Here is a 1106146-nt window from a genome sequence, read left to right as displayed (position 1 = left end):
CTAGTTTTAGAGAATTTCCTTTCCAAAGATTCCCTACACTTAAAATAGTTAATACTGCTAAAACTAGAAATATTGTAGAGTTCATTCTGATGGAAATGCACCTGCTGTAAGCATGGCATTCATATTGACACCACAGGGTTACTTTGAATTCAGCTATTCTGTGGGGTTTTGAAAATTATTCCATTTGGGGATTTTTTTGTTTGTTTTTGGAAATATCTCCCCGTTGCACACTTTGAGATTTGCTCAAATGGTGAGTACTAATGGCTTACACGTGTGTGTTACAGTAACAGAAGGGTGACAAGAAGAGGTAACAATAGTTACTGCATCATTGTTTAAGAAAAGTTTTCATGAGTATTTCAAATGCTCGCTGCAGGTGGGGGTGAGAGAGAATACGCATTCGCTCTTAAGAAGTTGCATGGCACGCGTGACATTCCCCTCTGGTGTTATCTAGACCAGTGATCTGCTAGGCCTCTCCAATCCTTGACTCTGGGAGCCAGTCTTACCCTGCTGTGCTGTGAGAACCCCCACTCCTGGGCTGTTCACGCACAGCCTCTGGCATGTAAGCTGCTCCCAGCTACTTGCAAGCGAATGACACTAGCCAATATCTCTGGTCCAAGACAACCCTAGCAACCTCCCGCTGGACGCTGCAAACTTATGAGTTTGTCAGTTTAACAAAGAAATTGATATATACCAAGCTTGTTATCCCAAGGGGAGCCTCTGACATGCTTCAAACCAAACAGATTTATTAACTATAAAGATAGATTTTAAGCGACTGTAAGTCAAAGCATAACAAGTCAGAGTGGTTACCAAAATACAATATAAGCACGCAGTCTAAACTCTCAACCCTATTAGACTGGGCAGCAACTAGATTATGCAGTTTTTCTCACCCCACTGGATATTGCAGTTCTTAGCATACAGGACTTAAACCTGGGCCGATCTCCTGTGTTGGAGTCTTGTCGTCTTCTCAGGGTTTTGGTTGCTTGCAGCATAGGTGGGGGCAGGAGAAGGGCCCACTATGTGTCCACTCTCTCTGTTTTATACCGTCAGTCCATGTGCTTGTAGAACACAAGTCCAGGCATGTGTTCTACCTGGAGACAATCCCTGAGTGTCTCCAAGCAAGGTTGAGCAATTCCCCTGGTGTGGCCTCATGCAGGTGAGTCTCTGCATTGTAGCGCTCTTGCTGGACAGTGGCTGTTGATCGGTTGTTTGACACCCCGCCCGGGCATTGGTTACTTTCCTTGCTGTTGCCTCGGGGGCGGGGGGGGCGCTAATATCTGTCTGATTCCCCCAACTTACAGCATGCTTTAGTGACAGCCACACAACACAATTCTCATAACTTCATGTGCATTAATGATTCACATATCTGGATAGAGAAATGACTTTCAGCAGATCATAACCTTTCACTTGATACCTTACAAGGCATGCTTTATATGTAAGAGCACGATGATGTGTAAATGAGGAATATGGGGATTACAGTCTGCTCCCCAAGGTACAGAGCATCACAGTGCGCTCTTGGTGGTTAGCTGTAATACTGAAAGGACTGAGCTCTTGCCTGTGCTTCAGCAGAAATGCAGGCTCAAGTGCAGGAAAGATGAGTGCATTTAAGCGCACAGTCGAAAAGACTTACTGCACCCCACAGCCCTTCCTAAACCTGGGGAGTGGTTTTCTTGCCCAGTGCAGGGCCATGTGGATCCCATGAATCCAGCCAACAATACACCCTCTGCTTCAAGGGCTGCTTGATGTTAGATCATTGGGAGATCGCATGGCACTTGATCTTAGCAGAACGGTGTCAGCAAGTGTTTCTGCTACAGGGCAGGGGCATATTTCCCAAGTTAACTTCCAGTGTTGTGCGATCAGTGTCACTGCCTTCGGCTGTGCGTTCACCTGTTTGAATTGACTGAGTGTTGCGAAGATTCGTTATACTGACTCTAAGTCAGTTTTATTTTGTCACCACGGAAGCTGGATGAGCAAGCATCTCAGAGAGGTGATTAAGAAAAAGCAGAAAGCCTACAAGGAGTGGAAGATGGGAGGGATTAGCAGGAAAGCTACCTTATTGAGGTCAGATCATGTAGGGATAAAGTGAGAAAGGCCAAAAGCCATGTAGAGTTGGACCTTGCAAAGGGAATTAAAACCAATAGTAAAAGGTTTTGTAGCCATATAAATAAAAAGAAAACAAAGAAAGAAGTGGGACTGCTAAACACTGAGGATGGAATGGAGGTTAAGGATAATCTAGGCATGGCCCAATATCTAAACAAATATTTTGCCTCAGTCTTTAATGAGGAGCTTAGGGATAATGGTAGGATGACAAATGGGAATGAGGATATGGAGGTAGATATTACCACATTGGAGGTAGAAGCCAAACTCAAACAGCTTAATGGGACAAAATCAGAGGGCCCAGATAATCTTCATCCAAGAATATTAAAGGAACTGGCACATGAAATTGCAAGCCCATTAGCAAGAATTTTTAATGAATCGGTAAACTCAGGGGTTGTACCGTACGACTGGAGAATTGCTAACATAATTTCTGTTCTTAAGAAAGGGAAAAAAAGGTGATCCGAGTAACTATAGACCTGTTAGTTTGACATCCGTAGTATGTAAGGTCTTGGAAAAAATTTGAAGGGGAAAGTAGTTAAGGACATTGAAGTCAATGGTAATTGGGACAAAATACAACATGGTTTTACAAAAGGTAGATCGTGCCAAACCAACCTGATCTCCTCCTTTGAGAAGGTAACAGATTTTTTTTAGACAAAGGAAACACAGTGGATCTAATTTACCTTGATTTCAGTAAGGCATTTGATACGGTTCCTCATGGGGGGAATTAAAGTGGAAAAGATGGGGATGAATATGAAAATTGAAAGGTGGATAAGGAACTGGTTAGAGGGGAGACTACAACAGGTCATACTGAAAGGTGAACTGTCAGGCTGGAAGGAGGTTACTAGTGGAGTTCCTCAGGGATCAGTTTTGGGACCAATCTTATTTAATCTTTTTATTACTGACCTTGGCACAAAAAGTGGGAATGTGCTAATAAAGTTTGCAGATGACACAAAGCTGGGAGGTATTGCTAACACAGAGAAGGACCAGGATATCCAGGAAGATCTGGATGACCTTGTAAACTGGAGTAATAGTAATAGGATGCAATTTAATAGTGAAAAGTGCAAAGTCATGCATTTAGGGATTAATAAGAATTTTAGTTATAAATTGGGGACACATCAGTTGGAAGTAACGGAGGAGGAGAAGGACCTCGGAGTATTGGTTGATCACAGGATGACTATGAGCCGCCAATGTGATATGGCCGTTAAAAAAGCTAATGCAGTTTTAGGATGCATCAGGCGAGGTATTTCCAGCAAAGTAAGGAGGTGTTAGTACTGTTATACAAGGCACTGGTGAGACCTCATCTGGAATACTGTGTGCAGTTCTGGTCTCCCATGTTTAAGAAAGATGAATTCAAACTGGAACAGGTTCAGAGATGGGCTACTAGGATGATCCGAGGAATGGAAAACCTGTCTTATGAAAGGAGACTCAAAGAGCTTGGCTTGTTTAGCTTAACCAAAAGAAGGTTGAGGGAGGGATATGATTGCTCTTTATAAATATATCAGAGGGAGAGGAATTATTTAAGCTTAGTACCAATGTGGACACAAGAACAAATGGATATAAACTGGACACTAGGAAGTTTAGACTTGAAATTAGACAAAGGTTTCTAACCATTAGAGGAGTGAAGTTCTGGAACAGCCTTCCAAGGGGAGTAGTGGGGGCAAAAGACACATCTGGCTTTAAGACTAAGCTTGATAAGTTTAGGGAGGGGATGGTATGATGGGATAGCCTAATTTTGGCAATCAACTTGGTAATTGATCTTTGATTATCAGCAGGTAAGTATGCCCAGTGGTCTGTGATGGGATGTTAGATGGGGTGGGATCTGAGTTACTACAGAGAATTCTTTCCTGGGTGCTGGCTGGTGAGTCTTGCCCATATGCTCAAGGTTTAACTGATCGCCATATTTGGGGTCGGGAAGGAATTTTCCTCCAGGGCAGATTGGCAGAGGCCCTGGAGGTTTTTTGCCTTCCTCTGCAGCATGGGGCACGGGTCACTTGCTGGAGAATTCTCTGCAGCTTGAGGTCTTCAAACCACAATTTGAGGACTTCAATAACTCATACATAGGTTAGGGATTTGTTATTGAAGTGCATGGGTGAGATTCTGTGGTCTGCATTGTGCAGGAGATTAGACTAGATGATCATAATGGTCCCTTCTGACCTTAAAGTCTAGGAGTCTATAAGCCTCTAGAGAGGCTCCCTTCCCTGCTTCCCTTTAGCAGGAAAAGTGCAACCTTTCTGTGGATTCAGAATGTACTGTGTTTCTAGATGCCACTTCCACATTTTTCTTATGAAAAACGCTATTTTTGGAGAAGTCAGATACCTAAAGACATGCAACATATATCCCCTACCTGTGACTGAAAATGAAGATTGCTCTACATTGCCTTTTTCCAAACTATTTCTTAAATTCATAACCGCTGTGACCTTCCTGCTCTCCAACACGGATTGCAGAATACCCACCACCAAACTGGAGCATGCATTTGGTCTCTGAGTCTGAGACTTGGTTTATTGTTACATTTAACATACAGTGTTTTTCTCCCAGACATGTTTCTGCGTTTCTAATTGCACTTTACTTCTCCATTCTGATCCTGTTGCAGCTGAGAAATAGATAATCTAAATGAGTCTGAGAGGAACCAAGATCTGAAATGCAACTATCATTTGATACACAATCCTCTGCAGACAGTCTCAATCTTTTATCTCATAGCTTTGTGCACTATTCCGTTTTACTTCCCATGTTTTCCTCTATATTGACTCTTTTCCCTTCTCTTTGACTCTTGCATTGGGGCAGAAAACAGAACAAACTAATAATGGCACTTTACAGTCTCCAAACAGGGTGTTGTGGGGATTAGATACATTGAATTCTCTCCCTTTTCTGACAGATGAGCTGAAACAGTTTTAAGTGACTTCTCAAGGCCATCCATGAGTCAATGTAGGAGCTCCAGTCATGGCTCTTACTGCAATTCTCAGTCTAGTTTTAGGAGTCACTGGGTAAGGAAAGGAAGCTGCCTTCCATGTCTAGATTTGGCTGCTTAAATTGGGCACCTCAGTCCCTAATAAGGGCACAAGAGTAGGTACCTAGGTCTGAAACTGCAGAAAATTCAGTTGTCCTGTGTGAGCTTAGTTCAGTTTCTCATTCTAACCCTTTTTCTACTAGAAATCTATAACTTTTTTTTGTCAGATTTGTAAGGTATCCCGTTGGTCATCAGTGACTTTAGCACCCTCTCCTCGTTTAATATTTATTACATCCTGAAACCATACTGAGATGAGCCAACTGCCCCCATTCCTCTCAGTGGAGCAGTGTTAACTCTGAAACCTAATCACAAAAATGTCCCCATCCACATTAATTATTTAACTGGTAATCGTTTAAGAAGGAACTTCTTCCAGATGTGCTTATCCTGAACTGTCTCCCATAGCTCTGCAAACAGCTTCAGTTGTCCCCATCCAGCTGCCAAAACTTCTTGCTTCCCCTGTGCCAATTTCTACACTAGGACTGTGTAAATATGAAAATCTTTGCCATGTGCAAAGCTGAAAATGTTTTTTTAATGTATCCCAAAATGACATGGACTATTGTATTGCATACATTCATCTTCCTATTTAATTCAGAAAACTGAAATAGTTTAAATGATTGATGCAGAATTTCTAGCCAGCCACAAAGGAGGAGGGCCGGGGGATGGGAGGCTCTTGCTGCATAGTTTAGGTCCCATGAAGTACATGAGACTTTGCTTGTGACATTTGATGGGAACAGCCTGCCCTCTGTCTTGTACTTTCAAACAAGACACAGATCCTGGCTTTAGCAGCCCCTGATGAGTCACAAGTTTATCAGCTGTTTTTGTGGGGTTCAGTACATATTTGACATGTACTGTACACTGACCTGAAGCATAGCTCTGACTAGATAACATTTCTTTGAACCTTTTTTTTTCTTTAGTAGAAACATATCTATTTTTCTAAAGAACCATGACACAGAGTCCCTTTCCCAGATCTGAGGAAGAGCTCTGGGTAAACTCAAAAGCTTGTCTTTCTCCCCAGCAGAAGCTGGTCCAATAAAAGATATTACCTCACCTTGTCTCTATTAAAGAACATGCTCTTTATCCTTTAGTATAGAGTGCAGCTGCTTTCAAAGTTGTATTTAACAAGAAGCAGAAACGGGCTGGTTGTGGCTGTCGGGCGCACACACTGATGTGAGTAACCTGCAGTAAAGGTGGGTTGGTTGGAACCTTTTGCATTGTCAAGGTGTTGGCTGCCTGTGTCTCCAATGACAAGCAGGGGACGTTAGAGGCACTGAAACATTCTCCACTGTTGTAAGCCATTGCCCCCGTGTAGGCTATTTATGTAGTGTTTCCAACTCTGCAGTTGGAATTTGAGGTTGTCTAAATAAGCACAGCAACTATTGACAGCACTGACCAATTTAACAAATGCTCCACACCAATTTGGGACGGGAAGTGAAGAACGGTGTATCTAACTGAAACTACAGGGGCTGCAGGGAATTTAAGAGGGCAGACTGAAATTGTAGCATTGGCTAATGCCTCAACTCCTGCAAATACACTGTTGGGCTCTGTCATAACCACAAATGATCAGGAGCTTTGATTTTTCCACATCTTCTACAAAAGATGATACCCTCATAGCATGGTACCGTTCGTGCCCCTCCTCCCCCTGTTCCCTCCCCATTCCTCAAAACCACTGTTGGGCCATTCCTTCACTACTGATTCAGAGCATCACCTACTGACTTACGAACGTCACTTCTGCAGCACCTAAAGGCTCCTTAAATTGCTCACATGAGGTATTGGCCCAGTATCTCCTTACTTAGCTTGTGAGTGCTGACAGTCACAGCACAATGCATACAAAATAAATATTCTTTAGTGCAAAAAATAGGTAATGTTAAAAATGCCAGCCTGTGTGATCCTAGGAAATAGAGTTCTGACTATGAGGACTACACAGGAGTCAGGTGCTGATAAACCTTGGAAAGGTAACTTGTTCCCCCTTTTGGAATGTCCATTGATGCAGCTGTCTCATCAGATAGGCAGTACACCGCTATCCCGATATAACGCTGTCCCCGGGAGCCAAAAATCTTACTGCGTTATAGGTGAAACTGCGTTATATTGAACTTGCTTTGATCTGCTGGAGCATGCAGCCCCACCCCTCTGGACCGCTGCTTTACCGTGTTATATCGGGTCGCGTTATATCAGGGTAGAGGTGTATTTGGAACGCTAACTAGCAAGCATTGCTATTGCTTCTTGAATATCTGCTGAGTTATGGGTACAGAAATGAGAGTAGTGCTGTCACTTCCAAGGAACATTAGGCCAATTTAGTAGCCTTTTTCTCCAGCTCACAATGGTAGTTAATAACTGAAGTGATTTGGCCATGCCATTCCCCGCTGTCCCCTGTGTGTGTTGGCTATTGCCCCACTGGATTTCAGGGCTGCATACTTGACCTGGCAGCCCCCCTGGATAGGCTGTAGGGGAAGTGGCCAGACTGCGTCTCTAGTTTCCTAGAAAAGCAAGAGTCTGTGGGGAAGATATGGAAAGCAAGGGGAAGGACTGAGCTTAATTTCCGCTCCTGAATTGCAGAAGTATTTGTCTATTTGGCATCCAAATCCAAAACCCAAAGGTGATTCCAAGATCCACCATTTTCAGAAGGTGTTTCAGTCTGAAGTTCTGCTTCTGATCCATCTCTAGTTTAAATACAGTTTTGCCTAGCATGGTTTCAATTCTAGTGCAGACGGGCCTAATACTGCAGGGAGGTTTCTGACTGTAACAAATCTGTTTTTTAAATATTCCATGTTGCGGTTGTAGGATGGTGGGGTTTGATTTTTGCTTTGAAAATATATTAATATGCAGTTGAACCATAGCCTCTTTTTGGTGAATGGCATTGTTGTGGGTTTTTTTTCTTCTCCTCAAATCAACAAATGACTTTTTCCTCAGAACAACGCTTTTTTTCCATCATGAGTGCTTAGGAAAACATTGTTCAGCCAGTGTGTTATGTCGCATTAAGGGATGGAATGTGACTGACTCACTCGTATCATGTTCTATCTAGTATCATGTTTTATTGTGGTGTGTCAGCTGACAAAGCTGAAGCAATTCAACCAACCCCACTTGTGAAACAAATATGCTAAAATGACTAGATATTTCCTATGCTATTAAGTGAATTTTTTGCTGTGTGTGGTTAAGCAAGTTAAAAGAGTTTAACAATGGTCTACTTCACACACTTTTCCCAACTGCATGTGTCAAGGCACCTAGTTAGCTAGAATTCACCTTTCATAGCACCTGAGTCATCCAAATTAAAATGTGTCCATTTGCATTTCCAAAAGTTGGCAAGGTTGCCTCTGTTTATTTCAGGCTTGCTTTGTGCCCGTTCCTCTGACTCACTAAAATGAACAGGATTTGGCCTTAGGAGAAGGCACTAATTTTTACAGTGCTGTTACAAATATCCCACCCCACATATGACTTCATTTGTTCTTCCTGTGTATCTCAGAGTTTAAAGCCCCATTTAAAATATTGGGGTGAAATTCAGGAACTCAAAGGAGTTGCACAAAGGGACAAAGCTGGCCTGGTATCTTCTTGTCTGGTTCAGGAAGTGGAAGAAACTCAGAGGGAAAGAATTTTCTAGGCATGCTGCATTTACATGGCTGCTGGCCACAATGCTTAGCGAGGGTGCACACGTGCTGATATACTACGTACGTACAGCTGTACAAAGTGGTGTGATCCACCTGGAGTGTCAGACTTTGGACCTGGGCTCTATTCTTCCCTCTGCCCTGATATTCTGGGAGACTTTAAGCAAGACATTTTGCCTTTTTGTGCAACGCTATGTATTTGCCATGACAGCATATGCAAATAGCTGGTTACATGCTACCTTGTGCATGCATTTCTTGCACATTGAAATGTGTGTAGCTAACTCGGAGAATAAGCATGTGTATACCAAATTCCAGTCTGGGTTACATTTTATTTTGAATGTGAGTGAAATCAGTCCTAGAGCCAATGCTATTAATCCCTCACTTTCACAAGACAAAGGCAGGTAGGATTCAAGTTTATCCTGCTCTAGCTCTGCTACTACATCCTGTTGCTGACTTTCGGCACTCCCTGTGCTCTTCCAGCCCTAGTTTTCACTGATGTACAAATTGTCAATTGTGCCAAATGTTTTGTGGAGTTGATAAATGAAGATTAGATTTTTTTCTTACCCACGAAAGCTTATGCCCAAATAAATGTATTGGTCTTTAAGGTGCCACCAGACTCCTCATTGTTTTTGAAGATTAGGGTGGGGACCATTCAGATCATTTTTGCAGCAGTTTGAACTCCCCACTTCTGTCTAAGGAGAATAAGTACAGGCGGCTAAAGATCCTGAAAAATGAGGTGTTGGAGCAGGGACTGGACAATAGAAGCATTGACAGACCTTTCGTTGCATGTCTCATACATCATTCCTTTGCTTTTTGATCTCTGGTTTCCCCTCGATCAATAACATTCATCCTACTCAATGAACAAACTTAGTTTCTCTCTTTAGGATACAAAAATTATTGTTGCTCTGACTGGCTCCTATTACCAATTGACACTGCTTGTCAGGAAACAATGATTCTTCCTGTTATTCAGAAAGTGAACTGGATTTATGAGAGCAGCAACCAATAGCTGTCTGTGTCTTACAATCATGGCACGTGCTTTACTGAAATAATGTCATTACCTGTGATAAAGAGGGAGGCACAGCTGTTTGACACAGCAAAGATGCTGCATGTTTGGTTACAATTCAGATTTTATTAAGAGAACTTTAAATAACAGAAATAAACCTTATTTGTGGTTTTAAGGACTTTTTCCAGCAGGGTACATGAAGGCAAGAGCAATGGGCAGGAAAGGGAGAACAGGAGGTACCTGCTTCTCCTGTATCAATGGGAGTGCTGCAGAACAGCCATAAGATTGCTCCTGCCTAGTAGCAGGACCTTGGGCTGAGGAGGAGGGACACACATCTAAGGACATCCATCAGCATGATTGAACACCTAGAATTAGCCATCAGGCCTGAATCTTGCTAATTCTTTGGGTGGAAGTTCTAGTTCTTCGAGTGCTTGCTCATGTCCATTCAACTTAGGTGTGTGTGCTAGCCACATGCACTGGTGCCAGAAGTTTTTTCCCTCAGCAGTATCCATAGGGGACTGGCTCCAGTGGCCCCTCCCCCCGTTCCTTCTTGCTGCCAGTGACCAACAGGGCCTCCTGGGATGCTATGACTTTAGCATGTGGCAAGCCAGGGCCAAGTTTGAGGGCTCCCTCCCTGAGGCTTCTAGGAAGGTGTTCCGGGCAATCATGGAGGAAGGCATGACACTCCAGGCGGCGTCGGATGTGGCAGACGCTGCCACCCGAACCATGGCCTCAGCCATCACTATGCGCCAGGCATCCTGGCTGCTCCTCTCTGGCTTGTCCATGGAGGCTCAGCAGTCGATGCAAGACCTTCCCTTTGATGGGCAAGCCCTGTTTGCGGAACAGACGGACAATAAGTTCCATGGCATCAAGGACTCCTGCATGACCCTTCAAATGTTGGGCCTGTGTGTTCCCAGCCCTGCCTGCAAGCAGTTCAAGCCACAGCAGCCTCAGGGCCAGGGGAGCTCCCCTTGCCAGGAGCCTCCCCTTAAGAAACCCAGAGGCTACTAGTGGCGTTCTTGCCAACAGCCTTCATAGGCTTCTCAGTCGATCTCAGCCCACCAGCCGCCTTCCTTCTTTCCTCCCTGCATGGGCATCTATAACATCGGACCGATGGGTCTTCAGTACGGTGGTGCAGGGTTACACCCTTCAGTTGCTTTCTATCCCTCCTTCCCACCCCCCCTCCCTGTCCCTCTTCAGGGACCCTTCTCACGAAAGTCTCCTTGTGCAGGAGGTAGAGGGGTTACTGCAGATGGAGGTTGTTCCTCTGGAGTACAGGAACAAGGGGTTCTATTCCCGTTACTTTTTAATCCTAAAGGCTAAGGGTGGTCTGTGACCTATCCTGGACCTGTGAGACTTGAACTGCTTCCTAGAGAAGCAGAAGTTCCGCATGGTCTCCCTGGCCTCCATCATCCCCTCCCTGATCCAGGAGACTGGTACGCTGCCCTCGATCTAAAGGATGCGTACTTTCACATCACCATCTTCGAAGGACACAGACACTTCCTCCAGTTTATGGTAGGTTCCAACCACTATCAGTTTGCGGTTCTCCCATTTGGCCTAGCGACCAGGGCTGGCTCCACGTTTTCTGCCACCCCAAGCGGCAAAAAAAAAAAAGCCGATCATTGGCACTTCGTTAGCAGCTCAATCGCGCCACTTCATTCTTCGGCGGTGGGTCCTTCACTCCATCTCTTCCTCTTCAGTGGCACTTCGGCAGCAGCCCAAAGAGAGAGAGAGGGACTGAGGGACCTGCCGCCGAATTAACCGCCAAAGACCCTGACAGGCCGCCGCAATAGCGGACGGAGTGCCACCCCTTTGTATTGGCAACGCCAAGCACCTGCTTCCTTAGCTGGTGCCTGGAGCCAGCCCTGCTAGTGACAGCACCGCGGGTATTTACCGAGTGCATGTCAGTGGGGGTTGCTTACCTCAGACATCAGGGTGTCCAGATCAACCCATACCTCAACGACTGGCTAGTCAGAGGCAGCTCCAGGTCCAAAGGGATGTCGCGATGCTGTTAGCCACTTGCCGTCGCCACGGCCTGTTGGTAAATGACAAAACATGTTAGTTCTGGAACAGAGGATAGGGTTCATCAGAGCGGTGCTCGACTTGACCTATGCCAGGGCATTCCTGCTGCTGGAGAGATTCAGGGCATTGACAAACCTCATTGCGGAAGTCTCTGCATTTCCCCTGACCATGGCCAGAGTTTGCCTGCGCCTCCTGTGTCATATGATAGCATGCACATATGTGGTGCACCACACCAGGCTCTGGATGCAACCCCTGCAGCAATGGCTGGTGATGGTCTACTCCCAGTCCAGAAACCACCTGGAGAAGGTTGTTACCATTCCCGCAATGATACTTGCCTCGCTGTGATGGTGGACCGACCCTGGGAAAGTCCTGGAAGGAGTTCCCTTTGTCAGCACTCCTCACTCAGTCGAGTTGGTTTTGGACGTCTCAGACCTCAGCTGGGGGGCACACCTTGGCACTCTCCAGACCCAGGGTATGTGGTCCCCAGAGGAAATGATGCTACACATAAATGTGCAGCGCATGTGTGGTCTTCCTGCCTTACCTGTTGGACAGAGTGGTCAGAAGTATTGACGGACAATATAACTTCAATGTTCTACATCAACAGACAAGGAGGAGCAGGATCCTTGGCCCTCTGCCAAGAGGCACTTCATCTCTGGGACTTCTGCATCAACCACGTAATCCATCTAGAAGTGCATCACCTTCCAGGTGCCAGGAACACTCTAGCAAATCACCTAAGCAGGGACTTCTTCTCTCACCTGCGTGGGTGCTCTACCCAGAGGTAGCCAGCACTATCTTCCAGAGGTGGGGAACTCCCCAAATGGATTTGTTCACTATGTGACAGAACAGGAGATGCCACAGGTTTTTATCCAGACAGGGTCTGGGAAAGGGCTCCCTCTCCGTCTTCCTCCTGCGGTGGGCAGGAAGCCTGATGGACACGTTTTCCCCCAGTTATGCTCATCAGCAAGGTCCTAGTGAAAATCAAGAGAGACAAGGCTCAGGTTATCATGATCACCCCGGCGTGGCCTCGCCAGCACGGGTTCGGGAAGCTGTCGATCCTGGCAGCGATCCCTCTGTGGCCCCTTCTGAACTGACTGGACTTACTGATCACAGTCGACTCTTGCACCCTAACCTCATGTCCCTCCACCTCACAGCGTGGATGTTGCGTGGCTAAACCCTGAGGAATGCGCCTGTTCGGTAGGGGTCCGGAAGGTCCTCGAGAGTAGAAAGCCCTCGACTAGACAGATTTACCTGGCAAAGTGGATGAGGTTCTCCCGCTGGGCGACTGAACAGGGCATCTCCCCTTCGCATTCTTTGGTGCAGTTGATCTTAGACTAACTGCTTCATTTGAGGAACCAGGGCCAGGCACATACCTTTATCAGCGGCCATTTCTGCCTTTCATCCGCCCATCCAGGGGCAGATGGTGTTCTCCTATAACAGGACGGTTGTGTTCCTCAGAGGTCTTGAGAGACTTTTTCCACAAGTTCGGTCCCCAGTCCCTCAGTGGGATCTAAACTTGGTTCTGTCCAGGCTCACAGGCCCGCCCTTTGAGCCTTTGGCCTCATGCTCCCTGTCTCACCTATCGTGGAAGGTAGCTTTCCTGGTGGTGGTGACGTCAGCGAGGCGAGTCTCCAAGCTGCGAGCCCTGACCTCAGAACCCCATGAGACTGGTGAAGAGAGACACCTTCACGCTTTGGACGTAAGAAGGGCCCTGGCTTTCTACCTAGATTGGACAAAGCCTTTCCATAAGTCGACTTAGCTTTTCATCTCTACCTTTGATAGGATGAAGGGCCTCCCGGTGTCCATGGAGAGGATTTCTAACTGGATCACCTCTTGCATTCGGACCTGCTACAAGTTGGCGGGAGTCCCTTTGCCGCCGATCATCAGAGCCCACTCAACCAGAGCGCAGGCATCTTCGGGCAGCCTTTCTGGCACACTTTCCGATCCAGGACATTTGTCGAGCCATGACATGGTCCTTGGTGCACTTGTTCACAGCCCACTACGCCATCACTCAGCAAGCCAGAGACGACACTGGCTTCGGCAGGGCTGTGTTGCAATCTACACATCTGTGAACTCCTACCCACCTCCAAGGAGTACTGCTTGGGAGTCACTTAAGTTGAATGGACGTGAGCAAACACTTGAAGAAAAGATAGCTACCTTTTTCTGTAACTTGTGTTCTCCGAGATGTGTTGCTCATGTCCATTCTACAACCCGCCCTCCTTCCCCACTGTCAGAGTTTTACAGCAAGAAAGAACTGAGAGTGGGGGGAGCCGTGGCTCCCTATACACCTTGGCATATGGGCGCCACTCCAAGGAGCACTGAAGCCAGTCCCCTATGGATACTGCTGAGGGAAAAAACTTCCAGCACCAGTGCATGTGGCGAGCACACACACCTAAGTTGAATGGACACGAGCAACACATCTTGAAGAACACCAGTTACAGAAAAAGGTAACTGTCTTCTCTGAGGAATGATGGCTTTGCAGAGAGATGACAGAGTCATCTGACAGCTGTCTGACCACGGGGCCCCATGTGCTTTTTGAGAATGTGATGCCAATCCAATGGCAAAAGAGATTCACGCAGCAGTGGGAATGGTCCCAGTGAAGATCCTCTAATGAACGTGTCCCACCATAGGACCTACTGCACAGCCAGCTTCTCCAGAGCTTGTACAATCAGGACCAGCTCGTCAGTGGAGCAATGTTCATTCATGACATCTGAGGAGCTGTTCAGTCTTTTAAAATCATTGGTAAAAGGGCAAATTAGTCAAAAAAGGCCAGACTGAATTTTCACAACAGTGATGTGTTGTGCTCTCTATCTCTCTTTCTCTTTCTCTTAGAGACCCAGGTCCTGGAGTCAAGTGTTTACATGAGAATTCTCAGCTTTAATTTTTTTTAAAAGTGAGTTTCTAACCCTCATAGTTATGGAGAAAAGCTTGGAAACATGAACCCTACAGGCTCAAAAACCAGAAAGCAAATAAATGCTAAAATGTAGAGCTCTGGCTAATGATTTTTGAATGTGTGGGGCTGACAGTACTGTGGTGCATGCAGCACATGTTTCGAAGTTAGGCCTCAATCCTACAGTGAGCTCAGTGCAGATCAAGCCCCACTGAGTTCAGTGGGCTCCTTGCAAGTTCAGGGTATTGTTCACCATGTGTTCTGTTTTTTAGAAGCCAGCCAGAGCAGCGGTATCTTGACCTTGCATGTTGTATATATTTAGTAAATGTGAATATTTGGATCTCATCATACCCATGTGGTTTCTTCATGCTGCTATTTTTGTGTAAAGGACTCAGTGATCCATTTATGGGCTAAATTCTGCTCTCCTTTAGAACTGATACAAAATTTTCCCATGCAAATTTGAGTTTTAATATTAAATGCTGTTGTGTGGGTAATATTTATTTACATTTTCTTTCAAATGTAAATTTGAGATTGTTCATCTATAAAACTGAGTTTGTTTTTTAAACATTTGTAAAGCACCTGGAGCCACCTATGGAGGTGAATATAAATACATGAAATATCTTCCCTTCCTCTTGTGCTGTTCCATGCCATGCTTGATGGGGATTGCATGAATCGAGGGGATGTTAATCAAATGAACAGAATTTTGGCACTTCAGGTACGTCAACACAGCCCGCAGAAGTGAGCCTCACAGCCTGGGTCAACAGACTTGGGTTCATGCTAGCACTCTAGAAATAGCTGTGGAGACAGCGCTTGGAAGTGGGCTCGGGCTCTGAAGCCGAGGGAGAGGGGTGAGCTTCAGAGCCTGAGTTCCAGCCCAAACTGCAACTTCAACGCGCTGCCAATACAGCTACTTTCAGAACACTAGGCTGAGCTGCACACACCAGAGTCTATCAACACAGGCTGGGAGGCTTGCTGCCCTGGCTGTGTAGAGATACCCCTAAGGGCCTGGTGCAAAGCCCACTGAAGTCCAGAGGGGTTTTCTCAGTGGGCTTCGGATCCGGTCTTTAGAATGTAAGCCGTTGTATTTGTACAAGTACAATGAGGCTCCAATCCTGATTTATAAATAATTTAATAGATCTGTATAGCCAGAAAGGGAACACCATGGTCCCGTTTGACCTCCGGAACACAACCCTGGCCATAGAATTTCACCTACTAATTCCCGCGTCTAGCCCAGTAGCTTATGCTTCAGCTAGAGCATCTCTTTTTAGGAAGACATATAGTTGATTTAAATAAATAATTATTTCTTCATAGTTATCGTCTTACAGAATATGCCTCATCCTCTCTCAATCCAAAAAATAAGATGCTCCCGCCTATCTGTCTAGGTTGTGTAGTCTCTGCCATTCTTCACAGCAGGAGGTTCAGAAACAAGAAAGCAGGTGGAGAAGTCTAGAGTTTGATTGATAGTGTTTGAATCAATTTAACTATTTCAGGGAGGGAGCTGGTTTTTATTTTATTTATTCAATTTACCAACAATTAAACCAGTACATCCCCTCATATGAGCAGTTATATCAGTATAAAGGTGTTTTATTACTAAATTTATAGGAATATTCTATAGTGGTATCAGCATTTTTATACCAGTATAACTACATCCACACTTGAGTTGTATTGCTTTAACTATAATGGTAGAGTTAGTGGTACAATTTCTACACATAGACAAGGCCTCACACGTGTTACGCAGACTAATGTTAAATAGGCCATCAAGCTAAATCTCACACCTGAAGGTGTGATTTTTATTTTGACAGACAAACAGAACTGTTACGTTAGGTAACAAATAATACATAATGCCTGATGAACTCTAGATGCCACTGAACATATTGTATGAAAGATTCTACGTTCTTCCAGTTTAAATTATGCACTGCATTCTGTACAATACTTTCCTGCAACAAAACTAGACAAACCTCTCTTCCGATCTGTCAGTTGCTGTGCTATTTTTGATAAGTATTCAGTGACTTAAATCATGAGCTTCCTTCCAAGTGCAATAGTTAAGAAATCCCGTAAACACACATTAACATAAACCAGTCTTCTCAAACCAATTTGGATTGCCTCAGAATGTGGAATTTATTACTGGGATTAGTTAACTTAAACACTGACTTAGTAAAAAGTAAGCCCTGTTATCATTTATAAGCCTAGAAAGAGCTGGTTTGCTCCGCTGAGTTTAATGTACTCTGTTCAATTTTTTGAGCTCATAAATAAAGCAATGTTTTGCTTTACCTTCAGTAACCATGGCATCATGTTCCTGAGACTCCAGATTAAATTGGAATGGATGCTAAAAATCTCTTCTTGGCATCCACCAAGAACCTTTCACATTCTGTGATACCTGCCTCTTATTTTGATATAGCTACACAATAGTACGTCAGACATCAAGTCTACAACCAGATCTGTTGGCATGAAATATTGTCACCCCCCCCCACACACACAACTTCTCAGTCTTCTGCAGTTTCTAAGGGTTCAGTGCTGTGGAATTTATCAGCCTGGAGCTCTGGAGGAATCAGACCTTCAGAGATCAAGTTAAGTGAGAAATTCGTTGAAGTTAGGGTAACGTGGCGTCAACAAGTGATTTGATATAAGGCCACACAGTGCCGTGCATGTTTGAACAGCTCCACAATTTGGAAAGATGGTCTTGGGGTTGAGTCTGGGCTGGGATTTAGAAGATCTGTGTTCAGTTCTTGACTCTGCCCCAGACTTTGTGTGTGAACCTTGGGCAGGTCACTTAACCTCTCTATGCTTCTGTTTCCTATCTGTAAAATAAGGATAACATTGCTTCCTTTCTCCCACTCTTGAGCCCTCGGCTATTTAGATTGTAAGCTCTCTGGGGCAGGGTCTGTGTCATTAGTATGTAGGACAAGCACATAGTAAAATAACGTGGCATGAACTTACTCCATCACATGGAGATATGGATTAGTAAATCATATGACTTAGGAAAGCTATGTAAGGGGCTTCCCACTTCTAGCAATAAGGATGAAGCAGATGTTCTCAGTATCATAAAAACACAAAGTTTTTATGGGAGATGTCTGTCTGTGTTCTAGTGCATCCTTCTGGTAATGCATATCTTCTAGTCCTTTCTATCTAGCAAGGTACTTGTTATATCAATCTGAGGATCTCCCCAAATAATAGACTGTTTTTCTCCCATCCAGGCCTGTCAGCAAAAGAGTTTGATTAATTTATAGCAAGTATGTATATGTGAAAGAGACATTGAGGGAAAACTATGTAGAAGAGACTAATAAATTTTAAGGCCAAAAGAGACCATTATGATTATCTAGTCAGGTCTACCACGTAACACAGGACATAGAATTTCACCAAGTGACTTCTGCCTCAGGTCCATAACTTCTGGTTGAGTTAGAGCAGATCATTTAGAAAGACATCAACTCTTGAGTTAAAGATTTCAAGTGATGGAGAATCCACCACATGCATTGTGATGGTGAAGTCTAGCTTCTACAAAAGTTTCATCTCTGCATTCTCAAAACTGCTGCTACTAGTTAATAATTTCATGGTTTCAGTCTGACATTGCTATCGTGAGAGCTCAAGGTCCTAAAGGTCCCTATGCTAGCTAGAATAGCTTCTAGTTGGAGTTTTTTAGGTTGCATGGTTTTGTTCCTAGATAGATGTTCCAATTATCCAATGTGGAGGTCACGTGTGTGGATAACCATATCCAGCTTTGTCTTAAGGGATGGTGCTCAGTGTTCTGCCCAATCGCAGGGCAAGATGTTTTTTTGCCCTTTTTAATGTATATATTTGAACATCCAGTAGCACAGGGAAATCCAAATGGAGCTGAAGGCCTTAACAAATGAGTACAGATGCCCTCAATGTAGAGGATGTTAAAGAAAAGGAAAGTTCTGTGAAATGATTCCTTCTGCCCACTAGTATTGTTTCAGTCTTCCGTGGGGTTATCTCTCCACTAGATCTTTCATTTAGTCAACAGAAGCCCAAACATATCTATACATGCTGAATACATTGGGTCAGGGTCTTTTCTATGATATGGTGGCAGAAAAGGGTTGTAAGGCCAACAGATCCAACTAGATGGGAATTCTCCTAGTGTTACCAAAGTCCCTGGTCAGCATAACAATTCCCCCCTTCCCCGAGTGGTGAGAGTGTGACTGGAAGAAAGAAGGTGTGGCCAGAACTGGACTCTGTTCGAGTAGTCGGAGGCCTCTTGAGACTGGTCAACAACATAATTTGAAGTAGCCTTAAGGCTAATCTAAAAAACTCTAGGAACCGGGCCAATGTAGAACAAACCCCAGGATTAGCGTGCTGCATTATAAGCCTTCTGTGGGTACAGCCAGTGTCTATTGGCTGCAGCTGAGAATGTAGGCTAGAATATAGGCTCCTTAAGTGCCCATATGAAAGCAGTTTAAGCTGTCTTTTTCTGTTTTAGATAAAACATAATCCAGCTCAAGCTGACCTTGCCAAGTAGTGCTACAACGATGCTATGAGATCTCTGAAATCTAGAGCAGAAGAAGCAATCTTTAGAAAGATCCTAACAATAGCAACATTTAATGGAATTGTATAGCTTATCTAAATAAATAAAAGAGAAGTTATTTCTTATGGCAAAGGCCGATCTTGGAGATTTCCCTTGAGGGAAAATCAGTAAAGCAAAAAAATCTCCATTAAACCAAAGGGATGTGTCAGTTAGACAGCAGAAATTGGAGAAACCACTCAAGCAAGAAGAGGATTAGGCTATCGCCTATCAAAACACATGTGTACCAGTTTGTTACAGTGAGTTACACAGAAAGCTGTTCCCCCCCCGCCCCCCGCAATTGCAGCTACTGCAAAGATGGGAGGAGAATATATATAAAATATGCATTCCTTGAGCTAAGATCTTCCAGATGGGACCATTACAAGTCTGTTCTGTTCTTATCCTGGTAACCTAGAAGGAAGACTGAAATAGATACATTGTGGGTACTTTGAAGACATGAACAGTAGCTCTGAATATGCAAGTGCCTTTGACCTTCAGGTCAGAGAATATTTGCTTCCTACATTATTACCAAATGTAGGGGTTGTACTATGTAGTGGTGCACCCTGTAGAATACAGAGGGGAAGGGACCAACTTCCACTTTATTCTTCCTGTAAAATGAAGCGTTATTTGCATAGCCATTCCCACACTATTACATCATCGTTACATAGCCTCTCCCATAGTGGAACCATTAAACCAACATTCCTTTCCTCCCGCTCAATTTTTGCTACTTTAAGTTCTCAAAGTAACATGTTCTGTTTCACTTATAAGTTATTTTGAGTAGATTTTTTTCGGTAAATGATTCTTGATTAAATTCACATTAGCACCCCCAAACCTTTTCTGTGGCCTCTGTGTGTGTCTGTACTCTGCATCAACATCTTTGTTTGGGCTTTTTGGAAGCGATCAGATGGATCATAACAAAAGCTGTTGCGCCATCACAGTACTTGTCCTGGGCTAGAACAAAACAACTTGTCACCTTTGCTTATTGTTTTAAATATCTACTTTGATCTACATAGTTTAGTGAACATTTTTTTCCTCACAGTGCTGCTGGAGTGATGTTCTTCCCCCACCATCAGTCAAGCTTACCTTACTAACTAATTTCTCCCTAAATAAGGTCTAAGTTTGGAATTTAGCTCTGCTTTTTCTTCAGGCCATACTTGGAAAATTGTTAATGTCAGCATATGTAAAATTAGGTCTCTGTGCTTCAGGTTCAAAGATGGCTAATTTTGAAGTAATGTGTATCTGTCCATCTCCGTCTAGCTGTCTGTATGGCCCCGCTATTATAATATGACTGCCAACTCTCCTGTGAGATAGGGACAGCACAACTCTTCTGTGAGATAGCGACATATTATTCTCATTTACATGTGGTGAATGAGGCACAAAGAGATTGAGTGGATTGACCAAGTTCACATGTGATTTAAAGATGGCATAGATCTATTTACTTCCATGCTATGGCTCTCTGCAATGTGTGTAGCTCATTACTCAATTTATATTCCACATAGAGTCCATATCTTTACAGTTGTGGCTTCTTATATTAGATTCTGGCTAAAGACAACTTTCAAGTGGCTTGTGATCAGTTTCTAAATATTTTTCTCTTCTGTATTAAGTTGCCTAGCATTTTCTGTTGCAAAAATTCTCCCAGCAGGGTTTTGGAAGACCTGTAGTATCTCTCAAGTTCGCAGCAGGAATTTGAAATGTAGGAGGAGAATATTCTTGAGATCAGTGAGATGCCTTATTAGCCCCATGAAAAGCTATTAATATTTTTAAAACTATGAACTGCTGAAAATGGTCACTTCCCAGTGGTGCTTTGCTTAGGACAGCTTGCTGCTGGAGTGCTGCCAAAAACTGATCATCATTCCATTTGCACTGTCCATGTACTACTCTTGTGTGTTACCTCATTGTGTCACTGCTCTGGATGGGACACAGACAAAATGGCAGTGGCAGCTATTGTTGCTATTTTCGTCCCAAAATGCCCTTTGACCTAGGGGAAGATGCACTGGGCTGAAAACCAGGAGACTGAGTTCCAGTCTCATTTCTTCTATTGATTTGTGCTGGTAATTCTGTGCCTTCACATTCCTGTTTATTAAGCAAGGCCTCATGCTGCACTGAGAGGTTACATGAGCTGAGAACAGAACCCAGATCTCTAATATTGTAGACCTAAGTATCAGGCTTTTAGCCACACTGCCTCTGAGAAAGAATCTACCAAATCTTTATACTGTCTGCAGCCTCCCAGAGTCCTCTACAATTACTATTTTAAATAGCTCAGGAGCGGAACTAATACCAAATGTCATTCACTTACGCTGTTCATAGAGCACAAATTTTATTAAGTCACTAGCTCACAGCTTCAGTCATCTAGCTTTTCTTGCCAAAATACCTGTCCTCCAGCTGACACAGAGACCATTTTGCTTCTGAGATCTTAGCTTTGTACTTTAATAAAATGGGATAATGTTAATTGTATGGCTTTATTTAAATTTCATGGATCAATAGATATTCATACTTTATTTTGCCTCTCAATTAGAGCTGTAGAATTAATTAGCCCTATTGCTAAGGACCTGGGGATGCCTGTAATATTTTATGGATATTATTCCATCTGTTTGGCTGATTGTGGTGTTTAGTGCACGTATGCGAGGGGTTAGTTTAGGAGGGGCAAGCAGCACCTATGCAGGAATGGGAGAAACAATGGCTCCTGATAACAGCTACTCTGCAAACACTGGGACCGTGCAGAAAACTACTCACTTTGAAATCAACTGCTGACCCCCAATGAGCTGCTTAAACCAATTTAACCATGCTCAAGTGACACAGGAAAAAACAAAGGAATGACTAATAAAGGGACACTTCACTTTAGGGAGAGAGAGGCAGAGGTTTTTAACTACAGTTAACCCAGACTCCAGAGGTTGGTGTTGTGGCACCCTGGTACCCCAATATTCATCACTGTCATGTAATTAGGATATATTTTGTACGAAGTATGCCTTGTGAGGTATCATTCTAAAAGTCTTCATCTGCTAGATGTTAATATCTCATTGGATGGTCTGTGCTATTATTGTATGTGAAGTTATGAAGTTTGGCTATGTATGTGTTACTGAAACATGTTGTGAGGTTGAAAACACCCTCAAGCAGCCTTTCAGGTACAACAGTAAAAAGGCCAAACAATGTTAATGGCTTATTGAGGAAATGCACACAAGTCCAAGGATTACCCCAGGAACTGTGAGCAATAGAAAAATCTCAGAGGCAGCACTACACAATGGGAACTGTTTGACCCAGGTCACAGCAAAAGAGTTTTCCAGCACGTGGGAAGAAGATATAAAAGGGAGCCAATGACATCATGATGGTACCTCACTCTCCCTACAACAGCACACCTGGAAACACCCAAGGGGCAAAGCCTGAACTGTGGGAAGTGATGGTCCCAGGCTAGAGGGATTTTTAGCCTGTGTGAAAACCTGGGAAAGCCAAGGCAGCTTGTGCCTTAAGAATCTGCCAGCCTGTATATCACAAGGGGTGACAATTTGCTAATTTATATCCTATTTAGTGTGTTAAGCTCAGTTTGTGGTTTTGTTTATTTACTAAGGTAATCTAGTTTGATCTGTTTCCTATCCCTTATAATCATTTAAAATCTATCTTTTGTAGTTAATAAACTCGTTTTGTTTTGTCTAAAGCCAGCAAGTGTGTAGAAGTTATAATTTGGGGCAAAAAGCTGTTGCATCTCTCTCTCCACATCGAGGGAGGGGGTGAATTTCATGAGCTTATGCTGTACAGTTCTCTGTGCAGTGCAAGACAGTATAATGTTGGCTTTACCCTTCAGAGGAGGGTGTGCACTTGAGTAACGGGGCAGGTCCTTAGCTGAGCCTTGCTATGCAGAGCGGATCTCAGCATCTGTGTGAAGCTACAGCTGGGTGTGTTCCTACCTGTGCGTATGCCGGTGAAAGAACAAACTTGGAGAGCGTAACGACTTGTCACAGCAGCACAGTGTGAGAGGGAGCCCAGGCAGGCTCAGTGGTACCCCAGTTCCAAGTGGCTGCCCGGGGGGAACCAGTCACAAGTGTGTCTGGGATAAGGCAGTTTACTGTGGACCATAGGTAAGGTGGAGATGTATGTAGGCCTTTTATTGTGGTAAAGACCCTTTTCTCTGGTTATCCTTTGTTGCGTCCCTACTGTTAAGATTAAAAAATACTTTGCTCTGAGGAGGCTGCTTGGAGTCACTGTAATAACTACCAGTCATAGCTCTCAAGGGAAGACTTGTGGGGCTCAAGCCCAATAGGGCCCTCTGAATAATCATGGTTGGTGCACAGATGGCAGTAGTGTGGGGAGTTGGTCTAAGAGTGAGAAAATGGTGAGATCCATCCCAGGACAAGTGAAGGCAGGAGACCTAAGACCTGAAGGGGGTGCCCTCAGTGAGACCAAAGGAGGGGACAGAGGTGCAGTCAGCCCTGAACCATGGCCCCTATCTTTAGGTGAGGGTCTCCTTTTACAGTAACTCCCGACTTTTCCATTTTAAGAACTTTGATTTCAACTTTATTACGGGAAACTGGGATTTTTCTTTGGTGCATGTTTCATTGATCTTGGGCAAATCATTATTTTAATAGGACATTTGCCTAACTAACTCCCCTAGGGTATCTAACTTCTACTTTTCACAAGCACTATGCGGTGCTAAACTCATGTCATATGGTGGGTCTGATCCGATATCCTGCCACTTGGTGTGGGCCATATTCAGCAAAACTTATTAAAATAAAAGAAGAAAAAGATGCGCCATATTGGTAATTACATACATTTATCTTTGATTTTGGTGACTGCTACTGCTGCTCCCTGATACCTGGCATCTCTTAGCTTGAACCAGTACATCAACATTTGGAGCGAATGACTCGGCTGTGGCTATCTTGAGTATCAAATTCAGGCGAGTGTCACTTAGCTGAGAATGTAGTTTAGATTTGTTGATATTTATGATGGAGAATACTTGCTCACACATGTACTTACTCACAAACATGGAAAGCGTTCTTGCTGCAAAGGACTTCAAATTGGGATCATTTGATTCCAGATATTGGTAAAACTTGGGAATGCCAACATCAGGAAAACTTGCATTTCTACAGAGTGTCACACTGCAGTTCAATATACTCCATTTGGCGCTCCTCTGGTCCATCACGCACATTGACAGAAAATGGCATGCTTCAAATTCTCCTTTATGGATCCTAAGGTCAGAGAACCATTCTTGAATTTTTTTTCCCTCAGTTTAACAATTTTGCCCACATACCTATCTGTGGTGTCACCACATTGAGTCCCAACAGTGTCATGTAGCGATTTCAAGGTGGAAAAATGTGCCAAGTTACTCTGGGAAAGTTGCTTCCCATTTCAAAGGCATGAATGTTGTCCTCTTATTCTGTGACTACTTGTATGTACTCCTGCTTTCTTGTGTTGAGTGAGTTCTGGTACTCCGTAATACCTGCTATGAAAGCAAGGTTTTGAAGCCATTCATTGTCCTGTAATTCAGTGACATCTTCCCCTTTGTTGCCTGACCCTTTTTAAGCTTAATAATGTTTGGATCAATGGCCAAGTGATCTGACTGTGATAAGGTTCTTACTCCAGAATCAGGCTACACAGAGCTAATGCTATGCAGTTCAATATCTTCTGGGGATTTTGGGGTGGATGACAGGGGCACTCACACTGAGGGCAAAGTAAAACCTTAAATATCTTTATTAAAATAAAAAAGCCAGAAAAGGACCAAGCCACATAAAAAGGTAGAGATAACCCTGATTATTGTACTATCTGTGGTAGCATTCTTTGCATAAGCTTTTAGAATTGCATACTCACACCCTTCCTTGAGGACCTGGTGCAAGAGACAAAAGAGACAGGCCTGTCTCTGGCATGCCATGGTGTCCGGTCTAAGTTTCTCAATGAGTTGAAGAGTCAAATAGTAGAAAGCAAACAGTGATGGAAGAAGTCCAGAAAAGAATAGATCCCCAAACCACATGATGGCTGTCCTGTTATAGGACCTGAACATCATCTGCTCATGCTTAGTCCTTCATGCCAACATTTAGCCTTTTCACCCTCATAATATTGAGATGTACTTATTCTATTGGTTAACACATGTAACTGCCATCTTAGTTCATTATCAAACCCAGTCACCTCTTGCTTAAACAGATTTGCGGTTATTACTTCCATGTTTCTTGTGGTCGCACTGACTGGTACATTCTAACTCCTACCATTGAGCAAGCTCTCCTTAGTTCCCAACATCTACAGGTAACGCTTAGGCCATTTATCTATGCCAAGGATTGCGGCCTACTTAAGCTATGCTAATGCTTAAGCTAATGTCTTACAGGATACAGGCCTGTAGGTTTCTTGTGTTACAGCTGAATATAGCAGCTAAATATAATGAAGGCAAACCAGTGAATATAATAGGCAAGCTTGGGCTATACCTTTCTGTTCCATGAAAAATTGAATCTCACCATAGAATTCAAAAAAGTGCTTCAACACAGCTCCCTGACTTAGCTACCGAACTTCAGCATGATATGGCGGTCCACCATGAATGTCACATTCTTCCAACAGCTGGCTGAACTGCTGGTGTTTTGAGACCTCCAACTCAAATGTTTTAACCACATCCTTACATGATTCATTTTCAAAGTTTTACTACAGCAAGCATATTGATGCTGCTAAACTGTGTGCTATAGTTGATAGTTTGCAATTTGGCCTTCAGTTTTGTCACAACTCCAGCTTTCTTGCCCACCACTGATGATGCCACTATGGCCAGACTAACAGCACTTGTCCAGTCCACATGCAATTTGTTCAGATCTTCTCCAAATTGTTGAAGAGGTAATTTGCTGCAGTCTCTCACTGGCACCAGTTCTACAAGCTCCTCTGCTAAGCCCATGTTCTCATCAACTCCATGAATGGACACTGCTAGCTGAGATGCATTACTTATATCTGTGCTTTTATCAATTGCAACTGGACAAAGCAGCAAAGGACTTTGCTTTGTCCCAGGGTTGACTGTTGAAATTCTCAGATACATTATTGATTCTCTCAGCAATTGTGTTTCTTGAGAAGCTGATATTTTCTAAAGTTAGCTGCTTATCCGGACACAGTATTTCTGCAGCTTTTAGCATACAGTTCCTCAAAAATTCTCCCTCAGAAAATGGTGTCAATGACATAGCGATTTCATGGACAATAATATAGTTTGCCTTAACAGCAGCATTGCTTACATTACGAGAATTAGTAAACACCAGTTGCGGCTTTTTCAACTAGTGTGCTAATTCAGAGTATTTATCTTCATGTAACTTTCCTGTGTACTTATATTTTTTTACCATGGTTTGCATCATCATGTCTCTGAATGTTGTATTCTTTTACCACAGCTACCTGTTTCTTACAAATCAAGCACATGGGCTTTCCATTCATGTCCACAAAGAAATATGAACTTTTTCATTTCTTTTGAAATTCATGACAATCTTGACTGATCTTTCTCTTCTTGGATAAAGACACGATGACCACTTGTCACAAGCTGAATGAAGAAAGGAAAGGGTAGAAGGAAAAATATCTTCCCTTCTATTCTTTTTTTTTTGTTTTCATTTCTATTTAAAAGGAGTCTATCAGTCCAGCAGATGCAATAAGCATTCATCCTTTGACTCATTTGAAGTTTTCTATTCTTTGATTTGCAGATTGGGTTATCTATTGAGCAGCCGTCAGGTAAGTGCTCTTCAGTGCCATTTCCCCTTACCCAGACATGTACCTGCTTCCACCAGATGTGTGCTTCTCTGGCACCTCTTAAATACCACCATTTGGTTCTACACCTGTATGCAAAGTTGTGCTAGATTGCTGCACTGAAGTCTGGATTATGCGAGTGTGACTTAGAGCACGCCAGTGTGTTGCACTCTAACTCCCCCGTGTGGACCCTGCTGCTGTGCACTGAATGTTCCTTAATGCACCTTGATGTAGTCCTATTTAAAACAGCACTACATCAATGTACACTATCAGGTTCTACATGGGAGATTTACAGCATAACACAGTGGTGCATTCTCCAAACCACACCCCTGTCATACCGACTCCAGCATCTTATAGACAAGCCATAAGATCAACAGGAAGTCAGTGGGCTGGATGAAATTGTACCACAGAACGGATCTGGCCCGTGGGCCATATGTTTGACAGCCCTGCACTAATGGCACTTAAAAGTAGCCAAGTATTCAGCATATCTGATACCCAAAGCAAATCATGCTCCCCCAGGAATACTCAGGAGTGAAAATTTAGATCAGAAAATAAAACTCTGCAAGCACATATAATACTGTCCCCTCCTGGTTTTCTTCCTTTCTTGCTAATTGTTCCTTCAACATGTCCTTCGAGGATCCTCCTTATCTCCTCACCTCCAGCTTTCTTTAAGGGTGTTTATAGGGCTCTTTCCTGGGTCACCTTCTCTTCTCCTTCTGCATTAACTCTGGGAAATCTCATCTGCAAACACAAATACAGCTACCATCTCTATGCTGACATCTCACAGGTCTACCTTTCTTCTCCAGCCCTGTTTCCTTCTATCCAAACTCAGATCTCAGCCTGTCTCTCTGACTTCTCCTTGTGGATGGCTAACCATCATCTCAACCTCAACATGGCTAAAATGGAGCTCTTAATCTTCCCCATCCTAACCTAAAACTCTCATCCAGGCTTTCATCCCACCTTGTGCTTATTGCAACTTCCTTTGCTCTGGCCTTGAAAAATGCGAAGGTGCCCCATTCATTTCTGTTCAGAATGCTGCGGCAAACATTTTCCTAATTTGTCACTTTGACTATGTCACCCCTTTCTTTGCATCCCTCCATTGACTCCCCCTTGTCTTCCCTTTCAAGACCCTTCACAGCCTATCCCCACCCTACTGATCCTCTCTCATTCACTGTCGAAAGATTGAGTTCTGGCTCCCCTCAGCCCTTAGTGCCAGTCTCCACTGCCTACTTGTTACAAAAACCTTTGTACTCTGCCCCACGATGCCCCACACACTTGGAAGGAGCTTTCCATAAACATCTGCAAAGCTACCTCATGGTCAGTCTTTCAAATCCCTCCGTAAAACTCCTTAGCCTGGAAGCCTACAGAACATTTGGCAATGGCTAGGTGTCTCTGATACCACTGCCTGTCACGCTGACCAATATTCTCACCGTTTCCTTGTACTCACCCATCTTTCTCTGTATCCATCTGTTGTCTCCTGCCTTATACACGGATGGTAGCTCTTTGGGGCAGGGACCATCCTTTTCTGTGTTTGTACAGCAGCAAGCACAGTGCAGTCCTGATCCATGACAAGACACTATGGTAGTACAAGTAAATAACTATGAAGGAGAGTAATAATTCCTGTTTAACACAGCACTCTGCCTAAATTTCTCCTCAGTCTTATGCTTTTGAATTTCATTTAGAAAAGTGAAGTTTACACCACTTTACTACTACAATCATCCAGCTAATATTGATTTTTTTTAAAAAGTCCCAAAGATTTTGCTTATCCTTGTGAAATGATATTGCTCTTTATTTCATTCTATAGTATAGTTTATCAGATGCATTTTTTTTAATATGCAGTTTTTTGAGAAGCCACTGGAGGGACACCTCCACTACAAAAGGAAAAACAGTTGCAGCCAGCACACACACACATGCACCCGCACTCAAATGGAGGACTGAGCAGATGAGTCAGTTCTGGATAAAAATCAAAGGCCCAACGTGACTCAAAGTTATTAGTTTAATATACACTGGGGAGAAGAAAGAAGGATAAGAGCGCTGCATGGTCAAAGGGTTACCTTTAAAGCCCTCAATTTCATACAGCTGATGTAAGGTCTGATCATGCAATCCTTACTCACCAGAGCAGTCCCTTTTGATTTCAGTGGGACTATATGCATGTGCGGGCTGGCTTACATGAGTAAAGGTTGCAGGATGGGGTCTTTACCATTCATTGGAATACAGTTTGAAGTAAAAGTGTAAGTGTGTGTGTGTGAGAGAGAGATGCAAGTAGCAAAGCAGAAATCTGCACGTTGTCATTTAATCCTCCGTGCAGAATCTCACCTTCCTCTCCTCCATCCCCCAATAACCCCGCTCATGTTATTGCAAGATCACATTTGACAAATTATAATTTCCCCAACCAAATAGAGAAACTAATATTCATGGCCATCATTTCCAGTATCTTTCAGTTAAAATAATTCAATCACACAAAAAGTGGTACTGTAATATGAAGACAACATGTCAAATGTGTCCAAAACATATCCCAGAGCAAAGATTATTCTATCCTTATATGAAATGGAAGGCCTAAAATTTTAAAGTTTGTGTGTGTCAAAATTTATATTAAAATGATTGTTAAGCTCATCCATAGAATTTGAAAACTGTTCTGCTTATTCAATTTTTTTTTTACAATTAATGTTTCCTCCACAGAGGGCTCTGTTAGATGCCAAATAATGACTAGCTGAAGACATGTTATAGTCTTTCTCTAAATGTTTTTGTTCTTTCAGATGCAAAACATAACACAGCTTTTGTAGCATGAAAATGTGCATTTTGCAGTCCCATAAAACTGTCCTGTCACTTCCCTTGTTTAACTTTTATTGATCAGAAGAACAAACTTATAATATCCACATAAAAATAAAACTACAGGGAAAGGTTTCATTGTGCTGTATAATTTTGGGACACGAAGCTATGTTTTGCTTTAGCTTTTAAAAAAGTCTTTTCAGTTAATTATAAGACACTCTCTCTGCTAAATTTAGCCTAGTTCTTAACATAGATCCTTATGTTAAAGGCAATTATTGCTGTGGACTGTGTCAATCTCAAATGACAATAGATGTCTTGGGTAGTATTTTTGAAGTCTTTAAACAAGAGCATTCTTTAAATCACGTAGGACCATTTTGGTGCCATTTTTAAAAAAAACACATCTCCCATTTAAGTCCTGCTTAAATTCAGTGGCATGCTATGGCCCATTGTTGGCTTATTTTTGTACAATGTTGAAAATTAAAATTTAGAAAGGAGATCATATGTATTCATGCTCGTCCACCAACTTCTTCACAGCTGATCTATTGCATTTAAATGCATTTGATATTAGAAATAGCATACTAACAAAATATTTCTTTCTGCTAACAAGCATCCTCAAAACACCAAACACAGAAATAACTGTGTTTTAAATAAAGTTCCATTGTTCTTCCCGTCTTATTACTATATTCTTGTATTTCAGGTAGTAGGTAGCTACACTGAATGATGCTTAGCTGCAGCTGTACCCCTGAAAAAAATATAAATAACAGTGATTCATCAGCTAAGGGAACTTTTATCAATAGTCAGAAAACTGGTATTATTTATTATGCAGCAGGGTATATTTCAAACAAAGCTCCTACCTGATACAGCATTTCTCACTATGTATATGATATAGTACCTACCTCAGATGAACAATACAGAGTTTTATAGTTTGCAATATGACTGATCTGAACTTCCTTGCATGTGCGTCTCGCCTTTATCTAATAGATATATTTTCCAGGAGCATCATTGTAATCCTGTATTCACAGGTTACATTTATCACAGCTGGTTTAGGTAGAGATGGAATTAATTAGGAAATGTCAGATCATTAAAAGACATTGTAAAAAGGTAACTTGTAGTCTTTCGTGAGCAGGCATTTTGCAAAATGAATACAGATTCCTGAATCAAATTGCATTTATTGTAAAATATTAATTTCTTCTTTCCAGTTGCTTTTAGGGACAATGTACATGGTTCCAGTTAAAAGTTTCTAATTTGATGTGAATGTCAATGGTAGAGGTCATGATTAAGAATTTATTTTAATCTCTAAGGAAAGGCTGAACAAATATTTAATTTGCATTTTACATTATTATTGAATAGATTTTTCTTTTTCTCTTTTTTAAATCCCTCTGCAGTTTATTTTAGTTCTTCATTCTTTGGTGGAAAAATTACAGGAATAAGCTGAAAAACAAAGAGTAATAATAACAGGTAGTGTTTATTTGTTTAATGCATGATCCTTCTTTTATTAATTAGGTACAGCAATATTGAAAACACAAAGCAATGCAGTATATTTTTAATTCCTCACATTTTAAAGGCCAGATATTTCTCCAGTTGAAATCAGTGTAAAAACTCTCATAGATAGCAAGGGGAGAAGGACAAGAACCATAACACAGTAATAGGGGAAATTTGCAACCAAACACTATCTCCCATGATGGAGAATTCTGTATCCTTTTAATAAACGATCTGATTCCAGTGACATTGAGACCGTTTCTGTATTGAGGTGCTAATGTCACTTACGTAATGTTAAATAAAATATAACAAATTAGTGCAGAACATTGCTCACAGGGGATAACTTTCTGTACTCCTTTCCCACTCCCCCTCAGATGAATCTGTTTACACTGAACCCTCTTTCATTTTAGTGTCACAGTAACTTAGACAGCATTAGAGAAGTGGGTGGATTGAAAGAGATCTGCCTATGTGACTTGGGCAGTTGTAGGCTGTACAGTGAAGGTAAGTATCCTTACTGCTATATCCAGCTCCGGAAGCTACTGGTGCCATGCAGAAAGTGCCTGGAGTATATGTGCAAACAAACCTTTCTTTGTCATAGGCACTACTTCTACAGAGCTGCAGTGGGAAGGAGAGTCACTTTTATGTGAAGATATTCACATTAAATACAAGTGCTATAATTTTTCCACTCTTTCTCTGTGTGTGTGTGTGTATATATATGTGTGTGTGTGTGTGTGTATATATATATATATATATATATAATCTCAGAACTAGGCATAACAAGGAGAGGAGTGCCTACTACCAGAAGTGGGGAATATATGATTATTGTGTTAAACTCATAATATAATTATAATCATAATATAATTTGTCATATTAATGTTAAATTATAAATACCGAACAGTGAGTTGAAGTGTCCTTGAATATATTTAGAGAACTCCATTTTTTTGTAAGATGCTAAGATACTTTTAAAAGCATGAGGCTCCCCCACAGAAGCTATAGGTTGCATTTATAGCCTGCAGGCATCTGCCTACCTGGCATGCCTCGGTGGCAAAGCTCACAATTTCAGTGCATGTAGCATTGGGCTATTGTTGCATTAAAATCCATTAGACTGGGTCTTTCTGCAGTAAAGCTCACAGGACGGGCCTCAAAGGTTGGAAATCTCCCCTAAGAGCCCCTCACAGAGTTCTGCCCCAATCACTGTGATGCAGAGGGGGAGTTTGCCTCTCCTTACCACTGCAGAATAGGTCCTGGGACCTGCTGCCAACCTTAATAGATGCCTAGGGATCCATAGGAAGCCAGCACCATCTGTATGGAGGCCCTTTGCCTGTACATAAGCTTTAGTTTTTGGCATCCCCCTTCCTCCCCCGCTGATCCCTGGCATGACTCCAGTGGACCTTGTGATGTGGGAGGTTGTTGGCAGAAAAGTTCATATAGCTCCAGACTCTGTATTTAGCAGCACTGGAGAGGGAGATACAGCTGTGGCTGCCCCAGACTCCACTTCTCTGTTCAGACCCCAAAATCATGAAGTGAGTGTGGATTGTGCCACAATGATATGCCTGGCAGAGCTGAAGAGGAGCTCAGACCTGGGGAGGGTGAACCAGACCATTGTCTTTAGAGACGCCTGAAACAGATACCAGCTCCTGTGAGTTTGAAGGCAGAGGATTTTGAAGTCCATATCTCAGTGTTTTAGCCCAGGCCCATCCCTAATTATATAATATTTTGCACGTGGTACCTGTTGTCAGATACGACCTAGTATAATGTTCACACTTGTGGTATTGTCTAAAACAAAGTGAACTTGAAAATGTTCTATAATGTGTCTCAAGCGCACAGTGCTTAGTGAGACAGGGAGCATGTGTGATACAATTGCCTGCTTGTTTTAAAAACAAGAGTGTATGGTCTTAAATAAAACCCAAATCCATTCAGACTGGACTGCGTCTGATGTCCCCTAGTCTTACCGGTTACCTTGACTCAATCTTCCTTTGTTCTTACCGGATACACGCAGTGTTGTAGCCACGTCAGTCCCAGGATATTAGAGAGACAAGGTGAGCGATCCTTACCTGATGCCACATTTTATCCCTCCCTGTATGTGCCCCTACTGGAAGAACAAGAGTTAGTCAGTCACCGGTTGAGAGGGAGCAGCAAACACTACATGCAAGTATTCTTGGATTTTTTTCTTTGTGAGCAGCTATAAATTGCTCCTTGAAGAAGGCAATGCCTTTTATGGCTGTTTCCAGCTGTACTCACTCTTCTTCCTCTTTTGAGCTAAGGACGTTAGAGAAGCGCAGGTCATGTTGTGTGAGAGCATGGAACATACGCAGCCTCAGTGCATGTATCACAGCTGTGCTGTTTTGTTCATACAGGCAGTATAACTGGGGGGGTTTCTGTTAAATAGATCTCTTTCTATCAACAGACTTAGACCGTGTATGTTCAAGAGGAATAAGATAGTTCAGACAACAGTAATAATAAATAAGGTCTGGTTGCTTTTTTGTTTCATTTTATATGGTGATTAGTCTGAAATAGGTATCAATTATATTTGCACAAGAATATTTTTCTCACTGTTTTTAGCCTCATGTGTTGCCCTGATTAGGGGCAATTGATCTTCACTGTCACACGGAAATGGAAAAGCAAACATGAGCTGAATAACTGTATATGCTGGACTCAAAAACCATAATGTGAGAGAAGGGGAATTGTGTTGTGGATTAGTCAGACCATGCAGACGAGTCTATCAAATGAACAAGGTGTCATATCCAGATTTCTGGTTAGTGAACCTTTCTGTCCCAGCCTCTACATTTATCATTGTCTCCCTGACAGGAGCTCTGCCCTGTTATCCTGACTTGTATGTCATTTATCAGTGTTAAGTACAACAAAAGAGTATCTCTTTAAACCCCCTTTACCCTTTCACATGCTTCTACCCTTGAATAATGATATCTGTCTCTGCAGCCACAAATATTCCATTTCATCTTTCTTTATATTGTTAGTTGCTCAATAAATGATTAAAATAGCATTGGTGGACTTTAAAATGAGAATTATTATATTATTGCTCAAGTCATGTGTAAGAGAAGAGATAACAGCACATCAGTGTTTTTGCCCGTTTATATGCCTGTCAAACAAATAGAATTTTATTAAAAATGTCTGAACCAAACCCAGAACAAAACAAAAAACACCTCCCCCCAATAAAATAAAATTAAAATACCCCTGCCCCCCAACCTGCAGCTGTGAATATCAACAATTGTTTCCAGAGCACAGTGGTGTTAACTATGTTATGAATATACAGGTCCTAAATTAAAATAGTCTTTGTAAATGTCTGCAGACAAGACTAACTGCACGTTAGCAGGATTCTACTACAGCTAGAGTTTGTGTTTCTAAAAATGTACAGGCTGTGAGATCTGCATCAGTAGAAAATATTCTTATTTCCTAGGCTGTTAGGATCAATGTTAGCTATACTAAATACCAGAAACTTTACAAAGAAGGAGTTATTTCTGAGAGAGACTATATTACCTCATATTCTCCTAGGAGAGACGACTTATCAATAGAGTCACTTATGACAAAACTTGGTTCTAAACACAGTCCACGCCCTTCCAACTCCCACTGAAATTAATGTGAGTCATTTCATTGACTTTTAGTGGGAGTTGGGTCAGACCACATGGTATAAGTTGTAAAGTCCTATTTTAAACTGAGATCTAGAAGTAGCAAATCATAAAGGGAAAGACCCTGATGTTTTTGAATATCTCTGTATTTTTTTAGAGTGTGGAATTTTGTGCCTCTATATGGATCAACATAACAAAAAAACCTGTCCTTAAACTGGAGTTATAGTGAGTTGCTCAAAGGCAAAAGACTAGGGACATACACTCTCTATTCAGCTGTTCATCTCATTTTATTCCTACTGTATTGATAGTGTAATTATCTGGCTCAGGTGGATGTATAATGTCTCTGCTGGATAAGGCCATATTTGCTCAACTGTGTGTCATAGTTTCTATACCACTAAACATAGATAATACATGTAAAGAGGGTTCTCATTTAATAAAAGTGCTGTGCTTTGTAGCAGGAGGTTTTGAGTTTTATCTAGAGCTGGGTAAAAAAATCACATTGCACAATTTGTCTGAATTAGCTTCTTTTTTAAGCTCTCAGAAAATATATGATCAAGCGGTGATTTCCTCAGATTATTCATTAGTCAAAAGTATTCCATTTCTCATGTGATATTTTTTTTTTAAATCTCTGGATGGATCCCAACCTGTCTTTGTGTTAGTGAGTTCGTGATTGGCCCAATAAATCATCTGGTGGCATTTCTGTTCGCTCATTGGGTGCTTTTGGAGCAAATACTTAAAAGAGCAAATTTTAAAATTCAGTTTCGGGGAATACACATGTAACAGTGAAATTCGCTTTTTGTGAACATTCCTGGAACTAGAATTCAATTGCATGAATATTTATAGAACATGAACACAAAAGGAGCATGAACATGGTTGAAGCAATTGTATTTCAAATTTCAAGCCAATAGTTGTGGAAATACTTTTTTAGAGTATCTGTCTTACTCGGGTTCCACCTTTCCCACTCTGAACATCCATGGTTTGCAGCATAGGGACACCAGCAAATTCCTTAGGTAATCACAGGTTTGACACAGTAGTTTCCATGGAGTGCTGTACAAAAAGCATTGATTCGAACACCAGGTTCTATGGTTTGATTGGGATCTGCAGTGGTCACCTCAAATAGGCAGCTGTCAGCTTAAAAGTAGATCTGAAAATGGAGCTACAATGGACCATTACTGCTCAGAGGAGAAAGAGATGATTAAAAGGAAACAATCACTATTATTATGAAAATAGCTTATCAAATCTTGACCTAGAATGGGAAAGGAGGATTGTCCGTTAGTTCTGCAGACACGAGGCAACTGACAAATAGATCAATATTTTTGTTTGAAATATGCACACTACTGTTAGGGATTAAACCGGGGCACAAGAGTGTGATATTTTGCATCAGTGAGTGGGAGGGGACAATAAAAAAGAAATTAAAAAAGAAAAAAAATGTAGCTATGTATTTCTTCAAGATGTGCCCACTTAGCTGCAGCTGTGAGTGGGAGCCTTGAGAAGCATCACTAAGGCAGGAGCGGGCATGTGAATTTAATTAAACTCCACTAGGCTGGTGAGGCTGGAGTGCTAAGTTTTGTTATTCATGAACTTTCATGATGCATTTTGATTTCGCCTACAAAGACATTATTCTCTTTCTCACACACACACACACACACACACACGCACTGTCTACAGGGAAAGAACATTGGAGGTTATGACCAAACCAATTAAAACTAAAATGAGGAAATTTGGAAAGCTAATGGCACTTTTCATCTTCAAAGCATGTTATGAACGTTACCTAATTAAATCCCACCACATTTCCACAATAGCTACATATCATCAACCTTCAATTACAGATGGGGAAAACTGAGGCACAAGTAATGATGGTCCCAATTCAGCAAAACACTTAAGCAATTGCTTAACTTTAAGCATGAGAGTAGTCCCATGGAAGTTAAGCATATGCTCAAATTCTCTGCTGAACTGGGACCTTAATCACTTGTGCCTCAGTTTTCCCCATCTGTAAAATGGGGATAACGAGACTGTGTGCTTAAAGATAAGCACATATTTAAATATCTTGCTGAGCTGAGTCCAAAGTAATTTGTGTAAGGTAGAGAGGGAGGCAGGGGTAGCAATGCAATTAGAACACAGTAATTCCTGGCTTAGACCATTAGACAAAGTGGCATTCTAGTCTTGTCCTTATCTGATGGAGGTCTGAGGAGATGAATGGTCCCAGCCAAGTAATTGGTTCAAAATTTGACATCCTAATGTGCAGGAAGGCTCTGAGAAATGCTGAACATGTGTTAGTGCTTCAGCAAAAAGGAGGGGTGTAGACTCCTAGCTAGCAGTGGCTGGGGGCCAGGCTATACCACCTCAGCAGCAGATCACACCTTCTAGCTGCTACAACATAGCAGCTGGTCCTCACTACTAGAGCTCTGCTGATGCTAAGTAGAGGTTCTCTCTTAATACTTATGCAGGGGAAATTGAGCAAAGGCGCAGAGCAGAATGTGGCTGTGTGCATGTTGTACTCTCTGTTTGCTCCCATTCCACCTTCTACTCAAAATTAAAGGAAAGCTACAGTGATTGGTTCTGCCATCCTGAGTCACACTGAGTAGTATCTTACTCTTCAGATCAGAAATTGGCATATATTTATTTACTTACGAATAAGGGGACCAATAGCCACTCTGCTAGACCTCAATGGAAGTCCCATGTGCTACGGAACTGGCCAGAAAGAATGTATCCAAAATGCATTTCAAGCAATTTTTAGACCTACCTTTCATTGTTTTCATGGTATTAGTGTTGGTATCTCTACATGGCAGCTGGGAGCAAGCGTCCCGGTGGGGATAGACAGACGGGCTAGTGTGCTAAAAATAGCAGTGTGGCCGGGGGTAGTTTGGGCAGCAGCTCAGAGGGGCCAGAGGATTCGTACTCCAGCAGCTAGCGCATGCTCCCCACAACTGCACTGCTCTTTTTAGTGCCCTAGCTTGAGCAGAGCTAGCGTATGTCTGTCTAGCCATGCTAGGAAACAGGCTCCCAGCTGCAGTGTAGATGCACCCTCAGAGACAGCTTCCGTCTTACTGGTGCTCCCCAGGAAGAACCAGTCTAATTACATACCGTAGTTTGTATTTAAGTTTTGCTACTGTTTTGTTGAACTTTGATTAATGATGGTTTAAGAAGCGCTGTGATTTCTTAAGGCTGCCTCATAACTGTGTCCCCTACTAATAGTAACCATTACCAAGTTCCATTCACACGCACAATTGTTTTAAAACATACTGAAACTTGTTTGCCGCCGGCCTGCAAAGCCACCTGCTTCTCTGACGGATTCCTGTGCAGAATGATGCTCTTCCCTGCCTGCTCCATGTCACTTTCAGCCTCATCATCAAACTGGCACTTTCAGTAATGTAATCTGATTATTTATTTTTTTAATGCTCATTATAATTTAATTAAAATAAACCCCAGTTGCTAACGTTTTGGGGATTTTTGCTTTGCCAGCTAAGGGACATTGCTGGGGATCTGGTTGTTCTTCTCAGACCTAGATGATAGGAGTCAATTGATGAATGGCTGTTTGAAATACAACATTCCTAAGTATCAATTCTGTCCCCCGTGTGATTGAAGGTGTAATGGTACACTTCTTGGTGAGTTCATTTCTAAACCCAGGGCAGAGTAGCACCAGCCTGCTGATGACATTCAACTATATAGCTTTTGATCCATGAGCCTGCAAATTGGTTCCCTGTTCTGGAGCTGTAAAGCTAGCTGGATGCATCTGTGCTACCTTATCTTCAACTTTGGTGAAAAGCCTTGCTGCTGGGTAGAGGTCACTGGTGTCTCTCTTTGTGCCCTTGCTTGTTGAGGTGATTCATTGGGACGTAGCAAATGAGGTTAAGATTTGTGGTACTATTTTCAAGCAGACCCTCTCCAAGGGAAGCTGAATGTGATGCAAAAATGTTGTTTCAGTTGCACAGTCTTCTCATGCTGCACCCTTTTTATCCCACTATGACCCCACAACAGCAGTGCATGCCCTTGTGACCCCTCATGGCTCCGTTAGCTGAATTCATTCTTTGCCAGGCTTACAGCAGGGCACCTCCATGTAGTGTGCTTGGAATGCAGTAGCACATCTGTTAATTAGTTTGAGAATCTGTGATCATATTACTCCTCCCTTGACTTCTTTATAGTGGCATATTGAATGCAAGCGGCTACTGTGGGGTTCCAAAGCTCTAGATGGTACGGGCTCTGGCGAGATGAGACATCTGCTTTCTGGCTGTGTCTTTTCCCCTTACATTTTCTCACTGGTGGTAGCAACATAGGGAATACTAGTGTAGACAGAACCTCAGTGGCCATCAGTATTTTTTGTCAGCTTGGATCAAATCTTGCTGACCTGATGGTAAAAATGCCAGCAGATGCTAATGTTTTGTCCACACCACCACCCTAAGGCTAATGTCTGTAAGAATATTTAAGATATTTTCCCCTGGAATAACCAGGAAGACGTGTAGCCTCACAGATGTTATCTGTATGGCAATCCTTGGATCTTGGGTGGGATGTTCTCATGGAAAGCTGCTCTCTCTACGTTATTTCATGGTAGAGCTGGCCACTTCTTTTTAATCAAAAAGTTTTGACCAAAATGCCTTTTAAAATTAAATTTTCATGTTTTTTTTTATTCTTTATAAAATATATTGGTTCTTCACTGAACAAAAAAAGTGGTATCAGATCTATACACTTTTTTTTGTTTTTTGGTGTCCTCCTCCATGGCTTTCTCTTCCTCCCCTTTTCCAGTGGGAGGAAAAATGGGCGAGAAGGTGGGGAGAGGAGGGAACCAGAATTTTTTTTGTTTATTTTGATGAAAAAACCTGCAGCAAATTGTGAATGAAATGAAAAATGCCTGCTATTTTTCTACTCCCTACCCTCCCTGCCTGAGCCTTGCTGTCAATGCCTTCTCTTTCACCTCCATTCTTCAAAGACTTCTGAATATGTGAAGCAGGAATCCCTTCAGAACCAAAGCTAAAAATAGGTAATAATTGGAGATATACCAATCTCCTAGAACTGGAAGGGACCTTGAAAGGTCATTGAGTCCAGCCTCCTGCCTTCACTAGCAGGACCAATTTTTGCCCTAGAACCCTAAGTGACCTCCTCAAGGATTGAACTCACAACCCTGGGTTTAGCAGGCCAATGCTCAAACCACTGAGCTATCCCTCCCCTTAATAGAGCCTGACAGGTATTTTCTAGCAGGTGCCCAGAGATCAGATGATACTGTGTAGAGTTACCACCATCAGTTCCAACCTTTCCTCCCAGTAATACAAGGGCCTACCATCAATCTAATGTAGGTCCCGCCCCATGACTCATCAGGTCCTGCCCATATGTTACCCTAAGACCTGCCCCTAGGGTATTGCTTTTGGGGTCAAGACAGACACATGACCAGAAGCAAAGGGTGCCATGTGACCCCTCTAAGAACTCCTCCCACTGCTCTCTACCAATTAGGATGGGGGTCACCCTTGTAGGACCTCCCCGAGAGGAGATTTGACCATTCAGGGGGTGTTCCAGGGCAGGGTGATCCATCTGGAAGTGGATCGTGTGACCCTTCTAAGAACTCGTCCCACTGCCCTCTACCAATAAGGATGGGTTTCAGCCACAGAGGACCTCCCCAAGGATGTATTTGACCAATTGGGGAGAGTTCTGGGGCAGGTAACCCAACCAGAAGAGGGTTGTGTGATCCCTCTAAGAGCCCCCACCCATGCCCTCTACCTATTAGAGCACAGCACCCCCCCCCCCCGCTCCCAGAAGTTCCAGCACCACGCAGAAGAGGCCATTTCATTCTAAGAACACGTGTTTTAGAAATCATGGAAATGCTGAGAGGAAACATGGACTTCTTCACCACCCCTATGAGAACTTCAGACTTTGTTTTAGCTCTGAGGGCCTTCAACCACCCATGGAGGAAGCTCTACATCAGCGACAATTCCAAGGTGAAGGATGGAGAAGCCCTGGGGAGCCCTTTGGACCAAGTGAACAGATAAGATGTCACTCAGGTAAATGAATGATTAAGAAGTGACAGTCAAGAATGGGGTGTAATAGGGTTAGGAACTGACCCGGGGTTGCATAAATCTTAAAAACAAGCAGTGTGGGGCTCACACTGTTTATTTTCTGAAAATCTCTTGTCTTGACAGTTCAGTGATGCCTTTCTAGAGGCCTTTGAGAACTTACACATCAGTAGTCCTGTGGGAATAAATCTATTATGCATCTACTGTTTTTGCTTAAGGTGGCCATCCTGCAGCAAAAAAACTTTAGAACCAGACTTCAAAGAGAAACTGCTGAGCTCCAGTTCATCTGCAAATTTAACACCATCAGCTCAGGATTAAACAAAGACTGTGAATGGCTTGCCAAGTACAGAACCAGTTTCTCCTCCCTTGGTTTTCACACCTCAACTGCTAGAACAGGGCCTCATCCTCCCTGATTGATCTAACCTCGTTATCTCTAGCTTGCTTCTTGCTTGCTTATATATACCCGCCCCTGGAAATTTCCACTACTTGCATCCGAAGAAGTGGGTATTCACCCACGAAAGCTCATGCTGCAAAACGTCTGTTAGTCTATAAGGTACCACAGGATTCTTTGCTGCTTTTACAGAACCAGACTAACACGGCTACCCCTCTGATACCTGTTTTTGCTTGTGTCTGAGAGACAGATCTCAAGAGGAAAATCTGGAAAGGACAAAATGGAAGAATGAACCAGCTCAGACTCACTAATGGTAGGGTCCTGGTGTCCGTTTTCACAGGTGTCTGTAAAAGGGCATGTTAAACCAGGCGATTAATAAAACTTGTTTAAATTTGTCAATATGAATGTGTCTCCTCCATATTCATGTTAGTAAAAGACGGTACAAGTAATAGTCAAGTCTATGCAGACGGTTCTGTTAAAGACAATATATTACACCCCTGCGGAAGTTGGGAGCTTCAGCGGGGTGAACCCTCTTTTTCAAGCAGCCAAAAAGCATAGTAAAACTTTGAATAGAAGACAGGTAACAGCTTGGCTTTCATACCAGGACGCTTACGCTTTTTACAAACTGTCTCAAATAAGTTTTAAAAGAAACGACCATTGTTTCAGATGTGAATGCGCAATGGCAAGCAGATTTGGTGGATATGCACCGGTTCTCCAAACACAACAGCAGTTTTAAGTACATCTTAACAGATAGACATTCTATCCAAATATGCCTGGGCCTTAGGCCTAAAAGACAAGACATGTGCTGAGGTATCCAAGGCCTTTAAAGCTATTTTCAGCGAAGGTCGTGTGCCTCAAAAATTACAAAGCAATCAGGGGAAAGAATTTTTAAACAAACCTTTAAGCAGATTGTTAAAGCAGCACGGTGTTCACCATTTTGTTACTAATAATGAAGTCATAGCAGGGGTTATGGTGCCTGGGAGGTGGGGTTAGTGGAAATTACAATATCCACACAGCTTGAACATTATCAACGAAGACACCCATTTTGAAATCACCTTTGGAGATTGGGTGTGGAGTTTCATCCTATGACAAGGTTATTACTCGTCCATACCTGAATTACTGGATCATATGAACAGTACCTGGACCGCCTGAGGTGGTCATGAACTATGACCCTGTGGGTAGAAAAGTTAGACTTAAATCTGCCAATTTTACTTGTATGTTTTCTACCAGCCGGGAGCTAGCTCACATTCTGGGTTTGGGCCCCAAGAGCAGAGTCCAAAAAAATCTCCTTCTCTGCAGACATCACAGGGGGTTTCAACTCCTTGTCTCTATACACAGATATCCTAGAACACCAGTTTGTGGGGGACTTTTCCATTTCCCTGTTATGCTGCATCCCCATCTGATGAAGGAACAATGTGTTTGTCACCATCACCTACGCTAAACCTCATTGCGTCCTTGTCAGTAAATACCACATCGACACCATCACAACTGAAATGAAGACAAGTCAAAACAGATGCATCTCATTTCACTTTGGCAAGGTGATTGTCAATCTGCACCTGAGTTCCCAGAGAGAGCGAGGTTTCTAAAAAGCAAAGTGCTATGGTGACCCTAAAATATTACAGTGACCCCTCCATCTACAGCAGGGTTTCTCAAACAGGGGTCGCCGCTTGTGTAGGGAAAGCCTCTGGCGGGCTGGGCCAGTGTGTTTACCTGCCCTGTCCACAGGTCCGGCCGATCACAGCTCCCACTGGCCGCAGATCGCTGCTCTGGGCCAATGGGGGCTGCTGGAAGCAGCGTGGGCCAAGGAACTTACTGCCCGCCACTTCCAGTAGCCCCCATTGGCCTGCAGCGGTGAACTCTGGCCAGAGGGAGCGCGATCGGCCAGACCTGCGGACGGTACAGGTAAACACACCTGCCTGGCCCACCAGGGGCTTTCCCTACACAAGCACTGGCCCCTGTTTGAGAAACCCTGGTCTACAGTAACTATTACAAAGCCCAGGATATGCCACTCCTGGATATCATGGGGCTCCTGTGATGTACAGGGCTGGTGTGGGAAGAATATTCTGTAGCCTCTTTCGAAAAGCCATACTGCTTTTGAGGAAGGGACCAGAGATTATTAAACTGAGCGTAAAAACCGCTGCTCAAAACATAGCTAGAGATGTGCTGTTCTGGAGAAGGTGGGGAATCCAGCTGCACAGGAGGGATTGGGGCTGATGTACATTAAAAGGAGGAAGAGAAAGAGAAATGCATCATACCTGCGATGCATGAGTCCCCCAAAACCCTTTAAAAGAAGGGCTTTGATGCGCAGTCCAAGAGGAAGCCTGGGTGAAAGAGGAGATATTCTCTAGCTGGTAAAAGAGACATTTTAATCAACACAGCTTTTGTTCACTGCGGGTCTGAAGAGTGCACCAAATCCAAACTAGACTTGTTCCAAATAGTACCTACGCAGACCAGCATTGAGAAAAGCATCTACATTGAGGTGCTGCCTCTATCGGCCATTATGGAGGCTTCCCTCATCGATTTTTTTTTTATAGCAGGGAATGGCATAGATTATATGGATTTAAATAACATACTGCTGTACCTTTGTTGCAAGACTGTAAAGAGATGGAACTGAGCTCACTGGGAACACCAAGATGGGCCATGGCCTCTATTTTCAGTTAGTTGGATGTCATGCTGGGAGATCGCCTCATGAGCTAAAGCGACAACTGTTCCCCATACAGGGACTTTAAAGAATACAGTGACAACACCCTCGCCACACAATTTTCCGCTGGCCTGTTTTACAAAGACACTCACGGACAACATGAAGAAACGGAGCTGGATGGTGGGAATCTAGGGTTTGTGAGGCGAGCAAAGCTGACGGCCCTGAGCAGGACGATAGAGCTGTTGGGTCATCTACACCGCAACCTGTTTTTTCAAGAAAAACTTTTGTTGAACGTGAAAATTAAATTGATGTGCAGTAAAGACGCCTTCTGTTTAATGGACGATGTGGACGAAGGCTTTAAACTGCGCATTGTATCAGTGTCCCTTTTTGTGACTAAAGTATGGGTGGCCCCGGGTGTCCATCTGGGGCATGTGGAGGCGCTGCTTACCGCTAATGCTAAATACCCCATGGACCATGTGGGAATGAAAGTGTTTTGCATCCCTGCGGGCAGCAGGGTCAGTAACCAGGAGAACCTGTTCTTGGGACAGCTACCCAAAATGCTTGTTCTAGGGTTTGTGGATAATGATGCCTTTAGCGGAAATTACGCTAAACCCCCTTTTCATTTTAAACATTACAATATTAATTTTGTGGCCTTGTATGTGGATGGTGAACAGATACCAACCAAGCTTCTGCAACCAGACTTCGAGGCTGAAAGCTGCGTGAGAGAATACACGAATCTGGTACAGATGGCTGGTAAACACATTAAAAATCATTCTCTGTTAATCGACCGTGAGGAGTTTGCACAGGGTTACACCTTGTTTGCCTTTGACCTGTCTCCCAACCAGGAATGCACTGATCACTATTCTCTGATTAAAATGGGGAACCTGAGAGCAGAAATACATTTTGGGAAGGCTTTCACGGTCACATGATCGCGTATGGGGTTTTTGACAATGTCATAGAGATAAATCAGAGGAGAAATGTTGTGTTTGACTACATGTGAATATGGACACCATGGAGCTCTCATGTGTCTTATCAGCGGATCCTTACACAAAAGAGAATTTCTTAGATGTGTTCCCTTGCGATTGGCTCCCAAGCTGTCTCAGAGACCCCTAAGTTTTGGTGGTCAAAAGGCATCCACACAACCAGCTGGGTGAACACTGGCTTGCCTTGTATCTGGTGGAGCGTAACCATGGAGAGTTTGGCTCATATGAGCATCCCCCCGCCCCAAACAGTGTGTTTCCTAGAAGCATTATGAAATTTTCAAACAAAAATGCCACCGGCATTGCATTTCACACTAGACAATTACACTCCTCACTCCGCTGCCTGCGGCTATCATTGCGTATTTTTATTACACCACTGTAGCAAGGGTTTATCTTTTGACCAGATTTTAAAATTGTATTCTAACAACTTAGTGCAAAACAACCGGATGGTGATGACTTTTGTAAAAAATATAAAATGTAAATTCTCAGCATGCCTACCCTCACTCAAAACATGTTTCAATAAACCCAGAGGTGTGTCTTGCAATGATTTCCATAGCCATATTACCCAATAAAGCACCCCAGGTGAGGGGTTTAAAGACAACTGATGTTTGGTTGGTTTTTGTTCTTTTTTTTTTTTTTAAACAATGACCAATTCAGAAAAAGTACATGTAGATATTAAATTTTTTTTGAAAAGTATAGAAATATTTTATTTAAAGCAAACCATTACCGGTTTTTTTTAAGAACATGAAAAACATTACACACTGAGCCATTCGGGTCTTTTAGACAATTTTCGTTTTTTAGACAGCAAAAAAGGGGTCAGTGTTTCTCAATCAACCCTGGTGTTGGTGGTCGAGGCCTTCAGGCGTTCCAAAAGATCTCTGTTGGCTGCATTGCCCATGACGGAAGATGCTATGTTCAGTTCCACCAGGGCATTCATAAACACATCCCATCCTTTAGTTACGTATCTGCTAGGAACAGCGTGTGTCTGGGTGACGGCCCTGACTAAGTCGAGCATATTAGACCCATTAACCACTGAGCCTTTGTACGCAAAAGCCCCTTTATCGTTCCACGAAGAAATTTTTTTATCCTGGCCCAGCTTATTTAGCAATACTAATGCATTTTTCTTATAACGCTTATTCAAGTTATCCAGCACCTCCTGAGCAACAGGGTCTGAGGTCTTTGGTGTTTCTGGGGGTTTGGCAATCACACTCTGTTCCTGTGCCAGTAGAAACAGACTTATTTTCCCTTTATCCGCATTGCTCTGCTTCACATACGTTAGGTACCTTTGAAGCACAGCACTATAAAGTTTAGCCTCTTCATATTTGGCTAAGTCAGTCCTTTGAAGAACAGACTTCATTTCAGCATCCAGTAAGCGAGTTGCGGTCATTCTGATATTTTTCTCCACCGGAGGGGGAGCCCTCAATTGCTCCAACTGGCAGCTGGGCACCAGGTAAATTTTTTCTGCATATGCCATTATCGATTAGTCAGAAGCCCCGTTACCAGAGGGACAGCAAAACTTAACAGAGGTCTGATAAACCCCCCAGCCTGCTTCACCAGATGCTTCTTTCTTTTAAATGAAACTGTTTTATTATACAAAGTTTTTATAAGCGTGCATCTCTTTTTCAGCACGCACACTTGATTCTGTGTCAAAGGTATGTTTCCTTTTAAGGCATTGAGTGCTATTTCGGAGATGGCCACTACTAAATCATCAGAGACCGAACACAGTATAGCCCTCCTTTGCTGCAGGGACAATTTGCTAAGTAATTTTAAAAGGACCAGGTTTCTCTTCATGCAGTTAGACATGTTTTCAGTCAGCACCCCCGGCTGTTAAAAAGAGCCTGCCGATAATTAATCTCTTTTCATACCAGGCTGTTGTTCTTTTCAAAGTATAAACCGCTGGCCAGTCTGGAGGGAAAAGACTGGTCCTTAGTCTATAAACTTCTGGTGTGGAAGCATTTAAATCTACCACCAGGAAGCCATGAGGTCTTTTGGTGGTATCCTCAAAAGCTTCTAAAAAGAATTGCGCTTTGTCGGGGCAGCAATTTGTAATTTATCCCTGGGGTTTTTGAACACAACCATGTAATTTGAGTTTAGGTTAATCATGCAACTCTTTTTTCCCTGGCAAAATATGTTCTGAACTATATTTATAATGCTCAGGTTCCTGTGATGCATGTACTTGATAAAGGTTTTCTCGATTTCATCATTTTCACAAGCAGAGTTCATCAGATCGTCTACAATAATCATATTTACGTTATTGGTAGGAAACAAACGGTCATCGTCAAAAGCATCGGGCAGCCCCTGCACAAAATTGATAAAGGGATATTTACTGAGCAGTTCTTTATACAGAGGTTGCCAGCAACTGTAACACCACACAATGTTCTCAGGCATAACAGACAACGTTCGTTCGGCATTATTCAACACATTTTTTTATAAAATAGCTTTTCTCGCAGTTGCTAGGCCCTGTGAGAATTACAGAAAAGGGGTGTTTCCACCTCATATCCATTTTCAAAAGTTGTAGGGCAGGGTTTTAAATGCCTCTCGGAGGAGCCTCTTGTTGTAAACGACTTTTTGCATTTTCTTAAGCGTCTTTGTCTCTATTTACCACTGATTTTTGTTCCTTACGATAGAGGGCTACTGCACCTCTATCTTTTTGGGGGGGTTTCTCTCCCAGGGCCACGCTATAGTCCAGGACTAGATCTTTCAAACTGTCAAAGTTGATCTTTTCACAGTTTGCTACATTCAGGGTAATCCCTTTGACTTTCATATAGGCCTTTCCTCCCGACAGCTTGCACCCATATGTTTTTAGGCCGGTTGACACAAACTCGGTGATGTGTTGATCTTGCAGGATCTCACTTGTGAGGTCCCCTAAATAATCCCCCAGAGGAGGGTTCCAGTCACCCTCCCTTTTCACAAATATCACCGAGTCAGTGTTGTGTAGAGGCACCACTCTTGCAGCCTATCTAGCAGGTTGTATAGTTCTAAGCAGGCATAAGCAGTGGTGAAACAGACTATGAAGAGGTTGGTATTGGCAGAGACCGAGTAGCGGTTTTTTGCATGCTTCCAAGACACGTCAGGGTCTCTCACGATGCTGATATTGGGTAGGTTTGTTCTTTGGCCAAATTTACCCCACAGAGAATTTAAAAACAGTTTAGCGATTTGGTTCTTAGTGGGGTTCAACATGTTCTCATGTTGGTGTAAACGCACGCCTTCTTTCCAGTAGAAATCGTTAACAATCTTATTTTGTTTTTCTTCATCTGTGCACCAGCTGGGATACCGTGAAGCCACTTGTTTCTGGCGGAGGTGTAATTTTATGTACTCTGAAAAGAGTGTCAGATTTTTCATCAAAATGCCAGATTTCATAGATGTTAGCCACCGCATACCCCTTCGCTATGGCTGCGTTCAATTCCACTGTGCACCAAGTCCCCAGGATGGCCCTTTCTCCATCAGTATGGGTGCATGTCTCCTGCTGCTCAGTTGTCACACAGGTTCGGCATAGTGGGAACATAAGTTTGCCACTCAGTCTGACAGGTAACAATGGGAAAAAGAGGCCTCACGGAGGGTACATTTTAACTTTTTTGCAATTCCAAAATAATTTGCGAGGGATCCAAATTTGTCATGAACTATATCAGGGTATCTTATATGGTATTCTTGGTTTTGTTTACAAAAGGGTACAGGCTGGTAAAGTCATAATAGTGGATTTCTTTACTGGGGTAAGGTTTGTAATAGAGGTGGATAACGTTAATCCTCCCTCCAAAAAGAGCAACCCTAGGCATGAGATGCTGAGGCCGCTGGGCTTTGTTTAAGAAATCTGCAAGCTCCCTGTCTGTTTCTATCATCACCACCCTCTTGTGCTTCCAGACAGTCCTCACTACGTAACCAAGTCTTTTCAGATAGTCAGTCTTGAACTGCGTCTTGTAATAAAGAAACCTAAGAGTTGTCGCCATCATAGGGTTCTGTGCTTTTCCACAATAACAGGTGACACAGCCGTGGAAAAAATACCCATTAAACTCAAAGGCTGTGCGTACCCTGTCAATGATGACATAATTGTATAGAAAGTAGGGGCCTACCTGTAATTCCCCACCCTGTAAAGCATGCCGTATCTGTATATTTTCTTTGTGAGCAGTATACAACAGCCACTGGATAGAGGGGGTTGAATATCTTTCTGCCTGTGATAGTTGTCTGGAGGGAGAAGAGCTACTGTGTTAGCCTGCAGAAACATAAACCTGTACATAGCCATGCAGACAGATGCCAGCATTATGTACTGGAAAAGATCTATACACAATTTTACCTCTGCGAATTTACCAGGGCCTCTCTCTACAATATCTCAGGTCTCTGTCATTTTCATGATCTCTTCTCTGTACAGGATACAGGCCCATCTAAAAATTTTGACACCCTGCTGACAATAGTACACCAGCTCTTTCTGCAAGTCAGATGTCTCATATCTGTTGTCCCGATACCAGTCAAGAAATTCTGCTTTCTCCCTGGGCATCATGCTGTCTACGCCATAACGCACCACCCCGGGGATAGGCCCCATGTAATTTTGGTTTTCTAAAGTGTGTTAAAAAATTTTGGGAAATTCCCTTTGCAATCTTCAAATCCCATTGCCTGCGGGAGTTTGCTAAGCTTCCTGGGCAAGAAGTTTAAAGAGTCTATAAAATGAATACCCAGGGACTTAACTTCCACACACATTAGTTTACTACCCTGAGTTATCAATCCTATGCACATCTTTTTCTTCAGTAACAGTCTAACTGAAAACAAAGGGTTGGTTAAATTATGACTCTCTAAACTTAACTGAATGTAATCGTCAGGGGCTACCCTACTGTGAATGCCATCGAGAACTAACTGTATTCCCCTATGCATGGCTTCAATGACCTGCTGAGCTGAATTTATGCGCTCAAGGTTGACAAAAAGAAATTCTGCACAATACACCGACCCCCCCAAATCTAGTTAATTCCTGTTGCCAACTTCTCATTCGCTCCGTATACACGTCTGTTTGGGGAGGGGGTCTGCATCTGTATTTTCAGGGTTACTTGGGGGTTCCTCTATGGGACCATCAGCTGTGTCTTCTATGTCAGATGCTATTTGAGAATCAGACTCCGAGGGGCCACCGCGAGGATCATCAGGAGTAGACAAGACCCCCTCTAGAGAGCCTTCTGGGGAATTTTCTAAACCAGACTCTGTGTGACAGTCACCACCGCCCCACAGATCAGATTTCGCCTCCCCATTCTCAGACACACCAGTTTGAGAGCCTCCAATAGGGGCATCTCTTTTTGTTTTTTTCTCCTCATCACCTCTTTACCCTTTTAAAAATTTTTTACAGCAACCCTGGCCCGTAACTTTTGGGCAGCCATCCGTTTATCCCCCAAATGCTGTCCCCCCATTTGTTTACACCTTAGCTGATGTGTACCCTTCAGGATGCCCCTTTTCACGACTAGTCATGCCTGCTCAGAGCCACCCTCTGGAAAAATTGAAGTATTTTTCAAAAAGTCATTCAAAAAGAGCTTTTGCATTTTTGATGTAGTTTCCAGTCCTCCTTTCTTTTAGAACCCCTAAGGATACAGCGTCCATCAGCTTTCTGAACGAAGCGTCATATTTTTCCCAAATCTTTTTAGAATACCGAAGACCTGTGCCAAGCTTCCTGTGTTGAGAGAATGGTTCGTAATAATTTTCAGATACTTCATAAGGAGATACCCCAGCATCACAGGCGCTTTCAGTCCTTGGTTTTTCTCTATAGGGTGTGCTCTGAGTTTGTGAATATGTGTGGTTTTGTTCACATTCAAAACCCCTAAAGTGCATGCTCCGGGTTTGTGAATGTGTGTGTTTTCATTCACAGTTTTCTCAGGGTTTGGTGTGGTATTGACCGCTGAGGAACTGGAGTTGTGTTTGCATGGTTGCAATACCCCAGCATCGCAGGAGCTTTCGGTCCTTGTTTTTTTATTCACAACCTCTACAGCGTGTGCTCCGGGTTTGTGAATATACGTGTTTTCATTCTGTTTTCTCAGGGTTTTGTGTGGTGTTGACCGCTGAGGAACTGGAGTTGTGTTTGAGTGGTTGCTTTTTACCAGAGTCTTTTGTTTTGTCCTTGTGTTTGACATATACGAGCTTTGGACTGCCCTGATGCTTTGTCTGCGCTCTTGTGCCGTTTTGCTTTGGCGTTGTTTTTGTTGTTAAGGGTCTCAGAGCAGATTTCTGGTTCTGGTGGAGGTGTCCCTGTAGCTCTGACTACAGCATTGTCAGGAGGGCTGCCCAGGCCTGATTAAGAAAAACAGAGACATTCCAATTTAACATCAAATAAACATTTTACAAAACTTAACATCTTTCTCACCCACACCTATGTATTTGCTTAAAATACAAAACCTCATAAAATAATCAAACCAATAAGCAAATTTTATTTACCGGGATTCATCCATCCATCAGCCATTGATGCTGGTGAATTTTCCTTTTTAGCTGTCTCTTTCCTTTTTCTTTTGAGCTTCTTTACCCTCTGGTCTAAGGATCTCTCATGTTTTGACCGTATTGTGGAGCAGACAACATTATTATTATAAAACACACGAAACTCTCTTGTAAACTTAAAAAATAAAATACTCATTAGGGTGTTTTTCTATTTAAAAAAATCATAGCTTTAAAACAAAATAATCCATTCCAGGCTGTACAACAAACACAAGGTTTGGTTTATTTCTACCACTAGTGTTTCTCTAAAGCCTAGACATTTTTTAATACAAGCACGTTTCCACCAGGCACCCAAAAACAAAATGTGCAATAAAATACTTTTTAAATCCCCCACCATAACTATGTCTTGCACAGGCCCCCTAAATCACCAACAACAATTTAAACACTAACTAATTTTAAAACAACCCGTTTTAAAAACACGTCACATTTTGCCGAGTAAAAAAACCCTGTTAGTTTGAAACAAAACAAACCAACAGTTTGCAACCATATACTTAATAAAACCCCACTCCTATGTCTTACATAGACCTCTCTCTCTCTCTCTCTCTCTCTCACACACACACACACACACACACACACACACACACACACACACACACACACACACACACACACACACACACACACACACACACCCCAACCCAGCAGTTTTAAACACACCAAACCAACAGTTTGCAACCATATACTTAATAAAACCCCACTCCTATGTCTTACATAGACCTCTCTCTCTCTCTCTCTCTCTCTCTCTCACACACACACACACACACACACACACACACACACACACACACACACACACACACACACCCCAACCCAGCAGTTTTAAACACACCAAACCAACAGTTTGCAACCAAATACTTTTAAAAATCCCACACTTATCTCTAGCATAGGTCCCCTGAATCACCAACAACAATTTAAACATTAAAACTAATTTTGAAACAACCTGTTTTAAAAACACACATCACATTTTGCAGAGCAAAAAAAACCCTGTTAGTTTGAAACAAACCAAACCAACTGTTTGCAGCCAGGTGCTCAAGGAATCCATTTTGAAGCACTTGGAGGAAAGGAAGGTGATCAAGAATGGTCAACATGGATTCACCAAGGGCAAGTCATGTCTGACCAACATTATTGCCTTCAATGATGAGATAACTGGCTCTGTGGATATGGGGAAAGTGGTGGATGTGAGATACCTTGACTTTAGTAAAGCTTTTGGTATGGTTTCCCACAGTATTCTTGCCAGCAACTTTAAAGAAGTATGGATTGGATTAATGGACTATAATCTGGATAGAAAGATGGCTAGATGGTCAGGCTCCCTGGGTAGTGATCAATGGGTTGATGTCTAGCTGGCAGCTGGTATCAAGCAGAGTGCCCAGGGGTTGGTCCTGGGGCCAATTTTGTAAATCTTTATTAATGATCTGGATGATGGGATGGATTGCACCCTCAGCAAGTTCGTGGATTCGTGGCGGGAGAGGTAGATACGCTGGAGGATAGGGATAGGGTCCAGAGTGACCTAGACAAATTGGAGGATTGGGCCAAAATAAATCCAATGAGGTCACATGACCCTCTTCTGGGTGGGTCACCCCGCGCTGGAACTCCCCTGATTGGTCAAATCCATTCTTGGTGAGGTCCTCTGTGGCTGAAACCCATCCTGATTAGTAGAGGGCAGTGGGAGGAGTTTTTAGCGGGGTCACATGACACCTGTTGCTTCCGGTCATGTGTACATCTTGACCCTGGAAGTAATACCCCTGAAGGTGGGTCTTAGGGTGATAGGTGGACGGGGCCTGAGAGAGTCAGGCAGTGGGGACTACCTTTGATTGATGGTAGGCCCCTTAAACTACTCCTCCCAACCAACACACAAAGCTTCTCCACTGAGGAGTTTTCTCTGGCGTGGGAGTGATGTGGGGAAGGCAACGATGCTGAAATGGCTTTTCTCAACTCTAACAGTTTTGCAGTTATCATAGCAGACACCATGTTATTTTCATCAATTCGGTGCTTAAGCAGAGAGGATGCTCTGGTTCTAAGCATGCCAAGAAGTCCAGCATGGCAAATTATTCAGCAAATATTTTGCTTTTTCAAATTTGGTCTGCATATCAAATATGTGTTTAGCTGATAAAAGCCTAACAGCTCCTTCAGAGTCCCTTACAGTCTATCAGCTAAATACTAAGTATTTCCCAAATTCATTCACACTATGTCCAGTAGATCTTAATAAATCTCTCTTGTCAAAAATTCACTTTTACAAGAAGCGTCTGAATATGGTTTCATCAAGAAATTAGTTTGCTATGTAAATGCTTCGTGTTTGAAGAGGTAGCATGTATACCAAAATGCAGCCTTAGATAAGAGGCTATATTGACTCTTTCAGGCCTAGTATCATGTGTTTGTTAAATATTATCGTGGTTCAGAATTGTTGTACTTTACTGTATACACATTTACCTGATAAGCCATATGGTCTTTCACATCAATAAAATGTGTCTGCAGATTAAGAAAGTGATGTATCCCCCCCCAAATCTATATACATTTGGCTAGCTGTAATGAGTACAAAGCAGGAGTGGATTTACCATGAAACAAACCGTGCAGTGGCATGGGGCCCCCAGCGACAAGGGGACCCCCCAAAATGCAGGACAAATATCTGATAACCTGCCCCACGTCCCAGCCGGAGGCACAGAAGGGCTCAGGCAGGCAGGCTGCCTGCATGCCATGGCTGGTGGCTCATGCCGCTCCTGGAAGCGGCCAGCTGCTGGCACGTCTCTGCGTGCCCCTGGTGGGGGGGGGGCTCTGTATGCTGCCTCCACCCCAGGAAGCGCACGCAGACCTGCTGCCCCCCCCCCAGGGTGTGCCGCGATGTGCCAGCAGCAGGGAGCCCCTGGGGTGGGGATGTCTCCGCGCGCTGCTCCCAACCCAAACACCGACTCTGTAGATACCATTGGCTGGGAAGTGCAGCCAATGGGAGCTGCGAGGGTTGCACCTGCGGGCAGCAGCGTGCGGACACCCCCAGCCCCCGCACCTAGGAGCTGCTGCCAAATGGGTGTGTGTGCCTGTCGCTTTGGGAGTTATGCTGCCTGAGGTAAGCACCCCTTCTGCCCCCTCCCAGACCCCAACCCCCTTCCCCAGCCCATAGCCAGCCCCCCCTGCACCCCAACCCCCTGCCCCAATCAAGGTACCTGACTTTATTTTCATTTACTTCCCATTACTTATAGGAGGAGGATGAAGAAAAAAAGAATGAAAAATGGGGAGTTGGGTGGGAGACTTGAGAGAATGTTCTTTTTCTTGGCTGGGTCCTGAGGGGGGCCCCTGAAAATGAACCTGCACACAGGGCCCCCCTATCTCTAAATCCACCATTGGTACAAAGAAGCCATTATTACTCAAGAATGCATAATTAACAAAGCCCACTTCCACATAGGTATGTATTTACATGATCTCAAGTAGATAGCTATGCTGCTGGGGTTTCAAAGACCTTATTCATTTCTAGGGAACATTTTGACAGAGAAACCACATATCAAGGGCATTAAAGTTGGTGAAACCAATCAGCGATGGAGTGGCAATTTATAGTAGCTAGTTACGGCTGAGTTTTTGTCCACATTATTGCCGTTCTATTTTTTAATCCCTCTGTATTGTTCAGATAATACAGTCCATATAAGGCCTGATCCAAAGCCCACTTGAAGTCAATAGAAAAACTCCCCTGGACTTCAAAGGGCTTTGAATCAGCCCCATGTTTTCTTCCTGGCTGCAAGCATAAGGCCCATTAATAATAATTGGTGAAATGCTTCTCCCACTCCCAGATGGCCAAAGGTCAGTGGAATTACTATAGTTCAGCTGTATGCAGGATAAGGGATAGAAGCAAAGGATTTCAACAGCCCATTCTTGTATAGCATTTTTCATTCATAAATTTCAAAGAACTTTACAAAGGAGGTCAGTATTATCTTCCCTATTTTAGATATGGGGAAATTGAGGCACGACGAGGAAAGGGACTTGTCCAAGGTCACCTAGCAAAGCAATGGTAGAGGTTTGAATTGATCCTATGTCTCCTAAGTCCAGCCAGGTGGCCTCCCCAGCCCACTCTATAGAAGCTCATGGTGAGGGCAGAGGGGTTGGGAATGTGGTCAGTAGATTTGCAAATTGCATGAGGCTATTGGCCATAAAATCTACTCAGAAAGCCAGCCACAGCTATTACAGTCCAAGAGGGAGTCTTCACAAACCCTGTGCTGCCGTCCTTCTCCATGCAAAGCAAATTTACTCTGGCTTTGCACAGTATGTGTGAAATACATTGACGAGAGGGAAATTTCGCCTTTCCAAATATAGGCAATTCAGCATTCTACAGAAAAGACTCCAAACACCTTAAGAACATTACTGGAAGTTGTGCTTTGAACCAAGGCTGTAGAATACTGTAGTGCTGTATTGGTTTTAAGTAAGGGAGCCCTTGGTACATAGCGGAGCTTCCGCAAATACTGGGGAAATGCATTCACAAACATATTAACTGACAAATCCCACTTCAAAGGAGCCAACCATGGTCATGCCCCTTTTTCTTCACTATTTGCACACATTTGTGTGAATGGGATTTTAATTGGGGAATAATTGTTCTTCCTATGAATACTCGCATTTGTATGCTAATAGGGTACTTGTACGTGAACAAGAGCATTTAGCTGTCATTCCATAGTTTCCTGTTTACACAATTTCAGTCACCCAATCATGAAGCATAGACCAGGCCATGTGACCAGTCACCCAATGTGGCTAACGAGTAACGAATAGTCAAAGAACAATTCCCAGAAATTGTTCCCTCTAAACTATCAAACAGTTGTGACTGATGAAGAAATCCTTCAGAATCAAAGTGATGAGAAAAATGGGCTGAACCCACGGAATTAACTATCCACCCACAGGTAACAGGGGGTTGTGAGTGACAACCCTGCTGCCCATAGTACTAAATGAGAGAGGAGCTGCAGTTGTATCCTCGATCAAAGAAGGGGTGGGTCTTAGTGTGAGGAAAGGGGGTCGCATTATGGAAAAGGCTGAGACCTCCAAGGAATTATTCCTGACTAATAGTTTAAGCAGTTCTAGCATAGGCCATCACTTGGCATCTTAGGACCCTCCAATGGCGCCAGTGGGCAGATTAAGAATCTAGTTCCAGCAGGTGAGGAATGAACTCTGCCATCCTGCTGTGTTCCAGGGTTTTTGTCAGTTTAATAGTATTTAAAAGTAGTTTTGCCTTGACTGGCTAAATTAATTCAACAAAGCATGCAGCTGAAATGTAAACATTATACTACTTTGATTTCCTATGAATATAGAACACATGCTGTTAGTGAAAAGAACGTACAAGATTGCCATGCTTCTAGAAATCAAATGCTAATTGAGTCTGGACTGAAGGATACAACAAGCTTTCTGACCATTCAATGTGGCCATACATAATTTGCAAGCATCTACAATAATCATTCTTTGAAATGTTTTCTCTTTCCCATGTATTTTCACCCCTTGGAACAAAGAGAGCCAGAGCTCCAGTTCCTAGTTCTACTACATGGTGCTGTGGCTGCAGGCCTGGTCTAATTCTGTCTAATGCAAGGGAGAGATCACTATTACATCTGTGCTCCCCTTCACAACTCTCCTCCAAGCATCAGTGTCCAGATACTCTGCTCAGCTTTTTAAAACTCTCAGCTATGTTGTAAATGTGCTATTGATGCTTTATGGGCTACGTTGCACAGTGCGTTTTTGATGAAAATGTTCTTCTCTCTTATGCGTATTGAGTCTGTATATCAAGCCTGGAATGAGAAAACAGCATAGTCATGAGCCTGAAGCTTCCATAGCATCAAAATGAAATCAACGGGGATGCAGGTACTTTATCTTCCCAACAATTATCACAAGCGTCAGCCCCTAGAGTGTGTGTTTATGCGAGAGTGGGGATAGGGGCATGGTTTTCAACAGCAAGCAAGAAGCTGGCTTTCAGATTCACTGAAAAAGGTAGCTAACTGTATAGAAACTCCTTCCCTAACTGGGGAGTTTGGCTTCTAGATTCCTTCTCTTGATTTCCACCCTATGATATTTTGTGTGGCTTGATTATTATTTAATTTACTAAAAAGAGAGAGAGAGAGAGAGAGAGAGAGCAGCTGAATCTCATTCAAAATTTTGCTGTTTTTAAATGGAAAATTAAAAATGAAAGAAGGCAGCAGAAACCCTGTAATTGTAAACATGCATCTTGACTAGTCAGTGCCTGGTATAGCAGTGGATGAAGGCATAGCTCCACTTTCCCTAGCACATGGCAGTTCAGGAAGGACACATGAGCAGAGCAGAAGGGCAACTACACCGCTACCTCCATATAACGCCACCCGATATAACACGAATTTGGATATAACGTGGTAAAGCAGCGCTCTGGGGGTGCAGGGCTGCGCACTCCGGTGGATCAAAGCAAGTTCAATATAACACGGATTCACCTATAATGCGGTAAGATTTTTTGGCTCCCAAAGACAGCGTTATATCGAGGTAGAGGTGTGGTTGGAAAAAATAAGTCCTATCTTCCTGCTGTCAAACCTTAGCCTATTCAGAGAACTAAACTCAAACCTTCTTAAATACCTGGAATTGGATATATTTCCCTCCCCCCCCCCACCACCCATTTTGATGTCCACCATTTGCTCTTTCAGATTCTGAAAATCACAAAACAAAGGCAGTTCTGAAGGCATTTCCATCCTGAAATGGTAGTGATGGTAGGGAACTCATGGACAAATGATTCCCCTGAGACTCCCAGCACAGAGTTACAATGGTCAAAAGGCTTTGAATAAACATCTGACCACCTTCGGGCTGCAGATCCAAACCAACCCAAACTCTGAACCTTTAGAGGCGCTCTCATTGGTATTATTTGTTAAGCACTAACAATATGTTCTGCCCTCAACATGACAGAAAATACAGATGCTCCCTGCTCTGAAGAGTTTTTGGCCCAAACAATATAGGCAAGTCCAGTGTAGGAAGTCAATAGGAAGGGAGGTTGATTTTCAATTTGAATACTAAAAAAGAAATACATCAGAGTATAAACCATTCTCTAGCTGATGGAGGTCAGGAAGTTTTGTTTTGTTTTGTTTTGCATTTTCCTCTAAAGCAGTACTGGCCACTGTCAGAAATGGCTTGCAAACCTGCTCCACTGTGGCAATTCCTATAATGATATTACTGACTAGCGTGGATATTGTGCAAGAAGTGGATGTTCGGCAGAGTAGTGGCTAGACTGGCTAAAATCTGGAGGGCATCTCTTTTGCACATTTTTCATTTCCATTTATAAGCATTCCCATTTCCAAATGATTTCTGCACATGCCATTGAAAAACAAACAAGCATGGTATTTAGAAGTTTTTTTCTCCATGCCTTTTAACCTGACTGTCTTTAAACAGCCCACATCCTCCTTCGATCTGTTCATGTTCAGCATGGAGATTTGTAAGGAAAAATCATGCCATTTAAAAATAAAAATAGTTGAGCTGACTTCTGCACTGTTTTCTTTAATCAGCATCAATACAACTGATAACTGAGTCTTGATTACACCTCTTCAAAGGACACCCCCTGATTTTGCTTTACATCCCTGATTTTTTTTTTATTTTATATTTTTTTTCACTCTCTTTCCCGATTTCTCGGTCACAGAGTTGAGGCTCGTTCTTGCTTGAAATGGATTTACTTGCTTCTCAAGGACAGGGTTTTTTTCTAACGGGGGCTGTGGGTAAATGTGCTCCCTTTTCAGAAGAAGCCTGAAATCCCACTCATCGCATATGCCTCGAGTCCTTTTTTTCCCCCCTCCCAACCCCTGTGGAGAAAAAGATTGGGCCAGGAGTCATTCCTCCCGACCTCTCCCCAGCCCCCATGGAGCTAAAGGGCAAGGGGTCATTTTCTCAGATTCCCTTTGGCAGAAAGAACCAACGGTCACCCCTCCCCCGATCCACCCTGTGTGGATCTGAGACACAAATTCAAACCCCTTTGAAAAGGAAGGGGAGACAATGAGAGACCCTCGCTTTACCCAGCCTGGAGAAGAGCTGTGTGTGCCTTGAAGCTCAAACCCATTCAAACTTAGCCTTGGACGCAAGGCTCAATGCTTCTGTGAACTTCAGCAGATATGGGCAGCGATTGCTCACCCAGCGGAGGAGCTGCCACAGCCCCTGCCTCACAGCAAGCTTCCCTTGCTAGCCCCCAAATGTGCCTCCAACAAGCCCCCAGCCGCCCCTCCCTCCCTTCTTCAAAGGGCTTGGTAGGGAATAATGAGGGGTTGTTGGGGGCGGCGGGTCAAACAGACTTGAACCTCTCAGTGAACCAGGCCTGGTTTGCTTCCAGGCTTTGTGAACCAAACAGCAGGGTTCGTTTAGCGAGCCCCTTTACAAAGCAAACCCTACGGGGCACATGCAGCCTCACTGTGAGCCATTTTCCTTGCCCACTGCGCTGTCACTCTTCCAGCCCCTCTGTGGATGCAGGAGGTTTACTTAGGGCTACATGCTGTTTCCCAGGAGGGAAGAAGAAACTGAGGGATCTTACTTGAGCATCCGGCCTCCTTAAAGGAAAAGACTCTTTCTCCTGCTTTCCTGGGTGAGGGAAAAAACGGGGACTGGTTTTAGTTAATTCCCTTGACTTGGCTTTGGAGGAAAGGAAGGGCAGATCAATGGTTATTTCACTGGCTTCCTGGCAGAAGGCACAGCAAGAGTCACTTCCCCTGACTTTGTCCCATCAGCAGGGAAGGGTACTCTGTATCAGTGCCATGGTCCACTCTGTGGATGGACAGATTCCTTCCCTTCCTTCCCCCTCCCCCGAAGAGGGGAGGCTCTCCTGGCTCTCCTCTGTTCTCTCCCTCTGTCTATAGAAGAACTAATGACCTGGCCTCATTTTGGAAGGAGACGATAACTAAGGGGGAGTTTTTAAGTTTTATCTGTGAAGGCTTTTGGTGGCGTGACACAGGCTGCCAGGGCACCATGGAACTGGCCGAGCAAAGCTTTTAAAATAAAAGTGAAATACAGATATTGAGCCACATTCCATGTTCAGTTACACTGGTGAAGGTGTCTGCTGCGGCTACAAATGGGCCCATTTCACTTGCAAATGCTAAACAAGACATATTCACCTGCTTTCCTAATTGTCCTTCCAGATTCTAATTGTTGTGGATTATTCCTTTAGGGCCTGGATCTAAAGCCCACTGAAGTGAGTGGGAGTCTTACCAGTGATTCAATGTGCTCTGGATCAGGCCTTTTTTGTGCTGCAGTTGTTTGATTGCTCCCCCAGAAAGATCACTGAGGATTTAGAATTAGGTTCCCCAGCAAGAGATATGCTGTTGCAGATGATCTTCTGAGTTTTAAGTCTTAGGGCCGAATTCCGCTCAGAGATACGAGTGTGCAGCTCTCATTGAAGTCAAGGATCTGTTCTTTTCTGCTTTCAAAGAAGGAAGAATAGGCGGGAAGGCAACTAGGAGCCCAGGGAAACAGGAGTTGCATCATGCATGCTTATCTTGAAGCCAGAATTTGGCCCGAAGGTTAAAGTGGAAAACACGCGCCTAAATTATCAAGATATATTAAAAACACAGCCTTTGGTATTTAATAGAGAGCAGCGGTAAACTGCTCACAAAAGCCACATGGGCTTCTCCTTCCCCATTTGCTCATAAGGCTCATTGAAAAGGAAAACAAATTAGGCAACATAAATTAAAATGAAACACGTGCCTGGAACCTGCATGTGCAACATTCACCAGCTTTTTGCTGATTTCTTTGACACACTCCAGGTTTGTTTACAGTGGAACCAATTTATAGTGATCACTGAAAAAAAAATCAGAACAGCTTTCCTTTAAGCAGATGTTCATACTAGAACTATGATTGCAATTTGCACATTTCAATGCACTGAAACAATTCAAGACTTTCATGTTAAACTACTGCTGCAGAGGTGGTTGCATGTTAGTGTGGACTGACTTAATCCTTATTCCCTATCTTGCCTATCCCAAAAGGGATGATGTGAGGCTTGATTAATTAATTATTGCAAAATGCTTTGAGATCCTGGAACAGAAGTCTCTATAGAAGTGCAAAATATTATTGATGTTATTATTCAGTGCAGTTTCACTATAGCTGAGTTCATCATGGATGACTTTAATCATTGCTTTATGCTCATTTACAAGAGGAGAATTTAGTCTTTACAAATAAAAAGAATGCATTATTCTACAGTTTGGTTTGAAGTGGTGCATAGCCCTTCGACTAGTTCTCTGTTCAGAATTCAATTTTGCCCTCTGGATCCATTACTATTCATGGACTTCAAGGGAAGCAGAATCAGTCCTTCTATGTTCCGCACTTTGTCTTGAACTGAACGTAGAAGAATTTCTTATGTCATTATTATTTAGTTAAGTTATTGCCACACAACTGCTTGTTAAGATTTATACAATGAATTTTATCCATTGTAGGTTCCCCTCCCCAAATGGAAAGTACAAATCCACTTAAAATGCTGAGATCTTTTGACTTCTACCAGAAACTTTGATCAGAATAAGAGGATAAGAAAACCATTCACTTAAGTTGTATGATTCTAACAGCTCATTAGAGAGCACTGTGCTTTTTCAAAATGAGCATGCCTCTAGCTCCGCGTTGAATCCGTCAAAGTTAAGGATGAAGGTATGGGACCACTTAACCATCTTGGAAGGCAATTTCTTATTTTTAACTATGTAGACCACAGGGTTCATTAGATTATTTTAATGAACAGTCATAGGCCCAATGTTCAAATTCCTCTCTCATTTTGTGTCTAATTGCAACCAAAATATGAAATTACCAAATAGAGCCACCCTACCAAGGAACTGAAATGTAAATTTCAGTCAGTAAGTGCAGTTTCATTGTGAACTATTGTTGTTTTTTATAAGGTAGCAGAAATATTTTGATTTCAGTTTGAACCCCTGCAAAGAGCCTGCTGTAAAATAATCTTGAATGGCTTCTCTTCAGATTGGAGGAAAAACAGCCAACTTTAAATAAAAGAAAAGCATTATAATTAGGTTTACTGATTTCCTGGGAAACTGAATTATTAATACAGGGATTTTAGCCACTTTTTGGTACCAAAAAGTAGTTGGGAATATGATGCTTTTCATCTGTGGAATCTCAAACAGCATCACCTGACAAAGCAGGTCATTTGCAATACTTTATAAAATATATGGGGGGAGATTGGAATATATTTTTCAATCATCCCCTGGCAGCCTTTACAGCTTTAGTCAATTTATGCATCATCTGTAAAGTTCAACATAGGGCACTGGGTCCCAAAATGTACTTTGAAGCATCCATAGCAAATCTTCTAATCTTGGCTTTCACTAGCTGAGCAACGTATGCATTAGAGTGGAATTTAGGATAAGCTTTCAGGTTGAGGGGCAAGACATTTACTCAGATAACCTACCATATCTTGGCTTCAAGTGCAATGTTCAGCTAGGGGTAAATGATTGCTTTTCATTTTTACCAAAGATAAATGATAAAAGGTAAAGGTTTATACGAGGATTTATATGCCTCTGTATCTGCAAGTCTGTACAGCACATACATGCAAATATAGCATCACTTTTAAAACTTAGATTAAGTGCAAATATTCCAAGTACAACTATTCTCTTATGCCAGCAATGATTAAAATCATATTCTTTTACAGATACATGTTTCAGTCCTATACCTTTAATTGTCAGAGAGTGTTTATGGGCATAATAGCCTTATTTAATCTAAACAAAACTCAATATCATTCCTCCCTCTCAAAGAAAACATGATGGAAATCACATGAGTTTGAGTTTGTAATGCTGTTATGACCTTATATCAGTCAACAAAACTTCACCTCAGAATTGCATGCACAAGGGCTCAGGGCTTTCTTTCTTTTCTTTTCTTTTCTTTTCTTTTCTTTTCTTTTCTTTTTCTTCTAAACCCTTTTGTTTCAAAGTATAGATTATACCCCAAAGGATTTGATATTGTTTTCTATTTCCATTTTGGCTCCGTATGTCTTCTGCAATTTCTTTTCTTTGTTCTCCCTAGTGTCATTTCAGGACAGCCAGCATATCACATGATGTAAGATAAATTATTAGCATTCACAAAATGATGATTATGATTGTAGATTCAGAATGTTACAAATTTAATTCACAAACTGACCGTTGCAAAGGCAGATCTCATAGTATCTTTCATTTGTGAAGTGTTATGACTTGAGTTGTAGTAGCTTCAGCTTTGTAAGGGTCTGGGCAATATAAGGACACATTCACAATTAGGCCGTTTCTTACAGCTCAGCATCTGATGATTTTAAAAAAAGAAGACGAGGTTCCTATAGGCTTTGTGGCTAACCATAAAAAGTGTAAAACATTTCAAGGGTACTTCTTCTCAACAGATTAGTGATTCTTGGGATAAAAGAGCATTTTAAAATGTAGTTTCTTGTTTACAATAAAACAATCTTAAGTATTAATATTATTATTCCTCTAGAATCAATCAAAAGACTGAATATTTTAATATTAACATATTTTGTACTTAATCTAGCTGTGTTTTTAAGGTTTTGTTGAATAGAGTGTCAGATTTACCCAGTATTTCCTATAGAAAAAATCAGCACATCAATGACATGGCCTCAGATATTTTTGTCCCAGTCAATGTATTAGTTGTTAGTGAGAATTCCAGTAGCAGATTAGTAGAAAACTAGGCTCATGACAGTATTACCAGTTGGTTGACAATATTTCTGTCTCTGTCGCCCTTCTGGATTGGTTAAGTGGAATCAGAAAGCCTAACACTGGATTGGCTGGGATTTGCTGCTGTTGCTATGACTCTGTTGCTAGGATCTCTGCTGTCTCCAAGCCCTGCAGGAAACATGTAATGAATTATGGATGGTTGATTTTCTCAAAGAGACCTGATCTGTAATGCAGATGAGCTCCAGGTCCCCCCTTTTCTTCTGGGTTCTTAAAAAAAAAAAATCAGAGTTTTAAATCAGAATCTGGCATTTGCGTAGTCCCCAGTCACAGCAGTGACTCCTGAATACTGATGTTAATTCTTATGCAAAAAGAGGGCCAGAGGTCACTATCTATTATTGGTTCAGGAAAAGCTTGTAGGATTTTCACTGAACTCTGCGACCCCTTGGGGTATTTGTATTTATTTATTTATTTTTGTTTGGAGACAAAATAGGATATAAACACTGCAAGTGGTATTTTCTATGACTTTTAGACAGGAAATTGTCCCCTGGACTGCCGTGAAGGGGGGTGGGGGTGGGGGCGGGGTTGTGATGGCTAGTCTGGCCAGAGGACTAGCTAATAAAACCTTTTTTTTTTTTTTTTTTTGTCCACTTAGTATAAGGAGTCTTTGCCCAAATATGATCTATGCCCCTCTGTCTGCATACTGTGCACAATTTGGGTCTCAAATCGATGGCTTTGATAGGATTTGTCTGGAGAGAGGTGCTCAGTTCCTGTTACGTGTACAATGTGCCTATTTCATACAAGTGAAAACCGGAATGTAATTGCACACATTTAACTCCCCAGCTGGCAATCACTACATGAACAGTGCATTTGATCCTTTAAGTTTAGGTAGTGGGGAAGTAAGCAGGTTTGGATGAGTCATTTAACTTCCCTAATCTCCTGCACACACATCAGTTAGGAGGTACAATGTATACTATGCTACTTAAATGTTAATATTTTTCTATATGTATCAGTGATATCATCACAACAGACGCTGCCTGGGCATAAATAAGAATATTTTATATTTTCACATACTAGTGACAAAATGATTTAAACCCTCTTTATATCAGACCTTAGTGGACAGATGTGAACAGGAAAAATATTGATCGGGCTTAGAGATATGGCCCTGATTCTTCTCTCATGCTGGTTTTAAGCCTATGTAACACCATGGATTTCAGTAGAGTTACTTCTGATGTGACCCACTATAATGGCTTGATCCTGCAAAGTGTGGAGCTCCTGCAGCTCTCACTGAAAATCCGTTGAAGGGGAGGGCACGGAGTACCTTAAAGTATCATGACATTAGTGAGAGGAGAATCAGGCCCACCATTTTCCTTTGAAGTCCGGTATTTAATTCAGCCACACGTTAAGCAATTTACCCAGCGCTGAAATTAATGTAAACCAATCAGATACATTTCTGCAAATTTTATAGTGGGGGTTATGTTTTCACACCCTACAGTTTCAGCTGCTTCATGATTCTTCCTCAGGGAGAAGTAAATGACTTAAGTAGGAGCACTGAAATGAAGATGAAATACACAGTAACCCCCATGTGATTCACAGGTACGATCATGACCTGTTTTCCAGGATTATTAAGCAAAATGTTCTGTTATTTAAGAACCAACAAGCAACTAAAAACAGTAAATGGAGCAAATTAATTAAATACAGTGAATACAGAAAAGACAGACATTGAAAACACCTATTACCTGCTTTGACCATCTGTCAATTTTCTAAGAGACCAATTTCTAGACTGACCATTATTATTATTATTCTCTGTTATTAAAAGTTTTTACCATGAAGAACATGGTTAAGATGAAAACTGCATTTCCCATCCCAGACCTTCCACAATGATAGAGTATTCATCAAACTCCATTAAAAAACCCAAACCAAAACAAGATAAAGATGTGTCATTAGGGACTTGATGATGCTTAAAGCCCAGAAATGGCTAAGAGATGCAGTTTGCTGAAAATACTCTCTGTGTGTGTGCGTGTGTGTGCGCGCGCGCGCACGTGCTTGTGCGTGTGAACGTATATGATTGTTCTGTGGAAGTGATTTTCTCTAAGATATATTAAAATGGAAAACACATTAGCAATCTGAAGTCACAGAAAATGTAAGTCATGTTTTTCTGAACCAAATAATTACATTTTTAAATGGTTCATTCAGTGGCTTTTATTTTATGTTTAATACCCTAAAGCTAACATGCAGGAAAATGACAGTTCTCACACTTTTATAAATGCACTATCCCACATGAGATTGGGAATACCTTAAGTATTCAGCCAGGCCCTGATAATACAAATGACTGAAGCACATTCATAACTGTAAGCACATGAATAATGCCATTGACATTAATGGCCCCAGTATCCCTCCATGGCTTCTATCAAGCAGCCACAGGTGCTCAGCCAATGGCAGAGCCATGAAGCCAGGTGGTACGGCAGCCAGAACAGCTGGGCATCATTGCAACCATCCCTGCAGAACAATTCTTCTCTCTTTCCTGGATCTGCTGGTATGGTATGAAGGCCTCATCCCCAGAGAATTCTGTGGCTCCCCTAAGATGTTTTATAGGAAATTCCTCAAGGGGACCTGCCTGAGTTTTCCTGACTAAGATGCTATGATTCTCTCCTAAGTTGGAGGGGGAGGGGGAGGGGGATGGAGAGAGAGAGAGAGAGTGCGTGTGTGTGTGTGTGTGTCAGTCCAAGGAAGGGCAGCCATCTCCCAAGGCCCCTGTGGTAGAGCTGACCATCTAACTCAGGTGACTGTCTCAAGTGCCAGAAGGCCTGGAGACAGTAACAGTGAGAAGAGCAGTGCCGGAAGCGTTCACAGAAGAAGTGGTTCTTAAGGAAAGATGTGAGTGAGCATGGGCAGTGGGAGGTTGGTATGTGAATTGAAGGAGTGTGAAGAAGACTTTGAGTGAGTGGTAATGAGAGGGAATATTTTGAGAGAGAATGCAGAGGACGTGTCTTCTGGTTGACTTTTGTCTTTACAGTTGCAGCACCTATGAAGCATCAGCTAGGCATCCAGTACTTTTGCTTGATATCTTTATGATTTGTAAAATATGTGCCATCGATTAGAGCTGGCTGAAAGGTGCAAATCCATTGTCACCAAAAAAATGTTAAAGTGGGTATAGTTTCAAACAGTTTAAAACAAACTATATTTCTTTCAAAAAAATTTGTCCTTCAAAAATATTTTTATGTAATTTTTGTTATTGAAAATCCTATCACCCTTTTTCATGTACTGTAAAATGGATTTTTGGTAAATGGAATATTTGACAGCATTTTTATTATAAATATTAAAAAAGAATGACTTTTTCACAAAAAAAAATTTTTTTTTTCACATGAGAATTTTTTCCAAAAACCTTTGCTTTGGAATAAAGGCCGTTTTTATAAAAAATAAAAATTAGAAAAGTTTCAAGCAGCTCTACCATCAATACTCTTTGGTTGAATTTACAATCAGTTGAAAACCTCATATAGTGCAATGAAAGTAATAAGAACTGACAAAGGTCAAACAGGACATCCCAGCCCACAAAAAGAAACCCACTGCTTAATGCCACCTGCTCAGGAAGTGCTGAGTGAATAGACTGGCCCTACAGTGTGAACTAAAGGTCACCAAATTGCAGCTTTGTTAGTCCAAGGGTGAAATGAGTTCCAGGCTTAGGGCACTCCTTGGGAATACCCTGCCAGCAGCTCTAAAACTCCAGGGATTAGTGAGAACAGCCCAATGATCCTAACATCCGGGTTGATGCATGGAAATAGAAAAGGTCTATGACCCAAACCACAGTGTTTCCCAACCCAGGGGCCAACCATCCTGCAGAGAGGGTCAGCAAAACTGCATGCTCCTGGATTCACCTTGAAACAGGTTGTGGTGGGCAGAATGCTAGCTAGCTCCTTGATGCTTGTGGATGAGCTCTTCTTATTTATTCTAAACCAAAATAAAATAAAATGCATGTGTACAGAGCTAGAGGTTCAAGAAGCTGATTGGCAGCCCTTACTCTGTGCACCTGTTCTCCCGGGACAGAGTTTAGTTGAGAGAGAGCATGAGTCTTGACATCCATTGCAATGAATGGACTCCCCTCATACATCCACCACTAAAGCACCATTCAGCCTTCTGGTAAGTAAGGGAAAATGAGAAATAGAAGGGGGCGGGGATAAAACATAATGTCAAGAGCAACTATAAATAAGAGGAGAGGAAAACAAAACGAATAGTGGGGAAGGTGAAAGAATGACAACAGAAAAGGAGGCAGAAGAAGACGATAGAAAAAGTAGGGATATGGCAGCTGTGCTAGGGCATGGTTTGAAGAGATGGGGTAGCTGTTGTCTGTCCACTAATATTACACACAGGGACTCCTAGAATACAATGATTGAAAACCACCGAGTTAGAGGATTGTAATGTAAAATCAAGACCCTGAATTGCACCTGGAAACAGACAGTCAGCCCAGACCACAAGAGCACTAGTGCTACGTGCTCATACATGGCAGCAAATCAAATCCCTGAACTTTGATGGGGAGACAGGCTAGAATCCAGACCTGGACCCTCAGACCTATAATTGATCTGGATTATATTTCTATAATGGACAAAAACAAAACCCTGGATCCTTTAAGCAAGTAGGCTGCCATAGTCTGCATTAGCTGATTTTTCAAAGTGGCCATCAGATCACAGCCTCCAGTAAAGTGCATTGAAGTGCGGGAGCTGTAACTGTAAATGCTAGCCTGAAATGTATATGGCTCTCTCTGCCTCTTGTTGAAGTCAGTAGTAAAGCTCCCATTGTTGTGGAAGCAGGATCGGGCCCTAAGCCTGAAAATATCTATGGGGCAGATCCTCTGCGGGGGTAAATTGTCATAGCGCCATTGAAGACAATTTACAGCAGCTGAGGATCTGCCCCATAAAGCTATTTTTTGCCCATCATGTCTCCAGAGTTTCCTTTTCATGTCCTGTACTGCCTCAGGCCGGGCACTGCCCATGGCCAGCAGCAGGAGAAGAACAGGGAAATAATGAGGAATAATGGTAGGTTCCTAAATGCACTGTCCAATGGTCAACCATTGGTCAGATCTTTGAGAGAGATAGAAGTTGTCCATTGAAAGGCAAATCGATATTGTGAGGAAAATATATCTAAACAACCCACCTCACCCAGCCTGCTCTTGAGATGCTGAGTAGTTCTTCTAGTTTGCTGAGTGTAGTTTGTATGTAGTATGGGGCCATAATGCTAGCCCGTCAGCTGATCTAAACTAGCCTAGCTCCACTGTCATCAAAGAGCCACACCCATTTCTACCTAGGGAGAAGATGCCCCTCACTGTACAAAAAGGATGGGCTGATGTTGCTGAACATTAGAAAATGCAATAGTAGCTCTTATTGCTGCAATTGTTCTAGGTACTGAATGTCCTCAACCTTCTGAGTTCCAGTGGGATTTGAGGGTGCTCACACCACACCTCTGGGGAACTGTACAGCACCTTGTGGGATCAAGTCTAAGGAGCACAGTGATGAATTGTATCTAGAGCGCCATTCAGGACAAAGGGGTTTATAGGATATTTCTGTGAATAGGTAACAGCTCCTGAAATTTGTGCTCATTCTAGCAGTAACCTGTGTAGTTAACAGGATGCTGCTTTCGGATAAATAATTAGACATACTGTAAGTGCAAAGCCAATTTATTAGGCTAAGACAGGGCCACTTGATTAATGAATCCCATTCATCTAGATATGTAACTAAACAGAAATGTGTTCATAGCCACACTGTAGCTAGCGCTCTCTCTCTCTCTCTCTGGGGATTTTATAGTTTATTACTGATTTGTTCTTTTTGAAAATGTGGATTTCAATGTGGAGTCCTATTGGTCATCACTTACTCATCTGAATATTCCCACTGATGTCAAGGCAACTACTGAGATGAATAACTACTCACGTGTGGGATCAAGGGCCCACAATCTAACGTTAAATCATTAACCTGACACGCGTGACACTGAACACAAGCTAACGATACAATTTCACAACTAATTTTATATTCGGATTCATAGTGTCCCACCCTATTATTATAATTATCTCTGTGTGTACTTATTATTGATCATTTATAGTGTGGAAGTGCCTAGAGGCCAACCAGATAGGGGCCCAGTTGTGCTAAACTCTGTACAGACAGATAATAAATGACAGTCCCTATCCCAAAGAGTGTACGGTCCACAAGATAAGATACAACAGGTAAGTGGGGCAAAGCAGGCTGGGGTGGAGAGTGAGAGAGGTGAGGTAACAAAAAAAAATATGTTGTGTGTAATTCTTAGCCAATCAGGAGCCATGATCAGCACTCAACACCTGCCTACCTTACTGTTCATTGTGTATATTATGGAAGATGTGAGTTTGGAAAGAGTGACTTATTCTGCCATATTTTTTCCCCAAGGAGAAGTAAATGGTTTTAAACAACAGCTATAATATATACAAAATTTAATTAAAGCATCCACATGATTCACTGAAGCAATCATACCATACTTCGAGGCTCAAAACAAAGCACAGGCTGAATTCTGTTTAAAAAACAGATTGTATGTGTTATCAATTTGTTTGTTGTTAGCTTTTTCTTAGACCTGGCTTCTGCAATTGGATCTATTCTCTAGCCCACTGAAGTTTCTATAGGAACCTGTATAGAACGGAATAGAACTATGTGGACAGCTCCTTTTATCCACAGGGAGTCCCGCCGAAGTCACTGGGGCTGTGCCTGGTCGTCAGGGTCTGCACATGTGAGTCTGATTGCAGGATCGGGGGCTCCTTAATCTGTAAACTTGTTGGGGCAGGACAACATCTTCCTATATGTTTGGACAGAGCCCTAGATTACCAGTGTGGGCAAAAGCACAATATCAATAATGATAACAACAACAAGAATCCATTATTTCATCCAGTGGAAAAACCATCGTTTTTGAAAGCATGTGCATTCAAACAAGAAATGTCATTAATGGTTACTTGTGAATCCTCATCCATTTTTTATTGCGTTTCTCTCTGTGTTAGTGTTTTTTGCTTTTGGCAGTTTCAATATATTAAAAGGTTTTCATTGATGAGATTAAAAAAAATAATTACTCATCTGCGAAGTTAGCCAGCTGATTGGCTTTAGTCTCCTTGAACTTTGACCGTAGACATAGGGTGTATTATGTTCCAGAGCTTTTATAGAGTATGTGGTATAGGTCCCATGTTTAGCGCCGGGGTTTTTTTGCGGTTGTTTTTCATTCTGGCACTGAGTGGGTAGACGAGACTCTTGAACAATCTGTAATTATACAGTGTCACAGTTGATGAGGTTACAAAGAAGTAAATATGTAGTTGGTATTAGAGGCGATATTTTTAACAATACTCGTGCTACATCTAATGGAGTGCATCTGTGTCCTCTGTGGGCAATCTGCCTTTGATAATATACCAGGAGGGCGAAGGGGGAGAGAGGAGCATAATAAGAGCTGCATAGTTCTTAGTAAAAAGAACAGGAGTACTTGTGGCACCTTAGAGACTAACAAATTTATTTGAGCATAAGCTTTTGTGGGCTAAAACCCACTTCATCGGATGCATAGAATGGAACATTTAAGAAGAGTATATATATATATATATATACGTACAGAAAAGATGCCATACCAGCTCTAAGAGACTAATTAATTAGGTAATCTTAGTAGAATCATTTTCTGCAAATATATGCTTGAAATGTGAACTCTTTCCCACTGATACTGCTCCTATTGATGTCAGTGGGAGCTTCGCTATTGTCTTAAATGGGAGCAGGATCTGGCCCTGAGTTGATTCTCTTCTCACAGGGAAATGGAAGTTTCCTACCATGTATCATCATATTAATCAGAGACTGGGAAGTCTTATTGGTTAATGGTTCTCAGCCTTGGGTCCTAAAACGGTTTTGAGGAAGCACGACCACTCTCCCCTTCTTCCTGGCTGTGCAACCTCATTGGACCAAAATATACCATGTGTTGGTATTCTGCTGCTGAATGAGTTACTCTAGTGAAGGGACATGTATAAATTATATACCAAGGCTTTGGTAGAATTTATCATGGCTATTAATTAGTTGTGTGCCAGCAGAACCCACAATGTACCATGTGTGCGCCTACAACACACTCTGTGCCCCGAAGTACATCATTTACATATCTGGGCCAAATTCTCAGCTGGTGTATATCAGGGTACTCCACTGATTTCAATGGAGCAATGTCGATTTACACTAGTTAAAGATCTGGTCCTGCATATAAGGATATTAATCAGACAATTCTGGAATGTCATCTCTCCTCCCCTCGCTCCCTTAATATTCAAAATATTCTGATCTTTAGAAGATACAGCCACTGCATTCAATTCTCTAGCTATTACAATGCACCGATTGAACTATTTTCTGTGTAGGGTTATTCGTTGGCTTTTATACTGTAGCAATGAAGCAAGTCATAGGTTTTGTGTGTGCGTGTACGTGTGTGTGTGTTTGTGTGTGTGTATATATATATATATATATATATATAAAAGGCAATAGAAATTGTGGCCTCTCAAAACCAGCTGGAAGGCAGACCTGGCTTGTTTTCTGAAGTTGTTTGGAAAATTCCTGAGAAATGGCAGCTCATTTGTTTTTGTTTTCCTTGCCACGCTCATTTTCTTTTTTCCTTCAGTCGTGATGGTTTTCAGAGTCTGACAATAGCACTGCCTACACAAAACAGCAGAAATGATCAAGAAGGAGTAAGGGGAGTGGTTAGCTGATCTGCTCCTTGAAACAGCCTCTGCGAAGAGGCATCTTTTCGTATGAATGTGGAGTCAGAGATGGTGGAGGAGAAATCAGGGGATGAAGTATGTGGCTTTTTTTCTCCCTCCACTTCTGTAACAGCCGCAGGAATGGATTGAAGGAGAGCTTCAATATTCCTGGGCTTGTTGCAGGATTTACATCTTCCCCACGCTGCTACTTGATTTTTTTGGGTCTGTCATTTGCTTTATTTTCCTTGCTCGGGGTTGGTATAAATATCCCCTCTGGGTTCCAGCCAAATGGGATGCAGGGGATGTAATAGACTTGGGGCTGTGTTCTCAGGACCATGAAAAGCAAAGGGGAATCAGACTTTTTCCCGACCCACCTTAGCACATCTTGCAGAGTCTCTTCCCAACCCTTGACAACAGCATTCCCTTTGTCTGACTGTTTCCATGGTGGGGGGGTTTCTGTCCACTCAGTCATATGAATCATCCTTCGCAGTTCTTCCTCTCTTTGTTTTTTTTTACCCTTGCCATTATACACTGCAGCATCTGGGTAATGCTCACCTCACCCTCCTCTTTTCTTACATTTCTTTTACATGATGGAATCGGTTAACAATGGAAGGAGGAAATAAGAAATCCTCTGCAGAAATCCCACAGATTCTCAAAATACTTTGGAGCAAAATCCTGCCAATTTAGAGTTTAAAATAAACCTCACAGATTGATTTTTGGCTGCTTTACACTCTGCATTTTGCTGACGTCAAGAGCTGGATTGTTTCTGTACAGCCCCATGCCATGCAGGTAATTGCTATGCATTCTTTTGTGTTGCTACCACCACCTACAGTACCATGTACTTTCTCAAACAATCATTTGCACGGGCTTGGAGCAATCTGTCTCACTCTAGACACAAGGATAACAGCACTTTGATATTAAGGGTCTCCTAGGAGCAGGTGAGAATCTTGCATCATTTCCTGGAAATCAGATAGAGTGTATTTTTAACCTCTTCTTCCAGATCATTAGCAAAGATGCTATATAAAAACTGAGCTGTCGCTATAACAGTTGCAGCCTCTTGTCAATGGCATCTCATTGGCCATCACCTTCACACACACACACACTGACTTGATACAGTGTCATTTATCGTTACCCATTGTTTGCAGCCATTCAGCCAGTTATCACTCCTTGAGACAAAGCCCACATTCAAGCCAATATGAATTTATTTTTCAGGGAAGACTTAATGAGAGTAAGGCTCTGATGCTGCTCTAAAGTCCAGCTTTCCCTTTGTCGACCATCACCGATTACATCTGTGACTTGATAAAATAAAAAGCAACCAGGCTGAGCATGATTTCTACATTCTATAAGTAACCCACAATCTTCCTGAGTGTGGTGGTCTGGCCAATCTAGTGGCACCAAGACCACTTAGAGAGAAATTGATGAGTCTGCTCTGCAGCCTTCACTAAGAGGCCTATGCCTTTTTGCTCATGCTGTAGAGGCTCATGCACTAAGATCCAGAGGTCCCAGGTTCAATGCCACCCACCAGCAACTGGGGTCTGACGGTTACAATAGTCATGTTCTTTGTTGCTCATAGTTCTATCATCTTCCACTTCCTCACAGTTTTCATTTTTACTTGACACTGAACAACCTTTGTAAAGCACTTTGAGATCTACTGATGAAAAGTGCTATACAAAAGCTAGGTCTTATCAATGATTAATATTTTGTCGTATTCATTCCATTCAATTACTTAGGTGAATAATCAGTGTCAGGATTTCACTTTTTTTTCTTTTATGTCTTGTAGGCTATTTTCCCCTCTAGATCTAGAAACATAAAAATTTCCATGCTCCGTCAGATGGGAGCTCTATCAAGTTCAATGTCCTGTCTCCAACTGGGACCAGTACCAGCTTCTTTGGAGAAATGTGTAAGAATGCACAGTAGGCAGTCATGGGATCTGACAGCATTAGGACTAAACAGTCTGGACTCTATTACTTGTCGTATAAAGGTGACACCTGTCTGACAAATTTGGCTTGAGCATACTCCAGAAATGAGAATCATTACACCAGGAACAAGATTCAGTAAGCCTTAGACCCCCATTCAGCCAAACAGAGCTCACAAACCATGGCCAATTTGCAGCATATGCAGTTTTTCTTTCTAGTGTATAAAAATCTTCCTGCCAAGGTCTGCAGGGGTCCAGGGGGAGCTCCCAACCTTGAAGACCTTCGAAATTCTGCAGGAGAGCAGCTCCACAATGGCAGACTTGCCACACTCCAGCAAGTCCATCAGACAGGCTCTGGGAGCAGACCCTTGCTCATAGCTCACTGCTGCATTGTGTTGGTTTCTGAACTTTAAGGCAGTCCTTTGGGTGAAAAGTATTTTCCCCAGTGGCTTCTCATAGGCTGACTTTTCCTGTCAACACCATGCTTTACATCCCACACTACGTCAGAAGTAACTGACATAAAGCCAGTCCTTGCCTTCACACAAACGTTGCACGGGTTAAACTAAATCTGTTTAGTCATTGTTATTATATTGGTGCAAATTCATATGCAGCTACACTTACAGTTATTTAATGCAGAACTGTATCAGTTTATCTCTAGGCATGTGATAGTATGGTGCTTGAATAATGTAATTAATTAATGCTGGATCCAGGTTAGGTTTAGCTAGTGTTTGAGTTCAGTGCCAAATGAGCACTGGGTTCAGGCTTGATGTGCTAAAAGGAGAATTCATCAATTTGGTAAACACCAGATTTGAGTCTGAGGGGACAAGGAATCATGAATCAGAGGGAGTAAGTTTAATGGCCTTTCTAAAATCTTTAACCGTACATTGAGAAAAGCCTCCTAAGGGAAGATCCCCTAACTGGTGCATCACAGAGCTGCTAAATTAACCTCTACTACAGTGACAAAGACAGACCTGAGTTTTTTAAAATATAACAGAGGTTGAAATCCTGATCCCAATAAGATCAATGTGAGTTTTGCCATTGACTTCAGTGGGACCAGGATTTCACCCAGAGAATTGATAGGTTTTCCCTGTATCCCCACCTATGACACAATGGACAAAACCACTTTCTCTGTAAAACTTGTGACTTTCCTCCATGAGGTTTTCTGGATTCAAGTAAAATATTTCTCTCCTGTTAGGGAAAATTAAATTGTTTAGTCCCTAGGAACTTTGATTCCATGACAGCATTGCAAGTGGAAAAGAAAGAACTGAGACTGCGCATAGGGACATGTCAAATGCTAATGGTAAAGAAGCACAAAAGAGTCACTTTCTTCTAACACTGAACAAGGAACTCCATCAGAATAAAGCAAAACTGTATGATTGCCAAAGCTACTCTGTGTCTTTCTGCTCCGCTGCAAAGCTCCTGACTAGCCCTTCCCTAACCTTACAGCTGCCTGACCTCTTGCTACAGATTTAAAGAAACAGTGCACATATCCTTACAGTGGCGGAGCCTTTTGTAGTTTTGGGTTCTGGAATGTTTTGATCACTGAGCAACAGGGAACCTTTAAAAACTTTTCTACTGATAGTGTTTCTGCAGCACACAGCTTTGAAGGGCAAATACAGTATTACTCAAAAAAAAAAAAAGAAAAAAATCCCATATGAGATTGGCTTAAAAATCATGAGATGTAAAAATTTTGAGACCTATAGTATTTGTCTTTTGGTTTCTGAGCCTTTAACGTGCACTTGGGGTCAGGATTTTAAGCTTTTCTTCACAACCACAAGGACTAAAAAGTATATATGAGAACTAGGATTTTCATGTAATCACTTGAATCCGGCAACTGGAGATTTATGAAAAATGCCAATAGTGATTAGCGCTGGCAATGCTGCAAATCTGCAGGGGCAGTTCATGAAGGAGAATAGCTGTTGTCAGCAGATTATGGTTAAATATATAGCAGAAGTGGAAAACAAGCCCCTTTTAAGTTTGGATCAGGTCCAGGCAAATTCCTCCTATCTCCAAATAATAAGGGGTTCTAATATGAGTTTTCAGGCTTTTGCAGCTCACTCAGTAATAGCTTTTCTTTATACTTACATAATGTTCTCATCCCAAAATCTACTGTAGATTCAGGAATCATTCCACTCACCCCTGAAATGTGGCTACCTCTGGTAGCATTTTGTAGCTTTCACAGCTCCATTAAACAACACTTCAGGGTAGGTAGATAAAGTATAACTACCCACAGTCAAATGTGGCCAGGACATTGGCGCTGACGCTCTTATTCTTGTGAAGAGGGCTAGAGACCGGCTAATGACCACAAGTGATAAAGACCTTTGCTTTTATGGTTTCCTCAGCTGGCAAAGTTACCTGCCTCCCCATTCAGTAGGGCAGTGGTCCCCAACGTGGTGCCCGCGGGCGCCATGGCGCCCGCTGGGGCATTTATGTGTGCCTGCCTAGTGCTGCAGAGCCCGCTGCAGCCCCGCGCCTGCCAAGAACAGAGAACTCCGGGGCTGCAGGCTGCGGCCACCGGTGTTCTCTGTCCCTGGCAGGTGCGGGGCTGCGGCTTCTCTCTGGCTTCTCCGGGGCTGCAGACTGCAGGCGCTGGTGTTCTCGGTCCATGGCAGGCGCGGGGCCACGGCTTAAGGCAGAGAGAAGCCACGGCTCTGCACCTGCCGGGGACAGAGAACTCCGGGGCTGCAAGCTGCGGGCGCCGGTGTTCTCTGTCCTCCCAGCTTCTCTCTGCACTGTCCAGAACTGGCGCCAAAAAAACCCAAAAAACAAAAACATGCTCCGACTCTGCAGAATGGACAGAAACAGAATGCTGCCCCGTAGCATGTGCTGCCCCAGGCACGTGCTTGCTCTACTGGTGCCTGCAGCCGGCCCTGTATGTGAATAATTGTTGGCGCCCACCACACTCTTCTGAAAACATGAATGTGCGAGTGGCCACAAAATGCTTGGGGACCACTGCAGTAGGGTGACCAGCCAGCAAGTGTGAAAAATTGGGACGGGGATGGGGGGTAATAAGAGCCTATATAAGAAAAAGACCCAAAAATCGGGACTGTCCCTATAAAATCGGGACATCTGGTCACTCTACCATTCAGTAGGTACTACACTGTGAGTTCTAATTCATGAACCATGTTGTTTAAAGCACTCTGAGGTCGTTGATGCTATATATAAGTGCAGAAAGACAGCGGTACGGCACTGCGTCCCCTAGCCCCAGGACATTGTCTTGGTACTATTTATGGGGGCGAATGCAACCTACATTAGCACTGGCATTATTCCCTTACTCAAGCACATGCTCACATCTGAGTACGTGAGTAACCCCATTGCGCTTATCTAATTTCGGACCCTTGAGTCTTTCCTGAAAGGGCCTCCATAACTGGTGTGTACAGGACAAATACTATCCCTTTAAATGGTTGGTGAGCCCTCACTGTCTTCTGTGATTCAGGAGCTGCCAGAGGCCTGCTAGAGCAACACTGTATATATGGAGCGAGGCCTTGAAATTATGTATGTTAAGTATTAGGACCCACCATGCCTGTGCATTTTCCTTTCATGTTTCATGTATTGTGTAAAGAGAAACAATACAAATTCAGACTAAGGTAAACTGTGGTTAGATCTCCCAAGACCACAGGCCATGGTGGCGCAGCTGTAGATGCCTTTGACGCAAAAATTGAAAGGAACCAGAGCCTGATTCAAAGCCCATTGAAGCCAACAGCAATCTTCTCACTGACCTCAATGGACTTGGGAGCAGGTCTGTCCTTGACAGACATAGATGCATGGTAGAAGCAGTGGAGCATAGCTTGTTTAAAGCTGCATTATGTTAATGGCTACTATAGTGTCATTAACGTGGGAATCTTAGATTTAAAATATAATGAACCAGCACAATGTTTTGTAGCAGTGTGTACTTTGGAATCATAAGCACACAATTTTTTGATCAAATTTCAGCCCAAAGCAAATTTTCACAGCTAAGTAGCTCTCTAATCTATCTTTCCACAAATATATGTATTTGCTTTTAATAAAACTTGTTAATATTTACCAGACATTTAATGGCACTTTTATTTTTACACAGAATGTGCACACTACCTATTAAATGTTATCTAATCTTTCTAATACCAGATTAAGCATAGAGATTAGCATCAACCAGTTGAATTTAGGCACTATTTCTAAAAATCTAGCTGTTTTTAAACATTGCAGTGTACTGAAAAATATTGCTACCTTGACTGTTAAATTATATTTTTATCCTATTGAAGCTAAGTGAGTTAAATTATGTGATTAATTAACTGTGCATCTGCACAATTAGGTTGGCATTTTTGTTACATTAACTTATGGATTTATTTCTAATTGGGAAAAAAAAGGAACTATAACATGACACAAGAAAGAACATTTTCCAGCGTAAGAGAGACCCAACAGTACCATTATATTGTGGTTAAGGGGCTATCACTGTTTCCATTATAAACCTTTGTATTCAGTGGTTTATAACCCAGTTATGAAAATTTGATCCGTGTTGAAAGGTCTCAGACAAAGGCAATTTTATTCTACTTTTTTTTATTGTAGCAAAAAATGTTATGGTGCAGAAGTGTCATAAAAACAGACTTTGTTGTTGTAGTTTGGTTTTCATGCAGTTTTTCCATGTGTAACGCAAAGGTGCCTTTGTTTTTTTGTGTTTTCAATTTTATTTTGCAATAACATAGGACACTAGCTCCTTAAAATTACTTATTTAGCATTAGCTTGTTATAGCAACCTGCATGGAACTTAGAGGGAGGTGCACTTTTTGCAGGAGGAAAGAGTTTCTGGAGAGGCACCAGGAAGTTAGTCTGTGTGCACATGGCTAGGAACCCTAAGTTCAGCTGGAGCCGCTCTTTAATAAAGGACCTGTCTAGTTCAACAAGAATGGATGCCTCTGAGGTTACTCAGACAACAAACCGGTGCAAGGGAGCAAAAGGGGGTAGGAGCCCCACTCGTGCAGGATACTTGGATTCAGTGTCCAAATGATACTTGCCTGTTTACTGCCCCACCTCTTCCCTGCCCCTTCCTGCCCAGTTCCGCCCCTCCCCTGAGCATGCCCTGTCCCCACTTCTCCCCCGCTCCCTCCATCATCTCCTGCATGCCGTGAAACAGCTGATTGAGGCAGGCGGGAGGTGCTTGGAGGGAGGGGGGAGGAGTGGATTGGTGGGGGCTGCTGGTGGGTGGGAGGTGCTGGGGCTGGGGGAGGTTGGCTGCTGGAGGGTGCTGAGCAGGATACAGGGTACAGCACAATGCCGTATCAAAGCAAAGGTGCCCCAGCAGAGCTACAAGAACACAAGAGACAAGAACAAGACCTCCAGTAGTGCTCCCAGTACCTGCTACGAGGGGATGGACCAGATTTCTGCAGTGCTGTGAGCTTCTCTCTGCCTGCACACCCCCTTCTCCTAGCATGCTCAAAATGGCACCAGTGTAAAAGATTTTAAGGTCTAAAGCAATTATGTCCCTGAAGGCTCCAATCCCACAACTAGCAGTCAACCATTCCGCCCCCCCCCACAATCTCTCTTCCCATGTTGCTTGATTCTCTTTCTCCCTCCCAGCCAGCCATAGGCCCTGCTCAAGATGGTAGCACTGTGAGGATTAAAACATGTAATTAATTAAACAGAGAAACAGCTATCTGGGAGAGCTGGTGGACTCACCATTGCATGGAGTCTTTAAAATTTGATGAGCTATCTTTGTAAAATATATGCTTGAATCCAGCTTCTGGGATTAACTCTACAGCCTGTTTGTGCAGGGAGGTGTGGGGGTAAGGGGAGGGTTGTGAATCTGTGAATCTCCCTGTTCATCCCCTTCCTTCATGGGCTGTAGGGAAAACAGGATTGCCTTCGTTGCCCTCAACATGCTCATATCACTTGCAGCTCTGCATTAAGAAAATGCCTATAATCAAAGCTCATGCTTCAGGGCTTCAGATGGTGGCCTGTAGGGGTCAGGAAGGAATTATTTCTCTCCCAAAGCTACAGTTGGCTGTATTCCATTTGTTTGGGTTTTTTTCCCTCACCTTCCACCAAAGTGTCAAAGATTGACTGCGGCTGGAGACAGGACACATGACTGGTTGGATGCATGCTCTGAGTTGGACCAGAGATACTCTTTCTAGATGCCTGGCAGGTGAGTCTTGCTCATGTGCTCATGGTCTAACCGATCACCAGATTTGAGGTTGGGAGGGAATTTTCCCTCAGGTCAGATTGGAACAGATCTTGGCATTTTTCACCTTCCTCTGCAGACTGTGGCCTGCTTTGCCTGCCTGGATCATCTGGACATATCTCACCTTATCAATTCCCTGCAACTGCATAGGCCTTGGGGGTGGTAGCACCTGGTCTCTCTTGTGTTCTGTCTATGGCACACAGTTTAGGCTTCTGAAATGCTTTAGTCTAACTGAAGTCTTTGGTTTAATATAGGGGTAGCCGGGTGAAATTTAATGGCTTGTGATATACAATTCTATCAGACTATGAAAACATCAGCCACATCACATGCTTATTATAATGGCAGATGCCGAAAGAGAAAAGGTCATAGAACAAATACTTCAGCTCACAATTTGATCAGTACCTGGGATTTTAACTACCTTTATATTGTCTGAGGTAAATTGCCGAAATTAACCCTTAGGCACATTTCAAAATGCATGGAGAATGAGGCATCCATGGCTATTTTTTAATCACACCCTCAGCACTGTTAACTCCTTGGGTTCAAACCAGTTACTGCAAATGTCTATTTATTTTGACCACTGTGCTGATGCAGGACCAAGTAAGTCTACACCATCCCTGACAGCTGTTTGTCCAACCTGTTCTTAAAAAAACCGCCATCGATGGGGATTCCACAACCTCCCTTGGAAACATGTTCCAGAGCTTAACTACCCTTATAGTTAGGAAGTTTTTCCTAATGTCTAACCTAATTCTCCCTTGCTGCACATTAAGCCCATTACTCTTGCCCTACTTTCAGTGGACATGAACAACTGATCACCGTCCTCTTTAAAACAGCCCTTAATATATTTGAAGACCATTGTCGGTGCCCCTCAGTCTTCTTTTCTCAGGGCTAAACACGCCCAGTTTTTTTTAACCTTTCTTCATAGGTCAGGGTTTCTAAACTTTTATCATTTTTTGTTGTTTGCCTCTGACACTCTCCAGTTTGTCTACATCTTTCCTAAAATGTGGCAGTCAGAACTGGACACAGTACTCCAGCTAAGGCCTCACCAGTGCTGAGTAAAGTGGGACATTTCCTCCCATGTCTTACATAGGCCACACCTGCTAACACCCATCTCCCTCCCCCCAAAATAATAGCCTTTTTTCACAGCTGCCTCTCATTGTTGACTATTCAAAGTGTGATCCACTATAACCCCTATATCTGTTTCAGCAGTACTCTCACCTACCCTGTTGTTTCCCATTTTGTAGTTGTGAGTTTGATTTTTTCCTTCCTAAGTGAAGTACTTTATTGACTTTCATCTTGTTGGATTCAGACCAATTCTCTAATTTCTCAAGGTTGTTTTGAATTCTAATCCTCTCCTCCAAAGTGCTTGCAACCTCTCCCAGTTTAGTGTCATCTGCAAATTTTATAGGCATTCTCCCAGGCGTGTCAAGATCCCAGAACTCAGTAGTGTTTGCTCCATGCTGCCTGACAATAAACAGATGAATTATGAGATGCCTGGAGAAGAACTGTGGGAGTTTGTTAGTTTGACCCCATCTCTCAGAATTCCAGTAAGTTCAGTGCATCCCACAATGGACCAGGAGAAAAATCTCAGGCTGCATCGAGCCTAGCGACAGAACATTGCATCATGGCCCATCTGCCTGGAATGCTGTGCAGTTATTTTGAACAAGGGCAGAGTTGTGTGGACACAATGAGTCACAAGGGAAGAAGCTTAAACTAGCATAAACACAGTATTGTGGCTGCACTCTTTTGTGCTACATGTACTGGTGAGGGCAAATATATACAAAAAAACCTTTCCATGGCCTAAGGGCTGCAGAGGTTCTGGACAGGGATGGGGTGGGAGTGGGGAGAGTGGGTGGAGCCCTGGCCCTCCAATTTATCAGCCACAGTAGCTGGCCAAGAGCATCAAGATGGACTCAACTGGCCACAAAAAAGAGTGAGGTAATTACTTCTCCCCCCGTTTGCCAGTTGCTCAGGGTGGCCAGGAGGAATTGTGGCTTTGAGTTTCAGATTAGCCTCTGCTCTGATGCTGGGACTGTGCAGCTGCTCCCTCAGGGCAGACTGTAAAGTCACAATCTAGCCTAGAGTGGCTGCTCACAGCAGAAAAAGCTACGCTTGGTTGTAGGCGTTTTCAAGATCAGGCACACGGTTTGTAATCCTGCTCAGATCCACCTTCTGCCCTTGCATACATACAGCCATCCATAGCACATTTGAGAACAGTCCCAACCAGAAATCAGGAGCCCTGGCGATATTGTTTTGGTTACAAGGGTCAGTATTGCTTTTATTACATGAGTGAATCAGTCTCTGTACCTACCATTTTGGATCAGTACAGTGGCATAATTCACTTTTGAAATTAAATTAATTTTTAAAGCTAATAAAACCAGCATGTTTTATTGGCAAATATTTTATAAATCTGCCAGATCTTTAAAAATAAATCGAATAGAAACCTAGACAAATTTGTCTAGAAATGATTGGAAGATAACATACCATTTTGCTGATAATTAAATGAATTCTAGAATGTCCAGTTTTTTTTTAAAAAATGCTGTTTTCATTTTTGACTTCTTATGCATATTTATTTCAATTTAACACACAAAAAAGTATGCCTCTAATCTGTTTGTGGTTAAATCCCTTGGAACACGTCTGTCTCTTAGAGTTATTGATGCAGCACATTGGTTCAATGATCAGGATGATTTTTGAATCAATATAAAATGGGAGTGGATTTGAAATACGGCTACCACAAAATATAATCGACTACCTAGCATATTTGTCTGAAGAATTATGAAAGCATAGAATGCAAAGTGGCAGAAATAGAACTATAATTCTGGTAAAATCATCAAAGGATGCAATAACCGAGTTAGAAAATGCAGTGACAGATCTAATTAACGAACTAAATTACAATTCAGTCCAAAAATAATTGTAATTAGAAGGAAAATCACATTTCTGTCTGAAGCAGCTCCTCAGCATGTTTGCTGCAGTGATTGGTTAAAACTAGAAAGAAACCCACTCTCATTATTTCTTTAATGCAATTATTACACACAAAAATCAGTCTTGAAATCAAATATGCCAAATTAGCAAACTGTTCCCAGCTGGGGGAGGAGGAAAGAAAGAAAGACCCATACAGGTTTAATCTAGAACTAATAGTTTATTCTATTCTCCTTTTGTGTGCATTTCGAATTCACCACTATTTTTGTCCTCATACATTTTTTGCAATACTTTTGTTTTCAGCATTAAAATAACGGACCAATTAATTTTAAATATTCTCCTGATTGTGACGCTAAGTCAGTTGGAGGATATGTCATAGAAGGAAAATACTAATAGGATATCTGCCAATTTGCAGTTTAAGTTAGTCTGCTTCTAATATGAGCTGAAGAGCTTTTGTATTAACCTCTAACAATGGATAAAATCAGCCGCTGAAGCTGATTACTTAAGCAACCTCCAGATACATTCACACAACAGATTTGAATTCCAATCAGTTTGCATACTATTTCCACCTATGTAATTGTCCACTGGCCCTTATCATTATTTATTATGCAAAACTGAATTTTTTTGGAAGCGCGAAGAATGAAGTAATTTAGTATGCAAACAGTTAAAATTCTCATGTGTATTCCCATTCCGTACGTGTTGATAAATTCACTTACGATGAGTGACAGTGTGAGATTTTTGGGGTCATATCGGTCACTCTTTCCATGACACTGATGAAAATGATAAACTAAATGCCAGAAGTGTCCCGGGCGCATCATAGGATGAAATGTGTAAAATGTCAGAGTCTAGCCAGTGTCTATTAATAACTAAATATGATTGCGTGTAATGAGCAGAGATTTTCATGTTGATTGAAGTATGATTTCTTTTGATCTTCCAGATGTTGCTGCTTAGAAATTCATATTGCTCTTTTGCGGCTAAATGCATAATGACCTTTTAAAACCTTTTAACTGTTAAAAACCCTATTATTTTCAACACTGAAGTCAAGCTTGTGAGCTTCTATTTTTCACGTTGATTTGAAGTTTCTCTTTTATTTTATTTTTCTTTTTGGTCTGTTCTTCCTTTGTCTTTTTTCTATGCTGCTTTTCCTCTAAACCATTTTTGAGCAGAGTTACTCACTGCACAATGAGTCCTGCACACAGAGGGACAGCTGGAACAGTCAGACTGAAATCTGCTCTCCCTTTGGTCAGTGCCACTCCCTCGAAGTCAGTGGGAGTTATGCTACTGGATCAGAGTGAAATCTGGATCAAGCCTTGCAGCCAAACTGCTACCACTCCTTCAAACTGCAGTGAAGAACCAGATGATCATATCACCTGCATGCCCCTCGTTCTAGGCTCGAGGTTAGCCACATGCCATGCAAACATGTTGTCGCCTCCCTTTTATAATTGAAAATTATAGCTGACAGAAATAAAGACTCACAATGCTGAGGTTACAGAGAGCTATTTGCTCTAAAGGAATTCCATAGCATCACAACTTTCCTGCATGAATAATTTATTTGTATCTCTCATGTTGATGCTTAATCACACTTTTCACCCTTAGTGCTCACACCAATGCATGAATGGTGGATAACTGAGAACTAGGAAGCCTGAAGTCCTCTAGGAAGCCATAACATTGGCAGTAGCAGTGTAAGTTTCCACACACGAGTCAGCCATCATGACTCAACCCTGTTTAGGGGGCGACAGCCTTTGGGCTGAGAAGTGCATTTAAGATCTTTACTGATGCGTTCATTGGCCCCTCTATTAAGATGGCCACTAGTGCTGATATTTTTCCTAATGTAGATATTTGGACAGTCGTCACTGGTGTAAGAGCACTGAACTGATATCATGTAGGACAGAAAAGCATCACTACATGGGAATTACTTTTGTTCAGAGCTATGTGTATATTGCCCGAGCTACCTAAGGTCTTCTTGAGGGGACTGCAAAAGTGCCGTACGTACATATTAACTATAGTATGCCACTCTATTGGGTAAGGGTCAAATCCTGCCCATCTTCTTCAAGTGAGTACTCCCCTTTACCTCAAGCATTATTTAAAACAAATAACTTGTGTGCTGTGGCAAGGACCAGAGGGCTAAAGGAACACAATTTTCAATCCACTGGAAACAATCTGATCACCTCACTGTTCAGTGACTTATTCTAGGCCTCCAAAACCAGAATTGTTTAGACACAGCAACAAAGCACAGTGGACATTGGAGTGCACAAATGCAGTCTGCTAAATCCCTTAGCAGAAGCTGGACTTGTGGTGCTGAGCACCCTTTCATCTATCACTGAAGTCAAATCTGGTTTAGGGCACTGCTCAGCCCCTCAGAGTTTCTGAGGTGCGTTTTATGTTCTTAAATGGCTAAATTGCATATGTTTATATATTTGTTATCATGTAACACAGCAAGAAAAGGCACCACTTCTGCACAGATGACATGGAAATAGGGAAAGGACATGGATAATCAATCTGGACAACCCCTCTGAAACAAAACGAATTCAGACCAGATGAATTTGAACCAGATTTTAAAGAGCGGTATGCTCAAAACTGTTCCTTCTGAAAGTTCGGCTGCCTTGCAAGTATGTCCAGCTTTGCCAAGGGTGCTTTACGAAGCCAAAATCTGAAGCTCTTGATAGAGCTGGAAAATGCCAGCAGGCCAAATTCCACCATGGTGAGAGTGAGGTGCAACCTCCCAGTGGGGATTGTGTCTGCTTACCCCAGGGCCATTGTGTTCGCATTCAGATATTGTGATCCACATGGTAGCAGGAAAGTGTCCATGAAAATGGCAAAATTCATGAAGGTGGTTGTGTTTGTTTGGGGTTAATCTCCATGTCCCAGCTGGGCTAGTGACACTCTCAGGCTCTCTCTGGTGCCTACCACCTCTGTGGCCTATGCCATATACTGTAACATGCATTAAATATGCCAGCCTCAGCTGGTCTGGGTGGGGCTGCACCATCCTCAATAAAGATGATAAATAATGATGACAAAACCTGGATCATTTTTGTTTCATTCTGAAGGGGCCTGTTATGTAGTGCATGGTAAAATGTTTTGCGTATCTGACAGGGTCATCAAGTTCTCCTGGGGTAAAAGTTTACCAGCTTCGTTCAATCAGAATCATAGAAGGAAGTGCCTCTGGAAGCTCAGCTGAGAAGGACACAGCTCTTGTTCATCCTCCCTTCTGGCTTTCTATGGAAATTTATTATAGACTGTGAAGCTACAGTGCATGCTGTAGGGTTCAAGGATGCTACTGTGAAACAAGCTATTTAAACACATATAGGAATGGTTTCATTAGCTTGCTGCCAAAATACTAAAAAAACCCAAACAAAACTATTGCTAATACTGGATCAACCTCCAACACTCCATAATTAAGCGTGCATTATTTGGCGTGTCTGTTTGTCAGTTTAATACCATTAAGAGGAGACAGCGAGAAGACATCATTACACAATGCACCAAGGGAAGGGGAAACTGCAGAAAGTAATGTAGATGAATGTTGAAGTTTAGCATGTGCCTTGTTTGTGCCATTATTTCTTCAGTGGGTCCTTTAATTAGTAATATATTATTTATTCATTAGTATTATTATTTTAGTGCCCATAGTTTTGAGTAAGTTAAGTGACAGAGGGTGGAATGGACATCACGGAATTTGAAGGCCTCCTAAAAAAATTTGTTTCCAGGAGAGACTTGAAGATGGAGAGTATAGCGGCATGCCCAGGTCAAGGTGTATACCGCAGAGGTTTTCCCCCATCCTTTATTTCCCTTCCTACTTTTGGTAATAAACTGACCCCAAGGAGGGGCATTATTAAGGCAAGCAAGCGGTTGTGAAGTTACTGAAGGGGGGGGGAATTGAGGCAGGTGCGCCGGTGCTGCCACAGTTTGCCACAGACGGGCGCTCCAGAAGGGGTCACCCTATCACAAGAAGCTGGAACACTGAATCTTGGCTTTTGTTCAGGGGCCACCTTAGCTATAGACAAAGTAGGCAGCTGCCTAGGGGCAGCCTGGTCAGACTTGAATGGCACTGTGACCCCCAAGTGCCAGGTCACAATGGCACTCACCCAGATTTGGCCCAGTGCCCCAACATGACAAAGGGCACTGGGCCAAAACTGAGTGAGTGTTGCTGCAACTTGGTGCTTGCCCCTCCACAATCACCACCAAACCATCAGAAGGTTCACCTCATGGCCCCCCGAAAGTCTGATGCACACACTCTCAAAGGGGGGGAGCATCCCCCCTGGTTGAGAACCTCTGTTCTAAAGGGTAGGATGGGGGGAGCAGCACACACAAGTTTTGGCGAGGGTGGCAGCTTGTCTGGAGCAGCCTCTGCTTTTATAACAGAGATGGGAGCAGCTCCGTGGCTTGAATGGGCACTAACCAGAATGCTTTCACCGTGCCCTTTTATGCAGGCCCAGCCCCAGGCCAGGTTCCCTGATTTCAGTGTGTTAGGATATAAAGCACATTTCCATTGGTCTGTAAGTATACCTCCTTGCATGCGACATTGTGCATGATACTGTCACCCTCTAGCTGGGTTGTCTTCCTTTAGGAGAAGCGTTCAATAACACAAGAGAGTCCAGGTACAGTCTTAGCTTGACTTGCTTATATACCCAGATCCTAAAACAGAGATGGTCCCAAATGGCATGAAGGCAATCCCCTCTTTAAGAACTCTCAGGCAACATCAGCAATCAGTTCCCAGGGAGCAATTCTTCCTCACTAATTGATTTTGGTTAAAGAGATTAAGGCAGAGAGCAAATTCTTGTAGTTTGCTGCAGATCCACCAAAAAAATCCTGCCTCAGAAAACCAACAATACTAAAGGTATTTCTTCCAAAACTAAAAATTTGCTCACATGTTGAAATGAACTTGTAAAACTACATATAATAGTGCCATCTGGTGACTCCTGACATAACTGTACCAAACAATATAACAGGTTTCAGAGTGGTAGCTGTGTTAGTCTGTATCAGCAAAAAAAACAAGGCGTCCTCGTGGCACTTTAGAAACTAGCAAATTTATATGGGCATAAGCTTTCATGGGCTAAAACCCACTTCATCAGATGCATGGAGTGGAAAATACAGGAGCAGGTATAAATACATGGAAAGATGGGAGTTGCCTTGCCAAGTGTGAGATCAGTCTAACGAGACAATTTAATTAACAGTAGGGTACCAAGGGAAGACACAAAAGAATAACTCTGACATCAGGAATTATAACATTCAAAAACCAGTAGGCGAACACCTCAATCTCTCTGGTGATTCAATAACAGACCTAAAAGTGGCAATTCTTCAACAACAAAAAAACCCTTCAAAAACAGACTCCAGCATGAAACTGCAGAACTGGAATTAATTTGCAAACTGGATACCATCAGATTAGGCCTGAATAAAGACTGGGAGTGATTGGGTCATTACAAAACCTGAACCTAATTTCCTCCATACTAATTTCCCCCTACTTTTACTCATACCTTCTTGTCAACTGTTTGAAATGGGCCAGTCTCAATACCACCACAAAAGTTATTTTTCCTCCCTTGGTATCCTACTGTTAATTGAATTGTCCCGTTAGACTGACCTCACATTTGGTAAGGCAACTCCCAACTTTCCAAGTATTTATACCTGCTCCTGTATTTTTCACTCCATGAATCTGTTGAAATGGGTTCTAGCCCACGAAAGCTTATGCCCAAATAAATTTGTTAGTCTCAAAGGTGATGTCAGTAGGGTCAGAATTTCATCTCAGGTGTTCAAAGATATTTCTATTACATCCATGAGCGGGAATCAGCTCTTCAGAGATGAGCAAGAGAGAGAGAACGACATAAACGGAGGTAGCTATTTACTGGTTGAAAGGAGGGATTTGCAACCTGCAGCAGTCAGAAGCAAAAGGGTCACTTTCAGGTGGGAACTGATTGTCTCGCTCAGATTTAAAGGGCCAGCTCTGGGGATCCTATGCTGAGAAAGGCTCTTATAAAAGGATAAACCCAAACTGAGGCGTAGATCAACAGCCGCATTTAGAAAGCTGGGAGACTATAGGGAAAGGGTGCTGAATTCCCCTTTCTGAGGCCTCTGGATATGGGTGATAGCGTGATTTCCAGAACTGGAGTGTGTGTGTGTGTGTGTGTGAGAGAGAGAGAAAGCGCTGGTGCTATGATAAATATCCAGGTCTTTTTTGTACAACAGTGGCTTTCTCTGCTTGAGTTTTGACACTCACACAAACACATCTTTAAGGAGAAAGTTTGTCTTTAATAATTTTCATGTAGGGCCAACCCCGAACTCACTGTAGTCAATGGAAAGCATTCAGACCCTTAGTGGGTTGCTAGCTCATGCTATGGGTGTGCCCTTGGAGTCAGCCCCTTTAAGCAAAGGTAGGGATAGCGCACTGAGAGTGTTGCTGAGGCTGTAGTTACTTGAAACATACAAATCTTTGAATATTTCATCATCAGCCCAAAATGGCCTAGGAAACATCTGTGCTTCAGATTTGTTCAGCAAATATGTTCCTTGTAGCACTTCACTTTTATTGCTTCCATATTGGCAGAAGTAATTCAATGTAGCCTGATAATTCTGTTATATAGGACCCAACACTGCTCCCACTGAGTTCAGTAGCAATTGGATTGATATTACCTGCATGTATCTTTAAGGAGATGCTGTTAATGTCATTACTCCAACAGCTTCATCAATACATTAATTGGTGTTAAAATGTTGACAGCCTGCCCTTATGGTTACTTGGCTGTAAATAACCTGAAACTTTTAGTTAATAATATAATTCTTGTATTCCCTTAAATTGTTTTGGAAGATACTGAATGATAGGAGTGCAGGTAGATATGCTCTTTAAGGAACATAATCCATAATATAACAATATTATAATTTGTTTTTTGTGGTTCAGTTGTGCAAAAGGGCCTTGGTCAGGCTCAGGGTCCCATTGTTCTTGGCACAAAGGTATTTAGGCTTCTAACGTCTATTGATTTGTGAATCTAGGCCTGTACGCATACTTGCAGTCTATTTCAGAGTGTGTCACAATCAGATTTATATATACATTTTAAAAAGACCCAATATCTACCCTTTCAGAATGCTCTAAGCCGTCCTTCCCAGTGGATCGCTAGTACAAACTAAAATGATTGTATGGGACAAGGATAGTTGACACAATGAATACTGAAGTTTCAGTACTTCAGTAATACTGAAGTAGTTACTGGAGAAAAGTCCCATGCCTGCCAAAGGCTCCATAAGGGCAAATCTTTGCAACCCCAGGGACCCTTTGGGAAAATCGAACATCTGTGATAGGAATACATCTGTTTACTTTTCTGTCTTCATTAACAGTCTCCAAATTGGTACAATGCTGATTCTTAATCTCTCCTTCCTTCCACATGCAATTCTTAGAATTTTCAATTCACTTTGTACCTCCTGGAAGGTCATGAAAGGGGGACTTAGAACAATCCTGAAGGACAAATAAAGTTTAAAGTTTTATGTAGCTGGGTGGCCACTATAAAACAGGCACAATTTTGCACCCATAATAGAGACACAAAATTGGAGGTGTAATTATGTGCACCTGCAAGTGCCCAGATACAGAAGCATAAATCAGTGATTTGTGGATGCAAAATTGCATCTGTGATATTGCAGGCCAGTTTTGAAGAATTAGGCCAATGTCTGCTCATTAAAAAATAGTGCATGGGGTTTTTATTTTATATACTTATAAACACTTCTCCAGATGCTTATTTCTCTGAGTAATGTGTTATATGAATCAGTGAATTGATTTTTTCATTCGTTCGTATCTTTAATATAGCCTTGCAGTTCACTGGTACCTCAAATGGAACCTCTTAGAAGACAGGGCATCTTTCTTATATTTCAGTTCTGTGTGCATATTTTTGTTTCTGAACACCTTAATAAAAGGCTTAATTAAAAGAAACATCTGGATCTTTTCAGTAATCTGACTCTTCAGCTACCAGCGTATATACTAAGCCTTTGAATGTGCCAATTCTTACAAGTTAAGCAAGATTGTGCTGCTGGGTCAGACCTATACATACCTGGGAGAACACTATAGGAGTCTGACTGTAGGTGCTGATCATTCAGTAGGTGGCACTCTTCCCTCTTGAGTTAGTACTAAACCAAAGCCCCAGCAGTGTTAGGAGATACTGTGCAGCTATAAGTGATGTCTTTGGAACTACTCTGTTGGGTGTTTCTGCATGAGACATGAAACTAAGTTTCTACTTCCAGTGCACAGGGGTGTTAGCTGTGGCATGCTACTTAAAATTCAGTTTGAGTAATTTCATTCTGCCTATTTAAATCCCCCTGGCAATTTCAAGCAGACATTTTGTTCTGCTTTACTTCCTGCCCTAAAATCTGCTCTGTTGTGTTCAATGTATTCCACTAAAACAGTTACTGCCTTCTACTCCAGAGGTGGCTGCATTTCAGTGGTGGGAGATATAACCCTATGCAATTCTTAACTCAGTGTCGAATCATGATTAGTTAGCCCTTTTAAAGTGCTTTGATATTCCCCAGCGAAAAAACCATATAGAAGTGCAAAGTATTGCTGTTCATTATTGATTTAGCATTTTAAAAGCACAAATCTGGCCACAAAAATATTCTAATTCCAAATTCTGCATGAGAAAACTCAGGGCCACAAGAGAATTCGGAATGTTCTTAATTAGGCAGAATTCACAAGGCAGACAAAAACTGGGAAGATGAAGATTAGACAAAAAACCCAACAAGAATATATTTCATATGAGTCTGCAAGAGATAGAGAGAAAAAGAGTAGCATAGTGACAGAGAGAAACTTGGTCTAGACAGCAGACCACTGCGGATTCACCCAGGAGATATGCATACTTCAGCACATCCAGCACTATTAAACACATTGGGTAAAACTTCATTGGAGTGACACCAGAGACAGATCTGGCCCCTTTTGTTTAGTGGGTGTCACCAAAGCATAGTCAGAGAATTAGACTGACACTGCTAGCTGCTTGCACTACAGTTAGAGGAGAGAATGATTATTTGTATGTTGCTGACTCTATCCCATAGGGGTTTTGAGACTTGGGCTTTTTTTTTTTTTTTTTTAAAGAAAAGCCTCTGGAGAAGGAGAGAACAGTTAAATACATTACCAGTGAATCATAAACGAGTAGCTGACCCGCTGCAGCTTTTGGGATAGGAAAGCTACCGTATGCCTCTTGTTTTGTTTACTGGGTAATGTTAGTAACCTCTTACTGTAAAATTAGACACAAAGTGCCAAATTCCACTCCACAACCTGAGTGTTAATCTAGGCTAATATTGAAACCACCGGAGAGAATCTTGGTTTTACACTGATGTAACACAGAACGGAATTTGACCGCCTGGCTGAGCAAAAAATAGCATAATTGTTACATAGATGAAACCACCTGCCTGGACTGGTGCCTTATTTTATGGATGCCATGACATGACCCATTCATTGCTCTTCATTACACCTTCAGATGATCCACATTTGCACAGAAAAAAGGAATGGTTACCTTTTCTTTCTGTTCTTTTACTTGTTTCATCCATGTTCAGGAAGCAATGGTCTATGCTCATTTCCCAATCTTGGCACCAGATACAGCAATCTCCATGATGATAGTATGCAGAGTGTGTGTGTGACACTACAGTGAGTGATTGCTTTATCTGGGACCTATACAGGATCCATGCACCTTTTCAGATTCTGACATGCTCAGAAAGATGTTGAACTCTCAGCCACCAAAGTCCATTTTCCTATTGATCAAAGGTTCTGTCATTGCTGGGTTGATGCGAATGATTCTACTGGGTTCAATTGACTCCTCACATCATTTTTAATCCCTCTGTCTTTCAGTCCATTTGCTGGAATTAGACACTATCTATATTTTGGTTCTGTCTCCTTGTTCCTTAGCAATCCTTAATCACTTTGTTTGTACTACTGCAGTTCCCTATTTGATGGTCTTCCTAAATTCTCTCATGCTGCAGCCATACTGCTCAAGAAATCCTAAATCCCTTCCTCCAACTTCAGTGGCTTTCTACCCATCTCCAAATTCAGGTCAAATTTGCTCATACGAGTCTCAGAATTCTCCCTCCACGCTATCAAACTGTAACCTTCATCCCACTTATCTCCAAACTCCCTTCTCTTATTTTGGCTTCCACTCATTCACCATGACTTGTTTCTTCAATATTGCCAGAGGAGGAGGTTGGATATTGATCAGTTGAATCTCCATTGGTTTTATGTAGTCTCCATAAACTGATGTTTCTTTGGTATTTTTACTCAATCCACTAGAGAGCGAACCTTTATTAATGCTGCAAGTTAGTTTGTGGCATGGAGATGTACAACCCAGTGTGTGATGTTGTGTAAGTCAGGTGCACAGTGGCTGCCTGCTTTCTGCTGTTGAACCTTCGTGTTATTCTAGGAGGCTTCAGCAGAGCCTCATGGCCCTAGGGCTTTGTATTGAAGAGGGTGGGGCAAAAGGTCCTCATACTAGAACAACAAAAACAACGGCATCAGTGTTCTGCAGAACTCTGAATAAGAGCAGCGGTGGTGCTGAACATGTGTCTCTGAAGTTTGAAGAGATCCTTGCCAGTGAAGAGCAGGCTATGTCAGTATTGCAGAGAACAAGGGAGCGGAGGAAGCCACTTCCATGGTGATATTAAAGAGAGGCTGAGAGGGGGTCTCTTGCCTTCTTCCAGCTGGATGAGTGGCTGCAGGACATATGCGCAGAGAGTAGCTTTTGTAAAACATATCGAGATGCATGTTGAATGTTAAGGATGTGCTTGAATTGTCATGTCTATCTTGCCACTCAAAATGCACATCATATGTGAACTGACAAAGACTCCCATTTCCTATCGCTTCATCGGTTTCATTGCAACGTCGTGTTATTTGAATTAATTCTGTGGGGTTTATTACAGAAAGGTCAAGCTAAATCAGATGTAATATCTCATATGCCATACCACACCCCCATGATCCCATTGTCTTGTCTCACCTGGAAGGTCAAGCATGTGTGTGGCCCTCTTATAGAGCATGGTGGTTTCTCAGCCTGAGATCCCCCTGGGCTTGATTTGAATTCCTCCATGTTTTTCTGATAGCAGCAAATCAGGAATTTTGTCCTCTGCTGTGTTTTCATTGAAATTATTTTACTTTAGTTCCCAGCATCCTGCAGTTGATTATGTTTTTTGATTACCATTTGCCCTAGCAGTCCTGATTTGCATGGCAGAATGTTATGTTTATTCCACTTGACAACAAAGGGGCGCACGCTGGTTGCTGGAATTCACCCCTGATTGTGCCATAAGTCCTTCAACAGAGAATTCAGAAGCTACAGCATCTTTCACAGCAGGAAGAGAAGCAAGAGCCTCATGAGGGGTTCTGGTGACTGTTCTGCTCTTTCAGGAGGCCATTCTAAATATTTTTGTTTACCTTTCCCACCCCAAATGTATTTATGCTGTTGAATAATAAAGATGAGTAAAGCTCATACAAGTGCAACTACATATTAACCTAACAGGCACTCTTTCTACATGCCCCCCACCCGTGGCCATGATTATTTATGTAATCAGTGGAAAAATGCATGATGAACTCAACTGTGCAGGTCAGTATGCGATCAGTCTGATTGGGATGATCAGAATATGATGTAATCATACAAACCATCCTGGGAAAGAGAGGATCTGCAGTGAGAGAAATGCAGGAACAACAGTGAGTTGTCATAGAAGAACCCTCTCGGTTGATTCGCTCCTGTCGTGTGCCTTGTGTAGTCATTTACAACTATACAAAGTGATTGCAGGACCCTACTACTATTGTAAATAAGTGGCAAATGGTGATGCATTTTACATCAACTTTGCACCAATGTCAATGACTATCCACAGTTTAAGCTAATGGAGAATCAGGTTCTTTATCTTTGATATTAACTTTGTGGTACAATGAAATAATAAACACATTATCATTTACTGCATATTGAACCAAATAATTTCAAGGCTGCCACAGTATTCTACATGCTATTCAAGGTCTCAGTGATAATATATATAGGCCATAACAATCTAAGGCTGTGTCTACACTACAAAGTGACGTTGATGCACCTTATGTGGGTATAAAGGCACTGAAGTTGGTACATTCCTTGTGTGCATGCCTCCTTGGCTCCGTGTGTCAGCAGTACACATACCGTACTCACCAGACATGCTTGTGTCACTGCACCTTGGGTGTGTAACCTGCCACCATTCAACACACTGTCTTTCGGAAAGTTTTGGAAATACATGATGGGCCTGAAACGAGTCACACAGTGGTGACTGGGAGCATTTGGGGGAGAGGGGTTCAGCTTCCCAGTTTGCAACAGTCACCATCCCATAATGTCATCAGGATCCTATACTGATTGTGCCTTTTTGCAAAATCCCCAAATCCCCCGCTGCCGTTCTCACTCTCCGCCATCTTTGACAGAAGCATGGTGTCTGCACAGCTCTGCACTAGTGTCATGAGTGTTGCAAATACAGGGTGCCCAATCCTGCAGTATTTGCAGTGCCACAAAAAAGAAACAAATCAGTGATGAACATGACAATTTCTTGGAGAACAGTTTGCTGTGGTACATAGCGAGAACCAATGCAAGGTTGTTGGTGGAGTTTACAGAGCAGCTGCCGATGGTTGAGCGCCACTTCTGGGCCTAAGAAATGAGCCATAACTGGTAGGATTGCATTGTGATGCAGGCTTGGGATGACAAGCAGTGGGGGAAGAACTTTCAGCTGTGCAAAGCCACATTCTTAGCACTGTATGCTGCACTCACCCCAGCCCAGGAACACCAAAATGAGAGCTTCACTGACAGTGGAGAAGCGAGAGGCGATCACACTGCGGAAGCTTGCAATGCGACTGCCAGATTGCTACCAATGAGTTGGAAATCAAGTTGAAGTTGGGAAATCCACTGTCGGGGATCTTGTCTTGTAAATGTGAAGCACTATTAATCTCCTTGTGCTATGCAGGACTGTGACTCTGGGCAATGTGCAGCACATAGTGGCTGGATTTACAGCAAGGGGTTCCCGAACGGCAGTGGAGCGCTAGACAGCATATCCTTATTTTGGCACCAGAGCATCTTGCCATAAAATACATCAACGGAAAGGGCTACTTTTCTATGGCTATGTAAGTACTGGTGGCTCACCAAGGATGCTTCACCAATATCATTGTGGGCTTGTCTGGAAGGGGCATGGGGTTGCATTTTTGAGAACACAGAAATTTTCAGAAACCTGCACGCAGGGAGTTTCTTTCCCAATGAATCTGCATACCGGGCATCTTGACAGCACCAAGGAACAGCTTAACTACACACAGGGCCGGTGCTTCCATTGGGCGACCCTAGGTGGTTGCCTAGGGCGGCAGGATTTGGGGGGGGTGGCATTTTGCTGCCCTCGGTGGAAATTTGGCGGCGGGCGGGTCCTTCCGCTCCGGGTCTTCGGCGGAAATTCGGCGGCCGGTCCTTCACTCGCTCTGGGACCAGCTGCCGAAGTGCCCCGAAGATACGGAGCAGAAGGACCCCCGCCGCCGAATGCTCAGAGGTGGATCGCTGCCGCCTAGGGCGGCAAAAACCGTGACACTGCGCCTGACTACACAACAGGTGCAGAATAACAGTTGAATGTGCTTTTGGTCAATTGAAAGGTCGCTGGCATAGTTTACTCACAAGATCGGACCTTACTGAGAAAAAACATCCCACTGATTATAGCTATCTGTTATGTCCTGCATAATATATGTGAATCAAAGAGGGAAAAGTTTGGGCCAGGGTGGAGGTCTGCTGAGTTTGAACAGCCAAACACAAGGGCTATTAGAAGAACTCAGTGCAGAGCTCTATGGCTCAGGCAGGCTTTGAAAGGCCATTTTGACAGTGAACAACAGCAATGTGTTTTGTTGTAGTGTGATTACCTGACTTCTTGTTTTGTGGTGTCTTGGGAATTGTGTGGTGATTGCTGTACATGTGGGAATATAACATTGTCAATACATCTATTAATTTTGTTTGTTGCTTATCCTATGAGTTGTATCACATTGTCTGTAACACGCAGATGTTGCAAACTAATAAAGATGAACTATGATTTAAATAATAGACCTTTATTTTGTAACAGAATTCAATTCAAAAAAAGAACCATTACCTTTTAAAACAAATATATTTAAAACAATTAAACTTAATACATTAAGGAATAGAATTTAGGACGGGGAAAGAACATTCATGCCATTTCAGTTCACATACACTGACCTGTGAAAGCAATGGTTGGTGTATGTAAAGCTGCGATTGTCTTTAATGTCCTCTAGGGTGGAGTGTTAGGGGCTGTGCAATGACCCCCTGATACCACATGGAAGGTTCAGGGTGGATTTAGGGAAGGCCCGATATTGAGTTCTTAATGGGTTGCAGAGGGAGGTGAGCCCACGGTTGTTGAACCTGCAAGTCCACTAGAGTCTGCAGCATCTGTTTTATGCTGCCTGAGAAGCCCCATTACATCTCTTTCCCTGTGCCTTTCTCCTCTCCTCTCTTTCCTTCTCCAGACTGTCCCCAGTGTTCATCCTCCAGGCCCTGTGCTCACAGTCTGATGCAGCACTGGCTTGCAGGCTCTCACTGCATCCCAAGTTGTCTTCTTTCTTCTTCTTATCTGGGTTGGGCGTTCCATGAGTGTGGAGGGGGAGACCCTGAAGGCTGCAATGGCAGCTCCTGCAGATAAAACACACATAGCTATCATTGTCAGTCTATTCACTATGGAAAGCATAACATTCTCACTTCTGCTTGGGATTGCATGTGCCAGTCACAGCACCAGCCATAGTGAGTATGGACTACTGGGGCCTAGGGAACTGAGGAAGGAATTACTCCATTTTATGAATCTTGTAGTATAGGGCAATGGCACTGAATACTGGCACCATTTTCCACAGGTGGTGCTGATTTTAGCTGATGTCACTCCTGAGGGTAACAAAGGCAGGGAGAGCACAGCTGCCACCGGCGTCTGCCAGCCTGTCAGTGTTATGGCTGATGGGCATGAGAAAGTGTCCTACTGAGGAGGAAGAAATAAGGCAGCCCTCCTCAGAAATCTTCAGGAGAGGATTACAGAGTGCCTCCATGAAAGGGTCATCCAGATCTCTCAGGAGGACCCAAGGGACATTCCTGTGTATACAAACAAGCTTCTCCACATGGCCACCCTGCCTTATTCTCGAGAGGACTGAAAAGCAGATCACAACTCTACCTCTCTAGCTTGTACCTCTACTAATATGAATAAATTAATGAAGTCAAAAGCTTATCTTGCTATTTTTTGGGAGGGGCCCATCCCCATAATAGAAAATGTATCTACACACGTACCAGCGGTTCCTTCCCCTGCACGGAGCTCACCTGTGCTCGAGTGATGGGCCTGAAGTGGAGTCAAAAAGAGGTCCTGGCTCACTGTGCACCCCCCATCTCCTGTCCCCCATTATCCTCTTCCTCATCCTCCACCCGACTGTTCACAACAGGGGGCGGTGACTTGGGCGTCTCAGATGTATCTGTTCTGTTGTGTAGGGTAATGGTGGGGGTCTCTGCTGAGTTTGGCATGTGGCTTGTCGTAAAAGCAGCAGGTCTGCTGCTCAGCACCAGATCGATTGTTGGCCTCCCTGGCCTTCTGGTACACCCGCCGCAGCTCCTTGGCTGTCACGTGGCACTGCTGATGGCCCCTGTCATATCCCTTCCCTTGCATCCCCTGAGCAATTTGGACGGAGATGTCCATGTTTCTACAGCTTATTTGGAGCTGTGCCTGCACAGCCTCTTCTCCCCACAGGACCAGGAAACCCACTATCTCCAGTCTGCTTCAGGCAGGAGCGAGTCTGGAGCGTGTAGCCGGCATGGTAAGCCTGGCAGTTGCACTCACCCACAGAGAGCTGCTAGGTGTGCTCACCAAGCCAAGCAACCAGGGAAGGGAATTTTAAAAACTAAAGGGGAGGATGAGCTTCTGGTCTAAGTGACCCCAGGGCAGTAGACTTCAACCTGAGCGATCAGTTTCAGGCATTTGTGGGACAGCTGCTGGAGGACTGTTCGGATTGACATAGGTGTCTACGCATGTGCTGTGTCGAACTCCAGACACCAGCCTCAGCACAATGCCGCTCAGGGAGGTGGTGTTACTGTGTCAGCAGAATAGGGCACTTACATCAGTGGCAGACAAACTGAAGGGTAGACACGTGTAACTGGGTCAACACAAGGCAGTGCACATTGACATAACTGTGTAATGTAGACCAGGCCTAAGCCTGAGGAACTTGAGAAATCACCAAGGCAAAGTTGGCCAAGAGGTCACTGCTCGCCATCCTGAAGTCCCATCTAAATCGGGGTAGTGCAAAAGATCAGTGTAAGGATTAGGGAATCCCTCAGCTCAGTTACCAGAAAACATGTATAACATTCTCTCCCTCCTTGAGGAGGTTTTACAGAGTTCCTCTCCATGTACAAAGCTTTTAAGAGGAAAAGAAAGTGTCAGTCCAACAAAACAAACTAGTGACTGTGAGAGTACGTTGGGCCACACATCTCTTTCAGGGGTCCTGACAAGAGAACTGAGTGTGACAAAATGTTTAGAAGGATTTTAGCCATGAGCTAATATAAACTGAAAAGCTTCATGTTTGCCACCAGAAGTCTGTGGACCAGTGGACAAATATAACCAGTTACAAGATGTAGAACAGTGACCCAGTCTGTTGGGGGTGGTGGTCCATTCTTCCATCTCAAAAATCAGGAAACAGGTGGCACTCAGTATTAAAAGATTTGAAAGAGACCACCCGGTGGTTACTTACAGAAGAGATTTAGTAACAATTTTGCTGTAGCAGCAGTGAGTGTGGATTAGATCAAAGTCTCAACCTTGGCTTCATTTGTCCAACAATGGCCCCAACAATAGCTTCAGTAGAAAAGAATGCTGGTTAAATATACATCCACACCGTGCTTCAGGCACCTCCCAGACTTGCTTTACAATTACTTCCCACTCCTGACTAGAAGGCAAAGGTAGCATTCTCAGAACACTATGCTGCATGTTTTCTGCAAAGAGACCAACCAACACACTCGCATTTCACCTAATCCAGGGGTTCTCAAACTTCACTGCACTGCAGTCCCCATTCTATATAACCCCCAGGCGGGGGAAACTGAAGCCTGGCCCCCCTTGAGCTCCGCCCCACTCAGTGGGGGGCCAGGGCCAAAGCCAAAGCCCTGGGCGGTGGGGGGGGGGGAGACTGTAACCTGAACCCCACTGCCCAGGGCTGAAGTCCTTGGGCTTCGTCCCCAGGTGGTGGGTCTTGGGCTTCAGCCTGAGCGCCTGCAAGTCTAATGCCAGCCCTGGCAACCCCATTAAAATGGGGTCCCGATCCACTTTGGGGTCCCGACACACAGTTTGAGAACTGCTGACAACGTGACAGACGGAAGAAACATATTGTAGCTAGGGTACATGTGTAGGAGAGCGAGAGAGCCAAAGAATAGGTATTAAGCCTAATAAAGAAATTAATGCTACATATCAATAAACCTATTTAATTAAAAACTATTGATGAGTCTATTTGATTCTATGCTATATAGGTTCTTATACTGCCCTGGTCACCATACTATCTAAGTGCTTTCCAATAGGACATTAAGCAATGTGACTAACATCTGTCATGTGTTTGTTCTCTCATCCTCTCCACAGAGAGAGAGGTGTATGCAATGGAGTGTCTTGGTCTGGTTTTTCTTTTTTTTTAAATAACAGCGAGAGAGAGCAAGAGAGAGAGCTATGTGCTTATGTATATGAGGCATGTTTATGTCTAGGCAACATGCCACAGAAACTACATGAGTTAAGATTGCAATTTTTTTTCTAGATGCTTCTATATATTGTGTACAGTGATGCTGATGTTTGAACTCCCCATATGTGCGTGTGTAGTGGGGGAAGGGAATGTCTCCTTGGCATAGGACTTATTAGTATCATCAATCATCAGGGGTGTCATTTCCAAATTCCCTTTCCCTCACCTAATTTGCTAAACCTAATTCTTTATCACACTACAGAAGCCAGCATGAGAGATGGGAGTGATAATGAGAGGTGGCTTGCTTATCCATGCTCTACTATACAGAAGCAATGTGAGCCTGGCAACTTTCAGAGAGAGATTCCCCCCATTTTTTTTATTCCTTTCACTGAAAGCAGAAAACAGCATCCCCTGCCTGATTTTATATGTAGCTTTCTTTTTTTTTGCTGGCTGTGTGAGTGTGTTTCATAGTCTAAAGGTGCTAGTCAACCATCTTTTGTTGCTGGCTGCACACAAGTTTGCTGGTGGTCTGGAGGTACTTTGCAGCACCATAAAATATTTGCTGATGCATCCAGTTCAGGGTCTGACAAAACGCTCCTCATTAATCACAGCAACAAAAGGTCAATTTTTTGTTCAGCTTCAAAACTAAAGTAATTAAAAAAAAATCCTTGTCACAAATATTTATATCACTTGTTTTACTGAATTTGCCAACCCTTTTGCATTTGGGCAGAAAATTGCTTATCCTTAAAATCTGGGAAAAACATGAATGAAATCCTGGGCTCATTAACAATGGCAAATCTCCCAGAGACTTTGACAGGGCCAGGATTGCACCCCTTGAGTGTGACCCTTAAGGCTCAATTATGCAAGCCTTTCTCATGTCAGTGACGTTTTACTGACACCGAAGGCTTCTTGATTTTCCTGGGTCTCTTCACCCAAGTAAGGCCCTGAGCTGCCATTGTGATCTATGGGGAAAGGGAATCAATGGAGCTTCATGTAAGCACAACAGTCTGACCACAAGGATCCCAAGGCAGGATCAGGGCTTACGACCCAGATCTCCATAGGTAGCTAGATGCCTAACTCGCAGTGAAACCAGTGTTCTCGGTTGGGCCCTAAATCCATTTGAGGATCTGGGTCTAAGTGCTCACCAGTATGAGCCAAGGTTTCACCACCAGGCCTCTAATACATAGCTCCTTGACTGACACAGCGCCCTCTCACTGGGTCTAACAAAGACAGGCACAAAGCCATGGCAAGAAAACAGAAACAAACAGAATTAGTAATAACTCAGGTCCAGAGCCCCAGTGGGAAATGACCTTCAAAATCCTCTCTCTCTCTCTCTCTCTCTCTGTGAGAGAGAGCATCTTATTCTGACAGATAAAAAACAAGGAATATATATCTAACGTGCACATTAACACAAGCACAAAGACTCAGTGCAGGCACTCTTGACTGACTTTTCTAGTTGAAGGAAAATGCCAAAATGCTTTTAATTGGAGGCTACAAAGGAGCCTTCAATTAAAAGCACTTTTGTTAGGAATTCTTAGATTTTTAAAAATTGGCCAAGAATGAGAGCTTTAGTTTAAACCAACAGGAGATTTTAACCAGGCAGAGAGACAGACATATTGGGGGAGTTTTTCAAAGGCACCAATGGGAAAGAGGCGTACGGGAGTTTGTGCGGGGGTGGGAGGGGTGTGTGTCATCGCTCCCCATGTGAACCTTTAAGCCTTAAAGATAAGAAGATAAATAAAAAGAATCCAACTACACAGTATTTCTTTTTAACAGGGGCTCAGGCAACTTGATGTTAATCTGAACATTTGTACTGCATCGTTCTGATTGATTGCCGTTGAACTTGCTTGAATACAAGCCATTTTACCAGGTGCCCCATATTCAGCATAGGGAAGTATGGTCACCCTACATAGAGAACTGGTTTCTAATGAAACATTTTGGTAACAGGGAAAATATAACGAAAGGACAAATTGTGACCCCGTTCCTCCCAAGGGTATGCTGCAAGTGCGCCCATTGACTTTAGTGGGATTGCTTATGGTTTAAGGTGCTGCTCAACACACGTACGCGCATCACAGTGTGGGCCAAAGTATATCGCGGTGATAATTCCAGCAATAAACTCGATGGTTTACAAAGAGAGAGTTACTGCTCCTCCTCAGGAGAGGTGTTTCCTTTCCAAGTAACTCCCAGACTAAAAACCTGTGTTAAATCAGAGTTTTATTGCTAATAGAGAGCTAAATGACGTTACTCAGGGTATCCTTTTGATCGTAAGATCATCCGGGCAGAGACTGTGTTACTCTAGTTTCTACATTCCTTAGCAAAATGGTGCCCTGTTCTCGGTTGGTCCTTGTGCACTACAGTAAACTAAATAATCAATAAGTGTCCCTTCAAGAAAAATACCTCATAACATAATGACCTTTATGACACAAAGGCTGCAATGTTAATACATAATGAGCCAGAAAGTAATCAAATTAAAAGGAGACCGTGTAGCGTTCACAGACTGCTCCAATCATAAGTCCTGCTTATGAATAGACCAATCCTATTCAATTTATTCATAAATGATCTGGAGAAAGGGGTAAACAGTGAGGTGGCAAAGTTTGCAGACGATACTAAACTGCTCAAGATAGTTAAGACCAAAGCAGATTGTGAAGAACTTCAAAAAGATCTCACAAAACTAAGTGATTGGGCAACAAAATGGCAAATGAAATTTAATGTGGATAAATGTAAAGTAATGCACATTGGAAAAAATAACCCCAACTATACATACAACATGATGAGGGCTAATTTAGCTACAACGAGTCAGGAAAAAGATCTTGGAGTCATCGTGGATAGTTCTCTGAAGATGTCCACACCGTGTGCAGAGGCGGTCAAAAAAGCAAACAGGATGTTAGGAATCATTAAAAAGGGGATAGAAAATAAGACTGAGAATATATTATTGCCCTTATATAAATCCATGGTACGCCCACATCTCGAATACTGTGTACAGATGTGGTCTCCTCACCTCAAAAAAGATATTCTAGCACTAGAAAAGGTTCAGAAAAGGGCAACTAAAATGATTAGGGGTTTGGAGAGGGTCCCATACGAGGAAAGATTAAAGAGGCTAGGACTCTTCAGCTTGGAAAAGAGAAGACTAAGGGGGGATATGATAGAGGTATATAAAATCATGAGTGATGTAGAGAAAGTGGATAAGGAAAAGTTATTTACTTATTCCCATAATACAAGAACTAGGGGTCACCAAATGAAATTAATGGGCAGCAGGTTTAAAACCAATAAAAGGAAGTTCTTCACGCAGCGCACAGTCAACTTGTGGAACTCCTTACCTGAGGAGGTTGTGAAGGCTAGGACTATAACAATGTTTAAAAGGGGACTGGATAAATTCATGGTGGCTAAGTCCATAAATGGCTATTAGCTAGGATGAGTAAGAATGGTGTCCCTAGCCTCTGTTCGTCAGAGGATGGAGATGGATGGCAGGAGAGAGATCACTTGATCATTGCCTGTTAGGTTCACTCCCTCTGGGGCACCTGGCATTGGCCACTGTCGGTAGACAGATACTGGGCTAGATGGACCTTTGGTCTGACCCGGTACGGCCATTCTTATGTTCTTATGTTATGTTCTTATGCTTTGATCCAATCTTTTGATGGCCCAGTGGTCATGGAAAGTGACCATCAGGCCGTTTGAAAACCATCCAGGGCTAGATGCTAGGCTAAGATTATAAGTAAAAAATGTCTTCTCCCATAAATTGGAGTAGAGCAGCCATTGGACAAATTCCTGGCAGTGTCTACTGATAGATATAATTGTCCCATAGCAATAGCTGTCTCCGTGGGGAGATCACAAAACTTCTTGTTGAGGCATGGACCAATGACTTCACCAGTAGAGACTACAGACGGTTGGCCCAATGGTTCCTTTACTCTTGGCTCTGCCTTCCCTAAGGCCAAATTTCAGTTTCTTTTCACACTGTAAATGCATAAAAGTCTCGAGGCCTAGTTCAGCTTGGCATTTTAAAAATTAGAACTGGAGTCAAAAAACATAAAATGAAGGATAGATATAAAAATAAACATGACTAGACATATAAAATAGAAAGTATCAGAAGGCTGGCAATAAAGCATAAGTTCCTGAATATTAAAATATTACTACAGCATGGCAGAAAACATCCTTTTTCTCTCTCACAGCCTGAAGCTGTCTGCTTCTGCCTCTCAGATTAGTCCAATCAAGTGTCCCAGAGTGACATGTTCTGGAATGTTCCCAGAGTCACTGACAAACCTGTAGATGTAGCCCATAGGCTTTGGCAGCTCAAGTTTTCTCCATTAGCTTGTGGCATTGTATTATCTTCCAGGCAAGATCAAGATAGTCATTTCTCTTATGGGGATTCCTCTTGTTAATAAGACGAAACACGTTCTTTTCTGACCCCTGATTTGAGCTAATCTCTGTTTCTTCGAGTGCCAACACTGAATATTAGTCAATATTCTCCTTATGTTCCTGTTGTGACGTTATTGACAAGAACTGTAACCGTATAGATCATTGTTGCAACAAAGGTCCTATAGTTGCACCAAATCTTGCATAAAGGAAGTCAAGTAAGATGTCTATAGAAAGGTTGTAATTTGCTGATTATGATTATGCTGTCTGTATGTGTGTATCATTTTTGTATTTGAAGTTATGAATGTTGGCTATGTACTTGTATCTCAATGTGTTTGATTCTAAGTAGCCTCAGTGAAGCATTTGGTCAACTTCTTGAGAAAGGACTATTCTCAGTAAGTGCCCAATCAAGAAACACTTAACTGACAATGGACTTTGGGAGATGCCAATCCACATTTGAGCTTTTCTGGAAATACAGTGGTTTGCGCATTGGCCTGTTAAACCCAGGGTTATGAGTTCAATCCTTGAGGGGGGCATTTACGGATCTCAGGCAGAAATCTGTCTGGGGATTAGTCCTACTTTGAGCAGGGGGTTGGACTAGATGACCTCCTGAGGTCCCTTCTAATCCTGACATTCTATGTTTAAAAAAAACATGTAAACAATGGTGTAGACCTGCAAAAAGCTGAATCATTCATAGATAGAACAAGACAGGGTTCTGGAGGCTCAAACTGGCAGAGAAAATAGGCTCAGAGGTAGTCTCAGCACATCAGGTGACAGTCCCAATGGGGTCTCTGTGACTGAACCCATCACACCCTAATGAGCCTCCTCAAATATATAGGCCACTCCACCCCATGTATCTATCATTTCTATAGATCCTATCACCAGAGTATGTGAGCACTGATCTCTCAAGGTAGTGCTGTAGTCCTGCCCCTCAAAAGCATGTAAGTAGTCATTGGTCACCTTTACAGAGAACTTCCTTGAGGCCAACCTTTGAGAATCCATTACTTGGTCTGTCTGCCCTGGAATAATACATTCCTATCTATTTCCCATCACACCATTAATATACTCAGATAACTTCAAACTCACCTCTCTGAAGATGGCCAGCACAAGGCCAATCCAACACATCAATCCCATTAGAAATTACAGTGAAAGCCTGGCCCCAGTGAAGTCAATGGCAAAACTCCCATGGAGTTCAAATGGAGAGGATGTCACCTGGCCTGGGCAAAAGAAAGTGAGCCAGAGCATCAATTGATATAAAGCCATGTAGCTGCATTAAAATCTAGTTGTTATTATTATTATTATTTATTATATCTATTGCCAGAGTGCCGAGGAGCCCCAGTCATGGACCAGGACCTCATTGTGCTAGGTTCTGGACAAACACAGAATAAAAAGACAATTCCCATCCCAAAGAGTTTCCCAGTCTCAGTATAAGACAGGCGGCGATAGGTGAATACAGACGGACAGGGAGCACAAGGAAACAATGAGATTATATGGGGTGGCAGAGGCCTCAGCTCAGTAGCCTCCCCCCCCACACCTAATTTGAACTCAATGGCCCTTTGCTGATTTTCACAAGCTGAGATTCTGGCCCTTAAGCCACTTTGACATCAAACAGTTTCATACAAAACCTATACATGAACAATCATAAGAGAGGCGTGTTGGCCAAACAGGGCCCTGGGAATCAGAATACCAGAGTGTTAACCTTGGCTCTGACATCTGTAAACTTGAGCAAGTCCTTCACAGCTCTATGCCTCAGTTTCCCCATCTGCAAAATTTGGATAATACTTCCTTCCCAACAGACAGAATTATTGTGAGGCTTCATTAGTTACAGTAGACACCCACCCACTCACCCATGACAAAAAATTTTTTACACATAAGTACTGTAAGTACCAATATCATTACTATGTTTTGTTAACGCCAATCATAGTAAAGGGCCAACTGCGTGGAATTTATGTTGTGTCTGGTAAATTGTCTTGACAATTTTGCAAGGTTAAGTGTGTCTATTATTACATCCAGATAACTGTCATAACCACTTGTACTTGGATTATCCAGCAAAATATTCACGGAGGTGCAATGCAAGTTACAACTGCTTTGAAAGTGGTTATCGAAAGCCTGTTTAACAATTTTGTCAGAGCAGACAGCTGAGCACTAGGTTAAAACAATAGCAATTTTCACCTTGAAAACAGATTTAGTGGAATGCATTGTTATTAATTTGCAGCTTTACGAATTGTAACTGTCTCTGTCTTATTTTCCCTGAGAGAGACTCATCTGCTCTGATGTGTGTAACCATTGATTCTCTGTATTAAGGAACTGATAAAATAGATTAGGCACAATAGAATGTTAATTAAGACCATGTTTCACAATCCGCTGCCCCAAATCATTGGCTTTTTGGTAAAAAAGCTGAGCCGCTATTTGCTGATGAACTACTGGCTGTATAGAAAGTCAAAACCAAGAAAACAAGAGATATGGACCAAGCAGATACGTGGGCATGATGCCAAAGATAGCAAGAGTAACGAGAGAACACAATCATGCTTTCACTGTGTCCTGTTCTGGATTAGTGTGTCTGATGGCTGCAAACAAGACACTCCATGCACATTTAGACTGTTCATTGAACTGGCCATTTTCTGACTGGATTTGCTGTAAGTGCAATGAGTTTAGTGAACTGGGACTCAGGAGCCATGTGCCCTATATCCAGCTCTGCTGCGTGACCATTGGTAAGTCACTCATCTCTCTGTGCGTCTGATTCCCTTCTGACCGTTTTGTAGTCTTGTTTATTAAGACTACAAGTTCTTGGGAGGCAGGAGTTTCTCACTGAGTGTTTGTACGGAGCCTGGTGCAATAAAGCCCCATTCTCAGCTGGAGCCTCTAGGTCAGGGATCGGCAACCTTTGGCATGCAGCCCGTTAGGGAAATCCACTGGTGGGCCGGGACGGTTTGTTTCCCTGCAGCATCCACAGGTTCGGCTGATTGCAGCTCCCACTGGCCGTGGTTCACCGTTTCGGGCCAATGGGGGCTGCGGGAAGTGGCGGCCAGCACATCCCTCGGCCGGCGATGCTTCCCACAGCCCCCATTGGCTGGGAACAGCGAACTGTGGCCAGTGGGAGCTGCGATCAGCCGAACCTGCGGACACCTCAGGTAAACAAACCATCCCGGCCCGCCAGCGGCTTTCCCTGACGGGCCGCGTGCCAAAAGTTGCCAATCTTTGCTCTAGGTGCTACTGTAATACAAATAATAATAATAAACTAAAATGGAAGGGCAAGAGGCCTTGTACTGCCAGGTTTTTAGCCATCTTGGGCCCAATATGGCACCCTCAGAGTCATCCATAGCACTACTCTGGTTAAGGCCTTCCCCATGCCTGAGTGACCTACCGAGGCTGTCACTTTCCCTTCCCTCTGCCGCTCCAGAGCTCTGTATCCTCAGAGAGGATGCCTATGATTTTTTTATTATTTTTTTTGCATGATGTAAGACTCAGTGTCACCTGTGTTCAGATTAGAGTCAGAGAAGTGTCTCTTGGCAGTTTACAAAAGAGAAAATGGAAAATGTCATTGTTTAATGTGGCACGTGGCAGAGAGTCTCTGCCAAGCTCCTCTGAGAGGTCCAAAACTCCAGTCACATGGGAAAGCTGATAAAAGCTGCCGCTGTACAGTGACTCAGCTCCTCTCTCTCCCCCTTGGCAGCAAGTTACCGCTGCACATGCCGTCTCTTCAGGGAAGAGCGCCAGTAAACCCACTTTGAGTTCTGGGCAGAGACGACTTGCAAGGGACAGCCCACTGTGTTGAAACAGTAGTGTAGGTAGGACTAAGTTAGTGGGAATTTATTCACTGCAATCAATGGGCTTTGAATCAAGTCATTAGTGATTTGTCTCAGGCCACACAGGGAAGCAGTTATCAGTGCTGGGACTGGGAATCAATATGAAAGCTGAGATTAGAACACCAGAATTCCTGGCTGCCTGTCCCATGAAACAATTTAAACATTTTGGGGGCAACTATTACCTTTCCATAATGCCCAAACCACTCCAATGTCTCTGTTAATGCCATTCATCTAGCAGTAATATATCTATGGCGCTGTAAAGGGAGAAGACTTCTTTTCAGAAGCACCATCAATGGTTTTGAGAAAAGTAAATAAAAATGCTTATATATATTTCCCATATATAAGAAAGATGAATTCAAACTGGACCAAGTATAGCTCAGTGGTTTGAGCATTGGCCTGCTAAACCCTGGGCTGTGAGTTCAATCCTTGAGCGGGCCATTTAGGGAACTGGGGTAAAAATCTGTCTGGGGATTGGTCCTGCTTTGAGCAGGGGGTAGGACTAGATGACCTCCTGAGGTCCCTTCCAACCCTGATACTCTAAATACAGAAAGGGCTACTGGTGTGATTAGAGGACTGGAGAACCTATCTTAGGCGAGGAGACTTAAGGAGCTTGGCACATTTAGCCTAAAAAAACAAAGGATGAAAGATGATAAGATTGTGCTCTATAAATACATCAAAGGGATAAACACCAGGGAGGGAGAGGAGTTATTTAAGTTAAGCACCAGTGTTGGCACAAAAACAAATGGATATAAACAGGCCATAAATAAGTTTAGGCTTGAAATTAGACAAAGGTTTCTAACCATCAGAGGAGTGAAGTTCTGGACCAGCCCTCCAAGGAAAGTAGTGTGTGTGTTGTGGGGGAGGAGGGAAATATACTCGTTTCAAGACAGCTTCATGAGTTTATAGTTTGGTGTGAAGGGATTGCCTACAATGGCCCATGGCTCATCTATGACTACTATTAGCAAATATCTCCAACAGGCAGAGAGGCTTCTGAGTTACTACAGAGAATGCTTGCCCAGCTGGCTGGCTCACCCACACTCATGATACGGGTTCAGGGAGGAATTTCCCCCAGGTCAGATTGGCAGAGACCCTAGGGCAGGGGTGGACAAACTTTTTGGCCCGAGGGCCACATCGGGGTTGTGAAATGGTATAGAGGGCTGGGTAGGGAAGGCTGTGCCTTCCCAAACAGCCTGGCCACTGCCCCCTATCTGCCCCCTCCCACTTCCTGCCCCCTGACTGCCCCCCTCAGAATCCCCTGACCAGCCAATCCCCCCTGCTCCTTGTCCCCAACCGCCCCCTCCCGGGGCCCCCAGCCCCTAACCGCCCCCCCGGGACCCCACCCCCTGTCCAATCCCCCGCCTCCAGCCCCTTTTGGAATGTGGCCCTGCGAGCATGGGCTGGAGGACTCAGGAGGAGCAAGGGCAGCCACAAAGCCGGAGAGAAGCGGGGGTTTCCCCTTTAAAGCGCCGCTTCTCTCCGGCCGGTTGCGCGGCCGCCCGGTGCTCCTCCTGAGTCCTCTGGCCTGTGCTCACGGCGCTCCTGCCGCCTGCACCTCCCGTCTGCTCCCCTGAAGCTGTGGGTGAGCCTCCCTCCCTGCTCTCCCCTGCCCCCACCCCGCCCCTGCAGGAGGTGCGCCGGTGCTGAGCTGCCTGGTGGCGCAGTGAGATGAGGCTGTGGGGGAGGGGCCAGGGGCAAGCCTCCCTGGCTGGGAGCTCAGGGGCCGGGCAGGATGGTCCCACGGGCCATACTTTGCCCACCTCTGCCCTAGGGGGTTTTCACCTTCCTCTGCAGTGTGGGGCATGGATCAATTGCTGTTTGAACTAGAGTAAATGGTGGATTTTCAATGTTGATAAATGCAAAGTAATGCACATTGTAAAAACGATCTCAACTATACATATAAAATGGGGTCTAAATTAGCTGTTGCCACTCAAGAAAGAACTTGGAGTCATTGTCGCTAGTTCTCTGAAAACATCCACTCAATGTGCAGCAGCAAAAAGGGAACAGAATGTTGGGAATCATTAAGAAAGGAATAGATAAGAAGACAGAAAATATCATATTACCTCTATATGACTCCATGGTACGCCCACATCTTGAATACCGAGTGCAGATGTGGTCAACCCATCTCAAAAAAGATATATTGGAATTGGAAAAGGGTCAGCAAAGGGCAACAAAAATTATTAGAAACAGGGCCGGTGCAACCATTTAGGCGAACTAGGCGGTTGCCTAGGGTGCTAGGATTTGGGGGGGGGGCATTTTCTTTGGCAACAACCATGGCGGCCAGATCTTCGGCCACCCCAGTCGCCACCGGCATTTAGGCGGAAGGAGCTGGGGCAGGGGAGCATGAGGAGGGCCGCCTGCAGCAAGTAAGCTGGGGGGGTGGCACGCAGGGGAACTCCCCACCCCAGCTCACCCCTGCTCCGCCTCCTCCCCGAGCACGCCATGGCCGCTTCACTTCTCCTGCCTCCCAGGCTTGCGGCGCCTAAGCTGATTGGCGCCGCAAGCCTGGGAGGCGAGAGAAATGAAGCAGCGACAGCATGCTCGGGGTGCTCATGCCCATGCATGGAGCAGGGGTGAGCTGGGGTGGGGGTGGGGTACCTCAGGGCGGAGAGTGGGAGGTGGGTAGCTGCCGCAGGGGGGATGCCTCAGGGTGAAGTGGGGGAGCTGCCATGGGGGGGGGCACCTCAGGGCGGGGGCTCGGGGACAGGGGAGGGCGCAAGGTGGAAGTTTAGCCTAGGGTGCGAAACATGCTTACACCGGCCCTGATTAGGAATAGCTTCTGTATGATGAGAGATTAATGAGACTCGGACTTTTCATCTTGGAAAAGAGACAACTAAGGGGGGTGTTATAGAAGGCTATAAAATCATGACTGGTGTGGCAAAAGTAACTAAGGAAGTGTAATTTACTCCTTCTCATAACACAAGAACTAGGCATCACCAAATGAAATTAATAGGCAGCAGGTTTAAAACAAACAAAAGGAAATATTTCTTCACGCAACGCACAGTCAACCTGTGGAACTCTTTGCCAGAGGATGTTGTGAAGCCCAAGACTATAACAGGGTTCAAAAAAGAACTAGATAAATGCATGGCGGCTAGGTCCATCAATGGTTATTAGCCAGGATGGGCAGGGATGGTGTCCCTAGCTTCTGCCTGTCAGAAGTTGGGAATGGGCGATAGGGGAAGGGTCACTTATGTTCTTATTCTCTGTAAATATAAACCAAGATTTAAGGACTTCAGTAACCCAGCCAAAGTTTCTGGGCCTATTACAGGAGTGAGTGAGTGAGGTTCTGTGGCCTGCCATGTGAAGGTGGTCCGAGTAGAAGATCATGACTGGCTCTTCTAACCTGCACATCTCTGAGACTGAAAGCATATGCAACAGCACTATTTATTTGCAACCATTGCATTTTAAAAAGTCCCCCAAGTTGATTCACATCACTGAAAGAATCATCCTTACAATTCTGCCTCATGCTTCATTCCCAGTCACTTTAAGAAGACCTTGTGCACTATGTCTTATAAGGGGACTTTTTTCAGTGAGCTCATCCATTCAGGACGAAGGAAATATGTATTTGGCCCTTTTAAAATACCGTAACATTACAGGGGCATTTAAAACACATTGGGCCAGGTTTGCTCAGACACTAGGTCCACTTTGTAGCAGCACAAAGGGGACGTTAAAGAGCTAGTGGAGTGGCCAGAAATAGCTAGTGGAGAATTCCATGTGTGTGAGAAAGCTCTGCTCTGGAGCAGCTAGTGCCCTTTTGCCCCTCCTGAGCTGTATCTGCACATAGGAGGGACTGTAGCCCCTTATAGTCTTGGTCTCTCAAACTATATAGTATTGTCTTAAATGCAACATATCTGCACAAAGTCAGGGGCTACTCATGTGAGTAAAGTTTCTCGTGTTTAAGTGCTTTGCAGGGTCAGGGTTTTACTCTGCCCATGATTCTTTTGAAAAATTGCAATTACCCTAGAAAATAATCCAGGTTTGCTGTTTGCTTGTTCCTTCAGTATCTATAATGGGAGTTTTTAAAAGTGAACCAATCTACAAGGGACTACTTGAACGATCAAATCTGGGGCCAGGTCATGACTATATGATTTATTCTGACACAAGAACAGCGTAACATAGTGCTGAGACTCACAAGCTCAGCACAGCAAATGTCCTGCGATGTGCGCGAGGCATTATGGTTACCAGCATACTGGGGATGTGGAACCCAGGCATTGTCCACTCCTTGCCTCTTCTTGCCTACTCATTTAGGGTGGGACTCTACACTTCTATCCATGATGCAGGCAGCCAGCACAAGCACCTTACTCCTTTGTACTGCAGCACAAGCTGGGCCACGGCTTGGCCCTTGGGGAATTAATAATGTGTTGTGTAAGAGCCCTGTATAATGCACATCTTCTAAAGGTGGCGTGGATGGGAGCCCATGCCTCTAGAAGGTGGAGACCATTTAAACAGGGGACTTGTTTTATTCTTCTCCACTTGCAATCCAGGCATTAAGCTCCCTGAATTCTCTCCCCCCACCACACACACACATTTTAGTGATAGCTGTTATTCCTTTCCACGATCTGGGGAAGAAGAGCCCAGGAAAGACCTCTTGGGGGGCTTCCGAAAGTAAAGACCATTTCATCTGTCAATCAGGCCTTGCTTTTCATTAATTCTATTTCAATGTGTTGTATATGAACAAGCTTTTGCTTTTGCCACCACAAGGAATCTCAGTGCGATGGAGAAGCTTAATCGATTGGCGATCCCATTCACCCAGGAAGAGTGTTAATTGGCTTGAATACTTGAAACATGTGACACAGACTGACCTAATCACCAGCACTGGAGGAATCAATAAATTAGAGGAGAAATACAGGTGGGCAAAACAAGGACCCAATCCTCAAAGCACTGCTGTGAGCGCTCTCATTAAAACCAATGGGACTATGTGCAAGAGGAAATGTATTCACATGAGTAAGTGTCTGCAAGATCAGGCCCTGGAGAGCTAAGAGTGAGACTAATTGGCTAGCTTTGTTTCTTATTCCTCTGTCACTTACCTTTTGCAGCCACAATTCTTTCATTAACTCTATGAAAATTATTTGTTTCCTTGTCCTAAAAATGCCAACCCATCTCAGCTTGCCTTGTGCACACAGTGTGACACATATGCACAACAGGTGGAGAAGGGGGGGGGGGTATTCAGGAAAAAGGGATTGGGTGGTGAAGGATGAGGCTGCTATAGAGAGGCTAAGGCCCAGCACTTCTAGGCACTCATGCTGAAGTGTTTGGTACTGCCCAAAAGCTGTTACCATCAGAAGGCAGCTCAGATGTTCTACATGAAATGAGCGGTTGGTCGCAGCTCAGTTCGCACTAGAGAGTTGTCCACATCCCTAACCAGCACCACAGCTGGCAGCCTGGTCGCAGTCCCATCAGAGGGGACAAAGCCTAGATGAGGCTGAACTGTCTTCTGTCCCCTACAGGTGGTCTCTTGGGAGAAGCATTGAACCATGTTAAGAGCATAGCACTAGATTCATAAAGGGATTTAGGCATTGAATTCCAAAATTTAGAGCCCCCAAATCCCTATTCAGGGGCTGTCTAACCCTGTAGGTGCCTAAATTCTGATAGAAATAATTATTGGACCAGACCTTGAGTCTCCCAGTTGCTGGGTGAATGCCCCAATGTCTGGGCTATGATAGCCATTCTCACACTTTTACTTCCCCAGGGATTATGAAGTAGTTCAGACAACGTGGCTTTACCTCCACAGGAGAGACCGAGAGCCACTCAGCTCAGAATATGCCTTTTAGGGCACTTATCCGAGGTGCGGGAAAACCTGTGTTCAAATCTCTGCTCCGCAGCAGGGGGATTTGAACTAGGTGCTTTTACATCTTGGGGGTGCTTGCTAACCACTGGGCCAAAGTTTATAAACAAGGCTCCTCTTTATTTTGTTTTTTGCAAGAAAGGGGGTTGCCCCCCTACCTCCCAGAGCAGGTTTGCAGCTGTGAATCCTGAGAAAAGGAGGGCACCAAGTCTGGGCAGGATGTGGGCACTTAACTCTCTTTGAGGAAAGGGACTTCAGCCACACCCCTCTTCCTGGGGGCTAGCTTAGGCAGCTCCCCACTCAGGCTGATGGCTCTTGGGGATCCCAGTCTTAGGTGCCTAACCCTCCCCCTTCATGGTACAGGGAGCCTCTACGAGGTGGCAGGGCACCTAAAAGTTAGAGTCAGTCTTGTAATGCCTATGTCTGCTGTGTAGCACAAACCTGTAGCACTGGGAAGTTCACCCCTACACTGCCTGGGCTGGGCTGTTCTGCAGATAAAAGACCAGGGCTGGCAGTCAGGCCTCTTCCCAAGCACTAAATTGATGGTAAAGGAATGACCTGTCCAAGCCACAGGCCTCCTGAGTTTCAGGGTGAGAAGTTTACCCCTCCCCCCCGCCACACACACACACACACACACACACACACACAGTAAATGAGAACGAGGCACATGCTGACAAGGCAACAGGAGCCACCATCTCAACCTGTGACTAGGGACTGGGCCAACCCTGCTGCTGGGCAGAAATTGCACACACGAGCTCTGCACACCCCAGTATGAAGGTCTGTTGCCAGATGTTCACAAAGCCAGTGGCTGCATTCTGGCCCCTCTCTGTGTCTGATCCAACTTACCTAGTGCCAGGACTACAAAAGCCCCATACACCCACTACACGGCCTGTGCCCCCCCCCCCCCAGCCACTCTGCCCTGGACAAATTTAACCAAGAGTGAGCCATAAGCTAGGAACAAAGCACTTTACAAGCCCAGGGCCAGTTCCAGCTTGCTATGTCACAGCCACAATGCTAGAATTACAGCTATACCCTGATCAAAGCTTCCTCTAGGCTGAAACTTTGCACATAGTGTCACAGCATAGGAGAGGATTTTCCCTCCCCCACATACACACTGGATCGGAAGATTAGAAAACATGGGGTTCAGGGGATTTTAAACTATTGACAAAGAGGCTGATTTAAATGTTTCCATGGTTTTGGCTTTTGCTGGGTTCCCCCCGTGCCCCGTTTTTGGCTACAATTCCTTCCTTCTCTAGTTGCAAATCTGCTTGATTTGAAAGTGAATGGGTGTTGGTAATAAACACTGCCCAGCATAGGCAACAGGTATAATAGGCCAGGGCCGACTAAGCCTCTCCTGGCACAGCTGTGGCCGCTGGATGCTGGTTGCGGGATTTGCATGGGAAGTTTTTGCTTATTATGATGCCCCATGCAGGTTCCAGGTGGCTGAGGAGGTGGCATGGAGTCCAAGGAGATTACTGATCAACCCAGGAAGCTGAGTAACACATATCACCTCCTCAGCCACCCTGGAACCTGCATGGGACATCAGCAAGCTCAGGTTCATCAGCAAGAGAAGAGCTTTTCCCATGGGATGGCTTGGGGTCTCAGAAGGGCAGGGGAGAGGAGGTGTAGCATGGCTGTGGGGGGCTCTGGCTGGCCCGGGGCTCCTCTGGTCGTGGGGGGACTCATGGCTCCAACCATGGTGGGGACACCCGGGACATCTCCGGAGGGTGGGGGGTGCGCTTCAGCAGCGTGGAGAGGAGTCCTCAGGCAGAAGGGGTGGGTCAGAGGGGGCTAGGCTCCCGAAGGGAGGTTCCACCTGCCGCCCATGTGCCCGGGCTAGGCACCTGGCACTTTAACATGATCAAAATAGTAGGATTGTAAAATGAATTAATAGTCATTTTGCTCTTTACATGGCTCCCGTCAAAGCATTTCACAAAGGCAAACCAGTTAAGCCTCAGAATACCCCCCTCAGAACCATACAGCCCTTTTACAGAAGGAGAAACAGAAGCAAGAATGCTATTTTCAAAAGCTTGGCCTGCTGGGCACTGCCATTGGGACTTAGTGCATGTCTGGGTGCTTAGGTGGGTTTCAGAACAACTTATTTAGTCATGGCCTTCTCCCAGAGTGCTCCACAGGGCTATGTAGACAAGGGTTTGAGGGCCTGTTTTAAGCCATGTTACTTGATTGCCAGTTAAGGCTCTGCCTACATGTGAACCATTTTTGTTAAACTGATATGAGCGCCTGTATGGGGACACACATTTCAATTTGTGGCTTATTTTGGTTCAGCTTAAGTCAGTTAGGAATTGGTTTAAGCTAAACAGACATAAGCCACTCACCCTGAAATAAGTATGTCACATAGCCTTTTGCACTGGTTTAAAAACTGATTTGGTGCAATTGCCTCATTTAGGCAAGGCCTGACCTGAGTTAACAAAGGCAACTATTATTGCTAGCCCGGACACTCCATAAGCGTTTCAGATCAGGTTAGGTCAACCTCATGGGTTAAACCACAACTGCTTGTCTCCTGGAACAAACATTTGCAGGGTGTCTAAACTAACATCTACAATTGTGTGAGTTCACTTGAAATTAAAGCAGGACCACAAACTCTAGTCTAGCCATACACAAATCGGGTGGCTCTGGCCTGTAGGTAAATAGCCAGCCCCTCACTCAAAGACATTCAGAATCACCTCAGTGCCTATCCAGGGAAGTGTCTTTGCACTGCCTCAGGTAGGTAGCTCAGTAGTGGCACCAATTCAGTGTATTACTAAAAAACAGTACTGAGAAATATCTTAATCTTCCCTCTTGAAGCCTGGCTCCAATGGTATGAATCTCCCAAGTTTCAAAAATTCAACACTCTCAAAAATCCCACAAAGTTTGTGTATGGTTTCATAAGTGGCATCTGCACAGGCACTGTGGTTGTTGTCCGTAATGCATAAATAGTTGGTGTTCAGCAAGCCTGTGTTCTGTTTGTGCTCCCCTAAATTATGTTTCTGAACCACACAACAGATTTCAGAGAAGGAAACAGAGAAGAAAAACAAATGAGCAACATATATTTCTGAACAGTTTCTGGATTTTTTGGGGGGGGAGGGGAACATACTGGAAATGTAAGTGGCATTTCCCAGTAAAAAGTGTACAATATGGAACATGGAATCACATGACAACTATCCTTTAGGTGCTGTTATCTCTCAAATTAGCTACAACTGGGATGGAAGAAGCAAAGAGGACTATGGATTATTAGATTAGGATTTAGATTCGCCATTGTAATGGCTAATGTTTAGGCAGATGCCACAGCCCTGGGTTAGTGTACAGTGCAGGGAGACAGCTGGGCACCTAAGAACAGGACTCACAAAAGCTGCAAGCTGAGCAGGGAGCTGCCTAAAATAGCCAATAGGAAGAGGGGTGCGGCTGAAGTCCCTTTCCTCAAAGAGAGTTAAGTGCCCACATCCTGCCCAGACTTGGTGCCCTCCTTTTCTCAGGATTCACAGCTGCAAACCCGCTCTGGGAGGTAGGGGGGCAACCCCCTTTCTTGCAAAAAACAAAATAAAGAGGAGCCTTGTTTATAAACTATGAACCCTTTTCTGGAGTTAGGCACATAAGCCAGGTTAGAAGCCATGACGGTGGTGCCGCCTACCCTGATCCAGTAGTTAGAGCACTTACCCAAGATGTAGGAGACTGTGACGGGGTCTGCTTACCCTGCACTAGCCCAGACAGGGCTAAGCTCATGTTATTGACAGCAGAAGTCCCGCCACCCTGGCAAGACTGGGCATGCTCCAAATGCTCTAGCAGTATAAAGGGAGGGAGCCCAGCTCATTCTGGGCTGGAGGCTGCAGAGGAAGGACCTGTCTGGGAAGAGCCTGTGGATGGCCAGCCATAGCCCCGATTGGAGAAGCCATTGGAGGTGACTGGCTCTGCTGACCACAGAGTCAGTGGCAAGCTGCTATGCCACTGTTAGGGCCCTGGGTCAGGGCCTGGTGGAGTCGGGTGGGCCTGGGCCTCCTTACCGGGGCTAACACACCCCTTAGTGGGTGCCCCAACTTCATAGATTCTGGCTGCTAGGCTATGCTGCCCCACACCAAAGGGCTGCTTCATAGACAATGACTGATAGGCCATGCTGCCCTGAGCCTAGGGGCATAGACCGTCACAGTGGCTATATAGACTCTGGCCGCTGGGCCGTGCTGCCCTGCACCGAAGGGCTGCTTTATAGACTGTGACCAATAGGCCATGCTGCCCTGACCCTAGGGGCGTAGACTATCATAGGGGCTCTATAGGCTCGGGCTGTGCTGCTCTGCACTGAAGGGCTGCTTCATAGACTCTGGCTGCTAGGCTGTGCTGCCCCGCGCCGAAGGGCTGCTTTATAGACTGTGACCAATAGGCCATGCTGCCCTGACCTTAGGGGCGTGGACTGTCACACGCATCCAGGCTTAAATCCCTAGTCTACATGAGTCAGAGCAGGGACTTGAACCCCTGGCTCCAACCTTCCAGGTGAATGCCTTAACCAAGGGGTTCTATAAAGGTCTGTAGATCAATAGCTCCTGTTGAAGCCATTCCATTTTGTACGAAATACTTAAATATTCACTGAGCCAGAGACAGAACTTGCAGGCTACAGAGTCAGTCTAAGGTGCTCATCTGGGAGCCCCCGGTTCTAGTCCTTGCTCCAGTGAAATGACACCAATCGTGTCTTCAAAGAAAGTGGTTTTAAAAGGGAAGCTGGGCCGAGAACCTCTTATAAATCTGGCCCTTAGAGAAGGACTAGCTTAGTGAGTTGTCCTTCTTGGATGCCTGCCCTCCCTCTTTTTGCATCATGTATGAAATAAGTTTATCAGCAAGAATACTGCAATTATACACCCGCAGGAGCTACGTACGAGTGGGACTGTGAGCTCTTTAGGGAGGGGAACTTTTCTTCATTTGTAACGAACCATATACACTTGTGTTTGATGACTAAATAAATAATAATAATTAGAAACAACAGTTGTAGGTCTTAAATGCACTGGACTCCAGCCCTGCCATTTTTTTTTAAAAAAAAGGGGGTTAAAAGCAGCTTGTTGATTATTTTATTTCTGGCGTGACTTGGGAATGCACACTTATGTTTTCTCTCGCTCTCTATTTTATTACCAGTGTCCAAATACTCTGACCAAACAAAGCAAATCTGGGAATTCTGTCTGTAATGGTCTCCTCTTACTAGCTATCTTCCCACAGTCTACTCGAGAAGAAGCTGACTGCCCCTTGTCCTCCTGGACGCCAATACAGAAAGCTAGTAGCATATAGCAGGCAACGTATGCTCTCCCTGCAAGGCCCCAAACTGACATGGGCATTGCCACACTGGATCAGACTCATAGACCATCTTAGTCCAGTATCCTGTCTCCAATAGTGACCAATACTAGATGTTTCAGAGAAAACCATGGGGTGGGATATTATACTATTGCCAATCCCAAAAATGAGTCAGCCCTACCTTTCTTCAGGGGTGAAAGTAACTGAAAGGACTTACCGGTACGCTGGAGTCCTGAGTGGGGGCGTGGCCTCAACCAGAAGAGGCGGGGCCTCTCAAGATTTAAAGGTCCTGGGGCTCTGGCTGGGAGCCCCAGGGCCTTTAAATCACCCCGGAGCTCCCCGCTGCTGAGGTGGCTGGGAGCCCTGGGACTCGGGTGAAATAAAGGGCCCAGGGCTCCGGCCGCTATGGAGCTCCGGGCCCTTTAAAGTGCTGCCTGAGCCCCGCTGCTGGAGCTCTGGTGGTGATTTAACGGGCCCGGGGCTCCCTGCAGCGGCAGGAGCCCCGGGCCTTTTAAATCCCCGATCGAGCCTGGCTGCTGGGCTCCAGTGGGGATTTAAAGGGCCAGAGGCTCCAGCCGCTGTGGGGAGCCCTGGGCCCTTTAAACCGCTGTCCAAGCCCCGCTGCCAGAGCTCCGGCAGTGGTACTTTAAAGGGTCCAGGGCTTCCCGCAGCGGCTGGAGCTCTGGGCCCTTTAAATCCCCACCCAAGCCCGGCTGCCGGAGCTCCGGCAGTGATTTAAAGGGCCTGGGGCTCCCTGCAGTGATTTAAAGGGCCTGGGGCTCCCTGCAGTGATTTAAAGGGCCTGGGGCTCCCCGCAGCGGCCCTTTAAATCACTGCCCAGGAAGCCGGTCCAGTCCGGCACAGCATACCAGCTCTTGCCGGTATGCTGTACCGGACCATACCAGCTTACTTTCACCTCTGCCTTCCTCCCTCCTCCAGATCATCAGATTGGCTTAATGAGATTTTTAAAAATACACTGATTTCTTTTTATTTGCTTTCTGATTTTTGCATTTTTAAGGGTATACTGAAGTCAAATGTTAACACTATCTCCATAAACATGTAGTCTTACTTATTCACAGGACTCCAGGAGCTGAGACTTTAAGAAAAACAACAGTTGACACAAGCCTTATGATAAAACTGTAAATTGGGAACACTGTATAGGATAATCTGTTATCAGGGGAAGCTCTGCTGAGCTAGAGCTGGTCAAAACTTTCTACATTTTGAATTTTCAATTACATTTTTCATCAAAATTCAAATTTTTGATGGAAGAAACTCATGAAAAATTTTGTTAATATTTGTCAGGTGGCAATCTGATTGCAATTTGACAGTTGAAATATTTTGCTGAAATTTCAAAAAAGTAACAAAAATGTAAAGCCTCCAGTGAATTTCTTTTGCTTTCAAACAACCAAAACAAAACAAAAAACAGCTTTATCAGAGCATATGACAGCTCAAGTATCTTGATTCCAAGTCCTGTGCTCTATTAGCCTTCACAGACATATGTCCACGCACATACAGAACCAAAACAGTCACTTCTAGCCTTGGAACACTGCAAATACCAATTCCAAAATGGCTAGGCAGGACCTAAAAACCCCAGACCTGATACAACAACATAACATACAAAACAAAAACTTTAGCACCTCCACCAATGTATGGTGCTGTATCTTTATCTTAGTGTTGTCTGCACTGACACCACAATAATAAATAAGACTACTTAGCACCCCTATAGAACTTTCATTCTATAGAATACTTAAAGGTGAGTAAGCCTCATTATCTTCATTTTATAGATGGAAAAACTGAGGCACAGAGGGGCTAAATTCCATCACTAAGGTCATATGATAGCCCAAGTTTCTTGACATCGAGTTTACGCCCTGTCCACTGGCCCAACTTGTTTCTCTGTGTTAATTAGATTTAAATGCATTCAAAAACTTACCACCTCAAAAGCCATTAGGTAAGAAAACCCACCAATTCCTATATGAGTAGAGATAGTGATGAAGATAGTGAAGGCGTGGAAGTCTCCCACACTGCAATGTAAAGGAGTCACAGATGTACAATTTTGAGTCAGTGAGCATGTGCTTGGTAGGCGTATTACAATGAGTCTCCATCCATAATATACATCTCAAGGTGCACTTGCCCATCTGTTGTATATGTAGCTGTGTTCTTTGGGGGTTTTTTACTCACCACTTTAGAGCTTTTTAAGACAGATAAACATCTGCAGTTAAGGCCTCAGATGCACTGGCAAAATGCATCATGCTAGAAAGGAAGTTAACTCAGAGGCTTTAACTAACCCCTGTCAAACAAGAGTCAGAAGTGACAAAGAGTCCTGTGACACCTCATAGACTAACAGACGTATTGGAGCATGAGCTTTCGTGGGTGAATACCCACTTCGTCAGACACACCCACGAAAGCTCATGATCCAATACATCTGTTAGTCTATAAGGTGCCACAGGACTCTTAGTCTGGCTCTGTAAAAAGTGACAAACACGACTACCCCTCTGATACTCAAGAGTCATAAAGGCTCTCATGGTAGTTAAAATTCTCTCACACAATGCTTTTTCCTACATAGACAAGGCCAAAATGACCATATAAAATAAAAATTAACAAGGGGTATGAAATGGCAGACCGCTCTCTTTTAAGTAACGAGAGGTGTTTTCATAATATGGGACCATATAAATTAAATTCGCTAAATAAGGAAGGAAGAGGAGATTAGATTAGCAATAGGAAGGACAGACAAACCAGAAAGGCACAGGGAATAGACGTTATAGGTATTTCTAACCAAACTGTGCAAAGATGCAGTCATCGCTCTGCCACTGCCTTTAATATTTAATTTTTCTGGAGCTAACAAAAGGGAGCCGTATGCCATGTCACTTTCCTCTGCTGGCCTTTCAGAAGGAAATCTGGCTGTATTTAAAAAAAAAAAGCAGCTTTCTGTTTGTATTTTAATAATGAAACATGCCCCTGTATCAGATTACCAGGCCTGTCATGATTCACCCACAAGCTGTTAATTTGCCTAATGAATTTATACCCCACTCTCTAGGGGCAGGAGAGCTTGTCGTTCAGAACGGCACCATTATCAGCATCTCTCCTGCAGCGGCAAGAAGAGGACAGACATTCCTACGTAATATTATTTGTGCCAGCTTCACATTCTTGCTGGGCCTGCTACCTTAGCAGTGCAGAGAGATGCTCAGCTTCAGCATTGCTTCCCAGTCCACTCAACAGGCAGGGCTTCTGCTCCCGTTTCATTCATTTTAAGGCCGGAGGAGACCCTTACAACTGTCTAGTCTGACCTCCGATCCCACTTAGAGGGGAGTCTGCCCCCACACCCCAAAATATCATGGAGAGCACATAAAGAATAAGGACCATGAGTGAAAGCCTGATCTTAGTGAGGTCAACAGGAATTCAGCCATTGACTTCAATGGGGCTAGGATTTCACCTGATAACTCTGTGATGCAAGCAGAATGTTTTGGGCTAAGATTCCCGGGGTCACAGCCTGTTCTTGGGTAAAATCCAACGTGACTTTAATGAACACAAGTGGCCATGACTTTATTTCTACTTGTCCAGCAACACAGAGCAGTTTAACTCCAGGCCGGGGCAGCTGTTCAGTACTGACTCAGAACAAAATACCAGCTACTGAGCACCACCACTTTCTGCAGCAATTGGGTTTTCCTTGGGAGTTGCTCATCTGAATGATGGGAAGGCCTGAGGGTGCTGCGCATATGAGACATGACACAGTACCAATCTTGAGTGTGCGTTCAAATGCTATTTCATGACACAAGCTATAACCCACTTAGTTAGAAAGCCAGGTCATGACTGCGTTGTGAACATATTCTCTTGCTGAACATGTTTTTTTTTTTTAAAACCGGTTTTAAATCTATAATTTGTAAAATGCCGATGAAGCTTTTGGATGTTTTACAATCTCCACCCCTAAACTTTTTATTTCTGTAATCATGTGCTGCAGTCCCCTCAGATCTCACTGCTTCAGCAGGGGTCGCTGCATCAGGGAGACACTGCTGAAGTGTTTCTCAACCAGGGGTACATGTACCCCTGGGGCTACACGTACCCCTAGGGCTACACAGAGGTCTTCCAAGGGGTACAGCAACTCATCTAGATATTTGCCTAGTTTTACCACAGGCTACAGAAAAAGCACTAGCAAAGTCAGTACAAACTAAAATTTCACAGACAATGATTTGTTTATACTGCTCTATATACTGTACACTGAAATGCAAGTACTAATATATATTCCAATTGATTTATTGTATAATTATATTGTAAAACTGAGAAAATAAGCCATTTTCAGTACTAGTGCGCTGTGACACTTTTGTATTTTTGGGTCTGATTTTGTAAGCAAGTAGTTTTAAAGTGAGATGAAACTTGGGGGACGCAAGACAAATGAGACTCCTGGAAGGGGTACAGCAATCTGGGAAGATTGACCGTCACTGCACTAAACAACTCCAAGCTACTGCAAGAAGAGGGGGTGGTGGTTCCTCCTACCCATTACTGACCCGGTTCCAGACCTGCACTTGGGGCACCAGGTGAGCTGTAAAAGTTCCGGCTACATACTTGCCCGCTCAGGATGCTGTAAACATGCTAGTTTTAATTGAACTAGAGCACTAAAAATAGAAGCATAATCACAGCTGCAAGGGTGGTGGGAGGGTTGGCCATATGAGTCCAGTGGCTCCTGAGAGCCCAGGTGTGTACGGGGCTAGCCTGTCACCATGGCTGCACATCCACTAGTTAGTGTGTTCACTCAATCAAAGTTAGCACGCGTTCGTGTACCCAAACTAGAAATTACACCTTCAGCACGTGCATTGTTGTGGCCTCAGACCTTTCCCCACATGTGGTCTCTAAAGAGCTTTTTGTCAGAAAAGCTAGTTCAGCTCAGCCAGTTACATTCTGCCTAGCCAACTCCTTCCCTGGCATTTCAGTTGGATCCAGTAGTGCACACTTCCAGTTGTTGATTAAACAGCTGTTGCATGCCACATACGTTGGTGGTCGCTATGGTTCCTATATATCTTACCTACTTTAAATTAACATTAGAAAAGTGCTTTGAGACCCATGGATGTATGGTTCATTCTAAATGCTATGCATCCTTAGTCTTTACATTTTAACTGCCGACATACTGGTTGTTGGTTTTCCCCAACATTATATTTACTAGTAGCAACAGAAGCACTGGGAGGAAAGTATTGGTGGGATTATATTAAGTAGTTCTACCACTCCAAAGCGTTCTTTTCTCCATTTATTCTTACTATAAATTCATTTTCATCATGGCAACAAACTCTTGAATAGTGGCACTAAACACAGCCTCTAGAAAGTTATTACAGAGTTTTTAACAATCCTTTGCCATTACAATGCTGCGTGTTACCTTCCATCTCCTGGAACTTCTAACCTTCAGTAGTTCTTCAAATACTCCAGCTACCTCAGGCATATTCTGATTCATATAAACAATTTTTATTAAGAGCCTTCCACTAGATTTCTGCTTCCTTTCTCAGAACCTGAACATACACCCAGAAGGAAAGTCAAACAAACAGCTTGGCTAATTAAATTACTTTTCCTTGACTTAAAAATGTTATTAAATGAGCTTTAACAGCTGGCAAAAGTAAAAATCACTATGGAATTTTGATTTTAATTGTTAGTTCATTGACTTAAATGCTTGGATTAGAAATAGGTGTAGCACACACAGGAGCATCTTCCTTCAGACTAGGCCTTTAAAAGGCAACTGCCTCAATGCAGCACAGAGGTGAGATATGTAGCTTGCTTATATTTATACCTGCAGAATAGTGTCTGGGGACAAGAGAGGGATGGGCACTAATGCTACCACAGCCGCTTTCTGTGTCTAGTTGGGCATATGCTTCCTCATCTAAACTCAGCATGATTTTTCTTTTATCCTGCAGCCACTGGTGCGTGCTGGAGAGAGGGATATGGCTGAGCTCTGTGGCTTGAGGACTGAATTTCCTCTGCCGTCTTACTTGATGCCAAGAGGACAAAAACGATTGACCAGTGCTCCCATTTACTGAGTTGGATAAGTGTATGGGGAGGACAGTACATCTCAGAACAGGTACTTAGATGGGTTGTCAAGTCACTGACTAAATGTGGGGAAGTGGATCTGCTTTTTCGCTGGGTGCAGTAGGAACTTGAACAGGAAAAGAGATGTTAAGCATGGTAACGTGGCAGCATCCAGCAGAGTGACACTTATCCACATACAGCTTCCAAAAAACGATCACACGCTGCACGCAACCTGTTGCACAAGCTGAGGTGGGGTTGACCGTCTCCTCTCTCTCCTGCACTCCTGTGGGCTCAGACAACAGTGCGCTGTATGGTGCATATCATCAGTGGGTTTGCCCATGTATCCCCCGGGGCAGACTTCCTGGCTTTCTCATGCAGGAATTCTTCAGTGCCAGGATGGGGCCACGGCAAGTTTCACAAGCCAGTGGTTTTGATGGCTTTGGGGTTTTTTCCCCTGGTTTGATGCAAATCTGTCATGTTGGAAACTTACAGAAAAGCTAATTGGGGTGGCATGGACTAGGGGAGGGGTGCAAATTTACCCAAAACTTAACGGCAAAAATATTCATAAAATTGTCACCACTTGTGTCAGCTGAGCAGAGCAATAATGTTTCAGAACAGGACATGCAGGGACAGTGAGAGGAAAATGCTGGTCAGCACTGAAGGCTCCTTTCCCCCACTTCTCTATACCAGCACATGTTAAATACAGCCCACTGTCCCTATGTGCTGCAGCGCACCCAGGCTGGCCCTCCAGCTGTCATGTCTTTGTGAGAGGTATCTGCTCCTGTGCTTTAAGTCCTGCTTTGATGATTCACTTTGTAGCAGGACTTGGGCTTGTGTTTAGAGTCCAGGCCTCTGGGACTCATGTCATCAGTATTCCTGCCACAGGCATGTCACTTTGGCAGCATCCCAAGGTGTTCTTGGCTCCTAAGGGTTAAGGTATTGGGAAGTTATGCAGACACAGTGAGAGAAAGGGAAGCAAGGGTTTGGCACAGTTTTCTCCCTGTGCAAACCATTGTAAACCTAGTGTCAGCACAGCACACAGATGCAAGGAGGACTCAGGAACACAGGGATGACAGCCTAGGCACACAACCTTCTGACAGAAGTGAAAATGGGTTCTTGGTCACCTAAGAACATAGTAAAGAGCGGTTAATCTCGGTGGGAGACTTGCAATGAAAATGAGAGAGAGACAGGAGTGTGCCATCATTCACATCACATGAATGCTGTTATCCCCCAACCTGGTACCTGAGCATTCAAGGGAATAAAGGACAGATCACTGTCTGCTTCCATGAATGTGAGATCTTATTTTTAAAAGCCATGGGATCCCCATATTGTGAAAAATAGAGCTAGTGCTGGCAAGATGGGGAATCAGCAATGAGAAGGGCTTATCCTGCATGGTACATCCTGGTGGTCCAAACTAAGCAGCTTATCTTACTAGTCCTCTTCAGGACCATGCTTGGTTCCAGACACATGCAGCAATGAATAAGTGTACCAAACAGCTCACCTATGTTAGTTTTTGCAGCCTCCAAGAAGCAACACTACAACTCCAGAATTTTCTTTCAAGGATGAATTTATATTTCTGCTCCTTTAAATAAAATCCAGACACGAGCAAAAAGCAAAGGAACCCTTGCAAAAGGCTTATTTTCCCCCAGCCACACGCAAGAACAATGGTTTCATTTTTGGAATCTGTGATGTCTTTAGCAGGATCCAGTAGCTGTGGATCCAGCTTGGTCACTGCCCTACAAACTGGTCAATGGTAGCCATAGCTACTGATTTAATAGCGACTAGGCTGGAGCACTCTTGCTCATCCACAGGCCAGAGCGTAATTTGCGGTGTCGTGTTGGGACAAACTTTCTAACTTGGAAACCAGAGAAACGTGCTGGAAAAAGCAGCGGTTTTCCTGCCTAAAGGAAATGGATGCTGCATTTAGAAATGAGGGCCTGAGGACAATGTGATTCTGTAGTTTTACATAAAGTCAAAAAGCTAAATACCTTGCTTTTGGCCACTTCTCCTCAGGCTAGACAGCCACAGCACCTCCTCTCCCAGGCTCCACTGCCACAGGCTGTCACACACAGTGCAGGTAAGTGTTACCCAACATAAATCCAAGTCTCCAGTCATGCCTCTTCTCCTGTCACCACTGTACCTCCTGCTCTGGTTCACGTGTAGCTTCAGTGGCAAAGGGTCTTACTCATTTTCTTCCATGAAATACACAGTGAGAGCTACTAAAACCTCCTGAGCATGCTGCACAAGGCCAACAAACCTAAATCTCTTCCCCATATCAGCTTCTCTTGCGCAATGAGTGTGCACAAGACCACTGTATAATAGCAGTAATGACAGTGTAGGGGTGAAAGTGTGCCCCACCATGGAAATCCATCGTGCCTATTGCTGAGATGTATGTAAAAACAGCTTGCTAGACAGAGAAGCTAGAATATCAAAGGTACTGATGTGGGCCCCTTTACCATAGTATCTGAGCACTTCACAGCCTTCAGTGCAGTTATTCTCACAACCTCTCTGTGAGGTAGGGAGGTGCTATTGGCCCCATTTCACAGATGGGGACTGAGGCACAAAGAGACTGACTTGCCCAAGGTCACATAAGAAAACCGAGGCAGAGCAGGGAATTGAAACCATTTGTCAGCCTAATGCCCTAACTCCTAGAGCATCCTTCCTCTCAATTATATCCCCATCTCCTGAAGTGCCAGTTTTATCTGCCTGTGAGGAAGATTCAGATGTCGCTGTCACAATGGATGCTTACACAATGGACCAAATTCATCTTTGGTGTAACTGAAGCCAAAAGATTCACACTTGGGATGAATTTGGCCCAAGCATGAGCTGTCCCAGTCCCATTGATGGACTGAGCATAAACATGACACCTTTCCTTGGATGAACACCTGGCATATCGGTTCAGCCTGCAGCACAAACACGTCATGGCTTATCAGCCCTCACCTGAAGTTTTATGACAAGTTTTAAAAATAAAGCCAGACTTTCGTATTCAACTACAAAGCTCCCTCGTTTTTATTGTGTACATGACATGTCTGCCTGAAAGCATTGCTACAAAACCGTGATCATCTGAATCAAAAGGGGGCACGTTTATTATTGTCTGGCTCGTACAATTAGAACACACAGTGCTGTGGTACATGCCATAGTCTAACACTGGAAAGCATCAGCATTGTGGTATGACAACAGAGCGGCTACGTTATGCCAGTCTGATTAGTACCTCTGTGCTAGGAATGTTTTACATTACTGCTGCAATTCACACCATAACCGGCTACACAAGTCTCAGAATAGTTTATGCATCAGATCTATGGATATCAAGAAAAGCAATGCTGATTTACACCATCTGGCCTGTGTCATAAATATGTGTAACATGAAACCAATGCAAACATTTCACAGCAAATGAAGCGATATACGTGTAAGCTTCCTGCTTACCTATGAGATGTAGAATGCTCCCGTAGTCATATAGTTAAATGCATTTCTGTTTTTGTCCTCCAGCTGATGTCACCAAAGGCTTTAGAAAGCTCTATCGCAGATGAAAGGCTGGTAAATTACACCGCAAGGAAAATAGCTATAATGGTACATGTATGTTGTTTCCAAGATGAAAGTCACCTTCCTGAAAAAAACTGCAGATATTAAAACACATAACTACATAAACAAGGGTAGAGAATGTAAAACAAGACTCTTCTGATGAGGAAAAATAGGCTATCAAGCCGTCCAACTTTCTGCACATTAACATTTTTATGGTTATTTTAGGGGACAAACCAAAGTATTTTGATTATTCTTCCTCAAAGGAGAACCAAATACAACACACAATTTAGAGACATGAAAACTGCCATCCTGGGTCAGACCCATGCCCCATCTAGTCCCCTATTCTGTCTCTGATTATGGCCAGTACCAGAGGTTTCAGGGGAATTTACAAGACTCCTCATAATGGACAATTATGGAAAAGCTTGCCTATGGGGAAGTTATTTCCTATCCCAGGTATTTACGGGTTAGCTTGGCTGTCTAGTCTATTCTGTGCCAGTCCTACCTGATGTAACAGTGGATGTTCTCATTATCCATATAAATATTTTTTGAATCCTACTAATCTCTTGCAATCAATGACGTATTGTGGCTATGAGTTCCACAGGTTAATTGTGTGTTGCCTAAAAAGGCATTTACTTGTAGCAGCTTTAATTTTGTTACCTTTCAGTCTCCTATACAGGGGCAGAGAGATCCAAGAAGTGCCTAGTCTACCTTTTTCTGTACCATTCATTGTTTTGTATATATCTATTGTATGACTCCAGATTTGTCTCGTCTCTACAGAAAACAGTCCTAATTTTTTTCTCCCCCCTCACATGGGATGTCTTTCCATGATGCTGATCAGTTTCCTTCCCTGACTCTGGATTCTTTCCTGATCCAAACAAGGGCTGAGGTTCTCTGTCAATCTGAACAGCCTCCACCCACCTCAGGATGGAGAATCTTCTGCTGGAACCGGCTGTCTTTACAAGCCATACGTTCACAATAAGTTGAAGGTGGCTCTGCTACATTTTCGGTAAATTAGATGAAGCCCTCTGGGCTCCTATCAAGATACCACTGCAGTTCTCAGTTGGCAAAGTGCGAATGTCCCAGATATACAGAATGCAGCTCAAACAGTAACTTGCACATAGGTACAAAAGGGCACCAGACTATATTGCAATGTTCACAATACTTCACAGACAATGCCACTTTATTCACAAGTGAGATTTTTACAGAGGTAGAACAAAATACTTCGTATAATCTTTTTGTTTGTCTTTATTATATACATATAATCTATTATAATCTAGTGAGCACGAGAGAAACTTCTAAAGACAAAACAATGTGTGCCATCAAATACAGTACAACAAGCATGCACAAAAACATCTTCAAATAAGATCTTGCTGGTGTAATTTTATTTTAACATGATAAATGAAGACTAGTGAAAAAAGTGTCAAGCTTTAACTGGATTAAGTATGCCACAGTTTTGTAAATTTTTGTTGTTGGTTTATTGTAAAAACAAACAAACAATTTTTTCTTTACATCATGGTGGGGAATTTTTTTCCCCAAAGGTCCAAGGTAGTCATAACAGAAAATATAACAATCAAATCTATAAAGTGTGCTCCCATTTAAAAAGCAAAATCATAGAAACTGTACAATTTTAAAAAGTGAATTATCACAACTGCTTCCTAAGAGTTTCCTAAACAAATAGGCAGAAAAAAGTTAAAAGACAGCCACTGTTCTGTAACAATGCTAATCAAATATTTATTTTCTAGTCTAAAACAGCTTTTTAAATTAATGTCTACTCCAGTAATTATAAAGTGGGTTGGGTTTTTTATTATTAATGTTCTACTTGATTAACAAAGCACAAACCCACAAATGACAGGTATATTGCTGTCATTGCCTCATGGGATGTGCTGGGGTGGTTTTATGCATGCATTTATAATCAGATTTTGGTTTTTTTAAAGCATTTAAATAACCACTCGGGGTGTGTGTGTGTGGGGGGGAGCAGTTCTCCTTGCTGTTGGATTACATTTGCATATTGTAGTCTCTGCTGCAATTCTTTCTGAGCCCAATCCAACACCAAGAACACCCACTGGATTTTGGTGGTCCTGGATCAGGCCCTTAGGATGAAATTCAGGACTGCTGGGTGAAATTCTTGCCCCAGTGAAGGCAATGGCAAAACTCCGATTGATTTCAGTAGTGCCAGGACTCCACCCTGAGTACTTGGGCTTTAGGCAATTGGATATATTGCAACTGGTGGGGATGAAATCTCCCCCATAAAACCTGGGGAGTGACAGGGGGAGGAGGGGAGCACAGTGCTGCCTCTCCAGGCTACAGACAGGAGTAGCAGCTACATCCCCTCTGTGCTCTTTATGCAAGTGTTTCCAGCCATTAGAGCTACATATTCCTGGATCAAGGGGCCTCTCTTCCAGCCCTCACTTCCCCCACATCTGCATATTCAGAGCTGGCATGGAGTCCCCTCTGTAGCACACTTGGAAAACCTGGGCTCTTTACCCAGATGGCAGCCCTCTCAAAGCAATGAATAGGTGGTGCTCTCTCGGCACTGGGATTAATGTAATCCTTTCTTCACTTCTCCAATTACGCTTTAGGTCCATGGCAATGAAAGATGCAAACACACAAACAGCATCTGTAGATTTGTTTTTTATCAATGAGATTAGCTAAGACACTATTTAATGCATAGAATGTATTCCAGCCCTCCTAAGAGTCAGATGCCAGCCCAAGTTTCAATATTGGACATCAGTTTAACAACGATCAAGCTACTCCACAAAGTACTGCAAAAAGGAGGGTTTGTGATGTCCAATATCTTATTTGGCTTAAGGCAGATGCTTTGCTGAAATAGAATCAGGAAGAACCCTTTCTCATGTCGATTCAAAATGCACATGCAAGACCGAGGCTACTTAAATGGGCTGGTGAATGGCGACAGCAACTGAGCCAAGGGCAGGTATGTAGGCACAAAACCCACTGCAAAATCATTTAGATTAAGCTAACTGCTACAACAGGGATAAACTTGATCTGACAAACAAATTCTTCTTTACATTCTGACATGCCAGGTTGCATCAGGTAATATTTCCATAGCTCTGTATCTCACTTGAAGATGAAATGACATGACACCACAATTTAACCCGATGGGATAGAAATGTGAATTTTGCTGATAGGTTCTATATTTATTATTACTGTGGGAAATAGGATTCTTTCATCCAAACTTTTATGAAGATTAGTGGCCAACACTACTTACACAAGCAGGATCCCTGGGTTTGCTTATTTATAGTGAGTTCTACAAGTCTGGCACCTCTCTGAAGAAGAAAGCCAGAAAATCTCTTAGCCTTGTAATGCTGTGCAATAGTCTTTAGATTGCTGGAAGGTGCTTCCTGCTTTCAAGGTTATAATCACTTCCTGACCTTATGGAGAAGTACTATAGTATTTAATCAGGATGAAAACAATTGAGTTTTAAATGGGATTCTATAGAAAGTACTCTGAAAACCTATATAATTTAATGGAAAAGATGATCATCTTTCTGTAGTTTGAACAATTCTATAGAATGTAATAGATAATTATATTCCTGCTCTAGCTGTTTCTGAATTAATAGGAATAACCCTTACATTATTAACCTGAAACATATCATGATTAAATATTTGCAGAAGAATTAGGTTGAACTTTAAACAGAAATTGTAACAGTTTGGAAAAGCATCATGAAGTGCTTTACAAACCCAGAGGAATTGAGGATTGCCACTGTCACTCAGGTTTGCCGTGGGTATGGGGAGAGTGAGCTCTGAAAATATTAACGAATCACAGCGCAAGGATCTGCCCTCTGAAAAGCTACCATCCCCTTGGGTTGTCAGTCAGTAAGAACACAGCATCCCTGCAGTGAGACCATTCCATTTGGCAACAGGAGGTGGGGGCCAGGATGTACCAAGTTTGAATCTTCGGTAGGTTGGTTTGGATGTAGCTACCTATATTTTCAGAAAGCCATGTCACACTGTCTCCACAATAAATCTAATTCAAACACTGGCAGATATTGTTCAAACTGATTTAATCTGCCCTGATCTGCAATTTTGTGTTAGCTAAAGTAATAAAGGAGTCCTGTTAAACCTAAATTATCAAATGAAAAAGGCAATTTTCTCATTCATACCCCATTAGTTTTTTTAGTTATTGCTAGGAAAGCTCTAAAATGCTTATGCCATAAAATAAACATGTGGCTTAATATACAGTATGTGTACTTAAGAGGACGATGGCATCTGCAGTAACTGCTCTATACTGCCAGGGTAATGGGATGCACAAATTAAGCAGTAGCAGCACACACTGAGAAGACTGTACAAAAACGTACATAGAAAAGTAACACGTCTGGCGCTTTTTGAAATAACTCTTTAATCACCAAAAAGAAGAAATCACCAACATCCATACCTACAACACAAAATTGCAACGTTATTTAATTCCAACAGGTGCCTGTCGCCTCTCTTTTAGCAAAACTACAATGCTATTTTTTAAACAATTCATTGAATAGTGATTTACAAAAGACCCCACAATTAAAACCATTGATATATTTTGCAATTCTGAAATCAAATCGTTTAACCTGGCACAATTAAACGCATACAACACTTTCAAGTAATTTTGAAAAAATATAAACTTGGAAACTACAACCATATTAGGTAACATTTTCAAAAGCATCTACGGGGCCTAAGTCCCATTTTCAAAAAGGAGTTACTCTTAGGAGTCCAAGTCACTTCACTTTTAAAAATGTTACCCATAGTCTCTCATTTGAATAAATCAAAGTGTTTCTATCAGCAGTTTTATTTCCCCCTCAGAAATAAACAATGAAAAATGTGGGTGTGTTTAAGCAAAGTTACATCACTGGATCGTTTCTAGACATACTTTAGCATATAGGTATAAGAATTTAGAGCACAAGAACCTTAGAAATTCTACCCACATTTCTTCCTCCCATAATAATGAATTAAAATGATATGTATAATTTAGAATGGGGAAAGACCAGAAATATTGCAGAGAGATGTAACCAGTGTCTGCATGGAGACAAATTCATACAATGTAGATTGAAAACTTTTGTTTCAGGCAGGAATGCCTGGAATGCATTTATTGAAATATCCTTTCTGGTCTAAAAAGAATGGTAACAACATGGTTTTAGGGGGGAAAAATTAATGCCAAAATATAAAGAAGCTCCCATTCTCTCCAGTAATCCTATAAAATCAACAATCTGCTTTCATAACAGCTCAGGCCATTCATCCAGCTGCTATATGGGGCCTACAACTCACTTCTTGAGGTTAGACTATCCCGCTTCCTTTTCTGCTAGGCCAGTGATACATAATAAGTGTTGTTGTGCTCTTTATACATTGGATTCCCATTAATGTGACCGACTTGTTCTCTGTAGTTGTGACAACTGTGCAGGGCTATTTACTTATAGCTCAGATTTTCTCCCATTCATTGCACAAAGCTGAAAAGTAAACAACAGTTAAGAAAACATTTGCTTGCCAAAGCCCAGCATGAAAAGGCGCAGCCTCTTTATGCAAGAGGCCAGACCTGTGTTTACTAACACACACAGCATTGTTTCATGCTCTTGCTTGGTATTGTGTAAGAACAATCCCAGTCCTTTTCAGGCCCCTTGCTCTTCTTATTCAGCCTCTGAGAAGTTACAAAATATAACAGAACACTGTGTTTTCTGAGAATATATTGACTGCACTAATTACCCACAATACTGTATATTTGCTATTAAGAACATGAACATGTGCTTTCAAAGTGTGAAATTCAGGCCTCTCGGGGTGTGAAAGGAATTAGATGGATTATTCTGTCACTTAATCCGAGGCTTCAAGGTATCTTTTTAAAAATTTTAAAAAACAGAAGCAGAATACACATTTTAACTGTTGAACTTTTACTGGCTATAGAAGTTTGTAAGGACCCTATTACTATGTGGTTACAATAGAAGATACACAGTTAAGGTCAGGTCACGGTTTCCAACAACATTCACAGGGACTGAGAATAAGGAAATGAGCGATGGATTCTCAGGGAACCTCAAGGAGACGGAACCGCTCATTGTGGAAGTGCCTTGAGTATTGCATTCACTTCCTCTGCAACCGCTGTCAATGCGAACTCAAACTGCTCCTGTAGAGAGAACAAATACACAGTCTGAATAATAAAACAAAACATTCCAGGAAGGAAGCCTGGTGCACTATTCAGTTGTGAAGCATCCTCAAGATATTTAAAAATATGAATATGCAAGATGAACTGCACTTTCCAATGGAAAGGAACAAAATGTTCTGAGATTACTGGTGCAATATACCACATTTGACAGGATCTTACAACTCTCAGTCCTCTTAACAGAGAAAATGCAGATAGCAGAAAGCAAGAAGCACTTGTTATTACTGCTGGATATTAGCATACAATGACATATTACAATTGCATGGTCAGAAAGGTCTGTGAGCAACTGATCACTATCCACTTCCATCTGACAGATGGAAACTGGTTAAATATCCATGATTGACGTATGGGAATAGGTGGGGCACTGGATTTGCTTCCTTACCCCAGCATTTCCAGACTAACAACTACAGTAAATCTTTCCCCACATTATGCACACTGTAAGAAAACAATGACTGTAACGTTTTGATTTTTCAGCACACAATACCTGGAACAAATTACCAAGCATTCTTCAATCACTACCCTGTCATTTAAAAACATGGGAGTATTTGTCTGAAAGGAGCTTTTCTTTGCTACTGACTTTACAATAAACACAACTGCCAAAATTACTAAAAATCAGTTCTGTACTGGATTATTTTCGGAGATTTGCTTTCGAAATACTGACGTGACCTGGGCTTGAGTGATCAAATGAAATCACAACCAGAAGTGGGAAGGCTGCAGGCATACACACCTGCCTTATAGAATGCACATATCTACCACATTCTAGTCTCAGATAAGGACAGAGAAGTTTCATTTCCTCAAGGTTAGTAGGTGTGAAGACACTGGGATACAGTAAGACAGTATATGAGAGAGAGAGAGAGAGAGAGAATATGTAAACTTAATTTTCATCTCTATTTTCTAAGCAAAACTATTTTGCTAAGAAATTTAGTTTACTGAAATGTTAGAATCTGCATCTACTTTTTTTTTGTTTGTTTTTTACATGAAAAATCTTTTTATATTTGACTGTCCAGTCTGTTCACACAAAAAGGAGTCGTGAGTTGCGTGGAATGAATAGTGGATCTGCTCAAAGTATTCTAAAAAGTTTTATTTCACACTTTGCATGTGTTTTAAAATAATCTAAAGCATCCAGAGTTTCAAACAGACACTGGAAAGGTTCAAGTAAATACAATATTTCAGGCTACATTTCTTATGGTTGCTCTGAGGATCACTCTTTGAAAGGCAGGACAAGCTGGGAACAAAGGGGGAAAGCAGGAGGAGAACTGAAAGAACATGCAGGCCAACTGCACTCAGATACCACAAGGATTAACATGGTTTAAGAACATGCATAGAACAGGACTGGGACAGAAAGCCAGGGTTGTTGGGTGTTGTATCCTTGGGGGCAGGTGGTTTAGGAAGAAATCACTTGAGGCCAGAGAGCAGACAGCTAACAAAACTACCATTTTATTTACAGACACAGAGCTCACCCAACTGGCCGAAGCTGGCTGGGCTATCCCCTAATAATCTAACTCAGTTGCCATAGGAACAAAAACCATGACAACCAAATACACAACATTGGGGAAGGACTGTGACCATAGCTCAGATGTGCTCTGCACAATATGGATTGGAACCACCAATCCATTCAATAGGGTAATATCTGTCTCCAGAGGTGAGGGAAGTCCCAAATACAAGTACCCTCTAGCCCCTTGGTTTTGACTACATGACAAGTGCTGCACAATGGGCTTGAAGTCCACAGACTATACGAGCCAATGCAGCAGTGGCTCATGGCCTCTGGAAACAGACAGTCCCCAAGGTGATTATTGAAGATTGGACTAAGGATATGCAATTGCATTTTGTCTCCCACAATACTCCACCCCAGGTCCAGGTGGAAAGCTAGTGGAAGGATTGAAGGCTAGGAGGACTCACAGCTAATAGAGCTAACTGGAAGATGACAATTCTGGTTCATATCAACTGTCGAGGTTTTCAAATTTGTTTTCATTCCACTTTGGAACAAAACCTTTTGAACTTTAAACAAAAAATGGAATTGTATCAAAATGTCCATTTTCTCTGATGATGCAAGTGTCGAAATGTCCATGAGACAGAAGCCTGGTGGTCAGGATGTTGGAGACATGAGGTCAACTCCCTGTTCTCCCTGATTCAAAGCAGAATTTTTCATCCCAGCTCTCTCTGATTCAGGCACTTGACTGGGTCTTCCCTCTTCCAGGTGCTTTAACTACCAAGCTAAGAATGTGAGTATCTCTCTCCCCCCCAAAAAGTGTTTGGGTTTTGACAAAACAACATATTTCAAGAAAATTTCATGACACTGAAAATGTTTCAACCGGCTATTTCAGATGCCACAGAATACATGACGACTTGTACTTTACCCATTTCAGTGTCAGACTTCCACACCCTCACCCAGTACATTGCAGAGCCAATGCCTACATTGACTAGAAAACCGTATCGTGCCACAATGAGACATAGGTAAGGACACAGTTCCTGGAAAGGAATGGGGTGGCAGGGGAACTAGAATAACTTCTCAGATACATCTGAGATCATGAGTTGTGCAGTCAGCCTGGCAACAGGTATAGCCAAACTAGCACACAGGATGGAATTAGCTGTCAATCAGCCCTAGAGAGTGATGGCTTACCCTTGCTAGGCATGGAAGGATGATGTTCAGATACAGAAGCTACCCCATGACTTGGGATGATTTGTCTACCTGGATTAAAGTAAAATCTGAAGTGCTGGTGGCCACCCAGGAGAAGCAGGAATGGGATGCTGGTGCTGATACAGCACACTGAATTCATAAGAGGGCAGCATGAGCAGCAGAAGGCCAAGAGTGGGAAGCAAGAAACCTAGACATACATTTGTAGGGGCACACATGAACACAGCACATAATTCTACTTATTCGGAACAAATTACTCTGCTACAGGAGAACCTAACATGAAGACCAAGGGCCAGAGATGGAGCTTTGGAGATTACTTCAATAGAGCTACACCAAGTTATACTACCTGAGGATTTGGACCTAAATTAGGCACCTTAACCTACAAAGAAAACCCCTGACCATCTAGGGTTAAAACCAACCGTACAATACTGCAGTGAAAGGGATGGTACAACTGATGTGCAGCACTGTTTCCCCAGCACAGGGCTACGTCTATCAGGCACAGCGAACTCAAAATGCTATAGCTTCCATGGATGCCCATGGCTAATCTTTAGAGGGAAAAACCATCTAACCTACCTCCCCCACACCTTTAAGCTAAACCTCCTACATCTAGAGAACATGAACTTTAATCTTAGCAATGTTTAAGAGACCCACTCTGTTAATCTATATTCAGCTGTGCTACAATCAAGATGTGTTACAGCTTAATACAAGACTGAATAAGTAGAGCTGAGCCTGGATGGGCAAACTTGGGGTAAAGATCAGAGCTGGAAAGGGATTTTTGGTTTTATCTCTAATGCAGAGGCAGAATAAATCCAGTATCTTAGAAAAAGAGCAATACAATTGTGTTTAATTTTGATTCCAAGTAAAAACTGGGAAGAAAACCACTGGCTATGTGTTATATGTGATACAGTGATGAGCCTTGACTTAATATTCCAGCTTTCAGGAAGGAAGATCGGATAAGGGAAAAAGAGAAGGGAAGAAAGAATTTTCTCATCCCAAAAGATTATACTCATTCATTACTCTTTCATGTCACATGTAACATTTCAACAATATTTTGTGATTTCCCCTGAAAAAAAAACCCACCAAAAAAACAAAACCATGCAACCTTTATTGTACCCATCAGAAACCCAGAATGATTATTTTATTTATGTTTATTATGTACCATGCCTTTGAATAAAAGATTGTTTCTTACAGACAATATGTTGCTAACAAGTCATTCACATGATTATTGAAAATGTGGAGCACTGTCTGCTGGAAATGCAATGACATTGCTGAAATAACTCAGTACATATTTGCCTAGGGACATTCTGTAATTGGCATTTCTAACCTGGTTTTTAATCCATTGTTTTAAATTACTCCAAGAGCCTGATATTCCTTATTTGTATTCAGCTGGGAAAGCACATGGGTTTGTTTAAATACAAATAAATAAATAAATCTCTGAGGACAACATAGCACTGGCATGTAACCAGATATTTACGATTTGCAATATGCTAGCTTGAATAAGTGATTTTGGGCAGTTCTGAGAAGATGATAATGGTGGAGGGAGAGACAAGAGATGAGCAGTATTCAGTATTTCAAAGCATCAGATTAATTTTATTTATGAAAGTTCTCCAGCTACACGTTTTAAGGGGAGAACACCATACTGAAGTGTAACCATCAGTGAGATTTCCATAAAAAGCAACAAAAGAGTCCTGTGGCACCTTATAGACTAACAGATGTATTGGAGCATAAGCTTTCATGGGTGAATACCCACTTCGTCACATTTCCATGTGATCAGCTGATCAAGCCCAGATAAGTTTACATTCCATTTTCCTACTCTGTAGTTTAGGAACGTGGTGGTGTTGGTGTTGAGGGTAACGTACCCTTTTAAATCAACAGAAAGGAATGCCAGAGTAAGGATTCAACAGAAAGACTGACATGTACAGTGGGTGCACTGACAGTATGTGTCAGGATTTACATTTTTTCTAGGAATCAAATACGTGCTCAATTAGATTCTGTATGTTATTGCTTTTTCTAATTTGAAAATCAGAGTAAAAGAAGAATTTGTGATACAGTAGAACCTCAGAGTTATGAGAAACAGTTATAAACTGACTGGTCAACCACACACCTCATTTGGAACTGTAAGTATGCAATCAGGGAGCGGAAATGGAAAAAAGCAAATACTGTACAGTACAGAACTGTGTTAAATGTAAACTACTAAAAAAGGGAAAGTCTTAAAAAAAAGGATTTGACAAAGTAAGGTAACTGTTTCTGTGCTTGTTTCATTTAAATTAAGATGGTTAAAAGCAGCATTTTTCTTCTGCAAAGTAAGTTTCAAAGCTCTATTAAGTCAATATTCAGTTGTAAACCTTTGAAACAACGACCATATTATTTTGTTCAGAGTTACGAACAACTTCCATTTCTGAGGTGTTTATAACTCTGAGGTTCTACTGTACTTTCCACTTCACTTGCAGATAAAGATTGGACAACTTCAACTACCCAATAAGCATCAGTCTTCCTCCACCTGCTGAAATCGCACAAAAATATCCCTGACAGTTCTCCAACACCAGTTTTCCCAGGTTAGATAGGGAACAGAAATGAATGGGATTGGGAGGAATCCATTACTTCCTCAAGAAAAATTATGGAACTGTCTGGTTCAGAAAACCATCTGTTCCACAACTACCCAGCAGCAACTTTCACTTCCCATATGTTGAAGATATTTCCATCAGTACCTACTTAATTGTGGGACCCTGTCACATCATTGCTCTTTGTGGTCCATTTACCCACACTGTAGGCTCCAGACTAGGACAAAAAAAACGAATGATGCCATTTTCTGCCAATGTAATGTATGAATATCTATTTAGTTGGTCTCCCCGTCATGAATGAGATTCCTCAATGTCACACATAACTACAAACTTTCATTTTATCATTGTAGCTCTTAAGCAGCAGCAAGTGAGGATAACCCAAGGTATTTTTCCATCTTTTAATTGATGTTACTTATAGCAGCAGCGCAAAGATGAATTTCAAATTTGAGATGCATAAAAAACAGAATAACACTTTTCTTTGTAAATTGATGAGTGTTGCACACTGTGCCCATTAACAAACAAGTAAATTATATTTATTGCACTTCAGCAGAAGATACAAAAGTAGCCTACCATGCAATATGTATATAAAAGAACAGACGACAAGCATTTAAAAGGAAGCACAGGGTTTCAACCATCATGTGTGCAAAATGCATTATTTCAGAAACAGGCCTGTGTACTGTTACTCCCCTTTAAAGGGCTTGATTTCCTCCTGAACTATATCCTGTAAGCTGAAACTTTTTCAGTTTTTCAGAAAAACTGAATGCAGCAGTTATGTTCTTAAGTGATTTGGAACCTTTGGTTTACATATCGCATGATACTGAACTGCAAATACTCTAAGAAAATAACCTATCCTTGAAGATTAGAGCAAGAACTTTTTTTAGCATGCATTTTCTTTAATAGACTAAAGATTGCTGTCTCGACTGTCTTTCATATATGTTAATCAAGATAGATGTGGAAGATGTTACAAGAAAGAGCAGTAAACATAAAAAAAAGTAGCCTAGATAAATCTTCAGTATAAATAAGCCACAGTTGTAGGGAACCAGAGTAATCAGCTAGCGACTTGTTTTATATTAGATCATGCCCTTTCTCTTCTATCATGAAAATAACTACAGTGAAATACCTTTAATGTATTTAAAATCCCAGTGGATGTATTGACAGTACCTTTGTCTGGACCATGCCTGGTCTCTGGTCCCTCAAGTGCTCCAGGGTAGCAGCAATATCAATCTCTTTAGCACCTGTAACAAACCACAAATTGGGCTGAGTTAAGAGCAAAAGATAATACATGCTGAATCTGTCACTCTCTTGCTATCGGGTTCCCTTTAGGCTAACAGTCCAATTGAAAATTATTACATCCATCCCTCAGCAGACTAGGCAGACAGCTGCAATTTTTGTGTTCATATAGGAAAAAAAAATAAGAGGAAAGGGCAGCTTTGATTAGCATTAAATTCAAGAAAAAAATTCAGAGACTATGGTAGTGGGGCCTAACTAAATGCCTAGAGAGACTGGTCAACTGAACATAGTGCTGCAAAAATGGGCTGCTGCTTTGAAAGAAAACGTGTGGAACAAGAAAATTCGGAGTAGAAGAGGGCGATCTATTGCAAGAGGTAACACTGGTAGTTTCTCTCAGAAGAGGGCCATCTATTGCAAGAGGTAACACTGGTAGTTTCTCTCTACGGGAGCAAACCTCCTCCCTCCCAAACACTACCACACCTTTCACCTCTATTCCATTATTGTGCCAAACCCAACATAAATATATCTCACTATTCCTCTCATAAAACTCTGTGTGATGTAGGCTTTTTCTATTCTAAATATGTCAGATTGGTAGCATATTACATAAACTCCACTATATTGTGTGTTGGTCTATGGAATAGCTTAAGTCACAATTCTAGACTAAGGAGGAGATTTTCAAAGGCATTAAAGGGCAGTTACACACCCAACTCACATTCAAAATCAAGGGGAGCTGGATGCCTAACTGCCTTGTGTCTATTTGACTATGTCTTCCTAATTGCTTTAGTGGCACACATGACATAAATTCATGGTCTTCATCACTTTGAGGTTTTCCCTTTCCACCTGGAAATGCAGATCAGTGACATAATAGATAACATTTTTCATCCTGGAGCACACAAAAGCACTTTACATACAGCATCACTGCTATGCAGACATCCCTGGGAAAGAGGTATTGTAGTGGGAGAAAGGGAAATCTTATCTAGGGACACTAGGTCAAAATCCTGCTCATACACAGCGTTCTCCCATGGAATCCTTCACATCCACATGGAGCTGAAAGAACTGCAGATTTTTATAGGTCTCATCTGAACGGCTCACACACAAGCTACAGTGTGGAAGCTATAGTGGAAAAACAAGAGCTGAGTCAGCCCTATAAGGACTTGAACCTATGACTGCAAGGACACCTAAATATTGCAATTGTTTTGCTTAGGCCCAGAGCCGGCTCAACTGTTTTTGCCGCCCCAAGCAGTGCGGGGACAGTCCATGTGCCTTTTGGGCGGCACACACGTTTCTGCGGCGGTGGCAATTCGGAGGCAGCTTCTGTCTTCAGCTGGAAGACAGAAGCTGCGCCGCCATGAACAGCTGAACATAGAAGCTGCCGCCGAATTGCCACCGCCGCAGAAACGCGTGAGCCGCCCTAAGGGCACACGGACTGCTCCCGACGTCCGCGGCAGCAATTTGGCGCGCTGCTTGGGGGCAAAAACACAGGGACTGGCGCCCCTTGCAGATTGCCGCCCCAAGCACCTGCTTGGGATGCTGGTGTCTGGAGCCGGCCCGGCTTAGGCCACTAACCCATCAGCTCCACCAATAGATAAAAATACCAGTATGCTGTCTTTGGAAACAAACTATATCATATAGGAAAGAGTAAAAAGCACTGGCTCAAATCTAACCACAGATAACTGGAAAAGGAGAAAGCCGAATACGTCAATAAGGCAAGGTTTTGTGTCAGCTCTCTACCAACACATACCCCTCTGTCATATAATGCCACTGGCTTCAGGAAATAAAGTTACAAGGGCAATGTCTAAACTGGATATTTTACCTCATAGCCAAGGTCTTCCATGAAATAAATATGGTCTCTGCTTGCCATAGGCTGCCTTTTAATAAGAGATTTCTGTGTTTCTTTTATATGTATCTAAGAGCAAAGTTTACTGTGAGATTGAGTAGCTGCTGTAGTAGTAGCAGCAGTAATATGAGAGGTGAATTTGTAAGCATTTTTACAGCATACACCTTAGCTTCTGTCATCTCTATTTACACTGAGCAGTACCTGACTCCCACTGAACTCATTAGGACCACACATCAGAAACCAATACTCAGTAGCAGTAAAGGGGGCAGAATCCGGCATTTGGTAATTAACAATAACATTTTTAACAGATCAAGGCATTTACAGTGAGCAGTCAAACAACCCACATCCGAAAATGTTAGCAGCCTAAACAGAGAGAAAACATGAAAAGACGCAAGTTGAATTATATTTTGCCCCAAGGAGAGAAACAGTTTCTGAAATTGAGGGTCAACCCTCCTCCAAACCCTGCTCCTCCCCTGGGCAGCAGTGTAGGAACTGGCACTAGGCAGCTGGCGCTCCTGATTAGCAGCCCCCAAAGGCTTAAATGTTTGGCCTGCAGAGAGTCACATCAGTAGAGTATCCAGTAATACAATAAATAACAGATATGAGCTAGTCAAGATCCACTAAAGTAGGTTGTCTCAAGGTCCCATTGGCAACTCCCAATATCTAAACAAACAGGATGTTAATATTACTCATACAACTAATGCCCAGAGGCCTCAGTCAGTATTGGGGTCCCAGTGTGTCAGGCACTATACAAAAACATAAAACGCAGGCTGTGATAACAGCAGCATTTCTTTACAGGAAGTTTGTAAACAACTAAAACATGACTTTATTTATTACACAATATCCTCACACATGCTTACACTGAAGACAAGGGCAAAAGCCTTATAATGGGTCCAGTGTCTTCCCTGAGCTAACCATGTGTTACACTAAGGAGGATGTTCATGCTGGAAACCACTTTCAGATGTATCAGCAAATGCTCTAGAAAAAGACAAAAATTGTGTAAACTATATGTGAACTTATTCACAAAGAACATTGAAGGGTGGGTTAAGGAACTCAGGAAAGCTGGGTTCAACTCCTGGCTCAGAGAGAGATTTCCTGTGTGACCTTGGGTAAATCATTTACTCTACCCTGTGGCCTCAGTTCATCATCTGTAAAAGGGAATACTTCTCCCTCTCACACAGGGGTATAGTGAGGATAAAATCCAGAGCTGTTTTCAGGGGTGGGCAATCAAGATGATGGGCCTGGATGCCAACTTCCAGTGGGCACCACACCAGGGGTGGGGTCTGGAATGTCTTCCACCTGATAAAATCATTCGTGGTTGTGAGTTGCTCAGTTAGTATAGGGGCGAGGGCTAGATAGATAATCTATATTACTCTTTAAAATAGTTGTGACATTGGAGTGTGAGTTACTAATATGGGATTATTGGGACTTCCATTGTATCCTTAAGGAGGAGGAGATGAGCTGTGTGAGAATAAGCTCTCATCCAAATAGAAAAAAATGGAATACGAAAGGGAATACGGAAAATGACCTGTCATATGCATTTCTTTTTGTGCCACGTAGGTGTTCAATTTCATTCCTGTGAGCTATTCCCTCTCTAATGTATCTTTTTATATTTACTATATAATAAAGATTTTGTATTAGTTCTTGAAGGGGAAAGGGTCTTGTTAGGTCAGCTTAAAACCTGTCTTATTAAAATCTCCAAGGAAACAGTCCTGAAGAGCCCCTAGGTCAGTTCTTTTCAATGATATTGCTAGAAGCTGAAAGAGGTCCAATTAATATTTGTAAGATGCTGCTGATTGGCAGCCTTTTAGCTTCAGTCATGTACTTTGCTGTACTTGCAGTCTGTCAGGCATGCCATGAAAGAATCATTTTGGAGTAGAATGTTTTAATCTTATGAAATGGTGAAAAATAGTATATGTGAAAAAACCCTTAAGGACAAAGGTATGAGAGCAATGAAAGTCCGATGTCTGATCAAAATCTGCGTATATATATTGGGAGAATATTGCCAGGTCACTGATCATTAGTTTCAGTGGCACCCCAGCTATAACTCCAACTCCATCTATGATCCTCACTGGACAAAGGCTAAAAGACCCCATTGCCAGCCATAAAGGGCTCTGTAGGAAGGAAGTGGGACCTCTTCTTTCTTCCTTATCCTGTTTTGTCTCAAATGCAAGTGAAATAAAATACCCTTGTAAACAATGCTTGGTGTAAAAACATTTTTTTTAAACTGAAGGTGATGGATAGAAACTGTAACTATTTGCTGTAACTGCTGGAGGTCTGTTACAGGCTGAGAGGGTCACTTAATGTCATGACATAAAAACCAGAGAAAAGCCTCCGCAGAGAGTAGGTGAAGCTGCAACACTTTTGAGGAGGAATGCCCCCGCCTCAATCATTTTTAAGGTTAATACAGGAGATCATAGATACAAACTGGAGTTGTCAGTGAAAGCCAGTTATCCCACGCTTTTGCAAAAAGTGGATTCCAGGGTGTGTATCTGGGGATGGGAATAAACATAATAGGTTAAATCTAAGGGCTTGTCTCCACTTTCTGGTGGATCAATGTCTAGTGAAGACCCGCTAAATTGACCACCGATCGCTCTCCCATCGTCTCTGGTATTCCACCGGAACGAGAAGAGTAAGGGGAGTAATGGGAGAGTGTTTCCTGTCGACATAGCATAGTATGGACCCCATGTTAAGTAGATCTAAACTATGTCAACTTGAGTTATGCTACTAACGTAACTCAAATTGAGTAGTTTAGATCAACTTTCCCCCATAGTATAGACCTGCCCTAGAGGCTCATAGTTACTTTTTCAACCCAGACAGCAATACATTTTACTCTAATCCTATTAGAAACTTTCCACCCCCATCAGTATATACACAATGTGGATTTAAAAAAAAAATCCACAATCAATCTCTGTTTTTCACAATTAACAGGAAAAATATGCATGTAAACAGTGAAAAGAACATTAAACTACAATAATGAAAAAGGATAAAATATCAACATTTTAATAAAAGACAAATATTACTATGCCATATAATACTATATATACACAATTTTTATTAATATTAGATAATACTGTATATTGAATTTATCATGCATTCTGAAGGAAAATGATTGAAGTTATCAAGTACAGGTCAGCTTGTATATCCCATGTATAATCGTATGGGGTAGAGGGAATCCACAACCAGCCAGCCCACCCTAAATTACTACAATTTCAACAGTCTTATAGGGCTTGAGATTCTGTACTGCTATGTCAATTTTAAGCCAATATCCTTTGTCACTGCAGAAGAATAAGTAACTGCAGAGATAAAATTTGTGTAAATTTGTCATTGACTACTAGAGAAAACTCTGCTATACACAGTCAACTGACAGCATGAAAATGCAGAAACCAATCCGCACTAATTGGACGTAAAGAGGTGCTGACTTCTACTAAGCCAAGGGAATTCTACTCTTAGCAGGACTGGGTTTATTTTAACATTTAGATACTCCCACTCAGTGGGAGTTGATGGTCTTCTGCTTTTTACAAGATTCCATCCTAGCTATTGTACTTGAAAAGAGGATGTAGGTAATAGAAGATTACTTTTAAAACCCGTAATGACACCTGTATGATTAATGTTATGGTCACACTAAAGGTTCTGCTACATATAAACCCTTTCAAACTAACATACCAGCATCAACTATGACCACTGTAGCATTCCATATATACATGCATACAGAGGGATACTAGTTTTGGCAACTCCAAGTCAAATTTATACAGGGGATTCTATGACCCCCCTACCGTAGCTATTTCACAATGTAACAATTCTGGACAATCCATTGTTTCCAGAACCTGTGCCAGAAGCTGTAGGCTAGTCACCTGGAAGACAATTGTTGAATCAAGTGCGGTTTTGAAAATGCCACTCAGTGCTGTGTTTAACTGTTTGCTCAAAGAAATCCTGCTCCTTCTTGGATCCCCATATTGGAGTCTGCACATGTGCATTACATAGACTGGTGTTGAAATGCAGCTGGCCCATATGGGTCTTTCAAATTGCAAGATCTATATTTATTTTACTCTGGTTTTCTATTGCGAGTACATTAGCTAGTGGTAGAGCACCCATGAGATACTACACAGAATTAACTGAGGAAAATATGCAACAATTCTGGACAAGTCTTTAATAAAAGGTAACCTTCTATAAGAGTCACAATGGGATTGGTTTAAGATTATGACACTAAAGTATAATTTTTGCACAAACTATATTGTAACTTTAAGGGCCAGAAGACTACCATCTGGTCAATTAAACACTTCTCTTGAAATCCATCTATGGATTGATTGCATAAGATTAACTGCAAAAATGTAGTTCTTCACTCTGTATTTACCTCATTTTCCAAATGTTTGCCCAGCTGCTTATTGAACGGATCGCACACCATTCTATGGCTGGCTTTTTCAGTTTGTTCCATATTCTAACCTATCCTTTGTGTGAAGAAATGCTGCCCAAATTCCTTATATGCTTGTCTCCTCCTCGGCTTCAGTCAATGACCTCTTGTTTTCAAATTAGTTACTATCTCAAGCTGCTTACTGACATCAATACATTCCTTTCATGATCTTCCAAAGCTCTATGGGGACCCCCCTTAGTTTTTCTTTTCCCAAGATATAGTCCATGTCTGATCAATCTTTCTTCACAATTCACATGCCCCATACCCTGAATAATTAGGATTGCTCTCTAGCATACTTCCAGTCCCAACACCCTTTTATAAAATTACCAGGATTGCACAGACTCTTCAGAAAACGTCTCTTACAGAGTAACCTTTGCAAACATATACTCCAAAGTATTTAAAAAGAAAAAAAAATCACATCAATAACTTGTTTGCCTTTTGTTTACAATCACTATACATTATAAGGGAAACTATCAGCACAATCAGTCCTCAGAATATGCTATGGGAAATATAGACTAGTATCACTTTCCCAGTGAGCTCTCACTCATTTTTCAGTAGAAGCTTGCTGGAATGTTCAAGTTTTTCAAAGGTTTTTGTTTGATTTATTATTAATGGATTACTTTACAGTGCCAATCATCCATTCCAAAAATGTATAAATGTAATGCTACCCATCAAAATGTTATTTAAAAGCAGAAATGTATACAATTAAAATGTGCTTTTAAGTTGTTTGCTCTAAGTAGCACAAGTTTGCCTTTCATGGAAGGCTCTACCATTAAAAACAATTGACCTAGACATCCACTGTGCACTTTTGCCTGTGGCTTGGGGCAAAGCTCCCTTTGTGGTCAATTATGTGGTGGGAAAGCCTGCAACAAGCAATATTGCTTAATTGTGTTTCTTGGGTAATTCAGTGCCAGTTACATTACATAAAACCAACTCACTTGCAGAACTGCCCTGATTAATATATAATATGTATACATGGATGCAAAGAACTGTCTTCATAAAAAGACTGAAGAAGAGATGAAGAAGAAACCTGAAGAATTCTGTGCAAGTTTGAAAGTTTCTCTCTCTCTCTCATCAGCAGAAGTCAGTTCAATAAAAGCTATTACCTCACCCACCCTGTTTCTTCATAAAAAGCAGCAGTAACATTTCAGACATTATTCAACCACCATTATTGGTGAGATTTGGGGCCAGGTTGTGGACAATACAAAAGTGCAGATACCAAAACCTAGAACTTTGCTTTACTGACCTTAATTTTTTCCTAAGATAATTATACAAATCTAATTAACTGGATACAGAATTCAAGGTGTAGCTATATAATGGATTCAAATCTAGAAGACAAAAATAAACAAACAAATCCCAACTACCCATTTTAAAACTCTGAATTTTCCTGCCCTAAATTTTCCACAGGAATTCCATCACTTTCTAGTCCCACTTCACAGCCTCTGAAATATCAAACAAATAATAAGATGACAATCTTCTCTCTAAACCATATTGTCTGTCAGCTATGATAATAAACACTCTGTAAATTCTGTGTTTACAGTGGAAACTGGCTCCTAGAATGAAATCTTCTCTCATTTACTCCAGTATAAATCCAGACTAACTGCACAGAAGTCCAGGAATTTGATCCAGATTTACATCATTGTAACTGGAAAACAGAATTTGATTTAATCTTTATACAGGGACATAAAAGATAATACTTGTACACATTAGTATTTTAAATTGGATTTAATCTGTTAATTTTTACACAGGCTTCTTTTTAGTGGAGGTGACCTTTTATTATGCTTGTTAGATCTGTGTTATGAATAAACAAAAGGCCCCAGTAAAAAGGGATCTGTTTAGCTAAATACTCTGGCATACTGCAGTTGGTAATGAGGAGTCACAAGAGGAACTAAGGAATCCTTCTAGCTTTCACATTTGGAAGAGGTTTCACTGAGTTTGGCTATGCTACATCCAATATTTATGCTGGATTCTCAGGTTCTGAAATTTATAATGTATTTCAATAGAATTTGAAAACTCATATTTTTCCTCCTCTAAATTCCAATGGCTTCAAAACACAAGCAATTAGTATCCAAAATTCAAATAATTATCTGCACTATGAAGACCTCTCAGAAGAAGAAAACAAAACTGGAAATCTCATAATTTTCCTTCAGATTCCTTCCTTCCTTCATCATGCCAGAGAATACTCCAATAATAGTCTCCTGTAGTATTTCAGTACTTCTGGTCACTACCAGAATGAAGAAAGGCAGAAAAGAAAGATGAGGAAGGGAAGAATGCTAAATTTCTTTTGAGTTTCAAAAAAGAAAAAGCTCAAGCAGTTCAGGTTTGGTGTGGCTTTGGGGGAATGTTCAAATGGATTATTTTATCTAAACCAGCTTCTCCAGCCCTGTGAAAAAAATCTAAAAAAATCTTGCTGAATGTCTTAGTGTGAACATATGAATGAAGAATGTTAAAATTCATAATAGGAAATTGCCGCTGAAATGCACCATAGAAGCATTGTCTAATCATCAAAAGACCATGAACTGTCATTTTTTTCCCTCATTCAAACACTGAAAGTGCACACTGATTTCAAAGGAAACCTCTAAACTTTTCACACAGGACCAAAGCTTGGACTAAAATGAGCTTCTGGGAACTGAAAAGGTGGTATTCCCCGGACACTCTTCTGTAACACCCTTAAAATTCCATTGTTCATTGAAATGGAATATCATCATTTAGAGGTGTGAAGTCCTAGTGCCTTCAGTAAGGCTAGACATGAGGCACCACTCAAGCCAATGGGAATGTTGCGACTGATTTCAATAGTAGCAGGATTAGACCCTTGTTATGACGCTGCTCTGCATAAGGAATAATATAACCAATACCTGTAGCAAAAGTACCCGGACGGCAAAGCATAGCACTGAGGCTAGTGGAACTTAAATATAAGAATAAACGTAACTGTAACACTTTTCACTGACCCCATGCTAGAGGAATAATTTGGACATTTAGATACAACTGATTTGTGACAGCAGAGCATAAAACTGAAATTGAAGAGACTGCTCGTGTTGAAAATTTGTTACAGAATGAATATCATTGTCATCTGTCTTAACTATTCCAATTTTATACAATTAGATTATTTAACATGGCACCTTTAAACTAATGGATCTTACAATGCACAGATACAGCCACGATATTTATAATAAAGGGTATACCATAATTCATTACAGACAGACAGCCCAACAGGAAATCCTTCATGATGATATGCAAAGTCAAAGGGGCTCCAAAAATGCATGCTGCAGTTGTATGAATAACAATGGCAACCAGGGGACTGGAATGTGTTTACTCAGCACTGTGCTTCCCCCTGCATCATGAGATCTTTTCATATGCCCTGCCCTCTACTCAAACACAAAATGCAGGAGGAAATCCTTAACATTTACGAGGAAAGTATTCTGGCAGTACCATTTCTATGATCAGTGTTAGTTTCAATGTTCCCATGCAACCACAACTGAAGTGCAGTAGAATAGTGTGGGAGGTTTTTGGGTGTGTGTGGGTATTGAGGTTGACTTGGCAAATGTTGTATCACTGTTTGTGAAATTGTATCACTTATCAGGGAATACGAAATCCTTGCCAATTGATTTCTGCTGCCACAAATTTGAATAATTTAAATAACTGATTGTTTGCTTTAAGTGTATGAAACAGTATAGTTTAGTGCAACTCTGACCAGCTGTAGTAGCAGTAGATCTGAATTTATAACATATTTTAACAGATGTATTAGCACTAATTTACTATGTGATTAGGAGAGCACATTTTAAACGACAAAAGCATTTACAGTTAAATGTCTAAAAGAAACCATTTCAAATGTAGAAAAGTAAATCATTACATGAAAAAGAAGCACCCTTTTCTAAATCTGCCCTATTAAAAATCCCACTAAAGAGCCAAAGCGTTTTATTGATTGTTTTCTACTTTCCCACTGCTGAAACTAAATAATCCTCTATTTACATTGATTTAAAAATGCATTATTGTCTACTTTCTAATAAACCAGCCAGTGGAACAAGAACTCAAATTATTCTAAGTTTATTCTTAAAAAAGTCTTTTTTTTTTTTTTTTTGAAAGACTGAAGCCTTAATCCTTAAAAGCCTTTTTGAAAGAAATGTTAGTAGATGCTGGCCTTGCAGCTGGGCCCAGATTGAAAGTGCACTTACATTTTTCTGTTTAGAACTGAAGGACTCTAAAGTTAGTGCTAGCACTCCACATAAAAGCTTTGGAAATGGCATTCTTTGGTACTCGTGCAATTCATTCTTTAAGAAAAGGAAATGGAAAGAAAGATTTCATGTCCAGGGCTTCAGGCCTTTGATCATTTGATGAACATTGGATCCTCAACCTGGGCCTCAAACTTCTCAGGCCAGACAAAGAAGGCCTAGGCCTCACAGACTGGGCCTAGATTCCTGTCAGAACAAAACCTTTGGCTGCCTCACAGTGTGACAGCCTGGGAAAGGCCCACCTCAGCAGGGTTGAGATGCCCGCTTTGCCCTTTGATCTTTCATTTAAACTACAGCCAAAGCACCAGGTCAGAGGATTTCAAATTGCACATCCCCATTGGCAGAGGGGAGCAGGTCAAGAACAAAATGGGGGTGACCAATCTAAAAAGCCCTGTGACTCCTTTCTTTGGCCAGTTTCACATGACTTGTCTTGTATTGTGCAACACTAAGCCCACACTTAAAATGGAATTTGACATTACATGGTACAATGGAGTCAATAAATGACATTCTTTAGTGCTCTTACAACAAAGTCAACCCTTCCTTAAGTGGCTGAAAGCCTGAAGTTAGAAAATATTTCTCATTTATTTCTCTATGCAAGCAAATTTCATATATTTTAAATCTAGTTTTCATCACATCCTCTCCTGGCTGATGGCTGAAATGAGTATAACAAATATTTAACAGAGGTGTACATCAGTTTTATCATCTATCACAGCTATTATTTGGAGAGATGAAGTTGCCACTTGAAATATAAATGTACCAAGTAGCTGAAATTCCTACATATTCTTTCACAAAACACACTTTCCAATGAGACTGGAAAAAATCATCTCATTTTGCTGGAAAATTTTCAGTCTGGGACTTCGCATAAGGCAGGCACACAACTTCTTTTCACATCAATAGCAAGTTCCACATGATGCTCAAGGGCACAAAACACAGCCCTTTGTGTGTGTGTTTGATGAGACATGTTAACAGTCAGAAACAGGGGAGAAGAAATGTCAAACTCCTGTATCTGAAGGAACGGAATGTCATTATTTCTGGGACATGACAATTTCAGAAGCAACAGAAAGATTGCAAAACATGGATTTTATTTTTAAACTATGCATAGGAAGCTGACTAAGATTAAACGGTTCATTGAATTAAATACTGTTGGTACAGTGATTAGAAGACAAAATGCTAAATATTATTTCTACATGTATATGTCAGCTAATCTGCATTATCATTTTCTTGTAAAGTGAAAACTCACATACACAGAGGGCAAGATTGTGACTGGCCACAGAACTAGCTTCAAAAAAGGGATGTAGAAAGACAGTGATGAGAAGGCAATAGACTGCTATTTATTTATTTCTGAAAGTGCTAGGTGCTGTACAAACACAAAGGAAGACACATTCCCTACCCCTAAAAACCTTCCACTGTGAGACTATAAAACAGACAGAAATGAGGTGAAAGGGAAGTGTTGATTGACCAAGTCCTTATAAAATAGGGTAGGGCTTTAAAAGTGTTCAGCATTGGCTTGCCTCTGCGCCCACTGAGGTAAATGACTAATGATGAGCACTTCTGCAACTCCCAACTATTACACTTTTAACACAGTGGGTTATTTACTTTATTTTACTGTCTATTTCTCAGACAATGACTATCTCCATGTACCCCAGCATTTCCTATAATCAAATATTTATTGGGGGAATAAAAAGGAGTACTGCATCCTTCCCTAGGGGCATCCACAGGCTTTTAAAAAAAAATAAAGGTATAATATATAATAATGTTGATTACTTATGATTTTCAGCTGTGCAGCTAAAACCCTTTATAGAAAGGTGCATTTCACAGATGGGCAAAATGGAGGCACAGGGAAGTTAAGCGACCTGTCCAAAGTCTGACAAACAGACAATGGCAGAGCTGAGACTAGAATGCCGGTCAGCCAACTCCCATTCCATTCCATTGCCATATCCACTGAAATACTCTGTCTCAAAAGGCAGGCAATTGTGTTTAAACTACTGCTGTGTAGGTGAGAAGTGCTTGCACAACCCACTGAAAGGAATCAATTTACTGATGAGACAACACAAAATATTTATCATATAGTTCAAGCTTTTTTTTTTAGCTGTAATAAATATTTAAAATAATAAAATTAAAGATACAAATGCTGCCTCTTCCAATAGCATACATGTGTAGGCTCCATTCATGAACAGCTTTTTTTTTTTTTTTAAATCACTATGAGCACTGAAAATAAACTTAAGATCATTCAGTAAAGGGTACAATTTGCCTCTAATTTATTCTTGGGCCTTCTGTGAATACTTCTCTGTGTGTTACTATGGTAACACCGCCACATCTTTCAGCACTGAGAAAGCCACAAGCTTTTTGATTCTCACCTTTGGCCATTTTATTGAGAACCATGTCAATTAGAATGTAGGTTCCACTTCTTCCTGCACCATCACTGCCAACAGAAAGGGAGAAAGAAAAACCCATCAATGAATATCTAGACTCGAGAAAGAGAAAGGTAGCTATCATTATTTTTATACTGTGTCATACAAGGGGAAGAGAGGATAAATGGTGAGGGAAACAAGTGTAAGAGGCGAGGGAGAGAAAGCTTGCAATGGCTTTAATTAACACAAGCTGTTCATGTAGGATTAACTATTGTTCTACATGGATAGCAGGATTTTGTTTTATAGAGCAAAAGATGTGTTTATTTAAAAAAATAATTGAACAACAGTGAAAGGGTCAGTAATCCTAGAACAGGCAGCCATTTCTATGCACAAAGTGTTCACATAAGATCAAGAAACATAACAGGATAGTCCACGAGAGCTGGGAAATAGAATAGCATCTAGAATCCTCCAAAAATGATTGTTAACTCTATTTGTACTTGAGCAGCTAGGTTAGTCTGCATATGCCCAGAGTGGTGCATTTCCCTTTCAGTTACATTCCACTCTCCTTGACTCCCATCCAAGAACTTAGAATATTTTATTACTTAAGGATCAAATTCTTTCTTCACCAAGAAATAGGATGCTAGACATCTGGACTTGAAAAATGTGTCTCTATTGATTTCTTCTCCCACCCTCCTTGTTCAATTCTGCCTCAGTTGCAATGAGTGGGAAAAATATTATCATGTGATTTCTAAAAAAATATCTTTAACTTTAGGGTATTTCCAATCCTCCTTTGGAGATGTGTGATCAAGCCTTGTGAGAAGGCAAAGCTCCCTAATCTGAATGCAGCTTGTGTTCCTGTCAGGGAGCAGCTTGTAATTGGCAGCGTGATGTTCTTTTATGGTTGCTGTTAGCAAACATAATTAAGACTTTAAGTAATAGACTTTTTTCACTTCCCTCCCCAATATTTCTAAAAATGGGCATGTGTGACCAATTGATTAGTCATTTTTTATCAACTAAATTATTTTTAGTGATAGGTCGCTCTGTCTACAGTATTACTAAGGAGAAAAAATGCAACACTGTAATGCACTTTATAAGTTCCATTTACACATAGGCTATGAAACTACATCTTTGATAAGCCTCCATAAATGGGAGAAGTTTGATCTGTTTCATTTACTAGAACAATTTTTGCAGAGAGGCAGCCGGTGCTACTAAGCTCTCTCGCTTTACCCCACGCCTGATTCCTGACTGTGAAGGAAACAAAGAAACAGAGTCTTATTAATTCATCCAAATAGTGAGTGACAATGTAGTGGCCAGACCTAATAAAACAAGAACTGCTAGGCTGAGTGTTAGAGACATTTTCATCTGTTAGATTAAGAGAAGGCCTGCAAACATTTTAAAGGACAGAGCTTTCTACATTATATTCCTTCCTTCTTGGACCTTCTTTTAGAGAGACAGGCTCCCCTCCATATTGTGAATCTTCTTGGAGAGTATCACTACACAATGTGCTATATGATCTTGTCCCTCCATAATGATCTCAGCAGGCTTGTGACACATGCAAAATATGCTGCCCCTCTCCCCCACTAACATGGAGGAGCACATAATAAGCTATATGTGGTGTTTCCTTCCAATGCTATGATCTTTCCCCTGATCTTCTTGTCCACAAAAGCGTCTTAGCTAGTAAGGAAGTGGCTAAAGAATGAGAGCATGGCATTCACTGTGTATCATGGTCCCTACAACTACAAAACCTAATATTTACATTATTACTTTAAGTTTTGTAGTGAGCTATCAAACTGCTCTCATTTACATTCACCACACTGGCAGGCCTAAAGGGAATTTATGTTTAGAAGGTTTAAGCTTACTGCCCAACCAGCGGGCAATTTTCCCCATCCCATTTCCTCTCATCAGGATTATAAAAGAAACAAAAATAAAAACATTTATCTAAATATTAACAATGCAGAACACAGTCTAAATTGGGAATACACAGCACTGCAATAACTTTGAAGCATATTTCTGAAATAAAAAAGCTGTAAATGAGATTTTTAAATACAGAAATCAGATGTAACTTGTGAATTAACATCTAAGATCATATTAAAGGGCAGATTTATATGAAATCAGATCATCAGCTTTACTAGCATAAGAACTAAACTAAATAAATACTTTGACCTGGTTCATGAGGTATCATCTTATTTGTGTAGTGATATATCTAAACCTTTAATGTGCCCATTTGGTTTTATGTAAGTTAATTTCTTACAGCACAAAAACTTCTCTAAAGCTATTTTAATAATTGTACTTGCCTGCAGTGAACAATTACTGGACAAGAACGACCCTTGTAGCATTTGTTTACTTTTCTGCAATAAAACAGACAAAAATTAATAAATATATTATGTACAATTTCCTAAGCCAACTGTCAAAAGCATAAATGGTAAGAAAAAGCAAATATTCATCCCTATTCTTAAAGAAATATGCAGTTTGATTAGCTTATGTTATAACAAATAACTAAGTTACATACATAGTTCTGCTTCAAGTTTGTTTCTATTTTCCTGTTACAACAAACGTATTTAAATTTCAAACATTGTTTCATGATACTCGTATTTGCTGGTTAGCCAACAAATAAAGACACTCTCTTCCCAAACTCTTCGCAGGTTAGGCAGAATCTCAGGTTATGTATCATAAGATGTTTTTATTTTCAAAGTGAACCATGAGTTCATGAACTTTTTCACAGAAATTTTTAAGTGCATTGTGTGAAGCCAAAACTGAAAGCAGGTATTGCAGTCAGAATAATGTGGTCTTGTACAAAAAAGAGATTATCTCCAAAAAAGCAAAGAGTAACTACTCTAAAGAACTTCTTTCAGACATCTAATTATTTATGGTAGGGATGACTAAAATACCAGGGAGCTATGTGGCTATGGTCCCAATAGAAGAGTTTTACACACCTAAAATTTATAAGTAGTTTTATTGTCTAGATTTCTGAAATATATGAAAAATATATATCTGAAGCCCCAAAAATGGCTACTAAACTGATATGCTGTTGTATTAATGTATTGGGACTAATACTTATTCTCATATCAATGCAGACATTTTAAAATGTTGAAGCAAACCAAGATACTCAGTATGGGATTTTGAATACATGACACTAAAGAACTAAAATCTATTTAAATAGGTTTTTAAAAAAAAAATGTTACTGCTCTAGATTTTATATGTGAAACACATTACTCATCTAAAAATGTAAAGTGTCTATGCATACATTAAAAACGCAAACAGAACAAAGGATAAAATGGGAAAACACTCTTTCTAAGAAATCAGAACCCTTCCTTGTCCTTGATTAGACATTTGATCTTACTATAAGGTCTGCTATAAAACTATTTTATAAGACAGCTTCCAAAGGAGGTCTAGATGCACCAAGGTGCTAACTGTTAAGAGTAAGTATTTAACAACATCTTAACTGCTAAGAAATGTGATAAAGGGTGCTGCTGGAATCTGGCAACTATGAGTATTAGAAATTTTAAAGCATCACTAATCACTTGAATCATTTAGTTCTTGTCTGTTCATCTATATTCTGTAACATCTGTGCTGGGTAAACATTCATAGATCTTTAAAAATGGTTTACAGCATAGCCTAAAGATACTTGAGGATCTGTGTTTGAAAGGCAGTCTTTCAGATGCCCACAACTTGACCTAAACAGGCTACCAAGGTTACAACGATGTTCCAAATAACTGTTTTCACAACTGGCCTTTTGTCATATAAAAGTCTAACCAGATACCATACATAGTAATAATGATACTTCATTCTTGTAAAGCACATAACACTTGTGACAGCACTCTGAAGATATAAACATTAACAAATGAATCTTCACAAAACACACGTGTGGTTGATAAGTATGATTAATCCCCATTTTAGTGGGAGGCAAACTGAGGCAGAGAGGTGAACTATATACTCAAGGCTTCAGAGCAAATAATTAGTAGAGTTGGAACTAGAACTCAGGATTTCTCCATTCCCAGGCATGGGCTTATTTATGTAAACCACACAACCTCTCACAACTCAACATAGGGGTTGTATCCATATTCTTACTATAAGTACACGAGTTCTGATAATGTGCTAGAATAAGTCACATTCTCTGAAATCATGTAAAACCACTAAAGAGAACCTGACAGCGGAAATTAAGTATGCTCTCTATCTACTTTCACTAGGGTATTTTTACAGGTACTGACAACAAACTAATTTATTACCATACAAAACCTGAACAATCACTACCCCCCAGTTTTAAAAGATTTTTCTAATTGAAGAGTTAGATTTTTCTGTACAAATACATCTTTTAATTATTTCTCAATGTCACTTATACAGAAGGCTTATAACCATCAGAGAAATTTCATATTTGGGAATCAACTCCATGAACACAAAATTAAACTGGATATTTAATTATTTCTGTATTACAGGGTAAATTAGATTTCAAATGTCTATTATGTAACTCAATACAATGATATGTCCAATCTGCAGCTGGTCGCTCTCTACCCTCCTCCACACCCACAGCCACCTTGACAAAGTAACTTTCTCCATTTAAAGCTAATAAGCTGTGTTTGTGATTTCTTTTGCACTTGTGTGGTTCCTTTCTTTATTGCATGGTAACATTTCCAGGATATTAAGCATGTTGTGATTAATTACAGAGGAAAGTATACTCAACAAAAAATTGCACTAAATCTATTTGTAAATCAAACAGACAGAGACACATGTTGGGAAAAATACAACGTATGTTTATCATTTTTATTGATAAAATTTCAAACATTTTTATCATCATTTCAGAAAACACATTAAAACAAAGGGGTTCAGTCCTGCTGATTCCTAGCTTAGTCTACAATTTTAAGGAAATATTTAAGAAATGCACCAGTATGCCATTTCTAAGCAGAATGAATTGAAAATTCATCAGTAAGCAAAGGTCTTGAATGCTTAAGAAAAATATATATATATATATATATAAAATATACAGGAAGAATTAACTTAGAAAAGAATGATTAGTAATACAAACCAACCCTTGGCTCATTGAGTGAAAAAGAAATCATCATGCAAACCATCAGCAAGCAAAGGTCAGAGGTCGTTAGAGGCTCAGAAAAGGGGTTTCCCACATTGTCCCTGCAGCAGAGTCACAGTTTCCAATGATCACTTTTGTGACTATGCAACTGGGCTCATATTACTAGCTGCAACATCACAAAAATGACACTGGCAACCGCTAATTAGCTGGCAAAATAAGAATTTGTCCATTTTTAAAGTGAGCAGTGTTAGTAAATGCCATTGCACACAGCAAGAAGTGATAGCATAATATATATATTTTAAGCAAAGCCCTCACATGTGATACTAATTATCTTTTAGCTTAGCAGTCTCTCTTTAAAGTGTAAATGTGCTCCCTCTGGGCTCAAGAAATATTTAATTACACATATCAGTGCATGACTAACAAGCTAGACCAGAGTTATAATGATTGGTCTATTCTTCAAAATGAAATTAGGACTCCAGAAGCATTAAAACTGACCAATGGTTTCTGTCGCAGCCTCACCTTTTAAGCACTGCATTTTGTATGGACTTCTTAATATATAAAATAATCTTGTTTCAGCAATTTATACCTAAAAGAACTATATTAAAATACGATAGTTTTTTCCCTCTAGGTTGGATTCATCTGCTACATGCAACATCATCTAAAACACTGATACACAATAGGAAGAGAAATGTAAACTTTCAGTTTCCAAAGAGACTTACAAAATTTACTTCAATAATAGTTATAGAATCCATATTTCCATAGACTCTGGGCAAGGTAATTTGGGGAATCCAATTTTTCTTAGTGATGAATTATAAAAATAGAGGGTTGGTTATGTATATGCTTAACTTCATATATGTATGTGAATATATAAATATACACACATATCCATATATATACACAAACACATTCAATGCACATAAAATTATGGATATTAAAGGGATGAGAGTAGCACTTGCTAGCACCACTTTAAATAAGGGGATGTCGATATTCTGTTTGACACCAATTCTGAGGGCTTTATAACTCAGTTGTGATAATTCACCACAGGTGAAACTTTAAATAGCTGGTTTTGAGTGTAAAGCATTTATTCTAAAAACCAATTCTAAAATAAATTCTCAGCAATAGTGCATTACCTTTTGTCATTAAAAAAACAACGTAAGATGGCCAAGAAACTGAGAGAGTCATAAAAAAAGCAGCTATTGTGCATGCAAAGATTACTTTTCAGAGGAATTTTACTATGCATTCAATATTATGGATCTATAATACAAAATCTACACTCGAGGAATGGTTATGGTAGGCTGTGAATACATATTAAATGAACACTGAAATTCAGTTAAATCTTTACAGGTTCATTCTGACATCTACCTCAAGTAGGAAGCATGCCAAATGAACTACCTTCCTCTTCCAGTTTTAATTTCTTTTAAAATACAGTGAGACCCTTTCATAGTGTTGTTATTCATCTCCCACACAACTTCATTATAAGACTGCACACTTTTTGAGACAGGCATTGTGTCTCACTATAGGCCTGAACTGAGTAACTTCTATTCCTACTGAAGTAAATGAGAAATGAAGGTGCTCAGAACATTAGACAACCAGGCCGTATGGATCCATTAATGTTTTCATGGCAATCCATAGCAAACTTTGTGTTTGAACAGTGTTGTGGACTTTTACACCATAATAGAACTGATTTTATTAAATTGTTTGTTAAAGTGGAAATTCAGAATTGCAGTTTGCATATTGCAAAGCATGGAACCAATTCAGGACAATACAGGATAGTTCACTATAGGCACTATTCTATTCCACAGTTCCATTAAAAAGAAGGAAATCAAGCTATAAAAAACACATTACAGTAATATTAAGAGTTTGGACTAGAAGCCAGAGCAAAATCCTTGGAAAATTCAATTACGGCTCCAACTCCATTCTTATGCTAGTGCTCCGTTACTCCCTTCTCCTATAGTTTGGCATGAAGACACTGTAGCATATATAGAGCATTGCCCTGCCAAAATACACATAGATACAGCTCCTGCTGAAATCAAAGTATCAAACCCACGATACATAAGGTAACCCACTGTATATAATGTATAGGAGCACAGTGATGGCTCAAGGACGGAGTTTTTTCCTTAATTCCAAGGGTAACATTTTGCCAGCAGACAATTATGCAAACTCCCACCAACTTCAGTTGGATTTAGGACCAGTTTCTTCCCTCAGATGCACATGCATAGCTTCCAGTGTCTTCATTTATTGGAGGGAAGAAATTGGCCTTAAAATTCCTTGCTTTTGAGCATTTAACTGAGACCTTTAAATTACCGTAGCAGTCTGTAGAATAATATTACAGTAAAGAGAAAACTATACGCTTGTGTTTGACAACTTGCAGGATTTTGAACTGATTGCTCAAACTTCTCAGAGACTCTTTTCACTGGCCACAAATTTATCACTGTGGAGTATCTAGTACAAATTAACATCTACACTGGACACATTAAGCATGGTTTGCAAGCAGAATGAGATTATTTCACTCCAATCTTTGTGATTCCTGGCTTTAATTTTGAAATTTAGATTAACAGTAAATATTCAAAGGATCCACTACTTAATTAGAAAGATGAAAAAGTTTAAAATTTTGTCTTTGTATATTAGTGTGACGCCTTTATTTTAAGGCAATATCAACTTCCTTTAAAATTCTGGAGAGATCATACTTTGTCAGAATTTGCCTCTCCCTCCCCAGACTTCTACACTCTTTCAACCAAATAAACTCTAAGGGCCTGACCCGGTGGTCCTTAAAGGCATGCAACTCCCACTGGCTTGTCTTCACTGGCCTATAACTCAATGGTAGTTTAGTATGTACAGTGATTTATTTGTGAGATTCCTGCAGCGAGGGTCAGAGGGTAGCCACACAAAAGGTCTTGAAGATGCAAACCCAGGTAAATAGTTGTGAAACAGAGAAATGCAAAGCCACAGGAAAAAATGTAGAGGAAACAAATGCATTCATTTCTTGGATAAGAGAGTGAGTCTTTAGAGCCAGGGAACAGTTAATATGGAAAATTACCTCAGCCTCCCTTCTCCCTCTATCCTGTTACCAAAAAAAAAAAATCACTGTTTATGCATACATATTGCAGAATGAGAGCCTACATTTGTATATAAACATATTGCTCTGGCTTCAAAAACTTGGTATAGAGTTATTAATTGAGGGACCTCTCTCCAGTACGGATATAGAAGAGAACAGAAAGTGTTTCCTATACAAATAGTTCCCCAAATTTGTATTAAATAGACTGTTATGCTTTGTGTTGTACCTGCGAAAATCCAGAAGTGACCTTGTGGAAGCAGGAACTTTCTGATCATGCCAGCTAAGGAAATGGAATTGTGTCACGGTTCGGGTCTCATTGGTCTGTAGGTTTTTCAAGTAGAAGCTCCTCACTAGGAAATCCTCACACCAGATATGCTCAGAAACCAGATTTACCTACATTACGTAGAAAGGAAAAAAACAGCAATCAAGAATTCAAGTTGAAAGTTGGTCTTTCAAAGAACATGGAATCCTTTTGAATAAGAACAAGCATAAGATTTATTTATGAATTGGCAATACCATGGAAATAGTTTGTTATTTAGTAGCTATTGTAGCTGTTCTTGCTACAGTGTTGGGGAGTAATTTTTTGTTTCATTAAATTACGTTTAACATTTCTAGTTCTCATAAGTCAAAAATCTCTAAATTGAGATTTTTGACTGATTATGATGGGTTATATATATATATATATATATATATATATATATATATATATATATATATATGGGAAAGACGCTGCTTGATAATATGCCTTAGATCCACCCTTTCATTCTTCACTTGGAGACACCCACAATGCATTGCCCTCCAGAAAATTTTCTAGGATAATTTGAGTAGTTCTCTTTAAAAAAATAAATAAATGAGTATTTTTCACTTGAGAACTTTCAGCCAATTTATGCTGTTCTGCAGAAGCCTACACATAATATGAAGAGCGGGATCATTTTTACAACATAATATTTTTGGGGAAAAATGCATAACTCTGGGGTTTAACTAACTATTATTCCTCAGAATCATTTATTCTTTACACTGTGCCCATTATAGTATTATTGTCTTCATTCACTAAACCAGAAGACTAGGAAAAAGAATGGACACCCAAAAGTCATGGTATATAGCAACAATGTGATATGATTGATATACTGGGCCAAATATATCAAGCAGAAAGAATGTAAATATTTTTTCACATAACTGAGGCTGAAGCTAAAAAGTAAATAGCTTTAATTACAGAAGAATTTATATATATAATTATATATACACACACAGGCTCTCTCTATAAACCCATATATAGCTCTCCTAAGGCACAATTCATTATTTATAAACATACTATTTTCCTTAAAAATATAAATAGTCAGTTATTACATACTTTCATATACTAATCACAAATCAATGAGTAGGAGATTCTCCATCCTTTATCCTACCAATATATTTGACCCATCATTTACTACATTTTCTTCTATGTAAAACTACACTGTCATCAAGATATGCATAGTTTTTTCTGTGAACATAAAACAACTCAGAAGTACCACTACACTAGCATAATATGGGAAACCTCAACTCAATTTACAGGTCAGATCCGATTAAACAATATTTTGCTCTGTATGAAATCAATCCACACACTTACTGTCAAGTTTACAACCAGATATTTTGTTTAAGTACCTCATAGATGTGGTAGAGGTTTGACCCTTCATCTGGCCAATAGTGGTAGCACTGCTTGACTCCATTTTCAGTAAGGGGTGTCAGCATGACAATAACCACACAGCCGTTCTCCCAGACCATCTGCAGACAAAGACAGACACCGTGGCCACACTGTGACTGCCTAATTATTGCGTGACATGTATAATTATTGCACTCAGACACACAATCAAAATTTATTCCATTCACAGGAAATTTATTTCATTTTCATTAGACACTTTTACTCTGCAGCTGCTTTCAAATCCCTGAATAAACTGGCACCATATTTTGCATCCTTCCCTGAAATATTAAAGAATTTCCAATGAATTCAATCCATGCGTTTAAACAACAAACAACAACAAAAAAGAAAACCCCACAAAGCTTCCCATCTCTAGGACTGTTTTCAGCTGTTTTTCTTTCACACTTTCAGATCCATAAAGGAAATGCTTTAAAAAAACCCACAACTGTTTAGTGTCTGATGTTTTACACTAACACAGCATGGACACATGTAATTAACAATATATTGACTTGCTAGGGTAATACAAACTGAAATCTGTTTGTATGCTCAGATTTGTTTCTTTTTGCTGTTTGTTATGTACAAAAAGCTGCTGGAACAAGTACCTTAATGAAATAGTCATAAAAGTTGCATCAAACCAATCTTGGGGGCAACAAAAAACTTTCCTTGAGAACTATTTCAGGTGGATAAATGTTCCTTTCAAAAACATTGTGTTAAAATATATGTGCAGACATGTACATTTTTAATTTAAATTTTATGTAGGATATAAAATGAAACAGTGTAACCCATCCTCCAGGCTATCCACTCCCCAAACAAGACAGCAGGAGTACAAGAGAACAACAAACCAGCTAACAGCATGACTGTTTAATAATTTAAAATAGCCACAGAGTGGAAAATAGGAATCCAAGGCTCTTCAACTAAAGGGTTTGTGGATGTTTTCACACAAACAAAAAAATAAGCAAAGATCGTCTGGCATATCTGCGTTCGAAATACAGCTCATGAGTGAACAAAAACACTGCTATGAATTAATATTGAGCAGCATAATCATGAAAAAACATTATTATTATGGTGTACATTGATGTTATACTTGCATACAACTTTCATTGTCTTTTTATTAGCATATTAAATTACCGAGTGAAAAGAAAACTGCTCTTTTTGTGAAGGGTTAAGTTTATTTCACAGTAATATTTATAAGCAACTATATTGACATGTAAATTTGTAAATACAAAGGGCCTTTATCTAAACTGCACAAAAATGATACATTCAATTACATTTTTAAATGCATATTATAAAGTCAAATAAAAAGATTTTCCATTTAATAGTATTAAGTCTCCTCTTTTAAATCTATCTTGCACATGTACAAAAATATTTTCCTTAAAAATAAATTTGTTTGTTTCCTTATGCAATACAATAGTTAACATCCTTAAAGCATCTTTTTATACCAAAACTTAGTGAAATATATTATGGGTTTCTAAAGTTTGGGGCTTTTTTGTGATTTTGGTGTGTGTGTGCGGGGGGCCCAGACAGGCAAATTATGGCTAATTTTTTTCTTGGAGTAAATCCATTTTTCCCTCTTCTCCCCCCGCACCTCCTGCCTGCCCCACCCAAAAAAAGACTGGTCATCTCTGAATGAACCAAGGTTCCTAACAAGATCTTAAGAATCCACCAACCCCTTCTGCCACCAATTCTCAGCACTGCAAAAATGGTAAACTTGGGTTAAATTGGTATAGAATTTATTAAAATTATTCTCTTTCTTTGGTGGATTTTTATTGGTTTTATCCTATAACTGGACACCTTATGTATATTGGGGAAGATAATGCCATTTTCACCCAGGCCCACATACCTTCAGACTTCTTTAGTTCAAAATCAGACTAAGATAAGAATTCTTACTTTAAGGTATACAGGCTTTAAAACGATCCTCAGTAAATCAGTACTTTCATCACATAACAATTTAATGTGCCTTTAGAAGGTATAGAAGCTCATTGAAGCCATTACGAAAATGAGGAGAAACACAGTTTTTATGAGTGTAATAAAAATACAATGATCTAGACCATAAACTAATCATCTAGCACTCTGCTTGTGCCACCCAAGTGTAACATTATAGAAGCCCACTCATTTAGAGAGGAATCCTTACAGTTTGGCTACACTGTTCATTGGTTCAAAGATACAGAATTTCATTACAGAGGAGCCGTCTGAATCTCTGAAGATTTCATTAAGCATAAATCCAAATGAAAGTTAATTTAAACAAACAATTTCAAAGTTACTCTGGGGTATAATATTTCTTTAAGGTCACTGTTTGAAAACATAGAAGTCAAATACACTAAATCAAACAGACAATGCAATCTAGTACCGTCATCACCACCACAACAGGCAATTGTGACTGTATCTCCAGTGCTTACCATACATAAGAGATATTCGCTAAGACTCACTGACTGGGACTTTAAAACACGGTGTTGGGCCATCAGGCATTTACTTGTATTTCTTCATGAATAAAAGTAGAAGAGGGATGGACCAAATCCAGATCACAGAATTTTACATTGTGGCCAATGTATGACTTCATTCATAATCTGGGGGTGAGGCCTTCAGAAACTACAACTCCAGAGCACAATACTTCGGGCCCTTGTTTCCCAGAATTTCTTGCCTCCTGAAGTGTAGCCAGTTCCTGCCCAAACACTAGTGTTGCTTTTTAATCTCCAATTCCACCTTTGTCTAGATCAGCTTCTGCTCTAACTTTGCTGCCTGCATTATAATTTTCTGTCAGGAAGCATATACTTCTGTCAAGTCCTGCTTAGCTTCCTCCAGTTGTTCCTCCAGGCTGTGAAGATGTCTCCGAGTTTCCAAGTGATCTAACAAGTCCCTCCAATCCTCTTATATGTTCCCATAAGGGCTAAGCATCCCTGACTGTAGCTGCAGTACCCGAGTAGGTTTCTCTCTTACTGCTCAGGTACCATCCCCTACCCCATCAAGGCCAGGAAACCTGGCCAGTCTCTGCCCTGGATCACAGGCCATAGAAAACTCCTCACCCTCTGACTCTTACTTAGCCACGCTGGCCTTGTACCTCTAACTCCACCACATCTGGTGGGCAGACTCGAGTGGCTCTGTGTACACAAGATATGTGGAATGGGAGGTGTCAGTCTATAATACCAGACGGAAGTCTATTTCCCCTGGTAAGAGTTTGCCTGCAGCCTGAGTCCCCCAGGCCCTTCAGTACCCGTTGCCTCAGTTAGATGGATCCCATGAAGGGTGGTGATCAACCCTGACTTAAGGAGCCTCTCAAACCACAATCGCCCACAGCTGAAACACAAAATGAGGCTTCCCTGGCTACTTTCCATGATGCTTCCCCTGGAGGGAGCAACTGGGCTGGAGGTCGATGGCTCATCTGAGCCCCAAAATTTAGGGCTGCCCAGGATTCTTCTTCCCAGTGGGGATTCCTCAGCCTCTGGAGACTGGGATCTTACCTCTTCCTGCCTTCTTGGGGTGATGTTTTAACTCCAGACCAGCACTCAGCTTCTTTGGTACTATTGGTACATTGCCAAGAAGGCTAACAGCATTTTGGGCTGTATATGTAGGAGCATTGCCAGCAGATCCAGGGATGTGATCATTCCCATCTATTCGGTATTGGTGAGGCCTCATCTGGAGTACTGTGTCCAGTTTTGGGTCCCACACTACAAGAAGGATGTGGAAAGAGTCCAGTGGAGGGGAACAAAAATGATTAGGGGGCTGGAGCATATGACTTATGTGGAGAGGCTGAGGGAACTGGGATTATTTAGTCTGCAGAAGAGAAGAATGAGGGGGGATTTGATAGCTGCTTTCAACTATCTGAAAGGGGGTTCCAAAGAGGAAGGAACTAGGCTGTTCTCAGTGGTGACAGATGACAGAACAAGGAGTAATGGTCTCAAGTTGCAGTGCGGGAGGTTTACGTTGGATATTAGGAAAAACTTTTTCACTAGGAGGAAGCACTGGAATGGGTTACCTAGGGACGTAGTGGAATCTCCATCCTTAGATGTTTTTAAGAGCAGGCTTGACAAAGCCCTGGCTGGGATGATTTAGTTGGGGATTAGTCCTGCTTCGAGCAGGGGGTTGGATTAGAGGACCTCCTGAGGTCCCTTCCAACACTGATATTCTATGATTCTATCTGTCTCCAAATAGGCCTCTTTTCTTTTCTTTCCATTACAGTGCTGGCAGAAAATGTCCAAAATGGCCAGACTCAGCTTTGGGCTCCAACTTACAGAACCTGCAGAAATTGTTCTATGAAAATTTGGTCCATAATTCCCCCCTACAGAGTATGTCTTTGTGACTAGCCTGCACAATGACAGGTCTCAGAGCCACTGAGTCATCACTCTGGGCTGTGTTCTGTGCGGGAACGGTTCCATTCTACAGTGGTGTTGATAGGCTTCAGGTGTCAGCTCCAACTGATCTAAAATGACTTCTCTAGCTAGGGAATGTGACTAGGGCATATATTCTGCTTGGGCCTCCCCTGACAGAAATAGGGCTACCTGGGACACCCATCTGCTGCCCTAGCCATCCATTCAAATATATATAAAATGCCTCCAGGTTATTGTCTGACCCCAGCTTCACCAACCCTGAAACTGGCATGCTGAGGTCTCCTTCACCAGGAGGCACTCAACTCCCTCAGGTCAATTTTCCCCAGGCATTGCAGGAAATGCTCCTGCTGCAGCTGCTGGGTTGCCTGCTGCTTTTGCTAGAGGCAGCCTGGGTCTGATCCTGCTGTGCTGCCAACATGCTGACTATGTCCTCTATTCTGCAGCTTTTCCGTTATTTCTCCTTTTTCAGAGTGGTTCTCAGTGGATCCCAGACGAGCCCCCACCTGTGACAAAGTTGTCATCACAACATGCCCCCCCTTGTAGCTAGATGTGTCATTGAAGCAGCTGTGCCTCAATTTCCCCTACTGTCCTTTTGGTCTACGCCAGCTGCAGGAGTGACCTAAGTATATTAAGTAAACCTTCAGCACGGCTGTTGCTTATCTTCCTCCTCCTCCCTGGTTCAATCAATCCCCTGGTCCAGGGGCTGGCATGCTCCTCCTGTTACTCAGGGTTCCAGGCAGGCTTCAGGTCATCAGCGCCCCATCTCAGCAAGACTTCCAGCTTTCCCTGGAGAAGCCTGTCTGATCCTTTTTTCCCCCCCTTTCTCCCTCACAGCCTTCTTTTCAGGCTGCTTCCCAGTGAAAGGGCACTTCTTACCTTCTCTTCTCGGGGTCTCCTCCCCACAACTAGGCTCATCCAGCTTTCTATGGAGACAAACCCTGCCCTCCTCCTGGTGCATTTTACTTCTAATTAGTCCTGGCTTACCTTCCAGGTGCACCAAGGCTGGTTAATTGGCCTCTCAGGGCCATCTTAACCCTTTTGCAACCTGTATGGGGTAAACCCCCCCCCCATCACAGGCCCTTGTGCTTCTTTCAAGTTGGCAATGTGGCACTCCTGCTTATAGAAGATACAGTCAATGACACTCAGAAGGCAGTAGCCTAGTAGGAGAGCTGCTGAAGCTATATAATGACTAGAAGACCAATTACAAATTCCTGAATTTTGCAAATTATGTATGCAATAAAAGAGCAAAGAGATTGTAAGCTCTTTGATGCAGGGACTGTCTCTTTGTTATATGTTATATGCTACTGCAATACAAATAAAATAATAAATAATAATGCAAAATAAGATATTCTTTGTTCATTTGGCTAGTGCAGTTTCATTTTAATAGTTTATTATTGTATAATACTTCCAGTAGACCAAGAAACTTTAAATGGAATGCATTGCATAAACGTAATGAAATCTTCGTTATATGAGATTTCACTACTGACTCTGCTATGAAAGCTATGCTGACCAATGAGGACAGAGTATCATTTTCTATGCACTAACTAGAAATTTTACAAACTACATGCACATGGATTAACACAGCTCAATTTAACAATCTTTTAACATGGTTCTGCTGTATGCTTCAATCTCAAGACAGTTCTCACAGGTGAGTAAAACCATCTTTTTCATCCATTACAAATTAAGGGCCGAGTCCTGCAACCCTTAGATGAAAAGTGTATTCATTTGATATCTTTGGGGCTACTTGTGGGTGAAATTCACCATATGCAGAAAGCCCACACCAGGACTATGTGTCATGTCAGTCTCTCATAAGTGGTGACTAGAACTGGTGAGTGCTCTCTGCATAAAGATGACTTTCACTCTATGTGAATTACTTGCATAAGGGTTGCAGTATTGGTTTCCAAATAAAGATAAAAATAAAGCTGTAAATGAAAGAATCATTGCAGTGTAACACTATCATCCAGAGTGGCAACTTTAAAAAAAATTAGAAAATTTTAAAGTATCTCCTTGGTCATTAACTTTTAATAAAACAACTTTGGTTAATCACTTAAAAATTCTCATGTTTCAGGTATTCTTACAAGAGAATGGTAATTGTTTTAAGTGCATATTCAAAATGACTAGTCCATCCAAACCCTTTTTTTTGTGGAAGGTGGCAATCCTAGACCTTATTTTAATGACTAGGGAAGTGACCACATATGAGCTTCAACTAGAAATATTGCACTTCTTTAGTAGGGACTTATGGACAAATTTTAAGAATGAATGGGTTTCAGTGTATACAACACATATGGTCATAGGTTAAATCCAACTTCTGTTCATTAGAAGCAACAACAAGCAGTTGATCGTCCAAGTAATAGGCAATATTTTAAAATACATTGCAGCAGCCACAGTTTGGGTATTTGAAGAATGGAAATAAAGTAGCAGCACAGAAAAAAAATGGTAAATGTATTTTTCAGGATTTTAATAAAACCTGACAATTTTAAAGACAAAGAAAAATTTAGCACCAAGATGAAAATTCTTTAAAAATCAAAAATGTAAAATCCAAACCATTGCAGAATCAGACATATTTTACTTGTTAGATTTTGTGAAGTTTAATTCACTTAACAATGGTTTATTTTTAACGTCTACATTTCAAATGTAGAATAGCATATCTGATGGTGTTAATCACAAAATGATTTTCCCCCACCCCACAAAAAGTTTTGATTACATGAAAATGTTTAAATGTAAACTTCTGGTGTTTTCATTGAAAAACCAAAAATTTAAATCAAGGCATGTTTTGAGATTGGATTTGCAGTTTTTCAATTAAAACAAAAAATATCCATACAAATGGATATTTTCCATAAAAATGTAAATTAAGTCAAAAAACCAACTTTTCATTAAAAATGTTTTGATGGAAAATGTCTGATGATCTTTAATGTTTCACATAAGACAAGGGTCAAACTGAGCCAAGTCATGGCTGAATCATATGGCTCAACAAATCAGAACTTTGAAGACAGAAAGCTGTTGCAAAAAGTCTGTAGGGTTGCAAAGACAGCCTTCAAAATATGTGTTGAGTTATAAACAACCTTTGCAGGTAGCTTGAAACAATAACTCAAAGGACTGGGAAACTTACATCAACATAGCTACATCTCTCAGGGGTGTGAAAAATCCACTCCCTGAGAGACACAAGTAAGCCGACCTAACCCCCATCGTAGACAGCACCAGATCAACAGAATTCTTCTGTCAACTTAACTACCACTTCTTCAGCTGGTGGATTACCTATACCAATGTGAGGGATTGTCTATACTGCTACAACAGTGCAGATGTAGCGCTGTAGCTGTGCCACTGTAACAGTTTAAGTGTAGACACATCCTAAGAGAGGAAAGAACTGTTCCTAGTCATTTCAATGTGGTGTTAAAAATCAAGCCTAATTATGACAATTTAAATGTCAAGATTGTTGACACTGCCGATTGACACACACAAATGAGGGAAAAATCACATTATGAAGATCTGCACAATATGGTATGAGTGGCATTTCATTTTGGTATGGAGAGCATGGCACTTGGTCAGCGGGCAGAGATTGGGAGGGTACAACTACTACTCCTCTATCCAATTTAAGCCATAATTCAAGGACAAGCATGGTAACCATGCACTGCTTTATTGAATGGCTGTGCAATTACTAATGATGCATTTATTTCACATAGCTTGACATGTTATTAAACCTTGAGGGGATGCAGTTATGTACCCACCTCTCCCTTGCCTTCTTTCATTTATCAAATTAAATTTGCATTTTTATACATCAGATCACTGTCTCTCTTTTTGGCTGCTCCCCTTTTTGAAGATAAGTTCAGTTCCATGCAAGGAAAATAAACTCATGAATCAAGATGACTTGAAAGCAATGTGTTCTGCATGTTTCTCCACAGTCCACAAGAGAAAAATCTGTAGAGATACCTGTAGCGGAGTGATTACCCACTCCTGCCCTGCGGGGCTTGAAACAGCCCAGGAGAGGGGTGTGGTTGGGGCAAGAAGCCTGGGCTGATTGGGGCAAAGTAGGCTCAGCTGGAGCCATGCTCCAATCAGGCCCAGCTGGCCCCTATAAAAGGCTGTGAGCCAGAGGCCCAGGCAGTCTCCCTCTGCCTGTAGAGGGAGAAGGGCCTGGCTGGAAGGTGCCAAGAAGGGAACCTAGAGTGGAGCAGCACTGGGGAAAGGCCTGGGGAGCTCCGGCCTAGGAAAGCCCCAGGCTGAAGACCGGGTAAGGCCCATTAGGTACTGGGCTGCAGGGGGCAGCCAATGGGTAGGCAGAGGCAGCAGGTCCGAACCCCCTTTGCCTATGATGAGTGGCTTACAATGCAGTCTGCCCCACAGTGAGCAGGGGGCTAGATGGGGACTGGCAGTAGCCGAACACTGAGGCGAAGTGGGGATAGTGGGTGGGGGTTCCCCTGGGAGGGGGAGACCCTGAGGCTGGGAGGGGTTACTGCCAGGGGACATCACCCCAGGTAAATGGGGCACCGGGGTCCTGAGAGGGACATGGGGCCACAGGTAAGGCAGATCACCGTCCTGCAGAGGGCGCTCCGGAGCTGGAACAAGCTAATTCCCAGAAGTCAGCAGCAGGAGGCGCTGCGGCAGTGAGTCAAGACGCTTACATACCGGTTTGTTTTAAAATCAATTTTAGAGCTCACAAGATATGCCACACTGAGTGCACTAGGGATGGAAATCATATTTCTCCCCAGCTGAGGTGAGGACAGCATGCGCCCCCACACAATCCTGCCAATATGCCTGGGACACTCATTCAGTACGTGGCCTGAGACTGCCTATATGTGTGTCACTTGCTATGGTAGCTTTGGTGATGTCGCCCCATGTAGACTAGGAACTGCACTGGGAGACCACTAACTCGTTTTTACAGGCAGCCGTCAGATGGCAATATATTTGTTTCTTTCTAACTTTTATTAATTTCAGAACCAGAGTCAGACAATCAAAAGCCAGGGTTGCCAAACCAAGGTACAATTGCCTATAGATGGAGGCCACACACTCTGGTTCTGCAAATCAAGAGTTGGATTCCTAAATTATTTGTGTAGTTTTGGAAGAGACCAATATTTATTTATTTTATTTATTCTGATAAGATGCAGCTGAATCCTGACACAGGAAAATACACCAAAAAGAGAACAATGTAGCCATTGCTGTGACCCCCCCATGGTACTGTTCAGCTCTGCCATGCTCCCCCACCCTAACCTGCTTGTTTGTTTCATCCACCTGTTATGTCTGGTCTTTTAGATTGTAAATTACTTGGGGCAGCGTTTCTTGCTCTCTTTGTTTGTACAGCACCTAATACAATAAGGTCCTGATCTGGCTGGCCTCTAGGCTTCAAAGGAAGCATGGCACAGTGGTTAGGGTGGTAGCTTGGGACTCAGGAGATCCAGGTTCAGTTTCCTGCTCTGATACAGGCAAGTCACTTGATTTTCTGTACCTTAGTTGCCCATCTGTAAAATAGGATTAAAAGTATTTCCCTAACCCTACACTAAAAATTGTGAGGTGCTCTGATACTATAGTTTGGGGGGGGGCATAAGGGAGGTAGAGAGGGATGGAAGGATAGACATATTCCACAATCTACATGTTAAATACATATAATTTGTGGTCTTGTTTCCCAGGACAACTGAGACTGCATATTTGGCCCTTGGCACCTCAAATGACAAAGTGAGGAGAGGTGGTGTTATGCTCCACAGAGATTCTCCTCTCCTAATCCAAAAAGATGTCAGACACAGGCCAAATGAATGGAAAGGTTAAAGCAAGGCAAAATGTGAGGTCCTCAAAGTTCTAATAAGAGGGTGGAGGGGATCATCAAGATGAGGCTTTTTAATATCTTAAGAAGTATTTTTTATTTTTAATATTTTTTTTATAATTGGAGATATACCTATCTCCTAGAGCTCGAAGGGACCTTGGAAGGTCATTGAGTCCAGCCCCCTGCCTTCACTAGCAGGACCAGTACTGATTTTTGCCCCAGATCCCTAAGTGGCCCCCTCAAGGATTGAACTCACAACCCTGGGTTTAGCAGGCCAATGCTCAAACCACTGAGCTATCCCTCCCCACCAGTAAGAAAGGGGTAAGACCTTGTAAAGCAAATGTAATACATACCAACTGTGAGATCAGGGATCCTAGCAAATTTACAATTTACAAAACAGGCACAACTAAGATTTTTTTTCTCAGCAGAAGGATAATTGATTCTATACATCTGACTATCTAACAACAGTATCTTACCGGAATAATATGATCAAAGATCTTCTTAAAATAGGTCAATGTTCACAAGTTAAAGTGAAATTGAGGTAAGTAAAATACAGGTCTGTCTCATCTTATGCTGGGGTTACGTTCCGCCGTCAGCGCGTAAAGCGAAAACCGCATATAGTCAAAATTACATTGAGTGTAATGGTGGGCAGAATCGCCTGCACTACAGGAACAGTATTTAAATTATTATTATTTTTTTTTTTGCCAACCACGTGAAGCTGAATTTGCGCACATTAAATGCGCGTAAGATGCGACAGACCTGTATTTCACTATTTCATGGAATTACATATGCAGTATATATGCACAATATTAAAATGTTATGCCTCCAAAATTATTCACAACATGAAACTCCTGATGGGATAACTTGTTACATACTGGAAATGTTCTCTCTCCTGTTTTCAAGTCATGTTCCAGGAGGAGTTGAATTTTACTGTTATAGTGGTGGGGCAGGGAGTGAAACCTCAGTGAAGCCGATGGGTGTAGTCACTGACATTCATTCAGGATAAATGTAAGAAATAATCATCCTCCTTTACAGGACCAGATAGATGAAACAATAGGAGCCACTTTCAAAAGACCCAAGCAAATGGCAAGGCTAGAGCAGACGCTGAACCACCGGCCCCAAGGGGTTTCCGTAGAGACTAATATAGAAAACTCGGGGTCTAGGGAATTGATTGGTGGAGCCATGTGTAGGAAAGAAAAGAAGCAGGATACAAAGAAGGAGCAAAGAAACCCCAGTTACAGTCAGAGAAGCCCTGGTAGGGTGAAATTTAGGAAGAAAGCTGAGAGAACACTTTTGGGTAAAGTGCTAGCTAAAGGAGGCTTGGAATTGTGAATAAAAATCTCTCTCATATATTGTTCAATTCCTATTGTGTTCAGGGAACCAGGACATTGAACATTCTGTGTAAATAAACTGGATTTCATCAAAGAAATACCAGATTCCATCATCAGTATCTCCTCCTAACCAAAACAACCTGCAAGGCCACCCAAATTGGCTACCTGCTTGGATTAAAAAGGAATAATACTGCTGTAAGGAGTGGGATCTGGTTTTCAAGGAGGGAAGTTGTGAGCTGGTATTCCTGTTGAACCAAAATGGAATAATCGGGGTGCTCGTAGAAATCAAAAATGCCCCAAATGAATTAAAACAAGACCTAAAACAAACACTGGCTTCACAAATGGGTTTAAAGCAGCACTTGAAAGTTTCCCAGGAAGATTTTGGGGAATGATTTACAGATGAAGATATAACACCCTCAGTCTGGAATGGCAAGATGGATCAATGCGGTGACCAGCAACCTGAATGTCATTAATCAGAAATTTTTCCATGGAGGAGACCAGGAAAGCTTGGTTGACTTGGAACTTGCTAACAAAGATGAGCGGCAGTCAGGACTTAAGCAGCTGAAAAATCATCTTAAGGAGGAAATAAAAGGGTCAGAGCACAGAGGGAGGTCAGCTGCCTAGATGTGGAATTGGGCCAGTCAGAGAATTTGGTAAGTCTAGACATTTACAATTTTTTTAACCCCACCAGTAACCCTTAGTGGGCCAGAGGGGGCAGATCAAGCTGCACTCCACTATTGTTGAGGAAAGACTTCCTAGGAAGCTTATTTGGCTCAGTTCAACATCATAGCTCAAATGAATGGCTGGGAATTTCTAGCAGCCAGCGTAAGTGGTCCAACTCTGATGTGTTGAACAGGGCCGCCCCGGGGAGGGGGAAGGGGGGGCAAGTGGGACAAATTGCCCTAGGCCCCACAGGGGCCTCGCGAGCCCTGGCCAAGAATCCCTTCCCTGGCTACTCACCTGGTGGCGGTCCGGGCCTTTGGCGGCAGGCCCTTCACTCACTCCGGGTCTTTGGCGGTGGGTCCTTCAGTGCTGCCGAAGGCAGAGAGAGTGTGAAGGACCCACCGCCGCCCAAGACTCAGAGCAAGTGAAAGACACGCCGCCGCAGACTTGGAGCACTGCCTGGTGAGTACTAGCGCCGCAGTGGGTGGCGCTTTTTTATTTTTTATGTCCGCTCCCCTGTTTTACCCCAGGCTCCCTGAATCCTCTGGGCGGCTCTGGTGTTGAAGAACCTACCTTCAGGGGGGAAAAAAAAAAGGCTGCGTTATCTAGATCTGGTGGCGGGGGAAAAAGTGTGGTGTGACAATATCACAGTAACAGAGAGGCCTGGGCACAAGCATGGTAATCAGCACAGTGAGAGATAGGAAAATTATATGGCAAATTCAGCCACCATGGAAAGTAGCATCACTTCAGAATACTCCAGTAAAGGCTTTCTGGCTGCAGTCGGAGAGCCTGGAGTTTAAAGATGGAAAATATTGTATAGGAAAAGGGGAAAGCCAGCAGGTGATAGGTACAGGGATGGGCTGGTTGTACCAAATACCTGGGGGGGGGGGGGGGAGTTCTGACGTTATGTCATGATTTTAAACATACTAGACATTTTGGGGTTGCAAAAACCTTAGCTATGCTAAGACAAAATTTCTGTTGGAAGACATGCAGGCAGGATATAGAAAACTGGTACAGGAAATGTGATGCTAAAGCAGGGCCAGCCCTAGGCAGCAGTATCTCATGGGGGGCACCAATGGAGCATATTGCTGCTGATGAGCTTGGACTTCTGCCTCAGACAGAGTCTGACAATCATCATTTCACAAAATGGCCTGAAGCTTACCCAGTAACCAAGGGGGGAACCAAGAGACTGTGCCAATAGCAGAGGTCCTACTTTATCAATACTTCACCAGATGTGGAGTCCCAGCTGAGTTACACAGAAATCATTAAAAAGAAACTTTGAATCCAGAGTTTTTGCACAGGTTTGAGAGGTTCTAAGACACTCAAAAGGACATGGAGAAGGAGCAAAGAATTCCCAGTCAGAGCAGCTCTGGTAGCATGACTCTGAGGAACAAAACTAAGCGCTTTTGGGTAAAATGCTGGCTGAAAGAGGCTTAGAACTATCTCTTGATATTTGATTGCTACTGTGTTCAGGACACCAGGACTCTGCACGTTCTTTGTAAATAAACAGGTTTCATAAAGGAGATGCTTAACTGCATCAATTTCTCCTCATAATCAAAACAACCTGCAAGGCCCTGAAAATTGATTAATAGCTTGGGTCACAAAGGAGTAATAAAAAATGTATGAGGGAGAGGAGGCAAATTTAGCCACCAACGTATCCAGGTGTGATCACCTCCAGCTTTTCTATTAGTAGCAATGCTGACATTTCATATATAAAAAGTTTGTTCTTTAAGTACCTCATTTAAATATAAGAAGGGGCATAGGTATGCACCATTGCATATGTTATTTCCATTAGGGCATGAGCAAAACTGGGTATTTAGACATGCAAATGGCCAGTTAGCATATAATGAGCTACCTGCAATGTACGAGTACTTGAAATATGCACACAAACTTTTTTTTTAAATCAGGCTCTTAATATATTTGCCTGAAAGAATCATGAAAAGTTAGCTCTTTCGCCAAAATTACCCCTTGGAGCCTTCTAGTCTAGGCAGCAACAGAGACAGCTTCTTATTACAACAAGGAGGTGCTTCCCTCGTGTAAGTGACTACATAATGAAGCCTTTGCTTCATGCTGCTACCCTGGCTGTATCACACCCCACAGAATTCCCACACATGGCTACCTGACTCAAGGGAATAAAATAAGGGACATACTGAGTGTTCTTATGTATCCACCAAACATACTGACATAGGGAAGAGTACCTCCTTGGCACAGGCTCAGGGAAGAACATAGAAGTCACATCTCCCTGGGTGGCCTTCTAACTAAGGACTATAAGCAGAACTGGCTCAGATCACTGAGTCTAAGGATCTGACCATCCCCCAAAAATTGGCAATTAAGGGGCAGTCCCATCACTGACAGGTGAGAGAATGCCCCAACTCAACAACTCTAAGGTTGCTGGTACTCTAGACTGTTGGGTTATTTTTTATTAAATAAACTCTGCCTGAGATTCAGCCCTCTCTCTCTCAACCAACTGTCCAGTGTTCCCAAAACTCAGAGTTTAGAAAAAATTTGACCTGGTGCTTCATTTGTCAACAACCATAAAAATATAAATGTGAAAGGAAAACGTGAAAATACTTCGAGATCAATTGAATATACAATATTTTTTAATAAAGATGAGCTCAATGTGTATGTCTGTATACGGATAGACAGATGAGGTGAGGCAGAGGTTTGATGACATTCAATGGGATATAGGCTCCTATAGCGCCTTTGAAAATTTTATCCACGGTCCCTCAAACTTCATCTAAAAAATTCTCTAAATTTGTAATGCAAAACAGTAGAGTACAGTAGTGAATAAAAACATTTTCTGCTCCTTATAATAAGCCCTAGAATTGTAATGCTGTTTAATTACCAACAGCTTGCTGTTTAGTAAGTTTGCCAGCATAGACTTATACTAACAAACAAATGTTTAATTCTCTCTTTGTCACTTACACACATGCATGATGTGCATTGGCAACTTACCTACCCAAGTGTTTGCCCAAGTCATGGTTTTGCATGTGCACTCCCAATGGAGTGCATGCAAAGTAAGCCCACTTTTGCACCTGGGTAACTACAAACTTAGGCCCTGATCCTGCAAAGACTTACACACTCTAAGCTTTATGCATTGTGGTCCCAATTCAAGAAATCTTCCTTGTCCAGGAAACCACTTAAGCATATGCTCAAATGGAGTAGATAAGGAGTAGATTTCAGTGGTTCTACTCACTCACAGTATCTAAAGTTAAGAGTGCATGGAAGTCTCTGCAGGATAAGGGCCTTACTCTAGACCAGGTTCTAAGGGAGGTCAGAATGTCAGAAAATCAAACCAGTTTTAAGTAGATGTCTAAACATGGAGTTAAGAGTGTAAATTAGGCACTCATGTTTGAATATTCTGGCCTATGATTCTACAGGTAATGTCTACACAAGAACTTTTTAAACATAATTCATATATTTACACGACTTGGTTAGTTACATGTGATATCTTTAAAAGACATGTACAAGCTCAGGATCACCTACCACCTAAATGACAAATGCTGTCTAAAAGATAATTGGTTTTATACCTCTAACATTTCTAAAAGTGCAGGAAGGTTTTCAATGCATGACATAAATCCAGCTTCAGACATGAACTTTCAAAAAGAAAGTTAACTGAGAAAGATTTACCTGCCAGAAGTCAGCAACAGTAGCAGGAAGAGGGCCCTGAGTAGCAATATATGCAGGGTTCCTGGGATCATGGTCCATCTGGAGTAAGAAAAGAGAACAGACTGGATTTATTCAAAGCAAAAAAAACCCCAACCTCTAGATGGGTTAGGGAAAGAAAGTGCTTCTGTCTACAACCAAGGACCATTTAGAGGACTGCTGTGCCCCCATGTCCTTTGATGGTGAGCAAAACATTTTATTTCTATTCATTAGGTCAGAGGAGCTTCCTTTCCCCAAAAGAGTCAGGTTACCAGATCAATATCAGCATGACTGATTCTCAGCATTCTGTGTCCTAAATATGTAGTGTAAGACCATTTAAGAGAAGTTGCAGACAAAAGCATTTACTTGAGATCCATGATCTTGGTTTCATAGCAACCCAGAAGTCATTTTGAAACATTTTTCTTCACCGAGTGTTAGGAATGCTGGGCACATCTAAATAACTGCTCCGTTTCCACCGTGCCACTGAAGGGCACATATAACAAGCAAAAAATGGAGAACAAATTCAGTTTCTGGCTAGCTGATTTGTCTAAATCAGGGGTCAGCAACCTCTGGCACGCGGCTCGCCAGGATAAGCACCTGTGGTTCGCCGCTTCAGGCCAATGGGGGCTGCGGGAAGCGGCGCTGGCCGAGGGATGTGCTGGCCGCGGCTTCCCACTGCCCCCATTGGCCTGGAGCAGCAAACTGCAACCAGTGGGAGCTGCGATCGGCCGAACCCGCCGATGCGGCAGGTAAACAAACTGGCCCGGCCCACCAGAGTGCTTATCCTGGTGAGCCGCGTGCCAGAGGTTGCCGACCCCTGGTCTAAATGCATGCTTCTAGCCTCAATAGAGGGAGTTCTGCTTAAAGACCTTAATTATAACATTTAATTCAAAGACTGATTGAACAGGGAGGAAAAAAAAGCTAAGAAACAAAGCCACCAAGAGTAAATAGGATTAGTGTGTTACAATGAAGGTTTTCAAACTGATGGGTAGTTTTCTTGGTCTCAAATCTCAGGCCCCATTCTCCTGATAAAGAGAAGATCGGCTGAGGGATTTTTTTTTTAAATACTCATTCTAACCCTTAAGAGACCAACACAAAACTTTGAATGTAAAGAGAAAGGGCCAAATTCTGCTCTCATGCAACTCCCGTTGAAGTCAGTGAGAATAATTTGTAGCCAATGCCAAATTACTGCAAACAGAATTTGACTCAAAGACTTTACTTCACCCCAACACAGTTTTTTGCACTATAAGTGAAGTTAAGATCTTAATAGGAATGAATGCAAGTCATATTTCCGTTAACAGGCATCTACTGAATTTATTCATAGCCTATCAAAATTTTCAGTGATGGTGGATGTCAGCATAAAAGAAGGCACCTCATAATTATGTGCAATAGAAAAGAGGAAAAGAACATAAAAGAACAGATGTAAGTTATTCTAATAGAACAACAATGTGATGAATGTTGCAAAAAAGTAGAAAAAAAACCTTATGCTTCTAATTTTCTGATGCATAATTAAAACTGCACCTAATATTAAAATTCACCCATGACAACACAATGCAAGTAAAATTATGTTGATGAGTCCATTTTAATAAAAGCCTACTTTTAAAATACAACACACTGTTAGAAGAAACCTTGACAAAAATAAAAGTGTTTAATTCCTTGTTTGTATTATACTCTTGTTTGAGCGACTGATTCATTGAGATGTTTCCCTATTCTGCAAACAATTTGGCAGAGCAACGCTGCCTTTTGTCAAAAGCAATTCTGGAGGCAGGACATTTAGTATTGCAGGTATTTTGAGACCAAGAAAAAAATAGCTTTTTTTCCACAAACAGAAATATGATTATCAGCAAAATTTGGGAATCAGGTAAGAAGGACCCCATTTTTCAAAAATAAAGTTTATAAATAGGCATCTAAATAAGGGCCCAATTTAGCAAAACATGTGATTAAGTCCCATTGACCTCAATGGGATTTAAACATAGACTTAATTGCTTTGCTGAACTGGGCCTAAGTAGTTTGGTTTTCAAAAGCAATCTGCCCATAAGGTCCCACTGAGCTCAATGGAAAGTGCAGTGTGCTTAGCACTTTTGAAAGCAGGCCACTTATTTAAATATCTAATTACAGATTTCGGAGCTTGACTTTAGGTTTCTCCCTGAAAATCTCAGCCAAATCAAATAAGTATTAAAGATCATAATTTGTCTGGATTTTTTTTAAACTGATCACTTGTGTGCATGCATGTGTATACACCAGAAAACAAAGGCATAAGAAGTCAGTGATGATGTAAGTAGCACTGTCATGGAAGAAATACTTCTAAACACTCAGCTATCTGATAAATCAGGAATAGGCCACTCTTGGCATTTCAGCATTAATCAGCTACTGTCACAAAGGTGCTGTTTGGAACGTGGCAAACATCATAATGAGCACAAAGTGGTGAAATGTATCATCAATTTAACAATAACTCAGAAGACAATTACAAGCGTTAACATTCTGAGCACATTCTGTTGTACAGAAAATAATTATAAGCAGGAACACTTTGTATGCTGAGAGCAAATAGAAGATGGCAGAAAGCCCCTTCATGCTATTAAATTATCTTTAATTGAACAAAAATAGAGCAAAGACTAAACTAATTAAACATAATTCCTGTTTTTGTTAACTTTTTTATATTTACAACTTCAAAGACTACATATTTTATTAAGACTTTGAAAAGTCACCACTTTGATCAAATTTGATATGATGTGATCTGGATAATTGATGGGTCTATTTGTTTATTAGTGTACTTTTAAAAGACTGTCATAGGCACCAGATGGGCCCTCTTTTATTGTAGTTAATAACTGGAATAAATAAATAAAATCAGTAATGTTTTTTAAACCAACTGATCACTGAGCAAAGCACAGCATTTTATATCCTCACCTAGTCATTATCCTCCCTCCAGGATCCATTACCCCGTTTCTTCCCCCAAATTAGACAAAAAACAAGTCATCCAGAGCAGAAGACATCAGACCCCAAACTATCAGCTTATTAAAACAAAAATCAACAGGCCTGATTTGCTAAAGTTTTGTCCTGGAACAAATTTTAGAAACCATGTTACATATGTAATTGTTCAGTGAGAATCTCTCTCTGCGCCTACCCCTCTCCGCCCCCCCCCCAAAGCTCAAAGTTCACATGCTTTACATCAGCAGTAAATGGCTCAGCCACTTTTAGAAAGAAAGTGGTGCAATTATTACAAATGTTCTACTATAATGGAATTTTCATTTTCCACTGCTACACAGGAATGGCAGAAAACGTTGTGTGATAATGTACCAGTCTATTTTTCCATGATTTCATTTGGGGAAGGGAAAAGAAAAGGATCAAGGACCATTACAAACCAAAGCGCAATTAACTGCATTAATTATGATTACTATGACTGCTAAAAGTTCACAAGAAAGAAAAACTATGCAAAAAGAACCTCAAAGGAATTATCTATCCTATTCAGACATTGTCAGAAAACAGAGTTTTGTAGAAGATCAAATCAAATAACTCATAAACCTAAGATGGGTTAATAACATATCTTGTGGCTTTCTAGGGTATTTTAAAATGAAAGTTGCTATACAATATCTTAAACAGGAGAACAGCACAATGAACATAATGTCATGATTAGTAGTGCCCAACTTTAACTGCAATAATTTCAGGTTATGATACTACATAATTATATTTCCATCTTTACATTGGTACAAAATTAAAACTACTGCTTTAATTCTGCTTTTTGTTTTTCTGAATACAACACTATCCAACTTGCCCATGCTAAGACTTTACACAAATCTCATTAATTTCTACTCACAGTAAAAACTCTTTGTTTCACTGGGTGTTTTAGACAAATTAGGCTGTTGCATGATTTCACTGATATTGCTAATGAAATACAGCAAAATCAGTATATTCCAGTTGTAATCAGCCAACTGTACTGTATTTGGATTTAAGTTGTTTGTAGGTACCTGTTAAATATTGTTCATAAAAGAGCAAACTAAAGGCATACATGTATATCTACATCAACCATTATGAAATCTTATGTAATTTATAAATTTATTACACTGACATATTCATTGACCCCTAGGATCATTACTATACACAGACTAATAGATAGATACGCTGGGTCTGATATGAGCTCATTTACACCTTATTTACATGGATTTAAAACCACTGACTCTAATAGAGTTACTCCTAATTTGTACTGGTGTGAGACTGGAAACAGCATATCCACCTTGTATGCAAGACTGGTACATCTATCGTTTCTACAGTTTTTATCATTATAATGCTAGGAAAGCAGGTTAAGCACTGACCAGTGCCTTAAAATATACATATAAAACAAAGCAATTTAAAATGCAGTTCTCAGATCTGATTTTTTTGCAACATTAATACAGTTTACTCCTACATATCCTTTCATTACTTACAGGGACCGTAAATATTCGTGTGTTAGCATTGAAATTTATTTCCTTAATAGTAAGCCTAACCAGCAAATACAGTACTATTTAGTCATCACTTTCATCTCTACATTAAAATAAAAAAAAAAGGTGGGGTGGTAATTGGTCCCTATCTTTATACTTGAATTAAAATTTAAAACAATTTAAAAATCTCTCTCTTAAAAAACCATTATGGAATGAAAGAAGTAAATCTGGTTGTGAATGCCATTATTAATTTCAGTGTCTATTCTCCATGATAAAATTTGTATGCTGTGTTTGAACAAACTGTCATGTTAATGACATTCCTCAGTCTGGTGTCTTCAGTAATAAGCAAGCTGAGTTTTTAATGTAGTTGATGGGGTTTTTTCCCCCTCTCAGACACACTATGAGGAAAAACAGAATTCCCATTTACTTTCATGACCTCTGATTTAAAAGCAGAGATTGCACATTATTTACTACTGGATGATTTCTCTGAAATTTAATGAGGACTAAGTACAAATATGACAGATGTAATTATCACAGTTCTATTCTGCACAGTCAGGGTCTCCTTGTGCTGTAATTGCAAGCTTTTCATTCAACTGCTGGTGGCAGAGTTATCATCTTAGTGCTCGATGTTATTTCAAGGAAAGGAAAGCAGACCTCCACCTCACTTTCACGCCATGGAATTTCATAAGAATCCCTTCTGCCTGATTTTACACTAGAATAAAATTAAAGGGATAAAGAAAGAGCATTGATCAAATCGCTCTACTAACCTTCCCCACACACTTTCAACCATGTTGAGGCCATGAGTCCAACCCCTGTTTTCATAACATACTGGGAGAAATGGAGGTCTTGAAGAGGTAGCTTTTTTAAAAAGAAAGAAACATGTGGGCAGGTGGCCAGCTCATTGTGTAGTGTGGAGAATTTTTTTTTCAGCCTGTATTGCTGCACTCATTTAGACTTAAATCAAGGTTGAGTGAGCCCCAGCTGGAGATGAGACCACTAACCCCAAAGCTGGATATATACACAGCTACAAGTACACCCCTGGAAGCCTCCTTTTCTGAGTCTTGAATATAATTGCTTTATTTTACACTGCAACCTCAGACGGCTCACACATGCAAAGGGAAACAATCCTCTTCTAGTTCAGTTCAGACTGTACTGATCTTGTGTTATTAATGGTCACATTGCAGTATCCTACAATACTCACTTCCAGTCCAAGCACTCCAAGGCACAAGTGCACCAAAAACGTCATTGTATTGACATGATAATTACTGAGATTATTTAAACTGAAAGGCAGAATTCTAAAAAAGTTACGGTATGATTATTGCAAGAATGAGTAAAGGAGGAATCACTGGTATTTCAACTCTACTGTATGTTTCAAGAAAGAACAAACCAAGTATGTAGCAAATAAAGCTAAGAGAAAATATGTCAGACAAAAGCAATAGCAATACGCAATATAGACATTAGGCTCTGCCTTCAATGACCATCTCAACTGGGTAAGGCCTGCAGATCAAGCTTACCATGTGCTCTTAGGGACTAGTTCTAAATGGGTCCTGACCTGGGGACAGAGGAAGGATTGTGAAGTCTCAAGATTTGCTACAAACTAGAATGGCTCAGTCTTTCCAGTTTTTCTCTCCATTATCTGATGAACTTATACCAAATTAACAAATCTAGCTAAAACAAAACACCCTTGGCTTTGCTTAAACTTAGCGAGCTTCTGACAACTAGGTTTCCACTGTGATCTTACGGATGCCCCAGAAACCACCCACTGCGTCACCTTTGGGAATGACAGTCTGTTGCTTTGCAAACAGTTAAAATAGAATACAACAAACCCTTAGGAAACCATTCTAACCTTGCAACAGTTTCCTTCTTTCATGTAACACAGACTGTGTTTGTCTGATCTCCACAGCCTTTTAATAAACCTGGGCCAGACTGTTTCTCCTGTGGGGTAAACACTCGCAAGTTTCTCTTTGCAGTTGTCCCCAGACGGTGGGCTCAATCCTGCAACATACCGCAGCTCTTGGCAGGACTATCTGCACAAAGGTTCTGCGCCTTTGCACTGACTCTGGGGGCTCCATTCCCACCTATGCCCAGAGGACACCTCTCTCTGGTGCCCCCGCCCATTCCATCACCTCAAACGTCTGTTTATTTTCATTTAATAAAGTTTAAAGGAACAGATAACCTAGAGATTTGTATATGGGTCCATTCCCAAGCACTCTGGGTGCTTTACAGCTATATCAGACAATGAAGGCCAGACTGCTGGACTCTTACTCACACCACTACTCTTGTAAGCAAGTGCTCACTAATATGAATAAGTGGTTCATACCCTAGCCCTTAGAAAACAGAATATCATGTTTACAGCTCCCAGTCCTGTCTTCAGAGCAAAACCTCTCAATCCGTACAATTAAACTACCGTAGCAATTTAGGATGCTATAACTGTGTCACTCATGAGTGTAGAAAATCCACACCCGAGTGATGCAGTTATACCAACCTAACTTCCACTGTAGCCAGTGCCAAAACAACAGGAGGGCTTCTCCTGTCAACATAGCTACCACCTCTCAGGGAGGTGGATTACCTACACTGACAGGAGAAGCCTTTCCATCCATGTAGAAAGCATCTTCACTGAAGCACTACACCACTGCGCCTGTGCCACTGCAGCCTTTTAAATGTTGACAAGCCTGAAGGCTTTGCACGGCTTGATCAAACATAACTCATTGACTGTGTCCTGAAGAGAATTAAACAATGAATGATGGGAAAGGAAGAAGCCTTGAAGCTCTAGAGGCAGAACCTCAGGTCTGGTTGAGTTGTGCACAGTGCACAATGGGAGAGTGAGGGAGTGTGAAATGGTGGCTTTAAGCCATCATTATGATCCCTTGATCCTCATGCTGACCAGGGAATGATCCAGTCCCAGACAGATACAGGGCAGCCTAAAGGCTGCTCTAACTTATGCTCAGCTGCCCTTGACCCCAAGGGGCCATCCCAGCAGCTGGGGATCCCTGGAGTGCAGTGATACTCTGGTCATTCCCCTTCTCCCTAGGGCAGGAGCCACAAATGGCTAGTATGCCACCAAAAGGTTTTCTTACATATTGGATCTAGCCATATGAGGATTTTCCCTGACTTTTATGGCTGCTTTGCATGACTGAACATTAGAATAGTCAGAACTGGACTGGTGGTCTGGTACCCAGAGTACATATTAGGCACAAAACCCTGATACTCCACAGCACCCTAAAGACTTTCAGGAGATTTGGTAACTTCTACTGAGTCTCTGGAGAGAGTTTCATTAAACTGTCTTATACTCAAGAAAATCAAACCTTTCAAATTCTGCTCAAAATACCAGATGTGTAGCTCAGAGTACAATCCCAACAAGATGCTCTTTTAGAAAGGGAAGTGTTGTCAACAAAAATTGGAAGGAAACAACCTGCAATTTCAAATCTTTCTGTTGCAATTTGCCAGTTGCATAGCCCACACAAAATGATTTAACTGAGAGAGTGACACTGGAAACTAGTCCAGGAGCCAGTAATAGGATACATAGCATGGTACAGTGTCACCTAATTCTCCAGCCTAAATGCTTGGTCAAAGTTATTTCCTTCTAATGATTGTCAGTGTCCTAAAGTGACACAAATAAAACCCACCAGTATAAATAGCCCCCAACTGGCAGCCTCAGAAAGGCAAGGACTAAGTGGACAATGAGAGAACACTACTTCCTCATGCCTACAGATGGTTCTACCAGGTCAGGATTGAGACACCATGACAGGGCAATGCTGCTAGCTGTGCCATACCTGTTCTGTACCTAAAAATCAGAGAGGCTTTTGATCTCTAAAATGATTGCTCTGGTATCTTTCATGGACAAAATAAAAGATGCATATTCAATTTGTGTGGGATGGGAGAAGTACAAGGTGGCTTGTTAGAAAGTTTGGAGGGATGTGACCTAAGAACTTCATTGACCTAAACTGGCATTTGAATTATAATATAGGTGGTGGTAAGAGATTATATTCTCTGCTTTGACAACAGCAAGATCAAAGGTAGACACGGATAGCTGCAGAAGTAAATCACTCAGCACCAAGAAGGCAACAGATGAAGGAAGGAAAGAGGAAGGGTCACCTCTGAAATTTGAGGAGCAGCACTGACTGGCTTTACAAGAAGCAAAGCCCAGCTCTTTGTGGCTATAGAAACCATTCTAATACATGGCAGTTTTTAGGATGGGGAAAGTAAGAGTGAAAACTTAGTGTGACAGAAAGGCAGGCAAACCTCCTTACACAATGGAAAAGGTCTGTTGAATTAAAATGTACCATGCTGAGTTGTGCAGTTGACAAGTCACTACTGTCAGGTACAGGAAAATAATATATAGATTTAAGACTCGTTATCTATTGTCATTATTGTCCTTTGTCTACAATCTTCAAAGGCATTATGTGCAAGTGTATGGAATTTATGTATTTGTACTCCCAAGTGCTGGCTTGAGTCATTAATGTTGGGGAACTGGAGGTAGGGATAGACCCAAGACACTGTTATTACAGTGGTGCCTTGCATCAAGTTAACATTTTATACTGATAGACTAAGGATAAATGCTGGATTATTTGGATTAATTCACATTGTATATTGTACTTACAATTGGGCTGGCATTGATGTAGTCAGAATTGTCATGGCTATTTTCAGCTTTCAAGCATATCCTGGAATGATCATCTGTAAAGGCAAAATAAAATACAGCATTTCCACCCAAATTTTCCACACTTGTTAAGTTAAAAATAATTAAAGGCAAACTAATGTACATTTCAAAAGCAGACAATGTAAAATATTGGGGGAGAGTTATTTTATTTTAACTACTAAGTCGGCTTAGCTTTGCTACAGTCCCAACTTCATTCATGAAATGAAACTCTTTGAAAGAAGATTTTAGAGGCTAACTTCCGAAAACATTTTCTCATAGTAACAATCTACCAGATGTGGAACAGTCTCACATAAGAACAGGGACAAGCTCCATTGCTCATGACATTTAAGACTAGACTAGGAAAAAATCCTAAAATCTGGAGAGAACAATCCTGCACTTGCAGGGAGATAGACTAGGTGACCCAATGGGCCTTTTCCATCTAGCTTCTTTATAAAATGATATTGTTCTGAAACAAAGCCAGGAGTTAATACACACACACCTTGCATTTCTGATTATTTCCAACAGGAACAGCAAAATACAATTTATGGCTGGATTGTGAGATAAACTGCCCCGATTAAGGGACAGCACATTGTTGGGCTGCTACTGGAGCAGCGTGGGAGGGAACTTGTGATTCAGAGTCCCTCTCCCACTTCCACTGGGAGAGAGTAAACTGTGTCCAGTACATATCCAGTACAACACATGATCTAGCAGAGCTACCCTGCTCAGTGCAGTAGTTGGATGGAACCAGGCCCGTCGACAGAAGTCTGGGGCCCTGGTACATCATGTTCACTGGGGCTCCATTCCCTCCCTTTTCACTTTATTCACACATGCTACAGAAGTTTTTTTGGTGGCCCCCCTGAACTCAGGGAACCGGGTCAACCATTCCAACTTCCCTCCCCTCGTCAGCCCTGGATGAAGTCAAGGCCCTGCCTGTTCCCCATTCCCTCTCACCCATCTGTGCAGCTCTGAGAAGCTTTCTTCGACTCTCACGGTACTACTGATGATGAAGGCAGCCTATGCAAGGTTGCAGGGATGGGCTTTTGGTCTCCCTGCATCATCACACTAACGAGGCCATGATTTGGCTCATTAGCACTAATAGAATTGTGTCCCAATTTTATTAATTCTCTACACTGTGTAACATTTAATGGGACATCCAACAGCACAATTAACACACAAGGAATAAGATGAGAAGACATTAGATCTGCCTACTTTTATTTTTGAGGGCTGAGGTGGGTATTGAGTATGTAAACAAGATGGAATGACCACCTTGTGTTTTACATCAGATAGATTGGATTTCTCATTTGTATGATCTCATGAAATGTTATTTACAGCCATTTGATCTCATCAGCAAAATTACCCCAGCAATGGGAGCACTTCTGCCGGAATCCAATTAGCGATGCAAAAATAATGTAGAAAAAGGACTGAGCTACTCTTGGCTCCTCTCATAAAATTATTCCATAAGTGGCACATCAACATAAAACAAGAGGAACACCAAAAGACAGAGGAAAAAATGTCAAGCTATTCAACTCAGGCTTCCCTGTGAAACCACTATACAAAATTAAAAAAAAAAGATTTATGATCCAAAACGTTAGTTGTAGTAGATATCTTAGGAGGAGAGATCCGTACTTGGGGTATATCTACATTGCAATCCAAGGTGTAACTGCAGCTCAGGCAGACACACCTGCCCTAGCATGGTTAAAAACACCAGTGTAGATAGCATTACAGGTGTTGGGGCAGATTGTGCAGGCACACTGGGGACCCAGAGGACCTTCTCACAATGCTGAAGTCTGTGCTGCCATATCTACACTGCAATTTTTAGCCAAGCCAGTGCAGGTAAAACTAGCACAGGTATGTCATACCTTAGACTGCAGTGTAGACATACTCAGGTGCTGTTCTCAGAATAAAGAATGACAAAAGCTCATTCTGCTCAAACTTTTATATAGCACAGCACAGTAGGGATTTCTGACTACTTCAGAGTGCGTGTGAGGTTTTTTTTCTTTACAAGAATGCTAATGTATTATAGATATTTTTTACCATGGGCAGCTTTAGGGCCTTGTGACATCTGAGATCATAAGGGTGGCAGTGATTGGTCAGAGAAAACTTCACAACCTTGCTTATTGTAAAGGGTGTATGAAGAATTGTAGCTCTGCAATTTTCTGGCTACAGGAAGCACATGGCTTAAATGTGCTAAATGTCGTCTGGAGACAAACCCTCACGCTTCATGGAGCTAGATAGGCACTTAGGAGAAAAGTTTCATCCACTGGAAGGCAGGGCCCCTGAACTAACTAATCAACAAAGAGAATGTGGCACCACATTTTTAAGTTAACAGATAAACGAGAGAGACAGTGACTCATTAAGGTTTAGTAAACTGGTGTTAGCTTTCTATTGGAGAGTCAAACTAAGTGCCAGATCAATAAGTCCAGGAATCAGTTAATTTTTTAAATGTAATACTTTGTCATGATACACCACATCAGTGATGCCATCTTATTATGGTGCCATGGTAGGTTTATTGAAGGGTGAGAGGAGTAATATGTTTGTAAAGTGTTTGGAGATGAAATGGAAGAAGTCACATTTGCTCCCAAGAAAGCTCCCAGGGTAAGTTATGGACATGTTTTCTTAAGAATTTATGCCTATGCTTGCTTTCAGGTGGCATCGAGTGTTGGCAATGAGCCCATTATGTTCAGATGTGCTTCTTGACACACCAAAGCCTCCAGAAACTGGTAGTCACTCTCCAAAAACATATTCAGCAATTATGGATATCTGTTCTTTGTGGTGACAATAATGGTAAATAGTGACTGGTGCAACTTCTGTGGACTAATAATTTTGCTATGAACTGTGTATTGATTAAGTTCTAAGCAGAGAAAAACAGAGTAGAAGCAGCAGCAGAAAAAGGCAGGAAGGAGGAGAAAGAAAGAAAGAAGAGAAAGAAACCTGGAGAGGACCCACAAGAAAGTTAGAAAGATGAATAAGGGAACAGGGTGGACACAGAAAGGAAATATGAAAGTGAGAGAGAAGATACAATTCTGGACAGGACAAATGCTAGTTATTACTCCCACTAGTTCAGATGTTTACTGGATCGACTAAAGCTATGCTAAACATCAGACCAGTTCTTTGCATTTGCTATTATTCTGGCCAGATCAGAAACGACGACATGTGACAACGAGACATGTGAGATGGGAAAGTTGAGGAAAGGAAAGCTCCCTAACCTGGGGGGTTGCAAAGGAGAAAACACCCCCCACACACTTTTAGCTGGTGCTATATAAAATTAGGTGTCTTTATCTAACTTAGGTACTGATATAGCCCCCAACAGCAATGCACAATCTTCAATGTATTTATCCTCACAACGCCATGGTGAGTTAGGGAAATACCTCATTATTTTTCATATGGGGAAGTGAGGCAGAGAGAGATTAAGTCACATGCCCAAGGTCACACAGGAAATCTGTGGTAAAGCAGGAATTGAACCAATATCTCCCAAGTCCCAGACTGGTGTCCTAACCACTGGATAAGCCTTTCCCATGCTTCATGTGTGATTTTTTTTGCTACACTTATATATATATATATATATACACACACACACACACACACACACACACACTGTACTGAACTGTAGAACCTGTGAACTGTTGAAGAATAAAAACTAAATATTATGTGAAGCTACACACGATCCTACTTTGCACTTAGTTCACTTGATATTAGCCAAAGGTTAACTTTTCTCACATTTGTACTGAAATCTAGTTAACTTATTTCACAGTACCATTCATGCAAGGTACACAAGGAAAAACATGCATGGTAGAGAATTCATACTTACTAAATGAGCCATTTATTTTTTAAAAGGGTATATAGTTTTCCATACAAATATATAACCATCAACCGATCAAAATGTAACCGTTGAAGTTCTGGCTCACATTTCTTCACCCATCACTGAAATACCTCTGGGGTATAACATGCCAGCTTTTTAAACACAGCACAGCAACAATGTTACAATTTAGGAAAGAAAGTGAAGCTTACTCTGTCCAATTCAGACTACTAGGGGAACATCAAGTACATTAATAGGCAGAATGCAATTTCCAACATTTAATTTTTCCCAGGAAGCTGGGTTTTAGCACTCTTACTTTTGCAAAAGTACTATGGGATCTTTATTGGACTAAAACACCTCCATTCTAAATCTCAGCTCTCCACAGCACAGTTTCCCCTACCACCATACAGTATTGGTTCAGCTTGGACTCAGAGGGAAGAGTCACCTGCAGAACAACCAATACCTTTTCTTGGAGCATCTATGCTTTCCTTGGCAGCCTTCCACTCAACTGCTAACCAGGGATGATCCATCTTAGTTTATGAGATGGGACAGATTGCAGCTTAAAGTGGAATGACTGCAAGTCCATACTCACAAGTACACTTTAAGAAGATTCATTTTGAGCAGGATCTGTTAACAAGAGTGATAAACTGTTCCATGCTATGTCAGCAAATATTTTTTTTCCTATTAGCACTTAAAAGGATGCAAAAGCCTTGCAATTCTTTAGCTCTGGCGGATAAAGTTACTTTGCCAGAACTTGGTGCTTATGACTGCACTTCTGAGATAAAAACTTTTCAATAGGCCTGATTCCAAAGCCCACTGAAGTCACTGGAATCTTGCATTTTACGTCAATGGGCTTTGGGTCAGCTCCACAGTCACCAAAGCAAATTGATAGTGCAAAATTGACTATTCTCCACTCTGTATTCTTCTGGTTTATGTACTCTTAGGAAAGATAGTGTTGGGAAGGGACCTTGATCATAACCAAGCAGAATTAAAGGGCTTCCCAAGCTGCCATGCACTGAAGAGCTAAGCTAAGTAGTAATGTGGCACTGGCAACCCTTCAGCTCTAATCCTGGCTCTGACTCAATGTGTTACCTGTCTCCATTTTCCCAACTGTACAATGTACACTTGCAGCTGTCATAGGGAAAATTAATGTTTGCAGAGCACTTTAAAAATGTAAATGGTTAATATCATCTGCCAAACCACACAGCTGGATTGCAGGCACTCTTTGAAATAAAGCTGCCATTGGGTCCTGACTGTTCTTAGTTTAGGTTTTGTTCCACTGGTTATTTAATAAAAATTGTGGTCAATTTCTCTCTGTTTTTGGGGGCTCAACATTCAGCAAATAATGTTAGTGACAGCCAATGGTGTAATCTAGTAGAAAATACATACAGTAGGTATCCTGCTTGTATTTATACTCACAAAGACAGCCTTTTACATATCCCCCCCCTCCGGATTCTAGGAATACAAATATTGGCCACTTTCAGCCTTGTTTTCCATCCTAAGCCTAAACAGAGAACAGCAGCCAGTTCCTAAGCTTTTCCAATTAAGCCTATAGGGGCTCACTCACTACAGCTGAGTATCTGATGAACAGATTACTCTGGCTCTCATTACAAAGTGCTGGTATTACTGCTTTGAATTAACATGATACCAGCTCATCTAAAGCCAAGCCAAGCTTATTTGTACTGAATAACCATAACTGCTGATCTTGCACAGAAACTGCATGACAATGTTTGAAAAGTATGCTGGGTGTTGATTCATATGGTACAGCACTTGCTGTCACTCTTCTGAAACGTCCTGTGATATAGCTATACATTTTGCAAGTAAAACATAAGGAGACAAGTCAAAAGTCTGGCAGGACAAACAGGCTGCATATCAAGCAAATATTGAAAGCTGTGGTTTTCTTTTAGATAGAAACAAATGCTGTTTTGCATAATGCTTTGCCCTTCACATATAGCTCTGATAATGCTTTACCAAAAGGTGGTAAGGAGAACATCAAGGAATTAATATACATATTCACTCCAATTTCAAGGGTACATACATGTTACGACACTTTGAGAGCGATTCTTTTGGACATTCTCCTCCTTCTGGGCAACGGTCGTAGCATTGGGTTCAGCTTGATAAGCACAAAGGGCCTCCCACTCTTTCTCCAGACGATTTTTATTCTTCAGATGGTCTTCCATATAGGACTGAAATGAAAAGAACATACCATCAGGCACCGTTTTATATATGGGTTAGCAATGTACTATCCAAATACAGGCCTGCGCTAAAAGAATTTATATACTGTATTTGGGGTTAAAAGTAAAACTGGACCAAACGTAAGGTGGTGCTTACAAAGCCGGAAACCAGGGGTGGTTCAGATCCTGCTCCAATTTTCCAAACTCTCAAAGACTGAATAGGGGAGAAATGGAGAGTGCAGATAAGATGCTTCAGTTTGGCTTATCTGTAGGGGCAGGGAAGAAGTGTTGAGAATATACATACAAGTGAAAATGACAGGAATTCTGAACCATGTTTGAATAGAGGTGATGATACACAAAAGGTATTACTGTTAAATCACTGATTTATATTTTTTTAAACTCAACTGTGACACAAAAATATGAATAAGTGCTTTAGCTTTGCTCAGGTGAAATGCTTTTAGACACCCCTCCAGCCCCAGCCATGGAACCACACACACAAGCTATTTCCTCTTCAATACCTAGAAAAGTGCAAAGGTCCCTTTTCACCTCAGATCAAGGTAGGGTGACCGGACTGCAAATGTGAAAAATCAGGACAGGTGGTGGTGGTGGGGTAATAGGAGCCTATATAAGAAAAAGACCCCAAAATCAGGACATCTGGTCACTCTAGACCAAGGTATGGAAGAGAAGCTTATGTCCATTATTCAAACAATTATTTAACATATGACGATCCCACGTAAGATTGTGTGCTCTTCCAGGCAGGGTCCATGCCTTACCCTATAAAGTGCTGGTGTACTCACAAGGTGTAATGAACTTGCAGCATTTACAAACATAGCTGTTAAGAAGAGTATAAAATTGTTGGCCAAACAACATTTTTGTGATACTACATCATAAAATGCCTCTTCCTGCCTTGGTGAGGTATAGATGGGAAGAGGAGGCTGATTGGATTGTCTGGGGAGAGCTGAGTCTGGGGGAGTGGGAGAGAGGGCATCCCCTCTGACACCCAGACTCTTGCCTGATGCCTTCCACACGCTCTGCCTCCCATGCCCACTCGCTGACCAGTTGAGAGGAGGTGAGGAAGCAGACTGGCTCCAGCAAGCCCTCTCTCCTCCCTTTGTGCACTTCCAGGCACTCAGCAGACTTCTTGCTGCTGAAAGCTTCCTCACAGGCCATGCCCGCTAGGAGGTGTAGCTGTCAGAGCTGGGTTTCCAAGCTTGCTGAGGGTCTGGCCAGATGATCTTTTACAGACTGGAATTTTCTCTCTCCCCCTCTGCACTAGACTGGCGAGATGCCCATGCTCTTTTATTCCTTGCATCATCCATAGGCCTCCAAGATGCTGTGAGAAGGCGCCGGGGGGGAGGGGGGGGCGGAGAAGGGGAACGCAGCCACCACTGGATATATTGCTAGTCACACCCTGAGGGAAGATTTCTTCCTGACCCCAAAAGGGATCTGGATAAGGGACAGTACCATTCTAAAGGAGATTGTGATAATAAATGTGAATAAATAGTGTTGCAAATTGTTGGCATCCAGTGCACACAGAAGGCTTTGAGAGGCCAGCTCCAGGGTAAGTCCAATCACTGTACCCTGATTGGTGGACCCTGTTCTCCATTAGCCTGTAAGGTATGGGAAGGTCTTAAGTTTTTGCAGAATTAGTTATTCCCTGTCTGCACTCTCATTCCACCTCATGGGGAGAGAGATAAGGGTTTGACTCATGAATTTGGTAGTAGGAGTTTGGCAAAAGGTGGCCAACAATTCCTTTAAGTCCGCACTAGGTCCAATTAATACCTTGTAATTTTGAGCGTAGGGGAGATCAGTCCCTTCCTTTAATAGTAAAGTTAACAAAATTATGACCTGCTACTTAAATCCAATTACATGTCTACATCTTCATTCTCCTGTATCTCCTCTTCAATCGTAATAAGCAATAAAATACTTGGGGAAGCTGAGGGACAAACTGAGGTTTGAAGAGGTTAAATGACACGCTAAAGGTCATGAAGGAAGTTTGGGGCGGAGTCATAAAAAGAATCCAGAATGCCTCATTTTGAATCATATACTTCAAGATCATTGTTCCTTCAAGCCCTTTGTTTGCAGTCAAGGCAGACCATTTTTTATTGTTTGCTTTTCCAAGCGCCTACTAACATAGTTAATTCCACTGTGACACTTGCCTACAAATAATTGCCAGGAAAAATTTCCCAAAAAGCATTCAAATAGAGTTTTCGTTCCTCAAAAATATTTTATGAAGACAATCCAAACTACGCCACATGCTCACTTCAAAACGTATTTCAAGGAAGAGAGGCTATCATGCCCTTCCTGCAGGTTTTGCAGAAAGATATCATAGGCTTTAAAACTGTCTTCTGCCAAATGCAAGCTTTGCTAACATTACCATCTCATCATGTTTCCTATAGAACAAGCAAAGCAGGATACTATTCTCTCTTGCAAATCAAACTATGTTTATCTGTAAAGAAATGGTGTCTGACACACAGCTTTGTTTTCTGCAAAACACGTGTGTCCCCCCAGTGGTGGAAATCAACCCACCAATACTGAAAAGCAAATAAATAAGGACATTTGTAGGAAAAAGAAAAGATTCAGGTGTACCTTAAATGTCACTGAAACATATTAGACTAAAAGAGATTTTGGAGAGAAATAGCAGTGGCTTAGAAACACAAGATACCTATACCTGTTGTGGCTAATGTGCCTGAGACAGGGTGAGGAAAATGGCATTTATGTTGCTATGCAAATATTATCCCTCTTAAAGGAAAGTTGGCACATATGGAAAAAGAAAATTAGTGGAAGAGTGGTACTGTACAAGAGAATCAAGATTTTTGGTATTGGAGATAGGGTGACCAGATGTCCCAATTTTATAGAGACAGTCCTGATATTTGGGGCTTTGTCTTATATAGGTGCCTATTACCCTCCACCCCCTGTCCTGATTTTTCACACTTGCTGTCTGGTCACCCTAATTGGAGAGCTGTTTATTATGAGATGGTCAAAGAGCAGACGACAATGACAATTTCTGAGGACAACCAATAGTATCTTCAAATTTTAAACCACGGTCCTGCAATCTGATGGGGGGGGGGGGCGGAGACCCTACACCTGTGTAAAAGTCCCAATAGCATCAGTGGGACTCTGTACAGGTATAAGGGTCTGACAATACAGGGTCTCTTTGATCAGATTCCTAAAATGAGGGCTTAGGCAATAAATAGTTTCCACCACCATCCTACCCAGGGCGTTTCCAGTTGCTTCTATTTGTCACCTCAAAGATATCATTTTCCTTTCATTGTTTACATTCTCTGTAAATAGCTGAGTATAGAACAGTTAAGGTTCTTGGTTTTTCGGGTGTGTGTGAATTTTAAAACAGCTTTTGCTTTTTTTTTTTAATTTTTAAAGGAATAACTTCCTATTCTAGACAAATCTTAAATTTTTCCAACACTTGCCTGTAAACCTTAAGTGAAAATACAAATAAAGAGAAAATGCACTCAAAACCTTGCCTCTAACAAAAAGACAGCTGTCTCTCAAATCAAAATCAACACTTAACTTTGTTCAAACTGATCAGAGCAACACAAACCATTTTCAGTATAGAGCACCAAGAATTATGAGATGTTTGAAGGGCTATAGCCAGATGTGAGGGGGTCTCGCTGTACAGGGTGACCTACTAGTTAAAAACAATTGTGCAAGCAAATGCATTAAAATGCATTTTAAAAGAAAAAGAAAAAAAAAAGGAACAGCTTCAAACCACTCAGAAATCAAGAAACTCTGTCATAATTAAGCTACATACTTTAATTTATGGTCCCTTAAAGCAAACCCCATTCCCCACTGCATTTGGCTAGACAGGAACCTAGACAGGATATTCGGAAACATCCTCTTGGGAATTCCTAGGAGTATGCTACACTCACTGGTGTGCTTCTGATATTTCTGTCTACTCAAATCCACTCACTAATTAGGATATTTTCATGAGACATTCTGCAATGCTTGCCTGGCACAATGGAAGTTCATTAACTGCATATCAAACACACACACTGTTTCACAGTTCCAGAGTAGCACACAAGAGAAAGAGAGGTTGTCACAATTATTTTAATGTTACTCAAAGCCCTATGTACACAGGCAGTGGCTGATCTCACCAAGGTGCCCACTTCTAGATCCGTTCTCAGCAGTGAGCCTGCAATCCTGAGTGCACTGCTGTTGTCTACAGTGTTGGGTGGAAGCCCAGATTCAAGTCTCCTTGGGCATTTAAGCTTCATGAGGTTTTCACTTTCCTCAAGCAGAGAGGGGCCCAGTGATGCTGCGCATTCATTTGTAGCGAAGCTTACACTTTCCTGTCTACGTCCAGATGAGCTGTTCTTGCCACTGAGCATGATCCAGGGAAGAAGGTGGATTCAAGTGACGCACCCAGTGCCCATGGTGGGTGCCACGTGTTCTTAAATCAATTAATAGCCTATTTTGCAATCAGCAAGGACATGCCATTTCAAAAAGTCTCAGTGTACTCCATTAGGATTCTGCCAGGGTATAAGAAAGCTGTCCTTAGGGAAGGACAGAGAACTAGCACACTTGGTGGTTGTCTTGTGGCCCATACTAAGACAGATCACAAGTTCCTGAAAATGGGCAAGTAGCCAACACCTAAAGATATGGTTGGGGCTTGGTAAGGACTTCCTGCCTGGTTTGTATTTGATTAACTTGATTCTTATAATAGAATAGCAGTTAAATTTGATACACACCACTTGTCTGTTTTTATTTAAGGCTTTGCATTTGTGGTAAGTGTTTTGTGGATAAATTAAGATTGACAAACCTCAAACTGAAATCCTAATAGTACCGATGTATCTCCAAATACACTGTCTGTCTACGTGTAGTATGACCACTGTCTGCTTTCAAAGCACCTATTTTGTCGTGGCTGTTCAGCAGTTACAAAAGGCAGTTATTTTTGGCAAAATACTTCCTGTATTGATAATTGCTTAGAAAAACACTCCTTTGATGCATTCCATCATGAACAAGGATGCCTCTTCCAGTAAAAGATCAGCAACTTTAATATGATGGACCTTGGCAGGTTTAATCTAATCTCAAATGTCAGCTGTGAAGGGTGGATTGAATATTATCTTAATCCTTGGGGATCTGTGACCACATAAATCCACACCTTACTCCTGATGAGGTGAAATCCATTGCCCTCAAAGTCCAAGTTGCTTTTTACAAAGACAGTGCAAGGAAATCAAAATACGGATTTGACATGCGAGAGCTTTAGAGTGGCGTAGATTGTACGAACCCCCTCCCCATCGCAATACCTCCCTTGATAGGAAGCAGGGAACTCAGAGCCCTGCATCCTTGTCAGGCACTGGGTTTAACACCTCTCTTCCAAGAAAAAGTGCAGCACTACATCACAAACTCCATGGACTCCCCAAGATCTGCAGGGTGCCAAGAGCCATACAGAGCTCAGCAGCTGCTCTGGTGCTGCTCCTTGGACGGCATCCCTCATCCCAAGAGCTCCACTAAAAGGCAGGAGAGCCCCGACATGGGCTGGGCTAAGGCAGAAATGTCATATGGCCTCTTACCGCATTACATTTCCTGAAAAACCACGTCAGGTGTAACTTAGATGTGCACTGCCACCTCAGCCCCCAGAAGCCTGCCCACTTCCTGGCTCCTCCTCCCTACATCGGAACCACACAGCACTTTCTGCAGTGCCCAAGGGAAGAGGGAGAACACGCTGGCATGAAAGTGACTGATCCTGTTTCCACACAGAAAGTTTAGGGAGAAATGCAGATGGGACCCTCTCCATGCCAATCATAAGGGCTTGGTGTTTTGGGGATGCTGTCATTTATCTCCTAAATGGGAATTTAGATACAAGAGAATTGGCTCTGTACATTATATTGCACCTGAAATGTCACATTAAACACTGAAGCAGCTCATTTCCTGCTGTTTCCTCTAGTTCTTTCCAATTTGACCCTGAGATACATTTTTTTTTAAAATAGGAATTTTCCCTTTTGTTATTACCCTGTGGTTCCAAGCCTTGTTTTGTATATTGTGCTGGCACTGTACATCCCATCCCACAGCTTCTTTCCATCCAGTCTCTTGGTCTATTTTTCTTCATATATCCCTTTGCTGCTTCTTAAACCAATATTTTCCCCCTCTTTAAGGAGTAACTTTGTTTTACTTTCACGTCATATGCTTTTTTCATCATTTTTCTGCTTTACTATTTACTCCATAGCGGTGTCAGGGTAGAATTCTTTCCTCCTGCCTGCAGCTCCCAGAATTACAGAAGTCAGAGATGTAAAAGACCTAACCTAGCAGTTCCCAGACTTGGGGTCACAACCCCAAATGGTCATGCCATCAGCAGATAGAGTCGCGGAGATCCCTACTTGTGCGGACAATGCCATTTTGGTCCACACAGCGTGACCTTACATGTATGGTGTGTACAAGGTCCCGATTCACAGAGGATGCCATTTCACTCTACAAAATGACATCCCCTGCACAATATGACCTCGCATGCACTGTATGTAAGAGGTCACACTATGCGGAAGACACCATTTCATAGAGCAAAATAGAATCTCCCATGCTGTCTGGGGTCCTGGCAGGAAATGATTAAAATGGGGTTGTGGTGGCAAAAGATTTGGGAACCCCTGGCCTAGCCGACCATCCAGTGCCTGTTCCTTCAAATGCAGGATTGTTCCCTGTACTTCAGTTGCTAAGTTTGCCAAGCCTAGTTTTAAACATCCAACATCTGATAGCTTAAAACAGTTCACTATCAGGAAATTATCTCCGACTTTCCACCTAAATCGTCTTTTTCCTAGTTCCATTCCACATGTACTAGTTGGATCTCTTTCTACTACCAAAAGGTCCAATGCAGCAAGCTGGTACTATGCAAGGAGCAACTGTTGGACTGAACCCCAAAGAATTCTCCTCCTTCTTGGAATTCACATCCTTTGAGTGTGTGACGACTTATCTAGCCCCATAGTTAGCTACCACTCAGCCAGGTGGGGCATCCAATTTAACCTTTACATTATATATTGATCTCTCCAGTTCTGTGATTTTTTTTTTTTGGTTCACTTCTGACCTCTTTCTAGTTCGTAACTAGTATTTGGGAAATGTGGTACCCTGAATTGAACACAACATTCCTGGTGAGGTAAAGACCCTATTAGCAGGGACTATTAATTTATTGCTTTTGCATATGCAGCCCACCACTGGGCTGGTCTTGCTTACTTACAAACTTATATCTAATTTGCTATCCAGTGTAGCCCTTCTATTTCTTTCAGCCTTCTCTCTCTCACTGAGTATATGTCCTTTACGATCACTTTCCCTTACATGTATTCCTGCTTCATCCTTATGCTGGTTTGTGAGCCTGTGGAGCCATGCAGATCATAGGCCCCCACTGGTCACAACTCACCCTGTATTTAGGATGAATTTCATTTTATCTGATGTCTAGGTTTTCAGTCCAGCTACGTGCTTTGGTACTATTGCCCCATCCTCGTCGGCGTTCGCAACACCTCCTAATTTAGTCCCACTTGCAAATGTCACTAAAAAGCCAATCCCTCCCACTTCCAGATCGTAAATTAAGATGTTAAATAAAACGGCACCGAACACCAATCCCGGTGGTACTTTGCTAGATTCCACCTCTATCTATTGCTGTTTATCATTACTCTGTGTGTACCACCCGTTAGCGTTTCAATCCATGACAGTCCCCTAAAATCATTCAAATTAAGCTTTCAATTAACATTTCATGAGACAGTTTCAATGCTTTATTAAAATCTAAATCTATTACGTCTACCATTTTCATTCCACCTACTGATTTATTCTATTTTAAAAAAAGCAATCAAGTTTGTTCAGGCAAGATTTATTCTTTATTAAACCTAGGCAGATTCTGACTTATGGTGCAGTTTCTCTCTCGGAGAAATGCTGGGAGATTTTCAAACCCACAGAAAGAACAACTAGGCACCTAATTTCCCCCACTTACACCCCCCCCCCGACTCAAGAAATCAGTGGGAACCAAACATTTAACTCCCTTTTGTCTCTCTGAAACTCTCCTCTACTTAGCGATTTCTGCTTTTAATGTTTGTTCCCTTATTTTCTAGTGATAGAGTCTGGACGTAAAGAATGGCAATAGCAATCACTTCTCTCCTCCTGAGAGAAACAACGTTTTCTTTTCTCTGAATATTTTGGTGCCTCCACTGTTGTCCATGGTACAATAAATCCTGTACTAATTTCCTTAAAACCTCAGTATGCATAGTATTCAGACCATAATTTTAATAATTATAAGAGTCTCGTTTTTAAAGGAGCTTCCTTGCTTACTAAAGCTCTGATTGTTGCTGAGAGACCCATGTGTCCATATGAAGCCCAAATGACTTTACTGGGATTTGAGCAGAAGCAAGCACCATCCATGGACCTCTGTTGAAGCCATGGGTCTCCCTATGGGCACATGGGTCTGCTCATGCACATCAGATTGCAGGACTGGGGCCTAACTATGCGAATTTCTGTTCCACATTTCTCAGTGAACACAAGACTTTAAAAAATATTTTAAGTCATTTTAACTATTCCCCAGGCTCATCTAACATTTCTTTCTATACTGATATATTGTGAAAGCCCTCCCTTCCCCATCAAAATAATAATCACTAATTCAGCATTAAAGATATTCATGCTGCTCAGATCCTACAAAATTACAATAACTTGGAGTCTGTAGGGTTTGCCACATTTGCATATTAGCGCCTGCACACTTCTGCTAGAAAGCCAAGCTGCAGACATTATAGGCTATGTGATACTGATTCCCATTTTTCAGTTTAGGTGGGAAAGCAGGGGGAATTTATTGGGCCTTATGTGCCCTCTGAATAGGGCTACAAAAAAAAAAATCTATTAAAATAACAATAGAGACCCCGTAGCTCATCACCTGTGTCTCACTGGTGAGCTCACCTTTAGAAACAAATTCAGTAAATTAACAGTCACAAAACCTCATGTGCTTTGCAACAAATGGGGGGAAATCCTAGCTCCATTGATGTTAATGGTAAAACTCCTATTTAATTTCAATGGAGCCAGAATTTCACCCATACATTACATTACCTATCCATTTCACACAACCATCTAAACCCCTCCCTCTTTCCCTTCTACTAAAGGGAGAGAGAGCAAGCGAGCGCCTGGCGCACTGGGCCTGGTGCAAGACCTGAGGCCTGAACCAAACGCTGTAAAACAAAGCCAAGCCATGTGTTAAAGCAGATGCTTACAAGTTCACTGTCCAGTACGTACACTTGGCAAAGTTGTTGCTAGAACTAAGGGTCAAATGAAATTAATAGGCAGCAGGTTTAAAACAAACAAAAGGAAGTATTTGTTCATACAACACACAGTCAACCTGTGGAACTCTTTGCCAGAGGAGGTTGTGAAGGCCAAAAGTATAACTGAGTTCAAAAAAGAACTAGATAAGTTCATGGAGGATAGGTCCCTCAATGGCTATTAGCCAGGCTGGACCAGGATGGTGTCCCTAGCCTCTGTTTGCCAGAAGCTGGGAATGAGCAACAGGGCATGGATCACTTGATGATTAACTGTTCTGTTCGTTCCCTCTGGGGCACCTGGCATTTGCCACTGTCAGCACACAGGATACTGGGCTAGATGGACCTTTGGTATAACCCAGTATGGCCGTTCTTATGTAGTGCATTAGGCACCAGATATTTACATACATGTATTTCAGCTAGTACAGATACATCCCAATCTAGTACAAGATAAGATGGCTTGACAAAACAATGAAAAAGGATGTCATGAAATACGTAAGGTGGTGTGTAAATTGTGTATGTGAGTTGTTTGTCTCAGCCTATGTATGTCGGGGTACTTTGCCTTAATTCTTTGTTCGGCCGAGGGGGCAGCGGAAAGTCCCACCACTGACTGAGCTGTTCCTTGCCACAGGGCACTCGTGTTAGCATACCTATAACCATGGATTCAGGGTGCTAGGACTGTGTCTTGCCAGCAATAAACCTGGCCGAATGCCTGTGTCACTGAACCGTGCCTGTGGTCTTTCTTTATGAGTAACACTGAAGTCTGCAGAATGAGCGGGCTACCCTATCTTCTCCAAGGACAGAAGCTCTGAGCAGCCTAAACAGTGTTACTGAGGTAACGACATTCCATCCTTCAGCACTTAAGAGCACTGAGTAGTATTACGAGGTTTGCTGAAACAGCTAGACAGCATACTGAAAGCACACACACACGCAAGGCAACTGACAGCATCCCTGCCTTATCAGATCTCTTGACCATTCTCCAGAAGATCTGATAGTTTAAACTGTGTTTCCATTGTGGTCACAAATGAAAATCTATGTACAATACATAGGGCCCTACCAAATTCAGAGTCCATTTGGGTCAATTTCATGGTCATAGGATTTTTAAAATAGTAAATTTCATGGCCTCCTAACTACAGAGGTCCTGACCCAACTCTGAAGGCAGCAGTGCAGAAATAAGGGTGGCATGGTACGTTATTGCCACCCTTACTTCTGCACTGCTGCCAGTGGGGTGCTGCCTTCACAACTGGGTGCCTGGCTAGCAGCCACCACTCTCCAGCCACTCAGCTCTGAAGGCAGCACAGAAGTAAGGATGGCAATACTGCAACCCTTCTTAGATAACCTTGTGACACCCCCTACACAATCCTCTTTTGAGTCAGGACCCCAGTTTGAGAAACGCTGGTCTCCCCCGTGAAATCTGTATAGTACAAGGTAAAAGTACACAAAAGACCAGATTTCACGGTCCGTGACATATTTTTCATGGCCATGAATTTGGTAGGGCCCTAACAATAGGAAAAAAAGGGGAGGGGGTTGTACATCATCTGTGTGAATCTTCACAAACTACGCTAAGTGAGATATTTTTCTCTTCAACATTTAAAAAATATGAGCACAATACTGTGCTTTAGTTTAATTTTTCCTCAGGCTTCTCAATATCTGATCATAATTGGAAGAAAAAGGGCAGTTTTTGAAGTAATACGTATGCCTGTTAACTTGGCCTGGCAAAACTATCGAGAAAATTTACCAGCGCAGGCACAGGACACCCTTAATATGATGGATGGGGATTACAAAAATAAAACAAAAGCAAAGAAATAATTCTCTCAGGCAACTACTCACCTTAGGTGGAAGAATTTTGATAGACTGTTTTAACAAGATTACATGATTAGTAAATAAATGCTGATTTCTATTGTGGTAACACTAAAAAATAAAAATTGGCACCTTGTACTTTAGATTTTATATTTATAAATGCAAAGATTTTTGTAAATGACTGAGTGTGCAGTGGAACTGTACTCAGAGAGCACAATATTGCTATAGCATGTTATATAATATAATTTTAAAGATCACCCTTAGGATCTCTAGGGAAATCTCATCTTTGTACTGAACAGCACATTACAGAATCTGCCAAACTAAACTACACAATACAACTTTTGGAATAAATGTTTATTCACAAGGAAGTTAAATGGCAACCTGTGTTCTATTTACCTAAATTAATGTACCCTTGATGCAGTGGATATCACTACCTCCCTCACTCTTAATGCTCTGATAATAGAGTTTTGTAACGTGTAAAAGGATTATTTCAATCCAATCAGCAGGTGCTGGGATCAGTGTGTGTCAGACAAACACTTGCTAATCCCTTTTCTTACAGCTCCCAGCTGCCAAAGGTGCTCACTGAAATCCAAATGAAATAGTGGGATACAACCTGTGTGGACCTAGGCAGATTTTCAGCTCTGTTGAAACTCCTGAAAATTACATGTTATCCTGACCATTGTTAGAGGCAGAAAGGATGGGGTCAGTAGGCTTTTTTTAAAAGGTAAATAAGAAAATGAATACTGAAGTACTTCCACTACCTAAAATGTAGTGTAAGGCAAACAAACTCCGTTTATAATCTCTTCTCAGATTACCTGCTAGTAGTGGTGTTTGCTAGGTCTTAAAACAACCCCCAACCCACATACAGCTATCAAATTATACCTATAAAGTTTCATCCCTACAATTACTGTGCTTTAAATAAGCCGTCAACAATAGGGAGAAGATGATTACCAAAAAGGCAATCCAATACTCTGTTACAATTTTTGCATTTCTGTAGCTCCTTCCGTCCACCTATCTGAAAGCACTCCCAGCACTCCTGCAAGGGAGGCAAATATTACTGCCATTTTACACATGGAAAACGAATGGGCAATTGACTTCAGTGCTTCTGCCCTAGGTCACAGCCTATCGTACAGCTGGGAAAAGAACACAGATCTCTTGACTCTCAGTCTTGGGCCTTAACCTTCCTTTCATGACTGTTCATAACAGGTCTAAAACTAGCGTTAATGAATACATTTGATGACACTGTAGTAATTAATTAGGAATTAGGTGTTTGGGGTTTTTAAAAAGATACAGGATCAGAGTTGCTGGTGAAGACAGTAATGTAACAATGTAATTTAACACAACTCTTATATTCTACTTATACATGAAATTCCAGTTAGATACTGGAGGGGCAAAGGATGAATTAACTCAAAATCATTTTTTCCTACACCCCCATACGCTGGCTCTTGATAATAAAGATTTAAAATAAACAAAGAGGGCTATTTTCAAAAAATTGAAAAATCAGATAATTTAGCTGAATGTTGCCATTTCACAGTATTTGACATATTATAATTAGGATATGCACAAAACTTTAAAAAAAATTAAAGTCAACTCTGCACAATGGGAAGAGACACCAAGAATGGATGCTGTTAAATTATTCACGAGTGGTTTTGCTATGAGCTTTCAGTAGCTTTGCTAAAAAGCAAAATCACTAACCATGCAGTTATATCAAAATTAGCAGATGTCACTAATTAAAAAAATATACAAACTAAACAACCACCTCATCACTGGCAGAGTTATAATTTCAAATATATGTGCCAGAGTTGTACCCCAAAAAGCTCAGAATTGCTTGCCTGTTCTGGTGCACAATTGCACTTACACATACACTTTCGTTCTTTTTTTAGAAGAATTTTTAAAGATGATCCATTTTGCTTGCTTCCATTTTCCACTAATGATCTGCACATCAAACAATAAATGCAAGATTCAAGTGTGATTTACTAACATTTCCACATGGGAGTATTGTGTGCCTAAATGAGAGGTTTAAAGATATTAAACACCTACTTACTAATTGAGAACACAAAAACAAAAGCCACACCTCAAGGCCCATTAACACAATTATGCATCGAAGTTTGGGTTCCCTATCGGATACTATATTTGCAAATTAAAGCCTTAATTATCTTTTTCAAAGCACTAAGACATTCATATCCATTTACTATACACAGAAATTTACTGATGAATAAATATTTGGTTCTAAAAATGTTCAGTCTCAAAAATGTGCGTCTATTGTGTTGTTGAGTTCTACAAAGATAAAGAGACCAGGGAAACCCTAACCAACCATGACAAAAGACATCAAAACAGATACAACATACACAGTGACTTGTAGATGTGGGGCCAAACTATGGCCCTGCTAGCAGTTGGCCATCTTGGGGGGGGGGCGGGAACATTATGTCTACACACACAATGCATAGTACAAAGCACAGCGTGCAGCAACGCCTACTACACGTCAAAGAAGGCAGCCAATTATTTCTTGAGACCAACCATGCCCGATCAAGAAAACATTAAAAAACAGACCACTTATGAAAGACAAGAGAACAAGTTATTAAAATGGATGATGGGACAGTGTTATATAAATATATATATTACATGCATACACATTCACATCTCTCTCTCTGTAGCACACAGAAGCATACATGTAAGGGAGAAAAAAGGGGCAGAGGGATGGAGGGCAAAAATCAGCCCTTTCATGGGAACCCACACAAGACCCATGACCAGGAAACTCTGGCCACAAGGGCTTCTCACCATTAAACCCTGGATCTCAGGATCACGGTGAAAAAATTCCATGGATCTTGGGACATCCACACTACTTTCCCAGTAGTGCTGGCTCTCTTGGTAGCAACAATCAAGAGCTTCCAGGCCGGCTGCTCAGACTCTTGTTGCAGTTTGTGGATTTCAATAGTGCATGGTCTAGACTTGAGATGAGAATGCAGGAAGGACGGGGCAAAGAGCAAATTAAGGGGAACACAGGGAAAATAATATGACATGGGGAGAGAAAGACAATTCAACAACAGCAAACATGGCTTAATGGAAAAGAGACAGATTCTGATGAAAGCAGATGCTGCTTTCTAAAGAGGGAGAATTACAGAAATGAAGAAAACACACACGATAAACCAAGAAAATGGTATGCAGAGTGAAGAAGAGACACTTAGGAGCATAAATAACATTTGCTCATATTTTATTGCTTTCCCCTGGCAAATGTCTCTTTTCACATTCTAAGCTGGGAGAAAAGGATAGGAGAGCTGTTCTGAGCACTTGGTAAATTAGTATTGCTGCCTACTCAGAATTCTGCAGCTAAGTAGCTGGAGAAAAGAACATAGATAACCTAACATTCACAGTACTAATGATAGTTGAGGGTCTGGCAGCCCCCAGACTCAGCATATTTGAGGAACCGCCCCTTGAAAAAGGAGATTTGTTAGCAACTCTGCACAAACCGAAATGCAAGCAAATGGGCACCATTCTAACTGTGACAGTGGTGGCTAATGGTGGCCTAAACACTACCATTTTGGCTTAAAAGAGTCTTTCAGTTTGGAGACTGCCACAAATGTCTTTTAACCATTCTGTAGTCCAAGTAACAAATACCTTACTTCTAGATAAAGAGACCAATGCTAAATCATCTCTCAGAACAACTAAATATGAATAGACTAGCAAATCTACTAACAGAACTCTCCTATGTTTTCACATGTTATCACGTAAATTGGGTGGAGAGAAACAAATGGAAAAAAAAATAGTCAAAACACTCCACCCAAGGGCCTGATCCAATGTCTAGTGAAGTCAATGAGAAGGCCCCAATTAACTTCAATATTAAGGCCTCATCCAGTGAAAAATCTATTTGAAGAGCAAGTATTCTGAAGCAGAGCTGATAGAAAATCCTTTTTTTTGTTTGTTTTTTTGGTCCTCTGAAATCTGACCCATGAAAAATTTTGATATAGAGATAGATACACACACAAATTGGGACAAATAGCCAACTTTTTTTTTAAATGAAATAAAATTCTAGAAAAAAAAATCATTCAGGTCAATCAGAACATTTATTTAAATAAAACAATATTCTGAATGTAATTTTGACCATTTTAATTTTTTTAAATTAATGTAAAATAAATTTCAAAACAAAAATGTGTGTCAAAATGAAAAACTGAATCTTTCCAATCTAAAAATGTCCAAATAGGATTTCAAAACTTTTTTCCAATTTTTCTTTAAATAAAATTCCATTGGAATTAATACGATTGCATGCAAAATTTCAGTTTATTTGAAACATCACTGAAAGTGGCAAACATGGTTTCAATGAAAGTTTTTTGGCCAGCTCTATTCCCAAACTGTATTATATTAATCTACATCTGAGACAATCCAGGCCTTAATCCTCTCAAGACAAGGGCCTACACAGATCCATACACTGTTCTGTTTACTCCAATAGTACTCACATGGATACATGTGGATGAATCTCCTTTTGCAGGACTAGAGAATCAAACTGTTCATATTTCAAAGTAACTAACATTTTGGTCTCAGACTGTCTGAACTGATGCTTTCATCTGCTACCTATTTTCTTCCTGGTAATAAAGAACATTGCTCGATTGCAGGGAGGAAGGATACACTACTGTTTTGCACTAGACAAACAGCTTGTATGTCTATACTGAAATCATGAGGTGTGACTGCACATACCTGAGCTAGTTAGAGCAGTACCAGAGCACTGAAGCTGCAGCAGCACATACAGTTCAGCTAGGGTTGCCAACTCTGACTGAAGCTATTCCAGGAGATTACCGCGCCCCTCCCCCCCAACATGACAAAATGTCATTTTCTTAAAATATCCTATTAAAATCTCCTGGATTGCTTTCAGTAGTCACCGGGAAACCAATGCTGATTCCAGGAGACTCCAGGCCAATTCTGATAGATTTGGCAACCCTAACTTCAGCATGGACAAGCCCTGGGAATAATTACCCAGGGTTCTAGGCAGGCTTGTATACCCCACATCCAAGTGTGCATTGCTGCAGGTTCACTGATCCAGAACCCACGCTAGTTAGATTACAGTTAGCTTGTGTATATCCACACATGGGGACAGATTCACAAAGACACTTAGGGGTTGCAGTACTGAGCCTCTCCACCCCTATCTTTTAGGTACATGGAAAAATCACTGGGATTCACAAAGCCTGAGTTCAGTGCCTAGGCTCCCTATACCTAGGGAGAGATGGGCACCCCAGAATGGGAGTCACAAAAGCCAGCATGCACCTACGCTAACCAATGGGAGATGCCAAGGAGAGAGATGGGTCCTAAGACCTGCCCCCTTCTGGAGATAGGCACCAAAGTCTGGGCTGCAGGGAGGCACCTCCCTCTACTTGAGATTCTTAGTTGCAAACGCTCTCTTGGCATTAGGCACTTGTGCCATTTTTGGAAGAGCCGTGGGATGGAGGAGGATGACAATGACCTTTTAGCCCAATGATTCTTTCATAATTTATTCACAGTGGAAAAGCTTCAACAGGAGAAACTGAGGGAGCCCCTCCCATCAGAATATTCTATAGCCCAGTGGCTAGGGGGCAGGGACCTGAGAAGTAGCAGATTCCTGTTCAAATGCCTTCTCCACCCCAGGAAGAGAGGGGACTTGAACCAAGAGTCTCCCACATCCCAGGTGAGTACCCTAATCCTGGGGCTAAAAGTGATGAGGGAGCTCCTCCTCCTCCACCCCAGCTGTTTTGTGCAAGTTTATCTATAGGACCCGAATCTGGTAGACAAGCCCTGAGCCCGCCTACTGGACCAGGCCCCACAGGAGAGTGAGGTGTTCAAACACCTTTCTTCCCCCAGTTTGTGCATTGTTCTGGGGCTCAGGTGTTCAGATGCCTAGGGCAAAGCTGCAGTGCACTTGCCCACAGGCTGACACATAGGTGCCTACGGAACTTTTACTGCCAAAGGTTAGGTGCTGAGCGAGGTTAGACACCTACAGGGCTTGGCAGCATCTGCCCGGGGACTGCAAGTATCCCGCTGGGGCCTGATTTTGGGATGAAAGCGCCTATGTTCTTTTGTGACTCTAGCCCAGGGATCAGCAACCTTTGGCACACGGTCCGCCAGGGTAAGCCGCTCCAGGCCAATGGGGGCTGCAGGAAGCGGCGGCCAGCACATCCCTTGGCCCGCGCTGCTTCCTGCAGCCCCCATTGGCCTGGAGCAGCGAACCGCGTTCAGTGGGAGCCGTGATCGGCCGAACCTGCTGACGCAGCAGGTAAACAAACTGGCCTGACCCACCAGGGAGCTTACCCTGGTGGACCGTGTGCCAAAGGTTGCCGATCCCTGCTCTAGCCCATGCTGCAATTACACCCCATGGCTGCCATACAGATGTATTAAAAAACACAAATAAGAGGAGATCCATCAGTAAATGAGCAAGGCGGCAGAGATCAGTGTGCAAATAATAGCACAAATATTTCTCTGAATCTGACATCGTGCTGGGTGCATGTTGCATCTAAATGCTGAGATAGGTGCACTCTTGGGGATGTAAAAATCCCTTCTTTCAAGCTGCAAGATTGGTTGATTGGTTTAAGCCACATCTTAGACAAATTCTGTATCATCTGCCTACCAAATTTTCACTGCAGTTTCCTTTCAATGTAATATTCAACTCCTGCCCTAAACTGTTTGTTTATTACAGATTAAAAAGGCCACCTATCTATCTGCTTAGGTGCTTTTACAATAATTTAAAATGCAAATATATACAACCCACACCATTATAACTAAATTGTCTCTTCCACGGTGTTATATATTGTTACTGTAGGGTGTTAAACAGCTTCCAAGTTCAACCTAACAGTTGGCTGCATTTCAATGATGAATGAAGCACCTGTACATAAACAGTTTATGGGGCTCAGTGCTACTATCATTCTGGGTCCAGGACTCCTGCCTGAAGTCAATGGCAACTGCTGTGGAACAATAGCAGGACTAGACCCATAAGGCTAATTCTGCTTCCTTTAATCATCTGAGTGAGCTGAATAAAGTGCTTGAGAGTAGACAGGTGGGTCTCACGGTAGGGTAGTGCTTTGGGAACTCACAGGATGATAGTGACTTTTATGTAAAGTATATCTGTGTACACAATCAATATCCTAAACTTCACATTTAAAATACAGTCCAAAAATTTAGCTGACACTGACATATTAACAATCTTCTTTTAAATACATTTCTTTTACTACCTGTGTGACTAAAATCACTGCAAATTAGATTCTGTACATTTCAGCTTTACTTTTCACCATTTATACTATTTCATTTTTACACATCGCTCATCATGGGCAATGAAAATAGACTAGGATTTTAGGATAGCAAACATTGCAAGAAATTGTTTAAATTTAAAAACTATTTTACTTTAATAATTTAAAAGATATATGTGTGTGCGCATGCACATAAACATATAATGTGTATATAAACACACATGCACACACACTTAAGTGTGTGTATATGTATTTATATACACAGCTTTAAATGTTCAGCCTAAGGTATGATACCCTCTAACACTGTTGCCAAGAAGGCAAACGGCATTTTGGGCTGTATAAGTAGGGGCGTTGCCAGCAGATCGAGGGATGTGATCATTCCCCTCTATTCAGCACTGGTGAGGCCTCATCTGGGAATACTGTGTCCAGTTTTGTGCCCCACACTAGAAGAAGGATGTGGAAAAATTGGAAAGAGTCCAGCAGAGGGCAACAAAAATGATTAGGAGGCTGGAGCACATGACTTATGAGGAGAGGCTGAGGGAACTGGGATTGTTTAGTCTGCAGAAGAGAAGAATGAGGGGGGATTTGATAGTTGCTTTCAACTACCTAAAAGGGGGTTCCAAAGAAGATGGATCTAGACCAGGGGTCGGCAACCTTTCGGAAGTGCTGTGCCGAGTTTTCATTTATTCACTCTAATTTAAGGTTTCACATGCCAGTAATACATTAACGTTTTTAGAAGGTCTCTTTCTATAAGTCTATAATATATAACTAAACTATTGTTGTATGTAAAATAAATAAGGTTTTTAAAATGTTTAAGAAGCTTCATTTAAAATTAAATTAAAATGCAGAGCCCCCTGGACTGGTGGTCACGACCTGGGCAGTGTGAGTGCCACTGAAAATCAGCTCGCGTGCCGCCTTCGGCACACGTGCCATAGGTTGCCTACCCCTGATCTAGACTGTTCTCAGTGGTACCAGATGACAGAACACAGAGTAACGGTCTCAAGTTGCAGTAGGGGAGGTTTAGGTTGGATATTAGGAAAAACTGTTTCACTAGAAGAGTGGTGAAACACTGGAATGAGTTACCTAGGGAGGTGGTGGAATCTCCTTCCTTAGAGGTTTTTAAGGTTAGGCTTGAAAAAGCCCTGGCTGGGATGATTTAGTTGGGAATTGGTCCTGCTTTGAGCAGGGGGTTGGACTAGATGAGGTCCCTTCCAGCCCTGATATTCTATGAAAAACATAGAAACTTGAAAATTTACCATTTAAAATGAGTAAGAAGGCCTGTCTAAACATGAAGTGATGTTGTCAAATAAAAATATTATAAATGATCTAGGGCCAAATTCTCTCCTTATTTACACTTGCTAATCCGGGCTGTGTGGACACAGCCAAAGTCATACTTTGCCCCCTCAAGTTGTGTCATGGTTTTTTCCCCCCTTGTTATCTTAACAGACATCTTAACTCTGGCAGGATATTGTGCTACCATCCCACTACACATTCCAGGAATATATATACACAGCAAGCAGCTCAGCATCAGCTCACACATGAACAGCCTCAACTCCCATACAATATTAATTCATTTCAAAAATATTTGCACCCTGCTGTCAAACTTAGACAAATTCATACTGAGCTTCAGAAAATGGCTGTTTTAATGGTAAATGATGTTCCAGAAACCTCTTTCAAGCTAAACATTTTTGTCAAAATTATTTTAATAAGAAAGATTAACAATTTCAACATTAGCTGCTAATCCCCTTTCATTTGAAACTCTGCTGATAAAATTCTTTCCTTGTCATTCAAATAGTAAGTAATAATTATAGATTTGGGGCTTCCATCTCTTGCTTCATTAATAGTAAATTGCATGAAAGTCTGAAGCATAAAGGCAGCTTTGATACATCTCAAAATGCAATTTCCATAGCTTTCCTTAGCTATGTACAATTAATTACAGAGTTAATAAGGAGAATATGTTAATGAAAGGGAAATTATTCACTCAGACCACCTGCCTTTATCAAATTTTTTTTATATATTTCCTTCTGTTTATGAATTTGGGTGACAGCAAGAACACAATTGATGATGTATATTACTGTTACTGGCTCCTCTGCTATTTTACTTATATCCTGGTACAACATATAGGCTGCTTACATAAAAGAAAAGAAAAAAGTCTAAGCACTAGCTAATGCTAAAAAATTAATTGACTGTTCCAATTTTGCATAACGTTAAGTTCAGTGCCTTTTAAAGACATTTTAAAATTAAAAATGCCAAAACATCCTTTTAACAATTAGATTCTCTGTTCTTTGCTTAGAACCTAAATATTGTGTGTCCAATAAAGAGATACTTGGTCATATTCTGATATTTTGTTTAAAAACAAAAACAAAAAACGAATGTACTTTATATACACAGAATCAAATCAGTACAGAAAACAACTTTAAATTTGCTACAGCTCCTGGATCCTGATTGTTATGCTTTTGACATGCATGGAAGGTCAGGGTATTACAGATAGTACAAATGGTAGGTCAGGCAAAAGCCAAAACTTTGTACAGTATATAGATTAAAAATAATGCAGGACAGATGCACAAGTGTATTGATGAAGCAAATTTAAAAAGATGTACTAAATCCAGCAGCTAACCAGCCTCTATTAGCAGAGGAGGAATCACTCAAACTGAGGAAAGAAAAATGTTATGATTTAGGGGCCAGTCACTAACCTGAGCAACATAACCAAACAGAGGTAATTTCAGGGAAACAATCAGTGCAACAAAAAAGGGCCATGCAATCATTCAGTGCAATGACATGGCAGCCCCAAAGAGGTGTGGATTACATACAGTCTGACCTTCCCATGCGTTTTACTTTTTATATGACATCAGTGGGGCAACAAGAGAGCATATAAGAGGCAGAAAATAGGAGCAGTTCTCATCTCTTCCCATCTGTGGACCTGATTTGTTCTGCATGGGCTTTTTGGACAGTTGAGCAACCCACATGAGCAGTGGGCCAACTGGGTCCAATGCCTGTAGGAAGCTGAAGGTAAGGAGGGCCAGGGAGACATTATAGAACTGGGAGTGGATGGAATAACAGACAAAATGCAACCCTGCAATTTCAAAAAGAGGGGGCTTGGGCTGAACTGGCAGAGAAAAAGGTAATGCTTCCTTTAAAGCTCCCTCCCCTTGGTGGTTGGGAAGGGGGAAAGGCATCCTGGTGAGTTGGTGGGTGGACCACTGGGGTTCAGGTAAGCCATTGGCCCTGAATACCTGGGGGAGGGTATATAAACCCTGTCACTCCACCCTGAGGCCCCTCATATACCAGGATTAAGAGGTCTGGTTCCCTGATAAACTGGAACTGGAGTAGGGGAAGGCAACCCTAAAGAAGTTTTGGAACAGAGTTGTGCCTCCTAATGTCTCTGGTACAGCCAGGAGACCCTCTTTCCCCAACCCTCAAACCACATACAAGGAGAGAGAGCAACAGGATGGGGAACAGCTGTGAGGGATGGGGAATCCACAACACTAGGCAGAAATGACTGAAGAAGGAATCATGCCCTGCACTGTCGGAGCTATCGCTGGATAGCTCCCAGATGAGTTAAGTTAATAAAGCTACAGCCTAATTAAACCACATCCCTTGCATTTTATCTTTCTTCTTGCGTGTCTAGGACAAAAAATGAGATGCTGCTTCAGTCTAGAACAAAGGAGGAGCTATTTTATTCAGAGGTAAATACACAGGAAGAAAAGAGAACATATTATATAAAGGAGGGTGACGGGAAGTAATTAGATAAGAAAAAAAAACAAAAAACTATTTGATGCTAGAGGAACTCTACTTTGTCTGTGTATGTCCAAAATACCACAGTCTCTTTACAAGAGGGTAAATCCTGTGAGGATCAAAAAGAGGCTGTTTTTATATCTTTACACATTTAAAATGTAATATTTCTTTTTTTAAAAATACACCCAGTGTGCAACCCTGGGAACATGTGCAATGTTTAATCATCACCACGTACGTATTGGAACGAACATCCTACATATGAAATCTTCCAAATGTCACCCAAACTGTGATACTCCCACCATCTTAAAATCCCCACTGAGCCTTTTCCCCCAGAAAAGCCCTGCAAAGCAAGAAAACCTTTGCAGGTTGCCTTGCAGATCAGCATACTCAGGTAGTGACAGAACAGTGAGGGAAACAAGTTCCATTTATTGAATCCAACTGTCTACTGATTAAAATCAGGGAATTGGCAACTAGAGCACCTCAACTGATCGTTTCTGTCATAATTCACAGAGAGAGAGGAGATCAGATCTCTGGAGGTACCATTTAGGACTTTAGGGGCTAACAGCAGAACCTTAAATTACAACCAGGAAGTACAACCAATGCAAATCATGGAGCACAAATGCAAAGTTCCTTTTACAAGAAGCACCATTAAGCAGAGAAGGCAGCTACAGTCTGCACTTTCCATATGTTTCTGGGTGTTCTCAAGGTGTAGCCCCATATACAACCCATTGCCATAATCAAATACTGAAGTGTCAAAGCCATGGTTTACTGCAGTCTGAATGCATGGACTCAATACTGAACGGCACACTCCTGTGTTAGGGCAAAACTCAGCCTCACCCCAACCCCTGCCCAGGTTTGATTTACTGACACCTCAAAAAATGTCACCACAGCCTAAATATTAGCCTCAATTTCCTCTTGGAAAAGTCCTTCCAGAACCTCCTCCTTCCTAGTTCCCTCACCTTCTAGAGCAGTGGTCCTCAACCTTTCCAGACTACTGTATCCCTTTCAGAAGCCTGATTTGTCTTGTGTACCTCAAATTTCACCTCACTTAAAAACTACTTGCTTACAAAATCAGACATAAAAATACAAAAGTGTCACAGCACATTATTACTGAAAAATTGCTTACTGTCTCATTTTTACCATATAATTATAAAACAAATAGATTGGAATATAAATATTGTACTTACATTTTAGTGCGATACTTGAACCTGTTTTTCACTTGTGAGCCTTGTCTGAAGCCCGAGCCCCATGGGGTGGTGCTGAAGCATGTAACTTAGTGTCACGGGGCTCCTTGTGGTGTGGGGCCCTGTGCAGTTGCCCTGCTTGCCACCCCCAATGCTGGCCCTGTACTTGCAATCCCCCTAAACCCATCCCGTGACCCACCCCTGGGGGCTGCAACCTCCGACTTGAGAAATACTGATCTAGATGAGTTGTCTGCTGGAAGACCTCTGAATGCCCCTAGTTGAGAACCACTGTTCTAGAGAACTACTCCCACCTCTTAGACCAGGGATCAGCAACCTTCAGCACACGGCCCATCAGGGTAATTCACTGGCGGGCTGTGAGACATTTTGTTTACATTGACCAGCCACAGGCACGGCCCCCCGCAGCTCCCAGTGGCTGCAGTTCGCTGTTCCTGGCCAATGGGAGATGCAGATCGTAGGGGCGTGCTTGGTCACCATTTCCTGCAGCAACCAAAGGTTGCTGACTCCTGTCTTACACCCTAAATGTCGTTAACAAGCCACATCTGCTATGAGTCAGCAGAACCTCCGCAGCGTCATGCACGGTTTAAATAAATTCAACAGGATGAATCAACCAGGGGCAGCTCTAGACATTTTGCCGCCCCAAGCACGCCTGCGGGAGGTCCGCTGAAGCCGCAGGACCAGTAGACCCTCTGCAGGCAAGCCACCGAAGGCACCCTGCCTGCCGCCCTAGCGGCGACCGGCAGAGCGCCCCCCGCGGCTTGCCGCCCCAGGCACGCGCTTGGAGCGCTGGTGCCCGGAGCTGCCCCTGAATTAACAGACGAGCACCACATTACACAAGGCACAACCTCATTCCAAAAGAAAAGATCAACCTCCTGGACAAGCGTAGATGATAAACATTCTGGGCTGCCGCAGCTCTCTAGACATCTAGAAGCAGCTGAAGATCCAGTAAAACCCTAGTTTTCAAACCTGAGTAGCCAAAGGCAGGTGTACTCCCTTCATCCAGAGACCTCTTCCACTTCTTCCAGTGGCTGCCACCAGCTGTGCCTTGGTCTTATCTGGATCTTAACTAGAGCTGGAGAAATATTGGGGGAGACGGATTCTGCATATATTCATTGCAACTTTAAACTGGTTTGCTTTGATTGTGTTCATGGCCCTTTTGTGTTTGCTTTCTGCTAATAGTCTAATAAGCCAGTTCTCTGGGAGGAATTTTTGTCAAAACAAATTTAAGTGAATATTGAAAAATATTAATGGAAAATGAATTCTGATTATTTGCACTGAAACTGTCTCTACCTAGGAACAGAAACCTATCATGTGACCTGTGTGTCTAATCAAAACAGCTGAGTTTTGAAAATTAAAGCCTTGAAATGACCTTCTCACAATCAAGCTCCAGAAAGATTCACATTTGGCAAGTTATTTCTAATAATGAATAAATTTGAGAAAAAAAGAAAGACAATTTAGAAAAAAAAAATTGAAATTCATAGAACGGTTTCCCTGCTCTAACATTAACCCCTTAATTCATGATGGTTCTGGAAATTTGTGCAAATTGAGCATGAAGCAAACTGACTGGAGGACTGACAGCAGTGGGGCTGGTGGTGGCAGGGAATCAAATCGAGAGCTGGGGAGATTGATTCTGCTGGGAACTCCCCTGTCCACTCAGCTCCTGATTTGAGTCCCCACCATACCACTATCCCCTGCTGCTCGTGTTGGCAGATAGAAAGAGGAAAGTATTACTTTTGTGGTACCAAAGCAGTGGTTTAACTGGTGGATGTGGGGGGTGGAGGGGGAGGAGCAGAAGCATGAGCAGAAACCCAGCCCTGGAGGAGCTGCTTTTGGCTGGCATTTCAGCACTCTGAGTTCTGCAAAACCTTTGAAGTCAGAGAAAATTTAGCATACCACTATGTTAGAATGGCAGAACCAAGGGGTTAATACACTTAGCACGAGTCTTTCCCCTCTATCCCCAGTTCTTTCATATAATACACCCACACATTCAACAGAACTATAACTAGTCTTCTGAAAAGAAGGCTGAGCAGTGACCTGATAGACTTATAATATGTTAGGGCTCTTATAAAGAGGATGGTGATCAATTGTTCTCCATGTCCACTGAAGTAATGGGCATAATCTGTAGCAACAGAGCTTTAGGTTAGATATTAGGAAAAGCTTTCTAACAATAAGGATAGTTAAGCACTGGAAAAGGCTTCCAAGGGTGGTTGTGGAATCCCCATCAGTGGTTCAGGATTTCAAGAATAGTTGGACGAACACTAGTCAGAGATATTCTATGTTTTCTTGGTCCTGGCCTCAGCACAGGGGCTGGACTTGACTTCTCAAGGTTTCCCACCCTCACAGCCTACCTTTCTATAACTCTATATACTAAGGACAGCATTAGGTTCGCTTTAAAAAGATACTTATTGCTGTTGCCAGTTATCTTTGTTGCCATGCACTAATGTCCCTGCCCCTTTTGCCTTCCCGTTGGTGGCCCAGCTGGTAGGGTCCATACTGGCAGGGCTGCCAAGGGCGGGGGGGAGAAGGGCTGTTAGCAATGTTAAAGCACTACCATGGCAAAGGACCCTACTTAAAGCGCTGCTGTGGCAGCACTTTAACGTCGCTGCCCCTTCCCCCCGCCCCCATCGACAGTGCTGCAGGGCCGCCAATGGGGGAGGCAAAAGGGGCAACCACGTTGAAGTGCTGCCGCAGCGCTTTAACATTGTTGCCACTTTTGCGCCTCCCCCCCCCCCAGCTGCTCACGGGGGTAGGGAGGCAAAAAGGCAGCTGTCCCGGGGCCGGTGATTTACAATGGCCCGGGGCTCCCGGCTGCTGCTACCGTGGCAGCAGCCGGAGCCCCAGGTCCTTTTAAATCACCACTGGAGCCCTGGGCAGCGGGGGCCAGGCAGCGCAGATGGGCTGGCTGGGGGAGGCTGACCCCAACCCTGCCCCTTCTGCCTGAGGCCCCACCCCTTTTGGGGACCAGAGCAGCCCCCATACCGGGTAAAAATGTATTACTACTTTCACCCCGTCTACACCCATTTTTTCTTTAAAAAAAAAAAATAAATAAAATCTTTGTCATAGGCACTGTACCTTCTTCATATTTGTACAGCACTCAGCACATCATGGTGCTACCGAAAACAAAGACAATTCAAACAAAAACCAAAATAGTCAGACATTCTTGTCTGTAGCTATTTGATCTTACTAGTAATTTTGGTTTCTCCTTCCTGCCCTCCTCACCTTTGACCTTCCCCAAGTAAGTCTGTATCAACAGTGGGCATATGCCACTGTCACTTGGTGGAGAGCTCCCAGGCTATAGATCAATCTCTTTCTCCTCAGGAAACACTCTCTCTGCTGCCTCTTTCTGCCTGTTTTTGGGTTAGACACCAGGCAGAGTGTGTGCGCTGGTATCCAGCCTGGTAGTATCAATCATTGCATGTTGGGCACTCCTTTGTTTAGCAAAGCATTTTAGATGCTATAAATCGAGGCAGTTCAGTGATTTTTATTAATGGTTTAGGATTAAATCAAAGCCTTGCAGCAGTTTAACAATTTAGTGGGCAGTTTAACAAGTGGCTTTGCAGTTCGTCTTTGCCATAATGTATTTTTAAATACAGTTCAGCACTATTTTACAGACCATTTAAATGAAGTCTATAGGGGATACTCCCTGCTTCTCAAAAAAAGATTTTTTTTTTTTAAAGTGTGTGCAGAGTGCCTTTTTTTAAAAAGGCCAGAATTACTATGGCAAAGCATAAAATACAAATACTGTTTGAAATCCCCACATACAAGTTCTAGGGGTCTCTATTCCTTTCTTGCAGCTCCACTCAAGTCTATGACAATCACTTTGTCAAATCAACATCAAGACTAAATCAAACCAAACCATGTGAAAGGTGGAATGCAGAACTTAAGTTTCCATCTCTGTACTGTCTTAGGTTTGGCTAACTTCCCAACAGCACTTCTAGGATCTATGTAGTCCAGTTCTATTTTTATTACAGAAAGTCCTCCCACAATGGAAGGTTATCTTTTGAAGAAACATCTTCTGAAGAGCCCATCCTGCACTCCTCAGGTTACTAAGTCCTAGCCTTCAGTCTCCCATTCTCTTTGCTCCCAGCATGCATAGTGGTGATGAAATATTCCATGCCCTTCTTGTTTGAAAAGCACTATGTGCATGAAGTATCACTAACACTTCAACGGTGTAATTTTTCCAAAATACATTATTTTTGCACATGTTCTCAGGGGAAGACTTCTCAGACCTCCAGTTTCAATGTATTATTTTTGTTTGTGTGTTTAGAAAGGCAAGACCATTCACTCTCTTTCCCAGATTCTAATCTGTGCCTGGTGCTTTCAAATTTCACACCTTCTTTACTCATCTCCCATGCAAAAGATAAAATAAAAAAGCAAACCATGAAAAGTCAGTTCTGCTTCTGCAAACTCTCATTTCACTGACAAAATATACAATATTTAAACAGATAAATTTAGCACTGTCTCACAAAAATCATACAGTCCATTTTTTTATTTTAAAATAATCATAACTCGTTATGAATTTTCGTCAAAGCAGCATGGATACAAATCAACATGAGTTCTTATCCTTCCCCTCTCTCACCATGACTTTTCTGAAATTGCACCCCTCTTTTTTTTTTTTTTTTGCAAGATCAAAAGGTATCTTAAATTATGACAGTTGCTTCTTCTTGTTGTTCCTCACACTGCTACCAAGGTCAGGATTCAGAGTCACTAACATGGTGGCATAAACATGCTTCTCATTATATCCTCTCTAATCAAAACTTCCATAGGTCAAACACTGGGATCTTTTCACAAGATAAGATCATTAAGAGCCGTGGCTTTCTATTTACCTGCTAAAAATGTGGGGTTTACAGAACAACCAACCAACCAACCACAAAGGGACAAAAATTACACTTTGTCACTAGTCAAAATTACTCCTCTGGGTCTTGAGTTTTCTCTACTACCTAACACAAAGTAGTTTATACTACTATCAGCATTGCAGAGGCAATATATCGTGGAAGAGCAAAGTGGTATTCCGCCATTTGCCAAATAGCAGCAAGCTGAGTTTAGGTTCTGGTATTTCTGTCTATGCACAAGGGCAAATAAAAAAGGGTGGTTATCAATTAAAAAATTGAGGAGGGGGGACGGATAGCTCAGTGGTTTGAGCATTGGCCTGCTAAACCCAGGGTTTTGAGTTCAAACCTTGAGGGGGCCATTTGGGGATTGGTCCTGCTTTGAGCAGGGGGGTTGGACTAGATGATCTCCTGAGGTCCCTTCCAACCCTGATATTCTATGATTCCAAGTCTAAACAGGATACCTGGGTAAGGTAAGTGAATTCCTCCTCAATGGTTTCCATAACAGATCTGCTCAATTTACAAGTCAAATCAAGATGTTTCCAACTATGAGCTCTTACTGCTATCTGAACATCACAATGTTATTTCCTCTGGGAAGATCCAAGCCACAATAAAGATTCTAGAGTCCTAACTCAGCTGGCTACTTCATTGCTGAGCACTGTAAAACTGAATACCACTTTGCTGTTCCATAAGTCTGTTTGCTCTGCAGTGCTGACAATGCTCCCCATCCTTATTAGGCCCTTATTAACTTTTGCCTTTTTTTGTACTAAAGCATCTCTGCATAAAATATCTATAAAGTAACTTTTTATTTCACGAGATGATAGCAGCAGGAGAGGATAGAGTTGCTAAGCATCTTATATATTATCTGATTAGAGTAACCAATGACATCTACTAACTACAGGATGTATGAAAAAGCTGATCACTTGCATGTTTTTCTTGCTGCTGAACTCAAACAAGCAGCTTTCTCAAGAGACATGCAAAAAATTCAGGCAAATAGGGTATTATGGTTGCTTGCATTTATTTTTGACCAAAACATAAATCAGGTCAGCTCTCAGGTTCCTGCCAGGCTGCCAACATAATTGACATGCATGGCACTGGAAGTTAAGTTCAATCAGCTGCTTCAAAGGAGATCCTTCCATAAAAACCTTACCTAACTTTGCCTTAAAGAAATCTAGCACTTATACTATAACTACCTCTTTAAGTAAATAATTCCACTGTTTGCTTAACTCTCCTATGAAACGTGTCTTGATATCTAAGCTAAATGCATCCTTTCAAATTCTAACCCCCTTTTTTGCTAATTGTATCCTTGATGTCTATTAAGAGTAATTCTTTTCCCTTTTCTGTACCGTTTCCCTTTCCCACATTTAGAAGCAGAGATGCAGACTTCTCTGAATTGCTAGTTTTTGTTTGTTCATTTTAAGCTAAACAGGTTTAATTTTTTTTTCATTCTCTCCTTATAGGTCATACTCTCAAGGCATTGTAGCATTTCAGTTACCCTTCTTTGAACCCTCAACATCTAAGATTTAACATATGTTGTTAGATAGCTAACATATGCATGAGTTCACTCAGGGTTAAATAGAATTGACTGAATTATGGACACTGAACCACCACTGCCACCACAGTATTCCTAATCAATCTGTTTGTTTTTTAAAACCCATTCATAGGTTGCAAACAGATGGCTTATTTCCACACACACTTGGTTGAACTTTTGGGAATATTCCCAGATCCAGAATTAACACTACTTGGTTCCCTTATGCAAGTTTCTTTCCTGTTCATTTGGCTTTGTGTGATTTTTACGTTTATTTTAGTAGTATCTTTGTAAACTATTTTGCTCCATTTAAACTAGTCTCATTAACTGTCTTCAAATCTTAAGCACACACATTGCCATCTACTTAGGCTATTTTGTACTTTTTGTTTTACCCACAGATGCTTGGGATACAAGCATTATATCACTACTTACTCTTGTGCCCTTCCTTACTTTAGGGGTTATTTGAAAGGTAGAGTTTGGGGGTGGGGTATGTGTTGGTAACTACAATGTCCCAATAACTACAGAAACACAAAAACAAGTGAAAGGTTGTTGTGCTGAGTAGGCGAAAGTGGGATTGTAAGAGCCAAGGTCATTGACCTTTTGGGTAACATATCCATCCCTCAATTCCCAGGTGCACTTGTGCATCTGTTATATATCAGGTTAAAAACCTAACTCTCCTGTTTTGAAATGTATTTACACCCAGGAAAGCTCTGCTCAGACACAGCATCTGGTTTTCAAGCAGATCCTGCTTTTACTCAGTTTTATAGCTGAGCTGACTGAGGCTGACGGAGGTCAGTGACTTGGCTAAGGTCAAACTGGCACTCTGGCTTCCATTCCATTTTCTATTAGGCCATATGGCTTTCCCACAAAACTTGGAAAATATTTAAGTAGATGAGCAGCTTTATCTACAAAACCATCAAAAGGGAAAAGCTGCAAGAGAGAGGGAAGCATGATGAGACAGCATGACATGGACAGAGCACAGATTCCTTCCCAGAAATCCCATTGGTCAGCCTTCTCAGAGCTATATAAATACATAGCTAGTGAGGGGCAGCAATTTATTGATTATGATTAGGTCCATCTGGATAATCTTAACAGAAGAGGGTAAATGTAGACAATATAAATAAATAAATAAATAAATAAATAAATAATACTACTACCACCACCTAGCTCCTTTCATCAGTAGATCTCATGGCACTTTACAAAGGAGATCAGTATTACTACACCCATTTTACAGATGGGAAAACTGAAACACAGGGATGGGAAATGACTTGCCCAAAGTCACCAACAAAGGCAGAAAAATAACTGAGGTGTCTTGAGTCCCAGTCCAGGGTCCTAACCTCTAAGTCATGCTGTCTCCCCTGGGTAGTGAAAAGCATTTTACTAGCCATATATGCACATCCATGTGAATAAAGTGGCCATTTCCCACAGTGTTTTCTAGCCCAGTCTTAGAATCACAGAATATCAGGGTTGGAAGGGACCTCAGTAGATGATCTAGTCCAACCCCCTGCTCAAAGCAGGATCAATCCCCAAATGGCCCCCTCAAGGATTGAACTCAAAACCCTGGGTTTAGCAGGCCAATGCTCAAACCACTGAGCTATCCCTCCCCCCCAACAAACAAAACATATTTGTGCAGTTTCAAACATGAAAAAGATCCAATTACTTTAAAGGAGGAATATCAGGTTAGGCTAAAAATTCAGATTCCCCCCCCCCCACACACACACCCAATTTCAATTAAAACAATTATTTACACATTGTTAATATTCTACTGCAGCTTTTGCAGCACCATTATACTACATGCCAGAAAGAAAAACTGACCAGAAATCAAACAGTCTTATATAATTGTCCAAGTCAGGTAAAATGGTGCAAGTAAACCAATAGGACAAAAGGAGGAAAAGTAAATTATCTTCTCTTTAAAACAAAAAAATCTATTTTAAATGTCCAAGCTCAGAGAATGTATGCTAAACAGAAAATAAACAGCACAATGAAAAGTAATGGTTTTTTTAAAACCAGTTTTAGTTTTAACTATTTAAAGGTTAGATTAATATAACAGGTGAAGGATTTTTTTTTAAATGTTGTAAATTGACAGTATCCCTTTAGAAGTTAATTATTTTTCACAGACTACTTTAAATTGATGAAATACCGATTTCAATTTTGATTACATTTCACATGCCATAAAGGAAACTCTGCTTACCAGGATCATGTGACCGGTGGAGATGTCCATGTTAGACTGAACTGGTTCTTCACACCAGGATGATGTGCTGCTCCGAGCAGAGGGGCTGGCAATGGGCCCATCACTAAACTGTGACGAGACACTGTTTACGCGAGAAGTGTGAAGGGGCTCTGGTCGATCAGATGATTTTACAGCCATGCGCTGACGGCACAGCTCCTAGAAGACAGAGAGAAAGAAGGGAACAATCTGGAGTTAATAGCAGCCACTATGGAATAAAAGTCTGCTAAAGACAACACTGTTTACAGTACATCTCTAGAGTGGAAGTGTTTTTCTTCCCTTAAGGGCTAATAGTTTGGTATTCTGATACTTCTCATATATACGTTTACTAGACCCACTATATGAAATAAACTAGATGTTGACCATCCCAGTCTCATGCAAAAAAAGTGTAACTATGAGTGCATGCACGTCACTCTTAAGACTGCCTCATAAATAATATTTTGGGGTTCAAATTCTATTAGCAGATGGATAAGTTGTTTTATACCATGCTTCATTCTATGAACCTAATTCTGCACTGTACAGCCCACTGACGTTAATGGGGTTGCTCAGGTGTAATTGAGAGCAGAATTCAGCCCTGAATTTGCAAGCTCAGCAAGCAATAGCAACTGAATTGATGTGCTCTTTAATATAAGTTCTAGCTGATAGATGTGCCATTTCTCTTCATTAAAATAGAGCATACACAGCCCTTACTCCTAGATGTGGGGCACAGAAAATGAAGAATGACATTAACAAAGAATAAAAAAATAGCAGCTTTGACAAAGAAAGAAAACTGAACCTACCAGACATCCCAATCCAACCCAGATAAAAACACCAAAACCAACAAAAATCAACCTTAAATATGGCATTTCAGTTGCACCATACATGAAACCCATGTCTAAAATATATTGTGTTTATATAATAAAGGAAAATGCTGCTAGTACATATGTTTCCAGAGAAACAAGGTACTGTATTTTGAAATTCTGAATCTAAATTGGCTAAACAGACCCTTGGTTATATTATCTCTGTTACAACGCATTTAAATTCACCCAGGTGCAGTACAATTTCAAAGTAAATAGTAAAATTAGCATTTTTACATATGTCTATTGCCCATGAAGGATTTTTGGAAGCCTATGCTGCACAGTAAGCCTGGCTATGTTCATGGTGCTTGGACATATTGTACATGTGGTGTGGTTGCACGTTTGTCTCCAATTACTTATTTTACAGAGACATGTACTAAGAGCTTAGTTACTTGCCTCTGGCCATCAAAATAGATTTTGAAGAATTCATACTGTTAAAATGTGATGGCCTCTGTTTTCTTATTCAATAAAAATATAATTGCAACTCAAGAATCATCAGTAGGATCACTTTTAAAAATCCATACATCATAGGATATAAAAGGTTTTCTTCTTCTGATAGAAATGCATCCATTTAATGCACAGATTTTTTTTTTTAAAAAACATACAACTGGTATCTTTCCTTCAGCACAGCTGTGACAATGGCTCTGGCATTCAAATCTAATATCCTCCATTCCCAATAAAAATCTGAATATAATCATATATCAAGATAGCTCTTGCCACTCCTAGGCAATAGACTAAAGATCTATAGGCCAAAGACCATCCAAATGGTATACATCTGCCCTTAATCCTAAGCTGCCATTTTACTCAGTATTAAAGATCTTTCTACAGTGCAAGGTAGTATTTTTTTTTGCAGGGGGTGGGAGGAGGGAAGGAGTGGCACACATTAAGGGTACGTCTTCACTACCCGCCGTATCGGCGGGTAGCAATTGATTTCTCGGGGATCGATATATCGCGTCTCATCTAGATGCAATATATCGATCCCCGAATGAGCTCCTGTCGACTCCGGAACTCCACCAACCCGAACGGCGGTAGCGGAGTTGACATGGGGAGCCGCGGACATCGATCCCGCGCAGTGAGGACGGTAGGTAATTCGATCTAAGATACGCAACTTCAGCTATGTGAATAGCGTAGCTGAAGTCGAAGTATCTTAGATCGATTTCCCCCCGTAGTGTAGACCAGACCTTATATATAAATTAAGGAGAGTGTGAGACAAAAATACTATAATGTGTAATATAAAGATACACATTACTCACTTGTGGCAGATGCAACAATTATGCAGATCATCCCAACTGAATGTCCATAAAACCCCAAAATATAACAGTGCTGTGGTTTTTTCTATTCATGCCCCTTTTTACAGAAGAAAAAGGGATTTATTTTTAAACAGAATGTGGCTTTTTTTGTCTTTTGTATTGACATAGTTTTCCATATCTCCTTGTTTGTAAATCTAGGTGCCTTAGCCTAGTCTACACTACATAGGTTCTACCAATACAGCTATACTGGCAGAGCTCCCTAATGTAGACGCAGCATATGTCGACAGAAAGAGGTTTTTCAGACAGCATATCTCCACCACCTTCCTGAATGATATTAGCTATATTGACAGAAGTATTCTGTCAGTATAGCTGCATCTATACTGGGGGTTTTGCCGGCATAGCTATGTCAGCTGAGGGTATGTGGTTTTTTCACATCATTGAGTGACACAGCTTTGCTGACAAAACTTTGTAGAAGAGACCTGGCCTTAGTTACCTGGTACTGACCTCAACATGACAAAAATATGAGAATAAAAATTTAAAGTCTAAAAATTAATTTGAAATAGCCTTTATATTTATTAGTGTGTTGTGATGTAAGGTAAGATATCAAACTATCGGGGCTAAGCATTTACATCACAAGGAAGTCTAAGTTCTCTGCTTTGTAAAAGGATAAAGAGAGTGTTTCTCTCTCTCTGAAGGGTCACACAAGCTATCAGACCTTAAAAATATCACTAGTTAAGAATGACTTTTGCTCACCTTCGAGTTACCTTGGGGCAAAATAATTTTAAATCCACCTTTAAAAATAAAAAATAAAAATAAAAAATAAAAAATAAAATAAAAAATTCCACATTTGGGAGAAATTAAAAAATGTTTGTGTGATGGCTTTTTATTAAAAAGTAACAGCTGTTCGGATGTCTAAATATTAGACTTATTCCTGGTAGGGATGGATTATTGGACAAAATGAAGTGGTTAAAAGTAAAAAATAAATGTAATTTTTCATGACTAAGAGGTAAGTGACCCTGTACCATATTTGTCTCTCCCCATAATGTGGAATCATCCAGGAACCTGCCTAGTCCTGGAATAAGTTTAAGCAGACTCGGGGCTGCTATAGTTTGTGCTCTGCTGCTCACAGCCCTTACAGGGAATTGCAGCTGCCAAGGATAGTCAGACCACACTGGATCCCCTGTCATGACTTCTATACTCAGTCGTCCAAGGGAGTAGCATAGCCAGCTATGAAGACTCTATGCCATACATGGAAACCACAGCACTAGGGGTATCTGGGTGAGCACATGTGATGCCTTTATGACACTTCAGTGGTGAAAATGGGCCATAAAGGGGCTACAGGATAAGGAAGAACCATGTGTAAGATACCAATGTTCCTGTTTTTGAAGATGTAACCTCCTGCTCCAGTGGCAGCTCTAGGAGGGATTGTGCTTCCTGCATTCTTGAGAATGGCTATGCTGTCTTCTCCCTGCCCCGGGGGAGGGTGGGGGGTTTCTTTGTACCTCTGGTAGTAGAAGCAGGAACTGATCACAAGAACTGTGATATTGGCCAGTCTGTGCAAAGGGCATGGAGAGGAGGCACTGTTTGTCCTCACTCCTCCCCCAGACAAGGCCAGGGCACCAGTTTAGTCACAATGTTAGGAAGGCTTAAGGAAATGGTCTGGGCTGTACACCATATATTAGACCTCCATGGTGGGCATTACAAATATTTATTCAACCTGACTGAGTTGTTAATATCACTGAAATTCCATCACTGGGCCTTGACAGGGTTGACATCACTTTGTTTAAGCCCCTAGTCAAGCCCTGAACATTTAATACCATAGTTAAGAGGACCATCAGCCATCTACACATTTCTCTGCACTCTTGAGTGTTTACATTTTTAATTCTGGAAGCAACAAACAATCATGTCCACCAGATGAGGTTCAGAACCCAACACTGAACCCAGCTGTGAGGGTTCCAAACTGAACTATGAACTCAGTGAACATTGGTATCAGCACGGACCCATTTAATAATCATTTGCAAAGAGAGAATTCAATTTATGCATCACACTTTTGTATTTAACATAGCCTTGGCCACTATTACTATCCTACTGTGACTGTAATGTACTGTCTTTGTATACTGCTTGTCATTCTTCATTTAAAAGCATCATTTACACCTAAAAAAGCAATCATACTGCATACAGTGATATATGAAGGAATGATCCTCCTGACCCTTTTGGGCTATGATCTAATGGATGGGTTGGACACAAACATTTATTTAAAATGTAATTTGAAGTTTATGACATTATTTCCCATTACATAGGAATTGCTATCACATGGAGGCAGTGCCTCTGTTTTTTATTTCCCAACATTTATTATCAAATTTATGTGGAAGTGACATGTAGTATATAATGGAAAACTAATATCACAGTATGACAAAAACTGCAATAACCAAGATAAATATTCTGAAAATAATGTCCAGTTAAATGAGTTTAAAGTACAGTGTTATAATCATCTGTAGGGAGTTTTTCATTTGAGAAAGAAAATTGATAACCCTAAACACATCATAAACAATAATTTAAGAGAAACCTTGGAACTCTTCCAATGAGATTTTGAAGTGGTCCTAATTTTTTATCATCCCACAGGGAGATGGAGGGGTGAAAAGGAACATTTAAATTTTTATATATATATATATATATATATATATATAAACAAACAACATTATAAAAAAGTGGTGTTAAAGTAGATAAATCAAATCTTTAATTGGGATTAACACACTGTAGATTAGTGGGTACATACAATTTAGCCAATTCTAAAGAAGAGCCTTAATTCACCCAGTGTTCCTCATTACAGGCACAACAGTTTGCCTTCTCAACCCAGGAGCAGCAAGGCAATCTTAGCGCAGAACTTTGTAGACCATTATACAGGGAACTTACGCAGTGAGAAGCCACAGTAAGGAAATCTTACTACAGCACCTTTTTGAATTGTGATTGAAACCCTCTTCAAGCAGCCAGATAGCAGCTGCATTAGTGAAAGCCTCTCTTTAATCAAAAAGACAGAATGGACACATGGTTTGTACATTCCTGGCTAGGACTCCTAACTATCACAAATGATTTTCATGCATAACCTCAACTCCCTGCATTCCCACCAGACGCCAGGAGGCATCATGCCCACTCAGAAATGAATCTCACTCTTTCAATGAGGTGTCAAGCCAGGGCTGCTTTAGAAATGCAGCCAACATAATACGGCAAGTGCCATCTCTTCTTCAGGATGTCCATGTTCCATGACAGTATTGCGCATTTGCTGCCACATGCTTTTACAGTGGATGACAGCCATCAAGTATCAGAAAAATGTAGGAGAGGGAACTAGAATTCAGAAGAATTTATATCTACCAACAAGACAGGCCAACAATACACCAGGTTCGTGTATTTAGTAACATGGGTTACTAAAAGGCCTATCTTGAAAGATTCCTTACAATGGAGTGTACATGGGTTAAGTTCATAGCAGAGGATGACACTTAAACTAGCCTGAGGTAGGGCTTCAGTGCTAAATATCAACTTGTTTCCTCATATGTAATGAATAATTAAGCTTTCCCTAAATCTGAACCTTGGGCTCCACCACAAAGGAGTCTAGGAAGAAATTCTCAGAGCATGCCGAGTATTTGCTCTAAAAAGTGTACTGTTAGCCAGAGATAGCATACTGACATAGCCAAGTACACAGCCTCCCTGCTCCACCCCACACATCCTCTGATAAACACGGCAAAGTCCAGAAAGACCCTTTTACGTATGCTGATTCTGCTTATGCATAACTGTGCAATACATGACAGTATGTAGTACAGGCAAAAGTTAGAGCACAGAACTAACTAACTAACATAAAATAAAACCAGATGACTCCTTGCCATAATTAGTCAGAAAATGGAATCTGATCAGCACAGTAAGGTGCTAATATCAGGAGATGAAGATGGCAGTTAAGAGATGCCGATACACATCTCTTGCTTATGCTCATTTCTTTTAAAGATGAGCTGTTGAGTGTTGTCACCCTCTATCCATGGTGTCTTATATGCAGATATCACAGTTTATTAAAATGTGTCCACACAGTCTGACTGTGCTCTGTCTGTGTGTCTTGAGGGGCTTTGTGGTCCTAGCCCAGTAACAGATTTTGACTCCTGAATCATTCTCACCTAATGAAAAACAGACTGCCATAGGAATCAGCAGATGCCTTGCAACCCAGACTCCAGGTTACATGGACTCATGGTAAAAGATCCTAAACTCCATATAGATAGTTACGTAGACTAAAATACTGAAACTTGATCAAGAGACTCTCACTTTGTAGTGGTGACTTATCTTTCTCAAAAGTTGATATAACCGGTTATAAATGGAATTGCTCAGTCTGAGCAGTGGTCCCCAACACGGTGCCCTTGGGTACCATGGCGCCCGCCAGGGCATTTATGTGCGCCCGCCTAGTGCCTAGCAGGGGAGAGAAGCCGCAGCCCTGCACCTGCCAGGGACCGAGAACTCCAGGGCTGCAGGTGCTGGTGTTCTCTGTCCCTGGCAGGCGCGGGGCTGCAGCTTCTCTCCAGCTTCTCCGGAGCTGCACGCTGCAGGAGCCGCTGTTCTCGGTCCCCGGCAGGCGCAGGGCTATGGCTTAAGCCAGAGAGAAGCCGTGGCACCGAGCCTGAGAGGGACAGAGAACTCCGGGGCTGCAGGCTTCATTCTATGTTAAAGTAAGAATAATAAATATATTTGGACCAGCAGTTCAACAATGTTATACTTTTTTAAAATAAATAAGATGAAAACTGTTTGATATTTATTTTGTAAAAACTCCTTAATTAAAAAAGAGCAAATTCACATGGTAAGGTAAAAGAGTAATTGCCAAATAAATTTAATTAATACCTTTTACATGTAAAATTACCCTTATCTTGTGGATTCATATATTATGTAATATTAAATATGATGTTTTTCATATTATTTAATGTACAAATACAAAATAAGCCTTGAAAAATTGTTGGCGCCCGCCACACTCTTCTGAAAACATGAATGTGCTACTGGCCACAAAAAGGTTGGGGACCACTGGTCTAGAGTAAATGCAAGTTGTCTCACAAAATCTGATGTTTTGTTATTCTGAACTGTTAATTAGGGTTGCCAATATTCTAATCGTAGAAAACTGAACACTCTGGCCCAGCCCCCTGCCCTTCCCTGAGGCCCCACCCCCCGCTCACTCCATCTCCCCTCTCTCCGTCACTCGCTCTCCCCCACCCCTCACTCACTCATTTTTCACTGGGCAGGGGTGCAGGATGGGGTGAGGGCTCTGGCTGGGGATGTGGGCTCTGGGGTGGGCCAAGGATAAGGGGTTTGGAGTGTGGGAGGGGGCTCAGGGCTGGGGCAGGGGGTTGAGGTGCAGGAGGGGGTACAAGAGGGGGCTCAGCAAGGGAGTTTGGGTGCAGGAGGGGGTTCAGAGCTGAGACAACAAGTTGGGACATGGGAGGGGATTTGGGATGTGGGCTCCAGGAAGCACTGACATCAGGCAACTCCCAGGAAGTGGCCAGCATGTATCTCTCTAGCTCCTAGGCAGAGGGGCAGCCAGGAGAGCTCTGCACTCTGGCCCTGCCCACAGGCGCCGCCCCTACAGCTCCCATTTGCCACAAATTCCTGGCCAATGGGAGCTGTGGAGCTGGTGTTAGGTGGCACCTCTGATGTGGGGCAGCACTCAGAGTCTCCCTAGCTGCCCCTCTACCTAGGAGCCGGGGGACATGCCAGCCACTTCCCAGGAGCCACACGGAGACTGCCTGCCCTGCTGCGGACAGCTGGACTTTTGGCAGCCCAGTCAGCTGTGCTAACCAGAGCCACCAGGGTCCCTTTTTGACTAGGCCCGTTCCGATCGAAAACCTGGCAACCCTAGTTGTTATTCTTCCCAGCATGTTTACCTCAAATCTATTGAATAGGAACCTAGAACTAAAGGAATTCATAATTTTCCAGTTTATTTAAAACAAAACCCTGCCCTCAACACTATATACTAGTACAAAAGTCAAATTTCTTCATTATGCAGCTGAAGTTACATAACCTAGACAAGTCAACAACAATCCAATACAAAGGCCTGTCATTCTCAAATTTTGTTAATCTCTTGTTAACCAAAACCAAACCAAACCCATCTCTGCTTCTTCATACACATTTGAAAATTGTGAACACCAGAGATGGAATCAGAATTATCCAGGGAATAGAATTAGGAGAAATGCAAAGATACCAAAAGAAAACTCAAGTATATTAACAGTGGTGGACACTTACATAGCATGCCCTTAAAACCTAAACCAGACAAGCATCATAGAACATAATGTAAAGCAACAAACTCACTTTAACCAGAAATAAACAAAATGACCTAATATTTCTTTTCATTTATAACAGAATTAATGTTTGTAGAGTGAAATGAACATTGTGAAATATTAAATTTTAAAAAAGATTCTGTGCTACAACTGCTAACAAAACATACTGTGGATACTAAGAACATATGCAAATTATATAGCATGACCTTTAAAATTACTCAGGAAAATTCTCCTCCAGTATGCTTTCCTCCTCACTTATTTGAGCATTTTTCTTATTTTTCTTTTAAAATTACAGAACTGCCCTTTACAGTTAAAGCTGAACGGAGTTTTGCACATACAGCATGGATTCAACAATTTTGTTGCACATGTACTGACACCCCAATGAAAACAAAAACTGAAAAAGTTTACTGTATATAGAAAAATCAGATTAATCTAAACCAGGACTACAAACACTATGATGCACTAATTACAACTGTATGGTGTCACTACAGAGCAGAATGAAAGTTGTTTAGCTGCCTTCACTGTGCATTTCCATAGCTTAATGTGTTTGGATTTCTTTAAAATTTCACCTTAACTGATCTTCCTGGGTTTGTAATCCTTGTTTGGGGGATAATTACAACCTCCCTGTAATTGTTTTACTCTTAAATTACTGAAACAATCTCAACCTTAATTCAATTTTAACAATTTTTTTTGTCCGGGAATATAATAAATAATTCATATGTTGGGAATAATTATGTATATAATTTTGTTTACAATTATGAAATGTTAACTATTGGAATCAGAGTACATTCCAACAATGAATCACCTGATAAATACTGAAATAATGCTTAAATGAGATATGTATAAACAACAAAATGCTACCTTTGGACTAGATGCATCCTTATAAATATGCATTCTGTTGCTCTTTTAACCCCATCCAGACTGGTATGTAATAGAACCCAGAAGAAGAGGAACAGAAATTTTAGATTTATTAATTTAGCTGTGGATGCAGAATTGTTCTCTACATTTTAATTGTCTACCCAGGTTCTGATACTGCATCCATCACCACGGTCTCCAAGCCCATTATATAATCTCAAGTACTTTGTTGAGATTTAGTTTTTTAAAATGACTTTGATGATGGAGCTGTTCTCATTTCTCCTGGGATACTATTCCAGAGTCTATTATCTTCCAGCCAGAAATCATGCAAGGCTTTGATAATCATGTTTGTGTTTTTTTAATAAGACCCCAATTTTTTTAATCATGCCCCGTGAAATGAAAAACTTCAATTAGTTTAGCACTCCAAGTGATTCTTGGTCATGACTCATACAATTATGAGCCCATACCATCACACACACAAGAAAGCAGAAGTAGCTGCAGAGGAGGGGAAAGGAAGGAGAAAGTTAGTGTTCCTTAAACTGGAGAGAAATTTTTTGGTTTTGGTTTGTTCCCTTCACTCCTCGGTTTCAAACATTTGAACAACAGAGCGATGAACTATCCTCCCACCATAAGAAAGCCACATACTACAAGGCTATGAACACATCTATAAAAGCTCAGTGGACTTGAGCATTTCCATTTTTCTATTATGCCAACACTACAATTACACCATATTTAATATACAAGATTTCCATACACTAACCTTAGTTCCCCAACTGGCCCCTCAGAGCAAATGTTGAACAGCCTAAAGCAGGCGTTGGCAACCTTTTGGAAGTGGTGTGCCGAGTCTTCATTTATTCACTCTGATTTAAGGTTTCATGTGCCAGTCATACATTTTAACGTTTTTAGAAGGTCTCTTTCTATAAGTCTATAATATATAACTAAACTATTGTTGTATGTAAAGTAAATAAGGTTTTTAAAATGTTTAAGAAGCTTCATTTAAAATTAAATTAAAATGCAGAGCCCCCCAGACCGGTGGCCAGGACCTGGGCAGCGTGAGTGCCACTTCAAATCAGCTCGCGTGCCGCCTTCGGCACACGTGCCATAGGTTGCCTGCCCTTGACCTAAAGCTTGTGTTTGTTTTCTGTGGTAGGGATCTTCCCTTTATAGCAATTCCTGGGCAGACGCAACCAGGTGAGGGCCTAATAGTGATAGGTTCCAATGAATCTGTACTGCCATGGACCAACTGTGGTGTGGTTTCTCTTGACACCCAGAGGCACAGGTCTCCTTACAGAGGATATGGGCCTCCATATCAGTGAGGTTTGGGGGCAACAGTCAGTCTGTTCTGCCACTTTCTCCAATGGAAGAACATGGGAGATAACGCTGAGCAGAACCTCAAGCAGATTTCTTCCCCCTTGGCCTCCCTGATGTGTCCTTTCCTAGAAAAGGAGAGGACTGAGGGGTTATTAGGCCAAGAAGTAGGAAAAATCATCTTATGAAACCAGTGCCTTTGGCTACCAAGATTCCAAATGTAAGTGCTTCAGAGAAAGAGAAGAAATATTAAGAAAGTTCTAAAACTTTCTTAAAAGGGACCTCAAATAACTTTTCCAGCCACACCTGTAAACTGGGGCGGAAGGATGGACTTATGGTTAAAACGCTGGATTAGCATACAATAGAGAAGATTTGGATTCGGTTCCTCGTTCTGCTACAGACTTTGTATATGACATAATGGCCAGATTCTCAAAGTGCTGAGCTCCCCGTGAGACCAATGAGAGCTGTTAAGTCTGAGCACTCTTGAAAATCTACTCGATTCACCAACTCTTTACTTCCTTTTCCCGCATCCTTTGTCTCTTTTCTATTTACACTGTATGCTCTTTGGGTCAGGGACTGTATTATTATGTGTTTGCGCAGCACCTAGCAAAATGGGATCATTACAATACAGTAGGGGTTATTGTAATACAAATAAATAATAATGGCATTATTCATGTGATAACACCTGGTAGAATCATGTGATAAATGCATTTATCATGCACCTTTGACTTCATCTCCCCACTAAGCCAATTTTTTCCTAAGACACATTGAGCAGCTTTCAGCAGCTGCTGTTATTTAATGAGGTGGGGAACCAGAAAAATGTTTCCTCTTCCTCTCCCCAAATGCAGAGCTGTTGGGTACCCAAATTGGGCAAAATTTAGTCCTGAACCAGCTACAGTTTCTCAGTAGATAAAAATGTTCAGACTATATAGTCAGTTGTCTTGTGGCCCTCAGCGGAAGAAATTGGTTTTTCTCTCATTAGAAGGAAAGATTTCCAGCTTCACAATGAACCTCAGCGTTTACTTCTAGCTCTGGAAGGACCTGACATGAGACATTTTCATGTCTCAGGAAAGTAACTGTTTCAAAATCTATTGTAGCCCATTTTAGAGGATTCTGTGGCTCTGCCTGAAACCTGAGTAGCTGGACTCACAATAACTGAGGCAAAATATAGTCCCAATAGTTTTTTTAAAATCTAAAATATTTTTTTTCCTGTCAAATATGTAGGCTCTTATTTGGAATGACCAACATAATTCACTTCTGTCTAGTTAGGTTTTTATAAGGATACCCATCATTATGGTCTCTTAATTGCTGTCCATGGAAAGTAAACACAAAATCACTCTCCACTTCTACTCCCGATAGCAGGAACACACTTAAAATTCAGATTTTGTGCAAAATACATATTAGATAAAGTATGAAGGTGAGGTTTAAGAGGGACAGCATGAGGGAGTTAGGTCAACAAGAGGGCTTTGCCTCTTGTAAAGTAATGTGACTATCCCAAACTCTTACCCACAAGAGTCTGAAGTTCTCTGGAATGACAGCAAGTGTGTGCATATATGTTAAAGAGTATGAATGATCTCAGAACAGGCATTCTTCCCTTGGTTGTATAGCCAACAAAAGCTAGGAGTAAAACGGATTAATAAAGACACTAAGTAATATTACAGATTCCTCTTAAACATTACAGGAGACACTGAAAATTAGAACAGACTTTGTATCAAAACCTTAATAGCAACACTTACAAGAACTTGAAGATTTAACATTTGGGGGGAAAACAAAAATACAGAACAACTGGACCAGTCTTTTAACTGGTCTCTTTTAATTGCTATGGCACTGCCAGTGATGAAGAGATCACTGCAGAAGCCCTGACTTGCCTTGCTGCTGCCATATGTAATAAATATCTCATTGCAACAGGCACAAGGAAAAAAGGAAATATCTGATGCCATAATTGAAGTTCCTTGGCATCTTTTTTTTTTAAATATAACAAGTCTCTATGTAATTATGAACATAGGTATTGCCATATCGATTCAGAACTGGGATCAATCTAATCCAGTATCTTGTCTCCGACAGTAGCGAATACTAAATGCTCCAGGAGAAAGTGCAAGAAACCTTGAAATAGGCAGATGCAGGAGAATCTGCTCTCCAGAAAAAAGTCTCATCCTAAATTAGATATTGTCTTAAACCCTGAAGTGTGAAGTTTTATGTCCCTTCCAAAACTTTTTTTTAGAATTATCTATTTTAACCAGGATATTTGTCCAGTTCCTCTCTGAATCTTACTAAATCCTTGGTCTTGATGACATCCTGTGGCAATGAGTTCCATAGTTTAATTATGCATTATGTCAAAAAAATTTCCTCTATGAGTTTAGAATTCTCTATCTTGTAATTTCATTGAAAGTCCCCTCATTCTTGTGTTATGAGAACAGGGAAAACAGACATTTTTGCTTTCTCTTGTGTGTGACATTCATTATTTTATATACCTATTGTTAATTGGTGATAAAACAAGTACTTGGAAGTACCAGAAGAATGGCCTCCCGCAAGAATCAGTATTGTCTCCAATGTTATTGAACTTCTATTCGAATGACCTGCCATATACTGGGTCTTGCAAGGTTGTTTAGGCAGATGACATATGCCTCGGCATTCAGTCACACTCCTTTGACATACTTGAGAGCATTCTGAATGCAGATATGGTGGCTATGGACAATAATCGTAATCGGTGGTGCATGATACCAAGTGGAAATAAGATTGTACCGAGCAACTTCCACTTACATCATGCACAAGCAGGCAGAGTGCTGAACATAATTCTCAATGGTCATCAAATAAAGCACGATTCACACCCAGTCTATCTAGGCATCACACTGGACAGAACTCTCACAGATCATGACCATCTTACAAAGATAGTGACTAAGGTCAAAGTGCAAAATAACCTGCTCGGAAAACTGGCTAGAACAACATGGGGCACCAACACCCAAACATTATGCACTTCAGCCTTGGCACTCTGTTATTCAACAGCAGAGTATTGCGCTCCAGTATGGGCTCGCTTGTCTCACACAAAGATCGACATACAACTTAATTCCACCTCACATTTTTTCAGGCACACTTAAATCATCTCCTCTACGATGGTGACCAGTTCTCTGCAGTAGTGCTTCACCCTGTGTTTGTAGAGAGGAAAGCGTAGCAAAGCTCATGATGAAATTGCATGTGTCACATCTACTATTAAAAAGACTTGTTTAATCCACCACATAATCATCTACCCTCATCACCAGTTGTGAATAAGTTTACCAGGTGAGGGATTTACAGTAGAGGCTACGTGGAGATCTTCATGGTCCGCAGAGAAAGTGACAAATAATTATCTTGTCTCAGACCCCACTCAACATCAACCTGGGATTGATTTACCAAGACAACAGTGGAGCCTTCTGAACCAGTTCCATACCAGATATAGAATTTGTGCTACAGCGGAATTTCGGTGGCATTTTAGAGACAGTCCTCTAGGTCAATGTGGTAGCCACAAACCATGACTCACATTGCTGAGGATGGCAAACTTCCTGGAGGTCTTCATGCCTTGAACATTGTTGATAAGAATGTTGTGGGGATTGGCTTGACCAGTTAGCATGATAATAATAAATTGTTTCCCTTCTTATTTGTCTCCTTTCTACAAAATAAACAAACAATCTCTTTTCATGTGAGTTTTCTATGCCCCTAATCATTTTTGTCTTCCTTCTTTGAGCCTCTCCAATTCTGCAATATCCCTTCTGAGATGGAATAACCAGTATTGTTCACGGTATCAAGAGGAGGTTGAATCACCGATTTATATTTAACTAACTTCTAAGGCTCTCAAATAAAAGAATACGATCAACAATCCTTAGAATCAGGGGCGGCTCTAGGCACCAGCAAAACAAGCTGGTGCCTAGGGCGGCAAAATTTAGGGGGCGTCCCCTGCTGCCGGGGGTGGGCGGCAGGCTGGGCCGGCGGACCTGCCGCAGTCATGCCTGCGGGAGGTCCACCGGAGCCCCGGGACGAGCGGACCTGCCGCAGGCATGACTGCGGAGGGGGCGCTCGTCCCGCGGCTCGGCTGGACCTCCCGCAGGAATGACTGCGGCAGCTCAAGCGGAGCCGCCGGACCCGCGAGCCGTCCGCAGCCGCGGGAGGTCCAGCCGAGCCACGCGGGACCAGCGGTCCCTCTGCAGTCATGCCCGCGGGAGGTCCGCTGCTCCCGCGGCTCCGGGGCGCCTCCCGCGCATGACTGCTTGGGGCAGCCAAAAAGCTAGAGCCGCCCCTGCTTAGAATGCCCCTGGGTTGATCCAAACTATCAAGACACAGTCAAACTAAGAACAGCCTATTAGGCAATTCTACTGTATATTTTAATTTCACAGTCAAGCGATATCTAGTGAGGTTAAGAAGAAACCCCTGTCACCGAATCACAACCCTGAATTCAACCCAAACACTTACCTTCCACAGAGAACTATGGAGGCAATCTACCACCAGCTGTTGGAAAAGAGATGGTGTCAAGAGACTTTTCTCCATACTACCTACCAAACAGCAGAAGAACTTTTCCTTTTCTCACTATCACCTTCCCCCCAGTCCATCTATTCCTGGCTACTGGGAGAGATCAATATTTCTGTCCTCCTCTATGCAAATATTCTGCCTGATACACTTAGGAGCCAGACTTGGGAGTGCAGCCCGTGGTACTATGGCTGGGTAGGAGCACCTGTGTGCTACCATACCAGTCCACTTCAGCCTCTTCCACTGTTGCTGGCAGAAATCAGTTGGAATGGAGAGCTTTGGAGCTAGAAAGTCTTGGGTCTCAATTCACGGAGGGGGGAGGAGAATGGTTTACCCCAACCAAGTTAAACATTTAAACTAGAGAGCGAAGGAAGGTCTGGATTGTGATAATGATAATGATGAACTGTTCCCTATTGGGAGGGAATAAGTAAGCCACTTATGAGACCTATATACTGGCAGAACAATGCTGCCCAGGTAAAGCAAGAGCAGCGTAAACACATGAAAAAGCTGTACAGCAGCCTGCAACTAGGTTAGCTAGACTAAAAACAGAGCGTTTGCATGGAACAGGAATAGAATTATCTGCCTGAAATATTAAAAAACAAAATATTTCCTTGATCAAAACTGCTATTCAGAATGCAAACAGCAATAAAAAAAATCTAGGATCTGTAGAGCAAAGACTACAGTAGGAAAAACCCAATTCATTTACCCATTTGCTTATATCATCTGCATCAAACTAGATTTCCTCCAACTCAAAAAAAACGATTGGTCTTCTCCTAAAATAAATGATTTCTTCTTTGAAAGACTTCAATTCTAGACATGTGCTTTCAAAGTTTCCCTTCCTCGGTCTTGATGTAGTCATTTTATACAAACTGAAGTGATGACAATTCAATCTGTATGCTGAAAGGTACCATCCCCTAACCACCTGAATATGAAATGCAACATGAAAGAGGTAAGATTATTTCTGTTATGATGGAACACATCAGTGTCACTACAGCCAAAAATATTTAATGGTGAAGTAAAAATTTGAAACAACATCTGTTTCAGTTCTTTATTGTATCTTGTTGTTTTGTAGAATGTCTGAAAGAGGAGCCTCTGTTTTTGTTTTTTAAACTACCAGGAGGTTATTGCATCTATATTTAATGCACAAAGAAAAATGCTATCTTGGATAGCAGGTACTTTCACCCTCTTTTGCAGGCATATTTGGAAGGATCTGAACAGTTATATCTCATGAAGTGATAACTCAAGCTGCAGCTCATCCTGCCCAAATATTTTTCCTGAGGTTTATCTTGATATATAATTTAAAAAACTAAAGAGCAAAAAAAACCCAAAACCCCTTTTTTTGGTTTTGCTTTGCAGAGTCTGCCTAGTTCTTACAGGAGTGGTATGTGATCATATGCAGAGGTGGTGAGTGGAGGATCCAAGAATCCTTCACACCACATAAGGTCCAAGCAGAGGTGGGCCATATCTGGACTAGGAAACATGTTATCTGGTTGTGTTCACCTTAGGTTCCTCACTAGGGCTGACCACAACCAGATAACATGTATTTAAATATGACTTGGTCTTTCTAGACTATGTGCAAAGCTCCATTGAAAATCATGTTAGCTAATGTTTGAGACACAACCTAACACATTTAACTATCTTCCTAGCCTAGACATGACTTTTCAGTCAATGCACTCAGAGAAGTTCAGGTTCTGCTTCATCCACAGTCCCATGGTACCTCAAAGGGAGTGAAGGGACAAAGCTGGGCCCTTAACCCTTCGTCCCCAACACTGACTCATAGAATGGGACTGACAAGAAGGGTGTAGCAGAGGGAGTGCTGCTCCTGGAGATCAGGGAGACATAGTGCACCTGGGCTCCTCCCAGAGAGTGCAGTTCTACACCAACCCCCAACAGACATGGTCTACAGAAGTCTCATATGTTTAACTAATCAGCCCCTACTCTGTTCCAGGGATTGAGATTCAGCTGCACATAGTTATTCTGAATCCATGGTAAGACTTCTCCCACAATAAAATAAAAATGAATAGCTTTATCTAGTCTAAATGAACTGGGGAAAATAAATGAATTGACCATGTACAGCCGATTTAGCTGCTGGATGCCCAAAGGAACACAGATTCCATGGACATGTCAGAGTATAGTACAATGGTGATGGGCACTGTGGAAAACCCTAAGACACAGAGAGAGAGAGAGAGAGAGCGCGCAAACAGGTATAGAGGAAAATCAGTCCCGTTCTTTCCAACTTCCACTGATGTAAATCAAATAACTCCGATGAAGTCAATGGAGGAGAAATCAGATCCCCCACCCTGCATTTATTTTTAAGGAAGGTAAAGATGCACCCCATGGGACTGCAGATCAAATACTTCCCAATTCATTAGGCAAGGTTGTGGTTCTCTCTGCCTTCTCTACATGGTACAAGTATTGTGCCATAATTGATTTACTACAGGGAGACAATCCATTGCGCTGTGCCTGAGAGTAGCCTGAAACAGCTCGAGCTAAATTGGCAGTTAGCCAGTGGTGTCAGCACAATGAAATTGGGGCAGTTCTGGAAGGCAGAAGTAGGGGTGAGCCAGAGTAGGGGTCAAGACCTTGTCAGTCAGGTAGTAGCTGTCACATCAGGCAGAAAAGCCAGAGTAACTGCTGCTGCAAGCTCAGAGAGATGCCCCATCATTGTCAGGGAAGTATAATTGTTGGGAGCTCTTGTCATATTGGTAAAGAAAAGGGATCTGAGTGTTTTTAGTGCCAGTTGCCTGTTATTCCTGCTGCCACTCTCGCCACCCAGAAGAGCAAAATCCAGGAAAAGAGTATATCTGAATAAGAGAAGTTTATTTCAAGACCAGAAATCCAAAGAAAAAGGCAGGAAAGATAGTTATGATTACCTTCGGAGTCCAGAGGCACTGACTGTCCAGCAGTTTTTTCTAAGCAATGCTTTAGGGTATGTTTGGGAAAGCCAGAAACACTACCTCATAATTAAAAGGAAATCACTAATTTAAACTACCACTCCCACTGTTTTTTCTTAGCATTCTCTTATACCATAAATGAACGAATGAATTATAGCAACCTAGCTTCTTATTTGTTCTGTGAGGAGCTATACCCAGCTATGCTACCTTTAGATAGTAAAATAATAAAGATGATTGAGTTATATAGAACAAATTCAAATAATAAATGTAATGGGAGAAAAACCCTCCCCCTGCTCCCTGCTGCCACCTACCCACACTAGTCAGCTTCTTTTTGTAGGCCCTCAAAGAACATCTCTGCAAATCACCCACTTCCTACTCCAACAAAAGTGTTCTAGTATGGACTGCAGTGCCCACACTGCAACAACCACGAACCTGTCTTGGAGGGTGAAGCCTGCCTATAGTCAGGGTGAGTCATTCCTCTCCTCCTAACATTCAGCAGTTCTCAGAAGTTTATTTTTCAATGTTCATATTTAAAAATATGAAAAGCTTCGGTGGACAGCTGAATGTTACAGGAAGGGTGGAAACTCATGCTAATAATATGCAGATTTCACTCTCCAAAGCTGTTCCATAGGGGTTACAATATAGCCAGGACTGTACATGCTAGAACATTTAGTCAAAGCAGCGAAGGAGGTAATTAGAGGGGACTGCTTCTCAGAGATTTAGACAAAAACTAAAACAAGTATTTGTTGAAATGCGCTCTAAATCCATTTATTTGGCCTTTCAGAAGCTAACACTTACATTGGGCATTTTGTATTAAACATTTTCTGCAGATCACTTAAATACTAGGAGTACAATAGAAGTGTCTGACAAATTTCTAATGCTTTTTAAATTCACAGTATTATGTAGTTACATTACTATTTGCTGGGTCCTACTACTATAACAGGCAGTTGAAGTTGAAGAAAGTCATATATTCCATTACACTACAGCAGTTGTGGATCATCCTATAAAGTTAATTAGATAAAACCTGATTGAGCTAAGCCCACCTTTGTACATCACTTGTTTTGCCTCATCCTCCTTTAGCCATATATTGTCTAACTCACCTTAATGAAATATTTACTTCTACATGTTCAATTTAAATGATTTTTTAAATTTCAAGTATTTACCCTGATATTACCACCTTTAATCACCTTGCATAATTTCGCTGTTATTATTATGCACCATTTTTGTATTGAATATACATGGCTGCATATAAACACTGCCCCATACTGTGGAACAAAATTTCATGTTACAATGAACTTATATATAAAGCAAATTTATATAGGGTTATTTATTTGCTTATTTTAAAGACAAAAATCCAGTTAATTAATATATACAAAATTGTTTATACTGCAACTTTACATAACACACCATAAGAGCTCCAAAATGAGCAAGTTTGGTCTAATAAATATAATTTCTCAATGTACTTTTATTTGATAGGCTATAAGGGTCTATCCTGTCACTTTATACTGCCATGTGAGTTTCTATCTTTTATAAGAACACAGAAAAATTATGTTCCAGCGTTAAAGTTCTATATATTCCTAGAAACAAAAAGAAGAAATGAGCCTCAGGGCTAAATTTTCATCCTTCCAGTACCCTTGCTTGATTTACTCCTTACCGAAATATTTTCCATAAGTATATTTATGCACCTCATACTTGATGCTACCTTTTATGGCTAGGTACGATGCGTGAGTGATTTTACATATCATGCATGCTATAACACTTAAGGTATTTTTAAATTTCGAACTTAATTACTTAGTCACAAAAAATGATCCTGTTTTTTGTTCATTAAACATAGCTTATTTTCCACTGTTCTAGAGTGTTGGTATATCAAACACCATAATAAGACAAATATGTTATTTGTGAAAATTGTAATCTATTAAATATTAGTGTGTAGGTCAGATATAGAGTCTGAAATATGTAGCTACATCATATACAACATAGTATACATATATTTGAAGATACAAGACTGACAAGATGGTCAAATAGAAAACATGACTCCAGTGGAGTCCTTCAATCAGATCCTGTGCAAAAACAATTTGTTTTTGGCAGAATCAATTTGCAAATTATTTGTTAACGGGCAACTGACATGCATTTTTTTTAAATGAGAGTAGAATCAGGCCTTTCAAACCACTGGGAATTTTACCATTGGCTTTAATAAGGGCAGGACCAAGCCATTATTAAGAATAAATTTTACAACAAAATATTTCAATAGCATTTTCTCTTATTTATCTGTCAAGACCAGCTATCTGAGTTATGCAAAATCTAAGGACATCACGCCCCACTTGAACTGATAGTATTCAGTGTTTTTAATGTAAAAAACTCTTACAAGATCACTAGACTCTTGAATGCAGACCTCAGAAAGTACAAGGATGATTTTATTCTCTTAATGTATCACTTTCTAGTACATATCTCAACTCAAGTTCCTTTACTTCACTCTCTGAGGAAGTAAATATGTTCTTCTGTGCTGCTGTGAAACAAAACTAAATACCCCTAAAAATGGTATCAGCATAATAAGAATAGAGCTTACTGAGGTCAGCATCATATATTTGAACTTGCGTGTTTAGCCTCAACCATAGTGATGTTGCATGGACCACTATCAGTGATGCAAAAAAAAAAATTTATGTTCACTAGCAAAGTTCTCCAGGTCATAACATAAAACAAGCAAATGACTTAACATCTCCTTGCACATCCCAGCATTCCCTACATAGCAGCAGTCACCAGCATACACTGTCATTACATTAAAAAATTGCTCACTAATGGGAGCAGTGACAACTAAGAGGTGCACTTAGCAGCACTGTTTGCAGGCTGCCCCCAATGCCTGTTTTTCTCTGGACTGTGTCCCAAAGGCTTCAAAGTGCACAAGAAAAATCTGCTCAGTGTTGTGAACTAAATCAAAGAGTATTTGCTGAAGATTCCTAAGGAGCTTCTGCCCTAATGTCATGGAAGGAAGAGTGAGCTTACCCAATACAACATTTGCTTTCCAAAGAAGATCAAAGCAACAGGAACAACAAATGCAAACATGAGAGAGAGAGAGAGAGAGAGAGAGAGAGAGAGAGAGGGGGGAAATAAGGACATCTCTTTAATGATCTCTGAACTCCTACACTAATTTAACCAGCCGCTATGCATATAATTGGACGAGAATATGAAAAGTAGAAAAGGTACACAAAAATAGACGGTCTGTGTCTATGCATAAATTGTATTTCATGTACATATAGCATTTGACAAGATATACTACTACAATTAAATCTGAAATACTGCTTGACCACAGCCTTGCAAAACCAGGCTGCATCTTTTCTTTGCAAATGGATAAATTAAGTCTGAATAGCACATTTATCCTTCCAAGTGTTTGAACATTACTTTTTTTTTGTTTGTTTTAAGTATTATAATAGGGACTGGCAGAACAGCTAGTTAAAAGTGAGCTGTTTTCATTATATAACCTTCTAAAAATCAAGAATTGTAACTCAGACATTTCAAGTTTGTTTTGGGCTACTAACTGACAGGTTCTTGGAAGGTCAATTTTACCCCTAAATTTTAAATGGTTTGGAACTTTTTATTTAAAGGTAGTTCACACACACTACATATATAAGAATTATTCCTGCTAGGAAAAATAACTGATTCTTCATAGCAAAGCTACGTTTCATAACATTCATTCTGCCTCAGCGCCCTACGCTGCAGGCTACGTGCACAGCATGGCTATTACACAGACTTTGTGTAGTAAGATTTGCATTGTAACTGTCACAGATCTGATACAATATCAACAGACTGGACTGAATGCCAGCTCCCGCTACAAGCGTCTTAGAAGGATAACAGTGTATATGTTTTTCCATTGACAATACAGTTTGTCTATTTTCTCCCCATCTGGTATCATAGCATACAGACTACAAGGAGATCCCAAGTGTTGAAAGAACCCTTCTATGTCCACACGTAAAAATAAAGAAGAAGGAGGGAGGAAAATCTTGAATTAATTAGGTTAAATCCATAATGTTTTTGTTAAGAATAGAAAAAGTAGGTCAGTCGTGTTTATATGAAAATAGGACCCAACTAAAATTTTGACAAGTATTTGCATTAGAGTTCTTCCTACTTAAGACTTGACCATTGTTTTTACCAATTGATTTTCTCTCTGCACTTAATTGCACAAAAATTAAATCTGATGCCATGTAAGCTGCAGACAATAGTACATTATCAATCTGTAAATGCCTTAAACTTCAGCAGACATGTATTCTGAGTCTGCACAGACCAATATTAGATTATGTCATGTATTTATTAACACATGAGTAATTAAGTGGATAACTAGGCAATACTTTTCAATTGATAACATAAGAATAGTTTATATCTTGTGTCCAATTTTCAAACCAACTTTCTGAGGCTCTTTTCCTCCCCAAATATTAGTATGGCCTGCAGAGTTGCCTTTAGGAGTGCCAGTCAAGTTCAGGCACAAAGGTAACTTAAGGCTTTTCCTGATATTTGTTTTGATGATGCAATGCAAAGGTTCCATCCCTCAAATATTACAGATATGTCTTAGACTTAGTGGGATTCAATGAAAATTGTATTTACTCTTAAAGAACAGGGACTCAATCTTGCTCCCATTTAAATCACTGGGATTTTGTCACAATTTCATTGAAAGGAGGATTAGGTGCTACAAATACACCTTGCTAAATCACTGCTGGTTGAAAGTAGCACTAGAATCACCAAAACTGTCTGAATATTTCATTTGGCTCCAGTTCTGGGGGCTGCTCCTGCTGCCATTGAAGTCAGCAGCAAAACTCCCGTTGACTTCATTGAGAAAAAGATCAGGGTTTTAGGAATCTCTGCATCTAAAGCCAAATCATGCTCCCCTCCCAACCCCCCACATGACAATAGTTCCACCAGAAACCAATGGGACTACTTAGGAAAATGAGGTTAGCAGGATTTAGTCAATGGCAAGGGATATCAATTTGATCTCAATACTGAAAATGCTAACAATATGTTCAGTTTTTCATATTTTGTTTCACAAAGCAGATCCTTAGATCTTATTTGTAGCAAGTTTTTTTTTTTAACATAAAAATCTGGCAAGAAGAAATGAAGCGCACATTTCATTTAGTGTCTGGATTACAGATTCTTATTAAACAAACCAGAGCTCATTATAAAATCAATATCAACTTAACCACCATGCCCCCAAGAGAAATGGCAAAAAAGGTCACTCCAAGAAATTCAAACAATTTTCCTGCTGGAAGGGCACGATTTTAATTACAGATACTATTAATTAGAACTGTCACTGGGAAGACTATCCTGTTAATTATCACAAATTCAGTTTCAAGTCAGATTTTATAACCTGGAGGGCTTTTAGAAATACTAAGAATTATTTTATTAGTGTTTAAGTGAAGAAAAAAAGATTGCCTAACTATTTTGAAGTCAATAGCAGGTTCCCTATTTTAAAACCTCTGCTCCTCCAAAACAAACCCCACAACTTACATTGACAAGGTCTTCTTGACTACAGGCAACAAAACTACTTTAGCAATGTCCATACTTTGTCTTGGAGGACATGGCTTCGCTTCACTGATAAGCGCTAGCTTGCAGGCTCACTCTCTCCCCCCTTGATAAACCCGGACTTTGTACTAAAGTTTAAAGGTTTTTCTTTCAGAATTAGATTTTCTCCCCTTCCTTAGAACTAAAGGTGAAGCCATTCCATTGAAATGCTAATAGCTATGTATGTGTTTGAATTCACTAGTTCTTTATTGAAGAATTCTCTGGACTGCTTCCCACCTCTCTACACAGGAGGAAATCATCTTCAACATGATTACTGAAAGACTTCAGAACTTTTGAATGAATTTATCTCTTTTAAAGACTTTTAGTCTCAAACTTCCAGCTATTGTAATTTACCAGAATATAGAAAGAGCACTGCTTAATCTTCAGTAGAACAGGAACGGAAAAATAAATGCAAGTAGCTTTAATTCAAAAGCACCAAGTAGAATATATTTCATTTTTTCAAGTGCAGTGAATTAACAGTAAGGCAATAATATCTATATAAAAGAGCATTCCAAATGTTTGGGGGCACCAGACATGTAGTTGCAGGCAATAACACCTACATTTTCAGATAGATAACTAACCAGGAACTAAACACTGATTATCCTAAAGAAACCTCAAAACTAAGCAGTTGTCTCTTAGCCAAACGCTTCAGAACCTGCACGCTCAATATTCCCATTGACTTCTGATTTATTTCAGAAGATTTGCCTGAAATATCATTGTGTTACTTGGCACACATCTGCTTCTATTATGCTCATAGAAACAGTCCTGGGTTTACCTCCCCATCTATCAGCATTATATTTCACTTTATCTGAATAACGGCAGAAGGTGGCAACAGATCGGGTCAAAGGCTCCTTTCATATCAGACCCTGAAGAAGTCGATGATTCAAAGAGAGAGACATCTTCTGATAACTAACAGTGTAAGCCATTCCTCAGACCCGGTGAAGAGTTTGGCTCTGAACAAGGCGAGGGAGGGGGGGAGCGCGTTGTTTTTTCGGAGAGTTCCAATGGCGACTATTTTATGTTTCTAATTAGACGCACGTGTCCAGCAACTGCAAGAATTGGCTAAATTAATAGCCTGCAGTGAAAAGCGGTTACAGTGTGTCTGCGGGGATATTACTACGGACGCTCCGAGCCAGCATTGTAAAAAAACAAAACCACCTCCTCAACTATGAATAACTGATCTCTCTCTCTCTTGGGGCTGATAAATAATCTGTTTAAGTGTGTGTGTGTGTGGGGGGAAATAAAAAGCAAGGGCTGGAGGCACAGCCCGGCCTTACCTGGTAAGCAGCAGTGGCATCTGAGCTGGTGTCAGTGCCCAAGGCGGACAGCTTCTCTTTCAGCCTGTGATGAGACTGATGGCGGAGGCAGTAGAGGACCCCAGAAGCAACGAGGACTCCAATAATGCAGGCAATGGAGAGAAGGGTGAGGATGATGAATTTGGTGGAATCGTCATCTTCCGTGGCATGGTGAGGGAGAAGCTTCAGTTTGCTTTTCTGTTGGAGAGAAAGAAGCAACGACTCAGCATTTGCTATAGAAACTTCAGAGACACGGAACTTGCCACTGGAGGGAGGGAAAAAACACTTTTAGCTCTGTGGGTTTACAATGATGCCAGGAAAACCACCACATGGCCACAGATGCAAAGTTTCAATCAAGCACCAACCACGCCAGGATGGAGGGAACCGGGCTCAGCAGAAACCAACGTGACCCACAAAGATGGAAGCATTATTTTTGGCGTGTTAATGTTAAGACCAAAAATAAAAAGGAGATTACATCCCTGTCTCCCGTACCTTGTCTCATAACTCTGTAAACATTTGCATAGCTAATGGACTGAGAAAACGTCTTGCGAGCCTACCACAGGGTAGTCAGAAAAAATATTCCCAACAATAATCACTTCATGTCTGCAACAGTTGTCTGAATCATAGATGGCTTTCTTTCTGTTTTTGTTTGTTTGTAGTTAACCTGGGAGAAGAAATCCCTCCAATTAAATGACCAGTCATCCTGAAAACTGTTCGGCTTGCTTTTAAAATAATAGTGGTCACAACCAGTTCTGAGTCCCACAAATCACCAACAGATATTTTAATTTTTATTTGTTGTTACTGTATATGGGGTAGGGTCGTTATAAACAAAGATCCATTTTTTCCCTCTAGAGTGAAAAACAAAACTACAGAACAAAAAGTAGGTGCCTTCACTATGTCTTCTGTAGAAGAAAAAAAAAAAAGTAACAATTCCAAAGTCCTCCAGATTTTTTTTTTTGGAAGCAATAGGAGAGAATCCTTCTGGTGCATTTCACTTGTCTCCATGTGCTAAAAAGTTGTACAATAATTTCCCCTCATTAGCTTCATTATAAGCTATATTAGTAACAATTAAAAAACGCAACATGAAAATGAAAAGACCAGGCACGCAAATTGCAGCAAGACTCATTTGGCCAGCATTCCCCTTTTCACAATTACCAGGGAAATGAATTGAAAAGCACGCCCCTGCCTCAGTCCTGGTTGCTACAAGATGAGAACAATTAGCAAACTCCTTTCCACCACCTAATTTCGCGTGGTAACAAAATGGATTTTTCCCCATGAATGCCTAGCCGGCCTATTCATTATCTCTCCTCTATTAGTAATTTTCTGCTCCGTATTCAGATAGCCAGCTCTTAATTTCCTCCTGTCTTGCAGTGTACACAGTGGCTCTTATGTCAGGCCCGGTCCATTTTTATCTTGTAATCATAAAGGCCACCAAAGCAATTATCGCTGGTCTTGACTGTAAAAGCTTGTCATTAATTAGCCTCCTTGCCTTCACAGTGCCGCGGATTAGCTGGAGCTGGGGCTGAGTTAATGGAAATGCAGGTTCAATAAGACTCCCAGATTTTCTTGCCTGGCTGCGCTGAGCAGAGGAGGATTGTTAGGTCCGTAAGCCCCGGGAGGTGGAGTGAGGGGGGTGGGAGCAGGAGCGGGGATGAGCACACAGCCGGGTTGCAGTGCGTGTGCGGCTGCAAATCCCCCTCCCGCCAGCAGCGCTTTCACTGCGCGGCGGGTGCCGGCTTTCGCTCCCTCCGCTCCCGCCCGGCCGCAGCTGCTTCCTTCCCGGGAGAAGTCACTCCCGCGCCGGCCCCGCTGCCGGCCCCTCCTCCAGCCCAGCGGCGGCTCGGCACCGGCCTGCAGCGAGCCCAGCCTCGGTGCTGGGGGGCCGCAGCCGCGCGCTCCTCCTGCTCCTCCAGCGCCTGATCCGCCGAGCGCGGCACCTGCTAGTGCTTCTCCACAGCGCCCAGCGCGGGGTCCCGCCCCTCCCCTGAGCCGCCGCCAGCCCGGCTCCCCGCGCGGCCTGGCTGCGCCAGCCGGAACCTCCCGCCCCAGGCGGCCTCTCCCCTGCCGCGCTCGGGCCACCTCTCCCCGCTCCGGCGGGAGACGCGTCTCTGCCCCCGGCTTCGCGCAGGGGGCTCGCGGAGAGGAACGAGCCCCGGGTGGCGACAGGGGAGGGCAGCTCCAGGCCGAGGGACCCGATGCCCGCTCCGGGCGCTGGGAGTGAAAGGCTTCTCCGCCCTGCCCGGAGCATGCCGGCCGGCCAGCGGGGGAGAGGTCGGGCTGGGCAGCCCCCGGGCACGTTCCCGGGCGGGCCAGCCCGCCGCTCGTGCGCTACGGGCCAGCGACCTGCCGCGCCGCGCACTTTCACCTCCCGTCACACAGCGAGCTGGTTTTCCAGGCGGCCCGGCCCTCAGCAAGGCTCGGGGCTCCGTGCAACGGCCACCGGAGTGCAACAGCCCCGGCAGCGCACCCCGCCAGCCCCGGGCCCGCCAGCGCCCCAGCCGTGCGCTCTCCAGCAAGGGGCCACCTGCCAACTCTCGACTCTTCCCCCAAGAGAAACTCTGGCCAGCCAATGCCACCGTCTTAAACGGCGGCGTGAGGAGCGCGCCCCGCACAGCGCAGCATCCAGGGACACGCAACGGCCAGGTCCCTTCTCTGCCCACGGCAGAATCGGTCCCTACAGCTTGTTTGCCAATGCCCTGTCCAATTAGTTGTAAAAGTCTCGGCTGTGTGCAGACGCACAGATCAGCCTGGCTACGTAGCCACTTAAAGGGACACCACCAACAAATCTAGTCGGTTAAGAAAAAAAGAGTTAAAAGCACTTTCAGACACTGCCCTGAAGCCCCGTCAGTTTCTGTGGTTTCATGGTCACATTTTTAAACGATCTTCTCTCCTCCGTTGCTGTGTGAAAGAGCCCCGCCCCAAACAACAGGGGAAAGGACTATACGGGAGAAAGATGAAAATAACCAGGTAAGGTGCTGTCAAATGGCGTAAGTAAACAAACTCAGAAGATGGACAGAAATATCTGTCCCTTTTCTGCCTTTCTATGTAAAGGTGAAAAACAACGGACACCTTTAAAAAACAGTCGTCTTTGTTTGTAATTGTTAATTTTGTATATTGGAGTAACACATTTCTAGCCCGCTCTGTGGGTCTGCGGATTTAGTTTTCAAATGCTCTGCTAATTTCCATTAAAATAAGCCAGGGCTTGAAATCAAACGGAAGAGTACACTATACCTGCGCCAAGGCATGTCTTTCAAATATGCACGGAGATTTCTCTACTAGAAGCATGAACAAGGCACAAGGGCTATGTATGCTTCTAAAGAATCACATTGGTGAATATCATTTCAAAGCGGATGATGTAAAACCTCCTCGGTATCAGTTGGGACGGATCCAATTACACGGCACTGGCCCATCTGAAATATTCTGCAATTAAAGGGGTCAAATAAAAATCACAGGAACCTCGAGGCTTTAAGAAACCTGGCCATACTGATCCTTTCCACCGGGGAGTCTTGCTTAAAAATGCAGGCGTCGCTGTTGTCCATTTACTTGGATTTGGGGGTGGGATGGAAGCGTCCATTACTCTGTCATAATTTCTATCTACTTAAATTCCTTAAGCGTCACCTCTCGGGCGGCTCCTTAAAGGAGAAAGTCATTGAGCCAAATCTTGCTCGCCTTTCCCACACGAGTAATGCCTTGATTTCAAGGGGGGCTATTCTCCTAGGGCGAGAACGAGATTTGGTCCAGCGCTGCTTCTCCCCAGTCACCTCAATGCCAACGTTTCTCCTTTCGGTATGTTGCAGTTCCGGCTGGCATTGCTTTAACCCCGAGAGACCTGGGCTTTGCTCTCTCTCCTGCGGTCGCTGTTCTCCCCAGAAACTAACGCGAACAAGAGCTACAACGCGGGAGAGCAGAGATGCAGACACCGCTTTCGCTGCAATGTTCCCATCCAAACACCCGACGGTCACCAGGCTCTAAATGCCCGATCTCGCTCACCCTGAAGTCACTTGCTGCTCCCCTATTGGGAGCATGAGTGGCCCCCGGATTATCCGAAAAATTAAGTTTATAGCATTGAAAGTGAGAGAGCCCAAACTCCTCGATCCGGAGCGCGGTGTAGCACGGGGGAGGGGAGGGAGAGCCACTGGCTGGCTGTTGGAGAGGCAAGTGCTGTTAGACACCATCCTTTAGCCATCCTTCACAATAAGGAGTGAGCGTCACTACAACGCAGACTGTTGGAGACGACACACGGGCCTAGCAGAATTAGAAGGTTTACCAACTTTGAAGTTTAAAAGGCGCTAAAGTGAAATCGCATATACAAGGAAAGGAAAGAATGAGCTGAGTCGGGCCATCCCTTTACAAACTAAACTAATAAGCTCAGGGAGAGCTTCGTTTCCAAACTGATGGCAGGACGAGGCCCAATATTAGCAAGTTCTTGTCTTAAGAACACTTAACTAATCGTCTGCTGCTAGGTTTGCTTTTCTAGCAGCATGGCTCTGCAAAGGACACCAATTCATATTTAGTGATTTCTTAAAAATATACAAATAAATGATTTCTGATCCCCAGACAATGTGACTCGGTAAAATAAGTGCAAGTTGTCTTTTTTGCTTTGTGAGTTTTCTGACTAAAGGTTCAGTTATAAAATGATGATCCTGAATTTGACTCCATCTCATACCCTCCCACCAACTCAGCTCCCATCAGCCAGGAACTTAGAATTTCCCAGTTTGACTAAACCCCTGGATTTTTCTCTGTGATTCTGCAACCAGGCCTCAGCCCGGAACAGAACGTCTTGTCAGTCTTGACTTCAAATTGAAAGAAAAAATATTTAAATATTTATGAATTTGACATTTACAGTCGGATGTCCTTTAAAGCAGGACACCTCTCTCCCTCGGCCAGTTCACTTTACTATGGCCTATGTGCTGTGGGGGGTGAGGAGGAGGGAAAACAATGGCTGTTTCATAACAAGAAAACCAAATAAATGCTCTTTTCTTCCAAGGCTTAACAAATCAACTGATTATAGAGGTTAGCCATCATTAAATAAATATTAATCCCAGACACATGTAACTATGGATTATCAGAAGAATCTATATAACTGGAGTACACAGGATATTACTTCTGAAAGATTTTTCTCCTTGGAAAATATTGTAATATTATAGAATCAGTGGTATATGAAAACAACTGATGGTTTAGGAAGTTAGTTTAAATACGAGCATTTTTGAGATTATATCCACTGTACTCATGCTTTTCAATGGTTATGGTCCATGCTTTAAATGCTATAAAAGCAGGTATGCATTTTGTCTTAGAACAACATTAGTCCTACTATTTAGATTTAAATCAAAAATATTTTAACGGCATCATTTGTATAGGCTTTTCTAAGAGAGAAAAAAGGCACTTAGGACCTGAACATTTGTGAATTTTTTTTTGCTGGTAAACTCACTGGATTATCCACCACACACTTGATATACATTCAAAAATGTACAGGCATATTTAAAAGTCACACTGCTATACAACACTAACATAATCAAAAAACAACATATTACTCTATTATCTAAGGATGCAGCCGGATAGTTATTTGTATCTGTAAGTCTTTATATTTCAAACACAGCGAATGTTTGTAAATATTTAATGTACAGTTTCATGTACATAAGTTCCCATGCCTATGTTTGGAATGTGGGGGAAACGCTCTGAAGCGACAGAGTATGGCTCATACCTGGTGATGTAAACCTTCCAGATATAGCAACACCATTATAATTTATTTATCTATTGCTTCAGGGTAGAAGGCCAGATTGTGAGGTCCTTACTTGACCAAAACTCTCACTGAAGTTAATGGGATTTTTGTTCTAATTAAAGACGACAGAATTTGGGCTACAGCTTGCCAATCTCAAAAGTTATTTCTAGGTTGAGATAATACCTATTAGTCTGCCAATTATTCTGTTTTTCTGATAGTTTGAAAGAAAAGTATTCATTAACATTCATTTTACAAAAATATAACATACTATATATTTCCTGGAAAACTCTGAATTCTTTAGATGAAGTCTTTAAAATTTGAGCGTTGCGTCTAGGTTATATATTAAACAATTCATTTCTGAGCATAAATAAAAATGAAAAACAAACTACTTCATAAGCAAGGGCAACTTTAGAATATGATTTGTCTTAAAATATTACAAAGTTAAAAATTTCAGTGCTGTTTTTAATTTGGAATTCACTACAGAATCTAATAAATGAGAGAAGTGAGGTGGAAATAATCACGTATTAATTCTCTGCATTACAAAATCTTTTCAGGAGCTATTATCAGAGCAAGAGGCATTGTGGTTTGGATTCAGGGTGGGAGAAATCCTTTGTGCAACTGAAAGCTATTGTTCCTCTGTGCAGATGAAATTGTACTTGCAAATCTGCCATTCGTGGAGGGGGGGGGGAGGCAAGGTGCTTTGGCAGAAGAAAAGAATTATCCAAGAAAATAATTATTCTTAACAATAAACTTTCCTGAAATCAAATTTAGGTTCAGCGGTTTCAAGAAAGGATCTGTTGCTAAGATTTTCAGGAACTGACATTAAAATAAAACAGACAATTAGAGATTTTTTATTTATCATCTTTTTAATACTGGCAACATAATGAGGGAGAATGTCTGTTGGTTCAAAGAAATCTGAAATTCAGAACTGATTTTTAGTAAATTCCCCATTTAAGCTGGTTGGGGTGCAGTTTGAGAAACGTGTTAAGTTTTGCTAAGTAGAAGAAAACAGAGATGAACAACTCTACAACAGGACAAACATGGCGACCCTCCTAAAAATATACTTGCAGGAAATTTTCACAAGATATTTGACTTCAATAAAAACAAGACTCAACACCACCACCACAAAGGATAACGATTCTCTTTCCTCTTTTTTGTTGACTCTTGCTTGTCCCATTTACACTTGCACTCAGAAGCAGTTAAATCAGAATAGCAGGGCCTGATGGTTTACATTTTCCATGCACACAGTGTTGTTTACTTTGGATACCACAACTCAAAGCTCTATAATAGACTGTATTTGTTGGTGTTTTAAGGTACTCTTCTTCAGTGTTGGCAAGAGATTTGTAGATAAAGACTCAGCTCTCCTCTCATCCGACCCTCCCCTCTACCACTCCTCTAAAAAGTCCTACTTGCTGCTAGGATATTGCTTTAACATCACTTTCAGCAGATGTCAGTTCATCACCTGAAACGGGGTCAATTTAACGCTTTGACTTGGGGGACTGAGATCGGATGGGAAGGTACTTTTTTCTTCTTTTAGGCTCTACATAGGAGTCGGAAAGATTAGACAAAATCGACAAACACAAAAGGCAGATGGATTTCTGGGAACTCCAGCTTATTCAAATCACTGAGAAAGGTCACTGCAAAGACCACAGATCTATTCATTTGAAGGGGCACAATGATCCTTCCTCAACCTTCAACACCACAAAGCACTCTGGAGCTTCTCTATACCTTTTAGTGGGATTAATATCCCGAACAATGACTGAATAAAATCAAGAATTCCGCGAGTTCAAAGATCCCTTGATCAATGGCAGATACTTTCCTCTCCTTTCTTAAAGGCAATACACAGAAGTGAAGTTTTTGGTTAGATTTAAAAACACACACTGTAGTTTGTATTCTACTATGCAATGTGATGCTATTTTAATGTAAGAGATGTCAAAATACCCAAAATAAGTTTGTGGAATGGAAGACACAGTGTTGAGAAAGGTGAAATTTGGAGAGCTTCAATATTTGCTTTAAGTGAGTGACACAAAAACTGCAACAGAGTTTAGGCGTTGTTGAAGTAAGAAGTGACTAGAATGTTGTAAAGATAACCAGGAAATTGAACGGAATACATGTTTGTATAGAATGTGCCTATACAAGATACTATGATTTGCACACTTTGTCTCAGAGATTCCAACAATGTAAATAACGAAGAGGAAGTGAAAGAAGTGGGAAACCATAAAGGAAAGAGGAATGGGTCCAAACTTTAGTCCCCATTCTATAAGGACTCGACTAACTAAGAAGCAAATGGGAAAAGACAGAAGCACTGGGTGCAGTGACTGGAAAATTTAACTCCCCTCCTTGTGCTTTCCACACAGAGTAGAACAGATAAATACAGGGATTTATGCAATATGTCCCAGGTAGGGTTGTCAGAGCCAGAACCAAAAGGATGCTCAGCCATAGCTGAACTCAATACAATATGTTCAACAAGAACATAAGAAGAAATCTCAGACTTTGCCAACGCTGAACTAATGCTGATTTTTAAGGCATCTAATTTAGGAATTAAATGGAATGCCTCTTTTGAATGTCAACAGGAGATACTGTCTATGGATCCCACACTGTCAATATACAGGGCGCCGTTGGAATAATTTTATTGTGGCAATGGCCCATCCCACAAGGTATCAGGTAACCATATATAGTTTTAGATGACAAAAATAAAAATGAAAATCTACAACAAAAAGATCTGAGACCAACTGAACATCCGATCCATTGCTGCACGATTTGCAGCAACTTTTGGTTCTATTAGCTATAGATTTGAAAAGCATTCCATTCATTTTCAAAAAAAGGCTTTCCTCGATTTTTGACACAAAGAGAGAGGCACAAACTTGAAGTGGTTAATGTAAGGAGCAGGAATGGAAAGTAAGTGTCCTTCATCCAATAGGCTCTGAGAGAGTGGTGCTGGTGGTGGGGGAGGAAGGCAGCCAACAAATCGGAGTGGTCACCCTTCCAAACTCTCCAATTTAACTGCAAACACGCTCAACCAGAAAACCCAAATGGAGAAGAGGAAAAGACCTCTTGACAAGGGAGGGGGGTAAAGGATTTTAAACAATGAGCAAACAGAGTAGACGGCAAAGTCGCAGCATCCACTCTTTTTTTCTTTTAACTTTCGAGCTCTTAAAAATATCACACAGAAACAATACGTGTCACAAGGACGAATCACGTACCCTGCCGTGCTACAGTTACAGAAAGTGGCTTTCAGCCTGCGGTAAAACCCCGCCGCGGCACTGCCCTTTGCCACCCTACCCCAGTAACTGGCTGGGTTGTAGCCGAGCGAGGAACTCAAACAGGGCTCTGGCCGGCCGTCCCAATCAGGCAGGCAGCTTGCAGCACAGCTCCCAGCCTGTTTCCAGACCCGGAGCCAACGGCGTCTATCGGTTTGGATAAAAAGAGGTTCCCCTCCCGGTCCCCCCTCCACAAACACTAACCACACACATAAACCCCCCGACCACCTCAGGTTCAGCCCAAGCCCGGGCAGCTTTCGCCCAGGGATAGCTCAGACTGTCTTTTACCTGATGCCATTGTGCGCTCGGGGCTGGAGAAGGCTGCGGAGGGCTCCTGTCCTGGAGGGCTAACGCGCACCACCCGGGCGAGCAATCCTTCTTCTTTGCCAAACTTCTCCATCTCCCCCCACCCCCTCCTCACCAGACACAAAGGCTCGCGGAGAGCCGGGCTCGCCGCTGTGCCAGGGCGGCTCGGCTGCAGCCTGCCCCAGCCCCCACGAGCGGCAGGCGGTGGAGGAGGACGGGCGCTGTGGCTGTCCCCGCGGAGCTGTCCATCACCGTAGGGCGCTAGGCGTGTGCGAGAGATTCCGGAGCGCCCGGGCTCTGCCCCTCCTTATATTCGCCCGCTCGCAGCCCCTGTCGGCTGCAGCACATGGCCCATCCACCGGTTACTATAGCGATGCCTCCTCTCCACATGTTGCTGACAGCAATTGGCTAAGGAGGCCTGGGCCGTTAATAAACCCTTCGCCGGAGTGAGACTATGAATGGACATTGGCTTTGTCACTCATTTGTAAAGCTGCTTGGGGTTTCTGCTCCCCCCCCGCAATATTTTTTGTGCCACTCTTGCAAGATGGAAGCGGAGGGGAGAACAATGAGGGAGCAACCAAAAAAAAAAATTAACGCCAAGGAAAAACTAAAGATCATTTGCATGAAAATAACGCAAAGAAATTTGCATCGTCTCCTCTTGCAAAGACTTTTCCCTGGGGACCCCCCCACTAAATAATAAAATAATAATAACTGTTATTTAATAATTAATAAAGCACAACCACAAACAAAAAGAAATTCACTCAAACTTGGGTTGTATAAGGTCGTCCCAATATGATGCATCTAAATATTTTGCATTAAAAAGATAGCTTTAGTAAACTGTAACACTTAAAAAAATCTTAGTTTATCATGAATTTTAAGCTTAGGCTTCTCCCCACTTTAGCAAAACTGTTTGGACAAATAACTCTAGGGCCAGTGTGTTTGTAGAACTTGTACCTAATAAAACATGAATTATTATATTATTTATAATAATATAAAGGCACTTCATTATTCATAACCAGAGATGAGAGCCCTCTTGTGCTAGGGGCTGTACAAACACGCAGTAAAAGGGCATTGTAGAAAGGACAAAGGACATTGTTTAGAGAACTATTAACTTATTTGTTCACTCAGTACTCTGCCAACTTGGCTAGTTAACTGTTTTTTGGGAGGTATCCAAAAGCATAAAAAATGACACTCCCCAAATGTTACTGGCCTAACCTCCACTCCAGTAGGCTTAGTAGGGAGACGCCTAGGTTAAACTGAACATCTGTTTGCAGAGTGCGCTTGAAAGCCCCACAGCTGCAGCAAACAGGAGAAGAAAGAAGCTCGGGGAAAAGGGGATCTTGTCAGATGCAGCTGACAAGTCTTTGGGAGGCCTCTTTAGTCTCTCCTGCTCTCGAAACCCGAAGGTCCCCTCCCGCCTCCCCTCCTCCATTGTTTCCCCCCTTGCTACGACAGCTGGAGATGGCAGGCCCAAGCAGGGCCAAGCGAGTCCTTCCCTAACGACCCCTCCTCTCCCCCTTTCGTGGGGCCCCCAGCTGCAGGAGGAGGCAGCCGGGCCTCGTCCCTACGGTACCGCCCCTGTAGCGCTGCCTTCTCCCGTGGTGGACCCAGCTGCAGAGGCCAGAGACCCGCCTGCTACGCACAGCCCCACCGAGAGGCTCCTTTCGCTGCGCCTCCCCAGCCAGAGGGAAGCACATCCTGAGCTTTCCCCACTTCCTTCACCGTCACAAATCTCTGCCCTGAGTTCTTCCAATGAAACCGTCGCAGGATTCTCCCCACAGCCCCAGCCCCCCGAGGCCAGCCGCGTAGAGCGGATTCGGGATGTGGGGTCGGGTGCTCCCGCGCCCAGCTACGCTTCGCGGGGGGTGGGGGGCGAGCAAGGAGGGTTCCCACCGGGACAGTCTGAGCGAGGCTGTGTGTGTCTCACTGAAACAGACAAACCCTTCCCCGCCCGAGAGAGGGTTTCCATTACTCGGGAACGGGGAGCCAGGGCGATTGAGCTGTCCCCGGCCTCCCCCCCGTCACACTGGGCAGCTGTGCGGAGCCGAACTCACAAGCACCAATATCTGTTCCTCAGCACAAATGCCCCCCCCACACACGTGTGTTCACACACATGAATATATACACACCCCGCACTCTGAAGCCAGCACGGGCTCCCCGCGCCCCCCTCCCCACCCAGGCGCCGTGGAAACGCGAGTCGCTCCGCTTCTCTCGGCGGCACGTGGGGCTGAGGCGGCGATGACGCCACCAGCAGCGGGGGGGGGGGGGAGGAGAACAGGAAGGCGATGATGCCGCTCGGAACGAGCTCCCCTAGCAACGGGGGCCGGTTCGCCCCGCCCCGCCCCGCCCCGCCGCCGGGAAGAGCGGGGCGCTGGGGGGCGGGGCCCTGCACGGGGAGGGGGTCACGCCTCGGTGCCCTGCCGGGGGAGAGCGACCGCCTCGGAGGGAGCCGGGCCAGGATCGCTCAAGCCTCCCGCCCGGGCCGAGGCAGCTAGGCTGGGGGGTCCCGGCCGCCCTGCTCAGGCGGAGGAGGGAGGTCAGGTCAGAGGCAGCGCAGCTCGGGGCATCGCTGCCTCGCTCCGGGGAGCTGCGCCGGGAAGCCCCCGCCTGGCTTCCCCGGCACTTTGCAGGGCTGTGTCCACACAGCCCCAAAGGGAGGGAGTGGGCCGCAAGCAGCTACATTCACCCCCTTCACCCGCGCTGTGACCTTTCCACTCGTGCCTGTGGGGAGGGGATGAGAGGGTTTGGTGGGGAGGGGAAGGGAAGCAGACCTGGTTTAGTCAGTGGGAGATCGGTTTGCTGGGGGAGGGGAAGGAGAACAGACCGGATTCGGTTAATGGGGGATCAGGTTTGGCTGGGAAGTAGAAGGGAAGCAGACCGGGTTCAGTCAGTGGGGGATCGGTTTGCTGGGGGAGGGGAAGGGAAGCAGACCAGGTTCGATCAGTGAAGGGATCGGGGTTGATGGGGAGGAAAAGGGAAGCAGACCGGGTTCGGTCAGTGGGGGATCGGGTTTGGTGGGGAGGGGAAGGGAAGCAGACTGGATTTGGTCAGTGAAGGGATGGGGGCTGATGGGGAGGGGAAGGGAAGCAGACCGGGTTTGGGCAGTGAAGGGATCGGGGTTGATGGGGAGGGGAAGGAGAACAACCGGATTCCGTTAATGGGGGATCGGGTTTGGCTGGGAAGTAGAAGGGAAGCAGACTGAGTTTGGTCAGTGAAGGGATCGGGTTTGATGGGAAATAGAAGGGAAGCAGACTGGGTTCGATCAGTGGGGGATTGGGTTTGATGGGGAAGAGAAGGGAAGCAGACTGGGTTCGATCAGTGAAGGGATCGGGGTTGATGGGGGAGGGGAAGGAGAACAGACCGAGTTCGGTTAATGGGGGATCGGGTTTGATGGGAAGTAGAAGGGAAGCAGACCGGGTTCGATCAGTGAAGGGATCGGGTTTGATGGGGAGGGGAAGGGAAGCAGACCAGGTTCAATCAGTGAAGGGATCGGGGTTGATGAGGAGCAGAAGGGAAGCAGACAGGGTCTGGGTGTGGAGGGGGGAGAGGGGGCAAGCTGGGGTTGGCCTGGTTGCAAGGTAGGATTCAAAGAGCCACAAGGTGAAATGGACGCTCTCCTCTCCAGTCCCTGGCATGCAGCAACGGGCCAAGTGCAATTGCAACAGGGCAATGGGAGTGTTGCTTGCTTTGCCTTCAAGAGTCTGTCCTGCGCCCGGGCTGGGGAGTTCCAGGGCTGGGCTCTCGCGCCGGGACAGGGGTGTGGGGCAGGACTGCGAGGCAGAGTGCGTGGCCCTCACGCCAAAGCAGGGTCGTGAGGGTAGAAAGCTGGGGCGCAGGGAGTTGGGTTAAGGCAGCTTAGCCCCTTCACACGAGAGAGCCCGCAGAGCTGCCAGCCGCGGCCTCCCTCCCTTCTCCCCCCAGGTAGCAGAGCCTCTCCCTGGAAATACTGCAGCCCGCTCTCCGAACATGCCATGTGCAAGCCGGCCCTGGCCTGCACAGCACTGACAGCACAGCTCAGCCCCAGCGGGGGTCTTACACTTCCCGCCGCAAGCTGCTCCACTCTAATTCTGGCTGCTGTGCAATCTACGAGACAGAGGAGCTATTACTGTAATGTACCAACACAGCAATATCTGTACAATTATCGATTCACAATCAAAGGACTTCGCTGGCTTTCTAAATGGCAGGAGAGCAATTCATTGGGAGCGTGGTTCTTATCATATACTTCCTCCCTACAGTCTGCGATCTGCAGCCAGCATCTTGATTGTTATCCGCTCCTAGCCACTAAGCAAAGAAAGCAAACAAAATAAGAAGGCAAACCATGTCTCCACAAGCACTATCATCACCACATGGACAGTTCATTTCAACCCCTAGGACATTTGGAAAAGTATCATTTTAGATGACTACACTAAGGTTGGGTACCATTTTCAGAAAGAACGCACACATGCGTTCATTTTTAGATGTAAGGTTACTGTGTATATTTACAGAACATGACTTTTTTGGCAATAGTATTTTCAGGAAGGGCAAGAGGGTAGCCACAGTGACTATTTCAACCTGACCATCACTACACAATGGAAAATGCTTAGATTTCCAAAGATGAATGCAAACCCATTTACCTATCGCCTACAGATACATTTTTAGCACACATTACACATTCATATTTTGTTAATATGTGTCTTGAACATGACATTTTTAGTCTTCTCCTATCATTATATTGTTCTGGTAATATTGTCATAGCATACACGATTGGCTCACTAACCTATATTTTTTAAACTCAGAGATAAACGGACCTGTCAAGAGACTTCATTAAAAGGACATATTTGTGTTGTGCAAATTGATCCTTTTAGTGAACTGTCTCAGAAACTGATAAAGAATTCTGTTAGCATTGTAGCTTATTTTCCTTATTTACAAATCCTTTAATTGTTGTTTGCAGGAAAAATATTGCATATTTTCAGAATCATTAGACAATACATTATTTGAACACAAAATTAACTTGGCAATAGTATCATGAAAGAAATGGGTATCTTAAAAATATTTATTTGAATTATTTTATTTTTTCAAATAATGACATATTTGGACTTAATTTCACAATAAACCAGTTTATATGATTCCCATTATTTCTTTGACATAGAAGAATGTTAAGCATGAGGCAAAACATAATTGAGAGGTATGTTATATAGATTTAATACTTTTTATGTAGAATAAATAATGAACGTATTATTCATTTAAAACGATGTTTTGTCAGATATAATAAACATAATAAAAACATGTTCAGTCTATGATATATAAATTATCTAAACAATTTAAATAGTTTTAAATGATTTCCATGTATGATGCAAAGCTGTTTTTAAGGCATGTTCAGCAGTTATTTGTAAAACTTAATGTTCTGTGATAAAATCTCATTTTTGATTTAAGGAACCCAGAACTGCCATATAAGATATTGAAGTGATTTAAATATACTAAATTATCTGAGAAAATGTATTTTTAAACAAGGTGAAAAAATGACATCAGCAATAGTTTTCTCACTAAACATTATTTCTTGTTTGCCTGGAATGAACTTAATTTCTAAGTGAAAAACAAACATATTTGAGACACAGTCTCTATTTTTATTAAATGAAACAAATACTAATATTTTGAAAGGTAATGCAGGCTAATAGTCATTCAAATTCAAGAGCTGTATTTGAAATATTTCTATATTCAAAACAGTCAGGATCTCAAATTTAAATATGAACATTTTGGTTACATAAATCCACTAAAGTTACAGAACAAAAAATTATGTTTAGAAACAGCAACATCTAACATTCCATAATATTAATAGTTGATTACTATATTTTAAAATTTCATTAAAATGTTTCTGAACTTTTCATGACTTCTATTACCATAAATCTCACTACAATGCTATATTTTAGATTTTATTATATACTAGTGAAAATGCACACATGAGGTTTTGCATTAAGTAAACTTCTCTCTCCCTAAAGGAAGTCTGATAGTGCATTAACAAAACAACAAATGAAAATAAATGATGCTCTATCTTTGTTTAAAAGTTTTGTCTAACATTCTTTGGAGCCTTGCTATTTAAATGCAAATCCTAGTATGCTGCATAGGCTTTTCAAAGATATTTTCTGTCCCTGAGGATTTTAGGATGAATCAAAGTTGAATTTCATTCATTCCCAGGAACAAAAATTCTCTTCCAAATATTTGCTTCAGCTTCCTATGCATCATGTACAATCCAATTCTTCAAAGTAAGTAATGTTTACCTTACTTTGACACATGTACATGCTAAGAGGAAGATAGATACTCTCTGGAATTAAAACATTAAGTCTCCAGGAGAGAAAAGTCCATTTCCAAATTATGTTCCTAGGATTAGTTTTTAATTCACATTTTTAAGCACCATAATTTAGTGAATTTTAGACACTATACTAGTAGAACAAAAAGTATCTCTCTTCTTTTCCCTTGTGCTTTGAAGAGCTGCTCAAAGACACTTCCCATACCCAACAAACTCCAGAGCTCTTACCTTAACATTAAAAATATTATTTGATTTTGGCTAAAATTTGAATCTAATTAATCTATTTTATGTTTTTCAAACAATCCACTCAGTTCAACCTGGATATTCTACTTCAGAAACAGTTAAAAAAAATCATTAAGAGGGTATTTTACACCCCCCTGCCCTTTTAATTTAATGGAATTAATATAATTTCAACAAACAAAACAGCTTTTATGGCTTCATCTGAGCAAACAAACTTGGATACAAATTTCAATAATGATTAGTTCACTCTCAAAAATTGTGTTCACATTGGGGTTTTTGTTTGTTTGTTTTTAAAACATTAAAAGATGAGAACATTTTTTTCCTTAGCGAAGACTGAAATCAGCCTGCCTGAAAAAGGCCAAGTCAACGCTAAAGCACATTGACACTGTCCCTTTGAAAGCAGCATTTTGATAATAAATAGTTTGTAGAGATGGTCAGTGGTATAAACCTTGCTGCCTTTATAGATATTTTTAAACAAGTGCAGGTTCTCTTTTTTGTTGACGTTGTTTGCGTGTTTTGTATCATGCTTTTCAAAAATAAGCACAAAAAGCCCATTGGCTATCTTTGATCCATTATGTATAATGGGAACAGATCCACAGAAAAAAAATCCAAGGTAAACTGCTAGATCATGCTTTAAATATTCAGCCTAATAAAAGACAGCATAATGCCTTAGACCTGCATCTGATCACCTTTCAGGAGCAAGGCCACATGGCAAGACAATGGGGTGGTCTTGTTAGTAGTGGCGATGCTCACAAGAAAAATGGAAAGTGAACAGTTCAAGAGCGATTCTCTCCTACAAATGGCTATGCAGTATTATTAATTGGAGACAGAATGGAATATAAGAAATGCATACAAATACTCATTTACTGCATAATTAGGGGTCATGGTGGATGTTATAATAATATGCCATTTATAAGCTTTCAACCCAGTTTGAATTCTTTTGTAATTTCAGGCCCAATCCTGCACACACTCCCTCTCGGGTAGTTCTTTATAAGTCAATGGGACTAATCAGAACACGCAACAATAAGTGTTTGTAAGATCAAGTCTTATGGTAGGAAGATCAGTATTCCAAGAAAATGTTCATATATCTGAAATTGTAATTACATAATAATTAGCTTTAAACTCACAAATTTAAATTAAAAATAAAAGATATTTAAATTTAAAAAGTGTGCTTAGGTTTCAAAATGTGACTTTAAACTTCAATATATTGAAAGTCTGATTTAGCTTTATTAAAAAAAAACAAATCAAAACAAACAAAAAAACCCTGCCCAGAACCTGTTCAGCAGTGAAATTTGGAGGGGAAAGTGTAGATAAATAATTTTGTGTTGTTCTTTTGTGTTACAACTGAACATGTTTGTCATTGAAACTCCAAACTTATTAGGATATATTTGGAAAATATTTGTACATAGTATGGAAGTAATGCAACTGCAAAGAATGAAGGCAGATGCTAAGTACCAGTATTCTATGGCTTAACACATAACTTCTATTAAAGGACTATCATAGTAATAAAATGTTATTTAAAATTATATTGTGTGGTTCAATATTTATTCTCTTCCGGACTTCCAAATAAACTTGTTAGGTTTACAAATGAAAAAATATGTTTCTAACAGCCAACACTACAAATTCAGTCTGAAATTTGCAAATCAAGATGTGTTCTTTCTGTGTCTTACATTATTACCACTCTTTCTGGTTCATCATTATCTGATTTTGAGAGGCAAAGTACAGTCACTTGCCGACATAAGTTTACAGTAGAGAGAATTGTTCTTCATTACTGACCTAAATTTACCTCTACCCTATGTGAATCTTATGCTAGCATGATTGTATTGGTTTTAAATTATTTGCATTATTAATTTAACTATTAAAAGAGTTTCTAGAAATAATTATATGCACTAGAACAGGGGTTCTTAAACTTCATCGTGTGGTCCATATTTTAATATGGAGATTTGGTATACCTTCCCTCCACTAATAGTTGCATAGAGCATCCTTGTGGCAAGTACAGCAATTTCTTAGTATGAAAAAGTAACATTAGAATAGACTTGAATGCATTTTTATCTGTTTTATAAAGCAGTTTAGCAACTGGAAATAAGCAGGAGTAGATAACATCATGAGACCAACCAGTGCTCTGTAGACCACCTGTAGTCCATCTTATCTAAGATTTATAATTAATAGTCTAACTGTCTAAGTGTTCCTCACTTGGGTCTTGGTTCTACATCGAGACCCACATTCATATTTTGGAAGATTCCAAAGTATTAGCAATATCGTCAGTAATAAAGATCCCAGAACAGAACTTTAACTGACAATTTTGTTGATGGGGCCACTGCTGCATTGTCTCTAACAAGAACAAAACTTTATTTTAGGTCCTGAGTCCACCCCCACCACCCGAAAAACCCTTTGCCAGTAAAGCAAGCAGATATGTCACATAAAATTGTGCTCTTTTTAATATAGCTAGTTTTCTGAAGATAAGAACACTTCAAAATAAAGAAGACTCCAAACCCAAGTAGAAAGGAAAACAGAGAAAGACAGGAAGAGACTTGGTATCTTTCAGGAAGGTTCTTTCCTTTTGCCAGTAGCACAAGTCTTGAGGGACTTTTAAAACTTTCTCCCTTTTCTGGCTATCAAGGGGGCAAGGTAACCTTACGTAACTATACAACTAGGAGTTCTAAAACCTTGATACATGTTATAACAATGGTATGAGAGCAGTTAAGATGAATATACCTCAGCCCCATTGGTTAAACCTGTGCTTTTTGTTTGCACCTGTGGACCTCATGGACAGGGGGAATATTAATGTGAGAGGTGTCCACAGTACACTTTAACTCCCCTACACACTTCAGTGTGCGCACACACACACACACACACACACTGTAGATTTTTACAAGTAGCTTCAAAGCAAGGACCCGTCCAGTCCAAATTCCATTAAAATGAATGACACGTCTATGGAGCTACTGATTTCCACCTGGGGGTATGCCAATTTACATCAGATGAAGATTTGTCCCACAGTCTTTTAGCTATGACTGCTCACTTGGTGGCTGATCTGATTGCCATTGACGTCCCACTGATTTTAATAGAGCCAAAGTCAATGGAGCTATGCTTATTTACACCAACTGAAGCGAGGGCTCCATAAATGAGGAAACACTGGTCTTTGAAACAGCAGGACAAGGGGACAGATTCTGCATTCCTATCAGACTCAAAACTCCTATAAACTTGAGGAGTTTTAGGAATACAAGGAATGTAGGGGCAATGCCAAAGATTGGTAAGATACTTTAAGTGACTGTAAGTGTAGACAGAGCCTGAAGTTCCTGCTAAACAAGGCCCCTCACACGAAGCAGACCTTCTTGTCAGACCTTCTTTTTTTCCTAACAACAACACTATATTGGTTTTTTTAAACTTTTGGGCTGATGAATAAGGAAACTCAGGATACCAGAGAAGTTAGAGATTGTAAGTGGATTTTTTTTAATCCCCTGTTTTTGGAAAATGGATAATCACAAGGGATAATATTAAATGTAAAGGACTTCCCATCATTTACTAATAAATGTTTGTTAATATGACAAGAATATAATAGCTTTTTGTATCTATATTCTTGTTATTTGTAACCAGGTCCTTGATGCAGCTGGCATTTAAACAAGGCCACTTTCTGCCCAGGGCACCAATTGACCTCAGTGGGAATGGCATGTACCCAGGGGTGCTAGAACAATTTTTATAATGGGGGTGCTGAGAGCCATTGAACCAAACTGTAAATCTTGTGTATGACAGAAGCCACTTCAAGCCAGGGGGTGGAGCAGCAACCTCAGCACTCATAGTTCCAGCATTTATGTATGTACCTGTGTGGAAAAGTCTGAACAGTATTTTGACAGAAAAGAAATTATGTTAATCACAGGTTCAGACATTGTCCATATTGTGCACATGGTACATCCGCAACTATCTTGACCAGTTCAAGTTTAAAATTGCCAGTAATAATGATGGGTCACACCGTCCCCATAGTGGGCTACTTCCATGCAGGTCTGAAGAAACTCTTTGAGGTTCCCTTTATGGAGTTTCCTATATAACCTTCTAGTGTGAGTTCGGTTTCGCTCCTTATCATGAATTAGAATGGGATCCAGCTCACAAAAACAGCCAGTCCTCTTAAGATCTGCACAGATAATGAGGAATCCATGACGGCCAGAGCTATTTATACTGATCCTCCCAGCCCCTCTCTGATCCTGTCAACAGGGCTCTTGAGTCATGCTTCCATGGGCTACCCAGCAGGCTGCTAGACCCAGAATTCAGGGTAGACGTTAAGATCAGCCTTAACATACTCAGTGAAGTTCTGCAGGGTTGGTGTCACAATGATACCCCCTCCTAAGTCATGAATCCAGAACCTTATGATGCACCATCCTCTACTGGGATAACTGAGTGGTTGGGAGCAGGGGCCAATGATGCAGCAAACTCTTAAGTTTAAACTCTTGCAGGCCACACATGCTTGGATTTACTGTACTCTCTGCTTATGGGAACAAAGGGTCTGATTGGGCCCCATTCCACTACAAAAGGTAATTGTGCCTTAAAATATTCCATTGTTTGAAATCATTAATGTACTGAAAGCTTTTAAAATTTTATTTATAGCAATATCAATAATAGCAACATTCTAGTCTTTACTTCTTTGTGCAAATGAAAAAGACACTGCTGAGAAAATGACATGTACAGCCTTGTTTTAAGGTTTTGTTTTACTTAGTCATTACTTCCTTCAAAGATTTTTATTTAAATTTTTCAATCCTTTTGCTTCCTCTTTGCTAAGTTAAAACTTGGGATGTATAATATTGTCTACAACTCTGTAGCCCATCTGGTATGTATTTTTAGTGTGAGGTAGTCACTAATTATATTAATCTTTTATATTCCAATAAGTCAAAGTTTTTCAACCTTTCCATATCCAAGGCCTAGTCTGTCATCTCAAATTCTTTGCTGCAACATCCCGTCATCCTTTGTAATCACATCCTACAACACACTGCTTATGTTGTGGGTAAAGTTCATTAATTTCCAGAAGGTCAAGACAAGGATCATGAAATACTTTAGCCACATTTTAAGCCTGCAAATTGGGCCTTAAGTTGGACTTCTTTGGTGCATAGGACTTGTTCTGGCCCTCTGAACACAGGTGAATTGAAACAAGAATTTATTATAATTAATCAAATTTAATGGATTAATTAATAGAATTAATGATTGTTAGAATTATTAGAATCTATTAAAATAAGAAATGACAAAAATAAAAAATATTTCCATAAATTGTCATCATGGTATTTGTAAAGAATTTTAAAAAAGAATTGTTAAACACTTCCATTTTTTAAAAAAAAGCATTTTTTCCCAGTGAAAGATGTCTATTTGAAAACAATTGACCAGTTTTAATTATTATTATGATACTGAGTCCTGTTTCAGCAGAATGACATTGAGAAAAAGGAAGGATCCCATGAAAGAAAACTCAACTTTCAAGAAGGTACAGGAATACTGGCATGCTGCCAGGAATTTTTGAGGCTGAAAAAATTTGCAGTGAAAAGTATCATTGAAGTAATATGCCTTAAAAGAAGTTTTGCTTTCTGATGTATGTTTTGCAGAAGATTTCCAGTCATGGAGATGATTGCAAAGGTAGAAGGCTGAAAGTAGTCAGCACTTTCTCCTAAAAAGCAGAGATGGAGGATTAGGCAAAGGTTGGTATGGAGTTATAACTTTAAAAAATAAATCAAAGGCAAAATACACAGAAAGAATTCAAGCTGATCCAAAAGTTCCTGATCTTTAGAGTTTTTAACACTTTTTAAAGTAGAGTAGTTTCTTTACAAGTTCATTCTATTGACAGATATTTCTCATAAAAATATCTAATTTCTAATATCTACTGTTTAAAACACTCAAATCTAACAGAACGGCCACATCAACGGCAAGCAGGACCACAGGCCTGCTAAAAACAGTCTTGTGAGAACAAAGTGCAGAGAGATGTACATCCAGACTCCAGCAGAGAGAGCTATTTGTCCCATGTGAGATCAGTTACAATTTGGGCTGTCAAATGACTAACAAAATTAATCGTGATTAACAAAATTAATTGCACTGTTAAACAATGATTAAATACCATTTATTTCAATATTTTTGGATGTTTTCTACATTTTCAAATATATTGATTTCAGTTACAACAGAATACAAAATATACAGTGCTCACTTTATATTTATTTTTTATTACAAGTATTTGCACTGTAAAAAAATATAGTATTTTTCAATTCACCTAATACAAGTATTGTAGTGCAATGTCTTTATCATGAAAGTTGAACTTACAAATGTAGAATTATGTACCAAAAACCTGCATTCAAAAATAAAACAATGTAAAATTTTAGAGCCCGCAAGTACACTCATCCTACTTCTTGTTCAGCCACTCGCTCAGACAAACAAGTTTGTTTACATTTGCAGGAGATAATGCTGCCTGCTTCTTGTTTACAATATTACCTGAAAGTGAGAACTGGCATTCTCATGGTACTGTTATAGCCAGTACCGCAAGATATTTACTTGCCAGATGCGCTAAAGATTCATATGTCCCTTCATGTTTCAACCACTGTTCCTGGGGACATGCGTCCATGCTGATGACAGGTTCTGCTTGATAATAATCCAAAGCAGTGCGGACTGAGGCATGTTCATTTTCATTATCTGAGTCAGATGTCACCAGCAGAAGATTGATTTTCATTTTTGGTGGTTCGGGTTCTGTAGTTTCTGCATCGGAATGTTGCTCTTTTAAGACTTCCAAAAGCATGCACTACACCTCGTCCCTCTCAGATTTTGGACGGCATTTCAGATTCTTAAGCCCTGAGGTGAGTGCTGTAGCTATCTTTAGAAATTTCACATTGGTACCTTCTTTGTGTTTTGTCAAATCTGCAGTGAAAGTGTTCTTAAAATGAACAACATGTGTTGGGTCATCATCCAAGACTGCTATACTATGTGGCAGAATGCGTGTAAAACAGAGCAGGAGTCATACAATTCTCCCCCAAGGAGTTCAGTCACAAATTTAATTAATGCTTTTTTTTTTTTTTTTTTTAAAACAAGCGCCATCAGCATGGAAGCATGTCCTCTGGAATGGTGGCCGGAGCATGAAAAGGCATACGAATGTTTAGCATATCTGGCATGTAAATACCTTGCAATGCTGGCTACAAAAGTGTCATGCAAATGCCTGTTCTCACTTTCTGATGACATTGTAAATAAGAAAAGGGCAGCATTATCTCCTGTAAATGTAAACAAACTTGATTCTCTTAGCGATTGGCTGAATAAGAAGCAGAACTGAGTGGACTTGTAGGCTCTGAAGTTTTACATTGTTTTGTCTTTAAGTGCAGTTATGTAAAAAAAATCTACATTTGCAAATTGCACTTTCACGACAAAGAGATTGCACTACAGTACTTGTATGAGGTGAATTGAAAAGTACTATTTCTTTTGTATGTCATTTTTACAGTGCAAATATTTATAATAAAAAATATAGACTTTGATTTCAACTACAACGCAGAATACAATAGATACGAGAATGTAGAAAAATATCCAAAATATTTAATAAATTTTAATTGGTATTTTATTGTTTAACAGTGTGATTAAAACTGAAATCAATCACAATTAATTTTTTGAGTTAATCCTATGAGTTAACTGTGATTAATCAACAGCACTAAATAAGATATAGATATGTGATATGAAATACTCAGTGAGATGCTTTTAACAAAGGAAATACAAATGAAAAAGACTCTTTGATGATTGTGTTTATAACAAACACAGCATCAGATGTTTTACACCGAAATGTATCACTTGAAAACTGGGGTGGCCAAACTTTGCCCAGATTACCATAATCCAGTCTATGATTTATCGATTCAAAGTCATCAGGGAATATGACAAATCCACCTGGTTCCCCCGGAGAGCTGCACTTTGCATGTAGATGTCAAAGTTAGCTGAGAGAGGTGCAAAAAATCACATATAGGCAGTGAGCTCCCTATTGACCACACATCTGAGCACTGTTTATGTGTAGAGGAAGTGTGAGAATTGCCAAGAAAGGTGCCAATTTCTTCATTCAGTCTCCTCACCTCTCCCACCAGGAGCCTTATGCCCCCTCTCCCTCCATCAGACTCTCCTCACTCTCACTTCCTTCCATCTATTAAAAAAATGCAATTAGAGACCAATAAGAAATCCCGACTTGGGGTCCAGTTCTACACCCATTACTCCCACTGACTTGCCACTGGGCCACTCATTAGTAACACGGATCACTACAAACTCATGCCAAAAAATCTGTATTCCACTTCCCATTATTGTATAGTTTCTCTCTGGCGCAGAAGTCAATGGAGCTATGACAGTTTACAACAGATGTGGATTTGTCCCACTGTGTCTCTGCACTCGAGTAGTACACACACACACACACACACACACACGTTAAGAATAAAACAGTAACAGCTGAAAAAATTAACAAGTCTTTAAATAATTTAGGGCTTAATTAAGGGTACAAGAGGGTACTGTTCTCTTGTATAGAAATGAAATTGAAGATGTGGCCAGTGGGTAAATTCAAAGATATAAGCATATGTTTATGTATATTACATGTACCATGTGCCCTGTCTAGTAGTTCAATCCAGCACAAATTTCCTAGTCATTTCTTTCCCCAGACATAACATAGACCTACATAAAAACTATGATTAACATTATATGAAAATTAAACCGTCTTGAAATTGCAGGGTTTGGAACCACATCCAACATATGTATGACAAGGGAAAAACTATGCATCTCTATAACAATTTGTATCATACATGGATATTGGGCTAAATCCTGCCCAGGCCCCGGTTGTTTTGCAGTGGTCTGGTGAATGCAAACTAATTGTAAACCTGGCTTAACCAGCTCCCCAAGGATTGTCCTTGTGCGTAAGGGGTAGAACTAGTGTAGACCCACTGCAGTAGTGCTATATGCCACCTTTCTGCTATTCCCAGAGAAGAAGGTACCCACCCACCCCAGAGGGCACGGGCATGTCTAAGGCACATTAAAATAGCTCAGGGATGTCATGCTCCTTCTGTGGTGAGAGCCAAATTCTATTTTTAATTATGGTCTGTGGCCTGGAGCAAACATTGAGGACTACATACTACACTCCATCTACACCAGAACATCCATCCATGTCAATGGAAGGACTGCAGAATTTCTTTTTGCATTTCTTGCCCAGAAAGATCAAGGCATGACATGGCTGTTACTTCGTTATTATTACTGCAGTATTTAATTTTTGTCAAGTGTATTATTGACACATTTAATGTCAGTCAGTGAGAAAATATGCTCCTGCATACATGTCCTCTTTTCTGCCCTTTCTTTCTTTTCCTTCCCTATCCTCTTTTTTCTGTTTCTCTCCCTCTCCCCGTCTTTGTCTTTCTTTTGCATTTCTTGCCCAGCAGCAATTTCCAGTTTCCATCAACATGGGCTTCTCTTTTTCTCCTTTCCATCTACTAAAATGCTGAACAGTGAAATAGTTAATGTTTAATATTAAAATGGCACAGCTGGGATTTTGAAACAGCATCCCAAAGTGATAAATGTAGCAGGGCAGTGGCTGTTCACACCACCCAGAATCATCATTTCAGGCTGTCTGCAGGCTCAGGAAGACAACTCAACTTTTGTCCCATGCAGCCTTTTAACTCTGTTCCTGTGTGTGTGTGTACTACCACTGAGTCTTTAATTCCATAATATTTTTATGCAGGACCCCTACCTAGTTGAGTCTGTAGGCTTGACAGGAAACAAGGTAAGGATGTGTAGTGAATGAATTTGAAGTTTGACACACCCCTGCCACATTCTCTACAGACACTAAGCTTAAATAATTCCTCTCCCTCCCTAATATTTATCCCTCTGATATATTTATAAAGAGCAATCTTATCCCCTCTCAACCTTCTTTTGGTTAGGCTAAACAAGCCAAGCTCTTTGAGTCTCCTTTCATAAGACAGGTTTTCCATTCCTTGGATCATCCTAGTAGCCCGTCTCTGAACCTGTTCCAGTTTGAATTCATCCTTCCTAAACATGGGAGACCAGAACTGCACATAGTATTCCAGATGAGGTTTCACCAGTGCCTTGTATAACGGTACTAACACCTCCTTATCTTTGCTGGAAATACCTCGCTTGATAAATCCTAAAACCGCATTAGCTTTTTTAATGTCAGTCAGTGAGAAAATATGCTCCTGCATACATGTCCTCTGTTTCTGCCCTTTCTTTCTTTTCCTTCCCTATCCTCTTTTTTCTGTTTCTCTCCCTCTCCCTCACTTTACCTCGCTTGATAAATCCTAAAACCGCATTAGCTTTTTTAACAGCGATATCACATTGGCGGCTCATAGTCATCCTGTGATCAACCAATACTCCGAGGTCCTTCTCCTCCTCTGTTACTTCCAACTGATGTGTCCCCAATTTATAACTAAAATTCTTGTTATTAATCCCTAAATGCATGACCTTGCACTTTTCACTATTAAATTTCATCCTACTATTATTACTCCAGTTTACAAGGTCATCCAGATCTTCCTGTAGGATATCCCGGTCCTTCTCTGTGTTAGCAATACCTCCCAGCTTTGTGTCATCCGCAAACTTTATTAGCACATTCCCACTTTTTGTGCCAATGTCAGTAATAAAAAGATTAAGTAAGATTGGTCCCCAAACCGATCCCTGAGGAACTCCACTAGTAACCTCCTTCCAGCCTGACAGTTCACCTTTCAGTACGACACGTTGTAGTCTCCCCTTTAACCAGCTCCTTATCCACCTTTCAATTTTCATATTGATCCCTATCTTTTCCAATTTAACTAATATTTCCCCATGTGGAACCGTATCAAATGCCTTACTGAAATCGAGGTAAATTAGATCCACTGCGTTTCCTTTGTCTAAAAAATCTGTTACCTTCTCAAAGAAGGAGATCAGGTTGGTTTGGCATGATCTACCTTTTGTAAAACCATGTTGTATTTTGTCCCAATTACCATTGACCTCAATGTCCTTAACTACTTTCTCCTTCAAATTTTTTTCCGAGACCTTACATACTACAGATGTCAAACTAACAGGCCTATAGTTACTCTGATCACTTTTTTTCCCTTTCTTAAAAATAGGAACTATGTTAGCAATTCTCCAGTCCTACAGTACAACCCCTGGGTTTACTGATTCATTAAAAATTCTTGCTAATGGGCTTGCAATTTCATATGCCAGTTCCTTTAATATTCTTGGATGAAGATTATCTGGGCCCTCCGATTTCGTCCCATTAAGCTGTTCGAGTTTGGCTTCTACCTCGGATGTGGTAATATCTACCTCCATATCTTCATTCCCATTTGTCATCCTACCATTATCCCTAAGCTCCTCATTAGCCTTATTAAAGACTGAGGCAAAGTATTTATTCAGATATTGGGCCATGCCTAGATTATCCTTAACCTCCATTCCATCCTCAGTGTTTAGCAGTCCCACTTCTTCTTTCTTTGTTTTCTTCTTATTTATATGGCTATAGAACCTTTTACTATTGGTTTTAATTCCCTTTGCAAGGTCCAACTCTACATGGCTTTTGGCCTTTCTCACTTTATCCCTACATGTTCTGACCTCAATAAGGTAGCTTTCCTTGCTGATCCCTCCCATCTTCCACTCCTTGTAGGCTTTCTGCTTTTTCTTAATCACCTCTCTGAGATGTTTGCTCATCCAGCTTGGTCTACAACTCCTGCCTATGATTTTTTCCCCTTTCTTGGGATGCAGGCTTCTGATAGTTTCTGCAACTTTGACTTGAAGTAATTCCAGGTCTCCTCCGCCTTTAGATTCACAAGTTCTTCAGTCCAATCCACTTCCCTAACTAATTTCCTTAATTCTGTAAAGTTAGCCCTTTTGAAATAAAAAACCTAGTCCCAGATCTATTTTTGTTTATCCTTCCATCTAGTTTGAACTGAATTAGTTCATGATCACTCGAACCAAGTTTGTCCCCTACAACCATTTCTTCTATGCGGTCCTCACTACTCACCAAAACCAAATCTAAAATGGCATCCCCTCTTGTTAGTTCTTCAACTACTTGGTGAAGAAATCCACCAGCAATCACATCCAGAAAAATCTGAGCCCTATTATTATTACTAGCACTTGTCCTCCAGTCTATATCTGGGAAGTTAAAGTCTCCCATGATCACACAATTCCCATTAGTGTTTACTTCATTAAAAACATTAAAGAGGTCTCTATCCATATCCAAATCAGATCCCGGCGGTCTGTAGCACACCCCAAGCACTATCTCAGGGGAGGCTCTAGTAGCTTTCTTTCCCAATGTGATTTTTGCCCAGACAGACTCTGTCTTATCCATTCCATCACTTCTTATTTCATTATAGTTAACCTCATCATTGATATACAATGTTACTCCACCACCTTTGCCTTTATTTCTGTCTTTCCTAAACAGCACATAGCCTTCAATACCTGTACTCCAGTCATGACTACTATTCTACCATGTTTCCGTTATCCCTATAATATCTGGTTTCACTTCCTGCACCAGTAGCTCTAGTTCCTCCATTTTGTTACCTAGGCTCCTCGCATTAGTGTACAGATGCCATATCTTATACTGACATGTGCCAACTTTTCATAAACTCAAGGTTGGATTTGTGGGAAGAACGTTCCCTACAGAAGAGACTGACCCAATAGGAACAGGGATCCTTTGTTCAATTTGTAACTTTGAATAAGACACAATTATTTAGTTCTTAGCTTCAACACCTGGCAATTTGCTGACCAGGCCTATTTTAGCAAAAACGAGATTATCTGTTTACCCCAGCTTTCTCTTAGCTAATTACTATTTGCTAGGCCTCTAGTCTCTAGACCAAACTCTGGACTTTGGGTCTGGAAAAGAGCTGGCATAAGCCATATACCAGGTTGTTATATAAAATGCACATAGATTTTAACTCTTCAGTCCCTCCTCTTGACCCTAGGGTTTCCTAACCCACTAGGTCAAATATACCAATTTTAATGTACCCAGCTTACTGCGGAGTTGCCGATAAAGCACCAGTATCATTAAGAATGTCAGGATAGACATTCCCCACATAACTTGACAAAATAGCACCCAGATCCATCCCCAGGGGACCTTGTCACCTGAGATGGCATCTTTCATAATTATTGCTTTAACCTTCACTGCCTGGTTCCTTGCCTTTGAGTACTTCACATCGGCCTGGTTCACGGTTTCCCCTATCTGTGTGTACCTCAGACGGCCTTCCCCAATATGCCTCTGGGCCTTGGCCACCAACTCCTCGATCTTCGCCTGCAGGGCCTGTAGACCCTTCTTTAGATACTTACTGCCATAGTGCCGTTCCGGATCCCATGTTAGGTTACCCATCATTGGCGGAGTACGGTGGAGCCGCGTTCCGTTAACAGTCAGGGTTCACCTCCGAGGGACCGTCATGCACACGGATGGATGTCTCGAGGGGAAGGGCTTTTCATTTAGCTTAATGGAGTGGTTCTGGGCAGTTACACACCAGTAGGTACCATTTATTTGGACCAGCTCCGTGTGCACTAGTTTCTCAGCAATGGCCACTTTGAACCTAGACAGATTTGTTAGAACATTATATGGGCATGTACACAGAATTTCTGCACCAAACTATCCTGCAAGGGTATTTAGTAATCCCATCTTCTGTCTAGTTAAGCACTCACCAATTTGGTTTGTTAGGCTAGTAATGTTTTTACTTATTCAAGGCTTGACCTTTGCACATTGTCTGTTCACTTTCTCTAAAGGAATACGCACCTCAACCCTGTAAGTGTGGAATACCACCAAGGTGAGGACTGGTAGGGCTGGTTTTATCATTATTAATTCTGGTTTTGGAACAGGGATTTGTTTAGGGCATGACCCACAATTGGGTGGTTCCACTTTGTCTCTGATAACCTGGTTAATTGTTACCAGTCGTGGACATTTTAATTTGGGCCACTGTTTAACAAATGTATGCCATACCTTTGGGGTTACCTTCATCCATGCTTTAAGTGGTAAGCCCCATCCTGATTCAGCAGGCCCAATCTTAACTGGTACCATGTTAGTATAATTGGCACATAATTTTTTATGAGTGTTTGGGGTTTTTTTCCACAAAATTCCACATAAATTTTAGTATTGAGGTCTGTGTGTTTTCTTTCAAGCCATCATGGCAATATGCCATGTAATTGTGTTTAAATGAGGGATAGCCCAAGACTTTGTAGTCCCCTTCACACATGGCACACTACTTGCGTCCTTTTTTATGCACCACAGGGATGGCAGGAGCCACAGCAGAAGCCTCCCCATGGTCATTTTGGTTGTTCTGGTCACCCTTCAGTCCTTTCTCTTTTACCTTTTATTGTTTACCTGTGGAAACATCTGTGGAAACATTGTCAGTATTGACAGATGCTGATTGAAACAATTTTAACTGATTTTGGTGACGCCAAAATGTTTCCAATTTCCCCCCAATCTTTGCACATGTATTAGTAGTTAGAAGGACCCTTATAGGGCCTTGCTATCTTGGCTTTAAAAATTTTTTAACCTCTGGGTAAATGCGACACATTACTAAATCCCCAACTTTAAATGCAGGTTTGTCCAGACTGATATTATCATTCAGCTGGGTTTGGTTTTCCTTTACTTGGTTGTATAAATTCTTTAACTCTCTGTCCAATGCCTTGATGTAGTTTTGCAGCCTGTCTGCAAAAATCCCCCCCCCCCCGCCCCCCCCCGCAGGGAGGATTACAGTGCTAGGCATTCTCATTGCTCTTCCTATTATTAGCTCAAAGGGTGTCAGTTGAGTCAGCCTAGTTGGGCTGCCTTTGATTTGATACATTACAGCAGGAAGCATACGCGCTCATTCTTCCCCTGTATTCAGTACTGCTTTTGTTAAGGCTGTTTTTATTGTTTTGTTTATTTTTTTTATTATTCCTGAGCTTTCAGGGTGGTATGGTATATGGAATCTTTGCTTTATTCCTAGTGCTTTACATGCTTTCTTTATTACTCGCCCAGTAAAGTGAGTTTCTTGGTCAGAGTCTATTGACAGTGGCAAACCCCATCTGGGTATTATTTCTTTGCTAGGATTTGAGCTACTGTTGTGGCAGTACAGTTCTTGGTTGGGAATGCCTCTACCCATCGGGTAAAAGTGGCAATAATTACCAAAATGTAAGTGTACTCTCTGCTTTGTGGCAAGGGTCCAGTAAAATCAATCTGCAAATTTTGCCACGGTCCATCTGGTCGTGGTTGGTGATTCAGAGGCACCTTTTTCCTTCTACCCACATTTACTTGTGCACACATCACACATTTTTTGAGAAATTGTAAAGCTTTTTTTTTCATGGCTGGCCACCACCAGTATTTCAGAACGGCCCTTATTTGTCTCCACCCCAGATGAGCTGGAGAGTGGATGGCATGGAGCAGTAGAGCCCGTATGCACTCCAGGGCTATCAGCTCCTTCCCCCCGGCCCATACCAGAGGTGATTTTTATACATACAGCTTTGTTTTTTAAATTTACTTGTCCTTCCTGGGCATATGGTTGCATACAGCTTTTTTAAATTCACCTCTTCTGGCACTTTAGCCACACAAACCTTAATAGGACTTGCTTGTGCAATTTTTCTGGCACGTTTATTTGCCCAATAATTTTGTTGTTTGTTTTTTACTTGAGATTTTATTGTGTGCTTTTAGTTTTACTACTGCTAGTTCTGATGGTAGTTTGGCAGCTTCTGTTAGTCTTTGAACTGCTTTTATATTATTAATTGGCTTGTCAGTTGTTGTTATAAAACCCCTGCGTGACCACACCTCCAGGTAGTCATGCACTACTCCAAATGAATATTTGCTGTCTGTGTATACAGTGAGCTTCTTGCCTTCCCCCACTTTCAAAGCTTCTGTGAGGACTGTTAGCTCCGCTTCTTGGGCTGACTTTGATTCTTTCATTTGACCAGGGCCGGCTTTAGGTTTTTTGCCGCCCCAAGCAAAAAAATTTTTGGCTGCCCCCCCCCGCCCCCAGACATGAGCCCCCCCCGCCCACCAGTACCCCCCACTCACACCCCCTGTTGCCCCAGCACTGGCCTCCCCCCCAAATGTGGGATCCGCTACCAGCACACTGCAGCCGAGCCCTGGCCCAGCTGCGACTCCGTCCCCATGCGGGTGGAGCTGCTGGGCGGCGCGGAGCGGGAGTACTTCCAGGTGGCGGCACGGCTACGGGGTGGCGCAAAGAACACGGCCCCCTCCCTGGGCTTCGCAGCACTGCTGGTGGCCAAGGTCGATCAGTTCGCGCTCACCGCCCTCACCCTCGACATGCTGGCAGCCAAAGACCTGGAGAGCCCCCTGGACCTGCTGCTCTTCAGCCTCACGGTGCCCTGGCCCAGCCCTGGCAGGAGGGAAGGCGAGGATCTCCGGCTGCGGGGCTACCTGCTCAGCACCGACGAACCCACTCGGCCGCTCACCTCCTCACACACTCCAGGAGCCCCTCGCCACCATCGCAGCCCGGGCTCGGCTCCAGGGGACCCCGTTTCCCTCCCTCCCTCCCCGGCTCCTCACACACACTGGGTAGGGCCGCCCAGAGGATTCAGGGCAAAGCAATTTTGGGGGCCCCTTCCATAAAAAAAAGTTGCAATACTATAGTAACATGTATTTGGAAATGTAAAAAATAACTAGTGAAAATTAATTTGTAATAATTTGAAAATACACCAAATACATTATTTAAAAACATTAAATGCTTTACTGGTCTGTATACATTTGCAATTACAAAATGGGCTGTTGCTGGGTGATGGTGATGGTTGGTGCCAATGGGCTGTCACTGCCTGGAGGTGGTGCTGCTGTTGCCCAGGGCTGGGTGGGGAGCTGGGCTCTGGGGGGTGCCCGGCTCACAGGGGCTGGGCTCAGGACTGTGAGGAGATGGGGTCAGAGGTTGTCTGGCTCAGAGGGGCTCGCCTCAGAGCTGGGGGTCTGGGGTGGGGGGATGGGGTCGGAGGGTGCCCACCTCAGAGCAGCTGGGCTCAGAGCTGGGGGTCAGGGCAGTGGGGGATGGGGTCGGGGGTGTCCGGATCAGAGGGGCTGGGCTCAGAGCTAGGGGTCAGGGCTGTGGGGGGAATGGGGTCATGGAGGTTTCCGGATCAGAAGGGCTGGGCTCGGAGCTGGGGGTCAGGGCTGTGGGGGGAATGGGGTGAGGGGGGTGTCTGGATCAGAGGGGCTGGACTCAGAGCTGGGGGTCAGGGCTGTGAGGGGGATGGGGCCGGGGGGGGTGCCCAGGTCCTAGGGGCTGGGCTTGGAGCTGGGGGTCAGGGCTGGGTGAGGAGGATGGGTTGGGGGGTGCCCACCTCAGAGGGGCTGGGCTTGGAGCTGGGGGTCAGGGCTGGGCCTGGGGGGTAATGGGGTCGGGGGGTGCCTGACAAACACCTCCCTGAGACCCCCCCAATCCAACCCCCCCTTCCCTGGCCCCTGACCGCCCCCCCCCCACAGAACCTGTGCCCACTCTTTGCCCCCTGAGTGTCCCCGGGACTCCCTGCCCCTTAGCCACCCCTCCCCGCCCCGCTGCTTACCCCCGGCTCACCGCGCGGCAGCCGCATGGCTCCAGAGGGGGCTGAGCTCTTCCCCGCTCAGAGCCGCGTGGGGAGGGGGCGGGGCCGCGAGCTCCAGGCTCAGCTCAGCTGCCTCCGCTCGGCCCGGAGCTTGTAGCCCCGCCCCCTCCCCACGCGGCTCTGAGCGGGGCGGGGCTCAGCCCCGCCCCCCCCCCAGCCAAGCGGCTGCCGGGCTGTTTAGGACCCGGGGAACAAGCGGAGGAGGAGCAGCCGGTCTTCTGCAGCCAGGCGGGGCCGCGCTACCGGTCAGGGGCCCCCCCTCTCCCCCAAGCAGAGCCAGTAGCGCGGCCCTGCCCGGCTGCAGGGGACGGGCCGCTCCTCGGCTCGCAGGGGCAGGATGAGCTGGGGCCCCAGCCCCAGCCTTTTGCCGCCCCCTATATTTTGCCGCCCTAGGCAGCAGCTTGTTTTGCTGGTGCCTAGAGCCGCCCCTGCATTTGACCTGACGCTATTACTGTCCCATCACTGAGTACCACTGCCCATCTGGGGTGTGGCACTCCATTTTTATACTTGCTTGAGTCATTTACATACAAAACTATATTTGGATTCTTTAATGGCTTTTTTAAAAAAAAAATTTTAACACTTCCTTTTTTTTATTTATAAGATATTTGTGTACCTTTCCCTCTATGTTCAGACATTCGGCTACATTTATTCCCTTGTCTCTTACTACGGAGATGTTAGGGTTTTGCAAGTACAATGTTGATTCCCACTGACTCCTGTGGGCATCTGTTACCGATTTTAGTCATCCAGTGTTGAGGAGATTAATAAGTGTATGGGGTGTATGGAGCACTAATTTCCCTGTGAGAGTGTATGATTCACACGCTTTTATAGCACAATCTAGAGCTGCTACGCACTCCGGTAATCCCTGGGATACAGGGGGTTTTAGGGTAGATAGGTATGCTACCTGATGCTGTCTGTCTCCCTGAAGCTGGGTTAGCACAGCTGAGTACTGGGTCCCGCTGCGGCTGCAGTAAAGGTGGAATAGCTTTTTTATATCAGGTAAACCCAGGCTGGGGGCGGAGGCTAAAGCCTGTTTTATTTTTATAAATGCCTCTTCTTGTTCTGTATTCCATATTACTAACTCATTTGCAGGCTTTCCCCCTCTAGTGAGGTTTTGAATTGGTTCCACCATTTCTGAGTACTTCGGTATAAATATAGGTTCTACAGAAATTAAGGAGCCCTAAGACCTTCCGGACTTCCTTAACTGTCCGTGGTTTCTTTAACTCTTTAATGGCCTGCTTTCGGTTTACTGTGAGTGTCTTTTCTCCCTTGGAGATGTTATACCCTAGGTATAAAACCTGCTGCTGTTGCAATTGAGCTTTCTTTGGGCTTAATTTAAATTCTGCCTTGTGAAGATACATGAACAGTCTGCTTAGGGTTTTTAAATGGTTCTTTTTATTTGAACTGGCAATTAGCAAATTATTTACATACTGCAGTATCACAGTATCCCCTTCCAAAGGCACTCGTGCTATTACTTTTGCCATTGTCCTGTGGAATATGGAGGGAGAATCATGGAACCCCTGAGGTACTCAGGTCCAAGTGTACTGCTGGTCTCCTACTGTAAATGCAAATTTCTTCTGACTCTTTTGCAAGGGGACTACTCCAAAATCCATTAGCTACATCCAGGACTGAAAATACTGAGTGTCCTGGTGTTAGCAAATTAAGAATAGTGGCAGGGCTTGCCACGATAGGATGTGCCTTTGGAGTCACCCGGTTAAGGTGGGTGTAGTTTATAGTTAATTTCCAGGTCCCGTCTGGCTTCCTGACGGGCCGAATTGGGGAATTAGTTGTGGAAGTGGTTTTTTTAATTACCCCTTTAGATTTTAAATTAGTGACTATATTTTTAACTGCCTCTAAGGCTTCCGGTTTAATTGGGTCCTGCCTGTGGGCTTTGTGAGTTGGTTCTTCTACAGATACAGGCTTCATGTTTACTAGCCCACAATCTTGTTTATCTGTTGCCCACACTTCAGGGTGAAGGGAACACAGGGTTTCTACTGGACTTCCCCCCCCCCTCTGGTATTATTACCTTATTACTGGCAATCATGGCTATGTTTTGAGATGCTCTTTTCTGTTTGGACCCTTCGGCCCATTCAATGCAGCTAGCTCTGGGATTGATTACTCCCCCGAGCTCCTTTTACAATTACTGCATGTTTTGATTTTAGTTTTATTTTTACAGTCACGTGCCAGATGTCCAGGCTTATTGCAAGTGAAGCAGGTAGTGGTTCTGACTGCATGAACCGCTACAATTTCCTCAGAGGGTGTGGTTGCTGCTACCTTCCTTTTTTTTCTGTTTTCTACTTCTGTGGCCCATGTCATTACTGCTGAGTATGTTTCTCCCACCGAGATGCCTAATGCCAGGACTGCTTGGTGATCTGCAGACAGCCCTTCCTTTAGGATTTGAAGGAATACATCATGGTCTCAGGATGTTATATTCTCCAAACCTGAATAAGCTCGGAATGCATTCCATTTTTTTTTAGCATAGGACATGGCAGACTCCCCCTTCTGCTGAACCACAGACTGCAGAGCCCCCCAGTTAGTGGTCTGGGCTCCTAGAACAACAGATAGTGCATTCCTGAATTTTGGTACAGTGCCTGCATCTGGGTTTGGGATTTCTGCTGGTTCTTCAGCCTGATCCCTTCCCGCTGGGTTGGGGTTATGATCTTCAGCCCAGTGCCATGTCTTCCATGTATTATTTAGGTTCTCCCACACATCCCTGGGGGCACTTGCACTTGACCAGGATGTGAACGTCCTTCCTATGGAGGCCATGTATTTCAGTCAGGCCATCCAGCTTGTCCCAGAACTCAGTATTCTTGTTATTACACTTGAGTTTGGGTAAATTAGACAGTAGTGCCTGTTTTTCCTGGGGGGTGAACGGACGGTAGATTTTAGTTGTTTCTGTTTTAACTCCCCTTACTGGTTCACCCTCCGCATTAACATTTCTGAACCTCCTTAGCTGTGTTTTGACTGGAGCCATACGCTGTACTTGCTCCCCTGGGGCAATTAATTTTTGTGGTGCTCCTTTATTATTTCTGTGGGTGCTTAAATTTGGCCTGTCATGCGAAGAAATGTATGGAGGGGGTTCTGATTCCTCCCCTTTGCTTTGTGCTGCTGAGTTTTCACAGATAGTTAATTGGTGGAGCAGTTGGCTGGCAAATGCCAGGAGTGTGCGCTTTTCCTCCCAGTCTGGAGGTGTGTCCCAGGCATGGTGATTCTCTTGCTCTGGGATCTTTTTTAATTTTTAGACAGTGGGAGGGATAGCTCAGTGGTTTGAGCATTGGCCTGCTAAACCCAGGGTTGTGAGTTCAATCCTTGAGGGGGCCACTTAGGGATCTGGGGCAAAATCAGTACTTGGTCCTGCTAGTGAAGGCAGGGGGCTGGACTCAATGACTTTTCAAGGTCCCTTCCAGTTCTAGGAGATAGGTATATCTCCAATTACAGAAAAAGAATATTTTAGTGCATAGGCTCTTATCTTTCAGAGCCTGGTTTTCAAATCTTAAAGTTACATTTTCTTTTTCCTTTATGTTGAGACTATTTAATAAAACTATTACTGCTTTGTTTGTTTTGTCACTTTTTTGATTATTCCATTAAGTAACCAGATCTGCCTCTGGTCCGGCTGCAGAGTAGTTTGCTTTTTTAGCTGCTGCCTGCAGAGTTTTGACACGTTTATATTTCAAGTACTCTCGAGGCCTGATTATTGCCTCTTCTTTTGATGCCTGCGTTTTTAGTTACCCTGATTGCTGACCTTGAGGGGAAATTACGTCTTCCCCCCTAAATGCCTGTCAGCCTTTTATGAGGAGTTACTTTTCCCCCCTTTTTTATGCTATGGTCTTAACTTTCCACAGCCTTGAATTTTATGAGGACGTCTCCCCACCTTTTTAATACCTTGCGTGTCTTCAGTTACATACACATGCCGGACTTATGGGTTGGAGACTTTGTGCTATTCGAAAGCATGTACGTCACATGCCTGGAGGGGGCACTCCCCTAGGACTTGCAATGTTACGTGCAATGAGGAAATGGACCACCAGTTTGCACTGACTACCACTTGTGTACCCAGCCAATCCTGGGCTTAACTCATGGCCAATCACCTGCTGGTGGGTTATCCAAGTCCTCCGTAACACACCCCTTAGTTGTTTAAACAGTACATGACCCTTTTGCACAAGTCTTCCCTCCCAAGTGGTACCCTTATTCAACCCCTCTGCTTGGACTACACGTGTCTAATGTCCTTCACACAAATTAAAAAAGGAAACAAGATGTGTCTAAAAGGGGATGAGAGACTTCTATCCTGGCCTAATGAGGTGGTAAAGTAAACATACCCACCTCTTTCAGTCTCAGATCCTCAATCAGCTCACAAACTTGAATCCCAGATGAGCCCCCAAACTGAAGGACATAAATCCACACCGTGTAGAGGTCAAGCATAGGAGTTTATTACACACAGCGCTGGCGGAGTGTCACCTTGCTTATTAGGCTCAGAGACACTGTCAATCAATTGATTACAATAGAATAGATAGATTTTCCATGGGCGGGGGAAAGTGACGGGGTAGGCAGTTCCACACTCTGGGATAGGTTTTGCAGCAAGACAAGATAGCACATTAGCCAATGGTTAAAAGGTTACATAATGTCTCTGCCCATGGTCTCAAGTTAGCAAGTTAATATTTAATTAATACTTTGATAAAATGTTATTAGTATAAAATATATATATGTTGAATTCTGATTTGGGGTCCATAGGAATGGAGCAACTCCTTTGATTGTCCACCAGGTACATTCCTAGGGATTAAAGCAAAGAAACAGTGAAAGTATATGGCAATAAAGATTGTCCCCTTTATATCTTAAAGCAGGCACTGGTCCCTGGGAAGGGAGGTGGAAGGATGCCATATCTTATACTGACATGTGCCAACTTTTCATAAACTCAGGGTTGGATTTGTGGGAAGAACGTTCCCTACAGAAGAGACTGACCCAATAGGAACAGGGATCCTTTGTTCAATTTTCAACTTTGAATAAGACACAATTATTTAGTTCTTAGCTTCAACACCTGGCAATTTGCTGACCAGGCCTATTTTAGCAAAAACAAGATTATCCGTTTACCACAGCTTTCTCTTAGCTAAATGCTATTTGCTAGGCCTCTGGTCTCTAGACCAAACTCTGGACTTTGGGTCTGGAAAAGAGCTGGCACAATCCATATATCAGGTTGTTATATAAAATGCACATGGATTTTAACCCTTCAACACAAAATAGTATTTTTCCACTAGTACTTTTTAAAGACTACTTCTTTACTAAATGCTTAATCCTATTCTATTTTAATCTTCAATTTAATAAAATTCAACATAAAGATACAAAGTAATAGCATATGCCACTGATGATACAGTGTATTTACACCAAGGATGTGATAGAGATGGCTAATGCCTTTTAGGGCTCATTCCACTCCACAAGGTGTTAGAATTACTACTGAACGTCCCAAGCTTGCAATTTAATCGGTGTGGGTGAACCCTCATCTTTGAGGGACTCTTTTTGGGAGTAAGGGTGTGCATGTGTGGACCTGATTACAGGATCAGGGTTATGCTCAAATAAATTTGTTAGTCTCTAAAGTGCCACAAGTACTCCTGTTCCTTTTACAGATTACTTTTGGGTCTTAGGATGTCACGGCCTGCTGGGATAACTTTCTTTTTCATTGGGACACCCATTTTAAATGTATTTTTATACAGTGACAGTCTCTGAGCCTTTAAGCTACTGTGGAATGTATGAAGGGGTTGACTAAAGTGCAGCAGATTATCCAATCACCTTGGCTGTCCTGGGGGCTGCAGTTGGCAACGTCAAAAATCCCATTCAAGTTCCCAGCTTCTATTCAGCTGAATTAGTTGTCAGTTAGTGGGGAGTAGAGAGGAGATGCTTAAGGCTTCAGGACCACGCAGTGCCCAAACTCCAATGAGACCTAATATACACCAAGGCTCCCCCTTGTCCTCTGTAACAAATTGAAATTTTTGTTCTTGCCTTGAAGGTCCCTCCTGGTTCTACATCATCATACATCTCTGATTATATCTTCTTCCAAGTTCCCTTCCCAAGTAGAGAAGACCCTCCCTATTCCAGTTTGCTCTTTCTTCATTCAAGACTTTTTAAAGGTTCACTTTTTCTGTGATGAACAAAAAATAACTGTGAGAGGATAACTGCTATTTTAGACAAAGGAAATGCAGTAGATCTAATCTACCTGGATTGCAGTAAGCCATCTGAAGAAGTTCCACATGGGAAATTATTAGTAAAATTGGAGAAGATGGGGATTAATATGAGGATTAAAAAGTGAATAAGGAATTGGTTAAAGGGGAGACTACACTGGGTCATACTGAAAGGTGAACTGTCAGGCTGGAGGAAAGTTACTCCAGCCTGACAGGGATCAGTCTTGGGACCTATCTTATTTAACATTTTTATTAATGACCTTGGCATGAAAAGTAGGAATGCGTTAATAAAATTTGTGGATGACACAAAGGTGAGAGATATTGCCAATATGGAGGAGGACCGGAATATCATAGAAGAAGTTCTGGATGACCTTGAAAACTGGAGTAATAGAAATGGGATGAAATGTAATAGTGCAGAGTGTAAGATCATGTATTTAGGGACTAACAAGAAGAATTTTTGATATAAGCTGGGGACTTAACAGTTGGAAGTGACAGAGGAGGAGAAAGACCTGGGTGTACTGGTTGATCACAGGATGACTATGAACTGCCAACATGATGTGGCCATGAAAAAAGCTAATGCAATCTTAGGATGCATCAGGTGAGGTATTTCCAATAGAGACAGGGAAGCATTATACAAGGTACTGGTGAGACCTCATCTGGAATACTGTGTGCAATTCTGGTCTTATGCGTTTAAGAAAGATGAATTCAAACTGGAATAGGTGCAGAGAAGGGTTACTAGGATGATCAGAGGAATGGAAAACCTACCTTAAAAAGGAGACTCAAGGAACGTGGCTTATTTAGCCTAAACAAAAGAAGGCTGAAGGGAGATATGATTGCTGTCTATAAATACATCAGAGAGATAAATAACATGGAGGGGAAGGAGTTATTTAAGTTAAGAACCAATGTTGACATAAGAACAAACGCTATAAACCGGCCATCAACAAGTTTAGGCTTGAAATTAGTTGAAGGTTTCTAACCATCAGAATAATGAAGTTCTGGAATAGCCTTCCAAGGGTGGAGGCCAAAAAACCTAACTTGCTTCAAGACTGAGCTTGATAAATTTATGGAGGGGATGGTATGATGAGATTGCCTATAATGGCACGTAGCTGATGAGGAACTGCTAGTAACAATATCTCCAATGGCCGGTGATGGGACACTAGATGGGGAGGGCTCTGAGTTGATACAGAGAATTCTTTCCTACATGTCTGGCTGGTGGGTGATGCCCACATGCTCAAGGTTTAAATGATTGCCATATTTGCGGTAGGGAAGGAATTTTCCACTGGGTCAGATTGGCAGAGACCCTGGAGGTTTTTCACCTTCCTCTGCAGCATGGGGCACAGGTCATTTGCAGGTTTAAACTAGGTAAATGGTGGATTCTCTGTAACTTCAAGTCTTTAAATCATGACTTGAGGACATCAGTAATCAGTCTGAGGTTATGAGTCTAGTATAGGATGGGTGGGTGAAGTTCTGTGGCTTGTAATGTGCAGAAGGTCAGATTGGATGATCATGATGATCCCTTCTGGCCTTAAAATCTTTGAATCTAAGTGAACTGTTAATTTTTTTTGGTTATTTTTTTTAAAGTCAATCCCTCCTCTGAGTTGCTCACCTCTTCTGTATCTGTTGTCTGAGTATAACCTCTTCATGACAAGGAAAGCCTTGTACAACTCCAAGCACATTATGATGTTTTACAAATAAAATAATATAAAATGAATGCTAAACAAACAGTAACACCAATCCTTTTGGTAATCTAGTGGGGAAAAAGGATGCATTCCATAAGATTAGGAACAATATTAGTTTGTCACCTACAAATCAAATCAGCATAGACAAAATACATTAAACCTTTAATCCAAAAGCCATATATAGCTGTAATTACGAGCTAAAGAACAATACTATAAACCACTCAGAAATTTCACAGGAAGTATATGAATCTAAAAGGCAATCTTATGTGTCAAGCAAATCACACAGCTGGGATGTTTCCCATTTATTGGATTGTGGTTTAAGGCTATGATGAAAATTCATAATTTTTAATGGTGAGCTCCTTGAGTAGAGTGCACAGGCTGAGGTAATGGGCTCTGTGCTCAAGCAGATGTGCATGGTCTGAGGAAGGGATCAGTCCACCCTAACCTGCAGTAGCTGGTGCATCAGCTGTGTAGCTGCTAAGTACAGAGTCAGGGCAGGAATAGCAGGTCATAGGTCGCTTCTTCCCCATACTCAGATTTATGGGTAGGTTTGTGGAATTACTTGCTATGCCCAAGTATGCCTCCACCATTTCTCTACTATGTAGTCACCCCAGAGCTCTGCTCTATGGGCACAGTAGTGTGTGGAGACTCAAGCCTTTTTATAGCCCAGCCTACCCAGAACATGCAGGAAAAATGTGTTGATTTCCCTTGCAGTCTGGGCCTTTTTTGGGTTGGGTAGGATTTGGTTCTAAAATAGAAAATCCCATAGCAGAGCAAATTATCCCAAAATAAAGAAGAATCTATAAAGATGCACATGGAAATTTAGCATTAACTCAGTCAATGGGCTTCAAGGTTTTTGTTTCAGAAACATTTTAATGGACTAAATTGTGCCCTCAGACATGCACATGCAACTCCAATTGACTTCAATGGAAGTCGCAGTTATGTGTCTACAGGCCGAATTTGGTCCACTGAAATGATAAAAAAACAACCAACCAACCTTCTTATACTTTTTATTCACATGGAAAAAGATTTCTATACCAAACAAAGCTAATGAGTGTACATACATATCCTCCCTCACCCACCACCACCACCACCCACACACACACAACTTAAGAGACCTATGGAGGAATTTTAACCCCACTAAAGTCAATGGAAAAAATTCTCATGGACCTCAGTGGGGCCAGGATATTCGCAAATATTTTGAACTTGATCCCTGCACTCACTGAAGTTAAGAGTTTTGACAATGCTCTCAATGGATGCAGAATTAGACCCTTATATTGCCAAGTTCCAACAATGGCTATAGAAAATGCCAATCCACAGACTGAATTCCAGTGACAATATCCCAAAGTAGTCAGAGATGATGGCACACATTTTAGGTCTAGTGCCTGCAAAAGCTGAAACTGCATATTCATCTTCTTACAAAGTTGTTGGATTCTTTACAAGTGAAGAAAATCAATTACTCTTACAATTGCATTGGTTGAAAATGTTAATATGAAACTATTTGTCAGCTTATCTCTAAATGATTGTTCAACAGATTTTGTGTTCAGAAACACCAAAGCATACCGTTTCTTTCCTTTGCTGAAATTTAACTATAGATTCTGTGACTTAGATATGCTTTTACTTTAACACTACTCTGGTGGCTTACTGCTTTCCATTATTAAAGAGGGTTACCTACAGTGTATTTCCCCCAGCCCCTCCCAATGTTTCACATGTGAAAATTTCTGTTCACGCTAATATCCAAATATTATACTTTTTTACTGATGATTAAACCTGAATATCTTGGCCTAACAGAATAATAAGATGTGTATTCCATCTCAACAGGGATACCTCCTCAATTTTTTTAGAAAGAAGGACAGGATTCTTTTACCAAAATGTAAATAATTCAAGTAAAAGAGGATTATAGAAAGCCCCTATAGATTATAGAAATGAGATGTCCAATACAAGGGCCAAATGATTTTTGCTTAAAATGGAGAAGATTAAAGTAAGTAGAGGCTGGGGGACTTTTTATCTATGGTGTAGGTGGTATTTGGCAAGGAGACACCCAAGCTGGTTCTATGCATGGGAGGTTTTGGGCAGATGGGAAGGAACTTGTGGGTTGATTGATCCACTGGAAGGATAAATTGAAGAGGTTATCCTTGAAGAGTGAAAGATGGTTTTGCCAGCTGGCAAAAGGTCATAGAACTTGTCAATTGAAAGTGTTGCTCAGTCTGTAAGGGCCTGTCTACTTTAGGAAAGTCTGCAGTGATGTGAGCCCCATCTTACACATTGGTGAGTGCATCTACATTAGGGGTTTGCATCAATGGAGGTACAATGATGCAAATTTCCTTAACAGATTCAATCTCTCTCCTTCATTATGGATTCCTATGACTATCTGTTTGGCCTACCAATTCCCTGGTGGTAACCTCCAGGATGCTCTCTGTTTTAAAGGTTGTATTTTGGATCCATTGAGCTTTCCTTTTGGAACTGCTGTGCTTTCTGGACTGCAATGGCTCCATTTGGGCCCCCCACTACAGAAAGGATGTGGACAAATTAGAGAGAGTTCAACGGAGGGCAACAATTAGGGCTCTGGGGCACATGACTTATGAGGAGAGGCTGAGGGAACTGGGCTTATTTAGTCTGCAGAAGAGAAGAGTGAGGGGGGATTTGATAGCTGCCTTCAACTACCTGATGGGGGGGCCTTCCAAAGAGGATGGAGCTCGGCTGTTCTCAGTGGTGGCAGATGACAGAACAAGGAGCAATGGTCTCAAGTTACAGTGGGGGAGGTCTAGGTTGGATATTAGGAAAAACTATTTCACTAGGAGGGTGGTGAAGCACTGGAAGGGGTTACCTAGGGAGGTGGTGGAATCTCCATCCTTAGAGGTTTTTAAGGCCCAGCTTAACAAAAACCCTGGATAGGATGATTTAGTTGGGGTTGGTCCTGTTTTGCGCAGTGGACTGGACTAGATGACCTCCTGAGTTCTCTTCCAACCCTCCTGAGGTCTCTTCCAACCCATATGATTCTATGATTACCTAGCTCATGCCAGATCTCACAAACCAGGATATGGAGTTGCCCTGCCCCAGCCCGGCAAAAAAGTATAGTATTCTGTACACTTTTGGACTCAGCATCTTATACACAAGGTGCAGTGACAAGTGGCAACCCAAGTGACCAGGGTTACAGCACAGGATAGGGAGTCAAGAGGTCTGAGCTCTGTTCCCATATCTGTCACTGACAGACCATGTGACCTTGTGGAAGTCATTTCTCAGTGCCTCATTTTTCTTATCTGTAAGATGAACATCAGAGAACTTAGCCTCTCAGGGGTGTTGTGGGACTAAATTCATTAATATATGAAAGGTGCATTCAGATCCTTAGCCCAATGGTGCTGTATAAAAGGGAAGATTCCTCTTCATATCCTGTAAAATCTATCACACACTATGAAGCCAACTTTGAAGAAACGAAATTTATTTCCTTCTATTACTGTAGTATTTTTATATAACAAAAATCAAAATGTTATAGGAATATACTCATATTAACACATCGATTTTGAGGAACACAAGTTTCATTTGGATGTACTGCAAGGGGACAAATATCTAGGTTGCATGAATTTCTGACAAACTTTGTGGCCAGCCAAGACAAATGGTGTGACTGGCTATGTAGGGAAAAGTTTTCACAGTGCTCAGGAAAGGGGAAGAGAGTGCAGTAGGACTTACATGAGTAATGTATCAGAGGGGTAGCCGTGTTAGTCTGGATCTGTAAAAGCAGCAAAGAGTCCTGTGGCACCTTATAGACTAACAGACGTAACATGCACATGCATCCGATGAAGTGGGTATTCACCCACGAAAGCTCATGCTCCAAAACATCTATGAGTAATGTAGTTCACTTTTGTATTAGGAGTGTTCCTGATTCACTAGTTAGCATTCTTGCCATCATGACAGAATGTCACAGGTTCAGATCCCAGCTGAGGAGCTTTGACATAATCCATCTTTCAGGGAGGTAGGGAGTTGAAAATGAAGTTAATATTCTTTTTCAGGCAGAATTAATAAATAAATAAATCTGTTTAATTCTTTGCCTTTCAAAACAAGTGGAAGTGGCAGAATTGCAGTCAATGTAAATGTCTGCTGTCGGTCAATCTAAAACATAACTGATAATACACACACATATATACATGTACAGAGAGAGATATACAGACAGGCTACTCTAATGAGCAGAATAAAACAGACACACAAACTGTGTCAACTCATCTTTGTGAAAAAGACTTTAAATAGAACACAAATGGCAAAAAATATCAATTTTTGTGACAAAAATTGTAACAGGACTTGAAAATGGCACAACATTCACCCATTATCATTATGGTGCCAAGACTGTAATTTTATGGTCTTCCTTGGATACCATAATAGGCTGTGGATATGGAAAGGCAGACAATCTGTCTCACCTCCACCCCCTAAAAAATGAGATATTAAAAAGTATCTCTAAAATTTAATGAGGTTGCTATTCACTGATAGTTTGAAAAAGCTATTTCACTTCAAAAACACCCCTCCTCTGTTTTGATGTAGTCTTCTGGAGAGAGAGAAAAAAGAAAGACGTGAATTGTTTGGCAAAAGCCAAGTTAGCTCTGAATATGTGGGTACTAGACCTGCTACCTTCAGAGTGACAGGATGAATTACCTGCACATCAAAAGACCTACAAAAGATTAGCATGGGTTGTGACTATTAAGCGCCAGTTTAATAACAGAAAACTAGAGGAAGAATTGTACATAATCATTAAGAAATGACCTGTAATCAGGACCCCTGGGCTCTATTCTTGGTTCTTCACTTACCTTGGATATGTACATTAACCTCTCAGAGAGATTTTTAAAATGCCAAAGGGATTTAGGAACATACATCCAGTTGACTTAATTTCACTCATGATCCTAAATCCCCTGGGTATTTTTGAAAATCTGCCCCATCTCAGTTCACTTGCCTGTAAAAAGTGTAATAATTACAGTTGGTCAAACCATGTAACAAACAATATTATCTACAAATTTAGCACTTTTTCAGATGAGTGACTCATTTACAAACTAATCCTGATTTTCTGTGAATGTACTTGCTACTCAAAAGTATTTGCCACTCATAAATATTTGCCAAACAAATAATTATTGACAAATGATTTTCATACTGTGGATTGTATGTTCATGGGAACTACTCTCTATTTCATATTTATGTCATTTGGTCGATCACATAATTCACATGATATTATTTCTGTACCCTGTTCAAATTATAGAAATATTTGAAATGGAAGAATAACCAATATTAAATACCAAACATGCTTCTTGTATTAATTTTCAAACAAATAATCACACATGCTAAGATTCATGATGTTTTGGGGATTCATAAACATTTTCACAAATACCCAGCAGTTTTCCTAATACTTGTGAATGACAAAGAGTATGACTCCATGAAGCACAGCAAAGCAAACTTGGCACATTTATTCAAAATAACATATATTTGTATTATTTGATTGGCTCTGCTTATTTATCTACTTTATGGGGTCGGGTTAGCCAACTCTTCAATTGGCTTCTAATATTTACCTAGGGTGACCAGGCAGCAAGTATGAAAAATCGGGATGGAGTGTGGTGGGTAAGAGGTGCACATATATGAAAAAGCCCCGAATATCGGGACTGTCCCTAAAAAATTAGGACATCTGGTCACCCTATACTTACCTAAAGTCACATGGGTGTTAAAGTTCAATTAATTAATATTTTCACTGTGCTTTGGGATTTGTTGATGAAAAAGCCCTATTTTGGGTATATGTGTGCTTTAGAAATAATATGGACATTGTTGCATACTAGACTTGCCTTTTACTATATAAATTTCCTTCCACTATCCCCCTACACCGAATTTTCTTACCTTATTACTTCTCATGAGGTAAGAAACTGTGACCAAGATAGATTTGACACAATGGTGGTTGTGTCAGCTGAAAATTTTTTTACACAACATACCTCACTTCATAATAATGCTGGAGATGGAAATAGGAGACAAGTGGCGGGGAATAATAACAGAAAATATGGAAATGGCAGAGGTTCTTAATGACTTCTTTGTTTTGATTTTCACCAAGAAGGTTGGTGGTGATTGGATGTCTAACATAGTGAATGCCAGTGAAAATGAGGTAGGATCAGAGGCTAAAATAGGAAAAGAACAAGTTAAAATTACTTAGACAAATTAGATGTCTTCAAGTCACCAGGGCCTGACCAAATGCATCCTAGAATACTCAAGGAGCTGATTAAGGACATATCTGAGCCATTAGTGATTATCTCTGAAAAGTCATGGAAGATGGGAAAGATTCCAGAAGATCGAAAAAGGGCAAATATAGTGCTAATCTATAAAAAGGGAAATAAGGACAACCTGGGGAATTACAGACCAGTCATCTTAACTACTGTATTCAGAAAGATAATGGAGCAAATAATTAAGCAATCAATTTGCAAACATCTAGAAAACAATAAGGTGATAAGTAACAGCATGGATTTGTCAAGAACAAATCATGTCAAACCAACCTGATAGCTTTCTTCGCCTGGGTAACAAGCCTTGTGGATAGGGGGGAAGCAATAGACGAGGTATATCTTGACTTTAGTAAAGCTTTTGGTACTGTCTCACATGACCTTCTCATAAACAATCTAGGAAAACAAACTAGTTGCAACCTAGATAGAGCAATTATAAAGTGGGTGTAAAACTGGTTAGAAAACCGTTCCCAGAGAGCAGTTATCAGTGGTTCACAGTCATGCTGGAAGGGCATAATGAATGGGGTCCTGTAGGGATCAGTTCTGGGCCCAGTTCTGTTCAATATCTTCATCAATGATTTAGATAATGGCATAGAGAGAACACTTATAAAGTTTGTGAACATTACCAAGTTGGGAGGGGTTGCAAGTGCTTTGGAGGATAGGACTAACATACAAAATGATCTGGACAAACTGGAGAAATGGTCTGAAGTAAATAGGATGAAATTCAATAAGGACAAATGCAAAGTACTTCATTTAGGAAGGAACAATCTGTTGCATACATACAAAATGGGAAATGACTGCCTAGGGAGGAGTATTGCAGAAAGGGATCTGGGGGTCATAGTGGACCACAAGCTAAATATGACTCAACAGCATAACACTGTTGCAAAAAAAGCGAACAGCATTCTGGTATGTATTAGAAGGAGTGGTGTAGCAAGACACAAGAAGTAATTCTTCCGCTCTACTGAGTAGGCCTCAACTGCAGTATTGTGTCCAGTTCTTGGTGCCACATTTGAGGAAAGATGTAGACAAATTGGAGAAAGTCCAGAGAAGAGCAACAAAAATGATTAAAGGTCTAGAAAAAACCTATGAGGGAAGATTGAAAAAAATGGGTTTGTTTAGTCTGGAAAAGAGAAGACTGAGGGGGGACATGATAACAGTTTGAGTACATAAAAGGTTGTTACAAGGAGGAGGGAGAAGAATTGTTCTTCTTAACCTCTGAGGATAGGACAAGAAGCAATGGGCTTAAATTGCAGGAAAAGTGGTTGAGGTTGGACATTCGGAAAAAACTTCCTAACTGTCAGGGTGGTTAAGCACTGGAATAAATTGCCTAGGGAGGTTGTGGAATCTCCATCATTGGAGATTTTTAAGAGCAGGTTAGACAAATACCTGTCAGAAATGGTCTAGATAATACCTAGTCCTGCCATGAGTGACCTCTTGAGGTCCCTTCCAGTCCTATGATTCTATGATCTTTGATTCTTTTTTATAAAGTTTCTGCATGTATTTAAAATGACCATGTGTTGAGTTTGGAACCCACGCATGGACACCACAGTTCCTACTATTTCAAAGGCATGACACTTCATTTTGTAAAAATGAGAAATCACTGCTCACAACAGCTGGGTGGGAAATGGTTTTCAGGTCCCATGAATATTTGAGAGTTTGGAAAATTTTTCCCATTTTGCAAACATGGGGAAACAGCTAAACAGGAGAGATGTAGAGAGACTCCTAAACTCCCAAATAGCCAATAGCCTGGTGGTTAGGGTACTCCCCTGGGATATGGGAGACTTGGGCTCAGGGCCCTGCTTTGCCTGACTTGAAGCAAGGACTTGAACCCAAGTACCCAACATTCCAAGTGAGTGCCCAGCAGGCAGTTGACTATGCTGGGCTATTGTGTCTCTCTGTTTTGATGAAGAGGCATTTTCCAATGAAAAATCATTTGATCAAAAACTAATTAACTCTACTGCTCCCCAAATGCTCCTGGTTATACATCTGTTACAAGTTATCTTGAAACAAAATTCTGGGACAGTTCAAAATCCACATCTGCATCTATCTGAATTTAATAGCTGGGTTTTTAACTCTATAAAAGGTCAAAACAAAAGGCTGCATCCAAACACATCCTAACTTTGTGCATATGTGTGTGAGTCAAAGACAGGGAGAGAGAGATGCAAAATTCTGATTTGAATATTAGGTGCCAGATCAGTCTCAGACCTATAACATTAAAAGGTACAGTTCATCCACTAATTAGGCCCTTGATCCTGTAAAGCAGTTAAGCACGTGCTCACTTGCCCAGTCCATGGACTGCTCATGTGAGCAAAGTCAAACATGAGTTTAAGTGCTATGCATTATTGGATCCTAGATAAGCAGAACCAAAGTCTCCCTTTCTCTCTATAGAAATGTAGATGGTTAAAAGACATCTCCTAGTCTAGCATTTCCATATCTAAGACTTCACTAAAACCATTGCTGTCACTATGTAGAGAATCTCCTTGTAATAGCAAAATACTCATTACAGCAGCATTTCCACTGGCAGTTCATTGCACTTTTATGACTAAGGCTGCGAGTCTGTCACAGAGGTCATGGATGTCACAGATTCTGTGACTTTCCGTGACCTTTGTGACTTCTGCAGCAGCTGGTGATGGCTCAGGAGCTGCCTGGCTCGGGGCGGTCCTGGGCCTGCAGCAGCAGTTTGGGTGTGTGGGAGGGGGCTCAGGGCTAGAAGCAGGTGGTTGGAGAGTGCAGGGGGGGGCACTTACACGGGGTGGGGAGCTCCTGCTCCCACAGGCATGGCACCCCTGCAGCTCCTAGGTTGAGAGGGGCTGGGGTCTCCGCGCTGCCTGCACCCGAAGGCCCTGCCCCTGCAGGTCCCAGTGGCTGTGGTTCCCAGCCAATGGGAGCTGAGGCAGCCAGCGCTTGTGGCGGGAGCACCGTAGCCCCTGCCCTGGCCCCTGCCTCTGCCGCCTAGGAGCTGCAGGGACGGGGAGCCAGGTAGGAAGGCCCTGCCAGCCCCGCCAACTCCCCCCCACCCCTGCACCAGTGGGGGTCCCAGGCCATGGCCCGTGCCCCCCTTCATCCTCCAGCACCAGTGGGGGTCCCAGGCCACCTCCCCCAGCACCTGCAGTGCCCCTAGACTGCCCCCCCCAGAACACCCGCAGTCCCCCACTCAAGTTTCAGTCAGGGCGGGTATTTTTAGTAAAAGTCATGGACCCATGAATTTTTGTTTACAGCCCGTGACCTGACCATGACTTTTACTAAAAATACCAGTGACTAAAACGTAACCTTATTTATGACTATTTGACTATTCCCAGCAGTGGGCAGCCCTAAAGCTTTGTAGAGGTGGGTTAGTCAGTATAAAAAGCAGCACAATAGCAGTTCAATAATATGCAGTTTCACAAACACAAATGAAAGATTAACTTAAGAGAGAGCTAGGGACATCTATCTTTAAAATCTAAAATGGATTTTAATAATCATGTTATTATTAGATTGCTGTCCTTTATATGCATTCCCCCCCCCCAATGCATTAGTAGGTGATTGTGGCAAAACATGTTTAAGCAGGGGGAAAAATTAACACAATAGTCTGGCACATGGTAAATAACTCTGTCAATCATCATTTTCTTCACATCCATTTACTATCATTTCCTGGTCATTTCTGCAGCAAGTCCCAAATACCAGGCTATAAAAGGCAGTAATATGCTAACACAGAACTCACTTACCTAGCTGGGAAACAGTTGGCAGTGTATTTGTTGCACTGCTTTGTGAGAACCTCAGCATCTTGCAGAATCATTCCCTCATTGCTATAACACTGTCATTCATAATGGGTTTAACCAATGTCTGTCTATAGTAGGTACTTATCTGGGTCCTATCACCATAATATCTCAGCAGCACCACACCATCTTCAATGTATTTACACTTCTGTGAGGTAGGGCAGTGCTGTTATCCCATTTCATAGATGGGGAACTGAGGCATACCGACACTAAGGTCCAGATCCTCAAAGATATTTAGGCACCTAACTCCCATTAAATCAACTGATCATTATTTTCAATGGGAGTTAGAATTTGGGCCTGTATGACTTGCCCAAGGCCACACAGAAAGCTTGTAACAGAGCAGAGACCTGACCTTGATCTCCTGAGTCCTACGCTGGTGCCCTAACCACTGGACCACCCTTCCTCTCCCAGCAGTAACTCATTTGATTTTAACAGGTTTTGGAATAAGCCCAATATCTATTTAAAAATGATAGTATTTATAATACTATCTGTAAATAGTCTTTGGCATTATACCCCCATTTGCCCATTATTATACCTGGACAGGTAAATTATGGCTAAAACAAGGCACATGTCATTATACTCATTTATCCATTATTATATCTAGAGAGGTGATCTAAGAGACAGTGATTAAGTGACCTGTCCGAAGCCACAAATTGTAACAACTATGGACCCTTGAAAGGATCTGGAGATAAACTCTGCAGATCTCTAAACACTGACAGAATGTGCTTTTGCAGAAGGAAATAATCCAGTAAAGGAGCTGTGGAGGTTGATGAGACAACGGGAGAAGTAGGATCAGTGTATGTAGGATCAAGCTCTGCTCCCTGCCATTTTAAAATATATGCTGTCTAAAATTAGACATTTAACATCTTATTCGTTGGTGTGCCTGTCACCTGCAAATTATATCAATATGCAGATTCACAAACTGCTGGTAAACATGCAACATGCTTCTGCAAGCCTGTAATCTTATGCAACAATCAATAAACATTTTATATGCGATGCTACTGAAAATAATTTTACAGAAAATGCCAAGTTCAGCCTAAGTGTATTTGATAGCAAGGGTTCCTAATACATTATAAAGCTAGTGAAGTCTAAGGGGAATGAGGCTTAGAAAGTCTTTGCAGCAAAGAAAGTAGCATTTTAGCTCTCTGAAGTTATGACATTTTGCCTTTGGATAATTTTCTTGGCATGTACTATCGTCCAGTGTCAGAAGGGGAGGAAAGAAAGGAAGACTGTACAATACTTTCCATTATACGCATCACATGGTGTCTTCTGGTTCAGTAGACAAAACAGCTTTAAAGTTCAAGACTAATTCAAATTGGATTTAAGAAACACAAAGTCTTAAAACATTTGCACCAAACTAAGGGATTACCACTTTTATATTATCCTCAGAAAAGCTTTTGGGAAAAAAAATAGTAGCTCATATTTTAAATTGGGACCTCAAAACGTGCTTGTCTGTGGCTGTGTCGTCTGCTTGGTTGCCTATTGCCAAAAGGTAAAATGTCATACTATTGAGAGAAGGATTTGCATAAATTGCTTTCACCTGCTGGCCATCCTAGGTTAAATAAAATAAAATAATAATATAAAAATGCAAGCAGCTCTCTGAGCCTAATCTTTCTTAACTCTTTCACTGCTGTAGCGGATGAGCAGAATGTTACCTTAGTCATCTTTCTTTTAATTTTCAACTTATTCCTGCACCCCCTGCCCCAATCCACAGCCCCCTCCCACACCCTTCTATAGGCTGGTTAAAATATATATCAGAAAGATTTCAATTTCTATTAGTTTGTATATTTATAGAGTATTTTCTATAGAACCCTACTGTTGTCCTCTCTATAGAACTTGAAACATCTATAGAACATCTCCATAACGAAGATGAAAAGCTTCGAAAGCATATGGATGCTAAGATACGAGATTGAGTTGAACACAATGTTGTCATACTTAATTAGCAGACTTCTAATGTTCAAGTTTTAAAAGAACTTGAGTTTGGAACTTTGTCTTTTTTCACCCTTTTGGATTAAACAAAGGAGATTTCTGCTGATGTCCTAGCTATATTGACCTCTCAGTTCAAGAGGCTTAATACATTTACACACGCTATACTGACCTTTTGCTTTTAAAAACACATTGTGGGCAAGTTCCTTACAACTATTACATACTACTCATGTATTATTACTGTTAAATGGTGAATTTATGGTTTACACAGAGTATCATAAATATTACAGCTATTGCCAGAGCAACACTTCAGATGGTCAGTACAAATCCTGATATAGTTTTAGTATATTTAATTTACTATTGTACAAGACATTTTCCAGTAAAGCCAAATAAATCCATTATCTAGTTTCTGTTCTTTACAGTTTAACCAATGCATACAAGACTTCCATTAATGTTCATGCAGTGTTGTTGTAGCTATGTTGGTCCCAGGATATTGGAGAGAGAAGATGGTTGAGTTAATATCTTTTATTGGACCAACTTCTGTTGGTGAGAGAGGCAAGCTTTTGAGCTTATACAGAGGTCTTCTTCAGATCTGGGAAATGTACTCTGAAAGTCAAAGCTAAATACAAGGTGGAACAGATTGTTTACAATTTCATCCTCACCCATAACAATTTTACATTCAACAACAACCACTTTGTCCAAACCATGGGAGCAACCATGGGTACAACGATGGCTCCTCACTATGCCAACCTCTTCCTGGGCCATTTTGAAGAAGATTCCTGCACAAATATTATAAATTCAATAATATACCTGAAATACATTGATGACATTTTAATTCTCTGGACAGATGACCTAAACTCCCTCACAGATTTCCACCACAACTTCAGCAACCAGCACACATCCATTAAATTATCTCTGGAATGCTCCTACACTAGCATAAACTTCCTGGACACCATGATAAGCTTCTATAATGCAATCCAACAGACAACTATATATAAGACACCCACAGATTGCCATACCTACCTTCACAGATCCAGTAACATCCCAAACACACCAAGAAACCTGTTATCTGTGGCCAAGCACACAGATACCACAGAATATACGCCGGGGAGAAAGTCTAGTTAAGACACCTTTAACACACTTAAAACCACCTTCACCAAACAAGGACACTCCATCAGAGAAGTGGACCACATCATGGAAAGGGTCACCCAAATGCCGTGAGTGAACCTACTTCAATACAGAAATAACCCCCCCCCTCTGACTGCACACCTCTAGTTGTCACATGCCATCTCGTCACAGGGGAATCTGCGTGTGGAGCCGGACTGCCCCTGTTGGCCCAGCATGGGGTTGGTATGCCGCATCACAAATCTGTCAGGACTCCCTGTGGGATCAGGCAATTGTAATAAGGAGGGCTCAGGACCCCTGGTGGGGCTGAGCAAAGTAAACAATCAGTCTTCAGCCCCTGGGCAGGGCAGAGCTAAGCAAACTGTCTATGGCCCCTCAGCCTCCTGGCTGGGGCAAGCAATGGCAGTTGGGAGTTCTGACCCTCTGAGAGGGGCAGAACAATGAGTCTGTAGCCCCTGGGTGGGGCACAGCAAGCAAGCAGTAGCCACACCTAGTGACAAGTGTGTGGGGAGGGTAGGGGAATCCGGGCCCACTCTACTCCACCAGGTTCCAACCCAGGGCCCTATGAAGCCAGGAAATTCCTAGTTAAGGGTTGAAGCATTGGCTTCTAATACATTCCCGGGGTCACTTCCTACCAAAAGGGCTCATCTCGGGCATCCTCTCAGTTGGCAGAGGGTCAGCACCCCAGTCAGTCTCTGCAGTCAGCTGGTCGTCCACAGCGTCGTGGGGTCACGTCCATGGTTCCCACTGCTTGGAGAGTTGCAGGCTCCTCTTCAAGAGCCTGCAGCACACGTCCTTCTTCTTCCTCCGCCAGCCTAGACCGAGCTGGGGGGCCTCCTTTTATCTGTCTCTTCCAGCTGGAGCATTTGCAGCAGGGACAAAGGGGCATGGTCTCCTAGGCCCACAGCAATTGGTCAGACTCTGTTGGCCCAGTGTGGGGTTGTTATTCCCCATCACACACCCCATAATGGTACCCATATGGGATATCATCAAACAATTGCAACTCATACTCAATAGGGACCATAATCTGAGAAAAATCTTTCCTGAACCCCCATTTCTGGCCTTCTGACCTCACAAAGCTCATCATCAGAAGCAAGCTCCCCACAGACCAGGACACACCAACTCAAAGCAGCATCAGACCCTTCCAGGACAACAGATGAAAAACCTGAAGACATATCTATGGTTATGATGACCAACACCCCACCAGAACACACCTTTCAAGATGAATATGCAAATTATATACAATTAACTCAGGCCTAAACAGAGACTGGGAATGGTTGGGTCATTACACTAATTGAATCTATTTCCCTATGTTAAGTTCTCCTCACACCTTCTATGGGTCATCTCAATTATCACTTCAAAAGTTTTTTTTCTCCTCCTGATGATAACTCATCTCAATTGATTAGACTTTTCCTGTTGGTATGCATACTTCCACCTTTTCATGTTCTCAGTATGTATAAATATCTCATGTCTGTGTGTTCCATTCTATGCATCCGAAGAAGTGAGCTGTAGCTCACGAAAGCTCATGCTGAAATAAATTTGTTAGTCTCTAAGGTGCCACAAGTACTCCTGTTCTTCTTTCAAGATCTCATGCCTCTCACAACCTATGGTGTAAGTTATCCAGTGCACTAAATGCCCCAATATTAACTATGTGGGTGAAATGAGGCAAGCTGTACTCTCTTGAATGGATTCACATGGAAAAAATGATAAAAGACAAAAACATCCTATTACTCGTGGGTGAATATTTTTCACAAAGCGATCACTTTATATCCAATCTCTTAGTTCTCATGCTCAAAGGAGACCTGCACAAATCTTCAATAGATGAGCCTGGGAGCTTAAATTCATGATTTTGCTAAATACTAAAAATCATGGACTGAATAGAGACACTGGCTTTATGGCTTATTACAACAATCTATAACCACCATGCCCAGCATCTTTTTCCTTTCCCCGCCTATGTCTGGAAAGGTGTTAATGGGACACTTCACTTTGAATGGTCTCTTGAAGAATGTGTTAACTACTTATGCTAAACAATATGTTCCACCTTGTACTTTGCTGTGACACTCTGAATACCTTTCCCAGAACTGCAGAAGAGCTCAATGCAAGCCCAAAGCCTGTCTCTCTTACCAATGGAAGTTGGTTCAATAAAAGATATTACCTCATTGACCTTGTCTCATTAATATTCATGTAGGTTTTGTGACTGACAGGAGGATAGACCACAAAGTATAGTTCCCTCACCTACAGTACAGTCTCATTTATAATACATTTTTTCGACTACTGCTCTTTACTATCCAACTACACTAAAATGCATAACGATCAGTCTGGTTGTGCCTGCAGTATGAGACACCCACAAAAGGGTTAATCAGACTGCACAAGTTGCTAGGTAACAGTATCTTTCCCTCAGGATCCCTAATTACTAGACAGCTTGTCTGATGATGTAATGCTTCTGACTTGTGTTTCATTGGCTCAATTTATTATTTCTTGATAGTCTGTTGGGGGTGGAGCTCTTTGCAAACCTTACAGAAGATTCTAGGTTGATTTGGCCTTCCATCTTGATTGTGTAGTTTGAATTAATCTCTCAGTCAAAAACTCCCTAATCATGATAGCGCTAATTGACTTCTGGATTCTTAAATACTATTATGCTAAACATTATTACTCCAAGCACAATAGCACCCTCTCTTTATAATGCTTAAAATTCATTAGAAGGCAGCCAAAGTAAATTTGATTTTGTCAAGCTATCTTGCGAGAGCAGGATTACAGAGACTAGAGTGCATTTATGTTTAGCATACTGTATGCACATAATTTTTTGGTTGCTAAAGGGAAGCAATCCTATTTTTGATTTGCTGACAATAAAAAATAAAAAGGGCAAACCACCCCCACCCCTGCAAACTTACAGGTAGATCCATCTGTACCTGCAATAGGATTAAGGTCACAAAAACACAACCAACATTTTTCTGCAAATAGCCAGGATTAAAACAAAATTATTCCTATTGTTATAAAAAGCCTATACATTTATTAATACTAAAAAAGAATCGTGTTGAACTAAAAGACAAAACAAGAGGCTTTAACCTGCAGTAAGAACTTAATCTCCATTATACTTTACATTTGGGCCAAAATAACCCAGCGATGGGTTTAAGACTGAAAATAAAATTGTTTTAAAAATATTCATGCTGGGAATGTTTATAAGCCAAAGGACTAAAGTTTGTTTTACAAATGCATAGTAATAAAATGGAGAAACACTGCACCGTAAAAAAGCAGCTAGAGAACATCAAGTGTGAATCCACTGGATCTTTCAAAACATTAAAAACAATATGAAAACACTGACACACCAATTCATATAAAAACTGTAACAAGCCAGCAATACTTTTTTTTACTGAAAGATGTATTTTGCGTGTTTGGCAGACAGCCCATCTGAAACAGAAAAAAAAGCAATATTTTTGTTGCATAACTTAGAAATAGCTTTTTCTCTTGTATTAAAATTAATATATGGGTTGGCAATTTTTATGCCAAGTCTCAGCACCTGGGGATTAGAAACAGCTGAGATATTACACAAGAACTTGGGGTTTATAATGTAAAAAATGCTGACAGACCTAGATCTAATGACACTGCTGCTGTGCTGACTGGTTTATACTGGGAAACTATTGTTCCATGGACTATTACTGACAGGGTGTAATGTCTAAATCATTATCCACTTTTTCAGGCAAAGGAACAACAGGTTTCACAATAAACTGAAAAGTCCAGACTATCTGCTTTATTAGATTTTAGAGCAGCAGCCGTGTTAGTCTGTATCCGCAAAAAGAACAGGAATACTTGTGGCACTTTAGAGACTAACTAATTTATCTGAGCATAAGCTTCAAAACTATATTGTGCCTTAAACACCCCATGTGAACAGCCAGCACAAGGACTACCCACCAACTGAGCCCCACGTAAGACCTTAAATTAGGGTTTAAATGGGTCTTGGTGCATTGGCCTTATGTTGGCTGTCATAAGGAACCCCCACTCTGGAGTTCTCTCCTGTGGCAGGCCATGGCATGACAAGTGCACCTGTCTCAATTTCCCCTTTAGAAATCCAGAAATCGCCCAAACTGTCTTTCTGAATTTATATATATCCGCCATGGGGTTAATTTGTTACAGAAGTCTCATGCACATAAATCATAACAAAATTCCTATAACTATAGTCCAGAATTCCCCAGCATAGTCCAAACGGTATCTGCAAAACACCAAGTACAGCTCCAGCAACTCTCACCAGGTCTCAGCCCTCCAGTACAGTTCTGGCAACCCTCGCCGTACCCCAACTCTCCAGTACAAATAGCTGAGTTTGCAATGACTGGGAGAATGGCATGTTGACTTGCCTGCCTGGTGCAAAAGTTGAGGATCTCTTTTGAAACATCTAGACAGAGTTATGTGTAGTGCTGTGGAGGAGCCAGTGATCGTTGTACATGTTGGTACCAACGACATAGGGAAGGATAAGAGAGAGGCCCTGGAGGCCAAATTTAGGCTGCTAGGTAAGAGATTGAAGTCCAGGACCTCCATGGTAGCATTCTCTGAAATGCTTCCAGTTCCACGTGCAGGGCCAGTTAGACAAGGTCTCAATGCATGGATGAAATGACGGTGTAGGGAGGAGGGGTTTAGATTTATTAGGAGCTAGGGAAACTTTTGGGAAAGGTGGAGCCTATACAGGAATGATGGGCTCCACCTAAGCCAAAATAGAACCAGATTGCTGGCATTTAAAATTAAAAAGGTCATAGAGCAGTTTTTAAACTAAGGGCTGGGAGAAAGCTGACAGGTGCAGAGGAAAACGTGGTTCAGACAGAGACATCTCTTAAGGGAGGATCTACTAATGGAGATTCTCTATGTCCTAGTAAGGAGGAGAGTATGGAGGATAAAATACAGGTAGGAGCTGAGGAGAAACAGTCAAATGAAAAAAAGTCTCATTCAATTACATCATGTAATGGGAGACAGCTAAAAAGTGACAAGTTTTTAAAGTGCTTATATACCAATGCTAGAAGTCTAAATAATAATATGGGTGAACTAGAGTGCCTCGTATTAAATGAGGCTATTGATATAATAGGCATCACAAAAACTTGGTGGAATGAGGATAATCAACAGGACACAGTAATACCAGGCTATAAAATATATTGGAAGGACAGAACAGGTCGTGCTGGTGGGGGAGTGGCACTATATGTGAAAGAAAGTGTAAAATCAAATGAAGTAAAAATCTTAAATGGACCAAACTGTACCATAGAATCTCTATGGATAGTAATTCCACGCTTGAATAATAAGAATATACCACTAGGGACATATTATCGACCACCTGACCAGGATGGCGATAGTGACTGTGAAATGCTGAGGGAGATTAGAGAGGCTATTAAAATAAAAAAACTCAATAATAATGGGTGATTTCAACTATCCCCATATTGACTGGGTACAGATCACCTCAGGACTGGATGCAGAGATAAAGTGTATTGACACCTTAAATGACTGCTTCTTGGAGCAGCTAGTCCTGAAACCCACAAGAGGACAGACAATTCTTGATTTAGTCCTAAATGGAGCACAGGACTAGATCCAAGAGGTGAATATAGCTGGACTTCTTGGTAATAGAGACCATAATATAATTAAATTTAACATCCCTGTGGTGGGGGAAAAGAGCTAGTGAGGAAAATAGAAAGGCGCATAAACTCTGGCAAATGAAGTGTAAAAATATAATTAGGAAGGCCAAAAAAGAATTTGAAGAACAGCTAGCCAAAGACTCAAAAAGTAACAGCAATTTTTTTTTAAGTACATCAGAAGCAGGAAGCCTTTTAAACAAACAGTGGGGCCACTGGACGATTTAGATGCTAAAGGAGCACTCAAGGACGATAAGGCCATTGTGGAAAAACTAAATGAATTCTTTGCATCGGTCTTCACAATGGAGGATGTGAGGGAGAATCCCAAACCTGAGGCATTCTTTTTAGGTGACAAATCTGAGGAACTGTCCCAGATTGAGGTGTCATTAGAGGAGGTTCTGGAACAAACTGATAAAATAAACAGTAACAAGTCACTGGGACTAGATAGTATTCACCCAAGAGTTCTGAAGGAACTCAAATGTGAAATTCCAGGTCTACTAACTGTAGTCTGTAACCTATCATTTAGGTTCTGTACCAAATGACTGAAGGATAGCTAATGTGACGCCAATTTTTAAAAAGGGCTCCAGAGGTGACCCCGGCAATTACAGGCCACTAAGCCTGACTTCAGTACCGGGCAAACTGGTTGAAACTATAGTAAAGAACAAAATTGTCAGACATATAGATGAACATAATTTGTTGGGAAATAGTCAACATGGTTTTTGTAAAGGGAAATCATGCCTCACCAATCTACTAGAATTCTTTGAGGGTGTCAACAAGCATGTGGACAAGGGGGATCAAGTGGATATACTGTATTTAGATTTTCAGAAAGCCTTTGACAAGGTCCCTCACCAAAGGCTCTTAAGCAAAGTAAACAGTCATGGGATAAGAGAGAAGGTTCTCTCATGGATTGGTAACTGGTTAAAAGATAGGAAACAAAGGGTAGGAATAAACGGTCAGTTTTCAGAAAGGAGAGAGGTAAATAGTGGTGTCCCCCAGGAGTCTGTACAGGGCCCAGCCCTATTTAACATATTCATAAATGATCTGGAAAAAGGGGTAAATAGTGAAGTGGCAAAATTCGCAGATGACACAAAACTGCTTAAGATAGTTAAATCCCAGGCAGACTGCGAAGAGCTACAAAAGGACCTCTCAAAACTGAGTGATTGGGCAACAAAATGGCACATGAAAGTCAATGTTGATGAATGCAAAGTAATGCACATTGGAAAACATAATCCCAACTACACATATAAAATGATGGAGTCTAAATTAGGTGTTACCACTCAAGAAAGGGATCTTGGAGTCATTGTGAATAGTTCTCTGAAAACATCCACTCAATATGCAGCAGCAGTCAAAAAAATGTTGACAAAAAATTATTCCCAAACAGAATGTTGGGAATAATTAAGAAAGGGATAGATAATAAGACAGAAAATATCATATTGCCTCTATATAAATCCATGGTACGCCCACATCTTGAAAACTGTGTGCAGATGTGGTTGCCTCATCTCAAAAAAGATATATTGGAATCAGAAAAGGTTCAGAAAAGGGCAACAAAAATGATTAAGGGTATGGTACGGCTTCTGTATGAGGAGAGATTAATAAGACTGGGACTTTTCAGCTTGGAAAAGAGATGACTAAGGGGGGGATATGATAGAGGTCTATACAATCATGACTTGTGTGGAGAAAGTAAATAAGGAAGTGTTATTTACTCCTTCTCATAACTCAAGAACTAGGCATCACCAAATGAAATTAATAGTTAGCAGGTTTAAAACAAATAAAAGAAAGTCAACCTGTGGAACTCCTTGTCAGAGGATGTTGTGAAGGCCAAGACTATAACAGGGGTTAAAAAAAGAACTAGATAAATCCATGGAGGCTAGGTCCATCAACGGCTATTAGCCAGGATGGGCAGGGATGGTACCCCTAGCCTCTGTTTGCCAGAAGCTGGGAATGGGCCACAGAGGATGGATCACTTGATGATTACCTGTTCTGTTTATTCTCTCTGGGGCACCTGGCATTGGCCCCTGTTAGAAGACATGATACTGGGCTAGATGGACCTTTGGTCTGACCCAGTATGGCTGTTCTTACATTCTTACAGCCCTGGTGATCCTTACCAGGCCCCAGTCCTCCAGTACAACTCTAGCAACCCTCACCAGACCCCAGCTCTCCAGTACAGCTCCGGCAATCCTCACTAGGACGCACCTCTCCAGTACAGCTCCAGCAACTCTCACCAGGCCGCACCTCTCCAGTCCAGTTCCAGTGACTCTCACCACCCCGCAGCCCTCCAGTACAGCTCTGGTGACTCTCACCAAGTCCTAGCCCGCCAGTACAGTTCCAGCAACCCTCACCACACCCCAGTTCTCCAGTACAGCTCCAGCGATCCTCACCAGGCCCCAGTTCTCCAGTACAGCTCCAGTGACCCTCACCAGGCCCCAGCTGTCCAGGTCAGATCCGGTGACACTCACCATGCCTTGCTTGCTCCCAACATTCAGCCCTGTAAACATAATCTAGTGTGGATTTGCGCTGTAACGTTCAAACACCACTAGCAGAGTCTACATGGACTAACCAATGTGCAACATGTCACTGAGCTTAAGAAATTGCACCCCTGTAAAGTGCCTTACTCCATCATGTAGACAAGCCCTATGCATAAAAATTCCTTGAGGTGTGAAGTAATTGCAGCACCTCGCTGTCATGACAACCGACACTACAGCAATTGATAAAATTTTAGATGTGCTATATTTGAATATGTGGGAGAGCTTAGGTTGAAGTCATCATAAGCCTGTTTTTTAATCACTCCTCTTCAAAAACTTCGTCTACCTAAAATCAGCATGTGCATCTCACCCATAGATAAAGTGTTCTTGGGAGACTCCAAACTTGTCAGAAACCTCCAGGGATGGCCCCACCGTCAACTCCACACTAACTGCACACTGCTGAATTTGCCCACCCTGAGCAATAATACTGAAAGTCTGCAGTCTTTGGAGAATGTAAGCCTTCAGTTTTACACAATTTGTGCTCTTAATTATCAAGAAGTAATGTAATACTGCCTAAAACACCATTCACTGATCAGCTTTACAGCCATCACATCAGCAGGGTCTTCTAGCCAATGTCATGCTGCCCTGGAACTGAGAAAATCAATGGAGGTTAAAAATGCACATATCAAGGCATTGTGATGATCCACATTGCCATTAATTTAAGTCATTTGGGGCAGCTAAAAAGCAACCTAATTATTTTCTATTTGCAATTCAAGCATAAGGCTAAAACACAGTGCAATATCTAGTATATAAGGAAATGTAAACCTGTCAGTTTCCTGCTAAGTGACCAGCTTATACAGCTGCAATTAGAAAGTTATTACACTAGAGCCTGGTTAGCCATGACTTCAACTGAACAGCTCTGCTGCTAATACTATCCATTAAATTGCATCCATTTATAGCTCGAGCACTAACACTCTTTAATAGCATTAGTCCTAACAATCAACCAGTATGGGCTCTTTTGAACATTAATCCTTCTCTTCCACGGGCTAATTAAAAAAACAATATAAATTAAAATTAAAACAACCTCCACACTATTACTGAAAGTCCCCTGCTTTGATTAGAAATGAAAGCCCTTTCTTTCAAGGATACACACACTTAGGGTCAGATTTTCACCAGAACTATGATCTGCTTAGAACGGGAGAGTGGGATGGAGAATCAAGGAGGAGCTGGTTACTCCTACCTGATTTTCTGCCCTATACAGCTCCAGCTCTGGCCAAAGGGCTGCTCCAATAGCTAGTTGGCAAAGCTCCCTGAGGAACTGAAACTAAAAATTGCTGGAGTGTAACAGTGCTCCAGCCATACACTTTCACGCCTCCTCCTCCTTCAAGACTGTGTAGGGGAGTGTCAGAGGAGTCAGCTATGCAACCCGTATACCAGCTAAGAGCTCATTCTTCCCACTGGGGGAATTCTCAGCTAGCCAGATAGGTCACATATTCAACCCTGTTGAGCCACTGCAGTGCAAAGGGACCAGATCAGGGAGAGAACCTGACCCTTAGCATTCACCATAATGCATTTTGGTTCAGGTAGGGAGTGTGCCAAACAATTATGAGTTTACGCCACCACAAAGAGAATGTCAGGATAGTGGATTTTTTTTTCCGTGTAGTGGTGCACACATGAAAGGCTCAATCCACCCTACAGTATGTGGGTGTTCATCACCCCAGACTTTTTTAAATCACCACTGTTGCTTCCACACTGGGCTGTCAGGATTCAGCATTAGGGGTGGAATTTGCCCCTGTTCATTTTAGGCCACCTAAGATCCATCTGAAAGCCTCAAAATATGGTTTAAATGGAAGTGAGGAATAAGCCTTTTGTGGGTCTTCTGCATGGGGATGAGCTAAGTTTCAATGACTTTTTCTCTGCTTATATTTTTATTTATACTAACTTGACTAAGTATGATCTGCCATACTAGCACGATGTGTATCACACACTAAACTGTAGCCCTTATTTTAAAAAATGAGACACTTTACTAATTTTAAAAAATCGTTTTGCTATGTTTATACCAATGTCATCTTACTGGAGGCTTTAAGAGGGAAGTGTCTAGTATTCTGGACTTGCACTGCATGGAATGATTTAAATTGACCAGAGTGTATCATATTTTTAGGAGAACTCTCATCTATTATGTGGAAGCAATCATAAAAATTGAATGAGCTCTGGAAATAACTTGCTTTTTTCTGAATATACTCAGAATCTATTTTTATTTTTAGATTAAAAATCTGTCTTCACTTTAAACCACATATACATGGTATTCTTACTTACATGACTCCCATTTAGAACTGAGCATGCCAGAGTGCTCTAGATCAGGTTTTGGGAACCTTCTTTAAGGATGTGAGCTAAACCAAATGCAGCTTGATACAGACAACGGCATATTTAATAGCATCAAAATGCCACCTGTTCTCATACTCCTGTAGGTACAATCGCCCACCTAGTAAAAGTATGTGGGGATATGGGCCCATCCTCCATATATTGCTAACATTTACTTTTGTAGTTAGGAAACAGTGGGGGAGTGCTCCTCCCATCGCCAAGGAAAATATGCCTCGGCTCAGAAGTGGGACACTTTATTTTCTCCCTCCTACTCAGGAAGTAGTGCTAAACCCAAAGCCTATGGGGTTGCTTGCATTACCCACTCATGTCCTTAACCTATACACCCACTGCATTGAATGCCATACACACACACACAATTGTTGAGTTAGCTTTTTCACAATGACTACGTATACAAGGAGAAGCTGTGTTTCATTTTGAGTATGTAAGGTAGCTACATAGATTTCATCAGGTGGGCAGAATCATTTTCACGTAGAATTTTTTCATGTAGAATATTGTGAAAGATGTGCAAAAAAAATTAAATCTACATTACATGAAGCATTTCAAATAAAAGATTGTATGCACTAAATTGTAAGCCTTCCTGGCATTATGCACTAGAATAACTTAACAGAAAAGCAGAGCACAAAACCTTTCCCCCTTCCTGTGAAAATCTGAGATTCTGATAATTTTTCCCATTCCAGTTTCATGAACTGACCATCTGAAAAAAGTTTCAGTTTGGGTCAATCAAAACCTTTCATTTTGATTCTATCAAAATGTTTTCCTTTTGCTTTTGACCTTTTAATTTTTTTTTCCTCGTCAATTTAAATTTTCAAAGAAAAAGTTGTTTCTTACTAGAAAATTTGAATTTTTCATTTTGAAAATGCTGAAATGGGGCATTTTGACAATTTTAAATTTTTTTTTCAAAAATTTTTGAGTCAAGAAATTTGCCAAAATCAACTCTTTCCCACAAAAAGTTTTGGTTTTGATGAATCAGCATTTTGGTGGAAAACCATTTTGCTGAAAAATTCCCGACCAGCTCCACTTAACATAACAAATCATGTTCTGTTGAAATTCCAGCACCTCTGCATCAAAATTACAGGGCCTTAACACAATGAAATACAGCATTTCCCATCAGAAACACATACACATCATATATCAAAAACATTAATACAAAAAGCATCAGCACTTTTGGGGGGTGCAGAGCTCCTGGACTGCTCCACCCTCCCGCATATCTGCAAAACAGAGACGTGCATTATTAACAATTAAGCCATACATGGCTCTTGGGCAGCAGGTTCCCCATTGCTTCCTCTAGATATCAGGCCTGTATATAAGATGTTCCTTTTCCGCAAAATACTTAAGTCAGTGGCTGTTAAGGTGTCAGCACCTTGCAGGATTGAGGCCTGTATCTTTCCTCATTACAACATTTTATTTTTTTAAAATACTGCTAAAACAAAAGGAAGAGACAAAGGTCCTGATCACAGGTGAATCTCTGTGCCTGCATGGAACCCTAATATAGTCAATGGGATTCTGTAGCAGTCTGATCCATAAAAGCAGCAAAGAGTCCTGTGGCACCTTATAGACTAACAGACGTATTGGAGCATGAGCTTTCGTGGGTGAATACCCACTTCGTCGGATGCATGCATCCGATGCATCCACCGAAGTCGGTATTCACCCACGAAAACTCATGCTCCAATACGTCTGTTAGTCTATAAGGTGCCACAGGACTCTTTGCTGCTTTTACAGATCCAGACTAACACGCTACCCCTCTGAGTCTGCTCCATGTGTATCACCTTGCATACATGGGATCACAGGGAGCAACTGTGTTTACAAACAATAGTACTGTTAGATACAATTTTATTTTAAATGGCCCAATCTGGGTGTGACACTGCACCCCATATTCTTCATAGTGATATTATTATGATATGATTATAGCATAGTTATGATGTATTTTATGCAAGATGGGTCATGTAAGGTATCATTGGAAAAGTTATGATTTGCTGAATATGATTATCCTATTTGTATCCATGTATCATTTTTGTATCTGAAGTAATAAATACTGACTCTGTATCAGTATTGATACAGAGTTGTCCCCTACAACCATTTCCTCAACAAGGTCCTCACTGCTCACCAAAACCAAATCTAAAATGGCATCCCTCCTCGTCGGTTCAGCTACTACTTGATGAAGGAATTCATCAGCTATCACGTCTAGGAAAAGCTGAGCCCTATTATTATTACTAGCATTTGTTCCCCAATCTATATCCGGGAAGTTAAAGTCTCCCATGATCATACAGTTCCTATTAGTATTTACCTCCTTAAAAACATTAAAGAGTTCTCTATCCATATCCAGGCTAGATCCCGGCGGTCTATAGCACACCCCAATCACTATCCCAGGGGAGGCTCTAGTAGTTTTCTTCCCTAATGTGACCATTGCCCAAATAGACTCCGTATTATCCATTCCATTACTAGTGAGCAGTGAGGACCTTGTTGAGGAAATGGTTGTAGGGGACAACCTTGGCTCGAGTGATCATGAGCTAATCCGGTTCAAAATAAATGGAAGGATAAACAAAATTGCATCTGAGACTAAGGTTTACGATTTCAAAAGGGCTAACTTTACTAAATTAAGGCGACTAGTTAGGGAAGTGGATTGGACTAACATATTTAGGGATCTAAAGGCGGAAGACGCCTGGGATTATTTCAGGTTGAAGTTGCAGGAGCTGTCAGAGGCCTGTATCCTGAGAAAGGGAAAACGGTCCTTAGGTAGCAGTTTTAGACCGAGCTGGATGAGCAAGCGTCTCAGAGGGGTGATTACGAAAAAACAGAAAGCGTATGAGGAGTGGAAGATGCGAGGGATCAGCAAAGAAACCTACCTTATTGAGGTCAGAGGGTGTAGGGATGCAGTGAGAAAGGCCAAAAGCCGGGTAGAGATGGACCTTGCAAAGGGAATTAAAACCAATAGTAAAAGGTTTTTTAGCCATATAAATAGGAAGAAAACCAAGAAAGAAGAAGTGGGACCGCTTAAAACTGTAAATGGAGTGGAGATTAAGGATAAGCTAGGCATGGCACAATATCTAAACGAATATTTTGCCTCGGTCTTTAATGAGGCTAATGAAGGGCTTAGGAATAGTGGCAGAGTGACTGATGGGAATGAAGGTGCGGGGTTGGAAATTACAGTATCCGAGGTAGAAGCCAAACTCGAACAGCTCAACGGTAGTAAATCAGGCGGCCCGGATAATCTTCATCCTAGAATATTAAAGGAATTGGCGAGTGAAATTGCAAGCCCGTTAGCATTAATGTTTAACGAATCTCTAAACTCGGGGGTTGCACCGTTTGACTGGAGATTAGCTAATATAGTTCCTATTTTCAAGAAGGGGAAAAAAAGTGACCCGGGTAACTACAGGCCTGTTAGTTTAACATCTGTAGTATGTAAAGTCATGGAAAAAATATTAAAGGAGAGAGTAGTTACGGACCTTGAGGTCAATGGCAATTGGGACAAATTACAACATGGTTTTACGAAAGGTAGATCGTGCCAAACCAACCTGATCTCCTTCTTTGAGAAAGTAACAGATTTTTTAGACAAGGGAAATGCGGTGGATCTAATATATCTTGATTTCAGTAAGGCGTTTGATATGGTACCGCATGAAGAATTACTGGTTAAATTGGAAAAGATGGGGATCAAAATGAAAATCCAGAGGTGGATAAGGAACTGGTTAAAGGGGAGACTACAATGTGTCGTATTGAAAGGTGATCTGTCGGGTTGGAGGGAGGTTACCAGTGGCGTTCCTCAAGGTTCGGTTTTGGGTCCGATCTTATTCAATCTATTTATCACTGACCTTGGAACCAAAAGTAGGAGTGGGCTGATAAAGTTTGCAGATGACACGAAGTTGGGAGGTATTGCCAATTCGGACAAGGATCGGGATATCCTCCAGGGAGATTTGGATGACCTTGTAAACTGGAGTATTAGTAATAGGATGAAATTCAATAGTGAGAAGTGTAAGGTTATGCATTTAGGGATGACTAACAGGAATTTTAGTTATAAGCTGGGGACGCACCAGTTGGAAGTAACGGAAGAGGAGAAGGACCTCGGAGTCCTGATTGATCGCAGGATGACTATGAGTCGGCAATGTGATGTGGCCGTTAAAAAAGCTAATGCGGTCTTGGGATGCATTAGGCGAGGTATTTCTAGTAGAGATAAGGAGGTGCTAGTCCCGTTATACAAGGCGTTGGTGAGACCTCATTTGGAGTACTGTGTGCAGTTTTGGTCTCCCATGTTTAAGAAGGATGAATTCAAACTGGAACGGGTACAAAGAAGGGCCACTAGAATGATCCGAGGAATGGAAAGCCTGTCGTATGAAAGGAGAATTGAAGAGCTCGGTTTGTTTTCATTAACCAAAAGAAGGTTGAGAGGAGATATGATTGCTCTCTTTAAATATATCAGAGGGATAAATACCAGGGAGGGAGAGGAATTATTTCAGCTCAGTACTAATGTGGACACGAGAACAAATGGATATAAATCGGCAGTTGGGAAGTTTAGGCTTGAAATTAGACGAAGGTTTCTAACCATCAGGGGAATGAAATTCTGGAACAGCCTACCGAGGGAAACAGTGGGGGCGAAGGACCTCTCTGGCTTTAAGATTAAGCTTGATAAATTTATGGAGGGAATGGTTTGATAGGATAACGTGATTTAGTCAATAGGTCAATAACGTGCAACCACTGGTAATTAGTACCGAGGGTCAATGTTGGGATATTGAAAGTCTTTTTCCTGAGTGTCTGGCTGGAGAGTCTTGCCCGCATGCTCGGGGTTCAGCTGATCGCCATATTTGGGGTCGGGAAGGAATTTTCCTCCAGGGTAGATTGGCAGTGGCCCTGGAGGTTTTTCGCCTTCCTCCGCAGCATGGGGCAGGGGTCGCTTGCTGGAGGATTATCTGCTACTTGAATTCTTTAAATCAGGATTTGGGGACTTCAACAGCTGAGTCAAGGGAGAGAATTATTTCAGGAGTGGGTGGGTCAGCTTTTGTGGCCTGCATCTTGCGGGAGGTCAGACTAGATGATCATAATGGTCCCTTCTGATCTTAAGTTCTATGATTCTATGATTCTATGAAATATCAATTTGTGTTCAGTCACTTCCTGTAGAGGAGGAACTCTCTCGTTTTCCTGGTCTGTCAGAGACCGTCTCTCTTCATTTCCTTCTTAAAACCCATTTCTGCTATGAATCATTTAAACATTGATCCCGTTTGTGCATAGACCTTTCCTGGTGCCTAGATATTACAGTGAAAATGTGTGGTGCAGTCTTAAATATCTAAACAGACAAATTTACCATAGCCAAAATTTTCAAATTTGAGTCCCTGCATTCAGGCACTTAAGTTCAGAATGAGTTACCTAAATAAGTGGCCTGATTTACAGAATTAATGAGCACCTGTAACTCTAAGCTGAGGATGCTCAGCCCTTTTGAAAACTAATCCTCTCATTTAGGTGCCTAAATATGGATCTAGGTGCCCAACTTCAAATGCCAAGTTTTACAGTGTTGGCTTATGAAGGGATACCATTTTGTTCATACCTGACAGGAGTCCAGTCCTGAAGTCCTTGTGCCCTTTAAACTCCAATTCAGTTCAACAGGAATTGAATCATGCATAAAGGCTGCTGTAAAGGGCCCTGAAATTGGGTCAAAGACCAGGCTGCCTGCTGAGAGTTTGCACAGTGCCAAGCACACTGATAGCATTTAACAAATGACACAAATAATCTGTAACACATACGAAGTGATAGAACTCGTCAATTTCCACCTCAGGGAGTGTGACCTTTTACAACTTCCCTTACAAGAGGATGCAGGATTCAAAGATCTGCTTTAGATTCCAGGTTGATGAAGAAACTGATGGTGCTTTGGTGAATCAATGAGTTCAGAACAAACTATGAAATACAAAGCTCTATTGTACAGTGTACATGGATTCAGCTGTAGCTCCTCAACATGCACTGAACATAAACCTAGTATTCCACAGCCCGCCATTACATAGATGTATATTCTATGAGCTACGTTGCAGCCAGATTCTGCAGGGGTATGCAATGGATGGGTACAAGTCTTCCACTCTCTCTGCATCTTCACCATGCAGAGACCAGCCCCTTTTGCAGTGCTGGAGTTCTTCTGCATTCAGGGCTGCTACCCTGTAGTGTTCCCTGAGGTAATCTGTCCCCTCCGTGTGCCAGTAAGCTCTGGGAGGCTCTGCTCCTCTCAAGAGGGGCAGTGCTTGTGCTTTAATGGCACAATCTTGACATACATAAAAACACATTGGCATTGCAATGTCAATACAGTAACTCCTCATTTAACAGTTCCGGTTAACGTTAACCGGTTCCGGTTAACGTTGTTTTGTTGTTACATTGCTGATCAATTAGAGAACATGTTTGTTTAAAGTTGGGCAATGCTCCCTTATAACGTTGTTTGGCAGCCGCCTGCTTTGTCCACTGCTTGCAGGAAGAGCAGCCGTTGGAGCTACCAGGTGGGGGCTTGGAACCAGGGTGGGCCAGCAGCCCCCGTATCAGCTCCCCTAAGTTCCCTGTGTGACAGCCGCCCAGCAGGCTACCAATTGCCGGGCAATTCAGCTGTCCCTCCCTCCACTGCCCTATGCTGCTCCTGCCCTCTGCCTTTGAGCTGCTCCCGGGAGCCTCCTGCTTGCTGTGCAGAGGTAGGGGGAGAAGACGTGTGCTAATGTCAGCATGTCCCCCTCTCCCCCGCTCCTTTACCCCATCTCCACAGAGCGGGGGTGGGGGGACACGACAGGACTCAGGACGGAGGGAGCTTGCTGGCAGTAGCTGCTGTCTCAACTTGCTGATCTACTTAAAAGGGCAGTGTACTTAGAGTGGGGTCAGCATACTTAATGGGGCAATGCACATCTCTCTCTCACACACACACGGTGTGTGTCTCCTCCCTCCATCCATGATGCCTTGTAGAGTGTGAGAGTACATTAACAACGTGTTAACCCTTGAGGGCTCAGCTGAGTGCTAGTTCATCATTTAGCAGTAAGGCATTCCCTGGGAAATATCCCACCCTCTTCCACCCTCTGACTTCACCACCTCAACCAAGCTTCACAATCATCATTGTTGTGCACAGTATTAAATTGTTTGTTTAAGACTTATACTGTGTATGTGTGTGTGTGTGTATAGTTTTTTGTCTGTCGAAAAAAATGACTCTGGAACCTAACCCCCCCATTAATTGTTATGGGGAAATTGGATTCACTTAACACTGTTTTACTTAAAATAGCATTTTTCAGGAACCTAACTACAACGTTAAGCGAGGAGTTACTGTATTCCTATTCTGCACTGAGTCCATACACAGTCACTGTTAGTTGTACAATGCTACTGCTCTTTCAAGCTGCGTGGTACATTCAGTCAATAAATAACTGTAAAGATGTCTGTTTTTAGGTAATCAGGAAATTATGTATATTTGATGTTGCAAAAGTGAGGACTGGTAAAACTCTTCACATCTTAAGCATGTCTTTGCTTAAAGCTACAACATTTCACTTAGCATTTCGTAACCTGAAGTAACTAGTAGAGAAGTATATTCCATCTATTAGAAAGCAATAATATTTCCTTAAATTCCATTCTCACTACCTATACAATAAATTATCTCACTTTAATTGTTCCAGAATCATATGACAGAAGAGAAGGGAGGATGTCAGGTCTATTTTGGTCTTGTGTGTGCACATTTTAGAACTTGCTGCAAGTTATCTGTGCTGTTTGCCCAAGATGTAGTCTGATCAGTAATTTTCCCTTCCTAGTTACTATGTATAGCAACATACTGGACCCCTAAGAGGAGTTTAGCCAATGCAATTAACACATACATGGGAAAATGCTTCCTTTTCAACTAGCACCATATAGCCAAGGCACAGCTTGAGCATGTTTATTCTGTACAAGGCCCATAAAGAATCTGCATTAGAAAACAAGGACAAATGGAAATTTTGGCTCTGGCTGCTGTTTTTAAAGCAAAGCAAACGTCACCCAAGGAGCTATTTACCTATCAACTACATTCTGCTGTTGATAATGCCAGCTTCAAAATATGATTTTTGCATTTATATTTTAGGAATAATAGAAGATGTATTTTGTACCATGCCGTTCTATTAATAATGAAGTTTATTTGATGTTAAATATTTATTCTTCTCTGACCATAATGGTGGTTTTCATATTGCATACATTTACTGTGAAATAATGCATTTTCAACTGTCTTCAGTCTGGTTTTAATTATTATTTGTTAATCACAATTCATTAAAACTTTAAGGTTTTATGGATGATCTGTTTTGCTTTGAATAGCACAATGAAAAGAGAAAAGTAATTTGGGTTTAGTATGTGAAATTTAACTAAGCCTTATTTCTTTTATTGTCTGAAGTAATAATAGGCAGTAATTTAAGTTCTTTAACATGGGCTTTTAGTGGTCTTTTGAAGCACAATCTCATTAACGTTAACATGAGTTACATCTAGGGAAGAATATTTCCCGTAATGTTTATTCTTTTTGCAAAGAGGGTGAATTGATAAACTCAGGAGCAACAAGTTACCAGAGCTGGGTGATGATGCTGGTGTTTTTGGAAGTGCTTTCATGGTTCTTTTACTTCATGCTGAAGGCAGTAAGATTTGTGGTCATTCAGAACAGCTGAGGAAGGGAGTGCCACAGCCACAGGCCAACGACTGAGAAAGCTATGTCCCCTTCTCCTATGACCTTTGCTGCTAACATGATGCTCTCACTTTTAATAAGTAGGTCCTGACCATGGAGAGAGAAGCAGAGCCTGTAGTAGCCTGGGAGAAATTGCAAGCTAAATGGAATTTATCTAGCCAAGCTAGAATTTGGTAAGAATGCTGGACTACCAACTCTCCACTTGCAGAACATTCCATGGGCTTCCTGACCACCCGAGCACAGGACTCACATTTCATTCAAAAGCCAGCCAATGTGATAGGACAGTAGAAGCAGGGAGGGATCTGCATTTCTGACCCCTGGTCTACACTATGAGTTTAGGTCGAATTTAACAGCATTAGATCGATTTAACCCTGCACACGTCCACACGACAAAACCGTCATTTTTGACTTAAAGGGATGTTAAAATAGGTTTCGGTACTCCTCCCCCGACGAGGGGATTAGCGCTGAAATCGACCTTGCCGGGTCGAATTTGGGGTAGTGTGTTTTCAATTTGACAGTATTGGCCTCCGGGAGCTATCCCAGAGTGCTCCATTGTGACCACTCTGGACAGCGCTCTCAACTCCTTTTCCTGTCTACCTGGCCAGTGCATTGGCCCGCGAACTTTTGAATCTCATTTCCTGTTTGGTCAGTGTAGCGATCTGCAGGTGAGTGCAGATCTCATCAGCAGAGGTGACCATGATGGAGTCCCAGAATCGCAAAAGAGCTCCAGCATGGACTGAACGGGAGGTCCTGGATCTGATTGCTGTATGGGGAGACGAATCCGTTCCAAAAGACAAAATGCTCAAACATTTGAAAAAATCTCAAAGGGCATGAAGGACAGAGGCTATAACAGGGACCTGCAGCAAGCCTACCAAAAAACCAGAGGTGCAAACGGCCGCTCCAGGTCAGAGCCCCAGACATGCCACTTCTATGATGAGCTGCATGCCATTCTAGGTGGTGCAGCCACCACTACCCCATCCCTGTGCTTTAACTCCATCAATGGAGTAGCACGCAACAGGGATGCGGGTTTTGGGGATGAGGAAGATAGCTCACAGCAAACAAGCAGAGAAACCATTTTCCCCAACAACCAGGAACTTTCTCTCACCCTGGACCTGGAATCAGTACCCCCCGAACCCACCCAAGGCTGCCTCCCGGACCCGCCAGGTGGAGAAGAGACCTCTGGTGAGTGTATTATACATGGTTTAAAAGCAAGCGTGTTTAAGGATTAATTTGCCCTGGCATTTGCGGCCAGTACAGCTACTGGAAAAGTCTGTTAACGTGTCTGGGGATGGAGCGGAAATCCTCCAGGGACATCTCCATAAAGTTCTCCTGGATGTACTCCCAAAGCCTTTGCAAAAGGTTTCTGGGGAGGGCACCCTTATTCCGTCCTCCATGGTAGGACACTTTACCATGCCAGGCCAGTAGCACGTAGTCTGGAATTATTGCATAACAAAGCATGGCAGCGTACGGTCCCAGTGTTTGCTGGCATTCAAACATCATCCATTCTTTATCTCTCTCTGTTATCCTCAGGAGAGTGATATCACTCCTGGTCACCTGGTTGAAATAGGGTGATTTTATTAAGGGGACATTCAGAGGTGCCCATTCCCGCTGGGCTGTTTGCTTGCGGCTGAACAGAAATGTTCCCCACTCTTAGCCATGCCGTGGCGGGAGGGGTGAAGCGATCATCCCACAGAATTGTGTGTGGGGGGGGGAGTATAGTTGGGTTTGTGCTGCACGTTAACCTGAAAACTGCAGCCCCACCTCCTTTTAAATGGCAACCCATTTTAAATGGCCAACCCAATGACTGCTTGGTATGGGAAATGAGGGCGCTGCTGTTTGAAACCATCCCCACATGTTATGCATGTTAAAGAAACCAAAAGACTGTGTCTTACCATGGCTGCCTGCAAGCCAAATTCTGTTGCCCAGCCCTACGTGAAAGATCTCTCACACCAAACTGGTATACTCTCAATAAGAGGCAAAATGCGACCTTGTACCGAAAGCACATGTGCCATGTAATGTTAACAGCAAGGTTTCCCGTGAAAGAGTCTACTCATTGTTCTCTAAAATGTGTCTTTTTAACTACCACTCCCTTTTTTTCCCCTCCACCAGCTGCATATGTTTTAATGCTCACACTATCTTCTCCTTCCCAGAGGCTAGCGAAGGTTAGAAGGCAAAAAAATGAAGGCATGAGATTGTGCTTCAAAAGAGGCACTAAAAGCCCATGTTAGAAGGCATTTCACTCGCGATGAAATGTTCTGAGCTCATGCAGTCCTCCCACACTGAAAGAGCCCAGCAGAATGAATGGAGGCAGACAATGTCAGAGTCCAGGAAAGCACAATATGAATGTGAGGACAGGTGGTGGGCTGAAGATAATAAGTGGCGGGCTGCAGATGATAGGTGGTGTCAGCTTAGTGACAGAAGGCAAGAGGCAATGCTGAGGCTACTGGAGGAACAAACTGATATGCTCCGGCATATGGCTGAGGTTCAGGAAAGGCAGCTTGAGCACAGACCACCGCTATAGCCCCTGTGTAACCAAGCACCCTCCTCCCCAAGTTCCATAGCCTCCTCACACAGACACCCAAGAACGCGGTGGTGGAGGGGCCTCTGGGCACCCAACCACTCCACCCCAGAGGACTGCCCAAGCAGCAGAAAGCTGGCATTCAATAAGTTTTAAAGTGCAGTGTGGCCTTGTTCTTCCCTCCTCTCCCACCCCACCCAGTGCTTCCCTCCTCCCCCACCCCTCCCGGGCTATCGTGGCAGTTATCCCCCTATTTGTGTGATGAATTAATAAAGAATGCATGAATGTGAAGCAACAATGACTTTATTGCCTCTGCAAGCGGTGATCGAAGCGGGAGGGGAGGGTGGTTAGCTTACAGGGAAGTAGAGTGAACCAAGGGGGCCGGGTTCACCAAGGAGAAACAAACAGAACTTTCACACCGTAGCCTGGCCAGTCATGAAACTGGTTTTCAAAGCTTCTCTGATGTGCACCGTGCCCTCCTGTACTCTGCTAACCGCCCTGGTGTCTGGCTGTGCATAATCAGTGGCCAGGCGATTTGCCTCAACCTCCCATCCCGCCATAAATGTCTCCTCCTTACTCTCACAGATATTGTGGAGCGCACAGCAAGTGGTAATAACAATGGGAATATGATTTCACTGAGGTCTGTCCAAGTCAGTAAACTGCGCCAGCACACTTTTAAATGTCCAAATGCACATTCTACCACCATTCTTCACTTGCTCAGCCTATAGTTGAACAGCTCCTGACTACTGTCCAGGGTGCCTGTGTACTGCTTCATGAGCCATGGCATTAAGGGGTAGGCTGGGTTCCCAAGGATAACTATAGGCATTTCAACATCCCCAATGGTTATTTTCTGGTCTGGGAAGAAAGTCCCTTCCTGCAGCTTTTGAAACAGACCTGAGTTCCTGAAGATGCGAGCATCATGTACCTTTCTTGGCCATCCCACATTGATGTTGGTGAAACGTCCCTTGTGATCCACCAGTGCTTGCAGCACCACTGAAGAGTACCCCTTTCGGTTTATGTACTCGCTGGCTTGATGCTCCGGTGCCAACATAGGGATATGCGTTCTGTCTATCGCCCCACCACAGTTAGGGAATCCCATTGCAGCAAAGCCATCCACTATGACCTGCACATTTCCCAGAGTCACTACCCTTGATATAAGCAGCTTGATTGCATTGTCTACTTGGATCATAGCAGCCCCCACAGTAGATTTGCCCACTCCAAATTGATGGCCGACTGACCGGTAGCTGTCTGGCGTTGCAAGCTTCCAGAGGGCTATTGCCACTCACTTCTCAACTGTGAGTGCTGCTCCTATCTTGGTATTCTTGCGCTTCAGGGCAGAGGAAAGCAAGTCACAAAGTTCCATGAAAGTGCCCTTACGCATGCGAAAGTTTCACAGTCACTGGGAATCATCCCAGACATGGAACACTATGCAGTCCCACCAGTCTGTATTTGTTTCCCGGGCCCAGAATCGGCGTTCCACGGCATGAACCTGCCCCATTAACACCATGATGTTCACATTGCCGAGGCCCGTACTTTGAGAGAAGTCTGTGTCCATGTCCTCATCACTCTCGTCACTGCGCTGCCGTTGCCTCCTCGCTTGGTTTTGCTTTTGCAGGTTCTGGTTCTGCATATACTGCAGGATAATACATGTGGTGTTTACAGTGCTCATAATTGCGGTGATCTGAGCGGGCTCCATGCTTGCTGTGCTATGGCGTCTGCGCTGAAAAAACAATTGTCTGCTGTTGTGAGGGGCGACTGATGACATGGCTTACAGGGTTGTCACACAGAATGGCCCGCTCAAGGATTGAGCTCACAACCCTGGGTTTACCAGGCCAATACTCAAACCACTGAGCTATGCCTCCCCCCTCTATTCATGAAGGGAAGGAGGGAAGGGGGAGCAAATCAATACAAATGAATACAAAACAAATATGGTCTCTCCATTGTTTTGATCCACTCCATCTCTCTTATACATCTTAGGCTGGCAGCAGATGGTGCAGTATGACTGCTAGCCATTGTCATCTCCTGGCTGCTCGCCAGAAGAAAGTGCAGTACGACTGCTGGCCATTGTCGTCTCCCATTTATGTCCAGGTGCCTCTGGCCAACCTCACCGAGGCCAGCCAGGAGCACACATTTCTGCTCAGGCGCCCTGGACTGACCTCACCGAGGTCGGCTAAAAGAGCACCCAGGAGATGACGATGATGGCTACCAATCATAATGCACCATCTGCTGCCAAAAGGCAATGAACTGCTGCTGTGTAGCAATGCAGTACCACATCTGCCAGCACCCAGGAGACATATGGTGATGGTGAGCTGAGCAGGCTCTATGCTTGCCGTGGTATGTCATCTGCACGGGTAATCCAGGAAAAAAGGCAGTGGTGAGCTGGAGCAGGTTCCCACAGGTTCTCAAGAACCGGTTGCTAAAATTAGACCTCCGTGGAGAACCGGTTGTTAAAGGGCCAGAGGGTGGGCAAAGAACTCTGGTCTGTGGGCCGGACCATCCTGTTGCTCCCAGGATTCCCAGCTGGGGAGGCTGAGGCTCCCCCGGCCCTTCCCCCCAGCTGCAGCGTGGCCAGCCGCAGGCACCAGCTGGGCAGCTCAGCTGAGCTCTGGAGTCGTCCTGCTGCCACTTTTTGAATGGCCCAGCAAGGTGTGTGAGGGGGGCTGCTGCAAGCTCCAGGGCTGGCCAGAGGAGAGGGGAGGGGGCAAGTGGGGCAATTGGCCCAGGCCCTGCAGGGGCCTCCAGCCCCACAACGATCTCTCCCTGGCCCCTCCCCCGCTCCCCCCCCTTAAATCAGAACTTTTTATAGGGAACCGGTTGTTAAGTTTTTGGCAGCTCATCACTGAAAAAAGGTGAGAAACGATCTATTGCCATTGCTTTCACGGAGGAAGGGGGGAGGGGGACTTGATGACATTTACCTAGAACCACCTGAGACAATGTTTTTGCCCCATCAGGCATTGGGAGCTCAACCCAGAATTCCAATGGGAAGCGGAGACTGCGGGAACTGTGGGATAGCTACCCACAGTGCAATGCTCCAGAGGTCGACGCTAGCCTCGGTACTGTGGACACACTCTGCCAAGTTAATGGTCTTAATGGTCTTAAGTGGGGACACACACAATCGACTGTATAAAATTGATTTCTAAAAAATCGACTTCTATAAATTTGACCTAATTTCATAGTGTAGACATATCCTGAGTGGAGTTTCAACCTCTTTGTAGTGCGCTTTACTATAAAACAGGAAAGTAAAATGTAAATAAGGTCCTGCTGCTTTAAGGGCTACAGAAACTAGGTCTTCACTCCTCCAAAGTAAAGGAATAAGACATGGCCTGCATTAAACAACCCAAAGCAAAGGCCTAACACACAACTCACTCCAGCCAGATTGTGGAGAGGAAGAGGCAAACCTCCCAGGGCCTCCCTGGGTTTCAGCCCCAGCTCTCTTTTTAGAACCAGTGTGGGTCATTAACTTAGTACCAATTCACAGGAGGAAAGTATTGCTTACTGAAGCACAAGTACAACTTCCTGTTGCACTTCAGCACCCTGTATATCATTTAGTCAAACCATGATCTAACCCAGACCTGCTTAGCTGGTGAGAACTGATGGGATCACAACACAAGCAGGTATATCTACAAAATCAGAATTGTACATGTTATTGATTATTAGTTCAAGAGGCAGCATACACTAAGATATGCAGAACCTTCACAAGAGCTCTTAATAAAATGTGTTTTCACATTGTAATTGCTCCAGTAATAAGGAAAGATTGATTTCTTCCTCTCATGTATGAGAAGCAATCATACAGATTTATATTCAGAAGGATGCATAGAATATATTTGAAAAACTAAGCATGGAAAATCAGGGTAAATTTCAGAGTGTGAGAACTGTAGAAAAAATAATCTCTCTGTGGTCTTACTACTAATGCAATAGGGTTCATTTTTGAATGAAGGCAATGAGAGTTTAAATTAAATGTCAAATATAATTTAACATTAAAGCATGAAGTGGTTGACTGTGTTCGTGAAAAAAACCTGTCAGCTCTTCTGAGTGGTTAATTGCTATCCACCCAGTAATACCCTATAAAAAGATCTCTAATTTTCAGTAGGTGAGTCTTCAATCTACTTCACCAGAATAATCCTAAAAATGTAAAAATCAGAAGCCTTTTCAGTCAGCTGAGGTCTGAGTGATTTAAAAACTCCCTTCCTAAATGAATGCTCTAGTCAGGCCCCTTTTCAGCTGACAACACGTCTAAGCTTATTTATTGTTACAGGTTATTTCTTGCAGTGCCCACAGTGTGCTAGGCACTTGCCAAACTTAGAAGGCATCACAGTCCTTGCTCCAAGGAACTCAGTCTAACCTTAACAAAGAAGTGACTGGCAAATATTAGAGCAGTCAAACTGCACTAGGAATGAGCAAACCAGTACAGATAAGCTAAAGTTCTGATCCTTCAAGCACTTACACATATGCTTAATTTCATACACAAGAGTAGTCCCATTGAGTCTAATGGGACTAGTCCTGTGTGTAAAGTGAAGCATTTGTGTATGTGTTTGTGTGATTGGGCATGACAACTAGCTGGGTTTGGTACTGTGATATGGAGGTTTGAAATTGTGATAGGGAGCACATATCTTTCTATAGCCAGTTCCAGTCCAGACCAAGAAGGCATTGACCAGAAGTTGTAACTCTCTAATGGCTGTTTGCTTGCCTATGGGAAATGAACTGGCACTTTCTAAGGGGCAGATGTCTGCATTGCAAAGTCACTGGATCTAGCCAGGAATCTCCACAAAGCAAGTGGAGCTCTAGGTGAAAGAGGGAGGTGCCCAGCTTGGATGGAGGAAGATGAAGTTGGTTGACTTGGAAGAGGGGTGGGGCACACATGCTCTGTATGCTGGTGGGTTCCCCTGTCGTAATGGTGCAGTCTCAAATAGAAAGACTCACTAAATTCAATATTGTGCTTCTTTACCACTTACCTTTTAAAAACTTTAAAAAATGATAAATGATTCTGGTTTAGAAATTCAAAAACCAAAGAATTAATATAATGAAAGACAAAGTAGGATGGAACCTTGACACATTTTGATGAAATGAGGAGAAATTATGATTTAATTGTTTTTGGTGTTCTCAGATTTGTAATACATAAGGTCCAGATCCAAATGAAACAGAAACACTTGGCCAAAATTATGTCGTCATTAAAGTAATTGCAAAATTCCCACTGACTTCAATGGAGCTGAGGCTTTGGTCCCACTGTATTTATGATTACTCAAAAACTAAGGAAAAAGATAGTTTCCAGAATATGAAATTCTAATAGATCATTGTAATGATTCTCTGTTACCATTTCTGTCAAAAGCAGCAAGGAAGAAATTTAAGGTATGAGATAGCTAAAGAAAACTAGATTCAGATTTGCAAAGCTATAATCATTGGGTTAATGAATATAAAAATCATACATAAATTTTCAACCATACAGTTTATTGTATTTTTTCAAGGCTATGCAGAATTGCACTAATTGAAGATAGATGTGACACAGCTGAGCAATGTAAAATAGTAAGAGGAACCTTTTGTGTTCATTTGGGCATGTCCACAGATGCAGAAGTTTTGATAAAAGAGATCACAAAGGCTGTCCTCATGGGCGTGTTAATTAGGGAAATTTGTAAAGTGCTTTCAAAATGAAAAATGCCGTACAAATGCTAAGAATTATTACATAAACACAGAAGATACACGCCTATAATAAGAAAGTGGCAGATTTATTATGGAATGGAAGATAAGAATGAGAAAAATAAAGTGAACAGCCTGGAAAGTGCAAAAGGAGGAGCCAAGTGCAGTTACACATATATCGATGGGTGCAAGTGCCATTGCCCATGAGATAAATGGTAATGGTTCTAGGTAAAAGCCCCTCTAACCCCCATGTGAAGAGACTCCAGTAAAACCCCCATGTGATATGGACACCGGATTTGTCATACCCGTAAACTCTTCTGGGTAAATTAGGAGCCTAAGTTCCATTTTCAAAAGTGACTTACGCGTGTAATAGACTAAAAGTGCCAATTTAGACTAAGACGTTGATATTGGCATAACTATGCCGGTGAGGAGAAATGGATCCTAATCCATTCCATTACTTGTTCTTTGAGATGTGTTGCAGATGTACATTCCACTTCAGCTGTGTACACACTCAGTGCACTGTTAGAGATTTTCCTCTCTGCAGTACCCGCTGGGGCAGCACATGCACCCTCTGCTGCCTCACGCCACTGCATGATGGTATAAAGGACAGAGCCACCCTGATCCCCATCAGTTCCTTCTTACTGATACAGAGGGGAAGAAGAGAGGTCATGGAATGGGCATGTGCCATACATCTCAAAGGACAACAGTGACAGAACAGGTTAATAATTGTTTCTTTTTCTACAAGTGAGTGCACATATCGATTCCACTTCAGGTGACTCATAAGCAATTTGACCTGGAGCTGAGATTGGAGTTTACCTGAATAATGATTAAAGGACCACACTGTGATATTCCCAACGGTGATGCAAGAGTGTGCGTACCAACCTCAGGGCAGATTTAAAAAACGAGGGCATAAACCCCAAATTGGTTGTGAGTTCTAAAGTTAGATTTCACCTACCAACTGTACCAAGTGCAAACCCCTCAGGCACTAACAGCCTTAAATGGAGTCACAGACAGTCCCCTTGGATACTCTAATCTGTCTTGCCACCCAGGTGAGTGTATCTCTGTGATAGATGGCCCTTAAGATAAAAAATCACAGCGATATTCAGGTACCTCCTAGTCCCAAAGGACCAGTCACTTATCCCAGGTGAGTTGTGTCTTATATCTCACACCAAGGACAACAATTGTAGCCAATCTTAAAAAAACCCCTACATGAATATTTGTTACATAGGAAAAGGAAACTAGAGAGTTATTTACAAGGTTAAAGCAAGTGAATATAGACACACAAATGAATTTCAGTCTTAGGTTTTTAAAAGGTAACAGAGGCGTCTATAATCAGCAAGCTCTATTTGTCTTTTAGTGTTAATCCAGGATAAGCAGCTGGGGATCTCTTGTTTATGCCTAGGAAACTCCTTGCCCCTTCCTAGAGTCTCAGCAACATAGAGATCCTTAGTTTCTTTTGTTTGGGGTTTTTATCCCCCTTCTGCCATGTGCTCTGAGCTGCAAACTCAGCTGATGGGAGGAGTCCACTTGCATGAGTCAGCTTCATGGGAAGGAGAGCAGAATAACAGTAAGAGTCTTTAGTCCTTTTGTTGATGATTCCTCAATCCAGATGTAGGGAGTTTCCAGTTATAAGCTCCAACCCTAACCTGTCTAGTATTGATGGGTCTCCTCTTTCAGAAGGGGCATAACAATTTCTGTATTCATACAACAAAGAATCCTGTGGCACCTTATAGACTAACAGACGTTTTGCAGCATGAGCTTTCGTGGGTGAATACCCACTTCTTCAGATGCAAGTGGTGGAAATTTCCAGGGGCAGGTTTATATATGCAAGCAAGAAGCAAGCTAGAGATAACGAGGTTAGATCAATCAGGGAGGATGGGGCCCTGTTCTAGCAGTTGAGGTGTGAAAACCAAGGGAGGAGAAACTGGTTCTGTAATTGGCAAGCCATTCACAGTCTTTGTTTAATCCTGAGCTGATGGTGTCAAATTTGCAGATGAACTGGAGCTCAGCAGTTTCTCTTTGAAGTCTGGTCCTGAAGTTTTTTTGCTGAAAGGAAGATGATGTCTGTCTGTATTTGTGCAAGTTTCTTCATGAGGTTGATGGATTTCCACTCCATACGGCTAAATGCAGTGCCTTGCATGGTGTCAAGTATCAGAGGGGTAGCCGTGTTAGTCTGGATCTGTAAAAGCAACAAAGAATCCTGTGGCACCTTATAGACTAACAGACGTTTTGCAGCATGAGCTTTCGTGGGTGAATACCCACTTCTTCAGATGCAAGTGGTGGAAATTTCCAGGGGCAGGTTTATATATGCAAGCAAGAAGCAAGCTAGAGATAACGAGGTTAGATCAATCAGGGAGGATGGGGCCCTGTTCTAGCAGTTGAGGTGTGAAAACCAAGGGAGGAGAAACTGGTTCTGTAATTGGCAAGCCATTCACAGTCTTTGTTTAATCCTGAGCTGATGGTGTCAAATTTGCAGATGAACTGGAGCTCAGCAGTTTCTCTTTGAAGTATATATAAACCTGCCCCTGGAAATTTCCACCACTTGCATCTGAAGAAGTGGGTATTCACCCACGAAAGCTCATGCTGCAAAACGTCTGTTAGTCTATAAGGTGCCACAGGATTCTTTGTTGCTTTTACAGATCCAGACTAACACGGCTACCCCTCTGATACTTGTATTCATACAGTTACAAAGTTTCACTCTACACCCACTCAAATATTACATTACGATACAGAACTCAGCTACTACAGGTAAGATTAATGCATATAGCAACTTACAAGCCTTCAACAGAGACTAAATACTTTCTTATAATTCTAATATTTATTCTATCAATATTAACCCACAAGTGAGCCAGACAGATTTCAGCTATGTATCTGTTGGTGTTGAGTTGAGATATGGGGACCTTGGCATGAACTGGCGCCTGGTCTGCCAGCCTCACAGACATGTCCAAACCTGGCATCATCTCTACATTGCTAAGCGATAGCACAGTGAGGCAAAAGTATGCACTGAAGACCACGTTACCACTTTTCAGATTTCTAGGATAGGCACTTGAGTTAGAAACACTGCAGAGGCTGCATGAGATCTCATTGAATGTGCTAGTATTCTGCTCGGTGGAGCTACATTGGCCAATTAATAGCACAAGTGTATACAGGAGGACATCCGGGATGAAATTCTTTGAGAAGAGACTTGAAGCACTTTCTTCCTTCTGCAATTGCCACAAATAGTTGCAAGGATGATCTAAACAGTTTAGCCTGTCCAAGCAGAATGCCACATGGAAATAATCATTTTTTTAAGTTGAGGGCAGCATACCAGTCTCCAGGGAGAGGATAATGGAGGAAGCCAGTGTGACCATGGAAAACTTTATTTTTTTCAGATGTTAGTTGAGCTGCCACAGATATAGTGTGGGTCTCAGACCTCCTTTTGCTTTCAGGATCAGTACTTAGTGGGAATAAAAACCTTTCCCTCTGAATAACTGAGAAGTATTCTCTATCGCTCCCACCTGGAGCAGAGACTGCTCCTCCAAAAGGAGAACCTCCTCATGAGAGTGGTCCCTTTAAAAGGCTGGGGAAGGGGAATAGGAAGGGGAAACAGAAATAAACTGAAGAATGTATCCCAATTCCACTGTTCTTAAGATCCACTGGTCTGTAGTTATGAGAGACCAAACACTTGGTAGTGGGATAGGCTGTTTGCAAGCAGAGGGGTAGGCAATCAGAAAAGAACCCAGGACCTGATCCATGTGAGGAGAGGGGAGAAGCTGCTCCAAATACAGGTCATACCAAGCATCTGTGAGAGCGAAGGGAGCAGGTGTAAGCCATATCTTGGGGAAGGGGCTAAACCAACATAGTAAAAAATGAAAAAACTTTTAAGTGTAGACAAGGCTTCAGACTCATTGAAAGTTGATTGGACTTAGGCTCAAGTCAGTTTTGAAAATGGAACACAGAATCCTAAGTCACTTGTACGCTTTTGAAAATCTTACCCAAAGTCCGGTATCCTGCCTCCTTCAGTGGCTCAATGCTGCAGTAACATAATTCACTCACTCATCTAGCACTCTCTATAAGGCTGACCATGTAGGGTCAGAGGGTATATTCACCCAAGAAAGCTCATGCTCCAAAACGTTTGTTAGTCTATAAGGTGCCACAGGACTCTTTGCTGCTATTCTTAAATGAAAAATGATCAGTTTGCACCTGAAGCAGGGGATTTGTATTCCCCTATTTTAGTTTGCATAACTGCCAGTGATAATATTAGTCATAATAGTATCCAGCCCTACTTAAAATCTAGCTGCAGTATTTTATTCTAAAATCTCCTGCAGTCCTGAGTTTCATGTAATAATTAACAAAAATGAGACAAATCCTGAAATATTTACTCAAGCAAAACTCCTGTTGAAGTTATTAAGAGTTTTCCCTGAATCTTCAAGATTTGGTTCTCTGTGCAGATGTATTTCTCGGTATTTGTTCTGACTTTTTTGCCATTAATTTCAACCTGGATCTCTGATTATGATACAGGGTAAAAAGGTGGTTATTAGAGGACAATGCATCTTCACCATATCCTTAATCATTTTAAAGGACCTCAGTTGATTCCCCAGAATCTCTTCTCATTCTACCTTGTCTGGATACTTCTGACACACAGAGTGGAAATATAAAATGCCAAATGGATTGAGATTTTTGGGATAAACTCTTCCTCCTGCCTCTCAATTGTCCCATGAATAATAATCATCAAATTTTCATTTTGTCTTGATTTTCTTTGGTCTCCTCCCTTCTTAAATGCATAAAGAACTAATTCATGAATGTATAAACTTCTCCATCTCTAAAGTAACTTTAAATAAAAATTCCTAAAATGAATAGCTCACTGCACTTCTATCTCCCATTCCCTCAGAGGTTGTACCAACTTTTGTACCAACCTGTATCTCAGATTTCTTCCCATCACTGATTTCTCTGTGAAGTTCAGACCTATAAGCTGTGTTCATGTTTTGGTGACATGTTTTGGTGTTTTTTCTTTCCCCTTTTTAAATTTTTCTTTTTGAAATGTGCTCAGGATAAGTTAACCAGATTTGAGGTTAATGTCCATGCAGCCCCTCTTTTTTTTTAAATAATCATGCAAGGCACAATTGAGTTACTATGTAGATAGATGGGCTTAAGACTAGATGTAGGTTTCACCAAAGTTCAGGAGCTTTTCAGACCCAGAGTTTGGTCTACTGAACAGAGAGTTCAAGGATAGAAATAGGGGCTGGAGCTCAGATCCTTGGCTGTAACCAAAAAGGGCACAGGATACTCATATTACATACTCGTCCCTCCACTCCTTGTCTAGTGCCTCTGTTTCTCACTTTGAAAATCCAGGCGCCCTATGTTAAGCTGGACAAGAATGGTGACCTTCCTGTTCTGCTAGGGCATTTCTGGCAGACCTTGTAAAGGAAGTTGTCTGCAGGCATGTATGGGATTTGTCAATTGTATCTGGATTATATTAATTCAATACTATTTGGATGCTCTTTCTTGTGACTCCTTTTGCGGCTGGTTAAATTGTTTTCATTCATCTGGTTAGAATGGAGCAACAAAGTAGCAGAAATGGACTCAGCTGTAGAGCAGAACATATCAGTGGTATGAAGAAATCTCTCCCCTAATGGAGTGGCAACTTCTATTTATGCCTTTTTATACACACTTTTGCAGTAGACTCACTCTCAGGAATAGGAAAATGTTCGTTAAGAGGCAATGGAGAACTCCCAGTCAGAGTAGTGGGAAATGTGTCCTTCTGCAGCTCCTGCTCACTATTGGTGTTCCGCAATAAAAAGAGAATTGCAACCATGAATCACAAACACTACTGTGCTGTCTTAATATTGTCTTTCAAGAACTGAAAAGACAAATACTCCTCAGACAAGAAGAACTCTGCCTATATCTGATACACCACTAGATGCTTTGTGATTCATCTTTTTAAAAAAAAAAAACAAAAAACGAAACAAAATAAAAAACACATGGGGAAAAAAATCCCACACCAGACACAATTTAGATTTCTAAAGCTTTGATGGAATGAGGTCATTGGAACTTTACCAGGCAAAATACTATAGTAAAGTTGTCAAAAGAGCTATTCTCTTAGCTTGTTGTGCAGTAAATAAAACATCTTTGCTTCTTTAAATGGTTTGTTTGCATTAAATGATTCATTTGCATTTTTTGTCTAATCTGAGAGAGGCTATTATAATACAGCACACTCACACACTCAGTAAGGCTATTCTTTAGGGCCAAGTGGCAGCATGCATACTGGATTTTAGCAGAGTTGGAATCCACTACATAAATTAAAGAGTTCACTCTTCCCCATTGTACTTATGCTTGCTTGTTGAAACAACACAAACTTTGGAGCAACAAAAGGCAGCATGGCCAGGGGATAGGACATAGGATTGAGACGCAGGAGATCTTGTTTCTTCTCTTCCTTGCATTCTCATTGACTTAATATGTGACCTTGTGTGAATCACTCAGAGCCAGATTTGCAGAAGTGCTGATTATTATTATTAGAGTAGTAAGTATTTATATTACGATAGCTTTCAAAGGCCTCTTTGGGATTTTAACCACTTTGTGCTGGAGCACAACTCCATTTGAAGCCAAGGAAAGTTTCAGCGCTTCTGAAAAATCAAGCTCTCAACCTCTCTGTGCCTCAGTTTACCCATCAATAAATGGGGATAAAGGTATCCACTTTTGTAACAAGCATCAAGATCTACAGTTGAAAAGCAGTTGAGTGCTAAGTGCAATCAGAAAAGACAATGACGGTAGCAGGGGCACTATTACATAATGGAATTGGAGATTAGTCCACTGAAGATTTACATTCTAAGTGCGATAAACTGCATGACACAGAAACTGGAAGTTAAACAAACAGAATTTGTAAACCCATTCAGAATTTGTAAAAACTATTGTTGTTTTGTTACTGTTTTTTATCTTGATCGTATTTGTTCTGCTTACCAGAAATAAAACACAGGCAGTCCTGGCTTTAATTGCTGGGCCTATTCTTCAGTAAACAATGAAAAGTGATTAGAGATGTTTTTTGGCATGCACAGTCCAAAGCCACCAAGTGAGAGTTCAAAGAACAAAGCAAATGCTTACTGGAAGAAATTACTCAGCTAACTAAACTTGTATATCTTTGAGTCAGACATTTTTTTCAGCATCTTTACCCCATTTATCAATGCACAATTACTGTCACTATTGTGTTGTGTCATTAGGCATAAGGTTACAAGTGCCAGTCAGAGTAAAAAAATTGCAGTAATGTTGGCATAATTTTTCATTATCATCTTCATTAACCACAGCTAGTGGGAGTAAGAGTTTATCCTTGCTCCTGTCATCGTCATGACAACGCTTCCAAGGCTTGTCTGCTGAGAGTCCACCAAATACAAAAAACTAAATGTCCTCATTATTCCGCCTCTCACACTCTCACCCAAGCCAAGGGTGATCTGGGATGCACAGGGGCCTTGATTTATCCCCTGTGATTTCTCTTGACAGCCTGGTATAGTGTCTCGGCTTAAGGCAATCGGTCTGATTTCACAGTTTAATTACTGCTAATCTGAAGGAGCGTGGCCAATGCTAATGAGCCACCAGCAATCAAAGCAATAATGGCTAAACTCACCCTGTTTCATTCTTCTTTTTCTTCAAAAACCCCCCAAACAAAATAAAAGCCATCCCTGCCTTGAAATAAGCAATCCATTGTCTCTCCCCCATTACAACTACACTGAGAGAATATAAGAAGTTTGAGCTAGTATCTGTTATTTAATAATTTCTAAAATAAAAGAAACCGTTACTTACTGTAACTGGTTCTTCGAGATGTGATACAGACGTGTATTCCACTTAGGCCTGGTCTACACTAGGGTGGGGGGTCGAACTCAGGTACGCGACTTCAGCTACGCGAATAGCGTAGCTGAAGTCGAACTACCTTAGTTCGAGTTACTTACCCGTCCAGATGCCGCGGGATCGAAGTCCGCGGCTCCCCCGTCGACTCCGCCACCGCCGTTCGATGGGACGCGATGGGAGCGCGTTCGGAGTTCGAACTATCGCGTCTAACTCCGAGAAGTCGAATGCTACGCGTCGACCCGGCAGGTAAGTATAGACCTACCCTTAGGTGTGTGCGCACCCAGTGCATTGGAGCTGCAGAAATTTGCCTAGTAGTACCCGTAGAAAGGTGGTATGTGACTTGTGGCCATAGTCCCTCCCCTGGCTACCTGAAATGTACCCACCCTCAGTTCCTTCACACTTAACGCCCAGAAACGAGACTCTGGTGCACAGTGGATGGAGGGTGGGTCGTGGAATACACATCTGCATCACATCGCAAAGAACCACAATTATGGACAGTAAGTAACCATTTCTTCTTCTTCAAGTAGATGCAGGGCAGCCATGTATTCCACTTAGGAGACACACAAGCAGTACCCCTACGCAGGAGGTGGGACTCAGAATCTACCTAAACAAAGACTGCAGGACCACTCTACCAAAGCTTGCATCTGCCCTAGAAGATGCAATTATGGTGTAATGGTTTGTGAACGTATATATGTATCAATGACCACACAGCAGGCCTGCAAATGTCCAATATGGAAATGTCACTGAGGAATGTGATGGATGTTGCTTGTACCCTCATAGAATGAACTCGCACCTGTTGAGGGGGCATAGATGAAACTATTTCATATGCAGTCTTGATGCAGGATGTTATCCATTTGGAGATTGCCTAAGAAGAGACCACTTGACCCTTCATATGATCTGCATAAGACACAAATGAACAAGGTGAAGCACAAACCAATTTAGTCCTGGCCAGATAAAAGGCTAGACATCTGTTGACATCTAACGTATGGAGATGCTTTTCCTCCGGAGATGAATCAGGCTTAGGAAAAGACATAGGTAAATATACCCCCTTGATCAAATGAAACTGAGAAACCATTTTAGACAAAAATTTTGGATATGGCCATGAAGTCACTTTGTTTTTGGAGAATCGTGTAAAAAGAGGCTCTGCCATCAGAGCCTGGCACTATCACACACTCCTTGCGGATGTCATTGCTACTAGGAGTGCTGTTTTCCAACACAAAAGCAGAAAGAGACAAGATGCCATGGGCTCAAATGGAAGCTCCACTAAGGCCAGTTGGACTGAGTTAAGGTCCCAAAGAGAAATTGGCTCTCGGACCAGAGGATGTAGATGAAGGAGTCCTTTTAAGAATCTTGCTACCATGGTATTGGAGAAGACTGATCTTCCCTGAATCGGGGGATGAAATGCCGATATCGCTGCCAGATGCAATCAATTAAACACAAGCCCCAATGGCTGAAGGTGCATCAGGTACTCCAAAATGTCCTGGATACAGGCCAGCATTGGCTGGATTCCGTGGCCTAACGACCACACTGAATTTATTTAGCTGAATAGGACATCCGGGTGGAAAGTTTTCTACATTTAAAGAGGACTTGTTGGACAACCACCACACATTGCTCTTCCTCATTCAACCATGCAGCAGCCATGCCATGAGGAGCAGGGTGTTGAGCGCAGGATGCAAGCTGAGGCCTTGGTTCTGAGTGAGTAAGTCGGGATGGGGAGAGAGCGGCATGGGAGGCTGAACAAACAGTGAGAGAAGGTCAGAGAACAAACACTGTCTTGGCCACACGAGGGCAGTGAGAATGAGCTTGGCCAGATGTGCCTTGAGCTTGAGGACAACCTGAGAGATGATCGGGATTGGGGGAAAGGTGTACAGGAGAGCCAACTGCCAGTTGAGGTGGAAAGCAGTGGCGCTGGAACGCTTTTTATAGCAGGGATGCTGAAAGCCAACAAAACTATCCCAAAACTTTTTACCTCCTGCCCGCCCCCCCGAGCTGAGGCCGGGAGCAGGGCTGTGTCTCCAGGACGGGGGGACACAGGCAGGGATAAGGGGGTTGAGGCTGGGGCACAGCAGAGGGCAGGCATGGGGCCAGTAGTGGAGCTCTGCATGTGGGACCGGCAACCAGGACCCTATATGTACGGCCGGGCACAGGGATAGCAGCTGGGACCTGCATGTGCGGCTGGGATTAGGGCTGGCTGTTGGGACCCCCAGGCAGAGGGCCAGCAGCCGTTATGTAGGACCCTGTGTGCATGGCCAGGAGTGGGGATGGCAGCTGAGACCTCGCATGCATGGCTGGCAGCCGGGACCCCTCATAAAACCTGGGGGTGTTGCAGCCCTCCCCCCCCATACCCCTACTTCCTGTGCCTATGGTGGAAAGTGTCAGCCAGGAAGCAGAACACATGACATTTCCTGCTGTCCCCTGTAGCAAAGAAGTTGATCATCAGCATGCCCCAAGCTGTGACGATGACCTGGAGAACACTTGTCTTCAGGGACCACTCATGACTCAGGGGGAAAGTATCTGCTGCGATTGTCTGCAAGATGATTCTGAACCCTGGGCAGTGAACGGCTATTGGAGTAATCTTCTCTCGATGCAGAACTGCCTTATCCTTATCTCGTCATGGCAGAGCAACCTGGAGTGTGCTTCTCCTTGTTTGTTCACATAGTACATTGTAGTAGTATTGTCAGTAAATATGTGTGACAGTCTATATCACTATGTTCATCCTCTTTACAAAACTATAATCAATTTTGTACAAAATATACCTTGTGAGGTATCATCTGAAAACTCATAATGTAGTTAGTTGTACTGGTTTAGTTTTCCTCAGTGATCATTATTGTCCTGGTAAAATATGTGTCACAAGAATGTATGTAAAGTTATAAGATTCTACTTTATAACATTACTAAGACACATTCCAAGTCTAGAAAAGCGCAAAACCAGTTCCTCAAAGACAAAAAGCAAACTGACGCCTGAGCCAGGTGTCAACAAAATCAAATGGACTGGTTAAGTGGCCATTTGTCAGCAGGAAAATAGCGTGAGCAAGAGATCTACATTTTGGCAAAGAAAAGGCTGGTGGTTCCCTTCAGCTGGAGATGATTTTCAAAGAAAAAGAGAACTACAAGAAAGGGGAACAGATACCCCAAAAGACTCCTCCCTTTCTCTCTGCCCATGGCATCAAGAATAGCTGAAGGATAAGAAAATTAACACTGAACTGGGGGAGGGTCCTGGCTGAAAGGGTTCCAGCCCGTAAGACTGCTGAAACATGTGGTGAGAGAAACCTTTGCTGAAGGAACTGGCTATGTTTAGTTTGGAAAAGAGGAGATTAAGTGGGGGACATGATAACGGCCTTAAAATACTTGAATGGCTGCCATAAAAAAGATGGAGAAAAGTTGTTCTCTCTTGCCGCAGAGGGCAGGACAAGAGGCAACGGGTTCCAACTACAGCACAGCAGATTTAGATTAAATCTCAGGAAAAACTTCCTAACTGTAAGAACAGTAGGACAATTGAACAGATTGTCTTGGGAAGTTTTGGAAGCTCCTTCACTGGAGGTTTTCAAAAGGAGGCTGGACAGGATAGGAATCTGTCTTGGATGGTTTAGACACAAAAAATCCTTAATCTTGGCAGGGGGCTAGACTAGCTGACCCTTGCGGCCCCTTCTAACCCTATGATTCTATGAAGTTCTTGAGCCACTTGAGATAGTTTCTTAAACAATCTGCAGATTGCACAATGCTCTAACATGGGCCTCGCTGAGACAGAGCAAGCACCATGTGTGGGGATAGCTGTTGGGAATCGCTCCCCCACACAAAGGACAATGTTTAAACCCCGGTGAGGGCATCACTGAGGAAAACTAAACCAGTACAACTAACACTAATCTAACTAACACTAAGGGTACTACTAACTATATACAACAAGAGAAAACTAAACTCGTTAAGAGGTTGTGAGGTTAAGATCACACAGAGCTCCGACTCCAGCCCTGGGTGGTAAGAAGAAACTGAGGGAGCATTGGGGAGGCACTGCCTCATGTAGCTAGAGGAGGGGCTACTGCCAAGAGGTGAAAGGCCACCCTTCTACGTGTACTGTTAGGCAAATTTCTCCAGCTCTGGTGCGCACGTACCAAAGTGGAATACACAGCTGCATCTACTCGGAGAAGAATACAGCATTTTTAACATTTTGCACTCAAAACACAGTTAATCTGTTTGCTTTTATACAGCTTTGATTTGAGAAAAGAAACACACGTTATTAATTACACTGCCAAGTGTATATCATGGCACACTGGATCCAAGTTATAGTTCAAGACCTTGAGTTCTGCAGTATGCTAGCACCAAATCCTGTGGCAAATTAAAATGTCTGCTATGGTAGTGCAAAGATGAATGCAGACAAATTCAAAGAGATGTTTTATTTATAAATATAATTAAATATTAAAATGAATAACAATCAATACTACAGAATACACAAGGGCCTAAGCATAAATTAGCCAGTGGCACAACAGCCTAGTGGGAAATGTTAATTAAAAATACTTGAACAGAAACAGGCTGAGGATAAAAAAAAATCCTATACTATGTGCTTTCATATTTGAGACATTTACAAAAAACCCTCAAATCTCTACATTCATTTCTGAGCTTCTCTGCCACTGTTAAAATACTTGGAGGAAAAAGCATAGAAAATATCTTCAGGCTTGAATCCCCGCTCACCATCAGTATATCAGTCTGGACTAATGCCAGTGAAGACAAGAGTTGTGGCAGCATATAACTTGTGTAAGCAAGAAGAGTAACAGGCCCTTTATCTATCTGTATACAGTACATTAAATCGCTCAACTGTATTAAGAGCTCTTTCAGACAAACTGTTTCTCTGGATTCTTCCTCAGAGAATGTTAGCAAACATCCTGTGATGGATCTACTGAAGTACAAAACTTCTTAAATTAATGTAACATTTCTCCAAATAGACAACTGTATATAAAAACAAAAGGTCAAACATTTCTGTAAATCTAGAGTAGCTCCATCAAGCTGCTTAGAGATACTGCAACAGCTGAGAGCAGAATCTGACCCAACATTTAGGTATATTGCAGAAGAACTGAGTTTAAATGTGCATATGTATAATTTATATCATCTAAACAGAAGGTTATGCAAGGCTTTGCTTTGTTGAATGACACAGAAAAAAAGAATGACTAAGAGAAATCAGCCTTAAATAAAAAAATTCAGAACAAATTTGCACGAGCATCTGGTACCCTTGTGCTCGCCTCAAGTTCACCCTTAAACTTTACTCTGGTTAGTTATCCCCACGTAAAATGGGATTTTAAGAACTTGAGAGGCCCTCACCTGTGCACTGCTCCTCCTTTGTAGATGAAATGTTTAACCAAACTGTAATTATTAGGATATGAAATTCTCTTTTAAAAGCAATGTAATTTTAATATGTAATGTAGCAAGATAATGCCACTACATGGGATTAAGTATATTATAAATCATATGATTTCATTCGTTCAGTCAGATGGTGCTCCTGCCATATGCATGAATGTTTCTTTAACATTCACACTGTTATGTTTAATGACAGAGAACTACACACTATAACATTGTAGAGAAATCTGTTAGACTGCAGCACCACACACTTTTACTCATCTTTGCTGCTCAAGAGAAATGACTGCAAACATGCAGGAAACATGAAAGTGTGGCCATTTCCATACTATATGAGAGAATGTGTGACATGGAAACAGGGAAATATCACTCTAATGACATTTTGCAAACATCATAAGATGACAATGGAGACTCCAAGTCATTTTAAAGAACCACTTAATTTATAGGGAACAAGTTCATTCCTAATTAAGTTGGGAAGCCCCAGGGGTTTTCTCCAGCCTTTGCAATTCTGATTTCCTTGGGGGACTCCTGGTAAGTCTGAGAGATCCAGAGTGATTAAAGCTTTGTTGACATAAAGATCAAAACTGTGCTAGTCAAGCCATGCCATAGATCTATTTCCTTTTACAAAAGGTCCCTGCCACATTGCTTTAGTACAGGGAAACTAGCAATGAAAAACAGGATGGGGAAAGTATGAGAAAAAAGGTGGTTAACATCAAGATGTAAGAAAGCTGTCAGTACTCTATTTCCATCTATCTTACATGCATATTAAATGGTCCCTATTATCAGAGTATCTGAGCACCTCACAGTCTTTAGTGTATTTATCTTCATTTTATAAATGGGAAACCAAGGCACAGAGACAGATGAAGTGACTTGTCCAAGAGCACATAGTAAGTCTGTGATGGAGCAGGGAATTAAATCCAGGTCTTTTGAGAGCCAGACTAGCACCCTAACCACTGGACCATCCTTCTCTCTCAAAAGAACTCATGGTACTACCAAGAGCTGTAAAGTTTTAGTCACCCTTGAATGAGGAGACATAGTCACATGGCAGGAGGTGGTATTAGTGAACATAAGGTATTTCAGTGTGACCAATGAAGTTAATGTCCTTGTTGCAAACAGCAATATGGTAGTGGGTGGGGCTTCCAGGAAGACTTTTCATGGTCCTTCTGCAGAAGGAAAGTCATGAAGATAAGGAGACAAAGAGTGCCTTATGTACAAGATAGAGCTGGGTGTTGGTTTAAAATTTGGAAGATGTGTCAGCTCAGTTTGGCTGTAGGGCTGGCAGTCTGGTATCCTCCTGAGCAGTAATTTCTCAAATACCGGTAATATTCAGCTCACTGGCAAGGTCTGATGTTACTGAAACTGTATTTCTTGAATTGCTTGAACTAGCTCAATTTATAACCTATAATAAAGTTGCCGCCTTTTGTTATTCTAAAGCAATGCTGCTGCTGTTTTTCTCCAGGAAAGGGGTGAAATAGTAGTGGACCTGTCTCTGTTATGAAATGAAGAAATCTGAGAAACAGAAAAGATGAAATAGAACAGGACACATTTGAAACAAGAACAAGGAGAAGGAAAAACAAGATGAAGAAAGCTGGTGAAACTTTCAAACAAAATGATGTGGCAGAGCCAAAAGGAAAATAAAAACAAGCTATATGCAAGATTTCCCATTAGCAACCAACAGTAATTCCAACTTCCTTCTAGAAAAGACCTTCACAAAGATCAAAGGACTCAACCATTCTGAATTCCACTTGGGTGATCAGGGATATCATGATTAGATCTGTATTTAATACATTTCAATTATTAGAATAACTGGAGCTAAGTGCTCCTTCTAGTTAGGCCTAAATTATCCAGTCCCCAACAGAAAGTGAAAAGGCACACAATTGATACTCTGCATCACTTAGTAGAGCTGTATAAACTTTTAGCAGTCATGAGCATAAATGAAAGCTTTGCATTCAGTTCCGCTGGTTATCAGAAAACATACTACCATTTTGCTTTAAGTATCTGAAGTGTAGGGTTTTAGGCCACAATCTTGAAAGCGGCTAGTGATTTCTGGCTGGTCAAATGGAGACACCTTCAAGGTGCTAGCCTAAATGGTTTGCATTTGTGCCTGTCACTGGTTGCTGGACTTGGAGATGGTGAGGAGGGAACCAAAGATTTTTTTTTAGCAAGGCAAATATCCTTTAAGAATCCTGTGAACAATTAATGTGGTTCCAGTGCTTTATAATTGGATATCCATGTACCGTAACTTGTGCCTAATTTTCACATATGCTGAACACCCCCAAATCCAAATGAAATAAATGGGAGACAGGATGCTCAACGCTTTTGAAAATCAATTCTTTAATAAGTAACATCATATAAATATTGTACTGAGTACACTATTCTTTAAAAGTTCCCCATTTCTAAACAGCGGGGGGTGAAATCCTGACTCACTGAAGTAAATGAGAGTTTTGCCATTGACCTCACTGGGACTATGATTTCATCCATTATTGTTTTGCCACAGGACTCCAGGGTCTAAGGTTTCCCAAGGTCCACAGGAGTTACTTGTGTGTTACTGCAGAAGACTTGGGTTCTGTATAGTTTCAACTAACCACAAAGAGTAGTCATATATAAGTCAGCCTTCGTGTCCCCTTATTAAAATAAGGTCAGAACATTCATTATTATTCATTGCAGATTTCATTATAAGTAAAATACATAGTGCCCAAATAGCTGTGAGATTCATTTTTTCTCCCCAAACCCAATTGCTATTATACTGGAACATAAATAAGATATTGTTAGAGAATAGAATCAAAACCGTAGATCTGGGCTTCCAGGAACTTTGGCAGGCTTAAAACTTGAGTTTGGAGTGAATGTTGTAGCTGGGGTCTTTCTTTATAATGGGTCAATCCAAACTCCTTGCCCCCTAGGTTCTGATTGCTCTTAAACTTTGGGGAATCAAATTCCAGATCTAGATCTGAATGTTGTCGCTCAAGTTCATCCCCAATATAAACTTGCATTGGCTGCTGTCATTTCTTATACCAGCAGTTACCAACCAAAAATGAAAACTACAACAATGATATCCGGCATTTAAGAAAAAAAAGCAAGAGAAATGTCATTCTATAGTATTACTGATTAGGTGATGTTTATGAGAGAGTTCCCAAATTCTCCAAGCAAGTAACTCAAACATTCTAAACAGAAGACACATCCCTAACTACTCTGAAAAATTAATGAAGATGATTTTTGGAAAGAATAATGAGAAATCATCCATAGTCAGACACGTCAATGAAAAAGATCCCTCAGTCACAACCTTTAGCTATATGGAGATTGAATGTGCTGCACAACTGAGAAGAGGGAGTGATAGAAAATGTCTATTGCCACAAACAGAATAATTTTTGATTCCTCATTAACGGACACCAGGCCCTACAGGCGTGAGTGAAGTCTGGAGTTCACATGCTCTATGACAGATAGATTAGCTGTGGTAGTAAGTGATGGAATGTCTGATGGGATCAGCACCTATGTTTAAGGAAAAGGGGAAATAGATTTTGGGGGCATAATATTCAAATGATCAGTTAAAACGTATCAATCTGCAAATTCACATTAACACTGTTTCTCAGATATGGTATGTGATACAATTGTATTGATTAAAACAAATCTATTATGAATTCATGGTACGTAAATGTCTAACCCCCCAGGAATTTTTTTGTAATGTTCTCCCAGTTTTAGAATAATAATATCAGAGCTATTTAAGAATTATGACTTGCCAATTTCTTTACTAGAGATTGCTATAAAAGATTTATTGTTTCAGTTTGTATTTCTTGTTACTTGATATCGTCTGAGTGTTGAATAAGAAACAATGTGCATTGATCTTTCTTGTGACAAAATAGTAGCATCCTACTGGTGTGGAATTGAGATGATTATAGTGGAGAATGTACATTTAAATGAAAAATGTGTATTAATATAACAAGATCAATAGAGTTTATTTGGGTTTATGTTTTCTTTAAGAGAATCAAGTGCTTGCAAGGTAATGAGGAGGATTTGCACTGATTTCAGGAGATTCAAAGTGACAACTCCACTCTCCTAATGCGATTCAAGCAGAGAACCCTACGAGTGTATGACACAAGCTTCTTCTGTCTCTAAGAACATGACAATTCATAATCCCAATGCAGTGATATAAACCACTTCAGGATCCTACATTGCTCAGTTCCTGCTTACATCATTGACCTATATCCCCTTTCTCTCTACTCTGTCAATGATGCCAATCTCAATATCCCCTTTTATTCTCTCAAAAGTGTCTCATTGCTTTCTTCCATGGTGCCCCTTAAACTCAGAACACCTCTCCTCAGCCCCCTCTAATCTGCACACAGCTACCTGATTGCATTCAGTTGCACACATATAAAACGGGAAATGACGGCCTAGGAAGGAGTACTGCGGAAAGGGATCTGGGGGTCATAGTGGACCACATGCTAAATATGAGTTGCAATAAACACTGTTGCAATAAAAATGAACATAATTCTGGGATGTATTAGCAGGACTGTTCTAAGCAAGACACAAGAAGTAATTCTTCCACTCTACTCCATGCTGATTAGGCCTCAACCGGAGTATTGTGTCCAGTTCTGGGTGCCACATTTCAGAAAAGATGTGGACAAATTGGAGAAAGTCCAGAGAAGAGCAACAAAAATGGTTAAACATCTAGAAAACATGACCTATGAGAGAAGATTGAAAAAAATGGGTTTGTTTAGTCTGGAAAAGAGAAGACTGAGAAGGGGACATGATAAGTTTTCAAGTACATAAACGGTTGTTACAAAGAGGAGAGAGAAGAATTGTTCTTAACCTCTGAGAATAGGACAAGAAGCAATGGGCTTAAATTGCAGCAAGAGAGGTTTAGGACATTAGGAAAAACTTCTTAACTGTCAGAGTGGTTAAGCACTGGAATACATTGCCTAAGGAGGTTGTGAAATCTCCATCATTGGATATTTTTAAGAGCAGGTTAGACAAATACCTGTCAGGAATGGGCTAGATAATACTTAGTCCTGCCATGAGTGCAGGGGACTGGACTAGATGACCTCTCGAGGTCCCTACAGTCTTATGATTTTATGATTCAAATTCCTCCTAACAACTTACTTTTGCAGCCTCAACTGTGAGAAGTGAAAGTGAGGAAGATGTATTTTAAAAAGTAACAGAGCCAACAAGACATGCCTTACTGAGTTATCAGCTTCCTCATCCCCTTCCCACTTGTCTAGGAGCCTCACTTCTTGTGTCATAGTGAATGTCATTCACACACTCCCAAGCAGAGACAATGGCTTTTCATATTTTGTGAGGGGTCTAGCACATTTTTGGTGCTTACAAATAATATATCATAATAATAAAGGAGAGAGAAAGTGTTTGTCTCTTTTATCTTGATAAAAGCCAGATTAGACCCAGTAAACATTTATCTATAAACATGACATCTGTACAATATATAAATTATGATTCCGTTGTTTTTGGTTTAAATAATTTCTGAAAATGTTAGGGGTGCATGTGGTGTTCCCGCCAAATAAATCCTCCAGAAGGAAGCTGACTTCACTCATAAACTGCAGTTCTCTTCTCCCTGGTATGAAAAACTGTGCTGTGCAAGTGCAAGTGCTACACTTAGGAAGGAAAAATCAAATGTACAACTACAAAATGGGCAAAAACTGGCTAGGCAGCTGTACAGCTGAAAAGGATCTGGGGATTGAGTAGATCACAAATTCAATATGAGTCAAGAATGTGATGGAGCTGTATAAAAGGCTAGTATAATTCTGGGGTTTATTAACAGGAATGTTGTATATAAGACATGGGAGGTAACTGTCCCGCTCTATCCAGCACTGATGAGGCCTCAGCCGAAGTACTGCATTCAGTTCTGATCCAGTTCTGTATGTCCCACTTTAACAAAGATGTGGAACAACTGAAGACAGTCCAAAGGAGAGCAACAAAAATGATACAAGGTTTAGAAAACATGACCTGGGAGGAAAGGTTAAAAAAACTGGGCACGGTTAGTCTTGAGAGAAGAAGACTGAGGTGAGGGAGCTGATAACAGTATTCAAATATATTAAGGGCTGTCATAAAGAGGACTGTGATCAATTGTTCTCCATGGCCAGTGAAGGCAGGACAAGAAGTAATGGGTTTAATCTGCAGCAAGGGAGACTGAGATTAGGTATTAGGAAAAAAATTCTAACTATAAGGGTAATCAAGCTCTAGAATAGACTTCCAAGGAAGGTTGTGTAATCCTCATCACTGGAGGTTTCTAAGAACAGGCTGGACAAAACTTGTCAGGGATGGTCTAAGTTTTCTTGGGCCTGCCGCAGTGGAAGGGGTTGGACTAAATGATCTCTCGAGGTCCTTTCAGCCCTACATTTCTATGGTTCTATGAATTCACCACCCAAACTAGGGCCTCACTTCATGTAAGGAGCAAAAGTGTGTGTGTATGTTTATCTGACAACTCACTCACAAAGTGTGTGTGCATGTTTATCTGACACAGAAGATTCAAGTCTTGATCGTGCAATCTGATCTGATATATGCGCCCCTGGAGTCCTATTGAAGTCAACAGGGGACACAGATCTGAGTCGAACAGACTGCAAGGACCTTGGATTGTATTTCATCAACTAGAATTAGCCAGATATTCTTCCACTGAGCAAGGGGACAGGAGAGGATTAAAAACTAGGCACAACTGTTAGAGAGAAAGAGAGATATAGTTGCCCTCATCAATAACTCTAATCATAACTAGTGACGGATGTGTAGTGCCCCCAAAGATTTGTAGTTTCAGTTCTGATAAATCCATATATATATATTATTTGAATTATCTAAGCCATTTGAATGTAGCTCCATCTACAGTGACCCTCCCTTTGCTCTCTGGACTCTTCACTTTTCCTTATGGCAACAACAGCCCTATTAGAGGGAAACTTAGCAATTTTCTTCCACCTCCATGGAAGTGTTCGGAAAAAAAGCTCCATGCTCCTTACTAGCCATCCGCAGCACTCTTTAGGAAGGGTCTACATGAGGCAGCAGTGATATTGGGCCTATTGCTGTGCCTTGAGTTTGTTTTCTGGGACCTTCCTGAAAAGCTTCCCCAGAGAACAAGCAGTATGGGAACCCCATGCTGCATGAGAGTGGGTGTTTCCTAAGAGTGCCACACTCTCAGATGTCACTAGGAGCCAGAGCATCTCCAGAATGCAGGACAAGCCACGCTCAGCAATCAAGCTACGGGAACAACAAAATGAGGCCTGGACCCTGGTTGTGGCCTTTGAGTACATCTTAAATCATCATCAAAAGGAGAGCTGTAAAGGGACAGATGCAAAAATTAACCAAAATTTCCTGACCACAGAAGTTTGGTTCACTTCGGTTCAAGGGCTTGATCAAGTCAATTTGTCTGTCCCTCATATTTAATCCTCTCATACAACAAGCTCAGCCCTTGAGTCAATTCCCTAACGCAGCCTCTGCTGGACAGGAAAAAAACAAAACTATATGTAGTGGTGTATGTGTTCAGCTGAACTACTTCTGTCAACATCAAGCAGAGGATGCTGCAGGCCTTATTTAAACAAAAGCTCTAATTCAGGTTACTCTCTTTTTCACAGTTTTAAGCCTGCCTAGAATTTTTTTAATCATGTTCTTAAAGGTCGAGTGTTTCTGCAAAAATGTTTTTAAGCTCCTTAACCATGTTCCTCATGAACAGAAAAGCTCTGACTTTCATAACATTAACCTTTTTGGAAATTTACAGACAGGAAAAGAACCAAAAGGAAATAGTCACAAATGATCTTTAGGTTACCTATTTGGTATCATTTTATGATCTAGTAAATACCAACTAGTCCACTTTAGGATTTTGCTCTCCAGTACTAAATGGTATTAATGTCAATCATCTTGAAATTACCCACAAATTACGAAAATCCTCTCATCGATATACTACTGGGAACTGCTAAACAAAAAGACACATGGTTGCAAGTTCATTTTTAAAATAGGAATCTTATATTTATTTTTTAAAAAGTACTTTTAGGTAAAGACAAAGTTAGAGGCTAAATTTCTACCAAGGAAGCAAAATGAAGAAATTATTCCATCCTAGGATTGCAGTTGTCCAAGGACTGAACTGGAAAATGGTGACACTGTTCCAAGCTCAGTCCACAAGAAAAGCTCAACCCACCTGAGATGACAGAATGAGATGCCGCTCACAGAAGACTGTGCAGATGTTCAGTAAATCAGCAGGCGTATTCTGTAGGGTTCCTTAGACTCTGCTTTCCCTTAGTGGGGCTTGAACAGCCTGCTGCTTTTTGGGGCTTGATGGAGGAAGAATAAATATGTGGTTGTACTCTATCAAGTGCCACCAGAGGTGGATTAAGGTTTTGTGGGCCCTGGGCTAGAGCAAGGTGTGGGGGGGGGCTGACCACCCCTTCCGTCTGCAGTCCCGCCCCTGTTCCACCCCTTCCACCTGCAGCCTCACCCATGGCCACACCCCTTTCTGGCCCTTCGCCCCATGGCCCCACCCCATTCCACCCACAGTCTGCCCCATTCCGCCTCCCCTCCATTGCAGCCCCATAACCTGTTTGCTCCTTTCTGCCCCCTCCACTGTGGCACCAAAACCGGAGAAACTCTGTCCCTGCCCCCACCCTGGCCCTGGGGCCACAGTGGGGAGTGAGAGCTCCCTCAGCCCTGAGGCTGCAGCAGGGAGCCAGAGCTCCTCCAGTCCCGGGGCCCTGCCCTGCCTGCCCAGCACGCCTGCTAGAGAGAGGAGTTGGGGTGTGGGGGCTTCCCCTGGCCTGCTCACCCAGCGCTCCTACTGGGGAGCGGGGTCAAGGGCTTCCTCTGCCCCACCCAGCGTTCCTGCCAGGGAGCAGGGTTGGAGCACAGGGACTTCCCCCACCCTGCCCTGCCAGGCTGGTGCTCCTACTGGGGAAGAGGGCTCCGCCGCCCTGTCCAGCGCTCCTGATGGGGAGCAGGATCGGGGTGTGGGGGGGCTTGCCCTGCCCCGGCCGCCTGGTACTCCTTCTGAGGAGCGGGGTCAGGGCATGGGGCTTGCTCTGCCCCACCCACGTGGTGCTGCTGCTAGGGAGCGGGGTCAGGGTGTGGGGGGGCTTGCCCTGCCCCACCTGCCTGGCACTCCTGCCAGGAAGCGGGGTCAGGGTGCCGGGGCCCCCATTTTTCCAGGGCCTCCCAACTGGCCAAGGCCCCTGGGCCTGGGCCCAGTCAGTCCAATGGCTAATCCGCCATTATGCTACCCACTTGGAGTATCAAAATGAGACATCATTCACAGGAGATTATGCAGATCATCATAACATGATCCTCCTTACTTCAGTGCTTTGATCAGCAATGAAATAGTTAACAATGTCGCCATTTAAATCATCATCCCTGACGTGAACATGAATGGTGCAGTTCACTGTTCTCAGAGTTATTGTTTCAGGCTGTCTGCAGAGTAAAGCAGACTTCTCTCATTGGTTTATACTGAATTCATGTTTTCGCCATTATCTTCTCAACCCTGGGCATGGACTAGAGACTTAGTTCTTATTTTAAATGAAAGCTTAGATTCTGGAGCACCAGACGGCAGCTTAAAAGAGGTATTGACATGTCATGATACCACATACTGTTCCAATTCAAACCTTGTTGCTATCTTTGGGACACCCATTAACATTTATGAAACAAAATATATGGTAGCTTTGGAGATCTGCATGAACAGCATATATATAAATAAACTGAAAATAAAACCACCTCTGGGGTGGAGAGATGGGTGTCAACAGGTGGCCAATTCCTAGAATTTGGTAGCTTCCATAGCTGATAATGATCTGAAGGAGGGAGAGGTGGATCATCTCCCACTGTGGACTGATCCTACATAAGCTACCATTACTCTACTAGCTGCAGGCCTGTGGAGTGTAGAATGGATGACTTCATGACCTCCATTTTGCTGAAGTTTTCTTCAGGTGAAGACATTAGGCCCAGGCGAGGGCCAGCTCTAGGTCTTTTGCCACCCCAAGCAAAAAAAACCAAAGAAAAAACCTGCAAGAGCGCAACTGCCGAAGCAAAAAGAAAAAAAAAACCCTCCAAGAGTGCAGTGCCGCCCTGGAATTGTGCCACCCCAAGCATGTGCTTGGTTTGCTGTTGCCTAGAGCCCATCCTCGCCCAGGCTGACTTTGAAGAGTGCTTCTAGATGAAAGAGTTGGGAGGCTTTCTGCACATTCTCTAGGAATCCATAATATTCAATTAATTGGACAGTTTGGCTCAAATTTTGCCATGATATTCCATTAACTGGACTGTTTGGCTCAAAATGTGCCATCAAGAGAGGTACCTGCTGAAAAGCGGCCTCCTCCCAGTTCATATGTACAGGCTGAGGTGTGGGATAGCTCCTGTCACTGAGAGTCAAGCATAGGATTTGGGCACTTTGAAGTTGCTGTTGGGATTTAACTAGTTCTCACTACCAGGCTAACAAAGCCCCCCCACCCCCACACACAATTCCTGCATCACCCTTTTCCTATCAGATGGAGGTCAAAGTGGAGGGAGAAGGAGAAAACTGAAGAAAGTCTGTCTGAAAAGGCCTAAGGCTGAGGTCTGCCTCTGAGGGTAGACGAACAAGACTGGGGAGAAATATGGCTGCAGTTTGAAAAGACTTGATACCAGAGGGCAATCTAAAGTGGGCTGTTCACGGAGAGGGGAGTTACAAGAGGAACATGTTGTTCTGACTTAAAGTTGAAAAAGGTGCAAAACCCCAGCAGTTTTCTAAGTTTGAGGTAGTGGTGGATTCCCATAAAGGAGAACAGGTAAAATACTCTGGAGCACTGAAGACGGTAATGCCTAAAAAATTGCTCCTTGCTAATCTATCCTCAGCTATACCAAAGCTGTCACAAGGTCTAACAAACTGGTGGTTCATTAGGGTAATGTCCTGATTTGATGAAGGAGGAACGTGGAACAAAATATAACCAGTGAACATATTCTGGGAAGTCACTACGTATAGGTGCCTGACAGAAAACGCAGACAGGGGATGCATGGAGCAGCTGTTTTCAGGATCATATTTAACTCCCACAAAACTCATGTGCAGGCCTCTCTGCAAGCCTACCATAAGAGAAGCCTTGGAAGGGTGTTCTGGGGTGTAAGGGAGTGTGGTCAGTATGTTTCTGCCATGCACACGATTTGCTAATTACACTTGCTCCTCCCCAAAATGGGCCAGATCCACGGCTGGTGTAAATCAACATCGACATCAATGCAGCTATGACAATATTCACCGACTGATGATCTGGTCCATATGCGTGGACTGCTAAGAGCAGGATTCGAGCATACATTCATGCTGCCTTTTTGGCATGAGTTTGTGCCCGTTTGGTTTCACACTTATGAGGAGCCAATCAAACATCCTAGAAAACTGCTTCTATCCAGCATTCAAAATAGTGGTAAAACTGCTACCCGAGAGAACATTTTTTTAGTTCTCTCTGCATCATGTTGGATGAAGTTGGTATTTGCAAGGTACTAGGCTGTGTGCCAGCCTGAGGTGAGGTGACATGACATTTTCACTGTTATGTATCTTAAAATCTAATCTCTTCTGGGTCAGACATCCCACTCTCCCCGGGGACAGCTTCCCAGGAAGGAAGAGTCACTGCCTTCTATTCATACAAACCGTATGACTACCTCTGCCCTGGAACCTGCTTTGAAGCAAGTGTTGCTGTTCTCGACGAAAATGCTTTGAAAGGAGGCAGGGCCCACATTACGGCTGAGCGGTTGTAGCATGGCTGAATGGCTGCATTAGACCCCTCCATTTTCTAATGTAATTAGAAAACAGCTGTGAAGGAACAGTCAATTGTTTTTCGGCAGTAATGGTCCATTTTTCACCCATAGAAATGATTAATCAGACCCTGAAATCTTATAATATCTGCTGAGAGTGTAATGGCAGAAGCCATGCTCATGATTTTAAATCTCACTTACTTCATTTTTGACTGGCTGAATTATTCTCACGTCCCCTGGGATCCTACAGTGTGTTTGAATTCCCATATACATCATAACCCTACTGGGAGGGAAAAGCAGAGACGGTTGTTGGGATGTGAAAACAGTACAGCCACAGGTAGTGTCTTTTATCCCTGGCTCCTCTTTGGCATCAAAGTGATGATGGCACCAGCACTGGTGGCAATAATGTACCTATTTTTTTTAAAATTAAACAAAGAGTGAGCAGTGGCCCTCATGCAGAGGAGAGGAAAAGAGGGGAATTGAAGAAACTAGTAACCCCCTCCCCATGTCAATTCTCACATCTCACCAAAATGTGTGTAAGATTGGCACTAAGGAACAGTACTGTGGGTCTGGATGCTGCTCATCTCCACCTCCACAGGAACTAAATTTAGTCGACTAGCTGTCTATTAATGCAGAAGATAGATTATGTTATTAGAATAATGCTATTCCTTACAGCCTGTTCCTCATCTCTGCTTCTTTCAATAAAAATATGTCAAAGTATGATAAGACTATCAAGCTTCTGAATGTGAATTGGGATTCTTTCCTAGACGGCACGAGTATTACTGACTAAACAATTAAAACAACTCTAAAAATATCCAGGGCCAAATTTTCAACTGAGGTCCAAAATAAATGTCTGTGTCAGTTATGACAGGATATGCCACCATATGCATGCGGAAAATGGGTAACTGCTAAGAACATATTTTTGCACTTGTTTCAGTGCTTGTTTACATGCACAAATGCAAATTAATTGTCAAGATACACGAGTGCAAATATTGCAATTGCAATTTTAGACACAACATCTGAAAATGTGGCCCTTTGGCCTCCTTGCTCTTCATTGTTCTGGTCTGGAAAGTTGTTCTCTGTCTTCAAAATTAAACACGTTGGCTTGATACTCTCTAATCTTAACAGAGCGAGCCTTGGACAAAAACACCACCCAAAAACAGATTAACATTTAATCTGGTAATCTGATCCCATATGGCACCTAGAAGTGTGGGAGAAATGAGAATTTGGTATTAAAGAAATTACCCATAAAATGGCTGCCTAAACCAGGATCAAATTAGCTCATCAGCATTCAGCATGAAAAGACAAAAATACAAGAACAAGAGAAGTTAAAAAGTGAGCAGAGATAAGAAACCTAATGTTGTTTCTGAAATGATCAGGATAGAGATAACAATGATATGATCTACACATAAACAGCACCTCCTAGAGTAATGGGTCTAAATTAGGTAGATTTATGGTGCCATATACTTCACTCTTCCACTTATTGCATAAGCTATGAGTGGAGGAAGGCAATACAAGGTGTGAGCTAATATTGGCCAAGCTCTATGCTCAGATACACTGTGACTTCCACTGACTTTAATGAGAGCTTCGTGTGTGCATCAAAAGGCAAAATTTGGTCCCATACTTATAGATACACATACCACTAAAGAGAAGGAGGGTGGCCCTGTAGTTCAGTCACAAGGCTGAGCATCAGGAGATCTGGGGAGTGATAGCTGACTCGGCCACAGACATCTTGTGGGACCTTAGGCAAGTCAGTTAAATCTCTCTCTGTCTTGGGTTCCCAATTGTTATTGTCTACATAGTACCAAAAATGTGCTAAGTTACTTGCATATCTAATATAAGGTGTTTCTCTGCCCCAAAGACCTTACAATCTAAAAGGAACAGGCAAAGAGAGAGACGCAAGATATAATCAAAGGGGCCCAAAGATGTATTGGGCAGACATCTTGTTAATGATGATGTTTTCCCTTTGTGACCTCCTCTTTTCTCATCAAGTTCAGCTGCTCTTTGTTACCCCACATTTGAAAATGTCCTTGTGCTACACCTTCCCTTCACTTGGCCCTGGGTATCACTGGACCTGATCCTGCTAGGTACTGAACAGCCTCATCTCCCAGGGAAGTCACTGGAAGATGAGGGTACTCAAACCTCGCAAGAGAAAGCCCATTAGCCCTCTTGCTGGAACACCTTGTAATACATTCTCTTACACTGCTCACAAGAGCAACTGGGTCCTTAGAATCTTTCCAGGCATTATGAAAATGTGAATCAACCCAGCCGTGGGCCAGCCTGGACCTTCTACCTACTTTGTGGTGTCAATTTGACCCACGGGATTCATAATTAAACCAAAACAGACAGTTTCATTTGGTTGCAGGTTTTACACAAACTGCAACCAAATTAAACTGTCTGTTTTGGTTTAATTGAAAGAGAGATTTTTCTACTTTGGGTTTCTTATCTTGGAACTCTTGGCTTTGCTGTGTGCTTACACACATACACCCCCCACACAATTCTCAGCTCATACAAAGCTAGAAAATCCCAGCAATGCCAAGAGTTCCAAGATAAGAAACCCAAATTGGAAAAATCTCTCTTTCAAGTGGATCCTGAAAACACCTACAACAATGAAGCACAGGGCTTTCTGTCCCACTGAAGCCGATGCTAGTAAGCATTACCTTTGCTGCAACGTGTTCTGTCCAGGCAGAGCCCATTGGGCGCTATATGAGTGCAGGGAAGTGCCCACAAAGAGCCATTTGCAGTCTTGGGTCCTGAAGTAGTAGTAAATGTTTGCAGGATCTGGCCCCTATTTATTTCTCTTTCTCTCTCTCGCTCCCGTTCCCTTCCTCTCACTCAGAGGCATCCACCTCTCTACAAAATGTTCCCAATCTCTCCAAGCCATGCAAAATTCCCTTCAAGAAAACTTTCACTTTTAACTGCTTCTCTAAAGCCACCCACCTGCTGAGGAAAATACACACAACCTAGCAGCTTTAATTTTGTATGGGGGACCCCTTTTTAGAATATACTTTAAAAATAATAGTGGAATCCTTGAGACATTTCTTAAAAATAAATACAGCCGAAGCATCCCTGGAATAGGCCTGGGGAAATCTCTTCCTGCAGTATTAGGGTACATCTACACTGCAATTAGACACCTGTGGCTGGCCCATGCCAGCTGACACAGGCTTGTGGAGCTCGAGCTAGGGAGCTGTTTAATCACAGTGGAGATGTTCCAGCTCGGGCAGCCCAAGCTCTGGGACCCTCCCTCCTTGCAGGGTTCAGAGCACAGGATCCAGTCGGAGCCCAAATATCTACACCTCATTTAAACAGTCCCACTGCCCAAGCCAGCTGGCACAGGCCCATGGCGGGTTTTTAATTGTAGTGTAGCCATCCCTTTAGTGTCACAGTTATAGGGTAAGCTGCGCTTTAGACCCCCTTCAGCACCTCTTGAGTGCATCCCTCCGGTGACAGGCCTGGCTTCCTGCACCTCTCTCAAAGGGTAGAATCCCAGGGTACAGCCACTCTTGGATTGGATCTCTGGGCTTCAACCCCCTCTGTCCCAACTGTGTTAACAGGCCCCGATGTATTTGCCACCTGTAAGGCCTTTTCCTCCAGGGACCTCTGACCAGCAGACTGATTAAAGGGACTTAAAAACACAGGTTCTTCTCGAAGCATTATTTATTTACTCAAAGGTACAAAGCACACAGAAGGAAGAGTAGAACAATAAAGATCTAGGCACATCTTTCCCCTTACCTAACCTTAATCTTTCCTTACAAGCCTGGGTAAGTTCCATTAATTCCAGTTACCTCTATCTCTTAGCTGGGAGAAGCAGACTGTGCTGCTGCAGAGTGCTCTCTGTCTCTCTCTGTTAGAGGCTGCCCTCCAGCTGCCCTTGACAATCTGCTCCACTCCTCCCCTTTCTGCCTAGGCTAATATCGTTAAGGTTTTAGTATCCCCTTTGATTCAACATTTGGCCTGGGAAGAATAAACTTTGCCAGCCTAGCTGGAGCCAGGCCAAGGGGTATTCCTCAATTAATAGCTTCATCACTGTTTTCCCAGAGGACCCTTGGTATTCTCTGAACTGTACCTTATCATTAGCATTGTTTCCTTTCCTGCTGCCCCACCCCTTCGCAACAGCCTCCTTTACTTTAACTCCTTGGAGTCAGCCAGGATAATATAAAACAGTTTATGTGAGGTGCACCTGATATTCAGAAAAATAATACACCTAACTCCCTCATTCTCCACACTGAGGTAAGACAGGAGTTCCCCTTTCCTGAAAATTTTGTTTGCACAGTGTAAAAAGCATTCCCCACTATTAGTGTATGCTTGGGATCACTGGCAGAGCAGCGACCGCTTCCCTATCAGCCTTTGGAACAGAGTCATTTATTGGCAGTGTAAAGAGCAAAATTGGCAGATGCAATGTAAACAGAAGCAACTATATCAATAATCCTTTACTAAACCTAACTCAAAAATGTCCGCCAGATTATAATCTTCTCTCAGCAGTGGGGTGGGGTGCAGGGAGGATGCTCTTTCTTGTGTCAGAGTTTGGCTAAAATAAGTGCTTAAGAAAGATAACTTGCCTTTTTTGATTACTATAATATCTTCTTAGCTGTCTTTTATTTAATTATAGGCAATATTTCCTCCCTTGATTTGTAGTATTTAAAAGGCAGGAAAATAAAGATCGATCTTATGTGTATGCACTACCATGTTTCCTGCAACAGATACAACAAAAGAAGTACCCTTGTTTCAGCTCAATAATCTTGTTTAATTACCCAGTTTTTGGATATGAGAAAACAGAGGTCCTGATACTGATCTAACACAGACCAGTGTATATCAGTGTTATATCCTTGGGGGGAGCCGGTTTAGGAAGAAATCAGTTGAGGCCAGAGAGCTGACAGCTAACAAAACCACCATTTTATTTACAGAGACAGAGAGCTCACTCAGCCGGCTGAAGCTGGCTGAGCTAACCCATAATAATCTAACTCAGTTGCCATAGCAACAAAAACCATGACAACCAAATACACAACAATCAGGAATAGCTCCACTGAATTCAGTGGAGTTACATGGGTGTAAGGAAGATCAGAATCAGGTCACAGTCCATTTAGGGGCTTGATCCTATATAAGAACCCTAGCCCCAGTAAAATAAAGCACTTAGGCATGCGCTTAATTTTAAGCACTAGTAGTCCCACTGTCTTTGGCTGGTTAAACTGGGGATATGACTGCCTCAGCCTTGCACCCTTGAGGGAGCACAAAGCATCCAAAGCATATCAGTGAATCTAGACCAAAATTGAAAGTCATATTTTCTAGAAAGGCTAAAATTCTCCTTGAATCTCTCACCGTCCAGTGCCTTTATGATTAACCTTTCAGTACTGTTCAGAATACTGCTTAATAACAAAAGCACAAACTGGAGACCAGAAAAGGGGTGAGTAAGACTTATGTCATCAAACCCAGCTAAAGATGGAGTTAATGGATGGAGCTCACCAATCTCAGATCATATTTGTTACAGAGGCTGCTCAAAGTGAATATATGCCCTAAATATTGAAGGGCAGCGTCACATACATGACAGCTATAAAAGCAGGGTCAACAGTTGCCTTGAAATATTTTTCTTAAGCAGTTGTGATGGATTCCTGGATGGTTGAAAGTTTTGTGACATACTGTTGTTACGAATTTCCTGGCATAAAAACGCCAAGGCCGTCAGTTAGAGCTGATACCGTTGAAGGAGTTTGTAGAACCCTGAACTCTTCTTGTTTACAGAAACAATATTAGTATAAGCCACTCACGGGATGCCAAGACATTGCAGGAGTGCTAAGTTTTGCCATCAAATGATATGTATTTCTTTACTTTAACTAGTTAGAAACAACAACTCAGTCTAATCCAAAGTACACTGAAGTCACTGCAGGTATTACCACTGACTTTCAAATTAGACCCATAGTGCCCTTTTCATCTTGAAGGATCCCAAAGCACTTTGCAAATTTATAAACCAATGAAGTTCAGCTACTTCTGGAGTGGTCATTTTAAAATCATATTTGAAAGATGATGCTTCCAGCAGTATTGTGTAGATTAGCTCTATGGTGAGGTATTCACTTAATACTGGCTTCTACTAAAGGACCAACAACTTTTCCTGCAGTACTTCGGTTTTTCTTGGTGATCTCCCACCCTAATTTTGATCAGGCCCAAGCTGTACTAGTGTAAGTATATGGTCATGATTGAGGTAATAGGGTTGCAGAGTCCACTCTGGGGAGGTGGTTTGCTTGAATTAATAAATATTAAAGAAGTTATAAAATGCAAAGTGTCCTGATTCTTCACTGGCTAGTCTAGTCATTTACACCTATGCTCAGTGGGTATAAAATGCTGCCATTGTGATTTGGCAGCATCTCACTCCTACTTCACAATCGTTGTGCAGAGGTGAAAAAAATGAGTATGCCAGGCGGTGGTTAATGTTTTGTGATGTGGCTGTAAAAATGTGCACCAAGAATATTTGAATCGTGGCTGTTCAGATCTAAATCAAGGGGGAATTTTTGAACACCTACATTAAATGTAAATCTCCTTTTTTGCCCCCAGTTTCATAAATGCAAAAATTTCTATATCAATGTTAAAAACAAAGGTTTTCTTTTTCTGCAAAAAATCTAATTCAGAATGTTCTCATCTTTGTTGGTATTTTGGTTAAAACAGCAACAGGACACTGTCAACTTTATTTAGTTTTACTATTTTAAAAATATGTTTCCTATTATTTCTAATACACTTTAGAATCTTGGAAAAATATTTGTCCTACTAGTTTTGATCATTTCATCTGGTAACTTTATTTATTTATTTATTTATTTATTTTGCCCTTCTGTTTCTCACAGAGATTAAACCTTTTCATCAACCTCCTTGCTTTTGCAGCAGCTTCATAAATGAATTCTGTACAGCTCTAACAAGAATGTTTGCAAGTTAACAATGCTTTTCAGTCAGCAGGGGGTGCTCACACATAGTTTTTTGTTGGACTTGCGCATATTGTCTCTAAAAATGTCCACGATCAGGGATGGAGTGGATAAGCAATAAAGTCAGAAAGATTTTCCACAAGTATAATTAAGATTCAATTTTGAAGTCTAAACTATATGATGGCTTCCTTTGTACTTTTAAAAATGGCTATTGCTGATATAAAATTACTTTATCAAGAAATTACATAACTATTAATATTCCTTGCTTTATAGATATTTACTTGACACATAATAATGGAATGAGGTTTTCTATAACAAAGGCTTTCTATAGGTTCTCATCATTACAGAATATATGCTGTGAGTGGTAGCTGTACACTTTGATTTATTGGCTTTTGTCTTTGTGTCATAGGCTTAATGATACATTTTTTTTACTTTCTTTCAGATGTCTGAACATTTTCTTTAACCACAAAATCAGACTAAGCCCAATAGAGACTTTTCTGGTATCTTGGGAAAATACATTTCTCTGCTAAGACAAAAAAGACAAAAAGAAAGATGGATTTATCCCTACCTACCTATAGGGATAAATTATGGCTCAACTTGAGCAAAGTTAAGAAAGCCCAAGTTAGCCTTCCTGTGTATTATACTTAATCCAATATGCACAGGGGTGTCTGTCTGTCACACACACACACACACACACACACACACACACACACACACACACACACACACGCATGAGATGAATGCTTCACTGCTGTCTAATGTACAAACCCAGGTCCAGTGTTGCCCAAGGTGGCCTATTCCTCTAAGAAATGCTGACAATTCACTGAATGTTTGAAGAATATTGCTGTGTTCTCCCACCAAACAGAGGCTGCAGTGGAAGGCAAAAGTGAAGAGTTTCAAGGACAGTCCCATATTTGATTTTTACAACTGGCCCTTTTTTGGACACATCCCTAACATTGTTTAAAAACTGCCTTTTCCATTTAATGCAAAGCAGGGGCAAGCCCAGTGCAATTTCTGGAGGAGAGAAAAAGGAAGAAAAAAATACGGACATTCTAAATAACAATGGCCGAAGCAAGCTGCAGAGAAGAGTAGATGCCCAGATGGTGCCTATTGTGATGGGTGCATTAGAAATACCATTGATTAGACAGAGAGACAGAAACTGGTCAAGCTTAGCCAGTGGGGAAGGGAGAACCAGTCAGGCCCCCTCTTTATGTATTCTCAGGTGAAATGGAAGAACTCAAAGGAAAATGAGCATTTTAATAAATTGGCTATGTTTACTGCTCCGACATTGGCTTCAAAACAACAAACACAAAAAGCAAGAGAAAACACTATAACCTTTTCAATATTCTTCATTAGACTCCACTGTCTGCAGCCCCCAGAGTAAATTGCATCATCAAATCAATGGCACCAAAGCCTGCTCTAATTTATGAAAGGCCTCACCGTGGAGTCTTCATATACTAGTTATTTCAGCAATGAAAAGTCTTACCTATAGATCCTTAAGTAATTACACACTGAGCAGACTCACGCAGTGCAGATTTTCAGCTAAGGGAGGTCACTATAGAAACAAAAGCCTTTCACAGCTGTAAACAGGCATGTACCACAGGTTTGGGGTTTTACGGCACTGTGTTATGAGCTGAATCCTGATTCCCTGCACAACATCAGAGTAAAAAGACTTTTCAAGGAGTAACTATGAAGGGTGTAGAAGGGACAAAATCATCCCCATCCAACACCAAGGGAGAAAACAGTCAGCTGTCCGCAAGAGTAGTGCCTGAAGCCCTCTGCTAGTCCTAGACTTTGGGGCAGGGGATCTATACTGTGTGATCATTCCCCCTATATTCTGTCCCCAGTGCTCTTGCGGGGGAGAGAGCCATCACTGAGCACTGGGTTCTGGGTTTGCAAAGTCCTGCTGCAAGGTCATTCTACAAACTGGCCCTGACATGCAGCAGAAATTCCCATTTCTGCCACATTTTGGGGAAATGAGACCAAACCTGGTTTCCTTGTGCTTACAGCTCAGTGGTTCCTTCCACTGTGTAGCACCATAAAATTCCAACAGAAATGCCCTTTTCTTGACAAATGTGAAATAGTAGAGATATTTTTGCTTGTCTTTCAACTCATTCAGAAGATCCACAAATGATAGTCTAACCAGGCAAGTGAAACTGTCCCCATCCTTTCATAAAGAGAGGTAGGGATAGGATACAGAGGGACCTAGACAAATTGGAGGATTGGGCCAAAAGAAATCTGATGAGGTTCAACAAGGACAAGTGCAGAGTCCTGCACTTAGGACGGAAGAATCCCATGCACTGCTACAGACTAGGGCCCAAGTGGCTAGGCAGCAGTTCTGCAGAAAAGGACCTAGGGGTTACAGTGAATGAGAAGCTGGATATGAGTCAACAGTGTGCCCTTGTTGCCAAGAAGGCTAATGGCATTTTGGACTGTATAAGTAGGAGCGTTGCCAGCAGATCGAGGGACTTGATCATTCCCCTCTATTTGGCATTGGTGAGGCCTCATCTGGAGTACTGTGTCCAGTTTTGGGCCCCACACTACAAGAAGGATGTGGAAAAATTGGAAAGAGTCCAGCAGAGGGCAACAAAAATGATTAAGGGGCTGGAGCACGTGACTCATTTGTGAGAGGTCGAGGGGACTGGGATTATTTACTCTGCAGAAGAGAAGAATGAGGGGGGATTTGATAGCTGCTTTTAACTATCTGAAAGGGGGTTCCAAAGAGGATGGATCTAGATGGTTCTCAGTGGTAGCAGATGACAGAACAAGGAGTAATGGTCTCAAGTTGCAGCGGGGGAGGTTTAGGTTGGATATTAGGAAAAACTTTTTCACTAGGAGGGTGGTGAAGCACTGGAATGGGTTACCTAGGGAGGTGGTGGAATCTCCTTTCTTAGAGGTTTTTAAGGTCAAGCTTGACAAAGCCCTGGCTGGGATGATTTAGTTGGGGATTGGTCCTGCTTTGAGCAGGGGGTTGGACTAGATGACCTCCTGTGTTCCCTTCCAACCCTGATATTCTATGATTCTATGAGAGCTCAGGTAAGGTGGTCATCACTTCATCTCCTTAAATCTCATTTGAAGTTTTTAGTAGCAATGGGCAAGCTGATTCAGATCAAGTCAGAACTTTTGTCCCATACTCAAAAGAAACCCCAAACATTTGCTGAGGTTTGAACTAATTTAACACTTTTTACCCCTTTATTTCTGAGCATCTCTCCATTTCTTGGGTCCTGTCAGAAATATTAAAAGCGCACCTAAAACAAACAAAAACACCCACACTCAACAAAACCAAACAAAGCAAACTGCACCCGTTTTCCTCATCAGATCAGCAGCCTAGCATCTCACGTCAAGAGTGATTATTTACACCAAACATCCAAAACTTTGGTTCACCCAGCCCAACGTTTGAGCTCTTCATTTGTTTCAATTCATTACTAATATATACTCACATATAAGTTATATATAGATATATTTTCTATACAAAGTTATACATTAAATAACTAATATAATTATAGATCCAATTTAAAGATACAATAGTGTCACTCCAACAGTATGGTTGAGATTTTAAATGCACTCAAGTCCAGGGAAGGCAAAACTATGGGTCCCCATGGCAACAGTCATGTATCCATTTGCATACACACTGTTTTGTAATACTATAGTTCTTAATGGTTATATGCTGGAAAATAAACATGGGATGTGGTCCATTATGATGGAAATCACCATAATTCATAAGAAAGACTAGCTTGTAAACTGTAAACCATTTACGGCCAAATTCTACACCGATTTCGATTTCAAGCTTACTGAAGTCAGTGGAGTTGCACAGGGGTGCGAGATAGGATATATTTTGGCTCTATTTTCTTTATGTCACATAACCATATTTCCTGAACACAGACTATATATATCAAGTGATGATTGACCACTCTAACAATAGCTTGCTGGGAGAATATACACCTGACAACCTGCTCTTAAAACCAGTTCTTTTTATTTGTGGATTTCTCATTTTAAAGTTTTGATTTATCATTTAATTTAAGAAATATAAAATCAATGATAATTTAATTCTAACTATAAAGCATGTCTAATACGGATCAATTTTCATATCATGATTATGTGATCATCTAAACACCAACTGATGCCTGATGGAAAACTTTGACAAACATTCTGTTTAGGAATATAAGCTTCTGACTTCATGTGAAGAAGAAGCATGAGGTGGGCAGATGAACTTTTAAGAAACAAATATTGTATGGAGCAAAATTTCATCATTCATGCCTGAGACAGCACACCTTATTGCTGTGTTATGCTTGTATTATGAGAAGCACTGGATTAGGACTTCAAACAGAGAGCTAGCATGCCCCAACTTTCCATTCAAGACTGGAGATGTTTGGATGTAATAGCTTTCATGGGACTACTCATCTGTTCAGACCTTGGGTTAAGAAAGCCCACGTGGCCATCAGGATTAGGTGGGCCTGTTTAAACCTTGGACAATTAGGATACTCAGTGTTATGAGAATATCAAAATAGTTGAACCTGTGCCCGTTCAACCACCGCCAACATTGTTAACTGTAGATCTTGCCTTGTTAAGTTTGATTTAATAAACTTGAGAGACAAGGTGGGTGAGGTAATATCTTTTACTGGACCAACATCTGTTGGTGAGAGAGACAAGCTTTCTTCAGAAGAGCCCTGTGTAAGCTCGAAAGCTTGTCTCTCTCATCAACAGAAGTTGCTCCAGTAAAAGATATTACTTCAGCCGCCTTGTCTCTCTAATATCCTGGGACTGACATGGTTACTACTGCACTTAATAAAGTTGAGGCATTTTGGCCACTTTCTAGAGAAATTGGGCCTATGCTCATTGGTCACTGATCCCATTTTCATAAAAAATAGCGCTAGTACTAAAGCTATATACTAAATTACATTAAAAAACTATTTTAAAAAGAAGGTCATTTAGATTACACAGTTGAGCATTTGAAAGTCAGGAATGTATCAGATTTATAATAGTACCCATAATCATCTCAGTTCTTCTCTAGAGTATTTTGAAGCATCAAGGTGGAAAACAAAAAAGATCCATGTAGAGGTGTGTGTATGTCTATTTTAATTTTTAGAATTGTGTAAGTACATCTTTCCATTATGACTCTCAATTTTGGAAACAGGAATCAGGAAACAGTAAAAGGAAAACACAGAATGCATGCCTCAAATCATGTCACCATGTTAAAAAGAACTAATGAACTTCAGGTATCTACTGCATAGTTTGGGGCCTCACTGAGAAGACAGCTCTGTGCTGTCGTTGTTGGTCCAGTCAGCTCTTGCTGTGAGGTCACCTGTGCACCAGAACTGCCACTGGTTCAGCTTAGTCCAGTCTCACAGAATCACTCCACACAGGATTCAGAATCAGGTAGGGAACCTAGGGTGCTTGGACAGAATCCTCGGTCCTTGATCCCTAGGACAGAGCCTTCTATTCCCTCTTTTTGGAACTTGACTTCTGTTCCCAAACCAGATTCTATTTACTACCTGCAAAGTCAGGACAACTCAGTTACTCCAGGGCGTATCTTGCACAATGTCTGTGCCCTTTCATAAGCACACCACAGTAACGATCTTTTATCATTTATATAATCAGTACATAGATTCCAACAAAAACCAGTATGTGAACTATGGGGAAGCAACACTATAACTTATGTGAATGAGGTTGGCCAGTGCTGGCATTTCCCCTCTTCCCCTGCAGAGAGAGTAGAAAGTCCCCTAGCTCTGAGGCTTACAAATTTGTAGTTATCATAATGTAGGACCTTTTTTAATATGGATACTTTCATATGATTTGGTTAATATGATTAATCATTAGACGATTAAGAAGTTTAAAAAAATCTGTTTTGGATAAACACTGAACTTGGATGAGATATAGTATGAATAAATTAAACATAACAATGTGCTATCAAACAATACGGTATTTTCCCATTCCAGACCAGGCTTGCATAAAACAAGTACAAGGATATCCAAACTTTTGCTTAAGCGATTGCTATATTGGGAACTTGTCAGAACTCTGATGGCTGTACCTAAATTTTGGATTTACCTCTAGTTTTGAAATATGATCAGCAGTGATAGTGATATCTCTTTTTACTTTCTATGTTATTTGTTGATTTGATCTTTAATACTTTTTTTAAAAATGGAGAATTTCAATATGCAAATATAGTTTGTGCAGTGATATCTAGTGGCATATGTGTTTCTTTGCATAGAGTTGCATTTATAGACCAAAATGAATCTCTGTGATATATAACTCTCCTACAGAGGCAGTTCAGCCAATTATTTTGTTAGTGCTGCCAATTTATGAATTCTTCATATTAACATCCAAAATTGTCTGGGATTGTATGAATGCATTTTTAGCATCTATTCTGCTTAGCTCCATAATAACTTACTTTTACATATTTTGTCTCATCCCAAAAGATTGCAACAAGCTTTACAAACTTAAATTATATACAAATGAGAGAGAGGAGAGAGAGAAAGAAATTCATCCACCTCTGAAATTCAGCAGCAGTTTAATAGCACACATGAACACTATTCAAGAAATCATCTTGTTCTCTTATGGTTACTTCTGCAAACTGCAATAAATCATTAATGAATAAAAAAGATGACTTTTTTAAAGCAAGAGACAAGCATTTAAGAAAGTCTGTTGAAAAATGATATAAATTGATATATCAATACTTGCAAAAGCAAAATAACCCAGTCAATGGTGTGTTATCAGTTTGGGTCTGAGAGGATTTACATCCCCTTGTAAAGGGCATATTCATGTAATTTGGATGGGAAATCTTTTATCTGATGTATATGAAATCTGTTTTCTCCCATCTAGATTGGGACACTCCTGCACAGGCTTTTGCTGGGAATGAGAAGGTGGTGTATAAAGCCTGTTTAGATCTACAAATTGACGTTCTATTTACTGTAACTGCAAATTATTATTATCACTAATTACTGTTCAAAAGACAGATTCTATAAACATCTTATCCAGCTTCTTCACTGTGTTTGTGAGCCCATGTGTGAGCTCCTGCATGGAAATAATGGACAATGTTTTCATTCAACTGAGATCTAATATCAAAAGAAGAAAAGTAAGTCAGCGGTGCTCTAAAAAGGCATTATCCTCCCCCTCCATTCTTGCACTTAACTCTCATTGAAATCTTTCTATCTAAGGGTATGTCTATATTACCCGCCGGATCGGCGGGCAGCGATTGATCCAGCAAGGTTCGATTTATTGTGTCTAGTGTAGATGCGATAAATTGACCCCCGAGCGCTCTCCCATCGACTCCTGTACTCCACCGGCACAAAAGGCGCAGGCAGAGTCGACGGGGGAGTGGCAGCAGTCGACTCACTGCAGGGAAGACACCACGGTGAGTAGATCTAAGTACGCTGACTTCAGCTACATTATTCACGTAGCTGAAGTTGTGTAACTTAGATTGATCCCCCCCCAGTGTAGACCAGGCCTAGGTGTTTACACCTCAAACATCATTGTGGCTTCTAAGTGTCCTACAAATTCTAGAGAATAACAATACTAGAAGATGTAAAATAAGGATGGTTTATAACTCTCACAATCTGTCTGGTTAAAACAAAAGATCAGTTACTTGCCAGTGTCTAGAGAACCAAATGTCACGTTAGAATTTAGGGTTCAAGTTTGACAGTTAGGCCTAAGTTTGGATCCAGTATCTTAACCAAAGCAGGAACTCTCATGTTCTTGGAAAATCCACCGGGGAGGATTGGAGGAAGGACACACACGTACACATACAAAAACCAACTCAGGGTCAAGGAAAGCGTGAGGCAGGGCATCAAAGATGGGAGGGCCATACCTGCACACTCTGGTGAGAGCCAATGAGCTGGAGTGGGGATCCAGGCCAGCCATGCAGGATGCGAGATGCTGTGGAATGAGTGCAGGGTATATTTGCTCTCCAACCGCCATTGGGGCCAGGACCCAATCCTTAAGGGCAGGGAATGGGAGAGGAACCCAACTGCCATAGTTCACAAGATCTTAAAATTCTTTAATCTGGCACTAGATCTGGATTGACCATCTGGATTCAAATAGCTCTTGGATTGGGGGCACCTCATTTTCTTCATCATCAAGATCTAGTATAATTTGTGAGCTACAGAAAACAGTGCTCTAAGTTTATATTAGCAGATCTACTGTCTATATTGTGGAAGTATTTTCACTGGTAGCACGACTTAACACTGGGGCTGTGCAAACCATTTGCTGGAGCGAGTCAAACAACTGGTGATGAATAATATTTGTTGTTGACTTTAACCATTTCTCCCTACATACAAATAAATGTTTTATTCCTCATGAGCTCTAATATTTGCAAGAAAATTCAATATCATTATTAGAGATTTTAACGTTTTCTTTTACTTTTGTAAAGGTTCAACTTTTGTAAAAAAAAATCAAAATACAAAACCCAACACTCACAAAACTGAAGTATTTCAATAAAATAATATTGTAATTATTATAGTCAGAATGGTGCCATATTCAATCAAATATAGTCATATTTCTGAATTTTAAAACTTTCAATTGAAACATGCCCACTTAAGAATTTCATGTGTTTAAATGCAAAATTGCTATTGCCACAGAGCCCTGCTCAACATTCATATGGCACTTTTCAAACAAGACCAAAGACAGTCCTAGCATAAGCAGGTGTAATTGATTAGAACCACTGTTGGGTCTGACTACCATTGAATTAAACAGAAACAATAGGGAATGATCAGACCCTCAAGTGCATGTTAGTATCCCTATTTTATACAGCAGAAAACTAAGGCAAAGAGGTTTAGAGACCTGAGCAAAACCTTGGCGGGGTCAGTGTCAGAGTGTAGATCAGAAAACCATAGTTCCTAGCTCCAAGTCTTGTGTTTAGACTGCTAGGCCACACCTCCTTTTCATTTATTTTTGGACCATCTTTTGTTACATCTCACCATAAAAAAATTTGTTGGTCAAAGCAAGACTTTTCTAACATTCTGGCATGATAATACAATTCAGAACTGACCTTCATACTGTGTTTTCAGTATGGCATTATTGCATTTTCACACGTAATCTGATTTCATTACACAGGTCTGAATTACTCATAACTAGAATTTGAACTAATAACAAGAGGCATTATTGATTTCTTGTCTCTTCATTAGAAGATTAGACTCTAGTTTATCTTAAAAGGACCTTCAAAAGAAAATATATTTAAGCATAATCACAGAGTTAAGCTTTTCCTTGCTTTTTCCTTTTAACACAAGGTAACTCTGGTGGTTTATTTTTCTTTAGATTGCAAACACATATCATTATCCATTTTTGTAAAATGTCACACTCTCAATACAACCGCAGTGCCACATGGTTTTTTAATGCAAACCTCTGCATGAAAACACAACATAAATCCCCAGTTCTTCACCCGCTGTGCAGAGGAATCTGTGGGTGACACAGTGCAATCAGAAAGTCCATTTGCAGCCTGTAACAAAATTAATGTGATGATGGAAAAGAGAAAAGAAAAGGAAACGTTTTTTTAGAAAGCACCTAAATCATTATTTTGCATAGCAGGACGACATGTTTGACATGTCATTTTATAGCTTTATTGATTAATAGGATTAGAGGATACGTTTTATTAAGGGAACTTATTCAGAGTTGCTTGTATTTACTCTGGGATTAGGAACCCATGTAAAGGGGAGTATGTTATGTATTTTGACTTTCATGTGTGTTATTGTACTTTTAACACAGTTTTGTCAACAACTAAAGTTTATATTAGTTTACAGATGGAATTATTTGCTTACACCATAGCAGAGGAACCATTGTTCCCATATGTTACAGTGGAAAACATAATGCTTACTGCTTTCTAATTACAAAAATAAGGCTTCATTCCTTCAATTGACTCCACATTGGGTACAGGTGTCTGCTGAACAGTCATTTGCAAGATCAGGGCCTATATATTATACACTATGTAATTTTATTTATTTCTTTGAAGATAGAGAGTTGTGATAGTTTCATTAATTTCAGATTTAGGCCAAGATGCAGCTATTGGATCCTTGTAGGTATATCTCTCAATCCACATGGAGCCCTACTGAAGTCAAATGATCTGACTGCTTCATGGGGTTTTAAATCCCTTTAATTAATAGATCCAGAAGAGAACAGTTTAGATCCATTCTACATCATCATTGGCAACATGTACAATGCACTCCTTTTATAAAAATCACATCTGTCCCCTGGATGATTTGATTATTGTAAGTGGTTGATTCTTACAAGCGGAGTATTTTAGTTAGCACAGGAATGATTTTGTCCCAGTAGTTTTGATCACTATATGAGGTTGATTCTTATATCAGTGATTCGTATAAATGGAGTGCACTGTATTTATACTAACGCACGTAGCAAACACATTAAGAAGCTGAAGCTAATGGTAACTCCAATGTCAGTGCTAGATCAGTGGGATTACACTGGTGTCAAACTGATGTGAGAGGAAACTTAAGGCTAGAGACTATTTATTTCTTCTGGTTATTTGTGGTTTTACTTACTGTTTGTTTTATGCCACACATTGAAAGGGTTCTTTTTATTTCCCAGAATTTTAAGTGATTTATAAATTTGTATTTCTATTTTAATGAAAGTTAAGCAAAGCTGAAAGGATGCCAGACTTCAGGAGTGAAAGATGTTACAGACATCCCGCCCCTCCAAAAAAACACATCCTGGTTAAAAGTCCAAAGCTTTCATTTGCTTATAAATTAGGCTGGAATAAAATGCAGTGAGCAAGATAACAAGAAATATGATTTTTAAACACATGGAATTCAAATAGGCAGCAGAGGCAGAAATTAGACGCACAGGACTTAGATTACTCCTTGATATGTCCCTGGTATTTGACACGCTTGGGTTATTTTTTAAAACAAGAACATAGATCTTAAAAGATGTTCTTCCTTACTGAACAAACAATACCAAAATAACTATTGAGTTATATTTCACCACCGTTTCATTTAAAAATTAATATACTGGACAAGATTTTTAAAAGCTTTTTACTGATTTTGGGTGCCTAACATTAAAAAGGCCCTGATTTTTCTAAGGACAGTAATAAATAATATAGCTTTTTTTCATCAATAGAGCTCAAAGTGCTTTACAAAGGAGGTAAGTATCAATGTCTTCATTGTATAGATGGGAACACTGAGGCACAGAGAAGTCTAGTGACTTATCCAACATCCCCCAGCAGGCTACTGCAGAGCCAGGAACAGAATCCAGCTATCCCGAGCCCCAGGCCAGGCTCTATCCACTAGGCAATACTGCCTCACCTCTCAATAGTGTTACAGTCACACTCCTTTAAGGAATCTCTAGTTTGATACCTAAAAACTGAGATACCACAAAATCACTAAAAACTTCAAAATTTTAGTCACCATCTATTCAAATGAAGGAGGAGGCAGTGCATGGGCCCAGAAGAAAGATAGCTACTGTGAAGTGCCCAAAGCCAATTTATCAAAGGATAGGTCACCCAGTCTCCAGGGCTTTCTTTGTACTAAGCTGAGGTAATATAAAATTATCACTTTTGGCAGTGAGTGTGTGTGAAATTACTGTAAAATTGACCGTTTTATGCAGAAGATTATCATTTCTCTGTGGACCTTAATTTTCTCTTCACTGCAATTTATTGTGGGTCTATTCTAAATTTTAAACAACATTTACATGTAACACAGGGGAGGGAGAGCTGGAGGCAGAAGAACAATGAAGCAGGAAATTTGTTGTGAGGATACTGCATGCCCATGGCCATCAGAAGTTGCACTGGCTGGAAAAGAAAAATTTTGTTTTGTGAAAAAATGTTGAGGTTTTGGCATTTGGTTTCGTTCCACAGCATGATGAAAATTTTCAAAATTTTCCCCAGAGTATCAGTGAAACCCAGCCCAAAATAGCCGACTGGTTAGTGCGTTCACCTGGGATGTGGGAAATTCAGGCTCAAGTCCCTTCGCTGAGTGCTTTGGAGCACTCTAATCACCAGGGTACAGAGTCAGTGTCTCTCTCTGACCCAATCAGTATTTTATGGTTCATACAAAGTGAAACAGCTCTAACAGGAGAGACTGAGACACGCATTCCCGAATGGCCAATAGCCCAGCAGATAGGGCAAATCAGCCTGTACTGGGTCTCCATATCCCAGGTGAATGCCCTAACCATTTGGCTATTCTGGGGTGGGTTGCTCTTCTTCATTTCGACCAGAAATTCCATCCTGCACTTGAGGAAACTTCCCAACATAAGTTTAGTCAAAACTGTCTCTGCAAACCATTTTGGTTTCAACAAATTGGCATTTTCCAACCAAAAAACGTTTTACTGAAAAATCCCTGAACAGCTGTGATTAGAAGGCCTGTTAATTGCAAGTGCCTGACAGCCAGCATTGAAATTTGAGCAACTAGTCAATATTAAGTCTACAATGAAGCAGCAGCAAATAGCCCAGATAAAATTGCGGAAGGTCACATAAGGAAATTTCTAAAAAAAGCAGAGGCCATGGCTAAGCCCTAATTAGGAAATTTGGATTTCAAATGTAGACATTTTCTTATTTCTGGGGTTAAGATTAAAAACATATGCAGGCTGGGATAACATAATTTTATTCACATTAACATAAATAAACTGCATGTCTGTTCTGATTTTGCAACTGTTACATCACTACATAAAGATCGTTTGGGTTTTCCAAAAGGAACAGGAATGTCCTACAAGAAACCCACACTAATTAAGTGTTTGTGTCCTTTCTGGCTCATTAGATTCTTATGCATTTTGGCCTACATACATACTGTAGGTGGAAAGATGCATTCAGGATTGGTTACTGATTGCAGCCCAATTTCTAATTTCCATTAAAATCTCAGTTAAAACGGCTAGTTGCCATTTCTAAAATTCTGATCTACAGTATAGCTTCACTTTTACACTTATACCGAAGTATCCTTCCTGAGGGTTACTGCTCCAACAGAAGAAAGGACTATGTAAACCAGAGGTGGCCAACCTGAGACTGAGAAGGAGCCCGAATTTACCAATGTACATTGCTAAAGAGCCACAATAATACATCAGTAGCCCCACCTCCCACCCACAAGCAGCCCCGCCAACCAGCGCCTCTCCCTCACTCCCCATACCTTCCGATCAGCTGTTTTGTGGCATCCAGGAGGCTCGGGGGCAGGGGGAGAAGGGGAAGGAGCGAGGGCATGCAGGTTCAGGGGAGGGGGTAGGAAGGGGTGCAGGCAGGACCTGTGCCAGAGCCAGGGGTTGAGCAGTGAGCACCCCCCGGCACATTGGAAAGCTGGTGCCTGTAGCTCCAGCCCCGGAGTTGGTGCCTATATAAGGAGCCGCATATTAACTTCTGAAGAGCCGCATGTGGCTCCGGAGTCACAGGTTGGCCACCCCTGATGTAAACGCTTTTGCCTTAGCCATCTTAAGTGGGTGCTGAAAGGATAGCGCTCTTCCTGAAAAACCAAGTTCATCATCTCCATCCCTCCTGTGCTGATCCCTCATCAGCCTGCCAAGCAGGAGATGCAAAATCATCTGCAAACTCAAGGTCCCATAGTTTGCAGTGCTAACACTGGTGAGCAATCCTTTGTGTAGGGCGGTTATATATATTCTTTTGTGTTAAAAATGGTGATCGCTTTTCTTGTTTGTGGGGTTTGTTTAACTTCCTTGAGAATTTTGGCTGTTGTGCTATTAGACTTCAGTTATCACATTAAATAAATTGTTGTTGTACATTCAAACAACCAAACTTTACTATTTGAATGTTAAAAAAACTAGCAGCTTCTGTTTACTTCACAGTTGATTAGAAATCTGCCTTTTGCATAGAGACTATTTACAGGGTATTCATGTAGCAGACAGACAAAGTAATCGCCTTTCTCTGTGGCTGACAGCACACAGAGATTTTCAACATAAAACTGAACGATGAACAAGGAATTTGTCTGCTGTGAGATAACTGGTCCTTTTCTTAACTCTCTCCTGATGGATTGTGGGAGGCAGACAAAATAAGAATCTGCTACACAGCTGATAAGTCATTTCTGATCTCTAAAAAAAGGAGAGTAGGGCCATATTAAAGACAGATCCATTTATAAAAATAGCCTGGCATAGAAGGAGATGGACAAAAGGTTACATGTGACTATTGTGTACCTATTAAGAGATGCGAGAAGACAAAAACATATTGGATCAAAACTGCATTTGCATGTGTCACAGGGTGGCACTGGCCCTTGAAGAGGGAGCAGGAGACAGTGCACCAGTGACTTGCAGCTGCAGGGCCTCTGGCCCTAAACAGGAGAAAGAGACCTGGTAAGCCAGGGCGGCTGAGAGCACAGTGAAGGAGTCCGTCAGGAAAAGGGCAAGTGAGAACGGCTGGTGATCAAGCGACTGCAGGATGTCACTGAAGGAAGCCAGAGGCAGTTTCTGGGGGAAGACTAAAGGCAGAAGAGCGGCACAAGGGGTTTGCTGGCTGACTCTCCCAAGCCAGTGAGCCAGAGCTGGAGAGGGCTGAAGCCAGGCAAGCAGCAAAGGGAGGTGCATGCTGGCTTTCAAGATGGAGACCCAGAGTCAAGGGCCAGAGAGGGCTGAAGACAAGGAGCAGCAGAGGGCTCTAAAGGACTCCCACACTGGGGAGCTAGAGCCAGAGGGGCTGAAGGATTCCCACCAGAAAGGTGGGGGTGGGGGAAATCATGGTGGGGAGAGCAGGGTTGCACTCCAGCTGGAAGGGTTGGGGTGGCTGTCCTGCTACAAGGACAGCAGAGGAACAACAAAGAGCCCACGTGTGGCAGAAAACGCCCCAGAGTATTGTATGGAAGGAGTTCCAGCACGGAAGCTGAGCAGAGTGGGGGTTTTAAGGACTATACATACTAGGTGTGGGAAATAGACTATGTTTGTGACTTTTGTTGGGAATTATTTGAATTATGTTTTGGTAACAAAACAGTCCCAAAGAGGAGTATTATTTAGGCAAGAGAGCCTGTTGTGGAATTAATGGGGACTCTGAAGGGAGGAAACTGAGACAGGCATGCCTGTTCTGCCCTTGCCTGCCACAGGAGGGAGCCCCAGGCCAGGCTGCCCGATCTCAATATGCATAATAGTTCCGGTACACACTTTTAAGAAATGTAGGCCAGTTTATTCAAACCCGAGTTCCTAAAATTAGGCCAGGGGTTCTCAGACTTTTGTACTGGTGACCCCTTTCACACAGCAAGCCCCTGAGTGCAACTTTCCCTTATATATTAAAAACACTTTTTTATATATTTAACACCATTATAAATGCTGGAGGAAAAGCAGCGTTTCGGGTGGAGGTGACAACTTGCGATAAAATAACCTCATGACCCCTTGAGGGGTCCCAAACCCCAGTCTGAGAACCCCTGAATTAGGCTCTTCAGTCCATAGTTAGGCACCAAAATAAGTGGCCCAATTTTTCAGACGTCTGGGTGTTCAATACTTCTGAAAATCAAGTAACACATTTAGGAGTCTAACTAGAGCTTTATGTTCCAATTTTATGCACCCACTTCTGCCATCTAAATCTTTTCTTTATTGGGATTAGAAATATATTGCCAAATTTCCTCTTTTGACAGAGGTTGCAAGTGCCAGTACTGTACATGCTTTCACCACTAGGATTTATCAACATTAATGGGCTGTTGTCTGGTTAGACAAACTATAATTAAAACAAACTTGTATATGTCACTAAATACTACCTTGGATTATTCTACATTATAAAAAAAGATTTAAATTACTTTAAAAAACTTTCTAACATTGATTTAGGTATAAAATACCAGCAAAAGAGCAAGAGTTTGTTGGTAAAAAAACAACTTGGATTATGTGAAATCTACTCAAGGACCTTATATCATAGCACTCACATTTCCAAACAGTTACCAAGGAGTAGAGTTACCCTGAAATATGTTACTGTGATAAGATTAATTGATTCTTGCAAGCACTCCTTTCATTCATTTTTATACATTAATATAATTAAACTATTTTAAAAAATAAAGTGAAGTGAAAAAACTCTAATTACTTTTCACTGTATTTGCTACCTCTTTGAGTTTCTGCATTTCTCTCATCTTCACCAAAAAAAACTAAACTAGTTAGTTTCACTATAAGGAATGAATTATAATGAGTTTTAAGTCAGTTCTGCTTCCTGGTTCTCATGCACCAAAGCAATGATGCTATGTTTGGGTTGACAGTACTGAAGGATAATTTTTTTAATCCACTTTTCACAAGAATTTTGTTTTATTAGAAAGTCATTGAAACATTACCTTTGGCTTAGATTTTATAAAACTTGTTTTTACAAAACCTATACATTTTGGCCTCACATTTTCTGCAGGTGACTACAGAAAATAATGGCTAAATGGAGCCAACTTCCTCAAACATAATTTCTTTTCTGTGGGAGCCAGACTTTGTTTCAGTTTCAAACTTTACAGAAGCACCAAACAGCAAACCTAGAAATCACAGTCTGGACAGGTAGTTTCTGCAGAATGTGCTGAAATTTTATTTGCATTTCCTCAGCTCTCATCACCTCAATTCTGTCTTTTCTCCCACTGAACCAAGCCTATAGTGCTTGCAAAAGGAGTCTGCAGAGATTAAAGGCCTGAGGGACCAGGTCCTTATTCAAATATTTAAAGTCAGTTTATTTTCAAAAACTAAAATAAATGTACTCACAGCCAAATGAAGACATCATGCAGTAAAACACATTTAAACATTTATTTCCCACTTCTCTGATTCCTACCTCGACCCCCCACCTCTATACATGAACAACTATGGAGCCAAGCCAATCTGCAACACTGGAGCCAGAAAACTGCTCTTTTGGCTTTTCATCAAAGAAGAATATTTTTATGTGGACTAGACCCTTTGCCTTGAATAAAAGAACATGCAGTCCTCTTTCATTCAACGACCAAAAGCCAAGAAAGCCTCTTTATTCATGCAATCCCAAACTTAGGCCTGGTCTACACTAAGAAGGGGGGTCGAACTAGGGTACGCAAATTCAGCTATGTGAATAGCGTAGCTGAATTCGAAGTACCCTAGTTCGACCTACTCACCCGTCCAGACGCGGCGGGGTCGAACTCCGCGGCTCCCCCGTCGACTCCGCCACCGCCGTTTGCAGTGGTGGAGTACCGGAGTCGACCGCAGCGCTTCCGGAGTTTGAACTATCGCGTCTAGATCAGACGCGATAGTTCGAACTCCGAGAAGTCGAACTCACCGCGTCGACCCGGAAGGTAAGTGTAAACCTACCCTTAGTGTGGAACTCTCTTAGAGTATGTTATATTGACACAAGCTGATTTTTATTATATCACACACACAAAAGCTATGTTAAAAGAACATTAAGGTTATGAAGTCAAGCACTGAAATGTTAAGAAAAGCCAAAGTTAAGGATGCCTATGCATCCATCCTGTGGATCGTCAGTGCTCACTGAATTAGCAGCTATTTAATATTTTGTGTTATCCTTATTGTTCAATTTTTGACTCTAGATCTTACTGTATACAAGGGCTGCGTGGAGAATGGAAATTGCACTTTGTGGAGGATTTCAGTGTTTCAGAATTACTTTCTGTTCCAATTCAGAATGAAACCGGAAAATTTTCAAAAGTCTCCACAAAAGAAAATTCTCGGGAAAAAAAAAAGGTTTTGATCAATTGAAACATTTCGGGAAAATCGACATCATTTCACAAAGTGTTTTAATTTTGACGAAAGTGGATTTTCCAAAGGAAAACTATTTTGTCAAAGTTCTTCTGACCAGCTCTACTACACAGTATTCAAACCCTGCTCTGAGCACAGAATTGTTAACTTGCTCACCACTACAGAATCATAGCACTGTAGGATTGGAAGGGACCTCAATAGATCATCTACTCAGTCCTCTGCATGGAGGCAGAACTAAGTATTATCTTGACCAGTGATAGTCAGACTGTGGTTCTTTAATGTGTGTCCTGAAGCTCTTTGCAGCACATGATATTAAAACACTGTGTGATTTATTAACTGATCAAAGGTATTAACCAGTCAAGATGCTTTTACTGTGTTATTAACCAATTATCAACTTGCATTAAGTTATTAACTTACTTGCTGTGAGAATACTATATAATATATATATTTCCACGGTCATTCACACTACTGTGCCTCTTTTGGGTAATGTTGATCACTAATTTGGCTCCTGAATCACTGAGATCCGAGTATCACTGATCTAGACCACACCTGACAGCTGTTTGTCTAACTTGTTCTAAAAAACCTCCAATGATGGAGATTCCACAACCTCCCTAGGTAATTTGTTCCAGTGCTTAACTACCATAACAGTTCAGAAGTTTTTCCTAATGTCTAACCTAAATCTCTCTTGCTGCAATTTAAGCCCATTACTTCTTGTCCTGCCCTCAGTGGTTAAGGAGAACAATGTATCGCCCTCTGTTTATAACAACCTTTTAAGTACTTGAAGATTATTATCGTGTCCCCTTCAGTCTTCTCTTCTCCAGACTAAGCAAACTCTAGTTCTTCCATTTTTCCTTGTAAGTCACGTTTTCTAGACCTTTAATCGTTTTTGTTGTTCTCTGGATTTTCTCCAATCTGTCCAAATCTTTCCCAGAGCGTGTAGCCCAGAACTGGTCACAATACTGCTACTGAGACCTTATTAATGCTGAGTGGAATGGAAGGATTACTTCTTGTGTCTTGCTTGCAAGACTCCTGCTAATACAGCCCAGAATGATGTTTGCTTTTTTGCAACAATATTAGATTGTTGACTCATATTTAGTCTGTGATCCACTATAACCCTCAAATCCTTTTCTGCAGTACTCCTTCCTAGGCAGTCCTTTCCCATTTTGTATTTGTGCAGTTGACTGTTCCTTCTTAAGTGGAGTACTTAGCATTTGTCCTTACTGAATTTCATCCTGTTTATTTCAGACCATTTCTCCAGCTTGTCAAGATCATTTTGAATTCTAATCCTGTCCTCCAAAGCACTTGCAACTTCTCCCAGCTTGGTATTTCTGCAAACTTCATACATATACTCTGTATGCCATTATCCAAATTATTTATGAAGATATTGAACAGAACTGGACCCAGGAAAGATCCTTCTGTGACTCCCACTCACTATGCCTTTTCAGCTTCATTGTAAACCATAACTACTCCCTAAGTATGCTTTTCCAACCAGTTCTGCATCCACCTTACAGTATGTTCGTCTAGGCTATATTTCTCTAGTTTTTTTATGAGAAGGTCATGTGAGATAATATGAAAAGCCTTACTAAAATCAAGATATGATGTCTACTGCTTCCTCCTATCCACAAGGCTTGTTACTCTGTCAAAGAGGGATACTAGGTTGGTTTGACATGATTTGTTCTTGACAAATCCGTGTTGACTGTTACTTGTCACCTTATTGTCTTCTAGGTGCTTACAAACTGAGTATTTGCTTATTTGCTCCATAATCAGTCCATCATTTCATTAAAATTAAGCAGACTGGCCTATAATTCCCTGGGTTGTCCTTATTTCCCTTTTTATAGATAGGTACTGTATTTGCCCTCTTCCAGTCATCTGGAATGTCTCCTGTCTTCCATGAGTTTTCCAAGAAAATCACTAATGACTCAGAGATCTCTTCAGCCAGTTCCTTACGTATTCTAGGATGTAATTCATCAGGCCCTGCCAACTTAAAAACATCTAACTTGTCTAAGTAATTTTTAACTTGTTCTTTTCCATTTTTAGCTTCAGATCCCACCCCATTTACACTGATGTTCATTATGTTCGTTGTCCCATCACTACAAACTTTTTTGGTGAAAATGGAAATAAAAAAGGCATTTAACATTCTGGCTATTGCTGCATTTTCTGTTACTGTCTTTCCCTTCTCATTGAATATTGGGCTTACCCTGTCCTTAGTCTTCCTCTTGCTTCTAATGTGTATGTAAAATATTTTCTTGTTACCTTTTATGTCCCTACCTAGTTTAATCTTGTTTTATGTCTTGGTCTTTCTAATTTTGTCCCTACATGCTTGTGTTGTTTTTTCATATTCATCCTTCGTAATTTGACCTAGTTTCCACTTTTTGTATGATGCTTTTTTGAGTTTCAGGTCATTGAAGATCTCCTGGTTAAGCCAGGGTGGTCTCTTACCACACTTCCTATCTTTCCTATTGGGATAGTTTGGTTCTTGTGCCCTTAATATGACTCTAAGAAACTGCCAACCCTCCTGAAGTCTTTTTTCCCTTAGATTTGCTTCCCATGGGATCTTACCTACCATTTCTCTGAGTTTGCTGAAGTCTGCCTTCTTAAACTCCATTGTCTTTATTCTTACCATTCTTTAGAATCATGAACTTAATCATTTCATGACCACTTTCAACCAAACTGCCTTCCACCTTCAAATTCTCAACCAGTTCCTCCCTGTTTGTCAGAATCAAATCTAGAATAGCCTCTCCCCTAGTCACTTTCTCCACCTCCTGTAATAAAAAGTTGTCTCCAATGCATTCCAAGTACTTGTTGGATGATCTGTGTTACCCTTAATTGTTAATTAAACACACAGTTCTTTGCTATCAGATGCAAAACATTAGAGCTGGATGGGAAATGGTTTCCCCATCCTGCAAAAAATTTTAGAGATTTAAAAATTTTTTCCTGTCCCATATCTGAATGAAAAGTCAAAATCTCAACATTTTTCACAAACCCGACTTTAAAAAAAAGTTAGCTCTGGTCAATAGAAATGTTTTGTTTCAATAATTTGGAAACAATTTGTTTATACTTTGTCCATTATTTAGTTTTTAATTTTTTTTGGTACAATTAGCTCAAATTTTGAAACAAAGTCGTTTTCAACTAAAAAACTGGAATTGTTTGTTTTGACAATTTCAAAACTATTTTTAGAAAATGTTTCAAGTTGAGAAATGTTTGGAAAGCAATACTTTCCCACAAACTGTGCTTTACAGCCCTCAGTGTGAGTTGGAAATGCCAGCTCCAGAGTCTACAGCCGTGGTGGGCAAGCTGTGGCCCGTGGGCTGCACGCAGCTCGTCCGTCGGGGTAATCTGCTGGTGGGCTGTGAGACAGTTTGTTTACACTGACCATCCACAGACATGGCCACTCGCATGGTTCACCGTTCCCAGCCAATTGGAGCTGCAGGAAGCGGCGCAGGCTGGTCTACAGGGTATTTCAGGTTCAATGCCCATTCAGTTCTAGGCTCCTACAGTGGGATTTCCATGAAGATTGTTGTTTAGTGCAGGGGTTCTCAACCTTTTTCTTTCTGAGCCCCCCCCCCAACATTCTATAAAAACTCCATGGCCCAGCTGTGCCACAACAATTGTTTTTCTGCATAGAAAAGCCAGGGCTGGCATTAGGGGACAGCAAGCAGGGTCACTGCCTGGGGCCCCACACCACACGGGGCACTGTGAAGTTAAGTTGCTCAGGCTTTGGCTTCAGCCCCGGGTGGTGGGACTTGGTGCCCCAGGCTGCAGTCCCATACAGCAGGACTTCGGCTTTCTGCCCTGGACTCTAGCGAGTCTAATGCTGGCCATGCTTGGCGGACCCCCTGAAATCTGCTCATGGCCCCCCAGTGGGTCTTCAGACCTCTGGCTGAGAACCACTGGGTTAATGCAAGTAGTTATTATTTTTTGTGTGTAATAAGTGGATACCTGAAGTCCACTGGATGGACAATGTCAGCTGGGGCCAAAAACCATTTTGGGAATTAGGATGAGGCCATTTTGATTTGTGGCTGAAGTCAGTATTAGAACTCAGAGCTAGTGCAGCGATCGCTGCTACACCAAGCCCCTGTCAATTCTGGGTCTAAGGATGCAGTTTCACAAGAGCTATGATTACAGGAATGCTTAAGAGCCAAAAGAGGCCATATAGTAAAGCAGACCTGGTCCCATGCCCCATCAAGTGTGCACACGTCACTCCTTTCAGGTACAGGCTCGCAAAATAATGCGGATCATCTTATAGGGAACTACCTTTTAGATTTTCTCTGTTTCTTTGAGAACAGGCCTGCATGTTTAAGGTCTGAATTATACTATCTCTACAAACAGAAAAACAATAGAAATAATCTTGCATTACAGTATTTTATTCTTGACACGCAATCTCAGTTTAATTAACAATCAACCGTTATGTTTTTGTGGGCCACATCTTAAGACTGTCACACATTTCCTTCAGTACGCTCCCTTGCTTTTGGAGAAACAACCACCCGAGTGACAAGCACATGAAACAAAATTACCCCCCTTGAATCAGAAGAAGGTGTCCTCTCAAGGTCGTACTCAGACAGATGGCATGAGCCGTGTACTAAATCTATAGCAATTTACTGGGGCTCTGGATAAACAAAATACTTCAGTTTCCTCCAAAGCTCTAATGCCACCTCCTCTTCCACCTCAAATATCAAATTCAGTGCAAAGTTTCAAGGGGGAAAAGTACACACAAAGGTTATTATGAAACGAAAATCAAAATTCGTTTTCACACAGAATTGAGCCCATCACAGACACACAAACTAGACAAAGAAACATGAAGGGACACAGATACCCCACTAATTCCATTGCTAGAAGAAACAGAGGACTTCAATCAATCTTGAAATTAATTTTGTATTTAAAAAATGTAACAGCCTTTGCACTGAGTACAGTGTCAACTCTTTTATCTTGATTACTTGTTATGTGTCAAACCATTTAGTCTCACCTCCCATTGTGCAATGATTGAGTTCACGGTAGCAGACATACTGGTCATAAACACAATGAATGCGCTATCTTCGCTCTAAATATTTGTTTCACAGAATCTGAATAATCACATGCAAATTGTGTTTTTTTCCCTCAATGACTTTAATTTAGTTCTTTTTAATTAGTTGCCTGTAAATGTGAACCCTCCTTTTCTCTGTAGTAAGAAGAGCCTGTAGAAGAAATAGAAGATAACGGTTCATCTGCCTGTAAGTATATTCTCAGATGCATGCCAAAAGTGTCTGTTACCAAAATCCTCTTCCTCGCCCATGTATCATCTCCCTTTTGTCTAAATTGATTCATAGAGCTAGATAATGCCCAGCTCTGTGCAGGTGGGCAAGAGAGAGGACACAAGGAGCCTTTCTCTGCCTCCTCCCTTTTTCACACCCTGGGCAAAAGCCAGGTACAGTCCTTATCCTCTCAATTTGCAAGTCAACCACCAATACTAGCACATTTACTCCTGAAAGGGTATTGAGTAAAAACAGAGCCATAGCTCCATCTCTTCTTCACACTGACCAGCAGAGCTGGACCAGCATCGGAGGAAGCATGCATTGCACACTGCTTAAGGAGGTAGGAAAGGCCACTAAAGCTTATGCTGCTAGAGGCACTGAGACAAGGGCCATGTCTACACTACAGACTTCTACCAGCATAGCTGTGTCAGTCAGGGGAGTGCAGAGGTGTGCTCTCTGAGTCACACAACTGTGCTGGCAACCCCTCCCCCCCCCCGTATAGACACAGTTATACTGGCAAAACTACACACTGGCTGGTATAAACTGCATCCACACTAGGACTGGTACTGGTACTGTACACTGGTATAGCAGCTAGTGTAGACACAGCTTACAAAAGACTAAGGGCTGGATTAACTGAGAAATTTAGGTGTGGTGATGCAGAACATCACCATGCCTCACTTTTAGGCACCTAGCACATCACTGAAATTCACACAGCTTGAGTTTGGTGTCTAGGATCCCTATACAATGAATGGCAGGAGACTGGTGCCTAGCATGGGATTCACAAAAGCCAATGTGCTAGGTGGCTCCTTGCCAAGGTTAGCCAAAGAGAGCTGCCAGGTTAAGGGGTGTGTGCTAAGCCCCACCACACTCTCAGGACTCCCCTGGCTGTTTTTTGTAAACTTGTCTATAGAGGCCCAATTCGGTCTGCGAGCTCTGAGCACGCTTACCAGATCGGGGCCCACAGGCTAGTCAGAATACCACCTATCTTTCCCCAGTTTGTGAATCGCTCCGGGGCGTAAGCGTCCAGACACCTGGCAGGGGGCAGCAGTGCGCATGCTCAGAGACACATCTACCTAGGGAGCTTTTACTGCAAAAAGTTTAGGCATCTACATTTAGGCTCAGTGGCAGCTGAGCGGGGGCTTTGTGATTCCCAGTGGGGCCTGATTCAGGGTTTTAGGTGCCTGACGTGGCTGTTAGGTGCCTAAGTCATTTTGTGAACTAGCCCTTAGTGCTGCTGACATCTGTTGCAGGCCTGCACCCCTCCCCACTCCAATGCAGGCGGGGCAGGAAGGCGAAGTGGAGCCCATATTCATTAGTAGTTCTGAAGGTTACATAGCACACAGAGAGAGAGAAAAGGTTAGGACTGAAAGAGGCCAGAGGAACTGACGAGGTCCATCTGCTTTGTGCAGTTAGGTGCTTTGAGAATAGCCAACCATCCTAGTCCCTGCTGATGTCTGATATAAGTCCAAAATAGGATATCCACTGGGTCCTATGAGTTAATCACTCTCTTGGGCTTTCTGTCTGTTTTACTTTCTTAAGGTATTTCCACTTAAGACACAAAAAACTGAACTGGCTGTAGCTTACTGAGCACATAGTAGATGATTTGCTTTGCAGAAAGCGTTTTGTGTAATTTCTCCCTTTAATATCTTCCCCCAAAAAGAGATGGGAGTCTCCCTTACTGTTAGAGAAACTCTGTGCTCCAGGATACTATATGCTGTTCATCAAACTGCTGTTTGATAAGAGACATTCTGCTTCTTCTATTAAATTAGGTGCTTATTTTGATTTCTTCTCTCCTCCCGCTCAATACACTTTCACACAGAAACTGAAAATAGCACTTCAGTCTTGCAATCCCCATGTGAATATTTGAATAAAATAATGAAACTAGGTGAAAAATCCACCATATAGAATTTACAAGAAGTTACAAAAGAACAATGGACTACTTCTGTTGTGGTTCAGAATAAGAGATAAAACCTGTTTTGCAGTGTCTACTTTTAAATGAGTGTGCTGCAGATTATTGCTACTTTATTAACTCTCCTAAACATTTATGCAACAATTCAAATGATATTATATCAATCAATGGAGTGGGAAACCCAAATTGATGCCCGGACTTGGGATTCAGCTCCCAGATTTATGATCCTCCAGGGCTCGAGCAATTATTGTTGTTCAAGGGTCAGACTGGAAAAATAACAAGTGATTGTGCTCTCTTATCTCTACCCAAAATCCAAGCTCCAACCGCACATGATGCCAAAATGAGGTGCATCTCACAGTAGAGTGTGCAGATTTGCAGATCCTCCTAAAATGAACAACATTGACTTTACATGATCATCCGTAGGCTTCACAGTTAGCACTCTGATGAGATGAACAGGACCAATTCAGAGTTTACAGAAAGAGATTCTTTAAGGTGTCTCAAACATCACTTCACAAGTTGGCATCCAGTTCACATTTGGAAGGTTTTCTTTAGTTTTACAGGACACAGATTTGTGGTATAACCATTTTTTGTTACATAATTTTTATGAAAGAAAGCCTTAGCTTCTGAAGCACAGAGTGAGAGCTACCAGACAATAATACTAGCTATCTGATTCACAGTGAGCCATCCAATCTGACCCATGAATTTGCAATTGGAGAGTGAAAAGTGGAAAAAAATTATCGATGGAAGAACTAGTTCAGAGAAAAGACAAGTTGATACCAAATCAGACAACTATTAATACAGTAACTCCTCGCTTAACGTTGTAGTTATGTTCTTGAAAAATGTGACTTTAAACGAAACGATGTTAAGTGAATCCAATTTCCCCACAAGATGGGGGGGGGGTTAGGTTCCAGGGAAATTTTTTTTGATAGACAAAAGACATTAGATACATATACAGTATAAGTTCTAACAAAATGTACACAAACAATTTAATACTGTGCCTCTTCCTGCCCCACCCCCGCCCTGCCTCTTCCTGCCCCTGCTCCACCCTCTCCCCCTGAGCGCACCGCATCCTTGCTTCTCCCCCGTCCCCCCCAGCCTCCTGAATGCCACGAAACAGCTGATTGCTGCGGGCGGGAGGCGTGGGGAGTTGCTGATCCGCAGGGCAACCGGTGGGCGGGAGGCGCTGGGAAGGGGGTGGAGGGGAGCGGATGGGGGAGCTGCTGGCCCACCTTGGCTCCAAGCCCCCACAACCAAACAACGTTATAAGCAAACATTGTGCAACATTAAATGAGTATGTTCGCTAATAAATCAGCGATATAACAACAAAACGACGTTAACTGGGATGACATTAAGTGAGGAGTTACTGTATTTAATTGTTAATATTTATAATTCATAATTTATAAAAATATTTTTCTGTGTTTCTCAGTTCAAGGAGTAAATATACTAAAACTGCAAGAGCAAGTCTGTTGCCATATATAAGAAACTCACACAACACTTTGAAAATATATATATAGTGTAGGCCTGCGTTCCTACTTGCATTGCATCAGAAATAAGGCCCTGATCCAGAGCCCATTGACCACAATGAAAAGAATCATTGGCCCTTGGATGAGGCCTGAATTCCACTGAAGATACAGTGGTGTCAAACTGGTGTCAGGGAAAGAACAAAAAAGCCTTTTGCAATTTCATTTACAATGGACAGCACAAAGATGTGCTATTGTCCACCCGATCATGCCATATTTAAAAACACAATGGCCTAAATTTATAGTTGGCACAAATTCAGGGATGAATTGGGTCCATTTCTTCTAAAATGCTCACTATTTACAACTTACTGACTGATTAAACATAAATCAGTTCTCTGAACGAATCTTTAAGCTATTATTTTTAAAGGGGAAAATGGATAAAAGCTTGCTCAGGGCAAGCTTTCAGTGTTTATTCTCCCCCTTTTTCACCTGACTTATAGTATCTGTGATTAGGGACAAAAGAATCCTGCATTTTTACAGTATCGTCCTCCTTTTCCTCACTTAGCTCCGGGACCTCCTTCAGGGCATATCTATACAATGTTTGCTTTATAAGACGTCTTTGGTTGATGACAATGGTTCCAGCAGCATTAAAAATGTGCCTGGAATGTACATGCTGGATTGGGCAGCTAAAATAGTCCACAGAAAGTGCATTCAGCTTTACCCCACTCTTGACCAGACTGTGACGTAAGGGCTCATTATATGGCACAAGATAACTTTAATGGTGAGAAAAACCTTAAAAGATTCAGTCTCTTACAAACATGTTTTTTACATCATTATAGCAACAAAAAGACTTTCAAACTTCTTTTCAAAGTCCCTAATCACAATGAACTATATAAACCAGGGTAAGGAAAGGATATTTTGCTGGATTGAGTCATTGATGTTTCAGAATGTTATCGACATGAGAAACTTATTCAGTAATTGTCAGCTATCAGAATCATCAGCATGGATGGTGCCTAGATACTAACATGATAGGCACCTTAGAAACACTTCAGCAAGGTAGATGGAAAGCACTTCCACCATTTTGGTATAATGGTTGAGCAAGAGGCGCATCTGTTAATGTCCTTGCAATATTCAAAGCCTTGAACAGCCCCAATGACAGAAGTGTGATACTCTCAGGACAAGGGGAAAGGAAAGGAAAATTTAAGATCAGCTATCTATATTAATCCACTAATATAATTATTTACAAGAAAAAGACTAGAGAACTGTCTAGCTACTAGGGATATGGTGAGGACCAGTTCCATTTGTTCTCTGTAGAGATGGTTGGAGGGTGAACATAAGAATGGACATACTGGGTCAGATCAATAGTCCACCTAGCCCTGTATCCTGTCTTCCAACAGTGGCCAGTGTCAGACACTTCAGAGGAAATAAACAGAGGGTAATTTATCAAGTGATCCATCCCCTGTCGTCCAGTCTCACCTTCTGACAGTCAGAGGTTTAGGGACACCCAGATCATGGGGTTGCATCCATCACCATCTTGGCTAATAGATGTTGATGAACCTGTCCTCCATGAACTTGTCTAATTCTTTTTGGAACCCAGTTATACTTTTGGCCTTCACAACATCCACTGGCAATGAGATCCACAGGTTAACAGTGTGTTGTGTGAAGAAGTACTTCCTTTTGTTTGTTTTAGACCTGGTGCCTATTAATTACATTGGGTGACCCCCTGGTTCTTGTGTTATGTGAAGGGCTAAATAACACTTCCTTATTCACTTTTTCCACATCAGTCATGATTTTATAGACCCATATCATAATAACCCATAGTCGTCTCTTTTCTAAGATGAACAGTCCAAGACTTTTTAATCTCTCCTCATATGGAAGCTGTTCCATACCCCTAATCATTTTTGTTGCCCTTCTTTGTACTTCTTCCAATTCGAATATATCTTTTTTGAGATGGGGTGACCAGAACTGTACGCAGTATTTAAGATCTGGGTGTACCATTTATTTACATAGAGGCAATATGACATTTTATATATTATCTATTCCTTTCCTAATGGTTCCTAACATTGTTAGTTTTTTTTACTGCCACTGCACATTGAGCAGATGTTTTCAGAGAACTATCCACAATGACACCATGATCTCTTTCTTGAGTGGTAACAGCTAATTTAGACCCCATCATTTTGCCTGTGTAGCTGGGATTATGTTTTCCAATGTGCATTACTTTGCATTTATCCACATTGAATTCACCTGCCATTTTCTAGTGCAGGCACCCCATTTTGTGAGCTCCCTTTGTAACTCTTTGCAGTCAGCTTTAGACTTAGCTATCTTCAATCATCTCGTATCGTCTGCAAACTTTGCCACCCCACTGTTTCTCCTGTTCCCAGATCATTTATGAATGTATTGCACAACACTGACCAAAGCACAGATCCTTGGTGGACATTACTATTTACCCCTCTCCACTGTGAAAACTGATCATTTAGTCCTATCTTTTGTTTCCTACCATTTAAACAGTTACTGATCCATAAGAAGACCCTCCCTCTTATCCCAAGACTGCTTACTTTGCTTAAGAGCCTTAGTGGGGGACCTCATCCAAAGCTTTTTAAAAAATTGGCATTACATTAGCTATCCGCCAGTGATTTGGTACAGAAGCTGATTTAAGTGATAGGTTACATATCATAGTTAGTAGTTCTGCAATTTCATGCTGGAGTTCCTTTAGAATTCTTGGGTGAATACCATCTGGTCCTGGTGACTTATTACTGTTTAATTTATCGATTTGTTCCAAAACCTCCTCTACTGACACCTCAATCTGGGACAGTTCCCCAAATCTATCACCTAAATGAAATGGCTCGGGGTGGGAATCTCCCTCATGTCCTCAGCAGTGGAGACTAATGCAAAGAATTCATCTAGCTTCTCTGCAACAGCCTTGTTTTCCCTGAGTGTTCCTTTAGTGCCTTGATTGTCAAGTTGCCGCACTGATTGTTTGGCAGACTTCCTGCTTCTGATGAACTTCAACAAAATGTTGCTGTTAGTTTCTGTATCTTTTGCTAGTTGCGTTTCAAATTCTTTTTTGGCCTGCTAATTATACTTTTATAGTTGACTTGCTGGAGTTTATGCTCCTTTCAATTTTCCTCAGTATGATCTGACTTCCAATTTTTAAAGGATATCTATGGGGTTTTTTATTTCATGTATACCTATAGTGTGAGCCTCTATTATAATATTTTTAAAATGTTTCCATGCAGCTTGCAGGCATTTCACTCTTGCGACTGTTCCTTTTAATTTCTGTTTAACTAACTTCCTTATTTTTGTGTCATTCTCCTTTTTGAAGTTAAATGATACTGTGTTGGGCTTCTTTGGTATTTGCCCCCTTACAAGGATGTTAAATTTAATTACATCATGGTCTCTATTATTAGCAGTTCAGCTACATTAACTTCTTGGGACAGATCCTGTGTGCCACTTAGGTCTAAATCAAGAATTGCCTCTCTCCTTTTGGGTGTCATTAATGGTGTCTAGAAATTTTATCTCTGCATCCTGTCCTGAAGTGAAATGTTTTCAGTCAATATGGGTATAGTTGAAATCTCCCATTATTACTGGATTCTCTGTTTTTGTAGCCTCTCTATCTCCCATTATTACTGGATTCTCTGTTTTTGTAGCCTCTCTAATTCCTTTCCTAATGGTTCCTAACATTGTTAGTTTTTTTTACTGCCACTGCACATTGAGCAGATGTTTTCAGAGAACTATCCACAATGACACCACGATCTCTTTCTTGAGTGGTAACAGCATTTCACAATCATCACCACCATTGTGGTCAGGTGGTCAGTAGTATAGTCCTACTAATATACTCTTACTATTCAATCACGAAATTTCTATCCATGGAGATTCTATGACACCATTTGATTCAGTTAAGATTTTTACTATATTTGATTCTATGCTTTCTTTCACATATAGTGCCACTCACCCACCAGCACAATCTACTTTGTCATTCTTATATATTTTGTACTCTGATATTACTGTAGCCCACTGATTATCATCATTCCACCATGTTTCTGTGATTCCTATTATATCAATATCCTCCAGGCACTCAATTTCACCCATCTTAGAATTTAGACTTCTTGTGAATACTTAGTTGTCTGCCTTCACGTGATGCCACTGAATGGGACTCTTTTTCATTTGACTGTTTCTCCTCAGCTCCTACCTGTACTTTATCAACTTCTAACGTCTCCTTTTTACTAGGTTATAGAGAATCCCCCTTAACAGATCCTCCCCTAAGGGATGTCTCTCTCTGGGCTGGTCTACACTACGGGGGAAAATCGATCTAAGATACGCAACTTCAGCTACGTGAATAACCTACTGTCCTCACGGCGCGGGATCGATGTCCGCGGCTCCCCATGTTGACTCCGCTACCGCCGTTCGGGTTGGTGGAGTTCCGGAGTCGACAGGAGCGCGTTCGGGGATCGATATATCACGTCTAGCTGAGACGCGATATATCGATCCCCGAGAAATCGATTGCTACCCGCCGATACGGCGGGTAGTGAAGACGTACCCTCTGAATCACATACTCCTCCACACCTGTAGGCTTTCCCCCAGCCCTTAGTTAAAAACTCCTCTACGATCTTTTTAATTTTACAAGCCAGCAATCTGTTTCTGTTTTTGGGTTAGATGGAACCCGGCCTTCCTGTATAGGCTCCTCCTTTACCAAAAAGTTCCCCAGTTCTTAATAAATCTAAATCCCTCCTACAAACAACATTCTCTCATCCACTCATAGAATATCAGGGTTGGAAAGGACCTCAGGAGGTCATCTAGTCCAACCCCCTGCTCAAAGCAGGACCAATCCCCAACTAAATCATCCCAGCCAGGGCTTTGTCAAGCCTGACCTTAAAAACCTCTAAAGAAGGAGATTCCACCACCTCCCTAGGTAACTCATTCCAGTGCTTTACCACCCTCCTAGTGAAAAAGTTTTTCCTAATATCCAACCTAAACCTTCCCCACTGCAACTTCAGACCATTACTCCTTGTTCTGTCATCTGCTACCACTGAGAACCATCTAGATCCATCCTCTTTGGAACTCCCTTTCAGGTAGTTGAAAGCAGCTATCAAATCCCCCCTCATTCTTCTCTTCTGCAGACTAAATAAAAGACGGTTACTCACCGTTGTAACTGTTGTTCTTCAAGATGTGTTGCTCCTATCCATTCCAGTTAGGTGTGTGCGCGCCGCGTGCACGTTCGTCGGAAGATTTTTACCCTAGCAACACTCGGTGGGTCGGCTGGGCGCCCCCTGGAGTGGCGCCGCTATGGCGCAGGATATATACCCCTGCCGACCCATCCGCTCCTCAGTTCCTTCTTGCCGGCTACTCCGACAGTGGGGAAGGAGGGCGGGTCTGGAATGGATAGGAGCAACACATCTCGAAGAACAACAGTTACAACGGTGAGTAACCGTCTTTTCTTCTTCGAGTGATTGCTCCTATGCATTCCAGTTAGGTGATTCCCAAGCCTTACGTAGGCGGTGGGGTCGGAGTTAGATGTTGCAGAATGCAAAACTGCTGAGCCAAAGGCTGCATCATCTCTGTACTCTTGGACTAATGAGGCAAAGGTGTGGACGAGGACCAGGTAGTTGCACGACACACCCCCTGAAAGGGTATATGAGCCAGGAAGGCAGCAGAGAAGCCTGAGCCCTGGTGGAATGTGCAGTAAGGTGGCTCTATGGAACATGGGCCAAAACATAGGAGGTGCGGATGCACAATGTCAACGAAGATGAAATCCTCTAGGAGGAGACAGGTATGCCCTTCGTCCGGTATGCCAGTACGATGAAGATTTGGGGGCGTTGCGAAAGGGCTTTGTCCGCTCGATATAGATTGCGGATGCCCTACAGACGTCTAGGGACTACAGGAAACTGTCTTCCAGGACAGGTATATCAACGAGCATGTTGTAATTGGCTCGAATAGGGAAGTCATAAAACTGGTTAGAACCAGGTTGAAGACCCAGGTTTTTGGTGGGGCCCAACTGCGGGGTGGGGGGTGGGGGTAATAAACGCTCCAAGCCCCTGAGGAACCTAGAAACCACAAGGTGTAAGAATACGGAGCAGCCAGTCTCCGCTGGGTAGAAGGTAGAGATGGCTGCCAAGTGTACCCTTAATGATGATTGCGCTGCTGTTTGAGAGACCAGAGGTAGTCCAAGATGGAATGGATCGGTACCTCGGCGGGAGAAACATTGCGTGTTTCGAAGCAGCAGGAGAAACGCTTCCACTTGGCCAGATACGTTAACCGAGTGGAAGATTTCCTACCACCCAGGAGAATCCTGTAGAGCCGAGGCAGAACAACGTAACTCAGATCGGTTTAGCCACACAGCAGCCATGCTGTGAGGTGCAGGGATTACAAGTCCGGGTGGTGAAGCTTGCCGTGATCCCGCGTCATGGGGTCTGGGCAAAGAGGCAGGGGAATAGGGTTGGCTACCGACAGGTGTAGCAACGTGGTGTACCAGTGCTGCCTGGGTTACGCTGGAGCGATCATGATCAGGTACGCTCTGTCCCTGCGGAGTTTTAGCAGGACCCTGTGAACCAGCGGGAACAGTGGAAAAGCGTACAGCAGATGGCTCATCCACGGCATCAGAAAAAACCTCCAAGACCAAGCCTGGGGAGAGGCCTTGGAATGAGGAGAACTTCTCTCTCTTTACGTTCTAGCGAGAGCGAAGAGGGCTATGTGGGGAAAGTCCCACTTCCGGAAAACGGAATGGATAATGCCCGGAGGAAACGACCACTTGTGAGACAGGAAGGATCTGCTGAGGCGATCCGGCAGCTGAAACGCCTGGTATACAAGGCAGACTGCTCTCAGCTCTCGGACATTGATGTGGAAGGCCAGCTCTTGAGCCGACCGAAGGCCGTGAGTCCGAAACTGACCCAGGTGAGCACCCAGCCGAGAGATGGGGTGTCTGTCATGAGGGACCCCGAGGGGTGAATGGAACAGCATCCCTGGATACACCAGGGAGGGCGCTGACTCCCGGTCGAGGGAGCCTAGAATGCTCAGGGGGAACGAGACGACCATGAGTATGCTATCTCTGCCCGGGTGGTACACCAAGGTGAGCCACGATTGAAGTGGACGGAGGCGAAGCCTGGCATGTTTGGTTACAAACGTGCAGACAGCCACGTGACTCAGGAAACCTAGGCAAGTGCGAGCCAAAGTTGTCGGGAAGGCCCGTAGACCTTGTACAATTGTTACCAGCGCATGAAACTGAGGCTGAGGTAAGCAGGCTCTGGCGAGACTGGAGTCCAGGATGGCCCCAATGAATTCTATTCCCTGTGTGGGAATCAGAGTGGATTTTTCTATTGATCATGAGGCCTAGACACAGGAATAGGTCCGTGTCGATGCCCACATGACTGGTAACTTGGGCCCGGTGGTCCCTCGAATGAGCCAATCGTCTAGATACGGAGAACGTGTATCCGACGGTGGCGAAGAGAGGCGGCGACTACAGCCATGCACTTTGAATACACTTGGGCTGTATAGAGGCCAACCGGGAAGGCCGCATACTGGAAACGACGGGAGGCCCCAAACCGGGGGTACCTTCTGTGTGGAAGAGGAATGGCGACGTGAAAATATGCGCCCTTCATATCGAGGGCGGCATACCAGTCTCCGGGATCCAAGGATGGGATGACGGTCCCCATGGGTACCATGTAGAACTTATCTGCATCGTGAACTTGTTGAGTTCCCGCAGGTCTAGGATAGGTCTGAGACCTCCCTTCGCCTACTACGAGTAGCTAGGGAAGTGGAGGTCAGCTAAGCTGCGCTCCACTGTTCCAACGACCGACACGGGCGGAAAGAAGGAACTGAGGAGCGGATGGGTCGGCAGGGGTATATATCCTGCGCCATAGCGGTGCCACTCCAGGGGGCGCCCAGCCAACCCACCGAGTGTTGCTAGGGTAAAAATCTTCCGACGAACGTGCACGCGGCGCGCACACACCTAACTGGAATGTATAGGAGCAATCACTCGAAGAAGAATCCCAGTTCCCTCAGTCTCTCCTCATATTTCACGTGCTCCAACACCCTAATCATTTTTGTTGCCCTTTGCTGGACTCTTTCCAATTTTTCCACATCCTTCTTGTAATGTGGGGCCCAAAACTGGACACAGTACTCCAGATGAGGCCTCACCAATGTCAAATAGAGGGGAATGATCATGTCTCTCGATCTGCTGGCAATGCCCCTACTTATACAGTCCAAAATGCTGCTAGCCTTCTTGGCAACAAGGGCACACTGTTGACTCATATCCAGCTTCTCGTTCACTGTAACCCCTAGGTCCTTTTCTGCAGAACTGCTGCCTAGCCATTCGATCCCTAGTCTGTAGCAGTGCACGGGATTCTTCCGTCCTAAGTGCAGGACTCTGCACTTGTCCTTGTTGAACCTCATCAGATTTCTTTTGGCCCAATCCTCTAATTTGTCTAGCTCCCTCTGAATCCTATCCCTACTCTCCAGCGTATCTACCACTCTTCCCAGTTTAATGTCATCTGCAAAACTCATTGAGACACTGCAGATCTGCATGTCCAACTGGCCTGCTCATGGAACTGGAAGTATTTCAGATATTTCTACCGAGGTCCCAGGCTTTAATCTCTTACCTAGAAGCCTAAATTTGGCCTCCAGGACCTCTCCCCTATCTTTCCCTATGTCATTGGTGCCTAAATGTATCTCGACCACTGGCTTCTCCCCAGCACTGCACATAAGTCTGTCAAGATGTCTCAAGAGGTTTGAAAACTTTGCACCTGGAAGACAATTTACTATGCAGTTCTAGTCATTACAAATCCAACTCTCTGTATTTCTAATCATCAAATCCCCATGCCCTTAACTGTCTCTTATTAATAACAGGGGTCCCTCCTCAATGCAAGGGGATACCATGACGTCATCTGGAAAGAGGATCACAACTATGGGATTGTTTCCCTCCACACCAGCCTCATGTTCTCCTTCCACAAGACTTTCATCCTCCTCAACAGCACAGAGGCTGTCAGACTGGGGGTGGGACTGCTTTACTGTGTCCCAGAGAGTCTCATCTATGGACCTCTCTCTCTGCCTTACCTCCTCCACTTAAGCCACTCTGGTCTTAAGAGCCCATATTCTGTCCCTGAGGGCCATGAATTGCTTTCACCAAATGGACACATAGTCAACTTGCTCACGAGGCAGGTAATAATGCATACTGTGTTCAGTGTAATAAACTGGATAGCCGCCCCCCCCCCCCCGCTGCAGGGCTACTTCCTGCATCATTTTTACTCTTGCGGGATTTTTTGTGTGTTTGTTCTTTGCCTGTGTGTTTGGGGGAAAAGGGGCTGTTACTGGACTAAGTTTATAGAATATTTGTTAGGTGTATCTGGCTCTCACACCCTCTCTCTAAACCCCTTCACAAAACTCCAATTTGCTACTCATGTTCGCTAGCTTCTCTGACTGCTTATGAGCTGGCTTTCTAAACCCCCAATCTCCCTGAGTTATCCCTGCCCCCTCATCAAGGGATCCTAAAGGACTTAGGGATAATAGGATGACAGGCTAGAGCCATACCTAGCAGGCCACTAGACTCAACACACAGCCCCCCTAAACAGACAATACTATAAACATCAATCAAGCAGGCACATGACAAGCAAGCAAGCACTAAACAAACAAACTAATTAACAGGCACAATTTCTTATATGAAGCAAGGGGTGCTGGCATCATCCTCATGCAAGAATGCTCATGCAACGAAGGACACAGCTTTCAAAGCAGTTCTGCAGTTCAAGTCCAGGGGTGTCAAATTCCACAAATGGGAAGATACAGTAGCCGTCCAAGGAGGAGAGCACTTCCATCACAAATACTGAAAGTACCGCTGGAAATCACCAATGAAGACACATGGACATGGACATGTAGGTAGACATATGGACATGGACATGTAGGTAGTCTGGTTCTTAAGAGACCACCAGCAGCTCATCATAATAATCGTCTTCACACTCTGCCCATACAATGCCTTCACAAACTCTTAATTGAAGTCAAAACCATACCAATTATGAAAACCATGTAGTTTAAAAGGGAAAAGTTTAACTTACACTGCCGGTTACTAATGCCTCCTTCAACAACACCCTTGTAAGCTATCAACACCCAGTGACAAAATCCAAGAGGTAGCATAATAGGCATATGAGCTTCAGGTTCCAGCTTGATTTAAGATGTAGACCACATAAAGTACACTGCAGTAGCATGGACTAGAGCTGACAAAGGCATGGTTTATGGTAGCAAGGTCTGCAGCTGGAAAAATGGTCACAGTCTCCTGGCCAGAAGGAGGAAGAAACAGCCTTCCTAGAAGCTGTGGCTACATGGCCACCTCACAGCTGCTGAGGAGCCAACATTATCCTGAAACTGCAAACTCTAGTAACCAAATGGCAGGCAAACACCCTCAATAAAAAGGGTAGATATAATCCTCACTGTATCTTCACTTGCTTTTTACAGCACACAGCATCACCTCAGTTTTATTCACATTGACCTTCACCTAACTGTCTCTAATATATATCCTGTGTTACGCAGGAGGTCAGACTAGGTTATCAGAATGGTGTCTATGGATTTAAAGTCATCTATGAATCCCTGACCCACTCTCAACCAGACACTGGGTAAGGATCTATCAACAGTGGATGCATCAGATGAAGCAGAGAAAGAGATCTGGATGTCATGGCCAGGGTGGAAGTGGTTAATACATTTCCATGGTCGGGAGGAAAATTTTCTGCACCACCCACAAAGGGAGAGTCTGAGCTGTCAGTCATGGAGCAGGCTGGGCCTCATTAGGGAAATAGGCCTTTAAAAAGGAGTACTGGAGTTATGGCAGTAGCCCGTGGTTCTATTGGAGGAAAGTACTTTGCCCAGAACCTGGGCCGAGGAGAATTCAGCCTACAGAATCTATGGCTAAAATGCATGGCCAATATTTTCAAACTTAGGTGCCTACATTTAATCATCTACATAAATGGCCTGAATTTCAGAGGTACTGAGCAGAAAGACTGGCCTATGTATTTAGCCTACTTCAGACTCACAGGACTATTGATTTAATTCCTGTGGGTAGAAAAGGACATTCACTGTGAGTTAACCACACCAGAGGGTCTAAAATAAAACTTGTTTAATTCCTACCACTGCATTATGCTTTGTTTCCTGAATCCTGAAGTCAGCTAGACATCAGAGACCTGCCACAGTATCCGAACCAATAATGAAAACTGAAAATTAACAGAAAAAGTAGAACAGATAAAAGGGAAGTCGTATTAAGTGAACTGCTCTCAGAAAGTGTATTTTGCCTCATCAAGACCTTCCCTGACAAGCTACATCTCTGCTCTTTATATACATAGAAAATTAACATATCATTTGATAATGACCTATCAGAACCTATGCTTTGATTACAAGCAGCTGCTTTTGATTACAATCAATGAATCACTAATTTGTGCTCAGCCACAAAACAGTTGGACTCCATCTATTATTCATTCCTGAAGTGGAGATCTTATTTAGAACTGGATTCTGAATTTCACTAAAGCTTTCACCCACTTGGTTATTAATAATTTTGTTTTGAAGTTGTGTCTCTAAGGTTTTATGATGGCCCCTTTTGTTTATGCTTAAACTCTGAAATAATATGTGCAGCTGCTGCCCAGCTCAGAGCATCTTTCTCCCTGACCGTATGTCTAGGATGGGCTGATTTAGTCTAACATCCACATGATATTCCTTTGATTTTTCAAAAGCCCCAGCCTGTTTGGCCTGTATAAATTGAGCCATATTCACAAAGGATTGAGATACATTTTGGTCTGTGATTCAGTAACATGGGATCTTTGGGGTCTCTTACTGAATTTTTAAAATATATATATTACATATGTGTGTGTGTATTAGAAGATAAAAAGATACACATATGTCATATTCCTTCTGTATTCAAGGTATTTAGCCTCTAACACACGGGATGTAATGCCGAACTGTACAATGTAACAGAGCCTCTTTGGAAATCAGATCTTGTATCTCGAAGGGTTTATATCTGCAGTGTGTGTGCATGTAGGTACACACACAAAATTCAGCTAGGTACACACCCTTTGAGATCTGATTTCCAGGGAGGTTCTGTTATGTTGGTACTAGTGCAATATAAGAAATTATATAGCATTTCTTCCAATATCAATAACACTGTTCACAAGAGAGTGAACAGCCCCTCCTGCAGACAGAATATGTCTTGTGCAAGCTGGTTCTAATGCAAGATTATCTGGCTCACAAATGTGTATAGCTCCCTCAGACAGAATACAAATGACACATCAGCTGATAAATGGATGATGATTAGACTTTAAATGAATCCAATGATCAATGTGTGCTGATTTTCTATAAAATAAATAAATAAACAGTATTCATAATAAATGTTTTCAGTCAGGTGAGCAAGTACATTTACAATCCAAAAATGCCCTGCTACTCAATTTGGGTGGTAGGGCTGATAGATGGACAGCTATTATTTAGATCTGAGGCGGCCAAACTATAGCCCGCAGGCCACATCTGGCCCGTGGGATCATCTTGCCCAGCTCCCGAGCTCCTGGCCCAGGAGGCTCGCCCCGGCCCCTCCCCTGCTGTCCCCTCTCCCCTGCAGCTCGCTCACTCCGCCACCGGCGCAATGCTCTGGGCGGTGGGGCTGTGAGCTCCTGGGGCAGCACAGCTGCAGAGCCCGGCCTGACCAGGTGCTCTGTGCTGTGCGGTGGCAGCGGCAGCAGCATGGCCCGGCTCCAGCGCCGCTAGCCTCTGTTGCTCCAGGCAGTGCAGTAAGGGTGCAGGGAGCGGGGCAGGGGGGAGTTGGATAGAGCGCAGGGGAGTTCGGGGTGGTAGTCAGGGGGTGGGGGTGTGGATAGGGGTTGGGGCGGTCAGAGGGTGGGGAACAGGAGGATTGAATGGGGGCAGGGGTCCCGGGGGAGCAGTCAGGAAGGAGGGGGGTTGGATGGGGTGGCAGGGGGTAGTCAGGGGACAGGAAGAAGGGGTGGTTGGATGGGGCAGGGGTCCCGGAGGGACCATCAGGAATGAGAAGAGGGGTTGGATGCGGGGGTCCAGGGGTTGTCAGGGGACAGGGAGTGGAGGAGTGTGGATGGGGCAGGGGTCCCAGAGTGGCTGTCAGGGAACAGGGTGGGGGTTGGATGGGGCAGGAGTCCGGGGGGGGGCATATAGGAGGTGGGGGCCAGGCCACGACCCCCTCCTCTAACCGGCTCTCCAAAGTATTTATGAAACCCGATATGGCCCTCAGGCTAAAATGTTTGTCCACCCCTGATTTAGATGGTCTTCTCTATATAACAGCTAAATGCATTCAGTCTATATGGAAACATTTTCAAAACATCACGTGCATCTCTGAGCCTGAACTTGGGACTTAGGCTAATATTAAATTGGACAGTGATGCTCAGCCTCTGGGTCTCAACCTTCAAGCATGTCACCAGCAGTTGTCTAGGGGAATCACAAACACACTTCCAGATCTTGCTAGAAGCACCCTATAGGTCACTATGCTAATACGCATGGAACCTTCTATGAAGTGATGCAGAAATTGTGTATCTTGAAATGTATCTGGAAGCCAGTACAAAGTATTCTGGGGTGCATCTCAAAAAGTTGTGGGACCATTGAAAGAAAATGTATCTGACTGGCCGGACGTGGGAGAGATCCCCAGAAAAAAAACGAGACAAATATAAGGCACTTTGCTCCAAAGACCATATTGTTTATTAGATTTATTTTTGAAAGGAACCTCTATTTTTTATAGGTGCAGTTTAGTGCCTGCAATAAAAAGCCACAAGAAATGGGAATAAATTGTGGGTTCAAAATTGTGTGACCAATTTATTGCTGGTGTGAAACTGTACCCACAATAACAACCTGCAGTTTGAAAATTACACCTCTAATTTGGCAAGAGCAGGGCTCACGAGAGAGCCCAGTCTAGTATGGTCATTTAGTTAAAGCTTCCCCACTACCTCCCAAAAAAGTACTTGCAGTCAAATATTGTGTAGTCAGGTCTGCAACGATCTCGTTTATTTGGAAATATTGCATTTCCTTCTAATCCCATAGGATTGGTGGATAATTTTAACATGAAAAGAACAAATGAGACAAAAAAGCATTAGTCGGATAAATGAGCCAACGAAACTAAGTTTAAAACAGATTTTTAAACAAATTGTGTGCACTGATCTTTTAAATAGTTAATAGAGGGCTATACTGTGTAACCCTTACTCACAGTGATGAGCATTTACTCATATGAATAGTGCCACTGAAGTCAATGGAACTACTCATGAGAGTACGTACTACTCAGTACTACTCTAGGCCATATTTATTTCCACATTAAGGGCAAAATTTCAAAAAGAGATTTTGAAAATCTGGCCAGAGGTGTCATGATAGGACACTTGGGAGCTGAGCACCTTTGAATGTTTGGCCCCAATTGAACACTTGAAAATCTGCCCCCCGGAGACAAATTCTGCTCTTGGATACATGCAGCTTCCATTGAAATCAGCATGAGTTATGCACACTTATCCAAGGGAATTAGAATATAATACAATAGTTTAAGCATATCCCATTTTATAATTTATATTTCAGCAAGATGGTTCATTAGCACAATAGCTGTGTAACTATGGGTCCAGCTACACTTTGAGGGGACTGTCTAATTCCCAGACTCAGGAGAAATACTCTGCTAGCTCCAACTGAGCTAGTGAGCTAAAAAACTGTGGCACAAGGGCTAGCTGGCCTGAGTATGCACCTACTGTCTCAGATGGGATCATACTCAGGGCCACTCATGCCACTGTAGCTACATGCCATTTTTAGTGTTCTAGCTCAATCAGAGCTAGCATGGGTATGCCTCCTGAGAGAAGGGAATTACACCCTTATCTCAAAGTGTAGATATACCCTAAATGATATGTAACTACCCACACACAGATTTAAAATGTTAGGAAGCGATAAATGTTTTATTTCAAGGTCTATTTATTTCTTAGGGAATGCTACCCAACTTACTAGCCTCTTATAAACAAACAAAGAAACAAAGGAGGAGATGAAACTGCCTTATGTTCTTGAAACACCTCTGGGAAACAGACTGGCTGAACAGAGCAGCCCAGCAATTCTGCTATAATGGACAGTAGCTTCAAAAACACAAAGACTGCCTAAATGTCAGATTTCCATTACTGGCAGCATGAGGTCTTTGCAACCGAGTTGTTTCTATTAAGGTTTCACGTCACAGTTTGCTCTAATTACTGCTAAAATACCATCTATCATGTCAGAAATCTTTAGATTTATAAGCACTTCTAGAGCCCAAAGCACAGATACACATGCAATGACATCGTGCACTGAAACTATTATTGATAGTAATAGCAAAACTAAGAGAAGAGCGGAAAAAGGATCTGAAATAATATCTTATCAAGTGACAATACACAGGTAATGTGCTTAGTGATCAAGCATTAGATATTATGGAACTAAAGATTCAAATCCCAGAAGGATCATCTCAGAAATTCATCTCTCTACGATACTGTCTACCCAGGAAAGTTTTACGCTTACAGCCTAAGGTGTGAATTTAAACAGATATAGTTAAACTAGTGCAAACTGCTGTGTGGACACTTTTATTTCTGTTTAAGAGTGGCTTTTTAGGTTTAGCATAAATTGACTGGGAACAAGTTTAAGATAAAACAAAATAAGCCACCCTAACACTGAACTAAAAGTGTCCACGCAGCGGTTTCCACTGCTTTAACAATATTGGTTTAAAAACTTATTTAAGTTAAAGCAGTGCCAGTTTCTATGCAGATTAGGTCTTACATAAGTTGAGGAATGTGTGTGTGTATGTGCATGAGAGAAGTATTATGAATTATTATTATTAAATAATTGTATCACAGCAGTACCCAGAAACACCCCTTTGTGCAAGATGATGTGCTCGGGGCTTGGTACAACTGTCCCCCCCTTTCCCTTCTTCTTGTCAGTCCTTCCCTGACCTGAGTGCAGTGTACAATGCACTGGCTGTTTGCAATGGTGTATATAGCCGTTATTTTATATTTTGTGGGTTGCACCTTTAAATTTGCTGTTGGAGACAGTGACCATTTTGTGTTTTGCAGCCTATTACAGAGGAGGCAAACATACTGAGTTCTCTCTCATGGAGACTTTACTTTTGTTCTTTCTTGTTTTCCCTGGACCTAAAATGAAGACCTCAGAGATACTGAAGTAATGGGTCCACTGGTTAAAAAGAAAAAGGTAATTGCTACTTATGACATATGGGTTTGGATCATAAGTTGGGCAGTATTTTAATACAATCGCTATTGGGAGAAAAAACTGGAAGCAAAAGAGACATTTCCAGAGCTGAATTATTTCTACTTTCCATAGCCTGGGGATGGGTGCATGGGACTGCCACGATACTGGGGGTGCTTGAAAAGCATTGGTAAAAGATATGCAGCCTGATTTTCAGAGGTGCTGAGCATCTGCAGCTCCCATTGATTCCATTTGGAATTTTAGATGTTAAGCACTTCTGAAAATCAGGCCTGTCCAAGAAACCAAGTGGAAAGAGAAAATATATTTTAAGTATCTTTCTGCTACCTGTCATGTTTGTAGCCTTCTGCAAAAACACTTAGGGATCATTTTATTTAGGGGCTAAGGAACCATGAATTGAGACAGGCTGCTGAGCTATGTTTATAAAAAAGGAACTGACCCTTGAAAGAGCTGTAGATACAGTTTTATGCTATTTCCAGATCTGTGGCTTGTCTGTTGAGTGACTCAGGGCAAATCATGCCACTTCTCTGTGCCTCCAGTATCCTCATCTGTAAAAGGGGTGAGCAACACTTACCTCCTTTATAAAGCTCTTTTGAGATCTATGGATAAAATGAGCTGTATTTATTATCATCATCATCATCAAATGATTGACAACAAGGTAAAGTCTCCATGAAAGAAAGCTCTCTGCAAAAGGCTGTATCTAGAGCTGTCTGAAACTTGGAATATCTGGTTTACCACCAGCTACTTCTAGAAGACAGGAAACTACCCGAAAACAGAATCACAACACTATGGGTGAGGATGACGACGGCCTCTTCAGGATCCATCAAACTAGAGCATAGCCTGGATGCTGAAACAAAGTAGCTGTGTCCTCTCGTATCCAAAATTCAATACTAAATAGGAAAGCTGTTGCAATTATGGTTTCCTTCAGTTGGAGCAGAGCAGACATACATTGCTTCAACTCCTGCATGGCTCTGGTAAGAATTTCAGTAAAAGGATGTCAGCACTTGTGTTGTTTTTCCTCTAAAAAAAGGTATAAATATTCAACAAAACAGGACCCCCGGATTGGCTGATAATAGTAACTTATTAAATGTTTATATTTTTATGTTTGAATTGGTTTCTGAACCATATTCCATATGTTTTAGTTATATTTCATTGCCCTAGGGACAGTGTGAGGCAAATAAAAAGCAAAAGGGAGGCTCTTGATTGAAAAACAAGGCAATCAAACAGACTTGGAAATACTTTACCTGTGATTGGTTCATTCCACATGTGATTTAGAACCAAATGATCAGATTATTACAAAAAGAGAAATAAAAGCATGATCTGGAAATGTATTTTTGCTGACACATTTCACTAGCCTGTTAGTTTTTATTGTGAGGCTTAATTGAAACTAATAACAAGTCAGTGTACCTTCGTGATGCTTGGAAAATATACAGTGCCATAAATATACATCGTACTGTATCTCCATCTACTGTTAACACTCAGTTATATTGTGCAGTCTCAACATTTGAAATAGTTAATAGTTAATAGTTAATAGTTAATAAATAAGTAGCAAACAACTGATTGTGAGGTCATGGGCCAAATTCTAGTACTTTTTTTAGTTTTGGCTAGAAAACAGGTGTTTATTAAAACTGCAAAAGCTCTCTCATTATGAACTTTGAGCTATACTCCCAGACTTTTCTTCTATTTGTCAGTGTGTGTGTGTGTGTGTGTGTGTGTGTCCATTTGTGTGAAAGGAGACAAACACACTTGTATGCTCACTTTTGAATATGATCTCTGGGGTTTTCTCTCAGTCTTGTCTATGGCAAAGATCCTTATGGAATTTAGATTCCACTGAAAATATCACAATTTCAATGTACCAAAAAAGACTTCCGAGGAACAGTTTGTTTCCCGTGGAAGACAGTGGATAATACCATCCATCTTATACTAGGAAAATATTTGCTCAGGGGAGCAGCATGCTCTGAATCTACCTAAAAGGACAGCTGGCCAAAATGTAGACCCTGGAAGTGCATCACCCCTATCCCTAAATATTTCTGAATTGGTGGCCCCTGGCCCTTCCTTCCTTTTTCACAGCTGACCAACTGTGATACTCCAAATAGATAAGGATGACAGAAAACAGACAAATCAGTTGCATAGCTACATACACCACACTCTTCCATACAATGTGTATTAAAATCATTAATCTAATATAATAAATGACACACAAAAACATTAAAAGAACATTATTAAGGTTGCCGAGTCAAGCACTCAAAAGTTAGGAAATGCTGGAATTAAGGATGTCTGTACAACCTTTGTTAGGCCTTCTTGTACATATGCATTATGAAACAGTCTTTAATTACATGATCACATACTATTTTTTCCACAGGATCTCTGCCTTATTTAGTGCACAGCATGGTCAGTGTTCAATTAATGAACAGCTATTCAATATTTTGTTTTCTCCTCATTGTTCACTGTGTGGCCTCAGGTCTTATTTACTGCACACTAGTCAAACCCTGTTCTGAAGATTATTAATTTTCCTCAGGGGCTTTTCTATGGTGCTCATCATTACAGAATCTCAGTGCTTCACAAATCTTAATGGATTTATTTTCATAATATCCCTGTGAAATGAAGGGGTATTATTATCACCACTTACAGAAAGGGAATTGAGGATCAGAGAGGTTAAGGTCAAAAGTAGCCACCAATTTTGTGTGTCCAATTTGACACAACTAGGACCTGATTTTTCAGAATACATTATATAGTACTAACAGTCAATGTTCAAAGCACAGCTTCCATTTTGCATTGGTGGTGCTAATGCTAGCACATAATGCAAGAGAATACTGTGTTATTGGAAGCAACTTTAATTTTGAAATACGTGATTCATTTTTAATAAGGACAATTTCATTTGTTTAGTTAGAAATGTATTTTAAAGGGCCTGTAACAAGCTGCATTCTACAAAGTGAGTCTATTTATAGGCACAAGCAAAAACAAAAATCCAAGGACTCTATTCTCAAAGAAATTGTTTAAGCAGTACATACTAACAAACTGAATTTGTTTGTGCACAAAAGTCTGTCGATTTTACTGGTGATTCATAAACTTGTTATGCACATTGGTGGCTTTAGAAGCAGCAAGCGTACAATATTTCCATATCAAACAAGTCTTGACATGAGAAAATGCTCCTGCAAAATGCAAAAAGGCCATATAAACACAAATTTGATACAGATCTTGTCCTAGGTAATACATTTTCAAGATTACATTATCTGAAATGGAGCTGTTTAACTCAGAAGGAAATGAGGCTCCGATGAGAGCCCAAACTGGACCCGCATACAGGGTATGGCTTCCCAAGTCCATCAGTATGTTATACTCACTGCACCCCAGCAGCAGTGTTCCCCCAAACTGTCAGTTTCTGGCACATCCTAGGGATCCCCAGATCTCTCCCATTCAAGTGGTATTGAAGTCTGGAAGCTGTCTTCCCTACATTCATTGTTTGCCATAAATGCTGAAATATTTCATGCTGGCTTCCTGCATGAATTACATCTTCACCTAGTGGCTTATCTCAACAACTATATCAGCCTTCTACTTTTAGTTCACAGTGGTAGAGGCGTGTGCTTTTAGAGTTAATGCTCACTTGTGCAACTCCACTGATCATCATGGAATGTGTATGTGGTAACAGTATATTACAGTGGCATCAAAGACAGATGTTTGCTCATATCTCTCTCACTGTACTTTGAACAATGCAACTCAATTAGTTCTGGCTGGAAGTCTGTGAACCAGTGAGGTTCCTACATTAGCTGTATCCTAGGACTTGCACACTAAGTGGGTACATTTAAATGAAGCTTCATTTGGGATGGCACCTCTTCTGCTTCTAAAGTCCAATGCAAAAAATGTGACCACTTTCACTCCGATCTATACAGCTTTTTATACCCCGCCCATCATCATAGTATCTGAGGGTCTGCCATTAGTTCATTAAACAACATTTTTTATGTCTGTCACATGGTGTTTGTTCTCTCATCCTCTCACTAGGAGGAGAAGCATATGTTTGTTTTGGTAGGGTTTGTAAGGTTTCAGGGTATTTTAGTTTGGTCTGGTGTGTTTTTAAATATACCTGTTGCTATGTGTTTATGTTGGAGGAGGCAAAATCAAAGAAACGTGCCTTGGTGAAGTTTGGGATAGTCTTTAGTTCCTAGGCACTTCACTCCACAGTCTCGGACTAGCCCCCGAGAAAGCTCTGTATCTTGCACAGATGAGTTTTACCCTACGGTAGAGCATTCCATTCAGCCAGAGGACCATAATTGTCAACCATGGTCTTCATCCTGTATCTTTAGGCAGTCTTTCAGATATCCTGGGCCCAGACCATGGATTATCTTGACTGAGACCTTGAACTTGATTAGAAATTCTATGGGCAGCCAGCCAGTGTAGGGAGTGGAGGACAGATTTGATGTGCTTCCAGTGACACTGCAAAGATGCATTAGTGTCCTGGAGTTTCCTTATCATCAACCTGGGCTCATGATACACTGAATAGACAACCAGAAATACAGAGCTGTGCCAAAGCAAGGCCAGCTGAACCATACAACCATGTGTAAGGTTGGGCACATCATTCACAATCCGATCAGATTTTTCCTGTTGAATAACCTTGCATTAATTAGCAGGAGCAGAAGTTTAGGGTCACTGTATGTTGTTGGAAAAGGAAACTAGACAGCCTGGCTAGCTCGGTTGGTCAAGTATGAGACTCTTAATCTCAGGGTGCTGGGATCAAGCCCCATGTTGGGAGCTTGATCTTGCTGTACTTTGGCACACTAACATTGGCCTGCTAACACCAGGGTTAGGAGTTCAATCCTTGAGAGGGCCATTTAGGAAACGGGGGTAAAAATCTGCCTGGGGATCGGTCCTGCTTTGAGCAGGGGGTTGGACTAGATGATCTCCTGAGGTCCCTTCCAACCCTGATATTCTATTAAACTAATTTTATGGGCCCCTTAGCCGCTGACAGCTCCTGCCACTGTTCCTGATGTGGGGTGTATGTCTGTGTGTGAGGTGGGTGTGAGGGAGGGAGAGTGAGGACACAGGGGTTTGGGGAATATAGGCTGAGGTTGTTGCAGGTAGAAGCAGAGTATTACAGGCCTCTCTGTTACAGAAGTCCCGCTAGCAGTCTTTGCCACTGTCCCTTGGTAATGGCTAGGGCCTAGTCCTGGAATGCATGTGAGGAATGGAATAGGGGCCTTGCAGCAGGATGTTGTTGTTGTTGTTTTAAAGTCATACAAGTCAGGCTGGGGTGAACACACAAGTGAACTGTCAGCTGTGATGGGATTTAGGAGGATATGGAAACAAAAAGGGAGGGGATTGGACTAGAAGGGCAGGAAGTTGCTTGCCTTGTTGGCTGTCCTGACTCTCCTTCTCTCAGGCAAAGTAACCCGGTACTATTTCAAATGAGGAACTTCTGGCCCAAAAGCCTCAGTCTTACAACTTCCTGGCATCCCACTGAGCCAAGATTGTGCTGCATATTCTGGGGTCTTCCAGCCATAGAGTGCAGCAGATCATTTAACGCCAGGATTTAGCATGCTTCCTAACTTTAGCCACACCTTCAAAATCTGTCCCTCCACAGCTAGTGACAATGGGTCACATTTTGCTTCACTCACACTGCACACCACAGTGAATGCAAGTCAGTGAAAAAGCTGACAGACAGTACAGTGAACTTGTGGCCAGCAAAAATGGAGCAAGAAGTGCAGTTGCAACAAGGCAAGAAGAGGAGCACTGCAAGGGGCACAGAGAGAGAGAGCTGTGTGTGTGTGTGTGTGTGTGTGTGTGTGTGTGTGTGCGCGCGCGCGCGCGCCAGGGCACAGCACTCCCAGAACTGAGCCCATCTGAGAATAACTGAAACAAACTACTGTTTCCTTAGTCCCATGGATTTTATGGGTTAAACTACATATTTCAAAATGATGTTTCTAACAAAACTGGGCTGTAGCGCGATGCTGCAGTTTATGTCGTGTTTTTATAAATAAGAGGATTTTTTAGATTGATCTGAGGGAGCTGTATTTTTCAAAGTGGCTTACACTGTAAGTGTACTTTACACTGTGCTAATGGACTTTTCTAATATAGCAGTTCTAATCCATTTTGTCTGCTATGGATGGTTATGTTTCTGCAAACTGGAGATAGTTTTGTTCCTATTTTGCACGTGGATTTGAATGAACATTAGTGATGGGTGAATGGAAATTCTGGAGGTTCAGTTCAGTTTGGATAAGCACCCAAACATTTGTGTTTGGGTTTACAAAATGGAACTGGGAATATTCTCATCAGAAAGGCCTCTTGTGAGATTTCCAGCACTTCCTCTTTTCAGTCCAGTGCCCAGGAACCAGGAACCACAAGGAGAATAAATATATATTGGTTTAAAAAAATCTGAATATTTTTAAATTTCTAGAAAGGTTTTGGTCATGGTCAGTCTGAGGGGATATTCAGGTGGTTTCTGACTGGTTCATTCATTTGTAGATAATGTATATTAATATAATGCTGAACTGTACCAGATGATGGAAATTCATAATATTTCCAACCTGCCTGACTTTACTGTCCAATATTCATTATATAGCTCCTGGAAACAACTTCTTTAGCATAGAATCATAGATGATTAGGATTGGAAGAGACCTCAAGAGATCATCTAGTCCAACCCCCTGCTCAAAGCAGGACTAATCCCCAGATCCCTAAATGCCCCCTTGAGGACTGAACACACAACCCTGGGTTTAGCAGGCCAATGCTCAAACCACTGAGATATCTCTCCCGCCTCCAGCAAGGAATGACACTGAAACATCTAAAAACCTTGACTGAACATCATCCAAGAATTATAACGCAGAATGTATTCAGCAGCTTACACATCCCAAATACTGTACTAATATTAACTAACATTTCCTCTTGATATTGTCCACATTTTACAGATGAGTTCACTGGAACAGAGACACTAAGAGATCTGCCCAAGAGCATACAGCGAGCCTCTGGTGGAGTCTCAGCAACCCAGGATGCCACCATGATGAATGTAGTAGAGATACTGGCACAGACAGATTCACTGTCAGTATTTCATCCCTCTGTGCAGTCCTTCTGCTCACACTACTCCGATAGAGTACGCAATGTTATGTGACAGCATGAATGTCTCTGTTTCGGAGCTGTACTTTTCTGAAATGGACCAGTACTTTATTTTACTTTTCTGAAATTTCTGTTCCTGCTGCTCTGATCTCTAAGCTGTTAGAGCAGCATGGTTGTAATGGAAACAGCACAAACAATAGCATATGTGTTTTTCCTGCATGAATCAAAACTGGCTATTGAAGTGTTTTCAGAATTTGGGAGAGGAGACATTCATTTTATCAAGAGTACTGAAGGTGGAGAAGAGGCAGCCTACACACACTATTTTCATTCAGCAGAAGGGATAATGAAACTATTTGTCATGCTCTCAGAATTTCTGGAACATTAATGATAATTTGTATATTTTGTGGAAGCAGAGGCTTAAAAAATGTTCAGTACTTCTCTTGTGAAAATTATGCCTGACCCTTTAAGAGAAGCATGTTTGCCTTTTTTGCTAAAATAATGTATAAGAAAGCAGGCCATAATGATGACCTTTTTTTAGTTTCCTTCAAATCTCTCACAGATCTCCCTCCAACAACCACAGCCAAGTAATTTTTGCCAAAGAGCAGAAGCAGGGACATTTATTCAGCTATGGTGGTTCCATAAGTTCCTACCTCATTACTTGCTGTAAGTACAACTTTTCATGAATGGTGAAGGCAGAAGAGTATAATTAGGGAAAATTGTAATTACTAAAAGGAAATCTTGCTGCCATGGGCAGAATAGTCAGGTGGATGTAGTTGAGAAAGCAGACATACGATCATCTTTTTGGTATTACAAAAAAGATATTTTGAACCTTGCAAATTTAAAATAAAAACAGTGAAATGTGCATTAAATTTCTTTGAGAAAGACATATAAGGGTCTCTAAATATGCAAATTATTTTTACAACTATATTTGGTTAATAAAATCTCTAAAAGTACCCATTGGTGTTAGATAAAGGAGACTGCAAGCTCTGGAAAGTCTGAATCCATTACTGACCTTGTCAGGCCAGTTAAAACTGGCATCCCAGCTACTAGAGTCTTTGTATTTTCTGGACTGACAGACTTTGCCTCTACCTCATGCATTATTCAATAGAAAGCAGAACAATGAATTAAGTGGGCTTTTAAAAAAAAGTGTGTTAAAAGGAAAAACACTCCGGATAAAGAAAGATTAATCAGGGAACTTGTTGTATTTTTTTCCTACAATTTATGAAAAAAATTGTAGCATTTGTAGAGCTGGAGATGTTCTTACTTGTTATTACAAGAACACCTTCAATTTTGCACATTTCTCCATGCTGACTTGCTGTTCGCAGGGTGCTTGTAGAACACATATGGTATACTGTGGACACTTTTTTTTTCCTTACTGAGATCCACAGTACAGCTTTGGCAAGCAACCACTTAAAGGATCGACATCAAAAGTGGGAGTTTATTTTCTATAAACTATAAAGATCCAATTAAAGATATCCTAGAACTCCCAAAGTCTGGCCTGACATAGCTGTCAGGAAATTGGAAGTGTGCACTCACTTAAATCGATGTTAGATTGTCTAAAACCCCCCACATACAATACAGTACAGATTGTATTACTCAGTACCTCATGGTGAGAAGGGCTATGAGTCAGTGTCTTCAACTCTTATTATTACAATATCACACAGCCTTTGCATTAAGATTTGCGCAGTGCTTTGAATTAATTTTCATTAGGCATCTTGTCTTATGTTGATTATTGAACATACTTGCTTTCCTATTGGAAAGATGGGAATAGGTATTTTAAAACATGTACATTTATTATTGACCATGTTTTCCCAAATATTTTACACACACACACACACACACACACACACACACACACACAGATATACAATAATCAGCAAAGGATATTTATTGTTATAAATATATAAATATATACAATTGTGATAATCACAGAGAATCAAACATTATTTTGAGGGTCTAGTTTTCTATGTAATATCTTAGTCTCCAATCCTGCAAATACATACATGTGTGCTTAACTTTACATATGTGAGTACTCCTATTGAAGTCACCACGACTACTTGTGCTTAAACAGATTCATACGTCTTTGAAAGATGGAGGCATTCAGGTCCAATGGGAGATGAAAATTCTCAGTATCTGACAGGATCAAGGCCGTGAATTAGCTGGAATTCAATCATTCATAGTTTTAATCATGTAGTCCCACTAATCACATATTTCTTTGCTGATTCTTTTAAAATATTATTTATGCACATATATACACCTCTACTCCGCTATAACGTGACCCAATATAACAAGGGTTCACGTACAGCACGGTAGTAGCAGGGCTCTGGTGGTGCTTTAAAGGGTCCAGGGCTCCGGCTCCTGTGGGGAGCCCCGGGCCCTTTAAATCACCGCTGGAGCCCTGCTGCCGCTACCCTGCGGCTGCAGCAGCAGGGCTCAGGCGGCGCTTTAAAGGGAGCCCTGGGCCCTTTAAATCCCACTGGAGCCCTGCCGCCGCTATCCCAGGGCTGCGGCAGGGGGGCTCATTGGCGATTTAAAGGGCCCAGGCTCCCTGCAGTGGCTGGAGCCTGGAGCTCTTTAAATCACCGCTGGAGCCCTGCCGCTGCTACCCCGGATCTGCAGCAGCGCGGCTCACCGGAGATTTAAAGGGCCCGGACTCCGGCCGCTGCAGAGAGCCCAGGGCCCTCTAAATCACCGCTGGAGCCCTGCTGCCGCTATCCCGGGGTTGCGGCAGCAGGGCTCGGGTGGTGCTTCGGAGCCCGGAGCTCTTTAAATCACTGCCAGAGCCCTGCCACCTCTACCCCGATATAATGGGGTTTCAGCTATAACGCGTTAAGGATTTTTGGCTCCCCACGACCGCATTATAGCAGGGTAGAGATGTACTATATGTATGATATAGTAGTATATTCACACACACACAGAGCTTTATAAAGGAAATTACTGAGATGGAATGGAAGAGCAGCTGGCAATCCATGTTGGGGAAAAAGGAAGATGTGACAACTTCAACTAAGCCAGCAGACAGAGAATCACTTGATTTGGTCTCTACACATCTTTAAAATCATGCTCTGTGAACATTGTTATGACAGGGAAAAACAAGATTTTTTCCCTGTAAAATTAAATGTCACTCTCAATAGCATAATATCTGAAACATCATCTTTCCAAGTCCACACCAATACTTTACACAGAAAATTAAACTCTCTCTGTTTATTGAGTGGATAATGCAGTCTTCCAATGTGTGAGAACCCCTGCTAGGTGAGAAATTAAAAAAGGAGCACTATAAAGACTAATGGTATGTATGAAAAAAAAAGAAAGAAAAAAGAAAAGTAAACTTAATTGGTAATCAGAAGAAATCATAAAACTAATCATGCAATTAATGTCTTAAAAAGTCAGCATATGAGGTGTGTATAATTACCAGAAAACAATGCAATGATGGTTTCAAGCATTAATGATTGTAAGGGGGCCTGATCTTCAGTTTTATGGGATAGCTTTAAATTCATGTAAACTATTACATTGCTTTGTATACACACAGACACGCAGACACACACACACACAGAGGAACAGAGGAACATACTGTACTGTGTATACACACACACACACAATATTGTGAATAGACGTTTCCAAAATAGTATGGGTTTTTTGTTTGTTTGTTTTAAAGATTTTCCTTTGGAAAAAAACAAATATGATTCTTTCACCCTTCTGATTCACACCCTTCTTCTTTTGCCAATGAAAACAGAAAATGCATTTAAAAGGAGAAAAATATACCCCTCACCACATGTACTAGAAATGACGCAAAGCCTAGTGGAGTTCACCCAGTGCAGGTACTGGAGTAAATAAATGAACATATATTAACATATATAAATATTTTTACATTTTTCTTTAAAATGCTACACAACATATTCATAAATATAGCTCTTTGTTTCATGCACTATTCGTGCTCCAGAGCCAATTATTAATTTACTAACTTTTAGGCACCTAGAAAAATCACTGGTATTCCCAAAGCCTGAGTTCAGCACCTACACTCCTATACAATGAATGGGGAAAGATGACGCCTCACAATGGGATTCACAAAAAAACAGTACATGCTAGAAGGATGAGGAGTACTTGTGGCACTTTAGAGACTAACAAATTTATTTGGGCATAAGCTTTCGTGGGCTAAAACCCAGTTCGTCAGATGCATGCAGTGGAAAATACAGTAGGAAGATATATATAGGTACATTGGCCTAACCAGACAGTCTCTACGCAAAAGAATAAATGGACACAAATCAGACGTCAACAATTACAACATTCAAAAACCAGTCGAAGAACACTTCAGCCTCCTTGGACACTCAATTACAGACCTAAAAATCACAATTCTTCTACAAAAAAAGTCAACAACGAGAAACTGCAGAACTGGACACCATTAAATTAGGCCTGAATAAAGACTGGGAGTGGATGGGTCATTACACAAACTAAAAACTATATCTCCATGCTAATTTCCCCCCTACTATTACTCACACCTTCTTGTCAGCTGTTTGAAATGGGCCATACTGATTATCACTACAAAAGTTTTTTTCCCTCCTGCTGATAATAGCCCACCTTAATTCATTAGTCTCATTAGAGTAGGTATGGCAACATCCATTTTTTCATGTTCTCTGTGTTTATATATATCTTCCTACTGTATTTTCCACTGCATGCATCTGATGAAGTGGGTTTTAGCCCATGAAAGCTTATGCCCAAATAAATGTGTCAGTCTCTAAGGTGCCACAAGTACTCTTCATTCTTTTTGCTGATATAGACTATCACGGCTACCACGGTGAAACCAGTACATGCTAGGTGGTTCCTCACCTAATCTAGCCAATGGAGGTGCCAAACTGTGGGGTGTGTGCTAATCCCAGCCCCGCTCTCAGAGATAGATGCCTGAATCCAGGCTACATGGAGATGCCGTCCTCTGTTTGGGATTTTGAGTTGCAAACCATCTCTTGGCATTAGGCACTGCTGCCATTTTTGCAAGAAGCTGCAGAGGGAAAATGAGCTCCCTCATAACTTTTAGCCTTGGGGTTAGGATACTCAGTTGGCAGGTGGGAGACCCCTGGTTCAAGTCCCCCTCCCAACTGAGGGGGAGAAGGCATTTGAACAGGGATCTGATACCTCTCAGGGGAGTGCTCTAACCACTGGGCTATGGGATATTCTGATGTGTTTAACTGAGAATAAATCATTTAAAAAAAGTCATGGGGCCAGAGCAGAGGTGGGCAAACTACAGCCTGCGGGACCACCCTGCCCAGCCCCTGAGCTCCCGGCCCCACCCCCATCCTCCCTTCCCCTCAGCCTCAGCGCGCCGTGCTGCCAGCACTCTGGCCCGCTGCTCCTCTTGGGCAGTGCGGGCAGCGGGGCTGTGAGCTCCTGCTGCTCTGAGCAGCATGGTAAGGGGGCGGGGAGGTTGGATAAGGGGCAAGGGGCCCTGGGGGAAGTTGGGGGACAGGGAGCAGTTGGATAGGCATGGGAGTCCCGGGTGGGGGCTGTCAGGGGTGGCAGTGTGCATAAGGGTCAGGGCAGTCAGGGAGCAGGGGGCAGTTGGATAGGCATGGGAGTCCCGGGTGGGGGCTGTCAGGGGTGGCAGTGTGCATAAGGGTCAGGGCAGTCAGGGAGCAGGGGGCAGTTGGATAGGCATGGGAGTCCCGGGTGGGGGCTGTCAGGGGTGGCAGTGTGCATAAGGGTCAGGGCAGTCAGGGAGCAGGGGGCAGTTGGATAGGCATGGGAGTCCCGGGGGGCCTGTCTGGGGGCAGGGGGGTGTATAGGGTCGGGGCAGTTGGGGACAGGGAGCGGGGGCGGTAGATAGGGGGTGTGGTCCCAGGGGCGGTTAGGGGCAGGGATCCCAGAAGGGGGCGGTCAGGGGACAAGGAGAGGGAGGGTTGGATGGGTTGGAGGTTTTGAGGGGGGCAGTCAGGGGGGCGGGAAGTGGGAGGGGGGGGCACAGGCTGTTTCGGGAGGCACAGTTTCGCAACGATGATGTGGCCCTCGGACCAAAAAGTTGTCCCACCCCTGGGCCAGAGTGAGAGCTCAAGAGCAAACATGAGAATTGTTTTGTAGCCTAGGAGTCAGAGCACTCATATGGGAGACCCAGTATCCAGTCCTCCTACTGCAGTGACTTTTTGTGTGTATAAAATTGCCACTATCATCTCGGAGCACAGGAGTAAATGATGTCATGAGGTGCAAGGCGGTGGGGAATCAGGGCTAGGAAGACAGCGCTTGAGTTTGGCTCCCAAAGGCAGATTCAGAGGAGCGGTCCACAAGTGCCCCACCGTATAGAACTGTGGATCACTTCATCTCAGTGCAGACTTTGGAAAGGAGAGAACGTGCTGGGATGGGAGGGATGCAGAGCGAAAAAATTTTTTTATAAGGCTCACACAAGCGATTTTTAGTGCGTGCAAGTTGCCCATCTACACGGTCACGAGTAGCGGCCCAGGAATGGGAGAGCACTGCAGAGGAAGCCATGATCACCAAGCCGAGAGTTCTCTCTGCTGTGATAACAACACTGCTGCCTGCTATGAACAGCACAACAAGAGTCCATTGTCAGCTGGATCCAATGGCTAGGGCACTGGCCTAGGGCTCAGCTAACGTAGGCACTATTCCTGGCTCTGCCACTGAACTGCTGTATGACCTTGGGAAAATCATTTAACTTCTTTGTGGCTATTTCTCCTACCATCTGTTGTCTGTGCCTATACAGCATCTAGCATAATGGGGATCCTTGCTGGAGCCTCCGGGGTATGTCTACACTGTGATAAAAAACCCACGGCACCGAGTCTGAGAGTCCAGCTCAGCTGAACCAGGCTTGCAGGGCTCAGGCTCAGGGGCTAAAAATAGAAGTGTAGACGTTCAGGCTCAGGCTGGAGCCTGGACTCCAGGAGCCCACTTCAGCCCCAGAGCCAGACTCCAGCACTTTTACTCTGCAATTTTACAGCCCCTCAGCCTGAGCCCCACAAGCCTGAGTCAGCTGTTCAGGGCCAGCCACAGCCACGCCTCGCGTCTTTTCTTGCAGTGTAGACATACCCTAGGAGCTGCTGTACTACAAGTAATTCGTAGTAGCAGAGATGTGGTTTTCTCCCCAGATTTGTGCTTTATGACTCTTGTGTGAGGAAGCAGCGAGACTCCTCAGGGTGTCCTAGGAAGTTCAGCTGCTTCCTGGTGAGGAAATCTCTTCATCCCTGACAAATGAATAGATTTTGCAGGGATAAACTATCATATAAGGAAATCTTAACTGAGAGACATTATTTTCCACTTCATCTCCTACCTCATTGCTTTAAAATGTCCAAAAGGAGGATCAAAGCATGGTCCAGGCCAAGCAATTAAGGCCCCAGTTACGAGATGTACCAGAGCGCTGCTAAGCACAGCTGTGGAGAGGAGGGGACAAAGATGATTTTAAGCCACCTAGGTGCTCCTTGGATCCCAGGTACTGCTGGGTTTTTTTTAAACTAGTCATTAAAGTTACAGCAGCCTGCTGTAACTTCCGGCTGCCTGCAACACCCCTTGCCAGATTGCCAGAACACAGTATGCTCAGCTCACACCTCCTCCTGCTCCAGATACACTGGGAAGGGTGGAACAGAGCTGGCATAGACGCACAGGCTGCAGCTTAGGCTGTCTGCCTGAGTATCATCCTACCTGCGACCCTAGGTATGTACTCAGGCTATTAGCCAGTGCCACCTCCTGTGCCTCCCTGGCTATGCTGTTATTTTTAGTGAGCTAGCTCTATCAAAGCTATCTTGAGTATGCCTAGACATACTGTCCCGACTACTGTCTAGCGATACCTGAAGGCTGCTTTGTGCCACCTATTTTTTTTTTACTACGTGCTGATGTCTTTCACAAGAGTTGTTCCTGTGGTTGTGTATATCTTTTCAAGGCGGTCCAGAATGATTTAACCTTAAAGGATTCTAGTCTCAAACAGTGTTGCAATGATTGACATGAAGCAGCTTTTATACAACTACTGCAAAAGCAGGAGAAAAAACGTGCCAATTAAGGTACATAAATTAAATGGCCTCTTAGATTAAGAACCAGCTTCTTTCTGTTAGGATATAAACATAATTTCATACCTTGGGCTGGATAATTTACCTTCTGTTAAGAAAAGAAAAGGGTAGCTGGCTCAACTTTATTGATGCTGAATTGATACTGCAGAAACATCAGAGAAATCCTGCTTTTGTATAGTGCAGTTCAGTTGCTTTCTAACAGTACTGCTAGCATAAAAATAGTGAAATCACATTCTGATTCATGATCCATGCTCCTCTGAATATTAAGATGCATGTTACAATTTTGAAAAATTAAGGGATAAGGATCATTTATATTCTCAGTGGATACTCTTTTTATTTTATTTATTATTTAAACAGTGTGTATGTTTATTAAGCATCAGCTACCAACTGCAAGAGGCAGAAACAAATTTTAACCGCATGGAGTGAGGGATAAAACATACCGTTGATAGAGAAGCTTCACCAGCAAGAAGATAATTACAGAGATGGGCTAGATTCAATATGAAAGTTAAACTACCAGAGTGTTATGATTCAGAAAATCTTTACAAAAGGAAGTTGATATCAATGATGAGACAGTAAACACGTTATATTTTTGTTTAACTCTTCTTGTGTGTGATTATTTGAAGTTCTTATTCTGATCTGTTGTATTCACATGCATCAATCTTCTGTTTCCTCTGCAGATCTTGTACATGGCTTGACACTGTCAAGAATAGGAGTATTTTAAGTTCCTTCTTTTATCTGTAGACCAGATTCTGGTCTCAGTTGCATCATTGTAATTCCACTAACTCCAGTAGTGTGGCACCAATGTAACTCAAAACAGAAAATCTGACTCCAAACTGGTATTCAAGCATGTGGGTGTGTCTTTGTCGCCTATATGTGCTGCACAGTATTCTGCCTTTCTGATTACAAAATTGCAACATGCTTGCACATATCGACATAGGGAAAAATGTAAGTGGATGTATAGAATATTTCTAATATTAGTATTGCCTTTTCTTGACTACATACTGTATAGGATATTATTTCCCTAATGTATCTAAAAAAAAACCAGAAAACTTACAGTAGGCATCTTTTGAGTTGGTGGGCGTTCATTCACTTTTCCAGTAGTTCTTCTCACTATAATGATAAAGTTCTGTTGCAATGCATACATACATGGAGTGTTAATAAGAAACTTGTCTGAAAAAGACTGATCTATTTAAACTTTTTAATGTTAACTATTTAAACCGTTTAAATAAAACCAAAGTTAAAATATAGCTAGACATTTTCAGTTAGTTTCATTGACATTTCAGACATATACATGATGTATTCATTGCAACAGGACTTTATCATTATAGTGGGAACTACAATAACTGGCAAGTCTTCATATTGTCATGTGTAACAACCAGGAGAAAATTATTTATTTTGAGCTTAGCTTTGCAGGCCTCATTGAAGGACCAGCTCTGCCTAGGAGCAAAATTCCACCCTTGGATGCAAACTCAAGGTTCCCTTTGACTTCAAGAGGAATACTAGCTGTTCATCCAACCACAGCATTTGATCCTAGGTTAAAAAGCCCTACACCTAGGGATTTCTCTCATTGGAACCTTCTTTGGTAAACAACGGGATGGTGCAAGGTATTTTTCTGGCTGATCATCTGGTTAGAGTTCCTATGATATAGCTGTATAGTTGTAATACACTACAACTCCCATTAGACACCAATGCTGCTGGCAGGGGCTTAAGACAGAGATTGTTAGGACCGAAACACTATTGTGATGAAATGAGGTGGTGATCTCATGCCTAATTCTTCTGGAGATGAGTCCTTTAATATGCAATACGGTGTCTAACAGATAAGATTGTGTTAGCAAACCAAGGAAGTCACTACTGGATGTAAGATCTATTACTCATGAGACGGCTGCCAACAGGGATTTGGCCAAGTGAACAAGGTGCAACCCCCAGATGAATGACTGATCAAGCTCTAATTTTAGATGACCTGGTCCTTAAAGGTTTTTTTGGGTAACTCAGACCTACATTTTCAAAAATATCTATCAGTTTTGGTTGTCTCAGTTTTTAGGAATCCAATTTGAGACAAACAGGTGTCTAAAGTTAGGCAATAAAAAACGGAGACACCCAATATTAGTGGACACTGATTGGGGCTCTAGGGACTATTGCAATATACATGGGAATTAAAAAGATTCTCTAGCAATTTGTAGCAGGCAAAGTGAACCACCTACACAGGGAACTAACATACACAAGTTATTTAATAGTACAATAACATATTTATACAGAACTGGAAAAAGATAAGATAAGATAAATGCCAAGATAGCTGTGCTAAAGCTTTGTCATTTAAGAAACAAGGCTGCAGAGCACTGGGTTTTGTACAATCCCATGAGAATGGCACTGTTGGCACGGAGCCTGCACTCAAAATGGTGTCGGCGGCTCCAAGCCGCCTACTGGAATTTTAAAACTGCCTATTATGAACAAATAAGAAGCATATCTGAATACAGGTACAAGGGTCAAGTGTGCCTGGTCCAGATTCTTGTCACACTAAAAACAGTTTATGTTAGGAGTAACTCCACATAAATCAGTTGGACTTAGACCAGTGTAAAAATGCAGCCGCCAAAGTCAGAATCAAACCCTCTCTCCCCCTCCACGTTCAAATATGGTTTATATTCTACAAAGGCAATTAAAAAAACAACTAACATGCTTATAGCATGGCAACAGCTCCTCCAACTGGACTGATGAGCAGCTTTAAATGTGATCACTGTACGTATTTAAATAAAAAGAATATTTGAATAGGCTCTTAAGTCAATATTCAACTACATTGCTCCCTACAAGAAACAAACAAATAACTTCATTTTGAAGCAGCTAAGTCAGGGGAAGAGATGGAAACATGAAAAATGCTGTTTAGTTGGGTATAGCAGCTCCCATATTGTAGAATCACTGTGTCCTGGGTTTGCTACATTGTAATATGACACTGTTAAACCTGCTGAAATCCTGCCTAATGATTTTCTGTGCAAGATAGAATGAAATGTACGTGCATGGTAAAATTCATATGTTATTGAGTGAAGCATATTTGAAGCTTACATTAGATATCATACAAGGAAATAATTCAGCAGTCATATATATCATCATGTCTTCCTGAACCAGCCTCTGTGTTCGCTATTCAGAAATCACAGCAGCAGCAACCTTAAATTGTCTTTGAAAGTGTCCCTTCATAGTATTAATTGGGCCTGACCCTGCTAATGAGATCAAAGCTTGAAACAATTTGGTTGCTGGCTCAGTTTTTGTTCTGTTTATCATCTCAACTTTTATTCAGTTCCCATATAAGAGCACCTTAAATAATTAACCATTTCAACATGAAACAAATTTATCCTACTCTAAATAACACACTCAATATGTCACTATGGAATAATGAAATGTAAATGTGTGATGTATAGAAATTTGGCGTGTACTATCTAGAAATTACAGCAGGTGACTTTTTCAGTGTTTAGTGCACAGAATGTGCAATACATTTTCATTCCGAGTGCACAATATAAGTGTTTTATTATGTCCAGTACTTCACATCTCTCTCTCCATCCACTTATACAGCCCTCACTGAGGTAGTATCAGAACACCTCCGAAAAAATAAAACACCAAAACAAACAAATTTCTCTTTCTTCTCAATGCCTGCAGAAATAGCCTGAAAAGCTTCATATGGTACTAACCACATCCTATGTTAGCTTCAGTAGAGTCTGAAATCATAGAATCATAGAATCTCAGGGTTGGAAGGGACCTCAGGAGGTCATCTAGTCCAACCCCCTGCTCAAAGCAGGACCAAATAGGTATAGGAAAACAGAATTTATGTTCCTAATTACCCCAGCAGGTGGATTATGTCTTTTAAGACACTGGGTTGGGTTGAGGAAGGTCCATGCTGCAGAAGGAATCCCAGGAGGAATTCTGTGTGAAAAAGCCAAGACTTCCCCCAAAACTCGAGAGGAATGCACAGTGCAGGGGCAGCTCCATCACAGCCTTTTAAAGGGTGCCGCTCTGCTGGTTGGTGTGGAGCAGCGCAGGGCCACATGCCTCCTTTTGGGAGGCTGGCCCACTGGTACTAGCCAGATGTGTTATCTGTGCTCCCTGGTGAAACTGCGCCTCTCCCCTGAAAGGTGAGCCAATGGGGTTAGATGGTTAGGGAAAGCTGCTTGCACCCTTCAATCCCTTATGCCCCCAGACAGGGCTGGGCACAATCTACCCCTTGGCATCTGATCTTTTGCTTTTATAAATGCATGATCTTAAATGCATTCATATAGAGCCTGATCCAAAGCCCATTGAAATCATCTGAAAAACAGTAAATATAAAAGAAAAAAAGATTCCCTTGCTAAATAGAAAACTAAGTGATAATCAACAGCCATGATCCAATCTTGTATTATTCAAAATTCCATGTGAGGAAGGGTTTTCAGAAGAAATCAAACACTAAGTACTTTAAGATAATTGTACAAACTGTAACCTGTGAAGCCATGGACTGTTAACTAATCACTATACTTCAACTAATGGCAGCATACAGTTGCCAGGTAATTCTTGATAAGAAGTGCACATTGGTTGACTAAGAATTACTAGACAAAGGTGATTTTCTTCTCCCTGCCATCCCCCAGATATCTGCAGTCACACTGATGACATAGGAATTTCTGTTCTGATTAATTTTATAGGAGGTGAGGATAAATGCTGACTACATGGTGTTTGGCTGGGAAAAAACCCATCAAGCAGGCTAATATATCCTGAAAGATTCAAACCCTGAAGTACAATAGTTGGGTTTGGTTTTTTTGGGAGGGGGTTGTACATTTATTAGCCTTTGGTATAATATCATTGAGCGCTGGAATCCTGCATTTATAGTTTGCTGAAGTTTTAATATGCTGTATTATATATCAAAACATGGGACGAATCAGTTGAGTAAAGTTTGGACCTCTGAAAATCAGCAAAGAGCATCTGCTAGCACATATTTATGAGCAGAGCTGCTATTCTGCCATCTTTGGTATCTGTTTTATCACCTTTCCCACCTTAAAATATCATGGCATAAGACAGAAACTTGAAACTAAAATATCTGTAACCAATCATCTTTTTTCTCTGTTATGTACACAGCAGATTGTTATTGTATATTGATTAGGAATACTAAGCTGATGTCACTGAGATCTTTTAAGAAACATTTGCACTGGACTATTTGTTCCAAATGAAAAAAAGTAAAGTAGTATATTAACTAGAGATGGGAAGACAAATGAAGAAGTCAGAAAAATTACTGGACAGGCACCTTCTCACAAATAATCTACAAAGAAGACATCAGTGGCTGGGATATGTACTGAGAATGGAAAAAGAATGCTTAACAAATACCGTCCTTGAATGGGAGCCAGAAAACGCACGAAAAAGAGAGGAAGACCGTGAATAACATTTAAATGAACAGTTCTGACCGACATCAAGCACCTCAACATGAAATGGGAAGATTTGGAGAGAAGGGCAGTTGACAAGCAAGGATGGCAAATGTGGGTAGCCAGGGCCGGCTCCAGGCACCAGCGAAGGAAGCGAGTCCCTGGGGCAGCCAATAGAAAGGGGCAGCACTCCGTCCGTTATTGGGATGGCACGTCCGGGTCTTCAGCGGTAATTCGGCGGCAGGCACGTCCGGGTCTTTGGCGGCAATTCGGCAGCGGGTCCTTCAGTCCGTCTCTTCCTCTTTGGCGGCACTTCGGCAGCAGCTCAATCAGCTTTTTAATTTTTTTAATTTTTTTGTCACTGCTTGGGGCAGCAAAAAAACTGGAGCCAGCCCTGTGGGTAGCCCAATGTGCAGCAAAGCACGGGATGGACTAAGGTCTGAGTATAGTAACTTTGCTGGAAAAAGATACGACGATAGAAAAACAATATTTTTTCCACCAGCTATTCAGTCTTATTGAAATGTTTGTGTTCTGTAAAAAGTTTGAGCAAATAACCTTGCCATATCTAAAATCATTACTCCTTGTCCTTGTAAAGCAAACTAACTACAACGAACACAGCTAAAATCACATTGAAACATATTTCACTGCTTTCACAATGTGCATGGCATGTTTCCCTCTAGTGGCTGGTCCAGAGAGAGAATGAGAGATCTAATACTACTATTTCTCCTTTGGTTCAAGTATTACAGATGTGACTTTAGAAAGGAAGGAGCAGCGTCCCAGTCCCAGCTTCTCCAGTAAATGGGTGATTTATACTGCAATTACATCTGTTGTCTACAGACACAAATTTGTAAGTGTAGCAAAGCAGACTGTCCTCTCTCTGATGCAGACAGGGAGGAACCATTCTCTATGCACTGGTGGGCAAAGCCAGGCTGGGCCCACTCCTTGCACCGGAAGTGGAGGGGCAGAACAGAAAGTATAAGAGGCAGGGCCTCTAGCTCAGTTGAGGGAGAGCCAACGAAGGAGCTGGATGCTACTGCCTTGCTGCTGGCCCCGAACCAGGGTCTTAGATGTATCAACCCCTGCCTCAGGAGGAACACCCAGAGGAGCTGCTGCCCGGCAAGTATCCAGGGTAGCTGCTGCCCGGCGAATACCCAGAGGAGCTGCTGGAACTGCCAGTTGCCGAGTACCCTGAGGGCCCATGAGTGATGAAACCTACGACCAGGTAGGGGTAGGAAGTAGCCCAGGGAAACCAGACATTATCCAGTTGAGTTTTCTGAAGCCACAATCAGTGTGTTTCAGAAGGATCCTCACTGACCCAGTGGTGGGATGCCCCACCACTGTTAGGGCCCTGGGCTGCAACCAAGTGGAGTAGGGTGGCCCAGGTCCCCCTACCTCCTGCCGCCAACTTGTCTTGCAGTAGGAGGCTTCTGGGTACACGTCTGGCTCTGTTGATCTGTTTCATTATTTCCTTGTGCGGGTATCGTAGTTATATTGTAGATATAAGGAAACAGATCAACAGAGCCAGATGTGTACCCAGAAGCCTCCTTCTGCAAGACAAGCCCAAGAAAGAAACCAACAGAACTCCACTGTCCATCACATACAGTCCCCAGCTAAAACCTTTCTAACGCATCATCAGTGATCTACAACCCATCCTGGACAACAATCCCTCGCTTTCACAGACCTTGGGAGGTAGGCCAGTCCTCGCCCAAAGACAACCCGCCAACCTGAAGCATATTCTCACCAGCAACTGCACACCGCACCATAGTAACTCTAACTCAGGAACCAATCCATGCAACAAACCTCAATGCCAACTCTGCCTACATATCTACACCAGCGACACCATCACAGGACCTAACCAGATCAGCCACACCATCACCGGTTCATTCACCAGCACGTCCACCAATGTAATATACCCCATCATATGCCAGCAATGCCCCTCTGCCATGTACATCGGTCAGACTGGACAGTCCCTACATAAAAGGATAAATGGACACAAATCAGATATTAGGAATGGCAATATACAAAAACCTGTAGGAGAACACTTCAACCTCCCTGGCCACACAATAGCAGATTTAAAGGTAGCCATCCTGCAGCAAAAAAACTTCAGGACCAGACTTCAAAGAGAAACTGCTGAGTTTCAGTTCATCTGCAAATTTGACTCTATCAGCTCAGGATTAAACAAAGACTGTGAACGGCTAGCCAACTACAAAAGCAGTTTCTCCTCCCTTGGTGTTCATACCTCAACTGCTAGAAGAGGGCCACATCCTCCCTGAATGAACTAACCTCGTTATCTCTAGCCTGCTTCTTGCTTGCATATTTATACCTGCCTCTGGAAATTTCCACTACATGCATCCGACGAAGTGGGTATTCACCCACGAAAGCTCATGCTCCAATACGTCTGTTAGTCTATAAGGTGCCACAGAACTCTTTGCCACTTTTACAGATCCAGACTAACACGGCTACCCCTCTGATACTTTATACATATGTTTCTCATAGGATAGCCCTTAGATTTGGGGCTCATGGGGATTTCTAGTGGCATTTGTGCAGAACTGTAACTCTTTGCATACAATCGCACAACATTGCAATTGGCATAGCATTGGCTGTACTGAACCATTTACAGTCTCTCTGCTGGCATCAGACAGGGCTCTTTCCATGCCATACGTTATTTTCACAGTTTGATGCAGCAAACTGAGTATATGCCCTAAGACAAGAATATGAAAAACAGCTTTTTTGTTGTTCTCATTTGGAAAATGAAGGCCTGCTGCAAACTGCACTGACTGGGAAGTCACAGATCTTTAACACAAAGTAAATGGAAAGAGAAAAGAAGAAATCATTCTCTAGTCACAGCAGGCACCTTTCCCTTTCCCTGTAAACTGCGCTGTCAGCAGAGTCACCCTTGTGTCACTTTTCAACACAGGATGAAAAAGAAATAGATCTTTATTAGTTTTGTATTTGGAAAGTTTCTATTTGGGAGTCTGAGGCTACAAGGTAGGGGAGCTGGGGATTTCCCCTTTGGGATGAACTATAAAACTAATCTAGAACAGCCATAATCTAATCTAGAACAGCCATAAAACCTTCAATGCTTAGGCTAAAGGGCAAATAAAACGGACAGTTTTATAATGTGGCCTGTAGTCCCCATTTCTGGAGGTGCAAGCCCGTGCAGACTACAGATCATATCCAGATTACAGATCCCGAAGCTCATCTTGATTATCTATTATTTGTATTAAAGAATATTCCAGAGGCCTCAACTAAAATTAAAGGCCCAACTTTTTAAGTCTTGTCTTTAAGATTATAAGCAATTTGGGACAGAGATTCTTATGTATTATATTGTTATGCTGGAAAGTGTTAATGGCTACCAGCAAGTCTGTCTTTGATCTATGGGCAATCACCAAGCTCACTGAAGCTGATGGCATACTAGTCATCTTTCATTTAGACTAAATGGGAGAAGCAATTAAGCTTCTTTGTGGAGTAAGATAGCTGAAACAACAGAAGCCACTATGTAAGTCATGGGACCACATGGAAAGGTCTGAGCAAGACAGGGAACATAATGCAGGGGCTCTGGCAGTGATCGGTGGAGGCGCGTGCATGTGTCAAAAGCAGAAAGTGACCAGAGAGCCAGGAGAAAGCAAGAGAAAGCAGTGTGACCATGGCTATGGAAAGCATACAAGAAAGAGAGCTTCTTTTGGGCAGAGGGTTGGCTGGAAAGACAAGCTTAGAAATTGTGAGCAAGGAAACTGCCAGCTCTTGTTTGTTCCTGCTGTATTCAGGAAAACAGGACTTTGTGGACATTCTTTGTACATAAACGAGAGTGCACCAAAGAATATACCTGAGTCATATAATCACTTTCCTCTACTAATGGAAACAACCCCGCAAAGCTTCGAATATTGGCTAACTGCTCAGGCCAAGGGGCAACAATATATTTTCACAGCACTTAGTACAACAGGATCCAGCCTGATTATGTCCTTTAGGTGCTAACACAATATAAATGCTAAATAATAATATTATGCTAGGAACATACAGTAAGAGACAGACCCTGCTCTGAAGAGCTTACAGGTTAAATAGACTAGATAGACAAGGACGAGAAAAAGGATAGAAGTATCAGAGGGGTAGCCGTGTTAGTCTGGACATGCATCCGACGAAGTGGGTATTCACCCACGAAAGCTCATGCTCCAAAACGTCTGTTAGTCTATAAGGAGCCACAAGACTCTTTGCTGCTTTTACAAAAAGGATAGACAATATGTCTTCTCATGACAGAGGAATCCTCTGATCTGCAATCTCACCACATCCACAAAGGCCACAGATACAGACCAAACTCTGTGTCCTGATGCCTAGACAGCTCTCCCTACACAAGCCCTTGGAATCTCATCGGTGAGTCACAGTTTAGCATTCATTGCACTGAAGTGTATCAAGTTGCTGTATTTTGTTTGTTTACTGAGAAACGCCTGTCCACAATTCTAAGTGCCCCCAACAACTCTTTAGAATCACAATCCTACAAGAATAACCATCCAGGAACATAATGCTCATATGCCACAGAAGTAAATTAATATAACATATCAGTAATTCAAAGGGACAAAATATGCCTCCTTTGTGCAAAGAACTGAAGGAAGACAATGTTGTTCTACTGTCTTTTGGGTGATTTTTGTAATTTTTATTGAGACATATTGGGTACAGATACAGTTTCACTTCAAAGGCACCCTGTCTCCTCACCAACCTGTTCAGCCCTGTCACATCAAGATTTCACACTTTCTGTGCATTCCATAATCTCAGGGAAAGTTTCATTTCCCAGCCCGCTGCTACAGGCTATTAGTCTGGCACAAAGCTCAGGCTCAAACAAAATGAAAAAGATAAAAGCACAAATGAGGAAAGATAATAGCCACAGCTACTACTGCTCTAGGTCCCACAGACTCTGGATAGTCTCTCAGCTCATCTATCATTAGGAACATAATCCCACCATTGCTATTGCTGTTGCTCCAGGCAACCAGGTACCCCTATCACCCCTTAAGCAGATGGGCTATAGCTGCAGTGTTCCATGCCCAGCTATGACATTCACTAAAGTCGGGCGTGTAATTGGATGGAAGGGATTGTACCCTAGTTGCTGCCCACAGATAGGGTGTAGAGAACTTAGAGCAGAAGAACCAGGAGCAGTACACAACAAGTCAGTTTGTACACGAGAAAGCACCCCAGGAAGGTCACAGGCAACACCAAGGTTTGGATCAAGTCTCAGTCTTTGAGACCTAAGGATGAAAACACTGAAACCCAAAAACTTAATGAAATCCTGTCAGTTTGTTTTTAATATTGCGTTCGCAGAAGTTGGCTTATTTGGGTGAAAAACTAGCTTCTCTGGTTCAGAACAGCATGGTTTTCTTTCAGCATTCAAATTTGCATACCAATATACTTTGCATACCAAACTACACCATCAGCCTCACCCTCTGCATCCCCTATTGTAAAATCCTAGATAAGCTACTAGCTCTTTATAACTAGCATTATTATCTAACTAGTCCATTGGCCTCCTCAGAGCAACTTCATCTGGCATTTTAGTAGAAACAAACACAGCAAGTTCATCCAGTTGTTAAATTTTCAAACAAGCACTTTGTGTTCTCCCTCATGCTGCCCCTCATGGTTGGGAGAAGCTCCCCGTAATCAGCTACAAAACAACCTCATTATCGTCCTTCAAAACCATCCTTAAAACTCTTTTTCCAGGATGCCTACAAAAAAACCTGGACAACGGTTAGGCTGCTGTTGTACTGAGAGCACAGCCTATCATGCTGACCAATGTCTCATTGTTTCTTGTATTCCCTGTCTGTCTGTATCCATCTGTTGCATTTTGTTTTATACTTAGTAAGCTCTTTGGGGCAGGGACAATGCCCATGTTCTGTGCTTGTTCAGCACCAGTACAATGGGGTCCTGGTCCATGACTAGAGTTCCTAGGTACTACGGATATAATAATAAGCTATTTCTCTCTAGACCAGTGATTCTCAACTACCATTGTGGGTCACATATGCATCTCTTTATGTGTTACATGAGCCACAGCCACACAATATATATACTATCTGTATGGCCTGCAGGTTGAGAATCGCTGCTCTAGATATTTATCTACCATGGGCATAGTTACTTGTTAAATGATCAGAATTCTGTTTCTCCTCCAACAAAATGTTATTAAATCAAAATCAAAACCAAGAGCTTTGTAAAGGTAGCAAAAATTAAAGAACTTGCAGCAGGTGGTACCTGTCTAATCCCAGCCCAAATAATCTGCCACTCACCTGTTCCAGAGAAGAATAAAAGAAACAGAATAGGAAGAGGTAGAGTGAAAACAAACGGCAATTCTTGTCCAAGCATTCCTGTAGTTTAAATGGATTATTCCTAGCAGGTGCAGTAATGCTAGTGGAAATAGACATAGCTAGTACTAGGTGGTAGGAACAGAAGGAATGGATAGCACTTTCATTCAGCAATAATTACAGGGAATCCCCAGAAAATATCTGGCTACTGTTGACTACCTGGCAAATAGAAAATGAAAACACCTGTGTGCCAGACACCTGTATGCTGATCCATCTGCTGTACATACCACATGCTTGCTTCCTCCCACCTCTTCCTCCTGCACAGTTGGCAAGGGAATTCATTAAAAAGAAAAAGTCTCTGAAAAACATTTTGGACAAAGGAGCCAGCACAGATTGTATAATAGAAGATGGCAGCTCTGCCAATACCTACACACCACATTTTGCATGCTGCTTACACTTACCCATCAATGACTTATTTGCATATTAACTGGAATACAGAAAATATACTAGGGATATTACCATATTATTATCTGATGTAGGTCTTGCTCAATGGGAAGAAGACATTTCAATAAGCAGTTATTCAGACTGTCACTAGCATTTGTACCTGTCGCCCTAGCTCAACAAGAAACAACATATTTTCTTTCAGAGTATTCTCTTTTTATCTGTATTCCATCTTTTTCTCACCTTGCTATGGCAATGTAGTTGAATGCTCATGATACAACACCTGAAAGTACCCCAAATTTATGTAATTTTTGAGGATGATTTCTTCAGGAATCAAATAAATCAATCTACATTCTTTTGGGTCCTAGAAGGATTGAAATCACTCAATTACTCATGTGTGCTATGGTAGTACTTAGATACTATTATTTAGTATCTAAAAGCACCTACAAGTGTGCTAGACAGTTCAGAGAAAACAGGGCTCCCTGCTTCAAACAATCTTCAGGCCAGGGTACACCTGCATGCAGTCAATCGCAGAATCGGGGACTTAATGTTGGACTTAATAAAAAAAAAAGAGGCAATAAAATAAACCAGGAAGCGCAAGGAAGGACATGCATTACAGATATACAATTACATGGTTTCTCAGCATAGGTGTGTATGTTGGCTGTGCTTTACTTTTTTAAAATTTATAATGCAAAGAAATTTCATTGTAGGCAATACTTTAGAAGTGTATTTTAGGAAATTATTTGAATTATGTGAGAGAGGAGGGCTGAGAAACAGATATTTGTAAGAGTGTTTCATGCACAAAGGGCAGCATGGATGACAACAGTGATACCGGAGAGGTACCACTGTGCCAACCACCTAGACACGTGATATACTATTAAGGAATATCCTTTAAATGAACATTTTAATAAATATTAAAACATACCTGCCACACATTTAGGATAAACTAAGATGCATTTTTCTAATATAATATTTTAATTTATTTTTATTGTAAAAAAAACATATTATGGCTTCTAATTAGCTTGCTGCTTAATTCAGTGCAATTCAAGGCCTACAAAAACCAAGCAAAAAGTGGCACCACTTCAGGTTGCACATATACATACACACACTCCTACAGCAACATATTGCAGTTTTCTTCCCATTTTTAAATCATACATATTTCATTAAGCTTCGTGCAGAGTGTCTTCTGATTTATGGTAATTGTCAACAAGAGCAAAAAACACAGACATTTTTAACCCTGCAGTATTGAGGATTTAACTGGGATAAAATTAAAGTGTTTAAAAGAAATCACCCTAAGCTACTGGGAGGTTGACCATTGAGACATTATTTTTATTTTATTTATTTTATTTTATTTGTTGTCTGCAGCAGCAGATGCCAGCAGCAACATCTGATTCACTGGACACCTCCAGTGTTATCCCAGCATGCTCATGGCCTGGAGGACTTGGAGTGAGACTAATTTCCATATCAAACCCAATTTAGATGAAACATCTTGGTTAAAAAAGAGCCTGCACATCAATAGCCCCTTGATTAGATTTTCATCTCCTGAGCAGACAAATATGAATATTTATTACCATGAATGCAGCTTTTCCTCTTTCCATTGCTCTGATCTTGAATATTATCCACTGCTAATTTTTATGAAAATTTGGGCAACATAATGTTTTCACATAAACTGACAGTTCTTGAGATAATCCCGTTATTGTTCGGTGGAAAATGACAGTTTCGGCTTATTCATGTGTTAACGAGGGATTAAATATTGTTTTTCATCACCATAATCTAAGATGGACTGGAAATTAAAATTTGAGCATTGTATATTAGCAAAGCTTTGAGGAACAGAATTTGTTTGCATTCACTTAGCGAAGATCTGTAAATTAGTAGTTTAACAATCAATTGAAAGCAGCAGCATAAAAACACCACTGACATTTATAAAATAAATTAATTACTCTACCTTTTTAGGGCTGAGAAGGTAAAGAGCAAGGTAGCTAAACAGCTCACAAGGAGATATGCCTCCACAAAAGTAACAAAACTGCATCATTGTCAGTATCAAGAATCTTCACATGTGCATGAATTTACACCGCTTTTCAATGGTAAGGAATCTTTCACTATGTTCTTGTCATGCTATGGTCCTGATGCCTTGAAGCACACGGTGGCCTCAGCTCCCATCGACAGACAGATCAAGCACATTTTGGAATAAAAACAACAAGGAGTCCGGTGGTACCTTAAAGACTAACAGATTAATTTAAGCATAAGCTTTCGTGGGTAAAAAACCTCACTTCTTCAGATGCATGGAATGAAAGTTACAGATGCAGGCATTATATAATGGCACATGAGGAGAAGGCAGTACCTCACAAGTGGAGAACCAGTCTTCACAGGGCCAATTTGATCAGGGTGGATGTAGTCCACTCCCAATAATAGATGAGGAGGTGTCAATTCTAGGAGAGGCAAAGCTGCTTCTGTAATGAGCCAGCCACTCCCAGGCCCTGTTCAAGCCCAAATTAATGGTGTTAAATTTGCAAATGAATTTTAGTTCTGCTGTTTCTCTTTGAAGTCCATTTCTGAAGTTTTTTTGTTCAAGAATAGTGACGTTTAAATATGTTATAGAATGTCCAGGGAGATTGAAGTGTTCACCTACTGGCTTTTGTATGCTACCATTCCTGATGTTCGATTTGTGTCCATTTATTCTTTTCGTAGGGACTGTCAGGTTTGGCCAATATACATGGCAGAGGGGCATTGCTGACACATGATGGCATATATCACATTAGTAGATGTGCAGGTGAATGAGCCCTTGATGGTGTGGCTGACGTGGTTGGGTCCTCTGATGGTGTTGCCAGAGTACATATGGGGACAGAGTAGGTAATAAGGTTTGCTACAAGGATTGGTTCCTGGGTTGGTGTTTCTGTGGTGTGGTGTGTAGTTGCTGGTGAGTAGTTGCTTCAGGTTGGGGGGTTGTCTGTAAGCGAGGACCGGCCTGTCTCCCATGGTCTGTGAGAGTGAGGGATCATTTTCCAGGATAGGTTGTAGATCGTTGATAAGGTGCTGGAGAGGTTTTAGCTGGGGGCTGTATGTGATGGCCAGTGGTGTTCTGTTATTTTCCTTGTGGGGCCTGTCCTGTAGTAGGTGATTTCTGGGTACCCGTCTCGCTTTGTCAATCTGTTTCCTCACTTCCCCAGGTGGGTATTATAGTTTTAAGAATGCTTGATAAAGATCTTTTAGGTGTTTGTCTCTCTCTGAGGGACTGGAGCAAATTTGGTTGTATTTTAGGGCTTGGCTGTAGACAATGGATCATGTGATATGTCCTGGATGGACACTGGAGGCATGTACTTAAGAAATAGTGTACACTTGTTTTTAAAACTATCATGCTTTCCAAAGAATGGTTTTCATGTACGTCACTGCATCATACTTCTATAGCCTAAGCCATACTGCCCTTGATAAGTACATGCAATCCTATATTGATAATAACGGGAATTTTGCTGCAGATCAAGGGCAATATATAGCCTTAAGGGATCAGTTACCTCCCTGATACCTGTGCATACTGCTTAGTGATCCTAATAGCAGTTACATCCATGTACTGGAGAGAACCTACTTTGTGATGCTGTACATGGCCAAAGTTCATGATCTATAAAACTGCATAGTTTTCTAACAGAAGCTTTTTGGGGGTAGAAAGTGGGTACATCCTTAAATTTGAGATGGTACTTTACCTTCCCCCTGTAACTTTAGTGAAAAAAGATTAAACTCTAAGCTATGGTCAAAACACATCAAACATCTGTGTTGCCAAAATTCCTTCAAACAGTTTTACCAGTGAAAAGATGAGAAGATAGCACAAAACCCTCCCAACACACCAGAACAAAAAAACACACAAAACAACCCCTCCAAAACAGAGCTTCTACATTTGGAATAAAATAGAAAGTTTCATCTCTAAATTTGGAATGTAGTTGAAAATATTCCAACTAAAATATCATCTTAGATCTACAATATATAAAGCCTTTCATTCCAAATGATGGTAAAGTGAAGTACAACTGGACACATACAGCAGCACTGAAATCTTGCGGCCCCTTGGTACAAAACAGTAGTTCTATGCAAGGTAAAGGAAATGTTGGCTATCTTTACGTAAAGCAAACAGGACCTCGGCTTTTAAGTCCTGTTGGAAAATAACTAAACGGAGTAAACTGCACAGTACCTTTGTACCTATGCAGAAAAAAATAAGGGCTGAGTTGACTGCTAGAATTTGAACTTCTAGTGCTAAGGCATGTAGGAGCTACATTTTTATAACTACAGCGGTGAAAGCCTGGAGTAGTTCCACAGGCGTCAATGGGATTTCCACCAATGTAACACACATAAGTGTTTAAAGTTTGACACATAGACCATTAAGTAATGCCTCTGATGATAGCCATAAAAGCCCTATGATTTTTCCCTCAGGAAAAGGACAGAACTGTTCTTTTTCTCAGAAGAGTCAACTGCTTAGCCCTTCAATGACCCAGTCTATAGAATATACCACTGTCAAAGATCAGAAAAAACACTAGCTAGTTTTTAAAAAGTGAGGCTTAATAATTTTATAACTAGAAACAACATTTGTAGTTATTCAGGATAAGGATCTAAAATTCTACTAGGTGAAGAGAGCCCTCAACTCCTTTTCATTAGTGGGAGTTGAGGGCACTCCAGCACCTTGCAGCACTGGGCCTTAAGTTAGGGATAACCAAATCTCAAGCTTCAAGGCATAAGGTGGCCACTGAAGAGATCAGAAAGAATTTTGTCTTCATAAACAGCTTTGAGCATCTGACTAGGTGCATTATGGGTGTTTTCACTTTCCTCTGATTCTCCAGGAACAGGTCACTGCTGGAGGAAGGATGCATGGACTAATAACTTCATCTGGTAAGGACAACCTTATGTTCCTATTTAAAAATACTGCCTCTCCCCACTATGCATGTGACTAATGCAGGCTATTACACGAAAGGCTAGATTATGACAATGATTTTGAAGAAGATCTCCATTGATTTCAATGGCACACTTGCCTATGTAGCCAATGGATTCATTGCTTGTATCTAACTAATTTTTCTCTGGAGCTTTTCGGTGGATTTCAGTTGGAAGTTCTGCTTAAAAGTCAATGGCTTGATATGGCTCAAAGACAAGATTTAGCCTTGAAACTAACATATGTTACCTTAAAAAAAAGTTGAAAATGTTAAAAAAAACAATAAGAGGATGCATGAGTTCCTACAGCCACAAGGCAGACCTTATCGCTTTCATTGTACACAGTACTGAATAACTGTAGTTACCATAGCAACTGCCACATCACTTGGCACTTCTGCTACTTTAAATCAGAGTACTACTGTAAAGGAATTCATAAACCAACATGACATTTGACTATGTGTGCTTCTTACAATGTTTCATAGGAAAACACACATCAGAATAAACTGATAGTTGCCTCTGCATATCAAGCTCATTATTTCATATGTATATAATTATAAGTATAATCTCTTTTTCTTTAACAAAATGTGTAAAGGAGGACAGAGGGATGTCACAATCAGAATGTAAGAAAGGAAATTACCACAGACACCAAATTTTAAAGCAGAAGATGCAACCCATCATTCACATGTCAAAATACTTCTTTCTATGTAATGTGCATGTCAAATACCGGGAAGAAACATTAGAACTTTGCCCTTTCACAACCAGAATCTGTTTGATAAGTGAAAGAAAGCCTTACTATCACCTGGGCATGTGCTTAACTTTAAGTATGTGAGTATATGATGGAAGTCAGGACATTTAATTATGTGATTAAAGTTACGCACATGCCTAAGTGGTCGCAGGACTGGTACCATCCTCAATAAAACAAGAACATAAAGATGGCCATACAGGGTCAGACTAGAGGTGCATCTAGCCCAGTATCCTGTCTTCTCACAGTAGCTAGTGCCAGATGCTTCAGAGGGCAATTTATCAAATGATCCATCCCCTGTTGTTCAAGTCCAGCTTCTGGCAGTCAGAGGTTTAGGGACACTCAAAGCATCACTGACCATCTTGGCTAACTGCCACTGATGAACATATCCTACATGAACTTACTTAATAGTAACAGTAATAGTAATGGGGGATTCAGTTATTAGACATATAGAGAGTTGGGTTTGTGATGACTGGGAGAACCGCATGGTAAATTGCCTGCTAGGTGCAAAGGTTGAGGATATATCAGGATATCTAGACAGATTTATGTGCAGTGCTGGGGAGGAGCCAGTGGTCGTGATACATGTAGATACCAATGAATAGGGAAAGGAAGGAGAAAGTTCTGGAGGGCAAATTTAGGCTGCCAGGTAAGACATTAAAGTTCAGGACCTCTGTGGTAGGATTCTCTGAAATGCTTCCAGTTCCATGTGCAGGGCCAGTTAGACAGGCAGATCTGCAGAGTCTTAATGCATGGATGAAACGATGGTGTAGGGATGACAGTTTTAAGTTTATTAGGAACTGGGGAAAGGAGAAACCTATACAGAAAGGCTGGGCTTCACCTAAATCAAAACCAGAGCCAGACTGCTGACATGTAAATTTAAAAAGATCGTAGAGAAGTTTTTAACCTAAAGGCTAGAAGTGCAGAGGAGTATCTGGTTCGACAGAGACATCCCTTAGGGGTGGATCTGTTAATGGGGATTCTCTATATCCTAGTAAAAAGGAGAGGACAGAAGTTAATTAAGTACAGGTTAGGAAATGAGGAGAAGGAGTCAAATGAAAGAGTCCCATTCAATTACATCACATGCAGGCAGTCAACTAAATATTGACAAATTGTATAAGTGCTTGTATACATATGCAAGAAGTCTAAATAATAAGATGGGTGAACTTGACTGTCTTGATACCAGAATACAAAACATATAGGAATGACAGAGTAGGTCACACTGGTGCTTGAGTAGCATTATATGTAAAAGAAAGCATAGAGTCAAATACAGTAAAAATCTGAAATGAATCAAACAGTGCCATAGAATCTCTATGGATAGAAATTCCATGCTTAAACACAAAGAGTATAGCAGTACAAATATACTACTGACCACAATGGTGTCAGTGATTAGGAAATGCTCAGGCAGGTTAGAGAGGATATAAAAATAGAAAACTCAGTAATAATGGGGGATTTCAACCTTTCCCATATTGACTGGACACATGTCACGTCTGGATGGGATGCAGAGATAACATTTCTAGACACCATGAACGACTGCTTCTTGGAGCGGCTAGTCTGGGAACCCACCAGGGGGGAGGCTATTCTTGATTTAGTTCTAAGTTGCACAGAGGATCTGGTCCAAGAAGTGAATACAGCTGAACTGCTTGGTAATAGTGACCATAATTCAATTACATTTAATATCCTTGTAGGGGGGGAAATACTGAAGAAGCCCACCATAGTAGCATTTATCTTCACAAAGGGGAACTATACAAAAATGAGAAAGGTAGTTAAATTAAAATTAAAAGGAACAGTCAGAAGAGTGAAATGCCTGCAAGCTGCATGGGGACTTTTAAAAAACACGATAATAGAGGCTCAAATTAAAAAAAGATAATAAGAGGACAAAAAATGCTGCCATGGTTAAACAACGGAGTAAAAGAGGCAGCTAGAGGGAAAAAAAGGCATCCTTTAAAAATTGGAAGTGTGATCCTACTGAGGAAAAAAGAAAGGAACATAGAAGTGTAAAAGTATAATTAGGCAAGCCAAAAAAGAATTTGAAAAGCAACTAGCAAAAGACACAAAAGCTAACAGCAATATTTTTTAAGCACATCAGATGCAGGAAGCCTGCTAAACAACGATCAATCAACCTTTGGAACTCATTGCCAGGGGATACTGTGAAGGCCAAAAGAGAATTTGATAAGTTCATGGAGGATAGGTCCATCAACGGCTATTAGCCAGGATGGTCAATGATGCAACCCCATGCTCTGGGAGTCCCTAAGCCTCTGGTTGCCAGATGCTGGGACTGGACAACAATAGATGGATCACTTAACAATTGCCTTGTTCTGTTCATTACTTCTTAAGAATCTGGCATTGGTCACTGTTGGAGGACAAGATACTGGGCTAGATGGACCATTAGTCTGACCTAGTATGGCCATTCTTTTGTTTTTATCTAATTCTTTTTTTAACCGAGTTACACTTTTGGCCTTAACAAGATCCCCTGGCAATGAGTTCCACAGGCTGACTGTGTGTTGTGTGAAGAAGTATTTTCTTATGTTTGTTTTAAACCTGTTGCTTATTAATTTCACTTGGTGACCCTGGTTCTTGTGCTATGTGAAGGGTAAATAACACTTCCCTATTCACTGTCTCCATACCATTAATGATTTTATAGAGCTCTATCATATTCCCCCTTAGCTGTGTCTTTTCTAAGAGGAACAGTCTCTGTCTTTTTAATCTCTCCTCATATGGAAGCTCTTCCATACATTTCATCATTTTTCTTGCCCTTCTCTATACCTTTTTCAATTCTAATATATCTTTTCTGAGATGGGGCGACCAGAACTGCACACAGTACTCAAGGTGTGGGCGTACCAAGGTGTGGGCATAACATGGTTTTATATAGCGGCATTATGATCTTTTCTGTCTTATTATCTATCCCTTCCTAATGGTTCCTAACATGTTAGTTTTTTTAAACTGCTGCTGCACACTGCGTGGAAGTTTTCAGAGAACTTTCTACAATGATTCCAAGGTCTCTTTCTTGAGTGGTAACAGCTAATTTAGCTCCATCATTTTGTATGTATAGATGGGATTACATTTTCCAATGTGCACTCCTTTGTGCTTATCAACACTGAATTTAATCAATTTCAACATTTTCTTGCCCAGTCACACAGTTTTTTTTAGATCCCTTTGTAATTCTTCACAGTCTGCTTTGGACTTAACTATCCTGAGTAATTTTGTACCATCTGCAAACTTTGCCACCTTTTTCCAGATCATTTATGCATATGTTGAACAGCACTGGCCCAAGTATAGATCCTTGGGGGACCCCACTGTTTACCCCTTTCCACTGTAAAAACTTACCATTTATTCCTACCCTTTGTTTCCTATCTTTTAACCAGTTACTGACCCATGAGAGAACCTTCCCTCCTATGTCATGATTGTCTACTTTGCTTAAAAGCCTTTGGTGAGGAACCTCGACAAAAGATTTTTGAAAGTCCAGGTATACTATATCCACTGGATCACTCTTGCCCACATGTTTGCTGACCTCCTCAAAGAATTCTAATAGATTGGTGAGGCATGATTTCCCTTTACAAAAGCCAGGCTTACACTTCCCCAACAAGCTCAGTGGTTTGAGCATTGGCCTGCTAAACCCAGGATTGTGAGTTCAATCCTTGAGGGGGCCATTTAGGGAAGTGGGGATTGGTCCTACTTTGAGCAGGGGGTTGGACTAGATGATTTCCTGAGGTCCCTTCCAACCCTAATAATCTGTGATATCGTGGTCATCTATGTGTCTGATAATTCTGTTCTTTACTACAGTTTCAACCAATTTGCCTGGTACTGAAGTTAGGCTTACTGTCCTGTAATTACCATTAATGCCTCTGGAGCCTTTCATAAAAATCAGCATCACATTAGCTATCCACCAGTCATCTCATACAGAGGCTGATTTAAGCGATAGGTTACACACCACAGTTAGTAGTTCTATAATTTCATATTTGAAATCCTGTGACTTATTACTCTTTAGTTTATCTATTTGTTCCAAAACCTCCTCTACTGACACCTCAACTGGGACAGTTCCTCAGCTCTGTCACCTACATAGAATGGCTTAGGTGTGGGAATCTCCCTCACTTCCTCTGCAGTGAAGACCAACGCAAATTATTTATCTTCTCTGCAATGGCCATTTCTTCCTTGAGTGCTCCTTGAGTGATCTTCCTGGAGCGATCATCCAGTAGCCCCACTGATCATTATGATTTTATATATAATATGCTATTACACAGGGCATATTACAAAGATTACACTGTGTGGAAGTACAGAAAGAACTGACAGGGATTTGTAGGGGATCTTAATGCATGACAGTCTCTGTTAGCAAGAGTCAGGCTAGCAGTAACCCTAATAACGCTTATTATTGTCTGTAACAAAAGTATAAATGCTTGCTGTAATTGTTTACCTGTTGAGAGACCTGTCTAGGAAGGGGAGACCCTATGTCCTAGTGCACTCTCTCCCTGTTGTAGCTGCTAAACAGAATAAACTATCTGACACTGCTGCACCCAAACAAAAAAGCGAGAACTGAGTTTTTCTCCGACAACTGTAAATACATCATTTTTATTATCAGAGGGGTAGCCGTGTTAGTCTGGTTCTGTAGAAGCAGCAAAGAATCCTGTGGCACCTTATAGACTAACAGACGTTTTGCAGCATGAGCTTTCGTGGGTGAATACCCACGAAACTTGCATCCGAAGAAGTGGGTATTCACCCACGAAAGCTCATGCTGCAAAACGTCTGTTAGTCTATAAGGTGCCACAGGATTCTTTGCTGCTTCTATCATTTTTATTTTGCACATAATGCATCTTTCTTTGGCCTTTTTTAACACTGTGGATGAAAATTATTTTAAAAGCATCCCTCTAGTGGGCTATGTACAATAATGAATAATTAAATTATAGCATTAACATGGCATGTCAATATTATCAACAATGCACTTGAAAAAAAAAGTACAAGGACTTACCAAATGAACCATATAGCTCCACTATTCTCTGTGGGAAAATTTACTTTACGTTTAATTTTATTCCTTACAGTTGAATTAAGAATTAATTATATATGCAGTTATAGGACCAAATTCTGATACCATTACTTATTAGTACTACTTTACAATACACATCTTCCCACAGTACTTGCACAGTAAGATACTTCTCAATGTGAGTGTGAGTTCATAAAATTAACATTATTCTCTTCAAAATTAACATGGGATATTTTAAAATATAAAAGTGACTTAGAAATTGATATTATTTAGTCTTGTAGAATAAAGTCATTGTCGATAGGCGGAGCAAGTAAAATGTTTTGAAGTATTTAGCTATTGTATCTGTTAATCAATATTTAATGCTTTTAAATTCTTTTTGATTTTATTAATGTATTTAGAATCGCATAAGCATCCATTAAAAAGAAGTACCTATTTCTTGCTCCAGGCATTCCTTGACAATTTCTAAGTATGCAGGCATAATACAGTCCACTCCAGTAACTATCCATTAATTGTTAATCTAGATATCAACAGCAACAGGAAATTACACAGCAGCAAAAATCATACTTAAGAGCCCCTATTAGAATCTCCCCATTCACTCACAACTAGGAAAAACAAATGGTACCTGCTGGTCCAAAAACTGGCACTTTTACAGATAAGTGGGAGGAAGAAGTTCCAAAGCCGAGGCGCTCTGGTGGAGAAAGCTTTGCCAGCTGCCCCCTTTCTCTTATGCAATTAGGGCTGTGGTAGCATGGCTCAGGAACAAAGGCAATATCTGTAGGACCCAGGCCCTACAAATTAGGGCTTTAAAGGTCAAAAACCACATTTTCCATTCTATCTAGCACTTAATTAGGGTAATTTGAAAAATGCTGGCATCACATTCTCTGGCAAGAAGCACTTCATTAGAAACCAGTTCTCAAATTCCGCACCACCTTCAATTTCTGGATAGATTTACATTGTAGGTCCATGTAGAGCACATGGCTGTAGTCTAATCTGGAGGTGACAAAATCACCAATGACAGCTGCAATGCCCACCTCTGACAGAACCTCCTACCCTTATGAGGGATGGGGAAAAGAAAAAAACCAGTTGAGCTAGCCATAGTTGCTAGCTGATTTTCTAGTAGCAGGTGAGAGTCCAACCAAACTCCTATTTTGCAGCCCTGCCCTAAAAAATGGCAGGCAAGCCAGCTCAATCAAAGGGGGTGACATTATTTCTGCCATCTCCTCTGATGGTTTCCCCCAACTGCCTTTTCCAGACTGTCTGACAACGTGCTGAAATATTACAACCAGTATATATCTGTGCTACATTTGAGAATGTGTTTTCAAAGTTATCCGTAACACTTCAGATTTAATACCTTTATTCCAAAAAGGAAGGTAGTAATTTGGTAATGTGATGCCTTTCCCAAGATGCATTTATTTCATTATAGACAGTCCCCTACCATACGCCTGTGGCTTCCTATTTCACCATTCTCCATGATGATTTTTTAAATATTGAACTTTATGTTTTATTGTGATAACACTAATTTCAACACAATTCCAAAACCTATCAAAATATCTGAAAATGCGATTTCCCTGAAATATGTCAAAATATCACTGATCTACTCTGGAACATGAGAGTCTACAGCAGAATGCTCGTTTCATTTATATTTTGTTTTGAGATATTTCCACTTGGTTTAAAAAGCTATTTTAATTCAATGTCTGTCATTACATTAGTGAATCACAGAGCACTATAATTCAGATCCTATACATGCCATTAACATTCCACATTAGAAAATTAGTAGAGAAAAATCTAAAATAATATATCTGTAAGCTGGTGGGCTCCTTCACTAGTCCAGGAGAGAACCAGTGCCACACCCAATTCTGGTTAAGAATCTTGCCTCAGAGCACAATATTATTATACAAAGACAAAAACTCATAAAAACAAAACAAAGCTATTCCACCTGAGCAACAAGCTACAATCACCAGAGGCCTTTCCCCTTGCTTCTTTCAGTCCCAGAAATAGAACACTGACATCCCCCAGCCCAAGCATCTGAGTCATGTGACAAACAGAAAGCCCTTAACTCGTTTCCTGGCAGTTTCACCCTTTCACGGTATCCTTCTCCAGAGACTATTATGAGGTCAAGGAAATCAAATTGAAGTAACATTTGGTCTGAAACTCTAGCTGGGTCCTGCTGGCTTGGTCATGACAGGAAGGAAGAAATAGGACTATATTTTGCCCATTAGAGCAGGTGCAGTTGACTGTGTAGATCCCAAGAAGCACATTCCAGCATGCCTTCTGTATTACCCGTGACAATGGTGCCTCCTAACCTTTGTATGGTTTCCCATAAGGACATGCTGGAATTACAGCCTTGGCACTCAGCAGTGCTCAAGTCTGTTTCCAAGGTGCTGCCAGAAGAAGGCAGAGACATGACTGGAACAGCTAGCTTAAGAGGGGAAAGTATGCTAAATCCCTTATAAAGTTATGGCTTAATTCCCCAGACCAGTCGGGAGCTCTGGCATTCTGCTTCCTCCCCACTTGCAGTGAGGTGAGATGCCTTCACACTGCTTTCAATGCAGGGATGTGCCTTGAGGGCTTGATTTAGTCCTTGGTGTCTACTCATTTCTTATTGTGGCAAAACTCCTATTGATCTCAATGGGAGCAGGATCAAAACCTAAAACAAGTTCCAATGTAAAATGCAACATATGAGATATTGCTGAGCATAGAACAGTAGCTGTATTTGTTTATATAACCTCAGTAGCTATTGCTAGTATCTGGCTCATTTTTCTCTTGAAATCTTTGGGTTATTTGAAATAGGAAAGATGTTACATAAAGACATTCCACCCTGTTCTAAAATTCTGCAAATGAAAATGAAATGATCTAGTCATTAACTGTGTCATGAATCTGACTCATGGAAAGGCAAAAAAGGTCATTTCTCATTTAAAAAATCAGGGTGTTTATTCTGAGTCCTTCTCATTTGAACATCTTGGCTAAGTGATTTACAGTTACCGTAACGTCTAACTACTATATCCACAATTTGCCTCAGAAGAACTCCTGATCCAACAAAAGTATCTTTCAATTTGGTTATAGCTGTCCTTTTTATTTGGCTTAACTATAGTAAGCACAACGATTACCTGAAACTGAACCATTAGACTGGATTAGTATAGTTGGTTTTAACCTGGCCAAAACTGAATTTGATCCTGAGTCAACAAATAGATGGCTTAATCATAGAGCTCCATTCTTTTTCATGTAGGTGCGACTGTGCAGAAATTTATTTTATATATACATAATCATAACTGATAAGACGTAGATGGGAGAAAGCACAGAACTGAGAGAGAAATTTTATGAGTTCACATCTAACAAAATATATAGGCAGTAGAATCAAGAGTTTCATCTGTCATCTTAATGTGCCAAACAGCTTGGTTATTTTTCCTGCTGGTCACTATACCTTACTAATAACCTAGGATATATTTAAACCTTGGATTCATGCTTCACTTGGGTTTATTTCTTTCTGCTTATTGCCGCTAAAAATGCATTATGTTGCAGAATGCTGTTAACTTTCAAATGTTTCATTCGTCTAAATCAAAGTTTAAAAGGCATTGAGGAAACAATCAATCAATCAATATCTGTTATGCCAACCTATTCTTTGTGGGAAAAGTTTCTACCAGATATTCCTTTAATTTATCCTTCACATTCTGTCCATTTAGCTCCAAATCAGACACCTTCTAGGCACATTGCTCACTTTCTATGAAGCTCTTCTCTGGCACAACATATATTGATTATTTAAGTGAAGTACTAAATTCTAAAAATAATGCTGAAAATAGGAATTGACTAAATTGACTGCCAAATTATAGCAGATAAATATCAGATTCAGACTCTCAAAAAAGCTCCACGCTGACAGCCTGATCCTAAACCCACTGAAGTCAATGGGAGTCTTTCCACTGACTTCAATGGTCTTTGGATCATACACAGAGGCTCCAACCCTTGAAGTACAGATATAACTTTACTAACATGAGTAGTCCCACTGATGTCAGGGGACTAGTCACATAAGTAGAGTTATGCACACTTGGATCAGGATCCTCAGCATAGCACCAATGGAGCTATGTTGACTTACACTAGCCAAAGATCTGGCCTGTTTGCAGGATCAGATCCTTATAGCCATAAACCAACTGAAGCTGTGGGTACTCAGTAGTTCTCAGAATTGGCAGCACTTTAGGGCCCAAGCCTTTACTTATGTGCATAAAGTTACTCATGTGCTTAAACTTTGCAGAATGGGCCATTAGTCATGAACCATCAAAGAAGAAGAAACACCAGAAATTGAGAATGAATCAAATAGTTAATCTACTTCAATGTTACCAATTTGTGGTTAATTATTCTTAACACCAAGAGTAATATAAACACAAGAAACAAACATCTGTCCAGACCTATGAGCATTTTCCACTAGCAAAATTACTGAATTATAAAAGAAAAATAAATCCCTTTATGTACATAAAATTAGCACCAAAATTAGTATTCACCTGCAGTTCATACAAGGTTCTTAGCGGAGAGCATCATCTTAATTAATAAATGATAAAATCCTTAATAGAGTTTTTGCTTCAAATCACCATAATGGAACAGAAATATTTTATTTATATTTCAAATTACATCAAAAAATGCACTGAAAAGAAGCAAGTCATTCACAGATAGGTTCACCTTTCCATCTAAAGACACTTTATCCCAAATTTAGATTTTAATTGATCTAGATGAGACTGTACTCCATTGAAACCGGGGGGGATAAGAAGACCCTTCAATTGCCTTGATCATCTTTGGGGATTTTGTACCTCATATACAACAAATCTAGGAAGTGCATTTCTTAATGGCTGCTGAGCTTTACACATAGGTTTGGTGCTTTATTCTCTGTGGGGTATGGCACTATGTGTGCAGCAGACTGTACTTTGACAGATGCAGCTGTATCATAAAAAGGCCCTTAGCATTATTAGCACTGGTAGTTCATATATATCCATGAGCTCTAGGATTTCATAAAAGAACAATTAAAATGTTCTTGAGAGTAAAAAATGCCCCCAAGTCACTTACCTCCCCTATGCCAGTCTGCAGAATCTTCAGTCCAGTAGCTTTTTCAAGCTTGTATTTGTTGACATCTGTTAGAAAAATTAAGATACAGAGAGTTAAGGAAAAGCTGGGACTTTGACGAGTCTGCAGCATTCACTATATAATCAAGCTTTTTTCCTCCTTCCCAACAAATTCAATAGAATTCCTGTTTATCTTATTTATCTATGGTATATGTTTCACTCATAGCAACACTACTATTGAGCCTTTGTGTCATTAATCTTTCATTATTATCTAAAAGAGAAAGAGCAAAACCAGATGTGTTTACTTCAATATACTACACCCCCTTTAGTTTCAGAATGATGGAAGGGCACAATATAAATAAATCATACCCAACTCTACAATGGGGATGGAACAAAATTAAATTGAGCCTGGACCTATCAAAACTTTGGAATCCACTCACCCCAAAAAAGACATTCAAGGATATCACATGAGGCGGATTCAATCTCATCTTTTTGAACACGCTTCCTTCTAGCCCCTTTGCCCTAGACAGACTTTTCCCCCTAGTTCAGCCCCTCTCCTTATGATAAATTCTTGACTTCCCTTTCCTGTCACCTCAGAAGGCCCTAGTCTTCTCCTGGTCCCAAAACACCCCTGTAATTGTGAGCAATATTTTATTATTACAATATTTATATCCCACAGGTGTGAATAACTCTATAACAAATTACCCCTGCTTTGCAGATAAGGTAACTCACTAAATTGTCCCACAATCTATGAACCTCCCCTTTAAATGAACTAAGCCAGTATTTAATTGAAATTTTCCCATTTAACACTTTCCACACAGCAGGCATTGAAAATAAACAAACAAAAAAAAATCAAGGACAAAACCAAATAAGTCACTGAAGCAAATCAAATAAGTCTGTCTGAATATAGTAAACCCAGATAGACGTAATGAAGGGAGTGCCTAAAACGGTCACCCCTTTCAGAAAAGAACATTTAAGTGCTCTAGTTACAAAGTACAGCATTACAGCAGACTATTTTCATGGGCAATGTTTAGTGACTTTATTCGTTCAGGGCCAGATCCAAAGTGCAAGTCAGAAGAGACTCCCACTGATTTCAATGGGCTTGAATCAGGCCTTTAGAGCTCATCTTCGTTTCCTGTGTATGCATCATTTCTATTGATTCCAGTAGCCGTTGTTTGTGTCCAGGGAATGAAGAATTAAGTCTTCAGCTAATTCCAGTTAAGAACATGTGGTGAAATCCTGATCCTACTGAAATCAGTGGGGGTTTTGCCATTGACTTCAACAAGGTCAGGACTTTATCCATGGATTAAAATAGAGAGGAGATCTAGGTCCGTCTTTTGGATGTACATAACTGTTAGCTTTATTTTTTATATAGGGTACCTCCCAAGGTGATGGTCCCAGTTAAAACCCCTATCTAGAAAAAGCACTTAAACACACTATTTGCTGGACTGGGACCTAAAATGCAGAGAAATTAAATACATTAGATTAAATATTGCTATTTACTGTTTAATGCTTTACATATTTGAAATGCTTTAGCCACATTAACTAATGTGTTTACCCTCACCATGCCAGAGGGAGTTAGTTAAGCAAATATTGTTATCTCCACTTTCCCCACAGGGAAACTTGAGGCAGGGACAGGCAGGGACTTGCCCACTGCTGTGCAGAGGATCAGTGCTTGAGCCACGTTTAGGATTTTAGACGTCTTAAGCCTGATTTTCAAACTGCAGGCCTGCGCACATTGATATGCTTGCCACTAAGGTATTTCCATATGCACATGGACAGGTAAGTGGCCACCTAGCATGTCTTTGCACATATACTTGAAACATCGCATTAGCAATGCAGTTTTGCACATTTATATGTAGGGTGGGGAACTGCTTGAGGGGGATGGGGATTTGAGCTTTTGACTTGCTGGGTTTGTGGGTAGTGAGTTATATTGAACTGAACTGCTGCATAGTAGTTACATTTGGGTATTAATTTTCTTGTATCCTTGAGTTATTTCAAGGGTGCCTACGGTTTATTGTATAAATCTAAATAAATCACTTAATCAATCATTGTAATCAACCTCCAATTTCCAGACTTGTGCTCATTCTCCTGCACCATCCTGCCTCCCACCTACACATTCATTTATAGCATGCACATTCAAAGAATTTTTATGCCAAATACAATAATTGAGAAGAAGCTTTATAAAAACAGAAAACTCCACAGGCTGAGTCGGAGAAACATAACGTCCAGCAGTATGCTTTGTAGTTCACTGTTTGTACATGATAAATAAGATGACACAATATAGCAGAAACCAAGTAAAGGCAGTACATGTGAAAACACAACAAAACAAAAAAATCTCATATGGTTCTGTATGGCCTCTACACTTAATAAGAAAATGTTGAGCCTGCTGTATTTATTACAATGTATTCGGCCAGGAGGTAATTTAGTGATTTTTCTTATCTTCTTCCACAGCCTCACTATCACTGAAGTTATTTTACTTTCAATAAAACATACTTAAAAAACACCTTTACAGCATAATTGCCTGTTGATATAGGCCAAAACACAAAGAACAGCTCTTACATTATCGCCATTCAACTCAATAAACCCCTGCCAAAACTGAAACCTCCTAGAGTTGCCAGGTGTCCGGTTTTCAGCTGGAACACCTGGTCAAAAAGGGACTCTCCCCAGCCTGATGAAAATGAGCAAGTGAGTGAGGTTGAGGGAGAGTGAGTGAGAGGGGGAGGGGCCTCAGAGAAGGGGCGGGGCAAGGGTGTTCAGTTTTGTTTAGTTAGAAAACTGGCAACCCTTGAAAGTCCTGATTAAATCCCATCTCGAAAGTGGCCAAACTCAGGCTTTGACAGAATGCAGGAGAGGGCCCTCAGCAGAACCTCCTGATGTTCAGTTCTCGACACTTATAGGAGGAGTTTTCCAGCTGACTTTAAATACTACAGTGGGGCACAAAAGGAGAGGTAGTCTTGGAAATAGAGGGGCCCCAGGCTATCTAGTGTGTTATAGATTATCTATAACATCTTGATTTGAACCCAGAAGTGAACAGGAAGCTAGTGCAAAGATTGGAAACTAGGTATTATATGCTCAGTATGCATGAACCCACATCAACAATGGGTTTTCCAATGGCTAAAAATCAAGGTGCTCTTTAAGTTTAATTTTCCCATGCCTAAATTTTTAGACACACAATTTTCTATTTCTTAGGAGTTCAGCAACCAAATGCCCCCTCCCCGCCAAAAAAAAAATCCCTTGGAGTTGTGAATGTAAACTGCATTTGTCCATGCCATCAGGTAGAAAGATACCTAAATCCTCATCCTGCAGCCTTTGTGCACCCACGAAAGTTCATCAGAATTTTGGGTACACAAAGAATTCAGAATCAAGCCTTTAAAGCAATCTGAATTCAGAAGAGCTTTTGAATGACCAAAACCTCAGGTTTATGAGAATTCACACTACAATTAAGAAATTCACACTACAATTAACCTAAGAAAATAGTGAATTTACCTTTTACACACACACACACACACACACACACACACACACGTAAAAAGGTAATGTTCAATTACAGTTTGTGTTTATTAAAACATTTTTAATATGAAAAGTATTGTATAGGTTCTAAGCATATTACAATATTTACAAAGTATCAGTAAACAATATTTACAAAGTTGTTCTTGTTTATATTCCTCAATATTTTTAAAATTCAGGCCAACATTTTCAGATATAAACACCTAAAGTTTGGCGCCATATTTAGGCACCTAAATAAAAGTGACTTGATTTTCAGAGCTGTTGACAAATTCCACTGAAGTCAGTGGCAGCTGCTGAGCTTGCCGCCCCACTGAAGAAATCAGACCACTTATTTAAATGCCAAAATATGTATTTTGGTACCTAATTTTAGGTATGCAAGTTTGAAAATGTTGGCCCTTAGATGTGTAAATGTTTAACCAACATTTTTAAACACAGAGGACAGGGCATCTGAAAACAGGGATGGAAAACTGAGCCCAGATATTTCAAAGCACATTGAGAATCCTTTGAAAATCTGACACTTGACATTTTAGAAGCATTAAATGACATCTAAAATCAGCACCATCTAACTTTTCTTTTATTTCCATGTCATATACGTATTGGTAGATATCTATTTTTGCAATTTTTTTTTAAAAAGGAAAGAAATAGCTACAGCCAACGCCCTATATTTCACATTCTAACAAAGTTATTTTTATGGCCAATTTTTAAAACTCCTAAAATTGTAACAGAGGTGTGACACACTCATCAATAGAGAGGCACTAGTGGAAACTGCTATAAAAAAGTCAGTGAGCAAGCTATAAATCCCTTTTTTAATCTTCTACTGAGACAAAAAGGGTTTCCAAACACAAAAAAGAAGTCCTTTAAAATTAAATTCACTAGATGAAGGATATGCAAATTACCTGAAGAAGCGGAACCCTATAATGTTCTCAAAATTCTGCAATAGCCTATTTAATTAGTATTTTAATTTATCAGAATAATTCTTTGCACTTGACAATTTATGCAGTATTCCATATAATTAAGTACGTAGCTACAGTGGAATAATTTTGCCTACTTTCTTTATACTGGTTATTTTAACCTGAAAAAATCTGTGCAAGTCTCTTCTGTGATCTAAATTACAATGGGGACAACTTAATGGCTTTGCTCTATTAGAGAGCACGATGAGAGTGTTACTGAGTGTTTAAAGGTAGAGATTGTCACTGTTTCTAGACCTTGGTAACCTGAAGGGAGGTCTGATGCACTTTGAACAGCATAATTTATTCCTCTTAGCATAGGTCATCTCTCACTGATATAGTCAGGAATTCTTCAGTGGCAAACATATTTTATAGTTTATCATAGGCAGGGCCAGCCTTAGATTCTACGGGGGTATATGAGATGTAAGCTATGTAGGTCTCCGTACTTTGCATAGCACATTTGTGAGGGGGAGGGGTTGGGAGGTAGATGGTTCAGGTATATTTACTATATAGCACATACAGTGAGTCTTAGCAAGTAGCATGTAACCTACATGGCCAAAGCACTTCCTGGTTCTCCCACTATGCCCCTGGGAACGGAATGTTTGCGAGGGAAGCAGATCCACAGGGATTTCCTCAGATATTCCCCTGCATCATTCCTTTGAGTGGGCCACCATCTGTCCCTGTCCAAGGAAAAGAACATTGCTAAATCTGACAGGGGATCTGTGGGAGGCGAGGGCCACCCATACAGAGCCCCTGAAGTGACTTTGGCATCCAGCACCTCGTTCCCAGAAGCACCTTGGCAACACAGTTTCAGTGGCACCGCACTGTAGTGTCTCCTTGGGAAGGAGAAAGGAAAGGAAGGAAGGAGGATCCACACAAAGGGATACAGCCTAGGACTGCTTTCACTTTTTGGGAGACGTTCACTGGGTGCAAGGGAAGAACACGTGCACCCATCTGAGCCAGCCCCACCCCCTCCTGCCCCATCTCTACTCCCTTCCTTGTATGCCCAGCTTGGACCCAGGCTGTGTAGAAAGCTCTTCACAGGGCCTAGGACTGGGGAGGACAATGTTATTGGAGCACACAAGCCTCCTTTCGAAGCATGTGTGGAGAACCTCTCCATCCACGTATCACAACCTGGCCCCATGAAATGAGAGCCTGAGAATGTATTTATTTTCATTTTGCCAGACAAGTCCAAGCAGGTGGCTGTAGTGTTGCTTAGCCACCTCCCCGCCCAACAGTGTTTCAATATAAACAGTGTTTCCAGGAGAATCATATTATAATATGTGGGCACCTCCCCACCTGCCAAAAAGAATTAAAAGATTCCCAGAGGTAGCCTGCTTTAGCACAGGAGATGTATTTACTAAGACTGCAGTGGCATTCACACCATTTAATCTAGAAGAAAAAAGGGACAGAGGAAAAAAATCCTTGACATTTCAGCACCCTCTGGGCCTTTACTTCCCAGAAGAAGCTGAAATGTTAGGGGTTTATTTCTCTCTCTTTCCTCTGCTGGACTAAATAATGCTTGGCATTTATATGGTACCATTCCTTTCATCTGAGGATCTGAAAGTGCTTTACAAATATTAAGCAATCCTCACAACATCCCTGTGGTACACGTTGTCCAGATAAACCTTGTTTGCATTGTAAAAGCCAGTAATCCTGTGACTGAAATCAATGGGACTATTCAAGTGAGTAAAACAGCAGAATTCAGTTCATTCTTCTGAATGTACATATGAGCAAACTGAGGCACACAGCGGTTTCAGGGTCTGATCCAAATCCCATTAAGTAAACAGACTCCTTTTGACTTCAGTGAATTTTGGATCAGGTCCTTAGACAGCACAATAGCAATTGATATATAGAATGATATATACACAGTTAGAGATAGGTGTTCTCACAAGTGTCTGTACAGATTGATAATTTGCCTGTGCGTGCAATTCAAGGTTGGATTCATTCTGCTTTGTTTAAGATCTATATATGGTACCCACCAGAGCACCCTCTGCCAATCCACTATTTCAATACCTTCTATGTACTGAGGTATTTCCCCCTAAATTTGAACATTTTCCTGGACCCTAAATGAGGGCATTCTCAGGAATTCATTCCCTGTTGCTATTTGACAGAGCCGAATTTTGTTGTCATACAGCACAAGGTGCTTTTTCCTCTGGCTTTTGCCTGGGTGGGTTACCCTGGTGGAGCTGTGTTTCACTTTTTTGATGGGCTAGGGAATTTTTCATTTCTTTTTTTATTTTCAATATAGTCTCTGATTTTGTGAGACCATTAACAAACCCCAAATCTTCCTTAAGACAGAACTCAAGTTATGCATAAAGCGTGATGAATAGATTTTAAGGACAGAAGGGACGATTATAATCATCCAGTCTGACATCCAAAATAACACGCGGGGGGGGGGGGGGGGGGGAAGGGAGGAGGCTGCCCAGCAGGCCATAGAATTTCACGGAGTGGTTCCTGCATCAAGCCCATAACTTGTGAATGAGGTAGAGCTTTGAGAAGTCAGCTGTCACAGGAAGGACTTAAATATTTTGATGTCTTTTTCTTTAAAAAAAAGTCAACTTACAGTTAAGGAACAGATTTAGACCAATGAGAGGAAAAATATCTTACTGGGGTATCTACCCACTTACAGAGTTAGAGCCTTTAGGGTGCACATTTTGAAGTTTTTCTCTACAGCATGAGGGCTAGAGACATACTTTTAATAAAAACAAAAGCTGGTTTTCATATGTTTCATAGATTCATATAGTTTAAGGCCAGAAAGGTCCATTATGTCATCTAGTGTACCTCCGGTAAATCACGGGCTATTAAATTTCACCTGGTCACTCCTGTAGTGAGCTTGTGTTTGACTAAATCATAACTTGTTTTTGGCTAAAGCATATCTTCGAGAAAGTTGGGCTTCCTGGAGCAAACACCAAATATTTGTGAGACTTTAGGAGTTTCCAGCTCTGAAACTGTCATTTTTAGATACCAAAAAGGTATTTTATAGGGGTTTAAGGTTTCCTTTGAATCCTGTACGCTTAGCCTAATGTTATCTAAAGCATCTGGCTTTACATGCAAAAGCATATGAAAAATATTTTCAGTAAATTATTCTAAATCTCTAAAACATTTCTTTGTGATATATGCAGTAGATACATAATACAGGAGTGTGATCTAGCCTACAGGTTTTACGCAGACTCATTGTGGATTTCATCACTCATTACTAAGTGCCAAACCCAAATTCATGCCAACAAAATCTTTATTCCACACCGCAGCACCACATATTACACACATGATATATAACACACAGATATAAATGCACACAGGCATGCATGTGTGCATGAGCACATGCACAGAGCGAGTCTAGTATAATACAAACTGGCTCAATACTAAATATAGCCCAATGGATTTATGCAGTACTACCACCAACTTCAAATAATAAGGGAATCAATCTGGGAAACAAATCTTTGGCACACAGAAAGTGAAAATATGACATTATTCTATTAAGGGTTCTTTGGGTGAAGCCTTGCACCCTTCATCCCTTACTCTAATTCTTATTTGAAAAATACTACAAGCAAGTGGCATTCCCAGCAAGGACCATACAAAATAGATACATTCAAGATAAAGTCCAAACCTACACCACTGCTGGGTTTTGGTTTCATTGGTAATTTAGATATAACAGTAATGAAACAAACACAGGCAAAGCTTTCTTTTCAAGTGTGTCTGTTCCTCTTCTGTTCCAGCCTCTATTTCTCTTTGCCTCAGAGAATGAGAGAGAGGCTTCTCTTATGTCATCTCTGGCGCTAATAAGATGCACCTGCCACTGTTACTCAGTAGTAATTACCTTGCATCTTCATGCAGGGTTCAAGTACCAGTCATCAGGGTGACCCAGAGGAATTCTGCATAGAGATACATGTACTTTTGAGTTTACCATCTCTTACAAACACAGGAGGCCTAGTCCATATTCATAAACCTATTTTTAACGATACTGCATATTTTATCCCACTTCCTCGCCACAAACTTGTTTGAATTAAGGCTTAAATTCTAAGCAGCAGCTTTGTGAGTTGTACCTGGTCACTGCCAGGGTAATCTCAGGCATAGATGCTCTTTGCTTTACTGCTGTTCCAATCTTCAAACTCCAGGATGCAAATAAATAAATAAATAAATAAATAAAAGTCACAACATGAACATCCTCTGTGTTCCAGTTTCAAATGAAAAACAAGTGACTCAAACAGTCAGGCACAAAGCTGAAATGCTTCCTCATCCCAAAACCTAAACATTGATTTTTCAAACATGAGTCTACAAGTTACAAGCAAAAGCTGTTTTAACTCTTTTTTTTCCATTGTAACTGGGTGAATAAGCGAGATCTTTCTATTCTGTTGTCTCTTGTGTAATGTCTGGCTAACTGGCAGGCAGACCTGAAATGGAAATGTTTGCATGGAAGTTAAGCCACGTGGTAATACTAGTGATAGCCTGGTAAATGTTATGCCAAATCTACTTTTCAAATGATTTTTCATATGATTTTAGTTAGATATTGTTTCAATCTCACTTGCATTAAATTAATTTTTATATCAATGTTTCGCGCATCCAATATGTTCGGGTGATTTTTTCCCACCACTCCTGGTTGCCTTGAGAAATTTAAAATATAGCTTCCATCTTCAGCAATTTTCACTATACACATGCTGTAAAACCTACTATAGGCAATCAAACTGACAGGAGAAAGGTGAAGTTTAGGCCACTGTTGCTGCTCTTAATACAACTGGTACCTTGGCTTCTCACAGTCCTCAATACAAGACATACTACAGCCAAGGCTACAAGTCTACAATAAAGGAACTTTCCACTAGTTTCATTAAGCATCTAATTAAGTTTAGTTACATGCACACAACCCCCCGTGAGGTCGGTACTAGTGCACAGGTATCTATAAAAAAATACAGCAGAAATTGGCTGTAACTGAGTATCTGGAAACAGCTCCCAGATATATATTTTAAATCAAAAAAAGTTTTCTCCCCACCCTAAATATGGAATCCCCCCCCCAGATTCCCCTGTACCTTAGATTAGGACAGATACTATTCAGTTCTGGACCAGTAAAATTCTGATATCTCAGGAACCTACAGAGCTCTCTCTTTACATTGTTAACAACTATAATCTTAGGTATGTAACTGCATGTATTTATTTATTTATTTCTATTCATTTAAAAATAATTGCTTTAACTATCCCTTTGAAATACAAATACATTGTTGTTTTTAAAAAGTTATTTTAGATTAGATAGATTAGAGGAGTTTTAAATGTATTAACTATAATTTTCATCTCCCGCTGGATTCTGTTCAGTTAGACTCAATGGTGATGAATACAGCTGGCTTTGCAGATAGATGGACACAAAAAAATGGTCCAATCCTCTTAAAAAACCCTCTAAACATTGCTAAAATAGACTTTATGTAATAGAAACATGGCACATATAGAATATAGGATGGTTTTATGTGAAGATTTTATAGGCACTTGTTTGGGATGACCTGAATAAGTCACCATGACTTTACCACTCATGTGTAATGCCAAGTTCATTCTGTCTAACCTCTCTGAAACAAAACATCATGTATTCTCTACATACACACAGAGATGTATAAAAAGCTTCTGTAGTTCAGGTTACATGAGTGTTTACATTCTAACCCTCAGTTTTCAGTTATTGCAGACAATGTCACTAATTAGGGGTACATTTTCCAGGCATTGTCTCTGTTTGAGCAGGGTTTTATTTTTTAAAGTGTGAGCAAAACTAGTTAATTTGTTTTGAAAAAAAAAGGAGAGTCAACCAACCAACCAATTTTCCCCATTATCAACATTTTCTTCCAATATCTTTTGAACACCCCAGCGGCAAAAGACTGGGAGTACAAAGCTAAAAACTGGTAAATATCCTTCTCTTGGAAAACCAGTTAAGTGTTCCTGTGAAAACTGGTTTTGATTTGGCTGAGTCATGAGAATTTGAAAATTGCAATTAAAGAATGTATAGAAGATTTTTAACAATCGTAATTATATTTTTAATATCAGTCATGCATGTTCTGAGCAAAGGTAGAGAGCAATGTAATGCATGTTTGGCTATTTAACTGCTTACTCAAATATATATTGAATATTTGAAGTCAATGAGAATGTCTTACAACATTTAGAGAATAATGCAGATCTGTGTAGAAATTCTTGCCTCTTTGTGTGGAGGTCATTGCATGGAATAGTGGATTATTTACCAAATTATGTACCGTATATCTTTTCCCATCTTTTATCTTTGAAAAAAACCTACAAGAAATTTAATTGACAATTTTAAAGAAAACATTAAAGTTGCACTGTTTAGAGCTCAGAAAGTCAGGAAAATGCCATAGGTAAAGCTATACCCAATTGATTCAGTACTAGCAGGAAATGGAAAAAAAGTTGAAGAAATGTCCACCCCACCTCCAGTTCTCATCAAATTTCACTTTAATGAAAAAAAATTAACCATTTTCAATGCGGCATGCAAATTTTAATAATTATTTTGAGCCTGAAACTGGCAAAAAATACAGCAGCATGAGTGTTGGGGATAACAGACAGTCTTCCAGTTGTTTCATGGGTTGCTTCTTGGATCACAGATCAAATTTAAGATTTTAATTGTAATATCTGAAGACCTACAGATACTGAATCCTAGGAAGCTTAGCATTAAACATCCTGCATTCCATATTAACCTTTTTTATTAGGAGATATGACTTGTTCCCAAGAGACCGAAAGGTAAAAGATGGTACCGTCTCTGCCATTTCCAGCTATTCTTAGTGTTTGGAATACTCCTTCCCCTGACCTAAAATGTACCAGGAAAACTGACATTCCATAAAATGAGCATAAAGTCACAGGGTTTGTTTGTTTTTAAAGTTTTGGCATAGCAATATAATATGCTTTAACTGTTTTCAATTTGTTTATTTTATCTACAGTTAAGATTTAAACAGATTGCTTTAACTTTGTATTTCTAGTGATTAAAATGCTACAGCGACTAGGCACTTAGCAGTAATAGCAGCTAATCAGCCTTGCAGAGTTTATCATATGTTCTAGAGCAGCTTATCTGTTTTTTTTTCCCAGTTGAATGTTCTCTGTTGATATATATTTCATTTCAATTCCTCATTATCTGTGCTGAATCACCTTTTTGGGGCTGTGGTGGTCTCATTCAGGGGATAAAGAATGGTCTTCTGATTAAGGCACAAGCTTGTAAATCAGAAGGCCTGTGTTCTATTCCTGGATCTGTCAAAGACTTTGTGTATGACCTTGGATAAATCACAATCTTTTATTGCCTCATCTTGAAAACGGGAACAATAATATTTACCTGTGTAATGTTTATTCCTGTGTTCAGTTTTAGAAGCTTCCAGAAACCAGCCAGAGGAATCATAGAATAGAATCATAGAAGATTAGAGTTGGAAGAGACCTCAGGAGGTCATCTAGTCCAACCCCCTGCTCAAAGCAGGAAAAACACCAACTAAATCATCCCAGCCAGGGGCATGGAGATTCCACCACCTCCCTAGGTAACCCATTCCAGTGCTTCACCACCCTCCTAGTGAAACAGTGTTTCCTAATATCCAACCTAGACCTCCCCTGCTGCAACTAGAGACCATTGCTCCTTGTTCTGTCATCTGCCACCATTGAGAACAGCCTAACTCCATCCTCTTTAGAACCCCCCTTCAAGTAGTTGAAGGTTGCTATCAAATCCTCCCTTATTCTTCTCTTCTTCAGACTAAACAAGCCCAGTTCCCTCAGCCTCTCCTCGTAAGTCATGTGCCCCAGCCCCCTAATCATTTTCATTACCCTCCACTCGACTCTCTCCAATTTGTCCACATCCTTTCTGGGGGGGGGAAGCATGTAGCTTCCATGTTTGTGTTCATCCAGCAAACCGGTTATTTGGAATCTGTTTGTACCAGTGTGGTTTCTTCTAATTGTTTTTGTATTGCAGAAAGCCAAAGACACAACAACATCTCTCCAGGGTGTTGTAAAGCTACCACCCAAGTTCTGCCATCCTTACTAATAGGAAGTGGTACCTTCTTCCTCTCAAGGATTCTCAACTTGGGTGGCGTGCTACTTCAGGTAAATTGTGACAGAACCTGGTCCTAAAATTGTAAAGTGCTTTGAGACCCTTGGATGGTGATAGTAGTAATATATATGCTGGTCTTCTCTAAATCACTTAAGCTTAGTGTTTATTCTGCTCTGTTTTCTAGTATTTGTTTGTTTGCACTGCCTGAGACTTAGAACGTAAGAAGCTTAAAGGGTATGAATTATTCTTATTGTTTTCTAAGTGCTGACTTGAAATCTTTGGACATCTGAACTGGCAGAAGTGTGAATTCAGGGTGCACTAATTCTCTACAAGCCCAACCATTGTTATTTTTAGTAAATAAAAATCAACAAGTTGTCATTTTGTTTCAGTCATTTCCTCAATATCCGATCCCCACTGCCAATAAAACCATGACCTCTAGGTTCATTTCTGTATCGATCCAAAACACATGTATAAGCCACCTTATTTGTTATTCCTCTGCAAGTATACTTAATGTCATCTTCATGGCACAATTGGAATCAGACTGAGTTGTGAAAACATTAGTAATATTTCAGCTGACTGGTTCACTAAATCATGAACAATACAGTTAATGCACAAGGGTCACTCACTAACAAAATCTATTTGCCATGCCCGCGGAAGAAAATGAAAATATTTATTACCGACAATGACACTAGTAACAAGACTTGCAATAAAGCCTTCTGGTGAAAGTGAACATGAGTTAGGCTAGCCTGCCCATTGTTTCCCATAGCAACTGAATATTTTTCATAATCCCCCCTTAATGAAGACTTGAGAGGCTATTTTGCTAAAATAAAAAAGGATTTATTTCAAATCAGCATTGAATGGAAAATGTGTTTCAAACAAGATCTGCAAGATACTGTTCTTTGATATTACATCAGTTATCACATTGTATATAATACTATCAGGAGCAGCGCCAGGATTTCTGGCGCCCTAGGCAGAATTTGGGAGGCGGCATTTTGTGCGCTCCCCACGGGGCGCGCGGGAGCTTCCGGTTCCGCTCCCATCGCGCCACCGAAAAAGGACCCTCTGCCGAAATGCTGCAGGCAACAGCGGCAGTCATTGAGCTGCTCAATTGGCTGCCGCTGTTTTCCGCGGCACGTTGGCAGAAGGTCCTTCTTCGGCAGCATGACGGGAGCGGAACCGGAAGCTCCCGTGCGCCCCATGGGGAGCGCACAAAATACCGCTCCCCCCCGAATTCTGGCGCCCTAGGCGACTGCCTAGGGTTGCCTAATGGAAGTGCCGGCCCTGAACACTATGTTTGTCCTGCTTTAGGTGCAATATAAAAAGTGGAAGGGCAAGTGTGTGTTTTTGGCCCTAGCAGCCAAAGCAATGTAAGGCTGGGAAACGGAATGGTGTGTGTGAATATGGAGTGAGGGCATTTGGAAGGTGTTGGGGGGTTAAAGCTCTACATATGTGTAGACTGAGTGTATTATACATATTATGTGTGTGAAACCAGTGGGCAGTTTCACCTGTCAGGAAATGGACATAAAGCCCCAAGTCTCAGTCCTTTTAAAGCCCTTTCCTTAGGACTTATTTACTATCTGCCAAAGAGTCACAAAAACACTATGCAAAAACAATAGTCAAACCTCCAGAGGTTTTCCCCAACTTTAGCCAGACAGAAGTTGAAGGCATAGTCTTCTGTCCCCACAGCCATATCCCTCCTCCCCTTTGACCCAGCTTTCCCTACCTTTTCTAGTCCACCTCAGCTAGCCATGTGACAAGCTGGGACCTGTTAACCCTTTACAAGCTGCAGTGCTTCATCTTGGCAGGACTCGGAGGTAAAATCCGGTGGGTGGCGGGGATTGGAGTGGATGCAGTTTCCCTAGCCCTCCTAGAAGCAAAGGAAAAACTCTCACTCTTGCCTGGCTGGTGTAGTGAAAGCTCTCCTTTTGGTTTCAATCAATTTTAGCTTGTTTATTGGCATGAATTTTGGCTGGCATCATTCCTCCTCAGTAGCTAAGCCGAATATTTTCTGTAGGACATCCCAAATGAGCAAAAAAATCTCCAAAAACGTGGCACTCCAACAGTAAGAATTTATGCCACATATTTGAGAAATATTTTTTATGATAATGTATTAGGACTGTTATTTTCTGTTCCTTCAGCTGCAAAGCTAAGCTGTCTAACTATACTGGTCTTAGAGGAAGAAAGTAGAATATAACTATTTCTTTAAAAAGTACCTAATGTAGATTTTATCACACAAATGATTGTCATATTTTAAAGGGGGCTATCTCAGGGCTAGAAGCAAGTCTGCATATCCCAAAGGGATGCTTTGAGTCTCCCCTTTCTAGTAGAAATCTTTCACTTCAAGCCTTCCTGGGTCACAAGATTAGAATTGGTTGGAAATTGTTTGTCAAAAGTTTTCTGTCAGAAAATGCCACAAAACCAATTTTTTCATGAAATCATGTATATTTTGAAGAAATTCCATTTATAACAATTGGAAAAAAATCATAAATGCTGAAATGTCCTGTTTCATCGTTTTCAGAATGAAAAGTTTTGACTTTCTATTTTGAAGTAACTTTTTAATTTCAAAATTTACTTTTATATTAAAAATGTTTTAAAAGGGCCAAAATCAAAATGAAACATTTATCGAAATAACATGTTTCAACTGATCCAAAATAATTTTTGGGGGGAGGAAGGGATATTTTTTCCCACAAAAATGTTCAAAATTTTGGCTATTTGTCCTGATTCAGGTAGACTGTTTAAAAAAAAAATTTTTTCCCCCACAGGATGCAAATGGCCAGCTCTACCCAAGATATCAGACCTTAACCTGTCACTGGTCCAGAGTTGAAAACTGTTGTTCTGCAATTCAGATCTCTATGTTTGGGGGGAAATTCCACATCAGAGGGGAGAAGGAGGAAATATGTCTCTGGAAGGCTGCTTTTTATAAAGTGTCTGAAATTGCAAAGAGGTTCATACTATTACAATGAGTCCTGGGAAATAGGGATCAATGTGCAGAGTGCAAGTGAGATAGTCAAAAGTATATGGTTTATGCTATTTAGCACACACAAATAACCCCCACATACAGTATATGACAGATGAGATTGACACATCCATCCTCCACACACACATGCACTGTTAAAGTGTCAATAGTTACCACACATTAGTATCTGCAAAAACAAAGGGGCCAATTGCCTCCCCTTGTGGGAAAGCTCATGGGAGAGGTTGAAAGGGGAAGAAAGATCAATATGTTTTCCTTGATTTGTCTCCAGCAGTTCCATCTGGGGAGGCACTGTTTGCCCTCTCGCTTGTGTAGGAGGCTGCAGAGTATGCCCAAAAATCATGTGGCACCTTGGGGGTCAGTAAGGCTATGTCTACACTGCACATCGGTATTGGCAGCATGTAAGGTCTGTGTAGCTACATGCCACAGTGAAAAGCAAGCTGTGTCTGCACTGTGGTGTGTCACCACAGGTGTAAATGAAAGCTCTGGTGGGGGTGAAGGCAATGCGGAAAGGCTTCAGCAGCTGCCCACTGTTGGAGCCTTTCCCCACTGCCTCCCCTGCTATCAGAGCCTTTCCCTGCTGTAGGGAAAGACTCCAGCAGCTGGAGGGTATGCTGCTAAAAATAGCAGAACAGATGGGGAGGCATTGCTTGGGCTGTAGAAAGCCATGTGGAGTATATACCTGGGGACATATCAACAGGGTTCAGACGCATCTTTATTCTACTTGCCTAAGCAGTGCCTCACTGCCTACACGGCCATTTATACCCATGTGAGGGACGACTAGCCATGTATTTCTACCCTACACGCCACCATGAGAAGTGTGAAGTGTAGATGTACCTATTGAGACCAAGGCCCTCCATGTGGAGAAGCTGTACCCCGGCAGCCTGCCACTGCTTCCTGCCAGCATGGCTCCAAAGCAGCTGTACTGCCAGAGCTTCCATAGCAGGTAGCTATGCGTGTGACCAGACTTTAAGGGGTACCCCCCCAACTGTGGATAGAGGGCACAGAAAGATAATACAGCTGAGTGCTTTCGCTGCAGGGAACCTCTCGGGGAATGGTTTGTGAATCTCATTATGTGCCCTTGAGAGGGAAAGGGGATGCTGCTACACAGGCATTGGGGACCCCTTTCCATTATCCAGGAGAAGGGAGATCCATGCATGCTAGGATCCCCATATTTTACTGACACACACACACCCCTACATCAGTCTATACATAGATCAGTGTCTATATTTTAGAAACACACACAAAGCATACTTGCACACACAAATCTTGTAAGACGGCTGCGGAGCAGAAGTATAAACATAAATTAAGTATGAGGTATACATCTCTGCCAATTAGAATGTATATTATTATCCCTTGACCCCTTCTTAATATTTCATTTTACCACATTTCTAAAATATTTATACCATAGAGTGTGTTAAATTATAGCAGTTAAGACCATAGTATGGTTTCATTAATATTTCATCACAAATCTTTTATCATTTGAATTTCCCTGGTGTCATTCTGTTGCTTTGTAGTACACTGTGGGGATGGAGGACATTTTTAGTAGTTTTCCATTTTGTTTCTCTGAGTCTTAGCAGAACACCTTGTTCTCTTTTGCAGGCTACATTTTTTTTCAATGATTGAATTATGATTCAGCAGCTGATTCATGTAAAATATTGTCGATTCCTTATGTATTTTTTGTTGTTGAGGGTAACTAAGCAGCAGAACAGATGAAATATATATGTAAATCCTTAACATGAATGGGTTGTGTAACTGTACAGTGGCATTTCTGAAATGGTGGTTCACCCCTACCACTGACCCCCAGCTCACAGTCTTGCTAATAGACTGGGTACCTTAACTACCTATAGGTGAAGGACTGCTGTCCCCAGGAATAACATCTTCAAGACTCCAGTTAGCAAAGCATTTAAGCATGTGCTTAAATCCATTCTAATTCAGCAAAATACTTTGTCAGATGATGAAGTTGTCATGCATACACAGGATCAGTGCTAAACCCCCATCTTTGCAAAAGTCTCTTGGAAGAACCCATTTGATGTGCTAGACCCCAAGTGGTCAACTCTTCCTTCAAAGCAGGCCACATGGCCTCACCACCTCCGGAGACTGAACCTCTGGGACATCATCACACCTGCTTCACACCATGAGCGGCATTTTCAAAATAGTAGGGTTTATTAGTCAACTGGAGCACAACATAGGAAGTCCTTAGGTTAGAACAGAAAAATGAGGGGAAAACATTGTCCTCTCTGGTCAGTTCAGCACACCAGCCAAGCTGTGGTTAACTCTATTTTCAGGTTCTCTGTTGCTCTCTCTGACTTCCTTCCTTAGGCCATGTCACTTTCATCAGCAAAACGTATGTTGCTCGGGGGTATGAAAAAACACTCCCCAGAGTGACATACATTTTGCCACCATAAGTGGTAGTATGAACAGCGCTATCTTGGTGGGAGAAGCTCTCCCACCAACATAGCTGCCGACGCTTGTGAAAGCACTTTTATTATGTCGAAAGGAGAGCTCTCTCCTGTCGGTATAGAGTGGCTACATGAGTGATCTTACAGCGGCACAGCTGTGCTGCTGTAAGCTTGCTAGTGTAGACATGGCTTTAGTCAGTTGCCAGGTGAGAGAGCAACAAGCTTCTTCCGAAAGCCAACTCTTAACCCCCCCCACCTCACACATCTCAGTCCTTTGTTCTTGAGCTGGGGTCTCTGCTCACTTCCCTGCAGAGAGGCAGTGAAATCCTCCTCTCTCTGGGTCATTGGTTGCTAAGTGTTAATGTCCTGGTGAGTGGACTTCTCAGATTTTCCATTGTTATGGGTCAGTCTCAGTCACTCCTTTTTAATGACCCTTTCAGTCTGCTGAGACTCCTTGGTGAGACACACACCCATAACTCTTAGCCCTTCCTGAAAGCAAACTTAGGGTATGATTTCACTACTGGCCGGATTGGAGAGCAGCGATCGATCCAGCAGGGATCGATTTATCGCGTCTAGTCTAGACGCGATAAATCAATCCCTGAGCGCTCTCCTGTCTACTCCTGTACTCTAGCTCGGGGAGAGGTGCAGGCAGAGTCGACGGGGGAGTGGCAGCAGTCGACTCACCGTAGTGAAGACACTGCGGTAAGTAGCTCTAAGTATGTCGACTTCAGCTACATTATTCACATAGCTGAAGTTGTGTAACTTAGATCAACAACCCCCGCCCCCCCAGTGTAGACCAGAGCTTAGTCCTTGTTTCCCCACTAGGTAGCCATGGAAAGTATAGGGGAAACAGGAACACATAGGATTTATAAAAAATATTACATTCCCACTTCACACAGAAGTGCTTTGTTGGACTGGTGAACCAGGCCCCAAAGGACTGTGATCTGGAGAGCTGGATCTGAAACAGAACACTGGAATTTAGACAAATTCAAATCAGGGTCTAAAATTTGTTTTTCTGGCCTTTCTCCAGTCATGCAGCACTTTTGGGAATAGCATGATGGCCAAGACTATGATGTCACACAACAGGAAATACAGCTGGTTGGTATTTCTAGGAATGACATAAAAATGGTGATCCTTAAGTAGAGTGTGAATAAATAAAGACATCTGTTGTCAAATACACACAAAACAGATCAAATTAAAACAAAAACTAGAAACAATAAGCAATATGCCTAAACTCTGAAAACAACAGTTTTCACTGAAATGGCACAAATTCATTTTATAAATGGTTATATTCTGTATGGGTAGAAAATTATATCACAGAAGTACTAGCTCATTTGTTTCCAATGTCTCTTTTAGTATAAAAGGATGCAGTTTCCAATGAAGTGGTGAGACAATTACGATAATTCAGAAAAACAAAACAAATTCCTTTTCAATTTTTTATTTCAGAAGAGCCCCCAGCTCTCACTCCCTTCACTGTGCAAATCCCATCCTCATGTACAGCTACTCATGGGTTGCTGGGAAGAATGTGATGACACCACAAAAGTGCATGACTATTATTTAAGGAGCACTAACAGAAAAAGTTTAATTGTTGTTTTGCTAAGCCCGTTTACTGATTACAGCTGGGTAAAACCCAACACTTTGGCCTATTCTTGTTGCAGAGTACATACTGCATGAAGTTGGTTTAATATGGTGGCAATCAGTAAACTGGATTGTGAATAAAAAGATGAAGATATTCCGATGTCAGCAGATAACAAGGCTGGTTCTGCTTTTGTGAATCACACAAAATTGTCATTTGTGAACAATTTGCACCTTGTTCCAGGGTGGAATTTTGCCAAGTTCCATTGAAAAATAAATCCAAATAACCAAGGGGATATATTATGTGCTAGGTGTATGTTAGAAGGTAAGGTGGGGCCATACAGCAGACAGGATCTCCAGGAAGAATTCTGGTTGACTCAGAATTACCTTTTAAGTAATTTTCTGACTTAGGAGGAATTCTTCCTGCCAGTGCTTACCAGCTCCACCACTCTCAAAGAGATGGCAGCATACTCTCCTCTCCTTCCGGTGAGGAGGGAGCAGGAACTATGTCCCCCAGTAGGATACAGGCCAGCCCCTGTGCAAAAGTGGGTAGGGAAGCTCCTTGCAGTCTCAGCTGCCACATCCTTGGGGACATGTGTGCATATTCTTGCTAAAATCTGGCCTTTTGTTCTCTTGTGGAAATGGGACACTCTCATCTTAGACAAAAACTGAAGATTTCAGCCAGAATGGGAGGAAGATTTTGCATTCACTAGTAAAGGTGGCAAACCCCTGTGCCTAATCTGCAGTGCATCACTCTCTTACTACAAAGTGAGCAACTTGCAATGTCTCTACGAAGTGAATCACAGTAACTTTTAGTCTAAGTACCTTCCTGAATCAGAATACACCTCAACAGTCAACACACACTACTTTCTGCATTCAGTAAGGAAGCTGACACAAGCTAGTTTTGCTATGGCATGGAATATCGCTTGTGCTAAATGTCCATATTGTGATGGAGAATTTGTTAACAAGACTATTGCAGAAGTGGTTGCAATTTTAGATCCAAGGAACACAAAACTTCAAGAACTAATAAAGCAAATTCCAATTTCGTACCACACTACGGAGAGGCGGATCTCCCAGATTAGTGCTGATGTTGCAAGCAACATGCAAAATGATCTAAAGAGTTCTCTAGCATTCAGCCTAGCTGTCAGTGAATCCACAGATATTCAAGATAAACCACAACTAGCAATATTTGTTTCCTATGTTTCTGCAGATGAAATGGTGAAAGAAGAAATGTTGGACTTAGTGGCACTAAAAGAAACAACTCGCAGTATTGACATAAAGAACGCACTTGACAAAGCATTGACAAAAGCCGATGTACCACTGGATAAACTTGTCAGTGTTGCAATGGATGGAGCACCTGCAATGGTGGGGAAAAAAAGTAGGCCTTATCATACTCTTGAAAAGCGATCCCAAATTTCCAGAGTTTCTCCTTGTTCATTGTATCATCCATCATGAACATCTCACAGGCAGATACTTCAAGTATGAAAATGTTACGAAAATAGTCCTAAAATTGTCAATTTCATCCGCTCGAATGGGAAGACTCATCGACAGTTAAAAAATTTCATTTAAGAGCTGGATCTTGAAAACAAACCAAACGACATCTCTTTCTACTGTACTGTGAGGTGGTTATCAACCAGCAATGTCTTAAATAGGTTTGTGTAACTGTTAGAGCCTATCATTTCTTTCCTTGAAGAAAAGGAAAAGTCCTGTCCACAACAGGAGATAGGCCTTTGGGCCATGAGTTCTGTGCTGTGCCGTGCCCCACTTTCAGTTTGAAGATGTCATTGTCATCCACGAAATTAACTTAGGGTTAACATTTAAATCTAAAACTATTCAAATGCAACTTATGAACAGTAAACTCCGCCGGTAGTGTGCAGCATACAGGGAGATCACAGCACATGAGGTCTGCCCAGCACTACAGTTACGCAATTTCCTGTTATAATGAGCATGTGCAGCTGAAGCGCAGCCTAGGTGCCACCTGCAGGGCTGAAACCCCAAGCAGCAGCACCCCCACCCCGGCAGGGCTGAAGCTGTGAGCTCCAGCTCACCCTGCTGCAGAGTGAAACCCTGAGCCTCCACGCCCCTCACCCCACAGGACTGAAATTGCGAGCGCCAGCTTACCCCCGGTGGGCTGAAACCCCGAACCTCAGTGCCCCCATCCCCACAGGGCTGAATCTGTCATCGCTGGCTCACCCCACTGCGGGGTGAAGCCCTGAGTCCTCCCCCCCACCCCGCAGGCTGGAGCCGCAAGCACTGCCTCACCCCACTGCAGGGTGAAGCCACGAATGCCAGCTCATCCCCACACACAAGTGAAGCCCCAATCTCTGCAAGACCTGTCAAAGAGCTGCGGTTTGGCCATGCCTGGTATATAATACGGGTATGTCTACACTACAAGCTTAACATAGGTTGACTTACAGCCACTGCAGTAATACCGTGATGGTTCACATTCACACTGCCCTCCTTCTGTCAGTGATGCACATCCTCACCAAGACCACCACTTCAGATGGGCCGTGTGGGGGACTGAGCGCCTGGGCTGTTAGCTCCTTGCGGCTCCCTGCCAAGCACCTGGCTGCCCCTTTGCTCTCACCTTCCTGCTCCCCGCCGGGAACCCAGCTGCTCCCCGGGCTCTCACCTCCCTGCTGGGAGTGGGCCAGCTGGGAGTGGGGAACCAGGGGTAGCCTTATGTCGACCTGACTATGTAGTGTAGACTAGGGCTAAGTTAAAGTACATTAAAAGATTGTACACACATCGGAATAACATTGTAAGAACAGTTAAGAATTAGAAAGAATCAAGTTCTATTAATAATTTTATAATTATTCAGTATTTACCTTATCGCATCGATGACAGTACTGCGTACATCTCGTTCCTTCATATTGTAGAATTATTACAGGTGAAATTTTACATCCACTTCACCTCCTTTTTTTACAATTTAATACCATCTTGGGCCTTATTTTTCACATTATTTCAGCAACAGCAGTGTTAATGTTAAAGAAAGAGAATGTTTGGATAAAGCCTTACACAGCTGAAGAGAAAAGCACTCAGACTAGCTAAATATGCTTTTTATGCACAGTTTGAACTCCAGTTGTTCAAAGTGAAGTGTTGCCTTTGGTGTGGAACATGAAGTACTTTGGATAGAAGAGCAGAGCAGCATCAAAGGAGGACCAATCATTTGATGCCACAAAATGCACGTATTGATTTCATATTTTGAAAGGCTTCCTTTACCTTGAATATTTAGCAGATTCAGTGAAAGATTTTGCTGATGACCCCAATGAGTTTAAATCCTGTCCTAACAAAAATGTAATCTTTGAGAGGTATACACAAGCTATTCTATCATTAATTCATTATCAGCAAATACTGTATAGACGTTCAGAGGCAGATACTATACAGAACAAGAGTCATTTGGACTGCAGAGGCAACAAACCCCACAAATATTAGGTGTAGTATACTATAATTCTCAGTAAAATATTATACACAACTTGTTTGCAGTTCTGGTTACTATCATACAGGTTTCAGAGTAGCAGCCGTGTTAGTCTGTATCCGCAGCCTTACAAAGCTATGGAACAATTAAATTCAGAACTGGATTTTGATGCTGGCTTTTTAATTTTTTTTAAGTTTATTTTTTTAAGTTTCTTTCTTTTTTATTATTAAATTATTATAAAGCAGTGGTTTTTTAACCTTCTTTTCATTTGCAGACCCCTAAGAAGTTTGAATGGAGGTTCAGAAACCCTTTGGAAATCTTAGCTGTAGTCTGTGGACCCCCAGGGATCTGCAGACCACAGGCTGAAAACCACTGTTATAAAGTATTATAGACTTTCTAAAGGACCATGACGGTTATTTTCAAAGAAATTATGCTTTCTTGCCATTATCAGGATCCCATTTTAAATCACACAGTTAAATAATAATACATGTGAAGATCAAAATATAAACTAGAATAGTCTCCATGGTATCAGGTATCTGAAATTCACCGTCCAAATGATATCTGGCCTAAACAATATTTGCTTTCTGTACATGTGGTATTTGAAGCCATTAGAACACGGGGAGTGTCAAGAAAAACTCTAATTAGTGCATTCAAAATGTTCCACCTTGTCTGAACCAAGGCAAGTGGAAGAAAAAACCCTAAATGTATCAAGTGCAAATGAGCCAAGCCATGGAAAGGCAACCTTACATATAGATCCTACCTGATATTATTAGCTCATCAATAGGGAACACCAAAAACCTGAATAAACTAATATGTTTAACCCTCAGGGGGGGAAGGATAGCTCAGTGGCCTGCTAAACCCAGCGTTGTGAGTTCAATCCTTGAGGGGGTCACATAGGAATCAGTACTTGGTCCTGCCAGTGAAGGCAGGGGGCTGGACTCAATGACCTTTCAGGATCCCTTCCAGTTTGATGAGATAGGTATATCTCCACATATTACTTACACTTGTGGTTCTAGAAAGGTTTTGCACCTCCTACAGAAAAAAAAATAGTAGCTCCAAGGTAGTTATGCCTGAACAATATTTATCCCATGTTCACAACATTATTCAAATAAAATTACCATACTCAATTAACATCTGCTTTTGCATAACATAAAGTATCCACAAACATTATTCACTGAGCTCTATTTGAGATACTACATCTATAATCAGACACGAGTGCTCAAGGGGGCAGGGAATCAGCTACTGATTAGGATATGAAAGTGCAAGCTTTTAGTGGCTACAAAGCATTTAGGCCATGATTCTTCATGAGCCTCTGCACCTGCACAGACGTCATTGCAGGATTGGGGCCTTTGTATTACAATCAGGGCCACCCAGAGGATTCAGGGGGCCTGGGGTCTTCAGCGGTGGGGGGGCCCCGCTTCGGCGGTAATTCGGCAGCGGGGGGGTCCTTCCGCTCCGGGACCCGCCACCGAAGTGCCCGAAGACCCACGGTGGGGGCCCCCGCCGCTAAATTATCGCCGAAGACCCGGCACTTCAGTGGCAGGTCCGGGTGCGGAAGGACCCTGCCCCCCATCCCCCCCGCCACTGAATTACTGCCAAAGACCCGGAGCGGAAGAATCTCCAGGGGCCCCGAAAAACTCTCTTGGGGACCCCTGCGGGGCCCGGGGCAAATTGCCCCACTTGCCTCCCCCTCTGGGCGGCCCTGATTACAATTGTAATAAAGCAAATTGTTTGATTCCACCTGAATTATTCTTTACCTGGCATTATAACATTTTAAAAGCTCTTCTTGGTTTGCTTAGATCTAGATATATCAATAGGGAACAAAAATACTATATGTATGTTGAGTAAAACTTTACTGGAGGATCCAGAGAAAGTTTTCATTGAAAAATGTAGAACAAAACTGGTGAAAAACAGCTTTCAGCCCCATTATTGGCTTCTCCCTTGAATGGGGTTAAGATCAATCTCTCAGTGTATTTTTAAAGTGACTGACAATCACAGGTACATTTTGACAGTTTTTTAAGGTTTTTAGCTCCTCAGTACTTGCAGTATATTCATAAGGCTAAAGCCGGGTAATAGATTCACTTCAGCACATCTCTATGCCTACACAGAGCCCCATTTGCTTCACTCTACTTAAAGAGTTCAACCTTGAAAAGAAAATGTCTTTCCCTGCTGATTTTGCCCTTTCCATTTTGCAATTGGTTCTAAGCACTGGCTAACCTGGCATCGTTTCAGTTACTTGGTTGTTTGTGAATAGTAGAGCTGAGTGAATGATTTGGTTGACAAATGTACACTCTTTTGCCTCTTCAGAAGTTCTCTGCAAGCAGCTTACAATTTTTTGGAACTAATTTTGTCAGTAATTTCTAGGAATAATTCTTGAGCCCGGATCCTGCCTGGAGCCCTGTTGACTTCATTAGAGTGCTGTGTAAGCACACGGCTGCGCTCATGCACAGTGAATTGCAGGATTGGGGCCTACAGATATTCTTCATGATCAAGTTGCTGCAAGCATTCAATATTCAGAATTTAACTGATGTTTCTTTTCGTAATCAATCAATAGCTTTGGGGTCAGGATGAAAGACAGCATGAAAGCAAAGATATGACTATAGTGCTAGAAAAACAAACTGGATTAGATTGCCTCTTTTTTGAATTTAGGTTAACTGCCTTCAACTATTTTACAAAAGACAAACGTATTCTTTGGAAAGACAAGGGCCTTTTAATGGTAAAATGGAGTGAAAGTGTCAGCAGTCTACCCAAGGATACCTTGGAAGCTCAAAGCCCAATATAAAATCAAGGCATTTTAGCGCACACTTCTCTGTACGCTTTTTGTAAAAATATGCCTAACATATAATTCATGTTTGAGTGCTTCTGGGCAATTTAAAGAATAGATAATGGAGTCATATCATCTCTCAGGTTAACAACCCATCACCTTGAGTTTAGTTAATAGATACCTTTTTTTTTTTAAATGTTCTTTTAAAACTCTGATTTTCTCGGTGAATATCGTTATTCTTCCTTAAATTCTTCTTTTCAAATAGCTTGTCTCCGGTGCATTTTGTATTTAGTATTCGGCAATTTTAACTCTCCGGTTTATAAAACAAGATGAAAATCCATACATTGGGCTTCCAGGGATGCTCATGCCCTGTGTCTTTGTCAGAGGTGATCACAATTAAATGCTTGTTTCCTGAGACAGCTTGTCAACGAGCACAATTACAAAGGCTCTCAACCTGACCTGCTACAGCAGATACAGTGCAAAATAGAAAGAGGGCACTCGTAGCAGGGACTAAACAGGGGAAACTTCATTTTTAACTTCTGAGTCTATTTCCCTAAATTATAATTATCTATTTTTTTTTTACAGATTGTTATTAACTCTCCTACAGGACACTGTACACAAACATACAATGTTTATATTCCCTCAGTAGTCACCAGCATGGGCAGCTATAGGCACCTGCAAACCAAGCACGTGCTTGGGGCGGCACATTTTCAGGGGCGGCATTCCAGCGATTTTTTTTAATTTATTTATTTTTGTGCTTCGGGTGGCAAAAGCCTAGAGCCAGCCCTGGGGCCACTGCGGTTCACGCCGTGGGGGAGCAGTGCCCGCACCTTGTGGCTGGGCCGGGCAGGCTCCAAGCGGGGGACACTCAGGCTGGGGGCCGCCCCGCAGGGCACACGGAGCCGCCTGCAGGTGCTGCAGGGCGGCCGCCCCCCAGCACCGCAGCCGGGGCTGGGAGAAGCGGCCCAAGCCGCCCAGGGACTGTGGCAGGGCGGCCAGAAGCAGCATCAGCAACAGAGTCATAGAGGGCGGGGTGCTGCCGTGCAGGGCCCGCATCCTGCTCTAAGGGGCTCTGCTCCCTCTGGGGCTGCCCTGCCCCAGCTCCTCAGCCTGAGTGTCCCCCAGCTCTGCCCTCCCGGGTCCCGGCCGGTCCTGGAGGCCGGAGCCCCGGCTGGAGGGACCCTGGGCTGAGGCTCGGCCCAGGAGGCCCACTGCTTACCTCGACCCTGCCAGTGCTGGACCGGCTGGAGGCGAGAGGGGAGCAGGTGGAGTCAGCATTAGTGGGGGGGAGCCCAGTGCTGGGGAGGCAGGGGATGGTGGAGGGAAGAGAGAGCCCAGGGCTGGGGCGTGCAAGTGGGTGGAGGAAAGAGAGAGCCCAGGGCTGGGGCGACAGGGGGTGTGGGTGGGGGAGGGCACTGGTGGAGGGGGTGAGAGCCCAGGGGTGGGGTGGGGTGGGGTACAGTCTAAATTTTTTTTGCTTGGGGCAGCAAAAAATCTAGAGCCGGCCCTGCTCATCAGTGCAGGCAGTGTGCTCAGATCCTGGCAGTGCAATATCCTGTGCAGGGGTGAAAGCCTGGTCCCACTGAAGTCAATGGGAGTTTTGTCACTGACTTCAGTGGAGTCAGGATTTCACCCTGGGTCTCTTGACATATGCCCAACACAGGCATCATGTTCAGATTTTTAGGAGAGAGAACATGATCTCCATCCGGGACTCCTGGTCCAAGCCAGTAGACACAGTGTACTCAGACTCTTGAAGAAAAGTGCCATCTTGTGAAGCAATGGCAACTTCTTTGGATGACTAGTGTGCACTACCGATCGGCATAAAATAAGACCTACTCAGCCGGACTAACTCCAAATCCTGCCCTCATCAGCCAAAAGGATGGCAGGACTGCAATACAAGATCTACACAGTAAAACCTTTAATGGGGGTTAAGGAACAGAATAGGAGATCTTCAGATTTCTGAGAAGGATGTGGTGAACTCCCTAAAAATGACACTTAAGGTGAGGCAGGGCACACAACTCACGGCCCAAAGGGAGGAGGGATATTGTGCCCTTTAGATTTTGGGCAGCTCTGGGAGCTGGAGTGACCCCTGGCATAGTTTAGACATCCCCTGGGAGCCTCAGAGCTGAAATAAAGGCCACAGAGCTGCCTGGATCACCAAAGTGTTAACATGCTGTGCCCCAACCCATGACATACCCTACCTGATCCAGCCCCACCTCTGACATGCTTCCTACACAAGGGGTTTGGAAGGGTTCCTTGGAGGGCAAGCTTATAGCTGTCTCCCACAGTTCCTACCCAAGGGAATATTCCCTTGCCAGATCTGGGGCTTTTAGAGCCTCTTTTCCCCACTCTGTTTTTTTTACCCGGTGTAATGAAGCTGGAGTAGGGATGAAGATCTCACGCTTAGTTACTATTTCTTTAAAAATGAAGCAAATTTGTTAGTCACAAAAATGAGCCAATGGTTAGATCCAGGCACACGTAAGGCAAGCACTGTGCAGATGCCAATACACCTTGGTCATGAACTGCAACATCCTCTCCTTCCTGTGCCACTCCTGAACAACTGTTGCCAGATGTGCAGCGGCTCTGTGATGTGGAAAATCATCCAGTGTGGAATGGAATGATACAATATTAACCTGAATATTTTCTGGGTCATCCCCAATGCTATAGCTACTGCACATGAATTCTCTGAAAGCTACAGTGTGCATAAACAGGTTATATTGGAATTAAACAGTCAAGCTGCAATTCTAATCTGAGATACATATCACATAGTTTCTCAGACTATTAGCTCTAATTCCTAGAGCAAATCATTTAGAAAAACATCCAGTCTTGATTTAAAAATTATCAGTGATGGAGAATCCATCACAACTCTTGGTAAGTTGTTCCTATGGTTAATTACCCTCATTGTTAAAAATTACACCTTATTTCCAGTCTGAATTTGTCTAGTCATAAACCATGTTTTTGAATCCTTTAATGCTTCTTGTATTTCTTCTCTGAACCCTCTCCAATTTATCAACTGAATTGTGGATACCAGAACTGGACACAGTATTCCAGCAGTGTCTAATATAGAGGTAAAATAACCTCTCTACTCCTACTCGAGATCCTCCTGTTTATTGCATCCCAGGATCTCATTAACTCTTTTGGCCACAGTGTCACTCTGGGAGCTCATGTTCAACTGATTATCTACCATGACCCCCAAATCTTTTTCAAAGTCACTGCTTTCCAAGACAGAGTCCCATCCTGTAAGTATGGCCTACAATCTTTGTTCCTAGATGTATACATTTATATTTAGCCATATTAAAGCACATATTGTTTGTTTGTGAGGCCATTTGAACTCCCCATTAACTTGTATCTTTAGGCAGTAGCTCTCAATCTGAAGTCCATGACCCACTAGTGGTTCCTATAGCCCTTTCTAGAGATATGCAGGATGAAACATTTTGAGTCTCATACCATGGGGGACTGCAGAGATAGGGAGGAGGGATGTGAAAATGGATATATCTCTCTCTTACCTAGTGGGCCATAAAATAAAAGACTTGGAAAATTAATACCTGACCCGGAATACAAATCACTACTCAGGGCCCCATTTCAGTAATTTAGAAACTGAGCACCATCTGACCAACTGCTGAATCACACCCTAAATGGAAGCTGCAAAGAAGATGAGTGCACAGGGCTCTAAATATGAATAACTTTGGTAGGCAACATACAGGGCTGAAGTGAGAGGGGGTGGCAAATGATAATCCTCTATAGACATTTGAAGGAGATAAACAGCAAGGAAGGAGAGACACTGTTTAGGGAAGACCATAGGGATTTGTGTGGGAGTACTGGGATGGAATTCAGATAAGACACACTGAGGCTAAATATTCGGAAAGCATTTCCTAAAGGTGAGAGCTATTAGACTATGAAATAGCCTCCCGCAGGAAGTGATGATAACCCAACAGCTTGGGTCATTTAAAAATGGAATGGACAAAGCATTGAAGGGTAGCAGAAGGGTGCCTATATCATTGAAATACCGAACATTAGTCTTCACATGGAAGTGTATTTGGACTGTCAACTGTGAGCATTTCCCTTTTAAAAATTGCTGCTGTGCCTATGTGTCAAATAGTCCGTGTTTGGAAAAGCAAAAGATAATATTCTGTGTATCATTCATATATGTTTCTTATTATTTTGCTATACCAATGGGAATGGTCTTATTGCTTTTCTTCATAGAGATAGCCAAGAGAAGATTTGGAAAACACATAGTATTTATAATGCCTTTTTTAATTCTTTCAGAGTGTAAAGAGCAGGATCAAATTTTCTTCTATAATTTGAATTTTTTAATGGAAGAACTCAGGAGGCAGAAGTGGTGGAGTGTAATGTAATGTAGCATATACAGTGCTACATGGCATAGAATATATTACTCAGGGAGCAGGTATGTAACTGCCATTAATAACAACATAAATTACACATGTGCATCAAAAGAGGAAGATCTAATGATTGACTTGTCTTGCATTTACATAGCACTGTTGACACAGAAGGATTCCAAAGCACTGTATATCCTTCATCAATCATAACTGTACACACACTCGAATATATATATAAAATATGCAAAAGTGTTGCGGCAGGTATATAATTGTTTACATGGGACTATAAAATAAATATTTTATTTATTTATATCTACATATGTATCTTTCATAGTCCCCTGCTAAAATATAATATGTAATACTATATTATACAGGTATAAAAGCTCTTTGTGCATCACTGGGTTCAAAAGCAGCACACAAATGTTTGGACAAGAAGTCCAATACTGCTCAATGGTTTTGAATGGAACTCCACCATTATACAAACAGCTTGCAACTGGGACTGTAGGACAATGTAGGGAGGCAAAATGTAATTACCTGATTTAGAATTTAGCCAGAGTCTAAAGTTAATACTCCTATTCTTGTGAAAATATTAAGGTAACATTAGGTTAAAATTTTCAACTTGGACGCTCCTGGAGCTGATGTGAGTGTAACACCTCCCATTGTTTAATTGTTGGCTAATATGGTACTGTACATGGTTTGGTCCATGTCTGCACTTAATTGGTGTTCAGCCCCTGTACAGCTGAGATGATGGCTAACAATCACAATTCAGGCATGGCTAAGTTCTCGAGTACAGGCCAGCCATCTCTGGATGGCCTGGAAGCTCCACTGTTGCAGCAGCCCTTTAATAATAATAGTGAGGCCAAGTGGTTCCCAGTATCAGCTCTGCTGTATTCTCAATAGCAATTTGCAAGTTAGCAGCAGCCACCAAAAATTCATCTAGCTGACCAGTGAATTAATTAGCCAGTGACTTTATGTCATAACCACACTCCAGGGGAGATGACAGGTGGGTGACTAGCCATATGCAGAAAGTAATTGAAAACAGGTTTTTATCAAGTTTAATCCCCTCAAATACAGTTCCTTGGTTTAGGTAACCTGGGTAACAAATTCCTCTTTCCCCATGACCTTCCAAAAATAGACATTTGTGTAGATTGCCTGACTGAAAAGAAACTCAGAAACTATTTTAAGAATAAATGTAGAGGGGCTCTTAATGAGACCTTTGCTTTATAGAAGGTAGTATATGGTCGGTCCACCATGAGCGCTCCCAGAACACTGACCCTTCTGGCTGACGTTATAGCTATTAGAAAGGCCACCTTCATGGACAGATGGGCCATCGAGCATGTGGCTAGAGGCTCAAAGGGGGTTTAGTGACAGATGATTGGAGGTCTCACTGAGGTCCAAACTTCACCTATGGTGGAAAGCATCTGAGAATCCCTTTCAGTAATCTAGTTATGACAGGATGAGTGACAATAGAATGGTTATCCACCAGAGGATGGAAAGCACAGATTGCTACTAAATGCACTTGCAGAGAACTGAGCATGAGACCCAAAGATTTAAGAGTAAGTAAATACTCTAAGACAGTATGGATCCCAGAGGATTCTGAAGACAGGTTGTGCTGGTGAGCCCAAGAGGAGAAATGCTTCCATTTCACTGAGTAACAACTCCTTGCAGAGTCTTTTCTGTTTTCATTAAGGACGGATTACACCCTTTTGGAATACAAGCGCTCTGTTTGTGATGCCCATCCAAAGAATAGGCTGAGTTGCAGCAGTCCCAGACCGGGGGGCTTGAACCTGCCTGTGCTGTGATAGAAGGACCGGCAATGGGGGGATGTTCATGTGTGGTTGAACTGAGAGCTTCAGCAGATCCATACACCAGCATACCAATCAGGCCAATTCTTGATCTGAGGCAGCTGAACAGGTTCATTCAAAACCCAAAATTCGGCATGATATTCTCAGCATTAATATTTCCCTCATTAGAGGACACATGATTTGCTGATCTCAGCATGAAAGATGCATATTTTAACACAGATGTTCACCCAGCCCACAGGAGGTTCCTCTTTGATCAAGACCATTACCAATTCAGAGTCTCCCTCTTTGGTCTAATCACAGCACCCAGGATTTTTTAAAGGTTTTTTTCAGTAGTTGTATCTTGAATGAAAAGACAGGAATGTACAGTGTTCTTTTACCTAGGTGACTGATGGGCAAGTCCAGGTGGCAACCAGTGTTCTGCTCAGCCTTCTGCCTTCTCTGGGTGGTCTGTGTCAATCATGAAAATTCACATTGACCCCCAGACATTTTATAGGGGCGATGTTGGACTTAACCACAACAAAAGCATATCTACCTCTTGTAAGTCTTCAAGACTTGAGCACTCTCATATATCAGGTCACTATCAGAAACTGTCTTTCTCTCCCCTAACACCTAACCTCATGCACACATGATGCCATTCAACAGGCTTCATCTTTGCTGCTACAAGCCTGGGTTCTCTCTGTGTACTCACCAGAGAAGGGCATCTTAAATGGCAAGGTAACAATTCCTCCCAAAATTTTAAATTCTCTTGTCTGGTGGACAAAACCAGAGAAGGTTCAGGTGGGGATCCCTTTTCTCATACCGAATCCTGAGGCAACCATTGTTACTGGCATCCCCAGGAAAGAGAAAGAGAAAGCCAGATCCCTTATCTCCAGTGGAACCAATGGTACCAATGGTTGTGCCTCAAGGCTGGCAGGTAGGATGGGGGAACGACTCTACATCCTTGGAATAGTCTCTTCCTCCAGTGTAACAACGTTCCTCAATAGAGACAGTCCCAATAGGTGGGGTGCATGCAAAAAGGGAAGAGCAAAGATGTCCTCCAGGGAAACATAGGTCTCAGATCACCCTGGGCATGAGGAGCGTCAGAACTAGAGCTTCCCTGGTCACTGTCCTCCGGGGCCTTGTCACTATTGGTACTGTATTGGCTCTAAAAGTGGATGGGAGCACTAGGCGCTGTTTATCCCCAGAAAGGAAATGGGTAAAACCTATCTAACTGTACTATGCTGCTCTTGGCTTTCTCAGTCTATATCAACCTTCGCCTCAAAAACTACCCTCTCCACTTGGGTCACCACTCAAAGACAGTCCTCAGCGAGATGCCCAAACTAAAGTCATGTCCAAATGCAAACACCGTGTGAAACTTAGTGCAGATGAAAAAGCACACCAACTCCTACTCACCATATATGAAAAGAGCCACTGCCTTTAATACAAAAAAATTGAAAGGAAAAGGGAATCTACTAACTTGAAGTCTAGCTAACAAAAAGAAATAGTTAAAATAGTTTCAGGTACTACACTAGCTCCTGAGCCCTGCTGTTAGTTTTTGTTCTCCCCCCATCAGATTTTTCAATGTTTCACATATTCTTCTCACCCTTCCCCGCTGTGTGAATGACCCATACAGACAATAGGGAAACTGATAATACAGGGAGAACAGGGATTGACAAATGGGCAAAAATAAAAAAAAATAAAAAAAATATTTTCCTCCCTGATCTTTTTCTGCTCTATCACTATCACTATCAAAATTATTTGTCTTACAGGAGCACTTGCTGGCCCCAGATGAGTTTGGGGCCCATTATAATAACTGGGCCTACAAATTTACTCTCATTGTGAGCTCAACTGTAAAAAAGTATGTGAAAGTTCATAAAATGTCACAATAACACAGGTTAATAAAAAGGTACAAAAAAGAGATAAAAATGGAATTAGTCTAAACAAAAAGGCCTACTGCCATAACTCAAGGACTGTGTTAAAATCATGCTTGTAAACAAAAATATGTAAAGTCAAAAAATCAGTAAACCAAAGTTAGTATATCAAAAAGTAGGCCTAATTAATGAACAAATAATAAGGGGATGGGCTCTTTCACCCATCACAACTCTTTGGGGTCAAAGAAATAAATTTTTGGGGGAAAACATTTTAAAATAAAAAGATGGAGGCTACTGGCGTGAGCTTCACTATGATGGCTACCGCTCCCACCATTTCCTCAGACTGTGGGCCTTCATTATCCTGATCCTGAGAATTGTCCTGACCAGACTGGGGCAAAAAAGGGATCCAGACAGCATTGCCACCCCTACTAGCTCCAGCGGAATCCCAAACACCACCTAAGATAAAATGAGATCAGACAAACAAACAGCAGCAGCTCCAGCCCATCTCAACTAGCTTCTCTTTTCCCCAAAAGAACAGTTATTACCATCTTTAATACCTCAAAGAGACTGTCAAACAGCGAAGGTTTCCTTCTAAAACTCTCTCCAGATAAAGAAAATTGGAAAAAGAAATGTTATAAAAATAAATGCCTTACTTAATACTTTACATTTCAAGTGTTTAAACTGTTTTTGCTTCTTTTCTGTAGCTTTAATAAAAAGTTTAAATGATTTTTAATGGTGTGCTTGCCATAGTTTTCAGCAGGCTAAAGTCTCTATATTCCAAACGCCAAACCTTGTTTAACACTGTTTAGTGCTGAACAGTACCTGAATTATGTTAACACCTTTAGCCCATTTATTTAATCTAAATTAATACAGCAGGCCCCTTTGTGCTAGGTGCTGTGCATACACTGAAGAGAACATCCTTGCCATGACCAGTTTCCAATTTAAGCAGACAAGACAAAAAAAAGGTGTGATAAAGCAAATATTATCCCCATTTGACAAATAGGGAAAGGTGGCACAGAGACTCTAAGTGACATGCCCAAGGTTGCACAGGCAGTCACAGTTGTGGAGATGGAGGTGGATAGCTGGGAACTGAATCTTGATCTCCTGAGTCCCTTAACCACAAAATCTTCCTTCCTCTCTGAAAGAAATGAATGAAACCTGAACTAAGAAATAACAGTTCTCCTAAGTCCCACTCTAGCACCTTAAACACAAGGCCATCCTTTCTCACCTTAGCTGTTACTAGTAACAATAGTAGGTAACCCATTTTCAGGCAGAGGGTGACTTTTATGTTGATGATGTCCCCTCAATAACATTGCCATGAATATTATGGTACCTGGGTGGGTACTTCTTATGAGTGGGCTGTACTTGGATGCAGCAGTTGTCCTATTCTGATCCCATGTTAGATTACTACAGGAATTAAACATTAGCATTATTTTATTACCACCTTTGTCAAAAGAGTTTTATTTTTGAACATTTATTTTTAATTTGAGATTCAATTATTAGCCACAGCGGTATTTATTTTGAACTGGAGTTTCTGGCAAGAAGGATGCCCACATAAAGAATTTGTTTTTGAATGGTCTCAGCTACTCGTTAAGCATGTAAATGTAAAACACCACCGATTTCTAATTACAGCATTTGGTAACAAAATCTAGCTACACAGCTCAAAACTGACTGGATCACATATTAAGAGTATCCAGCATCACCAGTGATATATTTAGCTGCTTTTTAAAGCTCAGAACACTATATGCTATCTCTCACAGTAACAGCAGCCTAAAGGTAGCAAAACCTTGAATGATCAGTTCTGTAGACCAAACTGTCTTTCTGCCTTAGATCGGTTAGCTTTGATCTAAGCTTTTGCATGAAATATGAGTATGCAATTATTCAGCTATTATCACAGTGCTAAACACGGGACATGTGGAGGACTAGGAACTATATGACTATGGGTATCAAAATGTGAGCACTTAGCATTGATTTTGGCATCCAAATGTGGGATTTGGACATTCCACTGAAGAAGACACACTTGAAAACAGGCCCCATTGTATTTTCCATTTCCAGCATAATTCAGGTGAAAGGATAAGATTGTTATTGATTTTAACCATTTTTATTTATTATTATTATTATTATTAATAATAATAGTAAAATATTTCTATTATAGTAATGGTCAGAGGCTCCCAGTTTGAATCAGGGCCCCATTGTGTTACATGCTATGAAGTCAGAACCCTGACCAGAAAAAAATTACAGCTTAGAAGACAAGTGACATGGGAAGGGTGGGGAAGAATACAATCAAAAATATACATTCTTAAATCCATGTATATGTTTACATATAAAAGAAGAACTCTAAAAGTCAGCTATACCCATCTGCCCCGAGCCAAGCCACCCCTAACTGACTAATGCTTATAGTTATCAAGGCAAAGGTTGGTATTGAGGAGGAATTTGGAGGAGAGAATAGTGGTCTTACAGGTCCTATTCTTGGAGAGCATTCCAAGCATAATGGGGGAGTACTTTAATTGACATCAAATACAGAAGCATCACATAATGCCAGCTACTCATACACATAACAGACTCAGACCTTTACACTTTAAGGTCAGAAGAGACAATCATGATCTAGAGCAGTGGTACTCAAACTTGGTAAGAAGAGGTCCAGGGAAACAGCAAGAAGGACAGGGAATGAGGACCTGGACTACTGGTGATAGGATCCCTTGGTTGGAACCTGGTGTTGCAGGCAGTCCCAGGTTCCCCTGCCAGCCACCCGTATAGTAGCACAGAGGCCCAAGCTGGGGCTGAACACTGTCCAGAGAAAGCATTTGGAAAGTGGTCCTGTTGGACTTTGTAATCCGGGAAGAGGTGGTGGCCTGGCCAGAGAGCCAAGTTACTACAAGAAAGATTACCACAGAGTGAGCAACAAACAGCCAGTGGGCACCCAATGCAGTGAGAACTATTTGCCCAGACCTAGACACAAGAAAGCGAACCAGTGGTGAGTGGCAACCCCGTTACACCATGTAACAAACTGATCGCTAGAACTGCAATGCTATTCCAATCAGTTTCAGTGCAGAAGAGAAATCCATACTGTAGTGATTAAAGCAAAAGAAACTGGTCTGTCAGTGGAGGACTCTGGAGAACAAGCACTTCAAAGCATGTAAACTGACTGACACATGCCTGACGGCATCTTGCTAAATCATCAGCATGCATGTACCATGTAATAAAGAGGAGCGGTAAGAGAAAACATAACTGAAATTTTGACCAGAAATCGAAAGTGTAACAAGCACAAGAGTTAATGGAACTGCTGAAATGAAAAGGTTAAGTTGAGAGGAAGATCCTTGTGCCATGAACTCAATCTGAAGAGGAGATACTTTTTTGGGGAAGGTATAGGAGAAGAGCTTAAGTCTGGATACATAAGAATTGATGGAGTGATTAGAAAAAGGAAGGGAAGAGAGGGTGAATTCGACTTCTTAAGCATAAAAAAATACTTGTGAAAATTAAAGAGGATGCTGAGAAGAGTTTGCTTCATTTTCTGAACAAGATTAATTTCCTTTTAAAAACAGAATCAGCTAAATTTCCCATGGGGTATATTCATATGACAATGAGAAAGCCCCCAAATTGTGTGGCAGGTTATCAGACTCAATTGGTCTCAAAGGTTGAAAATGTAACCAAGTAAAAATGGAGTAAAGACGTCAGTGATTTGGCCCAGTTCTACTGAAATAATGATATAGCATGATAGATAATATACATTTAGTATTCATATAGGCCTGAGTCCTGCAGCCACTTATACACCATTAACTGTAAGCATGTAAATAATCGCATCCATTTGTATGGGACTACTCATATGCTTAAAATTATGCATGTGCTGAATTGCTTTGCTGGACTGAGACCATAGCTGTTTACATCTTTGAGTGCTACAGATATTAACTAATTAACACAACAGACTCCAAAAATACAACTTGATAAGGGTAGTCTCTCTCTTACATAGGATGATCAGACATCCTGACATTATCAGGACCCTCCTGATTTTAAGGGCTTTGTCTTATATGTGCAACTATCTCCCCTCCCCCGAAGAAAAAAGTGTTCTGATTTTTCATACTTGCTATCTGGACAACATTAAGCAATATAATGCGGACACAAATAAATACATTGTATAATGGATGAATAAATGGTTTAACAACACCAACAAAAATATTAATAAAGGGCCCCACTGCCCTCCCCAAAACTTTGTTCATTTCTAAAACTGATTGGAAACATTTGTAAAGGTTCTGAAATTTTCAGCTGAATTTCAGCTTCTGGTTTCCAGTTGGGTCTGGAAGTGGAAGTGTCAAAACACCAATAGAAAATGACAACCAGTTTCTAGTGACAATTCCAGCCCAAAGTTTGCAAACTCAAGAGGTTTGAACCAAATCCTTATCTTCTGGAAGTTTCCCCACCAAAGCCCCATATTCAGTACAGGGTGTATTTTGCACAGAACCTTCCCCTTCAGGATTTACAGCTAGAGGCATGGAAGGAACCCAGAAGAGCTGTGCTATAGCAGGAACATATCAGAGGAATTCTGAATGATTTAGCTGGAATTCATTTTAGGAAGCACATGCTATGGTGGCGGCTCTGCTGTCTGTGTAACTGGTGTAACATGGGCTCCCCTGTGCCAATGGGTGCAGGGGATGTGGGTGTCATTCTCACCCCACTCTTTTTTCATGGTTGTATGAGCAGAGGAAGCAGTTCTAGTACTCTCGAATGGGAGCATGCCTGCCCAATGCACAGGGATATGCTTTGTCCGCTTGTCCACTCAAGCCTGCTTGACCAGTCTGGCCCGTGGCGCGTAAAAGCAGGTAATTGGGGAAAATTATAATGGGTTGGTGTTGCTTTTTTTAAGTGTCAAGTTAAGAGAGATTCCAGGTGAGAGGCAGCCTGCTGCAGCTGCCAGGATAAAAACCCAGCTATTTGAACTTAATTTGATATTTTATTTCCAGCAACCTAAAAGCCCTACGTTAACAAAAGGCCAAGTGATACGCCACAGAAGAAAATTAAAAAGACTATACAGAGAAAGGGAGGCCTTTTAGTCTCTCTAAAGTGAAATGCTGTGAACCATACAATTCCAATTTCAACCTGCCAGTTTAGTATTCATGCGGATATCCTTCACAGTGCAGTGGGAGTGATGGCGCTCCCAAAATCACAGCCATAGAGCTCTTTCCCATGGCAATATACTTCAAAGGAAAAGGTTTATAAATCTACTTACAGGTGCTTAGGATCCATTTCAGAGTGTGTGAGGCATGAAGGCTCTACTGACCATGCCGAGTAATCGTGTTGTGTCATTTCTGCGGTAGCTCTGGGAATCTTCCCAGCACCACCACTCCTCCACAAATCTCCTGGTTAGCTGAACATGCAGTGGATGGAAAACTTCTGATTGTTTGCATTTGGGTTTATAAAATGGTTGATCACGGGCTGATTACCTCATTCTGCACATATTATAGCACAGAAAGACTCATTACAACAGCTGGTGAACCCCCCTCAAGATTCTAAATAAAAACAAACAAAAAACACCCAACAACAGCCCAACAGTTCTAGAAAAGCAATTTTGCCTAGTTTTATATAGGTAGATTGACGAAGCAAAATATATTTGTTGTAGTTTAATTAAACTAGTTTAGTTGTTGGAAGGAAAGCAGAGCTAGGGCTGGAAAAGTACAGACACCTCCATTCACATGTAGCAAAATTAAGCACTCTTGGAATGAGATTGTGTGTGGTTCATGGCACTATATCACTCATAAATGAGTAATATTTAGTTAAAGTTCATATAGCACTTTGAATAAGTGAAGTTAGACATATTTACTATAGCAGAGCTGGCTATACTCCACCCAAACAACTGTTAGATCGGTACATCATGTGGTGGGTGGTGAAATTTTTCAACCAATTTTCACTTCCAAAAGAGCACAAAAAAAATCTAAATATTCCATCCCAGTCTGCACCTTGAACACAAAAATCAAAGCAGAACAGGATGGGAGGTCCAGTGCTAGTTAATCAACAGTGCAAAATTAAAACAAAAAATCAACATCCAAGTTTCAGTGTTTGCAGACACATAATTCAGGAAAAATATTGTGAAGGTTTTGAGATTTTTTTTTTTACAACTGCTAAGCATTTTTGTTTGAAAAGCTGCACATAATTCGGAAAGAAAGAAGAACAAATAGGTAAGATCAGCACAACAGCTAAACATTGTGACAATGTAATGTTGGAAGCCAGCTGAAATTAGATACCCTACTACTGATTTAATCCCAGATTCCTTTGTCAGATGCGGATCCACAAGTACATGCAGCAAGCATCTGTGTCATGATATTAAAGGTCATGAGACCTCTAAAGATCACCTTTCTGACACCAGTGAGACAGGGATGATGTTAACATGGCAGAAACATGCTCTCTTTTTTACAAAAATGCAGTATCAGCAGTATGGAGCACAAACTGAGAAATATAAACTTCCATTTTTTTCACAGGGCTGGTGGTGTTACACCTTTACAACTCATCATATGAGAGGCAGGGTGAAATAGTTTGGCTACATATATGGCCTGTTCCTTATTCATTCAAGTACCCCCATTGAAATCTACAGAACTATTCAAGTAACTAAGGCTTTAATTCAGCAACATACTTAAGTATTTGCATAGCTTTAAGTATGTGAGTAGACCCATAATCAATCTAAGGTTTATATACTGCTGCCCATCACCATAGTATCTGAGCACCTTCTGCATAAAAACAATCACAGCAAGGTCAATAGTGGATTTTATTGATTAGCACTTGTATCTTTTTGAGCAAAATCTCTGTTTCAGGTAGAGTTCATTTTTTATTATTTACATTTTATTTATTCCTCTCTTTTGTTCTTTGGTTGGATCTTACTGGGTAGGAGTGGTGTAAGTTTTGTGAGCATCATTCTTACGCTTTTTTGAAGAGGAAGATTTTGCAGCATTTCCTAAAACCAGTGAGACTCTGGATTCAATTTTCTCCTCTAGAAATCTGTAATATCACCAGTTCCCCTCAACTGAGGATGCTTTACCCAGCTCTCATGAATTTCACCCTGGAATTTGAGATCTTCGCTGTCCTGCTGGAGTGCGATATTGTGGTGGTTCATACATCAAAACTCAATCTTCAGAGTAACTGAGGTTTGGTCAATTTGTTGCTCTGGAAACTAGAAACCAAGGTCTTAAACAGGCATCAGAAGAGGACTGGAAGCCAGTGGAGGGACTTTAGGATGGGCCTGAAGCAGCCCTAATCCATGGACAAGGCAGACAGCTGCATTCTGTACCACCTGCATCTTCATATTTAGCTTCAGATACAGTGAATTACAGTACTCCAGCCGGAATGTGACTACTGCAAGGATCACTGTGGCCAGGTCCTTGTCCAGGAGGAAGCTACCCAGAAACCTGGAGGTGATTTTTAGATACTGATGCTATCCAAGGTTAGTGAGAGATCAAACTGGAACCTGAGACTTTACACCACTTTGTTGAATGGTGACTGCCTAACTTCAATGCAAGGTGGAGGCATCTCAGCTACTTCTTCAAAGTGATTCTCTTTCTGACCAGCATCACTTTGCTTTTGCCTGGATTAATCTCGAGGCAGCTTCTCGTCATCCGACAGCTGATTTCCTGTAGGCATTCTGACATTTTAGTAGTGCCAGAGGTTGCACCAACTGAGAATGAGGGAGATAGTTGAGGGTCATTGACATGCTGTTGGCAGCTGAGCCTATGGCATCTCTCTCCCCCAGGGGTCTCATATATTGAAAAGAAGAAGAGACAGCATTGATCCCTGTGGGACCCTGCAGGTAAGGGCCTTTGGAGAGGAAGAGCAATTATCCACTACTACTCTCTGAGTTCTGCTGGAGAGGAATGATTGGAGCAGCTGTATGCTGGGCTGTCTATTCCTGGTCTATACAGGTGTGTAAGCAGTAGCTTACGGTCCACTGGGTCAAAGGCTGCAGCAAGGTCCAGCAGTGTGAACATGAAGATTCTGCCTGTGCCAGTGGCCACCAACTGGTCAGCGTTAAGTGCCGCTAGAGCTGTCTCTGTGCTGCTCCTTAGTCTGAATGCTGATGGTGAGGTATCCAGCGTACTGGCTGATGTCACACATTACTGAAGCTTGGCGGTTACTATTTTCTCAATGCTCTTTCCCAGGAATGGAAGATTGGGGATGGCATGGTAATTCAAGAGCTCTGCAGGGTCAAGTCCTGAGGACTGGGTAAACAACTGCATTTTTCAACGAGCTTGGTAGATATGCTTTCCTGAAGGAAGCATTGATTATTTCCATTATTGGTGGGCATAGTTGTTCTTCACTGTAAAAGGGATTGCAGGATGTGCCAGAAGGCCCAGAATATCCAATCTGCTAAATCCATTTAGTACCAGATAAGTGACACAGAAACCTTGTGTTGGGGAACTCTCCACCAGCAGAAAGCTGGCAGAGGCAGCTGTCACCTCCTGCATCAACTGCCCCTCCCCAACTCAGCACAAAGTAAGGGAGGCAGCACAGCAGGGATGAGCTGGGTAGGCAGCTTCCTCATCCTGCAAAAACAAATTGGGTCAATTTCTTGTTTTGATCCACTCCATCTATCTTTTACATTTTAGGCTTGCAGCAGACGGTGCAGTATGACTGCTAGCCATCGTCATCTCCTGGGTGCTCGGCAGAAGATGCTGCATTACGACTGCTAGCCATCGTCATCTCCTGGGTGCTCGGAAGAAAATGGGAATGACCTGGCTGAGTCACTCCCGTGTCTGCCCAGGTGCTCCTGACCAACCTCACCAAGGTCAGCTAAAAGAGCAACCAGGAGTACAATGACAATGGCTACCAATCCTAATGCACCATCTGCTGCCAAAAGGAGGTGGTGATGGTGATCTTATAAATTTTAGCACTCACCTAGGATGTGGGAGACCCAAGGTCCAGTCCCCCTTCTCCAATGACTCTATTTATTTACACAGAATGGAATGCCTGTCTTTCTCTGATTCATGGATTTCTCTGGGCCATAGGTAGGAGACAGGTATCCAGATGCCTTGAGTGAGGCAGCAGTGTGCCCACAGGCAGAAACCTAGGCACCTAGGGAACTATTACCCTGAAAACTTAGGTGCCAAGTGTGTTTAGGCACCAACAGGGTTAGTTGGTAGCCAAACAGGAGTTTTGTGGACAGCAGTGGCACCTAAAAATGGTATTTAAGTCCCGAAGTCTGGGGGTTAAGCACCTAATACCTTTGTGGCAAAATCTGCAGATGATACAAAACTACTCAAGATAGTTAAGTCCCAGGCAGACTGCGAAGAGCTACAAAATGATCTCTCAAAACTAGGTGAGTGGGCAACAAAATGGCAGATGAAATTAAATGTTAATAAATGTAAAGTTGTGCACATTGGAAAACATAATCCCAACTATACATATAAAATGATGGGGTCTAAATTAGCTGTTACCACTCAAGAAAGAGATCTTTGAGTCATTGGGGCTAGTGCTCTGATATCATCCACTCAATGTGCAACGGCAGTCAAAAAAGTGATCAGAATGTTGAGAATCATTAAGAAAGGGTTAGATAATAAAATAGAAAATTGGTACGCCCACATCTTGAATATTACATGCAGATGTGGTCACTCCATCTCAAAAAAGATATATTGGACTTGGAAAAGGTTCAGAAAAGAGCAACAAAAATTATTAGTGGTATGGAATGGCTGCCGTACGAGGAGAGATTAATAAGACTGGAACTTTTCAGCTTGGAAAAGGGATGACTAAGGGGGGATGTGATAGAGGTCTATAATGTAATGACTGGTGTGGAGAAAGTAAATAAGGAAGTGTTATTTACTCCTTCTCATAACACAAGAACTAAGGGCCACCACATGAAATTAATAGGCAGCAGGTTTAAAACAAACAAAGGGAAATATTTTTTCACACAACGCACAGTCAACCTGTGGAACTCATTGCCAGAAGATGTTGTGAAGGCCAAGACTATAACAGGGTTCAAAAAAGAACTGGATAAATTCATGGAGGATTGGACCATCAGTAGCTATTAGCCAGGATGGACAGGGAATGTGTCCCTAGCCTCTGCTTGCCAGAAGCTGGGAATGGGTGACAGGGGATGGATCACTTGATGATTACCTGTCTGTTCATTCTCTCTGGGGCACCTGGCATTGGCCACTGTTGGAAGACAGGATACTGTGCTAGATGGACCTTTGGTCTGACCCAGAATGGCCGCGCTTATGTTCTTATGTTGATCTGGGCCTTAGCGTCAAGCAACTAAATTACTTTGAAAGATTTTCAAATTTTAATCCACAGTTTGTTGCAATTTTTGTACAGTCAATACGCTGAAGAGAAAGTTGTCAAAGTCATGCTATTGAAAAGCAAAGTGTTAGCCACCTTGCATGTCTCTTTTTGTGAAAAGAGATCTGAACTTTGTCAGGGATCATTAGCTTAGTATTATGTCCTTGATGTTCTTGATATTCCAGATATATCATTGAATAGAAATACCAGAAAAATACCAGTGAATCTGACCTATTACTTACACAGCATACTTAGTGCACATAAAAAATAAAAAAAAAAGGTAATAATTGGAGATATACCAATCTCCTAGAACTGGAAGGGACCTCGAAAGGTCATCAAGTCCAGCCCCCTGCCTTCACTAGCAGGACCAATTTTTGCCCCAGATCCCTAAGTGGTCTCCTCAAGGATTGAACTCACAACCCTGGGTTTAGCAGGCCAATGCTCAAATGTTTGAGAGACATAAAAGATGACAAGGTAAGGAAAAATCATCCTACATTTTGCCAAAATTCTTCAAATATTAGACTGGATTCTGATCTTAAACATACCAGTAGAAACAGGAGCTGCTCAACTGAAGTCAGTGGAGTTACAATATTATAAAAGTGAAGAAAATAAAAATGAGGCACTTTGTTATCTCAAATCCACCTTGGCCATAATATTAACTTTCTGATGAAAAGGAAAATAAACTTAAAATGAGCAAATAATTACACCTCTACCCCGACATAACGCGGCCCGATATAACATGAATTCGGATATAACATGGGAAAGCAGTGCTCTGGGGGGGCGGGGCTGCGCACTCCTGCGGATCACAGCAAGTTTGATATAATGCGGTTTCACCTATAACATGGTAAGATTTTTTGGCTCCCTAGGACAGTGATATATCGAGGTAGAGGTGTACTACTAATCAGATTTCATTTACTCTTCCTATTGAGCAGCTATCGGTCTTCAAACATCAAATTTAATTTTGCATTATCATACCGTGCTCTTCAGAAGTATCGATAAATTATCTTCATAGATATGAAGATCAGAAGGGAACATTGTGACCATCTAATGTGACATCCTAAGAAATGCTTCCTTGATTATGTTTAAAATGAACACACACACACACAAACATACACACACACGCACACTGTAATAGTTCAGGTCCTGATCCCAAACCCTTTGAATTCGATAAGGTGACTCCCCTTGATCAAGCACTTCATGTTCAGACTGCTGTGGAAATTTAAAGGTGTTCTCCTACCTTGGCATTTTGGCTGACAAATTGGAAACATGGTGGCAGCTGCATGCAAGCGCATGCATTTCAGGAAATGAAAAATGTCAGCATTTTACAATTAAAATTCATAGTTACTTTTTACTTACAGCACCTGAATAATTGTTTAAACACAACTAATTACCAGGATATAAGAAAATATAGCTTCTGGTAAACATAAGCACATTTTCAAAGTCCTGCAGGGGAGACGGGTGCAGACATCCCATTGAAGTTGTGTGAGAGCTCACGCACTGCTTTGAAAACATATCTCTAAGGGTCCTTTTGGATGTATTAGCCTCTCTCTCTTCGAAGATATTCCCTCCTCCTAATACACATTTCCATGAATGAAAAGATCACCCCCACCCCCAGAGGTGCAAGGGTTTCATGAATGGAAGAGTGTTGGATTTTTCCCACATCATATAAATAACAGAGTTGTGGAGCATCTCTCTCATTTACTAGGTATTCTAAAAATTCCCAGGTATATCATCAAATATATATATTCGATGATGGGGAAAAACATAAATGAGAGTGCCATTATGCCTCTGTCCAACGGCCTAAACTAGCACATAGACAGACCATTAGATAACATAATGACAGGCGTGTCAGATTACTGGCCAAACTCTTTGGTTGGATAGGTTTATTTTGTTTGTGTAGCACAAAATGAACTTTAACCATCTGGAGATCTCCCCTGGACAATTCTCCCTGTGTAGGGGAGGAATCTGCGCTGGTGTACAGCTGGCAAAAGTGCGATAGCTGCCTTCCTATCCCCAGAATTTCCCACCTGCCCCGGTGTAAGGTGAGAGTGAGCTTAGTGATGCTAAGTCTAAACTGGGACTAAACTGGGAGGAGTGGTAGATACACTGGAGTATAGGGAGAGCATACAGAGGGACCTAGACAAATTATTGGATTGGGCCAAAAGAAATCTGATGGGGTTCAACAAGGACAAGTGCAGAGTCTTGCACTTAGAACGGAAGAATCCCATGCACTGCTACAGACTAGGGACCAAGTGGCTAGGCAGCAGTTCTGCAGAAAAGGACCTAGGGGTTACTGTGGACGAGAAGCTGGATACGAGTCGACCATGTGCCCTTGTTGCCAAGAAGGCTAATGGCATTTTGGGCTGCACAAGTAGGGGCATTGCCAGCAGACTGAGGGATGTGATCATTCCCCACTATTCAATATTGGTGAGGTCTCATCTGGAGTACTGTGTCCAGTTTTGGGCCCCATACTATAAGAAGGATGTGGAAAAATTGGAAAGAGTCCAGTGGAGGGCAACAAAAATAATTAGGGGACTGGAGCACATGACTTATGAGGAGAGACTGAGGGAACTGGGATTGTTTAGTCTGCAGAAGAGAAGAATGAGGGGGGATTTGATAGCTGCTTTCAACTACCTGAAAGGGGGTTCCAAAGAGGATGGATCTAGATTGTTCTCAGTGGTAGCAGATGACAGAACAAGGAATAATGATCTCAAGTTGCAGTGGGGGAGGTTTAGGTTGGATATTGGGAAAAACTTTTTCACTAGGAGGGTGGTGAAGCACTGGAATGGGTTACATAGGGAGGTGGTGGAATCTCCTTCCTTAGAGGTTTTTAAGGTCAGGCTTGACAAAGCCCTGGCTGGGATGATTTAGTTGGGGATTGGTCCTGCTTTGAGCAGGGGGTTGGACTAGATTACCTCCTGAGGTCCCTTCCAACCCTGATATTCTATGATTCTAAGAAGTCCCACTACTCCTGATCTCCCACTGGCACAAGCTCAGTCACAAATCTTACACCAGCAGCAGAAGTTAGAGGACAAAGGGTATGTCTACACTGGAATAAAAGACCCGTGACATGGCCACAGCTGGCCCACGTCAGCTGACTTGGGCTCACAGCGCTCAGGCTCTGGGACTAAAAATTGCAGTGTAGACATTCAGGCCTGGGCTGGCACCTGGGCTCTGGGACCTTCTCCCCTCACAGGGTGCCAGAGCTGGGGCTCCAGCCCAAGCCTGAAATATCTAGACTGCAATTTTACAGCCCCTCAGTCAGAGGTGAAAGTAAGCCGGTACGGGCTGGTACGGCGTATCGGTAAGAAAGTGGCTGCCAGTACCGGCCCATACACAACCGATATTAAAGCGCTGCCACGGCTGCACTTTAAGCACTGCACTGGCAGGGCCTTGACCAATTTAAAAGGGACCAGGGCTCCCAGCAGCGGCTGCAGCCCCGAGCCCTTTAAATCACTGCCATAGCGCCAGCCCCGCCCCTTAAGCCTGAGGCCCCGCTCCTTCCAGGGGCCCAGAGACGCCTACTCCAACACCTTGCCCAGGACCTCGGTCGCCCTGCGTATCAGTAAGTTCTTTAAGTTACTTTCACCCCTGCCCTCAGTCTGAGCCCCACGAGCCTGAGTCCAGCTGACACAGGCCAGTTGTTGGTGTTTAGTTGCTGTGTAGACATACCTCAAGAGGCCTACTCTAACTTCTGCTGGAGCTGAGCAGCTGACGATCAGGGAGCTGTAATCAGCTCCTTGCAGCTATCATTGTCCACTATTACTGAGCTGCATTTGCCTGTAATAAAGAATTGAGGCCTAAATTACATTAAATAGATATTTAAAGTAGATAAGACAGAGGGAGAGAGAAAAGAGGTTAAGAGACAGAGCTCTGGTCAGTCCCCTTACTGAAGATCTACTTTCACAATAAAGAAACATACATTTTAAATGGATCCTACAGAATCATTATTATTTACCAACATAGATGCACATGGCATTATACAGTCAAGTAATTGAGGAGTATGCAATCCAAACTCCTGAGGCGTATGGAATCCAAACTACACTTAATACAGACAACGCCAGCAACAAAGTGTGGAGACAGAGTAGATGGATGAGGGCGTTGACAATGAGATATCAAGAGATGCACTTACTCTTAGAAATGCAGCTTGTTAGGTTCGCTTGGCACTTTTATTATATATTTTAATAAATCAATTTAACATATGACGTTTGTAAACTGTGGCTGCGATAGATCTATATATGGATATATCTATATATGGATTTCAGTTGGGATTGTCTCTCTTTACACCCCATTTATTGTGCCTGATCCTGCGGCAAGGTCCTAATAATGCTGAATTTCTGACATCACAATCATTTCCATGGCTGAAGTCTGTGACATCAAACACAGATTTCTGCTTCTGATACAGGGTCTGAGACAAAGAGAAGGGTGTGAGTGAGAAAGCTCCTATTAAGCATACACCACTTCCATAAAATATCTGGGGTAGACATTTAAAACACCCTACAGATTGCCCCCTTGCATATGTCATATTTGTATGTCCCATATAGTAGAACTATTTATATTAGAACAGAAGAGACCATCAGATATGTTTGTGCAAAACAGAGGATATCTACAGCATGCACATTTCTTTCATTTAGCTCAAGGGCATATTCAAGTAAGTGTGTAATTATGAGATAGATCATATTTATCCAGAGGAGAACCTTTAAGTGGCCTAAATGAGACACAGAAGCCTCCAAGATTATAGTCACAGAGTTTTCAAAGAACCCTGAAGTCAGAGGGGATGGGGATTGCCTCCCCACAGAGTGAGCAGGGGGCATAACCATCCAGTTCAGACACTTGGGTAAGACTGGGTCATTCATGCAGAGCCTTCAGTGCTACCCCATGAGCCCTGCTTCCCCACAGCAGCACAGCTCCACCGGGAGTTTGCTGCCAGTGGGTCCCCTTCTCCACAAACACCCTCACCAAGCAGGTTAGAAAGTATGAAGATGGAACTGAGAGAAATTAATACTAATTTTGGAATGTTTGGAGCGTGGTTTGTCACGTGATGCTGTGGAACAGCCACAATCCCTCTCTTATGCATCCAGAAACCCACTGTGGGACCACAAATACACTGTGTTAGCATGGAGAATTTACACAAGATTAAAGGAGGTCAGAGGATGATGCCACTTTGGCTTCTCTCCCCTCTCCTCACTCTGACAGATTTTGAGCCATTTTAGCACATTTTCTGCTATTTTCATCCCTTCCACACCTGAACACAGAGGAGATTTTACATCTCTCAGTGAGGGAATCAAGTAAAGGTATGAAAAAAAAATCATCTTTGTCCAGAGAGGAATTGATTACATATAGTCACCAGTTTTCTGGATTTGTCAGCCAACTGTGCCTCCAAGCGCAAAAGCATTTGTATTAGACCCCTCTATTTTGCTGCAGTTCCAGCATAACTAAAGAAAAATGACACAGATTACACCCAACCATTTACTCTCACATGAATATCTGTTCTCCAGTTCTCACTTGCACCGAATCCAAAATCAGACAGAACTTCTCAGCTCAAACACACATAAAGTCTCTTACTCAAACAATTATGCAAATTCTCTTTGGAAGCAGCAATGTCAGTCCTTGTCTATCCTATTCCTTTGCTGCACAAATTGCCATGTCTGAAATTCATGATCCTTTTCAGAAAGGAATGCCTGCCTCAAAGTACATAGCTGGTAGAGATGATGGAGATTTTTTTCAGCAGAACAGTTTTCTGTCAGAAAATGCTGTTTCACTGAAATAAAAATGTTTGGCAATGATTTTTTTGAGGGAAGACTTTTAAAGCAATTCAAATAAAAACTGAGTATTTATTTTTGACTTTCTTATTTTGTTTAGACTTTGTTTAATTTTGTTCCTTTATCATTTAATTTAAACTTTTAATTTTTAAATTGTATTGTATTATAGAACATCTTTAATATTACACTCTTATAATGTTTTAACATTATCAAAACAACATTTTGAATGAATTTTTTGACATTATTTAAATGAAATGCTTTGATGAGGTCATTTTGATGTTTCTGAAACAAAATATTTCATCAGCATTTCCACTCTACAGTAAATTTTGAAAAATTAATTTTTTTTGTCTCAGTTGGGACAAAATGTTGGAAATTCCTGTGAGAGAGAAATTCTGTTTTCTGACCACTCTAATAGCTGGCATTATTTCAAAGAATAACCTATCTATAATCCACACAGACTTCTTCTGCTTGAAGAAGGAGATAATAAATAAGCTGTTTCCAACTGCAAATAGGAAACTATTTAAAACCATGACACATATTCTGCATTAAATATATATATTTCTGTTTGAAAGGTAAGTACAATAATTGTTGTCAAATAGCTCTGTATTTTAAGAAGTTATCAGGCTGAGCAGATGTTTCTCTCTTTTTCTGTACCTTATGGTAGCTGCAGCTTTGAGTTGTGAATTGTGATGGCTTCTGACAACTTTGGGTAAATCCCTTGTAGGAAGCTTCCCAAAGCTTCCTAAGAAATACTCTAAAAGATGAAGCCATGCCGTTTCCAGTATCATTTATCAGCTGTCCAAAAAAACAGCTACAATTTATGAATCACAAAAGATTCTTTGTCTCTTGTGGTATCTGCATTAAATATACAATTTTATGTAAGTCTTAGGTGCAGGCGCAGCCTACGCTACAATTTAAACTGAGTCAAGTGACCTAGTTACAAACATGGCCAACAAGTTTAAAAATTGTCAGGTAGACAAGACCTTTCCTTATTGTTGAGTAAGCGAGACCTAATCATTTCCCTGGAACCAAGCTACATCCTTGGACAGCAGCAAAGAATCCTGTGGCACCTTATAGACTAACAGGTGTTTTGCAGCATGAGCTTTCGTGGGTGAATATCCACTTCATCGGATGCAAGTGTTATTGAAAATGCAAAAGATCTTTGTTCACTTGCATCCGAAGAAGTGGGTATTCACCCACGAAAGCTCATGCTGCAAAACGTCTGTTAGTCTATAAGGTGCCACAGGATTCTTTGCCGCTTTTACAGATCCAGACTAACAAGGCTACCCCTCTGATCCTTGGACAGTTCATGGTTTCATCTGAGTTACAGGATCATGCTAAGGTCCTGTGTACTCTATAAATGTTAAATGTTCTACAAGGGTCAAGGGACCAACCATGTTGTGACCAACTCTCCTGATTCTACTATTTCTATAGTATAGACAGGGATTTACTGTTTCACTTTCTTTGCCTTCTCCTTTCAGCAAAAAAACTTCTGGACATAAAAGGCCAAGGCCTACCATTCTTACTCAGTTTTCATTCTGTCCTTACTCTACCAAAATTCACATGAGAAAGGATTGAGTGAAAACCAAGTAGGGATATTCATGCTTTGGACTAGTCAGAATACAAATGTTTGCAGTCTTGAATTAAAAATGTTTGTTTTACTATCACTTCTCATATCAATTTGTTCAAACAGGTATATGGTTAGATTAAATGCTCGCCAAGCCAACTGGAACTTTGATTTGAAGAGGGCAACTGGATTTTTGCACAAAAGACACAAAGAGCATAGCAAGACAGAACAAAAGTTTGTTGATGTTTAAAAAAAGCTTTTACTGTAATGAACAAAGATCTTTAGCATTTTCAATAACACTTTAAAATAATGGCTTAATCGTTATTAATTCCTATGGTTCATCTTATGATAACATTAATCCTGATTAAATCTATTGGCGCTATAGCATTCCCACTGTAATTCAGTGTTAATTAACTGGGACATTATTTTACGGTGGCACTGAGTTTTTAACATTAGGAGAACAGAGGTAGAGTACCACTGCTTTTCCTGCTGACTTTAAGATCTGAATCCTGACTGAATAAAAATTCCCGCTGGATTGCTGTAATGAAGTCTATGGCAAAATACCAAAGCTTCTGTTGCCTTGGGCTACAAATAGCTACTACTTTAACTCCAGGGTCAGAGTACTCTCTTGGGACACAATGAACCTTAATTCTACTGCTGGCAATAACTTTCCCTTTCTTAGCTGCATACATACAACATAAATTTTTAAGCATTACCACATACATTAAATACTCACTTCAAGGTGACTTACAAAGACATATGTCCCATATGTGTGAATGAGGTTTTGGCAAGCACAAATTTATATGTAAAATTCACACTTTGGAAAACACCTCTTACACTAACCCAGATAGATATTTAATTTCTACAGGATAAATTGCCTGCTACCTATTCATTAACAATTTTCCCACTGATGACTGACATTTGGATATCAAGGTGGAAAAAAGATAGCGTAGCACTAGATTGCATATCGTGGAGGAGTAAAAGGCATTCATTAGATTAGGTATTCCAGCAAATGGCATGCCAAAGTCTTGACAACAATCATGTCAAAAGTCATGTCAATCATTCATCCCTCTCTTTCGCTCTCTCTCTCTCTTTTTTTTTTGCACTAGTTCAAAAGCACAGTTGGATGACAATAACGCACACTGGCACCTGAAATATGTAGACAGTACCTCCCCACACTTGAAAGATGAGAGCCACACTCCACCTGTGATGCACCAAGTTGCTGACTGAGATTCATGGACATGAGAATACAAATACACATATTTGTGTATTCCCACTGGAAAGACTTTTGCCAGTGAGGGGCAAAATGGAGCACGTCAAACCATAGCAAAGGAATTCAGATCCTGTGGCCTCTAGGGTGTTTTACCCTCTGGAATATATACAAAAGGAAGACAAAATACAATCAACCCCACGGCAGAGAAAAACTGCCATGTCACTCAGCAGCCATCCCTTCAGCCAATTCAGAAATAGTGTTAGCAGGCACCAAAAAGAATCCCAGCCAGTGCCCTTGACTAAAAAGGATAGTGACTTTGATTTAACCCCTAAGGCTACCTTCAAAGGTTAAAACTGAGGGGGGAAATGTAGAACGGATCTTTAGGAGTTCAGCAGGAATGGGAATATAATACAAAATTCTCCTCATGGGGGAAAAATGAGGACCCTATTACATATAAAATATATTTAGAGCTGTGGTTCAGAGTAATTAGAATGAGATGACTTTTCACAATTGCCCAATTGAACATTCAGTAGGCAAAAGAGGTACAACAGATATGGGAACACAGATCCTGCAGTTAACTCCTAGTTATGCTGTTCTCATAATGAATAATCATGAAAATATAACAATAGCAAGATAATAAAGCAAAAGAGGGAGATCTGTGTGGGTTAACCCAAAGTAGAATGCTGCCCTCAAATACTAAATACCCCACTATCACCACAAATACAATGGGAAAGGTTAAAGAAATATATTATGTGGAGGATTTTTTTGTTACAATTTTTTTGAGAGAGACAATAGGAAAAGGAACACGACTCCTTTAATCCTGTAATCTCGCTGTTAGCAATCAGATGGGGTACATTTCAGTTTGTTCACTTGTCAACTACATTAAGAGTCCTTCAGCGAGCTTTTCTTTTAAAGTAAATACTGAATGACACATTTATAATTAGATCTCCCTGACCATTCCTTTTTGGGTTTGAAGGATATGAAATGTGGACAAGTCATGCAGTTCCAACTCCTGATCAGTGTGCTAAGGAGCTTAGACTTTCACTGCTGATCAGTGAATTGTGGAACAACTGACACAAAATATACTATGGGTGCTGTTAGTTCAAATATTGCAGGGTCAACTACCCAGTTCATGCAGAAGCAGACAGGAACACAGGAAATATTTTGAACAGCACTGAAGGAAATCACTCAAACAAATCATAAATTTTAACAAATTGGTTATTGAATCATTTAATATTTTGACCACATTATGTGTCCTTGTTAACACAGCATGAGGTGTAAACTCTTGAGTTTAAGGGCAGAAAATATACACTGAGATTATTAAGCATACAACGGTGTATTATAATTCCCATTGGGATTCAAATTGTCTCTCAAAATTCACGAGTGTTCAAATTGTCCATAGTGTTACTTCTCATTTATGAATGAAAAGTGGAATTTTTGTTTTGTTCCACTAGTTAAGATTTGCTTTAAATCATCCACAGTTTGAGTATCTACGAGTAAATTCCTTAACAAACATGCATCACGTAATATACCTCAGTAGTTTGGGAATATCTTAACACTGTTGAATTTTCATGAGCTTCTCTGAAAAGAAATATATTGGTGATGAGAATGGTGATGAGTTGTTCTCCATCTCCACTGAAGGTAGGACAAGAAATAAGGGGCTTAATCTGCAGCCAGGGAGATTTAGGTTAGCTATTAGGAAAAACTTTCTAATTATAAGGGTGGTTAAGCTCTGGAATAGGCTTCCAACGGAGGCTGAGGAATCCCATTCATTATCGATTTTTAAGAACATCTGCCAAGGATGGTCTAGGTTTATTTGGTCCTACCTCAGCACAACAAGCTGGACTTGATGACCTCACAAGGTCCCTTCCAGCCATATATGTCTATGATTCTATTTTTTTTACAGGACAAAATTTATTGCTCTAGAATAAAAATGTTACAGACTCTCACTACAAACTTCCACACTCTGCCCTCAATGATAAAGGAAAAAATAGAATTGTTCATGTCAGATTTCTAGATGTGTGATTACAGTGTCATTATGATGGAAGTCAGTTGTAGGGATTTAACAAACTACAAATCTTTTTCAACTTTCTCATCTTAGCTGAGTTTGTTCTTTACCAACCGTATTCTACACTAATACAGATCTTTTTATTTACTTCAATGTTTGTGCACCAACATTAATAATCATGCCAACCAAGATGTGGACAGAGCATATATAAGCTAAATTCTGCAGCAGAACCAGCTGGGAGAGCACACAAATGGAATTTTTGTAGGCTGTGTCAAACTGGAGGTCTAAAAACAATTAACAGAGCAGTGGGTTTTCAAAAATAAATGAAATTTGGTGACATTTAAAATTGCAAAGGACAGTCCCCACCAGATTATAATTGAAAAGTCAGTAGTTCAAATTTTCGATCTAACCTATTTGATGGTGTCAATTTATGTTAGCCTCTACTAAGGAGTGTAATTGCACATAAAGAAGTGTGCATCCACAATCCATCCACATTATAACTGCAAAAATAATCTACATCACCCACACACAGTCCCCACTGAAATCCCTCCACAGGTTTCCTCTCATTTCCTGCATTAAATTCAAGCATCCTATCCTTGTCTTCTAAACCCAATACAACTTAACACCTTCCTGCCTCCATTTCCTTTTACTGTGCACCCCACACTCCTTCACTTCACCTAATTTTTTACATCATTACATGTCCCTAAATTAAGCAACATCTTCACTTGTTTCTCCCACATTCATCTCTGGGCTTTTGTCTTTGTAGCCTCCATGCCTGGGACCCAGTGTTTAATTTGTGCCAGGGCTTGTGAGGGCTGAGCTTGGCAGCTCTAGACTTGGCAGTTCAGAGCCCTGGCCCCTCTGGGCTTGCTGCATCAGATATAAAAGTAAAAAAATTGCTTGAGCCTCGGCACCTAATTTCTTGAGCCCAAGCACCTCTTTCATTACAAATTAAGCACTGCTGGGACCCAATCTGCCATGCTGCCACCCTTACATCCTTCAAGTCACGTCCTAAAAAACCAAATCCTCCCTTCTGTTCTTTTAACAATGCGTCTGTGTGCAAGTAAGCACACCTATGCCTGTAAGTGCAAAGGAAAGTAGAAGAAAATTATTAAAGTACCTTAAAAAAAGATCTTAACCTTCAAGATACTTTGCATCAACTCCTACAGCAAGCACATTATCTCACCAACAAAGCCATTGTCCTAATATCCTTCTCATAATCCCCCTCTGGTATTTGTCCATATTCCTTAAGTATTTTGTCTCAACCTGTGGCCGAATCATGTAAACCTTTCCTACCAGGCTCAGTGCACACTACTGTTAGTAGCCCCATTAAACTTATAACAAAATATGAAAGAATCTGCATAAAGTGAGAACAGGGTATCTAGCTAATCATGGTGACTGACTACCTTGGGCTGTCAGCTAGGACTGAACTTGAGACATCTCTCAGTAAAAGCATGAGCCTCTACTGCTTCAGGACTAAGGGTAAAAGAGTAAGAGTAAAAGCCGAGTGCCCTTGATGTCAAAGGGAGTTTTGCTACTGACTCCAGTGGTGCAAAGATTTCACCATACATCCCTTAGCTGGCAGCTGTAACATACTCATTAAATTCTTTATGTAGACCAGCTACTAGAGGGAGATAAAGACCCACCACAGTAACATGTGCTACACAGCAGTAGCAGCAAAATTTTTAGGACTCTACTGTCGCTCTCATCAGTCAACTCCTTACAGTGGTGGTATTACCAAAAACTAACAATTAATTTGTCAAATTGAAGAAATGTTAACTACCAAAAACAGTACGTTACTCAAAATTAAAATGTTTCATACTCAAAGATATCAGACACTAAGGGATAAATCCTCCAGTTATTAATCAGATCTTAGTCAAGAAAAATTCTGAATGAGTTTATTGGGCACTGTAAATGCTCAGCATTTCTGGAAAATCAGGCCTAAATATGGACCTAGGAACCTAACTCTGGGTATCTACCTTTGGAAAGGATTCTTTGGCCTGTATTCTTATCCAGAAGCTCATTTGAGAAGTGGAATACAAATATGTGTCTGAGACACCAGCACTGCATTTATATTTCAGAGGAAGTCTGATGAGCAGGATTGGTGTAAGGAGTGCTGTGCTCTGGTAGACAAAGTATTCCACATGAAGGGGCACATCAGAAAAGACATGGAGACACTTAAAGGACAAATATTTGAATAGAGTATTAAGGCTGAATCATAGGGGTGGGAAGGCAAGGTAAAAAGAACTACATCAGAGCAGCAGGGAAGGGCCGAGTTATATTGGATCCTGAAGGCAAGGACAAGAGTTTACAATTTTATGTACTGAGGGAAAAGGAGCCAGTAGAAGGATCTGAAGAGAGGAGTGAATTGGTCAGATTGACAGGCTAGTATGAGAATGGTAACACCTACATTTTGTACAGATCAGGGTGGGGAGATGTGTGTGCTGGCCAGGACAGACTGTGGGAGGTCGCAACAATAATCAAGGCTGAAGAATGGACAAGAGTTTAACTCTTGGGACAGAGAACAAGGAATGGATTTTCAAAATGTTGAAGAACCAGCAAGACGGGTTCACAGACTAGAAGTGATGAGCGAATCATAGGGAGGAGCTGAAGATGACACCCAGCGTATGAATCTGAGTGGTATGGAAGAAGTTGGCATTGTCAAATGGTATTTCTGGAAGTCAGATGCAATCTATTCTCCAGAAGTAATATGTGAAAATGAAAGTTATTATGTACAATCTCAGAAGCAGTACAAATTCACTGCATCCACTCTATCAAACTGTACAGTGCTTTTGAACTAAGGTGTGGGACAGCTTTTGTGTACTACACTCCATAACCAAAGCACATGTTTTTCTGCTAATATTGAAGTGATACCCTTCTTAAAAATTATTTAGAAAACTGATAGCCAGATACCTAGTTGTAGCCACGTGAATTGACATCAGTTGAGGATCAAGCTTAATATACCTTTAGTTCTTTCTGACACCCAGCTTAATTTATAAAAATAGCATGTTTACATTAATATTTGAGAATGAGAGCCATGAATAAGAATCTAAGTGATGCGTATGGTGTGAAAGAAGAAAAGATTTTTTAAATCTGATTAATGTTTTAATACTGTTTTTTAAAACAATAAAACAAACTAAGCGTTCAGACAGATGGAATTTTTTATAAGAAATAATGGGTCTGATTTTACTCTCTGACTATCTGGCCTGAGATCATTCCATACCATCGTATCATGTCATACAGGTGTAACTCCACTGATTTAATGGAATTGATTTCCTTGGAGTTATTCCTCATTTACCCTCATGTGGAGAGGAAAGTCAGGCCCAATTAGTTCCACTGAAGCATGAGCCTCTTATGGAGTTGGCAGAAACCTTAGAATTAGTTGTCAGGAAATGGCTAACCATCTAGAGAAACATTTTATAGATCTCAGTAGAAAGCAGTAAGAAGTCAATGTTGGTTTTTCATGGGATTGTATAAGTGCGTGTACTAGAAAAGGATCTTAATTGAGCCCATTTAGAAATGTTCTTTCTGATCAATGTATTGATTTAGTTTTAATTTGATTCCTGGCCTAGTGATCATCTTTATGTATTTTCATAAGTGTACTGGGAATTTGGAGCTCACATGAACACATAATGAACTTCATTAACTAATAAAACAGCAATTTGGCGACGTGTAAGAAGCAGAGCAGATGTTCAAGATAAATGGCGTCTTTTCTGGTGGGGCTCTAGACCAACTACTACAGAATGCACTGCTTCACAAGCATCCTCTTATAAATATTAATGAAATGCTGAAGTTACAAAGAGTAGGGACTTGCTATTTATCACTAACTCTGTGACTCTCAGAGGGACCTGGGAAGAAACTGCATCATCATTAGATGTCATCTATGTCTAAGAGAAAGAATTTAATCTCTTATTTTATGCTGACCACTAAGCATATACCACAAGGTAATAAAAACACATTTATTTTCAAATATGTATTTCCTATTAATTGAGCTATTCTTTCACCAAAGTGCCAATCTGATGTGTTGAATCCATTTTCTTTCCCATTAATAGTAACACAACATGGACCTGATTTTTCTTTCACAGCATTTTGAAAGCCTGATCCTGCATACACTTATGTAGGTGAGTATATTTGCTTGCATGAATAGTCACACTGGAGTCACGTTCTGGGATCATCTGCTTGAGTAAAGTAACCATGTGTTTTCAGGATTGTGCCTTAAGTCTTGTGTATACCCACTGGTCCTGATTCTGAATCAGTTGCTCCAGTGTAAATCACGAATAACTCCTCTGAAGTCAATGGAATGGCACCCGTTTAAAAATCAATGTAAATGAGCTCAGAATCAGGTCCAAGTATTCCTGATTTACACTGCTGTAAGACAGTAGAATGATTCCCTAAAGGATGTCATTGGAGTAACTTACAGCAGAATATGTCTCTCTACCTTGTGTGCTGAGCAAAAGTTCGGAGCTGAAGAGCCTTTCTATGATGCTAGGAGAAGAAATACATCTCTTTTACATGCTCCATGTTATATTGTACCAAGCAATGTAATTTTGATAGAATTAAAGAAGTTTAGACTTGATTCTTTTTATATCCCTGCCTTTCAGAATCTTTACTTCCCTGCACTAGTCTCTCAAACCCCAACTCAACTTGAGCTGCAGGCAAAGTTGGGTTCTAACGTGTGTTTGAAGGATAAGTGCAAATGAAAAAACTAAGTTTCTTCTTGCTGGCAAATATTTGTCTGTTGTCAGGTAGGATCTGCATGATTTGGGATTTATAAAGAAAAAGTTAAACAATTCAACCAAAACCATAAACTTCCCCCACCTCCCCGCCCCAGGAATCAAAGTGGCAACTTTCTCATAACATATCAATTTACAGCTCAAAATCAGGAATAGATCCATGCAAACCATCTGCACCTTGCAAGTTTTAACATATCTTCCTTTTGTCACTATCAGTAAAGCAGAAGAAGTTATGCAGAGCATGTGGTCTGCTTTCACAAATAATTTCTATGGAAAACAGCAGTCAGACAGTAATATAGGCCCAAGGTGACCTCATTACTGAAATTTGTTCTAGTTGTCATTAGACATATCACACTGTGTCACTCAAATCAGCAAAGAAATAAGAGATACTGACATGTAGCACTGGTGATTAGAGATGAAAAATACTGCTACACCATAAGAATCCCTTGATGGAAGAGGAATATGGATAGTATTTAAGATTCAATCACACCCTGATCTGTCATTATTGCCTTTATGGCTCTATTCTTTTTCTACTTGTTAATTTTTCTCCTTCACAAGGGAGAGCACCTTTTCTTGAATAATATCTCATAGTCAGATATTTACTGGACAGCTGCATTCTGCAAAATATTGCAGAGACTTTAGTAGAGTAGATAGTAACTTACATACTGGGTCAAGACATTTACAGCAATTCTGGCAAACCAATTTGGACATGAATTTTTTTCCTTGCTCTGAAGATTTATTTTCACCCCATGGCCCATTTTTAGATATTACTTCATTCCTTTATATGTTTTCAACATGCAGTCCTAGTGCCCTGGAGTTCTACACCTAGCCAGACCTGAGATGCAATCATGGGAGATCTTCTCAAAAAAAGAAATCCAAGACGCTGCAGGGAGTGGTATCAGTGATTCAGAAGGTGGTACTGTTCGCTAATAGTCAGTACTGAACCAATGCCCCACAAGAGTGCTAAGGAAAACATTTGCTGTCTGAAGTATAATAATTCAAATGAGATTTAGAGCCAGATGCTATGCTAATCTGATTTACCCCAACTGAGGATAATGTCCATCATTCATGGCTATTAAAGATCTCAAGATGGATATTTTTGCAAAAAATATCCTAAAGAGCAAAAGTATTGAGCCTTATCCCAAATATTATGGCCAAATCTCATTCTGAATAATTACACTCTGCCACTCAAAATTTTCACTGCTATGTAAAAGCAAAATGGGATTTCTTGTGCTTTGTGTCCTGAACTGTTGGGTAATATTACTGTGCACTGTAACCAGTTGCCCTTTCCACCCCAGAGGTGATGCACTGAGCATCTTGGCCTTTGTCACAAAGTGCATCATTGATTCAAGACTAACACAGTGAAGCAGTCTTTCCTTGGGACTGACAAGAGCATATTTCCTTTATAGTTGTTACATTCAGTCTTATCACCCTTTCGGAACAGAGGTAGAATAACCCCCTTCTTCTGGTCATTGGGGATGATATAAAGTGTGCCTGGAAGAGCTTATGCATACAAGGTACAACAATACTCTCACCTGTTTATTTCATTTTCAAGGAATGAAGCTGAAAGAAGGTTAAGTTGATCAAATGGAATTTTAACCCTGTGTATTGCTCTGTCCATGTGGCTCAGTTGTTTCCAGCCTAACTCCTGGCATTGCCTGTTTTCTTGATGTTCCCTCAATAACAGTGCCCTGGGAAAATGGACCCTCTGTCTCCAATCCCACTGATCATGTTACATCTTCCCTATATTACAAATATTTTAATATAAAAATTAAAAACATAACTGGTGCCCAGACCCTCACCCCATATCCCTTCAGCTGCAGGTTCCTAGCATATAGCCAAACTAGAGTCTTGCCTTTACCACAGACTTAGGCACAGAGGCATCATTTCTGAAAAATTCAGGGAGGAGGATGGGGGGCAGCAAAGTCGTGTCAACATTTCCATTTCTGCCTCCTGGCAGAGGCCGTGGCTGCTCATGGGGCATTAGTGGGCTGGTTCCATTCCGGAGTGGGGTGGGGAAGTGGTATACTGGTCCTATTCCACGGAGTATGTCTCACCAATGGCTGGCCTGAGGAAGGGGTTGGGGCCCAGCTCGCTCCATGCTCAGCTCCAGCCCAGGCTACCACTGCTGCTTCCTGTCCAGCCAGCAGGGAGCAGGGGCCAGGACTGATAATATAGTGATTAGAAGCTCTGCCCCTGCAGGGTTTTGCTCAAGGCTCTGCTGGTTACATAATATTTGAGATAGTCTGGTCTCCTCAACTGGCAAGTGACCTCCCTTTGTCTCCTGCCTCCGAATCTAGCAAACTCTCTCTTTGTAGAGTCTTTGTGGAGCTGGTCTCTGGATGGTTCTCTGTCTCTGTGTTCTGTGATGATCTGTATCTTTGTATCAGAGGGGTAGCCGTGTTAGTCTGGATCTGTAAAAGCAGCAAAGAATCCTGTGGCACCTTATAGACTAACAGACGTTTTGCAGCATGAGCTTTCGTGGGTGAATACCCACTTCTTCGGATGCAAGTGGTGGAAATTTCCAGGGGCAGGTTTATATATGCAAGCAAGAAGCAAGCTAGAGATAATGAGGTTAGTTCAATCAGGGAGGATGAGGCCCTGTTCTGGCAGTTGAGTGAAAACCAAGAGAGGATAAACTGGTTCTGTAGTTGGCAAGCCATTCACCGTCTTTGTTTAATCCTGAGCTGATGGTGTCAAATTTGCAGATGAACTGAAGCTCAGCAGTTTCTCTTTGAAGTATCTTTGTAGGCTCTCCTGGGTATTGTGTTTGGTGGCTCATAATTGCCTCCTTGTTTCTTCAGATCACTTTTTCTGTTGCATAGTCACCTTTTATGACCACTGTATCCCTCATAACTCCTTTAGTCCATTATTTCTGGTGTCTCTCTAATGGCTGGATCCTCACAGGTGTGTCTGTCTTCAGGGTTGGTAGGTCCTTGGCTGACCTGATGTACTCCAGTGCCTACTTTCTCTGATCGTTGGCCATCTCCTCTTGGCAGCATCTCCATCCTCCTGGCTGCAACAGGTCTTTCCTCACTGATAACAGGGTTTTGGTCCTTCATCCTGTCAGTGTCTGCGCTGGACTGTTTTTGGCATCCGGGAATTCCTGTATGCCAAAAATGCTAACAAGTGGACAGAAGCAGAAGAAACAGCCTTGTGTAACAGTCTTTTAGTTGTTTTCACAGCAGATTCCACCTTACCATGACTCTGTGAGTATGTTGACGAGGAGGTGTGGTGGTCAAACTCCCATTTCCATGTAAATTCCTGTAATTCTTCCAAAGCAAATTAGGGGTCCACTATCAGTGAATACAGTGTCCAAAATGCCATATATGACTATGTGGGCCTCAATTTGCCAATCACTGACTTCATTCTTTTATAAGACAAGGTCATCAGCCTCCCATAAATTTGAATAGTAGTCCACTGTAATCAAGTATTGCTTTTCATTGAAGGTAAATAAGTCTGTTCCCTGGTTGGGTGGGTAGCTCATGCGGTAACAGAGTGCCCAAGTGGTTATCACATGACTAGCAGGTGTTAACCCCTTCTATCAAGAAGCAGAGTTGTGTATTCATTCCTGGTCAGTAAACACACTCTCAAACCTGTCTAAGACAGCAGTCAATGCTCAGGCACGAGGCATGTACTTTTTGCATGACATCTTTATGTAACAAGGCGGGGACAGCAGCTCTCTGTCCTTGAAATATGATTCCATCCTCACATTCAGTTGATCTTTAATTTTAAAATATGGTTCTGCTCCTACTGGTACTTGGCTTTTGCCTTTTGGCCACCCTGCTAGTATCGCTCCCTGCCTGTTTGGATGTCCTTTTCAATAGCCTCCTGGATTTCCATCAGCTTTGCTACTGAAATTGGGAGATTGAATCCATTACTGTGCTGATCCGCAACCCCCAACTCACTGATTCTAGTATATATGCCCTTCACAGGGTGTCAGCTAAGACCAGTAATCATCCTGATATGTCTGGTCTCTACCTGGCAGCGCAGGAGGTGCATCAATCTGGGCGGCAATTTCGTTGGAGCACTGAGAAAGATCTTCGCCATGACTGTTTCTAGGGGTTTGTGGTCTGCTTTCGCTATTACTGGGTGACCATTGGTGTACTGATGGAATTGCTCCACTCCAAATACCACAGCCAGAAGCTTATTTTTTATTTGGGTGTACCCCTGTTCAGTCTCTGAGAGGGCTCTGCTGGCGTAAGTGCTCCTGCAAAAGAGCTGCACCCAATCCTTCTCCAATGCATCACTCTAGAGCAACTGGGGCTCCCCTGGCTGACAGGAACATCTGTTATCGTTTCTTTCAGCATGTCAAATGCTTACTGTTGGCCAGTCCCACTAAACATCCTGCCTTGTGAGCTGATGTACGGGTTCTGCTGCTGCAGCCAGGTGTAGATGGAGCTTTGACAGAAAATGTATTATACTGTACCCCTTTCACATCCTTTGAAGCTAGTATGTCTGGCTGTCTCCATCTTCTTGGGATGTACTTTCAGTCCCTCTGCTGTAAGCAGATGTATAATGTATGTCAGTTCACACTGTTAGAGTCACAATTTTGGGGGGTTGAGTTTTGTGTTCTTGCACTGCATCGCTGCAGAAAAGCTTGTAGTTTTCTGTCATGGTTTCATTCAGCTTCTGTATCATTGCTCTTCACCTACAGTGAGGATATCATCTGCAATTATTTTAACCCCAGGCAGTCCTTTCAGTGCTTGGGTGAGTCTTCTCTGGGTTACCTCAGGTGCTGGGCTTAGGCTCATTGGCATAGAAAGACATCTATAATGACCAAATGATATTGCAAAGGTTGTCACCATGCTAGAGTCTTTATCCAGGCCTGTGTGCCAAAACCAATCCTTCACATTACAGCTGTAAATATTCTGGCTTTGGAAAGTTCTGGCAAGAAGTCATCAATTGTGGGCAGTGGATAATGGCAACTTTTCAATACCTGGTTCAGTGGCTTTGGGTCCATGCAGATGCATAATATGCACAGTGACTTCTTTACAGCACATGCTGCTTACCCAGGCTATTCTGGACTCTACTGGTGCTATGGTACCCCTACGCTCTACGCTTTCAAGTGCCTTGCATCCTGGATTATGTAATGCAACTGGAAATTTCCTTCATGGGAAGCATACAAGTTCCACTATAGGGTCTACTTCCAGTTGCAGGTTTCCTTCAAGGCACCTGTTGTCTTTGAAAAGACCCCATACACTTTTGACCATGGGACTCCCCTTTTTCCTTCTTGCACTACACTACAGTTATAAAACTCTGATGCTGCACCCTGATCAGATCCATAGCTCGTATGGCTGTATTTCACAAAACAGGACATGCTGCTTACCATCCACTACCACAAATGGCAGTCATTTTTATTATTTTTCAGGTCAGTTGCTATGAGCTTACATTTTTGTATGAGCTGCATTATGCTCTCATCGTACATTATTAGATTGCACCTGCTCTTTGTAATGGGTGTGTTTGAGTCCGTTTCACCTGGAGGAATCACGCTGCGGGAGGCCCTGCTATCCCTCTGAAATTGCAGGGCGCTTCTCTATTAACATTGTTGCATGTATGGAAATTGGTATCGTCCCTTGTTTCTTTCTTATCTTAACAGCCTGAACCTGATACGTTCTTGGACTCAAGGAATGAGTCATTTATGTCTGGCTGAATTCCTCATTTCACAGGGGATTAATTGTATGTTGAGAGTTACAAGTCTACTCTGAACTTTGCTAATTCTATGATGTAGAGGAACTAGGGCAGTCTGAGTTGCTCATCCCCTTAGTGACTAAGATAGTTTATATAATTTGAATAAGAGCAGCTTCTTTTTTACCTCCACTTCCTCCTCCCTGAAATATATTTTCAGCTACTACTTTTGCCTGGTAGATATCTACTTAAATAGAATGTTTTCTTGAAACTTGTGTGTTCAGTGCTAACCTCTTGACATACTAAAGTCAAAGAGAGGTTGGTTGGCCACTGGCTTCAGTTGGACTAGGATTTGGTTCTCAATTAAATTTTTCAGCCTCTAATTTTAAAGAGTGATTATCATAGAATATCAAGGTTGGAAGGGACTTCAGGAGGTCATCTAGTCCAACCCCCTGCTCAAAGCAGGACCAATTGCCAGACAGATTTTTGCCCCAGATCCCTAAATGGCCCCCTCAAGGATTGAACTCACAACCCTGGGTTTAGGAGGCCAACCTCCCCGTGTGTCTCTTCACTGTATCCTATATGAACTGCTCTGCTAGCACTGGGAATCATGCTGTTCACATGAGTACTAGATTCTTATTCTCTGTGACCATTATATACATGGCTGTGTTTTTCAGTAAGATTCCCTAAAAAAAATTTCATAGATTTTAAGGACAAAGGGGACCCGGTGATACCTAGTCTAACCTATAGTATAATACAGGCCATAGGGCTTCCCTGAATTAATTCCTGTTTGAACTAGAACATACCTTTAAAAAAAAACCCACCCAATCTTGTCCAATGATGGAGAATCACCACAAATCTTGGTGATTGTGATCAAGTCACTCTGTAACCTTCTATTTGTTAAAGTAAAAAGATTGAGTTCCTAGAAGGCATGTTGTCCAAGTCTTTAATCATTCTTGTGGCTCTTCTCTGAACCCTCTCCAATTTATTAACTTCCTTCTTGAATTGTGGATACCAGAACAGGACACATTATTCCTGCAGTAATTCATCCTACTGCACATTGTTTACATATGCATCTAGGTCAAATCCTTCTCTAGATACATACTTGTGATCAATACACTTTCAGACATATATCTGTGTACGTGTACACACACACACACACACACTATATGCCTGATCTGTAGCCCACTGAGATCAATGGGATCTTTTAATTGATTTCAGTTAGGCCCTATACTATTTAATCACTTTAACAAAATGTTTAGCGCAGATCATCATATCTAGGCTGTCTCTTCACTGTGTCCTACATGAACTGCTCTACTAGCATTCAGGGCCACCCAGAGGAGCGGGGCAAGTAGGGCAATTTGCCCCAGGCCCTGGGCCCCACAGGGGCCCCGTGAGCTCTGGCCTGGTGACGGCATTTCAGCAGCAGGGGGGCCCCTTCAGTCGCTCCGGGTCTTCGGCAGCATTTCAGCAGCGGGGGACCCTTCAATGCTGCCAAAGAGGCGGAGTGACTGAAGGGCCCCCCGCTGCCAAAATGCCGCCGAAGACCCGGACCGCCGCCAGGTGAGTACAAGTGCCCCAGCTCCCCCGCTTTGCCCCAGGCCCCCTGAATCCTCTGGGCGGCCCTGCTAGCATTGGGAATCATGCTGTTCTAATGAGTACTAGATTCTTATTCTCTGTGCCCATAATTTAAAACAACAATAAAGTCTGTAGTTTACATATACCCAACTCCATGTGCAGCGGTAGTATCATCTGAATGTTCTTTCAGTAGATTATAATGTGGATCACAAAGTCTGCCATCAGAAGATATGTAGCGGGGCGGGCGGGGGAGGATAAATTCACACTATGAAAAAAGCTAGACCAGAACCTTAGGACTATATAAGAATTATTACTATACTTGCGCCTAGTCTCATAGGTTATATCCTTGGTAGTTTTACATCACTGGAGTGAATGGTTCAAGCACTTTGCTCATACTCAACAAACACTCTAAAGGTCAGTGCCATCGCCCTTTCACTAAACACCAAAAATAGCTATGTCCCTGTGCTTGTACCTTCTTCTTCACTTTAAAAGGTGCATTTATAACGTTTAAAGGTAAAAGGCTTTTCAAATCCTGTATCACAGAAAATCATGGGTAGCTTTTCCATTGCCGCTTCGCATTTTGGAATTTCTTTATCAGTCCTATTAATGGGCAATGAAAAAAGTCTACACTCTTTAGATACGTTTTTAAGGAATTTACTCCCAAGAGTGTAAAATATATCATCAGTAAGAACTGTTTTGCTATTCACACACACACACAAATGTAAAACTCACCCTCCCTATGTGTATGAATAACTCACTTTCTCTTAACCTACTTGGAAAGTGTAATTTAAGGAAGATCGAGAGGTCATCTGAAAAAAAAATAACTGAAACAAGCAGAGCTATCCTCAGACTAAAAATAAAACCTTTTCATAAATACCGGTGCCAAGTTGCAGCTGTATGCACACAGATCTAACATGGCCTATTCTACTTGATATTAACCAGCAATCCTTACATGCTACATTGTTATTTATCAGAACAAATGCATATGCTGCACCTGAATGTTACCTTCTCAAGGAATCACATCGACTACATTCCAGTGTGAAGTCTTATGCTTTGTAGGCTCTACAGTAAGTTACAATTTATAACTACCTGGACACAAATGAATGTGAATGCTACCCTAGAACTATTTCAGTAGCTTAATTTAGAAAGTCAAATACATTATGCCTTATTAAAAACCCAGTGGAACATTGAGAATGAAGGTCTTGCTTCCCTACGTGCTGCTGCACTGGCCTTTAATTGGTAGGTAATTTCCAGCGCTATAAACAGAACACCATATCCAGACAACATGCAAATCTATTTCTAACTTTGCAATACATCAACAGGTATTTCTATAGCTCAATAATGACAATAATGATTAGCAAGTTGGAAATTTTTTTAGCATGTAGGTCTGGATTAAGGGTTTCAACCCTTATCGTCTTGGTTTCACTGGGAGTCCTCAGCTCCTCTACATGGTCATCAAATGCCAGAAAATGCCTCTCCATCAGTTATTATTTCTTAATATTTACTTCGTATCAGACCGTCAGGATGGTCTTGTGGTTAAGGTGCTAGAGTGGGACTCTGGAGACTAGGATCCAATTCCGAGCTCTGCTACAAATTTTGTGTGACCTTGGGCAAATCACTCAGGTCCAGATCCATAAAGGGACTTTGGCACCTAAGTCCTACATTTAGGTGCTACTGTGATCCACAAAACCCCTGTTTAGCTGCCTTGTCTAAATCTATAGGCACCTATACTCAAGTCAAGGCCTAAATTTCCACTGTATAAATTCTATAGGTGCCTATGTTTCTGCTTCTGGGCATGTGCACTGCTGTTTCAGGCAGGCATCCAGATGCCCATCTCATGCCTAATCCCTGCATGATCATCAAGCTAGGTGAAGATAGGAGGGGCAAAACCTATCTCATCCGGAAAGCCAACCGGGTAGGTGTGCTCTGAGCATGCCTAACACCACCTAAAAAAGCTGGGAGGGAGGAAGAAACTCACACATCTCAAGTGAGTATCCTCGCTGTGGGGCTCCAGATTATAAAGGAGGCCATGTCCTCCTCCCGCACTCCAGCCATTGTGTATGGAGTTAGGAATATGCATAAGCCACCTGACTCCAGGAGAGCGTTTTTTGGCTGTGGATCCCAAGCAAAGACAGGCACCTCCCTCTAGTCCAGTATTGTGCACCTCCCTGGCTTGATGGGAGGAGACTTAGGATACACCCCTCTCATTGGTATCTCCCATTGGCTCCCTTAGGTAGCTCCCTGCCTAATACGCTGGCATTTGTGGATCCCATTCACAGATGTCTCTGTCTCTCCCCATGCATTGTGTAGGGAGCCTGGGCACCTAACTCAGGCTTTCTAGATTGCAAGTCATTTTCTAGACTCCAAAATTCCTTTCTGGAGCTGGATCTCAATCTCTGTATCTCAGTTCCCCCTCTGTAAAATGGAATAATTTCTCTCATTGTTTGTCTGTCTTGTCTCTAGACCATAGGCACTTCAAGGCAGGGACTGTCTCTTAGCAAGTGCTTGTACAGAGCCTAGCCCAATGCAGTCCTAACTTTAGTTGGAATCTCTTGTACTTCTGTGTAATAAAAATAATCATAATCAAGAACTTCCCCTTGTGTCCATATTCTTAGGGTATGGGACATGTTGTCCACAGTTTGTAAGACATAAAGTATGCATATAAAAATCTAAGATATGCATGATACCATGAAAGAAAAACCCTGTTTTATTCTGAGATTCATTTGTAGGAAGAAAGCTCAGATTAATCAAAGAAGCGGCTGAAAAGTTTGAGAATCAAATAGAAGAGAGAGAAAAAAAAAAGGTTCACTACAACTAAAATAACAAGCTGAAGCCTCATCTCAGCTTCCCAAATGCTTGTTTATTAAGTGCTAGGCCATGCTGCTGCGATTAAAACCTTTGGGAGTATATGCAAAGCAGAACATTTGCATTTGCCTTGAGCGATATACCTTCTGCACGACATAGTTTTGAACATGCTGACAGACTAAGCTAACTTAACCCCCCAGAGGACCAGTGTCTAGAACCTATAGTAATAAACCAATGAAAATGATTACAGGCGTTACAAATAAAAATATGACAAGCTAGTGCAAAGTTTATGGAAACATCTGGAGGAAGGGAAGAAAGATTTTATAATGGATAACAGCCCCAGGAAGAAAGAAAAAGAAGGTGAATGTTCATTATTTGGCACTGATTAATTTAATTTCAGGCCCTATTCTGCTCTCACTGGGATAAATACAGAGTGACTCCTCAACTTCAATTGCCAGTAATGCAGATTCACATCTACTCTGCTGACAACACACATACTGTATATTTAGGGCCAGCTTCTATCCTCCAATCCAATGTTAAATCCACCCCTGTTCAGAGACTCAACATAATTCCTATGAACCACTTAAAACTTGCTGAAATCTACAAAATAGGGCTTCAGTGTATCTTGACTACTACACAGGCCTTGAATTGGCCACAGAGGGGTGATTTTCATCCCTGTGTGACCTCACAGAAGTCTCAGTGGTTTTGTTGAGCATCACTGACAATGGAATTTGTCCCTCATTATGCAAATACTTCAATTCCTTCCTGATATATATATAAAAATGATTTGTAGTAATTATCCTGAATTGGAATCACAGGCAAACTGCTTTGGATAAACTGAGACTAGAACTAAAGCTTGCACTAAACGAACTATTTTTTTCACGTTTAAGAGAGTTTGGTTAACTTTGTTTTGCTTTGTTTCTAACATTTTTGAAGTGTCAGCTTTTCTTGGGTTTGGCTGGGACCAGAATCATAAACACCAAAAAGAATAGGAGTACTTGTGGCACCTTAGAGACTAATTAATTAAGAAGCAATTAGCAGCAGGAGGAAAAAAACTTTTGGGTCACTCAGTAACAGACTTAAAGGTGGCAATCTTGCAACAGAAAAGCTTCAAAAACAGACTCCAACAAGAAACTGCTGAGGGGAGCTCAGTGGTTTGAGCATTAGCCTCCTAGACCCAGGCCTGTGAATTCAATCCTTGAGAGGGGGGGCATTTAGGGATTTGGGGCAAAAATCTGTCTGGGGATTGGTCCTGCTTTGAGCAGGGGGTTGGACTAGATGACCTCCAGGGGTCCCTTCCAACCCTGATATTCTATGAACTTGAATTAATATGCAAACTAGATACCATCAATTTAGGCTTGAATAGAGACTGGGAATGGCTGAGCCATTACACATATTGAATTTATTTCCCCATGTTAAGTATCCTCACAACTTCTTGTCATTATCACTACAAATGTTTTTTTTTCTCCTGATGATAACTGCTCATCTTAATTAATTAGCCACTTAGAGTTGGTAGGGCAACTCCCACCTTTTCATGTTCTCTGTATGTGTATATATATCTCCTTACTGTATGTTCCATTCTATGCATCTAATGAAGTGGGCTATAGCCCACAAAAGCTTAGTCTCTAAGGGCCAGTCTACACTTACCGTCCGGGTCGACACGGTGAGTTCGACTTCTCGGAGTTCGAACTATTGCGTCTGATCTAGACGCGATAGTTCGAACTCCGGAAGCGCCGCGGTCGACTCCGGTACTCCACCACTGCAAAAGGCGGTGGCGGAGTCGACCTTGGAGCCACGGACTTCGATCCCGCGGCGTCTGGACGGGTAAGTAGTTCGAACTAGGGTACTTCGAGTTCAGCTACGCTATTCACGTAGCTGAACTTGCGTACCCTAGTTCGACCCCCGCCCTTAGTGTAGACCTGCCCTAAGGTGCCACAAGTACTCCTGTTCTTTTTGCAGATACAGACTAACACGGCTGCTACTCTGAAACAAACACCAAAGTTTATGGCCTGGAAAAAGCAGGAACTATATGGTACAGTCAGCTCTTGAGCGGAAAGCAATGGGGAGTTTTGTTAAAAATCTGATTGCACAACATAGCCCTAGGAATTTTCTGGACATCTTTTAATAAAGTCTATTCCCAGGAGCCCTTCCAGCTTCACTTACAGAACAGAGAGGTTCTGCTAAGTTTGGAGGCTCATGTAAATTTATGGAAATTTGTCCTAATACAAAGGAACCTCAAATCCTCTTGTGATTTGTCATTCAGTAAGACTGATGAGAAACTGTCTTGAATGAGCAGGTCCTACTCTGGCTGGTTTATGACAGGCAAAGGAGTTGGAGTAGTAAATTAAAGAGTGATATTCTCTGTCACAGCATCCCTTTGCTAAAGCCACTTCCCTTCACTGATCACTGGCACCTCCCAATGTCAAAAGAATTTTCATGCCCACCAGGGCACCACGTAATGGGTGAATAAATTCTGGCTCCTTATCAAGAGAGCAGAAGCTGAAAAATATACTCACAAGTGAGGTGAGAAAACTAGGCAAAATTCCTTCTGTAAAATAATACATGCCCAGGCCTGTCACCTCATGGACTCTTAGCTACTGCATTGCAATAGTAAAAACTATTCGTCAAGCACTGCGGAAAATTGTGAACAAATTTGGTTTTAAAATGCTCCAATTCACCAGCTAGTCATGAGCATTTTAATGGCCGCAAATTCACATGGGAGTTAAACCCAATGGAACATACTGTGCCTGTAGTTAAAGCTTTTCAAAATATAGTCTCACTTGACCGCATAAGCCAAGTAGGGTTAGGACTTGGATAGAAGCACCTGGATGCTGCAGGAAGATGTACTGGTGATTCAATAGGTGCCACTCTTTCCTCTGAGTTAATACTGAACTACAGCAGGCCCTTGTGACATTTCCGCAATGAGCTGCATCGCCAAGGTATTGATCACTTGTTGACCACTGAAGATCCTGTAGCACTTTGGCAAGAGTAAAGGTGGGAGCCCCAGTCTCTTTGCCAAATTCCCATCTGGGTATTCCACCTTCCTAAATTCCCCTGGCAATGTCAATTCAGTTCAGTTCTATTCTGTTCAGGTTCTTAAAATGTGTTCATTATGTCATCTGGGAAGGGGGTTCTTTTTACTTCCTGTCCCCACAGAGTTTAAGGTGAGAATGGACCACCAGATCATCTAGGCTCATCTCCTGTATATAACAGGGCACCAACACCACCTCGTATCCACGCAGCAAACCCAGCAACTGAAATTAGACTGAAGTATCACAGCCCAGAGGAAACTGGACTATTATGTGCCTACACTGCGAGGTAGGGTTCCTGTTAACTGTTAAATAGCTGCCACAGAGATAGCTCAGAAGTGGGTGGCCATAAAATGATGATGCAGACGGGGAAGGAACTGGAGGGGCAAATTGGTGCAGTGGGGAATAGAAACAGGCTAGCGACACAGGGCAGAAGAGTCTATAATCTCTAAAGCACAGTCCCCAACGGAACCTGGAATTGAACCCTGAAGTCCTAAGTCTCTACATTCCTTTGCTGTTATAAAATATCTGTGAATCTAATGTGTGTCTCATTCCCACTCTTCTGGGACTGATTTGTATAGCTTACTGCAGCTACTATTTACTCCAGTAGTTCAAGGGGCAGAAGTCTGTGGTGTGGATCAAAAAGTCTAAACTCCGCTGATGACCCATGTTGGGGGCCACATGATGGAATACCTGTTTTTTTCAGTTCACCTTTTAAAAATGTGTGAAATTATATAAAAAAATTAAAAGAATGTTAAGGTTGCAAAGTCAAGCACTCAAAAGTTAAGAAATACCAGAATTAGAGCTGCCTGTGCAATCAAAATAACTGATTTTCCTGTTTAGTGGCAGTTCTGAAGACTTCAAAAAGCTTCAGTTCAGGACAAACTGAATCTGAAATTTTTCAGATTTTCCAGTGAATCAAAACAGTCCACTTTGGGTGTGTTCCAGAGTGGGGATTGTACATGGGTCTCCCATATTCCAGGAGCGTGCTCTAATCACTGGGCTAAAGGCTACATGGGGGTGGGATAGGATGGACAACACCACCACCTCCTCCGGCCTACAGCCCTGCAACCTGACAGGAACCAATTACAGGTCCTGGTTGGATCGGGTGGGAAAACAACCAGACCCTCTCAGGCTGAGGTCAGGTCAGTGTCCTTGTCCTGCCCATGGAGATTGGTATAGGGGCAGCTGTGTGCCCTGCTCCTAACAGCCACTGCCACCTTGCTGTGCAATGCATGCTGAAGTCTGGAGTGAGTGTGCCTGCCAAAGAGGGGCAGTGCCTCTCACTTTGCAATATGCACACAGCACAGCAGGGAGTGGTGGACACCAGGAGCAGGGCTCACAGCCACCACTGCAATGACCCCAGGCAAGAGAAGGTGGCAACTTAGGTTTGGTGGGAAGGGTCAAGCCAGGTCAGAAAGCAATTTGACTCTCCCAGGCTTGTGTGGGGTTGGCTTGGGTCCAGGTTGGGCCTAAAAATTAGGCTTGAGCAGATCCCTACTCTGGCCATTTTGTGAATGGCCAAAAATATACATGTCAAATTTATTAATAGTTTTGAGGCATCTGAAGCAGTATTTTTCATTTAATAACTATTTGTCTGAAAAATTTCACCCGGCTATATACCTGGTACCAGATTAAGCACTTATAACTGCAACTGAAGTAAATTAGAGCAGTGCTTGAATATAACAAAGTGCTATAAAAATGCTGTGTACTCTGAAAAAGCAGACCCTATCTGCTTCAAGTTGGGCACCCAAAATTAGTGGGCACCTCTGACAATTTTGCCTTTAATGTCTATGTTTCATTTCCCCATGTGTAAAAATGGGAATAATACCATATACTCTCACAATGGTGCTGTGAAAATAAATCCATGGATGTTTGTGAAACACTCAGATACTGTGGTTATGAGCACCACAGAAGAGCCCATGAGAAATGGAAGATTTTGAATGGGGTATGGTAAAGATGGTCTGGGGCCATTCACTGAATGAAGAGGATAAAAAGAAATATTGGATAACTACCCATTCCTTGAATGAGACAGGGGTCATATGGTATGGAATCATTTTCTTAAAAACATAATTTGTGCATACACACAAAGGAACCCAATGGAAAGGGGTAAGTTTAAGTTTGCATAGGCAACCTTCATTTTGGCATTTCCTTCACTTTTGAGTGCTTGAATTTGCAGCCTTAATGCTCTTTAAAAGCGTGGAGGTTTTTTTTGGTTGTAAACTGCATGCAGTGAGAGACAGAGAGAGTGTTTTTCATTCTTTTTTCTATTTGGAAAGAATCAGAAAACATGCCCTGTTCCCTTGAAGGTGCACTGTGCAGCTGAGCCCTGCTGGATGGCAGTGCTCTACTAGTGGCATTCAGTAGGAGCTGTTGGGTGGTGCAGCTACAGAGTGGTAGCTTCGAGCATGGACTCCACTTGTTCTTCCCTCTGCGGTCTCAGAGCAAGGAGAGTTAGGGCAACCTGGCTAGACCAAAAGTTCTCTGATCTATCTGCAACTTAACAGTCACATACCCTTCCTTCCGAATAAAGCTTGCTGGGCAGGGCAAGGTGAGGATCCTACAGTTTTCACTTGCCTAGGACAGGAGGGTAGAGGATTTTGGAAAAGAGTTTGGTGAAGATCATAGTAGCTCCTCCATTGGGGATGTGTGTGTGTGTGTGTAGATCCAGGTGCAAGGGTGTGTTGTCTGCAAATCAGCCAGAGTGTACTGGGGAATGTTAATAGGCAAAGTGAAAGGGTTACACACACAAGTAATAAATACTTGCACTCAGACAGCCTGACCTGTTCTTCCACACACACATAAAAAAATAGAGAGGACCATTGCGTTTTCCCATTAATGCTCCTAGATTCAACTGGGAAAAAAGTATCTGGAGAGACACAAAGTAGACCTAGGCAATTCACCGAAGGCTTGTTATGATAAGAAAATCACAACCCAGGAAAACCCTATTCTATCTCAGTAACTTTTCTATTATATGAAGGACATGAAAGAAATGAACATGTTGACCTGGGTCATGACTGTGCTTACAAAGCTGCATATTAAGTTCTGAGAAAGATCATTGCCGGGTGTCTTCCGTCCCTTTTCACCATGGATTGCAACTTCCTATTTTCTGATAGCTAATATAAGTGAGAACCATTCCAATGAAATATATGCCTCCTGGAAGATCCTGTATCAACATATAATAGATTCAGGTTCAAATGCAAGTTTCCCATATCAAATTGTGACAGCCCACCATAATTTTGAGTTCAGATGTCAAATAGGGAAAATGATTGAGTTTACAGGATATGTTTTAAATGTCATCATTTAACAGAGACCAAATGTTTGATGTAAAACTCCAAGAGCACAAGCCAGTTTCTAAAGCTTACAACATCCTCACTCAGAAGATGAATATTTCCTAAAATTTATTTTTATTAGTATTTAGCTATAATATGAAACACACACAATATTTAGCACGTCTGGATGGGAAACAAAATTATTTCAACCACAAAGGAGAGTAAAAGCTATTTTTATGCAGAGCCTGGGGAGAGAACCTATAACTATCCTGTCTTGATAAATTCCACAGTTTAGCCTGGAGAAGGTGAGATTGGGGAGGGCTAAGAAAAATATGGAGCTATGACAATTTACGCCACCTGGGGATTTGCCCCATAATATCTTCTTTCTGCATAAGGATTATAGCTTGGCTTTATTTTGGATCATACATCAAATCAGAAGATATATTTTAACAACTATAGATTAATATTTACATATTATTCATAGATAACCAGAAGAATGGTGCACAAAACGACAATAGGTAGAGAAAATAAAAGAACAGGTTAATAGGAAGCGATGAAAAGCTCTGTATTCCAATACCAATATCCTAAATCATAGAAGTCCCCTAATGCGCCTCAGTTCAAGCAGCATTTTAATACTGAGATTATATGATAATAAATATAAGATGATGGGCTAGGTATGAAAGGACAACTTAAATCCTATGGCAAACCCACTTCACAATGGGAGGTACCTCACACTGAGTCATTTTCAATTAATAAAGCATTTTATTAATATGAGAAAGAGAATATGAAACTAACTTGAAAAATAGAGACCATATCCCCTGACCTGTCGCTCTCTCACACACAATTTCGGATGTAGAAAAACATTACAAGAGAACTAAACAATGACTGTGCTCATGAGATTCTTTGTACCTTTGGGTTATGGGGAAAATATTTTAGAACCTACTATTATTAAGCATTCCAATGGATTAATTCCTATGTTAATAACATTTTCAGGAGTATTTTTAATAGAAATAAACATTTCATAGTGCTTCCTCACGAAATTCCTTCTCATTATCGGGGAATCAGAAATAGTTTGTTGGTCTTAGTCTATTTGGGCAATGATCATGCAAGCAATGAATGATCTGTCAACAGCAAGTGTAATTCCTTGCATGACTCTGGCCAGCTATTTATTGAACTGAAAAAGTCAGTTTAAGGTAATTGGATTTTTTAATTTCATTTTTTGGAGGGAAAATGACATAATTTCCAAGAGACAAGGATAATATTTCCAAGAGCCTCCCTCACCACCTCCCTGCCCCAATTTTTGTTTGAAGGTTGAACAGAAGAAATATCACTAGTTTTGTAGATAAGGCTGCCAACTTTCTAATTGCACAAAACCAAACACCCTTGCCTGACTCCCTGCCCCTCCCCTGCCCCACCTCTTCTCCAAGGCTCAGTCCATCCCCACTCCCTCCTTCTCTCCCTTGCTCTTCCCCACCATCACTCACTTGCTCATTTTCACCAGGCTGGCGCAGGGGATTAGGATGGGGGGGGGGTATGGGCTCTGGGGTGGGGCCAGAAATAAGGGGTTCGGGGTATGGGCGGGGACTCCGGGCTGGGGCAGGGGATTGGGGTGTGGGAGGGGGTGGTTCCGGGATGGGGTTCCGAGCTGGGGCAGTGGTTGGGGTGCGAGAGGGGGTATGGGCTCTGGGCTGGGGGTGCGGGCTCCAGGGTGGGGCCAGAAATGAGGGGTTTAGGATGCAGGAGGGGGTTCCAGGCTGGGGCAGGGGTTGGGGTGCGGGAGGGGATGCAGGCTGTGGGCGGAGGGAGGAAGGGAAGGAGTGGAGGGAGTTTGGGTATGAGAAGGGGCACAGGGCTGGGACAGGGGGTTGGGGTGCAGGAGTGGTTCAGGGTGTGGGCTCTGGGTGGCACTCACCTTCGGCAGCTCCCGGGAAGTGGCCAGCATGTCTCTCCATAGGCAGAAGCACAGCCAGGCAGCTCTGCATAGTGCCCCTGCCAGCAGACACTGCCCCCACAGTGCCCATTAGCTGCAGTTCCCACCCAATGGGAGCTGCAGAGCCAGCACTCAAGGTGGGGGCAGCGAGCGGAGCTCCCATGGCCACCCCTAGGCTTCGGAGCCAGAGGGACATACCCACTGCTTCCTGGGAATGCATGGAGATGGGTAGGGAGCCTGCTGGCCCTGTACCAACTTGACTTTTAACGGCCTGATCAGTGGTGTTGACTGGAACTGCCAGTGTCTCCTTTTGACCACAACACCCGGTCGAAAGCCGGACACCTGGACTTGGAGATGGTGGAAATTTTATTTTTTTTCTTCAGGCCTCAACCAGTGTTGCTCTCATTGGCCCAATGCTCTATTCCTACTATATTGAACCAGTGACTCAGGACGCACCACATCTCTTCATTTATTTATATCACATTAATGACTGGAGGCTGCAACCAGGATCGGGGCCCCATTTTCAGGGGTGCTGGAACAATATGTATAGTGAGGGTGCTGAGAGCCATTGAACCAAACTGTAAACCCTGGATATAATGGAAACCACTTTGAGCCGGGGTGGTGGCACCCACAGCACCTCTAGTTCCAGCAACTACACCCATCGTGCTAGGGCATTGTACACACAAAGACAGATGTCCTTCCCCCAAAACCTTACAAACCAAATGTAAAACAAAACACAGAAAGTAGGTTTTGCAAACAGCACGAGGAAGAATGAAGAGGATAATATTGAGAAAGTTATAAAGTTACAGAGGTCAGCTAATGCACAGAATGATGATTTCTGAGGCAAGGGAATATACACCTCTACCTCGATATAACGCTGTCCTTAGGAGCCAAAAAATCTTACCGCATTATAGGTGAAACTGCGTTATATCGAACTTGCTTTGATCCACCAGAGTGCGCAGCCCCGCCCCCCCCAGAGCACTGCTTTACCACGTTATATCCGAATTTGTGTCATATTGGGTGGCGTTATATCAAGGTAGAGGTGTATATGTATACACATCATAAGAACAGGACAATCACAATAACACAAATATCCTTTTTCTACCACCAGTAACTTTCCCCAAGTTCAAACACGGCCTTCGACCTTAAAGACAGTCAAGCCCTTGTTTGTTTTTGAAAAGAAAGACACTGATTGCAAGCTGTTTGAGGCTGGGTCTATTTCTTTGTTATATAGAACCATAAAAATGTAGGGTTGGAATCCATGAGCTGTAGTAACTTTGTGCACAAATTAAACGTCTGACTTTCTGAAAATGCAGCTCTGTATGTCTTTTCATACTAAACTTAGTACTCATTTAGTAGCAAATAACAGGTTTCCTATATTGGATCTAAATTCACACAGGAGCATTGATAGTGAAATAATTATTAGACGAAGTCTCTAATATTGATCATGGTAGAATATGTGCTAGAATATTTTTTAAAGGATCAATATTACAAAATAGACTTAGAGTACGACCTTTTAATCCACTGTTTTCTAGCAGCATTAATGTGCTCTTTATTGTCATTACAGTAGAACACCAGAGTTACAAACTGACACCTCATTTGGAACCAGAAGTACACAATCAGGCAGCAGCAGAGACCAAAAAAAAAAAAAAAGAAGAGAAGAGAAGAAAATACAATACTGTGCTTAGGGTGACCAGACAGCAAGTATGAAAAATCGGGACAGGGGATGGGGAGTAATAGGAGCCTATATAAGAAAAAGACCCAAAAATCAGGACTGTCCCTATAAAATCGGGACATCTGGTCACCCTGTGTTAAACATAAACTACTAAAAAACTAAAGAAAAAGCAGCATTTTTCTTCTTCGCAGTAAAGTTTCAAAGCTGTTTTAAGTCAATGTTCAGTTGTAAGCTTTTGAAAGAACAACCATAACAGTTTGTTCAGAGTTATGAACATTTCATAGTTATGAACAACCTTCATTCCCGAGGTGTTCGTAACTCTGAGGTTCTGCAGAATTATTCTAGTATACTATTTGAAAAAAGATTCTACTTCGTAATGGGCTATACCATGGTAGTTCTATTTACCAACAACTAAAGTTGTATACTCATGTTGAGCAAAAATAGCAATTACTACTATTAAACATTAATACATCTGCTAACATTTATTTTATTTGTATTTGATCTTAAATATGAAATAAATTTAATACATTTAAATTAAACACCAAAGGGTAAAGCTTATATTATGCAAAAAGAAAGAAAAATAATAGAAAAGAAGCTGAAGATATATTTCTTCAGCTCCTAAAGATCCTAGTGCCTACAGAGAGCTCGGTTGGGGTAGGATTTGGATGGAAAATCTTGAAGGCTAAGATGCTGCAAGAAATGGTGATAGTGATTTAGGTGTCACTCTTCCCTAAGAGTCTATCAAAACAAATGTCCCAGCAAGGACACTGGGCTTTCACACAAGACATAAAAGATCCCAATCAACTGTGGTCATGAAAGATCCTATGGCACTTTTGTAACAATAGAGGCATTGGCCCCAGCCTCTTGCAAAATAACAGTTTGGTTAGTTACTTTCTGCCTTCTTAACTCCTGTCCTAACCTGTTGTGCACTGTTAAACACCTTTTACATTCCATCTTGCAGGTAGAAGAAACATTTGCAATTTCTATGTGTGTGTGTGTCTGTGTATGTATGCATGCATGTGTACTAAAGTGTTTTGGGTTCTTTTAGAATAAAAGGCACTCTACAAATGTGCGCTATTAGTTGCATTAAAAACAGTTGTGAAATCATCAGATTGTACATGGACAGACTAGTTTTACATGACAAAGTATGTGCAAAGATTTTTAATTCGGGGATTTGTTTAACATCCTCCTTTTCAGTTGGCTGTTTCTTAAAAAGTAAACTGTACCATCTGTATAGACCATCTGAACTGAGCTGACCCTGAACAAGAACATGAGCAGAATGAACCCACAGATAATCCACAGCACTCTGTCAGACCTGATGGTGGCTAATTTACTTCCAGATAGTATGGACAGGCAATTATTCCAGAAATCTTTAACAAAAATGAGGATTTGCTTATTTTCTGAAGCATTGTTTTCTAAAGAGAAGCAATTTACAAGAAAGTTTGTAGCAATACAAAATAGCAACAAAAAAAAAGTAATAATGATTGGTTCTGAATCTGACATATGTTTTCCCACTCCTGTCAAAACCATTTCCCATTATTTGGCATGAAGTCTCGGCTTTCACTTTATCTATGTGTACCATAGACTGTATGCTGCAGTTCTATCCCTAATGTGTTTGTGTGTCCGCTTCCAAATATGCTGAAGTGTTAGTTGGCTGCTGCATTTTCCTTCTGGTAGCAGCAAACAATAATTAAAGGGAAGCCGATGAAGAATAATTATATTTCAGGAAAAATGCAAGAAGCTGAAGAGAATTATAACACATCAAGATATCCTCAGGAAGATCTTGGTTTGCTTGTTTTGTTTTCACGCCTGCTTGGTCTTCAAAAGCCCACACTCCCCCTCTTTCTTTCAACATACTGCCTTTAGGCATTCTCCCTCCCCGCTACCCCCTCCCCCATGAGGATTGGCTGCATGACAGGAAGTCACTGGTATGAGTCTACATCCTAATTTGCTGGAGGTGCTCAGCTGCTGCAGCAAGACCAGGCTGTACTGTTCTTGAGCTTGTCTCCCCCACAGGGAAGTCAGGATAACTCGATTTGCTCCTGTCAAGGAGAAGGGTGCCAAGCCAAGAGATCTGCTTCTGCTGAGCCCTTGGCATTGAAATCAAGCTTGTGGTTTTGTCATGCCCTTTTTGTTGCTTTGATTCACGAGGAAAGACTATGACTGCTTCCTATCGGCGCACAACTAAACTGTACCACTATATGAGGCTTGAACTGTGTTTTTAATCAGGCTCCCTGCTGTTCTGCGTCACATTCTCTCTTCTTCTCCTTCCACAGCAATTTCATATATATTACATTCTAAAACAAGGGAGGAACTCCAAAAATGAGCATCCTACAAACAATTTTCCAGTGTTCATGGCCAATTTAGTGCATTCTGCTGTGAATTCCATGACAAGGAATTCAAGAAGTATTAATCTTGCCTTTGCTCCCCCTCCTTTTTATACCCACCTAAACCAGTGAAATCACAAAATGCTAAACAAAGAGGGTTCTTGAGTTTCAACATTCTGCTTTTTCACATTTCCTTTAGACATGCACTTTGTTTACACCAACTTTATACTGTAAGAATCAGCTAGTTTGAAGAGACAGACATTTTTAGGAGCACAACTGTCTGATGATATTGCAAAAAGAAACACAAATTAGTGTATTTGGTTACCCTGAGGGAAATAATGTGGATACAGTTGAATTTAGATGTATTCATGTATAACTACATTTTTATATTGAATGTTTTTAGTAATGGTAAAATAAAGTGCCTAGTAAATTACCAGGTCAGCTTAAACTAATAACTACAACATATTTTCATAAACTGAGGTGATTTGTGAGAGAGTGATAGAGGCAATCATAAAAGTAGGGGGAAAGATTTTTAAAATGTAAAAAATCTTCTTTTCTTGTTTCCTGTTCTTATACATTTTTTTTCTGAGGAAATGACACAACGATTTTCTTTGATTTAACTGCAAGAAAAACATCAAACATGGACAAGCATCTAGTACCTTTACCTAGACATCAAAGCTATTTTCCCACATAAGGGTCCCCACTCAGCCAAAAATATAGTCTGTTTCATATACTACAACTGAAGTCTGCATAAAGCTGGGAGGGCAAGGAGGATAAAAATCAGCCTTCATGGCCATGCACCAATTTCCACATAATGAAAGCTGCAAGTATTTTTGGTTGAACTGAGTAGTAATAGTGTGATTATGGGTGATGTTTTCAAAAGCACCCAGATGATTTAGGAGCATGTCTCATTGACTTCCAATGAGATTTATCACATAGGCCGAGGTGCTTTTGAAAAATCCCACTCTAGAGTTGTGCAAAGTTCAACATTTTCATCCAACAGAATTCTGCACTTGTACAATCTTTTCTCACAAATTTAGAGACTTCCAAATTTAGTTCTGTACAAAATTTCAATGAAACACCTATTTGTGAACCAAAATAGAAAAAAAACATGAATTTTACTCCAAAATATTCACATACCATTTTTTGTGAAAATGGGCCCATTTTTAATTCATAACAAAATGGAAGTAAATGATTACATACAACTGTAGCTCTGATCAGAGGCAAAAATACACATGGGACCTGGACTATCTTGGTGACCATTTACTGTTTTTAGTGCTGGTATCAGTGCTCCAAAACGTCTGATTTGTCCAAGCTTCAAATGAAGCAATCATTAAAATTTGACATTTGTGCCAAGGTGTACAAAGTGAGTTTACCTTTTCCATTAGTTCTTTTATTATCCTTTCAGAGAAAGAAGATTAATTTAAAGTCATGAAAGACTGAATAATTTTGTGTGATCCCCATTGAGACTAATGGGTAATTTTGTCTGATCTCAGTTGAGATTATTGGATAAAAGAACTGATTAAAAATTATTTTTTGTTATTCACTGAGTTGTCAGGATGTGTTGTCGCATGCTATGAGAAGTCAGAGTACTAAGGCTTCCGCGGTCACACACAGAAACATCGTGACATACTACGTATCGTATAAACCTTTTTTTTTTTTTGAAGAACCTCATTGTACACAAAAATGTAATAGTTTAGTAAACACAAAGTGTATCCATTTCACAGATATACTCCATGTTCCTGTTATATCTTTTCTTATGCACCAGATGTTTACTCTTTCATTATCCAGGTATGATAAAGTGTCACTTTTCAGGATAAGCAAATTGGGGATGTGGATAAAGTAAGGATTCACCTGAATTGTCAGCCAAGCTCAAAAAGATCTTTCTCTGGGGGTCAGAAATGTTTTTTTAGTGTCTTTTAAAAACTCATTTTATGTGGCTTAGCTCTTAATTGATCTGGCCGGGCTCGGAAGTAGAAGCATCCACATACACATACTATGTGAGAGACTATTCCTGACATAATTTTCAGCACAGATTTACAGACCTGATGGGCCAGATTCTCATGTGTGGCTGAACCACTCTCAACACAGGATCCATGTAGGAAAGGAAAAAGAAGAAGGGAGAGGGATGTTATGCCAGGCCAACCTAGTTAGTTGATCACTGTGAAATTTAGAGCAGCATTGAGGTGGCTACAAATTCTTCAGGCTGATAATGGTCCCTAGAGAGCTATTCAGCTGGCCCAGGATTGCTGGAGTAAAAGGCACTCTGGCCATATCCTCTCCAGCCCCTGACAAAAAGGGTGGTGTGTGACTGGGTTTACCAGGCCCTTTGTGGCTCCCTGCTGGAGACCTTGCAGTCATATTACACTCCACCCCAGGAAGGAGTGGCAAAGTTGGGTCCTCTAGCCCAGCCTTGACAGGCTGCACAGAAGCAGCCAATATTAGCCCAGCAGGCTCAGATAAAAGGAGCTGCAGGGCCTGAGCAGGTCAGTTGCTGGCTCGGACCAAAGGAACAAGGAAGGGTGCTCTACTCTGGCCACAGGTGCATGATGGGCTGATTCACTGGCCTTATGAATGAGAGGACCTGACAATTGTAACCCTAAGGTAATGGGTGAAAGAAAAAGGACCAGGTGGGAAGAAGCCCAGGGAAAACAGCAGCAACCAATCAAAGGAAGCATACGTGGCTGTTGTTTATAGGTTCCCTAGGGTGGTACCCAGAGTAGTAGGCAGGCCTGGGTTCCCCCACCGGCCTAAGTCGTGGAGTGGGGACACGGCTAGTTTAAAAGCCCAAGATGTGGGCCTAAATTTAAAGAGCCTAGAGACAGGGCTGAAGACCCTGGTGAGAGTGGACCAACAGTTCCGGTTGGACTCTTTACTAAAAGCCTGGGAAAGGGGGCTAGATTTAACAAGGCCAGAGACAGGACTAAAGACACTAGTAAGGGCAGACTGATAGCCCTTGTTAGACCTGGAAAAGGGTCTGTTTTGGACTGTGTGACTTGACTGCAGGGCTGAGCCACTGAAGACCAACCAAGCAAGGTCAACAACCTACACGGGGTGTCAAGAGTAGAGTAAAAAGATTGCAGAAGACACCTAACCAACAGGAGGTGCTGACAAGGGGTGAGTCCCCCATCACAGTGGCCAGGAACAGGTGGCATACAGCTTGCTATATATACGATGTGGGGATTCTCTCTGGAGTGAAGGAATAGAGGATATCACCTAAATTATCAAATAAGCACCCAACGTTTGGCCAAACCACACCAAATCTTCCAGTCTCGACTGTATTTGATGTAATTATATCCCTGTGGTTCTTTGTGCATAACAAAATGTGCTAAGTGTTCTAACTTCTCCAGCAGGAACTATTTAAAGTAGCTTTCATTCTATTATGTATTATTATTAGGTGCATATGGTGGTTTAATGTCAAATAAAAGACATGAGCCTTTTGAATTTAAACTTCCCAGAGATGGGAGAATCAATGCTGGTGTACAGGAAGGCATATGTCAAGGACTAGCTGGGGCCATCGGGATGATGGCAGAGCTGCGTGCCACTATGCCCAATCCTCTGCTAGCATAAGGAACTCTAGTCTAGGACCGGGTGGCCTTGAATCAGGCAGCCACAATCATACATAGTGGAGAATCAAGGCCCCAGTTCCTACCTAGAGGACTTTATATTCAAGGGGCCTTATTCAGTAATACTCAAGTTGACCTGAACTTCCTTACACAATCAATCCCACTGAAATTAATGCTAGAGTAAATTCAATATGTATGATGAGTTACAGGACCGCACCCTCTGTTAGATAAACCCGTACCGAGGGCCTGATTCTGTCATTCTTACTCACAGTAGGTAGTACTTATTTCATAAACAGTCCCACCAACTTCAATGTGATTACTCAGGGAATAAGGTACTACTCAATGTGCGGAAAGGTGGCAGAATCTGGTTGACAGCATATGTACAATAGGCAAATCAGATGGGACCAAGATATACACAGCATAATGACATGCAGTGTTTTGTTTTTACAGGGTTACTTGTATGCATTGTGTTAGCTCATTTATTTAAAAAAATAATTTTTTTAGTTAGTTTGGCACTAGGTATCTCCTGAAATGGCCACCCTTTACTGGAAATAAGACAAAAATAGAGGTGCATAAGCTACTGAGAGTGATGAGTGCCAAATACAACACAAACATCTGACTATTTAGTGACCTTTGATCACTGCACAAAACATGACCCAGGAAAAGCAATACACTAATCAGTCAAGGTAATGCAGGAAATTTGCACTCTCCAAAAGTTGCACAAATGAAATCTAAGTTCAATACATTTTCCCCATTGGATCCATATAAGTATTTGAAGCAGAATCCTTGAGTAATTAATTAACTAGACTCCTATACTTGAAAGCTGCCATGTTTCCAATATAAGAATGTGTTGTGTCATCATTTGGAAATTTATCTTCTGTTTTCTCATTAATCTTTCTCACCAGGTCAAAAGGCTCTGTGCCTTGATTAGACTTTCAGTCCACTGTATAGCTAACAGCAGTGGGTTACACCAGAGATAAATTTGGCCCAATGAGTCATGCTCTTGTATGGTATATTCAGCTTTGCATAAGTACATAATTCGTCTTAGATAAACTGTTTATCTAAATCTCCATATTGCATTTCTGGTTGGAAAAGTTGTTCAGACATCCCTTGTACCTCACTAAAGGTATATAACAATTACAGTAAATTGTCATATAGGATAGCTTTAAAAGCCTCCTAAAATGGGAGAGGAGGGGTTTTAAAAGCTTTGTGGATTCAGGAAAAGGTCTCACTTTGTTCAGTAAATACCAACTTCCTTGCACTCCTCCTGTTACACAGCTTGCAGCATCTAATGTTCAGCTGATAGCTATCTTTGAAATGTCTATAAATCCCTTAAATATAATTACTAAATTTGCCCATTGAACTAAACCAGGAACATCCTAATAGGAGTGAGAGGCTAACAAGCATGAAGCCTTTGAGATGACAGCAGTGTCTCACATCTCTTGATGTCAATGAGTTGGTAGAATTGTTACCAGTTCAAGAAGCCATGCACCCACGGTTTCTGATTTTATGCATTCCCTTTAACTAAGGCTATAGTTAAGACCTCATATTCCAGCTGAGGTAAGTGCTGAAATGTCAGAATTCACTCCCCAGGACCTTAAAAACATAAGAGCTTTTCTGTGGTGCAAGCAGGGATTGAGCATTTAACAAGGGAGCAAATCTCTCATTCCCTTCTCAATCTCATCTATGTATTTTACAAAGGGAGCTGCATCTCCCAACCCCCTGTATCCCTCGGATCTCAGTGCTTTTAGCAAAGAGTAGATGGGAAAGGTAATTCTTCCCCTTTTCTGGATTATGTCGTTCTTTCTTGGAAGCTGCAGGCACACTCTATACCTGTGATGCAGCCTGTTATTTCAAGATCCCTCACATATGGTCTGACAATGCTCAGTTTGGGGCTCAGCCATGATGAAAGATGGCATATTTCATCTAGCAAATTATTCGAGTTTGTGAAAACAGTCTATGAAATTAACTTCACAGATCTGCTAACTTTCCTAAAATGGCCAGATTCTGCCACCCTTACTGCTTAGGGGAGGACCTTACTCTCTGAGTAGTTCTATTGAAACCAACAAGATCATTTGCAGCCTAAGGTACTATTCAACATGAATGCGAAGGAGTGAACTCACCACTAGAGTGCCTCCTTGGACCAGGCATGGCGTAAAGTTTCTCTCCCCATCTGCCACCTCCTCTCCCGGTGGTCTACCTATTCCCTGGACTCAGCCCTTTGGCCAGGTCACAATTTAGTCCATCTCTTCCAGGGTAACAGAGTCCCACCAAAAAATCCAGTGTTCTTATATCAGGTCTCCGGCCCCAACTCTGGACTCCATGGTTCCTGTACATCTTCAGGGCTTCCAGTTGTCCTTATCTGCTTCTGCAGCCTCATGCCACCATACCACTGACTCAGGCCCTCTCACTACACTGGGTTCCAGCCCAGAGGCCCTGTAATCAACAGCTTCTTCCATAGGCTTCTTCCTAAACAGACTTTCTCAAGATATGTCCCCTCAACCTCTCGCAATTCCCCCTTCTCTCAGGGCCCACCCCTGGAATCTCCTTTACAAACCGAAACTAAACCACCTTCCTCAGGCTTGGCTTTTCATGCCTTTCTGCTACTCCATTTCCCCTGCTTTGTTCCTTAACCGAACATCCCCCCATGGCCCTCTCCCTTCTTGGAAGTCTAGAACCTGCCCATTTAACAAGGCTTACTATTCAAGCCTGTTCCAGTGGTTGCATTTTGTCTCTCCTGGCCTCTTGCCAGACTTCCCTACCCATGAGAAGATGCTAGAACGAACTGTTCCCCAAGGCTTTCTCTTGACAATCTCTCTAATCCTAGAGAACAACTGCAAAATTCCTCTACTCCCGGCAGCTTTCTTTTCCTTTTCTTTTTTTTAATAGTAAAGAAGACTCATCCCTCTTCTGCTCACAACTTTTTCTATTTACAGTCCTGTGCCAGCCCTCCCTAGCTGGCTTCATCTTCAGTCAACCCTGCCTCTCCCACCAGATGCAGCCTGATATGTTAACTGTCTTCTCAGGCCCATATTAACACCCTTTGAAGCTTGTTTGAGGTACATACCCCATCACAATGAATAAAGGTAGCAGCCCACAGCTTTGAATGGTAATAATACTATTACTAATATAGGTAACTTATACAGCAATTTTTATCCACAGCCAATAACAACTTACATATATTTGTTATCTCAAAAGACACCACAGTGATCATACAGTAATCACTGCATCCATCACTGACATAAACCATCAGCTATTTAACAGCACACAACAGCACTACTTACGAGTTTAGGACAGGAAGTAAAGATTATGCAATTGGAACTGTAGGTGCAATTTAGGTTGGCAGAATTTACTTCAATTAGAATTAGACCAGTGGTTCTCAAACTTTTGTACTGGTGACCCCTTTCACATAGCAAACCTCTGAGTGCAACCCCCCTTATCAATTAAACACTTTTAAAATATATTTAACCCCATTATACATGCTGGAGGCAAAGCAGGGTTTGGGGTGGAGGCTGACAGCTCATGACCCCCCATGTAATAACCTCATGACCTCCTGAGGGGTCCCAACCCCCAGTTTGAAAACCTCTGAATTAGACCATGATGTCAGGCTCAATATTCTACAGAAAACAAAGCAACATAGAATCAATTAGCATGGCACAAAGGCACTGTTTCAGTACTGAGACAGAGGAAAGAGGACCACCTACAGAATTACTAGTAGCATTTCCTGCAGCACCTAGGCACTCCTTGGAGGTTTCCTATACACATGCAGACCAGATTCAATAAAGTTTAGCTGGCAAAGTCTGATAAGACAACAGCCTGAGCTGCTGTGACTACTGCACTAACAAGGAAACTGCAAAGCAATTTAAGTGCATAGATGCCAATGGAAGATGTGACTGCAAATTTTACTTATGATACAAGTACATGAAATAATGTGATTAGCTCTATAAAACCTACTCTGGATGTGCATTCTTTCCACTTGCTTGACAAATGCAATGCATTTGATATTTACACAGCATCTACAATACACAGTATCACAAAATATTTCATAAGGACTGCTGCTTTGATTTTATTTTCACAAGGATTCACAGGATTACAGCTGGTGAACCAAGAAGAGATGTGGATGTTAGAAATCATGCATTTCTTTCTGTTTCGTCTCTCCTAGTTTGAGTCCATAAATATACGGCTCAGTAAGGTTAACTGAACTGCAGCTTTCTCAATAACTAGAGGCTAGTACTGCAGTTCAGAAACAGATGGTAGGTTAAATAGTCTCAGCTGGTAGGAGTGATGGCTTTGGCCTTTTCCACTTTATTTCCCTTTAGAATAATACATGACCATACTGTGACATGCAGGTTTTCAGTAATATTAAAAAAGCAGAAGAGACACTTTACATCCACATACAGACATTCCCTCACTCAGATCATAAATCTCAGGCATCCATTCAGTGGTGTAATATCTTGACTGAGTTGCTAACCCCAAACACTAGTAAGATGTACATTCACTGATGGGCACTGCAGAAAGCCAAGAGAGAAAGAGATCTTTAATATTCTAAATAATATTTGTATAACGTTTTCCAAACCAATTTTTTTGTACACAGTGGCTTTTTGTGTATCCTGGGAAACTAGAATATTTGGGGCTGGGCTCAATCAGTCTGCTCAGCTACTATCTGTCTGCCAAGATCTGAGCCAATAACATATTGCAAGAGCCAGTTTAGTAATTATACAATCTGATGTCTGCATGTCACCAAAATAAACTCAGAGCAAATGATGGCTTTGCTACCACTGTTTAACAGGTTGAAGCTGTGTGCCATATTTTAATGCCTTCTCATGAGACTGATTTCCTAATCTGAAAGAGATTTAAGACACTTAAAGGGAAACATGCAGGCACTCCTCTGCTGTATTCAATTGCTCCTAGTCATATTGGGCCTCTCTGGTCTATCCTTTAAATAAACACCAAAGCTACTTTCTCATCTCCAGATATGAAATTACTTTCATGGTGGTTGAGCGTTCTCTGTGCTATCCAAATTTCTCAGAAAAACTCATTGCTTTCATTTTCTCATGCTACTGCGCTGAACAAAGATAAAAGGAGTCAAATAAAGATTATTGATTTTATGTTATCATTTCTCACTCCCTCTCCTCCTCTGGAGTGTTACTAGGTATTTTATACCAGCATATGCAGTGACAGTAATGCCCTGAACATGTCAGCTTTGTGACTACTTGCAGGCTTGAGTTATCAGCAGCCACCTGTGCTGTGTGGTCTACTGAGGAATTAGTGATTTGGAAAATTACCCAATCCATACTATCAAATCAAGGGAAAGATCTACTGTTTGCAATTACTCTCTCAGAGTTTGGTGTTCCTCCTCCCTGTATTTGATGAAGTTCTATAAGTGGAACTACAGAGCTGATCACCTGCAGCTATATTTCATCAGACCTTATGTGTACTTTCCCGATACTATGAAATGTGGTATAATTATTAAGAGAGGGGTGATAATGAGTTCTTCTCAAATTCTACCCAAGTTATACAGCTGTGGAACTAAGAGAGTTCAGTTCCTCTCCCCAATACACATGCCTTCTTTAAAAAAAAAAATACTGAAAATGGCCAATAGTGAAAACTCACATCTTCTGTGGCAGCTACAGTAAGTGAGACAATATTAGGGCCTCTTATTTCCTCACCTTTTATAAATTCATAAATAAACTGAGCCACCAAGAAGTGAATGTGAATAAACTGAATGTTCATGTGATCTCTTAATCAGCTCTAATTCCACTAACGTAATTTTATCAAACACACTGAGAAAAGACAGCAAACTTAGATACTAATGCCAAGCAATAGATCTTGTCCTCATTCTTTCTTACCCCATCCCTTCCCTGAGTGAACCTGGACCAATTCATGCAGGATTTCCCATTTTGCCTGGTTTCTGTGGGAAACCAAATGCAACTCTGTGGTTCTGATTTGGTTTCACTTTGAGATTCCTTCCAATCCATAACTTTACTTATAAAATTAATCTCCCTTGGCTAATGCAAGGTTGTCTTGCACAGAACAACATCTAGAATTTTGTGTAGTCTACTTTAAAAACCTCAGTGAAGCAAATTCATGGACTTGGTGCTTAGCACCACTGTAATAGGAATTTAGAAATACCCATGACAAATGGATAGAATTTGAACAGCTCTAACCTATATCTAATTTGTATGAGTAAATTCATAAGTGATGCTACACAAGTCATGCATGATAAAGAAAACTCCACTTGCATTCTTGAAAATATTTATAACAAAATTCAAAGCCCTCACCATTTGAAGTTTTCACATGTTACTTACATTTCAAGGATCTTGTCTATAAAAAAGTGCAAAATACTGTAGGACTTTATTTGAAAGTGACCACCTTTTTCATGAAAACGTGCTCCTGCCAAGCAAAAATTATCCTGTTTTTGACCAAAAAGCTCAAAACTTTAGGAATATTGAATTTCAAAATTTTGTCTCCAAATTTGATTTTGAAGCATACATTTTCACAATTAGTGAATTGAAATTTCTGGATGGCCCTGAATGAAATTAGTGGGAAGGAGGAAAGAGGGATCATGCATTTTGCAGAACTTTAATTACTCTGAGCCTAATCCTAAAAACATTGGTTTGGCAAAATTCCTATTGATTTCTATAGGGATTGAGTCCTATGAGCACATTAACTGATTTACCATTATAAGGTAGGCACTAGGTCATGCCTTTTTGACACAGGCTTTGGTTGGGGCTGGTGTGGAGATGCACAAGCTCAGGAGGAGGACTGGGAGACATTCAGCAGAATGGCATCTCAAGCTCCTGGGCCTGCAGGGAATGCACATCATCTACAGCTCCCTTTTCACTTGTGCTCCAGTCCCACTTCATGCTCAGTGAAGGGGGCATGAGATAAGGTTCCCAGGTCTTCCATTTTGGAGTGCTGTCCACCTCTATGGGGTTAGGCAGAGTTTCTATGGGCTCCCCTGACTGTAGGAACTGCAGTTTTGCTTGGCCCTTATATGTGCCACACAGTGGTGGGGATAAGATCCCTTGTATTCATTCCCCCCCCACACACACACACACACAGTGCAAATGACTAAATGCCATGTAAACTCTGGCCTTTAATCAGCAAACTGAATTTACAACTCTAAAAATAGAAAAAAAAAAAACCTCAAATTACTATTGCCACTCCAGTGTTGCCAACCGTAGGCATTCCAAAATCATGGCTTAGGGCCCCATACTCATGAGACTGGCATAAAAAATAATAAATGTTCGGCTTTTTAAATTTGTATTCCGGTTTATGTGCTTTTGAGATAAAATGGTTGCTAACCTTCCACAACTGTTGTTCTTCAAGATGTGTTGCTCATGTCCATTCCAATGTAGGTGTGTGCACAGATCTTGCACTGCTCCCGCACATGCGCTTCCCCTAGACACTTGAGGCAGCTGGAATAGGGGATCACTCACAGGCACAGGCTTGTGACAAGACTCACAAGGTTTAAATCCTGGAGACAAAGGGATTAACCCCCACTTAGCAAGGTTTGGTAACTCCTAACTAACTAACTAGTAACTGAAACTAAATTCAATCAACTATATACAATAAAACAGAGAAAAGTCCACTGAGGAGTACTTGCAGAAGCAAGAATGAGTCGTCAGTGACCGTCACAGACAGTAAGAAGGAACTCAGGGGGAAGTGGAGCCCTAGATATTGGCACTATGAAGGTGCGACTCCATGGGGCACCGGAGCCAATCCGATGGAGACCACGGAGGGAAAACCTTTCTGGCGGAGGTACTCAGGGCGAGCACACACCTACACTGGAATGGACACGAGAAAGCACTTGAAGAAGAATCATTTTCAAAAGCTTTTCTCCGCAACCACAGAGGCTAGAAACTAACTTTTTAATGAAAGTTGAGATTGTCACATAATCACACGATTCCAGGAGCTGGGGCTTTAAGAAAAACATCAAAAATAGTGAGAGTTGGCATGATTGCTTTATGGTCATAGGATACTTGTCAGTAGCTTGTAAACAACTGGATGCTGATTTTTATTTCACATAATTGTCTGTAAGGTTGCATCAATGAAACAAACTGCATATAATAAATATCTATTTCCTGAAGATCTATGGCCTCTTTCAATAGAAGCTGCAGGTGCTCGGTTCCTCTGAAAATTAGGCATTTATATGGAACCAAAAAAACCCCCAAAGGTGATTGATTTCTTAGACAGGTGACAGTGCAATGTGGAAGCCATTTCCAGTTATGTTTAATTTTAAAAAGTGAGTTTCCTGAATTGTCTGACGTAAACACAGATCAAAATTTGAGACCTCAAGATTTGAAGAGTCATTTTTTGGAAGGCTATTTTCTACTTCACTTTCATGTAATCAGAGGAGAGAGGGAATCATTAAAGGCTCCAGACTGAAAACTACATACAGGGTTTATGTTCACTTGACAAAGTATAAAAGCCATGATTTATGATGTGTTTTATGGAGGCAGGGAAGAGAAACTGGCTAACAGTCCCTAGCTTAGGACAGACACCTCAGGCTGTGGTGAAACATGACCTTTTTAGATATCTACCACAAAGCATTTAAGGAGCAAACAAAACATCATGACCTTTTTAGATACATTGCACAAAACATCCAAGGGGCAAATCATGCTCCCCTTCCATGGGTGCATAGCACATGGTAAGCAGTGGAGTAGTTCTGATTCCATTCTGGAAGGGATGGGACGAGAGGCCACAAAGCGACGGTTCTGTATCCCCCAGTCACTGCAGTGCACATTTCCACAGGCTTCCTTCTGTCTTGCTATGGAGAGGGTTGGGAGCATAGTTGTGACTGTCTATGGATGAGACACTGAGCCAGTGTATTCGTGATTATGGATATACCGCACACAGGACATCCCACTCACCAAGGGGAGTACAGAGACTGCTATAGAACCTCATGATAGGATTCTGCCTCACCCCAGTCATTTAGTTGGGATTGATCCAAGGCTAAGTATTTGCCTTGACGTTATCAGTGATGGCCCAATTCTAGTGCTACATGTTTTCTTCTGTTACTATGTCAAGCAGCTCTGTTTCTCGTTCCTGAAGAGTGATTGTTGTTATAAACTCCTAGTTGCTTCCACATCTGTTATATTTTTGGAGTCTCTCATTTTCCCCCTACCATAAAATATGAAGAGCAAAGACAAAAGCAAGAGCAAAGAGTTTGAGGCCTATTTTTGCTCATTTGTTTGTTTTCAACATCCAAGGGGCAGTTTGGGTACCAAAAAGTGTCACACTGACACTAAACTTTAGAAAGGGCGATTTCAGTATAGAGGAAAGTCTAGTCAAAAAGGCCCTAAAGTAAAAAGTAAAGGAAGTAAAATCCTCAGATGTGCATGAATACCACTAAAGAAAAAGGGAAGAAGGAAGGCAGGGAGTAAATCATTATGGCTAAATGGCAAGGTTTATGTGGTTAGTCAGGTCAATTTAGCAATCCTTTACCATTTGGAAATCTAACCCCAGGCCTGGTTTATACTTAAAACTTGTGTTGACGGAGCTACATCACTCAGGGCTGTCAAAAATTTTGCACCCTGAGCACTTTAGTAAGGTCGACTTAGCCATTGGTGTAGACACAGCTAGGTCAATGGAAGGATTCTTCTCTCCACACTAGCTACCGCCTCTTGGAGAAAAACCCCTTCCATCAATGTGGAAGCAGCTATATTGTGGTGATATAGCGGCATAGCTACAGTATAAAAATGCCCCTAGTGAAGCCAATAAATAAAAACATAAATGACAGCAGGAATTAAGTAAGCAGGAAATCTGAAGGACCAAAATGGTTTTCAAAGAGCAAATAACTGTGTAAACACCAACAATAAGATTCTTTAAGAATATCAGAAGCAGGAATCCTGTGAAATAATAGGTCAGTCTGCCAGATCACAGGGGATCAAAGGAGCAATTAAGGAGGATAAGGACATTGCTGAGAAGCTAAATGATTTCTTTGCCTGACTCTTCACTATCAAAGATACTGAGCAGATACTTAGCCCATACCTGCTCTTTTCTATTATAAAGATGAGCTACTATCAGAGACTGAGGTATCAGAAGAAGAGGTTTTGTAGCAAATTGATAATTTCAAGCAAAAAGTCACCAGGCCCAGTTGGCACATCCATGAGTTCTGAAGGAGTTCATGTATGATGATAAATAGAATGAAATTCAATAAGGACAAATGCAAAGTACTCCACTTAGGAAGGAACAATCAGTTGCACACATACAAAATGGGAAATGACTGCCTAGGAAGGAATACTGCAGAAAGGGATTGGGGGGTCACAGTGGATCACAAGCTATATGAGTCAACAGTGTAACACTGTTGCAAAAAAAGCAAACATTTTGGGATGTATTTGTGTGAGTGTTGTAAGCAAGACACAAGGAGAAATTCTTCCGCTCTACTCTGTGACGATTAGGCATCAACTGGAGTACTGTGTCCAGTTCTGGGTGCCACATTTCGGGAAAGATGTAGATGAATTGGAGAGAAGCCAGAGTAGAACAACAAAAATTATTAAAGGTCTAGAAAACATGCCTTATGAGGGAAGAGTGCAAAAAATTGGGTTTATTTAGTCTGGAGAAGAGAAAACTGATAACCGTTTTCAAGTACATAAAATGTTGTTACAAGGAAGAGGGAGAAAAATTGTTCTTAACCTCTGAGGATAGACAAGAAGCAATAGGCTTAAATTACAGCAAGGGAGGTTTAGGTTGGACATTCGGAAAAAACTTCCTAACTGTCAGGGTGGTTAAGCACTGGGATAAATTGCCTAGGGAGTTTGTGGAATCTTCATCATTGTAGATTTTTAAGAACAGGTCAGACAAACACCTGTAAGGAATGGTCTAGATCAGGGGTAGGCAACCTATGGCACACGTGCCAAAGGCGGCACGCGAGCTGATTTTCAGTGGCACTCACACTGGTCCTGGCCTCCAGTCCGGGGGGGCTCTGTATTTTAAATTAATTTTAAATGAAGCTTCTTAAACATTTTAAAAACCTTGTTTACTTTACATACAACAATAGTTATTTATATATTATAGACTTATAGAAAAAGACCTTCTAAAACATTAAAATGTACGACTGGCACGCAAAACCTTAAATCAGAGTGAACAAATGAAGACTCAGCACACCACTTCTGAAAGGTTGCCGACCCCTGGTCTAGATAATACTTAGTCCAGCCTTGAGTGCAGTGGACTGGACAAGAAGACCTTTCGAGATCCCTTCCAGTCCTACATTTCTATGATTCTATGAAGTAGGTAAGCTGCTAACAAAAATAAGTAATTTGTCATTAAAAACTACTTCTGTTCTAGAGGATTGGAGCGTAACAAATAATGTAACTATATTTTTAAATGGCTGTTAGAGGTGCTCCAGGGAATGATAGGCCAGTAAACATTGCATCTATACCTAGGAAAGTGGTGGAAACAATAATTAAAAACATAATAACGAAACACCCAAAATATCATGATTTGATAAGGCCTTACCGGCACTGTTTCTGCACTGGAAAATTAGTGTCTCATCTCTTAGTAGTTTTTGAATGGGTCAGCATAATAGTGGATAAATAAAAAACAATTGACATAACTATTTTAGACTTGCAAAAGATTTTTCACAAGGTTCTACACAAGACAGTACTAAAGAAGCCAAGTGATCATGGAAGATGCAAAGTATTGTCATAGATCAAAAACTCATTATGAGACAAAAAGCAAAGAGTTGGATTAAATGGTTAATTTCATCATGGCAAAAAGTTAACAGCAGGATGCCTCAAGGTTCTGTATTAAGTCCAGTTTTGTTTAATATACTCATTAATGGTCTAGAAAGGTTAGGTGAATAGTGAGATAGCAAAATTTTCAGATGACAGTTATTTGATGTTTGTCAGGACAAGAAAGGGCTGTGAGGAACTTGACATACAATCTTTTATAAATTACATTCTGAGCTTGCACCGCAGAAAAATTGCTTAAGCTCACAGGTGCACACAAAAACCGACATGCTGAACATGAGTGTGCACCTACTTTAACAATCACCCAATTATTCACACACTTGTTGGTCTGCTGGCTTCACCAGACAAATTTGTAAATAGCACACTTCAATGAGCTCTAGATTTTCTCTTTCTTTTCTTTCTCCCTTTTATTTTTTTTTAAAAATCCCAAAGGAAATAAAATGCAAAAAATCAGCATTAGCACAACATTAAGGTTCTAAGATCGAACATACATATATCAGGAAATGCCAGAAGTTCAGGTTGCTCTGGCAATGTTGACTTATGTATGTTGAACATACGTACTTCTTATTTCTCTTTCTCTGTGAAATTTAAATCTTAAGGTATTACTCATTTGGCCTAACTAGCTAGGCCAAATGAATAATACCTTAAGCTAGTCCACCAAACTTGCATTTAATTTAAATTAAAAACAATCATGAAAATATTCCTGTTCTTATCAGGCTTTGTAAAACACATTAAAATTAGGGCTGTCAATGAATCGCTGTTAACTCATGTGATTAACTCAAAAAAAATAATCACAATTAAAAAATTAATTGTGATTAATCACACTGTTAAACAATAGAATACCAACTGAAATGTATTAAATATTTTTGGATGTTTTTCTACATTTTCAAATATATTGATTTCTATTACAACACAGAATACAAAGTCTACAGTGCTCACTATATATTATTTTTATTACAAGTATTTGCAATGTAAAAATGATAAAAGAAATAGTATTCTCCAATTAACCTCATACAAGTACTGCAGTGCAATCTCTTTATCTTGAAAGTGTAACTTACAAATGCAGATTTTTTTTCTTAGAGAACAAAACAATGTAATACTTTAGAGCCTACAAGTCCACTCAGTCCTACTTCTTATTCAGCCAATCGCTAAGACAAACAGGTTTGTTTACATTTACAGGAGATGCTGCTGCCTGCTTCTTAGAATTATAGAATATTAGAGTTGGATGAGACCTCAGGAGGTCATCTAGTACACCCCCCTGCTCAAAGCAGGACCAGCACCAACTAAATCATGCCAGCCAAGGCTTTGTCAAGTTGGGCCTTAAAAACCTCTAAGGATGGAGATTCCTACCTAAGTAACTCATTCCACTGCTTCAACACTCTCCTAGTGAAATAGTGTTTCCTAATATCCAACCTAGACCTACCCCATTGCAACTTGAGACCATTGCTTCTTGTTCTGTCATCTGCCACCACTGAGAACAGCCTAGCTCCATCCTTTTTGGAACCCCCCTTCAGGTAGCTGAAGGCTGCTATCAAATTCCCCCTCACTCTTCTCTTCCGCAGACTAAATAACCCCAGTTCCCTCAGCCTCTCCTCATAAGTCATGTGCTCCAGTCCCCTAATCATTTTTGTTGCCCTCCACTGGACTCTTTCCAATTTTTCCACATCCTTCTTATAGTATGGGGCCCAAAACTGGACACAGTACTCCAGATGAGACCTCACCAATGTTGAATAGTGGGGAATGATCACATCCCTCAATCTGCTGGCAATGCCCCTACTTGTGCAGCCCAAAATGCCATTAGCCTTCTTGGCAACGAGGGCACACTCCTGACTCGTATCCAGCTTCTCATCCACTGTAATCCCCAGGTTCTTTTCTGCAGAACTGCTGCTTAGCCAGTTGGTCTCCAGCCTGTAGTGGTGCATGGGATTCTTCCTTCCTAAGTGCAGCACTCTGCACTTGTCCTTGTTGAACCTCATCAAATTTCTTTTGGCCCAATCCTCCAATTTGTCTAGGTCACTCTGGACCCTATCCCTACCCTCCAGCATATCTACCTCTCTCCCCAGCTTAGTGTCACCTGCGGCACTTGTGTAGCTGGCATTGCAAGGTATTTATGTGCCAGTCATGCTAAACATTCATATGCACCTTCATGCTTCAGCCACCACTCCAGAGTACATGCTTCCGTGCTGATGATGCTCATTAAAAAATAAGGCGTTAATTAAATTTGTGACTGAACTCCTTGGGGGAGAACTGTATGTCTTCAGCTCTGTTTTACCCACATTCTGCCATACATTTCATGTTATAGCAGTCTCGGATGATGACTCAGCACATGTTATTCATTTTAAGAACACTTTCACAGCAGATCTGACAAAACGCAAAGAAGATACCAATGTGAGATTTCTAAAAATAGCTATAGCGTTCGACCCAAGGTTTAAGACTCTGAAGTGCCTTCCAAAATCTGAGAAGGACGAGGTATGGAGCATGCTTTCAGAAGTCTTAAAAGAGCAACACTCAGATGCAGAAACTATAGAACCTGAACCACCAAAAAAGAAAATCAACCTTCTGATGGTGGCATCTGACTCAGATGATGAAAGTGAACATGCATCGGTCCGCTCTGCTTTGGATCATTATCGAGCACAACCCATCATCAGCATGGACGTATGTCCTATGGAATGGTGGTTGAAGATGAAGGGACATATCAATCTTTAGCGCATCTGGCATGTAGATATCTTGCAACGCCGGCTACAACAGTGCCATGGGAACTCCTGTTCTCACTTTCAGGTGACATTGTAAACAATAAGTGGGCAGCATTATCTCCTGTAAATTGTAACCAAATTTGGTAGTCTGAGGGATTGGCTGAAGTAGGACTGAGTGGACTTGTAGGCTCTAAAGTTTTACATTGTTTTATTTTTCAGTGCAGTTATTTTTTGTACATAATTCTACATTTGTAAGTTCAACTTCATGATAAAGAGATTGCACTACAGTACTTGTATGAGGTGAATCGAAAAATACTATTTCTTTTGTTTTTTACAGTGCAAATATTTGTAATAAAAAATAAATATCAATGAGCACTATACACATTGTATTCTGTGTTGTAACTGAAATCAATATATTTGAAAACATCCAAAATATTTAAATAAATGGTATTCCATTATTGTTTAACAATGCGATTAATTGCGATTAATTTTTTTAATCACTTGACAGCCCTAATTAAAATCTAAACACTGAGTTTAACACTAGCTGGAAATGTACTATTATGGAAAAATCCACAAAAGGTCACTTTTAGAAAGACCTTTTGTTTTTCTCCAACAGCCCAATGCAGAGACACAGACCATATTATATAAGAAACATTTCATTCCCTCCTCTTATACCTTCTCACAAACTGCAAAATTGTCAAGTTGTGGAAATCAGCATAGCAGCAATACCCTGTATAAAAATGTGGAAACGTAAGTCTGTTTCTTAAGGTCAATGCAGCTTATGGTAATGAATATGGAAAGGTTACTATTGTTGTCTTTTGTTGATTTCGTCGCAAAAAATGCAAAGAACCAAAGGTCACTAAGCAATGTTCCTAAGCTATTTTGGAATTCACTAATCTATCATTGAGGAAAATAAAAAAGGGGTTAATAAAATACACGCTAAACAGAGAAAATAAGATTAGAGGTGGCATTTTGGCTGTGAAGCCTTCTTTAGACTGTAAAAAAAAATTGAAAACAAAGCTAGTCCCGGACACTGATCATTGAATAAATATTTACGAACTAAATAAAGCTTCTTGAAGAAGTGGAGCTGATATGTAACAATTTTATGAATACTGAGATATAACAATTTTATGAACACAGTGTATGTGACCGGATCAGTGAGGGGAAGTTAATTGTGAATTGGGTTACAGCCCATATGGTTATACTGATCTAACTTACATTGGGGGCTGAACGAAGAACAACACAATGGCTTTCCAGATAAGAATGACAATGGGTAAAATGATCAGTTTCAAGAACATTGCATCCTATCTCCATGGAAGATGCAAGTTTGTTTTGCTAGAATGGGAACTTGGAGATATGAAGGATACTAAACCTATAAAAGCCCTCTGAGAAGAGGATGCGGTCCCTTTTGAGATGCTGCCTAGGGAGACATCCTGGCACAGAGTGAGAAACACTGCAGAGGGCGTCTAAAGAAACTGGGCCTGTCCAGATCCAGGGAATGGTAAGTCTTAAGGAAAAATTAAATATGTGTGCAGGCCATTTTATTGTTTTTAAGATATGTGTTTTGTCTGAAATGCTGCTGTTCTAAGTAAGTTATATTTCGCTTTAAAGTGGTCACTGATTACCACTGTCATTGTCCTAGAGGGAACAGAATTGCAGGGTCTGAACATAAATCAGACCAGCCAAGGTGAATCCTGGTGAGCACCAGTGGATTGCAACCAGGCCGAGGTCTGAGAGTGGGAGAATGGCATGATTCCACCTCAAGAGACAGGTTATGGCTAGAGCAGGGCCGCCCAGAGGATTCCGGGGGCCCGGGGTCTTCGTAGGCGGGGGGCCCTTCCGTTCTGGGACCCGTCGCCGAAGTGCCCCGAAGACCCGCGGCGGGGCCCCCCCCCGCCGCTGAATTACCGCCGAAGCGGGACCTGCCACCAAAGCGCAGCCCAGTCTTCGGCGGTAATTCAGCGGCGGGGGGGCCCCCGCCGCAGGTCTTCGGGGCACTTCGGCGGCGGGTCCCGGAACGGAAGGGCCCCCCGCTGCCGAATTACCGCCGAAGACCGAGCTGAACTTTGGCGGCGGGTCCCGCTTCATCTTCGGCGGTAATTCGCCAGCGGGGGGTCCTTCCGCCCCGGAGAGGAAGGACCCCCCGCCGGCGAAGGCCGGGAGCGGAAGAAGCTCCTGCGCCCGGCCCCGCAAGAGTTTTCCAGGCCTCCTGGAGCGAGTGAAGGACCCAGCTCCAGGGCCCCCGAAAAACTCTGGTGGGGGCCCCTGTGGGGCTTGGGGCCTGGGGCAAATTACCCCTCTTGCCCCCCCCCTGGGCGGCCCTGGGCTAGAGGCCTGAGACCCAGATGGAGCATGCTCAGAGAGACCAGGAGGGGTTAGAGGGGTAATTTACCTAGCAACTGTGATATCATCAATAGTAGGGCAAACAATTTCACTAATTTATTAAATCTTTTTATGGGGACATTGTCATACATGTGCATATACATACATTGACTGCAATGGAGCTAGGATAATTTATATCAGCTGAAGATTTTGGCCATAGTGTTCATATAGATATAAACCGAGTAAGGATATAAAAACAGAAAGATTTAAATGTAAATAATTAGATAAATACAGAAAGCAACCCCAAACACCAAAAATACCCGAAGAAGACTATATTACAGAAGTTAGGAGCAACTATCAAAGGTGAGCATTGAATGTGTTTATTCTTATTCAGTTTTCATTATAATCAGATTTTCAACTCCTTAAAAACTATCTTTTTTAAAAAACTGATACAAAAACAGAGTAGCATAAGTGTCAGGATGAATTATATATTTATATATTACAGAAATAATCTCAAATGACTCTAAGGCCCCATTCCTGCAAAAACAAACACATACACTTAACTTTCCATGTTGTGAGTAGTCCTAGTGTTAAGCATGTGCATGTTTTTGAAGGATCACGGCCTAAAAGCCCAATTTTGTTTAGTTAGACTCGGAGTACCACAGTGCTCTATGTCACAAGGCAATTGGTTTGTCTCCATATGAAAATTAATCTTAATTAAGATAGTGGGTGATTTTTTAAAATCAGATTAACTATTCCTGATTATCTCTATGTGTGGATGCTGTAATTCTGGAATAAGAATACCTTATTCTGAGTAGTTTAATCCACTTGTTTTAAACTAATTCAGAATAAGCCATTTATTCTAGAATAATAAAATAATCAGAAATAGCTATTCTGGAAAAATCTCCTATGTAGACAAACTCTAAAAAGGGGGTGAGGGTGGGGGAAGCATCTTTGAAGTAACCTGTGAAGTGGGGAAATCTTTGAAGTGGGCAGTTTGGGACAAGCTTTGAAAAAGAGCACATGTGACTGTTTGCAGGAAGAAGCCTTTTGCACTATTTGTGCACTATTCAAAGCTTTGTAGGGATCTTGTAAGTCACAAAGCAACAGAAGTTTCAGATGTAATTTGTTATGCTGCTAGAGTAGTGAATGATGCAGTCCTACCTAGAAGACATTGAGAAATATATATTATGGAATTAGGGGCCATAATTGCCCAAGTTCCTTGATAATTTTCTCTTCTTAACACATGTCAACAGGAAATGTGAATGATTAATTTCATCTGCTTCAGCCACATTATTATGGGAGGTTCACCAATACAGGAAAGAAAAACTGGAAGAATGTCAAAACATCCCCCTACAAATATCCAAACAGACAATGCCTATTTTCATGAAAGAACACCTGCATGGAATTCCAAAAATGTAGGGCATGCAAATGTACATACACTGGGGCTAGGCCTATCTTTTTGTACATATATTAGCAAGCTTTATATTCTGCATTTACTTACTCAAGCAAAACTCCCACTGTAGTAACACTGTGTGCTATGTATGCAGGAGAACCATAAATGTGCGAGTTAACTGCTTTTAAGGCGCATCACACACTGATACGCTCATGACTACCTCTTATTGCTAAAAGCAGTGAGGACAACCCGTGGTTGTCACAGTCTGAACAGCTTGATACAATACGACACAGCCATTTCACAGGGTAATGGCAGATGTATCATGGATAGAAGTGCTGCCCTGGGAAGACTCCAGATTAAGATGACCTAAAAGGTCCTTTCCTTTATACTGTAATTTGTATAGTCTTGAGTCTGCTAGCACTTATGACTGTTTTGAAGTATAAGCACCTGAGAAGTCTATTTACTTCAACTGCTTAAAGCTAAGCACATACGTATATGTTTGCAGGATTGGGATGTTTGAGATTTTCAGCCTCATCTATCGAACGGAACTTTATTATTATTATAATTAAAAGAGGAGTGTCATCTACTTCTGTAAATAATTTTATTTTCAAGTCTACTAATATCACTAAGGTATTTTTTAAAATATGAATCACAGACACTATGTATACATGAGACTGAGAGAAACGAAGAGCCTACATTAAGATAGGAAGTGTTATGGAGCTCGGAAGCCCTTGGTTCCATCGATTCCTTTGACCTGGATTACTTCTGTGGCCTTAGAAAGCAACTCTCCGTTTCTCGGTCTGTAAAACGATGATAGTGATACTTATGGTATTTACCTACCTTACAGGGATACTGTAATGATTAGTTAATTCAATAGGATGATTTTCACCCTTGTGCAGAAGGCCAGCAAGAGGCCTATGCATCACTAGTGGAAGATTCAGTAAAGAACTATATATATATGGTAAGTATTAATTATTATGATGATGATACAGCAATGCTTTGTTTCGCTGCCACACATTTAGCAGAGGGATAAAAAGCTACCTAACAATCCTTCTCTATGAAGGCACAACCATGCTGACTCTTCCTTTACTAACTGAAAATATCACTATTTGCAAAATGAAAAAAGACAAAATCGGAAACAAAAGAAATGTTATTTTCAGGCTTTTTTAGGTATATCAAACAGGAGGAAAAAATATGAACTATTTTTGAAAGTGGATAGCTGTGCTTCAATTATTTTTTCTTGCCTGTGTATGTAAGTTGGGTTGAAATTATCTCTGTATATAGAAGTGTTAGATTAATTATACTTCTAAAAACAATCATGACTAATCAACACGAATGGCAATACTAGGATCTGATGTGTTTTATAATGTCTGTTGCCCTAAATAAATGAAGTAAGAAGGGGTTTGTTTATTTGTGCACCACCACCATTATGTGCGCTATCCAGTGTCAACTATCCAGACAAAGCAGAACAAGATATCTTTCCCACAGACATTACAGAAGCAGAAATACCTCTCTGTGCAATCTGAGAGTTCTGAATTACTTTGTGAAGGAGGTATATAAGGCTGCACAAAAAATGCAAATAAATTAACTCACCTTCACATAAGTGATTCCATGTATGTTTGTGTATATATTAGAGCTGGGCGGAGGATGGAAATTCCATTTCACAAAGTATTTTAAGATTTTGAAATTTGGCTTCAATCTGAATTGGAATAAAACACAAAAATTTCAAAATTCTGTGTGAAGGAAAATTCTGAAAAATATTGTTTCAGATAGAAAAAATGTTTTGACAAAATAAAAAGTTTCATTTCAGTGTCAATTCTTCAATTTGTATTATATAATATAATTCAAAAGAAACAATTCTAAACAAAGTTACTTCAAAATGAAAAACCAAAACATTTCATTCTGAAAACATGAAAACGGATCTGTGTGACAGTGTTTGGACTTTTTTCCTTTTTTTTCTCTGAAATGAAAATTTCAGTGAAATCAACATGATTTCACAAAGCCTTTCAGTTTTGATGGAACCACATTTTTGGTTGGAAAATTGTTGCACTCAAGTTTTTCCAACCAGCTCTAGTATATATGTACAAATATACACATATTTTTATGTGTAACACAGAAACACATTTTATATATAGATATTAATCCCAGAGATCATGACTGCAATCCTATATAACCCCTCTGAGGATTGTTAACAGCACTAACATTTTCATGCACTCCTATTTCAGTGCCAAGGCCCAATTTTTCAGTTCTGGTCTTTTAGATAATCTTGTTTTACATGTAAAGAATAAATTTCACATTACAAAAGCCCATCTTTCAGAGAGAATCAGAAAACTGGGATCTTCTTAATAGGAAGCTGTGACAGAAAATTAAAAAGACCGTGTAGACTTACAGCCCAATCCTTCACCAATGGATGTTTTACCATTGACTTCAATGGGAGCAGCACCGTGGCTTTGGAGTAAAATCCACTGAGTAAAGGTTGTAGATCTGAGCTTTAATGATGTACAGACTTCTTTGGAAATTAAGGGATCTCAAGCTCCTTCCTGGAAGAACCCAGTATCTCACAGATCTGAGCGCTAAGACTGCATTTCAAGGTATAGTGACATGAAGTAATGAGAGGCAACTGCACTTGCCTTTCTTGGAATGGAAACTGAATTTCTAGATAAACTGAAAATTTCAGACTCTCCTCCCTCATGAGCACAGAATTTCATGATAACACAAAATAAAAATTCCTACTGAAATAATACCTTAATGGGGAAGTAGGGAAGGAAAGCAAGCAAGCTGATTTTGTAGGATTGCTGTACCTCATATTTAGGAAAGCAAAGAGCTTCGCTTTCTAAAATAAGCTATTTAACTCTTGAAAAGCACATCAAAACTCCAAAATAACAAAAAGATGGAAGTTGGCCTTTTCTTTGTGGATATATTTTTGCATGTGAATGAGGGAAGAATCAAACTGCAGCACAAAAACGCACGTTTTGTTCCATAGCCTGATCACTTCCTGAAGTCCTAGTGATGAAACCAGCTTTGAATTACATCCACAGCTAATTTAACACACAACTGGTTAGAATGAGGCAGCTGCAACCAACAGTTCAAATTGAATTCACATAATATGGGGATTGGTATTTTCAGAAGAAAATCACTGCAAACATAGATGAAAATTTTAAAAAGGACAAATGTTAATCTTAGATGTGTTTGATTTTAAACAGAGGAAGCTTGGGAGAGGCAGGGGAATGAGCATTTTTTTTAAAGACCAGATGATTTGATGACACACAAAATCCTGGGGAAAATGGGGGCAAATGGTATCACACAGGAAGAGGCTGGAGCTGATGCCTGCAAAGGTTTCAAAATAAATTCCTGGACCTACTTGGGGTTTGAAGATTTAATTTTAACATATCTGCATCTTAGTTAGGGATACACTTGACATCTCAGTACACAGCAGGGTTTTCTTCTTCTCCCTGCAAGTTGGTGCAATTGCCAGATGAGGGGGGCAGTGGAAGAGGAGGCGTGCCTATGTGTCTTGGTTTAGGCTTGCACTGGCAGGCCCATGCTAAGAGGAGCTTACACACATATGAACATAAGAACATAAGAAAGGCCGTACTGGGTCAGACCAAAGGTCCATCTAGCCCAGTATCTGTCTACCGACAGTGGCCAATGCCAGGTGCCCCAGAGGGAGTGAACCTAACAGGCAATGATCAAGTGATCTCTCTCCTGCCATCCATCTCCATCCTCTGACGAACAGAGGCTAGGGACACCATTCTTTACCCATCCTGGCTAATAGCCATTTATGGACTTAGCCACCATGAATTTATCCAGTTCTCTTTTAAACACTGTTATAGTCCTAGCCTTCACAACCTCCTCAGGTAAGGAGTTCCACAAGTTGACTGTGCGCTGCATGAAGAACTTCCTTTTATTTGTTTTAAACCTGCTGCCTATTAATTTCATTTGGTGACCCCTAGTTCTTGGCAGGTCTGACGTCTCTCCTGATCTGTGATAAATAATAAAGGGGAAAAGGGACATTTGAAAGTAGGAACTGGGCCCCCACCAGGCTTTTATATTTTTTCGCTTTACTGAAATCAATCAAGCCATTCTCAAATCATAGCTTTGAATAAAGCAAACACAGCTCCCTTGTGTATTAATTCCTTCTTTCCCTTTTCTATTCCTATCCTTCATCCTGTATTTTGATGCATCTTCCCTTCATTCTTTTTCATTGTCTGTGGTTTCACCCAGTCTAATTTTGATCCTTTATAAATAGATGGGGGGGTGTTGTACATTTTTCAGTCTTTCTTCAACGTGTTTTTTTCTTTTCTGTTTCAGCCTCTCTCCCCTTTGCTGTTTTTATTTTGATGCTCGATCTCCCCCTGTCCATTTCACTGTATTTTGTACCCCATTCCTTTTTTCTCAACCTTTCTCTTTCTTCACTGGGGAGCTCCCCCACCATGGTGTCTACTTCAGAATAGAAGCTGTTCACAGCTCCCCCTGCAGGGGTGGGGGATAAGTGCCATATCTCTCCTGTGGGACTGGGAAAAAGAGCAAGCCTCAGTGGGTTTTAACTGCCCTAGAGAAAATCGAGACTATGTAAGGCACTGCTGGGCCACTGCATGAGGAATCAGCATGCCTCATCTCCTGCTCCTCGCCCTCCCCCACTCAACCTCCCACTGCAGATACGTCCTACTCACAGTGATTAAGCTGCCACACTTTGCTCTCCTGAATGGTAACTCAAGAGTCTTCCATTTATTTTACCACCAGGACAGGGGATTTTTTAAAATGATTGCTCCGGTGATAAAGGATACAATTACATCACGCAGTGATTACATGAACATTCTGTGCAGTGTTTAAGTATCTCTCTGAAGGATTTGAAAACAAATCCCTAACAATTCCATGTACAGAATTGTCTGATAGTTCCTGTGTTAACTGGCTATGGTAAAGCATCCATGCTGTTTTTGGTAATTAAAGTATATTAACAGTTATACACAAGCAAGATATAATGAAAGATTTCTAGGTTAATTGGGGAACCATGGTTTTCATGTAATTTCAGAAATTGTTCCAACATTGTAAATTATTAGGTAGTTTTAAATTGAAAAAGTATCAGCAAACCAGCTCTAATTAAAGTTTTTGTCTTAAATGTGTAACACATGAATTTCAACTATTAGTGCCCTCCATTTTTATGTGATAAAGGAGGATTTTTTTCCAAGCATTTTCAAAATTCAGTCAGAATGAGTTCATTCAGCAGGAACTGGGGAATTGGGAATCACAATATTTCTCCAGACAGTACACCATGTTCATTTTTTTCCCCAGGAAACGTATAATTATTTTGAATTAACTCATGATTAGAAAAAAAAATTCCACTGTGAAATTCAAACTCAGAAAACTGGCAAACTCCCCCAAGCAGAATAAGCCAAGAGTTTCCATTTTAAATGTGCTTGCCATGTAAACTTTACTTACTGTATCTCACACCCAAGACATGCATCTAGATGCTGTGAATTGCAATTTTTGGTACAATGTATAGCAGGGAACTACAATAATAATAAAACAATCACTGTAAACTACAATAACAGAATTTAGAATGTAATCACTTAGCCACTGTCTCTAGCCACAGTGGTAGAATAGTACTACCCTGCTGAGTTAGTCTCTGAAGGTCATTAGAGATGTGTACCAATAAACATACACACTGCTATCAGATTAGCAGACAAACGGTTACCATGGTAACCATCGGACAAGAGAGCTTGCCTGCATTCAGTATTAATTTAAAATATTTTTTTCTCCTCTGTGAGTCTCCTTGGAGTCAGTACTGTGAAACACAAGTGCTTGCAAGCTCTCTAATCTGCGACTGCCTTTGAAAATCCATCCAATGTGTGTTGAAGCTGAGCCAATTAACGTTACAAGAATTGGGTGAATTGCAGAGAATCTGGCAAGGCTGTGTTTACCAATTAGGTTGGGATTTTTTTTTTTTTTATGATTCAAATGTTGCACGCCATGCAGCAGGAATAAAAGCAAGCTATACTGAATATGAAACTGTTAATTGCATTTTCAGAGACACAGCCACAAGGTGAAACTAATCATACAAATGATAACTGAGTTTTACCACCTACAGTGATTTGATAATGCACTTTCACCAATCTGTATTGAAAGAGCCCATAAATCTTTTCAGTGGAGGAAATCACAGCACACCCTTCTGAATTTTTGGGAGATAAGAAAGTGAGAAAGTTATGTAAAAATAACATTCAGATAAATCAAATTAATATTGTTAACAAATATCATTTTATATGCGTAGGTTGTGCTTTTCTAAAAAGCTGTATAAAGGTATTTGCTACAAAATTGAGAGCAGCTTAACTATACAGCTCAAAATGAAAATTGTCGTAGGGCCAGGGAGCAGTGAATTTCCACTACTTGACACATCAGGCCAAAGGGAGGTTGCGGGGAAAAGAGTCATACCTCAAACAGCAGACTTCAGGGAAAACAGTATCATAGGGACTATATCTACAGCATCAAAGGTGTTGTCTTCCAGACAGTAAAAAGTCCCAAGCCCCAAAGAGCTTCCAGAATAGGGACCCACATTGTTTGGAGGCTTGAGGAACCCCCATCCATCCATTTGCCCAGAGTGAGTAAATTCCTTTTTTTCAAGGGGCCAGCTAAAATATCACTTTTTATTTTTTTTTCAGTATTACAGTAAGAGAGAGGAAAAGATTTTGTGATTGGCCTATTCTGAGAGTTAAGCCCACTTTCTCCATTGAGTTCCATTGAGGCCCCAATGTAAGGACCTAAAATAGGTAGAAGCTAGATAAAATCCTACAATAGAGCTTTAGTGGTACAGAGACCTTTGTAGTGGGGTAAATTTCACATAAAGATCCTCTCAGCATGTAAAAAAATCCTAATTAGTTTTCTGTGGCTTGTGTCACCATAGCCAAAGCGTCAAAGACCAGGCACTGTGGAAAAACCACAAGGTTCATATTTTAACACAGAAAAAACACCTTGAAATATTACTATGAGAGGGATAAAGCACATTAAAGAAAATTAGCTAATTGTTGCTTAATAATTAAATAATGATAATACTATGCATTTATATTGGACCAGGTCCAAAGATCATTCAACTCAATGGAAGTCTTTCCACTGATTTCAGCAGGCTTTGAATCAACCTCATAGTGTCTTTCTCCAAAGGTCCTAAACTACTTTGCAAACATTAATCAAGTTAGCTTCATGGCATCCTTGTGAAATAGGGTAGTATTGGTATCCACATTTTACAGATAAGGAAACTGAGGCACTTAAAGATTAAATTATTTGGTCATGGTGACAAGGAGCGTCATTGGCAGAATTAGGAACAGAACCAGATCTCTGGACTTCCTGTTAGGTGACAAATTCATCCTTTTCCTCTTGCATCCTATCAAATACTGTCTTTCAGCAGACAGCACATGCTACAAAACAAGCATTTCAAGAGCACGAATATTTGCTTAACTAATATATTTTGTAGTCAACTATCAGATATACACAATACTCGGAAGAGAAGAGGAAAACTCGGAAGAGGAAGTGGCAGAGGGAGTTTTCAAATGGTGCATTTAGAGAAGAAGGTCAGAGTAAATGCTGCAAAGAATACCCGCTAGATACACTAGACAACTTCAACTGAAAATGGCATGGTTTAAAGTAACAAGATAATAGGGTTTAATAATGCAAATGGCCATTTCCCATGTGGGTTTGCAGTACAAGAGATCCTAAACCAATGGAAAATTAGAAGGCATTGAAGATTAGATTCTTGAAGAGATTTTACCAAAAGAATAGAGAAAGTGAGGACAGCTGGGAACCTCGAATGCACAGCAGGTTAAGGGGCAAAGAGAATGATTTGCTCTATAATAAGTGAGGAAAACACTGACAACTGTATAAAGTGCATGAAGAAAATCAGCCACAAATGAATGTGTTTCTGAACTGCACTAGTACTCAATCAACTCTTTTCCAGCAGAAGACAACATATAAATTTGAATCCCAGCTATTGCCAGAGCGTGCTTAACCCAGATCTGGACAGCAGTAAGACAGCCAGGGAATCTGCAGCAGACTTTCTATTCTGACAGAAATGGTTATTAGAAAGGGCTGGGCTGGTGGGGACGGACATGATTGGGGGGACAGATGGGCTATGTAAGAGGTGCAAGATGTCTGATGGCTTTAAACAGTATGCATCTTTCAATTCTTTTGTCTAGTTATTTACTTTAGCATTTCATAGTCTCTGGTTAGTTTTTGTAGAATATCACTTCTTAATAGGAAGTTAGAGACATCCTACAATGCCTAAATATGACAGATAAAAAACAGGATTTTTCTCCCAGCCATCTTCTAGTCAGGAATTTACTGTAGGTATAGATGTCATGCATGCTTTTAAGAACTTAGCAGGTATTTGGAGATGGCCAGGTATTAATTCCTGCTTCAGTGGTTACAATGTATGACAAATCTGAAAACCTTGTTTCAAGATTGAAGGAGTCTGAGAAAAATTAAAGTAATCAAGATAATGATCAATGGACAACAAAACATAATTGTTATGAAGATCATAAAGCATTGAGAAATCTTACTGATGATCTCTGCAAAGAACCTATCAGATTGTTGGGGATTGTTGAAAGTGTGAAGACTACTAGGGAAAAGATAGCTTTGCAACGAATTATAGAAGTATTGGGGTTACTTAATTATGATCTCCCTTGTATTCCTGAAGGAGCCAACAGACCAATAACATGCTATTCACTAAGTGTGGAACACAAAACTACTGAATAAGAGCCTTTTTAAAATTATTTCATAAATAGCAGTCTGGTTACAGGGTTCAAGGAACTTATTGTATCCCTTTTGAATGAAACCACTTTAACAATAGAAGGTGATTATGAAACATAAAAGTTAAAGCAAGTATTAAAAATTATGGATTCAAAGCATTAGTGAGTGAGGCACAGGGCACTTCCCAAGGATTAACTGACCAGCTGGGAGGAGCTGATATGCTCAGGCTATTAACCCCGAGGAAATGCCTTGGGCCAAGGTGATCATTACAATTATAAACTAAATATTTTTAAATTCACCTTTTCAGGGTTCTTTCTGATGTTTCTTTCTGTTTTTATAGATGTGAATATGCTGTTTTGTGCATCCTGTCATAGGTGTAGCAGAAGTAGCCATTATAATATATAATAATTTCACATAGTGTTCACACTGTGATGGATGTCATACAAACATAAAGGAAGGCATGGTCCCTAGTTTGCAAAAAAAAAAAAAAGTCAAGATAAACAAAAGATGGGGGAAAGGGCAAAACATGCAAATGATCAAACTGATAATTGGCCACATCTTGGTAATACAGTGTGGGGTAATATTATGGGGAGTCGGTTTACTTGAATGTCTGAAAATAGACTGTTCTCAGTTACACTTCAACCTTGATATTATTACTTAGCCAAATTCTTACAGGTATCACAGTAGATGTGGGTCTCTTTAGGAGACATTTGAATGAGGCAAGGGGAGTGGCATTGGGGGCCAGATGAGGAATGTTGAACCATGCTTAGGAGGAAGCTGAGGAAAGGTACGGAAACAGTGATATCCTGTACATTAACCAATCAAATTACCCAATTTGCTTTCCGTTGCTGGAAGTCTGATGCTTCTCCTCCCTTCCATAGAAAAATATCTGAACGTATACCCAAGTGGTCTAAGAAATTAATGCTGGGTGTACCAGAAAGCTGCTAATTTTTTACTCAAGAATGTTACTTTTAAGGTTTGACATTATAGGCTACTCTCTTTACTATGTTAACCGAGAGCATCCCCAAGTTATTATTATACAGAAATGTGCTCTCCCTCCTAGATACCATGGCAACTGCAGCACTAAAAATAAGTACTGTGTTTAGACAGATGGATAAAGATAGTAATGTGGCATTCTGCTGGCAGTAGCCAATCAAAGCACAGAGATTTGACTACTGAAGGTTACTGCGGAAAGAAAACACATTGCTATTTTGCGAGCAATGCAGTCACCCCCAATTGGAGTATAGGTGTAACTGAAATGGAACCATCCCATTGTACATCAGGAAGAGCATCTCTGCACTCTCACCAACTTAGAGAATTCCATTCAGGAGAATCACACACACAATTGACCGGATTGTCATTTACACAAATGTCACATGTCTGCAATGCCTGGAGAGTCCATAGTGAAGAATCATACCCCATCAATATAGTCATTGCTTCCCTTACGTAGAAGTTCTTACGTACTGTTTACAGTGTGTAGTAATAAACTTTTAGCTGGCACATTCTATTGTGTACATGTTGACATATTATTTGTATCCCTAAAATACTTTAATCTCAGTGCAGAAAGGAAATGTCTTTTCTTCACTGGTCATTGAGACCTTCTATAAAGAGTTTAATTAAAGTCTAGATGGGCCTACAGAATTAACTATTTATATAGCACTTAAAACCAAAGTATCTCAGTTTGCCTGTATAATTGTCTGTACAGATTTTGGGAATAATGGGGGAAATAATCATGGTTTATACCTGTAAACCTTCCACATGCAGAGGGCTCCCAGTGACTTTATGTAGAGAGTTTCCAGGGATGGGATTTAAGTTAGGAAATATCAGCTATTTGAACACCTGGAGGTTAAGTATGTTTTCACTTATGTTAGGAATGAAACAAAATGAAGCCATGAGCAGGCACCATTCAAGCTATGCTACCAATCCTATATTCATAATACCAAGCTAATCATAAAGAATCATAAAACCAAATGTAAACTGATATGAAACCATCCACAGGGATCATGCTACCCACCAGTAGGATGAAACACAGCAATGTTTTAGAGCACACAGCATCCCTTTCCAACAGTTATGGATTGGCAGAATGATCTTACATCCAACTGAAGTTGCATATCATACGCATTATCATCACCGATTTAGCAATGAATCAGATGCATGAAATGTTAGTTCAGTCTCCATCCTGAGTCTTTCTTCTGGAGTCTGCTAACAAATGTAACATGGTGATTTAGTGATGTTGACATTCATTCACTGGACTGTCACAGGCTATATCAGAAACTTTTAGTTGACAGTTACATCCATATGTTGTGTGTGCTTAATGGTTAGCATTTAAAAAATACTCATTTATATGCACAAATCAGGCATGTAAGAATCTATCTGATTTGCTCATGCAAATGAAGGTTTCATATCTCCAAACAACTGCGCATACAAAACCTTTGGTGCAATTTTAGAAGGCACATTTGGAAATTTGTAGTGTATGTTCAAACAGCACTGTAGCCACTTAAATTGCACTAAGTTTTACTGTGTAACATCTTCCGAACTAAAAATATCAATAGAGCGTTAAGACAAAAGTATCTATTGCAATTCTTAATGGAGATTGAGGATAACTGTACTCAGTCAGTAGAGTTAATAAAAAATAACATCAATTTGTGATTTGTTTCTCCATACAAATAAGATTCACAGTGCACTTTAAAATAAAAGAATGAATGTTTAAAATATTTAAATACCACTTACACTGAAAACAGACTTAAAAACTGAAAAGAATTAAAGGACAATTGCTCAATATTCTGGGGGCTTTGGAGGAGGAAGGGAGAGGGTTCTTCTTGTTATTCAAAGATTCCGTCTCAAAAGAATACACAGTGTACACTGGTGATTTCTGAAGTGTGTACTCAAAAGGTGTGGACATTTTTATAACAAGTGTTCTGAGATTTTTAAAGTAGAAACAAGACAGACATAGTGTACCTTTTGTACACTGCATTGATTGACATTTGTGTATGACAAAAACTCCTGTACTTTGTGAGTACAAACGTAGAGAAAGGAGTTTAGAGCACATTTCCACTTTTTGCCACATAGTCTGTCTTGTGTCTCTAAGGCATTGCTCATAAGGGATGGCATCTAGCGATACCACCCAGTGGACGCACCAGTGGCTGAGGGAATGGAAATGTCTCCCAGAGCTCATCAGTGTTCAGAGAGAACATCCATGCTGATAAAATCCTCTACTACCATGAAGAGGTCCCCCGGTGGGCCCAGTGCAGGGATGAATGGGGACATGCCCCCTCCACTTCTGGTAAGTAGTAGAGGAGCAGTTCCTGTGTCCCCCAGAGCACATGGACAGCATTTCTGCCTGTCCTAAAGTGGGCTGCACTTGAATCCTTGCCGCTTCCCATTCAACCCCAGTAAGGGCTAACCAGAATTTGTACCATAGAAAGAAGAGATAGGCCTGATCCACAAATGTTGTATCTTGAGCTAGGTCTAAACACTTCCAAAGTTTGGGATGTTTGGAGCTGGAGCTTAGAGCCACCTCTAATAAGAAGCTGTTGAGGTGTAACAGCTATTCTGTAATTACACTGGTCTACAACTTTTGAGAAGTCCTCTGCTTCAGAGATAAAATGTGCTCTTTATTATGTATTTTGATGTGCTGACTTCAAATATGACAATTAAAACAACTGATTGGCTACTGTTTCTAAGATATTTAAGTTTTTGCATTTTATGTCTATGTATATTGTGTAGATAGTAGAGTTTTAATCAGCAAAAGAGTTATATAACTAAAATTTATTATGAAACAAAAGGCAAAAACTATTATGTACATAGTTTAGTCCTATTCAGTGTCTACTCGGCGCTTCTTGGCTTGTCTCTTGTATTCATTAAATGGAGCATCTCTTGTCACTGTCCAGCAATAGTCTGCAAGCATTGATGGGCTCCATTTGCCCTGATAGCGTTTCTCCATTGTTGCAATGTCCTGGTGAAATCGCTCACCGTGCTCGTCGCTCACTGCTCCGCAGTTTGGTGGAAAAAAATCTAGATGAGAGTGCAAAAAATGTATCTTTAGTGACATGTTGCAACCAAGGCTTTTGTATGCCTTGAGGAGGTTTTCCACCAACAACCTGTAGTTGTCTGCCTTGTTGTTTCTGAGAAAATTTATTGCCACTAACTGGAAGGCTTTCCATGCCATCTTTTCCTTGCCACGCAGTGCATGGTCAAATGCATCATCTCGAAGAAGTTCACGAATCTGAGGACCAACAAAGACACCTTCCTTTATCTTAGCTTCACTTAACCTTGGAAATTTTCCATGGAGGTACTTGAAAGCTGCTTGTGTTTTGTCAATGGCCTTGACAAAGTTCTTCATCAGACCCAGCTTGATGTGTAAGGGTGGTAACAAAATCTTCCTTGATTCAACAAGTGGTGGATGCTGAACACTTTTCCTCCCAGGCTCCAATGACTGTCGGAGTGGCCAATCTTTCTTGATGTAGTGGGAATCTCTTGCACGACTATCCCATTTGCAGAGAAAACAGCAGTACTTTGTGTATCCAGTCTGCAGACCAAGCAAGAGAGCAACAACCTTCAAATCGCCACAAAGCTGCCACTGATGTTGGTCATAGTTTATGCACCTCAAAAGTTGTTTCATGTTGTCATAGGATTCCTTCATATGGACTGCATGACCAACTGGAATTGATGGCAAAACATTGCCATTATGCAGTAAAACAGCTTTCAGACTCGTCTTCAATGAATCAATGAACAGTCTCCACTCATCTGGATCGTGAACGATGTTGAGGGCTGCCATCACACCATCGATGTTGTTGCAGGCTACAAGATCACCTTCCATGAAGAAGAATGGGACAAGATCCTTTTGACGGTCATGGAACATGGAAACCCTAACATCACCTGCCAGGAGATTCCACTGCTGTAGTCTGGAGCCAAACAGCTCTGCCTTACTCTTGGGTAGTTCCAAATCCCTGACAAGGGCATTCAGTTCACCTTGTGTTATGAGGTGTGGTTCAGAGGAGGAGGATGGGAGAAAATGTGGGTCCTGTGACATTGATGGTTCAGGACCAGAAGTTTCATCCTCTTCCTCTTCCTCGTCTGACTCAAGTGAGAATGATTCTGGTGCATCAGGAACCGGCAGTCCTTCTCCGTGGGGTACTGGGCGTATAGCTGATGGAATGTTTGGATAATGCACAGTCCACTTTTTCTTCTTTGACACACCTTTCCCAACTGGAGGCACCATGCAGAAGTAACAATTGCTCGTATGATCTGTTGGCTCTCTCCAAATCATTGGCACTGCAAAAGGCATGGATTTTCTTTTCCTGTTCAACCACTGGCGAAGATTTGTTGCACAAGTTTTGCAGTATATGTGTGGGGCCCACCTCTTGTCCTGATCTCCAATTTTGCAGCCAAAATAAAGGTGATAGGCTTTCTTAACCATAGTGCTTATACTGCGCTTTTGTGATGCAAAAGTCACTTCACCACAAACATAGCAGAAGTTATCTGCACTGTTCACACAAGTACGAGGCATCTCTGCTCACTTTGGCTAAACAGAAATGTGTCCCTTTGCAAAATCAAACACTGACAAATAAGACAGCACGACACTGTATGATTTCTAGAGCTGATATAGGGCAATTTCTTCAGCAGAGTGATGTAAGCTTCGTTATGATTGCATCATCCATGCCTTCTACGAATAACATGATGCAATTCATATCATGTATGACGCAATACCAGCTTCAGATTGCATCATTCATTGTTTTGCCTAAAAAGCAAGTACTGTCCAAACCCAGTCATAGATTTATTCATAGATCCAGTCAAAGATGTATTTTAGTCATTTCTGGTTTAAATTGAGATCCCTTCCCTTTATAACTCACTTATCCTCCACTATTCCCAAGTCAAGGGTCGTATATACTGACCCAATAGCATATCTTGAAAACTAGAGCCAATCAACAATTTTAAGCATCATTTTCGTTCTCAGTGACCCAGAATTAGTAAAGTTAGACTACATTTATTTCAGAAGCATTTTGGCTGTAGAGCAGTGTTAGCTGAGAATTATACTACTATGTAACTATTCTCTAATAGTATGTCACCTGAAGACTTAAAAACTAACTCATTCTGAAAGATGTTTCTCATGATAAAGCTGATCCTGCAGCCCCTACTCATGAGATTATCATATTTGTCAGAGGAGCCAGGCTGGATCCGATTCTGTCTCCCTTACATCTTCAACACAAGCAGGAGTGAGTACTGCATGAGTAATGGAGGCAGAATCAGTCCCTCTGTTCCATATCTTGCCTGACGCTTCTCAGAAGACTTCTCTAATGAGATAGCGCCAGTCATTAAATTTGCTACTGATAAACTGTGTATTTTTTCCTTTTGCAGAGATGCCTGATATTCAAAATTGTATTAATTGGGGTCTATTTGTTTACTTGCCTAATAACTCTACTTACCATAAAGGAGTGAGCCCTGCGACTGAATGCTAAAGAAACAAATATATCACAGGCATTAATGTAGGCTTTAAAAAAAAGCACATCTCACATTTAAGCTCTTGCCTGTATTTACATTTTTTAATGAATTAACCAAGAAACAAGAACTAAAATTATTTAGCAGAACAAATCCATCAGGAGCTCAGTATGTTGTTTAACAGATTTTCTGTAGCAGCAGACACAAAGCTCAGAAATAAAATGCAAAGTAAAGAATCTAGAGTATACTACAGAAGCTAGGCCTTATGGATTAACAAACTAGGAAAGCTCATTTAGATCTCAGGAAGAATTTTCCCTTCAGTTTATTTTCCATTGTCTGGGTTTTCTTTTCCATTTCAGTGCCTTTTGTAATGGAGGCAAGCGGTCGTTATTGACCGTTTATATGGGGCTTCGTTGTCAGTAGCATTTTGAGGGGAAAATCTCTTTCCAAAAGATCCTATGTTGCTTTAAAGCATGTAACTCTTTCAGTATGCCAAACGCACATCGTGCTGTGAGCCATCACAGCAGTACACAGATATCGATTTAGATAGAACCAGAGGGCTGGTGAAGATAGAAAGGGCACAGTGTGCTTTCTGATGCTTATGCATTATTTAGTTTTCATAGTTTCATCTGAAGTTAGTGCCTATTTAGATCAAATTATAGACTCTGTATCACTGTGGTCAATACAGCTACATCAAATTACATGAAAACTAAAGAGGCAAAGACCACATGAGTCATTTATGTTTATAGCTACCAAGAAAATGGCTTTGAGTGATGAGCTAGTTTATTTTTCTTGAATAGCATATATCTGAACACAAAAGAGTACCATATTGTGAAAATGAAGAAAACTGGAATCTATTTAGTTAGTTCACAGATATACGCATTGGACAAGTCTATCAAGTAAATGGTCAATGTTACTATAAAAATTTCAGTCATATAGTAATAATGGAAAAGTTCAAATGATCACCACACAACTAGCTTGGGACCCTTCTATCATAAACTCAAGAGCACAAAAAATGGGTAAAAGCAAAGGATAAAAAGAAAGGCAAAAACAAAAGGAGAAAAGAAAGAAGATGTAGATGAGAACTGAGAATAATAAAGAATGGAAAACTCACAACAGATCGTAATATCTATCTCTGTGACTTTGAATAAAGTTCTGCTTCTGCCTATCTCAGTCAAGTACTGGCTGTGAAGAAGTGGAAATGAACAAAAGAATAGCTCAATATCACATCTAGCTGCTGAATTGAGAATCTGAAAACTGAAATAGCTTTATTTAAATGTTTAAACCTTTCCTTCCCTTGAAAACTGTTACAAACCAATCAGAATGATATATGTACTAATGTGTTAGAAGAATTACTGTAAGTATGAAGTGTAGACAGAGAGTCTAATAAAATCTGGCAGCAAAAACACAATTTCTGTGAAGTAGTTTCATTCACTGTTTGAACAAACCATACTGAGGACATCAAGATGCAAGGTGCTATAGAAATATTTTTTTTTAAATAGTGCTTTCTAGTAACAAGTCAACATCTACCAGTATTTATCTTGCCACAGTATAAAACATAGCAACCACTTTTTAATAGCAACCACTATGAGACATATGGTGGTGTGGTAAATGTTGGCAAATGCTAGGTGTGGTTATATGGGTTGTTTTTTTAAAGATGGCCACTCATTTGTAAATTTGTGGGCCTGATCTGAAAAACCTTATTCACAAGAAAGTCCAAATGAACTCAATAGGACTACCCTCATAAGCACTACTTACAGTAGTATGGGTTTGCAGAATCAGGTCCAGGACACTGCAAGCAAACCAGGTTAGAAATTGGCAACTAAATTTGCAGTCACATGAAAATACTCACTGCACTGACTTTTACTTAGTAGTACAGAAACAGGGATTTAAAACTGAACACACACAGTGCAGATGACGCTGACTTCGGATTATTTGAACTGAAAGAAATTGCCGAATAAAGGTGAGTACTATTGCAAATAAGCATATGAAATACTTCTTGTCATATGATCCTAACAAGCCGTTGATAAAGAGTTCTACATAATTTTATACCAGATTATAGGGTTCTTATTTTATGGAGAAATAAGACATCATTTTAAAATCTTCTGATTTAATTTTGGGTTCTCTTTACTGATTACTGGACTCCTTTTCTGTTGCACCTTTTCTAAAGAAAGCATGCAAGCAAGCAAATAAACAAAAAAGCTCTAAAAAACATAACACACCTATATAACACTCCATCAAACAGCTGCAACAAAAATCACTTTTCTTCTACTTAGCAGAACTTTAAATCAATCCAGGCTAGTTATTCCAGTGCCCTCAAAACATGGAAATCAGAATGGTAGTTGATTTTTACAATGAAAACAGTTTTCCTGTAAACATAACAAAGCTCTAATTATTATTATAATTTATTATTTGTATTATAGCAGCACCCAGGAACCCCAATCATGACGACACAGTACAAATAGATAATAAAAGGACAGTCCCTGTGTGTAATAAGTGTCAAATATTATATTTTTAAGGTAGATGGTTCTTGATAAGCATGGTAACATTCTGGGAGGCTTAAAACTGAATCTTTTAAGTCAGTGTTCTCTTTCCTAAAACAAAATCTTATCAATAAGGAACTTCATCTTTATAACCTGCATAGAATAGTGCAAATGGACAGCAAGTAAGCACTGTAGAAATTGCTATGGGGGAAAAAAAGTTATTGCTGCAGCAGCTAGTTTTCAAACCTCATCCATTTTTTAATTTAGAAAAACCCCAAAGGCTCTAGTTCACATAATGCATTATTGTCCTGGAAACTTCAAAACAGCATCTGAAACTTGAAAGATGCTACTGTTTTTTATAACTCAAAGTAGGATTTACATCACATTTTGTTTAAAGGAAAGATGGGGGGGAGGTGGAACAAACCCTCCTGAGCTCTGACCTTTGTCTGCCAAATGTCAACAGGGAATACATTTTTATTAGCAAGCCAAAGACCTGAAAACAGTGTTCCATAATGGTAGTGAGTGCGGAATGGACTGGTCTGAATTGAATTTGAACCCCATTCCCACCTCACTCCTTGCATAATTTATTATAAATGGATCAGCTCGCATACATCACTATTTGGTCCCCAGGTCCAGTTATTCTTCTCTGTGCACTTTTCCTGCTGAAAACACCATGAGAACAGCTGCTTTCACAGGATTTTTCATGAAATCTCATGAGATCTGTTTGTTATGTTACTGCAATATTTTGAATGACAGTCGGCCTGCGAAAACAACAAGAATGGAACCCAGGAGGTGGGGAGAAAGAGAAAGCAGGGGGAGGAAACAATGATAAAGAAAAAATGCAGTATAAAATGGAATGATCAGAGAAGGCAAGGCAAAAATTGGAGTTAGAGAAGCAGAAAATGAGATAAAATGAGGCAAAAATAGAAATGAAAGGAAAAAAAGGACTAATGGAAAAGAAGAAAAAGGAAACATGAACTATCATAAATACAGAACATAAAAAAGACTATAAATAAAATAAAACCGACTGGAAGAATTAAAATGGAAGAATTGTATGAGGCTTGCACAAAATATGGAGAAATACACAAGAGGTCAATACAAAATAGAAAACTGGAACAAGAGAAAGAGAGAGAAAACAATCAAATGGTGGGGAGTAAATACAATTAACAAATTAACTCAGGATTTTTTTTATTTTGTTTGATATTAGCAGAAGGAGGAATGCATATTGGGTTTATTGTATCCTTTTAACATCTTGCCTAAAATATTGCAAGATTAGTTAGGGGACTATAAAGACTTGCCTGATCTAAGTTCTGCAAATAATGGCTGGTAATTTTATCTCTTTATTTTAGTGTGTTTCTTCAATCCTTAGTAATAATGATGAAACAGATCTAAAATGCACTGTTACTCACAAAGATATTCACTGTTATGTTAGAAGAAAAGAAAAGATCTATCTTATGTCAAGATGTATTTTTCATTTTTCACCCCCCGCTGCTGGCTGACTGAGAAACACCTAAAACAATAATGAACTAAAGCACATTCAGGTGCTTAGTCAATTAGTCAATTCCCATTGACTCAAATGATGCAGGATCAAGATGGAGGACAGTTATGATGATTCAAGATTTGAATGGGGAGTGATGGTTTTATTTAAAATGGAATTAAATGGCAGAGTGGTCATTTCATGCTTTTAGGGTCTGAACGTCCGTTGGCTTCAATGGACTTTGGATCAGGACCTTATTTTACATTTTGGAGGAGGGGAAGGACTTGTGTTGTGGAAAGCGAAGAAAATAAAATCTTAATGTGTCTTCTTCACGTCTCAGGTATGGTGTGATTTGATTCAGCATCATTATGGATGAACTGAGGCTGGCAACTGAGGCTTTTTTTTGACACAAGACCAGAACTAGATTTGCACCATCTATCAAAGTTGAAAGACCCTTTTCTTATGCTCCCTATTTGGCTAGCCATCTTCCCGACTCCTGCTGTTACGGAACATGGCATGGAAAATATTAAAAATTATAGAACTTTGACATGTATAATATATACATTTCTGGTTCCTTCAGAACCCCCAGGGTAAGTAGGTCATGTTCAACAGACGTAACAATATAACAGATACTGCTAACTATAAGGTAATATTTGACTAACTGATGAGAAGAGATTTCTACAACATGAATATTGTACCTTTCCTCTCAGCCATTTAAAAAAGTTAAAATGTCCATAATACATATGAAAAAGATGAATATATATGATTTTATGGATATAAATTCTTCATTATCCATTGCCAGAAATATCAGTTTCAAGACATCCAATGTTAAATTTCATCTACGGTATCTTTTCTTCCCTCTAGCAAATACAACAGGTGTTTTAGAGGTGAAATAATGTACAATGGTCACATGAATAAGAAAATAAGATTAAATGCAAGAGAATGAAACAAAGTGCATGCTTCATATTGTATTTTTCTTACACTATCGTTTATTATAACCACAAAATTAGCTTTCTGAACCAAAAAAATGTTCACTGTATGTTATACAACTCTCGTTCGATCTTAAAATATTAAAATATTGCTAAAGCATGAATGGAGAGGGTTATGCCTATTTTACTTTAGAGAATTTAGATATGAGGCAGGCAAAGCAATTTTTTTTCCTGGACTGCTTCACTCTGTCTCACACACCTCCCTCTTCCCCCCCCCCCCCGCACACACCCTTTCAAATGCTATTTTAATCTCAACTGAAGGTGACTACACGTTTGTAAAAGGAAAGAGGTTAAGAGGCACTACATAAAGATGACAGATAGCTTCATAAAATAATTTAAATTACTCTGAAAAGAACTGGGTAGAAAACAAAGATGAGGCTGTTTACAGTAACAATATTTAAAATGTATTAATTAAACCCAGCACAGAACTACAAAAGGGATAGCTGCTTTGAAGATGGAAAGCTCTGAATGCCACAGGAAGCTTTGAAGTTTTTCCGTTTCCTTTGTTTCTCACTCATAATACATGAGGACACTATACAGCAGCTAAGCTTAACTTTTAAGGGACCATTTTCTGTTTGTTCCACCATTAATGAGAAACAAAATCATACCCTTCTCCCACTATTCATCTTTAGAAATCATGGCAGAAGTGCTCATTGTTACATTATATGGGTTTCTGGTTCCTATTTGGGAAGGTTGATTTAACATACTTCAGGCTACTCTGCCATCAGTTCTGCCACGCTCATCCCAGATTTTTCATGAATTAATCAGAGGTTACTGAGCATAACTTCATTTACATTATTGAGGTGTCGGTAGCAACCACATAGTGAAGGTTGTTTTTAGATTTGCTCTTTAAACAGGTGAAAATCTCTGTTTCAATGTGATTAATTAGATTTCATCTCCAAAGCCCCCATTCAGGAAATCACTTAAGAATGTGCTTAACTTTACGGTTGTTAACAGCAGAAAATATTCTCTTGGAGGCATCTATCATCACAGTATAGATGGGAATGATCCTATGTTTTGAAGAAAGACAGGGAAGAAAGAGTTCTTTTTTCAATTCTTGATGATGTCCTTGACAGCTGTTGTTGAGTTCAGCATTTGGATATGTTGAATCTGAGTAGTATATTTACATAACTTTATAGCTAAGTCCTGATACTTCCAATTCATCCAAAGGGAAATAAGTAGTTTTATTCCTTAAATTTGATTGCTGTGGTACTGGAGGTGATTTTTCCACATTTTGCAGAATTAGGTAGAGTAGTTACAGTATCTGCATTATGTGTATTATCTCTAGAGATAACATGATCACATTCATATGCAAACACGCAAATCATCACTTCTGGTTGTCATGGTTTCAAATTGAAACCTTGGCATCTTTTAACATGGCCCAGCATAACATGCCATTAAAAAAAATAAAAAATAGGAGCAACTACAGGAGTAGCATGAATTACACTAGAAGGGATGTTCATAGTCATACCTTACAGAGGGCTAAATCCAGGGTATTTTTTTAAACTACCACTAGAACTTTTGATATTGCATCTAGGGCTTGTTAATTAAAAACATTTTTATATAAATGGATTCTCATTGCCTCCAATCTAACACTAAATGAAAGGAAAGAACGTCAGATTCCCAGCCACAACACAATACCATTGGGAATGGTAGTCAGCTCAGTTTTTAACAATCAGAAAATTTTAACAATCAGGAAATATTGCACTGGTGCAGTCAGAATAGCTTTACATTTAAAAAAACGTTTTATAAGTCAATTTACTGCTTGATTTAGCATAGACTTGAGACTGAAATGCCACAATGCAGGCAGAGGCAGTACAAGCTTGCCCTACCAAAGTGCCTCTGTAGACCTCGACTAGCGGTTAGAAGACAGATCACTTTTCTGAACCATTCAATCTTTGGCCTCTTCGTTGTCAGTGTCATGGTTGTGCTGATGGTTTGCAGGATGCAGAATAATATTGAGACCTCAAACTCATTTCACACAGCCCACCAAATTAGCTACCAGAGGGAAACAACTTCCAGACTCAAAACAGTGGTCTAAACATGAAAGGACCTGCTATCTCACCACCAAGTAACTGCACTTCACTAAGGGTATATCTACACCGCAGATGGAATCGTGCCTCCTAGCATGGGTAGGTAGACATACACTAATTTTGCTCAAGCTAGTGAACTAAAAATAGCAGGATAGCCGGGAGCAGCACTGGTGGTGGCTCAGGCTAGCCCCAGAGTACATTCCCGCTACCCCTGGCTATTTTTAGTACACTAGCTGAAGCAGAACTAGCGGATCTGCCTACCCCAGCTGGGAAGCACACTCCCAGCTGCAGCGTAGATGTACCATAAGTGTTAGCTAGTCCATTGCTGAGCAGAAGCCAGTGCATAAGACTATGAAATACTGAGATTAAAACATTATTTTTTAAGAAATACTAATAATCTACATCTAATATCTGTTACATCCAAGGCCAGATGGTGCCCGGCAGTTGCATGTGTAGCAAGTGGTGAGAAGCTGCAAAAAGTTTCTCTGCTTCCTAAACCAAAGGGACTGCTTCTTCCTACTCCCCAGGGGCTCTGGCCACCACCAAGGAGGCAGAAAGATAGTGGGGCCATGATAGTATCCATTACATCCAAGGCCAGATAGTGCCTGCCCATCCTCCACACAGCTAACACACTAGTACATCTCTTGAGTCACAGCTACAGGTCTGCTTGCCCCTGTATGCCAAAGGACTCCAGGAAGGATTGTGACTTGCTTCTATTGTTTCTCCAGGGGTAACACAGTTCTGCAAGCCTATGCCCACTAGTCACAATCTGTCCTCAGATGTTTAAAACAAACATTTCCCTTTATTTTATGAGCTACATGGATCAGTTACATGGGAATTGAATAGGAGGTAGTATTTCTGATAACAGAAGCAGAAGGGAAACTGCACTACAATTTAAGGTACTTGGTACACAAGAAAGACCAGTATTGTCTTTCTTTTCATAAATTAATTTCTCTCACATCCATCTAAAGTACACTTCAAACCTGAATACTAATATTAATCGTATTGTGGGCAGTGCACTGATTCACTCAAACACAACTCCAGATATCTCTGGAGGCTGAAGTGGTAGTCAATTGATATTTCATTTGGTGAAGTCCGAGAATGGCTACAATGGCACCCCATTGTTCATAGAAGATTTCCTCTGTGTTTGTGATTCGTTAAGTCTTTTCATAGGGTAAGGTAGGTTGGGACTTCCTGGGGCCATATTCATCACATGGGCTTTGTTGCTACATCCAGTGTATTTAGGATAATCTTTTTGCTGCCCATGGACATTTTGTTCAGCACTCTTATGTCAGTCCTAAAAAAGAATGTTATTTCTAAATAAATTACAATCTTTGCAATTAATGACACCTTTTCTCCATACGAAGAGCTCAATAAAGAGCTCTTTTTTACCACTGCACAGGTGATGGAAGCACAGATGTAAGGGAACCATTTACTTTGCCAGTCATTTAAAGATTAGTAATTAGTTACAGGCAGTCTTCGGACTTACAACACAATTGGATCCTGAAAATTGTGTCATAAGCCAAAACGTCGTAACTCAGAACCGCAATCCACTCTATTGCAGGACCAAGCTTTGTAAAGTCTAAACCAGTTGTCGTAAGTCGAATCAGGGTGTCAATTCATAAACATTGTAAGTACCGTTCATTGTAAGTCGAACGTCATAAAGTTGAGGACTGCCTCTACCAGGGTAACTGTCCACTCAAGGAGCTAATAGAGGAGGTATCTGAGCCTCTAGCTATTCTCTTTGGGAAATCATGGGTGACAGGAGAGATTCCAGAAGACTTGAAAAGGGCAAATATAGTGCTCATCTATAAAAAGGGAAATAAAAGCAACCCAGGAAACTACAGACCATCTGTGCTAGGGAAGATAATGGAGCAAGTAATTAAGGAAATCATCTGCAAACACTTGGAAGGTGGTAAGGTGATAGGGAGGAGCCAGCACGGATTTGTAAAGAACAAATCATGTCAAACCAATCTGATAGCTTTCTTTGATAGGATAACGAGTCTTGTGGATAAGGGAGAAGTGGTGGATGTGGTATACCTAGACTTTAGGAAGGCAGTTGATACGGTCTCGCATAATATTCTTATCAATAAACTAGGCAAATACAACTTAGATGGGGCTACTATAAGGTGGGTGCATAACTGGCTGGATAACCGCACTCAGAGAGTAGTTATTAATGGTTCCCAACCCTGCTGGAAAGGTATAACAAGTGGGGCTCTGGAGGGGTCTGTTTTGGGACCCGCTCTGTTCAACATCTTCATCAACAACTTTGATATTGGCATAGAAAGTACGCTTATTAAGTTTGCAGATGATACTAAACTGGGAGGGATTGCAACTGCTTTGGAGGATAGGGTCATAATTCAAAATAATCTGGACAAATTGGAGAAATGGTCTGAGGTAAACAGAATGAAGTTTAATAAAGACAAATGCAAAGTGCTCCACCTAGGAAGGAACAATCAATTTCACACATATAGAATGGGAAGAGACTGTCTAGGAAGGAGTATGGCAGAAAGGGATCTAGGGGTTATAGTGGATCACAATATGAGTCAACAGTGTGATGCTGTTGCAAAAAAAGCAAACATGATTCTGGGATGCATTAACAGGTGTGTTGTGATCAAGACATGAGAAGTCATTCTTCCACTCTACACCGCACTGATTAGGCCTCAACTGGAGTATTATGTCCAGATCTGGGCACCGCATTTCAAGAAAGATGTGGAGAAACTGGAGAGGGTCCAGAGAAGAGCAACAAGAATAATTAAAGGTCTAGAGAACATGACCTATGAAGGAAGACTGAAAAAATTGGATTTGTTTAGTTTGGAAAAGAGAAGACTAAGAGGGGACATGATAGCAGTTTTCAGATATCTAAAAGGGTGTCATAAGGAGGAGGGAGAAAACTTGTTCATATTAGCCTCTAAGGACAGAACAAGAAGCAATGGGCTTCAACTGCAGCAAGGGAGGTTTAGGGTGGATATTAGGAAAAAGTTCCTAACTGTCATAGTGGTTAAACACTGGAATAAATTGCCTAGGGAGTTGTGGAATCTCCATCTCTGGAGATATTTAAGAGTACGTTAGATAAATGTCTATCAGGGATGTCTATCTAGACAGTATTTGGTCCTGCCATGAGGGCAGGAGACTGGACTCTATGACCTTTCAAGGTCCCTTCCAGTCCTAGAATCTATGAATCTCTGGATCTATGTGGCCCTTCTACTAATTCTAAGAATGAAAACACTTTAGAAAAACGTTATTCACTAATAGCTAGTCTTCTAGCTTATAAGAATCATAAGCACCAGTCCAATGCTCTGGATGCTTTTGCAGTACATTCATTCAAAATATCAAACAACCATTAAATATAATTTAACAGACTTTTCTATAGCTCTAATTATTACTTCCCATAAATCACAAGACCCCACAGCTATCCTTTCTTCCCCCCAGAGCCCAAGAAACTCTATATCTACAGCTATATCTTAAGGCTTTCTATTGCTCCTATTGCCATAGTATTTAATCACCTAACAGATAAGTTTTAATGTCATTTTTCTTAATACAATGCTTTATGGGACTGATTTGTTTAAAATTTTTGTTTTTCTTTTCTTCTGCATTAGGCAGCTGTTACATTTAGGCTGAAAGAATTAAGGGGATTAAATGATAGGTTTAGGGAGAGGAAGGCACAAATGTTGCCACTCAGGAAGTTCTATACTCTTTTTTAGGAGAGAAGTGAGTGGACATTCACATACAAGAGATGTGAGTCTATACAAATGAGTACATAAAAATAGCATATTCTACTGTATTTGCAATGTATAATAGCTTCCTCAGAAGTAGGTTGTAATAGAAGTGGGTCTTATACAGCAAAAATAGCCCAGTTTAGGTATATATTATCTTACACGGTCTCTTAAAACAAATTTTCTGCTCTCTTAGCCAGCACAAAATCAAAAACTCCAAAAACTCAGCCCTTTTCAATTCCAGTCATCTTTTCCCATCTTTAGTTCAAATACGCCTCTTCTGCCACACTCTACCATTGCCATGGGCTCTAGTCATGTGGTCTGGAGCAATACAGGTTCTATGAAGCCTCTCTGTCTGATGTGGCTATGGAATACAAAGGACAATCACCTGACAGTATTTGCCCCTCAATTTAACACCTACATATTTCAGAGAATCCTGCTCTTGAAGTGGAGTTAAAGCTGGAATAAATCTGGTCCAATAACTTCTACTTGACTCAAATGCTTCTACTTAACTCTTTATCAGATTTCAAGGCACTAGTATCTCACAAAGAACACTTAAACAATTGCTAATTAGCCCAACTTGTTATTAATCATTTATACAGTGTTGTAAATTTAAACAGGGCTCAAGCACAGGGATCAAACTTCAGTTCTGCTGAAAGAAGCCAGTGCCAGGCAGGATGCAATATATCTGTTGCCTGAAGTGAAATGCAATGTTGTGAATCATTTTCTCTTTCAATCTGCTTGGATCCAGATAGGGAAGCCCCACAATGGAGTTCCACTATTTTAGGGGGTTGGGGTAGACCAGCTGGGAGATGTGCTGATTATGTGGATCTTAGCTTGCAGAGTTCCAACAAAATTGTAATGCTATCTTCCCCAATTAGAGTTGTCAATACAGAGCAGCAGTGGCATTGCTGCTTCAAGATTCCTCTGGTTACCAGCTAGTTTTCTAGTGGAGTTCAAGGTATTGTTTTTGACCTATAAAGCTCTCTAATCCCAGGACATATCATGGCATTTGTGACCAATTGAGGTGCTCAAGAAGGGAATGCTGGCAGGGTTTTCTGCATGAGCAGTTGCCATCTCCAGAACTCATCTTCTTCCTTAGTTTAAGAGAACTCTGGTTTGATGAACTTCCTGGGAAGAGTGGGATGAGGACTCTCTTGGTGTCAGTTGTAGCAATTAATTTGTTAGGTTTGTTAATGGCCCTTTTTGGCAAGTGAATCCATTGTAGTAGAGTGGCTTTGGGCGGCAGTAGCAATTTGTTCTGTTATGTTGTTGTGGTTGTGCGCTCTTCAGAATTCAAAATAATTAGCAAATCAATCTGAAACCATTCTAATTTATATTAATCACCTGGATATTAAAATGCACAGATAGAGTAATTTAAAAAAATATTTCCAAAGGCTGTTAAATGAGGAGAGAGAGTTGCAAGTGCAAGCATTGCCAACAGTTATGGAGAAGCCAGAAAAGGTATTGATCTCTGCAGAAGAAGCACTGAATAAGATGAAGGATGGTGAAGCAGCTGGTGAAGATGAGATAACTGTTGATATGATCAAGACAGTTGGAGATACTGGATGAAGTGGCACCACAGATTACTGTGTGTTTGCTGGGATCAAGCTAGGATACCAGAGACAGGAGAACAGGATTGATTGTGCCTCTTTGAAAGGGTAAAGGTGATGCAGCAAATGATCCAAAACACCCACTGGGGCATCACCATGTTAAGTCAGCCTCTCAAAGACCTTGAGAAAGTTTTGGAGGCAAGGCTGAGGTCAGGGGTGGCTCTTGTTTTTTGCCACCCCAAGCACGGCAGACAGGAGGCTTTCGGCGGCGTGCCTGTGGGCGATCCGCTGGTCACGCGGATTCGGCTGCGCGTCTGCAGGCGGTCCACTGATCATGCGGATTCGACGGCAGGCGGTCCACTGGTTATGTGGATTTGGCGGCATGCCTATGGGAGGTCCGCCACTGCCGCGTCATCGGCGTCCCCGCCACCGAATTGCCGCCGAAGCCGCAGGACTGGCAGACCTCCCACAGGCGTGCCGCCAAAAGCCGCCTACCTGCCGCCCTCACAATGACTGGCAGGCCACCCCCCATGGCTTGCCGCCCCAGGCACACGCTTGCTGCGCTGGTGCCTGGAGCTGCTCTGGCTGAGGTGCAAAATAGAGAAGAAAATGTAGGAGAGGAGCAACATGGCTTTAGGAAGGGAAGGAGTACTATAGACACAATATTTGCAATGAGACAGAAGTTTGAAAGAATGATAAATGGAGAGCGTAACTACAATGAAGCATTTATTGTATGGATGAAGAGGGATTTCAGTAAGTGGAGATAACAGAAGAGTTGTATTGAAGGCCCAGAGCTAAGTGGTAACAATACATGGTATTTCAGGAACTTTTGAGGTGACATTGGGATTTGAGACAAATCAGTGTGCTGAGTTCACTTCTCTTTATCCTAGTTATGGAGTTAATGAGTTGGAGAACCAAGCCTATGGAGAAACAGAAAATTAATGTATGCTGACAGTTTGGACCTTTTGACTGACAGCAAAGAGGAATTGGTAAATATGGTATCAGAGTGGGCATCTGTGTTTGAAGACCATGGTTTGAAGGTATATACAAAGAAAAATGAAGTTATGCAAGTACGGAAGGTTGAAGATGAGCTGGTGATTGACATTTCGGGAGAGAAGCAGAATCAGAAAAAATAATTTGTGTACTTTGGAAGTACACTTAGCGCCATCAGAGAGACCTGGAGAATTGAAAAGAAGAATCCAATGTGCACAGATGACAGTGAAAAAAAGGTGGTAGGAGTACTATGGTACTGGCAATTAAGTAACAAATAGAAAGCAAAAGTGTATGCTTTTGCAGTTTGCAGTATGCAGTTTGTCCCTACCTGCTATATGGTTGGAAAATAGTGGGTCTTACGGAGATGGAAGAAAAGAAGATAAAGGTAGAAGAAAACAAGAAACTAAGAAGAATTGCAGGCAAGCAGAAGGTAGACAGAGTGAGTATCGAATAAATTAGGGGGGAGATGAACTTGGAACTCTCAGTGATAGATAGGCTAGAGAGCACACATTTGAGGTGGACTGGGCACGTGATAAGAATAGGAGAAGAATGACCAGAAAAGAGGACAGCAAGAAAAGATATGGACAACTGAGGATACAATGGAAAGACTCTGTCAAGAGAAGTTTTAAGAGAAAAGAATTGGAACTCCAAGACCTACAAACCCGTTTGATGGAAAGGAAGGAGCGGCACAAAATTGTGGGCACCTCCAGCCCCCTGTGAATGGAAAAAGGAGTCAAGAAGTGAAGTGAAATGAGAGAGTAATTAAACCAGATCCCAGAGCCATCTGCCTTCAGGAACACGGCCTCCAACTGTGACTCATTAAACCTAGTAAAAGGACAGTGTGAAATCTACACTTATTCTTTAATAGAGTAGGAGTAGGGAAATAGAGAAAAATATTGGTAAGTAACTTATTAATTGGTTTACTGAATAAACAGGAACAGCAAACAGCATTAATAGGTTAGGTTATACATGAGTGATGTTTATCTAGACATGGTCCTCCAAGGAAAACTCCATAAAATACGAGCTCCAATACAGAAAGCTATAGCATGATACACATGCAGATTTTAAATAAGTAAAAACTGAAGACAACCGATGTTTGGGGTTGAAGTGAGTACATGAGTAATGGATAATGTACAGAGAGATATAAAGTGATCTTGTGCTATTATCATACCATAGAGATCTTACTTAGACCCAAATGGTAAAATGTATAATCCATACATTACACTACTATATTTTAAGGACCAGATTGTGCATTTTGTACATTGGCCTATGGGAAGCTGCTATGGAGCCTCCTAGACCAATGGGAATATTCCAGGACAACCCCTCCCCCAGCTCTGTGGCACATGCGGGGAGTGCAAACACTGCACCTTCATTCCCTTTGGGGTACTTTGCATCCAGGTCACAGGAAGAGTGAACAATCCACTCATGTGACTAGATGCAGGTTTGGGCCCATACTATTTGCTATTGTTGTTCAGAGATGATGAAGGCTGCACACCCTTGTAGGGGGAAAACTACAAGTTCCAGTTTGTTTAGACACTTGCCCATTTTGTTTGTAGGGAGTTGTTGTTTGTCCACCATGTTGGTGACCTTCTTCTTGAGACAACTGGCACCTTTTTCTCTCTAAGGTGGGAAAGAGCAAGGGTCACTATGGCCTGTGTTCTGCCTAGTAACAGGAGAGCATAAAAAACTGCTGCACGCAAAAGAAGATGCTGTCCTTCCTGGTGACAGCACAGTACATGTCCTAGTCCAGACTTCGAGGGATCTACAGAAGACCACAGAAGAAGATTAAAACTCCATAGTTCCAGCTATCAGTTCCTGATTGATTCCTACCTAACCTGTATCCTGAACTCCTGTATCCTCACCTTGCTGTCCTGGTGAATTGCATCCATGATGTCCTCTGTCGTGGGTCCATTCCTCTGAACCTGGTGTAGTATGCTGTGTACATCTGTACCTTACCTGTAGCAAATTCCCCTTTGTCCTCATGGGTTTGGGACCTTGACTTTATGTCAGCTTGTTGTGCCAACCTGTACCTGTATGCCTTTTGTGTATTGTTTTGCTGGGGGTCCTATAAATTACTGTTTCCTGTTTGAGCTGCTGTTTAATAAACCAATTTGTTTTATAGTTAACCTTGTCCTTAGTTTTCTCTCCGTTGATAGATGTAGTTTGGGGGAACGAGTCTGCTGCGTGGCGACTCTGAGGTGTGCAACCTAGAGCACATCCAGTTATCCATAGGCAAGATCTGAGTTCCTGGTTAACACCCTGCTGGGTGCTGAGCTATGCTATTGCACAGATTGACATGTGGTTTTCCTCATCCCAAGCAATATGTAGTTCCTTCCACATTTCAGTTCGTTATAACATTTTGCACTTCTATAACATTTTTCATCTGAGGATCTCAAAGTTCTTTACAAACATTAGTCAAGCCTCAAAATACCCGTATCCATGTTAGGTTATTCCCACTTCAGAGATGAGGTAAGAGATTTCCCCAAGCAACAGTGAGATCTTGTCTACAAACACACTTGCACTGCTTTAACTAAAGGTGTGTCTGCAAGTTTGTGAGGAAACTTATTTATTTTCTGTTTATTTCCTGTAAAAAAAAAAACGTGGGTTATGCTACACCAAAATAAACCACTCTTAACCTGAAATAATGGTGCCAACACACAAACTTAACTTAACTAAATTGTTTTTTAAAACACAACTTTTGCTAAACAGGTGGAGTTTGTGTGTAGGCAAGGACTAAGTCAGTGATGGAACTGGGAGTAAAATCCAGGACCCTTGCCGGGGGGGGGGGGGGGGGAAGGATCCTGACTCCAATGGTTATTGATTTCAGTGGTGCCAGGATTTCATCCCTATTTCCAGTCCCCTTCTCTATCAGCTTGTACACAGTGCCTCCCTACTTTAAGAAAATTAAACTTAATGTTTTCTCTCTTAAAAATTATATGCACAAAATAAATTAAGGTAACCATAAAGGGATATTATAACTGTAGCCAAGGCAGGAAATTCAGAATTAAGGTATAAACATTACAGAATATGCATTACAATAGGGTCTTTCTTCGTATCACCACAAAACATCAGTCTGTTTGCCAGATAGTACTATACAACAGAATAGAAAAGAACTGCCTTTCTCCTGTAACCATAGAAGCATAGATGTGCAAACAACACTCTGCCTTCTGCATTACTGCATATGTGTGAGCACATAATGAAAGGCTCACCTCACCAGACCTCCCAATTATGTACTATAGGGTCAAGAATATCTTTTTTTTTGTAAACAAAGTACATATATATTCCTCAGCTGAAGTACAAATTCAGGTCCTGATTCTGTATATGCTTACATAAGTTACTTAACTCACATTAAGTGTTTGCAGGATCAAGCCCTTTAGTGACACTTTCATTACATATTATTTCATCCCTCCTTCTTTAAAATATTCTGTTCAGGAAAAATAAATCAAAAGCAGTTACTTAATTCAGATAGTGCTGAGAGGGCTGTTTCTCTCTACATTCTGCAGAAATTCAGAGTTTAGGATGAAGTTCTGCCTTTCGACCAAGACACAATGCTTAGGCATCACTGCACATATAGCACCAGAATCATATACCCTACTCATGTGGACCAGAAAATCACTACAAAAATGGTCCTTTTTAAAGACAAAGTAGACTACTCTTGAAGTAAGGTGCTACTCAACATAAGAAAGGATGTCAGAATCTGGCCCATAGCAGTTTTACAGACACTCGCAATATGGCAAGTCCATGAATTGCCATACTGGATTGGACCAGTCATCCATCTAGTTCAGTATCCTGTACAAGAAGGTGGACAAGCAGCCCTCTGTGATGGAGTCTGGATACCTGGCCATAGAGGTCATAACAGTTACATTGAGAGGCGAAATACGGGAATAATGGGGGTCATAAGTGAGTACCAGAGAACAGACCCCATAGTATGTACATCTTGCAGTGTCTGAACTCTGATTAGACTTGTTAGACTCAGTACAGAGTACCAGCTTAAAGGCCTTGTTTACAATGGAAATTTTAGGCATCAGTGCCCAGCCATCAACATAGCCACACTAGAGCAAGATATGGTAAAGTGCTACGAGCCACAATTTGTATTGCTGAAGCACGCTTTTGCTTGAGACTGGGTTAAGTTGCACCTGGGCAAATCATAGCTTTGTCTGTCTACATTTACCAATGGGTGAGCAAATTCCCAGGGCACACAACGCTCCAGTCTAAGAGCTCTCAACATAACTGATCTGTGAACTACATTCAGGATCTATTTAAGCACTTCAGAAATTTTTGGAATTCTAATGTTTAGGTCAGTTTTCTACCTTAATTTAAAGGTTTGCCCTATACAAAGAGAAGCACTTCTTTTCTTCATATTTCCTGCATCTTCAGAGTCTCGAATGTCTGGCACTTTTATCTTTGTGCATTTTGATGACGCATAACACTGATTACAAAGTGTCTCAGCTGGTAATAAGTTCCCTTCTTTTTTTCAAATACTGTTTTTATGTAGTTCATACAGGAATCCAATTAGCATATCATTGTGACTGATTAAATATGCCTCATGTAAATTTACATGTCAAAATACATACTGTACTTAAACAAATACGCAAGGTTGCCAGTCTTCTGTAAACAGCTTTGCATGCATAAACTAACTCAGAAACACAAAAGCTTATATTTAAATTCTCAATCACTACCAGAATAAAGATAGAGTGAGAGGGAAACAGAAAAGGTAGTGTTACTCATGCATGAAGTGAGAGAATGAATATAGACATTTGTCTCTCTTTGTCTCTGAAGAAAACTATTGACAAGAGATTCCCCATCTGCATACGAGGCTGTCACGTCAGATTAGCTCATCAGGTAATGGAAATTTGGCCTCTGATCCAGAAAAGGTCCCTATGCACTAAGAATCAAGACTGTTTCAAAGAGATTGTATTATCTTAGACAGCAGAATTAAATTAATATGGGAATGACTTCTACTGGAGGAAATTTTTTGTTAAACATGTGCTAATGTTTATTATGCATAGCATCCACTTCTCATAAGTGATCTTTTTTGACATTTGCTCATTACTTTTTGACCTTCTTTGCGGGGGGAGGACGGGATACAATGTACCACAGATGAAGTATTGTCAGTATAGGTTGGGCAAAAACAAAAAGGCTTCTTACACACACACACTTTTAAACACGTACCAGTCGCTACAGTTATGTTGTCCTTCTCCAGAAAGCTCACACTAATCAGCAAAAATACCAAATTTATTGAGTCTAGTCACTAACATCCTTAGTGGAATAATTGTAGATCTTTGGATCATTGAATGGATACATTGTAAAAATTTGAGTGACTTTTAATGCATAAACAATGTGATTTTACTTATTTACAATTGTTGTGGAACAAGAAAGTCATATTGTGCTCTCTCTTAATATTTAGATGTGTTCTATTAAAAGTTATTTGGTTAGGCCTGCTTTGCCATTCACTCCTGTTGTAGAGAAGGCTAAAAAGTCTCCCCAAAGAAAAAGACATGAGAATCATTGAAAGCAAAGGGAGTTGAAGGTTCTCAGCACCTTCCAACATCAGACCCTTGAGCCTTCACCCAGGAAAGCTTGTCAACAAGGCAAGATATAGATGTTAGCTCCATAGTTTTTAATATGAGTCACATATCTTTAAAAGTGGTTCAATGAAAGAGTGAGAGGCTGAAGAGCAAAAGACATAACACTATAAACAGAGATCTATTACATGACAAGAAGAATTAGAATATACATAATATGTCAGCCAACCTGAACCAACTCCCACTGAAGTCAATAGTCTTTTCATTGACCTCATTAGGAACTGGATCAGGACACTACTGAGCATGTCATAAAAACACACAATCCATTTCACCCTGGACTTCAATGTGGTTACACCAGGGTAAATTTGATTCAGGGTGTCTGATCCTACTCCCATTGAAGTTGATGGAAATTCATTGGGAGTAGGAGCAGATCCATGGTTCTGTGTAGTATAGCATGTGGAGATGAACTACATGAAGTCTGGTAAAAGCTTAAATAAAGAGAAATGAATAGGGGATACTGGAAATAAACCCAGCATGTCAAAATAGTGAAATAATGGAAATATCAGGACAATGCAAAGATGTCTTGTTATTGACATTATAAAAAGCTGAAGTCTCATTTAATCCACAATAACTGATATGTATCAGTGATTGTTATTAAATCTACATTCTTAGTCCAGTTACTTTGTTTAATATATTAAAATTTTTAAAACAGGTTCCTGCATATTCCAGTATCGTTAATCAGCAATTTAGAATGTTTCTCTGTCAGATTTAATATTGCGGATTTGAATGTAGCTTAATTGTTATCTCCAAAATATGAAAAAAAATTCAGCAAGCTTCGGATTTACTACTAATAATCTACAGTTTATATTTTAAAAAGAAATGACAAAGCCAAATGAAATTTCTTGTTATTGTTCTAATTGCTGTCAGGGCAATGATGATCATGGAGATAAAGGTGACAGTGATAAATGGTGCAATATTTATTTCCAAATGGTTGAGCTAGGATCATAAGAACTGCTATAACAGATCAAACCAATGGTCCACCTACTCCAATATCTTGTCTCTGTCAAAGGTTCAAAGAAAGAAGCAAAATATCCTATAATGGACAATCACAGAATAATCTGCCTATAGAGGAAAGTGGTTGGTTTTTTTAAACCCCAAAAAGTTAAAGCATGAGGGTTTATATGCTTTTAAGAATTTTTCTCTCTAATGAGGTAATGCAACTGTGGATTTTTTATTATTAATATAATTTTAGGGGCATTTTTTAAAATGGGAATAGACTTCTTCCTCCTGCACCTTCTACTTTTTAAGTCTAGCAGGCAGGCTGTTTCTAGAGAAAAGGAGGGCAGCTGCACACACATGTAATACCCTCTACTTTGCTTATTATGAAACAGTCATTGTCAATTCTCTTGCTGGCTGCATGCTTGATACTGTGAAGTACTGAGGGCCCTTGGCTCACAATAATGTCATTGAAACCTGTGGGCCTTCAGCATCTTCCAGGAGGCACTCAGAACCTCACAAGATCAAGCCCTGGAAAAAAGAGGTGACAAATGTCTTGCTCTGAATTGATACTCTCCATTACTACTTAAGGTTGGCAGTTCCTCTAAATGCCCACTATTTATTCAGGTTATGTCAAAGACAGAAAGTCAGCTCACCACATTTCTTGGCCTCATGGCAGTATCACTCCCTGCATCAACTGGTAACTGGGCAATGCTCCACAGTCCATTCAGACATATTACTCATGCACTGGCAAAGAAGACATGAGCATCAACATGCTAAAATCTGAGAAGATAAAGCAACCCATCAATTTATAGTTGCCTTAGAAATCCCATCATGCGAGGTTGGATTTTCAATCTTTTCTTCTTTGTGTCATCAGCTATTGCAAAAATAGATGCAAATATAATTCCACTGTATGGAAATAGTTTTCCCTCTAATACATTCAGACAGACATCCATTTTTATACAGACTAATAGCACTGTATGTATGTGTATCTTGCACAAAAGAAGCACACATAAAATAATTTCCTGGAGGAGGTTTTGCTTCAAGTGAGTGTGACATTCCATATTCTGTTGCTCAAAAGGATATTATTTTCAGATTTAGGAGAATAAAGAGAACTTAAGTGTATGTAAAAGATGTGAAAGGAAAAAAACTTCATTAGAGAAATAAAACCTTAACTTGTCCAAAGGAGTCAGACCACTAAGGTTTCCTAATTATTCCTGTAATAAAATCTGGCACAATATAAAAGTGCATTTACAGAGAGTTTATAAACTTTTTAATAGCTGAATTTCAACTTCTGTTCATTGACAACAAAGGAATGATTCTGTAGCTAATGCAGACAATATACCTCCCATTAATGCTTAAGGACAACTCCAGTGAATATTTAAAAACCCAGAGAAGTTCAGGGTAAAATTTTCAAAAGTACCTAAGTAATTTAGGAACATATGTCCCATTGCTGAAAGTGCGTTAGGTGCTTACACCCAAATGTGTTTCATTAGCAAAGAGTGCAGGTTAAGTTGAACAAGTGGAACTTTATTAAACTCTGTGCACTGCTCTGTTTATGTGGATGAGTTGCTTCAACCCCACATTCCCTGGTGTCCCACCAATAACAGTCTCTCTAGGGCACTTGGGCCCTCTCACTCCAGTTCCACTGAACATGATACAAAAGCCTCAAAGATATTTAGGCACCTAAATCCCATTCATTTCCTAAATACCTTAGAGAATCAGGGCCTGCATCTCACTGAAAGACAATAAGGCTTATGCTTTTAAATGTCAAAACTTGTGTAAAAATGGACATGGTACACTTAGGTATTTTTGAAAATGATATTCAATCTAAAAACAAAAATGTGTATATTTTAAAAACATTTTTAAAAAGTTTATTAAACAGCAAAGCTGTTTTCCAGGAAATGGCACAAAGAAAGATAAAAGGAAATTGACTGTGCACTTCAGTATGAATAGGAAAATCAGGAGATTTTGATGGCTGTATCCAGGTAAAATTCAATGTGTACTGCCATTCTTTTTTAAGTGTAGAGATACATAATTAGGGAGCACAGAGTGACAGGAAATTCTCATGCAAGGGGAGAAAATGGTTTCCTGAGGAAAGAATGATGGTTGTTTCCAGCAATCCTACCATTATACTTTGTAGCTGTATCCTACAACAGCAAGACTGGAGGTCTAGAAGCTGAACGTGCTGGACTTCCCTTCTTTGGCTTAGCTGATGGTTGCCCATGTTATTGACCAGAATGTGCCTGACCCTTGCTTGGTGACACACTGGGGGGAGTGGCACTGTACTGCCCAGGGTTTCTTAGAGATATTGTGCCGATCTCAGGTACTAGGCTCCAGAAGCACCATGGAAACACCTGCACCACCTCCTACGGCAGGCTTCTTACAAAGTAACAAATAATATCCACAGTTCCACCCGCAACTAGTGTACTCCTCTGCCTGATACTTAAACACCTTCTGGAAGGTCCAGGGAAAGGGAATAAACAGGCCAAATCATCAAAGGGAGAACAAATGCAGTAGAGAGGTTTCTTAAAATAAATGAGATATCCTAACTCCTAGAACTGGAAGGGACCTTAAAAGGTCATTGAGTCCAGCCTCCACTAGCAGGACCAAGTACTGATTTTGCCCCAGATCCCTAAGTGGCCCCCTCAAAGACTGAACTCACAACCCTGGGTTTAGCAGGCCAATGCTCAAACCACTGAGCTATCCCTCCCCCATCTTGGAGCTTGGCACAGGCTCTGGTTATAATCCTCACTCTATCTAGAGCAGGGTTTTCATAGGGCAGTCAGGGAAAAGCAGTCTCACAAGAGGGTCATTTTGATAGACAACCTCTTCTGCTCATGCTGGGAGGTAGCAGTAAAATGTGAAGAAACTAGAGGTTTATTAAACACTCTTCTTTCCTTGGTCCCAGAAGGTTTGCCCATGGAGGAACAGGATAATAGATGCTCCAGTGTAAAGATGCACTAGAGCACACTGCCTACTAAAGGGCTCAGTGAAGATTTGGGAAGACATTTTCTTTTAAGTGCACCACACAATCATAGAAATATAGGTCTGGAAGGGAACTCAAGAAGTCATCAAGTCCAGTCCTCTGCACTGTGGCAAGACCAAGTGAACCAAAACCCTGACATGTGTTTGTCCAACCTGTTTTAAAAAATTTTTAAAGTTCCAATGATGGGGATTCCACAACCTCCCTTGGAAGCCTATTCCAGAGCTTAACAACCCTCATAGTTAGACAGTTTTTCCTACTATCTAGTCTAAATATCCCTTGCATCAGATTAAGCCCATTAATTTTTGTCTCACATTCAGAGGACATAGAGAACAATTGATCACCATCTTCTTTATAACAGTCCTTAACATATTTGAAGACTTATCAACTTCCCCCTCAGTCCTCTTTTCTCAAGACTAAACATGCCCAGTTTTTTAAACTTTCCTCATAGGTCAGGTTTTCTAAACTGTGAATCGTTTTTGTTTCTCGCCTCTGGACTCTCTACAATTTGTTCATATTTTTCCTAAAGAGTGGCACCCAGAATTGCACACAGTGTTCCAGCTGAGGCCTCACAAGTGCTGAGTAGAGCAGGACAACTATTTCCATGTCCTATGTTCACCTTAGTAGGATATTAGCATTTTTTGCAGCTGTATCCCATTATTGACTCATATTCAGTGTGTGATTCACTATGACCCCTAGATCCTTTTCAGCAGATATTCCCCACTTTGTAGTTGTGTATTTGATTGTTCCTTCCTACCTAAGTGATGTATTTTTCACTTCTGTTTATTGAATTTCATCTTGTTGAATTCAGGCCAATTCTCCAATTTCTCCAGGCCGTTTTGAATTCTAATCCTGTCCTCCAAATTATTTGCAATGCCTCCCAGCTTAATGTCATCTGCAAATTTTATAGCATACTCTCCATTCCATTATCCAAGTTATTCATTAAAATACTGAATACTACCAGACCCAGGACTGTTCCTTGCAGGACTCAACAAGATACACGCTACTAGTTTGCTTATGAGAATGTTACATGAGACTGAGTCAAAAGCCTTACCAAAAATCAAATATATCACACCCACTAGGCCAGTAACCCTGTCAAAGAAGAAAATGAGGCTGGTTTGGCATGATTTGTTTCTGATAAATCCATGCTGGCTATTCTTTATAACCCTATTATCCTCCAAGTGCTTACAGACGGATTGTTTCATTGTTTCCAGGCATTGACGTTAGCTGACTGGTTTGTAATTCCCCACATCCTCTTTGTTCCCCTTTTTAAAAATAGGTACTATGTTTGCCCTTTACCAGTCTTCTGGAACTTCATCTATCCTTCAAGAGTTCTCAAAGATGATTTCTACTGGTTCCGATATTGCTTCAGCTAGTTCCTTAAGTACCCCAGGATGCATTTCATCATGCCCTGATTACTTGAATACATCTAACTTATCTACATATTTTTAACCTATTCTTTCTCTATTTTGGGTACATTCCTTCCCCCTTGTTGTTAGTACTAATTGTGTTGAGTATCTGGACACCACTAACCTGTTCAGTGAAGAATGAAACAAAATAGAGATTTAACACCTTAGCCTTCTTGATATCATCAGTTATTAGCTCTTCTTCCCCAGTAGTTGAGGACTTACACTTTCCTTCATTTTCCTCTTGCTCCTAACGTATTTAAAGAACCTCTTCTTACTGCCTTTCATGTTCCTTGCTTGGAATAACTCATTTTGTGCCTTAGTTTTTCTGATTTTGTTCCTATATGCTTGTGCTATTCTTTTGCATTCCTCCTTAGCAATTCATCCGTTTCCACTTTTTGTAGGATTCTTTTTTTATTTTCAGGTAATTAATGAGCTCCTGATGAAACCATATTGGCCTCTTACTATTCTCCCTTTCTTTCCTTCATGTTGGGATGGTTTGCAGTTGTGCCTTTGATGTCGTCTCTGTGAGACACTGGCAGCTCTCCTCAACTACTTTTTCCCTAAGTTTTTGTTCCCATGGGATCTTGCCTACCAGTTCTCTAAGTTTGTGAAAGTCTGCTTATTTTGAAGTCCATGGTTCTTATTCTGCTGCACTCACTCCTTCCTTTCCTTAGAATCATGAAATCTATCATTTTATCATCACTTTCACCCACATAGTCTTCTACTTTCACATTTGCTACCAATTCCTCCCTGTTGGTCAAAATCAAGTCTAAAATGTCTGACCCCTTGGTCACTTCCTCCCTTTTCTGGAACAAAAAGTTGTCCCTAATACAGTCCAAGAACGTACTAGAAATTTTGTGTTTTGCCTTATCTTATTTCCAACAGATGTCTGGGTATTTAAAGTCCCTCATTATTACCATGTCTTGTGTTCTGGATATTTCTGTTATTTATTCCAGAAACACATCATCCACCTCCTCTCCCTGATTTGGTGGCCTATAGTAGACCCAGACTATGATTTAACCCTATTTTTTACCTTTGTTATCCTTGCCCATAGACAATCAGCTGGTCTGCTTCCCACCTCCTTCTGGACTTCAGAACAAGTGTGTGGGTGTGGGTGTTTGCATAGGCGCCGACTCTGTGGGTGCTCCGGGGCTGTAGCACCCACGGGGAAAAATTAACGGGTGCGCCGCACCCACCGGCAGCCAAGCTCCCTCCTCTCGCCTCCTTCCCTCCCCAGAGCACACCGTGTCCCTGCTCCTCCTCCTCCCTCCCAGTGCTTCCTGCACCCCTGCTGCCTAACAGCTGTTTGGCGATGCTTAGGACTTTCTGGGAGGGAGGGGAAGGAATGGGAGGGGACGCGGCACACTCAGAGGAGGAGGTGTAGAAGAGGCAGGGCAGAGGTGGGGCCAGCAGTGGGGTTGAGCACCCACCGGGCGGAAGGGAAGTCGGTGCCTATGTGTTTATGTATATATATATAATTTTCTTGATGTATAATGCAACATCTCCTCTCTTTTTATCCTGCCCATCCTTCCTAAACAAGCTATATCCCTTTATACCAATATTCTATTCTGTGCTAGTGTTCAAGTTTTCTTCTTGTGCTTTGCTTTCCTTGTTAGTAATTTAAACAGAAGTTTAATTGTGTGTGTTTTGTGCAACAATTATTTTTATGAATATAAATGCTGGACAATTTTTTTAATATGCCACCTTCTGTGGTAATGCTGAGACCCAAATATGCTACCAGCCATAGTCGTGCACACAGCATCTGCAGAAAAAGGAAGTTTATACTAGAACCATACTAGCCTTTAAAAGAAAATAATTTCAATATCAATTGAAACCTACCTGAAGAAATCCTTCAAAAAGCCCAGCTGTTCTTATTAACTGAACTACAGACTAGTGATTTACTTTCATCACACACTGTCACTTCCTGCCAAAAATGGAGTAAAGCCTCTTGGAGTAAAGTCAAAGCCTATGACTTCTACAGAAGCACTGAAATCACAACAAGCGCTTCTCAAAAAATAGTTTTTGTTTGGGGATTTTTTATGAGATCTTTTAAGAAATATCGTTACTTACACAGGGTTTGATTATTTTTTAAAAGTTATGCCTGCTGTTAGTGGAAGGCAGGTGTGCACAGATGGTAAAATAAACCACTATCTAGCTACCCTGAGCATTCAAAACAGCAAAACCTATTCCAAACTAAAATCTACCAGCTAAGCAGACCAGTGAATATGCAGCATATAAACAGGCATATGCAGGTGAATTATATAACTTGCTCTGTCATCAGCAATTGTTATTCGCCCTCTTCAGCATTTATAGCTTGAGAATGTTTTCTTTCACTTTCTAAAATATTGGAAGGGTCATGTGTCTTACTGAGTATTCTATCATTCAGAGTATGTCTACATGGCATTGTAAACTCAGGCCTGTGGGACCGGGGCTTATGGACTTGGTGTTTTCAAATCCATGCTAGAGCATCCCCACTGCATTGTAAACCTGAGCTTACAATTTTTGGACTCGGGTCTCAGAATCATCTAACGTGTTTATGCTGCATCACACAAACCTTGTGACTCAGGTCTGAGGCTTGAGTTGTGAATGACAGGGCTTGAACCCAAATCACAGCAGGGCTTGGGCTCTGACTCACCCCCTAGCAGAGTACTAAGACCGTGGTCCTGAGTGCTTGCTGACCCAAGTCAGATTGATTTGTGAGTGGTTAGAAGTGTGGCTTGGGCTCAAACCTGAGTCAGAGACAAGGCTTAGTATGCAGTGTAGACATACCCTCATATACCAAAACTGAGTGAAAAGTTCAAATATGTCAAGTCTTGTGTTCCAGTTGTGAATGCCAGATGGTGGCCCCAAAACACCTCAAATTTATCAAAACCTCTGAAAAATCCTATGGCATGCCAGCCATTAGTTTAAAGGAAAGGCATCACAGCTTAAGCAATTGGGGACTGAGTCAAAGCCCAAAATAAAGTCAATGCAAAGGCTCCCATTGACTTCAGCAGGCTCAGATCAAGCCCTTATATACTAAGCAATTCTGTACCATAGGTAGGGCTACAAGTCTGCGGACAATATCTTAGCCACTTCATAGCCCTCCTTAGGCTATGCTTAGGAGAAAGGTAATATGTATAGAGAATATTACTTGAAGAAAGCTATAGATGGTCAAAACATTATCTTTCTCTCTTTATTCCTATGTATAATAGTTATAAATTGGGAGCAGACTGCACCTGGTCGTAAAACAGGAGTACAGTAAGTGTGAAGGGAGGGGGAAAAGAAAAATTCTCCCCAGACAGAATGGCTCCTAATACTCCTCTTTAAGCAGTACAGCTCTATGCCACCCCCGCCCCCAGCTTTGGGCTGGACCTTTAAGGCAATGGAAACAGCACAGAGGGCTTGTTTCAACTAGGAAATTTTATGTTTAACCATGATTCTTAGGAGTAGAGTTAGCTGAGCATGACTGACAGGTTAACAAGAGTTTTAAAAGAGCTGTCCGAGGAGTTCACTGGACTGTTAATGTTGATTTTCAACAACTGGGAAGTTCCAGAAGACTGAAAGAAAGCAAATGTTTTGTCAGTATTTTAAAAGGGTACACGGGATGACCCTGGTAATTATTGGTCTGTCAGTCTGAAATCAATCCTGAGAAAGATAATGGAACAGCTAATATGGGGCTCAATTAAAGAATTAAAAAAGGGTAATATAATTAAGGCCAATCAACATGGGTTTATGGAAAATAGATCATGTCAACCAAACGTGATATCTTTTTATGATGAGATTACAAGTTTGCTTGATCAATGATCATGGTGGATTCTCCATCACTGACAATTTTAAAATCCAGATAGGATGTTTTTCTAAAAGGAATACTCAAGGAATTATTTGGGGAAGTTCTATGGCCTGAGTTATACAGGAATTCAAACTAGATGATCACAGTGTTCCCTTCTGGCCTTGGAATCTATCAATCCATGAATCACGGCAGACAAAGACAAACCATGTTCAGCATCATGTCAAGCTAGTCATCCTAAATAGTAACTGGATGCTGATTATAACATGGCCTTGACTACAATGACCAAAAGTTACTCATGGACAGCTTCATGTCAGCTAACTTGACTCCTCGCAATTATGTTTTAACTCAATAACATTACCTAGGCTCAAGATGCTCAAGGAGAAATGGTATTTGAGACAGTTGGTGTTGAAGTAACATAGGACTGAGGCAGGGCGGGGGGGCGGGAACAGGGGAGAACTGTAATTCCCTTCTGGACAATTTTGTAGCTTTTCATTAAATATTTGTGAAATGACGTTTCATATCAAAATATGACAGAACAGGAAATTTCATGTGTTTAGATGTGAACAGTGATCTTCTTGGAAAGAAAAAATGTACCTCTGAAATACTAAACTGAAGTTTTTGCTCAAAGACAGGACCATTTAAACTAAAAATGGTCATAGCTTTAAGTGAAAACCCACTAATGTCAGAAAGGTTTTTTTCCCTCACAAAATTAGTTCAAATTTTGTGAAATCAGGATGACATTGCAAAAATCTCAAATTCTCAGGTTTTCAAATTTCAACTAAAATTATTTCACAGAGCCCCCCCAAATAATTAATTTTTTCTTAATGATTCTCAAAAATAAAATTACTTTCAATTTATATAATTTTGTTTGCTCTGTTCTGGTAATACAAAAAACATTTACCTGCTGTTATTCGTGCTTAGTTCATGCAAGCAGCTCATGATAGCCCTTCATGGGCCAGATTTCCAGCTGGTATAAACTGGCTGAAGCTATGCTGATTTACAATAGCTGGGAATCTAGCACTATAAATTCAGAAAAACAGGCAAGGGAGCATATACATGTATACAGTCATTTTAATTTCAGTTCACCCTATATGTCTGATGGTTTTCACTTTACATAAAATACAGGCATATAATTATAAACAGAAATAAACTAACACACTATTGGAAGAACTGCATTTCACTTACAAAGAATGTTTTGCTGAAGATGACTAAAAACAGAGTTCCTATGGAATTACAGTGTACACGACACTCTCACGCCTACCCAATGAGTTAATTATGATTAGTGCTATTACAATGAATACCAAATTAATGAATAATAAATGAGATTCTTACACTAAACTGATATTAGGAAGCTCTTCAAGTCATTCATTTTTTGTAACAATCAAGTCACGGTCCACAAGGATTTTCAGAGAATAACAACTTGTGGATTTAATTACAGATAAAAAGAAATCTTGTTTCTATTAAAAGTACAGGAAATTATTTCCCTCCCCCAAAATGGAATAGCCCTTGAGAAGTGATGCCTGTTCTAAAAAAATAAAAAGTATGTTACTTTGTCTTTTTACTTCTTTCTTGAAAATGATTTCAAAAGAAATCTTCCAGGGTGAGGTCAGAACATTAACTTTTCAAGCATATTCATGAAAAGTTTGGTTATTTTATGGCATGTTAAGTGGATAGAAACTCTTCTATAGCCACACACAAAAAAGCCTCTCATAATCCAGCTGTTAAATTTAGTGATCAGGTAATAAACACTCAGGATTTCTCAGCATTCTCAAATGCTGGATTAAATTTTTGGACCCGAAAACTCCCTTTTGGGAATTATTCTAGAAAGAGATAATTGTCTTTGTCAGCTTCATGGGTATGCAACATTCTTGAAGGAGTAAACATCGTGAGTAAAAACTATGGAAGATTTTATAAATGCCTGGCATCCTATACTCCGTGTTGTGTTATTGATTATTTTTATTATAATATATTCTGTATGTCTAGCTCTTTGTTTATTCTGAATAACTTTCAAAGTTTAAAATGACCAAAAATGACTATTTCACTACAGGTTATAAGAACACTGTGATTCACCATATCCTCCCACTTCTCACCCTGCCCCACTTACAACCATCTTCCTTCTGTCCATTTTCTCTTATTCTCCTGACATATTTTGTCTATGTCCTTTTTTCCCCTTAGCATATTTTTTAAACTTGATTTCCTCTTTTTTTATTCTCCTTGTTCTTACATGATTTTTGTTCCTCATTCCCTCCCCACTACATGCCATTGTTTGGGAAGGCTTTGTGGAACTGGGTTGCATTGCTACTGTGAGAGATCTGAGTCCCATAAGAACAGAGAAGATTAAGAAAACTTGGGCCAGTGAGCTGATGATGGAGCCTGCAACTCTGTACATTTGAGTTACACCTGCAGTCAACTACATTAGGAGCAGCCAGAAGGGTATGGAGGCCAGTTTTCAAGGAAAGTCCTGCTGCTTTATCTGAAAACACAGGAACACATTAACTGACCAACTGTTCCATTCCTGTGCCCTGTGTCCCCTTCTGGGAAACACTGAAATCTATATTCAGGGCCACTTTTGGGGTCCCTTGATGAAAGATGTGTAAGAAGTGCATTCTATTAAAAGCTCCAAATAATTTCCAGATATTGCAAAGGCAGTGTTTGAAATCATGACATCTGATGCTTATTCTTTGCATTGCTATCACTTATAAACACATACAACTGCTATATTTAAAATTTAAAAAAAAAGGTGAATTGAAGTTCTTTGAGATCCTTCTATTTCTCCTTTGCTGTGGCTCAATCCTTCAAGGTATTGAGCACTCTGGACCAATGATACCAATCCAGCAAAGCACTTATGGACATGTTTAACTTGAAGCATGGGAGGCTTTCCTGAATTGGGGACAGAGTCCATCATCTCCACCTGAGGGAATTCTGCACCACTACACAACGCAGAATTTTGCAGAAATTAATGTTGTGTGCACAGAATATCCTTTCCCTCACAGAAATGGGCTGCAGGCCGCCATTAGGGGCCACTGGACTTGGCAGAACCCAGCTCGCATAGAGAAAACACTCCCAGGAGGAGGGGGAGGGAGCGAGAGCATTCCCGGCAGCTGTAGTTACCTGCCTGCCCAGAAGGAAGGAGGCAATGCACAGGAAACTCTGTGCAAGCCTGGAACCCAGCATCAGGCCATCTCCCTTGGGATTCCTGGGCTCTGAGGGGCAGGGCCGTCTCCAGGCACCAGCATTCCAAGCTGGTGCTTGGGGCGGCAATCTGTAAGGGGCGGTGGTCCCCCTTGTTTTGCCCCCAAGCAGCATGCCAAATTGCCACCACGGGTGGCGGGGGCAGTCCGTGAGCCCTTAGGGCGGCAGGCGCGTTTCCGCGGCAGCTTCAGCTAAACATAGAAGCTGCCGCCGAACTGCCGCTGCCGCGGAAACGTGCCTGCCTCCCTAAGGGCACATGAACTGCCCCCGCCGCCAGCTGCTTGGGGTGCGAAAACTGTAGAGCCGGCCCTGCTGAGGGGTACAGGTGTGTGGGTTGAGGGGACTACATCTGGGCTCTGGGAGGAAGGGGGTGTGGATGTCTGGGCTGGGGGGAGCCTGCGGGTGGGTTGTGGGAGAGGGAGTGCAGGTGTCTGGGCTGGGGGGGTCCGGTGGGTGGGCTCTGGGGGGAGAAATGGATGCGGGTACCTGGGCTTGGGGGCCCCCACAGCTGGACTCTGGGGAGTGGGGGATTCAGATATATTGACTGGGGGGATGCCCCGCAGCTCGGCTCTGGGGCCCAGGGGACAGAGAAACAGGAGCTGGGTTTTCATAGGGGTTTCTTTAACTCTGCTCCTGGGGGAATTTTTGTGTGTGTTTGTATTGTTACAGACATACTTGCTGACAAGTATTTTGAAATAAATTACCACAATAATTGAAACTGGTGTGATTATGTAGCGTTATTTTGACAAATAAAATTTGCAGAATTTTAAAATACTGTGTGCAGAATTTTTAATATTTTGGTGCAGAATTTCCCCTGGAGTAATCTTCAGTAAGGTCAAAGGATTGTGGTTTGTAGCACAACTTCGATGGAGCAGAAGAAATAGGAAAGAGCTCAGAGTGAAAAAGGGCTTGGGGCACAGGCAAGATCCCAGCTACTGAAACCCTTGAAGGTGACAAGTAGCAGCTTGAACTTATCTGGAAAAAGAGGGGAACCTGGTGTAGAGATTCAGCACTTTCCTTGTCCCAAGTGGGAGTGCTGCTCTCAGCCACTACCAGCCCAGGAAGTGAGGGAATGATTGGGAGTTGAATGAACTGTAGACTCACGCTATAACACTCCATAGACTTAAAAAAAAACCAAAAAACCCACTCCTTACAAATAAATATATAAATGCTCCTGTGCTGACAACCTGTGCGCCAGATATTGGCCTAAAGCAATTTTGAACTGAATTATCAACACCTCTTCCTTATAATGAAAATGGAGAGATCCATACGAGGTAGTAGTGCATGCTGCTACAACCATAATTTTTTTTAAATTTCTTATTACTCAGTAAAATTCACTAATTGGGCCTAAAGAGGGAGTTTTCAGACTGAATTCGCCCTTCCATACTTTACAATCGAAATGAGACAAGGTGGTGAAAAAGTGCAAAATGCCTTTACATTTAAAAAGTATAATTGTACCATCCACCTTTAATAAGTCTTAAAGAATCAACACAGACTACTTATTGTACTTAACCACATGCATGAGGATGTGATCCCCACCAATCCCAGGGTTTTCTGTCTTAATACAAGCCATCAGTCGTTTCTTAATGAATACTTATATTACTTTTATAAACGTATACAAGGTAGGCTACAAGGACACCGTATCCCATTCAGTGGGATGTTCAGACTAGCAGGATTGTCTCCATGTTACATATTTAACTATAGAAAACACCATATTCTGCAAAAAGCTCATGCCCTTTGCTGTACTGAATATTTATTTAAGGACAAAATTCTGCTTCCACTGAAGGCAATGACAATATTTCCACTGGGACCAGAATTTGGACTTGAATGTGTACAATGCAAACCAACTAAAGTCTGTAACTATGCTGCAGAAACTCCAGTGCTGTGTTTCTATCCATTCTCTTTTTACAGCTTTTCCTGATTTCTGTTTCTGAAGAAGAAATGATTTATACCAAAATTAGTTTGAAATGGGATTGCTACAGATACCTGCGATAAGTATTGGACATGTCCATATCAAGGGGTTCTTTAATTGTATGCCAATATCACAATTCAGTTTGCTTAAAACATATTAGAGCATATTAGAGCTCACGGATATCCCTCTTATGATTATGATTTTAAATACAGCATATCTCAAGGGAAGACCAAATTAGGCTACTTATCCTCTTCTATACTCTTTATCTACAAGCAGCACTCCAACAAGCCAACACAAAACAAAAGATGGATTTATTTAGACACCCTAACAGTATCAAAGGAGCAGGAACAATATATACATGAAACATAAAAGTTAGACCCAGGGTGGGCAAACTTTTTGGGCCGAAATTGTATGCAGGGCCGGGGCAGGTGGTTGGGGTGTGGGAGGGAGTGCGAGGTGGGAGAGGGGGTGCGGTGTTCAAGAAGGGGCTCAGGGCAAGGGATTGGGCCAGAGGAGGGGTGTGGGGTGTATGAGGGGGCTCAGGGCAGGGATTTGGGGTAGAGGAGGGGTGCGGAGTGCAGGAGGGGGCTCAGGGCAGGGAGTTGGGGTGGAGGAGGGGTGCAAGGCTCAGGCAGGGAGCTTAGGGAAGGGAGTTGGGGGGCAGGCGGGATTCGGGCTCCGGCCTGGCACCGCTTACCTAAAGCGGCTCTGGGGTGGCAGCGGCATGCACTGGGGCCAGGGCAGGCTCCCTGCATGCCTGCCCTGACCCCACGCCGCGCCGCTCCAGAAAGCGCTGCGGCCCCTGGGGTGGCGGAGGGCTCTCCGTGTGCTGCCCTTGCCACTCCTCCATGTACCTTCCCTGAAGCTCCCATTGGCCGTGGTTCCCTGTTCCCGGAGCTGCAGGAGGCGGTGCTTGGACGCAAGGGGCCCTGGGGAAGTGGTGCCAGCCGCTTCTGAGAGCGGTGCGGGGCCCGCGGCACCAAGGGGGGCAATCCCGCGGGCTGGATCCAAAGCCCTGATGTGCCGGATCCAGCCTGCGGGCCGTAGTTTGCCTACTCCTGAATTAGACAAATATGCAAACTTTTCTCAATATTAATTATAGCAAGTTATTGGAGAAAACAAACTCCCTTCTCTGCAATAGTTCCACACATAGAAATGGATATTTACATTGCTGGTAACCTGGATTTCCCAGCATTTACTCAGTTTTTTAGTCCTTTTTTACAGGTCTTTGCCTGAACCCCATTGGAGTTCTGCAGAATTTACCAGACTTTGAGCCCTACAGTTCTCCTACATATTGTCAGGAAGCAAAGGGGTTGGGGATGGGACATGAGAGGAAAGGGGAGCAGCACAGAGTGTCTGAACCACATGTGGAACTGACAAATCCATAAAAGTCAATGGAGTTGATCTACATTTACACTGGTGAAACTGAGAAGAGAATTTGGCTCTTTGCACTTAAATTAATGCACTCAGTTTATCATCACATACCAATATTTAAGCCTAAAAGAACTATGTGTATTAAGAAAATGGAATTGACATTTAAGTAACAGTTAATATCGAAATTTTTATTACAGTTTTTCTAATCATAACCAACCTTGCTTTGCAAATAACCTAACTTGGAAAAAAGTCACACCGTGACATAAAATAACAGGTAATCGAGCAGGCTGATTTCCTAATTTTAAAGTACAAATTCATGAAGTTAAATATTTTAATGTCAAAATAATGTCCAGTTGGATTCTCAGTTCTTAACGGGAAACAATTTTATTTTGAACACTCCAACTCAAATGTCTGACTTTACAGCCCAGAAGCAATAACAATACCTAGTGTGGAGGATTTTAGGTGCACATTTCTCATGAATGCTAATGTGAGTCTCACAGCTAAATCTCTGCACATGGATTGAGAATATACCATCGAGTTGTTAAATGGCAATGAATTAAGAAGATGAATTTGTGGTGAGTCCCTTGAAGAGGGAAAACGCCAAGGAAAGAAAAGTCACAAAATATATTCAAAGAGAAAAAAAGAAGGAAAAATACACAGTTTCTGATCCCCCTCCAGTATCAATTGTGTTCTGGGTTTTCGGCAATACCTTAACAATTAAATAAGATTTTCCAACTGCTTATCAGAAAGCACCATCATCATTTCCATAGTAGTAAAAAATATCTGTTTCACAATTAAATTAAAGTCCAAGTTTGCTGTGGCTCTGCTGTTTCTTCAAACTTAGCTACACATCTCTATTTCTTATTCTGGTTTCTTACCAACATACTCTGAAAGGTATTTAAAGCCAAAAAGGTTTAGGTAAAAGTTTTTTCAAGGTACTATGTATGAGGTTGGAATCCAAATTCTATTAACAAGCAACTGGAGAACAAAGTAGCAGCTTATATCTAGTTCATTGCTAAGAAGCAACAAAATGTAATCCTAGAACCTGTAAAGCAAAGCATTGCTCATAAATGAGAGTAAAAGCAGCAAAGAGTCCTGTGGCACCTTATAGACTAACAGACGTTTTGGAGCATGAGCTTTCGTGGGTGAATACCCACTTCGTCAGATGCGTGTAATAACTAAAGTTCATAAAAGTCAGGAAAAAATTTCCTACACTAAAGACTGTGTGCAGAAAAGAAACAATTCATGATCACCTGCTTTGTGTTCCCTATAAGAGCTGCAGACTATTAGGTAGCAGCATCAGTTGAAGCTGTGGTCAATCCATGTGAGAGCTGATACTCCAATGAGAAATGCTAAAAATGAAGGCAAAACTAAAAACATACGGCCAAAATATGCCACCAGGAATACCCATACAACTGCATTCACTGAGGCAGAGTATGGCCAACATACTTTCTTTTATATCTGTCAAAACTCTGCAAAAGCTCTCGAATAATTCCCCCACATCACTATCATGGGCCTGGTATTTTCTCTTTTTGAACTAGCACTCCTACAGAACATCACGGTGTGCTCCCTCCAGTCATAGGTGATGCATGGGGGGACAGGTGAGGTCAAGTGCTCCCCACCCATTACCATTTGGTCTGCCAGGAGGGACGGAGAGGGGCTCTGTCCTCCTCTCACTGCTCCTGCCCCCGGCATGCTCAACCCCTGTCCCTGGCAGCTGGGCCTGGGCAGGGAGCAGAAGGGGCGGGACCAGCCACTTTTCACACCAACTGCTCTGGGCCTCTGCTCTGTGCAGTGTAGTGGCTGCCTGAGAGAGAGCCTGCCCGGAGAGGTAGCGGCCTGCCCTGCCTCCTCTGCTCCCCGCCCGGCTGCCAGGGAGTCAGGGACAGGGGCCAAGCAAGCTGGAAATTACGCTCAACTCCTGTTCCCGGCAGCCAGGCCCGGACAGAGAGCAGGGGGGTGGGCCACCATCTCCCCCTCCAGGCTCTCTCTCAGGCAGCTGTCACGCTGCCAAGAGCAGCAACCCAGAGCGGCCAGCTTCAGCCGTGTGAGAAGCAGCTCCCTCCTACTCCCCACCCGGGCCCAGCTGCCAGGAAGAGCGGCCGAACGTGGGCACAGTGGGAGAAGGACAGAGCTCCCCCCTCCCTGCCCCCCTGCAGGTAGCTCAGTGGAGCTGGGAGAGTGAGGCAGTGCCGGACTGCGCAGAGGTCAGAGAAGTTGCTGGGCAGAGGAGACATGTGGGGCAGTCACATGTCCTCACCTTTAGATTGTGCCCCCCCTAAGTATCAAGAGGCATGAGTCATCTGTGCATGGTTGTGTGGGAACTTGCAACTGAGACTGTCCACTATCGAGCTGTGTGCCCAGACAGTAGGCCGCTGATAGTGTGATTTTGTGGGAGAGGCACCAGTTCCATAACTTTAGTGCTTCTGCACAGAGGGAGGGCAACCTGGCTCCTTCCTGTCGATTTATGTAATACCACATGCTATGTTATCTGTTAGGATTCTCGTGTGTTTTCCTTTGATCAGCTGGAAGAAATGGTTGCAGGAATTCCTGACTGCCCTGAGCTCAAGGATGTTGACGTAGAGGGATCTCTCTGTGGACGACCACTTACATTGTGTCGTAAGGTCGTTTAGATGTGTGCCCCATCCTTTCAGTGATGCATCAGTGGTGAGAAGTATTGACAGGGAAGTTTGCAAAAAGGGGATCCCTTTGCAAACATCTGCTGGATTTTTCCATTAGTCCAGGGAGTTCCTGACCTTGGTAGAGCAGAGACATTGATTTGTCTAGTCTGTCTGTTTGGTCTATAGACCAAGCTGAACCACATCTAGAGACATTGCATGTGAAACCTGGCATGAAGTACTGCTGCTGTGCCAGATGCATATATCCCAAGAGTTCGGAGCAGTGTCTGGCTGATATTTGAGGGCGGGTTTGTACTATGTCCGCGAGCATGAGCAGGAGAAGAACCATGCTGTGGTAGGAGAGCTTTGGCCTGTAACAGGCTGAGGTCGGCCCCCGTGAATTCCTGGCCCTGTGCTGGGATAAGGGTTGATTTCTGGTCATTGATCTGTAGGCTCAGTTCTGTGAACAAGTCTGTTTTGGATTTGGTTACCTGGTGAGCCTTATTGAAGGAATGGGCTCTGAGGAGGCAATCGTCCAGGCTGGGGTAGGTCATGACCACTGGGGGTGAAGGTGAGCAGCCACTACTGACAGGACTTTGGAGAATATTCTTGCAGCCAATGATAGCCTGAAGGGGAGTACTCTGTACTGGTAGTGGTCTTGTCCCAGAGTAAGTCTGAGGTATTTTCTCTGGGACTGTAGGATTATGGAAATACATGTCCTGAAGGTGAAGGGCCAAAAACCAGTCTCCCTGTTCCAATGCTGGAATGTTCATTGCCAGAGTGACCATCTTTAATTTTTTAGCTTTGACAAACTTGTTGAGTGCTCCCTTCCTCTTGAGTATTAGGAAATAGTGAGAGCAGAAACCTTTGCGTCATAGATGTTGAGGAACTGGTTCTATGGCTCCTAATTGGAGGAGGCGATCTCTTTCTTGTCATAGTAAACTCTCGTGAGAAGGGTCCCTGAAGAAGGATGGGGAAGGGTGTTGTGGGGAGGGAGGTGAAGTGGACGGAATACCTGGTGTGAACGATTTCCAAGACAGTCTAATGTTATATGTTCCCAGGACTAACATGGACTAACACATCAAAATTGGTGTTTGGAGGTGGACAATTGTGACATGGAGGGTTGTGAACCTGATGATTTGCACCTAGAGAACTTAAATTTCTTTCTTTGAAGTTCGTAAAAGCATTTAGTCAGGATTGAGAGGTACATGATTTTTGTTGGGGCTGTGGACTAAATTTTCTCTTTTGTCCAGGCATATAGATCTGTAATGAGCAGAGAGTGACCCTGGAATCTTTGAGAGTATGGAGGGACAGGTCAGTTTTCTCTAAAAACAGCTTAGTGCCTTCAAAGGGAAGGTCTTCAACAATCATCTGCACTTCTTTAGGGAAGCTGGAAAGGTGTAACTGTTACGCATCTCGCATAGCCACCACTGTGGAGATGGACTGGGATGCTGTATCGGCTGCATTAAGGGCTGACTAGAGCATTGTTTTGGCTACTAGCCGTCCTTCCTGGATGATAGCTCAAAACTGGTCACACGGACCCTGGGAGCTGATCAATAAAGCGGCTGAGTTTTCAATGTCTGACAAAGTCATGCCGGTACTTCACCGTTAAGGCTTAATAATTTGCTATTTGAAACTGCAGTGTGGCCAAGAAGCAGGCTTTCCTCCTGTACAGGTCCAAACATTTCCAGTCCCTGTCATAGAAAGTGGATCTCATTTGGTGCTGGGGGGCCCCAGGAATTTACCGCATCTATGACGACAGAGTTGGATGGGGTGGGAAAGAAAATTTGTTTCCCTAGCTAGGACATGATATTTATCAGCCCACTTACATGCAGCCATCACCGGAGCTGGTGTCTGCCATATAATTTTTACACGGTCCAGGAGAGCATCATTGATGGGGAGAGCTATTCTGGAGGACAAGGAAGAGTGCAGGATGTCAAGGAGTTTGTGATGAGTGTCCTAGACTTCCTCCAAGGGTATCTGCAGTGGTGTCTGCAACCCTTTTTGCCAAGTCCTGGAAGAGCTGGAAGTCACCAGCTAGGAATGGTGGTGGGTGCATGATTACTTCATCTGGTAAAGAGGAAGAGATGTTTGTCCTTCGAGTGACCTCTTCCTCAAGTCTACCCTCCTGTCCCCCGCAATCTCTTCTGGAGGTTCTGGATGCCGCAGCTGAGGGAGAATGTCTTGGGGGCTAAGAGGTGAGGCTGGAAGCCCGAGAAGTTTGGGGGCAATATGCTGCCCACAGATCCCAGTATGGCCATTGGGGCAATGGAATAGAACCCAGTCGTGGCACCCAAAGCTGGCCATACTGTGAGGAGGATGGGGTGGGGACAACTGAGGGTATACCCAAGGAGCCTCTTGATAGCAAGTACCATAGGCAGGGGCGGCTCTAGGAATTTCGCCGCCCCAAGCATGGTGGCACGCCGCGGGGGGCGCTCTGGCGGTCGCCGGTCCCGCGGCTCCGGTGGACCTCCTGCAGACGTGCCTGCGGAGGGTCCGCTGGTCCCGCGGCTCCGGTGGAGCATCCGCAGGCGTGCCTGCGGGAGGTCCACCGGAGCCGCGGGACCAGCGGACCCTCCGCAGGCACGCCTGCAGGAGGTCCACCAGAGCCGCCTGCCGCCCTCCCGGCGACAGGCAGAGCACCCCCCGCGGCATGCCGCCCCAAGCGCGCGCTTGGCGTGCTGGGGTCTGGAGCCAGCCCTGACCATAGGAAGCATGGAAGGAGTAGTGGGAAATGACCTCCTCAGGCTCACTGTCTGATTTTCCACTAGAAAGAGGAGGAGCATGGCAGGGTATCAGAGAAGTCTACCGTACTCAGAGAGGACTCGGTACCAAAGTCCCCAGTGCTAAGATGAAGAGACTCTGGTATATCAGATACCCTGGGGCCTCTTGAGTCCCAGAATTCCAGCGGTGCTAACTGACCAGGTGCCACAGGTAGTACAGAGGGAATTGCGGATCTCACCTGCACCCATTGCTCCAGTGCTGGATGGGGCACCGATGACATAAGAATGGCTATACTAGGTCAGACCAAATGTCCATCTAGCCCAGTATCCTTTCTTCCAACAGTGGCCAATGCCAGGTGCCCCAGAGGGAATGAACAGAACAGGTAATCATCAAGGCATCCATCCCCTGTTGCCCCTTTTCCAGCTTCTAGTAAACAGAGGCTAGGGACACCATCCCTGCCCATCATGGCTAATAGTCATTGATGGATCTATCCTCCATGAACTACCTAGTTCTTTTTTGAAACCTGTTATACTCTTGGCCTTCACAACATCCTCTGGCAAGTAAACCTGTGGATTGTGTGGAAAAAATACTTCCTTTTTTTTTTGTTTTAAAGCTGCTGCCTATTAATTTTATTTGGTGACTTCTAGTTCTTGTGTTATGAGAAGGAGTAAATAACACTTCCTTATTTACTTTCTCCACTCCCAGTCATGATTTTATAGACCTCTACCCTATCCCACCTTAATCATCTTTTTCCAAGCTGAAAACTCCCCGTCTTATTAATTTCTCCTAATCATTTATGTTGCCCTTTTCTGAACCTTTCCCATTTCCAATATATCTCTATTGAGATGGGGCGACCACATCTGCATGCAGTATTCAAGATGTGGGCTTATCATGGATTTATACAGAGGCAATATATTTTCAGTCATATTATCTATTCCTTTTTTAATGATTACTAACAATCCGTTTGCTTTTTTTTGACTGCCACTGCACATTGAGTGGATGTTTTCAGAGAATTATCTACAATGACTCCAATGCAGGGCCGGCTTTAGGAAGTGCGGGGCCCGATTTGAATAGTTTCAACAGGGCCCCGGCAGGGTTGACTCACCCGGCGGGGCTCCCGGTCTTCGGTGGCACTTCAGCAGCGGGTCCTTCACTCACTCCAAGTCTTCGGCAGCACTGAAGGACCTGCTGCTGAAGACCCGAAGTGCCGCCGGGTGAGTAAAAATTAAAAAGGTGCCTAAGTTAGGCACTTTTCTTTAGGACGTGAGGCCCTCTTAGGCGCGGGGCCCTCTTAGGCGCAAGGCCCAATTCGGGGGAATCGGTCTAAAGCCGGCCCTGACTCCAAGATCTCTTTCTTGAGTGGTAACAGTTAATTTAGATCCCATCATTTTATGTATAGTTGGGACTATGTTTTCCAATGTGCATTACTTTGTATTTATCAACATTGAATTTAATCTGCCATTTTGTGGCCCAGTCACCCAGTTTTGAGAGACCCTTTTGTAGCTCTTTGCAGTTAAGTCCCAAGCAGACTATCTTGAGTAGTTTTATATCATCTGCAAATTTTGCCACCTCACTGTTTACCCTTTTTTCCAGTTCATTTATGAATGTGCTGAATAGGACTGGTCCCAGTACAAACCCCTCGGGAACACCACTCTTTACCACTTTCCATTTTGAAAACTGATCATTTACTCCTACCCTCTGTTTCCTATCTTTTAACTACTGGTAGTTACCAATCCATGGATCCCCCTTGTCCACATGCTTGTTGACCCCGTCAAAGAATTCTAATAGATTGGTGAGGCATGAGTTCCCTTTATAAAAACCATGTTGACTCTTCCCCAACAAATTATGTTCATCTATGTGTCTGACCATTTTCATCTTTACTATTGTTTCAACAGTTTGCCTGGTATTGAAATCAGGCTTATTGGCCTGTAATTGCCAGGATCACCTCTGGAGCCCTTTAAAAAAATTGGCAGCACATTAGCTATCCTCCAGCCATTTAGTACAGAAAGCTGATTTAAATGATAGGTTACAAACTACAGCTAGTAGTTAGTAGTGCTGCAATTTCATATTTGCATTCCTTCAGAACTCTTGGGTGAATACCATCTGGTCCTGGTGACTTATTACTGTTTAGTTTATCAATTTGTTCCAAAACCTCCTCTAACACCACCTCAATCTGGGACAGTTCCTCAGATTTGTCACCTAAAAAGAATGGCTGAGGTTTGGGAATTTCACTCACATCCTTAGCCATGAAGATTGATGCAAAGAAATCACTCAGTTTCTCCCCAATGGCCTTATCGTCCTGGAGTGCTCCTTTAGCATCTCAATCATCCAGTGGCCCCACTGGTTGTTTAGCAGACATTCTGCTTCTGATGAACTTACAGTTTTTGTTGTTTTTTTTTACTGTTGCTTTTTGAGTCTCTGGCTAGCTGTTCTTCAAATTCTTTTTTTGCCTTCCTAATTATATTTTTACACTTCATTTGTCAGATTTTATGCTCCTTTCTGTTTTCCTCACTAAGATTTAACTTAACTTTTTAAAGGATGCCTTTTTGTCCTTCGCTGCTTCTTGGGCCCAGATGACAGTACTAAAGCTACAATGAATACTGGTAGCATCTTCTTACTGGAGTGCTCTCCACTCCCATCTTTGCCCATTGGCTTGGAGCCTGTGCTCATCAGGTCCTTAGGCACGTCAATGATATCTGCTGCATCAGATCTTTATGAGCCATGGGAACTGGGCTTGAAGCATCTCGGTGATGACAGTACTGAAGATACCGAGTGTGCCGGAGATCTTTTGTGGCTAGCTCGGGGTTCAGACTTTGGACTCACCGCTCTCTTTTTTGATGACTTACGAGAGGGGTCCTCTGCTGATTTATTTTGTCCATGGTCTTTGGATGTTGAGGGCTGTGGGGAAGACTCATGTCTTCTGGGTGACTCCTAGTGAGGATCCAGGGAAGGCTGTAGAGCTGCCTCCATGAAGATGATCTTCTGTCTCAACTCCCTGTCCTTTTGAGACCTGGGTCTGAGCAGAGAGCACACTTCTTTGGAATATGATGCAACCTATGCAGCCGGAGTGTTTGGCTGCTACAGGGTGGCATTTTTGTAGGAAAGACACTTCTTGAAGCCTGATGAACTGGGATACTCCTTGGGGGGCAGGAATCCCCGACAAAAAGGGGGAAAATAAAGGGTTAGGGTTTTAAAAAGAGAAATAAAAGAAGAAAGAGGCTACAACTAAGACTGAAGAGACTAAGTAATAAAAATGTTAAAGCTAAGTATTACAAACAGACTGCTAATGGCTCCGGAACTGAGGGGGCTTAGGTCACGTGCACTGGTTAGCCTCATGGCGGGGCATGGAGAAGGATAGCACATGTGGACCTAATGGATACTGCTACAGAAATTCTCCAATCAGCAGCAAAGCGACACAAGCTCACCTACAATGGGGCACCCACAGGGATACTACTCAAAGAACCACTAGCCCCTTCGTTCAAAGCCCTTGTGTGCATCACCTCCCCAAGACATCATACATGTTCCACCAATACAGGAAGCAAGAGAACAAACATTTCTACCACATTCAGTTCATCCGCCCCTACACATTATCATCAAGCCTGGAAAGTGCATTTTCATGCTATTAATTTTCTTCAAGAAAAGAGGCTGATGGTCTGATTCTAAGATGTCAGTGTAAGTGATTTTTTTGTTTTGTCTTGTACTCTAAATAACAGGGCCATTTTTCATGAAGCTATGCAGTAGCAATGCTGCCACTAAGGGTCTTTATTATTTGGTGGATATGGAGGCTGTTTTTTAGGAAGACAAGATTACAAATCAGACATTTTTAATATTGTAAAGACAGGGTCTTTGGTTATCCCTAGGTAAAGAAGATTTTCTCCTTGTAACAGCTGAAGTAATTTATCCTTATGCTCCACATAGTGCTTAGTATTTGTTTTTATGTACAGTCTAAAATTATTAGTTTTGTTTTCCATGTTCCAACCTCTGAAGATCTATAATCAATCTGCCCGGTGAGTGGAAAAACTGTACTTTGCTTTCCTAACAAAAATCAGCATACAATGCTATCACCTCTGAGTTTAGTTGTTTTTTGTTTTTGTTTTTTAATTCCTCTTTATTTATAGAGCTCCAAAAGACAGGTTGATTGTTCAGTAGGTAAGGCACATTAATTTGAGACTATCACCCCCCTTTTTAGATACAAGTTTCATTGTTAAATGCCCTTTTCTTATTATATTTCTTATTCTGTCTCCTTTTAATCTATCTTTCCACATTACCTTGTTTAAGCGTACACAATACTTAATGGACATTGTGCCATTTGGGTCAGATCTCTAATGTACTGCATAATAAATATAAAGAAATCTATGAAGGCAACATTCAAGTTATAGAGTTAAAATAAAAGGTGTCAGGAAATGCAAATATTAATGGCCCAACGTCAAGGTTAACTCAGCCATGCTGCACGTGTGTAGTACTTTGCGTTCCTCTTTTTCTGGGAAAATTGTTTATTAGATGCCTCTTTATGTTATAAGATACACACCATGAAACACAGTAGCAGCAGCTTGACAGAGTTAACATGATGTGCCATATTAAGACAGAAGTTTCTGGAAAACTATAGCTTAATTTGCAAAATCTTTGGGACTTTTTGTCTTTTTGTTCTGTGTTCATACTAGGGTGACCAAATAGCAAGTGTGAAAAATTGGGACGGGGGTGGGGGATAATAGGCACCTATATAAGAAAAAGACCTGAATATCGGGACTGTCCCTATAAAATCAGGACATCTGGTCAACCTAGTTCATACTGTACCTAGCATAAAGGATCCCTGATCCTTGAGTGGGGCCCGAAGCACTACCATAATACGAAGACAAATATGTTTCAATCACTGTGATGGGGTGTTCACCCCACACGAGTTCTGGAAGAGTTAGAAGATAAAGTGGGCCAATTAACTGCCCAAACTGCACCTGGAGGAGGAGCCAGGGAGCAGAGAATTGATTGGAACAGACTCAGCTGGGCAGGAAGAGGCGGGACCTATAAGCCAGGAAGTTGGCAACAGAAAAGGCGGGAAGGAAGCAGTCTTCAGACACTGCATGTGAGAAGGGAGGTGTGTCTAGTGCTAGAGGCAAGTAGCCTACAGGCACTCCCTGGGAGGAGGGAGTGGGTCGTGCCAAGCCCAGAAAAGGGGGAGAGCCAGGGAGGTAGGCAAGGCTCGGGGGGAAAAGCAGCGAAGTATGGGGTAAGTCAAACGTTGGCTGTTGATGACAGGGTCCCTGAGCTGGGACCCTGAGTAGAGGGCAGGCCCAGATCCCTCTACAAGCCACTGACTAAGTGGCACCAGCAGGGTAGTGAGCAGAAGACTGTCTGAGGACTTTGAAACCCCACAAGTGGGGAACATGTCTTGTGACTCAGCTGGAAGACTGAGTCATGAAGAGGAAGCTGCAGTTTGTGGAGTGAGAGGGGTCTTCAGAGTAAGACAACAACGGGAGAGACACCACAAGGAGAAGACATGACAGCTGGCTGCAGCTAATCCCCAGGATTGCCAGGAGGAGGGGCCATTAGCAGTGAGTGAACCTCATGACAATCACCCATTTACAATCACACACATGAAAACTGGTTAAGCAACAACCAGGCTCCAGAAGTCCTCTTCCCTACCAATTGCCTGATGAAGTTAAACAGGGAGAATTTGTATTGTGATGCCACATAGGACGTCTGAACAAGGCCAAATTAGGCTTTGCTAAAAAAAATTAACAGATGTCTCCTGAGCATCCTCAAAAGTAATTATTACAATTCTTTAGAGCTTCAGAATGAAACCAAATTTTTAAAAAAGTTTTGGACATTTTCAGCAATTGACATCAGTGAAGCTACACCAATTTACACAAGCTGAGGATCAGCCTTTTACGTTTCAAATGTCACGTCAGTTGTTGCATCAGTGCAAGAAAAAAATGTGGCATTAATTCATTTAACACGTGAAACGTGTATTTTTTTTCCCCCATCTTCACAAGGTCAAAAATGGCTTGAGGGATTTTGATCAAACTTGTCAGAAAAGATCACCTTTGCACTTAGAACAAGCCTGGACAATTTTACCTCACATTATCACTTAGATTCAAGCCTGCAAAGAACAGCATTGACTTTACTGGGACTACTCATAGTGTATAAAATTAAGCCCATGCATGAGTCTTTGCAGGATCAAAGCTTTTGTGAAAGTTCCTCACTAAAAGGAAAGCTCTTTATAACTAAGAATAGTGCTTGATCCTGTGAGGAGGTGCTGAGTGCCCCGACCCCCACCCCCACCCCCACCCCCAAAGTACACAGATGATGGTCCATACGTTTATGGGTTTTGGTTTCTCTTCCAACATTAGAGCAAATAATATGCAATACATGGGGGAAGTGAGTTTTTAAAAATTAGAATTTACCAGGTATGACTCTCATAACTGCTTTGGCCTGTTCTACTAAATGATTATTGATTGTTTAAATAATTAAAAGCAATTTTAAATATTAATGACAATAGTAGGAAATCTTTCTGTGCCACTTAGTTGAGAACAAATGAAGTCCTTAAAACAATTATACTTTGGTTATAAATTCTTCTGTTCTAAAATGATTTAAGGTTAGGAACATCTCATAGCTTTCCAGTCCTACAGATGAATAGTTCTCAACCAGGGATATGTGTATTCCTGGGGGTACATAGAGGTCTTGCAGGGGGTACATCAACTCATCTAGATATTTGCCTAGTTTTACAACAGGCTACATAAAAAGCACTAGCAAAGTCTGTACAAACTAAAATTTCATACAGACTTGTTTATACTATTCTATATGCTATATATGGAAATGTAAGCACAATATTTATATTGCAATTGATTTTATAATTATCTGGTAAAAATAAGAATGTAAGCAATTTTTAGTAATAGTGTGCTGTGACACTTTTGCATTTTTGTCTGATTTTTGTCAGCAAGTAGTTTTTAAGCGAGGTGAAACTTAGGGGTACACAAGAAATCGGACTCCTGAAAGGGGTACAATAGTCCGGAAAGGTTGAGAACTACTGCTACAGATATTATAGCACTCAGTACTGTTATACAGCTGATCATGGCAACTGGTTTTCAAGCTTCCGACAAGGTAGCAATCAATTCACTAAGAAGTTGAATTTAAAATAACCAAACAGGCATATTCTTTGTCATGTTCTCCCACAACAGGCAATCTCCATCTGATCACATGAGCTACAAGAACCAAAAGAGAGGAGTTTCACCTAAAATACAGAAATACTGCCAAAAAAAATATTAGTCTTCAAACTTGTGGAGGCAAGAGAAGGAAAGAACCCGCACAGATGGGTGTAGACAGCTGCCAAGATCATGCAAAAACCAGAGGGAGAAATCAAGAAGACAAGTAGAACTGGCTAGAGCCCATTTGATAAGATGAAAGACTTCATGGAGAATAATCTTCCTCATAGCCTGCTTCTCATTATATATGACTTGTATCTCCTCCAGAGACACTCGCCACAAAAAAGGAGAAATATATTACCATTACCCAAAGAATTCAAAAACCAATATTAGTAACATTTTCACAGCTTCAGAAATGGAAGCAATGGATTGGATAGTTAATTCCTGGATTACAATGAGTTCAAAGAAACGTATCATGAGAAGAACCTTTAATAGATTACCAAAAAATGGTCTCTAAAAAATGTATCGCACAAAGTCCAGATAGTGTTTAGTCAAGAGCTGATATAATCTGTGGGATAAAGGCAGAATGCTCTGGATGCATCAGAATAAGTAAGATTTCAGTAAACCATTAGCCTCTTCTCATACAAATCCCTCCTTGAGATTATGCTGCAGCATAGAAGAAGTGAGTCGATAATAGCCATTAGCCTTTTAAAATATGTTTTTAATTGAGCAATCCCTAAAAGCACAGATCTAAACTGAATAACCACATAATCATCCCTTGTTCTCCCTACTCTTTCACTCTCAACTCAACATGTCACATGTAAGATGGTAAGATCTCCTGAGCAGGAAATGAATCTCTCTCATTTTTTCTGTAAGACACCTGGGACACTTTTCATAAAAATAATAAATAACAGTAGAATTAATGCAATAATCATACTGCTGACAACAGTGAAGACAAGCACAAAATATACAGAAAACCTGTAAGCTCGGATGCAGTTTGATCTACTGAAGAGTTTAGAGGATTAGGAAGTCAGGCAGCCTTTGCTTTCCCACGGACTAATTCACTCCCTCACCTTTGGAAAGTCATTTTTTCTCTCTGCCTCTGTTTGCCAATTTGTAAATTAAGGACTTAATACTTACCCACTTTACAGCACTTAAAGAGCTATGGATGAAAAGTATTATGAATATTTACATTATGCAGTAATATGTATTTATTTACATTATGCAGTAATATGGAAAGAAACCTTTTTAGCCCATAAAGATGACCACATTTCATAGGTAAAATGAGTGCTGGAGAATACTGAAGCACGTAAAAAATCATCTCTAATTCTTTAGGCTCTGAGAAGAGTTGCTAAAATTAAGTCAGAATGACTAAACATTTCAATTATACTGAATGTGAATAGAGACTTTTGTTGCAAATTTTTAAAAAACATTTGATCCAAATATTATAGCTATATTATAGATGAACCAGTTGTAACTCCATAATTAAGATGTCATTGAAAAATGCATTTTAAGTGGAGACTTATTCCCTAGAATTTATTTTAAAAACCCAAAATGTTATCTTCCCAGACTGCCACCTGATTAAAAGGATCCAGATTGAATTTCTGTTGAAGTTTTAAGTGATTTTGTTGAATTTGTTAAACATTAGAAGCATTATACCAAGAGTGTCATAAATATCTGCCAAAAGTTGGGCTCCAATGCAGATATTTTCGAAGTGGTTTAGGGGATTTGAATGTCTAGTCATTTTAATGGGGATGGGGTGTCTAAATCTCAAGTGGCTTTGCAAAGCTGTGCCTTAAATTTTTATCTAGGCAACTAAACCAATGGATTGGTTTTTAAAACAGACTGAGGACCCAGCAGCAATCATTACACTTCAATGTGAACTTCTGGGTGCTTAGAACTTTTGGAAATCAGGCCACTGATTTAGAGCCTATGTATGGATTTAAGAGCCTAACTTTAGGTTCCTATTTTTTGAAAATAGGACATTAAATTACCTGGCCCAGATTCTCTCATCCTGTTCTGGCCACTTTGCAGCAGTCTGGTTGAGCAAAGCATCAGAATCCCGCAGTAGCAGGCCAGCTGCGAACTCATCAGCACAAAGAAGATATCAGCTAGCATAAAGGGGAACAAGTGGCCCCTACACAAACTGCCGCCTTGCACTGTGATGCACGTGGGGTTGTACAGCTATGCCGATTATGAACAGGCATAAATAAGCGCATCCCATAAACTGCTTTAATTTACGCCAATGGACGGGGATTGGCACAAATGCCCCAGGAGAATAAGGGAAACAATCTTACTCTGTAATGCTGCCCCCGCCCCCATCCTCTATTCTAAGCATATTTAGTGCAGAAGAGAATCTGAACTACCTGTCTTTTGAAATTTTCACTGGAGCTGTAAGATTTCTCAAGTTTTAGAACATTGCGGGGAAGGGCCTTTTCCATGTTTATACATCCTAATAGTGTCTGTGGTTTAGCAACTATGGTATGATTTAATTTTTACACAGTAAAGTATTTGTAAACATATTTGTGAATAAAATGGTGCTCCATAACCCAAGGATTTAAAAATGATATGTTTCTAGTCCTCCTGGTGATGACATTGTGGACCAAGTGTAAACCAATGCAATGTTGACTCTGCCTGAGTCAGCAAACAGCCTAAAACAATGTGAACTGCCTTATTCATCTGAATGCGATTAATTCTAAAACCTTTAATTCTAAAAACGATGTGCTTTGAATTGTTCACTGTTTTACAACTGATAATTTTAGTACAAACATTCAGCTACCATGGCAAAAGGATCTGATGCAACGTTTGCTATCAAGTACATATGATGATAAATTGAATGTTGCCAAAGTTTTGATGTCTAGAGCTTTAGATACTAAACGTTTTCACATCACTTGTAGATTCCAAAATCTAAGACATGAGCTATATTTAAAGTGTATTAACCTGCATTTTTTAAAACATAATCAATATTACAATCATATCAATTTCTGCTGTGATATTTTAGCCAAATTATTGTTGTACAGTATATTTTATAACAGGAATATAATTGATTTATTGATTTTTTTGATGGAGAATAAGTTCTGCATGTATTTTTGCAGAATAGGTAAGTAATGGGAAACAATTCTTGGTCAAGAGCCTTACAGCTCACTTCATTCATTGATTATGCACTTCACAAAGCACAGCTATAAGGAACACTCCCAAACTTGGAAGGGGCTGCACCTCCTTGACCCGGGGGGGGAGGGGTAGGAGGGAGGATCATCAGAAAGGGAGTTGTAAATTTCAAATAATAATAAGAGAATCATTAAATAAGTTAGAGGCATTTTATGAAGAATTCATTATCCCCACATTTGCACTGGTTTTATAGCATTTCTTTAGGTCACTGTATTTTAATATTGGGAAAACACAGAACTTCAAACTTGTTATAGTCATATATCTTAATAATATCTCCAGTACAGAATAAGTGAGAGAGTGAACTTTTACACAGACAGGAATGGTTTGCATTTTGGATTTCACAATAGCTACACAAGCAGGGCCGCCCAGAGGGGGGTGGGGGAGCAAGTTGGGCAATTTGCCCCAGGCCTCAGGCCCCGCAGAGGCCCCCACCAGAGTTTTTCGGGGTCTCTTGGGCAGGGTCCTTCACTCATAGACTCTAAGGTCAGAAGGGACCATTATGATCATCTAGTCTGACCCCCTGCACAATGCAGGCCACAGAATCTCACCCACCCACTCCTGTAACAAACCCCTAACCTACGTCTTGAGTTATTGAAGTCCTCAAATTGTGGTTTGAAGACCTCAAGCTGCAGAGAATCCTCCAGCAAGTGACCCGTGCCCCATGCTGCAGAGGAAGGCGAAAAACCTCCAGGGCCTCTGCCAATCTTTCCTGGAGGAAAATTCCTTCTCGACCCCAAATAAGGCGGTTAAACCCTGAGCATGTGGGCAAGACTCACCAGCCAGCACCCAGGAAAGAATTGTCTGTAGTAACTCAGATCCCACCCCATCTAACATCCCATCACAGACCATTGGGCATACTTAACTGCTGATAATCAAAGATCAATTGCCAAATTAATTGCCAAAATTAGGCTATCCCATCATACCATCCCCTCCATAAACTTATCAAGCTTAGTCTTAAAGCCAGATATGTCTTTTGCCCCCACTACTCCCCTTGGAAGGCTGTTCTAGAATTTCACTCCTCTAATGGTGAGAAACCACTCGGTCCGGGAGCCCCAGAAAACTCTCCTGGGGCCGGGCCCCCGGAGCTTCTTCCACTCCGGGTCTTTGGCAGCGGGGAGTCCTTCTGCCCCGAGGCGGAAGGACCCCCGCTGCCGAATTACCGCCGAAGCGGGATCCGCCGCTGAAGTGCTGGGTCTTTGACGGTAATTCGGCAGCAGGGGGCCCCCGCCACGGGTCTTCGGGGCACTTCGGCAGTGGGTCCCAGAGCGGAAGGACCCCCCGCCGCCTAATTACCGCCGAAGCGGAGGCCTTCCGCCGCCGAAGACCCCAGGCCCCCTGAAAGCTCTGGGCGGCCCTGTACACAAGTACCACAGTGCCCATAAGATACAGCTCTCCTCCATACCATAGTAGCAGGTATGTGTACGTACACACACACACACACACACACACACAGAGTTTTCACATAAGCTAGCCAAATACCCAAATATCTAGCCCAGGGGTCATCAACCTTTCAGAAGTGGTGTGCCGAGTCTTCATTTATGCACTCTAATTTAAGGTTTTGCGTGCAGTAATACATTTGAATGTTTTTAGAAGGTCTCTTTCTATAAGTCTATAATATATAACTAAACTATTGTTGTATGCAAAGTAAATAAGGCTTTTAAAATGTTTAAGAAGCTTCATTTAAAATTAAATTAAAATGCAGAGCCCCCCAGACCGGTGGCCAGGGCCCAGGCAGTGTGAGTGCCACTGAAAATCAGCTCGTGTGCCGCCTTCGGCACGTGTGCCATAGATTGCCTACCCCTGATCTAGCCTCTGTACTACCATCTAGTTTAACATCAGTTTCCCCTTACCATAATGCTTGGACTATTTACACTCTGCAGAATTCTCCTTCACTGTCCCCTCACCATCATGCTATGTTTAAACATATACAGATGATTTCACTTTGATATCTCTTTACAGTAATATCCAGATATACATGTGCGCCAGTTTCAGATCAGCTCTCTTGTTACTGTAATGCTGGGACTACATATATACAGCTATTTTCACATCAGCCCTTCCATTACCATAATGTTGAGTGTCCCACACCGTTATATTAGCACAATATATGCACAGCTGGTTTTACAGCAGCCTGCCACACTAGAGCTCTGTGCATTAACAGGTTAGAAATCACTTCTTCTCTCATACATAATGGGTCTGATTCTCTACTGCCTTTCACCTTGCGTAATCAAAGTGAGTCCAGAGGGTGTATAAAACCACATAAAATCAAAATGATGGCATTTTACATCTGTTTTGCACTCACTTCACCCAAGTATAAGACAGTGAAAGATCAGCCCCAGTATTTCAATCATAACACTCACATAAGTATGAATAAAAAAATCAAAATGTGTTTTTCTAAAAATAAAAGAAATGCATAATGTGGATTGAAGGTTCTCTGGAAACCATTTGGTTTAGTATATGTTTAAAAAAATAGTATATTATGACAATTGTGATTTCACACTCTTGAAAAATATGACATTGAATATAGAAATGCAATAGGATATGACTGCAGGTTGCTATGTTATTTTTTTTAATTGAGTACACTTATTGAAATGCAGCACATGAAAGATGGTGTTTTAAAATCCATTCAGTTAAAGATTTCCTATATTTTTAATGCTTTGCTTTTATTGATGGAGTCCAGTAACCTTAACTCCATGGAAAAATAAATAGATACACTTCATGCTTTTATACCATTTGCACTCCTCGCAATACTTTAATGTGCACTGATACCGTATGTTCAAAAGCAAGACAGTACATTAGCCAGGATGTCTGAGACAAATATTTGCATAATACCATAGGAAGATGCTCTTGTAATAATGAAATGCTGCACTCAACATGCTTCAGGATCATATAAAATGAATATTTTAGTATTTGATGGGATCCAGTAGGATATATGTATAAGGAAACATATGGTACTAATATGCATCTGTGTGGTCTTCATTCAGCAGTACAACAATGAATTTACTATACTAATGCAATCTTAGGAAGTCTATTCTCCTCTTGATGTTAACATTAATGGGAGTTACAAGCTGGTATGAAGAGAATAAACCCGTAGGTGACACAGTTGTAAACCTTCAATATAATTTGCAGAGAGCTAGAATATACAGGAACATGATTCCCAAATGTAATTTCTATATAAAGATCAAATAAGTAACTTGTTATTACACTTACAATACTTGTGGACTACGGTGTTGTTTCATATAGAGAGAAATATTATCCTATCTATAATTATTTTCCATTAGATTTCTTCTAACCTTAAAACTGAAAAGAGGAAATAAAAGATACACAAATCTGTCTAATTTTAAGGATTATTGTGTCATAGGGTATGTCCATACTACCCGCCCAGGTCGGCGGGTAGCGATCGACTTCTCGGAGTTTGATATATCGCGTCTCATCTAGACGCGATATATCAAACTCCGAACGCGCTCCCGTCGACTCCAGAACTCCACCACCGCGAACGGCGGTGGCGGAGTCGACGGGGGAGCCGCAGACTTCGATCCCGCACCGTGAGGACGGGTAAGTACTTCGAACTAAGGTACTTCGAGTTCAGCTACGCTATTTGCGTAGCTGAACTTGCGTACCTTAGTTCGAACCCCCCCCCACCAGTGTAGACCAGGCCATATACAGTTACCAAGCCATTTACTTATAGAATTATCTTGCATCTTCAAAAGTGTTTGCATCATTGTGCTTGACACATCTAACATCCATGTGACTGGAATATGAAAGCTACACAAACTTATGCTTCTTCCACATTGTGAATGTCAGATACATGATAGTGGCAAAATATTAAATAGAACTCCATTGTTGTAGTCTAATGGAATACAAAGTTATTAGGCGGAGATAACAAGCTGCATAAAAGCTTTTGTAGAAAACAACTGAATATTTAAATTATTCTGTTTCTATAATTAGTATTATTAATCTTATGAACAAGACTGGCCCTATAAGCAGTATACCACACCCACAGGTGAGAGGTTTGGCAACTAGAGAGGCTAGGGATGCTTGTCATTATATCAAGAATGCCAGGGGTTTTTAGCAACTGCAGGAAGGGGATCAAGACATTCATGGCTACTCGGGATGTGGGGCTACCTAGAAAGGTTTCATCCGCAAGAAGGCGACACGGAGAGCTTTATCTTTCAAGGGCATGGATCAAGTATGCCCCCAGCGGCTGGGAGATGCAGGGCCCCACCACGGCTCAGAGCTCGGGGGCTGGCAGCTGCAGGGGGCCCCGCCACCTGTGGCAGCTGAGAACTCTGAGGCCCCCACTGGCTGACAGCTCCAGCCCCGCGGTCCCAGGGCTGAAGCAGAAAATGTTACGGAGGTCTCTGGAAGTCACGGATTCTGTGACTTCTGTGACATAATCGTAGCCTTAACCATAGTATATGGATATCATTATAGTATGAGTTCCTCAGTTCATAAATCCTTCCTTCTTCCAAGCATGTGATGGTGTGTGGAATTGTTCTGTTAATTGGACCCATTCATTTTCTGTATACAGGGTCTGGTTTTAAAAATTCCCAGGCTGACGTAAAGTTACTTAATTGTATACATCCCAGACTAACGTATTTAGCTATGAAGTTGAAACAATGAAGGGTCTACCCTGGAAGTATGCATGCTCTGGTTAAGCAGTTTTAAGTTCTAATAAAAATGTAATGGTATAAAACTCTTTTATTTAAGCCTAAATTGCCAATATTCGCAAAATACTGGGACCTTCGTGCTCATGCATAAGAACCTTATTAAATGTCCATTTAGGCAACAGGAGCCTTTCCATTGATTTCAGCAGGCCCTGGATCAGGCCCTAAAAACAGATATATAAACAGCAAAGACTGAATCAGTAAACAGTACATCTCAAGTCTAAGGGTCAAATTCCTCCCTGGCGTAACAGCACAGAAATCAATGGACTTACACCAAGGATGATTCTCCCTGTGTTTATCCAAACTGACCTCCTTTGTTCCCATTTAAAAGGGATATTGCTAATTGTTTATCCTTAGTTATTACAAACTATCTGAACTATCTCAGGTAATTTGGAAGCAAATAAACCAGTTATTTAGCAGAAATTATTTCTTGTTGTCACAACAAGTGGTATCCAAGCTGACAGTAAGCAAGCTGCAGTGCTTTCAACAGTGGCTTTTATAGAAGAAGTTTAGCTTTAGATACAGAATGTTTGTGTCCTAAGAGTTCATGGGGATTGCCAAAGTAACTTACAAATAAAAGCATATTTGTACCTTCTTTTAGATCCAGAAATAAAAATCTACTTGTAATAATGCTCCTGTTATCCCCTACAACCAAATTCTTTGTATGTCACAGGTGTCAATTTTTCATTTTCAAAATCTAGTCTCTATTTTTCTCTCTCAGACATAACACTGAGGCCTTTTTCACTATGCTAGGCCACGACTGCATCCCTCTGTTTAATCCAGTTCCTCTGCAAACAATGAAGTCTCAGGCAGTTTTAATTGACTCAGAGATGTTACACTTCAATTTCCCATATTTGCCACTATCCCCTCAACTGTCTCCTTCATTATATGTCAATCTTCCTGTGAGAATGCTCCTTCCTTTTGTTGTTGTTGGTGCTGTTTTCTAAACTGAATGGTGGATGGGCATGGTTCAGGGGTGGGGGATTCTTACCTGCTGCTTTGGCAACATCTGCAGTTGTAATATTTTGGACATTTGAGTGCATTTTGAAGGTCACAGCTGGTCCCAGTATGCTACAAAAAGATTTTAAAAATATGAGATTTGTAACAAAGAAATACAACATAACACTTCTTATCAAAAACAAGACTTTAAAAAAAGATAAATTTGAGGAACACTATTAAGGCATCATTTATTTCTTTTCCTTTTAGTTCATTATACACATTTGCAACATCCATGTAAACCTTTATGTGTTTTGTTTTAATGTATCACATGTCTGATGTTAATTAAGCCTCATGACACCCACCGTAAAGGTACTGTACTTGTTACAGAGATGGGCAAATTAAGGCACAGAAAACAAGTGATTTGCCCAAACACCACACAGAGCATCAATGGCACTCAGAATCCAGGATTAAATCAGAAGTCCTTTCTGATTCTGCCAGCCTTAGCTAAAAGTAGCTCATGTCACAAGTAGCCCCATTAAAACCAATGGATGTCTGGAAAATCTGCCTTATAGTGAAAGACAAAAGAAGCTCAACAAAGAGAAGGTGAAGAGAAGATTTGATCTGGGTCTACTATTACCTTCATAAGGAAAAGATTTCTGATAGTAGAGGGCTCTTTAATCTACCAAAGGTGTAGTGATGTCCAACTGCTAAAAGCTGAAGCTAGACAAATGCAGACTAGAACGATGGTGCAATTGTTTTAAACAATGCGAGTACTACACCACTTTTCTAGGGATCTGTTGGATTCTCCATCACTTGACATCTTTAAGTCAAGATTGGATAGCACTAAAAACATCTGCTCTAGCTCAACTACAGTTATGAGCCTGCTGCAGTAACCATTTGATGAAACTCTGTGGCCTGTGTTAAGTACGAGGTCAGACTAACTGACCACCATGGCCCTTTCTAGCCTTAAAAGTCTATGAATCTATGAGCAGCTTACAGAGCACAGTACTGATCAGCATGATAACGAATGGTAAAATCATATGCATAGTGTTTGCCAAAACAAATGTCTCTGTATTTTTTTTAAAGAAAAGTAAATCAACATCAATAGTTCCATACTCAGAAGCACCCCAATAATACCAAATGGCTGTGCATGTATGGTGAAGGGGATAAAATTAGAATGAAAACAGATTTCAGTTACAGGCTTCATAGATTATTATAAAGAGTGAATAAAAATCAGATTGTATACATTTTCAAATACACTGACAGTTCCCTTTTTAAAAACTCACCAAGTAATAGAATGCTTTGGAAGTAATTGTGTGCTGTTTTAGTACAGCTCAGTGCAAGGCTGAATAGCTATGAAACTTAGCACCATGATCAAAGTTAACCTATACAGTACATGATATTGGATCTACTTGGTTGTGACAGAATATACCCGTATTCACACCCAACACACTAATGTAATAATGTTTGTACAAAGTCTGCTGTGTGAGGCATCATTTGAAAACTCATAATCTGTTGATCAGTAATATCATAGCAAAATGCATGTAGCAGCATTATAAGTGAAGTTATAAACATAAACTGAAATCATGTCTAAAAGTATGTTTTCTAGATAAGTCTGGGGAATGGCCAAACCAGTTCCTTGGAGACAAAGGATAAGCTGAAGCCTCAGCCAGGTGTAAGCAAGGCTGATGGACCGTTACCTGCTAAGTGGCCATTCTTTGTCAAGAAAGGGGGAAGGGGCAAAAAATCTATATCTTAGCAAAGAAACAGCATGGAATTTCCTTCCACACAGACTGCCTGTCACCTTGCTCCCAGCTGGAAATCCTCCTCACAGGGTGGGGTGGGGTGGGGACAGAACTATAAAAAGAAGGGACAAACACCCCGCTGTCCCTCTCCCTGCCCATCACATATATTGCACCTAAAGAGACAAAGGAAGCAGCCATTGGACTCTGATGGACGGGTCTTGACCTAAAGAGTTTGTTCAGTAAGACTGCTGAAAGCATGTGGTAAGACCTTTGCTTAGAATCTAATGTAGTTTGTTAAGTTGGGCACCAGTAAGCATTTTATATTTATTTTTCTTGTAACCATCTCTAACTTTCATGCCTCATTACTTGTACTCACTTAAAATCTCTCTTTTTGTAGTTAATAAACTTGTTTAATTGTTGTATCTAATCCAGTGTGTTCAGGTTAAAGTGTCTGGGCAACTCCATTTGGGGTAACAAGTTGTGTGCATATTATTCCCTTAAAAGAATAATGGACTTAATGTGTTTGCACTGTCTAGGAGAGGACTGGGCAGTACAGGACATAATGGGGGGGGGAAATCTGAGACTGGGAGTGTATCAGGGTCACCCTGTGGTAATATTTAAGGCTAGTTAGAGTCAAGGTGTGGCTGGTTGGCTACAGCACACACACAGACACAGCTGGGAGTGACATACATGCTGGAGGCTGTTTGTGAGCAGTCCGCATTGGACAGTCCACATTGTCTATCATTGCATTATCTGAGCCCTCTCGCTAAAGAAACCAAGGAAGCCTATAAAAACCCAGTCAAAAAGCTAGTTGTTCTATTACACTTTTGGAAATATACATCCAATATTATAAATAGTTTTCAAAGCTACTGTAGAAAACCAGAAGCTAGAAGCCAGAACCGAAGCTAGGAAATTTCAGTTCCTGGTAGTCAGCAAACAATTACATAATGATTAAATAAGATAGTTATTAGAATTACCCCTCTGCTCTAATAATTCTGACCCTGGACTAGCTGTGGGCACAATGAACACTAGCTGCCATCCCCTTTACTTACATCACATCCGGTGTGCACATTCTATTCTGAGCCAATGAAGATTGACAGCAATCAATCAATTTTTCTTCAAGTACATTTCAGAAAAAATCCCAGAAAGGTCTATTGCTAAAATGACAACTCAGATGCCCAGTCACCAATATCAAAGAAGTTTATTTTAATAAATGATGAATGTCTATATGTTTTGTCAGCAGCATTTAAATAGTATTTTCTATATTATAATATTTAACACATGTATGCACTTGCATTTCATCTGAGGTTCTTAAAGTGCGTTGCAAACATTCAGGTCATTGGCAGATTCTGGCCATGAAGCTGAGGTAGTTAGCCACTGGAGAATCACCCACTGTAGGGATGCCCTTAGTAGTAATGGGTATGCTCCTAAGCTGTCTCCCACCATCTGCTGCTCTAAGGCACAGGGCTGAAGCTGATGATTCTGCCAGTTACTGAAGACAGCCCTTCTTTGTGGCAGATTACATCACACTAGCATTTAGTGAGCTGTGCAGATGAAACTGATCATAACTATAAAACAATGTGGGACCAACCTAAGATAGAGCCAGTCCAGCATCAGGGAAGCATAACAGCCCGTTTTGCATCCCCTCCCCAAGCTTCACTAGCCATTCCACAATTGTAGCCAAGGATCTGGACATCCGGATCACACTCAGAGGAGATATTAACCCCAGATGAGTCAAAAAGAGCCTCAGTAACTTGCCAGGGTCACACAGTTAGAGGCACAGTGAGTTGGGACTAGTAAGGTAAAAGTGGGGTCAGGGAGTTTGGCAGCATTGGTGTACTTCTGATTAAGATTTCTTTCTATCATCTTGAGCTATTCAGAGCCTAAAATGGATTCCTACAACCTACACATCTGGAACCAGCCTGGTAGGTAATCCAGTAACAGTGCAATGTACTGCCATGAACTGAACAAAAGCTTGCAGCCCAAGGTCCTAATCCAGAATGCTTTGGGAATTTCATAGAGGCAGGATGCTCATGACCTTGGGTAGGAAGGGGCATGTCATGTTACTCTCTAGTGACTCCATCTGTCTAACTCAAGAACATGACACAATCTAGGGTAGGAAAGAGACAGTAATCTTTCCTCTGCTGAAAGCACTGTCACTGCCCCGGAGGGCTTCTGAAAGTGCAGGGAAAAAAGATGAAAAACAGTTGGGGTGGGAAAAATCTCAGGGGACTGAGAAGATATTGGTGAATTCCTCTTCCCACAATGGGAAGAGGAAATCAAAGGTTTTCAAGATCCTCAATAATCCATTATGAAGTGGGATACTATGTTGTTATTCTACAGTATTTAATTCTTGAATGTACTGTAAAAAGATTTCTTGGTAGTCCATCGATCCGATGATGACATATCTGTAAAAAGATTTACTGGAGGATAAAAACACACAACTTTTTTAGGCATATTTACTGTACATGGATAACACAGAGATTCTTTTCAGTACCCCTCAGAAATGTATATTATACATTTCAGTCTCTCTCAGAAAATGTTGGCCATTGTCATTAATTTTGGTTAAAAAAAAACCTGAGCTCATTGGACAAAATTGCATTTACTGCTAGCTGTATTGGGAATGGTCTTACAGCTTCAGGAGCTCATAAAATAAAGACTTTTCTCATGGGGGTTTTCTGGAAAAAAGCACTCAATAAACAAACATTTCAATAAGAATGCTTGTCCTCCTGGGAATCCTGCATTGTTCATTATATGTAGGAGGAGTGTGTTACACCAAAATATAATAATATTTGACTGATAAATATTTTTAAGAGAGCTTTAATGGGAGTTGCAGTCTTTGAAAAGGGTGGAAGGTGCACAAAACGCACCTACGACACAGTGAAAAAGAACTTGAAATTAGTTAGCAGGGATCAAGATGGATTAATTGCTTGTTCTTGATGCTGCCAAGTACACTGAAGCCTAGCTAATATTAATGACAATTGTCTTTACATCACTCTAAATACTGAAGCTCACTGAAGTGAACACTATTGTTTATGACCTGATGGATTGCAAACAAACTGTTCCCACAAATCACTGATGATTCTGCCACTTAGTAAAGGAATCCCTCCTTTTGTGGCAGATTACATCACACTAGCATTCACACTGAGCTGTGCAGATGAAACAGATCATAAATATAAGGCACAATATCCAGCTTGAAAGATCAGACCAAGCAACATGGTATTTCTTCAGCTAAAAGAGAAATTAAAAATGTCAAGAGGTAGCACATTTCATCTAAAAATACAACACTGCACCTAAGATTTTTTTAATATCTCTTTGAACTGGATTCTGCTCTCATTTACATCAATGCAAATCGGGAGTAAACTCCCTTGACTTAAATATGAGAGCAGAAGTTGGCTCTTAAAATGCATTCCGTCTAAATTACTGTAATCACACATAACACTTCTGATAATACTTCTGCTAAAATGTTGTTCAGCAAAGGTAGGCAAATCTGGCTTCTAGGGTAATAAGCACGAAATGCTCTCTGTGCAAAATGTAATGTCTGTTTCAATGATCTGCTAAATATATTACTTGAAATGTACAGACTAATTACCCCCTCTGTTGGCTGTCAAAACTTCTGCTTTTTTTTTTTAATTTCAGTAATGTTTCCTTCAGCCATATTAGTTTTTTTTTAACAAAGACATTCAAAGCCTATTGCAAATTGTCACCCTTATGTGCTATTGTTTTCTATTCTGTTTATTATAGATGAAGTAATTACAGTGTTTGCACTGAAATGACTTGAAGGTTGATTGCTGATTTAATGCTACTCACACATACCCCTCCCCACCAGGTTTATATTATCCATCTTTCAACATGCAGAGGAAGTAAACAATATGTCTTGTGTTAATATATAATTATCAGTATTTCCTCCCATTAATTGTTTTACAGACCAGCAACATTTTTGTTGCATTTTGCCTGTCAACAAATGAACTGCCTGAAAAAACAGAGCTGCAGTATGATCAATATGGCAATGTCCATATCACTTTCAAGCCTTAGGTTACAATTATATTTATGAATGACAGGACTTAAATCTGTATAAATTATGTATCGAGCTTTGCATGCCTGTTCTTCTCCCTCATGTGTATACTCCTTAGTACCACAGTATCATATAGGTTTGCTGTGAAATACAGTTACAGTCTATCATACCCCCTAGTGGAAAAGGATTTGAGAAACAACATGGCTATGTTTATTCTTAGTGACAAGACATGGAGCTGATGCCAGACAAAAAATGAATTTGAAGCTGGACCACATTTTTAAAGAATGATGAAACATTTTTCTTGAGACTGGGGGATGTTACGGGGAGCAGTGGATAATTACCACATTAAATATACTCTTATCAACCCTGTTCATAATACAAAGCTGGTCTTAATACAACTCACATTTGAAATTCGAAACAGTACAGCCCTATGTGTTCATTTAAAAGATCTTTAATCTTTTGGGGTTAAGAAAAACAATTAGTAACACTCCAGAGAACAGTGCAAACTAAATTTTATAGCAGTGAAGGTAATTGTTTTAGGGAACATTTGGCAGGCTTGAACTAATTGCTTGCAATGTTTATACATTTCTGTGTCTGCTGTGTTTAGAAATTTCAAGCTTAGACCCATCTTCAATACTGCATGGAAATCTCCTTTTCTCCATGGCATCATAAATGAGCTGAAAAATTAAGACTCATGCACTTCCACAAACACATAACATATGAAATGCATCAATATCTAAACACAGATACTTATATTATACATACAGAGAGAGAGCGCAAATATCTAATGGTGGCATTTTCATGATATAGAACATCTGCATAACACTTGATTGATAGAGCAAAACAAAGCCAGAGATGTGTTGTGTTTGGTCATCGCTAAAAATATAGATCCAGATTTACTAGTACATTCTGGCTGGTTTTGCACGTCCCTTTTTAATCAAACCAGCTGCAATCCCATTTTAAATGGTCAGTTAAATGCTTTGAATGGAATGGTGCAAAGGACTCAGGTTCTATTAGAGAACCTGATCCAAAATGCATATTGCATGGGTCAATGTCTCCAATGCTATATTTATATCATATGAGCTGGTCTTCAGCAAAAGAAATTCAGGCAAACAATCCAATAAGTAAGCAACCCTGTACAGACACAAATCCTACAAAAGTCCCTTCCCTCAGGCTATTTATTAATCTCCCTCAAGAAAATTAGTCAAATTGCCTGCATGAGAATCCATTCCATGCTGGAGCTCAACACAAATGGAAGTTATTTACTGTAACTGGAGGTTCTTCGAGATGTGTGGTCCCACACGCGTACATATGCGCGCAATGTGTCTGAGTTCAGAATTTCTTCAAAGCAGCAACCATTGGCCCACATGTGCAGTAGCTCTTCTCACATTTCCGGCTCAGGGTATAAGAGGCAGTGCAGATTGACCTCTCCAGTTCTTACTTCAAATCCAACCTCTTAATTCAAATCCAACAGGATCTGAAGCAGATGAGATGGAGGGCAGATAGTGGAATAAAGATATTCCACGCATTTCAAAGAACCTCCAGTGACAGTAAGTAACCTCCACTTCTTCTTCAAGTGAAAGTCCCTATATGTATTCCACACGTAGATGATTGGCAAGCAGTGTTCAGAATGGAAGTGGGTGCAAGGAAGCTGGTAGCAAAGATACTTCCAATACTGCCAATCCCTCCATTGCATCTGCAGCTAAGGCCTGAACTAGGCATAGGTGTCACAAACATGTGGATTGAACTCCAGGTTCTGCAGATGTCCTGTTGTGGAACATCTGGTAGAGATGCCATGGAGGCCACCTGTGCTTCTATAGAGTGAGCTGTGATACAACAGGAGAAAGGATGTTTGCTATCTTGTAGCACTCTAAGTTTGTTTATGAGAAGGTCACGCGAGACAGTATCAAAAGTCTTACTAAAGTCAAAATATACTACATCTACCACTTCCCCCATCCGCAAGGCTTGTTATCCTGTCAAAGAAAGCTATTAGGTTGGTTTGACATGATTCAAATCCATGCTGATTGTTACTTACCACTTTATTATCTTCTAGGTGTTTGCAAATTGATTCCTTTATTATTTGCTCCATTATCTTTCCGAGTACTGAAGTTAAGCTGACTGCTCTGTAATTCCCCGGGGTCGTCCTTACTCCCCTTTTTATAGATTGGCACTCTATTTGCCTTTTTTCAGTCATCCAGCAGGAAAGGCAAAGAAAGAGTGACCACTTCATCCAGGGATGATAAAGAAGGTGCTGTCAGTACCTGTGGATCCGGTTCCAATTCTTCCTCCTCATACACTGATGAACTGGCTGGTGAAAGGAAGAGGAACAGTACAACTTTTCAGAGGTCCCAGATGTCTGCCATAAGGATCCCATGGACTCCAATAAGATGAGAATGAGGGGTCAACCGGTTGCGAATGACCCTAAGGAAATCAGTACCAGCAGTCCCTGGGGTGAGCGGGGGTTGTACCTGGCAGAATGGCAAGCATAGCACCTCAACTGTCCATCGGGGCTTAACTGATTCCACTGCGATACCGGTGTGGTTATATCCTCTGATTCAGAGAACTGCTCCATTGGTAGCAGTGGTGCCATCGGTACTGAGGAAGTCATGCCAGATGGTTGGAGGTGAGACAGTTCATGGGCCAGTGATGTAGACTCCTCTTCTGGAGGGAGTAAGGACATTCTTCAGAAGTGGAGACTGTGAATAAGGGAGGAATATATCTTCTGGTGTCTGGCTGGTGAGTCTTGCCCACATGCTCAGGGTTTAGCTGATCACCATATTTGGGGTCAGGAAGGAATTTTCCTCCAGGGCAGATTGGCAGAGGTTCTGGGGGTTTTTCGCCTTCTTCTGCAGCGTGGGGCATGGGTCACTTGCTGGAAGATTCTCTGCATCTTGAAGTCTTTAAACCATGATTTGAAGCCTTCAATGGCTCAGACATAGGTTTGATACAGGAGTGGGTGGGTGAGATTCTGCGGCCTGTGTTATGCAGGAGGTCAGACTAGATGATCATAATGGTCCCTTCTGACCGTAAAGTCTATGATTCTATGAAGTCTCAGAACACCCTGGTGCCCGAGGGGTTCCATAGTTTACTCTGACATATCAAGTACATCTGCAGTGACCAGATGGTTTTTAGGCTGTATCCACAATTGGTCCAGACCAGCACTGTTAGATGGAACCAGCAAACATCTATCTTTGCATTTCGGTACCGAGGTAACTGACAGAACCAGCAGATCTGCCTACTGGTATTAACCAGCTAAGAAAGTCAGTGCTTGGCTTATGCCATACTACAAGATTCTACACTCATAAGCCAACTATTTTCCTCTAAGTCCCCATTCCAGGTAACTATAAAGTTCATTTTCAGCAAAGCATCAACACATATGCTCTTGTCACATTGATTTAATGTGATTTAAGCATATGCTTAAATGTTTTGCTGAATAGGAAGATTCAACAACACTAAGAATATGATGAAGGGCTTTCCTGAATCAGGGCCAAAGCCAATATCTTGGCATATATGATATAGATGCTCAGGACAGAGGGGAAACAATCATATTGGTTGTCACTGTATTTTGACCTTCAGCAAGATTATTTCAGAGGCACGTTCTAACTAGAGAGCTTTGCTTACAAGTAGCCAAAACTCCAAGCTCCATAATAATTCTGAGAACAGGGGAAACATTTAAAGGATGAGACATCAAGATGCCCAATACATTTCCAAAATCCTCCTCCTCCATTGCTTTTTATTAGATTGTAAACACTGTGAAGGAGGAACAGTCTTTTACTATCCAGAACAATTGATATTATTATTTATTTGTATTGTGATAGCATCTAGCAGCCCCAGTCATGGGCCAGGACCCCATTATGCTAAGCTCTGTACAAACACAAACCAAAAAGCACATGTTCAAAAGAACTTACAATATACAACATGCTGATCAGAACCTCTGGAGACTACTGTAATACAAATAAATTTTAATAGAATAAGTATCTTAATCCTTTCCCTGTTCTGTGTTAAAATTTACTATTGACCTGAGCGGGATGTTATGGCTGATGAAGAGAGATTTTTCCTTTATTTCAGCCATTCTATGGTTGTTGAGAAATGAGTTCTCCTGTAACTATTCATGAATGAGGATCATGTACAGACTGAACCATATTTCATATCCAAATGTCTCTAAAAGTTGAGGGGTAGGTGTGGGAATTCAGAAACAAAACTTTGATATGGGTTGACTTTTGTGGCATGAAGCCACTTGTGCAACCTACCTACATGGCCCCATTTAATGGAATAATGTTTGTAGGTTCCTGCAGCTGCAGGTAAATCAGATAATTAATTGGACATCTTGTGCTGTCCCCGTAGCCTCTATCATTATGGGCGTGCAACTGAAGTGACATTGCTGCATCAATCTCACTGATTATGGCTGACACAGTATTGTCAATAGCAACATTTGAGGAGTGAAATCACATAAAATGGTCGATCTGTCCAAACAGACACTTTTCTTCAAAGGCAACCTACATACAGTAAAGCTCTGATTCAAACTCATTTTACTGATGTTTGTTTCCAGTGCGAATATATCTGACAATTAAGATTTGAGAGATTTTTCAATTCAATTGGTCCCAAGTGAAGATTTTTACTAAACCTTATCATTGCAATTATTTAATGAATGCTCAGCTCAGTTTTAATAACATTTATTCTTCACAAAATGAAACCTCTCAGATAATCACTCAAGGTCTACAAATAATTTCAGAGTTTTAAAATCATTTTTCTATTAATCTGCAACCAGCGTAAAACTTTCATCATGCCAACTCAGTGAAATTTGTCAACTTTGCCTGCTGTGAAAACTAGGTATCTAATTATGGTTGGTAGAAGCACAAAATACGCAAGTGCTGTAATTTACTTCCGGAATGCTGAACTGTAGAGTCTGGACACTGAGAAGCTGCAAATACATTTGAAACACTGGTTTACTGTACAAAGGTTTTGTTTTGTTTTCCTCCAGAGTGGTAATTAAGTTAATTCATTATGAAAGGAAGAACTGATGTTACATTTGTATTGTCATTTGTATTTTTACACATTTTAGCAGCCCCACTGGTATACCAATAAGCAGGGGACTTGTATTTTTAGCCAATGAAGACTTAATCAGAGACATTGTTCACTGACTTTGGGCTTGATTCTCCACTGTATTGTATGTGGTGTAGTCATTTATGTTTGTTGAAAGAAAATGATGACAGGTGTAAAATTTACCAAATCAGAGTGGTAGTCGGTAAAGCATAGTTTAGTGGCCAGAAAGTAATGCTTAAGAACCAGAGGTAGTGAGGCTGGAAAGCATGGTTCACAGTATGAAAAGGACTGGACTACACCCACCTGAAGTGACCAACGGGCTGCACATGGTTGTGGTTCCTTTGTGAGGGAAGTATGGAAGTTCCAGTGGGAAGGCATATCTACTGTTCCTTTAAAAAGCTAAATGCTGAGTACATCCAAGCCTCTGTTAAGTAAGTCCAAGTCCCGAGGAAGCACACTAACTGGCTTTCTTCAGCCTAAACTTAAACCAGCCACAAAAATCCAGGACAGCTTGATTCTTCCGAGCCCATAGTAATTGCCCACTTAGAAGTCTGGAAACTTCTCCTCTGGCAGTGGAAAAATAGTTCTGGACAACCCAATTGGCTGTTTCATTCCTGTGCCTCTTCCTCCAAACTGTGAGTAAGAAACACTCTCTCTCTGAACCAGCCCTCTTGCTTCTGAAGGCATATTGTTTACTGGAGCTGTCATCAACTCCTGATGAAGCACTTCCTGCTCCCCAAAGCCTGCATGAATCCTTGGGTTTATAAACCCCACCACAGGCAGTCAATGCTGAAGCAAACAACCCTGGATTTGCAGCACAAGCTGGCTAGGGTGATGAAATGTACAAGAGATGGAATCAGCTGCTCATCTGGGCCAGCCGCTCTATACAGAGTCACAAAACTAATTAACCCATTGATTGAAAAACTGGGACATAAACATTCATTTTTTAAATATGGCAGACCTCTCAAAATAGATGATTCCTAGAAAACTGAGAAGTAAGTTTGGTCTTTCTACATCATAAGCCTTTTCCAACTTTAACTTCTATTATTCTATTAGTAAAGTGTGTTCATTAGGCTAGACCAGAGGAATAGGATTGGGAACCAAGACTCTTTGGTTCTATCTCCAGCTCTGCCAGTCACTTGTATAAGTTTGGGAAACTTATTTAAACTCTGAGCTTTAATGTTCCCATCTGTAAAATGGGGACAATTACATCCCAATGGTGTGTGAAATGCTATATAAATGAAATGTGTATGATTCATCTTCACAAACTCACTTAGAAGTACAACTCAATGACATTTTTCAGACAAAACTTTTTTTGTTGCTGAAATATTCCAGATTTGGTAAATTGTGTTGGTCAAAAAATCAGAATGTTTCATTTTAATATTTTCAAAACAATGTTTCAATTTTTTGATTAAAACCAACTTTTTGTTTTGAATTTTATCTAGATTTTATTTAGAGAAAATGTAAAAAAAACTCTCAAAAACTAAACAAAATGTTTCATTTGACCAAATCAATTTTTATTTTATTTTTTTTTTTACTTTTTTGGTTCATTATTTTTTCTTTTTTTAAGTTTCATTTCCACTCAACCTGAAACAAGATCTTTTATTTAAAAAAATTGGTTTGGCCAGCAAACCAAAAAATCTGTTTCACACAGCTCTAGTTATTAACCTTAACTTCACCAAATCCATATGGTGAGCCTCTCATTACAGAGAATGGGACACACAGGAAAGGAGGCGAGAAAAAAATCTGAAGTTAAAAAAAGAAAGGAATGAGGATAAATCAGAAAAAGCTTACACTTAGTATCACTTAAGGCAGTGGTTCCCAAAGCCGGTCTGTCACTTGTTCAGGGAAAGCCCCTGGCGGGCCGGGCTGGTTTGTTTACCTGCTGCGTCTGCAGGTTCGACCAATCGTGGCTCCCACTGGCCACGGTTCGCCGCTCCAGGCCAATGGGGGCTGTAGGAAGGGCGGCCAGCACGTCCCTCAGCCCGCACCGCTTTCTGCAGCCCCCATTGGCCTGGAGCGGTGAACCGCGGCCAGTGGGAGCCGCGATCAGCCGAACCTGTGGACACAACAGGTAAACAAACCGTCCCGGCCCACCAGGGGCTTTCCCTGAACAAGTGACAGACCGGCTTTGGGAACCACTGCCTTAAGTGATACTAAGTGTAAGCTTTTTCTGATTTATCCTCACTAAATGAAAGTGTCTGGCTAAAGATAAAATGGAGAAATATGTATCATATCACGATAGGGGTCTATTATAGACTACCAAATCAGGAAAAGGAGGTAGATGAGGCATTTCTAGAATAAATAACACAATATCCAAAACATAAGACCTGGTGTAATGGGGGATTTTACATTTTAGACTTGACTAATAGTAAGACACTGGTTGTGAGTCTGAAGACAGAAGTCAATTGGGATGAAAGTGATCATGAACTGATAGATTTCATGAATCTAAGGAAAGAAAGGAGTGAGAGCAGCAGACTAAGGATGATGAACTTCAAAAAAACCCAGACTTTAACAAACTCAGAGAACTGGTAGATAAGGTCCCATGGGAAGAAAATCTAAGGGACAAAGGAGTTCAGGAGGACTGGCAGTTTCTCACAGAGACAATATTAAAGGCACAACTTCTGATTATTTTAATACAAAGAAAAGATAGGAAGAACAGGAAGAGGTCACCATCACTCCAACAGGAGCCCTTTAATGACCTGAAAATCAAAAGAGAATCCTACAAAAAGTGGAAACATGGCCAAATTGCAAAGGAGTAGTACAAAAGAATAGCACATACATGTAGGGACAAAATCAGAAAGGCTAAGACACATAATGAGTTACACTAGCAAGGGACATAAAAATCAATAAGAAGAGGCTATTTAAATACTTTAGAAGCAAGAGAAAGACAAAGGAAATCATAGGTCCTCTACTTAGCAGGGAAGGAGAACTATCAACTGAACATCAAGAAGGCTGAGGTGTTTAATGCCTATTTTGCTTGTCTTCACTTAAATCAGGGGTCGGCAACCTTTCAGAAGTGGTGTGCCGAGTCTTCATTTATTCACTTTAATTTAAGGTTTTGCGTGCCAATAATACATTTTAATGTTTTTTAGAAGGGCTCTATTAGTCTATATATAACTAAACTATTGTCGTATGTAAAGCAAACAAGGTTTTCAAAATGTCTAAGAAGCTTCATTTAAAATTAAATTAAAATGCTGATCTTACGCTGCCAGCCCACTCAGTCCACTGCCGGCCTGGGGTTCCATTCACCTAGGCCGGCAGCAGGTTGAGCGGGGCCTATGGCTGGGAACCCGGCTGGCAAAGGGCCAGCAGGCAGAACCCCAGACTGGCAGCGGGCTGAGCGGGACCCGCAGCCAGGACCCCAGGCCGGCAGTGGGCTGAATGGCCCCGCCCTCGCCTCTTCTCCGAAGCAGCGAGCACGCTGCGTCTACAGTTCTGGCTCCGCTTCTCCCACTCCTTCTCCAGGACCATCAGCTGTTCGGCTGCAGGGAGGGAGAGGAGGAGGGCACGAACCCAGCACACAGGGGAGGAGGGAGCTTGGCTGCTGGTGGAGGCTGCCCTGCAGCAGCAGCAGCCGGCAGGACAAGCTTCTGCCCCCTGCCCCCGCAGGAGAGAGTGGTGGCCGAGGGCAGAGAAGAGCAGGCTGGGCCAGGCAGGATTTTTAACGGCTCACTGCTGCCTGCCAGGGTCCCGGCCACCAGCCTTGCCCAGCCCACTACCGGCCTGGGTTCAGCAGCGGGCTGAGTGGGGCCAGCGGACGGGATCCCGGCAAGCAGCAGCGTGCCATTAAAAATCGGCTCGCGTGTCATCTTTGGCACACGTGCCATAGGTTGCCGACCCCTGACTTAAATGGTAACAAGATGCTCAATACAATTACTATTAACAAGGGTGAGGAATGTAAGCCAAAATACGGAAAGATAAGGTTAAAGAATATTTAGATAAGTTAGATGTATTTAAGTCAGCAGGGCCTGATGAAAGTCATCCTAGGGTACTTAAGGAACTAGATGAAGCAATCTTAGAACCATTAGCAATTATCAGACTGAATAGGAGTCACAAATATGATGCAGTTGCAAAAGAGGCAAACATCATTCTGTGGTTTATTAATGGAAGCGTCATACGTAAAATACAGGAAGTAATTATCCCACTCTACTCGGTACTGGTAAGGCATCAGCTGGAGTATTGTGTCCAAGTCTGGGCGGTATACGTTAAGAAAGATGTAGAATAATTGGAAAGAGTCCAAAGGAGAGCAACAAAAATGATAAAAGGTTTTAAAAACCTGACCTATGAGGAGAGGTTAAAAAACAGGGCATGTTGAATCTTGAGAAAAAAAGACTGAGGGAGGGAGAGGATAACAGTCTTCAAATATGTTCAGTCTGTTAGGAGAACTGTGATCAATTATTCTCTATGTCCACTGAAGGTAAGACAAGTAGTAATGGGCTTAATCTGCAGCAAGGGACATTTAGGTTAGATATTAGGGAAAACTTTTTAATTATAAGGGTAATTAAATTCTGGGATAGGATTCCCAGGGAGGCTGTAGAATCCCCATCACTGGAGGTTTCTAAGAACAGGTTTGACAAATACCTGTCAGGGATGATTTAGGTTTACCTGGTTCTGCCTCCGCGCTGGAGGATGGATTAGATGACCTCTAAAGGTTCCTTCCAACCCTTCATATCTATGATTCTATGAACTTAGCCCATTTTCACTTGTAAGGGTATATCTACAGAGGCTGGGAGATTGCTTCCTAGTGTTGGTAGACAGATATAGGCTAGCTCTCTTGAGCTAGCATGCTAAAAATAGCAGAGTGGCCATTGTGGCATATGCAGCATCTTGCACTAGACACCCAAGTATGTACAAAGGGGGTTGGGTAGGTTTGTATTTGGGTGGTTAGCCTGAGCTGCCACCAGAGGTGAAAGTAGGCCGGTACGAGCCGGTACGGAGGACCGGTAAGAAAAGGAGACTGCCTGAGGGAGGGAGAAGCCTGCCCCCTGCATAAGAATAGTTTAAACTCAGCTGTTCCCTGAGCGGTTCAGTCTCCCACCCCCGGGGTTAGGAGTGGTTTCTGGCATCCTTGTTAATTTCACTCACAGTAGCTGGGGGGAGGGTGTGTTTGACCATGGCAGGGGCAGTCCTTTTCTGCTCCCAGGATGAGGGGATCTCTCCAATACTAATATACACAACAAATACAAGCATTTGGCTGCACAGCTTAAATCCAGAGCTAATAAAAGCAGGTGGAAGGGGAAAACTCACTGTCCTCCCTCCCCCTCCTCCAGCCAGGCTGCAGACAAGGCTCTGCATTCCTCCCCACCCCAGCAAGGGTTCTCCTCTAGGCTCTAGCTTGCAGTAGAGACACTGGCTGAGATGCCCGCTGCTGCTGCCTGCATAAGAACAGTTTAAACTCAGCTGTTCCCTGCGCGATTCAGCCCCCAGCATTAGGAGCCATTTCTGGCATCCTTGTTAATTTCATTCCCAGTTGTTGTTCGGGGGGCGGGAGGGTGTGTTTGACCATGGCAGGGGCAGTTCTTTTCTGCCCCCGGGATGAGGGGATCTCCTATACACAAAAAATGCAATCAAAATCAGGAACCATTTCCAAGTTCAAATCTAGCCCATTCCCTCCCCAGCAGAGGATCATGGTTGTGATGTCCAAACTGCTTGCAGATTCTCTTTGAAATGTTACTGAACTGAGCAGGGAACAGCTGAGTTTAAACTGTTCTTATGCAGGAGGCAGGCTTCTCCCTCCCTCAGCCAGTCTCCCTGCTGCAAGCTAGAGGGAAGCCCCTGCCGCTGCTGAGTGCCAGGCAGGGAGAAACCACGGAGCCTAGCATCCAGCCTGGTTGGAGGAGGAGGGAAGACACAGATTAAAATGTGACAGTGAGTTTTCACTTTTTCAGGCTTATTCCAATAGTAAAGTTTTATTACAGACAGTACTGGTAAATAGTAGCTTTATTTTCTCTATTTATGTCATGCAATGGGAGGGATCCATGAAGTATGTAGGAGAGGTGGGTTGCTTGCGATTGGACCATATGGGTAAAAAATGTAAATTACTTTTGCCCCTGCCCAAACCCCAGGGCTCCCAGCCGCCTATGCAGCTGGTAGCTCCAGGGGTGATTTAAAGAGCCCGGCTCCTAGCTTCAGCCGAATCCCCGAGCCCTTTAAATCCTGATTTAAAAGCCCTGGGATTTAAAGGCCCCACCTCTTCTGATAGAGCCCACGCCTCTTCCGGTTGAGGCCCTTCCCCCTCCGCAGGACTCTGGAGTACCAGTAAGTCCTTTAAGTTACTTTCACCCCTGGCTGCCACCCATACTGCTGCAGCCACACTGCTATTTTTAACATGCTTGCTCAAATACAGCTAGTGCACGTCTGTCTATCCAGGTGGGAAGTGCACTCCCAGCTGCTGTGTAGACATAACCGAAGAGTCTCCCTGAATGTTATGGCTTTTTGCTTTGTCACCCAGCATTTATTAAATGCTGCAGACCAGAATCGTCCTAATTATTTTCACATATGCCTATTATATCTTTCGCTAGTAATGAAAGTTATAGTGAAGACTGCAAAATGGTGTTGGTTCTATGTAAATCTATCAGGTAATAAACACAAAATATGTTATTTCATGGGGGGATAATAAAAAGTTCAAGATCAATGAAACATTAAGATAAATCACAGATAAAGTTGAAAATTCAGCCCTAATTTTGTCTCCTTCAGCTTATGCCTGATTTCTTTGTATAATAAATGAATTGTCAAATGATATAGTATGTGATAGAAAACAAAATGGAATTTCTTATAAAAAGCTTGCATATGGTAAGTTACAGCACAGTATGTACAGTCTTCAAATGGTTTGATTTTAAGACTCATTCAAATCCATAGAAGTCACATTTGAACAAAACTAGTTCCATCATTTATGTGTTATTCACACATACAGCATTTCTAACAGGATTATACAGAGTGGACTTTAGTTTGTTGGCTTGCTTACTGCATGAAAAGAAAAGCAGGGGAAATGTTCCCCAAGCTTTGAAAAAAAAATTTACCTCTGTGCTGAGACTAAGTCTGGCAAGTTACCAGTGGAAAATGAAAAATTTGTTTAAGTTACGTACAAGTGATTGTAAGTGTTATCATGGAAATAACAATTCAATCTATCAATAATATGCACAAACACTATAACAACATGAGATATGCCCAAAGAGAAAAGACTGTTCATAATATTTATGTTCATAAGCACAATATTAGAAAACTCCTCTTAAGTAAAACTAAACATCGCAGATAACAGAAATTTTATTGTTTTTTGTGATTTAGGAGATATAGGTAATTTCTATGGCTTGACTCTATTCTCTATAGCTTTTCATAAGGATTTGTTTTGCTGTGTTTTGTTTCAGCTGCTTTATTTAAAAAACAAAAAACAAAAAAAACCACCTTTAAAAAAGAGCCAGTAGAGGACAAGCATAGAACTCACTAAGTGAAAAGGCCTAGGACGCCTCAAAGTTCAGTATGTACATTATATGATATGGAAATCTCTCTCAAACTAGTAAAATCTGTCAAAATAGGATAAACATTTTAGATGCACCCACTGTAGATGAACAACATATGTTGGAGAAGAGGCTCAGCATGCTTCATCACAAAGAAAGGCTCCCTTTGATTGCTGTTCAGAAGAGAGAACACACCAATCAGAGCCTAGATGTGATCCCAAATATATTGTGTATCATAGAACAGTTTATCTGTTCCAGAGTATCACCATCCCCATTACTGCCCTTCAAATCTGCATACTGGGTTAAATTAACTAGCTTCACGCTATCTTGTCTCTCAAGTTACCAGTAATTTCCTGAGATGCTCACATTTAGAGCATATATGTATCACATGTCATAATCTATCAGCATGATGAAGTGAAACCACAAAGCACTGATCTCCAGTGTTTAGTTCTGGATGAATGAATATGATTAAATGGCTGATTGGGTTTTTCAAGCGTTAGCAAGAGAACAAGACAAAACAATGAATCAAATCTATATGTAGTATGATTAGTACACAACTGCTGACATACAAATTCATTATAGGTGGGGCAGTTAGCGTTGTCTGTCATTAAGGTTGCCTGGAACTTTCATTATAACACCCTTTTTTCAGTTGCTTATAACTTTACCAAACTTTAAGTCTGGGCTGAAATTTTACATGCCAGTTGTGTGACACACCCCCATTTATTTATTTATTTTCTGCCAAAACAGTTAAGCCATTTGCAATAACAAGGACAGGAAAAAAATACATTCTTTGGCCCTTGTTAAAAAATTCTTGAGACCTTTTCTTTGAAATATTTTATCATTCCCATTGCTTTGTGGCAATTCAAATTTGGCAGGGGGTGGCCTTTTTTGTTTGGGATGTGCCTTTGCTGTCCACATGAAAATCCATGGAGGAATACGGACAAATGGGGAAGGGAGACAGATCTTACAAGGAGCTAGGATATGGGGAGAGAACTGGGAATGGGTGAAGAGACTGGGACAAAGAGGGAGTGGGGAGGGAGACTGAGACTGGCTCAGGCGCCTCGGGGGAGACTGGAAATAGGAGCCAATGGGAAGAAGAGACAGATTAGACAAGGGGCCTAGACAGTGGAACTCTGAGTAGCTGGGCAAGGAGACCAGGTGTTGGGAAGGCAAGAGACTCGGTGTTATGGGGTGGGAAGGAAGCAGGGGCGACTCTATGTATTTTGCTGCCCCAAGCACGGCAGTCAGGCGCCTTCGGCGTACCCGCCGCTGAATTGCCGCCGAAACTGAGGGACCGGCGGACCTCCCACCAGCATGCTGCCAAAGGCAGCCTGACTGCCACCCTCACAGCGACCAGTACGCCACCCCCTGCCCTCCGGGCTTGCTACACTGGTGCCTGGAGCCGCCCCTGGAAGGAAGAATAGGACTCAGCGAGCCTGGAGTGGGAGAATACGCTGGGCAAGGAGACTGGGGCTTAGATTATAAGCCTCAGGAGTAGAGACTGTGATTGGGCAGAAAAGGAGTGTAGGGTGGGGATGAGACAGAACTTGGACAGGGACATGGCAGAATGCATCAAGCTTGAGGGAAATTGACAGAGAAGTCTCTGCCCACTTGGCCATACACCACTCCAGAGTCTAGAATGGAATTCAGGATTCCTGAATCTCACTATTCCTCTTCTGTCAACAAGCGAACCCATCGGCAAAACGTGTGTCTCATTCCCATCTAGTGCTGGTCCACAAAGAGGATGGCAACCTGCTATTGCTATCAACTACTATTGCTATCAGTTGATTAGCTCAACTGGCAGAGGTCTGTGTGGTGGATCTAAAAGATCCAACCCTGTTGATGAACGACGTGAGTATCAATGTGAAGAGACAAGATGAAATTTCAGGGAAGAACATGGACAGGGAAGAACATTCAGTGTCCTACCTTTGGGAGGTTTCAGTTTTATTCCTAGTTATCATGTCACAAAATAAAACACCAAGAACAGGCACACTTGGTAGTTTAAGAGAGAACAAGATTCAGGGAGCATGAAGCTTAAGGTACCAACACACCTAAGAGAGATGATACCTCCATAACAGGGTTTACGCACGCTGGGAAACAACGATATGGAAGCATAGAAGAATGTGCAAAGGGAGAGGAGGATCAAAGGAACAGAGAAATACGTGCAGGGGAAGAAAAAGACCAGGTGGCAAGGAATCTTTAAAGAGAAGGACATAAATTATGGTAAAAAGCAATAAAATGAAGAAGGAAAAGATATTATGAATAGCTTTTTTCTATAGAGTTTAAAGACAGCTAAAATTTCCTACTGTTACTTTTCTATATAAGCAATTTTTGCAGCTGCCACAGGGATGATGTTTGATCACCAATGGAAGATATGGTATCCACCAGATAATCTCACTTTTAACATGTGGCCCATACCATGAAAATGTTACACAACCCCTGGTCTAGAGTGTTATTATATCAGATGCATAGACATGGTCATCCCCTTTTATTGCCTTCACATTTAAGGGCATCCAGTGATTTAATGGCAGGAAAATCCCTCAGCAGCTTCTTTGGTATTATTTCAAATGTAAGAGTGCTGAATAAATAGGCATAAGTAAATATCACTGTCTATCTCAGAAGAATCCAGGAAGACAGGTTTGTGATAATCCAATGGCTCAAGTCACAGAATCAGACTATCCTTCCTATTACACCGGGGCAGCTTTATCATGGGCTCATGGGTTCAACTGCACCCACAGAAATCATCCTGCAAACAAACCTGAGTGGCATTGTGACCCCATGCACCAGGTCACAACATCTGGAGCAGGAAACCAGGCTCAGCTCCATGATACAGGAGCCACCACTGAAAAGTGAGTGAAGGGCAGGCTTGTTCTTCAGCATCCCTCTCCCTATGCCGGGAGCTGCCCCTCCTCCCCAGGCCAGTATTAGGGTTGCAATGCCAGGGCAGAGGATGGTGCTGTGGGTAGTCAATGCCCCTTAGTCAGTTTAGTATAATGCACCCATTGAATTGGGAAGCTACATCCACCCCTGCTTTACACTCTCAGCTGACCTAGTAGGTTTTACATTTTTTAAATATTGTATTTGGATTTTCTTTGATAAGATTCCTTTTCTATAAGTTCAGCTGATGATGGCTGAAGAACTAATTCCAGGAGAAAGGTCATCACTATAGTTCACACTGTGGTGGAATCCATCCCCTCTCCCCCCTTTCTTTATGCCATGCCTCCTGGTATTACCACCCACCTGACTCCAATCCATACTATACCAGTCCAACAATCAATCACCAGAGGCTGTGGACACCCATAATTAGATTTTAAAATCATAACTATAGTCATTTTACGTCTGCTTGCATAATTACATCAGCATGTTAATATCCTTTTAATGGTCTCTAATGATGTAATAAGAAATAATGGAATTTATCTGACAGCTACATAACCATTAACAAAACATATTAAGCATAACTAGTACTTCCATAAAAATTCAGGCTGTATCTGAAAGTGACAGCTAACATGTTGGATCCTTTTTACAATGTTGAACCATTTCTGATTATGTATTCCCCAAATAAATCCCCACTCATCCGCTTCACAGGGAGAACAAAGTTTATGTCAATGTAACTTGAAAATAAATCAAGTGTACAGTGAACTGTGCACTCTAGGAGCCAAACTGAGATTATATTGAGGATCCCAGGTCATCTGTTAAAATTGGCATGTTGGTGAAAGAGAGAAGATAAAATAAGCTGATTACCACCCTGCATCAACTAATCAAGAAATAACATGGGAACAGGCTGCAAAGGCAACTGTTCACTCAACCAAATTCCAGAACAGTAGGAAAAGCTAAAATATAGGCACATACTATAAATATTCGGAGGCAAAACTAACCACAAAACAATAAGATCGCCTCTGAAATAATCCTTTCAAAATGACTACATTGCAGAAAAATGCACATTAAACAATTGAGAGTTCTGGATTATAGGTCCCTTAGAAGAACTGATTGTTCTATGGTGCACGTCTCAGAAATAATTCTTAATTCTTATTAAACATGCTGCTTTTGCATGGTCTTTGACATTAACCCTGTAGTTTTCATTAGTAAAACTAAAGTTGACAATACTTTAAGGATCTCTGACACAGGAAATAGTGCTGTCACCATCATACCATAAAGTATGTTGAGGAGGGAGAAGAGAGAGAGAGAGAATTTCATTTCCTAGTCTTATTCACATGCTGTGTTGCCACGTCAGCCTCTGAATTAGCCAAATATGTCACACCCCTCCTCATTTCCACTTTGTTTCTAACTCCTTCAACTGACCTCAGACTTACTGAATGGTTTCCCACTTGGTTACATACTTCATTCTTTTTAAAAGTTGCTAACTGCCTGGGGAGAGGGGGAACAGCCGCAAGCATCAAACCCAGGCCCAGAAGTCCCTAGGCAGTGCTCAGACCAGGACCAACACACAGCAGCTTACTTCAACCAGAGGAGAAGAGGGCTAACGAAGCTCTAGCTCACAAAGAGCTCTGCCCATGAAGCTCCTGACTGGGGGAGACATCCAGCCCCACCAGTTGGCTGGGATGCTCTAGTTAATCCAGAAAGAGGCAGAGGACGTTGTCCGAGCAACAAACAAATCCTTGGCTGCCTGTTACTATGGTTCCTGCCTCCCAACCTGGTCCTGCGCCTTCCCTCCTCATCCCAGACCCCCATCTGCCCCCAGTTCCTGCTTTCCTACCTCGCTGATATGCTCTACTCCTGACGCGGACTCCAGGCTTGACTCCTAACTCCAGCTCTGACCCTTGGCTTGGTATCTTACTGGTTCTGACCCTTGGCTTGGCCTTTGACTTTGATCCCAGCTCCAGTTCCACACTCCTGACTCTAACCATTAGGCCTGACCTCCCACGCCCCAGTCCCTACTTGCATCTGGGGGAAAAAAGTTAAGATGAAATGCCAAGTGTGTTCGTGAGAAAAACATAATTTTTGTGGCTGAGCATTTCTCTATGAAAAAAGCAATTCCTCAGTGTCTGAGACTAAGTAAAATCCATACTTCCAAAGCGGCCTGAGCCTTGCACTTGGAAATATCAACAGTGGATTAGGGGTAATCACCAAGTCAAGTCTTTCCTGAAGCCTCTCCCTGTGAGGTTATTCAGAAACTATCCAACACTTTCAAATTCATACATTTCTCTTAGAATGGCCATGCAGCAGTGCCACAAAAGCTGCTGCTTTATAAAGCACAAGTTCTTTGCTTAGTATAGAATTTTTCTAAGGCATCTATCCCTGTGTTATCTATTGGCCAGATCCAAATCTCATAGCACATTAATGAGAATTGAACCTGGCCCAAAACTTCTAATTTGATTAATAAAATAAATGTGTTATATGTTATTCCTCAATGACCCAAGATTTGGGAAATGATTTCATTCTTTTCTCCCCTAGGTTATAGACATTATTAAAATAAAGTGCAGAACTGATTTAATTTTAAATGTGTTGTGGTTAATGTAAAGAAGGTGCTCTGTCCTATTTGGCATCTGAGTTTATATCTTAAAATAGCTACATTTTACTATATAGCTATATCTAGTCCTCTAGCTACACATCAGCTCAGTGACAGGACTGAAAAATAGAGAGATTGTTTATGGCTATATCATTAGAACACTATGTTTCACTAGCACCAATATATGGTCTGCCAATTACAATTTAGTTGTGATTTAACCAATGATACTCAATCACCTAAAGGCTTTTGGGGGGCTTATAATTAGCTTGATAGGTGTGAGTGTTCTACTGGTAAATGGGTGAAGTCAATAAGGCAGCATTCATTGACACCAGCAGAGAACTTGGCCCATGGCATTGTCTCTTTACAAGTGTGACAGACTCTGGTCTATCATATGTCACTCCTAGCCTTGAATTTCCTCCAGAAGACAGTAATTGCAGCCATTTTTGAAAATTTAAAGCTTATTTTTCATTTTTTTAAAAAGCTAATTGTAGGTAAAATCGTCCATAAGCAATGCAAGTAAACCTTTTACTGCTTCATGAACGAATGAGTGAATGTTCACCTTCTGAGGAAGATGATCCAATATGACTGCCACTTCTGAGGTGTTTATAAGTAATTTAGCTTCAAAATTTTTTTACATATAATGCACTAGTGGTGCTACCCGTTTGGGAAATAAATCTGGCAAGCTATTAATTTGCAATAATTTTTACTCATCTGTTAAATGCAAAGAATGGAATTCAAGAAAACTCTGATGGAAAGCTATATAGAGATATTCTACAATTCTGATGACATTATAAGCAAGTAGAGTGAAACAGCTGTTGAGAAAGCTATTTTCAACAAAAAATTTCTGCTTGCAAGTTGCTGAAACTTTGGAAAACATGGGGAAAATTCTATGAAATTTCTTAATATCTGATTAAATTTTCCCTGCAACATTTTTTCCTTTTTGGAAAACTTTAAGCCACTTCCACTCATTCAAACTCATGTCCCTCACAGTGCAATAAAGGTGCTTGTGTGGTCTTGTTTTTATACTGTCCAATTTGTATATGTTCCCTGCTAACCCCAACTGGAGACTGACCATGAGTAGTACAGGTTTGTGTATAGGGCTCTGTTTCTGATGGAAGAAGATATTTTTTCCCAACAAAGCAAATGACACTAAACATTTTTTGACTAGAAAATCAAGGTGAAAACTGGGAGTTGTAGGATAGACTTACTTACAGGATGGGGGATTCTATCCTGGGAAGCTGTGACTCTGAAAAAGATTTGTGGGTCATGGTGGATAAGTATCTGAACATGAGCTGCTAATGTGACTCTGTAGCCAACAGAGCTAATGCAATCATGGGATACATAAACAGGGGAATCTTGAGTAGGAGTAGAGAATTTATTTTACCTCTGTATTTGGCAAAGTATGACCACTGCTGGAATGCTATATCCAGTTCTTTTGCCCACAATTCAAGAAGGATGTTGATAAATTGGAAAGGGTTCAGAGAAGAGCCATGAAAATGATAAAAGGATTAAAAAACAAGCCTTATAATTATAGACTCAAGGAGCTCAATCTATTTAGCTTAACAAAAAGAAAAAAAAGGGGTGACTTGACCACACTCTAAGTATCTACATGGAGAAAAAATATTTAATATATAAAATGTTCCAATGGCTGCAAGTTGAAACTAAACCAATTCAGACTGGAAAAAAGGCATACATTTTTGACGGTGAGGGTGACAGTGAGGGTAATTAACCATAGGAATTATAGGTGCAGATTCTCCACCACTGACAATTTTCAGATCAAGACTGAATATTTTTTAAAGATACGCTCTAGTTTCAAAAGAATTATTTTGGGGAAAGTTCTATGGTCTATGTTATACAGGAGGTCAAACTAGATAATCGCAATGCTCCCTTCTAGCCTTGGAATCTATTAATCCTTCTCTTGGCATGTGCTAGAACGACCACAGAGATTAAATGAGATATATGGCAATGTAGGGTAAATTAGCTGGCCATTGAGATACATTTACCTGCTGTAAGTCGAAGGTATAGCACCGGAAAACTAATGACATTTACTGGTACCATCAAATACAGACAGAGTGAGGGCAACAGCAGGAAAGATTGAGAAGAGTACTGCAGTGCAGCAACACAATTAAGGGGCTAAAAGCAGTCAGTCCCTGAGTCCCACTACAAATGAGCACCTACCACATCCTTCCAGAAGTAAAGCCTGTGGCCTGAAGCTTTAGAGAGAAGGGAGCTCATTATTGTCATTTGTTGGTGAAATGGGAGAAGAACGGCCCACAGCAACTTAAGATCTGAAGGACTTCACTGGCGAGGGAGATCTCTGCCGGCATCAGTTAGAGGGCAAGGAGAATTGACTGAATGGGTCAGGCTTCATTTGTATATTATATGATGGCGTGGTGCATTCTGAATAAAATGCAGTTTAGTTTTGCCTTTAGAAGCAATTAAATGCAACTGACCTTGTTGGGAAATAAAAGGACAAGACACTGACTGTGCCTGAGGTCACCCTGACCGAGACTGCGGGGCGCAGTTGAGTAAGGGAGCATGGACAGAGGTAAAGGAGGAAGAGAGGGAAAAGGCTCCTGACAGCTGCTGGACGGGCTTCTCTGCTGATGAGGTCTCTGTCAAGTGTCCCAGACACCACTGATATCATCCTGAGAGTTGAGCTGAGATTGCTGAACAGTGCAGAGTCTAGGCAGCAGTGACAGCTTTGTGGCTACAGATGATGCAGAGCAGCAGTGGCAGTAGCACCTCTGAGGTGATGGACGGCACAGAGCAGTGGAAGAGTTAGGCAGCTTGGACTGAAATTTCAGACAGAGTAAGAAGCAGCAAAGAATCCTGTGGCACCTTATAGACTAACAGAAGTTTTGCAGCATGAGCTTTCGTGGGTGAATACCCACTTCTTCGGATGCAAGCAGACATCCGATGCTTGCATCCGAAGAAGTGGGTATTCACCCACGAAAGCTCATGCTGCAAAACTTCTGTTAGTCTATAAGGTGCCACAGGATTCTTTGCTGCTTCTACAGAACCAGACTAACACGGCTACCCCTCTGATACTCAGACAGAGTAGCAGTCTATCCACAGGACTCTGGTGTGGGCCTCTCTATCCAGCAATTAAAGCTGAAATCACTCCATCTGAGTTAGGGAGTGGAGCCCCCAGAGCTGCCCAGGCAGTCCCAACCCATTAGAGTCCTTGGCTTTCTCCAATCCAGGATAACTAACTGTGAGCAGAGAGCTGAGGCGGTAGGAAGTGGCCAGAACACATTAGTCACTCATAATGGCCAAAGAAGGACCAAGGTGGGTACGTTTAAGACATCCTGGGAGGTGGAAGTCTTACATCATAGAATTTGTTACTTGGTGGTTTTACCAACTCATTGTGTTGTGTACCTCCCCCTCTCCACCTCCAAAGTTCTCCTTGTTATAACTTCTGGATTCTGTGCTTACAAGTGGGGAAAACTGCCCATAAGGGGCAGCCAGGGTGGTTTATGTAGGTTCCCAGATTTCTGCGTGAAGGTTTAAGCCAGTGTTAATTAAGTCTTTAAGGAAACTTCTAGAAAATTAAACTTGGCCATTTCTGCTACCAACAACACCTGGCAGAAGAGTTACAGAGACTATCAAAAAACTCCCATATATTGTCTCCTATGTCAGAATTTCTCTGAAAGCAGTCAAACCATCCCATGAACTAACCTTTATGCCCTTATTAGTTCTCTGTTAAATTCTGTTGAGTTTTATTGTTTTAAACTTTCTCTCATGGAGGAGCAAACATTCCTGTGCAAAATTTCCACCTTAGAAAATTTAAGCAATATCTTCATTGTACCAGATCGGTCAAGTCACTACCTGTCCAATTTACAAGATGAACATACATATAATTAGTCAGTGTGAAACATAGAAAAGTAAAACAATGTTTAAACAAGGCTGGACTCCTGAAGGAGACATAATCTAGTGTTCCAAGTGTAAGCAGAGTCAGGATGAGTCCCACCCTGACATCTGGTGGTAAATTATGGGGAGTGCGGAAAGAAGTTTCAAGTGTTTGCATTGGCATTTCAGTTATTTGCATTGGCACTCCCACCGCACTTAGCATACCGCAAAGCAGCATGGGATGGTTATTTTCACAGCTGTGGGACCCCCAATTTCGTTATTATTGGGGCAGGAGGAACGAAATGTTGTCACCCTGATTAAGTAAATGAGGAACTACAAAACTGTCTTATGATAGAGGGTTTCATTATCAACTAAATAGCACTTGCTAGACAAGGGACATGGGTTCCAAAACCCATTGAAAGGAGAGAGGCTGGGGACAGATATCTGTACTTGGTGCTATAAGCTCCTTGAGTGAGCCAGAAGCACCAGTTCCACCTATGTCTCTCTCCACTGTGGAATGTCAGAGTTAATTTTTGATTCCCTTAAGAATCTAGATACAGGTTACTGAGCTGAATTCACTGGCACTGGGGCTCCCCTACTATGAGCTGGAATCACTAAGAGCTGAAATCACTGAAGAGCTGGACTTGCTGAGCTGAGAGCACTGAGTACTGTGCTAATGAGTGGGGGAGCCTGAAGCAATACCGTGGAGCAGAGCAGCTGGCAGAGTGGAGTGGAGCAGTTTGTGCAGCCACTGGGTGAGTGGAGCCAAGCAGCTCGCGAGGACGGCTGGAGCAGATCACAGGACAGCTGGTGGACCAGAGCAGCTGGCAGAGAGGAGCAGCCCACAGAGCCAGCGGAGCTGAGCTGTTTGCGGGGACGGCTGGTGGAAGCAGAACCCCACGAAGAGGCAGGGCAGTTGGCCCCGAACCATGTAAGGTGCCCCTTTCTACCCAGGCTGGGGAGGGGAACCTCTGCAGAGAGACTCTTGAACTCTGGGGCTGCACTGACCCGGGACAGAGACTTTTGGATTTTGGGACTGTGGGTGATTTGGGGGTTGCTGGACTCAAGAGCCCAGAGAGAAGGACACAGCCCAATTTGCTGGGGTGGGTCTTTGCTCACAGTTTGACCTGTGAACTCTAGTTGAGGTATTTTCCCAATTTAATGCTTGTTGTTTATCTCATGTAATTAAACCTTTTCTGTTACACCAAGAGTCTGTGCTTGCGAGAGGGGAAGTATTGCCTCCTTGAGGCGCCCAGGCGTGTGTGTGTAAGATTTTCCCAGGTCACTGGGTGGGGGCTCGAGCTGGTTTGCATTACGTTGTGGGGAAGGGACCCCTATGTATTGAACCCGGCCCTTGCTGCTATCAATTCAGCCTGGCAGAGGGGTTACACAAGCACAAAACTCAAAGTCAGAAACCCCGAGTTCCACTCTACCTCAGACACTCCCTCCTCTTCTATGAAACTGAGTATAATAACCTTTACAATACTTATCTTACATGGGTATGGTGAAGGTTAGTTAATGTTCATACAGCACTCTGAAGATTATAATTTTTCCTTTTACCTTATACTAATGGTAATATGGAGATCTTTTCGAGACTGCATCAGATCATTTTTATTAAGTATGCTATAGTTAACTGTAAACAAAACTTGGCAAAGAATGCCAGGATATTCTTTTCTCTCTCTCTCTCTCTCTATGTGATGAATTTTGATGAAAAAAATTAGCTATTTCCTTAAGAAAATATATATTAAAGAATAACAATGAAAAAACATATAAAATAGAAGGGACGAGCACCATATACATACTTGACATCATCAAAGTCACTCATCTGCAGCTTCAGGAGATCTGCCACATCCTTTATTAACTCCAAACCCTTTTCCACATTCAGCGGGCTGTTGAAAGGAAGCAAGAAAACGCAGCATTATGAAAATGGAACTCATCAATACTTGAGAGGCTAAAAGTCCCCGAAGAGTTATCACCTTGGCCTGTCAGGGTCTGAAAATCACTGCTTACAGTATTCCTGTCACATAGCGATCGTGATATCAAGGGAATTGGGATCAGGTGCTTCTTCAGGCATGATGAATCACCTGAATTTTCCAGCAATAAGACAAACAATAAGGTGTAAATGGAATTGTTAGGAAGTGTAATGGGCCCATGATGCAGTGACCGGTTCATCTCAAGCCTCAATAAAAAATGTAATAAAGTAAAAAGAAAGAAAGAGTGAAAAGGATTGGCGAGACAAGGATGGAAACAAACAATGAAAGTCAAATTGCAGGGCTCTGTATCAAATGGACAAGGGAAAAGCATATTTTTAAATTCATTAGTTTTTTAAAATGAATCCAGGGAAAGGATGCAAAAATATTATGGATTTGAAAGTAAACAATGGAAATAGGCACACAGAGCAGGAGAGGCTGATTAGGTAGATGGAAGACACTTTGGTGTATGTGTGCTGCTGACATAATCCGCCTTCAATCTTTTTAAAATTTCTCAGTGCCACATTCACATTTTTTAATTTAAAAAACAAGTTGCAGTCAAGCATATCACATGTACAGTGTTATCATTTAAGAAAGCATTTAGCTATATGCAAAATTTTCATTAATAAAAAGTTTCAGGTTATTAGTTAAGCGTTCTTTAGGCTCTCTTATAACTCTGAAGATGTATTGCAAACATTACATTTTCTGTCTGTGATGTACTGACAGCAGTGTTCAGTGACTCCAATAGATACAACATTTTCAGACCTATCTGGATGGGGGCTTAAAAGTTTCTTGACACCTTAAACGACCGCTTCTTGAAGCAGCTAGTCCTGGAACGCACAAGAGGAGAGGCAATTCTTGATTTAATTCTAAGTAGAGCACAGGATCTGGTCCAAGAGGTGAATATAGCTGGACTGCTTGGTAATATTGACAATAATATAATTACATTTAACATCCCTGTGGCGGGGAAAACACCGGAGCAGCCCAACACTGTAACGTTTAATTTGATTTCAGAAAGGGAACTACACAGAAATGAGGAGGTTGGTTAAACAGAAATTAAAAGGTACAGCACCAAAAGTGAAATCCCTACAAGCTGCAGGAAAACTTTTTAAAGACCCCATAATAAAGGCTTAACTTAAATGTATACCCCAAATTAAAAAACATAGAAGATAAAAAAAAAAGTGCCACTGTGGCTCAACAACAAAGTAAAAGAAGCAGTGAGAAGCAAAAGGTATCCTTTAAAAAGTGGAAGTTAAAATGGTTTTTGTAAAGGGAAATCATGCCTCACCAATCTACTAGAATTCTTTGAGGGGGTCAACAAGCATGTGGACAAGGGGGATCCAGTGGATATAGTGTACTTAGATTTTCAGAAAGCCTTTGACAAGGTCTTTCACCAAAGGCTCTTAAGCAAAGTGAGCTGTCATGCAGGGCCGGCTCCAGGCACCAGCATTCCAAGCAGGTGCTTGGGGCAGCAATCTGCAAGGGGAGGCATTCCCTGTTGTTTTGCCCCCAAGCAGCACGCCAAATTACCACCGCGGACGGTGGGGCAGTCCGTGTGCCCTTAGGGCGGCAGGCGCGTTTTCATGGCAGCAACAATTCGGCAGCAGCTTCTATGTTTAGCTGTCTGTGGTGGCTTCAGTTAAACATAGAAGCTGCCGCTGAATTGCCGCCGCCACGGAAACGCGCCTGCCGCCCTAAGGGCACACTGACTGCCCCCGCCGTCCGCGGCGGTAATTTGGTGTGCTGCTTGGGGCGGCGAAAACTGTAGAGCCGGCCCTGCTGTCATGGGATAAGAGGGAAGGTGCTCTTATGGATTGGTAACTAGTTAAAACATAGGAAACAAACGGTAGGAATAAATGGTCAGTTTTCAGAATGGAGAGAGGTAAATATTGGTGTCCCCCAGGGGTCTGTACTGGGACCAGTCCTATTCAACATGTTCATAAATGATCTGGAAAAAGGGGTAAACAGTGAGATGGCAAAATTTGCAGATGATAAAAAACTACTCAAGATAGTTAAGTCCCAGGCAGACTGCGAAGAGCTACAAAAGGATCTCTCAAAACTGGGTGACTGGGCAACAAAATGGCAGATGAAATTCAATGCTGATAAATGCAAAGTAATGCACATAATCATAATCTCAACTATACATATAAAATGATGGGGTCTAAATTGGCTGTTACCACTCAAGAAAGTGATCTTGAAGTCATTGTGGATAGTTCTCTGAAAACATCGACTCAATGTGCAGCGGCAGTCAAAGAAGCAAACAGAATGGTGGGAATCATTGAGAAAGGGTTCAGAGTAGCAGCCGTGTTAGCCTGTATCCGCAAAAAGAACAGGAGTACTTGTGGCACCTGAGAGACTAAAATATTTATTTGAGCATAAGCTTTCGTCTCTCAGGTGCCGCAAGTACTCCTGTTCTTAAGGACAGAGGGATAGATAATAAGACAGAAAATATCGTATTGCCTCTATGGAAATCCATGGTATGCCCACATCTAAAATACTGCATGCAGATGTGGTCACCCCATCTCAAAAAAGATATATTGGAATAGGAAAATGTTCAGAAAAGTGCAACAAAAATGATTAGGGGTATGGAACGGCTTAATAAGACAGACTTTTCAGCCTGGAAAAGAAACAACTAAGAGGGGATATGATAGAGGTCTATAAAATCATGACTGGTATGGAGAAAGTAAATAAGGAAGTGTTATTTATTCCTTCTCATAACACAAGAACTAGGGGTCACCAGCACGTTTAAAACAAACAAAAGGAAGTATTTTTTCACACAATGCACAGTCAACCTGTGGAATTCCTTATCAGAGGATGTTGTGAAGGCCAAAGCTATAACAGGGTTAAACAAAGAACTAGATAGATTCATGGAGGATAGATCCGTCAATGGCTAATAGCCAGGATGGACAGGAATGGTGTCCCTAGCCTCTGTTTGCCAGAAGCTGGGAATGGGCGACAGGGGATGGATCACTTGATGATTACCTGTTCTGTTCCTTCCCTCTGGGGCACCTGGCATTGGCACTGTTGGAAGACAGGATACTGGGCTAGATGGACCTTTGGTCTGACCCAGTATGACTGTTATGTTCGTATGGATTTTGATTAAACGGTGCTTTTCAACATTGTTAAACCTCAATGTTCATATAATGAAACTTTACAAGCATGAGTGTCAGCTCATTTATGCTAGTGTAAATCAGAAACAATTCTAGTGAAGCCAGTGCAGTAGAGTGAAGTGAGAAAAGGATCAGGCCCTACATTTTTACTTCAAGGCTTTGTGGGGCGAGGGGGAATAGAGGAAAAAAAGCATGCTCTTAAAGGTGATTTCTTTATGTAGGCCAAGAAGGAAAAAAAGAAAAAGAAAGATTTTCTAGGATCTACTTTATTTTTTCTTACTTATTTCAATGAAAGATTCTACCTGCAAGTTTTTATCAATCATCATCATTTTATGTATTGTCTACTGGGCTGCAATGAGCACTTTTATTTATTTATTTTACAGTGTTTTGCATACAGAGCCCCGAGGGTATGTCTATTTAAATAACAGGATATCTCATTTGGACTTTGGTTAGGATAGAATTACTCAGCTTCTCTTCACATTCCTACAGTCTTAACCCAAAATGCTCAAGGGACATCCTGTCACACAGACAGAGGTACCACCTCAGGGTACCATATAAACTTAGAGTTCTTCTGTATGAAAAAGGCAGAGATGTAAAAGAATTCCTGTGTAAAAGAATATAAGCACTTCTGCAAGAAAAAAAAAAGTACCATGGATTATTCATAAAAAAAAAACCCACCTTACCTTCCAAGAATTGACAGTGGATAGAACTCTGATTATTTACAGATAACCATGAAAGTAGATTGTTACAGTGACTCAGGGGCTTACGTGTTAATTAGATCCTTTCCTCCCAAAGATGCTGGTTTAAATTTAGGGGGATGATTGGTGTCAGGAAGTAGATTTTTACTATAATAGCCAATACATACAGAAGTGCAAGGAAAGAGGACTGGAGAAGAGTAATACTTTAAAAAGAGGAACAAAGAGGATTCAGAGAATTATAGACCAATCAGCCTAACTTGGATACCTGGAAAGATACTGGAACAAATTATTAAACAATCCATTTATAAGCACCTAGAGGATAATAGGATTATAAGAAATAGCCAGCATGGATTTGTCCAGAACAAATCATGCCAATCCAACCTCATTTCCTTTTTTGACAGGGTAACTGACCTAGTGGATAGGGGGTAGATGTGATATATCTTGACTTTAGTAAGGCTTTTGATACGGTTCCCCACACGACAGTCTCATAAGCAAATAAGGGAAACAGGATCTAGATGAAATTGCTCTAGGGTGTGTGCACAGCTGGTTGAAAGACTGTACTCAAATAGTAATTGTCAATGGTTCACTGTCAAACCAGGAGGACGTATCTAGTGGTATCCCACAGGGGTGAATCTTGCATCCGGTACTAGTCAATGTTTTCATTTATGACTTGGATAATGAATCGGAGAATGTGTTTATACAATCTGAAGATGACACCATGCTGGGAGAGGTTGAAATCATTTTGGAGGACGGAATTAGAATTCAAAACAACCTTGACAAATTGGAGTATTGGTCTGAATTCAACGGGATGAAATTAAATAAAGATAAGTGCAAAGTACTTCACTTAGGAAGGAACAATCAAATGCACAACTACAAACTGGTGAATAACTAGCTAGGTGGGAGTTATAGTGGATCACAAATTAAAAATGAGTCAACAATGTGATGCAGGTGCAAAAATGCTAATATCATTCTGGGGTGTATTAACAAGAAGTGTTGAATGTAAAACATGGGAGGTAATTGTCCCACTCTACTCGACACCGGTGAGGCCTCAGCTGGAGTACTGTGTCCAGTTCTGGACACCATATTTTAGAAAAGATGTGGACAAATTTTAGAGTCCAGAAGAGAGCAACAAAAATGATATAAATGACCTATGAGAAAAAGTTTTTAAAAATAGGGCATATTAAGTCTTAAGAAAAAAAAGACTAGGGGGCGGGAAGCTGATAAGTGTTCAAATATGTTAACGACTGTTATCAAAAAGGAGGGTGATCAATTCTTCTCCATATCCAATTAAGGCAGAAGAAGAAATAATGAGCTTAATCTGCAGCAACCCAGGAACAGTGAACCGCAGCCACTGGGAGCTGCGGGCAGCCATGGAAATGTAAACAAACTGTCTGGACGCCCCCGCCAACAGATTACTCTGACGGGCTGTGTGCAGCCCGTGGGCCTCAGGTTGCCCACCCCTGCTCTAGTGTACACAAGGCCTCTTGTTCGAGAGCCAACCCCACATACCATTCTGTTGATATATATAAGAACACTATAGAGTTGCAGATGACACCAACCTAGAAAGTGTCAAAAATAAAATTAATTTCAGCTTGGTGTCATCTGCAACTATATAGGCCAGGGGTAGGCAACCTATGGCACGCGTGACGAAGGTGGCATGCGAGCTGGTTTTCAGTGGCACTCACACTGCCCAGGTCCTGGCAACTGGTCCGGGGGGCTCTGCATTTTAACTGAATTTTAAATGAAGCTTCTTAAACATTTTTAAAACCTTATTTACTTTGCATACAACAATAGTTTAGTTATATATTATAGACTTTTAGAAAGAGACCTAAAAACGTTAAAATGTATTACTGGCACGCGGAAACTTAAATTAGAGTGAATAAATGAAGACTCGGCACACCACTTCTGAAAGGTTGCTGACCCCTGATATGGACTGTGCTGTAAGGCTGATTTGAGAGCAAGCAAAGTGCAGGAGAATGAAACACAACTATTGACTATGCTATACTGTATAAACTTTATAGCTCGCTATATATAAAGCCATTCTGCATTTTGTAGTATGCTTAATAAATAACTCTAAAAATCACTATCCATTTTCTTAAAATACATTCCCTCTCCTGCCCAAGGGTCATTACTGTGTAAACCAGTGTTTCATTATTGAAACAAAGAACCTTACTTCCATCGGATTATCCTCTAACACCTTCTCTTTCTGTCACGAGCAATTTAAACATTATTTTTCAATTGAAAGGTCACAGAGCTAACAAAAAATGTATATTGAACCAGTGTCAGTGTTCTTATACAGTCTATCTCCGATCATTTGTAAAACTTACTTTGTTTAAAGGGCTAACAACAATGAAGTTATAAAGAGCATAAGGAAATACATACATTTTACTGGTGGGTTAAATAGCTATAGATTATACTCTTTTAAAATCAGGCTCTGAGTCTTCACTCTCCAAAATCTTTCACCGCTTTCTTTATTGTACCTCACTTCCCAGCCTCACATCATTAGGCACACAACTCTGGCATATAGCTGTACCTGCTGCATCATGAGGCTCATTTTTCTATTTAAAATAGCAAACATTATATGATGGTGTTACATTATCCCCTCAGATGAAATGGCTTCTTTGTTGAAACCAAGACTGCAGTGGCATTATTTGGCACCATGACTTAATCACAGCTCCCTTTGCAGAAACTTCCCTATCCCCATTTGTCATTTTAAAAATCAAGGGCCCGATCCAGAATGACTTGCTCAGGAAAAATTAATACTTACTTTAATTAACTCCCATTGACTTCACCAGGAGGTTTGTCTGAGTAAGGACAGCAGGACCAGGCTGTCATGCTATTTTAATTAGAAAAGGACCTGATCAAAACAGCAGAAACTTTTCATGGGAGCTGCTGCCGGTTTTGAAAATCAGGCCACCTATTTAGATGCCTGAATATGGATTAAGGAATCTAACATTAGGCAATAACTTTTGGAAATTTTGCCACACAATGTACTGAACACTGAAATGAGAGAAAAAACAGAGACCACAGCAAAAATGTTTTTTCCTGACCTCTGGTTTTGCAAGTGTCTCACAGTCACACCAGGCCATTTCCTTCTCATACACCAGCACAAGAAATAAAGGTTTTGCTAGCCAAATGATGTCCTCGGTGTTATCTATGCAACCCCCCCGCCTTCAGTGGGATTACACACATGTAACTGAGGCTATGTCTACACTAAAGACCTTACAACGGCACAGCTGTACCACTGCAGCTATGCTGCTGTACGGTCTCCTGTGTAGCTGCTCCATGCCAAGGGGAGAGAGGTCTCCCGTTGGCATAATTAAAGCACCCCAAATGAGCGGCAGTAGTTATGTCAGCGGGAGAGCATCTTCCGCCAGTTTAGCGCTGTCCACACTGGCACTTTTGTTGGTGAAATTTATGTTAAGAACATAAGAACGGTCATACTGGGTCAGACCAAAGGTCCATCTAGCCCAGTATCCTGTCTTCTGTCAGTGGCCAGTGCCAGGTGCCCCAGAGGGAATGAACAGAGCAGGCAATCATCGAGTGATCCATCCCCTGTTGCTCATTCCCAGCTTCTGGCAACCAGGGATGTTGGTCAGGGATGGGTTTTTTCACACCCCTGACTGACAAAAGTTTTACCAACAAAAGTGAGAGCGCAGACATAGCCTAAGAGGAATTTAGAACATTATTCAGTTGAGGCTGAATGAGGAATACAACCCCTTCTCTCAGATCTGTCAGCTCTGCAGTGGTCACAAGAGTAAAGAGCAGCATTCATGGCAGTCCACAAGGATTGTACACATTCCCTTGGGTCAGATGTGGGGCGTATGCTGTAGAGGCAGTCAGCAAGTAAGGTGTGGCTTGAAAAAAAAATAATTTTTTTAACATTACAAAATCTTCTCTGTTCTTTAAGTAATGGAGTCAGAGCTGAACGCCGGATGCTGATCCAAGTCCTAGTTCAGCTTGGTGCCTTAATTACGTATTTGGTGTTGTGACATTCTAATGGACATTTCTATAAGATCCCAAAGCTCAGCAGTGCACCCATAAGTGGGACTATGCAGAGGCTACTTTGAAGAAGATAGATTACATCTCTCTGGCCTGGATCTAATGATTATATGTTCAAGGGTATGTTTGCAATTTCTGGTCAGAGAACAGGAAGACAATACATAAAAAAGCAGCGGGATGAGTCCTGCAGGGAAAGGCATTGAGCAACATGGCAGTTCCCTCAGCCTAGCACAGAATGGCACTCAGTGACTAATAAAAGCTACCGGGTAATGGCAAAGGGGAAGGAAAAAAACAGAGATGAAAAGCGTATTTTCTGCATTTCCCAAAACTCTTGTGAGAACGATCCCATAAACTGGTCCATTTTTGGAGAAAATTTTTTATCTAGTTGTACAGATGGCTTGATTGTTAATACTTGCCAGTCCTGCTCTAGTCCAAAGAGAGCAATATGTGTCTCACAGTAAGGTTGTCAGCCTCACAAGCAGTTGCTCTCATTCGTTTTTCCTTCTCAGAGCTGCCGAGTGTGTTCCAAAAACCACTTACTGAGTCTTAAAATCCCCATGTGCCATTGTTCAAATTATGTACTGTCCTTCCCAAACTGTATGCACTGCCCTTACAATACATTCTTAAGAAACGTAGTGCAGCACAGTAATGGATATCCATTCCGTTCTGTCAGATTAGTTCACGAGAATCATTTTCTAAAAAAGGAGGAATAACCTACAGCACAGAAATAAGACTGACATTGGGAATTACACTCCTTAAACCTAAATGTCTGTCTAATCCCCAGTGAAATCTTAACTAAATTCTCAGATTTAGCATTCAGTATTTTCAACTGAAATCTTGGGAAAGAGTCTTAATGGAACAGTTGTTTATTTTCCACATGGATAACAATGTAAAAAAAATGATGCATTGCCAAATAAAAGCTCCACATGAAAAACTTGTTGCATGGTTACCTTAAGTAACCAATCACTATTATTCACATAAGAACACCATGCAATGAAAGTAGCATATAGGGAATAACTTGAGATTAAAGGTAAACAGCTTCCAGTTGAAGATGGTGGTAGGGATATAAAGTCCTTTATGGCTTGGGTCACGGATACCTTAGCAATCCTCTTCCTCTTTGTGTTTTACCCGAGCAGCTCAAGCGATAACAATAACATTCCATTTGGGACACTCAAATTAACAGTCACTGGATGTGCTCATCCAGGGTCTGGATTAGAGCTGGTTGGGAATTTTTCTGAGACACAATTTTTCATTGAGAAATGCAGATTTGTCCAAAACAAATATTTTCTCAGGAAAGGATCAGATTCAACTCAATTCAGATTCATTGGGAAGGTTTTTTATTTCCATGATGGAGGGAAAAAAGAGAGAGAGACACTCTCCGCTCACTGTAGAGAGAGACCACAGTTCACATGCCTGTTTGATTTAGAATATGGACTTGAACCCACTTCTCCGGTGGCTGCCCTAACCACCAGCCTATTGGTTATCTAGGGTACACTGTATGAATGGGTGTGTTCTCGTGCGCTCTCTCTCTCTCTCTCATTTAGTGGAAAACATTGAAAGATCTCAGGTTTGTCTCAATACAGAATGGGAAATTACTTTAAATCTTGAAAATATCTGTGGGATGGAAGAACCATTTCCCACCCAGCACTATCATAGAATCATAGAATATCAGAGTTGGAAGATCCTCAGGAGGTCATCTAGTCCAACCCCCTGCTCAAAGCAGGACCAATTACCAACTAAATCATCCCAGCCAGGGCTTTGTCAAGCCTGACTTTAACAACCTCTAATGAAGGAGATTCCACCACCTCCCTAGATAACCCATTCCAGTGTTTCACCACCCTCCTAGTGAAAAAGTTTTTCCTAATATCCAGCCTAAACCTCCCCCCACTGCAACTCCTTGTTCTGTCATCTGGTACCACTGAGAACAGTCTAGATCCATCCTCTTTGGAACCCTTTTTCAGGTAGTTGAAAGCAGCTATCAAATCCCCCCTCATTCTTCTCTTCTGCAGACTAAACAATCCCAGTTCCCTCAGTCTCTCCTCATAAGTCATGTGCTCCAGCCCCCTAATCATTTTTGTTGCCCTCTGCTGGACTCTTTCCAATTTTTCCACATCCTTCTTGTAGTGTGGGGCCCAAAACTGGACACGGTACTCTAGATGAGGCCTCACCAATGTTGAATAGAGAAGAATGATCACATCCCTCAATTTGCTGGCAATGCCCCTACCTATACAGTCCAAAATGCCATTAGCCTTCTTGACAACAAGGGCACACTGTTGATTCATATCCAGCTTCTCATCCACTGTAACCCCTAGGTCCTTTTCTGCAGAACTGCTGCCTAGCCATTCGGTCCCTAGTCTGTAGCAGTGCATGGGATTCTTCCATCCTAAGTGCAGGACTCTGCACTTCTTGTTGAACCTCATCAGGTTTTCTTTGGCCCAATCCTCTAATTTATCTAGGTCCCTCTGCATCCTATCCCTAACCTCTAGTGTATCTACCACTCCTCCCAGTTTAGTGTCATCTGCAAATTTGCTGAGAGTGCAGTCCACGCCATCCTCCAGATCATTAATAAACTAGTCAAGATGTTTCCAGTGGTGGGTCCTTGCCTCTGGAATTTATTCTCCAGCTTAGTCTGACAGACCCTAATTTTGATTATCCTCTGTACACACTGTGAAGCTTATACATTTGTCCAGGCTTCTTCAGTAGAGGTTGGCTGAGTGAGTTAGGACAAGACAGACCAATATTAGAGAATGTTTTAATGCTGATTTGGGTCAATTTTTTTCCTGTTCATTTTTAAAGATTGAATTTTAAAGACAGGTGCATTTTATAATCTGAAATACATAAAATTTCATTGTTATTTTGCAATGATGTCCCCTTGCAATGACATAAAACCAACTTCAAAGACTCCTTTCTTAGCAGGGTGAATGCTAAGCCAAAATTAGAAAATCTCAATATAAGATACGGGTCTGGAAAAGTTGTTTTAAAAATAAAGGATAGGAAAGATGAAAGAAAAATTGGACATTATTTTGTTTCTAAAGGCCACGTTACTGATGAAACAAAACTGAGGGCCAGATTCTCCTGTCTGCTAAGGCCATTTCGTGCTGCATAAGCATACCAGAGCTGGATCCTCTGCTGGCAGATATCTTGCCACTCCAACACTTCTTGCACAAGCTGTCCCCAGTGTAATGTTGCACAGAGAGAATGTTGCATTCCAGGCATAGGGCTTGGCCAGGACAGGGAGTGGGCATTGGATGTTGAGGTAATTTATGGGATAGATTTTGAGCTGCTCTGTAAAAACTTATGAATATTATATGTCCCATCTGTTTGTCATTATGTTTCTTATATGAACAGAAGTGATTAATTCAAGCAGAGGTTGGCTCCACCTACACAATAGCTTCAGACAGCCACCCATTTACCACTCTTGTGGGACAATACTAGACCCATTTGCTTTGATGTCCCACCTCTAACTCCCTACTGAGCTCAATGGACCAGTTTGTATAGGTAGGATCAGAAGGGAACACAGGAGAACCCAAAAGCCCTGAAAGCAAGACAAAGGGCTTTGGGGAGAGAAAAGCAATATTCTTAAGGAAGGGAGAGGGTGATGACTTGGAGTTGCTCATGAGAAGCGGTTCTCAAAGACACACACCCCACACGCCAAGGGTTTGGAGTAAAGAGGGACCTACCTAATTCTCTGCCAAGGGAAGGGAAGCCTGTAAGTAATATATACATCAGTACAGGCCTTTTGTTGTTTTAAAATCCTCTATTTTCTCTTAGGCTTTGCTGTGTTCCTACTGTTGAGTTTAAAAAAAGATTTTAAGAAAGCTGTCTGGTCACTGCCTTAGCCACTGGTCACAGCTCCTGTAGGGAAGACTTGCAGGTGCTGAACCCAGGCCTGCTGATTAATCAAGGTTGGTGCTCAGGGTGCTGTAGCCTAAGGTCCTATCTAAGATGGGGAGAAAAGATAGGGCACAAGGCCTAACAAGTGCGAGGGTACACTCAGAGGGACTGGTAGGGAAGGGTTTAAGGTGCAGCTAGCCCTGGCACTCTGACACTTCATGCTAGTAGCATAAGTAAGCGCTGCCCCATGCATCCTTAATTTGCACCAGCATTGGGCCCCTCTGAGTGGGGACCTGCACCCCCACCCACAACCTCTCTACTCCATCCAGAGATGAGATGAAGTGAAGAAATCAATCAGTTGTAGCCTTACTCCCTGAGGCATGAGGGTTTCTGTTCCTTTCAAAAATAAATAAATGTATTTACTAATTCTATAATGTGTGATTATGGATATTCTCATTAGCCATAAATATGTTTAATCCATTTTTTAAAATCCTGCTGGACTCTTGACCTCACTGATATTTTATCAGGCCAATCTGTATTCTGAAAAAGGGTTGTGGGGGGTCTACACAACTGAAAATAAGGCCTCTTATTTTGGTACCTGAGTAAGGCTTTAGGTGCCTAAGGCATAGAATCACAGAAATGTAGAACTGGAAGGGACCTCAAGAGGCCATTGTAGTCTATCCCACCACACCGAGGAAGGATTAAGTATACCTACCATCCCTGACAGATGTTTGTCAATGCTATCCTTAAAAACCTTCAGTGATGGGGATTCCACAACCTCCTTGGGTAACCTGTTCCAGAGCTTAACTACCCTTATAGTTAGAAAGTTTTTCCTAATATGTAACCTAAATCTCCCATCCTCCAAATTGAACGGATTACTTCTTGGCCTGCACCCAGCAGACGTGGACAACAACTGATCACTGACCTCTTTATTACATTTTTTTACATATCTGAAGTCTTTAAGTTTGAAAATTTGTGCCACAATACACCTCATCCACATTCCTCTTTCTCTACTCCTCTTTGATCTCAACTTTATCTTTCTTAATTGAAGCAACCAGAACTGGACAGAGTTATAACTGTTACAATTTATGTTTTGATTTTCTGTCCCTCTACTGATGCGCATAAATATACTACTTGTTTTTATAACTACATTTTGTTTGCTTATTGACTACTTTTGTAACTACATCACAGACAGCAGATACCTACATTAAGCAAATTGAAATAACTCCTCAAAAGTTCCCAGAGCCCAGAGTATGAGAGGAGGATTTTTAAACAATTTTTTTCTATAAAGCCTGTTTTTGCTAGTGTATATTATTCTGTTGCATTTATCCAAGATGAATTTCATCTGCCACTGTGATCCTTAATCCCTCAATGTATTTAAAGCCACCTGGGATTTTTCTAAATACACCCTAGTTCTTCCTAACAACCACCTCTTCCTCTCTGTTGACCTCTCTACATTTGGAAAGCAGAAGTTCATGATGATTCATTGTCTCTTACACTCATCCAGATCTTAATCCAATGAAACACCGTGCCCCTTATTCTACGACTAATTTTCCTTAATAGTCATTATGAAGAGCATCCCATTCACCTCCTGTTGTATTTGAGGTTAGTAGTACAATCTGCAGCTTTGCTTCAAAAACAGCTTCTCTCTGTGGAGGGCCTCCTATAGCTCATCAGGAGGGAGTCCCATTTGGATGGACCTTAGCAGACCTTTGGACTTGGACTTGGTCCTGCTGAAGAAGATTGTCCTGTAACAGTGAATCAGTGGCTGGAGCACAGAGGTAGGTGTAGGGTAAGGGGCTGGTAATAGCTGTAGCTGGAAGCCAGGGTAGGAGACAGGGCAGGAAAGTTAGGGAGGCAGCATTAGAAAATGGCAGTCGATCTGGGCAATTCCACTGGCATTTCTTTTTGGAGCTACATTAAGTGAGTGAGGAATAAGAGGAACTCTTCTTTCTATAAGCAGAAAAATTTGAAAAATGGCCCATCCTTGAGATCCTATGAGACTGGGTGTGTGTGAATTTCAGAGTTTGTGGTGACAGTGGTTCTGTAGCTACAGGGAGGCAGAAAAATAATCAGATTCTCACAGAAACATTTTTTAAAAGGCAGTTTAAAAATGTTTCCTCTGCGAAAGCTACTACTACTAATCGTCATCTGCAAAGGCTGCTTGAATCTTGATTTATGTGAAAATCTCAATGCAACCTGAACTATTGAGTAGTTACTGATACCTCCATAATAAACTATGTCTATATTGAATCCAGCTCCCCTCTTTTTTGCATGCATCATAAATACATAGTGTGCATGTGCATCTGTGTGTATACCTGTGTGCACTTTGTGGGGTATCTATTCATCCATCCAAGATAGTTATAAGGTCCCCATTACCGTAGTATCTCAGCACCTCATAGTTTGTAATGTATTTATCCTCACAACACCTCTGTAATGTAAAGAAGTAGCATGGTCCCCATTTAACAGATGTGGAACTGAGGCATAGAGAGTCTAAGGGCTGGTCTATACTAGAAAATTATGTTAGCTTAACTATGTCACTCAGGGGTGTGAAAAAATCCACACCCCTGAATGGCATACTTAAGCCAAGCTAACCTCCACTGTAGCCAGCACTAGGTCGATGGAAAAATTCTGTTAGGGGAGATGGATTACCTATGCCGACAGGAGAACCCTTACTATTGGCATAGATAATAGCATCTACTCTGACGCACTGCAGCGGCACCGCTCTAGTGTTTTAAGTGTAGACATACTGTAAATCCAAGAGTTCAAAGTCACACAGGAAGTCTATGGTGGAGCAGTGACTATTGGGTATGGTGATTTCAGTCAAGGTAATTCACAGTGTTGACATGAAATGAAATTTGAGCCTAAGCCAAGACAGTCCTGACAGAAAATGATTGTATCTTATCTTTCTCATTGGTGATGCTCCTATGCATAATCAGAGAATAGTCTGTGTTGAATTAAAAGAGAGAACATTTTTTCATCCAAAACACTTTTTAGCAAAAGACGCATATTCAGCTACACCAAAACATTCTGTGAATTCATTTCAGTTTCATCAAATTGTTCATGTAGAAGACCCCCCAAAAAATTCTGAAAAAGTAAAAAATGTTTAATTTCAACATTTTTAAATGAAACTTTGAGATTTTTAAGTTAAAAAGGACTTTTTGGGTCAAACAAAATGTTTCACTGGACCAGAAATTATTTTTTTCAACTTTTGATTAATCAAAATTTTCATTTTTTATTTAACCTGAAATTATTCTCCACCCCTCCCCCCAAATTCTTCAGACTTACCAGTGAACTGAAGTATCCGTTATTCACCCAGCTCTAGTTGGAATGTCTGGACACACAAGCAACAGGTGCATGGTGCCATGACACTCCTTCCTCACCTTTCTTAGTTTAGGTTAGCCTTTCAGTAATGTCTCAGTGTAGCTTCCTTGCACTTAATTTCCCATCTCTTAAAACACTCAGCTTGATACCCATAAAAAATCAAAGCCAGAATGTAATTCAGGTTAGTGTTGTTAAGAGACCCTTATATGATTTGCACACCACTTTGGTTAAACTATGATACATTTTAATTTTTAGAGCAAAAAAGCCACATGACTCACATTTAATCTGATTTGTGTAGGTGTGTCGTAACTGAGTCATACCTGGGTATGGCTCTTCTAGGAAAATCTTATGGGAACTGCCTAATATCACAACAATCCTAGAAGCAACAATTTAAAAAAAAACACTTCAACTTACTTCAGAGTGGTAGCCGTGTTAGTCTGTATCAGCAAAAAGAACAAGTACTTGTGGCACATTAGAGACTAACACATTTATTTGAGCATAAGCTTTCGTGGGCTAAAACCCACTTCATCGGATGCATGCAGTGGAAAATACAGTAGGAAGATATATATACACACAGAGAACATGAAAAAATGGGTGTTGCCATACCAACTCTAACGAGACTAATCAATTAAGGTGGGCTATTATCAGGAGGAAAAAAAATGTTTGTAGTGATATAGCTTATGCTCAAATAAATCTGTTAGTCTCTAAGGTGCCACAAGTACTCCTCGTTCTTTTTACTTCAACTTACTGTATCTAGCTACAGTTTTCTCCATTCTTGTTTCCTCTCACACTTTATTAGGATATTGACCATTCTTAAACTTACTTCTGTTTCAACAATACAGCAAATTTCAACTTCGCACATTTTCTGTTCCCTCCCTTCCCATCACCAGTAGGTGTGAAATTTAAACCTCTTAATTCAGACAAATTCAAGTCCAGACTAATTTATAACGCAGATGACACTTTGCAAAAATCAATTTCAGTGGTCAGACTATGAAGGTCAATGGAGATTACTATATCATGGAAAGGTAACAGTAATGCAGAAGTGGAGAAGGATAAGCTCTCCAAAGTTATTATGGAAATGCAACACCAAACCAGCCTGTACTTGTGGTATATTCACTTCAAACATATGCTAGTGCTATCTACTGTAATGGTATGGTTAACAAAAGAAAGGGGAGGAGGGAACCCACACGTTCATTTTGTCATTGGCAGAAACATGTTTTCTGGAATTGGGAATACCCTAAGCACAGTCATCCATCTCTTGCATAATTGTGGCATCTTCTATTTTAAGATTTAGATGACAAACTATCAAAATATTTCAGGGTGGATTTAAAACTGAATGATAGAGGTGGCAGAGGATTTTCCCTACTATAAAACATAATTATTTGACTAAAAATCTTGAAAACAGTTGTTCACTGAATACATGTAACAATTATATTATTATGCACATTTTAACACACCCCTCCACAGTGAATCTGGGTTTCAGTTACCATTACTGTGCTAGAGTGTGTCTTGCTTGTGATATGGTGACAATTTAAGTGGTCACATAAAGAAAAACGGGGGAAAACAGTACGAAGTCCACCTGAAAAAGGAATACTTAATCACTATCATCCAAGGAAAGAATGAACTAAAGAAACATAAAAAAAATTCTCATCAGGTAAAACTTGAGAAGCTGTTGAATTACGCAAATGTTATTTTTAAGACTTAGTCCCTCGTCTTCATAATGTTAACAAATTACACTCTGATTTCTCAAATTAATTTCCTCAGGAGACACATTTCTTTGGCTCAAAAGACTGGGATTGGAATACTATGCCTCATAACTCTAGATGGCTGGTTCTAGTCCAACAAAGATGAGTAGTGAAAATTTTACCCTCTGATGTCTGTTAGGTGGTCTCCTGTATATGAAACGAGTTGATTTCACTACAGTTTTTAGTGTGTAGGTGTCTACACCACAAAAAAAGGATCTGGCACTCAGTAGGGCCGGTGCAACCATTTACGCGACCTAGGCGGTCGCCTAGGGCACTAGGATTTGGGGGGCGCCATTTTCTTCAGCAGCGACCACGGCGGCCAGATCTTCGGCTGCCCCGGTCGCCGCCAGCATTTAGGCAGAGGGAGCTGGGGCAGGGGAGTGCAGGGAGGGCCGCCTGCAGCAAGTAAGGGGAGGTGGGGCAGCACGAAGGGGAACTCCCCGCCCCAGCTCACCCCTTCCCCGCCTCCTCCCTGAGCACACCGTGGCTGCTTCACTTCTCCCGCCTCCCAGGCTTGCGGCGCCTAAGCTGATTGGCGCTGCAAGCCTGGGAGGCAGGAGAAGTGAAGCAGCGATGGCGTGCTCGGGGTGCTCGTGCTCGTTGCAGGGGTGAGCTGGGGCAGGGAGGGGTGCCTCAGGGCGGAGAGCTGCCGCAGGGGGGGGAGGCGCCTCAGGGCGGAGGGGGGGAGCTGCCGCGTGGGGGGGAAGACAGGGGGGGGCGCAAGGTGGAAGTTTCGCCTCGGGCGCGAAACATCCTTGCACCGGCCCTGGCACTCAGCAGAGACTCCAAAAACTGGACAGGCATAGAAACCAAACAACTCTCCTTCCCCATAGTTACGCCCTTCCAGGAGCAAATTTGCACTAGAGTTAGTCCTTCAGTAAATGCAGAGATGCCACACTGCCTGTACACTCTAGATGCAGTCGTTGGTTTCTTGTGATACACTTCCTGCTGGGGCTGAAACAAAGAAGCATAGGATAGGGCAGTTGCAGGCTGCAGATACATGTGAAGGTGCTCTATGACTGTGGGGCCTATTTCCAATCCTCCTTTCAGTCACATCTCCAGGCAAAATTCCTCTGAGCTGTGCCCACTGGCTCCCTGGACGCCTTCAAGGAGCACAAGTTCTCTGCTCAGTGTTCTTCTCTGGATCCCTGCTTTTGACTCTGTGATCCTCACTCCTGTCCATGTTATTTCATTTGTTGTCTACCATATTTAATTGAGACCTGGGTCTGGCAGCTCCTCCTTTTAGGCTGGGGGGAGGGACCATTAGATGTGCATCACCAGAACCTCAATAGGTATACAGAGCAGTAGGAAGTTTGTTATCTTATTGCTGTACATAGTTTCTGTTAATAATAAAGGGTTTCTCTTGACACCAGTCTACTCATGAGTAAGACACTACATGGTACCAGGACTGGAAGGCACAGCATGCTGGAAGACCCAGTGAGAAGTAACACTAAAATGGCTGCTGCAGACACTGTGTAGTTGCAAGTAACTCTCCACCATCCCCAAGAAACAGTGGAAATGCTGAATATGTCTGGAAAAGGTTCATACAGTAATTTGTACTTTATATGAAAGCCACAGGGGCAAATAACTGGAGGATGAGCAAAATATTGCCCTGCTCTTAATTGTGGCAAGCACAGAAGCTCTAGTTGTATATAATGCACTCCATACGGATAGTGCAATCACTTAAACAGAAGCGGATGAGTTGAGCTGGGTGGGAAACTATTCTTCTCTTGTAAACTTTTTGAGATTTCAGAATTTGTCCTGTTTTATATGAGTACGGAACTGAGACCCTTTGAAGTGTTTTGTGAAAAAAACAGAGCAAGAAAGACCACACCTCCCTTTGCCAGAATAGCCATTAGCTCAGTGATTAGGGCACACTCCTGGGATGTACGAGACCTAGGTTCAAAGTCCTTACTCTGTTGTTTTCCCCAAATTACTGATTATTCTTGGATGGCTCTCTCATTTTGACCAGAAATCCCACTGGGCACCTAAGGAAAGTTTTGTCAAAACTGGTATGTTCTCATGAAAAGTTTTAATTTTGACAATCCAGCATTTTCTAATGGAAAACTATCTTGTTAAAAAAAAAATTCCCAACCAGCCCTATTGCTAAATGCCTAAAAATGGACGTTGGAGCCTAACTTTAGGCACCCATAAAAAAAATGGTGGTCATGGTCTCCTAGTCCCCAACCTAGTCACACCAGGGCCGCCCAGAGGATTCCGGGGGCCCGGGGTCTTCGGCGGCGGGGGGCCCCTTCCATTCCGGGACCCGCCGCCAAAGTGCCCTGAAGACCCGCGGCGAGGGCCCCCCGCCGCCGAATTACCGCCGAAGCGGGACCCGCCACCGAAGTGCGGCCGGGCGGGGGGGTCCCCGCCGCGGGTCTTCGGGGCACTTCGGTGGCGGGTCCCGGAACGGAAGGGGCCCCCCGCCGCCGAAGACCGGGCTGCGCTTCGGCGGCGGGTCCCGCTTTCCCCCGGCCCCGGCCCCAGCCTCTTACCCCCGGCTCCCTCCTCGCCCGGAGTCTCAGCGCCTCGCCGGAACAGCCGCAGCGTGTGGCCGGCGGGACCTGAGCTCCGTCCCGCTCAGAGCCGCGTGGTGAGGGGGCGGGGCTGGGAGCTCCACGCCGAGCGGAGGGACCGGAGCTCCCAGCCCCGCCCCCTCACCACGCGGCTCTGAGCAGGGCGGGGCTCAGGGGCTCCGCCGGAGACATCAAGCGCTGAGGCTCCAGGAGAGGGGCGGAGGCGGGAGCCTCCACTGTTCTCTTGGGGGCCCCTGCAGAGCCCGGGGCCCGGGGCAAATTGCCCCCTTTGCCCCCCCCTCTGGGCGGCCCTGAGTCACACTCCCACAGGCTAAAAGGTATGTAGCTTTCATTCTCCTTCTCATGGAACTATATGTTAAAATGCACTTTAATTTGGCATTTTCATTTTCAGTTAAGATGAAATTTTCCATTTTTTAATAGAAGGGAAAAAAGGGGGCTTTTAATGGCCCTCACAAAGGCAAAAGCCTTTTTTATTCTTAATTTTGGAGTCCCTATCAATGCATCCATGTCATAATATGAGAATTTTTTATAATTATAGCACTAAAGTTAAAAACATATAAAATAAAATAACTTCCTTTAAATTATTTTCTTCTTGTAAATTTGCCATAGACTAGACCTACAATTAGCAGAAAGAGTTACACTTCCAGGAAGGACAAATCCCATACAAAAAAAGCATTTACAGAAGTAGTTCCAATTTTTTTTTAAAGGAGACAAACAGTAAATAAAGGAAATAACCCATTTTGATTGGTTTCTCACCATAATAAAGTGCTGAAGCAGCACCCAAGAGGATTTTCTAGACAATTGCCTACACAAACTGTCAATTTGTTCCTAAGATTAGCCCAGATGGATAGTACGGTTTGTATGGATTGTACTGCTCTAAGCATCTGAAAGGTCACTAGACGAAACAGCAGGAGTGACCTATTGTTCTTGCTAGTGACAACCAGGTTGCCATTATGACAAGTCTTTAAACTATCACAAATCTTTTCTTTAAGAATTACATGGAAATATTATCTCTGCTTTGTGGCACAATTAAAAGCTGTCATCTGAGGAGTTCAATGCCACAATCTTAAATATCTCCTTGGGTCACACTTGCAAAGCCAAAGAAGCCTGAGAATCTAATAGTGAATGAATCACCTCTGACATCTGTCAACTATACCACTGAGTGCAATCTTTTCAGTTGCATTTTGAGATCAGAATGTAAAAAAACTTAAGCTGACATCCCCAATGTATAAATATGTAGGAGTTTTTTCATTTTTTGCCAGCTGACTACTGGTTTCAGCTGTAAAAATGAAGGTTCATCATTACAAAACAGTTTGGCTAATAAAAAAAACCCTGACATATTAAGAATGGCAATGTATACCTTTACGTGGGGGAAGAAGAAAAAACTATATAATATAATATTCTAAACTTAGGCACTGTGTAAAAATTATTACTGGGTTAAATAAATTAAATCTTAATATTAGCTTTGTAACCGTGAATGTCCTAACTGCAAAGTATTCAGGGAAGCTGCTGCATGTTGCACATTGCTCCAAAATGCAGACATATTAGAAATAGGCTTTAAATTTCAACCCTGCTCTTGAACCCTATTATATTATATATATATATTACCATTTTTAATGTTTAAATGTTTCAGAGTTCAATGGAAACTTTAAAAGGAAAATAAAACATGCATGTATACAAAGGATAATGGGTAAAATGTAAAACAGATTTTCTGAACTTGTATGGAACCCAATCATTTTTCCACTTGTAGTACAGATAAGCAGGTAGATTGGCACTATAGCTAGAAAAATATTTAATGTCTCCCTCTAGGTATGAATATATGCCAACATAACACATACTTATAGCGATAGCCCATTGTGGAGGATATTGTTACATTTTTAAAACATGGCAATGGTGTTTGTTACTACTAGTTCATTACAAACAATCATTCCAAGATTTATACTACGAGAACTTAATATAATAGCAAAGGTACTAAAGATATGAAAAGATGACAGTTGTTGAAATGTATAATTTTTTTAAATGTATCCCCACTTCCCAGCAGAAATAGTTACCAACCACTCCTTACCTGCCTAACCCCCAAAAGCAAAAAATTGAATGCACCAAAATTCAAGAAAAACAACTCTGTTCAAACTCTTACCGAAACTGTCCTTGTGCTTCTCTGTCAGATACTGTCCAATTGCTATCTAGGGCCCTATGTACACTAGGAAAATAACAGATTGCTGGCAGTGGTTGTCAGCAATGGGTCCCCTCCCAGCCCTTCCTCAACTGTTGTAGACAATGGTTTAACTGCTCATATGGAGGGGAAAAACCCATTTTCAGCACCATTACAGATGTCTCAGTCATACTTTCTGTAATGGTGCTGAACATAGATTTGTCCCCTATGCCCTAGAAGTTAATCATTTTCAACACCACTTGAGGGAGGCCACTAACAAACTTTTTAGTCAAGAAATAAGTAAAAAGAGAAAAGTGTAAACGTTAAACTTCCAAATGTTTTCCCCTCTTTAAAGCACTGTGTTTCACATCGGGGAAAAAAAAGGTGCTGTCTTTTTGAAGTATAGTATTAAATGTCAAATTCATTAGTTACATGACCTGAAATCATTAGGTCTTTCATTCTCAGCTAGCTTTGTACATGATGTTTGGATTGTGCTATTTTCAGATCAAAATGGAACCACAGAGGAAATATTGTGATTTGTTATTGTGTATCGTTTTTCTGAAGAATGACTCAGGCATTGATATTTAGGCTACTTTGAAGTCAAATATTTAAAGCGCACATCCTTAACCATAAATACACTGACTGACATACTGTGCAGATCATGAGGACATCAGAAGACCAAGTGAAAAGTAAGCAAAAGGCCTACATATTGTATATCTTCTACACAGACAGAATGGCAGCTCTACTCTCTTATATTTCCATCAAAGGACTGAGCTGGCTGCCAACAAAGTGTTTCTGATGTGTCAAAAAGTGGCACAGTAAATTGCATCTTCCTCTTTTACATTCATATTTCAACAGTTACAACCAGTCTACATTTCCCCATTTTAAAAAATGCAATTCAAGTTTGCTACTACACTTACTCTTTCTCTGTCACAATATAGCCATATTCCTTCTCCTCAGAAGACTTCACTTCTAGCTGTAGGCCTTCTCCCATCTTTTTTTGAGGTTCTTCATAGGCACTTTCATCCCGCATCAAAGAATTCTTAATCCAGTAGTGGATCTCAGTCAGCTCTTTAGAGTCAGGTTCAGATTCAGTTTTCTTCTCAGCTGCCAGTTCCCTTGAGAAAGTCTCACTCTTTACATTTTCAACACCAACCTTCATTTCTTCTTCTGAGGAAGAAGAAGAATCTGAGTCTTCTGATTTCTTGGTTTCAGTCTTAAAGGACTCTTCAGAAGTAGGCTTATTTGGCAGATTTTCTGTTAATGCATTCTCATTCAAGAAGTCCATTCGTTTTACACCCAAATTGTTCTCCTGTATTAAAAGAATAGAGCTCTTTGTAACGTTAAACACATGGAGGTATGGGTCTACTTATTACATACAATGCCTGGACCCAATCCTGCAAACACTTACTCATGTGATTGGGATTACTCATGCAAATAAGTGTTTGCAGGATTTGTTTATATGAAGAAAGAGTATATGTAAATATATTTACATTCTGAAAATAAAACTATAGTACAATATGAAAAGAATCCTGAAAGCTTCCACTATATTTTGAGAGGTTCTATATCGTTACAAGATTTATATGCAAGGTCAGACTTACGTTTTAACTTAACTATAGGACTTACACTGTTTCAAAATGAAATGTCTCTTTTCAGCTTGACAACCTTTGTTCTCTGAGACATCTTAGAACAGAATTGGGAGAATATGGCAAAAAAAGATTTCAGAAATATTTGTTTGAAAACAAAACCTCAAATTCAATATACAGTAGTATTTATAGTCCCTTATGTTTGTGTTTTGTGAAAATTGATGAGAGTAAAATTTTATCCTCAAGAAAAAGAGAAATGATGCAAATTACTTTTACAAATATGTATTTGCATGAGCGTTGGTACTGAAAATATCTGCAAAGCTTTTTAGGAGATAGCACATCAGGAGCAGAAATAATACCATGTGACTTAGGTGTCCAATTTCTCTGCATGAATAGTGAATTGTCTCTAGCAAATTGTTGTGGTAAGTAGTTTATGAGCAGTCCATAGGCTGTGATTTGATCATAAAATTGATGTGTCTAATGAAGTCAAATAATGAACCAATTAGTAAAATCAAGGCATATTAATGGAAAACTCACAGAGGGGGCTACGTTCATTACATAATTTTTTGCTATATCTAGGGCTATCCCAAAGAGTGGGGCTTGGTTGCTTATGAACCCCATGTAAAGTTCTCTTGTGTAGAGCTGTATTCCATTCTGTCACCTCTCCTATTCAAAGTGTTGCTGAAAGATCTATTTGTGGAATACTTCACTAGTGAAACAGCAAGTGCAGCACTTTGTTCTTCAGAGCAATTTTGTGTGGATGGTTGAAATTCCAGCTGAACTGCTCCACTAGTGTATTCTTCTTGCCTGGTATATGGACAGCTGTTGGTGAGACCATGGATGGCTTCTTGACAAACTAAGGTAGATCTAGCTACAACCTGACAGTTGACATAGTACATCACATAGAATTTCTCACTTTGGTTTGCCAAAACTCTTCGCTGAGTTAATTTTTCTCCATGCAACCAGAAAAAGAATCAATGGTACTCAAAAGGACTAGTGAATGAATTAAGTGCCCAAGGCTCACAAAAATATCCTCAAATTTGCAGCTTAGCTGAGGACCCAAGCCTGGTGTCACAGTTTGGGGTCAATTTGTCTTTCTGGATCCTGGTTTCTCAGTCCAGAAGAGGATGAGACATGAAAATCTCTCATGTTCATCGGTTTGAGCAGATTTTATCCCCACATGGGGAGGTGAACGGATGATGATACAGAGACCCAATTAATGGAAGTCAATTTTGAATCCTTGAGATTTAAGGTCTCATCAGTTTTCCTGCTAAAAAGTTTCCTCAGAGAAAGCCTCTTTATTCATATTCCATCTCAACAGGAGATGTCACCTGAGTCAATATTGCTAGCATTCCTCAGATTTGAAGGATTGGTAAAAGGATATTTTCAGTGAGATTCCTCAGTGCTTAAATTCAATTCCTGTGGGAGCCTGAGTTTGTCTGACATTCAGGACCTTTTCCCAAGCTTTTGTTTGAGAGGATACTAAATTGGGATATTTTTCTTCTGGTTCTCAGTTTAGTTAAATTTTAATTAAATGTCTATTCAATTTATGTACATTCATGTATAAATCAGAGTAGGTACATTTTGTAAATAAGAATTATATCCATTTGAATGCTTTATTTTTTAGGGATGAGGCATTATGCCTCAACATAAAACTATAGAGAAATAATTATTGACAGGATAGTGTGGAATATTTGGTTTAACAAACTTTACTTTACCTTTTTATCAGCTCTGGCATCTTCTTCATGTCCTCCATTATCTGTAGGACATGAACAGGGTATATATGTAGTTATAAAATACAGAACTTTGTTTTTAAAAAACAAAGACTACTCTTGGGCTGCTCTACTTTTTAATGATAGCGTCTTTACTAGAGATTAAACATTACGATGTTCTAGTTGAAAAGATAAAGTAAAAAGGGTAGTTTTGTTCTTTTAGCTGCATTTGGACAGCAAACTAATGCAATGTTAATAGAAACAGTACAATTAGAGTCAAATTAGCAGTATATTATGCTAACTAATGCAGTGATATTGCTTATTATTTTACCACTGTTTACCAATGCCTACGAAAAAAAATCAATAAAATGACTCTACCTAGCAGCAGTATCATAATTATATACATAAACAAACAGCAGCAACATATTCATTGTGCGCACACTTTTTGGTTGATAGATGCTGATACGACTATGTTATTATGAAGGAACCAAAAAAACGTATTTCTGTACATGCCGCAGAGACTTCAGAAATGAACCACATCCTGCAGTTAAATTATAGTCATACTTTGCAATCACATCACTGTCTGAAGTCAATGGTTCTTCTTAGACAAAAAGAATAAGAATTGTATCTCAGTAATTTTTCCCAGTGTGACTCAGGACAAACCCATAGGACTGTTTCATTTTAAACCAGACACAGTAGGGATCATAACAAAATCATAATTTCCTTAAATCCATATTAGTAGGTATTTGGGCTATACTTCTACTGTCAAGAGTCTTGTTCCCATTAATAAACAAAAACAAACAAATAAATAAAAGATAAAAAGAACAGGAGTACTTGTGGCACCTTAGAGACTAACAAATTTATTTGAGCCCATGAAAGCTTATGCTCAAATAAATTTGTTAATCTCTAAGGTGCCACAAGTACTCCTGTTCTTTTTGCGGATACAGACTAACACGGCTGCTACTTTGAAATAAAAGATAGTAACTTAAAAGTCAATATTTGCCACAAAATACCACACAATGGTAGTATCTGAGATACTGCAGCATTTTCTACCATACAAGAGAAACTTTAATATATCATATCCTTCTGCGTAGTAAATGTAGAGTTTTTAATGGCAACCACAGTAGCTGGATTACTGATTACTGGACCACCAAAAACCTGTGCTCAAACACAACCAAATAAGTATAATGAATCTCCTTAGTTTTCTGAGCAGAAAGAGGAAGAAGTTGCTTGTATATATTTGCTTGCCTGAGACTTTTGTCTGCATGCATTTATGGTACACAAAAAAATGATTACTTGTCAAGCAAAATAGGGTAATTTTTTTTGCTTTATCTTTTATATATTTAAAATTATATTTAAGATTCTTGGAATAAAAAGAATGCTTTTTATTATCATTTTGTTTAAACATCTCATTCTTAAGAATGAGAAATTAGGCCTAATAACATAGAACAATTTACTTTTTATCCTGTTTATGGAGCTTGAAGATCCAGAGCTCACAAATAGCCACTTTTCCCTTGAATACATGTCTGCTTTGTAAAAAGCAAATTTGAAGACTGAAACCTTCCCGACCTCTAGCAAAAAATACAAAAACTCTCCCTCCCTGTCTTCTTTAAAAATCAATGAATAAGAGAGAGAGGTCAAGACCATACTACTGCAGTTAAAATAAAGAGGAAAATGACTATAAATTGCTTTTTGTCATGTTTATCTTTTTGGTCTAGTACCTTGTATGTTAACATTGGCATCCATTAATCCGGTCTCATAATCTACTCCTCTTTGTGCATCCACTTCCTTGACTTCTGCTTTTGATCTCTCTCCTTCAAACTTTCCAGCTCCATTTTGCTTTTCTTCTGCCACATCAACAACTTGAATGGCGTCAGCAATAATATCGGCCATCTCGTCAAGCTCCAGTGGGCTAAGATTATCCACGTTCACCTTGTGTTTCTTCAGGTCTTTCAGTATATCCTGAATAAATGTTTCTGAGTCAAAAAAAAATCACCAACATGATCACTGGATTTATTTACATGCAAGAGAGAAACATTGTGCAAGTGCTATATGTTTATAATATTTTCAGGAAAATGTAAGACATCCTCTCCACTTATGGAAACATTATAATAGCACACCCAAAGGCTGGATTTGGTGAGCTCCATTTTAGTCTGATGACAGATGACTGCATTGCATAGGAGGTGCACTTTGTTTCAGAAAGCAGGCTTTCAATTCCTGGTGCACGACCAGCTTGACACAGATGCTGAAGGATAGAAGTCAGTATGGCTTAGTTAGCTGCACTCACGTCTCTAGGACAAAACTGTTGCTGTTTTTCTTTGCACCAAGAATCATCACACTTTTCCAATCTAAGCTGACTTAACGTGACCTTAAGTGACAATAGTAGTCAATTAAGATAAATTTTAAGGTAGGTTGATGGTTATTTATTTGATTACATTAAAATAGCACAGGCATGATGACTCCTATTACATGTAGGGAATATTGTGTCAGATGGTGTATGATTCAGCTCTATCCACCATTCTATGAATCAATTGTTGAGCCACATTTTATAATACAAGTCTTGTCTAGCCAATAAATGGTATGGGTATAATTACTGAAGTAAGAGATAGCTAAGGATAAGGATTTTGGATAAACACACTTTATGGTGTGATTATTTATTTATATATTTGTTAATTTTTTTAATATGGGAAGTAGCTAAAACATTATTCAAATTTTTGGAACGGGGAAGTCAGATATCTTATCCTTTCATCAAAAAGCTCTTATCCATCCACAAGTGTTTTATATCATAATATGAAATTGACACATTTTCTAGACCATATTCGGCAAGAAGAAACAATAAGTCTTGTCAAATGAGAATTCTACCTAAATGCTGCTTTGACTTGTCAGCCATTGACAGAATAGAGGAAAATATTTTTATCAGTTACATTGAGGAAAGCAAACGGAAGATGACATTTCAGGCAGCAGGAGACAAGGGAGATGGATTGGATTTTTTAGTTCTATATTTACAAAGGAGGACAAACACCATGCTTTAGGAAGTGTTACCACACAGAATTTCAAGGACAATGGAGATTAGAGATGAGTTAAACTAGAAGGATACATTTGGACAGCCGCAAAAATGAGCATCCGGAAAAAGAGCTTTTATTTGACTGTCCACTTACACTTCATTGCCACTGGGCTGAGTACTCTGCAGACCTTATCCAAATCTCCCTTGGAGATGCCTCACTTAATTAAAGGTTTCCTATGGTCTCAGAAACCATTTTTCAGCCATGTGATCTCTTTTGTGCTTATCGATACTGATTCACCAGTTTACCTGAAGAAGAGCTCCATGTAAGCTTGTCTCTTTCACCAACAAAAGTTCATCCAATAAAAGATAATACCTCACCCACTCTGTCTCACTAATTCACTATACAGTTTGCTTCTGTGTGTCTGTGTCTCTGTCTCTCTCTGTTTGCAAAACAAGCATTTTTAGGTCTGTAGTGTCAGGTAGGAAAAACAACAACATGGAAACACTGATATCTCAAAAAAGGGTTATAAATTGCTTTAAAAAGTTGTGTTGAAAAGTATATTCTATACCTCCAAACAAGATTAAAGCAGCCCATTGAGGTGGCTAGTGTATATGCTTTGCACTAATGGAAGAACCTGTGCAGTAAGGTTCTACTCAAAGTAAGTAAAGGGGGTAGAATTGCGACCCACATTTGAAGAGTGCTGCATAATATTGTACAACTGTTACAAATGTTTGGCTTATACATAGCTTACTACTGGCATCCACTCACCATCAGGAAATGAATACCTCATATTATCAAAAACCAATACAAAAAATGATTAAATACCTTTCTTCAACTGGGTATTCTAAAAGAACAGATGAATCTAGGTTTCTTTGCCTGGGCATGCAGAAATCAAAAAAGCTTTAGTCAGACTTAGCCAGGATGAGTCCCAGAAGCTTTCTGCAAGATTAGAAGCTCAACAGTTAGCTCAGAAGATGAGCCATTAAAAAAAACAACACTAAGGATGGTAATGTGGGACACGATAGTGCACAGATTTAATAATAGTAGCAAATCAATGCAATTGCCATATGTCGGTTTAGGCATCACTTCTGAGTTGTGCATTTTTTGTATAGCTAGATGAAAATGATCAGGAACAACATCCAAAATAATGAAGAGGAAGCAAATAAACCAAATAGGGAAGAATAGACTAAATGTCAGTTGCATCTCACAACCAAAAAAGCTTTTCAGGTATGTTGATATATACATACATGGCACAAAAAGAGTATGTTTGAAACACTCTGCATGATTGCATGACCTACGTGAATCTATAAAAAGAACAATGGAAACCTACAACAAAATCAATGACTGTTTTCCAGTGGTTTTTGACCATGAATTCATGTGTAATCTCTGTACTATCAAGATTTTGAAGGTTTTCATGACCATTGTATGCATTTTCTGCACCTTTCCCCAAAGAGAAAAGTGAAATTTACAAATTGCTGTCAGCTCTTTCTATCATATAGATTACACTAAGAATCTACTTCTGCCTTTCTAGCACACACATAAATGCTGAATGTTTATTTTCAGCGCTCAAAAGAGTTAAAAGCCACCTCCACAGTACAATGAGCAAACTCGACTCAGGGACTTTGACCTCCTAGACATTAAAAATCATTGTACCAAAAAATTAGACCTAAGGTAAAATTTTCAAAAATGCCTCAGAAGCCTAAGTCTCATTTTAAAAAAGTGATTTAGGCACTTAGAAGCTCCAGTCTCACTGAAAGTAAACATGATGTAGGCTCTTAAATCCTAGCAAAAAGTGTGTAAGGTTTATTTCATTGAACAAAAATGAGTATAAAGTATGTTCATTTAATTAAGAAAAACAACATAGGTCAGGTAGAGGACAGTGGTAACATCATGTGGTTTAAGTTCTTGCTGTAAACCGGGGAAGTCAGGGGGGTTTCCAAGTTCAAATTGGTGCTGGGCCCCAGGAGACTTTAATCTCTGTCTGTCCAGGATTAGGTTCTATTCCAAACAGGTCACCAGCCATGACATTCAGATCCAGACCCAAATTTCCTCTAAAGTTGAGATCTAGGGTTTTGGTTCAGGCCACAGCTAATTAAAAATGTTATAGAAACGTAACATTCTTGTATTTTTCTAAAGCACAGTTTAATGTCCTCACATCAGAACCAGCTGCCAAATCAGCAACTTAGTTACTGAACAACAAATTGCCAACATAATCTTGTCATTTCAATTTCACTTTACATTTTCCAAGCTCTCTTCTTTTCTTTGTGTCCATTATCTAGCAAAGTCTTATCTCCATAGTCCACTTCCACAGATTCATAGCTGATAAAGCACAGTCTCAACCGCCAAATGGAAATAAAGACAAGAGAAATCACACAAGAGAATATGAATGGTCACAGGCCCTGCTCCAGATTCCACTAACAGGCTCTCTGCAGGTCCTTCTGGTTCACTGAATAAACCAGAGTAAGGGTACGTCTACACTACGGGACTATTCCGAATTTGCATAAACCGGTTTTGTAAAACAGATTTTATAAAATCGAGTGCGCGCGGCCACACTAAGCACATTAATTCGGTGGTGTGCGTCCGCGGTCCGAGGCTAGCGTCGGTTTCTGGAGCGTTGCACTGTGGGTAGCTATTCCCTAGCTATCCCATAGTTCCCGCAGCCTCCCCCGCCCCTTGGAACTTCCGGGTTCTGTCTGGAGAATTTTTAAAAATGATTCTGAATTTCATCTTCTATAACGGAGCGCTGATAGAACGGATTTGCCTGCCCTTACAGCGATCACGTCCGCATGGTCCATGCTGGAGCTCTTTTTTTATTTTGATTTCGGACTGCATCGCCACCCGTGCTGATCGGAGCTCCACGCTAGGCAAACAGGAAATATTCAAAAGTTCGCGGGGCTTTTCCTGTCTACCTGACCACTGCATCCGAGTTCAGATTGCAGTCCAGAGCGGTCAGTGGTGCACTGTGGGATAGCTCCCGGAGGCCAATACCGTCGATCAGCGGCCACACTAACCCTAATCCGATATGTTAATACCGATATTGGCGCTACTCCTCTTGTTAGGGAGGAGTACAGAAACCGGTTTAAAGAGCCCTTTATATCGATATTAAGGGCCTCTTGGTGTGGACGGGTTGGGCGTTAAATCGGTTTTACGCTCCTAAAACCGATTTAAACGCCTAGTGTAGACCAGGCTTAAGAGAAGCTTCCTGCCTCCCTCTGATGCTGCTATTCCCAATCTAGCCAGCGTCACTAGGAAACTGTTCATCAAAAAGAACAACGCCTGAAAAACAGCATCATGTCAGCGCTGACTTCGAACTTGACAAACGCTAGGCATTACAGTATTGTATGCTACCATTATTAAACAACCACTGTCCTTCTGGTTTTTTAATAGATAGAGTTGCAGAGCACAGCCAGTGCTGAGGAATTTGAGGAATGTGATGGGTTAAGTATGCCAGAAGGAGCACCAGCAGAGGTCTGTCCAGACAGTCAATGCAAGCTGGTGAAAATGAGTTGCTTTGTGAAAAGGTCTTGGGAGAGAGTTTGTGTATCTACCTGGGACTAATAAATATGCTGTTAAGTAAGGGTTTTTGTTCATTTTAAACATGGACATTTTCCCCACTTGTGCTGGCGCACAGTCATTCTGGTACATCATTTTCAGCTGATAAGATGAGGAGCCTCTTTGAAATACAATAAGGGGAATGTCTAGACATGTGTGTTGGGTCCTGTATTTATTGAAATCCTTTTGGGAATTTCAGTTAGTCCTTATGAATTTCCTAAAACAAGGAAAAAGAGGGCCAGCAGTTAGTGGATATTGTAATACAGACGGTAGCATACGTGTGTGCACATGCGTAAACTTCTGGGTGCCCATATCACTCTTCCTCTCCCCAATACTGGGTAGAATCAGAAGTGATCCCAGTGGCTCTGCTCTGTAGCTATCTGCTCAACAAAATGTGCTCTGGGCCCCCTCAGGTCAGCAGTGGTGGTCTCCTGGAGAGGGAGCTGCACACATCCTCCAGGTCTGACAGAGAAGGGCTGAAGCCACCTCACTCCTCTCTGATCACAGCTCTCCTGCAGAGGAGGGAGCTTAACCTATGTGTCAGGTGGACTTGGCTCCATTGCCAAGAGCAGGAAAATAAGTCAGAAGGATTTGTGCATGGCAGCCCGTTAGCAAGACCCATGTCTAAATGCATCCCCCCTCCATCAAAATACGCCTCAGCTTCTTCTGGCAGTGTAATGTATGGTTTCCCTACACGAGCTCACAACGTATGTCTGCACACACTCAGAAGTCTGCACACACTCAGTAGCAAAAAGGGCACATTGTGGCATGACGCTGCAGTCAGTGCCAACTCTAGGCACCAGCAAAACAAGCAGGTGCTCGGGGCGGCACATTTCCAGGGGACATCATTTTCGCCATCCTTTTTTTTAACTCACTTCCTCCCCTCTCACAACCTTGCAGATGTGGAGCCACTGGGGATCCAGCATGGGAGCTGGGGATCCAGCATGGGAGCTGAGAACCCATGGGACCCTGGGAGCTGTAGTTCCTTGCCTAGCTCCCTGCCTATAGAGCCAGCCCTGGAGCAGGGAAAGAACTACATTTCCCAGCAATCTCTTGGCTGCTATCAACAGGAAAGGGAGGTGTAGGGAGTGAGGTAGCTGAGCCATGCTGTGAGTCAAAAGGGGTGGCACTGTGAATGGGGAACAAGTGTGCCCAAGGAGTAGAAGGTTTTGCCCCAGATGTCCCCTTCAGAAGACTTCCCCAGACTGCATTAGGGATACTTGTGTGACCTCACCTTGCAGCCCACAAAGAAGAAATTGGGTGGACTAAATGGACAGTGCCCCTCTCTATCTGAAGCCTAGCAAGGGAGGTACGTGGATCCCACTAGAATTTAAAATGAAAAGTAAGGGAGGGGAGGCTCTGCTAGTGGACTTCGGCAGCTTTAGATACAGTACCAGGCACGTAGGAGGATTTCCATGTCTGAGCCATGGAAGCAGAAATTGACTTTTCCTTTCCAGATTTAGCTAATACTCAAAAAGGGAATCTAGCACCTGACTTCCAGATTTGAACACCCTCAAAATTCAGGAGTGCTCAAGCTCAATTTGGGCAGCTGTTACTTCATTTCTCCCAAATCAAATACACTGATCCACTGTAACTTGCTGTAGAAAAAGTAGGATAAGAAATGAAGAAGCAAAAATGCTTCCCAGTGGTTTTTAGGACTGGAATTGCTATTTTGAACAGCTATTGCCCTTTAAAAAAAGTGATTTATTTGTTTAAAAGGAAGACAGTAATATTGCATTGGCAAATTCCCCATGAAAACAAAGAGTGGAACAAAAGAATAATAAAGGCATCTCAACTTTTCCTCATTTATGTAGGACAGTCTTATAATATGCATCCAGATATCCTCCAATCACACCAGCTGAAAAATGTTCCACTTTTCTGTAAGCATATGGGAACCAATCCTGTCTGTGTTCTGTGCACATCCAAAATTCCTGCTGAATGACCCGCCCTGGGAGCGAGTTACCAGTGACCATGGGCTGGAACAGCAGGAGGGTGCAGATTGGGGGGAGAGCCCAGGGCTGGGGCGGCAGGGGAGTGCAGGTCGGGGGAGGGCACTGGTGGGGGGGGAAAGGAGGGAGCCCAGAGCTGGGGCGGCAGGGAGTGCGGGTGGTGGGGGGAGCCCAGGGCTGGGGCAGCAGGGGAGTGTTGGGGGGAGCCCAGGGCTGGGGTGGGGGGGCAGCCAAAAATGTTTTTGCTTAGGGCGGCAAAAAACCTAGAGCCGGCCCTGGCCGCACTTTGTAACTTTCCTTTGTTTGCTGGTGGGTGGATGTTAGAAGACTCATCGCTGTGCCCAGATATATACAGCACGGGCTCCGTACCTATGAAAATCAAAAGATTACCAGCACACAGAGAATCAGATCCCAGAACTCCAGGCTGTGGTTATATAATTTAGAGCTTGGTACTCCTTCCAGTAAAGACCCTCTTTAAAAGGATTTCTGTCTGTGGAGACCAGAGTACATTAGCTGTTTATTCTTTTAGCTTTTTATTTGTTCTATGGACTTTCTTCTGATGAGGAGAATTTGTTTTTTTGGGATGCTTGGGGTATTTTCAAATGGCTTTTTGCACTTTAAACAAGAAAACTTTATTATTATTAATAAAAATGTAATGATTCATGAATCAAACTAGTCTGGACAAAGCTGGGCTAACTTGCACATGGCGCTTGTGCAGTTGGCAGGTTTTTACTTAACAATTGTACTTTGTCTCCAAGGCCAGGGCCCACTCAGATCACACCACTCCCGGGCACACACTGTCTTTCAAACCTGTTAGTTATGAGTGGTTTAAGAACATGCCCAGGCATTTTCCTGTGCATGAGTGTCTCCCTCCCGCTCCCTAGTTAACCTCCTGTTGTTTCCCACCAACTCTCACCGATGATCTGCTCAAGCCATTCTTTGTTGTTCTGCCAGACATATTCTCTCCCTTCCCGACTTCTGAAACATGTGGCCAGAGTAGGGACACAAGCTCAAGTCACTGTCCTGTGCTCTGTTTAATATGTGAGCACTTCTGTGGTTGACACTTTGACCATGTATGTCAGAAAAAGTAGGGAATGCTGATGATTTGACTGACTGAAGAAGAAGAATGGTCTGGCAGCTTGCGCGTGTCGAGAAAGCCCACACAACTAGCAAGATTGGAGGAAGATTAGGAGCAGGGAGAGCTGGCAGATTCAGAGGAGAAAGGGGAAAAACAAGAGAAGAAACAAAATCTCTCCACAGATATATAACTATTGCCCTCAGTGCAAATCTTCCTTGTAGACTTTAAGGTCAGAAGGGACCATCATGATCACTTACTCTGACCTCCTGCACACACTGCAGGCCACAGAACCTCACCCACCAACTCCTGAAATAGATCCCTAACCTCTGGCTGAGTTACTGAAGCCTTCAAATCACAGTTTAGAGACTTCAAGTTACAGAGAATCCATCATTTACACTAGTTTAAACATGCAAGTGACCCGTACCCCATGCTGCAGAGGAAGGCGAAACGGTCTGTGGCAATCTGACCTGGGGGAAAATTCCTTCCTGACCCCAAAGATGGCAATCAGTTAGATCTTGAGCATGTGGGCAAGACCCGCCAGGCCGATACCTGGGAAAGAATTCTCTGTAGTAACTCAGAGCCCTCCCCATCTAGTGTCCCATCTCCAGCAGTTGGGGATTTTTGTTAATGGCAGTTGCTAATGGGCCACATGCCATTGTAGGCAATCTCATCATACCATCCCCTCCATAAAACTTATCAAGCTCAGTCTTGAAGCCAGTTAGATTTTTTTTCCCCACTGCTCCCTTTGGAAGGCTGTTCCTGAACTTCACTCCCCTGACAGTTAGAAACCTTCACTTAATTTCAAATCTAAACTTGTTGATGGTGAGTTTATAACCATTTGTTCTTGTGTCCACATTGGTGCTTAACTTAAATAACTCCTCTCCCTCTCTTGTATTTATCCCTGTGATGAATTTATAGAGAGCAATCATATCATTAGGCTAAACCTCTGGCTGGAATTTGGCAGCTTTGCTACAGGCAGCAAAGCAGCTCAGATTGGCAGATTCAGTCCCTGTCCTTCATCATTTCTAACTGCTACTTTATACTGTGAATATACTGATGTGTTACCTCATGTGTATCTTAAAGGACTAGTAAATGACCCAAAGCAGCACAAAAAAATTTTAAAAATCCACAATACTACTAATACTTCACATGAATCGTTTCAGGGCATTTAATAAGTTCATGTAACTGCATATGTAAAAGCAAGCTAGCAAAACTACATTACTACAGGATACGTTATGCATGTGAAAGTCAATGAAGCACAACCCAATGAATTTTGAAACATGTTATTCACTGTAAGTGTTAAGTATGTTTGTTGCCTGTCAACTCCTACTAGGAAAGGTGAAGTGGAACAGTTGGAGGACAGTGTAACCAGCATGGGCCTATTTTCCTTTGAGTGTAGCAGCAAAACCATGCAACCTGTTGCAGAATCCTACAGTGCCGCCTGGATTTGATTTACATTACAGTTTGTTCTTTGAAACCTATAATCCTCCAGGCACCATACCAAGAATGCTTTCACTTTGGCATCCTTTGGATTGCAGATATTGTCTCCCTTCAGACAAAAAGCCAAAGTTTCAGCAATTTTGTGTTTCAAAAGCAAACAAAGGAGAAAAAACTTTGTTGGTAATGTAAACTATGGAAGGGATTCATGAAAGCCCTTTTCTATATGGTCAGATGGGGATTAGCTGGAATTAAGGTAGAAAGATCAGCTGCGAGGCATCAAATGCAAATGCATAGCTGAGCGTGAGGGATTGATCCACTGATTTTGCAGGCACTGTGAACTGCAGCAGTAACATCAATACTTGGTTTAGTTCAGACAAATGTTCAAGTAGATGCACACTTTTTTCCAAACTCTCCCTACCCCCAAGCCATGTAAGGAAGATACAGGTTGACTCATGAAGCACCACTGAAATATATCACAAGATCCCATCACATGTTATGCTATGACTGTTAAGCTATATGAATATGAATAAAACAAATTAATAAAAATCATGATCTGCTCATGGATAGTTATCAAATAGAAAAAAGGTCAAATTTGTAAAATAATTGTTTGCAATTGATAGTTCAGCCAATTCTAGCTGTAACTCTCATCCTCCTGCATCCCCGCATCTCAGGTCTTCGTGAACTGACAACCTCCTCCTCTTCACATGTTGTATGCCAGAGTTCATATGATAGAGCATATTTCAGTAATTATTCTCTTTTGGCTAACTTTTCATTTTACCCAGTGTCCTCCAATTTATAGCTAAATAAAGAGAACAGAAGACCAAAAAACAAAGTGACAGTTCTACCTAAGTGTGCAATGTGACAGATGTGCATGAAAGCTGATTTGAGTGCAAATGGATTTCCAGTTAGTTATTGTTTATAAAGTGTTTTGAAAATGTACAGTTATATAAGTGCTAGGTATTATGGAATGCAGTACATTTTTCACATGCATATGGGGAGGATGGGTTGAAGGACGTGGGAAGCAGTATGCGGGGAAGGAATGGTTACATTGGGGCTGTGGTAGATAAATATAAATATCTCAGTGGTAGGAGGGGAGCTTATTCTACATGATGATTTTAATGCTTATAAAATCTATTATAATCTTTGCAAACATGCCTAGAACACATGATGGAAGCTTCACGGATGATAAAATAAATAAATATAAATCTTACCATCCACTGCATTCAGAGGATCTTTAGGATCACCCTGAGGAGAAGCAGATTTATAACTCAGCATCTCTGAACTTGGTCCCAGCACTACAGCTCCAGGTCTCCGCAGGAATGGCTGCTTCATTTTAAAATCTTCTGTCTCTTCTTTGGCTAAGGTTCCATCAAAATGGCCAGTCTGAGATGAACGGAACCTATTAGCATAGAGGTGAGACCATTTAGTCCTGCCAATGGAGCTTTTATCATTGTTCCGTGCTGACATCTTTTGAGCGACATAGGCATGTAGTGCAGAAATCAGAGCATTTCTGTCAAGTTCTGCATCTGACTCTGGCGGGAAGTTCTCCAGCTGAGGTTGATTGAAGGTCCTCACTGCAGGATTCTCATCATACTGTTGATGGGTCAAAGCAGGTGCTTTTCCTTTAGACTGCTGCATCATGTAGTCTATAATGAGATCAGGTTGGATGTTATCCTGGAGTGAAAAAAATTAGGTTAGGCCATTATTGTAATGTATACTGCATCATAATGCTTACTTGTTATTCAGAAACATAGAGTCATGTAAGTGTAGGACTGGAAGGGACCTCAAGAGGTCATCTAGTCCAGTCCCCTGCACTCAAGGCAGGACTATGTAATAACTAAACCAGTCCTAACAGGTGTTTGTCTAACCTGTTTTAAGAGCCTCCAATGATGGAGATTCCACAACCTCCTAAGCAAGTGCCAGTGCTTAACTACCCTGATAGTAGCCCTTGCTGCAATTTAGGCCTTTTGCTTCTTGTCCGATCCTCAGAGGTTAAGGAGAACAATTTTTCTCCCTCCTCCTTGTAACAACATTTTATGTATTTGAAAATTATGTCCCCTCTCAGTCTTCTCTTCTCCAGACTAAACCAACCCAATTTTTTCAATCTTCCCTCATAGATTACGTTTTCAGCATCAGCCCTTTCAGCATTTTTGTTGCTCTTCTCTGGACTTTCTCCAATTTGTTCATATCTTTCTAGGGTGACCAGATGAGAGGGAGAAAATATCGGGACACATGGGGGGGGTCCACCGGTGGGGAGGGGGGGAAAAAAAGGCAAGTGCTGCCCGCGGATCAGCGAGGGCGGGGGGAAAAAAAGCTGAAAAAGCCAAGTGCTACCCTGATCTCAGCTGACTTACGAGGTGTTACTGTAATACAAATAAATACTAACCGCAACAATAATATACAGTATTGGAATAGTTTGAATATATAGTATGCTGATCATTTTGGTCCCTAATGACATGAAAGCCAGCAGATGTGGAGTGTTGCTATGCACTGTTAAAACAACAGTTTAAAACAGGAAATGTAACATTCTGAATCCAGATTGCAGAGAAATATATACTTCCCAGGAAAGCAAATTGCTAGAATGTCATTACACAAATTGGAATTGCGCCAGAAGACCAGTATTAACACACCTCCTTTCAGGCTCCATAAAGATGAAAGAGGTCAGGACTGGACCTTACATGTTCAAAAGGTGAAAGAAGAAACTTCAACTTTTATACAGTTCTTCATTTAGGGGCCATTATTTTATTCTTATTTTATTCTGCCTCACAAGTAACTTTACACACATACACACCCCACCCTCCACTAGGGAGATGATTTTGCAACATCTTTCCTTTGCCAAGAGGCAGATTCCCCTGACAGTAATCGTCACTCCATGAATTTTCTACAATGGTTTATGCTCTTAGAGAGCAGAGAGCTGTAATCTCCTTTGTCAGCAAAGAAAGTGCATTTGAGTTCCATATCTGTGGCACACTAGCACATGCAGATTTACCTTTGAGCTTTACCTCTTGAGCGGACAATGGCTATGCATTTAGCCGATGCTGAACCTCTGGGCTAATCACAGAATCATAGAAATATCACGCTGAAGGGACCTCAAGAGGTCATCTAGTCCAGCCCTGCACTGAGGCAGAACCAAGTATAGCTAAACCACCCCTGACAGGCGTTTGTCTAACCTGTTCTCAAAAACCTCCAATGAAGGGGATTCCACAAGCCCCCTGGAAGCCTATTCCAGTACTTGACTATCCTTATAGTTAGAAAGTTTTTCCTAATATCTAACTTAAACCTCCCTTGATGCTGATTAAGCCTCTTTCTTTATAGTGGAGTAGAGTCTCTCTTAGGGAAAATAGCTTCTGGCTAATATAGAGTATTGGATATTCTTCCCTTTAAAAGTCCTGGGACAGCACCACTCTTTGTCCCACATCTCAAGCATCCATGTGGAGTATTAACAGTCGGGTGAAATCAGGTTGGAAGAGGACTGGTACTTTGCTCAGAAGATCTTTCAAGGTCCTGAAGGCTTTGTCACAGGCCTCAGACTAGCGACCTTCTTGGGGCTAGAGTTCTTAACTAAGTAAGTGAGGGGTGCTGCTATCATGGCGAATATAGGTATGAATCATCTATAATATCCAGCCAGGCCCCAAAAACATATAATTTGTTTCTTTGTTGATGAAATAGGGCAATCTCTCAAGGCCTGGTCTTTCTCAGAAGTCTAAGTTGCCCCTCCTGACAATTACATCCCAGGTATGTTACCTCATGAAAGTCCAACCAGCACTTGGCCTGGTTTGCCATGAGGCCAGCTTGGTTGAGGGACTGTAGGACCACCAATACATGCTCAAGGTATCTCTCTCAATTACAACTATCAATGACTATATTGTCTATGAAGGCCACTGTATACTGGGCTGTGCGATCACAGAACCATGTCCATCAGTCACTGGAAGGTGGCCATGGTGCCATGAAGGCCGAAGGGCACAGTCCTGAACTGGTACAGGACAAAAGGGTTTGCAAAGACCTTTTTCATCAAGATCCCTTGGTTAAGGGGATCTACCAGCAACTCTTGATCAGATCTAAGTTCCAGATAGGCTTCTCTGCCCCCAATCACTCCATCAACTTGTCAACTTGGGGCATGGGATGTGTGTCAAACATGGATATCCCATTGACTTTCCTAAAGTCAATGAAAAACCAAGTCATCCCAAGACTTGGGCACCAAGACAATGGGTCTCTGCCACCCACCATAAAATTCCTCTACTATCCCAAGGTTCAACATCATCTGAAGCTCTCAAATGTACTACATCCCACACCTTCCTGGACAGGGGACGGTGGCTCTCACTGACTCTCCATCCAGGCACCATCATGGTGTGGTGAAAAAACAAACAGGTTCATCCAGATCATGATGAGAACACAGAAGGAAGAGATTAGGCCACTTGCAAAATCTGAGTCAGTTGGGGTTCCCATAGCCTTCCCCTCAAGGAAATTGTGTCCGGGTCTTAGCACAGTGCAGCCTGGAGGCCAGGTCTGGATTTGAACGTGGGGGAAAGTGTTAAGAATAAGGTCTCACAGTCCCACCATACCCTGAGAAGATTTAGATAATAAATCTGGGTTTCTTTCCTCTTCCTGGACTACTGGATTTCATAATCCACTGGTCCCACCCTGCATGCTACTTTAGTCATTAAATTTGACTGTGACCTGGGCAACAACAGCAGTACCCTGTTGCCTGGTTGGAATTCACATGAGCAGGTGCCCTTATTATAGGCTTGCCTGAGACACTTTGGGGCCTTTAAGAGATTTTTCTTCACAAAGACCCTAGTGTCTTCAGCTTCTCTCATAGCTGGAGAACGTACTGCACTACACTGGTGCCTATGGACTCCTGCTTCTCCCAGGTATCTTGAATTAGGTCTAGGATCCCCCCAGGTTATTTACCATATAACAACTTGACAGGCAAGAACCCCATTAAGGCCTGAGGAACCTCGCATCCCCATATTAGAGTGGTGGTAACAAGTGATCCTCATGGAAAGGGTCCTCCACCACCTTTCTCAGCATCCCTTTTAAGGTCCCATTGAAGCATTCAAGTAGGTGTCCATTTGTGAGGAGTGAATGGATCTTCTCTGAGATTTGATTTTCAGTAGCTTACACAAATTCTTCCTCAGTTGTGACACGAAGTTCATTCTCTAGTCTATTACTATTTATTTGGGGATCTCCACCCTCACAAAGACCTTCATAAGTTCCATGAGTTGTGCAAAGAAGAATAGCCCTAATCCATGATCTCCAGTATGTGTTGGTGTCTGTCCGCATTCCTCTCTAGTGGTCCAATCAAATCCATGCCAGTCCTCTCAAATGGGATGTCTAACACCAGCGTTGGTACAAGGGAGGCCCTTAGAGAACTCTTGGATCCTGCCAACTGACACTCCAGGCAGGACACACAGTAATACCTCACCTCTTTATAGATGCCTGGCCAACAGAATCACCTACTAATTCTTTCAAGGGTTTTCTCCCTTCCCAGGTGTCCGGTGTATGGTACTGAGTGTGTAAGACAAAGTGACTCTCAATGAAAAAGCCAGGGTAGCAGAAAGTGGGCCCGTACTTCATTAGTCTGGGGGTCATGAACCAATGGATAGAGTCATTCCTTATCTTAAAGTGTGGCCATTGTTCTAGCTTCTCTTGGCTGATTACCAACCCATTGACAGTAACCAGCTGTTCATATGCCTGGCACAAGATGGCATCTCCCTTCTGTTCCCCTGTTCTTGGTCAGCCCATGCCGCTTCCTGCAGCTCCCATTGGCCGGGAACAGCGAACCGCAGACACTAGGAGCTGTGGGAGGCCGTGCCTGCAGACAGTGAATGTAAACAAACTTTCTTGTGACCTGCCAGTGGATTATCCTGATGGGCCACATGTGGCTCACGGGCTGCTGGTTGCCCACCCCTGAACTACACAGTATTTCTTTTTAACAGGGACTCAGTCAATTTTATGTTAATTTGAATGTTTGTACTGCATAGTTCTGATTGATTGCCGTTGAACTCGCTTGAATATGAGTAATTTTACCAGGTGTCCCATATTCAGCATAGGGAAATACGGTCACCCTACATTTCCGTGGATATAAATTTTGTATCTGTGCAAGGCTCTATTTATCCACTGAGGGCAGGACAAAAAGAAATTGGCTTAAACTGCAGCAAGGGAGATTTAGGCTAGACATCAGGAAAAACTTCCTTGCTGTGATGGTAGTTAAGCACTGGAACAAATTACCTAGGAAGGTTGTGGAATTTCTGTCAGTGGAGGTTTTAAAGAACAGGTTAGACAAAAGCCTGACAAGGATAGTCTAAATAATACTTAGTCCGGCCCCCAGTCCAGGGACTGGACTAGAAACTAGATGACCTATTGAGGTCCCTTCCAGACCTGCATTTCTACGATTCTATGATTATTCAAGCAAAACTGCACAGAAACAATATTATCAAACGTGGGCAGTAAAGAGAGAGGTGCAAATGTAGCTACCAAATTAGTAAGGCACAGAGAAACATATTGGGCATGTGAATCAGCAGGATCACTATAACTGGAGTGATGAGGAGTAACAGTGGCAAAAAAAAATTACTTTGAACTTACATAGTGTCTTTTATTTGAGGATCTCAAAGTGCAATCTGGAAAAGGGCTTGGTTTCTTGAGGGTTGCAGTCTAAAAGGTGTGGTATTTAATGCTTAAAACTAGGGCTGTCAAGTGATTAAATAAATTAATCATGATTAATCGCACTGTTAAAATAGAATACCATTTATTTTAAATATTTTAGATGTTTACTACACTTTCAAATATATTATTTTCAATTACAACACAGAATACAAAGTGCTCACTTTATTTTTTTTTATTATGGATATTTGCACTGTAAAAAGCAAAAAAAAAATGTTTTTATCAATTCACCCCATACAAGTACTATAGTGCAATCTCTTTACCATGAAAGTTGAACTTATAAATAATGGGGAGTACTTGTGGCACCTTAAAGACTAATAAATGTATTAGGGCATGAGCTTTCATGGGCTAAAATCCACTTCATCAGATGCCCTAATAAATTTGTTAGTCTCTAGGGTGCCACAAGTACTCCTTGTTGTTTTTGCTGATACAGACTAACATAGCTACCACTCTGAAACTTACAAATGTAGAATTATGTAAAAAAAAAAGCTGCATTCAAAAATAAAACAGTGTAATACTTTATAGCCTACAAGTCCACTCAGTCCTACTTCTTGGCCAGCCAATCACTCAGATAAACAAGGTTGGTTACAATTTGCCAGAGGTAATGCTGCCCGCTTTTTGTTTACAGTGTCACCTGAAAGTGAGAACAGGCATTCGGATGGCACTGTTATAGCTGGTGTTGCAAGATATTTACGTAACAGATGCCCTAAAGATTCGTATGTCCCTTCATGCTTCAACCACCATTCCAGAAGACATGCGTCCATGCTGATGACTTTATCAGCTTTGGTAATGATCCAAAGCAGTGCGGACTGACACATGTTCATTTTCATCATCTGAGTCAGATACCACCAGCAGAAGGTTGATTTTCCATTTTGGTAGTTTGGGTTCTGTAGTTTCCACATCAGAGTGCTGCTCTTTTAAGACACCTAAAGGCATGCTCTACACCTTGTCCCTCTCAGATTTTGGACAGCACTTCATTTTCTTAACCCTTGGGTTGAGTGCTGTATCTATCCTTAGAAATCTCACATTGGTACCTTCTTTGCGTTCTGTCAAATCTGCTGTGAAAATGTTCTTAAAATGAACATGTGCTGGGTCATCATCAGAGACTGATATAACATGAAATATATGTAGAATGCATGTAAAACAATTCCCCCCCCAAGTAGTACAGTCATAAATTTAATTGATGCATTATTTTTTTTACAAGCGTCATCAGCATGGAAGCATGTCCTCTGGAATGGTGGCCGAAGCATGAAGGGGCATACGAATGTTCAGCATAACTGGCACATAAATACCTTGCAATGCCAGCTACAACAGTGCCATCCAAACGCTTGTTCTCACTTTCAGGTGACACTGTAAATGAAAAGCAGGCAGCATTATCTCCCGTCAATGTAAACAAACTTGTTTGTCTTAGTGATTGGCAGAATAAGAAGTAGGACTGAGTGGACTTGTAGGCTCTAAAGCTTTATGCTGTTTTGTTTTTGAGTGCAGTTATGTAAGTAAAACAAATCTCCATTTGTAAGTTACACTTTCACAATAAAGAGATTGCAGTATAGTACTTGTATGAGGTGAATTGAAAAATACTATTTCTTTTGTTTATCATTTTTACAGTGCATATATTTGTAATAAAAATAATAATAAGTTTGCACTGTGCACTTTGTATTCTGTGTTGTAATTGAAATCAATATTGAAAATGTAGAAAAACATCCAAAAATATTTAATAAATTTCAATTGGTATTCTATTGTTATAAGTGTGATTAATCACAATTAATTTTTTTAATCACGATTAATTTTTTTTAGTTAATCGCCTGAGTTAACTGCGATTAATTGACAGCCCTACTTAAAACTTTACAAACTTAAAACAAAAAATCCTAAGGTGGGCAACACTAGCAGTGTTTACAAACCAAACCAAAAGTGAAAGATTTAAATCAGGTAATCAGGACTAAATTTTGAGAAGTTAGGTACCTAATACAAATATGCTCAACTGGCAGATTTGTGATTTCCTGCTCCTTTGTAAACAAACATGCACAGCTAGAAAAACAAAACCAAAACACCTCAAGCAATCTTATACAAATTGGATACAAATGTCAATCTCAGCCTCAGAGTTGATCCAGTATCAAGAAGGGACAGTCTCTCAGCAGCTTGACAGGTCACAGTTCTGGTAGTTGGGGATACAATGCAAAAAGTTCTAATTAAAGTACAGTATCAACAGCTCACCTGTCTTGAAAGTACATTCAGTTGCCAGGCAATCTGAGCTAGCTGTGTCTGACTTAATTAAAGAACACTCCTAGCTGTGGGCAAGTCTCTTCAGCTTTAACAGAGAAACAAAACCCCCGAGATAAACTAAATACCACCAGGACAAATGTGCAAATAGAAACATGCAGTCTGAAATCCCAGGAAAGACCAGGAATGGGTAAATGATGCAATACAAAATACAGTGTCTAATAAAGAATAAGCATTTGCTATGTCAATTGGCCTGAAAGACAGTTTTTTTATTTTATGGAAGCGGGAGGGAGCTGCCTACACTACAGAGCTTTGAATCTGGTAACTACTTTTTACTTTATTTATTTTCAAATCTAATAATAAACATTAAAGGCCACTGTGACAGTCCTGTTTCAAATGCTGTTTTATTCTAGACTCATGCATATGGACACTGCTGGTTTGCCTAATTTCAAAGTTAAATGAGTTTGAAAGGGTAACACCTGAGCAGGGTAGTGGTTTCTTTTGTTTTTTAATATCCTGAATTGCTATTGATTACAGGGATTTGTAAATTCCCTCTGTGGTGCTTTTGGATGCATGACAATAGACACTGTTAACCATTATTATGGAAATAACATGCATTGTTTTGTAGTTAAGGTACTATTCAATTAAGTCATGTCATTGCTGTAAGATCCTTAAAAATTATATTAAGCTGTCACATTGCTTGTTTAGGAAAATTCTGGCTCTCCTGCTTTAAAGAATGTTTTATAATCCCATATCATCCTTATCCTGTAGATAATTCACAGGAGGCACTATCAAAAATACTGTAAAACCTGCACATTAACCTTTTTGAGCACAGAATTATCAGGGCAATGTCTGGTGTGGTTTAGTTAAGTAACTGACATTTTCCCTATGAAAGTTCACAGAAAGGGCACATAATGCTAGCCCTTGTAGATGAACACTGAGATCGTTTATAAACTATGCATTTTCTTTTGCAAAGAGCTATTGAACAAAAGAGAAGGTTGAGATGTATACAGAAGAGGCTGATGAATGCCAGTTAATTTGCCGGTAAGAAATGGAATAACTTTTTAACTTCCAGTTCAGCTACAAAAGGGCAACAGAATTCAGAGCAGTGGTGCACTGAATTGCCATTGATGCCTAAACATGGCTTTCTTTGGAGATCCATTTGCCCAATGTGGAAGAGGAGTACAGTTGGTGAAAAACCATTTTAAGAATATAGAAAGACACAGCACCACAAAAAAACAATTTTACTTAGCACTTTCACAGGCCCTTCCACTTTCAGTGCTTATAAACATTAACTCATCCTTAGCACCCAATGACTTCAGTGGGGCCACAACAGCTAATCACAATAGTTTAACACCAAGTCAGAGTGCCTATTTGATAAGGTGGCAAAATAAACTGCAACATAAAACACACATTCAAACCAGAACCCTTTGGGCAATAATGAGAGAAAATAAGAGTTTTCCAAAAGCCATCAACAGCAGAATAAGCTAAAGTTTTTCTTCAGCATACTTATTTAAATAGATGTACATCTCTCAGTTAGAACAAAACTTAGTACTGAGTGAACTACACACCCCTGCATCATATGTAAAAGCACTATGCCAGAAATACCATATGCTTATATAAATCCTACATATCCGAACAGGACCATAAAAAGTGTAGTACTAGATCAGCGTGTGGGATGAGAGTTTTACAAAAATGGTACTCAGTGTTGTGGTATACTTTCATGTTAAGAGAAAGCTGACTGATGAGGCATTTAGAGCCCCTGGACCAAATTAGGCCTTAGGATGCTTATATATAATTACAGTTAAAGTCAATGAAAGCATCCACAAGCAGAATTTAGTCCTCTGGGGCAAACATGAATTAAAATGTCTTCTATCCTCACTAATGGTTTGCTTACATATAGCAGTGACATGACACCATACAAGAAACCATCACGTTTAGTTCCAGTACTGGAAAGACCATTCATATACACATAAACCAGCAAAGGACCTAAAGTGGAGCTCTGTTGTAGTCCAGCATGATGAAAGACAGATCACCAGGCTCACAATCTGTATATAGATTCATAGATTTTAAAGCCATGAGGGACTATTATCATCTAGTCTGGCCTCCCACATAACGCCAGCCAAAGGGTTCACTAGTAATTCCTCCATAAATATATTTTGCTTTCTTTCTGAGACCTGTAGCTCTGAACCCATTTAAAAGCTACATCAGAAAAGAATATTAATTAATACCCTGTAGTTAGTGTCAAAAGCTTACTGATGATCAAGCAAAATGGCTCCACAGAGTCTCTTTTGATCAGAACTAGCAAGGACTTTGCCTCTAAATCCTGATTGTGCAATTTCAGTGTAATAGAAAGGCCTGACATCTGATTGCATATAATTTGGTAATCTGCTCTGCTGTAAATGTAGTTGGCACAGATTTGATTGTGAACTGTATATTCTTTCATTTTTAACCCCTCCTCCCCCCCCCAAAAAAACAAAAGTGGATTAGTACTCTGGTTTCCTTTGTGTACAAGTTCTTACCTCAGTTGTGTATGAGTTTTAAGACCAAAGTGCTTGCAGCCCTTCTTGACTTCTGTGGTGATGCCCCAGTTCTCCTGTTGGCTTCTCAAGTCCTCTCCACCACCCCGTCCTAGATGTTCATCTTTCCCTCTCATATGTTAACAGTTATGGAACTTCCTAGTCTTTAGCTTTCACAGTTCTATCCAGTGCTAGTCAGTAGCTCTGTCTCTCTACCAGTTCTTCCTCCTATTGGCTAATGTTCTTGATTATTGGTTCTAATGGAATGACTTATGCATGAAATGGAAGTGGCAGTTTGTCTTTGTTTCCATAGCAAACAGAAACCTTAGTTTTACCAGATGATGTGAGCCAAAGAATTGATAACGAACTCCATCTGAACTGTAGGAGTTGTGCATAAAGGTAATCAGTGCTGATGGGTTTATTAGGATTTACCAGTTTTCTTTCCCCAAAACAGTTTGCTCACATGTCACAAGTCTGCCATGGAAGTGTAAGATTTCCGAGAATGGTGTTTAAACAATTTTTCTGTAAGTATATGGTGAAACTGCTACACTGAGCTAACTCGTTACCTAAAGGCTGATGTACTGTAGGCACCCCATAATAAACAAGTCTTAGAGGAATATACACAATTTAAACTGAAGTCAATGGGTCTATTCATATGCTTAAAGTTAAATGCATGCTTAAGTACTGTGCTGGATCAAACCCAAAGTTCTCAGAATCTTGCAGAATCAAGCCTTAACTTTAAAAATCTCCATGGATTACACAAAATTGTTTGCAATAAATTTTTCACAAAACCCAAACATGATGGTGTTATATTGTGAGTAACAACCTTCCCCCCAAACACACACAATTAAGCAAAACAGACTAATGTTAAAATTGCTGGCAACTCTACCTACTCCCCCCCGAGTCTTCTATGAGCTAACACTAAATAAGGAAGACATTTTTAAATTTGCACCAGTTCCACCATCTGTTATTTACTGAACTGGTCATGGTGAGTCAGCCAGCCCTCAGCACTGAAGCACAATGTGTGATGTTTGCATCATAACACAGCAAAGCCGTGTCACATTACAAGGACGATACCTGTTGAGCCAAACTCCAAATACTTGGGGTTAGCAGATTAGAAGACATAAGACTGAGAGGTCACATATATTATTGCCCATCCAGCCAGACCACCTGAATAGTAGAGATTTTAAAGCAAACCATTAAATCTGAGTAGTGGCCAGGAAATTAGTGAAAATTAATTACCTGGGATTTTGTGTAAATGCCCTGTGTCAGCAGTATGGCTGCAGCTGCATCAGCTTAGTCTCCTGACACTAGTGAGCACAGCTGAGTGCATCAGCTAGGCCCCTTTACCAACCGCCCCTTCTTATGTCCAGCCCCAACAGTAGCTTGCTTGCTGTTTAGTGTATGTGCCTGCTGATTCTCTATCTCCCTGCACCCAATCCTAGCCCTGCCCCTACTCAAGGCAATGCCTCAACAGGCAGCTTTAATTCCTGGTTCTGACTCTGCCTTATCCCTGGGCTCTGGCGTTCATGCCCTGGCTCTTGCTCTGCCTGCTAGGTCTTACTCCTACTCCACCCAGTATGCCAGACTGCTCAATACCCAATCTCCTGTTGACCTTTAGCTGATACGTAGCATCTATAATACCATTTATAGAGCACCTTCTATCTTTAAAGCACTGTACATACTTTAATTAATCCTCATCTCACCCCTGTGAGGTAGGGTAAATTATCATTCCTATTTTACAAATTGATGAGCTGTGAAATCTCCTAAATGAAACCATAGATTCTTATTCTCAGTAGATAGAGGGGTTTTTTCCTTAGTAGATAATGTTCAGTCTTATAGGGTAAAATATTCAAAAAATGCACCAATTGGCCCCTTGCTTTCTGTGCCCCATTTTTGTGCTAAAAATTCAGTATTTACATCTCTAACTACCTGGGTTAAATCCATAGTCAGATAGAAGTGAAAGTACTCAGGTCTGTAGCTGAACTACTATTCTCCCTTACAAAATTTGCCCCTTTTTAAAGCAAAAGTGAAAACAGCAGACAAAAGGAGGGTCCTGTGGTTAGCGTGCTTACCTAGGACTTGCGAGCTGGGTTAAAGTCCCTGCTCCATCTCAGATTTCTTGTGTGACTTGGGCCAAATCAATTATTCCCTCTGTAAAATGGAGATAATAGCACTTCCCTACCTCACAAGAGTGTTGTGAGGATAAAGACTATAAGACATTCAGACACCATTCTAAAGGAGGCCACATAAGTATCTTAGACTTACAGACAATCTGTATAGGCTTGGGGAGATCCTCTGTAATTTGAATCCTTATATTTTCACTAAAGAATTTATTTTATGTAGCGGTTACATTACAAATTACTCATTTATACTCAGATGGCTAAAAGCAGAACTTAAAGTTCATGTTGCATAGGGGTTTTTGATTTTGCATCAGTCATATACAACAGCACCCCAAGAGGTAGCTGGATACCAAAACCAGTTTCTGACTATTCTGACTCTGATACAGTGATCCATATTACATCAATTAGGGCTCTGCTCTTTTGAGTTAATGCTCTGGATTTAAAATGAGTAGTGACTGCATGCCTCATGATCTCTTTTATTACCTTATCAATATTAATGCTGTTCAGAAGAATAAGTTCAAAGTATATTTTAGACTGTTTATTTGAGCATTCCAATTTTCTAAGACAGGGATATTAGTACTAAATGTTTCACAGAAGCATCCAGCAATTGGTTTTCAATTTAGGAAAATTAAGCTGCACATAATCTGTTGAGGGCGGGTGCACTAAAGGGGAAAAAGAGCATAAGGAACCTTTCCCTTCTACTCCATGTAAGCAGCAGAGCAAGTGCTCTACCTAGCATTCAAGAAACCACAGTAGGAAGGAGGGCTCAGTTCTAGCATGCACTGCACGGCCCTATGTTCCTGTAATCTGCTGACCAAGTACTGTACTCCAATAAAATCATACACTCATGTTTGGTAATCGCTAATTACCTGATTTCAGAACCGATGGTCTGTTTTCCCATTTACTATAGTTAGAAACAACTACATACAGCATTGAAAACTGATAACCCAGTTATCAAATGCCCAGTCCACCTTCCAGAAGCTTCAAGGTTCTAGCAAAATGAGCTCCCACCAATAGTTCACAATCACACCCACTCCCCTCACCAGTATCTAATCACAGTTGCTCCAACACATTCCCCTTCCCCTCTAGCTTCTGCTCAGTTCTATAATTTTCTTATCTGTTTGACAGACATAAACAAGGATCCTGATGTGCTAAACATTCTCCTTTAAACTTAGAATAGCTGTTAATTTTCTTTACAGACCAAAATTGGGACCTAACACAGGGGTAGGCAACCTATGGCACACATGCCGAAGGCGGCACGCGAGCTGATTTTCAGTAGCACTCACGCTGCCCGGGTCCAGGCCACCGGTCTGGAGGGCTCTGCATTTTAATTTAATTTTAAATGAAGCTTCTTAAACATTTTTAAAACTTGACTTTACTTGACATACAACAATAGTTTAGTTATATGTTACAGACTTATAGAAAGAGACCTTCTAAAAACGTTCAAATGTATTACTGGCACGCAAAACTTTAAATTGGAGTGAATAAATGAAGACTCGGCACACCACTTCTGAAAGGTTGCCGACCCCTGATCTAACATTTCTAGTATCAAAAAACATTCCAATGTAGAGCCCAGACAATACAGGCAGCTCCACTGCAGGAGTAGCCCATAATTATTCCATCACTATACTCTGACCAGACCAGCTTCTTTCAGGGCAAGAGAAATGGAACCTCCCTCTTATTCCATTCTCCAGGGAGCTAAAGGAAAAGTAGGGATTTCCTGCCCCCAACAAGGAACTAAAGGAGCAGTGAAGGTTCCCTCTAACTCTCATATACCCGAACAGGGCTAAAAGACCAACTGTTCCCACTCGTATCCCCTAGCATCCCAAGGAGCAACAACAGGAGAGCCTCACAGACCCAGCAAGCACATCCAGCACAAGTGCTCAACAGCAAGTGACAGCCTCTCGACTCATTCCCAGATGGAAAACAGAGCATCTTTTTCCAATACATCTACCTCTTTAAGGCAAACATCTATCCACCAGGTATATATATAGCCCCCATCTCTCTAGTATCAGAAGCTTATAAAAAGTGCTCCCATGCCTGCACAGAGGCATAAAAGAGCCTCCCCCGCAGGGCAAATGGAGACACAACTGTCTCCACTTTTCACCCACTCAACAGAGTGGCATGAACCCACAGATGCCCCTCTCTTCCTTTCTTTCCTTAGAGGCCCTTTGCCTCCGTAGTCCGGAACTTTTCTGCTTCTCTCCTTGCCACGGTGGCCTTTGCTCCTGCCCCTCGGTCACATGTGTTGAAGATTTCATTCCAAGGCTTTCCAGGAGACCCAGCTATAGTATTATTATAATACATATCCACAATATACCAGCATGGCTACTGTGAACAGCAAAACATGTCCTCCTTTAATACCAATATCTTCAGTATCAAATATGTCCTGGGCATTCTAATCCAACAAAATGAATCACCTGCCTAGGTTTCAGCAGAGGCAGGATGTAAATAAGTCCAGTTTCCTCTGAAAGGAAGGGTCTTGCTCCAATTTAGGGGGGAAATCTGTAATTTGAAGCCTCTGTGATTCTGTATTTTCAGCTACCTAAAAGCCATGCCTTTTCAGAGAGTAAGTGAGTGAATTAAGTCTAGTATTTGATTGAAAGGATTCACAAATATTGACAGTGCAGAAGTTTGTGAGAAGGTAAAGCCCTCATTAGGCCTGGGTGAAAAAAATGCCAGCTAATGCCTAAGGGACAAATGCCACCAAGTGCTCATTTTCTGAATAAACTTTTTCAACAGAACTACAGTGAAATGTTCTCTAGAGCTGTAAGCTCTGGGAAAGAAACTCCCCAAGCCTTCTGAATGACTTTCTGTTTACTCGCTGGTGAGGTGATTATCAAATGCCAAAATACACCTATTGAGCTTGCAATGGATAATGTCTAAAACAATGCTAATAAAAAAAAAAGGCATGACACCAGGAACTCAAATTGCTCCAAGCATCAGAATCACTGGGGCTTCTGTAACTGAAAGTAAACTACTGATAAAGTTTGTTGTGTCCCACCACTTAAGCATCAATAAGGTTATTACTGCTGCTGTGGTGTGTGAGGTGAACCCCAAGCTCACTGATATTAGACAATGTAAAGCATGGAATGCTTAGCTGCCTCTGAGGTATTTAGTTATATGTGCATTTTAGAATGATGTCGTACACAATTGCTGAGTTGCAACTTGATGAATATGCAAACCAACCACTTTATTCAGCTTAATATAAATATATTTAGGAGATGGAAGGAAAACTACAGACCAAGATTTTCAAAATTGGGTTCCTAAAGCTTAGCTTCATACCATAAATCCTCTAAATAAGAATTTAGGAGCCTAATTTTAGGCATTCTTTTTTTTAAATTTCAGAACACCATTAGGGCCAATCAGAATATATTCAGGAACTGTCTCTTAGACCATCTTTTCACATTCATTAAAGCAATTTTCTTATTTGGCCTACTGTTAGCATTTGTTTTATAATACTACATGCTGTTCCTACAAACTTCACCCACACCTCCCCACAGCCAGGAGAGGGAGGTAGTGCCAAAGTAGCCAGGCATAGTGTAGTTCTCTCTGCCAAGACTACAGGCAGGATGGGATGGCAGAGGACAATAAATAGCTTTTTGAGATCCAACTGGCATCTGGAAAGGACATGTTTTGATGGAAGGGGCAGAAAGAAGAAGCCAGAGAGAAGCCTATATTTGGCAATAGAGGTGGCAATTCTAAGTGAAAGTAGAATATGGAACTTCTAGTTTTCCTGCATTTTTAATAAAGTACAGAAGATGAAAAGGGGAATAAAATTATTTAATGTCTGCTCAGAACTCATCAATATTTGGAGAAAATTATGAAGATGTGAAGTTTCGATTGTGGTATGCAATCAAAATTGAGCAAAATCTGTATCTGTTTTCAATTTGGTAAGTGGTTTGACTTTTTTAAATGCAGTTCTTAAAGTTATTTTCCTTTTCAAATCATGAAGGTAACATTGCTTGTCAGCTGTCTAGCAGATTCTTAAACACACTGGCTTGTATTTTATTTAAATACTGCTCCTTTTATACAGGAATACGTTGTATAAATATGGAATGTTTCACTTACTACTTTTTAAAAGATCAGCAACTGCCTTTGAATTTTAGAGGTGAGAAAGGTCTCCAAGGGACTTCAAAATGGATAATTAGCTTTTGAGACATTATCTGCTGTCTGTTTTTTACTTCTATTTTGTATTGCAGATAACGCAGTCTGAGTCACGATCAGTTGTTTTAAAATGCTCCTCAGTGGAAAGAATCCTACAGTTTGTTTCTATATGTGCTTCATTTCCAGTTTTTCTGCTCTTTATCCCACTCCCCCAGGTTTCTAAGTACCTATCTCCATGGCAACACTCAATAATGTTGGTGGGTGGTGTTATCACAGCAGGCTTCCCTACAGAAGATCTCAGACATATGGATTATTTATGAACTTGCATGACAGCACCTACTGAAATATCTTTTGGGCAAATTTCCACTTCCCTGAAAGACAGAGGCTTTAAAGAATGACATCCTCACTCAATGTCCTCAAACTCAAAACCAGGGACTCAAAAAGTTGAGCTCAGGCACCAACGGGAGTGGGCCCATTCATTAGTTCCCATACCTATTTTGCTGCTGCCTGAAAGTTTCCCTTACCCTAAATAAGTACTTGTTTTCATATCACATAAATTCTGTGAACTGCTGTTCACTCCAGTCCATGACATTTGAGATAGTTCTGATTTCAGACCATAATACTTCAATGTTATTGTAGCCGTATTATTAGGACATGAGAGAGACAAGGTGAGTGATGTGTTATTGGACCAACTTTTGTTAGTGAGAAAGACAAGCTGTTGAGCTTACACTGAGCTCTTCTTCATTTCTGGGAAATGTACTCTGTGTCACAGCTACAAGGTGGATTTTTTAGTGTAAGATATTTCCAGGGACCAATCAAGGTGTTAACACCCCTCCAGTCATATTAGGGAAAGGAAGGGGGATGGGAAGGCAGCGGATGGGGAGGGGGGTTAAGTGGGTTATAGATTGTTGTAATACAACATAACTCCAGTGTCTCTATTCAGTCCATGATTTTTAGTAGCTTGCAAAGTTATAAATTTAAGCTCCCAGGCTTGTCTTTTGAAGGTGTTGTACAGGTTTCCTTTGAAATGAGAACAGAGAGGTCAGATATCGAGTGATTTGCTTTGTGAAAAGTGTTCATCCACAGGTGATGTGATGTTTTTGTCTTTTATCATTTGTGTGAGTTCACTTCATTTGAGAGCACAGTGATTGTCTAGCTTCACTCATATAGTTGTTAATGGGGCATACCACATGTTGTGTTAAGTATGTATATGACACATGAATCTTGAAGGTGTATTGTGAGGGGTGTTGAGCATCATAGCAGTGGAGATATGACTAGGAATTTTGCATTTGTTGTTCTGGTGCCACTCTGAGCTGGTGTGTCCTAATCTGTGGGGAGCTTGCTTCTGATGAGTTTGGGGGGCTGGTTTGAAGGCCAGAAAAGGGGGTTCAGAAAAGTTTTCTTTCAGAATGTGGTCCCCATTGAATATGACCTTAATGACATCCCATATGGGTTCCAGTTTGGGGTGGTAGGAGCATAAATTTATAACCTCACCCACCTTGTCTCTCCAGAATATTTCAGACATGTGACAGTTAAATAAAAAGTCAGGTACAACCTGTACCACTGTTGGGCATCACCAGAAAATGTTACTGGAGATGGTCTTGCTAGTTCTATGTCTCTGAGTCATTAACTCTTAAGGCAATGGGGAGGCGGGGCTAGGGGAAGAGGTTTGTCAGCTATGGCAGCTTGGTTTTGATACCAAGCATATCACCAGTAAAGTCTATCTTCCATGCCCGACTCTCTCTAACTCATAAGAATCTTTTTTCGGTGCACCTGCTGCCTCCAGGTTGCATTCATGCCAACAGCCAACACATTAAGACATCACAGGGTGCCAAAACATTACCCAAGAGATCAAGAATATCTGCCAGTTTCTTCAAAATACCATATTGCATTTCATGAACTTGTCAGAGAGACAGTTTTCAAAAAATAGAGCATGTCTCTTCACTGTGGACAAATACATCAGCTTTTATGTATCTACTGAGAGTTTATTACATTAAATTTTACAATGCATTTCAGTTGAGGCATATTAATATGCAGGAAGCAGACCCTGTAACAACACAGCACATAAGAGGTAGATTCTTAACCAGCTCACTTTTTTGGGGGGCACTACTTTTATTCAGTTTCCTATGTGTCTTTACTCTAACAACAAAGGCTGGTAGCAGGGTGTAAAGGGAGAGGGCAGAGGAGAAAGAAGGAATTAATATTAAATGTAGAAAGCATCTAAAGGTACAACCTTGACAGAAGCTTTGTCATTCTTCATCCTTGGATATAAATTTGGAGCTGCAGACTGCGAGAGAATACCTAGGTATGCCAGATATTGCTGAAGGGACTTGGCCAAGTCCACATCCTTTTCCAGCTCATAATTCCTTTCATTATCAGCAGCACTCCGCTTTGAAGTCCTGCACATCAAAACCAAGGAAAAGAATGTTACCGGCATAAATGATATACACTGAACTCAGAAAAAAAAAGTCACTACATTTTATATTTGAAGCTATAGGAGTCAGCTCTGTGTGAATGTTCTTAACAAAAAATACCTACAAAGTTTTAAACATGACACCAGAAAATGTGGAAAATTTCTATATTTCAGCAAAATGAAAACATAACTCCACTGGTAAGGTAATAAAATAATGATTATAATTCATGATCTAATTGCAAATCAACTACAAAGCCTGAATCAGGACAAAGTTTTGTCCAAAGGGGAAAAAAATATTTGTAAATACAAGAGGCAACATTACAGTGCACCCTAAAGGGATACACAGCTGTACTTACAACAGCACTTCAAAGTAGTTATTAAACCTACAATCGGAATCCATTTCATTTCAGCCCCAATGGTGGGTCCCAAACCTAACTTGCAAAATCCCCAGATGCCACTGGCAAAGGACATGCAGTGTCCACTAACCAACCAGTAGGGCTTAAATGAGGTTATGGGATGGAATGAGAGTTTCTTCTGATCTGCACCTGTGACCAGGATTCTTATGTGATATATAGGTTACCTATTTTTACAGAATATATTTAGCTTGACTCTGAGCTCAGATTGAGCCAGTATGCAATGGTATGGTATATCTGTACGTCTCTGAAGCTATTCTCATGTTCTTCACATTCTCTTTTTCTTCCCTTAAGTCTCCAACTCTTACATCTGCCAAAAAAAAAAAACCGCAAAACCCTCAAATGTGACCAAGTGTAACTGCTCTAGAGGTGTCTGTGAGTCTGCAGAAAGTCTGGAATAACATCTCTGATGTGTGAACAACTCTACTCATCTATCTCATTGAGATGTTAACTTGAGTGCCTAATGATGATAATTTAAATGTCAACATTGTTAACTATTTCATTCATGTAAGAAAGGAGATGGAGATTCCCAGATTTGAATTTCTGTGGGAGACATCTAATTTTGATTTTTACAAGTGGCGTTTGGGACATCCCACCATTTCCTTCCCAATCAAGCAGTCAAGTCAAAGGCGCCCAGTTGCATTCAGACTGCATGCATGATTTCATTTTGAACATCTGCAGTCCAGGGGTGCTGGAACAATTTTTATAGTGGGGGTGCTGATGATGGAAACAATGCATTTGGTGTTAGTTACTACTACTTCAATCCACAGGGTGCGGGAGCACCCCCAACACTCCTAGTTCCAGCACCACTGCTGCAGTCTACTTTGAGCAGTATCTATGTGTAAGGGGACTGTTCCATTACTAAAACTCAGTAGGGGTGTTTTGATTGGCTAGCTCACAGTACCAAAAGAAAGGGGAAGGGTCGATGGGAAATTAGGCCCTTGAGACTGACAGTCCCCAGGAACAATGGAGAGAGGCCAATGCTGCAGGTCAGCCCTGATTGACAAGGTGGGCAGGCTAATCAGGGAGTCAGGAGGCCAAGGGGGGTCCCGTCCTCCTCCATGTGAGTTGGATCAGACAGAGTGGGGCCAAGCTAAGGAGAGAGCAGGGGCCCAAGTTGAGCTGGGGAGCAGAGCCGTGCCAGCCAGAGGGGCCAGGAAAGCAGCCCAGGAAGCAGGTCAGTGCTGGGAGCAGAGTTACAGAAGCAGCCCAGAGAGCAGACCTGTGCTGGGAGCAGGGCTGCAGCAACCAGAGCCAGAGGGGCCAGAGAAGCAATCCAGGGAGCTGGAGGCAGAGCAGCAGCAATAGTGCTGAGACAGAGTGATGAAGCTGGAGCTGAGGCAGAGTGCTGGAGCTGGAGCTGGAGCAGTCTGGAGCTGGGTGCAGTGAGCAGCTTGAGGGTGGAGAGACTGAGGGGGGCCCTGGGCAGTGGGCCCTGCGCAGGGAGACACCCCAGCCAAGAGGCCTTGCAGGCCAGACTTGGAGGGGGATCTTAACCCCGATGGGGTGGGGGCAATGCTGGGAAGAATGATCCTGCCACCTAGAGCATGAGAGCACGTAGCCACCGCCAGAGCAAGTGTCCGACCCGCAGCATCCCTGCAGCAAAACCAGGGCCTAAGAAGGCGGCCTGGGACTTGTGAGCTACCTGACATTCCAGAGATGCTGACTCCCCATGCCACAGAGCGGGGTTATGTGTTTTCCTTTAACCTTTCTCATTTCTTCCTTTTTAAAAAAAAATGTATTGCTGTTTAATACATTGTATTTGCTTTGAACTGTATGTAATGATCAGTGGGTCAGGGAAGCGTCCAGTGCAGAGAGAGCACCCCAGAGCGAGGCACCCTAGCCCCTGCACTAAGTGACCACAACAAGGATGGGGGTCGAGCTCCCCCAGGAATCCTGTGTCCAACCTTGTTGGGGTTACAAGGACTGTGTCACACTGGACAGTGGAAGGGGAGCCCTTGAGGTCAGGCAGGCCTCTGGGTAAAGGAAGTGGGAGCGAGGACTCAGATCCTTTCGCTAGCCCATTTCACCAGGGTAGTGTGGACCATTCCCCCACTTACATATGGGTATGTCTACATGTAAATTGCTACTGTGACACTCACTATAGCAACGGGAGGGGTTCTCCTGTACCTGTAGTAATCCACATCCCTGAGAGATGGTAGCTAGGTCAATGAAAGAATTCTTCTATCGACTTAGCACTGTCTATACTGGGGTTAGATTGGCATAGCTATGTGTCTCATGGGTGTGGTTTTTTCACACACCTGAGAGACACAGCTATGCCTATGTAGTTTTCAGTGTAGACCAGCCCTCACTTTATGGATGCACACAGGTGAAGTTTATTTTGAAGGCAGAGCTTGGAAGAGTACCACCATGCTGAGTTTTATTCATTCATTAACAAAGCATGGAAACCAGGGAACGGGTGGTCAGGCCCAGTGGTCAGAGCCAGAGTCAGCCGTCAGGAACCGAAGCCAGAGTCAGAGTTGGAGTTGGGGTCAGGATCACACCAAGGTAGGGGCCAGAGCTGAGGTCAGGAGTTATGCCAAAGGTTGATCCAGAATCAGTGTGAGGAGTCATACTATGGGTCAGCACTGGAGTCAGCAACCAGGGAACAGCACTGGGATCAAGTCAGAATCAGATGCCAGTATCAAGGATCAAAGCGGAGTCAGGGAACAGTGGCAGGATCAAACCAGAGTTAGGGTCCAGTACAGCAATAGAGCAGAAGTTCATGCCGCTGCTCAGACAACTTCCTGTGCCTCCTTCTGGCATAAGTTGCACGTCTGGGCCAATCAGTGGGGCCGGATGTTCACTCCAGTCAGGAGCTTCATGGGCAGAGCCTCTAGTGGGCCAGAGGTCATAGAGAGCTGTTGGGTGGCAGTCACAATCTGGGCACTTCCTGTGGACATACGGGCCTAGGTTTGTGAACAGTGATCCCTCACACAAAGCTGTAGCCTGTCATGTTTATACCTAAAAATCAAGTGTCCTGCCCTTAATTCTGATCTCAGCTTTAGGGGTGGACGTCTGAAGTAATTCCACCATAGTAGATGGCGCTACACTGGTGTAAGTGACTTCAGACTCAGGCGACATAACTCTTATGACATGCTAGAACAGGGTGGTTCGCCCCTTTAGGGCTGGGACTATAGGGTTACCAACAAGAGGACACTGCTGGGGGGGAAGGGGAGAGCTGATAGGGGTGGGTACAGTTGGGGGTTCTGGAGGGCTGTGTGTGTACTGGGAGGAGGTATTTGGGGGATGCTGGAGAGGGTACTGCAGCCTTACTCTCAAAGTGGGGGCAGTGTCACTCCATCATGGTGGCAGAGTGGCTAGCACAGACCCGGCATGTAGCGCCTGCCATCTGCCAGTTCCTCCCTGCCTCTCCCCGTCCCTAGGACTGGGAGCCGGGGCCTGGGTGGGTGGAATTTGGCAGCTGCGGCAGCAGCGGAGGGACCAATCAGCCAGCTCTTTCTGAGCTGTAATGGCTGCTCCACAAAAATCACAGACATTTCCTCTTGTTTGAAAAATCCGCTCAGACAGAGGACAGAAGATCAAGAAAAAAGAAAAAAAAAAGGAAATACACCTCTACCCCAATATAATGCTGTCCTTGGGAGCCAAAAAATCTTACTGCGTTATAGGTGAAACCGCTTTATATCGAATTTGCTTTGATCCGCCGGAGTGCGCAGCCCCCCCCCCCCCGAGCACTGCTTTACCGTGTTATATCTGAATTCGTGTTATATCGGGGTAGAAGTGTATCTGGGAAAACTTATGGTAACCCTAGACTAACCAAGCTTGATTACAGAATAAGGCATACCTGGGCTGAATGCATTAAATCAGGTAATTCCCTCTAAAGGGCAGCAGGTGGCTGCAATGAAGGGGAAAGCTCAGGAAGATTATGCGGACAGTGAGAAAAGGCTTCTGCAGAGAAAACCTTGAGATCAGGAGAGTTGCCCCAAGCAGGAAGGTCTGGGAGGAGGAAGACGTAGGGCAGGGGTGTCCAAACTACGGCCCACGGGCCAACTGCGGCCCGCGGGTCAGTTTTTATTGGCCCGCAGCAAATTCTGAAAATACAGTTAAACCCTGTTATCTCGACGGCGGGCGGGCGGGCGGGGACAGGCAGGGACCGGGTATGCGGGGGCGGGCGGACGGGCGGGCGGCAGGAGAAGCCGGGACCAGGTAGGTGGGGCAGGGACCAGGTATGCGGGGACGGGCGAGCGGGCGGGGACAGGCAGGGACCGGGTATGCGGGGGCGGGCAGGCGGTGAAGCGGAGCCGGCGGACGGGCGGGCGGTGAGGCGTAGCCGGGCGGGCGGGCGGCAGGCGAGCCGGGACCAGGTATGCGGGTCCGGACGGGCGGGCGGCGAGGCGGAGCCGGGCGGGCGGGCGACAGGCGAGCCAGGACCAGGTATGCGGGGCCGGGCAGGCGGGCGGGGACAGGCAGGGACCGGGTATGCGGGGGCGGGCATGGCTCCCTGGTTCTCCCCCGTTTCCGGTGCCGGTGGCTCGCCCCCAGCCTCTCCCCCGCTCTTCCCCCTCACCCGCAGCCTCAGCTCGCTTGCGCTGCCAGCGGCGCAATGCTCTGGGCAGTGGGGCTGTGAGCTCCTGGGGCAGGGCAGCTGCAGAGCTGGGCCTGACCCGGTGCTCTGTGCTGTGCGGTGGCAACAGCGTGGCCTGGCTCCAGCCGGGTGGCGCGGCTGTAGCACCGCCAGCCACCAGTGCTCCAGGCAGTGCAGTAAGGGGACAGGGAGCAGAAGGGGTTGGATAGGGGGCAGAGGAGTTCAGGGTGGTGGGCAGCGGATGGGGGTGTGGATAGTGGTTGGGGGAGGAACAGGGGGTTGAATGGGGGCAGGGATCCTGGGGGAGCAGTCAAGAAGGAGAGGGGTTGGATGGGGCCATCGTCCCGGGGAGGCCGTCAGGAATTAGAGGAGGGGTTGGATGGGGTGGCGGAGGTCCAGGGGTGGTCAGGGGACAGGGAGTGGGGGGTGGTGGTGGTGGATGGGGCAGGGGTCCCAGAGGAGCTGTCAGGGAATGGGGGATGGGGGTTGGATGGGGGAGGAGTCCGGGGTGTGTGTGCAGATAGGAGGTGGGGGCTGGGCCACGACCCCTCCCCTAACCGGCCCTCCATACAATTTACGAAAACCGATGCGGCCCTCAGGCCAAAAAGTTTGCCCGCCCCTGACGTAGGGCTTGTGTAGAGTTAGGAATGGGCTTTATTTTGGTATTTTGAGTTTTATTTGCAGTTTATTTTATAGTAATAAACTTAGTCATCAAGGAGGGGTATTTTTGATCAAGAAAAAGCATAAAAGGCAGTTTTATTGGAACAGTCCAAGAGGGGAAACTGAGGCAGGCTGCCTGTACTGTGATCCAGTGCCATGAGGAGCCACAGGGGAGGCAGCTGTCTCAATTATATAAGCCTTCAGCAGATGGCTGAACTTGGCAGCAGCGTTTCACTGCAGCCACACTTCCAAGAAAGTAGGGGAGAAGGCCCAGAGCCAACACACAAGTACAGAGTCTCTGAACTGACAGGACAGGCATGTGAGATTCTAATAGGTGTAGGCAAAACTCGCAGTCTGGGGGCGAGAAAGATTATGGCTGCTTTGATACACTGAATCCTCCTAATCCTGATCTGCTCTGCAAACTGCAGAGTAATTTACAGAGCTCTGGAGGCCTGCATAGGATATGGAAACCTGTCCCAAGTGCAGGGCCGGCTCCAGGCACCAGCCAAGCAAGCTCGTGCTTGGGGCGGCAGATTCTAGGGGGCGGCATTCCATCCAATCCTAGGACGGCACAGCCACCCTTTTTTTTTTCTTTTTTTTTTTGTTTGCCGCTCTGGCTGCCCTGGAGGGGGCGAAGGAGGGGAGCACCCTGCTGGGAGCCGGCTGCGCGCTGCGTCTGCCCCAGCCGGTGCCAGGTCTGCAGCAAGCCTGGCAGCTCGTGTCCTTCCCTCCCCACCGACTGGAGCGGTGCGGAGCCCTCCCGGCAGGCAGCGCAGCGGGAGGGGCCAAGGGGTGAGCACCCTGGCTGAAGGAAGCCCTGGCCGCCCCCCTTCTCTCTCTCGCCCCCGCTCCCTCCCCTTCCCCCCGGCTAGCCGGGGCGCACACTCCACTGCCCAGGGCACGTCTGCAGCGCAGGGAATCCCGTTAGTTGAAAGTTTGCACCCTGGCTCTGGCTGCCCTGCAGGTGTTTTTTTTGCTTTGCTGCTCCAGCTGCCTTGCTTGGGGCAGCAAAAAAGCCAGAGCCGGCCCTGCCCAAGCTGCCAGTAAGTCACAGCACTGCCTGGAATTTCTACAGTGCTATGAGTTGCAGCCCCAATGTGCTCCTCCATCCCAGAACACGAATTATACCAGAGCTTGCAAGGAAGATATTAGAAGGCAACTTTATGGCTGATTTCTTCAGTTCTCACGTCCAGGACTCCTCCACTGGCCAAACCTGCAGAGTTTAGAGCAGCTTTGTGCTGCTTTTACCCAGCAAAAGGGTGTGTGCTTTCACCATTGGTGTCAAATCAGATACGCTGATTGTGGGGGACTCAGGCGATTTCTGCAGAGAGGACTATGGGGGCATTACTATAAATTTACTGTAGTTCTTGCTAGTTTCCCATGCTACTTGCTTCCCCATGTAAACATGCTGGGACATCAAAATACCCTTCTCTTGTTCCAGAACTCCACATTCTGCCTTGTCATGCAGGTTGGATGTCCAGGTCAGATTATCTGAGTTAAACTACATCTGTGCATGCAAGTGCACACACACACCACTCCTCCTTTTGTATCTAACTCGAAAGCCAGTCTAAAATTTCTGCCAGTTTTGAACCTGGTAAGACAGTACAACTTCTGCTTCAGTAAGAACCAACTAATCCAAAGAGGCTCTCATCACAGAAGCCATCCCAATGGTCTATCAATTCCAAATGTTCCTCTCATCCCTCAGTTAATCTCCAACATCACTCTTCTCCTGTCTTCATTTACTTTAAGAAGAAAGGGGATGAAAACAGAAATGCAAGACCAAATTCTGCCCTCTGAAGTCCCACTGAAGTCAGTGGGAACTGCACACACATATCTGAAAACAGAATTTAGATTAGCCCTTACAAACTCCTGCTTGTGGCAGTTGTATTAACACTCACTCTGATGATGAAAACAAATTTATCTTTTTCTTAAGGAGATGGGGATCGTCTCAAATTGTGTTAAATACAGCACTAATTGTACTTTTTGACAACTTCCAGAGTACATGCATCCATGCTGACGATGGGTTCTGCTTGATAACCATCTAAAGCAATGTGGACTGATGCACATTAATTTTCATCACCTGAGTCAGGTGCCACCAACTGATGGTTGCTTTTCTTTTTTGGTGGTTCAGCTTCTGTAGTTTGTGCATTGGAGCATTGCTCTTTTAAGACTTCTGACAGCATGTGCCACATCTCATTACTCTCAGATTTTGGAAGATACTTCAAATTCTTAAACGTTGGGTCCAGTGCTGTAGCTATCTTTAAAAATCTCATATTGGTACCTTCTTTGCGTTTTGTCAGATCTGCGGTGAAAGTGTTCTTAAATCGAACAACATATGCTGGTTCGTCATCCGAGACTACCATAACACAAAATATATGGCAGAATGTGGGTAAAACCACAGAGGAGGAGACATACAATTCTCCCCCAAGGAGTTCAGTCCCAAATTTAATTAGCGCGTGTTTTAGTGAGTGTCATCAGCATGAAAGCATGTCCTCTGGAATGGTGGTCAAAGCATGAAGTAGCATACTTATGTTTAGCATATCTGGCATGTAAATACCTTGCAACACCATATACAACAGTGCCATGCGAACGCCTGTTCTCACCTTCAGGTAACATTGTAAATAAGAAACAGGCAGCCTTATCTCCCATAAATGTAAACAAACTTGTTTGTCTTAGCAATTGGCTGAACAAGAAGTAGGACTGAGTGGACTTGTAGGCTCTAAAGTTTTACATTATTTTATTTTTGAGTGCAGTTATGTAAAAAGAATTCTACATTTGCAAGTTGCACTTTCACAATAATGAAATTGCACTACAGGACTCGTATGAAGTGGATGGAAAATACTATTTCTTTTGTTTCTTTTTTACAGTGCAAATATTTGTAGTACAATAATAATATAAAGTGAGCACTGCACACTTTGTATTCTGTGTTATAATTGAAATCAATATATTTGAAAATGTAGAAAAACATCCAAAATATTTATAATACATTTAAATTAGTATTCTAATTATTGTTTAACAGTGTGATTAAAATTGTGATTAATCGCAACTTATTTTTTTAATCTAGTTAACTTGTTTTGCATTGATCACTTGAGTTAACTGCAGTTAAGGGGCATATATTATTTAATTGGTTTTGACAACAGTGTTCAGAACTCCTGCTTCAAGGTGCCTACAGTAAGACCCACAGAGTTAAAAAAAAATAAAATAAATGGGAGAGAGGCAGGAGAAATGAGATCATTGCAGATAAAAAGATACATAAAAATATATTAACTAATGCACAGTATGTACTGAAAATAGACAACCTGAAAAGCAACAAGCACTTTAAACTGGTGACATGCTGGGCCATACTTTCAAGGGCTCAGCATGCCAGGCACTGAGAGCTTCATGGACTGTCATTTTGTTCTGTGTTTGTACCTAGTACAATGAGGTCCTGGTCCATGCCTGGGGCTCCCAGTTGCTATGATCATACAAACAATAAATAATAATAAATCTGAAAATCCGGTCATAAATGTCACATCAGTGGCTGCTAAGTACGTAGCACCTTTTAAAAATCTGGCCCTTCTTGAGGTGCTTAGGAAGAACTGGGCCATTTTGAAAATGAATTTCCAATAATGAATGCTGAGCACCTAAAACCTGGCTCTTTCGAAAATCTGGCTTATATCGACCTACCTCATGTAAGAGTTTGTAGGATTAGGACATCAATACTTGTTTCAAAAGAGAACCCAAATTCCTCCTTAATAATTCAAAATAATTACTGACATTACAGTGCATGGTAAGCCACTGAGAAACAACAGCTAGTTAATATTATTAGGGAGAGCAATTTTATTTAACTTGTACAGACCTCCTTTAGTTCTTATTAGCCATTAAATGTATTATTTGTTCAGTATCTTATTCAGAACATGCTTATATGCGAATGTATTAAGTTAAACCTTCACGTTACTGGACCACTGAAGTGCACTGTCGCAATGATTTTAAAAATTGCTATTTTTAATGTTATTCGAGACTAACTCAACTGAGACTTCGATAAGCTCATTCCAGAAAAAAGTTCTCCTATGGGCAGGTTATTTTATAACTGTCTGTTATAAAGTTTCCTATTCCTCCCGCTTAAGCAGCTGGTACTGGCCACTATCAGAGACCAGATATTGAACAAGATGGGCCACTGGTCTGGTCTGGCTATTCCAGTTTGTCTCTGATATCAGTGCAATCAATGGAGAGGATAAGGGAAATATGTTTGCCACCAACATTTTCCTATCCTATTAGTATTCAGGTTCAGGGTGTCTGCAGTGTTCACTCATTCTCACCCGTTTCTTATCGATCTTTTAAAATCCTGTTGCACCACTAGTTTCTGCTCATCCTGTGGACAGTATTTAGTGATTTGCATAAGAATTTGGTCTCCATGACATTCTGTTTCTCCACACCTGTAAACCTACCACTATGGCACATAACATCACATAAGACTTACCTTAGTGTGTCAGATCCATCAGATATAAATGAATCAGGGTGCCAGTGGTGGATTTTACGAATGTTTGAGAGTTCCAGGGCAATAACATGTTGCATGTAATCATCTTGCCAGGTAAAACCTGTTAAATAAGGACACACTCATAAAAAACAAATCCAACTTGCAAAGTTTGGCAAAAACCTGTCTTTATGCAAACAACTATGGATAGAAGCGCTGTTTGCTGAAATGTTTTTCATTCTGCATACTCCAGGAGCCGAACTGCAGGTTCCCCTGGCCTGCTGACACTTTTATTAATCAGGCCTTTCTAAGTACTCTTACAGAAATACTGATCCTATTGGAGTGTTCTCCTTTAGGAAGACAGTGGGTGTTGTGATGAAGGTTTGAGAGGAGATTATACTTAATAGAATTTTAGTGTGGCTAGACTCCAAGGTGCTAGAAGCCAGCTTTACTGTATAATAAAGAGTTATTTTGGGTTAGTTGTTGAGATGAGTTATTTCTAGCTCAACTATTGTGAAAGAGCTTTCAAACTGAATGCTAGTAAATAATGGAAAGTTACTTCTCACAGGTGATTTACTCACTTCTCTTACTCACCATTTATACAGTACACTGTCCTTTCCCTGTAACCTCCTCCTGTAAAGCCAACCATTTAGAATGGTAAGGGATAGTGTTTCAGTGGAAGCAATTATTGTGAGGTTTCATGTACCTCATCTGGGGGCCATTTTCTGTTATCTTTATATTCAAATGTTATGACAAAGAGCTTTATAACAAGGATGAATTTCGTTATGAAGGTAACTTCCATGTGATTATGCATTAATTAGATGCACTGCTGATCACATGGTAATTATGCTTGGAATAATGATATAACTCCAAGAATAATTGTTATCCAATTTGTAAATTTTAGATGTTATGGTAACACTTTAGTTTGTAGAAATACCCCCATGCAATTACTGTAATTATTTAATAACTAAATATCATATAACTGCAGAGATATTCTACGTTTATGCCTTGCACAGTTACACAGAACCATAAACTTCAATAAAGGCTGTTACGAATTTACATGTACCCATTTAATCAAGTACTGTGATCATTGTAAGGAATAGTCTGGTTATAAATGTTCTCTAGCACCTATAACCTGCTCACATATAGGAGGGAGTGCTTTCTAGTGCTTTGGGTTGGACTTGGCAGCAGGATTTCTGTGTATAAGTTACCAATCTCACACATATATTGTAAGGCTTAACAAATGTTTGTAAAGTTCAGCTGAAATGCATCATAACCTGGATTCACCAAGGCATTTTCTGTGTGACCATTCATGTTAGGCTAGGGCTCCACTAGAAACATTTGCTGGTATAGCAATGTCAGTTAGGTATGTGACAATTTTGCAACATATCTATATCATCACTTATATCAGCATAAAAATGCTTTTGTCAGTATGGCTTATTTCACTTACCAAACCAGTATAAGCTACACCGATGAAAGCACTTTTTTGCTAGTCTAAGATGTGTCTTGTTATAGGACAAGTTGGCCAGTACAGCTAACAGGAAATATTTTCCATTGTAGACTAGGCATTGGGCTTCTGCTTAAGTACCTTGTTGAATATGTGACTCGTTGAAGTACAAAGTGGGGTGAGGGGTGGAGAAGTGCATAGTTACAATGTTTGGAACTGTTTCCTTGTCAGTGAAATTCCTCTTTGGAGCTGGAAATTTATTTTTTCTTAATGGAAAGTTGAACAAAATCCTTGGAATCACTGGGGTAGTATAAGGGTTTTAGCAAATAAATAAAACGATTTGGCACATAATTGATCCATTGTCCATTTCTTCCTTTCTCTCCCATCCTCAGAACAAAATTATACACAATTTTGCTGTGGAAATACTTTATTTAAAAACATCTCTGATATTTATAGCTTCTCTAAATGATTTTGAACCCGGGGGGAGAGGGGGAGAGTCCAACACTTTTTGAGATCTGTTGCAGCCTTTTCAAATGCAAATCCCACCTTTTCAAAAGCTGAACTGTCAGGGGCAGGATTCAAAACATTTGCAGACGTTTAAACCTAAGATTGCTCAGAGAATGTATTCTTAGCTGAATACATAAAGAATGAGTCACTGTGGGTTTATAGTAATTGTTACATGGTATTATTAAATTATTTTAGGATTAATGTGCCTAATGTGTTCAAGTTTTTGCACAATTGCTTAGAACTGTTTTTACAAAGTCATTTAGAAGGGAAAACTAAGAAGAAAATCAGGTCTAAGTGATTGTAGATATGCAGCACAATGGATCAGCCAGATATAAATTTATATGAAAGGCATTAACATTGGTAAAACAGATCATTTAAGAAAATGTTTGTACATTTTAACAAGTGCTTCCAGAAGAATTAAGGACCCATCCTGCAACTGTTATCCAACACAAAAAAGCCCTATTGAAGTCTAAGGGACTACTTATGTAAGTAAAGACTACTTGCATGAACAAACATGGTAATATCGAGCTCTTAGTTTTAACCTAAGATTATGGAATAGAGCAGTGGTTCTCAACCTTTCCAGACCACTGTACCCCTTTCAGGAATCTGATTTGTCTTGCATACCCCAAGTTTCACCCCACTTAAAAACTACTTGCTTCCAAAATTAGATATAAAAATACTAGTGCCACAGCACACTATTACTGAAAAATTGCTCAATTTCTCATTTTTACCAAATACTTATGAAATGATTTGAACATAAATATTGTACTTACATTTCAGTGTGATACTTGAAACTGTTTTATACTTGCGAGCCCTGTCTGAAGCCAGAGCCCCACTGCCCAGGGCTGAAGCATGTAATTTAGCTTCGCAGGGCCCCCTGTAGCATGAGGCTCTGGGCAGTTGCCCTGCTTGCCACCCGCTAACACCAGCCCTGCACTTGCAACCCCTCTAAATCTGTCCCATGACCTCCCTGGGGGTCACAACCTCCAGGTTGAGACATACTCATCTAGATGAGTCGATACCCCCTGGAAGACCTCTGCATAACCCAGGGTATGCATACCCCTGGCTGAGAACCACTGGAATAGAGTGTACACACACGCACTTCTCTAGAAACAAAGCCCAGGATTCATCTGCAATACCCGCAAAGAGATACAAAACTCACCTCTATGTGTCTATTTATATCCACAGACTTATATGTCAGTATAGTTAATAGCCATTTCAACAAGTTTTCATCTACACAGTCCTTGTCAAAAGTCAGCCCCTCACAGGAAAATAAAGAACTGTAATCTTATTTTTTAGTGGTCATCATAATTATGTCTGTCGTGGAATCTAGGATTATTTTCTTCCTTCCATTGCATTATATTAGCATTTTTTCACAATGCATTACAGACTATTACAAGTATGAAATAGTAGAGGTGTGAAAGAATACAATGGAGGCATTAAAAAAGAGATGTCTTGTCTGGAGTTTAAAAACAAAAAGAGAATCTCCATTCTTGAATCTCTACACTTCTTTCTAAGTCAGATAGGGGTGCTGCACGAGAGAGTTGTGAGGAAACCCAAATCTTTATTTGTTCAGGAAAATCTTCTCTCTTTACCTATTAGTCAATACGGCACTTTTTTCTTTTTTTAGTGCAACTATCTCAGGAATTGCAGTGATGTCTAAAGCTAACCTTATGCCAATCATGTTTCAGGTTTGTTTCAGTATAAAAAAAATTCTCTCCCACACGCTGAGCTCAATAAAATAACACATGGAAGAGTTCTAATACCAAACTGACAGCTGCAATCAAAATTAATGTTGAGAAGCAGTGTATGACGCCATATGGCAATTTCCTGTCCCCTTTGTCTGTAACACCACACCTAGCGGCTGCTCCTGGCTCACAACCCAATTATAACAATTTAACTCTGCTGGCTGAGCAGGATCACAGTGGTGCTGTTGTACACATATTACTTCCATGTCACTAAAATGGGACTGTACTGTGGGGTCACCCAGCTACCGATTAACTGTCCCTGCTGGAGCTCTGTCTAGGCTGTGTATTTTCTAACTGTGAATTCCCACAGATGGAGAATGAAAAACTATACACACCCATTGTGCACTCTTGTGACAGAATGATACTTGGAGGTGATTTATTTGTTGCAAGATCTCTCCTGAGTAATATTGTGAGGGAGGGAGGTTTGGGTGAAAGCCACAGGTCTGATATTCTTTTTCCTCATGGAAGAAAAACACGTATTTCCTCTTCCTGGGTGAGGTAGTAGTAGGGTGACCAGATGTTAAGGGGAAAATATCGGGACCGCCGGGGGGGATGGTTTTGGGGTTTTTTTTTACACTCACCCATCCAGGAGTTCGGTGGCAATTCGGTGGAAAGCCCTTCAGTCGTGGATGGTCTTCGGCAGTATTTTGGCAGGGGGTAATAAACCTTGCTGCCAAAGACAGAAGCACCCGCCGCCGAAATACCAAAGACCGTCCACGACTGAAGGACTCTCTGCCGAATTGCCGCCCAAGAACAGGAAACAAAATATCGGGACAAATGGTGTCCCGACCGTACTCTGGTTGGGACGCGGGACAAACTCCTCAAAATCGGGACAGTCCTGTCGGGACATCTGGTCACCCTAGGTAGTAGAGGATTTGCTTCTATTTTTCCAAAATTGAAATTCCACAATCTAAATTTATGTTGAAAAGAAATGACAAGCCAGAGTCACTGAAAGCCTGAGGCTGATCTCTCTCACAGCTGTGAGAATCTGGAGTAGCTCCGCAGAACTTGAGCTGCCCATCAAAGTGAATGAGTTACATCAATGTAACTCCAGAAGTAAGAGAGATCAGTCTGGTCCTTCCCATATTACCATCAGAGGATCTCTCTTGGTATTTCCTTTTCACTGCAGAATTAAACACAAATCATTACTATTATTATTTATATAATAGTAGCACCCAGAGACACCAGCTAGGCTCCTGTTGTGCTAGACACTGAACACTGTGCAGACACAGGCTCTGCCCCAAAGGGTATCCAATTTAAGTATTAAAAAATTGTAAACATAACATGAACTTGAAAACAATGGCTGTGCTATATTTTGAAGATACTCTGGGTACTGGAGATTTACACTAGCATGGACAATATCAGAATCTGACCCTGAGAGTCTGAACTCAGAGTTGTCTTCACATTTGTATTGTAGTTTCATTTTTATCTTACATTATTTGCTATTGCCCCCACTAGTTACCATCCAAATTTACAGAATTATTAAAAAATAATCACAATTCATCAAATCCATATTTTCCTTGTCTGATTTTTACATTTTGTAACTAACTTCCATGTCTCTGTTGTTCTCTGCCTCCTGTCCTAGTAAAACTAGGTGTCCATCTAAATATACTGGACCACATCCTGAGCTGATGTAAAGCAGCATAGCATCATTGAGTTCAATGGACCTCTGCTTATTTATACCACTCCACTGGGCATCAAGCCCACTAACTGCCCTCCTGGGCTACTATAAAAACAATGTGAACATTTTCAAAATTTGATCACTCACTGCTCAATAGATCCCTCTATTGCCCTTCCATTTCAAAACCATTTCTCATTCAGAATGTAAAATCTGCCTATTTCTTGTATTAATGTCATGCTGTGTTGGCCTCTGAAGGAAAACCATGTCTAAGTATGAAAAGACATGCTGGTGTAAATCGCCATAGTTCAGTCTAAGTTAATGGAACGATGCCAATTCACACCAGATAAGGATCTGGCTCATTGAATCTTCCCCTTCATACTACTGATTCTTTTCTCTAACACTGAGGGTTAAATTCTCAGGGCTACATCCAAGAGTCTGAGAGCAAGTCAAATGAACCTGAGTGGATAATGTGATGGGATTACTTTGGCTTTCTTGCCAATTGAAATCCAAAATAATTACTTCTGCATCAATATATTGGCAACAAAGTGATTTTTTCCATATCAAGTCCATTCAAAGTGACAGGAGATTATTATATACTGACAGCACTCTATAAACTAAAACCTGATCCTTCTTTGTCAGAAACACTCCTCCTCTCTCCCTGCCACCCATAAAGACCAGCAAACCTCAAAATTGAAGCTAGAGCATGTTACTTATTTGATTCTATTTTTCAGTTGTGACATTAAATTATTTTCCACTTTTTAGTTATATTTTCCTTTTTGTCCTGATGCAGCATAGAGTGATTGAACTGGCCTCGTTAGCACTACAAAAAGTAATTTTCCCTCTGTTGATATTCACCCCATCTTGTCAACTGTTGGGAATGGGCCACATCCACCCTATTTGAATTGGCCTTGTTAGCACTGACCCCCTACTTGGTAAGGTAACTCCCATCTTTTCATGTGCTGTATATTTATACCTGCCTACTGTATTTTCCATTCAATGCATGTGATGAAGTGGGTTATATCCCACAAAAGTTTATGCCCAGATAAATTTGTTAGTCTCTAAGGTGCCACAAGGACTCCTCCTTGTTTTTAAGTTTTTCTCTGAGCTTCTTTCAACTGCTACTTTATTTCAGTCAGGAAACTCTCCATTGTAGAGCTCACAGAATTTCAGCACCCATGCTATGTGTTGCAAATTGTTAATGCCTTCTTTAGCTGCTGGAATGTCTGCAGAATTGTGCTTGATTGGCATTCGTCCCTACAGACAGGTCAATATATAGACATAACTTTCTCCAGGCTGCCTTTCCAGGTTCCCTAGAGGAGCAGCACTTGTTCTCATCCCAGGCCTCCGTTTTCAGAGCTCAAGGAAATATGCATATCCAGTGATGTTCACATATTTTAATACTGGTTTGCTCTCAATTGCAATTTTACTGCCTGGGCTGCTGTATCTATAGCAAGATTCATGTTTCAAGTGCCACATTGTCAACCTATGAATGCAGCCAAAGATGTTTTCCATTACAATAAAAGAAAACCAGGACTTTTTCTAATAGCGATTTTGCAATACAACCCTCACTGGCAGGTTAATGGCAATAATAATTGTGAAGTGGCAATAACCACCTCTCTCCACACAGGTAAGGCTGAAACTATTATTATAAGCCCTATTTTATAAAGGGGTTGATATATCGGGTTTGGCATATAAATTTGGCCTGAAAATGAACAGATTTGTTGTGAAGTCAAATTTACTACAAATTTTGAAGAAAATTTTTTGAAGTATTTTCAAGTTACAGTTCACTAAAAACTACCTTGCTGTTGTCTCCCTTTAGGTTAAAAACATTTTTCACACTTGCCACAGCATTAAATCTCCTTCTAATTTTGTTCACCAGTTATATTGGAAATTTTTTTTCCTAATTATAAAAAGTTATTAATGATTTTGTTGTGGGTATTTTGAGTCCCAGTACTGTCTCCTTCAATTTGAATAGGCATCATGTGCCTAGTCTTGCTCCCATGGATGTCAATTGAAACTTTTTGACAACTGACGTTACTGGGAGATCTGCTTTTGGGGCTAAGGCATCACAGTTCCAATCTGAGGTGTGTTTTGTTTTATTATGGACAATGGTAGTCTCTCCATAATTAAGACTGTCAAGCTGTCTGGATTGGCTCATGACCATGAGGGCCAACCTCAGGGGAAACTGTCAAGAAGCAAGGCAGATCCCCCAAACTGGGTGCATGTTCTATAATTAGATTTCACCAACTCAATAACAAATGTGAACTCCTGGATCGCTATAACAGTCTTACCATGGAGTCACAGACATTCCCCTTGGGCATTCCAATCTATCTTGCCACACAGGCAAGCTTGACTCTGTGATAGCTGGCTGCTATACACCAAAGACCACAAAATATTCAGGTTGCTTCCAGACCCAAGAGAGCAGTCACTTAACCCAGGTCAATTTGTACCTTAGATCTAACTGTCACCAATGGCAATGGTTGTAACTAGGGTGACCATATTTCCCTATGCTGAACACGGGACACCTGGTAAAATTACTTGTATTCATGCAAGTTCAACAGCAATCAATCTGAACTATGCAGTACAAACATTCAAATTAACATCAAGTTAACTGAGCCCCCTGTTAAAAGGAAATACTGTGTAGTTGGATTCTTTTTATTTACCTTCTTATCTTTAAGGCTTTAGGGTTCACACAGAAAGGGGTGACACACACACACACCCCTACCCCCCACACACACTGGGAGAGGTGACACACACACTCTAAAGCCTGGCAAGAGCTGGCATGTGGTCTGCCAGTGTCACAAAGACTACAAGATGATCCTGTGCCTGACTTTGATTTACTGCAGGTAACACCAAAAAGGTGTGTGGGTGGGGAGGAATCCTTTTCCTTTCAAATATTTAAAATTACACCTCATTGGCAACTTCAATGTTTTCTGGAAAGTTTGGTTCGGTTGAGTAGGATATTTCATGAAATTAGGAGACATTAGGGCTTTTTGATGGTTCTCCAATATTTAATGTTTTTTTGTATCCTGCATGTGCCACAAAATTGGACACACAGGTGAATCTTGAGACACTGGCTTATGCAAGAGACAGTTCCCAAGAGCAGAAATAGACATGATTTCTCTATCAGTGAAGCTGATGGAAGCAAATAAAATACAGGAAAATATTTTCATCTTCTAACTCTGAACTTTTCATCAAGGCTAATTTTCAAAAACATATTACAAATTCAGTATCTGGTAAGTATGGTTAATCCTCCTCCAATCCCCACCAACGTGCCCCTCTGACCTAAGGGAATGTGCACAGGCATTTTACCTCAATAGGCAACAAGTACTGCCAACCCGTAGAGTTTAAGAACACCACGTCATCCTCTCACAGCCCAAAATCATGAGATTGAAAGAACGATAAAAATATTGATTTGGGACTGCTACCTGATTTTCTGAGTTTTTCTGGGGGAACCACCAATCCCACCAAAATTCAACTTGAAATCCATACATTAAATGCTCACACATAAAGTGCAGGCCTCCTGGCCACTCTCCAGTGGAGGACTCCAATTCACTTTCTAGAGTGGGGGAGGTGTCATTCTCCATTCCTTTTCTCTAAAATTAACCTGCCTCTTTCTCCATCTTCCTAGTTCCTTCCCTGCCTATCATAGCTCTCCTTTCCCTCCCTCCCCACAGTTTCATTCATCTATTCCACAATGTAAGCTGTTTTCTTGGCAATGATGATGATTTTACAATGCTGAAGATGAATGGCACTCCACATGGTCATCTGTGATACCCATAAATTTCACAGCTCTGTTTTCCTGTTCTAGTTTGTCAATTCTGTTTCAAGACAGCAATAGGCCACACTGTCTGGAAGAACCCCTTAGTTCCTACAGCAGGGAGCGGCAACCTTTGGCACCCAGCCTGCCGGGGTAAGCACCCTAGCAAGCCAGCCCAGTTTGTTTACCTGCCGCGTCCGCGGGTTTGGCCAATCGCAGCTCCCATTGGCCCCAGCAGCCAGTACATCCCTCAGCTCACGCCGCTTCCCACCTCCCCCATTGGCCTAGAGCGGCGAACAGTGGCCAGTGGGAGCTGCCATCGGCCAAACCTGCGGACGCAGCAGGTAAACAAACTGGCCCAGCCCACCAAAGTGCTTACCAAAGGTTGCTGATCCCTGTCTTATAGGACGGAGTTTGGAAGTCACTTATCCTTGGGAATTATAACAGCACCTGTAACATAGTATAGTTGGCCAGAAATGTACTGCTGCTTATGGAAGTAGAGATTTATGTAGATATACCTGTTGTATTCAGCCCAAGCAAATTCAACTTAAATTCCAACTTTCTTCATACACTTTTAAATGCCTATCGGCAAAATTCTTCCTTCAGAGTGTACAGTGCATAATGAATCTTATCTCTGATATACTTCTCTCCTTATACATACTGAACTCCCACTGATGTCCATGTAAATCAATTTCCACATGTTAAAATGGGCCTTTAGTTGTATGTGCAAAGGGATGCAAAACAGATTACTCTGAAAATGCACTTACTCATTTGTAAGTGCAAAATCCTCTTAAGCATCTGTTTTTGAATGTGAATCCTAAAGATTTACATAGAAATATTTGTATCAATTGTATGTGTTGGACAGCAGCAGCGGTCAGACTGAAAGACTATGCAATATGTTTTCAGTACAGAACATGGAGAAAGCTGCATACCTGAAAAATTTTTCTTAATGAGCGCTGTGCACCCACACACCATTCTCTACCTAAGTCAGCACCAGTGCAAATCAATCTTGAGAATCAGAGATTAAACAACTGCTCGTTTAAAATGATCAGAAACAAACTGCACTAGATATATGTAGTCTATATTTGTTTGTATACTTCTCTCCCCCACCCTTTGTCTCTTTTCTTCTTAGATTGCATATTCATCCAAGCAGAGGACTTTTTGCTGTACGTGTTTGTACATGCCTAGACAATGGGTCCCGGTTCCAACTGGAGCCTGTCAGTGCTACATTAAAAATAACAATAATTACAATACCTGTCATTAATAATATAGCAAATGCAGAAATGAGAGATGATTTCCCTTTAGGAATCAGGGAAAGATCACAATGGCCAAAAGCCTGAAACTTTCCAGTGAAAAATTTTGGCCAAGAGGATGTGCCTGAAGCAAAGATGAATCCCATGCAGCTCAAACTGCTTCAGTAACAATAAAATATTAAACAAAACAGCCAATGTACTGCACATGCTTCAGTCTGAACTCACCCCATGCACAGGAAATGCACACTGAGTGAGCTTGTTCAATCCTAAAATGCCACCTACCATTTCCAGCTTGAGTACTTTCAACTATCTTATTTCCGTTCTCTTGTACATGTAACAAGAGAGCTTTTTACCTCGCTACAATTGCACCAGAACAGAACACAAGGTACTGTAATACAATAATGCTCTTTGCTTTTTTACTTAGGAATTCCTGGTGTGCATGTGTCTTAGTCTCCGGCTGATGTAGAATCACAGAATCATAGAATATTAGGGTTGGAAGAGACCTCAGGAGGTCATCTACTCCAATCCCTTGCTCGAAGCTGGACCAACCCCAACTAAATCATCCCAGCCAAGGCTTTGTCAAGCCGGGCCTTAAAAATCTCTAAGGATGGAGATTCCACCACCTCCCTAGGTAACCCATTAAAGTGCTTCACCACCCTCCTAGTGAAATAGTGTTACCTAATATCCAACCTAGACCTCCCCCACTGCAATTTGAGACCATTGCTTCTTGTTCTGTCATCTGCCACCACTGAAAACAGCCTAGCTCCATCCTCTTTGGAACCCTCTTCAGGTAGTTAAAGGCTGCTATCAAATTCCCTCTCATTCTTCTCGTCTGCAGACTAAATAAGCTCAGTTCCCTCAGCCTCCCCTCGTAAGCCATGTGCCTCAGCCCCTTAAACATTTTTGTTGCCCTCTGCTGGACTCTCTCCAATTTGTCCACAACCCTTGTGTAGTGTGATGATCAAAACTGGACGCAATACTCCACCTGTGGTCTCACGAGTGTCGAACAGAGGGAATAATCACTTCCCTCGATCTGCTGGCAATGCAGCTAATGCAGCACAATATGCCGTTGGCCTTTTTGGCAATGAGGGCACACTCCTGACTCATATCCAGCTTCTCGTCCACTGTAATCCCCAGGTTCTTTTCTGCAGAACTGCTGCTTAGCCAGTTGATCCCCAGTCTGTAGCAGTGCATGGGATTCTTCCTTCCTAAGTGTAGGACTCTGCACTTGTCCTTGTTGAACCTCATCAGATTTTTTTGGCCCAATCCTCCAATTTGTCTACTTCACTCTGGACCCTATCCGTACCCTCCAGCATATCTACCTCCCCCTCCAGCTTCGTGTCATCTGCGAACTTGTTGAAGGTGCAATTAATCCTATCATCCAGATCATTAATAAAGATGTTGAACAAAACCAGCCCCGGGACCGACCCCTGGGGCACTCCGCTTGATACCGGCTGCCAACTAGACATCGAGCAGTTGATCCACTACCTGTTTAGGCCAACAATCTAGTCAGCTTTCTATCCACCTTATAGTCCATTCATCCAATCCATACTTTTTTAACTTGCTGGCAAGAATACTGTGGGAGACCATATCAAAAGCTTTGCTAAAGTCAAGATATATCAGATCCACCACTTTCCCCATATCCAAAGAGCCAGTTATCTCATCAGAGAAGGCAATCAGGTTGGTCAAGAATAACTTGCCCTTGGTGAATCCATGTTGACTGTTCCTGATCACCTTCCTCTCCTGCAAATGCTTCAAAATGGATTCCTTGTGGACCTGCTCCATGATTTTGCCAGGGACTGAAGTGAGGCTGGGTTCTCTTTCTTCCCTTTTTAAAATATGGGCACTATATTTGCCTTTTTCCAATTATCCGGGACCTCCCCAGATTGCCACTAGTTTTCAAAGATAATGGCCAATGGCTGTGCAATCACATCAGCCAACTCCCTCAGCACCCTTGATTGCATTAAATCTGGGCCCATGGACTTGTGCTCGTCCAACTTTTCTAAATAGTCCTTAACTTGTTCTTTCACTACTGAGGGCTGCTCACCTCCTCCCCAGTGCACCAGTCTGGGAGCTGAGTTTGTCTGTGAAGACCGAGGAAAAAAAAGCATTGAGTACTTCAGCTTTTTCCACATCATCTGTCACTATGTTGCCTCCCCCATTCAGTAAGGGTCCCACACTTTCCCCGACCCTCTTCTATATATATGTAGTTCCATATTTGAACTACATATCTACAGTAAATATGTAGTTCCATATTTGAAGTCCATTCTTTCCCCCTTGACTCAGCACAGCTAGTAGCTCAGTAAGCAGCAATGGATCTCTCTTTTGGATCACTCCTGAAATGTTGATTTAAGATTTATTGATTGTTACTAATACTTTGTCAAGTGCACTCTGTCTAGTTCCTGAGTAACTGCTTCCTTTCTAGCTTCTTTATTGTCTGTCACTAGTTACTGTCTCTTCCAACAGAGTACTTCTAAGATTGTTGCTACTTTATAGTATCTATATAAGAAGAGGGACTGAGATGTAATATACAGATGTGGAGCCAATCATCCTTTAAATTTGGGAGAATTAGCAAACAGAATTTTCATTCATGCCCATCCATAATACATCACTTCATTTTTAAGAACTTTAGAGATGCCATTTATTGCTTAAAACTATGAAGTGATTCCAACTTTGTACAGCATTACGATTTTTACTTGCGATTAACATGGTGCTCAAAGTTCAGTGAAAAGCTGAGGCTTCCAGGAGAACATGTACTAGGATGAAACCATATTAAAGTAAAGCGCAAACATGGCATATGAAGTATCCACCATTCTCAGGTGCGGATTTTTGTCCTGTTTATTTTTAATCCCTCTGGTTTGCGAGCTCTGTGTCTTTAGCTAAAAATGTAAATATTCTGGAATAGCTCCACTAAGTCCAAACCACGTAAGAACAACATGTATTACCTGTGTCCAATATGTTTGTATGAACTAGATTTAACCTGCTTGGGACAGGAATTCCTAGCTGCTACCAAAACACCACTCACTGTTGAGAAATCACAATCATAATGCTAGCAGCTTTTTCTAAGGCAGCTTATTAATTTATATTTGTGACAGTCACAAAAATTTCAGATACAATTATTACATTTCACATCCAGTGCTCCTTCCATCCCCACATTTAATCTTTTGTTCCAACTAAAGCTGTGTAAAAAGAAATAGACTATTTATTTATTGGAATATTGCAGCTTGTATTCCAAAACAAAAACATAAAATTGAAATAAAAAAGGAAGTTCTTTCCCAAAAACTTTTAAAGGTTTTTCATGCGACTATTGTGCCCGTAAAAGGTGTTGGATTAACACGTTTGGAAACCCAAGTCCTCAATTGCTCAAAGAGTTCAGTACAGACTTCCCCACACAGTCCTCTTCAATTAGCCATAACTCTCATCTGAAGAGACCATACCTAGAAGGTCTGAGAGTATTTCAGTCTCCAAGCCCACTGTCTTTTCTGAGACTGTCAGTAGTTATGACAATTAGTTCCAATTGGAATGGTGGCCTTTAACATGGACGCTGATTTGGGTGATCAGACAGCAAATGTGAAAAATCAGGACAAAGGGTGTGGGGGGGGGGGTAATAGGAGCCTATATAAGAAAAAAACCCAAAAATGGGGACTGTCCCTATAAAATTGGGATATCTGGTCACCCTAATACTGATCCACTAGGAAATAGACTGTAACCACTAGCCCCTTTCTGGACTAGCAAAATACAATGCGATTTGGCATACAATGAAGCCACAGGTATTTTTCAGAATGCCCAGCTTGAAAACAAAGCCACACATTTTTCAGAGAGAGGAAGATAGCAGGGGGTTTGTTCCCACAGCAAAGACAAACACTACAGACAGGTTCTATCTCCATGGCCCTGTATAAACTTGGAAAATGCGTTATGTTAAAACGTGTTGCACTAGCACAATGTTAAACACATTTTGGCCCTTTGTGAATTTAACGTGGACCTACTAAGATGCTTTTAAATACAATTATTCCTGTCCCTACCTAATCATGTTTAACTTCATGCTAATTGTAATGCATTAGTCAACACATTTTCTAACACAATATATTTTCTGAGTATAAATAAACTGTATATTTCAAACTACAAGCCCAATCTTATTGCTTAAATATGAAGACAATTCCTGTTCATCTGTGGTATCAAAATAACAGTAACACATCACTGAACAAATTAATCAGTCATGTTCCATAAAGAAATGTTTTCCCCTTTATGAAACATCTAAGTAATTGTTGAACACAAAAACTATTATTTTAATCTCTATAGTTTATCAATCTACCATGAATCATTATCACAAGAGTAACTAGATGGTATGATTCAATGAGCAGGAGGATGGTCCAGTGGCTTAGGACATTAGCCTGGGAGATTGGATGCCCAGGTAAAATTCCCTGCCCCACTACAGGCTTCCTTTGTGACTTTGGGCAAGTCACTTAGTCCCTCTGGCTCAATGCTCAAAGGGGGTCAACAAGCATGCGGACAAAGGAGATCCAGTGGATATAATGTATTTAGATTTTCAGAAAGCCTTTGACAAGGTCCCTCACCAAAGGCTCTTAAGCAAAGTGGGATAAGAGGGAAGGTTCTCTCATGGACTGGTAACTTGTTAAAAGATAGGAAACAAAGGGTAGGAATAAATGTTCAAGTTTTCAGAATGGAGAGAGGTAAATAGTGGTGTTCCCCAGGGATCTGTACTGGGCCCAGTCCCATTTAACATATTCATAAATGATCTGGAAAAAGGGGTAAACAGTGAGGTGGCAATATTTGCAGATGATACAAAACTACTCAAGATAGTTAAGTCCCAGGCAGACTGCGAAGAGCTACAAAAGGACCTCACAAAACTGGTTGACTGGGCAACAAAATGGCAGATGAAATTTAATGTTGATAAATGCAAAGTAATGCACATTGGAAAACATAATCCCAACTACACATATACAATGATGGGGTCTAAATTAGCTGTTACCACTCAAGAAAGAGATCTTGGAGTCATTGTGGATAGTTCTCTGAAATCATCCACACAATGTGCAGCAGCAGTCAAAAAAGCAAACAGAATATTGGGAATCATTAAGAAAGGGACAGATAATAAGACAGAAAATATCATATTGCCTCTATATAAATCCATTGTACGCCCACACCTTGAATACTGCGTGCAGATGTGGTCGCCCCATTTCAAAAAAAGGTTCAGAAAAGGGCAACAAAAATGATTATGGGTATAGAATGGCTTCCGTATGAGGAGAGATTAATAAGACTGCGACTTTTCAGCTTGGAAAAGAGGCAACTAAGGGGGGATATGATAGAGGTCTATAAAATCATGAGTGGCATAGAGAAAGTAAATAAGGAAGTGTTATTTACTCCTTCTCATAATACAAGAACAAGGGGCCACCAAATGAAAATAATAGGTAGCAGGTTTAAAACAAACACAAGGAAGTATTTTTTCACACAACATACTGTCAACCTCTGGAACTCCTTACCAGAGGGTGTTGTGAAGGCTAATACGATAACAGGGTTCAAAAAGGGAGCTAGATAGATTCATGGACGATAGGTCCATCAATGGCTATTAGCCAGGATGAGCAGGAATGGTGTCCCTAGCCTCTGTTTGCCAGAAGCTGGGACTGGATGACAGAGCATGGATCACTTGATAACCTGTCTGTTCATTTCTTTTGGGGCACCTGCCATTGCCCACTGTCAGAGGACAGGATACTGGGTTTGATGGACCTTTGGTCTGACCCAGTAGGGCCGTTCTTATGTTCTTATGCTATCATCCTCATTTTATAGATATGGAATTGAGGCCCTGTAGCGGGGTGGCTACCCGCTCCTGCCTTTCGGGGCTTAAAACAGCCCAGGAGAGGGCTGTAGCTGGGGCAAGAAGCCTGGGCTGATTGGGAGAAAGCAGGCCCAGCTGTGGCCAGTCCCAATCAGGCCCAGCTGGCCCCTATAAGAGGCAGTGAGCCAGGAGCCCAGACAGTCTCCCTCTGCATGTAGAGGGAGAAGGACCTGGCTGCAGGGAGCTAGAGACAAGATACCTCGAGTGGAGCAGGGCTGGGGAAAGGCAGAGGAGCTGGGGAGCTCCTGCCTGGAAAGCCCCACGCTGCCGCCTAGCATTAGGCCAAGAGGTACTGGGGGTTGCAGGGGGCAGCCCAGGGGTAGGCAAAGGCAGCAGGTCCAAACCCCTTTGCTGATGATGAGTGGCTGATACTGCAGTCTGCTCCAGTGAACAGGGGCTAGATGGAGACTGGGCAGTAGCCAATACTGAGGCAAAGTGGGGACAGTGGGGTGGGGGTTCCTCTGGGAGGGGGAGACCCAGTTAAAGGGGCACTGGGGTCCTGGGAGGGACATGGGGGCCAGCAGAGGACAGGAGGATCACGGGCCTGCAGAGGGCGCTCCTGGCTGGAAGTGAGCTAATTCCCAGGACGACCAGCAGGAGGCAACGCAGGGGTGAGTCTGGCCCGTCTACAGGCCCATATCCTCAAAAGTACTTAGGCACCTCACGCCCACTGAAATCACAGAAGTGAGGTGCCTAAATAAATACCATAGATTTCAGTGGGAGTTACATGAGGATAACAACACTGCCCTATCTCATGGGTTTTATGAGGATGAATACGGAGATACTACAGTAATGGGGGCTGTACAAAAAAAGCCTTAAATAGGCACAGTTTGAAATTGTTATCCATTAGGGTTTACTGCAGTATAGGAACGTCGAGTTGCTATCTTCAACCAAGCAGTAAACCGTGATGGTTGTTTTTTTTCCATCTTCTCAACTTCAGTATATTTCTACACCCTGAATAACAGCTACTAACATACAATAAGCAAATGTATTTCCAAAAGTTTTGATAGTTATAGGAGTTGTCCTTCAACTTTCTGGATGAGATACAAGCAAGCAAAGCTCCATAAGAGTGAAGACTGATATTATAATAATAGTATAATATTTCAAAAGAGACTAACATTGCAGATGCAGTTTCAAATGTAGCTGCTATGCTCTGTAATAGTATGGATGGAAAGTCCTTCTAATCAGTGGCTGCAGGTATCAAGTAACAGTGATATCTTTCTAGACAATCAAGCGCTACACTATTATCATACCTTTGATGTGGTGGAACAGTGTTTGCCTAATTTTCTACCTCCTCAGGGTTTCATGGTTAAATGCAGTGTACAGTTTTCTCCCGTGCTTGAGAAAATAAAACTGGAAATTTACTTAAAAGGATGGCAGAAATGTAATTAGGAGAGGAACTGGTTTCTTCACTTGTCTGTAAAGCATCATCTTCACCAGTGAGCCACATAAAAACAATGAAAAGTGTTAGGCAACCTTAACCAAAAGTGGCATTACCACTCTGCATATAATAATAATGACAGATGGAACCTGTGGCAGTTAATCTGATTGGTATGGAAACTGTTTAATATATGATAAACAATGCAAATTAAAAGAAGCCAACCTGTCATACTTAAATACTTTACAAAGTACTTTTATTTAAAATCAGATCTCTGATTCACTGATTGTTTTAGCCGGTCTGTTTTTATGAGACTGCAACTATTTAATAATGATATAGTGAACTGTCAATCTACAGAACATCCATTAGCTAAAGTATCCAAGGGCTCCATGTTTCCTTACAGGACTACTCCTGAGTAGAAGAATGGAAATTTGAAGAATTTCTCCTTCATTCCACAGAAAAAGTTAGTGGTTCAGGCCCATAAATCTGCAGATCTGAAAGCTCTTAACAATAAGTACTCCCAAATTCACATATCTGACGAAGGAGAGAATGGTGAGTGGATAAATTGGTTAAATTGTCCCGCTTCATCCTCGCAACTTTCCTAGACAACCCATCTTCAACCAACCAACAGCTCCTTCTCCTAATGTTAATTGCAGGATTAACAGTTTTCAGGCAGTCCAGAGATCGAATTAGATGAATATCCTTTAACTGCTTTGCAAACAGAATCATTGCAGTCCTGTGTCCAAGAATATAAAACATTTTCTCTCATAGCTTAGGAACAAAGTGCTACTCTGATTCAATAAAATGTAAAGGAAAGATGAGACTCTGCTAATGTCATTATAATTGACAAAACAGACACATGACCTAGAATGATTTTAAAATGTCAGTGTTCATTTACTATTTCTGTTCACCTTTGTCTTCATATGTTCTCCAGTTATTCGTTTTATTCACATTACACACTGAATGTGCAAACAGGAAAATAACTGAGAGACTTTCTGGGACACAATCCCGACTAGCGGAGTGACTGTGTCACCGCTGCACTGCAATCTTGGGTGTCTTATAATGCCTTACTGTAGTTACTCCCACCTGGGCCGCTCACAAACAACAGTTCAGCATACAAGTCACACACAGACACTCAGGATGTGACTTCAGCTACACCTTGGCTCTGACCAGCCTGGGTTATGCTGCAGGGTGACGCCAACACACTCCCAGCCCAGAAATGTATGTCCTGTACTGCCCAGCCCTCTCCCGGACAGTACAAATATATTAAGTCTGTTATTCCTTAAAGGGAATAATATGCCCAGTTTATTATTTTAAATAGAGTATTCAGACATTCCAATTTAACCACAGTGGATTAGATAAAACAGTAAAACAAATTTATTAACTGCAAAGAGAGAGATTTTAAGCAAGTACAAAAAACGAGGTATAAAAGTTAGAAATGGTTACAGGAAAAATAAAGATAAAATGCTTACTGGTGCCTAACTTTTTAAACAAATGATATTAGATTCAAGTAAAGTGTCGCACCACATGCTCCAGCAGATTAATGACCAAACTCTCAGGTCAGGAACCACCCCCTCCCTGCCCCCCACAGGCTAATGGTAGTTTTTGTTTGTCTTCTTAGGTGCGATACCAGAGACCGAAAGAGAGAGTGTTTTGGGCTGTCTGCCCCTTCTTTTTATAGTCCTGTCCCCACTTTGAGAAGCATTTCAAGCTGGGACCAAGGTGGCAGGCAGACTATTGAAGAAAGCAAACTCCATGCTATTTCTTTGGTAAGATGTAGATTTTTGTCCCTGCCTCCTTCCTTGCCAAAGAATGGCCACTTAGCAGATAATGGTCCATCAGCCTGGCTGAGGCCTCAGTTTGCCCTTTGTCTCCAAGAAACTGGGTTAGCCACTCCCCAGACTTAGCTAGGAAGCATACATATAACATTGCTATGTGCATTTTGCTAGGATATTCTTGATCAGCAAGTTATGAGTCTTTAAATGATACCTCACAAGATATACCTTGTACAAAACGAGGTATAAAAGCTTGTACAAAGCTTATTACAACAGCATGTAGAGTGTGAATACAAGGGTATATTCTGTCACAACCGGCTTTCATTAATCACTACTTAACTAAACAACAAAGATTCAGATCTATAAACAAACCAGATTTGCCATTCTTATTGTCTTTCAAACATTTATTTTGGCACAACTACTTCTTTTTGGTCCACTTTCACTTAAAATACGGTAAAATTTCATTAATTTTCAACTTATTACACACAGTATCGGGCCCTGTCAGTAACTATTTCTTGCTTTATTTTAAGATAAAAATATCCCATCTCTCCCCGAAAGATTATTTTTGATCATCCCTGTTTGATTGGCAGTATATTAATAACAGAGTCCAGATTTCAAGAACAGCATTCTTATAACAAAAGTACTATGACAAAATAAATTATTTTCAGAGCTCTGTAAATAGATTTTTCTCTTCATCCATTATATTAATTACATCATTCACTTTTGTCCTCTATCATCCCAAATGTGATGTACATGTTCTTTATTTAAAAGTGTGAGGGTTTTTGTTATTATTTGTTTATTTATATTTAACATAATATGATAGACTAAATAATACTGTACTAATGGAGCAAAATTTAATCATTTTTTACATGTAAAACTGTTGCAATACACCATGCAGTCACCAGATGTCATTATAAGTAAAGCACTACAGGAGAGCATTGCTGTCAGTTAAATAAACATCCACAGTGAACATCTTGAATGATTTCAGTGGCATCTGACTTGAAATCAGACATTCTTATTTTCTAGGGCTCTTTTAGATGCTTAACAAATTATTCTGAGTGGGTGGGGGGGGAGTGATCTATGAAAATGAATATGCTCCAAAGCCTTACTTGTTTCCATGAGTATTGCTGAAATCTAAACAGACAGAGTCTCTGCAAAGGATTCACATCCATCCTGATACACCCTAGAATAAAGCTGCTTTTGACAGCATAAGCCTTTTTAGTATATGCCTAGGAGCTAGATCCTGCTCCCACCAAAGTCCATAGTACAACTCCCATTTTCTTTAATGGGAGAAAGAGCAAACCTCTGGCTTATAGGATGTTAGAGAGGCCTGAAGTTACTCTGGGTGTTAATGTGACACTGTCACATAGCATAACAATGTACTTCAAGAACAAATGAAATGTAAGCAAAGATGGGGGTCTATCCTGCTCATGCATCTGCATCATCATCAGTAATAAATTGCACAGGTGCAACTGAGCCAAATGCAGCTATACAACTGGAATGAAGCTAACCATTCTACTGATGAAGCATAAACCAAAACAGAATCACCTCACTCTCCCTGTTGGCTCTCCAGTGCTAACAGGACTGAGAAAGTAGACAAACTTTTTTTTTCCCCACTAAATCAAGCAAAGGTGACTTGAATACACATGGGGACAGATCCGTTCAGTAAAAAGTTCCCATTCTGATCTGGTCACTTTCCAGAATGGAAATGCACTAAAACTATACCATTTTGGGTATTAGACAACATACCAAGAAATGTATTGAGTTGCAAAGTGGGAGAGGCAGCATGAGACATGATTCTCATGCATGCTAATATCACTTTACATAGCTCTGGTATTTAAAGGTGGATTAAAGTGGGCATAGATTACATTTATGCACTTCGTTTAAGGCCCCTTGACACTGCCAGAGAAGTGTAAAGCAGCCTTCATGTAGACGAAAATCAGGATCATTCTATTCTGTTCTACGTAGGTTCTTATATCACACACATCATCGTGGTAACAGGATTTATCCTCCCTGATGTTACTATTTATTACATGTAAAAGGTGGGGTTCCCCACAGTGAAAATTCGTACCGTTTTTGGTATTTCCACAACTAATTTGTCCTTGATTCATGCTGTCCTTAATAACTCTCACTAGGCAGCAGATGTCAGGGTTTTCATGTGGAGTGAAGCAAAAGTAAAGCCACGCCCATAATAAATTGCTTACTGAATATTTACTTTTACCTAGATGACTAACTGCTAGTGAATCTTCCTTTGCTAAAGACTATGTTTACATGTTAAAGCGCAACATTTACTGAAGCAGCTATTCTTGCCAAAAATATATTGCATTAATAAATCTTCAAAACAAGCCCTAGTAAATGTCACTTCTCCTTAAATGTTCTGCAGAATCAATGACAAGTGATGTTGCCATTGCCCTTGAAGAATCTGTATGTGCAGCTTGCATTTGGATCTGAATCCTAATATTGTTTCTGCCAGAATCAATCCTAAACCACTCTAAAACCTGGCTCAGAAACATACAGTAAAAACAAAACTGGAATACATCAAAAGCCATGTAGAAGGAAAAAGTGATCCTGGGAAATTGGAAATTCTGAAATACATGCAGAAAAGCAAAAAAACTTTTTTTCTACCCTTTCATTAGAAGCTACATTACAAAAGAGCTGTCATGAAATACATTTGCTTACTGATGTTCTGCATGGGAATATTTTGCGATAGATTTTATATGCTACAATACCCCATAATCAATGCAATTGACACATCTTTTGTATCACATTAGACACCTTCATATTAGACTTGTAAAAGATAGAAATACAATGGCTGGTTCAGCCCGGTGCTTTCAAAGTTGGAATCTATTTCAGCATGATGTCAGGCAATACAGTGTGCTGTGAATTTATCTGTGCATCCCTGACGTTTTTGAAACATCTTCATTTTCTGTGTGGATTTTACTTTGTTTTTAAGAAAAAAAGATGAAAAATGGAAAGATAAGAAAAAGGAGCTACATGATACAGGACTTTGTTCAAAAAATGGCAATGCTGCATGCAAATTCCATAATTTGAAACTATGTAGCTAGGCACCACTGGAATGTCCTATCCTATATACCTTAGAACAGGAGTCGGCAACCTTTCAGAAGTGGTGTGCCGAGTCTTCATTTATTCACTCTGATTTAAGGCTTTGCGTGCCGGTAATGCATTTGAATGTTTTTAGAAGGTCTCTTTCTATAAGTCTATAATATATAACTAAACTATTGTTGTATGTAAAGTAAACGAGGGTTTTAAAATGTTTAAGAAGCTTCATTTAAAATTAAATTAAAATACAGAGGCCCCCGGACCGGTGGCCAGGACCCGGGCAGTGTGAGTGCCACTGAAAATCAGCACGCGTTGCCTATCCCTGCCTTAAAGGTCTACATAGTAGAGCTGCTGCTTTGTCTCTGTTAGGTGCAGCAGGGCACTTCCAAGAAGATGATACAGCTCCCTGATTCTCTGGCTCTTTCGGAACCAGTCATAGCTCTGAGGGTATGTCTACACTGCATTTAAAAACCCATGGCTGGGTTTGTGGGGCTCTAAGGGTTTTTTTTTTAATTGGAGGTGTAGATGTTCGGACTTGGGCTGAGGCCTAAGCTCTAGGACCCTGCAAGGTGGGAGGGTTCCAGAGTTTGGGCTGCAGCCCAAGCCCGACAGTCTACCCCACAATTAAACAGCCCTCAGCCCGTGAGCCTGAGTCAGCTGGCAAGGGCCAGCCAAATGGGTATAGCTGGAATGCAGCACACTCCAGCCTCTTCTCCTTCCCGTTTCTAGCATGCCTTCTATGTCAGGGCTGCAGCAGGTATTGGTATAGGACCCAGCTACGCCAGCTCTGTGCCCACTGTGGACTTCCCAATGCTAGATGAATCCTCACTTGGGAAAATGCATGCCCAGTGAGCACATTTTTAAACACAGCTGTTTCTCTACTATAGGTGCTTAGTAATGTTGAATGTATTAATTAAAGGTGTGTTATTTTACACATGTTGTAAAACACATAATTTTCCCAGTGTAGGCCAAGCCTTGGAGTGATTCCCATGAAGGAAATCCAGGATTAAAAAAAAAATCAAGATTTCCTGGGGCTTGGAAATGAGGAAATTCAGAATTTGGCTTGATTTATCTGTAACAAGTAACAAACCCCAGGTTCATTTCTAACCTCACATCCAGCATATACAACAATGTTGCAACCTAGGCACAGCAAGGTAACTTTAACTTTAAAATCACTGCTCTTGTCAATACAAGTCAGGTCATGAAAACAGACATTGCGAATGAATTCACTGACGGTGGGTCTACACTTAAATTCTGCAGCGCCACTGTAGCGCTTCAGTGAAGAAACTACTATGCCAGTGAGAGAGCTTCTCCCATCAGCGTAGTTAATCCATCTCTGTGAGAGGCAGTAGCTATGTCCATGGGAGAAGCCCTCCCACGGACACAGTGCTGTTGACACTGGGGCTTAGGTCAGTATAACTGCATCGCTCAGGGGTGTGGATTTTTCATATTCCAGAGTGACAGAATTATACCAATGTAAGTTTAGTGTGTAGACCAGGCCTGAGACACCCTTAGCTGAAGCAGCAATAGCAGACATGCAGCTATAATACTGGAAGCAACTGCAATATTGTGTTTTCATCAGCAAAGGGACAAAAGCTTTGTTATTTTTGAAGGCTACATTTATATTCAATGTAATAACTCAAAGTATCATTGCCTGACACCATTAAGAGATGGAGGTCATATATGTCAAGTTAAAAAAATATTACATTCACCACCCATACAAAAGGGTAAATAGGCTCAGATTGTCATGAAGCGCAGTGACATTATTTAAATGTCTTTGTTAATCAAGGTCCTGACATAAAAGATGATGCTCAGAGAATTTGCTCTTCAGACTCTTCTCAGCATGGGTCAAATCTGCTTAATATTCCAAACTTGCTAAGCCTAGATGAACTATGTTACCCTTATGTGATCTCGCTTTTCCCCTCCCTTCTCTGAATTCTAGATGCACTGGTATTTTCAGTTTTCTCTTCTAAAGGGCAGAAAAGCTACAGTAATACACAGTGAAGTTACTTTCAAGCCTTGTTTATAATGATTTATACATTATACAGCTGCTATACCTGCAGAAACTTTCACAAGAATGTCAGCATGCTTTCTAATTCAAAGGAGTTCAGGAATATTTACATTCAACCCTAATATTTTTTTAAATGTTGCTTGATAAAAGGGAGAAAATGGTATTGCTATCTGCTGATTCATACACAAATCAGAATAGAGGACCTGGTTTTCCTCCTACACAGTTACAATAGGAAAAAACCCATGTAAAGAGCAAGGAAAATCAGGCCCACAGAGCATTAGCATGCAAATAGTATTATTTATTTACTTGAATGAACATTCCATTACTTACTAATATATGTCTCAGTCTCATGGAGGATGTGTTACAAACTCAGTTGCCCCAGCAGTTTTTCATAATTGGGTAATGATGGGCAAAACACACTTCATTGCATACGGAGAATGAGATGCACAACCAATGAGAGAGAGTTAAATATTCTTCTTCTTGCGGTGTTCAAGTGTTACCATGTTACAGCCACACTGAGGAATGCCATAGAGTTGAGTATAGGGCCTCCCTTCTTTTGACTGATTACTAAATTTCCTTCTTGAGCCATTCCTTCTCTTATATCACTGGCTGGTCTTCTGGGGAACAGGGGGCCATTTCAGCTCTCCTCAGAACGGGGAAGAGCCCACAGTGGCTTCTTCTCACTCTCCCTCTCTCGGGAAAGGTTTCAGAAGGTGCGGTGGTTCACACACTGCCAAGCCTATCTACTCAGTACTCTCCTCTCAGAGTCCCTGTGATCAGAGCTCAGTATGCTGTGTCTTGCTTCTGCAGAGTGGGTAAAAAGCCCATCTGTATACTTTTTCAGACCGTCTGCACTGCTGGGGAATAAGATGCAGTTAACAGAGGCTTAGCTGTAGCTCCCATTTGCTTACTAGTGCAGGCTCTTCCACACAAGCTGACAACATCTAGAAATTCAGGGTTAAACATGAAACCTACCCTGCTATTTAACTTTCAATGCCTCTCTTTTGCTCTGACTAGATATTGCAGCTGTATTGGTGTACATAAGATCACCATCTATTCTAAGGCAATGATGTCCAGCTACTTCCCTACTTCCCAGGCTTTCTATCCCTGGTTTCTTTTTGCATAGCTTAAATACTATATTGATAGATTTCTTAGACATGGTGAAAATAGATATATTAGATCAGAAGGTCAAAATTAAGGATGAGCAATCAAGTTTGGGTGAAATAAAAACCCATGTCTTCAGACACCAATCAAACCAAACTTTTCTCCTCCTAGATTATGTTGTGATAATTGGACTGACAAAATTTACCTTAATTGCGAGCTCAACTGTAAAAAGTATGTAAAGGTTCATGATATGTCATAATAACCTGTAACAACAAACGTTGAGTGGAAATGGTATGAAAGGGAGACAGAAAAACTAAATTAATTTACACTCAAGGACTATGTTAAGATCATGCTTGGTAAACAAGAAAATGTGTGCCCAAAAATTAATAAATCAAAAACAGTGTGTTGGAAACTAGGCCTAACTGGTGGACAAAATAATCAGAGGATAGGCTACTGCACTCATCACTACCTTTATGGATCCTTAAACAAAAAGACATTAGAGGGAAAACACAGAAGAACAAATGGAGGCTACTGGAGCGAGCTTCACCATCATGGCTCATACATTCCATCTAAATTAATACAACAGTGGGGAACCCCCAATTCTTCTCTGAACCATGCCACACTTCTGGCCATTTTGAAGTTCACTAGTCCAAACATTTCACTTTATTTATTCTCTCTAGTCTTCTTGACAAACAGGCAGTGCCTGCTTCTCATGTTATTTTTAAATTTAAACCCGTCCCCCATTTACTTATTTAAATGACTATAAATAAGAAAATGAAAAGCTTGGGCTCCCTTGTGACACTCTTACTGAACATAGTTCATGGCCCCGGTGGGTGGGATTGAACTGGGGACCTCTGGAGCTTAGTGTATGAGCCTCAACCGCATGAGCTAAAAGCCAACTGACTGATAGTTAAGGCTGTAAAGTAAACTCATTAATTTCTCTCTCTCTAAGTGGTCTCAGTGTCACTAAATGGGACAGAACACCACACCCAGGAGGTGTGAGAATTATATACTTCTCTGATCTGAGGAAGCATGCCCCCTTCAGAGACTTCCCAGTTGAAATCCCAGAGCCCCCACTTGTAACACCAACAGAACCCCAGTCATCGGCAGGCAGGATTGAACCTAGGACCTCTGGAGCTAAATGCATGAGCCTCTACTGTTTGAGCTAAAAGCTCGCTCTCTCTCTCCCAAAGCAAGCATAAACCAGGAGTGTTCATCAGACTGAGGTTGTAATACTGAGTAGAATCTGTGTCACAATGTATAAAATATGAATTCCCTCTCTCTCTCTCTCACACACACACTTTGGCCTGATTTTCAGTGGTGCTGAATGCCCGCAGCGCCGATTTAATTAAACTGAAGTTCAGGGTGCTCAGCACTTGCATAAGGCAGGACCTTTATGTATGTAAGATTGCAGTGCTCTGATGACTGTTAAACAGGAAATCACTTTTATCATCCCAGCTGTTAGAAGAGTTGATAGAAAAGTCTATATTCAAAAGCGGTATCTTTATCTACTGCATCTCTGGCTGTTTGTATAAACTATTTCTATAGGAAATAAATAAGTAAAGGTGGCATCAATTACTGAAGTTTCAATTACAGCACAGAAAGGCAGGAGAAGCCATGCATACGGAAATGACTAATTTGAAAAAGGAATAAAGTACATTTTTCAGATAAACTGCAGTAATTTCATTTCTGAAGAATTTAGGCAGGATATTTATTCACTCCTCAACAAAGGAGATGACAGAATCTGGGTATGATAAAAATCTTCTCACTTCCTTCTTTGGACAAAGATGCAGTCACAAGGCTGCTTTTCATATTCAAATCCCTCAGTTATTAGCTTTACTACCTCCTCTACCTTTGGCAATTGCCTCGGCTTTCCTAAATTCTTCTGCTGATCAAAACAAAAAATCCTGAAATACATTGCCCACATTCTGAAAGTTGGAGGGCAAATATCCAATTATGTTTTTAAAAATATCACCAGAAATGATTAGACCACATATGTGAGATTATATAACCCACATTTTACACATGAAGCATAAAGATGAAGAATCTGATTTATGCCATTTTATTCTGATTTGGCAGGGGACTTAGGGAGTCAGCAAAATTACCTTGCAGAAATCACAAAGGCACTAAGATTCTGTTCCCAGTGAGCCCCCTGCCCTGCAATAACAGCAATGACCATAGGGATTGGCAGGCTGAGTTCACCTAGTTTTCAACAGTTTTCAACATCTAACTCAGATTGGCTTGCCTGGGCCTGGTTCCTGATTGGCTGCTGCCTGCTCCCAGCTCTTCTAGCTGCTGGAGAACCAAGTCTTGCTGGTTTCACAGCAGTTAACTCTGGAGGTCTTTCTAGGTAACCCAAGAGGTCCAAACATTGCTGCTTTTCTTTGCTCAAAAAAGTGCAACAAGGCAGTGAGGGTCTCCAGCAGGGGGCAGTGAATGCCTGATATACCCCATCCCATAAGCCAAATCCTGAAACTCACTAAATAGAGTGATGGTGCATTCGGCGCAATCATTAGGTGGAGGGATATATACCGGTAGTGCCTTTCATCACAAAGGATTCCAAAGTAATTCATACATTATACATATAGGGAATCCTGCAGCCACAGATGGCGCAGGAAAGACAGCCAAAGTAGAGAATCTGCTGAAAAAAATTACAGGAGATGAAACTTTGATCAAGAACACCTAGACAAAACTCTACTTCTACAAAATGTGTCATAAAATCTGTAATGGTCTAATAAAAAAAGAGAGACTCTGTGATCTCATCAGAAAGAGCCATCTACATTTAACACACAGATCTCTGTTTCTTCTAATGTTGAACCCTCTTTTTCCTTTTATCTGCCCACGTCTCTCCACTTTTACTTCTTTTATTCAATGTACTGCGGAAATATATGAAAGGCTTGATTTTTCATGGGTGCTGAGCACCCTCCACTCCCACTGACTTCAATGGAATCTGCACCTCAGGACTTAACTGTAAGGGGGGAAAAAAAGAATAATCCTTCCCTTCCCTCCCTCTCTCTTTCCCTTTGTGACAATACTGCTCACAAGCTCTCTAGGGACTGATTTATTTTAGCCACAAGACTGACACTTGAAGTTTTACAATGGACAGTTCATTTTCACAGCCCTTAAAGATAACAAATACTCAGTAGTTTTAAATTACTGAATCATTCATTCAACTTAAAATGCCTGAAAATTAACATTTTTATGGAAAGTAATGAATTGTAATTGCATGCAATACAAATATAAGTAAAGGGAACACTGATAAATACCACAAAGTAAATACATCATTCTGCAAATGAATTAGTGTTTAATGAATATCCATTACTAATTGCTGAAGATTACTTGCAGAATGAATACTTTGTTTTTACTATTTATTAAATTAAATTCAAAACATTATTTCAGTTATTCATTTTTTTGTAATTTTTAATCATTTTGGTTCTTTGAGTGAGATGCAAGATGCCGCACATGATCGGGTCTAGCCTGGAATGATGTGGAGCCATTAAGCCCCTCAGTGGGCTAACCAGATTTGCTGCACACATGTGCAAGCTGCAGTGATTGGTTCACACTTTGGAGACTTCATTGAGAAATTATTTAGAAAGACTGCAATTACTGTATATATTAAGCAACTTTTCTATTAAAGTGACACAGTGTGAGTCCTCTGCCTCTCTTTTTTTAGCATAGAGGCTAAAGCAGACTTTGTCGAGGGGTTTGCAGATGCTGCCATTACAACTACTCTCCTGTTTATCTCTGAGGCCAGGCTGTTGCACAAGATCAAAGCTGTTGCTGTAGCCACATCTCAAGACCACTGTCTTCTTTGCTTTGTGCAAGGCAAATAGATTCCAAAACGGAGTCTCAAATGCCACTATTTCTACACTGCCACCTCTGTAAAGTCCAAAGTCTTGTCCTATTGAAGTCAGTGGCAAAGCTCCTATTGACTTCAGTGGGTATGTCTACATTGCAGTTAGACACCCATGGCTGGCCTGTGCAGTTAATTCAGGCTCAGGGGTCTTGTGTTAAGGGGCTGTTTAATTGCATAGTAGATGCTTGGGCTCGGGCTGCAGCCCGAGCTCTGCAACCCTCACACCTCACAGGGTCTTTGAGCCCATGCTCCAGCCTAGGGTGACCAGACAGCAAGTGTGAAAAAGTGGGACAGGAGGTGGGTGGTAATAGGAGTCTATACAAGAAAAAGATCCCAAAATCGGGACATCTGGTCACCCTACTCCAGCCCAAGCCCAAATGTCTACACTGCAATTAAACAACCCCTTAGCCCGAGTCCCAGGAGCCTGAGACAGCTGGCTCAGGCTAACCGCGGGTTTGTAATTGCAATGTAGATGTAGCCAATGGGGCCAGGTCTTGGCTTTCGTTCATTTAAAAGTACGTGTAAAGATGCCACACCTAGCAGTGCAGCTGCCTTCTAGGCCAGTACTACAATGCCAGTAACTACTATGATCCCAAGATCTGCTGAGGCTTGAACCCAGGACCTTCTCACATATGCACAGTATTTATTTATTTATTTATTTTTGGTCAATTCAAAGCAACACTTTGCATTTTTCTTTTACATCTGTTTATTAACTTTTTACTTCTTTCAGGACAAAAGTGAATTTTGCATGAGGGCATATTGTGAGTAGGGTTGCACACTCATTGGCGTTGAACTGCTACAACTGAACACAACTTTGTATCTTACAAGGATAATTTTGCATAGTTTTATATTCAAGCTGCTCAGTCATTATCATCAGAAAAGCTGCTACCTGTCTGAACTTGTGGCTTTTTGGCATATTTCAGACTTTGGTTTCATATCGAGTTTGTACTGTTCTTTCAACTGGGAAAGGAGTGCTGAGAACATATGCTTAATCCTTGGATGGAGAGATGGCCTGTGGCCAGTGCTTAATTTGTGCCAGGGCTGAACCCTGGCACCTCTGGGCTTGGCAGTTCATAGCCCCAGCACCTCTAGGCTTCCTGCATCAGTTACGAACGTAAAAAAGTTACTTGAGCCCCGGCACCTCTTTCGTTACAACTTAAGCACTGCCTATGGCATCTGGACAGCATCCCCAATGGCCAATTAAGAAGCAGAACCGAAAGTAAGGCAAGGCCAGTCTTTCACAGTTGACATACTGATAGCAAATGCAGGACTTCAAAGCAAGGATAGAAGTATGGAGGTTTCACACGAAAAGTACCGGTATATGTGTGTTTCATAGAGAGATAGTGATTCTTGTAGATTGTAAGCTCTTTTCGGCAGGTGGCATCTCACTTTGTATCTTGTACAATGTGGAACATAGGTGCTTAATAAATAGTATTACACAGAGATAAATGTATCTTATTTTTTATATATACGTGGTTGGACCATGGAGTCACTTTTATATTCAGGAGTTAATATATCATGCCAAGTAACACCAATATTATATAGAAAACATATGTAACATGTAGTATTCACATGAAGATAACATTTTTATTCCAGCTAGGGTCTGTCAGAAACATGAATGGTATGCCTCCCATCCCCCGCAAAAAGGAGATTAACTTTCATAATCAACTTTATTTTGGGGCAGGGGGCAAATCTCACTATAGTCAAAATACTTATTGCAAAATAAATAAATAAATAAACAAATAAATCCTCCTTACACTTCAAACCATCAGAACCCTGGGTGGGTGAATGAAAACAAACCACAGTTACTCAAAAGCATAAAGGGATGATTTTACAGTTATGACTGAAGCAACAAACACAAATATGCACAGGATTACGGCTCCAATTCAGGAAAGCACTTAAGCACATGCTATGTTCACCCCTATTTAAGAAAATATTTAAGCATATGCTTAAGGCCCAGGACCTAACCAAGTAATTAAATGCTTTTTTGAATAGATACACTTTTCTGAATTGGGGCTTATACTACTTTCTTTTTCCATCGAAAAGAGCCCAGGCTGCAAAGTCCAGATCTGGATCCAAATTTCCCACAGTCTGGGAATATTCCAAGCTGTTTTGACTCCAACACTAATTTTTTTCTATGGGCTATAAAAAGGTGATTACGGTAATTGTGAATTAATTGCTTCTTTTCACGACATGTCTTAGCTCACATATATTACAGCACTCTTATAGTATAATGCCATCGTGTACCATCCACTTGCTTTGTATGTTCTCAGTAATTATCGTTCTGTAACATACAAAGTTAATAATCAATACATTATTTTAGAGATCATAATGCTGTACATTTTGTACCAATCTACTATTGTCGTTCTGCTGCATAAGTCTCCCTCTGACATGTTCATCTCCCTCCCCTACCACACTCTCCTTTGTCTCTTCTGGAAGCTCCCCTCTGCTTCCCAATCCTAGCTCAAAAGCTATATTACCTCTCATTTTATTACATTTTCCCCCAGGAGAACCTGTAACCTGAATTACCAACCTCTCCCCCATTAGTAAAAACAAAAACAAACCAACCAAAAAACCCACCCTTAGTCACTCAATTCCTTTTCAACCTCATTTACTTTCCATTTAACAGATGGTTGGTGTAGCAGTCAGGCACTGAAGTAAGAACAAAGGTTGGTGCTCTGTTGCAGTCTTTTTAGGGTAGAATTAAAGGAGAATTCTCTATCGGAGAAAGCCATCTCTCTTCAATATTTCAATCACTGCATTATTATTATAAAGCTTGTCTATGAAAGGAAGGGTCTCCGAGTGTTATGAACTCCCAGAAAATGTCTAGTCTGCAATGCCTCTCAGAAAAAAGGAATGCTCCAGAGAGAAAATAACCTTTGTGTAAGGAAAGATTTGTTCTGCAATATTTTGTGAGCACTGGATTTACAGAAAAGAGATGAATCTTTGCATTAGCATCATCTAGGCACTGAAACCAGCACCGAAATTACATCACATTGCATGACCCTAGCTATGCTGCTCTCTCCACTCTTCTCCCTGACTGATGCACATAGGGGCTGAGCAGGACTATGGCGTGTATGATTCCTATTTCATTGATACATGCCCATGGCAGAATGGCGCAATGTGCAATGCTGAATCCTACAGTGGGAATCCAGTTTATTTTCAGTGACATTCTTTAAAAAAAAATTCTCACTTACTATGTCTCTTCTCAGATGGAATTTCAAGGAGAAGGGAAGGGACAAGTCGTACCCCCAGTTTCTTTTTCACCCAGTGGTGGATTGTTCTCCCACACAACTGCCTCCAATTTTAAGTACATTTAAATGCAGGCAAAATGTTCCATACTGGCTCTTGCATGTCTGTCCATAGCAGCAATTCAAACCTTAAGACAACACCACTTCTCTTAGCATCCTGAACAGCAACCTCTAGGATAATACAATAATAGAACATCAGGGTTGGAAGAGACCTCAGGAGGTCATCTAGTCCAACCCCCTGCTCAAAGCAGGACCAATCCCAACTAAATCACCCCAGCCAGGGCTTTGTCAAGCCTGACCTTAAAAACCTCTTAGGAAGGAGATTCCACCACCTCCCTAGATAACCCATTCCAGTGCTTCACCACCCTACTAGTGAAAAAGTTTTTCCTAATATCCAACCTTAACTTCCCCCACTGCAACCTGAGGCCACTGCTCCTTGTTCTGTCATCTGCTACCACTGAGAACAGTCTAGATCCATCCTCTTTGGAACCCCATTTCAGGTAGCTGAAAGCAGCTATCAAATCCCCCCTCATTCTTCTCTTCTGCAGACTAAACAATCCCAATTCCCTCAGCCTCTCCTCATAAGTCATGTGCTCCAGCCCCCTAATCATTTTTGTTGCCCTCTACTGGACTCTTTCCAATTTTTCAACATCCTTCTTGTAGTGGGGGGCCCAAAACTGGACACAGTACTCCAGATGAGGCCTCACCAATGTTGAATAGAGGGGAACGATCACGTCCCTTGATCTGCTGGCAATGCTCCTACCTATACAGCCCAAAATGCCGTTTGCTTTCTTGGCAACAAGGGCACACTGTCGACTCATATCCAGCTTCTCGTCCACTGTAACCCCTAGGTCCTTTTCTGCAGAACTGCTGCCTAGCCATTCGGTCCCTAGTCTGTAGCCATGCATGGGATTCTTCTGTCCTAAGTGCAGGACTCTGCACTTCTCCTTGTTGAACCTCATCAGATTTCTTTTGGCCCAATCCTATAGAATGTCCAGGAAGATTAAGGGATCTTCCTGAAAACACCATCCTGGCCACCATGGATGCAGACACGCCTTACACCAATATTCCACATAAGGATGGACTACAAGCTGTCAGGAACAGTATCCCTGATGAAGCCACAACACAGACATCAAGTCACACAAATCGGACATCAAGAATGGTAACATACAAAAGCCAGTAGGTGAACACTTCAGTCTCCCTGGACATTCTATAACAGATTTAAAAGTCACTATTCTTGAACAAAAAAACTTCAGAAACAGACTTCAAAGAGAAACAGCAGAACTAAAGTTCATTTGCAAATGTAACACCATTAATTTGGGCTTGAATAGGGACTGGGTGTGTCTGGCTCATTACAGAAGCAGCTTTGCCTCTCCTGGAATTGATGCCTCCTCATCTATTACTGGGAGTGGACTACATCCACCCTGATTGAATTGGCCCTGTTAACACCGGTTCTCCACTTGTGAGGTACTCTCTTCTCCTTATGTGTCATTATATAATGCCTGCATCTGTAACTTTCACTCCATGCATCTGAAGAAGTTTTTTACCCACGAAAGCTTATGCCCAAATAAATCTGTTAGGGCGTGGCTACACTTGCAAGTTGCAGCGCTGGTAGAGGCTTTCCAGCGCTGCAATTAGTAACCGTCCACACCTGCAAGGCACATCCAGCGCTGCAACTCCCTGGCTGCAGCGCTGGCTGTACACCTGGCCGGGTTGGGGTGTAGCGATTGCAGCGCTGGTGATCCAGCGCTGCTCATCAAGTGTGGACACACACCAGCGCTTTTATTGGCCTCCAGGGAATAAGGAGATATCCCAGAATGCTTTTAACTAAATTACTCCCTTTGTTTTGTTATGCAGCCTCTCTTTGTTTTGTTGTGAACCTCCGGAGCTCCGTTTCTACCGGAGCTGTTTATCAGCTCCTGTTTGCTGTGATCAATCTGTGAACAATCAAATGAGATCCTCCTCCCTGTTGTGAACGAGCTCTGTGGAGCTCCTCCGTTGCCGCTGCTGCTATCTAAAAAACAAACAAAGCTCCTGTTTGCTGTGATCATCTGTACCTGGCTGTAAACAATCAAATAGAGGCAGGCAGGGAAACAGTGGGGAGTCCTGTTGCCTGCAGGCTGTTTGCAATTAAGAGTTAAGACTAAGGGGTCGGAAAAATGTTCTGATTTTTCAAGTCAGGAAGCTAACACACAGTGTTGGCTCCAAAAATCCACTCTCTCTCTCCCCCCGCTCCCTGTCACACTAGACCCCACTCCACCCCCCTCTTTTGAAAAGCACGTTGCGGCCACTTGAATGCTGGGATAGCTGCCCATAATGCATCACTCCCAACAGCGCTGGAAATGCTGCAAATGTGGCCACACACCAGCGCTGGTAGCTGTGAGTGTGGCTACACACCAGCGCTGCTCCTACACAGCTGGATGACCAGCGCTGCAAACTACCAGCGCTGCAAACCGTAAGTGTAGCCAAGCCCTTAGTCTTTAAGGTGCCACCAGACTCCTTGTTGTTCTTGTGGATACAGACTAACAAGGCTACCCCCTGATACTTTCCATCTCCTCTGTCACTAGGCTGCCTCCCTCATTCAGTAAGGGGCCCACACTTTCCTTGACTTTCTTCTTCTTGCTAACATACCTGAAGAAACCCTTCTTGTTACTCTTAACATCTCTTGCAAGCTGCAACTCCAAGTGTGATTTGGCCTTCCTGATTTCACTCCTGCATGCCTGAGCAATATTTCTATACTCCTCCCTGGTCATTTGTGCAATCTTCCACTTTTTGTAAGCTTCTTTTTTGTGTTTAAGATCAGCAATGATTTCACTGTTAAGCCACGCTGGTCGCCTGCCATATTTACTATTCTTTCTATACATCAGGATGGTTTGTTCCTGCAACCACAATAAGGATTCTTTAAAGTAAAATACAGCCAGCTCTCCTTGACTCCTTTCCCCCTCATGTTATTCTCCCAGGGGATCCTGCCCATCAGTTCCCCAAGGGAGACAGTCTGCTTTTCTGAAATCCAGGGTTAGTATTCTGCTGTTCTCCTTTCTTCCTTGTGTCAGGATCCTGAACTCAACCATCTCATGGTCACTGCCTCTCAGGTTCCCATCCACTTTTGCTTCCCCTACTAATTCTTCCCTGTTTGCGAGCAGCAGGTCAAGAAGAGCTCTGCCCCTAGATGGTTCCTCCAGCACTTGCACCAGGAAATTGTCCCCTACACTTTCCAAAAACTTCCTGGATTGTCTGTGCACTGCTGTATTGCTCTCCCAGCAGATTCAGGGTGATTAAAGTCTCCTATGAGAACCAGGGCCTGTGATCTAGTAACTTCTGTTAGTTGCTGGAAGAAAGCCTCGTCCACCTCATCCCCCTAGTCTGATGGTCTATAAAAGACTCTCACAACATCCCCCTTGTTGCTCACACTTCTAAACTTAATCCAGAGACTCTCAGGTTTTTCTGCAGTTTTATACCGGAGCTCTGAGCAGTCATACTGCTCTCTTACATACAATGCAACTCCCCCACCTTTTCTGCCCTGCCTGTCCTTCCTGAACAGTTTATATCCATCCATGACAGTACTCCAGTCAAGTGAGTTGTCCCACTAAGTCTCTGTTAATCCAATCACATCATAGTTCCTTGACTGTGCCAGGACTCCCCGTTCTCCCTGCTCGTTTCCCATGGTTCTTGCATTTGTGTGTAGGCACTTAAGATAACTCGCTGATCGTCCTGCTTTCTGAGTATGAGGCAGAGTCCTCCCTTCTTGCGCTCTCCTGCTTGTGCTTCCTCCGGGTATCCCACTTCTCCACTTACCTCAGGGCTTTGGTCTCCTTCCCCTGGTGAACCTACTTTAAAGCCCTATCAATAAATAAACCTAGTTTAAATACTATCAATAAATATTGGCATGGGAAAGGGGGGAGTCAAGAAAAGACAAGAATGATACACACTACAAGGAGGGAGAGGAAACAAGGGATCAGTCTCAGGCCCAATGAATTTACATCAACTGGAAATCTGCCCCAAAGAAACAAGAAATGCCCCGTCAACTTGCACATTTCACCTTCTTTTTATGTATTTAATGGCCATTTCAAAATTTTGAGGGTTTCTGTAGGATCTCAGGCATTTTCATTATTTGATGTGAATGGAGAAAAAAAAGAGTGTTGAAAATTGAGCACATGAAAGGAGGGTGGGAAAAAAGCAGAAGAAAGGCATTGGGATATGTAGAGAAAAGAGTAAATTAGCCAGAAAAAAGTGAAATATTTATTTTCTTGCATACGACTTCGAAGAGGAACATGATCAAATTACATTTCCCACACACACAGTTCCAGACCTGTCAGAGGAAGTGACACTTTTTACACTGTTATTAAAAATGTTTGCAAATTGCACTGTCATATTGGGGATTATAAGGGTAAATTCCGTCCTACGGGAAATGTGTATGGGCTTGTAGATAAAGTTAAGGTGAGCCTTCCTCACACATATAAGGGAAGAATTTGTTCCTTAAAGAAAAATAAATGCAATAATAAACATACTGTCAAATAGGTTCCCTAAACATTTTTTATAATGTATACATATATTATTGAATTAACCACAAAATCATCAAGGTATACAGAGGTCATAAAATTTTGATTTTTTCTTAGATAACTTTCCCTTGGTATTTGCAAGTACTTCATAGGCACTTCCCTAACTTTACAGAGGGAATACATAGGCTATCTTACCAATACTAGTATACCGCCGGTAGTGAATCCTCAGGGTAGACTCCAAATGCTGAGGTAACATTATTTAACTGTATTTAGCAATAGACAAGTTCTTAAAATGTAACTGCTGTAAGTCAGTTGCACTTTAAAAATAGCAAGGCCAGGCAGGTGGTGAGCTGTGATTATGGTGATTACTGCTACTGATTGACTGCAAATTGTGCACACAGTGAGTCTATGGTAAAATAGCCTGTTATTTTTGTTCCTGCATAGTCTGTCTCTTCCTGCCCACCACCTTCATCCATTTATGTGTTTCAGCTATCTGCTATGTCTTGTCTTTTAGACTGCAAGCTCTGCGGGGCAAGGACTGTCATTTACTAAATACTTGTATGGTGCTTAACACAGTGATTCCTATGTGTGAACTGAATTTTTGACTTCGAGTTTGGTTATGAAGCCAGTGACATTACTCCACTGATAAATTCAGCCTCAGAAGCTTAAACATGACCAATAAAGGTTAGTTTATCGTTCCTACAATATGTTCCAAACCTAAATGCTAAGGATCAAAAATGAACCCAGGAATTAGTATGTTAGCGAAAGAAGGTCAAAAATATACAGATAAAATTCTAGGGTTGTTTTTTTAAAAAACATTCAGTATGTTGCAGCCCATGTCACATTTGTAAATTATCTCCTATTTGTAAAATTATTTCAAGTTTGAATTACAGAAAGGATGGAGATAGCTTAACATTATGCTGCCCAGAGCAGTTATCTGCAGCATCTCACAATTCATTTCCAGAACATTTTGGTTTTTGTACTGTATGGCTCTTTTGTATAGTCTTGTGGCTTAGTACACCTGACCAGCTCATCATGATGGTACTTCTTCAGTATGATTCAGGAGAAATCATAAGAGGCTTTTAAAGGGAATAAAAGGAAAGGTTTTCAGAACAATTCCGAAAAAGAGGGGTCCAGAAATCAATTTGTAATTATCTGACAACACAAATCTAAAGGCTTTTCTGTGATAAGGGTGGTAATACACAGGGCTGTAATGTGAGTTATTTCAAAGAATAAACCACTGATTGTCTTCATGACCTATATAGCTTTTAGTGAGCTTTAAAACAAAATTACATTTTATACTGCTCATGAATGGCTTTTTCTCCTTTTAGAAATGCAGGGGGTTTGTCCCATCTAGTAGGCTTTCAGGTTTAAATAGGACTCAGTTTCTTCCGGTGTTGATACATTTAGTTCCCCTGAAAGTAAAGGCTCTGGCTTTGCCAGAGAGATAAAGCTTCCTCTGGACAAAGTCCATCCTTTTCAGCATGTTTAAAGCAGAGTACAAATCATCTTGTTATGTTGTTTTTCCACAAAAGCTAAACATTGTAATGGAAATATTTTTTGAAGGGGAAACATTTCATGTTTAAAAAAAAATGCAATCCACAAATATGTATAGGACAAGTTAAAATATATTCAAATTAAAAATGCAAAAAACTCAAAGGCCTGGCATTTGCAGCTCATTGATGCAGGGATTGAAAGTAATAGTTTCAAAATGATTCAGGCTCTCAGGAACCTAAGTCTCCTTGACTTTCAAAAATAGGACTTAGGAGCTTTTGAAAAATTTACCGTGTGTCTTTGTACAGGAGCCTCTGGGCTTCTATCACATATTGAGTGATATTAAACTGAAAACTCACTGAATCTGAGCTGGAAGACTTTCTGGAATGGTCACTCTCACTGGTTTTCTTGTGCTTGCTCTTTTTGTCATTCAAAACTGGAAGGTTACTTACCTTACAATAACTGAAGTTCTTCACAATGTGTGGTCCCTGTTGGTATTCACTGTGGGCGCTCATGCACCCCATGCGCCCAACACTGAAAACTCTTCAATAGCAGTGTCCATTGATCTGCATCATCTTCTCCAGTTTCAACTCTACTGTGAATAACCTAGTATAAGGAGCCGAAGCAAAGGGGAAGGAGAGTCGGTCATGAATACCCACAGGGATCACAAATCTTGAAGAACTCCACTTACTGTAAGGTAAGTAATCTTCCTTCTTTTCTTCTCCGAGTGCTGGTGCCTATAGGTATTCACTGTGGATGATTCCCAAGCAGTGTCTACTGAGGAGGTGGTTGCAAGGATGTGCTCTAAACTACTGTTCTTGGAAATGCTGAACCTAACCGAGCATCCCTACCTGAAGTTTGAACCAGGGCATAATACCTACATATACGAGCAGAGCCCCAGATTTCTGCTCTGTGGATCTCAGAGGGGAATTCTTTATAGGGAAGCCACTGAGGCAGCTTGAATTCTGGCTAAATGAGCCTTGTCAGATTGGGGAGGAAGTTCATACCAGAGCAGGATGAAGTTGGAAATCCATTTTGAAAGTCTCTAGGAAGAGAATGCTTCCCCATTCATCCTCTCAATGTCGGAGACAAATCACCTCAGAGATCTTCTAAGGGGCTCCATTCTATTCAGGTACAAGGCTAGAGCTCTGGGTCTGACCAGGGAATGGAGTCTCCTGTCCTCACTACTACTGTGAGATTTTTGGATAGACTACAGATAGATATAGGGTTACCATACGTCCATATTTTCCCAGACATGTCCGGCTTTTTGGTTCTCAAATCGCCATCCGGGAGGAATTTCCAAAAAGCCAAACATGTCAGGGAAAATAGGGAGGCACAGTAAGCCCAGAGTTACCTGCAGGAGCTGCGTGTCTGGGATACTCGCCCGGCCCCGGCTAAACGTGTAACCCGCTTCACCCCGCTGTGCGAGGGGGCGCTGCAGCTTTGATGGGCTCCAGCTGGCCAGGAAGTGATGTCATTCCTCTTCCGGCCCCACCCCGGCCGGGGGCGCAGCGCTGTGGGAGCGGGAGCCATGCGGTCTGCCGCCTGGCCCTGGGCATGGGCCCTGTTGCTGTGCTGCTCCCCTGGCCCTGGTGCTCCCGCTGCTGCTGCCCGCCGGGTCCCCAGCTGCTCTGCTGACTTGGGCTGAGTCCTGCTGCTCGGCTCGGGCTGCTCCGTGCACTGCTGCCCCGAGCCGCTCTCCCCGTGAGTACCCGCCACCCTGCCCGCAGCCAGCCCCTGCTTCCAGCCAGCCCCACACCCCCTGCCCTGCCAGCAGCCAGCCCCACACACCCCCTGCCCTGCCTCCAGCCAGCCCCACACCCCCTGCCCTGCCAGTAGCCAGCCTCTGCTTCCAGCCAGCCCCAAACACCCCCTGCCCTGCCTCCAGCCAGCCCCACACACCCCCTGCCCTGCCTCCAGCCAGCCCCACACACCCCCTGCCCTGCCTCCAGCCAGCCCCACACCCCTGCCCCCCACACCCCCTGCCCTGCCAGCAGCCAGCCCCACACACCCCCTGCCCTGCCTCCAGCCAGCCCCACACCCCCGCCCTGCCAGCAGCCAGCCCCTGCTTCCAGCCAGCCCCACACACCCCCTGCCCTGCCTCCAGCCAGCCCCACACACCCCCTGCCCTGCCTCCAGCCAGCCCCACACACCCCCTGGCAGCCAGCCCCACACACCCCCTGCCCTGCCTCCAGCCAGCCCCACACCCCCTGCCCTGCCAGCAGCCAGCCCCTGCTTCCAGCCAGCCCCACACACCTCCTGCCCTGCCTCCAGCCAGCCCCACACACCCCCTGCCCTGCCTCCAGCCAGCCCCACACACCCTGCCCTGCCTCCAGCCAGCCCCTGCTTCCAGCCAGCCCCACACACCCCCCCCCCTGCCTCCAGCCAGCCCCACACACCCCCTGCCCTGCCTCCAGCCAGCCCCACACACCCCCTGCCCTGCCTCCAGCCAGCCCCACACACCCCCTGCCCTGCCTCCAGCCAGCCCCACACACCCCCTGCCCTGCCTCCAGCCAGCCCCACACACCCCCTGCCCTGCCTCCAGCCAGCCCCACACCCCCTGCCCTGCCTCCAGCCAGCCCCTCACCCCCTGCCCTGCCAGCAGCCAGCCCCTGCTTCCAGCCAGCCCCACACCCCCCCTGCCCTGCCTCCAGCCAGCTCGTCTCCAGCCCCTGCCGCACCCCCTTCCCGCAGCCAACCAGCCCCACACACACCCTGCCTCCAGCCAGCCCCACATCCCCTGCCCGCAGCCAGTCCCTGCCTCCAGCCAGCCACACACACCCCCTGCCCTGACTCCAGCCAGTCCCACATCCCCTGCCCGCAGCTAGCCCCTGCCTCCAGCCAGCCTCACACACCCCCTGCCCTGCCTCCAGCCAGCCCGTCTCCAGCCCCTGCCGCACCCCTGCCCACAGCCAGCCAGCCCCACACCCCCTGCCCTGCCTCCAACCAGCCCCACACCCCTTGCCCGCAGCCAACCAGCCCCACACCCCCTGCCCACAGCCAGCCCCAGCTGCACCCCCTGCCCTGCCCGCACCAGCCCCGCATCCCCTGCCTTGCGGTGGAGTGTCCTCTTTTTTGAATGTTCAAATATGGTAACCCTAGGTAGATGGGCTGTTTGATTCAAGTGAAAATCAGAAGAACCTTGGAGATCAACCTGGGGTGTAATCTCAGGGAGACTGTCACTGTGAAAGCTCCAATGCAATGTAGTTGCAGTCATGCTGGTCCCTGGATATGAGAGACACACAATGTGGGTGAGGTAACATCTTTTATTGGACCAATTTCTGTTGGTGAGAGACAAGCTTTCAAGCTTCCAGTCTGTGAAAGATACTCCCATCCCAGACCTGAAGAAGGGCTCTTTGTGGCTCAGAAGCTTGTCTCTCTCACAAACAGAAGTTAGTCCAATAAAATATATTACTTCACCCACCTTGTCTCTCTGTGAAAGGCAGTCTGCCATGAGGGCCCTGAGCTTACCCACTCTCCTAGCTAAGGTGACAGTAGTTAGGAAAGCTACCTAAACTGCTAAGATATGCAAGTTTCCAAGGGCTCAAATGGCAAGCTCGTCAGTGCCCAGAATGCACAGGTTTCAGTACTGTGAGGCAGTGCCATAACAAGGGTGAGGCGACTGAGGCACTTGCCTCGGGCGTGCAAAGCGGAGAGGCGCAGCTCTACCGTGATCAGCGGCGCTTCAGCAGCAGCTCTACCACCGTCGCTTCTTCTGTGGCAATTTGGCGGTGGGTCCTTCTCTCTGAGAGGGACTCAGGGACCCACCGCCGAATTGCCGCCAAAAAATGAATGAAGCGGCGGTGGCAATTCGGCGGCAGGTCCTTCCCTCCGAAAGGGACTCAGGGACCCGCCACCGGATTGCCGCCAAAGAGCCTGGAGCCGGCCCTTGCCTCGGGCGCAGAAATTCCTTGTTACGGCTCTGCTGTCAGGAACATTCTGATAATGCCTTTTAGGAACCTGACTGTTGCAAGATGGATGAAAACTGAGCAGTTCTCCACCAGAGGATGAAAGGCACTAATAGATGCTAATTGTAGTGAACGGATAGATATCCCCATTGTGAGGAAGCTGAGATATTTTGTCCAGGGGGTCTCTGCTCAGAGCACAATCCTTTCTCAGCCATCCCTGAAGCCTTGTGAAGGAGATCACATAGGTGCATGAGGCCACGTGGCCCAACAGGACTAAGCAGGACCTGACTGTAGTCTGGAGGCTGAGTCAAAGTTGAGTAATTAGATCTCTCATCACAAGGAATCTGTCCTGAGGTAAGTATGCCCTGGCCATGATCCAGTCCAGATTCACTCCAATAAATTTTATAACTCTTGTGGGCATTAACGTTGACTTTTCCGGATTTACTTGAAGTTCCAAGGCGTAAAACAATGATCAAGTAGGGAAGCGACTGCTGCCTGAACCTCAGGATACGACCATTCCACGAGCAGCCAGTCATCTAGGTAGGGAAACCTGGGTTGCCCTGTCAGTGAAGGTGTGCCACTACCATAGCCAGAATTTTGTAAAGACTCTCAGGGCTATTGATAGGCTGAAATGCAGCCTATATTGGATGTGTTCTAAGCTCACTGTAAAATGCAGGTATTTCTTGTGCGCAGAGTGAATATCTACACGGAAATAGTTATCTATCAAAACAAGAGCTTCATTCACCTTTGTTCAGGGAGGGGATTATAGCAGACAATGTAGTAATGCAGAATCTTGAATGACAGATGAACGTATTCAGTTGTCTTAGGTCCAAGATTCCCCAACTCCCCTTCTTTGTGGGGTGTAGCGAAGCGAGACTCACCAGTGCAGCACCTCCTGCTGGTTATCCTGGGAATTAGCTCTCTAGCATACGGAGCGCCTCCTACTGTCCAGTGTCTCGCCCGCCTCAGGCCCCCATGTCCCTCCTGGAACCTGGTGCCCTTTTCCTCGGGGTTCTGCCCCAGCAGTACCCCACCACGCTCTGGGTCTCCCCTCCCAGGGGAACCCCGAACCCTCTCACCCACCTTGCCTCAGCAGCTACTGCCACTCACCATCTAGCCCCTGTTCACTGGGGCAGTGTGCAGTCTGTCATGGCTACTCATCACTGGCAAGGAGGTTGGACCAGCTGCTTCTGCCTAACCCCAGGCTGCATCTCTGTAGTCCCAGTATCTTTATAGGCCTTCACCAAGGCCTGCAGCCTGGGGTTTTACCAGGCTGGAGCTCTCCAGCTCCCTTGCCCTATTCCCCAGCACTGCTCTAGTTTAGGTACCTTCCTCTGAGGCAACTAGCCCTTCCTACTCCAAGGCTAGAGTGAGACTTTTTCAGCTCCTGGCCCCCAGCCCTCTTATCAGGGCCAGCTGGGCCCTAATTGAGCTGGCCACAACTGTGGTCAGCCATTCCCTCAGCTGCTCTCAATCCTTGTTCTCCAGGAGTGGGGAAGCCACCCCGCTACATGGGGATTAGGGAGTATTTGGAGTAATGCCCCCCACTCCCTGTTGGGGAGGTATGGGGTCTTTTGCCCCTAGATGGATTAGGAAGTTCACTTCCTTTTTGAGAACTCTCTTGTGAGAAAGGTCCCTGAAGAGAGTCCTGGGCATATTAAGGCCCCATGAACAATGTGGAAACAAGGGGGGACCCTTAATCGCAAAACTATCTAACTAAAGCTAAACTAAGCTAATATAAACTATTTACAAAATTATTTACAAAATCAAAATTTGAAAGAAACACTACACGGCTACAGACACAAGCCTTATACATATTATACAGTTGGAATTGTAATGAGTCAATTTTTATGAGAACTATGACTTCATTCGTATTAATTTTTGCTACAATTCTATTGATTCATACAAAGTATTCTGAAAAGTATTAAGTGTTCCCTGAATTACATTAAATTGAAACCCTATTGGCAATCAGTACAGAACTCACTTTGATAAATCGGTCCCAGACCTGCTAGCAATCAGCCAGTCTCACCTCCTAAAGCACCTGTCTTAGCTTATGTTAACATTTCCTTGCTTTAGCAGTGGATCCATCTTGGGTGAAACTTGATATATGCTACTGGTACCGAGTTGCTTCTAATTCAATTTGTTTCCTATTCTGTGTACAAAAAACATATCCCAATTGAATTCTCCTCCTGGAACTTGAGGACAAGCTTTCACGATCAAATATCCCCATTACATGTTTTCTTTCTGTTGATCAGTCAACTTTATCTATCTCATTCTGTCTTGGAAAGAAAGTAGCACTTTCATCATCCACTCCTGGCAGAGATTAAACCTAAAGCTCCTTGCTGATATGTAGTGTAGCAGATTCTTCTCTTCCACTCCAAGCCAGACTGGGTCTTCTCATCCCTCTGCATCCCAGTCACTCATTCTCCTGAGAGTTTTTTGACAGTATCAAACTGCTTCTCCTTATACACAATGCCATGTAACCTGGGGCATGGACCCGTATATGTTTGTACAATGCTTAGTACAGCGGAGCCCTGAATGAGGCCTTACTAAAAAGGTACTGCCAACATATACCTGCCAACATGCCTACCGTTGGCAGGCAGGCACCACTCATTTAATAACTTTAGATTTTATTGTAGAATAATTATCAGAGGGGTAGCCGTGTTAGTCTGGATCTGTGCCACAAGGTGCCACAAGACTCTTTGCTGCTTTTGTAGAATAATTGTATCCCCAAAAGCAATATGTCTTTTTCTTTTCTTAGGTTTCAAAAGGTAGTACAGGCTACTTAATAAGCAAGCTTTATTTGTCTTTAAAGCTTAACCCAGGCTAAACAGCTGGGGATCTCTTGCTTATGCCTCGAAACACCATGCACCCTCCTCACCACCCCCACCCCGAGTCCAAGCAGCATAAAGATCCTTAGTTCCTTTCGTTTGGGGTTTTTATCCTCTTCCTGCCATGTGCTCTGCGCTGCGAACTTGCTGATAGGAGTCCACTTACATGACTCATCTTCAAGGGAGGAGAGCAAAACTGCAATAAGAGTCTTTAGTTGATGATTCCTCAATCCAGATGTAAAGAGTTTCTAGTTGTAAGATCCAGTCCTAGCCAGTCTGGTATGAATGGGTCTCCTCTTTCAAAGGGGCATAACAATTTCTGTAGAAAAGCAACTCTTCGCACTAATTAATGTCTCGCTGCTGTATGGCAATTCATACAGTTACAGAGGCTCACAATACAACCACTCAAATATTACACTACAATACAGAACATAGATATTACAAATAAGATTGATGCATGGAGCAACTCACAAGCATTCAATAGAGCCTAACTACTAAACATTTTCTTATAATTCTAATATCAATTTGTCAATATTAACCCACAAGTGAACCAAACTGATTCCAGCTATGGATCTGTCAGTGTTCAGTTAAAACATGGGGACGTTGGCATGCACTGGCACCTGGCCTGCCAGCATCACAGTCATCCTCTTAGCATGACATTTCTAACTTCATCTTCCTGACTCCCTCAGAGATTTGGGGAGCTGAGGTATACAAGTCCCAACTAGAAGTTACTAAAGTTTTTTCAGTTTGTGAACAATTAGCCCTATGCAGTCACTGAAAAGTGAACAAAAAGCAGTACAAGCGGTGACAAATTAGCAAACACTTGTTCTTTTCTCCATCAATGTCTACCTCAACTGCAAGTGGTCTCAACAAAACCAGTACAGACAAAGATTACTAGGTCTGAAAATACATCACACACTATAGGGTCAAACCTGCAATGCCTGTTTGGCTTCCTTCTACTTCACTGAGGGAATGGACAGTGTATAGTAGATCAATGGACTAGTCACTAGTTCTCACCTCTAGGTCCTCAGTTCACAATAAGATAACAACAAGAGACCATAAAGGAGGATTCTATCAAATGGATGCTGTGCAGAAAGCCCCAGTTTTCACGTTTTTTTGTATAAGCAACCCTTGAGATTGTAAGTATTATGCTCAGTTCCACATCCCTTTTTTCCTCTCTGTAGTATTGATTGGTACACTGGCAGTTTTCAAAAGGGAAATAAACAACAAAAATGGAAGAAAACTGCTGAGGAGCTATAATTACTAATGTCCATCTGAAACTCAAATATGTAGCACCACTTGCAGAGTCCATTGATCCCAGAAGTAATTTCAGCAAGACAAACTATCAAGACAGCTTCTATTCAAACTCAGGCCCAGGAGTGTCACCTGTCCTCTGACAGTGCAGAGCAGCCTCATTTACCCAGGTAGATGGTGAGCTTTACAGCATATTTCCATTCTTACTGAACAGTTGATTCTGAGGCAGCACAATTCTAACTGCAAAGAGCGAATGTGTTCCCTTCATTAAGATGGTACATCACAGATAAGTTTCACCTTCCACATCCATAATTCCCCTTTTTCCGAGGTGTGAAAAGGGACTGGTCCACTCGTCGTTAGGCTGGCCCCTCCTGCTGGCCCTCTGGGGATTAGCGTATGAGGTCAACACCCCTTCCCACGGTTGTACATCGTCACTCTATATCGCTCTCCAGTCTGCAGCCCATCTCTCACTCCAGGAACCACAGCGTCCTCTTTGTGGCTAGGCCCTTAAGCCAGGTCATTCAGCGTTCCCCCCCTTCTGGGGTATGATCCTTCAAAGTCTCTGTCAGTCCGACAGTGACCCAGGCAGTCTTCCAGTGTCACTTCCACAGTGGTGAGTAGGAGAACCTGGGCCTGCCCTGTTCTCCGGATTGCAGCCTAGGGACTCCTACAACGCACAGCCTTGCTGCTTACTCCCTGGGCTGCTTCCCACCCTGGGCACCCCTCCCTTCCTGGGGTTTGCTAGTCTCTCAGCTCCTCCTCCCAGGGAGCAACCCTGGGTACTGGTCTCTATAGCCCCCAAATACACCTCCCCTCTCGCAGAGAGAGACTGCAGACTAGCTCCCTTCCTTTATAGAGGCCCTGTCAGTTCCCTCACAGGTGAGATTCCCCTAATTAGGGCTGTCCTCTCAGCATTCAGCCTAATAGGTTAACTGGCCCATCTGACATCCATTGACCCCTTCAGGGCGAGTGTGGGTTGGACACCCCATTACACAAGCTCAGAAGTGAGGAATTCCCTTTCTGATTCAACTAGAGTTTTTAACCTCTCTTTCCATTTTGATGAAGGGGCCAACACAGTGTACAAGAGGTGATGGGGTGGTGAGAGCTTTCCATTTTCCTTAAAAACACTATTTGATGTGAGTTTTAACAACCTGAACTTGATCTTCATGACAAACATTTAATGTGGAAGCAAAGGAAAGTCCCATATTTGATGGCACCATCGCTTCACAAAAAGCAGCAAAAACATGACAATTACTAGGCTGTTTGTCAAAGAACTCAGCACATTCTTGAGGTTCAAGCACTAGAACTATTGTGTTTACTGTCTCAGGAGAGCCAGTGTGGCCCACTGAACAGGGCTCTAGATTGGGATTCAGGAGATCTGGGTTCTATTTCTGACAGATTCACTGACTCAGTTTGTATAATGTTTAGCACAATGAGGTCTCTAGTATTAATCTTATTAATTAATATTTATAGTAACCATTACACTGATGCAAAACTTCCTATAACACCTAAGAAGTTTGCTTTAACTCATTCATATGCAAAGTTATGGCTCTTGCCCCATGAATATACTTTAGAAAGACAGGCATAACCCTGTCAGGGATACTTTTAATAGTAATTCATTTAAGATTTTAATCTTACCTGTCCTCTTAATTGAATGTTAATGTTAATCCTCATATCAAATCAATGGAGAACAATGTTGATTAATGAGTGATGGCTGTTGATTCCTCAGTAGGATCAGTCGCAACATCCTAGAATCTGCCATCAACCCTTTGAAATCAGTATTGTTCCAACATGGAATCTGTGGACTTTGATTCATTGTTGGAAGATGACACAACAAACATTAAATTGCAGAGAGGAGTGAAAATCCTGTCCATGTTTGTTTATGACTTTTGCACAAAGCCACACAAACAAAGCCACACACAAGACAGAAGATACTGTTACTGGAGGATGTTCCCTAGTAACCGAAGACTCTGATGGTAAGGGCAATGCTTAGCAAGTTCCTGGTTTATAGCACGAGTTTATGTTTAACTATTGTTGACTCTGACTAGGCAACTATCAGCAGAAGCTCAACCAGAATATCATCTGCGATGGGGTTATTAAAAAGCTTGTCATCCAGCAGTAAATTTACCATGAGACCAAGGAACCACTATCATACCACCCTTGATTACACTGCAGTAGGATCACTCTTTCTGGTGACTCCCCCAAACTGTACAATACCTGTTTTGCCTATTTTCCAGATAAAATGCCTTGTTCAATACTAATAACATTTAGAGTTTAACACTCCCTCTCACACAGGGGCTCCGTCTCAGAAATAAGCAGTTCCTTCTGCCCCATTTTTTTTTTGGAGCACTATTTTATCTCAAGGCAATTTAACACACCTGAAGTGTCATTTCTCACCCACATTTGAAGGAATTGTTACAACAGATCTGCAAGCAGAGCAGTGAGACTTTATGCCACTATCTGACAAAAAAATTCAGACAAATATAACACCTACCATTGCCCCTAAATAGATAAAATCGTTGCTAAACAGTAGCTATCAACTGGATCTGTTGTCTTGCAATTCATTCCGCTTCAGGTACTGCCATCGTGGTACGCCTTGATTTATTTATTTCAAGTTCAAGAAGTGGCACATTTTGACACATTACTCAGAATTTAGGCAGACAGCTAGATATATTCATGAGATCATAACAGCCTTCCCTTTGAATCATAATGCAAATGCACAGGGTGTTCACAATGTGACAATAGCACAATAAACTTAGAAGGAAAAAATACTTTTAGTGACAAGTTGGCTCAATTTTACAGAATGGATCAATGAGCCTCAAATCACTGTCAGACACTTTTGTCCCTGTCCCTCCGCTTTTCTTCCCTCCCCTCCCCTATATCTAAGCACAGAAAAGTCTACTTCAATTAAAAGAAAATTACAGCAGGAACAGCAGCAAGCACTGCGAGCGATGTATCTATTCTAACCCCCTGTTTTCACTTGGTAATGCCTTTCTGAAATTTTCATCTTTTGGAATGATATTTTCCATCCAGGCTTGGGCTTTGCCCAAAGGAGTTTTTATTTTATTTCTTTAAAAATATTTAAGTTACATTGATTAGCCATTTTAAGTTCATGTCAAACGGGGATAAAACCTTTTTTTTCTGAAATATATACTAGCAATGTTTGGGGGGGTTTTTTAAACATATTACGGCTGAAACCACATAAATTTGAAAGTTGAAAATTGGCAGTCTTTCTCTGGAAGCAATTGGATTTGACCAGGTTATCAAAATTTGATAATTCTGGCTTTGAGTATGCATAATACATGGTTTTTGCTAGGTTTGTAACATGTGCTTCTAACAAAGGATATGCTTACTAGATGTGAAGGGCCTTGGCACATGCCACAAAGGCTGCTTAGATAAATTTGTCTTGCTGCAATATCCATGGGAGAACAGATACATTTTTTCAACAGCATTTCAACAGTTTTCTGAGCCACCGCTACTGTGGCAAAGCAACTCTTAAGCTACCTTAGTAATAGGACTAGTTTTGTTGCATCAGACCAGTAGGCCTGTCTAGTTTAGTATCCTGCCTCCAACAGTGGTCAATACCAGATATTCAGAAGATGGTGCAAAAAATTCCATAAAGACATTTATGTAATAATCTGACCATGGGAGAAGTATAATCCTAATCACAGGTCACTGTAAAACACTGTGTTGTTTTATGACTTGGAGCATAAACCCTTATACATTTCTAGCCTCTCTTACATAACTGTGTATGTTCTCATTAGTCATATAAATATCTAATCTTTGTTTCTTAATCCCACTAAACTCTTGGCCTCATTGGGTGTGTCTATGTCTGGATAAAAACCCCACAACACAGCCGCAGCTGGCCTGGCCTTGCAGCAGGGCCGGCTCTACAGTTTTCGTTGCCCCAAGCAGCGCACCGAATTGCCGCCACAGGCGGCGGGGGGCAGTCCGTGTGCCCTTAGGGCGGCAGGCGCGTTTCTGCGGCGGCGGCAATTCGGCGGCAGCTTCTATGTTTAGCTGAAGCCGCTGCGGACAGCTAAACATAGAAGCTGCTGCCAAATTGCCGCCACCGCGGAAACGCGCCTGCCGCCCTAAAGGCGCACGGACTGCCCCCACCGCCGCGGCGGCAATTCGGCGCGCTGCTTGGGGGCAAAACAACCGGGACTGCTGCCCCTTCCAGATTGCCGCCCCAAGCACCAGCTTGGAATGCTGGTGCCTGGAGCCGGCCCTGCCTTGCAGGGCTTTGGCTGCAGGGTTAAAAATAGCTGTGTAGATGTTCGGCTCAGGGTGGAGCCCAAACTCTTGGACCCCCTCGACCCTTGCAGGGTCCCACAGCTTAGGCTCTAGCCCAAACCTGAATGCTTGACAGCAATTTTTCAGCCCAAGAGCCCGAGTCCCAAGAGCCTGAGTCAGCTGAACTGGGCCAGCCAAGGTTTTTTTATCCCTGTGTAAATGTACCCCTAGGAGTCTTTGACTCAGCACCTGGGTACCCCACATGCTCTGCTTTGAACTCCATTTAAGGCACTTAGGTACAATTCTGCAAAGTGGTGTAAGAAATTTGTGAAGGAAGTTAGCACCCTCAGCTCCCACTGATAAAAGGTTAGAATGCTCAGCATCTCTAGGAGTTCCTGAGCACCCTGGAGGATCAAGCCCTTAATGCATACTTAATATGGCTGAACATATGTTCCAAGCCAGACTGTACAGACAATGTAATTTTGCTGCACATTCCTCCTCAGCCAGTTTGTCCAGACATATCTTCCCTAAATGCCAGGCTCTTATGGTCATTAACCTGTGTAAGGCCTTGTCTACACTACAGGACTATTTCGAATCTACTTAATTCGAATTTGTGGATTCGACCTTATGAAGTCGAATTTGTGTATCCATACTAAATACACTAATTCGAACTTCTGATAATTAATGGTCTAAGAAAAAAATGCAGACTGTTATATAATTTGTGACATAGTATGTGATCCTATAGTTAGAGACTGCATTGTAATATATACACACATGAGGTCAGAGTCAAGACTGCACGTGTAACTTTTATATTGGAATTTCCTCAACATTTATTTGCTTATTTCCACACCATTTGCTTATCTGTGCAATTTAAATATTACAGAAATGTGATGTTTTGCATTTAATAGAAGTATTGGTTTATTATTTTTTGTGAAGCCAGTTGGTTTTCTTACACTGCAATTTAAAAAAAAAATGTATTCATAAAGGTGTGTGAAGAAATTATGTGTACATGCATTCATTATAAGGACCTTGATAAAGTTCACTGGTGTCCCTTAAGGCAAATTAGATGAACTCTCATTTAATAGCATTGATGATGGATGCAGTAAACAGCTTTAGGCCTGGGAACACATTCTGTGGCTAGTAAAAACTATTAGTGAGGCAAAAAGCTCATTTACAGCTTTCAGATAGCCCTAGCTATCAGTCTATGCCATGTAAATGAGCAGAAAGAGGTTGTATGCTGGGATGCAGAGTATTCTGCAAGGAGTAAAAGGGATATACGTCTAATCAACTCTCTCCCTGGTGTGTACTTTAGTGCTGCTGTGAATGATGTGAATAGTTGGATCAGTTATCTAGTAATAACACTGTATTCCTTGGAGACTTGGGGGAGAAAACACCGATCAGTGTGAACAGTTGCCTTTCTTCACATTTAAAAAATTCAATATTATTTGCTCCAATGTAATTCTTCCCAGATCTGAATTATATAGAGTGAAATTCACCCCAGTGTAGAGGGATAACAAAAGGCCTATTTATCACTTACGTCTCTTTTAAGTCCTATTTTGAGCTGGCCCTTTGAACAGAGCTGCATTTAAGTGGATTGTTAAATAATTTATGGTCACAGGGCCCATCTGGAGGTTGATCCAGGAGATAAGCTCTGGCCAATTCTAATAGCTACATGTGTAATCATGAGGATCAGTAAATCATAAAAAAAAGGAAAGTAGAACTAAATATAATAAATAAAAAAATAACCGGGAAGCTACCGTCTTGTAAATCTGATATAAACTAAGACAAGTGGAGCTCAGCATTTTCATGCCAAAAAGGAAAGAAAAGACCTTTAAAAGATAGTCTAAAGTAAGCTGTCCTATCTAGGAGTGAAAACAATCTCAGTTATTTTAACAGTTTACTTTAAAATTACAGTTTCATATCCCAAAATACAGAATTAGAGGGCCTATTAATCAGGAATTAGCCAAGGCACTTGAACTAAGGCTGTTATTTGGGAGCTAGTTGTGATTAGGATTTAGAAGCATCATTAATAAAGATAATGAAGTGATAATAAAAAAAGTGATTTAGAAAAGGTGGGAGAGAGAGAGCAGCAAAAGAGCAGACAGAAACTGGGAGAAATAAGATTATTTTTTATGTTCCACTGCAAAATCAGCAGTTATGTAGGCCACATATCACTAAACTTTCCAGTGCAGTCCCAGCAATGATATGTGTCTGTTCAATTCACACATCCCTAACTCCTGCTGGGAAGTAGTGAAATGGCAGCTATCAATAAGCAACATCAGCAGCATACACAACTTCAGTGACAGTTATTTTTGAGAGACTTCTAAAAATAATTTTAAAGTATATGTTTGCACTGAGAATTGTGTATTTAATTACATGACCACTACTGGGAGAGAGTGTAGGAGACAGGTTGGAACACTGCCCTAGGCTTACCAGGAAGCTGGGGAATTGTTGCAGAGTTGTCTGAACATTCTTTTGTTTTTTAAATTGCAGGTTTTTGTACTTCCAGTTCAGGGCAAGCAGCAGCAGAGGGCACTAGACCAGTGGTTCCCCACCTTGTTCCGCCACTTGTGCAGGGAAAGCCCCTGGCGGGCCGGGCCGGTTTGTTTACCAGCCGCGTCCGCAGGTTCGGCCGATCGCGGCTCGCAGCTCCAGGCTGCTGGAAGCGGCGCGGGCCAAGGGACGTACTGGCCACCACTTCCAGCAGCTCCCATTGGTCTGGAGCAGCGAACCGCAGCCACTGGGAACCGCGATCGGCCGAACCTGCGGACGTGGCAGGTAAACAAACCGGCCCGGCCCGCCAGGGGCTTTCCCTTCACAAGCGGCAGAACAAGTTTGGGAACCACTGCAGTAGACTGACTCCTCCCAGCACCAACCTCTCCACATGTCTCTCTCTGACCTTGTGGTTGTCATCCAGCAAGGGAAGGGCCCAGTCAGAAGGAAATACACAGATGGGCCAGGTGAATTTCTAGGCCCCTCTTCATCAGCAGGGAAAAGACAAATCAAAACCCTGCTCAATGCCAAGTATATTTTATTTTACCCCTTTGCCCCCCACACTTCAGAAACCAATTCATGTTTCTTCCACTTAATATGTGTGTCTTGTTTCCATGTAGCAAAAACTGGTCTTGTCTCTTGGGGAACACAAGTTTTGCTTAATTTGTAGCAACAGCATCCATGATGTCAGCACAGCCCAGGGAAAAGGCCTGTAGTGGCTATCTCTGCTATTATTACTACTTGCTACTTAGAACTAAATGAGCTGAAGTGATGAGACGTGCTTTTGGTGCTGAATCTTTAGGTTTCATCCTGATAGGCATGGTGCCTGTGCAGCCATGGTTCATTTATTAATTAATTAGACTTTTGCAACAAAGAGGGGAGGGACTTTAAAAACAAAATCTTTCTGAAAGTTTTCTATAGCAGCTATACTGTAGTGTCAACACACTTGTCAACTTTTTTAGAAACCAAAGGATTCACAATTAAGTTATACATATTTTACAGGAAGGCAAATTTTGGGCCCAATCTGCTTAGATGTTCCCTTTTTGACTGAATTTTCAGCTACACACTGAAAGATTCCTTCCCTTATTGTTTCTTTCATACTAGCATAATGGTACCCGCCACTTTCCTTTTGCAATGACAGGTCATTTTGAAAGCCTGCCCATCCTGCCTGCATTTGATATTCTTGACACCAGATGCACATACATTTTAGCAGAATTTCTACAAGGGTTGTTAGAAAGAGAGAGAGAGTAACCTGACAGGAAGAGAATGTTGTTGCTAGAAACATTTCAAGGCACTCCCCTGGGTGTTGAAAATCTGTCACAATGCCACATGAAATCTACACATGCTGCTACAGCAGCCAGTAAAAACAGAAAATGGAGAAAGGGGAAATATGAAGAACCACCTGGAGGAGAAGCACAAAGTTTATCCAAGCCCATAAGACAATCTAACATTTATCCAAGAATGTGATTACCTTTTTTGTTATTAAATGTGTTACTGTACATCAGGATAAATAATTAGCAGAGAAAATATTTTGAAATAACAAATATGCTGTTTGGCTTCACGTTACATATACTGCAGTGATGAAACAGTGGAAGCAATAAAGCAATATCTACGGATACTGAGCGATAAGGATTGGAAGACAAGGTACAATAATGTACTTCAAAATATTGTAAACTAATTAGCAATATACAAATAACTAAAAATATATTTTAAAAATAAAATTGTCTGGGTTTTTTTAATTGTTACCAACAAATTCCATCTCAAAGCACTCTAAAAACATACAAAATTCATTTCACCCATGCCTGAACTGCTGCTGCCTCTGGGGTGCAATGCAGTGATTGTCTAACAGTGCACAGTAAAACCGTACAATAGTTAAGGACAAGAAATGAAGAATATCATATCTATAAAACCTTAGGGGGAATTTAGGTAGGTAGAATGAAAATGACCCAAAATTAAATTTGTCCCAGCCACTAAAATTACTCTTACCCTCGGTTTATTAAAGGCCACATGTGATCAGAGCCTTCTGTCTAACAAAAATGACTGCACCTGCAGCAGCACAGTCCCTCCTAGAACTGTGCTAGATTATTGGTTTAATTTGACACAGAGGAGAAAATATCTGACTCAAAGGAAACAGTGGCACCACAACCCTTTCTACAGCCGCCTCGGTTTTCTTGGAAGTCTCCTGTCCACGTACTCACAAAACCCAACATAGATTAGTAATCTCTTCAATATATTTTGATAAATCATACCCAAAGAACCTCACCAAACCCCTCAAGCTCAGAACAAATATAGTCTCTCTTTCCTACCAACAACATTACTTTTTCCAGTGCTGTCACAGCTCTACATCTCTAACAATCAGTGCAGCCAATTTCATATTTTAGTCCTCTGCTTCATACTGATTTGGGATTTTTTTCTCTCTCCCCCTTTAAGAAATTATGGCACTTTATTCTTTTGACATATTGTTCAATACTTCATGAGAGTCCTGCCAGGAAATAAATCCAGAGCTGTTTTCATGACAGCAAATTACATGCCAAAGTGTGACATTTAAATGCTGAATTTTAATGGCTTGTCAGCAGAAGTGAAATGTATTTAAAAAAATTAATACGTGAGAGAACAATGTGTCTGTCTATAAAATAATTCTGTTCATCGTAGACAAGGATGGTAAATACAGTGTCAAACTTATTCTATTTCTCAAAGCATATCTTCATGGAGTGAGAAAGAACCTTTTATGAGTAGGGAGATAAAATTCTCCTCTCCCAGTCGTACTGTGAATCTCTCCTGCATGGTCTGTAATCACACTGGTTGTGAAGCTCCCCTTGACATCAATTTTAATGAGAGTTCAATGTGCAGAGAAATACACAGAAGGCAGTAAAGAGCAACATGCAGACAGAAAGGGAAGGGAGAAGTTTGCCCTGCATCTCTCATAAGCAGGCAGGGCTGTCACATATTTAATACCCACTAATTTATTTGGACTATATGTGATCATTTGATCAGACAGTTATTCCAGATTGTGGAAATTAAAACCTTTTCTTAAATCAAAGACATAATCAACCAAACCTGTTCACAAATACCCATACAAAACAGTTCAGCCAGGCTGTTACCTGCCCACATCAACTACTTCCACTGACATCATTTTCTTTTTCTGTGTCCCCCAATGACAGAGTACTAACATTACTGCTGATGATTGTAAAATAATAAGTTGCTATTTAACTTGAGTTGCAAACAGTGTACACAGAATTTTCCTCTCATGCTGCTTTTACATTGATATAGAATCATAGGACTGGAAGGGACCTCGAGAAGTCATCTAGTCCAGACCCCTGCACTCATGGCAGGACTAAGTATTATCTAGACCATCCCTGACAGGTGTTTGTCTAACCTGCTCTTAAAAATCTCCAGTGATAGAGACTCCACAACTTCCCTGGGCAATTTATTCCAGTGCTTAACCACCCTGAGAGTTAGGAAGTTTTTCCTAATGTCCAATCTAAACCACCCTTGGTACAATTTAAGCCCATTGCTTCTTGTCCTATCCTCAGAGGTTAAGGAGAATAATTTTTTCTTCCTCCTATTTGTAACAACCTTTTATATACTTAAAAACTGTTATCATGCCCCTCTCAGTCTTCTCTTCTCCAGACTAAACAAACCCAATGTTTTCAATCTTCCCTCAGAGGTCATGTTTTCTAGACCTTTAATCATTTTTGTTGCTCTTCTCTGGACTTTCCCCAATTTGTCTACATCTTTCCTGAAATGTGGCGCCCAGAACTGGACACAATACTCCAGTTGAGGCCTAATCAGCGTAGAGTAGAGTGAAAGAATTACTTCTCGTGTCTTGCTTACAACACTCCTGCTAATACATCCCAGAATGCTGTTTGCTTTTTGTTTTGCAACAGTGTTACACTGTTGACTCACATTTAGCTTATGGTCCACTATGACCCCTAGATCCCTTTCTGCAGTACTCCTTCCTAAGCAGTCATTTCCCATTTTGTATGTGTGGAACTGATTATTCCTTCCTAAATGGAGTACTTTGCATTTGTCCTTATTGAATTTCATCCTATTTTCTTCAGACTCCAGTTTGTCAAGATCATTTTGAATTTTAATCCTATCCTCCAAAGCTCTTGCAACCCTCCCAGATATATACACAGATTTATAACTCCCTATATATACAGGGTTAGTCTTGATTTACATGCCCATGATCTAGAAAAGAGGATGATTGTATGCAGATGGAGTAAATTTATTTAGGTTAAACAAGATTAGAAAACACTGTGAAGAACCTCAGAGGGTCCTCAGAGAATTAGATGAATGGGCAGCATGGCAACAGATGGAATTATCTGTTGACAAATGCAAGGTAATGCACATTCAAAGAAATAATTTAAACTATGCATACACATTGCTGGGTCCTATATAAACTGTAGTCACTTTGGAAAAAACAAAACAAAACAACTCAATGAAAACCGCTGCCTAGTCTGTGGCCGTGGTCAGTAAAGCAAACAAAAGGCTTGAACGCATAAGAAATCGGATCAAAATAATACTAAAAATATTATAATGTCTATGGGCTACCCTCACCTTAAATACTGTGTTCAGTTCTGATCACTTTAGTTTAGAAAGCAGAAAAAGAAGAGGTTCAGAGTCCGGCAATCAGAGTGACTAAAGGCGTGGAACAACTCACTTCAGTAAGCGGGCTTGGAAGGATTAGATTTTTTTCAGTAAAAATGTCAGTAAATGTTTATTTCACCACCGTATAAATAAAAAACAATGAAAAGTATATTGCCATTGATAATAATTGAAATTTACAGACAGGCAAAGTAAGAAAAATGCTGCTTGAGAACCTATTAGAGTTTAATTTAAGGATATTTACTTTATATATTTTGACATATGATGTTGACAATCTCTGTTTTAATGATTATAAAATTTTAACTTTTTGAAACTGTCTAAAGTCATTAAATAATTATTCTCTGATCCCCACCGTTATCTATTTCCCCCTCTGCCTCCTCCCCCGCAGTAATTTCTGCAACTGAGAAAAAGTAAATCTCTGCAAATTGGGAGGAAATGTTTAAAACTCATAATTTTATGCAACTGTAAAAGTTTAAATTGATAAAAATAGAAACAAATGCATAAAAATAAACATCAATATTATCCGCTGAAATGATAAAAAACATTGAATTCTGCCAAGCCCACTTATAAGGAGAGATTGAAACTACTGAGATGGTTTAGTTTAGAGAAATGAACAAATCAGAGGGGATGTACAATAGTGTACATTAGTGATAGATACAATGCAAATCAAGAGCACGGGAAATGGCATTATATACTTCCGTACAATACCTCACCAACGCATTTCTATCAAGGGAGCATCTCATTTTAGTCACCAAGCCTATTCAACCCTTCTCCTTTCTACTGAGACTGAGTGGCACCAGTTATAAGGGTGTGTTTTGTATTATTACTATGGTAGCACCTGGAGGCCCCAATCAGAGATCAGGACCCACTGTCCTAGGCAGTTTACATACACATAATTCAAAGAGTGTCCTAGCACAATAAAGCTTATAATCCAAGTGAGAGATCAGAAACAGGAGAATACAACAAACGGATGTGATGAAGGACAAAGTGAAGTGTCTATGTTCAACAGAAACTAAACTAAGACCCTAATTTACTTCATGTAGACCAAACCACATTACAATCCAAACTGACTTTTGATAAGCTGCACTATCAGCAAGATGAAAGGCTTGAAATCATACCAACCCCTAAAACATTCAGCCCTCCATGAAGCATTTTCTTCATCTCCATCCCTCCTTTTTTTTTTCTTTAAACATCTCTGCTGATTAATTATATTTAGTTATAGATTCAGGGTTTTTATCAGTGCAGGCCCTCCATCAAGTGGTTTCATTCTATCAGCCTTCCCACTGCTACTCTGGTAACATCAACACCACTCCTGAGTCAACTAGAAAGGGTTTAAGCTCATAAGAACTTCTCCGCCCCCCTCCCAGCTCCCCTGCAAACACACATATAGTGGCTGGATGTGCTACTTCACATCTGGACCAGAGAACCTGAGATAAGAAATTATGGGACCTAAAATCACCATTAAACAGCCATACACTCTGAGATGGCTTGAAATTACATTTTCCCAGGATTTAGAGTTTAAAATTTACAGACATACGCCCACCAAGCAGTTAGCCAATTTACTAGCAAAATACCACTAATTCCTCTTTGAAAAAGTATGTTAAAATGTGTATTACATAATTAGGCATGTCAAATTTCTGCTTTGCTTTATACTGCAAGCTTTCTAGTTAAGAACAGTGCATGGAAAATCCTAATTAGAATAATGTCTATTTTTTTTTCTAGCATTCAAACTGCAAACCATGTTCCAGTGTCACTGGTGAAACCTGCTATTTGAAAAGTACAACTACTGGAGAGAAGTGTTGAAGGCAACGTCTAATTAAAGCAGCAGTGACCTGACAGAAATGTCTTTTCTACAAACCTCAACTTCAGCATTATTTAGAGAACCTTTCTGACCTAACACATATGAAGGCAATTCAGCTGTTAAGATGAAAGATTGTCAATACAGTGACATTAGAAAGCACTTTTCATGTTCTTTACCTAAACACGATTACACATTTTTAGTGTTAGAAAGGTAATATCAAGATATCAAACAGACAGAATCCACGGCAAAGGTAATAAGACTGCTCTATGGAATTTTCACTATTAAAATTCACAAGTTGTCAATTTTCTCCTGAACTTTTCAGTGGGAACCTGTTCTAAAAGCTCATATGTGACATACTCATTTTCTTTCACAAAGTCCTTTGGAATGTGGACAAACTACCACATAGGACATTGGCAGAGTGGTTTGGGGTACTTTCCTTTCCTGCCTAGAACCACAAGTTCAAACTCATATAGAGTCAACTCATCATGTCAGGTAGATATACAGTAACTTGTATGAAACTCTATTTAAGAGTCTTTCCGTTCATAGGTCTGCTGTCCCTGGTCATTAAAGAGACCACTTCCCTTTTTATGAGTGCATCTAAAATGTCCCCTCCATCCCAGACTTGGAAGTATCTCAGCAATGCTATATGTGCTGTTTAAAAAGTGTGAATTTCTCCACTATCCTTCAAGATGAAAAGGGCTAAATAAAATATTATTAGAAGTAGTGCAATGTCACAGTCTAAATGGACAGGAATATGTCATGTATCATTTCCCTGAACTCAAAGGCCATATACTTGGTGGCAAGTAGCATTTTATTTTATAGATATGCCTGTGATTCTGCTTTCACTTAACACAGAAAGGATTATTCCACCTCATACAGTGGAAGAGAAAATCTTCATTATGACAATAAATAAAGTGACCCTATTAGCCTACTTTTTTGATTTGCATTCGTCTCCAGAATTAAGATAACCCTTGCTAATATACACGTCCCTCCAACACAGGGAACGCCAGAGACCTCAGTTATTTATTTTTAAATCAGATCTGTGATTGCAATTCGGAAAACTGAAGGCTATGGTAATAGCTCATCATCATAGTTTGGAAGTCATTTTGACTGCATGCTACTGCCAATACTGTGAGCCGCTGAGCACAAGGGACAGGAATACCAGCAATAACTTTTAACTGATACAACATTTATTTTATCACCCAACAGTGATTTTACAGTATTCTCCAGAGACCTGGTATCACATTCAGACCACCATCTTTCCAGATGAAAAAACAGCTCTCTTCAGAGCTATCAATTTCACCATATGCTCCCCTAGAAGGGAAGTCATCCTGCACCCTGTCCTTAGGGAATTAGAGCTTAACCACCAACACATACTCAGCCTCTTTTGGTTTCAATTGTGCAATAGCACAAAAGAGATTATAAATATTCAGGGGCTATCATTCCCCCCCCCCAATCTGTCCCTCTCTCTTAGTTCTTCTTGTATTGATTCTTTTAACAATAGGCACAGCAATTTTACTTGGATACATGGATTCTGCCCTGGAGCTGTGTCTATTCCAGCTTTTGATCCAAGAGCAATACTCATCTCCTGACTACTAAGTTGCTTGTAAATGCCTCCTTTAAGTTATTTTAGTTTTACCATGCCTAGGGCAAATACATGTTTGAAGCAGTTATTCACATCTCCATCCTATTACACTAATACTGTCTCAGTGAGGATTCAGAATTAGACTCAACCAAATTCTAGCAAGTGTGAAATTCCAATAATTGTTATGCTTCCCTAGCATACAATAAAATGAAGAACTCATAGAGGACTGAAGGCTGTGGACAGAGATGCAGGGAAGACTCATGTTATGTAATCCAGGAAAATAAGATGAGGGTCACAGGAACACGAGTATGAGAATACCAGTAAAAAATACCATAAAGTATTGTAGTTAGGCAAAAACAAAGAAAACAGATGTCCCACACTGGCACTTGCTCCATACAGAAGGTCTTCTCTTTAGCAAGGATGGCCTAGCGGTTAAGGTGCTAACCGGGGACTTGGGAAACTAGGTTCTAGTCCCTGCTCTACCACAGATTTCCTGTATGACCTTAGACAAGTCACTTAGTCTCTCTGTCCCTCATCAGTAAAATTGGGATACCAATACTTATCTACCTGGCGGGGGTGTGTACAGAAAAATATATTAAAGATTCTGAGGTGCTCAGATACTCTGGTAACAGGGACCATATAAGTATCTAAGACAGACAGAGAACTCACTAAAAAAGGATGAAAAAAAATTAAACTTGTGACATTGTCAGATTAGCATAAAGGAAATTAAGCAGGAACAGTAGCTGGGGCAACGTAAGCCTCCTTAAAAGCATAAGTCCTTGTTAAAGGCTTGCCATGAAGTTCAGTAAAATGTGGGTACCCTCCCTGGAGTGTTACTGCATCAGATCCCCTCGCTGGAACATGTGCTACACAGTATAGGGCCTCACATCCTCATGCAGACATCCCCAATGTTATTTGTTTTTAACTGAATCATTTTTATGGCTTTATCCCATTTGCTGGCTTGCCTATGCTGCCTTACACATTAGAGTAAAGGTGTTTAAAAATGGGATTGCTTAAATGACTACGGCTCTGAAGGATTAGACAAACCCGCCAGAGGCTGGCTAGACAAGCCAATTTCAGAGTTCCTGTACTTGTCTAGTGTGCTTGAATCCTGTTCTTTAGGAGTTTCTTCTAGACCATCCTTGAGGCTCCAAAATAATGCAGAAGAAGGGTCACATTGTGTCACATTTGCCTGGCTATCCATGGATCCCTCATCTGGAAGGTGGGTATGCTATGTTATTAAATTAACTGCTGGGAATGGCACAGAGAAGCAGGATGATGTCAGTTTTGATTTTGTTTTTTCTGAGGGAGACAGCGTCAGGCGTGCATCATTGGTAATAACTCCTACTGTACAAGAGACCCAAGCCTCTGTAAAATGAATAGCCCAGGACATGATGAAAATACATTGTAAAGAGAGTTTATTAAATCTTTGCTTGTTCATTTCAGTAAGTGCCCAGTTTCCTAAACAGCTAGTGGGACAGCCCATAGCGTCCTAAGAGATGGCAATCTGTCCAGGATGGAGGCAATGCACTAAAAATCCCAAACAGGCAAGGAGGATAAATCAAACCAAGCGTCAGGAATAAGGGTCTGCAGATGGGCCAGGGATCAGCTAGCTAACCACAACTAGAACCCCCAATTGACCAGATCACCTGACTAGCTGAGTGGTATTACTAGGACTGGTCTTAAGCCCAGCAGTAGCATTTGGCCAGCGGCTGCTCAACACACTTGCCCACACAGCTGCAACCTCGCCTGTGTCTGCCTTGTTCCGGCCCTGCTCCTGCTGTGCTCCTGCCTTATCCCGAACCATGCACCAGCCCTGCCTTCACCCAGTCCCAGTGTCCTGGTTCCTGACCGCCACTGCTCCAACCACTAGACCTGACCACCCACGTCCTGGTCTGTGACACCAAGACATCCTACTACACTCTGCTAGGATAGCACCTAGAAAAAATAGACACATTTTCTCCTACAGAGTCACACACAAAAAAATCTCATCTGGTATTAAAACACAAAGACAAAGCATCTCGGAGCAACAGTTTTGATGGTGTTTCTTTACAGCACAGAATATAGACACTCAAAAGAAAAACAAAAACAAAAACAAAAAACTTGCTCACATTTCTTAAAATAAGTAATCAAAACTCCTTAAACTTCGAAGGCAGGAGTGGGCAAACTTTTTGGCCTGAGGGCCACATCTGGGTATGGAAACTGTATGGCACGCCATGAATGCTCACAAAATTGGGGTTGGGCTGCAAGAGAGGGTGAGGGCTCTGGCTGGGGTGGCAGGCTCTGGGGTGGGCCCAGAAATGAGGAATTCAGGGTGCAAGAGGGGGCTCCAGGCTGGGGCAGGGAATTGGAGTGCAGGGGGGTAAGGACTCCAGCTCTGGGTGCAAGCTCTGGTGTGGGGCTGGGGATGAGGGAGTTGGGGTGCAGGAGGGTGCTCTGGGCTGAGATCGAGGGGTTCGGAGGGCAGGAGAGGGATCAGGGCTGGGGCAGGGAATTGGGACACAGGAGCAGGGGCAGCTCTAGCTTTTTTGCCGCCCCAAGCCCGGCAATCAGGCAGGCTTCGGCGGCGCGCCTACGGGAGGTCCGCCGGTCCCGCGGCTTTGGCATACCTGCCACCGAATTGCCGTGGAATCCGCGGGACCAGTGAACCTCCTGCAGGCAAGCCGCCAAAGGCAGCCTGACTGTCGCCCTCACAGCGACCGGCAGGGCGCCCCCAACAGCTTACCGCCCCAGGCACGCACTTGGACCGCTGGTGCCTGGAGCCACCGCTGCACGGGAGGGGCTCGGGGGGGCAGGCTCCGGGTGGCACTTACCTCAAGCAGCTCCCAGAAGCAACGGCATGTCCCTTCTCTGGCTCCAACGCAGAGGCACAGCCAGGAGACTATGTGTGCTGCCCCATCTGCAGGCGCCGCCCCTGCAGCTCCTATTGGCCGCAGTTCCCGCCAATCGGAGCTGTGGGGGCAGTGCTTGGGGTGGGGGCAGTGCGCGGAGCCCCCTGGCTGCCCCTAAATGTAGGAGCTGGAGTGGGAACATGCCACTACTTCTGGGAGCCATGCAGAGCCATGACACGCAAGTGCAGAGTGGCCCCCAACCCCGCTCCCCAGCAGGAGCTCGAGGGCCGGATTAAATTGGCTGGTGGGCCGGATGTAGCCCATGGGCTATAGTTTGCCCACCCCTTTTCCTAACTATAGCCTGACCCCAGTAACATCAATGGAAGTTTTGTCACTGATTTCAGTGGGCCAGGATTTCACCCTAATTCTTTCCTATAAAACTATAATTAAAAACATAAGAAATTAGGGGTGAAAAGAACCTATTAATATACTGTGCATAAAGAAAAATCTTAATTATATATAACATGGCATAGTCCACCTGAATGCCAAGGCTGCCAATTTTTAGCCTATGTAACATCTCTTGGTGAAAAATAAGATTGCACACAGCTTTTAAGATGGATGAAATGCCAGCTTCCAGTAACTCTGTTTGCAGAAAATTAAGGGACAAATTATTGTTTTTTTTCCACAGCTGGATCGCAGTTAATCTTGGGATGCCAAGCAGGATTTGACAGGGATTCGTGGTAGATTCTATTTTACCGATAAACATTTCAACACAATCAATCCATCTGTTTTACTATGCAAATCAGAAGGTGCTGCTGTTCTTATCCATTAAAAGCACGATGGATCATAAATTAAGTGGTGATGCAGACAAAATGAGAAAAAAAGTTGTCATCCAAAATCTCCATATGAAACCCTGTAAATCTGGAGGGACTGGTAGGGGCCTTATAGAATACCATTATGAATACTATAGGAGACTTCCTAAAAGATGTATCACTAATTAATATTTTTCTGACTTGTAAATATGACTTCAAGAACTCAATTACCTTCACTCACAAGCAAGGACAGTTTGTATTCACAATGGCCCAAATGATGTTAGGGTAAACTTGTAGATCCAGTAAGAAGATATTAAGGAGGAAGTGGACTTTGGTGGATAAAGCAGTGGATTGGGTTATATTTCTGGTTTTGTCACTAATTCATTGTGTGACCTTGACAAGTCAGAAGCTCTTTGCAACTCAGTTAATGCAACTAAAAAAAGAATAAAACAACGGCAATACAATGGAGGGCCTCGTGAGGCTTCATCAAGCGATGTTCGCAAAGAGTTCTCTGAGTCTGCATGAAAGAGCAAAGTATTAATTATTATATGAATCATTCTCATGGAAAACAAGGCAGCCATTCCAAGAATGTGCTGTAAGATTTTCTCATGGGGACACAATAGTCCTCACGTACAGAATAATAAGGATTTTTGCACTTCAGGAAAAAGCAATATCCCAGAAGGCATTTCTATGGCTCACAGATTGAACAGGAGGAAAAAACTGTGTTGGATCAAATTAAAATTTGACTTTTAAGGGAAAGCTATCCATATTGACTGGCCCAATTTTTGATCTCCCTTTTTTCCTTTCAGACGTGGTTACAAAGTTAATTTGATTTAAAACTAAATTACAGGGATTACAGGGAAAAGTTTATTTTAGACAATGAACAACTATAAAAAAAAAAGTCAGATAATGTGACTGAACTTCACTATGAATCCTTCTACTTTCCCTTCAACTGCCCCAGGAGCAGAAATATTTGTGTGTCTTTCTGGTATCTTCACATACTATGGACAAAATCAAATTTTTACTTTGCTTTGCCAATACAGAATTTTATTCCTCTTTTATCAAACTATTAGCTAAGTTCCAACTACAGAATCTAGAACAAATGTTTATGCATGTAGCACAAAGAAGTTAAAAACATCGGGTGAAATCCTGGCCCATTGAAGTCAGTGGCAAAAACCCGGGAATGTCTACACTGCAATGTAAGCCCAGGGTAAGTGGGACTCAATTTAGCTGTCCCTGGGTTTGAGAACCCAGGGCTTGAGCGTCTACACTGAATGCCAACCCTAGGTTAAGAATTTTTCAACGGAGACCCAAACCCAGGGCTCTGGTGTGCACACTGCAGTATGCAGACCCAATTCAAGCCAACCATACCCCAGACTTCCTAGTGCCCTCCTGAAATGTGGTTGTTCTAGCCTTATATTCATAGTGCACTGTGGAATCTTTGACTGTCCACACCACACGAACAGTCCACCAACTGAACTGGAAAAGTTTATGATGCCAGGGTTTTCTGACAATTGGGAGTCTATATTCATGTACAGGCTAAGCCACTATTCCCACCACATGACATTATCATAAACAGAGTTATTGTCCCCACTTTAATTATGGGGTAACCTTCCTACCCCTTTTTGCCTTGGTTTATGAAACTGTACCCTGATCCCAGAGGCCCTGGCAAAAGAAAGTTCAATTACACTCACAGCAGGTGTAAAATTGTGGTTGAATATGCATTTGGCAAATTGAAATGCCACTGGTAATGCATACAGACCTGTTTGGATTCCAGTGTCATCAGTGCTGTCCACATTACTGTGGCTTGCTGTGGTCTTCACAATCTCTGTGAAACCAAAGGTAAGCCATTTCCCCTTGAGGGGCTGCTGAACCGGTACACTCAGCCAGGAAGCGCATCTACCACAGCTGGAGCTGTACTCACCTGGACAATAGAAATCAGGGATGCTTTGTGCTCTCAAATTATGGACTTGCATTGTCCAACAGAAAGAGGGAACACCACCTTTATTAATGTGCTGGGGAAAAGGAGGAATGTTGATTGCCTGTGCCAGGGGAGGGAGGATGTTGATTACCATACATTAGACTTTTGAATGACATGACCACTTCTGAAATGGGGGGGGCGAGAAACAGTATAGATTGATGTAAATAATGATGTATGGATTGATATATATAGCTGTATTGAGACACGGGTTTTACATACAACTTTCCAGTTGTCCTTGATCATGTGTTTACCATTATTATTTGAAATACACATTACATGATGTGTTGCAGTGATGGCAATAACATTTCTTTATAAAATAAAAATATATATTTTTACACATTAATTGGAAAAGTACAATATTAAACCATTGCCCCGCAGGCCAGCTGCCATTAGCACACCAAAACACCAACAATACCAAAAACTTTAAAAGTAGCTAAGAGTAAAGTGCATAACCAAGTGCAAACTGTGAAACTTTGTACAAGACACCCCCCACAACTACTGCATGTCCCATCAATCTCCGGCGATTTGAATACATCTAAATACTCTTTAACAACAAGGGGGAAGGAATGCAAGCCAAAATAGGGAAAGAGCAGGTTAATGTTAACTGTGATAATTTTCTGGTCACAATTAACCTTTTTAGTGAAAACTAACGCAAAATAGGCATTAAACTATATTCATAGATTCCAAGGCAAGAAGGGACCATTGTAATCATCCAATCTGACCTTCTGTATAACACAGGCTATAGTACTTCCACAAAATAATTCCTAAAGTCTGAAAAACATCCAATCTTGATTTAAAAATTGTCAGTGATGGAGAATCCACTATGAACCTTGGTAAATTGGTCCAATGGTTAATTATTCTCACGCATCAACAAAAATACCAGACTGTGACCTTGTAGAAAACTGAATTGGTGACAATTTTTGTTGTACTTGTTTGCAAGTAAGTCTATTTGGGGAGTCCCCACTGCTGGAAAATGCATCTGGCGACATCCAGGTAAAGAGACCACTCGTGGTGACTGGAGAAAAACCTGCTCAGGCGATCAGCTAGCTTGTTCTGCACTGCTGGAAGGTAAGAGGCCTTGAGGTTGATTGAAGGCCTCTGCTACATTCCCAGAGGTGAACTGCTTCCTGACACCAAGCCCCTCCCAGCCTGTTGAGGTAAAACATCACTGTGACGTTTTCCATAAGGTTTTCCCCTGACCAGGTGGTGAGAGGACTTTTTTACTTTCTCCACTTGTATGCCCAGACTTAAGGGAACTCTCTTTAACAATTCCTGGTGTGCCTTATCATCTGGGGGAGGTGAAGTGTTCCCCTCCGTCCTCCTGCCCCCGGAGATTGCCTCATCAGGGAAGGAGGAAGAGGAGGCCAGCACTGCTTGCAGATGCTTTTCCTCTCTTTCTTAATATGCAGGGTCCTGTTAGCCAGCTCTTGCAGTCCGCTACTGGGCTCAGTACTGGAGTCAGGACAGGTGCTGTCTGATGGGTAGGTGCCACAGACCTTTCCAAGGTCACCAAATAGGAGTGCCTGTAATATGATCTGAAAACTGGGGGAAATCCCCCTGGATTCCAAAAGGGCCACTGGACAGGTATGGACCCCCAGTGACCTCCTGGCCATTCCACTGTGACAGGATTCATGGAATGGTGGCAACCTCTGGTGGAGCAGCGAGAGCAGCTCTGGGGACGGGACATTTAGGATCCGCTCTCCAATTCAGAAGATGATGACTTTCCTTCCATTGACCATAGAGGTGCAGTTCCACACAATGCCAGTGACCAGTGCCAACGTGGAGAGCCACCAACAGAGAAGCTAACATCACAGGTTTCCCCTTTGATGGAACTGAAGGGCGAGCCATCAGGGGTACATGGGACTGGCCCGGTACTGAGCCGACCCTTTCTCCCATGTCCGCCAGCACCGACTCGTATTACCAGCAATACCAGCACCAACAGGGTCAGGGGATCCCTGCCAGGCACAAACACCTGTGTTGTGATTGGTACTGACACAGTGTCAGTATGGTGCAGTGCTGCAGATGTGGAAGGAGCACCGTCTGGCTCCATGCTCAATGGAACCTGCCTAGGCGCTGGAGAAGACAGCACTGAAGCAGAGGAGTGCCTGGGCTTGGATAGCACTCCACATTAATGCTCACACCTAAAAGGGCTAGGGATTTCCCCCTTTCAGTACTCTGCTTCTCATACCTTTTCTTAGGCACTGGGGATAGTGAGCAGTGTTGGGATTCAAGTGTAGTCCGAGGTTCACTGCTTACAGAAACCAAGGGACTCAGTGCTGAGTCTGATTGACCTGGCTCAGGTGAAGGTCTCAAGGCCACCTCCATGAGTAGAATCTTTAGCCTGGCTTCATGATCTTTCTTCATGCAAGGCTTAAAGTCCCTGTAAATTTGGCAACACTTTCCAATATGAACAGGAGTACTTGTGGCACCTTAGAGTCTAACAAATTTATTTGAGCATAAGCTTTCGTGGGCTACAGCCCACTTCTTCGGATGCATAGAATGGAACATATAGTGAGGAGATATATATACACATACAGAGAGCATGAAAAGGTGGGAGTTGTCTTACCAACTCTGAGAGGCCAATTAAGTAAGAGAAAAAAACTTTTGAAGTGATAATCAAGATAGCCCAGTACAGACAGTTTGATAAGAAGAGTGAGAATTCTTAAAAGGGGAGATAGATTCAATGTTTGTAATGGTTCAGCCATTCCCAGTCCCTATTCAAGCCTAAGTTGATTGTATCTAGTTTGCATATCAATTCTAGCTCAGCAGTTTCTCGTTGGAGTCTGTTTTTGAAGCTTTTCTGTTGCAAAATTGCCACCCGCAGGTCTGTCATTGAATGACCAGACAGGTTAAAGTGTTCTCCTACTGGTTTTTGAGTGTTATGATTCCTGATGTCAGATTTGTGTCCATTAATTCTTTTGGGTAGAGACTGTCCGGTTTGGCTAATGTACATGGCAGAGGGGCATTGCTGGCACATGATGGCATATATCACATTGGTAGATGTGCAGGTGAATGAGCCCCTGATGGTATGGCTGATGTGATTAGGTCCTATGATGATGTCACTTGAATAGATATGTGGACAGAGTTGGCATCGGGCTTTGTTCCTGGGATAGGTTCCTGGGTTAGTGTTTTTGTTCAGTGATGGTTGGTTGCTGGTGAGTATTTGCTTCAGGTTGGGGGTTTGTCTGTAAGCAAGGACAGGTCTGCCTCCCAAGATCTGTGAGAGTGAGGGATCATCTTTCAGCCTCTGACACTTCAAGCAACTTGAGCACAGGTTGCTCACAGGCAATGCTGGAAGCCAGTGACTGAGACATCCCTTGGCACCAGGAGTCGATCAAAACCCTGAGATAGTTAAAAAAATCGAATTAAGTACTAATAACCTCAATAACACTAACTATTTACAACAGAGAGAACACAGTCCTCTGAGAGACCTTGCAAATGCAAGAAGAGCAGTTGCAGGTACTGTCACAGGCAGTAAGAAGGAACTGAGAGGACTCGGGATTGGCTGGGCCCTTTATACTAATGCCAGTGGCACGCAGCAGCAGAGGGCACTCGAGCCGCCCTGACAGGTAGCACTGACGGAAAAAATGTCTGGTAACTGCATGCGGGGCATATGCACAACGGAAGTGGAATGCGTATGTGCAATCACTCGAAGAAGAAAGAAAAACTGATAAACCTCCACAGTGCTCATAGTTTGTCTGCCTATTCAAAGTTTAATTGATTTCACATGTACTCTACATTTGCCACTGATTTTTTTTAAATTATCTTAAACCTTGGAGACAAAGAGAGAGAGCAAATGAGGGGAAGGAACCCCACATAGATCTATGTGTGACAGAAGACAGAGATTGTTAATGCTTTTCCTACCTGAGCATCATCAGACCTCAAGTGTAACTTGCTCAGTTAAACAGCAGGGAGTTTTAGCACGATAAGATGGCAAGTTACATTGGAAAAATTGATGCCTTCAACAACTCTACAGAGGAGTGGTGATATACAGAGAGAGAGGCTGGAGTAATATTTTGAAGTTAATGAGATAGCACCAGATAAGGGAGTTCCAGTCCTACTGTGTTTAATGGCAGGGAAAATGTAGTGCTTATTGCACAGTTTGACTGCTCCAGTAATATCAGTTACACGAACTATAAAAAGACCCTGCAACAACTTTTATCACCCAAGACATTAGTTATTGCTGAAATAGCCAGGTAGCTGAACAAAAATCAACATGAAGCTGAATCTACTGCAACAGCTTATGTGATCAGTTCAAATGAACTGTTGAAACAATGCCAGAAGTACGATGTGAATTGGAATGATTGGAAAACAAAGGTGTATAATCAAGTGTAGCTAGTCCCTATTTCAAAGAAAGGTGGCAAATTACAAAGGTATAGAGATTGCAAGATCATTACAGTATTAACTCAGAGCCTAGAGACAAATCTGCTACTATGAAGATTTTTTTGCATCATTAGGTATCAGGAAAGATCCACTAAGACTGACCTGTCAGACTTCCTTCAGGAAGAAGTTAAAATGAATCCAGGACCTGCCCTAGCATGAGTTACAAAGAAGAGTTTATGCCATAATAATAATAGGGCAAGATTAGATACAGCCTGAACCTCTGCTATCTGGCAAAAGGCTATGGACCAGGTATTTCAGAAATATGGTGTTGCTTAGATTATGCTGTCACGAGGATAAGTGATGTGCACCCAGGGGATTTCAGCAAAGTAATGAAAGTGTCATATGAGGAAGAGGTACCATAGGTGATTTTTTTTTCAATGCTCCAGGGATTGTGGGTATGTAAATATAAATATTTCTTAGGCTTGGCACAAATTCCAGAGGAATACTAAAGCTGGCTGGATGTTTCTTACTCACAAAATGCATGCATCCAAATGTCAGCTCCTCCAATAGTGTCTCTGCTGGACCTGAATCACTTCTGAACTTAAATTTCATGTGCTATGAGGCAGATATGGTTAAGTGCACACGTTTTAAACTCAGCTGCATCATGGTCCAACAGAGTGGGTAGAGACACTAGAGATATTAGGACCTACTGTTACCAAGAAAAGCACGGAGGAAAATAGATTAACTAGTCTTCCCACCAAAGATATGCTCCCCACAAAGTTAACAGACTAGGAGGAGGAAAAAGCAGGCTTCATGCCTCCTCTCCCCAAACAGAGATAATGTGCTTGAGCGTGATCTTCCAATGAAGATTAGCTGCTACCCAGAATAGGAGATGGACTTCAGCCTTTCCCAAAGTTCAAAGGTTGCAGAGAAAACTGGTCACATGGAAGGCCACGAGACAATGTTCAGGGAAGAATCACTGGAACTAAAAAAACAAGGAATGGTCCAAAAGGAGGAAAGGGTAAAGGCCTCAAACAGCTTGAGATAGAAATAACAAAAACAATACTTGACACAGCTGTTAGAAGCACAGATTGTCATAATTTGCAGAAAACAGCCATGCCTCTAAAATTTTATAAACACAGAAATTGTAAAATATAGACCATGATGTCCTAAATACATACAATTAAAGTAGGTGTGAGTCTGCAGGTGAGTAGTGTCATATCAGTAGTGCTTCCTGCTTTACTATTGATGTTTGCCTTCTTGGCATAATGCCAAAAGGAAATCTTAGGGTTCCTAAAACAGCTGAATATATAACCAGGGATGAAACAATCTAATTATTTGAAAAGAACTCAGCATAGATAAGTGCCCAATCTTCTCTAAAATCTTCTGTCTGAAACAAAGCAGGATTGCTCTTGAACCAAGAACAAAAACTGAACATTTAATAAGATGGTCAAATTTGGCAGACAGAGCATATACATTAAACCATGGATACACATACATCACAGTCAGACACTGCAGCACCAAGACTGGACAGGATAATGATGGCCAGTATACCTTTTAATTACAATTTAAAAGTAGACACTCTTTTGTGATGACATCCCCAAACTCATTTCAAGCATACTTTAATTTCAATTCAGAAATTGAGTAAAGTATTGACCACCTAATATTCTGCTTGGCCTCCAAGAACTCTTCCTTTTTAGGATGTCCATCCCTGAGCCCACAACTTCAATTTTTATTTATTTATTGACAGTATTGCCTGATGTGCTAGAGCTAACAGACACCAGATGATGCTAGGAAGTCTTTTGTGAGAATCCACATTTGAGTCAAGTCTCGGGTCAAGTCAGCATTAGAATCAGGGGCGGCTCCTGACCCCAGCACGCCAAGTGCGTACTTGGGGCGGCATGCTGTGGGGGGCGCTCTGCCGGTTGCCGGGAGGGCGGCAGGCGGCTCTGGTGGACCTCCCGCAGACGTCCCTGCGGAGGGTCCGCTGGAACCACGGGACCAGCGAATCCTCCGCAGGCACGCCTGCGGGAGGTCCACCGGAGCTGCGGGACTGGCGACCGGCAGAGCGCCCCCTGCGGCGTGCCGCCCTCCCTGATTATTAGAATGTTCTCCTCTCTTTGTTCAGCCAGTGGCAGAACAAAGTTCATTTTGATGGAAAAAAGGGAAGACTACAAAATATGAGGATCAGACTTGCAGAGTTTCTGAACTGCAGATTATCAGTGGTGACAGAGATGAGAATCAAGAGACGCAAGACACAAAATAAAGCATTTCTTTGTTCCTCTATAGAGCAGGGTGATTTATTAATTGTTAATTGTATGGTAAATTTAGCCCTCCTTCTATTCATGAATTGTTTTCACACCAAACCTGATTTCTGCGAATGTCTTCATTATCAATAGTATGAATGGATTAGGTGAATAATTTTTAACCTACTATTTGCAAACTTTTCTATTCATGGTTTGTTTGTTTGTTTGCTGGGGGTGATTGGTACAGTAGACACTTGTTACTAGCAATATATTGGTGCCCTTTTATTATGCTGCTCCTAAGCTGCTGTTGCTCTTATGGGGAGTATCATCTGACCAAAGGCCGCCTGCTTTTACTGATACGTAAAACAGCTACAGTACATGCTAACAATCTATAATTGTAACAATGACATGTATATTTATTATTATTATTGCTACAGTATTACATTAGTATATATACTGTACATTTTAAACATGTGCTCTGTTCTGCATTTGTCGCTTACTGCCATATTGTATCAAGAAAGCGGTATTGAGTTAGTTATAAAAGTATCAAGTTTTATTTTTATGTTTTAAGACCAATCAGACACCAATCATGACAACAAACAAAATCTCTTGCTCTTACTTGTAAACCTTGTTTGTGCTCACACTTAACTGTAATACTTTATATGCACTGCAAGTCGCCCTGGATAAGAGCAACTGCTAAGCAAATAAATAATAATACTGTAATAACTTAAATTAAAGCATTATTTCACATCAAAGTTTATTCTATTAATACACTAAGTATCAACTTGTTAATTAAGTAAGAATGGATAAACTCACTCGTTTTGGGTGAATGAACGCTGTTAATTTGCTCTGCTGCTTCTGAGTCACAATTTTGTTTTGAAGATGGGATTCAATATCCCAGTGAGAACTGTAGGCCCTGTCACCAATCCCTCTAGCTGTAAAAGGTGCTGAAGTGTGTTCAAAGCTTTCAAAAGCTCAGAGTTTATTGGAGGTGAAACTTCATCAAAATTATGCTCACTCTCTTGATTATATGTTTCATCAACACAAGCTCATTTCTCTGGCTTTGCAGTAGTTGCAGTGCTCAATAATTCCTCACTGGTTCTCTCTCTCTGAACATGAGCAAATCCTCATCCACAGCCACAGCAGCGATTAAGTCCTCTTTTTCCATTTTCACTGGAAGTGGAACATTGTTCAGGGGGTTGTCAAACTTTTCAATATCCTTGTCTTCCACACCTTACACTAGCACAACACATTTGCCTTTCCAGAAACAGTTGAAAATTGTTGTCGGCTTTACATCTTGCCATGCCTTTGCAACAAGATGAACTCAATCTAACAAGTTTACAGTTTTCAAGACATCAAGAGTGACAATAATCCGGTTTGTGATTTTTGATTGGTAATGTCCCTTCATGTGCTTAGTCACACCTTGATCCATAGGTTGCATCAAAGATGTAACGTTAGGGGGTAAGAATTTGAGCTGAATGTTAGTGAGAACAACTCCTTGGGGTTGTGGAGCAGTTATCCAGTAAGAGGCATCTCTTTCAGCTCTGCAAGAGAAGCTGGTGATTCCACTTTTTAGCCAGTTGATTAAAATCTCACCTGTCATCTAGGCATTCATTGAACTGACGTAACTGAGGAGAAATTTACTAAAATCCTTTTGAAAGCATCTGGGCTGTTTTGACTTCCCAAGCATGAACAGTGGGCGTTTGTCATTCGCATCCATGTTGGCACAGATGAGCACAGTTACCTGTACTTTGAAGCTTTTCCTTTTTCAAGCTATTTTTTTTACATATCCCCAGTCACAGAGCCCTTTCAGATAAAGTCCTGTTTCATCAGCACTGAAGATGTCAGCCAGGGAAAGCTTTTCAAGAATGTGAGGGAGTTTTTCGCATTGCACTGCTCACCTACTGGTTTGTCCACCGACTATTTTTTTGCATTCTCATTTTTGTAAGCGACTTTGAAGCATTTCTTCCATCTGTTAAACCACCGTCATTTGCCTCAAAATCATTCAATCCAAGTGAAGCGGCAAGCTGAAGGGCTTTTCCCTCGATTGTGGGTCCAGCAAGAAGTGCTCTCTGTGCCCTCTTCTCCTTGAACCATATAAAAACAGCCTGTTCAACGTCAGGGGCTTTCCCTTCATGTCCACACTTACAGCTGCTATTCAACTGTCCAACTTCATATTTAGCCAAAAGCTTATCCTTCTGCTTCCACATTCTGCAGCAACCTACCTGTGCAACTCCCATTCGACTGCAACTTGGTTTTGAGAAGTCGCTGGAATTTGACTGTCTTGGATAATCTGTACTTTTCTTTCAGTGTGAGACTCTTGGCATTTTGTCTATTTCCTCCTCCCCCCACCCCAAAAAAAATGCAAGTAAGCAAAAGCTGAGATGTCACAACATCACAAATGTTGTTCTTATGCGGTGGCTATGCTGCTGTTACCAAGTGGACAATTCACGGTAAGGAAAGAGTTCCCATGGGAAATGTTGCTCAAAAGTCGCAGTTCCTCTTACAAGGTATTGCTGCAAACTAGATTATACTGTAACATACTTTACATACAATTGCTTTTGCTGTCCAAATCAGTAAAACATTTATGCACAAGCTTAAGTCCATCCATATTCAGCAAAACATTTAAGCATATGCTTAATTTTAAGCACGTACTGAAGTCCCATTCTTTAATAAAACTTCAACCTATGCTTAAAGTTAAGTATGTTCTAAAGTGTTTTGCTGAATATGGATGGACTACTGAAAGAGGACCTCAATGGAGAATAAACTTGTCAAGCTGAAAAATAACAAATGACATACAAGTAAACAGCAAATGTTCCTGGGGACTTAAGTGGTGACCAAGGTCCGTAAGGCTTGCCCCTTTAAAAAAAGGGGGAACTATTGGGGGCTGGGGAATATGGGGACAGGGGATTGATGGGATGTGTAGTCCAAAAGGAGTCATATGATAGACATGTTGTGACAGCCCAATCCTTATATAATCAGGAGCTGCTTGTGCTTATGGGGTGAGAGGAGATGGCAGGAGAAACAGCTGACAGGATCCAGGAGAACCCTGCAGGGAGAAGGAAGGGCTGGGAGGCCTAGAATGGTGAGGACATGTAGGAAGTGACCCAGACAGGAGTGAAGCAAAGATTAGTGAGAGTCCACATGGCAATTTACAATCTAGGAACTCTGGATTGGAATCAGGTTCCCCTATGCCTCAGTTCCGCCCAGGGGAGGGCAAGCTGATAGCCAGCAGGAAGCAACTGCTGAGTCCAGTGAGGGACTATAGTGCACGACCTGCTTTGTTTTGTTGATTCCCCAAAGGAGAAGGATTTTTTTGAAAAGGTTCAGTCACAGGACTAAAACCCCCAATTGCAGTGAGGCAGCAGATGTGAGCAACACAGTAAAGGAAGCTAACTCTATTACAGTGAGAGATGGACATTCATACCTTTGTTCAAATGTGAAAACAGGAATTTGTGCAAGAACAGACATTCCCCATGAAGGTTTGCAAAGAGCATATAAAAAGGGGAATGTATGTGACTGAATCAAACATTTGAATGAATGTTATTGAACTTTTTTTGCAGTATTATACTATCTAATCCCCTATGAGATGCTGAATATAACAGAGCAGCTGGTTCCCTGCTCATGGAATCTGTTAATAAATTGAATACAAAGGTTTGAGTCACAATACTGTGTCTGTTAATGTAAAGTACTATCTGAAATGAACATACATTTATGTAACAGCCTGCCTGCAGGGGTGGGGCCTCATCAGGCTACCTGAAAATGCTGAGCAGGACTGCTGAGATCTTTTCACTCACCACTCTGCTTGTATTAATTAAGAAATAAATCTCTTTCAAATATATAAGCAGCTCTCATAAACACTGGAGAAAAATAAGTGGGATGTGGTTTTACCAGCCAAGTCAAGCATTTCTTATGGCGCAGCCTGACCCAGGGAATGTCTCTTGGCTTTCATTAACTAACACAAACAACAATACCACAGAATAAAAATCTTTCTTTCAACTACTTCCACCTATCTACCCTTTATAACTTGTGTAACCCCCTGCTTGCTCAGAGTGGCACTCTGTCCCCCTCTAGTGGTGGCTAGCCAGCTACAGGCTGATGAACCTACTACAGCCTTGGCTAAGAGACAGGTGTCTTTTCAGCTCATGCAGTAGAAGCTCATGCATTTAACTCCAGAGGTCCCAGGTTTGATCCCCACTGCCAACACCCCTGAGTGGATTGGCATTACAAGTGGTGGTGGGAAGTGTCTAAAGAAGCAAGGCTGCAGTAAGCTTGAGGCTGGGCTGTTGCTCCTAAAAGATCAATAAAGGTGGGCAGGTAGTATTTTAGTAGATTTCCCACAAACAGTCGAAATTTGATACAAAGCTCAAACCCCCGTGGGCAGAAACCTCTTCCCACTCATCCTCAGGTGATGAGACATTATGAGGCCACCTAGACCAGCAGTGCTCAAACTGTGGGTTGGGATCCCAAAGTGGATCACAACTCTGTTTTAATGGGATCACCAGGGCTGGCATTAGACTTGTTGGGACCTGTGGCCAAAGGCTGAGCCCCACCATCCAGGGCCAAAGCCAAACCCTGAGGGCTTCAGCCCTGCGTGGTGGGGCTCAGCTTACAGGCCTGGGGCTGAATCCTTTGGGCTCCTGCTTTGAAAGTAGGTGTTGTAAAATGTCTTATGCAGAATGGTTACCTGCGAACCACTTCCAGACGGGCACGAGCATAAATGCCTTCTACTTGAACGTGAACCGGACCAAGCAGTCCTTGTGGCAAATCCCTCCAGGTATTAGCAACCCATTGGCAGCACTTAGTGGAGTGTATCTTCCTTTACAACAAGATGCTAACTATGATGCTCCATGATGTAGCAGATAAGTTCACTACAGCAAACAGAGTCCTTCAAAGTCCAGTAGGCTTCAGGAAAATAATCAGAACTTCAATAACATTTAAAAAAAATAGATATAAATGATTTTCTGCTGCAGAACTTCCGGTGGTATAGGGATCCAAGGGGTGCCTCCAAAATGTACCCCCTTTACTCCCTGGATTGCTCAGGAGCAGGCAACACTCACCTGTGTGCCCAGGCGCCTGATGTGGTTGACAGTAAAGGAAATCCTGAGTAACCCAGTGGTGATGTTGATAGGCGGGAATCCTCTTTCCACCACTCTGCTGCAGTCCTTTTACTTGTAAAGGAAATTAAAATTGGTGATGCCTCCATCTGGCTGGGCACAGAAACTTATCTAACTTGCATTTACACTGCCATCATTTACCCCACCTCTGAGTGGACACTCCGCTGGATTTCAGAGTTTTAAACACTTGCTTGCATGGATGTGCGTGAAGACCCTGAAGCTGGAGACAGCACTCTGTTGGTCCAGTGTATCAGTTCAGTCAATGTAACAAGGGGCGGAACAATTCTAATTTGGGATCATTCCAAGCTGCACACTCCAACTGAAGATTAGAGTTGTTTTAACCCAATGTTAGCAACTGTGGGTTCTGGTTCGATGAGAAGACCACTTTGCCTCTTCTCAGACTCAGACAACCCCTTAAAGTCTCTTCACTGTGCCCCTTCCCTTGCAAGCACCAAACACGGGGGTGGTTACTCACCCTGCCTTCACTGCAGGCCCACCTCAGTCAGCTCTAGGCACAGCAACAGCCTCTGCCCTGGCTCCAATGAAGCCACCAACCACCTCTGAGGCTCCCTCCTTGATCAAAGCACTGGCAGGCTCATAGCAGCAGCTTCTGGCTTCCTAGCAGCTCCTTTTACGGGAAGAACTCCACAAAACCAATCTCATTTCCTCTCCAAAATGGAGCCCACCGCATGTTTTCCCTGGGAGAGGAAGTATGTCTCTTTCTCTCTTCCCCAAGGCATCATGGGAATTGTAGTCTCCAAGGCTGGATTGCAGCACTTAGAATCTTTCCAGCTGGAACACTCCCAATTAAGTTCAGAGGCCCCTCTACTAAAGGGTGTCTACAGTTGATTTACTGTATAATGTCACAAGTCAGTTGTCAAACCTTTTTTCTCAAGGATACCACTGCAATGGACCTCATATAAGAACCTAAATACAACATAAAGAAAAGTAACAATACTTTTATAAATGGTCTGAGGATTTGTTGCCAGCTCCAAAGCCAATCAACCACTCTGGAAGTTACCATTGACTTTTTTATTAGTTTTTCTTTTGTCCTTAGATGGTGTTGCATATGATACCACACCATCTTGATAAAACTGAGGTCAAGTGAAGTGAAAGAGAAAATGAATGTCTGCAAGTTAAAACTGCAGTAGGGAGAGAAAAGATAATGTAAAATATAAGTGAGAAAACAAAAGGAAAATATATCAAGTTGATTACAATACTTATTCACTTTGCTAAAGTCTTGACTCATGTAAGTACTTCCTTCTTTGTAGATGCTGCAGAAGCTATGGTCATTGTTTGAAAAGGCAAAATGCACAAAAAAGCATTTTTAGAAACAGTACACAACGGATATTTGCATTTTAAAATAATGTATACTTTTTTTTCAACTGAAAAAATTCAAACTTTGGATTTTTTGTGCAACTCTAGTAAACAACCATATCAACTAAGTTTTCTTCCTTAGAGTTTTGAATGGTCAGATCCAATAGCAAAAAGTAACTTGACTTGGAAACATTTATCCAAGCCAAACCCACTAACAAATGGGACATAAACCATCGTTCTCATTTGTTCCTCAAAACAAAACAACAAAACAAAAAAAAAAGGAAACAAAACAAAAACCCATGTTTTACAGTCTCTGCAATACAGTAATTACTCACTTATCATTGTAGTTATGTTCCTGAAAAATGCAACTTTAAGTGAAACGAATCCAATTTTCCCATAAGATTTAATATAAATGCAGGGGATTAGGTTCCAAGGACATTTTGGGGGGGCAGACAAAAGGCATTATATACTGTACAGTACTGTACTGTACCGTGGTGGGGAGGTGCCCCTGGCTTACCCCTGGGGCTCAGAGCTAGGGGTGCAGAGTCTGGGAGGGGGTTAGGGTGCGGGAGGGCGCTCAGGGTTGGGGTGCGGGGTCTGGGAGGGAGTTAGGTGCAGGAGGGCGCTCAGGGTTGGGGTGCGGGAGGAGGCTCAGGGCTGGGGCAGGCAGGAGGTGCAGAGCACTTACCTGGGGCAGTTCCTGTTTGGTGCAGGGGGTGTGCAGGTGGCTCTGTGCAGTGCAGCACTGCCCGCATGGCTGTGATTCTGGGAGCTTCCCCCCCACACACCCAGCAGGCAGGGCCACCCGGAAGGAAGGGGCTTTAGGGGCTACAGGGCCCTGGACTAAGGGGGCCCCGGGGCCCTGGCCTGCAGCTCTAAAGCCCCTTTCAGAATGAGGCCCTGCGAGCACGGGCCAGAGAACTCAGGAGGAGCATGGGCAGCCACGCAGCCAAAGAGAAGCAGCGCTTTCCCCTTCAAAGTGCTGCTTCTCTCCGGCTGGCTTTGCAGGGGAAAGCGCTGCTTCTTTCCAGCTGCTGCCTGGGCGGCTGCCCCTGTCCTCCTGAGTGGCACTGCATTCCGGGTGGCCCTGCCTGCCTGGGGAGGGGGGCAGCTTCCCTGCTCGCTCCCTCCCTCCCTCCCAGAAAGGCCTAAGCACCGCCAAACAGCTGTTTGGCAGCGGGGGAAGCACTGGGAGGGAGGGAGGGAAGGCGGAAGGGGGAGGAGGCGGAGAAGAGGAACTTGTACAATGCTCCCTTGTAAAGTCAGCCAAATGACATTATAACAGAGCACTGCACTACTTTAAATGAGTATGTTCCCTAATGGAGCAGCGACGTAACTTCAAAACAACGTTAAGTGGGGGGACATTAAGTGAGGAGTTACTGTATAAGTAAAATGCAGAGTGTCAGTACCTAATGTTGGGAACGCGCTGCCTTGGTGCAGTCTGAGATTTAATTTACCTTAAATATCAGCATAGGATGTTTTGCTCTGCATGAGACAGTGTCCCATATAAGCACTCCAAGTGGGTGGTTGCCCAAGGCTTCTTACATGAACTCTTTTTTCTTATAACACATGTTGCAGTAGTAGCTGCAGTTCCAAAGTGGCTTAATAACATCTGTTAATTATTAGCCTTTTAGAATCACTGGTCAGAAACTGCTTTAGGAAACAAATGCAATTCCCTTTCTGGCATGGTAAATAAAAGAAATGCCATCACCCTCTTTTATTATTGCTTTTAATATGTTTTCTAGTGACATTTTTGACTCTGTTTGAATTTTAATGGAGTTTCACCGAGTGCTTCCATACTGCCTTGCATTCTTCTGATAAATTCACGGTCATCTGGGATAATTTGACCTTCATTCATACTTTTCCAGAATCTTGTAAAAAACTAGGGATGAGTGATCTCTTTGTCTGTGTCGTTCATTTCTTTGACTGTGTGATTAAACTATTTGGACAAAAAGGAAAATGAATACATATTTTAAGTTCTACTAACACCACCACAGTAAATAAGTTCAGGCATTTTAGTGCATACTAACACAAATATGGAAGCCCAATGGATTATTTATAATGCCTTAAGACCAGCTCCAGTGATAAATACTTCCATCTCCTTCAGGGACTGTACAGTCTCATCAATCCTGCCTTCTATAGTGCTGTGCTTTTTGGCTATTTTGTAATTCTGGTCTCTAGTAGATGGACAGTGCTCTCTAAGCAACCTGTTCTTGACAGCTCTGTAACTCTGGGAAAAAAACAGTTACTTTCCTGTATTGTAACTGTTGTTTTTAAAGATGTAGTTCTCATATATATTCCATTCAGGTGTGTGTGAACCCAGTGTGTGCTGGAGCTTTCTGTAGCAGTACCTGTTAGGGCAGCACAAGCAGCCTGCATGTCCTTGTGGCTCCTCCCAAGGTGATATAAGAGCAGCACTGCCCTAACCACGCTCAGTTTCTTTAAGCCAGAAGACACCGGCGCAGAGGGTCTCAAAACTCTAATGCAGAGGGGATGGAGGATAGGTCATAGAAAATCCATGTAAACCATGTCTCAAAGCACAACAGTTACAATACAGGTACATAACCATTTTGCCATTCTTTGATGGGTTGCACATGTGTATTCCACTCAAGTGACTCACAAGTAGTAATAAAGGTAATAATTGGAGATATACCAATCTCCTAGAACTGGAAGGGACCTTGAAAGGTCATTGAGTCCAGCCCCCTGCCTTCACTAGGCAGGACCAATTTTTGCCCCTGATCCCTAAGTGGCCCCCTCAAGGATTGAACTCACAACCCTGGGTTTAGCAGGCCAATGCTCAAACCACTGAGCTATAGGTGAGGCTTGGAGACAACTTACAAAGCATCTGCAGAATTACTTTCCCAAAGTTTGCATCAGATCTTTAAGTAGTCAAGATGGTGTAATGGTTAGTCAATGTACTCATGGAGGACCAAGTTACAGCCCTACAATTGTCCAATATGGGGACATCCCTCAAAAACTCTGCAGTAGCTTGAGCCCTTGTTAAATGGGTCGACGGTCACTGCAGTGGAGGGGTGTCTGCTACCCCACATACTGTTGTGATGCAGGAAGTAATTCATCTGGAAACTGTGATGAAACTCCCTCATCTTTAGTTCTGTCGGCATAAAAGAGACAAAGAAACAAGGAGATAGCCTAAAAGGATTTTGTCCTGGCCAGATAGAAGGCCAGTGCTCACTTTACATACACAGCATGAAGCCACTCTTCATCTCTATTTGAATGTGTCTTTGGGGAAAAATACACATAGCTGTGCAGTTTGGTTCTGATGAAATGATGATACTACTTTTGTTGAAAATGTAGGAACTGTCGGTACTCCATCTGAACCAAACTATATAGTTTTACCTCTAATCTTCTGTCTGACATAATTTCAATGAAAAAGAATGTCTTCTGACAGGCAAAAAATAGGTTGCCAAAGGGCTGAATGGAGGACACATCAGAGTCACTAATACAGTGGAGGTTCCCAAAGAGGAATCAAGTCTTTTACAGGAGGAAAAACTTAAACGATGCCTTTTAAAAATCTAACAACCTTGGGATTGTAAAAAAATGGCTTCCCTTGAATGCAAAGATGGATTGCCGAGATCACAGGTAAGTGAACTCTCAGGGAACCCAGAGAAAGGACCAAGGATTTAAGGTGTAGCAGGTACTCTGAAATGTCCTGAATCTTAGCATCCGTTGGCTGAATTCTCTGACCAGTGGACCAGATCAAGAAATGTTTCCATTTAGCTAAGTAGGTGGACCTAGTGGACTGCTTCCCACTATTAAGTAGTATCTCCTGAACTGCAACTGACAAGTCCTTTGTTACTTGATCCAACCAGGCAGCAGGCATGCCGTGAGACACAGGCTGCTTGGATCTGGGTGCCACATTTGTCCACACTGCAGAAATCCCAGGTGGAGCGACGGGGTTGAATCGAGAGACTGTGAAGATCTGGGAATCAGCAGTGTCTTCACCACAGTGGTCAATGAGGATTATCTTGGCACTACCTTGTTTCAATAGGAGTATGATCTGATGGATGAGCGGAATAGAGGGGAATGCATACATGAGCTCTGGTCCTCAGCTCAGCAGAAAGGCATCAGTTAGTGCGCCTCAATTATAACCTATTCAAGAAGAAAACTGATATTCCTCATTGTCTTTCGTTGTGAGTAAGTGGACTTGCAGAACACCCCAGGCCTTGAAGATAGTTCCCTAGTACAATGTTCTTTAGCAACCATTTGTGATTCCCAGAGAAACTCCTGCTGAGACGCTGTCAGCTGATTCTGGGAGCAAGGTAAGTGAGCGGCAATAGGAGCAATGCCTTCTTTGATGCAAAAGTGCTGAAGTTTCATCACTTCCTAACAGACCTGAATGGACTATGCCTCTCCCTGTCTGTTCAGACAGTACACTGAAGTTGTATTGGTATTGTCAGTGAGTTTCTGGACCAACAAGCCTGTGCGATAAGGGAGAAAAGCATAGCAAGTGTGAATCATTCAAAGTTCAGGAACACTGATATGAAGAGCCACATCTTGCTCGGTCCACAAAGCTTAGATTTGCAAACCCCCAAGTATGCAGCCACCTAATCAGAGAGGCATTGATAATGATTGTCTTGATTGGAAGGAGATGAGCAAATGCTATGCCTCCTTATATACCAGGGGTCGGCAACCTTTCAGAAGTGGTATGCCGAGTCTTCATTTATTCACTCTAATTTAAGGTTTTGCGTGCCAGTAATACATTTTAACATTTTTAGAAGGTCTCTTTCTATAAGTCTATAATATATAACGAAACTATTGTTTATGTAAAGTAAATAAGGTTTTTAAAAGGTTTAAGAAGCTTCATTTTAAATTAAATTAAAATGCAGAGCCCCCTGGGCTGGTGGCCAGGACCCGGGCAGTGTGAGTGCCACTGAAAATCAGCTCGCGTGCCACCTTCGGCGCCTGTGCCATAGGTTGCCTACACCTGATATACACTGTTCTAATACATCCACCACTCTAGGAAACACAGGACTGCAGGAGAACCCAAACCAATTTGTTCAACTGAGAGACTAGCTTCTGCCACCATTGAAGGATGCATGGTCATAGCTTGATATGCAGAGTCACGTAAATACATGAGACCAGGTGGCCTAGTAGCCTTAAACATACCTGGACTGTGATGGTGGGGTGGCACAACTAGCAAATTGTCTGAAACCTGTCTTGAGGGCAAAAAGCCACCAATTTTGTAGAGTCAAATAGAGCCCCAATAAACTCGATCCCCTGTGTTGGAATAATGAGGACTTCCCCTTGTTCAGCATGAGTATCAAATGACTGAAGAGATGGATGATGACCTGGACATGGCAAAGAACTCAAAGTTCAGATCTGCCTGGCGCTAACTAATCTCTATCTAAGGGAAGATGTCAATTCCTTTCCTCCTCAAGAATGCCACCACCACGACGATGTACTTGATGAATACACCTGGGGCCAAGGACAGGCCAAAAGGAAGTACTGTGTATTGATAATGCCAACTTGCCATTACAAATCTCAAACTTCCTGTGACTTGGCAATACTGCCACATGGAAACAGGCATCCTGTAAATCTGGCTTCAAGGCTAAGCTTGATAAGTTTATGGAGGGGATGGTGTGAAGGGGTAGCCTAATTTTGGCAATTAATTGATCTTTGATTATTAGCAGGTAAATATGCCCAATGGCCTGTGATGGGATGTTAGATGCAGTGGGATCTGAGTTACTACAGAGAATTCTTTCCTGGGTGCTGCTGGTGAGTCTTGCCCACATGCTCAGGGTTTAACCGATCGCCATATTTGGGGTCAGGAAGGAATTTTCCTCCAGGGCAGATTGGCAGAGGACCTGAAGGTTTTTCACCTTCCTCTGCAGCATGGGGCATGGGTCAGTTGCTGGACGATTCTGTGCGCCTTGAGGTCTTTAAACCACAATTTGAGGACTTCAATAACTCAGACATAGGTTAGGGGTTTGTTATAGAAGTGGGTGGGTGAGATTCTGTGGCCTGTGTTGTGCGGGGGGTCAGACTAGATGACCATAATGGTCCCTTCTGACCTTAAGTCTATGAATCTATGAGGGCAGCAAACCAGTCTTTGTGGTTTAGGCAGGGAAGGATTGATGCCAGGGAAACCACGCAAAATCTTATAGATCTGCTATACTTGTTGAAATTTTGAAGACTGAGTATGGGTCTCAGATCCCCTTGGACTTGGGGATCAGAAAGTATTGTGAACCCCTTTCCCTGATATTGAAGGTGGATTTCTTCTGGGGCACCTAGAGTGAGCAGAATCCGAACTTTCTGAAGGAACACAGCGTTGTGAGATGGGGATGCAGAGGCTAGAGTATCCCAGTCTCTTGGTGCTTAGAACCCGTTTTTGAGTTATGATTTCCTGAGCACTGAAAAACTAGGATAATCTGTTCCCAAAGGGTTAGGGGGAGAAACAGGATGATTGCTGGTGGCTGTATTGCTATCCTTGAGGGAGAAATAAAATCTGGTGTTTCCCCAAAGATGACCGAGAACAAACTGGTTGATTCGAGTCAGAGCTGGAGGACCTCCATCTCTGTGACGTGTGCCTCTTCCTCAAAAAGTCATGCTGCTTCAGAGGATATCCAGACTACCTGCAATACTGCTGAGAGTATTGTTGTTGTTATAGAGTCCTATACTGCTATCTCTTGGGGGCTGGAGTATAGATCCCCAATTAACAAGTGTAGCACAGGAGTGTTTAAATGAGTGCAAACTCTCATCGGTTTTGTCAGAGAACAAAAACTGACCAGCAAAATTGAAGTCCTCTATGGTTTGCTGGATGTCAGAGGCTATACCAGAGTTTTGTAACCAGAAGCTTCTTCTCATTGTTATTGCAGATGCCATTCCCCAAAAACAAGCATCTGCCACATTGAGCACCAACAGGAGTGATGTATTGGCCACCAAGTGGTCTTCTGCCAGGATGAACTCCTCCCTTGTATCTTCAGGCAGCCTATCAGTAAGCATTGCTTTTCAGTTTACAGAATTATATTTTGTTAACAGTGCCTGCTGGTTAGCTATGCACATCTGGAGAGAGGAGATGAAATAAGTTAAGTCTCTTGGATTCTTTGGGAGCTGATCTGAATCTCCCTGTCACAACATCTCATTGGCAGCTGTGACCACAAGGAAGTATGGGGCAGGGTAGAAATAAAAACACTTGAAGCCTTGCACTGGAATGTGATATCATTTCTCCGTGCACTTGGCTGCAAGTGCAAAGAAGGCTGGCATGTGTCACAAGGCCTTCCAGTTCCAAAAGAGCTTCATTAATAGGCAAGGCTACTCTCCCATGGGCTGCTGCCTGAACAAGGTCCAAAAGCTTGGACAAGCTCAACTTCTGTGCCTAACAATTCACCCATCCTCCTCAATAGGTCCTGATAAGATTTAAATCCTTTGAAACTAGGAAGGAGGAACCTGAGGCCATTGAGCCATCGAACAATGAAGACAACAGATTAACTGGGGTCACTGGGTCCTCTTGTGGCACAACCTGCTCCTGCAGATACTACAACTCTCTTTAATATGTCCCTTGCTGAGACACAAAAGACAATGCATGAGGGTGGATGTCACTATTTAAAATAGACACCCCACATGATGGGCACTGCTTAATGACAGACGAGAGTGCATGCCATTGGAGCCTCACACCAAAACTTACTGACTAAAACAAATAAAACAGTAAAGAAACCAGATACTGAGCACTAACTACTAACTAACCAACTATTAACTAAGAAAAAAAGGCAGGAATCTAACTTGCTGGCTGCATAGACAAAAAACCCTGAGGTAAACCACACAGGGAGCGCAGACTCAGGAGATGGTTGGTGAGAAGGAACTGAGGGTGATGCCCATATGTAGCCTCTGGAGGCACAGGGCATGTGCACCGCTCCAACAGGCACTGCTGCAGAAAGCTCTCCAGTTCTGGCACACCAGGTGCGCAGACTGCTAAGTGGAACCCACATGTGCAGCCATTCGAAGAAGAATGAGAAATGTTTTACCTCCTTCTCATGCATTATAGAAGGACCAATGGCACAAGCAGCTTATTATTACATAAATTTCAGCAACCGGCAGAAGGGCTTTTTCCCTACCCACACCCAAGTTCATAAACTTTTCAGAAAATCTTCATAATGAGCATTGCCAGAGTCTTGACAAGGACAGTATGAGTGAAAATGCCATGTGGGATTACAGTACTGTGAGAAAACAAAACTTCGCAGCAAGGCACTGACAGCTGACAAAAACAGAAATAATCTCAGTGGGTAAAAAAAGCCATGAAAATTGTACCCTTGTGAAAATTTAATTCAACATAAAGTCAAGTTTATTAAAGAGATTAACATCAATAGTATGACTCATCCAACTTTCTATTGTATGATTTGCTACTGTACTAAGGGTGGCAGAATAAACTGTGATGTGTTATTTGTGCTACATTCTACTTTGTTTTCTTGTATCTGAACATACAACCTTTCCTTTTGGCCTTTGCTTTGATCACAAACATCACTTGGAAGTAATCAATAACACCAAAAATAAAGAAAAATGAGGACGGATAGCCTAATTACCAATAAGGAAATAGAGGTGGGCATGTTACCAGCAGAGGAAAACAAGGAAGTTAGTACTATTGACAGAATGTAAAAATCAGGAAATAAAAACCAATGACCCGTTGTAAAAATTAAGACCAAAGATACTAGAAAACCACTCAAGATAATGAGCAACAAAAAATACCCTTAATTGGCAATATGGCTGATGCAGCTGCTAACAGGAATTTTACTCATTCTGAAATGAATTATAATTGATATATTGCACAATCTTTCAGGTAAAATCTGTGTGGCATGTTGCTATGCCAGTAACAAAGGGTGCAGTTTGATCCTGTTCTTTTCATGGTAGATGTAGCCTTAGCTGATGCAGAGATAGTTAGGAGTGCTGCTGAAGGACAGGGCAAAACTGGAAATTAGAACTGCTCATGGAGTGATCTTTTGGAGCAAGTTAAGACCTTCTTTGAGTATTTCTGGACCATCTGTGTGATCTTGAATGAGCAAGTTTCCTTTATGTCTGTACTGAATGAAAGGGACATGATATTCTGTACAGCACACAGGAAAGCAGTATTAACCATGCAAATGATCATCATTATAACTGACACAAATGGGTTGGAAGTGTGGACCTTGATAGCTACGGTAGACTTCCCTCTAAACCTCATTATAAGAATAATAGATTGGGTAAACATGGATAAAACTAACCTGGCAGAACTGTCATAACAATGGACACACTTAAACATTTCTATCAAATGAAGAGTTATAATTGGTTCTGTTTGTCCAGTTCTTTATGCACAATGAATACACCAGTATTTGCAAAGGATGGGGAGAGCAGGGAGGAAGTATGACAAGCACTGAATGTGTGTATTGTATGTATCTGTTGTAGATATTTTTAAGGTGTCCATGGTTCCTAATTGCCAAGAATATTAGACGAGAGCTCAAACTGATGTGAGAGCAAGCAGGCAGATAAACATCTCTGTGTGTTTTTGTAGGGTTCCTGAACCAGTTTTAATAGTGACATACCCCTTCCTTCCCTACCTGGTATTTAATATCCATATTCTACACCAGTATCTTTCAATGCACTAAGCAGGAGACAGTCCAAATTTCATGCATAAGATTTCCCTTAGGGGAAAATACTGCATGCCCCTTTACAAGGATAAAATGCAGCAGAAATGCCAACATGTCTAGGATGGTGGGCTCCAGATAGAGAGATCAGGTGCAGAGAAATCCTGTACCAAAACAAGCTCAGTGGTGGCTCTCTGCACAAGAGCATGGGGATGGCAGATAGATCATAAGCAAGTTAGAGAGTGGTGGGGTCTGGCAAAGGGTCCACAGACAGTGGAGATCCATCAGTTCCAAATCCTGCAGGGAGCTGGGAGACAGTAAGTAGTCACTAGGTACCTGGCTTCACAGTTGCCCCACATCATACTCACAGATGAGGAAGGATTCCATCTCTCCAGCTCTTACAAAGTTGCTCTGAGCAAAGACCAATGACTTAGGCTTTGCTTGCAAGACAATGATTTAGCCCTTAATGAAGGGCAAGCTAGGATGCTGCAAGCTATATTTGTCCATTCCCATCCTCTTATTACATGCAACCAGGCATTGACTGGTGTTCACATCAGTAGGAGGCAGCTGGACAGGAAATAAATCCACAGGCTATTTTGGGGTCCTGTAAGGGTGTATAACAAATCATTCCAACATACATTTTGGAACAATTTAAAATGAAGATTAAAATTACAAAGCTTTCCTGCTTTTATCTCTGTCTCCAAAACAGATGTGTTTATTCACTTATAACACACAAAGAAGTTTGTTCAAGTTACTGTTCTTCATTTTGTTCAAAGTTTTGTTTTGTTAATTCCAATTAAGCCATTCAGAAAACAGATTCTCCCTTTTCAGCCTTTCCGTCACTTTAGAGTGAGTGTAGGGATTATCTCAAGGAAGAGTCACTAATCATTACTGGAGACATACTAGATTTAGTTGTTAAATGAAACCAGAGCAGTTCAAATAAAGTACAGGAATTAATTAGGAAGTTAGGAATTTCTCCTTAGCTGATGGAAAGTTAACCCCTAGCAAGTTAGGTGCCTAATGCGCTTTTATCCTGTAATGTTCTGTGATGCATTCAAATGTATGGTAAATTATTCCTCAGCCATTAATGATTTACACTAGTGCAGTGGTTCTCAAACTGTGAATCGGGACCCCAAAGTGGGTTGTGACCCCATTTTAATCGCCAGGGCCAGTATTAGACTTGCTGGGACCCAGGACTGAAGCTTAAGCCTCAGCTCCACCCCCATCTCGGGCAATGGGGCTCGGGTAGCAGGGCTTGGGCTCTGATCCCTCCCACACACACCCGGGGTCATGTAGTAACTTTATTGTCAGAAGGGGGGCCGCGGTGCAATGAAGTTTGAGAACCCCTGCGCTAGTGTGAACCATGCCTACACTTGCGGAGGTACACCAATGGCTAAAATTTCAGCATAGACAAGGTTGAAGGCCCAGACACACATGGCTTGCAGAGGGGACATAAACTTCCTTTAGATGCTTCACCAAAACACTGCTACATATTCACTGGCTCAGGATGTGTTCTGCCTGGATAAGAACTGCAGGATCCGGCCTGAAACATACTGATCTAAATTTTCTGTACCACACAGTACCAAAACCCACAGAAAACAATGACACTACTCTACACCACGGACTGCTGCTCCTTTGCCCCACACATTTCTTGGGTCCACTCTCATTCAATTTTTACTGTACCTCTATGTGAAAGCTTCTCTAAGATGATCCTTAGGTGCTGAAGAATGGGGGGTGAAATTTCATATTTATATACATCTATCACCGGAACCCGCTGACATCTCCCAAATGCTCCATCTGCAGAAAAAGAAGGGGAAAGGAAAAGAAAAAAATATTTCTCATTCTCTGAAAGGAAGAAACACATGATGAGATGTGCACTTGCAATATGTCCTAATTATATACTGCAGGAACTCTTTAGAACACAGTTTTAAAAAGTCATCAAAGGATTACTGGAATTTTGAAGTATTCATGAAGCAGTGCATTTTCTATCAGAATAAATAATACTGGAAGAAAATTATCCTGGTAGAGGCGGGAGGGAGGATCTATTGTATATTATAAAGTTATAAGACTATACTTTAAAAAAAAGTAATTTCAGACTTCTGGCTTCCAAATCTTTTGATGTAAGGCTTCTTTTCTGACAACTGTGTATGTGTGAGGAAATTAGTGTTCAGCGTTTCAAACTTTCCAGATGAAAAGCAAAGCACCCAGAAAATATAAATATTAATTTTCAGGAATTATGAGGATTTGTTGAAATATTTTTAATGTCGGAACTGTGTGCTAGGCATTGGTAAATGCATGCTGAATCCATAATGCCCAGCAAAGGCTCATTTCAAGTAGTACCCTCTAATGAATGCAGTAAAAGACAACTGCTCACAGAACAATGATATATTAATGGAGCCTAATTTATTTAGCTCCATTCTATTTGTCTAAAATGACAAGACTCTTCTCATGAATGTCTTTTCAAATCACACCTTCTAATTAATTTAGGTCCTAATTAGTCTTTATTTAGAGAATTGTTCATTTTGAGACGAGCTTCCTGTGTATGTGTGGGAGGAAGGGGGGAGTTCAAACCTTCAAATTACCTTTCTCTCATTCATATAAAAGACTAATTCAGAGTGTTGGTGCTTCACATACACTCTGACCATCTGCAGTTTTAGGTTTCAGAGAAAAAAAGTGATTTCATTTATTGTTCAGTACAGTTTTGCTTTACAGAGTGATCCTAAGGAAGCCATTCAGATGCAACACATTTAATTAGAAAAATATTCTGCATAGTGCTGGTTTTAACTCAGTAATTACTGCACGTCTGATATCACATTTGTGTTTAAAAAGAACAGCTTCATCTGATTAGCAAAAAAACCAACATCAGGTATTAATTTGCAAGCATCCATTCACTTCTATGGAACTTTGCAGAATCAAAAGAATATAGAGAGAAGCAACTGGCCCAGTTGCTCTCAAAAGATGAATAATGCTCACATGACAGTCTAGAAAACAAGCAAGTATGTGGCGTAGAAGAAAAAATGTAGTATTACCTTCATTATTCCATGTAAAAAACTAATTGAAATAAACTGAAATTTATTTCCAGTGTCCTTTTCAACCCTCTCTAACCCAAAAATGCCAAATAGGATTAACCCACATTAAAAATTCACCTTCTCATTCAATTTTTATTTCTGAAAATTATTTTTTAAGCTAAAATTTCAAAGGAAGGCACATAAACAGGTATGACGTCTGGATCTCACTTTGAAATCCTGACGCAGTTTGAAATAGTCACAGTATCAAACTTCTTTTAAAAAAAATCAAGAATTATCAATTTATAGTAAATACATTATGATCAAATAAGGCTTTGATTCATCAAGGAACTTAAGCATATGCCTATCTTCAAGAACATGGATAGTCTCATCGAAGTCAACGGGATTATTCACATGGTGAAGATTAGCATGTGCTTAAATACCTTGCTGAGTTGAGGCATAAAACCAAGTGGTTACAAATACCTAGGCTACAAATCTCAATGGTTTAGAATTAAGAAACCCACATTAAATAATACAAACAATTAAGGTATTGGGAGTATTTTATTCTATGTTAGTTTTAAATTCAGCTGATTAAAAAACAAATTCACCTGAGTCAAGAATCTAGAACACACTTTGTATTTAATTCCAATTACACCATTTTTACATAATATTTTAAGAGTTGTTGTCTGAAAAGCTATTTCTTCTGCAAGTTCTAGAATTTAAAAGTTTACTTGGTACACTTATCTCTTTCTAAACTTGCATTTGGGCTGGCAACTTTCATGCAAAGTCTTCAGTTTGATGCCACTGGAAACAATGAAGATAGTCAAACTCGAAAATTAAGGATTAGGTCCAAAGTCTGATCTGAGGTATGCGCCAAGAACCTAAATGAAGTTATAGGAACAGCATAGGCAAGATATCTGAATCAGCTAATTATTTGGTCCTTCCACTTGAAATGCTGACATAATACGAATTAAAGGGGTACTCCTGGGTGTCACTGGAACCAGAACTTCCATTAATTACAATAGGAGAAGAGAGATGGGAAGAGAATAACATGCTACTACTATTACTGTTAAATGGCATCTCTAAAAAGGCTCCCTCCGAGGCATGGCATACCCATTTTTGTGGCATTATGATCTTTACCTGCTACTGCCTGTTACATTGGTCTGTAAGCACCTTTCCAGGTCAATTGTACCTATCTACTTCCAGATGTTGTAATAAGTTATTCTATTGTGTTAGTATAAGTGCTCCCTCTAGAGTGGCAAAGTTACTACACTTGTGTAATAAATGCTAAATTGTGACAACAATGGGAAATGACTTGAAGTTGTCATTAAATGCAAACAAAATGGGAAAGACCTTTAGAGTTAAATTTTAAGGAATTTTTTATGTATGATGGATAAAGTTCAAAGCATGAATTGTGATTTAATAAATACAGAGTTAAAGGAAAAACACTGTAGGCTTATAACACCAATGTGTTTATACCAAATTTTGCAAAAAAATTGTACGCCAAGAAATAACGCAACTCAGGAAAGACATCCACTCCACACGCATGTCAGAATAAAGAAACATTGAGACAACAGATCAATATAAACATATGATTATCATTAAAATACTATAATTTGACAAGCATTGCCACCAGTAGTATCCCTTTATCATTGTAAAAACAATGAGGAGTCCGGTGGCACCTTAAAGACTAACAGATTTATTTGCCCAAATAAATCTGTTAATCTTTAAGGTGCCACCGGACTTCTTGTTGTTTTTGTGGATACAGACTAACACGGCTACCCCATGATATTTATCATCGTAGTTTCCCCTATACTTATATCAGGAATATCTGTGTTAAATGCATGACACATGTTGATTTTTAGGTGACTTCTACTTCCAGAGGAATGATTCCATCCAAATAGATGGAAGGATGCTTTCTATTGTATTTAGCTGTGAAAGATTTCACTAGGAATTGAACATAAACTCTTAAATGCCATTGTTTAAAAGCCATTGTTTAAAAGCCATGGTCTAGAACAACTCTTAGAATACAAAGACTGCTGCTGAGATTACAAAAGTACCAAATTAACCAAAGTCGTGCACCAGGTAAGATCTTTGTTATGGCAGATGCGCTATCTAGGGCACATTTTTTCGGAGCATAGAATAGCATAGAATATGATATAGAAACACAAGTACCTATGTTTATTGAACACCTACCATCCTCTCTTGATAAAATACAGAAGGTGGCACACAAAATTGTGATGATAACTACAAGTTCTGGAGGGATGACTCTTGAGGGAAGGCAGGAGGCAAAGGGAGAAATCTCATCCCTGGCTTATTATTACTGATCTGTTTATGATGAATTAGTGTACATTGGTGATGCAATTCTTACAGAAAAATGGAGGTTCCATTCACCACTGAGGAAAGAAATGCTACGTTGCATTCATGAGAGATATCTGGGTACTGAATTATGTGAAAGCAGGGGCGGCACCAGGCACCAGCACAGCAAGCACGTGCCTGGGGCAGCAAGCCGTGGGGGGCGGCCTGCCGGTCGCTGTGAGGGCGGCAGGCAGGCAGGCGGCTTTCAGCAGCGTGCCTGTGGGAGGTCCGCCGGTCCCGCGGCTTCAGCGGCAATTCGGCAGCGAGTACTCCGAAGGTGCGGGACCGGCAGATCACCCGCAGGCGCGCCGCTGAATCCGCGTGACCAGCGGACCGCCCGCAGTGCGCCACTGAAAGCTGCCTGCCTGCCGTCCTTGGGGCAGCAAAAAACATAGAGCCGTCCCTGTGTGAAAGGGCCAGAAATGGTTTTGTAATGTTACTTGTGTTAAAATGTTTCAATCACAATAAGCTAAACAATCATCATCACAGTCTCACCAGGTACCAAAAAAAGCTTTTGGCAAAATCTACTGAGTGCCCTTTTTCCCCTTGAAGGCAAATCTATTTAGTGGCCGCTGACTCATTCAGTTTATTTTAAGCAAAGTCTCCTAAAATATACCCTGAGTGAAATAATGATTCACCATGTGAATTTTTTCTTCACAAAATGTAAGCAATTCTTGATTAAGTGTTTTTAGATGATTATCCACTATATACCCAGGTGAAGTTCAAAGCTTTTGTAGAGCATTTGAGTTCTGAGCTTGTTACACTGAGCCTAAAGTAACCACGGTAAAATGAGCTATCAGAAAAAACTGTTCATCTAAAACATACTCAGAAACACAACGGATGGATTAATCAGGTCCTATCCTTGTGTACAGAAATACATCCCAAGAAGCCATCCTGAAATCACTCTTCACTTACTAACGGCTAGATATCTAAAAATTGTAATTAGTTAAATCAAACACTGAGTCTCTTAAGATGATGAGAGTTCATAAATAGATGTAGTAAAGCAATTATGACAGGTTTTTGCACACAGGATTCTGTATAGCACCAGTAAAACTGGCCAAAGTATTGTTACATCCACTTCACTGCGGCTGAGCAAAGCTATGAGCACGAGTAGAGGCCTGGAGTTGTCAGTCTGTGTCTCTCCCTTATGTAGGGACCTACCAAATTCTACGTCCATTTTGGTCAATTTCATGGTCATAGGATTTTAAAAATCATAAATATTAGGATTTCAGCTATTTAAATCTGAAATGTCAGTGTTGTAATTGTAGGTGTCCTCACCCAAAAAGAAGTTGTGTGGGGATTGCAAGGTTATTGTAGGGGGATTTGTGGAACTGCTACTCTTACTTCTGCGCTACTGCTGGCGGCAGTGCTGCCTTCAGAGGTGGGCAGTTGGAGAGCAGCGGCTGCTGGCCAGGAGTCTAGCTCTGAAGGCAGAGCCACCGCCAGGAACAACGCAGAAGTAAGGATGGTATGGTATGGTTGTGCCACCCTTACTTCTGCACTGCTGCTGGAGGGGCGTTGCCTTCAGAGCTGGGGACCTAGCCAGCTCTCTGGCCACCCAGCTCTGAAGGCAGCACAGAAATGAGGGTGGCAATAACATGACCCCCTTAAAATAACCTTCACACACCCCTGCAACTTCCTTTTGGGCCAAGACCCCCAATTTGAGAAATGCTGTTCTCCCTCATGAAATCTTTATAGTATAGGTAAAAGCACACAAAAGACCAGATTTCATAGGTGGGGGGAGACCAGATTTCACAGTCCAGGATGCTTTTTTCATAGCCATGAATTTGGTAGGGCCCTATCCTTATGCCTTCATTTGACTGAAAAGCTTACATTCCTCAGTAATTGATTACTTAGGTCTCCATGGCCAGCAAGGAAATACCCAAATCGTACTGACAAGTGAATGAATTTTGCAAGCTCTAAAATCAGGCACTTCGTTGTACATGTGAAGCAATTCTTCAGCTGTTATGCCTGTAATGGTCAGGCAATTAGATGGCCTTCCAGATAGAGTGGTTAAGGCAGTTAGAATGTATAAGTGGACCAAGGCCCATAACTTCCTTACTATAATTATCTGATGTTATAAAGTTACAGTGTGTGTAAAACTGAAGTTTGTACCTGTGTATTATTTACAGTAGATTCAACTAAATACACAAACCCATATACAGTGATGTTATGCATGTGACAAGAAGTATTTATCAACTTAATTATCTCACCTGCACTCGGTCCATTAATCGAAGGACTTATTCTACCACTACAAACCTTCAAGCAGTTTCAAACAGCTGCCATTTTTTACTAATTCTATCTGCCAGAAACATAGATTTGTTTTTGTTTTTCCCCCTAAATGTGGAATTTCCCCAAAAAATGTACTGGATATTGTTGCAGGGACATTAATGTTAAATCCTGGACTAAAGACAAACCAAAGGCCTGATATCGCATGACTCTACATGGTTAGAAACAGAACTTTTATACAACTGGAAATGAGAGATCATTAGACTTCCACTGGGACACACAGTACCTGCTTGTAGACATGGAAGTCTCAAGATATTGGACTTTAAGGTCATAAATTTTCTATGCAGAGAACAGCTATTATAGGAAACTTATTGACATTATTAAAATATATATTATTTTTCTCTCCCTTTTGAATTCTGTACAGTAATGTGCATGTTTTCAAAGCTGTTTTAAAAAGGACTCAATTATGCTTCTAGAACAGTACATTAACCTTCCATGTCAATGGCTTTTTATTTCAGAAGACAGAGAACCTACAATCCATATTCAAGATTTACATGCATGGTACACAGTAAACAACATTCTTATAATGTTCCATTTATTAAAAACATTTTGTTCTATAGAGAACAAAACATATTTTGTACATCAATTTTTAAGTACACTTCACAAGAGAGGTGCATCTAACACCAATTAAACAATAATAGGTTCTACATTGGTATCCCCCATGCAATGTTTTGAAAATTTAAACCATGATTTGAAAAAGAAAATGCTTAAAAGTCTCATACCAATACTTCTTCAGAATAACTCATGATTACAATCTCCAAAGCTGCCTGCCGCACCTGCAGAATTTTAACATACAGTGCTCTCCAGAGAATGCTGACTTCCTACAAGCACCTTTCCATGTTAAACTTTTAAAACTAGTTTATCATTTTACTCCGCTTTTTCTAGGTTTAGCCTCGTGCATCCTCAGTAGTCCTGTTTTACTTCTATTTCTGAACAGCAACAGTGGCACCTAGTGGACAGATTCACCCCCAGGGCTCAATTCTGATGTCAGTCTTGTAGGTGAATATTGCAGAATAGCTGGTAAACTAAGCTACTTGAGATACACGTGGCATTTTATCTGACATCTATAGGTATTCATTTACCCAGATCCAAACCTTCACTAATGTGTATGGTAGAGAGACTTGTGAAACAGTGTTTAATGTAGCTATGTGATTTAAAAAAAAATTAAAATAAAAAACTATGTATGTACCATATTGCTGATAAATTCATATTTGTTGAAAGAAACAACATTGGTTCATCAAAAAAAGGAGGATGGTATGAAGAAAACTGGGCCATTCACCCACTGACTGCTTTTCTAAGACTTCCTACAAGTTGTATACATTGCTAATTGTGTTGTTTGTTTGTTAAAACAGTATTTAACAGGGATCTGACTTCGCTATCAATGGCATAATGTATTGCAATAAAAGTAAAATCACCGACCTTAGAAACGGTCAATAACAGAAGGTCAATAACAGCCAAATATTTTTTTTTCTGTGTTAAAAACATATATGGATTTAGAGGAATCACTGAGGCAAATAATGCTACCATAAAAAGAATCCTAACTCTCTGAGAAAAAGACATATTCCTCAAATACCACAAATGTCCACCCCTCCAATATATTCCAAACCAGATTTGGGGGGGGGGGAGAGCGGGTTGGTCTACATTTTGAATGGTATTTTATTTGTTTTCTCCTTTCCAACATCACAAGTGGCTCAGTTCAGCTCCTATTCACATTGAAATTGCTGCTGGAAATGTCACAAATTCAGAGTCATAAAGATTACATGGCAAAGGAATGGCTTTGGTGGTAAAGAGCTAAAACTTCTGTTAGCCAGCATATATGTTATACATATTGCACACCACATTAATGTGTATTACGTCACATTCATATGATATATATTATCTTACTGTATATATCAATGTCAGCACAAAGTTGTGCTAAGTTGTATTAGGTTCATTCTTGCCCACTTATGTCAGGACATTTATATCTCACAATACCTTGCAAAGCTAAACATAACATTTGGCAGTAGAAAATATAAACCTTCTGAAAATCAAGACACATGAGTACAAGGGTAGGAAAAGTCTTCGTGGCCCAGCTGGTTTGGCGTGCTATGTTCAAAAACAAGAAATAAGGGATACAAATTGGAACCACAAAAACAAGGTAAAAAGCTGAGTGATGGATTTTAGACTTGGGTAATGTATAAATATAGCTAATTTTGAATGCATATTTTGGGAAGCACATCTTCTTTTAAGGTGAACTGACTGTATGAACAGCTTCTCAGAGGGAAGTAATTTCTTTCTTGTACTGTACTGTTATTGATTTTTAGCAATAAAACTGGCTATGTTTGGTTATTTGGTCTCAAACATTTTTCATAACAAAACACAAGTGTAGTCAATCATATTAATCAACACCTCTCTATGGTGACTTTACACAAGAGTTTTGTTCTTAATGTAATTATCCTTCTCTATTTCTTCATGGCATCCAAGCACACCAAGTAATAGTCAGGATGATGAAAAATACCCAGCTGACCCACCTTTTAGCTAGGATCAGCAATGAAACCGGAATATCAGGAAGTACGTGTTCTCGCTGACAAGCTAGTTACTGCTGTCTGAGGCAAAAGTATATTTAAAGTGCTACTGAATGCCAGATCCCCGACATTGGTAAGCAATGCTGACGTTCAAAGCTGAATACTGGCACTGAGAATGATACAATTTAGCAATTACATAAACACTACTGTAGTGCTGACTGCTGGCCAAAGATAGTCACTACAAAGTGTGGCTCCACTGAGATGCGAAGGATCCTTGCCTCAGGAAGTAACTCCTGGGAAGATCATGCATGCGTGTTCTTCCTGCCTCTAAAAAAGGAACTGGTTTTAGCTGCAACAGCAGCAGGAGGACAGACATTCTGGGGACTGTGCTGTTTGCGCTAATCTGCTAATAAGCAGTTCGCAAGGTCCCATAGCACTATATAAACAGAACCTCAATTACCTGAAGAGAGATTTTTAAGGGATTAAAGAACTAGGTACATGGCAAATATCAACTGTAAAAAGCTGGAATGACAAATACCACTTGTAAAAAGCTGGGATCTCTCAATCAGGGCAACAGATCGAGAGAAGGAACATAAATCTCTGTGTGAGAAAGATTTTCTTTATCAGAAAAAGCAGCAGTTTAAAAAATAGATGAGAGAAGAGTGGGCTGACCAGACACAACACACACGATGGTGACTAGATTTTAGGGCTGCTGTCTTTTCCATTGAGATGACACTCCAAACAAAACCACTTGTTCACTGTAAACTATGCTGGTTTACAGTTGGACTTACCTGGCCAACTGCTCCCAATTTTCAGGACTGTGCGAGGGATAAGAGCAAAATGGGAAAACATTACTCCAACTTATCCAAACTGCTACAGGAAAGATATTATAAACTCAAATATGAGATTTATTGCTAATTTACAGTGAAACTGGCCTATGAATGTCTTCAGTAATAGCACATTTAGTACAGGTAGTGCAAGTTAAGACTAAAGGGCATATTTCCTTTTCTAATTACAGTTTCAGGATGGATCAATAGTAGAGGGACATAAGTTTGAGGCATCTGTAACCAGCTGGCAAAAATAAATGAGAATGAGATGTGGAAGATACTAGTTATTTCTGGGAGAAAGAGTATATTGAGCTAAGTTATGGGCACCTCATTACCAGAACAATACAGACAAACTGGAGGGAGTTCAGAGAAGAAAGGAAGAACGAAAGAAAGGAAAGGAAAAATTCAGGGGGCTGGATGGACTGACATGAGAAAAGGTCAAAAGAGATAAATATATATAACTTGGCTAACCCTAACTTGATTTAAAATAAGTAGGGGCATGATACAGTCTACAAATGTTTGAAGGGTGTAAACACAAAAGTGGGACATGAATTGTTTATGGTATTACTGGAAAAATGGGATGCAGTTACAAAAATGAACAAATTGAGTATCTGAACAAGCTTCTTGACAGTGAGATCTATTCCAGAAAGTGTGGAATAGTCTCCCATGAGAGTAATGGGAACCCCATTTCTAAGAATATTTAAATTAGGCTAGACACAGTACTAGAGAATGAAGAATAGTGACTAATCCATCTCTACTAGCTATAATTCTATTAATGGAGGTGCTGGTAACTGTTAGCTCAAGATGGAGGGTTACCACAGACCAAGGATCTATGGAAGCAATAAGATGCAAATATAATAATGCTTATTTATGTACACTAATTATTCCTAGTATCACTGAAATGTACTTCAATCAATTCAAGGATACCCATTATACTTTTGGTTGGTGCCAATGCTTTGGTGCCAAGAAATACACTGGAGCTGGCAAGGCCTTCACTGTGTAATCAAACAGTGTTTATATTCCCAGGACAGAAACACCTCTGTAAAAAAGAACTTACTTCACATTCCTAAGCATTATTTATTTCATTTGGTATTAAAAACAAACCAGTGACAGTAGCACACATGACAGCCAAAGCTCATATATCAAGAGAGAGTTATTCTGGACATGCAAGAGGAAGGTTCCCCTCACGTTAAATCTAACCTGAAGAATGTTACCTTTACATCCCTCATAAGTCTCTAGGTCTTCAAGGAAAAATGCCTAGTGAAGCAATCTACAGACAGCTGATAAGTTTTGAAAACTGTTAGTGAATGTACTGCTTAGGAAACTAAGGAGCTACCAGAAGTGGCTTGAGACATACAAAGTTCAGACAAGTACTGATCAAGATGGAACTTCTCCATATAGTTCTGCCCATGTACTGTATTGAAATACTGATCTGCAAAACCTTCTGCTCCTGAGCCATTCTTCAGCAGAATCTGTTATACTTTTTGTTTAGGGAGCCATTAGAAGCTGACATAGGTTGGAGCAGACCAGAGCCTGCTTTAACTTAGATCAGGGCTACATCACGCTCTGGCAGCCACAGGGAAAAGAAGAATGCAAAGGTGTCTTTCAGCAGAGTTCTGGCACAGCTGATAACCCAGGCCTAGAACATTAATCAGTGTTGGTAGAGTGGTAACAAAGATGAGGACAAGGCAATCATACAAAGCAACCTGGGTCACTTGGTCAACTGGGCCCTTTCAAACAAACTGAGTTTTAATACAGCCAAATGCAAAGTTATACATCAAGGAACAAGGAATGCAGGCCATACCTACACAATGGGAGACTATCCTGGAAAGCAGTGACCCTGATAAGGAACTAGAAGTCACTGTGAACAAGCAACTCAGCATGAGTTCCCAGCATGATGCTATGGGAAAAAGGGTCAATGAGATCCTTGGATGCAAATAGAAGTAGAGAGGTGATTTTACCTCTGCATATGGCATTGGCAAGCCCAATACTGGAATACTTCAATACGTGTCTAATGTTCACATTTTAAAAAGGAAGTTGAAAAATTGAAAAGCCACAGAAAATGATTCGAGGACTGAAGAAAATGCCTTTCAGTGAGAGACTTTAAAATCTGTTTGGCTTATCAAACAGAAGACGGAAAGGTGACTTGATTTCAATGTATAAATACCTCCACAGGGAGAAAATACTGGGTACCAAAGGACTCTTTAATCTAGCAGAGAAAAGCAAAACAAGAACCAATGGCTAAAAGCTGAAGCCATTCAAATTGGAAAAACATCACCCTTCTTTTTTTAAACAGTGATGGTGATTAAACATTGGAATGAACTACCAAAGGAAATAGTGGATTCTCCATATCTTGATGTCTTCAGATCAAGACTGGATGCCTTTCCAGAAGATATCCTTTAGCCAATCACACATAATTGGGCTCAATACAGCAGCATCTGGGAGAAATGTCTGTGATGAACAGAACGTCATATTAGATGATCTAATGGTCCTTTCTGGCCTTAAACTCTGCACCTATTAACTTGTGGTGTCTCCCCAGAAAGTGTGCAACCTTTTACTTCATAGGATACTTGTTATAATGTAGACACATAGACTATAGTAATAAATTTAAGATTTATTTAAGACTTATACAGTAATAAATCAACCTTATGTAACTGGCATTTACATTGCCACCATTTACCCCACCCCGGAGTGTCCACTCCTCTGGATTTCAGAGTCCTAGACGCTTGCTTGCGTGGGCGCACTTGAAGATCTGAAGCTGCAGGCAGCACTCTGTTGGTTCTGTGCATCAGTCCAGCCAAGGCAACAAGCTGCACAACCCCTCTGACGACTGGAGCCGGCCCCACCAAATGTCAGCAGCTCTGGGTCCTGGTTTGGTGGGAAAATTACTCTGCCTCTCCTCAGACTCAGTCTCTCTGCTCCCTTGCAAGTACTATCCCAAACAAGAGTCAGCTCTAGGCACAACAATAGTCTCTGCTCTGACTCCAGTGAAGCCACCAACAGCCTCTGAGGCTCCCTGCTCGATCAAAGCCCCTGCAGGCTCTCAGCAGCAGCTTCTGGTATGGACTGAGCTCCACAGCAGCAATCTCACTCCTTTTCCCAAAATGGAGACCACTGCCGGCTCTCCCTGTACGAGGAAGTCGCTCCTTTTTCCCCCCAAGGCATCATGGGAGTTGTAGTCTCTAAAGCTAGATTGCAGCACACAGGCTTTTCCCTTGGAACACGCCCAATAAAGTTCAGAGGCCCCTCTAGTAAAGGGTGCCTACATAAACATATGGAATAGTGGAGAAGGAAGAATGAGACATTCTATTTGTAGGAGGGAATCATTCAGACATATTACATCTGTCAGGCATCCTCATTCGTCCATGACAGGCCCAGGTTTTGAACACTTCCCTTAAGGAACTGGATTTCCAGCCTATGATCTAGAACTGCGGCAGCTTGCACTCTGCTTCTCCTTCCATTGACAGTAGCAGTGGATGGAGAACAGATCAGGAACAGGCTTCCACTCTCTGCTCTATTCTTTTTAAAAGAAGGTAGCAAGGAGCACAACAGCCCAGATTCTGCTAGTGGTTTTCAGAAGTGTTATTATTCTCATTAAGGCACACAGAGCTTGTACTGAACAATGAAATTATTTTAAACATTACATAACACAACAGTCAAGGCCTGCTGAAAGCTTCAGACAGCTACAGTCTGTTCTGCCCTCTCCAATACAGAACCTTGCATTCCAAAATAAAGGATGAACTTTAGCATCTGCAGCCCTATAGTTATATAGTAATAGCAGCTGCTCCGCATAGGAGTCAAAGGTGGGAAGGAACCAGGGTTAAGGGCAGGTTTCAAAGTATTGAATTCACATTGGCTATACTCTTGAATTGTTCATAGTGCGAGTCTTATGACATCTTACAAGATTTCCATCATCTGGAACTACAGCCACCAAGATTCTAGAAAGTAGGCCCTTTCTCATTTTGCAATGGAGACCCAACCCTGCAGGGATGTGGTCTTGATTTGAATCTGTGGAATCTAATTCAAATTTCGCTGCTCTTTTATTCAGGGTGGAAGGGCACCTGGCTGAGGATCCATTTCATGCCATTTATAAATTCTTACAGGCTGTAGAAAAATACTGTATGATATTATATTGTATAACCTGAGAAATCATATGGCAGCACATAGTTAAAGGCTATGGTAATAATAATAATACTACCACCTAGCTTTTAAATAGCATTTGTCATCAGTACATATTAAAGCACTTTAACAAAAGAGGAAAGCATATTTTATTCCATTTTACAGATGGCGATACTGTTGTATCTACATACATAAGGGGCAGAGTCGAGGTTAATCTTAATTGTAGCATTTCCTTGAGTGTTTAACTGTGTAACCTTAGCGTATTTAAAAACACACACAATAAAATGTGTGTAATGTTGAACAATACAAACACAGTCAAATCTGTGAGAGGACATAGCTTACCAAAGGTACAAAATAATAAGGTTCTCTTTGCTCTTTTTAAATATATATATATATATATATATATATATATATACACATACACAATAGAAGACTTGAAAGCCGGGAAAACAAGCTTTTTAAAAAGCTTCTTCGAAGGGAAAACACTGGAATGATATTTCATTTCATCAAATTAGTGCCTTATTCTGACTTTCTGTACATTGTGCAATATCACTACTTCCATGATATTGCACAGATGTAATTAAGGGCAAAATCTGTACTCTCCTCATCTCTTTTTAAAAAATACAGATTCAAGATTTAAAGCATGTGTATTGAAATGTGAGCCAGACTACATTAAAAAATCTCTTTTTACTGTACAAGATTAAAATTTGATCTTTTAATTCACATTATACTCAGAACCAACTGTCTTTGCTAATGTTATCTTTGTGATATTCAAATTAAATGTGATACAATACTCAGGGAGATTTGGATTTGGGGAGTTACCATCAAAATGTATGTTCCATTTCTCCAGCTTTGAGTTTGGAGGCCACAAAAAAAAAAAAAGAAAAAAAAAACACCTACAGAAAAATGTGTATCCACCTGTTTAGGGTTGTCAGGTGTCCAGTTTTCGCCCAGAATGCCCGGTTGAAAACAGACCCTGGTGGCTCCAGTCAGCACCATCTACCGGGCCATTAAAAGTCTGGTTGGCGGTGCTGCAGGGCTAAGGCAGGCTAGTCCCTACCTGTCCTGACACCACACTGCGCCCTGGAAGAAGCCAGCAGGTCTGGCTCCTAAATGGGGGGCCATGGGGCTCTGCACGCTGCCCCCAACCCAAGTGCCAGCTCCACACTCCCATTGGCCGTGAATTGTTTCCGTGGCCAATGGAAGCTGGGGGGCAGTGTCTGCGGGCAAGAGCAGCACACGGAGCCTCCTGGCCCCCCTACCTAGGAGCCGGACCTGCTGCCCACTTCTGGAGCGCAGCTAGGTACAAGGACAGGCAGGGAGCCTGCCTGAGCCCCACTGCACCACTGACCAGGAGCTGCCCAAGGTAAGCTTGTTCCCCAACCCTGAGCCTCAACCCCTCACCCCCCTAAAACCCAAAGCTCACTCCTGCATCCCAAACCCTTCTTCCCCAGCCCCACCTCAGAGCCTGCACTCCAAGCCGGACCCCTCACCACCTCCGCCCGCATCTCAACCCCCTGCCCCAGCCCTGAGCCCCCCCAAACTCGGAGCCCCCTCCTGCATCCCAAACCCCTCATACCCAGCCCCACACCAGAGCCCGCACCTCCAGCCCAGAGTCCTCATCCCCCTGCCTCAACCCGCAACCCCCTCCCACATTCTGAATCCCTCAGCCCACCCCAAAGCCTTGAGCCTCCTCCTGCACTCCAAACCACTCATCCCCAGCCCCACCCTGGAGCCCGCACCCCCAGTTACAGCCCTCACCCACTTCCGCACCCCAACCCCCTGCCCCAGCTCAGTGAAAGTGAGGGTGGGGGAGAACGAGCCGCAGAGGGAGGGGGAATGTAGTGGGGAGGTGGAGCCTTGGGGAAGGGGCAGGTCTGGGGCATGGCCTCATGGAAGGGGTGGGGCTAGGGTGTTCGGTTTTGTGCAATTAGAAAGTTGGCAACCCTACTACTTTAGACTGTAAACTCTTAGGGACATGAACTATCTCTTTGTTATATGTTTGTCCCATGCCTAGTACGAGGGGGCTGCAGCCTCTAGGCCTTACAGTAATTAAAATAAGGAGAAAGATCCTCAGGCAGAAATCTTACACACTAATGCTTCTATTGGATTTTTCATATTCTTTAAGTTAGGCATATGTTTAAATATTTTACTGAATTAGGGCCTTTCTAGATAAATATATTAGACAGACAACTATTCTCTTGGATCAGAGCATGATGACCACTTCTGTTGAGTACATCAACCTGTCAAGTCTGGGCCATAGGCAAACAGTGTGCACCGTGAGTTACCAAGTTCTAGTAAGGAATCAAGCAGGAGGGGTGGTTTCAAGCTGGGTCAGGATACCAGTCACCAGGTTACAGACAGTAGGCAAACAGAGTCAGGGACAAACCAGGGTCAGAAGTTGGAGTCTACGGCCCACGGCAAGCAAGGTCTGGAGCAGAAGCAAGCAGGTGGTCTGCATCATTCTCAAACGGCTCCTCATGATGGCTTCCTGGTTTAGATACCAGCATGAGCTGGGGGCTGGGGAGGCTTAGCTTCACAGGGTCCTCCAGCAGAATCCCAGCCTAAGTTTCTAATGGTAATATGGAACTGTCAGCATCGGCAACCCAATTGTCCGAGGTTCTAGTCCTACAGGTTATTACACTACAAAATAATTTCGTTCCTTTACCAGTACCTTGCCATACCCTTACTTGCTAGACTAGTCAAGTTTATTTTACCTTTCTTTCCCACAAAGTTGTCTGTCTTTTATTCTGGATGAGGCAAGTAGAAATACTGCAAAAGTGAAGCTATCAGAGTTCATCTATCAGGACTAGACAAAAGATTTCACCAGAGGTGAATATTTCAAAAAAACTGTACAAATACTAATGAAAACAAAAATAATAAAGCAGTATTTCATAAACAAACAAGGAATAAAGGAATGAACGTTCTGAGGAGGGAAAAACTAATGTCATAGAATACATGCGTAATTACATTTTAGTTGTGATTTATGTTAGTTGACAAGGTATTTCTCCCATAAAATATAACTTTGAGAGATTAAAATTAGAATTTTTGAATGATTTTCACATCTATTCATCATCTTTCCCAAAGCCAAGGTTTTATAGGCCTGACTTCTCTTGGTGTCTTGCCTTATGTAAGTATCTACACTGCCAACCACCTCAAGTTAACACACATCTATTGATTTAACCTGAAGTAACATTTTCTCCCAAAGCAACAACCACAATGATGTTTTTCCCCCCTTTTAATCTATTTTATGCATATTTAGCATATACATTCATTTTAAGACATCCTTCATTTTGCCCTTTAGTGGACAGCATGGAGAATCGCAGACATGTGTTAAAAATATTTGCTTCCTGCTTTCAGCGTTTGTAAAAGGGCAATGTAGGCAAGACACCCCCTTTTCATCACAATGTCTGGAGCATCCTTCTCCCAAATCAAAATGTTCACATGAAGCCAGGGAATGAAAGCCTAAAAACAACGCACACATTTTAGTAAATTTAAATATTTTAAAGGCACTATTCTAAATCTTTTGAACAAACTTCATTTGCTGCAAAGTTCCTGCTCTACCTAAACCACAAACTGCTGTCATATTCAGGGCCGCCCAGAGGATTCAGGGGGCCTGGGACAAAGCAGTTTTGGGGGGCCCCTTCCATTAAAAAGTTGCAATACCATAGAATTGCAGGGTCTGGGACCTGGGGCAAATTGCCCCACTTGCCCCCCCCGGGCAGCCCTGGTCATATTTGGTGCAACTTGTTATGGGTAGAAAGAGAGCAGTGGGGCAGCAAAAAAAAGGGGAAGAAGGAGTTTTATCTATGGCAGCTAATCTCCTCAATCAACAACACTCAGCTCTGCTCAACAGCCGTTGCCAAGTAACCGGGGCCAGCTCCTCTTATCTGCTTCATAATGTTTCATTGACTATTCAGACAAGAATAGAAAGCTGTGACACTCAGGGTTATAAGCAGCACAAAATGAAAATGGCACATTATGTGGGATGACGAAAAGAAGTCTTTTAGCCATCGCCTTATCTGAACTGTGGCTGTTGCTTAAAAAAATCATCTATCATTTTCTGCTCTGCTCATTTAAATACCACAAAACAAACAAATAAATAAATATATGTATTCACTTATATATATAGCCACGTAAACAAGATATTTAATGCTTTTTGGCAAGTGCTTAGCAATTCACTGACATCACTGTTAACTGTCATAGAGAAAGGCAACAGTTTTTGACTTCCCTATTACACAACCTAAAACCAGATATTCACCAGTTATTCTTAAGCTACTGCAAGCAAATTCAGTGGGTTGAAAGATGCTCTCTCACAGCAGGTGGAAAATCCTTGAAATCTTGACAGCCATTTTATGTGTGACCATAAGATGATGATCTATGCAAAACTTGAAATATTAACTTCCATTCACAATTTCATCTCTCTTTCTCACACAAACACAGAGAGATTCTGGTTTACAATTCAAATATCGATACTCTTTGTATTAGCTTTTTTCTCCATTCAGGCATCATGATACGTAGACAGAAATCTCATGCTGCCTCCTTCAGTGCTCCTTTGATTGTACATGAAAGATTAGGTTTTCAGAGCACACTCCCATCTCTGAAAATCAAACCTTCAGTCTAAGCCTGTCTCTAAATATGATGGTTCCTAACTGTCATTCTCTTTGCAATGTTACAACAATATCTCAAATATCCACCTTGACTCTTCAAGAACCAGTGTCAGAATGCTTGCATCATCACATAGTCACAATGTCCATCTTGAAATAAGCCCCTGAATGATATAACAAAATATTTTCTGTAGACTTAGGTATGCTCATTACATAGAAGCTATATTCCTCCAATTAATTTAACTTTCCTGGAATTCTCCATCTCCCTAATAAAGTTTAGGTTTGGAGTCCAATGTGAGATTTAGTGTGATCCACATCTGAATCCAAATGTAAACTTTATCAGGGAGCAGTGTTCATGTCATGCTCCCCATCAGTACCTGGCCTGGGGCAGGAAAGCTAATGATCCAACCAGCAGACCTGAGGCACATTGCACATACACTAAGAAGAGAAGAGTGCAATCCAAAGACTGCAAATACATCTAAACACAGTCAGGGGGATAGCAATCCGATGGTAAGTTTAGCTATTTGTATGCTTTTGAGGATGGAGAAATTTTGAATAAAGCAAGACAATTATCTGTAACAAAAAAGAAAGCTAATATTTTGGACTTAACTCACAAAGCATGATTTTTAGGGAACTAACACCTCAGGGTGCATACGGTCCAAAGTGAATGGAAATGGCCTTAACAAAGAGCATATTGTAAACACTTTGCAACTAAACCTTAGTGTCATTTCAACTATTAATTTTTGACCTTGCTTGACTTTTCAACCAACGAATATTTAAAAGAGAAAAAAACCCCAAATATTTCATTTTAATAAGTTAGAGAAAATAAACCAATGTAAGAGCGGGCTCAAACTTAGACCAGAAAGATGTTTGTTTCCTCTCAAATAATACATAAATCTGCAAATTTATAAAGATTACATTTGGTAATTAATTTCAAAACAAAACTTTTTAAAATAATAAAAATAAATGGGATCAGCAGTATAGTTTTAACATTTTAGACACTTCACCGACATATAGATGTCCATCTAAAAATTAATTTGGGTGGCAACCTGGAAAATGTCAATGAACTAATTGAGTAGAACTTTTACTGCTTTAAATGGGAGCATGTCAGTAGCATGTGAATTCATCTTTACAAAACTATACATTCCAGACAAACCATTCACCAGGCTTCTATGCAAATATATATATTTTTTAAATAGACGTTACATTACAGAACAGTGATTGTCTTTGTTCCTTCCTCTCTTCTGTTTCTTCCTCTCAGACAACTGTGCTATGATCTTAATCATAACAAATCTGAGGAACTGTCCCAGTTTGAGGTGTCAGTAGAGGAGGTTTTATAAAAAATTGATAAATTAAACAGTAATAAGTCTCCAGGACCAGATGGTATTCACCCAAGAGTTCCGAAGGAACTCAAATATGAAACTGCAGAACTACTAACTTCTGTTTTTTTAAAAAGACTCCAGAGGCAGAATTATCATTCATGTAGATGAACACGATATGTTGGGGAAGAGTCAACACAGCTTTTGTAAAGGGAAATCATGTCTCTCCAAACTATTAGAATTATTTGAGAGTGTCAGCAAATATGTGGACACGGGTGATCCAGTAGATATAATCTACTTGGACTTTCAGAAAGTCTTTGACAAAGTTCCTCACCACCTCAAAGTGGTGAGGGAAAGTCTTCTCATGGATCAGTAATTGGTTAAACGACAGGAAACAAAAGATAAGAATAAATGGTCAGTTTTCACAATGGAGAAAGCAGGGTCCCTTAAGGATCTTTACTGGGACCAGTGCTGTTCAACATATTCATAAATGATCTGGAAAAATGGATAAACAATGAGGTGGTAAAGTTTGCAGATGATAGAAAATTACTCAAGATAGTTAAGTCCAAAGGGATCTCACAAAACTGGGTGGCTGGACAACAAAACGGCAGATGAAATTCAGTGTTGACAAGTGCCAAGTAATACACTCTGGAAAAAATAACCTCAACTGTACACACAAAATGATGGGGTCTAAATTAGCTATTACCATACAAGAAAGAGGTCTTGGAGTCATTCAGAATAGTTCTCTGAAAATATATGTTCAATGTACAGCAGCAGTCAAAAAAAACCTAACAGAATGCTAGGAACCATTAGGAAAGGGATAGATTTCACCAAAAGGAAGTACTTCTTCATACAATGCACAGTCAACCTGTGGTACTTGTTGCCAGGGAATGTTGTGAAAGCCAAGTGTATAGCTGGGTTCAAAAAAGAATTAGCTAAGTTAATGAGAGAATAGGTCCATCAATGGCTATTAGCCAAGATGGTCAGGGAAGCAACCCGATGATCTGAGTGTCCCTAAGCCTGACTGCCAGAAGCTAGGAGTGGATGACAGGGGGATGGATGGATTGATTGATAAACTGCCCTGCTTTGTTAATTGCCTCTAAAGCATCTGGAACTGGCCACTGTTGGAAGACAGGATACTGGGCTAGACGGACAACTAGTTTGACCCAGTATGGCCATTTTTATGTTTTTATGTTCTTAGTCATGGAGAGATGACAAGGTTTATTAGGGGGAAATTATTGCTCATTGAAAAGACTGAAACATATTTAATGTTTTCATTTGGAGCCAGGCACTGTGGAAATGGGATGAGTTCCATCATTTACAATGAAGATACTTCTAAAACTATTACAGCATGAAAAAATATCCCTCATCCACAGTACATAATGAGTATCTTATTCAACAATCCATTCAAATAACCTTTTCAGAAAAAGCATCATTGTTCCTTTGCACTCAAGTAGTACCAAAAATATTAGTGATATTAACTTGCACATTTGCAAATTGATCCTTGAGGGGATTTCAAAGTTTAGCACATATAGTCCATGCAGCTTCATAGGCACAAACATACATGATATGTGCATGCAAATCAGGAACGTTTGTGTGCATAAAGCCCATTAGTGATGACATGGGTGAACAGATATTAAATCACAGGTGTACATCTTTGTATTTGTGCACCATAGTTTGGCAAATGCAAACATGCAATGCAATACATGCAGGCACCTAACTTTGAAAAGTAGGCCCATCACATTTTATGGCACCGTAAGTCTTTCATGATGACATGACATCAAAAACCTTTGATGAATTCACATGAGTAGCTGCATATATTAGAAACAATATAGGTACTTATGAAGTGAAATTTATACTTTAGGTTGGGTTCCCCTTTGATTTACAGACATTCATCTCTTATGATGTGCAATCTGAGCAGAACTTCTAGGCCTAAAGGGATTATGGGCAGAGTTCACTGTCACTGTTTTGGTTTTATCTGTTTTTCCTCCTCCTAAGGGGTTCAGAGCTAAACCAGTAATATTTTCTGAACTCTCTTGAGTTGTTTAAATTATCACACACACAAAAGACTTTCAAGGACTGGGAGGGGAACTCAACTCTACTAAATTGATATTACTCAGTGGAAAAATTGCGACAAGGGAAAATAAAGTTGTTTGTTTAGGGGAGGTGTTAACGGTAAGATACAAATCATAGTTATGAAGACATACTGGTTTTTTTTAAAGACTTGAGACCAACAGAACTGTCAGTAATGACTGAGAAACACAGTTTAACATTCTGTTGGAGAATAATTTGGATCTGTCATTAGGTTAGCTATTCTAGTAGCACATTAGAAATGCTCCCTTTTTACATACAAGCAAAACACTTATGTTAAGCAGCATCCATATATTTAATGTACTGATTTAACAACACTCTGGGTTTGTCTTTTTGAAGCCTTCAGAATAACATGTATAAAACCAATATGGATCATTTTTAATTACGGCATTGCAACTATGGTTATTTAAAAACCCAGTGCCTCAGCAAAGTAGATGACAAACATTAATGAGCAGTAATACACACATGGTAGTGTAAATGAAAGGATAATGAAAGCAATTTATTTGAAAATTAAAATATGATTAAGAATGGCAGCCTGTACTAAGGCCCAGATGCCTAAAAAAAGCAACCAATGTGCAACCAGACTCTCATTAATTTAAGAACCTTATGAAATTGCTTTCCTTTCTTTGACAGTTTTTAATATAAAGTAAGTTAACTAATCGACAGCGTATGTGCTCAAGAAGCCTCAAAACCCTTGGAGATGTTTAGAAAAAATATAGTACAATACTGGGAAAGTCTCCAAAGTATTAGCCCAGTTCAGCTAAAAATATGTTGGCTCCCTGCCATCTACTACATTTCTCGAGTTTAGATAGTGAGTTGTTCAAAACACTTTCAAACATTATCTAATTAGTCCTCACAACACCTCTTTGAGGTAGGTATTTATCACCACCATGGAGAGGCTGTGGGTTCTCAGCATCCCTAAAAGTCAGGTCCTAAATAATTTGTTCTTGCTTTTCCTAAAAGGTTGAAGGCAAATAAAGATGCCCTTACTTTTACAGGTGTTGATAATCCATAGTTACTACTGACTCCAGTTCAAGCTGAGGGCACTTAGCAGGTCTGAAAAAAGGGAACTTATTTAAGTGCTTAAATATGGATTCAGGTGCCCAGCTTTATACACCCATGTTTGAAAACGTTAACCTACATGACTTGCCACAGACAATAGTGGGAGTCTGTGTCAGAGCCGAGGGCCCCATTCCCAACTACTAAACCACACTGCTCCTTAGGACCAGAATATATCCTATGGCAGAGGTTCTCAAACTGGGGAGCGGGCCGCCTTGAGGGGGCGTTACAAGCTTTGGGGGGGAAAACGTACTGCACACATTTTACCCACAGCAATGAATAACTAGCGAAGCTGATTCTTCCAGACATACCAGGTTCTCAGATAGCACTGTGCATTTGACTATAGATGACACTGTGCACTATGACAGTTTTCTGTTACATTTGCATAGCATTATACAAAACCGTTGCCATCTGTACATTAATCCATTTGCTACGTATGGGGTACACATTTAATTGTAAGCATCTACCACAATCACAGTTTTGCTTTTGCTCTTATAACAATGGGTTGTTGGCACTGTTTGAATCAATGCCTTACTGGTTTTAATAGTTAGTGAGAGTTGCATGTTGATTTTTTTTATCATTCATGTATGTACTTGTGTGGCAGGCAGGGGGTGGGGGCAAGGCCGGCTTTAAGCCGATTCACCCAATTTCCCAGAATTGGGCCCCGCACCGAAGGGGGCCCCGCTTCAGGAGTCTTCGGCGGCATTTCGGTGACGGGGTGTCCTTCGGTGCCGCAGAAAACCTGGAGCGGACCCCCCGCCACTGAGTATTCCAATCGGGCCCCACAGGTCATAAAGCTGGCCCTGGGTTGCGGGAGATGCAGAGTATTACAGACACAAAGAAGGAGGGGCGCGATCAAAGAAGTTTCAGGACCAGTGTCTTTTGGTGTTGTGAATTAAAATCCTGAGGGAAATTTCACTTTTACTAATTCCTTATTGTAAATTTGACTTGACATTTGGTAAAAGAAAGAAAAGGACAAAAAGAGAAAGGCAGTCATGCTGATACTAAACCGACTTCCCTGGTTCAAGTTCCAGCATGACAGGGTGCAGACTTGACACTCTGATCATACAGAAATCACAAACCCAGAATTAAATATGGGCCCTTGGAAAGCGATTCTCAGGGAAAAGCAGGTCCAACTAAGCACTAATTTTTGTTATAAGAGCCCAGTTCATAAAAATATTAACTTGTATACAAGGCTTGCATCTATTACATCTATTTCCAACTCCAAAGGAAAAGAGTGTGCTGTGCAGCTATCAGCAAAACAACTTCACCATTTTCATTCCGTTTGGATGCATAGTTACAGATGCAGAGTACAAGACAGCCATGTATATACCCATACTTAGTTTCCTTTATTGTGTACGTCATTTCAGTTCAGGGTCCCGAACATCAGGATTTACACTCTAAAACAAATAACTAAACACTCCACAAAGCTGTTTGTATATATGGCCTTGAATGCAACAAAACAAACAAACAAACACACACACACCCATCTTATTTAAAACCTGGCCACTAGATACTGAAGCTCTGGCTTTTAAAACCTTTTTACAACGTACCATACTCACAATTTAATCATCTGTTTGTTTCAGATGACAAAAAAAAGAACTAAAAGAAAAATACAGCTCTCACTACCAAAACTCCAGGAAATGTTATTACTTAGACTGTAAGTTCTTTAGGAACTTTTTGTTCTGTGTTCATACCGACCCCAACATAATTGGGTCCAGATTCACAGGCTTCTAGGGACTACCATAAAAGCAAAACAACAACAACAATGTGCAGTGGTTTAAGCAGCAGTGTTATTTTTTAAGATTCTGGTTTATAGCTCATGGGCGTTTTTAATTTTTCGATGATAGACACTGACTAATTAGAGCTAGTTGAAATTTTTCCTTCAAAAAGTCTTTCAAAGGGAGAAAGACAAATTTGCTGAATCAAATTTCTGTGGGAAAGGTCAGCTGTCAATTATATTTTTCAAATTTTCATTGAAAAAATTAAAATCAGAATTTTTTCAATTTTCAGCAAACTAAAACTGAAAAATGACAGCTGATTGGGCAAAAAATTAACTAATACATCCAGAAATATTTGTCCAACCAGTTGGCATTTTTTGATTCTTCACTGTTTGTGAGGCATAACTTGCTTGCTCATTCTTTACATGGTCTTGAGGAAGAACAAGGCTTGAAAGGCCCAGACATCTGTTTGTAAGTCTCAGTAAAAAATGCCAGTGCTCCCACACCCCAAATACATACATATTTAATTCCACTAGGACATTTTCACTTCCGCTCACCCCACAAATAAATCAGCCCTGCTCCCACCAAATAAATCAGTTCCTTCCCCCATCCTCCCAAATAATTTCATTCTCCCAGTATAAATCAATTCAGTCCCAAAATCCAAACAATTAGTTCTGCCCCTTAAAACAACAACACCTCCTCAATTCTGGCCACCAGAAAACACAACCTATCAATTTGTCCCACTCTCTACCCCCTAAATTTTTCTTCCTTTCAAGATGGTCAATTTTGCCCTCCTCCCCCCAACCTTTTTGCAGGACTCCTTACCTGTTGTTCCCATTGCCTAAGTATACACATAGGCCTTCTAGTCTATTCTGAAAGGGAACCTGACCTGTTCTGTTTCGCCTTTCCTTTTCCATCCTGTTACAGAGATGGCATCCATAGCCTGCTCCTTCCTTCCAAAAAGAAGCCAGCAGCTGCCTACACAAAACATAACTCTACCTTCTTGTGAGGGCCCTTCTCAACCTGAAGTCCCTGTCACCACAGGTTTTGCAGCATGTGTAAACCAGTCCCAGCAGTGGGGTTAAGAGGATTAGGTACAGAACTGGGCATCAGGTGATTAACATCCAGGGTCTGCCACTAACCTGCTACGTGGCCTCCGTGTGGGATAACTGGGAAGCATAAATGTTTCTAAAGCACTAAAACACTGAGCTCTTCAGACAATACAGGCTAGATAAGTGTAAAATATTATTACTAACCCTGCCCCAGGGTGACAAAGACTGGAGAAGAACTCAGCTGTACCCTGACCCAGGTAGGAAAATGACGAAAGCACTGGCCAGGTTACAGGTATCAGACCCCCATCCAGTATGAGAGGAGCTTTATTACCATGCCCATATGGCAAAGCTTGCTGGCAGAATCTGACTGCAGCACCAGCATCAGACCTTCCTTAGGATAGTCAGGGCGAGTGCCTATGGCTACATCTATATTTGGAGTTTGGGTGGGGGGGGTGATTTCCAGTTCACGTAGCCATACTCATACTAGCTCTCACATGTTAGCATGCTAAAAATAGTAGTGTAGCTGCAATGACATGGGCAGGGGCAAGCCATGGCATCGACTAGCTGCCCAGAGTCATACCCATAGGGTCCGGGCGAGTTTGTACTCAGGGCAGCTAGTCATGCCACCACTCACCACTGCCTCTGACACCAGAGCTACAGTGCTGTTTTTAGCATGCTAGCTTGATGAAAACTAGCACAAGTATGTCTACTTGAGCTGTGCATCACATTCTCAGTTCCAAGTTTAGATGTAGCCTATATATATTATTGTACTCTAACCCTTTTTCCTCAGAGCAGACTGCCTCAGTGCTAACCAATGGTGCTGTTTTAAAACTGGGTTCAGTAATTTAATCACCTTTTGTTATAAACAAATAGTAAGCTTTATTATCGAGCCTGGAGATGCGTTATGGCCTACCATTTTTGCCTTAGATTAATTTATAGGGAATACTACAAATACTGAAAAAAAATATCTAATTATCCATGACAAAACTGGCAAGATTTTAAGGGCAACAGCTGTACCTACAGCTGATCTGCAAACAGCACTTTCCCACCATTAACATCATAATAAAAAACAAAGGAAATTGCTCTGATCTACTGAACACATGTGCCATTTTATAATTTCATCTATTAACAAGAGGCTATTTCCTGGCTATTTCTTTAGAGGCAGCATTGCTTTAATTATTCCAGGATATTACTAAGATTCTTAGAATTTGCTACTTCTAACTATTTTTTTTCTGACAGTCAAGCCAATCTTTCAACACATCATCTCACAAACTGCTTCAGTTTCCAGCTAAACTGGAACAATGACACTTTAAGTAGGTGACAAGGGCTAATCATCAATAGGAGAAAAATAGAACCAATAGCTGCTTAAAATGTATATTTTAATCCTTAAGAAATCCATTGGGATATTAACAAAAGGTGGTTTTGTCTGCAAAAAGACATTAACATAGCCATTTATAAAACTAATATGAAAGAGAGCACAGCTCTAATAATAATGCAAGTACACCGCAGAATAACATTATGGAAATAGGATGACAAATTGACCTTGGCTTATCCTGGATGAAGATGACTTGTGAAATGAAAATTTGGCTGTAATTTGTTCTTGCTTTTCCTAAAAGGTTGAAGGCATTTCTATTTCAACTGACTAAGAATACTGTTAATGTCAAATCATTAGGCAGGATGTACTTAAGTACAGTTATTTTAGTGCATTCAAATAATTTTCAGACTTTTTTTATTCTTAGAAAAACTCCCCTGCTCTGTTGCTAAAGAAAAATGAGTGGGTGTGAGCTATAGTACAGCCAATTCCTATCAGTTAATTTTTAAACCACTTCCAAGAAAGGAGTATCTGCTACAACTGAATCATTGGATGCTCTACGCTTATGTATCAAATGTTTCTTCTTGACTTGACAGGATTCATTGGTTTCAGCATTGTAATACAGGACAGGATGACAATTCCTTCAAACAAATGTAGAATAATAAGCAGTTATGGATTCTTATAGGGGAAATAGGACTTTTGAGTTTCCACATGTATAATACAGATCCCTCTCTTAGTTAGTGAACCTCAGCACATCCATTTCAGGAAATGGATTTACATTATGATACATCCTGGTGAATGAATCTTGGCATCATTGGCAGGCATCAAAATCTCTGAAAGGCATATGAGATAACCATATTGGAGTGTACTGGGTTTCAAATTAAAGTGAAAACTTATAAAGTTAGGTCTTTAAAACAGCGAAGAGTCCTGTGGCACCTTATAGACTAACAGACATTTTGGAGCATGAGCTTTCGCCAGGACTCTTTGCTGCTTTTACAGATCCAGACTAACACGGCTACCCCTCTGATACGGGTCTTTAAAACAGTATTACTCTCTACATTTCTGATGTGTTATCCCAAACTTTCCAACAAAAAATATTATTTTTCCTGATTAATAAATTACGGTATGTTACATAGTCTTTCTATTTAATATATCTTTGCAAAAATATTCATTTAATCTGGAACCAAAGAGAAAAATTGAAATCCACTCAGAAATCAACGAGATAACTCAAAATATGAATAAATAAGAGCTTGTCAGAATTTGTTGTGTTTTCATTTTTCTATTGACAATCGATAAATATTTTGACATCTTTGCTTACAACAATACAGATAAATATTAAATAATTATTTATACTGTATACATTTATGTGTCAAATTTGCATACAGACAGACCCTGGAAGCCTAAGTTATGCCAGGGTAACTGAGATCAGAATTTGTTCCAATATACTTAAGCATATAGTACTTATAATAATGGATACTAACAAGAGAAAATATTTAAAGGCTTTAAGAAATACTTCCATTCAAAACTAATTAGTATCATTGACAAAAATTAAGTGAAGTGTAATGGATAATGTAGCATTTGGGTTGAAAGAAACACTACACACAGACTGCAGGAACTGAAACCTTACAGCTGTCAACTGACAGTCTGGTGGCCTCTCTTCAAAACTTCCAACTGCCAGATGCAAGGCACTTTGTAAACCTACAACTACACTTCTCAATTGTGACTTCTAGTGAAACACATTGTGCATTATTTGCAGAATTATCCTGTTTACCTGCTTCTCTGCCTCTGTTATGAAACACTTTGTTTCCAGAAAATTAATTACAAATATGTTTCAATAATAAATAAATTGAGTAGCAGCAATTGGCAGCGCACAAGGAAAAATAATATATAGTGTGGTGATTATATTATATTTCACCAACTCATCCCTATAATTTAGAAGAATCATGAGAAAGAATAAGGATGGAGAAAGATGGAGGAGGCCTGGAGAAACAGTAGAGAAGTATGTCACCAAACAAATGCAAAAATAAGAAGCTAATAAAGCAGATGCACTGGAAAGTATATTATGCTTCACAATACAGCTGTTCGGACCTATTCACTCAGCAATACCATGCTAATCACCACTCAGTCATTTTCAAAATGTTGCATCTGAGGCAGAGTCAAGGCAGATCGCAGTTTGCCAGTTCTGCATACCCTCATCATACTCAGCACTTACCATAGCTACAGATTTCTCATATCTAGAACCATGATCCTGATGACTATTAATGTTGCTAGCATTATTTTTATGTTTTTCCTATGTTGCAGTGTTTGGGGATATTTTAAAATCTGAGTTATGCCTCTAGCAGTTAGAAAATAGTACAGCTCCTAGTACAAAAAACAAGAAAACACTTATAAAAAGAATAAGTATTGAGGCAAATTGCTTTTAAGAAAAGAATTGATTCAGATAGCATGTGCAGTTATCTTAATTAGTATTAAAAATACTATATACTAGAGCTATAAATCAAGTTTCATACAAATACAGATATTCGTCAGGAAGAACTCTCCACTCTGAAATTCTCAGGTATGCTATACTTTGCTTGTGTCTGTGTATTTTGTTTGTTTGTTTGTTTGTTTTTGTAAGATTTTTACATGCTTTCCTATGAAGAATCTCCCACGGTAGGAGAGGGGAAAGTGGTAGAGACAGAAATTTGTTCTTTGCCAATTTGACATTTCTTGAAGGTCAGTATAACAAACACAAAAATATAGAAAATCCCTTTTTAAAAAAAAATACAAAAAGTTGCTTCTATATTACAGTTTAATAACATTTTCTGTTACTAGAAGCAGGCTCAAAGTCCAACGGAAACAAAACAAATATTCTGAAAAACAGAATTGACAAAAATAAATGACACAAAAAAGTCTCAACTCTCTTAGCTGTTTAGATCAGCTAATTAACATATTTATTGAATTATACTGGCAACGAAGACAGCAATATATTGAAATCCAGATTTTTTTTCTTCTTGATTTAAAAGCAACACAGATGCTTATTACAAAACAGCAGTTCCTCTTCTCATTTTTATCAACCCTTTTTTAACAGCCTGACATTGACAGTTTCAAGCTTAATTGTACATTCAGCATGTACTGTTAATTACATTAGATAAATGGATCACATCAGAACAGTGCATTCAAAGGAGATCATGTGCCAATCTTACAAATTTAAAATCAAACAAGCAACTCTGTAGACCCCAACTCTTGAAGCTGTTTATCAGCTGAGTACTAGAGAATATTTTGAATGTCATTATACATCAAAAGATGTGTCTCTCGCTACCATAGTTGGTGTTCTACTTACACAATGCAATGTAATTATATGTTATAGCAGTGCATGCTTGCAACCACTGTAGTTAAGGGGGTATAGTATGTCAGTGTTTTATCCACTGTAAACTCTCCTTTTCAGCCATGTAAATTTTCTCTCTCATAAAAGAGAGGAGTCTATCACACCTGGTGATACTTACTGTACTTGTGCTAAAAAACAAGCAATTGAAACTTATTTGCAGGATTGGTGGAAGCTTTCTGTGCGTTGTAATCAGCATCAAAATTGCTGCTATGCTGAAATTTTGTACAAAACGCCTCAGATAAGGAGTATTGGTGGCTAATGTAAGTGTTTTGTGGGTTTATAACGGCAATCAACTCTCCAGGCATAAACTATCCTCACCCTCATTCAAAACTAGCTGTAACGTTCTCTGTCTGATACAACCCCCATGTTATCCACACAAGTGGGGGATCTGCCAAGTAACTGAGAACTTTTGGAAATATGATATCTGGAGCCTGAGCAGCAGGATGTCCAATCATATTTGCACCTCATATAGGTGGTTGCAAATTGCAATTCACTGCACTCACATGAGCCGCTGAGCAAGAGCACAGCAGCTTATGGGAAGCACCTTTAATGTAGTGTCTGTGTTCCATAGGAGCAGCCAAGAAGCTGCGATGAAGTGGTGCCAAATTAGTACATCTGGCAGATTTTCTGGTCCTGCCCTTCCCCACACATTTTTGGGTCTATGACACTGGCACTGCAGAAGTTAGGGCTTCCCCATCTGGCCCGGCACACACTCTGGCCACCTTTTCGTCATGTAGTACAGTGAAGGGGTGAAGGAGACTGCCTTCACTGCTGTGACCACCTCCCCAGCAAACTCTCCACACACACGCGTGTACACACACTCACACGCACACTAGGGTGACCCTGATTTTATAGGGACAGTCATGATTTTTGGGTATTTTTCTTATATAGGATCCTATTACCCCCCACCCCCGTCCCAATTTTTCACACTTGCTATCTGGTCACCCTAATGCATGCACACACACACACACACACACACCAAAGTTTATGTCATTAAAATTATCCACCAATTTGTGTCTTTGTGGGAGGCCAGGGGATAGTAATCTCAGTGGAACAACTGGTTCCACTGTCATACTGGGTAAGGGCGCAGGGGATTTTGAGGACCTGGATATTGGCAGAATGGTATTTTTCCTTTAAACAGATGTACAAAAGTTAACTAATACAAAACAAAGCTAAAACTTCAATCTCAGTCCACTGAATTGTACTTCTGATTTGTAGTGCACAAGATTCAGCCACCTAGCATGGAGTGAGCCTGCAATACCCAGACACAAAGGAGAAACCTAAGGACAAGTTCAGCAGGTTTAAAATCAGACTTTTATTTTAAAAACACAATTTTTTGTGCGATCAAATCAGTGTCAACCCAATTATGTTAAGGGCCTATCTCGTTAGGCAGCAGGGTCGGTCAGAAATGAGAAGCCTCTTGCAATTTTTCATCAAATCAACCCCGTAATTTGAGAGCCAATGCAAAGAAAAAAACATCATCAGACAGTAAAGGCTTTTCCTCCCCACTCCAACCCAAGCATTCTGATTTTTATTTTTTAAAAACGTCTTATCTTTTCCATGAAAACCAATACAATATAGAGTAAGTAATAAGGGGGTTGTTGTCTCTAGACCGCCACGTAAATGCCAGATACTTGCAAATGTTTTTCCATGGCAAGTTCATTTGGTTCACTAAAAGGCAGATTACTAGTTTTAAGTATTATAGTGCACCTTCTACCTAAGTGATTTGTGGGAACTGAGGGATCTGCCTGAAATTGTGAAATGTGTGACATATATTTATAAAGTCCTCTGCTGACAGCAATCTACCATAATAATAAATACAGCAAGAAAATACACAATATTTATGTTAGGGACTCTGTGTAACTCAAGTTTCAGAGTGGTGCCGTGTTAGTCTGTATCAGAAAAAACAACAAGGAGTCCTTGTGGCACCTTAGAGACTAACAAATTTATTTGGGCATAAGCTTTCATGGGCTAGAACCCACTTCATCAGATGCATGAAGTGAAAAATACAGGAGCAGGTATAAATACATGAAAGGATGGGGGTTGCTTTACCAAGTGTGAGGTCAGTCTAAGGAGATAAATCAATTAACAGCAGGATACCGAGGGAGGAAAAATAACTTTTGAAGAGGTAAGAGAGTGGCCCATTACAGACAGTTGACAAGAAGGTGTGAGTAACGGCAGGGAGAAATTAGTATTGGGGAAATTAAGTTTAGGTTTTATAATGACCCCTAAACTTAATTTTCCCAATACTAATTTGGGATCACCTAGAGAATTCTGGTTCCATCGGCCAGTGCTTCCTTTGGGTAGGCAGCACTACTGGAATTAGTCTTACACCAGCATAAGGACTAGACTTCACAATAACTACGGAAGTCCCATGCTCAGATTCTTACATCCTCCTCACACACCTCAACTCCACATATCCTCATGATGGATGGTCTGGTCTATCGAGATGATGGAGAGACGTAACGAAAGAAACAATCCACAGGACCCTAGGATGCAAGTATTTTCATTTTCCCTTTGTTATTTTCCTTTTATCTCCTTATCCTTCCAATGGTCCTATTTTCCCTCTGGCTTCCCCTAGCAGTAATGCTAATGAGCTAGTGCTCATTCAAAATCACAAGTTGTTTTCAGGTGATAACTCTGGGCTCCTAGCACCTGATCTGCCAGAAGGTCATTTTGTTGCTTGGCATTCATGAAGAGGTGAGAGTGAGTACTGCCTGGATATTTCAATTCCAGACTTCTCTAACTGCAATGTAGCAAGAATGTCTCCACCACTCTCCTCTCGCATTTATTTGATCCCTTCATTCACTAAATCTTTCCTACAATGCCCTGGTATTTTATAGTCAAGTATTTATATTCAAGTGCAATAATAAATCTATCTAAATATTCCCAATGTGTCAGAATAGTTTGTAGGTGCAATATTTTAATACTCTATATATTCTTAGTGTATTGATATACATACATATTGTATATAAAAACACATACACACAGTAATGTATATTTCAGACATAGAAATATAATACCTACAGTCCACTGTGATGGGGGCAATATGTACCTACACCATGATGTAACATGGCATAAGCATTTTAGCTGCATCAGTCCCACACCAGTAACTGCTTTTCTATACATAAAAATGACATACTTTAAAGTCTGTTTGTCAGTGGGCCTACTAATCCAGAAACTGGAAATTTATACAATTCAAAAGAGGAGATACTTCTGGATCTTGGAGGCTCGCAAGATAGATGTTAGATCTTAAAGCTGTCACATTTGTAAGGACAGAAAAGCTATTATAGATCTTTTTTTTTTTTGGAGGTTTTTATGGTTCTGAGTTCTGGATTATAGGTTGCAAAGTAACTAAGTCACATAGCTTTACAAGTGGAGTGAATTTAAGAAATAGCCTCCAAAAATGTTAAGGTTCTCTACAAAAAATATTCCTTAAACAGGTTTTGTGTAATGTGAGACATACACTGAGCAGATGACAGAGAGGTGGCGTATAAAGGTTTTAGCAACACTCATGTGGGATGACCTAATTCCTACCCACCTGCATTATGCACCAGGAGCTACCAGAATATCTGTGAACACAAGCAGTCATGAGGATCACTGCTCCCTGCCCAAGCAGACCCAACAGCATGATCCCTTTCATGGGAAGGAGAAAAAAGCAGGGGGAGTGCACACAGGCTTTAGGGCAGGACCAGTAATAAGAGCTCTTGTCCCTGCACCAAGAGCCATGTTTCCATCTCTGGACATTTGGAATAAAATGGGCACCATCTGACTGGCTGTTTGCTTACTCTCACAGAGACCTAATCTATAGAGTTTGTGAGAAATATGGAAGGAGGGCTTATTTAACATGGGAGGGCAGGCCAGCAAGACCCATAGATAAAGGAAGGAGATTTCTATTTTTAAAAAATTGGACCAGTATGTGATATGCTTAAAATGGGCACAACTGCAGTTTGCTTTAATGCATATTGCTTCCCCATATTTTCTGTCTTGTCTACTTAGATCTGATTATAGGATTGGGGCCTGTGCTGCTGGACGTGCGAGCTTATGGGAGCCCTATTGAAGCCAATGAGATTCCACAAAGGTTCACATGTGTGGCTCTGAATGAAGGATCAGGGCCCTTGATTCACTCTTTGCCTAATTCTGTTTGTGAGAAATGTAGCACCGATGGGCCCCAGATAATAAATAATACCTGCACACACACCCACACACCACATGTGATGCTGAGAGCCCTGACATAAAGTGCATTTGTCACATATCTTTGGGCACCCTACCCAACATGCATATTTGCCTAGATTATTTCTAATACTGCAGATCTCTGAGCACCTACAAACAGCCACCAGATTTTATTACAAAAGGAACCAGCCACACAAATAGGATATCTAACTGCAAAATTACACTTGCCTAAAGCACAAAATGGAACATAATCAGTCTCGGACAAATAACAAACGTTTGGGTCCAAGATCTTATGACCCAACAGGTCTAAAACTGGGAACTTTATTCCAATGAAAAGGGGAATTTCCCAGCTTGCTAGTGGTATACTCAATTTTACCCCTTGATGGTCATAACCAACCTAATAGGGACATTGTGAAGATAAGTCCATAAATACTTGGGAAGCGTTCAGACAAGAACCTAGATAGACTAAGTTGAACTTAAAAATAGTGACAATTAGAAGTCTTGTGGAAAAACTATTTCAGGTCACTCTAGAGATATTTTAAATGTATGCAAAACTAGCAAAAGCTAGCTCACTGCCTGTAACAACAATGAAAACAGTAATAACAACATTAACAAAAAATTCAGTTATTACCATAGCCACAAGCTAGGGCCGGCTCTACAGTTTTCGCCACCCCAAGCAGCGCACTGAATTGACGCTGCAGGCGACGGGGGCAGTCCGTGTGCCCTTAGGGCGGCAGGCGCGTTTCTGTGGCGGCGGCAATTCGGCGGCAGCTTCTATGTTTAGCTGAAGCCACTGCCAGGGCCGGCTCCAGACCCCAGTGCGCCAAGCGCGCGCTTGGGGTGGCATTTTTCCGGGATGGCGGCAGGCGGCTCTGGCGGACCTCCCGCAGGCATGACTGCGGAGGGTCCGCTGGTCCCGCAGCTCCGGTGGACCTCCCACAGAAATGCCTGCGGAGGGTCCGCTGGTCCCGCGGCTCCGGTGGAGCATCCACAGGCATGCCTGCAGGAGGTCCACCAGAGCCGCGGGACCAGCGGACCCTCCGCAGGCACGTCTGCAAGAGGAGCCGCGGGACCGGCGACCGCCAGAGCGCGCCCCACGGCGCGCCGCCCTGCTTGGGGTGGCGGAATTCCTAGAGCCGCCCCTGGCCACCGCGGACAGCTAAACATAGAAGCTGCTGCCGAATTGCCGCCACCACGGAAATATACCTGCCACCCTAAAGGCGCACGGACTGCCCCCACCGCCACGGCGGCAATTCGGCACGCTGCTTGGGGGCAAAACAACCGGGACTGCCGCCCCTTCCAGATTGCCGCCCCAAGCACCAGCTTGGAGTGCTGATGCCTGGAGCCGGCCCTGCCACAAGCGAGACTGTAATTCTAGCAGGTTATGCTGCAGAAATAGCTAGGGAGCACAGAGCTAAGTTTACTTGCTCTGTCTCAGATCCGCTCTTTCCAGTGTGTTATGCCATTATCACCACAGTATCAGCTATTTTTAAACCCTTTGAAACCGAGAGGAAAAAACAAGACAAAAACATCTCTTGATTGCTCATGTTAGGTTCTTCAATATTTTTAATAGCTTCTCCTTTGACTAGTAGCACTGTCAGTTCCCCAGGGGAAGAATTCAGTCCTCAAATATGCACACACAATACAAGTCTTCCAATAATACTTCTTTTAATAGTTTAAATTCTAAGATATGTCATCTATTGAAAAGCACATATGTGTAAAAACAGACACTGATGTCATTTATATTGAGACATGGCAGCCCTTTATTAGGTATATAGAAAATGCCAATGATTTATATTAAAAAGCAAAACATCTCTATCTTTCCTTATGAGTTGGTGTCTGTCAATGGCAGTTTTATTTCCTCTAAACTCATTGGACATCTTTTCAGTCTCTGTATTTCTTTGATACAAATAGAGGTTTTGTGCAGTTCCATGCGTGACAATTAATGCAAATTATGCCATGAACCAATTTGCATATCTGCAATTAATTTGCATGCAACCATAAACGCCAGCTTTTAAAAAATTGTGTGGATTTACTGCTCATGCAGTTCTAGTGAATGAAGACCTGGTTTATCCAACAAGGCTACAGCAAGCCAATCCTCCAACACACACCTGGTCAACCTGCCTCAACCCTGAACTTGAGTAGTGGGGAGGTTCTTCCTCTAGTGATCACAGTGGGGTAGGTCAGTCTCCATGGCCCATGAAGTTCTCAGCCTCTGCTGAATCTGTCAATGAGTGCAGAATGTGGTGGTGAGTTTTTGATTTGGGGGCTGGGACTGAGCCCTACTAAACTAATTTCATTATTGAGATCACCAAAGATCTATTCAATTGGAACAATTTTTAATCAATGTTGAGTTGGGCTAGATTCAGACTGCTGGCCTACAGATAATAGACTATGTATCTCATTAGCACTAATGTGAGATATCCAGTTCCCTAATAAGTGCTAATATTATCTCATCAAGACTGAAGCTTGTTTTCTGGAAAGGAGCTAAAAAAATTAATCATGATTAACCACACTGTTAAACAACAGAATACCAATTGAAATTTATTAAATATTTTTGGATGTTTTTTCTACATTTTCAAATGTATTTCTATTGATTTCTATTACAACACAGAATACAAAATGTACAGTGCTCACTTTATATTATTATTTTATTAAAATACTTGCACTGTAAAAAACAAAAGAAATAGTATTTTTCAATTCACCTCATACAAGTACTGTAGTGCAATCTCTATCATGAAAGTGTAACTTACAAATGTAGATTTTTTTTTACATAACTGCACTCAAAAACCAATGTAAAACTTTAGAGCCTACAAGTCCACTCAGTCCTACTTCTTATTCAGCCAATCGCTAAGATAAACAAGTTTGGTTACATTTTTGGGAGATGCTGCTGTCTGCTTCTTATTTACAATATAACCTGAAAGTGAGAACAGGCGTTCGCATGGCACTTTTGTAGCTGGTGTTGCAAGGTATTTATGTGCCAGATATGCGAAACATTAATATGCCCCTTCATGCTTCGGCGACCATTCCAGAGGACATGCTTCCATGCTGATGATGCTCATTACAAAAATAATGTGTTAATAAAATTTTTGACTGAACTCCTAGGGAGGAGAATTGTATGTCTTCTGTTCTGTTTTACCCGCATTCTTCAATATATTTCTTGTTATAGCAGTCTCAGATGATGACCCAGCACATGTTCTTTTTAAGAACACTTTCACAGCAGATTTGACAAAACACAAAGAAGGTACCAATGTGAGATTTCTAAAAATAGCTACAGCACTCGACCCAAGGTTTAAGAATCTGAAGTACCATCCAAAATCTGAGAGAGATGAGGTGTGGTGCATGCTTTCAGAAGTCTTAAAAGAGCAACACTCAGATACAGAAACTGCAGAACCTGAATCACCAAAAAAAGAAAATCAGCCTCCTGCTGGTGGCATCTGACTCACATAATGAAAATGAACCTGCAGCGGTCCACACTGTTGTGGATTGTTATCGAGCAGAACCCATCATCAGCATGTCCTCTGGAATGACAGTTGAAGTATGAAGGGAGGGACATATGAATCTTTAGCGCATCTGGCAAATAAATATCTTGTGACGCTGGTTACAACAGTGCCATGCAAACGCCTGTTCTCACTTTCAGGTGACACTGTTTTAGTTTTGAATGCAGATATTGTTTGTACATAATTCGACATTTGTAGGTTCAACTTTCATGATAAATAGATTGCACTACAGTACTTGTATTAGGTGAATTGAGAAATACAATTTCTTTTGTTTTTAACAGTGCAAATATTTGTAATAAAAAATAAATATGAAGTGAGCACTGCACACTTTGTATTCTGTGTCATAATTGAAATCAATATATTTGAAAATGTAGAAAACATCCAAAATATTTAAATAAATGGTATTCTATTATTGTTTAACTGCATGATTAAACACATGATTAAGCACGATTCATTTTTTAATCGCTTGACAGCCCTAGCAATAAGTAAAGTTACAATTATCCATGCGTATAGAAAGCCTACAAAAACCTATGCAATAATTCTAATTGTAGTAATACTAGCATCTCAAAAGATGATGATTGCTAAAGGGATGATTCCTGCTGGGGTTTCCATCTTAGGTCTTCCCACTTTTACCCAACCACGGAACCCTTTTTTATATTGTAGTTCTGACTACACCTAATACCTTCGCATATTCATGAAGGTGTGAACCCACTTTTCCTTATCTGTACTTCCACACTCTATGAATACTGGGGTGCTCCATTTTTCATAGGTTGTTTGTAGTTCCTCCTCTTCTCATTTACATCTACGCACAACACGTACCCTGTGGTCAGGACAGACATTCAAAGATCATAGAATCATAGAAGATTAGGGTTGGAAGAGATCTCAGGGGGTCATCTAGTCCAATACCCTGCTCACAGCAGGACCAAAGATGTTACAATCAGGTGTCTTGTGGTCTTCAACAATACATTGTAGTCTACTGCAGTCTATTTTTCCATAACGTCACCTCTTGGCACATCTTATGCAGTAACCCTGTGACCTTGCTGCAAAGGGTTAGCCAAATATGGTTGAAAAGCCTCTAAAAGCCTCTAAAAATCAGAGCTTGCATATGCTCATTTTTGACTATTTCAAAATCGCTCTGTGCCTCAATTCCCAAACTGTGAAAATACCTCACAGAGATGTTGTGAAAATAAATTCATTAATACCTGTGAATCATATAAACCTTTTGATGGTCAGCACTAAAGAACAGCCCATGAGGATATTAATAACTCTGTATTCGGGGTTTGGTGTATGGTAAATAACTACCTATTCAGTAAGCAGTATAAATGGGACTTAAGCAGATGCTTAAAGTTCAAGTTCAAGTGCTGTCCTGAATAGGGACAAACTTACTACATGCTCAATTGCTTTCATGAATCAGAATCAAAGATCTCCAGTTTTTTTCTTTGAAAATTGGGATTACCAAACAGATTAGCAGATATCTGCAATTTACTCCCTTTATTCCACTTACCCTCACCTATCCCTTCTTCTATTCTCATGCACTAAATCATTTCTGTAGGTTATAAAACAAATAGCATTTTGACATCATTCTAAAGGGTAAGCAGCTGTTTAAATTGATATGACTAGACAGAGAACAAATGTGGCTTTACAAAATATTCTGAATGTTCTAATGCGAAAACCAGAACTCTAATATCAGTAGAAAAATTTGGAGGGGGGGTTGCAGTAGATTTTCCATAAGCATAACTGGAATCAAAGCCTACACGTGCTAATATTTGGGTTAGATAACTTAAAAGATTTATCCTTTATGCCCCATATTGTCTTTTAAAAGGAAAAATGTCTTGGTTTCACTATCAAAGAAATTTTTTGAAAGAGAGTGCAAAAAATATAGTTTTTCTAAGCTGCTAAATTTTGAGATCACATTAAATCCATTGAACTGGTTGGAAATCAACAGTATAAAATTTCAATGTCTACCTCTGCCTGAACTGTAAACTCACTTTGGTTTGGACCTATATTAAAGTAAATTCCTTTAGGCGGACTTTGCAGCTTGATTTATGGTTGGGATGGGGATTCTGGATAATGTTTTGTATCATTCAGGTAAGGATGTAAAGAATGAACTCTCAGAAGAGGGAGAAGTGTACGTTTTGGATTTTTTTAATAAAGGTTTCTTGCCACTTTCATTAAAACAAAACACCCAAGGCACAAATTTCCATAACATTGTTTGTTATCATTCCCTCTTTTGAGATTTTTAGACCTTGACAAGTCAGAGTCAGACCATATTGACTCTCAAGCTGAGATAGAAAAGAGGGATGGGGGATCTGGGTTATAGCTGGACAATACCAAATAATGAAATATTATTGTTCTTGTGCCCTGTCACAGACTTAATGACTAATGCAGCATACAAAAAGTATTTTGCTACATACTGGAGGTCTGTACATTTTTATAAACAAAATTCAAGAATCTGTCTTGTCCCATCCAAATTACTCCAAAAGGAAAAACAGAAATTAAGACTTGTGACTTTCATGATGTGCATGAGAAACATTTTGGTATGAAATAGGGGAAGAATTTTGTAGCCCCTATGTTAAGGTTTTTGTTGGTTGGTTGGTTTTAGGTGTGTGTGTGGTGGGGGGTATTAATTTTGCCTTAATTCACAAAATGATAATGGAGAAATATGAGAGCTGTCTGCTGACCAAAATAATTCCCCTAATTTCAACAGTTCTTAACAAAAGACTTGGTAGCTTGGGGGATAAAGTGCCTGTACTTGTACTTAAATGGGATTGAGTTCCAATCCTATTGGGACTGTACTTTTCACTATATATTCTTCATCTCATTGTCAAATGGCTCACTGTGTTTAACAAGCAAACATCTATGTTTTTCCATGATTACTTTATATTTAATGAAAATATTGAAACAAGCCTTTTGTTCAACAAGCACCCGGAAGAAGAGAACAGTGAATAAAGGAGAGAAGAGGCAGCAGACACAGCCAAGCAGAGAAGTTAGAAAAGTGAAAAACAATATTTCCCACCAGAAGCAGGAGTTCTTGTCATTCACACATAGGCAGCGCAGCCTCCAGAAAAGCAAACTCGGGTATTCTGAAGAGGTAGAAACAATTGGTCAAGTGACCTGAGACTTCCCTAAGGTGAGAAAAGAAAAATAGAAAAGAAAAAAGGAGAAAGGGCCGTGAGCCTCATTTTTACATCCTGGCCCTTACTTCTCATTGTAATCACATATAGTCCCTCTTTGACATGTTTGTGAAATGCTGCCAGTGTCTGGGGTAGCAGAGAGCAGCAGACAAGTGTCCCTCTGCACAAACGACTGTCCCTTGGGCTACACCTGAGCTGGCTGTTGCAAAGCTTCTTATTTTGGTGTTGTGCCTTCTTGACCATAAACATGTTGTGCTCAACTTAGTTCCTAACAGGGCCGGCTCTAGGATTTTTGCCGCCCCCTTTTTTTTGGTGCCCCCTTGCCCCTGGCCCTGCCCCAACTCCACCCCTTCTGAATCGCTTCCCCAAATCCCCAGCTCCGCCTCCTCCCCCGGGCGTGCCGCATTTCTCCCCCCCCCATTGCTTCCTGGGGGCCCACTGCGCCCTCCAGCCCTAGCTCACTTCCGCTCCGCTTCTCCCCCCTCCCTCTCAGGCGAGGGAGGGCAGAGAAGCAGAGCAGTGGCACGTTCAGGGGAGCAAGCAGAGTGGAGGTGAGCTAGGGTGGTGGGCGCAGGAAGTAACGGGGGATAGAGGAACCGCTCCCCGTTGCAGCTCACCTCCACTCCACCACCGCCGCCTCCCCCGAGTGCCCCGCTGCTCGGCTTCTCCTCCCTCCCAGACTTGCTGCACGAAACAGCTGTTTCGCGCACAGCAAGCCTGGGAGGGAGAGGGGAGAAGCTGAGCAGCGGCAGTGTGCTCAGGGGAGCAGGCGGAGGCGGAGCAGATGCGAGCTGGGGCGGCAGGGGCACTTTTTCCCCATGCCCCGGAGTTCACACCAATGATGGCCAGCGCCAGAATGCCACCCCTAGAAACGTGCCGCCCCAAGCACCTGCTTGTTTTGCTGGTGCCTAGAGCCGGCTGCTCAGACAGCATAGAGGAAGCAGAAACTACAGACCATTCCCGTGCTGGTGAGAGGTATCCCCATGGGCTCAGAGTCAGAGTAGTCAGTTCCTGTGCCACCATCCCTACAGCTTCCAACTTAGGGGACAGGGAGCAAGGAGGAGTGAGAACAGAGTTGCCAAACTGTGCACCCAAGGCTTCTTGAACCTCCACCAGGACTGGGGCAGAAAATCAGGGCACTGTAACTGGCTCCCTGATGTTCCCCACCTTGCTGCATCCACAGTCCTTAGCCCCCGTGATGGGGTGCCCACCCCATACCAGCCTTGAAAGAGTTCATGCAGATGAGCAGGGTGTCAATTAACTTGAAAGGCTGCACCTGAGGGAGAGCCAGGAATGGAAAAACTGACTGGGGATGGAGCCCCAGCTGAGAAGGAATGGGCAGAGCTGGTATAAAGATAGGAAGCTGGCATCAGAAAGGGGCTGACGGGGAAGTAGTCTGCAGTCGCTCCCCAGGAAAAGGGAGGTGTGTTTGGGGCTACAATGCCAAGTAGCCTGCAGTTACTCCCTGGGAGGAGGGAGTTTGGGCTGGTAAACCCAGGTTGGAGGAGCCAAAAGCATAGCTAAGATGTAGGAAGGAGTCCAGGGAAAGAGCAACATGGTCTGGGAGTGAGCAGGCTACCATTACTAGAAATAGGGTCACTGGACGGGAACCCGGGGAGTAGTTCTGTAGTAGTGGCACGGTCAGGGTAGTGAAAGGTAGACTGCCATTTTGTATAGAGGGACTTTGATGCCACAGAAGGGGAGGACTATAGTGACCTAACTGGAGGACTAAGTCACAAACGAGCACCCTGATCCCAGAGGAAGAGAGAGACCACAGAGAGCAGAACCCACAGAAGGGGGTGTGAGAACAGCAAAGATATAATTCCCAGAGCAACCAGGAGAAGGCACCCTACTGGTAAGTGGACCCCATGATAGCCCCATATAATACATAGGTGAAATTCTGGCCCTACTGATGTCAAAGAAAGTTTTGCCATTGACTTCAATAGAATGAGGATTTCACTTGATGAGTTTAAAACAAGCCTAAGCAGGCATACCAATGTAACCAGACATTTATAAACTTCCATACCTTTTTCCTTATAATACATAATACAATATTTTTATTTGGCTGTTATTACTCATTTCTTAAAACACAAGGCCCCAATGTGGCTGCCAAACTGTCTACTATGTCAACTTTCATTTCTTTCCCTTATAAATTTTAAGTGTATCTCTCACTGGTGAAATTCAAGAAGAAGATGGCTTCTGTTCTATTGAGAGCTCCATGTGCAAAGCAGAACCAGTGTTTGAACAACAGGAATTGAATACTCGGGGCATATAGGGAAATGTCAGAATGTTTCCATTTTAGAGCTCAGTCTATTCATCATAAAAACTAGACATCTTCCAACCAAAATAAAGGAATAATTGAAGAAATATCTGTCACATACGTCAATATCAGTGAATGAGGCTCAGGGTACGTCTACACTACAAGACTATTTCGATTCATCTTAATTCGAATTTCTGGAATCGACCTAATGAAGTCAAAGTTGTGTATCCACAATAAATACACTAATTCGACTGTGTGAGTCCACAGTAACGGGCGAAGCGTCGACTTTGGAAGCGGTGCACTGTGGGAAGCTATCCCACATTTCCTGCACTCCCCCCCGCCCATTGGAATGCTGGGATTTCCCACCAATGCATGCTGGGGGGGGGAAATTGTGTGGAGGGTGGTTTTGGGTAACTGTCATCATTGAACCGTCAATCACGCCCAGCATCCCTCCCTGAAAGCGCCAGCTGGCAATCTGTTCGTGCACTTTTCTTCTCAGTGACAGCGCGGGCGCCACAGCAATGCGAGCACGGATCCCGCTGCAGTTGTGGCCGCTGTCAGCTTCTCGCAACTTATCGTCCACCTCTTCCGCAGTCAGCTGCTGAGAAATTTGGCTAATTTTCAATGGTGCTGCGAGCAGTGGTGGACCATGGGGGACGTTTTACCAACATCAACGTCGGGTGGCCAGGCAAAGTTCATGACGCGCGTGTTTTCAGGAACTCTGGTCTGCTTAGACGCCTGCAGGAAGGTAGTTTCTTCCCGGACCACAAAATAACGCTTGGGATGTGCAGATGCCCATACTGATCTTAGGGGACCCAGCCTACCCGCTAATGTCCTGGCTCGTCACGCCCTATGCAGGCACCTTGCACAGCGACAAGGAACTCTTCAAGTACCAGCGAGCAGCGAGCAGCGTGAACTGTGACTGTTCAGTTTCTTCACAGAGAAGCTGAACCTGCCCCTGTTTCTTTACCAAGTTACTGTTGACTAGCCTCTGCAGTTACATACCCCGTCCACCCCGCTTCCCCAACTTCTAACACACATTTAAAAATTAAAGTACGTGCTCCACTGTAGCTTTACAACGGTGTCTTTATTGATGACTTTGCGTTAAAGGGTTGAAACTGGGACGCACACTGTGCTGGGTAGGGTGTGTGGTCATGTAAAGACCGCCTCTAAAGTCGAGGTTTGACATGCTCCCGCTCCCAGACCGGTCAGCAGTGCCGGACTGGTTGTTTCAACGGATCCTGCCATCCCTCCTTTTTTGGACTCTGTGTGTGGGGGCTATGTGGCCTTGTTGCGGGGGAGGACGGATACAGATTCCTCTGCTGCGTGGCTCTGCGGTCCATTACAGGGACCGTTGCATGACATCTGTAACCCCCCTCCCCCGCTACAAATGCACGTACCACCCCCAACGACAGAAAACCTGCAAACCACCTCCCATACCAGCTAACCGCCTACTGACTGCACTGTGTGTGTGACATGCTGCTGATCCAGCCCCCGTCTCTGTACCCTGCTAAAGGTGACTGTCCTATGCATTACACTACCTCCTCAACCACCCAACGACCCACCCAAGACATCTAACACAGCGTTGTGTAAAAAACCATGACGGAAAAAGTAAGTAACAGAAAACTACTTTTAATAATCAAGAACACAGTAAGGCAAGGACTTTTCAAAATGTAGTAACTGATAGCTTTTGGGTAATTTAACACTGTCCTGTGGTGCAGTGACAGTTTTCACGGCCCCTGGTGACCCTCCTTCTTGTTATTTTTGATGAGGGGGGGATTGGAGTTTGAGGTGGGGGGGGCAGTTGCAGATACAGTGCAGGGGGGCTCTGTCTTCCTGCCTGCGGTCCTGCAGAACATCGACAAGGCGCCTGAGCGTGTCCATTTGCTCCCTCATTAGTCCAAGCAGCGTTTGAGTCGCCTGCTGGTCCTCCTGACGCCACCTGTCCTCCCGTTCGCAGAGTGAGCGGTGCTGCTGACTGAGGTTCTCCCTCCACTGGCTCTGCTGGTCCGCCTCGGCTCTGGAGCAGCCCATAAGTTCAGCAAACATCTCGTCCCTTGTCTTTTTCTTACGCCTTCTAGTTTGCGCCATCATCTGTGAGGGGCATGGTGCATCAGGTCGTGATACAGTTGCACCTGTGTGATGTCAAAAAGGTAGTGAATTTCTTACAATGATACATTTTTTAAACAAACAAACATAGTCTACTCGGTGTCTGTGAACAAGAGTATGCACAGCACCTGTCTCATGGGCACTCACTAATGGAAAGTTCGATTTCTCTGAATGCGCTTTCATTGCCTGGGGTATTGGGCTGCAGATCAGAGAACCTTTGCAGGAAAGAAGAATTTGTGTAGCAGCAAGGCATGGTAAGCCAAACACTTTTGGATTCATAGAAGTGAATGTACAGCTCTGTCCTCTTGATGCAGGCAATCCTGAAAGCATAAACTCGGCCCCTGTTGCACCCCCTCGCGGCTGTTCACTGGGAAAGATCCCTGTATGCTGCCACTCTGTAGACTGCAGCACGTGGCTGTTAAGTGAGGCTTCTTGTTATGCAAAGGAACAGTTAAGCGCTCCCATTACTAATAGTACCCCAATTACTCTAATTTCATGCAGGAGTGTGTGAGAGAGATCACCCTGAGGAGAGTCTCACGGGCAGAGAGAGCGCGCATGCTGAAAGAAAGCCACCACCACCCAGGGGCCTACTCTGCCATGCTCGTGAGGGCAGTGGTCCCGGAGTTCCAGCTTGTAGCATGGAAAGGCAAAGTGTGCTACCTCAGGGCACACGATAAGCTAGCTCTGCCAAGGAACCTCCTGCATAGACTTTTAGATTACCTCCAGGAGAGTTTCCTGGAGATATCTTATGAAGATAAAAGTTCCATCCCCCTGTATGTAGACCTTCTGTTCTCCTAATGTCTCTCCCTGTTTAATTACTAAAAAAATGTTAACTCGTTGGTCTTAGCTGCTTTTAATAAATAAATGTTAACTTGTTTAAAGCACTTACGGACTGATCCTTTTCCCGATTCAGGGTCCGTGGTAACGGCTGGGGAGGGTTGGTAGGGGATCTCAGTGACAGTGAGGAAGAGATCCTGGCTGTCGGGGAAAGCGCCGTCGACTGCCTCGTCCTCCTCATCTTCCCCGTCCGCGAACATCTCCGAGGAACAGTCCGTCGACACTATCCCATCCTCAGAGTCCACGCACACTGGTGGGGCAGTGGTGACAGACCCACCGAGAATGGCATGCAGTGCCGCGTAGAAGCGGCATGTCTGGGGCTGGGCTCCGGAGCGTCCGTTTGCCGCTCTGAGTTTCTGGTAGCCTTGTCTCAGCTCCTTGACTTTCACGCGGCACTGCATTGCATCCCGGCTGTATCCTCTGTCTGTCATGGCTTTGGAGACCTTCTCAAAGGTCTTTGCATTCCGTTTGCTGGAGCGCAGCTCCGAAAGCACAGACACATCGCCCCACACAGCAATCAGATCTGAGACTTCCCGGTCAGTCCATGCTGGGGACCTCTTTCTAGTCTGAGATTGCCTGGACTCCTCTGCTGGAGAGCTCTGCATCGTTGCCGGTGCTGCTGAGCTCGCCCCGATGAGCAACCAGGACATGGGATTCAAACTGTCCAGACAGGAAAAGGAATTCAAATTTTCACGGGGCATTTCCTGTGTGGCTGGTCAGAGCATCCAAGCTCCAACTGGCGTCCAGAGCGTCAACAGAGTGTTGTACTGTGGGATAGCTCCCGGAGCTACTAAGATCGATTCGCATCCACACCTAGCCTAATTCGACATAGCCATGTCGAATTTAGCGCTACTCCCCTTGTCGAGGTGGAGTACCGAAGTCGAACTAAGGAGCCCTCTATGTCGAATTAAATGGCTTCCTGGTGTGGACGGGTGCACGCTTAATTCGATTTAACGCTGCTAAATTCGATTTAAAGAGCTAGTGTGGACCAGCCCTCAGTATGATACGTTCATTTTCTCTCACATTTTCTCTGCTGCAAGAGGCCAAACTAGAATTCATTCAGTGACTGTAAACATCTTGGGGTAAGTACATGATGGTCACACTGAGATGGCAAACTCAGTTAAGTGATTTATTGTACCTCCTATTCACGCCAAAATCACCATTCACAGCAACCTTGAAGGTTTTATTTTGAAACGTGGTTGATCTCTATAGCCACCACTGTTCTAAGACAAAACCCATCCCAACTTACACATGTTCATGTAAATATTACTGATGATCACAGGAGATCAAATTAATTTCGGCTGGAACTTCATTGACTAAATGTTCTTACACAGATCTGGTATAATTTAAAGAAATATTCCTTGTATCTATTCTCATTCTTGTTTAAAGCACAAAGACTGGCATGGCATTTTTGTTCAGACCAACTAAATCACAAATAATATACCACATAACATTATCTTCAAAATATAAACTTGAAACTAAATGGCTGGAGAAGAACACTCAATAATTTAATCAGTTAATTTTTACTTCATCCTGTTAATGAAAACATTCAATAACTTCTGCTCTAAGCTTTGAAAATGTAAGTTATAAATTTCTCTCTAATACCTTCTTTGTATCTTAACACGTCAGTTAATCCTCTGGCTGCTGAAGAATGGAAAACATCAAACTGTGAAACTTTCTTGACTTAAAGATACCAAGTAAATGTGACTGGTCACAACTTTGATCTGAATTATGAAATACACACCCTTTCCTTATTAAATATACACTCAGTAAAACAGGCCTCAGAGATCAGATCAAAGGAAGACTACACAATACAAAATGAGATGCAGGGAGAGTGTGAGCTAATTCATAGCAAGTCCTTTAGTTGAGTTTCAAGAACAGGATACTGAAACTGTTATGAGCTGCTGAAAGGTGGAAGTAGGATTTACATTTAAATTTTTATTGATAAGTAAAATTGTAAGTACATAACTGACATTCAGAATAGACTTTCCACGGGAGAATTATTCTTTTTACCATCTATTTACAGTGTAATAAGCAGAGTGGCAGAAAATGGGCAAAATCTCTCTCTCCCCCCAAAAAAACAAAACAAAACAAAACAAAAAACACACATATAGGGTTATTCAGTGGCAATGGCCAAACCTCAAAAGGTCTGGAGGGTCTATTTTGTTTGATTCTTTTCAAAATTTCTGGTCTGGATATTGGGATGGAAACCGATTATGAGATCAAATGTCCTAAAATTTCCAGTAGAGCTCCTGTTTTCCCCAGGGCTCAGATAATAGGAATAGCCTTGGGGTAGTATTTATGGTACTATTGCTTCTGATAGTGCAAAACTAGAAATGCAAAACTAGAAAGCACAAATATGAAGGGAAATGGGCGGGGGGAGTCCAGGAGCCAGAGGAATCAAACTTTATTACATTTTCAGTTTGGTATGAGTTAATTTTTATTTTACATAGCCTGATTCAACCACACCCATATTCTATGCAGACTCTAAATCCTCTTCCAATCAGTCGAATTCACCGGATATTCCAATTAATAGTGTACGTCTTCACAGCAGAGTTCACTTGGGTCTGGGAACCTGGCTTAGCCTAGCCTGGATGTGAGAGTCCAATCACACTTGAGCAATACCCAAATTGCCACATCCACACTGGTGCTGCACTCTTACATGCGAGGCACATCCCATGGTTCTTAGTATGTCACTACACCTCACCACTCTGAATTGTTTCACAGTATACTGTGAGATAACCTGCCTGTTCTTCCTTGGCCCCTGGGCAGTTAGCTCACTAACTCAGAAAACAACTTCCAGATTGGCAGCTCTAGATTTCTGTCTGCAGTCTCTGTTCCAAAAACATCATTTAGCCGGGGGCTGGGACTGGGATAAAGATGTTGCCTCAGAACATGCAGGGAAACATGATTTCTGAACCCTTTGCATCTTACAGTATGGCTCATAAGGCTGCTGGTGGTAAAGTTGTTGAGCCATCAAACTAGGCTTGTATGATTGCCTGTGGAATTTTCTCTTTGGGACAGGTGTATATATTCCCAAGGAACAGAGAATGACCCTGGGAATCCTTTAGTGTATACAATGACTCAGCTGTCTTTTGGTTAAAAAGACGAGTTACATCAAAGGTCATGTCCTCCACAGTGTTCTGGATCTACCTGGGAACTCTGAAGCATGGAGCATCACAACAGCAATAGCCATTTCCCTCAAAGATGTGTCTGCTGCATCTACAGCTGATTGAAGAGTGGTTCTGGCAACCAGCTTGCTATCCTTAATAAGAGCCTGAAATTGAGCTCTGTCCTGTTGCAGAAGCCTGTCGATGAAATCTGTGAATTTGAAGTAGTTCAGATAACCGTTCTTAGCCATCAGTGCTTGGTAAATGGATATTCTGAACTGAAGGCTAACAGATTCTTTCCCAATAAATCGAGTTGTTTAACTCTTTATCAATGAGAGCAGATCTAGGGTGTTGCTGTCTAGATCTCTCCATGGCCTCCTGGACAATCAAAGAGTTAGGAGCAGGATGCAAACAGAGAAATTCCGCCCCTTTGGTTGGGACATTTTTATGCCCTCTTACAGGTAGGTATGCAAGTGACTGGGGTATGCCTGACTGCTCTAGCTGGTTCCAGAATGACTTCATTAACACAAAGTGCTATTTGGCTGGATCCGGAGGATTGGAGGATGTCCAGGAGTTTATGATGAGGATCCTGAACTTCCCCAGGGAAGATATGTAGCTCCCCTACAACCCTACATAACAGTTCCTGGAACTGCTTATAGTCATCAGGGGATGGAGATATTGGAGTGTCTGCTTCCTCTAAACATGATGCCAGTCTCCTTGGTACCAGTGGAACCAGTAGATCCAGTACATAATCTTCCTCTTTCATGGGGTCAGGAAGAAGCTCTGGCTTTCAGAGAGGAAGGGTGGACTGACTCTCTAGCAGATTGTGTGGACTCTGCAGGATTGTATGGGTCCCCTAGATGGGTGAAAGGGTGGTTGTGGAGGTTCATTGGCACCAATGGCTCCAAGGCAGGTGCTGAGGTGGAGGTTGGTTCCAGACTGGTCTGGGAAGGAATGCCTCAGAGAAGGAGACATCATTTCATCAGGGTGGGTCAGAGTCTCCTGAGAAAGAAAATGCCAATTCTGATCCATTGGCAGTACTGACAATGCCGTTGGAAAGAAACCATGTCTGGATGATTAAATAGGAGACAAACTCCTCCCATAAGCTACATCTCCTGGTGGAGTCAAGAACTCCTTTGTGAGGGAAGGACTTGATGGTGATGGAAACTGGGGTTCTGGAAGAGCAAAAATGTCATCAGCTGGAGTGTAAGACTGTTCTTCTTGGAGTGCAAGGGGGCCTGTCCGCCTGAACCAAGAAAGCCAGAGCAGTTACAGTTTGCACCAGAGTCAGGTGAGGTAGAGTGGGTACCAGTGGCTGAGGCTCTTGATGGTTGCCTTTTGTCAGTACAGTCGGTTCCCAGAATCTAGGCTTAGCTGGTACCAGAGGCAACACTGCGACTGGAGGATGGTCTGGTACCAGCAGAGCCCTAGATTTGTGGGCTTTCTTGTCATGGGAAGACTTGCTTGACTTAGGCAGGGTTGTATCACACTTCCTTGAAGTGGATGTAGGGGAGGATTTGCTCTTGTGTTTATGAGAATGCTCCCTACCCTCCTGACATGACCCGGACAGGAGATCTGTGGGAGTTGATTCCCTCACTCCTAAGTCAGACCTTGTGACAGGAGAGGCAGTAGCTATGCCGCTATGGGACAAACCCTCCTATTGACATAGCACTGTCTACACTGGGAGTTAGGTCGGTATAACTAGTTAGACTGACATAAGACCCTTGTGTAGTCCAAACCTAAGACTGTAAGCTCGTCAGGGCAGGCACTCTCTGATTTCATGTTGCACAGTGTCTAGCACAATGAGGCCTCAATCTTAGTATCCTCAGGTGTTACATACTACAGACAAACAGTGCATCTTTCCTTTAATGGTCAGGGAAGCTGCCCCCTTCAGACAGAAAGCAGGTTCATCAGCCAGAAAGGGAGCTGAACCTTCTGCTGTGCAAGTGGGGGAGATATAATTTGCATTCTGGATGCATTCAGCTCCATAATGGCTCCCGGGGCCACACCACTCTGGGGCCCAAGGGGGGCCAGGGCAGCTCAGCAGGATCACAGAGGAGCACATCAGAACAGGTGCAAAGAATGGCAACTAGGATGATTAGGGGAATGAAGAGCTTATTTTATGAGAGTAGAATAACAGAGCTTGGCTTATTTAGCCTAGCAAAATGAAGGCTGAGAGATGGGCATGCTCTCTATAAATAACTCATGGGGGCAGGGGTAAAATCCAGAGAGGAAGAAGAGCTATTTAAGCTAAAGGATAATGTTGACACAAGAACAAATGGATATGAAATGGCCATGAGTAAATTTAGGCTGGATATTAGATTTCAAACAATGAGAAGAGTGAGGTTAACAGCTTCCCAGTAAGTATAGAGAGGGTAAGAAACCAAAGTGGTTTTAAGATGGTGCATGATAAGTTTACAAACAGGATTGTATGATGGGTTTACCTATAATAGTAGAAGACTGGATTCGAAGACCTAGGAGTTCCCTTCAAGTATTATGTTCCTACATAGGAAATATAAGGTCTGCAGTAGGGTAGTGATGACAAAGTAGACCCACAGCCCAGAGGGGAAAGTAAGCTAGTACGGTCTGGTACGGCGCACCGGTAAGAACCGGTACACCGTGCTGAACTGGACTGGCTTCTCCAGTGGTCATTTAAAAGGCCCAGGGCTCCAGCCACTGAGGGGAGCCCCGGGCCCTTTAAATCACCACTGGAGCTCCCGCAGCCAGCCTCAGGCGGGGATTTAAAGGGCCCGGAGCTCTGGCCCCTGTGGGGAGCCCCTGGACCTTTTAAGAGCCACCTGAGCGCCCCGGGCTCTTTAATTTGCCCCTGAGCCCCGGGGCTCCCAGCCACCTCTGCAGCTGGTAGCTCCAGGGTCTTTAAAAAGGTCCTGTCGGAGCCCCAGGGTCTTTAAATCATGAAAGGCCATGCCTCTTGTGGTTGAGGCCACGCCCCTGCTCAGGACTCTGGTGGACCGGTAAGTCCTTTAAGTTACTTTCACCCCGGCCAGAGCCTGAGAAAGGGGAAGAGGGACAGTTTCTTTCTCCTTGGCTCCCTGTGGACTAATATTATTTGTATTGTGGTAGCATGTATGAGCCCCAGTTGTGGACCAGGATCCCACTGTGCTAGGCAATATACAAATTGGGATATACCCAGCAAAAAGACTGATACTGTACTTGAGCTGTTTGCTGCATGGGGATTTGGGCCGAAGGGCATATCAGACTGTTTTTTTCAAAGACAGAATGGCTCAGTTTACCTAATTAATGCTTTTGAGTTTACACCAGCAAAAATTCATGAAGTAAAAGAAGAAATATCCGGGGATTACTGGAGATATCATGCCTTTCAAGGCATTTCAGTACATGTTCTTTGGGAATGTGTTAAAATAAAAGATTTCAGACAAAAGCATATTAGCAACATAGTGAAAATATTACAAAGTTTAAATCAAACCACAGATAGAAATGAAGCTACTTCTGAGGTCCAGGGTGCAACAGATTGGTGTATATAAATACATGTCTGTGTCAGACTGTGACTTTGAATGAACACTGTAACCACTATTTTGAAGAATGTGACCAACATTTTGAGTATGTGCCTGTAGCTGCCTAAAGCTATTAAGGACAAATCAAGGACAGCATATTGTAAGACCTGCTACCCTCCTGAAGGGCTAAAACAAATGTCATCAATTTATTGTCCTCCAATCAAGGAGGTCCTCCACTCCTAGAACAATAGTTTCACCACAGAGAAGAGCCAGGCTGGCTGAAGAGAACTGGGTTTCACAGTTTGGGCTCCAGGGAAGGGGGGAAAGACCTGCTGGTTAACCACTCAACTGGAGACCTGCAACTGATCAGTTGCTCACATGACAGACTAGACAGAAATCTTATTTAAGGGCAGGATCTGCTCCAGGCTCCCTGTCTCTCCCTGGCCAACCATCCCCAAATAACATGAAGACTGCAGGTGGCAGAGAGCAGGACTGGCCTAGAATGCACAAGAAGTGATGAGCCTAGACTCGGGGAGAAAGTGTATAGGCTTTTGTTGTTTTCCCTTAATATCTGTAACTCTTGTATGCTTTTAGAGTAAGAGTTACTGTGGTTAAGAAACTCCTTTGCCAAGACTGTGTTCCTTGCTTTACCTGCCACCTGGTCACCAAGGAGTTAAACTATAAACCAGAGCACCCACAACAAGGTGGAACTCTGGAGAAATGTGCATAAGCAACTGGGGAGGCATGGGAGGTCAGCCTAGTTTCAGAGCCTGGGACAGTTGGATTGCAGAGTCCAAATCCCAAGGAAGGGTGACAGATAAGGAGTTTGCATCCAGGAGTGTGCCTTAGTGTACATCTACACTGCGAAAAATACCGCAGGGCAGCAAGTCTCAAAATCTGGTTCAACCAACTTGGGCTCGCAGGGTTCATGCTACAGGACTAAAAATAGCCTTGTAGACTTTCCCCCTCAGGCTGGAACCCAGGCTCTGAAACTCAGTGGCAGGGGACACAGACTCCAGCCTGAGTGGGATCATTTTTCACTGCTATTTTTAGCCCTGTAACGCCAGCCCCATGAGCCTGAGTCAGTTGACCTGGGGCCCTGGGATTCACTGCTGGAGTTGTGGGTTTGGTTGGGGTTTTTTTTGCAGGGTTGATGTAACTCTTCAAGATCCAGAGCTAGAAACAGTGACTGGACTCTGCCCAGACCCAGCAGGTTTGGAGGCAGATGGGATTCAAAGGTCAATTGGGTCCAATTACAAACTAGTGACTACTCAGCCAGGTCTATAACAGAGGGTGGCAGTCAAATGATCCATAATACACCACTGGGCAGTTGTGAAATTATGGCATGGGACCCCAAAGCAAACCCCTTTTCTATAAAATGCCATGGGATCGTCAATGTCCAAGCAGAACAGTGTGGACCTCTCCTTCTAAACACTCCCACCCAGCAGTCTGCATGGAGCTCCATTTACCTAACTCAGAAAAATACAGAACTGAATCAACTCTGCAGAGATTTGAACCTGTGTTTGTTGGTATATAAACTTCTATGGCATACCCATGGCTTTCCATAGAGATTCTGCAAAGCAGAGAGGTTTTGCCAGTCTCTAATTGATGCTACCAATAGTAAATTCACCTTATTAAAATAAACACTGCTGTTATGATCCCAAATGATCCCCACTGACATTACTGCAAGCTGTAGTATTTTAGACCATTACTACAGTACATACACTTTTCTGAAACTACTAAAAATAACTGAAGATTATTACTACAGATTTGAAAATACAAAAATAGATTTTTAAAATGGTACATACAAAAAAAAAAGAGTAGAAAGTAATTGAGCCTCTAGAATTCTCATAGATCGACAAGATATAGGCCTTGTTTACACAGCCAGGCATTGCACATCCAGCTGGGGTGTAAATCTAGAGCTTACCACATTACCATGCACTAATTGGACATGTGGACCTTGGGACCATGCCCTAAATGTTCTACGATGTGCTTTGATCTACTCCTGTTTCAAAAGCAGAGTAGGTCGAAGCACATTATGCTTTCAATTTTCAGGGTCCACACAGCCAGCTAGTGAATGGTAGGGGGTGCACTGCAGATTCACACCCCAGTTTGCCATTCAATAACTGACTGTGTAAAGACAAGCCAATAAACAGACAGAAAAAAAAACCCACCATCAATTTATCGTTGGGGTTACTTATTTGTAACTAGGCCCATCTGAAGCACTGGAATGATGCAAGGAGATTAGATTAATCCAGAGTCTTCTTTACGAAATGCCATAAAAGCTTCTCATTTGATTCCTCCCCTCCCCCACCATAACCAGAAGGACATTCTCAGTATCAACCATTTCCCTCTTTCACCACACAATAGAAAGACCCAATCCAAGCAGTGCTTTCATAACCAAAACAGGGAGAAGAGGTAGAAACGCCATCAAATCCACTAGTAATCTGGCTATTGCCAATCTATTTTATGTGCAAAGTGCATCGATATTATGGTGATGGACTGCAGTACAAAATCCTAGCTGGATTAGAAAAAACGTTGATTCAAAGGGAAAGGGAGAGAGATTTTCTTTCTCAGACCTTAGAAGAGTTGCTTATAGAAAATTACTATCTATTAGAAAAAGGGAAGGAGGCACCTGATAGTTACTGAACACTTCATCCTTGTCACGCTTCCTTTTTTCACTATGCCTTTAGAAACAATGTTGATATTTTGATCTGCTCTATACTGACAAGCAGACAAAATGGAATATTGGCAAGGTTTCACTGATTGAAAACAGCCAATTCTATATCCAGCCTGTGAGCTTGTCTGATGTTTAACATACAGTAGCATCTGATTGTTACAGATAAAAAAAATACAGTACATCTTGCTAAAGCTGATGGTGTATCAGGTGGTTTGTGATGCTGTGACAAATAGCCTACTCGATTCCTGACAAAATACTCCCTCTGCTGTACAACATACAATGTTACACAAGTCTAAGGACGTACACCAAAACCTTCATATATACTAGTACATAAAATAAGAAAAGGTTATAAGTGTAAAATATTGTCTAGATCAGAAACCTAATTCACACTTCCAGATTTTTCTGATTGGCCTTTGTGGAAAGAGAAAGATTGTCTGCTTCTACCAAATAGCCTACTGATTATATCTGAATGTGCCAATCAAAATAGGCAAAGAGGCTGTCTGTTAGTTTAGACTGATCAATTAGGGCTTGACCTTCAAAAATACATTAACAATACTAGATCAAATTTCTAAATTATGATTATAACTGTCTACAGATACTGGTCCAGTTAAAGTAGTCAACACAACACGGGGTTAGGATTAGATACAAATATAAATATATTTATGTCAGCAATATCAAACTGAGAATGGGCATGAATCTAGTCATGGGGTACTTCTTGTTGTTGTTCAATTATTGTACAATAATTGGATTACATTATAAATTACCTCTGTCACATTTCATCGTATTTCTACAATAGACAGCTAACTGGGAAATATTGAAAAGTACATAATGTTTTGGTGGAAAAAGAAAAAAAATCCATAGAAAATTCCACATCAGGAAGGGATGTAACAAACTACATAACATGATGCTGAAATCTGAAGAAAATCAGGCAACAGTTCCTAGAACAAAATGAAATTGCTATGCTGGATGAAAACTAGCAAAAACACACAGGGTACAATCTCCAGGAAATAGACAAACTTTCAGCACATGAATTATTGCAATTGCAAACACACACCACTGAGGATCTCTGCTTTATGGGGTGTGCAACGAATCTTTCAAATATGACACAATCAATAACTGATATTCTTTGGGGCATATGAAACCAAGCAGCAAGCTCAGTATTTCCCCAGTAGTATCTGCATAGTGAGAAAATTTCAGGAAACTGAAGTAGAAACAAAGTACATTTTTTAAATTGCTATATTACACCATGAATATATAATATGTAGATTTTTTTAAACTACAATATTCATTTTTTTTACATTTATAATGTTGATAAATGATGCCATGAACACTCAATCTGCAAATTTTAGCTTTTGAGTTGTACAATTGAAAAAGATACCAGACAGGACAACTTCCATTTAAAAAAAGTATTACATTCAAAAGATGGATTTTCTTTACCACACATATAATACATTTTTCTGGGACCCTCACACCAGCCTAACACCTTCCACACCTGCTGTCTTCACTGTATTCTGATATCAAGTGGGAAAGCAAAGTTCCTGACATCATAATACTTGAGAAAGCAAAACTGCCAAGTCTAATCACTATTCTGAAACACAAAGATGTGTCTGTTGGCTTGGTCTTCTGCACTGGATGGACAACAGATGCATTCCAAAAGATCTCCTGTACAGCAAATTTGCGGCTGGGCCAAGGCCACTAGGACAAACTAGGCTCAGGTTCAAGGACATTTACAAGAGGGACTTAAGAATTTTCAGCATCAGCACCAGAAGCTGGGGAAATGGAGCTAGCAACAGGCTACACTGGAGGGCTGTGCTGCCCCAGGGAGTCAAAGAGGCTGAAGAGAGGTAGTTGAGAAAGAGGAAAGCACAGCAAACCTCAAGTGCTAGTAGTGAACTAGCTTCCTTCTCGGACTCTGTGCCTTATGCCTGTCACTCAAGAATTAGACTTTTTAGCCCCACGTCATGCTGCAGCACGACACAAAGAACCTGACCTTCTTTGGCGCTTACACCACCATCTTTCAAGATGGACAGCTGCTGTACTGAATGGGTGCATCTAGTAGTAATCTCAATGGACAGGAATTTAAGTACATAAATACCTTAAACTACAATTAGAATTATCCTATATTTATGGCTATTTCCCCCTGAAAAGTTCTTTTGAGAGGCAGTTTAAAATTTCTAATCTGAAACTTATTACTGATGCATAAAAATTACAGTAAAAAATCAAATATGTCTATATTTATAAAACAGCTAACTGAAAGTAGAATTTTCAGGGGCAGGGAGGTAGAAATTCAGTAAAATGACACTGGAGGTAGATCTGGAATACAAAAAGTGGGTAAAAGTCTTTCCAGCAATGCCGCAATAATATAATATTATATTTTAATCTTCCTTAACCAGGCCTAAAACTCAAGATCAAACGCTTCTGACTTACTAGTAACACTCTAATTTACAATGATACTATAGGGTTACATCATGCATATATATTCCATAACTTTAATGCATTTGGAATATATAACTATCAGTACAGGCAAATGCAAAACAAAAACACATTGTTAACTGTGTGTCCTTTGAAAAGAACAGTTATCACCATTTGGTTACTGAAGCACACAGCCAGCAGCAGACTATGATAAATTCTTTATATAGGAAAACATTTCTACAACATACATATTACATCTGATTATATTTGTCACATACTAGGGATAACAGCTGCCTCTGTTCAAAAAGAGCAGGCATCTGTGAATCATTCATCTCAAGCATCAATATCAAATTATGACCCATATCCTAATCAAGACTTGACAGGGTCATACATTTGCAGTACATCAAAACCACCACTGGATGGCAGGAAAAACAGTTGATAATTTCTTCAAGCTTCATCAACTCCCAAGATGCTATTGAATTACTATAAAACCAGATGAATCCAAATATACTGTCAACGTGAACTTACATATGCAATACAAATGCCAACTCCATGAAAGCCCTCCAAGTGGCAGGAGCTTACACAATATTGTAGGCTTAAACCCTATAAAAATATTGAGTAGTTTTAGTGTTACTCAGATTCAAAGTTATCGTCATTTCTGAACAGCTACAACAAACAAGCTGGCAGTGGCAGAGGTTGCATGGTAATCCTGTAATGTACCACAGAATAAAAATTGAATGTTTAAGTTATCATTAATGAGACCAAGGGAGATGTGGCACTCTACTCTATCGACCTCACAACACCCAGTACTACAAGGTTTCAATATGTGTCCCCATAGAGCACACTGTTTCACAGATTGAAAGCTTCCAGGCAAACCCACAGGACTCCTTTTAAAGGAATATATGTTACTTCTATTTAAAGAAGAGGCAGCTTCTAAGAAGAAACAATGGAGACTGAATTTACAGTGTACCTAACATTAATCAGTGTTCTATTCTCTCCAGCTGAAAAGCACACTATCAGAGAGGGTTACTCACCTTGTGCAGTAACTGAGGTTCTTCGAGATGTGTGTCCTGTGGGTGCTACCCTTTAGGTGTTCATGAGCCCCTGAGCCTGTAAGATTTGTGGTAGCAGTGCCTGGTCGGGTCACACATGCATGGTCCCAGTCTCACGCCTCTTTAAGCAATTATCTGGCGCTGTACGACTAACCCCATCTCAGTTCCTTCTGTACTGCCTTTGGCTCAAGTCAAAGCATCTACCAGCACCCCTGTGGTAGCATAGTCTTGGTAGCATAGTTTTCTCACTCATTCTAGTAGTCATTTTTTTAAATCCCCGTTTATTTTCTTTCCCCTAACAAAAAAAATCCCCCCCCCCACTAGGAGTTTGTTTCCATTTTTGAACCATTAGAGTCTTCATTCTCTCCTTCCGGTGGGGGAAACGCTCCCCTGAGAGGCATGCCCGGCTCACCATGTTTTAAACGCTACCTCACCTGCAGGCTGTCGATACCTGTGTCAGATGGGCACTCACAGTGTGTTCACTGCCTAGGCAAGACACAAGTACCTCAAAAGTGCTTTCACTGCCTTCATAGAATCATAGAATATCAGGATTGGAAGGGACCTCAGGAGGTCATATAGTCCAACCCCCTGCTCAAAGCAGGACCAATTCCCAACTAAATCATCCCAGCAAGGGCTTTGTCAAGCCTGAACTTAAAAACCTCTAAGGAAAGAGATTCCACCACCTCCCTAGGTAACCCATTCCAGTGATTCACCACCCTCCTAGTGAAAACATTTTTCCTAATATCCAATCTAAACCTCCCCCATTGCAACTTGAGACCATTACTCCTTGTTCTGTCATCAGGTACCATGTAATGTAATTAAATGGGATTCCTTCATTTGACTGTTTTTCTTCAGATCCTACCTGTACTTTATCACCTTTTATCCTCTCCGTTTTACTAGGATATAGACAGATCTTCCCCAGCAGATCTCCAAGGGATGTCTGTCTGAACCATGTGCTCCTCTGCCCATCAGTTTTCGCCCAGCCCTTAGTTTAAAAACTCTTCTGCAACATATTTAATTTTCTATGTCAGCAATCTGGTTCTGTTTTGGTTGAGATGGAGCCCATCCTTCCTGTATAGATTCTCCTTTCCCAAAAGGGCTCCCCAGTTCCTAATAAACCTAAAATCGTCCTCCCTACACCATTGTCTCATCCATGCATTGAGATCCTGCAGTTCTGCCTGTCTAACTGGCCATGCAAGTGGAACTGGACACATTTCAGATAATTCTATCAAGGAAGTCCTGGACTTTAATCTCGTACCTAACAGCCTAAATTTGGCCTCCAGAACCTCTTTCCTACCTTTTCTTGTTGTTGGTAACTACATGAACTATGACCACCAGCTCCTCCCCAGCACTGCACATAAGTATGTCTAGATGCCTCGAGAGATTTGCGCCCTTTGTACCTGGCAGGTAATTCACCATGCGCTTCTTCTAGTCATTACAAACCTAACTATATTTCTGATCATCGAATCCCCCATTACTATTACCTGTCTCTTCGTAATAACTCTGGTTCCCTCCCTCAGAGGGATATTCTCAGTGAGAGAGGATACCACGACATCATCTGAAAGGAGTGTCCCAACTGTGAGATCATTTCCCTCCACTCCAGCTTGATGTTCTCCTTTCCCAAGAGTTTCATCCTCCTCAACATCACCGAGATTGTCAGACTGGGGATGGGACCATGCTACTGTGTCCCTGAAAGTCTCATCTATGTACCTCTGTCTCCCTTAGCTCTTCCAGTTAAGCCACTCTGGTCTCTCAGGGCCATGAGCTGCTTGCACTGAATGTACAGATATGCCACTTATGCTGCATCCAGTGCAATAAATTGGATCGCCGCCACTCCGCTGCTGGACTTCAGCTTGCATTATTTTGACTCTGGTTTTTGTTTTGGTTTTGGGAGGGGAGTTATTGATCTAAGTTTAGAATATGTTTGTTAGGTGTATCTGGCGCTCACACTCCCTCTCTTAAACTCCAGTTTACTAGCTTTTCTGGTTGCTTATAAACTGTTTTTTAAAATGCCTGTTCTCCTTGAATAGCCCTGCCTCCTTGTTAAGGGATACTAAAGGGATTAGGGATCAAAGGATGGTAGACTAGAGTCTCATTAGGAAGTCACAGCCTTGCCTAGCTGGCTGCTAGGCTCAGCACACAGTCCCCTAAACAGACCACATTATAAATTTCAATCAAGCAGGCACACGGCAAGTGGCAAGCACACAAACAAACAAACAAACAAACTTACAACAAACTCATCCAAAAGGTCATGTAGTTGCTCCTTCTTCACCTGGAGAACTCCCTCACAAAACTCCTATTTGCTGCTCCTAGTATAGCCCTTTTGATAGAGTCAGATTAAAACAAATAGGCACATTGATTCACTTTAGATTTCTGCCCTGGGTTGAGGCCCAGTTTCCCATTTTGTAAATGCAGTTTGCACCCTGAAATCTGTCCCAGCATTTTTCCTATTGGAAATGTCAGCAAATACATAGACACTCAACTTAATTTGCACCAGTAGAAACAGAAGTAGGGCAGAAATCACAAATCTGTGTTCTTGCAGGAGAAAAACTTCTCCACATCTATCATATATGGGGAGAATCTTGTACTGCAGTCTCTGGGCCATCCTATCAAAATCCCAGGGATGGTTCCATACTATTCTGCAACTTTTATAGGTAATTGTATTATATCAATGTAAACAATGTCACAGGAATAACCCCCTTGATCAATGTATGTTATGTGTCCTTTTCAGTGCCAGATCCACAAAGGATATGTCTACTACAGCCGCAGAAACAGATTTTGGCTCTTCATTTCAAGCTGTGGAAGCTCCTATTTTTTTTTTGCAGTGGAGGTGTCCAATTCAATCCCCAGTGTTGGCCATGATGTGGGCCATCACTTAAGCATAATAAATCTTACTGGATTTGTTAAAATATAACTACTTTGGAGACCCAGAATAAAAGTGCTGAAGATAAAAATAAAATTAGCAGACGGCTGTGAACCAAAGCCCCACAACTCTGGAAGGAAACAGAACTTTGTTAAATTTGGCCCTGTACCCAAATTTTACAGCTGGCACTTTCTCTTTCGTGGGGCAAATCAAAACCCCAGCTCTTTTTATCTCACAGCTGTGGGGAAATAGCCTCTGGCCCCGAATGTGGATTTTTAAAATAAATCCAGTACTCCAGCATGCAGATCTTCATATTATGATCACCTGCTCATTTCCTGTGCCCTGTGATATGCAATTTGACCCGTAAATTATCAACACCAGGCTTCAGGTTTAACTGCCTTTTGAGGTGATTAGGGACAGTTCACACCTTAACGAGCTATCATGTCAGGCTATCTACAGGCTGAGGCAGACTGCACTGCATTGGTTTATACTAGATTCACAATTCTAAGGACACCTTTACAACCATAACGAGTAGAGTCAGGTTTTTTTTAATGGAAACAGATTTTCAGAACACAAGATGGCATCCTCAAAAAAATAATAATAAATAAATAAAAGGAAGAGCAAGCTGGCCCCGTGAGATCCCATATCTTGGCTAACCTTAAAGGAAACTTACAGCCTTTTTTTTCCCCAATGTAAATATGTTTGTGTGAGAGAGAGAATTTAAAAACCACCACCATACTTTTTATATCTCTTAATAAAAGTGATTGCTGATAAAGCCTAAAAAAAAGCCAGTCGCATTTTGGAAAGGCTTTGAAGAAAGTTGGCATGTGAATAAGAGAAAATATACAAAGAGCAGCTCATAACAAATCTTGCATGCCTCACCGTGATCTGTCTGTAAAAGGTTTCCATGAATTTGATCGTTGCAATAAAGGTCAATTTTGACACCTCTGCAATTTGTAACTAAAGACCTTCTTTTCAAAGAAAGTAACATACTAAAAAATGCAGACAGCTCTGATTCACAAAGAAAACTGATGTATGGGAGCTCTTATACCTGCACTCTAATTTGCATTCAAGAACTGGGGAAATAAATAGCCCTGCCTGTAAAATGGCCAAAAATATTATAATCCTTGCACTTGGAGGGCCAGATTGTAACAATATTAACTGGGTTAAGCCCGGGGCACTGAGGAACGGAGATTGGGACTCTCACTCAAAATCTCTCTCTTGCTTTGCTTGCTTGCTGAAGGAAGAAAACAATGCCAGGCATATATCCAGCACAGTGTATATTCCCAGGCATGCCACCAAAGTCAGTGGAGTTCCACCAGGGATGAATATGGCCCAATGCTTATAAGCAGCAGAGTGTAATTTACAGAGTAAGAACCAACCAGAATCTTTTAGAGTCTAAAATGAAATTTATCTCTCAGACTGACATATTTGGTTCTACAGGCAAATCCTCAGACTCTTGGGTGATTAACTGAGTCTTCCTGTTTTGAGGCTGTGAGATATGTCTCAAAGGGTATACCTAAACAATATTTTGGAGTGAGCCTCCCAGTGCCAATCAACAGATTCAGGCTAACAGAGCTCATGCTAGTGGTCTAAACTTAGCTGTATAGTCAGCACTTTAAAGTTGCTGCTCAGGCTGGATCTCAGGCTCTGAAACCTGGGAGGGGGGCTTCAAAGCAATTTCTTTAAAGCTATTTTTAGAGAACTAGTGCAAGCATTTCTAGCCCATGTCTTTCAACCCAGGCTAAGATGCTCGCTTCAAAATGCCATGTAAACATACCCCAAAATGGATTATTACATATTTTTGTAAATTAAGCACAAATGGCAGCATCTGCTCTGGTTGGCCCCAGAGTACTTCACACTCTAATGGCCTTCTAGACCAGGTTTACTAGGTAAACCTGTAGTGAAACATGCATAGCATCTTCCCATACAGTGTCTGGCAACAATATGTGCTAGAAATTTCATGAGAACTATATTTTTAAGTGAATTATCTCAAGACAGCCTCGGAGCCTGAAGCCTATACACACCACTGAAGTAGAACAAATGGTAGGAAAAGTGAAGGACTGAAGATAGTTAGGATTAGAAACCAGACCTACAAATACAGTCTTGTATCTGACTTGGGAAACTCAAAGGAGGTCTAAAAGTTGAAGAATCTAGTTTAAAAGAGGGCCAGCATGTAACACCATAATGTAAGCTTGCAGTGTTCTGTAAGAATACAGGAACTGAAGACTGCTGGAATGAGAATTCTAACTGCAACGGATGGTACAAGTGTGTCACTTTCTTGTATTCTGGCCACATTTCAATTACTGCCTATCATTTGGAAGCACCCATGTCACTTTTTCACCTCAAATGGGAAGCATTAGGTCCCCCTCAAAGCTCTAATGGAGTCAAATGACACAACCAATTTTTGTCTCTCTCCCCAATCCTTTGAAGCCTCTCATTTGGCAGCCTTCTTCCTGTAGTTGCTGGATTCAGTGCCCTCTGTTAGCATGGGCACTCATGACCTAAATTCTGGCCCATGCAGGCAGCCTATTGTATTGTTATTAAAAATCCAGAACCACCTGAGAAAACCATTTTCAGGGCTGGGATTTCATGCGGCTTTGGATGTACTATAAAGAGGAAGGAGATGGATTTTTCTCTCACTTGATGTAGGGCTACTTATTAATTCGTACTTGATTCAGTGGCGCTAGAATAGTAATTCTTTGATTTCCAGTGAAAATGAATGGCCTTAATGGAACTTGGAAGAAAAGTTAGGATGAATCAGAGTGAATGCTAGATATCAACTGTGACAGTATCTGGTTCAGGGAACCAGTCAAGAAATCTAGAAACAAGATCAAATTTAAAGTTAAATGAAGCTCTCCATCTATAAGACAGAGGACCAAAAGCAAGTAGAATGAGGGGAGCAAAACAGAGAAAACAGTAAACAGAATATAGCTCACTTTATCAGAAGTTAGCCAGCCAAACTCCTAAGCACAGGGATAGGTAATATCAGAACCAAAGGAAGAGTGCAATACAAAAAAACAATCACTGACTTCCATCACCAGCTGAACTTCACAACCACTAGAAAAAGGGTCAACTTTTCAAACCATCATATTGAATAGGTTTTCTTCTTCTCCGTTTGAGGACACTGACAATACCCAAGATAGACAAGATGGCAGTCAGTGGTCTTTTCTCTAATTCCCATAGCAATGTCTATATATGTTTTCAGCTTTTTTAGTACACCTCTACCTCGATATAACGCTGTCCTCGGAAGCCAAAAAATCTTACCGCATTATATTGAACTTACTTTGATCCACTGGAGTGCACAGTCCCTCCCTCCCCTCTGAGCACTGCTTTACTGCGTTATATCCAAATTTGTGTTATATCGGGTTGCGTTATATCGGGGTAGATGTGTATGTTACCACATCACGCAATTCCCTCCTTTCCCCATTCTTTCTCTTAAGAGTTACCCTGTATATATGGTTCCCTGATTATATTTTAAGATAATGCAATACTCATCTGGATACAAAAAGAGAATTAGATTACTTCATGGACGATAGGTCTGTCAATAGCTATTAGCAGGGCCGCCCAGAGGATTCCGGGGGCCCAGGGTCTTCGGCGGCGGGGGGTCCCCGCTTCGGCGGTAAGTCAGCGGTGGGGGGTCCTTCCATTCCGGGACCCACCGCCAAAGTGCCCCAAAGACCCACGGCGGGGACCCCCCGCCGCCGAATTACCGCCGAAGTGGGACCCGCCGCCGAAGTGCAGCCCCCACCACGGGTCTTCGGGGCACTTCGGCGGCAGGTCCCGGAACAGAAGGATCCCCCCGCCACCGAATTACCGCCGAAGACCCGGCTACACTCCGGCGGCAGGTCCTGCTTTGGCTGTAATTCGGCGGCGGGGGGTCCTTCTGTTCCAGAGCGAAAGGAACCCCGGCCAGCGAAGACCAGGAGCAAAGAAGCTTCCGGGTCCCGGGCCCCGCGAGAGTTTTCTGGGGCCCCCGGAACGAGTGAAGGACCCTGCTCCAGGGGACCCGAAAAACTGTCGTGGGGGCCCCTGCTGGGTCCGGGGCAAATTGCCCCTCTTGCCCCCCCCTCTGGGCAGCCCTGGCTATTAGCCAAGATGGACAGGAACACAACCCCATGCTCTGCATGTCCCTAAATGTCCAATAGCCAGAAGCTGGGACTGGATGACTGGATCTCTCAAAATTGCCCTGTTCTGTTCACTTCCTCTGAACCATCTGGCGGTGACCATTGTCAGAGACAGGATACTGGGCTAGATGAACCACTGGTCTGGCCCAGTAAGGCTGTTCTTATGTACAAGACCCGCCTAATGCACGCTTTTGGCTAAAAACTTCATATGCTTTTTTCAGTCCCAGACACCGCTTTGCTAACAGGGCACAATTTTAAGATCCTCCCAGGAGCCTCTCTCATTGTTTTGGCTGGCTAGGGAAAAGGCTGATTAGGGCTTGGCTACACTTACAAGTTGCAGCGCTGGTGGAGGCTTTCCAGCGCTGCAATTACACCCCGTCCACACTTGCAGGGCACAACCAGCGCTGCAACTCCCTGGTTGCAGCGCTGGCTGAAAACCCATCCGGGTTGGGGTATAAGGAGTGGAGCGCTGGTGATCCAGCGCTGCTCATCAGGTGTGGACACTCACCAGCGCTTTAATTGTCCTCCAGGGAATAAGGAGTTATCCCAGAATTCCTGTTCAGCCACTCTGCTCATCAGTTTGCACTCTACTGCTCTTGCCTCAGGTGACCCACCCTTTAAATGCCCCGGGAAATTTAAAAATCTCCTTCCTGTTTGCTGCAGCCAGGTGTGGAGTGCAATCAGTTAATCTTTACAGGTGACCATGCCTCCACGCGGCAAACGAGCCCCAGCATGGAGCACTGGCGAATTGCAGGACCTCATTAGTGTTTGGGGGGAGGAAGCTGTGCAGTCCCAGCTGCGCTCCAGCCGTAGGAATTACGATATCTTTGAGCAGGTATCAAGGTCCATGCTGGATAGGGGCCATGATCGGGACGCACTACAATGCAGGGTTAAAGTTAAAGAGCTGCGGAGTGCCTATTACAAAGCCCGCGAGGGGAATCGCCGATCCGGAGCTGCCCCCACGACCTGCCGTTTTTACAGGGAGATGGACGCGATACTTGGGGGTGACCCCACTGCCAATCCCAGGACCATGATGGACACTTCTGAGCAGGGTGGGGGACAGGAGGAGGAGGTGGAGGCGGCGGGGGGGGAGGAAAACACGAGTGAAGCTACTGGGATGGGGGAAGACACCCCAGAGTCCCAGGAGGCATGCAGCCAGGAGCTCTTCTCAAGCCAGGAGGAAAGTACCCAATCGCAGCAGCCAGCAGTTGCAGAAGGACAAGCAGAGCAGCGGGTTACCGGTAAGCGGCTTTTATTTTCTGGGTGGAAATATTTCTGGAGAGGAAGGGGGGTTAGGGCTGCATGCATGCCAGCCTAGATGTGGAATAGCCCATTGATGTGGTCTATCACGTCGCGGTAATCGGCTGCAGTAATCTCCTCAAAAGTTTCAGCCATAGCGTGGGCAATATGCCTGCGCAGGTTTATAGGGAGAGCCACTGTGGTCCTTGTCCCAGTCAGGCTAACGCGTCCGCGCCACTGTGCCACGAGGGGAGGTGGGACCATTGCTGCACACAGGCAACCCGCATAGGGTCCAGGGCGGAATCCACATTGCCGTAGAAGAGCCTCCCGCTCTTACCTAGTGACCCGCAGCAGGGAGATATCTTCCAGGAGTAACTCCTGTGAAAAATGTTGGGAGACTCTTTAGTGAAGATAGTGATTAGGAGATAGGGAGATAGTGAAGATCACCCCTGCAGCTGCATCTTCACTCAACCCCTCTATCACTGCAGCTGTTCGGTGCACTTCCCCGAAGCAAACAGCACCCCTCTATCACTCAAGCCCCACTTCTCCCTCTATGCAGCACCCCTCACTCACCATTTCGTGTCTTCTGTTGTGTTATGTGTGTGGTAAAAGAATGCTAAAGTGAGGACTAAGAACTCCTTCAGTGTGTGGGAATTACTGTCTGGAGATAATGAAAACAATGCTACCCTGTTAAATGTTGTCATTTCTGCCTTTCTAAAGTGACCTTGACTGCTGGACTGACCAGATGTACCACAGCACAGAGACTGCAGAATTTGAGGAAAAATCCCCGAAAGAGCAAGGAGGACATGCTGAAAACTGTTATTGCTCACTCTGCTAGAGAGAGTAAAAACTTGCAGGAGTGGAGAGAAAAGGAAAGCAGGATCCGCCAGAGGGAAAGCAGGACCCGGCAGACAAATGCAGTGGCCAAGAGGAAAAGCACAGAGCAGCTGCTAAGCATCCTGTCGCGCCAAGCGGACTCTATCGAGTCACTCGTAGCCATGCAAGCAGAGCACTACCGTGCTACTCCCCCACACACCCCGTCCCAAAGCTTTTTGCCTTGTGCCCCAATGTCAGCTCAAACCCCCTTTCCCCAGCATCCAGGTTCTTACCACCAGCAGCTGCCTCCAACACCTGTACGTTCACCAACCAGCCCTGATAACTACAACCCTTACCCTCTGCACTCAACCCCCATCACCATGCAGTATATGCACCCTGAAGTGCAGCAGCCATTGCACAGCACTCCAGACAGGACATATGCAAACTTGTGACTGTACAGTTCACCAACCCACAGTCCTGCCCTCTTGTGTTCATGAAATGTTGTGTGTCTGTCTGTCTGTCAAGGAAGTTTTTTTCTTTTCAATAAAACAATTCTTGGCTTTGAAAACAGTCTTTATTATAGCAGATAGTGAAAGATACCTTAGCCCAGTAAAGAAAGAGGCACTGCAAATCATTTTAGGGATAATAGAATAACAGTGTAAACAGTGCACTTCACTCCCATGCAAGGCAGCAAACATTACTGTTGGCTTTCAGCCTCAAATTCTTCCCTCAAGGCATCCCTAATCCTTGAAGCCCTGTGCTGGGCCTCTCTATTAGCCCTGCTCTCTGGCTGTGCATATTCAGCCTCCAGGACTTGAACCTCGGTGGTCCATGCCTGACTGAATGTTTCACCCTTCCCTTCACAAATATTATGGAGGGTACAGCAAGCGGATATAACCGCGGGGATGCTGCTTTCCCCCAAGTCTAGCTTCCCATACAAGGATCTCCAGCGGGCTTTTAAACGCCCAAAATCACACTCCACAGTCATTCGGCACCGGCTCAGCCTGTAGTTGAACCGGTCCTTGCTCCTGTCAAGCTTCCCTGTATAGGGTTTCATGAGCCAAGGCAGTAACGGGTAAGCGGGGTCTCCAAGGATCACAATGGGCATTTCGACGTCCCCTACTGTGATCTTCCTGTCTGGGAAAAAAGTCCCTGCCTGCATCTTCCTGAACAGGCCACTGTTCCGAAAGATGCGTGCATCATGCACCTTTCCATGCCAGCCTGTGTAAATGTCAATGAAATGCCCACGGTGATCCACAAGCGCCTGGAGAACCATAGAGAAATACCCCTTACGATTAACGTACTCTGATGCCAGGTGGGGGGGGGGGCAGAATAGGAATATGCGTCCCATCTATCGCCCCTCCACAGTTAGGGAAACCCATTTGTGCAAAGCCATCCACAATGTCCTGCACGCTCCCCAGAGTCACGGTCTTTCTTAGCAGGATGCGATTAATTGCCTTGCAAACTTGCATCAAAACGATTCCAACGGTCGACTTTCCCACTCCAAACTGGTTCCCGACCGACCGGTAGCTGTCTGGAGTTGCCAGCTTCCAGATTGCAATAGCCACCCGCTTTTCCACCGTCAGGGCAGCTCTCAATCTTGTGTCCTTGCGCCGCAGAGTGGAGGCGAGCTCAGCACACAGTCCCATGAAAGTGGCTTTTCTCATACGAAAGTTCTGCAGCCACTGCTCGTCATCCCAGACTTCCATGACGATGTGATCCCACCAGTCAGTGCTTGTTTCCCGAGCCCAAAAGCGGCATTCAACAGTGCTGAGCATTTCCGTGAATGCCACAAGCACTGTAGTGTCACACGCGGCAGGCAAATCGATATCGATATCATCGTCAGACTCCTCACTGTCACTTTGGAGCTGAAGGAATAGCTCGACTGCCAAACGTGTTGTGCTGGCGACACTCATCAGCACAGTCCTCAGCAGCTCGGGCTCCATTTGCCACAGAAATCGCGATTCACACACAGTAACAGAAAGACACTCACAATGGCGCCAAACGTTGCCGGAAAGACTGAATGCTGGGATGTGAAGCGATGCACCACGGGGCGTTGGCACAGGAAGTGGAATGACCCACACACTTCCTTCCCCTTCCCACAATACTCAGCGCCAAAATGGGACGAGGTGCTCTGTGGGATAGCTGCCCACAATGCACCTCTCAATCAGGGCCGGCTCTAGACCCCAGCGCGGCAAGCACGCGCGTGGGGCGGCCCTTTCCCAGGGGGGCGGCAGGCTAGGCCAGCGGACCTGCCGCAGTCATGCCTGCAGGAGGTCCACCGGAGCCCCGGGACGACCGGACCTGCCGCAGGCATGACTGCGGAGGGGGCGCTCGTCCCGCGGCTCCAGTGGACCTCCCGCAGGCATGACTGCGGACGGTTCGCTGGTCCCGCGGCTCGGCTGGACCTCCCGCAGGCATGACTGTGGCAGCTCAAGCGGAGCCGCCGGACCTGCGAACCGTCCGCAGCTGCGGGAGGTCCAGCCGAGCCGCGCGACCAGTGGACCCTCCGCAGTCATGCCCGCGGGAGGTCCGCTGCTCCCGCGGCTCCGGGGCGCCTCCCGCGCATGACTGCTTGGGGCGGCCAAAAACGTAGAGCTGCCCCTGCTCTCAATACAGCGCTGGAAAGTGCTGCAAGTGTGGCCACACTGCAGCGCTGGTAGCTGTCAGTGTGGCCACACTCCAGCGCTGGCCCTACACAGCTGCATGACCAGCGCTGTAACTCCCAGCGCTGCAACTTGTAAGTGTAGCCAAGCCCTTAGACACTGCACTGGGACTCCTCTCTCACTAGTTGCTCAGATTCATCCTGCTTTGAGAAGATCAGGTGGAGACCTCCCTGTGTGGCAGCAGTCTGCAACCATTAACACTCCTTTAATGTATTGTCTTGAGAATGGAGGACTGCCCAGGACAGTGGGAATGACCCAGATGTGACAAAGGCAGCTAAGGAAGCGACAGAGAAAGAACAGAAAAGAGGTGAGGAGTGTGAAACAGGAGCTAAGGACCTTTGAAGGGGAAGAGAATTCTACAAGAGGACAAGTGGAGCTTTGTGGAAAAAAGATGGACAGAGAGAAGATATCCTCTAGAGGCAATGGGAAAGGGACACAGGACTAAAGAGATTGGCCCCTTTATCCAGACAGGTCACAAACAAAAACAGATATTTTAAATCTCTGGTTTTCAAAAGAAATAAGACTTTTTTTTAAGAACTGAACAGAAAAATTTGGATAAGGTATCTGAGAGGAAAATATCAGCTGTATGTACAGAGTGTGTTCCTTTACATTATCAAAGGGAAGACAGACAGAGAGAAGATACCTCCTACAGACTATGGCTCTCCCTGTGTTTGGAACAGCAAAGGGTAGAAGATTTTTATGAGAAAGTCACTTCTGTTGTAAAAACTAGGATAATGGACTATAGTGAGGGTGTTACATATGCTCATGTTTGTCATGTCTTTGTAAATGTTTATTAAAGCAGAATCATATTATCATAACAGGCTCCTACATATTTAACATCATCCTGACTTTTCCCTCAAGTCCTCTAGGATAATCATGATTACTTTCCTTATAGAATGCATGTTTTAGACAAAGTTCAGTTTGTTCATGTTCATGGAATTGGATAGAATTGCAATACGTGTGTGATGAAACTTTAGATGTCGTAGTAGGCAGTTTTCTGCTTGAAAATCTGAGCACTGAGGACCAAAGGGCATCTGAATAGCATTTTTCCCTCCTTGGAAATCTGCACAGCAAATTATACATTCTCTTTTCCTCTCTCTTACAAGAAAACATTCTGTCATACCAAATGTTCGTACACTATTTATGTTACTGGCTCAATGAATTTGTTCCACCCATGGAAAACTAAATATATTTGCTAATTGAGGTCTTTACAGACAAGATTTTTCTGTTTGTGCTTTTGTAAATTTTTGTCTCCCCCTCGATGTAGAAGGAATGTCTGATTGTATGGAAGTTAGCAATGAGGTTGTGGTTGAGTCCATTTTTTTAAATGCATGATTTTTATTTGTGGAATTTGCAATGCATATTCACACATATTGAAAAAAATAACTGAAAATATATTTAAAAAGTAAACATTCTAAGGGGAGCTAAACATCCCATGACTTGAATTTTTCCACATTATTTGCATACTTGTAGGGTGCTTTTTTTTTTTTTTGCCTTTAATTCATTTCAAGCATTCCTATGCCAGTCATATGATTATAGCGAAAACTTGCATTCTATGATTCAACAAAGGAATAGCAGGACATAGTGTGGCAAATGGCCTAATTACATTAAGTGTTCTTTCAGAGAACATGCCCTAGATTCTAGATCAAGTAATATTCTAGCTGACTATAGCCCTACATTAGAGGGTTTTATGGGTTTCTCCCCCTCCTCTCTTCTTCAGCAGAAGAGCGTCTGCAAGAGAATTGGTGCATTCACTGAACTACCAGGGAGTTAAGGGAGCAATTGAGGACAATAATATGTTATAGAGAAGCTAAGAGATTGCTTTGCATCAGTCTGCCCCATGGAGTATGGTAGGGGAGATACTGACTCTTAACCTACTTTTGTCAGAAATAAAGAAGAGGTACTATCCAAGATTGTGGAGTACAAGGGGTGTTGGAACAACCTGATAGATTGCAGTACAACAAGCCACCTGGACTAGATGGTATACATCCAAGAGCTCCAAAAGACTTCAAGAATGAAGTGGCTGGCCTGGCAATATAAATATGCACTCTCTTTTCAAAAACAGCTATTATGCTGGAGGACTGCAAATTAGCAAATATTGTTTTCATCTTTTAGAAAGGTGCTTTGGGTGAATTACATACCAGTAAGCCTTACCCGCTCTATCAGGAAAATTGGCTGAAATGACAAACTTAACATTTTGAGACTGTTTAGTTTAGAGAGGAGATGAGAAGAAGACACACGGTAGAAAAATACAAAATCATGAATGGTACAGAGAAGGTAAATTGGACATTCTTATTTACCCTCTCATAATACAGGAATTTCACCGCATGAAATAGAAAGACAACAAATTTAAACAGAAAAAAAAAACCAAAAAACCAAAACAAAAAAAACCTTCTCATACCTTATAAAAAATACTTGCTACATACCATGATCCTCAGCTACCAAAGGGGTGTGGGCATGGTGCCATCATCTTTTTTTAAATTAAAATAAACCCAGTGCCATTTACTTTTTAAATTTCTTGCTGAAACCTCAAAAGTATTTAACCTTTCATTGAAGAGTTAACTCCAACTGTCACCACGGTTTGCCAGCTAATGAAGATTCAGTTAGATGAAGTGATGCTGGAAGAGCTAACCTTTGTATTCCTTAATAAAAAGCATCCAAAAAGGAAAGATATGTGTAGGCAGGGATCAATCACTTGCAGTCACTGAACACTGACTTTCATTAGTTCATCACTATGATAAAAAGTACAATATAAATAATGGTTATTAAAAACATGCTCTATCAGAAATTTTAACCACTCCATGTAGCCAAAACACACTTACACTCTTCAAATCTCTCATCTGCCAAACAGAAGGGGAAAAAAGACTGTAGTTTCTTATATATTTTTATTGTAGCTCATGGACTGTTAGCAGCTCCTCTCCCACTGAATAATGGCTGCAAACAAGATTTTTAAAATACATGTTCTTCAGGGACATTTTCCCTAATCAATAACATTAGGGTTAATTTGGCTCTACTTGTGTTACCTAAAAATCTGTATTTGTCCTTAGACTCACCAAAGGTAAAATTAGGGAGTAAAGTAACAATGAAAATATAGATTGCAGATTACAACCTTCCATAAATGATCTACCCCTAATCACTAAAGGTTCCAGTAGTCAGATCTAGAGAGGGAGCTGATCCAAACCAGACCATGAATGTGACCAAATTAAGACAGAGGTAAAACAGGAGCTTAGAGGTTCACATATGTACTCATGCTGTTCTTAATGCTACTATTTGAATGTAGCATGTAATGCACCAGGGAACTCAATCTCGCTGATTCTGCAATAAGACATAGAGAAATGCCTTTTACAGATTGTCTTTTATTAGTGATTTATCTTTTTGATTTTCTGTTTTACTGGTCATAATACAAATAAAATCTAATTTACTCTATGGTCCTCTGTCTTGAATTATTCACCATTAGAACACTAATTAATTTGAGTTCCATGGTAGAAAAAAGTAAATATTAAACTTTGAGAGGTTTAGTAAGTGTTTATGTAAGTTGGGTTTGAAGTAACCTTTATATCCTACATAATACACACCCTGTGAAGTTCAAGGTGCTGTTTTTGACGCATAAATACCTAAATAGTTTGGGTTCTAGTTACTTGAGAGTGACCATCTCTCTCATTGTGTCAAGCCACCACAGATTTGATCAGCTAAGGCACTTATAGCAATAGCACCCTAATTTAAAATGGAAGGTGCTGGTGGCAGGACATTCCCAGTGAGGGATTCTCAGACTTACTATCCCTCTTAGTCCATCAGGATCCCTGTTTAGTAAACTTTCAGGCTACCCTGCAAGATGGATATGATTATGCAGACTTTTCCTGAAGGAAGGAGGGAATAGAAGGTAGCTATTTGGGAATCAGGGGTAATGAAACATGTGAGTCTGTTGTGAGAAGGTCCTATTACCAATCTAAACTATTGGCTTGTTTTACATTTTTGTACCACACACAGAGCACTGGATAGGTGCTTTTATAAATGTAAATAAGAAGTTACAATAGCTCAAGGCTTAAATTCATGTTCATTCTCAAGCTGCCAAAAACAAAAAGATAAAATCTCTATTCAGAAAGTCTCTGAAATGGGAGAGCTTTTTATTATTATAAATTAATAATGATCCAATCTCTTTACTCTGGCAGGCTCTAAGTTTGAAAGGATTTAGCTGGTCTCGCAAGCTGCCTGTACAGGACAAAGCTTTACATGAGTTGCCATTCTTCCTCCTGTAAATTTCAAGCAATCTGAGCAAGCCTAAGATTAAAACTATTGAGCAATTTATCCACCTCTGAATTCTCATCAATCATACTAGCTCAGTAATTATTTCAGAGAGGCAGATAAAAGTTTAGGCGCCTTTTCCAACTCAATTACTTAGTCAAGTCCCCTATTCCAGCAGGCATTCTAAGAGTTTATCATGACAGGCTCACTTTAATCACACCTAAACCTTCAAAATGTATTCAGCACTGTCAGCTCCAGCTGCTAGACTGTCATCCGAAGTAGAAGGATAATTACTGTAAGAGAGGGAAACATGTCCCCCGAATACTATCAGTCAGTGCGATATGCACACACACACTTGTGTGTGTGCTTACACACATTCTGTGTATGTGCACATGTGACAAACACTAGAATGTATTTCTAAGAGATGCCTGATCATTCATTCTTTAAGGATTTTTATTTATCACTTGAAATACATGACACTAATCAAAGAAAAGCAAAATTTCATAGAATCATAGAATCTCAGGGTTGGAAGGGACCTCAGGAGGTCATCTAATCCAACCCCCTGCTCAAAGCAAGACCAAACCCAACTAAATTTGTAAATAAACTTACCAGCAGGATTGATTATCAAAGATATATATATTTACAAGCAGTGCTTTTATATTTTAAAGGCAGGATTTTTTGTATGTACAGATTACATAATATACACATGGGCTTGAGCTACCATTCAGTGACCTGTGCATCCCAAACATCCTTCTTCAATATGGGGTATAAAGGAACAAGTTCAGACCATTTCTTCTTGAGAAACAGACTGATGCAACAGACCACTTTTTAGATTATAAAAATACCTAGTGTGTTGCTATGCACTCTTTGTATTTTTTTAATAGTAACAAAATGATATGGAATAGTTCTTGGTCATCTAATGCTCATTGGTTTGGGGAAGAATGACTGTGTTCCTCAGTAGGACAGGGGATGAGGTATCTTTCTCAGGCTTTTTATCTAATAATTTAATGCATCTGGCATGTGGAATTCACTTGTATATCAGTTTTAATGTTGCTGGGTGACTATAATCATTGTAAGTTTAATTATTGTTAGGGCATGCAGTGCTTCTGTATGGGCTTATTTTAATTGATGTTAAATTTAATTAAATAAAATGGCAGCAGGAGAAAAACTGCTAAAATGAGTTGTAGAATTTTCACAATCATGGAACATTTAAGGAAGTAATATAAGAAACTGGCTGTCAATGACTATATCATACACTGCGTTTCTTTTAGATTAGATATATAAAGAAACAGGAACTTAGTGGCACTAAGGGGTGGGGGGGAGAAAAGAGAGAGAGAGTTTATTATATATATATATATACACACTCACACGCTCTATAGCGTGAGCTAGGAGACATACGGCTCTTAGCTCATGCAGTAGAAGCTCATACATTTAGCTCCAGAGTTTCCAAGTTTAATCCTGCCTGCCAACAACCGGGGTCTGTCAGTGTTACATTAGCTCCACCTGTTCAGGTTTATAATCGCTCTCTCTATGCTAGAAAAACAGCAGGCAGTTGTCTCATAGCAAAACTACCCTACACATCAGTACAAGAACACATCTTTCTCTTCACTGTCAAGCCACATTCTTTCCTTAGGCTTCTGTTTGTATTATGCAACTTATTAAATAAGTACACTGTTTCCACCATTGGGGAATAACTGCTCTTATCTACATAACTGGGCAGAGCATAGACTCTCAGTAAACTCACTGCAGTTGTAATTTTAGTTATTGTTACATAAAAACTGCTTAACCCCCTGCTGAAGTGCATAAGTCTTTCAATGGACAAATAGGAAAGGGATTGAACCCTATGTAGACCACACAATTCAGTTAATTAAAGGCCCTCCCTGTTAAAATTTTTATTAGAACTATGATCATGAAGCACTACACAGAATACCTGCTTTATTTTTCTTATTACAAAGGTTCTAAAAAAGAAAAACATACAGATTTGTAATTATGACTAAAAATGTGCTCATCACAACTGAATATGGTAAGTTTTTGTCTGGGCTGCAGGAAAAAGTGGACAGGGCTCCTTTAAGAGTCCCTACTGCATTTGGAATACAAGCGAGGGGAAAGAGAACAGAGGTATCTGAGCAGAGCTGAGGGGGGTACAGGCAATGGCTGGATAAGGTGGGGGCACTGACCCGCGATGTGACCTGGAGAAGGGTATTTATATCCCATGCATTCCAAAGGAACACTCTCAATCTGCTGTTGGCTTGTACTAGTCTTTTTTCTTTTTGGGCTGGGAAGCAATTTTTCCCACATGACCAGACTGGTCAAGGATGGGAGGATCTTTTTGCCTTCCCCTGGGGACCTGGTGAGGTAGGTAAGGAGATTAGGTCAAGATGCCACAACTCAGTAGTTGGCAAGTGTGGTAGGTGTCCAGCATAGGACTCATTACAGAGGGGATACAGTTCCCTCATCAAACAGGAGTTGGAAGTGGATTTAGAGGGAAGCATCCCCCAAGGAAGTCAGAAAAAAGGGGGGATGGGGCTCCTAATGTTTGGTACGGGGGGGGGGAGGATAACCCCCTCCTCTTTTCCAGCCCTGCCTGGAATGATATCCAGATTGTAGCTGCATCTGTTAAAAATGCACCATATGGACAATGTGGGGTTTTTTTTAAAGATAATTCACAATAACTTCCAGTGACCTCAGAGAAATGAACGAAACATTAAATTACACGGCCATATGCAGTACTTGCAAAAGCATTATATCAGGTACCTGTTAATATTCAGTGTAACATTACCAGATTCAGGTTACGCTAAACCAAACGACAAATACCTGAGGGCTTGGTAAGCTATTGGCACACACAAACAAAAGCTGATAATGTTAAATGCAACTGAACTGAACTGCTAGACAATGGTCTGAAATGAAGTCAGATTAAAATTGATCTGTTTGTCAGCCCAAATCTCTAGCTATTAACACTACACAACAACACGTTCATATTCAAATATAAAGTCTCTTGTCTATTTTCCTGCACAATCTATGCTGCAAACAGGCTGGAAACAATAAGTATAATTGGGAAGGTATAAAGCAGAGGCTAGGATATAGGGTTCAAGTATCACCTTTCTTATGTGTAAACACGGAGTATCAGATTTTCAATATAATTTAAGTTTCTAAAAATTGGCCCTATTCTCCTTCTTGTCCAATTTACATTAACTTATTTTATGTCTGACTAGAATTTGAGGCAGATCTTGAGATAGCTCAGTTCACATGCCCAAAAGAAAGAAGAGAAATAGGTTAAAAAACTCATAATTTTTCCTTAAAATATCCTAAATCTTGAAGAAACTGGTTGCATAAAATGAAGTTTACTCTTTCTTTTCCTTCCTCTTAGATATACAAGAGCAGCACTTAAAAAGACCTGATTTAATTCATGTATCTTAGTCACAATGAACTTTGCATCAGCACGCTTCACCTTCCATCTATTTTTCTTTAAGAAATATCTTCCAGTAACAATTATAATAAAAAGCTGCCCTCAGAGTTTGCATTAAGGTTTGCTCTCCTCACACTAGTTATGTAATCTTGAACAGATTTGCCTGTTTGTAAAATGGGGCTAATACAACTCACACACCCTCCTGTACTACCCCGGTGATCAAAACGCAGACACACACAGACACGCATGCATGCTGTTCAATAATCCTTTCATAGGCAGTACAGATTTATAACTCTCTTTCAAAAGCAGCTCTGGGAGAAGAGCACAGCTGTTTATTCTGTGAAGTTACTGAGTCAAATGTACCATTGGTGTTAAGCGGACACAACTCCTCTGAAGTCAAAGGGCTTGTTCTTAATTACACAAGCAATGAACTTGACCCCTGAATTCTCACCTTTTTCAACAGCGTTAGTTAGCACCAGCACCCAGAGAGCCAGCACTTCAGGCCTCACAAGCTAAAGAATCTCAATCCCCAATGCAGCATAGACTGTGGGTGAAATCCTTACACTACTGAAGTCAGTGGAAGTCTTGTCACTGACTTCAGCGAGGCAAGAATTGCACTCTGGGGGCTGGTCTACACTGGGGGGGGGTGTTGATCTAAGATACGCAACTTCAACTATGTGAATAGCGTAGCTGAAGTCAAAGTATCTTAGATCTTTTTACCTCGGGTCCTCACAGCGCGGGATCGATGTCCACGGCTCCCCCGTCAACTCTGCTACCGCCGCTCGCTCTAGATGAGACGCGATATATCGATCCCCGATAAACCAATCGCTACCCGCCGATAGGGCGGGTGGTCTGGACGTACCGTGGGTTGACATATTTCTACCCCCTATTTCCTATAAATATAAAATTTTCTCTTGCACTAGTGGAGGTTGCTGCTTTTATGACAGACTAGTGAATACATTTTGGGAGAGGCTTGCAATGTTTTCTATTATAAGAAATAAAGAAGGGTCCTCTGTGCTCTCTGCCAGGGTCGGGAAGAGTCAATAATTGTTGTCCAAACACTATTTAGAAGAGGCTGCTATGCAGAAAACTCACAGGAAGTAAAAGACATGCATATATGTTAAAAAAGCTTAAATATAGTAATGTTTCTAATGTGTGACATAGTCTATGCAGTTCACTTTACAGGGTATTTGCAGAAATTGCACAGCTGCTATGGAAATAACTGATCTTCTACACTAGGAAAAACAGAATGAGTTACTGGAGCAGCAATAGATGAAAATCCTCTAGAGTGTTCACTACGAGATTTATGATACTGCATTCACTAATCAAATGAATGATAGACAAGGTCACAAATATTTGTACTAGTCTTCAATACTGGTACCTCCAAAAAAGTGTAACCAATATTTTACATGCATTTTGCCAAGATGAAAATAATGTCAATAAATATTTTGGAAACACTTATTTTTGCAGTTAATGTTTTCTGAGATTCACATGGGATAGCCAAATACAAAATTCTAAAAATGCATCCTATCCAATATACTTTCTTATGAATGGTGAATGCATTAAGAAATCCTAGAATCCCTCAAATAAAAGGTTGTACATAAAAGCTAAAATGTTACTGGTTTACCTTTTCCAGATCTGAAAAACAGCACTCTGAGGTTTGAAAGCTTGTCTCTTCCACCAACAAAAGACTGGTCCAATAAAAGATATTACATGACACACTTTGTCTCTCATAAAAGCTAAAACACAGTGGATATCAAAACTAAGACATGGTCTACACTTAAAATTCAAGTTGACATAGCTAAATCACTCAGGGGTGTGAAAAATCCATATCCCTTGGCGCTGGAGCTATGCAGACCTAACTCCCATTGCAGATACAGCTAAGTTGATGGAAGAATGCTTCCATCAACCTAGCTACCATCGCCCAGGGAGGTAGTGGTCTTATCTCTAGTGAAGGAAAAACCCTTTGTCACTGTAGACTGCATCTACACTATGGAGTTATGCCAGCATAGCTATAGCATAGTGCTTAAACTACTATGGTTTCTGTAGTGCAGACATAGCTTAGGCCCTGATCCTAAATTTTATCCCAATGGGGGAGACAGTTCTTACATTACTTATTCAGCTAATTCCTTGTTGGCCTGAGACACATTAAAAAGAAACATCAATGGGGCTGCAGGACACATTATTGCAAGCCTCCAGTGAAATTAGAGAATGAGCCTCTACCTTTGAGAATGGATATTTATTGGAAAAAAAGCCTCTCAAAGCCAAGACAGTTAGAAATAATCTTAGCACAGAATCTGCTCAGATGCTTTAAGAACTGGAACAAATTTCATATTCAGTAATTGCATTTAAGAGAAAGCAAGACAAAGCATGAAAGAGATCAAATGCCATCACTACTCAGATGTAAGTAATGCATCAGAACCACATACTGAGAATTTCCATTAAGAACTCACTAGCTCAGGTTCTGCTGTGAATGCATAAGTTGGAGACACCCCTGCCTTTATTTATCTGCAAAGGTGCTAAAATCAGTACAGCAGCATAGTAGTTTCTCTCATTGTGGAGCTATTATTGCCAAGTCCACATCAACATGGTTAACTATTTGAACTTTCCACATAACCTTTTATTTCATGTTTAAAAAACCCACAACAATACAACAATTGACTAGCTGTTAAGAGCAAATTCTATTGTACCTAACTGGTCATGTTAATTGAACAAATCACCTTGTTTACAGGAAAATGTTATTAGCCATCCGACAAAGCACAAGAAATTAATGGAACTTCTACTGGGCCAACAGATTTATTTAACGATCACACAGCAGTTTAATAATGCTAAAAATCAGTTTATTTTCCAGCCCAAAATTTCTAGCTATAGTTTCAACTTTTGATTTTTTTCCCTTCCAACTCCTAATTATCTAACTAACAGAAATAAATTACAGTGCAGGAGGAGGGAATGAGGAAATGAAGCACTTTATGCATTTGACACCTAGCCATCTGGTATCTTAGAAATTCTTACCACCAACATGGCAAGGAAAAATAGAGCTTAAAGTAGAGTTTTTAGTAAAGCAAGAAAGTGTTTATTCCACCCAAAGACTGTGGCTGGCAACTGATATAGAAGGATATAGCCAAAAAAATATTAAAATGTAACATTATACTTAATAAAGATATTATTCCAGTGCAAGTAGCACATAGGAAAACAGTAGCAGATGGCTGTCAAGAAATCCTTTCTCCTTAACTTTCCTGATGTGCTTTGCTTCTCTAGCTTCCTCTTCAATCATTCAAGGACTGTTTATATAGCCAAGACTCCTCCTCTTCACACATGAAGTCAGGCCCAAGGCAGTAGTACTATACTAAAATGGATTGCACACCCTGAATTAACTTTCCCCCGTCTGCCTTGATCTTAGTGACATTAGATCCCCATCACTGCTGAGGAGAGCTCCAGTCCACCATACTCTGGCAGTTTGTGTGTAAGCACTTTGGGACACAGTTCTAGTAAAGAGTGTGGCCCTATGTGATTTCTGAACATAAATATTAAAAAAATCATTAAAAATATTACTTCAGTTACTGATCACACAACTACCTGTAGGCAATGACTTTTCCAACCACTTTGGGGAGATTAACTATCAAATATAGTTCAAGTGGATAGTCAAATTAATGTCTATTATTTACTCCAGCTCAAAATTCCTTATTCAATTTTGCTCTAACACGTGCCATTTTTCAATAAAAAAATTGTGATAAAATTGTCTTTCTATCATAAAGTGCACCGTGCAGCAAGTCAGAGTCAGCCATCCTGACATAAAAACAGTAATGTACAATGTGAAAAAGTTTGTGCCCTGGAAGAACCAATGAGGGGAAGCAGGCTGATTATGGAGACAGATTCTCTTTAGACCCTAGAATGGAACGGTAGTAGAATGTTACTGTTTGTTTCAATCTGGCAGCAGCTGTTGAAAATTCATGATTTTTCTCATGAGTCTCGTGATATTTGGTCCTCTTCTTAAAGCCCCAGGCTCTTTGAATTATGTGCTGACAAAAGAATCTCACCTTTTATTTTAAAAAAGGTACTCTTTAGCCCTCATACAGGGCCGGCTCCAGACCCCAGCGTGCCAAACGCACGCTTGGGGCGGCGTCCCATGGGAGGGCGGCAGGCGGCTCCGGTGGACCTCCCGCAGGAATGCCTGTGGAGGGTCCGCTGGTCCCGCGGCTCCGGTGGACCTCCCGCAGACGTGCCTGCGGAGGGTCCGCTGGTCCCGCGGCTCCGGTGGAGCATCTGCAGGCATGCCTGTGGGAGGTCCACCGGAGCCGCGGGACCAGCGGACCCTCCACAGGCACGTCTGCGGGAGGTCCACCGGAGCCGCGGGACCGGCGACCGCCAGAGCGCCCCCTGCGGCGTGCCACCCTGCTTGGGGTGGCGCAAATCCTAGAGCCGCCCCTGCCCTCATAGCTGCAGACAAATACTTGAAAATGTGGACTTCAAAGGCTCAACAACCAGCATGCAAATAAAAAAAAACCCTGAATTTTAATTTTAATTATCTCATGATTTTGGGAGGCCTAACATGATTTTTGAATCCTTGGGTTTTCTAATACTAAATATTACAGAAGAACTCCGGACAAGCTGAAGCTGCTCTGATCCACATTAGATGTTTTTAGAAATGCCTTGTGGAAGTCTTGCTCTCTACTGACAAGAAGGTCATGTTACTAACAATTACTAGAGTCTCATTTTACTTCAAACTGTAGATTTACAGTCTTTTCATCATACTGTCTTTGGCTCAAATCTTAGCAGGCCAAGATTCTACAGAAACAGAAAAGGCATTTTTCAGATTAGCAGGGTCTGATTTAGTGATGGTAAGTAGCACACTAATAAGATGCATGGAGGCTCACATACTACACCCATGGTAGCTACAGGCTCCATATAGAGGACATTACAAGGAGATGTGCTGTGTTGAACCAATATAAAGTTTTGTCTACACTGAAATTTCAAACTCTGGCATAACTATATTGCTGTAAAACCTCTAATGTAAATACAACTCACACCTGTGCAACATGATTTGCACTGATATCAGCTGTATCTATGTTTGGTGTTTGCATCACCACTGTGCCACTGGGGGAGAAACACTGGAGGCTAAAATCCCACTGAAGAAAAGTGGGATCTCACTTAGGCCTGGTCTACACTAGAAGTGCTCCAGAAGCGCAGCTGTACCAATGCAGCTGCACCACTGTAGCACATTTGGAGAAGATGCTCTATGCTGACAGGAGAGAGTTCTCCCGTCAGTATAATAAAACCACCTCTGCAAGAGGCAGTAGCTATGTCAGCGGGAGAGCGTCTCCCACCGACACAGCGCTGTCCACACCGGCACTTAGGTTGGTATAACTTACGTTGCTCGTGTGGGTGGCTTATTCACAGCCTTGAGCTTATACCGACATAAGTGGTAGTGTGTCCAAGCCCTTAGACTAGCTTAGAACTTCTACAGGTATGGCTCCATCATCAACAGCAGTTGCTCCAAATTTAGGTATTTTCTAAATACACAGAAAGACAATGCCTGCCCCAGCAAGTCGTCTACAAGATTAATATTTTCCATGAATGATTCAATCATGTCACTTAATGCACTTCTGGAAGGCCCTCAGAGGAGGACAGATAAAAACCTGAATAGAAGAGAATAAAATACACCCTAACAAGATTGAGAGGTTAATATTAAAATAAGTCCCAGATCCAGTTATGGAGGTGCATATACTTATAATGTTTTCATATGAAAACACTGTGTGCTGTTCCTTTTGCAGTGCTATTTCAGTCTGAGATTGCCAGAGGGCATTATGGGGACTTAAGCAGCATGATGATTTTGCTTCTGGAGTTTTCTTTTTAGGAGGCCAAGTGTTTACTTTGCTTTATAACAAGCCAACAGCAGCACAGTTCAAATCATATAATACGCAATTTCATGAGCTAAAACTTGGTACTCTCAAAAGTACCAAATTCTCCAGCTGTGATTTGCAGTTTCAAGCTAAGTTTGGGCTTATGTTCAGACATGGTACACTGCACATTAAGTGATACATCTGAGCTAAACCTCATTAAAATTTACCCATCTCTAGCTTCAATGTCATTAGTCGGAAGCAAACATTAACCTTCACTATTTTTGAGTACAAAACAAAACAATTAAAAATCAATAAGAAACTACTGTCATTGCCAGATACAAAAGCTTTTTTGCACTCTGTTTACATGTATATATTTATGCGGATGTTCATGTCTGCATGCATATTTACAAAACCGCATAAGTCCCTCTTCTAAGTTTCTCCTGAATGTCAACTCCACCAAAATAGACTGAATTAAAAAATACAAAATTGAAAGCAAAGGGGCACATATAATTATTTGATTCCTTCTTCAGTCAACTGTACTATGCTACAAATTAGCAAAAGGTTATATCTGTATGAACATAAACTCTATTTTCCTTGTAATTTATGGTCAAACCACAAATACATAATTAAGTTATAGAAAAAATGTACCGGTATTAGTTTTCTCAGGATCAATCAAGTAATTACCATACATTTATATATAATTTGAAGACCCAGATATTCCCATTAGCTGAGCTGTTCTCAGCTAATGGGAATATAGGCTGGGCTGGGCTGGAAAGGGTGACTGCTGGGCTGGAAAGGGTGACTGCAACCTTCATGATCCACTGACCTTAGGACCAGCAAGAGAACAAATTCTTCACATAGTTGCCCACTGCCAAAAAGGTCATTCTCACTACCAAAGATTGCTGTCACCTAGGGAACATTTCCTGTGTCCTGTGTCAGAGTACGGAACGGTGTAGGAGCCACAGGAACAGTTTTATGCCACCCAAGGACCACCTTAGGCAGGGGAAATCCTACAGTTTGTGGCTGCTTTCTGCCACACAAAGGAACAGGAGTAGGGGACTAGGTTCTCGCCCACAATATGGAAAATAAAACACTGGGAATGATACAAGAAATTCCAACAATATAACATACTATGCCTTGGCATATGACAGAGGAATATGTCCAACTTTGGATCCATTTAATAAAATTCACACCAAAAACAATGTTTTTCTCGTGTATAAAAAGAGCTGAATATTTCCATTGAATCTGGATTTTGAAAAAACACAACATTGTATGTGTAAGATTCAAACAACCTTGAATTATTCTATCCTAAAAAAATTTCATAAAAGCTCCTTTAAAAAAATTATACATTGACAAACTGAAAAAATTGCACCACGCAAAAATGACATATCATATGTTTTCCCTAGTTCCTTAGAACAAGTCCCCTAAAACCAATCTGATCACATTTATAAGAGGCATGAAATGAAAAAAGCAAAAATATAAAACAAAAAAATATACACCACAGCTTTCTAGTCAATATGGAGCAAACCTATTATCTGACCAACTTCCAGAAAGGACTGAACACTCAAAAGTGGAGCCTTTAACACTGAAAAAGATTACTGCATTTCCTATTAGGAATGTGTCTGGTACAAGATTCAGTACAAGTTCCTGGTGATTTTTATTCCACTCATACTTTACTACACTTCAGATATTTGATATGTGGAGAGTGGACTTTGATCTCATGACAAAATACTGTACTTTTTTTTAAAAGAGCCTTGATAGATATTGCTACAGAAAAAAATAGTTTTAATATAAACATTTTCCTTTGAATTTCTGGAGTAAACTTTTTCAAGAAACATCTTCACTGTGATTTGACCCCATTTAAAAATAAAAGTGAGAAATGTAAGCAACAATATTTTTTTAAAATAGCTGAGCACTGCACACCCTGCAATGAAAATGTGATTATGAATGAAAAGAGACTTCCACAAAACATAAAAAAATGAATTTATAAAGTAGTATTTTTCTTCTAGTTTTCTACCTGATATACCTCTTTGGAGCTTGTTAAGCAGTGTTTAATTTGTGTCAGGGCTTTCCAGGGCTGAGCCCTGGCACCACTAGGCTTGGCAGGTCAGAGCCCCGGCACCTCTGGGCTTGCTGCATCAGTTATGAAAGTAAAATACAGTAAAAGCTGTTTTATTCAGCATGTTGAGGGAATGTGGGGGTGCAGATAAATGAAAAATTCTGGTTAACTAAGAGGGAGGGAGTTTGGGTGCAGGAGGAAGCTCGGGGCAGGGGGTTGGAGCACGGAAGGAGATGCGGAGTTCCAGATCCTGGTGACGCTCACCTCGGGTGGCTCCCCACAAGCAGCGACCTGTCCCTGCTGCTCCTAGACAGAGGCGCGACTAGGCAGCTCTGTGCCCTGCCTCCACCCACAAGTGCCACCCTCGCAGCTCCCATTGGCCAGGGTTCCCATCCAATGGGAGCTGTGGAGCCAGCGCTAAGGGAAGGGGCAGCACGTAGAAGCCTAGCCACACCTCCGCTTAGGAGCAGCAGGGTCAGGTTGATGCTTGCGGGGAACTGCCTGAGGTGAGCGCTGCCTGGATCCAGCACCCTGCATCCCCTCCTGCGACCCAACCCCGCACCCGCTCCCACACTCTGAACCCCTCATGGTCGTTCCTCCACCTAGGAGCAGCAGGGACATGTCACTGCTTCCACGGAGCCACGTGGAGCCAGGTATGGACCCTGCCAGCCCCACGCCAACCGGACTATAAACCAAATTTTCAAAGAAGATCAGAAATGATGGTTTATAGAGTTTTCTGACTGGTAAAGTGCCGGATAACACAACTTTTACTGTAATTGCTTGAGCCCTGCCACCTCTTTCATTACAAACTAACCACTGCTGTTAAGTGGCATGTTGGATGGCTTGGAAACACTGAACATCCAGAACCTGATTATGCTCTCACATTGATGACATTGCACCTCTAACTTCAGCAGAGCTACTAAATGAATGATTTTGTTCCAGTGTGGTAACTGAATCTACATGAGTGGATGCTGGCACTCAGGGGGTCCAGTTGCAGCATCAGGACCCCCTGATGGGGGTGAGTGGAGAATCTGGCTCCTAGACCTTTAGGGGGCACTGTCAGGCAAACATTTTTTCTTGAATATCGTCTTTGTATAAGCACTGTGGTTATTAAGATGAAAGTTCAGAAATTTAATTTTACAGCTGAAATCTTTGTAACATAAACCTACTTCAATTTTCTGTACTGTGATCCACAGAATAATACCTAGTAAACAAGAATTGGAAGAAAAAAAAAACGAATCCCACCACCAATACAGACTACCCTTTGTGGTCTTGAATAAGTCACCTAAGTTTTCTTTTTATTTTATACATCTGCAGAAGTCCTTGCAAGACCTAGTTTATTAACGTTTGTAACATGCTTTGAAATCTTCTAATGGCAAGTGCTATCACCATCCACATTTACTACATTTTGATCATTTATAATGTTAGTTTCCTTTTTTGCATTTTACATATCTCAGACTGGTCTATTTCTAATTAGTTCTCATTTACTAACATAGAGATGTGCTTGGCTTTCTAACACTACTTGGAAATGTTTACTTTTAAAAAAATATTTTCATTTACTACATATCATTAATACAGGGGTCCTCAAACTGGGGGTTTGCAAGGTTATAACATGGGGGAGTCACAAGCTCTCAGCCTCCACCCCAAACCCTGCTTTGCCTCCAGCATTTATAATGGTGTTAAATATATTAAAAAGTGTTTTTAATTTATAAGGAGGGGTCGCACTCAGAGGCTTGCTATGTGAAATGTCACAAGTACAAAAATTTGAGAACCACTGCTTTAAAATCATTACTCTTTTAAAAAAACGCAAAGCCTAAAATTATATTATGGTGATGGTCTCTCGACAGATATGAAGAGACAGATTCTGATTTCATTTACATAGACAGTACTTCACTGATTTCAATGTAGTTAATCATGATTTACACCAGTGTGAGAAAGATAAGACTCAAGCCTGAAATATAACATTTTAAATTTACATTGTGCACCATGCAGAAGAATGAGAAAAAATTTACACATGGTCAGTATATTATTTAGTGACCACAAATAAACTCAAGGCAAACTTTTGACAAAGTTTGGATTAGAGAAATCCCAAATCATTCCTTCTGATATCAACAGCAACGACTCATTTGCAATGTTTCCTTAATGTTGTTTTGTTGGGGATTGTCCAGAGTTATTATTCCTGTTCTAACTTGACCTCACTGATTGCCAATTAACTTGATTTAATTAAATGCAATTATAAACACCAGTCTAAAAACTACAAAACTGTCTGTTCCAGAACACAAACGCTTGTGGTGCACCCTAACTAGGGTTGCCAAGAGTCCCTTATTACAAGGGACGTCCCTTATTTTTCATTTCGGTACAACAAGATTGAGAGCTGCTGAGTGCTGCAAAAAGCAGCAAGAAATACCCTTGGTGAATATAGGTGAGTACTGCTTATTAATTATTATTACTGATAATGATGATACCAGGAGAAGGGGTGGAGAGGGGGTGCTAAGAAAACAGTCCCTTTTTTTTTAAATATGATGTTGGCAACCCTAATGTTTTCATGACAGACAACAAATGGTTACATAGAGACAGACAGTGAATGCACAAGTTAACTGTGAGGTACAGAAGACAGTCGTCATCAAGACAAGAACTGGCCATTCCTTCACAAGTAGGCCCAGAAGTATTGCTAAGAATAGGTCTACACTGCACACTCCTTACAGCAGCGTGTAGCGTACACATATTTCACGCTTACCTTGCACGGGTATAAACAACAGTGTAAACAGTGAGGCACTGCTTAGGGAGTAAAGCAGAGGTGGGCAAACTACGGCCCATGGGCCACATCCAGCCTGCGGACTGTCCTGCCCAGCCCCCGAGCTCCTGGCCCGGGAGGCTGGCCCCCGGCCCCTCCCCTGCTGTCCCCCCCTCTCTCTCAGCCTCAGCTCGCTTGCTCCGCCACTGGCGCAGTGCTCTGGGTGGCGGGGCTGTGAGCTCCTAGGGCTGCAGAGCCCGGCTTGACCCAGTGCTCTGGCCTGTGTGGCAGCAGCAGCGTGTCCCAGCTCCAGCCGGGTGGTGCGGCTGAAGCACTACCAGCCACCAGTGCTCCACGCAGCGCGGTAAGGGGGTGGGGAGTAGGGGGGTTGGATAGAGGGCAGGGGAGTTCGGGGTGGTGCTCAGGGGGCAGGGGCATAGACAGGGGTCGGGGCAGTCAGGGAGGGGAATGGGGTTGAATGGGGGCAGAGGTTCTGGGGGGGCAGTCAGGAAGGAGGGGGGGTTGGATGGGGCAGCAGGGGACGGTCAGGGGTTGGATGAGGTGGTTGGGGTCTGGGGGTAGACAGGGGACAGGGAGCAGGGGTATGTGGATGGGGCTGGGGTCCTGGGGGGTCTGTGAGGGAACAGGGGGGGTTGGATGGGACAGGAGTCTTGGGGGGGGTAGATAGGAGGTGGGGGCTAGGCCACGACTCCCTCCTCTAACCAGCCCTCCATACAATTTACGAAACCCGATGCGACCCTCAGGCCAAAAAGTTTGCCCACCCCTGGATTAAAGGCTCAACTAAACCCTTAGGGTATGCACAACCCAAGCAATGCATCCTATATCTACACTGCTATTTTTAGTAGTATAACAACCTGCTGTCAGAGTCTTTTCCAGCCAGAGTAAGTAAAAGACTACGGCAGCAGGGAAAGGCTCTGGCAAGGTGAGGCAGCAAGGGAAAACTCCAGTAGCAGCTCCCCACTGTGTGTACACAGCCTACTTTTGACTACAGCCTGTAGCTACCCATACCCTACACGCCACCACCAATAATGTGGAGTGTAGACATACCTTAAAGAGCCCAGGAGCCATTTGGATGCAACAATTTAGATATTAAGTTGAGATTAAATGTCAAATTCTAAGCTTATTTCTCATCTTTGATAGCAACAAGACAATCCTTAGCCACACATTGGAAATGGAAAGAACTTTTAAAGGGACCTGGGGCATGTGTTTTATGGAAACGTTTTCAGTTCATTCAAAAAAAAAAAAAACCAGAGCCCATTAATCTGGTCAAAACTGGTTTTATTTTTTTAAAGACTATTAACAAAATAATCCTCAAAAATATGACGAGATTAGGTAATTTTAAACTACCTTCTTTATTATTATTATGACAAACATGTAGTCCTCCTTTGTTGTGTTCCTTGTCTCTCCTCTCCTCACTCTAGTTGCCATGCTTACGCATACATTTGTACCATTTCTATGAGTCTGCTGCATCATCTCTCCTGTTCTACCGTATAATTTTGTTACCTCTGAAAGTGGTAAGTGCTTTTTAAAGACATTTTAAGTCCTGTGAAGCTGCTACTATTTGATTTTTACTGATACTGGGAGACGAAGAAGAAACACAAACATGACAGGACTAATTTAGTTCTCTATTTTTATGTCAACCATTTCCACAATCAGCATTTCTATCCAATGTCCAACTATGAGTATATAACATATAGGATTGTTTTATGATAGGCCTTTTGAGGATATGTTAGTCAAGTTTTAATATGGGACATAAGAAAACAGAATAATGACTTTGGAAGAAATAATGATTTTTTACAGTTTATAAGTTTCAGACAGATTCTGTCCACACTATTAATTTGGGAGCACTTCCCACAAACCATTTTTTTGTGTGAACTCTAGTTAAACCTGATGAAATGTAATGCATAGATAAAAAAGCCAACAGGGTGGTTTTTTTAAAGGTAACTGAACTAAAAATAGTCAATAAAAGGTATCACAAGTCCATGCAGACTTTTTTCTCCCCTCCTTAAGAGAGAAGAAACCAGCAGAGTAAACTCTGGACATAAATAACACATGCAGCTCAACGAATACCTTTAATTTTATCTTAAAGTATGTTTTGAAAAAAGGTATCCTTCTGACCTTAAATACTGGAGAAACAGGGTACAATAATGTCATAAAATTCAGTAATAAATTTTAAATCTGCACAAAGGTATATTAGGAAATCCATATGTTTTCCAACTTCTGCTTATTTACTATTTTAGCAGCTACAGTTTTTTTCTTTATATATTAAATAGTCTCTGAAACAGATGCTGAAGACTGATGAAATAGGTCATATTGATTACATCTTTGCTATAATGGAATTCAGCTAAGGAGCAAAGTGCAACATCATTTTCAAAAATGCTGCCTATTAAATTTTCATTGCTCTTAAACTCCATAATTATAACATATTAGCAACAAATGCCTGAGTGAACATTGCTTTAATTTGAAACTGAAACAATGTACACAACCTAGCAAGAGGAATATTAATTATGAGGTTCTGTTCTTTTTCTGACCACTCCTAAAATCTTGAGCTAAAGTTAAACAAACCTGCATATTAATAAGCAAAAGCCAGCTGGCATGAAATAAATCACATAACGCAGGTATCAGATGTTGGGCACATAGCAAGAATGACTTCCCACTAGGAAATTGTGTTTAAGTTTACACTAATGTCTTGAATCCACGTACAACAATCACACATCATAAGAGATACATGCCTACAATTCTTAATATTAATTTTATCAAAGAGCCATAAATCATTTTTATTATACATATTAAGTATTTCAACTATAAAGAATAGAAATAAAAAGAAAAAAATAGTAAAAGGTGAACATGAATACAAAGTAACAAAGCAGCCACTCATATAGATTATTCTCTGTGACACTAGAGTTAATTACCACATCATAAAAAATTAAGTGTTTCAGAGAAATTCAGTAAATCGGTTCTATATCTTCAGGGCTAACAGCTTTATTTGTAATTCCTGGTTGGCATCAGTTTATATTTAGTTAGTGATGACTGTGATAGAGTCATGTGAAGTGGTCATTTTAGTTCTTCATGCAACTAATGCCAGAAGTACACATCCCAGGCTATATTGTATAACCATTCTGTTCTTTTCTTACCAAAGTGGATTGGACAACCATTTCTACAGGAGCTATCACATGTAAGAGTGATGTATCCTACCTTAAACTGAAGGAATTGTGATACGATCCTAAAGTTCATAAGCATGAATGTACTTTTTTCCAGTAGAATTTTTTAAAAAGTAGACAAATCTCAATCCAAGTTACAAATACTAAAAAATAATAGTATTACAGTAGAACATGAGGCCCAAGATTGGGCCCTCTTTCTGCAACACTGTATGAAAACAATGAGAGAGAATCCCTGCCTTCATGAGCTGATGATGGAGCTGGACAGACAGAAAACAGAAGACCGGAGAGGTGAAGTCATTTACCCAAAGTTGTGCTGCAGGCCAATGACAGAATCAATGGGACTCCTCTTATGCTTAAACATAGTTAAGTGTCTTGCTGAATCAGGGCTTATTGATAAAAACAAACCATACAAAGTATCCTCAGTAATTATGAACCCCGACCTACTGGTATATCAATTGTGTACTCTCTCTCAAACAAAGAAATATAACTAGAGGTCAAACCCATTCTCCGAATAAGATTTAAATATAACTAACATAGACAGATATTTCTGAAAAAAAATAATTTTTAGAAAGAGTTCACGCTTGAATTCTAGAATCTGTCCCCTCAATAAGGGCCTGATCTAAATCCCATTGAAATTAATGGAAAGATTTCCACTGCCTTCAATGAGCTCTGAATCAGGCCCTAAATTCTAGAATATATATATGAATAATCATTTGAGTCCTAGGAAGTAATGCATAAGTATATAATCTAAACATTTTACCATTAACATATTATAGAAGGGTACAGCTTTGCCACTGTTACAAGAATGCAACTCCCATTCAAGTCAGTGGGAGTCCTGAATGAGGACTGATGTAAGGTTTGGATTTAAAGTACATCATTATTTCCACAGACAAAATTCTCTTCATTACATTAATTAGAACTGGTTGGAAGATTTTTTTCTTTTGGGGTGGGGGAGAGGAGGGAGGAAAAATGTTTTGACTTTACAATGAAATATCAAAAAGCAGCCAAAAAACAAATCAGTTTTCAGGCTTCGAGGGTTTTTTTTGTTTCTTTCTTTCTTTCAATGAAATATTGAAATTTCCTATGGAAATTTTACAGGATGGAGAAGTCTATCCTGGTAGGCAATGACTGAAAAAGATTTGGGGGTTGTGCTATATAATCAGCTGAACATGAGCTCCCAGAGCAACACTGTGCCAAGAGGGCTAATGCAATCCTTTCAATCCATGAACAGGTGACTCTTGAGTAGAAGTAGAGAGGTTATTTTATCTTTGTATTTGGGACTGGTGCAACTGCTTCTGGAATATTGCATCCAGTTCAGGTGCCCATAATTCAAGAAGGATGTTGATAAATTAGAGAGGGTCAGAGGAGAGCAACAAAAATGATTAAAGGATTAGAAAACGTGTTATGGTGACAGACTCAATGAGCTCAATCTATTTAGTTTAACAAAGAAAAGGTTAAGAGGTGACTTGATTACACTCTAAGTACTTACATGGGGAACAAATATTTAATAATAAGCTCTTCAATCTGGCAGAGAAAGGTGTAACATGATCCAATGGCTGGAACTGGAAGCTAGACAAATTCAGACTGGAAATAAGGCGTATATTTTTGACAGTGAGCATAATTAACCATTAGAACAATTTACGACGGTGCTGGTGAATTCTCCATCACTTACAATTTTTAAATCAAGATTGGATGTTTTTTTCTAAAAGATCTGCTCTAGGAATTATTTGGGGGAAGTTCCATGGTCCCTTCTGGCCTTGGAATCTATTAAAGGTAATAATGTGGATTTGGTGCATTATTTAAGGCCAATTCCAGCCACTTCTGAAACTTAAAATAAGTGAGGCTATTCAAGAGAATCAAAAGCCCTTTCAAAATCAATCACCTGAACAAAATGTTTATAAATATCTTTTCAACAAATCCATCTGCAAACAGACAGTGGCAATCCCCTAGGCACTGAAGCTTCTATATCCAGTTGTACATACTCACTGATATCCAAACTAATTCTGCATGTAATGGAACTTAATGCTTCATCATGGAATAGCCACACACTTATGCCCTCCTGGAAACAAATGAAAACTTAACTGTTGAAAGCACTGTGCATTATCGCTGAGAGAAGAATATATTCCATTCTCTGCCTTTTTAATGTTCCTTTATAGCAGTGGTTTACAATGTGTTACGTGGGTTGAGAACCACAGTGCCCCCCATAAAACCGCCCACAGTCCCCTATGCCCAGCACCCCTGCCCAGAGTGGGGCCAGGAGCGGAGCCCTAGGCACGAGCCGGGCAGCCGAGACCCGGACCCGCCACGTGGGGCTGGGCAGCCAGACCCCAAATCCCATTGTGTGGGGTTGGGCAGCCAGATCCCAGGATCCTGCCACATGGGGAGGGACATCAGCCAGCAGCTGGACCTCACCGTGCGGGGCTGGACAGCAGCCAGGTCCAGACCCCGCCATGCAGGGCCGGGCAGCCGGGACATGAGTGCCACGGCACACGGACAGGCAGCCAGGACCCCCGACACCAGGCCAGGAGTGGAGTGCCCGGTGCAGGCTGGCAGCCAGGACCTGAAACGCTGGGCCAAGAGCAGAGCCCCACCTAAAACCTGGGAGTGCTGCAGCACCCTGGCAAACTCCTAGTTCTGAGCGTCACCCACCCCCACACTGGCTGGAGCACCCCCCCTAACCTACCCACATTCACACTCTCCTGCCCCCTGCAGCACTCACCAGCCCCTTGCTGGCAGGAGCGCGGGTGGAGGCTGCAAGACGCTGTCTCCCGCTCAGTCAGCCCCGCCCCTGCCAGACCTGAGCAGCAAATTTTGCAATTTTTTGCTAATGGGGTGGGGGGAATCTCAAGATGAAAAAAAAAAGAAGTTACATGCTAAAACATGCTATACGCTGCAAAAAGGTAGTTAAGGCATATTTTAGTAGTGCAGTAGAACCTCAAAGGTACGAACACCAGAGTTACAGACCGACCAGTCAACTAGATACCATGTGAAACTGGAAGTAACCAATCAGGCAGCAGCAGAGACCAAAAAAAAAAAAATATTGTATTGTCCCTGTATTGAATCTTAAAGGTAGGCATACCTGGGCTGCCTGTCCCCATCCCTATCCCTGCCCTTACCCCCAGGTGCGGGCAGCCACTTACAACTAGGAGTTGAAGACGCTAAGATTCTCAGGCAAAGCTGTGACCTCCACTGCCAGCCCAAGGCAGCTAGAGCAGCTGGGGTCTGTGCTGCTTTCCTGTAAGCCGTGGGTACTGTTTTCACCCCTCTTCCATCGGCTCGGAAGCAGTCTCTGTTTTCACCACCACCGTCACCCCTGCTGGGAGGGGGACACACTGTTTTCACCACCACCACTACGCCTCCCAGATGCATGGAGTGAAAAATACAGTAAGCAGGTATAAATATACAGCACATGAAAAGATGGGAGTTTGGTAAGGCAACTCTCATCTTTTCATGTGTTGTATATTTATACCTGCTTACTGTATTTTCCACTGAATGCATCTGATGAAGTGGGTTATATCCCATGAAAGCTTATGCCCAAATAAATTTGTTAGTCTCTAAGGTGCCACAAGGACACCTCATTGTTTTATCTTTCAGAAAGGCATCCAGACTTAAGATGGAGAATCACCCTCACTGTTAAAACACTGTGCCTTATTTGAATTTGTCTGGCTTTAGCTTCCAGCCACAGGTTCTTATTATGCCTTTCTTCACTAGATTAAAGAGCCCTTCAGTACCCAGTCGTTTCTTTTCATGAAAATACTTATACACTGTAATCAATCACGGCTCAATCTTCTTTTGGATAAAGAGCTCCATCTGTTTAGCGTAAGTTTCTCACTGTAAGGTGATTTCTGCCGCCATTAAATAATTTTTGTGGCTCTTTTCTGCACACACTCCAATTGTTCATCACTTTTAAAAATGTGGACACCAGAACTGTATGCAATAGTCGAGTATTAGTCTAATCAGTGCTGCATACAGAAGTAAAATCACCTCCCTATTCCTACTCACCATTTGCACCAAAAAAATTAAAATTCTGTGCACAATATTTTAAAATTCTGGAAAATTCTGCAAATTTTATTTGTCAAATAAATATGGAGGCTCCAGTATGGCATTGGGGCACACAGGCCACTGGCTGCACAAAGATGGGAGATCACTGGCAGCTCCCCATCAGAGGGGTTGTGTGTGCGAGGGGGTGAGGCTCAGCAGGCAGGTCTGGGTATAAAATGGTCAGGATGCACGGGGGTTGGGCAGATGGGGGAGCTGCTCTATGTACAGTGATCCCTCCCCCTGCAGCTGAGGAGCGATGGGTGCAGGAAGCGTGGGGGGGAGGGGCAGTTTGCAGAGCTTCCTACACCTAGGGGAGAAATCTGGAGGTGAGTCTGACCCGGCCTTGGATGCTGTGCAGGGGAAGAGGAAGTCCTGTCCTCTCCAGCCCAGCTGGGACTAGCAGCTGAGCCTGATGCAGGGTAGGAGCCACCAGCCGGGTCTTTTCCAATCCCACCTCCTGCCCCACAGTGATTTACCTCTCTGCTGGCTGCCCTGGGCACCCAAAACTTACTGCTGGGGAGGGTTGCATAACTGTTTTTGTGGCTTCCCTTTGCTTCCCTATCAGAAAGTAATTTTTCTGTGGGGAAGCAAATAAATATGCGGGGGACATAAATTCTCCACATGCGCAGTGGCACAGAATTCCCACATCTTACTAAGCGATCCAGACTGATTTGTAGGACTGCCCTGCCCTCAATATTTACCATTCTACCTATCTTTGTGTCATCCACAAATTTTATATTGTGTATTTATTTCCAGATCATTGATAAAAAATGTTGAACAACATCAGACTGAATTCTGATCCCTATAGAAGCCCACTAGAAACACCCCCATTCAATGAGATTCCACACTGATTTCTTTGAGAGACATCAATTAACCGGTTCTTAATCGATTTAACGTATGCCTCATTGATACTGTACAGTGCTAATTTTTTAATCAGAATGTCGCACCTTCATAAAAGTCTATTACATCTGTGCAGTTATCTTTATTAATCAAAGTTCTAATGTCCTCAAAGAACTAAATCGGGTTTGTTTGACAACACCTATTTGCCCCCTCCCCCCCAAAAAAATGTTGATTGGCATTAGTTATATTCCTATACTTTAATTCTTTATTAACTGAATCCCATATCCATTATTTCCCCTAGCATTGGTGTCAGGGCTATAATTACCTGATTCTCCAGCTGGCCCCTTTTTTAATACTGGCACAACATTAGCGCTCTTCCAGAATTTCCCCAGTATGTCAAGATTTATTAAAAATGAACAACATTGTGAGAGATCGCCTCAGCCAGCTCTCTCAGGACTCTTGCCTGCGGATTTTAAAAAAATATTTGTTTCTCCTAAATGTTGTTTAACATGCTCCTTGGTTACTAATGGATCGACAAGTACTTCATCATCCTCATGTGATAGCATATCATCCTGCTTCTTTCCAAATACCTAACAGAAATATTGAACATTTCTGCATTTTCTGCATCATTAACAATGTTACCATTGCCTATGCCATTGCTATGATTTCTTTTGTTCCTAATATACTAGACTAGGTTTCCCACCACTGTTACCAATGGTGGAGTTGCAACTGTGAAATATATATCTAGATATCTATAGATATAGATATATACATATATTTTTGCAAACAACAACTAAAGAGACAGCCACACATTGCAGAAGGGACAAGAGTATTCTGTACTACAGGAAAAAATATCTTTACAACGTGGTGGAAAACAGAAGGTAAAAACAAAGAAACAGACTTAGTTGTGTGTATTCCTTTGTCAGTAATAACTGTAGGATTGTTTTGTCCATCACATGAGTTATTACTCCTTTGTTTTGTATTTATCTTGAAAATTTAACCATTTTTAAATGATGAATATATTTAAGTGCAATAAAGTTGCAGCTATGCAAGACATTTGTTTATTACTATTTAATTTGCGATATTGCAGAAATTGCGAATCCCACAATATTTGCAATTTTGATTTTAATGAGCTTATTTTGCACAGTCCACAATTTTGCATACATTTTGAGGTTTGCAACACACTTTTCCCCATTAGTACAGTAAAACCCCATTTATCCAAGCTGACAGTGGGGCTCAGACTGTCAGACCTGGGCAGGGCGGGGCTCCTGGCTCTCAGCCCGCACATTCATGACTGTACAGTAGAACCTCAGAGGGTATGTCTACACTACAAGAGTAGTTCGATTTAACTTAGGTCGAATTTGTGGATTCGACCTGATGAATTCGAATTTGTGTATCCACACTAAGGACACTAATTCGACTTTGTGAGTCCACACTAACGGGGCACGCTTCGACATTGGAAGCGGTGCATTCTGGGCAGCTATCCCACAGTTCCCGCAGTCCCTGCTTCCCATTGGAATGCTGGGTAGAGCCCCCAATGCCTTCTGGGAGAAAAATGTGTCGAGGGTGGTTTTGGGTAACTGTCGTCATTCAACCGTCACTCCCGCCCTCTCTCCTTGAAAGCGCCAGCGGGAACTCTGTTCGCGCACTTTTCTGGTCAGTGACAGCGCGGACGCCACAGCACTGCGAGCATGGAGCCCGCTGCGATCATCGCTGCACTTATGGCCGTTGTCAACTCCTCGCACCTTATCGAACACCTCTTCCACAGTCAGCTGCTGAGAAATCGGGGGAGGAGGCTCCGGCAGCGCGGTGAGGACGTGAAGTGTGAGAGTGGCACAGACCTCTCACAAAGCACGGTACGCCGCGCCGTGGAGATTATGGTGGCAATTATCACGTTCATGCTATGGGACGGCGATTCTGGGCCCGGGAAACAAGCACGGACTGGTGGGACTGCATAGTGCTGCAGGTCTGGGATGAATCACAGTAGCTGCGAAACTTCAGGATGCGTAAGGGCACTTTCCTTGAACTGTGTGACTTGCTGGCCCCTGCCCTGAAGCGTCAGGACACCCGGATGCGAGCAGCCCTGACTGTGCAGAAGCGAGTGGCCATAGCCCTCTGGAAACTTGCAACGCCAGACAGCTACCGGTCAGTAGCGAACCACTTTGGCGTGGGCAAATCTACCATGGGGGTCGCTGTGATGCAAGTAGCCCACGCAATCGTTGAGCTACTGCTCTCAAAGGTAGTGACCCTGGGAAACGTCCAGGTCGTCATAGATGGCTTCGCCGCGATGGGATTCCCAAACTGCGGTGGGGCTATAGATGGCACTCACATCCCTATCCTGGGACCAGCCCACCAGGCCAGCCAGTATATTAACCGAAAGGGCTACTTTTCAATGGTGCTGCAAGCACTGGTGGACCATAGGGGACGTTTTACCAACATCTACGTCGGGTGGCCGGGCAAGGTTCATGACGCGCGTGTGTTCAGGAACTCTGGTCTGTTTAGACGCCTGCAGGAAGGTAGTTTCTTCCCGGACCACAAAGTAAGTGTTGGGGATGTGGAGATGCCTACAGTGATTCCTCGGGGACCCAGCCTACCCGCTAATGCCCTGGCTCATGAAGCCCTATACAGGCGCCCTGGACAGTGACAAGGAGCTCTTCAACTACCGGCTGAGCAAGTGCAGAATGGTGGTGGAGTGTGCTTTCGGACGTCTCAAGGGGAGATGGAGGAGCTTACTCACTCGCTCGGATCTCAGCGAAACCAATATCCCCATTGTTATTGCAGCTTGCTGTGTGCTCCACAATCTCTGTGAGAGCAAGGGGGAGACCTTTATGGCGGGATGGGAGGTTGAGGCAAATCGCATGGCTGCTGATTACGCTCAGCCAGACACCCGTGCGATTAGAAGAGCCCAGCGGGAAGCGCTGTGCATCCGGGAGGCTTTGAAAGCTAGGTTCCTCAGAGAGCAGGGTAACCTATGACTGTCCAGTCTCTTTACAGAGAAGCTGAACCTGCCCCTGTTTCAGTTACTATTCACTTTTTTCAGCGGTTACATACCCCGTTCACCAGGTTTCCCCCCCCCCTTCCAACAGACGTTTAAAAATAAAGTTATTGGAACATTTTTAATTAACAAAGTTTTCTTTACTAACGAATTCTCGTTCAAGGGTTCCAACAGGGACGCAGACTGTGGTGGGTACGGTGTGCAGTGATGTACAGACCGCTTCTACACTCGAGGACTGACAGGCTCCTGCTCCTACAGCGGTCTCTGGGGGGAGGACGGTTACCGGAGGGTGTGCAGGAAGGGGTGGGTTTGCAGGAAGGGGTGAGGGGTGTGTGGGAAGGGTGAGTAGGTGTGGGGGGATGATGGCTCTGGCTGGGGCTCAGGGCATCGGAGAGGTTCATGGCTAGGGTGGAAGGGCATGGTAAGGGCAGCCTGCCTTGCCATTTGTGGATGCCAGGCGCTCGGACCCTGGGGCAACATACACCTCCCAGACTGACCTGGGGCAGCAGACACCTCGCAGAGTGACCCGGGTGCCTAGTGACTGCACTCTGTATGTGACCTGCTGTTGATCCTGCCCCCATGTCTGTACCCTGTTAATGGTGGCTGTCCTATGCAATTAACAAACCCCTCCCCCCCTTCACACAAAGTCTTCTGCAAAGAAACATGACGGAAACAGTAATGAACAGCAAACTATTTTTAATACTCAACTACACAGTTGGGGGATGAAACTGGGATTTGGGATCGGGTGAGCCAGGAAGGCAAGCAATTCTCATACTTTAGGGAATGAGAGCTGTTTGGTACATGAGCGCTCTGCTGGGGTGGAGTGACAGTTTTCACGGCCCCTAGCGCCCCTCCTTCTTGTGATTTTGGGTGAGGGGGGGACAGGACTTTGTGGCGGGGGAGGGCGGTTGCAGATACAGTTCAGGGGGGCTCTCTGCTCCTGCCTGCGGTCCTGCAGAACATCCACCAGGCGCCGGAGCGTGTCCGTTTTCTCCCTCATTAGTCCAACCAGCGTTTGAGTCGCCTGCTGGTCTTCCTGCCGCCACCTGTCCTCCCGTTCGCTGTGTGAGCGCTGCTGCTGAGAGAGGGTCTCCCTCCACTGGCTCTGCTGGGCCGCCTCGGCTCTGGAGCAGGCCATCAGTTCAGCGAACATCTCGTCCCGAGTCTTTTTTTTCGCCGCCTAATCTGCGGCAGCCTCTGTGAGGGGGATGCCGGGGCAGTTCGGGAAAGAGCCGCAGCTGTGTGATGGGAAAAAGGAAGTGATTTCCTTCCAAAGATACATGTTTGCGAACACAGAACACAGTCTACTCAGTTTCTGTGAACAAGACCATACAGGGCACCTAATCTCATGTGCTCTCAGGACAAGTTCGAATTTTCAGCATTCGCTTTCATTGCCTGGGGTCTTGCACTGGAGATCGGACAAGCGGGGCAGGACAGCAGAATCCGTGTAGCAGCCAGGCCTGGTAAGCCGTAAACTTTAGGCTGCTTAACAGTTAATGGATAGCAGTGCCCTCCTGCTGCAGGCAATCTGGAAAGCATAAAGTCTGACCCTGTTCCAGCCCCTCACGGCTGTCCCCGGGAAAGATCCCTGTATGCTTTTCCTCTGCAGCCTCCAACACGTGGCTGTTAAACGACGGTCATTGTTATGCAAAGGAAAAGTCAAGCATTCCCAATAGTAACATTAAAGTAATTCCCCTAATTAGATGCAGCAGTCGCCGAGCGAGATCACCCTGAGGCGGGTCTCCAGGAGAAACAGAGAGCGCATGCTGCGTGAATCCCTGCACAGACCAGGGCCCTATGCTGCCATGCTGGTCGAGGCGATGCTCCCATTATACCTCCTGATGGCCTGGCGCGGAATAGTGTGCTTCCACGGAGCACCGAACAAGGCACCTCTCCCCAGGAACCTCCTGCGGAGGCTTTTCGAGTACCTCTCAGAGAGCTTCGTTGAACTGTCCCAAGAGGATTTTTGTTCGATCCCTAGATGCATTGACCTTCTTTTTATATAGTTTTTATTCCTGTTTTGTTAAGAAATAAATGTTTACATGTTTATAGCACTTACCGACTGATCCTTCCCCTGATTCGGAGTCCGGGTTAACGGCCGGGGAGATTGGTAGGGGATCTCTGTGAGGGTGATGAAGAGATCCTGGCTGTCGGGGAAAGCAGTATTGTAACCGCTGTCGCCTGCCTCGTCCTCCACAAACCCTTCCTCATCTTCCCCATCGGCGAACATCGCCGAGAAACTGCCCCTCGACACTATCCCATCCTCAGAGTCCACGGTCACTGGTGGGGCAGTGGTGGCAGACCCACCGAGAATGGCATGCAGAGCCTCGTAGAAGCGGCATGTCTGGGGCTGGGCTCCGGAGCGTCCGTTTGCCGCTTTGATTTTTTGGTAGCCTTGTCTCAGGTCCTTGATTTTCACGCGGCACTGCGTTGCATCCCGGCTGTATCCTCTGAGTGCCATGGCTTTGGAGACCTTCTCGTAGGTCTTTGCATTCCGTTTTTTGGAGCGCAGCTCCGAAAGCACAGACTCATCGCCCCACACAGCGATCAGATCCAAGACTTCCCGGTCAGTCCATGCTGGGGCCCTCTTTCTACTCTGAGATTGCATGGACTCCTCTGCTGGAGAGCTCTGCATCGCTGCCAGTGCTGCTGAGCTCGCCACGACGTCCACACAGGAAATGAGATTCAAAATGGCCAGACAGGAAAAGGAATTCAAATTTTCCCGGTGCTTTTCCTGTATGGCTGATCAGAACATCTGAGCTCAGACTGCTGTCCAGAGCGTCAACAGAGTGGTGCAGTGTGGGATAGCTCCCGGAGCTAGTAAGTTCGATTTGCATCCACACCTAGCCTAATTCGACATAGCCATGTCGAATTTAGCGCTACTCCCCTCGTCGGGGTGGAGTACCGAATTCGAACTAAAGAGCCCTCTAGGTCGAATTAAATGGCTTCCTGGTGTGGACGGGTGCACGGTTAATTCGAATTAACGCTGCTAAATTCGAATTAAAGTCCTAGTGTGGACCAGGCCAGAGTTACAAAGAGCAGAATTACAAACTGAACAATCAACCACACACCCCATTTGGAACTGGAAGTACACAATAAAGCAGCAGCAGAGACAACAAAAAAAAAGCAAATAGAGTACAGGACTGTGTTAAACAAACTACTAAACAAATAAAGGGAATGCAGAATTTTTCTTCTGCATTGTAAAGTTTCAAAGCTGTATTAAGTCAATGTTCAGTTGTAAACTTTTGGAAGAACAACCATTACGTTTTGTTCCGTGTTACGAACATTTCAGAGTTATGAACAACCTCCATTCCTGACGTGTTCGTAACTCTGAGGTTCTACTGTAATATAGTTGCAGTAAAATGTCTAGTTATCAAAAATATTAGCAGGCATAACATAATACTTGAGTGTTTATATTATTCCAGCAAGTTTTTGTTAAAGAAAGGTCTTCTCTGGCTTTTCCAAATTGCCACAATTAATAAAGGTCCATTATTACTTTTCCATGTCTTGTCTGCAACTCAGCTGCAATTATTTGACAATCATCCCATAATTCAAGTAGAGCCTTATTCATTACTCATTTACACGTGTGCGTGTGCACACACACTATAAAAATTAATATACGTAGCATTAGGTGAACTTCAGCTGTCAGAGGGAAAAAAACAGCATCCAGTTTGCTTCTAATGATAATCCTTGCTAGAATTTTCAGATTTATTTAGCTTCCTAACTTGTTCTTTGAGACCTAAGTTAGTGGTTAACTTTAATTTAGGTGACAAATCTCATTCCAGATGTTCTGCATCCAGCCCAGTTAGTGCATTTGCAATTAATTCTGTAGGCCTATACTTAACTGTCAGTTCTACTGTCAATAAAGCAAAACTAATGTCTGGCTCAATGTCATTCCTGCCCTGTTGAATTATGCATAAATCCAGCTTTTTGCTTTATGTTAAAAATAATCAATATAAGAACAGCAAACTAATGAGAGCTTTTAAAAAATTTGAGCTTCCACACTTTAATGAGAATTTCTTTTTTTAGTTTCCACACCTGGTCATTCGCACAGCAAAGCTTGTTAAATTTAATTATGATATTGTGCACCTGTGCCTCTTCCTGCTGCCAGGAAGCACCAAAATAAGGCAAGCATACAAAAAGCTGTTTACTTTTTAAAAAGTTATTTCTTGGCACTTTTGCATTGCTGGCAAAATGTTCTTGTCCTTGTGGTAGCCTGTATTTAAAACTGAATTGTTAGCTCTGAGTTAAACTACAGTGTCTGTAGGGATTGAGCTCGGCTCCTGTCAGGGGCGGCTCTAGCAATTTCGCCGCCCCAAGCAGGGCGGCATGCCGCGGGGGGCGCTCTGGTGGTCGCCAGTCCCGCGGCTCCGGTCGACTTCCTGCAGATGTGCCTGTGGAGGGTCTGCTGGTCCCGCGGCTCCAGTGGAGCATCCGCAGGCATGCCTGCGGGAGGTCCACCGGAGCCACGGGACCAGCGGACCCTCCGCAGGCACGCCTGCGGGAGGTCCACCGGAGCCGTGGGACCAGCGGACCCTCCGCAGGCACGCCTCCAGGAGGTCCACCGGAGCTGCCTGCCGCCCTCCTGGCGACAGGCAGAGCGCCCCCCGCGGCATGCCGCCCCAAGCACGCACTTGGCGCGCTGGGGTCTGGAGCCGGCCCTGGCTCCTGTGGTGCTACAGTTCAGATCAACAGGGTCAAAGTTACCCTTTACAATTCTTTTAGAATGGGAGACATAACAGCACACGAAGAACGAATACAGTGACTACAAATGCAGTTATAATACAAACAAAATTTTTTACTTGTAAGTTATAAATTACACTCACATACCCATCTATACAACATAAGCGATCCCAAACAATAGCTAATGTCGTATTCATACTCACATACCCAAAGATACAGAATCTGGTGGATCTCTCAACAGATGGTCATCAATAGAGGAATGGTTCCTGCTCTGGTCTTCCCAATGAGGTCTTCCCTCAGGGTCTTCTCACCCTCTACAGACCACACCTAACACCTTATGCATATGCATGAGGATTCCAACATCTTTTTCCTTGTCTGTACTTCCGCACCCCATAAATGTTGGGATGCCTTCCTTTCATGGGTTGTTCTCTTAGTTCCCCTTATTCTCATTAGCATTTACATAAACATGTTTCCATGTTAACCTGTTGTCAGAGCAGAAATGTCCAGGCTATTACAGCCAGTTGTCTTGCAGTCCAGATGGGTACATTGTGATATATTTTCCTGGATCACCACCTATTGGCACATCCTTTACAGTAATCTTGTGACCTTACTGGATAGGGCCATTCCTGGGTCACCCACTCAGGTCAAATTTCCTTAAGCCTGAGGTCTAGTGTGGCCAAGCTGAAAGTTTACAGGCCTTAGCCTGTAGGTCTTGCATTACTGCCTTGCTTTACTTATATACCTAATACACACTCATCACTTTTAAATACTGGTCAGTCTTATACTCTTCTAATCCTACAATTTAATTCTATTAATCATACATTAATTACATATGAATTAACCATGACAATAGATAACACAATTAAATGATAAAATGAACTAACTGGCTACAATAGGGTTAGCTCAGTTTCTAAAAACCACAAATACTTGCAAACATATGTAGTGACTGATGGCCTGATCCAAATCCCATTGAAATCAAACTGCTATGAACTTCAATGGCAGAGGGATTTCATGTCAAGGATGGATCAAATGCCAATCAACGTCAATGGGCCTCCATTATATTTCTATTTTTACAATTTATTTCGCTTTGCCAAATATCTTCTCCTCCGACCACTGCCCTACCAAATCACAACTGGCACTAACTTATTGGTAGCAGATGGTCCAGTGAAGGCCTGGGCATGGAAACTGACTATCCCTCTCATTCTTGGAAGGGGACAGGATTAAAACCAGAGTATTTCAATGCAGTCTTACAATTGTCTATTACAGCCATTCCCAACCTGAGGTAATAGCACTATGGAAGTCAGGGAAGGATGCCTCTGACCCAAAGAACTTCGGGCCAATAGCACTCCTATGGCACTTCTATAAACTTACAAATGCCTTATTCTCAATCACCTCCCACCTCATATCAAACTGCATCTAATACTGCAACAAGCCAGATTTAGACCGGGAAAGTCTTGCAGTGGTCAAATACTAAATATCACCCAAAAGAAGATGGACTCTAAAGAGGGAACAGGCACTGTGTTCACAGACTTAGCAGCAGCATACGATACAGTCAGCCATCAAAACCTGCTTGCAAAAGTCTATGATATGATGCACGACTACCACCTAGTGCAGCTCATTCAATCTCTTCTGGAGAAGAGATGTTTTTACATAGAACTGTGCAAGAAACAGAGCCACTGGAGACAACACAATGGCTCCTACAGGGCACCAACCCATATACCAATGATCAGCCCATACACCGCAATACAAGGAGCCTAATATACACCAATGACATATGCATCACATCACAGGAGAAGGACTTTGTTACTGTCGAGACCAGACTGACATAAGCTGCTCCATGCACATTACATAAGAACCAGTTTCACACCAACCCAACAAGATACAGGTGATGGCTTTTCACCTACGCCACTGAAAAGCCAAGTAGATATTAATCACCACCTGGGATGGAGTTCCACTGGCTAATCACCCAAACCCTGTCTGACACTGGACCAAACCTGGTGACACTGAACCAAACACTTTCCTTTAAAACATATATAGAGAAGATGAAAGGGACAGTTAGTGCCCACAACAACATCTCTGAAAGTTTGTCACCTCAGTAGCTAATCCAGCTACTTTGCAAATCACTGCTGTGTGCTACCCTACAGCACAATATGCACATCCAGTGTGGGAACAATTTGTCCATGCTAAGAAACTAGACCTGTTCTAAATGACAGCTGTCATGTAATAACAGGAGGTCTAACCCAACATCAAAGGATAGGCTGTACTTATTGGCTGATCATGCACCACCTAATATCAGGAGGAAGGTAGAAAGCCAAAGGGAAAGATCACGGCAGATGGAAGATCCAAGGTATCCATTATATAGTCAAACAAGAGTAACCAAACACCTTAAATTGCAAAAGAGTTTTATAACCAGTGTTGTGCCTTTGGATACGACAGTTGGCAAGGCATGACTGAGGTTATGGAATGAAAGACTACATGCAGTCGGACACATTGAAATAGATATGGAACCCCAGGAGGACCACTGTTGTTGACAGACTGGTCAACATGGTGATGACTGAACCACCTGTATACACAAACTAGTAGATCGAAGACTAACATGATCAAATGGGGCTACTCTAATGACACAAATACACGTGAGTGTGGTGAAGTGCAGACCACAAACCACCTGCTCATTTGCCAACTCATTGGGAAGACCTGTATGAAGGAGGACCTCGCTTGCAGCAACAGAAAGAGCCATCACTTGTGCATAGTTCTGGAAAGACATCTAGTTTTTGACAAGGACACGAGAAGAAGATATTACAGGGAGATTCTATTCTAGAAGCCAAGATTTTTCAAAATTATTGATGATTTAGGGCAGTGGTCACCAATCAGTAGGTTGCGATCGACCGGTCAATCCTGGAGCCTCTGCCAGTCAATCACGATCTCTAGCCACTAGAAGTCCGGTGACACAGTGGGACTAAGGCAGGCTCCCTGCCTACCCTGGCCACGCACCACTCCCAGCATGCCCCTAAGGCCCTGTGGGAGAGGACGGGAAGGGGTATCCACATACTGCTCTTGCTTGCAAGCACTGCCCCTGTAGCTCCCATTGTCCAGGAATGGGGAACTGCGGCCAGTGGGGGCCGTGGTCACAGAGAAACGTCCCCCCACCCCCGCGGCCGCAGGGGCATGATGGCTGGTTCCGGGTGCAGCATGGGGCCAGGGCAGGCAGGGAGCCTGCCTTAGCCCCGCTGCGCCACTGACTGGGAACCACCTGAGGTAAATACTGCCCAGCAGGAGCCTGCACCCCAACCCCCAGCCCTGAGACCCCTCCTGGAGCAGCTCCCCATACCCACACCCCCTCATATCTCTACGGATACACTGTGTAACAGCCATAATTCCAACAAAATCCATCATTACTGCAGAGAATGATCAGTTCTTCAACATGTTCCCCACCTAAAGCGGTGCTCAAGGCAATTAACTTACAATCCATTTGTTAATAGCTGGTAATGACCTAATTTACTGCTCAAATCTCTTCCATTCACAGCCGCTGGAAAAAAAATGTAATGAACAAAATTCAATTTTGATCATTGATTTATTCACTTATATTAACTATCTTCTAAGTGAAGAAAAATCCTGAGATACCAGACTTTCTTTGGCAACACCAACATCTTATAATGCAGATAAATAACAATCAAGTTTGTTTTGCCCATTTGTTTCAAATTAAGTTGTACAGTCTTAGGTGCAGGGCCTATATCATCCTACACAGTATATAGCAGCTAGAAAACACACACTAGGGCAGGGGTTCTCACAAGAAATTTTTTTTTGGTGGCCTCAGAGTGCGACCGCCAACTATTGCTGGTGGCCGCTCTGACAATTTCTCCTAAAATACTCAATGAATTTGAGGAAAAACAAATAGATATGCACATATCCATGTCCAAATCATTGTAATTTATTTATGTAAGGTTTTTTCGCAGACTCAATTATAAAAATAACGTACAGTTTTCTCTGTTCTTTACTGGGCCTAAACAGAATAGAAACAAACAATGTGCTTTGCATGTTCTTGTTTTTGTTGTTGTTTCTTTTGTTGTTGTTTTTTAAAGACTTGCTAGCTAGTAAGTGTTTCTGTGGAAAGTGATATTTGTATGTTTGTTAGTATCACTTTTCACAGCAGCAGACTTGCTAGCTAGCTAGCAGGGAGGCAGTGAAAAGTGATATTAACAAACATACAAATATCACTTTTCACAACAGACGTACTCAGCCCTGCCAAGCTCAGACAAATTAAGCCCTGGATGGGGAGGTGGGTAAAGAGGCAGTTCGGGGCCAGGGGTGATGGGAGGGTGAGTTTGGAGACCAGAGCCCTGCAGCCGCGCAGCTGGGGATGGAGGATGCAATGGGGGGCCAGAGGTAATTGGGGGGGTAAGCTTGGGGCCAGCAGACACTGCCACATGGCTGGAGGCCACAGCTGGATCACGTGGCCCCACGGGTGGAGTCAAAACCCTGTGGCTGGGGGTCAGAGCCCACTGCTGCAAGGTCAGGGCCTGGAGGCAGCGGGTAGGGTGTGAGCCTGGGATCAGGGCTCAAAGTCCATGGCCAGGGAATGGAGTCAGCACCACACGGCTGGACCCTGCCACCCACCACCCCAGGTCTGAAGCCCAAGCCCCACTGCCTGCCTACTCCTCCAGCATTTGTGGCTCCAGAGGGGGACAGGGCCCAACCTCTGCCACTGCTTTGACCCCCCCACCCCCATCACCCCCAGGAGCAGGGCCATCCTTAGGATTTATGGGTCCCTACGCAGTATTATAAACCTGGTGTCCCTAAGCCCGACGGCAGCCCGATGGTTGAGTAAGAGTCACCAGGCTGCAGCAGCAAGCTGTGGAGCCTGCAGGAAGGGTCAGAACAGGGATAGGAAGAGGTGGGAGGGTGGACACTAAGACCCAGCGGTGCCCCAAATTTTCAGGTGCCCTACGCAGCCGTGTATGCTGCGTATGCCTAAAGACAGCCCTGCCCAGGAGGCTGTGGCCACCACGAAAAGCCCCTGGTGACCGCATGCGGCAATGGCAGCCTCATTTGAGAAACGCTGCACTAGGGCTACAATACTTTCCTGGGGCACTGTTGCAATATGAATAAATAATATGGTTATTTCTCACTGGAAGTAAAGTTACATTGGCATAGACATAACATGGCATATTCCTTGTGTGATTGATGGACTTGAATAAGGATCTTAGGTGGCAAAGGGATGCTTGCATCTGGCAGATGTAGCACAATACTTTCAGAATGCTACCAACAACTCTAAGTTTAAATTCAGCCTTCGGTTGCTGCTTCTTTCAAAACACATCCTCCACTGCTGCATCCCTGTGTCATTCCCCAAATGAAGTCCTTTGTGTTAAAAAAGATACCGTATATACTCGTTCATTAGCCCGTTCATTTATAAGCCAACCCCTCAAGATGGTTAGGTAAAAATAGCAAAAAACTGCATGACCCTTTTATAAGCCGACCCTATATTTCAGGGGTTGGCAAACTTTGGCTCCTGGCCCGTCAGGGTAAGCCGCTGGCGGGTCAGGACATTTTGTTTACTTGGAGTGTCTGCAGGCATGGAGCCCCTCAGCTCCCTCTGGCCACGGTTCGTCATTCCCAGCCAGTGGGAGCTGCGGGAATGTGGCACACCATTGGCTGGGAAAGGCAAACCGCAGTCACAGGGAGCTGAGGGGCTCCAGACCTGCAAATGCTCCAGGTAAACAAAACAACAATGTATTAGATATTCAATTCAATAATTCCATAGAGTTTAAAATCATCAAATTTTGGTGTAGACCCATTTATAAGCCGACCTCCGCTCTTTGATGCGTCACTTTTTTACCAAAAATATTCGGCTTATGAATGAGTATATACGGTACTTTGTGTCACTCAAAACAAGATATTTGAGCTGATGTATTGGCATCAGCTGTTTAAACAGATGGATATGCATTGTAACTTACTAGAACAGCAGCTCTCAACCTTTCCAGACTACTGTTCGCCTTTCAAGAGTCTGATTTGCCTTGCATATCCCCAAGTTTCACCTCACTTTAAAACTGCTTGCTTACAAAATAAGAGATGAAAAATACAAAAATGTCACATAAGAATATAAGAACGGCCATACTGGGTCAGACCAAAGATCCATCTAGCCCAGTACCCTCTCTTCCGACACTGGCCAATGCCAGGTGCCCCAGAAGAAATGAACAGAACAGGTTATCATCAAGTGATCCATGCCCTGTCACCCATTCCCAGTTCCTGGCAAACAGAGGCTAGGGACACCATCCCTGGACAGCCTGGCTAATAGCCATTGATGGACCTATCCTCCATGAATTTATCTAGTTCTTTTTTGAACCCTGTTATAGTCTTGGCCTTCACAACATCCTCTGGCAAAGAGTTCCACAGGTTGACTGTGTGTTGTGTGATGAAATACTTCCTTTGGCTTGTTTTAAATCTGTTGCCTATTAATTTCATTTGGTGACCCCTAGTTCTTGTGTTATGAGGAGTAAATAACACTTCCTTATTTACTTTCTTCACACCAGTCATGATTTTATCCCCCATTAGTCATCTCTTTTTCCAAGCTGAAAAGTCCCAGTCTTATTAATCTCTCCTCATACAGAAGCCGTTCCATACCCCTAATAATTTTTGTTGCCCTTTTCTGAACCTTTTCCAGTTCCAATATATCTTTTCTGACATGGGGCGACCACATTTGCATGCAGTATTCAAGATGTGGATGTACCATGGATTTATATAGAGGCAATATGATATTTTCTGTCTTGATATCTATCCCTTTCTTAATTATTCCTGTAGCGGGGTGGTCACCCGCTCCTGCCCTGAGGGGTTTAAAGACAACCCTGAGAGAGGGCTGTGGCAGGGGAAAAGCTACTAGGCTGGCTGGGGAAGCCCTAATCAGGACTCAGCTGGCCCTATAGAAGGCTGGGAGCCAGGAGTTCAGCAGTCTCTCTGCCTTCAGAGAGAGAGAGAGGCTGCTGGGAAGCTCAGGGTGCCTAGAGTAAGGCAGGGCTGGGGGAAGGCCAAAGGGGCTGAGGAGCTCCAGGCTGGCAACTCCCCAGACTGCAGGACTTGTCCAAGGCCCCATAGAGGCACTGGGTTGCAGAGAGAGGCAGCAGATCCAGACCCAACCTTGCCTATGATGAGTGGCTGACACTGCAGTCTGCCCCAGTATGCGGGGGTGAGTTGGTGACTGGCAGTAGCCTATGACTGAGGTGAGGTGTGGTTAAGGGGTGGGCATTCCTTGGGACTGAGGGGTGTACGGCCAGGGGGCGGTACCCCAGATAACAGGGCACTGGAGTCCAGGGAAGGACATGGGGGCCAAGCAGTGGGATACTTGCCTGCAGAGGGCGCTCCAAGGTTGGAAACGAGCTAATTCCTGGAAGAGACCAGCAGGAGGCGCCGTAGAGGTGAGTCTGCACATTGCTACAATTCCCAACATTCTGTTTGCTTTTTGACTGCTGCTGCACATTGAGTGGATGGTTTTAGAGAACCATCCACAATGACTCCAAGATCTCTTTCTTCAGTGAAAGCTAATTTGGTGAAAGCTAATGTAGACCCCATCATTTTATTTGTATAGTTGGGAATATGTTTTCCAATGTGCATTACTTTGCATTTATCAACACCGAATTTCATCTGCCATTTTGTTGCCCACTCACTCAGTTTTGAGAGATCCTTTTGTGGCTCTTCGCAGTCTGCCTTGGACTTAACTATCTTGAATAGTTTTGTATCATCTGCAAATTTTACCACCTCACTGTTTACTCCAGTTTCAACATCATTCATGAATATGTTGAATAGGACTGGTCCCAGTACGGACCCCTGGGGGACACCACTATTTACCTCTCTCCATTCTGAAAACTGAACATTTATTCCTACCCTTTGTTTCCTATCTTTTAACCAGTTACCCATCCATGAGAGAACCTTCCCTCTTATCCCATGCCAGCTCACTTTGCTTAAGAGCGTTTGGTGAGGGACCTTGTCAAAGGCTTTCTGAAAATCTAAGTACACTATATCCACTAGATCTCCCCCATGTCCACATGCTTGTTGACGCCCTCAAAGAATTCTAGTAGATTGGTGAAGCATGATTTACCTTTACAAAAACCATGTTAACTGTTCTCCAACAAATTATGTTCATCTATGTTTCTGACAATTTTGTTCTTTACTATAGTTTCAACCAGTTTGCCCAGTACTGAAGTCAGGCTTACCGGCCTGTAATCGCTGGGATCATCTCTGCAGCCCTTTTTAAAAATTGGCATTCCATTAGCTATCCTCCAGTCATTTGGTACACAAGCTGATTTAAATGATAGGTTACAAACCAAGGTTAGTAGTTCTGCAATTTCACATTTGAATTCCTTCAGAACTCCTGGGTGAGTCCTGTGACATTACTGTTTAGTTTATCAATTTGTTCTAAAACCTCCTCTAAACACCTCAATCTGGAATGGTTCCTCAGATTTGTCACCTAAAAACAGTGGCTCAGGTTTGGGAACCCCCCTCACAGCCTCAGCTGTGAAGACTGATGCAAATAATTCATTTAGTTTCTCTGCAATGGCCTTATCGTCCTTGAGTGCTCCTTTAGCATTTTGATTGTCCACCCTGGAACCTTCATGGCATATATTACAAAGCTCAGTCCTCTTCCACTGGGTGGCTGAGGGTCTCAGGATGGGAGGCGCACTGGGGCTGCCCTGGGGCTCCTCCGGTGGTGGTGGGAGAGTGGGCAGGCTCGGGGTTCCGGCTGGCCCGGGGCTTCTCTGGCCATGATGGGATGGGGCCTTGTGCAGAAGGGACAGGGCTAGGGGACTAGCCTCCCCGAAGTGGGGGTCCACCCGCAGCCTATGCCTATTAGGGAAGGTGTCCTTTAGAATGTTTGACATGTTCTATGCAACAATAACAGTATCACAACATTCAACTTTGCTGTATCTCCCAAACTACTGTACTACTTATTTTAGTGGTCCCCAAACTGTGGGGCATGTCCCCCCGGGATGGGGAAGGGAACATTCAGGGGGATGTGGCGGGACCCAGGCCAGCCCTCACAGGAGGTGGGATGGGAGCGCCACCGCACCCCGCTCTGCCCCGGCCCCAGCTCCACACCTGGCTGCAGCCCTGGCTGCTGGCCCCCAGCTCCCCCCAACCGTGACATGGCCACGGCTCTGCTCCCAGTCCCCAGCCTCAGCCCCGGTCCCGCTCCTGGCCCAGTTCCACCCTGAAAAGTTTAGGGACCACTGACTTATTGTGAAATGATATTGGCTATGAATGCAACATTTTAGAAGTGTCCATAGGACTTCAAACACTGAAGAAATATGACAATATGAAAGATGTCATTATAATTTTAGCTAGCTCCTTCACTGTAGTCATTAATTGTTTCTGGTTAATTAACTGTATAAATTCCCAAATGGAATTTTGATGCCAAAAGAAAATGTATGCATTGAAACTAATAAATAATAGTGCACACATGAAGATGTACCAAATAATTATAGCATTCTCTAATTTATCTGCTGTACCGCATGTACCAACCGTCTCAAAGGAACTGAAGTACCTTCCCCTTCAAGTGCAACCTTAGTGTGTTCAGTATGTAAATCATGTGATGGAATGAATGTGTTTCAGGCCCAGCAGGTGCTCTCAACTACAGCTAATGAACCTGAGACCCACACAGCTCTGCTTTCCTCTATTAACATGCCCCTTCCAAGCCTCTTCAGTAAACAAAAGCCACCTGCTCAGGTGATTAGCTGTCTTACAGTCCTTTGAGATATGGACATTTATGAAGGAAGTCAGGAACCTAAAGGCAAACAACCCCCCTGAGGAGTTTACATTCAGTAGTACAATGTTATACAGCTAATAGAGCAGGAATTGCAAATTAATGCATTTACACCATGCATGGTAATTTTACTTTCAAACCTACACTTTCTTTTTTCAAATGTATATCGTTTTGAACCACAGTATATTAAACCCGTTGCATCCAAAGGCTACATTGAAGAATATTAAGGTTGCAAAATCAATCACTCAAAAAAATTAGAAAATGCCAAAATAAAGGTGGACTCTGAAAGCTTAATTAGATCCTCTTGGGTGTATGCATTATGATAACATACTATTTTTCCCCATAGGATCAGTCTTCTTCCATGCACAGGCACAGGATGCCAGGTGCTCACAGAATGAGACAGTATTTGGTTTTATCTTTATTGTTCAATGTTTGGCCTTATTTAATACACACCATTCAAACACTGTTCTGAATTCAAAATTATCAGTTACCTCAGAGGCTTTCATTGTAGTATGTGAGTGCTTCAGAAACTTTAATTTATTTTCACAACATCCCTGTGAGGTGAGAGGGTATTTTTATTCCCATTTTACAGATGGGGGACAGAGGCACAAAGAGATTAAGGTAAAATGGGTCCACTAATTTTGGGTGCCTGATTTGAGGCATACAGAACCTGATTTTTCAGAGTTCATAGCATTATATAGTATTTTATAGATTCAAAGTACTGCTCTCATTAACTTCAGTTTGCAGCTGAGTGCTCAGTACTTCCACAAATCAGACCTCAGATGTCTCATGTCGGGCACCCTGAAAATGAAGAACACTCAAAGTAAACTCTTTGCAGGTGACAATTAAGTAACATGCCCAGCAAAACAGGAACTCTGTGGAAGAGGCAGAATCCATTTCTCTAGGGGCGCATTCAACTGCCTCAACCACAAGACCTTCCTAGTCTCATTCACTACATACTTTCCAGCTTCTGCAATGAATAAGACAGGGGACCTACCTACAATAGTCCCATTCACCACACAACTTTGATTCCCTTAGCACTGTTCATCCTGGGAACTAAATGAGGCAGGTGTCCTATGGAAAAATTAGTATGTGATAGTGTAACTAAAGACTATCATAATGCATATACACAAGGGGGTCTAATTAAGGTTGCATGGGCAAAATTAATGCTGGCATTTCTCAACTTTAGAGTCCTTGACTTTGCAACCTTAATAATGTAGTATGTGTGATGTTTAAGAAAAGTGACCATTTATATCACTGTTGTTACCACCATTACACAATTTCCATAAATCTTGTATGAAGTATGTCATGTCATGATACCTTTATCAATAGAAAAGTTATGAATTGCTAAGTATGATTATCCTGTTCAGATACAAAGATGATACATGAATATAAACTTATGAATATTGGCTATGTATCTGTATCTCAAAGACGTGTTGTTTGCCTGGAAGACAACTCCCCTCCCCCCACAAATAGATTTACATCAGGGCTAGTCAGCTGTGTGATGGCCCATTAAGGAAATTTCATTCACAATGGGCCAATGAACAAACTCATCCCACCCAGTAGGCAGCACCCAAGTCTGGCAGCCTGAAAATGAAGAACACTCAAAGTCAACTCTCCACAGGTGACAATTAAGTGACATGCTCAGCAAAACAGGAATGCTGTGGCAAAGACAGGGGTAGAATCCATTTCTCTAGGGGGAACGTTCAACTGCCTCAACAACAAAACAATCCTCTTTCTAGTCTCATTCACTACATACTTTCCAGCTTCTGCAATAAATATGACAGGGGACTCTGAGCTTTGTTTGGGGCAGTAAATTTCTATGCACTTGGCAGAGGACTTAAAAGACACTGAGACATCTCCATTTTGCCTCTTTCCCGCTCCAATTCTCTGGATTGTGGACTTACAACTAAAAGGAGTATTTTGAACTATGGACTGAGGACCTTCAAATCTTTTGTAAGTTCCAGAGAGACTTTTGTAAGCCAGCAGACTATTCCATCACTGCCACAAACGTGATCTAAGGACTTTGCAATCACTTGTATGTAGATGATTCCTTAACCATTCAATAACTCCTCTTTTCTATTAAGAAAATCTTTCATTAGTTTACTAAGGATTGGCTGACAGTGTGATATTTGGGTAAGATCTGAGATATTTAATGACCTGGAGGTAAGTGTCTGATCCTTTGGGATTAGTAGAACCTCGCATTTGGCAAATTGGGTTTTCAGTAACCTCTCACCATATTAGACCTGTTTGTCTGGATGGGAGCCAAGGCCTGGAATGCCCATGGGGAACTGTGTTTGTCTTCTGGTTAACCAGTGTGGCACTGCAGAAGCTTGTTTTACTGCCTTGGTGAGTCTAACCATAGACTAAGCCACCAGTTGTGGGTGATTGTCTGCTCTGATTCTTGCAGTCTGCACCAGCATGGCATTCTCAGTGTGGTCCATCCCAGGCACCCCCATTTACAGTGTTTTTTGTTTTGATGTAATTTCCTAGGTTTTAGTAAAGCAAACTAAAACACAGTAAATCCCATCACGTGAAACCATATTAGCTACCATATGGGTCACCAGCAGGGTAGGAACCTTTAGATCCACAGCTCAAGTGGCAGAAGTCTGTGCTAAAAATAAATGATACCAATAATAGGTTGTCATCTTCTGGGTGTCCTAGCCACTAGACAGAGTATGAGACAAAGACCCTTTTACCTAGGCAGGGCTGGCTTTAGGCCGATTCCCCCGAATCTGGCCCCACACCCAAGCCTAAGAGGGCCCCATGCCCTAAAGAAGAGCGCCTAACTTAGGCGCCTTTTTAATTTTTTCTCACCCGGCGGCGCTCCGGGTCTTTGGCGGCGGGTCCGTCACTCGCTCCAGGTCTTCTGCGGCACTTCGGCGGTGGGTCCTTCACGTGCTTCGGAAGACCCATAGCGAGTGAAGGACACACCACTGAAGACCTGGACTGCCGCTAGGTATTCAAATTGGGCCCCACACTTCCTAAAGCCGGCCCTGTACCTAGGCACATCGTTCATCCTGTTTTAAGCCAGAGGGTCTCTTTTCCTGTGGTTTGTTTGCCATCCAGTATTGAGACAAAACTGGGTGTGGTTTTCTCTGGTATCCTGGGTGGGTGGTGCCATTTTGAAGATCATGCCACTCCAGCCCTGCTAGCATGAACTTGCATACACCATGTGCACAAGGGCAGAGCCGCATGCTCTTCAAAACAGCATCCTCCAGGAGGCATGCCCTAGCACACATGCCAGCAGGTGTGTGGACACCAGCGGGGAGGCATTGAGAGCACAGGAGACACTGTCACTACTCTCAGCTCTAATGCCAGGTGCCACAGCAGCCCAGTGTAACCAGGGCATCAATCATAGGGAAAGTCCTGTTCAGCCCCTGCAGCCCTGGGCTGGAGCACACTTGGTGCAGATGGAACCTTTGAAGAATTGACCTGACAAACTAACAAGACTCTGAGCATGTGTAAACTGAAATTTTTTGAAAGTTATAAATTGGTCATATTTTGTGCAAATTTTCACAGGGATAGCAAAAGGCTCATACTCATTATGGACAATCCCCACACACCAAATTTCAAATCCTGGCTCAAAGGCCTGTAGGAGTTAAAGCTTCTCAACAAAACAGTTGTAAGATTTATTTAACATGGGCAAAACATTGTTCCTAACCTCATTCTAAGAATTGGTATATTTTTTGTTGAACTTCCCCCCCTTGCACCCCCCACACCCACTGAACATTTCATCCCAAGATGTTAAAGTATGGCAAATTTATAAGCAACTGAAAACGGGATCATATAAATAGGAAATACTAGCTAAACCAGCTCTATCAAGTATTATTGATGTTGCTTGTTTCATATTTTGCCTCATGTGAAGCAGCTACAGAAAAACAAATATGCCAGTAACATGAATATCTGCTTTAAGTAGCTGATGTGTTTATTATCAGTCCTTTAGTAAAAGATGATGGTACTCTATACATCAGCGCCCACCATATATTGGCCCTATTTACCTTCATCCTCCACAAGGACCACTTCTAATTGCTTTCCATAGCACCAGTTCAGCAAAGTTTGTAAACTTGTCCCTGATGTTAAGTATGTAAGCAGAAGCTATGGTGAAATAATTTAGGGTATGAATTTAAAGCACAATAGCTATTCTGCACTAGCTCACCGTGTGGACGCACATGTTCTGTGCTAAAAGTGCCTATCTGCATGTTAGTTTAATCCACTTCGAACAGGGAAGTGCTGCAGAATAGATGTTCCATAAGTGCTATTCTGGTTTATTTCCTTATGCAGACAAGCCTTTTAGTAGTACTGTCAATGTTATCAATACAGACAGTCGGTGGTACTCTGTTTGCTTAGAATGTAAGTGCTTTCAGCGCAACCTTACACCTAAATAGCCAGTTACAAAGAGTGATCATAGAATATCAGAGTTGGAAGGGATCTTAGGAGGTCATCTAGTCCAACCCGCTGCTCAAAGCAGGACCAATCCCCAGACACCCCCTTCCCTCCCCTCGAGCCCAGGGATCCCGAGGGAGAAACAGCCTGATGCTTGGTCCCAGGCTTGCACAGTTTCCTGTGTGCCATCCTCTCCTTCCCTCAGGGCATGCTGGGAACTGCAGCTGCCAGGAACCCTCTAGCTCCCTCTCCCTCCCCCCAGCAGTGTCTTCTACCTGCAAGCTGGGCTATTCTGAGTCCAGTGGCCCCTAGTGGCAGCTAGCAGCACTACAGCCCATTTCTGTGGGGGGAAAGGAAATTCTGCATGCTCAAAGTTAATTTCTGCAAAATTCTGCATTGCGCAGGGGCGCAGAATTCCCTCAGGAGTAGCAAGTAGCAGGGAAAGCATCAACAGATTTCCCTGCTGGAAGCCAAGTTCTACAAGCACTCTTCTACTTTTGTTGAAGTGTCCTATCTCAGGGGTTTCAATAGTCTTCAATCATCATGGTATCCAAAATCAGCCATGATGATTCCAGCTTTGAAAACTCGTCCCAGAGCACTGCTCTTTGCTACAGTGTTGCGGGAATGTGGTTTAGTGCCTCTTCTGGCTGCTCAGAAGACCCACCCCAGCATTTGACTGTAGCCTCTCTTAACTTTATCCCCTGTATTTGCTCTTGAAATGTGCCAGGCTGAGCTGGGGCACAGAGAGAGCAGTAGATGGGCTGTCTTCTGGAGAGCAGATTGCATCAATGCAGGCAAAGAAAAAGGCAGCACCAAGGGAGGGAATAATAAGAGGGGGGCAAACAGAAAAGAACAATCCATTGAAGGGGGAGGAACAGAGGAGCAGCCTGTCAGACAGAAGAGGATCTTTTCACAGGATGTTCAGCAACTTCACTTACCTCGTTTTTTTGCCACTGTAATGTATTTATTACGGTATTAAGTGTATTTTAGTAAAATTTCATGGAAGCTGAAATTCTGCTCTGAAAACATGAAAAATCATATTTTTTTTTCTGATGCAAGTTTGGTTTCAAATGAGCTTATTTACACTGGAAATAATCTTGTTCTAATGCAAAATAAAATAAAATAAAATAAAAAATCAGGACCCATTTAGAATTTGCAGCACAGTAAAAAATGCCTGTATTCTGATCATTCTGAATTTTGCTGAAAATATTTCAACAACCTCCTACTGTTGCACACATGCAATTTGTGAAATAGGCTGTATAATTATAACTGCATATATATTTTTGATTATATACTAATGCATTTCAGCAGACAGTATTTTTTAAAACTTGCTTATTTATAATTCTATTTATGATGTAAACAACAAAACAAAAGGATTTCACTCATAAGATAAAGTTGTACTACATGTGCACAGCTGATCACCAAAAGGAATATTGGAGCTGGTTAAAATAAACTTGCATATATTCCTGAAAAATGCCAGCAGACCCTTAACAATGGCAGCTCTGCTACAAATCACTCTAATAAATTCACCTGACTTAAGAGTGCCATCTTGTGAGCAGGTCAGCTGAGAAATGCAAAGCAAGTAGATGCTGCAACTGCTCCCAAGATAATGCTCTCATCAAATATGAGGTAATGATTATCCTATGCATAAATTTATCATAGAATAAATCATTTTAATTTTACATTCTCCAGATACTGAGTATAGCTATAATTCCTCTTAAAAATAAATGTTTGTTAAGGCCACAGACTGAGCATGAACACTGCACCCCCTGGAGTGTCTGAAAATGAAACCATCCCATTTCAGACTCTGCAACCATTATGGTAAAATAAAACTGCTTTGATGGCGTGGGGGGAGGATTTGGATTAGCCACAGGGGACATAATGATTGATCAAATCAAATATACTGGTAGGTACAACTGTGTTCCAAATTAAGCTCCCAACACACAATTACAAGAAGCCATCTCACTGTCTTTTTGGTAGCTTTTGTATTTTTCAGTAGAATAGATACCATCTGCATCTCAGAGATTTATGCCTCTCCCTTTGTGCCCCTATATTATATTACCTACTTTCGAAATGAGACAAAGAAACAGAGACTTCACATCCTCTGGTATCTTTGCATTTTCATTTCTTTCTCACTGGGATTACTTGTGGTATAAGGTACTATTCAAGTTGAGCAAGGGTATCAGGATCTGACCCTTACTAATTATGACACTCTGTACCTCAAAATTGCATCCTGGACCCCATATTCACCACTGTTATATGATTACGATATGTTTAGTACAATGCAAGCAGTGTGAGGTAGCATTTTAATAGTCTTGATCTGTTGAACATTAATATCCTGTTGGACTGAATGTACTGTCATCGTATGTGAAGTTTTGAGGTATTGCTATATGTATTACTGAAATATGTTGTGAGGTTGGGAGATCCCCACAGCTGGTCTTTCAATAGGGACAAAGGAGCACCCATCACTGGCCAGACAGGCATTAATGGCCCATCAAGAAGAATCCACTCTCCCAGAGGCTTCTCAGAGAGGAAACACACACACAATGAGGACAGCCTGACCAATGGGGACTGCCTGACTCCATGTCACAGCAAGGATCTTTCTAGCAACTGGAAGAAAGTATAAGAGTAACAGTGACATCATCACTTGGCCTCTCTCCCCCTCCTTCTCAAAGCCTGGAAGACAAAGACTTTGAACTAGAGAGATTGATTCAAGGCTGGAAGGGAGTCCAGTCTGTGTATTGAGGACCTATAAGCTGCCTGTAACGTTTGTTAGGGTGAGAGACTGCTTGATTCAAATTTTGCTTAGTCTGCTAAATAAAAATAGAAATGCAGTCTAAATTCTAACTAAGTAACCAACTTTGATCTCTATGCCCACTACTTATCACTCAAAATCCATCTCTGTAATTAATAAATCTGTTTTATATTTTATCTAAAACTGGGGGGGGGTTGAAGTACTTGGGGAATCTCAGCTCAGATTACAAAGGCTAGTGCACATCCACTTTCCTTTAAAGCCATGGCAAACTTATTAATGAGCTTGCACTGTCCAAGGAAATTTTTTCCAGGGCAGAGTGTGGCAGGGCCACAAGGCATCCAGCAGGGGCCTCTGGATCTAGTCCACTTCGTCAAGGCTACAAAGCCTCAAAGATCACTGAATACATTAGTCTCCAGTAGAAGCAGATCAGGTCATGGTCACAGAGGACTCATGAAGATACTGGGTCAGACCAAAGATCCATCTAGCCCACTATTCTGCCTTCCGACACTGGCCAATGCTAGGTGCCCCAGAGGGAAGGAACAGAACAGGTAATCATCAAGTGATCCATCCCCTGTTGCCCATTCCCAGCTTCTGGCAAACAGAGGCTAGGGACACCATCCTTGCACATCCTGGCTAATAGCCATTGATGGACCTATCCTCCTTGAATTTATCTAGTTCTTTTTTGAACCCCGTATAGTCTTGGCCTTCACAACATCCTCTGGCAAGGCATTCCACAAGTTGACTGTGCGCTGTGTGAAAAAATATTTTCTTTGTTTTAAACCTGCTGCCTATTAATTTCATTTGGTGACCACTAGTTCTTGTGTTATGAGGAGTAAATAACACTTCCTTATTTACTTTCTCCATAATGATTTTATAGACCTCTATCATATCCTCCCTTAGTCATCTCTTTTCCAAGCTGAAAAGTCCCAGTCTTATTAATCTCTCCTCATATGGGAAGCTGTTCTATACTCCTAATAATTGTTGTTGTCCTTTTCTGAACCTTTTCCAATTCCAATGAAGGTGGAGAAAGAGAGCTAGCTCTATGCACCTAAGAAAGATCACATCAGGGCCACCTGGGGGGGACAAGTGGGGCAATTTGCCCCAGGCCCCACAGGGGCCCCCACGAGAGTTTTTCGGGGCCCCTGGAGCAGGGTCCTTCACTCGCTGTGGGGGCCTTGGAAAACTCTCATGGGGCCCAGGCCCCCGGAGCTTCTTCCACTCCAGGTCTTCGGCGGCGGAAGGACCCCCACCGCCGAAGCGGGACCCGCTGCCGAAGTGCCTCCGCTTCGGCGGTAATTCGGCAGCGGGGGTCCCGCCGTGGGTCTTCGGGGCACTTCGGCAGCAGGTCCCGGAGTGGAAGGACCCCCTGCCGCCGAATTACCATCGAAGCAGGGGCTCCCCACCGTCGAAGACCCCAGGCCCTCTGAATCCTCTGGGCGGCCCTGGACCACATCCCTGGTAATTCTATTATTGTTTTATGTGGTTAGAGGGCTGTTCAATAAAGAAAAGGTGAACTTTTGGAAACTGCTCACTCTGTAACCCAACAAGGGGATACATGTAGGCCACTCTCTTCTTAGCTACAGCATTGTCAACTCATTAGTTAGTTTGTAAGGGGAAGAGGGGGCCTGTATTTTTAAAAAGTGTTCTAAATATTTGGAGAATAGAGTTATGATGCCCAATGGCCATAATAGTTTGCCATGTGTCACATTTCCTTTTATGGAAATCACAATCTTTTTTCCCCCAGATACTCAGAATAGATAAACGTTTGTTTGAAATAAGATTTATTCAAATTAGCTCCCAGAATCACATTAGATAAACCCAAATTTCAGCCAACACAACATTAATACATAAGTTATAGGACCAGCAGCAGTTTATGAAAAATGTTGATAAAACTAGCTCTGATTATTTGAAATATAATCCTTTAACAATTAAAAGAGGAGGGAACCAATGGGTTGGTTTACTTTTTAAAGTTTATCACAGGATTCATTTTGCTATAATGTAATATTTTAAAATGTTGATGAAAAAGATGAATGATCATGCTATAATTATCTTTTAAATGAAACTAGGAGAACTAGAAACCTATAATGTACCCTTAATAGAGAGAAATTTTAAAGAGCTAAAGTACTTAGTAAAATGCATCACAAGTTTTTTTGTCTTTTCCCTTAACATAAAATCAGCTATATTCCTGCAAAACTTTTACAGTGTTTATAGCAATCATCTTTGCCCATTCCTGCCAATATTTTCCATGGTCTGGTCCAGGGGTAGGAAACCTATGGCACGTGTGCCGAAGGCGGCACGCAAGCTGATTTTCAGTGGCACTCACACTGCACAGGTCCTGGCCACCGGTCCAGGAGGCTCTGCATTTTAATTTAATTTTAAATGAAGCTTCTTAAACATTTTAAAAACCTTATTTACTTTACATACAACGATAGTTTAGTTATATATTATAGACTTATAGAAGGAGACCTTCTAAAAACATTAAAATGTATGACTGGCACGCGAAACCTTAAATTAGAGTGAATAAATGAAGACTCGGCACAGCACTTCTGAAAGGTTGCCGATCCCTGGTCTGGTCTCTTTGCATCTTCATTTCATTTTCAAATTACCATACTACCTGTTATCCCAGTTATTGAAATAATACGTATTTTCTACTGGGTGAATGTCCCTTACGGAAATATAAAGGCTATACTGACTCATAGCTGAATAGCATAGGTATATTTGGATGTTGTTTAGGTAATGGCTCATTTCAGCTGTGTGGGTTATCAAAGCCCTTAGCCCCTAGAAATTATGTCACGTGTGTGGACAACACAATATGTATAATACAAAAAGGCCATTTTACACAGTGAGTACAGAACATGTAATTCTTTATATACAATATTCAGACTTGTCACATACCACACTTAACCACACTGGTACGTATACCGTGCCTATCAGTTTATAAGCACACACACTTTACAAATTATGGCATGTTATAACAAAAAAAACCAGAAACTTCTTTTCGTTCTATTCTTAAGACACCAAGGTCTTGAAAAATTAATTTCCCTATAGCAAATTTATCGGCCATATTCAAAGGAATCAAATACATTATACAGATAATCATGATGTTCATGACTGAAAACACTCATCCCATCTGCTGCTGCTAGCCGTTCACAATACCGTATTCTGCATTACAAAGCTTAGTAAAAGTAGAGATATGTCCACATATCTATTACAATTTCAGTAGCCATCTTGAAAGTATCTAAGGTTACAAAATGAATTCATTTTAGTTTTCACTCCAGAACCTCCTAGTCCCATTATATCAGTATACAATCTCTTGCAACCATTGAAACTTTGCCACCTCTTTATCACCTGCTAAAGCCTTCCAGAAACTCCTTGGTCTCCAAGCCCTGCTACACAAAGTTACCTTACCAGTCTCCATGGTTTCACCTGCCTTCCCTCTACCATTGCCTAACCCAGGCTAGTTATTATGCAGGAACCGAGCACAGGACAGGGAGTATGGCAAATTAGGATCTAGTTCTATCAGAGTGATGTGTGATCTTCAGTAAGTCTCTTACCTATCTGTAGCTCCATTTCTCCATGTGTACAACCAGGATAAATAATATTTACTTTTCCTCACAGAGCTACTGAGAGGAAATATTAATTCATGTTTGTAAAGTGTTTGCAACCTGCAATGGAAGGCACTCTAGAAGTGAAAAGTATATTATTTATTACTGTTGTTCAAGATCAAATCAGACCCAATTAATAGCATATGCATGTATTTTAAAAAGAGGAACAAAGTCTGCAGGAGACGCTGAATTTTTCTCTCCAGTCTTCTCTCTTACCATCCTCAATCTACTCTCTGATTGAAATCTTTGTAAAAATAAGAGGAATCTTATGAATTGGATAATTTCAGACGGGAACTGTACTTCTACCTTTCTCTATTCGTTCAAGTGATGGGGCAAAGTAGCCCCGCACTGGTACCACAGGGGTTAACCCTTCCTTCCTAGCAGAGGAAGCCACGCCCCGGAAGCTCTCCTGGGCAGGTTCAAACTGGAGAATCGGTATAAAAGCTTGCAGAGCTGCTCAGTCTGGGCTGACCGCCGAAGGGGAAGGAGGCACACCGTCAGCTCCCAAGGAGGGACAGCCTACGCTCCAGGATCCGGAGGCCAGCCAAGCCGGGACACACCCTGAGGCCCAGATGGAGTACGTCACAGGAGGGGAACAGACCGGAGAACCCCCCCGAAGTGGAGAACCCGACGGTTATGGTAGGAAGTGACCCAGAGGAACTTTAGAGGCAAACAGCGTTAGAGCCGCACAGATGCTCAACGTGTTGTGGGAGCATCCCTCCGAGCTAGTCGCAAGGGGAACTTGCCGCTATCAGGGCCCTCGGTCGGGACCAGGTGGAGAGGGCAGGCCTAGGTCCCCCTACCACGCCACACGCACACATGGGAAGTATATGGACTCTGGCCATTGGGTCACACTGCCCTGACACTTGGGGCAATTTACATGGACTCTGGCCGCTAGGCTGCACTACCCCACCTGCAAGGGGTGGAGTGATATGGACTCTGGCCATTGGGCCACACTTCCCCCTACTTTTGGAGTGAGCTACATGCACTCTGGCCGCTAGGCCGACTACCTCGCCTGTGGCTGGGGGGAGGGGCAGTGGGGTGTTATATGGACTCTGGCCATTCGGCCGTATTGCTCCAATGCTGGGAGTGATTTACATGGACTCTAGCCGTTAGGTCCCACTACCCTGACCAAGGGGTGATCGCGTGGAGACAGGCCATTAGGCCGCATCAGCCCACCCACAGAGAGGCAAGCATGTGAACTTGGGAGTGGTGAGGTTCCAACACCCCATCCCATCCCTGCCACAAGGGGGCAGTGCGGTGCCAGGCCCGCTACAGTTCATGATAGAAAACTTGGGATATAGGATTCACTGAAATAACGATGGGAGCTGCACTTGTGACATATACTGCTACAATCCAAGCACTGTACTAGAAGTAGCCCCTCCTCACATGAAGTGTGCAGGAGTGAAAACTAGTTAATTCTGGAGAGGCACTATTATCTATATATCACTTATGCTTCTCTTTGGAGTGACTTCAGTCAAACTCCTAACATGTCAGCCTGGCTTTTCTGGCTGACAGACAGACATTCATTGCTAATACTTTTCACTTTTTCTCTACAGCCTAGCAAATAAATCACACTGGATTAAGATAAGCCAATTTTGGTCATCTAGCTCAACAGTACTGAACAGTAGATGGTTAACGGCAAAACATGGAACACTTGGGTATATATAACGAGCCCTTTGCTTGCTAAAAAGACACTGAGCGATAGTGATGGTCAGCCGCATAGCTGAGCTATAGCTGCCTACAGATTTGACTCATACTAGTGAGCATTACTCCAGCTGATTGAAGGCTAATGGGAAGACAATATTAACATACAAATGGGCAATTCACTGCCTATGAGGATTTTCACACTTTTTGTTCTGTGTCTGTACAGTCCCTACCATAACAGGGTCCTGGTCCAGGACTGCAGCTCCTAGGGACTATGATAATACAGCTTATTAAATAAACAGTGAGCTGTAACACCCCTAGGAGGGGAAGGTTTGCTATCTTATAGCATTCCAGCATTCATCTGAAGACCCACTTGGAAATTCTCTGTGATGAAATGGCTTAGCAACCTTTCTGCTATGGTAACAAACTGTCTTGGAGCTTTTCCAGTGGGCTTGGTTCTTTGCAGGTAAAACACCAGAGCACATCTGATGTTGAGGAAGTGTAGTTTCTTGTCCTCAGGAAAGGCATGAGATTTTGGGAAAAAAATAGGTAAGTGAATTAATAGGTTGATCTGGAATTCGGACACAACCTTGGGGAGGAATTTGGGGTATAACTGCAGGGAGACCTTCTCCTTGTGGAATACCATGTAGGGAGGGTCTGGCATCATAGCCGCTAGCTCACTGACCTTCTGGCTGAAGTGATGGCTACTAAGAATACCACTTTCATGAGAGGTGGGTTGTGGGACAGGTTATCATACGTTTGAAGGGTGGCCCTATGAGAGCTGATAGGATGAGGTCAAGATCCCACTGGAGAGTTGGCTTGATGACGCGTGGGAAGGTTCTGATCAAGCCTTTCATAAAGCATACTATCACTGAGTGTGTAAAGACAGAACATCCTTCCACCATGGGAAGGGAGGCACTAAGTGCTGCTAGGTGTACACAAAGTGAGTTAAGAGCTAAACCTCATATCTTTAGGGTGAGGAGATAGTTGACAATAATTGGAATGGTCACCATGTCAAGGGAATAGTGGTGGTGGAATGCCCATTCCGAGAAGTGGAGCCATTTAGCAAAGTAGCAGAACAGGAGCATTGGACACCCATCCAAATACCAGGCCATGAGGTGTAGGGAACTCAGGTTGGGGTGCCTGAGCCTTTCACAGTCCTGCGTGGGGAGATCCAGGAATGGGCGGATCCTGACAGTGGGCAGCATCAGGCAGTCCGTGAACCAGAACTGTCTGGGCCAATAAGGTGCTAGGAGAATGTTGGTGCTCCACCCTGATGAATTTTCTGGAAAACTTGAGGTATAAAGGGAATAGGAGGGAAGGCACAGTGAAGGTCACCCATCCAGGGGAACAGGAGAGTATTGCCCTGACAGTTGCTGCCTATGGCTCCTATCGAGCAGTACATGAGAAGCTTTCTATTCATCTGGGACACAGAGGTTCCACAGGTGAGTACCACACTGCACATAGAGATTGGTCAGGACTGTGTCATGTATCTCACTTCCGTGGGCTACGCAGAGAGTTCAACTCAGGCTGTCCGCTAGGGAGTTCTGAACGCCCAAAAAGTATCTGGCCTGTATAGTAACCTGGTTTCTAACACACCAGTTCCACAGTATGACTGCCTCGGCGCAGAAGGGAGGAGATCTCACTCCTCCCTGTTTGTTGATATATGCCACTGCGGTGATATTGTCCAATAGCATTTGCCCATGGAGGGAGTGTATGAGGGGAAGGAAGGCCTTGCAGGCTAGGTGGACTGCTCTGAGCTTCAGCACATTTATGTGTAGTCTGGCCTCTTGTGTCCATGTACTGTTGGCTGTGTGGAGGGTCCAGGTGGGCACACCATTCTCTAAGGGAGGTGTCCGTCATGATGGTGGCCCCTGGAGTGGGAGAGGGTCCCGCCACGACCTTGGACAGATTACACCATCAAATAAGAGAGGCAAGAACTTCTGAGGGAATGGTGACTCTGGAATCAATGCAGTCTCTGGTCGTCCTGTAAGTCGAGTGAAGCCAGGCTTGTATGCACCACAGGTGAGGTCTGGCAAAAGGTGTATCTTGATATTGCTGGTGGTCATCTAGCGGAGAGGGCAACAATGGGACGACTGCATCACCCAGCGACAAGAAGGCTCCAGTTTCCACATCCACCTCCTTGTACACAGATGGAACCAGTTGGCATGCAGCAGAAGAATGGTAGGACTCCTGAGATGGACCACCTGTGATAAGGGTCCCAGTGGGCTCCAGTATGGCCAGAAAGAGAGATCCATTGTCTCGGTGGTCCCCATGGAAAGTGATACTATGCATCTATGGGGAGATCATAACTGGGTGGATCGGGTAGCCTCAGCTCCCTGTCCAGGCTCCTGTGCCATGCCGGAGACATCGGTGCGACTATGTGCTCGGACTCCTCCAAGTCCAATTATGGCGCCATCGGAAATGGTGGTACCAGCAGTCCCAAGACACCCATATGTGAAATCCCATCTGACCTGCCTGGCTTGGGAGGGAACGCCTCTCTTGTGAGCAGTCTGCTGGAAGGATCTGCTCTTATGTCCATGAGAGTGCTTTTTAACTCTCATTGGGGGGGCCTTGTGTCCAGGGTCCTTGGGCTTCAGTACTAGAGGCTCCGCTCCATGGCTTGGGCTCAGAGGGGCACTACTGGCCAGCTGAGACTGCTATACAAGGGGCTCTCCCTGGCCAGGATCAGAGCATGGCCTCATAGCTTCTTCCATCAGGAACTTGAGGAGCCTGAGTTCATGGGCCTCTCTGGTTCTAGGCGGGAAGGACTTATAGGTGCTGCCCGTCACAGATGTGTGCCTCACCCAGACAGTAGAGGCACCATTGATGGAAAAGGAGCAAGGACAGGAGGGGTGTTCTATGCTAAGTATACAATACTAAGAATCTCTGAGGTATGAATAACTATTTACAACTCTTATTGGCAGTAAGAGTGAAGGAAGAATGGGGTTCCAACTCAGGCCATGCGGTGGTAAGAGGTACCTGGAGTAGAGTGAACCCACACCACCCATTATACCCTCCGTCAGGAGCATGAGGGGAGACACTACGCAAGTGAGAGTCAATGGATACTTCTTGAAGAAAACTTTCAAACTCAGCAGCAAGGCACACATGCATCCACATGTGGAATAAACACCGGAACCATCACTTAAAGAACAACATGTTTGGGGGAGAATTCTGGACTGGAAGTGGTGGGGTTGTTCTTCAAGTAGTAACCAAGGCTGGTGGAAACCCAAGTGTGCCTGATGTGTGGCTGGCAGGCTGCAGCTAGACACAGAAACTCAGGGTGTTACCTGCATGCAATTTGACTGTTTGTGAGCAGTCCAGGTAGGAGCTACAACAGCAAAGCATCGTAAGACACTCAAGGTTGCAGGGTAGGTAGTGACACAGCCCCTCACTGGTCTGGATTGCAACCTGGAATGTCATAACTGCATTAAAGAGGAACACAGTGCAGTGGATGCAATCTTTTCCCCCTTGCACATCTCAACCTCAGATGCGAGTCCTCCACACTTTTGGAAATGAAGGGGACTATTCTCCTCGAAAAAACTAAAGGCTTCAAACTACAACCCATATTCACACAAGCAGGAGACCCCCAGTGATTCATGGAAGGGTTTGTATAATCAGTCCCCCAACTCTGATTATTGTCATCACCAAAATTGTGATTTTGTATTCCTGAGTACACTACAGCTTTAGTCACAAGATGCTTTGAATTTTCCCCAAAGCAAGGAACTAGTTTTAAATCGAATTCATGTACAATGTTTTTTTAAAATTGCATCTCACATTTTGCCACAAATTTCAAGATCCTCTTCAATTTCACCTATATCCTCAGCTATTATCAGAGGTATAAATTATTCAAATATAAATCAGTGTAAAAGCACTGTTACAGCAAACAATTATCCATGGGCTTTTCATACTGTTCCCAAAAGTATACAAGGAGTCTCACTAACTATTAAATCTTTTTATTGATTTACCAAGTGTTCTCTAAGATTGCTGGTGAGGAATAGTTTTAACAAAGCATTACGCACACACAAACCTTCCAAGCCCTGTCATTCTGCTCATCTGGAAGTCAAGATGTAGTACAGTAAGATGTAGTTAACTCTTGATTTGTGGGAGACTCCTATGAAGACAGAGACCAAAGGGATGCAGATTCCAAGTGAATGTTAATTTGGTCAGGAACGGGTTTATCAAAATTACTTATCTTTGGTGATGTGGGGGTGGGGAGGGGGCCCACAAGTAAAACTGTTGTCCTGGGCTTGGGAGGGGTGCTGGTACTAGCACCAGAGTCTGGTGGTAGACAGAAGCAGGGGAATGAGTAATTAACACATGGAGGGATGTCTTGTTTTTTGAAAGAGAGAATTAGGGATGTAAATGAATTATCAGATTGAAAATAACATTTTGTGCTAAATAAGATAAATAAATAGATCTGTAGGCTAAAACAACAGAATGTCCAAGCCAATAAAGATAAGAGGGAGAACACACAGGGAACTATTTACTATGAACTAGATAACAATTAATAGGTCTATGAATCTCTATGAATGTAGAGATGAGGTAAAGAGGAAGTTGAACAATGGTCAGTGCATGCTGCACAGGGATAGGTTTCTGCAAAGTAATTAAGCCAATCCAAAAATGTGTGATGCAATGTATAGTAAATGCAATGTGATGTGTAATGCAGGGGTCCCCAACGGGGTGTCCGCAGGCGCCATCTAAATGCGCCCGCGTCCTGGTCGGCGGTGGAGCATCTGCCGAAATGCCGCCGAATTTCTGCGGCATTTCGGCGGCGACGCCGCTCGATGCTGCTGCTTGCTGCTGACAAATGATGTCATCGAGCGGCGTTGCCGCCGAAATGCCACAGAAATTCAGCAGCATTTCAGCGGATGCTCCACCGCCACCATGGTCCTTCGTCTGGCGCCCGCCAGACTAAAAGGTTGGGGACCACTGTGTAATGTATATAAAGGAAGAAGGTTTCTGTGTAACGTTGGAGTTGTGACATATCCTGCACCCATCCCCCTGCGTTTGAGTCTGATCAATTCAGTGTAGCACTGCTGTATGCCAAATAAAGATACCCGAGTGACAAAGGCTGGAGTCCAACTTGGTTCTTGGAAGTCAAATGGAAAGAGGTCTCAAAGGGAATCCCAACAAGTACCAGGCTGCCTGCTGCTGCAAATGAGCAGGAGATCTAGCAGCAAACAACGCAACTAGGAACGAAGGCCAGCAGAGATCACTTCTCTGCCCTTGGACTTGGTCAAGCAAGCGAAGGTTCCTCCTGACTGCTCTATGCCTCCCTATTTCCTGCTCCTCTGTTTCTCTTTTCCCTTAGACTTTCCTTTAAATACAACATTCACTTTAGACATCTGCAGCTTCCCTCTACCCAATTCTGAAATCCCATTGATTTCCATGCCTTTACATTCTGCAGAAAACTCTTCACTTCTGCTTCTTTAGATTCTCTTCCATGTTGCATTCCATGCAAGTAATCACCAATCAATAATATGGGCTGTCTCTCCAAGTTCTAATGGCACAGTATCCTTAGAAGCAGCAAAGAATCCTGTGGCACCTTATAGACTAACAGACGTTTTGCAGCATGAGCTTTCGTGGGTGAATACCCACTTCTTCGGATGCAAGCAGTGGAAATTTCCAGGGGCAGGTGTATATATAAGCAAGCAAGAAGCAAGCTAGAGGTAACGAGGTTAGATCAATCAGGGAGGATGAGGCCCTGTTCCAGCAGCTGAGGTGTGAAAACCAAGGGAGGAGAAACTGGTTCTGTAATTGGCAAGCCATTCACAGTCTTTGTTTAGTCCTGAGCTGATGGTGTTAAATTTGCAGATGAACTGGAGCTCAGCAGTTTCTCTTTGAAGTCTGGTCCCAAAGTTTTTTTGCTGTAGGATGGCCACCTTAAAATCTGCTATTGTGTGGCCAGGGAGGCTGAAGTGTTCTCCTACAGGTTTTTGTATATTGCCATTCCTAATGTCTGATTTGTGTCCATTTATCCTTTTCCTTAGAGACTGTCCAGTTTGGCCGATGTACATAGCAGAGGGGTATTGCTGGCATATGATGGCATATATTAATTGGTGGACGTGCAGGTGAATGAATCGGTGATGGTGTGGCTGATCTGGTTAGGTTCTGTGATGGTGTTGCTGGTGTAGATATGTGGGCAGAGTTGGCATCGAGGTTTGTTGCATGGGTTGGTTCCTGAGCTAGAGTTACTATGGTGCGGTGTGCAGTTGCTGGTGAGAATGGCTTGCCAATTACAGAACCAGTTTCTCCTCCCTTGGTTTTCACACCTCAGCTGCTGGAACAGGGCCTCATCCTCCCTGATTGATCTAACCTCGTTACCTCTAGCTTGCTTCTTGCTTGCTTATATATACACCTGCCCCTGGAAATTTCCACTGCTTGCATCCGAAGAAGTGGGTATTCACCCATGAAAGCTCATGCTGCAAAACGTCTGTTAGTCTATAAGGTGCCACAGGATTCTTTGCTGCTTCTACAGAACCAGACTAACACGGCTACCCCTCTGATACTTGACAGTATCCTTAGACACTTGCTCATTCAGGAAGGGTTAGCCATTCAGTTCAGTATGTTCACATTTTTGTAGAACTCTAGGATTATCACAAAAGTGTTCAGTTCTGCAGCACACAACTGCCATTAGGCACAGCTATACCTCATGATTTTTTAAAATCTGTTTTTCCAGAAAATGGTCGACAGTGGAACTGCAGTGCATCTCTAAACCTATAATGTAGATTCTATACCATCCTGATTCCAACCAGTATTAACACCCACAGTGATAAAATGCTTCACTTTATCATCCTATTCAAGGCAAAGGACAACCCTGCTGCACTGACATATGGCTCTGCTCCTCTGGGTATGTAATACTGCCTAAAAAATCTCCTTGACTAGGAAGTGATAATGCCTTTTAAAATCAATGAACGGCATTTATTTGCATTTCCACTGAGGAAACTTCATGTATCCTAATAAGTCTTCCTAAATAATGGATGGCTAACAATCATGATCCTGTTTCTTAGTATTTTTTTTAATTGAGTGTATTTACAGCACATCACAGATTGCAGGGCTACCAGAATTTTTCTTCAGCAAGAAAGCTACCCTGAAGCTGAAAGCATAAAAAGTGATTCATCTAGATAATTCGTGAAACAAAACAAAAAACAGTAAGAAATAAGGAGGACTAACCATGGTGAACACTGAGTGACTGTGCCTTTTTTTTTAATGAGAGACACACCCCAAAAAAATCATATTCTTATATGGAGTGGGGGTGGGGAACACACACTCTCGTCACTGATATATGGCCACTACTTTAAATTTGTATTGATCCTGAAACAGTACCACAGTACCAAGCCAACCAAATTTTTTATAGCTCTGGTAGGGCATTTAAAAAAAAAATCACCTAATTCTTCTTCTCACTTATTTTAAATTCAACCATAATGTAAACAGCAACATAAATCACCGGAAAGCTAAGATTCCCGGTTTTACAATATTACAGAACATTCTTCTTTATCCCTTATGGTTCATGAGATATCTGAATTAAAAGGATTTAGTCATCCCTGGTCAAGGATGCAAATATAGAAGTATATATGTAATTTTCATTCCGTTGTCTATTTCTGCATGCCTGAATAGAGAGAACTTGAAAACCTAAATAAAAACTAAGGACCAGATTTAATGACGCTATACCAGGGGTTCTCAAACTGGGAGTTGTGACCCTTCAAGGGTCACCAGGTTATTACCTGGAGGGGTTGCGAGCTGTCAGCCTCCACTCCAAACCCCGCTTCACCTCCAGCATTTATAATAGTGTTAAATATAAAAAAGTGTTTTTAATTTATAAGGGTCACACTCAGAGGCTTGCTGTGTGAACGGGGTCACCACTACAAAAGTCTGAGAACCACTGAGCTATATGAATGGGATTTTCAAAAGCTCTCAGCATTGACCTATTTTTGGCCATTGACTAAAATGGAAGCAGATTTAGACTAACGCAGAATGCTTTTAAAAATCCCACCCTACACATATATATAAGATATGCATACACACTTAAACAAATACACAAAATAGACAATTGCCAAGAGAAATGAAGATAAGCCATCATTTAGGGTGATTAACAAACAATTCGTAACTAGGGAGATATGTGGCAAGCAGATGACCTGGGTCTTAAGAACCTTGTACAAAGGTAGAGAGTTGCATTAATAATTCATTCCAGCATGACAATTTGCTAACCCGAGCATATAAATTTCCCCAAATTCCAAAGAAAGGTTTAATATCCAAAAAACAAAATGGAAGAATTACACTTTATTTGTGGATAAGAAAAATCTTTTAACAGAAATAAAATTGCCTTTATTTCTGATCATCAGTAAAGATACAGCAGTAGCCAACTCCAAAACTGATAGTATATTTAGCAGTTTTGCTTTGAAAAAAAAAAACAGGTCTGCCTATGCCAACAACTTCCCAATGATAAACAGGATGCACACTGCATGCCATACAGGAGCAGATTTTGTTTAGCAATTGCTTAATGTCATTGTCATGGTTTCTGAAAATGCAGCTTGTAATACCACTGTTAGTTGCACTTACTGTACCATAAATAATAAAATGCCCACTTCCTACTTATGTCCACTGCAGAAAATTTCATATAGAAAGGAAACATTCTGGCACTACACTAGCATGAAATATATGCCTTAACATATAGGTAATCTAACCCTGAAATTCTGACTGTCTTTTATTCTGGCCTACGGTGAGAGAATTCAGATGGTCTTACTACAGAGTTTTCCTCTACAGACAAATCCTGGTGTCATTCAAGTCAATAGGAATTCTGAGTTCAACGGGTTTATGATTTAGTCTTTGATTCTCAGTACTGCATTACTAAATTAAGTGCCATATCAGAGAAGGTATTATTATTATTTTATTTATTACACCCACAAAAATTGAAAGAATAGTGGAAGACAGTTAATGAAGGCACAGAAAAATATCCATTAGCTGTGGGAAAGCACATAGTATTAAAATAGACTGATTCTGTAAACAGGAAAAATTCTGCTCCCTTTCCTTACTTTTAAACTTGGAACTCAAACCTATACACCTATTTGCACGAGTAAAGCAGGCCAGATCCATTGCATCAGCCTCAGAAATCTTTAAAGCCAAAATAGCTTTAGGTTATAGCATCTGCAGGATTTACTGTTTTAGTTAACACATATTGGCAAAGAGACAGCTGGAGAGACAGAAAAGACTATTTTTCATGGCAGAGAGGCTCTCTGTAGATTCGCGGACTGGGGTAACCTTTAAGATGTCTAAGGCATTAAACATTCTAAAATGCACTACTGACCTCTCTTTCATCCATAATTTATTTACAATTACCATGCCAACAAAATGGATTGGAATGTCTAGCTTCTCTGTGGCATAATTTCTAGAGAAGAATATTTAATCAAATGCTGAAATAAATTTCCCAAACATGTAATTCCAAAAAAGTTGTTCTGTGATCATATGTAAATCTTTTTGGATAGATTTGAAATAAAGCTTGACATTACAGCACAGCAAAAAGGAATTACATATAACTATAACCTTATTAAAACCATAATTGAACTACTGAAAAAAGTGAGGGGATTTTAACATTAAACTTCAAGTTTCTCAAAGAATGTTTATAATGTAAACATTAAGTGGACCATAAAGATTTAAAACAAAATTTACCAGAAGACAAAAAGAGGAAGCTCAATATAAATTATGTCTAAGATATGTAACAAACATGACTCATATTTCTTAGATCCAAGTTGCTGTTAAATAATCTTATACTTTGCCAAACACAATGGCCTGTTTATATCCAAACAATTAATCATATGACATTCTGAGCTAAAAAAGAAGTAGAAGCATTAAAAACCAGGTTACCTCCTTTGAGTATAAGATATTTGGAATCATCTCCTTTATCAATGAGTGATTTGAATGGCCTGCATTTATAAATACAAAAATAAACAGAAAACAGTATTTTGTATGGTCTGTAGAGGAGTAGTTTGCTTTTTAAAAACATCTAGCACAGGGGTAGGCAACCTATTGCATGCGTGCCAAAGGCGGCACGCTGCCCGGGTCCTGGCCACCGGGCCAGGGGGCTCTGCATTTTAATTTAATTTTAAATGAAGCTTCTTAAACATTTTAAAAACCTTATTTACTTTACATACAACAATAGTTTAGTTATATATTATAGACTTTTAGAAAGAGACCTTCTAAAAACATTAAAATGTATAACTGGCACGCGGAACCTTAAATTAGAGTGAATAAATGAAGACTCGGCACAGCACTTCTGAAAGGTTGCCGACTCCTGATCTAGCACAACCTGCACAAGCCATCAACAATGCTGCATTGAACTTGAAGCTAACATATCACTACTAAGCAGGAAAAGGAATTTAAACTTAGTGAAAAATCTGCTAGACCTCTGCATCTGGAAATCTGAAAACAATTCATGAATCAGGGAATCAAACTTTTGAAGAAGGACGTATTAAGGAAGAAAAGACCAAAAAGATTATACTGGAGAGGATTACTATTTGGAAAGCATTATGTACACTTATGCATAATAGTGTACAAGCAACACAAGGAATGATTCAAGACCATGTTATATATCATCACAAAAATACAAGACGGTAAAGGGTCTGACTCCAGTATACAAAGTAAGAAAAATAGAGATGGGTTTGGAAATACATTCTTAACTAACGCCATTGTGCCTAGGTACTGTGCTTTGTTTTTGCTCCTTGTGTCTGAAAGTTTACATCAGTGACTACAGCCCTGCCCCTCCCCAGCTCCAGGCCCAGCACTTGGGAGTTAAAGGGGCTTTGGGCTGGCAGTGTGTGTGTGTGTGAGGGGGTGACCATGGAACTCTCCTAACCACATCGCCCTGAGCGGTTTCCCACATCGTAAGGCCAGTCCTACAGTGATGACACGCCCCCCATACCATACCAGCCTAACTTCTGTGCTGCTGCTGGCAGTGGCGCTGCCTTCAGAGCTGGGCACCCGGCCAGCAGCCGCCTCCCTCCACTCTCTGGCCACCTAGCTCTGAAGGCAGTGCAAAAGTAAGTATGGCAATACTGTGACCCCCCTACAATAGCCAGATTTCACAGGGGAGACCAGAATTCATGGTCCATGATGAGTTTTTCATGGCCATGAATTTGGTAGGGCCCTACCCATGGTATTTAAGAATGACAGATTCATTAAATGAAGCAGTTTGTTTGGTTGCTTGTTATACATTTTTAAAATCCATGCAGACATTTGCGTGTTCATATACAACGTCATCTGTAATCAGTAAATGTTCTCCCAGGCCCCAATTCTGCAATAGCTATTCCATAATTTTTCACAATTCTGATAATTTAAATAGATAAAAATAAAAAGATGCTTAAAACCTATAATTCTGCATAACTGAACATTTAAATTGATAAAAAGCAAAAAAAAATGAACAAAATATTACCTGTTGAAATTTTTAAAAATTAAAATAAAATTCTGCCAAGCCTACATATAATTAAGACATGAAGGTAAATGTAGCTCATTCTGATTTTTCTCCCCTTATTTATTTATTTATTTATTTAAGTGGGAGAGGAGGACCAAAAGGATAATATTGAAGAAAATTACTCAATGACTGTTCCCCTACTAGTCAAATATTTGGTAACTTCCTACCTATTACATGAGGAACACAGAACAAAATTCACTGACAATAAAAAAATACAGTAACTCCTCACTTAAATCATCCCAGTTAACATTGTTTCGTTGTTATATTGCTGATCAATTAGGGAACATGCTCGTTTAAAGTTGTGCAATGCTCCCTTCTAACGTCGTTTGGCAGCAGCCTGCTTTGCCCACTGCTTGCAGGAAGAGCAGCCGGTTGCAGCTAGCTGGTGGGGGCTTGGAACAAGGGTGGACCGGCAGCCCCCCTATCGGCTTCCCCTATCAGCTGCCCGCTCTCTTAAGTTCCCTGTGCAGCAGCCGCCCAGCAGGCTGTCAATTGCACCTGTCCCTTCCCCCACTACCATGTGCTGCTCCTGCCCTCTGCCTTGGAACTGTTCCCTGAGACTCCTGCTCGCTGTGAGAGGGGAAGGGGAGGGGGGGGCTAATGTCAGGGTGTCCCCCTCCCCCTGCACCCCACTTATCCCATCTTCCATAGATCAGGGGGGACATACGACAAGGCTCAGGATGGAGGGAGCTTGCTGGCAGCAGCTGCGGTCTCAGCAAGCTGATCTAATTAACAAGACAGTGTACTTAAAGAGGAAATGCACATCTCTCTCTCTCTCTCTCTCACACACACACACTCTGTCTGTGATGTTGTCTCTCCTCCCTCCATTCCTGCCGCCTTGTAGAGTGTGAGAGTTAACCTTTGAGGGCTCAGCCAATTGCTAGTTCATCATTTAGCAGTAAGGCATTCCCTGGGAAATATCCCACCCTCTGACTGCTCCACCTCAACCAAGCTTCACAATCATCATCATTGTGTACCAGTATTAAATTGTTGGTTTAAAACTTTTATATATATATAGTGTGTGTATAGATAGATAGATAGATAGATAGATAGATAGATAGATAGATAGATATTATAGTCTTTTGTCTGGTGAAAACAATTTCCCTGGAGCCTAAGCCCCTCATTTACATTAATTCTTATGGGCAAATTGGATTTGCTTAACAGCATTTCGCTTAAAGTCGCATTTTTCAGGAACATAACTACAACATTAAACTGAGGAGTTACTGTAACTTAGTATGTGTATCAAATTTTGGCCCCAGTCCTGAAATTGTTACTCAGGATACTTATTTTCAATTTAAAGCGCTGTCTACACCATACTACATTGGTAGGAGACACTCTCCTGTAGACATAGCTTCTGCTTCTTGTTGAGGTGGAGTAATTATGTCGATGGGAGAGCGCTCTCCCGTCAACATAGCACATCTTCACCAGACGCACTACATCAGTGCAGCTGCATTAATGGACCTGCGCTGATGTAGCGCAGTAGTGAAGACAAGCCCTCAGTTTCCACACCTGTAAAACATGGATAACAGTACTTACCTACTTCACAGGTGTGCTGAGACAACATTCATTAATGCTTGTCAAGTGTTGTTATTAATTAAACTATAGCACCTAGGACTTGGACCTGTTGTGTTAGGCATGGTACAAACACAGAACAAAAAGAGAGTCCCTACCCCAGGGAGCTTACAGTCTAAGTACAAGACAAGAGATAATAGATGGATACAAGAGGAAAAGGAAACAATGAGACAATAATGGTGATAGGATACTGGTGTGCTTTTACCACTGCTTAACACTTTGTTGTCAAGTGTTTGGAAGCTATGAAGAGCTATGAAGTCTGTGGAAGAAAAATGCTGTTGAAATGGAATTTATTATTATTATTAAATGCACAATAGCAATATGATGGGATGACACCAGCCAAGCAATGCAAAACACCCTGAACAACAATTAGAGAAGGGGATGTTTTTGGCAGAAGTTTGCTAGAAAAACCCCTATTCTTACAAAAAAGAGGCATGGCATCTGGAGAACAGATGAGATCTTGGAATTTAAGGACTCATCTGAAAGTCCCTGATTTAGACATTACTTAAGAGTGCAGTATTAACACAACTATACTGATTTTCCCTATCATTGAAGATTCGTTTGAGTAGTCTTCCAAAGGATGTGCTGGCACAGCAGATCCTGTATTCAATTTCTGTGTCAATGCTGGCTGTTTGGGAGAGGTGGCTGCCAAGGTATGGAAAATGGTCCACATTGTCCAGGGGTTCTCCTCTAATGGTGATTTGTGGAGTACGAAGAGTTCATGCAGGTGAGGGCTAGTAGAGCCAACCAGCATTGACACAGAAATTGAATAAAGGATCCGATGTGCCAGCACATCCTTTGGAAGACTACTCAAATGAGTCTTCAATGATAGGGATCTGCAAACAGGCACCAAGATCTTGGTTTACAAGGCAGTTGTCCTCCCCATCCTTCTCTGTGGGTGTGAGACCTGGGTAACCTACAGATGACATCTCAAGCTGCTGGAGTGGTTCCAACAGCACTGCCTTAGGAGGGTTCTCAGGATCAGCTGGGAAGACCGACGCACTAACATCAGTGTTCTCTCTGGAGCCAACATCAGCATTATAGAAGAGCAGGTCATGAAATACCAATGCCACTGTGTACGTATGTCTAACACTTGCCTCCCAAAGTAAGTACTCTTCTCTCAGTTAAGTCAAGGAAGAAGGACTCACGGAGGGCAGTGGAACTGCTTCAAAAACATACTGAAAGTACACCTTAAAAAGGGAGGTATCAACCCAACAAAATGGGAGAATTCAATGTGAAACAGAACACAGTGGCACCACACCATACATCAAGCCACAGCTCACTCTGAGGAGAGCAGACGTGCTCATGAGACAGAGAAGCGACAAAGGAGGAAAGAAAGGGCACAACAGTCCAGCCAACAACTATGTCTCCTCCAAGATTACACCTGTCGCTTCTGTGGGAAAATCTACAGCCCTCAGCCACTTAAAAAACAACCAATGAACCCCTTGGCAGACAACATCCTCGCATCGAGAGATAGCCGAAGAAGAAGATACAGACTTTGCACCCAGAAGAGAATTCAGATGATCAATATTTGCCTTGCATTAATTAATAACAGCCCCATAAAATATTATGTGTAGTAGAAGGAGGTAAGTTTCAAATACACAAGTAATCAAATAATGTATCATGTATTTTTATTAACCATATACATAAACATTATTACAGTTTTCAAAAATTAACACAAAATGGTACGTGCTAGGAACAAAAACTAGTGTGTCATTATACCAGTCAGGAAAGAATCTATGTATTTTGAAGTTTCTAGTCCAGTTCCTTTTGGAAGCTTTTTTGTCCATTTTCATCAGTGTTTTCTGTTATCCTGGATAGCTTGTCATTTAATCAAATATTTGACTCATTTGATTAATTACTGTCACTCTTGTATGATAATTTTTACCTAGACTGATGTTTATTTAGGAGAGGGGCACGGAGCACAGACACACACATACAGCACAGAGCAGCTAAGGAAGTCCAGCATGGGCTTCTCCACAGCGTAGCATTTTTTGCTACATCAAGGGTGATCCTTATAATTCCAGAAACATGAGTTCAAATCTTACTCAAATCTGGAGAGGATATACAGTCCTAGTCCAGCCATCATTTGTCCACACTATAAACCCACCAATTTTGCTCCTGTAATATTTCTTAAAATGCCCTGTTCCCAACTATGTTTATCCAGGTCCTTTGGATTACAAGTGTGCAAACAAATCTGTAAAGATGGAAACTGCTCACTGTCCAATTTACCCAAGGTTCCAGAAACCAAACACCTTATTCTTATTCAAGAGGTAAGCTACATTTCCTGATGCCAAAGTCAGATAGAGAGGGAGGTGACATGAAGGTTCTATAGTACGTCTTTCCTGTTTCAGTAATACTATAAAGCAGTGTTCCCTCTGTCTTTTCACACCAATGCCAGAACATTATTCTTTGGTGTTCTGTTCTGTCTCTTTAGACCACATTGTCCTTTTCAGACTCTTGTGTTTCATGATTCATCAAGCACAAATTTTATTGAGACTCCCTAATCTCCTTCCCAAACTGCCAGTAATTTTTCACAGCCTCCCAGATGTCACATTAAGGTTTATTTTTGTTTGTTTGTTTTTAAGTGTAATAAAACAACAATAAAATAGAAAACAGCTCTGTATATCAAACTTGGCAAAGGCAGCCGAGTAACCTGCTGAGTGAACTTTTACATCCCACACAGAAGTAATTTGTGTAAGGGATAATCACACATGGGTACATTAAAACCATTAACAAACACATGGGTACATTAAAACCATTAACAAACCTAATATATCCAAAATACTTTAAAATTATACATCTTTCATACCTTACAGGGCTTTTCTAAATTATAAGTTACCTAGCTAGCATGGATTTTAGAAAGCAGCAAGTACAAGAGAATCACATGGTATCCTCTAGTATCAAAATGACATTGTGTACATCTGAAAGTGAAAGTCTCATAACCACCCAAAAACATCTAGTGCTTAGGGAGTAGTGGTTCTAGCAGAATAGTGCACTTTAAAACATAAGAAATTCTGTCCTAATCTAAAATGAGACTGAAATTGCAAGGCTCAGTCTTGGACTCCTGTCTACATCACAATCCCTCAATACATAATATGACTGGCAAGTTCTGACCAGGAATTAGGGGGGCAGATGAAAAGAGGCAGGGTGGATTTGATTTAAATCACTAATCAGGAAGACTCAATTTAATCATGGTTTTCTACATAAAAGTGCATTCTTGTTGGTTGTTATAACCTTAATACATATTCTTCACAACTCAGAGATAGATGTAGGTTTCATTTTTAGAAGGTACACAGTATACATTTTTAAACAGTGATTTATTTTGAAAACTTTTCAGAGTAGTTTTACAGCTATATCAGAAAATGAATGATTGTTTGGTTATTTCATTTACCAAAGGTAATTGAAGCAGATATTTATGAAGTCATTGGGAGGTGAACTATCTCCAATTCAACAGGTTAATCATTAATATTTGGAGGATATTCTTGCCATGCTGTATTAGGAGGAGAACATCACCAGACAAACATTTCAATTGTTTTACAGTTTATCTTGGTTAAGTATTCTGGACATTTTTTCAACAAGCAAACATATAATATTTCAACAAAACAAGCATATGTCCCTCACTTCTCACATTTATCTCCAGACGACTTCTCCTTATCCAGATCTATTCCACCCCCAACAATCGTCTATTCATTGAACTTTTTGAAACTCTGCACTTTTAGAGAGGTAAGGGATTGACTCTGTGTACACAAATTTTCAGAGGGACAGTAGGGTTGAGGTCTGTTATTTCTCACTTCTATATAGTATTTATTTATTTATTTAAAATCATTTTTGCTGTTAACAAGCATGTTACCTCTGGAGACACAAATCCACAGTTTGAGACCTGCAAAACTAAGCATTTCTGATGGTATCTTCTAGACTGAGCACTGAGTTCCATTGGGTAGATAGAAAGATTAACTTAATCTATGCAGAAACCTGTGGAACCCCATAAAACTGGGTCCCTAATCAATGAACTATTGGAACTCATTTACAAAACCTGTCTTAAAAATTACATGAATATATTGTCTCATACTATAGAATTAGAATTTATAATCTCTATTCCATGATGAGATATATTTGAGCTGCAATGTATCTTAATTAAAACTATCTTTACATAAAATGCTTTTTGAGGGAAAAAGCTATCAAAAAATCAGGATTTTTTTAAAAATATCATTGATTTTTATCCACCCTGGAAAGAGGTATTCAACAATTATTTATTTTTATTCTGTGATGCCCTATATTGAAAAGCCACTGGGCAACTAACAAAAATATTTTCAAACCCCTTAAGAACCAAAGGCCTAATATAAAGCCAGTACTGAATCAAAATCAAGAATCCTTTAAACTCCCACAATAAATAATGCACCATTCCACTCACCAAAACACTAGGGTGACCAGACGTCCCGATTTTATCGGGACTGTCCCGATATTTGCTTGTTTGTCCCGCGTCCCGACCAATGTTAGGTCGGGACACTGGACAAACAAGCAAAGGCTCCGGAGCCCGAAGGGCTCGCGCCCTCCCCTGACCCGACTCCGCCCCCTCCTTCCCCCATTGGATCCTTCCCCAAATCCTCGCCCCCATCCCCGCCCCCTCACTGCCCATTGTCTCCCTCCCCAAATCCCCACCTCTTTCCAAGCACGCCATGCCCAGGAGACTCAGGGGAGTGCGGGGCCGGGGTGAGTGTGAGTCTGGCCTGGCCCCGAGCAGGCAGGACTCGGGCGCGATACCTGGAGGGAGAGTAGGGGGGCGGCCCGTGGGGCTAGGTGGCGGCTGTTCTCCCCACCTGGGCAGGGGACTCGAGAGCAGCCGCTGCTGCAACTCCCACTGCTGCGGGGGGAGGAAGTGGCCAAGCACGTGGCGCTCGGCGGCTGCGGCTTTGGTGCCCGGGCCCGAACCCCCCGAGCCCGGGCCTGCTGCGGGGCAGCGCGCACACTGCGCTCAGCCCCTGGCCAGTTGCGTCTGGGCTGGCTGCCCAGCTGGTGCAATCCCGTGGCGGAGGCATCGGCAGCCCAGTCCCATTCGTTTCCCTGCAGGACCTGAGCGGGATGCGGGGGGCTGGGTCCTGCTGCCCCCACTCCGAGGCCGCCCGCAGGATTGCACCAGCTGGGCAGCCAGCCCAGACGCGAGTGGCCAGGGGCTGGGTATGCGCAGTGTGCGCGCTGAGTCCCCGCAGCAGGCCCGGGCTCGGGGGGTTCGTGGGCGCCAGAGCCGCAGCTGCCGAGCTTGGCCAGCGGCCGCTTCCTCCCCCCGCGGCAGTGGGAGCTGCAGCAGCGGCTGCTCCCGAGTCCTGCTGCCCAGGTGGGGAGAACAGCCGCTGCCTGGCCCCGCAGGCCACCCCGTACTCTCCCTCCAGATACCGCCCCTGAGTCCTGCCTGCTCGGGGCCAGGCTGGACTCACACTCACCCCGGCCCCGTGCTCCCCTGAGTCTCCCGGGCCTCCCTCCAGCGCATGCAGAGGGAGGAGGAATCGGGGGTGGGGGATTTTTTTTTTTTTTTGCTCTGCCGCCATTTTTCCCCCCTCTGCCCCCGCCCCACCCCCCCCCCCGCGTCCCGATATTTGACCTGGGTGATCTGGTCACCCTACCAAAACACTATCCCACCCCAACCCAGGGCATAATTTACCAAGACAGACAATATCCTCCCATGTAAAAAACAAAACTCAGAGGGACACAAACGCTTCTTGAATGATATCACAATTGTACTTTTGCATGTGCCCTTGACAGAGAAGACTCTGTCTCCTGTCCACTTGAAATAACACTGTGGAATATTCAGCAGTGGTTCCAAACATGTCAAGTTTAATCACCAGGACAAGACACAGGGATACAGAGGAAACCTAATGGAGACTAATTCTGTGTTAATTACAGTTTTACATACTTCTCTAATCTCACTTGCTTCTGCATAGTGGGCAGGCAGTGCTGCTCCTGGAGCATGAATGAAGGTCCACCAATAGTCATCACGCTATTGTGTTCTGCAGGAGCTAGTTATTCTCAAGAGTAACTCCAAATAAAGTAGATCACATCTTAGATGTCACAAAGGGTATATAACCTATCATAAATAGGGCCTCTCTTTACAGAGCATAACTTTCAAATATTTTAGAAGTGCCATTAAAACTGGGTTTCCTCTTTCAGCTTGCAATCAAAGACGATGCCTACATTCTTGAATTTCTACCCCACTAGTAACATCACTATCTTGCATCTAGTCAGTTTCAATCAGTCATTGTAATAGCACCAAGATACAAACTTCCTGTTTGGAAGAGAGACAGACTTTATCTTCACTGCTAAAAATGGAGTGTTATTTTTACCTAGGGTAACTAATGTGTGTGAGTGAGCTCTAGGTAAAAACACTGGGAAGACAAGCCACCCAAGTTTTACAGTGAGGAAATCTTTCTGAGGTCAACCCGATGTGGGGGTGTAGTGCTGACCTCACCTAATTTATCGCATAGTAAAACTAAAATGCTGTGTCTTCACTGTGTTTTTACTTGGGGATAGCTCATGCACACTAGTTACCCCAAGGTTAAAAAAACCAAACACTTTAGCAGAGAAGCCAAAGCCAAATATAGTTCTGCATAGCATACTGAGGATAAATCAGATAAAACCATTTTATCAGCTCCCTGAAGGTCTTCACATACACTCTGACCAGTAATAGGGACAGAAGTGGATAACTCAATAAGAGAGAGCAGAGAGCACTGTAAATAGAGCAGAAGGTGCTTTGGAACAGCCGAAGAAGAACTCAGACAATGACTCTCCAACCAGACATCTAGGTCTAATATGAGGCATCCAATATTCAGAGACCAGTTTTGAAAATCTGGGCCAAAGTTAATCTTTCTGTTTACTTCCCCATTTGAAAATACTTAACTAATCCTCACAATCCCTCGTAAGGTAAAGGTGTACATAAAATCCGCTGAAGATCTCAAGTACTATGTAACTGCTAATCATCCTTTAGCTTTTAGGATACAATGTGACCAAAACTAATTTTCAGAGATAACAGTAGACACACAAGGGTGCACCTTTCTTGTATTTAATGTTGTATTTTGACAAGTCTGCCCTATTTACTCAAAGAATATTAAAAATTACTTGATCTCAGGTAAGATCCACCCACCCATTCCCGATCTCTGTGCATCACAAGTGGTTATGGGAGAACTTCCAGATGTAAATGGCTAAGTTTGGATACTAATTCTAAACCTATGTGTACTTTTTTTTCTGAAAGTCAGGCTGAAAATCTCAACATCAAATTTACTTTTGAGCTCTCCAGTACTTCCTGAGCTGGTGTTAGACTTCGTTTCTACTGGGAAAGCGTTCTGATGTACTTGGATGAAAAATGTTAGACTATAAGATCAAAGCATGTGCCAGTGCTATTTGAAGTATTTCAACAGAAGCTTGAATTTGGATTTAACAAACACTGATGATTACTGAGAAGCTTTGAGAAGCTCGTACACAAATTTATACAGTCATTCTACAAAAACTCTGTACCTTTTCTAACAGAAATGCCTTGTCAATACAGATATAGCTGTAGACATGTTAGCTAAACAATGCTGCACAATTCCATCCTATTAGCTGATGATTTGGAAAACCTCAAAGCATAACACATTAAGTGCAAGAAACCACTCCAGGGATCCTTACTCTACTCCTGCAGCATGAGCTTTCGTGGGTGAATACCCACTTCTTCGGATGCAAGCCACAGGATTCTTTGCTGCTTCTACAGAACCAGACTAACACGGCTACCCCTCTGATACTTTACTCTACTCCCTTATCCTCGGTAGCACATGTTTACCATTTATGGCTTGTCATCAACACACACAATCACTAACATCCCAAAATGTTCATGGAAGCACTGCAGCTTAGGAAAAAAGACATTAATATTCTAAACTATTTGGAGACATTCAAACTTGGAAAGGCTCATGACTCTAAGTTGTCATGCTTGGAAGACTTCAATATATTGTACTAATCGAACTCCCCTCTAACAAGGGCAGCTTGCATATATAAAGCAATATTGATTCAGCTGTGCTTAACTGTTTATACAGGCTTTCGGGGACACAGAATCTAAAAACACTATTTCAGACATTAGACCATGTCTTCCTGTGAGAGGTTTAGTTGCTGTCAATGAGGCTTGACTTAATGATACAGTGTGCCAGCCACTATAGTTAATTAACTTTTTTGGTTCACCTCACAGAGCTGTTTTCTGCAATCAGATCTTATCTGCACAATCCCTGTTAGGGTTTCATGCTGCAAGGAGATTTGCAACAACTGCATCTTCCATTAATAAAACTCTCCTAGCTTTATAAATGCTCCCCTGATGGGAAGTGAAGAGGTGGCATCTAAGGAAGGATTTGAAAGCAGCAGGGAGATACTGAGGCTGAAGCAAATGATCTGGAGATTACCTAAAGGAAATAATGCCAGTGCTCTGCATGAGCAACTCAGATATTAGAGAGGAACACAGAAAAGCCCTATTTTCAAACTAACAGCCTTGTCTACACCCTCTGCTGTTTATCTCAACACCAGTATACAGCACAGTGTTATTTTATAAGAAAGGACAGGACATGCTTGGTTGCTGTTTTCTATCAGCATCTAAAATATTGCTTTAAATCTTGTAATTTGATAGCTGCACAGCAGCAGCAAGCTGATGTTTTGCATAAACTGCTTTACTTATCATGTACGATGCAAAATAGAACATGACATTTTCCAAATATTCAGTCAAAAAACTGAGATTAGAAGAACCTTAAATATACAGCTACAGGAAGTGTTCTGAACAGACTATATGCCATTTGCTTTCAGAATTCTTCTGAAAACTCCTTCCTGAAGCTTCATTCACTCTGTGTCTAACATGCACACATATGCCCTACTCTCTCCTACCCCCAATTCCTGATCTTATTTGCCTTGCTCTTCATTTACTGCGCATACTCCAACTCCTGTTAGTCTCAAAATGTTTATCCATCTGCTTCTTTCTTCATGTAACAACTCAGATGCTTATGTGGGAACATCCATTCTTCAACTTTATAGAATTCCAAGTAATGTTCTTCACTTTTCTATTAATGCCTAGAAATAATACCACCTAGCTCTTACACAGAGTTTTTATCCCTAGATCTCAAAGCCCTTTATGGAGGTGGTAAGTATCCTATCCCCCATTCTACAGATAAAGAAACAGTCATTGAACTGACTTGAAGGATGTAAAATCAAATGGCATCTAAATCTTTACACCCCAAATCCTGCCTCTCTCAATGAAAAATCCAGAAAGCACACTCTTTCTTCCTTGGCTAATCCTGATATCACTAAGGCAAACATATAATAATACACTCCTTTTTAACCACTTGTTGAGTAAGTGCAGTTCAGGAAAACTGATAGAAGATTTATGGAAGAAAATTAATATAGCTTGAGTGCTGCAGGAGTAACTAAGCAAATGGAAATGAGAACGCAGCACTGAGGCCAAACAAGGCCTTTATAAATTATTAGGGCCCTACCAAATTCACGGTCTATTTTAGTCAATTTCATGGTCATAGGATTTTTTAAAATGTAAATTTCATGATTTCAGCTATTTGAATCTGAAATTTCACGGTGTTGTAATTGTAGGGGTCCTGACCCAAAAAGGAGTTGGGGGGTTGCAGGGTTATTGTATGTGGGGGTTGCTGTACTGGTACCCTTACTTCTGCACTGCTGCTGGTGGCAGCACTGCCTTCAGAGCTGGGCAGCTGGAGACCAGCAGCTGCAGGCCAGGAGCCCAGCTCTGAAAGCAGAGCCATGGCCAGCAGCAGCGCAGAAGTAAGGATGACATGGTATGATATTGCCACCCTGACTTCTGTACTGCTACCTGCGGAGCTTGGCCCGCAGTCAGCACCCACCACTGTCCGTCCGCCCAGCTCGGAAGTCAGCACAGAAGTAAGGGTGGCAATACTGCAAACCCCCTACGATAACCCTGTGACACCCCTCTGCAACTCCCTTTTGGGTCAGGACTCCCAATTTGAGAAACACTGGTCTCCCCCATGAAATCTGTATTGTTTAACTCTGGTCTCCCCCATGAAATCTGTATTGTTTAACTCTGGTCTCCCTCAGATTTCATGGGGGGAGACCAGATTTCACAGTTCGTAACACATTTTTCATGGCCGTGAATTTGGTAGGGCCCTATATATGATATAACACTGATTGCTGCACAGACAAATATACAGCAGTTCCTGCACTGAATGGTGACATATGGCCTAACAGATGTATATGATGTGATGAATGAACCACTCTCCTCTCAGCTCCTTACACTAGGACCTGTGATCCACTTATTATTTTAACTATACAAAGATATTTTTAATTCTCCTTTTCTTTAATCCAGGGGAATGTTTATTCCAATGTTTATCCCAATTTAATTTTTAGAAAAAACTAACCAAGTTGTTTTCTTTTGAAAAATTTAAATCCCACAGCTCTCAGGGTACCTTTGCCCTGCAGACATCAGGAATATCTGGAGAATTTCAAAGACACAGTTATACAAAAAACAGCTTGGGGGAGAGGGTAATGCTCAAAAGTAAGAAGTCCTCATGTTTTCTGTTAAATACAAAAAGAGGCATTGCCTGGTATATTTTATTTTTCATTTCCCCAATTCCTGTTTTACTTGAATCTTTCAATATCCATCCTCTTCAGATCCTTGAAAATAACATTAATTTCCTTAATGATTTTGTTCCTGCTCTATTAAAAACTTTGATGATTTTCCTTATGTTTTAAAAATAAGTTTGACTTTCTTTGCCTTTTTTTGTGCTTTGATTCCAATGTACTTTATTTACTTCTCCGTGAGCATTATTGATGACATCAGCACAATTCTGTTAATACTGTTTATTAATTTGATGAAGACAAGGGCACATGAGTTGAAAACATCTGTGTAGATCCCTCAAAAATATTGCTACTAAGGTTGTTTTATGAATTTGTCAGCAATAATGGCTTTTTATTTGTCATATAGACGCACTTATAATTTAGAGAATATTCACCCAGATTAGGGCAAACGCATGAAATACATTGCAGTAGTTGTAAAAAACCTGATGGTATCCCTGCACATTTTTTAAATTAAAATCATCCACTGGTGAATGCCAGTGACTGAGGTGCTTAATCGTCACTGACCTACTTTTATCAACTTTGGTTAGGGAAAAATAAGAATAGGATTTTCAAAAGAGCACAGTTGGCCTAACTCTGCTCCCACTGAAAACAAAGGTAAAACTCCCATTGACTTTAATGCGGCTAAAGTTAATGCTATTCAAAATCTCACCATAGATCACTAAACTGGGCACAGAAAGATAATAAGACATTATAGATACATACACATTTGCAATTTTACTGCAATTTTTTAAAAATAATGAGATGTATGCAGTTAAAACTGTGTCCCTTTTTGCATGAATCTCTTGAGTGTGGTGGACTCTCTTTGCTGGATATAACAGTGTACAATCTCACTGCCCAATTAAGGGTAATACTCATTTAAATATCCCCATCTAGTCATTTCACAAAAAGTGTATGATATGCTTGAAAATCCAACACTGTACACAACTGTGGAGCTATACTCTGAATCAGACACACAAATCTGACCACATGAAGTGTTCTTTTTCAGATTATTTTAATAGCCACAAAAGACCAGGTAAACTAGGAAGTTTACTAAAGAATTAACCTTGAGGGGAAGTTGGGGAACTTACGCATCTTTACTTTCTCTGTATTTATTTTATCTTATTTTTCATCTCTCTCTTATTCCCTTCACTATTTGTTTAAAGGACCTGATTCAGCAAAGTACTTAAGCACATACCTTAATTTCAAGAACATGAGCAGTCCCCATTGACTTCAATGGGAGTACTCGTGCTTAAAGTTAGACACATGCTTAAATCTGTTTCTGTATCAGGGCCTACAAACTGTGCTATATTAAAAAGACAACAGTATTGACTGTTCTGCCTGAATGCTTAAAACAAACAGGAGTCCACTCACTGTATTTTGTGCCACACATTCATGAAGACAAAAATCCTTTGTATTATACTTTGTAATTAAGCTATGAATCTATGTATTGTACTTTGTATTTTGCAGTCATAAAAATAGTTAGAGGCAGCCCTGTAAAGATACTGGTCCCTCAGGACAGCAGTGATTTCATACAGCACATTAACAACCCTGGAATGAGACCAAAGTGGTTGCTTTTGCCACTCTAGTGGACTTTGATCTGCAGCCACCCACTCAGTGTTGTGTCTGTTTTCTTGTCTCACTGCAGGGAAGGTAGGAGGGAGAGGAGAAGGAAGCTGCTTAATGCAGCTGTAGGGTTAGTTAGCTCAAGCAAAAGGACAAGGAAGCAGTACATTCAGAAAAAAAATGGTAGCATCCTGAACAGAGGGAGAAAGATTCCTTTCAAGCCCTCCTTTTTCTTATGAGATAATAAAGGAACTTGTCTTGAAAAAACAAGGGTGATGATTGCTTAACATTATAATCTAAAAAGGTAAAACTCCAATTGATGGAACTGCTACTTTCAAGCTAGACTGTCACAGTTTTAAAAGTTAAGATATTTTTATTTAAATGTATCTAACTTTATTTCTAATTATTTCCAGGAAATTTTGTTAGTAATGATGTTGTCTAAAGCCAAGAGGAATAAAAACTCCATTTAACTCACCCTAACAACTACTTATCAGCAGTCTGATATAAAATACTTTACTCATAACTTAGATTTTGCTTATTAAGTTGACTGTATATGTAACTATATAGAGGACAGACAGGTCAACAAAACACATCACTCAGACTTACCATTTATGCAGATCTCAAAAGGTTGGCAAAGGTCATCCTCAAACAGGCAGCCTAAAAACACAACGGAAAGGTAAAATCAGTACAGTTTTTGAACTGTGGATAATTGGTAGAGTACAGACTTCTTAGGCTATTAAATCCTCAGTGAGATGCAGACATTTGGTTGACCTTAGGTTTCTAAATGGGTCAGTACAGAAAATCAAGAACATGAAAACAGGTTTGTCAGAAAGCTCCTCTCACTTCCAGAATAGCATTCGGCCCACTTCTCCCCCTCCTTGCTCTACAAATGATTGTATCTTCCTTGTTTCTGACAATAATGAAGAGCCTCATATTCTCCTCTCCTCAGCCTCATATTCTCCTCATCACAAATTAGAGTATGGTGAGACCAGCACAGAGCCCTAGTGGATAGTGTAACATGGAATTCAGAAGTCCTTTCAATATACTCTATTTGACGTAAGCTGAAGCTGATAATCAGGCAAACATTGCTTTCAGAAGGTAAGGGAACAGTAAGGGGTGGAATGTAGGAGGGCTGGATTTAGGCATTGACAGCGTAAGGCCATGCCTATGGCCCCACTCCTGGTAATGTGATTATATCAGACTACCAGCCAGGGGCGGCTCCAGGCCTCAGCACGCCAAGCGCGTGCTTGGGGCGGCATGCCGCGGGGGGCGCTCTGCCGGTCGCCGGGAGGGCGGCAGGCAGGCAGCCTTCGGCGGCATGCCTGCAGAGGGTCCGCTGGTGCTTGGGGCGGCGAAATGTCTAGAGCTGCCCCTGCTACCAGCTGTCGTTTAAAAACATAAATGTAAGATTATGGTGCAGAGAAAACCTTGATAATGGGGATGAGGGAGGCAATGTAGCAATGCCTGCCTCGTTGCCTCAGTTTGCAGACAGCCTGGAACAATAGCTGTGAGAGAAGTGAACTGCCCAATTCTTATTTCAGTGGGGTGTTAACTCCCAGACTCACTGTTCTGAGGGCTTCTGCCATCAACCCCAAACAGAGGACTCTGTATTTGGTTGCAAAGCAGTCCCAGCCCACCCATTCATGCAGATAGCTACTGATGGCTGGGTTAAGTACTCTTCCCTACCTTCCCCTACGGCTGACTTCACTACTCTCAGTAGTGGGAGTCTTGCTACTATCCCTGTTGCTTCCCTTTTGAAAGGGCCCCTGATGCTGCTCCTGGAAGGAGAAAAGGGGTCTCCATGATGCTGTCCCTACCACGCTCACTCCAAGTGAGGGCCACAGTGCAGGTGGAGAGTCTCACTGTAGAGGCATCATGCTGTGCCGAGGGCCCCAGTTTTTCTTAGTCCAGACCTTCAGTGCACTAATTATTCCATCTCCTGACAATCAAACCTGACAACTAGATAAAGAATTGGGATGGGATGCACTCAAAATATACTATGCTCTGAACTTAGGTCATTCCTTCCACACAGATCTCAAATCTCTTGACAAACACTACGCTTCACAACATACCTTCTGAGAGGCAGGTATTGCCTCAGATGCACAGATGGGCACATGGAGTCCTGGAGATTAAATTGACTTGCCCAATGCCACACAGTGAGTCAACACCAGAACAGGGCATGTAACTCTCAGCACATGGTCTAACAATTGAAGCAAATTTCCTCTATTCTCAATTCTGCCTGCCTCTCCAGATGCAGAGGAAGTGCAGATATTACTACTACATTTCTTTGATCATAGGGAGATACCTGGAGTCAGCTGCTCTAAATTAGAGTGAGTGAAAGCCTTAGTGTAGGTGAAATCCTGAGTCTCTTCCTTGAAAGGGAAAGGGTTTGAGAGGATTGGTGAGGGAAAGCTTATGCAATGATCTCTCACACACACACACCCCTGCTCAACTATGCTGCTAAATCTGGTATCTCCTGTAGGCTGGAGAAATGGAATGAAAATGCATATAGCACTTTCCACACATACATGGATGGATTCTTAACTTGCCCAAGGCAAACCGGTTGTGATGAATTCTAGACAGATGCTCTCCCCAGGAAACATGTTTCACCCTTCATCAATCTAGAGCCATCAACTGTCTCTCAACTACCAGCCCCTGTGGAATAATTGATTTTCTACATAAGGGCACACGGAGTGAGGATGAGTGGAGAGGGGCCTACTTAACAGCAAAGTTCTGCTCTGTGCAGGGAGCCAACCATCAGTGCACATAAGAAGGACTTCCAGGAGAGAAGGAGCAGGATGGGTTTCTGCCCAGCCTGAAACAATGATAAGCCTGGGACTCTCAGAAGAGTTGAGATGAGACTAGGGGAGGGTGCATCTCAGGGCTTGAGTGCTCTAAGAGTAAATTTTCTCTGGTTAAGGAATTCCTTTGCTAAGGGGTCCTTGCCTTCTTCTCACGTTATCCTTGAAGGGGTTAAACTAAAAGCCTGTAGTGCCCACAGCCTCGGTGGAGCTCTGAGACGTATGTACATGATTGGGGTGGGGTATTCAGGAATTCTCAGATGTTGATTTCTGGGCCTAGCGCATCAGCACCCCACATCCCAAAAAGGGTGACAGACAAGAGATCTGAGTCATTGAAACATGCCCCATACACCCAGAGCTACAAACAGTGACTAGACTCTACCCTATTGACTTGGAAGCATGGTGGGACCCAGCAAGTGGATCCATTCATAACAGAATGGTGATTGTACAGTGAGGTACTGAGTCAGGTTCTAACATATCGGTATTTTTTAAAAAGTGGAAAGGCCCAGAGAAGGTCTAAATTATGATCAACAAAGTGAGCATGTTAAGAGTGAAAAATTGAAACAGCAAAGCCCCATCAGTATGAATATATGATTCAAATGCACTCTAATTTTGCTTGATCTATTTTGCATTATCAATCTATTTTCCATAAAGAGCACAGGGGAAAACTGATTATATACTGCTTTACATTCTCTTTTAATAAGAGTTGACTATTAGATGCTGATTAGAATGAGGCATCTGATTCAATTAACCCTGAAAGCCAGTGCCTTGAAGTGAAAATGAATAAACCCAGGGTAGGACAACCCATACCCAACCTTGATTACTGTAAAAAAATCTACAAAAAACCTTCAAGCTGCCTTGAGACATGTGATATTTCAAATTATTCATTACCAGAGTTGAATGCTAGACATACTTCACCCAGCCAGTCAATATGCTAATTTAACTGCTAATTTATTTTTGTTGTTATTTGCTGTAACATTAAGAAGCATAATGTTTCATTTTAAATATCATCTACCTACTAATACTAATGATGGTAATAAGTCACTCTCGAAGAGTGAAGAGGCATTATATCCAGCAGACACTTCATTCAGTTCATGCATGACAGGATCAAAAATACATTTCATTTTCCAGCAGAACAATTCCTCCCCACACCTAACTTCCAGCCAAACACATGAAAAGTTGATGCAGTTACCCCAAGCCCTAATGAAATACAGAAGCAATTTAAAACCAAGATCACCATGAAGCTATTCAGCTGGCTAAGGAGACCCACTCCTGAACTGGCTGAAAAGGTCCATGTTGGTCTAGGCCAGTGGTGGGCAACCTGTGGCCCACGGGCCGCACGCGGCCCATCAGGGTAATTCTCTGGGGGGGCCGCGAGACAGTTTGTTTACATTGACTATCAGCAGGCACGGCCACCCACAGCTCCCAGTGGACACCGTTCACCGTTCCTGGCCAATGGGAGCTGCAGGAAGCAGTGGCCAGCACATCCCTGCAGCCCATGCAGCAGGTTGCCCATCACTGGTCTAGCTCCGTCTCCACCTATGCATAAGTACAATTTTCCAGTACTGTACAGAGAAGATGAAGAAGTCTGATGAGCATGGAGGGAGGCGATTAGGGACTTCTGTCATTCCTACTAAGCAAAATTAAGGTTTGTGTCTGATATCTGGAGTTCACCTATAAGCTTTGTCCTCACAAGACAAAAAGTATGGGTCTTTTAAACATATGTTAATTAATGTGGTAAAATCCTAGTGGGTGAGCATGTTGAAGTACACCCTGTGCGTTAAACTACAGCTGCCTTGCCTACACTAGGATTTTAACATTGTTTGTTACTTAATGTGTTAAAAGTACACCTTTCCTTCTACTATAGATACAGCCCCAGTGGTGAGGCACATGTGTCCAGGTGGAGGCAAAGCAGGTAAGAAGGACAGTCTATTAGTGGAGAGAGGACTGGGCCTAGGAGAGGGTTCAATTCCTAGCTTAACTACAGGCTTCCCTGTGCGACCTGGGGAAAGTCACTTAATCTGCACTGTGCCTCATTTGCCCATCTGTAAAAAAGGAATAGTAATTCATAGAATCATAGAAGATTAGGGTTGGAAGAGACCTCAGGAGGTCATCTAGACCAACCCCTGCTCAAAGCAGGACCAACCACAACTAAATCATCCGAGCCACGGCTTTGTCAAGGCTGACCTTAAAAACCTCTAAAGATGGAGATTCCACACTTCCCTAGGTAACCCATTCCAGTGCTTCATCACCCTCCTAGTGAAATAGTTTTTCCTAATATCCAACCTAGATCTCCCCCACTGCAACTTGAGACCATTGCTCCTTGTTATGCCATCTGCCACCACTGAGAACAGCCTAGCTCCATCCTTTTTAGAACTCCCCTTCAGGTAGCTGAAGGCTGCTATCAAATCCCCCCTCACTCTTCTCTTCTGCAGACTAAATAAGCCCAGTTCCCTCAGCCTCTCCCCATAAGTCATGTGCCCCAGCCCCCAACCCTTTTCATTGCCCTCTGCTGGACTCTCTCCAATTTGTTCACATCCTTTCTGTAGTGGGGGGGGGCAAAACTGGACGCAATACTCCAGGTGTAGCCTCACCAGTGCTGAATAGAGGGGAATAATCACTTCCCTCGATCTGCTTGCAATGCTCCTACTATTGCAGCCCCAATATACCATTAGCCTTCTTGGCAACAAGGGCACACTGCTGACTCATATCCAGCTTCTCATCCACTGTAATCACCGGGTCCTTTTCTGCAGAACTGTCACTTATCCAGTTGGTCCCCAGCCTGTAGCAGTGCATGAGATTCTTCCATCCTAAGTGCAGGACTCTGCACTTGTCCTTGTTGAACCTCATCAGATTTCTTTTGGCCTCATCCTCCCAATTTGTGTAGTTCACTCTCGACCCTATCCCTAATCTCCAGTATATTTACCTCTCCCCCCAGCTTTGTGTCATCCCTGAACTTTCTGAGGGTGCAGTCCATCCCTCATAAATTAATCATAAATGAAGATGTTGAACAAAACTGGCACCAGGATCGACCCGTGGGGCACTTTGCTTGATACCAGCTGCCAACTAGACATTGAGGAGCTGTTGATCACTACCCGTTGAGCCTGATGATCTAGCCATCTTTCTATCCACTTTATAGTCTATTCATCCAATCCATACTTCTTTAACTTTCTGGCAAGAATACTGTGGGAGACCGTATCAAAAGCTTTGCTAAAGTCAAGGTATATTACGTCCACCGCTTTCCTCATATCCACAGAGCCAGTTATCTCATCATAGAAGGCAATCAGGTTGGTCAGGCATGACTTGCCCTTGGTGAATCCATGCTGACTGTTCCTGATCACCTTCCTCTCCTCCAAGTGCTTCAAAATAGATTCCTTGAGGACCTGCTCCATGATTTTTCCAGGGACTGAAGTGAGGCTAATGGGTCCCCAGATTCTCCTTCTTCCCTTTTTAAAAGATGGGCACTATATTTGCCTTTTTCCAGTCATTCAGGACCTCCCTTGATTGCCACAATTTTCAAAGATAATGGCCAATGGCTCTGCAATCACATCAGCCAACTCCCTCAGCACCCTCGGATGCATTCTATCCAGCCCCATGGACTTGTGAATGTCCAGCTTTTCTAAATAGTCCTTACCCTGTTCTTCCACCTCTGAGGACCGCTCACCACCTCCCCATACTGTACTGCCTAGTGCAGCAGTCTGGGAGCCGACCTTGTCTATCAAGCCCGAGGCAAAAAAAGCATTCAGTACTTCAGCTTTTTCCATATCATCTGTCACTAGGTTGCCTCCCTCAGTCAGTAAGCATCCCACACTTTCCATGACCATCTTCTTGTTGCCAACATACCTATAGAAACCCTTCTTGTTACCCTTCACATCCCTTGCTAGCTGCAACTCCAATTGTGCTTTCACCCCTACATGCTCAAGCAATATTTTTAAACTCCTCCCTAGTCATCTGTCCAAGTTTCCACTTGTTCTAAGGATCCTTTTTGCATTTAGAAGATTTCACTGTTAAGCCAAGCTGGTCACCTGCCATATTTGCTATTCTTTCTGCACATTGGGATGGTTTGTTCCAGCGCCCTATGATGTCAATTCCCTATGTCACTGCAGCATTTGTAAGGCTACAAGCCATTAATGATTGTGAAGTGCTCTGACACAACAGCAATAAGGGCCATATAAATACGTGGATAGATAGGTGTTCATTTTTGGAGGATATAAGAACAGCCATACTGGTTCCATACTGGTACTAGCCCAGTATCCTCTTTTCTGACAGTAGCCAATGCCAGGTGCCCCAGAGGAAATGAACAGAACAGGTAATCATCAAGTGATCCATCCCCTGTCACTCATTCCAGCTTCTGGCAAACAGAGGCTAGAGACACTATCCCTGACCATCCTGGCTAATAGTCATTGATGGACCTCTCTCTTTTTTGAATCCTTATAGTCACATCATCCTCTGGAAAAGAGTTCCACGGTTGACTGCGTTGTGTGAAGAAATAATTTTTCAGTCCTTTCTTTTCAGGGTTTGTGATAGGTATGCTATGCGTACAGCAACCTGAACTAACACAATATAAAGACTTTGTGTATTAACAACATAAAAAGAGTTAACTTCTCAGTGATTTACAACAGTGAGTGCCAAAAGAGTTTATGTTCACAAGTAATGAGCCTATGGCAGATCAGATCAATCAAAGCTGATTAAAGGAAGTACAACCCACAGTGTGAAGTTCAGAGCACCAGACCAAATCATGCATGCACAAGGGCTTCTTGTACCCAGAATTCAGCAAGTGAAAAGAAACAGCAAGATTCTCCCCCCTTGATGGGTTTGGTGGTCCTCTCTCAAAAATCACTTGTTCTGTGGATTTGAACCGTTCATCATTTTTATAAACCCTTCTGATAGAGGCAATCACTACAGCTGAGCCAAGCATGATCCCCTTCTCCTCTCCCAGCTGGTTTCTCTGGCACGCTCTACAAGAAGAAATGAAGCCTGTGATACAGATTACACTCTCTGCTCAGGGAAAACTCTTGCTTCTCAACTAGCTAAAGGGCAGAATCCATAGGGCCTGTCACTGCACTGGTTCCAACCTCTCTCTTCCTCTAGTTTATTGCCAAATATTTTGTTCCCCATTACGTCAACATACTCAAGATCATTCTATGGATAGACTCAGCAAAAGAGTATTGGAAAGGACTTTTCAAGCTCTGCAGCTCCTGAGTGCAGAGACTGTGAATTTTAATCTCTTTGTGAGAAACACATTGCTCTTCCCGGGTTCTGACAAAAACGATCCGTTCTAACCAGATCAGGTCACAAAGTGAGGCAGAGCCTCCCAAAATTTAATTCTATTGGGTTTATTATAGATCTCCTTTCTTAAAAACAAAGACAAGAAAGGAAAAGTTTAGACACTTTTATTAAAAAACTAGAATGATATAAAATTAATATGCCACACATTAAATGGATTAAAAGCTAACTAACTGATAGGTCTCCAAATGTAACTGTAAATGGGAATCATCATTGAATGGATGTTTCTCTGGTGGGATCCACCTCTATTCTATTTAATATTTTCATCAAAGACCTGGAAGAAAACATAAAATCATCATCAGTGATGATTTTAAGTTAGCAGATGACACAAAATTGGGGGAGTAGTAAATAATGACTAGACCAGGTTACTGATACAGAGCAATCTGGATGTTTGTTTAAAACGCATATTGTTTGCTTGTGTGATGTGGCTAAGTGTATACATCTAGGAACAAAGAATGTAGGCCATGCTTAAAAGATGGGGGCTCTGTCCTGGGAAGTAGTGACTATGAAAAAGATTTGGGGATTGTGGTGGATAATCAGCTGAACATGAAATCCCAGTGTGATGCTGTGGACAAAAAGGCTAATATAGTCCTTGGATGCATAAACAGGGAATCTCAAGTAGGAGAAGAGATGTTATTTTACCTCTGAATTTGGCACTAGTGAGACCACAGCTGGTATTCTGTTTCCAGCTCTGGGGCCCACAATTCAAGAACGATGTTGATAAATTGGAGAAGGTTCAGAGAAGAGCCATGAGAATAATTAAAGGATTAGAAAACATGTGGTAGACTCAAGGTGCTCAGTCTACTTAGTTTAACAAAGAGAAGGCTAAGTGGTGACTTGACCACAGTGTAAGTGCCGTATATACTCGATCATAAGCCAGTTCATTTATAAGCCGACCCCCCGCTCCAACATGGGTAAGATGGGCCATCAGGATAAGCTGCTGAGGGGCCGAGATGGTTTGTTTACCTTGAGTGTCTGCAGGCACGGAGGTAAACCTAAGTAAACAAAGTGTCCCAGCATGCCAGCTGCTTACCCTGATGGGCCGGGACAGCAACTGGTGGGGAATTTTTTTTGGGGGGGTAGAAGCTGGGAGTCAGGGGAGTAACCCCTGTGACCACCCCCCACATGATCCCACCCCTAGCCCGGGACCCCCCCACTCTCCCCATCCCATCCCTTCCCACCTTATCTGGGGAGGGCCAGGGGAGGATGTCTCTGGCCTGGCTGGAGTTGCCAAACAGCACGGCTGCAGCCTGCCAGCCCCAGAGCTGCAGCTCCTTTGAAGGCTGGGGGGACATCAGTGGGGCCAGAAGTGGAGAGACTCTGGCCCTACCTCTTCCCTTCTGGCTCTGCCACCTCTCCTTGCTCCCTCTGTTGGGGGAGGAGTTGTGTCCCACCTCTCCCTCTCTATACCCATTCATAAGCCAACCCCCTTCTCTGGTGCTTCCCTTTTTTACTAAACAAATTCGGCTTGTGAACGAGTATATACGGTACCTCTATGGGAATACATATTTGATAGTGGGTTCTTCAGTCTAGAAGAGAAAAAGTATAATGTGATTCAATGGCTGAAAGTTGAAGCTAGGCAAATTCAGACTGGAAATAAGGCATAAATTTTTAACAGAGCGGTTAGTTAACCACTGGAACAATTTACCCAGGGTTGTGATGGATTCTCCATCACTAACAATTTTTAAATCAACAGTGGATGTTTTTCTAAAAGATTTGCTCTAGGAATTATTTTGGGGAAGTTCTATGGTTGTGTTATACAGGAGGTCAGATTAGAGTAGCACAATGGTCCCTTCTGGCCTTGGAATCTATGAAGTACAGAACCAGATTGCAGGCCACATGAGCAACATATCATAGTAGTCCAGCAGTGACTCTAGGTCACTTCAACCTCATCTATGGTGAAAACAATGAGCACAGAGCCTAAGAAGTCATCTATGCTATCAAAAATGTTGATAAGCAACAAAAGCGACACAACAGCAGCACAGACCACAAAGAGAACACAATGCATATTTTCCCCACTTACCAGCCTATGATAATCTTGCATTAATTGTATCTCCTTTATGAGTCCTTCAAGCTTGTGGGTGGTTTCACCACCCAAGGAAGGGAAATAAAGCTTCAAGTATTAGTCTTTTTAAAGCCCTTTCCTCAACGATTGTTTTATTCTCTTCAACACAATAGCAAATAAACTGAAATACTGGGCAACATTTTCCCCACAGGCTTTCCCTATTTCAGCCAGCTAGGAAAAAAGAGAACGCCGTCTTACCCTTAAAGCCAGCTTCCCCTTCCTTTTATACTCTCCCTGAAGTGGCCATGTAACCACCAAGGATCTGTTAACCTTTAACAGACTGTAGTGCCTTTACCTCATCAAAAGTTTGGCATCTTTTTAAGAACTATGCTGGTACAAACTGTCATTTAATATTCTTGAGAACACAGGTTGTTCCACCCGCTCATTCACATATAGCTGACATCTAGCACTATCCTCCAAAAGAAAATCCAGCTCATGTAAAAAAAAATTATGTAATACATAGGTTGAGAAAAGAGTGTCTGTACATCTGTGTATAGTGCTTAGATTATCCATAAATACAGAGTTTGTTTTTAAAAGTCATATGATACATAGAGTACATTATCAGCAATAACCCAAATGTAGGTGCATACATTTAAGAATACAGTTTAGATATTAGCATCCAAGTATTCAGGTACATCACTCATGAGAAGTTGTACAGAGATTTGTTGTGGAAAGTAAAATATATCAAGGAGTGGAGATTGTCCCTCGGTAATTGAGAATTAGGGTAGGTTGTCCATTTAGGAAATATAATCTCTCAGAGAAGTCTTTCAGTGACTTTCCTTACTGCAGTTCTTATCAGCACTCCAGCTTATCCCTCCTGGTATTGTCAATGTCCGATGATGTGTTCTGTGTAGATGTCCCTTGACCATCTGATGGCATCCGACACCATGAGTTGCTGCAACAGCCAAGCGTAGCATTGACCGATTCCGCATTCTCTCAGCACTCGCTCTTTACTGGGGTCCCATGTGCCCAAGGCTCTGACGATCAGTGCATGTGTCTGAACCTGGTAACTCATAGCTCTCAAGGTGTTGGCCAGATGGGCGTATTTCTCCACCTTTCGAGCTTGGGCATCATGGAAGGCTGGGGTCCTGCTCTCGAAGGGCACTGTGATATCCACCATGACGATCTTCTTCTGGTCCTTGTTCGTGATGACGATGTCCCGTCACAGTTGGCTGTCGGTTCCGGAGATGATAGAATTCCCGGCAACCTTTCCTGTGGGTGGTGGGATGGCTTTGACCAGGCAATCTTGGATGGCATTGTGTCGCGCAGCTGCCAGACTCTGGAATGGGGCTTGCAGCTACACAGGATGTGGGGTAGCGTCTTGTTGGCATAGCCACACTTCCTACAACACTTGTCCAGATTCCCATGGCGGACAGCTCTGTTCAGCGGAACGCAGTTGAGCTGGGCCCTGTGGATGAACCTCCAGTTGGAAAATTGGGTGAAGCTGCCCCTGGGGACAAAGTGGTTGCTGGTGTCCCACTTGCATGTCACCTCGAAAGCTTTGCCCTGGTCTGGCTTCTGCTTCAGGTTTTCTACATACTGACAGAAGATGGCAACCTTCAGGGTCCTCTCCAGCATGGTTCTAGCTTTCGGAATGAGGATAGTGTGATCCATGTTCTTCACCTGTGGCACCAGGACTCCCAGCCCCTGGCATTCCTCGCACCACGTCCAGCGGCAGCCAATACATTTCTCCAGCCATTGCATAGCATTGCGGGCACGAGTCCAGAGCGAAGCAAAGTCTCCCCCATCTCTTCCAAATTCACCTTCCAGCAAGCCACTTAGGTAGGTGGCAACATCTTGGTTGGAGGGGGTCCTGGAAATTTGTTTCTTGATGACATCCCGCAGAGCACTTTCTACAGTGTTCCTCACCATGGCATCCAGGCACGTCAGAAGGTGGAAAGCGTGAGTGATCACTGCAACATTGCACAGATCACTACTAAAGCTGGATCTTTTCCTCTTCCCTCCTCCCCAAATGGTTGTTTTATTGTTTACTGTTGCCTGTTGTCATATGCTAAGACTGTAAATTCTTTGGGTCAGAAACAGTCTTTTTTATTCCATTTGTGTACAATGCCTAGCACAGTGGGGCCTGGATCGCTGACTGAGACCACTAGGCATTGAAATATATATATACTGAAATATGATCCAAGCTAGAGGAATCCACTATGGAAAAAAGGTTTTTCATTTAAAAGAGAAACATGTGAGTATTAAAGCTTAAGTCAATGGCTGCACCTTGAAGCCTCAATCACAATACGTATTAGTAACTTAATTGCTTTCTCTTTCAATATTACTCTCCCTCCAACCTGTGCTAATAGAAGCACTATAAATACCCATGATACACAGATAGATATATATGCGAGGGGGCTACTTGCTGAGCTAACAGGCTGTCACTGCTTATTTTCAGCTTGTATGAAAAATTGCTATCTCAGTTCCCTTGAGCGGGGTTAGTACTGAACCCCCTTTAGAATTAAATAATCACGGGAATACCTATTTGGTGACAATATTATTACACATATTTGATTATCAGTATATTAATACAATGGTGATTACATCAATGTATATTTATACATTGTATTTATACAAATATACTTTAGTTTTTTTTCCCCCAACCAAACTAAAGGCCATTTTAATGCTGCGTTAGCCAAGCTTTTTTCTTTGGTGGAGACCACCAATAGCTTACATGCTTTCAGCAAGTGGATGGCAAGTATGGAGTCTTCGAGAGAGAAAGAAGAGAGGCCCAGTTCTGATAACATTCTGCCTATTAGATTGACCACTAAGAAGCTGGACTCAACCCTTCCTTTAGATAAAATCACTGTAGAACAGTCTGTCATTGAGGATCACCTTAAAACTATAAGATTAAAACAATTAATAATTAGAATCAGTTTAGAATTATTGAAAATTAGTCTAGAAATCTGTGCCTTTAACCCACATCTAGTGCCCATGACAGCGGGAGTGAAAAAGTGATTTAATTTCACTAAAGCAACCCAACACCTAAGGAAAGATCTTTATATATTAGTGGTCTTATTGGTAAGGAAAGAAAAGATCAGTAGTACTGCAGTCTAGACTATATGGTCAATATCTTTAAAAACTAGAAGAGTTAATTGGAGTGTTAAAGTGATGTATAGACTTTCATCTCCAGGTCACTGGTCAAGATCCAGGCCAAGTTAGTAACAAGTTTCAGTAAAAACCATCTCATTGCTGTCTGGTGTTATTTGTGAAATGAGTTTGGTGACCTCAGTTTAGTTCCCAGTAGAAAAATGTCCACATCACATAAATCACCACTTCCGACTGACATCTTCTTTACACTCTCAGCAAAGAAGTCAAGGGTTGGAGACGATAGCCAAACAAAGTGAACCCTCTCACCTCTAGAGAGATATTTTTTCCAGTTAAATGTTTAAACTCATCAATGGGAGAGTTTGAGAAACTTTTGCTGTTACTGCCAACTCCATACTTATTCAGTGGAAAGAATACTGCAGCCTTGATGGCTGTCAGTCTAAAACTTTCCATGAACACTAAATTCTCTCATACACAAACATGAAAAATGTACTGGGATGCAACATTTGGGCCTTGTTTTACAGAGTTCATGGTGTGCTGGAATTTCAGGTCCTAACAATGAAAAAAGTATTTATTTTCCATTGTCGTGGTTTGGACAATTTGGGTAAGAGAAGTAAGGAGTCCTTGGGCAAAGGAATTTAAGAAAAACTGCTCTGGGGTGGCACTGTTTGAAAAATGGGGTTCTTAAGAGCCTAAATCCCATTGTCAAAAGTCTTAATTTATTCTAAATAATTAATAGACAGTTGCTACATTAATTATTATTAAAGTTGCCCCTTATGCACTGGAAAAACTCCATTATTAGGCCAATAAGGATCACGAAGAGATACAGTTTATGGACTTTCCTGTATAGATTGCCAAAACTCCATTTTCATTTTGTCATAGACAATCTTAATTAGTTAATATTTGCAAAATGCTTAAAAGATGTAAATTCAATGTAAGTACAATCAATCAGTGTGCAGTTATTTCCCACCACCTCGAAAGGAAAGTAATTTACTCATAATGTTTGAGGTTGGAGCACCTTGTCCCAGTTTCAGTTTGTGAAGTCTTTAGAGAGCGATTTGTAAGAAGCAAATTTTGAAAGATGACCTTTTTGGAGTTTAGTGGCTATTGTATTCTAATCTATTTGGGATCTTATACTACATCCTTCACTGAGGTACCTGGGCACCTTCCAGAAGTGCAGTAAGTGACGGGACTAGCATCTGTGACATATGTTTCCATCTTTCTCCCTTCCTCTCTCCAGATGGAATACTGTTTGATTTATTTATCTCTGTTGCAAAGTTGATCCTGCCAGGCTAAAATTTCAAGTAAATTGGGAGGCAGCAATTTGTGAGAGTCAACAATATATCTTAGACCTTAGTGGGGAATAACGGGATGAAGGATAGGCCAGAGCAAGTCATCAAATGTGTGTTTGTTTCAGGAAAGTGGTTGACAAGAATAGAAATAGGTCAGCAGAATGAATGGCAAGCTCAGAGAGCTATATTTCCCATCTGGATATTCCAGGAGAAAAGTAGGGACCAACTACAGCCACAAGAGACAAAAATAATTTCAGAACATCCAGATTTATAGGTCCACTAATTTTAATTCAAATATAATTAATATTTACCAAGCACGTTTAAAAAAAGCAGCTTTGTACCCATCAGATAATTTTGTATCCTTTTGATACTCCTATATATAGTGCCACACTCACTTAGACTTAGATACGTTATTGAAAAGAAATGGAAAGCATTATGTACATGTGAAATCTTGTAATATTTACACAAAAGAGCTTAAAGAAAAGAAAAGGCAGCTTGGTCCCAGTCAAATGCTCATGAGAGTGGAGACATGTATGGTGCATGAAGGATATAGGGGAAGAGCAATGAAAGTCAAAGTTCTTGAGGGAAAGGACTTATATTAGGCAGGTAACCCAATGCATTACTCCACCAAAATATGTCTATTTAGTTGAACCTGAAAATATTATCAACAACAATATGGGATTGAGGTGCCAGGAAATGAGTCAAATAAGGATATGGGAGCATGCCAATGCTAACAGTGCCCTGTGAGAAGGAATAAACCTTTTGCCTTGCCACAGAAAAATTAAAGAACTTGGTAAATGTTTGTGTACTTTATATTTTAAAAAAGCTACAGAGAATTCAGTTGTTCTAATTCAATATGATTGAAGTATCTCTTTACAGATAATCAATATTCACCATCATGTATTTTGTTCAATTTATGATGGAATTACAGTGTATGTGTAGCTGTATATATATGATTTAAATTGCATTTTTTGTCTGAGTGAGATACAATGAAAGACTTGGGACAATACTGTACCATGCTGATGCAAAATTAAGCCCATCGCAGATAGTTTCTAAATCCATTCCAGATTCTGCTCCAAATTCACTGCCAGTGTAAATGGACAAAATTCCACTGTATACAAACAAAGATTTCAATTCTCTGAGTGAATGGGTCTGATTCAGATCTCCACCAGTCGTAACTACGGAGCCAGGGCCCAGGTCCCCTCAGCACAGGGAAGGGGGACTTCATGGAGTTACTCCCGATATACACTGATGTATCTGAAATCAGAATCAGAGCCCAAGTTTCCCAGGATACAGCACACTGACTCATTCAAGTTGAACTCCAGCCCTGTGAACACCAAGTGATTGATGTTCTTTCAACAGACTAACAGCTGGAAGGCAGGCACCATAGAAGCACATATCAGAGCAGTAGTTAAGAAAAAGACTGGAGATTAAAGCAATTGGGGAAGAAGCCAAGAAAATTAAATATAATTTAGAAGTGCAAAAAACTGATGCATGCTGAGTCGTAGTAGAAATCAAGTTCTAGTTTCTTCCAAAAATGTAAACAGAAGATAAAACACACTCTCTGTAAAAAAGAATAAACCTCCTAATTTTTAGAAGCTCGCCCAGCTTTTAAATCTTTTTTAAACCCCGAAGGAAAGTTTGCCCTTAGGAAAATTTCAGTTTAATAAGAAAAAAGTACAGGGCTTGGTCAATCATTGACCAATAGAGCCTTTCACCATGAAGAGTAACCAAGAGCAGTTACTGTCTAATAGCAATTCTAAGATCTACGTGTGGAAAAAAAAACCCTCTAATACAGCTATCGGTTTTATCATTTGAATTTCTCCCACTGAAAACAACAGTCTTCACATCATGGGTGTGAAAAATTAACTTCACATATCTTGGGGAACACAGGAAAGATCTGGGGAAAAAAGAAACCAGTTGCAGGCCCCCAGTTTCAGGGTATGGCTACACTTGCAGCTGTACAGCACTGGGCGTTAAACCTGTCTTCGTACGGCTGAGTAGAGAAAGCGCTGCAATCTGGCCACACTGACAGCTACCAGCGCACTGTCGTGGCCACATTTGCAGCGGCATTGGGAATGGTGCATTATGGGCAGCTATCCCAGCGTTCAAGTGGCTGCAACATGCTTTTCAAAAGAGGGGGGTGGGGCAGAGTGTGACAGGGAGCATGGGGGAGAAAGAGAGTGGATTTTTGGAGCCGACACTCTGTCAGCAGCTGCCTTGCAAGCTGAAAGCAAATAGCCCTCTTTGTTTTTTTCCTCACAGACCAGACAAGCAGCCTCCCCGAACGCTGCTTCTCTCCTCAAGCCCCTTCCTTCCCCTCTCTTCAAGCAAACACTAGCTGTGGGTGTTCCAAAGGGAGCTCATTCACAGCAAACAGTAGCTGTGTTTGGTTTTTTGATAGGCAGCTCTGGGAGCCCTGAGTTCACAACAAAACAAAGAGAGTTATCTTTACTTAAAAGCATTATGGGAAGCTTCCGGAGGTCAGTTACAGCGTAGTAAGATTATTCCCTGTTTACACTGGTGCCCCAGAGCTGCAGCAGCAGCGCTATACTCTTTATTCCTCTCGTGGAGGTGGAGTACAAGCAGCGCTGTAGCCACAGAGATACAGCGCTGTATGTGCCTTGCCAGTGTGGACGGGGAGTGAGTTACACACTGTAAAGCCACCACCAACGCTGTAACTCTCAAGTGTAGCCAAGGCCCTATTGTAGTGAAGAGAACTTGCTCCTCTCTACCAGCAAGTGTGGTCTAATAGGCAAAGCACTGGACTCTTATGTTCTATGCCTAGATCTAGCATTTAGTGTGACCTTGCGCAAGCCACCCCACCTTTCTGTTTCTTCCCTGTCTGTCTTGTCTATGTAGACTGTAAGCACTTTGGGTCTTATGTGTTTGTAGATACCTGGTACAATGGAACCCTGATCAGCACTGGGGTTTCTAGGTGTTACTGTAATATAGCTAATAAACTATACAACAGCTGAATAAAGATATCAAGTTAAGGATGTCTTTTGAATATGAGAGAAAGGAAAACATATGCAACAGCTGAATAAAGATGTCAGGAAGGTTTCAGTACACAGCATAGAGGCATTTTCCTGCAGACTTTTTTTTAATTACTATTTAAACAGCAAAGTCAGTGCCACTCCTACTCCTGTTCAAATAAAGCAGAATGATCACAACAGGAAATATGCAAAACCTCCTTGCCAGTCACTGCACTGTGGACTGCTTGAGCTTTTTATTTCTACTCTGCAAGAACTGATGTGAAAAAAAGTGGAATGAAAGCATCTCTGGGACATTTCCAAAGAATTCTAATTAACCTCCTGGAGAGGGTGAGCTGTAGATGGACAAGGAGACCCCCAACCCCCACATCAATCGCTCATGTTCCTGGTTTGCTTTCGGAGTGTTACTGCTCATTCTTTTCTTGACTTATTAAATAGGCACCTCTGATAAAGTGATAGATTTTTCTCCAAGACCTACCTTTGTTGTTATCGTACTGTAAATTTGAGTGACTTATCTAAAACCACTTGATCGTACTTGAAAGACTATTCAAGGGCAACTAAAAGGGTTTTTTTAAATTTAAAATAAAGAAAAGGCTTGTTTCAAGGCATGCAGCCATCTCTTATTCCATTCTTCTCCAATGAGAGGGAATTGCAGCCAGTGTGACTGTACTGCAGTGGCACTTTGTGAACTGGGTACAGTGCACATTATGTACAACACATTGGAGCTTCATGGGGTCATGGCTCACTAGCAGATCACAGTTCATTTCTGAGAACAAGTTAAGGTTGCACACTGTTACCATCCACAGCTATAGTTAAGTTGGAGGCTGAAATCTGCACCATTTATGTTTCGTCCCCTTTACCTGCCCTCCAAGAAACCTATCTTCCAAACAAATGTTCAATACAGCAAACATGAAACTCTTGCCTCCAAAAATAAATCAATCAGTCAATAAATGAGCAGGTGCACTTTATCTACCTTCTGTCTATACTGTCACAGCCTATCATTGTAAAAAGCCAAATAAGCTCTTCTTACTCAGCTTCCTACATCTCTGCTCACATCATCACCACCTACTATTCTGCTCATTCTTTCTATTCCTTTTGGATTCATCTCTCACCCCTCTCTATTCCTTCTTCTATGCTTCCCCTTCTGCTTGCCAATATGGGAAAATCTAGGCCTGGACCCACAAAGGGACCCAGGAACTGCAATGCTCCGACTATCTCCACACCAAATAGTGAGGTGGGTGGTTATCCTTTAGCCCAATGGTTAGGTAATTCCCCAGGGATGTGAGAGATCCCAGTTCAATTCCTTTCTGCGACTTCTCTGATCATCTGTCTTGGATGGTTTAGAAACAACAAATGCAGCATCTTGGCAGGGTGTTAGACTAGATCAGTAGTTCTCAACCAGGAGGTACATAAACTCATCTACATATTTGCCTAGATTTATAACAAGCTACATAAAAAGCACTAGCAAAGTCGGTACAACCTAAAATTTCATATGACTTGTTTATACTGCTCTATATACTCTACACTGAAATGTAAGAACAATATTTATATTCCAATTGACTTATTTTATAATTATATCGTAAAAAATGAGAAAGTCAGTGATTTTTCAGTAATAATGTGCTGTGATTCTTTTGTATTTTTATGACTGATTTTGTAAGCAAGCACTTTTTAAGTGAGGTGAAACTCGGGGTACACAAGACAAATCAGACTTCTGAAAGGGGTACAGTAGTTTGGAAAGGTTGAGAACCACTGGACTAGATGACCCAGCGGTTCCTTCTAATTCTATAATTCTATGATAAGGAGAAGGCATTTGAACAATATCTGAAGTTCTGAGAAGCCAGGGAGGAGATTGGGAGAGATTTTTGCCCCTAGTGGAAGTGTGGAAAGTGCCTTAACCTCTGGACTATATAGTCACTCTCACTCTCTCCGCTCAATTAATATTTAATTATTTATACAAAGCACAATTGTAAAATTGGAATCAACAGGAGAGACTGAGAGAGACCCACCCCAGAATATCCCATAGCAGGGACACTGGAATGGGGGGTCCCAAGGGGCTATAGCCCGTCCACTTTTCGCCACGGGCCCAACCTCCTGCCCCTCCCCTCTCCCCCGCCCCCGAGACCCTGCCCCCCAGCCAGGCTGGAAGCCTGGCAAAGGAATGAGATAAGCATATTTGTATAGTCACATGGGACACAATATTTAATGTGATTTAGAGTCAGCTTGGCAAGTCATGTGTGCACCTTCCCAAGTAATTTTAATGAACCAACATTATGAAAAAAATTAACTTCTTATTGAACAAAGGATCTGACCTGAACCAAAACACTAAACAGGAATCTTTATAGTAAGAGACTCCCCATTTTACCAATATCTTGCAAATCTAATATTGTAGTGTTGACAGGTCTGGAATTTAATGCTCTGCAGGCAGCAAAGAACAATGTGTATACACAACATGTAGATTTAAATTATAGTGATTATAACTGCAAAGCAAACATTTAGTTATAAGATAGTCCCTTTATGCAAATATTTTGTGATCTTTACACAAAGGCAGCAACAGCAGAGGAACAAGAATAAAAAAAAATCCCAAACAATTAAAGTGGGAATTTTACAGTGCCTCCCTCTTTTTTATTATAATGCAAGTCCATTTTCAGGCTAACACAAGAATTCAAGGGGAACATTTTAAAGCTTTCAGCTATTAAAATGGTCTTACAGCAAATTATGTCAGAGAAACAAACATGGAAGTATTCTGATACTATGAAAAACTGTGCAAGTGCATGCACACAGTACTTGGCCACCTCTCCTCATTTCACTTTCTTGTGAATGAAGCTGAGCTAGTGAATTCACACCAGTGTCCTAATCTTTGTCAAAAGCTGGCTTCTTTCTCCTTAAAGGTAGTTGAAATATATGGTAGGGTCAAGGTACAAAGCATAGCTGCTGTGTCTGCAGTTTAATTTTCTTTTTGAAGACTCCCTAGCTTTTGAACAGATGCCTGGAACACATTTAATTAAAGGACACTTGGAAAATAATTTGAGTTTACAGAATATGAGTTATACTGTTACTCTTCTGTGGACAAAACGTGCGTTGGCATAGAACACTTAACTGGGAACCCAATTCAATAAATTATCAGGAACATTACAGCTAAGAGGTTTCTCCTATCAATTCAATTTCTCTTTAGCTGTTGGCGGGAGGTTTGGAGAGCAGAAAAACCAACTTTCACACAACTTTCAATTTAATCAGTGCACATATTCACAACTTTCAATTTAATCAGTGCACATACTCACAGCGTAACAATTTGTCTCTAGTTTTGTAAATGTTATTCCTATTGCTTTGTATACAGATAACAGGAGCCAACCAGAGTGGATTACTACAAAGTCTAAAACTCAGGTTTGGAACACCAAGAATTCCTGGAAACAGCCAGTTCAAAAACCAGCAGGATTAAATCAGCTCTTCATACTTCCAAACTAAATACAGTAACATACAATTCATCCTCTAGAGGTCTTCCAGTGAGACCTTAAAACCCAAGATCATATCAGGTCTGTGTAGAGGTTAAAGAGGACACAGCAATTTTTGGAAGAGTTCGTGTTTGCTCCAGTGTCCTTGGCCAAATTTTTCAAAACCTGGCTCGCAATACTGTTCGTTGATAAATTCTATACTGTGCTACTGAAATGTGTTAAGTGGTTTGGCATGAAAAGTAGCATATACACATATAAAACATTATTAGTAAATTAATCTTGCTTTTAGGTTTTGGTGGCTCTCCATGAAGAAGCACAGAGTGGGCTTCATGGCAGGTCTCATAATTTAAGTAGTATGTGTTTGTAAGTATATCTAGTTAATGCACCTAGTCAAGGCACCTGGTTACATTGCCATTGTCCTTAGACCAAAACACAACATAGTTCCAATTTGTAGGATATATGGAACTTTGTCAAGATCCCATAGACATAGCCATTTAAAAACACTGTTAACAGTCTATCTACACTACAAATTGAAAATCAGGTACCCCAGGGTCAGGTGCATTTGTTATGTAGATAGGACCTTAGAGGTGCTACTAGTTCCATTTCCACCAGAATATTTTAGTCACCTGCTCCCTAGTAGCTTATGGAATCTCTCTATTTATACCTTTATCTCTGTTGCTATTTTAGTGCATAATGGCAAGCAGCTTTGGAGCAGACTCTCTTCTCCCAATGTTTCACTGTACTGGTATTTTCCACTGGACAGCTGATTCTTTACAGGTGAGAAGGATAAAATGGGACTAAAAATATATCTGAAAGAACATATATCTTCAAATCATTACAATTCAAAGCAGTAAGGGTACATAAAGAGAAGTTACTCATTATATTTGCAGCAAACTACTTGTAAGATTTTTTAAATATGACCTGCAAAAGACTGAGGGTACGTCCATACTACCCACCCAGGTCGGCGGGTAGCGATCGACTTCTCGGAGTTCGATATATCGCGTCTCATCTAGACGCAATATATCGAACTCCGGACGCACTCCCGTCGACTCCGGAACTCCACCACCGCAAACGGCGGTGGCGGAGTCGACGGGGGAGCTGCGGACTTCGATCCCGCGGCGTGAGGACGGGTAAGTAGTTCGAACTAAGGTAGTTCGAGTTCAGCTACGCTATTCGCGTACCTTAGTTCGACCCCCCCACCCCCAGTGTAGACCAGGCCTGAGAAAAATATCACTGTGCTTCTTCCACCACCCGCCACCCTTCTTTATTATGTATAAAGAAGGCCCAAAACATATTGTGGAGGTTGTTGGGGGTGGGGGTTTGTTTGTTTGTTTGATTTTCTGCTTTTTGTTTTAATGTCACAAATACAAAGAATGTCAAGAACTGTATGGTCTTCCCTGGTTTGCCTGAAGGGTCTCCTGATTGCCTGCCCTCCATCTCAGTGGGAGGGACTGTTGGTTAGATCAGCAGATGGACACAGCCCAGAAGGGAGGGGCAGGAGTGAATGCTTGGTGAGGCAGGGGCCAGGCTCCCTCTCATTCTCGGGCCTCTGGCTCTCATTGGCCAGGCTGCAGAGAGAGCAGGCGGACTGACTCTCATGCTCACCTCCACCGTCTTAAATTCTTCCTAGGATTTTCAAGAACTCCAGAGCCCAGAAGAATGTGAAAAATGGGTTTACCAGGATAATTTTGGAACCAGGTGGCTCAGTGATCATCCACAAGGACATCCAATACTCTAAGTAGGGTTGCCAGCTTTCTAATGGCACAAAACCAAACACCCTTCCCCTGCCCTGCCCCTGTCCCGCCCCTTTTCCAAGGCCCCACCCCTGCTCACTCCATCCCCCCTCCCTCTGTCACTGGCTCTCCCCAACCCTCACTCACTCATTTTTACCAGGTTGGGGTGGGGGATTGGGGTGTGGGCTCCAGGGTGGGGCCACAAATGAGGGGTTCAAGGTGTGGGAGGGGGCCCTGGGCTGGTGCGGGAGTGCACAGGGTTGGTGTGGGGCTGGGACTGAGGGGTTTGGGGTGCAGGAGGGGGCTCCAGGCTGGGGGTGGAGCCGAGTGGTTCAGAGTATGGGAGAGGTCTCTGGGCTGAGGCAGGGGGTTGGGGTGCAGGGTGTGTGTGGGGTGCAGGCTCCAGAAGGGAGTTTGGGTGTGGGAGAGGGCTCAGGGCTGGGACAGGGGTGCAGGAGCGGGTTTGGGGCTCTGGGGTGTGACCGGGGATGATGGGACTTGGGGTGTAGGAGGGGGTGCAGGGTTCGGGCTCCAGGAGGGAGTTTGGGTGCAGGAGGGGGCTCTGGGCTGGGGCAGGGGATTGTGATGCAGGAGGAGATGAGAGCTCTGGCTGGGGGTGCAGGATCTGGGGTGAGACTGGAGATGAAGGGTTTGGGATACAGGAGCGGGCTCAGGCCTGGGGTGCAGGCTCCAGGAGGAGTTTGGGTGTGGGAGGGGACTCGGGGCTGAGGCAGGGGGTTGGGGTACAGGAAGGGGTGTGGGCTCCAAGCGGCACTTATCCTGGCGGGCTCCCCAGAAGCAGCGACATCTTACTCCAGTTCCTAGGCACAGGTGTGGCCAGGCGGCTCTGCGCAGTGCATCCTCACCGCCTCTGCCCACCAGCGCTGCCCCCGCAGCTCCCATTGGCTGGCCAGTGGGAGCTGCGGAACCAGTGCTAAGGGCAGGGGCAGCACACTGAGCCCCCATGGCTGTCCCTCTGCCTATGAGCCAAGGGACATGTCGCCACTTCCAGGGAACCGCCACAAAACCGGGTACAGAACCTGCCAGCCCCACCAACCGGCCCGGTCAGTGGTGCTGACCAGAGCTGCCAGGGTCTCTTTTTGACTGGCCAGTCTGGTTGAAAACCTGACACCTGGCAACTCTAACACTAGGCCTGAGCTGTTGAGGGATGATGGAGTCTACCTGTTGGATGACCTTCATGGCTGGATCCAGCTGTTAACAGATACTCAGCAGCATGGGTGGGAGTGCAACAAGCTAATGGCTGGTACTTCCAGTGGCCAGTGAAGAGAAAGGCTAAATGAGACCTCTGTTGGTGGGCCTTGGGCCTAGAGGAGAAGGGGAGACCTGCAGTCTTGGCATACTGAGGTCCCTTTACTCCCCAGGCAGATGGGAGGACAAGGGATTCAGAAGTGAGCTGAGTCCTAAGAATGAGCCAAGGAGGGTTGACCCTGCATTATTGGTTATATGGTGGGAGCCCTTTAACCCTGTGCTGGACCCAGTTAAAAGCCTGGTATGGGAGAGCAGGGGTGAGTGGATAGTGCCCCTCCCCAGTGTTTTATTAATAAAGTCATGGACTGCCGCTTAAAGCCGCTTAAGTCTGTCGTTCTCCTACATGTGCCGATCAGTGTCTCAGAGAATGTTTATTGAAAGGAAAGGGGGGTGTTCCATCTTTTACAAAAGATTCCTTTATTAAAAGGATTAGTCATTGACATTACACAGATGTTTTTAAAAAAAACAGAATTTTAAACAGCCTAACTAAAAATTATTCTCACTCCCAATAGCTCAGTTTTAACTCTAAACTCATTATGTCATCACTTCACTACTTCATTTTTCCTATAGTCAGAGTGTCTTTCAGGCCAGATGAGACCTTAATTTCTAATATAAAATAGCCCCAAGACGACTCACTTCACTTCTCTTTAAATTTAAAAAAAAAAGTCAGTGTTGTCAACTCTTGCGATGTTATCTTGAGTTCTGTGATAGCTGTCTTTTTGTGGGGCAAGTTCTGAGTTATTTAAGTCCTAGCTCCTGGAAACATGTGTTTGTGGAAGAATCTCAGCTTTCATATTAAACAATCCTAAATGTTTAGCCTCCGTAGTTCCAAGGAGAAGTTTGAGACTGTGATACTTAAAGGCTCAAAAATCAGAAGGGAAACAAAAAGAAGCTAAAATTTATTATTTTACAAAATCATATTATTTTTAAACAAATCATGATTTTGGGGGTCTGACTAATTTCTTTTAAACATTTGATGTTCGCAGTACTGAAAGAAACCTATTAGTCCTGCATAATATATTAAAAAAAGAGAAGCAAAATGGGTAAAAAGCTTCCCACCCCTTGCATATCAGATAACTAGCAAACTACTAATAAAACTCAGTATTTTTTAAAACAAATCTTCCCTTTTTCAGTAACTCCCATTCACTTTGACAAATCAGAATTAATGCCACTTGTTAAAAACAGCAAAGTATCACATAGCACCAGTATATAAAAAATATGCAGCAGACATAGGGTTGCCAACTTTCTATTGCACAAAACCGAACACCCGAGTCCTGCCCCTTCCCTGAAGCCCTGCCACCCGCTCACTACATTCCCCTTCCCTCAGTGGCTTGCTCTCCCACACCCTCACTCACTTTAACTGGGATGGGGCAGAGGGTTGAAGTGCAAGAGGGGGTGAGGGCTCTAAATAGGGGTGTGGGCACCAGGGTAGGGCCAGAAATGAGGGGTTCAGGGTGCTGGAGGCAGGGGCGGCTCTAGGGATTTTGCCGCCCCAAGCACGGCAGGCAGGCTGCCTGCGGCGGTTTGCCTGCGGAGGGTCCGCTGGTCCCGTGGCTTCAGCAGACCTCCCGCAGGTGTGCCTGCGGGAGGTCCTCCGAAGCCGCGGGAGCAGCGGACCCTCCGCAGGCAAACCGCCGGAGGCAGCCTGCCTGCTGCCCTCGCAGCGCCGGCAGAGCGCCCCCCGTGGCTTGCCGCCCTAAGCACGTGCTTGGCGTGCTGAGGCCTGGAGCCGCCCCTGGCTGGAGGGGGCTCTGGGCTGGGGCAGGTAGCTAGGGTGTGTGTGGGGGGTGAGGGCTCTGGGGTGGGGATGAGGGGTTTGGAGTAAAGGAAGGGCTCCAGGCTGAGGGGTGGGACCGAGGGATTCAGAATGTGGGAGGGGGCTGCTGGTTGAGGCAAAGGGGTTGGGTATGGGAGGGGGTGAGGGCTTCAAGGTGTGGGAGAGGGCTCTGGGCTGGGGTTGGGGGGCGAGGGCTCTGGGCTGGGGGTGCAGGCTCTGAGGTGCAGGAGGGGCTCAAGGCAGGGGGGTGGTGTGGGGGGTGCAGGCTCTGAGGTGGGCATGGGGATGAGGGGTTTGGGGTGCAGAAGGGGGCTCTGGCTTTGGGGAGGGGCTCAGGGCTGGGGATTGGGGTGCAGGAGGTGGTATAGGCTCTGGGCTGGGTGTGCGGGCTCTGGGGTGGGGCCAGGGATGAGGGGTTTGGGGTGCAGCAGGGCTAAGGCAGGCTGCCTGCCTGTCCTGGCTCCGTGCTGCACCCCAGAAACGACCAGCAGGTCCGTCTCTCACCCGAAAGCACCGCACCCCCCTCCCCAGCTCCCCTTGGCTAGTTCCCAGCCAGTGGAAGTGCGGAGCTGGTGCTCGGGGCAGGGACAGCATGCAGAGCCTCGTGGGCCCCACGCCTAGGAGCCAGACCTGCTGGCCACTTCCAGGGCCCAGCACAGTGCCCCAGGACAGGTAGGGACTAGCTAGCCTTAGCTCCGCAGCACTGCCAACCGGACTTCTAATGGCCTGGTTGGTGGTGCTGACCAGAGCCACCAGGGTCACTTTTTGACCGGGTGTTTCAGTCGAAAACTGGACACCTGGTCACCCTAAGGAGACAACCACCCTCTTGAATAACAGACAGGCCTGTAACTCTCATTGACAGGTGGAGACCGGTACAGCAAATTCCTTGCTTAAATAAAAAAAATTGCACTATAAACAGCAGAGTGGGGCTGACTTCGAAAGGAGCAGGATTGGAATCCAAGGGCTCTGGAAGGGAAGCAGTGAGTAAGGTAGATTGAAAGAGGAGGAGAACTCTTATTGCACTAGAGGCTAGGGGAGCAGAGGATGTGTTGCTTAACCAAGATGGGGAGAGGAGAAGATGGTATCCCTCTGCTTTTATAGATTCATAGATTCCAAGTCCAGAAAGACCACTGTGATCATTTACTCTAAATTGCCTGAATAACAAAGGACATAGAACTTCCTCAAAATATTTTCCAGAGCATCTATTTTAGAAAAAAAATCCAGCCTTGATTTCAAAATTGTCAATGATGGAGACTCGACCACAACCCTTGGTAAATTGTTCCAATGGTTGATTACTCTCTGTTATAAAAGTATACCTTATTTCCTGTCTGAATTTGTCTAGCTTCAACCTCCAGCCACTGAATCAAGTTATATCTTTTTTTTGCTAGACTGAAGAGCCCATTATCAAATATTTGTTCCCATATAGATACTTACAGACTGTGATCAAGTCACCCCAGAAGCTTCTCTTTGTTAAGCTAACTAGATAGAGCTCGTTGGGTCTAACACTATAAGACATGGTTTCTAATCCTTTCATCATTCTCGTGGCTCTTCTATGAGCCCTCCCCACTTAAACAACATCCTTCTTGAATTGTGGGCACCAGGACTTGACATCATATTCCAGCAGTAGTCACACCAATGCCAAATGCAGAGATAAAATAACCTCTCTACTCCTACTCGAGATTCTCCTGTTTATGCATCCCAAGATCTTATTAGCTCTTTTGGCCACAGAGTCACATTGAGAGCTCATGTTCAGCTGATTGTCAGCTATGACCCCCCACATCTTTTTAAGTGTCATTGCTTCCCATAGAGTCTCCTACCATGTAAGTATGCTGCGCTGTTCCCTCCTTGCACTTACTTGAACCTTAGCGAGAAAAGGAATGCTTTGTGTCATTTCACCGCAACTACTAGAGCTCAGGAAGACCAGTTCCATATCAGATACCCCCAGTCCTTCTCTAGAAATATGCTGGGAAAGATGTGGGTCTAATGCAAGAGAAAAATGGGATTTTTGGGTCTTGTAAAGAGATCCTCTGGGAAGAAATATACCTGCACTTCCACTGAAAACACTTGGAATTCAAAATGTGCAGTGAAGAATACTCACAGAAACAGAAGTTTGAATTAGTAAATATGAGTATTAAAAACCTAATAACACTCATGCAGCCAGGTCACTGAAACATGCCAAGAGACCTGTGTATCCAAGAAAAACAATCCCACTGAACTAAATTTGTTAATACCAAATGTTCACAACAAAATGCTTGTGAACAATCTGCAGCCTGGAATCAGTCAACAAAGTTATCCAGGAAATAATTTCAAATAATGAATACATCTGTGAAAATCTTGAACTCTCTGACAATTCATGGGCAAAACAAGAGAAGAAATTAATCAAATAAATTATTCATTCAAAACTCTCCTATCAGCTTTACCCAAACCCTTTGGTTACTCTGTGATATCTGTGCCTACAGACACCCAACCCATACAAAATCTCTATAGGAAAGTACCTCATGCAAAACAGGTAGTTTGGATATTTAGGACTTTTCTATAATGTTAGTCTGGAGCACTTAGACCAAAGGGAGGTTTCTTTTTGTTTTGTATTCTAAAAATGTCTGCTTACTTTTATCTCTTTTCCCCCTCAGGTAACTACACCTGGTGGATGGAGATCCTGACTATCAAAGTCAATGTGAGTTTTGCCATTGTGTCAATGGGATCACACCTTTGCCATAATGACTGCTTAAATTAGCCTTAGTGATACCAAGAGTGGTATCACTATTTACCCACTGTAATGACTAAATATTTTATATGCCTATCAATATCCATACTACACTATTGTGGCGCATGCAGCGTTTTTTCAGAATATATATATTTTTCAATCTATATATAGTGAAGAATTATCATGCCCCACCTCAAACCAAGATGGACACAGTCATCATTGTCTGAATAAATATGTTGAAATGCAATAATTTCCCCCTCTCTAGTACTCATATGTACTGACTGAGGGTGAAATCCCAGCCGCAATAAATTAATAGCAAACTCTCATTGAGTTCTATAGGACTAAAAATTCACACTAAGTTTTTTCTAACTAGCCAGTTACAATCAGACCTTAATTTTTTTCTTTTAGCTGTACTGAAGTGGTAAATAAATAGAATATTGTCTATTTTAGTACAAATTAAACTAGAACCATGAAGTTTTGTACCTGAGAGATTTCCTGATATTTCCACTTTTCAAACATGTCCATCACTTTATTTATATTTATATTACATAATTTTCAATGACAATAACCAGACTTTAAAATACTAATGGGATACAAAAGTGGGACATGAGTAGGTTAACCCTAATTTTCTTAGTTCAAAGGAATAAAAAATTGAATCTTAAGGATGAATTTTCATTTGAAAAATAGGCTCATTCTTTACCTCCGTACCCGAGTCTGACTGAGTCCCTAAACAACCCCCAAAGAGAGGAGAGCAAAAATGTAAGAATGTCTCTTTTTAAAAAAAATGTGCAGTTTAAGAGGAGATCTGTGCTTTGATGTATATTGCAAAAGGACATTGGTGGAATGAAGTGTGAAAAATGGGTAGGTGTCAGTGACGTGCAAAATGACAAACTTGCTTCTGAGCAGTTTGGCAGAAGCCAGGTTGTGAGAAATAAGGCACTGTTGACAAAGTGGGACTCTCCCTCAGGGTGGTAGCTCTTCCCTTTGAGTTGCCTTGAAGCTGGAATAGCAATACCCTTTAAATTCTCTGCTTTTGCCTCCTCTGTACTGCTAATATGTTAGAAGGATTTTTATTACGACGTATAAAAGAAGGTTAAAGGGACAATTTCAATTAGAAAACTACATTTCCATTTGAAAAATTTGAACCTACTTTAGTTACAAGGCATATATATATATAAGATCACTACAACTGAAAGAGGACAGTGGGAGAAATATTTTTCCTGCTGTTAGGCTTCTGCAGTTTTACATTGTGCATGTGACAACACTTTATGTATGGTCATGTTCATTGTTCTATTGATGATCTGCTGTATGTTCCTGATGGGACAGAGGTTGTGAGTATTGTAGAGATCAAGAAAGAATTGCAAGAAAGTAGATTGTCCAGCAGTACCTATTACCTATCCCGGAGCATGGGGCTTGATGAAATGAGAGCATGGGGATTGGGCTGTAGGGTTTAGGTTTAGGCCCATGTCTAACATAAATGGAATGGTATTTCAGAGGCTTAGAGGATTATATCATTTTACTGGAAACATATGATAACTGATTACCTCAGTTCTCTTGCACACTGACCTCTACCTGTTGTGCACTGCAGCTATTCAATAGGCCCTGCAAAAGTGTGTTTACCAGGATCTGGCATACTCTTCCCTTTGGGATCCTCTAGACCCCTGCATGGAAATGGAGTAAGTCCCCACCAAACTTATTAGAATCCTGAGGGGTGGAATGACAATGGTAACTCGGCAGGAGTTGGGCAATAAGAGCTACCTTTTCATGCCCCAGGTATGCTCACCTGGCCTGATGGGGGGGAAATAAGAAGTGAGGTGTTTGCTCTGTGTTCCTTTCTCCTTGGTGTAGAGCCAGAGAGCACCAGGAGCCTGTGAAGGATGCTGAGGATCTCTCTTCTTTCATTTCTGAACCTCTCCTCGTCACTGGGGAGCACCTGGCAGGAAGTGCACCCATGCTGCTTTGGACTACCTTGGAAAAATAGAGAGGATATCTTGACTCGGGAGGTAGCAGAGAGTCTGGGATCCAATATGCCCCTTGTACAGGTCAGAGAAGGATGCAGGAGACACCAGGCTAGAGGGGGAAGCATCACCTCCTGAAGAAAGATCTACAGAACACAGGCCTCCAAAAGCCAGGATAGGGATGGAGCTGGGAGAACTTAGAAGGACCGCTCCCTACAAGCCAGAAGAGTGGTAGAAAGGGAAGAATTAGATACGCTGAAGGACATTCTTCTCAACCTACTGCCCCTCAACTGCAAGAGAGCCAGAAGAGAAGCTGGGTCTGGAAACAAGTTGGGAGCTCCAGCCCCCTTCGCAGGATCCAAGACAGGGAAGTTATTGCCCCTGAAGAGCAGTGGAGATTCCAGGGATACCCTGGCCTGGTGTAGCCTCCTCAGCAAGAGCTGAAGAACATAAGAAGCTGTAGTGGGGGAGCAGTAGGAGGGGAGACCTTTATTCCCTGAGTCTCAAAGACAGATGAAGCTCAGCTGGAGGCAGCAGGAAGTATTATTCCCTCCTCAGGTGTCCTCTTGAGGTCCTCAGAAGTTTACTTGTTGCAGTGTTTACATCTCAGCTGCTGTCCATGCTACTGAAACTGAAGAGAGAGCAGGGGGTGTGCCCAAGCTCATGTGGTGGTGATATTTCTCCAGGGCCTGACCCACTGTCTCCTGATGGAAAGACCCTTATCAGCTTCAGCAGGGGAGCAGAAAAACTGGTATGAGCCTTTTTAATACAATTTAATTAAAAGACACTGTATCAAGTTAACCATGTCCCTTCATGTCAAAATATGCTGAAACAAGTTTTCTTTTGAGGAAAATCCAAGTTGAGTACTTCTTATTCTGGTCTAGTGAGCTGCTCCCCTCCCTTCACTAGACTGGCTCTCCAACGCAAAGGTACATGAAAAAATAGAAGCTTTTCAGCTATGCCAGCCCCTGTAATAGGGCAATAAGATCATCAACCAGAAGAAGAGATGTTGTTTCTTTGGGAGGAATTCTTCCAAGGCATTAAAATATTGTAAGTAAGAGTCAGGGAACCTTGGCCAGTTTCCAGCACTTTCATGGAGAGACTGAAATACTCAAAGGCCATTTTCAGGTGAAGTGAAGTGATGAAGGGGCCAGCCACGCTTGCATTTGCTAATCTCAAGTTTCCTTTAAAGAGTCTGTCTCTCACTAAAAAGTTAAAAACAAATTTAAAAGTTCAGGGAATTAAAAAACCCAACACAATAATATATGATTGTTCTTGTGTTGTCTCCAAAAACTTCATTAAGTGAGAAGCTGCCCCATAGCTCTGATCATATTTCTAGAACTTCCTTTTGGCTAACTAGTAATAACAGAGATAGTGGAAAGTTGGTATCATCCTAATGATAAGTTGGAGGAACACAAAGAGAGCAGATGGGCTGAATTTGTAAAGTGCAACAGCACAATCAGAGCACACACATCAAACATTTTGTTAAAAAAGGCATTTAACTATTCTGTACTTCCGAAGGTCACGTAATCAGAGCTTTACAAGAGGGTTTGCTGAAGTATTTTAGCTGAAATTGCAGTTTAGAAAAAGATTTCATGTTACTCTTTTTGAAATTCACATTTGTAGTTTATTATTTGGGATGAGGGGAGATTGTTCATCATACTTCTCTATGAACATATATGTTCACATCACTATAATATCATTAAATACTTTAAAATAGAAATAATAAACTCTCATATTTCCCAGCCTGTCAGAGAAGTATTTTGATCTGGGTATAATTTGAGACATGTAATGTGAAGAGCAGTGACAGTATTTAGCCTGCCTGAAGTGAGGCAGAAGCCCTTACAAGAAAAGGGAGTCTACAAACCTTTCCTTCCTAGATTCATTCAGACACACAGGACATGCCCCTGCTCACATTTACCTGATGATTATGTGACACAGAGAAATGAGAGATCCATGATCTTTTGCCCACTTCACAAAGAAGAATATATATAAACATTTGGTTTACATTTGATTGTAAAAGATCACAGTTTTCTACGCTTACTCATCAAACAGAGTACTGACTGATGGCTAACTTGTATTTATGCTCCCAACAGAAAGGACTTCATTTTAAGAAAATTATGCAAGGCAAGAAGGGGGAAAAAAGAAAAAGAAAAGAAAGTCCAGTTTTGTGCCTCAGTTCAAACCTACAGTCTAAGCAGGAGCGGTGCCAGGGTTTTTGGCGCCCTAGGCGGGGGTCCTTCCGCGCTCCCGGTCGTTGGCGGCAATTCTGCGGCGGGGGGGGGGTCCTTCCGCGCTCCCAGTCTTCGGGGCACTTCGGCGGCGGGTCCCGGAGCGAGTGAAGGACCCGCCGCAGAATTGCCGCTGAAGACCCAGAGCGTGGGAGGACCCCCCGCTGCTGAATTGCCGCCCCCCCAAATCCTGGTGCCCTAGGCGACTGCCTAGGTCGCCTAAATGGAAGCGCCAGCCCTGAGTCTAAGAGCTGCACTGCTACACTATAAACCTTTGCTCTCATTTTATTTCCAGGTCTGCTTCTATGCAGAAGGAGATAGTGTCAAACGTTCCCCACCATCACCAAAAAAAATTTCTTCAATTCCTTCTCAACTTATATACCCTATCCTAAGAACCTCCCTACAGCTCCCAGGGTCGGTGGAAAGGAGGAGAGCTGGGATAAAGAGCAGAAGGGTTGTCCTCTCCTCTTTCCAATACCTGCCATCTGGCCCTCCAAGCTGCCATGAGCACCTAATAATACAAATTGTATCATACAATGTTTTGTTTCACAGAACACCGTATGTACGAACATTAATCAATCCTCAAGACTCCTCTGTAAGGCAAGCAAATAAACATTATCCCCATTTTAAAGATGGAGAAAGGTGGGATACGGAGTTAAATAACTTCTGCAAGGTCATCCGTCATTTTCAGGAGCAGTATGTATATTACTAGTATGTATTATTTGGTAAGTGCCAACAGCATGTGAAGTGCTGTAATAGACATAAGGAGCACCAAGAAGCTTATAGTCTGAATGGACAGATAACACAAAAAGCATGCTGGGAAACCAGGAGAGAAAGTTCCTAGCTTGGAACTTCCATTAATTATTTTTGGTAAGAGTGAGTAACTATTTTTTGTTAAATGTCAGGGCTTCTGACTGCTATGGCCATTGCCTGAAACACTAGACAACTTGGCTTCCCAAGTATGTCACTGCACTGCTCACTTTCCCCCATGTGTAAAATTAGAACAGCATAGATGTATGTTTTCACCCATAGAGTTCAAACCCCTTTATAAATGGGTTAGTGTTACTACCTGAATTTTAGTCCACTTATATCATCAGTAAAATGGAAATAGTATTATTTGCATACCCCTTTGTTAGAAAATAAATTAAGTTCATCGGGTGCTATATGAGAGACGAGCTACATATTATTAAAGCCAATCAGTGGAAAAGATGGGATCAGAACTCAGGATTTAACATATACTTAGGCCTTTCGCCTTTGAGTGGCAAGATCTCTTTTAGATAAAACCAGAGTACATCTTCTGGCACCAGAACTCCAGGAAGATTTAGCTCTCAGTGGCAGGGCAGTTCACTCTGTCATAGGAAGCTAGTTATGCATCCATGCACAGAATATCTGTAGTTAACATTGCAGCTTGAATGTTAATGGGATTTTCTACTGTGTATGCACTGGGGGATATTTACAATTGCTTAAAACTCAAACCTTTTACAACTGAGTTTTCTCAAACTTATCTAAGCAGGCATTATATCCTAGGGTCAATTTACTTGCCCAGTTTCATGTTTCAGTATTTTGCTGCTGTTTGGGTTATGCTAAAGCTGGAACAATCTTTTTCTTCCCGAGGGGGAAATGTGTATAGACACACACAATTCAAATATCTGAAAGGATTTCCTTGAATCTTCCCAAAAATTTTAGCCTTTAGGTAGAGATTAATCTTGGAGAAATTTAGTCCAAAAGATTCCCTTTTGACAATGTATTAGTGTCACAATGTTGGGATAATTGCACCTCTGACCCCCTTCGATGTCAGCTTAGGGGATGCCTCCTTAAGTCCATCATCGCTCTCTCTCTGAGAAGGGACCCTCTCCCTCCAGAGATAGGTTTTAGGCTGCAGCCCTCTGTAATTCATTGATTATCCTAACAGGTCTGACCTAGCACAGCACCTGGGAGTTTCCCTCTCTATCTCTCAAGGGCTAAAACAATGGTTTACCAGAAACCAGACAGCCTCTCAAAGGGCAAAGTACATTTATTTTAGGACAAAAAGACTACAGAGAAACCACATCATAGAACAATAAAAACTCTAACAGTATACATAAGCTTACCAGATGTCTTTCATCATTGCTACTTAAAGCAGGGTTAGCCCTTGTGGTTAAAGGTTCAGGTCACTTTGCTGGATCAAAATCAGGAACCCCTCTCCCCAATCAGTTCAAGTTGGCCATTTATACCACAAGCTCTCTCTTTATCTCCTGGGTCTCCTGAACGCAGCCTGAACCGGCATATGCAATTTAACCCCGCTGGTGGTGCTTCTCTCAAGTGGTTTACCTGTCCCAGGGTCTGCAGTAATTACCCCCTACTCAGTAACCCTCCCCAACCAGTGTACATACCATCCCTTGTGCTCAGAGACACAAATACAGATACAATAGTCCCAAGAGATACCTGTGTTCATCATATCTGTCACAATTAGCATGTGAAAAAATGGATGAAAGCTTTTTTGCAACTTAAGCCTGTGCCATTAGCTCTCACTGCAAAACAATATTGTTGGATACAGCTCTGCACTGTCACACAAGCTTTGTGTGATCAGAAATGTTTTAATGCACCCAAGGTTAATATTGGAGATATATTGCGGTGGTCTAAGACACAACCAAGTTCATACTGGAGTATTAGAATTCTATGGCATTTTGGAAAGATAGCTGCTTTTATCAAAGAGCTCTCTTTATAGTTCAGTGCCACTGAAGAAAAATGTTTTAGGAAATAATAGGCGTATTTAGTTGCATGCATGTTCACTCTCAAGCTGAGATTCAATAGTGAAAAAAGTAAAGCTATGGTTGCAAGTATGATCAATCATCTAATAAGGACCAGCCATTCACACACGCGCACACTCACACACACGGAACCTTCTTCAGAACTGCAAATGAACCCAAAAGAACCATCTTATATTTTATCACATAGCAAGCAAGGCTCCCACTGAGAGAAATAATAAACATTGATAACTGGTATAGTTCCATACATTCACTCAGCTTCTCACAGCAGGAGCCTCTCTCACCAATTGCAGAAAAAGAACAGTGGATAATATTTATACTAGGACTGTTGATTAATCGCAGTTAACTCATGCGATTAACTAAAAAAAATTAACTGTGATTTAAGAAATTAATCGCGATTAATCGCACTGTTAAACAATAGAATACCTATTGAAATTTATTAAATATTTTTGGATGTTTTTCTACATTTTTAAAATATATTGATTTCTATTACAACACAGAATACAAAGCATACAGTGCTCACTTTAAATTATTTTTTATTACAAATACTTGCACTGTAAAAATGATAAAAGAAATAGTGTTTTTCAATTCACCTCATACAAGTACTGTAGTGCAATCTCTATCATGAAAGTGTAATTTATAAATGTAGATTTTGTTTGTTATATAATTGCACTCAAAAACAAAACAATATATTTACAAAACAATGCAAAACTTCAGAGCCTACAAGTCCACTCAGTCCTACTTCTTGTTCAGGCAATCGCTAAGACAAACAACTTTGTTACATTTATGGGAGATACTGCTGCCTGCTTCTTATTTACAATGTCACCTGAATGTCAGAACAGGTGTTCGCATGGCACTTTTGTAGCCAGTGATGCAAGGTGCCAGATATACTAAACAGTCGTATGTCTCTTCATGCTTCAGCCACCATTCCGGAGGACATGCTGATGATATTCATTAAAAAAATAGTGAATTAATTAAATCTGTAACTGAACTCCTTGGAGGAGAATTGTATGTCCCCTGCTCTGTTTTACCCGCATTCTGCCATATATTTCATGTTGTATCAGTCTCGGGTGATGATCCAGCACGTGTGATTTATGAAAACTATCACTGCAGATTTGACAAAATGCAAAGAAGGTACCAATGTGAGATTTCTAAAAATATCTACAGCACTCAACCCAAGGTTTAAGAATCTGAAGTGCCGTCTAAAATCTGAGAGGGACGAGGTGTGCAGCATGCTTTCATAAGTCTTAAAAGAGCAACACTCAGATGCAGAAACCACAGAACCCAAACCACCAAAAAAGAAAATCAACCTTCTGCTGGTGGCATCTGACTCAGATGATGAAAATGAACATGCATCAGTCCACCCTGCTTTGGATTGTTATTGAGCAGAACCCATCATCAACATGGAAGCATTTCCTCTGGAAGGGTAGTTGAAGCATGAAGGGACATATGAATCTTTAGTGCATCTGGCACGTAAATATCTTGCGATGCCAGCTACAACAGTGCCATGCGAACGCCTTTTCTCACTTTCAGGTGACATTGTAACCAAGAAGCGAGCAGCATTATCTCCTGCAAATGTAACCAAACTTGCTTGTCTGAGCGGTTGGCTGAAGTAGGACTGAGTGGACTTTTAGGCTCTAAAATTTTAAATTGTTTTATTTTTGAATGCAGGGTTTTTTTGTACATAATTCGACATTTGTAAGTTCAACTTTCATGATAAAGAGATTGCACTACAGTACTTATATTAGGTGAATTGAAAACATTTTTTATTTTGTTTTGTATAGTGCAAACATTTGTAATAAAAAATAAATATAAAGTGAGCATTGTACACTTTGTATTCTGTGTATTGTGTTGTAATTGAAATCAATATATTTGAAAACATCCAAAAATATTTAAATAAATGGTATTCTTATTAACAATGTGATTAATTGCACAATTAATTTTTTTAATCACTTGACAGCCCTAATTTATACTGATTACTATGTATGTACTTTCTGTGTGCAGATCTGTCACCCACAAGGAGACATTCTCATACTGCAAAGGACAACTATAAGGATGTGCTATAACAGCTCATTGGTACTGTGAATATTAGTGGCCTTTTTGCCACATGATTAGAATTAGATTTGAGAACCTTGGATAAAGGTGAAAAACATTATTGTTAGCAAATTGGAACTATTCAGACTTCAGTTATTTTAGATATCTGTATTATTAATAATATAGCATCACTGATTTGAATTGTTCTACAAAGCACATAAGAGGACAAATTCCAGGTCATTAGACAAACAACACATGATGATAACAGATCATAGTTTGTGAGGAAAACAGAGAAAACAACAGTTAATAGTTGAGGGGGATATAGCTGATGGAAAAGCCTCATTTCACAAGGAAAGCAGAACACACATTTTTTGTACATATCTTGTCTATTATGATTTTTTTCAACTGGTCAGAAGCAAGAGCAGAAGTAGAGATTAACAAGTAAAAAGAAATGAGTTATGAGGAAGAATTTGAAGGAAAGTGAGGTTATTAGATGCATAGGAAGATATCAGAAATGCCCAAACTTTGTGATACACCAAGCATCAAATTGGCAACTTGTGAGGACCCCAAGTGCTGCAGCTAGTTTTGTATGCTTTTAAATAAAAAATGAATGTGCACAACAGTATTTGTTTTTACTTACTTAATTAATTCTAAAAAAAAAAGTCAAATTATCAACAATTTCAAACCTGCAGCTAAACAGCTTTGTCCTCACCCTTAGTTGCAGGGTGCTTGGACTGTACCTTGGCCACCGCTGCTGGTATTCAAACATATATAAACTCACACCAGATAAGAAGTTTTACCTTGCCTTGTTGCTGAAGTAGTACATCAACATACGAACAATATTTTACTCAGCATTCTTTGACCGTCATACTTCTTCAGATGCAAATGTCAATGTTTTATTTTCATCAGCCTGTGGTTTGCTCCAGGAGAGTTGTTACCCTGAAGCAATTTACTAGGATCTTTCTGCTTGCATGCAACACTAAGCCACATACTGAGAACAGCTAGGGTGACCAGATGAGAGACAGGGGGTGGGGGGTGCCGGCAGAGCAACAACAACAAAAAACAAACCCAAGAGCTGGCGGCGGAGGGAAAAAAAACAAGAGCCCCCAGAGCATAGGAAAAATTGGTGTGGGCTGAGCACCCACCAGCAGCTCCACGCCCCTCCCCCCCGCACCAGCTCGCCTTCGCTCTCTCTCCACCACCTCCCCTGAGCTGACTGCCGCATCCTGCTTCTCCCCCCTCCCTCCAGCACTTGCGCCACCATACAGCTGATTAGCGCAAGCCTGGGAGGGAGGGGTGAGGAGGAGGAATGTGGCCTGCTTGGGGAAGAGGCGAGGGCCATGGTAGGGATTTGGGGAGGGATCCAATGGGGGAGGGAGGGGCGGAGTCAGGGTGGGGCCGGGGTGGAGTTGGGGCGGGGGACATCGGTCAGGACACGGGACAGTCCCGATAAAATCAGGACATCTGGTCACTCTAAGAACAGCAGGCACAAAACAGGAAAGGTGCTGAATAATACACATCCTATGAACATGAAGTTAGAAAGTACAATGATGTCTTATCATATTCTTCAGTATTTTACTGTTAAAACCGTATTTGAACCCTAAGTATACTAGTGATGTTGTCATGAAGAAAAAGGGGACTGTTTCAGAGGAGAATAGTTCCTTGTGTTACCTTATTTCCGAGTCACATATTAAAATTCTCTTTGTTTTATTAATCCATATAGTTACCTCCAATGAAGACAAAGTTGGCTGTGACAGATCCAATTACTTTTCCGTGCCAAGAGCAAAAATTATTCTATAAATAAATGAAGAAGTAACATTTCTGCTTGTGCTGGAGAAAGAAGTGCCTTGTGAATCTAAAGCTACTTCAAATTTTTACATCTTAAAATAAACCCAAACAGTCAGCCCAATAGCATCTTAGAATTGATACATGGGACACTTGGTCACAATCTCCATTATTTTCTTTTCTGGGCCAGCAAGGCTGAGAGCGAGGTTTGCTAACTAACGGCCTGATCCAAAGTTCACTGAAACCATGTCCAAACTAGACCATATCAGTCCTTGTCCAGAAGTATGATGGAACCAAAATGTCAGTTTAGAAGAACATGGGATCTCCAGGGCTTTGAAAGGGACTCTGAGAACACCATGGGAGATGGTGGGGAATCATGTCTGCAGTCACCACCATCGTCAGTCCTCAAAAACTTCTGGACCATGCCAAATTCCAAAACCTACTTATTGAAAATGCTACTAAATCTAAAAGTCAAAATGTAAAAGAATAAGCAAAATGTTAAAAACACTTCCTGATGGCTACTACAGACACTCCACTGGTGAAAACCCCTCCCCCACCTCACTGACCGCACAGATTGCCATGGTTCTCAGATAATGCCAGTGTTACCAATGAAGCTGAAACCATGAAAGCAAGGGGTGGTAAGTCTGGACTAAATACATTGTTTAGATTCTGTCCAGGGCAGGGTGGGAACTCAACCTGCTTACAGGCCCATTCGCAAATTAATCGTCATTGAAGCACTGATGATAATCAGGGTTACCAGCTGTGACTCTAACGCTTGCCTTTCTTGGATGATAAAATGACAATAGAACACACGGCTAGGACCCTTACCAAGCCTTCCTTTTTTGGGGGAAACTTCTACCACCTCTATAAATATGCAACCAAACAGTAGTAAAGAAACCATTGCTCATTAACAAAAACATCACAAACAGCGATCCAATCTCTAATCTCTATTTTTCAAATGAAGCTAATTAGGAAGCTAGCAAACAGCAGTCCCCAATACCACCTATTCATAAGCCAGTGTCCTAGAACCCTCCTCAACATACTTCAGGCCAAGGCATGGTACTAAAATAGCACCTCTTACTCTGATGAGTGATAGCATCCTGTCCATTGACAAATGGAAGTATATCCATGTTCATTCTACTTGACTTCTCTGCAATATTTGATAGTATAGGTATGACACTGCATCCCATATTCGCCACAGTAATATTATGATGATAGGATTATGGCATAATTATGATGCATTTTGTACAAGATAAGTCACGTGAGGAGTCATTGGAAAAGCTATGATTTACTGAATATGATTATCCTATTTGTATGCATGTATATTTTCTGTATCTGAAGTCATGAATATTGATTAAGGGTCTGTATTTCAAATAGGTGTACTCTGGAAAACACCCACTGCCAGCCTTTTAGGTACAACAATGAAGAAGCCAGATGGGGCTGATGGCCCATCAACAAAGACAATGGACTGTGGAATAGCTTAACCTTCCTCTGGGCATTTTGGTCAGCCTGAAAGCAATGGCTGCTATAACTCTACGAGGACATGTGACCAGGCCACATGATTCTGGACTCCATCTTGAGATGACAATTTTTTCCACAAACCAGTCTGGGAACCAAGTTTTGAAACAAAGGGTTCCCGCCATAGACTAAAGCTATATATGACAGGGAGTGAACGTATGTTGTTCTTCACTCCCCACACAAGAGGACTCCTGGAAACACCTGAGGAACAAAGGCTGAACTGGGGGAAATGCTGGACCCAGGCTAAAGGGATTTCTAGCCTGTATATGAAGACCCGAGAAACCCAAGCTGTAAAGCTAATGCAGCTTGTGCCTTAGGAATCTACCTGCACCATCAGTTAGGGTGAGAATCTGCTATTCATATCTAATCTATCTAGTATATTAGGCTTAGTTTGCATTTTTGTTTATTTGCTAGGTAATCTGTTTTAATCTGTTTGCTAGCCCTTATAATCACTTAAAATCTATCTTTTGTAGTTAATAAACTTGTTTTTGCTTTAGCTATAGCCAGGGCTGGCTCCAGGCACCAGTCCAGCAAGCAGGTGCTTGGGGCGGCCAATGGAAAGGGGCGGCACGTCCAGGTCTTCCACGGCAATTCGGCAGCGGGTCCCTCAGTCCCTCTCTTCCTCTTTGAGCTGCCACCGAAGTGCCGCCAAAGAGTAAGAGAAGGAGCGAAGGACCCGCCGCCAAATTGCCGCAGAAGAATGAAGCGGCACGATACAGCTGCTGCCAAAGTGCCACCGATCGGCTTTATCTTTTTTTTTTTTTCACTTTGCCGCTTGGGGCGGCAAAAAACCTGGAGCTGGCCCTGACTATAGCAGTGAGTTGGAGTGAAGTGCATGGGAAATCGTAGCTCAAGGGGCAAAGGCTGCTGCATATTCGTTGAGAGGGGGTGAACTCTATGAGCTTATGTAGTACAGTGCCCTGTGCAGTGCAAAACAGTATAATTTTGGGTTTATACTCCAGAAGAGGGGGTGCATGCCTGGGGAGCTGAGAGTTATCTTGGCTGTAGCCTTTCTATTGTTGATTCGTGCAGTGACTAGGCAGAGAGCCTGCATTTAACTGCAGCTGGGTGTGTCCACGTGTGTGAATGCTGGCGGAAACGTAGGGCCAGGAGCAGGTCTGTAGCTTGTCACAGCAGCACAGCGAGAGAAGGAGCCCAGGCTGGTGTGTCAGAGGGCTCAAGGGTACCCCAGTACGAGGTGGCACCCCGGGCGGAACCCATCACAATAGGTTCCCCAAATACTCCTGCCCTAGCTACAGGAGGCTACGGGAGTGAATGAAGGTGCCCTGAAATGGTCCTTCCTCTCAGACTTAACCCAGAATGTTATCATGAGCCCTCCAAATACAGAGGCCCACAAAGCGCAATTCTCTCCTCCTCATTACAGAACATTTCTATGAGTAAGCTGGTGACATAACACAGACTGTAGCACCAGCAGTATGCAGGTGGCAGCCAGCTCCACATAGTCTTTATATCAAATATAAACAGCAATTCTCCCACCGTTCTCACTGCCTCGGTGAAATCAGCACCTGGATGAAGATAGGGTTGCCAACTTTCTAGTCACACAAAACCGAACACCCTAGCCCCACCTCTTCCCTGAGGCTCCGCCCCTTCCCCAAGGCCCTGTCCCCTGCTCACTACATTCCCCCTCCCTCAGTGGCTTGCTCTCCTCCACTGTCACTCACTTTCACTGGTCTAGGGCAGGAGGTTGGAGTGCAGGACGGGCTGAGGGCTCCGGCTGGGGGTGTGCGCTCGGGGGTGGGGCTGGGGATGAGGGGTTTGGGTTGCAGAAGAGGGCTCCGGGCTCGAGGTGGGGCAGAGGATTTGAAGTGCGGGAGAGGGCTGCAGGTTGAGGCAGGGGGCTGGGATGCAGGAGGGAGTGAAGGTTCTGGGGTGGGACCAGTGATGGGAGGTTCAGGGTGTGGGAGAGGGCTTTGGGCTCGGGCAGGGGGTTGGGGTGCAGAGGGGGTGAGGGCTCTGGCCTGGGGGTGCGGTCTCTGGAGTGGGGCCGAGGATGAGGGGTTTGGGGTGTAGGAGGATGCTCTGGGTTTGGGGAGGCTCAGGGCTGTGGCAGGGGGTTAGGGCATGAGCTTACCTTGAGTGGCTCCCTATCAGTGGTGCAGTGTGGGGGAGGCTAAGGCAGGTTGCCTGTCCGTCCTGGCACCGTGCTGCACGTGCCCCAGAAACAGTCAGCAGGTTTGGGTCCATGTGCCGCTCTCATCTGCAGGGACCGCCCCCAGCCAATGGGAGTGTGGAATTGGTGCTTGGGGCGGGGGCAGCGCGCGGAGGCCTGTGCCCCCCCCCGCCTAGGAGTCGGACATGCTGGCCGCTTCTGGGGCACATCATGGTGCTAACCAGGACAGGTAGGGACTAGCCTGCCTTAGCGCCACAGCACTGCCAACCAGACTTTTAACAAACCCAGTTGGGGGTGCTGACCAGAGCAACCAGGTCCCTTTTCGACTGGGAATTCCAGTTGAAAAACAGACACCTGGTCACCCTAGATCAGTGGTCTCCAACCTTTTTATGCCCAGGATCACTTTTTCATTTTAAGGGCAACCCAGGATCTACCCCACCCTCAGGGCCGGCTCTAGGTTTTTTGCCGCCCCAAGCGAAAAAAAATTTGGCTGCCCCCAACCCTAGTGCTGGGTTCTCACCCCCCCGCCAAGTGCCCTCCTCCACCCACACCCCCTGCCGCCCCAGCCCTGGGCTCTCTCTCCCCCCACCCACCCACACTCCCTGCTATCCCAGCACTGGGCTCTCGCCTCCTCCTCAATCCACTCGCATCCCCTGTTACCCCAGTCCTGGGCTCCCCACTACCAGTGCTGACTCCACCCACTTCCCCCTCACCTCCAGCTGGTCCGGCGCTGGCCGGGTTGGGGTAAGAGTGGGGCAGCCCACTCCCTCCAGCCAGGGCTCCCTCCTCCAGAACCGGCTGGGACCCAGGACGGCCAGGCCGGGGGACCGCCCTGGCAGGGGGCTGAGGAGCCATGGCAGGGTAGCCCCAGAGAAAGCGGAGCCCCAGAGAGCGGGACGCGGGCCCTGCATGGTCCCACTGCTGCTGCTGCTTCTGCCCGCCCTGCCACAGTCCCTGGGCGGCTTAGGTTGCTTCGCCCAGCCCTAGCTGCAGTGCTTGGGGGCAGCCGCCCTGCGGCACCGGCAGGCGGCTCCGTGTGCCCCACGGGGCAGCCCTCAGCCTGAGTGTTCCCCGCTCGGAGCCTACCCGGCTCAGCCACAAGGTGCGGGCGCTGCTCCCCCGTGACGTGCTACTGCTGCCAAGGTCGGCTCTAGGCTTTTGCCACCAGAAGCAAAAAAAAAAAAAAAAAAATGGCCGGAATGCCGGTCCTGAAAATGTGCCGCCCCAAGCATGTGCTTGGTTTGCTGGTGCCTAAAGCCAGCTCTCTGCCTGCCCTTCCCCGAGGCCCCGCCCCACTCACTCCATCCGCCCTCTCTCCATCATTCGCTCTTCCCCACTCTCACTGACTTTCACCCGGCTGGGGCAGAGGATTGAGTTGGGGAGGGGGTGCGCCCGGTGTGGACTCTGGGCTGGGGCCGAGGGTTCGCAGTGTGGGAGGGTGCTCCAGGCTGAGCCAGGGTCAGGGGGTTGGGGTGCAGGACGGGGCGAGGGGTGCAAGCTCTGGGAGGGAGTTTGGGTGCAGGAGGGAGCTCTGGGCTGGGGCAGAGTATTGGGGTGCAGGAGAAGGTGCAGAGGGTGGGCTCTGGGAGGGAGGCCAGGGCTGGGACAGAGGAGGGGGTATGGGGTGCTGGCTCTGGGAGGGGGCTCAGGGCTGGGGCAAGGGCTTGGGGTGTCGGAAGGGGTTGGGTGCAGGAGGGAGTATGGGGTTCTGGCTCTGGGACAGGGTTCAGGGCTGGATGTTGGGGTGTGGGCTCCCACAGAGGGGCACTTACCTCTGGTGGCACCCAGTCGGCGGTGCAGCAAGGCTAAGGCAGGCTCTCTGCCTGCCCCAGCCCCACTCAGGCACTTCCTGGGGGTGGGGCATGTGGCACTGTGTGCTGACCCTCTCTTCAGGCACCGCCCCCACAGCTCCCATTGGCCATAGCTCCCCGTTCCTGGCCAATGGGAGCTGTGGGGGTGGTGCTTGCAGGCAGAAGCAGTACATGGGGTCACGGGGGCATGTTAGTCTCTTCCAGGAGCGATGTGTGGGGCCGCAGCAGGCAGGGAGTCCACCTTAGCAGCATCCCCGCTGCACCGCCACAGCCGGAGATCGTGATCGACTGGGAGAGTCCCCAGGATCGACCAGTCGATTGCGATCGACGGATTGGTGACCACTGCTCTAGATGAAGAGCAGCTGAGCTTGCTAAAGCTGCAGCCAGGAAAGGTTAAGATGCTAACAGAAAGAAGGAAAATCTTATTTGTATGAACATAATACCCAGGCACTCCCCAGTCAGAACTGAGGCCCCATCATGCTGATCACTTTACAGACATGCAATAAAAGACAGTCCTTGCCTCTAATATCACAAAGAAATTACATACAAGAACCTACATTAAAAGAATATTATTTAATTTGCCAAAATCATACACTTAAAAGTTAAGAAATGTCAGGTTGAAAGTTGCCCATGAAACCTTAATTCTGCCCCCTTCGTTGTAGACCTGTGCACTGAATGAAGGAAAGTGTCCTGTGGAAAAATTATGGTGATCATGTAATCAAAGGCTATCATGATGCATGAACACAATGTTAATTCTGATATTTCCTAACTCTTAAGTGTTTAGCAATCTAAAGGCTTGTCAATTCAGGGACACTCTGGAAATTTAATACACAATAATTAAGCTAAACTGAATTAAGGCCACTTTAATTCTGAATCAATGTCCTCAGAAGAGTTTAATGTGGTTTAACTAATCCACTTTGAATTCAGACTTAAAATCTATCTTTTGTAGTTAATAAACTTGTTAATTCGTATCATCTTCCTTCAGAGTCTCCATGTAGACAAGCACTATGTAACAATATTTTAATATTATTTTTATATCTAATTTTTCACTTTGTTTCAGAGTAGATAAAAATCTAAGATTTTTTAAACATGGAATTTATTTATTTAAATCACATATTTTGAAAAATTAAATACAGATTTTTTTTTACAGTAAACCTACTCGAAATTAAATTCAACACTGACAACCTACGTTAACTCTTAAACTTCTTATAATCTATTATAATCACATAAAATAACTATGTGTGCATGTTTGTGCATATTTTCTATGCATATATAAAGCAATACATATTTGCTTCCATATTTTGAAGAAAGTTAAACTATTGAACTGGTAGCAGTCACCAGTTAAACATCTGGAACTCCAGTTTGTTGAAGAGCTAAATCAGCTTTTGATAGCAGCAACCTGTTCTGTAGATGCACACAGAATACTTTTTTCAGTCCAATTTCCACAACTAGTTCAGTTCAATTATTAGTTCATTGAAAGTTAAGATACCAATTTGGAGTTGAAAAAACAGGAAAGGTTGTTTTCCTCTTCCAGTCTATGAATAAAAATTAGGTGTGAGAGAATGAGATCTACTAGTTTTAAAATCTTGAAGGACATGGTGACAAGAAATAAACAGTTCAATTCACTGACTAAAGATAACAAAACATGTTTTAATTAAAAAAAAGTTTATCCAAAAGTTTATGTAGCCAGCCATTTAATAATAAATCAATATATAATATGCTATTTTTGTCCATTTTTAATTGAACTTCCATCCAAATAGAAAATGGTGAACGATGCATTTCTTATTTACTAAATGATTATTTTTAACTTGTGATTTGTGGCAAGTTGTAACATAATGAAAAATGTAAAAATTAATTAAGAATCTGAATCAATGTACGTTATTTAATTGCTTAAATAAATGTTCCTGGTTAGCAAAAAAAAAAACCAAAAAAACCCCAGCCAAATTTAATGTAAAGGCTATATTTAATTGCAAGTCAACATATTTAATGGTTACCAATCAAGGAGAAACCTTTCATTAGGAAGTCAACTAAAATGAAAAATATGAATAAAATCAATTATTTAAATCAAGCTTTCCTGCTTGGATTTAAATCAATGCACTCTGGTTTGTTCTTTTTTAAAGGAAAGGCAAATTTTCTTATATGCAACTGTAATAAACCCCTTTTAAGCATCATTAGAAGTCCACACTGAAGCGCAGACCTTTACCACTTGAGTTACAGGGGTCACTACATTAACAGGAAACAAGAGAAGGGTTGTTATATCAGAATGGGAATGGATCACTAAGGTCGGGAGCTAGGGCCAGGAGGTCATTTCTGGGATTCTGGCCATGCTCACTCTATCACAAATTGCCCTGTGCAGCTACCCTGGCAGCTCCCAGGCATTCCCAGTGCAGTATCTGCTACTGCTGCTGTTGCTTTTGCAGTGCTGGTATGAGGTTAGACTTAGAGTGTTAATGTTCAGTTATTTTGCTGTGCTGGCAATGTTTCCTGTCATGCAAGAAATATCTCAGCTAAAACAAAACAGAATGTCCTGGGGCGAAAGAAAGTCACTTCTCAAGCCCACGAGCTTTCCCTCATCTGTTTTCAAAGGCTTGCTACAAATGATGGAGGTGTTCGAACATCTTTAAAAAATGGCAAAAATTGTTTATAATGAAAAGTATAATGAACAGTAATGAAATGCAACCTTAATATAGGAATCACTACCAGCTCCTCCTATAATTAAGGAAAAAACTTAACAGGTGAGAGCAGATCACAACAGAGGAGATGGTGGTAGGTGAGGAGGGACGAGATAAGGGTAACAGTAATTGAAATACACGATTACATGCACAGGCTATTTGCAAAGTTTGTATGTCTGTTCTCCCTCCATGTCAGCCTCTACTACTCAGGATATCGGGCCTCAGATTGTTAAACTGGTCTAACTGGACACCTCAAGACTACTGAATTCCCAAATAGCTATCGCAGCAAAAGAAACCCAAAACCGCTTTTAGTTTTGTGACTCACAAGACTCATAGACTTTAAGGTCAGAAGGGACCATTATGATCATCTAGTCTAACCTCCTGCACAATCCAGGCCACAGAATCTCACCCACCCACTCCTGTAACAAACCCCTAACCTATGTCTGAGTTACTGAAGTCCTCAAATCGTGGTTTGAAGACCTCAAGGTGCAGAGAATCCTCCAGCAAGTGACCCATGCCCCACGCTGCAGAGGAAGGTGAAAAACCTCCAGGGCCTCTGCCAATCTTCGCTGGAGGAAAATTCCTTCCCAACCCCCAAATATAGCGATCAGTTAAACCCTGACCATGTGAGCAAGACTCACCAGCCAGCACCCAAGAAAGAATTCTCTGTAGTAACTCAGATCCCATCTCATCTAACATCCCATCACAGACCACTGGGCATATTTACCTGCTAATAATCAAAGATAAATTAATTGCCAAAATTAGGCTATCCCATCATATCATCCGCTCCATAAACTTATCAAGCTTAGTCTTGAAGGCAGATATGTCTTTTGCCCCCACTACTCCCCTTGGAAGGCTGTTCCAGAACTTCACTCCTCTAATGGTTAGAAACCTTCATCAAGTTTCAAGTCTAAACTTCCTAGTGTCCAGTTTATATCGACTGTGCCTCTTCTATCAGACAAAGACCTAGCCAGAATTGCCAATACTAAACGCACTTCAAAGCTAAATGCAACACTTCTCTTCAAATTAAAACAAAAACAAGAAGTCTAGTGGCATCTTAAAGATTAACAGATTTATTTGGGCATAAGCTTTCGTGGGTAAAAAACCCACTTCTTCAGATGCATGGAGTGAAAATTACAGATGCAGGCATAAATATACTGACACACGAAGAGAAGGGAGTTACCTTACAAGTACAGAACCAGTATTGACAGGGCCAATTCAATCAGGGTGGATGTGGTCCACTCCCAATAATTGATGAGGAGATGTCAATATCAAGAGAGGGATCAGTATCCCTGATGAGCCCACGGCACACCTGGTGGCTGAGCTTTGTGACTTTCTTGTCACTCAGAGCCATTTCATATTTGGGGACAACTTATACCTTCAAGTCAGTGGCACTGCTATGGGTACCCACATGGCCCCACAGTATGCCAACATTTTTATGGCTCACTTAGAGCAACACTTCCTCAGCTCTTGTCCCCTAGTGTCCCTCCTCTACTTGCGCTACATTGATGACATCTTCATCATATGGACCCACAGGAAGGAGTCCCTTGAAGAATCCCACCTGGATTTCAACAATTTCGACCCCACCATCAACCTCAGCCTGGACCAGTCCACACAAGAGATCTACTTCCTGGACACTTTTTGGTAGTCCATCGATCCGATGATGACAAATCTGAGCAAATGATCTATTGTTGGTCTCATGGTGTGCCCTCTGATGGCTATACAAGCCAATTCTAGAGGTTCACATTTGGCTGCAGATGGTGCATGGGAAGTTCGCGGTCAGTGGATTGTGCGCTGCTGATGCTCTGTGACGTCGTTCACGTGCCTCTTGTAGACGCCGGAAGCGGTCTTCCTCAAAGGCGATGCAGGTATTTCTGACTGTTGCACGCCACTGTGTTCTGTCGCTGGCGGGGTCCTCAAGGTCCCTGGGTTTGATACTACTATACTGCAGATTGGCTTTGATGGTGTCCTTGTAACGTTTCCGTGGACGACCTATATGCCGGATGCCCTGGGAGAGCTCACCATAGAGAAGTTGGCGGGGGATTCTGTTGGCATCCATGCGGCTGACATGACCGGTCCAACGTAGCTGTGACTTCATGATCATCATTTCGATGCTTGTTATCTGGGCTCTCTTGAGGACCTCAAGATTGGGCACTTTGTCTTGCCAGCGGATCTTCATGATGTTGCGGAGGCAACGCATGTGGAATGCTTCGAGCTGCTTGATGTGACGCCTATATAGTGTCCATGTTTCACACCCGTACAAAAGAGATGAAAGAACAGCAGCTCTGTACACAAGCAGTTTTGTTGACATCCGTATGTTGTGGTGGTTTAAAACTTTGACACGCAGATAGCCAAGTGCCTGGCTTGCTTTGGATATTCGTGCGTTGATCTCATTATCCAGGGATCCATCACTGGATATGACACTACCCAGGTATTTAAAGTTCTCCACTACTTTAAGCTGAGTGCCATCAATTGAGATACTCGGGACAGAAGCATTTGATCCAGGTACAGGTTGATGGAGAACTTCTGTCTTTCCGAGGCTGATAGTTAGTCCGAAGAGTTGCGAGGCCTCGGCAAACTTGTTGACAATGTGCTGAAGATCATTTTCAGTGTGAGCCATGAGAGCACAGTCATCAGCAAAGAGTGCCTCAAGAAGGAGTTTCTGCACTGTCTTAGTCTTTGCTTTCAGGCGACGGAGGTCAAAAAGTGAACCATCATGCCGGTATTTCAAATATATACCTCGATTCCTGGACACTACAATGCAAATATATGATGGTCACATAAACACCACCCTATACCGGAAACCTAATGACTGCTATACTTACCTACATGCCTCCCGCTTCCATCCAGGACACATCACATGATTCATTGTCTACAGCCAAGCCCTAAGATACAACCGAATTTGCTCCAATCCCTCAGACAGAGGCAAACACCTACAAGACCTTTATCAAGCATTCTTAAAACTATAATACCCACCTGGGGAAGTGAAGAAACAGATTGACAGAGTGAGATGGGTACCTAGAAGTCACATACTACAGGACAGGTCCAACAAGGAAAACAACAGAACACCACTGGCCATCGCTTACAGCCCCCAGATAAAATCTCTCCAGCACATCTACAGCCTATCCTGGAAAATGATCCCTCACTCTCCCAGACCTTCGGAGGCAGGCCAGTCCTCGCTTACAGACAGCCCCCCACCTGAAGCAAATACTCACCACACCACAGAAACACTAATCCAGGAACCAATCCCTGTAACAAACCCCATTACCTACTCTGTCCCCATATCTACTCTAGTGACACCATCAGAGGACCCAACCACATGAGCCACACAGGGTGGCCTTATCATGAGGCAAACTGAGGCAGCCGCCTCAGGTGCCAGTTTGTGGGGGGCACCACTAGGACCCAGAGTGTAGAAAATGGTGTCTGTTGATGGTGCATATGTATTCTCTCTGCTCTAGATGCACAGAGATGGTGGAGTGCTGTGCTGGAGGAAGGAGGCACAAGAGACATAACAGGCAGGCAGGAGAAAAGGTGAGAGGGAATAACTGAAAGCAGCAGGAGCTGCAAGGAGAGAGAGGAGGAGCAGCCTCTTATATACCTCTCGAGCACCCTCAGGAACCTGGACTAATTAACACCAGCTTCTCAGGGAGCTTCCTGTTTCCTGCTGCTTCCCTGAACCCACCTGAGGAGAACAGGCAGTCAACTGAAGTAGTAGGAGCCAGTTAGGCCCTTAAGACGCTGATATCTTCTCTCACTCAGGCCCTGCTACCAGCTCACTTATTTGTTCCCTTCAATTGAGTGTTGAGAGCCACTATAGCTGGCACAGAACAGCAGTCATGAGTGAAAAAAGAAAACACCCCTCTGGGGCAGCATTCAGAAAAAGAAAGAAAGCAAAGGAAGCTTTTCTATGTAAGCAGGAAGGAGCTCTCCTAAGATACATAGACACAAATGTTCACGGTGAGCCTTCCAGGATGTGAGTGGTGAGGAGATGCCTGATCTTCCAGTTAGTCAGAGTGCAGGTGACCTGGCAGCTACTGCAGTATCCATATCTCCATCTCAAATGGATGTAACCATGCACATTCCTGAAGAAAAGTGTAGATCAGAGAAGAGTGTGGTGGAGGTGCAAGAAACAGCCGTTGCTGAGTTTAGTTCCTAAGTCTAGATGATCCAGGACTGTGGACCCACTTGAGCAGTAGCCTGAGGGACGTCCTTGTACTGCATGGGCCACAGCACATGAAAAACTTCAAGTTCCCCCATGACAGTGAAAATAGAAGTTTCCATCCAACACATTACTGGTGTGACATCCCCAATGGTGACAAAGTGGAGAGGCCATGGCTTATGTACTCAAAACCCCAGAATGCGGCATACTGTTTTTGTTGCAAACTCTTCCAGTCTAATGTTCCAGCCACATTGGGTTCTACAGGAACAAAGGACTGGAAAAATCTGGCTAGAAATCTGGCATGCCATGAGAAGGCAGCAAATCACCAGAGAGCATTCCATAAGTGGAAAGAGATTGAGATGAGACTAAGGTTAAAGGCCACCATAGATGATCAGCATCAAGAGAAGATTGCATCAGAGTCTCTACTGGCAAAATGTTCTGAAAAGACTTGTTGCCATTGTGAGAATGCTTGCTACCCAAAACCTAGCACTGCATGGCACTTCAGATCAGTTGGATGTGCCAAACAATAGAAACTTCCTTAAAATTGTGGAGCTGATGGCCAAACCAGACAGTCTCTACATAAAAAAATAAATGGACACTCAATGACAGATATAAAAGTAGCCATACTTCAACAAAAAAACTTCAAAAAAACACTTCAAAGAGAAAATGCAGAGCTACAATTTATTTGCAAATTTAACACCATTAATTTGGGTTTGAATAGGGACTGGGAGTGGCTGGCTCACTACAGAAGTAATTTTCCCTCTCTTCCCTCCTCAGTTATTGGGAGTGGACCACATCCACCCTGACTGAATTGGCCCTGTCAACACTGGTTCTCCACTTATAAGGTAACTCCCTTCTCTTCATGTGCTAGTATATTTACGCCTGCATCTGCAATTTGCACTCCAGGCATCTGAAGAAGTGGGTTTTTTACCCAAGAAAACTTATGCCCAAATAAATCTGTTAGTCTTTAAGGTGTCACCAGACTCCTTGTTGTTTTTGTGGATACAGACTAACATGGCTACCCCTCTGATACTCTTTTCAAATTAGCTTGCCTTCAAAAAGTCGGACACGCTCACATATTGTAACCAGATCAAAATATTTCTCTGAAAGGCTGTGAAATACAGGAGTTTATTATTTCCATTTTAAAATGTTTAGTGATATTATAGTGATGTGAACATATATGAACATTCCCCCCAAAAATAATAAATTACAAATGTGAATTTCAAACAGAGTAACATGAAACACACCTTCTTGCAAAGTTCTGATTACGTGACCTTAGGAAGTGCAGAATAGTTAAATGTCTTTTTTAACAAACATTTTAATCTGTGCACTCTGGTTGTGCTGTTGCACTTTACAAATTCAATCCATTTGCTCTTTGTGTTTCTTCCAACTTACCACTAGGATGATACCAACTTTCCACTATCTCTGTAATTACTAGTTATCCAAAAGCAAATTCTAGAAATATGATCAGAGCCAGGGGCAGCCTCTCACTTAATGAAGTTTTTGGAGACAGCACAGAACAATCAAATATATTATTGGATTTATTCCTCCCTGAACTTTTTAATTTATTTTCAATTTTTTAGTAAGAGCCAGACTCTTTAAAGGAAACTTGAGATTAGCAAATGCAAGTGTGGTTGGACCTTTCATCACTTCACCTGAAAATGAAAGTTTTCCAGCTCTGGAGCTCGAGTTTTCTCATCTCTTAAAAAAAAAAAAACAACCTCTGTCACAGATGGCCTTTGAATATTTTAGTCTCTCCGTGAAAGGGAACCATGGCCAGTTTCCAGCACTGACTCTTCCTTACAATATTTTAATGCTTTGGAAGAATTTCTCCTGAGGAAACAACATAACTTATTAGGGATGATGATCTACTGCCCTATTGCAGGAGCAGGCATAACTGAAAAGCTCCTATTTTTTATGTACCTTTGGGTTTGTGAGTCAGTCTAGTGAAGAGAGGAGAGCAGCTTACTAGACCAGAATAACAAGTGCCCAACTTGGGTTTTCCTCAAGGAAACTAAAAACAACACCTCAACCCCCATGCTCTCATTTCATCAAGCCCCATGCTCCGGGATAGGTAATAGGTACTGCTGGACAATCTGCTTTCTTGCAATTCTTTCTTGATCCCTAAAATACTCACAACCTCTGTCCCATCAGGAATGTATAGCAGACCATCAACAGAATAATGAACATCACTATACACAAAGTGTTGTCACATGCACAAAGAAAAACTGCAGAACCTAGCATCAGAAAAAAATAATTCTCCCACTATCCTCTTTCTGTTATAGTTCTCTTATATGTGCCTTGTAACTATAGGAGGTTCACATTTTTCAAATGGAAATGTGATTTTTCAAGTTGAAAGTGTCCCTTTAGCCTTCTTTTATATGTCATAATAAAAATCCTTCTAACATATTAGCAGTACAGAGGAGGCAAAAGCAGAGAATTGAAAGGGTATTGCTATTCCAGCTTCCAGGCAACTCAAGGGGAAGAGCTACCACCCTGAGGGAGAGTCCCACTTTGTCAACAGTGCCTTATTTCTCACAACCTGGCTTCTGCCAAACTGCTCAGAAGCAAGTTTGCCATTTTGCACGTCACTGACACCTACCCATTTTTCACACTTCATTCCACCAATGTCCTTTTGCATTATACATCAAAGCACAGATCTCTTCTTAAACTGCACTTAAATAATATGAGATATTCTTATGTTACTTACATTTCCCTCACACTGTTCCACCCGGCTTCAGATTGTCACTCTCTTTGAAATCTTATATTGATGTGACAAATGAGGACAAGGACTATAGATGCAACATGATTGCTCGGAAATATAAGGCACCACTTCCAATGCAAAAATGCTTTTAGGAGATCTCCAAGTTCATTGAGTCAATCCCTCAGCTATTTCTCACTAAGAGGCTGTCTGAACACTTGTTTCCTTAGTTTTCACATACCAGATAAGAGTTGTGAGTAATGCTTTCTGTGCATTCCCTAATCCTAAAGTCAAGGGAATAACCCAGCAATCTACTTCCGCCTCTTTACGTTTAGGCACTGATCTGAAATAAAATAAACTTCTCTTGAACTTTTAATGCTGCATGCTAGGTTGTTCTCTTCACACTGTTTTCTTGTATTAAGTGGAAGGTATTCAAGGACATCATCATAAATTAATGATATATTAGGAATTTTTAAAAAGAGAGGAGAATATCTTATCTGGCAATTCCCTTTTGGATGAGAGAAGCCATGGTAGCGTGACCAGAAAAAAGCAGAAGAAGAAGAGGAAAGGACATAAGCAAAATACAAATAGTGCTGATAGCTCTGAACAATGGGGATATGCAACTAAGGGTCCTTAAAATCCACTGATGAGAGGAAGTCTGACAGTTGTCAGATTCAGCCACCAAAGAACTTCTGTCTTAAAATTTTGGCACCTTACCAACTAGCTGAGCCAAAATCTGACCCAGTTCTTTGCATTATTGTAGAAAGAAAAATAGCATGGAGCAAACCTTATAATTTGGAATATTGCATATGCCCTGATGGTGAATAACCTTGAGACAAGATTTTACTGTGGCTCTATTTCAGCAAGAGAACACAACTGTCCTTGGAGTGGGAAGGAAGGAATGGTGCTTTGCAAAATAACTCTATTATTGCCAGAATCAAATAATCTTTTATTCTGTAGGCCCATTCCTACAGGAAACCTGACATTCTTCCCCAACAGAGCCTGCAATAGTGCAGAGACAGTCAGAATGAAGGGATCCAAATCCTTGAGTATTTGTCATGGCCAGACCACCACTGGAACCTGGAACCTGAAACCCATCTAACTCTCAAAATCACGTATGGTCTTTTTTTTTTTTTTTTTTTTTTTTTTACTATCCTACCTTCCCACTGCCACTCTTCAATCTGTCCTACCTGCAGTCTCAGTCCAATGAATGCCACATGCTGGCCACACACATCTAACTCCCAAAGAAATATATGAGTTAGATGTGTGTGGCCAGCATCTAACTCATATATTAGTGTTAGATATACACTATCTAACAGTGTATATCTGTTAGATAGTGTATAACAGATATACACTATCTCAAGTCCAGTTCCTTTTCCTATTCACTGGCTGCAAGGAGTGCTGAATGAGAACTATGAAATATTCCATGAGCATTTCCTAACTGACAGAATTTCAACCAATCAATGCACTAGATATGTTTGTCCACAAGGAGCTTAGATGCTTTGTTTTATCGTTATTGTCCCTACTTCAAGCAAAGTATGTCAGTCCAAGCAGGAAAAGTTATCAAAACAAGTCAGTCATATGATGCTTTTGAAATGAGTTATCATGTTTGCATTCTTCTACCTGGTTCTGTCAAGTCTGATGCATTTAAAAAGAAAAGGCATCCATTTTAGTTGCAATACTAGTAGTATATTTTGCGTAAACAGGTTATATTTTGCTGATGTAAACAGTCAAGGACAAACCTGGACTCTAATTTCTTACCAGTGTTACTTGGCACCCGTAGTACACTCTGGGCTAAGAATTTTGGCTGTTGAGATTTATATTTTTTAGAGTAGTAAACATGTTCAGTTAAACTACAATTGCTGGCAATATTCCTTGGCAAGGCATGCGTCCAACTAGGCTATTTGTAAAGTCTTAATCTTCTGAAAGTTATAACCTTTAAAACTGATTTTGAAGTGGCTAACGAGATCCACATTTATCCATTAAATTTTTAGGCTAGTTCTACACTAGGGAGGGTTCGACCTAAGATACGCAACTTCAGCTATGTGAATAGTGTAGCTGAAGTCGACGTATCTTAGGTCGATTTACCTGGCTGTGAGGACGGCGGTGAGTCAACCGCTGCCGCTCCCACGTTGACTCCGCTTCTGCCTCTCGCCGCGGTGAAGTTCTGGAGTCGACGGCAGAGCGATCGGGGATCAATTTTATTGCGTCTACACTAGATGCAATAAACTGATCCCCGATAGATCGATCACTACCCGCTGATCCAGCGGATAGTGTAGACGTACCCTTAGCCTATCTATGGAAACAAGTGGAAACAGTGGAAACAAGGACTAAAGCACAGAGCTTCTAGTTCTTGGTTCCTTCTAAAGAACTAATAAGCAGGGCTTCACAAACAGTGGCAAACTTCTAGTTCTGAGCATTTTCACTAATGTACATTGTCTCAGTCTTTTATGAGGACACATACAGAGTACATTCCATTAAAACTTCAAACAAACACTAGCCAGTAAGGTGAAATTTAATTTAATAAAACAGAGGTGGAGGAGTGGGTTTCAAAAAAATTTAAAATGCTTCATAGATATCAAGAAGGAAAGTAATTACCGTATTCTTCTTATTTTCACCTTTAAGAAGCTAGTCTTGAAACAAATTAGGATTATTAATCAGTAGTTTTTTTCTTAACCTCTTTCAGTCCATAATGGAATACAAAAAGCAAAGAACCAAAACTCCAGTAAAAACAGAATTTGTGATCAGTGAACCTCAGGACATCCAGAATGGGAGTTCAGGTTGGATTAGAATAAAAACGTCGGAATGATTACCAGTGTAGCCAACTCTCGAGATTTTATCATGAGTCTTGTGATGTTTGATGTTTAATTTAAAGCCCTAGCTTTGGAAACAAGTAATTACATAAGAATTCTCCTCTTTCGTTTAAAAATTAAAGTAAGTTTTTAACCCTTGTGATTATGGAGAAAAGCTTTACGATGTGACCCAAATGTACCCTATTTTATAAAAAGAAGCACAGATTTATTATTTTTTTAAATCTCATGATTTTAACGACAATCTCTTCATTTCTGGGGGCCTAACTCATGATTTTTGAATGCTTGGGGTTGGCAATACTGGTTTACTTAAACTATTCAAATCTTTTGGAAGATTTTCATCATTTCTATTTGTGGTTCCCCTCCGTAACTGTAAGAATAGCATTTCCAAATTCTCACTGTATTAGGACACTTACAGTTCCAGTCCCATTTTTATTTTACTAGCAGTAAAACAACGTATCTGAACAGTACATAACCTCAATAAAGGCTTGATTTGAATGTGGTTCTAAAAATGGGTAACAGCTCAAGAGGGTTATTGTTATTATCTGACAAAGAGAGGTTTGAGGTCTGAGCAGCAAGAAAACTCCTCAGAAATAGGAAACCAATATCAGCAATAAAGATGCATGCAAAATTAGAAGGACAAAATATTAAATTGAAAGGGACAATGTCAAGTCCTAAAATTTAGGCCACCAATTCAACTTAAATTCAGTTGCAATAATTTGCTGGATGATTGCAAATTCTGAATATGTATTTTTCTGAAGACTATATAAATATTATTACCAAAACTAAGAATCTGACTAAACACAGTGAAAACTCCAAGCTACAATGATCTTGGCCAGTATCACCACATTTACAAATCTTTAAAAACGAATGGCTTATGTAGAATGAATAGCCTTTCTTTTCTGTGTTGATTTACATTACTGGGAAGTCCAGATCAGCTATAATTTTGCTTTAAAAACAGTTAAACAACAGTATGAGATATTTGCAAAACTGCAATATGAATGATTAAAAATATGTGCTGTAAGAGGTCAAAACATTAACTCATCAACTGTATGTTTTTCTGCTAAATTCAATAAACTAAAATTAACACTCTAAATGATGTGTTCAGAATAAGATGGCAACTTATCACCTTCTTTGTGACACTCCTAAAGGGATGAAGCAAAACACAGAAAGGTCTCCAAGTTGTGGAGACAAAGAAATGGTGAATAATGTTGTGTCATAATACCTCTTGCAAGTAATAATGCAAGACAGAAAATATATGGAGGCGGGAGTACATATCGTGCCTGTGAAGTTAGTAAATATTTAGAGTCAGGGAACAGACAGTAATTTACTGGAGGTTTTACAAGGAGCAGGGGATTTCTATGACTTCCCCCTATAAATAGATCACTGCTCTTCATGCCAAATAATTCTAGTTTATTCCATGCAGCTGCTTCTTAGCTGCATTTCATTCATCGCTATAATCCACCTCCTCCCACTTTAGAAAAACTGTCTTTGGATGCAAAATGTATATGATGTTATAGTCAATGTAGCCTTTTTATTAAATGATCAAGCATATCTACTGCAGAAATTACTATGATAAGAAATCTTATCTTAACATGAAGAAAAATTATAATGAGTGCTCAAGATTTTTTAGAATAAACACTGAATTATTTGTTTATATGTCAGATATTTGTATTGTTAACTGACATGGTGCAGTATGAAAAATCTACAGTTCAATGAGAGAAAGGGATACAGCATTGTTTCCCATGATGAGATTTAATCTACAGTGTCAAATTTATTGTCAATCTTCCTTCCAAAGAGTGATTGAGTTTGTAATAAGTTGGGAACTAGTGGACACCTAATGATTCAAATTTGTCTTGACTTTTCATAGCTCAGAAGGCCATTTCCCAATGTTTTAATGACTTTACTATCCTTCAGCCAGGCTTTGATTACTGGTGCCAATTTAGCTATCCAGTTAATAGCTATTTGATGCTTTGCCAAAAGCACAAAATCTTTCTGCTGAAATGATTGATTCAGGATTTATTTTCAAGATCACGTCAACTCAGTTTGCATATGTTCTGTTCTGCTTAAAAAGAATGGAAATATTGATGTGTACTGTTCAAATATTATCACCTGTCACCCATTATTCCCATATGCATCTTGTGTGTTTTTTCAGACAAATCCACCAGCCTTCACTTACTTCTCAGTCAATATCAATAATTCCTAATCCCTATTCAACTTTCACATTAAGGTGAGGATTCTCAAAGAGGCCATAGGGAATTAGGTGCCGAACTCTGAAAAAAAATCAATGATCATTCAGTGCCTAACTCCTTTAGGCTCCTTTGAAAATACCAGACGCCTATAAGATTTTAGAGATTTCCAGTTCTACAACCGTGATTCAATAGTAGCAGTATTCATCAGCAACAATCATATATCTTAAAGGATAGTCATTAGATTAGGGTTGCCATCTCTGAGGCACAAAATAATGGGACATCCCGGATTATCCTGGGCCCATAAAACTGGACAGCTGGCTATGTGTACAGAGTACTCTCTCAAGATTTCCCAGGGCAGATATCTCAAAAATGCAACAGCTGGCAGTATGTACTGAGCACTTTACAGATTCCCCAACTACCTCAAAAGGGGACAATACTGGGAAAACCTGGATAGGTGGCAATTTTAGATTGAGGAGTTGTATTCTTGAATATAATCTAAAGGTATTCAGAATACTTTTATAGCACAAATGCTGATTTCACTGAAATAAAGCAGAACACTAACTAGTTTCCACATCTACATGGGGGTAGACAGAGCATGTCTTAATAGTAGTCTTCCCTTTTTTGTTTCCCTTTCCTCCATCAAACATCTTCATTTTGAATTTTATTTTGTTTCTTAGTAATCATGCAATATAATATGCATGGGAATCACTAGCGTTATGGAAAGTAAAGCCAGCCCAGAGTTCTATGAAACACTGTGGGGAAAAAAAGGGCTGTCAATTAATCGTAGTTATCTCAAGCAATTAACTCAAAACAAATTTACTCAATTAAAAACATTAATCGTGATTAATCACAATTTTAATCCACTGTTAAACAATAATAGAATACCAACTGAAATTTATTATACATATTTTTGGATGTTTCTACATTTTCTAATATATTGATTTCAATTAGAACACAGAATATAAAGTGTACAGTGTTCACTTTATGTTATTTTTATTACAAATATTTGCACTGTAAAAAAATATAGTATTTTTAAATTCACCTCATACAAGTACTGTAGTACAATCTCTTTATTGTGAAAGTGAAACTTACTAATGTAGATTTTATTGTTACATAACCGCACTCAAAAACAAAACTTTAGAGCCTACAAGTCCACTCAGTGCTACTTTTTGTTCGGCCAATAGCTAAGACAAACAAGTTTGTTTACGTTTACAGGAGATAATGCTGAACGCTTCTTATTTACAATGTCACATGAATATGAGAACAGGTGTTTGCATGGCACTTTTAAAGCAGGCATTGCAAGGTATTTACATGCCAGATATGCTAAACATTCATATGCCCCTTCATGCTTTGGCCACCATTCCAGAGGACATGCTTCCATGCTGATGATGCCTGTTAAAAAAATAATTCATTATTTAGATTTGTGACAGAACCCCCTGGGAATTGTATGTCTCCAGCTCCATGGTTTTACCAGTATTCTGTCATATATTTCGTGTTATGGCAGTCTCAGATAATGACCCAGCATGTTGTTTCATTTAAGAACACTTTCACTGCAGATTTGTCAAAACACAAAGAAGATACCAAAGTGAGTTTTCTAAAGATTGCTACAGCACTCAACCCAAGGTTTAAGAATCTGAAGTGTCTTCCAAAATCCGAGAAAGACAAGGTGCGTAACATGCTGTCAGAGGTCTTAAAAGAGCAACACTTGGATGCAGAAACTACAGAATCTGAACCACCAAAAAAAGAAAAATCAACCTTCTGTTGGTGGCATCTGACTCAGATGATGAAAATGAACGTGTGTCAGTCTGCACTGCTTTGTATCATCATAGAGCAGAACCCATCATCAGCATGAAAGCATGTTCTTTGGAGTGGTGGTTGAAGCATAAAGGGGCATATGAATGTTTAGCATATTTGGCACATAAATACCTTGCAACGCCGGATACAACAGTGCCATGCAAATGTCTGTTCTCACTTTCAGGTGACGTAAGTAAGAAGCAGGCACCATTATCTCCCGTCTGTTATCATCAGGTTCCATGACTCCTTGAAAAATGGAAGGTAGTTCCCAAAGGGGGGAAAGAAAGGGTCTAGACCCAGCAGACTGACCACAGAGTGACTCTCCACCAACCTATCAACATGATTGTTTTGATGTAGCTAAATGTCTTAATTCTTAATATCCTAATTCAATCATGAGACACATTGGAAAGAAATCTGGGATAATGCTAATGTTCCAAATAAACATCTGATTGCTGATCCCACAAAAGAACTTCCAGGCTTTAACCTATCCCAGAAAGAATAGTCTACGCTGAACCGTTTCAGAACATTGTATCGCAGGTGTTGTCATGTCTTACACCAACGGAAGATGAGAGACAATGCACAGTGTGAGTGTGGATACCAGCAGCAAACTATGGACCACATTGTAAATCAGTGCCCACTTTAATCATTTGCTGGTAGCAACTCAGACTTACACCAAGCCACTTCCGAAGCTACTCACTGGCTCATTGAGTTGGACTTGGTTATTTGAAACTTGCTAATCACCTCTCTTGCATCTGTGGCTGCTGTTGTCTGTGCATTTCATTAGCCACTACAACCACTAGTGAGCCAAGTACTAGATGCGTGTATAGATACCCATTGGTGGATGGCACCTGGTACCTCATACTGCTTTTTTAGACGTAGCTGTTTGCCATGTATGCTTAGCATAGTCTAAAAGAGCCTCTTTGATGGGAGGTGGCAAGTGTCCAGGCACAGAGGCCTGGAGTATATCCAAGAGCTTATGGGAGGTCTCCTATACCTTCTCCAATGGTATCACAAGGAAATCAGCTGTATGTCTCAGCAGAACTTGATCTTGTAGTCACCCAGTTAAGACTGTGTAGATGAGACCATCCCCTCATCCAGGCACAAAGACAAAGTTGCAGCTGCAATCTGATCCTCAGCCTGATTGTGATCCTCCTCAGATAGTTACTAAGAGGATTCAAATTCATGGGCTGCAAGTTAAAACACCCTAGTTTCCTGGGATGGCACAATTGAGAAGGTTCTCACCCTAGGAGGTGGTCCAGGAGTGTAGTGCCCTGTGTGGTGAAGAGCCCAGGTGTTCCAATAGAGCCATGTTGGAACATTACAAGGAAAAGAGCATGGGAGCCAGGGAGAGGATACCAAGCCATATGCCTATACCTATACTTCCTATGAGATCTAGACATGTAGAAAGTCATTGACACTCTCTGAGTCATAAGGTTCAAACAAGGGGGCCCTTGGACAATATGCAGAGGATCCCTCCCCACAGCGTTGAAAATCTGAAGACAAAAAAGAGCATTCCAGATCTAAGGGAGGGGTGCTGCTGAAGCTGGTATGCTAGGCTGCATCATAAGTCGAGAAGTAAGCAGCACTGGGGAGGCATCTGGTAGATAGAGTAGATTCCAGCTCATCTGAAACCTGAAACATCTCTCAGTAGTACATATTTCCTTGTTACTGAAAGAGATGGTGCCCTAAACCTCAATGTGGGAGTAAAGAGCATTGGGGTAGACAGTGCTTCCCCACTCCAATAAAAACACACCCAGTGGCAAAGTGAGCAGTATCAAAGAGACCGGTATCAACAGAATAGGTACTGCATTAACCAGCACTGAAGCACTTGGTGCCAAGGTAACCCCCGATGCTCTGGCATCTGCATCAAAAGCAGATAACTTTGAATCCCAAGATGGTGTCGGAGTCCTGGTACCATGCTCACTCAGAGCTTCCATGTTATGCAGCTTGGGTCATTGAATCTCCTTTGCTTGGAAGTGGTGAGGTAATGTGGACCAACCTTTGCTGTGAATTCCCAGTGGAGATCTCCCTCTGCTCCTCCCAGAGGAGTGACACTCCTTTTTGTTTAAGGATCTGTCTTAAGTCCAGAGCCAGGATTTCCTTTCAAGATGGAGCCCAGAAGCTAGTGGACTCAGAACTCATAAGGGTGCGTTTCGACTGAAGTGGAACTTGTATCGGGGCGGGGAAGGGAGTCTGCCCTGCCTAGATCAGAGACTGGCTGCATGCCTCCCTAGCCTTCAAAATCCATTTACAAAAGGATTTACAAACCAAGCATTTGTCACCGATATGAGCTTCTCTAAAACAAAAAAGGCATCAGGGTGTCAATCATTAAGAGGCATCACTGCCTTGCAAGAGGGGCTATACTTAAAGCTGGATGACTTGGGATGGGACTTCACTATGTCCTGGTACTGGGAAGTTCATGATGAAAGAAAAGAAAACTTAAAAAACTTGCCAATGGGCAAACTAACTAACGACACCTAACTAATACGAGTACAACAGAACCCTGTTTATCCAATCTAATTGGGACTGAGGCCAGATCAGATCATCAAAAAAATCAGATCATCCGGAGAATGGGAAAGTGTGAAGCTGCAGCACTGTCTAGCAGCTACAGGAGAGATCGCCCACTTCTGGACCTGTGCGCACTGGTTATTCAGTTAATAGCGAGAGCCGGATAATGGAGGGTCGGATAAACTGAGTTCTGCTGTATGTACTATTATCTATACAGCGACTGAAAAACTCCATCAAGAGGTGTAAACAGGGTTGTTCCATCTTGCAGCCACAAGTGGCTGGCGATTGGGCCTGAGCTGCCCTTTATGCACAAAGACACTCAGGGTGCAGGCATGGCTCTGATCTCAAGATGCATGCACACCAAGAGTGTAATACGGATGAACAAGCACTCAAAGAAGAATGCTTCTTTTTCACAAGGTTTTTTTGGGGGGTGGGCACAGGGGCTTAGAGCTGAAGGGGCTTGATACTTTTTCTGCAAAGTATCTAATGGCAGATTTTTGCTGCAAATAGAAAACATCCCCATTTACTCAAGTCGCAAGCATTCTATACTAACTTCGACACAGTCTCTGACTAGAAGTTATGTACTGACTGGCCCACTGAAATCACTCTTCATGATCAGCCAAGGAAAATGTTACACTACATTCATCAGACAAATATACCATGGGCTAAGATTATTATTGCTTCACTTCATTACATGATGCTTCTCTGTACGGAGTTCAAAATTGCACTGGCTTTTTTGCTCCATTTTACATTGCAAACTCACTGCTGTGTGCTGTCCTCTCTCATTGCCACCACCCTCAGGGGCGGCTCTACGAATTCCGCCGCCCCAAGCAGGGCGGCACGCTGCACCGCTCGCACTGCCGGGCGCCGGTCCCACACCTCCGTGGGACCTCCCACAGACGTGCCGCTGGTCCCGCGCCTACGGTAGAGCTTCCGCAGGCATGCCTGCGGGAGGTCCACACGAGCCGCGGGACCAGCGCACCCGCCGCAGTCATGCCTGCGGGAGGTCCGGTCGTCCCGCAGCTCCGTTGGACCTCCCGCAGGCATGACTGCGGAAGGTCCGCTGGACCCACCTGCCGCCCTCCAGTTAAAATGCCGCCCCACGCGCGCACTTGGCCCGCTGGGGTCTGGAGCCGGCCCTGACCACACTGCATTATGCAATGCTGTCCAATATCAACCTTTCAGCACTACTGCTTTCCAGGTCTCTCTGTTCCATCAAGTATTTGTGTTTCAGGGGTTCCCTTCCTCCCCGCACTCCAATGTATTACTTGGAAAGCGTCTGGACTCATGGAGGACAACTGGAGTCTGCTTACATGGATCCACTTGCAGGATTAGGGTCATAGTCTATGCTTCAAGAAACACAAATATTTTATATATTGAATATAACAGGACAATGGGACACATAAAAATAAAGTTTTAACCACTGTCAAATTTTATTTGCAAAATGCATTCATACAATACATTACAAATACAATTCTGTCCTATATTAGCTTCTGCCAATTTGCATTTTAATTCAGAATCAGCAATTAGGCTAGGTGAGCTGATAAATATCAACTCTGAAGTCAGTGAGGCTACACCAATTTACAGTAGCTGAGAATCTGCTCCAATATTCCACAATTACTATATAATTTCAATAATGAATATAAAATAAAATTTAAAACTATTTCAAGTAATTATAATTGGGTTTCAATCCATTCCTTTTGATATTCTTTTCAGATCAGAAATCAATTAGTGGCTAAAAACTAAATAATGTCTTGCTCAATGCTCCCTCTACTTCCTCTTTCTTTCCATCAACTCACTTCTTCCCCTTTATCTTGACTTCCCAATTCATTTTTACATTTGTAATTTGAACTCCCTATAATCTTTCCTTGATCCAGAGTCCCTTGTCTTTTATTGCACCCTAACACCTATATTTGATGCTACTGCTCCTTTCACACCTCCAACACTTCCTCCTTCCTCCCCTCATCCCTGTTCTTTGAATTCAGTGCAGATCTTAGTCATTTAGACTGCCACTGGCAAAATGCCTAGCATGCAGGCTCCCTTTATGTTTTATAATCTGCCATATCGTCATTTAACAATGAGCCCACTGCAGCTAAAGTATTTTTACCAAGTCCTAATCATATTTCTCATATAATCTGTGTAAGTTTTTCACCAGATCCAATTCTCTCTTTTGTTGAATTGTTCCCCTGACTTTCTTTGTCCAAATCAAATCTCAAGCCTAGCAACTCTGCCCAATACCTTTGGGTTATAGTCAGTGTTATTCACAAAGAACTCAGTTCTCCTGCTCCTTTTCCTTTGCCTATCTCAATCATCAGCTCCACCTTTCTTTTTTCTGTGCTGTTCTCACTTGCTGTCCCTTGATGTCTATCTTATAACCTGGGCTTGTTCTATCAGCTTTCCCTGGATACCCTGCTCCCTTATCCCTGTTCCTCCCTTCTGCCTCTTCTTCTTCTTCTGTTGTGTCTCCCTTGTCTTAGGCTCAGTCTCTTTTCTCTTGCCCTACACACTACAAATGCCACCTCTTGCCACTCTCGATTCTGAGATCTCTGTTCCCACTACCTCCATTCAAATAGTGGAATGGACCATTTATACTCAAGCTCTTCCCTATGCTACCCACTAGTCTACTATTTATAGTTTCCAAGCCCTGTTTCATGCTGTTCATTCTGCTGCGATAGCACTCACTCACTTGTTTTTGACTGACAGGTAACTAAAACCAACGGGCCTCACTTCTATTCTTATTTTATCCTTCCTCTTTGCTCCTTTTATCTATTAGCATGATCTTCTACCCACAGTTCAGTCTGCTATTGCCATTTATAAAGATCACCCTTTTGCTTTCTTCCTCTCTATTTTTCTGTCTTTTCATCATTACAAATGCCATCTCAAAATCGCTTTTCCCCCTTCTTTAATGACACTTCCAATGACTAGACAACCAATTTGCCAATTTGCCAATTTGTTCTTGATGCAATCACTTTTTATTTCATTGCTATGGCCTTCTGTCACCTTTACTTGCTTTGAATTAAAGGCCTGAGATCAATAAAATTTAATTTCATGCAATATATTTTAGGGGGCAATTCAGTGTTTTTCCCATCTGAAAGCTCAAAAGGTTTTCTAAAGCCATGAAAGTCCTTCCATTCACAATGTTATCTTTTGGTCTTCTCTAAAGTTCATTTTACGCAAGAAGAGAAAAATGAGAATGTAAGTGTACTTTATTTTTTTAATAGGAACCCATTACTACCACAGTGTGAGGGCTGCACAAAAAGCTGTTAACTGGGCCCTTGGAGTATGTCTTTATTGATTGCATTTATTGTCATCAATGATTCAGACTTTTATGAACGAAATAGTATTGTGTGATGATTTATACTTGTATAAAATCTTTTGGTATGAGTCATTCAGTGCATGGTCATTCTCCAAAACATTGGATTTACTCATCACAAATCTACAGTAGTGACAAAATTATATATAATGGACTCATAACATATATTATAGTTTGAGTCATAAAATGTATTCCATAAAAAATACAGGATGTGCAATGCAGAAAATTCCCAGAAAAACTCTGGGATGAGCTGTAGGAAGCAAAATTTCAGGGTATATTTTTGAAGAAACTAGGTTTTTTTTAGGAAACCAGGCTTATTATAATGGACATCTAGCATCATCCTTATATATATATAGAATGGCCACCGATGCTCCATACTGTTATGCATACTGTTATGCACTTATAGATTGTTATTTCAGAATACTGATATTTGTTCACTGCCTTGACCTATCAGATGGCTGGAACTGGACAGGCATAGGCAAAGACCAAACATGGGAAATTTAATACCAAAAGGTGACGTCCCAAATGCCTAACTTTTACAATACATATAGATAGGATATGTGCATAACATCATCCAATATTCTGAGAAAACTACAGCGCTGAAGCACAAAGTAACAAATTATGAATGAAATGGCTACTGCTGCTCTGACTTTATTGCTTTTAAAGTTCAAATTAGACCCTAATTTTAAGATTTTTTAATACATTTTAAAGGCATTTGAATTCCATGGTGATAAGCCCATTATAAGAACTGCAATAGAATACACAATAACATATTTCAGCTTCTTTAAATAAGCTATATTTATATGTCTTAACATATTGTGGCTCAGCAATATGGTATTAATTAAATATCTTTTTTGCACACACTTCTTGATTAAATTCAGTATTAGAAGAAAATTAGTGACTTTTGTTAGTTTGATTAAATTGATTATCATCACCTGTTATAGAACTAGGATCCAAACATTTGCAGCCATCTACACTGTGAATTAACTGGCTCTCTTTAAACCTCCTAGTAAAAATCCAAAAACATCTGTGTTAATCTTGATTAGTAGTCCAAATTACATATTAACTCTACTAGTTTAACAATTGTGGCATGCACATCAGGAAACAGCTGGTTCTAAACACTGTTAAACCAACAGAGGAATGTAAATGTGTTGGACTGTCAGGACTAAAGATAACATGTATGTTAATCACTGGGATTGAAACAGCTAAGATTTTGCCACTCTGAGCCAAAAACTATTAAACATTTGGGGTAAAAGGGAGAAAAGTTGCTAGAGACACCCCCTATATGTACTTTCATTCATTAATGCCCAAGAATGTCACCATCTGAAGAGGGATTCACTTCATGCTGAAGAGGGTGTATGAGTAACGGAGGGTGTGGGGGTAGAGATAATCTACCCACCTTTCTATTTCTGTATATATATTTTTATGATACACTGCTGAAATTCTCCACAACAAGGCCAACCAACACAAAACAAATGTGAAGTTTCTAAACCAAGCCATTTATTAAACCAACCAGAAATTAGAATGCACACTATCCTGCAGAATAGAAATTCTAAAAAACTTCATGTCAGAAACATTGAAATGATCTTTTTTTGCATAAGGTCAATAGATAATTTTGATAAGTCTGTCTGAAGCAGGGTGTACAATGTTGCAAGCTTTTTGTGGGCCTTACTCCTTGGACAGTCTACAGCCAACTAGGGCAACCAAAAGAAGACAAGGCAGTGCTAGAGAGGAGATGCACTGCTTTGATTTTCCCAGGCACCCTCAGCCACAGGTCACATTTCAAGGCTCTCCTCCTGACTGCACCAGTGATGCAGCGCAGCAGCCCCTCTGGTCGCCTACATGCAGGTTGAATGTCCTCCTCCCCCTCCTCTAATGTGCCCTGTCTTCCAGCCAGTTGACCAACAATCATGAAAGCTTTTTTTCTGAGCAACCCCTAACAGTATGGATGTGAAAACCTGATTTTCCCATCTTATTAGATGCCATCACAGCACCACTCTAAACCATAAAGATACAAGTCACTTAACAGAAATATTCTCATCTTAAACAAAAAGTTCTTGTCTCTATAATCTCAAGTCATGACATTTATCTCCACTGTTACCGAAGACCTTATGTAAACTGTAGAAATAAGACAAACTCATTTCTTGTTTGTAGCCTTTGGATAGTTTATATAGTTGAAGAATTTTTAATATAGATTCTCTTACAAGATCATAAATTATTCAGTGATTTATTTGTTACTGGATTTGTTCCACAATGCAACACTGCAAAATTGTTACTTCAACCAGTAGGAATGACAATTTGTGTAAATTATAGAATTTAATCAACTGTTTTAATTGTCTACTGTCTGTTACTATAGGTCTGATTTCTAGTTCTAATGCAGACTGTAATAATTTTGATTTGTTGTACATTTGAGAACCAGTTTCTCAGTTCATTTTTAATCAGCAGATAGTGAGCCCAAGAGATCTCTCATATATTGAGGGTTCTGTGATTTCATTAGATAAGATTTCCACAGGATTTCATTAGCAACTGATAAACACAGCTAACCTTAATTTTCCAGAATATTACAGTTAGTATTCTTCTTAAGATTGGTCCTCATTTCAGCAACACTTCCCTTCCTCCGCCATTCCCCCCCAATATTTTTGTCTTGCTAATTTTGAAAAGATTAAGAGTTTTCTATTCCCTGCATAAAGATGACTTGCACAGGGATCAATACTGAAATAAATCTCCAAGTGAATTTGTCCTCCAGCAGAGATTGAACTGGCATCTCCTGCTATATAGGCATGGCAGCAGTAACATCTACTACTGTTTAAAGAAATGGACTATGATTTCTGAAAAGTTATACATAGTAGGAAATATCACTTGCTATATTTAGTATGAAAGAGTAACACACATCAGTGTTTACCTCTCTTCTTTTATCTTCTCATATATTTCTCTCTGTTTTCCAGTTTCTTACCTTAGAATCCTCTTTGTGGGTAGTTGTTGACTTTTAAAAGGAAACCACTGTAACATAATCAAAACATATCTGACATATTCTTCCTATAGTAAGCTGCATTACAAAAATTCTAAATAAAAAAGAAGTGACATAGATAGAACACAACATAAGAATAACAAAACAAACAAATTTAGAAGAGTAAATAGAAATGTGCTAGAAACAATACAAGAAATGACAAATTACTTGAAAAAATGTTGTGAGTATGGGGAGAGTTTCCATGCACAATATGTAGTCCAGGCACCAATGTGTAATTTTTATCTGTGTTGTAATTACTAGTATACTCAGCACTTTCATTCCAAAAACACCCAAATCTCTTAACACAGCTAACAGCCTTTTAATCTATTTAAAGTGGGGAGTTTTGCAGTAGTTCACTGTAGTATATAGAGTAGGACTGTCAAGCGATTAAAAAAATTAATAATGATTAATTGCACTGTTAAACAATAATAGAATACCATTTATTTAAATATTTTTGGATGTTTTCTACATTTTCAAATATATTGATTTCAATTACAACACAGAATACAAAGTACACAGTGCTCACTTTATATTTATTTTTATTACAAATATTTGCACTGTAAAAAACAAAAAATAGTATTTTCAATTCACCGAATACAAGTTCTGTAGTGCAATCTCTTTATCATGAAAGTTGAACTTACAAATGTCAAATTATGTACAAAAAAATAACAGCATTCAAAAATAAAACGGTGTAAAACTTTAGAGCCTACAAATCCACTCAGTCCTACTTCAGCCAATCGCTCAGACCAGCAGCGGCTCCGGGCACCAGCGCTCCAAGCGCCGGGGTCGCCCTGGCGGTCCCTGCAAGGGCGGCAGTCAGGCTGCCTTCGGCGGCTTGCCTGCAGGAGGTCCGCTGGTCCCACGGATTCAGTGGCAATTCGGCGGTGGGTACGCCAAAGCCGTGGGACCAACAGACCTCTCGCAGACAAGCCGCCAAATCCGCGGGACTGGGGACCTCCCACAGGCAAGCTGCCAAAGGCAGCCTCACTGCTGTGTTTGGGGCAGCAAAAAAGCTAGAGCCGCCCCTAGCCCAGACAAAAAAGTTTGTTTACATTTGCAGAAGATAATGCTGCCCACTTCTTGTTTATAATGTCACCTGAAAGTGAGAACAGGCTTTTGTACAGCACTGTTGTAACCAGAATAGCAAGACATTTACATGCCAGATGCGTTAAAGATTCATATGTCCCTTCATGCTTCAACCACCATTCCAGAGGATATGCATCCATGCTGATGACGGGTTCTGCTCGATAACGATCCAAAGCAGAGCAGATCCATGCATGTTCATTTACATGATCTGAGTCAGATGCCACCAGCAGCTTGATTTTCCTTCTTGGTGGTTCAGGTTCTGTAGTTTCCGCATCTGAGTGTTGCTCTTTTAAGACTTCTGAAAGCATGCTCCACACCTCGTCCCTCTCAGATTTTGGGCGGCACTACAGATTCTTAAACCTTGGATAGAGTGCTGTAGCTATTTTTAGAAATCTCACATTGGTACCTTCTTTGCATTTTGTCAAATCTGCAGTGAAAATGTTCTTTAAACGAACATGTGCTGGGTCGTCATCTGAGACTGCAATAAAATGAAATATATGGCAGAATGCAGGTAAAAGAGAGCAGGGGACATACAATTCTCCCCCAAGGAGTTCAGTCACAAATTTAATTAATTCACTCTTTTTTTTAATGAACATCATCAGCATGGAAGCATGTCCTCTGGAATGGTGGCTGAAGCATGAAGGGGATATGAATGTTAAGCATATCTGGCACATAAATACCTTGCAACGCCAGCTACAAAAGTGCCATGTGAGTGCCTGTTCTCACTTTCAAGTGTCATTGTAAATAAGAAGCAGATAGCATTATCTCCCATAAATGTAACAAACTTGTTTGTCTTAACAATTGCCTGAACAAGAAGTAGGACTGAGTGGACTTATAGGCTCTAAAGTTTTACATTGTTTTGTTTTTTAGTGCAGTTATGTGATAAAAAAAATCTATATTTGTAAGTTACTTTCACAATAGAGATTGCACTACAATACTTGTATAAGATGAATTGAAAAATACTATTTCTTTTATCATTATTAATATTTGTAAATCAAATATTTGTAATAAAAAATAATATAAAGGGAGTACTGTATACTTTGTATTCTGTGTTGTAATAGAAATCAATATATTTGAAAATGTTGAAAAAAAATCCAAAAATATTTAATACATTTCAATTGGTATTCTATTGTTTAACAGTGGGATTTATCAAGATTAATTTTTTTAATCACAGTTAATTTTTTTGAGTTAATTGCGTTGTGTTAACTGCGATTAATCGACAGCCCTAGTATATAGCAAAAAAATCAGAACAGAACAATATCAAAATACCATTCTGATAGTGCTGTGGAAACTAGGTTGAGCAGAATGAAACCCAAAGCCATGCACCAGCTAGCTTACTGAAGGTGTGCATGTGCACTCTACTTTCTTATAAAGCGATTACAGAACCTACAATGCTTCTATAGGATGTTTTGAAGGTGTTCATTGGATTGTATAACTTGAGGGGAGGTAAAAGCTACAAATCCTATTCTTCCATCATAGCATCAGAGGTGTGGGATTTTGAAAGGAGTCCAAGGAAATTAGGCTCCCAAGTCTCACTAACTTTCAGTGGATTTGAATGCCTAACTCCATTATACTCCTTTGAAAATCTCCGACAGAATTTTTTAAAAAATAATGACGAAAGCTGCAAGACATGGCATTAACCACCAAAGCAACGGCACGTTCTTTATTGCCGTAACCTTGACCCTGCCTTTCCCCGCAACCCTAGTATTTGTTGCCAGGCCTTGTTATCTTATGTCTTAACTTAAACTTTAAGATAAGATGTGAGGGTAGGGCCTGTGTCTTTAAAGCACCACCCGTATTCATGGCCCTTTATTAATATAAATATTCTAACTTTTTTTAAAGTTCCAATTTTTTTATTAAAGATGAATACAACAAAGGCGTAGGGCCATTTCTGCCCTCAGTCCCTTTCCAACCTGGGTCAGAAAAGAAGCTCCCTGCAGGACCCACCCTACAGTTCTAACTAATGCAGCTCCAGGCCTTTCTCCTGTAGCCCAATACAGGGGGTGAGTACCGTATTTTATATTTATTCACTGATTATTTCTAGTCTCTTCAACACTGGGTATCACCCAAGGCTTTAACAATCCTTCTTGTTGAGGCTTCCTTAATGCTTCAGCCAGTTAAATGGTTTTAGGTTTCTCTCTCTCTCTCTCTCTCTCTCTTTCAACATTGTTTTTTCTCTTCTAGGTTCCCAGACAACACTGAACCTGATGTGTCAACAACAGCTGTTGAGCTGCACTTTTGTAACAGACCAAGCTATGAGACCCTGTCTGGGCAAGATCAGTTCATCAGGATGCCCCTCTGCCTTAGCCTATGATGCTCTCATGACTGCTCTCTTGGATGGTGTGTAAGAGGGTTGTACCAGTGGTTGGGAGCCTGGGTCTCCACTCAAAAGGACTGCATTAGCACTTATTTAGGGAGAACTGCCTAACTCATCTGTGAATAATGAGGCCATCCCAAACTCATTACAATAAAATCTTTTTGCTATACAACCCTACCATGTATTATCTGCAGAGTGTATTTCCACCCAACTGAAAATATCTGTAACACTCCCGGGGGATGAGAATTAGCATAAATGGGTAGGAAAGGCACACTAGCTTTTGGATTCATTGTTGTGACACATTCATATTGTTTCACAGTTCTATGTATGATTTGTCCATTCCAGTTGTTTATTAGGGATTTTTTAAAAACTCTTACTGTGCATTTATTTGATTTAAGCAGAATCTAACATGCCACACACTTTATTTAATTTGATATGCTTTATATCCTTTTTGTTTTGTGATTTCTTTTCATTTAAAACTGTTTTTCCTGATTATTATATACTTATTTTAATCAGTTCATTAGAATTCATATTTTCCTCATGCTGCTGCAGTGAATTTCCCTAGTTTTATTTCCCTTCTGATCTATAATGTGCTGCCCTCAGCAATAAAAAATAAAACTGTGTTCCATTGCTCAGCACATACATGCTTCATTGGGTGCCAATTAATGTTAGTTAACGCATACCAAACCTAACAAGTCCTCAGATGCAAGGACATGAAAAGATAAGACAACAAACAATATATGGCCTCTGTTCCTCCACCCAGACAAACACCTCTACCACTAATATAACCATACATCACAAAAAAACATATCACCACCTTAGCTCTGCCCAGTCTTCCAGTATTCTTTTCCCCAACTTGAATGGGGTTTCCCAGAACTGTGTAGGAAGGCTAGAGGGCCAAGGAGTCCGGCAGTCTATTTGCAGTGGTCAGAGTTAGAGGAAGGCTGGCATCCCTACACCAGAGTTAAAATTGCACAGATAACCTTAATTATGTAATTTCCTCACTTTTGAGCACTTACGGTGGGGATTTTCAAAGGGATTTACGGGAGTTAAGCACTCAACTCAACTCCCATAGGTCCCTGTGACAATCTCAGCCTAAATGTGCAACCTTAATACTCTCTTAGTGCATTTTTGGCATAACAGAAAAAGACGGCCAATTTCCTTTATTATAGAGATCATGAACAGACAATCACATATTTACTGTGGAACAGAAGCAAAGACAATTGCTGAGATCATTCAACATCTGCCAACTATTTAAAAACATCACATGAGATTTTTGGGGGGGATGTTAGCCAGTCAAGTGAGCATCAAAAATATATGCAAAACTGCCAGTCTAGCATTCCTTTTATTTCAGGCCTCACACCTAAGCAGACAGTATTTTGCATTCCTCTTTTTCTACATTTCTTCAAAGCCATTAAGAGCTATCTGATAAAAGCCTCCTTTGATTAAAACAGGTTAACTGCTAGCTGGAACTAATAGTTCTGTTTTGGTGCAACTTATTATTGTCCCTGATTCCAATTGAACAGGAAAGATTTGGTTTAAATGAGAATTTTCTTTCCTGCAGGGAGAAAGAAATAAAAAGAGAGCAGACATAGATACAGGAAACTATTCCAATCTAATTTATTGACAAGTACGTGTAATCTGAACAGGGAGAAAGCAACAGAAAGAAAGCACAGTCTGTCATTCACAAATGTAACAACACATTCACAACACCAGCAAAACAGCTCTGTTTAGGCTTTCATCTAGCCAGCAGTTTCTTTGAGTCTACTGCTGCTAGCAATCTGAAGCAGTGTCTTGATATGTGTCTGACTCTTCCCCAAGCACATTAAAGAGTTTTTTTTCAGACTAGGTGCCTGAACAGTCAATCTAATATTTAATTCCCCCACAGGCAGCATATATCACTCTCTCAGCTTGGAGAGGGTGTGTCTGCTGGGCCTTAATTAGGAAAATTAGTATCTCTTTTCCAGCAATGGTGCAGCTCCACCATTGCAACCAACAGTGTAAGTGCTAGTGTAAACATGACACAGGAACTTTTAGCAAAGAGTAATGAAAATCTGCTCTGAGCTTTAAAAAGCCACACTGAACGACACGTACTAATAGTCCTACTGTAGCTGCACCGTTGGGGAGAGCCAAGGTGGTTGTCTAACTGTTCTGTAACACAAAACAAACCCACTTAAATGCCAGGTTTGACTGAGGTGCTCACTTTAGTACGTTTGAGCTATTAAGCCCTTAGTGAGCTGGGTGTATCTGCAGTGGCCATCACTCCTTATACAGGTCCCTATCTCAGATAATTTATTTCAACATCAGTATCTTCTGTCTGTGATCATTTTCTACACACAGCTTTGAAAAACAATCCCAACACCACCACTCTCAGGCACTTAAGAGGTTCCAGCCAATGTAGTATCTAGGTACAAACTACAGTTTTCAGAGAAGTGTATAAACATCTTATTCTACACTGTTCTTGCCATCCAAGTATTTGGCTAGTTGGGCTCAATTTCTTTTTTGGTCCTCTCTCGCTCTCTCTTTGCTCTGTTTTTTCAGGTACGTTTTTTCTCATTGCAAAACTGGCCTGTTAGTTGTAAAAACTGATGGTGTGTCTACCCCACAGCTGGGAGTGAATCTCCCAGGCCGGGTAGACAGACTTGCACTAGTAGACAGGGCCAGCTCTGGCTTTTTTGCTGCCTCAAGCAAAAAAAAAAAAAAAAAAGAAAAGCGGCTGTGCTGCCCTAGGATTGTGCAGAATGCCGCCCCAAGCATCAAGCTTGCTCGGCTGGTGCATGGAGCCGGCCCTGCTAGTAGGACTCGAACTAGCATACTAAATATAGCAATGTAGAAGTTAAGGCACCAGTGGAGACTCAGGCTAAGCACCTGGGCTCAGACACAAAGGGTTGGATGACCTTGAGAGCCTGAGCTGCCCCCCCCCAGCTCTCTCTCTCTCTCTATATATATACATAGATATACCTATCTCATAGAACTGGAAGGGACTCTGAAACACCATCAAGTCCAGCCCCCTGCCTTCACTAGCAGGACCAAGTACTGATTTTGCCCCAGATCTCTAAGTGGCCCTCTCAAGGATTGAACTCACAACCTTGGGTTTAACAGGCCAATACACAAACCACTGAGCTATCCCTCCCCTCAGAACAGCCCCACTGCTATTTTTGGCATGCTAGCTCCAGCCCCATTGGCATATGTCTGTCCACCCAGGCTGGAAGGCTCATTCCCAGATGCAGTGTAGACATACCTTCATGGTCTGCAGCTGATTCTGATCAATGCCAGTAGGGTTCTCTACCAGGCCTTGTCTGCATGCAAGTTGTAGACTTTCTAATTCCTAGCTGTAATTTATGATAAACTCAAATAAGTCAGGTTTAAAAGAAATAAGAGCGTCTACCATGCCTTTTGCACTGGTTTAACTAAATCAGTTTAAAGTCACACCTTAATTTAAACTCATGCTCACAGTTGAATTCAAGAATTCCCTATCTCTAGCTCCTCCAATTTACAGCCTGGATACTTGTAGTTTCTGTGTCTCCAAATGAGTGCGGCTTTCTTGGTGGGCTACATATGGTGAGCCAGTCTCTGAGGATACCCAGTCAGTCAGGGCTTTGAATAGAAGAACCAGGATATTGAATTGGACCTGGAAATGAATGGGGAACAAGCAGAAGATACACAGCCAGGGCCGGCTCCAGACACCAGCATCTTAAGCAGGTGCTTGGGGCGGCAATCTGCAATGGGCGGCAGTCCGTGTGTTTTTGCCCCCAAGCAGCGCACCGAATTGCCTCCGTGGATGGCGGGGGCAGTCCGTGTGCTGTTAGGGCAGCACGCACGTTTCCGCAGCGGCGGCAATTTGGCGGCAGCTTCTATGTTCAGCTGTCCACAGCAGCGCAGCTTCTGTCTTCCAGCTGAAGACAGAAGCTGCCGCCGAATTGCCGCTGCTGCGGAAACACGTGTGCCGCCCTAACGGCACACGGACTGCCCCCGCCGTTCGCGGCGGCAATTCGGCATGCTGCTTGGGGCGGCAAAAACAGTAGAGCTGGCCCTGTATACAGCACAGGTGTGATGTGCTCTCAGCAGCTCGTCTTACTCAGGAATCAAACTGAATGTGGTACAAGTTAGAGTTTTTCCTTAGCCAGGACTAGAAGCACAAAGTATAGAGAGTTCGAGAGATCCATAGACATGCACATACACCCCATGATTCTGATTCGCCATAAAGCAGCTTTAATCATATTTACAGAAAATACCTGTTTCTCTTTTTCTCCTATATGAAGATTCCCAGTCTCCTGACTTCCTCTGTTGAGCTCTTGGGTAAAATTTCAACACTCTGCCCCAGCTGTTTTTACCTTTTTAGCCAGGTCCTGAAGGGGAATTCACTATGATGCTAGTAAACCAAGTGGCAGCTCTGGCCAAGGCTGTTAGCATTAGCTAAGAACCGACAAACTTATAGCTGGAAACCAAAGCAGCTCACCTGTATGTTAGTTTTGTTCAGAATAGGTATTAGTCTTATAAGAATGCATGCAGTGTTTAGACTCTATGAAATGCTTGTAAGTTGCTGCATGCATTAATCTCATTTGTAGGGCCCTATCAAACTCACGGCCATGAAAAACGTGTCACAGACCTTGCAATCTGGTCATCCCTTCTCACCCCCCATGAAATCAGTATAGTATAAGGTAAAAACACAAAACACCAGATTTCACGGGGGAGACAATTGTTTCTCAAATGGGGGGTCTCAACCCAAAAGAGGGTTGTGGTGGGGTCACAAGGGTATTGTAGGGGTGTCACGGTATTGCCACCTTTAGTTCTGCGCTGCCTTCTGAGCAGAGCGACTGGAGAGCGGCCGGCTGGCTGCCCAGTTCTGAGGGCAGTGCCACAGTCACCAGCAGCGCAGAGGTAAAGGTGACAATGCCATATCATGACACCCTTATTTCTGCACTGCTGCTGGCAGTGCAGCTACCTTCAGAGCTGGTCTCCCAGCCAGCAGCTGCAGAGCTTCCTGCAGCCGGGGGAGGATCCTGAAGGTAGGTCTGCCCCAGGAGCGCCCTTGCAGGGGAAGAAGTCCAGTCCCTCACCAGTCCGGCCAAGACCAGCAGCTGGAGCCCAGCATACAGTAGGAGCCCCCAGCCCTGGAGCCATGGCACCCCCAGCAGTGCCCCTACCCAGCTCCAGGCCCAGCACGCCAGCGCTTGGAAGTTAGAGGGGCCTTGGGTTGGCTCGAGGGGCAGGGTTTGACCACGGAACTGCCCCCCAACCATGGCAGCTCTGAAGGCCGTGCTACTGCCAGCAACAGTGCAGAAGTGAAGGTGGCAACACTGCAACCCCCCCCCACAATAGCCTTGCAACACCCCCGCCCCCCATGACCCTACTTTGGGTTGGGACCCCCATGGTTACACTGTGAAATTTGAAATATATGATTTTAAAAATCCTATGACTGTGAATTTGGCCTTATTCATTTTTAATCTCTCTATTCCAGGCTATAAAGAAATATGTTAGTTTTGCTTTATAACTTTGAAAATCTTTGCTTTGAACCTGTGAACCCAGGCAGGGGAATCCTCCCCGCATCCATTAAGGAGGCCTATCAAAATTAAACAGGCCATTAAGGAACATAAAGATACAAAGGATTGATGAATCGCCCTGTCACACCATTGAAATGCTATGTGCCATGGAGCTTGTCTCATGGACTGGAAGGCCAAATGTAAAGGTATGTCTACACTACGGGATTATTCCGATTTTACAGAAAACGGTTTTTTAAAACAGATTGTATAAAGTCGAGTGCACACGGCCACACTAAGCACAGTAATTTGGTGGTGTGCGTCCATGTACCGAGGCTAGCGTCAATTTCCGGAGCGTTGCACTGTGGGTAGTTATCCCGTAGCTATCCCATAGTTCCCGCAGTCTCCACCGCCCATTGGAATTCTGGGTTGAGATCCCAATGCATGATGGGGCAAAACAGTGTAGCGGGTGATTCTGGGTAAATGTCGTCATTCAATCCTTCCTCCATGAAAGCAACAGCAGGCAATCATTTCGCGCCCTTTTTCACCTGGATTGCCCTGGCAGACGCCATAGCATGGCAACCGTGGAGCCTGTTTTGCCTTTTGTCACTGTCACCGTATGTGTACTGGATGCTGCTGACAGAGGCGGTACTGCAGTGCTACACAGCAGCATTCATTTGCCTTTGCAAGGTAGCAGAGACAATTACCATCCCTATTGCACCGTCTGCCATTGTAAATTGGCGATGAGATTATGGTTATCAGTCATTTTGCACCGTTTGCATTTGGAAATTGGTGATGACGGTTATCAATCCTTTTGTACCATCTGCTGCTGTCATGGGTGCTCCTGGCTGGCCTCGCTGAGGTCGGCCAGGGGCGCATGGACAAAAATGGGAATGACTCCCTGGGTCATTCCCTTCTTTATGTTTTGTCTAAAAATAGAGTCAGTCCTGCCTAGAACATGGGGCAAGTGTACTAGAGAACCAGAGAGCACAGCCGCTCCATGTCAGAGCCCCAGAGATCCCGCAGAAATGATGAGCTGCATGCCATTCTAGGGGGTGCCCCTGCAACAACCCCACCCGTTGCTTCCCTCCTCCCCCAACCCTCCTGGGCTACAGTGGCAGTGTCCCCCCCATTTGTGTGATGCAGTAATAAAGAATGCAGGAATAAGAAACACTGACTTTTAGTGAGATAAAATGAGGGGGAGGCAACCTCCAGCTGCTATGATAGTCCAGACAGGACATTAAAGGGTGTGGGGGAGAGGAGCGCAGCCTCCCGCTGCTATGATAGTCCAGGCAGTACAGAATCTTTTCTTTAGACATGACGGGGGGGGGGGCTGATGGAGCTCAGCCTCCAGCTGCTATGATGAGGACGGTTACCAAGCCTTCTGTACCGTCTGCAAGGAATGACTGGTCATTCCCATGAGTCATTCCCATTTTTACCTAGGTGCCCCCGGCCGACCTCACCGAGGCCAGCCAGGAGCACTCACGGGCTGATGATGATGATGGATACCAGTCATTTTGCACCGTCTGTCACCGGGAAGGGGATGCTGGTGTTCAGCGCTGCAGCACCCCATCTACCAGCGGCATGCAGTAGACATAGGGTGACACTGAAAAAAGGCAAGAAACTATTTTTTCCCTTTTCTTTCGGGGGGGGGGAGAAGGGTGTAAATTGACGACATACACCCTGAAACACCTGGGAAAATGTTTTTGACCCTTCAGGCATTTGGAGCTCAGCCAAGAATGCAAATGCTTTTCGGAGACTGCGGGGACTGTGGGATAGCTGGAGTCCTCAGTACCCCCTCCCTCCCTCCCTCCCTCCATGAGCGTCCATTTGATTCTTTGGCTTTCCGTTACGCTTCCCACGCAGCACTGTACTGAGTCCCTGCTGTGGCCTCTGTCTATCATAGCCTGGAGATTTTTCCAAATGCTTTGTCATTTCGTCTTCTGTAACGGAGCTCTGATAGAACAGATTTGTCTCCCCATACAGCGATCAGATCCAGTATCTCCCGTACGGTCCATGCTGGAGCTCTTTTTGGATTTGGGACTGCATCACCACCTGTGCTGATCAGAGCTCCACGCTGGGCAAACAGGAAATGAAATTCAAAAGTTCGCGGGGCTTTTCCTGTCTACCTGGCCAGTGCATCCAAGTTCAGATTGCTTTCCAGAGCGGTCACAATGATGCACTGTGGGATACCGCCCAGAGGCCAATACCGTCGATTTGCGGCCACACTAACCCTAATCCGACATGGCAATACTGATTTCAGCGCTACTCCTCTCGTCGGGGAGGAGTACAGAAATCGGTTTAAAGAGCCCTTTATATCGATATAAAGGGCCTCATTGTGTGGACGGGTGCAGGGTTAAATCGGTTTAACGCTGCTAAATTCGGTTTAAACGCGTAGTGTAGACCAGGCCTTCAAGAAAAAACAGGATCACAAGAAAAATGTTTCATCTCTTTACTGTTTGAACTGTCACAGGGACAGAGACACTAAACTAAAAGAAATCCCCAGGCGTAACCCCTGGGTCCACTCTGAAAGACATTTTGAATTGACAGAGAATAGACATTTCTGTCACCTTTAGGAATCCTAAATGGTAACTTATTTGTGTCTATTTGTGTGCTTGCTTTAACCTGTAAATAACTCTCATTCCTTTCTCCTAGTTAATAAACTTTTAGATAGTTTATTACAGGGTTGCCTACAGGTGTCTTTGGTGTCTTTCGCAGGTCAGGCTAATTAAAACATATCTTCAGTTGATGATGGCCAATGAGAGAATGACATTGCTGGCTATGTTATAGCTTGAAAATGCCACTGGCCAGTCTCTGGATCTCTCTGGCACTATGCTTCGGTTCGCAAGGGCAAAGGTGAGAAAAGCGGCCTTTTGAACTAAAGGACTAGGGACTAGGACTAGGACTTTAACATTCTAAAGCTGTCACCTACTGTAACACTATTTAATACTGGCCCACTCAATGCTGGTGCATAGTTCAATCTCTTGATGTTAGTACATTTCTGTTATTCTTAAAATTAAGAAGTTTCTAAAACTTAGAGGAAACAATTTTTATTTGCTTATATATGCTATGAATTAATACAGATTTACAGACCATAGCATGCAAATTTATTGTCTTACATGACAGAGATATATTATGCTTGCAAATCGTGCACCAAAGTCATGAAATGGACTACAAATGCAATAAAATATAGGGTATTCAAAGGGTTAACAAATGGGGGACGGGGGCACCGAAGACGCTCCTCACCTGGGGCGCCATTTGGTCTAGGGCTGACCCTGTAAGTGACCATTTATCACCAAGTCCAACTTTTTTGGGTTGCAAGATAGACTGGAAAGCCTTGGGGGAATGTCTGTGACTCCATGGTAAGACTGTTATACTGATCCAGGAGTTCACATTTGTTACTGGGTTGGTGAAATCTAATTATAGAACATACCACCAATGTGGGGTGTCTGCCCTGTTTCTGACAGTCTGCCTTGAGGTAGGCACTCATGGTTGTGAGACACTCCAGACTGCGTGACATTCACTACCTACCATGTCCCCCTGTTCTGAACAAGAAACAGTCACCAGTCCCTGTTTCAGTAATTCCTAAAGCCAAGCTGTAACACGCGGCTTCCTATGGAGCCAGATTTATAGTTTGGTGCTGCATTTTGGAAAGATAGTTCTGAGAACTGAGGGACTCAATGCAAATAATCTAGAATGCTCTGGTCCCATCAGCTTTCAAAAAAATGCCAGTCTGAGACAAGCCTTAAGACTCCTGAAAGGGATGCATGCTGGAGTATTGGCTGAAGATGGCTGCTCAGGAGGGGGCCTTTGGGAAAAAACAGTAATGGAAAAGAGGGAGATTTACTAGCTAAAATAGCCTTTTCTGAAAGACAGGGAAGCAGACTTCATGGTTCAGAGCATCAGAGTCTGTTAGTATCAGGAGACACATATGAACTGAGTCACTGCCAAAAGATGTACTAACAGAGATATCAACTTTTAACCTCTCTAACTCTCTTTTTCCTATCCCAGATTCTTATTTGTATTACAGTATTTCCTAGAGGTTCCAGCCAAGATCAAGGACCCACAGTGCTAGGCACTGTACAGATATAGAGTAAGAAACTCTCCCGGTCCCAACTGTTCCTGTCCAAATCATCTAACAGTCTAAACAGACAAGATAAAATAAAAGTAGGAGGGAAAACAGGCACAGAGAGCTGAAGTGATTTGCCCACGGTTATCAAACAAGTCAGTGGAATAAAAAGGAACAGCACCAGATGTCAACTCCTAGTGCCATGCCCAATTCACTAGACTACATCAGCCCCTCATAACTGCATGTACATATAAATAAACAAACAAATTAAAGTTTTGCTATTCTCCCAATCTCAAATATACAGAGCATTGTATAATCCCCCAAACAGTTTACATTTGACTGTTAATACTGAAAGAATAAGTGCTGGCTGTACATTCTGGGAGAAGAGAAGAGAGCAAACAGGAGTCCAGCAACCCAGTGCTACAGTCACAAAAACAGCATGAGAGGGGCACTGATTCCTGCCCTAAAGCATCAGACTGCCAATTAGAATAAAGGGACAAGATCCCTTTGACCTCAGGGGTACTGTGATGCATTGTTACAAGGCATTCAAAATATACGTACTCCATCTCTGACACACTGACTTCAGAAGCTGGAGATAAAAACTAAAGAACTGGAACCTGAGCTTGAAAATGAAAACATTTCCTGTTGCGCTCTGATCTCTCAGATGACAGATCTTGTACTTTTTTGTGGTATCAGTGGGCTTGATTTTTCAAGCACCTAATATATTTTTTTCATTCTTCACTTCTTTGTTCTTTTTTGTTCACTGCATATTTCTGGTTCTCTTTCAACTTTTCTTGTCCCTCACAGAAACAGCTGTGGCCCTGATGTGCCATCATTTTGAACAAGCACTTGCCTACAATGGATGCTGAAGATGGCCAAGCATTATTACTTTTCTTCTGTAAAGGCACATCTCATTTAAACTGAAAGTGCTAGAATGCGACAATATTCCCCATAACCCTGTTTTAATACTTTTGAAAATGACAGAAACATTTCCAAGTAATAGTTAGAAATCACTGTGAAAGAATAGGGAATAAAAGAAACCTTTGTTGTTTCAGAAATAGTCTTGCTTTTTGCTTTTTCACAGAAGCCTTTTGTACATTTAGGCATCATAAAAATACACAATTATTTTTGCATTGTGAAGGCTGATGGTTTTCTGTACATCAATACTTCAATCTCTACAAATCTGCACAGTGCAAAAATAAAGTTTAACCCTCTTGGAGTTTAGAGAGCATGGACTCTTTAAGACCTCGTCCTGAGACAGAGGTAGTGCTCGTTGTTCCAGGGGGGGCAGGAGTGGTGAGAGAAAGAGAGCGACAGGGCGTGTGGGTGTCTGTAGCTCCAGACAAGAGGGCCCACAGCAAGCATGTAGCATAGCAACAGAGAAGCAGCCCAAAGCCTGACAGGGACAAAGCTAGAGTGACCAGAGAGCAAGTGTGAAAAATCGGGACAGGGGGTGGGAGGTAATTGGCAACTATATTAGAAAAAGCCCCAAATATCAGGACTGGCCCTATAAAATCGGAACACCTGGTCACCCTAGACAAAGCTGACAACAGAGGATGTCCCAGGATGGGAGCAAAGAGGAACACTGAGCCAGGAAGGCATCGTCTGAGGAGGACAAACCGGAGCTGGACACAGTATCATGGTCATGGGGCTGTGAGCACCAGGGCTGGTGACTCTGCACTGAGAACAAGGGAGGTTCTAACGAGTTAAGTGGGGAGTTTGTCGCTCTGTGTGGGTTTGTGGCAAAGGGGGGCACCCAAGGGGTTTGTTGGGAAAAGTTTACTGGTGCTGAAGACGACCAGGAGCACCCTAGACTCACTGCCAGATTGGAACTCTGCCTAGGATTCCTGAATTCTGAGTCTAGACACAGTGCTCAGTATCTATCCTTTTATATTGTGGTACCACTGTCCCATAGGTCCTCATGGGGAGTGTAATTCTGTTTTACTGCTCCCCCTAACTATTTCCTTCTCTTGTTTTTCTCCATTCATCCCTCTGTAAATAAATATGTCCCTTTCCTATATTGGTTGTAGTAATCTGGTGGGTGGGTGTTTACTTTGGGTGGTTCGGAACAGGTGACCCTAGGATAGAAGGGAGTTTCCCTGTTGCGTTCCTGAGCATGACTTTTCTTGGCTAGAGCTCCCTCCCACCGAGCGAACTCCATCTTGGCCATGAGGGCACCACAGTTACAAAACCAAAATAAAGTTAAACTACAATTTTATTATGCACACAGCCACTACTCCTAATGTCAGCAAGTAAAATTTACTGCTACCGCAAAGGGTTTAATCTATTCTTGCAGAACACAGCCTGAGCTGCATACAGATTAAACCACACCTTCTAAAAACTGGTCTTCAATTTTTCTTAGTAGCACACACATGGAAAGGGACAATATCAACTAAAAAAAATTTATTTTATTTTTTAAAACGTATTGTTTCAACATCTATGATAATAACAAACAAATTATGGGGGGGAAATAATTTTCTTTTCACTTTGTATATAGCCATTGTTGTACTGTTATTGCTGTATTGTTAATGAGCTTGTGATTTTCCCTGTTACTTGTGTGGATCTTGCACACAGCGAGAGGAAAGAAGAGCCATTCTTTAAAGATAGAAAATGCAATTGTTTAAACACAAAAGTTGGCAGACGGGCTCAGGGGCAAGGGCACCAGCTGAAATTACTTTTCACTCATCTTCGGAAGTTAATTTGATTTATAAAGTCCCATTAAGACCTCAGCAAGGTGCTCTGTAGCAGTTGTGAAATACTAAATACAAATGACAGGAACATAAATACCCTCATCTGCAAACTATACAGGGAACATCTCCTTATTTCCTTTGCCTCAATGTGCAATACAGGATTTAGCAGTGATTTCAACTGAGAAAATATCAAAAGTACAGAGTCTCTACAAGGCAATTTACTAACATGGGGGGGCTCATCCATTACCCACTGAAGTCAATGGGGAATCTTTTTTGTCTTCAATGTGCAATGAATCAGGCCCACAGAAAGCTGCAACAGGTAGGGTGACCAGATGTCCGGTTTTGGACTGGAACACCCAGTCGAAAAGGAATCCTGACGGCTCCGGTCAGCACCACTGAGAGGGCCATTGAATGTCCGGTCCCCGGCGGTGCAGTGGAAGCAGGCAGCATGTCCAGCGTCTAGCCTTACGGGCTGCCCCACCCCCTGGCGCAGCTCCCTTTGGCTGGGTCAGAGCAGGGGAGGAACTAGCACCTCTCACGAGTGCTCAGCAGGCAGCTGTTGAGGAGTCGTATGGCACGCGCTCCTCCCGCTGCTGCCCGGCCCTCTTCTCCTCACACTCCTCATGTGACTGGGCTCGAGCTGCGGTGCATTCCCGGCAGGAAACCGCAGTCTGTCTCTCACCCCATCGCCAGCACCCAGGAGTTCAAGGTATGTTTATCCCCATCTCTGATTGCTGGGAATGGGGCTGCACCCCCCATCCCCCTCCCCATCCCAAACCCCCATCCCCCTCACTGCATCCCTCCCCATCCCATTCCCCCATCCCCCTCACTGCATCCCTCCCCTGTCCCATCCAATCCTGCCCCTCACACCTACCCATCCCAACCCTGTACCTCTTACAGTGCTCTCCCACCCTTCTCTCGACCTCTCACAGCCACCACCCCCATGTCCCTCACCCCCCACACCCCTGCACTCCATTCACCTCCATACACTGCTGTACTCCCATTATGTCCCTATACACCCCGTGCCCCCCACATCCTCATGCATCTGTAGCCTTCTGCCTACCCCTGCATCCCCATCCACCCCACACCCCCTCCTCTCTCCTTCATTGCCCCCTCTCTCCCCCATCCTGCTTTCATCCTTGGCCTCTTTCCCTCCCCATCCTCTCCCCTCCACCCCCACCCCCCATCTTTTTCCCTCCAGCCCACCCTCCTCCCTTCCTGGCTGGGTGATTTAGGCAGCCCCTGGAAAAATGTATGGAAGTGTCTCTGTATAGGCAAGTGTGTGCCCGCATACATTGTACACATGTAAGAGATTGCATGTCTTTGTGTAGTGAGGTGCGTGTATTGCCACACGTGTGTATACCTGTATGAATAAAATTTGCAGCCTAACCCTTTGACTTTTATTCCTTTTCCTGGCTTGCACACAAAAAAACTGATGACATAAAATGTGTGTATTCATTTCATAAGTTTTTTAAAAGAGAAGGGAACTCTAAAAGAAATGTATTATTTCTTAAAAAGTGAATTTTGTTGACTAGTAATTATATACATTTCTCCACACCTTTATCTAGCTACATTATAAACTCTTTGTGGCAGACTCTCTCTTTTTATGTGTATATCCAGCCACTAACACCCTGGAGTCCTGATCTTAGCCCTGGTCTACACTACAGGGCTAGGTCGAATTTAGCCACGTTGGGTTGATTTTATAATGAATGTGTCTACACGTTCCGTCGACCTAAAGGGCTCTTAAAATCAACTTCGGTACTCCTCCCTGGCGAGGGGAGTAGAGCTAAAATTGACTTTGTTGGGTCAAATTTGGGGTAGTATGGACGCAAATTGACGGTATTGGGCTCCAGGAGCTACCCCAGAGTGCTCCAATGTGACCGCTCTGCACAGCACTTTCAACTCCGATGCACTAGCCAGGTACACAGGAAAAGCCCCAGGAACTTTTGAATTTCATTTCCTGTTTGGTCAGCATGATGAGCTCAGCAGCACAGGGGACCATGCAGTCCCCTCAGAATCAGAAGCGAGCTCCAGCATGGAGCAAATGGGAGACAGTGGATCTGATTGCTGTATGGGGAGAAGAATCTGTGCAGCAGAACTCCAATCAAAAAGAAGAAATGCTAATATATATGCCAAAATCACACAGGGCATGATGGACAGAGATACACAGCAGTGTCGCATGAAAGTAAAGGCGCTCAGGCAAGCCTACCAAAAAATAAAGGAGGCAAACGGTCACTCTGGGTCAGAGCCCCATATATGCCGCTTCTATGATCAGCTGCATGGCATTCTAGGGCAGGACCCTACCACTACCCCACCACTGTCCTGCACCTGCAAAGGGGGCGTGGGGAATCTCACACAATACAGAGGAGGATTTTGTAGATGAGGAAGAGGAGGAGGAGAATGCGGAGCAGGCAAACGGTGAATCTGTTCTCCCCAGCAGCCAGGACCTTCTCATCACCCTGGAGCCAATACCCTCCCAAGGCGGGATCCCCGACCCTGAAGGCAGAGAAGGCACCTCTGGTGAGTGCACATTTGTAACTACAGTACACAGTTTTAAAGCAATAGTGTTTAACGTTTGATTTGCCCTGAAGACTTGGGATGCATTCGCGGCCAGTACAGCTACTGGAAAAGTCTGTTAACGTGTCTGGGAGTGGAGCAGAAATCCTCCAAGGACATCTCCATGAAGCTCTCCTGGAGGTACTCTGAAAACCTTTGCGAAGGTTTCTGGGGAGGGATGCCTTATTTCGTCCTCCACAGTAGGACACTTTACCATGCCAAGCCACTAGCAAGTAGTCTGGAATCACTACAGCACAAAGCATGGCAGCGAATGGTCCTGGGTTTTGGTTGCATTCAAGCAACATTCAGTCTATATCTTTCTGTGTTAGCCTCAGGAGAGTGATATCATTCATGGTCACCTGGTTGAAATAGGGGAAATTTTGTAAGGGAACAGTAAAAGGACCCCGTTCATGCTGGGCTGTTTGCGCTTGGCTAAAAGGGATCGTCCCTGAGAACAGCCACACGGCAGGTGGAGGGGTGAAGGGATCATCCCAAATAACCACGCAGAAGGGTTGGGGGAGGTGTGTGCTGCAGATCCACCTGAAAACCGCAGCCCCTCCTTTTAAATGTGAAACCCAACTTGCATGGCTTGTTATGGGAAAGGAGGGCGCTGAAGTTTGAAAACATTCCCACATGTTTAGGAGGACGTTAGAAGCCAAACCTGTGTACCCTTTGGCTTACCATGCCTGCCTGGAAACCGAATTCTGTTGCCAAGCTGTGTGTGATGTGTCACCATACCAGCAGGGGCTCAAATGTGACTTTGTACCTAAAGCACATGTGCAGTCTGCTGTGAATTGCTTGACTCACTGTGAAAGAGTCTCCCTTTTGTTCTCAGAAATGTATCATCATAAATTTTACTCTCCCTTTTTATCCCGCCACAGGTGCAAATGTTTCTATGCTCCCCCTATCATCTCCATCCCTGAGGTTATTGCAGAATAGAAGGTGAAAAAAATGCACTTATGATGACATGTTTTCTGAGCTCATGCAGTCCTCCCGCACTGATAGAGCACAGCTGAATGCATGGAGGCATTCAGTTGCATAGTCCAGAAAAGCATTAAGTGAGCGCAATGAGAAGAGGCAGGATGCAATGCTGAGGCTAATGGGGGAGCAAACGGACATATCAGGCATCTGGTGGAGCTGCAGGAAAGTAGTCAAGAGCACAAACAGCCGCTGCATCCACTGTACAACTGCCTGCCCTCCTCCCCAAGTTCCAAATCCTCCTCACCCAGATGCCCAAGAACACGGGGCGGGGTAGGGGGAGGGGAGAGGCTCTGGGCACCCAGCCACTATGACCTGCACATTTCCCAGAGTCACTACCCTTGATAGCAGAAGGTCAGTGACTGCACTGGCTACTTGAATCACAGCAGTCCCCACAGTAGATTTGCCCACTCCAAATTGATTCCCGACTGACCGATGGCAGTCAGGCGTTGCAAGCTTCTATAGATCTATCGCCACTCGCTTCTCAACTGTCAGGGCAGCTCTCATCTTGGTATTCCTGCGCTTCAGGATGGGGGAAAGCAACTCACAGAGTTCCAGGAAAGTGGTCATATGCATGCAAAAGTTTTGCAGCCACTGGGAATCATCCCATACCCGAAACACTATGCGGTCCCACTAATCTGCTTGTTTGCCGGGCACAAAATCGGCATTCCACTGTATCAACCAGCCCCTCCGCCGCCATGATGTCCCAATTGTCACATCCCGTGCTTTCAGGAATGTCTGTGTCCATGTCCTCCTCACAATCATCCTCATGCTGCCGTATCTTAGACAGGTTCTGCACAAACTGCAGTATAATGCGCAAGGTGTTTACAATGCTTGCAACAGCAGTGATGAGCTGAGTGGGCTCCATGCTTGCCATGCTATAGTGCCTGCATGGGTAACCCAGGAAAAAAGGTGCAAAATTACTGTCTGCAGTTGCTTTCACTGAGGGAGGGGAGATTGACGACATGTACCCAAAACCACCTGTGACAATGTTTTTGCCCCATCAGGCATTGTGAGCTTAACTCAGAATTCCAATGGGCAGCGGAGACTGCGGGAACTGTGGGATAGCTTCCCATAGTGCACTGCTTCGTGAGTTGATGCTAGCCACAGTAGTGAGGATGCACTCCACCGACTTAATGCGCTTAGTGGGGACATACACAATCGTCTGTATAAAATCAATTTCTAAAAATCGACTTCTATAAAATCGACCTAATTTTGTAGTGTAGATATACCCTTAGTTGGGGTCTCTAGACACTAAATAACAATTGTAATAACAAATAATGTGGAATTATATGCGTTAGTGCATGCTAGATGTGTACACATGAATAAACATGTGTATCTGCATGTAAGTGTGGGGATCAGTTTCTACAGATTTATTTATATAGGTATCTGGACAGGTGTGCATTTCTGTGGTTGTGCTCTATGGATTTATATTGTGGCTTTGGGAGTGGGCCTTTAATGGACCCACACAGCTGTGATAACATCTGGTCCTAATTCCACACATAAAATTACAGTAATTTTAGTGAACAGGAAACATGGAGCTGGTTACAAAAAAAATGGAAGAGGGGAGGGAAAGAATCATGAAAACCTTTGTGAAATTTCATTTTTTTTTAAATTATCCTTTTTGACTGCTTTGCTGCCAGCTCTAGCATCAAACAAATAAAACCTGAACTTGGCATAATACATCTGTCAACACAATAAATATGACTGTTTGGGCCTTGCAGTGAAAATGAGCAGGTGATAGAGAGCAGGGGTAACAAGCAATGGAGGGAGGGGGGATGGAGGGAGCGAGGGTGGGGCCTCAGACAGGGGCGGAGCCTTGGGTGGGCCAGGGTGTTCGGTTTTCTGGAATTAGAAAGTTGGCAACTCTACCAACAAGAAGAGTTTCACACTGTTTCTTTTAAGAAGTAAAATCCATTCAATGGATTGAGAACACAGGGGGCTTTGTTTTGTTAGTTTGTTTTTCTAATTTTTCAACAAGTCAGATATTTCTGTAAATAATTGTTTGCAGTTATCTTAGAAACATCCACAGCTTGACTCCCCTGAACAGTGAATACTGCAAAAGGAACAGAACAGACGTGCGCAGAAGAAGCAAAACAGTTCTCTAATACTGGCCCCAGTTGAAAGCAACTGCTAGGAGGAAAATTGCTCTATATCGGTGGTTCTCAAACTGTGGGTCAGGACCCCATTTTAATGGGGTCACCAGGGCTGGTGTTAGACTTGCGGAGCCGAAGTCTAAGCCCAAACCCCACTGCCCGGGGCCGAAGCCCAATGACTTCACCCCTGGGCGGCAGGGCTCAGGTTACAGGCCCTCCACTCGGAGCTGAAGCCTTTGGGCTTCGGCTCTGGCCCTCCCCCCTGCCCAGGGCAGTGGGGCTTGGGCTTTGCTCCCCCTGCCCTCACCTGGGGCAGTGAGTCTGCCCATGCCCCAGGCTTCGGGTCTCCCCTCTGGGGTCATGTAGTAATTTTTGTTGTCAGAAGGGAGGCGCGGTGCAATGAATTTTGAGAACCCCTGCTCTATATGTTTGTAATGGTTTATCCCAAGCACTGATTTTTCTCTCTTTCATTAACTAGCTAAGATAATTTTTGTTAACTGTCATTCTTAGCCACTATGAGAACCTCTGAATCCCCCACTATAATTTATTATACAGCAGTATTAAGTAACATTGACATATAGTTATTTATAGGAAAACAAGCACTTATGCAATAAATTATGAATGCAGAATACAAACAGCACTTTGCAAGAACCTCCTACTGCTCATGCCATTACAAAAATACATTAAAAGAAACAGCATTCTGCAATAAAATTAATTTTAACTGAAGCAATGAAGCATTTCCATCTTTTACAATAGAATTGGTCAGACTTCTCAGACACAATTATGCAGGCTAAACATAAACTGTTTTATTCACATAAGATGACGCGCACACATAAAATCATTTTGTGTGGAATGGTTTGCACATATGTATCGGAGTTCATACTGCAAATACGACAAATATGGGAAAAAAATTATACAGAATAGCGTATCTTACCAGAGTAGCATGTGGACATTTTGCCCTGTTCTGTTCATTCCCTCTGAAACATCTAGCATGGCCACTATCAGAAAACAGGATACTGAGCTAGATGAACCACTGACCTTTTATGGCCATTCTTATGTTCATGTAAGGAGCTCTAATGGACAATATTAATGGATTTACAGATTTTAAAGCCAGAAGAGACCACTATGATCATGGACTCTGACTTCTTGCATAACAAAAGCCGTAACATTTCACCAAGTGGCTCCTCCATCAATGCATAACTTCTGATCGAGCTAGAACATATCTTTTAGAAAGACAGCAAATCTTGACTGAAAGACTTCAAGTGATACAGAGCCCACTATACCCCTATACAAGTTATTCCAATTATTAATTATCCTCTGTCATGGGGCTGCTATTCTCTAGGGGGAGTTAGGTCCAGTCTGCCCATGACTGCCTCATGAAGGTCCCACCTGGGGGTAATTAACTGTCTTGGGTAGATGATTAGTAAACGAGCACCTGGAACTAATAAAGGTTACCCAAGCTCAGTCAGTCGGGAACTCCAAAGGGAGACAGGAGGCTTCCAGGAAAAGCCTGAGCTGAGCTCTCTGGGGAACCTACCAGGATGGAAATTCTATAAGAGAGACTCCTGGAGAGGGAAGCCTCCTAGACAAGAGACTGCACTCAGCAAGCATCCAAGAGGTCCTGGTCTCAGCCAGGTATCTCTCAGACATTGGCCAGAAACCCAGCCTGGAAAGGCTCAACTGCTGTCCCTGGAGAATAGTTGCAGTGGACAGACCTCCCAGACCTCTGGATCCAGAGAAGGATGTTACTCCAGTAGAGGAGAGAGTCCTAATCATAGGCACAGAGATTAAAACCAAGAGAGGCAAACACTGGAGTCAGGTGGGGGCCATTGACTAAGATTGACCAAGTCACCCTGCTAGGATGTTGAGGTGAATGTTTTGTTTATGTTCTGGGTTGGCTTTTCTGTTAATAAAGTAGACCCTCAACAAGGACATGCTCTTTAGCATTTAAGTGGCTGATTGGACTTGTTGATGCTCTGGGTGAGGGGAAAATCAAGTAAGAGCTTGCACACAACCCCATGCCTGCCTGCAAGGGGATGTGCTGGGTCAGACTGGACTGATGACACCTTTGCTTTTAACATTTGTACCCTTGCTAGACTGAATTTATATAGCTTTAGCTTCCAGCCATTGGATCCTGTCATGCCTTTATCGGATACATTAAAAAGTCTTCTACTATCAGAAATTGTCTCCCTATGTAATACTTCTAGCCTGGGATCAAGACATCTCTTGGCCTTCTCTTGGTGAAACGAAATAGACTGAGCTCCTCAAGTCTTTCAATATATGACAGGTTTTTACAGGCCTCCAACCACTCTTTCAGCTCTTTTCTGAGCTCTGTTTCCAAATTCCCAACAGCCTTTTTAAAGTATGGCCAACAGAACTGGACACATTAATCCAACAACGGTCTCACAAATGCCATATTAGGTAATACTGAATTCAGAATCAATATTCCCCTGCGTATATACCCAAAGATCATATTAGCCCTCTTAAACACTGCATAGCATTGGGACATCATGTTCAATTGGTTACTCATCATGATCTCTAGGTCCTTCTCAGAGTCACAGCTTTCCAGAATACAGTCCCCTGTCTTACCAGTCTGACCAACATTATTTGTTCCTAATTGTAACGTTTGGCTCTATTAAAATGAATGTTGTTCAAATAATCCAAGTTTACCAAGAAATCCAGACCACCTTGAACTGGCATGTCCTTTTCATTGTTTACTATACCAGTTATTGGGTCATCAGTAAACGTAATCAACAATGACTTTATATTTTCTTCCAGATCAATGATACTGAATACCATTGTGTCAGGAACAAATCCCAGTTTCCCAGACAAACATTTAGAGTCAGACAAACATAGCGAAGCAACTAACTCCTTTTGTCATTAGACAGGCAGCTAAATTATGGCCATATCAGTAAAATCCATGCTATGCTTCCACAGCTTTAAAGCCTAGAGAATGTCAAGCAAGCTCCCACGCCTCCAAATCAATTTCTTTCATACTGGAACAGGGAGGAGTTGCTTGCCAGACAACATTTTTATTGTACATTAGTTCATGAATAGCCTTCCTCTCACAGACAACAGAAAGTAGAATTTTCATAAATACACTATGAATATTAACAGCAACTATTTTGCTGCAGCCTACAAAAACTAAACAAAACAAAATTGTTCTCATTTTAATTTACCCCAGCCATTATCACTTCTATAGTCTCTCACTCAGCTATAATCTCTGTTCTCTCTAAACTCACTTTTTTGCATCAAGAAATTCATAGAAAAGCTAAAAGATAGACTGTTCCATGTGTTAAAAAAAATGGTGTCTTTTAAAGGTTGGTTCTATTCTGTTCTATACAGGTTCTTATACCACCCTATACCTGTCATATCTGATTGCCTTCCAGTGTACATTAAGCAATATGACTAACATCTGTCCCATACAGTTTTGTGTTCTCTCTCTCATTTTCTCTTATCCTTTTCCCTGGGGAAAAATTGTGTGCAGTATAGTATTTTGTTTTTGTGGTGTATTTTTGTTTGGGCTTTTTTATAAATGATATGGGCATAATATTATCTGATTATATTAATGACAGGAAAGTAAAAAAAAAGTGCAGCTTGCACTTGAAATAAAAGGTAAGGAGGTTTATGATGACTCTTAATCCTTGTGGAAGTTTGTTCCACAGTCTTGGACTGGCTCCTGAGAAGGTTCTGTCTTTTGCTCACATACACTTTACCAGGAGCGCCGCCAGCTTTTTTGCCGCCCTAGGTGGTGGAAGGTCCCGCCCCCGAAATGCCGCCCCCAACAGAGACAGACGAAGATCCAGCCACCATGGTCGCCGCCCCCCAAATATTAGCACCCTAGGCGACCGCTTAGGTCACCTAATGGGCTACGCCAGCCCTACGCTTTACCCTTGAGGAGGAGTTATTGATTACAGTCCTTACCTCAGAGAGGAGAACATCTAGGTATTGTGGGCTCAAGCACTAAGTATCTTGAAGATAAATACCGAAGCCTGGAACTTGACTCAGTGTTTTAGAGGTAGTCAGTCTAGAGATAGGAGGGCAGGTGAGATGTGCTCACTGTCCCCTTTGTTAATGAGCAGATGCACTACTACATTCAGCAGTGGTTGGAGTTTCCTAAGGGCTGATGACTGTATATTGAAGTATATTGAATTGCTGGAGGTGTCACAAGTAAGGTGACATGTAAAACTGAGGTCCAGTCATTGTCTGCTAAGATGGGATGGAGTCTCCTATCCAACTAGAGATGGCAGACAGGATTACTTGTGTGCTGTTGGAAAGCTGCGCCATCAAGGAATCGAGGAACATTCCAAAACTATAGACTGAATTAACTATTTGTTGGTGTCTATTGTCATCTAAAGGAGACTGCAGTGTGGCTCCAAACTCAGCAAAGTGCTTTCATTTTATGAACTGGACCTTTGATACAAAGTAAAACTAGATGAAACTAAACAAACCTAGTTAGAAATAGTTTCCTTGCAAAACTCAAAAGGAGTACATTTTGTCAAAATGTATATGTGCTTATATAAGAATGCTAGATGTCTAAATACTAAGATGGGTGAACTAGTATGCCTGGCATTAAATGAGAATATTGATATAACGAACATTGAGAAAATTGGTGGAATGAGGATAATTAATGGGACATAGTAATAACAGGGTACAAAATATACAGGAATGATAGAATAGGTCAGGGGGAGGGCAGGGAGTGCCAGTATATATGAAAGAAAGCATAGAGTCAAATATAGTAATCTTAAATAAATCAAACTATAATATAGAATCTCTATAGATAGAAATTCCATGCTTGAACCATAAGAGTATAGCAGGAGGAATATACTATTGACCACCTGACCAGGATGGTGAGTGTCACTGTGAAATGCTCAGGGAGATTACAGAGGCTACAAAGGCAGAAAAGACAATAATAATGGGGGATTTCAACTATTCTCATATTCACTGAGAACATGTCACTTCAAGAAGGGATGCAGAGGTATAATTTCTAGACTCCATAAATGATTGCTTCTTGGAGAAGCTTGTCCTGGAACCCAGAAGGAGAAAGGCAATTCTTGATTTAGTTCTAAGTGGAGCACAGGATCTGATCCAAGAGGTGACTACAGGTCTGTCTCATCTTACATGGGGGTTCCGTTCCGCGGTTAGCGTGTAAAGCGAAAACCGCGTATAGTCAAAATTACATTGAGTTCAATGGTGGGCGGACTCGCCCGCACTACAGGTACAGTATTAAAATTGTTATTTTTCTCTTTTTTTTTTTGTTTTTGGTTTTTGCCGACCGCGTAAAGCTGAAATCGCGCATGTTAAATGCGTGTAAGATGCGACAGACCTGTATAACTAAAATGTTCAGTAGTAGTTACCATGATGTATTTACATTTAACATCCCTGTTGGGGAGTGAGGGAAGGGAATGACCAAAAAAACCCACCACAGTAATGTTTAACTTCAAAAAGGAGAACTATATAAAAATGAGCCGGCTAGTTAAACAGAAATTAAAAGGAGCAGTCACAAGGGAGAAATACCTGCAAACTGCATGGAGACTATTTACAAACACCATAATAGAGGAACTAAATGTATACCACAAATCAAACAAAAAAACGGTAACAGGACCAAAAAAAAGTCACCATGGCTAAATAGCAGAGCAAAAGAGGTGGTTAGAGGTTACCAAGGAATCATATAAAAACTGGAAGTCAAATCCTACTGAGGAAAATAGAAAGGAGAACAAACTCTGGAAAGTCAAATGAAAAATGTAATACAGTAAGGCAAGCCAGGAAATAATTTGAAGAACAACTAGCTAAGGACACAAACTAACAGCAAAAATATTAAGTTCATCAGAGGCAGGAAGCCTGCCAAACTGTCAGTGGGGCCAATGGACAATCAAGGGGCTAAAGGAGCACTGATAGAAGGCAAAGTCATTGCAGAGAAGCTAAATTAATTCTTTGTATCAGTCTTCATTGCAAAGAATGTGCAGGAGATTCCCCCAAACTCAAATCATTCTTTTAAGGTGGCAGATCTGAGTAACTATCCCAGATTGTGGTGTCAATAGAGGAGATTTTGGAACAAATAAATACATTTAATAGTAATAAGTCATCAGAACCAGATGGTGTTCGCCCAAAAGTTCTGAAAGAACTCAAATATGAAACTGCAGAACTATTAACTGTGGTAGGCAACCTATTGCTTAAGTCAGCCTCTGTATCAGATGGCTGGAAGGTAGCTAATGTTATGTCTACTTTTTAAAAAGGCTCCAGAGGTGATCCTGGCAAATGCAGGACAGTAAGCCTAACTTCAGTACAAACTGGTTGAAAATATAGTAAAGAACAAAATTATCAGACATGCAAATAAACACAATATTTTGGGGAAGGGTCAACATCCCTTTTGTAAAAGGAAATCATGCCTCACCAACTTATTAGAATTCTTTGAAGGTGTCAACAAGCATGTGGGCAAGAGTGATCATGATATGATAGAATGCATGATTCCAAGGAATGGTGGGAGGGAAAACAGCACAATAAAGGTAATGGAGTTCAAGAAGGCAGACTTTAGCAAACTCAGAGAGTTGGTAGGTAAGTTCCCATGGGAAGCAAGTCTAAGGGGGAAAAATAGTTCAAGAGAGTTGGCACTTCTTCAGAGAGACATTATCCGGAGCACAAAAGCAAACTATCCCACTGCAAAGGCAAGATAGGAATTATGGTAAGGGACCACCTGGCTTAACCAAGAGATCTTCAATGATCTGAAACTCAAAAAAAGAGTCCTACAAAAAGTGAAAACTAGGTCAAATTACAAAGGATGAATATAATAAACAATACATCTGGTCTGGTGACGAAGATGACAGGTTAGCCGGTGGGAAGGCTTCCTGATCTGAGATTTCCTCAGTTTCCTCAGTCACCTCCTCTTGTGTTTCTGAGGTTGTTGAGATAGGTAATGATGGAGATCATGGTGCCCTTGATCTTGGTGGTCTAGGGGGCCTGCGAAGTTGAGCCTCGTTTAGTGCCTATGGTTCCCAGTAGGGCCAGTTTCGTGGGAATGGCATAGGGATGGGAGCCCATGGGTGCCCATAGTAGGTACATCCTCCATGGATGAGTGATCACTGGTTGGTGGGATGGTCCTGGTTTAGGTGATGAGTGATGAGATGTATATATCACCCCTTCATCCTTGTCTTCATCATCACAAGAGAGAGGGTAGCTGACCTTGGTGGAGTGGTAGGCAGGTTGATACTGATCGGGATGGAGTGCCATCAGTACTGAGGAGCGGAGATTGTGGTGTTGAGGCAACCAGGAGATCTGTATGCCTCAGGAATTGGTGCGGTACCATAAGCGTCGGTACCAATGTCGGCGTTGCTGGTGGTGTGGGAGAGAAAGTAATATCAACTGGTGCCGAAGGTCTTGTGCTGCGTAGGTAACGCAGGTGGTGCCATTGCGACACTTGGCGCCGAGCACCTTTTTGGCTCTGTGGGTAATGAGGAAGAGGGTTTTACTTTTCCTTGTGAGCCTCCATTTGAGCTTGCCTGCTTCAGGTCTTTTGCTCTCTGAGAGCTCACAGTACTGGAAGTTCCCGGTGTCTCGGAGTCTGATGTGCTCGGTGCTGAGGTAGACTTGGCGGTCAGGGATCACTTTTTCTTAGCCAATTCCCATTGTAGTGAAGTCTGAGCCCACTTTTTTGTAGCCTTTTTAGGCAAGGTTTCTTTCATATGGGCTGTTGAAGCAGGACCTCTGTCAGAGGCTGCTGATGGAGACTGTTGGCCCGGAGGAGTCCTCAACTCAGTGTCTGAGACCGGTTTCAGGGATTTCTTCATCATAAGGAGCCTCGGTTGGGGATCCCTCGCTTTCCTTGTTCTGCCTGTGAGATTATGGCAATACGGACACTTCTGGGGGGATGTGTCTCTTGACAAGACAGCAGATGCACTGTGTGTGTCCACCAGAGATAGGGATCCACAGTCTGCAAGTCAGACAGCATTTGAATCCTGGTATGCCGGGAAGCTTCTGTCCCAAATAAGAAGGGGGCAGTAATTCTACGGGAGCCTGAACTTATCTTCCTCCTGCTAGGGGTAAGAGGAAGGGAAAAGAATTGGTTTGATTGAATAGATAAATAAAGTAAGTAGAAGGGTAACAATGATAAACTACCTAATTACTAAGTCTACTACAAACTATCTTATCTGCAGGTAAACGTGGCGCTGCTGATTGCTCTGACTCAAGCCAAAGGCGGTAGAGAAGGAACTGAGGGATGGTTGGTCACGCAGTGCTATGTAACCGCCTGAAATGAAGCGAGACGAAGACAGCGCATGTGTGAACTAACTAGGCACTGCTATCACAAATCTCGGATTACAAGCACAGGGTTCATGGACACCTAAAGTGGAGCAACCACAGGGGCACTCCTCGAAGAAGATCAATTACACACATACAAAATGGGAAATGACTGCCTAGGAAGGAGTACTGTGGAAAGGGATTTGAGGGTTATTGTGGATCACAAGCTAAATATGAGACAACATTGTAACACTGTTGCAAAAAAAGTAAACATCATTCTGGGATGCATCAGCAGCAGTATTGTAAGCAAGTCACAAGATGTAATTCTTCAACTCCACTCCACACTAATTAGGCCTCAACTGGAGTATTGTGTCCAGTTCTGGGTGCCACATTTCAGGGAAGATGTGGAGAAACTGGAGAAAGTCCATAGGAGAACACCAAAAATTATTAATGATCTAGAAAACGTGACCTATGAGGAAAGATTGAAAAAATTGGGTTTGTTTAGTCTGGAGAAGAGAAGACTAAGGGGGCGGGGGGGCGCATAACAGTTTTGAAGTACATACAAGGTTGTTACAAGGAGGAGGGTGAAAAACTGTTTTCTTTAACCTCTGAGACAAGAAGCAATGGGCTTAAATTGCAGCAAGGGAGATTTAGGTTGGACATCAGGAAAAACTTCCTAACTGTCAGGGTGGTTAAGCACTGGAACAAATTGCCTAGGGAGGCTGTGAAATCTCCATCATTGGAAGTTTTTAAGAACAGGTTAGACAGCACCTGTCAGGAAAGGTCTAGTTATTACTTAGTCCTGCCTTGAGTGCTCCATGATTGGAAAAAGGCAAATACAGTGCTCATCTTTTAAAAAGGGAAGAAGGAGAATCCAGGGAACTGCAGACCGGTCAGCCTCAACTCAGTCCCTGGAGAAATCATGGAGCAGGTCCTCAAGGAATCCAGTTTGAAGCACTTGGAGGAGAGGAAGGCGATCAGGAACAGTCAACATGGATTCAACAAGGGCAAGTCATGCCTGACCAACCTGATTGCCTGAGATAACTGGCTCTGTGGATATGGGGAAAGTGGTCGATGTGATATATTTTGACTTTAGCAAAGCTTTTGATACTGTCTCCCACAGTATCATTCTTGTATCTAAAACTAGAAATATGAAGTATTATTCTGAGGTCCTGCTGTAATTATGCAAAGTGTGGGCCATTAATGGTGGCTTGGAATCTTGATGGCTCCTATTAACTAGAACAATTGGTTGTAGATGGTTTATTTACCTGCAAGCCTTCTTGGGGACTTGGTGCCAGCCTGTGCATAATGAAAAATGAGGTCTTACAGTGACATGTGACTATGTCACCTGATGCTGGAATCCATCTTAAACCTGGTGCTTTTCCATTTAAAAAGAGGGATGGGAACCTAGAGAGACAAAGGATTCCTGCCTTGGACCAAAGCTGTATAAGGGGGTGAAGCAGAACAAGGGGGGTGGCCAATCATGAGAAATCCCCTAGCTACCACCTGAACTAACAAGGATTGTACCAGGGGAAAGGACTGGGCCCAGACTAAGAAGGAGTCTAGTCTGTGAATGACGCTTATTGGAACATCTCTGAGGGTGAGATTTATCTGTATTCAGTTTCTTAATGTATTAGGCTTAGACTTGCGTGTTTTGTTTTATTTTGCTTGGTAACTTACTTTGTTCTGCCTGTTATTACTTGAAACCACTTACATCCTACTTTTTATACTTAATAAAAACACTTTTGTTTATTATTAAACCCAGAGTAAGTGATTAATACCTGGAGGAGCAAATAGCTGTGCATATCTCTCTATCAGTGTTATTATAGAGGACGAACAATTTATGAGTTTACTCTGTATAAGCTTTATACAGAGCAAAATGGATTTATTTGGGATTTGGAACCCATTAGGAGCTGGGTGTCTGCGTGCTGGAGACAGGAGTACCTGCTGAGTGGTTTTCAGTTAAAGCCTGCAGCTTTGGGGACGTGGTTCAGGCCCTGGGTCTGTGTTGCAGCAGGCTTGCATGTCTGGCTCAACAAGACAGGGTTCTGGAGACCCAAGCTGACAGAAAAAATGGGTTCAGAGGTAGTTTCAGCATATCAGGTGACAGTCCCAAGGAGGTTTCTGTGACCGAACCCATCACAATGGGATCTATGGGTTATATTCAAGAAAGAGATCTTGGAGTTATTGTGGATAGTGAAAACATCTGCAGTGGCAGTCAAAAAAAAAGAATGTTCAGAACCATTAAGAAAGGGATAGATAATAAGACAGAAAAGAGCATAATGCCATTGTATAAATCCATGGTACACCCACACCTTGAATAGTGCGTGAAGTTCTGGTTTCCCCATCTCAAAGATATGTTAGAACTGGAAAAGGTAGAAAGAAGAGTAACAAAAATGATTAGGGGTATGGAATAGCTTCCAGATGAGGAGAAATTAAAAGGCTAGTACTACTCAGCTTTGAAAAGAGACAACTAAGGTGGGGATACAGTAGAGATCTATAAAATCATGAGTGGTATGGAGAAAGTGAATAACACAAGAACAGGAAAAAAAATAGAAAACAGGAGTACTTGTGGCACCTTAAAGACTAACAAATTTATTTTAGCATGAGCTTTCGTGAGCTAAAGCTCACTTCTTCGGATGCATAGAATGGAACACACAGACAGGAGATATTTATACATACAGAGAACATGAAAAGGTGGAAGTATGCATACCAACAGGCAGAGTCTAATCAATTGAGATGAGCTATCGTTAGCAGGAGGAAAAAAATTTTTTTGAAGTGATAATTAAGATGGCCCATAGAAGGTGTGAGGAGAACTTAACATAGGGAAATAGATTCAATTGGTGTAATGACCCAACCATTCCCAGTCTTTATTTAGACCACAGTTAATGGTATCTAGTTTGCATATTAATTCAAGTTCAGCAGTCTCTCTTTGGAGTCTGTTTTTGAAGTTTGTTTATCACGGCTAACCTGGTGGCTGAACTTTGTGACTTTGTCCTCACCCACAACTATTTCACATTTGGGGACAATATATATCTTCAAGTCAGTGGCACTGCTATGGGTACCCGCATGGCCCCTCAGTATGCCAACATCTTTATGGCTGACTTAGAACAACGCTTCCTTAGCTCTCGTTCCCTAACACCCCTACTCTACTTGCGCTACATTGATGACATCTTCATCATCTGGACTCATGGAAAAGAAGCCCTCGAGGAATTCCACCGAGATTTTAACAATTTCCATCCCACCATCAACCTCAGCCTAGACCAATCCACACAAGCGGTCCATTTCCTAGACACTACTGTGCTAATAAACGATGGTCACATAAATACCACCCTATACCGGAAACCCACTGACCGCTATACTTACTTACATGCCTCCAGCTTCCATCCTGGACACACCACACGATCCATTGTCTACAGCCAAGCTCTAAGATACAACCGTATTTGCTCCAATCCCTCGGACAGAGATAAACACCTACAAGATCTCTATCAAGCATTCTTAAACCTACAATACCCACCTGCTGAGGTGAAAAAACAGATTGACAGAGCCAGAAGAGTACCCAGAAGCCACCTACTACAGGACAGGCCTAAAAAAGAAAATAACAGAACACCACTAGCCATCACCTACAGCCCCCAACTAAAACCTCTCCAGCGCATCATCAAAGATTTACAACCTATCCTTAAAGATGATCCCTCACTCTCACAGATCTTGGGAGACAGGCCAGTCCTCGCTTATAGACAGCCTCCCAACCTGAAGCAAATACTCACCAGCAACCGCACACCATACAACATAAACACTAACCCAGGAGCCTATCCTTGCAATAAAGCCTGATGCCAGCTCTGTCCACATATCCATTCAAGTGACACCATCACAGGACCTAATCACATCAGACACACCATCAGGGGCTCGTACACCTGCACATCTATCAACGTGATATATGCCATCATGTGCCAGCAATGCCCCTCTGCCATGTACATTGGCCAAACCGGACAGTCTCTACGCAAAAGAATAAATGGACACAAATCTGACATCAGGAATCATAACATTCAAAAACCAGTGGGAGAACACTTCAACCTTCCTAACCACTCAGTGACAGACTTGAAGGTGGCAATTTTGCAACAAAAAAACTTCAAAAACAGACTCCAAAGAGAGACTGCTGAACTTGAATTAATATGCAAACTAGATACCATTAACTGTGGTCTAAATAAAGACTGGGAATGGTTGGGTCATTACACCAATTGAATCTATTTCCCTATGTTAAGTTCTCCTCACACCTTCTATGGGCCATCTTAATTATCACTTCAAAAAAAAATTTTTCCTCCTGCTAACGATAGCTCATCTCAATTGATTAGACTCTGCCTGTTGGTATGCATACTTCCACCTTTTCATGTTCTCTGTATGTATAAATATCTCCTGTCTGTGTGTTCCATTCTATGCATCCGAAGAAGTGAGCTTTAGCTCACGAAAGCTCATGCTAAAATAAATTTGTTAGTCTTTAAGGTGCCACAAGTACTCCTGTTTTCTATTTTTTTGCGGATACAGACTAACACGGCTGCTACTCTGAAACAAGAACAGGAATCACTCAATGAAATTAATAAGCAGCAGGTTTAAAACAAACAAAAGGAAGTATTTCTTCACATGCCGCACAGTCAACTTGAGGAAATCATTGCCAGGGAATGCTATGAAGGCCAAAAGTATAACTAGGATAAAAAAGAATTAGATAAATTCATGGAGAGTAGGTCCATGAATGGCTATTAGCCAAGATGGTCAGGGATGCAACCACATGCTTCAGATGTTCCTGAACCTCCATTTTTAGTGTAACCCATGTTCTGGAATTTGGTGACCATAAATAAATTACTGCTTTAACCAATTTATTAGGAAGGTAGACAGCTTTCTCCTGCCTTTGGGGAATCTGAATCAATACCCCTTCCTAATTTGTCATAAAAACATTCTGGTAAGACTGAGTACTCCATGCAGAAAAATACAGGTTCTCTCTTGCACTGTAGTTTGCTTTCACGAAATGAATCACTGCAACCCTTTTCTATTGTGCCAAGATACTGAGGTTCCCTTCTAATCAAAAAATTAAATCAATAGATCATGAAAGTGCTGTAAGGTTTACTTTTGTCAACTGACCATATGATTTCTTTTCAGACCTCTGGCTATATATTAAGGTACCAACATGTGAATTTAGCAACTTTTTTCTAAAGTGCAAAATTAAACTGCACATATATCAAAACCACCACGGGGGCATAGCTCTGAAAGAGCTTTTTTTGATTAACGCTGCAATGTTCACAAGAGTAGCATCTTTTTCTAGACAACTTTTCTATACAGTTACTAGCTAGAAAGAAACACACCTTGCAGAAACTTTAATAGCTTACAGAAATTTTGGTTACATAAAATATATTAATTACTACTTAAATATGTGCCATACTCCTAAGGGTAACGATAAAAATGTTTTGTACGTCTACATCACCTTCCACCCAGAGACTGTGAAATTAATATAAATATTTAGAGCACTAACACAGCACTTTACCTTTTCAAAGCACTTTGCCAAGATTTAGGTACGCCTCATAACATCCCTATCTCCTAGGCAAATATTATCCCTATTTTCCAGATTGAGAAAAAGATATACAGATGTTTAGTGATTTACCCAAAGTCATCATCTGTTACAGAACAGGGAAAAGAACCCAGATCCTATGAATTGACCACTCGACCTTCAAAGCCCCTCATAATCTGGCTCTCATAAATAAATGTTCTACTAATCTCCTTCCACTCCCCTCCTTTAAAACCCAACCCACTTGAAACCTTCAAGCTTTTTGTATCCTATTCTGAATCCCACTTCCGAGCTTTCTTCCACGTGCCATGGTACACTTGGAATCTCCACCTTGATCTAGTCAAATATCCATACACATATATCCGAAAATCAAGTCTCATCTTTAAAACACACTTCTTCTAACAAGCTTACAAACCCAATTTTCAGCACAAGGACATGCTGCTAACCGCTTCTTGAAAACAAATTCTGTAATCAATGTTGCACATTTTACTTGTTCATTCTATTTCTAAGTCAATGCATTTATTATAGTCGCTAGCTACACTGTAAGCTCCTTGGGGCAGGGACTGTCTTTTTTCATGTGTTGTAAAGTACCTGGCACGTTGTTGGCATGTTAGAATGATGAAAGAGTAGTGCTACTTGTACATATAAGGAGCCTGGTATCATATGCTTAGGTAAAGGTTAGATTTCTAATGAACAGTTTAATATAGAAACAGTTAAAGGCAAAAGCCCTCATCTCTGCATTCCTCACAAGCTGTAAGACAAAGACTCTCCTTTCCTACAGAACCAAGAAGCTCCTTGAGAGAGGGGAAGCAATGCTTTCTCTCTCTACACAGTTCCTGGGACTATACTTCTACAAGACTTGGAAACTCTGCAGGACAGGAGAAGATACTCCTTTTTACCTGATGTGCCTCAGTTCTGCAGTAGAGGAGAGTCTCCTAGAGTAGATGAACTCACATCACTTTAACATTTAAAAGGCACTGGGAGGAAGGATCTGGGGTTTTAAAGCAGCCCATTAGAGAAAGGTGCTAGTAGTGAAGGTAAGACATAGATCTGATCTTTCCCAACATTCAGGGACATTCAGTGCTAAGATATTTATTTCAGTCCTATCTCTGTTAATACTATAGGGACTATATTAAAAACTCTGGGACTATCAATTCCCTGCTGTAAATTTAGAAGTAGAACATTCCCCAAAAGTCCTTTACTTTAAAAAAAATTGGTAAAAAAAAAAACAACAACCCAAAACAAATCCCAAGTGTTAAAAGCTAAACTCTAATGCTAATTCTTTAAGAAATATTACACTCTAACCTCTGAAAAAGAAGCTTTTGCCTGCTCATGTGTGCTATGGTATTCATAGAAAGGTACAATTTCAGATCAGTTTTGGATCTGTAAGTAGTTAAACAAACAATCAGAGAATCTGATTTTGTTCTGGTTCCCTCTGCAGAGCAGGTACCTACATAGGTTTCAGTAGCACATACAGCTTTTTTGAAAAAAAAAAATCACTTTTGTTGCAACCAATATATTTTTGGCTCTTTAGAGACAACAAAAGCAGATAGCAGGTTTGTTAGTGCTGACAATGCTATAAAAACAAATATTACAGATGACATCTCAGAAAGGTAATGTAATACCATGTCTGCACTGATTCTATTTGCATCCTTCCTACAGTTAAACAACATGATTAGGGTCTTTAAAAAATAATAAATCCTTCTGAGCTTCTCTCATTATCTTAACTTAAAAACTAGAGCTAGTCAGGAATTGCCAACAATTTTTTCAATGGAAAATGCATTTTCCACCCAATCAATATTTTTTCAAGAGAAACTTTTGATTTTGTTAACTTTATTTTTCATTGGGGAAATCAAAACAAAATACTTCAGTTTGTCAAATCAAATCAAAATATGTTTCATTTCAGGTCAGTTCAACACTGCACTGCATCTGCCTGAGCTGTGCTTCCTGCAGTGCATCATGGAAGTTGCAGTATGGGTTCCACATGTCCCCATTCTCCTCTATGGGCCAGGACTCTGAGGTAGCACCAAGCATCCTCTCTCTCAGGTGCCTGTATGACTGGTTCTTGCTCATATGCTCAGGGTCTAACTGATTGCCATATGTGGGGTCAGGAAGCAAATCTCCCCCAGGTCAGATTGGCAGTGACCTTTGGTTTTTTTGCCTTCTTCTAAAGCGTGTGAGTGTGGGTCACTTGCCGGGATTATTTGGTTATATCTCACTTAATGGTTTCCCTGCCATTGCAGGCACCTCGAGCACTAGTGCACCTCAGTCCCTCCTATTCTTGACTGTGGCACATAATAGTTAAGTCTCCCGAGGTCTCGATCTAATTTCAGTTATTGGGTTTAGTGTGCAAGTGCTGAGTGGTGTTGGCGACCCGTGATATAGATGAGGTCAGTTGTCACTTCTGGCTTTAAACTCTATAACTCTAGGAACAGTTTCCCCTGGCTGGACTACATTTCCCATGAAGCAATGCAGTCTCTCCTCTGGTTGAACCACTGCAGTGTACCACGGGAGTCCCATGACTAATGTGTATCATGGAGGTGTCTAGCCAGGAAGCCTGACCCATACAGAAGAAGGGGGGAAGCACCAAAACTACAACTCCTATGATGCGCTGTGGCTGCTCAGGTTGACATGGACACAATTCAATGCTGAACTGACTCAAAATATAGTATTTTGATTATGGGAACATCAAAACACAGTATTTTGACTTTTCCAAATTGAAAGTTTTCCAAACTTTCCAGTCCATTAAAAATGTCAATAGTTTGCATTTTTATCCTGATTCAGGACAAAAACTGATGTCAAAATATCAGAATTTCCTATGGGATGAAAGTTCCCATTTTTGACCAACTCTACTTAGAACCTGTCTCCTGCACCAAAACTTATTCTTCACAACAGCTGGGAAATGCAAAGGAGTGTACAGAGCCAGAACCATCTAAAAATGACACCCTTACAACAAGCACCATTCCTGGCTCTGTGGGATCCTGCATAACACAACCTTAGCAACTGTTGAGAATCTTATTCTGACTACAACACAAAACTAATGGCTCAGACTGATCATAAAATTTAACAGTACTAGCAATGCCAGCATATCAGGGCAGAACCAGGCTTGGGAGCAACTTCAGATCTCTTGTTCCACAAGCAAGAAATTATCACAACCATTATGAAAGTGACCTGCGTAGGAGCACAAGAGGTGAGGAAGGCTATATTCATTTTTTGTTCATCTAAGCAACTGTTAAGTGCAGAATGTTTTGTTCTGGAATTTATTCTCCTGTATTATCTTTATTCTCCATGAGAGAAATGTATTATTTTATTTATTTTAGTAGAACTTACCCTGCACAAGTTAATTTTGGTAGCAATAAAGCAACATTCTGGGAAGAAGGGCCCTTGCTCTGTTTTACAATCTGCAGACTTAGATAATCAAAAGTAATGTTACACAAAACAAAGACTGCATATCTCAGTTTGAGATCTCCACCTGTCATCTACTTTTCATCCTTTTGAAAGAAAGAACTAAAGCTATGTTTCTTAGAGTGACTCTTTTTCAGGTAACCACATATTAGCTGTTCTCACTGTGGCTATTTTTGTGTTTCTTTGTTTAACATTACCATATCTTATCTGCCAGTCTGCACACCTAATAGCTGTAAGAGTTTCAAAATGAACAGAGGCAATAAGAAAATAGATTCACTCACTGGTTATACTCTCCATAATAGATCTGACAGCAGACTAGTCATTAAAATATGCTCCTCATAAACATATTTTCCAAATGCCCAACAGATCCACTACATCATTAATTCTAATGCTTTTGTATAGTTTAATTTCCCACACCCAAAGACAGGTGTCACACAAGAAGGGGCTCCGTGCCTGCAGACATTCCAGAAAAACAAAACGACAATGTATTAGATATTCAATTCAATGATTCCATAGAGTTTAAAATCATCAAATTTTGCTGTAGACTCATGTATAAGCTGACCCCCGCTCTTTAATGCATCACTTTTTTACTGAAAGTATTTGGCTTATGAACGAGCATATACAGTACTTAGTGATGCATTAACAACTTGTTATTACAAACTTGTTTAAAGGTGGTTCTGGTTAATATGGTTTCACCACCAGCATTCTGAGAGCCTAAATACCAATCATTAATGTAATTTCTTCAAATATAACATTTTAATTTTATTAAAGGAACACTCTCATAGTTTAAGTCCAAAATTTTGGCCTAACTCAAAATTATTGTATTATATCGTGTTGAGGAATATCTTAGGGCTCATTGTCCTTCTCACACCATCAATCTATTCCTATGGGTAAAATGGGGATTATTTAGGGTTGGGGAAGGTAGAGGACCATCCCAAAGAAAAAACTTTGTTCTGACCCCTTTTGTTCTAGTTCAGGAGTTGGCAACCTTTCAGAGGTGCTGTGCCGAGTCTTCATTTATTCACTCTAATTTAAGGTTTCGCGTGCCAGTCGTACATTTTAACGTTTTTAGAAGGACTCTTTCTATAAGTCTGTAATATATAACTAAACTATTGTTGTATGTAAAGTGAATAAGGTTTTTAAAATGTTTAAGAAGCTTCATTTAAAATTAAATTAAAATGCAGGGCCCCCAAGTGGCCAGGACCTGGGCAGTGTGAGTTCCACTGAAAATCAGCTCACGTGCCGCCTTAGGCACCCGTGCCATAGGTTGCCTACCCCTGTTCTAGTTAATAGTTAACTAGCCTCAGACCACTGCAGACATCTTTGGTGAAGCTGCTTATATGATCAGGGCCTAAATTAAATAGACACACTGTATCATAGCCAGCTCCATGTGTTTGAGTATTTAGATTGACAGTTCTCTAGTGAACTACAATATCCACAAATAGTATCAGAATAACAATATTTGGCAAAACTTATTCACAAATGAACTGTGACTGGGGAAATAGAGCATAGGAAACCATAGTGGGAGTACCACCTGCAATGGCATGAATAAGCATCAATAAATGGCATAACAAAAATTGATCTCTTTCCAGTTAATTGCCAGCTGGTGATATTTTACAATATGAAGTTTAGGAAAAGAGATATTACATGCTGGCTCAAACACAAAAAAAAATGAGAAAAATTGTTAAAATAATATGTTGTTAAGACTCTGCTTTAAACAGAGCTAATCATATTATATTCAACCACTTTCAAGCAAGGCCTATTAAAATCTATGATGTCTTGGATCTCCAAAATCCCTAGATTGATATCAGGACTAGTGGGAGACTACAAAGTACTGATGGAAATGAAAATGCCTAAATCCTCATTCACTCCAAAACACCTAAAGGAGCATGAAGAGAGCTGATCAGAGGGGCTTTGTCTTAGGCACTTGAACTACCCTCAGAGTTCCCTTGCGTGAAGATGATTTTTCAGCTGAAAACAACTTCTTAGCGTTATTCTAATAGAGGGAAAACAAAGATAATGAGATGAACAGCTTAATATTCAGTGTAGATCACTCTGTTAAAAGGGAATTAAAATGGCTAATTGTATGCCTGGACATGCACCCACTGAGGTCCAGTAATCCTTTAAACCACTAGTTCATCAGGACACCCCTGAGATGCATCTGTTTTGATTTACTTTATCTTCACTATACACACACACACACACACACACACACACACACACACCGTTTTAGTTACCGTATTTCTTAGTACCTATTATATCAACCAACATGACATCTGCTACCCCTTTTGCTTGCCTGCTACTCATTTCCTCCACCCTTTCTTTGTTATTTGCCTTCAGATTGTAAACTCTTCAGAGTGGACATGACAGATGGACAAACAAAAATGCCATTGAGTGTAGCACCTCGCTTTGCTTGACTAACCTTAATGCCTGATATAATGTAGTCATGGTGCTATGAAAGCTTCCCCTCACTCCTTTTCCAAATGCTACTCAGTCGTCACAGACAGCAGCAATTTCTATTGCTCAATAAAAAAAGTGATTGAGAGATTTACTCTGATTGCCACATAAGAATATGATTGAGTGATCTTAATGTCCCAGTCTATTGACAGTTGATAAGATGGAAATACTACAGAATATTACTAACTTTATTTTTTTTCCTTGGAAATCTCTGATTTCACCATTGTCATGTTGATTATGAATAAGTTATTTTTCAATTGTCATTATTCAATGGGGAGTGTCTGCGTATAGTCCAGGGTGCAGTAGTTATGCCCAAAGTAACATGATTAGATAGATAGATAGAAAGAAAGAAATTACAATTAAAAATTAGGAAGGGAGGGAAATGCACAATTTTTTTCCACAGAAATCTTCTCATTGGAACCAACTCCAACTATATATAACTTTAAAAACAGACTAGAAACAATGGGCCTGATCCTGTTTCCATAGAAATTAATAAAAGTTTTACCATCCACTTGAGAATGAATAGAATTAGGCTCAATATCATGAACATGTTAATCATAGAAGGACAATTGGACCCAGAGCTCCAATTTTATCAGTACTGCCTTTCTAAACCTCTCTCTTCTGTCTGCCATACTGTTATAAACCTCATTTTTTAAAAATAAATTGTTCCTGTTAAGCTTTGTGCATAACTGAAGGACCTAACATTTTCATATTCGTAAGGTTCAATGATTCAAAATGCTGAGCTCTCTGCCCTCAGTCCAGCAACGCAAGTAAATATGCACTTCACTTTAAGCAGGAGAATAGTCTCTACTTCAGTGGGACTACTTGTGCACTTAAAGTTAAGCCACATTTAAATGCTTAACCAAGTGCTCAACATTTTGCAAGACCTTGCCCTTTGTTTGCTACAGTTGGAAAGGACTGAAGATTGGTAGAAATGTCCTGGGGTTTAAAATATGATTTAAATAAGATAATCTTTTGCAGCATTTTACATTCCTTCATGTGTTTTAGCACTTCAGTAAAATGAACATGTATACAACTGACTTTAGCTTGCTATGACATGGTACATTACAAAATTGCTTTCTTAAAGCCAGTAGTTGATTTAAGTTACTTTAGTACCCATGAAAAGAATTTACCAATAGCAGCAAGAAGATTCAGGCATAATAGGATCATGGTGTTGTGCAAGCTTCCCCACACTGCTATTCCAGTGCAACTCAGTCTTACCCCTGAAATTCCATTCCTGAACCTATTTTGAGAAGAGATTACAAACGGTAAACTGCAAATTGAACTCAGCTGTGTCAGTTTTTAAAGTAAATTAATTTATTCTTGTGAAGATGCCAGGATGAGAGCTTTGGATAGTGAGGTCCTTTATCCGTCTACAACAGAGGTACGGTATGAGTAGGGGTAATGCAACCCTTCCCACAATGTTCTGTCAGGCTGTTTCAAACTAAACCTAGCAAGACAGCTCCAAGAGCAAGAGTGTAACCCAATGTACAGCTGAAACATGGCCTCTACTCTGATAAGACTGGCAATTAGTTTCAGCTGCGGTGGCCATTTTTTTTGTGAGGCGGGATCCCTGTCCCTACAAACTGAAGTAAGTCCAATTTATTTCACACACACACGTATGAACAATCAGATAATGATTTTCAGTCACTATTCAGCTGGGCCAGATTTGAACCAGTGAGATATAGTTGAAAACATTGAGGAGTCCAGTGGCACATTAAAATCTGGAGAAGTGGGTTTTTTACCCACGGATGCTTATGCCCAAATAAATCGGTTAGTCTTTAAGGTGCCACCAGACTCCTTGTTGTTTTTGTGGATACAGACTAATAGGGCTATGTCATAAACAGATAGTTAAGGGTTAAGGTCTCTTTTACCTGTAAAGGGTTAACATGTAGTACCTGGTGACCACCTGACCAGAGGACCAATCAGAGATAAGATTTTTTCAAATCTCTGTGGAGGGAAGCCTTTGTCTTAGTGAGAACTGTTCTTGAATCTAACAGAGGACAGTCATGTCTCCAAGTTCTCCTGGAGTAGTTTCTACTAATTAATAGTGAGTATTAATTAGAAAGGCAAATTAGTCTTATGATTTGATTTCTATATTTGCAATTGTGTGTTTGCTAAAGGAAATGCTTTATTCCTGTTTGCTGATATTGCTTTTACTGAGAAAAGGGGGAGAGGGGATTCTCTCCAGAGATTGATAAGGTTATACCCTATGAGTGTCCAGCTTGGGCTCATAGAGATTCTGTATTTTCTTTTTATTCTTTAATAAATTCTTTTCTTTTCTTTGGACTTGGTTAATTCCTTCCCTTGGGGAAATTCAGGGGAAGGGGAGGGGGAAGTGGGCTGCTTCCCTGTGTGTAGAGATTCAAGGCGTTTGAATCCAGGCATCTCTGTCTTCAGAGCAAGCTGGAGAGAGGGGGGAGGGGGAAGGTTCCTCCTCTGTGAATTGATCTGTGTTCCCAAGGGGGGAAACAGGGGTGTCCCGGCCCACGGAATTGACCGGGTGGTGGCAGCCGAAGGGAAGACCTACCCTAGGATTTTGGGGTGGGGGGAAGACATGCGGGTCCTCACTTTGAAACCGCCCAGTTTCAAGTGAGGGTAGACTCTGACAGGCTACCCCTCTGATATAGGTGAAAGTCTCTATCAAGCCAAGGATCCATCAAACCTCCTTTGTGGTGATTTTTATGATGTGTACTGCACTGGAACTACTAAACTAATTTTGACTTGCAGCTCATTCCAAAGTTATGAATATTGAGGCTATATACTTCTTTCAAGACATAAGTGCACCTACCACTCATTTCTGTGTGAGTTCCATGCATGTAACAAGGGCAGCATGTGCTTTCAGGTCTGTAGGGGTAAAACATTAGTATCTTAACTGAAGATGGAACCAAACCCAAATCTTGGCTCTGAAAGGAAAATCCTCTTCAGAGAAGCTGCTTGGACCTCTCTCCAGTAATCAACGGTGCTACCAAGCCAAAAATGTGTTCATCTGATTAAAAAACATCAGAATAAAATATTTAATCTACACAATAAATTAATACCTAAAATGATACTTTTTAGTTTTCCCTACCATTCCACCAGACTGCTGATGCATGAGAGCCTTCCATTCTGCAAATGCTCTTTGGGAAAATACATTCCAATATTTTATTTACAGCATCATATTTAAGTTACACTGCAAGACAGTTCAGCCCTGGAACTTGGATTTGAAGGCCTGAAACCTCTTACTGTCATGCAAGAAGAGACCTTACATCTTTGCAACCACTGTGGCCACATCAGACCTTTTTCTTCAAGGTGCTATGCATCGCACATCCAATCCACAACAGCTGAAACACCATCAGTATTGCCAACTCTCCCAATTTTATCATGAGTCTTGCAATTTTTCATGTATTTCCTGAAGCCCTAATTCCTTGATAAAGAGACTGTATAAGAATATCAGCTTTAATTTTAAAAATAAAGTAAGTTTCTAGCACTCGTGGTTATGGAGAAAAGCTTGAAAACTTGAAGCCAGCACACGCTAAATGATAAAACTAGAAACCATATTAAAAAAATCCAAAATTAATTATTATTTTTTTTAAGTCTCATGATTTATGGAGGCGTGACACATGATTTTTGAATGCTTGAGATTGGCAATACCGCACCATATACCCTTGATTTCTTATCTCCACTAACAGCCTCCTCCCCACCAAAAAAATCAGATATTTAATTCCTAACTCCACCATCCTGTTTTTTGTTTGTTTGTTTTTTAAACTTGGAACATTTGTTTTGGCTCCATATCTTTAATTCCTACTCCATGTAGTGGGGTGAGGGATGTTCACCAGTGAATGCAGTGCTTCACAAGCAGGTGGAGAGGGATCCCTATTACTTGAAATTGGTTGCATAAACCAAGAGACAGCCAGTGGTTCTTGTGAATACATAGATGGGGAGGAAGAGAGAAGGCTGGTGGGAGGGAACCTGATCATATTTAGCAAGGGCTAGATGGAAAATGGCATGTGTTATTTTAAGTGAGGTTCTGCGATATCAAAGCAAGCCCTGAGCTGTACTCAGGTATTAAATGGATTAACAGCAAATATATAACATATTGCATAATCAAAATTAACATTCTACAGACCTACCTTTACCAAGAGAAATATAGTATAATTAGATATTTTTAAGACTTAGAAAACAAACTCAAATTCCCTGGTGGTGATTTAGTTGGATTCATTGGTTGTCACCCTCTGAAGCCACACTTTAAATTCAGATCTGAGCAAAGTAAAACAAAATTAAAAATCTTACTCCGCCATACAATCTTTCCCTATCAGCTCCATCTCCAGTGGACTTCCACAACATAATTTCATGTTAATCCATCATGGTAGTCAAACTTTGTACCAACTATGGTGTGTGAATGAGCCACACTTGCCTCATCAGAGATGTCTCCCTTCACATAAGGTTGGAAACCTACTGCTAATGAAACATGAGGCAGCCTATGCAGCACTTACACACTCAGTGTGTCTAGCTGGACTGTGAATAAACAAAAGACCTGGTTCCCCCTATGACCCACTGAAACTCTCATAGATTCTCCTAGTAAACTGGTTTTACTCTTTAAAACTCAAGGAGGAATCTGATTTATAAACATTTTGATCTTATGCAAAATGTTATTTGATATATAATTCTCAGTATTTCATTAAGAGGCATTCTGCATCAGTGAATTCTCATTAGTATCAATAAAGCATGTTTGCACTAAATGAAAAAAATACGGAAAACAACAAGATACTGTAATTTCCTATAGCACGCTTTATTTTTCAAAAGGCATGGGCTCCTTAAAGCTGAGCCACTTTAATTGCCTTATAAACATGATCCTAAATTCTATAATTATTTGTATAAGATAAATATTCTTCTTCTCCTGGACAGTATAATGAGTGTTATCATGAATGCTGCAGTATATATACACGTTAATTTATACTGGTTGGGATAAAAATATGTATTACCACCCAAAGAACTGAAACTTACATTAACAAGCTCCATAGTCATCCACTCATATGCACTTCCCTTTCTCTCTTCCCCCTACCACCAAGTGCCATAATCTACATCCAGCCCTTGAATCTCCTTTACTACTTCTCTTGGCCTCCAACAACGGATTGATACTTCCAATCACTTGGACTCTCTCAACCTCATTTTCACCATGCATGACTCACTCTGACTTCTCTATTTTAGGACTGCCCTCTCTCTGATCAGCCCCTTCGCTCCTCAGAATGGCTTGCTGCTTACACCTTTCTTGACATCTGTCCATTGCACAATGTGATACACAAGGGAAAAAGGAAAATCCAGGGAATTACAGACCAGTCAGCCTCACCTCAGTCCCTGGAAAAATCATGGAGCAGGTCCTCAAGGAATCCATTTTGAGGCACTTGGAGGAGAGGAAGGTGACCAGGAACAGTCAACATGGATTCACCAAGGGCAAGTAATGCCAGACCAACCTGATTGCCTTCTACGATGAGATAACTGGCTCTGTGGATATGAGGAAAGTGGTGGATGCAATATACCTTGACTTTAGCAAAGCTTTTGATATGGTCTCCCATAGTATTCTTGCCAGCAAGTTAAAAAAGTATGGATTGGATGAATGGACTATAAGGTGAATACAAAGCTGGCTAGATTGTTGGGTTCAACGGGTAGTGATCAATGGCTCAATGTCTAGCTGGCAGCTGGTATCAAGCAGAGTTCCCCAGAGGTCTGTCCAGGGGCCGATTTTGTTCAACATCTTCATTAATGATCTGGATGATGGGATGGATTGCACCCTCAGCAAGTTCATGGATGACACTAAGCTTGGGGGAAAGGTAGATATGCTGGAGGGTAGGGTTAGGGTCCAGAGTGACAAAGACAAATTGGAGGATTGGGATAAAAGAAACCTGATGAGGTTCAACAAGGACAAGTGTAGAGTCCTGCACTTACGACGGAAGGATCCCATGCACTGCTACAAGCTGGGGACCGACTGGCTAAGCGGCAGTTCTGCAGAAAAGGACTTGGGGATTACACTGGATAAGAAGCTGGATATGAGTCAACAGCATGCCCTTGTTGACAAAATGGCTAATGGCATATTGGGCTGCGTTAGTAGGAGCATTGCCAGCAGATCAAGGGAAGTGATTATTCCCCTCTATTCTGCACTGGTGAGGCCACATCTCACCAGTACTGCATCCAGTTTTGGGCCCCCCACTACAGAAAGGATGTGGAAAAATTGGAGAGAGTCCAGTGGAAGCCAACAAAAATTATTAGGGGGCTGGAGCATATGACTTATGAGGAGAGGCTGAGGGAACTGGGCTTATTTAGTCTGCAGAAGAGAAGAGTGAGGGAGGATTTGATAGCAGCCTTCAACTATCTGAGTTGGGGTTCTGAAAAGGATTGAGCTAGGCTGTTCTCAGTGATGGCAGATGACAGAACAAGAAATAATGGTCTCAAGTTGCAGTGGGGGAGGTTGAGATTGGATAAGGAAAAACTATTTCACTAGGAGGGTGGTGAAACACTGGAATGGGTTACCTCGGGAGGTGGTGGAATCTCCATCCTTAGAGGTTTTTAAGGCTGTGGAAGCCAGTAAATAATTAACAAGGTTTTAAAGAGATCTTAATGAATGTTAGTTAGCATGAGTTAGGTTAACTGTGACCCTGGTGACGTGAGGAAGCAAGATAATGTAAGACAGAGGGAATTGTGTGAAAGTTATTACGACCTTGCAATATGCAATCTTGCAGTCTTGTTTTTCTAGTGAGATAGCAGAGAAGCTTATGTATAAACAAAATGTATTTGTTGCTTTTTACTGTCTGTATTATTGTTAGAAATTGTCTGTAAAAGGTATAAAGGCTTGCTGTGATTGTTTACCAGTTGAGAGACCTGTCCAGGACCCTGTGTCCTATGGCACTCTCTCCCTCCATGGTAATTACTGGAGAAATAATAAAGTATTTGGTTTTGCTGCACCCAAACGAAAAGCGAGAACTGAGTTTTTCTTCGACAATTTGGGGGCTCGTCCGGGATGGCAACGCCCACGGACCCACAGACGGCTACTACGGATCATTCCCCTTCGAACCCCATGGCGCCACATGAGAGGTATGAGACCTTTTGAAATCTCTATTGGGGTATCGGAGGAGGACTTTCCGTGAGGACGTCTGTCTCTGTTGGGCTCACGCCATCTGAACTTATTGACTGTGCAGCAGGATCAGATGCAAAGTGGTATTGGGGAGAGGCCCCAATAAGGTTAGTTTATAGCAGTACTGGGAACTGCTGAGTTGGCCAAGGTAAATGCATAGGTAAATGCATAAGGTAATGCATAGGTAAATGCATTAGAATGCACCGGTGCTGAGGGGTTTTTACCGCCTCAAGAGGGGTTGTCATACCGCCTCATGGTATTGGTCCGGACCAGGTAAAGATGCATCATGGTTAAAATAAAAAAAAAAAGAGATAAAAAGGTTAATTACTGGAGAAATAATAAAGTATTTGGTTTTGCTGCACCCAAACGAAAAGCGAGAACTGAGTTTTTCTTCGACAAGGCCCAGCTTGACAAAGCCTTGGCTGGGATGATTTAGTTGGGGTTGGTCCTGCTTTGAGCAGGGGGTTGGACTAGATGACCTCCTGAGGTCTCTTCAAACCCTAATCTTCTAGGATTCTATGCTTTTGCTGCTACCCTTAACTCTCTCTAAACCTCTCTGTCAATTCCATGGCATCCATCTACAATTCGACCCTCTCATCATTTCATACTTTTGCTCCTCTCTCCCATAATCCTGTATATCTGTTTAATCCCCAACTCCCCTCTCCCCTGTTCCAAACATCTATACATCTTCACATTTACTTTTATGCCTCTACTCCCTGACACCTCTCCTGAACTTCTGACTCCCGGCACAGAAACATGCCACTTACCCCCATTCCCCTGCCTCTGCCCAACATCTAGTTGATTTCTCAGATGCAAAGTTAAGACAACCTATCAGAAACTTCTCTATCACCACTCCTCTCCTGTGACGTTATGGCTGTGATATAATATCTCATTGAAAGGTGACAGGGCCAGAAAGACTTAATTAACTCATAGACTGACCTGACCCATGGGTGAACCTTGAGGACAGGTTAGGAAGATATGTAAATGACTAGAGCTTTGAAATGCAAGTCTGCATTGTTAGAGGCAGAAGGGGAGATGTTTGCTCAGGTCTTGTGATGTCAGCAAACAAGTCTTGTCTATTGCTATAGTTTTAATTCAAAGATCAAAAAAAGGAATATTAACATTTATGAGGATACTTGAGTGAAATAGTATTATTGTCTATGTGTCTCTTTGAAGGTTGTGCTAACCTGTATCTGAACTGTTTAATGGATAAATTACTCTGTGCTAATTGCCAGGATATTTGGGAGAAGGAGTTAAGCCTATTGTTTTCTCAGGCCGAAAGGCTGCTGGAAATGTATAAGAAGCCTGGGACACGATCCTTCTTCATCTCAGATCTGCTTTGGGTTTCAAGAGGGGGAAACCTTAAGCCATAAGAATTGAGATCCCCAGTCATTGACTGGAGCCACCCTGAATATGGACATTGGACTATAACCTATGGACTATTTCTAAAAGGACTTTTGGCAACTACAAGCTCATCACTGTTATGTATCTGAACCTCAAGAATTGAATTCAAGTCTGTCTGTAGATTAATCTTTTAACCAACACTCTCTCTCTTTTCTTTGTTAATAAATTTTAGCTTAGTTAATAAGAATTGGCTATAGCGTGTATTTTGGGTAAAATCTAAGTTATAATTGGACCTGGGTATGTGGCTGATCCTTTGGGATTGGAAGAACCTTTTCTTTTATATGATGAAGTAAGATTCTCAGGAATCATCATCATATCTGACAGGTGTGTCTGGATGGAGGCCTGAGGCTGGGCACTTTAAGGGAATTGTGTGGTTTGGACTTCTAAGTGACCAGTGAGGTACTGTAGAAGCTGTTTTGTGCTGGTTGGTAAATCTAAGTATTGGAATAACCACCAGCGTTTGGGGTTTGTCTGCCCCGTTTGGTTTGCAGTTCACCCTGATTGAGTGACCTCAGCTGGCTCCCACGGGCAGCACCGTCACATCTCCTCTCCCAGCTTTATCTCTAAAACAATCTCTAATCTCTTCTCCCATTTTCATCCAATCCCACAAACTATCCCTTCCTAAATCTGCCTCTAAACCTTAACAGTGATAACTTCAGCAATATTCAGGCAAAATAACTATCCAACTGTATGGAATGTGTGATGGTCAGGGGTGCCAATCTGTTGATACAAGAACATCTGAGGACACTGGTCATGTTTTGTGCTGGAGTGCAAATTTGATGAAGCTGGGCTATATATTATTGCTTTTGAAAATGGAAGTGGAAGTCTTTCAGAGTGCTGGAGTCCATCAGCAGCAGTTGCACAGGCAATGTAAAAGCATAAAGGAATACAAGAGATTTCCCCCTAACTTGCTATTTCTGTAGTTTTCAGGCCTCCTGCTCAAGTTGGCCAAAATGGCCATCCACAAACCAGGAGGAGAAAGCTCAATGGGGAGCTGCTCTATGACTCTGGGAGCTATTTCCAGTCCTCACATGATCATGCCTCCAAGCAGAATTCCTCTGGGCAGTGTCCACTGACTCCTTAGACATCTTTGAGGAGCACTGGGCACCGTCATAATTCTAATATATACACATCTCTCTTAATACCCACCACGTACATATATCACAAAAATATTTAATATTAGTTTTCAAATGCCACCTCAATGCATATTTTGTACAAAATGATTACACTAGTATAGAGTGTGAATGCAGGGGTGCCCAGTGTCACAGGGGCATTAAACCCCTTTCCCTGTCCCCACCCCAAAGAAGACAGATACACTGTAATCACTGAGTCAATGGCATGCCACCCACAGGGGCCCAGAAGTGGGCTGAAGACCCTTTATTTTGTTCAACTCTGTTATCCCAGAAGGGGGTGAACCCAAATGGTGACCCAGCCAGAGGGCCGAGTTGCTATGTACCGAAAAGTGGACCACCATAGTGTTGAAGTGATTACTGGTGTGGGACACTGGCATCAGGAGAGAGCTGAGACATAGAGACCTAATCACTAGAAAGCACCAGTGGTAAGCCCAGTCCCCATCACAGGTGGGTTTGGTAATATTAACACCTGTCCATTAAGTACCAAACTGAGATCAATTGATTTGCCATTCCCCAATAACTAGCCATCAGATGGCAGCAACTTTCAGCCACTACTAATCCTAGACTGAATTCAAACCACTGACCAAAAAAGACACTGTATCCTTTTGTATCCTTTCTTCGGTCTTGTCAACCATTCAGTATTCTTGTAATTTAAGAATCAACATTTGGATGTAGAACTAACTCCATATTCATACAGGCCCTCCTCCTCTCTCTCTCTCTCTCTCTCTCTCTGTTGCGGGGGGAGGAAGGAAGAGAAGGAGAGGGAACCCAAGCCCCTGATCAGGCAGTTATTCAGCATGTGCTCAACTTTACTCATATTAGTCATCCCAGGACTGAAGCCCAAGTCAATTTTGTTTAGCACAGTGTTCTTTGTGAAACTTATACAAATAATATACAGCACTATCTAAAAGTCTGTAAGTTAATGTAATCAGTTTCTACCTACCTACCATTTTTTAAATTAACCTGCAACTGAAATGAAATGTAATTTACTCTGTTCATTCACTGTATATGACAAGCATGAATGGAACCTACAGTTACTGCTTTATCAAAAAAAGGATCTTTCCTACTTCTTCTAAACTGAAATGCTGCCACATAAATTATAGTCCACTTGATCTTGGTTTACATTTACAGCAAATTTTGATAAAATAATTTCCATAGCACTTTGAAGGCAACTGTTATTATAGAGTACTTGGAAACAATTGTTTCCAACAATTTACTTTCCAAAACACTTTGATTTATTGCAATCATAATAGAGAGCTAAAGATACAAAAACAGAACTCAAGTTTATAAACCACAGAACTACATTGCTACATTCAAAATACATCATAAAATATTAACTTTTTTTGTACAAATAACCACATCCATTTCACTGCAGTTCACAAGCATCACCTTCTGCATTACAAATGTATACTTTAAGTCACCATATCTAAAATAAAATTAAACATCAAAATACAATGATTACTTAATACCAATATTAAGGTGATTGTACTCACCTTAAAGTACTGACCTAAGTTTAATGTTTTAGTATAAATAAAATATCTCTTCAATGCAATATTGTAATAAACAATACTGACAATTCTTTTTGTTCAAGTTTCCCATAGCATCTAAGTAATCTAATATGAAAATCAGATCCAGCTGTATCTTTTTAAGAGAGACACCATCAAATTGAAACCAACAATTCTGTATGAAAATATTGTACCTTCTGTACTATCAAGATTAGTAAAACCACTTGATTTATGTATTTGAAAACATGTTGTGCACAGCCAATTTCAGTTTCTCTTGTGTAGCTATTTAGTAAGGGAGAAACTGACTAGCGGAAAAGATCCATATTGCCACCAGTAGGGGATCAGAATTTTTTTTTTAAAAGGGAATTTAGAAAACAAAATAAGGATATATTGTTTGTAGGCTGCTCTGTCAGAAACTGTTGTTTGTGTTATTGTTTTTTAAAATAGTTAACCACCAAAAATTCAAGTTGGCAGTGTCCCTTTAACATATAAGGATTAAATTTAGAATATTAAACTATCAGCTCTATTTTTTTTAAATCAGTCTTCTGAACACAGTTTATATACTGGATACAATGTACTCAGCTGTTTTTTTTTCCTCTGAGAAACTGAACACCTTGTTGGAAAGATAAGACCATCTCTTCTTGGCTAAATCTAGTTTTTTTGCCATATGTTTTCACATTTAGTTGCGTGAAAAATGCTACCAGTAAAGAAGCATTTTAAATGTCAAGAAGCAGTAGCAGGCAGTATGTTCTCTTGCTGATAATGGTATCTTATAAAAACACATTCTTACAGGACAGACTTGCAATAGTATGTGCAATATAGGGGTAGAGGAAGGAAGATCTACAGATCTAATACTTTATCTTGCATTTTAACTTGTCAATACCCAACTTCTTGAAACAACCATGTAGGTATTTGTTATAAAATAGATAGCTGATCATTTGAAGATGATCATTTTATTGTAATTAACTTATACAACAATTTTGCACACAAAAAGGTCCTGTGAGGTTCTGCAAGAGTGTATATTTATGAGTCAGTCTATAGTGAGACTTACTGGATCACCTACTAAATACAAACTAAATATGATTTTTTTCAATAGGTACATTGTTTTTAAGTGGACTCCAGCATTTATTATAGAGGTTTTATAATGTATCTGTGTATATTTTCACTACTGTGTATGAAGAAAGTGGGATTGTGCTGAAACAGAGGAAAGCAAATGTATAACCTCCACGGCAACCAAAAACTCAGACATATTGTACAGTGTTACATTTGTTTTTATTGCAGTAATTGTTGCCTACAATTGTACAAACCCTTCATAATTAGTAAAAATTAAAGTGTTGAACTCACGATTAACAAGATACTGAAATGATGTTCCACAGAGTGATTAATAAAATTTTAAAAGGATGGGAGATTTTAAAACTGTTTCCATGCCCAGCAGTGCTAGAGCTGTTTATTTTCCTGACTTTTCTGAAAGGCAATAAAGCCTTTCCTCCTTTTCAAAAAGATCCATACTTTCAAACTTCTTGTGATTCCCCAAAAGATTTTAAATTCTGGTTCCTGGTGCCCTGAACATAAAACTGAATTGGGTCAAGAAGCAGAATCTAAATGACTGCATTCTTAAATTAAAAGAAAATACTAAGATAATATTGGAAGATTTTGGACACAGGCATATCACAAGATTTTGAGGCCATGAAGAGCAGGGTCCATGACTGAAGCAACTGAGGATGCTGCTGCTATCTTCAGTCCAAAATCCTTCTCCCTAAAAATATGTCTCACCTACCTGCCTCACAGCAAGCATTTAATGTCTATTCTCTCTGGCTTGAACACTCCTACTGAAATCATTAGCTTCATTTTTAATCCTTTTTAGCAAACAATATCATTATTAGGAAAACTGTACAGTTTGCTTTGGAGGGGTTCCTCTGTTTTTAATTTAATTGTTTTATTATAGAAAGGGGGTTTTCTCAGAGGAAGCTAATTTAGCTAGACATTCTGATCCCCCTAACCAGTCCAGGCAGCCACTAAAATGATGCCAAATGCAAAACTCACCAAGTCACCACCTTCTTCTTACAAGGTGAGTCACTGTAGGAAGCTGTAAGTCAGGGTGACTGTTTAGATATATCTCATTGTGAGTAACTTTGATGGGGATTTAGTTATAAGAGTTTCAGTGAAAGGAGAAGGTTTGTTGTGATGGGGTTTGGATAAGCAGATTTAGTGTTTAGCTGCAGAGCATGAGGTTAGTTGTAAGAGTATCTCTGGGCAGATTAGGATTAGTGTTGGGTCTCATGATTTTGGGGAGCTGAATTTAGGGAATTCAAGTGCAGGGTTTAGTGCTTGGAAGTTCTCTGTGGGAGGTTTATTTAAATGGAATCTTAGTATGAGGACTTAGTTTGAGAAGGTCTCGGCAGGATAAGGCTTTTTGATGGTCTTCATGGGATATTCAATAGTTTCGGGGCTCTCCATGAGTTAAGCTTAACCTGGAGTTCAGTATTGTGTCAGTGGGTGGGTTAATTTGGGGTATCTCAGAGGGGGGTTGTTTGGGAATTTCTGTGTATAGGGATCTCAGTGTGGGTTTAAAGCATACGAGGGGCCCAGTGGAATAAATTGTGATATAGGGAGATTAAATATATGGAGACTTTGGTGCATTTAGTTTGGGGTGGGTGGCAGTGGGGTACTTTTAATTTTGGGGACTTGGTGATTGGAAGATTTCAGTGGAAGATTTAAATGTGAGAGGGAGACTCAGTGGGATGAATTTAGTTGGAGAAGCACGTGAAGGGGGTGTCTCACACTAATGGTCTCAATAGGGTGAATTTGGTAGGGGGTCTCAGCATGATGAGGTTAGTTTGAGGGGGTCCCATGTAGTTGATCTCTGTGGCTGAATTTGATGAGGAGATTAAGGGACTGGTGTTGAGGGTCTCTGTGGGAAGCCTGAAATGAATGGTCTCAGTGTAGCAAGTTTAGCTGCTGTGAATCTCAGGGAATGCTCCCAGGGACACAAGTACAAGTAGGCACATTGGAGAGCTCTCACAAATGCTTTTGGTGGTGTAGTCTCTGTTCAGATGGATTTCACCTGAAAGCCCTCAGTGGGGAAGTTTCACACAATGGTCTCAGTGGGGTGGGTTTGGCAGGAGGGTCTCTGGGGATCTCACACAATGGACTGGGTGGGGTCAGTTTGGCAGGGAGATCTCACACCACGGTCTCAATAGGATAGATTTGGAGTGGGTCTCACACGATGATGAGTCTGGCAGTAGGCTCTGCAGTGAGGGGGGCTCATGAAACTGGCAGTGAGGTGAGTGGGGGAGGTTTTTCAACCTGGTGAGTAGGGAGGAACTGCGGGGGGGCACACACGAGGCGTTCGACAGTAGAGGGCTGGGGGCTCGTGCGGAGGGGCTCACAGGAGGCGCCCAGCGGAGCGGCAGGGAGGCGGGCACCGGGCGCTCGGCGGGGCGGGCTAAGGGCGGCGGACACCGGGCGCTCGGCGGGGCGGGCTAAGGGAGGCGGGCACCAGGCGCTCGGCGGGGCGGGCTAAGGGCGGCAGGGGGGCTGGCACCGGGCGCTCGGCGGGGCGGACTAAGGGGGGCGGACACCGGGCGGGCTAAGGGCGGCAGAGGGGCTCGGGCCGAAGGGCTCACACGAGGCGCTGGGCAGGGCGGGCTAAGGGGGAGCTGGCACCGGGCGCTCGGCGGGGCGGGCTAAGGGCGGCAGGGGGGCGAACACCGGGCGGGCTAAGGGCGGCAGAGGGGCTCGGGCCGAAGGGCTCACACGAGGCGCTCGGCGGGGCGGGCTAAGGGGGGGCTGGCACCGGGCGCTCGGCGGGGCGGGCTAAGGGCGGCAGGGGGGCGGACACCGGGCGGGCTAAGGGCGGCAGAGGGGCTCGGGCCGAAGGGCTCACACGAGGCGCTGGGCAGGGCGGGCTAAGGGGGGCGGACACCGGGCGCTCGGCGGGGGCGGGCTAAGGGCGGCAGGGGGGGCTGGCACCGGGCGCTCGGCGGGGCGGGCTAAGGGGGGCGGACACCGGGCGCTCGGCGGGGCGGGCTAAGGGCGGCGGACACCGGGCGGGCTAAGGGCGGCAGGGGGGCTCGGGCCGAAGGGCTCACACGAGGCGGGTTACACCGGGCGGGCTGCGGGGGGTGGGGGCTGTCCGCCGGGCAGCCCCGCTCACCTGGGAGAACCCGGCCCGGCCCCTCCTCTGCGGCCGCAGCACTCACCGAATCTGGCCTCGGCGGCGGCTCCGGCTCCGGCTCCGGCGCGGGGGAGCTGGCTGTGCGGGGCGGCGGCGAAGACCGGCAGCAGCAGCAGCGGGAGCATGGAGCCGAGCGCCCCCATCATGCCTGGCCCATCGCAGGCGGCTGCCCGGTCCGCTCCCTCCGGCGCTCAGTCCATGCTGCCTCGTCCGGGCTGGCTCCGCTTCCCGGCGGCTCCCTAGATCCGGCAGCGGCAGCAGCTTCAACACCCAGGACAGCTACCAGCGCCGCCCGCCCCAGCCGGCCCCTCCCCGGCCTCCACGCCAGGCAGGCAGCAGGAGGGGCAGCCGGCGCACAGGCGCCTCCTCCCTGCACATGAATGAGCTCCGCGCTGCAGCTGCTTCCCATTGAGCCCCGCGGGCCGGGGCTCCCGCCCCGCCTCTCCTGCCCGCAGCCTGGACTGGGGGTGCGGGAGCTCCCCCCCAACTGGACTGGGTTTGAGGGAGCTCCCCAGACTGAGGGAGGGTGGGGGTCGGCTTCCCTCACTGCCTCTGCCCCAGAGTGAGGTTCCCTGGCAGCAAACGTTGGTGCCTGCAAGGTGCAGGGAAGATCAAGTATTTAAAACAACAGAAAGGGGCCTCAGGGTGAAATGAGGCTCAAACGCCCCAAAATATCAGCTTCTCACCGTCACCCACAAACACCCTTGGCGTTTTGATCTGCTGCCAGAAATACATTTTTCCTTCTAATCTCTCTTATGAGGAGGATCCACTGGGCCCGGGACTCAAGTAATTATGGGGAGCAACAAGAAAAAATAAGGACAGGTGGTGCGGTCAAAGGGTCAAAAGTGGGGAAATCGGTAGGTCCCTGCCACACGGGTTAGGATCTCTCAGCCCCCCCATCTCCCCTTCCTCCCGTGGGCACTGCTGATATTTTAACAAGGGTTCCCACTAACATTGTCCTTCTCCGCCCCCCCAAAAGCCTATCTCAGGGAAAATTCAGCAAAACATGAGGGGGTGGGGAGTAAAGGACTTGAGAATCTATTCATCTGTTTTCACATCATCATAACCCAAGGAGGGAGGAAATGTTATATTAAGTGCATTTACTGGATAAGTTTACAGTAAATATCAATACAGTAAGAACAGTTCATCCTGCTTAATTTAAGTGAGAGGGAAAGCGTTGTAGATGGGTGTCAACTGTGTGTCCACCTCAAAGAGATTTTTTTCCAAAATACTTGCAACTTCTCCATGAAGACGTTATTTGTCATTCAGGAGTATTTTAAGAGCCCACAGATGAACCATATCCAGCAGGGCTGATTTAGGAGTATCTGTATAGGCTGTGTCTCCATTAGAAACCTAGTTATCACCCCAACATCCTCTTTAACTGAATGGCTGGCTGTTAACTAGGGGCCAGGGGGATCTCGCAAGAACCTCCACCAGAAAAAAAACACTGCTTTTATTTCCCCTCATAGGCTCTTCTCATCACCTCACCATTTTGATAGATCCTTTAGTGTGCGTAGTTTAAATCCCAAGAATCTTGCATTCTTTAGCTCATACAGCTGTCCTGTTATTGCTCTTGCCCTCAAGCCTGGAGGCATACAAACAGCTGGACCCCAATACCACACACTGTTAATGACTGAATTCATATATTGTTGCTGGGCCTTTATGTAAGTTTTTTCTCGCTTCAGCCTTTATGCAACTAACCTTTCATTATATTTGATGACATCTCTTCTTCCCCTTTTTACTGGGCTAGAATCATTATAGCCTCTCATTCACGAACTTTATAAAGTTGGAATAAAGCATTAACTGTCACTTATCATAGATGTGGAGCTGCAGCATACATGGAGGCGCAGAGCATTGCATTCTGGGACCCGTAGTCTCTCCAAGTTGCTCTTCCATATTAAAGTTTACAGTGACTGCAATCTCCTCTTTGTCATGCAAATTTTGTGCCAACACCAGCATTCCTACATTTCGCTTTTATGAGCAGTTTGTGAGGCCCTCCCTTAAGACATAGGAGTGATAGTTGTGGACGTGTATAGGGTTACTTCCTTATTTAATCCTGGTGGAGGAGATGTAAAGAATAGGACAATTCATGACTTCTTGGAAAAACATAAGTTTGGAAAGTAGTAGGCACACAAAAGTGAAGAACATCATGATATTTAATTTCACCAGAGATCTGGGAGGGGGAAAACTAAAAAAGCAATATAGAGAACAGAGATGGAAGTGCTGCAAGATAAATTAGGCTATTCTCATGGGTCATGCAAACCATTTGGCTTTAAAGCCATCAGTAGAGAAAACAATGAAAAAGGCCATATAAATTTTCAGGAAAGTGCAAAAAATGACTGAGTTAAGAAGGGGCAAATAGCAGGCATAATGATATAAGTTGTTTAATATATCACAAGATAACTGTAACATTAGTGCAGATAATTGTAATTCCTATTGTTTGCAGTGAACTATCTTCATAGCTACTAAACATTTATTAATGAATACAATGTAGAGCATCATTGAAACTCAATAAATTTGTATTCATAGTGTGCAGGTGACTAGAAAGATTACAACATTAATATTTAAAAACATGAACTTGAGAGACATAGAAGGCAATTCATCAAAGAAAAGAGAAATAATAGGAAATTGTTTAAGTACACAAGGCCAGTGAAGTCAGGAGTAAGGCCTCAAACAGAAGATAAAGATAGTTAATTGACAAGTGAGACAGACATTCCAAAACTATTGAAAGTGCCACTGTAACAGGGTCGGCACCCACCTCTTGCGAGTGCCTCCACTGTTTGGCTGTATCCGCAGTCTTTAAACCAGTCCCAACCTGCTTTTGGGCTGCACCCCCAGGGCTGCCTGCTTGGAGGACCTCTCTATTGCTCTTTACCTGGGACGAGTGTGGCAGGACCCTGAGGCCTCCAGCAGGGGGACCTTGGGCCTAGTCCATCCCATCACACTTCTCCCCTCCCCGACAGGATTGGGGTGGTAGTTCTGTAGAGAGTATTCTCTCGTTTTGCCCCACATTAGCAGGGTCTTCCCCCTCCCAGACTTCTCTGTCTGGAGGGCTATTAGTTATAGTCTCTCTGTGCCCTGATCATAGGCGCTGACTTTCTCTGTTCCCGGGGGGTGCTTGACCCTCAATCCACCCCAGGCCTCGCCCCTCACTCCATCCCTTCCACCGGCCCTCACCCCAGCCCCGCCTCTTCTTGCCTCCTCCTGCACACTGCTGAACAGCTGATTGTGGTGGGCAGGAGGCACTGGGGGAAAGGTGGGAGGTGCAACCTGTGGGGCTGCCAGTGGATGCTGAGCAACCACTATATTTTTTTCATGGGTGCTCCAGCCCCGGAGCACCCCCAGAGTCAGTGCCTATGGCCCTGATCTAGCAGGGTCCTTTTCTCTTGGGCCTCTTCACCTTGAGAGTCTATATTACTCCTTGCCCCTTTCAATCAGGTCTCCCTTCCCCAGACCTCACTGTCTGGAGAGCGTCTAGCCAGGCTTTGCCCTTTGTGTGCAATTTAAAGGCTTTTGCCATTCACTCCAGAGGTAGCCGAATTTGGGTGACAGGAGACATGATTCCTGCACTTTCACCTCCTGGGCTTTGGGGTCTCTGTACACTAAGCCTCTAACTGTGTTTCATAACCGTACATCGTATGGCGCAAGCACTCTTTTTCCTCCTCGGTGAACTGGAGCTCTTCAGTCAGCTGCTCATTCTTGAACTTGAGATCCTCCACTTCCTTTTCTGCTGCCGCCAATCGCTTCACCATGTCATCCTCTCTTAGGAGGGAGCTCAGAAAGCCCACATGCACTGTTCCCTTCCCTATCCTAGGGTCCTGTTCTTTATCCTTACCCTTCTTTTTTGCCTCTTCCAGCTGTGACAAATCTGTCTGGGCCTCTGTACTAGTTAACACACTGGGTATTTTAGCCTGAGTTTCCCCAGTGTTCTGCTTGATCCTGAACTCTGTCTGGGTCCCTGCTGTACTCTGCTGGGCCAGGCCTTTGCCTGGGTTTCTATTGTATCCGGTTGTACCTGCTGAGCCTTCTCCCTCTGGGCCTGGGCCAATACTGCCTATAAAGCCTCTGCCCCTTGGTTTCCACCTCTACCCAAGCCAATTCCTTCTCTACCCGGACTGGCTGGCTTATAATTTTTCTCTGAAGATGTTAGCCTCGTCCAACTCTAGCTGACACTTCCTCAGCAGGTTCCTCACATTTGGGGAATTCTGGTCTCGTTTCTGGACTCTTTTCTGGGGTGTCCTTACCCTGCTTCTCCCACTGAGACCAGCTGGAAATGCCTTACCCAGCTCTGTGCCCCTCCTGGTAGGACCTTCAGGAATTGCTTTAGGACCACCTGAGCCAGGTGCTTGTCCACCTAGCTGGTTTCTGGGCAAAGCCAGCGTGTCGCCAGGTCTCGCAACTTCAAGGCCATTACCTGTGGTCATGCCCTAGCCGATCCAAAATGTCTGCCTTCACCACAGGGTAGGAACTTGCCTGCTCATTGCTTACCGCCCAGTAAGCCACCTGTGATTCACTCACCAGGAATAGTGTTATATGGGTTGCCCAAGTTGACTCTTTCAAGGCTGCTACCTTGGCTACCCACTCAAAAGTCCAGAAAAAGGCCTCAAGGTCCTCATCTGGTCCGAGCTTCGCCAGGCCCGGAGCAAACTGACCACCAGTTCCATCACCAACTGGGTCCTGGGGTGTGGTGTGACCCAACCGCCTTTGTATCCACTTCTGCTGGTTGGAGTGGATCTCCTGCCACCGTTGCTGCGCCACAGACTGGGCCTCCTGTTGCCTCTGCAGATTCTCCATTACTTGCATCAGCAGAGCCTGGGGCCACTGCTGCTGTTCCTGCTGCATAGCTGCCTCCTGCTGCTACTGGCCTGCTACTAACAGGCGGATCACCTCATCCATGGACATGCCCCTTGGTGATCACGGATCGGTCTGAAGGATCCCCACTTCTGGTACCTAATGTAATGGGGTTGGCACCCACTTCTTGCAAGTGCCCCCTCTGGTTGGGTGTGTCTGCAGTCTTTAAACCAGTCCCAGCCCTGCCTTCGGGCCATACCCCCACCCAGGGCTGCCTGCTTGGAGGGCCTCTCCACTTCTCCATACCTGGGATGAGTGTGGCAGGATCCTGAGGCCTCCAGCAGGGGGCCTCTGGACCTAGTCCACCCCATAACAGCCACTTTCAAAGTTGGTAAGCCTAAAATATTACCAAGAAGATCCTATTTTACCTTAGGACTAGCTCTAATTCTCTAGTCCTACAGATATTTTTCAGCAAATACTTAGTTTTTGCAGGATTTCTTAGTCCCATGTATTTTTCATTATTTCTGCATTGCACCTTTGTGAACACACCCAGGCAAAAACAAAGAAAACCAAAACCAACATATAAAAAACCTGATAAGGTTGATGGGTCTAAAAGTTAACCTACATATTCTTTCCACTGAGGAATTTCTTACTCTAAAACTGATGATTATGAAACAGAAAGTAAATTGGTGCACATACCAATAAACATCATTTTTTGAGAAAATACTGAAAACAAGTATCAGACAAAATAAAATAGCTAGAACGTTAACTATGATTTGGGTGTGCATGAAAAAGATTTACAGTACCTCTCTGTCTATGATAACACAAGGAGGGATTATGTCTAACAAACCTGAACATTTTTTTATAGTAAAAAGTATTGATGGTGGAAGCATCAAATGTAATTTATCTGGACATACCAAATGCTCTATCTACAGAACATACAAAAATATAATCTACAGGTCAGTAAGGATAATGCACAGGAGAGTATGTGCTGCCTAAAGGGATAAAAAAAAATGTAGCTCAGATATTGAGCAAGGAACTTGAAGTTTCAGATACTGTGAAGTGACCAAAGAATATTACAGGGATCAGCATTAGGACTGATTTGGTTAATTTTGTAGTGTTAGGTAATGAACTAGGAGGAGGAATGTACAAGAAGGTGGAAAAAATTGTTTGTAGAATTTGGAGGAATGCAAGAGTGGAGGGTAGCAAGTTGAAGAAAAAACAACAGAATGGTGGTTTAGTCAAATCAAAACAGAAAATTTCCAGGGTAACAGATCCAGGGATAAAAAATATGAAAAAGGAAAATATTTCAACAATGAAATAATATCAGATAGGTTTTTTGATGGAAGGGACAAACAATATGAAGGCGATTAGAATAAATATTTAAAGGCATGAGAGAGTTTGATAAGGCAAATATTCTAGAATATGTAAATAGAAGTAGTGTCGGGGTAGTTATTCTTTCACTATGTATTGGACTAGTGAGGTAATATTTAAAAAACTCTCTGCAGTCTAGTTTCCTTATTACAAATGAGGGCAATCAGCATGCCAGAACTGTACACACACATACACAAGAATCATAGTGGCTGTGTTCATATGTTTGTGTAGGGTGGAGTTATGTATTCCACGTACTGCAATATAATATTGAGAACAAATCCAGTTGTCGGTTAATACAGGTACAACAAAGTAGATTCTGTACAAAAGGTCAGTTTCAGCTATAAAGTGCAGTGGTTAACATTATAAACAAATACTCCCTTAAACAAATAGCATCAGAATTGCTTTCTTCACTTTATTTGTTCCAGCTAATCAAGTCTTCTGAGCAGGTAGAGTGTAAATTATCTGTTCTGTTAATGGGTCCAAAAACTGCAGGGATCTACCAAGTAGTTTATCTTAGATAAATTATATGCTTTAGCAACCTATATATCTTGCCACCGCTTTCAGATTTTTGTGTGAGAGAAAGGATGGATGACTTTATCCTAGAGATTTATTTTATATTCCTGTCCATTTGAGACAAAATGTAGACCACTCAACATACCTTTACACCTGCTGAGGCCCAAGTGTGGAATATACAAAGACCTGAATGAAGGATTTGGTGGCACCTTGTCCAGAGTTTGATGGCTTCCAGAGATGATGAGTGGGTGCCTCTTTGCCTTTTTAGGTAGTGCATTGCAGATGTGTTGACTGTCAGGATCTGCACTGTTGAAACTCATAGGATGGATAGTGTTGCCACAGAAGCTAGCCAGATGGCTCTGAGTTGCAGGAACTTCATGTGAACTCTCATAAATTCTGGAGACCAGGTCCCCTGAATTTGTAGGTGGCCCAAGTGGGCTCCCCAACCTGTGGCTGATACATTTGTGATGAATGTACTTGTTGGGGAAAGGAAAGCAAATGGTACCCCTCCTTACAAGTTCTTGGGTTCTAGCCACCAGACCAGCTCAACAAGGACATAAGATGGCACTAAGATCATCCTCTCTGTCTGGCATCTTGCAGGAGACTAGACCAACTACAGTTGCATGGGCCACAGGTGAAGTTTGGCAAATGGCGTCACATACAAGCCTGCTGACATATGTCCCAACATCCCAGCAAGTCACTACCATGGTCAGATTTGATTTTATCCCAAGTAGCACTAATTGCAACAAGAGGAATCTCTGTTCAGGCAGGTTTGCTCTCTCTGAGCTGGCATCACCCATGAGGATGAGAGTGTATTCCAGGCATGTCACTGTGTCCTGCTGGGAACTGCTTTTGATGAGCCAATCATCCAGGTAAAGGTAGATGTGGATGCTTTATCGTCTCAGGTGCGCCGCTACCATAGCTAGGCATTTCACAAAGATTCTCAAGTGCTGTGGAAAGTCCAAATGGCAGTACCTTGTACTGAGTGATTTGTCCCCACTGTGTATCTCAAGTACTCCCTGTGGGCCAGGTGGATGGCTATTTGAAAGTATGCATCCTGCAAACTAAGAGCCATGAACCAGTCTTGAGCAGCAGAATGGAATCATGGGGGCAAGAGTTACCATGATGAATTTGAGGCAGCATATGTATTTGTTCAATCTCCTCAGATCTAGGATAGGATGAAAAAAAACTTTTTTCTTTGGAATTCAGAAGTATCAGGAGTAAAAGCCTCTTCTCCTTTATTCCGGAGATACCTCTTCTATGGATCCAAATGATGCAATAAGGCCACTTCTTTCTGTAATAGGCTCTCTTGTGAGAAGTCCCTAAAGAGGGATTGGGAAAGGGAGGAGACAGGAAGTGGAAATGAATAGCGTAGCCCTGGGCAATGGTGTTCAACACCCATTTGTTTGATATGATAGTGGAGCTAGTCTAGTGGAAAGGGATAAGGTGGTTCCTGAAGATGGTAGCAGACTTTAGATTGGTTACGATGTGACTCCTGACACTCCCACCAAACCTGCTGTTTCTGAGATGGTGCCAGGTGTTTGACGGAAGAGGATGAGGAGGAGAAATATCTCCTGGAGTATGGGGGAACTTTTACTTGCGGGTACTCTTGCCACCTACTCTGGGAATGGGGTAGTTTCCTCTGACTTTGAGGTTGGTGTTTATATATCTTTCAGTAAGGAGCCAGTGTGTAGGTCCTTAAGGACCAGCAAATGCAGCACTTCATCTGTTCTGCTGCTAACGAGCTCCATCAAAGGGCAGGCCCTCTGCAGTGCCTTGCCCCTCCTTTGGAATGTGTGATGCCAGCAGCCATGAAGAACTCTGCATGTTAGCTCTGGTCATTGACTTGCGACCATGTCTGATGCATCCATGGCCACTTGCAATGCCATCTGGCCCTCTTTTGTTGTCTCTTTCAGTTCCTACCTATTCTTCTGTGGAATTTTGGACCGTAAAGGAATTATTTTTTCTCAGGTGAGGAAGCTACATTTTCTGAACAGGGCCTGATAGTTCACAATGCTGTGGAACATATTTTTCACCCAAAGAGGTACAGGTCCCTTTTCCTTCAGGGCGCTTTTTGTGGACCTGTGCTTCTCTTGCACTGAGAACACCATTGGATACCCTAGACACACCTGGTACCTCTTTTCCACTCATTTAGATGTGGGGAGGCAGAGTGGCTGAGGTGTGCCATAGTTCCTTGCCAATTCAAACATGCCCTCATTGATTGGGAGGATGATCCTGGCCAGCATTATAAAGCTCAGTACATCAAAGAGTTTGTGGGACTTTTCTTGGATTACTGTGGTTTCAGTGCCCAGTGTCTCTACACTCTGGGACAGGAGGTCCTAGAAAGCTTTGAAGTCATCAACTGCCAGTGCCAGGGCCAGTGCACTGCCTCATCTGACAACAGTGATGATTCCTTCAGTGGAGATTGAGGTTGCTGCTGTCCCTCCATTGTTATCTGCTCCTGAAGTTTGACATCCGACTCTTGAATAAGTGGCTTGGCTAAAGATGTCACTGAGAAGCGGGTTGTTCTCTTCTTTGACATAGGGGACGTGGGATCTGACACTATGACATATGCGATGATGGTCCCCAGTGTGCAGGGCCGGCTCCAGAGCCCAGCGGGGCAAGCACCCGCCTGGGGCGGCCCTTTCCCGGGGGGGCGGCAGGCTGGGCCGGCGGACCTGCCGCAGTCATGCCTGCAGGAGGTCCACCGGAGCCCCGGGAGCAGCGGACCTGCCGCAGGCATGACTGCGGAGGGGACGCTGGTCCCGCGGCTCGGCTGGACCTCCCGCAGGCATGCCTGCGGCGGCTCAACCGGAGCCGCCGGACCAGCGAACCGCCCGCAGCTGTGGGAGGTCCAGCCGAGCCGCGCGACCAGCGGACCCTCCACAGTCATGCCCGCGGGAGGTCCGCTGCTCCCGCGGCTCGGGGGCGCCTCCCCGGCATGACTGCTTGGGGCGGCCGAATTTGTAGAGCCGCCCCTGCCAGTGTGACCAAGGCTGCAAGTTGTAAAGGTTGAGGTTGGCTGGCCCAGTGCCACTCGCATCTTGCTTGAGGTGGGCCTGGAATTGGTGGCCTCTGTCACCTTCCCCGGGGTCACTCTGAAAAGGTATTGGAGAGGGATCTCTACTCAACATCAGTGAAAGCAAGTAGCTTGGCAAAGGTGCTGAAGTATGGGCCATAGGATGGGGCAGCTCCAGGGCTGGTAGTGCAGGCTGTTGCTTCAGTGTAGAGGATGTCTCAGGTTCCCTTGTTGGGGTATAACTCAGATCCTTGCTGGGCTTGGCCATCTGTGCTGGTGGCTGAGGTCCATAATAGGTTGGGGGGTTTATCTCTGGAAGAGTGGTGTTTTAGAGTCCGCTTTGTGGGATAGACCCACAAGGTGCTTGAAGCTGTGGTCGTGCTTGTAGTGAGGCGGTGTGTCTCCCTGCTGCCCTGGAGAGAGAAGAGCCCATCCGGAGGCCGGGGTGGGCGGAGCTAGGAAGCTCAGAGGGTCAGGCGGCAACCCAGAAGTATAAATGCTCATCCTCAGAGCTCAGTAAGGCCACAGCCACCGGACAAGCTAGACACCTCCATCTATCCCACGACTGGGAGAACCCTGCGGCCCAAGGTGGACGCCAGGACTGGCCGGACCTGACCTGCGCCCACTACCCGGAGGAGGAGTTGCTGGACCTGCCCTGTGCCCGCTACCTGGAGGAGGAGTTGCCGGGCCTGCCACTCGCCCACTACCCCGAGGAGCCTAGAGGACAACACTCTGACCCAGGTACCAGCAGAGGGGGAGTCTGGAAGTAGACCGGGGGCAGCCGACCCTAGTCTGGCTGCAGCACTGCCAGAGCCCATGTCAGTGTGTTGTGGCCAGGATCCCCACTGACTTAGCAGCGAGTCTTCTGCCACTGTCAGGGCCCCGGGCTGGGACGCAGTGGAGTGGAAGGACCTGCGTCCCCCCTGCCACCCAACTCATGGGTGGCCGTCTACCCCTCTCCCAGGCCTGCGAAGGCTTGGGCCTACTGTTGTTGCTCAGCCCAGCATGAGGGCCTGAGCACCGGACTCCTTGTTGCCCTGCCCTGACCCAGGGCCTGGGCTTACGGTGTTTGACTTTGCATTTTCACTCTTTGGTCTCGTGGATGCTGGGCTAATCTCTTCTGTTCCACACAGTATATAACACAAATGTTTACATTAGAAAGTGCTGAAGGGTTTGCTAATCTGCTGGGGCCACTGCTGATGTAGTCAGTGATGAAGCCATTGGTGTCAAGGTTGTTGGTGTTGATGTTGTTGAGGCCTTCTTTGAGATCCTGGAATATAGTGCCTGCTTGAGGGAGTGCTGGCGAGTGATGATTTCTTCAGCTGCAGTCTGGTGGTTAGCATTTGCTCTAGGTCAGAAATGACCCACATAGACTGCTCTAGCATATGTAGTTTGAGCCAAGTAACCCTGGATTTGTGAGTCCTCGAGGAGACTCTGGCAAACAGAGCACCTGTCCAGGACATGGCCTTCTCCAAAGCAGAGCTGGCATCAGCTATGCCCATCTGTGATAGGAATGAGACCACCACAGGATGAGAAGGGTTTGAAACTTGATGGCTTTGAGTCAACCAGGAGATGTGGTTGTTGGCTCAGTGTATGGTTGGGGGGTTGTTTCTTTTTTTAATCAAGATATATAAGTTGTATATAATTTTTTTATATTAATGTTATTGTCAATAGAAAATGTAAAGATTTTAGGGATTTTTAATTGTAAATGTTAATGACTGTGTTAACTTTTAGGAATTGTTGAATTTCTGTGTCTGTTCCAGGCTGTAATAGCCTCTAAGGTCAAAAAGAGCTGTTCCTATGATGGTCTGCAACTTATTATTTCTACTCACATATATTGAAAGGGAGAAAAAAATGTTGTTTGTTCTGGTTACAACAATTAATATTGTTTACTTATTATACACAGATGTTTTAAAAGCTAAAAATAAAATGTCAAAAATTAATTTTTAAATTTCAAAATAGTTAATAACAAAGAGCTTGATCCTGAAATGGGATTACTCACACTAGTACGCACCCTGCGTCACAGTGTTTGTAGCATCAGGACCTAATGGTACTTATTAGAAGATGAGAGGTAAAACAGGGGCCTTGTTTACTGGTAGTTATTAAAAGCACATGATGTTCTTCCCAACAGTGGGGCCTGGTATCTTTTCTTATCTAAATTCTATTGGGTAGTTACTCTTTAGCTAAAATTACTAATTTTGTTTAAATAAAGTACAGTTCCCTTAATTATTGGGTCAGATCTTTTTTGTTGTAAACAGTTGTAGCTCCACTGAAATCAATGGAGTTTCACCAGTTTATACCATCAGAGGATCTGGCCCTCTCTGTTTACAGTTATTAATTGTGTAGTGTTACTGTGTTCAATTTAAAGGCTTTTGCCATTCACTCCAGAGGTAGCTGAATTTGGGTGACAGGGGATGTGATTCCTGCATATTTGTCAACCTTGTAGAGCACTTTGAGATCTTTGGATGATGGACACCATGGTCCCAATCCTGTAAACATGTATATGTGCGCTCAATTTTAAGCATGTGACTATTCCCATTGATTTGAATGGGTTAAAGTTAAGAATTAGCTTAAATACACCTCTACCTCGATATAATGCTGTCCTTCGGAGCCAAAAAAATCTTACCACATTATAGGTGAAACCGTGTTATATTGAACTTGCTTTGATCCACTGGAGTGCACAGCCCCGCCCCCCGCAGAGCACTGCTTTATATCCAAATTCATGTTATATCGGGTGGCGTTATATCGAGGTAGCAGTGTATTTGCAGGATTAAGGCCAATAGCTGTTGACATCATGTGAGTACAAAATAGACAGCAGTTTCTAAGTCAATGCATAATGCAGCTCATTTGGCACTAGGGTATATTCATAGTGTTGTCAGAGGCTGACTAAGCCACCATTACAAATAGTCCTTGGAGATTTGGGAATTTCTTATGAATGGGAAAACATTGAGGAAAAAATAAGATTCACCACAGTTAATGTATCATGCTATTAACAACACTAAATAAATGCTTTCACAACACAATGCAGTTAGAATAAGAGAAGTGTGTTTACTTAGTGGGAGAATATTAGGGTTATTCTCAGGAGGCTGCAGCAGTTTCATATGGAAGATTTTATAGAAACCTTGGAGAAGAGCCTGGCAGGGATTAACTTCCTGATTGATTGCATTGTTGTTTTAAACTAGTTTAAGGGATAACCTATTTTCTACTATACAACATGTAACAATATTTGCATTACAGTGTGCTAAAAGGTTTACACTAAGTACTTCCCGGTAATAGAGGAGGGAAATGAACATGGAGACACAAAAAACTCCTCCATGACTATGTGAGCGACGGAATGATGGGGCAATGTAGAAAAGTAGGCTGATTTTAGTGATGACTAATGGGCTGCAAGCTGCTATTTTATTCCCTATGCTGCAGGTGAATAATAATAATAATTTTGTGTTGCCAGAGCAGTTGGAAAGAAGCCTTAAATGGAGTGGTCAGGGCCTGAGAGCTGAAATGCAGCTAGAGAAGATTACCTGAGAGAACACCAATAGATGAGATTTATGTTAACTGGAAACTATAAATGAGAGTTACATTAACTGAAGACTTAAGCATCTGCTTATGTGAATGTTTGTTAGTAATATTTTGAGCTGATTTGGAGGCTACACAAATCCTCCAGAGTTTGATACCAGACCAACCTTTCTTAGTTTGTATGGAGGTTTGAGTTGTGTTGAAAATTTTTCATAATCCCTTATGCTAGATTAAGAAAAGTTACCCTGCCCCTGTCTAATGTAGGCTTTTGCTCACAGGTCTGGGCAGAACCCAAATCCACTGTGATCTGGGGGACTTGAGGATTGCATTTGAATTATTCACATAGTCCTTGTGGAGATACTGGCACAGATTAACAAGACTATTGGAGTCGCACTTCATATAAATCTCATTGGGGTGAGGGCAAAGGTGGCATTTTTTCCTGATCCTGTGGATGGCAGGCACAATCCTCTGTCCCCAGCACAAGATAGAGCAGCCTTGACATTGCTCTATCTTAGACAGGTTGCCTTTGAGTGAAAGGGGCTGTTGTAGTAGCCAGGCATCAGGCAGACATAGAAACTCTCCAGCCATGACCACTACAATGAGTATCTGTGGATGCTCAGAACCTCTGAAAGTCAGACCCAAGGTGTCCAGTTCAGGGCCAAACTCAGTGGCCAGTGTTGAGAATTTTGGACTAAGAAGAGGTCTGGTGGGCTCAGTGTGGAAGGGCTCAGTAGTTCCAATGAGAACAGGGTCAGACTATTTCTGTGCCCAGAAAGTGGCTCCATTTAGAACAGAAAGGGAGTCTGAGAAGTTTGGACAGTCTCTAAGGTAAAGGGATGGCTTCTGTGGGACTGGGGAAAATAAAACCCTTTCAAGAGAAAAGAGATCAGAAAAAGATTAGGTAGCCTCTGAAGCAAAGGATCAGGGTTGGTCTCATACAAAATGAGGAATGTGTGATTTGGAAGCTTCAATGGGATTAAGGAGAGCAAGAGAAAACTGAAAACATGTAACGGTAGGAATCACTACTGGGATTAGGAAAATTTAGTGGCACAAACCATCTACCATAGCTTAGCTTTCCTTCTGTTGCAATCCATATAGACAAAACCAAAGTGGAATATACTCCCTTATCAGCCTCTAAGAACCTGAGCCATTCTGTCTGTTGACTGCGTAGTGTCCTACCCAAGTTCCTGAATCAATAAAAATGCTTTTAAAATAAGGATTCCGGGGTCATCTGACTAAGAGAACAATGATCTACTAAAACTCTCAAGAGCACTTGGGGAAAAACTGCTATATTTCTTGTTAATATCCATCATTAGTGCAAATCAAACGTGCTACAGATTTTACCATTGTAGTATGTAGTCTAGACACATAGTGATCAGTACACCAGAGCTGCAAATTAGACCCCTTCCTGCCAGGTTGAGCAGTTGGCTCATATTTTATTTTCAGGCAGAATAGGGTCCCTTAGAGTTCCAATGGAAAGAAAGCCAAGAAAAGAGAGCCAAATAAATGTGCCACGTAAGAGGCAAGAATGTCAAACTAATCACAAGTATCGGTGGGGGGGGGGGGTAGCCGTGTTAATCTGGATCTGTAAAAGCAGCAAAGAGTCCTGTGGCACCTTATAGACTAACAGACAAAGTGGGTATTCACCCACGAAAGCTCATGCTCCAATACGTCTGTTAGTCTATAAACTAATCACGGTATCCCACCAGAACTACTGACATACACATATTGCTGAAATCGCTGCATATCAATCTTGTGTGAAAATAGGATGAAGCTGGAAAGCCAAACTTGTGTGTGTCAGTGATAGATTTAAGGAGGTTATTGTTAAAACAGGAAGCACTGCACTTTTAAATGTGTCTTTTTTCTAAAAGATTAAAAGAGTGAAAGAGAAAAGTAATGAGTAAGAGAGACAGAAAAAGAGGAAGTATTGAGTCACATACGAGATTTTTTTTGAAGTGTTTCTCTTTCCCTACCTTCCATACAAAAAAGCACATGGAAAGATAATGGGTAGGATGTTTTTGAGAGCAAGGCATCTAGGTACTTTTCAAAATCCCATTAGGCACCTATCTTCATAGTTAGGCACCAAAATAACTAAAATTTTGCCTTGGCTGAACAGCTCTCATATCCCATTACCAATCCTCTGATACTACCCATTCCTCCTGCAACTGAATTAAAGAACGAATGAAATTAGTGTACTTTGTGATCTTGAAAGAACAGTCCTTCAGCTGATTAAATCACTTTGTCTTACAAGGGTCTAGGAATTAATAGTTATGAAAACTATAAGAGCATTATAGCAGTATCTCCTATGTATAATAGCATAGATAATGAGTGAAACAACATTATACAGAGCTTTTTCTCCATGGCAGTCAGAACACTTTGCTTTAATTTCCAACTATCTTTTGCTTTTCATTGGAGATACAGATCATTTTAAGACAATTCTTTATCTTGCTTTAGATAAATTATCATTTTATGCTACTCATCTAAATCTCACAACTTTCTTCTACCCTTTTAGGAATAGAGGGTATTTTAATGTCCCTTATGCAACTGAATCTAGGTAACATTCTTTCTGTTTTTTTTTAAATGAAAGAGAATTCTGTTTTTACTTATGCAGAACTGGAATTAATTTGCAAACTGGACACCATCAAATTAGGCCTGAATAAAGACTGGGGGGGGGGGTGGATGGATCACTACAAAAACTAGTTTCCCTCTGCTGATACACCTTCTTGTCAACTGTTTGAAATGGGCCAACTTGATTGCAGTGGCCTCATTAGCACTACAAAAGTGATTTTTCACTCCCTCGATATTCCCCCTTCTTGTCAACTGTTGAGAATAGGCCACTTCCACCTTAATTGAATTGACTCGTTAGCACTGACCCTCTACTTGGTAAGGCAACTCCCATCTTATACCTGCCCAGGGGTGGCCCTAGGTATTTTGCCGCCCCAAGCATGGAAGCAGGCTGCCTTCGGCGGCTTGCCTGCAGGAGGTCCCCGGTCCCTTGGATTCGGCGGCACACCTGCGGGAGGTCCGCCAAAGCTGCAGGACCAGCGGAAGCTCCGCAGGCATGCCACCGAAGGCAACCTGCCTGCTGCCCTCGCGGCGACCAGCAGAGCGCCCCCCCCGCTCCCGCGGCTTGCCGCCCCAGGCACACGCTTGGCGTGCTGGTGCTTGGAGCCGCCCCTGTACCTGCCTACTGTATTTTCCACTCTAATCATCTGATTAAATGGGTTTTAGCCCACGAAAGCTTATGCCCAAATAAATTTTTTAGTCTCTAAGGTGCCACAAGGACTCCTCATTGTTTTTGCTGATACAGACTAACATGGCTACCACTCTGAAACCAAAGCAAGTCTGTTATACTTATTCCTGTTCAAAGAAGTTTATCAAATGCAGGGATTGGGTTTTTTGGTGGCTAATGTAATCTCTGGATTGAATAAATGGTAACCAAATACCTTTATTTTAACACCATCTGTATCATGCATCTTCCTTTATGGAGCAGAAGCATGGAAATCTATAACTTAAATTGATAAGATGAATAACCCATGGTAAGAAAACAATGATGGACATATTAATGACATGCTTTAAGGATGCCAACGCAACTGCCTTGTCAAATGATAACATGGACACCACCTGGGATGAGGAAAAGGGAGCAATTTAGAGAAATATTTTGCAGAATAGAGAAAGTAGGCAAATCCATCAAACCTGACACTCAGAAGCCTGAACAAACCAGCACAAGACCAAAATAAATGGCAGAAACTGGCAGATACGCTACATACCTGCGGGCGCAGAGAAGGAAAGAAAGACGATATTACCTAACCTTCATCCTATCTGCAAAAGCTACATGGTCTCATGGAATTCCTGAAGGATTCAGTCCTGTCTAGATAGAATTACAGCGCCTTAAGCACATCCAGAACGTGCAGCCTTTGGCTGGAGTGGGGCATAGGGGAAAAAAGGCAGGCAGGTGGGCTACTTGATTTAGATGGAAGTCAGACTACTTTCAGCAAGAATTTAGGGTGAGGCCTAAGGAACACCTTGTTCTTATGCAATATGGTGTTTGGATGACCATACCCATAAATGCCTATATCCTACCTTTGAGGCAGATGTTATTGCCATTAAAAAGGCTGTCTTCATGGATAAATGGTGAAGTGAGTAAGTACAGAGCTAGATGTTCAAAGGATGGTGATAGCACTATGTTAAGGTCCCAAGGAGGTGGGAGGTCCCTAATCAGGGGGAACGTGCATAAGGCCATTAAGAAATTTGCTACCTGCAACAGGGTACATCACCTCCTGAGAGCCCTCTTGCAGCCTAGATTGTCTCTGTGGCGCTGTACCTCAGTTTCTCTTCT

General features: G+C 42.1%; 1 protein-coding gene across 2 annotated transcripts; it reads right to left on the bottom strand.

The window, feature by feature from the left end:
* Window positions 1-134063: 134063 nt before the first annotated feature.
* PTPRN2 (protein tyrosine phosphatase receptor type N2) lies at window positions 134064-1088845 on the bottom strand. 2 transcript variants are annotated; one of them, XM_045004717.1, is made up of 23 exons: window positions 1088623-1088845; window positions 963166-963216; window positions 810798-810911; window positions 719591-719708; window positions 709333-709498; window positions 690679-691141; window positions 680165-680419; window positions 678450-678490; window positions 676066-676457; window positions 653576-653662; window positions 624247-624326; window positions 450340-450404; window positions 252102-252317; window positions 227315-227509; window positions 195465-195612; window positions 189595-189668; window positions 180568-180645; window positions 164836-164955; window positions 163418-163584; window positions 157408-157461; window positions 155120-155184; window positions 142217-142290; window positions 134064-135823 (listed from the first exon to the last, which is right to left on the bottom strand). In XM_045004717.1, the coding sequence occupies exons 1-23, from the start codon at window positions 1088741-1088743 to the stop codon at window positions 135752-135754; spliced, it is 3216 nt and encodes a 1071-aa protein (XP_044860652.1). In that variant the 5' UTR covers window positions 1088744-1088845; the 3' UTR covers window positions 134064-135751. The 2 variants fall into 2 exon arrangements, with proteins under 2 accessions (XP_044860652.1, XP_044860653.1); XM_045004718.1 differs by lacking the exons at window positions 709333-709498; window positions 719591-719708; window positions 810798-810911; window positions 963166-963216; window positions 1088623-1088845 and adding an exon at window positions 700873-701009.
* Window positions 1088846-1106146: the final 17301 nt, after the last annotated feature.

Source organism: Mauremys mutica, chromosome 2 (assembly GCF_020497125.1).
Source record: "Mauremys mutica isolate MM-2020 ecotype Southern chromosome 2, ASM2049712v1, whole genome shotgun sequence".
NCBI lineage: Eukaryota > Metazoa > Chordata > Testudines > Geoemydidae > Mauremys > Mauremys mutica.
Note: the sequence above shows the minus strand (reverse complement) of the source record. Positions and strands in the feature narration are given on the sequence as shown.

Excerpts from the sequence above, each read along its gene's own strand:
- PTPRN2 (XM_045004717.1), bottom strand. The coding sequence starts at position 1,088,743 with ATGATGGGGGCGCTCGGCTCCATGCTCCCGCTGCTGCTGCTGCCGGTC. Across the intron at positions 963,217-1,088,622 it reads CGCCGCCGAGGCCAGATTCG|GCTGCCTGTTTGAGGATGAC; the intron begins GTGAGTGCTGCG and ends TTGTGTTTTTAG. Across the intron at positions 676,458-678,449 it reads ATGCCAGAGCTGATAAAAAG|GAGAACAATTTGGGTGTAAA; the intron begins GTAAAGTAAAGT and ends CTTTTAATACAG.